This window comes from Macaca thibetana, chromosome 2, assembly GCF_024542745.1.
Source record: "Macaca thibetana thibetana isolate TM-01 chromosome 2, ASM2454274v1, whole genome shotgun sequence".
In the NCBI taxonomy this organism is placed as follows: domain Eukaryota; kingdom Metazoa; phylum Chordata; class Mammalia; order Primates; family Cercopithecidae; genus Macaca; species Macaca thibetana.
The window spans coordinates 93,716,534-94,869,966 of record NC_065579.1 but is presented as its reverse complement, the minus strand read 5'-3'; the positions used below and the strand labels follow the sequence as shown (position 1 = coordinate 94,869,966).

At 40.5% G+C, this 1,153,433-nt stretch overlaps 10 protein-coding genes, 2 long non-coding RNA genes, 3 other non-coding genes and 4 pseudogenes across 72 annotated transcripts; 8 read left to right on the top strand and 11 right to left on the bottom strand.

Annotated features, from left to right (window-relative positions):
* The first annotated feature begins 10,264 nt into the window (after nt 1-10,264).
* Nucleotides 10,265-10,537, top strand: LOC126948545 (non-histone chromosomal protein HMG-17-like). The gene has a single exon (XM_050780495.1). The coding sequence runs from the start codon at nt 10,265-10,267 to the stop codon at nt 10,535-10,537; it is 273 nt and encodes a 90-aa protein (XP_050636452.1).
* Nucleotides 10,538-115,571: 105,034 nt separating this feature from the next.
* Nucleotides 115,572-116,966, top strand: LOC126948522 (elongation factor 1-gamma-like; annotated as a pseudogene).
* An 8,652-nt stretch (nt 116,967-125,618) lies between these two features.
* Nucleotides 125,619-126,530, top strand: LOC126948963 (60S ribosomal protein L5-like; annotated as a pseudogene).
* Nucleotides 126,531-166,764: 40,234 nt separating this feature from the next.
* ZNF621 (zinc finger protein 621) lies at nt 166,765-185,496 on the bottom strand. Of its 3 annotated transcripts, none has more exons than XM_050780417.1 (5): nt 185,117-185,496; nt 183,901-183,986; nt 176,825-176,951; nt 175,957-176,064; nt 166,765-174,251 (listed from the first exon to the last, which is right to left on the bottom strand). In XM_050780417.1, the coding sequence occupies exons 2-5, from the start codon at nt 183,922-183,924 to the stop codon at nt 173,191-173,193; spliced, it is 1,320 nt and encodes a 439-aa protein (XP_050636374.1). In that variant the 5' UTR covers nt 183,925-183,986; nt 185,117-185,496; the 3' UTR covers nt 166,765-173,190. The 3 variants fall into 3 exon arrangements, with proteins under 3 accessions (XP_050636374.1, XP_050636373.1, XP_050636372.1); XM_050780416.1 differs by lacking the exon at nt 185,117-185,496 and adding an exon at nt 184,722-184,882; XM_050780415.1 differs by lacking the exon at nt 185,117-185,496 and adding an exon at nt 184,486-184,867.
* A 2,428-nt stretch (nt 185,497-187,924) lies between these two features.
* On the bottom strand, nt 187,925-204,243 carry ZNF620 (zinc finger protein 620). Of its 4 annotated transcripts, XM_050780420.1 has the most exons (5): nt 203,421-204,243; nt 203,166-203,238; nt 197,911-198,037; nt 196,972-197,085; nt 187,925-193,566 (listed from the first exon to the last, which is right to left on the bottom strand). In XM_050780420.1, the coding sequence occupies exons 2-5, from the start codon at nt 203,187-203,189 to the stop codon at nt 192,563-192,565; spliced, it is 1,269 nt and encodes a 422-aa protein (XP_050636377.1). In that variant the 5' UTR covers nt 203,190-203,238; nt 203,421-204,243; the 3' UTR covers nt 187,925-192,562. The 4 variants fall into 4 exon arrangements, with proteins under 4 accessions (XP_050636377.1, XP_050636376.1, XP_050636379.1 ...); XM_050780419.1 differs by lacking the exon at nt 203,421-204,243 and having other exon boundaries at nt 203,166-203,414; XM_050780422.1 differs by lacking the exons at nt 196,972-197,085; nt 197,911-198,037 and having other exon boundaries at nt 203,421-203,463.
* A 3,197-nt stretch (nt 204,244-207,440) lies between these two features.
* LOC126949387 (U5 spliceosomal RNA) lies at nt 207,441-207,552 on the top strand. Its single transcript, XR_007723694.1, has one exon. It is a non-coding gene; the product is annotated as a U5 spliceosomal RNA (small nuclear RNA).
* A 15,402-nt stretch (nt 207,553-222,954) lies between these two features.
* Nucleotides 222,955-236,938, bottom strand: ZNF619 (zinc finger protein 619). Of its 5 annotated transcripts, none has more exons than XM_050780390.1 (5): nt 236,694-236,938; nt 236,040-236,125; nt 231,666-231,819; nt 230,678-230,794; nt 222,955-226,556 (listed from the first exon to the last, which is right to left on the bottom strand). In XM_050780390.1, the coding sequence occupies exons 2-5, from the start codon at nt 236,061-236,063 to the stop codon at nt 225,124-225,126; spliced, it is 1,728 nt and encodes a 575-aa protein (XP_050636347.1). In that variant the 5' UTR covers nt 236,064-236,125; nt 236,694-236,938; the 3' UTR covers nt 222,955-225,123. The 5 variants fall into 5 exon arrangements, with proteins under 5 accessions (XP_050636347.1, XP_050636349.1, XP_050636348.1 ...); XM_050780392.1 differs by lacking the exon at nt 236,694-236,938 and adding an exon at nt 231,030-231,149 and having other exon boundaries at nt 236,040-236,685; XM_050780391.1 differs by lacking the exon at nt 236,040-236,125 and having other exon boundaries at nt 236,694-236,869.
* A 13,184-nt stretch (nt 236,939-250,122) lies between these two features.
* RPL14 (ribosomal protein L14) lies at nt 250,123-825,337 on the bottom strand. Of its 41 annotated transcripts, none has more exons than XM_050780473.1 (7): nt 825,334-825,337; nt 254,752-254,781; nt 254,130-254,231; nt 253,386-253,480; nt 250,870-250,969; nt 250,724-250,777; nt 250,123-250,453 (listed from the first exon to the last, which is right to left on the bottom strand). In XM_050780473.1, the coding sequence occupies exons 2-7, from the start codon at nt 254,752-254,754 to the stop codon at nt 250,166-250,168; spliced, it is 642 nt and encodes a 213-aa protein (XP_050636430.1). In that variant the 5' UTR covers nt 254,755-254,781; nt 825,334-825,337; the 3' UTR covers nt 250,123-250,165. The 41 variants fall into 41 exon arrangements, with proteins under 41 accessions (XP_050636430.1, XP_050636395.1, XP_050636410.1 ...); XM_050780438.1 differs by lacking the exon at nt 825,334-825,337 and adding an exon at nt 804,677-804,680; XM_050780453.1 differs by lacking the exon at nt 825,334-825,337 and adding an exon at nt 746,499-746,502.
* LOC126948540 (uncharacterized) lies at nt 259,084-266,955 on the top strand. Its single transcript, XM_050780489.1, has 3 exons — nt 259,084-259,340; nt 260,648-260,725; nt 265,638-266,955. Exons 1-3 carry the CDS (start codon nt 259,123-259,125, stop codon nt 265,690-265,692), a joined length of 351 nt encoding a protein of 116 aa, XP_050636446.1. The 5' UTR covers nt 259,084-259,122; the 3' UTR covers nt 265,693-266,955.
* Nucleotides 283,039-325,018, bottom strand: ENTPD3 (ectonucleoside triphosphate diphosphohydrolase 3). Of its 4 annotated transcripts, none has more exons than XM_050780404.1 (11): nt 324,921-325,018; nt 324,083-324,134; nt 319,865-319,992; nt 311,138-311,255; nt 299,179-299,329; nt 296,333-296,492; nt 295,102-295,335; nt 288,895-289,167; nt 288,616-288,726; nt 287,719-287,856; nt 283,039-284,387 (listed from the first exon to the last, which is right to left on the bottom strand). In XM_050780404.1, the coding sequence occupies exons 2-11, from the start codon at nt 324,120-324,122 to the stop codon at nt 284,151-284,153; spliced, it is 1,590 nt and encodes a 529-aa protein (XP_050636361.1). In that variant the 5' UTR covers nt 324,123-324,134; nt 324,921-325,018; the 3' UTR covers nt 283,039-284,150. The 4 variants fall into 4 exon arrangements, with proteins under 4 accessions (XP_050636361.1, XP_050636360.1, XP_050636363.1 ...); XM_050780403.1 differs by lacking the exon at nt 324,921-325,018 and adding an exon at nt 324,462-324,608; XM_050780406.1 differs by lacking the exon at nt 283,039-284,387 and adding an exon at nt 286,661-286,893.
* LOC126948554 (uncharacterized) lies at nt 292,816-302,570 on the top strand. Its single transcript, XR_007723486.1, has 3 exons — nt 292,816-293,134; nt 295,480-295,524; nt 302,260-302,570. It is a non-coding gene; the product is annotated as an uncharacterized LOC126948554 (long non-coding RNA).
* On the top strand, nt 385,434-386,016 carry LOC126948549 (phosphoglycerate mutase 1-like; annotated as a pseudogene).
* Nucleotides 396,321-399,234, bottom strand: EIF1B (eukaryotic translation initiation factor 1B). Its single transcript, XM_050780490.1, has 4 exons — nt 398,763-399,234; nt 397,686-397,849; nt 397,171-397,272; nt 396,321-396,775 (listed from the first exon to the last, which is right to left on the bottom strand). The coding sequence occupies exons 1-4, from the start codon at nt 398,791-398,793 to the stop codon at nt 396,731-396,733; spliced, it is 342 nt and encodes a 113-aa protein (XP_050636447.1). The 5' UTR covers nt 398,794-399,234; the 3' UTR covers nt 396,321-396,730.
* On the top strand, nt 399,283-462,633 carry LOC126948551 (uncharacterized). Of its 2 annotated transcripts, XR_007723484.1 has the most exons (6): nt 399,283-399,427; nt 407,031-407,190; nt 452,138-452,410; nt 456,801-456,987; nt 461,082-461,233; nt 461,338-462,632. It is a non-coding gene; the product is annotated as an uncharacterized LOC126948551 (long non-coding RNA). The 2 variants fall into 2 exon arrangements; XR_007723483.1 differs by lacking the exon at nt 452,138-452,410 and having other exon boundaries at nt 461,082-462,633.
* MYRIP (myosin VIIA and Rab interacting protein) lies at nt 440,272-858,709 on the bottom strand. Of its 2 annotated transcripts, none has more exons than XM_050780367.1 (17): nt 858,386-858,709; nt 766,857-766,993; nt 629,444-629,665; nt 539,612-539,748; nt 533,994-534,074; nt 529,860-529,957; nt 529,591-529,671; nt 526,740-526,883; nt 514,421-514,574; nt 506,341-506,978; nt 488,655-488,894; nt 465,767-465,961; nt 456,832-456,993; nt 450,234-450,338; nt 450,061-450,121; nt 448,587-448,705; nt 440,272-442,449 (listed from the first exon to the last, which is right to left on the bottom strand). In XM_050780367.1, the coding sequence occupies exons 2-17, from the start codon at nt 766,964-766,966 to the stop codon at nt 442,417-442,419; spliced, it is 2,580 nt and encodes an 859-aa protein (XP_050636324.1). In that variant the 5' UTR covers nt 766,967-766,993; nt 858,386-858,709; the 3' UTR covers nt 440,272-442,416. The 2 variants fall into 2 exon arrangements, with proteins under 2 accessions (XP_050636324.1, XP_050636325.1); XM_050780368.1 differs by lacking the exon at nt 858,386-858,709 and adding an exon at nt 857,752-857,821 and having other exon boundaries at nt 442,053-442,449.
* On the bottom strand, nt 461,083-461,215 carry LOC126949507 (small nucleolar RNA SNORA64/SNORA10 family). Its single transcript, XR_007723786.1, has one exon. It is a non-coding gene; the product is annotated as a small nucleolar RNA SNORA64/SNORA10 family (small nucleolar RNA).
* Nucleotides 689,150-689,291, bottom strand: LOC126949596 (U4 spliceosomal RNA). The gene has a single exon (XR_007723857.1). It is a non-coding gene; the product is annotated as a U4 spliceosomal RNA (small nuclear RNA).
* A 162,108-nt stretch (nt 858,710-1,020,817) lies between the features above and the next one.
* Nucleotides 1,020,818-1,021,860, bottom strand: LOC126948531 (NFU1 iron-sulfur cluster scaffold homolog, mitochondrial-like; annotated as a pseudogene).
* Nucleotides 1,021,861-1,126,413: 104,553 nt separating this feature from the next.
* On the bottom strand, nt 1,126,414-1,150,300 carry MOBP (myelin associated oligodendrocyte basic protein). Of its 4 annotated transcripts, XR_007723480.1 has the most exons (5): nt 1,150,095-1,150,300; nt 1,149,525-1,149,836; nt 1,138,491-1,138,714; nt 1,128,068-1,128,151; nt 1,126,414-1,127,950 (listed from the first exon to the last, which is right to left on the bottom strand). XR_007723480.1 is itself a non-coding variant. In XM_050780481.1 (3 exons), exons 1-3 carry the CDS (start codon nt 1,150,298-1,150,300, stop codon nt 1,149,521-1,149,523), a joined length of 492 nt encoding a protein of 163 aa, XP_050636438.1. In that variant the 3' UTR covers nt 1,149,374-1,149,520. The 4 variants fall into 4 exon arrangements, 2 of the variants coding, with proteins under 2 accessions (XP_050636438.1, XP_050636437.1); XR_007723481.1 differs by lacking the exons at nt 1,126,414-1,127,950; nt 1,128,068-1,128,151 and adding an exon at nt 1,136,617-1,136,694; XM_050780481.1 differs by lacking the exons at nt 1,126,414-1,127,950; nt 1,128,068-1,128,151; nt 1,138,491-1,138,714 and having other exon boundaries at nt 1,149,374-1,149,707; nt 1,149,738-1,149,836.
* Between the last annotated feature and the right edge of the window lie 3,133 nt (nt 1,150,301-1,153,433).

Below are 1,153,433 nucleotides of genomic sequence, written 5' to 3'. Positions count from 1 at the left end.
GCCTTTGTGCCAGTCCCCATGCTGTCTCAAAGATTTTCTGTCAGCAATGAGATTCAAAAGTAACTACATCACTGCTGTCCAAAAGAGCTCTTCCAACTGCAGTGAGTCTTCGCCCATCAGATACAGAGTTTCTGGCATGAATGCAGTCTCAGAGAAAATAATCAGGGAAACATCAGACAAAGGGCAAACAAAGCCTCTCACCACTCTGAGTTTAAAGGCCAAACAATGAAGAGAGCTAAGGAGGAATGGACTGAGCACCCAGGAAGCTTCCCTGTGGCTGGAGGAGGATTTCAGAAATAGCTTGGAGATAATCTATCAAGGAACTCAGAAAGCTACTCAGGGAGACTTCTGGTTTCCAGTCCAGCCCGTAAGGTGCTTAAAACTTGCCACTCCATTCTAACATGTAAAAAGCTGAACAAACTGAAAAATGAACAACTCTTCTTATATCTGTCAGAGAAGTGAGGTTACAGAGCAAATTGCTGCCCCCAAAACTGAAGAAACAGGCAGATAGAGAGAATCACAACTTCCTGGAGCAGAAATGCATGAGTAGAAACATTTGCAGAAACCGGTACAGTAGGAAAACCTAAGCTGTAATCGACAAATTTCTGGAGGCTGCGTGTGGACAATTCTGAGAAGACCCACTCATATGGGTGAACCTCACACTTTTGTGAGTTTTACCTCCAGATACTCTGTCAGATCCTCTCAGGGAATATTGAAGAAAAATGCCCTTTTGCATCTAACACGAAGAGTGGGGAAGAAATCATGTAAAAATACACCACTGCATTCTGTTCTTCTTAACAAAGTGTTCTCTCTGGAGGAAATTGAGTCTAACAGATTAGACTCTCTTTTACCAGAGCCAAATCTGTTTGGGCTTTATCAGAGCCTAGCACATCTGGGGGAAGGGAAACATCCTACCCTAGCCTTCTCTAGCCATCCTGTCCCTCCTAAGGGGGTAAAAAAATCAAATAAGCAAAAAATTAGCTGGGTGTGGTGGCGGGCGCCTGTAGTCCCAGCTACTCGGGAGGCTGAGGCAGGAGAATGGCATGAACCCGGGAGGTGGAACTTGTAGTGAGCCGAGGGTGCGCTACTGCACTCCAGCCTGGGCGACAGAGCAAGACTCCACCTCAAAAAAAAAAAAAAAAAAAAAAAAAGAGGCATAATGAAGCTCACAGTCCAGGGGAACAAGCCTACAAAGGACTGAGACCTAATCACAGGACTATAGAACACACCCCCACCCCAACCTCATACCTCACCACTAGGTTACTACGGGGTCTGTTTACCAAAGTGCCTCTTACACAGTACATTGTGCCCACCTTTCAACAGAAAATTACAAGATACACTAACAGGTAAAAAACATAGTTTGCAGAGACTCTGAACAAGCATCAGAGTCAGATATAGCAGGAATATTGGAATGATCAGATCAAGGATTTATTTTCAACTTTTATTTTAGAATTGGGTGTACCATGCCAGTTTTTGTGACCTAGGTATATGGTATGATGCCAAGGTTTGGGGTATGGAGGATACCAAAGCATAATACCCAGTAGTTAGTCTTTCAACCTTTGCCACCCTGCCTCCCTCCCTTCCCCCTCTAGTAGTACCCAGTATCAATTGTTGCCATCTTTATCAGACCAGGAATTTCTTAAAACTATGATTAATATGCTAAGGGCTACAATACAAATGTAGACAACATGCCATAACAGATTGTTAGTATAGACAAAGAGATGGAAATTCTAAGAATCAAAAGAAATTCTAGGGATCAAAAACACTAACAAATAAGAAAAATGCATTTGATGGGCTTCTTAGAGTACTGGACATGGCTGAGGAAAACAATCTTTCAGTTTGAGGATATGATAATAGAAACTTACAAAACTGAAGAGCAAAGAGAAAAAAAAAAAGTAGGGGAAAAAATTGCACAGAATATTCAGGAATTGTGGGACAACTACAAAAGATGTAACATACATGTAATGAAAAATAACAGAAGAAAGGAACAGAAGCAATATTTTAAGCAATAATGACTGTGAATTTCCCCCATATTAATGTCAGACACCAAACTGCAGATCCAGGAAGCTCAGAGAACACCTCCTAGCAGAATAAATGCCAAAAAGCTACACCTAGGTATATCATATTTAAACTTCAGAAAATCAAAGATAAAGAAAAGAATACTGAAGAAATCATAAAGCAAAAAACTGACCTATAAAAGAGCAAATAAAATAATTACATCTGATTTCTCTTTAGTAAACACGCAGGCTAGAAGACAGTTAAGTGAAATACTTAAAATGTTGAGAGATGGGGACAAAAGAAAAAAAACTAAAATTCTATACCTTGTGAAATTATTCTTCAAAGTGACAGAGAAATAAATATCTTCTCAGGCAAACAAAAGTTGAATGTGTTGCCAATAAACCTTTCAAGAAATGTTAAATGAAATCCTTTAGAAAGAAGGAAAATTACATAGGTCAGAAACTCATGTTTATTCTCTGATGTTAAAATAAATAACATCAGACAATAAATAAGTAAAATAAAAATTTTTATTTTTTGTATTTGCAATTTATCTAACAGATGTTTGTTCAAAATAATAGCAACAATGTATTAATTATTTATTCTTACAGATTTATGCTTATGTATAAGTAAAAATAATAATAATAGCAATATACAAGGGGTAGCAGAGAGGGAGTAGAGGTATTTTGTTATTATAAGTTACTTGCACAATCTGTGAAGTGGTATAGTGTTATTTGAGAATGGACTTGGGTTTCTTGTGAATGTATATTGCAAACTCTAAGGCAGTAACTAAAAAAAAATAAAAGAAATAATTGATATGCTAGGAAAGTGAGGAAAATGCAATAATATAAAATACTCAATTAAAACTACAAAAGGCAGAAAAAATATGGAGGATAAAAATAGAAATAAAACAAAGACAACAAATAGAAAACAGTAACAAATATTGTAGGTATTAACCCAACTATATCAATACTCACTCTAAACGTCAATGGTCTAAAAACACCAATTTAAAAAGAGAAATTGCCAGAGTGGATCAAAAACAAGACCCAACTCTGTGTTGTCTACAAGAAATCCACTTTATAAGGACATACACAAAAGATGAAGAAAGATATACCATGCTAACACTAGTCAAAAGAAAGCAGGAGTAGCTATATTAATTTCAAACAGAGTAGACTTTTAGAGCAAGAAAACTTATGAGGAATAAAGAGGGACATAATGATAAAAGGAGTCAATATGCCAAGAAGGCATAATTTTTAATGTGTATGAGCCTAACAACATAGTGTTAAAATACATAAGGCAAGAACTGATAGAACTGCAAGGAGAATTCCACTATTAAAGTTGGAGACTTCAGCACCCCTTTATTAGAAATGAACAGATCTGGCCATGTGAGGTGGCTGACTCCTGTAATCCCAGCACTTTGGGAGGCTGAGGCAGGTGGATCACAAGGTCAGGAGATCAAGACCATCCTGGCCAACATGGTGAAATCCTATCTCTACTAAAAATACAAAAATTAGCTGGGTGTGGTGGAGTGTGCCTGTAATCCCAGCTACTTGGGAGGCTGAGGCAGGAGAATTTCTTGAAGCAGGGAGTTGGAGGTTGCAGTGAGCCGAGATTGCGCCACTGCCTCCAGCCTGGCAATAGAGTGAGACTCCATCTTAAAACAAACAAACAAACAAACAAAAACAGATTCAGCAGGTAGAAAATTAGTGAAAATCAGTAAAGACAGTTGAGTATACTCAACAGCACTATCAATCAACTGGATATAATTGACATTTATAGACTACTTCCTCCAACAACAGCATCATACACATTCTTCTCAAGTTTACATGGAAAGTTCACGAAGATAGACCACACTCTGGGCCATAAAACACACCTTAACAAGGTTAAAAGAATAGCATTTATACAATGTCTGTTCTCAGACCACAATGGAATTAAACTAGAAATCAATAACAGAAAGATAACTAGAAAATCCCAAAATACTTGGAGATTAAACAACATACTTTTAAATAAAACGGAGGCCAAAAAAGAGATATCAAAAATTTTTAAATATTTTAAACTAAATGAAAATATAAACATCAAAATTTGTGGATTGCAGCAGAAGCCGTGCTCGAAGGACTTCTTTGTTAATGTTTTACAATAGTTTTTATAGTCAGTGTTCATTTAGACTTTTTTCCAGTTTGCTGTTCATCTTTTAACATGTTTTTATTATTTATTTTTTCCATAGGTTTTTAAGAAACAGGTGGTATTTGGTTATATTAATAAGTTCTTTGGTGATGATTTCTGAGATTTTGGTGCATCCATCACCCAAACTGTGTACACTGTACCCAATGTGTAGTCTTTTTTCCCTCACCCCCTCTCATTCTTTCCCCTAAGTCCCCAAAGTCCATTGCATTACTCTTATGCATTTGCATCCTCATAGCTTAGCTCACACCTGTGAGAGAACATATGATGTCTGGTTTTCCATTCCTGAGTTACTTCAATTAGAATAATGGTCTCTAATTCTGTTATTCCAAGTTCCTGAGAATGCTGAGTAGTATTCCAAAGGGGGGTTTATTAACTGATTACTTACATGATCACAAGGTCCCACAATAGGCTGCAAGCTTGAGCAGCAAGGGAAACCAGTCCGAGTCTCAGAACTGAAGAACTTGGGGTCCAATGTTTGAGGACTGGAATCATCCAGCATGGGAGAAAGATGTAGGCTGGGAGGCTAGGCCATTCTTGCCTTTCATGTTTTTCTGCCTGCTTTATATTCACTGGCAGCTGATTAGATTGTACCCACCAGATTAAGGGTGGGTCTGCCTTCCCCAGTCCACTGACTCAAATGTTAATCTCCTTTGGCAACACCCTCACAGACACACCCAGGATCAATACTTTCATCTTTCAATCCAATCAAGTTGACACTCGGTATTAACTATCACAACAATCTCTTCCAAAAGATAGAAGCAGAGGGAATACTTTCTAACTCATTTTGTGAGGCCAGCATTACCCTAATACCAAAACCAGACAAAGCTATTACAAGAAAAGTATAGACCAGTATCTCTCTGAAACATAGATGCAAACATTCTCAAAAAAATTAGCAAATCAAATCTAACAATGTATAAAAAGAAGAATAAGACAACACAACCAAGTGGGATTTATTCCAGGTATGTAAGGCTGATTCAACATTTGAAAATCAATTAATGTAATCCATTACATCGACAGGCTAAAAGAAAAAAATTAGGTGATTATATCAATAGATGCAGAAAAAGCATTTGACAAAATAAAATACCCTTTTATTATAAAAACTCTCAGGAAACTGGGAATAAAAGGGGAACTTCCTCAACTTAATAGGGAATATCTGTTTAAAAACCTTACAGCTAGATAGCATGCTTAATGGTGACAAACTCAAAGCTTTCCTGCTAAGATGAGAAGCAAGGCAAGGATACCCCCTCTCTCCACTGCTTTCCAACATTGTACTGGAAGCCCTAACTAAAGCAATCAGACAAGAAAAAGAAATAAAATATATACAGATTGGGAGAAAAAAAATAAAACTGTCTTTGTTTATAGATGACATAATAATCTATGTAGAAAATCCAAAAGAATCAACAAGAAAACTCCTGTACCTAATAAGCCACTGAAACAAGGTTGCAGGATACATGGTTAATAAACAGAAGTCAATTACTTTTCTATATACCATCAATGAACAAATGGAATTTGAAATAAAAACACATTACCATTTATATTAACACTCCCCAAAATGAAATTCTTAGGTACAAATCTAACAAAACATGTGCAAAATCTATATAAGAAAAACTTTAAAATTCTGTTGAAATAAATCAAAGAACAAAATAAGTAGAGAGATAGTCTATGTTCATGAATAGGAGGACTCTCTATTGTTATTGTCAGCCCTTCCCAACTTGATCTATACATTCAATGCAATTCCAATTAAAATCCCAGCAAGTTATGTGAATATTGACAAAGTAATTATAAAGTTTATGTGGAAAAGCAAAAGACCCAGAATATCTAATGTAATCCTGAAGAACAACAAAATTGGAGTATTGATACTACTCGAAGACTTACTATAAAGGTTCAGTAATAAAGACAGGTGTGGTACCGATGAAAGAATAGATCAATGGAACAAAATAGATAACCCATAAATATACCTAGATAAATAGTCAACTAATATTTGACAAAGGGGCAAAGGCAATACAATGAAGAAAAGATAGTTTTTTCAACAAATGGTGTTGGAATAACGGGACATTTCCATGCAAAAAAAAAAGAAAAGAAAAGAATCTAAAAACAGACCTTATACTATTCACACATATTAACTCAAAATGAATCATGGACCTAAATGTAAAAATAAAAACCACAAAACCCTGAGAAGATAACATAGGAGAAAATTTAGGTGATCATTGGTTTGGCAATGACTTTTTAGACACAGCAACAAAGGAATGATGTGTGAAAGAAAGAATTAAAAAGCTGGACTTCATTAAAATTAAAAACTTCTACGTTGTATAATACAATATCAAGAGGATCAAAAAATGAGTCATAGACTGGGAGAAAACATCTGCAAAAGGCACATCTGATAAAGGACTGTTACATAAAACAAATAACTCTTAAAACATAAGTAAAGAAAGTGAACAACCCAATTAAAATATGGGCCAAAGTCCTGAACAGACATCTAACCAAAGAAGACATACAGATGGCAAGTAAGCATATGAAAATATGTTCAGTATCATGTCACTAGGGAATTGCAAATTAAAACAACAGTGAAATGTCACTATACATCTATTAGAACAGCCAAAATCTAAAATACCTACAGAACCAGATGCTGGTGAAGACGTGGAGCAACAGGAACTCTCATTCATTGCTGATGGGAATGCAAAATGGGACAGCAACTTTGGAAGACAGTTTGGTAGATTCTTACAAAACTAAACATGCTCTTATCATAGAATCCATTAATCATGCTCCTTGGTATATACCCAAAAGAGTTGAAAACTTATGTCCACAAAAAAACTTACAAATAGATGTTTACAGCAGCTTTATTAATAATTACCAGAACTTAGAAGCAACCAAGATGTCCTTCAGTAGGTGACTGGATCAATAAACTGTGGTACATCTGAACAATGGAATATTATTAAGTGTTAAAAAGAAATGAGCTATCAAGCCATGAAAAGACATGGAGGAAATTTAAATGCATTATCACTAGTGAAAGAAGCCAACCTGAAAAGTCTACATATTGTATGACTCCAACTATATGACATTCTGGAAAAGGCAACCATGGAGACAGTAAAGAGATGAGTGGTTGCCAGGTGTTAGAGGGGAGGAAGGGATGAACAGGCAAAATGTAGAGGATTTTTAGGACAGTGAAACTATTCCATATGATACTGCAATTGTGGATCCATGTGATTGTATGTTTGTTCAAACCTATAGAATGTACAACACCAACAGTGAATCCTAATGAAAACTATGGACTTCGGGAGATAATGAGGTGTAAGGGTATATTCAGCAATTTTAACAAATGTACCACTGTGGTGCAGGATGTTGATAGTTGGGGAGGCTGTCCATGTGTAGGGACAGAAGTATATGGGAACCCTCTGTACATCCTGTTTAATTTTGCTATGAACTTAAAACTGCTCTTCAAAAGTTTATTATTATTTTTAAAACCTACCTAGTGAAGAGTCTGGGCACTGACTGAGAAGGAGACTGAAAGTGGCATGTGAATCACTCAGGAAATGGCTTACTAATCAACCCAAGGAAGATCAGAGGCAACTGGAAAATGTCCTAGAAAGGTTTGGGACAAGAAATCGGGGCAGACCAATCAGGATTGTTTCCAAGTCAGTTGTGACTTATTCAGGGCTTGCTGACTACTTTACACTGGCCCCTCCTGGGAAGTCCCATATGGCTTAGAAACCAGAAATTGGGCACTCTCTGTGGGTTGTAAACATTACCTGAATATCTCTTGGATCTCCTTCCTTGTTCAGGAGCTCTTTGGGTCCTAGATGCCCACATTCCATGGTTACATATGCAGCAGAGGCCTGGTCTGCCTCTCAAGGTCCTTGAATCCATAAGCATTTAGGTGGAGAAATGCCCAGTTTTGGCCTCTCCCCCATCCATCTTTCCCTCCTCAGGCACACATGTATAAAGAGAGAACTCCAAAGCCAAGCTCACCAAGGAGTCCAGTTAAATGAGATCATCACCCTGAATAGTCTTCTCCCTGATCTAGTCTCTTATCTATGAGTGTGGAAGTCTAGAGGGCCCTGATATGGTCCCCCATAGGTCTTAGCAGCCACAACCCCACGGCTTTGCTGGGTGTAGCCTATGTGGCTGCTCATATGGGTTGGAATTTTGTGCCTGAAACTTTCCCAGGCAGGTGTTGTATGCTACCGATGACTCCACAGTTCTGAGGTATCAGTGATGGTCTGGCCCCCACAGCTCCACTAAGCAGTGCCCTAGTGGTGATGCTCTTTGACAGCTCCCACCCCACATCTCCACTAGGCATTGTTCTAGTCGGGGATCTCTGCAGTAGCTATGTCCCTGTGACAAGTCTCTGCCTGGCCTCCCAGGCTTTCAGCAACAGTCTTTGAAATCTAGGTGAAAGCTGCCATATCTCCATAGTTTTTGCATTCTATGGACCTGCAGAATCAACACCATGTAGATGCCACCAAGGTTTATAACTTGTACCTTCCAGAACAGTGGAGACACTTTGAGCCACCACTGGGGTAGCTGAGGAGCACTGTGCTGGAGTGTAGGGAACAGAGACCCAAGGGGATCCTGAGAGGCCAGTCTGTGGAGGGCATCCTTGGGTCTGACCCCCCAGACCACTCTGGCCTCCTAGGCTGCTGGGCCTGTGATGATAGCGGCAGCCTTAAAAATCTCTGAAATGCCTTTGAAGTCCTTCTTCCATTCTTTTGATGATCTCTTCTCTCTGTACTAATCACCTTAGCAAAAAGTTGCCGGGCCACACCCTTGGTTTTCTCTCCCAAACACTTTTTTACTCTTCACATGGCCAGGCTGAGAGTTTTCCACATCTTTCCATTTTGCTTGCTTTTGATTATAAATTCCATCTTTAAGTCATTTTTTTCCTTCTCACAGTTTAATTTGAGGGGTTAAAAGCAACCAGCCAGCAACCTGAATGCTTTGCTGCTTAGATATTTCTTCCACAGACATTCTAATGAATTGCTCTTAAGTTCTGCATTCCATAAAGCCCTAGGTCATGAACACAAAGCCCACAAGTTCTTTGCTAGTTTTTAATAAAGATGGCCTTTACACCAGTTTCTAATACCTTGTTTCTCAGTTCTTCTGAAACCTCATAAGAATGACCTTTACTGTCTATATTTCTATCAGCATTCTGGTCAGGACCACTTAACCAATCCCTAAGGAGGTCCAGACTTTCCCTAGTCTTCTTGTCTTCTAAGCCCTCACAAGAATCTAGGCTTTTTCTAGCCTGCTCCTGCAAATGTTTCCAGCCTCTGCTCATTACTTAGTTCCAAAGCCACTTCCACATTTTCAGATATTTGTTATCAGCAACAACCCCACTTCTTGGTATGAATTTTCTGTCTTACTACATTGTCTGTTGCTTATAACGTAATACCAGAAACTAGGTAATTTATAAGAAAAAATATTTCTTCCAGCCCTGGAGCCTGGACAGTTCAAGGTCAAGGGAAAACAAGTGGTGAAAACCTTGCTGGTGGGGACTGTCTGAAGAGCCCTGGGGCTGTGCAGGGCATCTCACGGTGAGGGGGATGAATGTGCTAGATTAGTTCTCTCTTCCTCATCTTATAGAGCCACCAGCCCCACTCCGATGATAACTTACTAATTCAGTAATCCATGAATGGGTTAATCCATTCAAGAGGGAAGAGACCTTTAGATCCAATCACCTCTTAAAGGCCTTACCTCTCGATTATTTCCACATTAAATTTCAATGTAAACTTTGGACAGAAGATATATATTCAAATCATAGTACCATCTTGGCTTGTCTAGGACAGAGGGATTCCCTGGGAGACAAGCTTTTTTATTGTTAAAACCAGGAAAGTCCTGGATAAACTGGGATGAGTTGGTCATCTTACCAAGTGATGAGGGTGGATGTTATACCCTATGAGACTTTAGCCACAGAATAGCAATGCCATCTGAGGCACAGAACAGAAGAGCTAAAGGGAAGAATCTCACCAAAGAAAGAGAGCATCTTCAGAAGAAGAGGAGGCGAGAATGATTCCCAGACAATGAAAGCAAGTGTGCTGCTGCATCCCGCACCCAGTGCCTACATCCCACCACCGTCGCCACCACCACCATGCCCGATAGAAAGGCTGAAGGGGATGCTAAAGGAGATAAAGCCAAGGTGAAGGAGGAACCACAGAGAAGATCTGTGAGGTTGTCTGCTACACCTGCTCCTCCAAAGCCAGAGCCCAAGCCTAAAAAGGCCCCTGCAAAGAAGGGAGAGAAGGTACCCAAAGGGAAAAAGGGAAAAGCTGATGCTGGCAAGGAGGGGAATAACCCTGCAGAAAATGGAGATGCCAAAACAGACGGGGCACAGAAAGCTGAAGGTGCTGGAGAGGCCAAGTGAAGTGTGTGCATTTTTGATAACTGTGTACTTTTGGTGACTGCACAGCTTGAAATGATATTTTTATCACGTTTTATAAAAATGCAGAATTTTGTTTTACTTTTTTTTTAAAGCTATGCTATTAGCACACGGAACACTTCATTGTTGTTTTAGGGGGAAGGGGCATATGTCACTAATAGAATGTCCCCGAAGCTGGACTGATGTGGGGAAAACACCTTTCCCTTCTAGTTTTGAAAGACTTCCTCTTGGCTCCCAGGAGGAGGGATTCCCTGACTTTGACACAGATGGTCACCTTGGCGCAAAAGCCTTGTGGTATTTAGAAACAAAATTTTTTTATGTCCCCATTCTCCCTTTCCATCCTTCAGCATAGACTTAACTCCCTTAAGCCCAGACATCTGTTGGGACCTGATCCCCAGTCATTGGTTACCAGTGTGTCAGGCAATCTGGACTTTCCAGTGATGCCACTGAGATGGCATCTGTCAAGAGAACAGTGGTTCCATTTCTAGATTGTGGATTTTCAGACAAATTCTGCCATTTTCATTTCACTTCCTGAAACTCAGGGTCGGCTTGTGAAAAGTTGTTAAACAACATGCTAAATGTGAAATGTCAACCATCACTCTAAACTTTCCCTTTTCAGAGCATCAGATGAAGACTTCATTGGGTTTTATAGTGGCTTCTGGATTTTTGGTAGTCAATTGAAGGAGGGAGTTTAAAATTTGTTGTATACTGTTAATGATTGTCTGCCCACATCCTGCCTGAAATACCATGATTGTTTATGGAAAGTATCTTTAATAAAGCTGGAAACAGCTTGGCTTGGGAAAAAAAAAGAAATAGAACATCTTCTTTAAGGTGAATTTCTATGTTAAGAAAAGGATGTTGGAAATTAGGAATTCCTTGAATGTTGAAGATTGTAGGGAGATAGTCAGAGTTGATGACTTCCAGTTTCTAAGCCAAAATTGGGAGATGACCTCAGAGGTAGTAAACTAGGAAACTCTCAAAAGTTCAACTGGGATCAGGATAATCTAAGGTCCCAGTGACTGAAAGATGTCCCTAAAGAGAATATTTATAGTTGGTTAAAGCTCAGCTTGTCAGGAGAGCCACAAAACCAGCCTCAGAGCCATCCCATTGAAAGATTCCTTGCCTCAGATAACTTGGCTTCTAAGGTCTCACAGTTCCATGTCCGTTGCATTACATATCTACCTCATCCCAGTTTTCTTCATTTTTACCTGAAAAAAGGACCTGTTTTAAAACACATTATTTTTTTCAAAAAACTCCCTTGAAAATTAAACACAATATAAAATGCACTCTATTGTAGTTGTCAAGGGTAGAAAATCTAGTAACAGCCTGGCCCCAGGACCTGGCTCAAGCTCTCATTCCCCTGATCCTTCACTATTTTTACCTTTATACAGTTGTAGTAGGAAGGTGGTAGTCTACAAGCCTACTAGACTGGAGCAGGGCTTCCCATTTCACAGAAGTAGGATGGGACCTGCCTTCTCTGATGCAATTCTATAGAAATAATAGTAATGTTGATTATTATTTATTGAAAGTACACACCATCTAGCCTGGCTTCAGGCAAGCAACTCAACCCATGTCCCAGACCCCACATATTTCATAAAGATAATACAGCCATGTGCTATATAACTGTTTCAATCAATGATAGACTGCATATAAAAGGTGTTTCCATAAATTATAATACCATATTTTTACTGTACATTTCTATGTTTAGATATGTTTTAATATACAAATACTTCCTATTGTGTTACAATGATCTATAGTATTGGGTACAGCACCACGCTGTAAAGATTTGTAGCCTAGGAATAAGAGGCTATATCATATAGCCTAAGTGTGTAGTAGGCTGTACCATTTAGGTCTGTGTAAGTAAACCCTTATGAGGTTCACACAACAATGAAACTGCTTAAAAATGCATTTCTCAGAAAATACTTTTGTTGTTACATGATGCATGACTGTACCTACCGAATAGGATTATCCCAAAGAATAAAATGAACAAGTGCTTCACACCTTGCCAAAGTTCTATACCATATTAGGAGACCTGCGACAATTGCCACATGGATGTGATGTTCCCTGAGAACCCTAAGTCCTGGAAATGTCAGTATTAGTCAGGACAGTGAGACTTCAAGTCACCACCTGAACACTAAATGACAGGGTTAAACAGCTCCAACTGTAGGACCACCTATCTAAAAGAGGGACAATCATAGTCCCACTGAAAATTGCTTTCATAGGAGCTGACAAGGTTTGTGAAATCTCTGTTGCTTTCCAGTGAGGGGAGTGCAAATAGTTTGGCACAACTGCAGGGAAAGGCCCATCTAGGCATAGGGTCAGTGACCAGAGATGAGGACTCTCGGGGCAGAGGCGGAGGCAGAACCATGTGTTCTGCAATGTGCAGAATCCTGCAGACTCCAAGGCTACATCTCTGAAATTAAAAGAGATCCCCAGCCTACAGGATGAGGCCATAAGCCTTCCAAAACTCAGGTATTGACAACCATGCATGTGTTGAGAACATGGATATATAGATATCAATGTTGTTTTAGGGTTTGGGTTTTTTTTTGTTGTTGCTGTTTTGTTTTCTTACAGTAGTTGTTATATTAACCATTGTTTAGTCGGGGAAACAGAAGCCATACTAGTTATCTTATCAGAAAGAATTTGATGTAGGTAATTGGGTAAGTAGATGCTGGAGGCCTAGGAAAGTCAGAGGTAAGGTAAAGGTAGCAATTGCAGGAAGCATGTTCACCCTAAAGGCTGGGGAAACAAAAGGGAAAGTTTGTGGTTCTGGGAAGCTAGAAGCTTTGAGAGCCAGGGTTTAGACTACAGAACAGGGTTCATTGACTGGATGGTTGGACAGCTCAGGAGCTTGGAGAAGAGGCCTTCAATGCTAGGACTTCCAATGCAGAAAAGGAGCCCTTGCCTAACATGTCAGATACTGCTAAGGGATGCGACAAGGTTAGCTGACAGAATGTGGAAAGCATCTAGGGAAAGGAGCCAATGTTGTTGTTTCTTGGTGACATGGGAGAAACAGGAAGTGCAGAAGAAAGGGCAGATCTCTTCTCCCTTCCTCTACCTTCCAATCCTTCTGGCTGAACCTAATTGAGAGCCAGCTAGCACAGGAGAAATGCAGTTTTCAGAGTCACAGCCCCAGCATCACAAGAGAAAAGAACAGAGCGGATTTGGAACTGAGGCAGCGCCTTAATCCACAGTGCATTGGTGGAGCTGAATTTTTTTACCCTTTTATTTGCTGTTCATGTTTCTTCTGTGATTTTCCTGTTCCTATCCAAATGCTATTTTTCTTAAGTGTAACACCACACTGACTTGTAGAATACATTGTGATAATCCTTTTTTATATATATACACACTGTATGTACATACACACTATAAATACACACTGTATATATACACATATATACATACAGATTAGTAAGATATACTGTGCACACACACCATATATAATTGCATATATTATAATATGTGCAATTATAATATATTATAATATATGCAATTACATATGGTGTGTGTGCACAGTATATGTATTGTATGCACAGTATATATATTACATATGGTGAGTATGCACAGTATATCTTGCTATATATTTGTATTATAGATCATGCATGTCCTCTAGATCAACATTTGCTAAATGAATAGATAAATGTTCACTTATTCTTTTGCTTGATCCACCTCCAGTTTCTGTTGTGGGTGGGCTACAGGCTGCTATGGAAATCACAAAAAGCAGCAATAGCCTTTATTTATAAATAAAAAGATGACTATTTTAAAATACGAATAATTAACCTTAGAAAACCTTTTACAAAGCAGACGGGAGATTGATGCATGGTTGGTGGAAATCCTGATGCTCTATTCCCTTGCCCTGGCTCCACTGCCACCCTCCTGCCCTGCCCCTGCTCTGCCTCTTGGCAATAGGACTACCAGAGGTGGGCCGAGTAGGGAAGATGATGGGAATCCTAGAGTCATCTGCTCAGCCAGAGAGGAGTCTTTATGCATAAAGATTTGTGCAAATCCTGGCCCTGGACCAGTGTTTATAAAAGAGAATTTCTTAAAAAGCCGAGTGGGGCTCAACCATTCCCAGCTGGGAGTTTCTTGCCTGGGAAGATAAAGCTGGAACTGAAACTACAGAAATAATTATATTTTAAATTGAGGAACTAAAAAGAGTAAATAAGCAGAAGCAATAAGAAGTTACCACTTGGCTTATAAAACAATGTTAGAGGTTTGTGGAATAAAGCTGATTATGGAATCTGGAAATAAGACCTAGGCCATTTAATTTGCAAGACAGGCCTCAGCCTCTGAGCAGGGCCCGATGCAGCCAAGCTAAAGTCACCCATATGCTGGAAGCCCAGGTGAGCTTGGATAGGAATGCTCTAGATTTCCTCCAGCAAAATGTATTCCTCATAAGGCATTTGTGGAAAATAACATCGCAGGGCTCTGGAATGTTCTGTTTACACAATTAGAGACAAAAAGGAAGAAGAAAGTTCTGACAGTTTGCCAAGAATCCTTTCCCTCAAAGAATTTTATCTGGGTCCTCAAGAGGGAAGCGGGAGAGAAGAAAAGAGCCGAAAATGCAGCTCCTCCTGCCTTAGGTCATAAGTGTTAAAATACCACAAAAAGCCACGGACTCCAAAAGTTCCACCTCAGATGACTTAAGCAGCAAAATAGCTAAAGAAAGAAAAATAAAAGTGGTGGGAGTGAGGAGGGACCCTTAGAGAATCTGGAGAAGAAATGGACCACCCAGAACCAAGCCAGGATGATGCTGCTAAGCAAAGACACAGGGAGGCCAGCCCTGCCAAAGCACTGAACTCTGAACAGACACAATAACAAATAGTCCATGCGTAAAGAGGAGGGAACTTCTACTCCTGAAAATATGGGGGTTGTAGGAACTCACAAAGAACACTACAAATACTGGAAACATAAGTACAAGTTCCCATGATGGTGTCCTATTTGAGTGCCAAAGTATTTAGGCAAATCTGAGTGACAGGGAAAAACTACTGTACAATTTATCCTCGAAGAACAAAATTAGGTCAGATTCTAAAGTGAAAACTGAGCCATCTTTTGGGGACTTCTGTTGGAAATATTTTGTTGTTTTTCTTTGCTTTTGTTGTAGATGACAGTTAATAAAAAGTCAGGCCAGTCATGATGGCTCACACCTGTCGTCCCAACACTTTGGGAAGCCAAGCTGGGAAGACAGTTTGAGGCCAAGAATTCAAGGCCAGCCTGCGCAGCATAACTAGACCCCATCTCTACAAAAAAATTAAAATTAGCCAGGCTTGGTGGTGTTCGCCTGTAGTCCCAGCTACTTTGGAGGCTGAGGCAGGAGGATCCCTTGAGCCCAGGAGTTCAAGGCTGCAGTGAGCTATGATCACACCACTGCACTCCAGCCTGGGATACAGAACAAGACTCTGTGTCTTTAAAAAAAAAAAAAAAATCTGAAGACAAAACCCGATAAATGAATGTATTACATAGTGCTTAAAAAAACAACCAAGCAACTCTGGGAGGAAGAGAGGAGGTCAGAAGGAAAAACACCCAGAATAGATACTACTTATTCCCTGAAAGTCTAGGACTAAAGCTCCAGCTCAGAGAAAGGTTGAAGCAACCACAGCGGTAGGGTTCCAAGCATGATCTTTCAAGCATGGTGTACAAAGGTGATCCATAGGTGTATGGGGAAAGAATGTTAGATCATCCACTTCTGTGTATCAAAAAAGGACATAAATTAATACTTTATTTAATATATGAATTGACACTGGAGGTCTCCCTCAGTCACTATGTCAGCCACATGTCACTTGGGCTCTGTGGCTTGACTCGTTCACAGTGCGCAGAGGCTGACAGTAGAACTCCGTTATTCACACTGCCTTGCAGTTTTACCAGTTAAGTAGATAGACTGAGTATACTGGCTAGTTTTAGATGAATACTAAAAACATTCCTGCAAAGAAACAGTTATTGAAGATAATTCTAAGTATTGAAATACAAGTGAACAAAAAAACAGCCTAACTGATACTTCTCCTGTACTGTCCTTATTAAGCACTTGAAATGTCACTAGAGTGACTGAGGAACTGAAGTTCAAATCCTATTAACTTTAATTAATGTAAATATATATTTAAAATCTGATATGTGATTCCATTACTGTAAAACTTTTAAGTATATGTGGAACCACTTGAGTATATGAATCTATTCTGGCAACTATAAAGTTTGTGAAGCTGAAATACAATTAAGAATTTCCAATGATTATTTTTTAGCATTGGAATTGAGGTGTTCTGTAAGTGTGAAATACACACAGGAGTTCAAAGACTTGGTATGAAAAAATAATATAAAGTATCTAATAATTTTTATATTGGTTACATATTGAAATGGTAATACTTTTAATATAATGGAATTAAAAATATATATTATAAAAATTAATTTTGCCCTTTGAGAAATGTGTTTGACATTTCTACAAAAAAATTTAAAATTAAAATTCTGCGAGAAAATTTAAAACTAAAATTATATTATTTTAATTATGTTGTCTTTATAGTGTCTTCATATTATCTTTTATAGTGTCTTATATTATCTGTCTACTAGACAGCTCTGGTAGAGTGGACTTCTTTGCCCTACACCAGATCACTCATCCTTGTTGGCCCTGGAGGGTCTTGGAAGATGTACAACCTTATCTGCCTATTCTGGAGTTTTCTGTTTCATCATAAGATTACCAGAAACATAGAAAACATACCCAACATGGGCACAAAAACTGCTGGGGTCATTTTCTCTGTGCCAGATGTGAGCTGCCAATATCATCATTTCCATTGGCAAAGCCCTTCAAACTTTAAAACAAAACGTAATTACTTTTACACCACCCTTCCCCTTCCTACCTCATGAGACTATTATGAAGCTAAAGAGAGAATGTGAAAATTCTGTGACATTGGAACAAGGGATGACTAAAATATCAGCCAAGTCAACACTTTCCAACAGTTACCACGTCTGACCCTCACACTTATGTGGTAGGCAATATCCCCATTTCATAGGTGAGGAAACTGTGGCACAGAGAGGCTAGGTCCTTTCTTTCCCCAAGTCACACAGCCAGCAGGTGGTGGGGCTGGCATCTAGACCTCTACTCTGACCTATCAGAGAGTCATTGACACTGGTGGAGTGGACAAGGGACCTCACCCCCTGGAAACAATTTTCAAATGAGAAACAGTCTGGAGGTCTCTCTGCCTCTCTGGTCTGCAGGCTGGCCTCTCCAGTCCTTGGTGAGCAGCTTCTCTCCATGGGTGCAACAGATCCCAAGACAGCTGCAGGGAACCATGGGAAAAGGGAAAAGAAGCTTCCTGAATGCACTCATTGTCTTTCCAGACATTTCCGGTAAGAGGGTTGGTTCTTGGGAAACAAGACCTCATTCTTAAGCTGGCTCTGCACACTCAGGTATGTGCCCAAGTGGCATCAGCATGGCCAACAACCACTTATTTGTCTAAAGCAACGGATGACTCCCTGGGGCTACTTGAACTTCTGGCCGGGAAGCTGACCCCATTCTTACTGCCCACAGAACCTCCAGGCTCCTCTGATAGGTCAGCTGCAGGGTGACCTTCAGCCCCAAATGCCTGTTTCTTCCTTTCCTGGTCATGACCAGTGGCAGGCCTGGGACGGGTGGTGGGGAAGGACAATATTCACTTCCAACGGTCAGTGGTTGTACTCAGGGCCCTTCCCAAGCCATGGATCCCAGGCCCAGCCCTCCTTTCTGAAAGGTGGTAGTTTGACTTGGAATGAGATGTGCCTGCATCTGCCAAGTTAAACACACAGTGAAAAGAAACACAGCTCAATCCCCAAAGGCCCCGCCTAAGACAAGGCACAGACAGGGCAGTTCATCTGGAGAACGAGGCGGGTGAGCCAGGTTCCAGCGCAGTGGATGCAGATGGGAATGGGAAGTTGTGGGGAGGGAGTAAAGAGCTGTAAACTGAGGCTCTGGGAGCAGGGATGGGAGGAGGTGGGTCGAGTTCCCACTCCTGCCCACCCCCTTTTCCATCTACTTTCCCTTTGCCCTTAAAATAACCCCATAAGGTTTGATTGATGTTTTTTGTTGTTTTCACTGGTTGTCCTCAGGGAGGGTTTTCAGAAAGAGCAGCAGCGTTTCCAGGAGCTGGCAGGGCCTCAGAGTGAAGCAAGCTCACCCACACCCACTCCCTTCCTCACCAAGCACCAGGCAGCTCAGCCAAGGACTTCCTTCCCCTCCCCCTGGCTTCCTCCCCTTCTCTCTCACCATTTCACCCCGGGGAGAACGCTCCAAATTTTAAAAGAGTCAGCTCAAACCAGCAGCATCCCTGAAATATAGAAGAAAGCCCTGCTAGGATGTCCAACAGCTCTACATGTGTGACCTGGGTTAGGGAGAGGGGGAGGACAGAGCTGACCAGATACCCGACCTCTAGATGAGTCCCACCCCCTAATGTAATCAATGGCTTTGACCTCCTTGAAGAGCTGTTTAGAAGATTTCACATCAGCTGACTTGAGTTTCAGCCCCTGCTCTCTAATGGAAATGAATAAAAGACCCCAGGTAATCACCCACCTTGATAGCTGCCACCTTGATAACAGAAGGGGGTCTGTAGGGCTACTTCTGGATCTGGCAGAAACTGATCTGGGTCACTAAATGGCTTTATAGTTACAGCTGATCTTCATTAATTATTAGATAGTTGCTAGTTAGACCAATTTGAACACGTCTAAGAGCAACTTAATGGTTGTTTATTAAACTCTCTCCAATTATGACTGCTTAGCATATCAAAAGGCTGGGAAAATACCCCCAGGTAACCTTGGGAAGAGAAGGCAGGCACAGGTACAATGGGTGACTTTGCTGGGCTTAACAAAGATCTCAGAAAAAGAGCAAATTCAAATGAAGGTGAAAGTCACCCTTTAAATAAACCATGAATTGAAACAAATGCTAAAGAGTAGACCATTGCACGGTTCAACAACTCCCTCCCTCTTCTAGGTAATTGAAAATACTGTAACAGTGTTTTGCACTTGGACTCAGTATTATAAAGTTTCTATTGTGGTGAGGAGTAAACCCTCATATGTACATATTTACAAGGTTGTGAACACTAACCTCTGTATACTGTACCTTCTGAGCAAGTTAAGTGATTTTAATCCCTAATATTCACCAATCTTGATTTTTACCTTATACTATCTTTAGAATGTAACATTTAAATAGAGACGGGATCCCACTGTGCTACCAGTAATATCTGCATTGAGATTTTACTGTATGCCAGGCACTTTACAAGCATACTCATTTAATCCTTGGAATACCTTTTGAGTGTTGTTATTATCTCAGTTTTACAAATGAAGCACTAAGGTTCAGAGAGGCTGTGCTACCAGTAATATCTGCATTGAGATTTTACTGTATGCCAGGCACTTTACAAGCATATTCATTTAATCTTCAGAATACCTTTTGAGTTTTGTTATTATCTCAGTTTTACAAATGAAGCACTAAGGTTCAGAGAGGCTTTAGTAACATGCCAAGTTCACAGAGCTTAAAAATGCTGAAAGTCAAGACTTACTCAATGGGCATCAAACTCCAGATCCCATGGCTTAATCTCTGTACTATAGTTCCCTAGTTTGATGGTCAACTTCTGATCTTCCAAATCAGAAAACTCCATCAGAGAGCCAAAACTTTAAATCAGTAGTCAATATTGAAAGCTTTGTCTCTCTGATGGAGTTTTCTGATTTGGAGGGAACAAGTATTGTTGGGGTACTGCCCAGATCCCCCACAGATCCCTTTTACTGATTCTCTGTTCATCTCCCCCAGCTTCAATGAGCCTTTGCCTTTGTATTTGTCCTATTGCTTCTGTAACAAATTGCCACCTTCTTTTTCTTTTCCTTTTTTTTTTTTTTTTTTTTTTGAGACAGAGTCTCACTCTGTCTCCCAGGCTGGAGTGCAGTGGCATGATCTCGGCTCACTGCAACTTCTGCCTCTCAGGTTCAAGGGCTCCTCATGCCTCCGTCTCCTGAGTAGCTGGGACTACAGGCACCCACAACCATACCTGGCTAATTTTTGTATTTTCAATAGAGACAGGGTTTCACCATGTTGGCCAGGCTGGTCTTGAACTCCTGACCTCAGGTGATCCACCCGCCTTGGTCTCTCAAAGTTCTAGGATTACAGACGTGAGCCACCGCACTCGGCCACCACCTTCTTAGTGCTTTAAAATAGCATAAACTTATTATCTAACAGTTCTGGAAATCAGAAGTCCCAAATGGGTCCCATGGGGCTAAAATCAAGGTGTTGGCAGGGCTACATTCCTTCTAGAGAATCTAGGAGAGAAGCCATTTCCTTGTCTTCTCCAGTTTCTAGAGGCTGCCTACAGTCCCTTTCCATCTTCAAAGCCAGCAATCAAATCTCTCTGACCTCTGCTTCTGTCATCATATCATCTTCTCACACCACCTCCCTTTTTCACATATAATGACTTTTTTTGTGATTGCATTGAACCCTCTGGATAACCCAAGATAATCTCTCTGTCTCAAGATTCTTAGTTTAATCGCATCTGCAAGGTTTTTTTGTTTTTGTTTCTGTTTTTTTTTTTTTTTTTTTTGAGACAGAGTTCCACTCTGTCACCCAAACTGTAATGCAGTGGCACGATCACAGCTCACTGCAGCCTCAACCTCCCCAGCTCAGGTGATCCTCCCACCTCAGCCTCCGAGGTAGCTGGGACTACAAGTGTGCACAACCACACCCAGCTACTTTTTTGTACTTTTTGTAGATATGGTATTTCACTATGTTGCCCAGGCTGGTCTTGAACTCCTGGACTCAAGCTATCCATTAAGATAATGCACAGGTTCCCGGGATTAGATGTGGACTGGTTTCAGAGCCATTATTCTTCTCACCACAGCATCTAATGACTGCAGCTGTTTCTGTCTTCCAAGGACTTTCCTTGGGCTCCTGATACCATTTTTCCCACAAGCAAAGACAGCTGGAAGTATTTAAGTTACGACATGTCCAGGCTTGCCCCCAGACTGAGGGGTTTCCTGGGCCATGGGACTTTCAGTCCTAAAGCCAGGATAGTCCTGGACCAACTAAGGTGGTTGGTTACTCTATCCCAGATCAGACCTTAGCCAGTGACTGACAGTGCTGGACTATGTAAACTTAGCTCCTTTGCCTTAAGTTTGGACAGACTCTGAGGGATAATTTACACTTCAGAGTTCCCCTATAGGATTAGGCTGTAGCTACTGTCTTTGCCTAACATTACACCCCTTGCTAACTTCCCTCCCTTCCCTGTCTTTCTTTCCCATTCCCACACTAGTTCTACTGGAAGCAGTTTCTTAACAAATAATCTGCTTACCAATCTTCATCTCAAGGCCTACGTCTGGGGTGACCAGCCGAAGAAGGAAGGTTATAGTAGCTTTGTTATCATTTATTCAACAAACATTATTGAGCTCCTTTAATACATCAGGTACTAACCCAGGGATCAAAAGTCAAACAGAAGCTAATTTCAGTCCTTATGAAGTTCACAAAAAAGTAAGGAGACAATAGAGGAGAACCAATAATACATTTTGTTAAGCAAGAGAGACATCCAATGAACACCATGTAAGCAAAAGAAGGGCACAGACTACTACAAGGGAAGAGGTGTACGCAGGGGCTGATGATTAAAGAAGCTTGGACTTTATTTTAAAAGCTGCACAGAGCCACTAAAGGAGACACACATTTCAACAAATTTTTGCAAATCAGAAAGCAGTTAGCAGAGAGGTGACTGAGGGTTGCCTGTCTACCTAAGGGTCTACCAAAGCTAACATTCTAAAATGAAAATCTGATTATGCCATTTATCTGTTTGGTGTCATCCAGAAAGATCACTCTTCTTTTGGGACCTCCAATTTAATCCAAAGTCTTTATCACATGTGTGCATCTCCTCTTCCTTCTGTTACTTCTTTGTATAAGATTTTTAAATATACAGACTCATAAAAGAAAGAGAGATATCAGCAGAATATCAACAAATTATTTAAGAAAATGAAGTCATTACAGGACTGGTCATTGAGTGGGCAGTCCAAATGAAGCTACCAGATAAGGTATCTGCAGAGGAAAAAAGTCTGTAAATAATATAGTTCTGCTTCTGGCCCTCTATCCCATTCAAGGAGAAGGGAGTTTGGTCTTTGAATGAATTAAAGTCAAGGGTTTCAGAATTCAAGATCTCAAGAAGGGAGGAGGCTCAGAAATGTGACACATGGCTACAAACAGGTGGATAAGTTGAAAAAAGAAAAAACCAAAAACCTGTATTCTGAGAACTATTTTCCATTTCCAGTTCCCCTCACCCCAGCACACATACACACCCTTCCCTAATTACTCACTTTTAAACCCCAGGCAAGAGGTGGATACTATTTTTGAGAAACTGAATGCCTCAAAGGAAAAGATCACTAGATACTTACTGACATTTCAGGGTTCCTCACTATCTTACAATAAAGCCACTATCTTATATTATCTCACAACAAGGAACCAACAGTTTACCTGAACATTCAATCAGTTCCTTCATCCCTTGGGTGTCTTACTCTTAATTATATACTCATCCCCCAAGGATCAAGAAATGTTGACAAAATCCCACAACATGAGAAAGAACAAAACCAACAGAAAGTAAGTGCTTAGAGGAAACAGACATATTTTGGAGGGATTAAGCAATACGCATTTAAAAATCTCTCTGAAGGCAGAACATGAAAACAAAGATAGAAAAGAGAAAAGAAAATTGAAGAATCATACTAGAAGGTCCAACATTTGAATAATAGGAGTTACAGAAAGAGAAAACAGAAAATAGAAATTGTCAAAGAAATAATTGAAGAAATAACCACAACTGAAAAATAAGCAAACAAATGAAAGGTCCACCAACAGCCTACAATGATGAATGAAAAAGGATTCATTATACAGGGTGTTACCGTAAAATGTCAGAGTCTCAAGGATAAAGTGAAGATTCCAAAGCATTCAGAGAGAATATAAACAGGTATTTGCAAAGGCCACAGTGAAACATAGAAGACGTAGGAGGACTACGCTGCAAACATTTGAGGAGAAATTATTCTCAATCCGGAATTCTATGCCTGGGCAATCATTAATGCAAGGAACCTAATAACTTATATTCCTTGCCTTTTCTAAGAAAGCTACCACAAATGTACTTTTTAAAAATGAGGTCAAAAATGAAGCAAAAGGAAAACATGGAACCCAAGAAAGAGTGGATCCAAAAAAAGAATGACAGTTATGCAGCAGTTTTAGAGAATGACCATTTCAGGAGGAGCATACAAATAGAACCAATACTTGTTCTTTGGTTGTTCTTCTTATACCTCCAACTATTGGGGAAATCATCTCAATACACTGACAGATCTGATGAAGCATTTGAGAAAAAATAATTAAAGATATGCACAGAGAAAGGCTAGTAAGTGGGAAAAGGGACAATTATTAACTCTAGGAAAAACATAAGGAAATATAATGCCCTACTGTATTCTGCAATGAACAATATTTGTACCCCTAAGAATATAAGCTTTGACTACTGAATAAACCAAAATTTTGATAAGCACATAGACAACCAAATAGGGAGAGGCATAGTTGGTGTCATGGGCTGAATCATGTCCAAAATTCATACATTGAAGTCCTAACCCTAAGAACCTCAGAATGTGACTATTTGGAGATAGGGTTTTGAAAGAGGAATTAATAATTAAGGTTAAATGAAGCCATGATGGTAGGTCCTCATCCAGTGACTGTTGTCCTTACAAAAACAGGAGATTATAACAAAGACACATATAGGAGAAAGCCATATGACGACATCAAAAGAAGATGGCCATCTACAAGCCAAGGAGAAAGGCCTCAGAATGAAACCAACCCTGCTAAGACATTGATATTGGACTTCTAGCCTCTAGAACTGTAAGGAAATAAATTTCTGTTGTTTAAGCCACCTAGTCTATGGTACTTTGTTATGGCATCCCCAGCAAACTAAAACAGTTGGAAAAGATGTAAGATGACCAAATCTTCATAAATTATAATAGGAAATCAACACACTAAAATGTGTTATTAGAAATTAGAAATCAAGATATGAAGCTAAACATGCTATTTGAAATAAAGAAAGAAATATACTTTTTAAAAGCTAAAAGGGTTTAAAGAGTTGCCCCTGGGGAGTGGAATGAGGGCTGAGGATTCATACTACACACGCACAATCCACAATCTTGAATCCATAGAGCCAAATGTAGTTCAGAATTCTAACATTTTCTGATTTCTAAGAGGGAATATCATGCACATACTTATCATACTTGTGCCATCAAGGTGTGGGGAAGCATGCTGCATTCAATGCAATATTTTTGCAATGAAACTAAATTTAGGTCAAGTTTTGCCACCAGAATGAGCTTTGGTGCCAGAAGTACCAAAAAATCAGTTTTCAAAGCTTTTTTTTATTTTTAAAAAATACAGACCAGTGACTGTAGACTTGTATTTGATATTTTTAACTCTATATAGTACTTTGATAAATATCAAAATCCTTTTTTAAAAGCTCATTCTGGTAGACAGGTAGAGGAAGATTTGAGGAGTGGGAGTACACAGGAGAGTAAGACTAGAGTCAGACACTGATGACATGGCTGTTGCAATAATAAGGCAACCAGATTGAAGGATCTGAACTAAAGCATCCGTAGAGAAAGAAAGAAATAGATCCGAGAGATGTTGAGAAGATGGAATCACAGCCTTTGTCAACAAATCAAATGGGATAGGTGAGAAAGAAGGAATAGTCCTGGACAAAGCTTAAGTTCTTGATGTGGGAAATTGAGTACGTGGAACTGTCATTAATTGATCACAGAATACAGGTTTGGAGTGCAAGGGGAGAGGTGAGGCTTCAGCCTGTCAGGTTTCCATTAGGAGATGTTTAGGAGGCATTTGGAAACATTTGGGCAAATTATGCAGATTTTACCTAACCAGCGACAGGGTTCCTAAAGGCAGGAAGCAGGGAGAGCAAAGGAGGGGTGAGATTTGAGGCTCCAGCCCTAGCCTCTGCTTTGCTTTCTCTTCTCAGTGAAGTCTTGTCCTAGGGAATAAAGTAACCAAGCCCCTCCATTTGGTACTCCAAGTTGCCATCCCGCAGCTCTGAGAGGCACCTGACATGGCTGTAGGTGCCCCTTGGATGTTTTCTTATAAGAAAAGGAAATAGCTTCCCAGAAAAGCCAATTCTAGGGTTCAGTTAATGGCTGGAGTGATAATTGACAACTTCCTTTGATAAGAGAAGCTGAAAATAATTCATTTTCTCCTATCGCCACAGATCAAAATTGGGGAAATTGTCAGAAAGAAACCACTACTCAAAAAAGTGCCAGAGTTAAATTGTTTCAGGGGTGAGTTATTTCTAAATCAAACCTCATATGCTCTTTAGGCCACATCAGAGAATAAGGAAGGAAAGAAGGAAAGCATCTCTATTCTTTTAAAGACACTGATGTAGTGCCAATATCAGAATTTGTGCATGATAATTTTTTTAAAAACACTCCAGGATTGGTAAATATCCATGAAAAGTCAAATATAATATTAGCAATATAATCTGAGAGTATTTTAATTCAAAATTAGGAAATCTAGCAATATATTTCTTCATATTAATAAATGAAAGAGGGAAACCATGTAACCTTGAGATATTTCAAAAAAGCATAACATCCAGATTTTTTAAAAATTCAAAACAATTGGAGGCCGAAGCGGGTGGATGATGAAGTCAGGAGGTCGAGACTATCCTGGCTAATATGTGAAACCCCGTCTCTACTAAAAATACAAAAAATTAGCTGGGCGTGATGGCGGGCGCCTGTAGTCCCAGCTACTCGGGAGGCTGAGGCTGGAGAATGGCATGAACTCGGGAGGCGAAGCTTGCAGTGAGCCGAGGTCGCGCCACTGCAGTCCAACATGGGGGAAGAGCGAGATTCCATCTCACAAAAAAAAAAAAAAAAAAAAAAAAAAAAAAAAAAATTCAAAACAATTAATACTATATACACAAACAAATCCAATGCCTTGTATCCTGCTTAATGGTGAAACATAAGCATTGATTAGAGTCCCAAACAGTACAAATAGGTTGAACAATAAAATAACTAAAAAGTAAAATAAGAAGCATTAATACTCTAAATGAGAAAGCAAGTTTCCCATTATTTGCAGTACTGTCAGTGCATTCCTTAAAAACCAAACACAATTAACTGAAAAACTATTGAAAATAATAAGCAAATTCAATAAAGTGATCAATTACAAAGTAAATGCAGAAAGTTGGTAGGTTTCTTACATACCAAGAATAAAAATCAAATGCACTCAGAAAATGCAATACAAAATGAGATGTCTCACATTTATATATGATACATATGAATAAATTCAACAAATATGTATAAGACCTATAAGATGAAAACTATGAAAAAACATTCAAATATGTGGACTGGCATGCCATGTTCCGAAACAACAAGAGTAAAAGCTGTCCCTTCCCCCTAAATCTGTAAAGTGAACCACTGTCAACCAAAATTCCTAGATAAACTTTTCACAAACTGACAAAATGATCCTAAGATCATCTGGGAAACCAAATATATAAGGGGAGTGAGAATATTCACAAAATAAGATTATTGAGGGGGCTTTGCTCTATCAAATATTAAATGTGCTATAAATCTACATTTATTAAATCAAGAATGAATGAATGGATAGACCAAACAATGGAACAAAATAGAGGGTTGTGTATTTGAAGTGTGGACTTTCAAATCAGAGACTCACTTAGGAAAATAAATATATATATATATTTTATTTATATATTTAATTTTATATATATATATATAAAATTGTCTTTCTTCTTACATAAAACCAAAAACCTTTTCTTAAGTTCTCTTAAGTTCTCTTCCTACTTGCACTTAAATTTTCAACTGCGACTGAAAAACCCATTGTAACCTGAATTATTTTATTTAATTCTTAAATACAAACCTATGAGATAGGTGTTATTCTGTTCTCAATTTTACAAATATAAAAACTAAAGACTAGAAAGTATAAGAAACTTGCCCAAGTTAGGTGGTAGATCTGAGAATGAAAGCCAGGTCAAGGAGCCTCCAACACTCATTTAGACGCCCATTCTTACCCCAATCTCTCATTGCCTCACAAGGTAGAGGCCAGGTGTACCCCTTTTGAGAGTTTATCTCAGTGAGCCACATCTATAATGCTGGTATGTCATGACAAAAACAAATCTTTCCTTAACAATTGCCCCAAGATTTGCAAGGTAATTACAGATGAAAATACCTGAAACATACATGGGTTCTGCTAACTATAAAACACCTTATCACCATATCATACCATTTTTGGAAAACATCTATTTTGAAATTCTATCTCTGATCATACATGCTGCACCAGAAAATGTTATGTATATTATTCAACTGAAAATTATTCAAATGGCCTTCCCTGCCTATGTCACTCACCCAGTGAGTCTCCATTATGCAAATGGGACAAGTCCAGACTTCGCAACCCCACCTAATAGCCTCAGCAGATCAATCGCTTTCCATGCAGCCTTTAAAGATTTAATCACCAGGCCCTCTCGTATGCACACATCCCTAACAGTGCACTTGTCACTTTCGATTCTAAAGGTTTTGCTGCTTATCTACTTACAGAATCTCTGAGAATAGGAACTCATATTTATATTCCTGAAACCCCTGTGAAGGTGCCTGGCACTTGGTAGGTATTTAATGTTTGTTAAATGAATGGATGGGTGATGAATAAATTATAGACAAATGGATAAGGAATTACACTTTAGACTAGAACAGAACAGGAGCCCACTGTCAGAGAAGAGAGTAGAGGGCTGACTGTAAAAATGGCCGCTTCCCCATTGTTATCTTTTCATTCATAAAGCAAGACTGGGAGCGCCCCTGTTACGTATCTCTCTTACTACAACACACTATGCCACAGATACGTTTTTACATGTCTGTTTGTCACAATTTGCCCTTTTGCTCATTCTCAGAAGGGGCTATGTCTTTGCATACATTTGTATCTCCAGCAACTGGATCAAAGTCTAGAACAAAGTAGGAATGCAGTGCTCACTGCTTCAAAGCATGAATTAATGATTCAATGAGTTTTGTTCTCCTACTCTATCAAAAGCCCAAACATGAGACCTGGAATGACAGTCCTCTGACAAAGCGATGATCTGGAACCTATGCATTTTCTGCAGTTAACTTGGCCTGTGGCTCTCTCCTCTCTTCCCTTCAGGACATCTGGGAACACCACGGAGTGGCTGAGAGTGTTGAGAGGATCTTGGTTACACTGATTGCAAAGTGAAGTAACCATGTTGGATCTAGCCTAGGTAGCATTTACAAAACATCTTTCACGTCCCGTTGGTCATTCAGGACTATGGCCAACAAAGGAAATAATGTTGTACTCAGAGGAAAAACAAAATTAAAAAGAAACAAAGCTGAAGTATGCAGTTTAGCTGCAAGCCAATAACACTTCCTTTTCAGCAAAATTTGGGGCAATGGGCATGACCCCAGTTTTCAGAGGCTGCAGATGCTATGTCAGAGTGACCATCTGGAGGGAAAGTTCTCCATTTCAAGCTCTGCTGTCAGTCAGAAGAGGCCAAAGAGCTCAATCAGAAGTTGGGAGATAATTATTATTGAGCTTTTGGATAAATTCAATCTTAATATAATTACAGTAAGTTTTGCTATTACTTAATCTTAAAAGGTCTAAAATTGTTCCAAGCCATTGTTATTCTTTGTTTTGCTAATAATAGTCTTCCTTTGCTAATAATAACCTGGGAAATTTGTGGTAGTCATTTGTAGTTTTTTCTATTCATAAAATTGCATAAAATTCCCAAAGAAATTCATTAACCAGGATTATTTTTTAGAGCAAAAAGTCATATTTTAAAAAATAGATTCAGGTAGAGGCTACCACTAGGCCTTTCTCTCTAACCTAGGAATAAGGTTACATAGTTCAAGATGGTCTCAAAAGATCCTTTTTAATTTAAATTTAAATTCCTTATATCAATTCTAAAGCCCTTTTAGCAAATCTAGAGCCCCAAACTACCAGAGTACTCTCACTTTGTCTATGGTAAAGAATTGAGGTAACTGTATACCCAAATCAATGCAAACATAATTTAGGATGTATAAAACTATTCTCTGTGTAATACTATAAACACCTCTACGCAAATAAACTAGAAAATCTAGAAGAAATGGATAATTTCCTGGACACTTACACTCTTCCAAGACTAAACCAGGAAGAAGTTGAATCCCTGAATAGACCAATAGCAGGCTCTGAAATTGAGGCAATAAATAATAGCCTACCAACCAAAAAAAGTCCAGGACCAGATAGATTCACAGCTGAATTCTACCAGAGGTACAAGGAGGAGCTGGTACCATTCCTTCTGAAACTATTCCAATCAATAGAAAAAGAGGGAATCCTCCCTAACTCATTTTATGAGGCCAACATCATCCTGATACCAAAGCCTGGCAGAGACACAACAAAAAAAGAGAATTTTAGACCAATATCCCTGATGAACATCGATGCAAAAATCCTCAATAAAATACTGGCAAACCGGATTCAGCAGCACATCAAAAAGCTTATCCATCATGATCAAGTGGGCTTCATCCCTGGGATGCAAGGCTGGTTCAACATTCGCAAATCAATAAACATAATCCAGCATATAAACAGAACCAAAGACAAGAACCACATGATTATCTCAATAGATGCAGAAAAGGCTTTTGACAAAATTCAACAGCCCTTCATGCTAAAAATGCTCAATAAATTCGGTATTGATGGAACGTACCTCAAAATAATAAGAGCTATTTATGACAAACCCACAGCCAATATCATACTGAATGGGCAAAAATTGGAAAAATTCCCTTTAAAAACTGGCACAAGACAGGGATGCCCTCTCTCACCACTCTATTCAACATAGTGTTAGAAGTTCTGGCTAGGGCAATCAGGCAAGAGAAAGAAATCAAGGGTATTCAGTTAGGAAAAGAAGAAGTCAAATTGTCCCTCTTTGCAGATGACATGATTGTATATTTAGAAAATCCCATTGTCTCAGCCCAAAATCTCCTTAAGCTGATAAGCAACTTTAGCAAAGTCTCAGGATACAAAATTAATGTGCAAAAATCACAAGCATTCGTATACACCAGTAACAGACAAACAGAGAGCCAAATCATGAATGAACTTCCATTCACAATTGCTTCACAGAGAATCAAATACCTAGGAATCCAACTTACAAGGGATGTAAAGGACCTCTTCAAGGAGAACTACAAACCACTGCTCAGTGAAATACAAGAGAACACAAACAAATGGAAGAACATACCATGCTCATGGATAGGAAGAATGAATATCGTGAAAATGGCCATACTGCCCAAGGTTATTTATAGATTCAATGCCATCCCCATCAAACTACCAATGAGTTTCTTCACAGAATTGGAAAAAAACTGCTTTAAAGTTCATATGGAACCAAAAAAGAGCCCACATCTCCAAGACAATCCTAAGTCAAAAGAACAAAGCTGAAGGCATCACGCTACCTGACTTCAAACTATACTACAAGGCTACAGTAACCAAAACAGCCTGGTACTGGTACCAAAACAGAGATATAGACCAATGGAACAGAACAGAGTCCTCAGAAATAATACCACACATCTACAGCCATCTGATCTTTGACAAACCTGAGAGAAACAAGAAATGGGGAAAGGATTCCCTATTTTATAAATGGTGCTGGGGGAAATTGGCTAGCCATAAGTAGAAAGCTGAAACTGGATCCTTTCCTTACTCCTTGTACGAAAATTAATTCAAGATGGATTAGAGACTTAAATGTTAGACCTAATACCATAAAAATCCTAGAGGAAAACCTAGGTAGTACCATTCAGGACATAGGCATGGGCAAAGACTTCATGTCTAAAACACCAAAAGCAACGGCAGCAAAAGCCAAAATTGACAAATGGGATCTCATTAAACTAAAGAGCTTCTGCACAGCAAAAGAAACTACCATCAGAGTGAACAGGCAACCTACAGAATGGGAGACAATTTTTGCAATCTACTCATCTGACAAAGGGCTAATATCCAGAACCTACAAAGAACTCAAACAAATTTACAAGAGAAAAACAAACAACCCCATCAAAAAGTGGGCAAAGGATATGAACAGACATTTCTCAAAAGAAGACATTCATACAGCCAACAGACACATGAAAAAATGCTCATCATCACAGGCCATCAGAGAAATGCAAATCAAAACCACAATGAGATACCATCTCACACCAGTTAGAATGGCAATCATTAAAAAGTCAGGAAACAACAGGTGCTGAAGAGGATGTGGAGAAATAGGAACACTTTTACACTGTTGGTGGGATTGTAAACTAGTTCAACCATTATGGAAAGCAGTATGGCGATTCCTCAAGATCTAGAACTAGATGTACCATATGACCCAGCCATCCCATTACTGGGTATATACCCAAAGGATTATAAATCATGCTGCTATAAAGACACATGCACACGTATGTTTATTGCGGCACTATTCACAATAGCAAAGACTTGGAATCAACCCAAATGTCCATCAGTGACAGACTGGATTAAGAAAATGTGGCACATATACACCATGGAATACTATGCAGCCATAAAAAAAGGATGAGTTTGTGTCCTTTGTAGGGACATGGATGCAGCTGGAAACCATCATTCTTAGCAAACTATCACAAGAACAGAAAACCAAACACCGCATGTTCTCACTCATAGGTGGGAACTGAACAATGAGATCACTTGGACTAGGGAAGGGGAACATCACACACCCGGGGCCTATCATGGGGAGGGGGGAGGGGGGGGGGGGGGGAGGGATTGCATTGGGAGTTATACCTGATGTAAATGACGAGTTGATGGGTGCAGGACAGCAACATGGCACAAGTATACATATGTAACAAACCTGCACGTTATGCACATGTACCCTAGAACTTAAAGTATAATAATAATAATAAATAAATTTTTTAAAAAAACTATTCTCTGTGTGTGTACACACACGCACACACACACACACACAGTTTTTCTATCATCTTAATAATATCAATTTGCTCTGAAGTTTTTTTCTTCTACTATCCGTTGGTACTGAATCCTTTTAACTTTCTTTCCTAGGTATTTTCCAATTCACTGATCAGCTTAAATCACTCATAAACTAATGACAAATCCTTCTTAAACCTATAATTACAAAGACTGACATTGACTAATATACCAAACCACTCACTATGGCCACAAATATGAAGGGAGAGGCAAGATCAATGGACATTTACTTAATCAGGATTTTTAAGTCAAACTTTTAGAAACATGTAAAATATTTACTCATACCCTCTATTAACAGTGTTCTCTTCTACGTCTACGCCCTAGAGCATGAGATGTCATCATAAATAAAATGTTTATCTTAATTTCTTTCCTTTTAACATATAACTTCTTGCCTAGTAACATTGTTTGCCTGATTCTTTTTTTTTTTTTTCCAACTATTGCTTTTATTCATGGAATACCAATTCTGGGTCTATACTAGTTCCTAGAGACATAAAATTGAGTAAGACGTGGTTCTTGTTTCTGGAACAGTCAAAGACGGAAGATAGACATGCAAATAAGATAAAAAGCTGCACTTATGAGATGGACACAAGCAAGATACCATTACTGAGTGTTTTCTGCGTGTTGGTCATGGAACTGAGCATATCTTCTGTAGCCCTTCACCACGGTCCTACCATGTACACCCTGTGATTATCACCATCTTACAGATGAGGGGACTGAGGCGTGGAAAGACCAAGTCACATAATCAGAGTCCTAGCACTAGGAAGTGGTAAAAGCATGTTACGACAGAAAGAGAAAGGTCTGCTCAGCCTGGATAGTGCACGAAAGACTTCAAGGAGCAGGAATTTGGGGGCAGAGTCTTGAAGGATGAGTAGGAGGCTTCTAGGCAAACATTTTTATGGCTGGGAATTAAAATAGGCAATGTTGCAAGTGGCTAAATTTCCAAAAGAGCTTCTTTTTGGGGGTTCCCCATTTAGCCAAAAGAAAGCAACAAGATCACGAAAATTAAATGATGTGAAATAGGGTATACATGGAAGATCCTCTTCTACCATCTTTTCACCTCAATGACCATCCTCTCTTCCTAAAATATCAGAATCAGAGGTTCATTCTTTTGGATTAAATTGTCTGGTCTCTGGCAGTTGCCTATTAAATGCCAAGATGAGATACATATTAGTTATTATTCATCAACACTCTAGCATGAATCAGTGTATCAGCTCAATGCTGGCTCTGGCCCTGGAGATTGACTGCCAGTTACAATCTGGGTGACCGTGGATAGTTTCCTAAACTGTAAAATGTGAATGTTAATAACAGTACCTGATAGAATTGTTGCAAGGATTGGAGATCATACATGCAAAGCACTTAGAACAGCACCTGGCACTTTGTAAGTACACAGTAAATGTTAGCTAATCTTGTAATTAACAAAACCTAAAGAAAGAAGAATTAGAAGGAAAGTGAATGAGAGGAAGGTCAATAAGGGCCAATTAGGGGAAATCATTACTGCCTCTCTGGAACTATGGGTCAAATACAAGGATATAGGGGTCAGGAAAGCAGAGATTGGGAAGAGGAAACAGGATGGGGCCTGTCCAGGGTACAGTAATTGTTATGTCTCATCTGGTTACATACTGTTTTCCCCATTAACTTTACCAATCTTGTTCATTGTGATATCCCCAGCACCCAGTGCCTACCAAGTGCTCCGTGAGGGTTTGTTGCATGAATGAATGAACGAGGGATTACCTTTTGTATTTAAAAATAATACATAAGCATACGTAGAACAAAGACTGGAAGGAGACACCCTAAAATGTTCATCATAGTTACATTGGGTTCACAAGATTAGAGGTGATTGTGTTTCCCTTTGTGCTTCTCCACTATTTTTTTCAAGTTTTCTGCACAAGTCTTTGGTTGGTCATACAATGTAGATGGGAAAATTATCAGACGGTTCTTGGTTTTCTGCATTATCAGAAGTTAGATTGTTTCAATTTCTCTTCCAGGAGAAAACTTTAGGAAACAAGGCTTCTCAAACTCTAACGTGCTTACAAATCACCTGGGAATCAGGCTAAAATGTAGACTGTAATTCAGCAGGTCTGGGGCAGGGCCTGAGAGTCTGCATTTCTAACAAGCTCCCACATGATGCTGGTAGTGTTGGTCTGTGAACCACACTATGAGAAGCGAGGATATAGACTAATGTAAATAAATCCAAACCGAAACATATGCGAAAAAGCAAAAGTAGAAAGAGAAGGTGAACTGGTGGGCAGACGGCTTCTCATTCCAAAACCAGCATGACTTCAGGACATTTCTCCCTGAGGTTGTGCATTCTTCAGGATTCTATTTTGCTCACTTGGTCTATTCAGAGGCCAAATTGTTCAAGAGAAAGGATTAGAGTCTATTAAAGCCCTGGGGATACTTATATTTTCTCAACAAAGGGAAAGACTGTGGCAGGCCTGGCTCTTTTTTTTTTTTTTTTTTCACTTTGTCTTCCATTAAACACCATTACTGTTGCTGTCAGTCGAGTTTCTTTAGATTAATGTCTCCTAAATTAATTTTGTGTTCAATAAGCCTCCACAAATATGTTTGTTCAGCAGACCAAATTGGACCCTTCGATTTAACTAAGGGTGGACGCACAGACACACAATACTCATCTGTGATCACATGCTGTCTGCTCGGGTCTTTCATTAGTCACTGTCACCAGTGGTGGCCACTGGTCCCTGCTAAGCTCTTCCAGATAATCAAATGTTGCTCCTATTGAAATATAATCCTCCTCAGAGCATAGAGGGGAATTTTGTAAATTGGCTGGAGAGGATTACAAAGCACTGGAGAAGAAAATAAGCAAAAGTAGAAGCAATCCTTAATTGAAGATTCTCTGACAGCAGCAAATCTTTACTTTCTTTAGCCCCAATTTTTTTTACAGAATGTTTAATGCATATCCCTTCCACCCACTTTGTCCCACTCCATTTCTACAGTCTATATTCCAACATTGCTAAATCCTAATATTACAGAATTTGGAGTTGGCCCCAAGACCTCACTTTACAGATAAGAAATCTGAAGCCCAGATAGGTTGGACAATTTTCCCAAAGCCCTCCAGGTTTTGTCCCAGACACCAGGGTTTCCACCACAACCTCAAGCTGTCTCAGTTTAATTGCTTCAGAGAACAGACTTGGGAGTGGACAAACCAGGTTTGCTTTTATGTTGCCATTAAGGTATTCCTTGTAAATAGCCTCAAATGTTAAATTGTGCTTTGATACTAATAATTTAAAACAGTAGCCTTTGCTTTTTACTTTAGCTGTCATAAGCATTCATTTCCTAGGGTGGGTAGATTGAATGAGTATGATGCCTGGGACTCAGAGGAGTCCTGTTACATCAAAAGATGGTTAAGAGCAGCACAAAGATGGTGCTGGGATTTCCCATGGAGGCCAGAGATCAGAGGAGGTCCCAGGGATGACTTGGGATCTTGCTTGGCACCACCATGGATAATCACCTGATTCAGCTCACTGTCCAGAAACCATCCAGAAGCTGGGAGTGGGGCAGGCAGAAGCCTCACCTTCCAAGTCTCACAGTGATGACCCTGTGGTCCACACTATAGGAGCATTCCATTACCCTGAGGAAGAACCAAGGATGCCAAAACTCATGATCATTCCCACAGAATTAAATTCCACAGAAAGTAGAATTCCACATTCCACCTTAGTGTTTCATTGGGCTTTGTTTTTGACAAATCAAAAGTAGTCCATATATCTATAAAAATTACTGTTTGGTCCAGTAATCCCGCTTCTAGGTACCTATATGAAGGCTACACTGGCAAAAGTAAGAAAAGATACATGCAAATGACTATTTGCTGCCATGTAATTTACAACAGCAGATAACCGGAAATAGTGTAAACAACTATCAATACACAACTTATTGAGTAAATTTGGTACATCCAAACAGTGGAGTGTTATGCAGCTGTCAACAAGGAATAGTTTTGCATGGTATAAAGAAGCCATTGCCAGGATAAATATTTGATTAACAATTTCCATGCAGTGAAGTTTGTATTGTTCCTAAAAAGTTGTAGACATAAAGATATGCACATATATGCATATCCATAGAAATAAGATGCATTTTTATTTTATTTTAGATTCAAGGAGTAAATGTGCAGATTTGCTACATGGTTATATTGCGTGATGCTGAGGTTTGGGCTTCTAATAATCCCATTGCCCAAGTAGTAAACACAGTATCCAATAGGTAGTTTTGTAACCCTTGCTCCATCCCTTCCCTGTTTTGGAATATCCAGTGTTTATTATTCTCATCTTTATGTACGTGTGTTTACCCTCCACCTGTAGATGAGAACATATGGTATTTGGTTTTTTGCTCCTGTGTTAATTTGCTTAGGATAATGGCCTTCAGTTGCATCCATGTTGCTGCAAAGGACATGATTTCATTCTTTCTTATGGCTGTGTAGTATTCCATGCTGTCTACATATCACATTTTCTTTATCCAATCCACCATTAATGGGCCCGTAGGTTGACTCTTTGCTATTGGGAACAGTACTACAGTGAACATACGAGTGCTGGTGTCTTTTTTGTAGTTTTATTTTCCTTTCAATATATACCCAGTAATGAGGTCGATGGGTCAAATGATAATTCTACTGTTAGTTTTTTGGGAAATCTCCAAACTGCTTTCCATAGTATCTAGACTTATTTGCATTCCCACCTACAGTGTATATGCGTTCCCTTTTCTCTTCAACTTCGCCAACATCTGTTATTTTCTGACTTTTTAATAATAGCCATCTAACTGGTGTGAGATGGTTGGTATCTCATTATGGTTTTGATTTGCATCTCCCTGATGATTAGTGATATTGAGCATCTTTTCATATGTTTGTTGTCTGCTTGTATGTCTTCTTTTGATAAGTGTCTGTTTATGTCTTTTGACCACTTTTTAATGGGTTGTTTTTTTGTTCCTGATTTGTTTAAGTTCATTATAGATTCTGGATATGAGTCCTTTGTTGAATGCATAATTTGCAAATGTTTTTCTCTCATTCTGTAAGTTGTCTGTTTACTCTGTTCACAGTTTATTTTGCTGGGCAGAAGCTCTTCAGTTTAATCAGGTCTCACTTGTCAATTTTTGTTTTTGTTGCAATTGCTTTTGAGGACTTAGTCATAAATTATTTGTCTAGATCAATGTCTAAAAGGATATTTCCTAGGTTTTCTTCTAGGATTTTTATTGTTTCAGGGTCTTACATTTAAGGCTTTAATCTGTCTTGAGTTAATTTTTGTATATGGTGAATAGTAGGGGCTCAGTTTCATTCTTCAGCATATCATTAGCCAGTTTCCCCCATATCATTTATTGAATACAATATACTTACCCCATTGTTTATTTTTGTCGACTTGTCAAAGATCAGTTGGTTGTAGTGTGCAACTTGTTTTCAATGGTCTGTATTCTGTTCTATTGGTCTATGTGTCTATTTTTGTACCAGTACCATGCTATTTTGGCTACTGTAGCCTTGTAGTATAGTTTGAAGTTGGGTAATGTAATGAAGTTGTGATGCCTCTGGCTTTATTCTCTTTATTTAGGATTGCCTTGTCTATTTGGGCTCCTTTTTGGTCCCGTGTAAATTTTAGAATAATTTTTTCTAGTTCTGTAAAAAATAACATTGGTAATTTGATAGGAGTAGCACTGAATCTGTAGATTGCATTGGGCAGTATGAACATTTTAACAATATTGATTCTTCCTATCCATGAGCATGAAATGCTTTTCCATTTGTTTGTTTTGTCTATGATTTCTTTCAGCAGTGATTTGTAATTCTCCTTATAGAGATTTTTCACCTCCTTGGTTAGATCTATTCCAAGGTATTTTTGTGCGTGGCTATTGTAAATGGGATTGCATTCTTGATTTGGTTCTCAGCTTGAACATTATTGGTGTATAGAAACTCAGCTGATTTTTGTACATTGATTTTGTATCTTCAGACTTTGCCGAAGTCATTTATGGGGCCTACGAATCTTTTGGTGGAATCTTTAGAGTTTTCTAAATATACAATCATATATCAGTGAAAATGCATAATTTTACTTCCTCTTTTCCTGTTTGGATGCCTTTATTTATTTCTCTTGCCTGATTGCTTTGGCTAGGACTTCCAGTACCATGTGGAATAGAAGTGGTAAGAGTGGACGTCCTTGTCTTGTTCCAGTTCTTACAGGGAATGCTTTCAACTTTTGCCCATTCAGTATGATGTTGATTGTGGATTTGTCATAAGTGGCTCTTATTATTTTGAGGTATGCTACTTCAATGCCTAGTTTGTTGAGGGTTTTTATCATGAAGGGATGTTGGATTTTGTCAGATTCTTTCTCCACGTCTGTTGAGATGATCACATCATTTTTGTTTTTAATTCTGCTTATGTGGCGAATCACATTTATTGATTTGCATATGTTAAGCCATCCTTGAAGATGAATATTTTAAAATAGAAGAAAAACCCATACGATTTTTACATGATTGCCTATAGATAGATGTGGATAAAAGGGATAAAATGTCGGCCTCTTTGAATATATCTAGTCTTGATGATTTCACTTGAAACCATGTGAAAATTTACACAGATGCAGAACAAAATTGAATCTTTAAAACGCAATTCTTAAAATCAAAAGCAAAATGAAACAGATGAACAAAGATGTATAGCCATTGGTAGCATAGCCTCCAAAGAGAAAATATTCTAAGTGATTCTAAATTACCTGTACATCTCTAGTAGGATATTCCCTAAAGACAGAAATAACTGCAAGGTAATTCTTCAGTTGTTTTCAATAATCACGTGTTGGTGGAGGTATTAGCATTATTATTCTGAGTCTGTTGAATACATACATATTGCAGGATAAAAGGAAAGAAAATGGGTAATTATGACAGTGTCATTGAGAATTAGGATATTCAGTATGGAGGAAAGGAGACACAGATGTCAGATCAGTGAAATGTACTCTGTAATCCTAAATTTGAATTGACAGTATCGATATAAGCTCATACAATACAGTGTTTTACTTTTTTCATTTTTAAAACTATTTTGATATAATTATAGATTCACAGGAAGTTGCAAAAGTAATACAGAGAGGTTCTATGAAGACTTCACTCAATTTCCCTTAATGGTTAGTTGCTGTATAACTATAGTACATTATCACAACCAGGAAACTGATATTGGTACAGTGTGTATATATAATTCCATATCATTTTATTATATGTGTAAATTTGTGTAACCACCATCACAATCAAGGTACAGAATGATTCCATTACCTCATGCTAACCCTTCATAATCATACCCACCTCCTCCCACTCATCATTTCTAACCCCTGACAACCACTGATTTATTCTCCATCTCTATAATTTTGTCATTTCAAGAATGTTATACAAATGGAATCATACAGTATGTGACCTTTTGGGATTGGCTTTTTTCACTCAACATAATACCCTTGAGATCTATCCAAGTTGTGTGTATCAGTAGTTTGTTTCTTTTTATAGATGGTTAGTATTTCATGGTATGGATATACTGCAGTTTGTTTAGCCATTCACACATTGAGTGATATTTTGGTTGTTTCCTGGTTTCAGCTATTACAAATAAAACTGCAATGAACATTCATGTTCTGGTTTTTATATGGACTAAGTCTCATTTTTCTGGGGTAAATGCCCAGGAGTGTGATTGCTGGGTTGTTTTGCAAGTGTATGTTTAGTTCTTAAGAAACTGCCAAATATTTTCCAGATTGGCTGTACCATTTTACATTTCCACCAGCAATTTATGAGTTTCTCTGCATCCTTGCCAATCTTTGGGATAGTCACTATTTTTTTATTTTAGCTGCTCTAAAAGTTGTATAATGATATCTCATCATGATTTTAATTTGTATTTCCCTAATGGATAGTGATATTGAACATCTTTTCATGTACTTATTTGCCATCTCTATATTCTTCTCAGTGAAATGTCTCTTCATACCTTTTGCCCATTTTTTAATGGGATTGTTTGTGATTTAACTGTTGAGTTTTGAGAGATTTTAAATATATTTTATAGGAGTCCTTTGTCATGTATGTGGCTTACAAGTATTTTCTTCATGTTGCTGCCTTTTCATCTGTTGACAGGATCTTTCACAGAGCAGAAGTTAAAATTTTGATGACATCTAATTTATTTATTTCTTTTATAGATCATATTTTAGGTATTGTGTCTAAGAATTAATTACCAAATTATAGGTGCCAAATATTTTCTCCTGTGTTCCCTTCTAAAAGTTTTATAGTTTTATTTCTTGCATTTAAATCTATGACCCATTTTGAGTTAATTTTAATTAATTTTATTTTAGAGCAGTTTTAGGTTTACAGTGGAAGATAGAGATTTTCCATATACTCTCTGCTCCTACACATGCATATACAAGTTCAGATGTAAGTTCTGGTATTGGTTCTATGTCAGCGTCTTTAAAAGCATGAGATGCTTTCATTCTTTCCTTATACTCTGATTCGTCCCTGAATAGCATGGAAGGTTCAATTTGTAAATATTAATAACACACTGTTGAAAACAATTAAAACTGGCACTTTTTAATGAACATTTTTAAAGAGTAGTTTTAGGTTCACAACAAAATTAAATGAAAAGTACAGAGATTTCCCATATATCCCCTGACCCTATAAATGCAAAGCCTTCTCTATTATCAACATCCCTCAGCAGAGTAGTACATTAGTTACCATTGTTGATCCTGCACTGACACATTAGTATCACCCTAAGTCCATAGGTTACATTAGGGTTCATTCTTGGTGGCGTACATGGGTTTGAACAAACATATGATATGAATCCACCATTGTAGTATCACATAGAATAATTTCACTGCTTTAAAAATCCTCTGTGCCCCACCTATTCATCCTTTTTTCCCTGCTAACTCCTGGCAACCACAGACCTTTTTACCATCTCCATAGTTTTTCTTTTTCCAAAATGTCATATAGTTGGAATCATACAGTTTAGAACATTTTCAAACCAGTTTCTTTCACTTAGTGACATGCATTTGTTTCCTCCATGTCCTTTCATGACTTGATAGCTCATTTCTTTTTAGTGTTGAATAATATTCCACTGTCTGGATGTATCACACTTTAACCACTTACCTACTGAAGAATATCTTATTTTTGGCAAGTACGAATAAAGCTTCAATAAATGGTCATGTGCAGGTTTTTGTGCGGGCATAAGTTTTCAACTCTTTTGGATAAATACCAAGGAGCACAGTTGCTGGATCCTATGGTAAAAGTATGTTTAGTTTTATAAGAGACTGCCAAACTGTCTTCCAAAGAAGCTGTCTCATTTTGCATTCCCACCAGCAAGTAGTGGGAGTTCCTGTCTGTTGCTCCACATCCTCACCAGTATTAGATGTTGTCAATGTTTTGGATTTTGGCCATTCTAATACATGTGTAGTGGTATCTCATTTTTGTTCTAATTTTCATTTTCCTGATGACATATGATGTGGGTGATCGTTTCACATGTTTATTTGCCATATGTAAATCTTCTTTGGTGAGGTGCCTGTTCAGATCTTTGGTCTATTTTTTAATTAAGTCGTTTTCTTATTGTTGAGCTTTAAGAGTTATTTGTATATTTTGGAAAACAGACCTTTATCATATATGTCTTTTGCAAATATATTCTCCCAGCCTGTGGCTTGTTTTTTTATTATGATGACAGTGTCTTGGGCAGAAAAGAATTTTTTTTAATGATGTGCAGCTTATCAATTCCTTCTTTCATGGATCATGACTTTGGTATTGTATCTAAAATGTCATCACCAAACCCAAGGTCATCTAGATTTTTTCCAATGTTAACTTCTAGGAGTTTCATAGTTTTGTGTTTTACAATTAAGTCTGGGTGCACTCACAGACCTGGCCATGGGTCCTGTCTTAGTGCTCACCACTTAGTGCTATGTGACCATGGCCACAGCACTTGCCCTCTGATCACTTGCAATGAGCCCAGTGGGGAGCACGTGGTGAATCTGCCCCAGGAGGAGTGGGTTTACAACCTGGGGGTGACAAGTGTGAGTGTAGGGAGTAGAGCCACCCAAGGTGGGATTTGCTGGTGTTCCTTGCTAGCAGCAGAAAACATTCCCCCAGAGTGGCCCCATATGGCCCCACAGCCCTTTACTAAGATGGTCTCTCCATGCAGCCACCCCCATCCCCCCTGAGATTGCCATGCCCTTCTGGAACTCTCTTCCCTGAGGCCCAAGGAGCAGGAGTGACAGGTGAACTCCCTGCCTGCTGGTCCACACTCTCAGACAAGTGTGGGGTGTTATGTAACCATGTCAGCAGACATGACGAAGACCCTAACACCACCTGTGTGACCTAAAGAACTTCCTAAAGTTCTCTGGGGGCTCTTGGTATGCCCTGTTGTTCTGTGCTGTCCAACAGGATACCCAGTAGCCACGTGTGACTATTCAAAGTTAAATCAAACTAAGTAAAATTAAATATTCAGTTCCTCAATCGCAGGCATATTTCAAGTATTCAATAGCCACCTGTGGCTAGTAGCTCTTACATGGGACAGAACAGGTCTAGAGAGCTGTTGGACATGGCAGATTCACTTCTCATGCACCCTGACTTTGAAGGTGTAGACTTTTGACGTCCCAGTGTTATGGTGAGGCTTTGTACAAGACCACCCACGTGGCTTGGACCCAGGCCTTGTCAGCCGGTTCCCGTGCTCCTATAACCACCAAGGTCTGTGTGTTTCGGCTGAGAAAGCCTGAGTGAAGGCCAGGTTTAGGGTTTGCCCAACCCCTTTCAGTTCCTTTTCTCATGCTGCTTTGGCCTTTGAGGAGCCCCACTTTCCATGCCAGCTCAACAACGTGCATCAACAGGTATTCTCCGACATTTATCACACACGGTAGGTGTTTACTCAGAACTGTCCTTCAGAGCACTGGTGTGTCCTAATGCCTGAGACAAGAGTCCATAGTCCTCTTTGATATGTTTTGAATCAAATTCTGTATTTCTGCTAAACTCCCCTCCTGTGAAAACTAGGGGTTCTAACTCACACTGTGAAACTGTGTGATCATCTCCCTGCCAAAGGCAGTCACTTGGTGGCCCTCAGCTCAGTTGTTTTTTTCTCACTATCTCTGTATCCTATGCCCCCTCCCAGCTTCTCTCACTCTTTCTCTCTCTCCTTTCTGGTGACTTTTTAATTAGTTTACCAAAATAATTGTACTTCATAAGAATCATTGCATTCAGTGGTTTTGATGTTTGGGATAATAGGGGGTTGCCACAAATGAACTGACATTACCAGGCAGAACCCTCAGTCCAGCGATCTCTAATCAATGGCCAGACTGCTAAACATGCAGCCTTTGTGGTGGCTGGTGTGGGTCTGGATGAGTATGAATGTCAGCGTTACTATATCACAAGTGCAGTCAGGCTGAGCCTCCCAGAAACTACTAGAGTGCACAGAGGGGATTATTTTTATTTACATTAATCAAAAAATAGCCTGACTTCCATCACAGTGTCTACCTCTGAAAATATCACACTGCATGCATTCTTCTTTTTTTTTTTTTTTTTTAACTTTAAGTTCTGGAATACATATGCAGAGCATGCAGTTTTGTTACATAGGTATACATGTGCCATGGTGGTTTGCTGCACCTATCAACCTGTTATCCAGGTTTTAAGTCCCACATGCATTAGGTATTTTTCCTAATGTTCTCCCTCCCCCTTGCTCCCCACCCCGCAGAAGCCCCGTTGTGTGATGTTCCCCTCCCTGTGTCCATACGTTCTCGTTGTTCAACTCCCACTTATGAGTGAGAACACAAACTGCATGCATTCTAAAGATGGGTTACTGAAGGCAAAAGCAGCCCGGACTCTGGTCTCTAAGCAAGTGAGCTCCTCAGGTTTTCATCACTGCCATCTTGCTCCCAGCCACCACCCCTGGCCCAGGAGCCACGAGTGTGGTTTTACCACTAGGCAGGCACCCATCATAAGAATGGAGGGGAATAATTAATGAGTGTCCATGAGTGGAAAGTGAATGCAGTTCCTGGTCTATCTTGGAGGGAAGCTTACTTCTGCTGTCTGATAAACCCTTGGAAGAAAATACTGGGTGATCTCCAAGGGTCACATGAATCTAGCACAAGTTTTTTGTACTCCACAAATTCATTTTTTGACTGATACATTATAAAATGTTCCCGAATCGAACAGATGACTAATAAGGGCTGTGTCGTCCAATGCAAGATTTTATTCTAATACCACTTCAACAAATCCAAAATTTGAATTCAATCCCAGCTCTGCCTCAGCTTTCTTTTCGTAAAATGGAACTGTGACAATCTTGTAAGAGTTTAAGGATGCAGGATTCTATAAGATAATGTCTTTGAAAGTGCTTCATATGTAAGGTAATCCATAAATGATCATTGTACTATACTATTAATCATTGCCATGACATCCAGGTAAGATTTGTAGCCTGGAAACCAAACCTAGCACTTAGAAGACCATGTGAAACAGCAACTCTCGAGCTTTAATAAGAATCAGAATCATCTGGAAGGCTTGTTAAAACCCAGAGTTCAGCAGGTCTGGGAAGGGGCCCAGAATTTGCATTTCTAACAACTTCCCAGGTATATGAGTTTGCTATTGCTGAGTAACAGATTACCACAAATTTAGCACCTTTGTTATCTCACAGTTGTATGAGTCAGAAGTCCAATCTAGGTTCTTTGTTCAAGTTCTCACTGGGCTAAAGTCAAGATGGCTCTGAGCTACATTCCATTCTGGAAGTTAGGGTCCTCTTCCAAGCTCTTGTGGTGGCTGTTGACAGAATTCGATTCCTTGGGGGTATGGGATTTAGGGCCCTGTTTTCTTGTTGTCTGTTAGCCAGGGACTAGAAGTCACCTTCATGTCTTTGCTATATAGCCCTCCAAAGGCCTCTCACAATAAGGCAATTTTCTTTATCTTGAGACCTGCAGAAGAAATTTCTTTTATGCTTTAAATCTATTCTTTCAAGAAGGGCCCAGCCTAAAATATCTCCCTTCTGATCAACCCAAAGTGAACTGACTAGGAACCTTAAGTACATTTGCAAAATACCTTCTTCTTATAATACAATCAAGGGAGTAATATGCCATCATATTCACAAGTCACAGTCACATTCAAAGAGAATAGATTAGAGAAGGGATTAAACAGAGGATGTACCCCAGGGAGTCAGCAGTCTTGGGGCCATCTTAGAATTCTGCCAACTACATCAGGTGACACTGATGATTTTAGTCCAGAAACCACATTTTAAAACCACGATTTTAAAGGAAGATATAAATAAATACACATTCATGTGATGATGATAACAGTGAGTTCAGAAAATAAATGATTATATATTTCTGGATGAAGATTTATAATCAAAATGACAGAAAGAGTTCAAGAGGAAACCTACCCACTGTACTGAAGACCTATTGATGCTGCATAAAATTCTTTAAACTATGAAGATATATTTAAGCTAAAAAAAAAGATAAGCAGGATGTAAATATGCAACGGCAAATCTGGGCTAAAACTGTTGGCTACTGTGGACACTGGGGTCATAGATAGACATAGGGAATTGAGTTCAGCTCCTCTGGGAACCATCTTGTTTGAGTCCTCGGTAGCATTTGAGACCGTTGACTATGCCTGCTGAGTTCCATTACACATTTTCCTGAACTTAGGTGGCACCAGTGCTTCCTGCTTTCCCTCCAGGGCCACTCTGGCCACTCCTTCTCAGTCTCCTTTGCATACTCCTTTTCCTCCACTCTTAGGATGTTTCTATCTTAGGACTTCTATCTTTTCTATCTTAGGACTTCTCTATCTTAGTTCTATCTTAGGACTTCTCTTTTCATGTGACATGTTCTGGGATACTCTAGTGAAATTCATGACTTCAGAGACATTCCTTGTGTTGAGACTTCTCATTCTTTATTCCCAGCCAGGTCTCTTCTTCTGAAGGGCAAACCCATATATGCAACCACCTCCAAGACAGCGTCATCTGCCTGTGTTCCAGACCTTCAAACTCAGCATGTCCAATTTTGAACTTACCACCTTTCCTCCTGCCACAATGCTTCTCTCTTTCACTATTTCTCATCTCAGTAAAAGGCACCATCACCCACCAAAATGTTTCAAAAAAACATGGAATTCTCCCTTCTATCTCTCCACCTCACAGCTAACCAATTGTCATCACCTATTAGTTCCACCTCCTAAACATCTCTCTATCCATCCACTTCTCTCCATTTCTGTGGCCACTCTCATAGTCCAGGCCATCATCTACTCCTGCTTGCATCATGAAAATGATTTCCTAACTACCATCTCTACTTCTATTGTTCATTTCTTTCAACTCATGATCCACATCTTAGTCAGGAAGATCCTACTAAAATGCAAATTTCATATCTCACTCCTCTACTAAAAACTTCACTGATTTTCTTTCCTCATGGTAGAGTTCAAATTCCTTACCATGCCTTCAGCTTCTCCATTACAGACACTACCCCAGATCTCCAGTCCTGACTTTCCCATCCCCACCCCACCCTCTATAGTGCAGCCATACTGAACTTTTATTCATTCCTCCCATACACCACACTCTCTTCCCTTGTTTAACTCCTACTCAGTCATCAGATCTTGGCTCACGTATCCTGTCTTTCAGGAGGCCTTTTCTGACATCTAGACAAGGCTAGAGACCCCACCAAATGTATCTTAACATTCTGCACCTCCCCATCATAATATTTATCATATATTATTGTGGGTGCTGAAAGCTTTTTGAACAAAGATACAGTGAGGGTCATTATCTACTACTCTTCTATGCCCTAAGTACAGCTACTGCATCAGTGGTTAAACTACATCCTTCCAGAAGTGATAAGTGGCACAGTGTCTGAAGAGTAGTTTCCTGCAAGATCTACCATGAGAGGTATTGCAAGCCCTTAATTCCTTTAAGAACAGGGAAGCAGTCACTAGGACTCAAACAAACAGAAAGGTTTTGCCCTGAATGAAATATGATTTTAATTTGCACAATATGCACATTTATAATAGTAATAGCTACACAAGACATGCAATAATAAGTCCCTAATGCTATCCTGGGGCAAAATATCTAATACAAATTAAATTGGCTCTGTTCCTAGGAATTTTCATATATTGCATTGTGGATTTTTAGCCAAAGTTGTGCTGAGTACAGCTGATTAATATTCTAATTAAAATCAGAATGGGACCATAGGAAATTGTTGGGTTTTCCTAGTAATGAATAAATAAAAGCCTTCCCAATGAAAATAAGCTTCCAACAGACATCTGGATGGACAAGGCTATGTCTTCTGTAGGAACCACATAGCAGGCCAACCCAGAAGTCATGAGGCCTTGAAATGATGCTGTCTCCAAAATCTAACCTATGAATAGTCGCTTAACCGCAGAGGTATTTTTGGCCTTTGGAGGACTCCAGATATACACAATTGTTTTCTTCTCTTCCACACACCAACATGGAGAAATCATCCCACTCACATTCTTGAAGGGGCAGCTCAATATACAATATGATATTGCCTTTAGCCACAGATAGTTGGAATAGATGTGGACACTTGTATCAAACTGGGCCAATCCCAAGAGTTATGTGAATGTGGAGGGCTGAGCTAGAAGGCCAGGTGGTCCTGAAGTGTGAGAGAACTCCATGAGGGCACCCACAATGGCTCATTGTGAGCCTCAGTGAATGAGCAGATTTACAAGTCTGCAGAGGGAGGAAAATGCAGCCATTGCCAAAGCAAAGAAACAACAAGGACCCAGATGGTGGAGAGAAATCAAAGTGCAAGAAGCTTCCCAGAATGCTTAAAATCAGCCCTCCTGTGCTTAAGATAATTTGAGCAGTTTTCTGTTCCTTGGCTACCTAACACCCCTAAGATAAAAGGAAGTAGTGGCATAGTTCACATGATTTTCTGTCCTGGTTCTTAACATTGCTCCTGCCTTAGGTGAGAACTGAGATGGTGTCCTGAGGGAAAATATGGGGAATGTGAAGTGAGCAGAATGCAAGAATGAGATGACAGTAACAGTAGCCAAAAGAACCTCAGTAACTAGAAATTTGGGTAAATTTAACAAGAAAAGGGTCAATATGAGTGAAAACAAAGACCCACATTTGGAGAGGGAAAAAAAATCAGCCAGACAGTTCAAAATGAAGAGTGGAAGTGGAGAATGGATGTAATAATAATTCATGTGTTTAAATGACTGAGGGGGTGTAATAGAAAAAACAAATCTGACTTGAGGCTACATACTCTTGAATTCAGCAAGTACTCTGTGTACCTACTATGTGCTGGGAACTCTGTTAGATGTCATATATCCACATGTCAAAAATATTATTGTAACCTTCTTTCTAAATATCTAATAAACATAGAAGGCCTCTTTTTCAACAAAGTGGCTTTGGGGTGGGGGGTGGAGAAGGAGTTACAAAGAGTCCCAGACTCACTGGATTCAGCCTTTGCCCCTTTTAACTTTATCTAATCAGTCATTTTCATAGCTATCAGAATCATCAATTCCTGCTTCTGGTGGAGCTTCCTTTTTATCCTTTCGATAGATGTCTTAGTTTGGACTTTCCTAAAGGCAGATCCTAAGACAAAGACTGAGTGCAAGTAGTTGATTTTGGAGGTGATCTGGGATATACCAGTAGAGTGGGGAAGTGAGATAGGGAAGGACAGGCAGCCTATCAAGTGTTGTCAAGGTGCTCCTGGGGCAGCCGGGGCATGATTAGTGGGGAATTCTGGGAGCCAGTGTAGGACAACATACTGCAGACTTATTAAGGAGTGAGAAATTCAAGGCCCTCCTTTCAATGATTGGTTGAGAGTTGCTTCCAGAACATCTGTTTTCTGGCTTACCTTGTATGCAGGCTGTGTGTGCGGAGACAGATAAAAAGCTCTCAAGGCAATTCACAAATGTCACAGTAGCAGCCTCTGTCTTTAAAAATATTAATAAATTCTGAGGGAATGGGATGGGGAACTGATGACAACAAAACTCATGTTTTCTTCAGGATTCATTCTATTTCTCCACATTTGTACCCTTATGTATGCAGATCAAAAGATGAGCTGATTCTTTTATAACATGCAGAAGATGACAGAATTAGGAGTCCATGAGAAAGGAAGAAGTTAGAGAGTGTGTTGTATAAAGTTATTGCTGCTGTGTTGCAGGAAAAACATGTCTGGCAGAATTCTAAGGTCCATCAGTTTACTAGAAGTGCAAGTGGCCTTGGGTCTAAGTCCCTAGAAATTTCACAGCAAATCCTAAGTAGACTGCCCATTTTCTAATGTGATCCAATGAGTCACAAGGCTCTGAGACACTGAATGGATTAGCTGAGAGCAAATTCTTACATCCAGTTTCTTCATACAGTCCTTGACTTGGCTCTCTTTTGCACTTGAAATTGGAAATACACTTGGATTTAAAAAAAAAAAAAAAAAAAAAAAAAAAAAAAAAAAAAAAAAAACTTGATTTTTACCTGAGCTAGTGAAAAAGGAATGTGTGGTTAGCAGAAAATACATATAAATTATACATGAAATTTTTCCTAGTATGTAGATTTTTTAAATCATTTGAGGGCAATAAAAATGAAGCGGCAATCCTTTTTTGTTGTTGTTGAATAATTGTCTTCATACCCAAAGAAATACTTCATCTGAATTTTTTTTTAAATGGAAGGAAAAATTCTTAGGCAAATTTGTTTTCCATAAAAATATTGCTATTCCTCTTTCCTTTCATTCCTATTCCTGATCCCAGCCCAATTGGCCAGCTTCCCCACCATGAGTTAGCTCATAAACATATGCCTTTTTGGTGACACCTTTTGAGAGTGAGGAGCAGCATAACAGCTTTCAGTCTCATCCTGCCCAAATTTGAAACACCGTTCCCTGCTTTCAATACTTTTTTGTGTATTCTAGTATAGCACTCTATGGACAGGGCTGACACATTTCTTTAGTTGTCCATGGGTCCTTTACAAGTGTACATCATTGTCTTAGACATGAAGCCCCCGAGGAAAGATTATCTTACTGCAGTATCCATCTAGAACCATGGGACATACCACCACATGGCTGCCATGTTGCAAAACCCCGGGAGGCACCTTTCATGTAGAATACCATGGAAATGGAACCCTGCAGTTGTAAACTTAGCAGTGCTGACCAACACAAAATTGCTGTTCAATAGTAACCTGGATAATGAAGTCACTTTCCAACAGCAATTATGACAAACCCACTCGCAGTAAGAAATGCGTATAGTTTTCTAGGGGAGACAAGATCTAAAGAGAAACTCAGGACTAGATAGAAAATTAGAAATCAACTAATGCAGCCCATTCATTTGACCCCAAGCAATCCAAACTCTGAATGGCTAACTCAGCGTGAAATGGCTAAGCTGGCTCTAGAATATTCTAGAAAATGTCTCCTGCTTCATCACTCTTCATCCTTTACAGCTCTACCTACTTCTTCATCCTTTACAGTACCACCCCTACTCCATACCACATATCTTACCATTATTCATAGAGAAATCTAGAAGAGAGCTATCAAGTTCCAATGGCCAAAGGACCAGTCAAGGGATAAAAATGAACAAATCCAGCCAAATGGGTGTCTCGGTGATCTAGGAAGGGCTCCTTCCACCTGAGAGAGCAGCGACTTTTCAGCCAATTTTTACCCTACACGTGTGCAGGTCTGCTGTGGCTGGATATTCTTCAAGAGAAGTCCAAAACCTAGATTTTCATGAAAAATTTCCTGGCTCTTAAATGTAGTAAATTAACTTTGGTGGTTTTTAAACACTATGTGTGCCAAGTAAAGCCAGATATGGCCCACAGTTTGCAGTTTCTGCCTTGGATGATATAGACCCCTTGAAGGAATCAACACTTCCTCTTAGCTTACCAGTTGCATGGTCTATTATGAGTCAGTGTTTCTGAGCTTTGATTTTGTTTATAAAATGAGAAAATGGCCCCTTTTTGAAAGATTTTGTTAGAACTAAGCTTAGTTAGATTTAAGCTAATACATATCGAGCATGTCGCACAATGGCTAGCACAGCCCATTCTCAATGAAACATAACTACGCACTTCCCTTTGCATCTAGGACATACACACGTAGATGTTGGTGGAAGACATTCTCTGTAGCCCTACAATTGTTCTACATTAGGGAAACATGGTCACTGCTGAAGGCAGTGGGGTGGGGTTGTCTTTAAGCAGTCATCCATAACCTGAATCAGAGTTTGTACAAATCAGAAAATTTGGTTTGGCATGGTCTTTGGCATAGGACAGTAAGAATAAACAGATAAACAATAAAAATAAAAAGGAACATATCCTTACAGGCATCATTTAAACAGAAAACATAATAGTTATGAAAAACTGTTATGAAAAACAAAGGCAGGATGCTCACATCAGGCCACATTTATAACAAGGTTGTGTTATAAGATGTGTGCTCAGATACAGTTTATCAAGCCCTCCTAAATGGCCAAGGTCAGAAGTCAGTTGGCAGCTGAGAATACACTCATGTCTTCCCTCAAAAGGTGAGTGGGTCTCTGCCTTTAAAAGATGGACCTAGGCTGCATTTAACTATTGGCAAGATAATTGGCAGGAAGTGGGGCTAGGGCTAAGGGACAGGCAGAGGCCACTGGAACTTGTGAAATCCTTGAAGCACCAGAAATGGCTTGTTCATTGGCCTTCTTCTCTCCCTTCTCACTAGCAATGCAGGATGTCTGGCAGTAGGAGAATGTTTGACTTTAGATTTAGGCCTGGATTATGGGTCAGACTCCTTGTGTTTCGCCCTAATTCCTATTTGGTCATGATTTTCATACCTGGACCTTCATAGTCAGAGAACATTTCAAGCTGCATTTTTTAAAGTCAGTGATTCTGGAGCACAATTGTTACAGGGCCAAACAGCTTATTACGATATCTCAATCCCTGCCAGGAGAACATATTTACTAATTTAAAATGAAATAGACCACATAAATTATTGGTGACCCTTATATGCCCACCAGGCTTCTAGCACAAGGCTTTCACACAGGAAGCACCACCCAATAAATCATGGTTATTGAATAAAACCAACATTGGGTCAGAGGAAGTGATGGCCCACAAAGAGAAGTAAAGCCCACAGTAGAACAAAAACTAGTCCTCTGCAAAACTAATTTACTCCTTTTTTCTATGTCTTATTCACTAATGAAGTCTGTCTTCCTTGGCTCATTCATTCATGCCATAAATATTTTCTGAATGCCTAATATACATCAAGAACACCAGTAAATTCTAAGGATAAAAAGAGGAGCCTCAATCAACGTTGTATCTACCCTGTGAAAATGGCATGGCCCTCAGAACCGTAACTACAGCCAGGTCATCCATTGTGGACACCAATCTATGAGGCTTATCTGTCTAAATCACCCAGCTCTGCTAGAAATTGTTTTGCTCTCAATTTCTTTCTGTGCTGCACTGACACAGTATAAATGTCACTTGGTTTGGCCAAATTGAAAAACAGCTTAAAAGAGGTAGGGGATGTTTTTTCAATGAGTTTATCATCCTTTTAGGCTATGACTTCATTTAATGTTTGAGTTGATGACTCTCGGGCCAAAAGCCTCCACTCGAGATATGCCATTACTATGCTAGGTCCGTTCGTCATCGAGGAGAGTTGATCAGTAGACTAAATGTGACAGAAGCTAGGAACTTGCTGGTGTCCTATAAATATCATTCAACCACAGTCTGAAGCATGAAGAGCATGAAAAGAGTTATACGGGCAGATACAATGCCAATCAGAGAAGCATATCATGCTTGCTGACTCATCAAAGAACATTTAATACTGACATATATTTTGAGCTCTTACTTTGTGTCATTGATTGTGCTAAGTGTTTTACTTACATTATTTTCTACAATTCTCGAAAGAACTCTGTTATTGTCATTCCCATTTTACAGCTAAAGAAATCAAGATCTTCTCAAGAGGTTAAACACCTGCCCAGGCTCAGAGTTAAGAAAAGATGGAGTGGGGGATGAAACCCAAGTGTTCTAAGTACAAAGCCCTGCCTTTGACACACACAGCTTCTGCAGCTCTGCCATATGCATTGCTTCACTTCAGTGTTGCCACCAACCCGTGGGGGCCAGAGAGCTTCTATTCCCCATATGACAGATGGAAACTACAGCTCAGATCCTACAGCTCTGGTGGGCACCAAGTTACAAGAGAACAGAGCACAGGCACACAACCTCTGGTGGGCAGAGACACAAAGAATCTGAAAGGACCGCAGCATCTACCCTGGAGTGTTGCAAGATACTGCACCACGACCAGGATTTGCCCACACACTCTGAGCTCTGCTGAGTACTTCCACTGGTAGTAGGAGCCTCTAAAGGAATGAAATACCAAGTGCTGAGCCTTGGACCCTCCCAGAAACTGGATTCAAAAGGGAGAAGCAAATATTCATGAAAATTGTGAATGCATTTGCCCTTTGACCCAATAATCCCACTTCTAGAATTGTGTCCTATTGATATTTCTACACTCATGAAAAGATTATTCTTTACTGCACTGTCTGTGACAACAAAAGAGTAGAGACAATTCAGACATTCATCAAGGAGGGACTGCTTAAATTAATTATGGTAGCTATTTAATGAAACACTACATAGCTGTGAAAAAGAAGAAGCTCTCTATGTACTGATATGGACTGGTGTTGATATGGTTTGACTGCATCCCCACCCAAATCTCATCTTGAATTGTAGCGTCCATAATTCCCATGTGTCATGGAGGGACCCTATGGAAGGTAATTGAATCATGGGGGCAGGTATTTCCCATGCTGTTCTCATGATAATGAATAAGTCTCATGAGATCTGATGGTTTTTATAAAGGGCAGCTCCCCTGCACACACTCTCTCTGCCTGCCACCATGTAAGATATGCCTTTGCTTCTCCTTTGCCTGAGCTTCTCATTTGCCTTCCACCATGATTGTGAGGCTTCCTCAGCCACGTAGAACTGTGAGTTCATTAACCCTTTCCTTTATAAATTACCCAGTCTCAGGTATGTCTTTATTAGCAGAGTGGGAACGAACTAATACAGGTGTCTAAGATTTATTGTTAAAGAATGTAAAATGCAGAACATTTTAGTATGCTCTCTCTCTCTTTCTCTCTCCCCCTCTCTCTCTCCTCACACACACACACAGAGATCATGTAAGCACATAGCAAAATAGTATCCACCTGCAAGCTAAAAGAAGAGGCTTCAAAATGAAATCTGCCTTACCCATACCTTGATTTTGAACTTCCCAGCCTCCAGAACTATGAGAAGCAAATTTGTTATTTAAGTCATCTGCTCTATGATATTTTGTTACAGCTGCCAGACCAGACTAATACACCGTCTGTATTATTCAGTGTGGACCAAGCTGCTGTGACAAACAGACCCAAACATGTAATGGTCTGACATGATGAAAGTTTGTTTCTCACATACCTAGAAAGGTGTTTAAGTCTGTAGGTGGTTTCCCTCCACATGGTCATTCAGGGACCCAGGGTCCTTTCATCTGATGTCATTCCCCCCTACCCCCAATTCCCTGAGGCCTAGATGTCATCTGTATCCAATTGGCAGAAAGGGAATAGGTGCAGAGGATACACATGCTCACAGGCTTCCTAAAAGTCTTGCTGCAGAACTGGCACACATCACCTCCTGTCATATTCTATTGGTAAGAATAAGTCACATGACCAGTGCAAGAGTAGCAGAGTGGGGAGTGGGAAATTCAATCCCTGGCTGGGCAACCTCTTCCCATCTCAACATTTACCATGGAAGGGGAGAAGAGACAGTTACCCTTCTCTGCCACCATCTCTTTCTCTGTTACTAAAGGAATTATGGAAGAGTTACCAGACATCATTCATCCTGCAAGACTGTCCAAGAAACCCTAATGTAGTCCCTGACGATATAAAGGAGACTTTGATTATGAGGAAGTGCATCTCCAATTGGAATGATGAACACAGAGTCTAGGGAGCTACGGGAGTTAGCTGGAGATCTTACTTACCCTGAGCTTCCATGTGGCCCAGTTCAAAAATCAGCATCACTGCTTTTTCCCATCACCCATCTCTGATTCTCTCATCACAGAGAGATCCCCTCAGACTTTTTGTTTAGTTTCTCTTCTATTTAATGGCAAGAGGGCCAGCTCTTCAATGACCAAGTGTGTGTTCTTTTCTTGACTCTCTCAACTCTAATTCCAGCACTCATTCCCACAGGAATAGCTCCTTCATGCCCCAGAAGACAAATGCAAATCATCCTCCTGGCCCTGTCTGTCCAGTGCCTTCACATGTGCTTACACACATGTGCACATACATGCATAGGCATGCATGCCTTGTGCCTGTGATATAGCTATCACCGTGTCCAAGCCCAAGGGAACACAAGTAGGAAGGTGCAAGGCACAAATCTACTCATGACCAAGCTTCCATGTAGGAAGGAAGAAACACATCAATAGCTATCTGAGAGGCAACAACTAGGCATAGATGCTGACTTGAATACCTCTTCTAAGAACCTAAAGCAATACAGATGTAATCTAGTCCATGGAATTCAGCAGGTGGAAGAAAAAGATGCAAATTTTGAAGATTGCTGCATTAAACTAGAGCAAACAAAAACAAAATTCAGCCAGAAAATGTAACTCTAGGAGTTACTCACTTTTTCGCCATCAAGGGCCCATTTAATTGTTTATAAACATCACATGGGCTCATGTTGGCAACAATTTTTTCCTCCCAAAGAAATTACATTTATTAGATAGCAATGTCCTCATTTCCCCTGTGTCTTATTAAGCAAAGACATATGCAACTACCAAGCAGGGTTTCTGATCACTCATTTGTTCATTCAACAAACATTTACTGAACCCTTACTGTGTGCCAGGTACTTGGGATACAGCAGAGAGCATGGCAGACACGGTGCCTGCATGCTCGTTCTTACCGCAGAAGCAGATGTTAATCAAATGATCATAAACATGTAAGTATAGATTTGAAAGGAGAATGAAGGAGGCCAGGAGAGAGTATGAGGAAAGGCATCTTGGCCTAAGGGTCACCTGAGCTGAGCTGGGACCAGCTCCTAAAAAGGTGTGACTGCCCTAAGTTCAGTAATTTCCTCCAAAAGAGAGAAAAAGGATACAGTTAATGACTATATGTCTGCTCTGTGCCAGAGACAGGGATGGGCCATTTCTTTGACTATCTTGGCTTCTCCTCTCCAATGCTTCCAGGTAGGTGATATGCCCCCAGTTATTGCAGATTAGGAACCAAGGCTCCAAACGTTGCAGTAGCCTGATTGCATCTCATGTTCAGTAAGTGGTAAATAAGGGAGTCAAATCTGGATCCAAAGGAGCTAGTAACAGAAGACAGGGATGCTTAAGGTGATCTCACTCTGGCACTGAAAGGAAAGCCACAAAGAGGCACCAGCACTTGCTGTGAAGGAAGGGTGGGTGCACCCGGGTAATGCTTAAACGCATGGAGAGGGGCATGTCAAGAAACCATAACCACACTGGCGTCTCCATCACTTGGACCACCACATGTGCTTCCCAGCCTGCGCAGACAGGTAGCACATGGGAGCATCCCAGCAGAGGAGAGGGAGCTATCTTTTTGTACAGATTTCTATAAATGAAATCTGTGATTTGACAGAATTTGACCTTTCAGTACTGAGTCCTTTGCCGGCCCCATCATCGTTCCTGGCAGGACTCTCAACCTCCCATAAAAAAGAAAGTGTGACCTATTTTAAAATTCCTTCAGGGAAAGAGTCCGCATGTTGTCATGGCAACTGATGTGGGCTTTTTCAGGAGTCCTGCTTGGTTCTTCCTTCGGTCTAACCTATTTCCGCCCCAATATAAATCAAAGCTCGTGTGCTGGATTCCCAGGGGTGGGAGAGCAGACAGAAGAGACTCCCTGCAACCACAGCCTCTCGCTAGTCCCCAGCTCCATGGAAACTTTCAGGGGTGGAGAGAAGGTAGGAGAAGAGAAGAGGATGTAGAGTGAATGAAGGGAACAGAGGACAAGAGGAGGACCTCTCACTCAGAAATGGATATATGGGTTTAAAGGCCTGGGCAGTCTCTAGTCTTGCAAATTTGTAGTGGTTCCAATGGTACGATCCCTCCACCTTTCCCTCTACCTACCACTCTAACTCCCTGACCCAGCAGCTTTAGGAAGCCTTCCTCTCCACCTTCCAAGAAGTCCTACAACTCTGGCTGTCTAGGTCTTCTGTCAGGGCCTATATTGTGGCTTGTCTTTAGCTTTACTACACATGTGTCCTGTCACCGTTTCTCAACATCTAAGTTCCTGGAGTTAAGAGCCCATGACTGACGTTTCTTTTCAGCCACCACATCCGTGCACTGTATCCGTGCACACATCTCTGCTGACTTCAAAGAGAATTTCAATGTGGTACATATACACCATGCAACACTACACAGCCATAAAAAAAAAAGAGAGATCATGTCCTTTGCAGGGACATGGATAGAGCTGGAAGCCATTATCTTCAGCAAACTAACGCAGGAACAGAAAACCAAACACCGCGTGTTCTCATAACTAGGAGCTGAACTATGAGAACACATGGACACATTGGAGGGGGGACAACACACACTGGGGCCTGTCCAAGGGGTTGGGGGGTTGGGGGAAGAAGAATAGCTAATAGACACTGGGCTTAATACCTCGGTGATGGGATGATCTGTGCAGCAAACCACCATGGCACACATTCACCTATGTAACAAACCTGCACATCCTGCAAATGTACCCTGGAACTTAAAATAAAAATTGAAGGAAAAAAAGAGAGAATTTCAAGACATCATTCCCCTTCCCCATGTTGTTGAGCACATACCCACTCCCCTTTCCCCCACTCTCCCTATAGGGGAGAAGTAGTTTACCAATGAGTATCAAGACCTTCATAAGAACCCACAAAGCAGAGTCCTTCTGTGCTGGCCCTATCTAAAAGGTAGGAAGCAGATTTTTGGTGAAAGTGAGAGATTGGCACAATTGCTTTCCAAGACTATTTAGCTGCAAATGACAAAAAGCACAAGTCAAACAGACTTAAGCAAAACAGAAGGGAAATTTATGTACTCATTTAACTGGAAAGTCTGGCTTCAGTGGCTACAGCAATATGATCTCTCTCTCTTAATTTTACTCTGTTTTGGCTTCATCCTCAGCAGGCCCTCCTACTTGGTAGCAAAGATGATGACCAGCAGAATCAGGTATCTACTCTACCAGGGCTGCAAACACAACAGGGAGAAAATACCATCTTTCCCAGAGTTCCAACCAAGTGTCAGGGCTGACTCTCCTGGAACAAGTGCGGGTCACATGTCCAAGCCCTCAGCAATTCCACTGGCCAGGCCCGTGTCATGTGTCTACTCCCTGGAGCCTTATGAGTTGAGTAACCCCCACAAATCCCATGACTTGGAACAGGAAGGAGGTGGCACCCCAAAGCAGAATCCAAGTGCCATTTGCAGAAGGGGGTGGCATGGCGGCTGAGCTAACAAACACAACGCATGTCCACTGCCAGGCAGTATCTTCTCTTCTCTTTTTTGTTCTCATTCAGAATACTAACACATGGAATTAGAAGTGTCTCCCCCTTGAGAAACATCTTTAGTTCTGAAGGATTGGGCAAACCCAGAGTAGAACCGATTTTGGAAAAAAACAGTGAGTCACCTAAAACTGGTGTTGACCCTAGGTTTGCAAAGTGAGGAGTGAATGGGGGTCTTATTTATTCATTTTCACATTGAAATCCTCAGCTCTGTTCCACCTTGAGCCCTTTCTCACTGGCTGTTTGTTGCCAGCTGGACTTTGCACACATCAGAATGTTTTCCTTAATTATATGTCTGTATTTTAAAAAAAAAATAAGTAGTGGTGCTTATCATTCTGCCTGCACATGGGGACCTGGATGAGCTGGCTGACGCAAAGCAGTTTCTAAGCAACTTGCAGAGGCTGGTGCCTAATGCAACAGCAGTGAGATTTGGAGGGAAAATAAAATAAAACCCATGGAAACTCAATGTGGAACCAATTTTGATTGGTTCATAAAGGCTGCATGGGGTCCTTTGGGAGGTTAATTCCATCTCAGACTGATGGAAAGGGGCTTGTTTCCAGAAAGCCAGGGCCTCTCTGGTGTGGGACGTGTGATAAGTGGACTTCTGGAGGATTCCAATAAGCACTTTGTCCCAGGGAGACCTGGCACTGATAACGTGTGATAACAGAAATGCTGACGCTCAGAACCAAGAGAGGCTCTGAGGAGCCAAGCATTGCAAGCAACTCCATGAGTGATGGCTAGGAGAGGAAGAGGGGTGGGGCATGGTCTCCTTGCCCCTACTGCTTTCAGGCCTCACTGCCTGAAAGAAGGGATAGGCATTCTGAGCTGAGAGGTTTCAAGACTCACATCCGTAAAGCAGACTTTGCAGTGTACGCAGAGGGTATAATTGCAAGCAGTGGTGTGATTAAAAAGTGTGTGGGCTTTCTGGTCATTTCTTTGTGCGAGCAGCGTTTACATACTGGCTATGACACTCACCATCCACCATCCATGTGACTTGGGGAGAGTCATTTAACCACTCTTTGCCTAAGTTTTCTTGTTTTTTTAGATGGGAATAGTAACAGGATCGTTATGAGTATTAAATAAGATAATGTGTATAAAGCTCCTTGTTCCTAGTGGATGCTTAGCAAAATACCTATTTGTTCTCTTTCCCTCAAAATATGCCTATAATCCCAGGCCTCCTTTGGGAGCCTGAGGCAGGTGGATCACGACCTCAGGAGATAGAGACCATCCTGGCTAACATGGTGAAACCCCATCTCTATTAAAAATACAAAAAATTAGCCGGGCATGGTGGCAGGTGCCTGTAGTCCCAGCTACTCGGGAGGCTGAGGCAGGAGAATCGCTTGAACCCAGGAGGCGGAGGTTGCAGTGAGCGGAGATTGTGCCACTGAACTGCAGCCTGAGCGACAGTGAGATTCCGTTTCAGAAAACAAACAAACAAACAAAAAACCGTTCTCTTACCTGCTCCTGATGCCCTTTCTGATGCTTTCTTTCTATCATTTAAATTCACGTATCCATTCAACAGGCAGCAAGGGCCTGCTGCATGCCAGGTGCCTGGGGCTGTGGATACAGAAGCCCAGGGACCTAGTCTTGGCCTTGGAGGTGCTCCCATCAGCTGGAGCATCACGGAAGAACAGACAAGGCAGTCAGTCAATCACAGGGCAATGAAGTGATTGCATCAGGGGGTGGTGGGGTTGGGGGGAGTGGTGTTTGGGAACCACAGGTGTCTCTGGTTTGAAACCTGAAGGGCAAGGGGCAATTGTAAGCTATGAGGCTTTGCTAAGGAGTTTGTGCTTTAAGTGCAGAAAAGTGAAGGGATTGATTTTCATTTTAGATCACTCCGGGTGCTAGGAAAAAATGGGTGGAAGAAAAGGGTGGGGCCAGACTGGAGACAAGGCTAGAGTATAAGTGGCTGAAGCAGAAGATATCAGTGCCCCACTCATAGTCCCTCACCCAGACCACTGAAGTGCCCACTGGTCTCTCTTCCAGTCACCAGTGCTGGTATCTCTTTGCCTGATGGTCATCACTTGTCCACTGGAATTGTCTTCACTTCCCAAAAAAACTACTTGCACACAAATTATTTTCCCAGGGTGGATTGTTATAGGAACCCAAACCAGGAAGATGACTAACAGAGAAATATTTTCTAAAAGTGGTTTTGATGTTGAGGAGGAGAGGGAAGGCACTGGGCTGCACAGGAGAAGGAAGGCTCTGGAGTTCCCAGGAGATAAAGCTCACCAATATCTCCTGTTTCATTCTGTTCTGCTATAGTAACATGAAGGACCAAGTGGCAACTGGGAGAACCCATCCCAGCCGCCACACATGTCATCATTTGGCTCCTCGACACTGCCTGGAGCCTTGAGATTGTGCAGCGAGTCTCTGGAGCACAAGGTCCTGCCGTAAGCAGCCTCTGGCACGCTCTTCTAGCTGATGTAGCAGAAGAATCCTTAGTTTCTATATTACCAACACTTGAGACCTTCCTGTGGATCCATTCGTAAGGGCAGAAATCAAGTTCTGATAGGAATTCATGTCAAAAAAAAGAATTGCCAAGCTCCATCATTTGACATTCATTCATCTACTAATTAAAACTTTAGTAATATTTATTGAGTGTTTCTTGTGTGCCAGGCATCCTGGGAGGCCTTATGGATATGATCTTGAACAAAGCTAGAGTTTCCCTTCTCCTCCTGTCCGGATGGATTGGCAGTGGTTACTTCACTGTCTGGATTCCCTGAGCTGTACTCAGTTTTGGGTAGTGAAGGTAGACCCTGTCTTCCTCTCAACATGAACATTATCTATTCCTATGGCTCCAGGTAATGAAAAAAGACGAGTCATTCAGTATCATAGAAAAATTAGCAAATGACAGTTCACGAGAAAACCAATGACTTTTAACCATATGAAAAGATTAACAAACTACATATAATAGAAAAGTTATCAGCTCATCAAACATTGAAATTGTGATTATCACACTGTGTTGAGGAGGGTGTTGAAAAACAGGCACTTTCATATATTGCTGTAAGAAGTTTAAATTGTAAAATCTCTACAAATAAAATTTGGAAACCTCCTTTAACAATGTAAATGTATATTGCCATTTGATTCCAATTCTAGTAATTTTTCTTTAAGGTCAACTCACACTTGTGCAAAATGACATATGTATAAGGATGGAGTCACTGCACCATTGTTTGTCTTAGCAAAAGGGTAGAAACAAGCCAAATGGTAATCAACTTAGGAATGGTTCAGTTAATTATAATATATCCAGCCAATGCACTAGTATGCAGCTGAAAAAAATAAGGAAGCTATTTATGTACTATAAGGAAAGATCTCCAAAATTTAGTGTTAAAATTTTAAGGTACACAACAATGTGTAAAACATCATGCTATCCTACACACAAACACACATACATTCACTTGCTTGCATATGCAAAAATATTTCTGAAGGATACACAAGAAATCTCCGACATTGCCTTCAAAGAAAGATCTGGATGGCTAGTGGATAGGTATAAGAAAGAGTTTTATTGTCTGTGTTCTAAACCCTTCTTTATCTTTTGATTTTTGAAGTAGGTGAATGTATTGTCTTATTTTTGTATTAGAAATAAATAATAAAATTAAAAAGAAATATATTTAGTATCTTAAAAATAAATTCCCTTTGAGCTCTAGGATGTTAACTATGCCTTGTCTCTAACTAGGTATTAGAGTAATAAATGCTAGTTGTTATAATAAACAATTCTGAATGTCAGTAGCTTAATATAATATAAATAGCTCACATCAGAGGTGGATACAGGTTAGGCACTCACTTCTAAGCAGTTCAATTCTATCTGGTTGCTCTGCCATCATGGTCTTTGAAGTCATGATTTCACCCAGCTGGCAGATGAAGTAAAGAGAAAATTTGAGAAAGCATACTGAAGGCTTATCATCCTAGCACAGAAACGACTCTCACCATCTCTGTTCACATTACACCTGGCCAGAATTAGTGATATGGCCTTATCTAGATACAAGAAGGCTGGGAAATGTGGTATTCTTGTACGCCCAACAAGAAAAGGAAATGATTCGTGAAACACATAACATGATCTCTGTCACTAAGGATCACCCTAGGCCTTCATGATGACTGCACTAAGATTCTAGAGAGTCTGTTGGTCACTTCCTTAATTGACTCCTTACATCTATTAACTTTTGCCGCATAAAAAATTATCCAAAACCCAATGGCTTGAAATAACGATAATTTATTTAGCTCACAATTCTGTGGGTTGACAATTTGAGCTGTGCTCAGGTGAGTGGTTCTTCTGGTCTTGACTCACCCGTGCCTCTACAATCAAATGCAAGGCCAGCTGGAAACTGACTGATACAGCGTAGCCTCCGCCAAAACAGCTCATCTCTAGGCAACATGATCTCCATCATCCAGCTTGCTACCCTGAGCTGGTCAGTCGTGTAATGACTGATCAGGGTTCCAAAAGGGTGTGGTGCAGAGTATCTAGCCAGTCAATCCAATGGGGTTTTCTGTGAACATTAATAACATCTACTCCCTTATCACTGAGTGTTAAGATATTTAATGTGAGAATGGTTTGGAAATAGTTAAAATGCTCTACAAATATAAAGAATTATCACTTTGATTATTGAGAGCAGATTAGAGCAGAGGCTGCAAGGTGTCCCAAGGTCTGTGCTCAGAACAGGCACAGTGTCACTTCTATCACATTCTTCTCTGACTAAAAGGGGGAGGAAATAGACTCCATAGCTTGATGAGAGGACCTGCAAAGTCACATTGTACAGGGATGTAAATACAGGGAAGGAAATGATCGTGGCCATGTTTGCCATCCACCATAGTTCTGTTCAAAGGTTTTTTGGGGCAAAATTGATTCACATCCATGTCTAGGACTTCTTTGGAAAACTTCTTAGTGAAATTGATGAAAAAGACAGCCTTCTGCTACAAAAGGCCATATGTGGCCACCTCCACAATCCCTGATATCCAAACCCAGTATCTACACAGCTAAGTCATGGGTGCCAAAGTAAACCAAGGACACCGCATGAATGACAAAAGAAAAGATGACTTAGGGAGAAATTTGCTAATGATAAAAGTTATTGATGCTTAGAGTTAGAATTGTCCTTAGAGATCCTTTAATCTACTGGTTTTTAGATTAGTGCTCCGTGGAACTATGAGGACTCCCAGAAGGTGATTCACAGATTCTCTGAGGGGAAAGGCAAACACCAAACAGCAGTGCAGAAGAACTCTGGGCCTCCCCACACTACCTCAACCACAGCATCCACAATTTTTACAACAAAGAAGCCATTGACTTCTTATTGCAAAGATCCTGCTACGCCTTATACAAATGTTTTCCTAGAACTGCACTGTGGTTATTTCGATTTATTCAAATTTGAACACCCAATATCTTTAGGGGAGCCAATATCTGTTGAGTGCCCACTAAACACCAAGTATTGTGTTAGGTCTCTCAGTATAGAGTCTGATTCTCTCTGCCACATGGCTTAAGGGCCTTTCAGATTTCTTCTCCATGTCTGCCTTTATCCTGGACACCTACTTGTCAATGCCCAGGTTCCATGTCTCCAGCATAACCACATTCAAGGTCCTTTCCTGCTACAGTGAACATCAGCATGCCTTACAAAGCCAAGCACCATCCAGTTTTACACTGTCTCAGTCAGCTCTAGCCCACCTAGCTCTCCAAGACCCCTCCAAGTCTGAGTACCAGGAGTCCTCCAGTAAGTTCCCAATGTTCCCACTTTCCAAGTACAGCCATAGCCTTTCTTGGCTAACAACTTCTCCAGGCCAACTTGATATTAACAATATATACTCCAGTCAGAAATCAGGGCAATTTCTCTTCAAGGCTGGTCCTCTTTGACTTACATGACATCATCTTGTTTCTGAAAAGTCCATTGCTAGATGAGAAATTATAAAAAGGTTAATAGGAAATGACTTAAATCTTTATTTTGAAACAAAAATCTCACAATGCAACATGAAGTCAGTTGCTACGAGACAAATTTGTACCATCTGATCATCTAAAATTCTATTCTTGGTTCTGCTATCAACCCAACCAGAAGTATTTATTGAGACACTTTGTCTCCCTGAGCCTTTTATTCCTTCTCTCCTCGTTCTGTTCCCAATGGGAGTGGACTACCAGCTGCCAATCACCTCTCTAGACTTCTAACTCCCAGGCCGGCTAGGTAGAAGTGCTGTTGAACAAGAATGCTAAGCATTAATAGTAATCTCTTCATCTCGAGAGAATGTTGGGACTGCTTGGATAATTCTAAGGTAACTGACTGACACTTCTTATCTGTTGGGGCTCCTTAAAGGCCAGAAGTCAGGACCCAGTTCTAATTAGCAGGCAGTGGGGCAGAGTATCTAGCCAGTCAACCCAATGGGGTTTCTGTGTACATTAATAACATCTACCCCCTTATCACTGGATGTTAAGATATTTAATGTGAGAATGGTTTGGAAATAGTTAAAATGCTATACAAACATAAGGAATTATCACGTTGATTATTATGACACCCCATCTCATTTTTTCCCCTATTTCAGAATGCAAGAATACTCTCTAGTTGAGTCTAAATTAGAAGAAGCAGTAACATTTTACACCAGTCCCTCCAAGTAGTCTTCTGGTGGCCCAAAACCAGAGCAGGCAGCACCACAGGTGAGCCCAACCAGGCAGGACTTTTTCTTAACCACAGACAAAGAGGAGCTGATGGTGTGAAGCTGAGAAAACACCGTCTCATGAAGATTTCTCCAACTTGTATGTGACATCCAAGGGCAAAGCTGTACTCTTCAGCCAGGAAATCAAAAATATGTTGCATACCCTGGCCAGAGATGTTTCAAAGTACTGGGGAGTTAGAGACATGAGCATAAAAAGAAAAATGCCATTGCATCCCTGGCAGCTAACACAGCACTCAGTAAATAGCATGCACCATCCTAGGTACACAGAAAACATTGGGTGGATGGATGGATGGATGGATGGATGGATGGATGGATGGATGGATGGATTGATGGAAGAAGAATGAATGAACAAGCATAAAGATACCCCAAAGGCTGGGCACTGTGACTCACGCCTACAATCCTAACACTTTGGGAAGCCAAGGCAGGCAGATCGCCTAAGACCTGGAGTTCAAGACCAGTCTGGCCAACATGAAAAACCCTGTCTCTGAAAAAAAAAAAAAAATTAGCCAGGCATGGTGGTGCATACCTATAATTCCAGCTATTTGGGCAACTGAGGCACAAGAATTGCTTGAGCCCTGGTAGTGGAGGCTGCAGTGAGCTGAGGTTATACCACTGCACTCCAGCCTGGGCAACACAACGAGCTTCTATTTAGGGGGGAAAAAGAAACTTCCCAAATGTGCCTCTATTTTACAAAGAGATGTCTCCCCACCAAAGTGATTAGAATGCCATTTCAACAAGTACCAAGGCAAACTTTGCTTATGAACAGCTGTTTATGACCCAACATTAGCCACAATGCCATGCTAGCTTAAAGCATGACCTTCTACAAAATTTTTAAAAGGCTTCCCTCTCAGAGGATGATTAGGAAAGGGCACCTGCTCTGATCTGAAACTGCCAGGGCCTACAGCTTGGATTCCAGTACTATTCACTTCTTCTGCCAGGTAACTTTGTACAATGTACAAAGTGAACAACTGGGTGAAGTGGTTTTGCTTAGTTATATGATGAAGCAAACACTAATACTATGGGAGAAGGCAGAATGTGGCTCTCTGGCTTGCCAGGCCCCCTTCTCTGGCCTCCTCCTGGGCTGGTGGAGTAGGGCGTGTCAGCCACTGGCCTTCGGTGACCACACACAGAGGTGTTCTGGCACAGGCCCAGGTTGAGCTCATAAAGCCAGAAGAAACAAATCGTGTGTAATCTTTACCCAGGTGAAGATCAACAGCACTCCCATTACCCCCAGAGACTTCTCTAATGACCCATCCATCAACACACCCTCTACACCTCCAGCTTCCTTGGCAGTCACTATTCTGACCTCTGTCACTATATATCAGCTTTGTCTTTTCTTTCATTGCATACAAATTGAATCATACAGTAGATTCTCTTTTGTGTCTAGATTATTTAACTCAACACAGTGTGCTTGAAATTAATCCACGTTATTGTGAATAGCAAGAGTTCATTCCTTTTGGTGCTGAGGAAGATATTCAAATGGCCAGGTCACATGTATTAAAATGCTCAAAGTTGTTAGCCATCGGAGAAATACAAATTAAAACCACAATGAGTTACACCTGCATACCCACAAGAATAGCTAAAACCAAAGGTGCAATACCAAGCATTGATGAGGATGTAGTGAACCGTAACCCTTGGGTGCCACTTGTGGGCATATAAACTGGTAAAAACCATTATGGAAAACTGGTGAGCAATTTCTAATAAGCATTCACCTATTATATGACCTGGCAAAAAATGAAAACACAAATGCACAAAGAGACCTGTACAAGAGTGTTCATAGTAACTTTATTTATAAAAGTCCCCAAGTTCAAATAGCTGAAATGTCTATCAGCAAAAGAATTGATAGATAAATTGTATATCCAAATAGTGGACAAGTCATTCTTATCCTCTATGATGCCTCAGTTTATGGAAAAAAATAATGCGTATGCCACACAGAGGGTTATTAGATGAACAATGGGGAAAGTGACTTACAAATACAAGATTTATCTTCGGTTTGTAGCTATATAAATCAGAAAAAGACAAAGAAAAGGTAGGCTTGAAAAAAAAAAGAAAGACACAAACCAATGTGTTGTAGGCTGCCAACTTCTAAGCCTGCTCAAATTTCTCATCTTCCTGGATGCAGCTGCCATTTCTCTGACCTATTGGAGGTAAGAAATAGTTAGGGACAGCAAGTAAAACCATTTTTCCTCCTCCCAATAAAACATGGTAACCAAGAAGGTTTCCTTTAGAATTTTAACTTAAAATAAAAACAAAAAAACAGCCAAATGGCAGGTGTGGTGGCTCATACCTGTAATCCTAGCACTTTGGGAGGCCAAGGCGGGCAGATTACTTGAGGTCGGGAGTTTGAAACCAGCTTGGCCATCATGATGAAACCTGTCTTTACTAAAAATACAAAAATTAGTGGGGCACCTCTAATCCCAGCTACTCAAGAGGCTGAGACAGGAGAATCGCTTGAACCTGGGAGGCGGAGCTTGCAGTGAGCTGAGATTGGGCCGCTGCACTCCAACCTGGGCAACAGAGTGAGACTCCATCTCAAAAAAAAAAAAAAAAGAAAAGAAAAAGCCAAATTTCCCATACATGTTTAATCTGCTCAACTCAGAAATCTTAAAGTATCTATTTCTGCATCCTTCCCATAATCTTTATTCTGTTTCAATCAGCTAGCCACCCCAAAACTCTGGAAACAAGCAGGAAAATAATCACATATACCCATACAAATACACACACACAGAACACACACACACACACACAAACATACACAGAAACATAGACACGCACATATGTTGTCTTCTCTACCTAGGAATATATGGAAGGCTACATATTTTCTATAGCTCTGCACAACAAGCACAAAGTGATGTGTCACTTGATAGCAAACATGTTAGAACATATACATCCAAGGGAGCTTTCCCAAAGCTTCTAGTCTTATTCTGATGATGCTGTTCCTGCTAAAAAAAAAAAGGAAAAAAAACACCTTTTTGGTGTTTTTGGAAGCCATGTTACATGAAAAACTGTGAGAAGAACAGAGGCTATAGAATCTGGAAGAGATAAGCCACAAAGGCTTACAGATAGGGAAACTAAGGTTGAGTCACTTGTCCAAGATGACACAGCCAGTAAAGGATGGTGGCTCAATTTGAGCTCAGGCAGTCTGCCCTTGATCTGTTTTACCCTCAGCCCTCCTAGAATAGAATGGGACAGACAAATAATGAAGACTGAAAATGCAGCCCCGGTGCTCTGGTAGAAGAGACTAGAGTATAGTGGATGCTCTGAGGAAAGAGTGCTCCTTGGGGGTTAGGGAGTGATAGGTGTCAGGAAGGACTGCATGGAAGAGCTGCTGTTCACAAAGAAGGGACTTTAGAAGCTGATTTAGCTCTTTTCAGATTCACCAGCTTTTATTTTCATATCTTCCTCCAAGATAGGTTCAGAGAATGCCAGGTGGGATTTGTAACATCCCGTTCCTCGGCCACTATCAATACCCTTGCCTGGTACCTCTCTCGTAGTGGATGGGATCTTGGGCACAGCGTTGGCAAATGGGACCACTACAGGGAAATAAGCAAGCTGTCAATGCCTTCTTCCCTCTGCCTCCTAGACTCCTGAAATCCATAGTCAGATCTTTCCTTAACAGTCAAATGGTGGTCCAAGAAGAAGAAGAAGAGAGAGACAGAGAGAATGTGTGTGTATGTTTTTGTGTGTGTGTGATGCAAAGGAGATAGGGAGGGAGACCGAGGCCCGGGAGCCCATCTCTCCCCCAGCCTCAGAGCATCCAGCTCGTGCACAGAGGACCAAAGTTGCCTGGTCCTTTGATCGGTACCCCATGCTGTGCCTTGTTCAGGGAATTTTTAAATTCTCTTTCATTTTTATTGAGCAGCTTCCCTCCCCACCCCCCATCTCTGAGTCAGGTCTTAGGATTATTCGGTCCTTCTCTTCATTGATTTGTTTTTCTGACCTTTGTAGTAGATACAGAAATATATGGATGCAACAAGAAATAAAGGAAGAAAGGGAAGGGGGAGGGAGCCTGAGCAGCCTCCCTCTGGAAGGGAGGGTGTATGGTGAGGGACTTGGGTCTGGCTACATTTTACAGGGAAAAAAAAAAAAAGCAAGTGGGATGGCAGAGGCTTGGTGCCAAATAACGGAAGCCTGGCTGGGAAGGAAAGGCCCCTGACCTGAAGGGGCTGGCGACTGATGAACAGGGTAAGGCCACCATCCTGTGTCTTCCCAGAGGATGGTGCAATGGACCTCTGTGCCTCTATGCATTTGCTTTCTGTTGAAAAGACTCCTACATCAGCTTTGTTTTTCTTTCTTTCAGTGAATACCTACAGCACCCACTCCATGCTAGGCTCTGCACTAGAGCCAGTAATGCATGAGCTCTTTTCTTTCCCTCTCTCTCTGAGCCTATTGTATTAAACCTCATGTCTTCAAGCCAGCCACACCTGTGCATCCTCCATTGTCATCACTGAGAAGAGGGGGGAAATGAACATTCGTGGAGTACCCACTGCCCAGCACTGTGAAAGCATTTTATTTGTATTACAGGGTGCTTGGCAAGACTTTTTCTGTTGCTCCAAAAACAGAAGCTGGGATGCACAGCTGAGTCACCAACTGGAAAGTAGTGTTGGATGAGAAATGATTCCTCCCAACAGGTGTGACTGCTGTTCGCATTTAGAAGACAACCGAAAGGGCTCTGAATCAGTGGTAATGATCTGAGATTACTGCAAGATGGGGATGCCCTGTGTCCTGTGTCTACCCTAGCAGGGCATACTCCTAAAGAGGAGATACGTGGCAGAGGAAATCCCAGAACAACCTGCACCTTGGCAGTTTGGTGAGGCTGATGATGTGAATCCCCCAACTGTCAAGCAACATCACCTAAAGTGGCTACACTTGACTTAACTTGCCTCTACTTCACCCAACTGGGCTGCCCACCAGTCAAAGGGAGGCAGTAGTGAAAGCTGACTTGAAGTCAAAGAGGTGAATATCCATCAGGGAATTGACACAGGGCCATTCAGAAAAATCTAGACACGCACACTGGAAGGAGGTCTAGCCTTTGAACTCCTGCCACAGAGGGCATCAGCAACCAGCCAGTGCTGGCCCAAGAACCACCACCACCCAACAAAGGGAATATCAGAGATAGGAACAGTTATGTAAAGAGATGCTCATCCTTTTCCTCTTCCTTCTACCAGAAAACCCCCTGGAGGGATCAAACCCTAAAGAAGGAGTAGGTACTCCAAGCTTGCCTGGGAGGAGGGAAGTAATGTAGATGAAATTGCAATTGAGTTTGCAAGTTAGCAAGTCCCGTGAGCACCCCATCCCATATCCCCTCACCTTTACTTTTCAGTACACCCAGGCCTGACTTCCAACTGCCGACATCTGCATCTCTTTGCCTGTAGGCTTCTTCCGACCACTGAAGCCCTCTGTGCCCACAGGGAACTGCTGGAGAATTAAGAGACCCTAGAAACAGCCCTCATCCATTGATAGATGGATATTGGTGTATAAATACCCCAGCTCCTTTACTTAGGTAGGATAACTCTGAGTCTCTTGTTCTACACTACATTCACTATTTACTGGTGCAAAACAATTTACCCCCAAAACATGGTGGCTTAATATAACAATAACTTCACTATTTTACAGTTTCCATGGGTCAGAAATTAAGGAGCAACTTAACTTGGTGGTTCTGGCTCCAGATTGCTCATGAGATTGTAGTCAAGATGTCTTCTGGGGCTGCAGCCAACCAAAGTCTTGACCACACTGAATGATCTGCTTCCAAGATGGCTCATTCACAGATCTGGCAAGTTGGTGCTGGCTATTGGCAGGAAACCTCAGCTTATGACCACATGGACCTCTCCATAGGACTTTTTGAGTCTCCTCATGAACTGTGACTGGCTTCCCCCAGGGCTGGTAATCCAAGAGAAAGAGAGATCAAAGTGGGAAGAGCAACATGTTTTATGATCTAGCCTCAAAAGTCAGATACTGCATTGATTATCTATTGCTACAAAACAAATTACCCCAAGACTTAGCAGCTTTAAAAAATGATTAACACAATTTCTAGGGATCAGGAAATCTGGGCACAGCTTACCTGGGTGCCTCTGACTCAAGGTTTCTTTTGAGGCTGCAGGCTCTCTCTCAAGGTGTTGGCTGAGGCTGCAGGCGTCTCAAGGCTCAACTAAGGGAGGATCTACTTCCAGGCTCACTCCCCGGGCTGTCAGCAGCCTCACTTCCTCCACCACATGGGCCTCTCCATACGGCAATTCACAGAATGGTGGCTAGTTTTTCCTCGGAGCCAATGAGGAAAAGACCAAGAGAGCATAAACAAGAAGAAAGCCAGGGTCTTTCTGTATCCTAATCTCACAACTGACATTTATGACCTTGACCACATTCTATCGGCTACAAGTGACTCCCTTATTATTGGTTATAAATGGCCCACACTCTTGGGGAAGGGATTATACACGGGTATGACTACCAGGGGACAGGGATAACTGGGGCCATCTCAGGGGCTGCTAACCACAGAGGGCATGTTCTATTGGCCACACAGGCCACACATATGGTTCGTTGTGGGAGGGGATTAAACAAGAGCATGAATACAGCAGGCGAGGATTGCTGGGGCCAACTTGAAGGTTGGTTCCCACAAAAGTGTTTCCCAGTGTTCCCCAGGGAAATTAAGCAACTGTTGATAATGCGCTTTTTAATGTCTGCCTTTCCTTTCCAGGTTCACTTCTCTTCTTCCCTAGTCTTTCCTGGCATTGTCTTCCAAATAAACCACTTGCATATAAACCCTTATCTCAAAGTCTACCTCTAGGAGAACACAGAGTAAAACTTTAAACTAGACTTTTATAAAAATATGTGGAACTAATACACAAAATTCATTTCTTATCTTGGAACACAGCAAAAATTTGAAAGCCATTGTAGTAAACACTGCAGAATTTCAGAGCAAGAGTGGTTTTACTTAACCTGATGACATCTAGGAAGACTAGGCCTTAAAGATTTGGATACAGGAAAAATCAGAAAGTACATTGTATATCCACAAATAACAACGTTCAAAACTGGGGCTATTAGTTCTTGAGAGAATTCTCCACTTGTCTTTTGGAATTACATTTTTATTTCTACCTGCTCATCACTTTATTCAGTCTAGTAAGGGCCTTGTGTCAAGATGCCTGTACTCTGCCTGAGCTCCAGCCAAGCCTTATGGCCAGCAAGTATTCTGTACTTTCATGAGGTCAGATTTCTGTGTGGCAAAATGGTAGAGATGAAATGCAAAAACGTTCATAGCACTGGGGAGGGGTTTGGGATCCCAGGAGTAGTTGCTTGAAACAATGGCATATTTTTCAAAACTCACTTTGAGACTCACTTTGGATAGGCAGGTACCAAATGACTCTTGACCGCTAAGCACCAAAAACGTGCTCAGGAGAAATCAAGGCCTTCCAATGCATTCAATCATGGGTCTGTCAAGGGCTGGCTAGAGAAGCTTAAATCCAAATTAATTACTCAGAAATCTCTAGTTCAGAAGTTGGGCCACAGACATGCTCATCAGCATGCAACGGCAGTGCCGTTCCCACAGCAAGAAGAAAAGAAACCAGCATAATAAGGACAGTAGATAAAAGGGAGACCATGGAGGAGGATCTTAATTGTATCTTAATTGAGTCACACGCTTTCTCCTTCATGCAGATCCTGGCCCTGAAGTCAAAAAGAGAGTGGCTTCTCTGCTGGGGTGCTTCCTGTGCCCCAGCCATGGCTGGTGTACAAGGTCAACATACTGTGGCAATCTACTAAAAAACAAGTGTATCAGTTAATTGTTGCTGCAATAATACTATATAACAAACCACCCCAAACCTTAGCAATAATCACACATTTTCATTTGTGCATCCACAGATCTGTGGGCCTGTGTGTTTACAGGTCAGCAGGGGGTTGGCTGATGAGGCTGGGTTTGGCTGAGTGGCTCTGCCTCAAACTGTGAGTGTAGCTGGTCTTGGCTCTCATTGAGGTTTGGCTCATATCTACTCCACATGTATCCACTCCCGGGACCAGACTAAGGGGGATGCTGTTACCCAGGGGTGCCTCTCCGAGGCACGGAGAGAAAGCAGGAACATCCAAGGCCTCTTAAGGCCTAGGCTTAGAAGTGACACATCCTCGCTTCTGCCCATGTATCATTTGTCAAAGTCAAGGGGTGGGGAACTACCCACAAAGAGGCCGTGTCAAGGGTGAGGAGGTAGAACAGGGTAAAAGATTTGGGGCAATAATCCCGTGGACCAAAGCCTGAGTCTCACCTCCCAACCCAAACGGAAGCCATGCTGATAGAGACTCCGGAGTTCCAATCTATTTGTTAGATTTCTGATAAGTGGCAGGACGAAGGTGAGAATGACACCTTGTGACCTCATCTGGCCACCACAAAAACTGTAGGACAGTGATGGAGCACACTGCCCACTTCCTCTACACTGCAGAACCAGTCAACACAGACCATGGCACTCAGGAGCCTCCTGCATGGTCAGACTCAGTTATTATTGTTATGTGAAGAGGTGTGGCATTTCCTCTGACGTTGGAAGGCGAGGGTAATTGCAGGTTATGTGGTCATTCCCAGGGAAAGAAGAACAGGGCCTATTCTTCAAAGACATGTGTGCTACTCTACAATTAGGGATGTTCCATAGCCATCAGTTTCTTCTACATTAGCTTTGGCCTATGTGGTTGACTGGCAAGGTGACTTTTGAAAAGGGAAAAATTTCCATTGCTTTTCTAAAAATGAAGTAAAAAAAATAAATTAAAAAAATATATAAAAATAAGCTTTTTGACTTGGGTTGACAAAAAAAAAAAAAAAAAGCTATCCAAGACAGCTCCAACCTGCATAGCTTAGAGTCAGTCATGACAAAGGTACTTTCCTAGACCCTATAAACCACTGACTGGGTGTGCGCAGGGTTACAGCACACAGACTATAGTGTCCCCTGCGCTACGTGACCCACCCGGGGAGCAAGTGGAGGCTGAGTTCCAAGCTGTACTCTTACCATTCCCTGTACTCTGCTTGCCAAGCCAAAGACCCAGACTAGGGACTGTGTTATTCTAAAGGAAGGGGCACCTTTGATAATTAACCTGCCACAAGGGGCATCTTTTGGTAATTCACAGAAAGATGATTCACCACCAAGGGTAATTTATCTCCTTAACAGTCAGATGTATGGCTGTCCCAGGCTGCCGAGAGGCTGCCCAGACCATGGGGCCTGGCATGGTGTGATAAGTTGGATTCCCTTTCCAACCCTTCCCTGACCCCATCACGTCCTTTGCCACATGACACTGCAATGCCACATGTGACTCTGCAGTGTCTGAAAGAAGTAAAGTATACATCTTCACACCACTGATAATGCATTAGCTGTGTGACTTGCTTTGCCCAGTGGAATGTCAGTGGATATGAAGCGAGCAGGGGCTTTATTTTTTTATTTCAGTAGGTTTTTGGGGAACAGGTGATGTTTGGTTACATTAATAAGTTCTTTAGTGATGATTTCTGAGATTTTGGTGCACCCATCACCCAAGCAGTGTGTACACTATACCCAGTGTGTAGTCTTTTATCCCTCACATCCCTCACACCCTTTTCTCCAAGTCCCCAAAATCCACTGTATCATACTTACGCCTTTGCATCCTCACAGTTTAGCTCCCACTTATGAGTGAGAATATATGATGTGTGGTTTTCCATTCCTGAGTTACTTCACTTAGAATAATGGTCTCCAATTCCATCCAGGTTGCTGCAAACGCCATTATTTCGTTCCTTTTTATGGCCAAGTAGTATTACATGGTATATATATACCACAATTTCTTTATCCACTGACTGACTGATGGACATTTGGGCTCGTTCCATATTTTTGCAATTGAGAATTGTGCTGCTATAAACATGCATGCGCAAGTATCTTTTTTGTATAATGATTTCTTTTCCTCTGGGTAGATACCCAGGAGTGGGATTGCCAGATCAAATGGTAGTTCTATTTTTAGTTCTTTAAGGAATCTCCACGCTGTTTTTCACAGTGGTTGTACTATTTTACATTCCCACCAACAGTGTAAAAGTGTTCCCTTTTCACCACATCCAAGCCAACATCTATTTTTTTATTATGGCCATTCTTGCAGAACTGAGGTGATATCACATTGTGGTTTTGATTCACATTTCCCTGATCATTAGTGATGTTGAGCATTTTTTCATATGTTTATTGGCCATTTGTATATCTTCTTTTAAGAACTGTCTATTCATGTCAAGGTTTGCTCTTGCTGATTTGTTTGAGTTCCTTGTAGATTCTGCATATTAGTCCTTTCTGATACATATACTGCAAAGATTTTCTCCCACTCTGTAGGTTGTCTGTTGACTCAGCTAATTGTCTCTTTTGCTCTGGGTAGATAGCTTTCTAGTTTAATTAAGTTCCATTTATTTATCTTCATTTCTGTTGCATTTGCTTTTGGGTTCTTGGTCATGAAGTCTTTGCCTAAGCCAATGTCTAGAAGCATTTTTCCAATGTTATCTTCTAGAATTTGTATGGTTTCCAGTCTTAGATTTAAGGTTTTGATCCATCTTGAGTTGATTTTTGTATATGGTGAGAGAGGAGGGTCCAGTTTCACTCTTCTACATGTGGCTTGCCAATTATCCCAGCACCATTTGTTGAATAGGGTGTCCTTTCCCCACTTTATGTTTTTGTTTGCTTTGTCAAAGATCAGTTGGCTGTAAGTATTTGACTTTATTTCTGGGTTCTCTATTCTGTTCCATTGGTCTATGTGCCTATTTCTGTACCAGTACCATGCTGTTTTGGTGACTATGGCCTTGTAGTATAGTTTGAAATCTGGTAATGTGATGTTTCCAGATTTGTACTTTTTGATTAGTCTTGCTTTGGCTATGTGGGCTCTTTTTTGGTTCCATATGAATTTTATAATTGTTTTTTCTAATCCTGCAAAGAATTATGGTGGTATTTAGATGGGAATTGCATTGAATTTGTAGATTGTTTTTGGCAGTCTGGTCATTTTCACAATATTGATTCTACCCATTCATGCACATGGGATGTGTTTCCATTTGTTTGTGTCATCTGTGATTTCCTTCAGCAATGTTTTGCAGTTTTCCTAGAGTTCTTTTACCTACTTGGTTAGGTATATTCCTAAGTCTTTCTTTTATTTATTTATTTTTTTACAGGTATTGTAAAGGGGGTTGAGTTCTTGATTTGATTCTCAGTTTGATCACTGTTGGTGTATAGCAGAGCTACTGATTTGTGTACATTAATTTTGTATCCTGAAACTTTGCTGAATTGATTAATTAGTTCTAAGAGCTTTTAGGAAGAGTCTTCAGGGTTTTTTAGGTATATGATCGTATCATCAGCCAACAGCAATAACTTGACTTCCTCTTTACAGGTTTGGATGCCCTTTATTTCTTTCTCTTGTCTGATTGCTCTGGCTAGGACTTCCAGTACTATGTTGAATAGAAGTGGTGAAAGTGGGCATCCTTGTCTTGTTCCAGTTCTCGGGGGGAATGCTTTTAACTTTTCCCTGTTCAGTATAGTGTTGGCTGTGGGTTTGTCATAGATGGCTTTTATCATCTTGAGGTATGTCCCTTCTATGCCAATTTTGCTGAGGGTTTTAATCATAAAAGGATGCCGGATTTTGTCAAATGCATTTTCTGTGTCTATTGAGATGATCATTTGATTTTTGTTTTTAATTCTGTTTATGTGGTGTATCACATTGATTGACTTGCATATGTGGTTTGTTTGTTTGTTTGTTTGTTTGTTTTTGACAGAATCTCACTCTGTTGCCCAGACTGGAATACAATGGTGCAATCTCAACTCACTGCAACCTCCACCTCCTGGGTTCAAGCAATTCTCCTGCCTCAGCCTCCTGAGTAGCTGGGATTACAGGTGCCCACCACCATGCCCAGCTAATTTTGTGTATTGTTAGTAGAGATGGGGTTTCGATATGTTGGCCAGGCTGGTCTCGAACTCCTGACCTCAGGTAATCCACCCACCTCAGCCTCCCAAAGGGCTGGGATTACAGGTGTGAGCCACCGTGCCCAGCCTGACTTGCATATGTTAAACCATCCCTGCATCCCTGGTATGAAACCCATTTGATCATGGTGGATTATCTTTTTGATATGCTGTTTGATTCATTTAGCTAGTATTTTGTTAAGGATTTTTACATCTATGTTTATCAGGAACATTTGTCTGTAGTTTTCTTTATTTGTTATGTCCTTTCCTGGTTTTGGTATTAAGGTGATACTGGCTTCATAGAATGATTTAGGGAGGATTCCCTCTTTCTCTATCTAGTGGAATAGTGTCAATAGGATTGGTACCAATTCTTTGAATGTCAGATAAAATTCAGCTGTGAATCCGTGTGGTCCTGGACTCTTTTTTGTTGGCAATTTTTTTTATTACCATTTCAAGTTTTTACTTCTTCCTGGTTTAAACTAGGAAGGTTGTATATTTCCAGGAATTTATCCATCTCCTCCATGTTTTCTAGTTTATGCATATAAAGATATTCATAATAGCCTTAAATAATCTTTTGTATTTCTGTGGTATTAGTTGTAATATCTCCTGTTTCTTTTCTAATCGAGCTTATTTGGATGTTCTCTCTTCCTTTCTTGCTTAATCTTGCTAATTATCTACCAATTTTGTTTATCTTTTCAAAGAACCAGCTTTGTGATTTATTTATCTTTTGTATTTTTTGTTTTAATTTCATTTAGTTCTGCTCTGATCTTCATTATTTCTTTTCTTCTGCTGGGCTTGGGTTTGGTTTGTTCTCATTTCTCTAGTTCCTTGAGGTGTGACCTTAGATTGTCCACTTGGGCTCTTTCTGACTTTTTGATATAGGCATTTAAGGCTATGAACTTTCCTCTTAGCACTGCCTTTGTTGTATCCCAGAGGTTTTGATAGGTTGTGTCACTATCATCGTTCAGTGCAAAGAAAATTTTAAATTTCCATCTTGATTTCATTGTTGACCCAATGATCATTCAGAAGCAGGTTATTTAATTTCCATGTATTTGCATGGTTTTCAGGGTTCCCATAAGTGGGGCTGATTTCCAATTTTATCCCACTGTGGTCTGGGAGAGTACTTGATATAATTTCAATTTTCTTAAATTTATTGAAACCTGATTTGTAGCCTGTTATATGGTCTATCTTGGAGAAAGTTCCATGTGCTGATGAATAGAATGTATATTCTGCAGTTGTTGGGTAGAATGTTCCATAAATATCTGTTAAGTCCATTTGTTAAAGGGTAGAGTTTAAATTCATTGTTTCTTTGTTGACTTTCTTTCTTGATGACATGTCAAGTGCTGTCAGTAGAGTATTGAAGTCTCCTACTATTATTGTGTTGCCGTCTATCTCATTTCTTAGGCCTAGTAGTAATTGTTTTATAAATTTAGGAGCTCCAGTGTTAAATACATATATATTAGGATTGTGATATTTTCCTGTTGGGCAAGCCCTTTTATCATTATATAATGTCCCTCTTTGTCTTCTATTACTGCTCTTGCTTTAAAGTTTGTTTTGTCCGATATAAAAATAGCTACACCTGCTCACTTTTGGTGTCTATTTGCATGGAATATCTTTTTCCAACCCTTTACCTTAAGTTTATGTGAGTCATTGTGTGTTAAGCAAGTCTCTTGAAGACAGCAGATACTTGGTTGGTGAATTCTTATCCATTCTGACATTCTGTACCTTTTAATTGGAGCATTTAGGCCACTTACATTCAATGTTAGTATTGAGATATGTGTACTATCCTATTTATCAAGATATTTGTTGCCTGAATACCTTTTTTTTTTAATTATGTTTTTGTTTCACAAGTCCTGTGAGATTTATGCTTTAAGGAGGTTCTATTTTCGTGTATTTAGAGAATTAGTTTCAAGATTTAGAGCCCCTTTTAGTAGTTCTTGTAGTGCTGGCTTGGTAGTGGCAAACTCTCTCAGCATTTGTTTGTCTGAAAAAGACTGTATCTTCCCTTTATTTATGAAGCTTAGTTTCACTGGAAACTAAATTCTTGGCTGATAATTATTTTGTTTATGGAGGCTAAAGATATGGCCCCAATCCCTTCTAGCTTGTAGGATTTCTGCTGATAAATCTTCTGTTAATCTGATTGGTTTTCCTTTATAGGTTACCTGGTGCTTGTGCCTCACAGCTCTTAAGATTCTTTCCTCTTTCTTGACTTTAGAAGCCTGATGACTATGTGCCTAGGTGATCACCTTTTTGCAATAAGTTTCCCAGGTGTTCTTTGAGCTTCTTGTATTTGGATGTCTAGATCTCTAGCAAAGCCAGGGAAGTCTTCCTCAATTATTCTCTCAAATATGTTTTCCAAACTTTTAGATTTTTCTTCTTCCTCAAGAACACCATTATTCTTAGGTTTGGTCATTTGATATAATCCCAAACTTCTTGGAGGCTTTGTCCTTTTATTTTTATTCCTTTTTTCTTTGTCTTTGTTGGATTGAATTAATTTGAAAACTTTGTCGTTAAGCTCTGAACTTCCTTCTTCTACTTGTTTTATTCTATTGCTGAGACTTTCAGTGTATTTTGCATTTCTCTAAGTGTGTCTTTCATTTCCAGAAGCTGTGATTGCTTTTAATTTATGCTATCTATTTCATTGAAGATTTTTCCCTTCATATCTTGTATCATTTTTTTATTTCATTAAGTTGGACTTCACGTTTCTCTGGTGCCTCCTTGATCAGCTATATAATTAACCTTCCTGAATTCTTTTTCTGACAAGTCAGAGAATTCTTCTTGGTTTGGATCCATTGCTGGTGAGCTAGTATAATCTTTTGGGGTGTTAAAGAACTTTGTTTTTGTCATATTACCAGAATTTTTCTGGTACTCTCTCCTTTAGGTAGACTAGGTCAGAGGGAAGATCTGGCACACAAGGGCTGCTGTTAAGATTCTTTTGTCCCACAGGGTGTTCTCTTGATATGGTGCTCTCCCTCTTTCCCTAGGGATGTGGCTTCCTGAGAGCTGAACTGCAGTGATTGTTATTTCTCTTCTGGATCTAGACATTCAGTGGAGCTACAGGGTTCTGGGCTGGTACTGGGGAGCGTCTGTGCAGAGTCCTGTGATGTGAACCATCTTTAGGTCTCTCAGCTGTGGATACCAGCACCTGGTCCATTGGAGGTAGCAGGGGAGTGAAGTGAACTCTGTGAGGGTCCTTCATTGTAGTTTTGTTTATTGCACTAGTTTTGCGTTGGTTGGCCTCCATTTAGGAAGTGGTGCTTTCAAGAGGGCATGAGCTGCAGTAGTATAGGAAGGATCAGGCAGTGGGCAGGGCCATAGAGCTCCCAAGAGATTATGTCCCTTGTCTTTGGCTACCAGGGCAGGTAGAAAAAGACCATCAGGTGGGAGCAGGGTTAGGTATGTCTGAGCTCAGACTCTCCTTGGGTGGGGTTTGCTGCAGCTGCTGTGGGAGATGGGGGTGTGGTTCACAGGCCAATGGAGTTATATTCCCAGAGGATTATGGCCGTCTCTGCTATGTCATGCAGGTTGCCAGGCAAGTGGGGGGAAACAGCAGTTAAAGGCCTCACCCAGCTCCCACACAGCCCAAAAGGCTGGTCTTACTCCCACCATGTCCCCCCAGCAGCACTGAGTTTATTTCCCAGCAGCAGATGAGCAGGGCTGAGAACTTGCCTTAGGCTACCAGCCACCCAGCTGAGAAAGCAAACAGGGCTTTCACGTTTTACACTTCCACTCCTGCTGCAGCTTCCGTGCTGTGTCTACACTCCTGGTTCACCATGTCCCTGAGATTCTGTCCAGGAAACTTGGTGTTGTGTTGAAATTGTTACAAAGTTTGGCTGGAAGTTTCCTTCTCCTTTTGGTCTTTTCCCAGTTCCTCTGGCAGCTCTCCCCGAGAATCCCTGTGAGACAAAGTCAGAAATGGCTTTCCTGGGGACCAAGAGTGCCCACAGGACTCTTCTTGTTGCTTCTTCTACCCCTACATTTCACTCAGCTTTCTAAATTTGTCTCAGCTCCAGGTAAGGTCAAATCTTTGTCCAATGATCTGGACTTTCAGGTACCCCATTGAGGGTGTGTGTTCAGGGACGGATGATCCCCCTTTCACACCTTCACACTTTGAGTACTCATAGTTTTTCAGCTGTCTCCTGGGGCCTGCAGCAGCAATCTGCTTTCTTCAAAGGGTCTATGGATTCTCTGGCTTTCCTGTATGTTGCTGCAGTAGTTCTTGGAGCAAAAGTTCATGATGTGAGTCTCCACACGCTGCTCTCTCAATCCAAGTGGAAGCTGCAAGTTAGTCCTGCCTCCTATCTGTCATTTTCTTTGTATGAATATGAAGCAAGCGGGGACTTTAAATGTGCTTGCTTTGCCTGGCTTGGCTTCTTGAGCCTCTGCCATCTGACATGAGAAGGACATGTTTCCAGGAGCCTCTGGTATCAGAAGGAGGAGCCCCCAGCAACCCACAGTCAGAAGCAGGGACACATTCACTGCCCGACAGAGCAATAACCAAAAACAATCAATGTGTGCTGTTTCTTATGCTGTATCATTGTAATTAAAATTTGCTGGTATACATTGTGATTGACAGAGTGAGATAAACTCTTCCCTCAAAGCAAAAAGCCTAGGTAGTCCAGCTAAGAAAAAGCATCTAGAGGTGAAAAGAAAATATAAAAGCCAAATAGATATTTCACCAGAGAACTGAGCAGAGAGTCAAGCTCAAGGTGGAATGAAAACTGAGGACAACAGACCAGGGTAATTGGGTTAAGAAAATGAGTAAGAAATTAGGTGTTTTTACACTGCTATAAAGATACTACATGAGACTGGGTAACTTATAAAGAAAAGAGATTTAATTGATCCACAGTTCTGCATGGCTGAGGAGACCTCAGGAAACTTACAATCACAGTGGAATGCAAAGGAGAAGCAAGGACCTTCTTCACAAGGTGGTAGGATGTGGGGCACGGGGAAGAGCCACATACTTATCAAACAACGAAATCTCCTGAGAACTCTATCACAAGAGCAGTGTAGTGGAAATCGCCCCACAATCCAATCACCTATCCCCAGGTTCCTCCCTTGACATGTGGAAATTACAATTGGAGATGAGATTTGGGTTGGGACCCAGAGCCAAACCATATCATTCCTCCATTTGCTGCTCCAAAATTTCATGTCCTTTTCACATTTCAAAACTAGTCATGCCTTCCCAATAGTCCTCCAAAGTTTTAACTCATTCCAGCATTAACTCAAAAGTCCAAGTCCAAAGTCTCATCTGAGACAAGGCAAGTGCCTTTCACCTATGAGCCTGTAAAATCAAAAACAAGTTAGTTACTTCCAAGATACAATGGGGGTACAGGCATTGGATAAATGTTTCCATTCCAAATAGGAGAAATTGGCCAAAACAAAGAAGTCACAGGTTCCATGCAAGTCCAAAACCTAGCCAGGCAATCATTAAATCTTAAAGCTCCAAAATAATCTCTTTTGACTTCATGTCTCACATTCAGGGCACACTGATACAAGAGGTGGGCTCCCAAGGCCTTGGGCAGCTCGACCCCTGTGGCTCTGCAGGGTACAGCACCCACAGTTGCTTTCATGGGCTGGTGTTGAGTTCCTGCCACTTTTCCAGGCACACAGTACAAGCTGTCAGTGAATCTGCCATTCTGGGGTTTAGAGGACAGTGGCACTCTTCTCACAGCTCCACTAGGCAGCACCCCAGTGGGGACTCTGTGTGGAGGGTCTGACCCCACATTTCCTCTTTGCATTGTCCTAGTAGAAGATCTCCATGAAGACTTTTCCCCTGCAGCAGACTTCTTCCTGGATATCCAGGCATTTCCATACATCCTCTGAAATCTAGGCAGAGGCCCCCAAAGCTCAACTCTTGTCTTCTGTGCACCTGCAGGACCAACACCACGTGGAAGCCACCAAGACTTGAGGCTTGCAACCTCTGAAGCCACAGCCCAAGCTGTACCTTGGCCCCTTTTAGCCACGACTAGAGCTGGAGCAGCTAGGATGCAGGGCACCATGTCCCAAGGCTGCACAGAACAGCAATGCCCTGGGCCCAGGTCAAGAAACCATTTTTCCCTCCTAGGCCTCTGGGCCTGTGATAGGAGAGGCTGCTGTGAAGATCTCTGAAATGCCCTGAAGACATTTTCCCCCATTGTCTCAGCTATTACATTTGTCTTCTTGTTACTTATGCAAATTTCTGCAGCAGACTTGAATTTCTCCCAAGAAAATGGTTTTTCTTTTCTACCACAAGGTCAGGCTACAAATTTTCCAAACTTTTTTGCTCTGCTTCCCTTTTAAACATAAGTTACCATTTCAAACCATCTCTTTGTGAGCACATATAACTGTATACTTTCAAGAAAAGCCAGGTCATATCTTGAATGCTTTGTTCCTTAGGAATTTCATATGCCAGATCCCCTAAGTCATCTCTCTCAAGTTCAAAGTTCTACAGATCTCTATGGCAGGGGCAAAATGCCACCAGTCTCTTTGCTAAAGCATAGCATGAGTCACTTTTGCTTCAGTTCCCAATAAGTTCCTCATCTCCATCTGAGACCACCTTGGCCTGGACTTCATTATCCATACCACTATCAGTATTTCGGTCAAAACCATTCAACAAGTCTCTAGGAAGTTCTAAACTTTCCCACATCTTCCTATCTTCTTCTGAGCCCTTCAAACCATTCTGACCTCTGCCTGTTACCCAGTTCCAAAGTTGCTTCCACATTTGTAGGTATCTTTATAGCAGTGCCCCAGGTACCAATTCTCTGTATTAGTCTATTTTCACAGTGCTATAAAGATACTTGGTAATTTATAAATAAAAGAGGTTCAATTGATTCACAGTTTGTATGGCTGAGGAGGCCTCAGGAAACTTATAATCATGGTAGAAGGTGAAGGAGAAGCAAGCACCTACTTCATAAGGCAGAAAGAGGGGGAAGTTAGGGAAGAGCCATACACTTATCAAACAACCAGATCTCATGAGAACTCTGTCAGGAGAATAGCACGGGGAAAACTGTGCCCATGATCCAATCAATTCCCTTGGCACATAGGGATTACAATTCCAGATGAGATTTAGGTGGGGATACAGAGGCAAACCATATCAAATGCCTAGCCAGGTTTAGGAGATGAGCCTTCAGGACTTTCTATAGCATGCCTGAGGCTTGCAACGTGAGTGAAGAGGGGCCACTGAGGATTCCAAGTGTGCTCAGATACTGAAATGTCAATCTGGGGTTCCCAAAGTGGCTGCTGTCCACTGCAGCAAAGACCATTCCGCTGGGAACCTCGGGGAACAAGGAAGTCTAGAGCAGTGTCACGTGCTCCACAGTCCATACCTTCCTTCAAGCTCAGAGTACTGCAATGTGCTCCAGTGCAGTCCTGTGAGGAGGGCAGACATTTTGTCTGCAGGAGTCTCCACTGAGTCCGTTGGTTTTCAAGAATGACTGTGCACCAGGCAGCACTGCTACCTCACTGCTTTGCATATCCTCCATTGAAGCTGTATCAAGCTGTAGTCAATTTGGCTTTTGCAAATACAGGTGCATTTCTCACCACTTGTGGCAATGAACTGAAAAACATTCAGACTTTAGTGACTTGTAGTAGGAGATATTGGAAAGGAGAAAGAGAATTTTTCTACTATACTGCTTCCAACCCAAAAACAAGTAGCAAAGTAAGATGCTTAATTTGCAAAGGTCATTTAGGAAAATGAGTCCATGTGCAATATGTGTCATGCTTGGAGAGAAAAAGAACAAAATGCTAGTCTCTGAGTGGCCTACTTTCCAGGTACGGCTGTCCTAGGCTCCAAGGCCCTGAGGACAATGACACCTGGGTTCAACCCACTTAAATCTGTTCACAACAGAAGGAATAGCTTTACTAAGAACTTTTTGAATGACAGTATTCTCTTAATAATAAGTGGACCAACACCATATAAAGGAAACTAACTGAGGTTTAGTAAAATGATGCATATGAAGAACTCATTAATGGGGCTTTCACATGAGTCACTGTTTTTAACCCCTCAGCAACCTTTTGAGGTAGGTGTCACCATTCTTGGTTTGACACATGCAGGATCAGAAATCAGAGAGGTGACATGATAAACCCCCAGTCACCCAGCTAGTAAGTGACAGAATCCGAATTCAAATCCAATGCTAGTCTGACTCTAAAATTCATATTCATCCCATTATATGGAACTGACATTAGTCTTAATATTTTATATAAAACAAACATAAAATCTCAACTTAGAAACACAGATGTGTCACAAATACAACTTTCTTTAGTTTTCTATTACCCCACTTAATTTCTCTTTCAAGCTCATTCTGCCAGGGTGATGATAACAAACTCAGGCAATTGCTTGACTCTGCCCTTCCCAGGGTTGTGCAATAGGCACTTGGGATGCTCCACACCAAGGCCCCTCAAGCATCTGGTTTCAGCCCAGTTATGGAAGATAGGCATGCTGCTTGCACCTAAGTCAAGCACATGCTGCCATGCATCCGTGCTTTGCTGCCTCAGTGACAATGTATCCTAGCCTCCTTATTCTCTGGGAGGACAATTTTGAGGCTCATTCCTCAGAGGGTTCCCAGAGAAACTGAGCCCCAGTTGCCCACAGTGATAATTTCCTCATGAATGCCTCCTTTATTGACTTTTCCTCCTTCTCTCAATCCCTCGTCCCACTCCCTGACTCCTGCTTGGAAATCCTCCTGGGAACTCCTCCCAAATAAACTACTTGCACATGAATGCTTCTCTCAGGCTCTGCTTTCAGGGAAACTGTAACTAGCACAGTTTAAATTCCTAAGACCATCCAGAGGGCCACGGCATAGCAAGGGCAGGATGGGACTGAACAACTGATCGGCAAGTCACCTGACCCCTTAGGTATCAGATAAGGAGTCCTTATCCCATTGTCCCCATTCACCAGTCTGTGTAAGTTGTTTTTTGAGTTGTTCCTTGTTCCTGTCTTATAACTTCCTCAGGCCCCCAAACCTGTTGCTATTCCCTATTTCTATGCCGTGCTACATGGAGTGGGGAGGACAACAGAATCTCTCTATCAGGCTCTCTCCACATGCCACAGGGCCATCCCCACCTCCCCAGGACTCCACAGAGGAAACAGCATGGAACTCCACTCTCAGATCTCACCAGCCTGTGTAGGCTTCAGCTGCCTCCCTGATGCTCCATTAATTGAGCAGCTACAACTGGGATCTCTCTAGGGCCACAGGAACCTGTGCTTTCATACTTTCTGTCTGGCTCTCCTCCTCCCCAGCCCTGGGAGAAGCCTCTTCTCCTCAAACACTCTACTCTCCTTCGTGGTATGTCTCCTAAGCATTCTGTCTATGCCCACAGTCCTTCTCCTCTTCTGAGAGCTCCAGTTTCTTCCCAAAGTCAGGAAGAAACTTGCAGGCTACATTTTGCTTTCTGACTGTCACCTTTTCTTCTGAAACAATTATCTCAGGATGGCCTCTTAGTTTCTTGAAAAGTAGGGGGGCAGGAGAGACACTACGGTAAAAATGAGGGAACTAAAAATATAAACATCGGTTTACATTTTTAAAAAATTATCCTTCCATATTTATGCAACATATAAAAATAATCCATAGTGCATTGTGGTCCTAGTGTGAGATCCCAGGTTTTCTTAACCAATTGGACATCCTCCAGATGTCTCCTATTCTGGGCTGGTGTTATCATTTCTTGATGTCAGAAGAGAAGCGCAAAAACAGGGGGAGGCGTGGTAATCTAAGGTAGCAGTTCGGGGCTCATTGATGCCCCCAAGTTGCATTTTTTGGATATCTTTCTACTTTATTTTCCCTATGCCCTACTTAAACTGGTGATTTATTGTCTCTTGATCAAGATATGGTTGCAGCAGCTGCAAGCATCACCTCTCCATTCAAGATAGGAAGAACATAGAAGTGAGGCACTCCTTTGGGTCCACCCAGCCTAGCCTGGGGGAGCACACAGATCCTTGCCTACTGATTCCCCACAAGTGCCCCAGCCCAGAAAGACTGAATTAGACTATAGTTGTCCCTGGCTTATCTTGAAAAAAAAAAAAAAAAAAAAAAAACCCTATTCTATCTCACAGGTCCACCTCATTTCCTTCTCTTTGCATTGCTCCCTTAGCCTGCCTAGACCCTATGTCCTACCTCCCACCTTCCCCACACAGGCCTTATCCATGACTTCACTCTGGAATGTCTCCTTCAACAACAGAACTTCTCTTTTTGCTATTTCTTGATGCTTTCACACACACACGCACACACACACACAGGCATATATACCTGCAGAGACACATACACATACAGACAAGCACAAAACACACACATAGACAAACACACACACACACACCCCTTGAGCTCTTAGGGAGAATCAGAGATTCCTATCCCCAGCCCCCATATTCCAGTGGGTCCCTTCCCTGTGTGCCTTCTTGTCCTTTCTCCCTTTTCCATAATGCTGTTTATGCCTTTTTACTGCTCTCCCTGGGAATAGTCACTTGTACCAACCCACAAGCACCAGGCAATGTCAGATAAATATGGTATAAAATAATCACTTCATTGACATCCGTGTACCACACAGAACCCACGTTGGAGTTGGTGGAGAAGCAACAAGGCACATTTGATTTTAGTTTACCAGTTTTCCTAGTAATGCCTGGGTCAAACCATTTTTAACTCTGCTGGTCACTGCTGAGGGTAGAGCCCCCACCTACCTCACTTTGCCAAACCCCAGCGATTGTTTTCAATGACAGCTCCTGCCAGATTGGGACACTGTTAGAAGTGTTGTGATGCCACAACTGACGACATCACCTTAGTTGGCAAGTTGGGTCTGCCCAGAAGATTCAGGAAGAGAAAATGTAGTCATTTTCCCCCTTTTCTATACATATTCATCACCCTCCTATTTAAAGAAATGAGGCTTTCTCTCTCCCCATCTCTTTTTCTTTATTGTGAGATTTCAGAATTACTATGGACCAGTGACTATTATGTCCCTGTTGTTCCTCCCCTTTTTAAACAGGAATGTCTGTTGTGATCATCCTGTCCTTGTCTCCCCAATCTAAGCCCAGGGCCTAGCACTGTAACTCTAGCCTTTGTTATCACTTGCTGAGGTGGGCACCCTGGGCAAGATACACCTGCACCTGAAACACCTTTGCCACCTGATCTTTCCCTACGTCCCAGCTAGCTGATGATCCTCCCCATCAGTGGTAACCACACATTGTGTTTGTGCAAGGTTTGTCATGCAGAGCCTTGGGCAGCATCCAATCAGTCCTCTCACTTGCTCAGGATTCAAGTTCCAAAAGCATGTCTGCAGCATGCACCAAAATAATCCATGCAGGGACAGGGAATGGAGATACAAAAGAACCAACACAAAGAAGCCCAATGTGTGCCTTTTTTCATCCTTTAAGGAGCAAAATCATGTTTCTAGTTCCAAAAAGCAGCCAGTAGCCAACCTGTCCTGCAGCAGAAATAAAATGAGGAATTGTGCATAGTTGCCAACCAGAAGGTGTGATCAGACCACCACTGGCTGTGATTCAATTGCTAGGGAGACCAGTTTTGGTTTGTGTGTGTCAGCACCAAGGGATGACGTGGTACTCAAAGACAAGGGCTTGGAGTAAGGAGATAATGAAGGGAAACTGTTTACAGACAACATCTACATGCCACATGGTTTATTGCTTCATCAGGTGGACACTGGTCTCCTGCCAGCCAATTCATTTCTCTTGTGAGTCAGAAGAGGAGCAGGCCCATGTGTGTGTTCAGGTTTTGAACCACATGTGGGAGCCAGAGAGGAATGGGGTGATCAAGAAGAGACAAAGGAACAAACAGACAACTGAGCACCTACTATACACCATCATTTAAACTACAAGCCAGACCTTCCCATGAGGTGCTGGGCCGCCAGAAAACAGAAAATGTGTGTTAATGATCCTGGTATCTCCCACACTGTGAATATTTTTAAAGTATTAGTGAAATTTAATACCTGTTAAGGAGGATAAAATCTTTGATCTACGCCTAGGAATTATTTTACTTAATCATCACAGACATGATTTTTTTATAGATGAGAAAAAAAGACTCAGAGGGATTAAAAATATTCGTTAACTACAGAATGGGAGAAAATATTTGCAAACTATGCATCTGACAAAGGTCTAATATCCAGCGTTTATGAGAAACTTAAACAGATTTACAAGCAAAAAACAAACAACCCCATTAAAAAGTGGGCAAAGAACATGAACAAACACTTTTCAAGAGAAGACATACATGCAGCCAACAAGCATATTTTTCTCAATATCACTGTTCTTTAAAGAAATGCAAATCAAAACTACAGTGAGATACCATCACTGTAGTATCAGAATGGCTATTATTAAAAAGTAAAAAAATAACAGATGCTGGTGAGGTGGCGGAGAAAAGGACACATTTATATACTGTTGGTGGGAGTGTAAATTAGTTCAACCATTGGTGGAAAGCAGTGTGGCAATTCCTCAAAGAGCTAAAAATAGAACTACCATTCAACCCAGCAATCCCATTACTGGGTATATGTGCAGAGAAATAGAAATCATTCTACAGTAAAGACACATGCACGTGAATATTCATTACAGCATTATTCACAATAGCAAAGAGATGAATCAACCTAAATGTCCATCAACGACAGATTGGATTAAAAAAATGTGGTATGTGTACATCATGGAATACTATGCAGCCATTAAAAAGAATGAGATCATGTCTTTTGCAGGAACATGAACGGAGCTGGGGGCCATTATCCTTAGCAAACTAACACCAGAACAGAAAATCAAATACTACATATTCACACATTTAGTGGGAGCTAAATGATGAGAACTCATGGACACAAAGAGGGGGACAACAGACACTGGGACCTACTTGAGAGTGGATGGTGGAAGGAGAGAGAGGATCAGAAAAAATAACTACTGGGTGCTGGGCTTAGTACCTGGGTGACAAAATAATCTGTACAACAAACTCCCATGACACGGTTTATCAATTTAACAAATCTGCACATGTACCTCTGAACCTAAAATAAAAGTGTTTATATATATACATATATATATACTGTGTGTATATATATATGGATGTATATATTGAAGTTACACGGCCAGAAATTGGTAGCCTTGGAATTAGAATTCAGGTCTTCCTGACTCCCAAAAACTCCATGGGAAAAGAAATGGGCCTAGGTTCTCTATTTGACAAGGTAGGATATGACCAAAAGAGACTAGCATAAGTAGCCTTGGGAAGATCTGGTCATAAAGGAGGTTAGGAAGCCAGAGTGAAAGTCCAGAGGTTCTCAGGACAGCCAGGAATCAGTGGTTTACAGGGTAGCTGACACAAGAAGAAACCTCAAAAAATGAGTGTGACACCCTAAACTTGTCCTTCTCTGATTAAAACTTTCATCAACTACCCTCAGGATAAAGTCTGAACTCCTCAGCCCCACACTTGACCCTTTACAACCTGCCCCCAATTTTCTTGACCAGCCTCATCTTCCTGATGCTGTCTTACCCAACCATCCCTCCCTGTGGCCAGCCACACTTGAGTCAGGGAATGCCTGCTGTCCCTAAATGTGCCATGTGTGTCCATGCCTATGCCACTGCCTGAATTCCCCAATGCCTGAGAGGCACAGCCTCAAAGGCTCCACGTGGCACAGTGCTCAGCAGGCATGCACTGAATTGAGATGTTGAACCTCTGCTATGGCACTAAACACCTGTGTGCTCTGTCCCCACCACACCTGAACATAGGTGAGCCTAGCAGTGCACTTAGGCAGAGAACACTCTGAAGACAAGCTGCCAGGGCTGGAAGCCTTAGGTCCAGATGGGGTCGAGTCAGCAGGGGTTAGGTAGTTCTAGGGGTCCTATAGCCTTCCTGGGCCTTTTAACCAGGATCCCTAGTCTCTGCTGCCCTGCTTCCCTCTCATTTATGGGGGTCTTAACCTTCTATGATCTTTCTACATCCTCTCTCAGTCCTCTTCCCACTGCTGCCCAAGTGGCTGTGCATCTTAGTTTGGGTTCCACTGAAACCAGTCTGTGAAACAAGGACTTGGATGCAGGTAGTTTATTTGGGAGGAGACCCCCAGGAAATAGGGATGAGGGAAAGGGGGAAAGTGAGGCAGGGAAGGGAGAAAAGCCAGTAAAGCACACATTAATAAGCAGGTTACTGGGACCTGATCCTGCCAGGGAACCTCTAAGATACCTAGTAGGACATACTCAGAATCTTTCCACTGCAGCATGGGAAGCCTGTTTTTCAGTGGGTCATTGGACTCCCATTCCCCATCCACCAACTCCCAGCCGCATTGCTGGTGGGCATGCGAAGGAACAGCTATTTCCAGGCAGAGTGAGGTTCCCTGAAGAAGCAGGTGCATTCAGCCCGCCATACCAGGCTCCCTATGAGGCTGGTGTTCAGCCTTCGCGAAGTCATACCTCCACAGCCATCAACAAAGTACAATAATAAAACAATCTCTTCCAGTTCTGCAGCCTTTCCTATTTCCAAAGCCTTTCACATATGTCATTCTATGTAATATTCAAAGCAACCCAAGAGGGAAGGTGTCACAGTGCCAATTTCACAGACGAGAAAACTGAGGCTCCAGACGTCCACCTGCCAGGAAATGACAGTTACAACAGAAAGATCAGTGTTGTTCTTGTCAACCCACATGACAACATCCAACTCTATTTCCAACTGTTCCTTCCTGGAGAAAGGATATGCTCATTAGTAATCAGGAATCTGACCTTCTCCAGTGCCATTTGGCTGACTGCTAGAGTGGAGATGGGGCCTCCTTAGAAGAGGCTAATCTGGGTAAGAAGAAAGGCAAAACAGAAGATGCTTGAAAACAGTGTCTTAAAATCTTCTGAGAATCACATGTGATCCAAAGAGCTCTGCACCAGCTTGGCTACACTAGGCGAGTCACCTCATCTCTCTGGGCATCTTGCCCCCTCTCCTAAGCAGAAGGCTTGGCAGGAGGGAGATGAGCCCAGCAGGACAATGCCTCCGGGCCAGGTAGGAAGCAGGAATCTCTGTTGGTCTATGTGCCAGAGAGCAAAGGGTAATGGGGGAAGGAGCATGCTCAGCTAGACAGCAAATGAGTTGACAAGCTTCTGGGGCCAGACTGGAAGCTTAGGAGAGGGGTTAAAGGGGATCAGAGGCAAAAGGACACAAAAATCTATCCTTAAAGCACAAAATCAGAGCAGTGGGGTGGAGGTCACCACCATTTTCATCCTCTCCAAGATGGGGTCTTAGAGCTCTGACAAGGGTTTTTTACCCTACCAAAGTGCCTTGGCCTGGGTTCCCTGCACCCATTTGAAGAGGCCACAGCATGGAGTCACCATGGGCCCTATCTCTCCTTCTGTTCATTGAAAAGGGATGCACCAGACAAGTTGTTTTTTAAACAGTACCTGCAGAGCCTGGGGGAGCCTAAGGCCTGCTGGTATGGACAAAGGAGGAGGTGGGTGTGGCAGGATCTGAGAGAGGGCCTGGATCCCCACTAAATCATACCTGAGGAGCCTTCCACTTTTGTTAGACAAAGATTCTGAGTACCATTCTCTTTAAAGAATGAATTTGGGCCTCGCACAGTGAGTCACGTCTGTAATCCCAGCATTTTGGGAGGCTGAGGTGGACAGATCACATGGTCAGGAGATTGAGACCATCCTGGCCAACATGGTGAAACCCTGTCTCTACTAAAAGAACAAAAATTAGCCGGGCATGGTGGCACGCACCTGTAGTCCCAGCTACTCGGGAGGCTGAGGCAGGAGAATCCCTTGAACCCAGGAGGCAGAGGTTGCAGTGAGCCAAGAACGCACCATCGCACTCCAGCCTGGAGACAGAGCAAGACTCCGTCTTAAAAAAAAAAAAAAAAAAAAACACACACACACACACAGAAAAAACAATGAATTTGAAGGCTAAAAATGCTTGAAACAAATGAACCAACCAAGCTTTAAGAATCTTTCTGGCCGAGTGTGGTGGCTCACGCCTGTAATCCCAGCACTTTGGGAGGCAGAGGCAAGTGGATTGCTTGAGGTCAGGAGTTTGAGACCAGCCTGGCCAACATGGTGAAACCTCATCTCTACTAAAAATACAAATATTAACTGAGAGTGGTGGCGCACACCTGTAGTCTTAGCTACAAAGGAGGCTGAGGCAGGAGAATCGCTTGAACCTGGGAGGCGGAGGTTGCAGTGAGCTGTGATCGTGCCACTGCACTCCAGCCTGGATGAGCGATACAGCGAGACTCTGGAGAATCTTTCTAACTCTAAAATCTAGGCTGTTTCTGAAAAGCAACACGGTGTTCCTGCTACTGCAGAATTAAAGGGTCTGTCTGCTGTGCTCCCGATGGAAGGAACGTCCCTGGGAAGCATTGTCCTACTCTTCTTCTTGGCATACTCGTGCCATTTAGATTGGTTTGAATTTGACTTCTGGCATTTTTGGAAAATAATTTGCATGAGTGCAGGGAAAGGGGGCTCTGATCTCACCAAATGTGGTGATCTTGGGCAGGTTCTGAAGGATGTTAATGGCCTTCTTTCCTGGGGGTTGGCTGCTACATGGCAGCAGTAATCACTAGCACTCAGGACTCTGAAATCTTTTCTGCAAAACTGGAAATCCTCATTTAGTCCACAACGCTATCCTGAGAGGTGAGTGCCACTAGCCCCATATTCCAGATGAGGAAAGTTAAGCTCCAAAAGCTTGAATGACTCAACTCACCCAAGGTCACCAATAAGAGAAGAGCTAGGAAAACAGTCTGTGTTTCTGGCACCACATCCACGTCCCTTGCTCTTCTTAAGTATATAGATGAATCTAGAAGCTCTAGCCTCCAGCTGTGTGGTGACTGCTGTTGGTATGACAGGCATACCCCTTGCCCTTACCATTTCAGTGCACTGCCCAACTTCCAGCTACTGGCACCTGCATCTCTTGGGCTAAGGGTTTTCTTCCCCATGCCCTGGGAGGCAGGCCAGAAATGGTAGGGGAATTTAGCACCCCCACTCCCACGAGCAACCTGTCAGTCACCAGTGGCCAGCTCCCCCACACTTCAGGTGCAATAACCCCAAGGCATGCTCTGCACTGCCTTAGAGTGGCCCTTGAAAAATTAAGCCCCAGTTGCCCACAGTGGTAACCTGCTTGATTACACCCCCTTTAATGACCTCCTTCCCACCTGTCTCACTTGCAGGTGTTTCCTATGATCACCTTCCAGTTTACCCCACTTGGAATCCTGGTCTCAGCTTCTACCTCTGGTGAACCCAAACCAAGATAGGCTATCCTATGGTTAAAATAGGGCAAAAAAAAAAAAGTATCTCTTTTCCCAAGGGTTGTTGCAGATTTATGAGACCATATTCTTAAAGCCTGAGGAGAGAAAGGTACCTGATTAGGAGCAGACACCAGCTTTATTCAAAACCCATAAAACACGCTACCTCCCATACAAAGTGTACTGTGCAGTCATTTTTAAAAATGAGGAAGATCTTAATATGCTGATATGAAACCATAGCCAAGATACATTGATAGTGAAAAAAAAAAAAAAAGCAAGTGACAGAACAGTATATTTAGGAAGCTGCCATTGTGGATTTTAAAAGAATTTATATACATATGTATGTGAAGAATATCTCTGAAAGATACACACAAAATAAAAACAGAAAAGTATAGGAGTCCCTGAGGAGACAGACTGGGGACTAGAAACCATTTTCTCTTTTCATTGTTTAAACCAGCTTTACAGTAGCCTAATATTACTTTTTAAAAAGGAAAAGGGACAAGGAAAAACACTACTAAGTGAAACAAACCAAAAAGGCTCATTAAAAAAAAAAACTAAGCCCATCATGCTTAGCAGAGGAACAGTTGGTCAGGAGACCCCAAAATCTGCATTTCTAATTAGCCCTCAAGTGACTGCGATGTTAGTGGACTGTGCTTTAAGAAAACCTACCACAAAATGCCATCCCTTCATTGGGCTGCAGAATACTGCCGAAGGCTCTGGAGGAACTGGTAAACTGAAGATGGGCAGTGCTGGGGGCATCTGCAAGGGCAGTGCTGGGAGCATCACCAAGGGCTGTCCCTGAGAGGGCACATCTTTGCTCACCGCAACAGGACACTTAGTGATAAAAGTACAAACCATTTCCCTTTCCTGACTCACCTCTCAGGCAATGGCCACCATCTCCCTGGTGAAGCTTTGAACCAGATTATTTTGTTTGCTTTCTCCTTTCCTTCTGTAGAGGATGCTCCACTGGCCCAAACAGTGAGAAAATTAGAAGCAACTTGATTTTTTAAAACATGAGGCAAGAATGAATATTACAGGCAGCATGAAATCTAATTTTGAGCCAAGTAGACCATTGTAGCATCCTATTAAAAAAAAAAAATAGAGACAGACAAAGAAAGCAATGGCAAACAATCTCCAAATTGATTTAAAATTAACTGGACATCTGGTCATACGGTGAAACGGCCACCAGGCACCTAAACTTGAGGTGACAGGTAGACTTTTCACGAATCTTGGAAATCACAAAATTGCAGTGAACACTGGGAATTAAGAAGCCCCATTAAATGGTGATCATGATGCAAAAGGTACTATTTGGTCCTAACGGCTGGTTTCCTGGAACTGAGCAGGCAAAAGAAACAGGTGCAGAAGGAAAGCAGAGGAGCTGATTGTCTGCAGGCCAATCTGCGGTTTAATCTCACATGTCCTAGTTGCCTGGGACAACATAGTTCTCAAGTGCTGTTAAGTGTTTCACAAACTATAGCAGGCACCCTGCTACAGGACAAACGATAGGTGAAGGCACCAGGAGCCCCGCCCAGTCCTGTCCTCCTTTATCTGCCCCACTAGAAGAGCATAGAAGGAAGCTGGGGTAACCAAATAAAAGATGCTGGGAATCCGTGATCCAGCTTGGAGCTGGAATCGAGACCTCGCTGGACCCCAGGCTCCAGCAAAAAAAGGAGAGCAAAAGCCAACTTTGGCTCAACCTGATAATGAGCCAACCTCATTATGAGATTAGCTGCCAGGATGAACAACACTCTCTTAATAATGCACACATCGCTATGACAACCACCCACTTGGCTACCTAAAGATAACTTCATTGTGTGGCCTTGCTTGCTTGTTTGAAAAGAAATGCCGTCTACCGTGAGTTCCAGCGTTCTGCTCCTCTCTCACGCCTATGGTTCTGTGCAGTGTGTGTGCCTGTCCATGTGCGCGAGCAGGCCAGGTGCATGTATGTGTGTGCATGCTGCGAGTGTGCCTGATGGGGCAGGCAAGGAGCCCAGACCCCCATGGCAGTCCTGGCTTCAGGGATATAGTCTAGTTCTCAAGGTTGGTAAAATTTCTGTCGGGCACAGGCACCCAAGCGTGTTGACATAATTATTCAGGAAGACAGGCTTGGCCAGGATTAATACTGTGATTAATTACGGTGGGAGTTTCAACAAGCAAGTGCATGCTCGGGAGGGTCGGCAGGGACGTGACAGCCCCTGCCCTGCCTGCTCGCCGGCAGTGCGGCCGGCCGGCAGAGGAGGGTGTTGAGCCGGGAGCCGCATGGGCCTGACGGTAATGAGAAATGAGAAAAGTGCTGAAAAATTGATGGCGCCTGCAGATTGCGCAGGCTGGCACACAGCGGGGGGCCCCCTGCAGCCGGCGCGCGGGGCGCAGTATGCTAATGCCGGCGCCTGGGCCCGGGAAAAGGGAGGAAGAAAAGCCTGCACAAAGGAGAGAAATGCAAATGACAGGCACAGAGATCAGTGCCGAGAATCCCGGATTAACTGCGTGGAGCTGGTGCTTGCCTGGGTTTAACCCTTTCTAGACTGTGTCAGGACTGCAGGCGGGGGTGCTGCTGAGAGCTTTGGTCTGCGTCTGGGTCCAGAACTAAGTGAGGATGCAGGGCAAATGAAGTTGGGAAGAACCAAGAAGCTGAAGGAAAGGGGCTGGTTTTTGTCAGGGTAGTGACTTCTTCGAAAAAGGTGCTGGGGGAAGTGAGGAAGTGATGTCTGGGGGTAGGAAATGGAGTGGCCCAGCCGATAGTGGTGGCCTAACAAGCACCCTGGGAGCTTCTACAACGCGGGCCAGGGGGAAGGGAGGCCAGGAAGAGGAAGCACCCTGCTGGAATGTCCAGGTCTTCATCTGCGTGGTGAAGGTTACACAGGGTTACACAGATGGCTGAAGGTTTGGGCCATAATCCCAAACGTAGAAATCTTGAAAGATCAAAATCCCTTAAGTCTAAAATTGACACCAGACAGCTACAATATTATTTACACGATGTTGTAAATAGAAGATGTGTGCACGTTACTGTATCTCAGTTATGCTTTAATCAAAAATGAAAAGCGGAAGAGGAAAAAAAGGCCAGAGCAGAGGGCCGGTTACGCTTCTCAGACTTACCTTCTTGGGGAGAGAACCATGAAGCACATTTCATGAATAGTGAGCGTCCCCAAACAATCAGGGTCTTGGTGCTGTGCATGTTCTCTCTCTCTCTCTCTCAGAATGTCACCATGGTTTGTGCCCCGGAGGGGAAAATATTTGCCAAAACATAGGTATATCCATCCACAACTCTCCTTCCTGGGAAGTGTGTTGGGGTGAGAAGTCAGCAATAACTCCACAGGGAGTCCCAGACGGAGCAGAATGTCAAGTCTTTGGAGCAGCCAGGAAGAGGAAAGGGGCTCTGAAACTCCAGAGGATCAAATTCTGTTTAAATGTGGGCAGACCTGGAGGGATGTTAAGGACACCAGGTTACACCAACAATGGGGAGAAATGTATATGTATGTTGTGGGGGGTGCAGAATCAAAGGCATTCCATTTATGTAATAAAATGTAAGTTATTCAGATATCTACATATTTATATTTTAAGTCTGAATGACAGTATATCTGCCTGTTAGCAGTAGTTTCCTCCATGAGATAGAAGGACCTGAACTTTCTCTGTAGGGTTGGAATTTTTAAAATAATATTCAAGTCTTAGGAAAAAATAGTTCCACTTTGAAAGGAAAAAAAAAAAAATAGCAAAATGGGGCCAGGCATGGTGGCTCATGCCTCTAATCCCAGCACTTTGGGAGGCTGAAGAAGGTGGATTGCCTGAGCTCAGGAGTTCAAGACTAGCCTGGCCAACATAACGAAACCCGTTTCTCCCCAAAATACAAAAAATTAGCTGGGTGTGGTGGTGCATCCCTGTAGTCCTAGATACTTGGGAGGCTGAGGCAGGAGAATAGCTTGAACCTGGGAGGCAGAGGTTGCCGTGAGCTGAGATTTTGCCACTGCACTCCAGCCTGGGCAACAGAGTGAGACTCTGTCTCCAAAAACAAAACAAAACATATATATATAGCAAAGTAAGTGGGAACCATGGGAAGCCTGGCATGGGAGCCATATATGTGTGTGTGTGTGTATAGCAAAGTAAGTGGGAACCATAGGAAGCCTGGCATGGGAGCCATATGTGTGTGTGTGTATAGCAAAGTACGTGGGAGTCATGGAAAGACTCAATTCCAGAAGCAGAAGCCATGGAGGGCAAGGAGATAAGGCCTTCTAGATTCTGCTTTCTCTTCCAGGAGCGTATGTGGAAGGCCTGCAGTCCCTGTGGTCACTCCAAACCACCACCCCCAGCTGTGCCTTTCCAGTTCCCTCCTTCCCCAAGAAAAGAAAGAAATGCTTCCCTTTACATGTGCAGGGATGGGAGGTTCTGGGCCAAGAGTCTTCTCCAGAGCTTTTCTCATTTATAAGTGGCACTCCTAAGCGCGCTGCCTGTGAGCACAGAACTTTCCCAGCTACTTCCACTCAAAGCATTCCACCTGTTGCTCCCTATCAGTCCATTTCGCAGATGGAGGCACAGAACTGCAGAGCTAGAGGAGATTGTAGAGACTGCCTTTCTCAGGGGCAGAGTGGGCGTGGGGGTGATATTTATAGACTAACTATTTTGCGCCCACACTGTACAGGACATTTTGTGAACAGGACTTCTGCCCAGTTCCACCTCATCACTTTCCTGATAGGGAAATTCTTTGCCTGCAGAAACGCTCTCTTGAGGGACCGCGGGGAAATGACTCTCTACCCCCCTCAATATGGTTACACATCCACATCTGCGCTCCATCTCCACGGCTGCCTTGCCTAGCACAGGGTCCAGAACAGAACCAGAGGTTGTATTGTTGTATTGGTTATATGTTTTCCCCTGGGACAAACAAAACAAAGCAGATTGTTTGTGCTATGGTTCCTTTGAACCAGAAATGACAATCTTTGCTTCAAGAGACAAGAGGATTATGAAGCCTTTTAAATGTCCTCCCTTTCTCGTTTTACTGCAAAGCTTCAATGAACTCCAAACCCAGGGGTATTCATCGTAGCACAACAGATTAACCAAATAGGACTGGGAAGTCATTTGAGATATTTTTCCTTTACTTAAGCCCCATGAGAGGATGGGGCTTGTGGGAAGCTCAGGGAAGGGATCGCCTTTGTGGAGGCAGGCACAGCTTCACTAGGCACAGCAATTATTCTAAAAACATCTGGGGCATGAAAATTTAAAACGCCAGAATTACAATGGGTAGCGTTTGTGCCCAGGATATTTGCTGTGCATTGCCTCTCCTGCCAAGAGAGGCTGGCCAGGAAGCCTTCCCAGTAGGTAAGGTCTATCCTCTTCCTCCACCTGTGTTGAGCATGGGTTTAGGATTTGAATTTGGTGCAGCACCCTCCAACCTTCCCTGTCCTTTTGATTTCAAACTAGGAAGAAATCCATCCATCACAGAGGATTGCTTATGTGTCAGCCCGACAGGAGGGCAACCCAACTTTTGCTTTCTGTTTCACACATACCTTCAGTAGACATTAAAAAAAAAAAAAAATGGCCTGTGACACTTTCATGAGCTCCTTACCCAGAAAATTGGAAGAAAAAAAAAAAAAAGGATTAAGCAATTCCCCACTTTTTAAGAGTAATAGTTCATACCTCACTGATGATGAAAAAATCATCTTTACAGAAGAATGCCAGTTAATAAATATGCAAGGAACCAAGGAATTAGAAAATCACCCGTTTGCAGCCCTAAATGAAGTAAAGGATTCAGGCAAGGATCATCAACGAAAGTTAAAGCCATTTGGTATTAGAGTGGAATAAAGTCAATTTTAGTTATGTGAAAGTGAGAAAAATTATTTCCCATCTGTCTTTTCTTAGAAAGTCATGAGGATATAAGGCCCAACAAAATAAGGGCGTAGAGGCAGCCTGTGGGGATCAGGAGAGGCAGGCATCAGCAAGTGTGGAGGGAAGTCTTGGGAAGATGAGCAATCAGCCCAAACAGGAGACGGAAGGCAAACTGGGGGCTGGAGTCGGAGAGATTTGTGTCATTTTCATGACAATTTAGACTTAAAAAGACAATAAAGGCAAACAATGAAAAAAAAAAAAAAACAGAAGAAAAAGTCTTTTTTTTAACTCCAGGAAGAAAACAAAAAACAAACAAACAACAAAAAACAACCGTTCAGCAAAAGCACTGTCCTCACAGTGAAGTAAGATTCCGTAGTCACAGCCGTGTAATCCCTATTTACTAATTGTCAACTTTTAAAGTTGAACGAGAACAAACAAAAAGACTTTAGGGTCAAATAACACAATAAAAACATCCTCCACCTTAACGTAGACATCTCAGTGCAGATAATGAGAGCGGAAAGGGGTAGGAGATTGTAGGGCTGATAGCACCTTCATCTTACAAGATGAGGAGCCAGAAGATGTTCTTATTGACCTCATAAGAAAAAAAACCATAAACAAATCACTAAAACTAACAAATGTAACCAATAGAAAAAGGGAAGAATGATATTATTATATTGAGCTATTAAGGAGAAATGCAGAAGTGGTGGAAGAGAATTAAATCTTCATCTGTCATAGGAAGAAGTCAGTAATTAATGTCTAAAATTGATCAATCTATAAATTGTGGCAAAATGTATTTTAAAGATATGGAGGTTATGCTCAAAAGACATAGCTAAAAGTGTTAATAAAGACTGTCTCTGGGCCAGGCATGGTGGCTCATGCCTGTGATCTCAGTGCTTAGGGAGGCCTAGGCAAGCAGATCGCTTGAGCCCAGGAGTTCGAGACCAACCTGACCAACACAGCAAAACCCTGTCTCTACAAAAAATACAAAATTTAGCTGGGCATGGGGTCATGTACCTGTAGTCCCAGCTACTCAGTGGAGGGGGTGCTGAGGCAGTGTACAACACAGCCTCCAGAAAGTCAAGGCTGCAGTGGCTGTGATTGCGCCACAGCACTCCAGTCTGGGAGACAGAAACTCTATCTCAAAAGAAAAAAACAGTCTGTCTCAGAAGAATGGGGCTCACCATGGGAAGGATGAAGCAAGAAAGAATTGTTTCTCTTTATAAGTCTTTTTGTATAATTTGATTTTTTTAATCAAACACATGTATTACCTCAATTTTTAAAACCCATATTAAAAATATACAATTGTTAAAAGAAATGCACCAAATAATTAATTTGAGGATTATTGTCATCCTATGAATATGTATTCTCTTGATTTTAAAAATATGTTGACATACATTTAACAGAATTGTAACTCAACAATTAATATGAAACTACTGATACACATAAGAACTGGGTCTTCCCACTCTCAAATTGGTATGGCCCTTAAATTATTTATGTTTTCTTTTATGTCTCTCAGTAGAATTTTTGTTATCTAAAGCTTATATATTGTTTCTATATATTTCTTGATGAGTTTATCCTGAAGGCCTTTATATTTATATTCCTATTTTCAGTGGGATTTTTAAAGTAAGATTTACAAGTGACTATTGCTGACATGGAAAAATCATTGATTTTGCTATATTTAAATATCACCCTCATACTGCAATCTTATATTGCTATAAACAGTTTTTTAGTTTAATCTCTTATTTTGTTTTTATTAAGTTGATGATAATATCATCCATGAGTAATGATTAGCCCAGCCCTAATTCTGCTCATTCCTTTGCTCTATTTACTCAATTTTTTAAGTTATTAAATAGCAGCAATGGAGAGCATCCTTATTTCTTCCCTTGACATTAATGGAAACACAACTAATGCTTCACTCAGTAGGGTTTGAGCTAGCTGCTATCAGAAGCTGAAAATGCGTAGCAGTCCAGAGGAAGGGCCTCCATATGAGACTGCCTCATCCTGAGCCAGATCTGGATCCACCATTTACTTAGCATCATGACCTTGACCAATTACTTAGCCTCTCTACATGGTAGCTCCCTTTCTGTAAAATGGGATGACACTGCCTACCTCTGAGCGTAATCGTGCTCATTAAATGAGATTCTCTGTATAAAGCACCTGTAACAATGCTCGGGCAGGTCTAATTAGTGCTACTTTCAAGAATCTAACATATGGCACTCATTCCATATCATCTTGTTAGAATTGGCCTTTTATCAACCACTTGAGGCCATTTTGGACCTTGACTCTGTCCTCAGTTTTCACGGTTTCCATTAGTTCAGCAAAACCTTGCTGATTCATTAGGCATTTGGGTTGTCATGTTCATTTTACACAAGGAACCATGATTGTCACCCAGATTCCCTGTGGATCTTCTCTTCTGTCTTCTTTGTATCCTATTGAGAAAGGTGCATCTTGAGAAAGGTGCATGGCTCTAGGACCAGAGCCGTGACTTCACCCCAGCCGTCCCCCTTTTTTTTTTTTCCACTTAGAATGAGTTCATTTTTAGATGAAATAATATATTCACAATGATATTAAAAAGTGCCACTGTGTGGTCTTGGGTAAAGTGAGCTTCTCTTGGCTTTGTTTCTCATCTCTAAGTTGAATGAGATGGTCTCCTTCACAGGGCTATCTTGGAAATTAAAGGGCAAACAGAAATACGTGGTTAGCCTGGCACCTGTACCACACCTTCATTTCTTTCCACTTCTCCACCCAGGGCTCCTTTGTCCAAAATGTGAAGTAGGGAGTGGCCTGGAATGTGGGAGAAAACCATGCTTCCTGTGATTAAGCTCAGCTCCACTCGGGCGGATTGAATTTGGTCTTCTTTCCAGGCTTAGCTCGGGAGAGAGTCAGACATATTGGCTCCCAGTACTGAAACAGCAACTGAGCCATCTCAGAAGATGCTAACACCTCTGAAAAAATAGTGAGAGTCCTATTCCCTTTACCACCAGCAGCTCTGAATCCTCAGCTGAGGAACTCGGGTGTGCAACACAGAGACACGGCTTCCTTCCCTGCAGGGATCAATTCTTTCGCAGCCAGAGCCGTTCAAAGCCCTTAGACTTTCCAGAAAGGCACCCACAGCTCTATGCAAAATATTTTTATTAATATTTGGACAAGAAAAAGGAATGTATTCTCATGCAGCTACATCTGCAAGCAACAAAGAGACATTTAAATCTGTCTGAGACAAACCAAGCAAATGCCACAAAAACACAGACAAAAGTCCTCCTACTGCCTGTCTTGTTTGACAGAATACCAATTATCAGCATGTATAGACTCATCCACACGGCACACATGTGAGCCACTGCTGTGGTCTGCTTGCCAAGGCATCTTCACTGAGGACATGAAGAAGAGCACAGAGACTCTGCCCAGCAGTGATGCTTCAACCCCAGATCCAGATGTTCATTACAGCCATCCTTGGGAGGTTTTCCAGAGTGGCACAGAGCCATTAGACACCTGTAAAGTGTACAGCTTCCTTTAGTTGGCTATTCCTCCTACTTTCTCCATCTTTCTGAATGGCCTCAACAATTCATCCAAGTCAGAGACCCTAAAATCTTTGTCTGTCACCCTTCCATCTAATCAATCCCTAAATCTTGTTGATTTGACTTCTTAACTATCATCCAGATATGTCCATTTCTTTTTTTTTTTTTTTTTTTTTTTTTTTGAGACGGGGTCTTGCTCTGTCGCCCAGGCTGGAGTGCAGTGGCCGGATCTCAGCTTACTGCAAGTTCCGCCTCCCGGGTTTACGCCATTCTCCTGCCTCAGCCTCCCGAGTAGCTGGGACTACAGGTGTCTGCCACCTCTCCCGGCTAATTTTTTGTATTTTTTTAGTAGAGACGGGGTTTCACCGTGTTAGCCAGGATGGTCTCGATCTCCTGACCTCGTGATCTACCCATCTCGGCCTCCCAAAGTGCTGGGATTACAGGCTTGAGCCACCGCACCTGGCCCAGATATGTCCATTTCTTTTTCCCTTCTTCAGTACTTCCTGAATTCCTGCAATAGCTTCTTGCTTGGTCTCTTTGCTCTAGTGCTTTCCTCTCCAACCTATTTTCCACAAAACAGCTACAGTGATTGTGGGTGTTAATGACCCACAAAGGGCTTCCCCTCTGGGTGAATTCCAAATTCTTAGCGTGGCATACAAGGCCCTGTGTGATCTGCCACTGCCAGCCTCTCCCTGCCCTCTCCATGCCCCCACTGCTGTGCTCCAGGCAGGCTGGAGTGATCCAACTGTGTCACACTTATCTTCTCGCTGACTGTTTCCACTGCCTCCAACCACCTCCTCCTCATTAACTCCAGTTCACCCTCAGACTCAAGTGTCATGTCTCAGAAAGACCTTTCTTGATCCTGCTCATACTAAGTTTGTGGTCCTCCTTAGGCTCCCAGAGAGCCCTGGGATGACTTCTTGGTCACTTCTCAGTGTCCTTAGCTAGACTATGAGCTCCTTGCTGGCCAAGAATGGATCTTATTCAACATTGCATCTCCAACACAGAGTAATAATAACATTTGAGTTAATAGTAAATAATAACATTCATTGAAAATATTAATTCATTCCTCCAAATAAAGCATTGACAAAGCAACCTGCTGCTACTCTCTTTTGAGGATTACATTACTGTTTACAAACACATCCACCACCTTTATTCATCTGAACCACAAAATAACCCACCCAAGGTGCCGCAAGACGGCACTGTTTCCATTTTATGGGTAAGAGCAACCAAACCCTTTAATATGAAAATTGAAACTCCAAGAATTTCAGTGACCTGCCCAAGACCGTGAGCTGGTAAACAGATCGATATGGATGTAATGATGTTGCACATGGCCAACCTACTCAGCACCTCCTATATGCCAGCACCTACTATATGTCAGGCTCTGGCAAGGTCCTTTACAGGAATTATTTTGTTTATTCTTCTGAACCCTAGTTTAATGTTCTTCCTACAAGACTGCTAAGTTTGTTTTAACCACCCGGAAACATTTGTGGAATGAGGGACGTCAGAAGCACTTTTTTCTGAAGATAACTCGTCCACTGCTACAGTGTCAAGAGTCTATCAATGGTTCCAGTTCAAGTTAAGACCACAGAATTTCCATGTTATGAGAGAACAGCAAGTCACAGGTCTACCCCACCCACTATAATGTAGCACACCAAGGCCATCTACATAGCTCTAGTTAGTTGCTTAGTAGCCCCCAAGAAAATAGGACCCAGGAGGAGGAGGAAGGAGTAATGAGAGATTTTGATTGTATTCCCAACATCTTTTTCATCCTGAATCTACTATGCAGTTTCCAAGAAGTTTGGGGGAAAATTTACTCCAATCTAGGGGTTGAGGGTGGGGACTTTGCTCTTACTATTTTTAACCCAACCAGCTTAATCCTATGTCTACCTATAACAAAAGTATATGTTTAATTTTTCATGCCTTTTCCAGCTCATGCCATTTCCTCGATCCAAGGAATTAGTTCAGGGATGTGCAGATGACCAAATTCAGGCCTTTAAGACATGAGTGTGGGTTTCAGAAGGTTTCAGGCAGGGAAATTTTCTCACTGTAAAAAAAAACACTCCTAGTAATCACACCTTTCTTTTCCTCTGGCATATGGAAGCAAAGCCCAGGGTGGCTACAGCCACACTGGCACCATGAGAGAAGCCCATCTCAGAATGAAGCCTCCACACAGGCAGAAATCCAGCCAGAGTGATCACAGAGGCACAGCTCCAGAGCCACTGTGATGATACACCCTCTGATGCCTACCTTACTCTGGACCGTTATTCAACAATGTAGGGTGATACATGTCTTGATAGTTTAAGCCAGATAGAGACACGTACTCAGATATTTGTTGCAAAAAAAATTTCAACACATACAATCCCTTTACCAATGAAAGGGTTGAGAAAGATCTTCATGGGAATGTCATGAGGTCCCAAAAGTGAGAGAAGCATAATAAAACCTTGGCATCTTGGGAGGCAGTGGTTAAGGACATGGACTCAAACGGTATTCAAATCCCAGCTGTGACATTCACTAGCTCTGCTACCAGGGGGCATGTTACTTAATCTTTCGAAATTTCAGTTGCTTCATTTGTGAAACAGGGATAATAATTCTTACTTCATAGGATGACTGTAAAGATGAAATAAAATAATGAATTTTAAAAACTTTGTATAGTACCTGGTGTATAGTAGCAGTAGCTGCTGTTATTTAGTAATGGTGGTAGTAGTGGTAGTGGTGGTAATGGTGGTTGGTAGTAATAATTATTCTACGTACGTAAAACCTTCAAAGTCTTCCGTGCATTGCTCGGCCCTGGAGGTATTGATGGAATCTAGAGTTCACTATGACTCAGAGTTTAGCTCATTGCACCTAATGGCTGAAAATTGAGCTTTTTGCAAACAGATATAAATCCCCAATGAAATTGTTGAGGAGTTTTAATTAAGGTGATCAGGCTGATTAATGATTCCCTCTGGGCAATCATTCCCTCTGGGCTGAGGAACCCAGAAGTGGAGCAAGAGCTTTCTAAAACACCCAGAGCAATCCATTTGCCAATCTACAAATGGCACCAGCTCTTCCCTGGCTGTTGACTCTCAAGGCTGTTCCCCCATTCAGGGTCCTCTTGGCTCTTCTGCAGCCACATACACACCCATTTATCAAAAGGAAAGGTTGGGCCATCAAACCAGTGATTTCCTTATTCTCCCTCAATTCTTTCTCTGTAAGAAATGAGTAAATTAATGGACTAGCAATTGCTGCAGAGCTTTGGGGTAAGGAATCCAGATTCTCACTCTGTTCCACCATAAACTTGAATTAGATAAAGCCCCAGGACTCAGGGGTCCAAGTCCCTCTAAACCCTATGGAATGTAAATCCTTCCCAGATATGATCTTGCCCTTGGCAGCCCTCTCCCAACCCTTCCAGATGGGAAAAAGAATAAAATATACATTTATTCAGGATCATTACCTTGAGCCAGGCCTTGCGCTGGGTACTGGAACTCTAAGACTGGATGAGGGTTCTGGAATCAGAATGTGAACCAAAGAATTGTCTTGAGGATTAAATGAGTTTCTTCACATGCTGAGAGCAGTGCTCCTCAGACAGTAACATGCACACGAACTATGTGAGGATCCTGTTAAAGCACAGATTCTGATTCAGCAGGTCTGGGGTGGGGTGTGAAAAACTATGTTTCTTACAAGCTTCTGGGTTATCCCAGGTGTGCTGATCCAAGGACCATACTTTGTGTAGCAAGGACTTAGAAGGCTACCTCACTTAGTGAATGTTACATATGGTAGTTTTATTACATGTGTTTAGTAATTGATGAGCAAAATTGAACTGAAATTTTTACAGTCTTATAACAGTATATTCAGGGGTTTCATATCTCTCATTTTCTTTAATCCTCATAATTCAACACTGTAGGGATTCATGTCCCCATTTACAGGTAAGGGATTTGAGGCTTAGGGGGTAACTCAGAGTGACCAACTGTCCCAGTTTGCTTGGGATTTTCCTGGGTCTAGCACTGGAAGTCTTCCATCCCAAGAATGCCCTCAGCCCCGGAAAAACTAAAAGGGTTGGTCACCCTAGAACTAATAAGTAGTCTACTGGAATTCAAAGCCTGGTCTCTGAATTCCAAAGATGTATTCTTTCCCAGAGACTAGCACTGCCTCAATGCTAAACAGAGGAGGTGAGCATGCGTATGTGGGGGGATGGAGGGAGGTTGAGGGGCTTCCAGATTGCAAGTATGCTTCTGTTGGTTTCTAAAAGCTTTCTTTCTTCTAATATAAAACAAGAATATACAAAGACTCATGAAACGAAAATATAATTTAATGAATTACTATAAGTCAAACCCTTTTGTGATTACACCTATGTCCAGAACTAGAACTTGAGTCTACATGAGAAGCCCCTCTCTGTGCCCCATCTCAATCACTACACAAACACACTCTCCAAACAAGACCACTACTCTGACATTGTTTTAACTTTTAAGTTAATGGGTACAAGTGCAGGTTTGTTACATAGATGAACTTGTATCATGCAGGTTTGTTGTACAGATTATTTTTATCACCCAGGTATTAAGATTTGCACCCATCAGTTATTTTTCCTGATTCTCTCTTTTCTCCCACCTTACACTCTCCAGTAGGTCCCAGTGTGTGTTGTTCCCCTCTGTGTGCCCATGTGTTCTCATCATTTAGCTCCCACTTACAAGTGAGAACATGCAGTATTTGGTTTTCTGTTCCTGTGCTAGTTTGCTAAGGATAATAGCCTTCAGCTCCATCCATGTCTCTTCAAAGAAAATGACCTCATTCTTTTTTAAGTCTGCATAGTATTCCATGGTGTATTTGTACCACATTTTCTTTTTCCAGTCTATCATTGATGGGCATTTAGGTTGAGTCCAGGTCTTTGCTGCTGTGAACAGTGCTGCAATGAACATATGCATGCATGTGTCTTTATAATAAATGCTTCCTTGCAATTCTTTAGTTTTATCGCCCAGGATAAATCCCTAAACAACATAATTTAACTTTGCCTGTTCTTTAATTTATTTCATATGTCTTTTAGTTTCATTTGTCTCTTTGTTTATAGGTTTTCCCTCTGTCACCCCCTGCCCTTACCCCTTTCTGTTGATTAAAGGAAACTGTTTGATTCATCAAGTTTCCCACATGCTATTAACAGTTTGTTCTTGTTTTTGTCTTTGCATCCTCTTGGCATAGTGCAAAATGTCCCTCTGTCCTCTGTATTTCCTATAATCAGGTAGCTGTGCGTAAAGGCAAGATCAGATTCAGGTTTGGTTTTGCGAGGCAGAACTTTAGAAGTGTGTTCTTCCATCAAGAGGCACATAATGTCTAATTGTCTCCCTCTGTTGAAAACCTGGAAATAAAGGAAAGAATCAATCAGTAACCCCGTCTTTCTATAGGAACTGCTCCACTATGTAGTGAAATCGTAGACCAAAGGAAATGCCTCTTCAGAGAAGTATTTCAGCTCATAAATGAAAAAATAAATGATAGAACTAGATATTATTATTTTTCAACCCTCAATCAATCATTAATGACTGGATCATATATTTCAATGAAATTCAGAGAATAGGAGGGGTTCAGGTCTCCTCAGCTCCCATTCAGTAACAAAGTAATATCAAAGGAGGGAAGTGACAGTCCAAAGTCACTTGGGTTAGAGAGAAAAGTCAACAAATCCCAGAGCTCTGGGTCCTGTATACAGACGTTGTGTGCAGACCAATTTCATGGTATTTACAGCTGTTGTCTCTAGTCTCCTCTCTCCATATCCAGGGATATATGTTCATACACTTTAAAAGACTGCCTCCAAAGATACCCCGTCAGTTCCCAGTGAATAATGCCTCTCAGTACTTATGTCTTTATATAGTCACACACACACACACACACACACAGACTCGTGTGCATGCACATGCACTCACTCACACACTGAATCCAGGCTGACTCTGTAACCAATAAAATGTGGTGGAAGAGACACTGTACCACTTCCGAGTCTAGGCATAAGAAGCCTTGCAACTTCAACCCTGTTCTCTGGGAACACTCATTCTGTGAGAAGCCTGGACTATGTCAGAAATCCGACTATGCTGAGACTGCCATGCTGTGAGGAAGCCCAAGCTTAACCATGTGGAGAGGCTGCATGGAAAGATGCCTAACCAACTCCTGACTGTTTCAGTTCTACAACCCAGGAGTTAAGTATGTAAGTGAAAACATTTTAGGTGTTTTTGCCCCAACTGATGCCATGTGGAGAAAAAAACAGGGAACCCAGCTGATAGAACGAAGGGTTCTAGATATATGGCCCCAGTCAAGTTTTCCCAGCCATCTCCATCCATTTGAGCTACTCCAGCTAAGACCTTATATAACTTAGAGCAGGGACAAGCCATCTCTGCCATAACCTGCCCAAATTCCTGACACACAGAATTGTGAGCATAATAAAAAGATTGTTGCCTTATGTCATTAAGTTTTGACATGACCTGTTACAGCAATAACCAAAACACACACAGAGTTTATATTCATATGCATAAATTAGATGCCTTCTGCTGTCACAGGACATAAGAACTTCTTGAAGAAAGAAATCCCTTGATTCACCTTTGGACAAGCTTCCAAATGTTAGAGACCAGGTCTCTTTTTAGCTCACCTTTGTATTCCCCAGTCCCTGTGCAGACATCTGGTCCCATTCTATCTCTAAAATCACCCTGGGTTGAATGACCTTTGGGTGTCCTAGTCTCTTATCATTTATATTTTTTTCATTTATCTCTTCTCTACCTGCCTTGGATAATTTTAAGTCCCTTAGGGATAGGGACACTACCACATTTTTATTATGGAATATTTTACATGTACTAAAATATATAATGTATATGTAAAGTATATGCATTATAATGAAATAAACACCATAAATCTCCTTGGTGCCAACTTGAAAAATAAAACATGAACAACAGGGAGCTTCCTTTGCAATTCTCTAGTGCCCCTGATGGCAGACATCATCTTTCCACAGAGGGATCCACTTTCTTAAACTTTATGTTTAGCATTTCTTTCCTTTTCTTCATAGTTCTGCAACAGATGTACAAATTTCTAAGTCATTTGACTTAGTTTTGCATTCCTTTGAATTTTGTAAAAATAATATTATGGTGTATTAATTCTCCAGCAATTGGCTTTTCTATTCAATGTTATATTTCTGATCGTACTCTCCATTAAAATGCATAGCATTGTTTTCTCTGCTGTATAGTATTCCAGCATGTGAATATACTATTCTGTAATGGTTGTTTGTATTGTTTCCAGACTTTTTGCTATTAAACAATACCACTATGGACATTGTTGAGTACATCTCCTGGTGTAAGTACTTCTCCAAGGGAACCCATTTTTCACTGTTGTTTCTTAGTGTCTCGCACACTGCCTCACATTATAGGCATTCAATGAAATATTGAATGAGTGAATGAGTAACCATGTTGTTCAAGTTTTCCTTATTCTTGCATATTTTCTTTTCTGATCTATTTATTGCCCAGAGAAATATGTTAAAATATCCTACTATGCTGGGGATTTTACAGTTCTGTTCATTTTTGTTTTGTATACCTCAGAGCTATATTATTAACTATAAATGGATTAGAAATATGCCCTCCTAGTGAACTAAAACCTTTATTATTATATAAGAACTCTAAATCTCTAGAAATACTTTCTTGATCACAGCGTATTTTGTTTGACATTAGTGTTATTAAATCAGTTTTCTTTTGTAACTATTTGCCTGTTATAGCTTTTACTATTATTTATTTTCAAACTTCTGCTGTCCTCTTCTTTTTCTTTGTAATAGTATATATTGGGGTTTTTTCTCTAGTCTGGTAATCTATGTCTTTTAAACAGTTTAGTCTATTAACATTTACTGTGATTACAAATGTATTTGGATTTATATCTATCATCTTATTTTTTCCTTGCTATTAATCCCTTTTCTTCTGTGCGCATAATTATGTGTGTGTGTGTCTTCTCTTTTGGGGCCTCGTTTCCAATTCATCAAAATTATAGCTTGTTTACTCTCAAAGTTTGCAAAAGGCATTTAGGCACCAACCCCACCTGAGGACCAACCCATGTCCACAGATTCACAGAGGATATATTTTCCCCTTCTCCCAGAATCAACGCTAGGCTGAAACAGACAAGTGTTCTTGCATTTTGCCTCTGCAGGAGAGATTTTTTTGGCTTACTTTTTACTAAGAGTATAGCCCTTTGTGTGTCATATCTTCATATGGAGGGGAGAAAACATACCACGCCAACTCTCCCCAGGCTTGATGCCTTGTCTGCCTCCATGTCTGTGGCTACAGATGCCTCTGGACAGCCAGTAACATCAGCACTTATTCATTCCCACTCTCACTTCATCCCTGGTCTCTGAAAACTTTCTTCATCTTTTTACAGGGCCATCCATGCATTTAAAATTATGTCTCTTACATTTTATCTATCATTTTAGTTCTGTGGTAATAGAAGGGTTTCTGATTTTTTAATCTCCCATTTTACCAGAACAGAAATCTCTTTTTCTAACTCCTTTAAAGATGATAAATTGTCACATACAACATATGGCAAGCAAACTACCTTTTTAAAAAAGGAATAAGAGGTCAGATATTATTCAAACTAATGTATCTTCGGGATAATATTGCTCCAGGGATTCACCAGTAAACACTTAGAAGAAAATAGCATCATCCAGAAATGATTCCACAAAGGTACATTCCTAGGAGAATTTTCTTCTTGGAACAGCAACAAAGACTTGCAGCAAAATATTAGGGAGAGATTTCTCTATACCTCATTTGTAATTAATAAAAGCACTCCATTGAAGATCAACGTATTGTTAACAATGGTTACACAAGATTAAAGTTTCATGAAGATCATTGTTTACAAAGCATTTTTATTATGCTTATCTTGCACTCCTTTTGACAGATGTTCCGAAAGACCCCTGGATTAGGAGCTATGGGTAGGAGTGCTATGGCACCTTGCACGGAGTCAGAAGACTCAGCACTAACCACAAGCTTCAAAAAAGCTTCAAACCAAAGCTTTTTTGAAGAAGGCTTTTGGCAAGCCACCTAAAATCCAAAAACCTCTGCTTTCTCCCTTTCTTCGTTTAGCTTCATTATACCGAAATCTATTAAGACACTGGGGTTCCTTCCAGTCGCTGCCTTTTGCTAAACTCAGAGTTCCTACAGTCCTCACCTTCCAGTAAGCACATTTTACCATATATTCAACCCAAGTCCATCAAAGTTTATATATAGTACCCTCCCTTCTCTATTAATAGCCCATCTCCCAGGCTCTTAAAGCAGAAGCGGATTATGAGAAGACAGTCAAACAGTGAACGATGTGAAACTCTCTCATTCCCCTCATGTCCCCACCCAATGTAGAACCTCTCAAACAACAAACTCTCCAGTCTCAGGACATCGCTAGCAGGAACAGTGGCTTTGTTGGATGAAACTCTAGCTCTAAGCAGACTGATCCTAGGCACTAAGAAGACTGATCCTAGGCACCTGGCCATCAATGGCCCCCAATGTTGTTCTTTTTAAGCAGGACAAATATAGGAAAGCAGAGTTTGGGTCCCATTGTTATTTCTAGGATTGCCAAGAATAACCCATTGTCATGCTCCATAGTCCATATTGTGTGAGATTTTTATTATTTCAGTGCTCTGATTCTTGACATTAAAAATAAGAGACATTGATTTGTCTTTCCTTATATAAAATCGGCAGTTCTTCTGGATCTTCCCCACACAGTACCTCAGAACATTTTTGGCCTTTTCTCTGACACCCTGACATTGTAACCACAGAACCACTTCAATGTGCTTTAACTTTGTCGGTAACAAAATGAAGAGCTGTTTCTCAGTGCAGTGGACTCCCAGGTTGCAGGTCACATAACCTGAGCTTACCCAGATGAACCAGCATGCCCAATTTGTGATCCCAGAGCCAGCCAGAATAACAAAGTCAACCACAGGTGGAATCTAAGTGCTTGGATTGAGAAACAGGAACCAAATTAAGAATCACGGGGTGCTCTGTTTTGTCACAGTACAGACCTAAAAGCCAAGGACTCAGCATCACGTCTTTGCATAAACCAATTTAGATCATGCTTCATTGCATTTGCCTATCTCTCTCATTGCTACTCTTTGCTTTTAAAATCTGTCCCTAGACTGCAGCTCAGGGAGACAGAGTTGAACGTTGCCTCCTGTCTCCTTGCTGGTTGACTTGCAATAAAGCTTTTTCCTCTCTCAAAAGCTGATCCCATAGTATTGGCTTCTATGCACATGGATAGCAAGCCCATTGCTCAGTAACAACATGACCCAGAACATTCCAAGGCATGAATTTTTTTTTTTTTTTTTTTTTTTTTTTTTGAGAGGGAGTCTCGCTCTGTCGCCCAGGCTGGAGTGCAGTGGCCGGATCTCAGCTCACTGCAAGCTCTGCCTCCCGGGTTTACGCCATTCTCCTGCCTCAGCCTCCCGAGTAGCTGGGACTACAGGTGCCTGCCACCTCACCCGGCTATTTTTTTGTATTTTTTAGTAGAGACGGGGTTTCACCAGGTTAGCCAGGATGGTCTCGATCTCCTGACCTCGTGATCCGCCCGTCTCGGCCTCCCAAAGTGCTAGGATTACAGGCTTGAGCCACCGCGCCCGGCCTCCAAGGCATGATTATAATCACCAAATATTTCAACATTGATGTTCAGTATTTATTCACTCTCAAAACATGTCACAGTTCCAGTTTCAATCAGAGCACAAGTATTGCAAAAAAAAGTAAGGCACATAGAAAACGTGAGCAAACCAAGATCATTTACATATATAAGAAAGCTTAGGCTCAAAGCAGGTGCTTACTCCAGGTCACACATCCCCAGCGTTTCAGGACCAGGACACAAACTCAGGCCATCTGTACCCAAATCCACTGACTTTGCCACTAGTCCATACTAGCTCACATTGGGTAGCTCAGTTCTTCAGAATAACTCCACTTTATGGGGAAGACTGATAATATGAAAAAGTCAAAGCTTTACCATGATGCCACAGCTGGGGTGAGCATCAAGTTTATCAAAACAGTGGAGAGAATGAGGGAAAGAGAAAGGGGAAAGGGAGTCTCCTTGTGAAGTGATTCTTGCTTCTGATTCATATTCCTTATGGAGTTTTTCACCTTTTAGATCTCCTATTAATCTGAATTAGAGTTCTGTACCACCCTGTCCTGGTCCCAAACACAAACACACACTTGAATAGTCTAAGGGCAATGTGTTCTAAGAAGGCCAGAGAAGTCACTCTAGATAGGGATGTTCCATCCCAATGGATGCAGCTCTCTGTCCTGAAGTGCCTGGGGGAGAAACATAAGTCACCAGTTTGGGACTCCCTCCAGATAAACCCACAACCCAGATGAGAAGAGGCCAGATAAACAAGGCTGCCCGGTGCTCGGCCTCCTCTCTGGGCAAGGTGGCCTAGGGTCAGAGGGCAAAACATGCACCTGTCCCCAGAGCTAGTCTGTTTTGTTTTTGTTTTTGTTTTTTAATCATTTAGGCAATGGCTTATCAACAATCTGGCTCCTTTTAATTAGACAGAGCTATGGACCAGGGGCCAGGAATTCGACTCTCAGCCCCACCCTACCACTATGGTGTGACTCACCTGGCCACAGTGCCTTTTCCTCTTGCCTTCCCCCCGGCCTCTCTCATAGGAGACAACAAGTCTGCCTATTGGCCTTCCTCAGAGAGCTGCAATCAGGCATATGATAAAAATAACAGCAACACCCCCTTTCTCTGCAGAATCACCATGGCAGCTGGGACCTTGTACTCATGTCCTGAAAATGTGAGGGCTTTCAAGGTGTCCATTGCTGTTCAGTACAGCGGGGCTCAGGTCCACGTGCTCTCCGCACCACCCTACCCCACTTTGGCCAAACCAACAATACTCCTGAATTTCTCTGCAAATTTCTTGCCAGGAAGTTTCCAGCATTTGAGGGTGATGATGGATTCTGTGTGTTTGAAAGCAATGCCATTGCCTACATGAGGAGCTGCAGGGAAGTACTCCAGAGGCAGTAGCCCAAGTGGTGCAGTGGGTGAGCTTTGCTGACAGCGATACAGTGCCAGTACCTGGGTGTTCCTCACCGTGGGCATCATGCAGCATAACAAAAAGGCCACCAAGAGTGCAAAGAAGGAGGTGAGGTGAATTCTGGGGCTGCTGCATGCTCACTTGAAGATGAGGACTTCTCTGGTGGGTGAACAAGTGCCACTGGCTGATATCACAGTTGTTTGCATATTGTTGTAGTTCTATAAGCAGGTCCTGGAAGCTTCTTTCCACCAGGCCTTCCCCAATGCCAACCGCTGGTTCCTCACCTGCATTAACCAGCCCCAATTCCAGGTTGTTTGGGGTAAGTGAATCTGTGTGAGAACATGGCCCAGTTTGATGTTTAAAAGTTTGCCGAGAGCCACCCTAAACAGGACACCACATGGAAAGGGAAGGGCTCACAGGAAGGGAAGCAGAAGCCCCAGGCTGAGCAGAAAGAGGAGGAAAAGGCAGCTGCCCCTGCTCCTGAGGAGGAGATGGATGAACGTGAGCAGGTGCTGGCTGCTGAGCCCAAGGCCAAGGACCCCTTTGCTCACCATCCAAGAGTACCTTTGTGTTGGATAAATTTCAGTGCAGGTACTCTAAGAAGGACACACTCTCTGGGGTGCTGCCATATTTTTGGGAGCAGTTCGATAAGGATGGGTGGTTCCTGTAGTTCTCAGAGTATCACTTCCTTGAAGAACTCACCCAGATCTTCATGAGTTGCAATCTCATCACTGGAATATTCCAGGGACTGGTCAAGCTGAGGAAGAATGTTTTTGTCAGTGTCTTCTTTGGAACCAACAATAGCAGCTCCAAGTCTGGGTCTTCCAGGGCCAGAAGCTTCCCTTTTCACTGGGTCCAGATTGGCGGTGGGACTACAAGTCATATACATGATGTAAAACTGGATCCTGGCAGCAAGGAGACCCAGGCACTGGTTCAAGAGTATTTTTGCTGGGAGGGGGCCTTCAAGAGTGTGGGCCAAGCCTTTGGTCAGGGCAAGATCATCAAGTAAGCATCTCTTGCCATTGCCTAGCTGCCTGCACCTGCCCTTCAAGGAGATGGGGGTCATTAAATGAAACTGAACACTGAAAAAAGAACAACAGCAAACATTAATTAGCATTTACAAATACCTACTATGTACCATATTCTTCACATATATGATTTTTATCTGCCAACAACTCTGTGAGGTAGTGATTATTTTCATTGTCCAGATAAGAAAACTAAGGCTCAAGGAATTAGACAACTTGCCTTAGGTCAGCAGCTGGTAAGAAGTAAGACTTCAACTGGAAGCCAGGTAATATCTGGCTGTAAAACTGTGCTAGTTGCGCTATGCCATGGTGCACTCACTGTTGCTCTCACCTTCATCACAGGGAAGAGCAGTGGCCCTGTTGGAAGAATGATTACACTTTGTCCTTTCTTTTCTTTTTTTTACCCATTCACTGCACCACCTCTCTCCAGAGGACTTTTAATGTTGGAATCTGGGGATTCAGACCCAATATATTAGTCTGTCTTCACACAGCTATAAAGAAATACCCATGACTGGGTAATTTATAAAGGAAAGAGATTTAATTGACTCACAGTTCCACATGGCTAGGGAGACCTCAGAAAACTTACAGTCACAGCAGAAGATGAAGGAGAAGCAACTACCTTCTTTACAAGGCAGCAGGAGAGAAAAGAATGAGGGAGGAACTTCCAAACTCTTATAAAAGCACCAGATCCCCTAAGAACTCACTCACTCACTATCAAGAGAACAGCATGGGGGATACCACCCACACGATCCAATCACCTCCCTCCCTTGACATGTGGGAATTACAATTTGAGATGAGATGTGGGTGGACACACAGAGCCAAATCATATCATCCAAATTTGGGGAGTCATGCCCATCAGTCCCTCATTAATTTCACTGTGAGTTTGGGAGACCATGTGACTATTTTTCAGGTGATCCTCCCATTCTTTTAAGAAGCACAGATTGTACAGAATAATCCGTACATCAAATCCTTGTGACATAAAATTTACCCATATAGCAAACCTGTGCATGTATCCTCAAATCTAAAATAAAAGTTAAAAAATAATAAGAAATAAAATTCATAGTCATCATCATATCATTAATTAAAATTTACCAAGTATGCTTAAATCCATGAAGTCATAATGATTTTTAGTGAGACATTGAGAAAATGTGCACTTTGGATAGTCAATAATATTAAGGAATCTCCAGTTTATACACAAAGATGAAAAAAGAAGACTAAGGAATCTAAGAGTAATAACGGTAATTGAGATGTTTCTAAAAGAGTCCTTATATTTCAGAGACATATACAGTCAATGCTCATTATTTATGACTCCGTATTTGCAAATGTACCTACTTGCTAAAATTTATTTGTCACCTCACAATCAATATTCCCAGTTTTTTCATGTCATTTATGGACATGCACAGAACAGCAAAATATTTGAGTTGCCCAATGTGCGTGTTCCCAGCCCAGAATGAACAAGGGGAGAGCTCTGCCTTCTTTCTTCAGCTCACATCAATGTAAACAAGTGTCCTTTTTGTGGTGTATTTAATGCCATATGTTTCCATCTTTGTGCTTTTTGTTGGTAATTTTGCTGTTTAAAACAGCCACTGGCCAGGACCTGTGATCCCAGCACTTTGGGAGGCCGAGGTGGGTGGATCACCTGAAGTCAGGAGTTCGAGACCAGTCTGGCCAACTTGACGAAACCCTGTCTCTACTAAAAATACAAAAAAAAAAAAATTAGCCAGGTATGGTGGTAGGCATCTGTAATCCCAGCTACTCAGAAGGCCGAGGCAGGAGAATCACTTGAACCCAGGAGGCAGAGTTTGCAGTGAGCCGAGATCGCACCATTGCACTTCAGCCTGGGCAACAGAGCGAGACTTCATCTAAAGGGAAAAAAAAAAAAATGAAAAACAAACAGCCCCCAAGCATAGTGTTGAAGTGCTGTCTCATGTTCCTAAGAGCAAGGAGGCTGTGATGTGCCTTCTGTGTATTAGAGAGGCTTTTTTCAGGTATGAGTTATAGTCCTGTTGGCTGTGAGTTCATTGTTGACAAATAAACAATATATACTAAATAAGTTGTCTTTAAACAAAAACACACATAAAGCAAGGTCATGTATTGATTGATTAGTGAAAATGTGACCAGAGGCTCACAAGAATCTAATCCTGTATTTCCCCTAATTCAGTGTATGCAGTGACTTTATAAAGCATAACTACCCCCAAATAACAAGAATAGACTTGGCTAAAATAGTTATAAAATACATGGCGAGGAGTGGCGGAGGGGAATACTATGTAAAGTGAATAAAATATTTTTGCTGGCCTGGATCTGGCCCTCAGAACCTGAATTTTTTGTCTCTGGTCTACTTCATTCTCCTTAACTACTACTTTACAGCACTGAATCTCTTCCAATTTTTTTTCAATCATTTCCCTATTGATAGACATTTAGATTCTTTCCAGGTTTTCACTATTATGATCAGTGCTGAGTGCACATCTGCACATGAGCAAAAGTTTCTCTTGAGAAGACATGGAGAAGTGTAATTGCTGAATCACAGGGTACGCACATTTTACATTTTAATAGACACTGCCAACTTGCCTTCAAAGTGGCTGTGCCAATTAAATACTCCCACCAGCAGTGTGTGCGCGTCTGGATTTCCCACTCTCTTGCCAACACTTAATTCCACAAATATTTTTGGAATCTGAATCCTCTGTGTGAGAGACACTAATGAGGTTCTGGGGGTGGAGAGGAGGCTAACCAGAATATAAGCTACATGAGACATGGCATTGCAGACCCAAAGACAAGATACTCAGACGCTCCAGAGATTTCCCAAAGACTCACAGAACAGTATGGTGGAAATAAAAAGCAAGCAATAAACTTTCAAGTTTTATCCAGTGGCCCACTTACCTCAAACGATAAGCCATAAAAATTAACTAATTCACTTTAGACTGCTAAATGTGCTAAGATATGACTGTTAGGTTTAGCTGAAGACTGTGATAAAGGCAAATCCCTTTAATTTTCAAAATAAGTCACATTTTTCCTTATTATACATGGATATGTATTTGCCTGTGTATTTCCAAAACAAGGCTTAAAACTGCATGCCATTTAACTAAGCAATTCTTTTCTGTATATACCCTAGATAAATTATTTGAAAAATTTGTAAAAGCTTAAGTGCAACGATGTTCATTCATAGCATCGTTTACTATCCTCAAAAATATGAACTGCCCACCAATCCAAAAAGAGGGAATTAAATAGTTAAATGTATCAAATAAATATAAATAGTTAATTCAATAAAGTGTTAAATAAGTTGAACTATTACAACCATCATGGAATGATTTATTCATTGTCATGGAAAGACATTTAGAAAGTAGTATTGTTTTAAAAAAGAACTATTAATGTGTATGCAATGTTTTTATTCACTCACCAAATACATACTGAGCACTCATAATGTGTCAGGCACTGGACTGGGCTCAGGGGACAAAATCATAACACCTGCAGGCAAAGTCCTGCCTTCAGGGAGGTAATCTGTATTTTTTTCTTTTTGCTTGCTTTGTGGACTACACAGACAGGCTTCTCCAGCTGGGATATGAGCAAATTACTTTTTTTAAAATTAAGCTCTTTGTGATTTCACAAGTGCTGATGGAGTGCTTCTAATTCTTACACCATGTACGACTGTAAGCTCTATTTGGTTAAAGTGTCTCCTTTCTAACATCGTAGTACTTAGACTAGTGGGAAGAGGGTTTATTTCATTCACAGAACCAGCAGAGCAGACTTCCCTCTCCCAGTACCAGTCTCTGAGGGAAGACATCTAGAAGAGTGACAATACCATGGCTGAGGGGTCAAACAGTCCAGGCTCAGAGCCTTCTTCGGCACCTGACTTAACATCATCCAGCTGCGGTGTGGCCACCTATAAAATGAGCACTATAGATTTCATGTCAAATGAAGTCACATCCATACAGTGCTAAGACAATGACTGGCATACAACTAGGAACTCTCTACATACTAGTTTTTCTCTCACCTTCTGCTTTTCTTTTCAAAGGTTGGTCTCTTCTACAGAAATCATTCATATGAATAGAAGTAAAACGCAGGACTTCAGCTGGGATATTTGTTTTCTATTTGTTTCATAACATTGAAAAAAGGAGTGGTCTGGCTTACACACAGATTCTTTGAATATGTTTACCAATATTGTCTGATAGTTAGCAAGTGATCAGATTCTTCACAATTAGACATCAGCACACACATACAGACATGTGTCTGTCTTTATCTACTTCCAAAACACAGGCCCTTCTTCCCTGCTTCTGATTTCTCTCCATTGTATGCCACTAGAGTGTGTGGGAAAAGTGGAATGGGAGGGTACAGAGGAGGACCTGAAAGGGATCCATAGTCACATGAATCAGGATTGACCAATTAGAGTGTAATGGTAAATACTGAGAGTCAACTTGATTGGATTGAAGTATGCAAAGTATCTATCCTGGGTGTGCCTGTGAGGGTGTTGCCAAAGGAGATTAACATTTGAGTAAGCGGGCTGGGAAAGGCAGACCCAATCTTAATCTAGGTGGGCACCATCTAATCAGCTCCCAGCTTGGCTAGAATATAAAGCAGGCAGAAAAACGTGAAAAGACAAGACTGGGCTAGTCCTCCAGCCTACATCTTTTTCCCTGGCTGGATGCTTCCTGCCCTTGAACATCAGACTGCAAGTTCTTCAGTTTTGGGACTCGACCTGGCTCTCCTTGCTCTTCAGCTTGCAGACAGCCTATTGTGGGACCTTGTGATCATAAGAGTTAACACTTAATTAACTCAAAGATATATAGATATAGATATAGATATAGATATAGATATCCTATTAGTTCTGTCCCTCTAGAAAACCCTGCCTAGTACTCAGAGTATTCCATCCACCTGGCCTCGGTGATAGGCTCAGAGGTGTGCAAGTCAGTCCAGTGGTTTGCAATTTTAAGATATCCTAGGACAAAAACAAGTTCTCCTCTTTCTGCTAGGGTAGTTTAGTTTGAAGACTATAAGCCTGGAACTGCTGAGATCCACTGTGTTGACAGAGTCCGTCTGAGAAGAAAGCACAACCAAGTGATGGGAAGACCTGATCATCCTAATGATATTGCTTGAGTCCTCTGTGTCCAGTCCTACCTGAAGCCAAAGCTATGCCTGGACTCCAATTATATGTACTTTGTGCTCACTCGCTCTCTCTCTCTCTCTCTCTCTCTCTCTCTCACTCTTTCTCCCTCTCTCTCTCTCAGTTGAGCCCCTGCTCCACCACAGAGGAAGATCCTGAAATAAGGATTGATAGGCAAAGAGTTTATTTGAGAAATAATACTGGAAAACACCAGTGAGGTAATGAGAAAGTGAGGGCAAGAGAAGGCAGCCAGTAAAGGGTGCGTCATTGAGCAAGTAACTGCTAAAAAGCAACTTGGGGCCAGGCGCAGTGGCTCACGCCTGTAATCCCAGCACGTTGGGAGGCCGAGGCAGATGATTATTTGAGGCCAGGAGTTCGAGACCAGCCTGGCCAACATGGTGAAACACTGTCTCTTCTAAAATTACAAAGATTAGCTGGTCATGGTGGCAGGGACCTGTAATCCCAGCTACTTGGGAGGCTGAGGCAGGGGAATTGCTTGAACCCAGCAGACGGAGGTTGCAGTGAGCTGAGATAGCACCACTGTGCTCCAGCCTGGGTGACAGACCGAGACTCTGTCTCTAAATAAATAAATATTAATTAATTAATTAATTAATTAGTAAAAGGCAACTTGGGTTCAGTCCCTCTCGGGAACTTTGGGAGACCTTGTGGAGAACACATTTCAGAGCCATGCCATCCAAGAGGCAAAGGAGCTGGGGTATTCATCCCCCTCTCCTACCTATCCGTATGTCAGACTCTTCCCAGGGCTCACTGGTACCCTTCATTTTTGGGCCCACTGTAAGAATGGACAAAGCAGACTCCTCAGGCAGAGCTGCAGGGGCTGGCAGTCAGCAGCCAAACTGGTGTGCACAGCATCAAGGAGAAATGGATGGGATATGCTTGCTTTGTATTGTTTGGGGTTTTTTTGTAGGACATGGAAGGCTAAACTAGGCTTTCTGCCATTTTCAAAGGAAAAGCATCCTGATTAATATTAATATATGTAAAACTTCCACTCAATTAGAGGTCATCTGATTTAACCCTAGAATGTTTCTGGGATAAAATATCCCTGGATTGCTTCCTAAATCTACTCCCATCCCAGACACGACACCATCGTGGTACAGGAAAAACCTCCACCAATATCTTTTGCGCCCTGCACCCACACTGGTCACAGACAGCTTGATCATCAGTGAGACCTCCTAGACTGGTAGAAGCAGCCAACCCTGAAGCTTTCCAGAGTCAGTGGGTACTCCAGGAAACCAGCATCACCTTTATAGCTCCCTGCTCCATTTAATGTCCTGTGACCCAGTCACTGCTCTAAGCTAGGGTAACCACCTACCGTAACCACAGTGGGCTACCAGCACGCTCAGAGGGCTCTTGGTAGCTGCCCAGAGCTCATATCTTCAACATGCCTCAGAAGAGGCAGAAACCTCCTGCCAAGGGACCCAGGGAAACACTGGCCCCCAATCCTCCTATGGCAAAAGTCTGAGGGGCAGGGACCAGGAATCCAAGCTGTAGCCATAACAATTCTCTCTCTCCCACCAGAGAAGGATGCCTGGGACAGAGAGAGGAAGTGCAGTACATGTGTCATCTCCTATAAGTTTGCTGCAAGGTGATAAATATCTTTTGTTTCTATTGTGAATGAGATCTTTCTTTTCCATTATTTTTTCTAAGTGGTTACTGTTGGAAATAGGAAAGCTATTGATTTTTGTACATTTATTGTGTAACTTGCTGCCTTACTGAACTCTCATTATTTCTAATAGTTTTTCAGGTCGATTCTCCCAAAGGGAAAAAAAAAGGTTTAGGTGATGTGACAAAACTCATAAAAACGCATGAAATCAGCCACCAGCATTCAATTTGTTCTAAGATGTGTATAAAATCAAGGTAGATATAAAATTCCACCTATGCTACATGCAAGCCATCTGTTCCCACCCACCCCACTGTCCTCCACCAAAAGGCTACTCCCCTGTGTTGGGAGGAAAGTCTTTAAGATCCAAACACAGCAAAGTCCTTAGATGGAGTCAAATGGCCAAACTTCCCCCCTTCCTGGACTGTCAGGACCAGAACGGGTTCCCAAGCTGTGAAAAGCCCAGGACAGAGGCTGGCTCTCTAAAACCTGATCCTAGCATGCTATCCATCACTCCAGCCCCCTGCAGGCGTTCAGTCACCCACTCTACCAGCAGTCTTCAAGCCTAACTGAGCACCTACTGTGTGCCAGATTTGGGAATGCAAGAATACAAAAGGTCTAGTCCCTTCTTCAGACAACTTTCGAACAGAGAACCTTCCCACAGATGAACCAAATTTTGTTTTACCAGAATAGGGCTAGACAGTCTTTGATATACCCTTTGTCATTGACTTCTCTTTGTGGGATGTGGCAACACAGTCAACACTCTGCCCAGTCACCCTCTAATTCCTTTAATAGTTGCTGTGCGTGGCTCTCCTGGCCTCTGTGTGATCTTGTTTCTGCCGCTGCACCTGCAACTCCCGTTAGAGGACTGCCCTCAGATGGCTAGAGTTAGTCTGCCCACACCTGCAGAGATTGGAAATGCCTGGGAGCCAACATCCCCTCAAGGCAGCCCTGGGGCAGTGATTGACAGATGCAGGCCGGTCAGACTCAGAGATGTAACTCACACTTCAGAGCTCCCCTGAAGAATCAGGAGGAAGCTACCCCTGCAGGACTTCACTCTGTCTCTCCCCCTGCCCTGCCTCGACTCCCTTACCAATCTCCCAGGGAGCACTTCCTCAACGCATCACTTTCTCATAAGTCTTCCTCTCAGGAAGACACAGAGCAAACATCTGACCGCCATTGCCATAGTTTCCCATCTGTCAGGTCAGCATAATTAGAAAGTCTCATGAGAAAAAGATTAGAGTTCTATTATGAATTGAATTGTGTTCCCCAAAAATGTATATGTTAAAGCCCTAATCCCTCAATGTGATTATATTTTGAGACAGAGCCCATAAGGAAGTAATTAAGGCCAGGTGAGGTCACAAGGAAGGGACCCCGATCCAATAAGATTAGTGTCCTTACAAGAAAAGACACCAGCAGCTCACATGCTGGCCTGTGTTTTCTCTCTCTCTCTTTCTCTCTCTCTCCATGCACAAAGAAGAGGCCATGTGAGGAAGGACACAGCGAGATGGTGTCCACCTACAAGCCAAGAGAAAAGTCCACAGGATGAAACCTACCTTGCCAGTACCTTGATCATGGGCTTTCGGCCTCCATAGTTGTGAGAAATAAATGTCTGTTGTTTAAGCCATCCAGTTAATGAATTTTATATGGCAGCCCCAGCTAATACAGATTCCTTCACCTGCTCTATGGCTTGGATCCTGTCACAGCCTCCTCAGTTTTATTCAAGTCACCAAGATCTTGTTCCATGAAACAAAATTCCTGTGACTCTGAGGACAAGTCTGCCTCACCCTATGGAAGATAAAATAAATTTGAAGGCATAGACCAGATGTTGGTAAACTTTTCCTGTAAAGGGCCAGGTGGTAAATATCTTAGGCTTTGCAGGGCACATGGTCTCTGTGGTAACTACTCAAGTCTGCATTTTAGTGCAAAAGCAGTCACAGACCTGATGAATGAGTGTGGCTGGGTTCCAATAAAACTTTATTTAGAAAAGCAGACCTCTGAGGCCTGCAGGTGTGTGTTGAGCTGTGAACATGGGTCTCTGTTCTACAGGATGGGGTTTGCTAAAGTTGTCAAAGAACAAGGCCTGCTTTAAGAGAAACCAAGTGAAATTCAGAAAACGATAGGAGGGTAAAACCGATTATTATACTTGGAAACGCTTGGTGATACTGTATCAAAATAAGTACAACACACCCAAATACAGGATGATAGTTTGGTGACAAATAGAGATATCATTTGTCAGATTGCTTATGCCTGTATAGAAGGGGATATGATAGTCTGCACAGCTTAAGCATGTGAACTGCCAAAATATGGTGTGAAGGTTGGCCTGACACATTATGCTACAGCATATTGTACTGGCTTGCTGCTGGCCCGCAGGCTTCTCAGTAAGTCTGGCATGGACAAGACTTATGAAGGCCAAGTTGAGGTGACCAGAGATGAATACAATATGGAAAACATTGATGGTCAGCTGGGTGTTTTTACCTGCTATTTGAAGGCAGGTCTCGCCAGAACCACCACTGGTAATAAAGTGTTGGGGGCCCTGTAGGGGGCTGTGAATGGAGGCCTCTCCATCTCTCATAGTACACAATAACAGATTCTCCGGTTATGATTCCGAAAGCAAGGCATTTAATGCAGAAGTACACAGGAAGCACATCATGGATCAGAATGTTGCAGATTACATGCATTACCTAATGGAAGAAGCTGAAGATCTTACAAGAAACAATTTTCTCAATACATAAAGAACAGCATAACTCCATACATGATGGAGGAGATGTATAAGAAAGCCCATGTTGCTATATGAGAGAATCCAGGCTATGAGAAGAATCCCAAGAAAGAAGCTAAAGAGAAAAGGTAGAATCATTCCAAAACATCGCTTGCCCAGATAAGAAACACTGGGTAGCTCAAAAGAAGGCAAGCTTCGTCAGAGCTCAAGAACAGGCTGCTGAGAGCTAAACCGAACAATTTTCTATGAGAATTTTTCAGATAAAGACAATAAATTTATTGACTAAGCTGCTAAAAAAGAAAAAGAAGGAAAGAAAAGCAGACCTCTCTAGGCAAGTGTTTCCTGACCCCTACTACAAACTCTTTGACCTGGAAGGGAGTTAAGCAAACCTCAAATCCACCCCAGATTGTGAAGACAAGGACAAGTGCAGATGGTGGATGGGACTCCCCAAGGTCTCCCAGGGAGTTCATGGCAGTCAGACTAGAAATGGATACCCCTACTCCTCGTTTCTCTTCTGTTGTTCAGAACTAAAGCTTAAGCGGGTGGGGCTGAATCCTAAAGGCTTCTATGAATGTTGGTAATAGAGGGTGAAATGGTGCTGCAGGAGGGGAAGGGAAGGACAAAAGTCAGCAAAAAGCCAGGTATTGAGACAGCCATCAGCATTCCCACCTGAGGATCTGCCTCCCAATGGGCAAGTCCGCCCCTCAACGGCTATGAGGTAGTGATGATACTGACCCCTGAACTCCAGGACTCCATGGTGAGGGGCCCAAGGGAAGAGGAGGCCAGTGCCCGAGCATTGTAGAGCAGTGGGTAGGGAGGGACCTATGGTCTACACCAACATTGTGAGTGTAAAGTTCACTTGCACAAGTGTGACTCAACTCATGCTCTCATAAAACTGTGCTTTAGGTATGAAGTTGGGTACCTATTTTAAGATATCAGCTGCACAAACTGTAACCTGTGGCTTTATACTGAAAGAGGTAGTCTAGGACTTGCAGCCTCTGGTCCCAGGAGAAGATAAAGGAGACTCGGCAGTTGTCAGGACCTGTGGTGCTGTCCCGCTCTCTCTCTCTCTCTCTTTACCTCTCGCTCTCTCTTGCTCTCTGTCTATCTCCATTTGTTGCCACAGACCACTGGGCTCAGATGAGAGCCTCTCAGCAGATGCAGGGAAGGGAGCAGCTGTTCACGGCAGTGGCCCTCCTAGTGCTTTGAGACTCCTCACAGCCCCACAACGATCCTTTGGGCCCCCTCAGAAGTCTGGGCCCACCCAGCATGAAAATCTCCCAAGTCAGAGGCTCAAGTTTTAAAGAAAGAAATTTACAGATGTGCAAAGAGAAAAGAAAAGAGCCTGTTTGGTCCCTAGAAGAGGACCGATTCTATTTGGAATTGTTTGACCACCTCACTGCCAAGGAAACATGAACCAAACATACCACCAGCACCCTAGAAACAGATTTTTTTAAATATTTGTATCAACAAGATTTCAGTCTTCAATCATCTCAAATTAAATGGAACCTAAGCAGCAGGAGTTATTGTAGATACGTACGGGAAAGAAAGGAGACAGGAAAAAAAGCTTTGCATCACGTGACTTTTATGCTGCAGAAACTTAATGAGAAACACACCACATTTCCAGAACCCTCTTTCTAGTCAGGGCTCCCGCTGAGATAAAAGGTCACAAGAAGAGAAGGAGGGAGAGGGAGGGAGCGCCTGCGTGGAGCAGGGAGGCACTTTTACTGCAAAGTCGGGCCCAAATTTCATACAAGCTGCTATCGGGTCTGATAGTCTAGACTGATTATTTTCTTTGAATGCCAGATGTGAAGGGCTTGCATAAAAGAACCGCAAACATTACCCATTTAAAAACAAATCGACCCAAGCTGCATTCACTGCGCAAAGGAGAACTTTCCATCCCAGACTCTGCAGAGAGAGCCGAGCAGCCAGGCCAGGAGCGCCCAGGCCTAGGCGGTGCGTCCCGCTGCTGCCCCCTGCAGGCCATAAGCCTCAGGCTGGCCAGAAAGCAAGCTGGCTCAGCCGGGCCTCTGCTCATCAGTGAGACTTTTTCTGTCCATCCAGCTCAGGGGGGCAGGAGAATGCTCCTCCACAAGGTGCCAGGCCATGGCTGGAAGACTGAGCTGGGCCTGGGCCTCAGCGTTACCCATATTGTCTCGTTCAACCATTAACCCTGCAAGGTAGAGACATCAATCCTTTTCACAGTTGAAAAATTGAAAAGTTGAGAGATTTACCCATTGGATGCAACTGGCTTTTCCAGTTTTGGTATTTGACACCGGTGCCCCTTCCATGGCCCTATGTGCGGTTGGCCATCAACACCAAGATCCTCACCTCAGGGAAGATGGAATGATAGAACTGCAGCTCCAGTACCCAAACTGGACCATACCAGCCCAGAAGACACCCGGCCCACCAGGCCCACAGGGCCAGGCTGGGAGTAGGGTGGCTGGAGGGATCTTTCCATCCCTCAAACTGGGTGTGGTCCTGGATTAGGGGTCTTTACCCCTGCTGGGCAGTTAGGGGAGGCTTCTCGATCCCAGGCCCCTGCAGAGTACCAGGCCCTGAGCCGGGGCTCAGGAGAATTTGTAGAACGAGAAACATCCTGACCACACTCTGGCCTCTGGAATCTCTTGATGGCCCTGCCTTTCTCCACCAACCCTGGCCATTTTGGGTTGTGTCTCCTCACACAGGGACTGACTCTGTAAACACCATGCCAACATAACCTCTGACCAGGCACTTCCCATTTGGCTGCAGCTACAAATCAATGTCAGACACTCAGGATCGGTGACCTTCAGAGGGGGCTGGGCATGCAAGGGCCTTCCACGTGATCTGCGTTTAATCTAGTGTGAAGGACCTCCAGCCTTGCTGCTCCAGGCAAGGCCAGCGCTGCTCTGGGCCCTCTGCCCTGCCTAGTCCTGGCTGTCACGGGAACAAGACCAGACACTCCTGAGGGCGTTTGGTTTTCTGCCAGTGTTGTTAGTTTAAGACTCTGTAGTGTACCTTTGGGTTTTCCTTCCTTTTCTGAACCCTCCTAAGTGGCCCACTTAACTCTCTGACCTCATCTCCCAAACAGCTCCTTCCCCAGCAAGGCAAAGCTGCTTTGCTGTCTTCCACCTGTGGGGTTTTTTTTGTTCGTTTTTTGTTTTTAAGACAGTCTCATTCTGTCACCCAGGCTGGAGCGCAGTGGTGCAACCTCAGCTCACTGCAACCTCCACCTCCCAGGTTCAAGAGATTCTCCTGCCTCAGTCTCCCAAGTAGCTGGGATTGCAGGCATGTGCCACCACGCCCGGCTAATTTTTGTATTTTTAGTAGAGACGGGTTTCACCATATTGGTCAGGCGGGTCTTGAACTCCTGACCTCAGGAGATCCATCCACCTCAGTCTGCCAAAGTTCTGAGATAATAGGCAGGAGCCACCGCCCGGCCCCACCTCTGCGCTTTTGCACAAGTTGCTCCCCTGCCTGGAAAATCTTCTACCCCTTCCTCACGTGGCTGACTCGGACTTGTCAGACAACTCTTGCAACTTCCTCCCTCTCCTGCAGGCCCCTGCCCTGAGCTCCCACCTCACCCCCACCTGTGCATTCCTATGACGTTTACTTCCCCACGCAGTTGTTCACCACTGTCCTGTCTTCCCACATAGAGTCAGGTGTAACACACTCAGCAAAGATTTGGCTGATTCCCTAATTGCTTTTCATCTGCACATGACCACCCCGTCTTCAGGGACCCACACTTGCTGCATTGGAAACTGGGACTTGAGACCTGTCTACAGGACTAAATATTTGCCTTTGGGTTTATTCTGGAAGGAGAAGTTCCCTCTGGCCCCACTCCCTCCCGAGGGTAGCCAAGGAAAGGAGCCAACTGTATCAGTCCAGTGTGATTTGGCCAGAGGTGCCTATGGGGCCCAGGGATGGGGTGACAGACCCAAGGAGGTGTCACTGAGCTATGGCTCCAGGAACACCCTGGCCTTTCTGACCCACTAGAGCCTCCTCCTCCTGGAAGCGTTGGTGGAGGTTATTCCTGTAGCTACAGGAGGGCTCCTCACAGAGGTGCATCTCCTTTTGTTTCCCCCTGAAATGGCTGCCTGGAGAATCTGGCTCAGACAAGTTTGTCTATCATTCTTGAGTAAACCACAAAGACAGCAGAACAGTGCATCAGTCATTTACACCTCAGTGAAAACAAATGAATAAGATCCAGTCTTTGAATCCCAGATCTTAGGACCAAAGGGGACCTTAACAACCAATGCCCTTTCTGTCTAGCTGGCTTCCTTCTTTCCATTCAGTGCTGGTGCTATAGCCTGATACATTTATAAAACACACCTCCTGCCCCTCCCCCTTTGCACAGCCCCCCTCACTATTCTCATCAATTTAGAATTTGAGCACTAACCATGAACCTTGTAAAAACAGGCATTCCTTCCTGAAATCATAAAAAACGAAAAAGCCCCAGGTCCAATGCCGTCTGTTCCCTGCCTGGCTCCTGGATGAAGCTCTGTGACCTGGGAGCCTCCTGAACACCCTTTGGCCCTTTGACAGGAGAAGGGAGGGAGGGTGCATCATGAGTTGCCTTACTGGCCCAAGGTCGGAGGTGATGGTCCTCAGGCAATGAGAAGGCTGCTACCATGAAGAAAAGTGTCTTGCATTTTCTAATTCACCATGTCCAGTGTGACTTCAACCAACAGCACCCAAATGGATCAATGACAACTATACCCTGGAGGTGTCCCTATGCCTAACAGAAGGCTAATGGTGCTTGGGAGTGGAGGGACCCCCTACTTTTACCTCCTCCCTGCAAAGGCAACTCCCACCCTCCCTGCAGCAGGACACACAGAAAGCAGGGCTCTCCCATTCTGCTCTCCCAGCTCCCCTCAATCTTCCTCCTGTCCTCTGCTCCATCCCAGAAGAGAGAAGTAGATGGGGCGTGGAGAACAGCTGGGCCCAAGCAAGGGCCTTGAGGCTGGAGGCGAATACAAAGGGAGGTGAGAACCACAGGGAGAACTACTTTTAAGCCTCCATCTGGTAACAAATGAAAATGTGGAAAGGAAGGCACATGGATTTCCATTGCAGCAATGTGTCTTTGAGCAGGAGAGGCCATCTGGGGATAGTAGTGAGGCCCCTGATTTCAAAGTTTGAAGCCACGAACCTGCATTTTAAGCCCCCTTTGCCACAAACTAGCCTGCAAGGGATATAGAAGCACCTGCCTTACAGGATATGGGAAGATTTCTGAATGACAAAATACTTAGAACCACGCCTCGCACACGAAAAATGCTGTCTAGGAGGAGGAGGAGTCATACATAGCATAACAGAGGACTTGGCACCATCAGTGGAGCCGCAATAAGCATATAGAGCACTTCACAGTTTGCAGAGCCCTCTTGGTTCTGTTCCTACATGTGTTGCTCACAGCAGCCCTACAAGGCACAAGCTGTCCCCACATCACAACATGAAAACACTGACGTTATGAAATGACAAGAGATTTGCTAGTCATTCACATGGATTTCTCAATGGATATCAAAACAGGGCACCAGGAAAGGAGAAAAAGAGAATAGGTCTGATGAGCCCAAGCAGAATTTTGCCACAAGGAAATTTAGAAAGACGCTTCCTTGCCAGTTGGCATCATGCACGTTTTGGGGTCTTGTAGGGCCAGTGTTGTGTTTTACACGTGTGGGGAAAAGGTGGGGTGCCATAATCATTTCGAAGTCCAAATACAGCTGTTTGTGTACCCCCACAGATACATGCAGGCAGAGCAAAGGTGAGATCCCAGACACCTAATTCCAGCTTCCCTGATGGTTTCAGGGCACAGAGACCTCATGCAGCCAACGATGACATTCAGCCCAGGATTTGCAAGTGGACCTAGGCAGATCTCAGCAGACCTGCAAGTGGGATTGTCATCCTGCTTGTGTCCAGGGCCTCCTGCCTCCACCCTGGTATCTGTTAGATATATGAGCACAGTCACCTACCCTCTTGTGCTAATGCAGCCTCTGCCAAACCCTGTAACTGTTGGCTTATGCCTGCATCTGAGCTCCACCTAGTGGCAGATATTAGGCATGGCGTCCAAGTGCGCATTTTCTTTCAGGACCACCCCCTCCATTTAGAGTCATTTAGTGTAAAACAGACACTTTGGACTCAGCACATCTGTGACCCGGACCCTTTGTGACCATGTTCATATAACCTTCCCTTTGCTAGTCCCTTAGCTTTATGTAATGCCTGAAGGCATTAACCTGGCCAATTGTAAACCTAGCGAGAGATTGTGTGAGCATCCTTCCTACTTCCCTTAAAGCCCTCGGCTCTGTGATGTTCCAAAGGTGTGATTTGGGCTGAACTAGCAGCCACATGGCATAATGGAAAGAATACAAAAGTAGGGATCCAAAGACCTGAGTTATAATTCCACCATCTCCACTAGAGAACTAGATGGACTTGGATAAGTCATCCAAGTGCCCCAAATCCATCTGTCCCATCATTAAAACTGGGATAGCAATGCCCATCATTGACATCACATGTTGTGGCATACATGCTAAACTGACACACGATACTTCTCAGCAAGAAGCCAGCACATAATCCAAGAGAGTTTCCACACATTTTTAAGAAATGGGTAGCAATCCGTGTGCCCTGTTCTTCCTTGCCTTTGCACGTGCTGGTTTCTCTACCAGACATGCCTTTATCCCCACTCCTCCCGGGTAACTCCTCCCTCATGCACTAAGGTAAGGTAGGGTGAAAGCCTTACCCTGCCTCACCTTACCTCTGGACTCCCTTAATATACTGTTAGGGGGTTCATCACACTTTGTTGTACACATTTGCTGCTTGTGTCTTTCCCCAACTAAACTGCGTCCTCTTTGAGGGCAAGGAGTGTGTCTTGTTCACTCTTGTATCACTGCTGCCCAGCACGAAGCCCAGTATATGGTAGGCTCTCAATCCTACTTTGTGTGGAATGACTTAAAAAGTGAACTAAATAAACAAGCGATACTACAGGATCTTGAAGATTCATCCTATGTATTCTTTCATAGTCCTACTTGTTTTAGATCTGCAATTCACCTGGAATTGATTTTGGTGTATGTGTGAGGCAGAGATAAAGATAGACTTTTTTATATGTAGATATACAACACAACCAATACTGTTACTTTAAAAAAAAAAACCTGGTCAGGCGCAGTGGCTCACACCTGTAATCCCAGCATTTGGGAGGCCGAGGTGGGTGGATCACGAGGTCAGGAGATCGAGACCATCCTGGCTAACACAGTGAAACCCCGTCTCTACTAAAAAAAGTACAAAAAGTTAGCCAGGTGTGGTAGCGGGCACCTGTAGTCCCAGCTATTCGGGAGGCTGAGGTAGGAGAATGGTGTGAAGCCAGGAGGCAGAGCTTGCAGCTCACTGAGATCACACCACTGCACTTCAGCCTGGGCAACAGAGCAAGATTCTGCCTCAGAAAAAAAAAAAAAAAAAAAAAAAAAAAAACCCTGCTACATATTTACCCTGTGCAAATAAATAACAAAATGTAAGGCAATAACAACTTGATGCAATGCCATGCCCACTTGAGAGCCCTGAGCTGTGGCAGTCGAAAGAGGTAGCCTGTAAGCGGAGGCTACAGGTGAGCTGTAAGCAGAGGCTACAGGTGAGCAGGAAGCATAGGGTCCAAACCAGGAGAGGGCTATCACGGAATAGAAGGTTGCAGCCAGCTCTGAGAATCTGTACACTTCATAGGAATGAACAAGGGGTGGACTGTCAGTGTAACAGGGGCCCAAGCAGAAAGGCAAGTTGGGGAACCAAGTCAGGGGAAGCTCAGGAATTGCCTTAAATTCCTGACAGGAACCAAGGGAATTGTGCACCGCCCCAGGCTGAATTCACTGGCCATTACTGCTCTGGCATCTGGTTCTTATCCCTACAGGCAGCTCTTCGGGAAGACCTCCTGCTGAGCAGCTCAAGGCATCGGGGGCTTCTGACAGCTGGGGCTTGGAAAACTGCAGAGAATCAGAAAGAGAGAGATGCTGAGAAATGCCTCAGTTTCTGTGTACCTTCGTTGGAAAACTCAGCTAAGCGAAGAGGTCCCAGGTGGGGACTATGAGGATCTGTGTGGCACCTGGCCCTCCTAAAGCCCAGCTGTTACTCAGCATCAGGCAAGTATCACCACATAGAAATGAGGCCCAGGGTTGTCAGCTCTTTCAGTTTTCTGAGAGAAGCTGCAAATCCAACTTATATGCACAATTTTTAAGTATTAGCAGCTGATCTTTTAAAGTTGTAAACACTGTGAGCTATATAAAACCCATCTACAGATCATATCTAACCATATCTGATTTAGTATCCAAATTGGTATCTTTGAAACCAACGGAGCGAGAAACAAATTCTGGTATTCTTAAGTCCTGGGTGAGCCTACAGCGTTGTTCAGGTATCAGGAGGAGAGTGTAGAAGAGGTATCCACTAGACCCCGAGAAAATTTACTGTGAAAATGACTGAGAAAAAAAAATGTGGTCCCCCGCTGGGTTACTTTTCTGAGTATAATTGCATTTTAATACTCTGGGGCTGATTCCGGAGGTAATAATTGACTGGTTCTCACATTGGGTTTGTGTTGATTATTTTGGAAAATGTGTCGAAGCTTATTTTATTTTCCAATCTTGTACTACTTTAATGAAAATTCATTACCAACAGAGCTTTCTGAACTGGAAATGAAGAAATTGAAAATACGCATCTGTGTATAAGCAGGCATGCTAAATAAATAAATTCTTTTTACATGAGTTATCTGGTTCATTTTGATGAAAAATGAATAAGGGAATATTTCAACCTTAGAAATAGCACTAAAAAACTATGGAAACAGTAAGTAAATGAAACAATATTATTTTAAGGATCATTTGGGACAACTACGGTGTAGAAGGAAACACATTAGGTTTAGCATCTTAAGATCTGGCTTGAGTCAAGATTCTGCCCTTTAGGGTAAATTACTTTACCTCTAGAGGATGGAATTATATTTCCTTGCCCCACTGGAGTCCTTTGTCCTTTGTCCACAAAAGTGAGCAAAGTGAATATGTCACTACTAGGTGAAGCTTTCAGAGTTTGTGCAATCTTTGCTATGCTTTTTTTTCCTTTTGCCACTGTATCAGCAATGTGGTGCATACTCTGTTAGCCATAGTTCTACAATGAAAACAACAAAGATGCGGAACAGAGTTCCAGACCAACCCATAATGGACATGTATATGGGCAAGAAGTAAGCCTTTGTTGTTTTAAACCACTGAAATATGGAGAGATGTTTGTTACTGCAGCATAGCCTAACCCATTTCAACTGGTAATTGTCTGTAAGCTTCAGATTCCTTATCTTAAAATGAAATTTACAAACACCTACCTTAAGGCATAGTAGTACATGTTATTTCACTTAGCAATGAGTATACTAATTTACTCATTTTTCCATTTCATTTTTCATTTTATATATTAGGTATATAGTAAATATCTCATGTTTTCTATTCCCCATTTTATATTTTACATACAACAATATGTTGATGTGTTCCTTACATTATGTTTCTTTAAGTCAGGAGTCTTGTCTTTTCATCTGTGTATCTCAAATAACAAGGACCAAAAAAAACTTAAGCTAACAAACAAGCTGTATTTCTCTTGGAAGAAAAACAAATTTTGAACAGGTTGCATAACAGGTTAAAACAGGTTTATTCCTCATTAGTCATCAAGTAAATGCAAATTAAAAACCACAATGTGATAATTCCATGCCAATTGGAATGGAAAATCAAAAAGACTGGCAACACAAAATGTTGCTGACGACGTGGAACAAGTGGAACTCTCATACACTGCTGGTAGGAGTATAAAAATATACACCCACGTGAACAAGAGTTTGGCAGTTCCTTCAAAAGTTAAACGTATACTTACTATATGATCCAGTCATTCCACTCTTAGATAGTTATCCAAGATAGTTAAAAACGCATGCCCACTGTTTTAACCTATTGCTGTGTAACATTACCACAAACTTAACAGCTCTAAAAAGCTGCATTTATTAGCTTACAATTTCCGTGAGCCAGGAGTCTGGGCCTGGCTTAGCTGGGTCCTCCTCATTAGCACCTCTCATGAAACTGCTATCAAGGTGCCAGCCAGGGCTCAGGTCTCATCAGAGGCTCAACTAGGGAAGGAACCACTTCCAAGCTCATACAGTTGTTGGCAGGATTCTGTTTCCTGCAGACTCTCAACTGAGGGCCTCAATTTCTCACCGGCTGTTGATCAGAGGTCACCCCTAGCTCCTTGTCATGTAGGTGTCTCTATAGGGAAGCTTATTTCATAGAAGCCAGCAAAAGAGTCAACAGCATCTGCTAACAGGATGAAAGATACAGTCATATGTAACAGAATCATGGAAATGACATTCCATCACCTTTACAATATTCTGTTAGTTACAAGGAGTCACAAGTCCCACCCACGCTCAAGGAGAGGTGATTGCACAGGGGCAAGAACAACAGGAGGCAGGGATCACTGGAAGACATTTTAGAGACTTCTGCCACACCCACATAAAGACCTGCACACAGATGTTCATAGCAACTTTATTCAAAATAGTCAAAAACTGAAAACAATTCAAATGCCCATCAACAGATGAACAAATTACATGACACATAATGGAAAACTACTCAGCAGTAACATAATGGGCTATAGATACACACAACAGCATGAATGAATCTCACAGACATAGTAATAAGTAAAAAAAAAAAAAAAAAAAAAAAAAAAAAGAGTCAGATATAAGAGCACTCATACTGCATTTATACAATATTCAAGAACAGGCAAAACCTGTGTATGGTGATACATATCAGAACAGTGGCTACCTCTGAGGGGTGAGTATTGACTGGAAGGAACATGAGGGAGCATTCTGAGGTGATGGAAATGATCTATGATCTTGTTTTGGTGATGGTATATGAGTGTATACAATTCTCAAGACTCATCAAATTCTTAAGATGTGCAGTTCATTGCTAACCATATTTCAATAAAAATAAGGCTTACTCTCTTGCCCTTATAGTAGAGTTTTTTTTCTTAAGAATATTTATTCTGGTCTTCAGCTAGAATAATTCTCATTTTTAAATTTTCACTTCTATTGAGAGGACTATGACACAATCCATAACAGCACAGGGAAAAATGTTGGCACAACAAAACATTCATGAAGATATTTTGTAATATAACCTATAGATCTTTTTGACTATTATTGAAAAATAACAGCCAAGGGGGAGGGCTGTCCTCAACAATGGCTCTAAAAGTGTAAGGCTGTTTCTACTATTATTATTACTATTGCTATTATATTTATTATTAAATACAGAGCATAGACAGCATTTCAAGTTGGTATGGGCTTTTGCACCCAAAGCAAAACACATCATTCAAGACACCATAAGAAAGATATCCTAAGCTCATCTTCCTGCTACAGAAAGAGACAGCATTTGGCAGGGGCTGGACAGAGTCCAACCACTGAATGGCCCAACTGCAGCGCGGAACCGCAGCCCAGCTTGAAGGGCCAGATGCGAAGGGAAGACCAAAATGAAAGCTATCAACAGAATAAAAGAACACACAGGCAGGAAAACAGCAGGAGGGCAGCAGAAATAGAGGCAAGCACAGGGAAATATACCAAGAACATGAAATGTGCTGTTACTGATTTGCATGCGGGTTGGGTGAATACACACTTTTTTTTGGAATAGAAAACTAAAATGGAAAAAAAATGTTTTTAATGAACAAAAAAGATGATATGCAGGCCTATTCATGGTAACCTGGGAACGAGACCAATCTCTTCTAGTCAAAATCTAATACCAACAAAAAGAAAAATTGGGTATAAGAATAAAGATGCATTTTAAACAAAGAGAAGAAAAGGCATTTGCGGTTGAGAGATGTTACGTACCTTAAGGCAGGCTAGTTGAATCTTTAAGCATAATAAATACACATAACTCCTTATAAATGTTTCTTAACATACGTAGTTCAGGGGACTGGAAACCCAGGACTAAAAGACAAAAGCAGTGGAAAACAGGGTATTTTTCCATTTAAGGTGTTTGATGTTGTCATTTACTCCACATACATTTATCAACCTCCAGGTGCTGCGACAGCATCCTCCCTCCTCCCTCATTCTCTGTGCCTTGCCCTTCCCCAGAACCCCACTAAGCGTTCATAAATTCCCTCCTCCCACTCCTCACTCCTCTGCCACAAGCAGGCTCCAACCCCTCTGCCTATTCCTGACTCAGCTTGGGCCACAACTTTAACTGAAAACTGAAAACCAGAATGTGCCATAGCAGTTGTGCTGATTTCTTTCAGGTATAACAATTTAGGGTCTTTGTAGACCCCTCATCTTTTAGAGTTACCTACTGAAATATTTATAAACTGAATGATATGATGCCTGAAATTTGCTTCAAAATCGTATTGGGGAATATTACATAGCAATAAAACATTACAACTATGTGGATGAATCTCACATGTTGAATAAAGAAACTAGACTCCAGGCAGGGCACCGTGGCTCACACCTGTAATCCCAGCACTTTGGGAGGCCAAGGTGGGTTGCTCACCTGACGTCAAGAGTTCGAGACCAGCCTGACCAACATGGAGAAACCCTGTCTCTACTAAAAATACAAAATTAGCTGAGCTTGGTGGCACATGCCTGTAATCCCAGCTACTTGGGAGGCTGACGCAGGAAAATCGCTTGAACCCGGGAGGCGGAGGTTGCAATAAGCCAAGATCGCACCATTGCACTCCAGCATGGGCAACAAGACCAAAACTCCGTCTCAAAAATAAATAAATAAATAAACTAAACTCCAAAAAGAGTACATACTGTATGATTCCCTTAATATGAAGGTCAAAAACAGGCAAAACCAACCTTTCGAGATACAAGTTAGAATAGTGGTTACCTTACAGGGGAAGGTAGTGATAGAAATCAGAACAATGGCTGCCTGTGGGTGATGTGTAGTGACTGGAAGGAAACAGGAGAGAACATTCTGAAGTGATGAAAATTTTCTATATATCTTGTTTTGGTGGTGGTGCATGGTATATACAATTGTCAAAATTCATCAAATGCTCAAGATATGTGCATTTCATTGTATGTTAATCATAGTTGAATAAAAACTAAGTTTGGTCTCTTGCCATTCTAGTAGATTGTTCTTTGCTTTTTTGTTTTGCTTGAAGAACACTTATTCTGACCATCAGTTTTCTTTATGATAATGCTGTGGAAACTCTCCTTATACATAAATCTCTGTATAAGTCCATAGACATTAATTCTCTTTCCAAGTAAACAAATGAATGAAAATAACTGTACTGTTACTTGGCTGTGAGAATAATTCCATCCTGGAGCCACAGGTGCTTAGAAAAGCCCAGCAGAACTTTGTCACTGATTGACCATCCGATTTGAGGTCTTCTTTCGGAATCACCACTTTTTCATATGATGTATGTCAGGGGACATGCAGAACCAATGAATATAAAACAAATGATTCATTTAGAAAGAAGTAAATGTCGGGGGAGGGATTGCATTGGGAGTTATACCTGATGTAAATGACGAGTTGATGGGTGCTGATGAGTTGATGGGTGCAGCATACCAACATGGCACAAGTATACATATGTAACAAACCTGCATGTTATGCACATGTACCCTAGAACTTAAAGTATAATAATAATTAAAAAATTAAAAAATTAAAATAAATAAATAAAATTTAAAAAAAAAAAAGAAAGAAGTAAATGTACCACATGTAAGCAGCCAGAGAAAGCCCAACCCCAGCCATCCCCACAAAGCCAGGGACCTCTCTGCCCTTAATCGCCAGGCATTGGAGGAGCACAAGGTGGGTGTGGCCTGCACGCTTCCTTTACTAGTCAAGATTGGTTGCAAACAAGGAAAGCTCCTCCCCAGGAAAGAACTTTGGCCTTGGAAATCGAGCACATTTTGAAAATAACCATTCAGTAACTCCGTAGAGAAATAAAGGGTTTTCCCAGTCCTGAGATTAATGGTGGATTGCCTGAGGGTCACACAGTCAAGGTTTATCTGGCTCTGAGTAGCAGGATAACGTAACCCAAGGACTTACCAGTCCTCAGGTTTCCTTGGGGTTGCTCATAATTCTGTTTAAAAATATCTGCAACTTTCACCTGACTGGTTTGTTTGTCAATCTACTGAAGAACTGGTCGGAAGTTTGCTGGCAATCTGAAACTATTTTACTTGCCAAGGATAATTTAGTAGAATTATAAAACTTGATTCAGTTTCTGTCTCATGCTCCACTGATTATACAGATATATATATACCTATATAGATATATGTATATATCTATGTATTATCTGTATTTAAAAATTAGGGTGATAATTCAGCCAAGAATAGGTGAAAGTTTGTGAGGAACAGGATATTCACATATACCCAAACTATCGCCCACAAAAGTGCCCATTAATTACAAAAGAAAAAAATAGCAATTTAGCAGTGCAGAAACCTGATGGACACCACCTTATCCATTCCTGTCATGGATAATGGTACAGTCTCACGGTGTATGTCTCATGGTATAATACACTGAGAAGGACACGATATTACTTCTAGGATATTCTGTCCAAAACATGTAACTTGAATTCAAAGATAAGACATCAGACAAACCTAGGTTAAAGAATGCAGAGTCATGAAGAACAAAGAAAGGCTGAGAAAGTGCTCCAAATTAGAGACTAAAGAGATATGAAAGCTAAATGCAATGTGTGTCCTGGCTTAGAAATAAAAATAGCTATACAGAATATTCATGGGACAACTGGCAAAACTGGAATATAGACAGTCAATTAGAAAATAGTATTGGATCAATGTTAAATTTCCTATATTTGTTAACTATGTTGAGGTTACATCAATAAGAAAATGTTCTTGCTCTTTGGATATAGCCATGGATATATTTAGGGGTGAAGAGGTGAAGGGACATGATGTCTGCAACTTATTCTCAAACCGTTCAGAAAGAAAGAGAAGAAAAAAGATGCGTGTGTGTGTGTGTGTGTGTGTGTGTGTAGAGAAAGAGAGAGAGAGACACCAAACTATGGAAATTGTTAATAATTGGTGAACTAGGTGTGGTGGCTAATGCCTATAATCCCAGCACTTTGGGAGGCTGAGGGGGGAGGATTGCTTGAGCTCAGGAGTTCAAGACCAACCTGGACAACATAGCAAGAACCATCTCTACCAAAAAAAAAAAAAAAATTGTTAAAAAAATTCAAGCCAGCAACTGTGTGTTAAAAAAAAAAAAATTAACAATAATAATGATTGGTGGCTGAGCGTGGTGGCTCCTGCCTGTAATCCCAACAGTTTGGGAGGTGGAGGTCAGCAGATCACATGAGGACAGAAGTTCAAAGCCAGCCTGGAAAACATGTCGAAGCCCTGTATCTACTAAAAATACAAAAAATTAGCCAGGTGTGATAGCACACACCTGCAGTCCAAGCTACTCAGGAGGCTGAGGCACAAGAATCGCTTGAACCCAGAGGCAGGGGTTACTGTGAGCCAGGATTGTACCACTGCACTCTAGCCTGGGTGACAAAGCAAGACTCTGCCTCAAAAATGATGATGATGATAATAATAATAATAATAATAATTGGTGAATCTGTGTGAATCTTTTTTCAAACAAGGTGAAAATGAGGGTGGAGAGTTAAACAGGGCTTAATCACCTCTCTGGATTACTAGTGTAAACCAAAATAAGCCCCTTAACCGACTGTAGGGACTCCCCTCTTGGCCAATGGGACCCCCAAAGAAACCTGAAAAACTGGTTCAGGCCATGATGAGAAGGGTAATGGGAGGTCAGACATGTCTTATTGTACCCTCCTTCCTTTGGAGTTTAGACACAACTGACCAGCGTTAACATTAAAACAGAGATCTTAAAACTGGCAAAACAGATTCCTTGTAGCAATAAGATACCTAACTCCAATCTGACTCTGGTATAGTATCAGATGACAGATAACAGGCTTCAAGGAAATCACAGTATTTTACACCAAAATATATTTCTTTGAGATATTCTGAAATGGCGCTGCAAAGCTGTCTCTTATGAGAGAAATTTGTTTTCAGTAGAGAATCTCTTTCCCATACTATGTATTTTCCAGAGAGTTTGACATCTTTTGAGGTCTGATAAGAGACATTCACCATCTATTCTCTCTGAAGCCTGCTACCTGGAGGCTTCATCTCTATAGCAAGAACCGTGGCTTCCACAACCCTCTTATCTAAACTCAAGCATTTCTTTATGCTGAATTCAACTCTTCAGGCAGGGCTTAACTCTTTCAACCATATGGCCAATCAGGAAGTCTTTAAATCCACCTATGGCCTGGAAACCTCCTACACCCCCTACCCTTGCTTGGAGATGTCCTGCCTTTCTGGCCCAAACTAATGCATAACTTACTTATATTGACTTACGTCTTTACCTATAACTTCTGTCTCCCTAAAATGTATAAAACAAAGCTATAACCCAACCACCCTGGGCACACATTCTCAGGCCCTCCTGAGGTGTGTCATAAGCCGTGGTCATTAACCTTGGCAAAATAAACCTCTAAATTGATTGAGACCTGTCTCAGATACTTATTGGTTTACACTAGCACACCAGCAAAGTCAGACGACCTCTCAGTTGGTTCCTGAGGAATAAATTGAACTCTATTTTGGAATAGAAATAAATTGAACTATGTTTTGGGTCTACGCATGTCCAGCTAAATGAGTTGAAATGACTCAAAATGTCTGTTTCCATGATTGACCTGTGTTCTTTCACATGACAATTGTCAATATAGGAATGAAAGGTAAAAAGACAATTTTCTCAAAATCTGGGTGGTGTCAAATAAAGTTGTAAACAATGCCTAATTTTGCCCCTTTCCCCACTAATAAGGAAAGACCAAACTAGCTGATTCTCACATTATGTTCTTCCCTTGTGCTAATAACAGACATTTACCTACCGATATAAAAGTCTATATAATATACAAGTTTAATTTTTAAGATTTTTTTTTGCTGTATGTCCTTAAAGTAATTCTATAATTATGGGAGCAATTTCTTCAATTTATAAATAAGTATCTGTAGAAATCATTTATCTGTGTTTTAATTTACAGTGAGAGCTGTTTTACAATTTGTAGTTCATGAGCCTCTGTATATTTACTGTTTAATTTTCTGGTGACATTAAGCTGCAGCTTGAATTATGAAAAAGGCAATAACTATTTACACAAAGATGTTTTAGTCATTTACTTATTTAAAAAGCACGTGTTGAAACCCTTAAATGTGAAACTGCTCTTGTAAAATTATGACAGTAAGAGAAATCTGACAGTAGACTTCATCTTGCTTCTAACCTCCAAGCTGTCCTTGGTCATTCCTGGGTGTAGACCAAGCTGACTTTGGGAGAAATTTAGTTTGTAACTTAATCTTACAGCAAGGATAATAACAGCCCTTCCCAAAACTAAACCACCTCTGTAAAACTAATGAAAGTCCACAAGGTTAGAATTATGAGAAAGGCCTGAATTCTGCTAACATATAGGCTTAAACCATAACCAACTGCTGTTCCAGAAGTTACAAGATTTGTGATTTTCCTAATTGCTTCTATAGATAACCCTGCTGTAGAACCCATAATTGGTTTTTTGAGATGTTTTCAGACTGACCCCACCTGGGCTTGTGACTCATTACTCAGCTGGTCCTGTGGCCCCACTCAGAGACAAACTCAGCACACGAAGACCATTTTCCACACCCTGTGATTTCATCCCCAATCAATCAGCATTCCCCATTCCCTAGTCCCCTGCCCACCAAACTATCCTTGAAAACCCCTAACCTCTGAGCCTTTGGAGAGATTGATTTTCATTAATAAATTCATCTCCATGTGGCATGGCCCATCTTGCGTCAATTAAGCTCTTACTTTACTGCAATGCCCTGGTCTCAGTGAAATGATTTTGTCTGTGCAGTGGGCAGGAAGAACCTGTCCAGCAATTACAAATTTGGGGGCTCATCTAGGATCCACCTTTGTGGGTGGATGCCTGCTCATGGTTTGTTAACCTCCTACTGGTATGATGGACCTGGACGTGAGCTCTGGTGGCCACTTATTTCTCTTGCAGTGAAGGCAATCTCTGGTGCTCTTCCTATCAATAAGGTGATGTCAACCATGGTGCTTGAGCCTAATTGCAATGCAATGAAGAACTAGTTCCTGGAAAGATGTCTTTTTTTGTTTTATTTTTTATTTTTTATTTTTTTGAGACAGAGTCTCAGTCTGTCGCCCAGGCCGGAGTGCAGAGGCTCAATCTCGGCTCACTGCAACTTCCAACTCCCGAGTTCAAGCAATTCTCATGCCTCAGCCTCCCAAGTAGCTGGGGTTATAGGTGTGTGCCACCACACCTGGCTAATTTTTGTATTTTTAGTAGAGACAGGGTTTTGCCATGTTGGCCAGGCTAGTCTCAAACTCCTGGTCTCAAGTGATCTGCCTGCCTCAGCCTCCCATAGTGTTAGGATTACAGGCATGAGCCACCACACTACACCCTAGAAAGATGTTTTTAAACTTGTCTGGTGAGTGTTCTAAGCCCAGCTAGCATCTCTTTCCTTCTCCCAATTGCTCCAGCTCCTATGGGAGTCTCAGTTTTTAGGATGGGTCTCAGTTCAACGCCTTCAGGGATCTTGGTTAAGCACCTGTGGAGGGCCTCAGTTTGGCTCCTGTGAGGTCTCAGTTTGGCTTCTTCCAAGGTTTTAGCTGGCTCTCCCTAAATAGTAGGATGAGCCTTGGTTTGGGAAGATTTCTCCCCATTTAGACAGAGAATAGGAGGTTAGATTGGAAGAATCCTCTTCTGGTCTGGAATCTTGGTTTGAAAGGCCTTTTTGCTGTCTTTACCTTGCTGTGCATGTTTGTATGTGTGGAGAGGATTTCCCAAAGAAATTGCTGACAGAAGTCCAGCAGGCTCTCCTACTTTGTCTGATCAGGCACATTCAGTGAGCCCTGAAGGAAGCTCAACAGGCATAACTCATGGTGACCATCCACTCTTCTATCTTACCTAGAGTCCACCCATTGATAACTCCTGGTGAGAGGTCGTCCCACCCCACTTAGTGGATCAAAGAGAGCAGGAGCCAACAGGGGCAAGTTTGAGCCTTGCTAGGTTGATACTTGGGTGCTGGGTGGGATGACTGGTGTCTGTGTTTCGTCACGTATATTTTGTTTTGACCAGAATGGAAAATGTTAATTCACTTCCCCATGCAGCCAGTTGGGCTGCATCATGCAAAACTAAGAGGCTTTTCCCTATGTTTCCATGAAAAGAAAAAGATGATTTTCTTTTGTAATGCAGCTTGGCCCCTACTGCTACAGTACAGCAAACAAAGTCATCAAAACCACTCAGAGAATAGGAACCCAGAAACCTGGCAAGTTGGCAAAAGCGTAAAGACTTCTTACCAGTCAGGCTTCTGACTTCTCTCTCTCTGTGCAGACTGGCTGAGTGAATGATAAAAATCACCGCTTGTCTCCTCTGCAAAGTTTTTTTTTTTTTTTTTTTTTTTTTTTTTTGATGTGGCCCAGGCTGGAGTGTAGTGGCCGGATCTCAGCTCACTGCAAGCTCCGCCTCCCGGGTTCACGCCATTCTCCTGCCTCAGCCTCCCGAGTAGCTGGGACTACAGGCGCCGCCACCTCGCCCGGCTAGTTTTTTGCATTTTTTTTAGTAGAGACGGGGTTAACGAGAAATAGGATTTGTGTGACAAATCTTAGCTTGTAGCAAACCTGGTGTACTTTATGCTGTAAATTTGTCCTTCTGTGTTATTCTGTCAAAGAGGGGTTACTACGGGATAAAACACTGCTGTAGGTCCCCTATAAGACCTGTGTTCAAGCTAGCCCTGAAGACTGGTCAGTTACAAACTTTGCTTCAGGTCCCTGAAACAAAAACCAGATGGGTTTCCCTTTCGTCTTGTTTTATGTCCTTGAAAGTTTCACTTTGCAACTGTGTGGGAGTATTCTCTCTTTCTCTCTACCATCTGGAACTTAGAAATTTTCAGGTTCGTGTCAGGCAGCCAGTCTGAAGTTACCGAGAGTCTGAAATGTGTCAGTACACTCTTCATCCCAAATATGTCAAGCACTTGGCTGAGTTTTGTCTTAAAAGACCCCATCCCTATGGGGCTTTTTTCATCTTTCACTATCTTAAGCCCATTTCTGAGAGTGAATTCTTGGGGACCATAGACATGTCTCCTCTCCCCCATCTGTAGAAATACTTCTTGCTTATATGGTAAAATCTGGGAAAACTACCATCTGGTTTAACTGGCTTTTGGACTGAGACGCTATTGGAATGAAGTATGCCATTTTTTAGAAAGGATTTTAGAGAACTTTTACTTGCAACATTTTTTTAAAGGTTTGAATTAAAAGAAGGACACATGATAATGTCCTGGCTAGTCTTAGAAAATTCTCTTGAGCAGTTAAAATTCTTTGAAGCTTGAAAACGACTGCTCTAGACTCCTTCTGGGAAAGAAGATGGTAGTCGCCTCATGCTGTAGTTCAGTAGCTAAGCCATTTCGCTTTCAAAATGGTGGCCTGGGTTCAATTCCTGGCTTAGGGAATGAGTTCTTTCTGATTTAATACTTGTGGGAATGGCCCAGCGCAGTAGCTCATGCCTGTAATCCCAGTACTTTGGGAGGCCAAGGTGGGCAGATTGCCTGAGGTCAGGAATTGGAGACCAGTCTGGCCAACATGGTGAAACACCGTCTCTACTAAAAATACAAAAAAATTAGCCGGGCGTGGTGACATGCACCTGTAATCCCAGCTACTCAGGAGGCTGAGGCAGGGGAATTGCTTGAACCAGGGAGGTGGAGGTTGCAGTGAGCCAAGATCGTGCCACTGCACTCCAGCCTGGGCGACAGAGCGAGACTCTGTCTCAAAAAAAAAAAAAAAAAAAAAAAAAAAAAAAAGTGGGTTTTTTGCTATTTACTGATCTTTGTCCCCTCCATGGACAGCTTCTGATTTTCTATCTTGAGTTTTCCTTTCTCCAAGGTACCTTAGTGGTGATTCTAGATCTTCTAAAAACCGCTTGTCATCTCTTTGGAAACACTTCATGTGTCCACAGGTAAATCATAACCTTAGTTAAGGATTTTTGGGTTCACTTGGGAAAATACCTTTGGGGAAGAAATATAAAGCTTAAAAGCCAGAGGTGTTGGCTGTTTGTCCTGGCTACAGTCTGGTAATAAGAATTTAAAATGATTTTTTTAAAAAAGAGCTCTATGGTTAAAAGTCAACTTAATTAAAAGTGGATATCCAAACTATATATATATCCTTTATGCTTTTTTCTCTTCTTGGGTCTTGTTTTCAGAGAGAAAAAAAAAGTTTTTTCCTCTCAGTCAACTGAATTATTTCTCCATTTACTTTTTTGCCTGTCTTTCTGCCACCCTCAATGCCCACATGAGAAGACCTAAGGTAATTCCAGAGAGCCTGGGACTTTTGGGGAGAAATAGAGGAGGTGCTACAGACCCCATTTTGGGAAAAACCTGTTTTCCTCATGGAATCCCCAAAAGTGTAAGCAGACAGATCCCTCTCAAAATCTAAGGCCCTGCTCTGTTTTTCATTGCGTTACCTGACCTTCTTGACTTTGGGGCATCAGAAGTTACTTTGCGTTATGAAAGGGTTGTTAGCCTTGGTGTGTAATAGCTAAGTAGAAAGCATACTTTTAGGGATGGCTAATGTAATGGCAGTTGCTCACAGTGAGTGGATATTACTATAGGGCGACACCCAGTTCTTTGGATAAGAAAAACACGCTCTTGGGTGCCTGGTAGGTAAGGATTGGGGATGGGCTGATTACAGAATGTGCTGGTTGACTTTGGGTTGCTGACAGGCCTCAAGAGAATGTCCTTGCAGTGAAATGCATGGTAAAAGCATTGCACTGTCTCATCCCATAGCGGTTTCCTCTTTTGGGGGACCCGGGATCCAGTGTAAAAACGAGATCCTTGAGTTTGGAGGATCTGTTTTGCCTTCCAGCTACTCCTGTTTATTAAGCCCTAGAAACTGCATGCTTTGGCCGGGCGCGGTGGCTCATGCCTGTAATCCCAGCACTTTGGGAGGCCAAGGCGGGTGGATCACGAGGTCAGGAAATCGAGACCATCCTGGCTAACACGGTGAAACCCCGTCTCTACTAAAAATACAAAAAATTAGCCGGGCGCGGTGGCGGGCGCCTGTAGTCCCAGCTGCTCAGGAGGCTGAGGCAGGAGAATGGCGTGAACCCGGGAGGCTGAGCTTGCAGTGAGCCGAGATCGCGCCACCGCACTCCAGCCTGGGCGACAGAGCGAGACTCCGTCTCAAAAAAAAAAAAGAAAAAAGAAACTGCAATCTTTCTTGGGCCCATTCCTTAAAAGGTTCCACCCTAAAGCCACTAATCCAATTTGTAAACTTAAATCTTTAGGAAATACTCCATGTATAAAGAAAGGTCTTTGCTTCTCCTGGCATTCTTAGCTGGATTTTTACTCACACCATTTTCCTTGACTTGAGTAAAACATAAATTATCTATCTTGTTTCACCTAAGAATTGTCCCTTTAAGAATGCAAATTTACAGGCCAGGCACAGTAGCTCACACCTGTAATCCCAGCACTTTGGGAGGCCGAGGCAGACAGATCGCCTGAGGTCGGAGTTCAAGACCAGCCTGAATAACATGGAGAAACCCTGTCTCTACTAAAATACAAAATTAGCCAGGCGTAGTGGTGCATGCCTGTAATCCCAGCTACTTGGGAGGCTGAGGCAGGAGAATCGCTTGAACCCGGGAGGCGGAGGTTGCAGTGAGCCGAGATCATGCCACTGCACTCCAGCCTGGCAACAGGAGCAAAAGTCCATCTCAAAAAAAAAAAAAAAAAAAGCAAATTTACAATTGCCTCTCTGAGAATTATTTAGGGCAAGAAACAGGTAATCAAGAGACTGATGGTATCAAAAAGGGAAGAGAAACTTAAAAACTGGCAAATGAAGAATCTTATAACTCTACTGGATCTACTTCTGTCTTTGTATTCATATGTGTCAGGTGTGTGATGTTTCACTACCAAAACATATAAAAGAGCTCTAATTAATTGGCTTAAATAAAAATAAGCACTTAGGCTGGGAGCGGTGGCTCACGCCTATAATCCTGGCACTTTGGGAGGTCAAGGCAGGAAGACTGCTTGAGCCCAAAAGTTCGAGACCAGCCTTGTTGATGGCTGTTGTGAAACCTCAATTCTTGTCTTCTTAGTTTAAAAGAATTTAAACAACAGGTACATGACAAAGGAGATGCAGCATAGAGCAATGTATTGCAAAGGAGAAAGAATATTCTGAAAGTTAGGTGCAGAATAAACAGTACAACCTAAGGGAGGGTTCAGAGCAGACTGCTCGTGAGGATAAGACAGCATTACTGTTACAGAGGAAACTCCCTTTATGGGACTCTTACATGATTATTCACAAGGGGTGGGAAGAGGTGTTACTAACAAGCATGTTCTGGATGGTCCTCTCGACACACACGTGCAGTAGCTGTATATGCTTGTTCATACATCACATGTCTCATTAGCATCTTAAGTCTCCACCCAGGGGTGTTTTTTTTACTACCATAGTGAACAAAGGATCAGCTTGAGGTCGCTAAAATCAACATGCTCTCTACAGGGGCAATTCTCTACTGGAGATAGCTATACTTTGGTCACCACGGTTACTGCATCCCGAGGACATGGTTACTTCCTTGACTACCTATCCTGCCTCGCCTGGGCAACATAGTGTAACCTTGTCTCTACAAAAAATAAATGTAACATGAACAGATACTTTTCAAAAGAAGACATACATGCACCCAGCAATCATATGGAAAAAAAAAAACCTAAACATCACTGATAATTAGAGAAATGCAAATCAAAACCACAGTGAGATACCATCTCATGTAAGTCAGAATGGCTATTATTAAAAAGTCAAAAAATAACAGACACTGGCAAAGTTGTGGAGAAAAAGTAATGGTTATACACTGTTGGTGGGAGTGTAAATTAGTTCAACCATTGTGGAAGACAGTGGGGCAATTCATCAAAGTGCTAAAGACAGAAATACCATTCAACCAGCAATCCCATTTCTGAGTTTATACCCAAAGGAATATAAAGCATTCCATTATAAAGACACATGCATGTGTATGTTCATTGCAACACTATTCACAATAACAAAGACATGGAATCAACCTAAATGCCCAGCAATGATAGATCAATAAAGAAAATGTGGTACAAATACACCATAGAATACTATGTGGCCATAAAAAAGAATGAGATCATGTTATTTGCAGGCACATGGATGGAGCTGGAGGCCATTATCCTTAGCAAACTAACACAGGAACAGAAAACCAAATACCACATGTTCTTACTTATAAGTGGGCGCTAAATGATGAGAACACATGGACACATGGAGGGGAACAACATGCACTGGGGCCTATCAGGGGTTGGAGAGTGGGAAAAGGGAGAGGATCAGGAAAAATAAGTAATGGGTACTAGGCTTAATACCTGGATGATAAAATAATCTGTCCAACAAACCCCCATGACACAAGTTCACCTATGTAACAAACCTGCACATGTACCCCTGAACTTAAAATAAAAGGTAAAAAATAAAAATAAAACTACATTTTGGCCAGGCATGGAGGCTCATGTCTGTAATCCATCACTTTGGGAGACTGAGGCAGGCGGATCACTTGAGGCCAGGAATTCGAGACCAGCCTGGGAAACATGGCAAACCTCCATCTCTACTAAAAATACAAAAAAAAAAAAAAAAAAAAGTTAAAAATAAAAAATAAATATTTTAAAAATTAGCCAGGCACAGTGGTGCATGCCTGTAGTCCCAGCTACTCAGGAGGCTGAGGTGAGAGGATCACTTGGGCTCAGGAGGTCAAAGCTGCAGTGAGCCACAATCATGCCACTGCACTCCAGTTTGGGTGACAGAGTGAGACCCTGTCTCAAAATACAAAAAAAAAAAAAAAAAAAAAAAAGAAAGAAAGAAAGAAAGAAAGAAAAAGAAAGAAAGAAAGAAAGAAAGAAAGAAAGAAAGAAAAGAAAAAGAAGCACTTAAATCAAATATTTTGCCAGAAAAATAGAAACTTTAATCACTTTATAATCTTTGGTAAATATGGTTTTAAAAATTATTGGTAAAATAAAATGACAATGTTTTCAGAATTTAGACAATTGGTTTGAATTAGGCAAATCAGATATGGTGTTTGCAATAAGTTTTAAGGTCATAAACTACTTTTATGACTTTTTAAAAATAATCGTTTGACTTACCTGTTTTACAGTCATTACATTTTAGGTAAGGCCTGGAGACATGGAGTTAGCCATGTCCCCCAGCTATGCTGGGAAGAGTCAGATGTGTCTGCAGCTCTGTCCTTATCCTAGGCTCTGCAATCTGATACATGGTCAAACTTGCTTATATTTCAGATTCCTCACCAAAAGTAAAAGTTGCTAAGAGTTAACATTGTAACATATGTAATTGAGACCAGTGAGAAATAGTAAATAGTTTTACATGCAAGGCATATAAGGAAAGTAGAATGTGTTTTCATACAAGATTATAAGAAGACTTGGAAGTATGGTTTTTATTAAAGAGAACTTTTAAGTATTATCTTAAGTTAAAAAAAAAAATTATAGGACAAACCTGAAAGGCTAAGCAAGTTGTAAAAGATTTGTAAAACATCGATCTTGTAAAGGAAGTTCTATGCATTTAAGTAAGTTTGCTAAAATTTGAAAAGGTTTAGTTTTTCTATAAATTAAACATTAAAATAAAAAGCACACTGATGCAGGGCTAGAATCTGGGCCCATGTGTCAGAATAACAGGGTTACCTTGGAACATTGATCTGTTCTTTGATAGAAAATTTTAATGAATTATAGAGGGTTTATGGAAATCTTGCCATATGGTCAAACTGATTCAGAATGATTTGTTTATAAGGTTTTATTAAAAATTAGATTTAACATTAATAATACAATGAAAAGGTAGAATTTGGTTTTCTCTTTTGAACAAGATTTTCACATAATATTGAGAGATGATGAAAGATTTTTCTTTACCTTTTAAATAAACTGCAGGAAAAAAAGGGAAAAAGAGGGGGAAGAAAAGAGACAGGCTCAATTCACCTCATATTGTCTTTATTGGGTCTTATTTGGAAAGCTAAGTCTCCCTTCTACCCACAAGTAAAGGTTTCTGCACTTTAAAATTTTTTTAGTTACCACTTCAACTAAATAAATGACCTATAATCCTATTTTGGGATATCAAGTGGTTTAATCCTTTGATATTTGACACACTTTCCAAAATCAAATGCTAAATTAAGTCTTTTTTGAGGGTCCCCTAAAGCCCAAAAGAGACATAGTCACCTTTGGCATACTGAAACCATACAGAAAACATTGACAAACATAAAATGGTGTTTAACTTTATTTAGGTTATATTTATATAAATATATTATCAGTATGTGTTCCAAAATTATTTAAGCTTCCTATAATTCTAACATGTCTCAGTATATGTTATCAGTTATATTTATAATTGTTACATTCAATTGTTGTGTGCCATAGAGGTAACCAGATTTCCTTGTTCATTGTGTCTTTAAGCATTGCTGTCCTGAGACTTTTGGCACACATAATTATTATCTTGATTGATCCTTTTTTAAAGGTGGTTTGTGACTGGGCCTGGGGGCTCACACTGGTAATCCCAGTACTTTGGGAGGCCGAGGCAGAAGGATCACTTGAAGCCAGGAGTTTGAGACCAGCCTGGCCAACAAAGTAAGGCCCCATCTCTACAAAAATTAGCCAGATATGGTGGCATGCATTCATATTCTCACCTATTTGGGAGGCTGAGGTGGGAGGATCACTTGAGCTCAGGAATTTGAGGTTGCAGTGAGCTAAGATCACACCATCACACTCCAACTGGGGAGACAGAGCAAGAACCTGTCTCTAAAAAATAAAATAAGCAAAAGGTGGTTTGCTTTTAAAAGGTACTCTTGGCTGCAGATTTCTGATAACTTTGGAAATTGTGCCATTAAAGTAGAGGGAAAACTTCCAGGACTCTCACAGGAGAGCTGGTATGTTCATGAATATCAAGCAGAACAGGAGTTAATTGCATGAACTGAACTAATAGAAGACTGAAATAACCTTTTTATGACTTTTTGCTTGAAATATGGCTGATTCTTTGTGTTTTGTTTTTCAGAGTCTAAAAAATTCTTTTGAGCTATTTACAGCTTTTAACAATTGAGTAATGTACATTCCTATGAACAAACTTTAAAGCATATTTCTCTCTACCTGATTTCTCTAGAATTTGGACACTATTTCTGAGTATTCTTAGCTTATGGCAATATTGTTATTTGTATAATTTCAATAAGGATCTGTTTTCTTTTGTAACAGGACGCAATTGGAGACACTGGCTGTTTTACCATGGCTTTGGCTGGAATGACATGTTTTCAGACTGTTTTGAGGAACTGAGGTTGATCTAATACAGCCAGTAAAAGCTCTTTGGAAAAACTGGCCTCATACCTTATCCTTTACAGGGTTTCTAAACTGTGGTAGGTAAAGAATGTCACTCTTTTTTTTTTTAATCTTTTATTTTGAAATAATTTTAGACACACGAAAAAGTTGAAAAATAGTACAAAAATCCTGCATGTATCCAGATTCCACAAATGTTAACTTTTTTTTTTTTTTTTTTTTTTTTTTTTTTTGAGACGGAGTCTCGCTCTGCCACCCAGGCTGGAGTGCAGTGGCATGATCTCGGCTCACTGCAAGCTCTGCCTCCTGGGTTCACACCATTCTCCTGCCTCAGCTTCCCAAGTAGTTGGGACTACAGGTGCCCGCCACCACGCCCGGCTAATTTTTGAATTTTTCGTAGAGATAGGGTTTCACCATGTTAGTCAGGATGGTCTCCATCTCCTGACCTCGTGATCTGCCCACCTCAGCCTCCCAAAGTGCTAGGATTACAGGCATTAGCCACTGGCCAAATGTTAACATCTTACATAACCGTATTACAATTATAGAAACAAGGAAATTACCATTAATATATACTATCTAACCTACAAACTTTATTCAAATTTTTACCAATTGTTATTTTTGTCATCTAGAATCTAAGTTTAGTATGTTCTTATGTCCTTTTGGTCATCTAGAATCCAAATTTAGGAATTTTGTTGTCATGTCTCCTCAATTTCCTTTAATCTGGAACAATTCCTTTGCTTTTCAAGATGATGAAAGAATGTTGCTTTCTGACAGGCCCAGGAGCCCCGAGTTATTTTGGGATCTCAAGAAGAGAAGAACTCACTCAATTTGTACAGGTATCTACAGGCACAGATAAATAGTTGGCTGGGCTCAAGAGGCTTTTTAAAAGATTTAATCTGAGCTTCCTTATGAAATGAATTCCAGGAAAGCCTTTTATTAAAAACAAAATAGCCTATATAGCAAATACTTACTCTTGCTGCTCAATATACAAATAATTGAACCAAGTATTATAACACTAAAACTTACTTTGCAAATAAATTAGTCCTAACATGATTTGTCTCAGGTAGAAATGGAAAATTGGAGAGAGAAAAATTATGTTTCAGAAAAGCTATAGTTTGCCTGTCATTAGATTCCAACTTTGTCCATTGTTTTTTGAGTCACTGCTAATGACCCAATATCTGATTGGTTCTCAGAGTCATTCACCTGGATCTCTCAAGGCTTCAGGTCTGTTCTATAGGGATTCCCGAAGCTATGATCATTCCTTAAGTTGGGCTCATTATTTATCTTACAGTCTGCTATTCACTTAAGTGCTGTGCTAAAGGTGTGGATAAGAGTACTAATGTTTTTGTTATGAAGACCTTGGTATCCCAACCAGGGACCTGTGACTACATGCAAACTGCCAGATGGTTTCAATCCTCCTACCCTATGGGCAACCCTACCTCAACTATGCCCTTGTCAACAGAAAGAAGTTAGAGCAGTCATTGCCGTTTTCCCATTCCCATCTCCATAGCTCACACCTCAGGACTGATATGTGCTAAAACCCAAGGGGGAGATTGAAACAACCTTTGCAAAATTATGACAGTAAGATAAATCTGACATAGTCAATTCCATCTTGTTTCTAACCTCCAAGCTATACTTGGTCACTCCTGCATGTAGACCAGCTTGCTTTGGGAGAAATTTAGTTCATAGTTTAACCTTAAAGCAAGGATGAATAGCCCTTCCCAAAACTAAACTGCCTTTGTATAATTAGTGAAAATCCACAAGTTTAGGATTATGAGAGGTGCCTGAATTCTGTTAAGATGTAGGCTTAGTTAAATGATAACCAGTCATTGTTCAAGAGGTCACAAGATTTGTGACTTCTCCAACTGCTTATAGATAACATCACTATTATAGAACCTAAGATTGGTTTTAGATATAACATCACTATTGTAGAATCTAACATTGGTTTTTTGAAATGTTGTTCAGACTGACCCCACCTGGACTCATGACCCATGATTCAACTGGTCCTGTGGCCCCACCCAGAGACAGACTCAGCCCCTCAGCAAGTCCATTTTCTACACCCCTATGATTTCATCTCCAACCAATCAGCATTCCCCACTCCCTAGTCCCCAGTCCACCAAACTATCCTTGAAAATCCCTAATCTATGAACCTTCAGGGAGATTTATTTGAATAATAACTTTCTCTCCCACACGGCCCACCTCATGTCAATTAAACTCTTACTTTATTGCAGTGCCATGGTCTCAGTGAATTGGTTTTGTCTGTGCAGCAGGCAGGAAGAACCTCCCTGGTGATTACAAATATGCCAAGTACTCTGCTAGTTATTTGGAAATCAGATAGCTGTATAAATTAGACATGTCAGCCAATCATAAATTATTTACTTGTCTCTTTCTTTTTTTTTTTTTTTTTTTTTTTTTTTTTGAGATGGAATCTCACTCCCATTGCCCAGGCTGGAGTGCAGTGGTGCAAACTTGGCTCAGTGCAACCTCCACCTCCTGGGTTCAAGCGATTCTTCTGCCTCAGCCTCCCCAGTAGCTGGGATTACAGGCTCCCACCACCATGCCTGGCTAATTTATTGTAGTTTTAGTAGAGACGGGGTTTCACTATGTTGGCCAGGCTGGTCAGGAACTCCTGACCTCAGGTGATTCAGCTGCCTCAGCCTCCCAAAGTGCTGGGATTACAGGTGTGAGCCACCGCGCCCAGCCTACTTGTTTCTTATAACAAAAATCTCACAATGACTAAGGTTCAAATGAGAACCAGCAGTTGATATCCCTTGGTCATCATCCTTCAGCACCAAGATCATAGCAATCTTGTTATTCACTTTGGGTTTCCACATGAAACCCAACGGCAAAGTTGCAGATATAAATCCTACCATATCAGTAATTACGTTAAGTTTAAATGAAGTAGGCCTTATAAGGCATAGACTAGCAGAATGGATTTTTTAAATAAACTATATGCTGCCTTAAAAGACACAATTTAGAATCAAAGGCACAATTAAACTAAAAATAAAATCATGACAAAAAGATATGTTATGCACTCAGTAACCATCAGAGAGCTAAAGTAGCTGTACTATATCGACAAAAGAGACTTCAAGACAAAAAAAAGTTACTTGAGACAGAAAGATGTAACAGTTTAAAAAAAAAGAAAAAGCTCAATTTGACATGGAGAAATAACAATTATAAGCATAGATGTACCTAATAATAGAGCCCCAAAATACATGAAACTAAAATTAAGAGAATTGAATTGAAAAAGAGACAACTCAATAATAATAGTTGGAGACATCAATACTCCATTCTCAATAATTGATAGAGGCCAGGTGCAGTGGCTCAAACCTGTAATTCCGGTGCTTTGGAGGCCAAGGTAGGAGGATCAGTTGAGGCTAGAAGTTCAAGACCAGTTTGGGCAACAGAGTGAGACCCCATCTCTACAAAAAGAATTTTTTAAAAAACAATCTCTATTTAACAAGTAAGCAAGTTGCACTAGTAAAATGATGCTATCTTGTACTTTTTATTTTCTCCATCCTTCACTCATTACTCCAGCCACAGCAGATTTCCTTCAGCATTTCAAATGAGCCCTGTACCTGACTACAGGACATACGCGTTTTTCCCTCAGCACCTCCTCTTTACTCACAATACCCCATACGTTTTCTTCAAGTGCTTACCAAATTTATCATAACTTGCTCAATTATCTGTTGTACTGTCTCCCTCAAAAGATTATAAGGTACAAGAGGGGATGACTTGTTTATCACGATATCTTAGTTCTAGTGCAATGCCTAGCACATAGTGGGCACCCAATAAGTATTTTTAAGAGAATGAATTAATTTGTTCCCTGGGTTCACCAATGTGTCATCAACTATCACATATCTCACTATTGTTAGAAAAGCACACTTATTTTAGAATAAATTTGTCTCTAAAGAACAGTTATCATTTTTTCTGTTGTTTGTTTGTTTGTTTGTGACAGAGTCTCGCTTTGTCACTCAGGCTGGAGTGCAGAGGCATGATCTCGGCTCAGTGCAACCTCTGCCTCCCAGGTTCAAGTAGTTCTCCTGCCTCAGCCTCCCAAGTAGCTGAGATTACAGGCGTGCACCACCATGCATCTAATTTTTGTATTTTTTAGTAGAGACGGGGTTTCACCATATTGGCCAAGCTGGTCAGAACTCCTGACCTCAAGTGATCCATCCGCCTCGGCCTCCCCAAGTGCTGGGATTACAGGCATGAGCCACCATGCCGGCCAATCATTATCATTTTTTTGTTGTTTTGGTTTTTTGTTTGTTTGTTTTTTGAGACGGAGTCTCGCCGCGACACCCAGGCTAGAGTGCAATGGCGAGATCTTGGCTCACTGCAACCTCCGCTTCCCTTGTTCAAGTGATTCTCCTGCCTCAGCCTCCCGGGTAGATGGAATTACAGGTGTCCACCACTACGTCCGGCTAATTTTTGTAGTTTTAGTAGAGACGGGGTTTCACCACGTTGGTAAGGCTATTCTCAAACTCTTGACCTCAAGTGATCCGCCCACCTCAGCCTCCCAAAGTGCTGGGATTACAGGCGTGAGCCATTGCGCCCCGCCCACAATCATTTTAGATTCAAGTCTGCTGATGTTCCCTGAAGGTTTCTGCCAGCCTGTTTCTCAGTATCTTCGTAATTAAGGTTTGCGGAGAGGTAGAAAATCAGACAGAATGAGCATGCACTCATTTGTGGGGGAAATACATTGTAAGGAGCAGAAAGAGTAAATCAGGCAGAAAGCATCTTGAAAAGCCTCATCTGATGGGTCTTACTGCAGCATCTGGCATACCGTGGATGTGGCAGGGCAATTAAGAAAGTGACTTATGGTTCGTTTGCTTGATTTTGCTGCTGCCAACCATCAAGGACTGAGTTATTTTTTTTTCCTCTCCCAGGAGATACAGTAGCCAGTATCTCGGGTACTAAAAATCTGGATTTTTCCCTTTTCATGGGAGCAGTTAAAAAGTGTTTATGTTGGGCCGGGCGCCGTGGCTCACGCCTGTAATCCCAGCACTTTGGGAGGCCGAGGAGGGCAGATCGCAAGGTCAGAAGATCGAGACCATCCTGGCTAACATGGTAAAACCCCGTCTCTACTAAAAATACAAAAAAAAAAAAAAAAAATCAGCCAGACGTGGTGGCGGGCACCTGTAGTCCCAGCTACTCGGGAGGCTGAGGCAGGAGAATGGTGTGAACCCAGGAGGCGGAGCTTGCAGTAAGCAGAGATCAGCCACTGCACTCCAACCTGGGTGACAGAACAAGACTCTGTCTCAAAAAAAAAAAAAGGTGTTTATGTTTCAAAAAAGGATGAGTTCATGTCCTTTGGGAAGCTGGAAACCATCATTCTGAGCAAACTATGGCAAGGACAGAAAATCAAACACGGCATTTTCTCACCTGTAAGTGGGAATTGAACAATGAGAACACTTGGACATGGGATGGGGAACACCACACACTGGGGCCTGTCGGGGGGTGGCGGGAGGGGGGAGGGATAGCATTAGGAGATACACCTAATGTAAATGACGAGTTAATGGGTGCAGCACACCAACATGGCACGTGTATACATATGTAACAACAAACCTGCACGTTGTGCACATGTACCCTAGAACTTGAAGTATAATAATAAAAAAAAGTGTTTATGTTTCTTTAAAGAAAGAATGAAAGAAAGAAAGAAAGAAAGAAAGAAAGAAAGAAAGAAAGAAAGAAAGAAAGAAAGAAAAAAAGAAAGAAAAGAAAGAAAGAAAGAGAGAGAGAGAGAGGGGGAGGGAGGGAGGGAGGGAGGGAGGGAGGGAGGGAAGGAAGGAAGGAAGGAAGGAAGGAAGGAAGGAAGGAAGGAAGGAAGGAAGGAAGGAAGGAAGGAAGGAAAGGAGGGGGGAGGGAGGGAAAGAAACTGCACATTGGACCCTACTGACATGAAAATAATCCCTAAAAACAGGCATTTTCTGTTAAAAGCCTAAGTTTATTGAGGGAATTAACTCGCCTGGGGAGAGCATGCAGTGCAGGCCTTGTGTTTTTCTGTTTGAGAAGGGGAATCTAGAATGGGATTATTCCCTCAAGACTCCAGAGAGCAGTGGGAGGAGTGGAGACATGAGTCATGAATGTTCAGGTCTGAGACGGCCAGGCCTCCAGATGAGTCTGCTCACTAATCCTTGGAAGGACTGAGCATGCCCTGCAGTGTGGCATTTCTGTGAACAGGATCTAGTAATCTGTGTTTAAGAAACCCTCCAGAGAATTCTTAAGCATTTTCAAGTTTGAGAATCACTGGCCTATAGTATGATCCCCATTGGGCTTTTTAAAACTTGTATGTATTCATGCATGTAAGAACATATATACATATATTAAAAAATCACATATGCATATGGAAAATGACCTAAATAATGTACACCCTGTTCACAATAACATCTGGATGAAGGATTTCGATGGCAAAAAGTACTAGTTTTTTTTTTTTTTTAACTTTATATTATGTTGATTTTATCTTTTCAAAGATGTTTCCAAAAGAAAACAGAAGGAGTAGTGTGATCAGGGCTCCACTTCTCCGAGATTATCTGGGCTCCGTCTGCCCTCCGTCATTTTGACTGGCTCACCTCAGGCTCACAAGATGAGTGCCACAGCTCTGAATACCACATCCAGACATGACAATACCAAAAGGCCACTTCCTCAGTGTCTCTTTTGTAAGAGTAAAAAATTTACTCCTTGAAGCTCCTAAGAAGCCCTCCCTTGTGTGTTATTGGCTAGAATTGCAGCACACTGCTATGCCCTAGCTGGTCAGGAAGGGGTACAGAAACAGCATAATTGACTTGGAGCAAGCAATGTTTACCCTCTGGAGATGCACCTTGCTGTGCACGGCTAATGGAGGGAGGGAATGATGAACAAAACCCAGACAGAAGGAAGAAAGAGACTGGATGTTTTGTAGACAACCAACTGTAGCTGCCACATGTGTTTACACTGCTCTTCATGGAGGTAGTTATCCTTTTTAGCTAGAATCACTTAAGTTCCTGTTGCAATTATTGAGGATTTAGCTCTTTTACATCTCACTATACTCTATCATTCTCCCAACATTATTATATCATAAATTTTGGTTATAACAAAAGGCAGCATTTACATTATCATGACTGCATAAATATCATTATTTTCCAAACTAAGTAGTGCTTTCTAATTACATTTTTTCACTCAACTTTTTGTTTTTCCTGTAGTTCACAGTTGCCTGAATTCTTTTTGTAACGTGCTTTGTTTTTTATGACCCTTTTCTCCTACAGACCTGTCAAACAGTATTTTCCCCAACACTCAAGGACCTCAAGCAATCTATCAATTTCCCCCACCTTTTTTTTCCTCCAGAAGATCTCCCTCTCACAACCTCTTATTGTTCTATTACAATCATGATTGGTTGCTGCCTAACCCTAGTATATAATTGTACAAGAGAAGGAGAATCATTCTCTCCTTCTTCTGTGCTGGATTCCCAATTTCCTGGATCCCCTACTTTTTTTTATTATTTCCTCATTTTTCTGAAACACACATATTCTTATAACATGATGGCTAAATTATTTAGTCCCTGAATGCTTAAAATCTCTTTATAATTTTTTTTTTGTTTTGGAAAAATTTAAAATTTATAGAAGAGCTGTAAGAATAAGAATATACATGAAATACTTGTTACCCTTTACCCAGACTCACTTATTAATATTTTACTCAATTTTCTTTAGCATTTTCTTTTTCTTCCTTTCTTTCTCTCTTGTGGATGGGTGAATGGATAGATGATAGAATAGATAGACAAATAATCATTTTTTTCTAAAATAATTAAGGAGAAGGTACATAGGCCGGGCATGGTGGCTTATGCCTGTAGTCCCAGCACTTAGGTAGGCTGAGGCGGGCAGACAACCTGAGGTCAGGAGTTCAAGAGCAGCCTGACCAACATGGTGAAACCCCATCTCTACTAAAAATACAAAATTAGCCAGGCGTGGTGGCACATGCCTGTAATCCCAGTTACTTGGGAGGCTGAGGCAGGAGAATCACTTGAACCCAGGAGGCGGAGGTTGCAGTGAGCCGAGATCACACCATTGCACTCCAGCCTGGGCAAAAAGAGGGAATCTACATCTCAAAAAAAAAAAAAAAAAGTTACATACATCATGGCCCTTTATCTATAAATACTTCAGTGTGTATGTAGTATTTCCAAGGAATAAATATTCTCCAAATAACCATAACACAGTTATCAACTTTAATAAATTTAACATTGATCCAATGTTTTTATATATTGTCTAGATTCTAATGTTGTAAATTGGCCCAACAATGTCTGTTATAGCAGTTTATTTCTTCTCTACTAGAACATTCAGTCAGATCAAGCATTGCATTTAGTTGACATGTCTCTTTAGTCACTCATAATCTGGAATCTTTTCTCAATCTTTGTCTTTTACACCAATTAACACTTTTTTAAGAATACAGAAACTCCTTTTGTAATATTACATACTCTATTTTGGGCTTATCTGGTGCATCCTTGTGGTTAGATCCAGATATTCGTCTCTGGTTAGAAAATTCATTCAAGTGTTGTGCCTTTCTCAGATCATCACATATGGAGGTCACAATTTCTACACACTCCTCATTGGTGGTGTTAAGTTTTTGTGTCCAGTCAAGATGTTGTACAATCTCTAGATGCTTACTGTGCTTTCTCTTGCAACTAATAAGCTTTCCATTGGTAGATATTTAAGACTATACAGATATTCTCCTCCTCATTAAATTTCCCCCCTAGATTCAGCAACCATTAATGATTCTTACCTGAACCAATCTTTACTATAATGCTTGCAATATGATTATTTTTCTAACTCCAGCATTCTCAGTACATTTATCAGTCAGTCTGCTCACATTCATTTACTTCTGATGGATATTTGACTATGGGTATAATTCTAGGTTGAAAATAATTTTCTTCAGGATTTTGAAGGCAATCCTTCACTATCTTTCAGCATCCCATGTTGCTATTGAGAAGCCTGGTGCCATTCTGAATCCAGTTTCCTGATGTGTACTCTTTTCTTTATCCTTGGTGTTCTGACATCATACTATAATGTATTGCGATTTTTAAAATTTTTGCCCTTTTTTCCTAGAGTCCTTCTTCCCAGTTTTTCATCCTCCTCCTCTTCCTCCAATTTGAACTGGTTGTTGCCTAAGACAGGCGCACAATTGTCTTCCTGTTCCTTCACTTTTCTATGAATATTTGATCCTCCGTTTCCTGAACACAGTTTTTCTCTTTTTTGGTTTATTCCCTAATTTTGCTAAACCACACCTTCTATAGTACTATATCTCAAGCAATTTGTTAATGGAAAAAAATTGCTAAATGATACACTGAAACTAATATAGAATCACTGTACATAGTTGTACATGGCATAACTATCTCCAGTGCCCCTGGAATAACAGCATCTATGTTACTTTTTAAAATGTACAAATTAGCAGAATATTGTGCACATGTCCCGATTAACAAGTAAGCTATAATATGTTTAATGGATGCAGGAGATGTGAGTCTCCTGACTCACATCTGCAATCCCAGCGCTTTGGTAAGCCGAGGCTGGAGGATCACTTGAGGCCAGGAGTTCGAGACCAGGCTGGGCAACACAGTAAGAACTCATCTCACTGGCCGCGGTGGCTCACACCTGTAATCCTAGCATTTTGGGAGGCTGAGGCAGGCGCATCATTTGAGGTCAGGAGTTTGAAACCAGTCTGGCCAACAGGTTGAAACTCTGTCTCTACTAAAAATACAAAAAAATTAGCTGGGCGTGATGGCAGGCGCTTTATTCCCAGCTATTTGGGAGTCTGAAGCAGGAGAATCGCTTGAACCCAGGAGGCGGAGGTTGCAGTGAGCCAAGATCGCACCACTGCACTCCAGCCTGGGTGACAGAAGGAGACTCCGTCTCAAAAAAAAAAGAAAAAGAAAAAAGAATCCATCTCTACAAAAATTAAAGATTAAAAAATTAGCCAGGTGTGGTGACAGACACCTGTAGTCCCAGCTACTAGGGAGGCTGAGGTAGGAGGATTGCTTGAGACCAAGAGGCCTAGGAAGCAGTAAGCCATGACTGAGCCACTGCACTCCAGCCTGGGTGACGAAGCAAGACCCTGTACCAAAAATAAAGTAATATTATGTATTACTTACGAACTCCAGAAAAATAACAGAGGGAAACAGGGAGAACAACAAAAGGGATCTCCACTTTAATTCAAGTATTTTCTTTCCTTCCTTCCCTTTAATTTAAATATTTCTCTTCCTTCCTTCCTCCCTCCCTCCGTCCTTCTTTCTTCTTTTTTTTTGAGACAGGGTCTCACTCTGTCACCCAGGCTGGAGTGCAGTGGTGCAATCACAGGTCACTGCAATCACTGCCTTCTGGGCTCAGGTGATAGTCCTGCCTCAGCCTCCCAAGTAGCTGGGATTACGGGCATGTGCCACCACAACTGGCTAATTTTTTCATTTTTTGTAGATACAGGTTGTCACCATGTTTCCCAGGCTGGTCTCCAACTCCTGGGCTCAAGTGATCTACCTGCCTCAGCCTCTCAAAGTGCTGTGTTTACAGGCATGAGCTGCCAGACCTGGCCCTATTTCTTTCATTAAAAAAAAAAATCCTTGGAAATAAACTTTTAAAAATCATGACTGTATCATCATGTGTGTACAAGTTGTTTCTCAAAGTATTTAAAAGAGATTCAAAGGCTGGGCACGGTGTCTCATGCTTGGAATCCCAGCACTTTGGGAGGCCAAGGAAGGAGGAGCACTTGAGCCCAAGAGTTTGAGACCAGCCCCGGCAACATAGCAAGATCTCTACTAAAAATAGTAAATTTAGCCAAGCATGGTGGCAGGCACCTGTAGTTCCAGCTACTCAGGAAGCTGAGGCAGAAGTGCTTGAGTCTGGGAGGTCAAGGCTACAGTGTGCTATGATCACACCATGGCGCTCCAGCCTGGGCGACAGAGGGAGATCCTGTCTCTAAATAAATAAATGAGATTCAAAATGGAAATATCCGAAATGTTCAATAATGAGACTGCTTACGTAAAGAGTTTAAGTCCAGGGAATGTAATATTATACATCCATGAAACCTATTATAGCTTACTTGTTAATTGGGACATGTGCATGATATTCGGCTAACTGAAAAACAGAAATTTACAATAGGATATGCATAATATAATTTGTGTATGTGTACATATGTGTGTTCACTAAGTATTAAAAGTGGTGGAATTCAGGCCTAGGTACTTTTCTAGGTAAGTTTTTTGCTCTAAGCACATATTTCTTTTATAGTTAGAAAATATTTATTTATTCATTTCGGTTAATTTAGAAAGTTTATTTTGCGAAGATTGAGGATGTGCCCATGACATAGCCTCAGGAAATCCAGATATGTGCCCAAGGTAGTCAGGGCACAGCTTGGTTTTATACATTTAGGAAGAGACATGAGACATCAATGAATATATGTAAGTACATTGGTTTGGTCTGGAGAGGCGGGACAACTTGAAGAAAAGGCAGGAAGACTCCAAGCAGGGAGGGAGCTTCCAGGTCAGCTAGGTGATACCCAAAGGCTTACATTCTTTAGAGTTTCCAATTAGACTTTCCAAAGGAGGAAGATCAGATATTCATCTATCTCAGTGAGCAGAGGAGTGACTTTGAATAGAAGGCAGGTTTGCCCTAAGCAGTTCCCTGCTTGAGTAGAACACAATTCTTTAAATTTAAAAGGTGCTTACATAGCTGGGTGCTGTGGCTCACGCCTATAATCCCAGCACATCCCAGCACTTTGGGAGACCCAGGCTGGTGGCTCACCCGAGGTTGGGAATTCCAGACCAGCCTGGCCAATATGGAGAAACCCCGTCTCTACTAAAAATACAAAATTAGCCGGGCATGGTGGCACATGCCTGTAATCCCAGCTACTCAGGAGGCTAAGGCAGGAGACTCGCTTGAACCCAGGAGGCACAGGTTGAGGCAAGCCAAGATTGTGCCATTGCACTCCAGCCTGGGCAACAAGGGCAAAAACTCCGTCTCAAAAAAAAAAAAAAAAGCTGCTTATATAACCAAAAGATTAAAAATGGACAATCTGTACAAGTGATATAGACATCCCTTCTAGGTTGTTTATAAAACAATTAAGCACTTTGTTTATGGAAAATGAGCGATCTGAAAAGTACAAGAAAATCGCTCTGTCCCTGGCTCATAGCGGCTGTAAAGAGAACCTCCCTTCTCAGTAACAAGCATAATTTGTCTTCAGATTTCTGCTGCCTATACATTTGACACTCATTATTTACACCTCTACCATCTAATGGACATCACTCCTTCCATAATTAACCAATTTGATAGTCACTGAAGAACAAATTACAATTAAACTGCTAAGAGTACCTGCAAAAACAGAAATAAAAACAAACAAACAAAAAAAGCCTTATTTCATGTAAGTACTTGATACACTGAAAACTGCTGCTATAACTTGAGACTGTTATTGTTAGAAAATTAGCATCAGGGCTGAGTGTGCGCATCAATATACTTCAGCTTTGTCCCCAACCACTGCAACCGTTAGCAAGATCATTTACTCTCTCTGGAGCCTCATTTCTTTTTATACAAACCTGAAATGTAAAAATCTAACCTTTCAATGCCCTGTGCTTAAATGTCAAATGGGGAGTAGTACCAGGAAAGAATATCTTTTTATCATTATTAAAATCCAAGGTGTCCTTGTGGAAGCAGCAAAATGGAGTAGATTGAAACTTTTGGGCCAACTGCAATTTCCTATAACACCACAAATCCATTGAAACAAGAAAGTAGATCAGTGGAAATGAAATCGTAACAATGGTTGCTGACTCATTTAAGAGAAAGATATGAGCTAGCCTTACAATTGGGTTTCATGTAATACAATTGTCAAATGCCCTGTAGTCCCAGCTACTTGGGAGGCTGAGGGAGAAGGATCGCTTGACCCTAGGAGTTCAAATCGTTTGGGCAACATAGAAAACTTTGTCTCTTAAAAACAAATTGTCAAAAGTTTTCTTTATGAAATATATCAAATCATCAGGCTTTTAAAATGATTTTTAGATTAAGACAAGTTATGTAACTTACTTCTGGACAGTCACGAAATAAGATATTATTACTGATATACTTCATAGCAATGTTGAAAGGCCACATTTTGAAAAATACAGGCATACCTTGGAGATATTGCAGGTTTGCTTCCAGACAACTGTAATAAAATGTTTAACACAATAAAGGGAGTCACACAATTACTTTTATTTCCCAGTACCTATAAAAGTTATGTTTGATCTATAGTATAGTCTATTAAGTTTGCAATAGCATTATATCTGACAATGTACATACTTAAAAATATTTTATTGCTAAAAGATGCTAACGATAATCTAAGTCTTCAGTGAGTCTTTGTTGTTGGAAGAGAGTCTTGCCTCACTGTTGATGGCTGCTGAATGATCGGTGTGGTGGTTGCTGAAGGTTAGTGTGGCTCTAGCGATTTCTTTAAATGAGACAACAATGAAGGTTGCAGCATCAACTGACTCTTCCTTTCCCAAAGATTTATCTGTAGCATGTGATACTGTTGGATAGCCTTTTACCTACAGTAGAACTTTCTTCAAAATTGGAGTCAATCCTCTCAAACTCTGCTGCTGTTTTATCAACTAAGTTTATGTAATATTCTAAGTCCTTTGTTGTCATTTCAACAATGGTCACGGGATCTTCATAAGGAGTAGGTCCTATCTCAAGAAACCACTTTCGTGGCTCTTCCATTAGAAGCAACTCATCTGTTCACATTTTATCATGAGATTGCAGCAATTCAGTCACATATTCAGGTTCCATTTCTAATTCTAGTTATCTTGCTATTTCCACCTGCAGTTACTTTGTCTACTGAAGTCTTGAACCCCTCAAAGTCATCCATCAGGGTTGAGGTCAGTCTTCCAAACTCCTGTTGATATTCTGACCTTCTCCCATGAATTGCAAATGTCCTTCATGGCATCTAGAATGATGAATCCTTTCCAGGTTTTCAAGTTACTTTGTACAGAAGAATCACTATGGCAGCCACAGCCTTACAAAATGTATTCCTTAAATAATACCTGAAAGTCAAAATTACTCCTTGAACCATGGAGTAATGGATCCTGCAGAATGGATGTTGTTTAGCAGACATGAAAACATTAATCTCTTTGTACATCTCCATCAGAACTCTTGGGTGACCAGATGCATTATCAATGTGCAGTAAAATTTTGAACGAAATTTTTTTTTTTTTTTAGACAGTCTCACTCTGTCACCCAGGCTGAAGCACAGTGGTGCAACCTCAGGTCACCACAACCTCTGCCTCGCGGGTTCAAGCAATTCTCCTGTCTCAGCCTCCCAAGTAGCTGGGATTACAGGCACGCACCACCACATCCAGCTAATTTTTGTATTTTTAGTAGAGACAGGGTTTCACCATGTTGGTCAGGCTGCTCTCGAACTCCTGACCTCAAGTGACCTGCCTGCCTTGTTCTCCCACAGTGCTGGGATTATAGGCGTTTGAGCCACTGCACCTGACAGAAATTGTTTTTCCTAATATTTAATAGGTCTCAACAGTTGGCTTAAAATGTTCAGTAAACCATGCTGTAAACAGATGTGCTGTCATCCAGGCTTTGTTCTTCCATTTCTAGTGCACACGCAGAGTGGATTTAGTGTAATTCTCATGGGCCCTAGGATTTTCTGAATGGTAAATGAGCGTTGGCTTCAACTGAAAGTTACCAGCTGCACGAACCCCTAACAAGAGAGTTGAGCAGTTCTTTGACACTTTTAAGCCAGGGATTAACTTCTCCTCTCCATGAAAGTCCTAGACGGTTTCTTCTTCCAAAACAAGGCTGTCTGATCTATATTGAAAATCTCGTTTGGTGAAGCAACTTCATCAATTAACTTAGCTAGATCTGGATAAATTGCTACAGCTTCTACACCAGCACTTGCTGCTTCGCCTTGCACTTTTATGATGACTTCTTAAACCTCATGAACCAACCTCTGCTAGCTTCAAACTTTTCTTCTGCAGCTTCCTCACTTCTCTCAGCCTTCATACAATGGAAGTTACAGCCTTGCTCTGGATTAGGCTTTGGCTTAAGGGAATTTGTGGTTGGTTTGATCTACTATGCAGACCACTAAAACTTTCTCCACATCAGTAATAATGCTGTTTCACTTTTTTTGGTTTCATTGTCACACATGCTAGAGTGCGGTGGCACAATCATAGCTCACTGTAGCCTCGAACTCCTTGGCTAAAGGGATCCTCTCACTTCAGCCTCCCAAGTACATCAGACTACAGGCACGCACGATGACACCCAGCTAAATTTTTAATTTTTTGTAGAGACAGGGGTCTCACTATGTGGCCCAAGCTGGTCTCAGACTCCTGGCTTCAGGGGATCCTCCCACTTTGGCTCCCCAAAGTGCTGGGATTCTAGGCGTAGCCACTGCCTGCACCCGGCCATTTTATTATCGTTCATGTGTTCCCTGGAGTAGTACTTTTCATTTCCTTCAAGAACTTTTCCTTTGCATTCACAACTTGACTGTTTGGCAGAAGCAGTCTAGCTTTTGGCCTATCTCAGCTTTTGACATTAGCCTTCCTCACTAAGCTGACTTTTTCACTTAAACACTTGGAGGCATTTGTAGGGTTATCAATTGGTCTAATTTCAATACTGTTGTGTCTGAGAGAATAGTGAGGTCTGAGGAGAAGGAGAGACATGGGGAACCATCAGTTAGTGGAGTAATCAGAACACACACACACATCAACTAAGCTGACTGTCTTACATGGATGCAGTTTGTGGTACCCCAAAACAATTATAATAGAAACATAAAAGATCACTGATCATCAAGACGCATATAATGAAAAGTTTGAAATATTGTAAGTTACCAAAACATGACACAGAAAAATGAAGTGAGCACACGCTGTCAAAAAAAAAATTGCCCTGATAGTCTTGTTCAACACAGGCTTGCCACAAAACTTCAGTTTGTAAAAAATGCAATATCCGCAAAACACAATAAAACAAAGTGCAATAAAATGAGGTATGCCTGTACTTCGATAATCACTAATTCATTATATTTTAGAAACAAACATCTGTTTTACACAAGAAATAGGTGGCAAAGGTGGAGGGTGTTGGACAATTGGCAGGTAGCACTTGGGACTGGATTCCTGAGACAGAATGAGAGCAGTAGCAGAATAAAGGAGACAGGATAGAGACGGAACTACCTTTTATACTTTCTCAGCTGTGCCACTAATGCTTACCTCTCTGTGCTTTCTTTATAATTTTGTATAAAATATGTATATTTCTAAATAGTACCTTATTTTAGATTTTTAAAAATTTCAGCAAATCATGTTACAGGCCAGGCGCAGTGGCTCATGCCTGTAATCCCAACACTTTGGGAGGCCAAGGCGGGTGGATCACTTGAGGCCAGGAGCTCAAGACCAGCCTGGCCAACATGGTGAAACCCCGTCTCTACTAAAAATTTAAAAATAAGCTGGGCATGGTGGCACACACCTGTAATCTGAGCTACTTGGGAGGCTGAGGCAAGAGAATCACTTGAACCCGAGAGGTGGAGGTTGCAGTGAGCCAAGATTACACCACTGCACTCCAGGCTGGGCAACAGAGCAAGATTCCATCTTAAAAAATAGTAATAATACTATTATAGTGTAGGGTGTTTTTGTTTTTGTTTTTTCAACTTGGGTTTGGGGAGTTTGTTTTTTGCTTTGTTCTGTTTGATGATCATTGTATATAATATCTGGTAGTATAAAACCCCCTTGTTCTTCAAAATTGGGTTAGCTACTCTGTGTCCTTTGCCTCTCTATATGCAGGCCCCTCTGGAATTTTGATATTGTTTTTACGAATTCATTTGATAAAAATTGAAATCTTGACGAAACTAATATTTCCTACCCATGAATATAGTGCATCCTTCTGTCATTTAGGTCACTTTCAATGCCTATAATGGGTATCTGATATTTTACAGCTGCCCAACGTATTTTGAAAACCCCTTCCCCATTTTCAGACTTCTCCATATTATGACTGTCTTCCCAGGCAGAATCCAAAAACTGTATTTCCCAGAAGCCCCTGCAACTTGGACATACATATATAACCAACTCCCACTGAGCAGGTACACCCTAGCTGAAGACAGAGGACCCTACCGAAATGATTGTGGGGATATTTTTACTACAGAATGTGAAACGACCTTCCTGGTAGTCCAGTCTCTGTCTTCAATGGGGGTGGCAGTCCAGTAGCAGGCACCAGCAGCTGCTGAGTTTCCACTGGAACCAGTTGGTTCTGTGGTTGGTCATTTTTCCTGGCTTCTGCCTATGTGGCATCCCAGCTTAGTTCCTCTTAGACATTTTGTAAGCTAATTAATAGTATGCAGCAAATCTAAGGTGGATTCTTCAGTCTACTACTGATCACTGACACAGAGTGAGGAACCAGAAGTGGGTTACTGAGTGTGACAGAACCTTAAAACAGTAGCACTATTTAGTGGAAGTGACTGAGAATACGGTGGTGAAGAATCAGATACTGCAAGCTGAAAAGTAGATGGGCGAAACGAAGTGGCCACAGCTCTTCTGGACTCAAGTTGGCTCCATATGTTCTCATTCTGGCACGGGGCTGAAGGCACAGCCACTTTCTGGAGCTTGCTGTTCTCTCGCAGAAGGCAGAAACAACCATCAGCTGAGCATGAGAACTGAGAGGGATGTTTTGGAAGTTAAAGAAGAGAGGAAGTATAAAGTAGTGGCCTAGGAAAGCAGGGGAGTTAAGTGGACTCCAAAAAGTGTAGTATGACCGTCAGGAAACATTAAGGGCCTCCATGAAGTTACTGGTCATGAATTTAAAGTGACAATTCAGCACGGTAGTAGGCTTTCTCTTGATCACTTCTGGTGCAGGAACAGAGAAGGCAAAGAACTGTATTTAGTCAAGAGATGAGGTTTTGCCAAGCGAGCATGACAAAGCAAGAGAAGGGCAAGGGAGTTAAGGGAGACTGTAAAGGAATTATTTTAAGAATTGACCATAGAGTTTAAGCTGGGTAAAGGAGGAGGGGTGGGCATTTTCTGTCTGAAGCATATCTCTTAAAGTATGGTCCATGCTAAAGATCTGGCCATCACCACAGATATCCAAAATCAGAATTTCTGCAAGACAGAAAACTCTTCTTTTTACAAGCACATCACATAATTCAGGCACATGGTAAAGTTTAAAAACCAATAATGTAAAGGTTTTGCTATTAACTGTTACAGAGAAACATCTAGATAGCAACAGCAGCACAAAAGAAAAAAATGTATGGACCCTTCCATCAATGCTTAGGACTTAATGTTTACATTAATGCCAATAAATGCATAATTCAAGTTCTTTTCCCAGTAACTACTTCACACAGTCCTCTGAATGGTTGTAAAGGATCCTCATCAAAGCCACTTCCAAGAGCAATCCCAAATTCCACTTCACTAACCTACCACATAAGCCTAGCCACTGACCCACTAAACAGCTCCCTTTATTTCTAAAGAACAATTTTGGAGGCTTATTCAGATTCCCCTCGAGTTGGCTTTACACCATTACTTTTATTTCTTTAGTAATTCATCAAATTCATATTTACAGTTCATAAATATGAAATAAAATATAGAAGCCAGTGCTCACAAAGAAAAAAAAACAATGCTCATCAAGAAAAATCTACAAAACACATGCAACGAAGATGAATGAATGCCTTTGTGTATATTTACTTAGGAAATAAAAGTTAAAAGAAACATCTAGCTATCAAGAGCAAAACTAAAGAAAAAAACTTCATGTTTACAGACATGATTGCTCTCACTGCCATCAACATATACTTCTTTTTTTTACTGTTTATTTCACACTATCTTTTGCATAGATGTACGAGATTCTCAAAGATGTATGTCAAGGGCAACATAACTTCAACTGTATTAATACCTCACCTAGCCATGGGCCCACTAAACAATCTCCATTAATCTCTACGGTCCATTGTTGGAAGCTTATTCCAATTCTCTACCAGTAGCCACAGGTCTTGTACATTTCTCCCAGGCTGCTTACCTCTAATCATAATGGCCTAACACAGGGATATCCTCTTTTCCAAACTTTCCTAACACCAAAGTGTTCTACCACCAGCAACCCCACGATGCAGATACAGCCACTGTTGTTCAAGCCTGAAAGGGACTAAAGCAAAGGTTCAGTATTTCCATTTTCTACCCAGAAGAGATTATATAAACATGGTCTTTAAATGTATATAGATGATAATGGAATTTATGTTGAAACAGCTGTAACACATGTAAGGTGAGGAAAAAAATACGAATGAAACTCAAATTAGGTTGGAGGCCGGGCACAGTGGCTCACTTCTGTAATCCCAGCACTTTGGGGGACCAAGACAGGCAGATCACTTGAGGTCAGGTGTTTGAGACCAGCCTGGCCAACATGGCAAAACCCTGTCTCTTCTAAAAATACAAAAATTAGCTGGGGGTGGTGATGTGTGCCTGTAAACCCAGCTATTCGGGAATCTGAAGGAAGAGAATCGCTTGAACCCAGGAGGTGGAGGTTGCAGTGAGCCAAGATCACACCGCTGCACTCCAGCCTGGGTGACAGAGCAAGACCCTGTCTCAAAAAAAAAAAAATTAGGTTGGAAATTTACTGGGCATAAGAACCATAAGACTGCCAAGATAAAGCTCATGAGGAGTGAGAAGAAGGGGTGAGAATAACTGGGGAAGGTTTCACAGTGGGAGTAAGATCCTGGAAAACACGCACTATTTGGGCAGATGAAGAAGGTATTCCAGATGTAGGCAGCAGCATGAACAAATTCCCAGAGGTAGGAATGAGCACAGCATGTGGAAAGGTCAGTGAAGGCACAGCCACAGCTGGAGCAGAACAGGATCCCTGGAGAAGAACAGGAGGTAAGGCTGGAGAGGGGCACTGGGGACTGACTAGGGATGGCCCAAGAACCTTGACCGGCTTCTTTTCCACAGGGTGCAATTTCTGATGCTGAACAAAACTTCCATACCATTTGAAGGCTTTCCCACACACCTTACATTCATAAGGCTTCTCCCCAGTGTGAACTCTCTGATGCTGAATGGAGGCTATTTTCTGAGTGAAGGCTTTGCCGCACTCCTTACACTGGTAAGGTTTCTCCCCAGTATGAATTCTCTGATGGACAATAAAAAGTGACCTACAACCGAAAGCTTTCCAACATTCCTTACATTTATAGAGTTTCTCTCCCGTGTGTAATCTCTGATGCTGCAGGTAGGCCGCACTCCTACGGAAAGCCTTCCCACACTCTTTACATTCATAGGGTTTCTCTCCAGTGTGGATCCTCTGATGCTGAGTCAAGGCTGTGTTGGAACTCAAACCTTTGCCACACTCCTTACATTCATAGGGCCCTTCTCCAATGTGGTTTTTCTCATGTACAATACAGTCATAGCTGGACTTGAAAGCTTTGCCACACTCCTTACACTTAAAGGGCTTTTCCCCAGTGTGACTCATCTGATGCCGAATGAGCTTTGAGTTATATCGGAAGATTTTCCCACATTCTTTACATTCATAGAACTTCATTCCACCTCGAAGTATCAGGTTTGGATTTAGATTGAAAGTCTGCTGCATTGCCTTGCTTTTAAAATCAAAGTGCTGAGAAACGTTCCTGAGAAGTCCTCCTACCGGCATTCTGTGCAACTCTGTTTCTTCAGAGGCTTCCTGCTTTATAATTGGCCCTTCATTTTTGATCCAGGACTCACCACCTGACCAAAGAAACCACAAGGGTTCCTAGTTACAAAACTGGGAGAAAAGTAGGATCCAGTGTTCCTAATTTTCTCTTGCAGAATGTAATTTTTAAAAACATACCTGTGAAATGGTTATATACAAGCATCTATAAAGGAGGATGAGAGAGACAAAGAAAAATAATGACAGGCCAGGTGTGGTGGCTCATGCCTGTAATATCGGCACTTTGGGAGGCTGAGGCAAGCGGATGGCTTGAGCTCAGGAATTCGAGACCAGCCTGGGCAACTTGGCGAAACCCAGTCTCCACAAAAAAATACAAAAATTAGCCGGGTGTGGTGCTGCACATCTGTGGTCCTAGCTACTAGGGAGGCTGAGGTGGGAGGATCACTTGAGCCCAGGAGGCAGAGGTTGCAGTGAGTGGAGATTGTGCTACTGTACTTCAGCCTGGGTAGCAGAGCTAGACCCTGTCTCAAAAAAAAAATAGAAAAATAATGACATAGAATTGGAGAAGTAAAGACACAGAAACGGAACAGGAAAGATAGCCAAGAAGTGCTCCCCATGAGGAAGGCTGGAAAACTGAACTAAGGTAGGTGAAATGGGAAGAAGGAGAATCAAGAATGAGAAGGAAAGAAGGCAGGAGGGACAAGAAAGAAAAAAGAAGGAGAGAATAAGAAAGAACAGCAAGAAATGGGAAAATTTTTTAAAGAGAGACAGAAACCCAGAAGAGGAGAAAGGAATGAGAGACTGGGAAGAATAGAGAAGCAGCTCCAACACTAGAAGAGGTCTTGCAGACTGAGAAACACAAACCAGGAAAAAAATGGATCCCAATGTCCTACCTGTAACCCAGGCAATCACCCCAAATTCTAAACAATGTCCTAGTTATCCTATATTTAAATATTCCACACAATATTCTGGGATAGAAGATGATTAGTTTCAGAAAGTCAGCTGGAACAGAAGTTGGATCAGAGAGCTGTAAGCCACTGTGGTACCACTGCTAAAGGAACCACTATATACAAAAGCATGTATGCGTGAGAAGGCTTGAAATTTTCTTCCAAAAAAACGGAAACGCAAGTAACCAAAACCTTCCAGGACTGGTAAGTCATCTCAGGGAAATTTTAGGTGGCGGGTGTGTGCATATGTGCATGTGTGCATATGTGTGTGTGGGTAGGGGGCTATGATGGGAGAATATTCCTAGCCCTTTCGTCTATAGTCCCATCTATGGTAAATATAATGTAGATCTAAAGATTATGGCAAATGAAACTCTTAAGTGATTTAGATACTAAAAAGGCCAATTAAAGCCATTCTTTTCAGGGCTGAAGGCCTAAAGTAAAATGTATAGCTATAGCACAAATAAGTCAGTTTGGCCCAAAAAAATCATATTTTCCTTAAATTTGGCTGAAACCCCACTTCTTTGCAATGAAAAATGGCATACAATTAAAACTTCTCCACCGGTAAGTAAGAAAAAAGTGGTTTAGGAGCTACTGGGTTACAGCTTTTCTGCCTCGGAGGACAGCCACATGAATGTGCAGACAGCACGAGGCCATGTACTCCTAGAGGCGGTCTTTCGAAGCTCAGGGTCAGAACTCAGTGTGAGTTCTGAGAGTGCAATGAGTATCGACTTATAAATAACTGGGAGCTTTGTTCCCTGAAGCATAAGAAACACTTCTTACCTAGTAAACCAGGAAGGCAAAACAAGAAACTTAACCACTGGATTCTCATACTCACCTTGACTGATGCCTCTCGGAATCTCGGTGTCCCAGGGATCTGGGCCCCATGGTGCTTCCCCTCTCTCCAGGTGGGAGATTAGAGCAGGTTTGGGGAATGGAAACGCTACTTTATGAAGAAAAGAGAAAGACAAATCGAGGGGAGATGTCCAGAGCTATTCCTGGGATCTTTCTCAGCCCACCCTCCATCAGGCTACCTGGGAGAGAAACGGAACATCAGCAGACCAAGTGAGAGTTCCGACAAGGAGGTCCAAACTGTGCTCCACGATAAAGCCAAGGAGGTATGATTCTCCTCAGAAAGAAGCTGCAATCTGGCCCTGACTCAGAAGAAGGGAAACTCCCTCAGGAAAAATGTACCTACTGCTCCCCTGGGAGACCCTTCCACAAAGGGAGGGCCAACATCCCCAGAAAACTGGATAGACAAAGGAACAAAGGGCTCACCTAGGGTGCCAGAAAGAATGCTTTCCCTCAGGGCCCGGGACCACACTGTTCCTGGAGTATAAGGAAGTCTAATTTCAAAACCAAAGGGAAGCCAGGCACAGTGGCACACGTCTATAGTCCCAGCTACTTGGGAGGCTGAAGCAGGAGAATTGCTTGAGCCCAGGAGTTTGAGGCTGCAGTGAGCCATGGCCATGCCACTGCCCTCCAGCCTAGATGACAGAGCAAGACCCTGTCTCAAAACAAACAAAAAAGCAAAAAACAAACAAAAACAAAGAAACCCAGGGATTTCCCTACCCAGTATTTCTGGAGGCTGGTGATTGCAAAACTCTCCTCTGAATTCATCAAACCCAAGGGCTACTAGAATCCCCAAAACATGTGAGGAAGATAGCAAACTGTTACAAAGGGCCACAGAGGGAGGGAGGCCTTACCCAGGGAAGCCACATTTGCATAATTCTCCAGCATCACCTCCCCGTATAGGGCCCTCTGCGCAGGGTCGAGGCTGGCCCATTGATTCTGGGTGAAGTAAACAGCCACATCCTCAAAGGTCACTGACTCCTGAAACAACAGGTTCCTGCTCAATCTCTGAGTGAGGAGTAGAAGGAAGAAGGGAGCAGCTTGAGCTTCAGGGAAGGGATAAACCTGCCTGCACCCACAACTCTGAGCCCCACGGAAGATCTGCTCAAACAAGAGCATCCACCACCACAGCCGGGGCGAGCCCTCAGCCAGTATTTCCACTTTCAAATGGGGAACACTCTCCCATCTACTCTCCCAACACTCTCCCATCTACTAAGCTCTGGAGCCCCTAGCTGCTACTGATTCTTATAGCCTGGCATCCAGTTGCTTTCTCCCTGGTAACAGCATCAACTCCTAGGTTCCTAGCTTCACAGATCTGTCCCCCTGGCACCTCCTACCCTCAGGTACTCCATAATCCTCTCTCCTTATTTGCTATACACCAACCACTACAGACAGCGGCTACTCACCCTGTGATATGGTATGGCTGTGTCCCCACCCAAATCTCACCTTGAATTACCACATGTTGTGGGAGGGACCTGGTGAGAGATAATTGAATCATGGGGGCAAGTCTTTCCCATGCTGTTCTCGTGACAGTGAGTAAGTCTCACGAGATCTGATGGTTTTAAAAAGAGGAGTTCCCCTGCCCAAACTCTCTCATTTTTCTCTTGCCGCCACAATGTAAGAAGGGTCTATCACCTCCCACCATGACTCTGAGGCCTCCCCTGCCATGTGGAACTGTAAGTCCAATTAAACCTGTTTTTCTTCCCAGTCTTAGGTATGTCTTTATCAGCAGTGTGAAAATGAACTAATACATCCTGTATCCACCCATCCAAGGGGCACATGCACAGCCCCCATCTGCTCCTTGTACCTAGCTTCTCTTTGGTTCTCCCCAACACTGTCTACAATGTAGAGAGAAGCATGTTAGAAATATCACCAGTATTTTGCAAATTTCTCTTTTCCACCTTTTTGCCTTATCAGAAAGCTGGCTCTCTTGAAAGAAACCTGTAGCCTGCCCATTCTGACCCTCTTCTCTGAACCACTGGTCTTGAAAGACAAGCTGGCAGTGCCAGGTCCTTGGGCACAGATCTGTCCCCCAGTTTTCTGAGCTCCATCACATCCACCAAGGCTGTCGCTTCACTAGGTGTTCCCCTCTCTGACTCCCTCCCCTGGGGCTATCTCCATCTTCCCAAGAATGAAGACAACTATACTTGTTGATTAGCCCTATGCACCAGGCCCCTAGGTTGGTTATTTTATTTATTTATTTATTTATTTTAATTATTTTTTTGAGACGGAGTCTTGCTCTGTCACCTAGGCAGGCTGGAGTGCAGTGGTGCAATCTCGGCTCACTGCAATCTCTGCCTCCCAAATTCAAGTGATTCTCTAGCCTTAGTCTCCCAAGTAGCTGGGATTATAGGCACACACCACCATGCCAGGCTAATTTTTGTATTTTTAGTAGAGACGGGATTTCAACATGTTGGCCAGGCTAGTCTCAAACTCCTGACCTCTGGTGATTCGTCCGCCTCAGCTCCCCAAAGTGCTGGGATTACAGGCATGAGCTACCAAGCCCAGCCTTTTTTTGTTTGTTTGTTTTGTTTTGTTTTTTAGAGACAGGGTTTCACCATATTGCGCAGGCTGATCTCAAACTCCTAGGTTCAAGCAATCCACTTGTCTCGGTCTCTCAAAGTGCTAGGATTACAGGTGTGAGCCACCACGCCCAGCCAAGGTTGGTAATGTTACATCTTGTTTTTCATTTAATCATTACAAAACATATGTGAAATAAGAATTACTATTCCCATTTTTCAAATGATGAAACTTAGATTCAAAAGTTCAATTACTTTGCTGAAGATCACATAGCCAGGAAGCAGTAGAAAGGGAACTTCAATACAGATCTGCCAGACAACAAACGTGGGCTCTACTAACACACCAAGCTGTCTCCCACACTGGGCTCACAAACTTCCCCAAAAACATGGCTAACCCCTGAACCTGGTGCTGCCCTATCTTTGGAGAATAGCTTCTCAAACTCCTCAACTCCAAAAATCACCATTCAAACCATCTTTAGTGTACTCCCTCCAGGCCATATGGGCCCCCTCCTCCAATTTAAATTGGGGGTCATCTATTTCAAAACTACACACACCACCCTGGAAGCCCGAGCCTCTGAACCTTCCATGAGGCCCCAGAGCAGTTCCAGATGGTGCCCACTGGCTACTTTCTCTGGTTGTTTTTTTTTTTTTTTTTTTTTTTTTTTTTTTAGCAGAATCTCGCTCTGTTGCCCAGGCTGGAGTGAGGTGTTGTGATCTCGGCTCACTGCAACCTCTGCCCCCTGGGTTCAAGCGATTCTCCTGCCTCAGCTTCCTAGGTAGCTGGGATAATAGGCACCAACCACCACACCTAGCTAATTTTTGTATTTTTAGTAGAGACAGGGTTTCACCATTTTGGCCAGGCTGGTCTTGAACTCCTGACCTTAGGTGATCCACCTGAAAGTGGACCCCAAAGTGCTAGGATTACAGGCGTGAGCCACTGCACCCGGCCTTTCTCTTCTTCTAGAGTTCAGCATACTGCAAACCACAGAGACTAGACTCTCAGCTTGGAGGAGGTTTCATGACCTGTACGCTTTCTCACCTTGATGCTCCCACAGATGATTCCACCTCCCAGAAGAGTCTCATTACGCTATGCAGTCAGCCTTGTTCTTTTCAGATGCTGAAAATAAAATACCTACCAACAGAGGCACAGTCAAGCTCCTAACTCTTGCATGCACATTCTACATTCTGTCTCCTGGGAGCCCTTAAAGCAGCATATGGACTGGAGTGGGCACAGGGGAATAGAGAAAAAGGAATATGACTGTAACTGGTCTCGAAGGAAGGAGGGAAGAACTGTACATCAAGGATAAATTCTGGCAACTCAAACTGCTTAGAGCAGCTCTGCTGGCTCTGCACGCAGGTCCTTATGAGACGGTGTCTTTTCAAACAAGAGCAAGTAGAGAACTCAGCTCTAAAAGATGCTGAAAGGAAAAAATAAAATAAACGCAGACACTCCTCAAAGGGAGAGCCAGTCTTTAAACTGAGCAATGACGAGGTCCAAAGGGCCCCCAAAATAATGTGAGCCAAAAGCCCAAACAGCAGACTGGATCATGTTGTCCTGTATACAATTACTGTACTGCTTCAACAAGCCATTAAGGGCTTCTGAGGACAGTAACCACAGGCTCACAGATAAAACCAAATTTCACCTCCACTTACAGCAAGTCAAACCTCACACCCTGACATCTCCAGAGCTTCTCTCACAACTTTCTCCTCCCAGCCTACATCCATCATCTCTTCTTCCACAAACTGTCTGCCTCTCCTGCCATCTACTATCCTCAAGTTTCATGAGCCCTAGAAAATGCGTAATATTAAGGAAAAAACATTGTTTTAAGGCAGTTGGGTTTGGGATATCTTTTTGTTCTTCCTGTGGATGGTCCCTATGTACCTCACCTTATTTCATTTTTCTCCACAGTATTATTCATCTTGTCATATGATATGGTTTATCATCTATCTCCGCCCACCAGAATGTAACTCCATGAGGCAAGAATTGTTTGTTCATGATTGGTTTACTAGCACACAGTAGAGTGCCTAACATGTACCAGATGCTTAATATATATTTCCTAAGAATTTATTTCAAAAACGGTTACCCATTAAAAAAATTGTTTTAACTTATGAAGAGAGTAAGAAACCAACAGCAAACACCATCTAAACAGTAAAATGCTACAATAAATCCATTAAAGTTGATAGTTGACAATTTACCATAAGCTGAGGTTTTACTTTCTGCAAAAGATGGGAAAGGAGCATATATATAGGACAGGAATGAACATAAATATCTCTGCTTGCAGATGGAATAACTATCTGCCTAAAGACATCTAAGTACCAAGAAAACAAACTAAAAACATTTAGAGCTGATAAAACAATTCACTAAATTATCTAGATATAGAATAAGTAAACCAAAATTATTAGCTTTCCTAAGTACCATCATAAACAACTGGAAGATACACTGAAAGAAACTAAGATGCCATTCACACAAAAAATTGCTAAGAATGGACCTAAGAGAAATCAGTGAGAACAGGATGGAAGAACACTAAATGTTTACTAAGATACATTTAAAAAGAACTGAATAAATTGGAACTTATGGTGTTTCTGAACAGGAAGAATCAAACTTGTAAAGATGTCAATTATCTCCAAATTTACTCATGAATTCAATAAAATCCACTCTCCTACCAAAAAAAATCCATGAAATTTGTGCAGGGGTGGGAGATCATTTAAAGTCATCTAGAAAAGCATGCGTGAAAAACTAGCAAACAATGTTTTGGAGAAGACAATTGAAAGAAAAAAATGAGGGGGAATTAAACTTTATTTTAAAAGGATAACACATTAAGAATATGAGAAGACATACTAAAGTGTGGGAGAAAATATTTGCAGAAGACATATCTGATAAAGCACTATTATCCAAAATATACAAAGAACTCTTTATGAACAAGCCAATTAAGAAACAGGCAAAAAACCTCAACAGACACCTCAACAAAGCAAATATACAGATAGCAAATAGGCATATGAAACTATGTTCAAGATTATATGTCATTAGGGAACCGCAATGAAAACAATGAGATACCACTATATACCTATTAGAAAGGCCAAAATCCAAAACACTGACACCACCAAATGCTGGCCGGGATGTGAAACGACAGAATGCTCATTCATTGCTGGTGGGAATGAATGCAAAATGGGACAGCCACTTTGGAAGAGAGTTTGTCAATTTCTTACAAACTAAACACACTCTTACCACACAACCCAGCAGTCATGCTCCTTGTTACTTAACTAAAGGAGTCGAAAACTTCTGTCCACACAAAAACCTGTAGGTGGACATTTATAGGGGCTTTTTTTCATTATCGCCAAAACTTGGAACCAACCAAGGTGTTGTTCAGTAGGTGAATGGATAAGCTGTAGTATATATAGACAATGGAATATTATTCAGCACTAAAACAAAATGATCTATCAAGTCATGAAAACACATAGAGGAAATGAAATGCATTATCACTAAGTGAAAGAAGCCAATCTGAAAATGCTACATACTGTATGATTCTGGCTATATGACATTTTGGAACTGGCAAAACCATGAAGAGAATACAAAAATCAATTGATGGTTGTCAACTGGGACGGGACTAAGGGGAAAGTAAGGATGGATAAGAGAAGCATAAGGTATTTTTAGGGCAGTGAAACTATTCTGCATAATACTATAATAGTGGATACATGTCATCATCAAGAGTGAACCCTAATGTAAACTATCGACTTTGAATGACACTGATGTGTCAGTATAGGTTCACTCCCTATAACAAAAGTGTTACTCTGATGTGGAATATTAATATTGAAGAAGGTTGTGCATTTTGTGGTGGCAGGAGATAAATGGGAACTCTTGCTTTCTGCCCAATTTTGTTATCAACTAAAACTGCTCTAAAAACTATTTTAAGTACCAGTGTTAAATGGTTTCACGGTAAGTTATTTCTCAATCAAACCTCATATGCTGTTTAGGACATATCGGAGAATAAGGAAAGAAAAAAAGGATTTCCATTCTTCTAAAGACACTGACATTGTACTGTGCTGATACCAGACTTGTATTTGAACTTCTATCAGAACTTGTATATACATGTGTAGGGGCAGGGAATACATGGGAAATCTCTGTACCTTCCATTTAATTTTGCTGTGAACCGAAAACTGCTCCAGAAAATAAAAACTATAAATAAATTAATTAAATTAAAAAGTAAAATGCAGCCTGGCCAACATGGTGAAACCCCTTCTCTACTAAAAATACAAAATTAGCAAGCGTGGTGGCACATGCCTGTAATCCCAGCTACTTGGGAGGCTGAGGCAGGAGAGTCGCCTGAACCCGGGAGGCGGAGGTTGTGGTGAGCCAAGATGACACCATTGCACTAGAGCCTAGGTGACAAGAGCGAAACTTTGTCTCAAAAAAAAAAAAAGGAAAACACTTAATATCTTACCTGACCGCAGTATCTTCTTAATTGACCAACACCTTTCTACAGAATTTGCCACTAAGGGCTGGGAAGATCCTTTTAATATATAAATCCAACTCTGTCACTCTGTCATCTCCCTGCCTAAAATTCTTCAGTGCCTTCCCAATGAACCAGTACAGAAACCACTGTCCTCACCATGACCTATAATACAGGTATCTATTTCTTCCATCTCATATTGAACCACTTTCTCTGACCCCTTCCGGTTTTTAGAGTACATCCAGCCTTCCCTTCAACTTCACAGTCCTTGCATCTAGCATTTAGAAAATGTACATTTAAGTAACAATACTAGTCTCTCTGGGATACATGCAATACAATTCGTGGGCAATCTCTCCAATAAAGAATTTCTGATTTCAGGCTGGAGTGGTGGTTTATACCTATAATCCCAGCACTTTGGGAAGCCGAAGTGGGCGGATCACCTGAACTCAGGAGTTCGAGACCAGCCTGGCCAACGTGGTGTAAACCCCGTCTCTACTAAAAAGACAAAAATTAGCTGCACATGGCAGCGCACACCTGTAATCCCAGCTACTCAGGAGGCTGAGGTATGAGAATCACTTGAACCCGGGAGGCAGAGGCTGCAGTGAGCCGAGATCATAGCAGCACTCCAGCCTGGCGGCAGGGCGAGACTCCGTCTCAAAAAAAAAAAAAAAAAAAAAAAAAGTCTGATTTCAGCAGGTAACTTTCATTTCTAGAACATGATCTGAATTTCCAAATTCAGAAAGAATTCATTGGCATAGGTCCCCTGTCTTTCATTTAAATCTATACATCCACTCTCTATACACAAAACTTTTATTTTCCCAGTACATATTTACATCTGCCATAGCCCTAGAGATAGATACAAAGGGGAAAACACAGCTTGGCCAAGTTAGGCCTTCCTGATCCTTTCCTGATTATGTGATAGCTAAAGTGAATTTAAAAAAAAAAGACTTAAGCTCAGCTCACCTGAGGCCAAGTTGCTTGGAGCATGGCGGATGTCCCCCGGCTTCATGCACTGTCTTCTGGGTTTGGACAAGCAAGATCCTCAGGAGCTAAGAGAAAAACAGCCATGAGTGCTAAGGACCCTGTCCTCCACCACCTACAGCAACCTATGGCCATCCTAGTTTCCACATTTCCAGCACTGGATGCAGGGAGATTCTACTAGGACTCCCTCTAATTGTTCTCACGCTGATAGCCCCAACCTTATGAGCTGTTCTGCCTGGTCTTCAGGACAATCTTCCACCTGCCTGCTCAGTCCGAAGAGCTTTTTTTGAGCCCATTCCCACGGGCAGACCGAGGGACCCAAGAGCCCTGTCCCTATTGTATTGGGTCTCTACAAACGTAGAGTCTTTACAGAATGATTATAGGCAAGATGACGCTGACCCGAAAGAAAGAACCTCAGGAGAAGAGGGACTGGAGTGGCTAAATGTGAATTAAGGGTAAAATACTCAGCGTCCCAGTGGGTGATGCTGACCGGAGACCCCACCCAACCGGGATCTTAACACTCCACCCAAGAAAGCAGGCGACCCCAAACATCAGAAACGTCAGTACCGGGAGCGAGAGGCTGTCAGGGCAAGTTCTTTAGGGTAGAAAAGAGTATCAGGCCTCGGTGGCAAAGGGCTGGACCCGGGCTGTAGAAGCCAGAGTAACCACCTTGGCGGCTTCGGCGAGGCCCAGATGCCCACGGTCCGGGTGAAGTAGGGGCGGGCCGCCATTGGGACCAAGTTCAGGGGAAGTGGGAGGTGACGAGCCGCCAGGGGCAGCGAGGAAGCCGGCACCGGGCGGACCTGGCACGTAGAACTCGCTGAAACCCACGCTCTGCCGAACACCGAGGGGCTGTTCACTAACTAAACGCCGAGCCGGAAGGGCGAGTGCGCGCCCAGGGCCCCTCTAGGCCCCCGGAGGCCGCCATCTCGGTCGCCCCGCGGCCAGACCCGCCCCGCCTCTCATGGCTGGCCCCGCCCTGCGGAAGAGGAGAGGTCGCGGCGACCGGCTGGGCTGAGAGGCCCGTGGCGGACCGGCAGTATGGGGCTCTCAGCCCGGGCTTCTCCGGCAGCCGTCGGCATTGCCTTGGGAGTGTCACCGACTGATGCAGCCTAGCTCTCCCCATAACTCACCCTGTAGGCACAAGTGGGGCCCCAGTTCACTGGCAGCTGTTGGCCGCCTTCACCCCATGGCTCACCTGAAGCCTGGGCCGTGCAGGTGAGGTGAGAATGGCGCCTGCTTTGTCATCTCTAAGAGGCCCAAGCCTAGGATCTTGCTTGGGTCCTCAGCTGGGCAGTCCTCAGGGAAACCATGGTTTCCACTTGCCCTTTTAGCCCTCTGCCTTCCAAGGACCTAGATGTGCATGGAACCTTTTAGGACAGATTCATTTAACAACCAAAACACCCTGGCGACGGTTGCCAGGCATCCTGTATATACAGGACATGTCCTATATTAAATGATCTTGTCCAGTGTTGACTTTGGCAGGACACCCTAAATGTCTTACATTTAGCTTTTTCCAATAAATTACAAAAACTCGTAGTGAGAGCTATTTTTCTGCTAACTGGCACTTAAATAACTTAAATGTTAACACCGGCTGAAATATATATATCTCATACTTCCACAAATAATGATCTGGACAGTCCTTTATGGTCTGTTCTGTAAGTTGGACTGCAGGAAGAAAAAACAGTGAAGAGGGGAGTCTGCTAATTAAAAGAACTTATTTTTCATATTCAGGGAAGGAAAAGACTGTTTTTTGACCAAAGTCCCAAGTCACTAACAAGTACTTGCCATTAATTTACATAATTTTAGATCAGTACACGTAACTCTGAAAATCAACCAATACACAACAGCGTCACTCCAAGCTTCTGAACATGAGCCAGTCAGTGATAAACACTTCCTGAAGCCAGCCAGTCAGTGGCAGCCCTCCCCAACTCATTGGCAAGTACCTCTCTACTGTGCCCTTCCTTCTGGACAGGAGCCTTTCTCCAGTATCAAAGTGGTGCCAAGATGGACAGACTTTGTTTTACCTCGATCACACTGATACTTCTCCTGAACACAGTTCCAGATACCAGGCTCCTCCTCACCAGGCATTTCCATGCTATAAAGGGGAATTGGTCTCCCACCACTAAAAGATAAAAAATGATCCTGGGTATCTAGATATATTGCTTTATTACAGGGGTCCCACTTCTTGGATTTGTTATTCCTTTCTTAAGAATTAGACTGACTTATGAAGTCCTATTATGGAGAGTATACTAGGTATCTACTGCTGCATAACAAATCACCCTAAAGCCTTATGGCTGAAAACAAAACACACTATCTCTTAAAGTTTCTATGAATCAATGAACATAGGTCAGTCAGTCCTAAAAAGAGAGAAAAAAAAAAATGGGTTCTGTGGATGAGGAATTCGGGAGTGGCTTGGCTGGATGGTACTGGCTTGGGATCTCTCATGAGGGTCTAGTCAGGTGTTACCTGGGACTGCAGTCACTTGAAAGTTGGACTGAGGCTGGGGATTTGCCTCAAAGGTAACTCACTCACATGGTTGGCACATAGGTGCCGGCTATTAGTGTGAAACTTCCCTTCTTGTGCTGGGTACAGTGGCTCAGACCTGTAATCCCAGCACTTTGGGAGGCCAAGGCAGGCAGATCACCTGAGGTCAGGAGTTTGAGGCCACCCTGGCCAACATGGCGAAACCCCGTCTCTTCTAAAAATACAAAAATTAGCTGGGCGTGGTGGCACACACCTGTAATCCCTCCTACTTGGGAGCCTGAGGCAGGAGAATCACTTGAACCTCGGAGGCAGAGGTTGTAATGAGCCAAGATCCCGCCACTGCACTCCAGCTCAGGGGATAGAGCGAGACTTTATCTCAAAAAAAAAAAAAAACCTCCCTTCCCACACCAGGTATCTGTATATGGCTGAGTATCCTCACAACACAGCATCAGACTTCCACTTCCACCTCAGGTGAGCAGCCCAAGAGGTCAAGGCAGAAGTGGCAATATCATTTATGTCCTAGCTTTGGAAGTCACCTGCTGTCATTTCCTCAGTATACTATCATCACAGGCCAATCATGATTCAGTGTTGGATGAGATACACAAGGGTGTGAATGCCAGAATGAGAATCACTGGGGACCATTTCGGGAGCTGGCTAAACACATTTTTTACCTACCACAGAAACGGTCCTTTTCATAATACTTTTATTGTAACATTTATGAAGAGCAATTGTTTTAAATAGATGAATTAGATTTCCAAGAATAATAGCATTAGAACATATATTTGCATACTGCCCCTTCTCTAAATCAAAAAGAGTATCTACCGTGAATCTAGAGAAATGGACACACATATATGGGTGTACATACATGTACACATTTATACACCACAAACTCTAAAGAGTATCAGACAGTTATTCCAATTAGTTCTAACTTGAACTAACTAGAAGGAACAAGATTGGACATGTAACTCCTCCATTTGGTATTATGGTGCAGGGAGAAGAGATGAGAGTTTTGGTAGGCAAGACAAAGTGCCTAAAATCCCCAGGTTGGAACCATGACAGGAATCATGAGCAGTCTGAGGAGAAAATTGGGACCATGCTACAAGAGGCCCATTCTTTTCCAGAACAGCTTCGACAGAAACAATCTATAGGCAGTGCTGCTTAGAGGAAGCTAAAGAGCAAAGTGAACCAAAAGATACGGGAAACTTTAGACTTTGCAACTGTGAGTCAGTTCACATAACAGCAAAATTAAAGTCTCTGAAGCTGAATGTCTCTCTCCTGATCAATGCCAGAGAGATGAGCTCTCCCTAAAAACACACCATCCCCACCCACTGCCACTACAATAAGGCAAAAAACAAAAAAGCATCCAGAATTAGAAAGGAAGAAGTAAAACTGTTATTTGCAAACATGATTCTCAATGTTAGAAAATCCTATGGAATCTATAAAATGTTACTAGAACTAATAAGGGAGTTGTGCCAGGTTGCAGGATATGCGGTTAATATATAAAAACCAATTATATTCCTATATGTCAGCAAAAACTAGAAATTCACTGTTTATTATTACAAGTATCATAAGTTATTCAGTACTTATGCATGAAAAAGATAAAATTTTTAGATGCATCCGGGGAAAAGTGTGAAAGATCTGCACAGTAAAAATTACAAAACATTGCTGAAGGAAATTAATATCTAAATAAATGGGGAGATCTACCATGTCCATGGGTCAAAAGACTCTATATAGTTGTCAGTTCTCCATAAATTGATCATTATATTCAATGCAATCCCAATCAAACTCCCAGGAGGTGTTTTATAGAAACTGAAAAACTGATTCTAAAATTCATATGCAAATGCAAAAGACCTCTAATGGCCAAAACACCCTGACAAAGAACAAAGGTAGAGAACTAACACTATATGACTTCAACGCTTACTAGATTTCAACACTTATTAGATAACTACAATAATAAAGGCAGTGCCTTAATGGCATCAAGACAGACAGACAGATCAATGGAACAGCATCTAGAAATAGACCCACACCTTCTGATTCACAATGGTACAGAGGCAATTCAGTGGGGGAACCTTTTTTCAAAAAATGGTGTTACAGACCAGGCAACAGTGGCACAGACTTGTAGTCCCAGCTTCTCAGGAGACTGAGGCAGGAGGATCACTTGAGACCAGGAATTCAAGGGTACAGTACACTATAATCATGCCTGTGAATAGCACTGTACTTCAGCTTGTGCAACATAGTGAGACCCATCTCTTAAAAAAAAAAAAAAAATGGTGCTACAATAGGATACTTATATGAAGTAAAAAAAAAAAAAACTTAGTTCCATGCCTCAGACAAAAATTAACTCAATAGATGATATAATTAAATGTAAAACCTAAAACTATAAAACTTCTGGCCAGGCACGATGGCTCACACCTGTAATCCCAGCACTTTGGGAGACCGAGGCAGGCAGATCACTTAAGGTCAGGATTTCGAGACCAGCCTGGCCAACATGGCAAAACTCCACCTCTACTAAAAATACAAAAATTAGTCGGGCATGGTGGCACAGGCCTGTAATCCCAGCTACTCAGGAGGCTGAGGCAGGATAATTGCTTGAACCTAGGAGGTGGAAGTTGCAGATTGAGATCCTGTCACTCTGCCACTACACTCAAGCCTGGGCAACAGAGTGAGACTCTGTAAAAAAACAAACAAACAAAAAACAAAAAAAAACAACTATAGAACCTCTAAAAGGAAAACAGGAAAAAAATCTTTGCAAATGTGGGTAAAGCAAAGATGTCTTAGATTTGACACTGAAACCATGATCCATTCAAAAAATAACAGGCTAGGCACAGTGGCTCACACCTGTAATTCCAGCACTTTGGGAGGTCAAGGCAAGAGGCTTACTTGGGCCCAGAAGTTCAAGACCAGCCTGTGCAACATACTGAGACCCCATCTCTGTTTAAAAACAAATAAAATAAATAAACTGATAAATCGGATTTCATGCATACTAATGTCTTCTGCTCTTTAAAAGACACTGTCATCATGTGCACCTGTAATCCCAGCTACTTGGGAGGCTGAGGTGGGAGGATCACTTGAACCTGGGAGGCAGAGATTGCAGTAAGCCAAGATGGTGCCACTGCACTCCAGCCTGGGCAACAGAGTGAAACCCCATCTCAAAAAAGAAAAAAACAAAAAAACAAAAAAACACTGTTATGAGAATGAAAAGACAAACCACAGGCTAGAAGAAAATATTTAAAAATCACATATCTGAAAAAGACTTGTATCCACAATAAATAATGACCTCTCAAAGACTGATAAAACAAAACCCAATAAAAACATGGGCAAAAGATATGAGCAGACACCATCAAATAAGATATATAGAACACAAATAAGCACAACAGTCATTAGAGAAATGCAAATTAAAACCACAGTGGGATAGCATTAAACAATTAGAATAGCTAAAATTTTAAAAACTGACATCAAGTGTAGGCATAGATGTATTGGAAGTACAACTGTCATACAATGCAAGTGGAAATGTACAATGGCACAACCTCTTTCATAAAACAGTTTTGAAGCTTCTCAAAAAGTGAAATAGGGTATGCTGGTGCACACCTGTAGTCCCAGCTACTAAGAGTAGGACAGGAGGACTGAGGCAGGAGGATACGCTGAGCCCAGGGGTTTGAGTCCAGCCTGAACAACAAAGCAAGAACCGCCCCCTCCCAACCTCTAAAAAATAAAAATGTAATAAAAATTTAAAACGTTTAATATACACAACCTACCGAATGACCTAGCTATTCCACTCCTGGTATCAAGATAAATGAAAGCATATATTCTTACAAAGAAGTGGACACAAATGTTCATAGCAGCTTTATCTGTAATAGCCAAAAACTGGAAACAACCCAAATGGCCATCAACAGGTCAATGAATAAACAAATTATGACATATCCATACAGTGGACTATTCAGCAATAAAAAGGAATGAACTATTGATATATATGCAACAACATGGGTGAATCTCAAAGTAATTATGCTGAGTGAAAGACACCAGACCAAAAAATAAAGGAAAATTAATGCAAGTGACAGAAAGCAAGCCAGTGGTTGCCTGCGAAGGGCCAAGAGGAAGGGATTATGGAGGGGTACAAGCAAAGTTTTGGGGTGGTGGCTGATTATTATCTTGAACTGTGATAACTGTTTCACTGGTATATTGATAAGTCAAAACTTATCAATAGGATTATAATAATAGGTAATTTTTTTTTTTTTTTTTTTTTTTTTTTTGAGGCAGAGTCTCACTCTGTCGCCTAGGCTGGAGTGCAGTGGCATGATCTCGGCTCATTGCAACCTCTGCCTCCCCGGTCTCCTGCCTCAGTCTCCCAAGTAGCTGGGACTACATGTGCGTGCCACCATGCCCAGCTAATTTTTTTATTTTTAGTAGAGACACAGTTTCAGCGTGTTAGCCAGGATGGTCTTGATCTCCTGACCTCGTGATCTGCCCACCTCAGCCTCCCAAAGTGCTGGGATTACAGGCCTGAGCCAATGTGCCCAGCCAATAATAGGTAATACTTTTATTATATGCAGTCAGTTTGAAACACTTCTACATGTATTAATGCATTTAATTCCCAACACAAACCTATGAAGTCATCCCCATTTTACAGATAAGGAAACTAGTGCAGTTTTTGTAACTTAACCAAGGACAAACACCTGGGCTCAAATCAAAGTCTGCCTGGCTCTGTATTATTAATCACTACTCTCTGCTTCCTGCAACAGGCAAAATCAAGCTGGCTGCCAGAGGGGATGCTAAAACCTAACACATTTACATCTTCCCTCATTTCCACAGATAACAGCAATAATGGTAGGTTCTTCCATGATCATAAAAAATAACTAGATGGGGTTGCAAGAAAATGCTTCCAGCTTTGAGATCACTTGAAACAGCAATGAGAAGAATAAATTTAAAACAAATGGTGCCTTGCACCTGACTCAAAGAGTATATACACCCTGACTTTTGCAAAGGCACAGACTACAACTGTCTAGTGAAGACAAACTGAAGAGTAAGTAGGGTGGGTGGACACTGAACCTGAGATAGGTCTCTGAAGTTTGCACCCTACTAGGAATGTCTTCTAAGATGCATTTGGCTCCACATGGACAGGGCCCGTTTTTGAATTTAGGAGACTTCTGACATACGGACTGTAATAGGGTATCCATGTATCTGTCTTTTTATTTACTGGTTTACTTCTTGTGTAGTGTTGCACATATAAGAAAGGATGCATGGGAAATAAAGGTTTCAGATTTAAAGGGCCTGAATTGCCTTATACTTTGTAAGTATAAGGGCCTTATACTTATACTTTGGAGTATAGAATTGCACGGGAAAACATTTTCCATGAGAAGTCTGAAGGCATACACATTCTCATCTGACTTTGAAGGTTGCTGCTGAAAAATCTAATGTCATTTTCATTTTTTTATTTTTTTGAGAGAAAGTGTTACTCTGTCGCCCAGGCTGGAGTGTAGTGGTGTGATCTTGGCTCACTGCAACCTCTGCCTCAGGGGTTCAAGTGATTCTACTGCCTCAGCCTTTCGAGTAGCTGGGATTACAGGCATGCACCACCATGCCTGGCTAATTTTTGTATTTTTTTTTTCAGGAGAGACAGGGTTTCACCATATTGGTCAGGCTGGTCTTGAACTCCTGACCTCGTGATCCGCCCGCCTCAGCCTCCCACAGTGCTGGGATTACAGGCATGAGCCACCGCGCCTGGCCCCACTTTAATTTCTGATCTTTTGTCTTCTCTCTCTAGAAACTTTTTAGGGTTTCATTTTTTTCCTCCATGATCCTCTTATTCAAACTTGGTGTTTTCATAATTCACAGCAATTTTCCTTAATGTAGGTTTCCCTTGAATCCATCCTGCTGGGCACCCAGCATATCCTTTAAATCTGGAAACTTACATTTCCTTTTATGTTTCTAAGTTTGGTTGTTTTTTTTTTTTTTTTTTTTTTTTTTTTTTTTTTTTTTTTTGGGTCTTCTCTAACCATAAAGAGACTTCATGTTGGGGAAACAGGAGTTCAAAAAACTTAAGGAAGATTTCATGATGAAAGCCAAGTGTCTACCCAGGAAGGACAGTGAGGACACTGAAAAAGAGCATGAAAATAAAGAGAAAAAATGAGAGGCACCGTAGGCCTAACTATGGATAGCCCTATGCTTGGACAGGTGTCTTCTGAGTGTGTAGTTTCTGATGCAGAATGAATCTTCCACACCAGCTGAAGGTTTTACCACACACTTTACACTCATAAGGTTTCTCGCCAGTGTGAACTCGCTGGTGCTGAATCAGGGTTATTTTCTGATTGAATGCCTTCCCACAGTCCTTACATTCAAAGGGCTTCTCCCCAGTGTGAATTCGCTGATGCTGAGTCAAGGCTGTGTTGGAGCTTAGTCGTTTTCCACACTCTTTACATTCATAAGGTTTCTCCCCAGTGTGCATTCGCTGATGGACAGTGAAACTTGAGCTACAGCTGAAAGTTTTCCAACATTCGTTACATTCATAGAGCTTCTCCCCAGTGTGGAACCTCTGGTGCTGGAGGAAGACAGAGCTGCTACTGAAGGCCTTGCCACACTCCTCACATTCATAGGGCTTTTCTCCAGTGTGGATTCTCTGATGCTGAATCAAGGCTGTGTCTGAACTTAAACCTTTTCCACATTCTTTACATTTAAATGGTTTCTTTCCAGTGTGAATTATCTGATGCCGAATAAGTAATGAGTTATATCTGAAGTCTTTTCCACATTCTTTGCATTCAAAAGACTTTTCACTAGTGTGACATTTCTGATGTCGGTGGAAGTCTGCTATTCGAATGAAATATCTGCCACACTGTCCACATTCATAAGATATCTGACCACTAGGAATTGTCTGATTTGTAGTGAGCTGTGTGCTGACACTAATATTTTTTCCTAATTTCTCAAACTTCTCTCCATTCTTGACCGCATAGGCCTCATGGTGCCTGGCTGAGGTATCTGTGAAATGTCTCCTCTTTGACTTTTTCTTAATTATCCAATGACCTTGGGGCTGCTCTAGGCTGCTCCCAAAGTCAAGGTGCTGGGAAACATTCCCTGGCAGCACCCCCACCATCAGTCGGAAGGACACTGTTTCTTTGGACACATGCTCCTTTGGAGTTAATCTTTCCTTCTCAGTTCTGGCCTCATCTCCTATCACAAAAAGAAAATACAAGTGTCAATCCCTGATCTCACACACACACACACTATCTGTGCTGAAGAAGAAACAGAATTAAGTGGTTCTAATTTGCCCTGAGTATATGAATATTTTCTAATATGCTCACAAGATGGCTGCCTAAGATCACCACACAACAGAGCCCCGCAGGGACATGAAAACTCTATGAGAGGGGAGGCAAGCAAGGCCAGGAGACATTCCTACAAACAGTGTGCAAACCAGAAAACTGCAAAGACTGTTAATTAGGGCAGAAAGACTAAGAGAAAAGTGAATGAGGTGGATAAAGACACAAACGTAGAAAAGTAACATATGGAAATCCATAAGTGAGACGAAGACTCCCGAGATTAGAGAAGAGGCAGGTTGAGCAGCTCAAGCACTACAACAGGTCCCACAGGCTGAGACTCCTTAAGAGATGCTTGTTAGAAGACATCATCCATGTCATAATCTTGAAAAGAGAGCTGATCTCTACCATCAAGCTAGCTCTAGTAAAGCAGCAGGCTCCCATGCAGTGGTTGAGGATGCCATACATGGCAACCACCACAGCATCCTGAAGGAGAAAGGAAGGTTTGGAGGCTTGCCTTTAAAACCAAAGAGCAGTGGAAATGTGAAGAACTCATCTAAGAGTGAACGTAAGTCCCAAAGAGGGCCTGGTAACGATGCTTGCTATTTTTCCTAAAAGGTCTCATAGTTTGTGCATTTGTTTAATACAACAGTTTGAAAAGTGAACTACCAAACTCACATGATAATAAGGGAAAACCAAAGAGAAATATTCCCTCCACTATCAAAACCTTTTGCAGATTAAATAAAATCTTCAGCCTGCATGCATTCACAAAAAAATTGTTCAGAAAATATTTTTACTCAGATGACGTAGGGTCCTGAGGTCACATCCAGAAAGGTACAACTTAAACTCAAGACTTGGGAGTGGATCAGTAATGGGCATTATCTGCAGAAGAGCACAGAAAATTTTCACAGGCAGAGAAGGGGTGAAGCAGAAGAAGAAAGAATAAAAAATATACTATGTTCTATTTATTTATTTACTTTTGAGATAGAGTCTCGCTGTGTCACCCAGGTTGGAGTGCGGCGGCGCAATCTTGGCTCACTGCAACCCTCCTGGGTTCAAGCGATTCTCATGCCTCAGCCTCCCCAGTAGCTGGTACTACAGGTGCACACCACCACACCCAGCTAATTTTTGATGTTTTTTGTTTTGTTTTTTTTGAGACAGAGTCTCGCTCTGTCACTCAGACTGGTGTAGGGTCCAGCCCTACTGGGCCTGTGGGTTTTTCTCCTCATGTGTGGAGACAAGAGATTGTAGAAATAAAGGCACAAGACAAAGAAAAAGAAGAAAAGACAGCTGGGCCCGGGAGACCACTACCACCAAGATGCGGAGACCAGCCCTAAATGCCTGGCCGTGCTATTTATTGTGTACAAGGCAAAGGGCCAGGGTATGGAGTGAGAGTCATCTCCAATGATAGGTAAGGTCACGCAAGTCATGCGTCCACCAGACAGGGGGCCCTTCCCTATTTGGTAGTCGAGGCGGAGAGAGAGAGGGAACGCTTACATCATTATTTCTTCTGTGCATTTCAAAGGCTTTAGTACTGTCACTAATTCTGCTACTGCTATCTAGAAGGCGGAGCCAGGTGTACAGGGCAGAACATGACAGTGGACCAGGAGCGTGACCACTGAAGCACAGCATCACAGGGAGACGATTAGGCCTCTAGATGGCTGCAGGCGGGCCTGATTGATGTCAGGCCTTCCACAAGAGGTGGTGGAGCAGAGTCTTCTCTAACTCCTCCAGGGAAAGGGACACTCCCTTTCCCAGTCTGCTAAGTAACGGGTGCCTTCCCAGGCACTGGTGCTACTGCTAGACCAAGAAGCCCTCTAGTTGCCCTGTCTGGGCATGACAGAGGGCTCACACTCTTGTCTTCTGGTCACTTCTCACTGTGTCCCTTCAGCTCCTATCTCTGTATGGCCTGGTTTTTCCTAGGTTATAATCACAGAACAAAGATTATTATAATACCGGAATAAAGAGTAATGCTACAAACTAACGATTATTAATATTAATATACAATCATATATATAATCTATTTCTAGTATAACTATTCTTACTCTTTTATTATATATTTTCTTTATTATACTAGAACAGCTTGTGCCCTCGGTCTCTTGCCTTGGCACCTGGGTGGCTTGCCGCCCACAGGCTGGAGTGCAGTGGTGTGATCTCAGCTCACTGCAACCTCCACCCCCCAGATTCAACCAATTCTCCTGCCTCAGCCTCCTAAGTAGCTAGGATTACAGGCACGTGCTACCACATCCATGCTAACATTTTGTATTTTTAGTAGAGATGGAGTTTCACCATGTTGGCCAGGCTGGTCTTGAACTCCTGACCTCAGGTGATCCACCCACCTCAGCCTCCCAAAGTGCTGGGATTACAGGCATAAGCCACCAGGCCTGGCTATATATATATACACACATATATACACACACACACACACACACACACACACACATATATATACACACAGACACACACACATATATATATATATATATATATATATATATATATATATATATATATTTTTTTTTTTTTTTTTTTTTAATTAGAGACGGGGTTTCACCATGTTGGTCAAGCAGGTCTTGAACTCCTGGCCTCAAGTGATCCACCTGCCTCGACCTCCCAAAGTGCTGAGATTACATGTATGAGCCATTATGCCCAGCCTATTGTTAATTCTTATATCAATAGCCATCAAAGTGAGGAATTTATTCACCTTTAATTTACAATAAATTTTGCTTCAGAAATTTTTTTAAGTATCTGTGGGGGAAAGATGAAATAAGAATCAAAGGATATTGGTGACTGTTGAGGCTGGATGAAGGATACATGGAGTACATTATGCTGGTGTTTGCATATATTTGAAAATTTCCATTATAAAAATAAACTTTTTATTATTTAAGTCAGTACTTAAACAACATAGCCTGTGATATGCAGATGGCCAGCAATGTTGCCAGAAGCCTATTTTCCTCCAAAGGTGGCTGACATTCTCATCTTTGCAAAAACAAACTGGCAGAAAAATAAAATGGTTTCATATGACAGAGAAGAAATGAGCTGGTTTAAGTGCTGCCCAATCAGACAGTCTCCCTTGGCAGGTTGTGAGGAGAAGAAGCAAAGATGAATATGCAAAGAAATCTTACAGTCATTCCTGTCTTAAAAGAGATTGGCCCTTCCCCAGTTGAGGTAGGTTACCACCACGAACTAAGAGAATCACATGTAATCATTCCACAGGAACAAAAACAGTCTCCCAAGAGAAGGAACACTTCTTGTGCAATGAAATGTGAAAACAAGAAAGCAAGCCAAGCCAAAAAGACATCTAGTGGGTTCTCATGCTCACCTGGACAGATACCTCTGAGAGCCTCCCTGCCCATAGGTTCCCAGGGATCGAGGCCCCATGGCAGTTCCCCTTGCTCCAGCTGGGAGACCAGAACAGGCGTGGTGAATGGAAATGCTGCCCAGGGAGAAAGAAACAGGAAAAGGTAAGGGGAATCAGGAACCAGGGTCCTCTTGCAGCCCCCCCTTTATCTTTATCTGCTGAGCCAGGTAGTGAGAGACGAGGTGAGTCAGGGAGAAACTTAATCTATGCTGCTGGAGGACAGCAATTTCCCACAAAGCGGCACAGAGTCCCAGAATAATCCCACGCTGACATAAGGGAATCTCAAGTTTTCTTCAGAGAACTTGGAAGACACAAGGGGTTTTGCTGTGCTCCCAAGAGCTCCTTTCCCCCATGTTTTGGGTACAGTCCCTCCTAGGGTTGGAGAGACAGCTGATTTCAAAACCTGGGAACACAGGCTCTCTCCACCCAGAAACCTCCAGGTAGCTCAGCCTTCAGGGCAACAGGGAGTTATCAGAAACCCCACGAAGTTCTCGGGCCAGAAGTGGTGGCTCACGCACGTAATCCCAGCACTTTGGGAGGCTAAGGCAGGAGGATCACTTGAGGCTGGGAGTTCGAGACCAGCCTGGCCAACATGGAGAAACCCCATCTCTACTAAAAATACAATAATTAGCCTGGTGTGGTGGCGCCCACCTGTAATCCCAGCTACTTGGGAGGCTGAGGCAGGAGAACCACTTGAACCTGGGAGGTGGAGGTTGCAGTGAGCCGAGATCACGCCACTGTACTCCAGCCTGGGCGACAGAGACTATTGTCTCAAAAAAAAAAAAAAAAAGAAAGAAAGAAAAAAGAAAAAAAGAAAAAAAAGAAACCCTACAAAATTCTAAGGAATAAAGAAGCCAGGATGCTCAAAGGGCAGAGGCCAAAAACAAGGAGATGTCTTACCCAGGGAAGCCACATTTGCATAATTCTCCAGCATCACCTCCCTGTACAGGGCCCTCTGCACAGAGTCCAGGCTGGCCCATTCATTCTGGGTGAAGTACACAGCCACATCCTCAAAGGTCACTGGTTCCTAAAACAACAGGTTCCTGCTCAAACCCTGCATGAGGGCAGAGGACCAGGCTAAGTAGTGGGGCAGAGACCTACTGGGTCTAGTGGTATTGCCAAGGACAGTTACCCAGCACTCCACCAGAGGCCAGCCCTCAGCCATCTTTGCCCGCACCAACAGGAGAGTCCAAGGGTCTCTGCACCCCTTTGTGGTCATCCCCAGCAAACAGTTCTATTTTCATCTGCTGATCTCTGCTTGCCTCCACTGTGCCCTGCTCTGTGTGCCCATCTGTTCCTCTGGGCTCCTTTCCCCAGTGTGGGTTTTGTGTGCACATGCACAGGGGACATCTGTATAAACACAGTGAATAACACTTTTGTACTGATCTCCACTCTCTCCCTAACCCTACTAAAGTGATAGTAACATAATAGCCCAAGAGAAGAGTCAAAGCTGGCCGGGCACAGTGGCTCATGCCTGTAATCCTAGCACTTTGGGAGGCTGAGGCGGGTGGATGGCTTGAGACCAGCCTGGCCATGTGGCCAATAGGGTGAAACCCTGTCTCTACAAAAGATAAAAAATTTGCCAGGTGTGGTGGTGCATGCCTGTAGTCCCAGCTACCTGGGAGGCTGAGATGGGAGGATCACCTGAGCTTGGGGAGGTCGATGCTGCAGTGAGCTGTGTTTGCACCACTGTATGCCAGTCTGGGTGACAAAGTGAGACCCTGTCTCAAAAAAAAAAAAAAAAAAAAAAAAAAAAAAGAGAGAAGAGTCAAAGCCAGCTAGAGGCATAAACAGAATTTTAGAAGGCAGAGAAAGAATGAATGATAACTAGACTAGAAAAGCAGACAAAGACGAAACTCAACTTCCGGCAGAAGGGGAAGCAAACAAAAAGGGGCCCAATTCAAACCACAGAACTAAGGATGAGCTAAGGATTTTGTAAATGTGCACTGTTGTTTATAACTTGGTAAAATATTCTATCTCCTTAAAAGCAACATAGAGAAGGAAGGACCAACAAAGTATTTAGGACAATGAATGAAAAATATCTACACATAGGCATGTAACTGAGAAGTCTCAGAAAAATGAGAATACACAACAGATTCTACAGGCTTTCAGAGAAGGAAAAACAATACACACATGAAGACTGGGAAGTCGTGATGGCAACAGACTAAACAGCAAAAGTAAAAGGGTAATGTTTTTGAAAATGCAGGCCAGGTGCAGTGGCTCACACCTGTAATCCCAGCCCCTTGGGAGGCCAAGGCGGGAAGACTGCTTCAGCTCAGAAGTTTGAGACCAGTCTGGGCAACATGGTGAAACCCTGTCTCTACAAAATATACAAAAATTAGCCATGCAAGGTGATGCTCCCAGCTACTCAGGAGACTGAGGTGGGAGGATCACCTGAGCCTAGGGGAGGTCGAGGCTGCAGTGAGCCATGATTGTGCTACTGTACTCTGGCCTGGGTGACAGTGGGACTGTCTCAAAAAAAAAATGCTAAGGGAAAACTTCCAGTTCTTATCTAGGTGGAATCATGGGGGCTGGATATTCCCTCCTGCCTGAAACAAAATAACTGGACAAATTATATAAAAATAATTTTCAAGATATCATGCAAAAAACGACAACAGTCCCTGAGAAACAGGAAAAAAAAAAAAGAGGTGAGCCCTGTAATTCCCTAAGCTACTACCCTGAGGAGTTTCCAGGCTGCAACACAGGAAGAGGGAACTGAGGCAGAACCTGGCATATTTCCTTGTAGAGTATGAAGAGACCAAGGCAGCTTGAGTTTATAGGACAGAATGCTAGCGAGGAGAGGGCTGCATAGAGATGGAATCTCAATTATCAGAGTATTCAACAAAATACAGATCAGTACATGGATGTGGGAAAACTAACCAAGGCCAGAGAAAGGATCATTTGGAAAGACTGAAAAGAACAATGCCTGATATTTACACACCATTAATCCTATGGAAAATGGAAAAAAAAAAAAAAAAAAGAGCCAGGCACGGTGGCTCATGCATGTAATCCCAGCACTTTGAGAAGCTGAGGTGGGCAGATCACTTGAGGTCAGGAGTTCGAAACCAGCCTGGCCCATGCGATGAAACCCCATCTCTACTAAAAATACAAAAAATTTGCCGGGCATGGTGGTGTGTGCCTATAATCCCAGCTACGTGGGAGGCTGGGGCACAAGAATTGCTTGAACCCAGGAAGCAGAAATTGCAATAAGCCAAGATCGCACCATTGCACTCCAGCCTGGGTGACAGAGTGACTCTGTCTCAAACAAAAGAAAAAAAAAGAAAATAGAAAAAGAGGATAAAGGGAAACGAAGAACAGTTGGGACCATTAGAAAACAAGTAGAAAGATGCTGGCCCAACTCTAGCCATATCAATAATGGTATCAAATGTAAATAATCTAAACATCCCAAAAGGCAAACATTGTCATACTGGATTTTTAAAAAAATAAGAACCTACTATCTGCCACCTTTAATAAATGTACATTAAATATAAAGACAGGCATAAATTAAAATCAAAATAATAGACATACCAATAACAGATATACCAAAATAATAGATATATCAAAATAATAGATATACCAAAATAAAAGCTATACCATGACAACATTAGTCAAAGAAAACTGTAAGGCCAGGCATGGTGGTTCATGCCTGTAATCCCAGCATTTTGGGAGGTGGAGGCGGGAGGATGGCTTGCATCTAGGAGTTTGAGACGAGCCTGGGCAACCTTGTCTCTAGGAAAAAGAAGTTAGCTAAGCACAGTGGTCCATACCTATAGTCTCAACTCCTTGGGAAGATCACTTAAGCCTGGGAGGCCGAGGCTGCAGTGAGCTGTGATTGCGCCACTGCACTCAGCCTGGGAGACAGAGTAAGACTGTCTCAAAAGGGGGAAAAAAAAAAAAGCTGTAGTGGCCAAATTCATATAAGACAATGTAGATAGGTAGACAGTCCATAGTCTGCGCCATAAAAGAGAGCTCAATAAAAATCAAAATGATTGAAGTCATACAAAGTATGTTTTCTGACTGTAATGCAATTAAATCTGATATAACAGAAAGACTCCTGGAAAATCCCCAAATATTTGGAAAGTCAGTAACACACTTCTATAAGAGAATGTACAAAGTACTCTGAACTGAATAAAAATGAAAACACCATGTACTAGAATTTGCGGGATAATGCCAAAGCAGTACTTGGGAGGAAATTTATAGCACTAAATGCCTATTTTACAAAACAAAAAAGAAGAAAGATCTCAAATCTGTGACTTCAGCTTCCCCCTTAAAACTAAAAAAAGAATAGCAAATTTAACACAAAATAAGTGTAAAAAATACATTAAAGATCAAAGTGAAAACTAATGACATAAAACAGAAAAATAATGAAACCAGAAGCTAGTTCTTAAAGAAAAATTAATAAAATTTATAAACCGCTAGCCAGAGTGCCCAGAAAAAAAGAGAGAATACACAAATCACTAATATTAGTAATAAAAGAAGTGACACCACTGCAGATAATAAAAGATATGGACATATTATGAACAACTTTATGTGAGTAATTTCTACAACTTAGATAAAATGGATAAGTTCCTTGAAAGGCACAAGTTACCAAAACTCATTTAAGCTGCACATAGTGATGCATGCCTGTAGTCCCAGGTACCTGGGAGGCTGAGTGGGGAGGATCACTTCAGCCTAATTTGAGGTCAGCCTGGGCAACATAGAGAAAAACGTGTCAAAAAATAAAAATAAATAAATAAACAAATAAAAAGAGACAGATAACCAGAGTAGTCCCTATATCTACCAAAGGACTCAAAAATCTTACCAGAAAGAAAATTCCATGCCTATATACCTTCACTGGTGAATTCTACCAAACATTTAAGGAAGAAATGCAATCAACTCTACATAAATTATTCCAAAATATTAAAGAGGAGGGAGTATTTCTCATTCTATGGAACAAAGATATCACAAGAAAACTGCAAATCAATACCTCATAAACATAGACACAGAAATTTTAACAAATTAAATTCAATATATAGTACTAATAAAAGAATAATACATCATGACGAAGTCGGTTTTATCCCAACGCAGAGTTGGTTTAATATTTGAAAGAAAAATAATGTAATGTAATTCACCACATTAACGAACTAAGAGAGGCTGGGCACCGTGGCTCACACCTGTAATCCCAGCACTTTGGGAAGCGGAGGCGGGGGAATCACGAGGTCAAGCGATTGAGACCATCCTGGCCAACATGGTGAAACCTGGTCTCTACCAAAAATACAAAAATCAGCTGGGTGTGGTGGCACGTGCTTGTAGTCCCTGCTACTCAGGAGGCTGAGGCAGGAGAATCGCTTGAACCCCAGAGGTGGAGGTTGCAGTGAGCCAAGATCGCGCCACTGCACTCCAGCCTATCGATAGAGCGAGACTCCATCTCTAAATTAATTAATTAATTAATTAATTAAGAGAAAAACCATATGATCATCTAAATAGACACAGAAAAAGCATTTGTCAAAATCCAACATCCATTCCTATAAAAACTCTCACCAAAGTAGGAATAGAAGAGAATGCCTGATAAAGGGCATTTACAAAACAAAACAAAAAAGCAAGAAACCTACAGTGAACATCAGTCTTCAGTGTGAAAGACTGAATGCTTTCACCTTAAAAGCATAAATAAGACAAAGATATCTGCTCTCACCACTTCTGTTCAATATTGAAATAATGTTTCTAGCCAGTACAGTGAGGCAAGACAAAATGAAATAAAAGGCATCCAGACTGGAAAGAAAGGAGTAAAACTATCTTTACTTAAAGATGACCTATGTAGAAAATACAATGGAATCTACAAAACAGTTACTAGAATTGCTATACTGGAGAAGCAAATACTTCTCCAAGCCTGCGGATTGGGGTGAAAGGGGTCTTTATTGGATGTAATAAATGCAGATTTCCACATTTCAGAATTTTCAGTTTTAAGCTGGCTTCAACTGCCAAATCCCAACCAATCCCCCCACACTCAATAGTTTTCTAGTCTTAAATTGGGCATTCTTACCTCTCCATCCCTCTCATAGTGACAGATGTACAATGGAAGCCACTAGCCTACACAACTCAAGATCTGAATGCAGAAGTGACACCTGTTCTCTCTTGACATCAAAAGGGTGAGAGGGAGGGAGAGGATGCTCACTCACCTGGCGCCAAGCGGTCTGGAGCATGGCTGGCGTCCCGGCTTCACACACTGCCTCGGGGTTAGGAGAAGTGAAACTGAAGAGAAAATAAAGAAGCACGGGTGAGACTGATGCTGCCTCGCACCCCGCAAATGCCCTCTATGCGACTTGGGCTCCTCTCCGTTCCGCTACCCCCTCCCTCACCCCAAACAGCAAAGGGGTTGGAAAACCAGGCAGAACAAGCCCCAGGGAAACCAATCAGTCACCCGGACCGCGAACCTCTTCTGCTCGGACCGCGAACCCCGCGCGGCGCAGGCGCAGATAAAGCGTGGAAATACCACCTGCAGCCGACACCGAGAGAAGCGTGGGACCCTCCGCCGGAAGTGCGTTTTCCATGCCCCTCCTCTCTAGGAACCTGGGAAGTTGCCAGTCTCTGTGGTTCCCTGCCCCAGCCGCCATCGCCAGTGTCCCTACTGCCTGAGACAACACGGGCCCGAGCGGGCAGCCCCAGGCGGGGATCCCGCAGCGCCCACACCTGGTAGCTCCTTCGGGGCATGACGTCCGGCCAGCTCAGGCCACAGAATGGTTACTATCCTGGGTATTATTCATGGTTGTCTGGCATTTGCCACTGTGGGTGTCCTTCCAGATAATGAAGGGACCATCGCTCCCTCCACATGCGCCAAAGCTGCCTGGATTGTGTGGGTGCGCTGCAGTGGGAAAAGTGGGCGTGGGGAAAGTCGAGCCCATCACTCAGAAGGCCGAATGTGTATGGACTACGTCGGTCCAGAAACCCAGCTGCACCGCTTACTAATTGTATGACCTGCAGCAAGTTTCCTTGCCCCGGTTTCCTTGTCTGTTAAATGGGTATTATGATGGTGGTACCAACCTCTTGAGGCTGTTCAGGGTTGATTCATTAAATTAGTTAATTGATAGGCAAATTATTTACAGCTGTGCCTGGCACACAGTAAGTGCCGGTGAGTTTGTATTGTTCTGTTTTCCAGTCGTGTCTTTTGAAGACACAAAATAGGTGCTGCTGGGACTCCAATATGTGGCGTGCTTTAGGGAAATAGATTTTTTTTTTTTTAAGACAATTTGAGAAGTTTAGCGAAAGAGCTATTAACATTTGGCCTTAGAGCCCTTCCCTGCCCTGTACTGGGATGTGTGTCCTGGCCCACCTGGAGACAGATTTTAGTTATTCCTTCCACGGGAATTAGATGTATCCACCACCTCCAAAACAAGTCCTGCCATGGAGAGTACATTATGTATCTACTAGCTGCATAATAAACCACTGTAATACTTTGTGGCTGAAAACAATAAACATTGTTATCTTTCACAGTTTCTGTGGACCCAGAATTCAAGAGCAGCTTGGCTGGGTGGTACTGGGTGAGGGTCTCTGCTGAGGTTGCAGTCAGGTGTCATGTGGGGCTGAAGTTATCTGAAGCTTGACTGAGTTAGGAGGATCCACCTCCAAGGTAGTTTATTCACATGGCTGGCAAGTGGGTGCTGGCTGTTGGCAGGAAGCCTCAGTTCCTTCCCATGTGAGGGTTTTCACAACATGGCAGGTAGCTTTCTCCCAAAGTGAGGAATCCAAGAGGCCAAGGCCAAAGCTTTTATGACCTAGTTTTGGAAATCATGCACTATGATTTCCTCAATACATTCTCCTCAGAGATTAGTCATGATTCAGTGTGGGATGAGATACAGAAGGGTTTGAATGCCAGGATATGAGAATCATTGGGAGCCACTGTGGGGCCACCTAGCACAGAGATTTTAACTGTCACAGAAACAGTTCATTTTATAAAATCTATAGTATTTTCACTGTAAAGTTTATGTACAGCAATTGTTTTAAATAGATTTCCAGAAACAATGGCATGACAAGGACATACATTTGAATACTGCCCCTTTGCTAAACCTATTAAAATGAACATTTACCATGAATGAACATGCATATGTGGGTGCACATAAACATACATACATATACACCACAAATTCTAAACAGTATTAGCCAGTGGAAAAAAAGCTGATAAACTGGACTTAATCAAAGTTAAATCTTCTGCTTTTCAGAAGATACTTTTAAGAGAATGAAAAGACAAGCCACAGACTGGGAGAAAATAATGAAAATATTTGATAAAAGACTTGTTTCCAAAATATATAAAGGACTCTCAAAAGTCACTCATAAGAAAATAAACCAATTTTTAAAAATAGGCAAAAGATTTGAACAGATCCTTCACCAAAGAAGATATATGGAAAGCAATTAAATATTTGAAAAGATGCTCAACATTGTTAGTCATTCGAGAAATGCAAATTAAAACCACAATGAAACAGTATTACACACTTATTAGAACAGCTAAAAGTAGGGAAGACATCAAGTGTAGGCAAAGATGTATCAGAAGTGGAACCCATACAGTACTGATGGAAATGTACAATGGCATGGTCTCTTTGGAAAAACTTTGTAGGTTCTTTAAAAATTAAATATACACCTACCTTATTATCTAGCCATTTCACTCTTGTTATTTACCCAAGAGAAATTAAAATGTATGTCCTTACATTACAAAGACTTGCATACAAATTTTCATAACAGCTTTATTTATAATAGCCAAAAACTGGAAACAATTCAAATCGCCATCATTTGAGTTAAATTGTGGCATATCCATACAGTGGAATACTACTCAGTAATAACAAGGAATGAACTACTGATATATATGCAACAACATGGGTGAATCTCAAAATAATTCTGTTGTGTGAAAGATATCACGCCAAAAAAACAAAACAAAACAAAACAAAAAAAAACTTTAAAAACAGTAGATGCTGTGTGATAGCATTTATATAAAATTCTAGAAAAGGAAAACTGTAGTAAAAGAAAACAGATTGGTGGTTTCTTGGGGCTGGGGGCAGGAGAGGAGCAGGCTGGAATAGAGAGATTATAAAAGGGCATAAGGAAACTTTTTGGGGTATGATTATGTTATCTTGATTGTGTTATTTTTTTGAGAGGCATATACATATGGCAAAACTTACCAAATTATACACTTGATGCATGGCTTATTGTATGTCAGTGATACCTCAATTTAAAAAAAATACATACTAGAAAGACAACATAATCTTAAAATGGGTTGTGTCCTTAAATCTAACCCTAGTTCTAATCCTGGTAGGACAAACCTGAAGGAAAAAGCCATTCATCAGGGAGGAGAATCAGCAGGCTGAAAGTGCAGGCCAATCACTTGAGGCCAGGAGTTGGAGACCGGCCTGGCCAACATGGCAAAACCCCGTTTCTACTAAAAATACAAAAATTAGCCGGGTGTGGTGACATGTGCCTGTAATCCCAGCTACTCGGGAAGCTGAGGCAGGAGAATTGCTTGAACCTGGGAAGCAGAGGTTGCAGTGAGCCGAGATTGCACCACTGCACTTCAGCCTGGCGACAGCCCAAGTCTGCATCTCAAAAAAAAAGAAGGTGGGTGTTCTGATTAAAAGTTTGTCCACTTCCTACATGAGTTCGGTTTCTCCCCATTTGGATTTTCTGGTGCTGTGAAAGTTCTGACCTATATTTAAAGACTTTTCCACATTCTTTACAATTGTATGATATCTTCCCAGGGTAAATTATCTGATATTGGTGAAAGACTGACCTTAGTTTGAAACGTCGGCTTCACTCACCACATTGATTAAATCTGTTCTATATGAACTCTCAGATTTGTAACAAGATGCATGCTGTCACTAATGATGTTACCTAATCTCTTACACTTCTCTTCTTAACAGGCTGAAAATAAGAAAAGCCAAAATACTAATACCAGCACTTTGGGAGGCCGAGACGGGCGGATCACGAGGTCAGGAGATCGAGACCATCCTGGCTAACACGGTGAAACCCCGTCTCTACTAAAAATACATTTAAAAAAATGAGCCGGGCATGGTGGCGGGCACCTGTAGTACCAGCTACACGGGAGACTGAGGCAGGAGAATGGTGTGAACCCGGGAAGCGGAGCTTGCAGTGAGTGGAGGTCGTGCCACTGCACTCCAGCCTGGGTGACAAAACAAGACTCCGTCTCAAAAAAAAAAAAAAAAAATACATGTTTCTGCATTTTTTTTATCTTGTTCAGTTAATTTATTTCAAATGAAGAAAGCCAGTTTCCATCCAATTACAATCATGAATTCCTCAGAGTTTAGTTTTAGGTTAATATTTAGAAACATTACATTTTCTCACGGAAACAATGAACAATAATGATTATGTTTGCTTCCAGGCTAGCTCACAGAAGCCTATATTCCTCTAATTGTAATGAAAACACATCTTTGTATTGAAAACAGTAGAAAATTATACTCTGGTTTCTCTTCAGATCGTATAAATCTTTTGCCTTTTACTAAAGATCTCCATGGAGAGGAACAGCTCTGAATCTTAATATACCATCTCATGCCAGTTAGAATGGCGATCATTAAAAAGTCAGGAAACAACAGATGCTGGAGAGGTCGTGGAAAAATAGGAATGCTTTACACTGTTGGTGGGAGTGTAATTTACTTCAACCATTGTGGAAGACAGTGTGGCGATTCTTCAAGTATCTAGAAGTAGAAATATCATTTGACTCAGCAATCCCATTACTGGGCATATACCCAAAGGATTATAAATCATTCTATGATAAAAACACCTGCACACGTATGTTTATTGCAGCACGATTCACAACAGCAAAGACTTGGAACCAACCCAAATGCCCATCAATGATAGGATTAAGAAAATGTGGCACATATACACAATGGAATACTGTGCAGCCATAAAAAAGGATGATTTCATGTCCTTTACAGGGACATGGATGAAGCTGGAAACCATCATTCTCAGCAAACTAACACAAGATCAGAAAACCAAACACTGCATGTTCTCATTCATAAGTGGGAGCTGAACAATGAGAACACATGGACACAGGGAGAGGAACATCACACACTGGGGCCTGCGGGGGGTGGGGGGCTAGGGGAGGGATAACATTAGGAGAAATACCTAATGTAGGCGACGGGTTGATGGGTGCAGCAAACCACCATGGCATGCATATACCCATGTAGCAAAACTGTACGTTCTGCACATGTAGCCCAGAACTTAAAATATAATAAAAAAAAAATAGTAGAAAGTTTAATTATCCCATTAAGTAATAAAAGGTGTGTAGGGGGTGCTCTGTAATATTTGTCTGTGTAAGAGTAACCACTTTCATCCTTCACAGCAGTCATATAAAAGAAGAAAAACGTTTTGCATGACAAATTATTAAAATAAAGGACTGGGCATGGTGGTTCATGCCTACAATCCCAGTGCTTTGCAAGGCAGAGGCTGGAGGATCACTTGAGACAAGGAGTTCGAGACCAGCCTGGCCAACATCGTAAGTCTATTTTATTTTATTTCACTTATTTTATTTCATTTATTTTATTTTATTTTATTTTATTATTTTATTTTATTTTATTTTGAGACAGAGTCTCACTCTGTCGTCCAGACTGGAGTGCAGTGGCACGATCTCAGCTAACTGCAACCTCTGCCTCCTGGGTTCAAGCAATTCTTCTGCCTCAGCCTCCCTAGTAGCTGGGATTACAGGCACCTGCCACCACGCCCGGCTAATTTTTGTACTTTTAGTAGAGACAGGGTTTTACCATGTTGGCCAGGCTGGTCTCAAACTCCTGACCTCAAGTGGTGTGCCCGCCTCAGCCTCCCCGAGTGCTGGGATTACAGGTGTGAGCCACCGCATCCGTGACCCTATCTCTTAAAACAAGCAAACAGACAAAAACAACAACAAACGAAGAGGAAAAGCAGGAAGTGAAGCTCACAGGTTCTCTCACTCACCAGAACAGACACCTCTCAGGGCCTCTCTGCCGAGCAGCACCCAGGGATCTGGGCCGCACGGTATTCCCCCTTGCTCCAGCAGAGATATCAGAACTTGTTTAGGGAATAAAATGTTTCTCAAGGAGGAAAAAAAAGGAATAGGAAAATGTGGGGAGTCAACCATTGTTGATTCTGGAACTCTTTTCAGCCCATCTTTTGCCTTTAGCAAGTGGAGGAAGAATTGGAACACCCAGGAGAACAAGCGAGGCGGGATCTCAGGGAAAGGGGAGCACACGACAGAAGGAGCCCAACTCTCTTACTCAGGAAGGAGCATAACACATCTGGCCCTGTGAGGGGGTGGGCTGAAATAGTGGTAGTATCCCACCCACATGGTAGGAGGCTAAGATCTCAAGAAAACAGGGATGGTGTAGGGACAGAGGGCTCAATTAGGGCATCAAAAAAATTTTCATTTCACATTTTGTCCAAAGCAGAACCTCTACTAGGGAACTGGGGACATCTGTTTCAATACTACAGAGAACCTAGGGTTCTCCCTGGCCAGCAGTCCCTGAGGCAGGTGAGTTGGGAAACTCAGTTGATGGGATTCTGAAAATGAGCTTATGAGAGATACCTCAGCCTATAAGAGGAAAGAAGCCAGGAAGCTCCAAAGTACAAAGGCTGAGTCCTAGAGAGAGCCTCACCCAGAGGCTATATCTCCAATACCATCTCTGTACAGGGTCTTTTGAGCAGGCATCAGGCTGGCCCATTGCTTGTAGGTGAAATAGAAGGTCTTATCCTTGATGGTCACTGGTTCCTGAAACAAAAGATTCCTACTCAAGCCCTGGGGAACAGGGGAAGGGGGCAGATGTGCTGTAGATAATTAGATGGCCAGATGAAGACCAACATAGAAAATCAATAGTATACCCCAGAATTCAGTTGGAAAATGGACAAGACCTATAGCACACACATGCATGTGTGCATACATGCGCCTGTGCCCCTTCATAAAAGAACTGAATAAATGATAAGAGAACATGTTCATAAGTGGAAAGCATTATTTTTCTAAAACTGTCATTTCTCATTTAATCTATAAGTCATTGCAATCCCAAAGGAAATCATTTTTTTATTCTAAAGTTCTAAAGAATCTGGATTGTGAAGCTTATATGGAGGGACAGATGGAAAGACTAGTAAGAATATTTTTGGGGGAAAAAGGAAATTTGCTCTACCCAGATATCAATCCATACTATAACATTACAGTAATCATTTCCTGGCTGTACTCCTGCAATAACCTCCTAACTCAAATCTCATTCATTTTTCTCTTACATACCCAATAATGTGTGGGTGTGTAATAAAGTAGATTTTGCAAACAGTCTGAATGATCTGATAAAAAGTTCATGAAACAGTCAAAAACTCTTTAATGGCTATCATTCTTCTTAGGGTGAAATCAAACTCTTTCCCATGACCTCTAAGATCCTACTGATCTGGCCCCTACGTCCCTCTACAACTTCAGCCCGTGTAACTCTCTCCCTGGGCTCTGTCTAGTCCAGCACCCTGGCTTCCTTTTTTTTTCTTCAAACAAGTCAAACTCTTTCCTACCTCAAGGCCTTTGTATTTGTTCTTCTATCAGCCTAAAATTCTCTCCCCTTGTTCTTCCCTTTCTTTAGATCTCATTGAGGACATCGCCTGTTCAGTAAGTTGTAAAAACTCTGCGTGAAGAAGGCCTTGCCCAGTTATACAATATCAAAGCCACACAAAAAGTGGCCCACCTCTTTCTCTCTCTGACCTCATCTCTAACTACCAGGTCTGGCTCCTTTTCCTTCTGAAATACTTGCCTTCTTTCTGTTGCTTAAAAACTCAAACACTTTAAGATTGTTCACACTTTAGGACCTTGCTGTTCCCTCTGCCTGGTTTGGTCCCTCAATTCATTCTGTTCAAATATCACCTCCTTCAAGAGGTCCTCTCTGACCTTCTTCCACTCCAGGCACTATAGTCACTTTCCATCCCCTCACTTACCCTTCCATTTTGGCATGTATCATTCCCTGACAATGCAGTATACATTCACGGGTGTGTTGTGTGTGTCTCCCATTAGAGTTTACAGCTCCATGAAGGTACTGTCTTGGTCACCATTGGCACAAAGCAGAAACCCCATAAATATCTGTTAAATGAATGAATCTACAAAGTAAGAGCTCAGTAAGTTATGTAACTATTATTATTTCCCATTGTATCTGCAAAGCTTATTCCATGGCCTGGCATACAAAGGCTGCTCAGTATATACTTGCAGAATAACCAGGCCCCCAGGCGTAAGCTGTTCTACACACACTATTTGCAGAGCAAATGTATTTCTCCAAAGGACTTTTCCTACTTACCCTGGTGGACTTCATCTGTAGAACGTGTGAATTTCCAGTTTCCAGAAAATTTTACTGGCAGTTGCCTCCCTCCACTTTACCAATTAAATGGATCTTCTCAAAATCATATGCTGTCTCTAACCAAGACACGTCTTAGTCTGGACAATCTCATTTAGCCTCAAATCACTTCCCCCCTCCCAAAACACACAGTTTCTTGTGTATAGACACACATATACACTTGCTACAGCCACCCTGCAATGGGTAAACCAGGTCAGGCCCCTGAGACCTGTACTGATTTCTCCGACAGCTGACTTAAGGCAGACTGTTAGGAAGCCCAACTCAGCTGGGACCATATTCTCTGCAGAAAGGGCTGCATTCCCCTGGTTTCCTGCACTGCTCTCTGATTTTGGAAAAGGAAGAGTCTCGGGAACTAAGTGAGGAGAAGAGAGCCACAAATAAGCCTGACCTTCTCTTGCAGCTCAATATGTGCACTACTCCCCCGTATCATCCTGCTTAAAAACCTTTAGAACTATGTCTTGTCCTCCCACTCCAGGGTTACCTGGCCCCACCTTCAGCTGCAGAGTTATAACTGCTCCTTCAGTTTATTGCTTCATCCAATTGCGGGCAAGACACAAGGTTTCTCAAAACATGCCACTACACTCCATAGTCCAGAACTGAATCTCAGCTACAGGAGAATCCTGGTCTCAGAGGAACTGCTTGGATTTGTAAAAGAAAATAAAATTTCAGGACCTTCTAAATTTATTATGTCAAGCGGAAAGTTAAGCCCTGGAGAGTCGCATATTATGTATGCTATTCTTCTTATTATTGTTTAACTCTCTTCCTCATTGTTCTTATTCTGTAAATGACTAGGAGAAACCAGAGACCAGATCTTCCCCCTTCCAATCACTGATCTTCGTTATAGATTAACTGTCTCCTTTATTATCCTGTACCTAACTCAGACCAGATGGTGCCCAAGGCCCCATGACAGTTATATCTTCAGGGTGGAATGTTAAATATACTTTTCCTGGAAAAAAAGACCACCCAACTAATCAAATAATCGTAACTATGCATTAAACCTTACATAGAAATATGTTGAAATTCTATTACACTTCCCTGAACTTTGTCTATATAAACGATCTTAAACGTCTACCCTTTGGAAGACTGACTTCCATTCTTTGGAATCCGTGCTTCCTGGGCAACCCGTCCTTAACTTTGCACTTGAATAAAAACTATCTTTAAACCAGATTCTGACTTTTTGATTATTTTAGGTTGACAGGTTGGAGTAGAAAATAGTTTTTACTAAATGTGTTCAAAGACCCTGACCATGACCAAGAGAGGCCGCCTCTGGAAAGAAATCGGGCAGAGAACTGCTGAACCAATAAGGGTTTACAGGACAAAATGAAAGTGCAGGCTTGCCTACGGGTCAAAGCTGGAAAGAGTGCCCAGAAACAAGAAGAAAAAGGCTCAAGTGCCCCGTGGGTAACGCTGGGCGCAGACCCGCTAGGATCACTGAGAAGACGGCCAGCCAATGTCATCAGCCACAACTAGGAAGGAGGCCACAAAGGCCGGCGCAGAAAGCCCTCCAGGCGGAGAAGAACGAAATGGGCTCACGGGGTCTCCTCGCCCCGCCTGGGATCACCGAGGGCCACGTTTCGCTTCCAGGCTGCGGCTCTCTGGTCAGAGCGCCACCTTGCAGGTACACTCTCCCACGGGACCGCAGGGGCTCCACCTGGCGGCAGCGAGCCGGAAGTACGGCGGGAGCCTGGTTCTCTCTAGGAAGCCAAAGGGTTCGCGTCTCGGTGGTGCGTTGGTCCAGAACCCTCACGTGACAAGTCAGCACAGGCTGCTCTTCTTGCTGGTCAGTGTTGGAGATGCGCCCTGGTCCAGGCCCCTCCTTGCTCATTAGTGTTGATGATGCCCTGCTGCCTAGCGAATCTTGATGCAACCCTGCCTCCACAAGCCTCGTAGCTGGCTACAGATGGGGCCACAGTGGGGCCCAGGAGGGTGCACATATTTTGGGATTCGTCCTGCAATCCTGGGTTGTCCACATGCAACTGGGATAGAAAAGCCAGACTTGCGGCCGGACGTGGTGGCTTCTGCTTGTAATCCTAGCATTTTGGGAGGCCGAGGCGGGCGAATCCCTTGAGCTCAGGAGTTCGAGGCCAGCCTGGGCAACATGGTGAAACCCGTCTCTACAAAAATTACAAAAACTTAGGGGCCGGGCGCGGTGGCTCACGCCTGTAATCCCAGCACTTTGGGAGGCCGACGTGGGTGGATCACGAGATCAGGAGATCTAGACCATCCTGGCTAACACAGTGAAACCCTGTCTCTACTAAAAAATACAAAAAATTAGCCGGAAGTGGTGGCGGGTGCCTGTAGTCCCAGCTACTCGGGAGGCTGAGGCAGGAGAATGGTGTGAACCCGGGAGGCAGAGTTTGCACTCCAGCCTGGGCGACAGAGACTCCGTCTCAAAAAAAAAAAAAAAAAAAAAAAAAAAAAAAAAAAAAAAAAAAAAAATTAGCCAAGCATGGTGGCGTGCCTATAGTCCCAGCTACTTGGGGGACTGAGACAGGAGGATCGCTTGAGCCCAGGACGTTAAGGTGGCTGCAGTGAGCCAAGATTTCCCCACGCCACTCCAGCCTTGGGGACAAAGTGAGACCCTGTAAAGAAAAAAGAAAAGAAAAGAAAAAGGAGGAGAGGAGGATTTGACTTCCAGGGCATGGCATCATATAGGGAAATATTAATAGCTGTTTGTATCTCTTCATAAGCCTTCACCATTCCTAGGACCTTGTCCAGGGGGGGCTGGACTGGTAAAGATGAATCTAACCATCTCCAGTCTGTTCTCTATCGCTATTCCCTCTAAAGGCCTTGTTAACACAGCAAGCTTTGACATACTGAGTGTTAACCTCCCCCGAGGGGAAGCCTACAAACTAGATAAATAGCCCAATTTCATACTCTCAAGTGCAGAGGTGTATTGGCCAAGCTTATTATAATTTGGACTGAACTGTAAGAGGCAGAGTTCTTCCCTACAGCTTGTTAATTGCTGTTAAGACATAGAGAACAGGCTGGGCGCGGTGGCTCACACCTGTAATTCTAACACTTTGGGAGGCTGAGGTGGGGGTATCACGAGGTCAGGAGTTCGAGACCAGCCTGGCCAAATTGGCAAAACCCTGTCTCTACTAAAAATACAAAAATTAGTTGGGCATGGTGGCACATGCCTGTAATCCCAGCTACTCGGGAGGCTGAGGAAGGAGAATCGCTTGAACCTGGGAGGTGGAGGTTGCAGTGAGTTGAGATCATGTCACTGCACTCCAGCCAGTGATGGGAGCAAGGCTCCCTCTCGGAAAAAAAAAAAAAAAAAAAAAAAAAAAAGATATAGAGAATAGGAAGTTTATGGAATGAGATGTGTCTGAAGGTGGTTCTAAGAAATCTTAGCTTGGGAAGATGACAGCTAGGGGCAGAGGCATTCAAGGAAAACCAGGGAACCCTACCGGAGACCTATTCTGGTAGAATAGGATATTCCAGAGACCTATTAGGAGGAATGGCAGTAGTGACCGAATTAAAGGAGAAATCATGCAGTCACACAGTTTTTGTTAACACCAAGACAGCTTCCATATTGGAGTGAATATGAAAATACAAAAAAAAAAAAAAAAAAAAAAAAGAAAAGAAAAGAAAGAAAGAAGGAATGCCAGCCAGCCAGGCACGGTGGCTCGCGCTTGTAATCCCAGTACTTTGGGAGGCCAAGGTGGGCGGATCATGAGGTCAGGAGATCGAGACTATCCTGGCTAACAAGGTGAAACCCCGTCTCTACTAAAACTACAAAAAATTAGCCGGGCGTGGTGGCGGGTGCCTGTAGTCCCAGCTACTCGGGAGGCTGAGGCAGGAGAGTGGCGTGAACCCAGGAGGCGGAGCTTGCAGTGAGCTGAGATTGCGCCACTGCACTCCAGCCTGGGCAATAAAGCAAGACTCCGTCTAAAAGAAGAAAGGGAAGGGGAGGGGAGGGGAGGGGAGGGGAGGGGAGGGGAGGGGAGGGGAGCCAGGGAGAACTATAACCATAACTGAATCAAATGGATCAAATGGAGAGCTATAGCCTGAGAGCCAGCCTTGCTACTGTTGAGTTGGTTGCACACACATATCCCAAACAGAAAGACCCAACTCACTCAACTATGGCCAGTTGGGTCAACTAAGACCCAACTCACTCAACTATGTGGCTGTTTACCCCAAAGACAGAGCCCCAAGGAAATCAGAGGAGACTATATCCCCATTTCCCTAACCCCACCAGCTATTCCACCCACTGACCAGTCACAAACCATCATCAGAGGAAGATGTGAATGCAGTCTGAGAGATCACTGAGAGCCAAAAAACGTTAATGGAGTATAACCAACACCAAGGCAGAATGAACTGTCAAAGATAAATTTATGAAAGCTTCCAAGCAGAAGAGAAAAAAAAAAAAAAAAAAAAACCCTGAAGCTTCTCAGTTATCTTAGTTGTCAGGAGACATAGAGCAATAGAAATGAGGGAAAAGGTTGTGATCTAATTAGCAGCAGGCACCTTTTGGGTGTCTGATCAGCCCAGTTAACCACCGCCTCCCACAGGATAGGGCCCTGGAAGCCTCATTTACATTACATGACCTAGCCCCCCTGGGCCATAGGAGTAAACCAGAAGTGAACATCTAACCCAAACTGAGCAAATCCTATTGTCTCTCCCAAGAATTAGTAATTAAGTCTGAGAGAGTCTAACTCAATTTGGGCTGGTTTCTGGAATGGAGTTATACACTTGGGCCCTCTGGCAATTTCTGCCCTATGCCTAGGATTAGAGAAAGCAGGAAAGCAAAGAGCAAAAAAGGGATCAGAAGTGAGGAAAGAGCTGAGACTGAACCTGCGTGCGCTGCCCGTTGTTCCTGATTGCTTGGATTTTCCACGCTTCAGAACTTCTAGTTGCATTCTTGCCTTTAGGTGCCAGGGTACATGCAGAAATCCTCATAATAAATTAAGTGTATTTAAGTTAATTCAAGTAGGTTTCTGCTATTTTTAAACAGAATCCTAAATAACACACTTAGCTAAGTCACTGTTAAAGGCCAAAGTCTGAAAACGACACAACTTAGTTAACAGACATCCGTCTTTCCTGAAGAAAGTGGACATTCCTTATGCAAATCTTGAACTAGCAAGTAGACAGGAGTATGAGCTGTTTTTGTTCAAATTCTCACATAAATAGTTGGATTTCTTCCCACACCAACAACCAATTCTTCAGCTCTCTGGACACCAGCTAGGTGTCTAACAATTCAACTCTGGCACTAACTACCCAGAGTTAGCATCAAACCATACAGGTTAAAGGCTCAGTCCCACAAGACTGTCCTCACTTTAGATGCCAATCACGGGGCCACTGTACTTCTGTTCCCATAACCCTCTTCTCATGTTTAATAATGTGCTAGAATGGCTCACAGAAATCAGGAAGGCACTTTACTTCCTCTTACTGATTTATTGTAAAGGAAACAACTCATGAACAGCCAAATGGAAGAGATGCAAAGGGCAATGTATGGAGGGAGGGGCATGGACCTTCCATGCACCACCCTCCAAGCACCTGCATGTGTTCACAAACCTGGAAGCTCTCTGAACTCCCTTGTTTAGGGTTCATATGGAGGTTTCATTACATAGGGATAATTGATTACATTATTAGCCATTGATAATTAGCTCAGCCTTCAGCCCCTCTCCCCTTCCCAGAGGTTGGAGGTTGGGGTTGAATGTTCCAGCCCTCTAATTATTCCTTGATCTTTCTGCCATCAGACCCCATCCCTAAGCTATCTCAGGGACCTCAGCTACCAGTCATCTCATTAGCATACAAAAGACACATTACTCTGGAAGTTGTAAGGGTCTCAGAAGCTCACGTGCCAAGAACTAAGACTGCATATTATAAAAAAAAAAAAAAAAAAAAAAAAAAAAAAAAAAAAAAAAGATGCTCTTATCACTAGGAAATTACAAGGATTTTAGCAGCTTTATGCCAGAAACTGGGGAAAAGGACAAATATGTCTTTCTTATTGTATTACAGTATCACAGGGGGAAAAGTCAGTATGTTTAGATATAACCATTTCAGTTTCCGAAGAAATAGAAGGCCAGGTGCAGTGGCTCATGCCTGTAATCCCAGCACTTTGGGAGGCCGAGGCAGACGGATCACCTGAGGTCAGGAGTTCAAGACCAGCCTGGCAAACGTGGTGAAACCCCGTCTCTAGTAAAAATACAAAAATTACCCAGACATGGTGGCTCATGCCTGTAATCCCAGCCACTCAGGAGACTGAGGCAGGAGAATTGCTTGAACCCATGAGGCAGAGGTTGCAGTGAGCCAAGATCGCGCCATTGCACTCCAGCCTGGGTAACAGAGTGAAATTCCATCTCAAAAAGAAAAAAAAAAAAAGAAGAAGAAGAAATAGAAACTCCTTGGAAGAACACTATGTTGGAATCTAAGTGATAATGAGTTTATTTTTACACATCTATTCCCACTGTGAAACTCTATCAGAAGTTTCACAGTGATGGCCCCTATCAGAAAACACCTGAGTATCTATTAAGTACCAGAAAACTGGGCATCATTAATACCTGAATTAAAAAGAATGACACATTATTCATCTATTTTCAGCACCTACTATAAGTACTGTAGAAGCTTTGTAATAACGTTTGTGTAACAATGCAGTGGCGGGGGGGAACCCCTCTAAATATCTGTTCAATGAATAAAGAAAAAAATAAATGAGAAAATAAACTTCACCAGTCAAATCCATAAATCTCTTGGCTATGAAAACTAGGGCAGATCCATTTATTTTTCCCTACACTCCTTGCTTTCTTCTCCTCTTACAATTTCCTATCCTCCAAACCATACTTAGAAGCTCCTCTTTTCTGAAGCCTGGCTAGTTGAGAAGTCTCTCATTCCCTCTTCCTTGCTATAATCCTCCCAGAACCCCTAAGGCCCTTTCTGTTTAATGGTGCTTTGGAGAAGTAAATAGAACTAAAATTTTGTATATGTGTCTGTGTCCATTTTGACTACTTTACTTAGCAGTAATTCTGGGTTCTTTGCATATTCTGCAAGATCTGACTCTAGCTGGGAAATCAAATTTGGTTTTTGATTTTTCTTCTCCTAAACTCTATTGCACAAACCTTATCAAGGAATGAAAATAAAGTCCCCAACATCTCACCAACCATTTAATTTCTCCCTATGCCAAGGTAACTTTTTGGGGTGGTGGAAATTTTCTAATTCTTGCTTATACATTTGCATTCATTTATCAAAAGTCATCAAACTGTATACCTTAAAAAGGGTGAATTTTACTTTATGTAAAGCATATCTCAATAAACCTGACCAAAACCAAAAACAAAATCTCTCTATGCCCTCTCTTGCATACATAATTTTATGGTGTTAACATTTTTCTCTTTACTCAAACTCCTTAAGAGGCCTGGAGAGTCATGTCAGCAGGCCAGTCAAATATATATGTGTATATATATACACACACACACACACACATAAATATATATCTATATATCTCTCTATATATACATATACACACAGAGTATATCTATATATCTATATCTATATATAGATTTTTTTTTTTTCAGATATGTCGCCCAGGCTGGAGTGCAGTGACGTGATCTTGGCTCACTGCAACCTCCACTTCCCGGGTTCAAGTGATTCTCCTGCCTCAGCCTCCCAGGTACCTGGGATTACAGGCACCCACCACCATGCCCGCCTAATTTTTGCATTTTTAGTAGAGATGGGGTTTTACCATATTGGACAGGCTGGTCTCAAACTGCTGAACCCAGGTGATCCACCCACCTTGGCCTCCCAAAGTGCTGGGATTACAGGCGTGAGTCACTGCGCCCAGCCTATATATCTATATCTATATCTACTTATCTATCTATATGTAGAGAGAGTGGCTTGGTCTCACAACTCAACTCTAGCATAGCACCACATGATGCTTAGCAGACTTATCTTTTTTTAAATTAAATTTTTAAAAATTATTTTTAGTAGAAACACAGTTTTGCTATGTTGCCCAGGCTGGTCTTGAACTCCTGATTTCAAGTAACACTCCTACCTTGGCCTCCCAAAGTATTGGGATTACAGGTGTGAGCCACCACACCTGGCTACAAACTTCCCTAAACATTCCTTTCTGGTAACTCCAAGTTCTTAGACCACACTTTGTTCTTCTAAACAATTACAAATTAAAGAATCTCTGGCCCTGCACAGTGGCTGATGTGTGTAATCTTAGCACATGCCTGTATTCCCAGCACTTTGGGAGGCTGGAGTGGGTGGATCACTTGAGGTCGGGAGTTCAAGACCAGCCCAGCCAATGTGGTGAAACCCCATCTCAATTCAATTGCGCCACTGCATTCCAGCCTGGGCAACAAAGTGAGACTCTGTCTCAAAAAAAAAGAATCTCTGAACCCACCTATGACCTGTATTCCCCTGCTTCAAGATATCTTGCCTTTTGGGACCAAACCAATGTATAACCTGCATGTATTGATTGATGGTTTTTTGTGTAACTTCTGCTTCCCTGAAATGTATAAAACAGAATTACATTCTGACTGCCTCAGGACTACTTATTCAAGGTTTCCTGGGTTTGTGTTTTCTGCAGGCCACGGTCACTCACATTGGCTCAGGTTAAACATCTCTGAAATATTTTTCATGATTTGTTTTTTTTTACATTAACACAAAATAAAAGCCGTTTTCTTGGTACTGTATTCCCACTTCATTTTTTTAAAAAAAAAACCTTTGTGGCAGGGTGCAGTGGCTTATGCCTGTAATCCCACCACTTTGGGAGGCTGAGGTGGGCAGATCACCTGAAGTCAGGAGTTTGAGTCCAGCCTGACCAACATGGGAGAAACCCTATCTCTACTAAAAATACAAAATTAGCTGGGCATGGTGGCGTATGCCTGTAGTCCCAGCTACTCAGGAGGCTGAGGCAGGAGAATTGCTTGAACCTGGGAGGCGAAAGCTGTGGTGAGCTGAGATCACATCACTGCACTCCAGCCTGGGCACTTTGTTTCAAAAAATAATAAATCAATAAATAAACCTTTGCATGTCGTTATACTGCCCTGAAGCAGTGATTCTGAGAAGGGTTAGTCTCTAGGCAGTAGGCCAAACCAGTGAGATCATAATGTCTGGTAAGATCAGTGTCAGTCTGTTTTCTGTTGCTGTAACAGAGTATCACAGATTGGGTAATTTATAAAGAAAAGAAGTTTATTTAGCTCATGGTTCCGAGGGCTGGGAACTGTGGAGGAGCCATATCTGGCCTCCTTACTGTGTCATAACATGACAGAAAGCAAGAGGGCAAGAGCATACATGTCAGCTCAGGTCTCCCTTCCTCTTCTTATAAAGCCATCAGTACCATCATGGGGGCCCCAAGCTGATGACTAAGTCTAGTTCTAATCATCTCTTAATACTGTTACAATGGGGATTAAGTTTCTTTCTTTCTTTGTTTTTTTTTTTTTGAGATACAGTCTTACTCTGTCACCCAGGTTGGAGTGCAGTGGCATGATATCAGCTCACTGCAACCCCTGCCTCCTGGGTTTAAGTGATTCTCCTGCATCAGCCTCCTGAGTAGCTGGGATTACAGGTGCCTGCTAGCACACCCGGCTAATTTTTGTATTTTTAGTAGAGATGGAGTTTCACCACGTTGGCCAGGCTGGTCTCAAACTCCTAACCTCCCAAAGTGTTGGGAATACAGGCGTGAGCCACCATGTTAGGTGAGGATTAAGTTTCAACATGCGTTTTGGTGGGGACATTTAAACCCTAGCATTCTGCCCCTGCCAACTACCCCAAACTCATGACCTTCTCACAAATAAAATATATTCATTCCATCCTACTGGCCCCAAAAGTCTTAATTCACTTAGCTATCAACTCAAACAGTCCAGAGTGTCATCTGAATCAGATATGGGCATAACTCAAGGGATAATTCCTCCTCAAGTGACTTCTCTCCAGCTGTAAACCTGTGAAGTCAAAACAAGTTACCTACTTCCAAAATACAATGGTGAAATGGGCATAAGATAGATATTCCCATTCCAGTGGGGGAAACAGGCAAGAAAAAAGGGGTAACTGGTCCCAAGTAAGTCTAAAACCCAAACAAAAAACAAAACAAAACAAAACAAAAAACATTAAATCTTAAAACTTCAGAATGCTCTTTCAGTCCATGTGCAATCTTCTGGACACACTCAGAAGTTTGGGCCTCCAAAGCCTCAGGCAGCCCCACCCCTATGTCTTTGCTGGGCTGGGTCCACATTTCAACTCTCTGAGGTTTGGGTCTCATGACCACAGCTCTCCCAGGCTGGTATTGCACATGGGTAGCTCTATAGTTTGGGGGTGTGGGTGGCAGTCTTCTAGGCTGTGAGTTTTCCAAATCTTTCCACTCTACTTCCCTTTCAAGTATAAGTTGTCTTTAAATCATCTCTTCCCTCTTATTTTCCTGTAAGTAGTTCAAACTAGCCATGCAATAGCCTATATGCTTTTGTTGCTTAGACATTTCTTCCATCAGATATTCTATTTCATCACTCTTAAATTCTGCCTTCCATAAAGCCTGACACAGACACAGCTCAGCCAAGTTCTTTGCTACTTTATAACAAGGATGGCCTTTGCTCCAGTTTCCAATACCATTTTATTCAGTTCCATCTGAGACCTCATCAGAATGGCCTTTACTGCCCATATTTATATCAACATTCTTTTTTTTTTTTTTTTTTTTTTTTTTTTTTTTTTGAGACGGAGTCTCACTCTGTCACCCAGGCTGGAGTGCAGTGGCCGGATCTCAGCTCACTGCAAGCTCCGCCTCCCGGGTTCACGCCATTCTCCTGCCTCAGCCTCCCGAGTAGCTGGGACTACAGGCGCCCGCCGCCTCGCCCAGCTAGTTTTTTGTATTTTTTAGTAGAGACGGGGTTTCACCGGGATAGCCAGGATGGTCTCGATCTCCTGACCTCGTGATCCGCCCGTCTCGGCCTCCCAAAGTGCTGGGATTACAGGCTTGAGCCACCGCGCCCGGCCTATATCAACATTCTTGTCATGATCACCTGAGTACAGCTGACCCTGGAACAACTCAGGGGTTACGGGCATCAACTTCCACGCTACGTATAACTTTTAACTCCCCAAAAATGTAACTACTAATAGTCTACTGTTGACCAGAAGCCTTACTGAAATATAGTCGTTAACACTTATTTTTTATGTTATACATGTTAGATACTATATTCTTATAATAAAGCTAGAGAAAATATTAAGAAAATCATGAGAAATTATATTTAGCAAATATAATCCACTATATTATATGGATCATCATAAAGGTCTTTATCCTTGTCATTTCATGTTAAGCAGGCTGAGAAGGGGAGGGGACGGGGACTGGTCTTGCCATCTCAGGGGTGGCAGAGGCAGAAGAAAGTCCGTAAGTGGACCCACATAGTTGAAACCCAAGTTGTTCAAGGACCAACTGTAATCTCTAAGAAGTTTCAGACTTTCCCTAGTCTTCTCTTCTAAGCCTTGGCCAAAATCACCCTTAATGCTCCATTAGATAATACAGGCTTTGTCTGACCTGATCTTCCAAATTTTTCAAGCCTCCACCCATTACTCAGTTCCAAAGCCACTTCTACATTTTTATGTAAATGTCAGAGCAGCAAACCTACTTATGACTACCAGTATTCTGTCTTGTTACATTTTGTGTGACTCTAACTGAATACCATATACTGGGTAATTTATACAGAATAGAGGTTTATTTAGTTCACAGTTCTGAAGGCTGAGAAGTCCAATATAAAGGTGCAGGCATCTGGTGAGGGCTTACTTGCTGCATCATGACATGGTAGGAGGCATCAAAAGGCAAGACAGAGCAAGCATGTGTCCCAGTTCACATTGCTCTTCCTCTCCTCATAAAGCCACCAGTCCCATTGTGGAGGCTCCACCCTGATGAACTTATCTAATTCTAATCAGTCTTAAAGGCCCCCACCCAGTACTGTTACAATGGGGATTAAGTTTCAACATGAATTTTGCTGGGGATATTCAAACCATAGCAATCTCTCTCCAGCTGTAAACTTGTGAAGTCAAAACAAGTCATCTACTTCCAAAATACAATGGTGAAATGGGCATAAGATAGACATTCCCATTCCAATGGGGGAAACAGGCAAGAAAAAAGGGGTAACTGGTCCCAAGTAAATCTAAAACCCAACCAAAAAACAAAACAAAACAAAAAAACATTGAAACTTAAAACTTAAACCATAGAAAAAATTTCTTGGTGTCACCAAAACAGTTCTTTATAAAATTAACTTAAAACTGCCACCAATAAAATTCAGATTTAATCATAGGGAAATCTGGAGTAGGTGTGAGAACATATCCAAGGGCCTGCATAGTAACTCATCAGGAATGGACTCACTTCTGAGGAACTACAGCAAGTCATGGTCAGGTTTCTCTTCTCTTTGCCTCTGGTGCTCACCAGTGTGATGCCAACAAGTTCAGTCCATGTATCGCTTTAGAGATTACTATACTCAGGCATCTACTCTAAAGGGTACAAGTCCAAGTCACTTTTCGTACCTACATATATGAGCGGGTACTGAAATTCAACAGATATGAAAAAGAATAGAGGCTGGAACTGGTGGCTCAGGCCTGTAATCCCAGCACTTTGGGAGGCTGAAGTGGGAGGATCACTTGAGTCCAGGAGTTTGAGACCAGCCTGGGCAACATGGCAAAACCCTGTCTCAACAAAAAATACAAAAATAAGCTGGGTGTGGTGGTGTATGCCCCCGGGGCTCAAGCAATCCTCCTACATCAGCCCTCTGAGAAGCTGGGAGGCTGCACTACCTCCTAGATTGCTTGAGCCCCAAAGGTCAACACTGCAGTGATCCATGATCACACCACTGCACTCCAGCCTGGGTGACAGAGCAAGACCCTGTCTAAAAAAAAAAAGGAAAATGTAAAAAGAAAATAGAGAAGGAACCCAAACTGAAAAGCCATGTCCTCTTCCAATAAAGCTCAAAGACATAATTTTACATTATTGCTATCAATGCCAACTCATCACTTCATTTTCTTCCTGCGTAAACAGGACCCTCATAATTTTTTATGCTATCAAGGTAATAAAAAATTCCAAGTTTTAAATTCTTTCAGTGAGCCTTGCCACTGGTCCACCAAATAGCCCTCCTTAAATCCTGAAAGCAGGCTGGATGCAGTGGCTCATGCCTGTAATCCTAGCACTTTGGGAGACCGAGGTGGGTGAATCACCTGAAGTCAGGATTTTGAGACCAGCCTGGCCAACATGGTGAAACCCTGTCTCTACTAAAAATACAAAATTAGCTGGGCATGGTGGTGCATGCCTGTGGTCCCAGCTACTCAGGAGGCTGAGGCATGAGAATCACTTGAACCCTGGAGGCAGAGGTTGCAGTGAGCCAAGATCGCATCATTGCACTCCAGCCTGGGCGACAAGAGTGAAACTCTGGCTCAAAAAACAAACAAACAAACAAACAAAAAAACTCCTGAAAGCAATCATTGGAAACTTTATCTGATTATCTTCTCCCATAGGCTTTGCATTTCTCCTAGCCTCTAACTATAATGCCCCATGTCATCATAATCATAATGCCATATGCCCTAAACCCCAAAATGTTCTGCAAATTCTTCCAACTCCAGTAGCTCCAGAAGATGCAGACTGATAATACAGCCCAAATGTGAACATGATAAGGAATTAAGTGCTGCCATTTCCTACCTGGGGGATAAAATAAACTAATCAAACATGGTCCTTAAGTGTGAGAACTTAAAATGAAGTTAGGAAAACAGTAACAATTTATACAACACAAGACCAGAGGAATATCAATAGACACAATCAGGAGACCAGTGGAATCCCTAACTTGATGTGCAATTGATGTTGAGAACATAAGGGGGCTTACAGGGAGTGAGACAAAGGATTTGGGCTATGAGGGGATGACTTCCCAGAAGAAGCGAGATCCTGAAAGAAATGTACTATTTGGACAGGTGAAGGACTGGCCTTTTCAGATGAGGGAAGCAGCAGGAAGAAAGGCAAAGAGGGAGGAAGTACCACTGCATGTGAAGAAGATAAGGGAGGCCCTGGTGGGGCTGGGGTAGAGCAGGCATGTTGGGGAGGCAGAGGAGAGAGGACAGCGGAGGAGCAGTAGGGCTTAACTGCAGATAGCCCTGTTCCATTGATGAGTTTCTTTCTAGTATGCCACTTCTGATGCTGAATGAAACTTGCATTCCATCTGAAGGTTTTCCCGCACTCCTTACACTCATAAGGTTTCTCCCCAGTGTGAACTCGCTGATGCTGAACCAGAGTGATCTTCTGACTGAATGTCTTCCCACATTCCTGGCATTCATAGGGTTTCTCCCCAGTGTGGATTCTCTGATGCACTATGAAGTGGGAGCTACAACTGAAAGTTTTCCAACATTCATTACATTTGTAGAGTTGTTCCCCAGTGTGGAACCTCTTGTGCTGAAGAAATACTGAACTGTGGTGGAAGGCCTTGCCACACTCTTCACATTCATAAGGTTTCTCCCCAGTGTGGATTCTCTGATGCTGAATCAGAATTGAATTAGAACTCAAACTCTTCTCACACTCCTTACATTCATAGGGCTTCTCCCCAGTGTGAATTCGTTCATGGATGATGCAGTCATAGCTACACCTGAAGACTTTCCCACATTCCTTACATTTAAAGGGCTTCTCCCCAGTATGGATTCTCTGATGCTCAATCAGTTTTGAATTATAGCTAAAGGTTTTCCCACAGTCAGTACATTCATAGGGCCTCTGTCCACCATGGAGCTTCTGATGCTGAAAAAGGTGGGAATTTTGACCAAAGGCTTGTCCACATTCCTCACATGAGTATGGTTTCTCTCCAGTGTGGATTTTCTGATGCCATGACAGTTTTGAGTTGTATCTGAAGGTTTTCCCACATTCTTTGCATGTGTAGGGCCTCTCATTAGTGTGAATTCTCTGATGCTGGTGAAAGTCTGAATGTGGGTTGTAGTAACTGCCACACTCACCACATTTATAAAACACCTGTTCTTTGGCAAAGTCTTGCTTTGTAATGAGATGTGTGCTGACACTACTTTCTTCCAATTTCCTGGCTATCTCCTCCCTTTCAATGGTGGAAGATTTATAATCCTGGACTGTCAAATCTGTGCAATCCCCTATATTTGTTTTCTTCCCTGTATCATGTTGTGACTTCTCTAACCTGTCCTTGAAGTCAGGGTGCTGGGGAATGTTCATCAGCAGTCCCTCCACTATCAGTCTGTGGGACTCTGATTCTTTAGAAATGTTTAGCTGTGCAGTTTGTTCCTCATTCTTAGTCTTGGTTTTACCACCTAGCATGATAAAAAGAAAACACAGGAGTCCCTTATTTATGCCAGAAGGGAAAGGGATTAATCAGTATCAGCCTGCTCTAGACACATGAATTTTTTTTTTTTTTTTTTTTTTTTTTGAGATAGAGTTTCACTCTTGTTGCCCAGGCTGGAGTGCAATGGCATGATCTTGGCTCACCACAACCTCTGCCTCCCAGTTTCAAGCGATTATCCTACCTCAGCCTCCCAAGTAGCTGGGATTACAGGCATGTGCTACCATGCCCATCTAATTTTTTGTATTTTTCGTAGAGATAGAATTTCTCCATGTTGGTCAGGCTGGTCTTGAATTCCTGACCTCAGGTGATCCACCCACCTCAGCCTCCCAAAGTGCTGGGATTACAGGTGTGAGCCACCACGCCCACTAGACACATGAATTTTTTGAGAGAGACATAGCCACCTGATGGTACCTCAAAGGGAAAGTAAACAAACTAAAGGTTAAGAAGGTAAGCAATCCCATATGGATGACAAAAAACAAAAACTGTGGATAGCAGAAGCTATTGATTGAGGCAAATGGTTAAAGAAAAATGGGAATGGGGTGAAGTTGCAGGAAGGGGAAGCAATAAAGAAAAGTAGAGGAAGCCAAAAGTGAGAAAAGCAATCTCTAAACCAGAGAAGAGAAAGATGGGTAGGCAGCTGTAGTACCACATAGTATGCAGAGGGCTGGGAGGTACTGTCTACAACAGTGGATCTCAAAGTCCAATAAAACCTGTCAAAATACTTTAAAATATTCTGTAATTTTTAAAGAAATGTTCTCTAGTTCTCTATCACAAGCATGGCTGGACAGAAAGCAGTTTGTAACACTGCTGTTTACAAAGGGGTCATGAGAAGACCACAATTTTAAAACCCAAGTGCTGTCCTTTGGGAGACTGACCTTTGAAAGGAAAAAAGACAGGTTCAGCCAAGAGCCTGCCCATAATGGAGATGGCAATTGGATTGGAGGCATGGGGATCATGCTTTCACTGGTAGCACCACAACATAGAAATCTTTTTTGCCTTGTCAAGCACCAAAGATCTGACAAATGAAACTTTCATCTTAGTGTTTTTCAAGCCTTGTTGACCATGACTCACATTTTGGATCCTAAAACAATACAGACATGCTTGCACACACACACACACACACACACACACACACACAGAGCTGAAACCGAAACAAAACAACGTCCTTATTAAGAGTGATGTATTCACGCCGGGCACAGTGGCTCACGCCTGTAATCCCAGCACTTTGGGAGGCTGAGGCAGGTGGATCACCTGAGGTCAGGAGTTCGAGATCAGCCCGGCCAACATGGTAAAACCCTGTCTCTACTAAAAATACAAAAAAGTAGCTGGGTGTGGTGGCGGGCACCTGTAATTCCAGCTACTCATGAGACTGAAGCATGAGAATCGCTTGAACCCAGGAGGCAGAGATTGCAGTGAGCCAACATCGTGCCACTGCACTCCAGCCTGGGGGAGAGAATGAGACTGTCTCTCCAAAAAAAAAAAAAGATGCATTCACAATAGACTTTATACTACTTTAGTCTTTATTTACACCTAATACAGGGTAGTCTAAGTTTTAAAAGCTGGTAACAACTCATTGATGAGTTGCAACCCAGAGTTAAAGAATACGGTTCTAGATTTTCAAGAACAGTGGTCTCAAATGGTGGTCCCTGGACCACTATCATCTGGGAACTTGTTAGATATGCACATTAATGGGGCTGGGTTTAGTGGTGTGTGCCAGTAGTCCCACCTAATTAGGAGGCAGAGGTGAAAGAATTACTTGAGCCCAGGAATTTGAGACCAGCCTAGGCAAAATAACAAGACCCTATCTTGAAAAAAAAGAAAAAGAAATGCAAATTCTCAGCCCTACACCAGTCTACTGAATTCGAATCTCTGGAGGTGGCATCTGGCAATCTGTGTTTTAACAAGCCCTGCAAGTAATTCTGATACATACCAGAATTTGAAATTTACTAATCTATAAACTACAAAAGACAGATTGAGGCTGCTCTTTTCATTGTTTAAGGCTGCACTTTCCCAAAAGGTGGCCACTAGCCACATGTGGCTATTTAAGTGTAAATTAATTAAAATGGAATAAAATTAAAAACTCAGTTCCTCAGTTGCACTAGGCACACTTCGGGTGCTCATGTGGTTCATCTGGCAGGCTAAATAGACAATGCGCACCTGTGGCAAGGGGCAACGCTAACAACTGCAGGCAGGATACTGGGAAAGCCGCTAGAGGATCTGAAACGCTGAAGTCAATTTAAGGCATTGATTAAGGCAAAGTGGGGGGATTAGAAAGGAGCATTTGCCTTACAGAGGCTCTGAAGAGCATAAAAGATTGAAAGAATATGATAACAGAGCCCATAGAATGAGGAAGGCTATATACCAAATCTCTGATTGGTCTTTACATTTATCTCAATTCAGTATCTTTCAAAAAAGAAAACCATTCATTCCCGATACATAAACAAGCTTTCTTTCAAAAGCTAATATAAAATTCAGTGTTTAGGAATTTAGAAAAATTCCATTTACATATATAGTTTTATACACACACACAAAATGTTCTTATAAAAACAAGTTCTAGCCAGGTGTGGTGGTTCACACCTGTAATCCCAGCACTTGGGGAGGCTGAGGTGGGAGAAGCACTGAGGTCAGGAGTTCAAGACCAACCTGGGCAACATGGTGAAACCCTGTCTCTATTAAAATTAGAAAAATTACCCGGGCGTGGTGGCAGGTGCCTGTAATCCCAGCTACTTGGGAGGCTGAGGCAGGAGAATTGCTTGAACCTTCGAGGCAGAGGTTGCAGTGAGCCAAAATTGTGCACTGCACTTCAGCTTTCAGAGCAACTCTGTCTCAAAAAATAAATAAATAGGCCAAGTGCGGTGGCTCACGCCTGTAATCCCAGCACTTTGGGAGGCCAAGGCGGGCGGATCACCTGAGGTCAGTAGTTCGAGACCAGCCTGACCAACATGGAGAAACCACGTCTTTACTAAAAACACAAAATTAGCTGGGTGTGGTGACGCATGCCTATAATCCCAGCTACTTGGAAGGCTGAGGCAGGAGAATTGCTTGAACCTGGGAGGCGGAGGTTGTGGTGAGTGAAGATCACGCCATTGCACTCCAGCCTGGGCAACAAGAGTGAAACTCTATCTCAAAAAATAAACAAACAAACAAATAAATAAATTTTTTAAAAACCAAGTTCTTGGCCAGGCGTGGTGCCTCACACTGTAATCCCAGCACTTTGGGAGGCCGGGGCAGGGGTGGCGGGCGTGGATCCTGAGGTCAGGAGTTCAACACCAACCTGGCCTACACAGTGAAACCCCATCTCTTCTAAAAAATTAGCCAGGCATGGTGGCGCACGCATGTAGTCCCATCTACTCAGGAGGCTGAGGCAGGAGAAACACTTGAACCCAGGAGGCGAAAGTTGTGGTGAGCCATGATCGTGCCACTGCACTCCAGCCTGGGCAACAGAGCAAGACTCTATCTCAAAAAAAAACAAAAAAACAAAAAAACAAAAAACAAAAACCAAGTTCTTACTATATTGTGTTTATATTCCTGAGCTGACCAACCAACAGAAGCCTGTTTGAAATCTTTTTTTTTTTTTTTTTTAAGAGATAGGGTCTCACTCTGTCACCCAGGCTGGAGTGGAATGGTGTGACCCTAGCTCACTGCAACCTCAAACTCCTGGCTCAAGGGATCCTCCAGCCCCAGCCTCCTGAGTAGCTGGCACTACAGGCACATGCCACCATGCCCAGCTAATTTATTTATTTATTGTAGTGACGGGGTATTGCTATGTTGCTCAGGCTGGTCTTGAACTCTTGGCCTCAAGCATCCTCCCACCTTGGCCTCCCAAAGTGCTGGGATATAGGTGTAAGCCACCACACCCAGCCTGAAATCCTTTAGCTTTACAAAGAAAAATGGCAGAAATAAAATGGTGGGAGTGGTCTTTTCCAGTTTGGAGATGAAGTTCTGGTAAGCAACACTTCTTTGAATAAGAGTGACTATTTTAATGCCCACAACCATCATATGACAAGGAAAAACTCTTTTTCATGCTAAATTGTTAAAAGAAAGGAGGAGGCAAAGCTGGAAAGGAGGATGGTAGGCTTTCCTGCTCACCTGTGCACATGCCTCTCAGGGCCTCTCCCCCAGCAAGTGTCCAGGGATCTGGGCCCCATGCTGCTTCTCCTTGCTCCAGCTGGAATATCAGATCTGGTTTGGAGAATGGAAATGCTGCTAGAGGAGAAAGAAAAACAGGAAGCTGAGGAGAATCACCACTGACCTCCCTCTGACTACTCTCTGCTTTGCCAGGTGAAAATAGAAGAGAATGGCCCAGGAGACTAAGTGAAGTCAGGGAGGAGTGAATCTGCAGAATCTAATGAAGGGCTTGAAGCTTACTCTGGCCTCTAAGAGGACAGAAAGCTCCTACAGTCACTGGGGGGTGTATACACAAGGACCCTAGGGGACTCACACATAGGCAATAGGGCCAAGATCACCTCCAGGGAACTGGAAGATGGAAGGAATGAAGGCAGTGCACCAGGAACCTTCTCAGTTCTCTCTGTGCTCAGAGGAAAGCCCCCTGCAGTTGGGTCTCCATTAGGAATCAGGGAAGAGAAAAGTCCTGTTAAACATCAAAGTGGGCCGGGCACGGTGGCTCACGCCTGTAATCCCAGCACTTTGGGAGGCCGAGATGGGCGGATCACGAGGTCAGGAGATCGAGACCATCCTGGCTAACACGGTGAAACCCCGTCTCTACTAAAAATACAAAAATTAGCCGGGCGTGGTTGCGGGCGCCTGTAGTCCCAGCTACTCGGGAGGCTGAGGCAGGAGAATGGCGTAAACCTGGGAGGCAGAGCTTGCAGTGAGTGGAGATGGCGCCACTGCACTCCAGCCTGGGTGACAGAGCGAGACTCCGTCTCAAAAAAAAAAAAAAAAACATCAAAGTGAACCCAGCTCTTTCTCCATCCAGCTACTCCTGGCACTGGGGATTAGGGAGCTCAGCCCATAGGGCATCAATTCTGATGTTATTAAGACATCCTAGATCTGCTAAGGAGGAATTTAAGAGCCCCCAAGGGCAGAAGCTGAGTTTCAGAGAGGAAGGACTTACACAAGGAAGTCACATTTGCATAATTCTCCAGCATCACCTCCCTGTACAGGGCCCGCTGCATAGGGTGCAGGCTGGCCCATTCATTCTGGGTGAAGTACACAGCCACATCCTCAAAGGTCACTGGCTCCTGAAACAACAGGTTCCTGCTCAAACCCTGCACAAGAACAGAGGGAGAGGCCTGAATTCTAGGAAAGGGATACATTTACTGGAATTCATGGCACTGAGCCCCATGGAAGGTTTGTACTGGCAAGGAGAGCCACACAGGACCCCAGCAGGGGCAGCCCCAGACCAGCATTCCAACTTTCCATGTGCATACCTCTGGGGCCCTAATATTACCATCCTAAGCACAGAGCCCAGCACCTGCTGTTTTCTGCCTGGTGATCATGTCAACCTATGTCTGGTTCCACAGGCCAGGTATATTTTTCTGGCATGCTTTCTAAATCGACCACAGCAGGTAATCGTCTTTCACAGTGCCTCCATCCATCCTGAAGCACCTATCAGGGTCCTCCACTCAGCTTTTTGGTCTTCCTCCTCTAGATTTTCTGCTACAGACAGAGGAGTGATTTCATGGGGATAAAGTTCCTTTCATCCTGGATATTTCTCCCCTTTCTATCATCTTGCCTTATCAGAAGCTATTAATAGTTCTCCCTTGAAAGTGATGTGCAATGTTACTTCTTTGTCTCCTAACATTCTTCACTCCAGGACAGGATGGCAATCTCCCATCCTTCTGCAGAGATCTGCCCACTGATCACCTAAGCTCTGTCTGACCTGCCAATGCTATCCGCTTCACTATGTGTCTCTCTATTTCTGCTTCCCACTAAAACCACTTCCAGCTTCTCAGGGAAGAAGGAAACCATCACAGGTTGTTTAGAGCTTTGTGTCAGCTACTTTTAAATCAATTTGCTCAATCATTATAGCACATCTGTGAAATAAGAATTATTATGTCCATTTTCAGATGATGGGAATCAGCAATATTAAACACTTTGAAATAGACTAAAAGGAGTCCTCTTTGAGTATTTATAACAAGGTTGTATAAGGAAGCAAAAAGTTCAAAATGAACTGACCACTTTTATATGAATTAGTCCCACTATAACATCTCTCTCTGACTCACACTGTAGTCTTTCTCAGTTCATCATGTCAACAACTTTCTCTTTGTACTTAAGTCTCTTCTGAGTGAAGAAATATAACATATAAGTACTAGAAGATTTGAACTGGTCGCGTGGCTCACGCTTGTAATTCCAGCACTTTGGGAGGCCGAGGCGGGCATATATTGTAAGGTCAGGAGATCGAGACCCTCCTGGCTAACACAGTGAAACCCCGTCTCTACTAAAAATACACAAAAAATTAGCCGGGCGTGGTGGCAGGTGCCTGTAGTCCCAACTACTCGGGAGGCTGAGGCAGGAGAAAGCCCTGAACTCAGGGGACGGAGCTTGCAGTGAGCCAAGATCGCACCACTCACTCCAGCCTGGGCGACAGACAGAGCAAGACTCCATCTCAACAAAAAAAAAAAAAAAAAAAGAAGAAGTACTAGAAGATTTGTATTCATCATTGTAAAGATTGGTTTGGTCAAGAATCATCATGGATGCTATATCTAGGAGGAAATTTTGATGAGAAGCAGAATATTCGCACGACCTTAAATGTCTCCTCATAGATTGCTTATTAGTTACAAGATGAAAACAGTAACTATACAGTAATCAGATTACCCTTTAGCGAGAAAGTTCAAATGTGGCTGGCATGACTGAGGAAATTTAATTGATTTTAATTTAAATAGGCACATGTAGCTAGGGGGTACCTTCCTGGACAGTGCAGAATAAATACATCTGTTAATACTCTTGTCTTACTTCCTTCAGAGTCAACAGCTGGGAATATGGATCTCCCTTTTTCTTCACATTATGTTCTACCTCTCCATACCTCTGAAACATCACTCTAATTATCAGCACATTCTTTGGTTCCTTGTTTTCGGAAACACTTAGCTTCTCCAGATCTTCTCTATCTGTGATCATCCTTCTTCTGTCCTTTACTTGCACTTACTCTTTCTCCATTAAGTGGGGCTATTGACTCCCTTCTATAGGAAGTGGGTTACAGGGGCAGCACAACATAGTGGCAAATGGCACAGATGTTAAAGCTGTGGCTCTTAACATGGGGGCAATTTTGTCCCCCAGGGAGTATGTGGCAATGCCTGGAGACATTTTTAGTTGTCAAAACTGCAGTGTGGTGGTAATGGTAGGGCTACTGGCATCTAGTAGATAGTGGGCCAGGGCTATTTCTGAACATCCTATAATGAACAGGACATCCTCCAAACAAAGAATTATCTGGCCCAAGGCCGGGCGCGGTGGCTCAAGCCTGTAATCCCAGCACTTTGGGAGGCCGAGACGGGTGGATCACGAGGTCAGGAGATCAAGACCATCCTGGCGAACACCGTGAAACCCCGTCTCTACTAAAAAATACAAAAAACTAGCCGGGCGAGGTGGCGGCGCCTGTAGTCCCAGCTACTCGGGAGGCTGAGGCAGGAGAATGGCGTAAACCTGGGAGGCGGAGCTTGCAGTGAGCTGAGATCCAGCCACTGCACTCCACCCGGGCTACAGAGCGAGAATCTGTCTCAAAAAAAAAAAAAAAAAAAAAAAAAAAAAAGAATTATCTGGCCCAAATGTAAATGATGCCAAGGTTGAAAAACCTTGCTCTAAGCTGGACTCCCTAGGTTCAAATAGTATCTCTAATACTCACTAGCTGTTAACCTTGGATGAGACAGTTAAACTTTCTGTGCCTCAGTTGCCCCCATTTGTAAAACCGGGATAATAATAGTAATTATCTGATATGACTCTTACAAGGATGGCATAAGTTATTATCTGTAAGGCACTAAGATATCACCTGGCACATGATATCATATAAATCTCAGCACTTACTACAACCACAGATGTGATTGGGGGAACTTCCTAGAAGATTCTAAATGACAAATGTTCCTCTTAGAGATTGTAGCAAAGACTGACAGGTGTGTGTGTGTAGCCCCTTTCTTTCTTAGTATTGGAATCCTAATTTTACTTGAGGTTGCACTCAGCCCTGGCAACCCAGTGGGGCCAATGAAATGCAAGTATAAATATTGTTGGGGACTTATGGGAAGGTTCCTAAAAGAGAGAGGTTCACCTTTTTTTTTTTTTTTTTTTTTTTTTTTTTGGCAGCTCCTCTTCTAGCTGGAATGCACACATGATGGCCAGCGATCAAGCAGCCACCTTGGACAAGAAAGTGGCCTACAGCAGGTGAGACACTACTAGGATGGTAGAACAGAAAGACAGAGTCTGAGAGCAGGATAATAGAGGAGCTGCCACACTAGCCCTGGATTGACTCTCGACACTTTTGTATGAGAGGGAAGCCTTTACCTTGTTTAATCCACTGTCATTTGGGGTCCTCTTTGTGGAATCTAATCCTAAGTGATTACTGCACTTCAGGCAAAGCACCAGGAGAGCACAGCATACCCCCACAGAACACTTCCTGACTTGTAGGAATGGATTTTCTCTGAAGTGCTCCAACAGAAGTGGATGGTCCAATATCCACCAAAAGAAGGACACACACATTGTTTTTAAGTCCTTGGGATGGAGCTTTCTTGTTACAAGATACATCCATTACATGATAAACTCAGTTTTCTCATTACATGATCTAGGACACTGGGGAAAAATCCAGTAAAACTATCATCTACCACCAAGAAAACTGGAGGGAAAAGTGCTCCCAATGCTACATGAATTTGTAGCCAGGAAAGGATATAGACTCTCACAGAGGTTAGCCTGATGTCTTTGCATTGAGCTAAAGGCACTGGCTTCAGCTCCAAACTCATCATTCCTCCAAAAATACACTTCCCTCATCAATCTATATTTTCCAAATGCTTCCAGTTCTGGCTTCACTGTACCCTAACTAAGTAGTCTGAAGGGTAAACTACTCCCTTGGAAGTGTCTATTTAACCTCAGAAATGGCTTTTGTGTACTGTTATGCAGACTAGCACTCCTCAAATTTCAATCTGCCCTTTAATTTTCCAGATCTTGTAAAAATGTAGACTCTGATTCAGGAGATCTGGGGAAGAGGCCTGACATTTTACCTAACAAGCGACCTCTGTGATGCAAAAGCTGCTCATCTCCAGGCCACACTTTCAGTTCTCATGAATGCAGATTCCCATTTTCTAGGATAATTCTTTCCTTTTTTTCCAACCCACCTAACCCTCCAAAGTTCACCTACTCTAGTTCTTCAACTCCCCTGGCATACTGTTTTTACATAGTCTATTGAAGGATGTAAAACTAAGCATGGGACTGGTCAAGTCAGGCTACTGGGCCTGTACTGACCTTCCATATCTGTTCTGAGTACGGAAAGCTGAAAGAAAGCTCTGCTCACCTGGAACCACACTGTCTGGAGCATGGCTGATGACTCCTGGCTTCATGCACTGCCCTCTAGGTTTGGAAAAGTAAGAACCTGCTGAGCTAAGAGAGAACCACAATGAGACTGATCCTGTCTGTCTCCTACACTTGCCGCCTCTTCCCCTGTCTCCTGCCACTAGCACTGCAGATATTCTTGGCACACTAGCTGTTCTCATTCACCCTCTCCACTGATTCATGGGATGCTGCAAATGCTCCCTCTGCATATTCTCCTATAGATCTGCTCGGTGACACTGGAGACTCTAGAAAGAATATCGGTAAAGCAAGAATCAAGAACTGCAGTGGATGCGTGGCTGTTTAAAAAAAAAGAAAGAAAACTTCTTGGCCCCACTATGAATACATTACTAAGTAGTTTGTATTGACTGAATGCTTCTAGTGATCGTGGCAAAAACCCAAAACAAGTCTCTGGAGAGAAAGTAGGATATAACGGAGACCCCTAAACAAACCACAGGCTGCAGGACAAAATGCAAGTGGTGACCTAGCCCCGGGTGACAAGGGTAAGACGCTCAATGTCCAGCGGGTGATGCTGACCGAAGACCTAACCGGGATCTGAACACTCCACCCCGGGAACAGGAGACCCTATAGTCACGGCTCCCATCCTTCCCATGAATACCGCGACCCGAGGACATCAGGCCAGCTCTTCGGAGCAGGAAGGTCGAGTGCGTCTCTGAGGACTGGGGACTGGGCCCAGGCTCGGGCGGCCGCGCGGGCCCCTCGGCGATCTCTGCAAGGGCCCAACGCCCGACCTCCAGAACAGGCAGCCGAGTCGGAGAAGCCCAGGAAACTCAACCCAAGCGCTCGCAAGGCGGCCAAAACGGAAGCACTAGCTAGCCGGCCGTCGGTCCCTACAGCCTCTCTAGGAAGCCGGGAGGCTGGCCCTTCTCTATGGTTCCCCCGAAACCAAACTCCCACCCTTTGCTTCCCTTCTCCACAACCGCTCTGCGCCTGGTTGGTTTGTTTTTTAATTTTAATTTTTTTTTTTTTTTGCTTTTGTTTTTGAAACAGGGTTCTTGCTGTGTTGTGCAGGCTGTTCTCGAACTCCTGAGCTCAAGCTGTCCGCCCGCCTCGGCCTCCCAAAGTTCTGGGAATGCAGGCGTGAGCCACCGCGCCCGGCCGCGCCTGGTTTATTATTATTTTCTCTTATGTCTTAGTACCCCAACTACATGATAAATTCCTCCATATTTAACAATTAATTCGTAACTTAATTCCTAACTCCTTACCTAATTTACTTAATTCCTAACTTAACATTCTAATGAACGTATAGCCCCTGTCTCCCACTTAATGACTGTGACCTAAGACCATGGGGTATGGGGTCTCATTGTCTGCGTTCCTGGCTCCACTCTGTATGGACTTGCTCAAGTTATACTTAAATTGTTGCCTCAATTTATCAATTGAGAATGGTAAAAGTTTGTAATTTATAAATTCAGTGGATTAACTGAGTCAATTCATGCGACAGTTCTGTAAACCAAAGATAAAATTCTAAGTCCCCCAACCAACTGAATGGACCACTCCTCTCCGCCAAAACTTTCCAAAGAAAACCTGGCCATCTAGTTCAGGCCATGATGGGAAGCAGGGGATCGGACTTGCCTCATTCTGCTCTTGGAATTCAGGCACTACGAACCAGCATGAACATAAAAACAGAGATCTGGAGACTGATTCCAACTCCCCCCCCCCACCCCCCCCGAGACGCAGTCTTGCTCTGTCGCCCAGGCTGGAGTACAGTGGTGCGATCTTGGCTCACTGGAACCTCCGCCTCCCGGGTTCAAGCAGTTCTCCTGCCACAACCCCTGAGTAGCTGGGATTACAGACGCCTGCCAACACGCCCAGCTAATGTTTATATTCTTAGTAGAGAGGGGGTTACACCATGTTGGCCAGGCTGGTCTTGAACTCGACCTCGTGATCCGCCCGCCTCAGCCTCCCAAAGTGCTGGGATTACAGGCGTGAGCCACCGCGCCCAGCCCAAAACAAATTCTTTATAGCAATAAGACACCAAATTCTAACCTGACTAGTATAGTCTCACGTGACAGATAACAGGTCCTGAAATAAACTGAAGTATTTTACCCTAAAATGTATTTATTTGACATATTTTGAAATGGCCCTGTAAAGCAGTCTCTTGTGGCGAAAATCCACATCCTTTTGTAAAGAATCCCCTTCACTTTCGAGGTCTTTTCCTTGATCCAGGAGATAATTAACTAAGAGAGTTTGGCACCTTTTGAAGTCTGATAAGAAACATTTACAATCGTTTCTCTCTGAAGCCTGCTACCCCGAGGTTTCATCTGCATAATAAGAACATTGGTCTCCAAAACCTCTTATCTTAACCCAGAACGTTGGTCTCCAAAACCTCTTATCTTAAACCAGACATTCCCTTCAATTGATTCCAGGTCTTTAGGTAATAACTCTTTCAACTAATTGCCAGTTAGAAATCTTCAAAAAAAACAAAAAACAAAAAACAAAAAAAAAGAAAAGAAGAGGAAAAGGAAAGGAAAGAAAAGGAAAGAAAAAAGAAATCTTTGAATCCACCCTACGGAAGGTACCCCCACACTCCCCACTTCGAGTTGTCCCTCCTTTCCGGATGGAGCTAATGTACATCTTACATTTATTGATTGATATCTTTTATCTTCCTAAAACATATAAAACCAAGCTGTAGCCCGACCACCTTGAGCACAAGATCTCAGGACCCGCTGGGGCTGTGTCGTGGGTCACTGGTCCTCACATTAACTCAGAATAAATCTCTTTAACTATTTTACAGAGTTTGACTCTTTTTATGGACAGAGTGCAGTTCTGTACCAAACTAAGTCAAAATAAGTGCTGTATTATTGCTGACATTATTCTTCTTCTTGTGTATCTCACCACTCTCCTGTAAGACACTCCCATATCTCTTCCTGCAGTCCAGATGTAATAATACTCATGGCAATAGTGCTTCCTATTGGCCAGGCAGTGTGCATTTGAAACTGCCTGTTGATTTCTAATTATTCCACAAGAGCCTAAAATCCAAAATGTTCCAAACTAATCTCATCATCCCTCATCCCCCAGTTCCTCCTCCAGGGTTCCCCCACCTCAGTGAATGCACCAGTTTGCAGCCAACCAAGAAACTCATCACACTACTGAACTCCAGCCTGGGCAACAGAGTGACACCATGTCTATAGTAGGTATATATACAGTTTCATATTATTTAGGAAAGCATAACTTAGGGCCAAAATGTTCTATAAAGGTGTGAAAATTTCACCTATTAAAGTCATTCTGGACCCAACACTATTTTATGAGTATATTTGACAACTTTTCTGTCTTTTGTGTGGTTATTAGTCCATTCAGGTTTTTAATGCCTTTAACCAATTATGGTACTTTATTCTTCCATAGAAAATAATTTGTCATAGGCTGTCAAATTTACTGATACAAAATCATCTTACTTTTTTTATGTCCACGTCTGAAGGGATTTGTCTTTTTTCTTGTATCAATTACTGTTTACCTATACTTTTTTTAATTGAATTTTTCACAGAACCAACTTTTAGTTTTATTGTCTTCTTTTTCTCATATTTCACTGCTCTTTTTCTGTATCATTGTTTGATTTTTTTTTTTTTTTTTTTTTTTTTTTTGAGACGAGTCTCGCTCTGTCGCCCAGGCTGGAGTGCAGTGGCCGGATCTCAGCTCACTGCAAACTCCGCCTCCCGGGTTTACACCATTCTCCTGCCTCAGCCTCCTGAGTAGCTGGGACTACAGGTGCCCGCCACCGCGCCCGGCTAGTTTTTTGTATTCTTTAGTAGAGACGGGGTTTCACCGTGTTAGCCAGGATGGTCTCGATCTCCTGACCTCGTGATCCGCCTGTCTCGGCCTCCAAAGTGCTGGGATTACAGGCTCGAGCCACCGCGCCCGGCCCATTGTTTGATTTTTAATATCATTTTTCTTTATTTTTCATGAACACTTCTAATACCCATATCATTGTGTTTCATTTTATCATTATTGATTTATTTCTTAAAATGTGGGAGACGTATATTCTTTTTCTAGCTTTTTTTGAATAGCATGCCTAATTTTTTATAGCTTTTTTGTTCTCTCATACTTGTATTTATGCCTATAAGCTTTCTTCTGAGTCTGTTTTAATCATATCTCACGTTTGATTATTCTTATTTTTCTCTAATTTTTTTTTTTTTTTTTTTTTTGGAGACATAATATCCCTCTGTCACCCAGGCTGGAGTAGAGTGGTGCGATCTTGGCTCACTGCAACCTCCCCCTCCCAGGGGAGGCATGAGCCATCATGCCCAACCAGAATGGATATTATCAAAAAGACAACAGATGGCTGGGTGCGGTGGTTCAAGCCTGTAATCCCAGCACTTTGGGAGGCCGAGACAGGTGGATTGCTTGAGCTCAGGAGTTGAGACCAGCCTGGCCAACATGGCAAAAACCCATCTCTACTAAAATACAAAAATCAGACAACGGGTGTGGTGGTGGGCACCCATAATCCCAGCTACTCGGGAGGCTGAGGCAGGAGAATCACTTGAACCAGGGAGGTGGAGGTTGGAGTGAGCTGAGATCATGCCACCGCATTCCAGTCTGGGCGACAGAGCGAGACTTCGTCTCAAAAAAAAAAGACAACAGATAACATGTAGGTTGTGGAGAAAATGGAACCCTTGTACACTGTTGATGGGAATGTAAGTTTGTCCAACCATCATGGAAAACAGTATGGAAGTTTCTTTAAAAAAATTAAAAATAAAAATACCATATGATTCAGCTGATTCAGCAATCCTGTTACATGGATATATTTCCAAAGAAAATAAAATCAGTATGTCAAAGAGATATCTGTACTTCTGTGTTCATTGCAGCATTATTCAGAACCGCTGAGACATGGAACAACCTATGTGTCCATCAATGGATGAATGGTAAAGAAAATGTGTATACACACACACACACACACACACACACACACACAATGAATTCCTCCTTTAAAAGAAAAAAATCCTGTCATTGTGACAACATGGATAAACCTGGAGGATATTAAGCTTAGTCAATAAGGCATAGAAAGACAAATACTGTATGATCTCACTTATATGTAGAACCTAAAATAGTTGGCCGGGCGCAGTGGCTCACACCTGTAATCTCAGCACTTTGGGAGGCCAAGGCAGGCAGATCACTAGGTCAAGAGATCGAGACCATCCTGGCCAACGTGGTGAAAACCCGTCTCTACTAAAAATAGCAAATAAAAAAAATAATTAGCTAGGCGCAGCGGTGCATGCCTGTAATCCCAGCTAGTCGGGAGGCTGAGGCAGGAGAATCACTTGAACCCAGGAGGCAGAGGTTGTAGTGAGCCAAGGTTGCGCCACTGCACTCCAGCTTGGGCAACAAAGCGAGACTCTCTCTCTCAAAAAAGTTAACTTTATAGAAACAGAGTGAAATGGTGGTTGCCAGCAGCTGAGATGGGTAAATGGGGACATTCTGGTCAAAGGGTACAGAGTTTCAGTTGGACAGGATGAAGAAATCAGAAAAAAATGCAAAAATAAAAATAAATAAAAAATATGTAGCAGATACAGGAAACAATTATCATTATTTGTAGATCACAGAATTATTGTTATAGAAAAGACCACAGACTCAGAATTTAACGATAAGACTTCATCATTATAAAATGTCCACTGGAGGAAAGGATGAATTTTCACTAACCAGGGGCTGGGTAAATTACACTTCTATTCCTTGGCACATCACAGTTACAGGATTTGTTTTATAAAAATATAAAAACAGGGAGTCATTTTCTAAGAATTGCCTTGGGGCCTTGTGACATGAAGGAATGGGAGATAAGACAGTGTGGTACTCATCCGGGAGGGCAGTGTTCCAAACAGTTATTTGAAAGGAGTGGCAATAATACAGATTTGAAAAGAGTTGCATGCTTATCCATTAAAATGTCTAAGAATATATCATTTTATTGAGATTTTCTATACCTACTGACATGTAATACGATTTTTTAATGGATAAGTTGTTTTCATCATCATCCTCATAGAAAATCCAAGACATCCAGCCGGGCATGGTAGCTCACACCTGTAATCCTAGCACCTTGGGAGGCCAAGGCAGGTCTGTATGCATTCAGAAGTTCGAAATCAGCCTAGGCAACATAGTGAGACTCTGTCTCTACAAAACATAAAACTCATGCCTGTAATCCTAGCACTCTGGGAGGCCAAGGCAGGTGGATTACCTGAGGTCAGGAGTTCAAGAACAACCTGGCCAACATGGTGAAACCCTATCTCTACTAAAGATGCAAAAAAATTAGCAGGCATGGTGGTGGCGGCGGGGGTGGCGCCTCTACTCCCAGCTACTCGGGAGGCTGAGGCAGAAGAATCGCTTGAACCTGGGAGGTGGAGGTTGCAATGAGCCAAGATCGCACCATTGCACTCCAGCCTGGGCAACAAAAGCAAAACTCCATCTCAAAAATAAATTAATAAATACATAAAATAAAAATAAAAATAAATTAGCCGGGCATAGTGGCACATATCTGTAGTCCCAGCTACTTGGGAGGCTGAGGCAGGAGGATCACTTGAGCCTGGGAGGTCAAGGATGCAGTGAGCCATGATCATACCACTGCACTCAGCCTGGGTGACAGAGCAAGACACTGTCTCAAGGGGGGGAAGAAAAGGAAAAAAAGAAAATAAAAAAAAATCAACTAAAAATTATATTAGAACAAAAAGAGAGTTCAGCAATGTGGACACACACAAGATGTTAAATACAAAAATCCTCAGCCCCTTTACATCCGTCAACGTCCAGTTAGAAAAGATACTAGGAGCCAGGCACGGTGGCTTATGACTTTAATCCCAGACTTTGGGAGGCTCAGGTGGGTGGATCACTTGAGGTCGGGAGTTCAAGGCCAACCTGGTCAACACAGTGAAACCCAATCTCTACTAAAAATACAAAAATTAGCTGGGCATGGTGGTGGGCACCTGTAATCCCAGCTACTCGGGAGACTGAGGGACGAGAATTGCTTGAACCTGGGAGGTGGAGGTTGCAGTGAGCCAAGATCTCGCCACTGCACTCCAGCCTGGGCAATGGAGTGAGACTTGGTCTCAAAAAAATAAAAATAAAAAATAAAAATAAAATACTAGGAACTGATACTAGTTCAAAATCACTAGGAATATGGCCTGCGTGGAGGCTCATACCTGTAATTTCAGCATTTTGGGAGGTTCAGGCAGGTGCATCATGTGAGGTCAGGAGTTCAAGACCAGCCTGGCCAACATAGTGAAACCCCATCTCTACTAAAAATGCAAAAATTAGCCAGTGTGGTGGTGCACGCCTGTAATCCCAGCTACTTGGGAGGATGGGGTGGGAGAATCACTTGAACCCAGGAGGCAGATGTTGCAATGGGCCGAGATCATACCACTACACTCCAGCCTGGGGAACAGGGTGAGACTCATCTCAAAAACAAAGGCCAGACGTGGTGGCTCACACCTGTAATCCCAGCACTTTGGGAGGCCGAGGTGGGCGGATTACTAGGTCAGGAGATCGAGACCATCCTGGCTAATATGGTGAAACCCCATCTCTACTAAAAATACACACACACACAAATTAGCCAGGCGTGGTGGAGGGTGCCTGTAGTCCCAGCTACTCAGGAGGCTGAGGCAGGAGAATGGTGTGAACCCAGGAGGCGGAGCCTACAGTGAGCCGAGATCATGCCACTGCACTCCAGCCTGGGCAACTAAACGAGACTCCATCTCAAACAAACAATCGCCAGGAATAAGCCAATATATAGTTTGTTTGTTTGTTTGTTTATTTTGAAAAGAATGACGGCCCAAGTAACTGGAAATATACCATGCTCCTGAATGGAAAAGTTGGTATGAAGATGGTGAGTTTGTTCTATCTAACACATCTATAAATTCAATGCAATCTCAAAAATCACAATATGATTTAACTTACTTGACAAGCTAATTCTAAATTTTATTTGAAAATGTGGGAGAAAACTAAAGGAAAACATTTAAAGTAACTCTATGAGTGGACTTAATGGCTATCTAATGGCTATCCAAATAGAATAAATACAGAACTCAGCCATTTAGTGCACTATTGGACCAGGAAAATGCAAGTTAAAGTAAGATACTACTTTTCACACATTGGCAAAAATTTAAGAGATAACAGTAGGAGTTCAAGACTGCCAGGCAGGAATGTCTTTGTTTACTGCTGATGGAAATCTAAATTGGTAGAGCAAGTCTAAATTGGTACAGCCTACTGAAAGAGTGGTAAAAACACTCATATTCTTCAATCCAGCAAGTGCACTGATTGGCGATGTGCGCCAGATAAACACCATTGAGTACAGAAGGAGGTACATACAAGGACATTCATGGAAGCACTGTTTAAATAGAAAAAGAGGGCCTGTTGGGGTGGCTCATGCCTATAATCCCAGCACTTTGGGAGACAGAGAGGGATGGATCATGAGGTCAGGAGATGGAGACCATCCTGGTTAACATGGTGAAAACTTGTCTCTACTAAAAATACAAACATTAGCCAGGTGTGGTGATGTGCTCCTGTAATCCCAGCTACTCAGGAGGTTGAGGCAGGAGAATTGCTTGAACCGGGGAGGCAGAGGTTGCAGTGAGCCGAGATCGCACCACTGCACTCCAGCCTGGGCAACAGAGCAAGACCTCGTGTCAAAAAAAAACAAAAAACAAAAAATAAAAAACAAAAAACCAGAAAAAGAAATTGGCATCATCCTAAATGTCTATCAATAGAGTCAAACGTGAACATTCATGTTGTGGATTATTATGCAGAAGATACAAAAGAATGAGGTAGATTAATAAGCAAAACATTTCTAGATCTGTGAGATTACTTCTGGAAGAGATTGGCATTTGAATGGGTAGACTGAGTAAAGATGACCTTCACCAATGCAGGTGGGCATCATCCTATCCACGGAAGGTTCAAATAGAACAAAATGGGGGAGGAAGTGTGAATTTGCTTTTTTTTTTTTTTTTTTTTTGAGATGGAGTTTCACTCTTGTTGCCCAGGCTGGAGTGCAACTGTGCAATCTCGGCTCACCGCAACCTCCGCTTCCCGAGTTCAAGCAATTCTCCTGTCTCAGCCTCCTGAGTAGCTGGGATTACAGGCATGTACCACCACACCCGGCTAATGTTGTATTTTTAGTAGAGACAGGGTTTCTCCATGTTGGTCAGGCTGGTCTTGAACTCCTGACCTCAGGTGATCTGCCTGCCTCGGCCTCCCAAAGTGCTGGGATTACAGGCAAGAGCCACCGAGCCCAGCCGAATCTGCTTTTTTAATCTGGGAAACCCATCCTCTCCTGCCCTCAGTTGTTGATGCTCTTGAATCTTGATCAAGCCTTTGGTCTCAGACCAGGACTTACACCACTGGCACTTCCAGTTCTCAGGCCTCTGGATCCAGCTTGAATTATCCCAATCAGCTTTCCTGGTTCTCCAGCTTGCAGATGGTATTTTGTGGGACTTCTTGGTTTCCATAATCTCTTGAGCCCATTCATCCATCCCACTGGTTGTTTTTCTGAAGAACTCTAATTTAGAGGCTGACTAGATAAGATCTCCAGAACATATTAAGAAAAAAAAAACAAGTTGCAGAGTATGAAATTTGCTTAAAACAAGCACATATATTTTTATGTCCTATACTACAAATACATTAAAAAATGTCTGCAAGATGTGTTTATTTTCCTTTATACAGGGTACTGGAATTGGAAGTGGAGATAATGAAAGGACCGTTTACTTTCTTTCTTTTTTTTTTTTTTTTTTGTTGAGATGGAGTCTTGCTCTGTCGCCCAGGCTGGAGTGCTGTGGCTGGATCTCAGCTCACTGCAAGCTCCGCCTCCTGGGTTTATGCCATTCTCCTGCCTCAGCCTCCCAAGTAGCTGGGACTACAGGCGCCCGCCACCTTGCCCGGCTAGTTTTTTGTATTTTTTTTAGTAGAGACAGGGTTTCACTGTGTTTGCCAGGATGGTCTCGATCTCCTGACCTCGTGATCCGCCCGTCTCGGCCTCCCAAAGTGCTGGGATTACAGGCTTGAGCCACCGCACCCGGCCGACCGTTTACTTTCAACTGTAATATTTTATTTAAATGTAAATGACTTATGGTTTAGTCTAGATTTTTAAAAATCAGCTAACTAGAAGAATGAGGTAGCCTTTAATTTTAGTACTAAGGGATAAACAGTATTTCACCCAACAGATGAGAGGGGAAAAATATGAATTAGAGGACATGCCAATTACTTAGAGATTAGAGGAAGTCAAGACTTTCTGAAAAACAAACTTCCAAATTTTGCCTATACCGCCAGGTTAGTTCAACACAATTCAACCCAAATTAGTAAGTACCTAATGTGTAAAAAGAATTGTGCCAGGTGTTGAGGATAGATCCTGTCCTCACTTTCACAAGCATCTTATTTGACTCATTTGATCCTTGCCATAATATGAGGCAGGTATCAGGATCTTTGCTTTTTAGATGAGACTCACATAAGTAACGTAATGAGTTTGGGCTGAATGACGGAATTTAAACCTGAATATGACTCAAATCAGCATTTTTTTTTTTTTATTTTTAATAGAGACTGGGTTTCATTGGCCAGGCTGGTCTCGAACCCGTGATCCACCTCCCTCGGCCTCCCAAAGTGCTAGGATTAAAGGCGTGAGCCACCGTGCCCAGCCCAAAATCAGCATTCTTTTCGTATGCCATCCCCTATCTCCAATGAGGGTGACTGAACAAGTGTGTAGTTCTCCATAATCAAAGTAGACTTTTATGTACCGGGATATTTCGACAATTTTCTGCTCTCCTTCCCCATCCCCCAATCCAATCCAACTATACTACTAAACTTCCTGAAGAGTACTCCCTTGCTCAAGTCTTTTTTTCTTTTGAGACAGTTTCCCTCTGTCGCACAAGCTGGAGTGCAATGGTGTGATGTCAGCTCACTGCAACCTCCACCTCCTGGTTTCAAGTGATACTCCTGCCTGTCTCCCAGGTAGCTGGGATTACAGGCATGCTCCATGCCTGTCTAATTTTTGTATTTTCAGTAGAGACGGGGTTTCACCATGTTGACCAAGCTGGTCTTGGACTCCTGACCTCAGGTGATCTGCCTGCCTCAGCCTCCCAAAGTGCTGGGATTACAGGTGTGAGCCACAGTGCCAGGCCTGGAATCTTTTATCATATGGCCCCACCTTATTAATTTTATTTTCTACTCCTTTTCAGGCATCATATGCCTCAGTTACTTTCCTAGAGATTCCAAGATTGGAATTTCCAATTTCCACTGTTTTATATCGCACTATTTTCTAGGTGCAGCTTGAATACTGCTTCTACCCTGAAGCTTTTATCCTCTGAGCACCTCATGGACTGTAGCCAAAGGGCCCTCAAGGCCGCTGGCAGTCTGACAGAAGTGCTCTCCCCTTTCCTCCATAAGCAATTACAACCTGTATGTCTGCAAATCTACATTCCCTCATCCCTCCTTCTCAGTATATGACCTTGCCTTGCTAACTCCAGAAAAACTTCAGAGACCAAGGTGAAAAGTCTTCATTTCCTAACAGCAAACCTACAGATTTACCATCTAAACCCACCTTTTCTTCCTTTTCCTCATGTAAAGAGGGCATCTTTCTTCTAAAGCTAATCCTTCCTCCTCTCCCCTAGGATCCCTCCCTTCCTGTTTTTCGAAGGGCCAAGCTTCTCTACTATTAGCTCCTTTCCCAGAAGTATTTGAACATGCCCATCACTCCAGATTTACAAAAACAAAACCTCCGAACCCCATACATTTCTCCTTCACTTACTGCCCTTTTCCCCTCACTTTGACAATCTCAAGCAAAATTCTTTCCCTGGCTTCTATGTGCCCTGCTAGTTTCCCACCCCTCATGACTCCTTTCCAACCTCTCTACTCATCTCTTGATTGTTGTCATTCTACCCCTGGGCAGTGACTACGTATATATTCATGAATCCCAAGTTTGTCCTGAAACCTCTCCTCCTTGTGTCCTTATCACAGCTCTTACCAGGGGAACCAGTCACTGGACTACATATCACGATTTATTAACTGCTCTGAAGCTTACCACATAGATGAGGAAACTGGGTTTTGGCTATGTGCCTAAACTACATAGCTTTCAAGAGGCAGAGCCAGGATTTTAGTTATGATTGTCTGCAGTCTGCATATACACCCATATAGTCTACATATCTAACTCATTTTACCTGGATAAACTTTACCCTGCCTCATGTTCCCTCACAACCAATGAGCCAGAGGTACAAACCAGAAACCCCATCACATTGTTTCCTCACTTATTTCTGCAGTCCAATGCATGATCAAGACCACGTAAATGGCATTACCACTGCCACTTCCTTGGATTATACTGCCAACTCCGGCATTCCCAGTCTTGATCCCGAAAGTTTCAGTCTTACCAGTTCAATGATCTAAATCTGAGATATCACTCCATTTAAAAAAACCCTCAGTAGCTTCCTGTGTTCCCCTACAGGATCTAACCACTAACCTACTTCCTTGTGGTCCCAAGCCAGTCTACATTATCAATTCGTTTATTTCCTATCTGATGTCATTCTTCCCTTTACGCCACCTTCTCATTTTAGCTGTAGATTCCACTTTCTCTAAACAATTCTCTACCTCCCAGAGTAGAACAGCTAATCCAAAATTGTCCCTATTTTCCTCATCACACCATACCACTTACCTATTATCAAGCAAATCAATGTGCTTTTTCCTTTACCTCAGTGAAGCTTGAAGCTAGCTTTTGGTTAAAAAATGAGCTTCATTTAAAATGTATTCCTGGCCAGAAGCAGTGGCTCACACCTATAATCCCAGCACTTTGGAAGACCAAGGCAGACAGACCACCTGAGGTCAGGATTGCCCCCAAATTACCTAAATATTGTGGCAGAGAGAACCAGAAGTCCAACTTACTATATACAAGGTAAGTATCTTATCTGAAACACTTGGGACCTAGGTCTATACAGGAAATTCATTTATGCTTCATATCCACATACCCTGAAGGTTAACTACTTGTTCCTCAGGGACAATGAAGTGTTGTGTACCTGCATTTTGACTATAAACCACCATGAGGGTAGGCTAGCGATTTTATAATTGTTATGTCACAGCTCAGTTTCAGAGGTTGGAGCTTCTTGGATTAGAAATATGCTCAACCTGTAATTTTTATACCTGCCCTATTTTCCTACTTTTTGTAAGAAAATTTGCAGGCCGGGTACAGCAGCTCACACCTGTAATCCCAGCACTTTGGGAGGCCAAGGTAGGTGTTACCACCTGAGGTCAGGAGTTCGAGTCCAGCATGGCCAACACAGGCAAACCCCATCTCTACTAAAAACACAAAAACTAGTCAGGCATGATGGCACATGCCTGTAGTCCCAACTACTCAGGCTGAGGCAGGAGAATCGCTTGAACGCAGGAGGCAGAGGTTGCACTGAGCCAAGATCGTTCCACTGCACTCCTGCCTGGGTGACAAGAGCAAGACTGTCTCAACAACAAAAAAGGCCAAATGCAGTGGCTCATGCCTGTAATCCCAGCACTTTGGGAGGCTGAGACAGGCGGATCACAAGGTCAGGAGTTCAAAACCAGCCTGGCCAACATAGTGAATCCCCATCTCTACAAAAAATACTAAAAAATTTAGCTGGGCGTGGTGGCAGGCGCCTGTAGGCCCAGCTACCTGGGAAGCCAAGGCAGGAGACTCACTTGAACCCAGAAGGTAGAGGTGGCAGAGAGCTGAGATCACGCCACTGCACTCCAGCCTGGGTGACACAGCAAGACTGTCTCAAAAACAAAAAACAAAAAAACTGCTAGACTCTTGAGCATCAAGAAGCTGTCACTTTACCTATTTATGGCAAACATATTTGTACAAGGAAAAAAAAATGATGTGAAGCCAAGGTGACCATAAGAAAAAATGTCACTTGTGTCACTTGGTGTTCTAAGTTATCATGATTTCTCATGACATGATCAGTTATGACTTTGCAATGATTTTGCACTATCTATCCAAGTATGGGCAGAGAATGAGATTAAGGAACTGATTATTTAATGTTTATTGTAATCCTACTATCAATCTGCCTCCTAACTCCAGTCTCAACAGGCTTTATATCCAAAGGCGTAAATACATTTGCCAACATGTCAAAAAGAACCTTTATTACTTTTTTTGATTGCCACTTATGCTTTCTTGCCAGATGCCTTTGGAGCAGGTGCTTTCTGGGCTGGAGCTTTTTGACCCTTCTGAGCTTTTGGAGCAGGCGCAGCCTTCTGGCCTGTGGCTTTCTGGGCAGGAACCTTCTGGGCTGGAGCCTTTTTACTCGCGGTGGTCATCTTTTTTGCTGGAACTTTAGCAGCAGCAGCAGCAGCAGCAGCAGTACCCTTAGTACCAGGTGCTTTTTTGGGAGAAGCTTTCAGGAGAGCTGCCTTTTGAAGCTTCTTAACTTCATTCTTGATTATTCTGTTCCTCTGAAAATTATCAATGTAAGAAAGCATTTATTGTGTATACATACAATAAACTCCAATTTATGCTGGTTTCAGAAAGGGTATTAAGTGATCTGTTCCCCTGCATCTGAAGAAAAGTAACAATTCCATAAGGACATCATGAAATATAAATGAGGATAAATTCTCCCTTTTTACAGAAAACTCCCAAGAAGCTGGCAGCTTGAAATGGGGTTTGGCTACTGCTCCCTCATTATTCTAAAGCTGTTACACAAAAACACAGATCTTAAATCTTACCATTTTCTTTGCCTTCATAACTTTAAAACGATCAAAATCTGTCATCTTGGCTTTCTGTTAAAAAAAATATATAAAAATTATCCCTCTCACACTACCCTGAACTCTCCAACAAAAGGACCAGAATTCAAATGACCCCAAGTTATTACCCTTTCTCTGGCTTCAATCTTCTTGGCCCATCGTGTGGCTGCCCATTTTGTATTGATGTCTGCCTTCTGCCACGCTTGTCGGACATACTTCTGGCGGGCACTAGAACGAGCCAAGACCACAGATCAGCTTTGAAGTCACTCATTATCAAGGACACTTTCTTTGTTCCTTGAAAAGCACTCTTCCTGTTACACTTTTTTCTCTACATAAGACACAACGGCTGGCACACTATGTATTTTACTCATTTTTGTGTTCAGTAAGCCAGAAAAGGTTGTAACTTCAAGCATATTTTAATCAAAACTGTAATCCAGTTCCATTTTTTTTTAGAGAGGATCTTGCTTGCCACCCAGGCTGGAATGCAGTGGTACGATCACAGCTCACTGCAGCCTCGACCTTCTTGGCTCAAGGCATTCTCCTGCCTCAGCCTTCCAAGTAGCTGGGACTACAGGTGCATACCAGCACACCCAGTTAATTTTTGTACTTTTTGTAGAGACAGGGTCTTGCTATGTTGCCCAGGCTGCTCTCCAACTCCTGGGCTCAAGCAATCCTCCACCTTGGCCTCCCAAACTGCTGGGATTACAGGTGTGAGCCACTGTACCCAGCCAAGTTCATTTTATGAATTTAAAAACTACCTCTCGGTCAGGCGCAGTGGCTCACATCTGTAATCCCAGCATTTTGGGAGGTCGAGGTGGGTGGATCACCTGAGGTCAGGAGTTCAAGACCAGCCTGGCCAACATAGTGAAACCCCGTCTCTACTAAAAACACAAACATTAGCCGAGCGTGGTTGCAGGTGCCTATAATCCCAGCTACTTGGGAGGCTGAGGTTGCAGTGAGCCGAGACTGCATCACTGCACTCTAGCCTGGGTGACAGAGACTCTGTGTCAAAAAAAAGAGAAAGAAAAAGAAAGAAAGACCCACCCGAAAACAAACAATACAAAAACCCCACCTCTGACTATATATAATTCCACTCGGGCACTGGGCGTGTTGAAAACTTTTTTTTTTCTTCTTCTTTTGAGACACGGTCTTGCTCTGTAACCCAGACTGGAGAATGCACTGGCGTAATGTTGGCTCACCGCGACTTCCACTTCCTAGGTTCTAGCAATTCTACTGTTTCATTCACTCAAATAGCTGGGACTACAGGAGTACACCACCACACCCGACTAATTTTTGGACTTTTAGTGGAGATGGGGTTGGCTAGGCTGGTCTCAAATTCCTGGCCTCAAGTTATCTTCCCACCTTGGCCTCACAGAATGCTGAGATTACAGGAAGGAGCCACTGCACCCATCCAAGCCATTCATTCTCATAACAAACAAAGTAATTAATGTTAACTCTTAGGCTCTTTAAAAAAAAATTTTATGGTAAAAATTTGTGGCCAAACATCCTAAAAATAAAATCCAAGGTGCTCCGGAATCCAAGGCAGAATTACAAGAGTACCTAGTGAAAAATCCAAGTTACCAAGTATTTTCTACTGCTTTGAACTTTGACAAGTATCCTCAAGCTTCACTCCTAATTGTGCTGCAAACAATGCGGTATGTCACAGTAGCAGCAGCACGGCTATGTTCACTCGAGGCTATTCAAGTGGCATGAGGGGACCACCAGTACTTCCATTATGTGTTAATACACGTACTGCAATGTCTGCAGCACTCAGCATACAGCAAGTTTTTGACTATTTTTTAAAGTATGCAAAATTACATTATTTAGATCTACTTTATCTGTAGTGGCCACGTGATAGTACATGTTCCACTGCAACCATCACTGTGAGTTGAATTAACTGTACAGCAACACACTAAAGTGTTTTAATTTTCATGTCAAAAAAGAACCGCTATTCACCGTCTCATTTAAATGTAAGCTAGGGATAAAACCTTTCATGTTAAATACTGTGTAACTGACACACACTAAGAGCTCGCCTAATGATAGCTAGTATCAAAAAACCTAAGACTTAGTATTTTTGTTACTTTAAGCTAAAAGTTGGGCAGAGACCAGAAGAAAAGAGGATGGCAAGTCTAAACAAAGGCAAAGCCCTAAACTACCAGGGTAGAAAAGTGACTTTAAGGCATTTATTTTATTTATTTTCAAGACAGGGTCTCACTCTGTCATCCAGGCTGGAGTGCAGTAGCATGATCATGGCTCTCTGCAGCCTCGACCTCGCTAAAGTGATCGTGCGAACTCAGCGCCCCCGCGGCCCCCCGACCTGGGATTACAGGCACGTGCCACCATGCCCAACAAATTTTTTTGTATTTTTTGTAGACAGGGGTTTCCGCCATGTTGCCCATGCTGGTCTCGAAACTCTTGGGCTCAAGAGACCCTCCCATTGTGGCCTCCAAAGTATTAGGATAACAGGCGTGAGCTATCACCCCCAGGACATTTTAAAAGTAAATAATCTCTGTCTACTTCTATAACCTAAATCCCTCTTCAGGATGGCTCGGAATCTTCCATATTGTTTACTCTAAAACAAACTTTTACTAGTATAAACAAATCTGGGGATGGGAGGGAGGAGTGATGATTAGTGGATAGTTACCTGTGTGGAAACTTGAGGATGAAATCAGTGAGCTGCATGCACTTGAAAGGCATGGCCTGTCTCCTCACTTGAGTGCAAGGTCCATCGACCAAAGCCTAGAACACAAACATCAAGAACTTCAGTGCAAAATCTAACAGCAATTAAAATGGTCAGATGGTTCTGTAAAATTACTTATCCGTTCAGGGCCATCAAACCCACACCACTATTTAAATAAAGTGCTCAGAAAAGACAAGGATTGTCCTATCTGGGTCACGTATGTTTACTTCTTTTGCTCAACACAAACATTTCTCCACACCGTTAAATGCTCCTTTTTAAACTATTAGTACCCAATAGAAACCAACCACATGTAATTTACAGGCAACTTTAGGACTCTGATCCCTTTTCATTTATAGCCAGTGGTCAACTTCTTAGTTTGCCTGTCTCAAATACACAGCACTAAATACAAAAGTGCTTTCTATGTGTTGGATCTGTTCTAAACTCACTTTATGTATAGTAACTCATTTAAAACTAACCAACTTTTCAGTCCATAACTGGCTCTACCTTAAGTGGCTAACACTTAAATTCAATACTAAGAGCTAATTTTAGACTGTGCTTACAACCCTTACCATTACCTGTTTCCTCAATGGTAAAATAAAGCTACCACCCACAGCAACCTCACCTTACACAGCCATCGAGACAATTCATTATTGTTAACTGCAAAGCACATGTCCACTGCCATGTTTAGTAAGAAGTTGTGACACTTACCCTGTTCTGATCAATAACATCTACAATCGCGACCAATTTTCCGGCATGAGGTCCAAAGGAGACATAGGCCACCCGGCCAACCTCCACGAAGCGCCTGAACACCTAAAAGTGGGGGAGAAAGGGCAGTGAAACTTACTTATAAATACTTACTAGATCTGTTACCTTCTACAGCTAAAGACGACATGGTTAAATTCAGCGAAAAGGAATGCTGCAGGGGAACACCCGCCCGAGCGCCAGGCGCCAACCTGGATGGACGAAATCGGCAGACGCCTCAGTAGCTAAAGCCCGCTCCCACCGCCACCGCCTGCCAGCTCTCAGCTCCGCAAGGCCCAGGCGGCGGGCGGGACAACGCTCTCGGACCCCGAGCCGCCTCAGCCGTCCAGCTCCAGCGGCGGAGGCGCGCAAGCGTGGCCCAAGGCGCGCCAGGCCTTGCCGGGCCCTCCACGCGCTCGCCAGCCGCGAGTCCGGGAAGGGTCAGTTTCCGGTGCACAGCCGGCCCGGGGACCCTCACCATGCGGTTCCCGGGACCCTCTGGGAGCCGTTCGGCGCCTCAGCTTCCCAGCAGAGGTGGAGGTCGAGCTGCATGGTCGCCAGCCCCTGAGCCCGCATCAGTAAGACTCACCATGTTGGCGGCGTTAGGCGAGAAGGAAGGAGGCCCGCCCAACCGTGCGCATGTGTAGAAGAACGCACCGCCCCTTCGGTAACGAGACGCCGACGTGGGCACCGATTGGTTGGTGCGTGAACCCGTGCGTGCGTAGGCGCAGCTCGCTGGAAAAACATGGCGGAGCCGGCTGGAGCCGAATTGCTTTCTGGCAAAGTTGGGCGGCGAGATTGTCTTTGGTGATTTGGATTGGAGAGCTGCAGGAAGATCATCGCTTAGTAATTTAGGGTTAAGAGTACGGAAGCTATGTCTTCCGTTGATCGCATGCCATTTGACTTCCTTTTTATTTCCCCCAGTTTTACTTGTTGGTTATTCATGGCTTAGTACTAAGTCTGTTCGCTCCTCACGTTCTCTCCCTAATCTCAGTAACTTTGTTAACCTTTCATTTTAAAGTAACTCACACTTACAGAAATATTGCTAAACTAGTACAAATAATTCCCATAAGCCCTTCTAGATTCCACAAATGTTACCGTTTTGCACGTGCTATATCATTCTGCCATTTGAGAGGACATTGCCGACATGATGTCCTTTTATCTCTACTTTTTCTTTTCTTTTTTTTTTTTTTTTAAGACGGAGTGTCGGTCTGTTGCCCAGGCTGGAGTGCGGTGGCGGGAACTCGGCTCACCGCAACCTCCGCCTTCCAGGTTCAAGCGATTCTCCAGCCTCAGACTCCCAAGTAGCTGGGACTACAGGCGCGCGCCACCATGGTGGGCTAAGTTTTTTGTATTTTCAGTAGAGACGGGGTTTCACTATGTTGGTCAGGCTGGTCTCTTAACTCCTGACCTCGTGATCTGCCCCTCTTGGCCTCCCAAAGTGTTGGGATTACAGGCGTGAGCCCCCGCGCCCAGTGTTACATTCTTTTATAGAGACAGGGTCTCCCTCAGTCGCCCAGGCTGGAGTGCAGTGGTGTGATCACGGTTCCCTGCGGCCTCTAACTTCTGGGTGAAGATGATCCTCTTGTCTTGGCCTTCCAAAGTGCTGGGATTACCAGCGGGAGCCACCATGCCCAGCCTATCTATACATTCTTAAAATGTGTATTTCCTAACAACAAAGAGATTCTCTTATGTCGTCGGTACACTTATCAAAATCAGGAAATTAATATTGCAATAGTACTGTTATCTAACCTGCAGTCCTTATTCAAATTTATAAGTTGTTGCTCCTATGTTCTTTGGAGCAAATGGGGAAAAAAAATTTTTTTCCAGGCTCTTGGTCTAATGGAGGATTACAAATTACATTTATTTATCAGGTCTCTAGTCTTTAACTGATAGTTTTAGATTTAACTCAAATTTGTAAAATGGGTTTGTTGGAGTTTTATTCAGATAGTGAATTTTTGGTAGAAATGCTATGTCCTTGGTGCATCACATCAGAATACATTCTCTCTCTCGCTCTCTCTCTCTCTCTCTATATATATCTATACACACACACATATATATATTTTTTCCTTTCTTTTTTTTGGAGACGGACTCTCCCTCTGTTGCCGGGGCTGGAGGAGTGCAGTGAGGAGATCTCGGCTCACTACCACCTCCGCCTCCCGAGTTCAAGCAGTTCTCTGCCTCATCCTCCCAAGTAGCTGGGATTACAGGTGCCTGCCACCATGCCTGGCTAATTTTTGTGTTTTTAGTAGAGACGGGGTTTCACCATCTTTGCCAGGCTGGTCTTGAACTCCTGACCTTGTGATTCACCCGCTTCAGCCTCCCAAAGTGCTGGGATTACAGACATGAGCCACCGCGCTCGGCCACACACATATGCTTTTTTAAAAGAGATGGGGTCTGGCTGTGTTGCCCAGGCTGGAATGCAATGGCTATTCACAGGTCTGATTGTAGCCTACTACAGCCTTGAACTTATGGGCTCAAGCAGTTCTGCCTCAGCCTCTAGAATAGTTGGAACTACAGGAACACACCACCACACATGGGTTCCCAATATTGTGGTGTTATTTTATTTTTTAGATTTTTACCCATGCCAGTGGAGAGAGGTGTTACCTTTTATTACTTGATTAAGGTGATCTTTGCCATGACAGTTCCCAGATGTGTTTCAAGTCTTTCCTCTAAGCTCTATACCAGCATATCTTCCTGAGATTGCTCTAGCAGCCTCCTAAATTCTGTCTTTAATCTGTTTTCTGCTTAGCAGTTAGAGGGATCATTTAAAGAAATCAGATCCCATTATTTCCTGTTTTTAACACTTTTAAAATTGCTTTTCACTACATTTGGAATAAAATCTAAACTTCTTACTTTGGCCTTGTATCATATGCTTTAATACCCAGATACACCTTATGCCATCCCTCCTTGTGTTGCAGCCACACTGGTCTTGAATGGGCCAAGCTCTCTCTTCCTCCAGGACCATTATACATGGTGTCTCTCCTGCCAGGAATGCTCTTCCTTCTGTTAATACTCCTTGTGTAGCAGTGCCAACTTATGTCTTGTATTTTTTCCTAGATATTTTTCTGAGAGTTAACCAGGCTACCACATAAAAAATAGGTTAAGTCCCCACCCTTCTTTTTCTAGCTCACCTTCTTTCCCTCAGAGTTATCACAGTTGCAATTGTTTGACTTGTTTTTCTGCCCACTTAGGTGTCATTTTGTTTCAGTTAGAGTAAGTTCCATGAGGGCAGGACCTTTGCTGTCTTTTCTGTTTTATTTTCTGACCTTAGTCTGGTAAGGGGCTCAAAAAATAGGTAGTGAATGAATCAGTCTTTAGGTCTTGGTGTCTTGCTTTATAATTTACAAAGCAAACAATATGAATGAAGAAGAATGTTCATTTTAGCATTTTTTTTTTTTTTTTTTGTAATATCCCCAAACTCGAAATTACCCAAAGGCCCATAAACAAGAGACTGGATAAATTGTTATAATATATAGCAATGGAGTCTACAGCAACTACATGGAACAATGCATATGAATTTCATAAATAACACCAACAAATAAGCTGACATATGCTGTATGCTTTTATTTATATCAAATATATGCTGTATGCTTTTATTTATATCAAATTCAAAACAGTCAAGACTACGGTTCTTATTTTTTTTATTTTTTTTTTTTTTGAGATGGAGTCTTGCTCTGTCACCCAGGCTGGAGTGCAGTGGCCGGATCTCAGCTCACTGCAAGCTCCGCCTCCCGGGTTTACGCCATTCTCCTGCCTCAGCCTCCCGAGTAGCTGGGACTACAGGCGCCCGCCACCGCGCCCGGCTATTTTTTTGTATTTTTAGTAGAGACGGGGTTTCACCGTGTTAGCCAGGATGGTCTCGATCTCCTGACCTCGTGATCCGCCCGCCTCGGCCTCCCAAAGTGCTGGGATTACAGGCTTGAGCCACCGCGCCCGGCCTACGGTTCTTATAAGTAATGATCATGTTTACCTTTGGTGCAAGCAGCAGTGGCTAAAGGGGAAAAGGGAGCTTCTGAGCTGCTGGCCATGTTGTTTCTTCATCTGGTATTAACTACAGGAGTGTGTAGTTTTTGTTTTTAATTTTTTTAGAGACAGGGGTCTTGCTATCTTGCCCAGGCTGATCTGATACACCTGGCCTCAAGCCATTCTCCTGCCTAAGCCTCCTGAGTAGCTAGAATTACAGGCACGAGCCACCCTGCCCGGCTGAAGTGTTTAGCTTGTGAAAATTCAAAGCCCTATCCATATGGTTTATGCATTTTCTCACCAAATGTATGTTAACCTAAAAAAAAAATTTTTAATGCAGTTTCCTGGCTGCACAACCAGAGAACTTTATTTGCAGGTCTGGGGAGGGGTAAGAATCTGCATATAAAAACAAGCTCTCAAACACACTTTGAACTTCCTTGAACACATTTTGAGAAACACTTTGGGACTCCCCCTACAGTTGCAGAATTATTTTCTAAAGTATATTATCTTGTTATGTCACTCCTGTTTAAAGTTGATTTTTGTCCCCTATCTTACAGGGTAAAGTCCAAACTCCCTAGTCTGGCATTCAAGGCGCTCCAAAATCTTACTCCCAAACACCTTCCTAGCTTTTTTCTCCCACCGTTCTGCGTCTCCCATTTCTATTTCTCGCAGCATTTTATGCAGCTTGAACCCCCTGCTTTCCTAATATGTGCTCCCCACAAGCATCTCAAGATCCCCATCCCAGGCAGCCCTAGGCAGTTTTTAAGTTTCTACCAAGCTCCACTATACTGGCAAGGCAACTTTCCCCAAGCAAGTCTTGTTTGCTTCGGAAAGTCGCAGGCGCCCAGGAATGAACAGGATAACCGCTAGTGGCTCCAGATGTCAGAAAACAGATGACCAGATCGAGCACGCGCAGATCTCTGGTTGGTCGGCTGTGTGCCTCCGGAAGGGCCGTGCTCGTCCAATCACCGAGAGGGAGGGCACGTTGAGGGTGATGCCAGGAATCAAGATGGCGCCCTCGGTCCGCTCTCAGCCACTTTGGTCTCTACGTGAAGAGCCACGCCCCGTCTGCTACACCCAACCGGTTGGTTCTTCAATCACAGAGAGGAAAGGCAACAGGAGGAAGACGTCAGGCGCAAATATGGCGTTCCGGACATGCTCTGCAGTTTGCTTGGCCTCTACTCATGGTGCACCGGACGTCCAATCACCAAGGTGCACAGTCCGCTCTTAGATGTGGAGGCAGGGGCTTAGGAACTCAGACTTAGGAGATGTCAGCTGGTACTGTGTACGAGCTGTCCTGTAAGCCGTCGCCCGTCCCCTGAAGCCGCACTCCTCCCGCTTATTGCAAGGGACGGATGTGAAGGGCTGGGCGGGCGTCGAGCTTCGGGTTCTTGCAGTGGGGCATAGACCTGAGGGCACTGGTCCCGCGGCCCAGATGGGGGATGCGGGGGACAGTTGTAGCACGTCCACTTGTCCCACAGTCTCTGCGGTGTTGACGTGGCCAGAACTGCCTGCCTGTAACCAGATTGATACCTGTATTTCTGTCAGCTTCAGCTAATTAGCTGTGTCTCGTTTTGTTTGTTCAGGCACTGGGAACGGGGGCGTCAGTTTAGCAGACAAAATATTTACCTGAAACCCCAAAGAAAAAGAAATATAAGCCAGTACAAGAATCGAGCCAAAAGCTGTGCAGAACCCTGACTTTCTTTCTTGTTCCTGTAACTAACCTTCCCGAGAAGTGAACTAACCCTAGTTATGACCAAATTGACGTGATAGCCATGTGCATAACTACCTGGCAACGTGGACAGGAGCATTTATATTTAGGAGTGAAAAAATGTTTGTTGTATCTGTTTTTGAAATTTGTAATCTTAGGAACCCTGAAGCTAAGCAAGACTGTTCAAGCCCAGTCAGCCTAAGACCACCAGGGACGAACCAGTAGTCAGCAAAACCAGGTCTATCGACCTTTTTTAATGAGGGAGATTGCACACCAGAGACACCATGGGACATTTTACCAAAGGAAGGAAAAGATAAAGTTGCGGAATTTTGAGAAAGTTTAAAGTTTGAATGGAACTTAAATGAAACAGGGTTTTAATAGCCTCAAAGCAAATCAGGTCTGTGAAAAAGGGTCGACATCAGGCCTAGACTGCGGAGTGGACCCATGGTCCTATTTCTTTGAAAACCTCTTTTCTGAAGCTTTGCAACTGGCTTGTAAATTGAAGCTGTGTCTCTGTGTTAAAGTGACTTAGATCCTCCAAGCAAGATGTTTTATTCTTACTGACACAATTTCAAACAGCAAATTTGAGGGTCTTTGATTTTAGAGAACAAAGTTTCTTAGTGAGAAAGTGAGACAGCAGTAGTCACTCAAAGAGGGTTATTATGACACTAAAGATTAAGCATGTCCTTGGCAACAATAGTTTCTTGTTAACTTTGCAGCTGTCTTTATTTGTGTTTGTTTTTCCTGCCTGATGAATAACCACGCAGATTTTTCTTCTCAACTGAGCTTGTATTTACTTATTCCTTAGGAATGCTGATGGTATAGCAAGAAGGTATTCTGAGCATTATATCAATGGGGAGGTTCTAGATCTTTCGCAAAGCAGGAGGTAAGCTCACAAACCACAGGTAATGACACACTCTGGAATAAAAAATGTCCGTGATGAGGAGGAACATTGGCCTATTACAGAAATCTGAGTGAGAAGCAAATGAAGGTCATCTTAGCAACTCAGTGATTACCCACTTCCAACTTCCTGTTCCCAAAGTGGCTGATAGACTCTGGAATGGGTCAGGACACTTGGGATGCAGTGCCCAACTCCTCAGTAGTACAAGTTTGTTCAGCACTTCAAATGCCTAGATAGGTTTGTGTGTGTGTGTGTGTGGTCTGTCCCTTGTATGTAACAAACAAGGAGGTAGTGTTGGTTTCTGTACTTTTTTTTTTTTTTTTGAGGTAGAGTCTTGCTTTGTCACCCAGGCTGGAGTGCAGTGCTGCCATCAGAGCTCACTGCAGCCTTGACTTACTGGCTTGAGCCATCCTCCCACCTCAGTCTCACAAGTATCTGAGACTACAGGCACGTGCCACCATGCCCAGCTAATTTTTAAATTTTCTGTAGTGATGAGGGTTTCATTATGTTGTCCAAGGTGCTCTCAGACTCCTGGACTCAAGTGATCCTCTCGGCCTCTCATAGTGTTAGGATTACAGACGTGAACCTCTGTACCGCGCCCTGTTTCTTTGTTGTTGTTGTTTGTTTGTTTTTACTGTACATATTTCGCATCAGTGGGCTGCAAAGTCAGGAGCTAGAGATCAGTAAGCAAGATGAAGATCTTTGACACTCTTTACCACAACATAAACAATAGGTGGAGTAATTTATGATAATTCAACCCTGGGAACCCAGGGTGAATCACTGGTGAATGCTAAGTGACTAAAACAGTGCCTGGAGTATAACAGGCCCTTCATAAATATTTTGAGTGAATGAATGAAAAGGCAAAGCCTTAGAACATACTAAATGTCTATCAAAAGAGGTCTGCTTAAATAAGCCTGCCTACAGAACTGCCGAAAAGCACCAGGCAAATCACATAGCTAGCTATACTGATTGAGAATGCTTTCCAGGATAAGAATGGAAAGTTCTGTGTGTGTTGGAGTCTTAACAACACTAGAAATAGAACCATGGTGCAAAGAGCTTTCTGAGAGGCCTGCTAAGCAGGAGAAAAGCTCCTGTATCACCATGGAAACAACTCTCCCCCAAAGGAATGACTACAAGGACAGGTGCTAGATAATGCAGCATAATGAACATAGTGGTAAACAAGGATGCAGAACAAGTGACAGGGCATTCAGGGAGAAGAGATGCTGACATGGTGCCATCTAGAAGGAATGAACATGTATTAATTCATTTAGCAAATACTGAATGCCTTGTGTGTGCCAGAAACTATTCAAGGAATTGAAGACATAGTAGTGAACAAAACAGGCAAAAGTTCTACTCTCATGGAACTGTCATTTGAGTGGGTAGATACAGAAAATAAGCAAATAGTGTGTCATATGGTGGTAAGTGTCACAGAAAAATAAAAAGGAGGATGGAGAGTACTAGGGTGGAATTGCTTTAAGAGGAAAGAGTAGTTATTTTAAATAGGAAAGTGAGGGAAGGCCTTGAGGAAAAAAGTGACACTTGAATTGAGAACTTCAGGAGATGAGTGAGCACTTCGTGTGGCTGTCTGGGTGATGACAATTCCAGGCAGAGGGAACAGCAAGTTCTCTCTCAGCATGTGTGTGGAAGGGCAGGGAGACCAATGAGGCTGAAGTGGGGTGACTGAGGGAGAGAGAGTATGAGATGAAGGAGCCAGGGCATGTGGAACCTTGGAAGCCACTGGAAGGACTTGCTTTTACTCTCAAGATGGGAGCCAATGGATGCTTTAAATGGAGCAGTGACATGATCTGACATGTTTTTAAAGATTATACAGGCTTTATACAGGTTTTATAAAGATTATACAGGTTTTAAAGATTATAACATTGGGTTAAGAATGCCCTCCTCATCATAGACTGTAGGAGGCAAGGTTGCGGCTGGAGACAAGTTGGATGGGTGTTACATCTTGGCTTTTTTTTTTAAAGGATTAAATGCATTAACATTCATTAAAGGCAGTAGTAATATGTAAAAAGGACAATGCTGGGCCTGAAAACCTGAGTTTTGTGTATCTCTGTACCAGCAGGGACACTGTTTCGGAGGTCACTGTGGTCCTAATAAACAAATATTCGGAACCCAAGTTGTACCAAATATTTACCAAGGGAAGCAGTACTAGGGCTTAAGTTTCTCTTGGCATAGATCCTGGATCAAAAATGTTTCTATTATGAAGAATTTCCACATGTACAAAAATAGAATAGTATGTATAATAAACTCCCATGTACACATTATGCTTTCTCAAAAATTATCCACACAGGGCCAATCTTATTTCATTTCTACTCATTTACCACCCTCTCTTCTGTTTTATTTTAAAAGCCAATTCAAGAAATTTTAGCCATAAATACCTCAATATGTATCTAAAAGATGATTTCTTTAAAAGAAATATAACCCCAATAGTATTATCACACCTGAAAATTAACAAAAATTCCCTAATATGTTCAAGTATTTATTCCAATTTTGGAGGGATTCTTGCACCTTTGTCCATATTTTCTGAGAACCTGTAGTTAATCAAAAGCCTTCCGAGAGACAACATCAGTTTTGGGAAGACCAGTATTTAAATTTTTGTCAAATAACTCCAGAATTGTGGCTAAGAACCAGTCACACACACACATTCACATAGAACATTTGCATAGCTAATCCTTGTAGCACTTATAACAAACACTAGGCACCATTCTGAGTGCCTTACACATATTAAATCATTTAATCCTTGCAAAAGCCCAAGATGTAACCTCCAGAATAGAGGTGATATTATTATCCCTACGTTGCAGGTGAGGAAACGGATAGGGAGGCTAAATAACTTGTGCCCCCTCAGATGGCTAGTCAGTGCATCGTTCAGACCCAGAGTCCATCCTCTTAACCGTGCAGAATCCATTGAGGGTGTAAAGTTGTTAGCTGGATCCAATTAGATTGAGGAAAGTAGCGGCGATCCTAGTCAAGGAATAAAATTGCATCTACTCAAACCTAAGAGTTGAAAGAAGTTATGATAAAAATTAAAGGGAGCTTGAAGGACAGCTCAAGGACTTGTGATATACTTAGTTGTCAAATCGTGATCTCAGACTTTTTTTATTTTTAATTTTATTTTTAATTTTCGTGGTTACATAGTAGGTGTATATATTTGTGGGGTACATGAGATATTTTGGTACAGGTATGCAATGCATAATAATCACGTCATGGAAAATTGGGTATCCATCTCCTCAAGCATTTATCCTTTGTGTTACAAACAACCAAATTATACTCTTTTAGGTTTTTTTAAATTTAAATTTAAATTTATTTTTATTTTTATATTTTTTTGAGACCGAGTCTCTCTCTGTTGCCCAGGCTGGAGTGCAGTGGTGCAATCTCAGCTCACTGCAAGCTCCGTCTCCCGGGTTCAAGCCATTCTCCTGCCTCAGCCTCCTGAGTAGCTGGGAGAGGGGACAGTCAGTGTGGCGTAGTAGAGGCACTTGCAACCACACCTGGCTAATTTTTTGTATTTTTAGTAGAGATGGGGCTTCACCATGTTAGCCAGGATGGTCTCAATCTCCTCACCTTGTGATCCGCCTGCCTTGGCCTCCCAAAGTGCTGGGATTACAGGTGTGAGCCACCGTGCCCAGCCTCTTTTAGGTATTTTTAAATGTACAATTAAATTATTACTGATTATAGTCCCCCTGTTGTGCTATCAAATACTAGTCTTATTCATTCTTCCTAAATTTTTTGTGTATGCATTAACCATCCCCACCTCCCCTCACCACACCACTCACTATCTTTTCCAGCCTCTGGTAACCATCCTTCTATTCTCTATCCCTATGATTTCAATTGTTTTGACTTTTAGATCCCACAAGTAAGTGAGAACATGTGATGTTTGTCTTTCTGTACCTGGCTTATTTCACTTAACATGATGATCTCCAGCTCCATCCATGCTATTGCAAATGACAGAATCTCATTCTTTTGATGGCTGAATAGCAGTCCATTGTGTATAAGTACCACATTTTCTTTATCCATTCATCTGTTGGAGATCTCAAACTTAACACACCACACAGAGCTCCTGATCTTCAGCAACCCCTCCCTATTAATCCACTAAACCTTACTGTTTAGTTTTCCCCATCTGTGTCAATGGCAACTCCATCCTTCCAGTTGTTCAGAGCAGACACCCTGAAGTCACCCTCAATCCTTCGCTTTTTTTTTTTTTTGAGACGGAGTCTTACTCTGTTGCCCAGGCTGGAGTGCAGTGGTGCGATCTTGGCTCACTGCAACCTCCGCCTCCCTGGTTCAAGTGATTCTCCTGCCTCAGCCTCCTGAGTAGCTGGGATTACAGATGCCTGCCACCTCGCCTGGCTAATTTTTTTATATTTTTAGTAGAGATGGGGTTTCACCATGTTGGCCAGACTGGTTTTGAACTCCTGACCTCAAGTGATCCTCCCACCTTGGCCTCTCAAAGTGGTAGGATTACCGGTATGAGACACCTCACCCAGCTGATCTTCCACTTTCACACCCCATATCCATTCAGACAAAAACTCTTGTTGGCTGTACCTTTAAAATTTTATTGAGAACCTGACTACTCTCCTCTGTTACAACAAACCTTGTGCAAGTCACCACTATCTCTTGTTTGGATAACTGCAATAGCCTCTGTGGTGGACACTTCTAAAATGGCCCCTAATGATTTCTGCCCTCTGGTATTCAAACCTTTGCATAATCCCTTCCCCTTCAGAAAGAGCTGGACTTAGTGACTTTCTTCTAAGGCATAGACTATGACAGAAGTTTTGGGATATACTTCTGAGATTAGAGTATAAAAGACTGTGACCTCTATCTCTCTGTCTTTCTGTCTGTTTCTCTGCCTCCCTCTCTTTTCTGTTTGCTTGCTGTGATGAAGCAAGCTGCCCTGTTGTGAGCTCTCTGGTGGAGAGCCCCACATGGCAAGAAAATGAAAAGCCCCCTGGAGAGACAAGAGCTGAGGCCCAGGATACAATATCCTGAAAAAAACTGAATCCTGCTGACAACTGCCCAAGTGAAGCTGGAAGTGCATCTTTCCGCAGTGGAACCTTGAGATGACTGCAGCCCTGGCTGACAACTTGATTGCAGCCTGTGAAGGACCCTGAACTAGAGGACTCGGCGAAATTGTGCCTGGATTCCTGACCTACAGAGGCAGTGAGATAATAAATGCTGTTGTTTGAGGCCACAAAGTTTTGAGGTATTTGTTAATACAGCAATGGATACTTAATACAGCTTCCTACATGGTCTCCCTCCTTCACCCTTCACACTACAGTCTGTTGTCCACACAGCAGTCAGAGATCCTTTTGAAACGTAAGTCAGATCATCATGACACTTACTTCCTTGCTAAGTGGGCTGCAAGGCCTTTCACAGTCTGATCCCCTATCCTCTCTCTTTCCCCATCTCCTATCATTCTTCCCCTTGCAAATTTTCTTCCAGCACGTGGGCCTGCCTGCTGTTCTTCAGTATGGCAAGCAACCTGCTGCCCGGAGCCCACACACTGACTGTCCCCTCTCCTAGGACACTCTTCCCTCAAGGGCTCCCACATCTTGCCTGCTGGCTCCCGCATCTTCTTCAAGTCTGCTCAAATGTCACCTTCTCAGTGAGGCCCATCCTGGCTATCCTCTTTCAGTTCTGACACAAAATAATTTATCCCTTTATTACATCATTATTTTGTTGTCTTCCCTCCTTCTGTTCCTACTAAAATTTAATCTCTAGGAAAGCAGAAAACGTCTTGTTCTTTGCTGTAACCCAAGTGCCTCGAACATTGCCTCATTAATTGCTTGCACTCAATAGTATGTGTTGAATAAATGGGTTAAGTAGTTTATTAATTGTGAAGCTAAATCCCGTCTGAAAGGTTTGGAGCAGCTTGTTGAAATAGCAAATAGAGATTCTGTGTTTTAAGTTGTGGTTTAGGTAGAATCATCCATGATGTACGTGGAGCCAGATCCTGCGTCCTGGAATCAAATATCTGTATCTGACCTGTGGGTAATTATATTGCTATCCTATACCTTTGACCCATTCATCTCGGCTCACCTGTGATCCAGGCTATACTCCTAAACTTGGGTGAGAGAGTCTGCAACACAAGGAAAACACAGAGCCATCATTTAGTAAATCACACCCATAATAATACATTTTGTTGTTAAATGTAGCCAATCTCTGAGTATTTTTTATTAAAGTATCTCTAATGTTTAAGAGCATCTAACACATTCATCATGTTTCACCTGTCCTCAGCCCCCGCTTGGCTTCCCTCCCGTATGCGTCAGTGCCCAAAGTCCAGAAGGGGCCAAGGTGGCAGGGAGCTGGCGTGTCAGTGCTACCCTGAGTGTGTGCCCACCTGGCTGGGCTGTGACAGTGCCCGGGTTCAGCCCCAACCTTGCTCCATAATTGGAACGGGCACTGGGAGCAGGGAGAGGCCAGGCAGTGGGAGCAGACACTTCGCAGGGGGGCCTTCCTGGGCCCCCAAGAACACAGAGATGCCTGGGTTTGCAGCCGGGCTTGGGCAGCTGCAGCGGCACCTGGGGAGGGCGGGGCTTCTGCCTGTTCCGTGGAGTGTATAACCCCAGCAGTGCCTCCCTGCTGCAGCCGATGTCCTGGCAGTGGCCACTCTAGATCGGCCACTGATGCCACCAGTATGACATTAATGTAGTAGATTTAAAATTTTCAGGGGATTTAATTAATCATGATTTTAAGTGGTACTAATGTTTCTGGAAATTTAATCTCTTAGACTTGACTTATTTGAACATTCATCATAGAGCAATCTAAAGTTATTGTTTCTAATTTACATAAAAATTACTACCTATAAAACAGAATAATAACTTTATAAGTTGAAATAAAAGCCTTAAGAAAATCTAGGTTTTTAAACATAAGACTTTAAAAATTAAATATTATTTTAATGGCTAGTAACTGTTGATAGTCCATTCTGTGCACAACAACCCCCCTTGGGCATTTGAAAATAAAAATCTCTACTGACCATTTTGAAAGAATGAGTTCGAGGATACATCCACAGATTGGAGCTTCAGCAGGAGCAGGACATGCAGAGCCCAGGAAACTTGAACAAAATCATAGAGGTCACGTCTGAACAAGAATTGATTACGTTCAATTCTGGTCATTAGAGGTAGCATCAGACCCAGAAAAGGCATCTGGAAAGCAACTATAGAGGGGAGTTAGTGTGCATCAATTTTAGCAATGAGTTATAGAGTCAATAACTATGACTTAAACATTTATTTTCCTCTTTTGTGGAGGTCCTGGGCTGGCCTGGTCCCTCAGCTCAGGGATCCAGCTCACTCTTCCTACATCACTAACATCCATGAGGTGGCTCTTATTCTCATTACTTCAGGCCTACAGATCTTGCCCTTACACTTTGCAGCAGGATAAAGGAAAAGGGCAAAAGATGTGTGTCCACTGTTCTCTCAGGAAGAGTCTTGGTTGCCACGTCAGGACACTTCTGCTTCCTTCCCATTGGCCAGAACTCAGCCTCATTACCACACCTGCAAGCAATGCTGGGAAATGGAGTCTCTGCTTCTGGTGGCTATGAGCCTTGCTAAAAATCAGATGTTGTAGAACTATTACTATGGAAAAAAGCAAAAGCAAATATCAGGAAATGGGTACTTACTACTTTACACATATTCTGTGGGCAGCAGCAAGCTGTAGGAGGTGAAATTGTAAATCTTAAGACTTTATGTGGAATGGCACAGTTAAAATAGGGTGGAAGTGATAGTCATAAGTAGTCACTGAAATGTATACAGGAAAACATGGGCTTGTTCCTGCAACGTCACAAAACACCAGCTGGGGATTATGTTGAAAACCCAAAAAATGTCATTTTAGGGCAGGTAAGTATTCTTTTAGAATCAGCATTTTAGAAACAATAAAAAAAACCCCAAACTGAGGACAAATTAGCCTATGAGGAGGTATACATGGAAAGTATAAATTGGGTCTAAAACTTTTTCTCTCCTTTTCTTTCTTTCTTTCTTTCTTTCTTTCTTTCTTTCTTTCTTTCTTTCTTTCTTTCTTTCTTTCTTTCTTTCTTTTTTTCTTTCTTCCTTCCTTTCTTTCCTTCCTTCCTTTCTTCCTTCCTTCCTTTCTTCCTTCCCTCCTTTCTTCTTTCTCTCTTTCTCTCTCTCTCTCTCTCTTTCTTTCTTTCTTTCTTTTCTTTCTTTCTTTCTTTCTTTCTTTCTTTCTTTTTCTTTCTTTCTTTCTTTCTTTCTTTCTTTTCTTGATAGAGTCTCTCTCTGTCACCCAGGCTGCAGTGCAGTGGCATGATCTTGGCTCACTGCAACCTCTGCCTCCTGGGTTCAAGTGATTCTCCTGCCTCAGCCTCTGGAGTAGCTGGGATTACAGGTGTGCACCACCATGCTTGGGTAATTTTTTTATTTTTAGTAGAGACGGGGTTTCACCATGTTGGCCAGGCTGTTCTCAAACTCCTGACCTCAAGTGATCTGCCCACCTCAGCCTCCCAAAGTGCTAGGATTACAAGCATGAGCCACTGCACCCAGCCAAGTATCTTTTTTTTTCTTTTTCTTTTCTTTTCTCTTTTCTTTTCTTTTTTTTTCTGATGGAGTCTCATTCTGTTGCCCAGGCTGGAGTACAGTGGCTTGATCTCAGCTCACTGCAACCTCCCCCTCCCAGGTTCAAGCGATTCACCTGCCTCAGCCTCCCAAGTAACTGGGATTACAGGAACCCACCACCATGCCCAGATAAGTTTTGGATTTTTAGTAGAGTCTGGGTTTTGCCATGTTGGCCAGGCTGGTCTTGAACTGCTGACCTCAGGCGATCTGCCCATCTCGACCTCCCAAAGTGCTGGGATTACAGGCATGAGCCACTGTGCCCAGCCTAAAACTTTTTCATAATTTCATCAATGGCATATTCCTAGGAGAAACCATAAAACGTTAAAAGAAACTGCTTTGCTTACACAGAAAACAGCCTTCTTATATAAAATCCTGGGCTGGAAGTTCTTGTCAACAAATTACCCTTCTATTTTTTATTTTTTATTTTTTATTTTTTTGAGACAGAGTCTCACTCTGTCACCCAGGCTGGAGTGCAGTGGCATGATCTCAGCTCACTGCAACCTCCACCTCCCAGGCTCAAGCTATCCTCCCATCTCAGCCTCACAAGTAGCTGGGACTACAGGTGCAGCCACCATGGCTGGCTAATTTTTTGGGGGGTATTTTTTTGTAGAGCCTTGGTCTTGCCATGTTACCTAGGCTGGTTTCGAATGTGGCCGAATTAAGTTCCCTCTTTCTTCTTTACCTCATTTCCTGGAGTCAACCACTATTGTGCCTCTATCTCACTATAAGTTCCTCTTGTTTATTCTTGGCCTTCGTATAAATTGTATCATACAGTATGTATTTTTTTGGGTCTGGTTTTTTCAGCTCAACGTTATGTCTGTAAGAGTCATCCATGTTATTCTAGGTATTAGGAGTTCTATCCTTTTTATTGCTGAGTAATATTCCATTGCATGAGTATAACACAATTTTTTTTTTTTTTGAGATGGGGTCTCACTCTGTCCTCCAGGCTGGAGTGCAGTGGTGCAATCATGGCTCAGTACAGCCTCGACCTCCTGGGCTCCAAGTAACCCTCCCGCCTCAGCCTCCCAAGGAGCTGGGACTACAGGCACTCATCACCACGCCTGGCTAATTTTTTTTTTTAAATAGAGACGGGGGTCTTACTAGGTTGCCTCCCCAGGTGCTGGGATTACAGATATGAGCCACCATGCCTGGCCCAGATGTAAAGTTCTATCAACTTCATCTTCTTTAAGATATTTCGTTTAGAGGTGACTAAGTCACTTCATTCTGGCTGGTTCCCCGTACACCTTCATCACCATTCTGGAGATTTCCTTCCCATTTTCTCCCATATTGGATCTCCTTTTTTTCTGGAGTCCGTGCCTTTTCGTTTTCTTGGGTTAGTCTCTTCTTTTGGTGGAACACACCCTCCAGTTAGCTCCCTGTAAAAGGAAGCTGTCAGAAAATGTCTCTTTTCTATTCTCACACCTAATTGATCATTTGGCTGGATACAGAACTCTAGCTCGGACATAATTTTCCCTCAGAATTTTGAAGGCATTACTCCATTGGCTTCTTGCTTCCAGAGTTATTGTTGAGAAAACTAAATCCATTCTCATCTTCATCATTTGTATGTGGCCTTTTTTTTTTTTTCCTCCCTCTCTGGAAATTTATAAGGGGTATTCTTTTTCTTTTAACGTTCTGAATTTTTATAGCATTGTACATTGGTGTAAAGTAATTTTTATTTATTGGACTGGGCCCTTTCAATCACATCCATATCCTTCTGTTCAGGGTAAAATTTTCCATGTATTTCATGGGTGATTCTTCTTTTTGAAACTTGTGTTATTCAGATGGGAGTTTTGGTGGACTAGTCTTAGAATTTTGTTTTCTTGCTCTTTTTCCCATTTCTTTGTGTTTTTTCTTTCCTCTCTGAGAGTTTGCCTCAGTGCTATCTTTGAACCCTTCTAGCGAGTTCTTAATGTCTGCTATCATGTTTTAAATTTCCAAGAACTGTTTCTTTGTTCTGAATATCTAATCTTTCCTTTAAAAAATAGTTTCTGAGCTAGACATGGTGGGGTGTGCCTGTAGTTCCAGCTACTTGGAAGGCTGAAGTGGGAGGCTTGGGCCCAGGTTTTCAAGGCCAGCATGAGGAACATAGCAAGACCCTGTCTTAAAAAAAAAAAAAAAAAAAGAGAGAGAAAAAAATTGTTTCATTTCATTAATATAATGTCCCTTATTTTTCTCATAATATTAATGAGTTTCCTTTTATGTTTAAAATATTTTTTTCTTGCATAGTTTCTGTTTCTTCCAATTCATTTTTTTCTTTCAGTTTGTTGGGCTCTTTATCCATATACTCTAGCTGATGGGTTTTGGCAGGCTATTGAATATATTAATTTGGAGTCAAGGGGAGAGGTTGGAGAATAAAAATTTTATCCAACTCAGAAAGCTGTTATAAAAATTAAGTGATGTAATGCATATAATTTGTTTAGCACAGAGTCTGGAATATAGTAAGCATTCAAATGTTTGATGGTATATTTTATTTTATTATTTAATGGCTGCGTCATATTCTTTTAGCATACAGATGAACATAATTCACCTAGCCATTCCTCTACGGCTATTGAAGATCAGGCTTACTTTTTACTTTCTACTATTAGGTAAATAGGGATGAGTATTTTTCTGAAAATGGCTTTAGTCACATATTTTAAAGCTTTCATTATGTAATATATATATTTTTTGAGACAGGATTTTGATCTGTCACCCAGGCTGGAGCACAGTGGCACAATCATAGCTTACTGCAGCCTTGAATTCCCAGGCTCAATGCATCCTCCCTCCTCAGCCTTCTGATTAAGCTGGGACTACAGGCACGTGACCCACACCCAACTAATTAAATTTTTTATTTTTATTTTTATTTTTAGAGGTAGGGTTTCTTTATGTTGCCTAGGCTGGTCTCAAACTCCTAAGCTCAAGCAATTCTCCTGTCTTGGCCTCCCAAAGTACTGGTATTACAGGTGTGAGCTACTGTGCCCAGACTCATTATGGAATTTTCAATCATGTACAAAAGTAAAGAAAATGGTATAATAAACTCCCACGTACCCATTATTTAGTTTCAACAATAGCCATTTTTGGTCAAGTATCCAAACATGTTCATGTTTAGTGGACAATCTTGTTTTAACTCTAGTATATGGATTCTATACCAGTGCTGTCCAATAAAAATATAATGTAACCTACAAATGAAAACCATGTTTGTAATTTAAAACATAACTTAATTGTAACCTAAAATTTTCTAGTAGCTACATTTGAAAAATATTAAAGAAGTGAAATTTATTTATTTATTTAAGACAGGATCTCACTCTGTTGCCCAGGCTGGAGTGTAGGGGTGCAATCATAGTTCGTTGCAGCGTCAAATTCCTGGTCTCAACCGATCTTCCAGCCTCAGCCTCATGAGTAGCTAGGACTACAGGCATGTGCCAAGAGGCCTGCTAAGTTTTAAATTTTTTGTACAGACAGAGTCTCCCTGTGTTGCTCAAGTTGGTCTGGAACTCCTGGGCTTAAGTGATCCTCCCACCTCACCTCAGCTTCACGAAGTGATGAGATTACAAGTGTGAGCCATTGTGTCCCGCCTGTGAAATTAATTTTAATAATATATTTTATTTTACTCAATATATCCAAAATATTATTTTAATATATAACCAGTTTCCAAGTTATTAATGACATATTTTCATTTTTTTGGTACTAAGTCTTCAAAATCTAGTGTGTACTTTACATTCATAGCATATCTCAACTGGACTAGCTCAATAGCCACATGTGCCTAGTGGCTCTCCTATGAGAAAGTGTGAATATGCTCACCAAACAGGATTAATGTGAAGCAGATCCCAGACATTTTATCAGTGTGTCCATAAATACTTCAATATGTGTCTGTAATAACAATGTCCATATTTTTAAAAAAGGTTTCCTTAGAATTACTTTTTAGAAATACGGTTATTGGGTTGAAGAATATGCACTTTTAAAATCTTGCAGCATATTATAGCTACTTTTTCAGAACACTAGATTAATTTACACTCCCTTCAGGAGTGTGTGATGGAGCCCGTGTCACCCTCATAGTGTGTATTTGGATCACTGACCATGGTTCTGAAATCTAGAGAAAGGCAGTAAGACTTCCCCTCTGTTGTGAGAGGTCAAATTTTGTTTTGTTTTAATGGCTTAAAACAAGTTTTATTCTCTTACAGTTCTGAAGGTCAGAAGTCTGAATTCAGTTTTACTGGGCTAAAGTCAACGTTTTGGCTTTTAGAGGTTCCTTTTGGAGGCTCTGAGGGGATAATTTGTTTCCTTGCTTTTTCAGCTTCTCATGGCCACCTGTGTTCCTTTACTTGCCCCTTCCTCCATCTTTCAAGTGCATCATCCCAATCTTTACTTGTATTCATCATACCGCCTTTTCATCTGTGAGAAGTCAAGTTCTAGTGATGATTCAGAGGTGACTTTTAAGCAGACAAGAGCAAAGAGACACAAGCAGGAACCTGCCAGGCATAGTGGTGTGCACCTGTTGTCCACGTGGGAGGCTTAGAAGGAAGGATTGCCTGAGCCCAGGGCTTCAAGTCCAGCCTCAGCAACATAGACCCCATCTCTAAAATAAATGAATGAATAAATAAATAAAGTAAAATAAAAACATGGGCTTCTTGGAACTCTACTTTTATATAGAAAAGAAGAAAGCAGATGACAGAAGATAGAGGGAGGTAATAATAACAAGAGAGACAGACTTCTGGGTAAAAATGGCTGATAGAGCACAAACATCTAAGTGCATATCTTCCTGATGCCCGACTAGAACAACAATGGGGGCTGTCCTTAAATACTTGTTTGTTTTCTTCTTTCTTTCTTTTCTTTCTTTCTTTTTCTTTTTTTTTTTTTTTTTTTTTTTTGAGATGGAGTCTCCCTCTGTTGCCTAGGCTGGAGTGCAGTGGTGCAATCTCAGCTCACTGCAACCTCCGCCTCCTGGATTCAAGCAATTCTCCTGCCTCAGCCTCCCCAGAAGCTAGGATTATAGGCACCCGCCATCATGCCCAGCTAATGATTGTATTTTTAGTAGAGATGGAGTTTCACTATGTTGGTCAGGCTGGTCTCGAACTGCTGACCTCAGGTGATCCACCCGCCTCGGCCTCCCAAAGTGCTGGGATTTCAGGTGTGAGCGAGCCACCATTCCTGGCACCTCGTTTGTTTTCTATTTAAGGTGAGGGGATAAAAAGCTGATTGGAAGTTTGGAGTTATTGATTCAAGCTTCACTGTAGGATAATCTGACTAGTGAACTCCAAATGCCAGCACATTTGTGTCCTTTCTCCTGGACTACTTGGATTCCTCACAAAGGAAGAATCTTCTAAAGCCCTAACTAAAGGGTGGAGTTAACCTAGAACCTGGGAGTTGATGGAGTTAGAGGGCTTGGAGTCTAAACACTGAATATGCCTTGGTTTCCTTAATCTTGTTGTTTTGGTATGACACCTCCACCCCTAACTGTGCCTTGTGCTTTCCAGTTCCTCTGCTTGAGTTGGGAAGAGGCAGTCATTCATCAGCAAGGAGTAGAACAGATCTTGGAATCACTATTTTTCTTCTTCTTCTTCTTCTTCTTTTTTTTTTCTTTTCAAGAAGGAGTCTTGCTCCATCACCCAGGCTGGAGTGCAGTGGTGCAATCTCGGCTCACTGCAACCTCTGCCTCCCGGGTTCAAGCGATTCTCCTGCCTCAGCCTCCTTAGTATCTGGGATAACAGGTGCTCCACCTTGCCTGGCTAATTTTTGTATTTTTTGTAGAGACGGGGTTTCATCATGTTGGCCAGGCTGGTCTCAAACTCCTGACCTCGTGAACCATCCACCACAGCCTCCCAAAGTGCTAGGATTACAGGCTGAGCCACTGCACCCAGCCAGAATAACTATTCTTAAACAGTTTAATTATCTTTATTTTGTGCTCACTAACCAACTTGCAGCTGTACCTGATGCCACAGATTCCTGAGCTTTTTGAGAACACTACTGTTTAAATTGGTTGATTTTTTATTTTCTCATTGATTTAGGACTGTGCTTTCTTGCCTCTGCTAAGTCAGTTACCCCTGGTCCACCAGGCTTTCGAGTGCCAAAATGTTACTATTCTTTTCTTTTCTTCTTTTCTCTCCATGCTATGGATATGTGCTGGTATAGTTTGTTTTTTTTTTTGAGGCTGAGGCAGGAGAATGGCATGAACCCGGGAGGCGGAGCTTGCAGTGAGCTGAGATTGGCCACTGCACTCCAGCCCGGGCGACAGAGCCAGACTCCGTCTCAAAAAAAAAAAAAAAAAAAAAAGAAAATAGTCTGGATCTTAACCTTCCTCTTACTAAGCCCTCTCTCCCTGCTTTATTCACATATCATTTAATAGCAACTCTATCCTTTCAGTCACTCAAGCAAAACTATTGGAATAACTTTTAACCCCTCTTTTTCTCTCTCACTCCACATACATTCATCAGCAAATACTGTGGGCTCTACTTTCACATATATCCGGGGTCTGACCATTGCTCACAGCCTCTACTGCTACCAACCTGGTCCAAGCTATCAGCAGTTCTCATCTGGATTATTAAAATCACCCACCAACTGGTTTTCGTGTTTCTGCCCTTGTCTCCTTTATTTTTTTATCACTGTAACAAGAAACAGAAGCCAGATACCCCTCCTTTGTTCAGAACTCTCAATGGGGTCCCCTTGCACAGTCTACTCCCTGTTAACTCCCTTACCCTATCTCCCCCATCTTCCAGTCATTTATTCTGCTCCAATCACAATGGCCTTTGTATTTGTGGTCGCTTTTGCTTAGAATGCTCTTCCTCCAGATATTCAAATGGCCGACTCCTTCACGTTCTCTTAAGTGTTCGTTCAAATATCACCTTATCTGAAAAGACTTTTCTGACCTAATAGCAATCCCCATCTCATGCTTCTGGCACTTTCCTTTCCCCATACTCTTCTTTATTTCTCCAGATCACTTATAATCCCCTTGTACAGTGTGTATTTAGTTGGTTAGTGTATTTAGTTCTCCCTCACTAGAATGTTGGTTCCCTGAAGGCAAGGACTTTGTCTACATTGTTAATTGGTGGAGTTACACCACCTACACAGGATCTTACTCAGAGGATGAATTCAATCAACATTAGTTGAATGAACAAATGAACAAGCAGTTGAATTGAATGGCTATATTAAAGGAAACTGAGGCATAGAAAACCTAAGAATTTTAGATGAAGATCACACAACAATGAACAGCAGAACCAGGATGTGTGAACCAGGTTTTTGTGATGTCAAAGCCTGAGTTCTTAATCATTTTGTTTGACATTTGCGAATAATTTTTAATGAGATCTGAAAGTGCTAATAGTATAATGCTATGAAAGAATGAAATATAGCTTTGTAATTTCAGCATGATCTTAACTATGTACAAATGTGTAAAGAAAAAGATTTGGAAAGAAAAATATCAAATATACAGCGTGAGATTCTGAGTGTGTGTGTGTGTGTGTGTATATTTTTTTTTTTTTGGAGACAGAGTTTCGCTCTTGTTGCCCAGGCTGGAGTGCACTGGCATGATCTCAGCTTACCGCAACCTCCACCTTCTGGGTTCAAGCAGTTCTCCTGCCTCAGCCTCCTGAGTAGCTGGGATTACAGGCATGCACCACGATGCCCAGCTAATTTTGTATTTTTAGTAGAGACAGGGTTTCTCCAGGTTAGTCAGGCTGGTCTCAAACTCCTGATCTCAGGTGATCTGCCCGCCTCAGCCTCCCAAAATGCTGAGATTGTAGGCGTAAGCTACTACGCCCGGCCTCAAAATATACTTTTTAACTTTCATTTAGAAAATTGTAAACATACACAAAGCAGACAGAATACTATAATAAACCCCTATGTCTCATCACCCCAACCTCAAGGATCATCAAAGTATGGGCCAGTTCTACCCCTACATTCTCCCTCCCCTGTGATTTTGAATCAATTCACAGATGTAATGGTCAATTTTATGTGTCAACTTGGCTAGACTATAGCACCCAGTTATTCGTTAATCTAGGTGTAGCTGTGAAAGTATTTTGTGGATGTGATTACTGCCCATAATTAGTAGATTTTTAAGGGGACTTAACCTATGTAATCTGGGTGAGCCTGATTAAATCAGTTGAAAGTTCATAAGAGCAGAACTGAGATTTCTCTGAGAAGGAAGAAATTCCATCTATGGACTGCAGCTTTAGTTCATGCCTGAGGGTTCCAGCCTGCTCTTCCTGACGGCCTGCCCTACGGATTTAGGACTTGCCTAGCCAGCCCCATAGTCTCACAAGCCAATTCCTTGCAATAGATCTCTTCATACTGGCTCTATTTCTCTGGTTGAACTTTGGCTGATATGCCAGACATATCATTTCATCTGGAAACAGTTCAGCAAGTATCTAAACCGGGGGTCCCCAACCCCCAGCCAGGCGGTAGACCAGTACTGGTCCGTGGCCTGTTTAGGAACCAGGCCGCACAGCAGGTGTTGAGCAGCGGGCAAACCAGCATTACCACCTGAACTCCACCTCCTGTCAGATCAGCAGCAACGCGAACCCTATTGTGAACTGCGTGTGTGAGGGATCTAGGTTGTTTGCTCCTTATGAGAATCTAATGCCTGATGATCTGAGGTGGAACAGTTTCATCCTGAAACCGTCTGTGCCTCCCCACCCAGCTCCCCACCATCCATAGAAAAATTGTCTCCCACAAAACTGGTTTCTGGTGCCAAAAATGTTGGAGACCATTGATCTAAACAGCAAGGGTTCTTGAAAAAAAAATTCATGATACTATTATTATTATTTTTTTATTTATTTACTTATTTTGAGACAGAGTGTCGCTCTTCCGCTCAGGCTGGAGTGCAGTGGCATGATCTCTGCTCACTACAACCTCCACTGCCCAAGTTCAAGTGATTCTCTTGCCTCAGCCTCCTGAGCAGCTGGGATTACAGGCGCACACCACCACACCTGGCTAATTTTTGTATTTTTTGGTAGAGACGGGGTTTCACTAAGTTGGCCAGGCTGGTCTTGAACTCCTGACCTCAAGTAATCCATCCGCCTTGGCCTTTCAAAGTACTGAGATTACAGGCAAGAGCCACGGCGGTCGGCCGATTCCATTATTTTACCTAAACAAAAATTAACAGGAATTCCTTGATAATATTCAATGTTCAGATTTCCAATTATCTCCTTATTTTATACTATTAAAAATATTTTTGAACTAATGATTTTTTTTTCTAATACCTTTAGAGAGGTTAAAAAAAAAGGGCAGGAGGCTCAAGCTGGGAAGAATTTTTTCCATAGTTCCAACAGAGGGCATTCAAGTCTCATGTTTCAAGAGAAAAGACAGTTGTCTCATTTCTATTACACCCTTAGTCATTTAACTCATGGCTTGTCACACAGTAGACTTTTGGTGAAAGTGTGATGAGTGAATAATGAACAAGTAAATGGGTGAAAGAAATATGTTTTAAAACTTGTATTTATTGGCTATATCCATGCCAGGCACTGGCTAAGTGCTGTATTTTCTCTTAACTATCCCATGAGGTAGGTATTATGCCCGTTTTATATATGAGGAAGTCAAGATTCAAGGAGACTGAAAGACATGATGAAAACCGTAGAGGTAATAAGGAGAAAATTCTTGAGTTAACCCAGATCTGTGACTTTATATCGTAGTATAGGACATACAGATAATGTATAAATGGTTGAAAAAGAGAACATCTGTAGCCACTACCTAGTTGTAGAATAACACTGTCATCCTAGAAGCCCTGTTGTTATGAACTGAATATTTGTGATCCCCCAAATTTATATGTTGAAGCCCTAACGCCCCAATATAGGATTTGGAGATAGAGCCTTTGGGAGGGGAGATAACTAGGGTTAGACAAGATTATGAAGGAGTGGCCCTCAAGATATCCCAGAGTGCGCTCGCTCTCTCGCTCTCGCTCTCGCTCTCCCTGTGAGCTCAGAGGAAAGGCCATGTGGACACAGCATAACGGCCGCCATCTGCAAGCCAGGAATTGAGCCCTCACCAGGAATTAGTCAGCTGATGCCTTGATGTTGGAATTCCGAGGCTCCAAAACTCTGAGAAGATTAATTTCTGTTGTTTAAGCCACTCAATTTATAGTATTTTATTATGGCAGTTCAAGCAGCCTAAGACACCCATTTATCCTTTTCCAGACACAGCCTCCATTTTCTCCCAAATTTCAGAGTAATAATTTCCTTGCTTTTCTTTAGCGTTTACCTAAACGTTTACTAAACAGTTTTGCCTGTTTTTAAACCTTGTATTAGGCCAGATGCAATGACTCATGCCTGTAATCCCAGCACTTTGGGAGGACGAGGTGGGCGGATCACAAGATCAGAAGTTCGAGACCAGCCTGGCCAACATGGTGAAACCCTGTCTCTACTAAAAATACAAAAATTAGCTGGGCATGGTGGCAGGTGCCTGTAATCCCAGGAGGCCGAGGCAGGAGACTCACTTCAACCCAGGAGGTGAAGTTTACAGTGAGCCAAGATCGAGCCACTGCACTCCAGCCTGGGTGACAGAGGGAGACTCCATCTCAAAACAAAAACAAAAACAAAACAAAAGACAAACAAAAAAAAACCTTTTTACTATGTAGTTCTTTTGTTTTCATTGATGTACAGTATTTTCTAGTATGGCTATATTGCTATTTATTTATTCATTTATTCCGTGGGATAGGCATCTTGGTTGCTGCTTAAAACATTCTTAGGCATGTATCCTGGTATATCTAAGACTATATATCACTAAGGTATATACTTTGGACTGGAATTTCCAGGTCATTTTATGTGCATATCTTCACCTTTATTAGATAATACCTCAGTTTTCCAGAGTGGTTGCATTAATTTACAGTCCCACAGCAGTATAGGAGAGTTCCAGTTCCACATCCTCACTAACACTTGGTATTGTCAGATTTTTAAGTTTTGCCAAACGAACAAGCATGTTGTACTATTTCTCTGTAGTTTGAATTTGCATTGTCCCAATAATGAGATTGCGCATCTTTTCATATGTTTATTGGACATTTAGATGTCTCCTTTTGAAAAGTGTATTTTCAAGATTATTGCCTGTTTAGAAAAATTAAATCATCTTCCTTTTTCTTACTGATTTGTAGGTGTTTTTCATATAATTTGGAAAGTAGTCTTTTATCAGTTATATGTGTTGTGAATACCTTCTTCCACTCTGTGGCTTGTCTTTTCACTCTTTTAATGATGTTTTTTGAGGAACATAAGTTTTACATTTTAATGTATTAAGTATTTTCTTATGGTTAATGCTTTTTGTGTAGTGTTTAAGAAACCCTTCCCTTACCCAGGATCCTAAAACTGTTCTCCTACATTTTCTTCTAAACCTTTATAGGTTTTTCACACTTAGGTCTTTAAGCTACCTGGAAACAATTCCTGCAAGTGGAGTGAGGAAAGGGTCAAATTCATTTTTTCTCCATTAAGATATCCAACTGTCTTGCATTTTCCCACTGCTCTGATGTGACACTTCTGTTATAAATCAGGTGTCTGTATGTGAATGGGTATGTTAGACCACAGAAATCTAAAGCCAGATTCCTAACTACTATATGATACTGCCTTTCTGTGTGAAAGGAAAAGTTATGCAGTGGGTTTTAGACTCGTCCAGGCCCAAAGCTCAAGCCCCAATCCCTATCCCCCAAAGCACTCAGTGGCTGGGTAATGCTGGCATGTACTTTTACCTCTGAACCCATGCTTTTTTTTACATAGTTGTAGTTAGGAATAGACACTATTTGTGATACTCATCACTTTTATCTTCACCACATATTTCACATCAAAAGACTCGCTTTGGTTGGAGCTTTGGGGTTTGGGGTTCCATAGTTGTATTAGTTCACTGTGACTGTGTAACAAATTACCACAAATTTAGTGGCTTTAAACATCATATTTTTGTTACTTTATAGTTTTGTAGGTCAGAAGTCACGGTGGGCTCAACTGGGTTCTCCACTTAGGGTCTCAGTAGGCTGAAATCAAGATATGATCTGACCTGGACTCTTATCTGAAGGCTCTGGGTGAAAATATGCTTCCAAGTTCATTCAGGTTGTTGGCAGAATCCAGCTCCTTGCAGCTGCAGGACTGAGGTCTCTGATTTTTTGCTGATGCCAGCCAGGGATTGCTCTTAGTTTCTAGAGGCTGCACTTCGGGCCTTTGCACACGACGCCCTCCATCCTCAAGCTGGCAACTGCACGTAGAATTCTTCTCATGCTTTGAATCTCTGACTTCTTCTTCTGGAGAAAATGCTCTGCCTTTAAAGAGCTCATGTGGTGAGGTTAGGCCTACCTGGATAAGCTCTCCATTTTAAGGTCAACTGATTTGTAATTACATCTGCAAAACCCTTTTGCCATGTGACAATGTAACCACATAATTGGAGTAACACCAGAGGGCGAAGGAGAATTCTGTTCACCACAGTAACAGTGCTAGATATGCTACTTGAACTACGGATTTCACAATGGTCTATCTATAAAAATTCTTGTGTGTGTGTGTGTGTGTGTGTGTGTGTGTGTGAGAGAGAGAGAGAGAGAGAGAGAAAGAGAGAGAGAGAATCAGAGAGAGAGAGAGAGAGAGAGTCTTGCAGTCTTGCTTTGTTACCCAGGCTAGAGTGCAGTGGCATGATCTCGGCTCACTGCAACCTCCACCTCCCAGGCTCAAGCACTCTTCCTACCTCAACCTACCAAGTAGCTGGAACTCCAAGTGTGCCCACAACTTCTGGCTAATTTTTGTAATTTTTGGAGAGAAGAGGTTTTGCCACGTTTCCCAGGCTGCTCTCGAACTCCTGGGCTCAAACAATCCTGCCTGCCTCAGCTACTCCCAAAAGGCTGAGATTACAGGTGTGAGCTACTACACCCAGTCAAAAATTCTTCGGTGTGTGTCAGAAAACCTAAAGTACCTCAGCTTATTCTAACTTCCTAAATGAGTTAGAAATGTTGACTAGGACTTGCCTTCTTGGAGCTTTTACTCTCTTTCTTGCACAGACAAGTTTTTTTTTCTTGCAAACTCTTGGTGATTTGGATGCTGTTTTTTCCCCGCTATCTCTATGGTTTATTGCCCATTCTTAGTCACTCATGGAAACAACCTCAATCAACAAATATGAATAAATACTATGTTCATATCATATGTCCAAATCCAAGATCACACCTAAAAGGCATCAGCCATAATAGGTGTTTTTAGATGTCTGTTGAATGAATGAGGAGTGATGCACAATAGGCTTTTCCCTTAAGAAGCCTACTGTCTCTTTTAGAAATAAGCTGTACACATACACCAAGATAAATGACAATATGAGGACTTATGTGGCTGGTTTTGAAAAAGTGGTCCAGGAGATACAGCATAGTATGTGTATGCAAGGAAAGCTTTGTGGAAGACTTACAGGAAGGAACTGGATCTTGAGAAATATACATGATTGCTTCTCAATCATGTATTGGTGGGAGGATGGGAGGATGATCTAGCAATCTAGTAGAGAGGATGGTGTGAGCAAAGGTACAGTTTGGGATAGGAGTAGCCATTCTGGATGAGAAATAAGATTTGAGTGTCAGGTTGTGGCCTCACAGAGGCTTAGAATTTCAAATAAGGTACAGAAGTGCTTGACTCAATAATCTCAAGCGGTCAAAGGTTTATCGAAGTAAAAGCACTTTGAACTCTCTGGAATAAAGGTGATATTAATGAATGGGTTTCTTAATTCACTAGGGAAAACATTTTCTCTCATAAATATCACCTAGAGTCCTTAGGAGGAAGACTACCATATGTAAGTTAACACACACACACCCACTGCAAGTCAAAATAAAATAATAGTTCTTTATTCCATATTCAGCTAAGAAACAGCAATATGAAATAATGCTGATTTTTACTTTGTAGCCATTGGATTTGCTGGAGTTCTTTCTCATTCAACTTTGGAGATAAATATTCCTGCAGCTTCCTTTTCTTTCCCCAAAGTCAAGACCTATGACTACTATGCAGAGAGGTCTATGATCTAGGAAAGTAATTGGCTAGTAAATCATAAAGTAGGATGTTCTATGACAACATCAAGTATACTGTGGGAATGGTGACAAAAATATATACACCATGAAAACAATGGAAAGGCAGCCCTTTGCTAAACAAAAGCCTAGCAAAGGCAGTAAAATCTGGAATGCAACAATCTTGCTAGGGATAAATGTGTTTTTATGGGAGGGCATAGCAATACAGTGGTGAGATGAGGATGATGACAAACACAAAGGTTGCAATCTAGTGACCAGAGCCCTAAGTGGGAATTCCACTTGGAGAATGGTCTATAGTTTTCTGGGAGACCGTTTTTATGTTTCTGTGCTTCGGGATCCACCTGTATGACAGAAGCCTGGCTGTGGCCACTGCCCTGAGGGAAATAAGTCTTCTCCCCCAGATACTATATTCTACTGATCTGAGGGGTTCACTGCTTATGAGATTGCTACAAGAAAGTCTTAGTTAAAGACCAATGGGAAAAAAAAAACTATAAAATGAGATATCTGATTGGGCCAAATGCTTAATGGGTATCCTGCCAGGAAGAATACTGAGGGAGGGAAATAGAAACTGAGCCCTGAGGTCAATTCTTCAACATTAAGCTGATACCCTCTCTACTTACTCTTCCTCTGGGGGACTTAAAATAAAGAGCCTGATCTTGGTGGCCTGTCTCTTCTCTGTTCCCCAATAGATCAGCACATGGGTAGTGAGGTCTCTGAAGAGCAATATGCACAGAATAGCCAAGGGACGCCCCAAGAGGTACTGTGGCAGAAATCAGTATTTGAGAGGCACGTGACCTAGGTGTTTGATTTTAGTTAGTTGTATTTCCTGAAGGCAGCCACTTTACCTGTGTTGCCTGGTGCCATCCAGGCTGACTCTAAGCAGCCACTGGACTCCAGGAGCTGCTTTGAAGGCTCAGTCAGAATCCACTGCCTGGTCAAAGGCATGCTCGGAGTGCCTCTTTTTTCTGGATGCTGAACACAGGTACGCAAGAAACGCCAGACACAGCAAGGCTGCCGCTGTGAAGAAAGCAAGGGTGCCCACAAAGACAGGTGGTTCTATGGGCAGACGGATCAGAGGGCTTTCAGCTGGTATCTGGTTGGTCAGGCTGAGCATGTAGCCAAGAGACCAGGCTATGCTGCTATTCCCCACCTGTGGAGTAGAGGACAAGGCTCAAGGCTACAATTACATACCAGAGGCATACCACTATCAACCTCACAAAGCTCCCAAGGGAAATTGTGGCCCAAAGAGGTCAAAGGACTTGCCCAAGTTAAGACACCACACTGTAGCCACAAAGACTTGGGGAATCTCACCTCCAGCACTGCAGAAGAAATAGTCAAAAGAACAAATCCTCACAATCTTGTCATAGCCAAGAGTGAAGAAGGCACAGTTAATAATAGTGAAAGTGTTCCTGTTGTCCAGGAGCACAAGAGTGTTTGTGGCTAGAGAAAGAGGCTAATGAGTGGTTTGCTGATCCCAGGACCAGTTTCTAAGAATAGGAAATCAGCCCAAATGGGAAGCTGACTGTCAATTTCTTCTGGTTGTTCTATCCATTTTGCTTTACATGTTTTTAGGGTGTTTTATTAGGTGTATAAATGTTTCACCTTTACAATCTTCATAGTGAATTGAACATTTTATCATTATGTTGTAACCCTTGCTGTCTAGAATGAGGCTCTTTGTCTTAAAGACAGCTTTGCCAGATATTAAATAGTTACACCAGCTTTCTTTTGGGTAGTGTTTGATAATTTAAAAAAGTTATCTTTCAATCTTTCCATGTCTTTATGCTTGAATCACGTTTCTCTTATAAATGGCACCTGCTTGATTTCTAAAAATTCAATCTGACATCTGTCTTTTAACTGGTAGGTTTAGTCCATTTATAATTATTGTGATTATTAATATATTTACACTTCTTTCTAATATCTTACTTTTAAATTTTCAATTAGTGCTTTTATATATATATATATATTTTTTCTTCTTTCCTGCCTTAAAAATGATATCTGTGGCCAGGCATGGTGGCTCACGCCTATAATCCCAGCACTCTGGGAGGCTGAGGCAGGCGGATCACCTGAGGTCAGGAGTTCAAGACCAGCCTGGCCAATGTGGTGAAACCCTGTCTCTATAAAAATACAAAAATTAGCCAGGCATGATGGTGGGTGCCTGTAATCCCAGTTACTCAGGAGGCTGAGGCAGGAGAATTGCTTGAGCCCAGGAGGCAGAGGCTGCAGTGAGCTGAGATCACGCCATTGCACTCCAGCCTAGGTGACAGAGCGAGACTCCGTCTCAAAAAAAAAAAAAAAAAAAAAAAAAAAAAGAAAGAAAAAGAAAAAGATATCTCTGTGTTCCCTTTGACAAGAAGAGAATTTGAATTTTAGGTTTACTCTTATGTCCCTGTATCTTATAACTCCTTACCACACCCTTATCATGTTGGGTATTTTCTATACTTGAGTCATATGAATGGCGTTTATTTTTATAGTTTTCTTTAGTGTTTGTTTTCTGTTTTTTTAACATCTTTTTTTTTTTTTTTTTTTTTTTTTTTGAGACGGAGTCTTGTTCTGTTGCCCAGGCTGGAGTGAAATGGTGAGATCTCGGCTTACTGCAACCTCCACCTCCCAGTTTCAAGTGATTCTCCTGCCTCAGCCTCCTGAGTGGCTGGGAGTAAAGGCGCATGCCACCACACCCAGTTAATATTTTGTATTTTTAGTAGAGACATGGTTTTACCATGTTTGCCAGGCTGGTCTTGAACTCCTGACCTCAGGTGATCCATCTGCCTCGGCCTCCCAGAGTGCTGGAATTACAGGTGTGAGCCACAGCACCTGGCCTTTTTAATGTAAATTTTAAGCCACAACATCATTTATTCTTTCTTCCAGTATTTTTGTAACATGTCCTGGATTTATTTCTCTTCTTATTTTATTACTTCTATCAAAAATATTTTCAATGTAAGTCTTTGTGCAGCAAATCTTCTTAAGTCTTTTTACACCTTAACATTTTTATTTTTATTTATTTATTTAGAGATGGAGTTTTGCTCTTGTTGCCCAGGCTGGAGTGCAATGGCATGATCTCGGCTCATGGCAACCTCCACCTCCCAGGTTATGGTGATTCTCCTGCCTCAGCCTCCTGAGTAGCTGGGATTACACGCATGCACCATCATGCCCGGCGAATTTCATATTTTTAGTAGAGACAGTGTTTCTCCTTGTTGGTCAGGCTGGTCTCGAACTACCGACCTCAGGTGATCCACCTGCCTCGGCCTCCCAAAGTGCTGGGATTACAGGTGTGAGCCACTGCACCCAGCCTACATCTTCACATTTAATTACTAATTTGGCTGGACATAACATTCTTTATAATTAGAAAAAAGGAACTTTTAACTTAGATACTATATCAACTCAAACTGGCATTCAAATGGAAAGTCATTCTCAATTCTTATAATATACTTTACTGGTAATTAGATTCATTAGAAGCAAAGCTTAGAGAGTACATGCTACCAACAGTCCTTGTGTCTCCAGACATCCTTATTTTTTTGTAGATGACTCAATTTTATTTATGTAAAAGTAGAGAGTCAGAGGCCTAATGCAGGATATTGATTGATTTAATCTAATTATTGCTGAAGCTGGTATTGAACAGGCTGACTCCAGACATCCTTCAGGCTTCATATCAGCTATTCCTGAAATGAGAAAATTCTCTGGAACCTGGGGAACATAGTGCTGGCTGAACATATTCGCAAGGCTGAGCCCTGCCTGAAACAAGGTATGGAGGTCCTTTCACCTGTCACCAGGTGACAGCTGTGATTCCAGCTTTGGACCATTCTGGTCACTTGACCATCATATATATATATGTATGTATTTATAGATATCTATAAATATACATATTTTTAGATATATTAAACCCTGAGCTAAGAATATCTTCTCCGTCCCCCAAATCTTTGTCAGTGAATGTAATGACTTCAGGTTCATTCAAAGAGAAAATGTTTATTTAATGCTAATGCAAATCCGTCAGGCTCTAAGGCCTGTATCTTACTCCGACATCTGCATAAAATGGAGAAGAATTAGTTGCTATCCTCTTTTAAAAATGGTTACATTTAAAGCTTCTTTTCAGGATGAAAAGTCTCATATCCTTAATTCATATTTATTTATGAATTCATATTTATTTACGAATTCAACAAACATTTACTAAGCACCTTCTAGGCTCTATCCCTTGTGCTGAGTGCTGGGAATATGAAGATACCAAGACAAGTCTCTGCCCTCCAGGACCTCCTAGTCCATTGGCCCTTGGCCTCCAGTCTTTTCCAGGAGAATGGACACCCATGAGCAACTCCACTAAATTCTCCACGACCTCTTCTGGGAAACTCACAAGGGATCAGTCTGATCAGCTTCCACCCAGTGAGTTTAACTCGTTAATACCCTTTTACCTTCTACATTTGCTCCACACACATACATACAAATCTCTCTGTTGGGAAAAAGAAGAGAAAATGATTTGTGCTTTGACTTACTTCTTTTTCAAAATGTATCTGGGGCCAAGTCTCCTCTGTGAATTTGTAACCATTCACAAACAAGTGGTAGATATAGTTGGCTGAGAAGCAGTAAGAGCGGGCGTATACCTCATCAAATTTGGGGAGCAGGAGTGGGAGCTGAAAGGAGGTTTAAAACATCTTAGAGGCAGGGCAGGCAGGTATTTTTTTTTTTTTTTTTTTTTTTTTTTTTTTTTTTTGAGACTGAGTCTGGCTCTGTTGCCCAGGCTGGAGTGCAGTGGCCGGATCTCAGCTCACTGCAAGCTCCGCCTCCCGGGTTTACGCCATTCTCCTGCCTCAGCCTCCGGAGTAGCTGGGACCACAGGCGCCCGCCACCTCGCCCGGCTAGTTTTTTGTATTTTTTAGTAGAGACGGGGTTTCACCGTGTTAGCCAGGATGGTCTCGATCTCCTGACCTTGTGATCCGCCCGTCTCAGCCTCCCAAAGTGCTGGGATTACAGGCTTGAGCCACCGTGCCCGGCTAGGTATGTTTTAAAATGAACACCTTGGGTTAAAAGTCATGTTTTAAAGAATCTTATCATCCGTAATTTCATAATAGAAAAGACTTTATAATACAATCATATAATTATTCAATATAATTATGAAGATATCACTATATAATTTCACAATATACTAATCTTTAAACTCATTGAGTGCTTATTATTATATGCCAAATATTATTCTAACCATTGTGCATGTAGTTATAACATTAATTCACACCACAGGTGTGGGAGTAGCTTCCCTTATTCTTTTTATTTTACAGATGTGATGGAAATAGAAGAGCATAAAGGCTAAATTCAGAATATACACACATAGAATAGATTCTACCATATATATATTTTTTTGTACTGACATTGATACTTTCTCTTTAAATACTGACCTGACTCCAATTCTGTGAGCAGAAATTCCAGGTGCTGGAGTTGAAGGTGTCCAGGGAAAAGCTACCTGAAAGATTTAAAGCACTGGCTGTGTAGTAGAATCCTGCAAAAGCCTGGAAATAAGTAATACAGAAGGAAATTAGTTCTCAGAATGGGTATAATAGAAAGGTTTATGGGTGAGGAATTAGAAGGTGGCTAACAGGTCAGCAGAGGAGAAACAGAAAAGTGAGAAATAAATATTCAACGGGGAAAGAAAGGAATCTTTCAGGTTTTGCTCTTACCACAAATGGCCCTTTAATCTTTGGCTGATAAACCCCATCAAAAGAACACGTTTCTTGATCATGGCAAGCTTTGAAGTCAAATAAGGAAGCCACCTTCTCCTTACACAGAGATGGGTCCCCAGTTCCCTCAAAAGTGATGATATCACTGGGGTTATAACTTTCTGGCCTCTGGTCCACAGTGCACAGGCTATCAAATACATGGCCCATGGTGAAGTTGATGCTATAATCCCGAGGGTAACAGGGATTGGTGAGATGGTTTTTGGTAGGAGAATTCTGTAGGTATAAGAGTAAGGTGTTAGAAACCACGTTTTTTGTGGATAGCCAAGTATCTCCCTTTTGCAAATTCTCTCTATCACTATCCTCCAATGCCAAGAGAAAAACAAAAAATACCATTCTATGTCAGCATGTCTTTGATGATAGGTTGTCTAGATAATTCAAGTGGGGGTGGGGGGAAAGGGTGTGTGTGTGTGTGTGTGTGTGTGTGTGTGTGTGTGTGTGTGACAATTACCTTGTACCAGGCATAGCGCTAGGCTCTCTCACACATTATCTGATCCAGCTCTTATGATAGCCCTGTGAACCAGGTTTTATGAACTTCACATGTTGAGAAAATGGATATATTTAATGTATCATTTTAAGTAGAATGTCATCTATCCACCTAGCAAAATAATCCAAAAGGTACAAATAAACATATGAAAGTGAAGTCTCCTTCTCATCCACTTGCAGCCATCAGGCCTCTCTCTGGAAACAATCACTATTGCCAATTTTTGTGTATCCTTCCAATGATCTGGCATGCACATGCAAATATATTTTTTTCTCCCACGCTTTTCTTTTTTTAAAGCCATAAATGGTAGCACTTTATATACCCCATTGTACCCGTTGCTTTTCTCACTTAAAAATGTATCTTTGAGATATTTCCATTCATTGTACTTACAGAGTGGCCTATTTTTTTAGTAGCTGCATAGTATTCCACTGTACAAATAAATCATACTTTATTTAAGGAATATCATCTAGATGAACTCTGAGGTGGTTCCCAATCATTTTGCCATTACAAACAAATAACCTTGTCACATATAAATCTTTTATCCATTGCAATTTATTTGACTTAAAGATTCAGATAGACTTGGCTTTACTTTTTCCATATGACTATTCAATCTTTAATCTACTGGTGCAAAATACTCTATTTTATGCTAAAATCCTAAATGTTGTTGATTCAGTTTATGAACTCTCCTTTTGAAGGAATTGGATTTGAACTATGTTCAACTTAAGCCACTAAGGCATACTGCTTCCCCTATAGTAAAATCTTTTCTTTTAGCTGGGTGTGATGGCTCACACCTGTAATCCCAGCACTTTAGGAGGCTGAGGCAGGCGGATCATTTGAGATCAGGAGTTTGAGACCAGCCTGGGCAGCATGGTGAAACTCCATCTTTCCTAAAAATACAAAAATTAGCCAGACGTGGTGGCATGCACCTGTAGTCCCAGCTACTCGGGAGGCTGAGGCAGGAGAATCACTTGAACCCGGGAAGTGGAGGTTGCAGCGAACTGAGATTGCACCGTTACACTCCAGCCTGGGTGACAGAGCAAGACTCCGTCTCAAAAAAATTAAAAAAAAATTTTTTTTTAATTAGTTTTTTTTTTGGTAGAGGTATGTTCTCCCTATGTTACCCAGGTTGGTCTCAAACTCCTGTGCACAAGAGCCTTAGCCTTCCAAAGTGCTAGGATTACAGGTGTGAGCCACTGCACCTGGCCACCCTACAGTAAAATCTTGACTCAGACATTTAGCCCAACCCTTTCATTTTACTAATGAGGAAACTGAGGTACATATTCAAGTAATGCAATTGTTTAACAAAGGTCAGTGACAAGATTCTGCAAAAATCCTATAAAAGCTTAACATTCATCAAACAGAACCCAAATGAGTGTTTTCCAGAAAGATCTTCATTTGACTGAGAAAGAGGCAAACAGGCCCCTTTCTGCCTCTATGGTATGAAAACAATTTATGATTTTCAAAAGCCGTTACATATAATTTATAGCATATCATACTTGGGTCACCCTATAGCTGAAATATTGGTTGAAAGAAAAAAATATCGAATCAATCAATTGGCTATTTAGTATCTACTTCCAAATCTGATTTATACTTTTTTTTCTTTTCTAGTATAGTCTGAAGGGAGATTTATACTTTTAAAATGATTAAAACTATAAATTATTTCTGGCTTGGTCCAGAGAAGAAACAAGATAACATAAATTATTTCTGACTTAGTACATAGGAAAAACTTAGTAAATATTAGTTCTTTTCTTTTTTTTGTGTCTGAATTTTTGTTGTGGCATTCTTTACATATAATGGGCCAATGTGCCAAGTTCAGGCATTCAGCATTCAACAGTCTTCACCGAGCTTAGTGGTTGAAGGGCACTGTCATGAAAAAGTCAATCAGCGGGTTCGAGGGAGAAAAGTCCACTAGAAAACTATAGCATAATCTGATTTTAGAGTTAAACTGGTTAAAACTGGAAAAAACAGTGATAGAAACTATTCTCATTAGTGACAGAAAGTTTAAAAAATACACACAAAGAAAATACATTTAACAACAGAGGTACAGAACCAATGGTGAAAACTATACATTTTATTGAAGGATACAAGCCAAGAATTAAATAAATGGAAATACACTGTATAATTCTGGATAGAAATTGTTGATGTCACTAATAAGCACATTTTAACCAAATTAATGTATGAATCAATGTAATTACAATCACAATCTCAACAAAAAACTTTCTTTTTTATTACTGCTTCAAATGACTTTGAAGTTCAAGATAAACATCTGAGAGTAGAAAAATAGACTATTGCAGGTAGAACAACATGATATTGGTCCCAAAATAGAACAATGAATGTATCGAACAGAAAATCCAGAAACAGATCCTCATTATCTAAGTACTTATTATTAGAATGTTTTGGAATTCCTGCAGCTTATTTCAAAAAGTCATCACAACATGGGTGGTAATCTGCATGGTTTTAATTTTGTTGGAAGATTACCTATTTGTTCATTTAAATAAAAAAAATACACCTGTCCTTTGAACCTATCCTACAGAAATAAAATCACTGGTTCATAAGGTTATATGGGTAAGAAGGCTTATTATATTATTGTCGTAGCAACAAAACAGGACACAGCCTGATGTCCATGAGGAAGGGAATGATTGATACATTATGGGATATTAAATAGTAAAGAAAATAAGTTAATATACTGACCTGGAAAGTGTAGAAGAACAACATATTAAGCTTTGACCAGTGATGGCATTCAGTAAATGGGATTGGAAGGAGGATCTTTCATTTTGACTTTAACACTCTTTGTATGGCTTTAAATTTTTACAATAAGAATGTACTTTCTTTCATAATCAAATGGTCAATTTCTTTTTCTTTTTAAGTTATGGTACTTGGAATACTATGCTCTCATAAAAATAATATTTTAAAAGGACATTAACAACACAGGAAATTGACCATAATATATGGTTAGGTAAAATAAAAGGTAAATATAAAATTATATATACCATATGAAGCCAAGTTTTTACACTTTCATACATTAAAAAAGTGGAAGAAAATGCAATAGTATGATTAATAGTGGTTAATTCCGTTTTTAAAGAAATCCTTTATAGTTTTTGGTGTGCATCTTCTCAATGTTTTTCACTGAACATATATTACATTAAAAACAGAAGACAAATTTCTTACTTAAAAATGGAAAGAAAGTGAATACATATTCCTAATATCCAACATGTTGTCAGAATGAGACTTCAGCTCCAAGGTGACTGGAGACTTATTAATATGAAAGTAATTTGCAAAGTACATATCCAGCTATCATTCTCACCACACTACGTAGTTCCTTATATTACAGATGAGGAAACAAGATCCAGACTGATGGAATTTACTCAGTCAGTGTTTATGATGCAATAATTTGTGTGAACCTTCCAAGTCAAGGCTTGGCAATACATATTTGACCTATGAAACTGTTGGTCAGGCAGGTCTTGACATGAATTTGTCAGTAATCCTCATCTCATCTGAATCTCTCCTCTTGGATGAGTCAGAAGCCTCCGAGGGCAGAGTCACCCTATCAGGCATCTAGAGGTTACCAGGCAAATTGAAGACATGTGTCCCTGTTCCTGTGAGCTGACTGTGAGAGGATGGGTGCTCACTCCTCCACCCCCAGTGCTGGGCTCACATTTGGAGACTGGCATTCTCAAGCCTAAATCAGACCTCAGAAAGGTAAAGTATTTACTTCTCTTCTGTGGACTGCTGGATATATAGATAATCATTCTTTAGTAAACATTGTATAAGTACAAAAACACACAGACACATGCAGACAGACAGAAACACACATTCCACAGGGCCAGCCAAATTTAGAAGATTAGCCTCTCTGATCCCCACTCACCCTGGAAAAAGGAGGATTTCACCTGAGCTTCCACATTCTACTCCTGCTAGAGTCAGAGCTGGAGCAAAGGACATTAAGCATTGCTAGAAGTAAAAGGAGCTGGAGAAAAGAGGATTTTCTAGAGCTTCTCTCCCAGCAAGAAAGAAGCATGTTGGTTGAACTACTTTGATGAGCAAGTGGGGATGAGTGATGAGTATTGAGACCCCTGATAGGGAGCATTGATTGAGTTACCTGTAGGGCTTGGTTTGGCTGACTGGGGAGGGAAGTGGAAGTTGGGGTGGGAGCCATGGAAGGTGACATAGTTTGGCTTTGCCTCATGTAAAATCGTAATCCCACTGTTGGAGGAGGGGCCTGGTGGGAGGTGATTAGGTTATGGGGGCAGATTTCCTCCTTGCTGTTCTCATGATAGTGAGTGAGTTGTCACGAGATCTGGTTGTTTAAAAGTGTGTGGCGTCTTCCCTCCTGTTCCCGCATGTGAGAAGTGCTTGCTTCCCCTTTGCCTTCTACTATGACTGTAAGTTTCCTGAGGCCTCCCTAGAAGCAGAAACCTGTACAGCCCACAGAACCATGAACCAATTAAACAAGCCTCTTTTCTTTATAAATTATCCAGTTTCAGGTATTTCTTTATAGCAGTGTGAGCACGGATTAGTACAGAAGGGTAGTTGAGGGCTGTCTGCAGGCTTCTCACATCTGTTCTTTCCAGGCAGTGCTCAGACTCTCCTGACAATAAATGTCCCATGCGTGTGTCCCAGGGCCTCAGCCGTTTCAGGGAGGATTGGGGAGAGGTTTGGAGGAGGGGCCAGAAGTGGAAGCTGAGTTCCCACAACCCACCCTGCATGAACACTGGGTAAATGCAGGGGTCTGAAGTTGTGAGTCCTGCTGAAGATGCACTTTTGTGATCCCCCTCAACTCTTCTGCAGGATAGAGTCTGCTCCTGTCTTCAGTTATCAGAGTAGGTTGGAGGAATGTGGGTTAACCTACTGATGTTGTGTCCATTTTGTTCCTAGGCTAATTCCCCTGCCTTCGAGTCCCGTAAGAAGCCAGAATCTGTGGCTTCTGATTTCCTCATACCCCTCTAGGTAGTCAAGGCCCATCCTCTCAGCCACCTAGCCATGGCTAAGATTGATGTCCCCAGAGCAGTAGCGTTTGGGTCTGGGGTCTCACCTATGGAGTTAGTGCCCTCATGAACACACACTACATAATGTTGAATTTAATATCAGCAACAACTTTCTAGCTGATGCCTGAATTAGCCTTCTGGGCTCTGAAACACTTACCAAATGAATTACTGATCAACAGGATGGAATGTGGTTGCTCTAAAGTTCCACCGTATAAAGGGTATCAAGCCTGCCTAATATAGACCCATCTAAAAGGAGGCTAAGCCTGGGAAGGCTCTGCCCTCTCCCCCTTCAGCACACATTTCTCTTGTGACCACTAATATTATTTTGTCTACACCCAGGGGAGTCTCAAAAATCTCAGGCTTATTTAGCTCCCGGTTTAAAACAGTTCGTGTCCATAAAGGGATTCCAGGTCTTGAGTCATTTACAAAACATGTGAAGCTCTGGAAATTCCCTAGACTTCTTACTCAAATTCACTGGGAGTGGGCAACATGAGAGGGAGAGGGAGGGGAAGAAAGAGAGAGGGGAAAGGGACTTGGACCCCCAGGAGTAAATTGGAAAATGGGGTTATTTCCATCTACCTTTCAATTGAAGTGGAGAGGACAGACTCCAGAAGGCAGGGCATTCTCCCCTCAGCTCAAACCCTCAAGACAACACCTGCCACCCCCTACCCCCGACTCAAGTACCTGCAGGAGCATTGCCAGAAACTTCTTCTCAGCCTCATTCCGGCCATAGCACTGGAAGCTGTGTGTGTAGAGCGTGTACACGTAGCCATACAGGGACACCTGCATGATGTCGCTGGTGTTCAGATCCACCTTCTCTCCTGCCACGAAGGATATTTGGGTGGAGGCACCACCTAAGTCCAGGGCACCCGTGGTTTCCACTCCATGCGGGTGCACCCACATATGCCAAAGGTTCTTCTGCACAGTGGGAAAAGGAAGTGAGAAAGAAAGCCAAAGGCACCATCTCTGTTTGCCCAAAGTTCTCCACCCAAGCCTCGTCTCCTATTACTAAGAAGTAGGACAGAGAGAGCATGTGAGGCCAATTCTCTCCTTTTCTTTCAGAGGTGGTGAATTCACGTGCTTACAAGAGCTGGGCAAGTAACATAGGTAAGTAATAAATGAGTGAAGTAGATTAGGTGTATAACAGGGAGTGGTGGGGTCTGTGGCAAACTGGAGAGTCCACGAATTACACTCTGTTCCCATTACCGGGCAGGAATGTGCATCTACTGTGACCAGTTCCTCCGATTTTGGGGAGAAGTGAGGAGGTCAGAAGAAGCTAGAAGTATGGATTTTTATGTGAAATTTCCCAAACGTTAATTATTGGTAACTATTTAAAAATTTAAAATACATTTGAAGGGGAACAAAATAGGTCTTGGGCTGGATATGCTCTGAGTAACTCCCGTTTTGTGCCCCCTGTAACATGGCAGTTGTCTCTTGGAATCAACTTTCCTCTGCACCAAGGGAGCAGGGAGTGCAGGGACTGGACTGTGAGGAGACCTGGGAACACAGAGTGAAGACTTCCTCCTGTCTCTGGGGACTTAGGGATGCAGACTTCCTGAGGGCTTTGTAAATTTCAAATGGTCATGGAGCCTCTCTGAAGGATTATTCAACTGCCCTCCCAAAGACCCATAGCCTAGTGTTAAATTTAGATCCCACCCCCTTCCATTTCTTACAAGCTAGTAAAGTGATGAGATTCCCTCCCTCCCAAGCATTTAGTCCTATTTATGACCATGTTTTCTCCCCAGCTATACAGGTGTTTCTTAGCTATTGTCTCATAGGTATTTCCCTAATGCATTACATGATAGGAGTGATACAGGACAGATATCCCTAATGGTGTGTACCTCTACTTAGGCTATCACTCACAAGAGATAGGATAAACAGTAAGATTAAAAACCATGCATTTGTTTCCACACACCTCCAGGAAATTTCCCATTAAATAGTTGGCCGTAATCCATCCATATACCCCTTCCTCTTGACCAGAAATGATTTGAGCACCCCTAAAGTCAAAGGGCTGGGACTTGAAGTAGCTTTGGATGCTTTCAAGGACTTCATTAGCTGCTGTTTCATTTTGCAACCTATGCAAGGCACAAAACAAACAAGTCTGAGACAATAGAGTCTTAAAATATATAGTCTCACTCAGGTGAAAATGCAAACTTCCCCATCTCCCTGCTGGTGGGGATGAATGATTTTCCAGATGTGTGCTGTACACCACAATCCCTTTTGCAAGTTGAAGTCTTCTGGGGCAACTGTGAAGGCAGGATCCACTTGTTACCTGTCAAGCTGCCAAGTAGGAAAATTGCTTTCAGTAAAAGTACAATTTGTTCTCCCCACCTATATCATCTGTTCATGTATCAAAAGAGCCTCCTATTTAACTGCCATTGCTCTCTCAGATCAGCAGAGGAAAGGAGATTGATGAAGGCATAAGAGTGGCATAAATAATCTCTTGAAGGCACCATACGAAGGAACCCTCATCTGACAAGAAGGAAGGGGAGCTTAGTAGGAAAGGGGAAAGGAAGAACATTGAGTTTTCAGCTGTTTCTGCTTCAGTCTTTGGGAGGGCTTTAGCATGAAGGGATATGACAGTCATCATGGCTGTCACTGGATTGAAAAACCACTGGTGTGCTGACTCTTAGACAAGTGGCAACACAGCATTCTATCCCTAGTGACAGAATGTTATGGCATCCATCGCTGCCATTTTACGCTATGAAAGAGCTCGCTTGGGAGATTATTTCCTCTTTCATCCGTGGGTTAAGATAGCCAGGGGCACTGGCTGACAATCAGGAAGAAGAAAGAGCAAGGCTATAAGCAGGATCCATTCCAATTCAGTGGCCAGTTATCACTGCTTGGAAAATAATTCAGAGTTTTCCCAGTTTCATCAATTCTCATCCCAGCTAATTCTCATTAATTGTTTTATTTTCTGTTTTACTTGTCTAGTAATTAAAATATCAGCTAGTTCCTCAGAAGAAATAGATCATCATCAGAAAACAGTTTTACAAGAAAAAGTTAGTACTTAATTTATTCAAAGGAGACATTCACTTTTTCCTAAGGGGTGAGTTTTCTGTTCCGTGGTTTTTGTCATGAGCTGTAAATTGCAGAGCCTTTTAATTATTTCTCACTGAAAGACTGGGGGAGGGAGGGGAAGCAACCAAAAAAAAGTCGGGTTCTTAAGAGCTGTTTGTTTGTTTGTTTTGTTTTTGTTTTTAGAGTAGTAGAAGTCTACTTAAGTCATAAGGTCAGAGCCAGTTCAACCAAGACGTTTACATAGGTACAAACACTACTGGTAAAGCAAAGATATTTTAGAGTAACTTCTACAGACATTTAATGGAATTGGACCAGTATTTCTCTCTGATTGTAGTCACTTATCCCATTCATATTGTTGGTATTGCTCAGGTCCTGTGCTGAAACTTGTTACCTGAAGTCAAATCCCAGGGAGGGTAAACAGCATCCTAATGTATTCTGAAATGGGAAATTCAGCCTGAAAATGTGAATTGAATAGAGTGAAAGCAGAAGGATTTCACAAACTAAGCCCTAAGCATTCAGTCTCCAAGTTGAAAACTTTATGAGCACATCCTGCAGCTGACTTTTCTATAAGTAGCTCCACACATGTCGTGTTAAGGAAGCATCCACTACAGCAGATGAGGATTTTAGGTCCATGGAATTAAGAGCCTGTAAAGGGGCTGCCTTGCTGTGTTCTCTGAGATTACAAGGTTTCAGTTCCACCCTTGTTGAAAGAACTGTTTTTATAAGAAAGAAAAGGCAAAAGGAAGTCATTTCTATTACACGTAAATGAAATAATTTAGAAATACACTGCAGATTCCAAGAGTGAGCAAAGAAATCTGACTTCTTTTCACATTCAATGTGGTCAACCAGGAAATCAGATTAGAAATGAGAATTATGAGACCATAAGGAAAAGGCCCAGTCTAACGGAGAGCACGTCATGATTTCTTTTCATTATCATGTTAAAGGAGCTCTGTTTGTTCTTTTTTTATTTTCTTAATACTCCGACATAGATAATTTTGCATGCTTGGAATCATAAAGTGCCTTTGAAGCAGAATAAGTGATGTCTTCTTGTGCTAAAACCTTATTCCAACACTTGGAGTAGCCTCTACTCTGAGTAGATTTAAGTTTGATGTTTATTTTTGGAAACTGTTTTTTTTAAATTTCAAGGTCAAGGAAATGCTATAATGGAGAAAAAAGAGAAAAGACATTCAAAAACATGCAACTGGGCCAAAAGCCATGACTACAAATTTAGAAGTAACTAATTGAGTGAGTGAAATGAGATGCTTGTTTCATAACAACTCCAAAAGCTTTGACTGATTTGAGGTGCAGACATGCCATTGTTTTAAAGCAGATTTCAGTGGTATTTTGTACACAAGCAGAAGCTACATAGCTATGGGTTGTACTTACTACCAAACTTAGCTGGTTGTCCACAGGTGTCAAAATACCAAGTGTCAAAACAGCTACTTTTCCAAAGCAGTAGAGTTATATCCCATGAGCGGATTTCATATTACCTCTCTCTTTTTCAAAGTTCCCAGTAAAATCACCAAGTGAGAGGGAAACAATTTTAGAACTGTTTCTTTCTGGGTATTAAAATAAAGACTAAAAGTTTCCCAATCTTTAAAGCCCAAATTTATGGCAGAATATGGCTTCTTTTTGGGGGGCAAGGGTTGTTCCCAGAAATAGACTTACATTCTTGGCAAGGTTCAACACATTCTTGGTTATTTTGGTCAAATGGGCCCCTTTGTGCCACTTAGCCTTTACCTCAGCAAGCGCATCCCAGCTGTGGCTCCCAGGTGAATGGGGGTGGAGCCGTGGAGGTGAAACGGAACCTGCCCCTTGACTTTTTGCATACAATCCTCAAAGGCTTTGGGGACATCTTGGGGGTTATTTCCATAGCTGGAGATTCCAGAGCCTGAAAAGCAAGCAGTCAGCATCTGTCAGCATTTCCAGGAACCAACAGCAGTAATACAACCTTTAAATAAAAAACAGACTGGCTTTGAAAATTATTGGGGTTTGGTAGGGGGTTGAAAACAGCTGGATGTGGTAAGTCCTATATGGTCACACTGATCAGTCTACTTGCAACCTCTAAAGGAATGAATTACAATTGTGAAAAAAGTAAGCCAGGGCCTACTTTTAAAAAATGTTTTCGGCTGGGCGCGGTGGCTCAAGCCTGTAATCCCAGCACTTTGGGAGGCCGAGACGGGCGGATCACGAGGTCAGGAGATCGAGACCACCCTGGCTAACACCGTGAAACACCGTCTCTACTAAAGAATACAAAAAAACTAGCCGAGCGAGGTGGCGGGCGCCTGTAGTCCCAGCTACTCGGGAGGCTGAGGCAGGAGAATGGCGTAAACCCGGGAGGCGGAGCTTGCAGTGGGCTGAGATCCGGCCACTGCACTCCAGCCTGGGCGACAGAGCCACACTCTGTTTCAGAAAAAAAAAAAATGTTTTCATTATAAAAATTTCAAATATAAGTAAAAGTAGAGAGAATAGTATATTGAAACTCATGCATCTATCTCCCAGCTTCAACAATAATCGGCTCTTATTTCATCTGTACAGTCTTCCACTTGTTCCCCACCAAGCAAACTGCAGATGTGTCATTTAATTCCCATATTTCAGTGTGTATCACAAAAAGTAAAAATTCTTTGAAAAAGCCCTAACTACAGTTGAATTATTATACCTGTACAAATTAAAAATAATTTATTTTTCTTTTCTTTTTTTTTTCTTTTTTCTCTCTCTTTTTTTTTTTTTGAGGCAGTCTTGCTCTGTCGCCCAGGCTGGATTGCAGTGGCATGATCTCGGCTCACTACAACCTCCACCTCTCAGGTTCAAGTGATTCTCCTGCCTCAGTTTCCTGAGTACCTGGGATTACAGGTGTGCACCACCACACCTGGCTAATTTTTTTTTTTTTTTTTTTTTTGTAGAGACACGGTTTTACCATGTTGCCCAGGCTGGTCTTGAACTCCTGACCTCAGGTGATCCACCTGCCTCGACCTCCCACAGTGCTGGGATTACCGGCGTGAGCCACTATGCCTGGCCAAAAAAATAATTTCTTAATATCAAGAACTATCTAGTCATGGTTCACATTGCCTCCATATCCATTCTCATTCTCATCCTCTCTCTTTCTCTTCCTCCTCCTCCTCTTCCTCCCTCCTTCTTCCTCCATCCACCACCCTTTCCTCATTTGTATGAGTCAGGATCCCAATAAATTCCGTACAGTGCAATCTTAAGTCTCTTTCTGTCTATTGGTTCTGCCTTCCCTTTCTATTTTTCCTCCTAATTATTAAAAGTTTTTATTGCAATTTCTCTATCCTGAAGAATTTCCACAGTCTTGAGTTCGTTGATTGTACCCTCATAATTCAATGAACATCTTTCTTGGTCCTTTGTATTTCTATAAATTGTTAATTGAATGTAGAGGCTTGATCAGATCAGGTTTGAATTTTTTAAAAAATATATAGGGATTAGTGTGGACTTATAATAGGAGGCACAGTGTCTGGTTGTCTCTTTTTTTGTGCTGTTAGCATTATCAATGAAAATGGCTTAGATCCATTATTTCATTAGGGGTTGCAAATGGTGATATCTTCTTTTTTTTTTCTGAGATGGAGTCTCGCTCCGTCACCTAGGCTGGAGTGCAATGGTGTGATCTTGGCTCACTACAACCTCCGTCTTCCAGATTCAAGCGATTCTTGTGCCTCAGCCTCCCAAGTAGTTGGGATTACAAGCGCATGCCACCTTGCCTGGCTAATTTTTGTATTTTTTGTAAAGACAGAGTTTCGCCATGTTGGCCAGGCTGGTCTCGAACTCCTGGCCTCAAGTGATCCACCCTCCTCGGCCTTCCAAATTGCTGGGATTACGGGTGTGAGACACCATGCCTGGCCTGTTGCATTTTACTTTTGAGTTTTAGGAATTACTTTTTAAAAAGCGATATTGTTTTATAGTTATTAAAATAATTACATAGTTCTAACATCAGATCTACAAAACTAGGTATATTCAGAGACATCTAGATTCTCTCCTTGTCTCCTCTTCCTGTAAGTAGTTTCTTTTTTAAAAAAAGTTTAACCAATGTTTGTTTAAAATAAGCAAGTACATATATTTTTAATCACCCCAACTTCTAGATAAATGGTAATTTACTATATATACCTTTCTCCACTTTTTTTTTTTTTTGCATTCAACAATACTTCCTAGTAGCCACTCCATAGCAGTATATAAATATTCTTCATTTCTTTTTACAGTTGCATTGCATGCCATTGCATGAACGTAACTTAATTTGTTTTCCCAGTCCAGGCTCTGAGTTTAAATAAGTCCTACTTGAAGGAAGACTAAGTATAGGACAGACAAGGAAGATGGAGGGAATATGGTCCCTCTGGAAACTTCCTTCTTTGGAATTGGTAGAGCCACTGCCTCCTTCAACGACCCTTTCTTAACCTTTCCTACCCATCTTCTAACTACCACAAACCAATAAAAAAACCCTGAGCTCTCTAATTACAAGTTTTACTTGGATGTGTCCATTAAGATGCACAGACATGTGGATTTCATCGACAGTGCCAGAGAAGCAAGGACAGGCTTTCCCAACCTTGGCCAAGGAGAGAGCCTCTAATGTAATCTTCTCTCCTGGGGGAATGACCTCCTACAACAGACAAATGACAGCACCATAAGCCCTGGGCTTAATGAGCTTGGTGGCTTGATCTCAGGAGTTCAGAACTGAAGTAGCTGTAAGAAACACTAATAACAACAATTAAATAAATATATATATTTGTGTGTGTGTGTGTGTGTGTGTGTGTGTGTATATATATATATATATTTTTTTTTTTTGAGACGGAATTTTTTGCTCTTGTCACCCAGGCTAGAGTGCAATGGCATCATCTTGGCTCACTGCAACCTCCACCTCCCAGGTTCAAGTGATTCTCCTGCCTCAGCCTCCCAAGTAGCTGGGACTACAGGTATGCAGCAACAGACCCGGCTAATTTTGTATTTTTAGGAGAGATGGAGTTTCACCATGTTGGCCAGGCTGGTCTCAAACTCCTGACTTCAGTTGATCTGCTTGGCCTCCTGAAGTGCTGGGATTATAGGAGTGAGCCATTGCACCCAGCCTGTATGAATAATTTTTAATACAAAAATATATTAATCCTAAAAAAAGAATTATTTTCCCCTCTGGTGTGAAGGATTATGGATGATCTTACTTCCTTTTCTACTTTTAGATGAAGATGAGGTCTTGCTATGTTGCCCAGGCTGGTCTCAAACTCCTAGGCTCAAGTGATCCTTCTGCCTCAGCCTCCTGAGTAGCTGGGAATATAGGTGCACACCATTGTGCCTAGTTCCATTTTATTTACCTATGTTTTCTGATTTTCACACAATGAAAATATATTATTTTGTAATTAGAAAGTTATTTTAAAAAAGACACAACTCTCTCAGTAAATAAAATGTCAGATTAAGCTCTCAGGCATATTCTTATGTGACAGGTTATTTAACAGGGTTTTCTTTCCACAATGCCAATAAAAACAACAAAACTGTGCTGAACATCACAGGTAAGTGTTCACGTTCCTCATAATTCTTTTCTGTGAAACTAGTAAAATGAATCCCCATACACTGATCATTCAGCTTCAACAGTTAATCAATACACAGCCCACCTTATTTTCATCTATATGCTTTCTTTTTTCCATCTCTATGAATTATTGTAAAGAAAATCCCAGGCATTATATTAATTCATCTGCAAACACGTTAGTATATGTTTTGAAGAGGGAAGGACTCTGAAAAGTATAACCATGATACCTAAGAAAAAAATCACTCCTAAAAAAGTTCTTAATATTATTAAAGACACGTCAGTGTTCAAATTTCCCAGAATAACTAACTTTTTCTTTATAGTGTGATGAAGAAACCAAAGTCCATACCTTGTACGTGCATTTGGATGTTTTTAAAGATTCTTTATTCTGTAACAGTCTTCATGACCCCCTTTTTTCTTGCCATTTATTTATTAAAGAAATAATTTTAATGGAGTAGCTCTCTCATTTTGGATTTTGCTGATTGGATCCGTGAGGTGTCATTGATCATGTTCCTTTATCTCCTGTGTTTTTTATAAACTGGGAGTTAATTTCTAGAAATGTGATCAGATTCAGGTTTGATTTTTTGGCAAGAGCACTTCCTAGGTGTGCTAGGTTTTTCCTACTGTACATCACCACACTGAGGGCATATCATGTCTGTCTAACTTCTTAGGTTATAAGCTCCCCATCACTTTTTACCTAATTGTGCACTTCCTCTTTCTTCAAATACCTTGGATTTGGGTTCTGAACTTCTTCTCCCCTTACTGGCTGCCATTCCTCCTAAGTTCATTTGCTGGATCCTCCTCCTCTCCCCAGCCTCTCAGTACTGGAGTGTGTAAGGCTAAGTCCTCAGATCTCTTTTCTTTAGTATCTACTCACTCCCTAGATGAGCTGGGGCTGGATATCATCTGTATTCTGATGACCCTCAGCTTTATTTCTTCAACCTCCCCATCCCCTGAACTCCTGACTTGCCTATCTGACAACCACACTCACTATATAGATCAGGAGTGAGGAAGGTATTTGACTCAATACCTGTTTTTGTATGGATTGCGAGTGAAGAATAATTTTTACATTTTCAAGTAGTTGGAAAAAAATCAAATGAAGAACAGCATTTCATGACATGAAAATTATAAGAAAATGTCAGTGTCCATAAGTAAAGTTTTTTTTTTTTTTTTGAAATACAAACATGCTAATTCATCTACACATTGTCTATGGCTGTTTTCATGCTAAAGGGGCAGAGTTGAGCAGTTATGACAGAGACCATATGGCCCACAAGTCTAAAATATTTATCGTCTAACTCTTTACAGAAAAAAGTTTGCTCTCCCCTGACTCACATGATTTATAGCCATCTCCAACTTAATATGCCCAAAACCAAACTCTTTAAGTCTTGCCCTGCCCCCAGTATGCTCCATTCCCAGTGTTCCCCAATCTCAGTAAATGGTGTTGTGATGCACACAGTTGCTCATATCCAAACTCTTGCTCATGCAGTATCAACTCAGATGCCTCACATCAAGTCCATCATAAAAGCATGTTGGTCCTACCTTCAAAATACCTTGCAAATCTAAGCACTTCTCACCCCCTTCCCCAGAACCTCGTAAACCAAGGTTTCTCAACCTTGGTGCTACTGACATTTTGGGGTAGATAATTCTTTGTTGTGGAGGCTGTTCTGTGCATTGCACAATGCTTAGAACATTGTAGAATGGCAAGGGAAAAGGCCAAGCGTGGAAGCTGCTCAGCATTTTCTAGGAAAAGCCAAGGGGCCAGTGTGGCTGGAAGAAAGATGAGAAATGTCCTCTATGCACTAGATGCTAGCAGCACCACAGACCTAGTCATGACAATCAAAAAGATCTCCAGACATTGCAAAATGTTTCCTGGGAGACAAATTCACCTTGTGTTGAGAAGCACCAGTCAAGGACAAATTGACCATCACTTAATCTCTCACCTATACTGATTTAACAGCACTTAACTGGTGTCCTCGCTTCCCATCTTAGCCCCTGACTACATGTTCTATATCAACTGAGCGATCCGTTAAAAACAGAAGTCATATCATATTAGTTCCCTGGTTAGAATCTTCTAATGGCTTCCCAATATACTTTGAAGAAACTTCATCTGAGTCACAGTCAAACCCTTATGACACCTCAAGGCCCTCCAAGGAGCTGGCCTTGGCTATAGCTTCAGTCTCATTTCTCATCTTTCTTCCAGCCACACTGGCCCCTTGGCTTTTCCTAGAAAATGCTGAGCAGCTTCCACGCTTGGCCTTTTCCCTTACCATGCCTCTGCTCAGCATGTTCTTCTCCCAGACATTTACATGGCTCACTGTCTCATCTCACTTTTGTCTCTGCTTAGCTGTCATATTCTTCATACTTCCCTGACAGTCCTGTTCAAAACAGCATGATCACTTTCTATTTCCCACCCTGCCTGATTTCTCTTCACATCATGTCTCCCTGACACTCGTTATATGCCCTTTATTTTTTTGTCTATTTTCTTCATTGGAATGCAAGTCTCATAACACATAACCACAGATTTTGTATATATTGTTTATTTCTGAATTCCTGGTGCCAAGAACAGTTCGTATCAAACAGCAGGCACCTAATACATATTTATTAAATCAATCAATCAATGAGACTTTCAAACCACCATACATCTCTACAGTAAGGAGATTGGCTAGTCCAATCTGGGCTAAACAAAATATAATCTGCAACAGCTGGTCTCTGGATAGCGGCTGGTGAGAGGCAAGATAGAATGGTGAAACCTTGGGAGTATGTCACCAGAGAGCCTGTTTGCATAAGGTCTATTAAGCCTCCCGGAGGGAAAAGGAGATAGGATTCACAGGCTCCTAGGATACTTGGACTTGGATACTTGGTCCCATGAGAGGAGCATGGAAATTGCTATTTCAATATGGGGAGAGAGGGTTAAACAGATGGCACAAAACTTACTTGAGGGGAAACAGAAGCCAAGACACACGCCTCAGCTTGAGCTCCGGCCAACTATTGGCAAAGGATTTTTTTTTTTTTTGAAATGGAGTCTCACTCTGTCACCCAGACTGCAGTACAGTGGTGTGATTTCCACTCACTGCAACCTCTGCCTTCTGGGTTCAAGCAATTCTCCTGCTTCAGCCTCCCGAGTAGCTGGGATTACAGGCGCCCACCACCACGCCTGGCTAAGTTTTGTATTTTTAGTAGAGATAGAGTTTCATCATGTTGGCCAGGCTGGTCTCAAACTCCTGACCTCAGGTGATCCACCCACCTCAGCCTCCCAAAGTGCTGGGATTACAGGCATGAGCCACTGCGCCCAGTGGCAAAGGATGTTTTTTAATGCTATGGTGACCTGGTTTCTGATGCAACTCTTTGAGGGATTTTAATGTAGGAGATAGTTTAGGCTCTAGTGGAGCTTAAGTAATTTTTAGTTACTGGTTTAAAGGAAAGACATTGTGAATGTCCCTTGTGGGGAAAGGCAGCAGCAGGCATGAGTACTGCAGATGAGATGAGACATATGCAGAGAATCCAGCACCTCCAGGGGGTGGCTTCGCCACAAGCAGCCAGAGGCACAGACACCAGCACAGAAACCGCCAGCAAAGGCAATGAACTCATGGAAAACAGTAGCAACTGGGGGTTGATACCTACTAGAAAGAAATTTCTGAGGGCCTAGGCATCTGGGAATCCCTGCTGGGTGAGCAAGCATTCATCACCCTCTTCTGTTTGGCCAAGACAGGGGAGTCCTGGGAAGTTTGCAACAGAGGAACCAGAAACCCAAATTATCCTTGGAGAAGCCACAAGTCTTTGAGGGGATGACACTTGCTGAACTTCAACTCTGTAATTTAAGCTTTAGTTTGTGGTCTTCTGTTCACTCAGAGTATATATGGATCCCTGAGACTACTGTGATCAAAGAAGGGAAGATCATTTATGGATGTGCTGTGGCCTCCATGACTCTGTGCCTCCTCAAATCACATATGCCATCCAGGGTGGGCCAAGGAACCCTTCCCCTGAGGGACTGCTGTAACACCTCCCCACGTAAGTCTTATTTTTCCCCACAGTCGTAAGGCTGTCAAGACTAACTTGATTGAATTGCCCTCCTGGGTCTAAAAACAGAGATCTTGTAACTGTGGGACAGAGTAACAAGTGGCAAGAGGATCCACCAGGAGCTCTGGATTGTGGTGCCCCACGAATAACAGCTAATGCTTATTGAGCACTTACTGTATGCCAGGCATTTCTTTTACATATATTATGTCATTTAATCTTCAAATCACTCCTATGGGGTAGGTATAACTACTATTACGTTTTTTACTTTAGAGATGAGGAAGTCAAGACTCAGAGAGGTTAGATAACTTTCCAAGGTTCACACAGTAGGGATGAGGTGAAGTCTTAATCTCGATCTTACACTCTCTTCTCTTTACTCAGAGCACGTAGTCTCTTTGAAAGGAGCAGCCTGCTGTCCTATTTCATGGTTGAAGGTGAGGAAATTGCTCAGGAGTTACCCGAGCAGATAGAGAATTGCTGGTTGAGGTCACAGCAGGGCTACAGCTGCCTGTGTCTTGTGGATAACAGTGCAAGCAACACTCAGAAAATATCTGCTGGGTGCAGTGGCTCACACCTGTAATCTCAGCACTTTGGGAGGCTGAGGCAGGAGGATGGCTTGAGCCCAGAAATTCAAGACCAGCCTGGGCAACATAGTAAGACCCCATCTCTACAAAAAATAAAATTAGCCAGATGTGGTGGCACTGTCTATAGTCCCAGCTACTCAGGAGGCTGAGATAGGAGGACTGCTTGAACCCAGGAAGTCTAGGCTGCAGCGAGCCATGATTGTGCCACTGCACTCCAGCCTGGAAGACAGAGTGAGACCCTATCTCAAAAAGAAAAAAAAAGAAGGGAAAATATCCAAGTCCCCTGTGTAGTGAACCCAAAAACATGCCGTGCAAATACCCCTTCAAATAGACTTATTGTTCCAGCTGTCAGCTTCTTCAGGGTCTGCCTGAGCTGCAGAGAGCTGCCTTGCTCAAGATGTTGCTCTTTCCAGGGTGGCAAACATCCGATGAGTGGCAGCAACAGGGGTATTACAGCCAAGCCACTTCACATCATTTCAACCCAGTGCAGCATAACAGATCAGTTGAAGCTTCATCAGGCCTGAGTTGAAGTTTGACTTCTTTTTTTGTCCAATCCTTCTCTCTGCCTGCTTTCTGCTATAATGGTGCATCTCTAATAACCACCTTGCATTCCATAATCTGTCTCTACATCTGCTTCTGGAGAGCCTAACCTGGAACACCTGTGCATCAGGGTAGGCAAGCTCCTGGCTGCCCTCCTCGGAGGGCGGATGATCAGAATTCACTGATTATCCAAAGAAGACTCTTGGTCTTGGCCGGGCGCGGTGGCTCAAGCCTGTAATCCCAGCACTTTGGGAGGCCGAGACGGGCGGATCACAAGGTCAGGAGATCGAGACCATCCTGGCTAACCCGGTGAAACCCCGTCTGTACTAAAAACACAAAAAATTAGCCGGGCGAGGTGGCGGCGCCTGTGGTCCCAGCTACTCGGGAGGCTGAGGCAGGAGAATGGCGGGAACCCGGGAGGCGGAGCTTGCAGTGAGCTGAGATCTGGCCACTGCACTCCAGCCTGGGCGACAGAGCGAGACTCCGTCTCAAAAAAAAAAAAAAAAAAAAAGAAGACTCTTGGTCTCCCAGTGAGAAAGACTAACTCTGCTCCCCAAGTTTTTCAATGCCATGATCCCCATGAACTTACAATGTTTTGGCAGCTCACTGAGGGAAACAAAGGAGGTTGCTGGGCTGGGAGGACAGGTCTGGAGTCTCTAACTTGTGGTCCTGTGGGCTCAAGGATACACCGGGCACATTCAGAACACCCTGGTTGGGAGGCTACAGGCCAACTCAAAAATCCTAATGCTCGAATGAGGAAGATAAGTGGCTTTGAAAAAGGCTTACACATATACACACTCCCTAACTAGGCTCGATTACTTGGACTAATTATACACACTCCTAATTATACACACTCCCTAACTAGGCTCGATTACTTCGACTAATTACTTAATTGTAAAAGGCAAAATTATAACACTTTTCATAGAAAAATGTCTGTATGACCTCAAGATAGGAAAGGATTTCTTAAATAAAACATACAAAAAAGCAAGCCACAAAAGGGAATATTGATGGTTGTATTTACATAAGAATCAAGAACCTCTATTCATCAAGAGACATCACAAACTAAAAAGACAAACTACAAACTGTGAGAAGATATTAGCAATAATATGATAATATTAATGGCAAAGAATTCATATTTAGAATATTTATAAAGATTTCAATGAATTAGTAAGAAAAATTCAATAATTCAATAGAAAAATGAACAAAAGACATGAACATGCATTTCACAGAAAACAGAAATAGCTATAAATATATGTAAAGATATTAAGTAACCAAGAAAATACAAATGCCTATCAACAAGGAAAAATGAGGCTGGGTGCAGTGGCTCATGCATGTAATCCCAGGGCTTTGGGAGGCCAAGGCAGGTGGATCACTTGAGGTCAGGAGTTCGAGGCCAGCCTGGCCAACATGGTGAAGCCCCATCTCTACTAAAAATACAAAAATTAGCCAGGTGTGGTGGCAGGCACCTGTAATCCCGGCTATTTGGGAGGCTGAGGCAGGAGAATCGCTTGAACTCAGGAGGCAGAGATTGCAGTGAGCCAAGACTGTGCCACTGCACTCCAGCCTGGGCAACAGAGGGAGACTGTCTCAAAAAAAAAAAAAAAAAAAAAAAAAAGAGCAAGATAGTTACTCATATCAACACAGATGAATCTTTTTTTTTGTTTTTTTTTTTTGTTTTTTTTTTTTTTTTTGAGGCGGAGTCTCGCTCTGTCGCCCAGGCTGGAGTGCAGTGGCCGGATCTCAGCTCACTGCAAGCTCCGCCTCCTGGGTTTACGCCATTCTCCTGCCTCAGCCTCCCCAGTAGCTGGGACTACAGGTGCCTGCCACCTCGCCCGGCTAGTTTTTTGTATTTTTTTTAGTAGAGATGGGGTTTCACCGTGTTAGCCAGGATGGTCTCGATCTCCTGACCTCGTGATTCGCCCGTCTTGGCCTCCCAAAGTGCCGGGATTACAGGCTTGAGCCACCGCGCCCGGCCAACACAGATGAATCTTAAAAATCCAATGTTGTTAGTGAACAAAGCAAATACAACATAAAATATGTTGATTCCATTTATATGAATACATGTTTGATTTTGTTTTAAAAAACAGAAACACTACATACATAAGATGAAACTATAAAGAACAAGGAAACAGTTAATATAAAACTCAGAATATGCTGTGGAAAAGGCAGGGAGCTGCATGGAGGATCATTTATTATCATTGCTGCTAATACTCCATTTCAAGGGCTGGCACCCCATGAGCCAAATCCAGTATACCACCTTTTTTTTGTATAGCCTGTGAGCTAAGAGAGTTTTTACATTTTTTAATGTTAGGAAAAAATTTACAAGAAGAATTACATTTCATGATGTGAGAATTATATGAAATTCAAAATTTCAGTGTCCATAAATAAAGCTTTACTGGAACAGAGCCATGTCCATTTGTTTATATATTGTCATTCTCTCTCTGCCTGCCCGTCAGTACACACGACTACTCCTTATCACTGTTGGAAGACAGCTTTCCATGTGTTCCTTGTGTTTCCCTCCACAGCAAAAGGCAGACATGCTCACTGCCCATTATAAATGCTTCTCTAAAATCCCAGACTTCCTTTCCTATGACAGAACCTATTGCATGAGTGCATACTCTCTGTCCCTCTTTCCATCATCCTGGGCAAATTGGGAATCAGTACCAGTGTAAGAAAATGCTGATACTCTGGGCTACTCCTGTGAGTAACAAATTATCCTTTGTTTCTGAACCAGGAGTCTTATGTCTTCCAGCACCCATGAAAATATGGCAGGGTAAAATCTCAGACCATCCACAGTTCTTGACGCCACCCCTTCCCATGTATACAGATTAAAAACCTGAGGCCCAGAGAAGGGAAGTGACTAGAGCAAGTTTATTCCACTGATGAGTAGCAGCACTAGCACAAGATCTCCTATTTCCTGACTCCCAGTCCAATGCTCATTCCCTGCCTCCCAGCAACATCTAAGGACCTCTCCAGGCCTCCAAGACACTTAGAACTTCACCTTGCTTCCCATTGCAACTCCCAGACACACTTCAGTCCTTACCTTTCACACTACATTTGAAGGTTTGACTGACCACTCCGGTATTATTCTCTTTCTCTGCTGGCCATTGATACACGTAGACTGTGGTTCTAGAAGACCCGGCATCCAGCACAATACCATACTGAATAAAAAGGGAAAGGGAGAGTCAGAAATGGGCGGGACTCCTCTGATCACTGCTTTCTCGGTGGGCCACTGAAAACCCTGAGTACCTTAATCCGCACTGCTTCACTTAGGGAAGGACTGATCAATAAGAAAAACTATTTCCTCCAAACCAATTTTGTCTCCTTGGATTGTGGAGGAAGAGGATGAAGAAAGGTAGGGCAGGTTCCAGGAAATAATTATCACTTTGCCATGCATTAGAATCACCTGGAGAGCTTAAAAAATCCCCCAGTGCCAAGGCTACACCCCATACCAATTAAATCAGAATCTCTGAGAGTGGACTCAGGCATCACCAGGTTTTAAAAGTCCCAGGTGAGTCCAACACTCAGCCAAGGTTGAGAATTGTACTTCATAGATCTTGTATACAATCGGGTTGCCTGGTTCTTCCTCATTTAGACCTCTGGGGGGAGGTACAAAAGCCATCTTCATCTCAGAAGGAAAATGAATAGTCACCTGGATGCCCTATATTTCCAAACTTCTAGGTTTATCAGTCTAAAAACAAACAACCAAAATGAAAGCGTAGGAAGAAGCTATAGGAAGTTTTTCACATGGCAGAGGCATTTCTTTTTTTCTTTTTTTGAGATGGAATTTCACTCTCGTCACCCAGGCTGGAGTGCAATGGCACGATCTCAGCTCACTGCAACCTCTGCCTCCCAGGTTCAAGAGATTCTCCTGCCTCAGCCTCCTAAGTAGCTGAGATTACAGGTGTCTGCCACCATCCCTGGCTAATTTTTGTATTTTTAGTAGAGATGGGGTTTCACCATGTTGGGCAGGCTGGTCTCAAACTCCCGACCTCAGGTGATCCACCCGCCTTGGCCTCCCAAAGTGCTGGGATTACAGATGTGAGCCACTGTGCCCGGCTGAGGCATGTTAATACCTGCATCAGTGCTCAGAATTAAAGTATTCATAATTAAGGAGAAAAAAAGCAAAATAAAATAATATTGACATATTGATCCCACTTTGGCAATGTGTATGTCAACAAACGAACAGGCAGGTGTTGCTGGGCAGTGCTGGGGCTGCCTGTGTGCAGGAGAGTAGGCTGAGAGTCCTGGACCGATTTGCCCAACTTGAGCAGGCACTAGAAAGCTTCACCTGCAGGTTTGGCCCAGCCCAGGCTCTGGACCAAACCTGACCAGGAAAGAGCATGTGTTAGTAGCCTATAGAGTTTGGAATTAGCAATGCATACCGAAGCCGAGTATCTGCTTGTGCTCACAGTCATCCCAGGGCATCCAGAGGCCTTCAGGGTGGCCTGAAGTCCCCCACTCCACCACCTTTGGGTTAACCTAGCCTGTCCCACAGAAGATGATGAAGCTGGGTCTGGAGGCAGGCTGACTCAGATAGATTCTTGATTTTATGATGCTGGCCTGGGTAAGTTGCCTGACCTTTCCGGGTTCCCTCATTTTTAGAGGACTTATTTGCAGAAGTAAATAGAAGGCTATATGTCTGATGCTTAGTGGCTACTCATAAATACAGGCTATTAGCATATATAGAAAAGCCAGTCAAACAAAATAAACAAATAAAATCACAAAACAAGAAAAACAGAAAAGAAAACAAAGTATCCCTCAAATCCAGATATTGCGTTAGCCCTTGTTATATCTTTTCTAATGATATATGTATATATGTATCTTGATATATACATATATCATTGTATATGTGCAGTGGTGCCATCATGACTCACTGCAGCCTCAACTTCTCAGGCTCAATCGATTCTCAGCCCCAGCTTCTTGAGTGGCTGGGATTACAGGCGTGCACCATCACACCTGGCTAATTTTTGTATTTTTTGTAAAGACGGTTAAGTCATGTTTCCCAGCCTGGTCTCGAACTCCTGGGCTCAAGTGATTCACCCACCTCGGCCTCCCAAAATGCTGCTGGTATTACAGGCATGAGCCGCCGCATCTGACCATGCAATGCTCTTTTCTTAAAAGTATATCATGAACATGTCTTCCTGACAGTAGAAACAGATTCATATCACCATTTTCATACATTCATTGTATTCACTGTTAGATACAGAGTAATTTAACCAATTTCCTGATCCTATACATTTAGGAGGTTTCCAACTTTTTATTATCTGTATTACAAATGCTTGTTTTGTTTGAAATGGGACCAAATTTTTAAAAAGTTGCTCCAGCTCCTGAATCATAGCCTCTCCATTATTTTGAAATAGAACATCTGTGTCCACTGGTATGCGAATTTGGACAGTCTCTTAATCTCAGCCCGTCAGTATGATGAACATTGATCGGGATCCTCACCTGACATCCCTCATGGGGAACAAGGGTGGCATTGTTCATAATCTGTCACAGTCAGCGACTCACAATGAGATTAAAGCACAGGTTGAAACTGAAGGCAAGAAGGAAACCAGGCACTAAATTAAAGAGGTCCGGGCCTCTATATTCTTGGTCTGCTTTCTTTCCTCCCTCCTGATCACCACCACTCCAACTGGCCCTGCCACGCCTGGTGCTGACCCATAAAACAAGAGGAGAGAGAGAATAAGTGAAAAACTATCACCTTCCTTTCCTCAAATCTTTATTCCAACCCTTCTAAAAGGGTGCATGTCTTCCCTGTGTGTGAAGCTCAGGGCTGCTGGGCCAAGATCAGAGAAGAATCGAATCCATTATCATTTGTAACTCCAGCTGGGATCCAGCTTTCACCAGGATCTGCGGCACCCAGACATTGCTCTGTGAGACTGGAGAAACAACTGTCCCTCCGGCACCTGCTGATGTAGGCCCACCTCTACTGACTCACACTCTTCTAGCCCTACCATCATTTACTCACATTTTTGAAAGTGGGAAAAATGGTCTTTAACCAGTTTTCAGAGCTCTTTTGCCTAAACAGTGAAATTCAGTGTGATTCTTTTGGGGGAGAGGGGATGGGAATCAATTTCAGTTCAGCTAGCCAGTTGATGTTTGGATAAAAAGTAATAAGTAATCTTCTGTCTAATGCAGTGTCAGAAAAAATCATGGCTTGAATGTGGATCTGAAGCAGTGGGTTAACTAAAAGGAAACAGTCTTTCAGTTTAGAAATGTATAGAATCAGGAAATTGGCTAAATTACTCTCTATCTAACAGTGAATGCAATTAATGTTAACTGAAAGGGCCAGTCTCCGTGGTCCAACACTTAAGGATTGGGTGATCTGTCTAAAGCAATAGCAAAAGCAGAGTCATAAGGTCAACTTTCTTAGATTTGTTTATTATTATTATCATTATTACTATGATAATAAGAATAGTAGTAGTAATAAATCTTGTCCAGCACTTATTCTAGGCACTGCAGAAAGTGCTTTGTGTTATTGCCTGTATAAGACATATGTCATGTCATGTCATATCATATCATATCATTCGACACATGGGCAAACTGAGGCTTACAGTAGTACGTAAATGCCCAAGATCACAGACCTTGGATCAAGCCTGAGTCTAACGGACTCTAAAACTTGTACTCAGAGCCATGATGTTTTCACTGAGCTCCAAGGAAACCAAGTCTAATGGTGTGACTGTTCAGTAATCAGGCGCTTTGCAGACTTTCTTATTTAAACAAAAAGTCCCTTGAAAGTAAACTCTTAGTTAAGGGGTGTGCAGATCTGGCTGGAAAAGAGGACCCATTTTTATAAGGAGCCCGAGTTTTTCTGAAAAAAAAAAAGAAAAGAAAAAAGAAACTAAGTATTCAACTCTTGCTCTCCAAGAAATAGACCAGGGTGAGCTACAAGGCACCAGAAATCCACGCTGATGAGCAAGGCTCAATGAGGGAATGATTTCAACACAGACTGGGCCAGTGGTTGTGCTTTGGAGAGTAATGGCTGAGCATGGGAGTGTAGACTAAAATGGCTTATGATCTTGAACCTAGTGTGGGGAACTAATGTGGACTGAGCAGGTCACAGTGGAAAAGCCCATCCTTAAAACTTTAAGACTGTGCAGAACCCATCTTCAGCAGTGACATCACATGGCTGCAAGAGACAGTTCAATAGTATTGATTACTGGGCTGAGAAGCTCTAAAGTTCTAAAGGGTAGGGAGGGCGAAGCCTCAAGAGGAAGGTGTTGGACTTCATGATAATAAAGCGCGGGAGTGGGGGCTGAGTGAAAATTACAAGTGATGGCATCATGTTTACTCTTCAAGCTTGTGGAGCAAGTCAGACCAGTAACACAAGAGACTTGGACATTTTTGCCCCTTGACTGCGTTTTAATAGTTCTGCCCATAACCTCACATAAGCCAAGGTTAGGCAAGCCAAGGTTAGATTTAATAGCCAGGTATGACCTTGCATGAGAATCCCCCGTAACATTTCAGAGCCCTCCAGATAGGCTGTTGTAGAGCTGGCCCTTTAGAACCAACTGTCAGCTGCACACAAAAGCAAAACAGGGCTCATGGTATAAAAAAATAAACATAACAAATAATGTAAAATCCCTCGTATTTGCTCAACTTCATCACCTGCAATGCTCTTCAAAACAAAAAAAGACAGATCTCTCCATATCCTGAGAAAAACTGCATGTGGAACACTCTCTTCCAAAGCTGTCATTCTGTTTCTGGTTCAACTGGCCCAGAACATCTGTCTTTTCTCACATTTAATCCACCCAATTAAGCAGAATGGACCTTCCGAGCTCATCTTCCCATGTTTTACAATTTCCTGCCCCTGGCAATGGTGGCTAGGGTCTGTTAGCAAGATTCAGAAGAGATTTTAAATCCCCTCTTTGAACTGCCTGCTAATTGGTGGAGGGTGTGTCTCCTGGTTCCTCCAAACCCTTGTTTAAGACCACTGTTGTCTGTTCTCTTTTCTTTCCTTTACACCAGTTCTGCTGTTTTCAATCTGTGTAACTACGGGAAGCTATTTGCCCTTTCTTTTCCTGTTTTCTCATCTGCAATACAGGGATAGTAACAATATTATTTACATGGAGTAGTCACTGGCAATTCTCTGCCCACATCCCCTCAGACCTTACTACTGTGATGTACAACCATCCATCTTCCACCTGCCTGAAGGCTTTATCTAGTGGCCCGAGTCTACCTGATCACAAAATATGCCAGAAAGACTAGAGAGTTAACATCCAGGGAGCAGCCTCTCAGCTAATGACTGATGGAAGTTGGTAGATAAATATGCCCTTGAGTGGGATATCTGGGAGGTACATGCCTGTATGCCCCTTGATATGGGACAACTTTGAGGTCTCTGTACCATCTCACAGGGTCCCAAGCAGGACTGAGTCCCAGTTGCCCACAGTGCTGACCTGCTGCATAACAGGCCCTCTCTTGGCTGCCTGCCCATCTCAGCTCCCTAGTCCCACACCAGTGTTTCCCAGGATCATCCCCAGATGATCTACTTGCATGTATGTCTTTGACTTGGAGAGCCCAACCTAAGACACTAGCATTCAACATGTGTGGTCTTCTCCTTCAACAGTGCCCTCTAGACTGCCCAGGGATCTATTTTTCTCTACTCATTTTACTAGTCTTCCATCTGATTTTCTCTACTCATTTTCTAGTCTTCCAGCAAGAACAGAGGGCTTGCCTGTTACTGTCCAGAACAAGTAGAAGCCATCAGCTGGCAACTGCCTTAACCAGCCCATTTCTAACATTTGTAGGATTAGAGACAAAATTTTATGAATAGAGGCTTCTGCCCTGTCACTTTCCCAAACCTGTTCTCTTCCCACCCCTGGCAAATCTACAGAATAAAGAGCCCATGCATCTGTGTGGGGACAGTTCAGACCACACGGCTATGCTCTGTTTACACTCCCTGTAAGCAGCTGCCTCTTGGCCACCCCTCAGACCACTGGTGATGTCCACCTTCTGGAGGTCCATGAAGACCCCAGATTCTGAAGTCTTGGGCACCACAGTATGTTCTAGAAGGGGAAGTATGGGCTCTGGGTAAGCATATTCCTTTGGGTCATAGAGAGAGATAACCCTGAAGTGCAGCTAGAGCTGGTCTTTCTGAAATGTGGGGCCCAGGGCAGGCAGCCCAGCTATCAGGGTCTAAGGGTGGTATTAGGCTTAACTCCTCGCCCTCAATTCAACAAACCTTCCTGCATCTGCATCCAGCCTCCCTACCTTCACTCCTGTGCAAAGCAAGAAGTGTTCTCCTATCTGAGGTCAATCCCTTCCCTCCACTTGGATCTCCATTCAGAACTCAGGGTCAGGGAGAAGTGGGAGACAGTGAAGAGAGCCCTGGCCTTGGGAACACAAAGGACCAGGTTTCAGTTCAGGACCTGTCATTCACTGACCAAACCCGGCCCACCTTCTATGGTTGGCATAAGACCTAAGTGACATAATCAGGGACAAGTGCTCACTTAACTGAATAGCACTATACGAAGTGTAAAGAGATATTACTCTTAGTTGCAGCTGGGCGCGGTGACGCATGCCTGTAATCCCAGCACTCTGGGAGGCCGAGGTGGGTGGATCACCTGAGGTCAGGCGTTCAACACTAGTTTGGCCAACACAGTGATGTACTAACATGGTCTGTACTAAAAATACAACAACAAAAAAAAATAGCTGGGTGTGGTGGCGGGCACCTGTGATCCTAGCTACTTGGGAGGCTGAGGCAGTAGAATCACTTGAACTGAGGAGGTGGAGGTTGTGGTGAGCCAAGATCGCGCCACTGCTCTCCAGCCTAGGGGACGGAGCAAGACTCTGTCTCAAAATAAAAAACATACTACTCTTACTTGCAGTCCTTTTTTTTTTTTTTTTTTTTGAGATGGAGTCTCGCTCTGTCGCCCAGGCTGGAGTGCAGTGGCACCATCTTGGCTCACTGCAAGCTTCGCCTCCCAGGTTCATGCCATTCTCTTGCCTCAGCCTCCTGAGTAGCTAACTGGGACTACAGGTGCCCACCACCAGGCCTGGCTAACTTTTTGTATTTTTAGTAGAGACGGGGTTTCACCATGTTAGCCAGGATGGTCTCAATCTCCTGACCTCATGATCCGTCTGCCTCGGCCTCCCAAAGTCCCAATTTTATATACGGTAGTTTATAAAAGGCAGTGCCTGGAGCTTGGGAAAAGAGCTTCTTTTAGGCCTTAGCTAGTATCTTTGGACAATCGGGTAATTTGCTTTCTTCTCATTATTGGGTGATTGCATAAGGTTGTTTTTTTTTTTTCTTTTTTATTCGTGTTATTAATGAGGGCTGAGATTCTTAAATAAAATATCTTATCAAGGAACTAAATGCTATTATATTATCTACTGGAGATTTTACTCTAATCTTTTAGAAAAGCCACCTTAGAATGTTAGCTCAAACCCATCCTTAGAGTCCAAAACAATATTAGTTTCTTTTCTTTTAAAAAGTCTATGTATTTCAAATATTACCTTTGAATAGTCACTAACAGTAGGAAGATATGGAAAAGACTTGCGAGGTCAAGTGTAAAGGTTAAATGAGATTCAAAGAACATGGCTGAATTACCTGGTCCCTACGGCACAACTAAGAAGGGTTTGTACAATTTTAATGAGTCGAAAAACAAAGAAGAGTTATAAAACAGAGACTATAAATGGACCTCAAAGCCTAAAATATGTACTATTTGACCCTTTGTGAGAAATGTTTGCTGACCCCTACCTAAAATGATTGAAGGACTCATCAACTCGCTTCACCTTTCCTTTATCAGCCTCTCATGGAATCACCTCCCGTCTCCAACGGCATCCTCAGAGCCAAGCTTGGGGGATGTATTATGATTCTGAGTCTAAAGATCATTTGGTGATGGACTTGTTGAGAGCTAAGAGGGGCCTCTGGGACTAAGCACAAGGTCCTGAGTAATTTTTTTTGGTGGGGGCGGGGTTGTTGAGCGAAGTATTGGAAGGATCACAGCACATGTTCTAGACTCAAGAGTAGCAGCACAAATAGAGCTCAAGGAGACCTTCTCAAGTTCTTGATTTTTTTGTTCACTAAGCCTAGGCCAGAAGAGGTGCCTTGGTCTCCTGGTCTTGACTTGTTTTTTCCTTTCTTTGGAAATTTTTTTTTTTGGTAGAGATGGAGTCTCTCTAATTGCCCAGGTTGGTCTTAAACTCCTGGGCTTAAGCAATCCTTCTGCTTTGGCCTCCCAAAGTGCTGAAATTGCAGACATGAGCCACTGTGCTCAGCCTTGGTCTTTACTCATTATCAGGGTTGTGTGCTTGGGAGAACAAATAAACTGGTCAAAATGGAAACTGTACTAACCAGTAAATTTTTTTTATTTTTATTTTTATTTTTTATTTTTTTGGTAGAGACGGGTTTCACCATGTTGCCCAGGCAAGTCTCGAACTCCTGGGCTCAAGCGATCCACCTGCCTCAGCCTCCCAAAGTGCCAGGACTACAGGCATGAGCCACTGCACCTGGCTGAACTGGTAAATCTTTGATAGCCATCTGCAACTTTTGGTTACAAATTTTAGCTTTGGAGTCAGAAGTCAAAGCAAGACAACACAGTCTTTGGAGAAGGTGTCACTACCCTCAATTTGTAGCCTCAAATATCACAAACCCAGCATGTCCAGACCTTCTCCCTTGAGTCTTACACTGCCTTCTCCTGGCTGAAGCCAGAAATGAGGGCGGGGGAAAGGATTTTCTGCTCTTCTAACTCATGGTTTTGGAATAATTGATTTCTTCCCCTTTATGCCCATTTCTTCCCTTTGTTGCCAGTCCCTTCACACTTACCTTCAGTCCTGGAGGGAGGACCTCTTGTTTGTGGATCTGGATGACAGTGATACTCACAAGCACCACAATACTCACAAGCAAGACAACCAAGGCAATAATGGTTGGAGTTCGGTAGAGGGCCTTGAGGCCTAAAACGAGAAGACCCAGAAGGCACTTGAGGGGAAGGTAAAAACCAGGCACTGGTATTCTTTGTAGAATCGATGGACTGGCCCCATAATCACATGCATAAACCACTTTCTTTGGTGTTAGCGAGACCCACACTTCTAAGACGGAGTTGCAAATAAGCTCCCCTTCTCCCCAGTTTTGGGGGAAGGACAAACAGTACGCATTTGCCCTTCCTCACAAATTGTGTACTAAAACAGTGTTGCAGGGAAGGTATGCATGGTCTAGTTTTCTGATATTGTGGTTATCCCTGAGATGAATTACAATAACATTCGTTTTACTTTTTTCTTTTTTCTTTCTTTCTTTCTTTCTTTCTTTCTTTCTTTCTTTCTTTCTTTCTTTCTTTCTTTCTTTCTTTTCTTTCTTTCTTTTCTCTCTCTCCTTCCTTCCTTCCTTCCTTCCTTCCTTCTTTCTTTCTCTCTCTCTCTCTCTCTCTCTCTCTCTCTCTTATGGAGTCTCACTCTATCGCCCAGCTTAGACTGCTGTGCTGTGATCTCGGCTCACTCCAGCTTCTGCCTCCCAGGTTCAAGCGATTCTCCTGCCTCTGCCTCCTGAATAGCTGAGATTACAGGTGTGGGCTACCACGCCAGTCAATTTTTGTATTTTTAGTAGAGACGGGGTTTCACCATGTTGGCCAGGCTGGTCTCGAACTCCTGGGCTCAAGTGATCTGCCTGTCTTGGTCTCCTAAAGTGCTGGGATTACAGGCATGAGCTACCATGCCCAGCTAACATTTGTTTTAATGGAGATTCAAAAAATCTATTTTTAAAAAATTAAACCAGGTGATAGAATATTTCATTTAAAAATAATCTCAGTTAAAGAAAAAGAAATTAGGCTGGGCTGATGGCTCACCCCTGTAATCCCAGCACTTTGGGAGGCCAAAGTCAGCACTTTGGGAGCACTTGAGGTCAGGAGTTCAAGACCAGCCTGGCCAATATGGTGAAACCCTGTCTCTACCAAGAAATACAAAAATTAGCCAGGTGTGGTGGCATGCGCCTGTAGTCCCAGCTACTCGGGAGACGGAGGTGGGAGAATTGCTTGAAGCCGATAGGTAGAGGTTGCAATGACTTGAGATCACACTACTACACACCAACCTGGGTGACAGAATGAGACCTTGCCTCAAAAATAAATAAATAAATAGATAAATAAACAAACAAAATAAAAAATTAGCACTATACTATACCGAGATGATTTCATTTATTTGAAGTTCTAAAGTAGGCAGGTAACAGGAATCAGAATAGTGATTGCCAGGGGGTGGAAGTTGGGGCAGGGATTCACTGGGAAGGAATATGTGGGTACTTTCTTGGGGTAATGGCAATGCGCTATACATTATAGCATTGTGGGGTATATGGATGTGTGTATTTGTCAAAACTCATCAAACCTTTCAAAGTCCTTTGGAGAAAACTTGAAAATGAAAGCAAATCAGTGTCTTAGGTATAATTTCCCTTAAAAAAAAGATTCTTATAAATTGCCCTTACTATTCTAAAAACATACTTTTAGAAGGCAAGAAACCCAACTTAGGGGCACAACTTAAGATCTATCCATTTCACTGAATAGAAGTTATATCTAATTTTTAAAAAAGATAAAAAGACATTCAATGAAAATATTGACTAAATAATAATCTTGGGCCGGGTATAGTGGCTCATGCCTGTAATCCAGGCTGAGGTGGGAACATACTTGAGGCCAGGCATTAGACACCAGCCTGAGCAACATAGTGAGACCCCATCTCTACAAAAAATGAAAAAATATCAACTGCGCATGTGGTGCACACCTGTAGTCCAAGCTACTCAGGAGGTTGAGGCTGGAGGATCCTTTGAGCCCAGGAGCTCAAGGCTGCAGTGAGCTGTACCACTACATTCCAGCCTGGCGACAGAGTGAGACCTTGTCTCTAAAAAAATAATAATAATAGTCTTGGTAGAACTACTGGGACATAAGCATAAATGACACCCAAATGGTTGAAATATGATGAACACTAATAGAAGGATCACTAGATTCATCGAATTCCAATATATATCTAATCAATTGGCTATCTAAATGTAAATTAATTAAAATAAAATAAAATAAAAACACAGTCTCTCAATCTTACTAGCCACATTTCCAGTGTTCAATAACCACGTGTGGGCTAGTGGCTACTATATTGGACAGTGCAGCCATATAACATTTTCATCATTATAGGAAGATCAACTGAACAGCAATTTGATAGATCCTGTCTTATTCCAGAACATTATTCCTAGATCATCATAACCTATGCTTTACCCTTTCATTATTTCTGTAAGACATTTGCCCAGAAGAAAAAAAGGGCGTGTCTATGCACCCAGGATATAATCAGATTCAGCCCACAAATTCAGTCACATCACAACATTTGCTACAGGAGGGCAGTCACGCAGTAGGTCTTCGTGGCTCAGAACAACTAACTCTTTCCATCTCAACTGATTCCCCTGCAGTGTAGCTGCAGTCACAGACACTTCTTGGTGTCAAAGTTGGTCACTTAACACCTTAATCCTCCTACCTTGTCATTGAAAGTGTAAACTAGTACAGCATCAATGGAGGGCAGTTTGTCAATATTTATCAGAGCTGCAAATAAGCATGCCATCTGACTCACAATCAAACTTTTGGAAAAATATCCCACAGAACCAGCTCCACATGTGTAAAATGACTTAGACACAAGGTTACTCATTACAGAATTGTGGGTAATAGCAATGGAAAGGAGAGCCAACTGCCATGGAGTTGACCTGCAGAGCATATGAAGAGGTCCTATATCACTTTTCTGTGATTCCAAATAAAAGTACAAGAACCAGCCAGGAACCAGTTAATCCACAGAGGCGAACTTTTGCATCAGCTTTCAAAGAATGCATTTGTCAGTGTCAGCTATAGAAGTTTAAGGGATTTTTTTCCCCCTAATAAAATGTGGTAGAAATTTAATCTGCCAAGTTAAACTTTTCCTTTGGAAGGAATGTAACAGGTTAGTCTATATGAGTGATGTTACAATCTCTGTGTTAACATTTCAAAGTGTTTCGGGGGAAAACCTAAAAATCAAAGGAAAACAGCTCCTCACGTGCAATCTCCCTTTACAAAAATAAAAGTTCACATAGATTGCCCTTACTATCCTAAAATCATATCCTTTTAGAAGACAAGAATACCCAGTTCAGGGGCATGACTAAAGAATGTCTATCCATGGGGAAGGAGTGTGTGATATGTATGCAGTTTCCTGACCACAGCTACGTGGCTGGCCTCCTAAGTCTTCTGTGTTTCAGCAGTTTTCAAGTAAAAAGCTATGATTACCTTAAGCAAACCCTTGTCCCAGCAGAAAAGCTTATTACAAAGCAAAATGGACGAGACCAGGTCTTATTCATTTAGGAAATGCAGCCTAGAGCTGCGCTGTCATTAGGGCTGGACAAACATGGTAATTGCAAGGTACCTACCTGAGCGTGGAGAAGCCAGAGCCTTCTGGGCTTCCACATGAGCAACTCCAAAAAGTACTCTAGAGACAGGCGGGGCAAGCTTAGAAGTGTGTGTATGTGTGTGTGTGTGTGTGTGTGTGTGTGTGTGTGTGTGTGTCTGTGTGTGTGCGCGCGCGCTGGTGCCTGCGAGTTTGAGAAAATCCCGCACTCCTGCCTGCAGTGTCAATCATAACAACACTGACCCACGGTGAGGGGTGGGGGTGTTGTAGGCACTGTGCCAGCAACATTTGGATGGGAATACAGGAAAGATCCAAGTACTTTACAATTGATCACAAAATCAACAATACAGTATTCTAAAGCAAACCTTACATACAGCTAGGTAAGGGAAACCACAAGGGCCAAATTAATGGATTATACAAACCGGAAAAACCTTTTAAGTGAAACATGCATGTTAGTCCTTGTTTTGTGTGGCTTTGATGAAGAGCATTACTTTTATTTGAGGAATGCCAGTGACGAAACCCAGTTGAATACTGAGTCTCAAACCAACAAAGTTAAACAATAATTTGCAGGGGATATGGATGAAAAACTGTGGGCCGAACCTGGGATTCTCTTGCGATTTGGCAAAACCACGCTTGCTGCCTGCTGAGAGATACTAACCTGCTTGCTCACATGGTTGGCGGGTCAGCACAGTGAACATCTTTTCTCCCAGCTGCAGGTGAGAGAAGACAGGATGTCAGTAAGTCCACGGCCCCCGACCTCAGAAGTTTAAAGAACGAGCACAGGTTCAGACAAAACCCATTCTACTTCCTCCAAATCAAAACCTCATCCCGGGAAAGGTCAGCCCAACCCAGGACTTCAGAGACAGCCCCAAAGCTGGAGCTTAAATTCCATGTCATCTCCCCAAATGCAAGGAAATCAAACATAGATTTGCTGAAACTTCAAACTGAAAAGATTTTCCGAAAAAAAGGTCTTTTTCTGCAGATTGTTCCACCTGTACACACACCCAAGAAAGAATAAATCTTCCCCCTATTATTACCATTCATAGGGCTGAGGCGGGGCTTTTCTTCAGAACATCAGCAAGGAAGGTTTTTGTGTGTTCGTGGATCGCGAGCCTGGAGCCTCTCTTTAAAGCCCCGGGAGGGGAGTCTTTAGCTGCTGGCTGGAAATTGCAAAGGGATGTCGGGGCCCTGGGATCCAGCCCCCACCAGGATCTGGGGTCACCGCTCTGGACTGCGTCTCTGCATAGCCGCAGGCATCTAAGAGCCCAGCACATCTGCGGATCCGTGCAGGCAGTCGGTAAAGACGCGCCCACCCGTCGTGGGCATGGCAGGGACCACCTCCCCCCGCCCAAGGATTTAGGGCTCGCGTGCTTCAGTCTCTTCCTCTGGCCCTCTGAGGAAATCCGATTTTGTTTCCTTGCCCCTCAACTCTTAGTCTCACGCAGCACCCCCGACTCCTTCCTTGGCAGCTCAGGCGCCGGGTGCCCTGACCTTACCTGTGCGGAGCCGATTCGGAGGAGGCGACTAGCGCTGCCGCAGAGGCTGCCGGCGGCCAGCGCTGAGGAGGTGTCAACCTAGAACACGGGAGGCGGCGCCGGGCGAGGCGGGGCGGCGGCGGGGGCGGGGCGGCCTCGGCCTGGGACCTCCTCCTGCGTCCATGTCAAGGCCAAGGGCCTCTTCACCTTCTTTTCTGGTTGCTCTCACCTTCACACCCAGCCCTCGATGGAAGGGGGAGAGAGCGCGCCTCTTGCCGAAAGACCGACCCTGCCTGCCCCGAGAGCCTTCTGTCCCCCTCCAGGTCCAAGCCAAACAGCACTTCACCTTTCCTCTTTCAGTTTCCTCCACGCTCACCTCTACCTGAAGTCAGAGAGGACAGAGCCGCCAGGCCTTGCCCTGAGAACCCACTGGAGCCTATGTGGGTGAGGGGGAAGGGAGGTGTCTATTATCTGCCTCCCTCTTGCATCTGTGTCAAGACCAAGAACCTTTTGATCTGTCTTCTAGTTACCTCCATTGTCACCCCCACCCTAGGGGAAGGGAAAATGGGCACAAGGCCAGGCAGGGACTGGGCACTCTGTGGGTGTGCATGACCTCATGCGGTCCCCCGGTGGGTGGCTCCTGTGGTCTGTCTCTCCACGGGGTGGAGTGGAGTCAAACACCTGTAATGTTGGGAGTGAGACCAATAGGCAGGCTGGCCCCTAGGTCACTTGGGCCTAAAGCACAAAGTATGGCAGGCACATTCCCTTTCATACTTAGCAGAGCCGCCTTGGCCATGCCCAGGGACATTCTTGTTGTTTACTGGGCAAGGCTCTGCCCTACCCCATTTAACACGGGTGTCATAAGGCCAAAATTCAAGACAAGTACAGCCCGGAAGAGGCAAAACAGAAAAGATAACAAAAAGGCAGCATGCGGGCTACGTTGATCCAAACACCCCAGGAGTCTGTCTCAGCAGCAGGCAGCCGCCCTGCTCCTCTGAGTGACCCCAAAGACCCTTGGAGTGATCCCAGCAACAGGCCTAAGCAGGCCCTGTTTGACCATCCCTTCCTGTGGTTCCTGCATGCCTGGAAGGAAGAGCTGAGTCCCTGGTTATACCCTGCGATGGCCTGCTTTCTCCTAGAAATCCACTAATTTCCTGTCCTGTGCAGGTGGGGCCAAAGTCCCTGAGACAAGAAGTCCTTAAGATAGGAATGCCCCTGCTTTGAGACCTGTGAGCCCAGAGAGGTGGGCCCCAAGCCTGAGCTATGTCACCAAGCCTGAGCTATGGTCACTCACCCAGAGTTGGATGGAGGTGGACCCCGTTGGGGGATTGGGACAGGGTCTGCACTGGCGGTATCAGACATTCAGTGAATACTTGCTGAATTAAAAGACTTGTTTTCTTTGAAAGCTGTGGGCCAGTGAAACGTAAGGCATATGGCTGGCAGCTGAAGTCTGTCTGCACCCAGGAGGCTGTAAGTACACAAACAGCTGCTGGCAGTGCACCCAGACCTGAGCTCAGTAAGATAGCCCCAGTGGGTGAATGACTAACCTTAGCATCCCCAGTGACTTCCCAGGGGCTGGGAAAAGGTTTCCAGGCCTAATGGGCCTTGAAATGCAGTTAGTGCTAGTATATAAAAATAACAGAGTTCAGTTCGTGCCAGCTTTCCTCTCTGCTTGCATCAACCTACAGACCTTGTAAGTGTGAGCATCAGCCTCCTTTGAGAGCCCTGTTGTCTCTAATTCTCCTTTTATTTTTCCAAGCTTTTCTGGAAACTCTCTGCTCCAGGCACTGTGTCAAACTCCTTTGCAGCTTCCAAAGTAGACCTAGTCATTCAAAGGCATTTCCTCATTGACCTTCCACATGCAAGAACACACACACACACAGACACACACACACTCACCTTTGTGAGTTTTCCTGATTATCAAATAATACAGATTTGCCTTACCAGTTATCAAAACATATTGTAAAGTTACAGTAATAAAAACAGCCTGTCTTGGGCACAGGAATATACTGAGAGATCTAAAGAACAAAAAAGATAGGCCACAACAGACTATTGGATATAGGATTATAAGATAAAGAAGAGGTTGAAATAACATATTATTCAATAACTGGTATTGAAACTACTGGCTCATTTGGAAAAGGATTCTAATTACTCATCCTCCACAAAAATAGATTTTAGGTGGTTTAAAAATTTAAATATATAAAATAATTCAATGTGCTAAAAATGTAGAAGAACATTTTTATCATCCTTGGAAAAGAACAGTCTCTTCTACTATGCGGTCAAAGCAGGAAGAGAAATAATGTCAACAAATTTGAATCCATGACAATGAAAAACAACTGAATAGAAAGACACCACCCACCGCAATACCCCCCTAAAAAAAGATAAATTCTCAGGAAATGCCTAAGAACGTGACAGTAAAGAGTTTAAAACCATAAATATATACTAAAGTCTATAGAAAAATATGAATATCTGAAATAGAAAATGGGCAAGTCACATGCACTGGCCAATTTACAAAAGAAATATGAATGGCTGACTAACATGGCAAAGATGCTTAATCTCATTATTTACCAAAACTAAAACTTTGGTATATTTAAACAAGATTAAAAACAAACTGATTAGCTTAGCAAAGTTTGAAAAGATCTAGGCCAGACTCGGAGGCTCACGCCTGTAATCCTAGCACTCTGGGAGGCCAAGGTGGGCAGATCACCTGAGGTCATGAGTTCAAGGCCAGCCTGGCCAACATGGTGAAACTCCGTCTCTACCAAAAAATACAAAAATTAGCCAGGCGTGGTGGTGCATGCCTGTCCCAGCTACTCGGGAGGCTAAGGCACAAGGATGGCTTGAATCTCGGAGGTGGAGGCTACAATGAGCTGAGGAGCTGAGATTATGCCACTGCACTCCAACCTGGACTGGACTACACAGCAAGACCTTGTCTCCAAAGGAAAAAAAAAATCAGTGGTGCTTGTGTTGGAGAAGGTGCCAGAAAACAGGCCCTCTTGAAGCATCTGATGTGTGCCATGTCCTCCCACTTCTCTAGACACTTTCGCTGGTTCATGCTCCTTTCCTGGGAGTTTCTCAAGACTCAGTCTTCAGGATTATTTTCTTCTCAGTCTGTATTCTCTTCCTAGGTAATCTCATCCATGCCTATGTCTTCTGTTTTATTCACAGAAGCTCTCAAATCCAGGGCTCAGGCTTCCGCTCTTGATCTGTAGACCTAGAGAATTGTGTTTTTCATCTTTCAAGTGTCATACAGGCACCTCACATTTACAGGGTTTCAAGCAGAGCTCCTTATCTTCCCCTACCAAACCATCAACTCCTCAAGCATTTCTCATCTCGGCACTCCCCACTCACCCAGGTGAGCAAGCCAGGAACCTGAGCGTTGCCTTTGATAGTCTTTTCCCCACTCCGCACGATCAATCAGTCACTAATTACTGCTGATTTTAACCTCTTAATCGTCTCTCCAATATGTACTTCCTTCTCTCTCTCGGCCACCATCATGGTCTGAGCCAGGATTTCTCAGTTGGAGCACTATTGATATTTCAGGTCAGATAATTGTTGAGGGAGCTGTCCTGTGTATTGTAGGATATTTAGTAGCATCCTTGACCTTTCTCTACTAGTTGCCAGTAACATCCTCCCACACATGGTGTGACAACCAAAAATGTCTCAAGACATTGCCAAGTGTCCTCAGAGGAGTAAAATTTCCCTGGTGAGAACCACTGGTCTAAGCTACCATGCTCTTTCTTCTGGATCTCGGCAACAGTCTCACAAATCTCTCTGTGTCCGTTTTCTTCCTTTCTGATCCATTTTCCCAAGCCACCAGGCCCCGTCTCTTTAAAACCCAGATCTCTCTGTCAAAACTCTCTGTAAAACACTCTTCTGTGCTGTCCATTTCTTAGTGGATTCACAATCAAATTCTCAACGTGATCTAGAAGGCCCTGCAAGGTATATTCTCTATCTCTCTTTCCAGTGTCTGTCAGCCCATACAACTTCTTACTTCATGCTCTGAAGACAAACCAGCCTTCTTTCAGTTTTTCGAGTATATCATGTTTACTCCTGCCATAGGACCTTTGTACATTATTTTCCTAATTAGCACCTGTTTATACTTTTTTTCTCACCTCAGTCACATCACTGATACTTCCCTGACATCCCCTAATCTGGATCATACATCCAACCTGGGTCAAGTCCCTCAACTATGTGCTTTTAAATCAGGCATTCCTTTCTTTCAGCTAGAGTTTCATTATCGCCATTCTTGAGCAAATGACCCCTGTTGCCTATCACCAAAGCAGCAGCCCCAGGATGTTAACTCACTGTATGGTTTGCAGATGTCCATGTCACCAAGAAAGATGATTCACACAGGCACTGGATGGAAAACACTTTACTCATATAGAGAAGAGACGGAACAAGATTAGCTTCAGTGATGATTGTGTGTCCCCATGGCTGCGGGTCTTACCCTCTAACTGATGCAGGGAGATGGACTGCATACACCACTCTGTTGCTGCAGGTGAAGATCCTCAACCCATCCCCCCTGGGGCCAGAACTATAGGAAGCTGGAAGTGCACTTGACGGCTGTTGACCCATGCGCTTGAGAACAAAGAAGTACACATGAAACCCGGAACAGGGAAAGTTATTACAAAGCAGAGATATGCCTAGCACAGGCTATGAGGACTCTTTATCTCTGTGCAAGAAAATGTTCCAGGTCCGAGGCTACTCTTATGTAACCGTGCAGGGGGTGAGAAGCTGTGCACAACTGCATTTCATAACAGGAATTCTCTTGTTATTCTTTCTCAACTAGCTTTCGTAACAGGAATTCTCTCAGTATTTCTCTGTCCGCTAGACAGTAAACCATGTGCAAGCAGAAGTCATGCTTTCCTTACATCACTTTTGCATTCTCAGTGCCTAGCACTGTTAACTGTCTAGTGAGCACTCAGTAAATATGTGTTGAATGAATAGGATGCTCTTTTATAGATTAAGAATATTAACCCTTTTACTACCTTATATGATAAATACTTTTCTCCAGTTTTCTATTTAAGACTCAACATTTTACAAGTGACTGCTATCTCTCTGATTGTATGTTGAGGCTTGTAGTATTGGAGACAATTCATAGCTAACTACGGACCAGAGGGACAACCAAGTTATCAGAGAGTGTTATACCGGTAGTTAGGAAACCTGGCTCCTAGTCTCAACTCTGCTAATTACCAGCAGATGTGCTATCTGAGACATATCTGTAGACCTCTAGGATCCTCAGTTTTTTCATCTGTGAAATGAAGGCGTTAAATGAATCAGACAGCCCGTGATTCCATTATTTGTGAAAGCACAAGGCTAGAGATATATATCATTACCACAAAGGGAATAGTTGGAGTTTGCAGAGAAAGTAGAGATGAACAGGAGTAAAAGGCTAAGAGTGGAGCCTTGGAATTGAAGTTAGACTGCCAGAAGTCATGAAGGGTAAATGAGGAGGAAGTGGAGCAGATGTGTGTGTGTGTGTGTGTGTGTGTGTGCATGCGTGCATGTTTGTGTGCCCATGTGTGCATGTGTCCCACACAACCCTCATTTTTGCCTCCCTCCAAGCAGACCTCCCCCTCCCCGTTTTAGCCAGACTTCAGTTCTTCTGAAATTTATTACTTTCTTCATTTTTCTTGATGCACCTTGTTGGTCCAGCAAATCTGACAAGCACAAGGAACAAACAATTTTGCTCTAAATTTATGGTCTTGTAATGTTTTTGTGGATGGAGAGTTGTAGACAAAGAAGATTGTGTCCAACTAAAATTTCCAAAATGAATTGTATAAATCTGAGTTCTCCAGAGAAAGTGAACCATATATATGTATATATGTAAATAGATTTATTATAAGAAATTGGCTTATGTGGTTGCGGAAACTGAAAAGCCCCAGGATCTGAAGTAAGCAAACTGGAAATCCAGGAGAGCCCATGATATAGTTGTAATTTGAGGTCAAAGGCCTGAAAACCAGGAGAGCTGATGGCGTAAATTTCGGTTTTAGCCCAAGCCAAAAGGCAGGAGATGACCAACGTATTAGCTAAAAGACAGCAGGCAAAGACAGTGAATTCTCCCTTATTCCACCTTTTAAAAATTATTTATTTACTTTTAAAGACAGGGTCTCATACTATTGCCCAGGCTGGAGTGCAGTGGCACAATCATAGCTCACTGCAACCTTGAACTCCTGAGTTCAAATTCTTGGCCTCCTCCCTCAGCCTCCTGAGTAGCTGGGAACACAAGTGTCTACCACCATGCGCAGCTAATTAAAAAATTTTTCTGTGGTAGGGATGCTGTCTTGCTATGTTGCCCAGGCTGGCCTTGAACCTGTGGCCTCAAGCAACCCTCCTGCCTCAGCCTCCCAAAGCACCAGGATTATAGACATGAGCCACTGTTTAACCAAATATCTTACCCCCTGCCTCAGTCTAGTCAACTTGATATGTAAAATTAACCATCATAAAATCCAATTGCTTTTGAAAAAACTTGTGATTGTGGCCCTACATTCAGGTCTTGCCTGGGTGGTATTATATAGGGCAAACTCTTCCTTGCAATAGAAGTTCTGGGTTAAGAAAAGCCTCATCCAAACTTGACTTTGTGGAAAACATCCAGGAGGACTGACAAGTATGTTCAAGAGTCCCATCTATAAAGGATTAAAAGCAAATCTGGAACAAGATCCAGTGAAATTAAAAACTAAGAGCATTGTGTGATAATGGGCTATCCAAAGGCTCAGAAGACAAATGAGCCCTTTAGTTTTGGTAGGCACATTGCAAGTCTGCCATCCACTTGCACCTGCTCTAGCTTCAGACCTCACTGGAACATGTCAGAGTTTGATGCAACAGCATCTATGCCTTTCGTCCTTCCTTCTTCCTAACCTCGTAAGCCCACTCACTGGACCAACCCAGTGTATTACACTTCACACTTGCCTCTCATGCCAGTTTCATTTTCTAATCATTTAACAGATTTGACTTGGTGGCCTCTATGTGCCAGGCACTGTGCTAGATACTGGGCCTGGGCAGGAAATGAGTCAGACACTCGTGTATCAGAACTTCAGTCCTTTCCTTTTACTATACCCTTATCTGGGCCCTCTTGTCATGGAATCAGACTGCAGACTCCTGCAACAGCCTTCCAGGAATCTACCCCAACCTTCTCCCCTATTCTTTTTTCCTGTTTATTTTTAATTGACACATAATAATTGTACATATTTATGGGATGTAGTGTGATGTTTTGATACATGTACACATTGTGTAATAATTAAACCAGCATATTTAGCAAATCCATCACCTCAAACATTTATCATTTATTTGTGATAAGAACACTGAAAGTCCTCCTTCTAGCTATTTTGAAATATACCATAATAATATTGTTAACCGTAGTCACCCTACTGTGCAATAGAATATTATAACTTATTCCTTCTATCTGACTGTAACTTTGTACCTGTTGACCAAACTTTTCCTATGCCCCGCTCCTCCCTATCTTCCTCAGCCTCTGGTAACCACTATTCTATCTACTTCTATGAGATCAACTTTTTTTAGGTTTCACATAGGAGTGAGATTATGCAGTATTTGTCTTCCTGTGCCTGGCTTATTTCATTTTACAAAATAGTCTCCAGGTTGATCCATGTTGTCACAAATGACAGGATTTCATTTCTTTTTATGGCTAAGTAGTATTCCCTAGTGTACACATACCACATTTTCTTTATCCATTCATCCATTGATAATGATAGACACTTATGTTGACAGACACTTAGGTTGATTCCATATCTTAGCTATTATGAATAGTGCTGCAATAAACATGAGAGTGTGGATATTTTTTGACATATTTATTTCATTTCCTTTGGATATATAACTAGCAGTGGAATGCTGAATCATATACTAGTTTCATTTTTAACTTTTTTGGGAGCCTCCAAACTGCTTTCCATAATGGCTATATTAATTTATGTTCCTATCAACAGTATATAAAGAGTTCCTCTTTCTTCACATCCATGCCAGCATTTGTTATTTTTTTGTCTTTTTTATAGTAGCCATTCTAATTCGGGTGAAGTGATATCTCATTGTCATTTTGATTTGCATTTCTCTGATGATTAATGATATTGAGCATTTCTTCATATATGTGTTGGCCATTTGTATGTCTTCTTTGGAGAAATATCGCTTCAGGTTTTTTGCTCACTTAAAAATTGTATTATTTGTGGGGTTTTTTTTCTGAGTTGTTTTGAGTTCCTTGCATGTTCTAAGTAGTATCTCCTTGTCAAATGCATAGTTTGCAAATATTTTCTCCCTTCTGTGGATTATTCTTTCACTTTGTTGACTATTTCCTTTGCTGTGCAAAAGCTTTTTAATTTGATGTGATCCCGTTTGTCTATTTTTGCTTTTGTTGCCTGTGCTTTTGAAGTCTGATCCAAAATTTCTTGCTCAGCTGATATCATGAAACATTTCCCATATGTTTTCTCTAGTAGTCTTTTTGTTTCAGATCTTACATTTAAGTCTTTAATCCACTTGATTTGATATTTGTATGTGGTGAGAGAAAGGGTTTAGCTTCATTCTTCTGCATGTGGATATCCAGTTTCCCAGGACCATTTATTTAAAAAGACTGTTTTTTTTTCCCCCTCCAGTATCTCTGTGTGTCTTCTTGGCATCTCTGTCAAAAATCAGTTGGCTATAAATTTGTAAGTGTGTGAATTTATTTCTGTGTTCTCTATTTCGTTTCATTGGCCTATGTGTCTATTTTTAATGCCAGTACCAGGCTGTTTTGATTATTATAGCTTTGTAGTATATTTTGAAGTCAGGTAGTGTGATGCCACCAGCTTTGTTCTTTTTGCTTAAAATTGCTTTGGCTGTTCAAAGTCTTTTGTGGTGCCATACAAATATTTTTATTATTGTTTTTTCTATTTCTGTGAAGAGTATAATTGATATTTTGATAAGGATTGCATCGAATCTGTAGATTGCTTTGTATACTATGGACATTTTAACAATGTTACCTTTTCAAATCCATGAACATGTGATATCTTTCCATTTATTTGTGTCCTCTTCAATTTCTTTTACTAATGTTTTTCAGTTTTCAGTGTATAAAACTTTCACTTCCTTAATTAAGATTATTCCTAGACTTAGTTTCTTTCCTTCCTTCCTTCCTTCCTTTTTCTTTCTTTCTTTCTTCTCTTTCTTTCTTTCTTTCTTTCTTTCTTTCTTTCTTTCTTTCTTTCTTTCTTTCTTTCTTTCCTTTCTTTCTTTCTTTCTTTCCTTTCTTTCCTTCCTTTCTTTCCTTCCTCTTTCTCTTCTTTCTCCCTCTTTCTCCCTTCCTCCCTTCCTTCCTTCCTTCCCTCCTTCCTTCCTTCCTTCCTTCCTTCCTTCCTTCCTTCCTTCCTTCTTTCTTTCTCTCTTTCTCTCTTTCTCTCTTTCCTTTCTTCCTTCCTTCTCAGCCTCCCAAGTAGTTGGGATTACAGGTGCTCACCATGACACTTGGCTAATTTTTGTATTTTTGTAGAGTTGGATTTTTGCCATGTTGGCCAGGCTGGTCTCTAACTCCTGACCTCAGGTGATCTGCCCACCTTGGCCTCCTAAAGTGCTGGGATTACAGGTATGAGCCACTTCCTCCCTCCCTCCCTCCCTCCCTCCCTGCCTCCCTCCCTCCCTTCCTTCCTTCCTTTCTTCCTTTCTTCCCTTCCGCATGTCTTTCTCTTTTTCTTCTCTTTAGTAGCTTTTGTAAATTTGATTGCTTCTTGATTTCTGAAAGTTCACTATTGGTGTATTGAAATGCTACCAATTTTTGTATGTTTATTTTATGTCATGCAACTTTACTGAATTTGTTTATTAGTTTCAATAGTTTTTTGTGAAGCTTTTAGGGTTTTCTATGTATAAAATTATGTTGTCCACAAACAGGAATAATTTGACTTCCTCCTTTCCAATTTGGTTGCCCTTTATTTCTTTCTCTTGCCGAACTGATCTGTAGAACTTTCAGTACTATGTTGAATAAAATTGTTGAAAGTGAGCATTCTTGTCTTTTTCCAGATCTTAGAAGAAAAGCTTTCAACTTTTCCCTGTTCAGTATGATGTTAGTTGTGAGTTTGTCATATATGGCCTTTGTTGTGTTGAGGCACATTCCTTCTATATCTAGTTTGTAGAGAGTTTTTATCATGAAGGGATATCAAATTTTACAAAATGCTTTTTTGTGTGTTTATTGAAATGATCATATGGCTTATGTATTTGATTCTGTTAGTGTGATGTATCATGCTTATTGATTTACATATGTTGAACCATCTTTGCATCCCTGGGATGAATCCTCCTCGATCATGGTGAAAAATGTTTTAAATATGATGCTGAATTGGTTTGCCAGCATTTATTTGAAAATTTTAACATCTATGTTCATCAGAGACATTGGCCTATAGTTTTCTTTTTTTTGTTGTTTCACTCTGGTTTTCATATCAGAGTAATGATGGCCTCATAGAATGAGTTTGGAAGAATTCCCTCTTTAATTTTTTGGAACAGTTTGAAAATAATTGATATTAGTTCTTTAAATGTTTGGTAGAATTCAGCAGTAAAACCATCAGGTCCTGGACTTTTTTTGATGAAAAACTTTTTATTATTCAATCTTGTTACTTGTTATTGGTCTGTTCAGGCTTCTTCCTATTCTTAGCCATTTTACTTAGTTTTTACCACTTTTGTGCAATGAACCCCTTTGGCAGTCTGGTTAAGCTGATGGATGTTCTCAGAAACATGTTATTAAATATATAAAATGAAACAGAATTACCAATAAATTATTTATGTTAAATGCATTTCAAAATGTTTTAAAAATTGTATTAGTCTCTTCTCATTCTGCTAATAAAGACATACCCAAGACTGGGTAACTTATTTAAAAAAAAGGGATTTAATGGACTCATAATTCCACATGGCTGGGAAGGCCTCACAATCATGACTGAAGGTGAATGAGGAGCAAAATCACGTCTTATATGGCAGCAGGCAAAAAAACATGTGCAGGGGAACTCCCCTTTATAAAACCATTAGATCTCATGAGATTTGTTCACTATCATAAGAGCAGCATGGGAAAAACCCGCCCCTGTGATTCAATTACTTCCCACTGTGTCCCTCCCATGACACATGGGCATTATGGGAACTATAATTCAAGATGAGATTTGGGTGGAGACACAGCCAAACCATATCAAAAATCAAATTTGTGGTTTAACATATATATATGTGCTTCTTTATTAACTCATTACATGATGAAATCCAGAAGCAGGTCTAACTTCCACTCTCATTTTAAAGTGTGATGAACATAAAGAATATTTAAAGACATCCATCACAACTATAATGTGACATGAAAATATGTGTGATTTCTATTGGGGACAATGTTAAGGTCTTGCTAATATTGTGCTTCATTACCTGTGTTCATAATTGAAGGAAACATTACATTTTCTATAAATAAAGATGTATATTTTCCCCATGTAAGGACACAACCCCCTGAATTCTCTATGTGGCTCCCAGGCTAAGAACCCTGCAGGACTGATCTCCTTATAGCAAAGGTCAAGTTATGTGGGTTTCCTGCTCAAACTCTTTTTATGACTCATTCACTCAACAGTGATCTCTTACTGCCTGCTGGAATAAATTCAAAGGCAACCTGGCATTTGGAGATCTGCTTCTACCAATTAATTTTTTCTGACTTAAAAAATTTACATACATGATATTGTATATTCCACTTTTTTGGCCACGTGTCTTTTTCACTCAAAATGTTTTTTCCCTGAGATTTATCCATGTTGATATTTATAGATTTAGTTTAAAATAGGCTGTATAGTATTCTACTATATAAATAAACTACAGTTCACTAATGGGTTTCCCTACTTGTGGATATTTTGATTGTTCTCATTTTTGCATTGTTTGCAAATGATGTTGTATTGGTTTTATTATTTTTATTTTTAAATGAATAAAGTTTTTAACTCTAATGCATTAAATATTGAGAACTAAACCTCATGGAAATAAACGCTTTTGGGGTTCCTGAGAACTTCTTTATTAAGCCAATTTCTACCCAAGCAGAGATGGGCACACACTAAACCCTTTTTAAGAATTGGACTCTGCCTATGCCTGGGACCAAGCAGGCATGGACAGGTTCAGCCAAAGCCCTTCAGTGGGATCTAGTTTATAAACAAGTGCCTCACATGTTCCCTGGGCAGCAATTTTAATAGTAATCGCTTTCCAGTTTTTATCATCTGATTTGGGGAAATGAAATTCTATACTCCTAGCTGGAATACGCCTAATTTCCTTCTCCACTTGACTGGCTTCAATTTATCTCTTTTCTACCTGGTTGGATTCTGTATTTTTTCATAGTTTTTCTATTTGGCTCTCAGCCACAATTCTACTGTCATTTTATTAATAGTCCTCTTTATATGCCTTCGTTTGCAATTATGGCTAATTTTATTCTTATTTGTATTATCTTCTTCTTTCTACTTTTAAAAACATTTTTGTGTCTTTTTTCTAGCTTCTTAAGCAAAACACTTGGCTTGTTATTTTAAAAATTTCTGTATTTCATATACTCATCTAAGACTATACTGTTTACTCCAAGTGCTGCTTTAGCTATGCTCAACACATTTTTATATTTGATACTTTTGTTATTATTCAGTTCTAAATATTTGATGATTTCTATTGTGATTTCTTCTTGAATTATTTTTTTCATTTTTAGTATTTTTTTTAGATAGAGTTTCGCTCTGTTGCCCAGGCTGGAGTGCAATGCTGCAATTTCTGCTCACTGTAACCTCCGCCTCCCAGGTTCAAGCGATTCTCCTACTTCAGCCTCTTGAGTAGCTGGGATTACAGGCGCCCACCACCACACCCAGCTAATTTTTTGTATTTTTAGTAGAGATGGGATTTCACCATGTTGACCAGGCTGGTCTCAAGCTCCTGACCTCAGGTGATCTGCCCAATTTGGCCTCTCAAAGTGCTGAGATTACAGGCATGAGCCATAGTGCCTGGCCTTGAATTATTTCAAAGTATTTTTTTGGTTTCCAAAAGTAGAAGATTTGGGAACTAAATTTTTATAACTGATTGGGAGTTTTATTGTGCCATAGTTAGAAAATTTGGGGTTTGAGGTGTTGACATTTGATAGTTCTTAAGACATTCTTTGTGATCATGTTCTGGGTCAATTTTGTAGTTATTTTATTGAGCTTGAAAAGACTTTTTAACATTTAATTTAAAAACATGTTTGTATGCAGAAAAATTCACTGTTTTTTGGTGTACAGTCTTGTGAGATTTGCAGATGCATAGAGTCATGTAACCACCACCCCACCACCACAATCAAGACATAGAACATTATTTTTCTTTCTTCCTTTTTTTTTTTCTTTTTTTTTTTTGAGACAGGGTCTCACACCTGTCACCCAGGCTGGAGTGCACTGGCATGATCTTAGCTCACTGTGGCCCTGACTTCCAAGACTCAGGTGATTCTCTCACCTCAGCCTCCAGAGTGGATGGGACTATGGGTGCATGCTACCACCAGTGGCTAATTTTTTTGTTTTGTTTTGTATTTTTGGTAGAAGCAGGGTTTTGCCATGTTGCCTGGGCTGGCAGAACATTTTCAATGCCCCCCCACAGATTCCTTTGGACTACTCTTTTGTAGTCAACCCCTTCCCTACCCTTCTGGAAACCAATGATCTGTTTTCTATTTCTTTAATTTTTACCTCCTTCAGATATTATATAAATGGAGTCATATAACATGTGACCCTTTGAGTCTGGCTTCTTTCACTCGGCATAATGCATTTGAGATTCATTCATGTTGTTGCATGTATCAACAATTCATTTACTTTTTATTGCTGAATGGTACTCAGTTTGTTTATCCATTCACCAGCTGAAGGACATTTGAATGGTTTTCAGTTATACTGTATGTTCTTAATTATTGGGAGGAGAATTCTAAATATGTTCACTATATGAAGCTTACTGGGTTGTTTATATTTTCTATAGACAGAAAATTCTTGTCATTTGGATCCATCACTTTCTGGGAGATTTTTGTTATAACCTCCTACTATGATAGTGTATTTGTGGATGTTTTCTTATAACTCCTGTGATGTTTTCTTTAAATATCAAAGCTTATTTTGTTAGATTTGTATAGGTCCAGTATTGTTATAGCTTCTTGGTGAACTATTCCTTTTATCATTAGTAATGCTCCTTTTCACTACTAATAATGCTTTGATCTTAAAGTCCTTTCTATCAGACATAAATGCTGTTATGTCCTTTGTGCACTAAATACATTCTCCACCCTTCTCTCCCTGCTCTGGCCCACAAGCTGTGTCACCCACGCTCTCTTGCCAACCGCCTTGTGGTTGGATTGCCAATGGGAGGCAACTTGGCTAGACTGAACTACAATCTCCAGAATCTCCTTTACAGAATGTTTCCAGTTATGGTGGGCCACAAGGAATATTCTCCTCCAAGAGCTGGAGGATGGAAGAGAGATAGTAGCAATTTTCTAGTATACACACCTTCTCTCAACTATTCAAGTAAACTAATTTAGGTACTGCTGTGAAGACATCATTTGGAAGGCCTAGCCGTTCCCTGTGTTGGAGACTCCAAACAGTTATGGGTCTGCAATGGCTCTCCCTTCTCCCTGGATCTTGATTTCCTGATTGCCATCTGTGGACAATAAGCTTCAGCACCTGTCCATGAAGTTCCAGCCTATTTGTGATCTTCCCAGCCCTCACAGTTGCATAAATCAATTATTTCTGACAAATCTCTCTCTCTCTCTCTCCCATCTCCTAATGGTTCTCCTTATCTGGTTCAACCCCAACTGGTACATTTTATTTTATTCTCACTCTTGACTAAGAATTTGGTTAGTATAGGATTTTGAACCAAGAATAACTTTGAATCAAGAGTGCTGAAGTTATTTCCCTTCAGCACTTTGAAGATATTAAATTGTCTTTTGGCATTTATTTATTGCTGATAATAAGTGCTGTCAGCCAAATTGCAGTTCCACTTGAGATAATCTGTTTTCTTTTTGGATGTCTTTAAGATTTTCTCATTTTTTTTGATCGCTCATTTCACTATAATGAATTAATAATTTGTTTTATTCTCGCTTTGGGTGTTCCATGATCCTTTTGTCTGAAAATTTATACCTTAATTTTGAAAACTTCTCAGATTTTATCTCCAAAAATATTGCCTATGTCACATAGGTGTGTCTTTTTGGTGAAATGATTTTTTGTTTTTGGATATATCCTCAGTAATGGGATTGCTGGGTCAAATGGTAATTCTATTTTTAGTGCTTCAAGAAATCTGCAAACAACTTTCCACAGTGGCTGAACTAATTTACATTCCCACCAACAGTGTAAAAGCATTCCTTTTTCTCCATAGTCTTTCCAGCATCTGTTGTTATTTGACTTTTGAATAATAGCTATCCTGACTGGTGTGAGATGGTATCTCATTGTAATTTAGATTTGCATTTCTCTAATGATTAGTGATGACCAGCATTTTCTCATATGTTTTTGGTCATTGGTATGTCTTTTTTTGAGAAGTGTCTGCTCAGATCTTTGGTCCAGTTTAAGGTGGGGTTACTTGCTTTCTGCTTGTTCAGTTGTTTAAGTTCCTTACAGATTCTGGATATTAGACCTTTGTCTGATGCATAGTTTGTGAATATTTTCTCCCATTCTATAAGTTGTCCGTTTACTCTGTTGATAGTTTCTTTTGTTGTGCAGAAGCTCTTTAGTTAATTAGGTCCCACTTGTCAATTTTTGTTTTTGTTGCAATTGCTTTTGAGGGCTTAGTCATAAATTATCTCCCAAGGCCCATTTCCAGAATGGTGTTTCCTAGGTTTTCTTTTAGAATTCTTACAGTTTGAGGTCTTACATTTAAATCTTCAATCTGTTTTGAGTTAAGTTTTTATATAGTGAAAGGTAGGGGTCCAGTTTATTCTTTTGCATATGGCTAGAGAGCTATCCTAGCACCATTCGTTGAATAGGGAGCCCTTTCTCCATTGCTTATTTTTGCAACTTTGTCAAAAGATCAGATGGCTGTAGGTGTGTGGCTTTATTTCTGGATTCTCTATTCTGTTCCATTGGTCTATGTGTCTGTTTTTGTACCAGCACCATGCTGCTTTGGTTACTGTAGTTTTATAGTATAGTTTGAAGTAGGGTAATGTGATGCCCCCAGCTTCGTTCTTTTTGCTTGGAATTGCTTTGGCTATTTGAGCTCTTTTTTGGTTCCATATGAATTTTAGCACAGTTTTTTTTTTTTTTTTTTTTTTTTTTTTTTTTTTTTCCAATTCTCCAAAATTATCTTTGGTGAGATTTTTCATTTTTACCAAAAACGATGTTGGTAACTTGATAGGGATAGCACTAGATTTGTAGATTGCTTTGAGCAGTATGGCCATTTTAATGATATCGATTCTTCTAATCCACTAGCATGGAATGATTTTTCTATTTGTTGGTGTCATCCATAATTTCTTTAGCAGTGTTTTGTAGTTCTCCTTGTAGAGATCTTTCACCTCCTCGGTTAGGTGTATTCCTAGGTATTTTATGTTTTTGAGGCTATTGTAAATGGGATTGCATTCTTGATCTGACTCTCAGCTTGAATATTATTGGTGTATAGAAATGCTATTGATTTTTGTACAGTGACTTTGTATCCTGGAAGTTTGCTAAAATTATCAGTTCTAGTAGCTTTCTGGTGGAGTCGTTAGAGTTTCTTAAGTATGGAATCATGCCATCAGTGAAGAGAAATAATTTGACTTCCTCTTTTCCTATGTGGATACCTTTTATTTCTTTCTCTTGCCTGATTGCCTGGGCTAGACTTCCAGAATTATGTTCAATAAGAGTAGTGAGAGTGGGCATCCTTGTCTTATTCCATTTCTCAAGATGAATGCTTCCAGTTAGTTGTGTGTTTGCTGTAGATGGTTCTTATTATTTTGAGGTATGTTCGTTCAATGCCTAGTTTTTATCATGAAGGGATACTTGATTTTATCAAAAACTTTTTCCGTGTCTATTGAGATGATCATATGGTGATGTGGTTTGGCTCTGTGTCCCCACTCATATTATCTCGAACTGTAATCCCCACATGTACAAGGAGGGGCGTGCTGGGAAGTGATTGGATTATGGGGGTGGGTTTCCCTCATGCTGTTCTCATGATAGTGAGTGAGTTCTCACAAGATATGATGGTGTAAAGTGTGGCACTTCTTCCCTTGCTCACTCTCTGTCTCCTGCTTCACCTTGGAAAGATGTGCCTTGCTTCCCCTTAGCCTTTTGCCATGATTGTAAGTTTCCTGAGGCCTCCCCAGCCATGCAGAACTGAGTCAATTAAACCTTTTTTCTTTATAAATTATCCAGTCTCAGATAGTTCTTTACAGCAGTATGAAAATGAACTAACACATATGCCTTTTGTTTTTAATTCTGTTTATGTCACATCTATTAATTTGCATATGTTGAACCAAACTTGTATCCTAGGAATGAAGCCTATTTGTTCATAGTGAATTAACTAACTTTTTGATATGCTGTTGAATTTGGTTTGCTAGAGTTTTGTTGAGGATTTTTGTGTCTACGTTCATCAGGGATATAGACCTGCAGTTTTTTGTTGTTGTTTTTGTGTCTTTGCCCAGTTTTGATATCAGGATGATGGCTGGCTTCATAGAATGAGTTAGAGAGGAGCTCCTCCTTCTCAATTTTTGAAATAATTTCAGTTGTATTGGTACCAGCTCTTCTTTGTATGTCTGGTAGAATTTGGCTGTGAATCCATTTGGTCTGGGTTATTTTGTTTGATAGGTTTTTTTAAATTACTGATTTGGTTTCAGAACTAAATATTGGTCTTTTCTGTGTTTCAGCTTCTTCCTGATTCAGTCTTGGGAGATTGTATGTTTCCAGGAATTCATCCATTTCCTCTAGATTTTCTAGTTTGTGTGTGTAGAGATGTTCATAATAGTTTCTGGGGATCTTTTATGTTTCTGGGGAACAAATTGTAATGTTACCTTTGCTGTTTCTGATTGTGCTTATCTGAATCTTTCCTTTTTTTATGTAGCTAGTGTCTATCAATCTTGTTTATCCTTACAAAAAACAAACTCTTGGTTTTGTTGATTCTTAGTATAATTTTTTGGGTCTCAACTTTGTTCATTTCAGCTCTGATTTTTGTTATTTCTTTTCTTCTTCTAACTTTCAGGTTAATTTGTTCTTATTTTTCTAGTTCCTCTAGGTGTGATATTAGATTGTTAATTTGGGATCTTTCTAACTTTTTGAGGTGGGCATTTAGTGCTACAAACTTTCCTCTTACCACTGCTTTTGCTGCATGCCAGAGATTTTGGTATGTTGTGTCCCTGTTTTCATTTATTTCAAAGATTTTAAAAAATTTCTGCCTTGATTTTGTTTGCCCAAAAGTCATTTGGGAGCAAGTTGTTTAATTTCCATGTAATTATGTGGTTTTGAGACATTTTCTTGGTATGATTTCTGTTTTTATTTCACTGTGGTCCAGCACGATTGATATGATTTTGATTTTTTAAAATTTATTAAAACTTGCTTTATATCCAAGCATGTGGTCAATCTCGTGGTATGCTCCATGTGCAGATGAAAATAATGTATATTCTGTGATTGATGGGTGGAGTATTCCGTAGATATCCATTAGGTCCAATAGGTCAAGTGTTGAATTTAAGTCCAGAATTTCTTTGTTAATTTTCTGCCTTGATGATCTGTCTAATGCTGTCAGTGAAGTGCTGAAGTCCCCCGCTATTATTGTGTGGCTGTCTAAGTCTTTTCATAGACCTAGAAACACTTGTTTCATGAATCTGGCTAATCTAATGTGGGTGCATACATATTTAGTTAAGTCTTCTTGTTGAATTGAACATTTTACCATTACATAATATCCTTTTGTCCTTTTTTTTTTTTTTTTTTTTTAAACTGTTGTTGGTTTAAAGGCTGCTTTATCTGATATAAGAAAAGCAATCCCTACTCTTTTCTTGTTTTCTGTTTACATGGTAGATTTTTCTCCAACCTTTTACTTTGAGCCTATGGGTGTCATTATGTGCGAGATGAGTCTCTTGAAGATAGCAGATGGATAGGTCTTGTATGTTTTTATCCAACTTGCCATTCTGTGCCTTTCAAGTGGGAGCAATTATGCCATTTACATATTTCAAGGTTAATATTGATATGTGGGGTTTGATATTATTGTGAAGTTGTTAGCTGGTTGCTTTGTAGTTTCTATTGTGGTTTCTATTGTGGTTTCTATTGTGGTTTCTATTGTGGTTGCTTTCTAGGGTCTGCAGGCTGCATACTTATGTGTTTTTGTGGTAGCAGGTGTTATTCTTTTGTTTTCATGTTTACAACTCCCTTAAGGATCTCTTGAGCTGGTATAGTGGTAACGATCACTTGCCTTACCTTACCTTAGCACTTGTTTGTCTGGAAAATATTTTATTTCCCATCTGCTTATAAAGTTTAGTTTGGCAAGATATGAAATTCTTGGTTGGTGCCTGTTATTGAACTCTATGAATGGGATTGCACAGTATGTGCTCTTGGTCTAGTGTAGATTCTTAGTGTAAGTTTACTGAGCATGTGCATGTTAGTGCAGGCTTGCATGCTGCTGAGTCTTGCTTGCAGTTTTTGGTGACACATTGAATACAAAACCAGAAATAAACAGCATGCACTGTGAATAGATGTGCTGAGTCATGAATGTTCTGCAAGCTCTAATTGCAAGGTTTCGGGTAAGGCAACATCTTGAGCGAATTGGCTACATTTACATTTGTTTCACACACAAAAATGGAAATAAATGCCTTGGTAAACCTTGTTTGTTTAATAACTTCCATTCTTTAATCACATTAGATGCTCATTTGAAGGCAAAATAAATTCCATTAGGATAGTACTGGTTAGGTAGCTGCTTTATCCCATTTTTTCCAGCATGCAGGCTGTAGTGGGTATTGTAATCTCAAACTTTACAAGGAAGAAAGCCATCTCCTATTTCTCCTGTCTCTTTATGTACTATTCTGCCTAGAAACACACCCAAAGGAAAATGAGAACTGCTCACTGCTGGTCTCACACTGGACAGCAGTTTTGCTTTTCCTTTTTGTTTTCTTTCCTCTTTCATTATTGTGACCATAAGTGTTGGTACAGGCAGAAAAGATAAATGGCTGCATGTCCCACAGGCTGTTTATCCTTCACATCCGAAAGGCAGTGTGACTAGATGGCACAAGTTCAGGCATAGTCATTCACTAGTTGTGTGACTTGGGCAGGTGACTTACCCTTTTTGTGCCTCTATTTCCTCAGCTGTGGAATGAGGGTAGGAACAGTACCTACATCATAGCATTGTTGTGAAGAGTAAATGAGCAACACATTTACATACTCATATAAAACACCTAAAACAATGCCTTCATGTAATAACCTTTCAGTAAATATAATGCAAACTATTGTAATTGTAGGAACAATGCTTAGGGCCTATGAATTCTTCATGCAAATATTTGAGACTTGAAAACATTTATTGACCTTAAAATGTCAAAGGAAAACTTCAGAATGAAACAAATAAGTATTAAAATAAGCTTTATTTTGGAGATATTTACTACCCATGAATATTCCTGGGCTTTCCCACATTTTCCAATCTCTTTGCCATTAGGCGGGGCCTGTGGCTGGTTCTGGCCATTGGGTGTGACTGGAAATGGCCTTTGTCACTTCTAGTATGAAACATTTAAAAGTCAATGAATGACTCTCTATCTTACTCCTTCCCAGTTGTGGAGACTGAAGAGGTCGTATGTACTCATTGGTGCAGCTAGAAGACAGTGATGCCTTCTGAAGTCTGGGTTCCCAGTGACTACATCTATGGAGCAGAGCCCCTCTAAACTACAATGAACATGTCGTGAGCCAGAAATAAACTTTTATTATGTTAAGCTACTGAGATCTGGGGGACTGTTTGTTCCCTCAGTTCAGTCTAGACTAACCCCTGACATATTAACGTGTCTACCTAACATAACATGCTAACCATTTAATTATACTCAACTCAGTTCACCCTGACTCTTCCTTAGTTGGATATAAATTATATAGGATAAAGATTTTACAAGGTAAGGGTCTTAGTATTGTTCACTAATGTATGCCAAGTTCTTAGAACAGTGCCTGGGACAACATTATTCGTGATATGAGTGCATTTTAAAAGTTTTAATAAGACCCTGAGTGGGGCTTTCCAAAACAAGAATGCTGAAGATCTACAAAGGTCTTAACTAGCTCAGATGGGTTTAGATACAGTCAGGACTGCTAGCTATGTTACATGCTGATAAACGAGAACTCCAATTTTTTAGGTCCATCCTATAGCCCAGCTGATGAAAAGAAGATAAAATTCAGAGATAGATGAAACACATTTCATCCTCAAGGCCTTTGTTGTGTTCTTTCATTTTTAAATTCCTCTGCTATTACTCTTTACAGAGAAGAGAACAGAGCAAAATGTATTCCTTTGAATAGTGTAATTTAAAAATTACTCCAGAGCAAAGTCAAAAGATTGATATGTAGGCTGCTAGCCTACACTTCCAACTTAAGTTTTTAGTTTTAATTATGAAGTATAATGTTTTTAAATATAGAAATTTCAAGCTCTAGAACCATCACACTAAGATGACAATGGTAATTACACTGACAGCTGCAGATATTAGCATGAACTCAATACCAAAAATAAATCAGACCATGAATAATGGAAATAAAAGAAAATTGGCAGTTTTAAGAAGTTCCAGAAACAGAGCAGAGAAAATGGAGGGAAGAAATTATCAAAGAAGTAGAACGAAAATTTCCAAAAGTGGAGAGAAGAAATGTCCAGATTAAAAGTGCTAAATAAAAACATGCCATTATGAATTTTTAAAATATTGATGATGGAGAGAAGAGAGAGGGAGAGAAAATGAGAGACAGGGAGAGGGCAGTGAGAGAGAGAGAGAAAGAGAAAGAGAAAAGGTAACTTACAAGTAATGGAAATGAAATTAGCATCAGACTTCTTAATAATAACACTGACTACTAGAAGATAGTGAAGTGTTGCTTTAAGATTCTCTCCTGTGTCCAAGTAAAATGACGATAATAACAAATAATTCCAATATACAAACAGTAGTTACTATCTATTGACTATTTTATCAAGTGTCAGGAACCGGATTAAATTCATCACATTGATCTTATTTAGTGCTCACAACAAATTTATAAGGTAACATTATTATTCCCATTTTACATATGAAGAAATGAGATGCAAAAAGATTAAGTAACTTGTGAAAGGTCAGCTTTGGAGGCAAAATGTGACAGTTTCCAAAAATTATAAAAATACAATGATTAAGGCCGGGCGCGGTGGCTCAAGCCTGTAATCCCAGCATTTTGGGAGGCCGAGACGGGTGGATCACGAGGTCAGGAGATCAAGACCATCCTGGCTAACACGGTGAAACCCCGTCTCTACTAAAAAATACAAAAAACTAGCTGGGCGAGGTGGCGGGCACCTGTAGTCCCAGCTACTCGGGAGGCTGAGGCAGGAGAATGGCGTAAACCCGGGAGGCGGAGCTTGCAGTGAGCTGAGATCCGGTCACTGCACTCCAGCCTGGGCGACAGAGCGAGACTCCGTTTCAAGAAAAAAAAAAAAAAAAAACAATGATTAGGCAGTGAGCCCTTAGTGCCATAGCTAGCATACACGGTAAAAAGACAGAAGAAAAGAACAAAAAAAAAGAATTTTACAAAGATTAATACATTTAAGATATAGAAGAACTATTAATCAGAGATAGAAGGGAACTATTGATTTTTAGTTCTGTTTCACTCCTTTGTTACATGAGACAGATTGTAAAGTCTTTGACATTAGGGAACATGTCTGATACTTGGCATCCACTGTGATGCTGGCATATAAACAAACACTTGTCTACTGATATACAAGTTCGCTACATTAAAATGTGTTCTGTGCACATGTACCCTAAAACTTAAAGTATAATTTTAAAAAATAAAATAAATAAAATGTGTTCTGGCAGTGAATGAAGCTTATTATCTTGAGCCCTTACTGACTTTGTGAAGAAAGAGAGGGTGTTCAAGGGAAGAAGAGTCATGGTGTTTTGGCAGCTCCTGGAGAGGAGGAAATGTCCCTTGGGGAAACAGAATTTAATTTACCTTTTTCCAAGTAGAACTGTATTGGTAACAGAGTTGCAGTGAAAAGTTAGTGTGAACAAAGAAGGCTCTTAAGAAGGGAGTGAGTAACGTTGAGTGCCGTAGTTGATAACCAGAGTTGATAATCTCAGCATAGCCAGAATTCTTTAAAAAATTTCTGGGGGAAATGTGAGGTATGCATTTGAGCATTTGAAAAAATTGGACATGTAATAACAATTCTATCAAATCACTTGAAAAAATATCACAGAAAATTAAGCAAATAAAAACAGAGGGAAAGTAGAAAACCATAAGAGGAAGAAAGAAAATTGTAAACCAACTTGATTTACCAGTATATGATACTTACGTTAGCTATTTGTTAAACTAAAAAACTATGATACACCAGATTGCAAAAATGACAAAGGGGAACTAGTTGTCATGATGTATAAAAGGATTAAACTTTCCAATCCCATAACTGGAAATTAACAGACACTCTCTACAGTTGATAAATTTAGAAGTAGCAATAAGAGCATCCTATTTAGAAATGTGAGGCTAAGTATGAGAAGCAGGTGAAAGAGTTGAAAGCAGATGCCTCTAAAGAAGTAGAGGGAATAATGATAGGTGGGGCAGAGAAATGTCTTTTAATACTATTGATCTTTTTAGTTACGTGCCTGTATTATTTCATTATTAATTTTTTCAAATAAAAAGTCTTTTCACATGTTTCAAAATTTAAGTGGTACAATAAAAATTTGGCCTTATTCCCTGTTTCCTGCCACCTACTTTCCCTCTGCAAAAGCAACCAACAGTTTTTTTTTTCTTGTGTATTGTTCCAAAGATAAAACATGGCAATAATAAAAAGTTATCTTGGGCATAGGGGTGAATAAGATAATAAGAAACAAAGATGATTTTTTAATTGTTTTTATTAAAATAAATAGTTTCAAAAGGGTTGAAGCAAAAAGGAAATCTGCTGAGACATAGTTCTCACTGTCTAATAAAATAAATTTAATCTCAATGTAATGAAGTAATTCCTGTGGAAAGTTAATAGAATGTCATAATTCCTTGGAACCATCAATCCATACCACTGTTGAATAAAAGTTTTTCTGGAAAAAATAATTATATCATTAAATTATAAATCAAGGAATTTGCAATCCTTATAACTCCCCTCTCTTTCTCAGAAGTGCGAGTCCTAGATTTTAATTTTCTCATATTTGCTGCCATTTTTAGAATGGAAGTATGCTGACTACTAGCCAAATCATGTGCCCTTAAACTTGATAAAAGACGCTGCTTCTGGAGCTAATGATGACGTTGGCTGCTGGTTTAGCTAAAAGTCAATTACAGATATTGATAAAGACAAGATGAAATTTTGGGCAGCTTAACTTCTTATTAATCACCATGTGTTTTATCCAGTACTTGGTAAACACTTTTCCTTAAGACTCTCAGGATTCATTCTCAAGCATGATACTTGGTGGATAGAGGTAAGGAGTGAGGAGAAGAAGAACAGCATCTCAAAGGGCGTGAGAAGCCCAGTCCTTATAACTCCATGATGTGCATGTCACATGCCACGTTCATGACAAAGCAGGCTTCTGTAAAAGTCTGCCATGGGTGTCTACCATGTGGCAGTGCTGGGCTATGCTTGGGAACTATAAAGAGGAGGAGTAAGGCAGACAGGGAAGATGCCCTTTATTTTTTGTGATGCCAATTAACTGGAGAAGTTGATGGGATCATACATTCTGGAGCTGGAAGCTTTCCTAGAAGTGATCTTTCCTACCAGGGCCCAGTGAAATTAAGCAACTGGCCCACAGAGTTTCACCAGTATTTATGGAACTGAGATAAAAATAACCTTTCAATCTGCTTGTGGTCCATGCAATAGATTATTAAAGGTGGAAAATAACTGTAGACAATGATGTTCTACAACTCTTTTTATAGTTAAAACAACAACAACAACAACAAAGACTCTTCATAGTAAGGCTCTGGAAATGTGATCAAATGGGCTCCTTGACTTTTTCCAACTGAACAACTAACTGGAAGAGAGAAAGAAACCAAGAGGGTCAGGGGTGGGGCAGGGGTTTCTATGGGGGCATTTTCCTTCTCTTGGGCAATTTCCTTCTCTTCTCTGCCAAAGAGAAGGACATTGCCCCCATAGGAACCTCCCCACCGCCGACCCTCCTGGTCAACAGCACGGCCTACGTGAGCGGACATGCTGGGAGGCGACCACAGCAGTAAACCCTCAGGAAGTGATAGATAGATAATGGAAATTGTAAGTGGAGAAATCAGGACATGCAATAACCAGAAATAAAGTCAAGTCTCCAGTGATATCCATAGACAAGGTGGGATAAAGATGGGAATGTGTGTGGAATGAAGGGACAGGAGACCTGCAGCTTGCCATGCACTGAGGAGCAACTCACCAGGAACTGCTGTGCTCACAGGTTTCTGAGAGAACAAAAAGCAGAGTCCTCAAGTGAAAAGTATGTAGTTTGATAAGCTCAGGACAAAGACTGGCAGCCTTTTTCTATCCTGACAAGAGCTTCTGGTCCAGAGGGAATAAAGCAATCAGGCATCTTTAGAAAGTAAATGGTAACTAAATTACTTTTTGAAACAGAAAATAAAATACATCTCACACAATTTTTAGAAGAATTAGGAACCTGAAATACTAAAACATGCAATTAATAGAATATATTCATTAGCTCAGTACTCATGCTAATTCAGTTGCAGGGATCAAGGTAGGGGTGAGGAAATGATAGAGGAAGAAATCTGAAGGGGAGAGAATGGGGCTCAGGCAGAAATAAACACAGAAGGAAAAAGGTGGTAGGCAGAGACAAAAAGAGAAAGAAAAGCAAAGACAGAAAAAAAAGACACGCTGATGTGCTTGAGAGAGACAAGTGAAACTTCAAAGGAATAACGTGATTTTTTATTTTTATTTTTGTTTTTATTTTTATTTATTTATTTATTTGGAGACAGAGTCTCTTCTGTCACCCACGCTGGAGTGCAGTGGTGCGGTCTTGGCTCACAGCAACCTCAGCCTCCCGGATTCAAGTGATTTTCCTGCCTCAGCCTCCCGAGTAGCTGGGATTACAGCATGCGGCACCACGCCTGGCCAATTTTTGTATTTTTAGTAGAGACAGGGTTTTGTCATGTTGGCCACGCTGGTCTTGAATTCTTGACCTCAGATGGTCTGCCTGCCTTGGCCCTTCAAAGTGCTGGGATTACAGGCGTGAGCCGCCATGCCCAACCTGGAATAACATGATGATCTTTATGTCTGCCATTAACCCTCCCTCTTCCATCCCCAACATCTGCAGAGTCAAAGGTTCCTGGTTCTCTCATTCAGATGAATTAAGCCCTCCAGCTCAGCATCCACCCCCACCCCACAAGAGATCATTACAATCTCTATTTCCTTTAGTTGGTTCCCACCTCCCCAGACTTCTGCAGTTCTTTTGAACCTCTTGTACCTACAGAATATTGTAAAACTATGCATCTTTCACACATTTTTAAGTTGTTTACTTTTTCATCTTGAGATTAAATAATTGCAAAAGATATAATTTCAGTGTACATATACTATATATGAGCCTTAAATATGTTTTTGTCAAAACATTATGGCTGCAGGTTTCGCTTACCTAATTTATGAAAATACTTGCCATACAACCTAATTGGCAATGCCAGTCCTCTTGGTCCAAACTGTCCACCAAATCAGGCTTACTTATTCTCAGAAGAAGTCTGGCTGCATTTTAAAAATAAAGCAAATATGCTATATCTGCTCCTTGACAACCACATCACTGTACAGAAGAGGTAGAGCCGCAGTCTCCCTCAGGTACGATACATTTTCTACTTGTCAATTTTTTGGCTGTCCCAGAGGTGTTGATGTCCCAAGACAATTCCCTCTGGAAATTTTCGGGTATATGAAACATGAGTCTTTTCTTGGTTTCTTGGTACAAGGGCAGAAGGAGAAATGGAAGATCACAAGCATCTTCTCAGACAGATTCATTTAGGAAAGGGTACATAAGGACGTTGAGGATCTGGAAATCCTGTCTGCTCTCACAAAGCCCTTGGTATCACCCAGGAGCATGAGTGCCCCATGTTGAAGATGGTCATTCTACTTCCCCATTGAGCTGCACATTCTGTTCTTCCTTGTCCTCGATGCAGTTTCCATTCTTCTCGACTTCCCCAAACCCTGTGTATGTCTCCTGCCTCAATCACATCTGGGAATATTCTCCCTGCCTCCTTGCCTTTAAACTCTGCTTTCCCCATAATGTCTATAGCCCTCCCAAGAAGTGACTTTACTTTCTCACAATCCAGGGTGGGGAAGTGATTATTATGGTTTCACCCCACCCTTTTGTTAAAACCTCTGCTCTGTTGCTAGTGGAAATACAATGTGGCACAATTTCTATAAAGGACATTTTGTTCATATTTACAAAATTTGCAAATGCATATACCTCTACCAAAAAATTCTACTCCCCTGGATTTTTCCTTGTGAGGAGCTTAGGGCCAACTACAAGATTAGAGGGCGCAGTCTCCACACAAGGTGATCCTCATTTCTGATATAAATTTGGAGGATTCCTACCCTCAGGTCTGATAATTCACTAAAGGGCTCACAGAAGTCACTGAAAGTTGTTATACTAAATGGTGATGGCTTATTACAGGGAAAGGATAGAGCTTTTTCATGGAAAGGATAGAGTTTAAGATAAGACAAAGGGAGAGAAGCATAGGACAGAATCCAGGAGGGCTCCAAATTCAAGCTTTCATTGTCCTCTCCCCATGGAGTCAGCATGTGTTGTCCCAGCATCAACACACATGTGTGTTGCTAACCAGGGAGGCTTACTCAAGCCTCAGTGTTCAGAGTTTTAACTCAGGCTCCATTATATAGGCGTGGCTTATTAATTGATTGCCCATGTAATTGAACTCAGTCCTCATATTGAATCATATGCATGACCCCAAGTCTCCACCCTAAGTCACATAGTCTTTCTGACATGGCCAACCTTGACACTAAGGCTGTTGGGTATGAATAACTCTACCCTAAGATCTGGTGTGGCTACTCTCCACCTTAAACAAAGATCCTCCTACCAAGTATGACAAAAATTACCTTTTAGAAGCCAAAGGCAAAGGTCAGAACTTCTTTTTGGGCAAGATTGAATTCTTTATGACACAATCATGCATATACATTCAGACGCGCACAAAATGATAAATATATAAAGCATAATTAACTGCAGCATTATCACAGTGAAAGTTTTGAAACAGCCTATCTCACAGCAGAGTAGTAGTTGGACAAATTTACATTTATCCAAAGTGATGTTTTTTGGCCAGAAAAAAAGAATAAGGTATCTCATTATGTACTGATACAGAACAATATTTTGTCAATGAGAAGAACTAGTGTTTACTACCGTTGTGTGAAAAATATACAGATTTACAAATTTGCGTGCAAATGCATAAACTAGCTCCAGAAGGATAACTGAGAAACTAATACTATTGTTTGTCCCTTGAGAGGGCAGCTGAATCACTGGATGATGGGCTAAAAAAGACTTTTCATCTACACCCTTTTATGTCTGTTGGATTTTGAAGCATGCAACATATTATCTGTTAATAAAAAAAAAGTCCTGGTTCTTTGAGGTCCATGCTATGACTAATTCCTCCTTCCCTTCTTGTTGGCTGCAGATTTTGGTAAGATACTCATCATCAAGATAATGCAGTTTCTTTTAATTGCTGTTTTGCTAGGAGATACTTTAAAAAATTAATACAGGAATGGGTGTTGAATTTTATTAAATGATTTTTCAGCATTTCGCGAGATACCGTATGACTTCTACCCTTCAATCTCTTAATGCACTGAATTACAGTAATAGATATCTTATTGTTGAATCATCTTTCCCTTTTTGGAATAAATCCATTATATGTTTTTCTTTTAATCCACTGCTGAGCTCAATTTGCTAGAGTTTTATTAGGGTATTTTTTTCATCTATATTCCTAAGCGGAATTGACCAATCACTTTCTTCTAATTGACTAATTTTGGTATCAGGTTTATGACAGGTTCATAAAGGAGTTGGAGAAATGTTAATCTTTTTATATGCTGTAGAACAACTTATGTAACATGAAAATTCTTTGGCCTTATTTAATCATTTAACCCCAGGTGCCTCATTTAGGGGCACCTGGGGTTAAATGCCTGACTGCCTTTTCTTTTCTGGTTGTTTTCTTAAACCAATTTTGATCATTTATCTTGCCCTAAACAATTATCCATTCCCTGATTTTCAAATTTATTGATACAAAGTTTCATACAATTGATTTATCCTTAAAGAAACCTCTTCCATATTTGCAACTGTTTCTCCTTTCCTGTTCCTAATGTTGTTGTAGGGGTGTGTGTGTGTGTGTGTGTGTGTGTGTGTGTGTTGCCTCTTGGTGAGACCTTCTAAAATGCTTTTAAAATTTAATTTCTATGTTTTTTAGTTTTGGGGAGTTGCTGCAGTCAGGAAACATTAGGCACACCCACACTGAATAATTTGAGGAGAGTTTAATAAAGTTTAATAGAGTCTTTACAAAGATGTGGTCAGGGTATAGGGAAAGGCAAAGGGCTAGTAATGAGGGGCATTATCACTCCTAGACATGAGTTAGTGGAGGGAGGCAGCACGGACCAGAAGCTGAAACGAGAGGGTCATGGAAGAGGCCTCCTTTAGAAGAGCTCAGATCTGCCAATGAGAGACACAGGCAGATGCCTGCAGAGATCAAGCTAAAGAAATAAATGTTCTAACCTGACTCTCATCTCCCTCACAACTCCAGCTGGCGCTCCTCTCTGGCCAAACAACTGGGCAGTTGTGGATCTAGTACATAGAGATCAGTTTCCCAGGACCAGAGTCATGTGGAGAAGGGCAAAGATGCTGGGAGAACTTCAGTGTCCTGAAGACTTCCAGCATCTTCGACCTTCTCCAGCTGATTCTGTGTTTTTTGGAGGAACAAATGCAAGATGCACAGTGCAGGTTGTCCTTGTAAAGAACACGGGATTGACCAGGTGCAGTGGCTCAAACCTGTAATCCCAGCATTTTGGGAGGCTGAAGCAGGAGGATCACTTGAGCCCAGGAATTCAAGACCAGCCTGGGCAATATAGTGAGACCTCATTTCTACAAAAAAAAAAAAATTTAACTGGGCATGATGGTGCATGCCTGTAATCCCAGCTACTCAGGAGGCTGAGGTGGGAGGATCGCTTGAGCCCGGGAGGTCAAGACTGCAGTGAGCCAAGATTGCACCACTGCACTCTATCTAGCCTAGGTAACAGAGCAAGACTGTCTCACAATTACAAAAAAAGGACACAGGTTTTATTTTACTGATCTATGCTAAGTTTTCTATTACAGTTTTGGCCTTTATTAATTATTTTTACTAATTTCTTCAGTTCTATTTAATTGTTCTTTTCATAGATTATTTCTTTATTTCAAATTTTTTATTCTAATAAATTAATGTAAGGCTAAAATTTTTCTGCTTAGTGCCACTAGATTGTAGATTGTATCACAGATTTTTTTATATGTTACAATTTTATTTCTAAGACAATAATTTGTAGTTTCATTTTTTTGGTTCTTAGACTAGGAATTATTGAATTATTGAGAAAGATTTTTATTTTTTCCTCGGTATGATTTTATTTATTAAAAATCCAAAAATAGTCAAAACTTGCTTTTGGTGTCCAAAGTTGGCTAACCTTGGGAGGAGGGGGCTTGGGGGTGAGAAATAACAAGGACTCTGGGATGCAGATAATATTCTATATGTTGACCCAGATAGTAATTACATGGTGTGCCCTCTGTGTGAGAATTCATTGAGCTTATATTAGTCTTCTCAGGTTGCCAGAACAAAATATCATACACTGGGTGGCTCAAACAACAGAAGTTTATTTGCTCACTGTTTCATAGACTGAGAAGTTAAAGATCAATTTGTCCACCAATTTGGTTCCTGGGGAGGATTCTCTTTCTGGCTTGCAGATGGCTGCCTTCTTGTAACCTCACATGGCAGAGAGGAGAGTTCTAGTGTCTCTTCCTCTTCTTATAAGGGCACCAGTTCTATCAGATTAGGACCCAACCCTTATGACTTTGTTTAATCTTTATCATCTCCTCACAGGCCCTATCTCGAAACACAGTCACATTGGGTATTAGGGCTTCAACATATAAATTTAGGGGGGAGCACAATTCAGTCCATAGAAAGCTATTCACTTATGATTTGATCATTTTTCTGAATGTATGCTACACTTCAATTTAAAAAGTTTATTCAGTAAAGTAAAATGAAAGTGAAGATGGTTAGCATCCGATATCTGAGTCCCATGGTCACAATTGCTCTTGAAAGCTACACATGGACCACATAACCAACTTGCACAGAGATGGACCAGTGCTCACAGCCAGTGGAAAACTCAGGTCCCTAGGCTTGGACTCTTGGCATGATTACCTGCTTTGGGGAAGGCTGCATCTTAGATCAGTGACAAAGTACTCACTGTCCCTACACAAGATGCTGTACCTCGTTTCCTCCCCAGTCTTCTCCTTCATTGGACTATCATCTCATGGACAGGCTGTGGTCCAGACTTTGTGTGTAAGTGGTTGCTTATTGACTAGTGGCAGCCCCACACTACATCCTCCAGGTGCTCCTCTTCCACTGCAGCCTTACAGCTCAGAAATGAGAACATGCTGGAGGAGTGAACTGTGGAGCATCACCTGGGAATCACAGGTAGATGCTTCATGGGAGGCCCCCAGGCTGGTTGAGCAAGGGAGAGAGAAGGGAGGAAGAAAAAAGAAGACACAGAAAACTGTTTTAAACTATAGAAGTGGAAAGCTTTTTGAAAAGTGTTACTTGGTTGTTAATTTCTAATTACATTGAACTCTGGTCATTAAATGTGTTCTAATACTTTGTGCTTTTTACAGTTTGTTGATGTTCCCTTCATGACCAAATACATGACCAAAATTTCCTATGTTCCATCTTAGTACAAAAAAAAAATCACTCAACAATTATTTATTGAGTGCCTACTGTGTGCCAGGCACTGATCCAGATTCTTAGGATCCATCAATGAACAAAACAAAGATCCCTGCCCTTGTGAAGCTTTCATTACAGTGAGAGGAAATGATAAGCAATACTCATAATAAATAAGCAAACTATACAGTAATATTACCTGTGCTATGGAAAACGGCAAATGCTTTCCAAAATAATAGAGGAAGTTGCCCTTATAAGAAGAGGAAGAGTTGGTATAAATAGTTGGTATACTGTATTGGTTTTTATTTGTATTAAAACAAATAATAGATGCGGAGTGCAGGGTGGGTATACAGATTGCAATTTAATATACAATGGTCAGAGTAGTCTTCACTGAAAAGATGACATGGAATGTGAGGGAAGAGGAGGGATGTGTATCTGTTTGTGTGTGTCTGCATGTCTGTACAGTTCCTGCAGGACCTTGTATGGTTTTGAGAGACTTTAAGGACTTTGACTTTTAGTAAAATGAGTTTTTGGCATAGGAGTGTGATCTCACTTAGTTTTTGAAGGACTCACACAGATGAATTTGTGAAGAATTGACTGTAGGGGAACAAATGTGGGAATAGGGAGATGGCTAGGATGTTATCTCCATTGTCCTGGTGGGAGATGAAGGTGGCTTGAGTCAGGGTGGGAGGAGTAGAGGTGGGGAAAAGGGGTTGGCTTTGGAATATATTTTGGAGGTAGAGCCAATAGGGTTTCCTGACAGATTAGGTATGGGGAATAAAAGAGAGGAGTCCTGAATCATACCAAGGTTTTGGCTTGAGTGACTTTCTAGAGCTGTCATCCACTGAGATGGGGAAGACTGTGGATGGAGCAGGTTGGGGATAAAATTTAGGAATTCCATTTCAAAAACGTTGAATTTGAGATATGTTAAGTAGACAACTGGATCCATGAATGTGGGGTTCAGAAGAGAGGTCTGGGATGGAGATATACGTTTAGAAGCTGTCAGTCAGCAGTTGATATTTAGAGCCAAGAGACTAGATGAGGCCGTCAAGGGAGTACTTCCATCCCTTGGAAGGATTGGTTCCAGGACCCCCAAGTGATACAAAAAATCCACGGATACTCAAGTCTCTTATGTAAATGGTGTAGTGTCTGCATGAAACCTACACATATCCTTCCACATACTTTAAATCATCTCTAGATTATTTATAATACCTATACAAGTAAATGCTATATAAATAGTTGGTATACTGTATTGGTTTTTATTTGTATTATTTTTATTGTTTTTTAAATTTTATTTTTGAGACAGAGTCTTGCTCTGCCACCCAGGCTGGAGTGCAGTGGCATGATCTTGGCTCACTGCAACCTCCACCATCCAGGTTCAAGCGATTCTCCTGCCTCAGCCTCCCGAGTAGCTAGGATTACAGGCGCCCACCACCATACCTGGCTAATTTTCATATTTTTAGTAGAGAAGGGGTTTCACCATGTTGGCCAGGCTGGTCTCAAACTCTTGACCCCAGGTGATCCATCTGCCTTGGCCTCCCAAAATGCTGGGATTACAGGTGTGAGCCACCATGCCTGGCCTATTGTTGTATTGCTATTTTTAATTGTTTTTCCACAAATATTTTCAATCTGCATTTGGTTGAATCACAGATGCCAAACCCATGGATACTAAGGGCTGACTGTAGAGACAGGGGATAGAATTGCCCAGGACTAAGCTTTTAGAAACACACATGATAAGTCTGGAAGAATGAGAGGAACTGGCAGACGACAGAGAAAGGGGCACCAAGGAAGTGGAAGGAAAGCTGAGAGGATGGGGTCATGGAAGCTAAGTGTATAAAAGAAATCAAGGAGAAGGAACGTATTATTTGTTTTGAGGGTACAGCATTTGATTTTGTTGTGTTGTTGTTTGTTTTGAGACAGAGTTTCACTCTATCACTCAGGCTGGAGTGTAATGGCATGATGTTGGCTCACTGCAACCTCTGTCTCCCAGGCTCAAGCAATTCTCCCACCTTAGCCTCCTGAGTGTCTGGGACTACAGGCATGCATCACTATGCCTGGCTAATTTTTTGTAGTTTTTGTAGAGATAGGGTTTCACCATGTTGCCCAGGCTGGTCTCAAACTCCTGAGCTCAAGCAATATACCTGCCTTGTCCTCCTTAAGTGCTGGGATTACAGGCGTGAGCTACCGCCCCCAGCCATATTTGATGTATGCATTGTTATTTGAATCTTGGATATTCTTATTTGTTTCTACTCTGTCAATTTCTTCTTTTTTTAGCATAAAGTGAAAGCAAGTTTATTAAGAAAGTACAAAAATAAAAGAATGGCTATTATGTAGGTAGAGCAGCAGCATGGGCTGCTCAACTGATTATACTTATAGTTACTTCTTGATTGTGTGCTAAACAAGGGGTGGATCATTCATGAGAGTTTGAGGCCAGTTTTCCCAAGGGGCTTTTATTGGCTCTGAGTCAAGTTTGATCCCTTAAAGGAAAGAAAGCCATTTCAGTCAAAGCCTTGGTAAAATAACCAGTTTCTCCAATTGTGTCCTGCTGCAAAAGAAAACATTCTTATTGCACTTATATGAATAACTATATTGCCATAAATTAAGAATACTCACTAATAGTTTCCAAATTGAGGAGAAATCAGGTGGAGAGAAACAATTATGGACCAAATTTTGTTCACAGGAGTATAATTTACTCAATTGTTAAAAGCTGTAAATAGCTCAGAATAGAAGTTTTTCTTGTTCTGAAAAACAAAACAAAGGATTAGCAACATCTTAAGCAAAAAGTCAAAAAGATTAATTTAGTCTTCTATTAGTTCAGTTGATACAGTTAACTACTGTTCCGTTTGACTTCATGAACTTTTTAAATAAATTTATTTACTTATGTACATACTTATTTTTTGAGAGAGAGTCTCACTCAGTTGCTCAGGTTGGAGTGCAGCGGTGTGATCTTGGCTCACTGTAACTTCCACCTTCCAGGTTCAAGTGATTCTTGTGCCTCAGCCTCTGAGTAGCTGGGATTATAGGTGTGTATCACCACGCCCAGCTAACTTTTGTAGTTTTAGGAGAGACAAGGTTTTGCTGTGTTGGTCAGGCTGGTCTTGAACTCCTGACCTCAGGTGATCCTCCTGGCTCGGCCTCCCAAAGTGCTGGGATTACAGGTGTGAGGCACCATGCCCTGCCTGACATTCATGAACATTTTAGTTCTCCATGAGAGTCCTGAAAACTTTTTCCTCTATTCTATTTTCACAATCTCCAAAGTTATTAGAAACCTGCACTCAAGGGCACCTATCAAAGTTCTATAAGTGATTATAAACTACCGTTGAAGAGGATCAAAATAAGACAACAATTGTCTGTGGATGACAAAAAAGTCTTTGAACAGCCATTATTAGCACCACAATTGATTAGGAATTTTTGTTACTTCTGTGGCATACAACCATTTTATATAACAATTATAGTTATTAATAACATATACTAAGTCATATCAAAATTATAGAAGTTTCATGTAATTTTGGAACACATATTAATAACATATTTATACAGATAGAGATACAGCCCAAGGAACTCAAGCACCATTTCATACTTGACAGTGCTGCCTGTATGATTTTTATACCAAATAAGCCAAATATATCTTTTTTGGACTTTAGCAGACCTAATATCTAAAGAATTAATTAGGTCAGAAAAGACATAATTTATAATTTCATTTGAAATTTTGTCAAATATCAAATGTTTAAAACACTTGTTATTATAAAATCAAATCCCAGGTCACCATAAGTCATTTATTTGGCCAAATTAATAACTCAAACATTTTAAAAAGGCAAAAACCTTTACTCATTAATAGAAGACTTAGTTTTCCAAACAATCTTTTGTTTTTCCCTTCTTTTTCCCACAGTTTATTCAAGAGGCAAACAAAAATTCTTCATTGTTTTCATATTACTTGAAAATCTTGAGAGAAAGCCTAAATTTCACCTTTGTGTTAGTGCACTAATGATGTCAAGCTCAGTTCTTAATAAAACCACATAGACAAATCTATCCAATCTTAATCAGTTTGACTATAAGGTAAGATTCTCATAAACCTGTTATGACCCTTTACAATTTTCTATAAAAGAGCAGATCAGTGCTCTAAGAATACCCATTTGTGCTTTTATTCCAATGTTCAATTATGGAAAAGCAGAAGAATACCACTTTAAATTTAGCCAGTATGTTCACACACAGAATTTCTTTTACAAGATTAATCTTTCACAAACCTTTCACAACTGGCTGAAACCTTCAGTTTTATCCTATCTAACTTAAAACAATCCTTCAACCTTTTAATCTAGGCCAAAAAATCCACCTTCCCATGCCTTCTTATCTTTTACCAAAAACACATTTTTATTTTCCTTACACACACCTTGTGTGTAAAATTGTTTCTTCGATAGTCTCAATTACATATTACAATGTTAACTCTTAGCAATTTTTATTTTTTGTGAAAAACCTGGTGATAAGTGATTCTAATTATGTACCAGGTGTGGAGCTTAAGACAAGAGACAGAAGTGCAGATAAAGTCTGACTCTTTCCACCATACCCAGGGGGCATGGCTAACTCCACATGTTCCCAGGCCTTACCTGGAATCTAATAGCTCCAAAGCAGGTAGGTTGGACAATTTTCAAAAGTCAAAGAAGCAGTTTATGACCTTAAATCATTTAGCAAACTTAATATCTGACTAATTCTCGATAATATCTGCATAATTTAGACCAAATGTCTTTATTTTACTAATAATATCTACAAAACTGTTTTTGGGAAAAGATAATCAAAGTCACATGAACTAAAAGGCATTACAGTTTTTATTTTTCTGACAAAATATTTGATGTAAGCACTTATTACTTTTAAGCCAATTAATCAGAACTCTTTCATATATAAACATCACATGCACACATATAAATACACAGAAATTACATCAACATAGTGTAGGAAGTAATTAAAATAAAAAAGAATAAATAAATATACAGAAAGACAGAAGATCCAGTAGTTGTAAGGCTTTTCATTTGCCAGTTTTAGTTTTTAAGTTTCTCTTTAAAGCACGCAGTTTCTAGGGCCTAATTAGCAGGTACAGCTGGAAGGCAACACAGATTCTCCCAAAATTAAGGGTCCCATTTTTATGCGAGATCCTGAATCCCCAAAAGAGGGAATCAGCCATCTCCATGGGAGTCTTATCTCTCAGTGGGGGTGGGGACATTTCCATACCTTCTAGGTGGCCAAGAAGCATGCTTCTCTGATCCAAATGGGCAAAGCCATGTATTCCCCTATAAATGCCAGTAGCCATTCCCAAAAGTATATTTCCTACATAGTTATTACACACCAAAGCTCTCTCATAATGTGAAGTAATTTCTGATACGCCCAAAAGTCAAAGATGCCAGATAATGCAATGCAAAACAGAACAGAGACTTGGATTTTTAGAGGAATCTATCCACTTTCAATTCCTGGGGTCCCATGAGGAAAACAGAGGTTTTTCCCAAAATGGGGTCTGTGGTGCCTCCTCTATAATTTTTCTTAGGTCCTCCCATGTGTGCACAGAGTGTGGCAAGAAGACAAAATGGAGAAAAATAATTCAGTCAGCTGAGAGGAAAAAACCTTTTTCTTCAGAAAAATAAAATCTAAGAAGGGGGAAAAAAAAAGACCTTTTAAATGTTAAGTACAGCTTGGATATCTGCTTTTAATTAAGCTGATTTTTAATCAAATCTCTTATTACCTGACTTCAGGCAGGCCAAACTGCCAATATTTCTGGCTTTTGAACTTTACCCAAAGTAACCTTACAGGTGCTCAGAGAAAGGAAGACTCAAGAAAGGAAGTCAGAAGTTGTTCATGGAGGGGAAGAGAATAAACGAATGGCAAGTCACACAAATATCAAATCAGAAAGGACTCATTCCCTAAGCTGAAAATTGAACCCAGGTTGCCATTGTGAAAAAACAAAGCCTTAGCTACTAAGCTACAGCTTTGGGCAGTTTCCATTGCTCTTCCCAGAAGGAGTCCTAGAGCAGTTACTTTTGAGCTTGCAAAGGCTTTTAACTGCTTGAGATAATTTTTAAGGTTATGACATGAACTCCAAGCTTACTGTCCTCTGGATGGTGGAGACCAAGAGAAAGTACCACCATGTGGGTTACAAGGTCAAAATCCCAAGGACATAAAACAAAATGAGAGAGAAATTTTAATCAGTTTTGTTTGTTTGTTTGTTTCAGAGACCTGCAGCAAAGTTTGTTACTGACCAGTTTGTTGGGCTGGCTTGAACAGTTGGCTTATGGGATCCTAAGGGGTATTCTATCCTAAGATATTTTAGAACAATATGACAGAACAATACAGAAAGACACACAAAGCACACCAGATTAGCTACAGTTTAAGACTAGCCTCACAAATCCTTTTTTCCCATTAATTAAAACTTTGCAGGGGAGATAAACAGTTTTACTATTCCTATAACATGTTTGCACAGAGAAAAAGAGGAAAGAGAAAGGAGAACAGCATTGCCTGCAGTGGGGTGGGGACAGCCAGGAGCTCAGGGAGGCCAGAGAAAGACCTGCCCATCCCCGTGACACTGAATCAAAAGTCCAGGTAGCTGCTTGTCTGTCACAAAGGGATCTTTTCCAGCAGTCCCATCAGCTCTCAAATTTCCCCTTTTTGGGAGGAAAAACTTCCCTGTGTCCTGTGATCCTCTACATGTCTAACCCTGTCACCCATAGCCATCAGCAAAGAGTCCAAGGTAGATTAATCGAAAGAGAATAGCAGTTAACACTCCATAGTGCCAAATCCATTTTTTACCAAGAGGGACTTTATTGAAAGGGGCCTCTAACCCCCTAAATCTTAGATAGGACTCTAACCTTCCTAAGTTGGGCCTTCAACCCAAGTTCGGTCAAGCATCCTTGCTTTTTATTAAGAGGGCCTTTGGCTGGGCCTGGTGGCTCATGCCTGTAAATCCAGCAGTTTGAGAGGTTAAGACAGGTGGATTGCTTGAGGTCAGGAGTTCGAGACCAACCTGGCCAACATAGCAAAATCCTATCTCTTTTAAAAATATAAAATGTTAGCTGGGCGTGGTGGCGCACACCTGTCATCCCAGCTACTCAGGAGGCTGAAGTGGGGAATCACTTAAGCCCGGGAGGCAGAGGTTGCAGTGAACAGAGATTGCACCACTGCACTCCAGCCTGGGCAACAGAGCAAGACTCTTGTCTCAAAAAAAAAAAAAAAAAAAAAAATAGAGGGGCCTTTAACCCACTCTGTTTTAGGAGAGACTCTAATTCCTCTAAATTGGGCCTTTAACACAATCCCATCCTTTAGCCAGGTAAAATGTATTCCACCAGTTATCCAAAGTCAGTCAAATGGTGCTACAGTCTTTTTCCTTTCGGTTGGGGGTCTCCTCAGTATAGTCCCTTTGTGGTTTGCCAGGAAGATGTTACTGGAAAGGGTCCCAATCCAGACCCCAAGAGAGGGTTTTTGGACTTTGTGCAGGAAAGAATTTGGAGTCAGTAAAGTGAAAGCAAGTTTATTAAGAAAGGAAAGGAATAAAAGAATGGCTACTCCATAGGCAGAGCAGCGTACTCTGTCAATTTCTGATATTTTAAATTTTCTCACAGAGATTGTAGATTTGTCTATTTGTTCTTTGTGTATCTATCATTTTTGTTTTTTATATTTTAAAACTTTAATGTTAGGTACATAAAGTTTTACATATAATTTTTCTACCTACTATTAATATTTATTTATGTCCCTTTTGGGTATTCTTTGAGTGAATTTAGAGTAATGAAAAACAAAACAAGCAGGGATTCAAGAAATGGCCCTGGAGTAAGATACAGAGGATGCTGGAGAAGAAAGCACTAAGAATTATGCCTGAGAAGAGCTACAGCCATTAAACACTGTTGAATGCAAGCCCCCCCAATGTCACCAGTGCAACCCATTGATAAGACAATTTTGAGTAGATTGTTTTCTGTGGTAAGGAAGAACACCACTGCAACCGAGTTTTGTCTGTCTTCTAGGAGCAAAGACAAAGCTGGATTTTATTGAGAACTGGATTTCATTTAAATCATGGCCAAGTGCAGTGGCTCACGCCTATAATCCCAACACTTTGAGAGGCCGAGGTGAGTAGATGAACTGAGGTCAGAAGTACGAGACCAGTCTGGCCAACATGGTGAAACTCCGTCTCTACTAAAATACAAAAATTAGCCGGGCGTGGTGGAGGGTGCCTGTAATCCCTGCAACTCCGGAGGCTGGGACACAAGAATCACTTGAGCCCGGGAGGTGGAGGTTACAGTGAGCCAAGGTTGTGCCCCTGCACTCCAGCCTGAGCGACAGAGTGAGACCTTGTCTCAGAACAAACAAAATTAGGTCTTTCAATGAGATACTTGATTAGGATTGAATAAGGATCATGACATAATGGTTTACAATTGGTGGAAACAGGATGATAAGGATTTTGAGGTAATAGGATTAGAGAATCTTAGGAAGTAAGCTATCTGTTAATGCTTCTTATGATGTATTTTTCAGGATGATGAACTTTCAAGTTATTTTCCTGCACTGGAATCTCCTAGCATGGCAAAGTTATGCAAATAAATATGATAGAAAAGCAAGGTCATGTTAGCGTAGGCAGTAAGCTGTATGTTTATGTGTGTTCAAGCACATGTGTGTGGGTATTCATTTCAGTTCCTCAACATAAAACCTAGCTGGGCCATTTCTCACAGTGGATGCAGACCTCCAACTTCTGGCCCTGACTTCAGGGCAACTGCTGACTCTGGGTCCCAAGGCTTCCCGTTCTTCCCTCCCTACATGAGGAGGTTGATGTTCCTTCCACATCTTCTTAATTCCCGTAAAGTTATTGAGGTCAATGAAACTGCAATTCCTAATAAAGTCATCTTAAAATAGAAGAAAGCATAAGACTTTGAGCAATACTGCTCATTGTTTATCTGAAATGGATGTCCTAATAGACATAATCTTTTGTCCATTACTGACAAATTAGATTTGGAGTTTTCAACTCCTATTTTATTCACTTATAGGCTTTCAGTTACAAATGATTAGTGGCTGTAATTGTCCTGATTTCACCAGATAATGCTTCCATTTTTAGGAAGCAAAGGTTTCCTGGTAGACGTGGCACTCTCCAGTTGCTAAGCACAATTTACAGCATTCATCTCATTCTCTTAATGTTTCTGACAAACCCCAGGCATTGTTGAGAAAGATTCAGTTTACAATGTGGCTTTAATTTTTTATAATAATAATATTATTATTATTTGTTTTTTGGCCTAAAATGATCACCAAGGTACTAGGGAAGTCTTTTTTTTTTCTTTTTCCTTTTTTGAGATGGAGTTTCACTCTGTCTCCCAGGCTAGAGTGCAGTATGCGGTGGTGCGGCCTTGGCTCACTGCAACCTCCACCTCCCAGGTACGAGCCATTCTCCTGCCTCAACCTCCCTAGTAGATGGAATTACAGACGTGTGCCACCATGCCCAGCTAATTTTTGTATTTTTAATAGAGATGGGGACTCATCATGTTGGCCAAGCTGGTCTTGAACTCCTGACCTCAAAAGACCCACCCACCTTGGCCTCACAGAGTGCTGGGATTACAGGCATGAGCCACCATGGCCTAGGGAAGTCTTAAAGAGAGTTTATATTCATCTCCCTATATTACTATAATTGCTATTATTTTGCTTTCTGGTCATATCACTTAAATAATTGAATAACTGAAAAGCAAATTGAGTAAAAGCGCTATCCAATACATAGATAGAAATTATACATTACCTAATGAAAAATGTGACCAACATCATCTTCTCTGTAGTGAGATTGTGGTGTCCCACCAAAATGCCTTCGCCAAGGCCAGTGGACCCACTCAGTTGCTGAGAGTGTTGGTGACTAATGGCTCACAGCTGCCCCCGTCACAGAATTGCTCTGGCAGAAGAGGAGCCATCTGGCCTGGAGTATTTCACCCCCAGCCCACCCAGGGCAGCCCACAGCCATTGAGTGACTGACATGGGGGCATACAAGGTTCACCCTGTTGCCTCAAGCTGGGACTAACCCTGTAGTACAATTCATGCTCAGAGTTTCCAATGAGATAAGCAGAGGCTGATGCCAGCTGAGACCAGTTTCTTGCTTAGCTCTTCCACCCTCCATCCTATTTCTTTTTCTCACCTTTCTTCTAAGAACACTCCCTCCATAAATCATATGTATCTAATCCTTGTCGTCTCAGTCTCCGCCTGGAGGCAATCTGGCCTATGACATTCCCCCTACCAACTGTTGTGTGGGAATTCATGAAGAAGACAAGGACTAGTCTGGCTAGAATCACAAAAAAGTATATTGCCCTTAAAATGCAAACTCTATGAGGGCTGAGAGAGTGTCTATTTTGCTCATCAGTGTTCCTAGCACTCAGCACTTAGCACAATGCATGGCACATAATAGGTGCTCAAGAGGTGTCTTAGTTCAGGCTGCTATAACGAATTGCCGTAGACTGACTTACAAAGAGCAGAAATTCATTTCTCACAGTTCTGGAAGCTAGAAGTTCAAGGTTAAGGTGCTACAGGTTCAGGATTATCTGGTGAGGGCTGGTGTCTTGATTTATAGATGATATATTCTCACTGTGTTCCCACATGGCAGAAGGGATATGGGAACCCTTCGGAATATCTTTTATAAGGGTGCCAATCCCATTCTTGAGGGTTCCACCCTTATGACCTAGCCACCCCTCAAATGCCCCCACCTCCTAATACTATCAAATTGGGAATTAGGATTTCAACATATGAATTTGGGGGTGGGGAGACACAAGCATTCAGTGTATAGCAAGAGACATTATGAGATCAGGCAATGTGGTATCTCAGGTCAAGCTTTATGGAGTCACTTTTATAAAGATGCACAGGACAGGACTCTCTGTGATAGAATCTCTTGTTTTTGTCTATCCTGAAATTTTAGCTTTTATTCTGGGCAACCACCCCTCTCTGTCTTTTGGTTCAGCTGGGGCTGACCTTACCCCAGTCACTGCCTAACAATGAAGATAAGACTGAGGAGGGCAGAGCTGATGGCATCATTTGAGCTCCTAGATTCGAGTGTGACTGAAGACAGCTGTAACTGTGAATCTTTAGTTTAATGAACATATATACTGTCTTGTTATGCTTAAGTTAATTTGTATTGTGTTTCTGGCACTTGTGACCATCTGGACTAATAATACATGCTTCTATCTACATTGCAAAATATTTTCTTGTTCAACCTACCCCCATCCCTGTTACTAACAACCTACATCCCAAACAGCTGGGGAGGAGAAAAGATAGCTTGCCTGTGAAACCTGATTTTTCCTGCCGAATGAGAGATGCTTACCCAGGGGAGGGTGCATGTCTTCAGGCACTTTATCTGATGATATCTGTGTCTTTAATCAGTATCTGAAAACCCCTTGTCCAGATGAAAATATTCTACTTGACCTCTGGGACCAGAAAATACTGCATCCTGAAGCAACCTTTCTTATGTTTACCTCAGAGAAAAAGAAGTAGGAGTTATATTGAATGTACTTAGGTAGATTTGGTTTAAATTGTTAAATAGATCAAGAAAAGGAAAATCAGCCCCAAAACATAAAAACCTAGAACTGGTCTGTGAGATTTGGTCGTAAAAAAGCTTTAATGAACTTTTCTCCCTAAGTAAGATAAACTAGTGGAGCCAACTCCATTTAGCCTCCCACTGGAGTAAGGCTTAGGAGACAATGCAGTGAATGAGCCACAACCCCTCAATTCTAATGTGTCAGCCATAGCCCACTGAGTTCCCACAAGGATCCAACCATTGAACATGAAGAACAGGGCGGCAGCAGTTTCGTTACAGGTAAAGAGGGATATCAAAATCCTGTCCTCTTCACACTACGTACATTGTTCGTCATAACAAGAGTCCTGCGGTGGAAAAACAGACTGGGTAGAGAAAGTTGGTGCCGCTGATTCTTTCTTTGTCTTCTTTGCCCTAACACTCAAACGCCTGGCTTCTTCTCCCTTTTTAGTTGAGTGCTTAATGTATTAAACTATGTGGAAGTACAAAGGAGAGTGTTAGTGACCATTTCTTTGGCCCAGATTTCACTAGAGAAATCAGAAGTGCCTTCCAGGACAATCTGGTTTGTCTCAACTCCATTCGAATATCTTCTTCTAAGGCCTATGCTATCAAAAACTGTTTTGAGTTCCTGTAAAGTTGCCTGATAGACTCAGTGGAAAGGTTTTTGTTTTGCTTTTAAAGTAAACGAGAGAAATTGATTCCAAGTCGAGTTAAAGAAGGGCTTCATTAAGGAATCAAGTGATTTTCAGGGATGAGTTATAGAGTGATGAATATTCCTTAATAATTGAGTCTAAGAGGCCGGGAGCAGTGGCTCATGCCTGTAATCCCAGCACTTTGGGAGGCTGAGGTGGATGGATCACCTGAGGTTAGGAGTTTGAGACCAGCCTGGCCAACATGGTGAAACTCTGTCTCTACTAAAAATATAAAAATTAGATGGCCATGGTGGCGCACGCCTATAGTCCCAGCTACTCAGGAGGCTGAGGCAGAATTGCCTGAACCCAGGAGGCAGAGGTTGCAGTTAGCCGAGATCGTGCCACTGCACTCCAGCCTGGGTGACAACACCATCTCAAATAATAATAATAATAATAATTGAGTCTAAGAACTTATTGTGAAGATTTGACCAGAAAAGTGACAAAAATGGCTATCTGTGGCCGGGCGCGGTGGCTCACGCCTGTAATCCCAGCACTTTGGAGGCCGAGGAGGGCGGACCACAAGGTCAGGAGATTGAGACCATCCTGGCTAACAGGGTGAAACCCCGTCTCTACTAAAAATACAAAAAATTAATCGGGCGTGGTGGCAGGTGCCTGTAGTTCCAGCTACTCCGGAGGCTGAGGCAGGAGAATGGCATGAACCTGGGAGGCAGAGCTGCAGTGAGCCGAGATTACGCCACTGCACTCCAGCCTGGGCAACAGAGCAAGACTCCATCTCAAAAAAAAAAAAAAAAAAAGGCTATCTGTGGGAAAGTTCTAATGCACATGTTTTGGTTAAAAATATTAGAAAGAAACAACCTAAATGTTCATAAATGATCATGAATGGATAAACAAATTGTGGTATATCCATACAATGGAATATCATTCAGAAATAATAGGAGAAAGGAAGGATGTATACATGCACAATGTGGATGAACCTCAAAAGCCAGGCACAAAAGGTCACATATTGCATGATTCTGTGTGTATGAAATACCCAGAATAGATCAATTCATAGAGACAGAAAACAGATTGGTGGTTGCTAGGGGCTGGAAGGAAGGGCATGGGGAGTAACTGCCTAATGGGTATGGGGGTTCCCTTTGGGGCAATGAAAGTGTTTTGAAACTAGATTGATGCAGTGGTTGTACAATATTGTGATATTAATGCCACTGAACTGTTTCCTTTAAACGGCTCATGTTATGATATGTGAATTTTATCTCAACAAAAACAACAAATGACAAGAATGGGTATCCCTACCTCTATTATCAACCCTCTTAAGGAGCACAGCAGGGACAGGTGTATTTCCTGGGCTTAGCACTGCAGTTGGAGCTTCTATCCCAGGGGCCATCCAAGCCGGGTAGGAGGAGCCTATGGTTTGTGGTGTGATCAACTTTGATAGCCCTCCTTGGACCCCTGCTCTGAGCAAAGCTGTCTAACCCCACGACCACCCACCAGCAGTTTCCATCTATTCCTTGCCCTGAACAACTCCCAACATGGTATCCACTAATTCGTTGCCAATCTCCAGAATCACAAGCCTCAAAAATTAACCAACATGGGGTGGGGATGACAGTTTGAGGAAAAGAAATGTAAAGTTGTCAGAGGTCAGTGACTAAGAATAACTCACTGAATGCTTTCACACACTCTCATACGCTAATTGTGAGAATGTAAATTGATTCAGCAATTGTAGAAAGCCATTGAGCAATGCGTTTCCGAAGCCTTTAACATGATCATATCCTTTGACCTAATTATTGCTCATCTATACGTTTATTCTTAGGAAAGAGATGTTAATTAAACGAAGAATCAGCTACATGGAGGTTCATTCAGTATTATTTATAATAGCAGAAAATTAGAGACAATCTAGAGCCCCCCAAAAGGGTAACATTGTGATATATCCATGAAATGCAATACTGCTTTGTTTCTCTAGCAATGATCACTTACTATCTCTCATGGAATTTGTGAGCAGGAACTCAGGCAGCAGGGAGTGGGGATGGTCTATCTCTACTCTGTAATGCCTGAGGCTTTAACTGGAAGACCTGAAGTCTGCTATCTTGGAAGACTTGTTTGCTCACATATTGGCAGACGCTGGTATGAGCTAGAAACCCAAGTGGGTCAGTCAGCTGGAACATTCACATATGGCCTTTCCATATAGACCCGACTTCCTCACAAATGTAGTTTGGTTCCAAGGGCAAAAAACAAAAAATAAAAAAAAGAACCATGTTGTCTTTATGAACTAGCCTTGGAAGGCACACAGCATCACTTATGCCACATTCTATTGACTGTGTCAGTTCCAAATTCTGGCCAGGTTCAAAGGGAGGAAACAAAGACCTCACTTCTTGATGGAGGCATGTGAATGTCACACTGTAAGGAGAGCAGATATGTGAATGTGGGTATCTTTGGAAAATACGATGTGACTGTAACTAGTCATATCTTAAAAGAATATCTAATGGTATGGGGAAATGTCCATGATATGTCACAAAATTAAAAAATCAGTTTACGAAGCAGTATGTGTAGTATAATCCCACTTTGAATGAAAAAGATATAGTCACAAATACCAGCAGTGGTTCTTTTAGGGAAACAGGAGCCCAGGAGAGCCAGAGTAACATCACTTTAATATCAACTCCCTCTTGGGACTAACAAGGCACATTCCTTATGGATCATGATATATAGTCATAAAATATTTACCACTGAGGAAACAGTTTAAAGATACCTGCAAGGACACACTCGAAAGTCCAGATGTCCCAATACCCATAACAATATATGCTTTCAAGATAATTACAGTTATGCTTTGATGTACTTGTACACTAAAATGTCAAGGATCATTTTATTTTCCTTCCTTCCTTCCTTCCTTCCTTCCTTCCTTCCTTCCTTCCTTTTCCTTCCTTCCTTCCTTGCTTTCTTTCGACAGGGTCTCACTATGTTGCCCAGGCTGGTCTCAAACTCCTGGGTTCAAGCAATTCTCCTGCCTTGGCCTACCAAACTGCTGGTATTATAGAAGGATAGTTTTCTTTAAATCAACAGAATAATAAATTTTGTCATGCTCTCAGCCCACCTGCACATAGACATACCTTAGCTTTGCTTTTATGTAGACTAGACCCTATATAAGAAAAACTTTAAAACAAAGACAAGGCAGTCTTCCTCTTGCTTTCTGAGGATGCCCTACTCTGTAACTGAGTAGCTTTCGATAATTTCAATATCTCTTCTTACTGTACTCTGTGATGTGCCTTGAATTCCTTCCTGTGTGAGATCTAAGAACCCTCTCTTGGGGTCTGGAATCAATATCCCTTTTCCAGCAACAGTTCTCTCTAGGATGTAGAATAACAGGAAATGTTTAATTCCATCTTTATTATTTTCTATATTTTCCAACATTTCCAAAATAAACATGTATTAATTCCATAATTAGATAATAAAATAAAAATAAAAATACCTAGTCAATTTTTTTTTTTGAGACAGAGTTTCACTCTGTTGTCCAGGCTGGAGTGCAGTGGCACAATCTTGGCTCACTGCAACCTCCGCCTCTAGGATTCAAGCCATTCTCCTGCCTCAGCCTTGCAAGTAGCTGGGATTACAGGTGTGCACCACCATGCCTGGCGAATTTTTGTATTTTTAGTAGAGGTGGGGTCTCACCATGTTGGCCAAGCTGGTCTTGAACTCCTGACCTCAAATGATTCACCTGCCTTGGTCTCCCAAAGTGCTGGGATTACAGGAGTGAGCTACTGTGCCCGACCATTTTATTTTTAAATGAGCTGCTCTGCCTTAGGATACTTTAGAGATTCTTTACCTTAGTGTGTCATGTATCTTCTGCCCCACATTTCAGAGAATGGTAGGCTTTCCTCATGTTGAAGGCCAGTCCCACAGCTAGCATGTCTGTTCTTGCCTTCACTTTGGGACTTTACTCAATTTATTAGTCCCTGTCTCTCCACTGTCTTCATCTTTTTCTTTAATCCTTGATCTTTCCTCTTTGTTTAAAAGTATTTTTGAATGCCCAAACTTTAAGAATTAAAATATTTATTTGACTTCAATATCTACTACTCTATCTCTGTTCTGAAAAGAATCATCTACACTGGTTTTCTCTATTTTCTCACTTCCAGTTCTTTTCTCAGCTCTCCACAATATGCCTTCTGGCCTCACTACTCAATGTAAATTGCCCTGGGAAGGGTCAACAGTGGTTGCCGGATAATTAAATCCAGTGAAACCAGAGGTCACAAACTGGGGACTGTGGACGTGCTCTTGTCCATGAATGGATTTCTCTTGGGCTTCCTAGTTCTTTCAAATTTTTGAGTTGATTGCAACATTTGAAAATTGGGACAGTCCATATAAAAATGCAGAATTCCAGCCTCTCTTTTAAAATTGGAAGCTCTAACAATACTAGCCCCACCTTCTTGCATGGAAACATCCTCTTGAGTAGACTAGTAGCTGCCTCCCAAAGAGGATACCTGCTCTCCAGGGCCACTTAGGCCCCGCTTGGGTTTGACTTGTAGATATTTGTAGATTTGGACCTGTAGATACTTGATCACATTGGCTTTTGGCTTATGGATATTTGAGTTTTAGGCCTTCACTTTTATTAAAGTTAACTTGTAAGTGTCATCATCAAGGTTAAGACTAAAATTGTGTCTTTGTTAGTGTTCCTCCAAAAGTAGACACTGAGACTAGGATTGGGTGCAAGTAGTTTATTTGAAAAGTGATTCGTAAAAGCTTGGTGAGAGAGAAGGGAAGTGAGTCAGAGAAGAATGAAAGACAATACAAGGTGAATTAATGAGCCGGAGGCTAGGGCAGGCACCTAGGCCTCCCTCCTGAGGGACCTTCTGAGAGAAGAAGTAGAACCAGTAGTTGAGGACGCTGGGGTGTTTGTCTACCAGCTCCTGTCCCTCACTGGAACCACTCCTGGAGCATTAAGTCTCTGGCACTTCCAGGCAGTCCTGCTGACTTGCTGCACGGGCCCACAGCCAGAGACGGGCCTGTCAGAGACATGCAGATGTGTAGGGTAGGAAGCTGCAGGCCTGTGGAAACTGTAGGTGACTGCCAGGTGCACAGTGGGCGGGGCCCTGACAATGTCTACAGAAAGCTGATTTCATCTCATTTCCCCACCATGCCTGGCACCGAGTTGGGACTTCATATATGTGAGTGGTTGGAAGTTCTTGGTTTTCTCATGCTTACCCTGATGACTTCTTATTGGAAATAAGATGAATTTAAATGAGTAATTGTATAATTCCAGTTTGTTTGAGTCTCCCTGTGTAAGTGGTAGTTGGGGCAGGGAGAGGAGGGGGGAGATTACTGAAATCATCCATTCTCTGCCTGTAGGCAGATCACAGCTCTCCTTGGGAGCACTCTTGTTGGTTCTCTGAGTACAGCGTTGGATTTAATAGTCAGGAAAGTCTATTTTTACTTGGTGATGCCTCTGGGTGTTCTTCTGCAAGGCCCTGGCCTGGGTCCAAGTTGCTGTGGCACTGATTCCCAGCAGCATGTAGCCATAAGGACAAGGCATGAGTGAATTAAAGTTTAATTAAGGGTGAAACTCCAATATGGATGGAGCTGGCTGTGTCCTGCAGGGTAGTTAGTGAGGCAAGGGTTTGAAAGGGCACCACAAAGATCCCTGCTGATGTCAGACTCTCCTCCTAGGTATGTCCTCTTGGGCAGTTTTGTGGAACACCTTTTTTCCTCCCTGGCAGTAGAATAGAAAGATGTTGTAAACTAGCAGTGGAAACAAAGAATGCAGTGTGGGTGGCCTGGGGTAGCAAATGCAAGTGGCTTCTCATAGGTTCATCATCAAATCGGGTACCATGACTTGCAGGCTCCTCCTCCTGAGCCCTTCAAGCAGCCATCTGGGAAAGACCGGGTGGAAAAGCGTTCTTGGGCACAGACCTAACTTTCATGGGCGTCAATAAGCGTTTTGTCCCATGGTCTCCCTATTGCGGTGTAGGTGTGAAGTGGAGGAGGGTCAATTTCTGCAGTTTCTGTACCACTCAGGGAGTGTACTCAGAGCTGCAGTATTGGACTTCCCTGGCCATTTCATCCAGAGCAGAACCAGGCTCCAAGGACCCCAGCAAATAGAGTGCATGGACCTTTACAGTAATATCAGCAATGCTAACAATAACTATACCGACAAAGTTCAGCAAGCAGTCACCGTGCAGAGTGCATGCTCAGGCAGTTATGCATCATCACACTCACTCATTCACTCCTCCCTGCAACACCGCAGCTCTGCCAGCACTTGCATCCTCCTTTTCACTCTCCCGGCCTAGTGATTTCTCACAAGGTCAGCTGAAACAAATCTCTGGCTTGCTCATTGCTCTGCTCTCCTCAGGGTCCCTCATGATCCCTCCTTTCAGACAGCTGCAGCTCCTACTACCAACGGCTTGATTATTTTCTTATTTCCCATCTCAAATTTCTGAAAGCAAGAACATCCTAGTCGGCTGGGACTGGAGACTTACGCAGTTTTAGAGACCCCCTTTAAGAAAGGAATAAAAGCATATGAATGAATGCAATACTAGGCTCAGGGGCAAGGAGGAGGCCTGGACAGGCGAGGCACCAGAAAGTCCCATTGTGTTTGTTTCAGGGTGAGTCGGCCTCCGCTAGAGTCTAATAATACATTTTTATTATGGTGGTTGGGGTGGAATGGGGTGACATGCCATGGTACCAAACCCAGTTATTTAAAGTTGGTGCATTTGAGTATGGTCCCTGTCTCTGATGTTCTCCTCTCCACCACGCAAGGAGACCCAGTCTTCCAGGATGGACTCGGCCACCTCACCATCTCATGTGTATTCATCCAGAAACTGGACTTGGGAGAAACTTCCCTGGGGCCTTGGGCTAAGAAGCACCCACTCCATGGAGTTCTGCGGGCAAAGGTGTAGCCATGAGGTAGGGAATCGTCAGTGGTCATTTGGTGTCCCATACATTCCTTGTTCCTTGTGTGTACAGCTCCCTTAAAGATGTTATGGGGATAAGGGATGGCTGGACCCAGCCAAGTTGGGGGCATTTGTAGGTTCATGGACTCAGGGCAAGCTGTTATTTTAAAACTATTGAAATCTTTCCATGGTTCCTAACACCCATCTCTGATTATTTCCCTAGGATAGGTGCCTGAATGTGAAAAGATATGAACATTTTAAGGAGCTTGACATAAAATTTCATTTGCATGAAATTCATTCAAATTCATTCAAATGTCATTTCAGAAAGTTGTACCAATTCACATTTTCTCCAAAGAGATGCATGTTTCCACTGCACAGCGGCTTTGCCAACAGTGGATGCCACCATTTAAAATAAGCTCATTTATTGCTTTTTCTCTATATAGAAAAGTAAGGCCAGGCGCGGTGGCTCAAGCCTGTAATCCCAGCACTTTGGGAGGCCGAGACGGGCGGATCACGAGGTCAGGAGATCGAGACCATCCTGGCCCCATCTCTACTAAAAAAAAAAAAAAAAAAAAGTAATAATGATGTTCTTTATAAAAGCTTAAACGTTGACAGAAATATACAACTGAGAAAATGAAAGCCCTCCCATTCCTCCTACTCCCTTGGGTAGCGAATGAAGAGTGGCTTCTCATAGGTTCATCATCAAATAGGGCACCATGACTTCCAGGCTCCTCCTCCTGGACCCCTTAAGCAGCCATCTGGGAAAGACCAGGTGCAAAAAGGTTCTTGGTCACTGACCTGACTTTCACGGGTGTCGATGAACGTTTTGCTCCCACCTATCCAGAGATAACCACCATAAACAGATGAATATTTATTTATGCAGGTATCTTCTGCATTTGTTATGATGAAATTTTGGGGCTTTATTTTTTAAACAAAATGATGTCATGCCAGACATACTTCTTCAAAACTGGCGTTTTTAGTGTTCCACATGGATTTCTTCTTGGCCCTCTTCTCTATACATTCCTAAAGAAACTCATTCATTCATAGCTTTAAAAATGTTCTGTGGACAATGAGATCACTTGGACTCAGGAAGGGGAACATCACACACCAGGGCCTATCATGGGGAGGGATTGCACTGGGAGTTATACCTGATGTAAATGACGAGTTGATGGGTGCTGACGAATTGATGGGTGCAGCACAGCAACATGGCACGAGTATACATATGTAACAAACCTGCACGTTATGCACATGTACCCTAGAACTTAAAGTATAATAATAATAATAATAAATAAAAATAAAATTAAAAAAAAAATGTTCTGTGGGCTGATACCTCCTGAATTTATGTCTTCTCTGAGCTCCAGACTTACAAATCCAACTACTTGCTTGACATCTCTGATTGGATGTCTCTTAGGCAGTTAAAACTTAACATGTTCAGGGCAGGCGTGATGTCTCACGCCTGTAATCCCAGCACTTTGGGAGGCTGAGGTGGGAGGAATACTTGAGCCCAGGATTTTAATACCAGTTGGGCAGCATAGTGAGACCCTGTCTGTATTAAAAAAAAAAAAAAAATTCAACATGTTAAAAATGGAATTCTTGTTTCCACTCCTCAATCCTGTCTTTCTACCCCAGCCTCCCTCATTTTAATAATGTCACTCCCAGCCACCCAATTTCTAAAGATCAAATCCTGGAAGTCATCTTTTCCTTGCCACTTATGGCCAACACAACAGCAAGTCCTGTTAGTTCTATCTCCAAGCCAGTCTCTTGTCCACTTGCTTCTCTGCCTCTTTACCACCATCATTCCACTTGTACCACTGCAGTAGCCTCTCATTGGCCTTTTCGCCTCTGCTCTTGCTTCCTGTACATTCCTCTCTCTGATGAACAGCCATAATCAGCTTCTTAGAATAAATCCAATTGTTCTGCTCCCATGCTTGGAACTCGTCAATGCCCTCCAATAGCATTCATGCATCTTGCCATGGTCTGTGAGGGCCTGTCTAATTGGCCTCCCTCTCACCTTCACTCCTCTCATGCCAACCTACCTCCCCATCCTGTGCTCCAATCACACAGGTCCACTGCTTTCTCATGGGAAGACTTTGTGTTTGCCAAGCCCTCCTGAAGCTTGCCACCTCTCACTCTTTGCCTGCCTAAATCCTTTTCAGTTCTCATTGATTTAACCATTCTCCTGTTGTTTCAAAATTTTCAGTGTTATAAACAGTAGTGCATTGAACATCTGAATGCATTCAATTTTGTCCCATGGCTTGACTGTTTCCTTGGCATAAATTCCCAGAAGTGGAATTGCTAGAGGGAAGGGAATTCTTATGTTCAATTTTGGTGTGCACATCATTGTAATGTCTTCGTGATCCTGCTGATTTTCCTCCCTATATTCATCCTCTCAGGAGAAGGAGACCCCAGATGAGGGTTTCAGTGCATGTGGTTTCCTGTTGCCAAGCAGGAAGCCCCACTCCCTGCCTTCCAGGAGTGCAGATATCCCTAGGATGGGAGCCTGGAGGCCCCTCCAGGCCTGCCCGCAGTCTGAGTTAAGGGCTTTGTGGCGGTCTGTTTGGTGACTGGCCTTCCCCACTTTCTCCTTCTTCCATCTTTCACCAAAGTGTTGGAGCTATCTTTCTAGGCTGCCTTTGGCCCCATCTTTGTGATTATCTATCAGAAAAATGCTGCTGTTTCAGACAGACAGAGGGTACCTTTCCCTAGTTTCCAGAATGAAGGCAGGTTTTTCCATATTTTTATATTCTGTAGGCCAGTGTTTCAAACATGCCTGATCTCAAGAATCCTTCTGAGCACTTGTTAAAAATGTAAGCCCCTCTCCTCCACAGAGATTCGAGTTCAGGATCTGGGAGATGACAGGTCTCAAGAGTTCGCGTTTTTCACAGTGTCCTGGTAATTTTAATGAAGTTGTAGAAGTTTAGAAGGAAGTTTAGAAAATGATTCCACAGGTCATTTCCATGAGGAACTAGAAGTAGCTCCAGGTGTCCACCTCTAGTATTCACATTGCCATTTTATGCGTCTCACATTTCCTAAAAAGCATAACCAAGCACTTTCTATGGCAAGGCATTGAATTTGATGCCATACACATCATCTAATTTTGTGCCGAGAATAGTCATTGTGTCCTAGGCACAATTATCCTTAAGTTGCTGCTGAGAAAACTGAGGCTGTGAGAGACTGGCTGGCGTTAGCTTGATCAGGCCATAAAGCTTGAAAGTGGTGGAGCCGGAATCTGAATCTAGGGCTTCTGATTCTGAGTCCTGGTGTGGCAGGCCAGGTCTCAGTAACAGCTGAACAGGCCAGCCTCCATGACAACTGTTTCAGCACTGACTGAGTGGTTAGGTTAAATATTAAAAGTGGATAGAGCCAGTCTCCTTATACAAAGGCTGGAATGTAACAAAGCCCACCAAGAGTTTGGCCTAGGCCTTTCCTGGGCCTTGAAGCATGACACGATATTGAAGGAATTCTTAACAGGACCCATGTATGATTAAACAGGTTTTACTGGGGGTCTGAAGAAACTCCTTAGACCTCCATAAACAAGTTTTACTGGGTGGGGGGGCAGGTTGGGGGTGGTCTAAAGGAACTCCTCAAACCTCCATGATTTAGCAGGAGACAAGATAAGGGTAATCACCCCGCATCTGGACCCATCTAGGTTAAGTAAATTTACTGAGGTTCCAGAGAAAGGTCTTCAAAACTCAGACCTTATTTATAGTAGAAGAAGTTAACCACTTAGATGGTGAACTTTAGATGAATGCACATGTACACATAGACATATAGCTTAGAAGGTATATAAGAAATGGAAATCTTTGTAATTTTAAGTTGGTCTGGCTACAGAAATAAACTCTCTTCTTTCCCAGTTCATCTGCAGCTCGTTACTAGGCCTCGAGAATAAGCAGCCCGACCCTCGGTTCCCTCCGGGAACACTGGGGCATCTCTGAAGCAATCACATTGATGCCTGTCATTATGCCACTCTGCACTGCCACGAACCTCTGCTCCTCAGAATGTGGCTGGCAAACCCACATGGCCAATATCCCCTGGAAGCTCGTTAAAAATGCAGAGCCTCGGGCTACTCCAGGCCTCCTGAGTCAGAATCTGCATTTTCTTTTTTCTTTCTTTCTTTTTTTTTTTTTAGACAGAGTCTCGCTCTGTCACCCAGGCTGGAGTGCAGTAGCGCGATCTCGACTCACTGCAACCTCTGCCTCCTGGGTTCAAGCAATTCTCCTGCCTCAGCCTTCAGAGTAGCTGGGACGACAGGTGAGCGCCACCACGCCCAGCTAATTTTTTTGGTACTTTTAGTAGAGACGGGGTTTCACCACGTTGGCCAAAATGGTCTTGATCTCTTGACCTTGTGATCTGCCCGCCTCAGCCTCCCAAAGTGTTGGGATTACAGGCGTGAGCCACTACACCCGGCCAGAATCTGCATTTTAATAAACTTGCCTGGTAACTCTCATTCATATTAAAGGAAAAGAAGCCCTCAGGAGGCTGCAGAGGGATTGGAGTTCAGGTCACTTAAGAGCGAGAGAGAAGGGGAATGAGTGTGTGTGTATGTGTGTGTGTGTGTGTGCTTGTGCACACAGGGATATGTGTAGCTTGGAAAGGTCTAAGAGTTCAGAGGCACCATGTCCTCCCTCAGATAACATCACTGCCACTTCCTATTTGTTGGAAAAGCATTCCCAACTAAAGGCTAAGATTTTTAGCTCTTGAAATTGAGTTATGTGCAGACTGCTCGTTTGTGATCCAAAACGTCAGCCAAGAGACTGCACCGAGAGAAACCTCTCCAGGGAATGGCTGAGTAGCTTTTGCAAACATAGGGATACAGGAAAGCAAGTGCTTCTTCCTCCTGGGAGGTCTCTAGACTTCTGGAATGAGAGATCCCCTGAGGGTGCATTGCCAGACATTTCTCTGCATCTTTAAAACCAAAGTTTTTATTTGTTATGTTTTTTCTTGAGTGCCTAGAGAATCTGAGAGTTTAGCCAGTATCATATAACCTCTCAACTCTTCTGACGTTTTGCCTTTTCTCTGAAACAAACTCAAAGACTAGCAAGCAAATTAGATGACTACAGTATGCAAAACATAAAGGCTAGACCGAAATGGGTCAATAGCACCCTCTCTTGGCCATGTGTGAGTACTGCATCTACTGGTTTTCAACTAGTACAAAATAAACCTGTGGATTTGTAGTTAACTAAAGCAGAGTAAAAATATCCCTGCCACACTGTGAGGCATAGAAACACCCAAGATAATGAGAAAGTGGAAAGGAAATGTTGTCTTCAAGGAAATCAGTTAACACCTGATTATATCCACATGCAATATTTGAATTAGTTTTGCCACAAGCAGTGAAAACAAATAAGGTTGAGGAGGATGCCCAGGGCAGTGCATATTTCTGAAGGCTTTGAGCAGGGCAATAGACCACAGAGGTCCCCATGGAGTGGAGGACACCTTATTGAACAGGCATTAGAAAATGGTTGTATGTGGGCTGGGCGCGGTGGCTCACACCTGTAATCCCAGCACTTTGGGAGGCCGAGATAGGTGGATCACGAGGTCAAGAGATCGAGACCATCCTGGCTAACACGGTGAAACCCCGTCTCTACTAAAAATACAAAAAAAATTAGCCGGGCGTGGTGGCAGGTGCCTGTAGTCCCAGCTACTCGGGAGGCTGAGGCAGGAGCATGGCGTGAACCCAAGAGGCGGAGCTTGCAGTGAGCCAAGATTGCGCCACTGCACTCCAGCCTGGGCAACAGAAAAAAAAAAAAGAAAAAAAGAAAATATTTGTATGTGAATGTTAACAAAAATACTAAATATCAAAATCTGTGGGCTGCGCAAGGGAAATTTACATCCTTAAGTGCTTTCAATAGAAAAGAAGTTAAAAGTTAATGGGCTAAGAAACTATCTTGAGAAGTTACAAAAAGAATATGCTAAGAAAGGAGGAGGAAGAAAACTCATAAGGGAAGAAATTAATAAAACAGAAAATAAACATTTCATAGGAAGAATCACTAAAGCTAGAAGTTGGTTTTTTGAAAAGATGAAAGAATAAAACTGATAAGCCTCTGGCAACACTGATCAAGGAAAAAAAAGAGAGAAAAGTTGCCCCCCTAAAAAAAAAAAAAGGAGCTACAAAGGGTTAGTCCCAGAGTTCCACAGCTCTGCTTGTAAAAAGACAATTGTAATTCCACATTAGATGGCAAACCTTTCACATTTTCACATCCTTTTCCTCTTGGATTTCCATAAAGATAGCATGACCAATGTTTTCTTCCTTAACATGTAATAATGGAAAGCTAACATTTGTTAAATGCATATTATGTGCAAAGCACTATGCAATGAAATCCCCAGAATGGGTCCCTGAGGCTATCATCATCGTGTCCACTTTATAGATATGGAAACAGAGGCTTGGAAGATATGTCTCCCCTTTATATATATGGAAATTGAGATATCCCTCAGTTTGTTAAAAATCAACAAACTGAGGCTTGTTGATTTCTAATATGGCACAGCTAGAAATCAACGGCACCAGGATTTTGACTGGGCAATCAGGGCTTAGAACGTCTCCTGGTCACAGGAGCTGACAGCAGAGCCAGGACAGAATCTAGGCCTTTTAATAAAAACTCTTCATGACACCAACACTGCCTGTGCCAAAAAGGCAATTCTGAATGATGTTTTTATTTTTTTCTCTCCCTCTCTAAATTGAGCAGGGACGTGCTTTGCAACTCTGGAGGCAATTTTGGTTCTTAGACTCAGGCACTAGCATGGTCCTGACCATCTGGGGAAAATATCCAAGGACCTTAAGGCCAAGAGGCCTCTAACTCAGGTCTCTCTCTGGACTGCTTTGGAAATATCTCTCTAAATAGGCTTTTGTCCACTGCTATTGGGGTAACCTACTTTCAGGGGCTTCACATGAAAACCTGAGGCCAACTATGGTGCTGCAAATACTATTTTAATTGGAATGAGCTGCTTAATCAAAAGTTCTTGGTTCAGTGTATGGTTCCTTCAAGTGCCACAATTCCTGTGTCACATTAAATCCAGGGTCAGCAAACTATGGACCTCAGACTAAATCTGTCCTACCTATTGTTTTAGTATGGTCCAAAAAGTATAGTTAACTATAGTTAAGAAAGAAATTTTCCCCCATTTAAAAATCATTGGTGAAAAAAATCAAAAGGTGAATAGTATTTTGTGACATCTGAAAATTATATAAAATTGCAATTTTAGTGTCTATAAATAAAGTTTTATTGGAACACAGCCACATTCGTTCATTTATATACTCTACAGCAGCTTCTTGCTTCAATGGCAGCGTTGAGCAGTTGCAGCAGAGATCATACAACCTGTGAGCCTAAAATATTTACTATTAATATTTATAGAAAAAGTTTATGTTAAAGTATCATTACAGAACTTTATTTTATTTTTTCCTTTTCAATTTTTATTTTGGATTCAGGGGTACAAGTGCAGGTTTGTGACCTGGGTATATTGTGTGATGCTGAAATTTGGGGTCCAAATAATTCTGTCACTCAGATGCGGAGCATAGTACCCAACAGTTAGTTTTTTGACCCTTGCCCTCCTCCTTTCTTCCCTTCTCTGATAGTCCCCAGTGTCTATTGCTGCCATCGTTATGCCATGAGTACCTGACGTTTAGCTCCCAATTATAAGTGAGAACATGTGGTATTTGGTTTTCTGTTCCTGCTTTAATTTTTCTTAGGATAATGGCCTCCAGCTGCATCCATGTTGTTGCAAAGGACATGATTTCATTCTTTTATATATAGTATTCCATGGTGTATATATGCCACATTTTCTTTATCCAATCCACTGTTGATGGGCACCTAGGTTGATTCTATGACTTTGCTATTGTGAATAGTGCTGCAGTGAACATGTGAGTGCACGTGTCTTTTTGGTAGAATGATTTGCTTGTTTTTGGATGAATATACAGTGATGGGATTGCTGAGTCGAATGGTGGTTCTGTTTTAAATCTCCAAACTGCTTTCCACAGTGGCTGAACCAATTTACATTCCCACCAACGGTATTATAAGTGTTCCCTTTTCTCCTCCGCCTCACCAACATCTGTTGTTTTTTGACTTTTTAATAATGACCATTGTGATTGCTGCGGGCTGGTATCTCATTGTGGTTTTGATTTGCATTTCTCTTCTGATTAGTGACGATGAGCATTTTGTCATGTTTGTTGGCTGCTTGTATGTCTTCTTTGAAAAGTGTCTTCTCATATCTTTTGCCCATTTTTTAATGCAGTTCTTTGTTTTTTTGTGTGTGTGTTTAATTGTTTAAGTTTCTTATAGATTCTGGATATTAGACTTTTGTTGGATGCATAGTTTGCAAATATTTTCTCCCATTCTGTAGGTTGTCTTGTCTGTTTACTCTGCTGACAGTTTCCTCTGCTGTGCAGAAGCTCTTTAATTACCTCTCGTTTGTCAATTTTTTTTTGGTCACAATTGCTTTTGAGGACTTTGTCATAAATTCTTTCCTAAGGCCCATGTCCAGAGTGGTATTTCCTAGGCTTTCTTCTAGGATTCTTACACTAATTTAGATTTAATAGAAACCCATAGCAAGAAAAACAAGAAAAAGAAAACATTTTCAAAATAAATGTTGTTTATGTTTACATATTTTTAAATTCTCTCTCTCTCTTTTCCTAGCAGAGGAAAACCCAATCATTGTGAGACTGCAAACACCTGGGCAGCTTACTTGGGTTTTATCATGGAGTTGCTCTGCCTTCAGGCATTTGGGGAGAAGGACTCTGGCTCAGGCTGGGATTTTAGGAGCCAAGTTGAGTGACAAAGTGGGTTAGGTAGTTTATAGTGTTGGTATAAAGATGAGATTGGGATACCATGAGCTGGGAAGATGGCTAGGACATTCAGTCACCCCTGATTCAAGACCTCCTGACAAGGCTCCTGAGAAAAATCTATGTACAGAACATAGCCTCAGATGAAAGGCAAAATGATACTTTGTAACTAGCTGAACTGGAAGAGACATAGACAAGCCAAAACAATCTTGGAAAAGAACAAAGTTAGAGGACTCACATTCCCAATTTCAAACTCACTACAAAGCTGCAGTAATTAAGACAGTGTGGTTTTGGCATGAAGATACATAAACAGATCAATAGAACAGAATTGTGAGTCCAGAAATAAACTCTCATCTATGGCCAACTGATTTTCAGTAAGGGTGCCAGGATGATTCAACAGGCGAAAGACTAGTCTTTTTAACAAATGATGCTGGAATAACTGGTTATCTACATGCACAAGCATGAATTTGGATTCCTACCTTATACCAATACACAGAAGTTAACTGAGACTGGACCAAAGACTTAAATGCGAGACCTAAAACTACACATTCCTAGAAGAAAACATGTGAATGAGGAATGACTGCTAATGGGTACAATGTTTCTTTGAGGGGGTGATGAAAATATTCCACAACTGATTGTAGTGATGTTGTACAACTTTGGGAATATACTAAAACCACACTGAACTGTGCACTTTAAATAGCTGAATTTTTTGCTATGTGAATTATATCTCAACAAAGCTGTTTAAAAAGACCTTGTGGCAGTGGCCTGGAGGGATCTGGGTCTGAGGGACCATGATCAGCCTGATACTTTTCTGTGAGGTGTGGTGGCTTGGGCAGTGGGAGAAAAAGCCATCTGGCTCCTCTGCACAGTGCTGGATGCCATTGATCAGATGTGGCTGCCTGTAATGAGGACTTGGAATGAGTGCCACTATGGGGTTCTAACTGGCCTTAATAAAGCCGAAGCTGCTGCCAAGCATGAGGAGGCCTCGGTAAAGATCTGGAGGTGCTCCTATGATGTCTCATCACCTCTGATGGAGCCCAACCACCCCTTCTAAGGCAACACCAGTGAGAAGAGCAAATATGCAGATCTCACTAAAGATCAGCTACCCTCCTGTGAAAGTCTGAAGGATACTACTGCCATAGCTCTGCTCTTTGGAAAGAAGGAATAGTTTCCTGGATCAAGGAGGGGAAATGGGTACTGATTGCAGCTGATGGCAACAGCCTTCAGGGCATTGTCGAGCATCTGGAGGGTCTCTCTGAAGAGGCTGTCATGGAGCTGGACCTGCCAACTGGTATTCCCATTGTCTATATATTAGACAAGAACTTGAAGCCCACCAAGCCCGTGTAGTTCCTGTGGGGGATGAAGAGACTGTGTGTAAAGCCGTGGAAGCTATGGCTGTTGGGAGCAAGGTCAAGAAATAAAGGCCAGCAGGCAGATTACTGTCCCAAGGAATGCCTTCTCTGCCTATCCTTTCCTCCGCACTTCTGCATATGTCACATTGACCACTTCATAGTCATTTTTTTTTTTTGAGATGGGGTCTCACTGTGTCAGCCAGTCTGGAGTACAGTGTCACACTCTCAGCTGACTGCAACCTCTGCCTCCCATGTTCAAGTGATCCTCTTGCTTCAGTTTCCCGAGTGGCTGGGACAATAGGAATATGGCACCATGCCTAGCTAATTTTTGCATTTTTAGTAGAGATGAGGTTTCACCATGTTGGCCAGGCTGGTCTTAAATTCCTGACCTCAGGTGATCCACCTGTCTCAGCCTCCCAAAGTGCTGGGATTACAGGCATGAGCCACCGTGCCCAGCCATAGTCATCTTAAGTTGTAGCTGCAGATGGGGACCAGTGGCTTCCATTTTCTTTTCAGCCATTTTATCTCCTACACCCACTGCCTTCATACAACTGGATTGGAATAGCGCCTCTGGGGCATGAGTTCTCAGTCCACACTGAGGGAAGGCTCCTCTTAGCCAAGAGAGTTCAGAGGTAGTAACTCTGGTTTTTGCCAGGGCTATGTTTACTAGGGACCAGCTTGAGAAGGGGAGAGGGAGGAACCATGCTAAGGCATGACCAATGAAGAAGCAAGAAGCAATGAAGCAAGAGTGTTTATTTGACCCCAGGAGCCAGTCCTGTGCCCTTCTGTGGTTAGGTCACTGACTTGGGTGGTGGGGTTAGTCATTTCATTAGAAGATAAATGTAACTTACATAGAAATGTTAAAAAAAAAATCAACTGTTTCCTCCCTGATGCCAGAGAAGTTGGCTTTAGAAGGTTGGGATCAATCCTCAATTAAATTTATATGTTGCATTTACAAAATTTTGTTTGCTTGTTTGTTTGTTTGTTTGTTTTTGAGACGGAGTCTCACTCGTCACCCAGGCTGGAGTGCAGTGGCAAGATCTCGGCTCGCTGCAAGCTCCACCTCCCGGGTTCACGCCATTCTCCTGCCTCAGCCTCCCGAGTAGCTGGGACTACAGGCGCCCGCCACCACGCCTGGCTAATTAGGTATATTTTTATAGAGATGGGGTTTCACCATGTTAGCCAGGATGGTCTCGATCTCCTGACCTTGTGATCTGCCCGCCTTGGCCTCCCAAAGTGCTGGGATTACAGGTGTGAGCCACCGCACCTGGCTACAAAATTTTTTATATATAATATCTATATATAAGATATAGATATAATATATATAATTTTTATCTATATAAAATATAGGTATGTATAAGTAAATGCAACACATGTGTGTATATATATGTTTGTAAAAGTAAATGCAACACATAAACTTAACACATAAACTTAAATTTTGTCTATATATATATGTGTGTACATATATTTGTGTGTATGTGTATATATATATATACACACACACACTATATATACACATTATATATCTATACACACACACACATACACATACACACAAATACTTTGGAGTTTCTAGTGGCAGTTGAAATAGTTAGTCCCACGTATGGTCATCAGAAAGTAAGCCATTCCTCATACCAACATGGGATATGCCTTTTGGCTTCTAAGGGTAGAAGTGCATTCTGCTGTATATTTTAGAATCCCTCCCCTGCCTTGTTTTGTGGCAGTGAAATGCCTCTTGAGCATGTCCAAGTGTGTCTTTCACTGTGCCTGATTTCTTAATCATGTTCTAGTTGCTTTGCCCTGTCACATGGTCCCAGTATTCTTTTTCAGAATAACTGTACTACATTTTTTTTCTAGTTTAGTATAGTAAAGGAGTGATATGCAATAAAAAAGTCAAGATGATAAATTTTATGTTATGTATATTTTACCATATTATTTTTTCAGAGACAGGGTGTCACTCTGTCACCCAGGCTGGAGTGCAGAGGTGTGCTAATAGCTTACTGCAGTTTCAAACCCCTGGGCTCAAGTAATCCTCCTGCCCCAGCTTCCCAATAGCTGGGACTACAGGTATGTGACACTACGCTTGGCTAATTTTTAAAATATTTTGTAGAGATGGGTCTTGCTTTGTTTCTCAGGCTGGCCTAGAACTCCTGGCTATAAGCCATCTTCTTGCCTGTGCCTTCCAAAGCACTGGGATTACAGGTGTGAGCCACTGCACCCAGCTTATTTTACCAATTAAAGAACACTTATTTTTTGTCCCAGTCACAACATATCTTTCTGGGTTTCTTTGATTACCTTTATAGTTTTGCCTTTCACAATTAGGTGTTCAATCCATCTGTAATCCACTAGCGTTTGTGGTGTGGAGTAGGGACCCAACTTTTTCTTCATTGAGCCAAATTTCCTAACACCTTCAACTAAATAATCCATCCTTTTCCCCATGGATACTTCTTGTGTGTGTAGAATGATTGTGATAAGAAGATAACTAAGTCTCACCCAGCATCTGGGCAAGCAGGGCACTGAGAAAATGTCAGCAAAGGGCAAAGGGGCCTAGAACCCAAGTCTTTCCAAGGCCCTGGTAGAATATGTCCTTGCTAGGCATTCATTTTTCCAGCTTCCTTTCTCCTGGAACTGAACTCCCTTCCCCTACTCCAGGGGAGAAGCATGAAAGAAAGAGTAAGGAGGTGGCTTACCAGAAATAATTATGTTCAAGCAATCCTGTTACAAAAATCCAGTCTCTTCCTATTTCAGAGATGTACAAGCTCCAAATGTCTTCAAAATGGAAAATGACACACAGATACTTTACGTATAATAGATAAGACTGGAGTTTCTCCCAGAGGGAGAGTGGTGGTCACAGGGAGGGAGATTTACTCATTTGTACAATAGGTTTGAGCACCTATTGTATTTCAGACCCTGATCTAAACTGGGGTGGGAGGTCCAAAGATATCTTAAGTTGGGTTTCCCTAGAAGGCTATGATAAGGATGTAAGTGCTAGTAGTTTATTTGGGAGGTGATCTCAGAAAGCATAGGTAGAGGTATGGGAAAATGAGACAGAGAAGGGAAGGTAAGGGAGCCAATAAATGGTACTTTATTGACAGTTTACTGTTATTGGCAACTGAGGTCCAATCTTGCTGGGAAATCCTGGGAGTCAGTGTAGACCATGCTTCCATGCTTTTCTTACCTGAGGGTAAGTGAGCTGGGATACTTACATAGCAATTTCCACCTGCTATTGATTGAAGGTTGCTAGTGTGAGGGGTGCAGGGGGCAGGTGTTAACTCCCTAGTATTTCCAGCTGGGATACTTACATAGCAATTTCCATCTGCCGCTGATTGAAGGTTGCTAGTGTGAGGGGTGCAGGGGGCAGATGTTAACTCCCTAGTATTTCCATCCTGCCCCAATCTCAAGTATTTCCCTCTCTTGCATGCTCCTGTGGGCAGGGAATGCCCTCAAGCAATGCTCGCAGTTGGACACAGATGCTTGCAGTTGGAGCATCCAGGGCACATCTGTGGGAAAGGTGAGTGCTAAGGGATATGGGTGAGGCACTGACTGCATCTCCTACAAGTATCTCTAGTATACCTTACATGTTAGTGGTAAGGAGATGCAAGGTAAACTAGCAAAACAATGAGCAAGATGTTGTTAAATAAAGATAAATATTATAAAGAAAACAAAATACAGGGTGCTGTGTTAGGGATGGGTGGTGAGGGACTTATTTAGATTAGGTGGTCAGAGATGGGCTCCTTCAGATGAGGTTTGAACTGAAATTGAGGGACAAGAAGGGAGATGGGGAGCAGGGCAGAGTTTTCCGGACCAACTGAATGAACATGGAGTGCAAATGCTTTAAGGTTGAAGACCAGTGGGTCTGGTCATGTGTGTAGTGGAGAGTCAGAGAGTAGATGGCGAGAACAAGGGATAGGCAGGGAACAGGTGACGTGGCATCCTGTAAGCCACTGTAATATGTTTGGAGTTAATGTTGAGTACAATGAGAAGCCTTCAGAAGATTTTGTGCAGAGAACTGATATAATCTCACTTGAATTTTAGAGAAAACTCAGGCTTCTGTGTTGTGAATGATTCAAGAAGACCAGCTGGAGAGCTACTGTAGTAATCCAGGTGCAAAACAATGGTGCTTGTCAGGTGCACTAGTCAGAAGTTGGGGTAGGGGAAAGGATGGATATGGTACATTTTGCATGTAGAAACAGTAAGACCCCATTAGATCGGACGGGATAGAGGCAGTAAAGGAAGGGAAGATTCAAAGATAAAGTTTTAAGTTTGAGCAATTCTATGGATGGCAGTGCCATTTACTTAGATGAGGCCGACTGGGGAAAGAGTTTGGGGGTAAAGAAGCAGGCTCTTTCTTTGTTTGCTGAAGGGAATGTGAGATCAATGGTTTTCTTTTCTTCTATTTGAAAGACTGGCAGTATTAGATAACGTTTCCATCTGATGAAAATGATCCAGTAGACAGGAAGAACTGATGATTCGGAAGAAAGGAGGTAATTACAGTGGTAATTTATGGAGAAGAGGAGATGGTACCCAGGACACAAATGGAGGGATTTGTTTTGATGGGTGGAGCAAGTGTACTTCATGCCTTGTATGGGAAAGAGGACAGAGTATGCAACACTGCCTCCAAAGGGTAGATTTGGAGGTGGGAAAATGAAGACGGTCAAATATCTCAATGACGGATAAGACAAAGCCTTCACCTTGCTCAGTGGAGAATGGAGGAGGGACTGGTAAAGGGAAAGGAAGAAAGAAAAGCCATCTTTCCCCCTGCCCCACCGCCAGCTATCTCTAGGTGTTATGTGCTGTTGTGGAGCAGTCAGATAAGGTTAGGTTGAACAAGGATTGGACTGGGGTTTTGTCAAATGAATTAAAAAAAAAAAAAAAAAAAAGAGAAAGGATCAAGGGGAGATGATATTTGCAAGGGGTGTGATTGTGATGGTAAGCCAGGGAATCTATGCTGGGTCATGATGTCTCTGAAGAGAATTATATGAGCTGATGCATGTAGAATTCTCAGAGCTGGGCCTACAATGTAAGTGTTGGAAAGGAATTAGCTATTTTTATTAATGCAAGAGAAGTGAGAAAATGAGGGGCAATGCTTGATAACAATGTAAAAAGGCCCAAAGGATCTGCTGTTAAAGAGATAGTAAGTTTTCTAAAGTAATACCTCTTAACACCTCTTGTGGGGATCTCTAACCAGGGGCCCATCTGGTGATGCTGCTGTTGATTCCTGTGGGACCAAATCCCTAGAGCACCATTTCCAGGTTACTACTGAGCCCTCATTTGCCCTCCCCTACCTGTGCAGGTGAGATCTGCCAGAGGCTCTGCAAGTGAGTACGTTCCTAATGATTAGTTTTCCAAATGAGTCCTGTTCTGGGTTCTTCAGATCTACTGGAATGGCATCATGTATTGTGGCATTGAGGGCTTTTAAGGAATCCTGACACTACTTTTCCCAGACAAAAGTCTTTAGGCAACCTTGTAAGTGAAAGGCATATTAACTTGTGTTTTGGCCTAAGACAGAGGTTTAGACTGACAGCACTATTTAGGGTGTGTGTATCCAAATTCCAGATTGTGTTTCTCAGCAAGCGACAATTTAGGAGTCTTGACTGTTTTCTAGCTTAATCATTCATTCCCTGAAGGCTATAAACAGAAGTCTCTGTTTACATTTAAATTCCTGCTACCACCACCATGGTAGATAGCAGCTGAGGTACTTTATATATCCCCAGGGCAAGACCATGAAAACATTGTTGTCTCTCCCAGGTAAAGAAAAATTGCAATTGATTTATATGAATTATAATAATAAATGATTGGCTAGATTAATTTCTGGATCACATTTGAGTGATGACAAAATCAAACCTGTCAGCTGGTGCTTTCATGATGACTGCAACTTAAACCTTCGTAATGTATGTAAACTGCCAGGAGTCTCCCAGTTGTTTAAGTGGCCACAAGGGGGTGATAAAGGACTGCATACTTGCAGGAATCGGCCCCCTTCAATTTCTTCTGTAATAGCATCATTCACCGAGTACCCTGTATTTCATTACAACATACTTCATCTACCAAGTGGGCTATTACTGGTTCCCATTCAGTGTGTCTGGCCACTCATTTACTATTCTTCATGATGCTAGTATTGGGCTAAGCTTTTCCGTGTTTTTTAACAAGTCAATGGCAGTGATGCACTAAGAGTGGATGTTTATGATCAGGAAGTGGGTGGGGGTGGGACTTTTTTTTCTTTTTCTTTTTTTTTTTAATTTTAATTTTGAGACAGAGTCTTGCTCTGTCACCCAGGCTGGGTGCAGTGATGTGATCTCGGCTCACTACAACCTCCGCCTCCCTGGTTTAACTGATTCTCTTGCCTCAGCTTCCTGAGTGTGCCACCATGCCTGGCTAATTTTTGTATTTTTAATAGAAAAATTACAGGTGGCTCACACTTGTAATCTCAGCATTTTGGGAGGCTGAAGCAGGCGGATCACCTGAGGTCGGGAGTTCGAGATCAGCCTGAACAACATGGAGAAACCCTGTCTCTACTAAAAACACAAAATTAGCTGGGCATGGTGGCGCATGCCTGTAATCCCAGCGACTCAGGAGGCTGAGGCAGGAGAATAGCTTGAACCCGGGAGGTGGAGGTTGTGGTGAGCTGAGATCGCGCCATTGCACTCCAGCCTAGGCAACAAGAGTGAAACTCTGTCTCAAAAATAAATAAATAAATAAATAGATAGATAGATATATAGATAGATAGATAGATAAATAAATAAAATAAAAACGTTTTTAAAAAGTTTTCTCTCTACTCTCCAAACAATATGTTGTTCCTTGCTCAGTGGACTCGGGAGGTGGGGTCTGGGGTCCTGGTAAGAATGGGTAAAGGACACATGGAGACAAACTCTGGGATTAAAGCTAGCCTCCTTCTGGACCATTCTATAGACCCGAGGCCCTTCAAAACCTTCTAGGCGAGAACAGGGAGCTGCAGTTGAAGTCCAGCGTGAGGCCTGAGATCAATTAGATTCCCTGTGGGGGCTTTAAACTTCTTTTGTGCCTTGAATGAATGGCGCTCTTCTATATATGTCATTGCTTTTTGCATGAAATATGTCTGTAGGCTGTTCACTAGTTTGAGATGAAGGCACCTAGATCCAGCATCATGCAGCATCAGGGCCCTCAGTTCACAGGGTGCAGAGTTATCTACATACCACAGCAGATCTACTGCTACCCGTGGTAGGTTCAAAATCAGACTGACGACTTACCAGGTGAGCCAACCTGACCCACAATGGCATCCTTACAAGCCAATGCTGAGTTTAAATTGCCATTTCAGTTTTTTTTTTTTTTGAAATGGAGTTTCACTCTTGTTGCCCAGGCTGGAGTGCAAGGGCGCGATCTCGGCTCACCACAACCTCCGCCTCCAGAGTTCAAGTGATTCTCCTGCCTCAGCCTCCCGAGTAGCTGGGATTACAGGCATGCACCATCACGCCCAGCTAATTTTGTATTTTTAGTACAGGTGGGGCTTCTTCATGTTGGTCAGGCTGATCTTGAACTCCCGACCTCAGGTGATTCACCTGCCTTGGCCTCCCAAAGTGCTGCGATTACAGGTGTGAGCCACCGCACCCAGTCTTAAAATGCCATTTTATGTTCTCTTGTGTAGCTCAGAGAATCCCTAAAGTCATCTAACACAATGATGCTGGGTAAGGAACATTGGAGGAGTCTGGCATTCCCTCCTCTCATCAGTATTAATTCCCCTCTGAATGGTTTTCCAGGAGGGAGGAAATATAGCCTATTCCTCTGATTTATGATTTTTTTCCATGCTTCCATTATCTAGATAAGAAGGAGTTAAGTGCCTACATGACTATGTGAAGAGTGTTCAATGCTGAGGCCTCCTGATATAATTTTGCTCCTGCTTAATTCTAGCTGATTCACTTGGCCCTTTGATCCCAGACAAGCACAATGTCACCTGGCTACCTCTTGCTTGTCAAGTCATCACAGTCCACAATTAAGGACTCCCTGGGATTTAGTTACAGCAGGATCATGCCTTTGTTTCTCTCCCAAATGGACCTCTGGCTTGGTAAGCAGAGTCCTCAGAAACCCAGTGCAACTGGTGTGTGGAGGCGGTCGAATGAGGTTGCCTTTTCCCAAGCTGTCATTACCCATTCCATTAGGTGGAGCCAGGCTGGTGGCATACAAATGGCACACAGAAGCCTGCATTACCACTCCATATTTCTGAAGTTCTTTTGGTTAACTGCCATCATGACTGGAACTAGAACTGTCCCTTCCATATGATCAGAGCCACCCCGTTTCTAGAATGGTTAAGAGAACAGTTCCTGTTACTCAAGTTCCTAAGCAGGTTGATCAGACTGCTTCTGTGGGGTTTCCTCCGCCTCAGGAGAGCCAGGACTGAAAGGCAGAGGACATTGCTGCCAGCAGCACTTTACTCCAGGCTATGATTCTACCAAAGGTCTTAACTTCCTAATGGTGTCTCCAAGTGTAAATGTCTAGGGATAAACCTATTTGTCTTCTACTTGGTATTATGCATTGTGCACCATGAAGTATAAACCACTAAAGAAACTGCAGATCAAGACCTTCCAACATGGAGGACACAGAGAGATATCCAGTTTGGCTACTGCCAATTTGCTGCATCTCTAAGACATGTTATCTTTCCTCCACAGTTACACAATGCCTCCTAGTCTCTTTCTTGCTCTAAAGATTGGAACTGCCACACAAGTTCAAAGTCCAATCAGGTGTCTGGAACTCATAGGCTGAAGGAAGAGAATCAGGAAAGGTGCTCTTCATGAAATTCAGTTTTCCTCAAGCCTTTTAATCCCACCCACTTTGGACTGACACAGGAAGTGATTACTACAGAGCTTGTCTATGGGTCCCAGGATGAGGGGTGCTTTCTTTCCCATCTAATATACATTCTTTTCTTGGCACTAGCTCAGCTCTCGGCAGATGTATTTATTTAGGCAGCACTTGAATGTGGTTGTTAATATAAACTTCTGCTTTACTATTTCCATAGCACTCCTCAACAGGGTGCTATTATACAATATTACAGATGAAAACGTAGCAGGTTCTTAATAACTTAGAAAATTCTCCCAAACCTCTTGATCTTCATCAAACTATACTGATGTTTTCCAGAAATGAGCTTATCAAATTTGGGTCTATATTCTGGTGTATACCTCTTAATAGTCTTACTGTATTGGAGGAAGGATGAGGTGAGAAAATAACAAACCTATTTATCACTTACTGTCTTTAAGGGGCAACTTTGTGGGGGCTGATTTTGTTTTCCCAAAAACCAGTATCACCAAAATACAGGCAAGGGCTCATTAGGGCTCACTGGTCCCAAAATAAGACTTTTTTTTCCCGTACCATCCTTATCCAACTGTAGTAAGCTAAAAAGCTTGCCCCTGTAGATGCATTTCTTTGCATTGGCTAAATGGTTTTAGTGGCATGGCTCGTACAACCAAGTAAATAACTACTACTTAATAGAAAGGAGCCTAGAACTCAAGATGAGCTGCAGAAATCTCTTAATTAAGAACTGCAAATTATATGTATTTTTAAGAGTCTTGCTCTATTGCCCAGGCTGGAGTGCAGTGGTTCCACCTTGGCTCACTGCAACCTCCACCGTCTAGTTTCAAGAGATTCTGATGCCTCAGCCTCAGGCAGCTGGGACTACAGGTGTGCACCGGCTAATTTTTTGCAGTTTTAGTAGACATGGGGTTTCACCATATTGGCCTGGCTGGTCTCAAACTCCCAGCCTCCAGTGATCTGCCCACCTTGGCCTCCCAAAGTGCTGGGATTATAGGCATGAGACACCGTGGCTGGTCATTATTTCTTACACCACTACCACCCCTGGTCATTGTCATCTGTGGCTCTGGTTCCCTTTGGTGAAACACATACCAAAACCATGATGTAGTGAAAGAAATTTCCTGGCTGGAATCTCTGGGCTGACACCCTGTCACTTTCTAACACCCTTGGGAAATTAACCTGAGGCCAAATGTTTTCCATCTGTAAGACAGTGATACCATCAACCTCCACTTGCAGGGAAGTGCCTGTGACTACTAAATATACTTTATGTCACAAGGCTATTACAGTATCTGGTACTTAGGGATAGACTTATGTTGGCAACTCAGTAACAACTGATAAGAACACAGAAGAGAACTCTATGTGCTAATATTGTTAAACTTGATACTCTTTAACAACATTTAATACTACAATCTGATCAATTCTTTGACAGCTTTCACTTGCTTTGCCATGAATAGTGGCTCTGGCTGAATTTCTACTCCTGCTTCTATTCTTAAATCAGTAAATGAAAAACAGAAGCTACATATAACAAAGGTTCTCCTCTAAGCGCTGGGTATAACAGCTGAAGCTAATCAGAAGGAATATCTGCAGAATGAGAACTCCAATTAAGAAAGACAAAACGTGTATTTTACTTGCTTCGATTTGGGAGCATAATTGCTCACAAGGATTCATAGATTTTTTTTTTATTGTTAAGCTGCAACGTACATGGTTTAACACAACAAAAAACATTTAATCAAGTGAAACGTAATAAACTGAACAATAAACACTCGAAACATTTTCCATTGGAAACATGTAAAGACGAATATGAGGTTTTGTTACCATCTTACTGCAATTTTCTTATGTGTTACTAGCCTACATACCCCATGTTTTCTGTAATCATGCAGATGTGAATGCAAGTTTGAATGATTAAATAAATGAAAAGTCCGTTTACTGCAGGCAATCATTTCACAAGGCAGCCAAACCAGGTTTAGAGAACAAAACTATTCAAGAAATTCTCCACGTATTTAGGTTCATTTTAGAATCCATGAACCTTAAGCTGTTCCTCCTTGACAATGCCAACCTGTAAAATAAAATTTAATTTAGCAAAATAACTCTGAGAAATACATAAATTCATTAAGAAAACATGGGAGAGTAATTAAAAAGAATCACTATCAACAGCTTATTGCAACACTGTTGTCTGTGGCATGCACTGCTGATAGCCAACAATTCAACACATATTTGAATACTTTACATACCAAGAAATATCGTGTTTGTATATACAGAAATGATCAGAATACTCTAATGACAAAATAAACCTGACAGAGGTCTTTACTTTCCAAATAAGTACCATGTCTTTATTTCACCTAATTTCCTTCATTCGTATGATTTTTACTTAGTAGAAAACAAATCATGTTGCCTTTAAATACGATGTTAAAAGCAATCTCAAAGTTACACATAAAGCACCCACTCACTCACCTCCAAGAGAAACTGGCAAATGTTTTTTCTTTGGTCACCTTGAAGCTGAATAACCTCTCCGTATTCAGGATGTTCAATCACAGTACCATTACAGGCAAATTTCTGGAAAAGTGCATAAATATACAACAAAATTTAGTCAACTAATATGAGGTTTTATTTCACCATAAGAACAGAATTAACCATTTCAGTGAGCTAGATCATATTTAGAGAAACAGATTTTGTCTTCTATAATCCACAATCCTTCCAATTTAATTTGTAAACCAGGAAATGATTTTATGTGTAACATCAAGAACTAAATATTTCACATTTAAGTTTATTTGAAAGCCACGTGAATCTTCTTTTAAAATGAGAGACCACACCGGGAGAATAACTAAATATTTACATGTTAATTACAAACATGAGAACAGCTTTCTTGGTCTAGTCATTTTCATCCACGCTGATATAAAGGTGTGAATTATAATCCAGTTCAGAGGTGTGCACCAGTAACTCTAATCCTTTCTTCCTAATCCCTTTACCTTTTTGAAAGCTTTCACAAGTTTCTTTTTGTCATAATCATCTGCAATGCCCTGAACAGTAGTCAGTGTCTTTCTGCCGTTCCGTTGCTGGATTCTTATATGAATGTAATCCTCAGTCCCTGCCGGGAGTAAGTCGTCACCCTTAGTTGCATCAGCAAAGGGGTCTGCAAACGGATACAAAAAAAAAATCCAAAGTAGAAAAATATTTTTTAGGAAGTACTTTCCACAAATACATTATACTACCAATCCTGACAGTCATCAGTGAAGGTTCTAGTATCTTTGCTGTTTCTGCCGGTAGGAATGGAGATGGGGGTGGAGTATTAATAAAACCCCCAAGGTACTCTCACAAAAAGAGAAACATTTGGACAGCTATGTCCATTGTAGAAAAACGTTGTTATAGATGTTATCGTTGAATATGGTCCTCTAACGAGAAAAAGGAGACTTAGAAAACCTTAATATTGTAGCCACTATAAAAATGTGCGTCATCTCGATTACATTCTGAGGAAAACATAAACATTCGAATATGCCCACCCTAATCATTTAACCGTAACTGTGCCTTGCCAAAAAAAAAGTAAATTAGATATATATCAAGAGGCGTAATTTTACAAATTGCTACGCAAGCAGAGAAGACTGAACCACTGGCCAGTGACAGATCAGAGGCCTGCATCCGCATCTTTCCCTAGGTGCCCCCAGGGGCTGCCAGAGAACGGGCGCCGATTCGTAATTCCCCTGGCCCGGCATCCCCTTTGCAAGTAGCAGGGCCGATCTAGGAGTCCACGAAATAGGGTCGCCAAGGTTTCCAGGGGCAGAAGTGGAGGAGAGAGCCGGGTCAAGGACGGGGCAGGGGGTGGCGCATGGCCCGCGGCCGGGGCTCCGAGAGGAGGGCTCGCAGTCCGGCGCTGTCCTCGGGGAGGGGGTCGCCAGGGGCCCCGTCGCCATTTTCTGGGCGCCGAGACAAAGCCCCACTAGGGGTGCGGGGAGGGCAGAAAGGGGGCCCCTAGGGGCGGTGATCCAGGCGGGCAGCGGGCCCAGAGGCGCGCGGGGCAAGGGAGGGAGGCGGCAGCGACGGGATCTTACCGAAAGATTGGAGGTTCTGGATAGTGGACATGCGATACTAGTGTGAGGCCGGTGAGGGGATAAAATTCCTGCGGGGCCCGCCCGGATCACCGTGTCAGGAGGCTGTAGTGGCGAGAAAACGGAAATAAATAAGGAAACGCTTCGCCCTGGGGTTGGGATTAGGCTGGAGTGGCGGCGGCGGAAGCCGGGAGGAGGCAGGAAGAGGCGAAGGAGGAGGCGGAGGAAGAGGCGGCGGCGACGGATGCGAGGACGCGAGAGAAGAGGCGGCGCTGCGGCTTCTCCCACAAAATGGCCGATGGAGACTATTTAGCCGCGCCGGCCGCCCCTCCCACGTGACCCTCCCGCGCAGGGCATCCTGGGACTTGTAGTTTTCCGGAGGCAGCGGAGCCGGGAAAGCCAGAGGCTGGGGGCTGCCGAGACCGCAATTCCAGTCACGGAGTGCGCCCTCTAGCGCCGGGCGGAAGACGCGGGAAGTGTTCAAGCGGCCGCAGAGCTGCCCAGAGTTCGCAGGTCTGGGGCTGTCTTCACAGCGAGCTCGTAGGGGAGGACAGTCAAGGGACTCAAGCGTCCCTCTTGACTCCCCTTCTCTCGCCGTGCAGTGGCGGCGCCGAGGGGCCGACGCTCAGGGCTAATCTCTATCAGTCACTCTCGAGGCCCCGGGTAATGTAAGTAAAATCGGGGTGCAGGAACAAAACAAGTCCTCTTGCTCCGGCTTTCAACTCATTGGCCACCCCTCAGCCCTACCTGCATTGAAATTCCAACCCCAGTTGCAGGAGCGTTGTTAGTCTCAACCATGGTTGGAGATGGGAGCCTCTCCTTCCAGGATTGGACGGACCTCTTATTCCCTAGCACGGTGGATTTCAGACTCCAGCGTGTGTGTCTGGAGGGCTTGAGAAAACACTGATAGACCCCAGAATTTCTGTTCAGGAAGTCTAGGGTGTGAGCTGAAAATCTGCAATTCTCATAAGCTCCTTGGTGACGCTGATCCTGCCTGCTGGTCTGGGATCAGGCTTGAGAATCACTGCCCAGCTTCATCATGGGCCTGGCATCTAGTGGGGGCCAGGTGTGTGTGAACAGAACATACCACAAAATCAGCTTGTCAGCTCATTGTGTGTGCCTCAGAAGGCTCAACACAGAATTCAGGAAAGATGCCAGGTATAAGCTGAAGGTGAGCTCAGCAAATAGGTTAACTGATGGAGTCATGTACCAGACTGTAATATCTTCCTATCAAGTCACGCACAGAAAAATAAACCCGAGACTGGGAATTGGCTCAGGCAGGTGTTCAGTTGTCAAACTTGGTTGGCTTTCTGGAAGCAAAGAGATAGACTAAAATTTAGGGATTCTTAACTTTTCTGTGTGTGCCATGGCAATCCTGTGAAGCTGCTGAACCCCTTCTCAGAATAATGAGAAATTAAGTTTTAAGTTCATAAATTACATAGGATTACAAAGGAAACCAAGTTATATTGAAATTTTAAAAATACATTAATAACATGTATTAATACACTAATAACATTTAGCAAGATTACATCTAATACTATAATTTTAAAAAGCTGATAAACGTAAGAGATATTTTGTGATGTCTGTAACATCAGAAATTTAATGTGAAAGTATGTGTGACTTCTGTTGGTGCAAAGCGACAGGTCCTTCTAATACTATTATGTTGCCTTTATTCATAATGGAAGGAAATGGTAAATTTTGCTTAGAGGTTAATGAAAGTGCAGATTTAATTTTTTTTCCCCATCCAATTTTAGGGATCTCCATCCCCGCAGTTTTACCCATGGGCCAAGGATCTGCAGACCCCAGATTAAGAATACCTGAATTTGACAGTCTTTTGTGATTAACAATGATGATAAGTGCCATTTATTTAGTATTTACTATTTGCCTGTTACAAAGCTTATACATAACATTATTAATCTTCATAGCTATTTTATAAGGTAAGCATTACTCTATGCACCAGGTACGGAGATGGAGGCTTTTGCAGGTTAATGCCTGAAAAAAAATCAAATTCTTAACTCTCAGAAATCTAACCACATTTGTGGTCTTCCAGCCCTGGTTCAAATGGAAAACACTCTTCTTATCCCAAATTGAGGTGTAAAGTTCTAGAGCTGGCTCCAAAACAAGGAGCGTCAAAATATCTAAATAAGTGTGCTTTAAAGTACTTTTATTAGTTCAATTTTGTGGCCTACTTTAATACTCTTAACACTCTAATTTCTAAATAATTTTTAATCTAGATAATGCATCTCTATTTGTTTCTTAGTGAATGTACATGAGTATTTTACATTATTTCTCAGAAGAAGCCAAAGGTGATCCAGTGAAGAAAAAATTACAAACATAGAGAAATTAAAAGAAAAATTCCAGAAATCTTAGGGTTTCATGGTCATTACCCCTGTCAGGAGAACTCATCTTTTCTTAGATTTAGTGTTTGCATCAGAAATCTCCAGGAGTAAGAAAAAGAAAAAAAAGAAGAAAGAAACCCCCAGGACCTCAGAAATCTTTAATCAGAGCCAATATGAATACACATCAGATACAGTTGTGGTTCTTAAGGCTCTTCTAACTCTCATGATTCATAGTCTTTGTGTTTAGACCTCCAGTGTCCAGTACAGAAACCACTAGCCACATGTGGCCATTGAGTACTTGCAGTATAGCCAATTTAAATTGGGATGTGCTATAAGTAGAAAATATACAGTAGGCTTCCAAAGACTTAAATTGTCTTAATTTCACCTATTTCTTTTTACCTTTTTAATGTAGCTACTAAAGACTTAAAATTACGTGTGGCTCATGCTGTATTTCTACTAGATAGCACTGGTTTAGAGTGAAAGAATTTGACCTGTATGTGAAGTTATCATAAAAAGAATAAACTGAAGCATTTAAAATCTAGTGTTTTTAAGTTCTAAATGGTACCAGCCTAGGTTAAGGTACTTATTTCTTGTCTTAATTCAGAAAAGCATTTTAGATCACTCACAGAGAACAGTTGTGCTGAGTAAAGGAATTATAGAAGATAATAAATGAAAAAGAAAAGCACCTGAAGCTGAAGGTAGAACCCCCAGTCTGGTTCTAACTTTCTGATAGTTAAGACAAAGAGGAAATCAGCTAGAAAATCTTTATGTATACAGGATGAAAACATACCAGTTGCGCAGGAGGAATAGCTTTGCCAGGCCCTGAGCCACAGGAGGTATTATTCTTGGGCCCTCATAAAGGGAACACTGTGATGTAGTGGAAGCATCCCTAGCAGTTTGCCCACAATGAAGGCAATGATGGGTTTTATGCAGCTGTTTCTTATATCTGCTGGTCATGAGGATGTGTTGTCTGGTTAGAAACTTGGGTCCTCATCTATCCTTAGGCTGCTTACCGTGGTGGATGTGATAATGTACCACTCAGATTTCCTGCTTCAGTGGGCATAACTGATGAACAGCCCCAGCTGCTATGCTCTGAATTCAGCATTGCATCCCGCTGAGGCCACACTTCCCATCAGCTATTCCTAGCCAATGACTGAGCACAACAAAGATGCTACGGCAGTCCTGTTCTTGGGAGATGTGGAACTCCTTTGACAGGCGACTCTGGCTCAAGGACTCTCCATTGGCCTGGCTGAACTTTCTTAGATTTGTGCTGACGTCTAAGATTCTTCTAATTCAACCTTTCTTCTTCTGTCCTTCGCAGACATTTCGCCCAATAAATTTCTTGCACATCTAATGCCATCTTGATGTCTGCTCCTCAAAGAACCCAAACTGATAAACCTGACTGCAGACTGGTTGGTAAAGAGACAATAAGTAGAAGGAAAATTCCAGTTTAAATAACTCTGGTTATTACTACAGAGCTTTTCCTCCAAACTGTAAACTCTCCTGAACTGTGCTGAATTTCATGAGGCTAAGAGAACTTCCGCATAGCCTGCATGAAGGCTTAAGGCCCTCTATGTAAAAGCAGGCCAGGCAGGCTTTTCTTCTCCTGAGTGGGTACCCTAAAACAAGCCCTTTGTATCTTGCATATTTAATGGTAAGAAAATGTGGACATATTGAAGGGGAAAACCAATGTGTGCCTAGTACTTTGAGCAGATATCCAAATCTCGCTATGGACAGCTTCTGCCCTCCCACAACTGGGAAGACTCCAGGGTCTCTTTACTGAATTAGTGAAATGGGAAATCACTATTCCCAAGTGATGAGTCAATGTGACTGGTATTTCCAGGAGACCAGCTACAAAGAGAAACCCCAAAGAATGAATGTCCTTTGAGGATCATAACCAGTATTTCTCACATCTCAACTTTAAATGAGAGTTAAGTAGCTGAGAGTTTAAAATTACATTTCCTGGCTAGAACTATGTTGCCAAGTGGTTAATAATGTGCATGGTATGAATAAAACAGAATTTAGTTGCTATCTCTGTGTCTAAAATACATGATTATTGAGTCAGTGTTTCTGTAGAATGAATCAGAAGAGCCACAGAAGAGAAAGTCATAACCTAGGCCTGTTTCCTAATATCATATGCTTTGTACTCTTCCATTTTCCTGGGAGAAGAGTAAGGAAGGTGGGTGAATGGGCTCTGTATTTGTAGGCTCTTAGTTAAAAACATTAATAGTGACGATGATCAACATGCTGACAATTAGCACATTGTATGTGCTAATATATCCACAGAGTATAATATTGAACAGAAACCAAAATTATGTACTTGTTAAAGAGTCAATAGTTTTTCTTATTTTCAGAGAGCTTTTGAATCTAAAAGGAGAGTTAAACCAAACCAACATGTAATTTATAAAGCATATCAGAATAAGAAAATTTCAAGGCCTGTGAGGTTGAAGACTAAATGGAGTTAACTCAGTAAATATGAGGAAATTTCCCTAACATAGCAACTCCCCACTGGTGATCTTAATTAGGAGGGAATGCAGATACTTGGCCATGTCACATAACTTCTAGTCTAAGGAAGGGGCAGTATTGCATTCAAGTTTCTTCCACTTCATTCTACCCTCCTGCTGTCAAGAACTGTGAAGAGTCTGAGATTTTATCCTACTTGCAAGCTAACAGGTTAGCGTGCCACAGTTTCATGGGTACTGAAACTGAGACTCTTGCGTTAGAGACAGGCCTTTATTACTCATGGCAAAGCAGTAGCCAGAGCTTAGTGTTAATGCTGGTTTCCTATGTCCACAAATCTAAGACCCATGGATTGGACCCAACTCCAACACAGGTGGGTCTTGATTGATGCCTACACATGCAGTGGGTTGTATTACAGGAGAGGAACACTGTGCTTATGGAGTCTGTTGCTTTTATTATAAGCAGTAACAAGCTTGTCTTGGGGGGCGATATTACCTCATCCCTCGGGACTGCTCCCTGCAAACACGACTCTGAGAAGAGGCCAAGGTAAGACGTGGTCAGGGCCTTGCATTCTTGGCAAAACCAATAAGAACATGCAGGCACCCTCAGGGCCTATGGTGAATTACCTCTCCCAAAAGCTGCTTACTCTCCTTTCATGATGGGGTGTTGATAATTGGAGGGGTAAGCTCTAGGGACATTCGAATGGACATATTTACTAGAGGACAAGACTATTGTTTGTTGACAGGTCATGTACATAAATGCATCTCACTTTTTATCCTCTTTTCTCAAATCCCTGGAAGTTCTGTGGGGCCGACCTGACCACCTTCTTTTCTCCCTTTTATCTCCTGTGGCTTGGAGCTTTCTCATCTTTTCCGTTTCCCACCTCCCATAGAGCCAGCTGGTCCTACGAGTTAAGTTGGGGTTGGGGAAGGGATTTGGCTTCAGAGGCCTCCAGTCCTTGGCTTTATGTTCCAGCCCAGCTTTCCTAACAGCTCTGTGTTGGGGTTTCAGTCATAAGCTTGACCTGCAATCATGGTATTTTTCTTTCCTTCACCACTGACACTTGAGAATTTATCTTCCTTGTGGACTTCTGGGGTAGTAGTGGCTTATGGTCCAATGTGTGATTTGAATATAGCTGGATCCAATGGCTTATTTATGCTTTGAATAGAATGTAAGGGTCTAGGCTTGAGAGTTAGATCTGGCATCATATTCTTGTGTAGCCATGAATAGCTGTGAAAACTTTACCTCTCTAAGTCTCAGTCTTCTGTGAAAAGGACATCATCATTTATACCTCAAAGGATTTTGTAATGAATGCATCAGAAAATGTATCACAAGCACTTACTAGAGTGTATGGCACAGAAGATGAAGCTTTATAGTTCAAAGCCTTTTCCAGGAGTTGTACAATGAGAATGCTTGGAAGTGACTGATTCTAATGTGAGGTTGGGGCAGTTGCTAGAACATTATACATTTTTTCTGGTGTTTCCCTTTTCTTTTCCTGTGATCCTGTGCTCTTATGAAATCTCATTACAGCCCTAGTCACTTTGGTTCATTACAATAAAATTTTTCTTGGAATGGTGTCAGTCAGTTTATGCAACTTGATTACACTGGAATAGTGCAGGAAAGGTGGATACAGAATAAATAACAGAAATAAAACCCCTCTGCTGCCACAAGATTTATATATATTACCCCCTTAGGAAAGGACAAGTATGTACATGGTGGGGTGCTTGAAGCAAAAAGGCCCACCCGTTGCCACTCTCTCCCTACATTCATGCTCATGTATCCATCTGCTCCAGGGTAGATGTGGGATAGCATATTTCCCCCCATAAAGGTTAAATTATGTCTGTTTTTCAGTAAGACATAACCTTGACATTGCCAGATCCATTTCTGGCAACTTAGCAACTCCCATCTAAAAATAGACATTCTTAGAATCACATCTGTTTAAATGGGAGTAATTTCAATCTTATTGAAATAAGTTTAGAAAATGTGTTTGAGTATTATTAATTGTAGAACTTCGTTGTGAATGAACTTGGGGACTTTTGCTTAGATGTTGATTGTAATCTCAGTTGACCTGGAGGTGGAACCTTCAGTCCTTTCTTGTCACCATAGAATGAACTTTAATGGTAGTATATAACAATATATCTTACCTACAGGCACATATTTCTTTAACATTAAAATAGTGGCTGCATCTTAGGTCATTTGCTCCATGAAGCATTGCCGGTGTAGAATTGAAACATTTAAAAGAAGGTCACTTTAAAAAGAGGTCTTACCCCACAGTTTTTCTGCTCAATATAAAAGCTGATTAAGCTTCCTGAGAGAGTACAGGAGGAGGCAAATTCCTCAAGGAGAGGGGATAAATTGTTTTCATCATTGTAACTAGGGCCCAAAAATGCCTGTTCATAGGATGTGTTTAGTACATGTATTTTGTACCACTTTACATACAGTATTAGAACTTAACAAACATGTACATCTACTTCTTTCCTCCCAGCTTTTTGTGTTGTTATACATTTTAGTTTTGTACTACATCATTCTTATTTTGTTTAAAATGGTTAATTATCTTTTAAAGAGGTTTAATAAAAATGTACCCAAAAAGTTACCATTTCTAGTGCTTTTCATTTTTTGTGTAGATCCATATTTTTATCTGGTATTTTCTTTCTGCTGGCAGAACTTCCTCTGTTATTTTTTTGTAGTTATTTTGAAGTCTGCTGGCAAACTTCCTTTGTGGGTCTGAATGTGATGAATTCTTTCAGGTTTTGCATGTCTGAAATATTTTTATTTAACCTTCATTTTCGAAAGACCGGTTTTGTTGGGTATAGGATTCTATGTTGACAATTGTTGTTGTTGTTTTGTAATAGAGATGGGGCTTGCTAGGTTGGTTGCCCAGGCTGGTCTCAAACTCCAGGCTTAAGTGATCCTTCCCTGTTGAACTCCCAAAGTGTTAGGATTACAGGCTTGCACCATTCATGCCTGGCCTATTTTTTTTTTTCTTTCAGAACTTTAAAGTTGTGGCTCCACTGTCGTCTTGTTACATTGTAAACAATGAGAAATCTGCTGTCATTGTATCTTTGGTCCCTCATATGTAAAATTTTTTTTTTCTCGGACTGTTCTTAAGATTTTTGCCTTTATCACTAGTTTTGAACAATTTGAGCAATTTGATTATTTGTGCCTTGGAGTAGAGATTTTATGTTTCCTGTGTTTAAGGGTCATTAAGATTCTTGGACCTCAGTTATAATTTTCATCAAATTTTGAAAAATTTTCTCCATTATTCCTTAGAATTTTTCTGTCCCACTCTTCTCTCCTCTACTTTGGAAACTCCAGTTACACATATTTAAGGCTAAAGTTGTTCATAGTTCACTGATGCTCTGTTGTTGTTTTTTTTCTTTCTTTTTTCTCTCTCTATATGAGGCTTTATAAAACGAAAACTTGGCTAGGCTGAACTACATTTCACAGACTTTCCTTTCTTGTGTGTTTACAGATTGGGTGGGTCACAAGAACTCATCTTTCATGATTTGGAAGCTGGAAGGAAGGAAGCACTTTTGTAGCTGACTCACCACAATGGCATGAACAGTGTCTGAGCCTACAACTGCGCTACCTTCTCTGGATTTTTCTTCACTTTTTCCTCACTCATGAGCCAGGTATGTGTTTTTAGTTCCATAAAAAAGAGCCCTGGCCAGGCGTGGTGGCTCACACCTGTAATCTCAGCACTTTGGGAGGCTGAGGCAGGCAGATCACTTGAGCTCAGGAGTTTGATACCAGGATGGGCAACATGGTGAAACCCCAATCTATAAAAAATACAAAAAATTAGCCAGGCATGGTGGCATGAGCCAGTATTCCTAGCTAGTCAGTGGGCTGAGGTGGGAGGATGTCTTGAGTCTGAGCCGAGATAAGTGCCACTGCGCTCTAGCCTTGTTGACAGAACCAGAGCCTGTCTCAAAGAAAAAAAAAAATTACCATTGCACCAAGGTCAAAGGCAACAAGAAAAGACATGGATTTCAGTCTATCCTCATGGAGTTCTAGCTCATGATTACAGGGTTTCAGCTTGCTTGCGATAGTCTTTTCCTGACATTCCCTTACTGACTTCCTTCCCTATGGACTCTATATCAGATGCAGAGACACAGCCTTACAGAAGCTGCTTAACCAGCCCTCATAACTGCATAAGCCAATTCCCCGTAACAAGTTTCTTTATATATGTATGTATGTGTTCGATTAGAGAAGCAGGACCAGTGTGAGATATACAGAGGTACTATTCCCAGACTGTGTGCATATTGCATACTGATTCCCCTTCATCTTTTAGGTGGTTATTTCCTGGGCTTCACAGTTTCCTTACATTCATTCCTTACATTAGTATTCTGCTGAATACATGGGGAGGACTAAAGAACTTTCCAGTGTTCCCTCTCTGTGAAGCCCTCTCCTCTTATATTCTGTTTGCAAACTCTAGCTGCTCTAATATTTTTGCACTCCACCTTTTCTACTTACGGCGTCTGCTGCGGGTCTGCCTGTGTTCCCTCTCTGATGTGACTAGAATGTGTTCCCCAAAGTTTGTGTGTTAGAAGCTTAATCTCCAATGTAACAATATTGAGAGTTGGGACTTTCAAGGGATGATTAGGTCATGAGGATGATTATTAGGTCATGATTAGGGCATTAGCTCTGCCCTCATGAAAGAATTAATGTTGTTGTTATGGGATTGGGTTAGTTATTGCAGGAGCAAGTTCCTGTTAAAAGGATGAGTTTTGCTCCTTTCCCCTGTGATCTTTCTTGCCCTTCTGCCTTCTGCCATGGAATGACTCAGCAAGAAGGCCCTCACCAGATGCACTCCTCTTGACCTTGGACTTCCCAGTTTCCAGAACTGTGAGAAATGAGTTTCTTTTCTTTATAAACTGCTGAATCTGTGGTATTCAGTTATAGCAACATAAAATGGACTAAGACAGAAAATTGGTACTGAGAAGTAGGGCTGTTGCTATAACAAATACCCACAAATGTGGAAGTGGCTTAGGAACTGGATAATGGATAGAGGCTGGAAGAATTTGGTGTAGCAAGGTAGAAAAAGCTTGGATTGCTGTGAATGGTACATTAAGGGCAGTTCTGATGAAGGCTCAAAAATAGGGAAGATGAGTGAAAGTCTGGAACTTCTTAGAGATTACTTAGGTGGTTGTGACCACAATAATGAAAGAAATGTGGACAGTAAAGGCTGTTCTGATGAGGTTTCAGATGGAACTGAAGAACAAGGTATTGGAAACTAGAGCAAAGGCCACCCTTGTTATAAAGTAGCAAGTAACTGGGCTGAACAGTGTCCGTGCCGGAAGGCTTTATGAAAGGTGGAAGTTAAGAGTATACTAGGATACACTAGTATAGTATCCTAGTACACTAGGATACCTGGTGAAAGAAATATCTAAACAGCAAGTCCTCCATGCTGCGCATGGCTATTTTAACTTCTTACAGTAAAATAAGTTAGGAAAGATACGATTTAAAGACAGAATTTATCATTAAAAAGTCTGTATACATTCTGTCTTGCCCTTCTGCCTTCTGTTGTGGGATGATGCAGCAAAAAAGTCTTCACCATATGCAAGCCCTTCACCTTGGACTTCCCAGCATCCAGAACTGTGAGAAATGAATTCCTTTATAAAATAAATGACGCAGTTTGTGGTATTCTGTTATAGTAACACAAAACAGACTAAGATACCTTTTCTGTGCTCCAGCCTGGAACACTCTTTCAAGGCAGAAAGATGGGCCAGTTGCAGGGCTCACCTTATTTGTTTCCCATCCCTCAGGAAACACTGTCCTTTGTTTGATGTGGAGTGTCTTGAAAAACTATTGTTTCTTATATTTTGTCCTGTGATTTTGTTGTTTTAGATGGAAGAGTAAATTAAGTCCCTGTAACTTCATCTAAGTTGAAAGCAAAGTTTCAATACGTGTATTTTGAATGTAAGAATAAATTTCTCTTTGGCATCTATCATGAAATTAAACCTTGAATTGTGAATATATCTGATACTTAGGGAAAAAACTAACTTTTTTAGAGTGATGACCCTTTATCCACCAGTGGTGTGTGTGTGTGTGTGTGTGTGTGTGTCCATGTACACATACGCATATGCACAAATTTTTTATCTACCGGTGGTGTACGTTTGTTATTGTACTAAAAACCTTCACTTTAGAGCACTTTTAGAAATGTGTATTAGTGTTGTTTTATAGCAAGGAATCTTTGGATTGTTTTATGTCTAGGAAATGAACCAACCTGTAAATTGTGTAATTGTGTTTTTGTTATATTAGTTTGCCCATCTACTCACTTTTATAATTGAAACCTGGCAAATTTTCTTAGTGTTTCCAAGTGCTATATAGGAAGTTAAAATACTGTGAATACTAGGTAAATATGAGTTGACCCACTTTATAGCTAAAAAGAGAAAACATTCTGAACTGAGATACACACTAAGTAAGCAAAGGGAGTTTCTACTGATATTTTGTATTCTCCACTGTGGGCCAGGAAAACTGCCAAGCATTTTGTATTATTTATTTACTCTTTATAACAGCTTTGTAAGTGGAGTTTATTGTCTCATTTTACAGATGAGAAAAATGAGACCCCCAATAAATTTATTACTTGCTTAAGAATATACAGCAAGTGTCATAGCTAGGATTTGAACTCAAGTTTGTCTGCTTCCAAATTTCATGGTTTTTTTTTTCTCATGTTATAATTCCCTTATGGAGGTTAAGCATACCATTAAAGTCATTACATTTAGTGGTGTTTTCACAGGGAAAGAATGAATAAGTCTGGCTGATTGGTGACATGCAAGACATGGACCAGTACAATACAGTTTCAATGGTTACTGATTAAAGGCCTGTAGTCATTCATGAATAAAGAAGTCACTAAAGCTGGTGTGCAGTATACTAAAACTAGTTTATCATAATCATAGGGTTTAGTTGATAACAAATGAAGTATAAAACCGTAGTGTTTTAATTGGTTAGAAAGAAAAAAGTGATTGTATCTCCCTTATTTTCATCATACTCAACGTCATATTTCTTAACCTTACCCAAGCACTGAAACAGTCCAGAAATTCCTCCCTAAGTGAAGGGTATGAATAAGTTCTTTGACTCAGTTACAGCATCAATCAACTTTTACTGAGGGCCTGCAATATGCTTAGCACTCCTCCAGGTTTTGTGATGAGGTATGTATGTTTGAATCGATTAGAGAATAATTCAATATGTGCTATAGATCAAAGTTTGAAAATACAGGTCTACCATTGTTTTTAGAAAAGTGAATTAATTGTATATTTCATATGAAAATTCAGATTTATTTCTTCTTTTAAGAAAAAATCTGACTTTCCAGCTTATATTTAAAAAAATTAGGAAGAGCTGGTAGCAATTGCCATACCTTAGATAAGGGATGGGTTCTTGAATTTGTCACAATAACTACTATGTCCCATTGGTTCTTCTACAAGGAAGCTAAGTATCAATTGTCATTGCAGTTGTCACTGTTGATTGTCAAGAATATTGCCTGACTAACTGCTGATGGCATTTGGTTTATAGCCTCTTGCTGTAGATTTAGAGAAGGTATTATAGATACTTTTATGCATTTTGTTTAGCTCAGAGTTTCTTGAGAGTTAAGGGGGGAAGAAAATAAACAAATGGACTTTAGAATGTAAGACTGGCTTTGGAAGAGAATCTATAGTTGGAGAATAAAACTAGATGTTGAAAGGGAAGTATTGATCAGAGGAGGATTTCAGGAAAGAAGTATGTAGAAGGAATGGGTAACAAGGTTGTTGGAAGGAAAATTATCTTGGTAAAGATAGATGAAAGAAAGAAGATAAATGGAAAGAAAGGGGAGGAAAAAGGGGAGAAAGAACAGGGAAAAAAAAGCAGGCAAGATTTTCTGTGGAAAGAATTGCATCCCTATGACAACAAACGTGAGGAACGTCAAGAGTATAGTGGATGCTTAACCAAGTAGAGTTTAGGTCTTGGTTAAATAGAGGCTCACACATTGTTTTTTTAAAAAGTAAATTAGCTATCATTTTTTGTATAAAAATCCACATTTCTGTTTTAAGAAAAATCTGAATTTCTAGCCTGTATATATATGTGTGTATATACAGATATATATTTAGAGATAGGGTCTCACTCTGCCATCCAGGCTGGAGTGCAGTGATGCAATAATAACTCACTGTAATCTTGAACTCCTGGGCTCAAGTGATCCTTCCACCTCAATGTCCCGAGCAGCTAGAACTACAGGTGTGTGCCACTGTGCCTGGTTACTTTTTTCTTTAGAGATGGGATCTCACAATGTTATCCAAGCTGGTCTCGAACTCTGGCCTCAAGCGATCCTCCTGCTTTAACCTCCCAAAGTGCTGGGATTACAGGTGTGAGCGACTGAGCCCAGCCTCCTAGCTTATTTTCTCTCTCATCAAGGCTGATTTATAGAGACTTCACTTCTGATTACTGAGGTTGTGGGATTCCTTCCTTATGTAATGGAATTATGATGAGAAAAACTATCAATAAATTAAGAAAATAGTAAAAGTGGAGCCAAGTGTGATCTAGATTGTTCCGCCTTAGGGGACATTTTGGGAAGAGTTTGTGCCAAGGCAAAGGGTGAAGTCACCAAGGACATAATTTGCACTTTATTTTAAAAAGTTAAATTTATACCTTTTTTCTCAAGAAAGATTTGGTGCTGCAGAACTTTTGGTTGATCTTCTGACTTGGGTTAGTTCAGCATAAATAATAAATCATGTAGTTGCCATTCTTTGTTGTTTTGCTATTTGATTCACTGGAATTGGTTTGTGGTGGAGATTGTGGGTTGCCAGCTAATATCCATTCTCTCCTTTTTTCTTAGTAAAACAGAATCCTGATTTTATTCCAGGCTGCAGTGTACCCAGCTAAAAGACTGTACTATGTTTCACAGCTTTCCTTGCAAAGCGTAGCCAATGGGATGTAGGCAGAAGTGTTGAATGGGTTATCTGAAAAGATTGCTGTGTTACTTCATTTTCTGCATACTGGAAACTGGGTGATTTACAAAGAGAAGGAATTTATTTCTTACAGTTATAGAGGCTGAGAAGTCCAAGGTCAAGGGGCCACATCTGGTGAGGGTCTTCTTGCTGGTAGGGATTCTCTGAAGGGTCCTGAGGTGGCACATGGCATCACATGGTGACAGAACTGAGCATGCTAGCTTAGGTTTTTCTTCCTCTTCTTATAAAGTCACCAGTCCCATTTCCATGATAATCCATTAATCCATTATCCCATTAATTCTTAAATCCACAAATAGATTAATCCATTCATGAGGGCAGACCTCCCATGACCCCGTCACCTCTTAAAGGCTCCACCTCTCAGTACTGCCACACTGGGGATTAAGTTTCAACATGAGTTTTGGAGGGGACAAAAAAATATTCAAACCATAGCAATTGCTTAAGGGAAGCTGACTCAGTTGGGACAAGTGCCTGTTTTGGTCTTCTTCTTTTTTATTTTTGAGATGGAGTCTCGCCCTGTCGCCCAGGCTGGAGTGCAGTGGTGCGATCTTGGCTCACTACAAGCTCCGCCTGCTGGGTTCACGCCATTCTCCTGACCCAGCCTTCCGATTAGCTGGGACTACAGGCACCCGCCACCATGCCCGGCTAATTTTTTTCTATTTTTAGTAGAGACGGGGTTTCACTGTGTTAGCCAGGATGGTCTCAACCTTCTGACCTCGTGATCCACCTGCCTTGGCCTCCCAGAGTGCTGGGATTATAGGCATGAGCCACTGCACCTGGCCTGGTCTTCTTTCTTATTCCTTCCTGCTTCCTGGAATGCCAACACGATGCTGGAAGTCTGACAGCTGCCTTGGACCATGAAGTAACCTTGCTATATGGATGTGCTGCAGCTGGTGGGGCAGAATAGTAGTTGGAGTCTGGGGCTCTGGACTGCCTGTTTATGGGCTTGTTATATATGAGAGAAGAAACCCCATGTGTTTAAACCTCTTCTCTTTTGAATTTTCAGTTAAGTGAAGTTGAACCTAACCCTAGCCTAAAGAGCACTGTTGTCTGAATGCAATCCCAGGACACTGAGAAGCTGGATAAGCACTCTCTTAGTGCTCTCTGTTGAATTTGTGTATGGCTTGGATCACACTCTCTACCCTAACCTTGATTCCAGAGAGTTGGGCCAGCTCAGGGTGGGGTGTAGGAGGATGCACTGTATACACACTGACAGTATATGTGTCTCCTCAACATTCAGAGGCCACATGGCAGGGCAGATGTTCATTAACTAATTTGGGCTTATCACATCTGTTTAATAAACAACAGCGGGGACAGATAGTGCCCTACAGGCATATTAAAGGGAAGACTTGATCAAATTTAGCATTTATTGTCTGCCTTGCAAACAATGCACCTGGATTTTTACCACGAAACTAGCAATAGAGTCCCTGAAGCTCAAGTTTAAAAAGCTTCAAATCAAACGATTTGTAATTTGGTTATGTGTTGCAGAGTTGACAGCTGGCATATATGACTGTGTCCATACTAGCTGTTATATTATTAAAATAATTTTGGCTGGGCGCGGTGACTCACACCTGTAATCCCAGCACTTTGGGAGGCTGAGGCGGGTGGATCACAAGCTCTGGAAATCGAGACCATCCTGGCTAACACGGTGAAACCCCGTCTTTACTAAAAATACAGAAAATTAGCCGGGCATGGTGGTGGGTGCCTGTAGTCCCAGCTACTCTGGAGGCTGAGGCAGGAGAATGGCGTGAACCCGGGAGGCGGAGCTTGCAGTGAGCTGAGATTGTGCCACTGCACTCCAGCCTGGGCAACAGAGCAAGGCTCCATCTCAAAAAAAAAAAAAAAAAAAAATAATAATAATTTCATCCTGATTGGGAAATAGCTATTGCTCAACCTCCCCAACACCAGACTCCTCTCTTTGGGCCTTCTAGACCCCTGCATGAACCAGCAAGTAAGAGATGAATGCTTGACAGCAGGGACCTTCCTGGATTTAGTCACTACCCATTTGCAAAGTTAGGCATTTGAACCTATGGTGTTGTTGACAAAAAGAGTCAAACTCTATAAAATATTTCAAGAGATTTAAACTGAGCCAAATATGAGTGGCCATGGCCCATGATTCAGCTTTCAGGAGATCATGAGAACATGTGCCCAAAGTGGTCGGGGTGCAGCTTGGTCTTATACATCTTAGGGAGATATGAGACATCAGTCAAATACATTTAAGATGTATGATGGTTTGGTCCAGAAAGGCAGGGCAACTTGGAGTGGAGGTGGGATGTGGAATGGGGGTGGGGCTTTTAAGTTATAGGTAAAAATTTTTTGGGTTGGCAATTGGTTGAAAAAGTTATTGTCAATAGAAAGGAATATCTGGGTTAAGATAAGAGGTTGTGGAGACTAAAGTTTTATCATGCAGGTGAAGCTTCCAGGTAGCAGGCTTCAGAGAGAATAAATTATAAATGTTTATCAGACTTAAGGTCCTGTTAATGTTAAATGCTGGTTGGCTTTTCCTGAATTCAAAAGGGAGGAGGACATAATGAGGCATGTCTGATCCCCTTCCCACCCCCCGAATCATGGCCTGAACCAGTCTTTCAGATTATAGGAAGTCTATTCAAATGATTGTGGGGCATTCACATTTTATTTTTGGTTTATAGTGTCGTTATCCCAGCAGTACTACTGCCGCCCTATATTTGTCCATAGTTTGATTGAAACAGTATACAGGGGATATCGCTCCAGGCAGTTTATAGTTCGCCCCTGGATCAAATCAGATCCACAGAGAAACTGAGAATGTGTACTGCATTTCAATTAGCCTCTGCTACCCCTTGTCCGCCTGAGAACTGGTCTTGCTGAATTGTCATGCAATCAGCATGACAATGTGATATCATCAGTCTGAGCTGTCAACAGCCCAGGCTGAGAGACAGGGAGGGAAACAGCACAAATGACACTCATTGTCGTCTGTCTCTTGGGAATGTTGTCAAGGATGTGTGTTTTTATATCGTGTCTATTTATAAGGATACTCAGAGAAATGCCTAACTGCTTTTCGATGTAAGAACAATTGTATTACTCCTGAGAAACCGTTCTCTTTTTAACTTTACACATCTCTTTGTAAGTGTCTAGTTTTCTCTTCTCCTTGTTTTTGTAAGTAGACTTATATCTATTCTGGAATGAGGCAGAGAATAAAGAAATAAATTAAGTTAAATTAAATGAATCATATCACATTTAAATGAAATTATGAAAAAACTCAAAGCCCATGATCAAAGAAACCTAAATACATAAGCATTTTGCATTTTTTTTCCTCAGTGGAATTTTAATATTAACTTATCACAATTATAGAGTAATAATGATGATACTCAATTTTAAAAGCTCTGGAATGAAAATGACTAACTGAAGAGAATATTCTCGTTAAATTCATATGTTCACAGACATATAAGCTCTTTTTTATTACCGTATTTTTACAGATAAACACTTCAGCATAGTCAAGGCCTTGCACAATTAAATTTGGAAACTTTGCTTTAATTCTAAGGGAGGCACAATATGAATGTTTGTGCAGGCTTTGTCCTAATTTGCCTTTGAATAAACACAGGGAGAGTCTGTTCATTTTCATAAACATGTAATCTGGACATACCCAAGTACTGTGTCTTCTGGGATTGTCTCTCCATTTTCTCCTTCTGTTAATAAATGGATTCCACCAGGAACGGTGGCTCATGCCTGTAATCCCAGCACTTTGGGAGGCCAAGGCATGAGGATTGCTTCAGCCCAGGAGTTGGAGATCAGCCTGGGCAACAAAGTGAGACTTCTGATTCCATAAGAAGTAAAAACGTCAGCCAGCTGTGGTGGGTCACATGCCTCTAATCCCAGCTACTCAGGAGGCTGAGGCAGGAGGATTGTTTGAGCCCGAGAGGAGCTGTGATTATACTACTGCACTCCAGTCTGGCAACACAGCACCACCCTGTCTCAAACAAAAAAGAAAAGAAAACAAACGGATTCAAGTCTCATCCCATGTAACTCTGGAATATCCTGTTCCCTATCTAAGATTATCAAAGATTCCCAAGAGGGTTGCATTCTCCTGGTTATCTCCTACTGATAGCAGCAAGAGACAGCCAAATTCCTAGGCAGACAGGGGCAGGTCCTCGGTGAAGCCTGACGTTCAAGGTGTAGCAGGACAAATCGCAGACAAAACCCCTCCAACACCGAGTTAAAGAAGGAAGGGCTTTATTCGGCTGGGAGCTTCGGCAAGACTCACGTCTCCAACAACCAAGCTCCCTGAGTGAGCAATTCCTGTCCCTTTTAAGGGTTCACAACTCTAAGGGGGTCCACATGAGAAGGTCTTGATCCATTGAGCAAGCAGGGGGTATGTGACTGGGGACTGCATGCACTGGTAATTAGAACGGAACAGAACGGGATAGGGATTTTCACAGTGCTTTTCTATACAATGTCTGTAATCTATAGATAATATAACTGATTAGGTCAGGGGTCGATCTTTAACTACCAGGCCCAGGGTGTGGCTCGGGCTGTCTGCTTGTGGATTTCATTTCTGCCTTTTAGTTTTTACTTCTTCTTTCTTTGGAGGCAGAAATTGAGCATAAGACAAGATGAGGGGTGGTCTCCTCCCTTAAAGGCAAAGACTGCTTAGAACCTGAAAACTGGGCTGCCAGTTCCAGGTAGGGTCCACAACCCGAAGTGAGAACTTTCTTGATACTAATTGAATTTAGCTAATTGAATGGTGTTTTTTCCAGGCCAGCCCATGGGCCAATCAGCACACACTCCCCTATTCTGAGCCCATAAAAACACCAGACTCAGCGACATGTTGGAACTACCTGCCTTTGGGTAGGGGCTACCCACTTCAGGTCCCCTCTGGTGTCAGCAGCTGTTTTGTCACTCAGTAAAACTCTGCTCCACCTTGCTCACTCTCTGGTTGTCTGCATAACCTCATTCCTCTTGGACACAGGACATGAACCCAGAGCCTGCCCGGATGTGAAAGGAGTTGTAACACTGTATCCCTCCCACCCTATGCCAGTGCTGGGTGGCTGTCCCATGTGATGGGAAGTGGTGGTGGGGCCAGGCCAGCCCAGGAGCCATCATGGGCCAGAGTGGGGCAGCAGGACTGAATAAGCTATAACACAAATGAGCTGAAACATGTTCTATTAACGATTAATTGAAAAGTCAGTTAATGCAAAGATTCATAAAATGATTGATATCTTATGTTTTATATTTTATTAAAATGTGTAACCTGTTCACCTTTTGATGTTGGGCTAAGTTTTCTTTTGATTACTTAGTAATTAGAGTTCTAGTGTCTCTTTTTTATAAATTCTAGCTATAATATATTTGATACAGTGTCTTGTTTTTATTTAAAATAAAATGAGAACCTAATGATATTTTTAAGCAATCATGGCAAAATCCACTTAGATTTTTATGATTATTTTTCACCAATATTTATATTTATCTAATTTGCATCTTATTTGACCACAGTCCTCTTTAGCAATTTGCTTTTATTTATTTTTCCAAAGTAGTCAATTTATGTGTCCTAGAAGTGACAACTATCTTTTTTTTTCATTCATTTAATCAGTTTCATTATCTTTTAATATGCAGTTACAATCGGCTGTAAAACTAGCATTAACATCTTTGGGGCCAGGTGCGGTGGCTCATGCCTGTAATCCCAGCACTTTGGGAGACCAAGGTGGGTGGATCACTTGAGGTCAGGAGTTCGAGACCAGCCTGACCAACATGGTGAAACCCCGTTTCTACTAAAAATACAAAAATTAGCTAGGTGTGGTGGCAGGCACCTGTAATCCCAGCTACTCAGGAGGCTGAGGCAGGAGAATCGCTTGAACCCAGGAGGCGGAGACTGCAGTGAGCCGAGATTGTGCCATTGCACTCCAGCCTGGGTGACAAGACCGAAATTCTGTCTCAAAACAAACAAACAAACAAACAATCTTTGGGAGCAAACACAACGGACTCCTGGTAAGTGTATATTTCACAGTGATATAAGGGCCAAATGAGGCAGCAGCACATGGGGCAGGTGATGTTCTACACAAGGAATGGAGGATGTTGATTAGTTCAGGCAGTTGGTTAGCAGAGGTCCTTTATGACAGCTTCTCTGAGAGCAGATTAATACTAGTAATCAAAGGCCTATGGCCAGCTCTGCCTACCAGGTATGTGACTTCAGAAATGTAACATCACTTCTCTGAAACTCAGTTTCACCTGTAATTTGTGAAAAAAATAACATTTGCTAAACCTACCTGCCAGGAAGATCAAATGAAATAATGCACATGAAAGCTTTTTTTTTGAAATAGCAAAATACTGTTAAAAAATAGGTGTTTTTGCTACTTTAGGTTTTATTTTATTTACAACATTTGATAAGCTGTGGGGATGTATTTCCTTGGAGTCTCTCCTGTCTTTTCCTTTGTTTATGATGACTGGTGTCCAGATTTTCAGCTGAACTGGACTGGTATGTGACGTGGAAAGGCTAATTGAGCTTTATTGTCTTGAACATGAGTTGCCTTTTCTCAAATGATAAGTAACAGCCTTTCCAGATTCTAGTTTCAGAAATAAATTGGGTTCCCATTATATGTATGTGGAAACGTGATGGTTGACCTGGCAACATAATGGCCCCCAAACAGAAGCAATCATTTTCCCCAAAACTGTTCATAAATTTCAGCTTCTGACACTTAAGACCGCTGATGGTGTTATCCAAACATACAATAATTTTGGATACAGTAATTTTGGCTAAAAGTCTTCATAGTGCTTATATATATATTATATATATTTATTATATATAACATATTTATATATTACTTATTATATAATATATAATGTATAACATTATACTAAATATAATATAATAAATATATAATAAATAATATATAATATATAAAATATATATAATATATATTATTTTATATAGTGCATGTAAACAAGGCACATGTTATGATTTAAATTTTACAGAAAAGGAAGCTGAGACTGAGAGGGATTAAGAATCTTATTGAGGCTCACAAGGGTGGTAGCAAGTAGTTGGGCTGAGACGCGAATCTAGTGCTTCTGATGCTAAATGTCATAATGACTACAACTGAAACTCTCTAGATAGCAGAGATTTGATAAGTATACCTGAATGATTCACAGAGCTCAGGCACATAGTAGATACATTGGATATCTGACAAGTCAAGACATAAAGGAATAATTTCATTTTAAAAAGTATATTGATTGTATTTAAAAATAATATGGTCCTTAAGATTTTCTACAATCTCCAGAAAACTTTTCAGGTGAAGTACCTCAGAGTTTAAAGCAAAGGTCTAATTTTTTATTCTGAGAAAGTACAATAAATATACTGCTTATGTATCCAGACCTTTTGGACACTGTGGTATCCAGGTTAGTTAGAAAATGCCAGTAAAAATCTCAACATATTCTCATGAGACTTGATTGTTGTATTTATGTTTTATATTAGGATTGTGTGATATAAATGAAATACTTAGAACATTGTAATGTAAGAAGGATTTAATCCTTGTATTTATAACATTAAACAGAGTAGAATTCTGTTACAACAAAACTGTTATGAATGTTTGCATAGGTCAAAAGTATAATCATGGTAGGTCATTAAAAGTTTGGTGATAATGAAGGCTGATAGTATCTTTAAAGAGAAGAGATGGTGGTTGACCTAAGAGGGCAAGCTAAACATCTTCACCATAAAACTATCTCTAATAATGTCAGTAAAGATATATTTTTGGAAGGAATAAATTCAGTGCTGGACAACTGCTTTTATTCATGTGCCATCAGTAAATCAGACATTTCTGTCCTCTTGAAGAAGAACACAGGTGGAGATCAATCAGTGGAGGAAACTGCATTCCTAAACACTGACACCACTGGATTATTGAAGATTATGGTATAATAGCTTCAAAATTCTGAAGGAAGATGATTGTGAATCCAAAATTCTATATCCAGGCAAACGAATGTATAAGAAAAAAGGCAAATAAAGGCATTTTCAAAATATGCAACAAGTCAGAAAGTTTACTTCCACAGACAACTCCAGGAAAATAAAATATAAATCCAAGGAAGATGAAGACAAGGGATAAAGGAAATATAGGTATATAAAGAAATCAGTAAAAATTGTGGTTGTATCTAAATCATATTGTTATGTAATGAGTGTCAACCGAAATAACAGCCAGAGAGAGGCTCTCTAAAATACAATGATATTTATCTGGAAGGAGCATTGCAAGGGAATTCACATACTGTGGTAAAGTATGTGCATATTCAGGGAGGTAAAGGAAGACAAAGGTTTTTAATGGAAAAATGAGAAAGATTATATAATTGTTTTGAGTTAAATTGTTTTGAGATCTTTGGCTACAAAAATTAGTTACAAGGGTGGCACCAGTCAGAAGTTGGAGAGGCAGTTGCTGGGCAGATGCCCTTTCAAAAGCATTTGTGTGTGTGTGTGTAAGGTTGTGATGGCTGTTGTGTAAGAGTGTGGTTTTTGGAGTCTTTTGTGATAGTTCTTATTATCAGGCATTTGTATATGAGACCCCTGCTACCCCTGCTTCATGGCTTTCCCTGGCTCTGTTTCTCAAGGTTTTTAATATGAGTGACTCCATTTTGATTCTGACAGCTTTCATATAAGGGTGAAATACGTTACTGGTAATTTCTAGAAGAATAGAAATATGTATTTTCTAACCCAACAAAAGGCATGAAGAAGAAAAAAGAGCAACCATAAACCATAGTAAATTAAAAATATTAAATTATAATAAAGAAGTTAAAAGTTTACAATTGGCAGTAACCACAAAAAATGTACATGCGTTATATATTTTGTATTAAAAGGCAACCTTTGTTTTATGTTAAAACTGTCTCAGAACTTCACCTCACTGCTGTTTATAAGACATGCTAAAGCCAAATAACAGCATGATCGAAAGAGGGATTGAAAAATTTATGCCAAGCAACTGCTATTGTAAAGGAGGGTGTAACAATATTATTATCAGAAAAAATGAATTCAAGGAAAATGACATTAAATAGAACAAAGAAGAATAATTCATATAGATTAAAGTCATGCTACCCCAAGAATATGCCTTATAACCTTTTTTATTCCTAACAACTCAGCAGAGTTGTTACACATAAAACAAAATGGGGAGAAATAAAGGAATTTGTATTTACCATGGGGTATAATAACACCTGTTTCAGAAACGGACAGATATAGTAAACAAAAATTAACATACAGATATAAAAAATAATACAGTGAACATGTTTGTTCCAATAGGCATATGTAAAACTTTGTACCCAATGCAAAACATACCAGCTGTTTTCAAACAACCATGACAAAATTATTTTATAAAGAGAATCTTCCACAAAATTTAAAATATAGAAATTGTATAGAACATAGTCTCTCACCAGAATTTAATAAATTAGTTATTAATTTTAAAAGGTAGCTACAGAGAGGCTGGAGGTGGTGGCTCACACCTATAATCCCAGCACTTTGGGAGGCCAAGGTGGTTGGATCACTTGAGGTCAGGAGTTCAAGACCAGCTTGGCAACATGGTGAGACCCCATTTCTACTAAAAATATAAAAAGTAACCAGGCGCGGTGGTGCACGCCTGTGTTCCTAGCTACTTGGGAGGCTGAGGCAGAAGAATTGCTTGAATCCGGGAGGTGGAGTTTGCAGTGAGCTGAGATCACACTGCTACACTCCAGCCTGGGCGACAGAGCAAGACTGTCAAAAAAAAAAAAGGGAAAATAAATAAATAAAAAAGATAACTACAAGAAAATATTTACTTGGAAAATTTAAAAATTTAAAATTTAAAAAATATTCCATCTGAAGAAAGGAACCTCACCAAATTGTTTTATAGTCAAGTTTTTCAAACATCAAGGATTCTTCATTATGTAAAATGTTTCAAAGCATAGTAAAAGATGGAAAATAATGCTAAAAGCAAATATGATAAAGAAATGTGAGTATAACAACTTCTAAGTAATTATTAGATTAAATGGGAAATGTGAGTATAACAACTTCTAAGTAATTATTAGATTAAATGGCAAATCAAAATTGAAATAATAAACCATATTAAGAATTTAGTTTAAAAATGAAAGGGCTGCATATCAAAACGTAGGGATGCAGCCAAAGCAGCATTAGGGGAAAATTTGTAGGATTACATGTACTTATGAGAAAACATGAAAAATAAATGGACTATATTTTCAATTTAAAAACTAGAAAAAGAACAAGGTAAATCCAAAGAATGTGGAAAAAATAAAATAATAAAGAGAAAAGCAAACATTAAAGTTATGAAAAAAAGTAATCAATATAATTTGTTGATAAGTTAAAAAAGCAAATTTTGTTCTTTTAAAATGCTGTTGAAATAGACAAACTTTTGACAATTGTGATCAGGAAAAAAGAGAAGGTTTGTAAATGTAACCTTGATAATAAGAAAGAGACATACTTATAGATACAAACAACTTTTTAAAAATTATAATTCTTTATAGGAATAAATTTAAGAATCGAAATGCAAAGGATGATTTTCTATAAACGCCTATAATTAATTTACAAGGTAGAAGGTAGAAAAATATTCTTCCTAAGAAAGGCACCTGGCCCAAATAGTTTTACAGTCACATTTACCAAACACTAAGGATTGTACATTAAATAAAATGTTCTAAAGCAGAGAAAAAGATGGAAAGCTTTCTAATGTATTTAATAGTGCTAAAAGCAAATATGACAAAAAAGACATAGTTTACAATAGCATCAGAATAACAAATACTTAGGAGTAAATTTAGCAGAATAATTGTAAAACTTATAAAACTATAAAACATTCTTGAAAGTAATCAAATAAATGTATCACATAAATAAATGGAAATGCATCTCATGATCAGGGATTAGAAGACTTACTATTGTTAAGATGGCAATGCTGCCAAAATTGAACTACAGGTTCATCACAATCCTTATCAAAATCCCAGTTAGCTTCTTTGCAGAACTGACAAGCTGATTCTAAAATTTATATGGAAATGTAAGAGATCTAAAATAACCAAAAGAAGAGCAAAGTTGTTGTATTCACACATCCTGATTTCAAAACTTACTACAAAGCTACATTAGTCAAGAATGTGGTACTGAAATAAGGATAGACATCTAGGTCAATGGAATAGAACTAAGGGTCCAGAAGTAAACCCTTATTTGACTTTGGACAGGAATGACAAGAGGATTCAAAAGGGGAAAGAACAGTCTTTTCAACCAGTGGTGCTCAGTTGGAAATTAACATGCAAAAGAATGAAGTTGAAACACTATCTCACACCATATGCAAAAAAATAATTCAAATGAATCATAGACCTAAATGTAAGAGCTAAAACTATAAAACTCTTAGAAAAAACATAGGCATAGATGGCTCATGCCTGTAATCCCAGAACTTTAGGAGGCCAAGGCAGGTGGATCACTTGAGGTCAGGAGTTCGAGACAAGCCTGGCCAACATGATGAAACCCTGTCTCTACTAAAAATACCAACATTAGCCAGGCATGGTGGCACATGCCTGTAGTCCCAGCTACTTGGGAGGCTGAGGCCGGAGAATGGCTTGAAACAGGGAGGCGGAGGTTGTAGTGAGCCGAGATAGCGCCATTGCACTCCAGCCTAGGCAACTGAGTGAAACTCTGTCTCAAAAAAAAAGGAGGGAAAAAACGTAGGCATAAATCTTCATGACCTTAGAATAGGCAGTGGTTCCTTACATATTTCACCAAAGTACAATCAATAAACTAAAAAAGTAGATAATTATATATTAAAATTAAAAATTTTATGCTTCAAAGCGTATCATCAAGAAAAAAAGAACCCATGGAACATGAAGAAATATCTGCAAATCACATATCTGATAACAGAGTTGTATCTAGTATACATAAAGAACTCTTACAAGTCAGTAGTAAAAAATAGGCCAATTAAAAAATAGGCAAAATATTTGAATAGTCATTTCTCCAAAGAAGATATACAATAACCAACAAGCACATGAAAAGATGCTCATCATTAGCTCTCAGGGAAATACAAATTAAAATCACAACGATGTGCCACTTCACACCCAGTAGGGTGGCTACAGTCGGACAGAAAAAATAACAAGTGTTGATGAGGATGTGGAAAAAGTGAAACATTCATATGCTGCAGGTGGGAATGTAAAATGCTGTAGCCACTTTAGAAGACCATCTTTCAGACCCTCAAAAGGTTAAACAGATTTATTATATGACCCATCACCCATTAGAAATGAAAACCTTGGTGCTCACAAAAACTTGTATATGAGTGTTTATAATAGCATTATTTATAATAGCCAAAATATGGAAATGACCCAAACGTCCATCATTTTGGATAAAGTAAATGTACTATGTACATGCAATGAAATTATTCATCCATAAAAAGGGATGAAGAACTGATGCATACTACAACATGAATGACCTTTGAAAAACACTATACTAAGTGTGAAAGAATCCACTCTCAAAAGATTACATATTGTATGATTCCATTTATATGAATTGTCCAGAATAGTCCAATATATAGAGACAGAGGATACATTAGTGGTTGCGTAGGGCTGGGGATGCATTTCAGGGAAATGGGGAATGACTGCTAATGGTATGTAGTATTTTGGGGGTGATAAGAATGTTCTCAAATTGGTTGTGATGGTTATATAGCTCTCTGAATATGCTAAAAATTATGGAATTCTACACTTAAAAAGGGTAAATTATATAGTATGTGAATTATCTCAATCAAACTGTTAGAAGAAGTAAACAAAAGGGCTAAAACCCAGTTTCAGTTATTCACTACAACATATTAAATTTTGTTTTTACTTTTATTTTGATACCTTATCTTGATAAATCAGCCATGTGTTAAAATAATCTTGTTAGCCTAGAAATGCTAGGATAACTGATCATAAGTAGCCATGTTAGTATAATTGTAAGTAAAAGAATCAGAATTTAATATGTAAGAATTTAAATATGAGGATTCTTCTGTTTTGGAGGAACAAAGGAGAGAAATTTTCCCGTTCCTTGCACATCAAAATGACAGGTTTCTTTTTTAATTTCATTTTTTGTTTTTAGAGACAGGGTTTTGCTCTGTCACCCAGGCTGGAGTGCAGTAGTGTAATCATAGCTCACTGTAGCCTTAGGATCCGGGGCTCAAGCAATCATCTTGCCTCAGCCTTCCAAGTAGCTTGGGACTACAGGAGCGTGCTGCCATGCTTGGCTAATTTTTAATTTTTTTGTAGAGATAGGGTCTCTACATGTTGCCCAGGCTGGTCTTGGACTCCTGGCTTCAAGTGATCCTCCCACCTTGGCCTCCCAAAGTGTTGGGGTTACATGCGTGAGCTACAGTGCCCAGCTTAAAATGACAGCTTTTAAAACACTAATACAACCACGGTCATTTTCAAGAGTTGCCATTGAGTTAATAAGGTTGGAGGGGCCTTGAGATTCTCAGAAGGGGAATGGAGACCTTGCATCTTTCATGTGGAGGTGAGACCCCGTGACAGTCAGTGTGGGAAAGAAAAGCAGACATTGTAGTCAATAGCCAGTTAACTATTTTGTTGAGACTTTTCTCATTTTGTCGAGACTTTTCTGTAATAATTACAGACATGAAGCACCATTATATATATATTGCGAAGAGACTGATCCATCCCTCCCCCAATACACTGACAAATTAAATGACACAAGCTCTGTGGTCATCTCAATGAATGCACAAAAGCATTTGATTTTAATTGATTACCTGGTTCTGTTCTCCAAGGACACCCCACCCCCTGTTTTGTTTTTTCCCCAGTGAGGGAAGGGCCAAGGACCACAGTGTGGGAATTAAGGCTGCATTTTATATTATCTCATACAATTTCTGGAAATGAGATGACACAGAAGTTTTTGCTTCTCATTTTGGGGGTAGAGCAGTGACCTTTCCAAGTCTTAAGTTTATGCTGATATTCGGAATGTAATAATAGTTTATTTGAATTCTTTTCTTAGCTCACTTTAATATAAGAGCTACTTTATTGATTCTATTGCTCTTTTAACTGAGCCATGTTTTTTTGTATACAATATACCCACAGTCTTCCCATCATGGTATGTAATTCCACACCAACCATGCCCTTATATTACAAGGCTGTGGAAAGCTCTGATAACAGCTATGTTGAGATGTAAACCCATGGTGCTACGTCCTCATAGAATTTTATTTAATTGATATGTACTTCATGTTTTGTTAGTTTCTTAGGCCATTGGGTCTACATTTTCAAGACTTTTAAATTTAATCTTCTTATTTTATTGGAAACAATTTCCGTACATAATGAATTTACGATGGTGGTGAAAGAACCTCATCCAAGATTTAGGCTCTTTTTTTTTGAAAGGATTGAATCTCATCTAAGCAAACAAACAATAAATATTCATGTGGCAGAACCGTAATAGCTTGCATTTAGTGAGTATGCACTATGTACCAGATCAGGGTTAAGTGCTTTACACGCAATATTTCCATTATTATCTAGCCTCATTTTAAATTCGAGACCACAAATCTCAAATGGGAAGTCAGTGCCGTACTTCTTACTGCACTTCCTAGGATGTCCTTTTTCTTACTCTCCACAATGATGATTTCATACATCTCTCACTTCAAAACCCAGCTTTCTCCCCTATGTTTACTCTCAGCTGATGACCTTGCCCATACTTTGTTGAGAAAATAGAAACAATCAGATAGGAACAAACATCATCCAGCCACCAAATCTCCCCGCATTTGTACCCCCACTCTCTGCTTTGTTACTTGTTGCAGTGGACAAAGTGTCCCTATTTTCCTCTTTTGCCCTCTCACAGATGTTACTCCCGTTAAGTGTCCCCTCTCCTTCCTGCATTTATCATGTCCCTCTCTATATAGTATTACTTCCATCAGGATGCGGATATTTTCTGGAATCTTGCATCTTAACAAAAGCAACAACTTCCCTTAACCTTATATCCTTTCCTTTCCAGGACCCATTTCTCTGTTCTTCTTCCGAAGAATTGTCTATAGTCACTGTCTCTAGACAGTGCTTGTGACCCACGTTTCCTCCACCCCACCAAACAGGCTTTTATCTCCACTGCTACCCAGAGCTCATTCTTGACCAAGTTGGCTTGATCTCCATATTGTCAATCCAGTGTCATTTCACTGTCATTATTTTACTGGACCCTTTCCACAGTGTTTGACAAAGTGAACTCTTTTCTCTTGGCTTCTATGACAGGACCCTCTCTTGGTGTCCTTTCATATCATTGGTCACACAATTTCCAAGTCCTTTGCTGGCTCCTTCTCTGCCCAGCCACTGCCAGTGTGATCACTGAGACAGGAAGAAAGCCCAGAGATGGTGGTTTCTTGGAAGCCAAGGGAAGAAAGTGTGCATCCTAGAGATTGGGTTTAGGAGGGGCAGTCACCAGCAGAGGACAGTTGAACACAGTGGCCTGACAACCTCATAGTTGTGCTCAGTGACATCATGATGTCAGGATGAGGGGGTTAGAGCCAAAGTAGAGGAGGAAGCTAGTTCCAGATACTCATGAGACCAAGGAGAATCTCAAATCATTTTTGTTTTTGTTACACTGGAGGCAATAAGCCATCAGCAAGAAGGAAATGCATTGGAACTTCCCTTTGAGTTAAAAAACATGGAAAGGAAGCTATTCTTCATCAAAAACATCTTTGAGTAAGAGAAGGAAAGGAGGACAATTATGTAAATAAAGCCAATCAGCCTTTAGAAATGAGTACTTTATGGAGACAGGGTAAGAAAACAGACTATTTTGGGTTCTTTTTGGTTCTGTATGAATTTTAGCATAGTTTTTTTCTAATTATTTGAAAAAAATGACGTTGGCAATTTGATAGGAATAGCATTAAATCTATAGATTGCTTTGGGCAGCATGGACATTTTAGCAATGTGCATTCTTCTAATCCATGAGCATGGAATATTTTTCCATTTGTTTGTGTTGTCTCTGATTTCTTTCAGCAGTGTTTTGTAATTCTCCTTGTAGAGATCTTTACCGCCTTAGTTAGGTTTTTTGTTTTTTGGTGTGGCTATTATAAATGGCATTGTGTTCTTGATTTGGCTCTCAGCTTGAACATTAATGATATATAGCAATGCTACTGATTTTTGTACATTGATTTTGTATCCTGAAATGTTGCTGAAGTAGTTTGTCAGGTCTAGGAACCTTTTGGTAGAGTCTTTAGGGTTTTCTAGATATAAAATCATATTGTCAGTGAAGAGAGATAATTTGACTTGATAATTCCTTTTTTCCTATTTGGATGCCTCTTATTTCTTTTTCTTACCTAATTGTGAATTTTAGGCTTTTAAAATAATAACACTCCTTAATAGAAACAAGAGAATTTGTGGAGCTATCAGTATAATGAGTTTGTAGGGCAATGACATTGCTTTTTGGAGTATAATTCCAAAATAAATAAAGGACCCCAAGCAATATAACAGACAATATCTTCAACAGAATTTTTTATGGTTAACTGCAGAAAGGGATTTCATGTGGCTTTTTCTTATAGGTGATAAAGAGTGAAGACCTTCACCCTGTTACAAACAGTTGTGGATTTATCAAAGCTACCCAATTACAAAAACCAAATCTGACTTTTCAAAGTAAACAAATTATTTTCTGTATAATTCTGTAATTAACTATGGGGATATCACTGACCCATTAGCAGAAAAAACATATGGAATGAGATTTGTCTTTATGCTTGAGCTGGGATGTTATAAAATTATACATCGTTAACCATAAACTCAGTCACCATGTTGTATAGCTGGGATGCTAAGATACAAATAGTGGCAGAAATGGCACAACCAGTCCATGACCTCTTTTAATTACTCAGGATGATAATTTTAGGTATCTTTAAGGTAGCTAATTAAAAAGTATGGAGATTCCAAAATCAGTTCAAGCAACATTATTCAGCAAACTTCAGAGCAAAGAAAGTAATTACTCTTCCCCGAATCTATTCTACTCTTTTAGTTAAGGAGCTCACTGATCCTGCAGTCCTGGGAGGAAACCTGGGGCCTTTTCACACTCTTCTTTTCTCCCTCCTCTTCTTTCTGCTTGGTCCTGAGTCTGCCTCCAATTCCCATACCTGCTTTCAGCCTCACTCTTGCCCTGGGCCTGGGTTGGGAGGTGGTTAGAGAACAAGATTATATGAAATGTTAGAAATGTTGAAGAGGAGTGGGACTTTGGGGTTTGCTGCTCAGTGCTGCCTCAGGCCTCCTCTCCCCACATTCAGTTGCAACACTCCTTGGTCCCCCGAGGTATGGCTACAGTGGGCCTGGGTGTGGCTCAGGCCACCTCTCTGGAAAGCACAGATGTCTATGTGGTGCTAACTATGTAGGTACATGGAGGGTATGAGTTGTGGGCACATGGCTGCCTACACCTGGATTTTAAAGGATGCCCTGAAGAGCCAAGGGTCTCAGGCAGAGAACTGCCACAGGGATGTGACTATGACAGATAGCTCCACTAGGGAGATGCTTTTTGCTGTCAGGGAAGCAGGGCCACCTCTGAAACCCCAGAATTATAGAGTCACCAGTGTGCTGTTCCAGTCTGGGAGAGCTGTGGGCATGAGACTCTAATGTGTGAGAGCTGTGGTGTGGGCTGCAGCAAAGGTGTGGGTGTGGCGTTGCCTGGAGCCTTGGGGCCCCAACTCCAGTGTGCCCAGGAGTTGGGACATGGAGTTCAAGATTATTCTGGAGACTTAAGATTTAATGTTATTTTCCCTGTTGGGATTTGGATTTACTTGAGACCAGTTACTCTTTTCTTCCTTCCTGTTTTCCTCTTTTGGAATGGGAATGTCTATCCTATGCCTGTCCACCGTCGTATTTTAGAAGTCCATAGCTTGTTTGATTTTACAGGTTCCCAGCTAGAGAGCAATATGCTTGAGAATGGATTGTATCTCACCCATATCTGATTTAGATGAGACTTTTGAGTTGGTGCTGGAAAAAATTAAGACTTCTGGGACTGCTGAAATGGAATGAATGTATTTTGTATGTGAGAATGACATAAATTTGGGAGGCTAGGAGTGGAATGCTATGGTCTAAATGTTTGTCTCCCTCCAAAATTCATATGGAAACTTAATTGCCAATGCAATAATATTAATCGGGCCTTTAGAAGGTGGTTGGGTTGTGAGGGCTCTGCCCTCCTGAATGGGATTAGTGCCCTTATAAAATGGCTTGAGGGAGTCTGTTTGTCCCTTCATGCCCTTCTGCCATGTGAGGACACAGGGAGAAAGTACCATCTTGGAAGCAGAGAGTGGGCCCTTACCAGCTACTGACTCTGCTAATGCCTTGATCTTGGACTTCCCAGCCTCCAGAACTATGAGAAATACATTTCTATTAATTATAAATTACCCAGTCTAAGGTATTCTGTCATAGTATCAGGAAGAGACTGAGACATGCTATGTGTACCTCCTCTCCTCTGCTGCTTCTAGCTCCACCAATCTGCCCTTCATTGAGGTCTACTACTAGGGAAAGTTTATCGTTTTATTTGTTATTGTTGTTAAGGTTTGAGTTTTCTGTCTGGATTGATGTGTACAAGACAGAGGCTGCAATAAGGAAGCAAAGACCAGAAACCATTGATCTCTAAGTATGAATTCCTAGGCTTTTTGGAAGGACTTTGGGCTTCGCAGATAGAAATAGGGGTTTGAACCAGTGTAGGTTTGAACCAAGATTCTGAGTGCCATGAAGCCTACCCATCTCAATCACCTGGGTTATGCCAAGATTATCCTGGGACCATCATAGAGGTAACATTTGAGCTGGGCATTCTTGAAGAATTGTGTAGGATTTTCAGTATTACAGGGAGGTATTCCAAGAGACTGAAAGTAATGTGGGAGGACACAGACTTGAAAAAGGTCCTAGCTTGAAAGGTTTGTGACCCTTAGAGGGCAAATTTGGCCAGAAACTCTGCCAGGAACTCTGATCCAAAATTTCTGTAGGATTACAGTGCAGCTCTGACAATGCCTGGAACAGACTTTCCAACTGCATTTAGAGTTGCCTTTTTAGTGTTAGCTAAGAAGTCTATTTCCCCTGCAATCAAGGAAGAATGGAGGCCGAGGGAAGCAGAATCCTGACTGTTTCAAGTCGAAAGGGGTGACTTACTCCTTTGTCATCAGACAGTTCAACAATTGATGGGCACCAAACTGATGTCTGGCTGAGTGACATTAGCAGAAGCTGTTGTATCCAGATAGTCAGCATTTCAACAGCTCAGAGTGATGAGCTTGGACACAGGAAAGGGAATAACAAAGTCATTTAAAGACAAAGAGGAATCTCAGCCCAGCAGACCTAAAAGAACATCCCATTCATCACCAGGGTGGCTCTACAAAGACCCAAATTACAAATAGGGTAAAAATGCTCATTCATAGAGTCTGTCCACAGTGGAGCATTCTTTACACATAGCCTATGTTTATCAGGCAAAGCATGCTTGCCCTGCCTTCTCATTTTAAAGACTGTATTTAAAAGTCTTCCTGACTTCCCAGTGGATTTGTCCTGAAATGAATGAAATAGTAGAAAATAATAAATCAGAAAGGACAGGCTCTGAAATTGCAAATTATTGTCATTACTAGCAAACAGGAAAGGGCATGTTGAAGATAGAAGTACAGTAGATAACATTTACTACTACCACTGCCTACAAGTAGCCCTCTTATCTTTGATTAAGTAATTACCACAGCGCTCACTGAATGAGGACAGCAGTTACATGCTTTATCATCCTGTCACCTCACCACCTAATGCTTCATGGTTATGGCACATCGTGGCTCTAGGCCAGCAGTGCTCCTTGTCGTGTGAGATAGCATATAGAGAAGATGGCTTTCACAGCCTTGAGGCTCTTAGCCTCTCAGCCCTGTCTCCCCAAACCTCCCTGAACAGTACAAGGCTGAGAACTTGGTTCACTTGAAGGAGCCATCTAGGAAGTGCCAAGGGCAGGCCAAATTGCCCTAATTGTGGCAGGGTACAGACTCTCTGGATTCATGGAAAGTCTTAATCATTAACTGATGTACAGACATTCATAGCACTTTTCCTGCACAAGTAGACTTTACAGAGATTCTTGGGTTGCTGGGCTTGTAAATTGCTGCCCCTGCCTGCCTGCCTGGTTTTGAACACTATGAACATGGAGAGAAGCAGAGCTGGATAGAGGAGGAGTCTGTTACCTCATTCACTTGCCTCACAGTGGCACGTGGCTCTTACCTGTGTTAGCAGAAAGATTTGACTTTGGCCCATTTCAAAGAGCCATAAAGACACTTGATTGAAAAGCTCAAACCTCAAGGCAGTCCATTGGTTTATTGCTAGGCAGTAACAAGCTGTTGTCCTTTAGAACTTGAGTTAAAATAGCTGGATAGTAAGTAGACGTTCTTTCTCTGGCTTGGGGAGGAGAGTAAGGAAGACACAAGATGGACAGTTTTCACGAAAGGAATGGCACAACATATCCCAGGACTTAATCCTCTTATGAGGGTCACCAATGGCTAGGAACTGTCTGGATTACCTCCCCACCTCTGTCCTTCTATCTGCCCTTTACACATTGAATTAGGTCTAAAGAATTAGCACTGCCCCTTACAGGGGTAGGGATGGGGACAAGCTGGAGGGGGAATGTGAGTCATCAGAAGCTTGCTAAGTTTTCTAACTGGTAGATGGTCTTCAAATCTTTTAAGCCACACAACCCATCAGTAAAAACTGTTTGACAATTTACCCCTGAAATATGTGTATTTATTTATAAATTATTAGCATGTATCTACTATCAGCTATCCACATTTTTAAAATATTGGTACATCTTACTTTCAGATTAAAACAAAGAAATAAAAGATCTAATATTTTCTTTTACTTGCTCCTAATTGAACATCTTCTTCATTTTTTTTTTTTTTTTTGAGATGGAGTCTTGCTTTGTCGCCCAGGCTGGAATGCAGTGGCGCGATCTTGGCTTACTGAAACAACCTTTGCCTCCTGGGTTCAAGCAATTCTCCTGCCTCAGCCTCCCAAATAGCTGGGACTACAGGAGTGTACCACCACCCCCAGCTAATTTTTGTGTTTTTAGGAGAGATGAGGTTTTACCACGTTGACCAGGCTGGTCTTGAACTCCTGACCTCGATCCACCTGCCTCAACCTCCCAAAGTATTGGGGTTACAGGCGTGAGCCACAGCGCCCGGCCTGATTGACCATCTTCTGTAACCCATGTGTAGTCTAGACTCTGCTTTAAAAACTACTGCTCTAAGCTTTGGGTTCCTCAAGTTCCGGCTTTTTGTTGGCAAAGGATGAAGGGGAGGGATCCACTCAGAGAAAAAAGGGATCATGACTGCATGTATGAGCTGTGTTCAGAGAAATCAATAGAAAAAATGAGTACTTCAAGCTCTCCCCTGGTTTGCCAATGATGGCGGGAGAAGGCAGTGGTATTCATGGACTCTGTGTTACCTCTCACTGAGCCCAGAGATGGTATTTAAGATGGCACAGCTCGACTAAGCCAAAGTTGATGCTGTGTTTCATTGGGCGTTATGGGTCCTGAAAGTCTGGAAATACGTGGGCCTATACCAGACTCTGGGGAGCAGATTCCTGGACCACTCATTACTACCTGGGGTTATGTCACCCTCTCTAAACAAGGAGTAAAGGTAAAGTAGAGGTTGGCGGAGCCTCCGAATCCTTCATCTTGGTGTTGTGATTTCCCCCCACATTTCAGTGTTGTGGGATCCTCACCCCCAATCCCAGGATGGGCATGAGAGAGACTGCTCCCCTGCTGTGCATGATCTTCATGCAGTTCAGTCACATGGACAGAGGTAACCACAGCCTAGAGCCAGGACCACCACAGCCACGAGAGGTGAACCAAACTCATTTCAAGCACCTGCTCTGTGCCAGTCTCTGTGTGCCAAAAATGGAACCCAGTTCCTTAAGAAGCTCTTGGGCCAGTGCAGGAGAAAGATGTGCAAACACACACATGGAGTGCAGGGGAGGTCTTAGTTTGGGTTTTTCTCCCAAAGCAGACTGAGTCGAATTGTTCATTTGGAAAGTAATCCTAGGAAAAATACTGAGGGCAGGTGAAGTGAAAGAAGGAAGGGAGGAAAAGTCACAAAAGAGGCATCAATGAACAGGCTATCACTGTGGGCAACTGGGCCTCCATCCCTCAGGGGATTCCTTGAGGAACTCTGTTGAACCTTCCTGCTCAAAGTGTGGCCAGCAGCATTGGCATCACCTGGGAGCTTGTTAGAAGTGCAGCATCTTAGGCTGTACCCCAGACCTACTGAATCAGAAGTTGTTTGCACATTAAAGTTTGAGAAACACTGCCTTAAATCTTTCATCTTTGCCAAACATAACAACTTTGATATAAAACATTTTTAAAAAACTATTTTAGGACTTGGTTCTACTAAACTGGATACTTCTGATAACTTTTTTGAGGTTTCCAATATTTGAAGTGCATATTAAAGTTTTTTTCAGCCCGTAGAAAGCTATTTAAAATGCAACTGCATTTACCTGCACTTTATCATAATTACAACTCCACTGCAGAGACAGAAGGCTCGCGCAGCCAACTGTTCTGTAAAATGCTAATTGTGTATGGGAAGTACTTTCCCTCAGAGAAAAATAGAGCGGCTGTCATGTAAGAAGTTATTTTTAAAGAAATACACCAAATGTCTCCTGGACTTTAATGTTTTATCAAAATTTCAGTGAATAGAATACCCTTTGTGAAAGATCAATACACATAACTCGGATGTAGCTGGACTGTCTTTACTGTCTTACATTTCTTGCCATCTGATGGGAATGGCTGTGGGTGGGAAGATGAGGAAGTCAGGAATTCTGGCCAGGAAATGCCTGCCTGGAGAGGATTTCACATGGTCTACTGATGTTGTTCTCTTTAATCTCCCACTCCTGATCTGTGTCTGACCGTTTAAATGTTAGCTTGTTTGCTGTTAATGTTTAGCAAACATTATTATGCCAGGCACACTAATGGTAGTTGTCAGCATAAAATAAGCAATAGAGACTGACTTACTAAAGCAGAGAGTTTATTTGGGAATAGCAGGAGATTGCAATCCAAGATATACATGCTATGATGGATCATAGGTACATCCAAGGGGTTTGGGGAAAGGGGAAAGCTTTTAAAGACACAAAGGAGAAGCCCACATAGGCTGTTTTGAAACAAGAACCATTGGTTATGGGGCTTGTTGCAGGAGTTGGCGTTAGCTTTTTGGTGGAGACAGCTGGTGTCAGGCAAGTGTCCTTGAGCAAGCGGCTTAACTGGTGTCAGGCAAGTGTCCTTGAGCAAGCGGCTTAATGAGATGCTGAAGTATATATACTTTAAAACTTGTGTTCAGCAATAATGTTTCAGTGTTTTACCTTACTTGGAAATGATCTAGATTTAAAATTTAACTTAGAAAAATTCGAAGGGTATGGCTACTGAAGAAATTTGGGACACTTTTAAAAGTAGACATATTTTAAAATATAATGATTGTTAAAAAGTACATATATAAACTTTTATTTCAGTTATATCTCTTTAATTCACTCATTCTTAACAATTATGCTTGGAACACTCATGAAAATTACATAAGACATGAGACAAAGCTGCCGTCACCTCAAGTTATTTTCCTATTATCCGTTTTGACAGCACATGCATGTCAGGCAGTCATGACAAAGCAAGAACCCTAAAGTTAGGTACATGAGTATTGTTGACAGCTCAGAAGACACAAAAGTTCTCATGAAACTGACAATATTAAGCAAGTCTTGTTACAGATTTACTTAAGTCATGTGAACCTGAAAAGCATTTAGCTTAGTTCCTATATTTCTAGGAATTTTAGGTATACTCATTCATCTCTAAGCCAATTTGAATAAAGCCTTTACTATTTGTAAAGACCTTTACAATTTTTCATTTGCTCAATATTCAAATAGTCAAAAATCACGCCAACAAGGAAGAAAGTGGACAGGGGGCAGAGCATATAAAGTTAGCAAGGCTTTTAGAAAAGGAATTTCAGTTGACTAAGATGTTCCCATGGGAGAAGCAAGATTTAATAGAACAGAGGGGCCTTAAAAAATGCATACATAGCCTGAATTTTAGCTTCCAATTGACTTCCGGCCATAGAGTTCCTTAAAAAAATCCTCCTTGGCTGGGCCCAGTGGCTCATGCCTGTAATCCCAGCACTTTGGGAGGCCGAGGCGGGTGGATCTCGAGGTCAGGAGATCAAGACCATCCTGGCTAACATGGTGAAACCCCGTCTCTACTAAAAATACAACCAAAAAAAACAGCCGGACGTGGTGGTGGGTGCTTGCAGTCCTAGCTACTCGGGAGGCTGAGGCAGGAGAATGGTGTGAACCCAGGAGGTGGAGCTTGCAATGAGCCGAGATTGCGCCACTGCACTCCAGCCTGGGCGACAGAACGAGACTCCGTCTCAAAAAAAAAAAAAAAAAAAAAAAAAATATATATATATATATATATATATACACACATACACACACACACACACACACACACACACACACACACACTCCTCAAATATCTTACTATCAGGTTTCATCTGTGACAAACAGCAAATATTCCTGGCAGTATTGAACTTTTTTGTTTCCTTTCTGAGTATACAGCTTAGGAGAGAAAGCCAAACAAGCAAACGGTTCAATTCCAAACCAAAGATGTAATTCAAACTCATTCTTACAAACGTTTTTCTCTTGAGAAGCTCTGCATTTCAGTTTTATGCTGCAAAGGATAGGCTGTGAGTGGATATGTGTATGACAATCTTGGTCTATAATCCTACACAAATTTTATTTGGATTAATGGTGGAGGAGTCAGTCTAGTCAGACACATTGTCTTTCTGAGAGCCTCGCAAGAGTTACTTTTATAGATAGGAATGATGTGTGGTTAGCATACTATTTTATGCAAATGGTGGCTTCCTCATCAAGTGTAATGCATCTTTTATTCCTTAAGAACAGATACTTTAATGGTTGAAGCTGCTATATATTTACTCAGTCCTTCACAGCTTGGTTGTTGAATCAAGAATAATTTCCCCCCTTTTCCTATTTATTTTAAATAGGCAATATGTTCCTATGACTCAAAACTTAAATGGTACAAAAAGGTCTATGGTGAAAAATTTCCCTTTCACCTCAAGCCACTATCAAAGATAAATTACACTGGATACTTGTTAAAAATGGCAAGACAGATTTTATTTGAGCTACTGCAATAGGGAAGAGAGACTTCAGCATATAACCAAAGTCAACTCTGAATATAGCAAGGGTAGCTGGGTATTTTTAGCCAATGGACTTGGTGAGGAAATCAGTGGATAGAAAATTATTAAGAGGAACTTGATTAGATATTAAGGGTAGGGGTTCTCACTAAACTGACTTGCTAAACTTGTGTTGGCAGGCCAAGGACAAGGCCTAGTTGAGAAGAGGACTCAAAGAAGCCTGAATAATTTGGTCAAGGAGGGAGTCCTTGTCACCAGCCAGCAGTGTTCCTTTCTGTGGACAACCACTAATACTGTATTTATTTTGTTTTAATAACATCAGGTATTTTCTTTATATTAAATTATGTTAGGAAAAGTCTCATTTCAACCAGATGTGATCCAGTCTTACTATTTGTTTAGGTTCTAGAAAATGCTGCCCTATTCACCAATTCCATTTAGGGCCTCATTTTCTTGGGTATAAAGTGGGATTGCTGTGAGCTTCCTCAGAAATTGTAAAGATATAATTGATGTATAAGGACTCAGCAGCGCCTGGCACATGGCAGGCATCTAATGATTGAGATTGCCCTTCCTCCCTTTCCCTGTTGCCAAATGGGCTATTTTCCCAACTTTTTTTGGGCCTCTTGTTTGAACCACAAATTTTGGTGCCCTAGCAGTCCTTGGTGCTTGTGATGGATATCTGTTTCCCTGCCATCTGTCTTTGTCTGACAAGCTGCATGTGAGTTCATGCTGCCCACATGCTCTGCACCTCCATTCCATGCTGCAGCCCAGCAGCAGTGTCTACAACCTGAGATTTCCTAAGTGAATATTCTCAACTTACTCCATACTTTGAAAAAATAGCTTTACCTGTGCCACATGACATTGCTAGTTGTGGTTCACTATGTGCTTTAAACACTAATTATCCTGGAAGTTGAATGTATGGAATATTACTTGAATATATACAGTGAGAGCACTGTAGCTAGTGTTTGGCTGGGTTGTTGCTCCATGAAGGATACATTCTTAGATTCCTCTTTGCCTAGCAGTGCAGTTAGAGACAATCCCTTCTTTTGAGTGGAGGGGAAAAGGTTGGGCTTTACAGTTTTGATGAAGCTTCCTTTAAATCCTGGCTCCCTGGCTTTCAGCTTTTCCAAGCATTAGTTTCCCTAGGGTAACCCAGGTGCAGGGGAAGTCTCTTAAAGCAAGTTGTTTCCCCTCCACCTTGCTCCTAGGTCAGAGGTTCTCAAAGTGTGCTCCCTAGATCAGCAGCATCAATATCACCTGAAGTTTGTTAGAAATGCAAATGAGAAACATTGAGGTGGAGGCCAGGTGCAGTGGCTCATGCCTGTAATCCCAGCACTTTGGGAGGCCGAGGCAGGCAGATCGCTTGAGGTCAGGAGTTCAAGACCACCCTGGCCAACATGGTGAAACCTCGTGCCTACTAAAAATACAAAAATTAGTTGGATGTGGTGGTAGGCACCTGTAATCCCAGCTACTCGGGAGGCTGAGGTGGGACAATTGTTTGAACCTGGGAAGCAGAGGTTGCAATGAGCTGAGATTGTGCCACTGCACTCCAGCCTGGGTGACAGAGAGAGACACCATCTCAAACAAAACAAAACAGAAACCAGAAACATTGAGGTGGAGCCCAGCAATTTGTCTTTCAACAAGCTGGAATGTTTGTTGTTTCAGAGACTCCTTCAACAAGAATCTTTGGAAAGATGATTCTGATGCACACTCATGTTGGGATACTGGCTTTACTGCATAAAGCCACCAGGCAGAGGCTCTTGGCTTCTGTTAATATTTTTATATACTCATTTATTTTAGGTTAGTAGAAGGTTCGTATTCCTATTTGGGGATGACAGGGGTCAGTGTCAGCTACACAGTCCCCCTGGAGGTTGACAGGGGCTTCTCCATTTCTGTCCCAGTTTACCTCTAGCTAACTCAGTGTTCTCAACCTTACCACTATTGACATTTTGGGTTAATCTTTGTTGTAGGGGGCTGCTATAGTTTGAATGTCTCCCAAAGTTCATGTGTTAGAAACTTAATCCCCAATGCAATAGTATTGAAAGGTGAGAACTTTAAGAGAGTTTAGGTCATGAGGGCTCTGCCTTATGAATGGATTAACATTGTTATCATAGGAGTAGGTTCATTATTGCAAGAGTGTGTTTGTTATAAAAGTGAGTTTGGCGTTCTCTTGCTCTCTCTCATGCATGCTTTCTTACCCTTCTGCCTTCTGCCATGGTATGACACAGCAAGAAGGCCCTTGCCAGATGCAGGCCCTTTGACCTTAGAATTCCCAGTTTCCAGAACTATAGGAAATAAAATTTTTTCTTTATACATCACCCAGTCTGTGTTATTCTGTTATAGCAACACAAAATGGATTAAGACAGGGGCTGTCCTATGCATTATAGGATGTTTAGCAGTATCCCTGTTTTCTGCCCACTAGATGCCAGTGGCAGCACATCCTTAGTTGTTACAATCAAAAATGTCTCCAGACATTGTCAAATATTCTCTGAGGGTCAAAAATCACTCTGTACCTCCCTTTGAGAACGACTGGTCTTATGTGGGTGACCACTTGAGTGGAGGTGGTCACTGGGAAATTTTGTCTGGAGGGGAGAGCAGTGTAACTGGAAGGAAAGTTTTGAATCTTGGCCCCTCCAATTACTAGCCACATGACTTCTTTCCCTGTTCCCTACTCACTCCTAGTCTCCCTTAACCAAAAAATTGCACACGCACAATCTTTATTTTCATAAATGACTTTTACTTATCATTTCTCTTGACAGTAATTCTTGGCAATGTGCATATAACATGAAGGGAAGCATAACTTTCAGAAGTCATCAAAGATATTATCCTGTTGTCCTCATTTTCTTAAACCATTAAAATATTTTCATTTATAAAAATTAATCTAAATATAAATATTGACACTAAAGATCAAAATCACTTGATGACAAAATAATTCTTCTGGAACTATAACATATGCTTATGGTTTTTAATAGTAAATTAAATCTTTGCACTTATTTGGCACAAGGAAACCTTTATAAAAGTTCAAATGCCACACAGCAGGCTGCTTATTCTTCTTTTTTGTTGTTTTTTGTTTGCAAGGCTTACACAGTACACATTTTTGTCAAAGAAAACTGAATATTTTTAACACTGTAACACAACAATAGTTGCTTTTCATGCCTGTTAAAGAAAACATTCTATTTGGAAGTCAAATCTTTTTTTGTTGTGTTTTTAAAATTTGTTTTTGTTTTGCTTTGAATCACACCAACAGAACAAAAAGCCGAAGATTTACTTATTTCAAAGGAGTCATTTCTGTTAGATGACACATAACACAGCATCAGCAAGGAGTATTATTGGCAGATAACGTAGACCCCCATCAGGAGTGGATCATAGCACACAAATCAGCAGAAAATCAGATCTGGAAATGCACATAGCAGCAAAAAAACGTAGAGGTTGAAAACAACAGAATTAGGCTTTTCTGATGCATTCCAGTCATAATTAGCATAAAGGTGTGGCTTTGGCAAATTAATCTCTCTGGCTTTCAGTTATTAAATTTGAAACATGGGAAAACTTATTGAATAAGGTTGCCATAAGGATTAAAAGGAGAAGAACATTGCCTCCTTCAGAGCAGGCACTTAACACACATTCATCATAACTCCTCTCTTGCCTCCTTTCTTTTACCTTCCTAAGATTCAGACTGTATCAGGAACAAACATAAAAGAAGGTTGTTAGTGCCCAATTAATTGAGTGAAAGTTCAGTTCCATTTGCTTTTATAAACACTCTAAATAGTCATGCATTTGATATGGGTTCAAAGAAACCACAGACATGGAGTTAGAGTCAACTCTTGTGTCCATTAAATGCACAGTTTGTCCTTGAATTTTTTTATACCTATAAATTATCTAAGGCTATTCCCTAATCATTTTTATCTTTAAGGTCATTTTACTACTTTGCTGAATATTTATTGGGAAGTAAATTTGGAGGACAAAATTTTTCTCATGTGGTCTTTCTCTGTGGTAATTCATTTACCTAAACTTTGTTTAGATGTGATCATTGCTAAACCACATCATGTTGATTCTGGACAGTGCCCTAAAGTTGAGCCAATGATGGTCTTTCTCAAGCCCCTTTCCCCTTCAGTTTTGGGAAACTGTCAGTAAGCCCATGGAAGAACCCTAAATTCTTAATGAGACACTGTTTCAGATAGACCTGGGCATGGCATGAGTGAGTCAGAACTTCTCATCCTGTGGCTTGTGATTGCAAAGCAATGGGAATGACTGGTAGTGTGGTAGGCTGAGATTTTAGTAGGAAGGAGGTGGCTGAAGGGAGACCTGCAGTCTTGACGGTTGAGCAATCCCCAAATTAGACTGTCCCTAGTGTTCACTGCATGGACTTGCTTTTCCCTCAGGATTTGCAAGACAAAGATGCTTCTGAGAGATTAATAAGCATTAATGATGGATTAAATAATAATTCCCACCTTCCTCCCTCCACCCCCCTCCAACAGTTTTCTTTTGGAAAAATTGTTGACATGGAATACTAGCTGAATCAAAGGGATAAAAAAAAAGATCTTAAAGTCAACACACAGTAGCAAAGCAAACAGGGAAAATATGTATCTTAAACATGGAGCTCTGCTGTTGGAAGCCAGTGTCTTGGTTTTCTGTCTTGGATTCCCCTGGGAGCCTAAGGCAGAGAGTGGGCAAGACCGCAATGCTGAAGTCTGAGACGGCTTTCTGGATGAGGTATCAGGACAGCCCTGTGCAATGGTGCACTGTGGCCTCCCCAGGCCTTCTCCTCAGGTGGAAATCCATACAGTACTCGATGGCTGTTGGGTCAAGGCACTGTCGTGTACGGCCGGAGGCAGTGAGTCACTGGCAGTGGAATTCCATGGTGTCAGTACATCACAGCTGACTCCAGAGCAGGCTCCTGAGGTGAGACATTGAACACACTCTCATCAGCCACTTGGGAAGACTGAGAATAAGCAATGAAAAATAATGTTTACTGCTTTTTAAAAGCTATTCATGCTTATTGACCAGTTAGATGTTTCACAACATTTAGAAAGTGATGTCATTTTTAAATGCATACTTCTTAATCCACCTGAAATTAATTTTGGTATTTGGAATAAGGTAATTATCGAATGTGCCTTCTTTCCCACTACCATCCCAGTGTCCAGTATTGCAAGTACAGTGTTCTTGTTTGTTTAATAATCCATACCTTCTTTACTAGTTTCTAAATCTTTTACAAAGATAATATAACACATTCTCATATGTGGCTGTATCTATTTCTGGGCTATTTTATTTCATTAATGATCAGTTTCATTTCAGCTTTTAATTTATTTTAAAATCTGGGAGGAAAATCTCTGTAATTTTGCAAAATGCTTTTGTCTATTCTTTCTATTATTACATGAACTTTAATTCAAGGAAAATTTCACCGAGTTTTTTAATGAAAATTGGATTAAGCTACAGATTAATTTGGGAAGAAATGACTTTTCTTACTGAACTGTTGATGTGATTTATTAAAATCCACTTATGCCTAGTGTTCCACTATTGGAACGCTAAGCGTGTGGGAGTTATTTGTATCCTACTGCTAAAGGTCATCACCAAGGTCTGATTTTTCACTCATGCGAAAATTTAAAAAACTGCAACTTCCAGCATAAATGGGATTGATATCACAGTATTTAAGCTATCCTTGCATTCCCACAAAACCTACCTTTATTTATTTATTCATTTGTTCTTAGAGATAGGGTCTTACTCTGTTGCTCAGGCTGGCGTGCAGTGGTGCGATCGTAGCTCACCGCAACCTCAAACTCCTGGGCTCAGAGGATCCCCTCCTTAGCCTCTCTAGTAGCTGGGACTACAGGCACATGCCACCATGACTGGCTAACTTTTTATTTTTTGTAAAGACAGGTCTCACTATGTTGCCCAGGCTGGTCTTGAACTTCTGGCCTCAAGTGATCCTCCCACCTTGGTCTCCCAAAGTGCTGGAATTATAGGTGTGAGCCATCTCGCTTGGCCTACTGTAATTTATTACTGAATGCACTGCTCTTTAATTGGCTAATATTTTATTTCATATTCTTCATCTCTGAAGAAGTACAACTGGTGTAATAATTTTCGTGTGTCTGTGTGTGCCTGTGTGTGATGGGCACAGAACATGTATACATGCTTAGCAGACATGGATCAGGCTTTCATGATTGGGGTTCTGATAGCTTCACAACATGAATCTTTTAGTTTTCAATATTTTGATGACCTGGAATATTTTATATGGTATGGGAATTAATTGTTGCTTAAAAAAAATCAGCAAAATCATTTGGCCACAGAATCCTTTTGAAAGGTTTAATAGATTTTAAGTTTCTTTTTATTTCTTGTTAGTTTTTGGTATTTTTCTGATTTGATTCTGATTTGACTAGTATTGATTCTAAATTTATGAGAATAGTTTTACACCACATTATATATATAAAAAATTGACATCCTTTTATATAATCTTTTGTTTTCAGTTTTTTTCTTTATGTGACTTACAAAACTTTCTATTTTTTTCAAATAATCAACTCCTAGATGTAGATATAGAGAGATCATTTCCATAATTTCTGGTCTTAATTAAATGTTTTTTATGTTTATTTTTGATGTCTGGAATTCAATGTCTAGTTGTTTTTCTTCTTCTTTAACAAGGAACAAAATATTTAATACTATAAATTTGACACAGTGTAGTTTTATATGTATGCTATTTGCTTTGGTATATATAATGTTTTCATTTTGTAAGCGCCCTGTGGATTTTTCTAATTCAGTAGTTATTTTGAAGTGTATGTGTATGTGTGTGTGAGTGTGCATGTGTATGTGTATGGACAGTTGTGTATGTGAGTACAAGTGCTTTTTAACTTCTAAGTAGGGTTTCTGTTTTTTAACTTAGGTTCTAATTTTCTACATTGGCCCTGTCCAACATGGTAGCCACTAGCCACATGTGGCTATTTACATTCAGATTAACTAAAATTAACTAAAATTTAAAAATCAGTTCCTTCAATGCAGTAGCCACATTTCAAGTATTCAATAGCCACATGTGGCTCGTGGCCACTGTACTGGTCACTGCAGATATAGACCATTACCCTCATTACACGAAGTTCTATTAGACAGCACTGCCCTAGATTATGTTTGGCATTGTGATCATAGAGGGTTTACTTTTTGGAATTTATTGAGGTATTCTTTGTGATTTTGTATAAAGTCAATTTTTATAAATGGTCCATTGATGCCTGGAAAGAGAGTGAATGATCTATAAAATATAAAGTTAGATAAACATCTTAATTAAAGCTTAACAGTTACACTATTCAGTTCTCTAATTTGTATTTATTTATGGGGTACTTGGGCTGCCAAAGGCTGATAAGGGAGTTTTAAAGTCACCAACCATTGCACCATAAATTGTGTTGCTTTATTATCTGCCAAATCAAGAAAGGCTCATGACTTAACTACTTTATTTTATCAACATTTAAACATCTTTCCTCCTTGTTTTCTCTCAATGCTTTTTATCTGGAATTCTCCTTTCGTTGAAAGTAATTATTTCTGCCCTATTTTGCTTTTATTTGTTCAGTAAATATTGTCTATTCTTTCATTTTTAAACTCTCTGTGTTACTTTAAGGTAATTTATTTTTATTTTATTAAAAAAACATATTGAGGTGAAAGCCACATAACATAAAATAAACCATTCTAAAGTTAACAATTTGGTGGCATTTAGTATGCTCACGAGGTTGTACATCTACCACCTTTATCTAGTTTCAATAAATTTCTGTCACTCTAAAGTAAAACCCCTTACTCATTAAGTAGTTTCTTCCTATTGCCCCTTCCCATAACCTCCGGCAGCCACCAATCTCATGTCCTGCCTCTATGAAAGACAATTTATTTTTAACTTTCTTATTTATAACCAATTCCTTCCATGACCGTAGTGGTCTGCCCTTTTAGTGTGATAATACATCTTTTTCCGCTCTGTGAAATAATGGTCAGAAGCAAGGGAATTAGACTTTAAAAGGTCAGGGTTAATGGCTGACCAATGAAGAGAAGGCAGTGAGTAGAGCTACTGCCATATAATGCCTGAGAGTAACTTGTATTTCAAAAGGATGTGTCCACCATTATGCCATTATGTGTTGCTTCTGTGCTCATGAGACAGGGACAATGACAGGGAGGAAGAGGAAGGGAGGAATGGGTGAAGGATAAAAGATAACAGAATAAATTTGTCCTTGCCTTAGTCTTGTCATCTCAGACATGATCTGCCCTCTGCGTAATTGGTATCACTGAGACAGCTTAGTTAGATGATCATTTTCTACGTAAGTAGCATCAAACATTTGCCAAAACTTTGACATGTATGTTGGTTTTGTGAAAGGAAATTAAATCTGGGGGGTCCCCAAATCACTAAGCTAAAGGGAAAAGTCAAGCTGAGAACTGGGTCATGCAAACCTGCCTCTCGTTTCGTTTCCTAAATAAGATGGCTACACGCCTCCCCAATATTTGCCTACATGGAAATTCCTGGTTAGCTCCAAGATCTTTACCCTAAGGTGTTTCGGTTAAAATTTCACCATGGCAATGCAAATTGATAGCTTATCTTTACAGGTGCAGTCACCCCCCCCCCCCCCCCCCCCCCGGCCCACCAGACACAAATGCATATCTGATTGTTCCCCTGCCCCATTTTTCTATATTATCTGCTGTAAAAATGCAGATTCCCTGCATTTTTCCTCTGCCGCATTTGTCTATGTCATCTGATGTAAAAAAAATGCAGATTCATTGAGCCGGACAAAGGCATGAATGACTATTTTTCCCTACCCCCCTCTTACATGAAAATTGTGTACTTCTCAATAGCCTGCACTTTCCTTTTTAAATTTAGAGCCCTCAAAATCATCTTCTGAGAAAGGCACAGAACTGTCTCCTGCGTGCACATCCTTAACTTTGGCAAATAAACCTATAAAATGATAGGGACTTGTCTCGTTATTTTTATCGATTGACAGTTTTTAAGCAAAAGATCCAACACACCTTTCTCTATAATTTCTAGAGTTCATGCAGATTATTTACTGTCTCTTCCTTTGCTACATTTAGGAGTAGCTGCTGACTTTTTTCAGGAACACAGCATTAACGGCTAATGAGAAATTTAAGGAAGAGTGATTATGAACTGAAAACAGAATAAAAACTGTTACATCTCAACCAGACCTTAATATTCTATTTACATATTTTTATTTCTCTTATATCAAAGCTGCTTCCTACAAGGAGCTAGAGATGCAGTTGAGAGGATATACCCACATATTAAAGAGGTATATAGCAGGCAGGATGTTACTTAGTTTTAGAACCTCGTCCCTACTGCTAAACAAACCCTTAATAGCGGCTACACCATTAGGATGTCCTGATCCAACACTGAGGTTATAAACTCTATTGTCAATTTGGATTCTAGAACTGGGGAACTTATTCCGTTGATCAAATTATTGGGTCAATGTGTATTAACTCACTTAGACTAGTGCGGTCTTAGTTTAGGTTGTTTGGAGGTTGAATTATGCTCCAAGGTCACTCCAACCAAAATTTTTAATCCACAGATAGTAGGCTAGGGCCTGCAGGCTTGTTTGAGTTTTTATTTGCATTAATGAATTAAAGCTCCATAGGGTTTTCTCATCTCATTTGTTTATATCCGCCTCTTCACGAATAGATCAAATTCACTGATTAAAAGTAAGAGACAGCTGAACCTTCGTATGGCTATTCATACAAGTCCCTATTTAGGGAACAAGTGGTTATGCTACCTTTGCATGGTCAGGATACCGTGGCTGTTGAACATATGTGAGTGGGCAGGCAGTGCCTCTAATACCGGTAATGCTAGAGGTGATGTTTTTGGTAAACAAGTGGGGTAAGATTTGCCGAGTTCCTTTCACTTTTTGTAATCTCTCCTTAGAGCATACCTGTGTTGGGTTAACAGTGTCAATAATAGGGTGCTTATTATATCAGTTACTAATATTAGGCTGTTAACTGTCAGTGGGTTATTCCTGTCTGATGTAAGCTTATGCAATGGAGAATGTCTTCATGTTACTTATATTAACATTATTGCTTCTATTAAGTAATAGATTAGTCCAGTGTGATGTTAGGAGTTCAGTAGAGTGATTAGAATTAAGATTTAGATGTTGAGCTTAAACGCTTTCTTAATTGGTGGCTGCTTTTGGGCCAACTATGGTGGTAACAGTTTTTACTCTCTGTAGGAAGGTTGTTTCCTAGGGTCTAAAGAGCTGTCCATCTTTAGACTAACAGTTAAACTTACAGGGAGATTAAGTAATTCTGTGGGTAAGTTTAAAGCCGAACTAAGATTCTATCTTGGACAACCAGCTATCAACAGGCTCGGTAGGCTTGTCACCGCTACCCATGAATCTTCCCACTATTTTGCCACATAGGTGAGTGTGCTTTTTCAGCTGTTCTTGGGTAGCTCGTCTGGTTTCGGGGGACTTGGCTAAAGTTCTCTGTGTATAGTTATTTCTAGTTAATACATTATGCAAAAGGTATAAGGGCTTGTCTTTGCTTTTTAGTGCTTGATACAGTTCTTTTATCTTTCCCTTACGGTACTTTGTCTATTGTGCCAGGATAAGCATTTCTATCGCCTATACTTTTGTCTAAGGTAGTTTGAAAATATTTTTAGCAAGGTTTGGGGCTAGAGTTGGCTCAAAGTGATCAGGTCATGATGAAATCTTCTGGGTATAAGCCGAATGTTTTGGGTTAAGCTACATTTTGGTTTGTCCAAGTGCAATTTCCAGTACACTTACCATGTTACAACTTATTTCCTCTATACGTGCATAGAAAGTTATTAGTAATAGTGATTTCTAGAGTAACATTTGAGGAGGGTGACCGGCGGTGTGTGTGTGCTTCGTAGCCTTATTCAACCAAGCACTCTGCTCTTGGTTTACTGCTAAATCCACCCCCCAGTCAAATCCAACAGACCATAAGACCATGGAGGAAGGATACTTTTTGGGGGTTCTGATGCAGGAGCTACAGGAGGAAAGGCTGCAGAATGGAGGTACCATCAACAGTGAAAGCGATGAACATTAAGACAGAGATGACATTTACCATCAAATCCTTGGTGGTGCCTTTCCTTTCCTTAGTCCTGTTTGTTGAGGAGCCTTGGAGAATGAAGTTGCGGTTAAATGTTTTAATGGTCGTCACTGAAGATGTCTCAATTTTTTCAGCTAAAAGGAAATAAATGGGAAAAAAATGTTACCCAGAAGATGGACTGATTGTTAAGGAAAAAACAAGGTGGCCAGATTACTCAGACTTTTGTTCTAGACTTGGAATCTCATTCCTGTAATGTGTTTGACTATGGAATCTTTTTGTTTTGTGTTTATTTTTATGATGGACAAATAAGTTAGGGCATCATTGATAGCTTTCTGGGAAATGATAGCTCAGAGATAACCCAGTACAATTCATAAATACTTATGTGCAGTCCTGAAATAGAAAAGGTTCTAAAACTTGCAAATTTTTACAACTTTGGAGCCAAAAGAATCTGATTATAAAACCTGAGGCCATTTAATGTCCTTGTCCATCTCATGGAGTGCAAATGTTCTTGTGCTCTGCTGTAAGGATATTAATGTGTTTGATTTTCAGATGCTGCCTAGATGCCACAGGGGGTGTTAAGAAATATACAGCACATGTACTATATTACCTTTCTAATGCTCAAGAAATTATGAAGCACATGTGGACCCAAGGGTTTCAAATAAAGGACTGTGAATCTGTGATAAATTTTAACTGCATACAGTTTTTTAGATTATAAACATTCAATAAATGTTTGTGAAATGATCAATAGCAGAATCAAGGCTCAAATGTACATCTTTGGCTTTCTACTCCTCTAATTTGTAAATCTGAATTTCTAGTTTTGCATCACCCTTTTGTGGCTTCTGAACCCAGGGCATTTTTTGAAAATGTCCATTAGATAAAGGCAACATGACTGGCATTGCCAGAATCCTTTCTAGGTTGGACACTGTGGCAGATACCTTTGGTGTTCTGTTCACTTCTCTCTGACAGTCACCATTCTAGTACATTCCAATAGATACTACAGCAAGTACCACCACTCTGTCTTGGCTCACGCATGGGGCAGGTCAGAAGTACCAGGGAGTTAATGCCCCCAGAAGTAACTCTCAGCCAGAGATGGATGGGAGTTTTAGGACAAATATCCCATCTCCCTGCCTTTTGGGCAGAAAACTCTGAGATGCAGCCAGCATTGTCTCCCAGAGGTCACCAGGAGGACTTAGCCTTATTTGCCCAAAGAAATAACTCCTAATTCAAGTACCCTGTATTGATTGACTTAATTTCTTTCTCTGAATCATTTCTCTTCTTCTCTAGCAGTGCACCTTCCAAACAAGCTACTTCCACTCCTATCCTTGTCCCAGGGTTTGCTTCTGGGGGGACCCAAATCAAGATAGACAAGAGCAATTCTGTGTGAGAACGCTCCATTAGATCTAATTCTCAAACTCAGGTCTCTGTGTTATCCAAAGTAAATGATTCAGGCTTAATTTTTTGGTAGCTTTGTGGTTTTAATTTAGCATACCTTTCACTGGTGGAGCAGGCAGTTTCCTCCTTTGCTGCCTTGATGTATCTATGGTTTGTACCTACAAACAGAATACAATGAGCAATATACCTTTGCATAGCCAAATATATTTTATCTTCTAAATTTTCCAAGCCATGTAACATTCCAACAGAGGGAGAAAGGGACAAACACACCTGGGTCCTTTGCTTCTGATCCCGTCTTCTTATGAGGCGCACACATGGTGCTATGTTTAATCCTGCAATGGTCAAGGCTGAAATCCGGCTCTCGATATCAGAAATCTTAAAGCAACAGAAAAACAGGATTGGCAGGGAGAAAATACAGAAGGGGAAAATATTTCTTAAAAGTGTTAAGAATTTATAAAGACAAATCTGCTTTGATGTATGCTCATTCATTCATTCAACTTCTACCAAACACTTCTCTATCTAGTGTGTAGCAAGAAAATAAAACACAGGCCTTTCTGTATAAATTTAAATTTCTAGTTTGTTAGCTCTAGAGCATGTCAACAACCCCGTCAGAGTATGCCTAGGGATAAATGAAAGCCTGGGGGCGTGATGGGGACCCTGGCCCAGGGCCACCTGGCTCAGCATGGGGGGTAAGGAGTGGTCAGAAAGTCATAGGATTTATATGTCCTGTCATAGTCATTTATATGTCCTGCTTTCTTCTTCCATAACTTCGTGAATCCAAAACCACAGCACCAGGTTTTAGAAGGGAGGCCTGGCAGCCCCCGGTTCAAGTCCATCTCCTCCATTAAGAAGCCAACCAGCCTTGAGAAACTCATCCCCTCTCTGGGCATCATTTTCCTAATTTGCAACATGGGAAGGTCAAGAGAGAGCTCAGATTTTCTTCCAGCAGAGTCTGAATGCAGAAATGGAAAGTAAGAACCCACTTAGTGCCCAGGGAGAACCCTGGTCCTCCCCTGTCTCCAGAAATGAAGATATTGTCCCTGCTCTTAGAAAAGGGCATTATTATGTGCCAGGAACCATGCTTAGTGTTTTAAATACATGAACTCATTCATGTCTCAAAATAATTCTGTGAAATAAGTACCATTATCTTGGTTTCACAGATAAGGAAATGGTGGCTCAAAGGGATAAGTGATATACCCATCATCTCACAGCCAATCTGGGCAGTGCATGGAATTCATGTCAGTGGCCATGCTATTATCACATTGCCACAGTCTCAGAGGATGTGCCAACACCTGGTATGGGGGACACTGGAAAAGGCAGGGAAGGGCTAGCAGAGTCAAGGGAAGAGGTCAAGATTCTGCTGAGATGGTACATTCTGAGTGTTGTTAGGAAATCAAACAATAAGCTGATGGTAGACCCCAGCCAATGTGTGTGTGTGCTCCACACATGAGGGCTCCATTGCCTTCCAGCCCTCCGCATTTCAGTGCTACTCAAGACATATTTTAATTCTGCTGTCATTTACCGAGGGCTTCTTTGAACAGTCTACTGTGATAGGAGCTATAGGAGGTACACAGAAAGACTGAAGGGTCAGCAAATTTGGGAGATGTGTCCCCTACCCCTGAGGGGTGGCAGTCATGGTCAGAAAAGGAGGAGGAGGTAGGTGAAGGCCAAGTCTGTGGCATCTGGTAAGAGAATACAAGCTACCCAGTAGCCAGCCCCAGAAGGTGCCACTTGAGTCCTGCCCTTCCTGGTCCCCAGATGCCTTTCTGTTCTTAATCTTCAAATTTCACATTAAGAATTGCATTCTTTTGGTTTGTGAACCAATAAATTGCAGAAGCCTCTGAGAAAAGTTGCAGGCTAAGCTTTTACCAGTCATAAGCAACTGGTGTGGATTAGATGCTCACATTCTTCCCCGGAAGCAGTTTTGATGGAGAGCCTTGCTCAGAGGGCCCTAAGAAAGACAAGGTCAATGGGAAAGCAAGCTGCTGACCTCTTCATTTGTGGACTGTCAGATTCTGGAATAAGAAAGGGTTATTTTTTCAAGTTTTAGTCCATAGGACAAAGAACAAAGAAAGAAGAGGCTACTGAGGGCTGATTTTGCCTGTATCTTATCTCTATATATAATTAATATCCCACTTCAATTATGTCTCTATATAATTATGTCCCACTTCTAGAACTGCATGTCCAAGGAGCTATACATTTGCTAGAAGGGGATGACCAGTTCAGCTCTGAGTTTCCTGGAAGCCAAAGCCAAGAGCTCCATGTCCACAAGATCAAAGACCAAGTACTCAGAAGAACAGCTTTTCCTGATACTAAGAGTTAAGTGTTCTCCAGGAATCCTCATAGAGACAACTTTGCATGATGCAGTGGACAGCACCCTTAGCATGCTCTGCAAGGGTCATTCTGCAGTCTCTTTCAGTACTGGACAACAGCACTCTGTCTCAAAGGTAGACCCTAAGTTGATAGCATCCTTAGAAACTGTCCTAATATTACGAAGAACACAATTTAGCATATGTACCCTCCTCAGTGAGGACCCTCCTACCATCCTGCAAGAAATTCTCTGTGAGACTAGACTTTGGATGAGAACAGACAACAGGAGGTTGGAGACTTCATTCTCTGGCACCAGTTAGCCTGGTGGGGAGAATTTCTGCATACCTGGAGGTGCAGTTGAGATAATCCACAAAGCTGAAGGCAGGGTCAACAACCTCCCATGCAAGTTAAGGACACCTAGGCAAGTGCATGTATGCCTGAGGGCAGGACCAACACATTTCCCAGGAAACCACACAGCACAGACTGGATAAGAATGTGGGTTGTTTGCATAAAAACCCTAGAAGAAAATCTAGGCAATACCATTCAGGACATAGGCCTGGGCAAGGACTTCATGTCTAAAACACCAAAAGCAATGGCAACAAAAGCCAAAATTGACAAATGGGATCTAATTAAACTAAAGAGCTTCTGCACAGCAAAAGAAACTACCATCAGAGTGAAAAGGCAACCTACAGAATGGGAGAAAATTTTTGCAATCTACTCATCTGACAAAGGGCTAATATCCAGAATCTACAAAGAACTCAAACAAACTTACAAGAAAAAAACAACCCCATCAAAAAGTGGGCGAAGGATATGAACAGACACTTCTCAAAAGAAGACATTTATGCAGCCAACAGACACATAAGAATGCTCATCATCACTGGCCATCAGAGAAATGCAAATCAAAACCACAGGAGATATATCTCACACCAGTTAGAATAGCGATCATTAAAAAGTCAGGAAACAACAGGTGCGGGAGAGGATGTGGAGAAATAGAAACACTTTTATACTGTTGGTGGGACTGTAAACTAGTTCAATCATTGTGGAAGACAGTGTGGCGATTCCTCAAGGACCTAGAACTAGAAATACCATTTGACCCAGCCATCCCATTACTGGGGATATACCCAAAGGATTATAAATCATGCTGCTATAAAGACACATGCACACGTATGTTTATTGCAGCACTATTCACAATAGCAAAGCCTTGGAACCAACCCAACTGTCCATCAATGATAGACTGGATTAAAAAAATGTGGCACATATATACCATGGAATACTGTGCAGCCATAAAAAAGGATGAGTTCATGTCCTTTGTAGGCACATGGATGAAGCTGGAAACCATCATTCTCAGCAAACTATCGCAAGGACAAAAAACCAAACACCACATGTTCTCACTCATAGGTGGGAATTGAACAATGAGAACACTTGGATGTAGTAAGGGGAACATCACACACTGGGGCCTGTTGCGGGTAGGGAGCTGGGGGAGGGATAGCATTAGGAGATACACCTAATGTAAATGACAAGTTAATGGGGGCAATGCACCAACATGGCACATGTATACGTATGTAACAAATCTGCATGTTGTGCACATGTACCCTAGAACTTAAAGTAAAATAATAATTAAAAAAAAAAAAAAAAGAATGTGGGCTGTTTGGCGCAGTGGGTCACACCTGTAATCCCAGCACTTTGGGAGGCCAAGGCTGGTGGATCACTTGAGGTCAGGAGTTTGAGACCAGCCTGACCCATATGGTGAAACCCTGTCTCTACTAAAAATACAAAAATCAGCCGGACGTGGTGGTGCATGCCTGTAGTCCCAGCTACTCGGGAGGCTGAGGCAGGAGAATCACTTGAACCCAGGAGGCGGAAGTTGCAGTGAGCCGAGATCATGCCATTGCACTCCAGCCTGGGTGACAGAGTGAGATTCCGTCTCAAAAGAAGAAAAATAGAGTGTGGGCTATGAGGTCACAAAATTTGGGTTAAAATCCAGGTTTTATCACTTTCTAGGTATTTGACCTTGGATAAGTTTCCTCAGATATAAAAGGAGAATAGTAACAGTAGCTACCTTGTGGGGTTGCTGAAAAAATAAATACAATAATGTGGTAAAGCATTAAGGACAAATACCTGGTACAAAATAACGCTCACAGAATATTGGGGATTATTGATAATATTATTGTAATATTTAAAAATAAATGAAAAATTAATAGGCATACATTTAAACACATGGAAAATGGACATTTGGAACTCCAGAGTTTTCTGCCATAACAGTCTAGAAAAATGTGGAACGGGGAATAACTATCCAATAAAGGGGGAATAATTATCCAATAAAATCCTCCCAAACACCCGTAAATATTACTTCCTGTAAAATCATTCAAGAAGTATTTGCTACACAATGTAACAGAAAACAAGTGATTTGATTCTAGTTTATATAACTTTGACAATAAATTGATTAAGTCTTGGGTGAAATTTATGGAAAATAACTTTTTTTTGGAGAATTGCTGTTCAGCCATTCTTAGTGGTAATGGTCAACAGGGCCATCTATCTGATGAGCTCATTTCTAGTTCACAGCATTGAACCATCCACAGAATGGAGAATTGTGCCCTTTCATTCTCTAGAGTGGCTGATGATGTCAGGAGTTGTAATTTTGACTCAATAAAGTATTTACTTTTAAAATAATTATCGCCTGAGATTGTCATCTTCTCTGTGAAATGAAAATAAAATCTCAGGGCCCCCAATTCACTATGCCAAAGGGAGAAGTTTGGAGGCTGAGTCACAACCCCTTCTCCCTGCCCCCCAAAACTGGCTTTCCTTTTGTTCCTAAACTGATAGCTACAGATAGAAGGCCACATGTCTTCACAGCTTCCATCACCCTGACAATGGAAATTAACAGCTTATCTTCGTGGGTACAGGACAAGAGGAGACTAGAAATTGTCCCCTCACTCACCTGAAAATGAATGCGTATTTGACTGCTTCCTCTACTCTCTGTTTACTTTTACTCTATCTTATGTAAAGCACAGATTTACTGAGTGCAAGATGAATACATAATTGACCATTCCCTTTACCCCTCCTTCTCATGTGCAATGGGCAGATTCACAAGAATGTCACCAAACCCTCCCTCTTTCCCTCCATCCCTTTCCGCTCCTGCCCACTTTTCCCCTTTAAATATTGAAACCCTCAAAATCCTGTTTGGAAAAAGTACGAGCCACAGATACTACTGTGGTTTCTGTCTCTTTTTTAATTTTCTGGGTGCATCCTCAATCTTGGCCAAAAACAAAACAACAACAACAAAAAACACCCTCTAAAATGACAGAGACTCACTTCAGTCAGTTTCTTTGATTTATGTCTCTATCCAAATATGGTTTCTGTTGACCACAGTTCTCCCAATGATTCAGTTTTAAGATGCAGGATCTATCTCAGTGGCTCACGTCTGTAATCCCAGCACTTTGGGAGGCCAAAGTAGGCGGATTGTCTGAGGTCAGGAGTTCAAGACCAGTCTGGCCAACATGGTTAAACCCCATTGCTACTAAAAATACAAAAAAAAATTTAGCTGGGCATGGTGGCATGCACCTATAACCCCAGTTACTTGGGAGGCTGAGGTGGGGAATTGCTTGAACCCGGGAGGTGCATGTTGCAGTGAGCCGAGATTGTGCCGTTGCACTGCAGTCCAGCCTGGGTGACAGAGCAAGACTCTGTCTCAAAAAAAAAAAAAAAAAAAAAAAAAAAAAAAAAAAAAATATCAGCAAACCAGGGGTCTATACTGAGCTTAAGCTGCAGAGACCAGTGTCTCTCAAACTTGAGTAACACATGGAGCCCTTTTAAAGAAAAAAATTGTCATGGGTCCCGAGAATATATCTGCAGACCCCAGTTTGAAAATCAGTGGCTTAATCCATGGGCAATTTTAATTTACAGAGTCAAAGGCTACAGGAATGTCTATGAAAACTTCAAACAGCCATATTCACAAAGTTATAAGACTATGTCAGTCAGTTCTTAAATAGCTGTATGTAAATCCTGCCTCCTCCTCATGAAAAATATTGTCCTGAGAAATGTATGCTTCCAATTTCCTTCATTTATTCATCCCATTTTTATTGTGTGCTATGTCTGTGCCAGGTATTGTGCTAGGCACTGGAGTTTCATTTTAAGCCACACAGTTATAGTTCTATTCTCATGGAGCTTTCAGTCTATAATGGGGAATATTATTTAATATTATTGCTTAATAAGTAATCAACAGTATGATAAGGGTCAGAAAAGGATGGTCTTGGAGTGGAATGGAAACCTGTGTAGTAGAGAGACCTATGTATGGGTCAGGAAATTTCTCAGAGAGGAAACTGGTATAAGGTTTAAAGGGCAGTCCAATATATTATTAAGGCTTTAACTTGGGGGAGAAGAGGACTACACTTTTAAAGGGAGAATTTGGTGGAATTCATCTGGAAGGACCATATCCATGCAAACATGCTGGAGATGATGGGAGCTGATAGATACAATGGCTTTAAAGTGATTCTTGTAGAACATGGGGCTTCCTCTTTCACCCTGCAGGACCCATGTGGGCAGAGAGGAGAGTTCTCACCTGGAGTTCAGCATGGTGGACTTGGGCTGCAGCCGTGGCCACCTGGTCCTCCAGATCCGCCAGATGGGTCTCATCAGTGCCGCTGTGGATGCAGCGGGCGGCATCTTCCAGCTCAGTCAGCTGGCTCTCCAGTCCATACACAGTGCCTGCTGCCAGGTATACCTGTAGAGAGAGTGCTGCATTTGAGTTCAGGTCTGCAGACCTGGGACTCGTTGGGGTCCCTTGAGGGGACCCCAGCAATTCAGAGGAGTGAGAGAGAGAACTGGGCTTAACATGGCAGGGGGAATGTTATTTTTATAACATTTATGAACATTCTTCACACTTAAATGTGTGAGGTCTTGACACCCCTCACTGTCAACCACACCTTCCCTCTCCCACAAACTTTCCTGTACGAAAAAGCATTTTAAAGTTGCTTTTGTTCAAATAGTGCAAAATACATGACATCAGCTATGCAAATTGTGTATTGGTCCAGTGACTATAAAAATGACTATAAAGAAGAAACAAAGAGAAACACTCATGATGGAGTTTTGCCAACACAACTTTTGTTTAGCATTTAGTATTTGAGAAAGAATTCAGAAAACATGAAAGAAGGGAAATAATTTAAAATAATTACAAATTTTGAGTGAATTCTCTGATTAATTAGCTTCTGCATGCTTCAGTGAGGTTAAGGGAATTAAATAAACCTGAAGTTTGTAGTTGAAAAATATTTCTTAGAAAATAGTGTGATGTTAAGAGAAGCATGTTGAATCTATTTATCTGTCAATTAGGACAATTTTTGAGAGCTATTAAAAATAAGAGAGCAAGTCTGATAAAGAAATTTAAGAAAAAGAAACATTTTTTACTTACAAGTTTATAAGGTTATTCCCATAAAAGTGATCAAGGTAAAATCCTTGAAATAACTCAGACTAAGTGGTGTGGGCCAGAGTGAATGAAACACATACCCCCTCTCCCTAATCAATAATGTGATGAAGCAACCAACAACACAAGAAATGAGATGTATCTAAAGAAAGTCATTACTTAAAGAGAGGTTCTTGAGGTTTAATCAACATATATAAAATCCTAAACCTGTAATCACAGCAATTTAGAGTTGATTTGAATGAAACACATGGCCAAGACTTTAACAGTTTCCTGAACTTGGGTTAAGAATACAGAAGAGTTGAAGACAAGTCAAGAGTTCAGGTACACAAGTTATGCTCCTTCCTTCCTTCCTTCCTTCCCTCCTTCCCTCCTTCCCTCCTTCCTTCCTTCCTTCCTTCCTTCCTTCCCTCCCTCCCTCCCTCCCTCCCTCCCTCCCTCCCTTCCTTCCTTCCTTCCTTCCTTCCTTCCTTCCTTTCTTCCTTCCCTTCACTTAATGACGCTGTGTTGGTGAGGGAAAGAAGCCTGAGATGTTCTCACTCTGTCAATTCCTTGGCGTGATTCACTCATCTGTTTTAAAACTGGCAATTTTACAAAACATTTCAAGGTGGAACAAAGGCAGGTACAGGTTTGATGAAAGCAAATTTGTGCACCATCACCAGACATAATTACCTGGGCTGTGGGAGCTTTCAGCACTGATTGGCACAGACGATGTCACATCAGATGATTCACCAGTCATACAGGGGCCATGAATCAAATGTCTGATGGGAATTGCCATACTTCAGTTTATCTTTTGTTTTATATTTCTTTATCATATGTTGAATATGTAATTCTGTTTCATACAGAGAAATTCTGTTTCTAAGAGATCCTCACAATTTAATCATAGCCATTTATTTTTGTTTTTAAACAGGAAATGGTTCTTTGTCAAGTGAAAGAAATGATAAATATTTCAAAGGTATTTGAGTGAATAAATTATTCAAATAATGTATCACAAAATTTCTGAAGTTGAAAAACTTCCCTTTAGAGGGTAAAAATATAATTGGGGGTGGGGAAAAGGGGGATAACCAGAGAGAGAGAGAGAGAGAGAGAGATGTTTGAAGTTTATTATACTTTTTTATACTTTCTCCTATCTACACCAAAAAAAGTAAATTTATTTTAATAAGAATTTAAAATATAAATCTACAGTTTTACACAGTGAAACAACATTTGGAGTTATTTAAGTGAAATAATTTAAGCATGGCAATGGTTAAACAGAACCTAACATAACTAAGGTCTTGGAACCTTGATTTTAGCAGAAACATGCAAAACTCAATGTCATCACACCCTGGGATGTGCATCAACCTGACTGCTGTTTACATCTTCAACATGTTCATTCCCTAATGTTCCTTTTTTTTTTCCTGCCAAGACAAAGCAAGATGAAAAAGCTCCAAGCCCTCAGCAAGGCCAGAATGTTCATCTTTTACTCTGTGTTCGCTAAAAGCCTACTTTCCTGGCACCAGGAGGAAGAATAGATTTAGTGGTTTGGCACTGATACCGGCTGAACAGGAATTTACAGCCAAAATGATGGTGCCTAAAGGACTGGAGGAGAATGATGATGATGATGGTGGGGATGATGATGATGTGATGACAGCATTAATTTATAGAGTCAGTGGCTGAGCCAAGGGTTTTATGTGACTTATATATGCTCATAGCAACCCTTGAGGTAGATACTATTGTAATAATTGTGTTCAAGACGAGAATTTTTATGCTCTAGGAAGGTTTAGTGATTTTCTGAGGTCTCAGCTGGGGACTGGTGGACCCTAGAAGTGATCTCAGAAGGGCTGAAGCTAGTTCCCTTGCCTTTATCCTCCTTGCCCTATGATGCTGTGATAATCTCAGTTGGAACGTTATAACATTTTGCATTTCAGATTTTAACATAAAGGTACTAGAGTTACTATGGTTACAGATGGATATGATATTGGCTCTGTTGCTGGCTTGAAATAACAAAAGGTAACATGCTATATGATGAAAATGTTATTCTAGCTTTATAAAACATAACCCATTTGAAAAATGTTCACTTGGACTTGCTTGGTAAGTTAAGGTCCACTTTTGGTGAGAACTATGGTTACCATGTCTGAGTAATCTATGACCCCTTCAAACTCTAGTCATTGATGCCTATGATTGCATTCACTGACTCTCAGTTCAACAAGGCTTTCTCAAAGTGGTTCAAGGCATAAGAATAGGTGTTTCCTTAATGAAACACTTATTTGTGATTAAATTCTCTAGAATAAAGAGTGTTAAACAGATTTCTTTACTGCAGGTCTTCCGAGAGGCTTTAATGTGCTAATATGTATCTCAATTTTCCTAGAAAGAGTATGCAAGCTTCCAAGACTTATTTGACCTTAGAGCATCTTGTTGGACTTGACTTCCATGAAATATACTTTAGGGGACTAATGTATTTCTTTCCTTGCACTCTGAGGGCAGAGAACCACCTGAGTAACCATGATCATCTCCACAAGTTCTAGTGCCACATCCTCTTTGGTGCTGTGAGGGTTGTAGGAGAGCTTTGGGAAAGAGGACCAACATCCTCTGCATGGACCTGGATTCAGTGGCAGAGCTGGGCTCCCTGTAGTGCAGGTCTGCTGTGTCTGCTGCCACTGGTTGTATACTCCATGGGCAATGTGGGATGGAGCTAAAAGGGAAGTTGGGTTTGCCCTCCACTCCCTCTGAGGCTTGGGATTATGGGTTACTTACAACCCTGCATACATCCTCAAGGTGGCAGTCCTACTATTCACACCACAGGTCTGAGAATGCTCATGCTAGTCATTCTCTGTTGACCTTCTAGGTCCATTTTCTATCCTTCTTTGTCCTGCCCTGTTTCCTGGGAGGCTGACCTATTTGGACTTCATCACCAGGGCTTCCTGGCTGTCTGGGATTGGTTTGGTCAGTGGAGATACCACTGTCTGGGACTGGTAATTGCTTCCTTTTATTGCTACTATTCCACCCTCAGCATCCCATAACCTTGCCCACACCTGAGTCCAGCTACATTCCAACAGGTACAGCAGAGCTCTTCACAGCAAGAGTTTAAAATACCTAGAGACCAAGACATTCAGCCCAAGGACTTGAGCCCCCATTGCGTGCTGCTGTGGAGGCTGGGATTAGTCCTAGGTTGTTTCTGCCTTTAGGGGAGACAAGAGCTGATTTCACAGCACTAACACCAGATAGCAGGTGAGAAGTGTCAAAGCTGAGAGACAAGATAATTCTCAAATACCCATGCCCTCTGCTAATTAAGGGGGTTAAGGCAGTTCATGAAAACAGGAGATTGGATATGTAAATGCCGATGTTTCTTTACCTTATGTAGCTCTGAAACCTTCAGAAGTATTTTTATTTTTTTTCTTTTTTCCCATTTTGCTCAGGACCCGTTGTGTCCCTCAAGGAAAGAGATGTCACAGTAAAGATGATCTGAGGTCCTGGGGAGATCCTTTCTCTTCCCCCCCATTACAAAAGCCACACAGGCGAAGCTAGTGTAACTGGGCAGAGCTGTGAGTCTTCAGAGGTATTTTTAAAGGTGAACATTCTCAACCAAATGTTCTTTTTCTCCCCCTGAGTCCTGTCCTGTGGTAACCAATGTTCAGAAAGCAAGAATAGTGTCACCGTTTCTATTTCTGACAGTCCCTAGGTTCCCTAGCACAAAGGAGAACAGCGGAGGAGTGCAGGACTGTTCTTTATTCTGAAGACCAACAAAAGCCATGGTTTAATGAGATCAGCTGCGCCCAGAGGACAGTTTAAGAACCACCCTGGCTTCTCCCACTGCTCAGCTGAATTCCATCCGGGAGCAGCAGAGCGAGGCAACCCGCCCGTGGCTCTGTGATCTGTTGAATTAAAGAGACGAAGAAGAGTCCTCCTTTCCCTGACTCAAAAGCTCATGAATTCAAAAGAATATAGATGGGGTTTCTTCTGAGGTTAAATTTAAAAAGCTGAAGGATGGGGGAAGGGAAGGAGGAGGAAGAACGCAGTTAACTCTTTGGGAACAGGAGAGGCATGAGGGATGCAGAACAGGGGAGCAGTCACCTACAGACTGGGCCTTCCAGCCTTGGTCCCTGCTGGGGCTTCTGACATCTTCAGTCTGTGAGTAAGTGGACATATTTTAAATCGAAACTGTTAATGAACCCAAAGGAAAAAAAAACATAACTTACAATTAAAGGATCTTACAAGATGAAAACTCCAATAAGGCCATTGCATTCTTTTCAACATGCTCCTTGGAGGTAAAAATAAAAGGGCAGGATATCTTTGTTTTAAGTGTGCTATGAAAACTGACCATTTTCATTTAAACCAGATATTTCACACACTTTTTCTGATACCATACTTTGTAAAAAATACATTCATTTGCTAGTGAACCATGTCTTTAACCTTTTCAATTCTGTGTGTCCAGGATCAGGGCCATCTCAGGACTCAGCTATGTTAGAGACACATTTAAAGAACAGAGACCCTGTGCATGAGAAGTCAAGCAGTTCTTTTTAAAAGGGGTTTCATTCCTCTGGTGTAGTCATACATCAGCTAAACATTCACCAAGTGCTTCCTCTGTGTCAGGCTCTGGGTGGTGGACTGGGGCTAGGCTACAGAAATAAAAGGTGGTAAACCCTGTTCTGCAGGAATTTATATATCTCATTCCCAATCTGGGGGTGATTTTGCCCTGCCCCAAACCCTTAACATTTGACAATGCCTAGAGACAATTTTGACTGTCACACTGGGAGGGTGCTGCTGCTAGCAGTTAGTGGGTAGAGACCAGGGGTGTGGACAAGTATCCTGTGCACAGGACAGCCCCCACACGAAGAATTGCCTAATCCAAATGTCAATAGTGCCAGCCTAATGGGAGATGGATGAGTGAACAGAAAAGATGGAAAGTGTGAAAAGTGATCAGACAGATACATGCATAGGTTTTATGGGAGCCCACAGGGAGAGAGTCTTCAACTTTTAAAGTGAAACAAGCATATATATATATATATATATATATATATATGTAATTTTATTCATAGAGATGGGATCTCACCATATTGACCAGGCTGGCCTCAAACTCCTGGCCTCAAGCAGTCCTCCCATCTTGGCCTCTCAAAGTGCTGGGATTACAGGCGTGAGCCACCACACCCAGCCTGCAGTTAAACATTTTTCATTTCTTATTGTTTCAACTTTTATCAAAAAATACTTCAGGCTGGGCATAATGGCTCATGTCTGTAATCCCAGCATGTGGGAGGCCAAGGCAAGAGGATCACCTGAGGTCAGGAGTTTGAGACCAGTCTGGGCAACATAGCAAGACCCCATTTCTGCTTTAAAAAAAACACTCTAATAACAATTCCTGATTTCTGGGAACAGCATTCATTAGAGCACCTCAAAAGCACAGTTGACTTTGCAGGAGCTGGCATTACCTAACTTGATTTGATATCAACTTCATGGCAAGAGCCATGCCAACTACTCATGGTGACTACAGCTTGAGTGTCCAAATTTCTCAGTGTCACCCTTGGTCTGGAGTACTGGAAAATTCTTATCCTCAGCTATTTCCTGAAATACTCAGTGATCATGAATATTTACCTGTAAAAATTTATTACACTGTTTATTTCATCACAAATCAGAAGGACTGAAAAATCCATTACTAGCAAATATCCCTATTAGGCCAAACCAAACATACAACTCCTCAAGTGGCAGTGAGAGCTTTCCTGAACTCTGAAGTTATCACTCACACCCACCCCGCCTCCAGGCCAGGTGCCTCTTACTTGACAGCCAAGAATTTTTCTTCTCTTTGAATGGAAGGGGGAAATTACAAAGTCCTTTAACCTAAACATAGTCATGCTTTGCTAAACAATGAGGATATATTATTAGAAATGCAAAATTGTGTGAACATCATAGAGTGTACCTATGCAAACCTAGATGGTATAACCTCCTACACACCTAGCCTATTGCTCCTAGGCTACCGCATGTTATTGTACTGAATACTGTAGGCAATTGTAACACCATGGTAATTATTTGTGTATCTAAACATAGAAAAGGTACAGTAGAAATACAGCATTATAATCTTATGGGACCACCACTGTTGTATATGTGATCCGCCATTGACCAAAACCTTATTATACAGCACATGACTACAATTATATTTGCGAATACCTTTTAGGCGTACAAACTAAATGGAATTGAATCTGAAGAAAGGTAAATGTAAGCACTGTCTTCTCCTCCCTTCCCCAAGTACATTGATTTTGCCTTCAGAGATGTACAAGTTTCCACAGGGAACCAGCTGACTTGGCTGATGGTCTTTAACCCTTCTAAATGTTGAAACAGATTGTGAGCACCTTCCCCTTCATCCCCTTCCCCCTTTCCAGACATCTGGTAGATCTCACCTTCTTTCCCTGTGACCCTGACTCTGAGGCATGGCTTCCTTCAGGCAGAAAAGGACCTGGCACCAGGGAAAGCCCAGCTACGTAAGTCAGGGTCCTCAGAAGAAGCAACAAGTAAAAACAGGATGAATGAGGCAGATGAGTCTTCTGGGCCACTCTGCCTACACTTCTGTAAAAATGGATGATTTTCAATAAATCAATACTAATTTTTCAATTTTTCAATACCAATAGGACTTGTTTTATTTCCTTTCTTTCTCAAGTGTCTTTCTCTTGAAAGCAGCAAATGCATACTTGTTCCAGGATGAGAGACAGAGCTAAGAGTGTGTGTTATTAAAGTTGGAACCACTTTTAACAACCCATTCTTTAGTGAATTTTAATGGGATCATTTTAGGAGTTGGCTGATGACATGCCTTTCAAATACTAATAAGAATAGCCAACATTTATGTGTACTTTTTTGCAAGCATTATGCTAAATGTTTTATTTCCAAAGAGGAAATGTAATTTTGAATATAGTTGATGTTAGGCATTTTCCTCTTGATTGGCAGATCCACTAGCAGTGGTTGGTTAGCATCCTTATTGGGGAGCATAGGAATTGGGGAGGGGGAAATGATGGCAGTCTGAGGTCTAAATATGGTCAGAAGGTAATACAGTGGAGTCTTACTCAGTTCCCAGAGTGCTTGGACAATTTTGGAGTGGAGTGTGTTAGGCTCAGAAGAAAGACAGTGGGCTTCTTGTTGCTAATGGCACAAGGAGACTTGGGTGATTCATTGGAAACATAAATTACATATGATTGTGTTGTTATCTTTTTTTTTGAGACAGAGTATCACTGTGTTGCCCAGGCTGGAGTGCAGTGGCACCATCTTGGCTCACTGCAACCTTCGCCTCCTGGGTTCAAGCGATTCTCTTGGGTCAGCTTCCCAAGTAGCTGGGATTACAGGCGCCTGCCACGATACCCAGCTAATTTTTGTATTTTTGTAGAGATGGGGTTTCACCATGTTGGCCAGGCTGGTCTCAAACTCCCAAACTCAAGTGATCCGCCTGCCTCAGCCTCCCAAAGTGCTGGGATTACAGGCATGAACCACAGCACCTGACCAGATTGTGTTGGTATCTTAGAGAAGCAGAGAAGACCAGTTGTAGTAACTTCAGTTCTTTTGGCAACCACTTCATCCCCTGTAGCGGCATTGGCAATACCTGGATCCCCTTGGATCTCTTTTATAGTTTCTCTATACTCTTCTCCCTGCCCACCAAGCTTTTATTCCTAGCAGCCCATATCTATACAGGGGACTGCCTTTGGGCTACTAGAGACATTGCCTGCGTGCAAAGAGACTGAAGTGCCTGCTGGTTGTAAGAAGGGTCAGTTCTTTTGCCCTAGGTCAGGACAACTCTGAGGTGCAACTTCTACTCCAGAGCTCTCTGCAGGATCAAGCTAAAGCTCCTCTTTGTGTAAGATCATGTCCTTGCTTGGATTCTTCCCTTTCTCTTACTTCCCCATTCCCTTACTAGCTTCCCTTGGGAGCATTCCCTAATAAGTAACATGCACACAAATCCTCATCTCAGGGTCTGCTTCTGGGGAATCCAACCTAAGGTCCTTCCTGAGAATGTATTTGCTATGGTGGTAGTGGTGTGTGTATCCTTGCACTCTTCATGATAAGCTACAACTTCATCAGCTTCTTCTTCACACACATTCACCTTAGACAGGGCACCTCCACACCCTCTTACATTTTCTTCCAGGGAAGTCAGCTGCTCATCCAGTCTCACTTGGTCTGTCCCACGAGGAAACGTCCCCTTCTCTCTGTCAGGAGGGACTTGTGGGGACTCCCAGGGCCCTGTAGATCCTGCTATCAACTCCTCTGTGGCATTGATGACTTTCAGGACTTCTGTGGAGATGTTGCAGAGAGAAACAGCAGAAAACTTCTGTTTGGTCCGATAACAGAAGGGGACAGAAGACAAGAACAGCACATTAACAATGACACAGAAATTCTATGTTATCATGACACTCATCATCATGAGGTTGATTCTGTAATTCCACACACAAACACCAATGTGCCGAGGAATGAGATTAAACTAGACACAGCAGAAGAGAACTGAGGGGAGGCCTGATTTGACTTTGCCTAGTTTCTGTGACTCATAATAAATTATTTCAGATTCTTGGGGAGGGAAGGAGGAAGGAGTGCTAGAGTGGAAGCTGTATGTCCTCTGCCCACTGCTGGTAGTTTAATATCTCTTACCTTATTTGCTGAATAATATTATACTTCATCAGCAAAACTTAAATCTCAGACTGAAGTGTGGTCCAGTGGGTAGCTTTCTGGACTGGCATTTAAGAGACCTGGGCTCCAGTTCTGGCTCTAAATTCACCCAGTTATGGGAGCTTGGCCAAGTTATTTCTCATTTCTGGAACTCATTTTTGTCATTTGTACAATGAGGGTACTAGAAAGAATTTCTCTGTAGTTTCTTGATAGACAGTGTATTAGCTCACACACCTATTTTCAAGCCCATTCTCTCTTGCTGTCTTCTACCATGGGGGTGAACAGGAAAATACTCAATTTTCCTGCTTCCCTTGCAGCTAGGTATAGTCTTGTGACACAATTTTAACTAGTGAGTCCACAGGGAAAGACTGAGGAGTTTCTAGATAAGCTTTTGTTTTCCTAATCAGGGGAATTGGTGCATCTAATGTTCCTCTCTTCCTCCCCACTTATTTCTGCCTTAAACATAGACATGCAGCTTATGAGCCAGCAGAATTGAAGAAGAATGCCAAACCTCCAAGTGAGATGGGGCAGAAAGACTGAAGGAGCTTGGACTCAGAGAGCACTGGTTTGGGTGAACCACTGGGAGTCATCACCTGCCTCTGAATACCATGTTATGTGAAAAAAGATCCCCTATCTGTTGAAGCCACTGTTGGCCAGGTTTTCTGTTATCTGTGGCTGAACGTATTCCTGACTGACACAGGTCACTTCCAGCTTTTACATTCAAGGTTCAAAATTACAATCAATCCGGATTTGGGCCAACGTCATTAATGGAGCAGAGGCACATCAATCCCAAAGAATTATCTGCATTTTGAGTTCATCTGAACATATAGCATCATGCAATAAGCTGGAGATCACTGTTGCTTGGCAGTCATGGTTTCCATCTACAAACAATTTTGCTTATCTCATCATACCATTTGTAAATTAGAAGTTGAATACTGCTCACAGGCATATTTCGTGTGACCAGTAAAATGTTTGGCAAGATATGCCTTTCTAAGGTATCTGTCTGACCCATACAATCTTGACCAAAATGTTAATGATAGCTATGACTTGATTTTGCAAAATTTGTTCCTCCGAGTGGATTCTATTTTAGGTTTTGTCTCACTAGAGAAGGTTTCCGTTGGCCCTCCCACTTCACTAGAGAAGCAAAGGGGCTAAGTGACAAATTAGTGGCTGAGTCTATAGTCCAGAAGCTGACTCTGGGCTTCTACACTGAGGCACATGGTCTCACACCTGTCAAGCCATTCTGGGGTGAGGACACATGTGCCAGAGGGCTCCTCTTTAGCCTTAGCCTGTCTATTCCACAATAGCTGCTTGACTGACCCAATGGCCATGTTTCTGTTGGTTCAGGGGGCTTTGCTACATACCAAAAAGGTAGGGTCTGGGGTCCCAGGGGAATGAGATAGAGGGGAGGTGATACAGACCCACCAGAATAAGGGTAATGTCCAAGAGAACAGCCAGAGCCAAGTCTTCACCTTAGGAAAAATGTGCAGAGGATGTCCCCCACTTTTCAGGATCCTGTAGCTTGGTGTGGGAGATTTTGGAGACAAATTGGGCTCAAAATAATTTTGGCAAGAACCAGCTACCACTGCATAAGCCTGTTTCAGAAAGGGCAACATTGTATGCATGAAAGCGGATTTGTTACCCTTTTATTAGGAATAAAACGTGTTTAGAAAGATTGCCCCTTATTTGGTAGACACAGTGCCTTTGTAGATCTTTTGAAAAGAAAGATATATGACCAAGGGATTCAGAAAAAGAAGTTAGACCATAGCATGAGGGAGGGGAAAGCAAAAATTTACACAAATTTCCAAACAGCACAGGGCATTAAAGGTCCAAGGTATTAATGGAAAGGACTTAAGAGATGCTTAAACAGAAACAGTGAGATCTGTATCCTGACTTCAACTGAACATACAATCAAAAGGGTAAGTTGGCCAACAATACTGTTTGACCATCATTGTTTTATTCCATCTATAAACAGCCTTGTTTATTCAGTCATGAGAGTTGTAAGCTTGAAGGCAAATATTACCCATGCTTTTTGGCCTAGAATACCTCCTGTGAGATATGCACTTCCCAGTTCTCTGTACTCCCCACAGTTCATTCTACATCTTTATTGGGACCCTATGGTGTGCCAGCTCTGTTGCAGGTGCTGGGATAAAGCAGTGAACAAGAGGGATGCAGTTCCTGCCCTCATGGCATACCTTTGGCCCTACCCATCCACTTGTCACATTGACTTACTGTCTTGGCCTCTCAAGGCATTTGCATTTTCCCTTAAGTCAGAGTGAGGAGTCCCAGGTAGCTGGGCACCACAACTTCACCTGGAACACCTGAGGTCTGCTTAAAGACCTGGACCATTTCAGCTTCCAGCTGGCAGAAGTGACGGATCAGGCCAGGCGTGGGGGCTCATGCCTGTAATCCCAGCACTTTGGGAGACTGAGGCAGGTGGATCACCTGAGGTCAGGAGTTTGAGACCAGCCTGGCCAACATGGTGAAACCCTGTCTCTATTAAAAATGCAAAGATTAGCCAGGTGTGGCGGCGGGCACCTGTAATCCCAGCTACCTGGGAGGCTGTGGCAGAAGAATTGCTTGAACCTGGGAGGTGGAGGTTGGAGTGAGTTGAGACCCGCCATTACACTCCAGCCTGGGCAACAAGAGTGAAATTCCGTCTCAAAAAAAAAAAAAAAAAAAAAAGGAAAAAAAGAAGTGACTGAACAAAAATTATATGAAAACTGGAAAAGATCTCTTCATTGGTTAGTGTCCTTATTTTCTCTCCACTGGGAAATGCAAACTGGAATCCACAGTAATTTCCCACCTGTAGGGAATCAAGTGTTTCTTGTCTGTTCCCTAGGAATGGGCTGTTTGCTTGGACCTGGGGGTGGGTATGGACCATGCACCTACTGGAAGTTGAGATAACTTGGATTTCAATAGCTATATGACAGGGTCAGGGCACCTAACCTCCCTGTTCCTTATTGTGCTCACTGGCCAGTGAAAGATCAGCTTTCCTACTGGGCTAACAGTGACTTGTAATGTAAATGTCCTGTTCCCTGCCCAGTCTAGGGAAAAGTGAAAAGCACCTCCTACAACTATGTTAAAAAAGTACATTTAGGTTTGATCAGATGAAAAGCTGGTGGAGATTCAGAGGTGGCTGACAGAGAGCCCTGTATGTGGGAGAAATGAAAAGCTAAAGGATCCTACCTATTTCTACTGCTTGCAGCCCCAGAGGGATGAGCTGAATGGCACAAATTGCGAGTTGAGAGCCCAGACAGAGCATGCCATTGTGGTAGCTGACTTTCTCCAGATATTAATCATAAGGGAGATCAAATATGGGTTTTACGGTAGCAAATGAGGGAGGAGTGAAAGCATGGAGAGAGTCAGCTGACACAATAGGAGGCTTTGCAGAACAGGGAAGTGGGTCTCAAGACACTTGCAGCTAAGGGACCCACAGACGATGGAATGAAAATGGCTGGTAAACCCATGTAACAAAATTCAACCTTCTAGTGAGCAAAGAAATGCAAATTAAATAACACATTTATTAGATACCAGATACACGCACAATTCTCTTTTTTTTAAAATGCCAACTGTATGCCAATATGCCTTAGTGCAGGTAGCATGTGTTGAACTTTGAGCTGTTGACCCACCGTAAGATGTGGATCTGTGCTCTGAGGCAGCCATGCTCTTGGTGTCCTGCTGACTGATGCTCACCTCTGAGAGCCCAAGTGTCCACTTCTAGGGTTCACTCTGTGTCACAGCCCCATGCAGAACACCAAATCTATAATGTCAGCTTCACAACCAGCGGGGCTGAAACAGTCCGCCACTTGGGGCACAGAGAGTGAGGAGAAGCACACTGGTGTTGCAAGCCCACCACAGAGCCACGAGGGCAGAGGAATAGGAAGGTAAGATCTGACTCCTCCCAACCTGAGATGGAGTTTCCTCAATTGCTCATTAACGAGGTAGTGAAACTGCTGTCAACCTCCGTGAAAACTCAGGCTCCCAGCTCAACTCACAAATGACACAGTGCTGAAGCAGGCCTTTATGACAGTCATTTGCCATGCCAAGGTCGCAACCCCACCTCAGTGGCTGTTTCAGTGGTCCCAATAAAGATGACCAATTGTGCAATTCATCCCAACTGTATCGTTTCTTTCCTCTAGGGAATGTAGGCAGAGTAAGACTGTTTTTTTTTTTTTTTTTTTTTTTTTTTTTTTTGTCTGAGGACCCAAATACACTTTACCTTAGCAGTCTCTCTGTCTTGTGCTTATATGCTTTCTCTCCATATAAAAATGTGTTGCTATAAACAAATTTCTACTCTATGTACTCTTCCCTATCAGCTGTTTTTCAAAGACATAGAGAATGCAAGGTGTTGCCACGGGAGATCTGAGCCTGTAGAATTCTAAAGGAGAAAATATTTTCATCTAAACATTAGATACATCTGCTCGTTAGCAATCTTTGTAAATTCTCCTGAGATTTTCCCAGTGTCATCATTCATTTCTAAGCTTTGTGTTGCACAGAAAAATGCAAATTCATTTCAAGCTGGAATAATCAGGAATGCTCTTTACCAGAATATCTTACTCTTGTGAATGAGTGAGCAGCAAGAGTGTGTTCTAATAATCGGATGTCTGGCTTCGTGGAGAGACACAACTTTGGAATTAAAGAGGGGGGATTCCAGCCCCAGCTTGACCCTGGAGCATGTGTGTCTGTGTGTCTGTCTCAGCTGGGTTCAGAGAGTCAGCTTCTGGCTGTGTGTGATGAGCTGTCCTGTGCCAGAGGTCCTGGGTATCTATTTATGTGACTTGATATAAGTCTTGATATATTATAAGGTGGGCAGAAAGGCTTTCAGGATAAAAGGATGTGTACATGTGCCTGGAGCGGAAGAGAGATTTTCCTAGCTCCACCTCAGGGGCTGTTCTGACACCTATAACAAGAACAAGAGCAAAAAGGCAAAACAGGCAGACGCTGAAGGGACACTGGCACTCACACTTTTGAGAGATAGGGAAGCATACAGTATGATCTGGGTTCATGGTCAGCCAAGAAACAGAGGCAGTGGCGATGGGACTGCCACTTTAGGGTCTTGTGAAGGGCCTCCTTACCCTTTAGGGATAGCAGGCACCTGACTTAGGGCCCATCATTCCTTTAGGGGTCCATGAAAATATTTTAATTTCTTTTAAAATTAAAAGAAAAAGAATGAATCTTTGCACCAGGAACATGTTTTGATATATATTAGTATATTTATACCAATACAGTTGTAAAATATGATTTTTAAATGTGTTTTATGGAGGAACAGGCCCATAAAGGCACAAGTGCTTGGTCCCAGCAAAGCCACACACTGGCGCTTGTCTCGCTGATCTGGAGCCCCTCTGTGAGAAGGCACCTGGGCAGGACCTGGCTCCCATGGTGGTGGCGCAGCTGCGGCCTGGTGAGGCCTGTCCCTCAGGGCTCTGCCAGCTCCAGACATCCATGGGGGCCCTGAGTGGGTTCCTCCAAGAGGGCTGTACATGAATACATGGCAGACTCCTCCTCCAAGACTCCCCAAAATAACAGAGGGAGACAATTGGGGGTGCTGTGGTCTCCTACTGCGGACTTATCCTAATGAAACTTCCTTGTTTGCACATACAGGCCCATGAGGCCGGGGAAATTCAGCTTACACTGTCCGTGTGACTTTGGGCAAATACTTAACCCCTCTGCGCCTCCATTGTAAAATGGATATAACATCATCTAGCTCAAGAGGCTTTCAAGAAGATTAAATTAGATGGCATGTGTCAGGTGTCCGCCCAGTGTCTGGGTCGAGAGTTGTGCGCCCCTCCTCAAGCACCTCCCACCTGCTCTGCAGGCCCGCTTCCTGGCTGGAGGTGGGCACATCGCTGGTGAATGCCTGGTGGTTTAGCTGCCTCTCATTATGTACTGCAGTCTTGAAACATTTTTCTTTGACTATTTCATATTTCAAAGAGTGCCTTTTACCATTATTCCAAAAGGTTAAAGTTTGCTGCTCTTTCTTGTTTTTTCTTTTGCCAAGTAATAATATTTTTTAAGAAAAGCTGCTATAATCTATTATTGCCTACCACTACAATTTCATAAAGATGGGATCATACCACCAAAAAGGGAATAATAATATCAGAATACAGAATAGTCTAAGAAATCAGAGTAAGCAACCTAACACTGGCGCGCGCGTGTGCATGCACACACACACACACAGCGAGCAAGAGACAGACAGCAAGAGCAAGAGAGAGCGAGAGCGAGAGAGAGAGCGAGAGAGAGAGAGAGAGAGAGAGAGAGATGTTCATTTCCATCATTCTGTCGTTTCCCAGTTTTTCATTCTGTTGTTTTCCCTTTACTGGGAGCAGACCGAACCATACACACTGATATGCAATGAAAACAAGGTATGTTATGGCCTTGAGGGGACCCTGTAAAAACCAGGCCCTCAAACATCATCAATGATTCCCTCCCATCACTAACTTAATTCCTTCTGGAAACATCCACTCTATGCCAAGGCACTGCATTGGGCCCTGCAGGGGATGCAGAAACAAGTAAGCCATGGTCCCTATCCTCAGAGAGCAGAGGGGGAAGCAGTCAGGAGACAACAGCAGTTAGCAGAAGGTAAGACCTGTCCTGCACTGTGAGCAACAGGCTGCGGACCTGCAGAGGGAACAACCAGGTCCTGCTAGCACGTTACTTTGGGGTAAGGTCTGGAAGCACAAGAAAGCTGCTGAGTCAATGGCACTGCAGCCCAGGGCAGGCTGTGGGAGACAGGTGGGAAAAGAGAGGCAGGGGGGAGGTCTTACAGTGCCCTGAATGCCAGCCTCAGGAGTCTGGGGTTTGTACTGCTGGCAATGAGGTGCCACTGCAGGTTCTTGCTGCTGCTGTTAACAGTAACTCACTGAGCACGTGTGCCAGGCTCTGGGATATGTGCATCATTTACCTTGCCTCATTTAACCCTCCTCACCACCCTATGATGCGGGTACTATGATCACTCCATCTGATAGATGAAGAACTGAGGCTTAAGAGAGGTGACGAGGTTTTCAAGGAGCCAGGATTTGTATTTGGATCTGCCTGGTTTTAAAGCCCAGGCTAACACGCTGGCAGGAGAGACCTGCACTTCAGTAAGGTAATTCTGACTGCCACACGAAGAACAGATTTAGGGCTGGGGAGAACTGGAGGCAGAAAGTAAGTGTAGGAAAGAATAACTGCAGCTCCAATCAAAGGTTGCAAGGACCTGAGGTGGGGCAGCCACAGGAGGGATAAAAGCATAAAAGGTGCAATATTCTGGAAAGAGCTGAGAGAACGTGCTGGCTGCAGTGAAGAAGAGGGAGCTGGCAAGGTGCTGCTGTGCTTTCCAGCTGGGTAATCCGGAAGAAACTGACGCATTTAAGATTTAAATACCAGGAGGGAAGGAAGAGTTCGCTAGGTTATTGAAATAAAGTAAAATACAACATTTCAGAGCTCCTTTTCTCACACAATCTTGAAAGTGGGTGATTACCAAATGCCCAAGTGGAATAGCACGTGAGTCATTTGTTCAATTTTTCTTTTAAATTCATTATTTTTGGTGTCAAGTTTCCTGAGGGGAGGGGTGAAGAGCTAATACAGTCTTCATAATTGGCTGTAGTACAATCAAGAAGTTGGTGACAGTATGGGGCCCTCCAGTCCTCCTTTCAGCCCTGTGACTTACGAATGTTCCTTAGGGGGAGCTATTAGGGGACAGTGGACATCCAGGTAACAGGAAACATTAACGGGGACATCTAAAGACATGTTTGAGCACAAAGGGGTACAGAGAGGAATTACAGGGAGAGGTGAAAGGCCTTTTAGCAGTTCAAGTTGGATAAAATAAATATGTGTCCATGCCTTCTCCCCTTGCCGAATGTTGTTCCCTCGAGACTCTTTGAGGGGGAAGAGAAGCAGCAAGGAGGGAAGCACCTCATAGTTAATGTGCGTCCATCCTGTGCCAGGTTGACTCTAGGCTTCTTATTATTTTATTTAACCCTGACAGCATGGTTGATATTTTAATCCCATCTTTAGAGACAAGGAAACTGTGGCTCAGTGAAGAAGATGCAGAGCTGGGACTTGAGCCCAGATGGTGGTTTCCCAAACCCATGCTCTTCCCCATTTGTCACACCAGCACTTCTTCCATGTGCATAATTCCCTGGACACAGTGGACTGTGGGAAGTGATGGTGAAACAGAATCTGAGTGCACAATCAGATCAGTGAACAACAGGTCAGGAAGAGAAGGGTCTAATGACAGGGAGTCCTCGGGTCATTCTACAGCCTCTACCAACTGACACCAACCAGAATAAGTGCATTGATTTGGAAAGCCAAAGACCAAGCCACGCCACAGAAAGCCAAAGACCAAGCCACGCCACACAGTGCCCATTCTGAGGCTTCCAGAGCCCACCTAGAACTGAGCTGTCAATGACCACAAGTGAGAAAGGATGTGCTCTATAAGAAAACCTGTTCCAAGTGTAATCCAGACGCCCAGTCCACTCATCACTCCTCTGTCTCGTATTACATATGCTGTCTTGGCTTTATGAAATGCTTCCATCAAACTACCAGAATAAGCAAGAAAGTATCCAAATGCCTTGATTTCATGTATTTTTCTCCTTTTCAATAGTAGGAAAGAAACTCCATATGTCCTTCTAAATATTTGACAGAAATCTGCTAGAAAAATTCAATGCTAATATATTTCAGTTCTCATGAAACATAAGGCACTCCGGCAATGCCGCTAAAACCCGTCAAAATACATTCTCCATGAACAGACTCATGTCCCTGAAGAGTGACTTGATGCAAGAGGGTGGTACAGAATTGTGGAAATAAATTGGAACATGAACTTAATAAATTAGCATATGTAATACACCGAAACATTTACACATAACAGAGATTAGAGGAGAACTGACCTCTAGGAAGGTTTGGGTTCTTAAGTCATCCAGGTCTTGATGGCCAAGGCCATCTATAAAAGAAATATTTTCCTTTTTTCATGGTGACTAAGAAATAAATTTTAAAAGTATAGTATTTGTAGTTTAGTTCCAATGATTATGTTTCCCTGAGGTCATTTTCTTGTTCTTCTTTGGTGGCATCTATTTTGTCTGATGCTTGCCATATCAGGGCCTGGCAAGGGAAACAAAGCGGGGAAATGGGGCCATCACCTTTGACCAAACCTACTCTAGCAGGTGTAAAGCAGGCAGGAGGAGTTCCTTTCTTGGCCTAAGAGGTAATCATAGCCATTGATCTTTTTTTTTTTTTTTTCTTTTTTAAATTGACTGTTCCTCAGACAATAGTTCTTAATATTGATTACAAACATTTCTAATGACTGGTGGTAATCAGGGCATGTGCTTGGCTCTGAAGAAGTCCAGTGAGACCTGAAATCACTTTCTACATTTGCTTGGAAAGAAGGTGACACATGGCAGCTGAGCTGATCTTCATAATGTAAGGTCCTGCCTGTCACTTGTCCACTTCAACCTTTCCAGGTGCTTTCTACCTCACCAGAATATAAACTGAAGCTTTCTGCAGGGCCCACCTGGCCCTGCTTGCTCTAGCCCCTGCTCTCACCTCTCTCGCTGCTTTTCCCTTGGCCACATTGCTCCAGCTGTCCCTTGGACTGGTCAAGGTCATTTCTGTCCCTTGGACTTGTCAAGGTCATCTCCACCTTAGGGACTTGCATGTGTTCCTCTGCCTGGAAAGCCCTTCCTTTAGATCTTTTTCCTGATTGCCATTTGGGTCTCAGTTCAAGACCCTTGGTCAGAGAGTTCATGACTATCCAGGACTCTGACCTCTGCCCTATGTCATTTTCTTAGCACTTATCACTATCGTGCATCTTCCCTTTCGTGTGTCTACATGTTCACCACTGTCTCCTCCAACAGAAGGTAAGTTCCACGAGTGCAGGGAGCTTTTTTCTCTTATCCATACTGCATTGCAGCTCCTCGAACAGCTCAGTACTTGTTGAAGAAGTGGGGAATGAGCAGGGATTCAAACTCCAGAGCTTGGGCTACCACCTCTCACAAGAGAAGTTCAACATCTCTCTGTCTCCTTTTAAATGTTGTCTCTTATCTATTGCTGGGCCTGCAAACGAGGAGGGTCCATTCATACCTTCCTTGGGGTGAAAATTAAGAACCTGTCTTTTCTTACATCTCTATTCCCCTTCCAAAAGAACAAGCTAACAATTGTCCAAACACCATTTATTAAAAAGCTGTCCTTTTTTGACCTGGTGTGGAAAGTGAGTGGGAATCGCGAGAAAAATGGTGAGTTAAATTTAATATATTTTAGGCTGTTCTTCTGGACTATTCTGTTACATCTGGTACTGTAGCTCACAAATTTAATCACTGTACCTTTAAAACATATAACATCTTAATAAATGGATCCTCTTCACACCTCTTTTATTTTTTTCTAAACATTTCTAAACTATTTTTGACTGTTTATTCTATCAGATGGTTTTGATTTTTAGACTCTCTTTTTGAAAAGTTAAAAGATATCTGGTTCAGATTTTGATTTGCATTGCATTAAACCTCTAACCTAATTTTGGAAGAATTCATCATTACACCATCTTTCTTCCAGTGAACTGCTAGATTTCTTGGAGATCTGCAGTTTTAACTTTTTAAGTTTTAACTTCACATTTTTTGCTCTTATTATGGATGGAGTTAGTTTCCATTCTATGCCCCATCCCATCAATGGTTTGAAATTCATATGTAGATTTTAGTTCAGGGAAGGTTAATGGCTAAGCTACAAACCTCTGAAATGGGAGGTTCTGCTGTAAATCTCAGAAACGCTTGAACCATACTGTGTAATTATGTCAAATGATGTGGATTTATGAATAGATCTGGTAGGAACAGATACTTTCTTTGAATAAAATGGATTTTTATTTTGCATTTAATTGTGTCCAAGATTGCTATATTCTTTTACAGGTTCTTTATACATCAGGTAAATGTTCATGATCTGACCTCATCTATGCTTTCAGTGCTGCCTGGGACTTCCAACATTTCTCCACATTGTTTTCTTTACATTTGATGCAGTAGCTATTTTAAACCCTCTCTACAATGTTGAATCTCCAATTCCACTATCCCTTCACTTTCAGAAAACAAATTTGCCTCAGAAAGACAGATGGCGAGAGGGGTGGGAGGTAGGGGAGAGAGAGGTAATAAACATATGGAATATAAAACCTCCTCAACTTCCTGACATGAAATTTACCCACTTAATTGTGAGGTAGGAGGCTGGGCTCAGACACTGGACCAAATTGAGGACTAGTTAAAACAGAGCCAGGATAGAAGCAGCTTTCCGTAAGACACCCCACCAGTGTGCTATGTCAGTTTACCACTGCCACGGCAACACCCGGAGCTTACCACCCCTTTTCATAGCAACAACCTGACACATTACCACCTTCATCTTATAAATTTCTTCATAAACTGCCCCTTAACTTATATGTAATTAAAAGTATAATTACTATATTTATGTAAATATGACTGCAGAAGTGCCTCTGAGCTGCTATTCTGGGCACACTGCCTATGGGGTAGCCCTGCTCTGGAAGGAGCAGTACCTCCACTGCTGGTATACACTGCTGCTTCAATTATAGTTTCTGTTTAGCATCCTCCACTCACCCTTGAATTCTTTCCTGGGCAAAGCCAAGAACCCTCTTGGGTTAAGCCCCAATTTCGGGGCTCACCTGCCCTGTATCACTTGTATCTGGACCAATCTATCTTTGCTGTTCCAATGCCTATGTGCCATCTGTTATCTGAACCCCATCTCCCCATATCTCCAAGAATCCCTTATTGTTGGGCATTCCGATTTCAGTTTGTTGTTTCCCTACAATGAAAACACAATGCTTGATGAATTACATTGTAATATATGCTCCCCCGCCGACTCCCCGCCCCCTCCCCCACCCCCCACGACTGCTTCTCCAGGTTTTTCTTTGGATAAATAATTGAAAGTACGATTGCCACATCAAAGGGTATGCACCCTTTGATTCCTTTGGATTACCAATTACCAAACTCTAATATGTGCTCCCACTATTTTATGGTGGCAGACTGCCTGTTTTCCTGAACTCTTACCAACACTAAACGTCATTCTTTTTGTTTCTTGATACAGAGTCTCACTTTGTCACCCAGGGTGGAGTGCAGTGGCAGAATATTGGCTCACTGCAACCTCCATATCCTGGGCTGAAGTGATCCTCCCACCTTAGCCTCTGGAGTAGCTGGGACCACAGGTGCTCACCACTATGGCTGGCTAATTTTTGTATTTTTTTGTAGAGAGGGGTCTTGCTACATCGCCCAAGCTGGTCTCAAACACCTGAGCCCAAGCGATCTGCTTGCCTTGGCCTCCTAAAGTGTTGGGATTAGAAGAGTGAGCCAATTATCCTTCTTTTTAACCATCCAATTTAGTAGGCAAAAGTGGCATCTCATTAATTTAATTTGTATCCTTACTGATTGAGCAAATGATAAACTCTGTCTTGTTCATGGCCATTTTCTCTGTACTTCAATAGTGCCAGGCACATTGAGACACTCAATAAACATTTGGTGAATTAAAAAAATGAACATGCTAACCATATGGCAAGTTCTGGGCAAGGTGTTATATTAAATACAAATTGTAATACAATTAAAGTTGAATATTTTTTCATATGCTTATTGGCCATTTACATTTTTTTTTTTTTTTTTTGGTGACTCGCCTGCTTATGTACATTACCCTTTATCTATTGGAGTTTGATATGGTTTGGGTCTGTGTCTCTGCCCAAATCGCGTGTCAAATTGTAATCCCCAATATTGCAGGTGGAGCCTGGTGGAAAGTGATTGGATCGTGGGGGCAGATTTCCACTTTGGTGCTGTTCCCATGATAGTGAGTGAGTTGTCTTGAGATCTGATTGTTTAAAAGTGTGTGGCACCTCCTCCCTCACTCTCTTCCTCCTACTCCAGCCATGTAAGACATGCCTGCTTCCCCTTTGCCTTCTGCCATGATTGTAAGTTTCCTGAGGCCTCTTCAGCCATGCTTCCTGTACAGCCTGTAGAACTGTGAGCCAATTAAACCTCTTTTCTTTATAAATTACCCAGTCTAAGGTATTTCTTTATAGCAGAGTTATACAGAGTTATAATACAGAGTTATAAAGTTCTTAATTCTTCACCCATTATATATTTAAGCACTATGTCTTCTTAACTATTCTTTTCCTTTTAGTTTTATGGTTTTGATGAACGTAAGTTCTTAATACTTATGCAATCATATATTTCAGGCTTTTAAGGTTTCTGGCCTTTCTTGTCCTAATGTTACAAAATATTCATCTATATTCTAGTAATTGTGTAACTTCTTTTACTTAACCTTTTAAACTCCTGCCCATTGAGAATTTATTCTTGTATGTAGTATGATGTATGAATCTAATTTAGTTCTGCTTGTACTACATAATTTGTTAATCTAATATTCCTTAAAGAATCTTTCTTTGATATTAAATGTACCATTGTCATGTCATAATAAATTTCTGTATTTTCCATTGTGTTTCATTAATCTGTTTGCTTATTCCAGTGTTAGCACCACTGCTATAATTACAGTTGGAGTTTTCTTGGCTATATTTTATGCACTTATTCTTCCAGATGAACTTCAGAGTAACTTCATCAAGTTTGCAAAAAATCTCATTAAGATGATTGGAAATCTGTTAAATGTATGTATTAATTTGGAGAAAACTAACTTCTATAAAAGTGTGAAGTTTTCCCATCGGTACACAGAATATGTTTCCGTACTTATTCAGTCTTTATGTCTCCTAGCAAAGCTGGTTAATTTTATTCACATGAGTTTCATACATTCGTAGTTAAGTTATTCAAGGGCACTATGTATGTATATATATATGTAAATGTGTATGTGCATATGTATATTACATACAGTAAAATTCAGCCTTTAAAGGCAAATAGTTCTATGAATTTTGACAAAAGCATGCAGTTGAGTAGCTACCACCCAATCAAGATTTAGAATATTTCCATCAGACCAAAAAATTCCCTTATGTCTCTTTATATCAACCTTCCCCTCACCCCATTCTCTTGTAACCACTGGTATGTGTTTTGTCCCTATAGTTTTGCCTTCTCCAGGATGTCATGTAAGTGGGAAATACATAACCTTTTGAGTCTTTTTTCCCTCAGCATAATGCTCTTAAGATTCATTGACATTGGTGCATTTATACTTGTTTACCAGCTGGTGAGCTGGTGGACAACTAGGTTGTTTCCAGTTTTTGGTGATCATGAATGTTTTTTGTGTGTGTCTGTGTATGTGGACATAGGTCTTTATTTCTCTTTGGTAATACTTAGGAGAATTTTTGGGTTATATGCCAAGTGTATGTTCAGCGCTGTGTGTACTTTTGCTGCTATTGCAAATAGAATTTTTCTTTATATTTTCTGAGAGGTTATTGCTGTGTATATGAAATTTTTGCTTATGTATTACTCTTTTGTGATAGGCCACCCTACCAAACTTATTTCTAATAATCTTTTCAGTTGATTTTATTATCTTAACTCAGAAATCTAAAGTCATCATAGTTTTGTTTTCTGCTATCTAATATTGGCAATTTTTATTTCTTATTATACTGGAGGGAATGCCAGACCAATGTTGAATCAAAGAAATAGTAGAAGACATCTTTGTTTTCTTTCTGTCATTTAATAGTAATTTTTAAACTTGGGGTTTATGGATGGGCTTCATGCAATCGGTGACTTTCCAATTTGATGAAAATCAATTTCTTTTTTTAAGCTTTATGGAGAAGGGGTTTACAATGTTCATCAAATTTGTAAAAAGGTCTGCAATCCCCAAAAGGCTACCAGTCACTGCTGTTGAGTTTTTGTCTTCCTACTTTATCAGAAATGGTTGTTTAACTTTATCAGCTGTTAGTTTGGAATTCATTCTTCATTCAGTATTTAGGAGTATTTTATGAATTTCCTACTATGTCAAACATCAAGCTAAGAATTTAATAAAATAATCATGTTTCTCTCCCTTTAGCCTGTAAATATAACAAAAATGTTAATAGATATCCTAAAATTAATATTATTACATTCTTAGACTACATCCTGTCTGGTAGTCATAAATTATTACTTTAATTCATAGTTAGAAACAATTTGCAATATGTTGAGAATTTTTGAATGTTTATTCACTCGTGAGTTAATTTGTAAATTTTTGGTGGTGTGTGATTTTTTGTGTGTGAGATTCAGAACTGGGGTGCTTTCCATTTTTTTAATTGCTCAAGAACAGTTTTATTAATGTGAAGGTAATTAGCACCATGAACGTTTAATGGATTTTATTGTCAAAGATACCTGAGACTAGCTTCTTTCTGAGAAATAATTCCTTGACCACTTTGCCAATTTCTTCTGTGGTCTGTTCAGGTTTTGTAAACCTTCTAGAGTCAATTTTGCTCATTTATTTCTTTAGCAACAATACGTATTTGCTAAATAACTACAAATATTTGTCTGTAATTTAAAACAAATCTTAAAGCCACACATATTATTTTTTACACGTATGTACGTGCTATTTGATTAACAAAATACACATTTATGTAAAAGCATTTACAAATTCATCTCTTTGTCATGTGTTTCTTTGGTCGGTAGTAAAATGTGATGTTCATGATGTTTTTGATATTTAAAGTGAGCTCTCATCAAGAAAAAAATCCAGGGCTTCTGGTGCTTTGAAGTGGATTTTCTTCATCATGTTACAGAATTATCTTTGTATTACACTGAGAGAGTTTTTTCCCCCAGTGGAATATGTGTTGAATGTTTCCAAAAGACATTTTGGCATCAGTTGAGATTATGATGTGCTTTTAAAAAATAGTACTTACTAAATGAGTGTAACAGTGGGGTTTCCTGCTATTCACTTTATTTTGCATTCTTGGAATAAAATATATGAGTTATGGTATGTTAATCTCTTAATGTTGTAGAATTCAGTTTGCTAGTATCTTCTTTAGGATTTTGGCATTTCTGTTTATAGGAGAAACTGATATACATGTTTTTCCTTCTTTAGTTTTTACATTTTCTACCCAGAGATGTTTTCCAAGAGCACAATCTTGCTTATCCTGCAGAACTTCAGATTCACAGTATCTTTGCTTCCTCTTCCCCCTCTCCAGAGTTTCTTACTTTTGGGCTTCCGTGAGGTGAAAGTTCTGAACCAGTTCCTTGCTTGCCAGGCCTTTCTACTTAAAACCTTTTGGAGTAACTCTGCCTTTCTTTCTTCAAACCATTTCTGTCCAGCACCTCATTCTACTGCTGTGACTGGGGTGATATCCTTATCCTGGCCTTCCAGGTAACACCTGCATTTTAGAGGCTTGAAGGTATGTCTGCATTGGAGTTCTGGGCAATCTTTCCCAGTCCATCTTTGCCTAGAGAGGAAGATATTCTGCTTCTCTCTTTTGAAGATCCAAAAGAGAACCTAGAACTCTACCTTCCTGGCCTGGCAGGCCCTTCCCCAGGACACAGTTGTGGGAATGAAGGGTGCAGATGAGCATGAGTGAAATAAAACCTCCTCACCTGTTCAAGCACTGTGGATAAGAGCAGTAGCTCTAAGTGGACAGTTAAAGCTTCTCTTTTTTCCTAGGGCAGCAGTTAAATAGAAAGTTGGGAAAGAGGTGTTAATTCCTCAATAGGCATAAGGCCTATTGAAATCAGCGTAGTTTGGAAGTTATAAGTCAGTATCTAATACTATATTCACTCTAGCAGCAAGTGACGATGAGGCACTCTTCTGAAATAAAATTCTCCCTGGGTTGTAGGGTGTTATAGCCTCATGTGAATGGTTATTTTATGAAAGTTAGACACATATGGACAATACTTGATTTTATGTTAACATCATGACATCAACAAAATTTTTTTCACAAGCACATTAAACTTGAGAAACCCAAGTCTCTGGGTTTTCTCAGACAACAGTCAATAAATCTGCTTCCTTCACCATTGACCAGGATTGTGTTTCCATGTGGCTTGGCTTTAGTAATTGGGGGGCAGCCATCAGAAGATGCACAAATTATTCTCTTGTTTGGGGATATAATTAAAGACATTTAATTTATGTTTGGGGATATAAAGAAAGACATTTATTAGTTTAGAGAAGTCTCAGTACTTTGATGAAAATTATTCTATGAAACTATAAATACAATTCAATTTTTTCAAAATTGAAAAAATGAATATTATTCTATGAAATTATAAATGTAGTTTCACTCTTTAAAGTGAAACTAAGAGTCAGTTTGAATCCCAGCAGAGATGTCTGCTGGTTGTTGACTCCCTTGTGAAAATAAAGCACAATGGCTCAGCTACTTATGATAATTAATAAACAAAGACTCTTAATAAAAATGCTTTAAGGACACTAGATGTCAAATTTGGCTATAGTGCAAGATTTGCCTAATCTAGTCCTTTAACAAATGCTCATGTTCCAAAAGATTGACACATAGGACATCTTTTTTCATATACAGTATTGTAAATGATACTTATGTTAAGAAGCAAAAACCTATTTATTCTATTGCATATCTAGAACTTTGGAATTTTGGAACCAGAAGGGAACTTGGGGACTGCTGCTCCAGGCCTGGAAAAATTAGGGGGTTTAGGGGAGACTTGGTCCCTGATGTAGTCTCCAAACTCAGGCCAGGAGTCCTTAGTCCTCCTTTGCATCCCTCTTTAGGAGGGCAGCAGCTGCGTCCCTAGAGGCAAAAAGAACCACTTTAGCCAGGACTTTCTTCCAGAAACATTGGCATGGCTAGTGCTGTTGGCATGGCTGCTCAGTGGTTGGGGAGAAACAAGTGCTCATTCCCAGGCTTTGAGGACCACGTGGTTTGGAAGGCTGACCACTGAGGTCTGGTGGAACCAAGTTATTACTTAAAGAAGAAACATGACCTTTCAGGAATCCAGTTCCCAAGAAGTTTTGATCTGGCCCCAAGCTCGTTCTTCAGCTGGTTAAATTCAGGTTCCAGTGCCCATCCTTAAGTAATCACTGGGCCCCAGCCTCCAGTCAAAGGAAGACATTAATCCAACTGTAGGGATATGTTTGCATGCAGCAAAGGTTTGAATCCCATCAGGTAAAAGCATGTTTCTAAAATGCTGCTTCTGCTGCTGGACAGGATTCTGTAGCTCCAATTAGATGGGATGTTATACTGAGGATATTGAGCTGCCATTGATGTCACTGTGTCTACGGGCATATGCGCATTCCTCTGCTTTGGCTCCCAAAGAGCAGGGACAGTGATGGAGGCCCTGGCTGAGCTCTGCCTCTGTATGAGGCAAGCCTCCTTTTGGTGAGATAAAGCCTATCAGTAACCACTTTGGTGGTTAGACTTCCTCACTGCTTATTCACAATACCAAAGTAAGTATTTGCAGTTTGGGGATGATACATTTTCTTCTGTTTGTCTTAGTCTGGGCTCCCCCAGAAAATGACCCCGAGACAAAAATTGGGGTGCACATGGCTTATGTGGGAGGCAGTCCCAGGAAACAGTGGCAGAGGAGTAGGGAAGTGAGACAGGAAAGGGAAGAGTCAGTAGAGAAGACTGCCTTATCATGTAGTTTATCAAGTAGTTCATCACTGTGGGTGCCACCAGCTACATACGCTGAGGGAGTCAGTGCGTGGCTCAAGCCTCAGAGTCATCATCCCAACCGAAGCAAAAGAGCTGGGATATTTACACCCTTCCATCAGTCACTGGTTAGCGCCTCACTCCCGCTCCTGGGAGTGGCATTTCTCTGGCCCTTCCAGCTAGTCTTCTGATTAGGAAGAGGGGCTCCTGCTACTCAAGAGAAGGCCCTCAGGTAGTTGGACTTTGGGCCAGTGTACACTACCATGGTTAAGAAACAAGGGTGGAGCAGTGGCAGCTTCCGGAATAGTCACATTACCCTAGATCTACTCCCGAAACAGTGTGTGTGTGTGTGTGTGTGTGTGTGTGTGTGTGTGTCTGTGTGTGTTGCTCAGACTAGTGGTGTTGGGGTCATGGGGACATCACAGTTAACTCTGATCCTGAAGATGGTAACCTAGGGATCTGATGTAGTGATTTCCACACTTACACTCTGCATGGCATCAAGGAGCACCAAATGTAGTTACAGACCCACAGCAATGACACGGCAAGTGTTGATTGGGAATCAGCACTAAGCTGTTCCTTCAGTACCAGCAGATGGATGATATTTCATGACAGTGAAGCTTATTTTCCTAAAGCTACAATAATTAAGATTTGCTGGGCTCCTGCTATGTGCCAAACCATACACTACATAATTCATTCCTCACAACCCTATAAGGAGGTATGATTATCCCCATTTTACAAATGAGGCCAAGATGTATTTATTCAATCAACAATGAAAACCTGGACTGGGTCCTAGGGATCAATTAAAAAGCAAGACAGACATGGGCCTGTTGACAGGCTGTGAGCAAGTGCAGGAACTGTAGGGCAACCTGGCCACTGAGTGGAGATAGAATTGGAAGGGCCAAGAAGGGCCTGGAGGGTCAGGAGGCCAGTTAGGAGGTGAGGTAGAGTAAGCGGGCAAGAAATGAATCGTCATATTCTAAGTAGTAGCAGTGAGTTAAGCCATTAACCAACACCACAGAGTTTGCAAACTGCATGGTTTTGTTTTTCTTTTTCTTTTTTTTTTTTTTTTTGAGACAGGGTCTCTCTCTGTCATTGCCCAGGCTGGAGTGCTGTGGTGTAATCATGGCTCACTGCAGCCTCAACCTCCTGGGTTCAAGTAATCTCAGCCTCTCAAGTAGCTGGGACCACAGACATGAGCCACCATGCCCTGCTAATTTTGTTTGTTTTTATTTGTTTATATATTTTTTGAGACAGGGTCTCACTCTGTCACCCAGGCTGGCATCCAGTGATGAGCCTCAACCTCCTGAGCTCAAGTGATCCTCCCACCTCAGCCTCTTAAGTAGCTGAGACTACAGATGCACGCCACCAACCCTGGCTAATTTTTTGTATTTTTAGTAGAAATTAGGTTTTTGCCATGTTGCCCAGTCGGGTCTGAAACTCCTGGGCTCAAGCGATCTGCCTGCCTTGGCCTCCCAAAGTGCTGGGATTATAGGCATGAGCCACTGCACCTGGCCGGTTATGCTTCAGACTCAGTCTAATCCTAAAATGTATCTCAACACTTTTCTGTTTTTAAATAATATTCAATACTTAACCATATATTTCTGTTTTTCTTTTTCTTTTCCTTTTTTTGAGATGGAGTCTCACTCTGTTGCCCAGGCTGGAGTGCAGTGGCACAATCTCGGCTCACTGCAAGCTCTGCCTCCCGGGTTCACGCCATTCTCCTGCCTCAGCCTCCTGAGTAGCTGGGACTACAGGTGCCCGCCACCACACCTGGCTAATTTTTGCATTTTTAGTAGAGACGAGGTTTCACTTTGTTAGTCAGGATGATCTTGATCTCCTGACCTTCTCCTGACCTTGTGATCTGCCCACCTTGGCCTCCCAAAGTGCTGGGATTACAGGCATGAGCCACCATGCCCAGCCATATATATATATACACACACATATATATATATGGCTATATGAATTTTTACATGCACAAGAATATGTTTGAATATTTAATTCACTAATTCATGGTAGACTAGGAAGGCAAGACTTGAACTTTGAGAAGCTGACACATTTGGGAATCTGAATAAAGCCAACTCTCTTAATTTCCTGCCTCATTAGGGCCAGGGCAGGATGGAGGCGCTTGTCTAAGTCCCCAGGAAGTCCCCCCAGTAGCTCCTTCTTTCTCTGCTTACATTCTGCCCAGGGGAGAATAGCGTACATTGATGGCTGTGCCTCAAGGAGGTTGCTCCTTGCAGAATGATGAAGGGTGAGGTTGCATGACTCAGCCTGGCATGCTACTGGTACAGTGAGAGTTTTTAGAGCCTTGGGACCATCAGGCAGCAAAGCCAGTAGGAGACAGAGTCATTGTAAGAAAGAATGTGATATTCTCCAGATACTATCTGGCTCTAAGCTCCAGCATACAAATCTGACTGTAATGTGGCATCAGTTATCAGTTCAAGTAACAGAGAGGATCAGAGCCCTTTACCATTTGCAACAGGTTGGAGTCCATATCCCAGTGAGGGGCTCCTCGTGGAGACCAAGCTCCACTCTCCACCTCATGGACAAGCTGGGAAAAGATTTATGGGTGAGGACTTGACGGTTATGGAGGGTGGGATGGGAAAAGTGAAAAACAGAGTTCAATTTGTTGGAGGGTTCAGGGGCTCAGCAGTAATGGTCTTCAATTCCTCCTCCACAGGACCCCAGCTTGGCTGCTGAGCAGATGAAGGCAGCTCCTTCACCCATGCATGTGCATTAACAGCAACTTCTTAGTTTACACAGTATACACTCGGGACACAGAAAACACCTGGCAGGTTTCTCTCTAACAAATCATCACTCTGAAGATAAAACCGCATCTTTGGCTCATTGTAAAGGAAGGGCCTGTGATTTGAGGCCAAGCAGGTTTGTGATGCAGCCTTAGCTCTGAAACTTACTAGTTGTGAGCCTTTGGTAAGGACCTCAATGACCCAGCTTCAGTTTCTTCTTCTGCAAAAATGGCCTGCTTCTTTTTCAACGGGTTATTTAAGGACCTAATGAACATGTGTACAGGCACACGCACAGAGGAGACACAGAGGAGACACTCAACAAATGTTAGTGTGTTCCCTTCCGTCGGAGGCTGGCAGGGATATTCTGACTCTAAAGTAGCAAGTCTAGCATAAACGTGCTTTGAGAAGCTGTAGAGGAAACCCCAATACTGGGGGACAGTGGGCAGAGCACTGACTACGGGGAGGGAGCGTGGGATTCTTTTATGCCAGAGGTTGGGTTTATCTTCTGTGGTTTTCAAACTGTGTCCTTTGCAACTCAGGGGCTACTGGGGGTAGGAAAAGGGGAGGAGGAGTGTGGTTCTGAAACTCAAGTGGTTAGAGCTTTGGGGACCCTAAGACGGGAATACTTTTTTACTGTGTGAAATACTGGGATTCCATATAAAGACTGTTTGAAAAAGGATTCTGAGGCTAAAACAAACAAACCAAAATCTGAAAACTGCAGAGAGAAACAATCCAGAGGGCCACTTTGAACACGAAGTCTCCTTAGCATGGAGCAGAGCTTCATCATTGATTAAAAGAGGGGTTGGCTAGATGACCTCAGTCCGTGGACAAAATTCCTCAGGGAGAGGGTGGAGCAGGAAATAACACTGATTTTTACCAGTGAGAGGGATAAGGGGCACTAAATCATAGACTCAAAGCCAAGGGGCTGTCTTGATGAAAGATAGTGGAAGGCAAGAGTTCTTGGGAAACTTCCATGGTGCTGTTTTCCTGATTGTACCACCCAGTGCAAGTTAAGAAGGGTTCTCTTAGGCTCTCCTAAGTGCACAGGGTTGGGCATTTTAGAGAGAGCTCTTTGGGGACCCAGCACCTCTCTGCACCAATATAGAATCTCCAGCACCCCAGTGCAGAAGCTTGAGCTGTCTGCAGGTGGCTTCACAGCCCCTTACCTTCTTCAGCTCGTCCTGGACGCTCTGGCTGTTGTCTTCAGAGGACAGACTTTCCTTCTGGTTCTCAGATTCTGTCTTGGGCTCAGACTCCTGATCCTCCCCTGAAGAAGTCTCCTTTTCACTCATTTTCATTGCTAACTCGTACAGCCTGTTTCTCCGTTTCTCCTCTGTGCTGTTTATGGGAGTCCGGGGGTCCCGAGCCTCATTGCTGATGTCTGTCTCTGATAAATCATCCGACACCTAAATGAAAGCCAGAATCATGAGATGAGGAGCCCTCTGCTACAGCCATGTTGCCTCTTGTTCCCAATAACCCCTGAGTAAAGGAACATAGGAACATATAGTCTAGGAAAGTAACAGCTTTCTTACCTGGTCTGTTTTCTTTTCAGATGGACTTTTAGTTTTTACCTTTACTTTCTCAAAGGCATGAATTTGAGAAGGTAAGCCTCTTTACTCAGAAAAGTGTTTGAATTCAATTTTTTTTTTTTTTTTAAAAATTCACAGACTACTCTCTGAGCTCCCACCATGGGCAGCACTGTGCTGGTGAAAGGATGCTTGGAGAACCTGACCAGCCCTTGCCTGGGTCAGCTCTGTAATGAAGGAGACACACTAAAACTTTCCATATTCACTTTCAAAAATTGATACTGAATAATTGTACATATTTATGGGATACATGTGATATCTGATACATGTCTACATTGTATAAAGATCAAATCAGGATAATTAAGATATCCATCACCTCAAACATTTATCATTTCTTGGTGTTGAGAACATTCCAAATATACAATAAATTATTATTTTTGGAGACAGGGTCTCACTGTGTTGCCCAGGCTGGAGTGCAGTAGCTATTCATAGACCTAATCCCATGACTGATTAGCATGGGAGCTTGGAGCTGCTTTGTTTCCAATCTGGGCTAGTTCACCCCTCCTCAGGCAATCTGGTGGTCCCCCGCTCCTGGGAGATCACCATATTGATGCCAGACTTAGTGTGGACACCCAACCAGCACAGCACACTATAGCCCAGAGCTCCTAGGCTCAAGCGATTCTCCTTGCCTTAGCCTTCCAAGTAGCTGGGACTACAGATACATGCCACCATGCCCGGCCCAAAAATACAATAAATTATGTTAACTACAGTTCTCCTACTGTGCTATCTAACATTAGAACTCATTTATTCTATCTAACTGTATTTTTGTAACCAGTAACCAATAGGGTGGGAATGGAGAGGAAGAGGTGTTGGCTAATGAGTACTAACTTTTCGTGGTGGTTGAGTGCAGAGAAAATGATGTGTGTGGCTGGGATGTGGTGAAGGGAAGGGATTCTCACAGCCCATAAATAAGCACTTGATGGGAGGGGTTGAGGATTAGGGAAAGCTTCCCTGCAGAAGGGACTCTGAATTGAGATTCAAAGTTAACGGTCACCCAGCTAAAAGGGAGAGAGGGAAGAACAATATTCTAGGCAAAGGGCCTAGATTTCGAGATGGTACAAGGACCTTGCACGTATGTAAGGAATATTGTTTGACATTCCCTTAATGATGATATCTCCTGCTCCAACTCTCCACTTGCTGAATATCTCCTAAACTCCTTCTGTGAGTAAAGCCTTTACTAGGCCTGGGGAACTCTTTTACTTATTTTTTAAATAAAATATAACTCATTACAATTACCATATGGGTTCACTGGACCTTTTTATAAATCTAAGATATATAATGGGATCTTTGTGATCTTATTTTTCCTGTCTTTTGAAACATTTTGCTATTTCATCATCCAGGGAATTATTTTTCATCATTACTCACCAATTATTCCAAATTATGCTTAAAAAAGATGAAAAAATAAGTAGAATATTGAAATTGCCTAGAAGGATGATTCAGTAGGGACATAAATCATCACTATTTTGAATCTGCTTTTAGTTTTCACTGCATACAATTGAAAATTCCAAAAACTGACAGAGAACAACATTTCACCATCATTAGATGACTCAGAAGATGAATTCAAAGAGGACAGCAGGTCTCTAGATTCTAACAATAATGGTGAAATTGGTTATATTATTGAAATCTCAGACGAAGAGTCTTCAGATGACAGTGTCCCAGGTGAATTCTCTCAAGCTCAAGAACTGATGAGTAAATATTATCAACAATATTAATAAGGATGAAAAAGAAGTCTGGTCTTTTCATCCAGTTACTCATTCAACAGGAAGGACTTCATCACAAAACATTTTGCAACAATAATCTGGATATCTTGTTTTTTAAAAAGACGTGTGATACATTCTTTCATACTTTGTTTGTGTATCAATTTTACTTGAGAGAGTTTGTAATTGGATAAATTCTAAAGGCAGATGTCTATCCAAAGGTGATTAGAAGAAAACAGATGACATAGAAATGAAAAATATCACTGAATAATTAAGAGAAAAACATCTATTGGAAGTGATTATTTTTTTTTCTGGTCCCGAGTGAGAATTGATTAGGGAGGGACTCATGTGAAGTAACCTGTACTCCTAGCAGCTTGAGAAGGGGGAATTCCTTTGCCTGGGATGTGGAGGTGGTCCACAGGAAGAATGACCTCTGAGCAGGTTCTCAAAATATGAGGAACATTTTAATACACTGTAATGGGACAGGCATTCTTGACGTAGAAGCAGCAGGACCAATAGGACCCAGGGCGCATGAAGCTGCTTGCATAGTTATAGGGATAAGGTTCAGAAGTGGAGAGAGTGAGGAGCCGGGTGGTATGGAAAAATCAGGTCTGGGTCAGTCTGTGGAGGGTTAAACACCAGTCTAAGAAATAGGGCTTTAACTATCAAATAGATTTTCTGCTATTGTTGTAGTATGCACTAAATTAGCCAGGAAATCAGCAACTGGTTACAAACTCAGCCCTGGTGACCTTCTCTTATCATCTCTACACATGGAGCTGTCAATTCATGTTAACTCTAGTTTACTTTTATTAACATTAAGCTTTGGCCTAATTATTGCTTGAATATACAGACCATGAAAGACTAATTTACAAGGCTAAAATAGTTAACCCAAAAGATGAAACCTGCTTAACATGATTTGTCTAGGTTTCATGTCTATTTATCACGAGAAATTATGAGGAATTATTGTGATTCAGTCCACATCCAGCAAACACGTGTTGAGCACCCACTATGTGCTGAGCACTGTGCTTTACTGGGGCTCAAGGGTGGGAGTGACACTGTTCCTGCCCTATTGGAGTTGACAGTGTGATGGAGAGAGGAACATTGAACCAGACAATTGTAACATACTGGGGAACAGAATAACCACACGTAAGGGTTTGATGATACTCAGAGGAAGGGCCCTCATCTGGTTGGTTAAGGTAGATATTGTCAGGAAGGGAAATTAGAATAGATGATAACTGAGCAAATCTTAAAGAATGGAATCCTAAAGATTATCAGGACATACCTCAAGTTTTATTGGAGCAGCAAGAATCATAACGCTAAGTGATGGTTCTTGAGTTCACAGAAAGACGAATCGTATGCATACAGATCTGATGCCCAGATGAGATACCATAAGCATAACTGGAAGCATCATTATCAAAAGCCACAAGAACTTCAAAAATAACAGTATTATTTGGCCATCTAATATTCATCAAGTAGATTAGCAAATATTTATATCTCCAGAGAAAAATAGGTATTTTTAGCCTGCAAAGGGTTAAGCAATCCCTGCCCTATGTTATAAACTCACACATATTTTCCCCCATGAGCTGATTTTAATTTTCATGATAGCTGAGACAGTAAATGCTAAGCTGGGATCTTGGCTGACATGGAGTCCATGGATAGGCCTCTGTGGACCCCTGATATTGTTCACAAACTTTGGTATGCATGCACACTTTTCTAGGATGAGCATTATTAGTTTTCATCAGATTTCCACAGGGGTCCGTGCTCCCAAAAGGCTAAGAAATATCGATAAGAATACTTAGCAATAAGAATACTTCCTAAGTAAGACAACAGTAGATGGGTACATGTTAGTTGAACATGTACGCCATTGGAAGCTTACAGTTGAATTCAGAGAAGGGAGCAGTAAGGAGGTTTGTGTTTAAAGCCAGCTGGGAAACAGAATTTAGAGAAAATAAGAGTGCTGCTGAGTCTTCAGCCAACAAAAATGCTCTTCTACTTAAAAGGGACCCTGATTATCACAACAACTTCACCCAAACACCAAACATACTCACTATGTTGGACAGTGAGGGACTTAAGCAGATCACTGAGAAGATTATGAACTCAGTGGAGAATCCTGAGAAGCTTTTGCAGGGAGGGCGGTGGGGGTCAGGGGCAGAGGGTGGGGTGGGAAAGAATGAAATTCCTTATGGGCAAGCTGAATAACTATGAGCAATGTCTGTATCTGGGCACAAAACATTTTAAGTAATCTGAAAATCAGAGTTGCTTGCCCACTCGTGTGGTGTCTCAAAGTCTCCACCTTATAAAGCGGTATTTGTACGTATAATGGGACATTATTTTGAAAACAAGAAAGCAGTGCTTTTCATTTCCCATTAAAACTGCATTCCCTTGTGTCTTCATTTTCTTAGGCTAAACCATAAGCATTTTATCCCAGGGAAGGTGAATGTAGATCCAGAACCAAAAGACCATTGATCAGTTCACTCCATTAGCTCTTTAGGGTAACAAAAGGCTCAAAAGACAGATTTTGTGAACACGGACAGAGGGTGTCTAGAGATGAATCTGTTGAAAAGCTAAATTTCACTTCTACTTCTATTGAAATCTAGAGAGAGGCAACCTCACAGGATGCCTATGACCTCTGACCCGCCCCCCCCCCCACCTTATGATGATATGGGCAGCAGAATCAGAGTACAATCACCCCTGATAAGGAGCTTCTCAGGGAGGCTGAAGGGGGCTCCAGGGTCCCTCCTGGCACCTGTGTGGCACAGAGGGCACCCAGAAGCAGAGTCATAGAAGATTGCTGGTGACACTGTAATAAAGTAGCTGTCCTGGGGTTGGACAGCCAGGGCCAGGTAGCTGACACATGTGAGAGCCATGCTGGCGCCCGTGGAAGGGGTGCTGGCTTCTAATGGAGCAGACAGGGAACAGACCAAAGTTCCCAGGTCTTAGACGTTGGCAGCAGATGCCAGTGATGCAGAGAAATGACCTGATGAGCAGGGTCCCCATCACTGCAGAGTCCTGCAAGGACCCGGAGGACACTGTCTAGCTCTAAGATGCCCCGCAGCCACGAGGACCCTACAAGCTCCTCAATATGCTCTCCAAGACAGCGAAGGCAGAGAAAGTGGAGGGTTTGGAGGACTGATTATTTGCCTAGGAAAGGCAGGTTTAAATGGAAAGAAAAGGGAAAATAATTCAAATCACAAGAGGCCAAGTTTTCTTTGAATTGGTTGATTTACATTCCTAGCTAGTCAGAATGGGGAGGCGAATGGGGAAGTTTAAGGCAGTTACTAAAGAACAAAAAGTTGCCTCTTCCTTGCACACTTAAATGTAGCGTGTGGCCAGGCATGGTGGCTCATGTCTGTAATCCCAGCAGTTTGGGAGGCTGAGGTGGGTGGATCATTTGAGGTCCGGAGCTTGAGGCCAGCCTGGCCAAAATGGTGAAACCCCGTCTGTACTAAAAATACAAAAATTAGCTGGATGTGCTCGCTTGAACCCAGGAGATGGAGGTTGCAGTGAGCTGAGATCGTACCACTGCACTCCAGCCTGGGTGACAGAGTGAGACTCTGTCTCAAAAAATAAAAAAAATTAAAAAAAATATATATATGGAACTTGGAGACCCTGGCTAAACAGAAATGCATATCTTTAAACACTTAACGATGGAATACTCCTAAGATAAGTCAGTATAGTTTCTTAAACAAGAGACTTCTAATATGTTTCCAGTGGTGTGCAAGTTCTTTACAATAACCTTAAATGTTGCTTTTCATCTCACTGATCACTGAAAAAAGAGGCATGTTCTGGATTACCCAGGCCTTGACCCCACGGCTAGGTGCTGCCATGTGTGTAAGATCTCCGTTCTTAGATCTGCATTTATATTTAGGGTGGTGCCAACATTTTTCTTAAATTGACAGTATTTAAAATTTAATGCAAACTTTCTCAAACTGGAGGTCTTCTAAAAATTCTTGAGGAAATTACTGAATTCTTCAGCTAAAGAAACATGAGAACAGAAATAAATGGAGGAAGGCCAGGCATGGAAGCTCACACCTGTAATCCCAGCACTTTGGGAGGCTGAGGTGGGCAGATTACGAGGTCAGGAGATTGAGACCATCCTGGCCAGCATGGTGAAACCCTGTCTCTACTAAAAATACAAAAACAATTAGCTGGGTGTGGTGTTATGCGTCTGTAATCCCAGCTACTCAGGAGGCTGAGGCAGGCGAATCGCTTGAACCTGGGAGGTGGAGATTGCAGTGAGCTGAGATTGCACCACTGCACTCCAGCCTGGTGACAGAGCAAGACTCAGTCTCTAAATAAATAAATAAATAAATAAATAAATAAATAAATAAATGGAGGTGAGGTGATGGGGATTTGAGTGGTGGGGGAAGGAACGAGACATTTCTCACTGCCGAGCACACTGTGTGGGTGCACGCTCTACAGGGCACTGTGCACGGAATGTCACACTCAGGCATCCCAGCAGTTCCCTCTGTATTGATGAGGACAAAGGCTGTGTGTACTGTCCAAGGTCACACTAGTGGATAGCTGAGCTGAAGGTGACCTGACCCTGAAGGCCAAGCTCTTCTCTTACACCAAAACAAGACTGGATGCTCCAAATTAAACCGTGCCCACTAAAAGGAAAACAGCAGAGCCGTGAAGCAGGGAGAGAATCCAAGAGGCAAGGAGTTTAACCTCTTGTTTCACAAAAGGGAATACTTAAAGGAGTGAGAAGATAATTTTTCTAGAATTCTTTCTGGAGATGAATACCCTGAGATTTCCTTAGAATACTGTCTTTACCTCAGTAACCCCAGTGATCTGTGCACACTGAAATCTAGCCTATTGTAATTAAAATTTTTTTTTTCTCCTATTTAGCCTCATCATCTTTCTCATAAAAAGCAGCCCCAGTCTCAGAAAGTTTTTCATAGGGCTGTCTTTCACCTGCCAGGTTGTTTCAGGAGGCAAAGGGCAGGCAAGGCTCTGGGCTTTCTCCACCTTTTAAAAAAGAGTCCAGATAAGGGATAACTTTCAACAGTCCCATGTTAACCTTTGTTGAATATATCCTTGTGTCCTCGTGGCTCTCCTCATTCCTGTTGATGAACGATACTGAACCTGACCTAAAAAACCAAGTTTCTGCAGCTTGCTTTTAGATTTTATTTTAGTAGACTTCAGAGAAAAGCTCCAACTTACAGGTTAAACAACTTTAGGGCACTCAGTGTGGCAAATGTACATAGTTTTCCTTGCCAATCCTTTGGCACAGCTATTCAGAGGCTGGAGACAGTGGATGAGCCATGGGGCTGCTGGACTCTGCAGCTGATCCGTCTCTCCCAGAGGACTTGGAACGTTTCTGTCCCTGGTGTCTAAGGTAGAAGTTTTCCCACTTCCAATGCACTGCTGTTCACCTAAAACTAGTCTAATTCACATGCTATGAATAAGGTATTTGTTTTCCTTATAATTGGTGTGATAGCAGCCAGACACATACACAAATATACACCAAACCCTTAGTCAACTTCACACAGTGGAAATGGAAAGACACCATCTGGAATCTTATAGAAATTAATATTATAATACATTTCCTGTTGCCTCAAAGAGAGTCTCTCAAGGTTCTCTCATGGAGAACCCATCACGTGGAAGGACCTGCCTGGCTGGTGGAATTGCACAGAAGGTATGGGGACTAACTACCTGGTGATGAATTTGGTGAAGGATGTAATGAAATCTTAGCACCAGGATGTCATCTGGAAGGCTTATTTTTTAGCTTTTATTATTACAGATCAGTTGCTTTGGTATATAGATTCCATGATTTCTGAGTCCCTTATATTATTACATTAAAAAACAAACAAGTCTGAATCTAATCTGGGGCACATCTCCCACTCTCGGAACCAAAACCTCCTGACTGCTGGTATCTGCACCTCCTCTGTGTTTTTTCATTGCTAATCTCCTATCTGATGGAATTAGACTATGCTATTTTTTGAAAGGGCAACCACTTATTCCCCAGAATTATGGCAATTCCATATAAAATATCTAGAAAATTGCTAGTCTGGGCTTTTCAGGTGAATGTTTACATGAGGAATGGGCAAATTTAACCCATTTATGCCTGAGGTTGCAGGTTTTTGAATTTTTGCAATCAGACCTTTGCGATGACCTTGAGCAGTCAGATAAATAACTCCCACATGCTTAGCGTTCCAATAATGAAACATTAGGCATAATTAAGACACAATTATCTTCATACTGGCCACAATTGTTCTGTCGCTTTGTGGAGCAATCTGTTAGGAATAAAGCAGCACTTGCAGTGGGTTTCACTTTCGATTTTTCTTTGACTCAGGATTGTGATAGGCATAGACTAAGTTATGCGATCCATGAATTTTGGTGGTGATTCAGAACCTGGGCCTTAATGCCAGTGTGAGAGTCAGGGTCAGCAGTAGGATTTCCTGGCAATCACATGATGACACGCAGGGCAGGGGTTGGGATGAAGGGACTGAGTGTGCTCTAGACCCCTTTCTCTGTATTGGCCCTGAATGAGTTGCTATCCATTTGAATGAGCGGGGCTTGGGTCCCTGCCATATGGAATAGAGAACTCAACATTTTCTTTCATGGAATTGACATGGTTTTATTGCTACATACAAGTAAAAGCCATAGTTGATAGCCCTGCTATTTAATGTCTCCTAAAAGAAGGCCCCTAATAATTTAACCATTGCTACAATCAAGTGATCATTTTCAGTGGAGAATCCTTAATATCCAACAGACTCCTATTTAAAAATCCTATATAGAGAGGCTCCAGACAGGCTCCCAATACTCCCCAAGATTGAATATAAAACTCTGTTGCATTTATGCACATTTTTTTCCTTCCTAGAGAGAAGACCTAGAGCAAACTTGCTCAACCCATGCCCCATGTGGCCCAGGATGACTTTGCATTGAGCCCAATACAAATTCATAAACTTTCTCGAAACATTACCAATTTTTTTTTGCTCTTCTTCTTTTAGCTCATCAGCTATCATTAGCATTAGTATATTATGTGTGACCCAAGACAATTCTTCTTCTTCCACTGTGGCCCAGGGAAGCCAAAAGATTGGATACCCTGACCTAGCGTACTCATTAGGTTCTCGAAAGGGCCCATAACAAAAAGAAAATGTAAGAAGCACCATTTTCCAGCAAGTGTCTCATTTTCTAGACATGTTCTCTGCAACCAGTTTATCTTGGAAGGCACTCCTAGCAATTCTTGTGCTCCAGGGGAAATCAGTTGACAGACATGCGACTAAGATTTTTCTTCTGAGGGGTTATTTGGTCACACCTGCTCTAAAGTCCTTCCAGGTTATTGTTTGTGCTTGCTGGGCTGCTGTGGACGTGGAGGTAAGTGGTGAGGAATGAGGGAACAACTGCGCCTCAGAGCAGCTCTGCTTTCAGCCGTATTATGATTTGTCTCCTCTTTATTTTTATTTTTGTGGGAGATACAACCTTTGGCACTCGCCTGCCTTCTCTTTAGATTTCATTTAAGGGAAACCTCTATGCCTAAAAATATTTGAAAATCAGGGTGGAGAATTGAAGGGCAGAGGGGAATGATTACCCTTTGGTCTGTGTACTGGAAATAATTCCAATACAGTTCTGAGTAGATTTTAAGGCCTTGCCTGGGGATATTCTCTTGGTACACTTCAGAGGCAGGCGAACCTTCTGGGAGCCCCAGTGTTCTCAGGGGAGTGTCACTACTACCTCCAACTCAGCTTACTGCCAACATGCGTGGCCTCACAAGCACTTGTCAGAGAGCATCCCCTCGAATACAGAGCTCCACAACACTCATCAAACAGGGAGGGCAGCAGTGGGGAGGCAGCCTTCCACTGCTCTCCACATCCCCACACTTAATCCTGGAGCAGCCCGGACAGCAGAGGTCAGTGCATTTTGGCCCCTCATCAGCCTGACTTAATTGAACTTAATTGAACTTAATTGAACAGTGCCCGCTGTGATGTATTGGTCAACACTGAGTGACATTATGAGAAGCAGCCCCGAGTGTGAATCCATGGAAGCAGTTTAGAGCAGGGGCTGCTGTGGTCTCCATCCTCTCCACAAGGATCCACAGGATGAGTTTCTCTTGGATTTTAGCTCTGAGAGCAGCATCCTTTAAGGAATGGACTTATTATTCTACTAGAGCTTCCATGACTTGGGGAACTGGTCATGCCACCCTCCTTCTATTGTCTTCTAGAAACTCAGGGACAAATTTTTGGTATCTCTCACCTAAGAGTCATTCCATCAATTTTGTAAATTATCATTACTCCTTGCTTCATCTTATCTTTTCTACTCTGGTTTTCCCTTTGTCCTCCTTTTCATTGTTATATTTTTATTTTATTTTCCCCTGTTCATATTTACGTAAGCCACTTTAAATTATTTCTGGAGCAAGGCATAAACCTATGAAGTAAAGGAATATTTACAGATGATTAGTTATAAAGAACTGGTAGTTTCTCACTATGGCAAGACTCTTAACATATTTTTAAAGAATAATTAGAATCTAGAATGCTAGGCGGGAGAAAGTTTACTCCAAGAAAACAAGTTTTGCTAATGAGTATAACCAAAAATGAAACATTGGAGGAAATTAAAATAGCAGCCTCCTGTGATCCTGAAGTCTCAATCAACAAAAAATTAATCAGCAGGTTTCCATTTTAAAATGGTATCTGGCAGACATCTTTCACACAAAATTTCCACCAAAACTGTGTGGGAAGATATAGAAAAAGATGAAAACCCACAACACTAAAAATCAATCAAAGTCCGTTTGTTGCCAGTAAATGAATGGGGAAATTTTTTATTAAATAGAAGGCTCACGAGTGCACTTGGAGACTCAGTTACTCTCTACCTTTTCTAAGTAGTCACAGTAATTGTTGACCCTCCTCCCAGTATTCTCTCAACCTCGAATCTTGGTCCAGAAATATTAAGATAAATGCTCACCATAAAACAAAGCAAAACAAATACCAAGAAACAAAAACACAACAGTTGAGCCTTCTATTGTGGCAGTGGGACTTTTTAAGCATCTGAAGAGAAGCTCACTTCCAACTCCCCTCGGTGCTTCCCTGTTTTATAGCTGCTTAGAAAATGTATTTACCTTAAAATATTTAGGTGGGTAGGAGGAAGAACTAGCCATGGCACCGTGTTGCATCCTGGGAGGTGTAGTGATAAAACATAAGCTCTGGGGTAGAGACTACAAAAACCATGCCAAGTGTGTGATGGTGTCTGTTATTTCTAATTCATTCGTTCATTCATTATCTATATATTCAATACTGTGGCTAGGTTCTTAGCCATCTGATCAGAGAAGCATAATGCGAGGCAGTAAGAATAACAAAAATCCCCTGTCTTAAGCTAGCAGAGTGGAAATGATTTGAGGGCATTAGATATTGGCAAACAATGAGGGTGGGGATAGCATTATCCTCATTTAAGAACTGCTAACAGGAAAAGTTAATGTGGAACCCATGGAAAAATACTGCAGAGAGAAGGAAACAAGTTAGCCTGAAGGCATCATGTGAATTTTACTAACAATCAGGACACAGTGTCTGGTAGCAGTTTTGCATTCTCATTAGAGAGTAATAATACAGATTTTCAATTAAGAGGTGTAAAAAGCTATAAGAGTTCAGCACTTAGACTAACAGACTACAGGATAAGGTGAAATGGGAAGACAAAAGACTGCAGAAAAACTGAAAACACAAACACTTGCATTTGAAGTCTAGACTTACAGAATTACACTTGCATTAATTCTACAACAGCAGAATTAATATTCAAAAGAGATGGGGTTTTAGTCCATCTATGTCCATCAGGGGGGTGGGTTTAGGAGGATAGAAGAGTGTGTTCAGCAGTTTATGTTATGGATTGCATAGAGCAGGGGTCCCCAGCCCAGGGGCCACGGACTGGTACTGGCCATTGGCCTGTTAGGAACCAGGCTGCATAGCAAGAGGTGGGCAGCAGGTGAGCCAGCATTACCACCTGAGTTCTGCCTCCTGTCAGATCAGGGGTGGCATTAGATTCTCAGAGTAGCGCAAACTCTATTGCGAACTGCACATGTGAGAGATGAGAGTTGTGCGCTCGTTATGAGAATCCAACTAATGCCTGATAATCTGAGGTGGAACAGTTTCATCCCGAAACCATCCCTCACCTCCCACGACCTGCCGCAATCCATAGAAAAACTGTCATCCACAAAACTGTTGGTGCCAAAAAGGTTGGGGACCCCTGGCATAGAGGCTCAGTGTGCAAAGGTATGTGTCAAGTGAGTGAGGCCAGGGATAAGGTAGAGAATGCGAGAAAGGACTCCTGCTTTCAGCTGGCTTCATCTGCTAATCCTGGCCCATGAGGTGAAGCATCTAGCAGGGAGTGAGATGACAGATGTACTTTTGCGTCTCCTAATATGAGTCCTTCACAAGCCTCTAAAAAGACAGGAATTAAGAAAACTGCAGAACAATGAAGACAACAGTAATGGGAAATTAGAGAAATGAAGGGAAATGAATGTGAGCTTCAAGAGACAGGACCTTGTTTTGTTAATGCCCAGAACAATGCATACATACACATGCAGTTTTGTCTCCAAAAAACAGAGAACATGTGTTCCTTCCAAACACACATAAAACATTCACAAAAACTGACCATTTATTAAATCATAAATGCAGTCTCAACAAATTCCCAACACTAGCAATTATGTAAGCCATATTCATTATTCATAATGCATACTAAAAATTAGTGACAAAACCAAAACAAAATGCAAAAACAAATCAAAGTGTTATCCATCTCACTAACTTAATTTGATCAAAATGAGAATTACACTGGAAATGATCAATTACTTGGAAAAGTTTGACAATGGGCACATTGCATATCAAAGCTAGCGGGGTGGAAACAAAACTGAATTTCAGGGAAAATTCATTAGCTATATTGGAAATATATATATTTCTATATATATCAGAATATATAGAAAAATGTGTGAAAACAAGAAAGTAAAAAGAAGACATTAATAAATATAAAAGTATATTTTTATATTTTATTATATATGTTATTAATATGTTATATATTAATAAATATAAAAGTAGAAATTAATGGACTAGGAAGAAAAATAAAAAATCCCTGGGATTTTTTGAATGAAAGTAACAGCTGGTTCTTCAAAAACACCAGTAAAAAAATAAGACTGATAAGTTCAAGTAAGAAAAGAGGGAATGATAGAGAATGATAGAGAAAAGAGGGAATGATAGAGAATGAGAATGAGAGCAAGAGAGAGAAAAAAATCTATAAACCAGAGGATGCCTAACTATAGTGCAGAGAAATTTTTTTAAAAACATGATGAGAATATTAGATATAATATTATATCAATACATTTGAAAATCTAGATTAAATAGATGATTGCCTATGAAAATGTAAATTACTAAAGTGGATTTAAGAAGAGTTACAAAATCTAAATGGTTTAACAACCAAAGAAGAAATCTATAAAGAAAGTAAAAGATCTGCCCCTATAAAGATGCAGCAGGCCTAGATAGCTTAAAAGGTGAATTCTCCCAAACTTTCAGAAAATTATTATGTCATATAAAGTGTTCTAAAAATAAGATAAAATAGAGAATCCTTGCCATGTTATTAGTATAACCTGATACCAAACTGAACGAGATAGCATCAAAATGGAAACCAGCAAATGGAATCTGGTTTTTATTAAAAAAACTAAGTAAAATTTATGCAACAAATGAAAAGATGATTCAAAATTGATAAATCTATTAATGTGATTTACAACATTAACAGATTATAGAAGAAAAAGCTGTCCAGGCACAGTGGCTCATGCCTGTAATCCCAGCACTTTGGGAGGCTGAGGTGGGAGGATTGCTTAAGCTCAGGAGTTCAAGACCAGCCTGGGCAACATGGCAAGACCCTGTTTCTACAGAAAAATAAAAAGAAATTTTAGCTGAGCATGGTGATGAACTCCTATAGTCCCAGCTACTTGGGAGGCTGAGGCTGGAAGATCTCTTGAGCACAGAAGGTCAAGGTTGCAGTGAGCCGTTGTGCCACTGCACTCCAGCATGGGTGACAGGGCAAAACACTGTCTCAAAAATAAAATAAAATGTAATAAAAATAAAAAAGAAAAAGTCTATGATCATCTACTGCCAAAAAGCAGTCACATTCCTGATTTAAATTGTTTAGTAAGTTAGGAATAGATAATTTCTCATTTTGATAGTACCTAATAAACTTAGAGCAAGCATGACACTTAATAGTGAAACACCGGAAGCAGGTCACTAAGGGTAGCAGCAAGACAAAGGCAAGGTGCCAGATGTCATTACTATGTCTCAGTGTAGCATAAGTTGTCACCAATGCAATAAAACAAGAAAGAGAAATAAGTATACATGACAGAAAGGAAAAGATAAGTGTCATTACTTGTTGACAATATGATTATCTATCTGGACTAGCTAAGATGATCACCCAAAAGACTACCAGAACTGAGAAGAGAATCCGTTAGGGAACTAAGTTATAAAATGTAAACATGAAATGAACAGTTTCTATACACCAGCAAGAAGCAATAAGAACATGTAATAAATCTCATTTACAATATCAACACAATGTATAAGATAATTAAAAATTACTTGACAAGAAACGTATGAAAGCTTTGAAAAAAATCTATAAAACTTCACTGTAAAGTAAATAAATGGAAATAAGTACTATATTCTTGATAGGAAAGGCTTAATATTACAGAGATATCAATTATTCTGAAGTAGATATATACATTTAATGTAATTCCAATCAAAACTTAAAAAGACTTTTTTGCAACTTGAGCAGATTTTAACAAATCATTTAAGTGAAGGACTGAGAAAAGCCCAAATGCTTTTAGAAAATGATATCATTTTCTAAAAATCCACACGGTGAAGAGAACACCAACCAACAGATAGCATTATATATTATAAAGTTATTATAATTAAAATAAAATAGTATTTGTGAAGGAATAGGCTTCAAGATCAATGGAACAAAATAGAAAGTAAAAAATAAACCAGGTTGATAGAAATAAAAGGTTAAAATATACTAAAGAGGCATCTGAAACCAGTGGATGATAGATTATTTAATAATAATTTTGTGACAAATTCTTAATTTGAAGTTTAGATCTTATCACATATCACCCAGAAGGATAAAGTACAGATGGTCTAAAGGACTAAACTGAAAATAGAAAACTACAAAAGATTAGGAAAAAATTGGAAAAAAATCCTTATAACCTTGCAAATTTAAGGCCTTAAGGCACCAAATACAAAAATAATAAAGGAAATAACTGATAATAACCAAAAATAACTGAGAAATTATTATGAACAAAAATTTTTTTATGTAAAATATACTTAAGGCAAAAGTGACAGACAAGGAGAGAATAGTTTCACGTGTAACCATCAAAGAACTAAAATCTATTATACAATTAGAAAATAAAACTAATTCCTAAAAATCAGTAAGAAAAAGACAAATAGTCCAATAAAATAACAGATAAAAAAAATAAATGTAAATTGCTTATCAAGGCTAGCGGGATGGATGAAAGAAGAAAAGTGCAAATAGCTTTAAACACAGGAAAAATTGCTCAATTTCAGTAGTAATTATGAAAATGTTAGCCAAAGGGAATTTTTTTTCTTCACATAAAATTGGCAAAAATTTAGCAGACTGACAACACTATTGTTGACAACATGAGAGAACATACTCACACACTGTTATGGCTATGCAAATTGCTATGAAGTTTTGGAAGCTTAATTTGGCAAGTCTATTTTAAAATTAAAGACCCACATGTTACTGTTGCACCTTTAGTTCTTATTGTTTCAAAAAGTTCCGGGAAAAAGCTCAGTCCAGGAAAAACAAAAACTGGTTGGATCCGGAGATGCCTGAGTTGGAGATGAGCTTGATGAACTTTCCCATTACCATACTACAGGCCCCTCCCAGGGAGGAGCTTATTCCCCATTTTCTATACAGGCTACTATGTAGAAGCATGAGGCAACACAGTGAGACCCTGCATTAAAAAAAAATAATAATAATAATTAACCAAAAATAACCTGATGTCTCTGGAAGTGCAGCACCATCCCCACCTAGTGGAGAGGAGTGGGTACTGCCACTAGCTCAAGGTCACTCCCTGGGAGGCAGAGGCAGTGCCTCTTCTCTATCAATGCCTTGCAAAGATTAGCAGTAGAAGACAAATTTCAAGCCACTTCAGAATAAATAGAAAGCTAATTGAGGTGGAGATGTGACATTTTACACCTGCAAGTGAATCATGCAGACAAACTCTCAAGAGTATCCCTTGAGGCAAGTCATTCCATGTTTCTGGACAACAGTGTCTACTTGAGCTAGATAATGATTTACACTTGAACCAAACTTTTTACTTTTATTCTATGATCATAACAATCCCATGAGACAGATTTTTAATGACCTTCTGTTTTGCGGAGGAGAAAATGGGTGCTTGGACTAAATAAAAGACCTTTTCTAGGCAATATGTTAGCAGGTCAATCAGGGCTGATACCACATTCTATGGCTTGAGGACCTGAGTCCTCAATTGTCTTTATGGGGGCCTCAGGACCAGGGATGTGGCTGAGGCATTCATAGAAGATCTTGTAGAAGACACTGGTGAAATCTTGGACCATATCTTTGGACCTGCATGAGTTGTCTGCAGCCACAGGGGACAGTTTCTGGCCGAACTAAGAGTATAGGGCATGGCAGCTAGGCTCCACAAGGTTTGGTATTGGGTTGACAGTGATGTGCAGGTCTTCACCAGAAGAGGTGGGGGCAAGGGCAAGGGCATAGCACAATCAAAGGCACAAGGCTGGGAATGAGCAGGGTGTAGAGAGTATAAAGTTAGTCTGGTTGGGAGCCCATGAATTATCTGAAATTGTAAGCAAGACCATTTGTGCATGTGTGAGTGTACGTCAATACAAGTGCATTTTTAAAGGGAGAAAATTCATGGCTTTAATCACATTTGTCTTGAACTAAACCATGTGGGAAGAACCACCGAGGATCCAGAGAAGGGGTCTGATGTGGACTAAAGAATCACAGAAAATTGAAATAATGTTTACTGAGCCCTAGTGTCAATCTCAGACAGGGCTTAGCTCTTTATAAACATCTCTTTCACTTGTCACGAACACCCTTTGAGGTGGGTTCTAATATCATCTTCATTTTACAGATGAGGAAACCGAGAACTAGAGAGATGCCTTGTCCAGGCCACACAGTTGGATCTGAACCCAGGCAGTCTGACTCTAGATCCCTCAACCCTAAACCCAAGGCCCGTGGCCCTTAAACTTGAGTGCACAGTGGAATCGCCAGGAGGGCTTGTTATAACAGACACGGCTGGGTCCCATGCCCAGAATCTCCAATTTGGCAGATTTCTAATGAGTTCCCTGGTGGTGCTGATGCTGCTGGTCTGGGGGCCACACTTCACAAACCACACTTTGAATTCTAGGTCATCATCTCCAAAGAGGACATGGAGTCCCAAAGAGTTGATGTGACCGTCTAGAGTCACTCAGCTACTTAGCAGCAAAACCAAGACGAGAATCTGGGTCTGTGGATTCCAAACCCAGGACTCTATGCCACTTGTGCTTGCAGGAGGGCACATCTTACCTAAGAGTGTGTGTGCATTTGCACGTGTGCACTTCCATTACCTGATGTGTGTCCAGATCCCGGAGCTGGGCGCTGGGGGAAGATGGTTCTTTGCTTGGCTCTTCTGAGCCCAGTCGGGCTCTTCTCCACCTCCTGGCCCGCCGGTCTGTGGTGTGGGGGGCCTCCTCCGGCTCGCTGCTGTCTGAGGTCTCCCTGCTGGTCACCTGGGGGTTGAAGTTCACGTCCAGTTCTCCCTGCAGGCGCATCTTCTCGGCTGCAGGGTTCCTGGGGGCCTTCCTCTGCAACCAGGACAGCCTGGCCTGGTGCCCAACTTCTCGGGAAGAGCCCGCGGAGGAGGTCTCCGAGTCAGAGCACGTGGCCTCAGGGTTGGGGGAGATTGCAGAGGATGGGGAGGCAGCTATGGGGCCTTGGTCAGTGCTCTGGGCCTGTGTGGGCTGAGGCTGGGGGTTCCTGGGCAGGCCCTGGGACCTGGGACACAGCTTGCTCAAGGCCTCACTCCAGTCAAAGTCTTCCTCGCTATCGGAGCCCATCTCATCGTAGGCAGATGCCACACTGGAGGCCACCTCCAGGGACTGAAATGTCCCACTCTTAGGTTTGGCCAGTAGTCGGGTAGGGGGCGGAGCGCCGTCCTTCAGGGCCACCCAGTTCCCGTCGGGGCTCTGCAAAACTGGGGCCAGGTCTGTGGATGGAGAAGATAGAGAAAGCAGAGAGGGGCTGTTGTCACTTTAATGCAAGATGAGGTTGCCACTTGTTACCTCCCCAAGAGCGTCTTGTGGGGGTGTTGGAGAGCAGTTGCCTTTAGGAAGCCCAGGAGGGCAAACCCAATTGGTGGGCAGAGTTCAAAGTTCCCCGAGGAATCCCCTGAAAGCTCAAAGGGTCCCAGTGCTTCACAGATGGAGAGAAACTCGGAGATGTGGCTCCTATTTCAGTCTACCTGGGTTGACGCCACCTCAGTCTCCTCAGCACTGCCACACTCCTGCCCCAGGCTTGTTTGGAAGGGGAGGGGAGAGGGCTGCAGTTGGCAGTACCAGCTTCTGGCTCTTTGACCTTGGGCTACAATTTTGTCTCTTGGATCCTTAGTTTCCCCTCACTGATGGGAAACAATTCCACTACCTGCCCTGGCATACCTCAGAGGTTAACGCATCTGCTCTTGGCTCTTTTATAGATCCTACTTCATAACAGGTTCCTGAGATAGGCACGTAGGTCTATTTTTAACTCAAGGAACATGCTCCACTCTGGAAAGGACTTGAGGCCAAAAAAACTTTGGTATTTCCAATCTAATTTTACAGATGAGGAAACGAAGACGAGCGAAGTTAAGTAACTTGTTAAAGGTCACAGAGCTGCTAACTTGTAGAGTGAGGACGAGGTGCATCCTCTACCTGACTCTAAGGCAGCTCTGGGCTACAGACTGTGCCTCAGAAGCCCCTGGCCAGCTGCAAAGCACCATCCAAGGGCAGCTGGAGCAGCTCTCAGGCTGTGACTATGGACTGGAGTGGTCTAAACTGGGCTCAGATCTGCCCAGAACATGGTCCCAAGGATTGATCTGCATGCTGGGGGTGGATTGGTAAAAGTTGTTTTGTCTTGATTAAGGCGAACAGGAAAATGCTTTCTTCCCATGTGTCTGTGGGGTGGGAATAAGGTGACATGCTGCTCCTTTGGCTGTGGGTACTTGGCCCAGGACTGAGGCCTCAGGCACAGCAGTTGCCAGCAGGAGCTGCCTTTTTTTTTTTTATTTTTGAGACAGAGTTTCACTCTTGTTGCCTAGGCTGCAGTGCAACGGCACAGTCTCGGCTCACTGCAACCTCTACCTCCCAAGTTCAAGCGATTCTCCTGCCTCAGCCTCCCGAGTAGCTGGGATTACAGGTGCACGCCACCATGCCTGGCTACTTTTGTATTTTTAGTAGAGACGGGGTTTCACCATGTTGGTCAGGCTGGTCTTGAACTCCTGACCTCAGGTGATCCACCTGCCTCAGCCTCCCAAAGTGCTGGGATTACAGGCGTGAGCCACCGTGCCCAGCCTTTTTTTTTTTTTTTTTTAAACCAGGACTATTGCAGGGATGTCTGTGGGAAGTGATGAGGACCCCAGGGCTTTGAAGAAACCATTCCCCAACTTGTGTGTGGAAGTCTGCTTCGGGGCTTAAGGCCTGCAGCAGCCACAGCCCTGATGTAGTAGGACTCTGAGGCAGGGTCTTACTTTATGCTACTTAAAACACATAGGTTTTCTACCAGTTAAACTGCTACTGCTCCACATAATAAAATGAAAGTTATCAGTATTTCACAGTGCTGCCCACAGAGCATTGTACCTGCTAAGCCTGTTACAGAACCACAGCCTTAGGGGAATTCAGATGTTGGTGGAACATATGTTTTCGACAGCGACCCAGTTCCACTTCCACTGCCTGACTGCAGCTCAGACTGGCAGGACATTGAGTTCTTTTTATTTTGAGAGTCAGGAAGTGGGGCTTTCTCTGACGAGGAGGATGCTGGACCCCGGCAGTGGGCTGATACAAGCAGGGGCCTCCAAGAAACCTGAGACCACACACCGGCCTTTCTCCTGCTACTCCTGCCTTCAGTGTCCTTCTCCACCATTTCCATGTAGTAAAGCCCCAGTGACCCTACAACACCTCATCCCACTGGTGGGAACGGCCTTTTCCTGGAGGGCATTCTCATCTCCCTGCTGGACTTGGCCTCTCTTCTCTGAGCTCTCCTGGTGTGGGACCTGGCTGGCTCATCGCACGTTCTTCCATGAGTTCTAGCTGTCACACACCTGCTGAGCGTGAGGACAAAGTCCCTGAGGCAGGGCCTGGATCTCAGGCATCGCTTTATCCTTAGAAGCAGCCTAGCCTTCTCTGTCCCAGAGTCAGTGTGTGCAGTAGAAAGACCAGTGACCTCGAAGCCAGAGGTCCAGGAGGAAGCCCCACTCAGCCACCTGGCAGCTGTGTGATCCTCTGTACCTCGGTTCTCTGACTGGTGAAAAGGGCTTAGCTAACACCTCTCTGGGTTGTCAGAGGACTACACAAGGGGATGCTCTTGAGTGTGTTACACATGCCTGCTCAGTGAGATTAATTCCTGATGGCTCCTTTACCCTTGTCTATAAATGAAGGAGGCTGCTTTAGTGTAGGGCAAAGAACAAGAGCTTTGGATTCAAGCAGACGCAGGGCTGATCCCCAGCGACTGAATTTACTAGCAGGTGACCTTGGTTAGAGATCACTTCTGGGCCTACTTCCTTGCCCAACAGTGGGGTCAGTGTGACCCACCTTTGGCTATCACTAGAATTATTATGAGATAACGCATGTAAAGCATCAGTCCTAGTGCCTGCTATACTTAAGGCCCTGAGCTATTTTTAGCTTATATCTGTTGAATCCGTTTTAGCAGTAGTACTTAACACCTGGTTATGAATTAACACCCATGCACTCCATATGTATGTATACAGAAAAGAGATATGCATCTGATAGTCATTATTCAGTATTACACATTAATATCTATACAGCAACACTATTTTCATTGACGGTGGAATTATTCAGAAGAGTGGCTCACTAGGGTTGTTATTACCATTTATTATTGGGCTCTACTTGTGGTGGTGGTAATAGCAGGTCTTTTGAGAAAAGTATTTCTATTTTGCTGACATTCTCCTAATGCTGTGTCAGGGGATTGTCAGTCAGGTGGTAAGAGTTTCTCAGGAATGCTCAGGCTCTCAGTGAAGCTATGCATGGCTAGTAAGTAGTTATATTGATTTTTCCTGTAGCAGGCTCTGTGGATGCCCTACCCCAAACCTTGGCCCTCACCACTTCAGTGTATGCCAGCTGGACTTCCAATTGCCAGCACTTGCAAGTCTTCACTTGAGGCTTGCTCTGGCTACTAGAGCCTGTGTTGCTTGCCCCAGGGGCAGGGTGGAAGTTCCCAGGATTCATCACCTCCTGGGAGCAGCCCTCAACCAATGAGTAGGGGAGCTGGTGGCTAAGTATCCCAGCTCTCTTGCTTGCCAAGCAGGTGAGTCTTCTACACTGGCTCCCAGAGTCCCCAGTGGGGTCAAGCTCCAGCCATCCACAGTGGCCATCTGCTCAGTAACAAGTCATTTTATTGCCTGATTTTCTTTCCTTGTTTCACATTCCTACTCCCCTCCCTGTGTGTTTTCTGGGCTCACCTCGCAAATAAACTATAGGTCTTCAGATTCTCATATTAGGGTCTGCTTCTGGTGGGAGTCAAACCAAGACACCCACATGATGCAAAGTGGACTCTGAGCATGGCTGTGGAGCACTCACTCTAAGAAGAAAGGAAAAGTTCTCTGGGCCTTCTAATCTGTCACTGAGGCTGCTCTCTGGACCATCTTTCAAGACTTGACTTACACATCACTCCTCAATTGCATATGCTTGGCCTTCCTTCCTTGAGGAGCTGGCTATTCCGTTCTCTGAGCTTTGCCAAAAAGCTTTCATTTCTTAACACTCAAACTAGATTATAGTTTATATTCTTGGTTGTCTACCCCACCCCTCAATCCTGATCGTGAGCTCCTTAAGGACAGAGCCACGTCTTCTTCACTGCTATGCTCCCAGCCCCTGGCAACATTGGGTCCCATCCTGGGCACATGAAGACTACTTGTTAATGAACACAGGCACCAAAGGCTGCAGGGGCGATGGGGCTCATTGAGCAGCTCTCAATGAACCCGGCTGTCTACAGCTTCTCCTGGGGCCCTGGGAGGAATCCAAAGAAGGAGACCCTGGATAGTGCCACTCAGGGTTGGCTCTAGGGTTGACCACATTGTAAATGTGGTCCCTGGGCTCCAATACCCACGACATGGTGAGATGGCATTCGGCCCATTGCCAACTCCCCTTCTCCTGCTTTTTTATAACCCCAGGTTGCCTCATGCCTCCGTGGAAGCTAGAAGTTTACCAACTTTTACCTCAGCAAATTTTACTTCTTAGCAAAAACACAGATGGCTCCCTGAATACCCAACCATGTGAAAACTTTGGTGGCTTTTGAGCAGCATCATCAAAGCTGCACCTGCACTCTGATATCCCAGTCTCTCGGTCCATCAGGAACACCCCTTGGGGATCCTGCTCCCGCTTCCTCTTTCTCCAAATTCCTGCTCTTCCATTATTGTGCAGACAACTAACTCTCAGTGAGTGATCCCAGAGCAGTGACAATTCCCCGATCTTCATTTCCCTAACACTGAGCACACACAGCATATACAGTAGATGCCCAGTCAAGGTTTATAAAGTGAAAATGCATTTGGGGGAAATCCATTAACTACTATAAGCACTGTCAAGACTGAAAGCAGAGTTACTGTGGTTTACCCAAACCACGGTGTCCCTAAGACTGACCCCAACTGGGCACTAACAGGAATCTGAATCAACCCTCCTCCTGAGGCATAAACACAACTGCTAAATATAGCTGAGTGGGCATTCACCGTTTAAGATGACCTCCACCTCCAGAACTCCTCTATTTGATGTTTCCGCCCAACTGAGACTGAGCAATGCCTGTAGGAATAATGTGCTTCGTGCTAAACATTTCAGACATCCCTCAAGACCTCTGAGGCTGGCATGGACAGTTTAGCATGTCAAGGGCTAAAAATTCCTCAGAAAACCAGAAGCTTTCCACCCAAGTCCTTTTTAAAAAATTTTAAATCTTTATCCTGAGAGATGCCTAGATTTTTGAGCAGAATGTGAAATATTTTTTTGGGTGTGTGATGTTGTGGAACTAAGTTTTATGTTTATACACAATTGAAAAATTACCTATGGGTGCCTAATTTTACAGAAAATTATGTCCAAAATCATGTTTTGAAAACAAAATTCCTTTGCAAATTTATTATGAATGCTTATAATCCTGTTGGAAACTATTTTGTGAAACAGAGCATCTTGTAGTTGTTTTTATAATATTCTACACATTTATCACTTTGCAAGTCTGAATTTTGAAATGATGTTTTTTGTTTGTTTGTTTTTATGGTAGAGAGACACTTATAATGCAGTAGTTGAAAGCCTGCAAATTGGAGTCATGATGTTTGGATTTGAGGACCAGCTCTGCCTACGTTGGCTGTGGGGTCTTGAACAAGTCACTTAACTTCCCTGTCCATCAATGTTCTTATCCGCAAAACAAAATGATGACAGTGTCTAGTAATGCTGTTGGAGGAAAAATAAAATAGTGCCTACATATGGACTCTGTATGTTTTAAAGTGATTTTAGAAAGCTAGATATTGTGCATTGAAGTTCTATTATGTGGTATTCTCAGGTACTCTATGGAATCTAACAGTCCCTTTTCTGTGTACATTTGCAATCCATAGTGAAGGAGAGAGAACTGAGAAAATGAGGAAGAAGAGAGAGAGTGAGAATATGAATGAACGAATATGAATAGACTGGGAGGGCAGAGGGAGGAAAGAAAGGCATATCTAGAAAAGAAAAATGCACTTAAAAACCAAAAATGAACACCATATACCTAAGTAAAGAAATGATCATCTGCTGCAGAATTTCTGCAATGTCATGGCACTGCAGTTTCTACTGATAGGTACTAAAAGGTCAATATAAAAATAATCTCTTTTGGTAAATCTTTAGAATGACAGTTAAAAATATTTAATGTTTTCTGATTCTTTGCACTGTGATAACAATGGATTTTGTTTCTACAGTTGTTGGTTAAATATTTTCCCTTTTAGAGTAGAAATAACAGCACAATCTTTAAAAGCTTATTACTAGGATGGCTATGCTGCTGTTAATCTTTTTTGTTGTTTTCATTGTTCAGGAAAGGGGTCTAAGTCTGACAGGACATGGGATGAGAATACTGTTAATGGCTTCTTCATGTGAAGACAGATATGCCTGGCCTCGCGACACAGTGTGTGTATGCAGGAAATAGGAAGAGAGGAGTAGACCTGTGCGGGGGTGGGGGGAAGATTTAGTCTGACATTCATGTAGACCAGGAGGGCCCCTGAGCACAGGGACTTCATGGCCCTCCGCCATCACCCACGGTGATGGGTCCAAGCACCTTAAAGTCTTCTGATACAAGACTTTAGGAAAATGACTCAGTTCATTTGAGCCCCTTCATTTTGAGGGATTACATGACTCAACAGCTTTACAAAGGACCACGTGCCATACATGTTGAAGAGTCTCTAAAGAAGCAAGCTGACTTGTCCCATGTAGAGGCAGGACATTCTAGGGGGAGGAAGCAGGAAGAGCAGAGGCACAAGCAAATAGCAATGCCGTCCTCAGGACGTCCCTCAGGCAGGGATAGACAACTGCCCACCAAAGAATCTTTCATGACCCAGCCATGTTACTGGTATTCATCTGCCTGGCCAGGATGCCATTTTTCAGGGCCTCCTGCATTGAGGTGGGGCCACGTGACCAGTTCCTGTCCACAGGTTGGGAGTGAAAGTGGTGTGAGCTCTCCCTGCTGAGATGGTTAAGAAGCAGGTCCCTGCCTTCTCCATTCTCCCTTCCTCCATCTGCTGTCTGAATGTGGATGAGCCCATAAAAGACTCAGAGGCCCTGGAGGATGAGAGAGTCACAAAGTCGGAACCTTGTACTTTGGCCTCTGAAGGCTTCCCACAGGCCAGGGGTACTTGTACTGCACTGTTGTGTAATGAAAAAGAAAATTATTGCATTAAGCCGCTTAGATATTCAGTTTACTTGTTATAGTGGCATATGCTACCCTAACTAATGTATCCAGTTTCAGAAAGGATATCCTTAAAACCAGACCTACAGACCCAAATTTGGTGGGACCCAAATCCCTTTGAAAGTTGAAATGCCATGAGAGGGTAGTTTAATGTTCCTGGCCTACATAAGACACATTCTCCTAGTCCACATAGAACAGGTAGCTGAAGTGGGTGTGCAGTGGAGTGATGTGAACACACTTGTCCAGGAGCCTCCCCACCGCCGCCCCCCCATCCCACAGGTCTCAGCACAGAGCATAGAATATGATGACACCCTGAGAGGCTTCATCCTGCCAGAGCAGCTAGGAAAACTGCCTGAGTGGAGAACATGACCACATTATATATTGTGTGTTGTGCTGGAGACCTCATGACGTGGTGGCCCAGAGGGACACACACCAGTTCAGACTTATGGGAAGAGGAGCTGAGTGGCCATGCAACAGCTGAGAAGCCTTTTGAAACCCACAGACCAACTAGATGCTGCTTAAAACAGTTACTTGTTTCATCCAGCCTGTCCACGCTCTTCCAGCTGGGCAGAGCAGACTCTGCTCTTGAGTGTTGGCCTTGGTCCCTTGGCTGCCTCGATGCAGCCTCCGCTGGAGGGGTCTTCAGGGCTTCTTCTGCAGTGATTGAGAAGGCAGACTGGGACCGCTGTGGAAAGAAAAGAGGGGAAGGGGTGAGCTCATAAGTACAACACCTGGGAGGTATGCCTTCACCTTTTGGGGGCAGACGTTGTACAGCATGGAGAAAACATGTTTAATGGTAATGGCTCTTTTCATGTGAGCCTTAAAAGCTGCAAATCAGTGTATAATGCCAGGTAATGGTACAAATGTTTATTCCCTTGCAAGTCAGCCAGGCCTAGTAGAATGAATGAGATGTAGTGGAATTTTATGGGGCCAGCTCTCATACGGCTCTTTCTTATCCACCCCTCTTGCGGCCAATATTTCTCAGGGCCAACTGTGCGTGATGAGTTGCTCTCGAGTGTGCAAAATGGAAAGCATCTTCTCCTCAAAGATCTCCAAACCTGAAGAGATCCCAGAGCAAGGTATGATCCATCCACAGCACGAGACTATTACAATATATTCCCATGTATCTCCTAAATTAAAGGAAGGAAAAAAACTCTAACCTAAGGATAAGTGGCAGAAATGGAAATTCAAGTGACTGACAGGAACAAATTCAAATTGAATTATATATATATAATATGTTGTATTGTGATGCTCAAATGTTGTATAGAGAATTTTATCAAAGAGAACGAGACTAAAGTTTTCCTTTGCCATTTAATGAAGGAATGATATTTTACTGGTTATTTTACTCTTTTTACATTGGTAATATTAGGAAGGAAAGGGTATATTCACAAAGCCACTGAAAGCATCTATGATTACAGTATTAAACAAAGTACTGATCAGAAGCTCAAGCCCCTTTGCAGTGGGCTTCCCCCTGCTGGTTGACATCAGCACCAGCAGCCCCTACTCCCTTCTGCCCCAGTGCAAAGCGTGCTCATTTCCTCGCCTTTCTCTCTCCCACAGGTACCTAGACTAGGAGACAAAGGCAAGCTCTCTCAGAGAAGAGCTGTGGGCAGGGCCATGGGGTGCTTTGGAGCTGCACCCAGGAGTCAGCCGTGCCTGGGCTCCATGACCACCTTGGCTACACTACCTTGGCCAAGTGACTTAATTCCTTGAGAGATGTGGAAACTTAATCTTGCCCTGCACTCACAGTAAACTGTATGATAATGGTAGCTTTAAAAAAAGGTATGAGAGAATAACAAAGAAAGAAATATGGCAAAAATGAGCACAGGATACTTGGGTGACAACACTGAGCTTTAAGATTAGAGGTTGGAAGAGGAAGATGCACTCAATGGCCTTGCCTCCTAAGGACTCTGGACCAGTCTGAGGAAAGACACAGAGCTAGATGAGGATCAAAATTCAGCATCCCCATTATCGCAGGCCAGGCTAGGACCCAGGACCCCTCACATACAGGGCGTCTGGTACACTCTGTTGGAGAGTGGTAATGCAGGCCAGTTCTGATTCAGAAAGAGTTGTAGGAAACCTTTACTTCCCCCATGAGACCTGGGGGTGATCTAGGAGGAAGGTGGGCTCAAGCTAAGCTATGAACCAAGTGTTACAACCTGCTCCCATCCCTTCAAATACAGAGAAGAGAGCATGATGGGCCTCCAGACCTGCCTTTCGTTGCAATGGTCATAGGTTAACACAACCCAGAGGTGATGAGCTCTCCCTGTCTTATCAGTTCCTCAAGATACTGTGTGTTGATAAGGTCAAGAAGCTCAAGCCCTCAGTTCAAGCAGGCCATGGCCTGTGGGAAATCTACCAATTGCCCCCTTCCCCAAGCTGGGCTGGGGGTCATGGGCTTCTTCGATACTTATGTTTTACCGCACTCTTGCAAACATCTCTCTTCTGGCCTGGGGCCCCCATTAGACTGTGGAGCAACTGAGGGTAATGTTCTTTTAGCGGTGACATCTGTAGCCTCTGGCACAGTAACTGGTACAGAATTGGAAATCAATGAATGTTTGCTATCGAGTGAATGGTTACAAAATGAGTTTTTCAAAGTGCCTAATTTTTTTCCAATTTCTTCCACAAAATTAGGGAGTAAGAGAAAGAAAGAAAAAGGAGCCCATTGTCATCTACACTTACATCCTGGAGAGCAAGGTTTGACTTGGAGGAGAGCCAAGCTAACACACAAGTGCAGTGGCTTTTGGCTGAGTGTCATCTCTTTCATTCTGAGGGCATAGCAAGCACTGACCCTGCCCCGAGTGTCCAGAGCAGTTTGGATGATGCAGCTTGACAACACCCAAGGTGTTCATGGGGCTGGGAATTCACAGTCATTCTGTGATTTTGCTAAATATCTGCCAGAAAATGAGCAGCTTTCAGAGAAGACAGAGATTGAGGATGATGGTCAACTGGCAAGTGAAGTTATTAAAAACGAAGGAAAACATCATTCTCTGGCAAACTTCCACGTATCAAGAGGGACACACCCTTGGCCCTGGTGTACATTGGGATTGGCTAGGTTTCTCCTCCTGTGTGATAACACAGCTCTGTCCACACCGTTATAGTTGTGCACTGACTTGCTGTGTCTTCCACACACAATGAACTCCATGAGGGCAGGGATGGCCTTTTGTTTGAGATCCTTGGTTGCATGTTTGTGACTGAATTTATAGGCTCTAAGACACAGTGCTGGCCCTTATGAAGCTGACAGTCTAGTTGCCAGATGCAGTATTATTACAGCCTCACAGAAGCCATTTACTGTATCTAGCCTTTAAAAAATATCTATAAGCTTCTCACTGTAAATCACTGAATACAAGTTTGGGGGGAAACAATACTTAATATTTCATTTTGCAGTGACTCAGACTTGTGTGTATATATGGTGGCTGGGGTCCTTTCTTATGGGACAAAAATTCTCCCCCATTCCCTACAAAAGCCAAGACTAACAAATGAAAAGTCCCTCTCTGGTCCCAATAGCAGAGAGTAGGGAATGCCAGGCTATAAAGATAGTCTATTTCAGGCAAGTCATTGTTCCACACTAGAAAAAAACTATACCCTGACAACCACAAAAGGCTCAACAGAGCTGTCTCCAACAGGTTCTAGGCCACTGGTGGCCTACAGTCTCCAGCCAAGGTGGAAAAGACAGTTCTGAGACCCAGGTGTGGTTCTGCCACAAATTCATTACAAGCAACACACGCCCAGCAGAGGGCACCACAACAATGCTTTTACTCACCAGCTAGTTCAGCCAGAGAGGAGTAATTTATTTGTTTATTACGCTGGCTTATAACCCTGGCTGAGCCCTCTGTGCCCACTTTTCTTTCCTACCCATAGCCTCCGCTTGTCTTACTTATTCTAGGGTACACAGAAGACGCAGGGCTGGTGACTGGAAGGACTGGTCTGAGTTATAGTGTCTGAACATCTGTGCAAGGGAGCTGTAGGGGGAGTCCATGGATCCAGGAATGTTGGCACATCAGCAATCCTTTGCATTGATGAACTTGAGAATTTGGGCTTTCAGAGAGGCCCTTCCTCTTAACTCCTTGGGCATTAACTTATGGGTGATACATTTGGTAGTGGGTAAATGCCAGCTCCTCCTCTTGCTATGTGGGATCCTGGAAAAACTTTAACTGTTCTAAGCCTCAGTTTCCTCATGTTAAGGGATCAGTATCATGCATAGCACAGAGAAAGCATTCAATAAATATTAGCCAAATAAGAGCATTTATTAAGTGTTACCACTGAGCCGGTGTAACTGTTCTCTCACTCAACTTGATTGAGTAAACAAGAGTCAGGATTGAATAACTTGCCCAAAGCATATGGATGGCCAAGGGTAAGGCAAGGGTTGAGCTCGGGTCTGACTGATTCCAATTTGATGCTCCTCCATGCTTTCTTGGTGTGTGCCTGACAGCCTTTGCTGCAAGCCTGGGAAAATGCACTCCTGGTTAATGTGCCCCAGCCCAGCAGGACTTGCCATCTGAACCAACCGGTCCCGAAGCTCTGGGCAAAACACCCAGTGTGATCATCAGTTACTTTTGGTACACCATTCTTTGCAGTAGCTGCATCTCCTGTGTGGGCAGCAGCAATGTGTTCTACTTATATCTGTTGGAACCATAGATTGTTGCTATGATTGCTATGATTATCACCAACGGGACAGGCTCCCTGTGGCACCAACCGCAGCTTTAAAATAGTCTTTGCTCTCAAAGAGCCCACAATAAAAAACAGGGAGAGAATGTTTTTAGTATCAAAGATTTGAGGACAAATCAAGAAGAGTGGTCGTATGTATACATAACTGAGACACGGCTTTGCTTTGTGTTTTTAGGGTCAGATGTAAGTATTAAATTCATTCCGATAATTATAGCAATGATAAAAAGTACTTTAGTCCTATACTATGGCCATTCAAAAGAGAGAAGGAATATGAGGAAGGAAATGACAGAGACAAAGGGAAAAGGCTGAGAAAATAGGAAGGGACAAAAGACAGGAGAACAGAGAAAGCCAGACAGAGATTCATCTTAGTCACTGGGCACACAGTAAGTATCTGGTCCCTGGTGTCACCATCATCATTACAATAAGATCACAATATTATTACAGAGAGGCCTTTTTATTTGCATGCACCCAAAGAGGCATGAAATGAATTATAACACCCACACTGGTGCCTTCTAGGATATTGCATCTTAAGGTTTTGAAAGCCAGGTCGCACTGACCCCCATACTGGCAGAGAGCACACAATGAGGGAGGAAATTAAAAATGGAGCATTCACACCGAACCTTCTTCCAAGAGAATAGATGAGAAATCCCATCTGGATGGGGAAGAATTAAGTTTGGGTTTTGCAGTCAAGCCTAAGCACTGGTGCTGATGGGTTTTGGGGATTCTGCATGGTTATTTCTTAAGCCAAAGGTGTCTGGGTCTTTGGAAAATTGAAAAAGGGGAGGCCCTATCAGGAGGCCACAGGTTTAGGGCCCTCCACAGCCTGTAGGTCAGGATTCTGTCTCAAGATACTATAAAGATACCATCCTTAAGCCTGGCATCCTGTCAGCATCACTCAGGGGCTTCTGGTAATATGGAAGCCCTGGCTCCACCCCAGACCCCTTGCATCAAGACCCTTAAAGCAGGGCTTGGGCAGGTGATGCAGATGAGTGTCCAGGGTGAGAACAGCTTGAGGAAAGGTGGGAGAGCTATGTTCTCTGAAGTACCCAAGAACCGAAACTCAGCCCATTGGTTTGTGTCCAGGCATATATATATATATATATATATTTTTTTTTTAGACAGGGTCTTGCTCTGTTGCCCAGGCTGGAGTGCAGTGGTGCAATCATAGCTCACTGCAGCCTTGACTTCCTGGGCTCAAAGGATCCTCCCACCTCATTTTCCCCAGGCATGCACCGCGATGCCCAGCTAATTTTTTTTTTTTTTTTTGAAATGGAATTTTGCTCTTGTTGCCCAGACTGCAGTGCAATGGTGTGATCTTGGCTCACTGCAACCTCCGCCTCCTGGGTTCAAGCAATTCTCCTACCTCAGCCTCCCTAGTAGCTGGGATTACAGGTGCCCACCACCACACCCAGCTAATTTTTTGTATTTTTAGTAGAGACAGGGTTTCACTATGTTGGTCAGGCTGATCTTGAACTACTGACCTCAGGTGATCCACCCGCCTCAGCCTCCCAAAGTGCTGGGATTACAGGCGTGAGCCACTGTGCCCAGCCCACCCAGCTAATTTTTATTTTTATTTTTTGTAGAGATGGGGTCTCACTGTATTGCCCAGGCTGGTCTCGAATTCCTAGCCTCAAACAATCCTCCCACCTCAGCCTCCCAAAGTGCCAGGATTACAGGCATGAGCCATGTACCTGGCCTTGTATTTCTGCTTTTGTGCCGTTTGTTCATCTCTTCTTCTTTATCTAAATCCCTAGACCAGTGCTGTGCAAATACAACTTGATTGATGATGGAAATGTTCTACATCTGCACCGTCTAACATAGTCACCACCAGGCAGGCACTGGTGCACCTGAGCACCTGAAATGTGGCCAGTGTGACCAAAGAACTAGATTTTTAGTTTTATTTAATTTACATTAAAATAGTCACTTGTAAAAAAAAAAAAAAAAAAAAAAAAATAGTCACTTGTGGCTTTTAGCCACCATACTGAACAGTGCAGCCTCAGAACCTCTCAGCTGAAAGCGACCGTGGAGATCACTGAACTACTGATCTCATTTTAGAGAGGAAGAAACTTGACCAACAGTTTTGGAGCAGGAAAGAGATACTCAAATTCTGGCCCCACTTATTACTACCTGTATGACTTTAGGCAAGTTATGTTAATGCTCTAGGCTCAGTTTCTTCATCCATAAAATTGGTCTAATAATATATGTCCTTATGTTGTGGCCAGGATTAAAAGAAATCACATGTGATGTGCAAACATAGTGCATGGTCCTCAACCAATGGTTGTTTCTCACATTCCTTGCCTCGGCAGCAGCTACACATCCCCAGGGGGCACTAATAGCATTGTATTCCATATGAATGGGGGTTCCCAGAGGTGTGCCATATAGTGGCTTTGGCCAGGGTCAGTCCCTTTTGGGTCCTAACTCTTGGACCTGAAATTAACTCTTGGACTTAAGTCCTAAACCAGTGGTCTGAAATTTGGGTTCACTCTCCTGGCACAGGCTTTTTCATCATAGGATATTAGGGCCAGGTAAAGGAGTGGCTTAGCCTACATGAGTCTGCCCAGCCATGCTGTATACAGCATTTGAGAAAGCTGACCCTGTCTACCATATGTGTCACCCCTGGTGGGCACCAGGCTGGCCCCGCTATGGTACTGGTGAGAGGGTTCCTGCCCAAGGGAAGTCAGGCCAGTGCCATCGGGGGGCAAGACATGGGGAACCACACCCAATGGGAGTCTAAGAATGGGAAGGGAGGGCAGCAGGCCAGAGACAAGCACAAAAGGAGGGAGGGATGAAGAGAAGTGGGAATAAGGTCAGGGGAGGATCCAGGTCATTTCCTGTCATTGCTGTTGGGGTATCTGTGGCTCATCTTCCTGAGCTGGCCAGTGTGGGTTCTGTGGGTCACCTCAGCTTGTCCTCTTAAATGTAGATGACTGAAGCCCAATGGGGACAGATGAGTATCTGTTTCACCACTTCAAGTATTGGTGGTGTTCAGGCTAGGACTTAGTATAGGCCTTTCTAAATGAGCCAATGAATTAAGACTTAATGCATTCTTATCACCACAGTTGGGACAGTGCAAGCTCTCCATCCCAATAACTTTTTTTTTTTTTTTTTGAGACAGAGTCTTGCTCTGTCGCCCAAGCTGGAGTGCAGTGGCGTGATCTCCACCTCCCGGGTTCACACCATTCTCCTCCCTCAGTCCCCCGAGTAGCAGGGACTACAGGTGCCCGCCACTATGCTCGGCTAATTTTTTGTATTTTTAATAGAGATGGGGTTATACCGTGTTAGCCAGAATGGTCTCAATCTCCTGACCTTGTGATCCACCCGCCTTGACCTCCCAAAGCGCTGGGATTATAGGCATGAGCCACTGCACCTGGCCTCCAATAACATGTTTTAAAAGCTCTAATCACAGTGCTTGTCTTTAAACCAAGTCAGGTACTAAAAATGATGATTTATGAGGGTATGGATCCCAGTGTTTTTGCTGGAACCTTAATTCGTACACTCTTCCTCCTCCACGGGTATCCTGGAAACCTGAAGGGAAAGGTTCAAGTCCAGGTCTCCATTATAGCCCCGCTAATAGACTTGTTCGGCCATCAACCGCCATGGACCTGTACTGCAAGATGCCTACTACACACCCGGTGCTGAGCTGTGGAAAATCCAGAGCACATGTGACCACAGACAATCATGAAGGGGCTGATAATAGTGGCTTCTCAAGGGAAAATTGTGTCCGGGACCTAGCTGAGTGCATAACAGATTTCTCTTTACTCTCAGAATCAGGTTTCTTCGCTTGGGGCAGCTCCCCATGAGTGTAAGTATGAACAGGGGGAAGACAGAGCATATACTTCTTCCTTCCTGATACTATTGACAAAAGTATGCTGTTTACATATTGAAAATCACGGGATAGTGTGAACTCACAGGGAGAGGACAGGAGGGAGTCTCCTTGATCAAATGTCTAAGATAAAGATGAAGGTTGCAGTAACAAAGAGCCAGCTGATAACCTTGTTCCTCCTGTAAGGTGCCTGCACCCCTGCCAGGCATATGATCTGGGTGGTTACACTGTTATGCCAAGAGAGGTGCTCACCCAAGGGTATGTGTCAGTATCCTTGATGGTGCTTTCCCAAGCTACAGCCGCACAGTTCTCTCCCACCTCCCTCCCTAAAAGGTGGATTCAAGCTGGGGGGAGGTGGACATATCTTGCGAAGTATTGCATATGGAAATTCAAAAGATATGTTACATTCAGGGAGGGGCTTCCATTAGGCCCCATTTTTATATAAAAATCTCAAAATAAATAATATTCCTCTATTTGCTTCAAAAAAACAAATGCTTAAGTTCTCTTTACATTGATGTCAAAGCATAGCCATGAGTTATGCTGTGTAGGAGGCCGGCGTTTGGCAAGACAGATTTTTTTCTGACAAAACAAATAAAATCCTGAGAGGTATTTGTTTTAGTAAACCAAAGGGAAATCCCATGAGACTCTGGCTTGTGCCTCTAAATGTCTTCCTCAGTGAAAACAGCCGGTGGCCACGCCTGTGTCCTGGGTGGACTGAGTTCATTCCAGTGAGCTGATGAGCCAAGCGGGAGATTTCCCTTGGGAAGGGTCATGGTTGTTTATTTGAAGCTGCTTTCAGCCAGTGCTTGGCTGAGGAGTGTGGATGAAATCCCTCTGCTGTCCTGCTGCTGAAACGGGAACACTATTGGCTGTCATCACTGTTGTGCCCACTGTTTTGGCTTATGATACAAGAGCCCACTGTCCTACATCTCTAATGATACACAGAGCATCTCTGGTCTCTAGGAGGTGGGAGGGGCACTATGTCCAGTTTTAACCATATGCATGACAAGGAGATCCAGCGACCATCTGGTGGGGAAGCAGGCATTCCATGTCCGGAGCTTCCCAAGGGAACAGGAGACAACGGAGTGTAGGAAATGCTCAGAACCAGGAGACCTGCAATCACTTAGTTCCAGTGGCTTGGGGTAGCTATGATTCAGTTTACTCCTTTGTCAAATGGGGACAATGCAGGGTGCTCATATGTGGAGCTAAGGAAACAATGTGTGAAAGCCCGCTGCATATAAAATTTATATAAAGAAAAGGTATTGTTCCTGTGTTATTACTATAGATACCTGACTATCACTCCATTATTAACATTACTATTCAAGCTTTCTGTGATGACCCCCTTCCCATGCCTCTCTGTTCACCGGATTTACGTGAGAATTTTAGTTACTGTGCAGAACTGCAGTCACCTGATGCCAATAGGAAGAATCAGGAAAGGTCTGTTTCTGGGGAGTGAGGTCTTTTTAGTGCAAGGGGAAATGAGACAGGGTCAGAGAAAGAGCTTTCAGCTTCTGATAAAGGAAGAATGAGACAGCCCCAAGATGCAGTGAGTGGATGGAAATGTTCTAATGGGTGAGTTGATATCTTAGAAGAGAAGCAAGCTGATGCCATCTGGCTGTGTGTGGGAAGGAAGGGGAGAGGGCACTGGTGAGGACCCACAGTGGGGTTGGGCTGGTGGCAGCAGGTGGTCTGGGAATTGGAGCAGGTGAGTAAGTGATACGCCAACAGCTCTGCTCTCTGGGCCTGGAGCCTTGCTGTCCAAAACACAGTGAAGTACAGCTCATAACTCATAGGGGATACCTTGAAGATATAGTCACCCTTATTTCAAAATGTAGAAATAAGTTAATAATAGAGCAATAACTATGTCCACGTCTCATTTAGTCACCCGCCACTGCCACTGTGCCCCTTACCCCATTTTCTAGCCACATAACCACTATTCTATTTCTTGAACATACCAAGTTCCTTCCTGCTCAGAGCCTCCACACACATCATTCCCCCTGTAGTAGTGCCCTTCCTCTTACTGCTCCCAGACCTCTCATCTTTCAAGTCTTGGTTTCATGTCATCTCCTAAAAATGGTTTTCCCTGACAGCTCCCTAACCAAGCATCTACCTGTCCCCAGCACTCCCTCCCCTCCATCCCCTTGATGACAATTCCTGAAATACATACCCCTGTGTTTTTTGTTGTTGTTGTTGTTATTTACTTGTTTATGGCACTCCTCATGTTTCACCATTAGATGGTGGAGTCTGCTGTATCTGCAGAGACCACTGTCTCTGTAGCACTGATACGGTCTGGCGGGGCCCCACCCAAAACTTGTCTTGAATTGTAGCTTCCATAATTCCCACATGTCGTGGGAGGGACCTGATGGAAGGTAATAGAATCATGTGGGCAGGTCTTTCCCATGCTGTTCTTGTGATAGTGAATAAGTCTCATGAGATCTGATGGTTTTATAAAAGGGAGTTCTCCTGCACATGCTCTCTTGCTTGCCACCACATAAGATGTGACTTTGTTCCTCCTTCACTTGTGTGGCCTCCCTAGTCATGTGGAACCATGAGTCAAACCTCTTTCCTTTATAAATTACCCAGTATTGGGTACATCTTTATTAGCAGCACAAGAACAAACTAATACAAGCACCTAGCACAGTACCTTGCACATAGTGGAATCTCAATAAAGACTGTGTTGGCCACACAAGGAATCCTCAGAGCCATCCTTTAGGGCAGGTCTTATTATTTCCATTTTACAGACAGGAAACTAAACAGTTGTTCAAGGTCTCATACCTAGTCAAGGGCAAGTCCAGAATCCTACCCCAGGAGTGGCAGAGACAGAGCCCAAGCTCTCTGTTCTTGCCTCTGACTCATTGACTCATGGTTGAGTCTGGGGTGCTGTGGGAATTTCCACTTTCTGGAACTCCCCAAGACTTGATACTTTGAGTTTGCAGAAAATATTTCAGAAAGACCCCAAATGCAAGGTGATGTCATGCCTGCAGCCTGAGCCCAGGAACTGCAGCTCTGATTTTGTGACCAGTCTGAGTGACAGGCTATTTGAAGGACTTTTGCTCCCCTGCTCCATCCAGGAGGATCCCTTTCCACTCCTTGCTGGAAAGGCCCCTTGTCTGAATTCCAAATCCATTTCCATTCTTAATCTTTCAACTCAGCACCCAATGATGAACTGTCTCCCATTATCTCTTTTTTTTTTTTTTTTTTTTTTTTTTTTACCAGCCTTACCCGTGTCCCCTCCTGCCTTGCTAACCAGATTATAAAGCTCTGGAGGGTGGGCATGGAGTCTTCTATTTGTTTTGTTCTCCTTGGTGCTGAGCATACGCATGACAGCAGCAGTAAAACAAGCTGACAGCATGTTGACAAAGAAAGGTTCTGCTGATAAATCAATGAAGTTTAATCTCTGATAAAGCCATAAAGATACTCCTTGTAACCCCTGTGCATCTGGCAGTTGGCGAGGACAAGGGAGTTTATGTAGGTGACCTATGCTGATCCCTTGTGGACTGCAAGTCTACCATGTGCTGCTTTGCACACCCTTGTTTTAATCTGCTCATGCAGGGATGAATGCCACTGGACTCCCAGTGGGGATGGGGTATGCCCCTGGCCTTGCCTTTCCCATGCCTAACTTTCCAGTTTTGAAGTGCACCTGGGTGCTGCCCTGTCCCAGACTGTGAGCACCTATATCTAGCAGAACCAGAGCCCTACTGGCCAGTCCCTTGGTTTCTTGCAGATCCTACCCCACCCAGCTCCTTCCCCAGCACTTTGCACATTCTCAACTGGGCTTACTCAAACCAGTAACAATGGATGTGACAGGCTCAGCAACTCTACTGCAGACAGGAGCAGCACCAAACCCCTGGGTCGTGGGAAGACCACTGAGCTCTGTGACTCAAGGTGACAGACAGAAAGGTTGGCTCCACACTGTGACTTCCTGTGTCCAGATGTGACCATTTTGGTGGTTGAAATAGCAGTGGCAATGTTCTCGTGGTCACTTTTCAGTTTCAATAAAGCAAGCAATCTAGGTTATAAGAATACACACGGTCCTTATAAAGTTATTTCTCCCCACTGGACTCAGTACTAATTCTTTTCAGAATGAAAAAAAAATGCAGCCTATCAGCATTTGTATGTTTCCTAAATTGGTCTCTGTGTAAAATCTATTTCTATAATTGTCAATAGACCATTTGTGTTTTTCTCTCCTCTCTTACCCTCCTGGCCCCTGACACACACTCACTTTCTCTTTCAATTTCGCTCCCCATCCTTTTGAAATTTTACCCTGGCCAGTGGCCACCTGATTCAACTACAGAGGGTTAAATGTGTGCCCCAGACTTGCACATGTGGAGGATAGGCCAGCACTTCTTGGGGACTTACCCAGAGGGCAGCAGGAGTGCGGTGGCCTCCAGGGGATGCTGAGGTCCCTTCATTTGCCACTTTTGTGCTGCCACTCTGGGGATGTGGCCATCCTGGCTCTTCTTCCACTTGCTGCTCACTTTTGCTCTTCTGTTTTCGTATAATCTGGGGAGGGGAGGACAAAAAAGGGGCAAGTTATTAGAGAGGCCTCCTGATGCTATCTGGGGTAACTGGGACCATCTTTGGAATATTTTTTCAGCCACTTACAAGCTTAATGTCAACAGAACACTAGGCTGTTTCAAATCTGCTCTATGAGAAACCAGTACAACTATAGCCTTGAACATACTAAGCATTCTACAGTTTGCAAATAATCCTTTTATGATGTTAACAGCTTCTTCTATTTATTAAGTGCCTAGCATGTTTCAGACCTCACGTTAGGTATTGTGTAAGCTTTACCTCACTTAATTCTAGAAGGTACATACTGTAATTCTTTCCATTTTATAGATGAGGAAACAGGCTCAGAGACACTAAGTTATTGGATAAGGCTACACAGCTCATAAATGGTGGAGCTGGATTTCAAACCCAGAGCCTCTGGTTGTAAGTCCTGACTTTAGGAAGCATCTGGAAGCCCTATCAAGGGGCTAGACATCAAGAGTCACCAGAATGGCTCCAGATCCAGCTCATTTGCACAGTCATTTGGACCTAGTGAGTCCATCTGTACCAAGGTCTCTGGGCTTTCAACTTCCTATAGGCAGGAAGCAGTCAAGAAATGTGCTAAGCCACCAAGATGAGCATATTCTTCAATGTTCCTTTAGGCCAGACAGGAGGATAAAAAGGGAAGTTGAGAGCCCAGAGAACAATGAACTGAGGTGCCATCTCCCCTGGCAGGGTGGGGACCCAGCCATGTTGCCCAGCAGGATTTCAGAATTGCTGAGGACCAGTGACCCCCAGTGCCTCCCATTCTTCCCCTCTGCAGGTAGGTGGGGCCAGTGCTGTCTCTTTGTCCCTCTTCAAACATTGCATGTTGGGTACATGGGGCGGAGATCATTCGTTTGCTTAGTTTACAGATCTCCAGCTAAAAAGGAGCTAAAATTGGATCAAATGTACTTTGAATTGTGATGGGATGAGACATTTGGGGGTCTTTGGGTGTGGTGAGTCTACTTGGCATATGGAAGGGATATGAATTATTGTGACCAAAAGGGAAGACTGAAGTTTTTCAACACTTCCTGCATACAGCACTTTGTTGTGTGACTCTGCAGACCCTCCTAGTATAGGGAGATTCTACATCCCAGCCCTTGGCTTTGGACTCGATGTGTGACTTGCTCTGGCCAATGAGATGAGAGGAGGGAGTCAGTAACTGTAAGCCAGAGCTAAGCCTCGGCCTTAATAAGCACTGTGTGCTTCCTCTTGCTGGCTTGTGCTCCTGTCATGGCCACAGGCAGCTGATGTGCCCTCAGTTGGGACCCAGAGTGAACATGCTGCAGCCGACTTTGTCCCAACCCACAGCTGGAAGTGCAGCCACTGCAGATGTGTGAGCAAGAAGTAAATTGTGGCATAACAAAACATATATACAGATAGTCCTTGACTTAGGATTTTTGGACTTTATGATGGTGGGAAAGCGCTGTGTATTCAGGACGGCATTCCATAAATTATATGAGCTATTAAACACTATTATAAAATAGGCTTTGAGTTAGATGATTCTGACCTGTTATAGGCTAATGCAAGTTCTGAGTACATCTACGATAGGCTAGGCTAAGCTAGGATATATTAAGAGTATGTTAGGTGTATTGAATGCATTTTGACTTCTGATACCTTCAACTTAGGATGGGGTTACTATCTGGACTTAACCCCATCCACTGTAAGTTCAGGGGCGTCTGTATTTGGTCTTTGTCCCCATTTCCTGGCACAGTTTAAAAAAACATTTGCAATGATTCGAGTGTTAGGAGTGTCTTTGTTATACTAACAAGGTGATTCAAGGTGAGGTCCCTAGATAACTTCAGGATGGCGGCAGGTTGCCAGAAAAGCCAACTACAGTGCATGATTAGAGGGCTCGGAGCAGAAAGACTAGAGAGTGCGTTCAATCAGGTAATCAATCATTTAATCAATCATGCCTACATACTGAAACCTGGCTAAAAACTCTGATGCAACAAGGCACAGAAACCTTCCTAGTTGGTACATACATCGATGTGTTGGTGGAGTGATGTTCACAGAGAGGGCATGGGAGCTCTGTACATCCTGTCCCCAGACCCTGCTGCTCTCTGTATCTCTTCATCTGGCCGTTCACCTGTACCCTTTATTTTAAACTGGTAATGGTAAGTAAAGCAGTTTTCTGAGTTCTGTGAGTTCTAGCAAATCATTGAATTGAGGGTCCAGGGTCGTGGAAACTCCCAAATTTGTAGCAGGGTAAGGAGAAGTGTGGTGGCTTGGGGATACCTGAAACTTGTGGCTGATGTCTGAAGTAGTGGCAGTCTTGTGGGACTGGGCCCTTAAATGTGGGGTCTGCACTAACTGCAGGAAGAAGTTAGTATCTGAATGGAATTTCAGTTCTCAGTTGGTGCTGGAGAATTGGTTGTGGAAGACAGAAAGATCCTTGTCAGAAGCCACAGAGTTTTGGGGTGGTTGGTTTCTCAGAAGTAATTGACAGGTACACTGTGCAAGGGACAGCATAGGGCACGGAGCTAGCAGGAGTGACTGCAGAGCAGTGCAATACATTCCCTCTACATGGGTCCGCAGGGCACAAAAGGCTAAAGTAAGAAGGCACAGAAGATACAGTACCAGAGACACTCCTCATGTTTCATCTGCTACTTGCCAGAGTCCCTACTCCGGGCCCAGCCAGGAAATTGCAGCCATCCCACTGCCAGGGCCCACCTACCTTCTGCAAGATTGTCGTGGCCAGTTCCTCGGTTAGCTCCTCCTTGTGGTCCCGCAGGTAACTGGCTTCGTTTTGCTTGTCCTGCGGAGGGAAGAGAATGGCTGTGTGCTGTGGGTGGACTTGGGTTGACTCGGCAATCACTTTGCAAGGAGAATCCTGACCACAAAAGCAGAGGGATTTCCTGATTTCCTGACAATCTGCACTTTCTCCTGGCAGCCAGGACCCCCACCCACACCTCCCCCCACAGAGAGGAGCAGGAGGGGTCCTACCAGGCTGTCCCCATATGCTTCTGCTTTGGAAATTGCTTCCTCAATGGCCTCTTCAGCCACCCGTAGGGCCACAGCCAAGGTGTCCATCACACTATGTCCTAGACAGGAAACAGAACAAAGAGCATTTCTAAAAGGGAATGATGAGTAAAATGACTGTTCAAGCTCTTCTGCTTAAATTCTTCAAGGGCTCTGGGATAAGTTCTCAGCTGCTTACCATAGCGCACAAAGCCCTCGCCCTTTCCACCTGCCTCACAACTGCCTCCCATGCATCATTCACATCCCGAGCCCCATATGCAACAAATTATTTCATGCCTGCTGTCTCATTCCTCCTCCCTCCTAGTCTCGTGCTCCATAACTGAGCTGGTTCCCATGGACCCCAAGGCTTGGCCCAAAAATTCCTCCTCTAACAAATCTTCCCAAATCCCTTCAGCCTCACCCTTTGCTTGAGGTCTGTCCCAGGTTCTGGGCTTGCTTTCATCATCCAGAAAGGCTCCATGCCCCGGCCCCTTCCCACAGGTCACTTTCAGAGAACGAGAATTGATCACATTCATTGTTGTATGAATATGATCATACAAAAATGAAGGACTGGTCCAAGCACACAGAATGGCTTAAAGATGACTGAACAAAAGGGCTTAATATAAGGAAATAATGGTTCTTCATCCACTTTCTCAGATAAAGATTATGCTTTATTTTGTCCATATAATGTATTACTGTGATGATGGGGAAAATGTTATTAAATGTACTAAGGACATTGGGCTGTGCATATGACTTAGTGCAGATATAAACTCTATGGTTTAATTTTTTAGACTATCAACCAGTATTAACAACATTGGCCATAGCCACATGGCAGGCCCCAGGCCCAGAGTTTCACATACATGATCACAGTTAATTCTGTCAAAAATCCAGTGGTAAGTAGGTGCCATATAGGTACAATTTTACAGATGGTAAATTTCAAGCACAGAGTGGTTAAATAACTCACCCAAGGTACACAGCAAGACAAGAAGGCTAAGATTTGAATCCAGTTGGATTCCAATTCCTTTGAATTTGAATTTGGATTCCATTCCAAATTCCTTCCAATTCAAAGCCCTTGATTTTAATCACAAAACTGACACGAATACAAGCTAACATGATTTAAAAATATCGTGCTACCATATTTTTAGTGGACATTTTTTTTTAAAGACATGGCAACAAATGAGAGAAAATAAAGGACTTCCCCAAGTGAAGAGTTCTTTTTGGAGCTAAGTGCTGGGAAAAGTTCTGTTTCCCTTGAGATCCTAGATTTTAGCTTCTTACTTGTGAGAATTTCTATCATCCTTCTCTTAGTTTTCCCTAGAAGTCCAAGTCACATCACATGCAGGAATGTAGGTCAGCAAGGGCTGGGTACCTGGGCCTCCTTTTCCCCAATTTCAAACTCCTGTTTCCATTTATCGTCTCCTACTCATATATTATTTAACACATGCAAATCTCCTGTAAGCTGTTGAAAATTCTTTGTAGAATGAAACAGGGTGTGAATACCTCAATTCATTAACTACTCAATTAAAAAATAATTCAAGCTTCTTAGACTCTTAAGGACACAGATGTAGACAGAAAGTATCATTTGGCAAACATAATAAAGTCTCTAAACAATCCACTTAAGGTCAAAGTGATCTAGCTAGCTGATGAGTATGTCACAAGCCAGCTATGACAGTCATGATAGAGCCACATAGGGGCAGCTCGGCCCAGGGCTCTGCACACCACCAGGTAGCACAGTCTTTCCAATGTTTTGATAACTAGAGCCTACATGATATAAATTGTCATCACACACACTAAGAGCTCCCTGGTGGTAGACACTGTATCTCCCCTCTCTCTTCTTCAAGATAGTCACCAACGTATTTTTCACAGAAAATAGTACAAATTTTTGTTGAATCAAACAAATGTTTACTGAGTACCGTTTGTGTGCTAGACTCTGTGATGGCCCCAGTGACAACCTGATGGACAAGCTGAGTCCATGCTTTCATGTACCTTCCAAGATATTGGGTGATTAGACATATAAGTAACCACTAAGAGACATGCATAACTATCCGTGTAGACTCCTGGAAGGTAGGCACCTGGAGCTGTAACTAGGAAGGCTTTGGATGCTATGATTATAATTCTTAGATGAAAGTGATGTGGAACTCTGGGTAAAAAGTGAAGGTTCAGGTCAGTGTTTCAGAGAGAAAGGTTGGCAAGGGTTGGGGGTAAGATTAAGAAGGTAAAGTGGCCAAAGTTCAGAAGACCAGCTAGATGGTGGGATGGTCAATGTGTCAATGTGGCTAGGCTATAGTACCCAGTTATTTAATCAAACACTAGTCCAGGTGTTACCGTGAAGGTATTCTTTAGATGTCGTTAACATCTACAATCAGTTGACTTCATGTAAGAGTTGTCCTCCACAATGTGGGTGTGTCTTATTCAATCCTTTGAAAGGCCTTAAGAGCAAAAACTGAAGTTTCCTAGAGGAGAAATTCAGCTTGAAGCCTGAAGCAGCAACTCCTGTCTGAGTTTTCAACCTGCTGGCCTACCCTGTATGTTTGGGGCTTGCCAGTCCCCTGCAACTGCATGAGCCAATTCCTTAAAAGGAATCTGTGTGTGTGTGTGTGTGTGTGCATGTACATACATATATATTTAGTGTATTGGAGAACCCTGCTGATACAGATGGCCACTGAAATTAACACTAATACCAGAGAGTTTCGGGCAGAGAGGTATGAAGGATAGGGGTTTAGAATGGAGAGAAAAGGGTAAGATTGAAAACAGGGCTGACAAGTACTTTTGTAGCTTGGGGGAAATGAGGAGAGGGACTGAAGGAAACATATCTCTCACTGGTGGACCTAAGTGGCTAAAGAGCTTGACTAGGACAAGTTGGGGTTAAGAACCCTATAGGATCTTCAGGTGCTAATGGCCAAGCATTAGAAATCTGAGCCTAGAACTCTGGGATGAAATCAAGGTTGGGCATTTCTGGCTCAGCAGCAAATGGAGGTGCACTTGAGGTCGTACAATGGTGTGTGGTAACCTATGGAGGAGCTGCAGGTAATAAGGATAACAGTGGACAGAATTTTCATGAGAAGGCACCTGTATTAGGGTTCTTCAGAGAAACAGAACCAATGGGATATATATAGATATAAAATAGGAGATCTATGATGGGAATTGGCTCATGTGATGAAGGAGGCTGAGAAGTTCCATGATATGCTGTGTGCAAGCTGGAGACCCATAAGAGCAGTGGTATAATTCAGTCCAAATGTGAAGGGCTGTGGAATGGGGGAGCTGCTGGTTTAAGTCCTGAGTTAGAAGGCCCAAGAATCAGAAGCTCTGATGTCTGAGGGCAGGTGAAGATGGATGTCCCAGCTTCAGAAGAGGGACAGTAAATTCACCTTTCCTCTGCATTTCAGTTCTATCTGGGCTTTCAATGGATTGGATGACACCTACTCATACTGATGAGGGTAGATCTTCTTTTCTCAGTCTATGATTCAAATGCTATTCTCTTCCAGAAATACCTTCACAGACAAACCTAGAAATAAAGTTTTACCAGCTATCTGGGCATCCCTTAGCCCAGTTAATTTTGACACACAAAATTAACCATCACAGCCCCCAAAGAGAGAATAGAGGGTACAGATGAGCTGTGGGGGTCACAGGAGGAAGGCAATTCAGGGGGCACTGATTATCAATGTCCATTACTTCAGACAAAGAATTGAAGTGATAAAGTTTTATTTGAAATTAGAAGTTTGTTTTGCTTTTAACCACTGCTCTAAGGGGGCAATTATATTGGTATAAAAAAGTAGAATTTAATCAGTAAATGATACCTTCTTTAAGGGAATATTTTAATAAGAGATGCACAAGTGAGTGGGTTGATTGATATGTTCCAACTCCAGAAGAATATTTACTAGTTGACTGTAAAGTATCCATGGTTGGGAATGAATGCTGTTCCCTTGGCCACACTTTGGATGGCCATATGATGGATTCATGCAATTGGCAATAATAAGTGACCCAGGGAGACTCACACGTAGTAGTAGATAGTTGCATCTGGGGTAACAATGCACCTGGCGGGCCCTGGCAGTACCTGTACCTATAGGTGTTTCTATTCCTCCAACTTCCCAGTAGCTGTAAACTCTTAAGCAAATTTACCTTCTGACTGCCTATAAAATGTTGAATCACTGCCAGAAATGCTTCCTTCATTCTCCAGGTTTGACTCAAAAAGGCTTCCTCCTGGCAGGGTAGGAGTGGGAGAAGAGAATGAATATGATTATCAAAGGTCTTCAGTGAACACTGATGCCCTGTGTCACTGAACTGGCAGACTGCTATTACACACTTGGGTTGTTAGCCTTGCAAATAGGTTTAGGGACTCATGAGTTCCCACAATAATGCTAACATTTTTGACCCATTGCTTTTTTCTTCTCACACTGATTTCTGGTGCAGCATTGCTACCAACCCCAACTTTCTTCCCATACCTTCTTTGCAGGCAATATGGAGTCAAAGACAGAACAATAGACTAAAGTCTGAGAAATGTGAGGTCAATTCCTGGACCTGCAAATTACTGGTTGTGTGGCTTGGCATGGCTGCATCTAGAATTTATTTATTCATCCAGCAAATAGTCTATGAGCATCAGTAGGTGCCTGGCTTCAGCCTAGGTATTAGGGGCACACTGATGAGCAAAGTTAAACCTGCCCCCACCCCACCCTGACAAGCATGAGATTCTCATGTGGGAAATTCATTAATCAAATGCTTATAAAAATACATATGAAATTATAGATAGGTTAAGTGCTTTGATGGGACGGTTCACCGCCCACTGAAAGTGTTCAGCAGGGAAGACGGACCTAAGCAGTGAAGAATCAGCCAAAGGGCGTAGGGAGTGGGAGAACATACAAGGCACAGCAAACAGCTTGCACAGAGACTGGTCCTGGGAGGGAAGGGTGTATCTGAAGGCCTAAATGAGAGTCAGCGTGTCAGGGCTGCAGAGAGAAAAAGCAGCTCTGGTGAGGTGACCTGGGGACACAGGCCATGCAGGTCATGGTGGCCACATCAGTGTTTGGATCTTTATCTCAACCACTATGTGAAGCCCTTAAAGGTTTCACAGAGACGACCTGGTAAGATCTGTGCCTCTAAAAGTGCACTGTGGCTGCTGTGTGGAGAATAGCTTGGAAGGGGGAGAAGGTGAGTGTAGACTGAGGAAGGGCAGACGATGGAAGCTCTGAATGCAGCTCACTTTTTTAAGTTGACCTGTGATGGGAAAGAGGATGGCAGGACAATGAGTGGAGGAAAATGCAGTCAAGGAGGGGTTTAGAAAACAGGAGAGACTTGGGTGTGTTTATAAATCCCAGTAAAGACAGAGATTGAATAAGCAAGAAGTGAACTTTAGACTTTCCTGGAAGGTGAGAGGGATATCAAGATGCAAGACCAAGGGGGAGCAGGAGGCAACAGAGAAGGCAGACAGCACTCCCACTGCAGCTGCATGCAGGGGCAAGTCCCTGCCTGGCATGCCCTGTAGGCCATAGGAGGGAAGATTTGAGGTTGCCTGCTGAGAGGATGGGGAAGGCCATGGGAAACATAAGGGGAAGGGAGATGTGAAAAAGTCTTTGGAAGACTGACCTCACCAGAGGACAAGCCCTAGTTTTGTATGACTTTAAATCTTCTAGTAAAACACCTCTCTTTCTGTTTCCCTTTTAAATTTGGAGGTGGGAGCGTTGGTGTCATTTAGGATGATGTGATTTTCTTTCAAGGGCAGAAAGGGGCTGAATTGTTCTGGAAAGCATGGGCTAAACAGCCAGAAGACATGAAGCCACTATTTTTCATGAGTTGGCGGAAACTCTAATTTCACGTGGCTCAGCATTTTTAGAAAACCACATTTGTCCATCAAATCCCAGACGAAGCAATAGAACTCTTTAAGAATCATGTCAAAATTAGATATAGAATGATAATAAAAGCAAGGTTTATTTTTCCCATTTATTTATCTAACACTAAATAAAACCACATATTATTTATCCAATTGTCTGAAGATTAAGTATATTAATAATGGCAACTTTTACCTTTTTCATGTAGTGCTTCTTTTAGGATAACTGTTAAAAATGTCATATTGTGTTCTCTGTTCTCACTTATAAATGGGAGCTGAACAGTGACAACACATGGACACAGCAGGGGGAACAATGCATACTGGGGCCTGTCAAGGTGGCAGGGGGAGGGAGAGCATCAGGATAAATAGCTAATACATGTGGGGCTTATACCTAGGTGGTCGGTTGATAGGTGCAGAAAACCACCATGGCACATGTTTACTTATGTAACAAACCCGCACGTCCCGCAGATGTATCCCGGAACTTAAAATAAAATTAAATTAAAAAAAAATTCATGCTGGGTCTATCAGAGAAGCCATGTGAGCACTCGTTACCTTTGGACATTATTTCATTTATAAATGTATTTACTTATCTGACTTCTCCACTAGAGTTTGGCTCTGAAATGGCAGGGTCTTGCTCATTTCTTCACTTCTAACATCTTAAGCCAGATGGGCACATAGTAGGTGTTCAGTAAATATTTGCTGAATAAATGAATACATCTTAGATTTGTCTCATAAAACAAATAAGAATTCTTTTAGGGCTAATCTGGTCACCTGCTGTGAGCTGCAGGAGAAGGAGTAAGGTTAGCTTGGGAGCACTGCTGAGGAACTGATGGCACTACAAGGTGTGTATGTGATGGGTGATATGTGAGATTTTGTGGATTGAAGCAATCTTCAATGAATTTATTTATTTATTTATTTATTTATTTATTTATTTATTTATTTGATGGAGTCTCGCTCTGTTCCCAGGCTGGAGTACAGTGGCGCAATCTCGGCTCACTACAACCTCTGCCTCCTAGGTTCAAGCGATTCCCCTGCCTCAGCCTCCCAAGTGGCTGGGAGTACAGGCGAGTGCCACCATGCTGGGCTAATTTTTTTGTACTTTAGTAGAGACGGGGTTTCACCATGTTGGCCAGGATAGTCTTGATCTCCTGACCTCGTGATCTGCCCGCCTCAGCCTCCCAAAGTGCTGGATTACAGGTGTGAGCCACTGTGCCCGACCTGAATTGAGTGGTTTTATGGCAAACTACAGTGGTCCGCATAATGAAGACGTTCTGTAGGTGAAAGGAGTTTTATACTAAGAGTCCTGGAGCATAGCACATGCCTTGTGCAATACAGATTTTGCGTATCATGTTCTGACAATTAAAATTCTGAAAATAAGTACCATTAGATAGAGTTGGAAGAACACTGCTGAACTAATTACTCTGAGTTCTAGCTGAGGCTCTTGTTCTCAGTCTTGGCTGTACCTTAGAATAATACAGGCAACTTTAAACAATATGTATACTGGATTCCACCTCCAGAAATTCAGCAGTAATTAATGGGGGGTGGACAATGATTTGGGGTATTGGAAGGTTTTTTTCAAAGTACCCTTGGCGATTCTAATGTGTAGTCATGAATCGAGGATGGCAGATGACAAACCTACAAAGGGTATTGGGTAACAAGCAAAAGCTAATGAATGGCTCTTGAGTCATCTCACACAACCAGGAGGCTACTTAAGCCCTGGAAGATTTCTCCCTACTTGAAGTGTAACTAAATTTCCTATGTAGCTTGTAGAATAGATTTCGTTGTTTTATGACCATGGCTTTCTATATTTGAGTACCATCTCATAAATTGTCTCCTGTCTGCCTGTCTTCATGTTTCTCCAGAAGAAATCTTCACTTAAATAGAGATATGAATAGTATTAAAGCAACTGATTATCATATTTCTATGAAGCGGCTTGGTATCCATAAAATGCTTTGTTTTTGGACAGGGTCTTTCTCTGTCACCCAGGCTGGAGTGCAGTGGCACAATCATGGCTCACTGCAGCCTCAACCTCCTGGGCTCAAGTGATCTTCCCACTTCAGTCTCCCAAGTAGCTCAAAGGACAGGTGCATGCCACCACATCTGGCTAATTTAATTTAATTTAATTTTTTTTTTTTTTTTTTTTTTTTTTGTAGAGACAGGATCATGCTCTGTTGCCCACGCTGGTCTTGAACTCCTGGTCTCAAGTGATCCTCCTGACTCAGCCTCCCAAAATATTGGGATTACAAGCATAAGCCACCATGCCTGGCCCCATAAAATGCTTTTAAGGTTGAACTAGTACAATAATGAGGATATAAGATGTGCCAGGCCTTGAGCCACGCTTTGAGAACACAGATAAACAAGCTACCACCTGCATATCACAGTCTGGCAGGAGAGGCAGCTGTGTAATCCTGAATGCAATGTGATAATGTGATAAGTGCTGTGATTGAGGCTCAGATGAAGAAAGTGGTGAATCACAGAGGGCCCAGCACCTAAAGCTGCTTCAATCAGGGCAGATATTTATTCTTAGCAAAGAATTCTCCTTTGAAACTGATCCTTGTAAATTTCAAAGCCCTGCAATACTAGCCCACTTGCGATTCATGCCTGCCTTCTCCACTTGTGGAGACTTAGAGAGAAAGGGAAGGAAATAAAAATTCTGCTCTATTCTACAGGGTTTTCCACATGTTTGCTTTATTCCTCAATGTGCATTAAGTGGTAAAGAACACCTACGAGATCTGAATTTGTTGACATTTAAAGGGGCATATTCAGCATACCCGAGGATGTACAAGAGAGGAAAGGAGGATGGGATGCAAATGAGTGAGCCGATTCTATTCATGGACCTTCTTCAGATCTCTCTCTGGGTTGAAAAACTGCTAACAGTATGACTTTTAAGCTTTATTTCTTCTTTGCCTCCATTCCTACAGAGCTTTTAGAGAAATTGGTGAAATGGTGATAAACATAATATGTGGAAACCTTTAGCACTGCTCTCTTAGCTATAGCTTTCCTGAGCAGTTTGAAAGACAGAGATTCTAATAATGACAACAGAAGACCCTAATGATTCTCCATGTTTAGTGCCTCCATTCTATTTTCCCCATTGTCTAAGTGGCTGGCATATTTTTAGGTAAGACACAACCAAAGACTCTATTGAGAAAACGACGTAAAATAATGATGGTGAAAAAGCTCCAAATTAGATTTCTTCCTTGTTTCTCATGGATAAAAAGCATTTACCTGTGTTAGCCAAGTGATAAAAAAAAAAAAAATCTGCCACTAGATAGAAAGAAACAGACTTTTTGGAAGGCATGCTGTCCATATTCTGACTACCATTCTTTTCTACTGGCTGATCTAATAGGACTAAAGAATATAATTTCTCATTCCAATGAACTTGGTTGTCTCAACTGTATAAAAACAGCACAGGTAAAAAAAAAAAATTCATCCTTCAAGTTTCCTGGGAGGAAGCGGACACTTTTCTCACTCTCCCACCACATCAGCTTCTGGGCCATACGAACAGAATTTTGGAGTAAGAAGAAAGGAAGGTGGAGGGCATGCCCTCCAGGGACAGTTGTAGTCTCTCTGTAGCCAAGGGCAAATGACTTTCCAACGTTTTAATTATTAAGGGATGATGATCAAGAATACCTAATTTTTGATCTGAGATTAAAATAATCACAATTTGCAGAAGTACTTGGTGTTCACAGCTTCTAACTTATAAGCTCTAGCCCAGTGGGGATGCTGGAACCAAAAGAGTCAAAACTTAGCAGAGTCTCTGGCATCCGTCCTTCTATTTCTGCTTCTCACTAGTGCCGGATAGTTAAGCAAATTTATCTGTCCCAGGTGAGTGTGCTCCAGTGTTCAGGGCCCCTGAGCCAGGCCTTCTACCCACCAGCCCACCAAAGACTCCTAGAGTGGCAGGAAGTGAGAGTACCTAGAATGTCGAAGCACGCACCACTCTCCAGCCGGTGCTTCCTGTACAGGTTCTTCAGAACCTTGGCACTGCCAAAGCGCTTGAAGCGGCTCTTCACATTATTGTAGAACCATTCCAGAGACTGGGCCCTCAGAAGCCTGAGGAAAACAGAATTAGACAACAGAAAATTAGAATTACTAAATGGTGAATTGGAAAACTGCTACAATGCTTCACAGCTCCATCCATCAAGATGTGAAGTTTATTCCCCTTGAATCTGTGCTGGCCTTGTGACTTTCTCTGACCGTAGAAAATGGTGAAAGTGATGTTGTGTGAATGCTGAGCCCTGCAGTTTCCTCTCTTGCTGCTCTTGGGAATCCCACAATCTTTATCACGTGAGTAAGCCCAAGCTTGCCTGTTGTGTGATGAGAAACACTTGGCCCAATCATCCCTCTTGCCCCAGCCAGTAGCCAGCTAACTCCCAGACAGGTGAAAGAAGCCATCGGCCAATAGTTTGGAGACAAATGAGTGACTTTAGGTGCGACCAGGAGAACCATCCACTAAGTCACTCCAAAGAGCAAACCAATAAATGCTTGACATTTTAAACCACGAAGTTTCAGGGCATTTAATAGTAGGCTTTATATTTAATATTCTTACTGTATTAACAACATTTCTAATTCATCTTGCAAAAATAAAAAGCACAAGGAAGATAGCAAAATTCTCTAGCCTCTTCCTCATTCAGATTGAAGCACTGTGAGAAAGTAGTTTCCTGGTTAATGCTACAATGGTTGGTATAAAACATTGGCAAGATCCAGGCTGGGTGCTGTGGCTCACGCCTGTAATCCCAGCACTTAGGAAGGCCGAGGCAGGTGGATCATTTGAGGTCAGGAGTTTGAGACCAGCCTGGCCAACATGGCAAAACTCCATCTCTACTAAAAATACAAAAACCAGCTGGGCGTGGTTGCACATGCCTGTAATCCCAGCTACTTGGGAGGCTGAGGCAGGAAAATCAGTTGAACCTAGTAGGTGGAGGTTGCAGTGAGCCGAGACAGCACCACAGCACCGCTGCACTCCAGCCTAGGTGACAGAGTGAGATTCCATCTGGAAAAAAAAAAAAAAAAAAAAAAAAAAAAGGAATTCTTCTCTTTTATGCCTGATGAGAACAAATTTCTAAAGCCTTTCCATTTTGAAAACAGCTGTTTTTCTTATTATAAATGTAATAATACACACTCATTTTAGAAAATTCAGAAAAGCAACAGGAATATAAAGGCTTCCAATTCGATGGAAGGACAATTCCACATTTAGTGGCTCTTCTTTTCCAGACCCCAGTGAAACGTGAGAAGATATCCAAAGATAAAAAACAATCTATACAAGGAAAGAATCGGGGTGAGAGCAAAATCAGAGATTTTGACAATGATAGCCTAAAGGTAACAAAGAACAGTGTCTTTCAGAACAGATGGAAGAGCTTGGACTCTAACTGGAAGGCCCAATTTTGAGTTGGTTGATTCAGAGAGCAGCCTTGGATTATGACAGTACTCACAAAGGTAATTTAATGGTTGTGTAGACAATAATGAGGTCTTTTGGTCCCCCATCCCTACTCCATAACAAATGGGCAATTGGTCTGAGGATGATTGGTCTTAGGCCCAAAAGATAAAGTGGTTCTCTTTTGAAGTTGAACAATCTACTTTAGATTTAAGACTTCAATATGGAGATTAACACCTTACAGTGAAGCTATAGAGTTTGGATATTTGTCCCAGTTGCAAATCTCATGTTAACCTGTGATCCCCAATGCTAGAAGTGGGCCTGGTGGAAGGTGTTTGGGCTTTGGAGGCATATCCCTCATGAATGGATTGCTGCCTTCCCTGTGGTAATGAGTTCTCACTCTATTAGTTCACTCGAGAGCTGGTTGTTGAAAAGAGTGTGACAACCCTCCTTCTGTCTTGCTCCCTCTCTCACCATGTGACACACAGGCCCCCTTGCCTTCTGCTATAAGTAAAAGTTCCTGAGGTTTTTACCAGAAGCAGATGCTGGCACCTTCTTGTAATGCCTACAGAACCATGAGCCAAACAAACCTCTTTTCTTTATAAATTACCCTGCCCCAAGTATTCCTTCCTAGCAACATAAATGGACTCATACAGAGGAAGCCTGTCTTGTTTGGCATTGGGGGAGCCCCTACATGCCTGCCCATCAGATGTCATCCATGTATACCAAAGCAAAGCCTGTCAATTGCCTGCTTAACTCAGAAACTTGGAGCTCTTGGTAAGCACCTCCACCTTTCAGCCCTAAACTCTTTCCAAAAGAGAGGTCTATTGGGAATACTTATCTACCCAATGGCAGAGGAGGCCCATGTTGGTTACCTTTATTCACCAAGTCCTTTTTTCAAAAATATGAATAGATGACAAAAAATCACCAGCCATTTGCAACAATCCAATGGCATAAGAAGAAAGAACCAAGATAAACTAACAACAAGTAACAAAGGACAAAAAAAGATAACTCAGGGTACTGAAAGTAATTTAAACTCTAATTAATGTCCATAATGGTTTGAAAAGATACTGCATCCGTGCAACAGGCTAGGGTGATGTGAAATATATGTAGAAGATAAGCAACAACTTATTGGAAATAGAAAACAGGATCAATAGAAAATTTAGCAGAAGTCCTAAAAGTTAAAACCAACATAAATTTTCTAGAATGTACAATAAGAAGGCAAAAATATGGAATATACAAGAGAAAACAGACATGGGGGTTCAATTCAGGAGGTCCAGTATCTAACAGAATTCCAAAAAGGAAGAAAAGAGAAAATGAAAGAGAGGGGGAAAAAAAATCAAAGACATAATAGAAGAAAATTTCCCCAAGCTAAGAAAGGGAAAAGTCTTTAGGTTAAGAGGGCCTACCAATTGCCCAAACAATAAATGGAACATAAAACAAAATAAAGCAGACAAACCTACCTTGCTACATCTTCATGAAAATTCAGATCCTCAAAGATAAGGAGAACTTAGGGGCTTCACACAGAAAAAAATAATATTTTGCAAAAGGATAAAAATAATGATGCTAAAATTTGTAGTCAATAACAATGAATGTTAGAAGACAGTAGAGCATAAATTTTCTAAGAATAAATGGCATGAACTTAGACTTCTATGTTCAGCCAATCCATCATCACAAGAGGGCAAAATAAAGACATTTGCAGATACATAAGATTGCTTTCTGGAAAAGAAAATTCTCAAGGTGTATTCCAGGAGAACCAAAAGCCATCCACGAAAGAGGATCTTGGGACTCTAAAAAGAAGGAAACTGTCCCAGGAGTACAATGGAGAGAAGTCCCAGGATTGTGCAGCAGATCTGGAAGGCAGGCAGCCAAAATGGGGCATTCAATAAGTATATAATTAAGAATCTACTTGGATGAAGAGAAATGGTGAAGAAGGAGCCACATCTTTCTTTTGCCAACAAGAATAAGGAAAGGCCATTAGAAGCTTTGGGAAAATCAAAATCAAAACCAAAAAGAGCTCAAGAAAATATGGTCTAACTATGAAGCAAATGAAAAGTTGTATGATTTTGTAAACTAATTGAGTGGAAGAAGAAATATGATGACCCATTTTTCTTCAAGGAGCCCACGTGTTACAGCCAAGATTAAGTATTTTTTTTTCTCTCTCCATGAATTTCAAGTCATGACTTTGGTCTCTAGAAGATAATATTTATATAATTTAGAAACTACTTAGTTTTCACCCTATTTATAGACAAAGCATAAAAGGATCACACTGTCAAGACATTTGCATTTGTTATTGAAAGAAAAATTAAAAATCATTGACAGCCTGATAGAAGCCTGGCTGTAAAGAGAAAGAGGAATGACGAGGGTAGTTCAGAGATGCTAATTTCCCCATCTTGCAGAATGGAGTCAAAATCTTACAGAATGCAGTCAAGACAGACTGTGTAAGGTATACATACCAAAGATAATGGTTTCGATATGCTAAAGTCATAAAGGTCACCAGCATATAATAAAAGTTTTAATAAAACTTCCAAGGGGAAGGTAAGGAGATAGGAAAAAGTGAACTATTCATAAAAGTCTAAAGCTGACTGATCAATAAACAGCAAGATAAACATATTATTTAGGATTATTGTGGTAGCCCCCAGAAATGTTTAAATGTGATTCCCTGGGGGCCTGGGACTTGGCAAGGAGTTGGGGATATGAAATCCTTTTAATATATTTTACTGGCTGAATTTATTTTAACCAAGTACATGTGTTATTACAAAAACTGAAATAAAAACAAGCAAAAGAAGATTCAGAAAACTACCCCAAGTTCTACTACTGGAACCTGACATTAGATGAGTGTTCTTTCAGACTTCCATGCAAGGTGGTTTATAATCAGCCTACACAGAGATTGGGAGGGATCCTGGAACTCATGGTGGGGGGTGTGTGTGTGCATACATGCATGCAAATGTGCATGTGCTCATGTGTATGTGTGTGCATGCATGTGTATGTGCATTTGTGTGTGTGTATTCATGCAGGCACACAGAGAAGGCAGGGACCAAGAGGTCAGTCTAAAGCTGGTTGGTGCTGAAGGGGCTCCAGGGCCAGAGCAGCTCTGAGAGACCAAATTTTTTCACAGAAAGGACGTGCTCCCTCTTCCCACAAAGTTTAGCAGACAGGGGCTGTGGGGCAGCAGCAGGGCAGCCACCTGGAATGGCCAGGAAACAGTGATGGTGGCAGTGGGGAGGTGCCCCTTTTAAATGGTGAGTGACTTCAATGAAGAGAAAAAGCCACAAATGGGTTTTCCTGAGCAATGTTCACACTATCTTTTAACAAACATACTCACACTGGCTTTGATCTTGCTGTTCCCTCTGCCTATAATACAGTTCCCCATAGATAGTCTCAGGCTCAATCCAACACTTCATTCAGGCCTCTGTGCAAATATCACTTCTCTTGGGAGGCCTTCCCTGACGATCCTTGCAAAAATGCCACTACCATGCCAACATGTCTGTCCTCTTACTCTGATTTTTATTCCTTATATTTTTATAGAATACTTCTTTGTACCTATTTAGTGATATGTAATTGTCTATGATTAAGTAATTATAACAATAATCACTATATCAACATATTGACAATTAATTATTAATTTGTTTGTTATCTATAGGCTCAAGGACATAGGCTCAAGGAAGACAGATTTTTTTCCCACTCCTGTATCCCATGTGCCTAGACCACTAAAGTGCACCTAGTAGTCACTTGATAAAATCCAGTACGTGATGGACAGACATTGTTTTATAACTTGTTTTTTCCACTTAGTATTCCTGATTGACTGTAATGTTGTTGAAGTCTCCCATGACATCTTCAGTCACCTCAGAGTTCTCCAAGGTATGGACACAGCAAGCTTTATATAACTGATCTCCAATCTTTGAACCTTGAATCCTTCCCATTTCTTCTGCATTAAAAACGGTTCTGTGATGGATATGCTGCCAGCTAAACAATTTCACATATCCATAGTTGTGGATCCTAAAAGTAAAGCAGCCAGGTTCAAAGATGCGACTTTTTCAGAAAGCTTGCACCAATTTACACTTCCCACCCATGGTGTGAGATTCTAAAGTCCCTCTCAAAGTGGCCTCACATTAAAGGGAAACCCCTGAAAGAGTCGCCAACTTGTCCATGGCAAAGCCCACTTCTGGTCCCCAAATGCAGCTCAGGAAGGAGAATGAAAGAGCAGAAGGCAAGCATTATCTTCTCCCCTCTGGTTTGGTTGAAAAACTGAAATTGAAATTGAGAGGTTTGTCTTCCTCATTGAGGGAGAAAAAGCACTTATCTAACACAATATACCAAATGTGTAATTTCTTTCACATAAAACTTCATCATATAATCAGTATCACTGTTATGAAAAAATGAGCACAATTTTTTGAGTGCTTGCTCTGTCTGCCAAAAGTTTTCCTTGCATCACCTTATTTAATTCTTGCAGAGTACAGTGCAGTGGTAGGCACACGGGTGCGGGTGCTGGTGAAGTGGCCCAGGTCCTGGCATTTACTAAAAGTGTGGTCTTGAACACATGACTTAATCCCTCTAAGCCTCAGTTTCTTCATCTATAAGATGGGGATGATGACAGTAACCACCTTATCAGGCTGTTTTGAAGATTAAATTATATAACATAAACAATAAGGTGCCTGGCATCAGAACAGGGCTTGATAATTTCTTCTAATAGCTCTAAAATGATGAGTCCTCTCTTTCACAGATGCATAAATCAACATGCAGAAAGAGTGAGTTCCTTGCCCAAAGCAGCAAACTCTTGAGCAGGGATTAAAAACTGGGAGCTTGCAATCATGCACAAGTACTATTCACAGGCACCCAGCATGAATAGAGACTCTCTCTCTCCAATTTATTTTACTATAGAATTTTAATTTATTATAAGAAGCATCTGTCATTTTTATTTAAAAAAACACTGATAAAGCTATTTTCAGAATTTAGGATAATGTAACAGAAAAGAAAGGAAATACAGAAAGCCTTGCTTCTGGAAATCACACCCTCTGGGCCTATGATTTATTTGATATCTTTAAAAGCACAAAAGAAATGCAACTGCAGAAGAGAAATCTTCTCCAGCCTCCTTCTTCCACACACTGCCCTGCTCTCTGAGCAGATGGTCACCAGAAAGGCTCAGCTCTGCAGCTGGAAGGGTCCACATGGTATCAGTGGAGGACAGTTGTTACTGTGCCCCTCATTCTTCTAAAAGGGACATTTCTTTTCCTTTTGGGACACTCCTCCCTCCCTCTCCAACTTAGTCTATGTGGTTCTGGAAGGCTGGGTACCACTCCTGGCACTAGTGTTGATGGTCTCATGACTCACACTTGCCATTGGGGTTGAGCTGGGAGCTTCTACTGGAGGTCTTGGTAACAAATGCCCCCTTTCTGCAGGGCTGGCTCCATGGCAGAATGAAAGCCTAGAGGTTCAAAAGCAGATCTGACAATCGGGAGGGACAGGATTTTGTTGATATACTTAGAACACCTGTATCTACTCAAGCTTAAAGTCAATCCCTGGACTTTACCATTATATAAGCCAATATTTTCTCTTGTTTGTTCAAGGCTTTTTGAGTTGAGTTTTTATTATTTGCAACCAAGAGTCCTAATATCATGTTCTAAGTTCTAGACAGCCCGAGAAGACTTCAAGTGCATCATCAGATGAGTTCTCCATTCACTGCTTATACCAAAACTCTACAGCATTCCGAAGTATTTTAATGAACTTAAAATAGAATGCCTCAGCTTACTTAAGTCTCAGAGTGGAATTAGGGCACCAGCCTGGAGCTGCAGGGAGGTGGAAGACAATAGTAAATCGTGGGGAATGATCTGTAAAACCACAGGCCGATTTGGAGAGCAGAAAACTTTTCCTTAAAAAGTAATGTTCTTTATGTCACATACAAAAATGATAACATGTGCGAGATAGATATGTTAACTAGCTTGATTTAATTATTCCATAATGTATATATATCAAAATATCACATTGTACCCCATAAATATATACAATTATTGTTTGTCAATTTAAAATAAAATTTAAAAAATAAATTTACTTTCTGCCAGGAAAAAGTAGTAATGTGTTTTCAATTATGATTTGACTTAGAGTTAATGTAGAGAGCTTTTCTGGAAGCTCTTCCTTGGGGCTTCCAGGAAAGGCTTAGTCATGATTATCTTCATTTGATATTACTGATTTTATTGCATTTATTTAAAAACTTATGGCTCAGAGGAAACTCACAGGATGCATGTGGCTCATGGGCAGAGGTGCGGGGAACAGGCTGTGAGGACCCCAGCACGCCGGGTGGACTGGCTAAGTGTACAACTCCCTGGCCCACGCTCAGGTGTCTGGTTTCCGACTAAACATGCACAACTGCAGGCAAGGCTAGATCAGAAGAATCTTTATGTCAGCATGCTGCTGAAATAGAAGACAGGGTGGAATCCTGCGTCTGTGCATGGACTCATTCATTTGTTCACTCACTCGTTCTTTCATTCTTTCACTATGTATTGAGGGCCCACTATGTGCCAGGCACTGTGTTAGATGTATAGAAGTGACAAAACAGACCAGGGCCCTAACCAACAGTGCTGCCAGACTAATCTGTTCAAAGAGTGCTATGTAAGTCAGGAGATGGAATGGAAAGCCAGGTCAAAGGCATCTTGGGCATGGCTGGACTGCCAGTGTCCCACAGGTCTTGGGTTCTGCATCATTCCCACAAATGTGTGAGAAACCAGAATCTACCTGCTTTCTGTCCCAGGCATTTTCTCTCATAATCAAACTGCTTCTTCTAAGCTTCAGTAGGTGTGTGCGAGTGGTGGCTTAGGAAGAAAGGGAGATGCTCTCCTGGTGATGAGATTTATAGGGAAAAGCTTTCCAACTTGCAACTGTCCAAAGTTGTCCATGCTTGATTTCCCTCACTTATTTTTTAAAAGATTCCAAGATGGCCAGACTCAGTAGCTTACGCCTATAATCCCAGCAGTTTGGAGGCTGAGTCAGTCAAAGTGCTTGAGCCCAGGAGTTCGAGACCAGATTGGGCACCATGGCAAAACCCCATCTCTACAAAAAATACAAAAATTAGGCACAGTGGCACATGCCTGTAGTCCCAGCTACTCCAGAGGCTGAGGTAGGGGGATAGATTGAGCCCAGAATGCGGAGGTTGCAAGGTGCCAAGATTGCACCACTGCTCTCCAGCCTGAGCAATGAAGCCAGACCCTATCTCAAAACAAACAAACAAACAAAAAAAACAAAACAACAACAACAACAAAAAAAATCCAAGTTATCCCTGAGATCCCTGAGGATGATTACACAAAGATTCTTAGCTCTGTATAGTTTCACAAACTTAAGCATGATAATTTCTTAAAATACCAAAGCTTTTAAAAAATCAACAGCAGGCCAGGTGCAGTGGCTCATGCCTGTAATCCCAGTACTCTGGGAGGCCGAGGCAGGTAGATCACTTGAGGTCAGGAGTTTGAGACCAGCCTGACCAACATGGTAAAACCCCGTCTCTACTAAAAAATACAAAAATTAGCTGGGCATGGTGGCAGGCGCCTTAATCCCAGCTACTTGGGAGGCAGAAGCAGGAGAATCGTTTGAACCTGGCAGGTGGAGGTTGCAATGAGCAGAGATCGAGTCATTACACTCAAGCCTGGGGGACAAGAGTGGGACTTCTCCCAACAACAACAACAACAACAACAACAAAAAGAAAAGAAAAAAAAAAAAAAAGAAAATCAACAGATACTACCCAAAGCAATCTACAGGTTCAATGCAATCCCTATCAAAATACCAATGAAATTCTTCACTGAAATAGAAAGAAATTCCTAAGATTCGTATGGAACCACAAATGATCCCGAATAGCCAAAGGAATCCTGATCAAAAAGAACAAAACTAGAGGCATTATATTATCAGACTTCAAAATATACTACAAAGCTGTTGTAACCAAAACAGCATGGTACTGGCATAAAAACAGACACATAAACCAGTGGAGCAGAGTAGAAAACCCCCAATTTAATCCACATATCTACAGCTAACTGATTTTTGATTAAGGTGCCAAGAACACTCACTGGAGAAAAGACAGTCTTTTCCACAAATGGGGCCGAGAAAACTGGATATCTATATACAGAAGTATGAAATTAGACTTTCACCTCTCACCCTACACAAAAATCATCTCAAAATGGATCAAAGAACTAAACGTGAGACCTAAAGTAATAAAACTGTTAGAAGAAAACATAAGGGAAATGCTTCTGGACATTGGTCTGAAAAAGGATTTTATAAATAAGGCCTCAAAAGCACAGGCAACAAAAGCAAAAATAAACAAATGCAATTAAATTAACAGCTTCTTCACAACAAAGGAAACAATTGACAGAGTGAAAAGACAACCTACAGAATAGGAGAAAATATTGGCAGACTATTAATCAGACAATGAGCTAATATTCAGAATATACAAGGAACTGAAGCAACAGCAAAAAACCAAACAATCCAATTAAAAAATGGGAAAATGATCTGAAAAGACATTTAAAAGAAGACATACAAATGACTGGATCTCATCCTTTCTTATGGCCGAACAGTAGTACTCCATTGTGAATAAGTCAGGCACAGAAAGACAAACATTGCATGTTCTCACTTATTTGTGGGATGTAAAAATCAAAACAGTTGAACTCATGGAGATAGAGTGTAGAAGGATGGTTACTAGAGGCTAGGAAGGAAGGGTAGTGGGAGGTGGAGAGGGAGATGAAGATGGTTAATGGGTACAAAAAAATCGTTAGAATGGATAAGACCCAGTATTTGATAGCACAACAGGGTGACTATAGTCAACAATAATTTAATTGTATATTTTAAGATAATTAAAATCATAAAATTAGATTGTAAGACAGTCTAATTTTGAGGATAAATGCTTAAGGGGATGGATCTCCATTTTTCATGATGTGATTATTATGCATTACATGCCTGTGTCAAAATATCTCATGTACTCCATAAATATATACACCTATTATATACCCATAAAAAATTAAAAAAAGACATACACACATGGCCAACGAATATGTGAAAAAATGCTGAAATTACTAATCATTAGAGAAATGCAAATCAAAGCCACAATGAGGTATCATCTCACCCCAAGTAGCATGGCTATTTTCAAAAGAACAAAAAATAACAAATGCTGATGAGGATGCAGAGAAAAGGGAACTCTCACACACTATGGTGGGGATGTAATTAGTAGAGCCACTATGGAGAACAGTGTGGAGGTCCCTCACCAAACTACAAATAGAACTACCATGTGATTCAGCAGTCCCACTACTGGGAATTTATCCAAATGAAAGGAAATCATTATACCGAAAAGACATCTGCACCCCCATGTTTATTGCAGCAATATTCACAGCAGCCAAGATATGGAATTAACCTAAGTGTTCAACAACAGATGAAGGGATAAAAGATGTGGTATCTACAAGAATGGCTAATATTAAAAAGACTGACAATACACAGTGCTGGTAATGATGTGCAGCAACTGGGTCTCTCATATGTTGCTAGTAAAAACAGTTTGGTGAATCCTTACAAAGTTAAATATATAGTGGTTACTATACAATACAGTAATTCCATTGTCAGGTATGGAACTAAACAGAAACGACATGTCTACACAAAGACTTGTACATGAGGCATAGAGATCCACTATCTTGTCTCACCACTGCCCAAGACACAGACATGGCTTCTGTTTGCAAGTCCCTATGAAATATTTCTTTTTAAGAAAAATAAAAAGATGGCACAAGAAAACTTATAGCAATTTTGTTCATAACAGCCAAAACACTGGAAACTGATCAAATGTCCATCAGCAGGTGAATCGGTAAACAAATTAAATTGTATGCACAAATGGACTATTATTCAACAATAAAAAGGAACTGCTGGCAGGGTTTGGTGGCTCACGTCTGTAAACGCAGCACTTTGGGAGACTGAGGTGGGTGGATCACTTGAATCCAGGAGTTCAAGACCAGCCTGGGCAACATGACAAAACCTCATATCTACTAAAAATACAAAAATTAACTGGGTGTGGTGGCGTGTATCTGTAGTCCCAGCTACTTGGGAGGCTGAAGCAGGAGGATTGCTTGAGACCAGGAGTTCGAAGTGGCAGTGAGCTATGATTGTGCCACTGCACAACAGCCTGGGCAATAGAAGGAGACCCTGTCTCAAAAAGGAAAAAAAGAAACTGCTGATATAAATGACATGAATGAACCTCAAAAATGTTATGCTAAATAAAATATTTAAATTAAAATTGCAATTGTATTATTCTACTTACATGAAATATTAACAGAAACAAAATTAATCTACATTGACAAAAAGCAGATCATTGTTTACATGGAGCCAGCAGTGGGACTGACAGCAAAGGGGCACAACGAAACTTCTCAAGAAGTTGGAAATGTTCTATATCTTGATTGTGGTAGTGGTTATATGATTGTATATATTTGTCAAAACCTGTTGAACTGTACACATAAAATGGATGCAACATACTCTTTGTAAATTATACCTTAATAAGGTTTAACCCCCAAAAAGAATAATTTTAAAATGCAGATGCAATACAAAAAATATGGCATATATACACCATGAAATACCAGTCAGCCATGAAAAAGAATGAAGTTCTGTCATTCATGGCAACATGGATAGAACTGGAGGACATTACGTTAAGTGAAATAAGCTAGGAAGAGAAAGTTAAACACAGCATGTTCTCACTCATATGTGGAAACTAAATAAATTGATCTCATAGGAGTAAAAAGTAGAGCAGAGGATACAAGAGGCTGGGAAGGGTAGGGGGAAGAAGGTGATAGGAAGAGACTTATTAAAAGATACAAAATTACAGCTGGATAGAAGGAATAAGTTCTAGTGTTCTATACCACAGTAGGATGACTGTAGTTAACAATAATATATAATATAGTGTCAAATAGCTAGACGGAGAGTATTGAATGTTCCTGACACAAAGAAGTGATAGATGTTTGAGATGATAGCTATGCTAATTACCCAGATCTGATCACTACACGTGATATGTATCAAAACATCACTATGTACTCCATAAATATGTAAAAGTATTATCTGCTAATAAAAAACCTTAATGTCAGAAAAAAGGCATGGAAATTTATAACTTCTATTAACTACGGGGAAAGGTTAAGTATCTTAAGATTCCTCAGAGAAAGAGAAAGCTGGTATAAAATGGTTTTTAAGAACTAGGTTATTAAAAAGTTTAAACATTTCTTGATTTTTATCTTTCAGTATGGTATAATTCCTCTAAAAATGGAAAATTTTAATACGATCTTTTGGAAATAATCAACAGCAAACCTTCAAAATTTACCAATGACAACACAGTTAGAATTCATTACTTTAAGTCCTTCGAGCTACCGTTTTCTCATCTGCAAAATGGGATAGGTTGTGCCTTACAGGGCTAGAGGAAGAATTAGATAGCTCAACCGAGAGCTCCCAGAGAAAGACCAGACCCTTGGTACTCACTGGGGGTGCCAGCAGAGTCTGAATGTGAGTGAACACACCTTTCCTGCATGACCTCTGTGCATTTGTCCTGTACCAAATGCTGCAAATGAGTGATTCTCAGGAGGGGACATGTGCCCTAATGCGGGCAACAGCATCATTTGTTGGCAGAAGTGTTGTTTTCTGAACACATATGTTCTTGGAGATTCTATGGTGACCTGTCCTTCTACTTTGCTCCATTTCCCTAGGGAGAATAATTGTAATGAAGCGTTTTACTGATGGGACACAAAGCAAGGCTGAGGATAACAGACTGCTGCTCAGATGATGTAAATAAATTTATGACATAGATGTATGACCAGATCTGTCCTGCAAGAGCTCATATAGTTGTCAAGATAAGAGAGTGCCCTAAAGACCAGAGGCAAGAGGCTGGGGTGTGGCCATCTTTCTATTGAAGCTTTCCCTGAAGGAAGGAATGAGTGAGTGATGTGTTCCAGGACAGGTTGAACAAGTCCCTTGGAATTACACTGGAAAAGTACAGCACTATGGATAAAGACAATGCTGTGGGGCCAGGGAGAAAAGAATTCAAATTCTGGAGCTTTCTCTGGAAGTGAGGTGCCAGGCAAGTTATTCTACCTCTTGGTGCCTTGAACTTCATCAGAAGGGAAACAACAATAGCTCCTACTCCTACAACTTGGCTGTGGAGATTAAATGACAGATAGAACATAAAGTATGTTGCAAAGTCTAGCACAGAACACTGTGCAGTCTGAAGTCCACGTTATCATTAGTACCATTATTAGCACAGGTTCTGAGCCTGGGTTCCGGTCCCTGCTCTGCCACCTCTTAACTGTGTGACTTTGGGCAAATTACTTAACCTTTCTCTGCCACCATTTTCTCACCTGTAATACAGGGATAATAATGGCACCATGGGGTTTTGTGAGTAGTTGAGAGAAGAATCCAGTAAAATACTCATCTCTGACACAATAAAACCAATCACTATCCTCATCACGGTCAAGAGTGCTTTAGAGGAAGTTTATGTAGATGGGGAGTGTCAGGTGTCCCACTCTGAGAGTGTCTAAGGGAACAGATGAGGAGAGCTGGGGTTTAACAGAGGTGCGGTCTGGGTAGGCGGAGAGGTGAGAAGCTCTGTTGCACATTGAACAAACAGCAGGAGGAATGGCTGCATGCTGCCTCCCATCAGAAATAAGCATCTTCACAGATTAAAGAGACTAACTTCCTCCTTTCCCCAAATAGTCTTTTTCTTCTGTATGGAGATTTACACTTGACAAAGTGCTTGCAGGAGGGCCATCCCCGGCAATTCCATTCTGGGAATCTCCCCAGAGAGGCACTCACATGTGTCCCAAGGGTGTTCACTGAAGATTTGCTTATAACTGAAGAAAATGTAAGCAACCTTGGTTCATTCATTCAGTCATTGTTCACTCATTCACTTATTCATCTGATATATACTGAGCACCCAGCATGTGCCAGATGCTGATGTAAACACTGAGTGTACAGGAGTGGACAAGACGGGCAAGGCTCCCAGTCTCATGATGTTCACATGCTAGAACAACAGGCAGGTTGGCTGACAGATAACTAGATCTATTCTATGTTGGTGTGGCAAGTGCCATGAGAAGAAATGCAGCAGATTAAGAGGAGGAGAAAGTGACTGAGTGGGGAAGGGGAGCTATGTTTGCAGGCTGGTTAGGGAAGGTGTCTTTTGTACAGAGGCAAGGAGAGAGAGTGAGCCATGTAGAATCTGGGGCAAGAGCTTTCCAGGTGGAGGGAACAGGAAGTGCGAAGGCCTTGAGACATGAACACCATTTGCATGTTTGAGTAAACAAAGTCAGTGTGGCTGGTGTGGTGTGAACAAGGTAAGGAGTCCTTCAGTAAGACAATGATGAAATAAACTGTGATTAATTCATTTAACAAGAGATTATATGTACAATGATATTAAATAAAAAACCAAGTCTATGCTTCTCAACACGTTTAATGTAGAAATATAAACTTCAGAACTTTATGTATGCATGATGCCATTAATGTAAACTGAAAACACCACACAGAGCACTAGTGTACATCTTTTTAGTCATACATAAGTTGTAAAATGAAATAACATGCATGGGCACAATATATCCAATTTAAGAGGGAAAAGAAACTGGAGTTAGAGAGTCACAATAGAGCTTTAACTATATTGGAAAATGTTTTGTCTTCTTAAAATCTATGCTGGTGGGCCCATGAGAGTCGTCAAATCTATACGATTTGTAGATGGGTGTCTTTATAGCATGCCAAAAACTGCTGAGAATGTCGGAAACATTCCACAGTACGACCAAAAAAAATTCAATACATACATTTTTTTTTTTTTCCTTTTTTGGGAGACAGAGTCTGTTGCCCAGGCTGGAGTACAGTGGTGCGATCTCGGCTCACTGCAATCTCTGCCTCTTGGGTTCAAGCGATTCTCCTGCCTCAGCCTCCTGAGTACTAGGGATTACAGGCATGAGCCACTGTGCCCAGCCTCTAAACATACATACTTTCTACTTATTTCCCCCATTATTCTTAATAAAGCCTCATCCAACTTTCTCACCTCTTCTCTAAGCATAAATCTTTATCACGATACCTCACAGCACTATTTTAATTAATTATTTAGGGATCTGCCTGTGCTGCTAAGTTAAGCATCCATCAAGAGAAGGGCCCATGACTGGTCCCATGCATTCTGCAGACACAACTTGTTGTTTGTCCTATTACACCAGGCCTCCTAAGATGATCTCTGCAAACGGAACATGATTACAGCATATTGGTTTTTTTGTATACCTAAGATGTGAGCACCTCTTAAGCTTTTTTCTTTCTTGGCGTCACAGGAGGGTTCCTAATCAGTGAGTGGATGAATTCTTATTTTCACAACTGACTCAATAGACATGAATTTCTTGAGCAGTCCTTCCAGCCCTGCACTGTTGTTGTTTATGCAGACTTTGTCTTCTTCCTTCAGTTCCATCACTCTAGGCACCACACAGTGTGGCCGTCTGTGTTCTCCTCAGCACTGAATACCACACAGGTGTCCACAGAGACCTCTGACCACATGTCAGTCTATTACAGTTTCGTTAGTTTCCACCATGAGCCAGCGCTCCATCAGCTGACATGAGCACCTCCATGGCAGTGCACTAGCTTCAACAAAGGCAATATGCTGGAAGACTCTGAGGAAGGAGGGCTGAACTAGGATGGGTGATGAGTCCAAGTCCCAGCTGGACTGCCAGCACATGCTGTGTGCCTTTGGTGGGATCAGCCACTGGATGCTATGCCCACCTTTTTGTATCAGTCTTATGCCCTGAGGGGTTAGGCAGAGATTCTGTACCAACCCCAGAGGAAGGCTGGTAGAGAGGCAACCCTCTGGGTGGCCAACGTCCAAGCTGAAAAGGAAAGGCTAGGCAGTACCCTCATGCCCCCAGGGTGGGGCTTCCCAAAGGGTCCCATCTTGTATCAGATTCACTGAGAGGTCAAAATCCTAGGGGAACCCAGGGCCCCTGCCTGTTTTAGCTCAGGGCCCTGGCCCAGAAAAATATACAAATTTGGCCTTACACTTCTTACTCCCAGAGCTCTTGGGCTTCTGGAGAATTGCTTAGCCACAGAACAGTCCAGCTCTTGAGGAATGAAAATGTGACAACATCATTTTTAGGAGCTACAGGTGGGCAGGTGGTAAAAGCAGAGGGTCCTTTGTTTCACAGCTACAGGCTTATCTGCTGGGTTTGCAGTTAAAGGGAGGAAAGAACATTTATTTGAGAACTTCTTAGGTGCTTAGGTGGCAACTGGTGGGTGATATGCTTCGGAGTAAACCTCTGTTCTGTAAGTTCTAATTTTAAAAAAAGTGAGGCTCATTTTTCTGCAGCTGTAGAGACAATAGCATATTTTCTAAACCCTCTAAGTCTTTTTTTTAACCCCTCTCAGCCTTACCTTATTACTTGGTATCTCAATGTCCTCCCTAATTCCCAGCTCAGGGAAGGCATTCAGAAGAAAATTGATTCTATAAGCATTAAAAATTTGATTTCTTAAAAAATGATATAAGCACATTTTAGATTCATTTTGCTATTATTTATTGACAGCCTCCCCAACCCAAGCTACTTCAAAATAAGTCTTTTCTACATGGAGAGAACCCTTGTTTATATGTCTAGATATTCAGAAGGGGCCTTCCTACAAGGTAGAAGAAAATGAAGAGAAGCTCTCACTGAAAAAAAATTAGGGTTATTTTTCTAGTTAAGAAAAGTTTTGGAAAAGAGATATGAGGGAGGGGAAACTTGTCCTGTTAGATGTTAAGATACGTTACAAATATATAATAATTAAAACAATGTGGCATGTTTAAAAACACAGCTATAAATAGAAAAAGAAAACCCTGAAAGATAATGTACCAAAATGTAACTGCTGATATCTTCAAATAGTGGTAATATGGGTAACTTTATTTTTTCAAATCACATAAACTTATACTATTTTATAAAGAGAAGAAAGATACTACAACTTTGATGAAATTTTCCAAGTAAGAGGAAAGTGTATTATGAAGGTCTGCAGCCACAGAGAGAATAAGATGGGAGCTCTACCCTCCTCACTTACTTGTGTTTGATATTGGGAGAGTCATGTACTCTCTTTGAACTACTTCCCACTTAAAAATAATGTTTATAAAATCTACCTCACAGGCTGTGAAATTAAAAACAATGTCACAAAGCACCTATTAAAATATTGGCACATAGCAGGAATGCATCTGAGAGTGAGGGTGACAAGCTACAAGAAATACAGTAAAAAATAACAAACATAGAGACACATCTAGGTAAGAGTTGGTACAGAATGTAAAAATAAGAATCAAAACACTACCAAGCTTTGCTTATATGGAGTTTAGATTCATGGGAGTTCACTATACCCTGGCATAGAAATCACTAATAGAAAAGCTGTATTCCCATTTGTTTTGGACCATGGGGGCAGGTAGATGGGTTGCAATTTTTCACAATGGCAATTCTTCAAAATTCTCATAAACAACTTCTAGGTTTGTCTGGACCATCCATCTTTATGGAGTTTAGTTCAATACAGGCATATTTTTTGAGCATTTTGCTGTGCCAAGTCTAGTTCAAAATACTGGGGTTATGAAGGTGACTAAGACCAAGTGCTAGCCCAGTGAGCTCACACTGTAAGAGGAAATGATGCTTCTGGGTTCGGGTGCATGGGTTGTGATGGTCATATAAATAGCCAGGATAGGAATATAGGAAGAGGATCAGGTTTAGAGGGAAGGCAGAAAGTTGAGGTAGGACAATTAAATTTGCAGTGCCCATCACATCCCCAGGTGGTAAGACCTGGTGGGCATTTGGATACACCAGTCTGGAGATTTTTTATATATATATATATATATATATATATATATATATATATATACACACACACACACACACACACACACACAAACACACATATGTATATTTTTAGGAGGGTAGAAATTTGGACTAGAAATACAGATTTAGGACCTCCTTGATCCATAGGTAGTATTAAGCCAATAATGGGTATATTGCAAGTATAAATGATCATTATCATTATTTTACTGAGGAAAATGAAAACAAGTAATTTGCTGATATGTCACTGACTAAACTAGAAGCAAATCTGGGAACAGACTGTAGACATCATTCTTGGGTCAGTGCCTTGACATCTGATCAGGTTGCTTTTCTTCCAGAAATCTTAGTAGTGTTCTTATGGCAAATTGGGGCTTTTGCTTCAGAGTTCAAGCAAATAGAAAGCTGTGTGAATCAAAGAATCAGAATAAAATTTAAAATCACTGTGTTGTTTCCCTAAAAAAACCTACTTAACATCATACTGCGAATACTAATCACTTCAAGGCACTTGTTCTGTAAGCAGTTTTCTAATTTCTTTTTCTATGACACAAGTAAATTTGTAAACATGTGTATTCTCATTCGAAGACAGACTGGAATCACATAGAACAGCACTGAAATTACAATCACATTAAAGTTTCACCTAGGAATGCCAGGTTGATTTTGGCTCATTAGACTAAAACAACACAGTTGTGAGAAGGAGGGAACTGAAACACTGCTCACGCCCTGGCTGCCAGTGAGGAAGCAAGGCATAACTAGGCCTTCTTCCTCAACACAGTAGGGCACTGTGCAAACTAAGAGTTTACATGGGAAAGGCTCTGTGAGATCCTGAAGATCTTGCTATTCCCAGTGTGGTTCTCGGACTAGCAGCGTGGGCATGGCCTAGAAGCTAGATAGAAAAGTGTAATCTCAGACCACCACACTCACACTGTGACCTGCTGAATCAGAATCTGCCTTTTAGCAAGATTCCCATGTGTAGCAAAATTAGCTGGGTGTTTTTAGAGGTGGAATGGATTTTTTTTTTTTTTTTGGAGACAGAGTCTCACTCTGTCACCCAGGCTGGAGTCTAGTGGTTCTATCTCAGCTCACTGCAACCTCCGCTTCCCAGGCTCAAGCGATTCTCCTGCCTCAGCCTCCTGAGTAGCTGGAATTACAGGTGCCCGCCACCATGCCTGGCTAATTTTTTTTTGTATTTTTTGTAGAGACGGGGGTTTCACCATGTTGGCCAGGCTGGTCTCCAACTCCTGAGCTCAAGTGATCTGCTTGCCTCAGCCTCCCAAAGTGCTGGGATTACAGGAGTGAGCCACTGTGCCCAGCCATGATTTTTTTTTTCTTTTAAATTTTGACCACAATCCACTTAGTAGAAAAAGAAATAGAGTAGTTAACTTGTTTCCCCCCTTGTCATTTTTTTTTTTTAAGGAAAAAGAACTGAACTGGGTGATAAAAAGTTTTGAAGAGGAATTGAATAATTAAAATGCGACTTCCAAATTCAGACACAATAGTTATAAGAAAATACAATGCTAATAATACTATTGATACAAATTCAATCATTATACATAGAAGGTACACCAAGCAATCAGCAACAAGCTAAATTGAGAATGATGAAGCTAAGCTAACATTGCTTCGTTGGTAAAAAATTAAGCACAGCAGCAATTAAAATCCATGACCAATTTAAAATGACCTTGATGATTTATGAAAAATGAAGTATACCTCCTGAAAATTGTAAGAATGTGATTTGTGAGCTTTGCTTTGGTTTGTGTACGCAGCGTAAATGCACCCGATGGCAAAAATTGAAGCATTCTCTTAGAATGTCCCTGTATGGCAGATATACCTGAATGTGTGTTCCAAGCTGGGGAATCCAGGTGTCACCAACCTGGAGATTCATTCCTTGTCTTTGATAAACATCTCAACCCCTGGCCTGTCCCATGGGACACATGCCATACAGGGGATTGAGGCCTTGAGTTTTGGGTTAAATGAAGGCTGGAAGGTGGAGGTCGTTAAGGGGAGGGTGTTAAGTGAAAATGCTGTATAAACTACATGCTCTTTGGAAGTGGTTGTGGTTTTCCTGCCCAGCCTGTAGCTACTGAGCTGTGCAACTATGTTGTAGAGCTCACCACCACTGGACTGTAGGAAGGCAGATAGGCTGCCTAGTCCGCCACCACTGGACTGTAGGAAGGTGGATATGTTGTCTAGCCTGCTGCCACTGGACTATTTCTGTATATAAGTCAGTTCTCCTATCCAGCTTGCTGCCACCGGACTCTCCCCGCTGTATGTAAGCCCCTATTAAAACTCCATGTCTTGTTTGCTGGCTCTGGGTCTTGTCTTTGGCCTCTTGAACCTGGTGCCTTCCCTACCGAGGTTAATAGGGGTTTGACACAAGAGTGTAGAATACAGAATGAGAAGATTCAGCAACCACTGATAACATACTCAGCAGTAAAAGAGAAAGCATTCTGGGTTTTTCAGAGGGACTCTAATATAGACAATTAGTTATATAGATGATGAAACAGTTAAGGTTCCTGGGAAGAAAATGGTGAGGCATCTCAGAGACTAGGAACAGAGTGGTTCTCTCCCACCTCAAGGCCAGAGGGATGAGGGAGCAGGCAGTGTTACCAGGAGTAGCATCCTGGAGCCGGGAGCTGGGGCCACAGAAAAGGTGCAGCTGCTTCTGGAGATACTGCCTCAGGCAGAGAGACAGGAAATACACTGTACCGTGTCTGCTGTCTTCCTTCTGCTCTCCTACCTCCCAGCATAGCCTGACATTGGCCAAGCTGAGAAGGGAGTCTGGGTAGCACAGCCTGTGGGGCTCAGTGCCCCTCACCCTCAACCAGGAACACAGAGCAGAGCAGAGCAGGGGAAAGGCAAGGGTGGGAAAATCCTGGCACCTATATCGATGTTAACTTCTGAGCACCAGATCCCAGTAACCCTAATAACTAATTTCATAGATTACAGCAAGTGGCCTTCATTTCAAGCAGAAATCTAATTCTGTAGAACTGTGACCCACTTGACTACAAGAAGGGAAGAAAGGAACTACATCTGGGACCAGTTTGCAGCCTATGAAAAGCATCCCAGTGCCTCCAGAAATTGGGCTAGTTGTCAGACTGCCCTCTACTATTTACCACCAGAGTGACCAAAAGCAAGTCGCTAACCTCTCTGGGTGCCATGTTCCTTACCCGCAAAAATGGAGATGGTAATATTTATCTGGTAGAGTTTTATGAGGCATCATTGATCTAACATGCTTAAGTGTCTACTATAGGGCCTGAATATAGTTAAGCACTAAGAAAATGGTAGCTATCTAATCTTAGAAAAAAGAAAATCTTCATCAGATTTAAGTCATATTATAAGAAAGCTGTTTTCTTCTAAAGAAGTAAAACAAAAGAGTTGCTCTTCTATATGGACCACCCACATAGGGGCAGTAGGAGGACCTTGGTTTTCCCATTAGGGCTAATAACTGACATCTATTTGGGACTCAGATGTTTGTTACATGTTTTTGTAAAGCAAAGCTGTGCAGGTACAGTTTCCCTCAATGACAGTGTGCACTGTTTCCTCCCTGCTGAGGTCTGCAGAGAACTTTCCAACTGGGTCTGTCACCTGCCGACGGCAGCTCATCCAACTGACTGCTCAGCATTGAGGATAGGCCCAAGGAATGTCCTTGCTGCTAGCATTACTCACTCCTACTCTGCTTAGCGAGACTCAACTCTTAGGAATTATTATTTCTAAATAGTTCCTTGGATAGAGGGACCTTCAAATAAACTCAAGGTCCAATGACACAGTTTGCAAAAAACAAAACCAAAACCCCAAGAACAAAAAAAATATTTTTCTCTCCTTCAAATTTGGTTGTAGGCAATGTATTTAACCTTTCAGAAATTTTATTTCCTCAGATACAAATGATGAGAAAAAATATTTCATCAGATTTTCATAAAGATTAAATGACATAAACACATAGGAATTAGTCAGCACAGTGCCTCACCAAGGTAACTTTTCAATACATGCTATTTTTTTTTGTCATCAACATCATTATTTAATCCTAAGCCCTCATTCACTCCTTTTTGAAAGGTTGTAGGTATAATCAGTAAATTAATGGTAAAAACAGACTTGGCAGGAAATGTGTTTGATTCTTACATTTCATCTTATCCAAAATGCTAAGGTGTTTCTTAAACTTTGGCAGTTCTTAAACGTGAATATGTGTCAGCATCTCCTGGAAGGCTTGCTAAAACCAGCTTGCTGGGCCCCACCCCAGAGTTTCTGATTCAGGAGGTCTGGATGGGGTCTGGGTACGGGCATTTCAGATAGCTTCTCAGGTGATGTGATGCTGCGAGTTCAAGGATTGCACTTTAAGAACCACAGATTTTTAGATAGATTGGGCAGGTCGTTAAGAGCCCATGAGAAGGTAGTACTGATTCAATGCTGTGAGGAAAACAACAGAATCCCATCCAGGTGTTTGGAATATAAGAATCCTTCAGCCCTGACAGCATGAAGGCCCTTGAGCACAGAGTCAGAGCAATCAGTTTTGAAAAGTCAAGAGCGGCTGAGAGGCTGGATGGAAGAGAACAGCCCTCACGCTGAGACCCCTGAGTATGTCACTGGGAATTTGCAGACAGACATGGCTCAGAGGCTGGAAGTGTCATGTTCAGTTGATACATGACAACTGCCATTAATGTGAAGCATCTTGCTAAGGGTAAGACGCCGGAGCTGACAAATAGCGAGAAGGAAGAAAAGCCTGGAGGAGAAGTGAGGAGACATGTGTGTGTGACTTACCCGCAGCTGCTCCTAGGCCCTCTAGGCACAATTTCTCTGATCCCTACAGCAATTAGAGGGAGACAGAGAAGGAAAATGAGGCTGAAGGAGGTGTAAGATGCCCAAGGTCACATAGCTAGTGTGATGGTTAATACTGAGTGTCAACTTGATTGGATTGAAGGATACAAAGTATTGATCCTGGGTATGTCTGTGAGGGTGTTGTCAAAGGAGATTAAGATTTGAGTCAGTGGGCTGGGAAAGGGAGACCCACCCTTAGTCTGGTGGGCACAATCTAATCAGAGGTCAGTGAATATAAAGCAGGCAGAAAAATGTGAAAAGGAAAGACTGGCCTAGCCTCCCAGCCTACATCTTTCTCCTGTGCTGGCTGCTTCCCACCCTTGAACTTCGGACTCCAAGTTCTTCAGTTTTGTGACTTGGACTGGCTCTTCTTGCTCCTCAAGCTTGCAGACAGCCTATTGTGGGACCTTGTGATCATGTAAGTTAATACTTAATAAACTCCTTTATATATCTATCCTATTAGTTCTGTCCCTCTAGAGAACCCTAATGCAGAGCTAGTAAGTGGCAGGGCTGGGATTTGAGCTCCATCTGGCTGCAAAGCCCCACGCCTTCACTGCATCACATGTACCACGGGTATGAGTGTCAGGCCTGGTTCTAAGCCTTATACGATCAACCTATTCAACCTTTGCAACAACCCTATGGGGCAAGCACTTTATTTATCCTCACTTCACAGAGGAGAAACCTGAAGTTCCATAACCTGCCTAGGGATATGTGACCAATAAGAGGCAGAGTCCATCACCACTGCACTGCCTCTTCTATATGAGGGAGGCAATTGAAAAAAGAAAGAAACTGAGCCAGGCAGAGGTGGGACTTGTCCAAAGTCATGGAGGAGATGACAAGGCCAGCCACTTAAGAATGCCTGCCGGCACAGCAGCCATGCCTCGGGGGCCAAGTCAGATGGGGGTTTGTGTGTAGATCCTAGTTGCCCTTCTCCCCAGCTGCATTCTGCTGGTCTCAGTGCACTCACCCTCTCTGGATCCAATCCATTTCCTTCATACCCACAACTCTGCCAGAATATCCCTGCCAGTCATACACCAAATCCTAAATACCCACCTTGAAAAGCCAGCCTTTCTCTCTAGGAGAAACCTCCCGGAGAAGCCTCGAATAGAGAACCAAAAACAAATGTTGGGAGAAAGGTGTGGGTTGGCACAGGTGCATGGGGAGGCAGGGTTCCAGTCACCACTGAACTGGCTCTCCCCTCCCTCCATGTAACCACCAGCACCAGCCCTGACCACAATGGTGACCAGTCCTGATCTTTCTGCTAAGGAGCTGACCAAGTGTGAAATTTTCTTGCTTAGACAGAGTCATTCACGGCTGTAGAGATCAAAAGATCCTGACATCACAGAAAGCGTTCAAAAGGGGCCTTTGGAGTAGTGGAGGATCCTGGCCCAAGTGAGTCTGTGGTTTGGTTGTCTGTGTTTGGGACTCAGAGCTCTGAACTTCTGGATGCTTTGAAGGAGAGCTTTGATGGAAGTGTCTTTCCATTGGGATGGAGCAGATAAAAGATGGCCACAAATTCTTTGCTACACTTCCCTCTGAGAAGTGAAGTCTAAGTTCCCTGTCCTCTTGAAACTGTGCTGGTCTTCGTGAGTTGTTCATTCACTAGAATATGGCAGAAGTGAGGTTCTGCGATTTCTGAGGCTAAGTCATAAATGCCTGGAGCACTCTGTCTGGAAGCCCTGGGTACAAGGCAGTTCTCCAGGTAGGTGGCCTTGCACCAACCCAGTTCTTCCCCTTTCTTGATTGTAGTTCTCAGGAATAGCTGTCAAATGTGCTGGGAATGTGGCATTCTGAAATAGGGAGGAACTGGCCAGAGCAGCCAGGGTTTTGTTCCAGCCACCCACTAGAAACAGGATGCCATTCAACACTTTAGCCTAGCAAATGAGGATTCCCCTTGGATGAGCTGCTTCTCAGGATCCCTTAGCTGCAGGTGGGGCACACACAGACAAGCAGACAAGACTATCTGCCCTGGGCAGCTTTGCTGAGTCTTGAGGGATCAGCTCACAATGAATCTTAGGCTTTGGCTGTCCCTTGCTGCCTCTCTGTAAACAATAAACCAGCCTCTTGTGACTTACGTGTGTGGGTGCTCTGTCTCATCAGACTTAGACAAGCTGGTAACCATGCACAGTGAACCTGCTTCAGCCTGGGCTGCCGTGTAACAGGGGGAGCTATCCTGAGACTTATGCTGGGGAGGCCACATGGTGAGGCCACAGGGAATGAGAAGGATGGCTGGTGGGCTCCAGTTGCTCCAGCCACAGTCTCTGAGTCCTCCCAGCTGAGGCCCCATTTTCAGTCAGAGAACTGCCCATGTTTGGAAATGTCTCTTGACCAAAGGACAATCTTAAACGACTTTTAACGAATTTCAGCTTACTGAAATTTCTCTCACAAAATGCCAGGGTGACTGATATTGTTTAAAAAATCCTTAAGGCTACTTCCAAATTCGGATAAGCCTGCACTAAGCAAAATGTGTGAATCCGTTTTAGAAGATCCAAACATGATGCTGATTTTTATTACAAATTATTGATATTGAATGCTGCTTAAAACTCTATCAGATAACATTTCTATAGGATTTAAATCATCACAATAGTTAAAAGACAAATCATTGGCTGTGTTTTGTAAATTAGGTGTATTCATAGAAAATAAATTTTCTCAAGTTAAAAATTCAAAATCTCAAAAATTACCTATTGGGTACTATGCTTATTACCTGGGTGGTGAAATAATCTGTATACCAAACCCTGGGATATGCAAGTTACCTATAGAACAAATCTGCATATGTATCTCTGAACCTAAAATAAAAGTTAAAAAAAAAAATCTACTTTATTGAGGTTGTAAGGACTAGATAAAATAGTATATTTAGGGCACAAAGCATAGGGCCTGCCACATTTTTACCGATGTGGCATTAATTTATTATATATTATATGCTTATATCAAAATATATATTCTCCAAAAATACATACTATTATGTATCTATAAAATTTTTTTAAAAGATGAAGAAAAAAATTAAAATGTCTTATAGACCAATTTTAGCCCCCCAAATGAATGAGAAAAGGTTGTACTAAATATATTTAAATGTGAATTTAATATGAACACATACATATACAGATTAATAAATGTGTTTATGTATCTATAGACAAAAATGTGTAGGAAAAAGTACAACAAAATAAGATGATTATCTTTATGATAATCTGGATTTTTTTTCTTTTGATTTACATGTATTTGTATATTTTCTACAAGAAGCATGAATGACTAATTGGGTAAAAATAAATTTATAATATTTATTAAAAATAAAAAATCAAAATATATAAAGGCCTTTTATTGCTCATATGTTCATTTCACATGTAAAATTAGGACCTCTATAATCTCCTTAATTTCTATTTCATATGTACTTTCCCTATAATAATTGATACTCTCATGCAATAATTCATACATATCCAATTTCTTTTTCATTTACTTTCAAATTCAGGAGGTATATTCATATCTCTTATTAAAAAGTTTTACGTGCATCACACTTTCTGAGTTAATACTGCTTATTTATTAGAATTCAAAACTCTCAACTGAAAATGAGATAAGCAAAGAGTAAATTTTTGAAAATATTATTGATGAATTTGGTTCCATTTTAGGCCAGGAAAGCAACATTACAATAAATTCTGGTTTCACTATAAATAAAATATTTAAACATAAAATAATGTTGTGAGTTTAATATAGCTATTTTCCTGTTTTTAAATATTTTTCAGACATTTTAATATTCTAGAAAAATTAACCCTTAAAAATACATACAAACATTTACTACTGGGGACATATATTTCCTTTTGTCTCAGTCTCTAATATGGCATTATCAGAAACCCCTTTTTTACTTGAAAGTTGTAAGTTTAGTTCATTATGAATTTTTTGCATCAACTTTTATTTTTAAAAATACTGCGTTAAAGTATTATTTGTCTCTACTACCGAGTTTTTTGGTACACCAGGGGAGTGAGTGCCTTGCTTGCTTGCCTGTCCCTGATAGAGGAGTGCTGGGTTTGCACCAGTGGGGCACCTGGTGGAAGGCACCTTTGCCAATGCAAAGGGCTGTAGTGTCCAGTGGAGCAGAGGACCTCAGGAGGAGAGGGTGGCACCCAAAGAATGCAGTGGTGATACCCAGGGGAATGGATGTGGCGAATGGATGCACAGTGCCCAGGTTGTTCTTGGGATGGGGGAGCAGAAGAAGAAGAGTGAAAAAAAAATCCACAGATGCCACAGTTAGTTGTCAAAATACTTGCCTTAAATGTTTGTCAAGATGCTTGCCAGAAAGGGGTGGGAAAAAAGCTTTGTAGGAAGCTGGGGTCTTGTATTAACAGGGTCCTGTATTAATAGGGATAAAAACCAACGAAACTTCATTACCCAAGATAGATATATTGAGAATATGTTTCTGAACTGGTCTGGAGGTGGGTGTGTGAGGGTACCCCCTTGGTCCCTTCTAGGACTCTTCTAGGTGCTATTCATGTGGTGTGGGCACAGCAGCACATCCTCTTCTCCAGCCACTCTGGCCTCAGCAGGACCTGCCCAGCTGTCTCTATCTGGCTCTCAAGGGGCCTGCTCTAGACTTGAGGCCGCAGGCACTGACCTTGCCCTGAACTTTTCCATCTCTCAGCTGGTCTCCATGGCTCTTAGCTCCACCCTCACGCTTGATTCATTCCTCTCTGTATAGTTCAGTGAGCTCGAATCATATTCAACCAAGCAGTTGTCAGGCCTGGGGGATGGGGGAATGAACTGGTTTCATTTAGTCTCAATTATTTGGAGGCAGGAATAAAGAACATTTGAATATAACCTTTCTTTAGCATTCTTATTTATATAGCTGATTGAGCTTGCTTCTTTATTTGTCAGAATCAGCTTGAAGTGAGTAAGATAATTTACTGTGTTTATTTGGATAGCTGCTATTCTTGCTGTAGCTGCAAAAATTTGTACTCTGAGCTAAGCTGGCCCACAAGGACAATCTTGTGTCTTCCTCCTGCTAATCTGTGTGATCTGGGAACTGACTTAGCAAAGAACAGCCAGGACGCATGGATTCTTTCCTCAACCAAATCAGTCAATGTGTGGCCTTGAAGACATCCATTTATCTTTCTGCATCTCACCTCCATCATCCTCAGAATATAAATGATCCCAGCTTCCTCCAACCAAATTTCCAGGGACACACAGGGTTGCATCAAATGCTGCCTCGCCGATGTCCTGACACACTGATGTGAGCCTGTTTTGCTCTGATAACATCTTCACATTCATATCAAAAATGTGTACAATTCCCTTTTTGGTTTATTCATTTGTTTGACTAATGGTAACGTTAAGTTATATAGTGAGGTGTTTTCCTTTTAAATTAAGCTCCTAGCTGGTTGTTGGAATAAGAAGATGATCTGATTACTGTGAATCTTAGGCAATTCTGGACTTTAGCTATAATAGACACACAGTGTTTTAGTTTACTGTGAAAATTAAAAGGCAGGGATTTTGCTATATTAGGCTAAAATATAATAAAACTTCACCATTTGTTCACAAGAAAATACCTTAGTTGACGTTGTTGGGTTGCAGTGTAATTAATTACTAAGATCTTCCACTTGCTGAATGCCTATGACAAGCCTGCCATTGAGCTAGGTCCTTTTAGTCCTCAAAACTAAACTATGAGATAGGTATTATTTTGTGAAAACAAAGGCTACATCGCTGGCTAATGGTGAAGCCAATATCCTCTCTTTTTGTCTATTAGTTTTAAAGATAAAAATAATTGAATAGATAGGCCACAGGATTTAAAATTTGTCTCCTGCTCACCTATGTTCACTACCCCTCCAGTTCCTGTCTCCAGAGGCAAACAATATTGTCAGTTACTTGTGCACTTATACACACGTAAGAAAATACTAAAAAATATTCCCTTTGCCCTTTTTCTGCACAAATGTCAACATGCCATTACACACTGCTCTATTTGCTCTTTACATAAGAACACATCCTGGAGGTATTTCTTATCAGTAAATAAAAAGTTTCCTCATTCCTGTTTAGGGGCATGCCTGTTTAGTGTCTTCACTTTGACCATTCCATAATTAATTTAACCTGTGCCCTACTGATTAGCATCTAGATTGTTTCCTAATTTGCTATTACATCAGTGCTGCAGGGAATGGTCTTTACACCTGTCTCTTTGCAGATGGGCACATATATCTGCAAAATAAATTCCTACAGATGAAATAGCAAGGTTGAAAGATATATGCAGCAGGAATTTCACAGATACTGCAAAATTTCCTTCCATTTGAGTTATCCCAATGTATAGTCTCGTGGCAGCATATTAGCCTCTTCGCCAACATACAATGTTATCAAGTTTTTTGATCTTTGCTAATCCAGTTGGTCAACACTGGTATGCCATTATAGTTTTAATTTACATTTATCATATTTTGAGAGAGGTTAAGCATTGTTTCATTTGTTTAAGAGCCATTTGTGTTGCATTTTCTGAAAATCCTGTTTACTTTCTTGTCCCTTTATTTTTAGGTTTTGGGCTTTTTGTTTTGGATTTGTAGGAGTATTTCTATGTTAGAAAAATTAGTTTTTGCAATTTAAATTAAAAATACTTACCTTAGTCTGCCGTTTCCTTGTGACTTTGTTAATGGTGATTCTTGTGCTGTAGAGGTGTTTTTATTTTTATGGAGCCTCTGGTTTGGGGCCATACTTAGTAAAGCCTCCCATGATTTCATCTTTGTATTTGGGTTTGTTTTTTATGCTGAAGTCTTTGTTCTAAAGGAAATTAATTTCAATGTCAGGTAGAGGGTAAGAGTCCACAGTTATTTATTTTTTTCCAGATGGAGCTAAGATGGGAACTGAGGTCTGGCTGTAAAGCTGCCTTTATGTCCATCACATCCTAAGGGCTGCTGTCGCTTTTCTGCCTCTACACTGATGGACTATGTCAGAACATCGACATGCTGTATTGATGATAATGGATGATATTTTCTTAGTTGTGCCAATATTACTCTTGAGGGAAGAAATGATGCCAGGATAAGTGAGGACACTGGACATGCATAGTGAATAAAATATTTCAATTTCAAAATGTAACAGCTAAGCATGTAGAAGTGGGAATCACCTGGAAAGAAGGGAACAGTGATGGGCAGAAGGTTGCCTCAAGCTACAGAGGGCCAGAGCTTTTTAAAAGGGGGGAGGTTGTGACACAATGTAGTAAAGTTAATTTACATAAACACAGTAGCTTTCATATGGCTTTGATGAAATCACACTTTGTAAGGGTCTCAGTTCTGTTCCTGATTTTTAGCCCCCGGGGTCTTTGTTGCTACTCCTATTCTGCTTTGACATAACTGGTGTATGATATCTTCATTAATTATCAAATTTTTCTAAACTAGCCACCAAAGGGTGGTGCGGTGAGCTACAAAAATGTCAAAATAACAAACTTCTATTTTACAACGTCGGCACTGGGGGATTGAAAGGCAGATGTGGCCTCACCGGATGCTCTTGTCATATTGGCAGCAAACTGCAAACAAGCTATAGCCGGGGGTGCAGCCACTCATGTGAGACTGTGAGACTGAGACAGGAGAGAAAGGAGAACACACAAGAGATTGATTCACAGAGGTTGGGCAAACTTGTGAAACTATGGAAGGGGAATTGCTTGAAAAATATTTTGGAATGACTCATGAGAAAAGAGGTTCGTGGCAAAATCAATAGTGTTATGAGATTGTAGAGAAATGCTTTAACTTCTTCACATCAACAAGTCACTTTAATGGTTTTTGGGATATACCCCAAACCATTTTTGTGTATTAATTTCTGGCTAAGAACCTGCAGCGTCCACAAGGGATGTTCTATTCAGTTTTCTAGCCCTGTGCATATCCTTAACAGTCTGTCAAAAACAAAGACGCCATGTTCTAAACTTCCTGGTTCAAAATGGTGCCTCCCAGCCTGAGACAAAGATGCAGAGAGACAGGCCCATGCCTGTCAAAATTGGGCCAGACTAAATTGTGCTGAGGTGAAGACTGCTGAATTCAGAGAAAATAAAGTGTTGAAAGCAATGAGCTCTTTCCTTACTCAACTCTCAGGGACAAGGGAAAATGAAAGAGAGATAAATAAATAAATAAATAGGATGGCAGGGGGAGTTACTTACAGCAGGGGGATGTTTTCCATCTAGAAGTTTCTGAAGATGGCAGTATCAGAGATGTGTCTTATGCTGCCAGGTGTGTGTGTTGGGCAATGCAAGTTGTTCCTTGGGAAACTTGAGACCACGTCTTACTTTCCTAAGGTCTACACATCGCATGGAGGAGGTATGAATGCATCTGCTAGGCTAAAGCTGGCTAAAGGTAAAGTGCCAGGGGATACCAGCAGCAGGGGCAAAACACATCATGGGGATGTGACTGTGCCCCCATCCAGGGATCAAGCAAAAGATGAAAACTGGAGACCCAGAAGGACAGTCAGCCCCAGGGAGCCTGTGAGCCAGGGAGCACTGCAGCTGGCTTCCATAATGACATTTGGGAATTCAGACTCTTCACCACTCCATGCCAATTTCTACACCTGTTCTACTCAACCTTGCTCAGGCTGTGCAGTTGTCATTACCTGCATTGGCATGAGCTGTCTCCATGGCAGAGTGAGGGGGCAGGAGGGTGTGGACCTCAGAGCCTAGTTTTGGTGTTTTATATGTGATCTCTTATGGAAGCCCACTTGGAGAGACTGATACTCTGTAATAAAATCGTGACATAAATTTTATAGCAAAGAGCATCACATAAAAAAACGGACTGGGAATCTCCAAGTTTGCTCCTGAGTCTAGCTTTTTGAGTGACCTTGGACTTTGTAAATCTCAGGTTTCTCTTCTGTAAACTAAGAGAATAGAAATACAAGATTTTAAAGGTTGATTTCAGCTCAGTTCTTAGATTCTAACTCTGGATCCTTGGTGATACGGTTTGGCTCTGTGTCCTCACCCAAATCTCACCTTGAATTGTAATAATCCCCTCATGTCAAAGGTGGGAGCAGGTGGAGATAACTGAATCATGGGAGTGGTTTCCCCCATGCTGTTCTTGTGATAGTGAGTCAGTTCTCATGAGATTTGATGGTTTTGTAAGCGTCTGGCATTTCCTCGGCTTGCACTCATTCTCTCTCCTGCCACCCTGTGAAGAGGACTCCCCAGCCATGCGGAACAGTGAGCCAATTAAACCTATTTTCTTTATAAATTACCCAGTCTTAGGTATTTCTTCATAGCAGCATGGGAACAAATAATACACTTAATTAAAATACTAATTTTATTTTTAAACTAATAATGTAATATATACACACAGAGAGTAGGAATGAGACATTTATCTCCTTTGAATGATCAACTTCACACCAGGAGCAACTTTTTCCTGAATATTTCCCAAATTTTGGGGCATAGATAGAGATATTGTCATATTGACATTTCATATCAGACATACAGAAATACTTCATTCTTTTTTCCCCTCGCTGTAGAATATTCTACTATGGAAATGTATCACAGTTTATTCATGCTACTAAATGAGAGACACTTGGAGAGTTTCCTAATATTTTGTTCTTACAAACAATATTGCAATTAATATTTTTAGGCACATGTGTGCATTTCTGTATCACATATTTCTAGAAATTAAATGATTAGCTCAAAGGTCATGTGCATTTGTAATTTTGACAGCTATTGCTAAATAGTCTTCCCAAGCAAGGAGCTGTATTGATTTACATCCCACTGAAAGCACATTCAAGCACTGGCTTCCTCCTTCCTGTTAACACTGAACTACCAAAGCTCTTGATATTGGCTAATCTGAAAAAATTTAATACTTTGTTCTTTTCATTTGCATTTACTTATTAGAGAAGTTAAACATCTTTTCAAACATTTCCTTCTCTCTGAACTTTGCTCCTTTTTTCTTTCTTGACTTGTTGCCATTGATTTATGAAAATTCTTAATAAGGAAACTAGTGCTTTGTTGTGACAAACATGCTAGCCCATATTTGTAAGACTGTAAATGCCACCCGCTTTTATTTTACTAATTTGTCTTTTGGTGTTAGCTATGGTATACAGTCATTATCACTTAATGATGAAGATATATTACAAGAAATATATTGTTAGGCAATTTTGTCATTGTGAGAACATCGTAGAATGTACCCACACAAACCTAGATGGCATAGCCTACCTCACACTTAGGCTACATGGTATGGCCTATTGCTCCTAGGCCACAAACCTGTAGAGCATGTTATTGTACTGAATACTGTAGGCAACTGTACACAATGGTAAGTATTTGTGTACCTAAACATATCCAGGCATAGAAAAGGTACAGTAGACTTTTTAATGATCGCCATTCTAACTGGTGTGAGATGGTATCTCATTGTGGTTTTGATTTGCATTTCTCTGATGGCCAGTGATGATGAGCATTTTTTCATGTGTCTGTTGGCTGTATGAATGTCTTCTTTTGAGAAATGTCTGTTCATATCCTTTGCCCACTTTTTGATGGGGTTGTTTGTTTTTTTCTTGTAAATTTGTTTGAGTTCTTTGTAGGTTCTGGATATTAGCCCTTTGTCAGATGAGTAGATTGCAAAAATTTTCTCCCATTCTGTAGGTTGCCTGTTCACTCTGATCAACAGGTGCTGGAGAGGATGTGGAGAAATAGGAACACTTTTACACTGTTGGTGGGATTGTAAACTAGTTCAACCATTATGGAAAACAGTATGGCGATTCCTCAAGGATCTAGAACTAGATGTACCATATGACCCAGCCATCCCATTACTGGGTATATACCCAAAGGATTATAAATTATGCTGCTATAAAGACACATGCACACGTATGTTTATTGCGGCACTATTCACAATAGCAAAGACTTGGAATCAACCCAAATGTCCATCAGTGACAGATTGGATTAAGAAAATGTGGCACATATACACCATGGAATACTATGCAGCCATCAAAAAGGATGAGTTTGTGTCCTTTGTAGGGACATGGATGCAGCTGGAAACCATCATTCTTAGCAAACTATCACAAGAACAGAAAAACAAACACCGCATGTTCTCACTCATAGGTGGGAACTGAACAATGAGATCACTCGGACTCAGGAAGGGGAACATCACACACCGGGGCCTATCATGGGGAGGGGGGAGGGGGGAAGGGGGAGGGGGGGGGGGGGGGAGGGATTGCATTGGGAGTTATACCTGATGTAAATGACGAGTTGATGGGTGCAGCACAGCAACAAGGCACAAGTATACATATGTAACAAACCTGCACGTTATGCACATGTACCCTATAACTTAAAGTATAATAATAATAAATAAATTAAAAAAAAAAAAAAAAAAGAAAAGGTACAGTAGAAATATGATATTACAATGCTTTAGTACCACTGTTGTATATGCAGTACGTTGTTCACTGAAATGTTATGTGGTACATGACTATATTCTGTGTTGCAGAAAATTATGTTTTATGGTGTCAAAATGATTATTATTTTTTCCTTTAAGTTTTGTGGGCTTTATGTATTTCCTAGAAAGGCTGTCTCCACACTAAGATTATAAAAGTAAATTCTCCCATATATTCTTCTAAGACTTTCACATTTTTACTTTTTACATTTCAATATTTGGGCCATCTAGAATTTATTTTAATGTAAACTGGGACTTAACTTTATTGTTTCCAAATGGGTAACCAGTTGTCCCAGCATTATTTATTAAATAACTATCCCATAGTTATTTAAATGAAGTGAGACACCACTTCATTTACTAAATCTCCCCATGGACTGAGGTCTTTTTGAAAAACTTTCTTCTCGGCCAGGAATAGTGGCTCATGCCTGTAATCCCAGCACTCTGGGAGGCTGAGGTGGGAAGATCACTTGAGGTCAGGAGTTCGAGACCAGCCTGACCAACAGGGTAAAACCTTGTCTCTACTAAAAACACAAAAAATTAGCCAGGTGTGGTGGTGGGTGCCTGTAATCCTGGATACTCGGGAGGCTCAGGCAGGAGAACTGCTTGAACCCAGGAGGCAGAGGTTGTAGTGAGCCAAGATGGCACCACTGCACTCCAGCTTGGACAACTGAATGAAAACAAAAACAAACAAACAAACAAACATCTTTATTTTCTTTTCCATTGTTCTGAAGGCCCATTCTTGTATTAGAACCAAACTGTTTCAATGACTGTTCCCTACATTGCTTCTATGCACCCCTGGGTTCTTAATATAGTCTGGACTAGAGATGAAAAAGCTGGAATCCATCTGAATTGATCCCACCACATTCATACCAGCCTGGATTTCATATATTTGAGATCAGGCTCGACAGAAAGGAGGGATATAATAGATTTTAATAGTTTCTGGTAGGGTGGCTACTAATGCTTGATTTCAGAGAAAAAGATCTGCTCTCAGGCTTGTACAATAGTCACAAAAGTAGCCTGTGGATCCTGAGGCCACCTGCTTAGAAACAGAAAGGGCAGCCTGTTTACCACAGAGAACTTTCTGGCAGTCTGTCTGGCCTGTATTTCTAGCATTCACTCTACTGGATGAAAAACCCTTACGGAGGCACAAAAGTTCGGACCTGGGAGGGCTGCATGTGCTAATATGTCTACTCCCTCCTCTGATATCTGTGACTTCTTTGAGTTTCCACACGGCCACAGTGACCTTGGATCACGGGAGCTCAGGCTCACTGATGGCCAGAATTTGATAAAATATTAGGACTGCTCAAAAATGCAGCTAGCTGGTAATGACTTCTACCAGCTTTAGGAAGTGATGGGCTAAACCCATTCCTAGCTTACTGCTACTAGAGTAGAAATTAGAATTTGCTGATTGAGGATTGGCCCAGTTCAATAATTCATTCCTTCCATAGTTCTCACAAACATTTACTGAGAACCAGTGTGAGTCAAATACTGTTAGGACAAATGTGTGTGCTTATTTGTCCCTTCCTCCTTTCTTTCCTTCTTCTTTCCTCTTTCCCTCCCTTTGCTCTTCTTCCCTCCTCCACTCCCCACCCCTCCCATAAGATAATTCATTTCTCTATTCCTATAGAATTCCATGAGTCTATGTGTGTGTGTTCCAGCCTTAATCCACTAAAGTCCCTCCTGTATTAAGAACCCAGGGGTGCATAGAAGCAATTCAGGGAACAATTCATCTATCCAACTCCCCAGCTCATCTGAGGACCTTAAATCTCTTAAACCCTCACCTCTCTGGTCTGTGGATGAGGCCATCAATACTTAATAATAAGTAACAAGCATATAAAATCACAGATGTTCAGATCAGGAAAGAACCTTCGGGATCACCAAGCCTAATTGGAGAAAGTGGTTAATTCATGTACACACAACTAGTTAGCAAGGCCAGGACATCCACCAGTTCCCAGCCCAGGGCTCACTTTCATCATAGTATACTTTCTCTTCAACTCCTGGAAACAAACACCATCTGCTTGCCTTCTTAGCATAGTAATTACTCAATTACTTAGTGTACCACATAATTGGGTAACTTTATTTTTTTTCCCCAAATGTCCTTTATATGAAATCTACAGGGAACTCCAGTATGTCAGATAAAAGCTGAACCATCTTATTGAGGTGTGGACTGGGGACTCAGAGCCCATAAGCCAGGCCTGGGAAGACCCAACACAACCCCTGGGACTCCTGCACTGTCCACAGTCCCTGGCCACCTTCAGCATCCTTAATTACTCAGCAGTCTCATCAACATACTGCCCCCACCCATCAACTCTATAATTTCTTTTATATCAAAGAACCTTTGGGTGGACACACTAGCAAATGGGTCTTTAATCTTGTTTTCCTTTGAGATTGTAAAGGTTTAGTCTGTACAGTTTCTAGGTGAACATAAAGAAGATCTCATCTCTGAGTCAAGAAGAATTAGTTTTTGGAGCTTAATGCATTTTAAACATTTTTCAAGTACCATTTGTTGAAGAAGCTGATCAAGAGATGGGGTTTTGTTTTCAGCTCTAGGGAAATTAACTTATCTACAAATGATCTGGTCTCAAAGCTACCAAAATCATGTAGACAGCCATTCTGCTAAACAACTTCCCCCTTCCCTTCTTATGAACCATCTAGAGCAGTAATGATGAGGAGGGGGCTGTTCTGTGGCCCTGACCACTAGCAATGTCCTAGGAACTCTGAAACCTAAGTGCAAAGAACTGCCTTCTGGGGGACCCTGGTGTCTAACTTTGCCATTCTCAGGTATCAGATTGAAGGCTTCCCATGCTTTGAGTCAACACACTGGGTATTCTCTTTGTTAGAAGTATCAAAAATGTCTATCTGAAAATTAAGATGCGCAATTGATGCCTGTAATCCCAGCACTTTGGGAGGCCGAGGTGGGCGGCTCACAAGGTCAGGAAATCGAGACCATCCTGGCTAACACGGTGAAATCCTGTCTCTACTAAAAATACAAAAAATTAGCTGGGCATGGTGGCAGGTGCCTGTAGTCCCAGCTACTCGGGAGGCTGAGGCAGGAGAATGGCGTGAACCTGGGAGGCGGAGCTTGCAGCGAGCCAAGGTCGCGCCACTGCACTCCAGCCTGGGTGACAGCGAGACTCCGTCTCAAAAAAAAAAAAAAAAAAAAAGATGCGCATTTTATTTGTTTGCATTCTAAATTAGATGAGTATGCCACACACACACACACACACACACACACACACACACACACACACACACACACCCCTTCATGAACTGCAGAGTATCATAAAGACATTTGTGGTTTTTGAGAATAGTTACAGAGAGAAAAGTGAAGTTGAGATTAGAATAGGGAGGTAGGTCAAGAAGAGAGGAGTGGCCTGTGTTTCTGCAGTGAAACTGTGGAGTGATAAAGGAAGCTGGCACCATGTCCCAGCCTTGGACGGGTATGTGGGTCTGTGAAAAGAGGGGCTGTTGAGAGGGGTCAGAGGACAAAGGGTGCTCAGGCCTCCCGTGGTTGGCAGGAGAAGCCTCAGGTGTCTGGAAAGGGAGGTGTTGTATCCCCGGGTATGCAAGGGCTTCTGACCTCAGCTGCAGCAGGCTGAGCACGTTAAACAGAGTCACCCATTCCTCTCCAACCTCAAGTGTCTTGAGCATCTTTGAGGTTAGAAATCAACATTACTTTTACTCGTGATTTCTCTTATTCACATAACTGATCCTCTGAGGTTACTTCTTTTGGCCTTGGCCTCCTGCCTGTAAACTAGACTTGCTTCAGACTGAACATTTCTCCACAGACTGGAAAGGCCTTTTTTTTCTACAAGGGCAATGCTTTTTATTATGTTCATAAAAACAGGCTTGCTTCTGGGCAAAGTAACCTGCAAAGGAATGCAAATGTGCCCTTTCCAAGGACACAGCCACAGATAAAAGGGCTTTTCAAAGTAAAAATTCCCTGGCTTCTCAGGGCCTTCTCCTCACTCCATTCCTGGCTGAGGCTGTATTCCGAATGAGTCTGGCAGGGCCTTGTCCCAAAAGGCCCACTGGTGGGCGGAAGTGGGTAAGAAATGTGGTAACAGGCTCTAGGGCCCATGGTGGGCATCAGGCAGTAAGTTCCAGTTGCACTTATCACAGTTACCCTTCTTCCCTACACATATCTGCCCTATACTCCTGCAGGAGCTCCCTAGGCAGGGACTGTATCCTGTTCAATTCAATGCTGGGCATTGAGGACATAGCTAAGACAGCAAGGACATGACTAAGACTACCTCCTTGTAACAAGGTGGGAAGGACATTTCATCATCCATAAAGATAACCCACAGCAAGATTTATCAGTGTCAAATGCATGGCTCAGGCCAAGTCCTAGGGGAGTGTGCAGTGGTCATTATGGGCTGGTCCGGAGGAGTCTATGAGACTATGGAGAGGCTAGGGATGGTGATCTGGCTTAGCAGTAGTGCCAGGAAGGACACAGGGTTTATTCTGAAATGGGGCCTCCTCTGCATATTTGGGAGCATATCCTTCCCAACAGCAACCTTCCCTGGCCTGAGCCTGCTTTCTTCTCAAACTCCTGGCCTCAAGCAATCCTCCTGCCTCAGCCTCCCGAGTAGCTGGGATTACAGGAGCGAACGAACCACTGTGTCCAGCTCTGCCTCCTCCTTGAAAGGCAATGGCTCTGGGCTCATCTGTTCCCATCTCTTCAGACTTTTGCCCCAAATCCCTCTTCCCTCTATCTTACATTGTTGACTCCACCCTCTCAACTGGCACCTTCTCATCAGCATAAACTCGACTAAGTCTCTCTCATCAGTTAAAAATGAACATACTAAAGCCTCTATCCTCTTTCAGTTACTACATTTCCCTCTTGTTTTAAGGTGTAGGTTTGATTATTATTCAGGTGTGGTGAGGCAAATAGCTCAGATGATGACTGCTATTGAAAAGATAGTTCATTACTCACAGATCCCAAGAGAAGGGGCCACACTATGCCATGCAGGGCCACATGGGGAAGCACCAGGGTTGGTCAAGAGGCAGAGTCGGGGAAAAAGTGGGTAGTAACCTTTATTATGATTTCAAAGGAAAGGAACAGATGAGAAAGGGGAAAGAGACATAGGATTGGCTTGTTTGAATAATTACAGTAGGCTCTGAGGTAAAGGGATTGTCTCTAACTATCTGATATCTGGCCCTGGGGTGATTAGGGCGGGGAAACAGTGGCCCTGAATGTGAGAGCCCCATAGAGAAAGTGGTGGGGTGTGGGCTCTGGACTGGTTGGTTTGCATTTGAAAGGCACTCCCATATGTGAGCCATTTACTATCTCTAAGAATTGGCAGTCTCTCCAGGGAAGCAAGTCAAAGCATGGAATGCAGAAACCAGAAGTCTTATTGCTTACAATCCCAACTTTAACTTCTGCACTTCCCACTCCCTCCTTAAATAATCCAGTGTTCATCCCTTTGAAATTGCTCTCCCCAATCAAAGGGTCGCTTTGCTGGTCTTACTTCCTCTGCTGTTTCAGCCCATGGTTTTAGGTGTTTAACCTCCTCATTGTTTCTGAAATGCGCTTCTTCCTTTGGCTGCCATGATACTGTGACTTCCATAATGCTGGTTTCCCTTCTGTCCCTCATGGTTCCTTCTCCATTTCAACCTTTTGTAAAGACTCCTCTTCCTCTGCCCATTTGTTGAATGTCAGCACTCCCAGACACCCATCTCTGCATTTGCACAATACAAGCATTGGAGTGACCCCAGGGTCATGCCTGTGGTGTCAGCTGGCATCTCTTCTCTGCAAGACCCCTACAGACCCCATCAGCCCTGCTCATTGGATATTTCCACTTCTGTCTCCCACCTCCCACACAACACGCCTTAAATTATAAACTCTGTCTTTTTCACACAAGCTGGTTGTAGTCCTACATCCTGCACTTCAGTGACTGCCATCTTCGACTCACCCTCTCTCTCTCTCTCTCACAAACACTGCTAACTCATAACTAAGTGCTGCAGCTTTTCCCTCCTGCATGTTGGCTGAAACTGTGTTGTGACTTCATGTCCTCTGCTAACACTTTCCTTCTGTCTCCCACTTGGATCACCACACAGAGGTTTCTAATTAGCCTGCTTACCCAGCGTCTCCCCTCTCTATGCTAACGTCAGAACGGCCATTCTCAAATGTGGGACATTGATGCAGTTGGTTTTGCATTTTAGAAAGATGACTCCCAATTAATTTGGGATAATGGCAGAATGCTTTGTGATAGCATTTCCTTCTGAGTCTGTAATCTGTGCCTCTCCCTCAGACTCACCTCCCATTACCTTGGCATTAGACCTTGTATAAAGTATCTGTCAATTCTGGAAGGAGCTTATCAGCATGACTTAAAATGCAGTCAGTTAGTTTAGCATCTTGTACAGATATCTGGAATGTTTCTTTGATCCTTGCCCCTAACAGTACATTATTTAGATTGTAATTCTACTGGCCTTGATGCTTTCAGTTAGCTTTGTTCAGGGATACCTATAATTTTTGCTCTGGCCAGAGACATCATTAAGTCTAAAGACCGTGGGCCTTACAACTGCTATTTCCTCTGCTTCCCTCTTTCAGCCAGGCCAACTCCTACTCCTTACCTGATTCAGTCCAGTGATGAGCTGTGTCAAGAAGACCTCCAAGATCAGCCCCCTCTATGCTCTCATAGTCCCCCCTGCTGATTCCTATTAAGGTATTTATTAGGCCATATTGAAATTTCCTGTTTTCTGTCTTTAATACAACTTTATGGCAAGACCAGTAGCATAATTTATGGAGCCCAGTGAAAAAATAAATTCAGGGTCCCTTGTTGAAAATTAGTTTCAAGACAACAACAGCAGAGCATTAAACCAAGCTGGAGGCCATAAAGTGACTGCAATCCCATGAAGCTGGCCCTACTTAGACGGCAAGGACTGTCATGTTCTCTGTTATATCCCCAGTGCCTGGCCTGGTGCCTTGTCCCTAGCAGGTATTCAATAACTACTTGCAGAATTTATGAATAGGTCAATATGTAGGCATCACAATTGGCTGCCCTCATCATTCAAGTTTTTAAAAAGTTGAGCGCATGGGTTGCAATAGTAGCATAATCTATTGATAAGGCACACAAAGAATGATAAACATATCAATTATCATCTTATATGTCAATAGGTTTAGCTTCTATTTTTAATAGACAGATGCTTGAAAAATAATAAAATCAATATCCAATTATGTGCTGTTGATAAAGAGCATATCAACAAAGTCACAGAGAAGATTAAAAACAAAAGAAAGGCCAGAAAGCATCAAGTGGACACAAAGAAAAAAGAAGGAGCACAAATCAGATGAAACAAAATTCAGGGAAAAACCCATTAAATAACATGGATGATTATGTTTCCAGTGATAAAAAGGAATAATACATAATTTAAAATATAATAGACTGAATAACAAAATTTACATATATAAAACAAAATCTGTTAGAAAAACAAAGAGAAATTTAAAAGAAATCATAATGGGGGACTTCAAAAGTTCTCTCACTCTGATTGACCAGACAAGTTAAAATAAGAACAGAAAGAAAGTGGATACTGTCAGCTTGATTGAAAATATATACCTATGAAAGAATGTATAAAATTCAATACCTCTGAAACAGAAAGGGCACTTTTCCCCCCAAATAAGCAAGGAAGATTTATAAAAATGAATCACATCCCAGCAGCCATAAACAAAGCCCCAAATAAATACTGTTCAGGCAAAATTCTCTGACTATTCAAGAGTCAGCACTAACAAACACACAAACATAAAAATTCAAACGACTTGCTCATTAGATCTCCATACCTGCCAAAAACAAAAATTCTTAACTCTTCTGCCAAAGAAGAAATAACAAATCTAATTATGCTGTTGAGTTTCCTGCAATTTTGTGTTCTTTTCACATGTAGGTGAGACTGCTCTTGGGAGCCTGAGGAAGGGAAGGGGGATGTGATTGTGCCAAGATTGTTTTGTTAACCTGGATATTCACTTTATTATTGTCATTTAAGCTATACAAATATATACTCTCTGGTATGTGATATGCTTTGGATCTGTGTCCCCACCCAAATCTCATATTCAGTTGTAATCCCCAGTGCTGGAGGTGGGGTCTGGTGGGAGGTGACTGGATCAAGGGGTAAAGTTCTCATAAATGGTTTAGTACCATTCCCCTTGGTAATTGATATGATTTGGTTGTGTCCCCACCCAAATCTCATCTTGAATTGTAATCCTTATAATCCCCACGTGTCTAGGGAGAGACCTAGTGGGAAGTGATTGGATCATGGGGGCAGTTTCCCCATGCTGTTCATGTGACAGTGAGTGAGTTCTCATGAAATCTGATGGTTTTATAAGGGGTTGTTGCCCCTTCCTGCCTCACTCTTCTCTCTCTGTTGCCATGTGAAGAAGGTCTTTGCTTCCCCTTCGCCTTCCACCATGATTGTAAGTTTCCTGAGGTCTCCCCAGCCATGTGGAGCTGTGAATCAATTAAACCTCTTTCCTTTATAAATTACCCAATCTTGGGTATTTCTTTAAAGCAGTGTGAGAATGGACTAATACAGTACTGTAAAGTGAGTGAGTTCTCATAAGATCTGGTTGTTTACAAGTGTGTGGCACCTCCCCACTCTCTCTCTCTCAGTTCTGCTCTTGCCAGTAAGACACCTGCTGCAGCTTTGCCTTCCGCCATGAGTAAAAGCTCCCTGAGGCCTCCCCAGAAACAGATGCCACCATGCTTCCTGTACAGCCTGCAGAACCATGAGCCAATTAAACTTCTTTTCTTTATAAATTACCCAGTCTCAAGTATTTCTTTATAGCAATGCAAGTATGGACTAATACAGTATGTAGAACATATTTCACAACTTAAAAATTTTACTTTAGAGTAGAAAAATATTAACCACAATTTAGTAGATGGCTCAGCTGGGAAGCATTTATACAGACATAATAGCATTTATACAGATATAATAATAGAAATATGGCTTTACTGAAAGGTATGGGAATGGGAAGGGAGGGAGGATGAGGTGGAAGAAGCTAAATTGTCCTGTTCCATGATGAGAAGTAATAGATGATGCCTAAAATTGAATAATTAACAAGGAACAATATAGGCAACCTACACAGATATACATCCTGCACCTACATAGAGGAAAATGTTGTCATGAAAATCAGTGAAACAGTTACAAATGGTTTTGAGGGGTAGGGTAGGGCTTAGGGAAGAGGGATGAAAAAAAGAGAAAATGAAAAAAAGTTGAAAGACTTTTTTTTTAAAAAACAAGTCTTGACTCCTTAAACACTGCAAATATATCTTTAGTAAAAGTAACAATGTAAAAATAAAGCACAGTATAAGTTGTCTTATTGTCAAGAACAATATGCGCATTCAGGACAAGTTTAGAAACTAATATTATAAGACCGTCTCTTTGTGTCTTGGATTAAAAATCTCAGTGACAGAATTATTTATGTTTAGATTAAAAATAACTCAGATGGAAGTACACCTGCTGTGCCAGGAAAACTGTGTTACATGACTCAGAATAGGTCTGATGATGATAAGAATGTTGACACTGAAGATACAAACCAAGAGTCTGAGTAAAACTGGTTCATGAAATGAGAAAAGAAAAATGACAATAGTTCCCCGTTAGTATATCACTATACATAATGAGTGACTTTAGAAGTGTGCCTGTTACGATATTAGTAGGTTGATATAGTAAGTAGACACTGATGACTTCATCTATACCTCTAAAAGTTTAGGTATCAAAGATAGACATAAGAATTCTACTTTTGTTCATCTTCTCACTGAAAAAATGGAGAATATTATTTGGGGTGACTTTAAGTTCTAGCAAAAATGATCTATGTTTTGGGTTTTTGGAAGTTTTTTCTACTGGAAGTTTTTTCTAAGTATGACACTAAAGTAGGAACCATAAAATAAATATTGAGATATATTATCACACTAAAATGTAAAACTACCAGATACATGGTATTTAAAAAATGACAATACCTAGAAGTGGCCACTATGTAGCCCAACAGGTACTCTCCTGCACATGGGGTTTGAACTGATTTGCTCTTTCAGGAGACAGACTTGGTGGTATGCATCAAGAATCCAGTCAAAGTACTTACAGGTATTTAGACTTATGTACAAAGATGTGCACAAGGCAGTTCTTCACAGTGAGTCATAAAAGTAGTTACAAAATTATATATTTAACAATAGGATATTGCTTAATAAAGCTTAAAGCATAACTTTGCCATATTGATGGCATACTGTAAACATTCTAGAAATTTTTTTACATAAAAAGATTGCCCTGTAGGAAAGGTTACAAGATAATTCCTGGCAATTAATAACCCAATTTTATATCAACATATTCTTCTTGGTGTTTTCCTAATTTATTACCTGCTCTTCTGTGGCCAGAGTTTTTTTTTTTTTTTTTTTTTTTTAAAGGAGTTTTGCTCTTGTTGCCCAGGCTGGAGTGCAATGGCACGATCTCAGCTCACTGCAACCTTCACCTCCTGGGTTCAAGTGATTCTCCTGTCTCAGCCTCCCAAGAAGTTGGGATTACAGGTGCATGCCACCACGCCCGGCTGTTTTTTGTATTTTTAGTAGGGACAGGGTTTCTCCATGTTGGTCAGACTGGTCTCGAGCTCCTGACCTCAGGTGATCTGCCCGCCTCGGCCTCCCAAAGTGCTGGGATTACAGGCGTGAGCCACCGTGCCCAGTTCTGTGGCCAGAGTTTATCTTCACAATACAAACAAAAAATATTCATGCCCTTTCTGACCCCAAGGTTCCCAAGATTCTGAGTGTGTACATTAGATGAAGTTCACAGGCATTCTGCCATTTCATCTGGGTCTTTAAGAGTATGTATGAGAGTTCTTGAGGCAGGCAGTGGGGCAAGGGTGCCCAGGCAGAGAAAAGGCTATCTTAAAAAGCTTGGTGTGCTTGAAGTACATGCAGGGAGGAGGGTAGAAAGCATGCAGGAACCATTGCTGTGAAAAGCATGCATACTAGGTGGGCACATTGTGGGAGGAGGTTTGATAGGCAAGCTGGAGCCAGGTGCTGAAGGCCTTGAATGTGATGTTCAGGGGTTGATGGAGAATCCTGAAAAGTTTTAGGGCAGGAAGATGACAATAGTGGTGATATACTGCAGGTGTCTGTATGTCACCTCAAGTGACACTGCTTTTCAGTCTTCTGCTTGTGACACATTATTCGGTCAAGACCATCATTGAAAACAAACAACCTAAATAGAATAGAAATACCTGAGTGCTTGGCCTGTAGAAGGGGTTAGTACTGTTTTGTAAAAATTTTGCTTTTCTGTACAATTTTGTTTGTAGGAGTGTGTAGGTATCTGTCTCTTAGATTGTGAGAGTAAATAGAACTTCTTAATGTGGGTCAAAATAAGTTTGCAATCCATTGCTGAATCCCCTGTCAGGCCTCCCCCAGCACCATTCTTCTCCAGGGTGTACATGCCTAACTCTGAGATACCAGAGGTGACCCTCCTGGCTACTAGAGAGAAATAACATCTTGTACCACTTCTATAACCCGACATTGTTGCCGCAGTTTCCTAGGGACATCCTCATCTGTCCCAAATGCCACTACTGGAACTAGAAGTCAAGGATTGGGCTTCCACTTGAATAAGGCAAATTAAACCCACACATTTACCTCTGCTCTCTCCTAAATCTCATTAAAATACAAAAAAAATACAAAAGTCAAAAATCCTATGGGGCCACAGCAATAACACTTGGGAAGCTGGAAAGCAGGTGGAGCATAAGTAAATGACTCAACGCCTTGGAGAAGCTAAATCCTGATGCTGCAGTGGGAAGCCTGATTCATACATCAGAGCCCCATCAAGGCTCAGGAATTACAACCATCAGTTACCTTTGGAAGTGAGAATGCAGGCAGATGAAATAGTTAGACATCCAGGTCCCCTTTTATACTGTGCTTAGCCAGGATACTTCCCTCATTCATCTCAGCAGAAGACTTGAGGTTTACTCCTTAGAAAGGTTAGCATAGAGGGACTCTGAGACCAGGGCTCCAGGCACATCAAGGGCAGGGGCACCCACAGGAAACATATTAGTGAGTGCTGGGCTTGGCCTTGGCCCCCATCTGTCACTGGGCTCCCCTGAACTATCAGACCTATATCTCCAGTAGGAGACTGGAGCATTCCTTTCTGGGGAAACTGACCAACTTAAAGAAAAAGACCTACGGACAGTTCTCCCAATAAAACAGTCCAGTCAGATCATCCTAGGCTGAAGACAACCAGTCAATAAGACCTACTGAGAGCCACTAACCTCAGATCGGCTTTCAGTGCATCACTCTTAAAGGTAAACTGCCAGTTCTGGGTCATGGGATTGTTGAGCAAAGTTGCTATCGTTAAAGATAAATACCAACACAAACAGAATAAAGAAAGTTGAAGGAGAAAAAAACTTCAAAAATGATTAATAAGAGAATATATTGCAGGTGTGAAGCAACAGCATTACATAGTAAAGGTAATAAACAAAAATAACTCTCAGAAATAAATTATTATGTAAATTAAACACTTGATAGGACTGATGATGAAATTGAGGATATTTTCCAGGAAACAGGACAAAGAGAGGAAAAAAGAAGAAAAAAGAAAACTAGAGAATTAATCTGAGAGGTCTAATATCTTTACTTCAGAAGAAACAAAGAAAATGGAGGAAAGAAAATAACCAAAGACGTAATTCAAGAAAGTTTCTCAAGCCTGAAAAAGGTATCCAAAATGAAATGATTCTCTAAGAGCTCAAGTACAGTGGCAGAAATAAAGACCCAAAGGAAAACACATTGGTGAAGTTTTATAATACTGAGACCAAAGGAAAGAGCCTAGAAACTTTCAAAGAGGGGAAAAAGCCACATAGAAAGGATCAAATATCAGAATGACTCAACAGCAACACCAGAAAGCTGCTTTTTATGATTATAATAAAAAACACTGAAAATTGATCTAACAAAGATTATATTGTAGATCTACTGGGAGAACAGAGGAAAGGCGGATATGTATGTGTTGAGGGGGTTGGAGGTGTTGAAAACAAAACCTTTTCATAGAAGAAAATAAAGATATAAACTCTAAAAACAAAAAGGGTAAGCGTATTATTTAGAAATTTGGAGGTAAATACTGAAAGAAAGCTAAAAGTTGAAAGTGGTGTGTAAGGAGCACAGATGGGGTGGAGTGGGGCAAGGGGCTGTTTTTTCTTTTCAGTAAGTCAAGAGAATTATTTGATGTTTTAAAGTCTATATATTCATGACTTGGATTAAAATAAAATTAAATAAATAAGAAAAAGATCCAAAGACTTCATTTTTAGCTTCAGGACCCTAAGAAATCTCTTAATGTCCCTCCTGGGTGATGGATATAGTATCATGCTGTGGCATCTTTGTCAAATCCATGCTTACACTGTGAAATTTCCTAGAACATACATGTCTCATCAGTTGCTGCTCAAAAAACACGTATGTTGGGTTAGCCTGGAGTAAGTCAAAGTTCTTAAACTCACATGTGACTTTCCCACTCCCTGCTGGAATAAACTAAGAATTTCAGTCCCAGTCTCAGAGATACCACATCTGCAGCAAAGGCAGCCACAGCTACAACCCTCACCACATCAGGTTTCTATTTTATCAATAAAAGAATAAAATTCTACCTGTTTTTGTAAAGCAGTCAATAAAGAAAGGAGAAATACTTTTTCTATCCATATTGTTGAAATAGAGCCAATGGTTTAAAATGCTCTTCCTTTATGATTTATTTCTTAATGTTTGCACAGATATTCATATGCAAAATGCTAAAAAATGTACAAAATATGACAAAATTGACTTAGTTCTGTTGCAAAACATCAATGAAAACAATCAGGCAATGTATAATAAAGGATTATAGTACATAATCAATAACAGCAAATTGTGAAATAAAGGACAAGTCAACGTTGCTTAATTATTAAAATTACCGTAACTGGTGGTTTTCTTTCTGCCAAGCTCTTCTACTCAGATTTAGCTCACGTGTCTCGAAAAATAATTAAATGCCAGGACACAGGGGACAGAGCTCCAAAATCTTCACTCCATGTCCTCATGGCCAGAAAAGCCCAGACAGAGGATAAGCCAGGTAGCCTTCTTAAAAAAAGACACAAGGCTCTGGGTAGACAGCAATACCAGAATGAAGGAACAGCACAGTGCTACTGCTCGTTTCTATTACCAGCTTCAGAAGGGAGGTGACGGAGAGCTGTGAAATCTCAGACAACCAACGCTGAGAAAAACCCATCAACACATGTGCAACAGGGAGGGAGAGGCACCAAAGCTCATTTAAAGCTGCCCAGTTTAATACAACTTTGTAGGGGAAATGTTACATGAATTTTTACTTTTTTTTCCCCTACTTTCTTGCTTTGTAAATTTAAGATATGGAAAAACCAAAGACATGGTTTTATCATGTGCTTTCTTGCCAGTCACAGACTATGAGGTTTGCTTTAGCTAAATGTTCTTAACACAAACATGCTTCAAATAGCAGCAAGAGACTGGACAGAGGGAAGGGAATAATTGGAAGAGAAATCTCAGGGGATCTTTCTCTGGGCAGGGCAAATGAGTACACTCCCTGTGGTACAAGAAAAGCACAAGAGTGTGTGTATATATATGTTTGGCCCCATTCATGTTGACTCCAGTGCACATGTAAACATATACTATGATGGAGAGTATGTGACCACTCCCTAGCCCTGTGGCCACAGGCAAATTATTTTGCTACTATGAACCTCAGTATCTTTATTTATACAAATGGCTATCATCCTCACCTTCACCCTGGTTTCATAAATTTGTTGAAAGGAACTAAAGACATCATGCTCATACTCCACCAAATTACAATGCTTTGCATATTATAGTGCTCAAATATTAGTGCCCTCTCATCTGCAAAGTACTATTATTAATAAGCATAGCATTTTTCTCAGACCACATAAATTATGAAGAAACTATCTTGGACTGGGAAGAAACACATTATTATTTTTTTTTGTAAACCCAGTCACTTTCTTGAAATGTGCCTCCTGCAACACCCATCCTCTTCTGATGTGGGTCCCCCTCCCTTCTACATAGGCAGGGCAAAATCAGATGGTCACCAGAAGGAAAGTTCTAAAGGAAAAGCTGGTTAATTGTCCAGCGCACTTCCAAATGCCAGTTCTCAGCTGGGCCAATCTGTTTTCTATCCAAACCAGATACTTTTCAGATAAAATTTCATTCTGGTGCTGAATGAAACAAACATGAGATCTTGACTTGAAATTCCTAATTAAATGTACACACACACACACACACACACACACACCCTCTTAATATATGCCTGCAGATAGCTGTTTGTTTTGCATTTTTGGAAATGACTGTAAAATGTCAATAATAATCCCATATATTTCTATAGGTCATTTTACCTCTGATCTGTAAGAAGATACACACACACACACACACACACACACACACACACACACACACACACTCTGAGAGAAACAGAGAGAGATACACACATCCAGAAGAGAAGGGGACAGAATATTTGATCACAAAAATTGAGAAAGAGAAGGGAACAGAATATTTGATCAGGAAGAATGCATATACCTTTATTGTGAAGAGGTTGGCAGCACTAGCTTCCCTCTGTGAATATGCATGCATGATTCAGAATATTCATGAAGACCCAGGGCACTTTGCTTACAGTGCAACACTGTTTATGTAGAACTTAGATAGAAAAGGATCTGCAGATAAACAGAGAGTGTTAGGAGGGGAGAAAAAAAATCAGTCCTTTTTTTGCCCACTGCCAACTACCCACAGCCGCTACCAAAGGGTCCCTCTTTTCCAGACAAATGCACACATGCAAAATTCTGCTCACACTTTTATGGAATGTATTGCATTACAAATGGGTTCGTACCACATATGCAGGCTATACATAAACACTTTGAAAAGGTGCATGCCTCATTCATTTTCAGGCAAAAATCAATGACCTTACTTTTTAAAAAATGGAAAGCAATTTATATTTAGCAAATAAAACACAAACAATGCACTTCTACTTAAGTATACATATCAAAAAGGCTGCTGTTGTTTGACTTAAAAAATAAGTTGAAATCACGGAGTGGTCTCTGATGGGGCCCAGCACAGGTCATCCAACCTGCTAATCCATTTTGAATTTCATTTTGATAGTGAAAGTGCTAATAACTCTGATTTAAAAGGGAGTGCAGTACTAAACTCAGATCAGAGTGTCCAGGGTTGCTTTGACATAGAGGAGCAGAAGAGGAACACCAGCTCTTTCTAACACTCTTCCAGCTGAATTCCTGTGGCAACACTTCATTCTCTTTAAGTCACTGAGCTCATCTTCCACCCCTGTTGTTCATACTGTCAATGGAGGGTCACGAGTACCCCTTCCAGTGTCCAAATAGTTCCAACAGGCAAGACCACCAAATGGGTTCTGCAGCATTTCCATGCCTCTGCAGACTTCTGTCTACAGGGACACAGGAGGCTCTGAGCTCCGGTACCACCCTGTGGGACACTTCCTCAGGAATGGAAATCGTGCACATTTGTTCTCAATCCCCACCTTCAGAGTGGGAGCCTGGCCAAAGATCTCGTGTGTGTAGGTGGTGGCGGGTGGGGGGGGGGAGGTTGTTTTTTATTTTAACATTACCCACCATGGTGGACTTTAGAGCTCTGAATAGAAAGATCTACTCCATCTGTATATAGCCAAAAATATCTCCCAAGAGAAGCCTTGAATAAATTGCTTTGAGAGGGGACTTTTTTTTTTTCCTACTAAAATTGAAAACACTGACCAAGATTCAACCGAGTACCTTAGAACCCACTCTTTGGAAAGCCCACAGATTTTTGAACTCTTTTGAGGGCACTGTAGGTCAGAGGATAACATACCTGGAGCCAACATACCTGGATATGAATCCCGACTCTTTGACTTCCTTTCTGTGAGACCATGGGCAAGTTACTTGATCTCTCTTTCCTTAGTTTCTGCCTTTGTAAAATGGGTAAAGTATATCTGCCTTCTGGAGTTGTTGTGAGGGTAGGTGAGTGCTTAGAACAGTACAGGAATCAGCTCTCAATAATTTTAGCTGTTATGCAGAAAAGTAATTAATTTCCTATTCCCATAAGCTTTTCTTCTTTTGGTCGTGGTTGGTTTTCTTTGCAAAGGCAGTGAGTCAAGGTCTAGGCCTCACTGAGGAAGTCAAAAGCCTCCATGGCAACGGAGGAGCCTTTTACTGAGTTGTTGGCAGGGCTGCTGATAGCCAGGCAGGCTGATGCAGAAGGCGAGGAGTGAGGACGATGGGTGGAGCGTTTTGCTTCACCCAAACAGTAAACCAGGGACTTTGCCAAGCAGCACAAGCTTTGCCAAGCTACATCTCAGAGTGCCCAGATTTTTCTTACAGTTGTTATTTTGCCTGGTAAAGAAAGTTTTCATTATTTCAAAGATGCCGATGCCTTTTCTCAATGCCACATTGTGATCTACACTCTCAGCCCTGCTGCTCTGAGATGGGGGCTCTGGGGAATCCGCCAGGCTAGACCCTACTGCTTAGGCTGCTCTCATAGCAGCTCCCCTGGGGGCTGCTCCAGATGTCCCACCACAGAGTCCTCCTGGTGAGATCATGCAGGAATTCTGGCCTGGGACAACCATTCCTGTATCCAGAGCAGAAACAGACCCACTAAAAATGATCTTTTACTTCTTTGGTCATTTTGCTGTGGTTGCGGGGAGTCAAACTCATGAACTCAACATTACCTGCACACACAGGTTCCCGCATTGATTTGTAAGGCTCCCTTTGCCATATGCTAAATTTGACTTTATCCTCACAGCATCTCCCTTATTACACAGTGAGGATTCAGGATGTGTGAGATGCTTCAAATGAGAAGAGAGACACGAGAAAATACTGTCCTACAGGTTCAGAGAGTCGGGTTTCATCCCCACTGCTGTCACAGTGGCTGTGTGACCATGCCCAGGTCACCCCTTTTTTGACTACAGCCCTCTCACCTGAGGCACTCTGTGAGAGCGTGAGACTGCTCCTTGAGGATGAAACACTGGTTTAGGATTTGGCTGCCATCTGGGGTGTATCTAGAGGTAGAATGGCTTGAGAAAACCTATGAAAGCCAACCTTTGAAGGGACAGCAGTCACAGACATGGTTGGAAGGCCAGGGTTGGAGGTGTGGGTGCTGGAGTCTGGGGGAGGGGGATGGTGGAGTGTTATGGTATGGAGTGTGAGCAGGGAGTGTGCGTGAGAGTGAGAGAGATTGGGTATATCATGTATGTGTATGTGAGAGAAATGGGAATGTGTGTGTGAGAAAAAAGGATGGGGAGAGGGAAGGCGCTGAGGTGGTAGGAGAAGGAGGAGGAGGGAAGGACAAGTGGGAGAGGGCAGAGGGAGAAAGGAGGAGGACAGAAGAGGGTCTGTGGAGTATGTAGGAAAGATGTCAGAGCATACTGTGAGAGAAAGAGGGAGACGAGAGAGAGGGAGGAAGGGCAGAATCGAGGGAGGCAGAGAGATGGCAGTGTTGGTGAGTGTGCGGATGTGTGTGAGTGCATGTCCACATGTGGTGTTTCTGCGTGTGGGGTGGCTGTGTAGAGGCTGGAGTAGTATACACAGCCCCTGCCCACACATTTCTCAGAAACCTCTCTGAGCTCCCTGGAGAGCATCATTAGGGACTTCAGGAAATTCTCCCCACCAACTACCTCTAGAACAAGGCTGGCTTCTCAGAGTGTGAAGGCAGAGGATCAGGATCTTCCCCTAGGGCCTCTTTTCAGGGCCAGGCTCGTGGGCTCTGGGTGTCTGGAAGTATGACACTAAGCTGGATGTGCCAGTCACACATTAGCTGGGGGTTCTCAGAGCAGCAAAACCTGTGAATGCAGAAGCTAGAAGAGGACTCACCCTCTCTGCTCAAGGAATAAGGATGCCATGATCTGTTTACAGCCCCAGGCCTGACAGACTTCCCTGAAGGGACTTGAGGAACGGGAAGTCAGAGTCAGAGGAGGTATAAGGTCAGCTTGAAAAATCTTGAAAGGAGATCGTAGTGGAAAGCTGGCTTTCAAGGCCTGGCATCCATTAATCCTTTCCCTGGTAAAAGTGTCCCTCTGCCTCCCTCACCCCCAACTCTTGTTCTCTGGTGGGGCTGACCTCACTCCCAGCTTTAAGAGTGGGTCTTGCTTGCATCAGGGTGTCTCCCTAGCCACAGCAATTAGGTGAGGAGGAGACAAGTGACCTCACATCAGACCTGTGTTAGCCATGCTGAGGACCTTCGTTCAGCGCTGGGGAGGGAGGTGGTTTCTGAGGCTGAGTGGCTGAGACACGGAGGGGCCAGAGCTCTGGCAAGCCATCATCTTGCTATTGTAAGAAGTTTGAAACTGCAGCTCATCAGCAGAAAGCAACAGCAAAAGAACTGAGCCCGGAAGGTATAGTTTGAACTCTGAATCCAGTCATACCTGAATCCAGTCTGCTCTTGAATATCTTCGATTACACAAACTAGTATATATTCCTTTTTCTTTAAGCCAGGTTGAATTTTCTCTCACTAGTAATCCATAGAGGCCTGGTTGAAACAGAGGGGAATGAGATTCCCAAACACCTACTGAGAATCTACAATGTCCTGGGCAGGAATAGCCACAGGTACCAGAGAAGGAGGTGACTAAACATGAGATTCCTACCCCTTAGGGATCCCTGGGCACTAGGGCAGGCAGATGTCTGACCAAAAAACCAAACTAGCAGCAGATGTCCTTGTGCTGCAAAGCAGGGGAGGTGGACAGCAGTATTCCAGAAGCCAAGATGGAAGGCCAAAGGCAAGACTGAGAAGTTGGGGTGTGGAGGTGCCATGGTGTAATAAACACCAGCTTTAGAGAGAGAGAGACCAAGCTCTGAGTTCCAACTCAGCCTCTCTTAGTCTCCATTTATTCACTTGCCAAAGGGAAATGGTAACAGTCTTGTTTCACAGGGTTGTGATAATAATTAAATAATCAGCTATTAAGACTTTTTTGTTGAGCACCTATCATATGCCACAAACTGTGGACAACAGGTGAGCAGAAACAGAGGGAGCTAAATCCAGTGGGGTAAACATCATCAGATGGACAAAAACTTGCTGAATGGCAGTCTGTGATGATGGAGTTGTGGCATGGAGGGGAGGTCTGAACAGCAGAATAAAATTGGAACATGTGAAGGGGGAGGGGAGGGGAAACTTTCCAGGCAGAGGAAATAGCATGTGCAAAGGCCTTGTGGTGGGAGGTAACAGGAAAGTAGGAAAGACAGAGAGTCTCCCATTATGAAGAGAGAGGGGCGAGGGGAAATATACAGGTGGAAAAGCTGGTGGGCCAACCCTGCAGGCCTTCGTTGAATGTTATGGAGTTATGTCTTTATCTCAAGAGTAGAGAAAAGCATAGATGATTGCCTCTGGCTAGTTAGGAGTTTGAAGCAAATTGCTGTTGCTGGTTTTGCATCCAATTGCAATGGTGTTGTAGCTAGTCTGAGAGCAGAGACTGGGAGAGAAGTAAACTATGACCAGCTTGGTGCCTCTCACTTCTGTTTGAAAAATGTTGAGACAAGGATGAGCCCAGGTAAAGGTGCACTGCTATCCCAGTGTGGGAGCAGGAGCTGCTAGCTGGGAATGGTAGACTTGCTCCCAGGATCCCCTCACAGGGTAAACATACCTGATAGCAATAACTTAAGCATACCCTTAGAATGACCCTGCATAGCAGACACAACTGAATGTGTGTTCCAACTACGGAATCTGGGCATGATCATCCTGGAGATTCGTTCCTTGTCTATGAGGAACATCCGAGCCCCTGTTCTGTCCTGTGGAACACAGGCCATAGAGAGGGTTGAGGCCTTGAGTTTTGGGTTGAAGGAAGATTGCCAGGTGGTGGTTATTAAGGGGAGGGTGTTAAGTAAAAATGCTATATAAATTTCGTGCTGTTTGCACGCAGTTGTGGTTTTTCTGCAAAAAGCCTGCAGCCACTGGGTCAGTGGACTGTACATAAGGTGGATATCTTGTCTAGCCCAATGACACTGAACTGTTTCTGTATATAAGTTGGTTCTCCTGTCTAGCCCATCACTACTGGACTCTCTCTCCAGTATGTAAGCCCGCTAATAAAACCCTATACTTGTTTGCTGGCTCTGGGTCTCTTCTTTGGCTTCTTGAACCTGGTGCTTCCCTGAGGTTAACAGGGAGGGGTTCAGCACAACAGGGCCAGAGGTACCAGGCCTAGGCTTCAGCTCCCTGGGAGATTCTGGGAGGGAGTCACTACTAAGTGCAAATCTGTGATGTACCAAAGGACTTGGACATCCTGGAACATGAAGCCCACTAGCAGACTAAACTCCTGCGATGGGAGCACACAAGACAGACTAGCTTCTGGAAGCTGGTGGTGGTAACCTCAAGTTCCCAGGTAATCTGAATGAGATGGTGGAAATATTTTGAATTTCAGAGCCAAATAAACTTCCAAATCCAAGCTCAGTGCCATATTAGCTGGGTGACTTGGAGCAGGTAACAAACTTCTCTTAACTCATCTCCTACCATGTAAATAAGGGCCAATACCTACCTTGTTGACTTTCTGGGGATTTGTTGAACTAATGTATATGACATACTTAGCACCCATGAAATGTACCATGACTTTAAGAACCTTCACCTTCCCTTCACAGGGTTCTGGGTGACCAACACGAGCCACATGTTAAAAGAGGGACCCTAGACAGTCCCAAGTACTGCCAAAACCTTCCCGGAGTAAAGCCCTGAATTTTTCCTGAATGGCCCTCCATCAGCTTAAGGACTTGCCTGGTGAAGACAAAGTTCACCTGGGAGAGGGATTTGGGGAGGCGTAGCTATCCCTTACAGTGTGGGTGTCTTTCCCAGCCCTTCCTGGCAGTTGCTGTCATCAGGGGAAAGGGAGGGAGCCCAGGAAGCATGCAAAACAGCCAGGAAGACACCTTGGGGGCTTTAGTGTGCTGACCATGAACAAGCAGCAAAAACTCTAGGCCGGGTCTCTGAATCAAGATTTAGTGGCAGCTTCAAAAGCTCAAGGGCTGACTTGGAGCTCCAGATGTACCACCCTTCACAGTCATCCAGTGTGAGGGGCTCTGTCTTCAGAATGAGCACAGACTGGCAGGTTGGGGAAAAAGAAGGTAAACACACGCTACACAAGAGACACTTCAGGACAGAGTCCATCTCAAGGCTTACGGAGCCTCTGACAAGCAATTTATAGCTTGTGAAATGTATTCTAATGTGTCTCTTTGCAATATCATCTCTTTCCATGCAAATTCAATACTTGGCACCATTACCAGGGAGTAGAAAATGAAGACTTCTTTGGGCAATTTTAGTACAGAAATGCTCCTTCTGGGAGGTTCTGGGAAGAGGAAGAGATAATTGAGAGAGAGCATTTATCTTGTTTGAATTCTCCCTCAACCCACCCAGCCCCTGATGTTGCTTGGACAGGAATCTTGCAGTCTAATTTGTAGATCAAATGCATTATTAGATGTGAGAATTAGAAGTGACAAGCAAAACGCCCTGTTGCCATGATGTGAATACTCATTAAACCATTCCTGTCTAGTATTTCAGATACAACACAAGCCAGCTAAGAATATACTCAGCAAGTGTCTGCAAAAGTATGTGCTTAATGATTTCAGTTAGACAATAGGAGGAGGTCTAGGGTGTTTGTGATTTGCCACATGACCATTAAATTTACTATTGTATAGAAATAGCATATTCTTTAATTTTTAAAAAGTGGCTGGTACTAAAAGGAAAGGTTTTACTAAGATGAAGCATCTGGCCAGGAAGCCCAAAATGTGGGTCTCACCCTCATAGCCAGACCCTCTTCTACTCTAATCTCTCAGTTAATAGTTGACCCCTTTAGTGGCTCAGCTGGGGATAATCCCAGGAGAACAGGTCAGTGGCTTGCTTCAAGCCCGATCAAGGCTGGAATTAAGGCTCCAGAGTTACAAAGGGGTGGTGAACACAGAAGGGGCCTTTGGCTGGCTCAGCTCTGTGATGCGCAGAGGCCTGCTTCCTGCTGCGGGCTGCTGTCTTCCTATGGTAGGTGCCACATGTGCTCACTTGCCTGGAAGCACACATGTGGACCTCCTGAAGTCCACACCCAAGAAACCGTGAGTGAAAGAAAGAAAAGGGATCCTCTGCTTCTTGAAGATCCACCTCTGTTCCACCTGCATGTTGGAGGAGACAGTCTACTTAAGGTTTCACAGCCCACCACACTACAGTACAACTCAACACTGTAAGTCCTCAATACCCACCCAGGAAACATACACCAAGTAGAAGTAGGACACTACTGTTGAGGAAAGTAAGGCATAGAAACATGTGTCGCATAAAATGTAAGCATTTATTGGCCTTTTATTTCTGAAAGATATTCTGAAATAGCCCTTGGCAGAGAAATGCATAAGCCAGGAAGTTTGTCAGACGATCAGTTAAAAGTGAATGAAGCTGGTCATCTGAGTTAAGGTTTCCTTTCTTAAAACTGAACCCTATGCTGTAATGCTTCCAGCTGACTTGCTCTTAGAGGCTAGTAGCCATCCTTCAGCAGAAATGGTGATAGGTAAAAATCTAGCTGGCCAACAAGGAATGAGGGTTTTTTCAAGGTCTTCAGCCTCACACCCCACACCAGATGGGTCACTTGTCATATGCCCCTTCCTTTCCTCTTTTCCCCAACTGTTTTAGGGAGTCCTGATGCTCTCCAATTCCAAGGGCGTCGAAATGCCTGAACACAATCATACCCTTCACAACTTTGGTGAATCTCAGCACAGAGCACCTGTCCAGCTCCTCACCAGCCAGCACCTGGACCTCTTGAGGAATGTGTCACAGGGCTCCATGATCATCGTCATCTTCACAGGTGAGGCCCAGAAAGATAAGGGATTTTGTACAAGGTCTCAAAGCTCACTATGCAAGAAAAAATGTCTGAACAGAAATAAAACTGAAGATGTTGATTATTCTTGATGAAATTTTGAATGCAACAAGTATTCATGAAGTGTTTTTTAGCATCCAGTAACACCACACTAGATACAATAACTCATAAGAGAGACTTTCCCAAGGTCATAAATAAAAGGATTGAGAGAAGCACTTTTATATTATTAGTAGAGGTATATGCAGTGTAGGGTGTGACTTTGCTTGACCTTTTCCCACTGAAACAGACTCACAGGCTTTTGTATTATCCACATTTACCTTGGCCTAAAGACCCTGTATGTAATTTTGGAGAAGAAAATAGAAATCTATAGAAAATGGTTTTTGGGGAAGCAAATGCAATTCTGTATGAACGATCCATTGCCAAGGCCATTAAAATATAATAAGCCAGCAACATCCAACAGAGAGAGGCCCTTGCCTTGGAACAAACATATAAAAGCTTTATGATAATATTTCTGAAAACCTCAGAAAACCGTTCTATAAAGTCTCATGTCTCCTTTTTGCCTTTGTTTGTTTTTGACTCTTCTTTAATTTTTTTTTAGTCTCAGACAAATCCAATAAACACTTCTAGCATTTAGGCACAGCCTATCTAGGACTCCAGTTCCACTGCTATGTGACTACTCTCCTGTCTCATGCCTGGAAGAACCTGCATGGAAAGCTACCAAGCTTAAAGATGGCTTAAATGAAAAAGGATGATGTTCTAACAGCCTCTGTAAGCATCAATTTCTTTATGTATAAAATTGAAATAATGGCTCCACACACCTCATGAATAGTTGAAAGTTTAAAATAACACAATGCAAGCAAAAATGCTTCTTAAACTTAAGTGCTTAGTAGGGAAAGACTGAATACTTCTTAATAACTTAGAGTCCAGTTTTGGATTAAGTTGGCAGTCAGATGCCTACTTTCTCCATCCAACCCTTTCTGCTGTCACCAAAGGAGAGTAGTCACATAGCAGTAAAACTGGAGTCCTAGATGTGCTGTACACCAGACGGATCCCAGGCCCTCACATTCGTGCATCACCTGCCCTGTAAGTTGCTACTTTCTGGGGCTGCCTCCCTGGGAATGACACCAGCATCTACGCAGGTGCCCAAGCTTCAATCACTCCTGACTCCTCCCTCCCTGACCCCCTCCACATGCCTAGATGTCTCTCAGATCTATTTGTGTCTTACCATTCCTCTGGTTACCACCAAGTCCAAGTCCTCATCCCCTGCCATGGATCACTACAGTGGCCTCCTTCCTGACTTCCTGCCTCCATCCAGCAGCCAGAGCCATTGTCTTAAAAACATGAATCTGAGCATGCCAGCCTCTGCCAAAAATACCTAATGGCTGTCCTTTGTTCTCAAAATAATCCTACTCCCTACCAGGGCTGAGAAAGCCCTCTGGGGCTGGGCCCTGCACTTCTTCCCAGCCACAGGCTCCAGCTACAGAGACGGGCTCTGGTTTCCTGGCTCACATACCTAAGGGCCTCTGCACTGCCTGCTGGGTGCCCTCCCAGCACCAGCACTAGCTCTGTAGGGTTGGGGCTGATGTTTTTCTGTCTCCCATACTAGACTCTGAGGTCCTGAAGGGTAGGAGCCTCATCTGTTCAGGTCTGTGTCTTTAACTCAATCGCGGTACCTGGCACAGAGCAGGCACTGGGCCACTGTCAGCTGGATGAATGAATAAAAACTGGTGAACATTCAGGATATATTAAGGTAATAATTCCTGGTTTTCCAGTAACGGAGTGATCCACAACTCTGTTCCTCATAGTTGTATTGACTGATCCTTCAGCTTATGTTCTGAGCTCCAGTCCTGCTCTAGGTTCTCAGCGAGTTCTAACTAAAACAAGGAGTGCAGTTTCCCAAGAACCACAACCATCTGAACAACTGAGAAAAAAATTCTGAGGTTTGGAGACTAGTAAAGACTGATGAGTTCCAACATCTGTCCCCCCTCTCCTCCTACCCCTACTTGCTGCCAATCAAAGCAGGTGCCAAAAGCCTTGGGGACCCCTGCTGTCTTCCCACAGCATCACTGCTTATCAGCTCCCAGGCCAACCAGCCCTTGGCCTGGGTCTTGTTCTTCGTGGCTGCTCAACTTTTTCTGCACAGAGACTGGCATTTCTGCCAGCCTCCTTTCCGGTGGCTGGGTCTTGCTCCCTCTCCTTTTTCTAGCATAGGGTATCCTGTCTGTCCCCACTTACAGACAAACACAAAACAATGATGTAGTGGGGCACAGGCATCTTTGTGCCCCAGCAGTGGCACCCCTACCTGCCAGCTGATCACAGAAAAAGTGATAATCCCTAGCGCAGTTTCCAATCCGAATCTTCCTGTTGTTTTTTGGAAACACCCTGCACCACCCCAGTCAGTGGGATGCTGAAGCAGACTCGCTCTGGATCCAGAGGGCTCTCTGTGTGCGTTTTTCCCAACTCTGCATTCAGGGATGACATGTTGGCAGCTTAACCATGTTCAAGGTAGTAGCATTTACAAAGTGGAAATTGGCAAACACTACAAATCAAAGCTTTCTTTTCCCTTGGAGAGCTAGTTAAACATTGACTACCAGGCCACTGATCACGGACTAGCCCCCTTGCTTTGGCTTCTTAACCTATTACATTCACACTGGATAAATGCCCTCTGTAATAGAACTAAAGCCTGGTCTCTCATAACACGCTCCCTTCTTGAAGCAGACATTTCAGTTTTTATTCTTTGTTCTGATGATCTACTTACCCATCTCACTTCCCAGTGATAACAATAACAGCAGCAACAATAATAGGTAACATGTATCGGTGCTTACTCCTGTCCAGGCGCAGGGCTGAGCCCCTGGCCTGTGCCTCTCACTGAATTTCATCCACAGCACTATGAGGCTGGGACTGTTACACTCATCTGATCGAGAAGAAAGTGTGGCTTTGGAGCTTTGTCCAAGGGCAGCTTGGGCTGGTGTCAGAATCCACACTAACTCAGCCACACCACTTCCTCATGATAGCCACAATGGGTTGCCTGCCCCACTTATTCTTGGGACCTCTCTCTAAGGGGACAATCATATCTTCGTGCATGTCCAGCAACAGTTGCTGTGGTAATATGTTCATCCATGTAGCAGTGTCATGAGAGGAGTTAACTGATAATGGCTTCTGGCATATTATGAATTCCCCAATCACCCACAGTATTGTCCTGGTCATAGGGCATGGCACTGGCTTCCCTTGTTCCTACCCCAGAGCTCTGAATGCCAACCAGCCTCAGTGCTCACCCCGAGATCCGCTTGCTGCTGTGTACTACCTGCTAGAATGTAGGGGACCGTGATTGTCAAAACCTCTTCTCTGAACCCAGTTCTGGAAATCAGGAGCACCCACCATTCATTAGAGGTCCCGGGAAGTAGGTACTGGGTTACCTTGTTTATTCCTCCTATCACCTCCCTGAACCAGCATTATCTCTGATGGATAGTGGAACTGGAGGACAGAAAGTTAGTAAGGGGCTGAGCTAGGATTTAAGCCTGGAATGCCTGATGACAGAGCTGGTATTCTTTCTGCAACACCAGAGGTCCTGAGTGTGAGGCAGGAGGCAGGTGTCTAAACAGCCAGGAAAGTCAACTCACACTGCATGTCCTGGCACCTGGCGAAGAGCAGCAAGGTCCGCCCTGGTGGCTCTCACCTGGACTCCCAGGCTGAGTTACGGCCCTTCCTCTCTTGGGGCAGCCTGCCCAAAGTGAGAAAACCCCGCTATCACAGTCTTCCCATCCCTCCAAAGGCAGCCTCTACAGAGGGAAAAGCAAGTTCTTTAAGTATGTTTTCAGGTGGCTGCCAAGAGTAACTCAGGTCACTTACAGAATCACATCCATTCCTTCTGGGTAGTTTTGGAACACCCTGGTTTGAGAGGACCTTTCAGACAGTGAGAAGTTATTGTCAAGGAGTCCGGACTGGGGCTCTGCTGGGAAGATGTAGAACCTTCCAAAAGTTTGTAAGAGTTTTCCTAGATTTTGAAAATTCTTTAGCACTTTCTTCTGCTACTGTTTCTTCCAGTTCTCATTCCTTTGTTTCTCTTTTTCTTGCCTTCCTGTGGCTTAAACTTTTTTGGGGATCCCATCCTAATTTACTCATAGGGTTTTTTTACTATATTTCTTTACATAGTTTTTGCAGTGGTTGCTCTTGGTATTATAACATATATCTGTCCCTTATCACAGTCTACTGTGTGTACATTTTTTCACTTTGAGTGAAGTATGAAAACCTTATTTTCATTTAGGTTCCTTTGCCTTTCCCACTTTTCCATATAATTGTCTTGAATGTCAGATGGTGTTATAATTTTTGTTTCAGTTACCAAATATGATTTATAAAACTCATGAGGATAAAGATAGTCTATTTTATGTACACATAGTTTTACTCTTTCCATTGCTGCTTCTTCCCTCCTTCCTTCCTTCCTTTCTTCTTCCTTCTTGAGGACACTATAAGCCTTTTCGATTCTTTCCTTACCCACTAATTCCTAAGTACCCCCTTGCTGGGGCTGCTCTGCTCCAAGATTCCTTCTTTTACCATTTCCTCCCTAAGGAAGTTCTTTAGCCACTCTTTAAAAATATATCTGCTGGTTGGGTATGGTGGCTCATGCCTGTAATCCCAGCACTTTGGGAGGTTGAGGCAGGCAGATCACCTGAGGTCAGGAGTTCGAGACCAGCCTGGCCAACATGGTGAAACCCCATCTCTACTAAAAATATAAAAATTAGCTGGACACAGTGGTGGGTGCCTGTAATCCCAGCTACTCAGGAGGCTGAAGCAAGAGAATCACTTGAGCCCGGGAGATGGAGGTTGCAGTGGGACAAGATTGCACCATTGCACTCCAGCCTGGGTGACAGAGTGAAGCTCCGTCCCAGAAAAAGAAAAAAAAAAATTATATATATAATACATAGATATATTATACATAGATATATAATATATAGATATAATATAGTCTATTTTATAGATATATATTTTTATATTTTGCATATATAAAATATATATAATATTTATGCCAATGACAAACTTTTAGTTTTCTTTCTTCTGAGAATGTCTTGATTTTCCTTTCCTTCCTGAAGGAATGTTTCCCCAGATAAGAAATTCACAGTTGACCACGCTTTTCTTTCAGCACTTAAAAAATATTGTGCCACTTCCTTCTGGCCTCCATGGTTTGAGATGGAGAACTCTGCTGTCACCCTCATTGATCTTTCCCTGTAAGTAATGCATTGTTTCTATGTGCTTTCAATTTTTTTCTTTAGTTTTTAGAAGTTTAATTATTGTTTGTCTTGGCATAGATCTGAATGTATTTGGTTTTCTATGTTGTGTACCAGGTCTGGTATCTAGGGAGTCCAAAAGGAAGAGACTCTTCTCTGATAATTCAGTATTCTTCTTCCCTTTGCCCCTTACTACCTATACTATGCTTTACTATTACTGAAGATGGAAATTAAGATGAAGAGAAGGGGGAAATGGAAGAAGGAGGAATAAGGAAGAAAGCAGTCTTAGCCACATTGGGCCCTCCAGGACTGTGCTTCTTCCCTTCTGGCCTCCAACACTGACAAATCTGCGTTTGTCTAACCAACTCCCCAATCCTTCAAGAGGAACTATAATATCACATCTGTCATCCCTACGGTCTGAATGGAGACCCATTCACAGCATTAGACCTTTCAGCATTCCCTGACTGGAGTCACACGATAATCTGTTTGTTCCTTCTCTAGGCCATGAGCCCTGCAGAGACAGAATTATGCCTGTTCATACCTGATTCCCTAAAGCTGGCACACAGTGCACAGCAGCCACTCATTAAATAGGTGTTGAATGAGTGACTAAATTCCTGTGAGCTCCCTCATGAGCTAGCAAGAAATTTTGTTTTCTAATCTTTGCTAAACTCAAATGTCTGTTAAACGTAAGATAATGCTCAGCTTCTTTAAATTGGGCTCGCCACTCAAATGATCCAATATTATTCTGGACTATTTTATGGGTAGAAGGCTTGATTTTAATCTGACTTTATCTTATTAAGTGTCTTATTACAGAAAGAGTAATGGGACCATTTCCCAAAAATTTATCTGCAAAAGAAATGCAGTTGACTTCTTGAGCATCAAGATGAAAAATGTATCCATTACACATGCCATTTCCTTCATGATTAGGCGGCCCATTTAAAGGAGCCATGTCAGGATGGTGAAAAAGTTAGTTTCTGTTTTTGTTTTTTCTCAGCCATTGTAATTAGCAATAAGATTTATGCTTTAATCTGGTAACTAGGCCCTAATGAAAATTATAAAGTTCCTGAGTTCTATGCCTAATGATCACAGGAAAAGCACATAGAACATTAAATGCCAGAGAGATGATTTGTTGATTTCTGGCCCAGAAAATAAGTAATCTTGGAGTTCATCGTTTTGGATAATTAAATATAAAGCCATTAATGAAAAACTTTACATGAAAAAGACAGGTGTGTGAAATTTTGAATGTGATCAACTGAATATAGACTTCTCAGACTGGCAGGGAGCACTGATTTCAGCCACCAGCTCCTGCAATGGTGAGGTTCATAAATGCCAGGCTGATTCCATATCTTGGCTCTTGTGAGTAATGCTGCGATGAACATGAGAATGCAGGTATCTCTTTGATACACTGATTTCAAATTCCTTGGATATAGATCCAGAAGTGGAATTGGTGATCACATGGTAGTTCTATTTTTAGTTTTTGAGAAACCTCCATGTAATTTTACATAATGGTGATACTAAATTACATTCCCACCTAGTGTACAAGGGTTCTCTTTTCTCCACATCCTTGATAACACTTGTTATCTTTTGTCTTTTTGATAATGGCCATTTAGTAGATAAAGAAAATGTGGTATATACACATAATGAATGCTATTCAGCCTTAAAAAAGAAGGAAATTCTATCATTCGCAACAACATGGATGATCCTGGAGGACATTATGCTAAGTGAAGGAAGTCAGCAAAGACAGACAAATACTACATGATCTTGCTCATACGTGGTATATAAAACAGTAGAACTCATAACAGCAGAGAGTAGAATGGTGGTTAGCAGAGGCTGGGATGGGGGCATGGGGAGATGTTGGTCAAAGGGTACGTAGTTTCCATTAGACAGAGGGAATACATTTTTGAGATCTACTACACAACATGTTGACTATAGCTAATAATATACGTTGGATTTCAAAATTGCTAAGAGAATAAATTCCAAATGTTCTCACCACAAAAAATGGTATGTGAGGTAATGAATATATTAATTAGCTTCATTTAATTATTTTACATTGTATACATATGTCATAACATCACATTGTTAGGTTGTCGTTAAAAGTAATGGCAAAAACCACATAGGATAGGCTATATAGCAGATTAAACACAACTCGACAGATAATTAGTAAAATGAAGGACAGATGTAAACAAATTATCCAAAATGCAGTGCAGAGAGCCAAAGTGAAAAAGAAATATATAGCAATTCCAAACTTCTATCTACCTAATAACTTGGCCTCAAAATGCACAAAGCATAAACAGACAAAATTGCAAAAGGAAACAGACAAATCTATTGTTGTGGTAGATTTTGAAATGGCTTTTTTAGTAATTGATATAACAAGCAGGCAAAAATTGAGCAAGAATATAGAAGATTTGAGCAGCACAATATCAAGCTTGATCTAAAGATCATACATAATAAGCACTGTACTCGGGGGGAGGGGGAATAGTTATACAAAATGATGAGTTGATGGGTGCTTGCAACATGGCTATACAAAACCTGCACGTTATGATCCCTATTAAAGTATAATAATATAAATTAAAAAAAAAAAGACACTGTACTCAAAAATTCATGAATATATATTCTCCTCAAGCACCTGTAAAATACTTAGGAAAGTTGACTATAACATGGGCAGGTAAGTCTAAATAAATTTCAGAGAAGTGGTATCATACAGGCCACAGTCTCTGAGGACAACGCAATTAAGTTTGAAATCAATAGCAAAAAGACAATTTGAAAAACCTCATATTTTGTTAATTTAAAAATCTGTTTTTAGATAACACATGGGTCAAAGAAAAAATCAAACTAGAAATTTAGAATACTGAGAATTGAATGATCATAAAAGACTACATCTAGTTACTATGATATATAGAGAAGAATTTAGTGAGAAAAGAAGAAAGGCTGAAAATAAATAAGCTAGGTATCCGTCATCAGAAATTAGACAAAGAAGAGTAGAAAAAGTCCAAAGAAAGTAGATGGAAGCAAAAAAAGAAGAAGTTAGAATAGGAAACAAATATTCAGTAGAGAGAATCTAGCAAGTCAGAAATTGGTTTTTTGAAAAGAGAAAAAGATAACTCCCATCTTAAAAAAGAAAAAAAGAAGGGACAAATACTAACAGGCATGATACTAGAAATGCAGACAGATGCATACACACTTAGAGAAGATTATAAATAAGTTTGCAAATTAATTGGAAAGTTAGATAAACAAATTCCTAGAATCTATTCTTTACTAGAAACTCACTCAAAATAAAATACAAAACATGAATAATTCTATACTCATTAAAGAAACAGTCTCAAGGAAGTAAGTCCTACTGTAAATTAAGGAACAACTAATCTAATTTTATATACACTTTTTTTTTTTTTAAAGAAAATAGGAAAAGAAGGCATAGTGCCTTACTCAGTTCATGAGGATAGTGTAACATTGTTACCAAAAACTAAAACCTGACCAAGAAGAGCAACAGATTTGAAAATTATAGGTCAATCCAGCTGTGAACATAGGTACAAAAATACTAATAAATATAAGCAGAGTATAAAAACACAATACACAACCAAGCTGGGTTTGTGCCAGGAATGCAAGTTAGTTTATTTTTAGAAAACTAATTAATATAATTCACCAAGTTAAGGGAGAAGGAAAACTACCCACTCATGTTACAATCTCTTGGCAATGTAGGAATAAAAAGGAACTTCCTGATTCTGGAAAGGAGCTTTTAAAACTCCCTACAGCCAATCTCACATACACTAGTGAAATGGTAACAGTATTTCCTGTAATATCAGGACCTTTCCAAGGTTGTTAGTGATGACTGACATGTTATTCAGCTTTCACTGGAGATTTTAGCCAGGGCAATAAAACAAGAGAAAGAAAAGAAATGTATGAGGAAGGAAGAAATAAAATTGTTTTAATATAGTAAAATTTGTTTCTTAGTAAACCTTGAAAAATATATATAATTAGAACTAATTTTTTAAAAGGAATCACATATGCTTCACATATAGTCAAAGTTATTTTGTATTGCAATGGAAATATCTTCTCTCATGCAATGCTGTGAACAATGCTATACTTCCAGCTCCCTTGGCCCCAGCCTTCTGAACTTGGCTAACTGGTATGAGTTTATACCACAGTTTAGCCAGCACACATGCCTTCTCAGATCCTGTGTTGGTTTTTGCAAAGGCTCTTGGAATGAAATGTTCTAGAATCCCACAAAAAGAGTGCACCTAGCAAATGCATGGAAGTTGGGCATCCATTGCTCTTTCTCATGTACAACCAGGAAAAGTCCTGATTGTTTTAGCACTCATATGTGCTCTGAAAGCTAAATGTACCTACTTTAAGGTTAAGGTCTGGGCTGTCTCTGACAGAGGTGTGAGCTGCCAATAGGACTCTTTGGCCCAGTGGATTTAATGGCAACTGTCCCTGATGAAGCTGCATTTCCCTGATTCAGCATAACAAATGTGTAGGTCACAGGCCCACTGGACACTAAAAAGTTAGAAATACAGACCGAAGATGGCTTGTCTGTTAGTGAAAGGGGCCACCTAACTAGTAAGACACCGTGTAGCCCAGTTGCCCAGGATAGCCTTGGTATGGCTGTTAGTCCGTTGTAATGAAGGGTGCTCCCTTTTACTCTCAAGTGTCCAAGAAGGCTTAAATGGTAAACCATGTGATCTTCGAATAGTCTACTTCTAGGTACCACATTTAAAATCCCTTCATCGCTACTGACAACAAGGGAGCATATTTTTCTAGCTTCTGTTTCCTCTTTCTGGGGTTTTCACTGCTAAATTAGGAAATCTAACCTTTTCCCCTTCTAACATCCATCACGTTACTTGGCCTCACCTCCAGGATTAAGGAGCGCCAAATGATGTGGAAATGAAGTGAAACTGGAGAACGAAGAGGGTCTGGAGGGAGTGGGTTTTGTGGTCTCTGAGCATATTCCACTTTCCAAAAGAACTCCAAATCATGTTTTGACAGGTGGAAGTCCCAGCACTCCCATGTCTCCTTCAGCAAACGGGCAGTCTGTGGTGTCTCTTAAAATAGGGCTCTTTTCTCCAGAGCACAAGCCAATTCTTGGCAGAACAACCTGCCTGCTGCAGCATAAGAAATGATTTTACAAGTGCTAATCTGGGAGGCTTGAGGGTGAGGAAGGGAGAGGAGACCACTAGAATCTCTCTTACCAGCAGTTGAGGAGGAGCCTGCAGGAGGCTTGTCCATATATAAACTTCGGAAGGAAGAGAGTCTTGAATTCAGCAGTGTTTGGGAGAGGTACACTCAAATTTCTAAACTGCATGTGGTACCAAAATCATGATTCCAAAGGGCTCATAGTTTTACCCTCTAATTGAAATGAGAAAATCATATAACAGTACGTTGTAAGCTATCATATGCAGTGAAAAAGGGTTAACTATGTTTCCTTTTTCTAACTTAAAAATTAACATTAAAGTTCTGAAATACAGAAAATTATAAAGAAAAAGTTAGGCCATAATCTCTGGTGTTGTAATTTTTTGTGTGGGAGGGTAAGGTAATACTCTCACATGGCTTATGTCACAGAGCCTGCTAGCTGACCACCAAAATCCCTTTTACCCTTCTTTTCTAGAAACAGAATTTTAGCCATGTGGCTGCCAGTCCCCTTTTGAGCTAAGCATAAGAGTGTGATTATGCTCTTGACAACGGAATGGGAGCACAAATGATGTGTGCCTGTTTTGGCCAGGACCTTTATACAGTAGGTAGTCCTCCTCTGTGCTCTCCTCCCCTTCTCAGAGGCTTAAACCATAGATGGCCTGGGCATCAACAATTAGATGATAAAGCCCTAAGGTACTTGGCTGCACAAGAATCCTCTGGAGTAAATATTAATGCCTGGGCCCTGGTCCAGTGATTCTGATTTAATTGATATGGTTTGTGGCTGGGCAATGTGATTTTTTTCCAAAGCTCTGCCAAGGATTCTAATATGCAGTCAAATGTAAAAACTATTGCCCCTAGGGGAGGGCAGAGCTGTGGGGCCTTGAGTGACTGTATGGAACATAAACATACATACTGGCCAACCTGGAACACTCTCCTTGGACTTCTCTGAGAAAGATAATTACCTTTTTGTTTTTTAAATCACTACATTTTGGGAGTTTCTTATTTTTATTTTTTCAGACAGGGTCTTGCTCTGGTGTCCAGAGTGACACTGGGAAGCAGTAGTGTAATCACAGCTCGTTGCAGCCTCAATCTCCCAGGCTCAAGTGATCCTTCCACCTCAGCCTCCCAAGTAGCTGGGACTACAGGCATGCACCACTATGCCCAGCTAATTTTATTTTATTTTTTAGAGATGAGGTTTCACCATGTTGGCCAGGCTGGTCTCGAACTCCTGGGCTCAAGTGACCCACTTGCCTTGGCTTCCCAGATTGCTAGGATTATAGGCGTGAGCATGCCCAGCCTTTGGGGTTTCTTTGTTATCACAGATTAGCTTTCCCAACAATACAGTTAGGCAATTCAAGGAATACAGACAAAAGTGTCAAATGAAGACGATAAGTCTCTTCCCTTCCACATTTAAGTATTTCTATGCCTGTCTCCTCATTCCCTCATTTACTCCACTCCCTTTCTTCCACAGAAGAGACCATACTACACACTGGCCTATGTCCTGCATTTGTGCCACTTAATAATAATGTATAATAATTAATATTTACTGAAAGATTATTCTGTGGTGGCACTGTTCTAAGCATTTTATTAAGTTATTTAAATCTAACAATAGCCCTCTGAGATGGGCACTACTACACACATTTTACACAAGAGGATTGAGGCACAGAGAGGCTGCATAACTTGCCTCATATTACACAGCTAGTAAATGGCAGAGTTGGGATTTGCACCCAGGAGGTTTGGCTCCAAAGCCATGCTCTTGCCCTTCTCCCATCAGGACACATGGATCTACTTCAGTACTTCATGGAATGGATGTTTTAATTTTTAAAACTAGTCCTTGATTAATGAACATTTATATAGTTTCCAGTTTTTCTTAGGCATTAGAAACAATGCTTTAATAAGTACCACTGTACTTATTTGTATCTTTGCCACCCTTTTGTAAGTTCATCAAGTTTAGTGAATATTTAGAATTGGAAAGTATGTGTAAATTGTCCTCTAAAAGTTGGCACCACTTACATTTCCAGTAATTGTGCGATAGATTGCCTGTTTTCCCATATACATGTATCAATACTCGATGTCATTAAACTTAAATGTTTTGTTAATTTTATAGATGAAAAATGATTTTTCATTTCTGTTGTATTGTTTTAGTTATAAAGTAAATATCTTTTCTTGCATTTCACAACTATTTCCTTGACTATAAGCTACTTATTTCACATGTCTTTTTTCTATTTTAGTATCTTTGTTTTGTATTAACTTTTAAAATTTGGGGAAACTAACTCTTTGAATTTGTATCATATGCAATGGAAAAGAGTCTTAATTTGCAGTTTTCCTGATAACATATGGTGTGAAATATCTTTTCATATGTTTATTTGACATCTACATATCTTCTTTGGTAAGGTGTTTATTAAGGTCTTTGCTCTTTCAAATTAGGTTGTTTTCTTATGGTTGAGTTTTAAGAATTCTTTGTATATTTTGGATAGCTCTTTTATCAGATGTATGTTTTGTAAATATTTTCTCCCAGTTTGTAGTCTTGTCTTCTCATTCTCTTGAGCCTTTCTGCTTAAATTTAGTTTCTGCTTTCATCTTTCATGATTTCATTTTTTCTGCTTTCCTTGGGTTTATTTTACTGTTACTCTTTGAAGTTACTAAGTTAGAAGCTCAGTTCATTTTTCGTTCTTCTTTTATATTAGTGACATAAATTTAATACTATAAAATTTCCTCAGAGGACAGATTTAGGTGTGCTCTGTATTTTAATTTTAATATGTACCATTTAAATTTTCTCTATTTCTTAAAAATTCTGCAAATTCCATTGTGAGTTTTTATTTGACATAAGAACGCATAGGCAAGAGTTTCTGTCACGCCTGTAATCCCAGCACTTTGGGAGGCCGAGGTGGAGATACAAACCAGCCTGGCTAACATGGTGAAATCCTGTCTCTACTAAAAATACAAAAAATTAGCCAGGTGTGGTAGTGGGCGCCTGTAGTCCCAGTTACTTGGGAGGCTGAGGCAGGAGAATGGCATGAACCTGGGAGGGGGAGCTTGCAGTGAGTCGAGATTGCACCACTGCACTCCAGCCTGGGTGATAGAGTAAGGCTCCATCTCAAAAAAAAAAAAAAAAAAGTTTCTAAATATTCAAGTGGAAATATTTCAATCTTAAAATATGCTACAGACTAAACTACTAGTTGCTAAAGGAGTACAAGAATGGAAAGAGTATTGGGTTCTAATTCCAGATTTCTATCAACTACAGTGATTGTCATGCTCTTCTTTGGACCTCTGATCTATACAGTTAAAGAGTAGAATTGAAAGGTCCTTAGTGTTAGAGTAGGCAGATAGCTAGACATAAACAGGAGGGGGAGCCCCTGGTGGGGAAGCCTCTGGAAAGTCTCACGCCCCAGAGACCAACTGAAACATGCTGCCAGATATGAGCAGAGAGGTGGGAAACTACCTATGTAGAAAGGAATGCCCTGAAATGTCCCTTAAGACGCCCAGTAATCACTTACTCTGTAATTAACATGTCAGAATGTAGCTACATGCTGCTAAGAAGGGCAAGAGGGAAATTTCTAAGAGATACGCAGAGGCAGTAAATACAGATTTGACTGCTAGAGAACCTTCCAGGGATGGTGGTAATGAGCAACACCGTCATTAGGTAGGATTCGTACTGATCACTGAGCCCCGCGGCATGTGAGTAATGCAACTGAGAGTAAGGCAGAATCCCACAAACCTGGGCAGGAACTAGGTGGGGACAAAGGTGGAGACTTAAGACAGAACTGGGAAACGAGATAAGACAAAGGCAGAGACTTGAGACAGAGGCAGGAAGAGTCCGGCATAATAAATGGGGCCGCTCCCAGGCAGGCCAGCCCGCTCTTCTCTTGCGGTGTACTCTTATTTCCTTAATAAACCTTTTGCTTAGTTTACTAATTGGTCACTTGGTGGAATCCTTTCCTCCAAGAAGACAGGAACACAGAACCCTCATACTTCTGGTAACATTAGGTTCAATCTCAGTTTTTAACATCTACCAACTCATGTATTTGTGAGAGTCAGGATAATTTTAGCTGCTTCTTCAATTTGTAACCAGTCAGAATTTTCTCAGTAAAAAGTTCTAATTTCTCTTGTACCTTCTATCAAAATACCAAATGAGAAAGCAGGTCCCAGCCCTGGAACTCAAAGTATGAATATTTTTAATATACCTTTTTTTCAAAATGATGCAACAGGTAGATTAAAAGGTCATAAAGAATATAGGAGAATTTAATATCATTAATAAACCTTGCCTATGGATGGATATCTGTATCTCCCTCTCTCTATATATGTCACTATATCCAACAACTGCACAATATACATTTTTTTAAAAAAAGAACACACCATGTTTATAAGAACTAGCCATATACTGGACCACAAAGCAAGTCTCAAAACATTTCACAGGACTGAAATAATACAGAAGAGTTCTCTGATATCTATTTAATTAAGTTAGAAATCAATAATATAAATATAACCAAGATATCTCTACATACTTAGAAATTTTAAAAACACACTTCTAAATAACCCACAAGTTAAAGAAGAAATCACAAAAGAAATTTGAATATGTTCTGAATTGAGTGACAATAAAAATATTACACATAAAATATATAGATGTAGTAAAACAGTATTTAGCAAAAACTTATTTTTTATAATGCCAGCTGGGTGCGGTGGCTCATGCCTGTAATCACAGCACTTTAGGAGGCCAAGGTGGATGGATTGCCTGAGGTCAGGAGTTCGAGATCGGCCTGGGCAACATGGTAAAACGCTGTCTCTACTAAAATACAAAAAATTAGCTGGGCATGGTGGTGTGCACCTGTATTCCCAGCTACTCAGGAGGCTGAAACATGAGAATTGCTTGAACCTGGGAGGTAGAGGTTGCAGTAATCCAAGATCATGCCACTGCACTCCAGCCTGGGTGAGAGAGCAATACTCTGTCTCCAATAAATAAATAAATAAATAAATAAAATAAAATGAAATGCATGTAATAGAGTAATAAAGTTTAAAACTTAGTGCACTAAGCACCTATCTTGATGCTTGGCCCAGGCAAGCCCTACAGCCTACTTTCTGCTTGTGGCCCCTGAGCCACTGAATAAGCTATAGAAAATCACACAACCAAACTGGGTGGCCTCCCATTAAACAAGCACCACAGACTTTGAATGGACATTGCATTCTGAGCAGAGATTCCTTTGTGTTTGTCCAGCAGAGAGTCTGGCCCTAGTTTCTACTCCCAGGTTCAGATATAGGTGTCCCAACCAGAGAACCGGCCAGCTCCCTCGTGACCCTGAAGGTGCTGTGCCCTGTGAAAGGCAAGTAATGATGTCACCATGCCACACCCCAAAACAAATAACCAATACATGACCAATAAAATCCCTGTGTCCTGAGACAACTCTTTTGTATGTCCTGTCTTCTCAAACTTCCAAACTACCCTCTGTGAGAAAATGAGGGACCAAGTGGGAGTGCCTCTCTACCCCAACCTCCCCAGCATCTGCATCCTGTCCCCAAACCTCTGAAAATACTGGGAACATTCCCTTCCATCAGAAGCCAGGCCCTCACTCCTGCTCTGAGTGAGTCCCTGCTCCTCAGATTCCTAAGAGCCTCACACCTGGAGTTTACCCTTGTGCCCCAATCATCAATTTCTCCCTTTCTGCTGAACCATCACACATGTTCTGAAATCACACATGGTAAATAAACTGTCAGCCTCTCCTTGATCCCACAACTTTCCCAGCTTTTACCCCATTCCCTATGGTCAAACTCCTGAGAAGAGCCGTCAGGATGGACTGCATTCCCACATCTCCCATTTTCAGCTCGCCTGTCTTCATTCCTGACCTGCCATCCCTCCCATCCACCAACCAGTGTACCCCACATAATTGTCTGAGTCCCCTGATCCAGCCATCTCTCTGATGGCTCATAATCTGACCCCAACCCCAACAAGATTCTTAGTTTGCCTGATGGGTCTGAGGGACTTCTGCATTCAGGAGATTACGGTAGGGAGCAACTCACTCTCAGGCCTTTTTTAGAGCTCTTGTGGAGTTATGCTTTTTAAGGAGCAGTCCTGTGAAATACTATGAGGCCATTATCAAGGATACAGTCCCCCACATTAATGTTTCCCTGCAAAGAATGAAAGGGAGAAAAATCTTTCAGAATTAAAGTGCCCTGAAATACTTGGTTTGCTTGGAAGTCATTATTTTCTCTATAAGAATTATGTAATTGATCAAGTTTTATGTTCTGCTTTGGGCATTAAGTGACCCAGACATAAATGTGTGGTCCAACGTCTGGAATCATGTCATTCACAGCAGGGTGCATTTTTGAATTATAGTTTTCTATTACTATTTTAAAATTTATGTCTATGTATCTTTTCATGCTAGTAAAGGTCTTTGGGTAAGATACTGCAGACCACTTTGAGCATAAGCTAGGGTAAAATTTAAATGTTTAAAATGTATTTGGTAAGACAGGGGTCCCCAACCCCCAGGCCACAGACTGGCTCCCCAAAAGCTCAGTGGCAGCATTAGGTTCTCCCAGAAGCACGAACCTGATTGTGAACTGCACATGGGAGGGATCTAGGTTGTGCTCTCCTTATGAGGCCCTAAGCCTGATGATCTTAGGTGGAACAGTTTCATTCTGAAAGCATCCCTGCCCCCACACTGTAAGTGGAAAAACTGTCTTCCACAAAACCCGCCCCTGGTGCCAAAAAGGTTGAGGACCGCAGTTGTAAGACAGAAAAGGCAAACTACTGTATGATTCCACTTATATGAGGTACCTAAAGTAGTCAAATTCAGAGACAGAAAGTAAAGTGGTAGTTGCCAGGAACTGGGGGAGGAAAGGAATAGGGAGTTACTATTTAATGGGCATAGAGCTTCAGTTTGGAATGATGAAAAATTTCTGGAGATGGATGGTGATGGTTGCACAACAACGTGAGTGTACTTAATGCCACTGAGCTGTACATTTAATAATGGTTAAGTTTTATATTATGTATATTATATCACAATTTAAAAAGCAAAAAAACAAAAATGTATCTTGTGAAATTTGGCCTTGAGGCAGGTTGGATTAGAATCTGTTATGAATTTTTGTTTTAGATGAAATAAGCACACAAAAGGTACCTGAAGAGTCATAGTAAATATGACAGTAAAGATAAAAAGTGGTTGGTGGTGCGTAGCTTCTGTACAACCACTGCCAGGGTATGGAGGCGGGAAGAGATGTGCAGGTGCAATTAAAAAAGAGGACAGAGGGGCTTCCTTAGGATAGACAGTTTTAGTTCATAAGCTGAGTGAAGGAGTGGTAAGTATTTGTAATCTCATTCTTAATTCTCTTGGTATAACTTTATTATTACATAGCAAACTTTTAAAAATTGCACATCAAAGAAGACATTCATGTAGTCAAGTTAAAAAATGTTAGCTATATCATGTTAACTTAGCTTGATGATTAAAACTTTTGAGCAGAAAAAATGAAACGCCTATTGAGAGACAGTACAAATAGTTTTCATTTGATGTTTGTCTTGAAGCTGTAGTCTTCTACACACATTTTTTAGTTTCTAGGGACTTCAAAACTTAAAGTAATACACACTTAAGTTTATTAAATGATGATTTGAGTCTTAATATCCTCATTCACTGTATGATCCTATGAAGTCTTTCAGAAGGTACCTAAGTCTTCTCATTCACCAATTCCCAAGTGGTGGTGTCTTTAACTGCCTTAGGTCGATGCTGGGAAAAAGAATTATGGGAATTATAGAAATTAAATTGTTTGCTGTGCTAAAAAAGACATACTACACATTGAGAAAATGGCTTCATAATCATAAGCAATGATATTGTGCTAAATATTTTATAAAGTAAAGGAAATACCCATGCAGCAACTTCAAAATGAAAACATCATAGTAATAGCTGTGAGTCATTGCAGCTAAGGCCTTGCTAAGTGACTTATATGCTGTATCCCTCTTTTCCTCTACAACAATGTTTTGAGGAAAGTATTGTTATTTCCAAACTCAGAAGGGTTGAATAACTTGTCCAGGATCACCCAGCAAATAAGTGTCTAATCCAGCATTCAAACCCATTAATCTGTCTGATGCATGAACTTAATGAATGGATATAGGATGGAAAAGAACCCCAAAAGAAAGCAAAGCCCCATCCCTTCCTCTGGAAGATGTTGCTAGCAGAGGAAAATTCTGGCCTTCCCAAAACACAAGTTTCTAGTGCAGAAGATCATTACCTTTGATAACATATTCTAGACTCCATCACTCCATATGCACACCACTGTGCCAGAGAAAGTATGAGTTCTGGGATAGGGATGGTCTGTGAGGAGCCACTGGGCCTCTGAGCAGGACTTGGTGGGAGTTACCAAAGCATATGGTGCCTGTTCTTATAGCTCAGCATCATTCTCCTATCTCATGACATACGGAGGTTGTCTAGATTAACACATTAGCTTCTAATTGCTGTTTTAATCCATTCAAGGGCTCTGATGTGTTAGAAAAGAGATATTTTTCAATTCTCCTTCTTTTAACTTCAGCCCCTTTGAAACACCAGCTGCCTTAGTCCCAAAATGCAATCCCAGTAACAAGCCTGCTTTGATGAGTCAGGCTGAGGGAAAATGTGAAGAACGCCCTGGCTCCTGGCAGCCTCTGAGATAGGACTGTTTAGGCTTCTCCAAAATCTTAATTGAGGCTCTTTTTGTGAATCTGGAGCTTACCAGAATCCAGTAGATAGGGAACCAAGCATGAGGGTGGAGAGAGGAAAGAAGAGAAGGTGTGGAAGGTGGTGGGGCTGTTGAGGTTCATTCCAGAGTAGTCCATAGTTGTTAAGCGGCTGTTCTTTAGGGCTCCTAGAGAAGCCCACAACACTGTTGTTATCATATCAATAACAGCAGTAATTAATAATAGTAACTGATATTCACTAAACAGATAAATGTCAGGTACTGAAGCAAATTTCCTCGTTTTAATCCTCACAACAACTCCAAGGGATGGGCATTGCTACCCCTACCCTTTGCATAGTGAATAGTGGATTTCCATTCAAGTATTTAATTCCGGAGTCTGTAATTCCAACACACACCACAGACTGACAACTTTGGGAAGGTACCCAACCTGCTTCATTTTATAATGTGCTACGGTTTTTCAGTTAATCCAATTCCATCTATTAAACTAAAGCCGTTTAGTGAAATCTAATCTATTAATTAACCTAAGTTATTTAGCTTCTTCGTGCTTAAGTTTCTCTATAAATACAACGGAGAAAATAATAGTACCTGTCTCCTGGTATAATTATGAATATTTAAAGAGTTAATATTTATAATGCTCTTAGAGCAGTACCTAGCACGTAGTGGTTGTTAAATAAAATTCTCTCTAATTAAAGCTTGCCCCTACAGCAGCTGGGAAACAGATATACTTATCCAGAAAAGAAAACCATAAGCCCAGAGAGGCTGTGGTATGGGAAAGACTCTGAGGAGAGATTAAAAGAGTATACTTGCTGTGCTTAGGGTCGTCAAGAAGTGGGATGCAGGCTTCCAGCTTGAGGTCAAAGGTCTAAAGTCAGCAAGTACTTAGCTGAAAACCAACCCCATAAGTTCTCCCATGTTCTCAATCAGGAAAACTGATAGGGAAGTTGGACGCTGTAGAATAAACACTGCTAGGAGGCAACTGAATCATAAGATATGCGTGGTGGTGGCAAGGGAAGTACCCCCTGGCCCTAACTAGCTTCATGTTTAATTACATCCCAAGGAACAGAAAGAATGCCCAGGCATGGTTCCCAAAGCAAGCTGGTGATCTTCAAAGAACCACACAAGCTTGCTAAAGAGCCAGGGATGCCTCTCACACCTCCTGGCTAAGCTTTTATCACTTCCTTAGTGGGGAGGAATTAGGTGTGAACATCAAAACCCCTCTGTATCCTATTTAATATTTTTTGAATTGCAATAATGTTTATGTGAATGCTAATAATCACATATGGTTTAGTTCATGGCATGGATTTAGTCGTTCTCAATTAATTCCCTTATTTCTGTATTACCAGCTAAAGAAAACCTCCAGCTCATGTTAAAATTGGAATCTATTGTGGGGCTCTCAACTTACACTTGCTGTCTAGATCCTGGTCCAAGACTGGCCAGAGTAGAGGAGCTATGTTTCTTAGTAAAAGGCATTGTAACAAGGTTTGTTTGGCCTGGATGTAACTCTTCAACCAAAACATTTGAAAACAGTAAAGTGCTATGGACAGATGAAACATGATTATAATGGGGATTATCTGTTATAAGGCGTCCTCACGTCCTTGGTATGGTATGGCTGAGTAATGAGAAGCAAACCAGAGAGATGGGCATATTCTTCCTCCAGAAGTCATCAGACATCTGAGTCACAGGTGCTTTTTATGTTTTTGGCTTTTTTCCCCCCTCAACTGGTGACACACTGTTCAACTGTTGCCTCAATTTTAAAGAGCATTTTCCATTGATTTTCTCACTGAATTTAAAGGTATCATCAATTAAGGGCTAAATGAGGAACATTACCTATGATGGCAGCTTGTTTTCTATTTGATAGTCTTTATACTGGCACTTGAACAAAAGATAAACTTTCCCATTTTATTTTTTCCTGAAAACTTTAAAGCATATTTGTAGCATATCTAATACTGCAGCTTATTATATTTACAGGAGTAGTTTTCGTCGTAATGCCACTAAGATATATCAAGCACTGGTGTGATTAGTGGGGATGTACTTCATCGATTATACACTAAAAAGGTGGTGATGAGGAAATGCCTAAAGGCTTCAAGACTGGGTACGAAACTTAAATATCAGAGTTTAAAGCAGTTAAAAATTTGCCATTTTTTTCCCTGCCATGTAAATGAGCAAAGTCAGTGATGACATCTGCTAGGCTGGTGACTGTTAAAAGAAAATGGAGCTTAAGAACCCATGATTTCTTAAGTACCCTAATTGCTCCAAGGCCAAAAATGTGGCCCTCTCAGTCGTGTCCCTTGGTCCATGAATCTGTAGTCAGTTAATAAGAACTATGCTATTAGCCAGTGTGATGTTTTGTCAGTTGCTAAAATCCCCAGTAATTTGAAAATATGCCTTGTGGCAGACGCTGACGGTTGCCAAGGCGTCCACTCCCCCTTCATCCTAGCTAACATCTAGCTAAAGTGTCAGAGAGAGAGACATTTATTTTAAGGAACTGGCTTATGAGATCGTGGAGGCCGGCAAGTCCACACTTTGTAGGGTGGATGGCAGGCTGGAGACCCAGGGAAGAGTGGATGTTGCAGCTTGAGTTTGAAGGCAGACTGCTGGAAGAAATCCCTCTTCTTTGGGAAAGTCTTTTTTCTCTCAAGGCCTTTAGTGGATTGAATGAGGCTCACCCACATTATGAAGGGCAATTTGCTTTATTCAAAGTCTATTGATTTAAATTAATTTATCTAAAAAATATTTTCACAGCAATATCCAGACTAGTGTTTGACTCAATACCTAGGTGATGTGACCTAGCCAAGTTGACACATAAAATTAACCATCATAGTCCCTTATGCAAACAAACTCATGTTAATAAAAACCTATGGTGATCAGGCTATAAATGTATCCTAAATGCTCAGATATTGTGGACATTACAGATTTAACAAAAAGCCTGTCAAACTTTGTATACCAAGGTAAAGCTTCATTTTTCTTCCTCTTTTAAATCCTATTAAAAGATGAATTGGGAGACCAGTGGGTTTCCAAAACAACTTAAAGATTTAATTCATGCCCCTAATGTGCAATGTCATGGTATATACTTTCACTAAGAACACAGACTTCCAAGGATTCAGTCATTCAGTGGATACCACCAACTCATACTCTGTGGTCCAGATAGGATAAATGTTCAAGCTGAAAGGCCTCAGGTAAGATGGACTGTAAGACAGCCAGAGTGACAAAGCAGTTAGGGGGAGTGCCAATGCTATACCCATGGGCTGTGAGGCCACTATGCTGTGTCGGGGCTGTGTTCCCTGATGGTTACTCCCCTGTTCAGGTCTGTTCTCACTACTACAGCTGCACAGGAAATCCAAGTGTGCAGTTAAGTGCCTTGTAGACACAGGTGCCTTCAAGAGGAAGCAGAAATCACCACCATTCTTTTGAGTTGAGGCAGCCCAGGCTGGCCATTGCTCTAAAGACTTAAACTAGGGTGCAGGGCCTGGTTGAGCAAGGAGGCCTGCTGAGCAGTTGAAGGCAGGGGACCCAGAGGCTCAGGCTGTTTTCCTGAGGATATTGTAAGGAGACTCCTGAACTTGGGACTAACAAGGTGACCTTGGGATAATCACATAATCATTCCAGGTTTCAGATTTCCCTGGCCCTACATGTGGTTTATCACTTGCCCTTTGCAGAGTTCTTATAAGGATTAAATGAAACAACTCAGCTGAAAAGTCAAATTCAATCCCATATCCATAGCAAGTCCTCTTGATACATTTATTTGTTCTTTAATCTGTTGATATTAAAGAACTAGTGAATGGAAAATATGTTTAGCTTTCACTGGTGGCAATTTAAATTTTAAAGAATTCCTATTCACCTCACGGTCACTTAGGGTCACTTTGACAATGATTCAGATTGAGCACTGTCGTTACAGTTGCTACAGAGATCTGATTTAGACAGGGTGGTATCTTAACCTAAATTGTCCATTAATTGGGACTTCAAAATACATGTCCCCTTCAGTGGCTCCTTTATCTCTGGGAAGCTAGGTGGTATCAGCCCTGTGACTTAAAGTGGGGCAGGGAGGCAGGGAAGGGCAACACTGGGCCGATAAAGGAGAGGATTTTGGAATGGGGAAGAGAGAAGGGAGCAAGTCCTACATTTCTTTATGTTTCTTTTATTTATTCCTGGTTATAAAAGCATGCATGCAAAATGTGGAAAACTTGGAAACTAAATTGCAAGTAGAGGTAAGAAAAAAATAATCCACAAGCTTAGCTCCTAAAGAATGATTACTCTTAACGTCATTGATTGTATATTTCCTTTTCTAAGTTTTTTCTATGTTTTCCTTATTACATAGTGATTATACGTACCTTTTGCATTGCAGTTTTCAATCTAACATTTTAATATAAGAGTTTACCCATGCTAACAAAATGTGCACATTATTTTAAAGGCTTTATCATATTGTGTCAAATTGAATGTGTCCTAACTTACTTCCACCATTTTATTGTTGAGCATTTAGATTATGAATATTCTTTATATTACAAATTCAGTATAACTCATTTTTGTACAACATTTAAAATACTCTCTTACATCATCAGTTATAGGTTTTCAAACATGGAATTACTGGGAAAAAGAGTGCTTGGATATGCTAAAGGCTTTTAATACATGATAGTAAAAGGTTGTGCCCATTTATACTTTCCCAGTCATGGAAAAGAGTGCCACTAATTTAATTTAAAAACTACTTGAAGCACAAACCTCTATTCCCTTGATTTCTAATGAGGTTTAATATTTCCCCATATATTTGTTAACTTGTGCATATTCTTAGCCCACAGTGATAATTGTTTAATATATTTTCCAAAGGATATTACAAATACATTGGAGTATCTCTAAAGCATACTGTGGAATAAAACCCTGTCACCAGCAGCAACATGGATGAAACTGGAGGTCATTACATTAAGTGAAATAAGTCAGGCACAGAAAGACAAATATTATATGTTCTCATTCACATGTGGGCACTAAAAAAAGTGGACCTCATGGAGGTAGAGAGTAGGATGGTGGTCACGACACATTGTATACAGGTATCAAAATGTCACACATACCGTCAAAATACATACAACTAAGATATATCAATAAAAATAAATAAATAAACAAATAAAATATACTGTGGAGTTTATTCCAAAAGGACAAGATGTAATTTATGAAGTATGTGGGCTGTGTGAATACCAAGTAATAAGTGACTAGTTAGAAGTAAATAATACTCAATTCCAAGGAAAAAGAAATGAAGCCTTAAGTTTTCTTAGAAAAACCAAAGCAAATGCCACAAGCTTAATGAGCTGTGTTTTGATTTCAGTTCCAAGAATAATTTTTCTCCCATTCCCTGAAAACAATTTTCCAAATTGTTCAGTGCTGAAGGTAGTATAGGCATATTGTGGGTTCAATCTCAGACCACCACAATAAAGTGAATATCACAAAAAAGTGAGACACGCAAATTTCTTGTTTCCCAGTGCATATAAAAGTTAGATAGACTATACTGTAGTCTATTAAATGTTGTGCACATAAAATTTATGTTTACAACATTCTGTAGTCTTTTAACTGTGCAACAGCATTGTGCCCAAAAAATGTACATAACTAATTAAAAATACATTATTGTTAAAGAAACACTAAAAATAATGTGAGCCTTCAGTAAGTTGTAATCTTTTGTTGGTTGAGGGTCTTGATGTCTGTCAATGGTTGCTAACTGATCAGGGTGGTGGATGCTGAGGGTTGGGGTGGCTTTGGCAGTTTCTTAAAATAAGACAATTATGAAGTCTGCCATGTTGATTGATCTTCCTTTCATGAAAGATTTCTCTGTAGCATGTGATGCTGTTTGATAGCATTTTACTTACAGTAAAACTTTTCCAAAGTTAAAGTCAGTCCTCTCTAACCTGGGCTACTGCTTTATAAACTAAGTTTATGAACTATTCTAAATCATTTTTTGTCATTTCAACAATGTTCACAGTTTCTTGACCAGGAGTAGATTCCATTTCAAAAAACCATTTTCTTTGCTCATTCGTAAGAGGCAACTCTTCACCTGTTCAAGTTTTCTCATGAGATTGCAGCAATTCAGTACATTGTCAGGATCCACTTCTAATTCTAGTTCCCTTGCTATTTCTAACACATCTGCAGTTACTTCCTCCACTGAAGTCCTGAATCCCTCAAAGTCATCAATGTGGGCTGAAATCAACTTTTTCCAAACACCTGCTAATATTTTTACCTCTTCTTACAAATCACAAATGCTCTTAATGACATCTAGAATGGTGAATCCTTTCCAAAAGGTTGTTTTCAATTTACTTTGCCAAGATCTGTGACTGTTATAGCCTTATGAAATGTATTTCTGAAATAATAAAACTTAAAAGTCAAAATTACTGCTTGATCCTGGGCTGCAGCGTGGATGTTATGTTAGCAGACATGAAAACAACATTCATCTCCTTGTATATTTTCATCAGAACTCCTGGGTGATCAGAAGCATTGCCAATGAGCAATAATATTTTGAAAGGAATCTTTTTTTTTTCTGAGTGGTAGATCTTAAAAGTGGGCTTAAAATATTCAGTAAACCATGCTGTAAACATACACACTATCATTCGGGCTTTGTTGTTTTGTTTATAGAACACAGGCAGAATAAATTTAGCATACTTTTTAAGGGACCTAGGATATTTGGAGTGCTAAAATGAGCATTGGCTTCAACTGGAAGTCACCAGCTGCATCAGCCCCTAACAAGACAGCCTGTTCTCTGAAGCCAGGTATTGACTTCTTTTTAGTTATGAAAGTTGTAGATGGCATTTTCTTCCAATAAAAGGCTGCTTTGTCAACATTGATGAAATCTATTGTTTAGTGTAGCCACCTTAATGATCTTAGCTAGATCTTCTGGATAACCTGCAGCTCCTCCATCAGCACTGGTTGCTTCACCTTGCACTTTTATGTTATAGAGATGGAGATGGATTCTTTCCTTAAACCTCATAAACCAACCTCTACTAGCTTCAAACTTTTCCACTGCAGCTTGCTCACCTCTCTCAGTGTTCACGGAATGGAAGAGTTAGGGCCATGCTCTGAATATGGCTTTGACTTAAGGGAATGCTGTGGCAGGTTTGACCTTCTATTCAGACCACACAAACTTTCTCCCCATCAGCAATAAGGCTGTTTCATTTTATCATTCACGTGTTCACTGGAGTAGCACTTTTAACTTCCTTCAAGAGCTTTTCCTTTGCATTCACAACCTGGCTAACTGGCTCAAGAAACCTAGCTTTTGGCCTATCTTGGTTCTCAACATGCCTTCCTCACTAATCATTTCTAACTTTGATTTAAGGTGAGAGATGTGCAACTTTTCCTTTTTTTTTTCTGAACACTTGGAGGCCATTATAGGGCCATTAATTGACTGAATTTAGTATTGTTGTATCTCAGGGAATAAGGAGGCCTGGGGAGAAGGAGAGAGATGTGAGCACCACCAGTCAGTGGAGCAGTCAGAATACACACAATACTGATAGATTAAGTTTGTCCTATCTTATATGGGTGTGGTTTGTGGTGCCCCCAATTATAATAGCAACATCAAAGATCACTGATTACAGATGACCATAATGATAATAATGAGAAAGTTTGATATATAACAGAAAAGTCTGAAGTATTGTGAGAATTACCAAAATGTGACACAGAGACATGAAGTGAGCCTATGCTATTGGAAAAAGAACCCTCGACAGACTTGCTCAGTGCAGGGTTGCCACAAACCTTCAATTTGTAAAAAATGTAATATCTGTGAAGCATAGCGAAGTAAAGTACAATAAAATGAGATATGTCTCTGGCAGTACAAAATGACAAAAATTAGAGTGAACAATTTTTATAATGAAGCAAAGAGCTAGAAAGCCAATTTGTTTCCAGGGAAAGTAGGAATGTTTTTCCCAAACCAATTAGACCCAAAATGATTATGACTGATACGTATGGTCTGGGCTCAATCTGAAAAGTTTTGTTTCCTGAAGAAGACCTTAAAATACAAGTACTATATGTCTTTATTCATAATGTTTGAATGAATGCATACAACAAATTGTCAAGAAGATAAACCTATATATAATGAAAAAATGACAAAGGGGATGATTCAGTAGTATCCCATTTTCTGTATAACTTCCAAAATAAGTAATTCATCATTCATTCTATAATACATTTAATTTTTTAATCTCCCAAAGCTAAAAATTTTAGACTAACACAGATAACAGAAATACATTTTAATGCAAAATATATGAAGCAAAATGACTAACAAAGAACCAAATGATTATAATTACAACTTTAAAACTCTCAAAATGCTTTTATTGAACTAAATAATCAAACGGAACAGTAGGAAATATAGACTGTTTTTCATTGAGACGAGAATAAAAGTTATAGGTTACCACCTTTTTCTTAGACACTTGACACTGTCTGGGTCCTCTCCTGATGGATGCCGTGTTTCTAATACGACTCTCTCATTTAGAGCTGCACAAGAGACAGCCCCAGGTATTTGATACAGTTATTACTTCTGAAGCTATTCATATTGTAGCATGAATGTCTACCTTTAATTCCTGCTCCTAATTTTTTGTGGACAATAATTTTTATTATTATAATTATTCACAGCCCATAGTATCTCAAAAAACATATGCATATGGCAGCCACTGGATAAATAGCTAGAAATTAAACCAATGTAACAAAAATGGTTTTATTTAAATAAGGAAAGAAATGTACCTCACGGGTAGCGGAGAGTGAATATGGGTCTGAAAGTGGCCTCACAAAAGTGGTCATCTGTGTAACCTCACAGATCTGCTATCAACTATTGAGATTTCATACACAAACACAAAATGTGCTCTTCTTAGAATCTGACACACAATGTTTTAAAAACCCACTTGCTTGACGACGAAAATTCTAGAAGAATGTGCCAAAGACTAGCGTCTAAAGTAAATCAGTTCTAACCAAGAAGGGAGTTTCAGATTGAATGAAGGGCAGAGGAGCTACTGGACAAAGTAGACAAGCAGCACTGAGTGTCCACACTGCCACAATATCCAAGTCACATAATCCTTAAATGTGTTACATGATGAATTTGGCTGTAGAACTTGTGTAATGTTGAAGGGTTACACAGTTTGTTGCTATATAAATAAAATTAACTCCTCTAAGGCATCCTTCAAAAAACAAGAATGTGATCCAGGTACAACATAAAAGACTGTCTGCTCATAGGCCATACAACTATGGTACTTTGAAGGACATACTTCTCTGTCAAACTGTGTCTAAGAGACATTTCAGGAAGCAAAAACATGCCACATATTTCATGGATTTCTTTCCTAGACAGGTTCCTGTGATTGAATTGAGCAATACAGAAAAATAGGGAATGAACTAAGTTTCTCCATCCCTTTGGGTTTCAGCCAATAATAATCTCAAGACATAATACAAGATTAAAGCAGCAACATTTCCAATTTCTCCTCAGCATCCCCTTTCTGCCAGCTTTGATTAAACAAGTGTGGGTATGTTCTGTTTGAGCTAGACACATTGAATGTGGAAGACTCCTCAGTAACCCTCCTCTTTCTTAAAAAAAAAAAAAAAAAAAAAGGAACAAGGGTACACTGGCTGTTGCATGTCTTTCCAAGTATCCTTCTATGAATGGTTCTTTATTTTATAATGCTCAGCTTCTGAGACTCAGGAGCTGTCATGCAATGTTGACACGAACATGATGCAAGATTAAGTGAAATGGGACAACCTAAGCCTCCTGCCTCCTTAGTAAGTTGCTAGAAATATGAAATGAAAACTTAAAATATAGTCTTGGCAGCCATTGCTGATTTTTTTTACAACTTATTTTTCCAATATCTGACAAATTCTTGAGACAACATTGTATGAGAGAAATAGCAAATGGTTGGAATCAGAAGATCTTGCTTTTGCGAGGCAAGGTTCTTCCATTTATAAGTGATGTGATTCTGAGGTGGTGCAGGAACTACTCAGCATTGCTGGTATTTGATAAATGCAATGTGTCATTTAATTGTAACTAATAATAGACCCCTGCATACAACTCATGGTGAATGTGGGGTCGAGAGGCTGTGACTGCACTCTATTGCTACTAACCGTTTAGTAAATTTGGTGACTTTTCTTACCCTGGGAGAAGAGGAATAGGTACGTATTGAAAGAAATGAAATCGTGTAGGTACTGATACTTCCTTTTATTTGTGGGGGAATATGTTGAAGCACAGTATAGTATACTTTAATAACTGCTAGGGTTTGACATTCCAATGATTTCACCATCCCTTAAAGATCAAACCCCAATTCTTCACGCAAACTGACCCAACCACTTGCCATCATCCTACTACAATAGTGTTCTGCTTCAGGCCCTCCACACACCTTGGGGGACTCTGTTTTGTTTGCTCATGCCACGCCTTGTCTGAGAGTGTCTCCTGATTCCTCCTCTCCAACTGAGTTCTATCTAGGATGCCCTCCTTTTCCATGAAACCCCTTTAGGACATCTAATACTCTCTGAGTCCTTTTCTCTAAAATTCCTAAAGCCTCATTTTGTACTATGCATCTGGCTGCTATTGAACATTGTCCTGTTCTATTTGGGTCACAAAGACTCATGTGCTTTCTATGTGCCAGGCTCTGGTGCTACAAATGGAGTTGACGAAGACAGTGTCCCTGTCCTGGCGGTGTTTACCACCAGTTGGTAACAAACGTCAGTGTAGTGCATGCAGCCATGGCAGATGTTTGAGTCAAATGCTACACAGGACTTGCCCAACTTGGTAGGTGCAGAATCATAACATGCAGTCATATCACTTTCTCCAACTCCTTATGTCTCTCGAATCCTGATCTTCTAGTTCCTTCTTCTCATTTAAGAAAAACTTAACACCTGGCTCATTCTTCACTTCCATACTGTGGCACTATCCTGGTTTTTTCCAAACATATAGGCACTGGTATTTTGGTCCCTTAACTTCTTCTAGACGTTGTCGCCTCTTCCCATGGTCACCACTCAACTGATCTACTTTAGAAATTCATCTTTTTCTCTATATAGAATTTTCATTTTTTCCAATTTTCTTTGTCAAGCACTCCCACTGTGACAGTTCTTCGACTTTACCAGATACTTCTGGTTGATTGACCCCTTCATTTTCTCCCCATCCATCTAAGCCCCTTTCTGTTTTTCCTTACTATCCAGATTCTGTCTTTACATTCTTTACTGTCCAATATCCTTAACTCCATTACCCTCTGACCTGTCCCAAGCCTCACAAAAACTCCCAATCTGTGGGAAGATTGAAAGAAAACAGATTCATGATTAGTTACAGGAACTTGAGTCGAATGTCTGCATCTCCAACTCCTGTAATGCCTATTTAGATCTACTCTTATTTCTTCCAACATCCAACTCTCTTGTTCTCAGTGCTTCACCTTACCCCACCTTGACTGAGAAATAGAAGGCATAGATGAACCTCTCTCTGTAGATTACTCCCAGACGTATGCTCATCTACAATCCCAGTCTCCTCCTTCCCTTTGTTGTTGCAGGACTTTTCCTCCTCCTTTCAAGCTGCCATGTGGAGACCCAGATGGGCTCCTTGCTCTGACAAAGTCAGACACAGGACCTGCGCAGCACCCAGCCTTGGGTACTGGGTGCTCAAAGAACCATTTTTTTGTTTCAGTTTGTGTCTCTGGAATGAATGAATATATATATATATATCTATATGTATGTATGTATTTTTTTTTTTGTAGCCCAGAGCCTGATTCCTTGGAGACCCCAAGAAAACTTGGCAGCTGTCCCCATTAACTAGCTCTTTGGGAAAATTCTAGGTCTTGATGAATTAAAGGATACAAGAGAGCAAACAGGGCAGGGAGAGGAGAAAGGAGGAAAGAAGGAAAAGGTATGGGAGTCAGGGGCTTCTGAATGTGTGCTCCCATGACCTGCTCATCTCAGCTTCACTCACTAACAGTCATTTTGGAAGCATGCAGCAAATACGAATCACAATACACACTACAGATGCTAAGATCAGCACAGACAAATACCAAACACTGGTTTATCAAACTCATCAGTTTCCAAATACTCAACAGATCAAAGAAGTGCTCTGCTAGTCGCTGAGGGAGAATGTGAAATGCCATGCTTGTTACTTCCTTCACAAGGTTGTCTTCATTTCCCCTTTCACAGTATTGACTCTTTTTTATCTTTTACAATCTTGCTTTTATTTCTTGTCCTCTGTGAAGCTTTCCCCAAGCTGCAGGGCGAGTCTCTCCTTGCTCAGTGCCCCCATAGCCAACATACAAATTAGTCAGGGCATGTATCTCCACATACGAAGGCCCAGCACTTATGTATCACACCATCCACTATGCCTCTGAGTCACTCACAATTGGTCTAATTCACCATCATGTTTCCTGCACCCAGCATAATTCCTAAGAATCCAACACATGCTTGTGGAATGAATGAACGAAAGGATGAGACGAGATGAGAAATTCCAAAAAGATGAATAACATATGTAGGAGCTACATCTTCAATCCCAAGAAAGCCCTTTCTATTCACACCCAGGTGCTCCTGGGGGTCCCCTCTCATCCTCCCTATAAAGATCAACCGGTTTCCTTATCCATGCATCTCTCTTCAGCAAGCTCTTTACTTTGGTCAATACTCTGTGTTGATCTACCAGTGATAGCTGGTCCTACCTGACTGAAGGAAGTGGCAGGTGAATCTCTCTAAATCACCAGCATAGACCCTGGGAATGCACCAGCTACTCACCTCGCTTGCTGGCAGACGCAGCAGATCCAGGCTTTTTCGTGCTTCTGGTAGGAGCAGCAGCTCTTGCAGACATTGAACTTGCAATCTCCGCACTGGCGCTTGGTGTTGACGAGGAAGGTGAAGGGCGAGCAGCAGCGCATGCAGCAGTGCTCCACGAACTGCTGGTGCTTCGAGAGGATGCTGCACTTGCTGCCTTCCTCATCCAGCTTCTGCTTCAGCTCACTGGGAAACCAAGGTAGGGGAAACGGGAGGAGGAGAGAAACACAGTACCAGGTCAGAGGCTGTCTCCCCAAAGCACCCACCTTGGCCCTCCCTTAGGCCAAGCTACCATGTAGGACCTTCCTGGAAAACAAGAGAACTCAGAAAAATCAACTGCTCAACATTATGACCAGAGAAGAACATTAATCGTGGATTAGTTTTGTGTACTCCTGTACGTCAGATTTTCTATGAGAAAGCATGAAAACCTTATTACTTACATTTCAGAGACTACATTGAGATACAAGTTATTAAAAAACTAATAAGCACATCCTTGAAAAATAAAACCTTTAACTTAATTAATGCCTTTTTAAAGGAACAGGAGATCACTTATGATAAAACATTAATCCTCACACAGCCCAGCTGGGCATATGATAAATGCAGTCCTGGCTTTATTTAACATCCCTGGAAACTGAAGTACCCAAGGATTTTAAAAGCTTTCAAATCTATATGAGCCAATAAGGATTCTATGGGTGATGGGCAGATCGAGGCACTTGTGATTCAGAGTTGGAAAAAGAACAATTCTGTTCTTCTAAAAAACTCCTGATCACTGGGCACACAGCCAACCATATTAATGCAAAACATGACAGTGCATACACTCCTCTCTGTGCTCAGTGAGAAGAAAAATACACTGCAAACAGGTTGAGTAACCTGGGGAAAAAAATGAAAAAATAATTACTCTGAATCACCAGGTTTGAGTTGTTTTTCCTGCTACGAAAATGGGGGCCCCCAAAGAACAGTAGAAAAATTATTACTTTTACTACTATTTTACTATTACTATACTATATCACTAGACTATAATTTTTACTATTTTAGTACTACTATATTACTACACTACTACTTTTACTATTTTCCTACTGTTGCACACTATCATAATAGTAAAACACACCCCCGCACATATAATGGTTTAACTTACGATTTTTCAGCTTTCTGATGATGCAGAAACTATATGGATTCATTAAAAAGCACCAGAAAGTGATACAATGCTCTATCATGATGCTGAGCATAGCAGCAGTGAGCCATAGCTCCCAGTCAGCCATGAGGTCGTGAGGGATATAGTCTACGGTGTACTATGTTTTACTATGTTGTCAGATGACTTTGCCCAGCTGCAGGCTAATGTAAGTGTTCTGGGCATGTTTAAGTTGGCTGGGTTAAGCTGTGATGTTCAGTAGGTTAGCATTTTCAACTTATGATAGTTTCAACTTATGATAGGTTTACTAGGATGCAATCCCACTGTAAATCAAGGAGCATCTATATTTTACTGCAGCATTTTACTATGATAATACTTGAAAGTATTTTACTACTATTTACTGCTACTATTGTTTTATACTATTTTACTTTATTACTTTTTTTAACTTTTTATCTTTACTACTATTTTTATTTTTACTATGACTATTTACTACTCTTTACACTATTACTATTTTTCTGTACCCAGTTGTGATTATGCAGTTAATACTGGATATATTTATGATGTATGTGGCAAATATTTTCTCCTGTTCTGCCCTTGTCTTTTTATGTTTATGGTGTTTATTCTTGTTTAGAAATGCTTAATTTTTCTGTAGTTAAATCTGTCAGGCTTTTCTTTCATGGACATTGGGCTTTATGTCTTGCTTGAGAAGGCCTAGACCACCCCATCAGTTTATGTACATAGTCAATTAGCCCCTGTATAGGTTGAAGGTTGGCCCTCTCAAATGATATGTCCATGCCCTAAATCCCTGGAAACTGTAGCTTTTACTTTATTTGGAGAAGAGGTCTTCTTATAAATTAAGAATATTGAGATGTAGTTATCTTGCATTTTCTGAGTGAGCTCTAAATCCAATGACAACTGTCCTTTAAGAGACACACAGGGAAGGCAATATGAAGACAAAGGCAGAGATTGGAGTGCTGTGGCTACAATCCCAGTAACACCAAGGTTTGCCAGAAGCCACCAAAAGCTAGGAAAGAGGCATGGGCAGATTCTCCCCCAGAGACTTGGGAGGGAGTGTGGCCCTGCCAACGCCTTGATTGTAGACTTTTGACCTCCGGAAGAGGGAGACGATACATTCTTGTTTTAAGCCACCTGTTTGTGGTAATTTGTTACAGCAGCCTCAGGAAACTAATATAGTTTCTACTTTTTTTTTTTTTTTTTAAAAAAGGAAAACAGTAAGTACAAACTTTCCTCAACACTATATCCTCATCTAGTTACCACTCTCTAATAGTCCTAACCTCTTCTAGTTAAAATTCCTGAAAGAACCATCCCTGGTAGTCAGCATATGTTCTTTATTCCCATCACTCCTGGGTCCACTCCAGTGGACCTTTTGTTCTTTTTCTTAAATAAAACAAAAGCTCTGCTGGAGATCCCCCACTGACCTTCATGTTGAAAGATCCAAGGGGACTTTCTAGGCCTTGTCTTACCTGATTATTCTTCCATTCTTGAAATACTCTCTTCCCTTCCTCGTGTTACTCTTGTTTTCCTCAGCCCTTTTCCAATTCCTTTGCAAGCTATCTCTTCCTCCTGTTCTGACTTTTTAAATGTTAGACAAGACTTTTTAAGGCATAAAATATTTATTCACTAATGAAGATTATTTTCAACATTAATGTTAACCTTTTACTGAATAGATTGTTTGAGTCATGGTCTATGTGACTAGGTAGCCTTTCTCCACCCCAACTTTCCTCAAGCGTGGACAAATCCCTTCTTTTCAGTTCACCGAAGCAGCAGACTGTCAGGTGTGGTGGGTGACGGACATTTATTACCAATGGCTTAAGGTAGTGGAAGGTGATGGAAGAGAAACTCAGCTCCAGGCAGAACAGAAAACCATTTCATGTGGGCATGCTGCAGTTAAAGTCCTCAGCCACTACCTCTGGGATTCCTTCCGAGGCCCTGTCACTGGACATGTTGCTGTGCCATCTCTGCCTATCCAGGTTCCTCATATGTCCCCTCTCTTCTCTTGTTCCAGGGCCCTTCATGGCTGATTAGAGGAAAATTATCCAAAGCTGTGACCTAACTGGTAAAAAATGGCTGCATATGTAGGAGTCACCCTTGTCTGACTCACAAGGCATGGGAGTAAATGAATCAGGACACAGGTAAGCAAGAAGGAAGATCACGAGAATTACCTTTCTTTCTCTCCCCCGCCCCCTTGTTCCCTCTCTCTCCTTGCCCTGTCCCCATATTTTTAAATTAAAAGGATGGTATTATTTATACTGTTTTAATTATGAAACCTAAAAAATGGTCCATTTTTGTTAAGGTTTTCAAGTGTGTTGGTATAAAGTGGTTCACAGATTTCTCTCATGATTATAAGATCTCTGCTACCTCGGTCATTATGTCCCTCTTTTCTTTCAGAATATTGTTTATTTGGCCCTTGTTCAGTAAGTTCAGAGGTTTACTTATTTCATTAATTTTAAGGATAACTAGCTTTTAGTTAGGTTAATGGTTGTCTACATTGTTATTTGTTCTCCATTGCAATAAGGTCCAGTCTTATTCCTTCTACTGGTTTGAGTTTATTATTTTCTCTAACCTTTAACAAGTAAAATTTTTTAAAGTAAATGGATTTTTAACATTTACTCTTTCCTAATCTATGCATTTAAGGCTATAAAATTTTCTCAACACATCTCTTTTGTTGTACCTTGCAGGTATTAAATAAGAGAATTTTTATTGTCATTTAGTCTTACATATTTTATAATTCTCAGGTTTAAAATTTTCCAAATTTGTGGCTTTTGTTATTAACTTTTTTTAACATTTTGATCAGAGAGTCTCAAATAAATTCTTTGGTATTCATTGAGACTTTCATTATAGCTTCATGGTTAGCCAATTTTTGTAAAGCCCATGCGTGTTTGAAAAGAATGCTTATTTTCTACCGACTGATAACAAGATGTTAACCAAAAAGTCACTGAGGCAGGTCTCAATGGATAGAGGTTAATATAGCCAAGGTTGAGGACACTTCCGGGAAAAACACAAGTCATGGGAGCATCTGTGATCTGAGATTTTTCCAAGGAGGGTTTTGGGAACTTCAGTATTTAAAGGAGAAAGTCTGAGCCAGAGAGAAAACAGGAAGTGGGGGTAGGCAATGATGTAAATGTTGTGAGGTTCTGATGAGCATTCACAAATCTACATTTCACATGTGAAAAGAGGGCATAGAAGGAAAAGTCAATTCTGCATCAATCTCAGGGTAGGCAGAAGGATGATTTCTGGTCTTGTCATTGTCCCGTACCTGTGACATTAAGCTGGTAATTGACATTGTCAGATAAGAGTCAACAGAACTCAGTTTTAAGACTAGTTTATAGGGGGATATGTATCCTGAAAGATTTAGTGGCTCACAAGGAATTTCCTTGTGAAAAATTTGTGAGGAAGACCATCTGGGGCAATATGTGTTGTAAAAGGAACATAAAGTCCCTGGAACCCAAACCCACTAAGCCAAAGGGAAAAGTCAAGCTGGGAACTAGGTGAAGCAAACCTGCCTCCCTTTGTTCCTAAATAGACAACTACAAGATAAAAGGCTACGTACCTCCCTTGCAATTTGCTCACAAGGAAGGCCCTTTAGTTCCTTTCAATTTTACCCTGACAGTGTAAATTAACATCTTGTCTTCACAGGCACGGGACAAAGGACTGATTAAAAGTGGCTTGGCTCACCTGAGACAAATGTGTATCTGACTGCTTTCTGTACTCAATGATTATTATATCTTATGCAAAAAATGCAGATTCATTGAGAGTGAGACAAATATATTTATATTGAAATTACTAATAGATTTGGACTTTTTTCTACTATGTTATGTTTTCTTTTTTTTTTTATTATACTTTAAGTTCTAGGGTACATGTGCACAATGTGCAGGTTTGTTACATGTGTATACATGAGCCATGTTGGTGTGCGGCACCCATTAACTTGTCATTTACATTAGGTATGTCTCATAATGCTATCCCTCCCCCCTCCCCCCTCCCCACAATAGGACCCGGTGTATGATGTTCCCCTTCCTGTGTCCAAATGATCTCATTGTTCAATTCCCACCTATGAGTGAGAACATGCGGTATTTCGTTTTCTGTTCTTGCGATAGTTTGCTGAGAATGATGGTTTCCAGCTGCATCCATGTCCCTACAAAGGACACAAATTCATCCTTTTTTATGGCTGCATTGTATTCCATGGTGTATATGTGCCACATTTTCTTAATCCAGTCTGTCACTGATGGACATTTGGGTTGATTCCAAGTCTTTGCTATTATGAATAGTGCCACAATAAACATATGTGTGCATGTGTCTTTATAGCAGCATGACTTATAATCCTTTGGGTATTATCCCCAGTAATGGGATGGCTGGGTCAAATGGTATTTCTAGTTCTAGATCCTTGAGGAATCACCACACTGTTTTCCACAATGGTTGAACTAGTTTATAGTCCCACCAACAGTGTAAAAGTGTTCCTATTTCTCCACATCCTCTCCAGCACCTGTTGTGTCCTGATTTTTTAAATGATTGCCATTCTAACTGGTGTGAGATGGTATCTCATTGTGGTTTTGATTTGCATTTCTCTGACGGCAAGTGATGATGAGCATTTTTTCATGTGTCTGTTGGCTGTATGCATGTCTTCTTTTGAGAAGTGTCTGTTCATATCCTTTGCCCACTTTTTGATGGGGTTGTTCGTTTTTTTCTTGTAAATTTGATTGAGTTCCTTATAGGTTCTGGATATTAGCCCTTTGTCAGATGAGTAGATTGCAAAAATTTTCTCCCATTCTGTAGGTTGCCTGTTCACTCTGATGGTAGTTTCTTTTGCTGTGCAGAAGCTCTTTAGTTTAATTAGATCCCATTTGTCAATTTTGGCTTTTGTTGCCGTGGCTTTTTGCGTTTTAGACATGAAGACCTTGCCCATGCCTTTGTCCTGAATGGTATTCCCTAGGTTTTCTTCTAGGATTTTGATGGTTTTAGGTCTAACATTTAAGTCTCTAATCCATCTTGAATTAATTTTCGTATAAGGAGTAAGGAAAGGATCCAGTATCAGGTTTCTACTTATGGCTAGTCAATTTTCCCAGCACCATTTATTAAATAGGGAATCCTTTCCCCATTTCTTGTTTTTGTCAGGTTTGTCAAAGATCAGATGGCTGTAGATGTGTGGTATTATTTCTGAGGACTCTGTTCTGTTCCATTGGTCTATATCTCCGTTTTGGTACCAGTACCATGCTGTTTTGGTTGCTGTAGCCTTGTAGTATAGTTTGAAGTCAGGTAGCGTGATGCCTCCAGCTTTGTTCTTTTGGCTTAGGATTGTCTTGGCAATGCGGGGTCTTTTTTGGTTCCATATGAACTTTAAAGCAGTTTTTTCCAATTCTGTGAAGAAACTCATTGGTAGCTTAAGGGGATGGCATTGAATCTATAAATTACGTTGGGCAGTGTGGCCATTTTCACGATATTGATTCTTCCTATCCATGAGCATGGTATGTTCTTCCAGTTGTTTGTGTCCTCTTTGATTTCACTGAGCAGTGGTTTGTAGTTGTCCTTGAAGAGGTCCTTTACATTCCTTGTAAGTTGGATTCCTAGGTGTTTCATTCTCTTTGAAGCTATTGTGAATGGGAGTTCATTCATGATTTGGTTCTCTGTTTGTTACTGGTGTATAAGGATGTGTGTGATTTTTGCACATTGATTTTGTATCCTGAGACTTTACTGAATTTGCTTATCAGCTTAAGGAGATTTTGGGCTGAGACAATGGGGTTTTCTAAATATACAATCATGTCATCTGCAAACAGGGACAATTTGACTTCTTCTTTTCCTAACTGAATACCCTTTATTTCTTTCTTTTGCCTGATTGCCCTAGCCAGAACTTCCAACACTATGTTGAATAGGAGTGGTGAGAGAGGGCATCCCTGTCTTGTGCCAGTTTTCAAACGGAATACTTCCAGTTTTTGCCCATTCAGTATGATATTGGCTGTGGGTTTGTCATAAATAGCTCTTATTATTTTGAGGTACATTCCATCAATACCGAATTTATTGAGCGTTTTTAGCATGAAGGGCTGTTGAATTTTGTCAAAGGCCTTTTCTGCGTCTATTGAGATAATCATGTGGTTTTTGTCTTTGGTTCTGTTTATATGCTGGATTATGTTTATTGATTTGTGTATGTTGAACCAGCCTTGCATCCCAGGGATGAAGCCCACTTGATCATGGTGGATAAGCTTTTTGATGTGCTGCTGGATCCGGTTTGCCAGTATTTTATTGAGGATTTTTGCATCAATGTTCTTCAGGGATATTGGTCTAAAATTCTCTTTTTTTTATTGTATCTCTGTCAGGCTTTGGTATCAGGATGATGTTGGCCTCGTAAAATGAGTTAGGGAGGATTCCCTCTTTTTCTAGTGATTGGAATAGTGTCAGAAGGAATGGTACCAACTCCTCCTTGTACCTCTGGTAGAATTCAGCTGTGAATCCGTCTGGTCTTGGACTTTTTTTGGTTGGTAGGCTATTAATTATTGCCTCAATTTCAGAGCCTGCTATTAGTTTATTCAGGGATTCAACTTCTTCCTGGTTTAGTCTTGGAAGAGTGTAAGTGTCCAGGAAATTATCCATTTCTTCTAGGTTTTCCAGTTTATTTGTGTAGAGGTGTTTATAGTATTCTCTGATGGTAGTTTGTATTTCTGTGGGGTCGGTGGTGATATCCCCTTTATCATTTTTTATTGCGTCTATTTGATTCTTCTCTCTTTTCTTCTTTATTAGTCTTGCTAGCGGTCTATCTATTTTGTTGATCTTCTCAAAAAACCAGCTCCTGGATTCATTGATTTTTTGGAGGGTTTTTTGTGTCTCTATCTCCTTCAGTTCTGCTCTGATCTTAGTTATTTCTTGCCTTCTGCTAGCTTTTGAATGTGTTTGCCCTTGCTTCTCTAGTTCTTTTAATTGTGATGTTAGGGTGTCAATTTTAGATCTTTCCTGCTTTCTCTTGTGGGCATTTAGTGCTATAAATTTCCCTCTACACACTGCTTTAAATGTGTCCCAGAGATTCTGGTATGTTGTATCTTTGTTCTCACTGGTTTCAAAGAACATCTTTATTTCTGCCTTCATTTCGTTATGTATCCAGTAGTCATTCAGGAGCAGGTTGTTCAGTTTCCATGTAGTTGAGCGGTTTTGATTGAGTTCCTTGGTCCTGAGTTCTAGTTTGATTGCACTGTGGTCTGAGAGACAGTTTGTTATAATTTCTGTTCTTTTACATTTGCTGAGGAGTGCTTTACTTCCAACTATGTTGTCAGTTTTGGAATAAGTGCCATGTGGTGCTGAGAAGAATATATATTCTGTTGATTTGGGGTGGAGAGTTCTGTAGATGTCTATTAGGTCTGTTTGCTGTAGAGATGAGTTCAATTCCTGGATATCCTTGTTGACTTTCTGTCTCGTTGATCTGTCTAATGTTGACAGTGGGGTGTTAAAGTCTCCCATTATTATTGTATGGGAGTCTAAGTCTCTTTGTAAGTCTCTAAGGACTTCCTTTATGAATCTGGGTGCTCCTGTATTGGGTGCATATATATTTAGGATAGTTAGCTTTTCCTGATGAATTGATCCCTTTACCATTATGTAATGGCCTTCTTTGTCTCTTTTGATCTTTGATGGTTTAAAGTCTGCTTTATCAGAGGCTAGGATTGCAACCCCTGCTTTTTTTGTTTGTTTGTTTTCCATTTGCTTGGTAGATCTTCCTCCATCCTTTTATTTTGAGCCTATGTGTGTCTCTGCATGTGAGATGGATCTCCTGAATACAGCAAACTGATGGGTCTTGACTCTTTATCCAATTTGCCAGTCTGTGTCTTTTAATTGGAGCATTTAGTCCATTTACATTTAAGGTTAATATTGTTATGTGTGAACTTGATCCTGTCATTGTGATATTAGCTGGTTATTTTGCTTGCTAGTTGATGCAGTTTCTTCCTAGCATCGATGGACTTTACATTTTGATATGTTTTTGCAATGGCTGGTACCTGTTGTTCCTTTCCATGTTTAGTGCTTTCTTCAGGATCTGTTGTAGTGCAGGCCTGGTGGTGACAAAATCTCTAAGCATTTGCTTGTCTATAAAGGATTTTATTTCTCCTTCACTTATGAAACTTAGCTTGGCTGGATATGAAATTCTGGGTTGAAAATTCTTTTCTTTAAGAATGTTGAATATTGGCCCCCACTCTCTTCTGGCTTGTAGAGTTTCTGCCGAGAGATCTGATGTTAGTCTGATAGGCTTCCCTGTGTGGGTAACCCGACCTTTCTCTCTGGCTGCCCTTAAGATTCTTTTTCCTTCATTTCAACTTTGGTGAATCTGACAATTATGTGTCTTGGAGTTGCTCTTCTTGAGGAGTATCTTTGTGGCATTCTCTGTATTTCCTGGATTTGAATGTTGGCCTGCCTTACTAGGTTGGGGAAGTTCTCCTGGATGATATCCTGCAGAGTGTTTTCCAACTTGGTTTCATTTTCCCCGTCACTTTCAGGCACCCCAATCAGACGTAGATTTGGTCTTTTCACATAATCCCATATTTCTTGGAGGCTTTGTTCATTTCTTTTTACTCTTTTTTCTCTACACTTCTCCTCTCGCTTCATTTCATTCATTTGATCTTCAATTGCTGATACTCTTTCTTCCAGATGATCCAGTCGGTTGCTGAAGCTTGTGCATTTGTCATGTAGTTCTCGTGTCATGGTTTTCATCTCTATCAGTTCTTTTATTGACTTCTCAACATTGGTTATTCTAGTTAGCCATTCGTCAAATCGTTTTTCAAGGTTTTTAGTTTCTTTGCTCTGGTTACATAGTTCCTCCTTTAGCTCTGAGAAGTTTGATGTACTGTAGCCTTCTTCTCTCAACTTGTCAAAGTCATTCTCCTTCCAACTTTGTTCCATTGCTGGCGATGAGCGGCGTTCCTTTGGAAGGGGAGATGTGCTCTGATTTTTTGAATTTCCAGCTTTTCTGCACTGCTTTTTCCCCAATGTTGTGCTTTTATCTGCCTTTGGTCTTTGATGATGGTGACGTACTGATGGGGTTTTGGTGTGGGTGTCCTTTCTGTTTGTTAGTTTTCCTTCTAACAATGAGGACCCTCAGCTGTAGGTCTGTTGGAGTTTGCTTGAGGTCCACTCCAGACCCTGTTTGCCTGGGTATCAGCAGTGGAGGCTGCAGAAGATAGAATATTGCTGAACAGTGAGTGTTGCTGTCTGATTCTTGCTCTGGAAGCTTCGTCTCGGGGTGTACCCCGCCGTGTGAGTTGTAAGGTGTTGGTCTGCACCTCAGTTGAAAATGCAGAAATCACCCGTCTTCTGTGTTACTCACGCTGGGAGCTGGAGGCTGGAGCTGTTCCTATTCGGCCATCTTGGGCACGCTATGTTTTATTTTCTATTTACCCCCCTGCTATGTTTTATTTTCTATTTACCATGCCTTTTCTGTTTTTTCCTACTTTCTATCAGATTGATTGGTTTTCTTCACTCTCTGTGTTTTTTCATTATGATTGGGCATTTCCTGTTTCATTTCTTTTAGTGGTTAGCTTTAACATAAAAACATGCATATTTGGACTAATGTATAAAGTTAACAGATGTCCCATGATCAACAATACAAACTTTAATTTCCTCTGGTGTTCTACATGGCTACTGATTTAATGTTGGTTTGTAATTGCAAAAATTATGCTTAATATTGTTTGGTTGAGGTTTTAGCCACCCCACGTGAAGAAGACTAGGGCCTACCCTGAGACTGAAAGCCCTAAAGATAGGAAACTCAGCTAGTGTCATTTCCTTCATCTAAGTGTCAACGTCTCTCCAGCATCTCGTGCATCTGGTTGCAAATGGGGTGTTCTAAGGCAATATATACTTCCTCCAGAAAGTGTATTTTTTATTTGCAGGAGTGTTGGTCCAATAGAAGTTTACTCAGCAATTATCAAAAGCAGAACTCTTGCTATTTAAAATTGATTACTGTATAGATTTATACACATTTATCAATTTCGTTGCACATTATTGCTTCTTGCATCTGATTTTCCTTCTTCTGTTAATTTTCTTTGTTGCTTCAGTTCTTCTGGTAATTCTTTCAACAAGGTAAACTTTAGCAGCCTCCATTTACCCCTTACATTTCAAAGACAGTTTAGAAGGCTGCAGAATTCCAAGTTGACAGCTCATTTCTGAAAGTACTGAATAAAGGTATTATTCTTTTTTGGAGGTGGAGGGGGTATCAAATGTTGCAATGGGAAGTCTGTCAATGTAATTCTTCCTTTGTAGAAGACTCTAACTTCTCTCACTGGTTAGTTTTAAGAATTTTCAATTTGTCTTTAGTGTTCTTCAGTTTCACTATGAAGTGACTAAGTGTGGATTTGTTTGCATTCATTTTGCTTGGGTGTCTTGGTCATTTTTTTAAACTTCATTAATTCTAAAGAATTCTCTAGCCAGGTTTACCCTGAATGTTGTCTTCTGCTCTATTTTCTGCTCCTGGAATTCCAATTATATCTCAAACCTTTCCTATTCTTCCATGTCTCCTAATCTTTTTTTTTTCATCTCTTTGTATTTCTGAGATACATTCTGGATAAGCACTTCAGTTCTAGTTTCCATTTTAATAATTCTTTGTTCATCTGCATTTTCTCCACTATTTAATCCTTTTGAAATTTTACTGAGTTTCATATTTCCAGAAGTTCTAATGATTTGTTTCCATTTAAATATGCCTGTTCCACTCATGTGCCATTCATTTCTTGGTTCCTATACATTCTTTTAAAAATTATTTAGAATATACTTCTTTTATAACCTCTTCCTGGATTTTAATTGAAATTTTACTGATTTTTGTATTTCCAGACATTCTAATGATTTGTTTCCATTTAAGCCTGCTTGTCCTTTTCTCCTTGGTGCCATTCATTCCTATACTTTCTTCTAAAAATAATTTTAAATATACTTCTTTTATACCCCCTTCCTGATTCTTATATTCAGTTCTTAGAGGTGGCACTAATCTGCCTATTGGTTGCATCTATTAACTCTTGTTCCAGGTAGGTCCTTTGCTTTCATGGTTTGTCATTTTGATTAAGATAATCTCCAGTCGAGACTGCTTTTTATGTAAGTGCACCTTTTCTGTGCAAATATCATTCACAAGTCATTACCAAGAAGTCCTCAATTCTGGAACAACTTCACATCTGTTTCTCATGTTGGGGGATTCATTACTATATGACTTATATAATTTTAGTTTTCAATACCCTGTTGTGGTGGAGGCTTGGGGTTTTGAGGTTTTGATTACTTATGGGAGACTTCATTTCTCTCACCCAGAGGTCCAAGTAAAGATAAACTTCTTTTGTAGATCCCCTAAGCCAGTAGGCAAAAATTTTCTGAGGTCCCTTTCACTAAGAGTACAGCCCTTCAAGACCAAACTCTAAGCAGGCATTTTATTTTCAGCTGCTTGTCTTGCAAAGCCTCAAGGCCACATCTCCTGCCCAATGCAGAAATTAGCATTGCAGCCTCTGGCCATCAGAACCTAGAGCCCCATTTCCCACTGGATTAGGCAGATCACTCTGGTTTTAAATTCCTTCTTTCACTTTTACCTTGCTGTGGTCTGAATGATTGTGAAAATTCTTATGTTGAAAACTAACCCCCAGTGTGATGGTTTTAGGAGGTGGGGCCATTAGGAGGTGATTACGTCATGAGAGTAAAAATCCTCATTAATGGGACTAGTACCATTATAAATGGGACTCCAGGGAGCCACCTTGCCCTTCCATGATGTGAGGACACAGAGAGAAGACATTATCTACGAACTAGGAAGCAGACAGACACCAAATCAGCTGACATCTTGATCTTGGACCTCCCTGCCTCCAAAACTGTGAGAAATACATTGCTTTTGTTTATTAGTCACCTGGTTTATGATATTTTGTTATAGCAGCCAAATAGACTGAATTCCTCTAGGAATTTTCCTTTCTTACTCCCCTCCCCAGACTTTGAAAAAATTAAGATACAATTCACATAGTAAATTCACTCCTCTTAAGTATACAATTCAGTGGTTTTTAGTATATTCAAAAAGCTATGCAACCACCACTACTGTCTGACTCCATAACATTTTCATTGCATCAAAAATTCAGTATTCATGAAGCATTCTACCCCGCCCTCAGCCTCTGCCAACCACTAATCTACTTTCTGTTTCTATGAATTTGCCCATTCTGAACATTTTATATAAATGAAATAATATCATATGTGGCCCTCTGTGTCTGGCTTCTTTCACTTTGCATAATGTGTTCAAGGTTTATCCATGTTGTAGCATGCATCAGCATTTCATTCCTTTTTACTGCTAAATAATATTCCATTTACGGATATACTATATTTTATTTATCCATTCATCTGCCATGAACATTTACGCTGTTTCTAATTTTTGGTTATTATGATGAGTGCTGATATAAACATTCATGTACAAGTTTTTGTGTGGACATGTATTTTCAATTATAGGAGTAGAATTGGTAGGTCACATAGTAACACTTTTTTTTTTAACTTTTTGAGAAACTGCCAGACTGTTTTCTAAATGGCTGTACCATTTTACATTCCCACCAGCAAGATGTGAGAGTTCCAGTTTCTCCACATCCTCCTCAATACTTGTAATTGTCTGCATTTTTTAAAAATTACAGCCATCTTAGGGGGTGTGAGGTGGTATCTCATGCATTTGACTTGCATTTCCCTAATGACTGATGAGGTTGAACATCTTTTCATGTGCTGAAAAGTTTATTCAAATTTTTGGTCCATTTCCTTCTTTCTTTCCCTTCTTTCTCTTCCTTCCCTTCCTCCCCTCCCCTCTCCCTCTCTTTCTCTCTCCCTCTCTTTCTCTCTCCCTCTCTTTCTCTCTCCTTCCTTCCTTCCTTCCTTCCTTCCTTCCTTCCTTCCTTCCTTCCTTCCTTCCTTCCTTCCTTCCTTCCTTCCTTCCTTCCTTCGTTCCTTCCTTCCTTCCCTCCCTCCCTCCCTCCCTCCCTCCCTCCCTCCCTTCCTTCCTTCCTTCCTTCCTCCTTTTCTTCCTTTCTTTCTTGTAGAGACAGGGTTTTGCTCTGCCATCCGTGCTGGGATGCAGTGGTGGCATCATAGCTCACTGCAGCCTTGGACTCCTAGGCTCAAGTGATACTCCCACCTCAGCCTCCCAAGTAGCTGGGACTACAGACATGTCATGCCTAATTTTTAAAATAATTTTTTGTAGAGACAGGGTCTTGCTTTGTTGCCCAGGCTGGTCTCAAATTCCTAGCTTCAAGTGATCATCCTACCTCAGCTTCCCAAACCACTGGGATTACAGGCATGAGACACCAGGCCCAGGTGGCCCATTTCTAAATTAGATTATTTGTCCTTTACTGTTGTGTTGTAAGGGTTTTTAATATATTCTAGATACAAGTCCCTTATCAGATACATGATTTGCAAATATTTTCCCTTTCTTATATTAAACCCCACATTTTGTTAGTATTTTTGTTTGGTTTTAGTAAAAGAAAGCATCTCACCGGCTCATCTTACCCTGCTACTGGATTTGGAAATCTATGTATGTTTTTACAACTTCTTTTTTTACTTAACAACATATAAACATATGTTCATGACAATCCAGAATCTTTGCAGCTTTAGCTCTTGGGCACCCTTAGCTGGCTTACATATCTTCTAACACATGAACAGGGCTCACTGCTCTGTATAGAAGTGCCCAATACTTATTTGTTGCTTGATTATTGTATAATAAAGGGAGGCTGAATCCAGAATTGTCAGACCAGCTAATAATTCTATAGGGTAAAATATCATATACATACACTTGGCTGAATAAAATGTTTACAGGGAGACAGAACAGAGGTGATATTTCCAGGGAAGGAAGATGTTACTCAGTCCCTTAGATTGAAGGCAGAAGATGTGCTAAGTCATTGACAGCTGTGACATCTTTCAACAGTATAAGAACAGCCTCAAATTGACTGACTTATATTGATATTTCAGAGATACTAAATTAAATGGGATAAAACATCCAGAAAGAAAATTATTTGGGGATCATAAAGCTCTGTGAACTCTATCCATAAGATAACTTGAGCTTTATGAGTTTTGTTTATTGATACACAGGACTGCAAATTCCAATGGCATTTTAAAGCTCACTGGTATCTAGTAATAACTGTACCAAGCCTTCTAGAGTTTATTCCAAGCAAATCAGGTGTTTTTCAGGCTCGGTGGAGGAAAGGGGTGCCATTCTTCAGACCATCTCTCACTTATTAGATTCTATTGTCATGTAGTATCTCATGGAAGAAGTCATTGGGCAGAATTGTATAGGATGACTTACAATGGTTAATTACACATCAACCAAGAATGATGCCAGACAGGCTACCTGCTTTGAAATATTTTAGGAAGGACCAGGACTTCAAATGGTCAGCTATATGGGAAAGAGTGATGGGTTTAATGTCAGAAGCTAGTGTGCATAACTGGGCTCATCACTTACCAAAAAGTTCCCCAACCTTTTGTGGTCTGTGTTTTTCTGAGTGGCACTTACAATTCCTACTTCCTAGGGTTGCTAGAGGTTTTAAATGTGCAAAGCTACAAAAGCAAATACTAGTCTTTCCATTGGATTAGCAAGAAATTCAGTGATCCAAGTATCCATAACATTTGAACATATTTGGCTATATGTCAAGAAGGTTTCTGCAATAGCATCTGGGCAAGAATGCTCAAGACTTATTTGTTGCTTGAGCATTAGGTAACAGGGGGTGTGAAGTGGTAGCTCACTGTGGCTTTTATTTGTATTTCCCTAAAGATGTTGAATATGCTTAGTCTGATCTTTAGCAATATCTTCTTACATCTGGTCTAGTCTCCTGGTCTTACAACAGGCATCTTAAAAGCCTATTAACATTTCATGATCTCTTGGTCTATCACCATGCCGGTTCTGACAGGTTGTTAGAGGGTGAAGCATTCTGTATTGAGAGGACACACACAGGCTCAATGGAGTTGGGTGTCACGATGAGGTAGCAGTGTCTGCCATGAGCATAGCCGGAAGTGATGGCATGTACATCACTTGTTTGCTATCCTTCAACTCAGTTACCGAAGAGAGGGTAATTTTGATTTATAGCTGTGAGCTTGGCCCTCTTTTTCCCCCTTGCTGCCCTGTCCCCCTAGGGTGGCTCACCCATTCCCGTATGTGAAGATGTTTGTGGAATTGACTTCCAAACTCACTTAGCTGGTCCTGCCCCTCCTCTGAGCTGCTGAAACCCGCATCCAGGTGTCCTCTTGGCCCTGCCCATCTTGCCACCCATTGATAGCTATGGGCATTGCTTAGAATGTCAATCATTCACTCAATTCACACTTATTAGGCACCTATTATTACAGGTACTAAGGATTTTTAAAAAAATAGACATAGCCCCTCTCTTCATCAAATGTACATTAAGGTAGGAATTCAGATGATAAAAAATTAAGCAAAAAAAGAACTCTAAATTATGAGGCATTCTCATAAGAATAAGTAGGATACTCAGACTGAGAATAACATCAGGACCTACTTTAGATTGGTGGCAAGAGAGGGCTTCTCTGGGGAAGTGGCATTTCAGTTAAAACATGAAGATGGGAAGGAGCTAGTCCAATGGAAGACACAGCATCCCAGAAAGAAAGAGTAGCGAGGAAACAGAGCTTAGTATTGGGGGGAGAAGGGGAGGAGCACAAGATCTTTTTTCTAAGTACAAGGGGGAAGTTATGGAGGATGTGAGCAGGGAACTATCAGCCACTGTCAGGTAAAGCCCACTCTTAGAGGACTTTGCAAGTGTGAAGCATGGGGGGCACTGCAGTCATCTTGGTGAGGGTGACTGAGGTTTGGGCTGGGCAGGAGTCATCGGAGAGTGCAGGGAAGTGGGCTAATGCCTGTTGCACCTGTTGAGGGCCAGGAGAGAGAGTGAACCAGATTCTGGTTTGTGTAACCACATGGAGAGTGAAGCTGTTCATGGAAAGAGAGAAGACAAGGGTGGGCAGGAGCAAGGTTTAGAGAAATCTGTGAGGCACCTGGAGGGCAATGCCAAGAGGACACCTGGATGCGGGTTTCAGCAGTTCAGAGGAAGGGCTGGGCCAGCTAAGTGAGCTTGGAAGTCATCATCATAAACGTCTTCACACATAGGGGAATGAATGAGCCACCCTAGAGGGATGGGGCAGCAAGGGGGAAAAGAGGGCCTAAGAACAAGCCAAGAAAACCCCAAACATTTAAACTCAGGCAAAAAGGCTGAAGAGGAGAAGCCAGACAGAAGGACTGAGGAGGAGCTAGAGCAAGAGGATGTTTCAAGAAAGGGAGAGTGGATGACTGTTTGCTGTGAGGACAGAGATATCTCCACTGGATTTGGCTGCATAGGTGTCAGCGGTAACCCTGAGAAAGGCAATTTCAGTAGCGGAAGCTGGGCAGGAGCCAGCCTGTTGTGGACTGAACAGTGAATGTGGAGTGAGGAAGCAGATCCCTCATGGAATACTTCTTATAGCAATGTTATAAATGCTTTTAAGAACTGGGCTCCAAAGGGCAAACCCACCTTAGAGTATAACAATAGTAACAGTGTTCATGATAATTTAAAAGTATACTTTGCATTTAGTTTGTCATGGGTAATATCACTCTCTCACTAGGTACTTTCAGACAGAATCATTTTGCTGCCCCCTGACGGTGTTATAAAAAAATCTGGCAAGGCTAACAGAGCCCTTGATACCACAGATTTATGAATAAAGAAAATCAAATTTAAACATTCCCTCCAAATGTTAATGACACGCAACAATACGCTGTTTGGTTACCAGCTATAAATGGAGGGGACCACTTTAATTCAGAACCCAGACAGTCAGACCACTCGCCATGCCCCACTCATCTCACATGAGCACTGTCTGATAAGGCTACAGGAACCTCACCAACCTCAGGTTCAGCAAGTAGCTCAGTCAACATGGATGCTGGGAGAGACTGAGGGCTCCAGCTCTGTTCTTCATAGCTATGAACCGCTCAGTCTTCTAAACCTTGGTTTCTTTTTTTGGCAAAGAAGGGATATCAGCAGCATCCTGAAATGCTTGTTGCAGAAATAAATGAGAAAATGTACCAGAGTTGTGCAGCAGGCACCAAAAAGTAAAAGCAGCCCCATAAATGTCTGGAATTATTCCAGTTCAAACCAGTTAAGATTCTGCTCCACAGCAGATGCTCAGAAAAGGCTCCCATCTCTCCATTGGATCATCTGGAATATTTGGCCAATAACCAGAGAGTGAAATCAGGCACATCCACTCCTGACCTTGAGCAGGTGGAAAGCTCTCTAATAACCAATGAGGGTACCTTAAGAGCATTACAAGTATTTCCTTGAAAAGAGCAATGAGAGAACAACCATGAGAAAGCTGGGATCATCACGCTGTACACTCGTATTATACCATAGCATACCAGCGCTTCATCATAAACCCAGACTTTGGCCAGAAACATGTGAAAAAAACCCCACAAAAAGCATCTAGCCTACAAGAGGGGACACACTTCCAAGTCTGTAGGCTCATCAGATTCAGTGGAAACATGTGAAACAGATATCCCTACCTGAAGTTGCTGACTGTCCCAGCTCTCTCTGCACCTGCCCTCCAGCACCATCCCCCTCCTGCACCTCCCACCACCCAATCATCTCCAGCTATCTCTGCTTCCCTGATCTCATGGTAGCTCAGGGCAGGCTCCTCCACAAAACATCATTTGACAATCGCTATCTTCACAACTCTGTTAAGTAGAAAGGTCAATCTTATTTCCCACCTTCTCAAATCAGCCACAGTACATACGACAGACCAGGATCCTTCATTAAAGAGCTATGAATGACTTCATTTGAGCAGTAGCCCAAGAAGAATGGAGCTGTGAGGGATGAGAATAAAGGAGGCTGATAGAGAATGTTTCATATACAAGTAGAGGAAGCTTCCTTTTCCATAAAGTCAAGTTCCACACGTCCTTGGCAACAGCGTGTACCCTATTTCCTCCACCACCCACTTTTTTATGTGTAGCCCAATTCTTCTCTGTGTTTAGTGTCACATAGGCCACATTAATCTTAGAGAAAACTGTGCCCTAAATCTTTATTAATCATCAAAAAAGTCACAAAATCCATGAATCACTGATAAACCCATGACACCCTGTTATGTCCTGTCAAAATGGGCACACACTACATATCATCATTCTGAAAAAGGAGAAAGAACAGTATCTAGGATATAAAAACAGTTGCCTCAGTTCCTTCTCTGAGCTATTGACTGTTGGGACCAAGCCTCTTTCTTCCATTTTCATTTCCATAGTCTCCTCTGTGTAGCACAGGGGGCTGGATGCTTGGAAACCACATTTCCTCGATTCTTCTGCTTGCTGTTGTTGGTTAGGCTCTGCCAATGGAAGGCATTTGTGTGAGACTGGAGGTGGAAGGGAGACATCATTTTTCTGCTTTATGTTCCAGCAGAGGCAGGAGGCTGTGGGTGAATGTGGCTTGGTTCCTTCTTGCAGTGAGGGCCCCGTCAGTAGCAAGAGAGGCAGCAGTAGTGATGCCATCAAGTAAATGCAGGCTTGTGGGATCCTACTGAAACACTCTTTCCTCCTTCTCTTCCAACCTGAAGGCTGGGGCAGCCTGCATGGTTACTGATCTCTGGGTAACATTATGTTTCTCCTGTTGCTTTTCCAACTCTTCTAATACTCTTGTGAGCAATTTCTCAAATCAAAAACTCTCTCTGTAAGAAATATTTAGAGGGTTTCTGTTTTCTTGATGGAACCCTGACTGACACATCAGAGAGCTGAAGTCACGTATTGTCAAATCCAGATTTTTTTTAAAGTCCACGTTCCACATGGCCTCCTTGACATCTGCACTTGTGACCACTCTGTTCTCCTGACACCAGTGATTCCCTCAGAGCCACCTGGCTTTCTCTTCAGATTAATTCAGATTTCATTCGTTCTTTCCCAGAGCTTGTTCCTTAGACCTCTTCCTGCCTTGTTCTATATTCCCCCATTGACACAGTGTGATCCATATGTGTGTCATAACCTACGCTAATGTGCCAGTGGTTCTCATGTCTTCAGTCTCACATTTTCTCATAGGAATTGTCACTGCCTGGAGCTTTTGCCTAGGATCTGTAACTGCCAATCTCTTTTCCAGGTCACGATCTCATGCGGAACTGAACTCAAAACGTCTAAAATACTCAAAATATTTAATAATACATTTATTATTTCAACTCCTGTATTTTTTCCTAAAGAGCATAACTTCCATCCAAAGATGCCTCTGGAATCTTAAGAGTCATTCTCTACCTTTCCCTCTCTTTTACTTCGGGCTTTGATCTTGCACCAAATCCTACCCATTCTGCACTAAAATACCCTTAACGGCACCTTCCCTGCTCCTGCTCTGCCATTGCCTTAGCTTGGACCCTCCACATCCCCGACCTGCATTGCACATTAGACTATTCCAAGCTGCCTTCAACGACCAGAGCAGAGAGATATGCCTCAAAACAAGTGTCAACAATGCCTCCATGAATACTCGGAGCCATTTGATGATGGCCCCCGTGTGCTGATCCCTTGAGCTGTAAAGAGTGCTCCATCCCTGTGCATGCCTGTGACCTTTCCTCCACATGCTGTGCCATTCCCTCCCTGCCTTACTGACAAATTTCTCCTCTTTTTCCTCCAAGACTGACATTTCAAATGTCATCTTCTCTACCAAGTCTCTAGTTCTGCCATGCATAGCTACTGCTTTGTACCTAACTTGATTATAGCCCATATCACACTGAATTTTAATACTTTCTTTATGTGCCTTTGACAGGACAATGAACTCCTTAAAGAGGAGGATAGGGATGGCCACCTTTGTCCCTAGTACAGGAGGATTGGCCTGAATCACGTGGCTGGGTGCACATGTCCTTTCTCCCGAAATACATGTTCAACCAATGGGCAAGAGATTATGATAAAGCATGAGCAGTGGACAAATGAAAATTAAAACTTCCTAACAATTAATTGCTTAGGCTTCTAACACTGCAAAAAACATCCAGGCAAAACAACTGAACGTTTGATCAATTCTTCCTTTGCATCTGTAAATTTGGATCATGCATAAGGCAAAACTTTCTGTGTCTGCTTTTAATCTACCTGAAACTAAGCACCATAGGAAAGCTAAAATAATATTCAGACATATATGATGACAAGTGGTTCTCACATCTTCAGTGCCACTAAGGGATAGGATTCTTATTTCTGAATAAAAGATAAGTACAATATGTCAGAATTTAAAGCTGTTTCATTTCTCATTCACATACCAATAATATACACAAATAAATTTCCAAAGTTCAAGCCTTTGGCTGAGTACAAGCACTCCTCCAGAGTTGGTCAAAACCTATATCACCATGTGAATTTTCTTCTTGTTGTTGGGCATACTGATGTAGATCTGATCTTGAGCAAAAAAACTGTCTCCCAAGACAAATGAAACTGTCTTCATTCTCTTGGCTGTTGTAAACAAGATAGAAATGTTCCAGACTTCATTCTGTCACTCACCTAGGATGAACACAGGCTCAGAAGATCTCTACAGCTCAGATCATCACACATTTTCTGACATTTAATGCCTCATGAATTGTATGTGAACTCCTACTTTAATTCTATTAATATTTGATTTATCCATCTAGAAGAGAATATTTGTAAAAGTAAATGTCAGTTTGTGGAGAGATGCCAAGCCTCACTGGTAATGCCCTCTAGCTGCTAAGCCAGCTACCCCTCTGATGTCTAGCTAAAGCTGATCCTCCTAACTGGAAATTTCCTTATTACTGTATAGTGAACCACCTTTCCTAAATTTGTATACAAAAAGAAAACTATCAAAAAATCCTACAGAATGTTTTTAAAAAGCATCTTAAAATATTAAGCATCTCCCTTACCAGAGCAAAGGGAGGTAAAGGCTTCCTTGCCTTAGTCATGCTTTTATAAAAAGGAATGGGAATTATCTTTATGGAATGCTAGTATGTGTGAGGCATTTGGCAGAAATAATCCCCACAAGATCTTTGGAGGCAGAGAACAGGGGCTTCCACACTTTACTCTGCTTGCTTTCTAGAGTATGTGCATACATGGCTATACCCTATATTGGAATGATGAGCAGCCGGGGACCTGGTGGAATCTCTTCACTTGCACAGCCTCCAGAGCTGAAGCTTGTCCATGTTAGCACTTGATATCAACGTGGTGGCTACAATGATGTTGGAGAAGTACACCGTGCAAAGTTTTAAGAATACATGATACAAATATCAAAATTATAAATTAGAAAAATCAGAGGGGCCAAGAAGAGTGATTATGTGCCTCATATATAGAGTCTGCCATTTGCTACACTTACAGTTCTTCCTGGGTGCATATACCATCCTTGCAACGGATATTCTGTACCCATATGTTTGAGCTCAAGGAAAACCTTATGATTTCCTAGTACAGCCCTCCTCAGCCCATAGACACTTTAGCAGGCCCAGAATAACATGTGCTACTTCACACAGGTTGGTCATTTGTCTGTTCCTATCTTTAATGTTCATCTTCACTCGAAATTTAAGCACTGTCTGGTAAGACTTGTCAAACATCCAGGGCATTGGACCAAAGAAAACACCAAGGCACAAAACTCAAAAGGTGTAAGTAATGATGTACAAATTCTATTTCTAGAAATAAATACAATCGAGTAATTTAAACAGCTGCAACTATTTGTTGACTCTGTCACATGTCTAGAAGTAATAATAGGCAAGAATAAATGGGTATTAAACACATATTAATTCTTAATGCAAGAACAGAAAACCAAATACCACACGTTGTCACTTGTAAGTGGGAGGTAAACACTGAGCACACATGAGCATAAAGACAGGAACAGCAGACACTGGGGAGTACTAGATGTGGAAGAGAGAGGAGTTGTGGGCTGAAAAACTATCTATGGGTACTATGATCACTATCTGAGTGATGGGGATTATCTGTAGCACAAATCAGCATCATGCAACATACCCATGTAACAATCCAGTGCTTGTATCCCATGAATCTAAAATAAAAGTTGAAATTATTTTTAAAAACGTAGATTCAAATACAGAAGGAACTTAAAAATAATCCTAAAAGATGTTAGTTCAAAACATATATCCTTATCATCTTGCAGAGATATTAATTTTGTTCACTAAGTCCATTTGAATGCCCAAAAAGTTTTCTTTCCAAAGTAAAGTATCTGTCATTAATTTGAATCACTTACAATGCTAATGGTAATGGTATTGTGCTAATGGTAATTCACACTTTTAAAAAAAGCCACATTTTATGTGTTCTCTAACAAAGATTGAATTGGTTCCCTTATTCTTGGAACATTCATTCATTCTTTCATTTATTCATTCACCCAAGACTTTAAGCTCCTATTTTATGTCTAGCTCTCTGCCAGGTGTTGGGGACATAAAATAAATCACAGTTCACAGCCTATGGGAGTAGACAATGGTAAAAACACAGCCACAGAACAAAGTCCAAGGTACAAGAGACAGGCATGTCAATAGGCGTGTAAGGAGGCAGCAGAGGTGGGCAATAATGGAGGTGGGGTGCAGTTTACACAAGCATCGCTGCTTGTGCTAGGCCAGGAAGGATGTGCAGGCGCTCACTAGCAGGAGAACGGAGGAGGATACTGTAGGGAGAGAAGACACCTTGTACAAAGGTACAGATACATAACTGAACGTGCTGTGTTTGAGAAGGGATGAGTGGTTGGTTCAGTAGTTGGAGTCAGAAATAGTGAGGAAAGGCTGGGGAGCAGGTTAAGTTTATGGTTGGTCCTAAGGGGCCTTGCATGCCACCCCAAAGAAGGAACATTTTTTAAAGTAAATGGGACAAGAAAACAAATTCATTGGCAATGATGGGCAATGAAACTATCGATCTACTCTAAAAAGAGGAACCTCTGACACAAGAGAATGGATTAGAAGGTTGCTAGTGGGATCAGAGGAGAGACATTAGTTAAAACTTTTGGTAACAATGATGGTTACAAAGGCTGAGAGCATCAGGGAAGACCAGGTGAGGGAAATGAAGAGGAAGTAATGAATAAGAGATTTTTAAGTAGTCGGCTCCATAGAATGCTGGGGCTCATCGTCGTGAGAAGCTGGGGATGGAAGTGGGGTTTCTAGTATGGGCTGTTAGATAGGTGATATGTATTATCATTTGGGATCATTTCTTTCTGGTATTTTTCTCATGCTTCTTTTTTGTGACTAGTTTATTGATTTGGTTGTCCATAATGTTAGAAGCTTTGCCTATGGAAGTGACCTGTTTTTGGAGTCCCTGGATTGCTATAATTACTGGGCCTATGGGAAAGGTAAAAGCTGTGAGAGGAAGGGGACAAGGGCCAATGCTGGCAAAGTCTGGCCCAGGGAGGTAGCAGTGGAAGCAGGAAGGGTGATGTGGACATGAGTGACATGGTTACAAAACACTTGAGAGGATGTGAGGCCTGGGATGGCAGAATACAGGAAATGAGGGACCAAAGACCACCCATGTGTTTGGTCTGCATAAACCATATATATGATAAGGGGATCACATTGTAGAGAGGAAGAAGAAAGTCAGAATGAAGACTGGGGTAGCAAAGCATGCATTTAGGTCTCACTCACTGAAAGCAAAGTGAACGTGTTTAGCGGGAGACGGGAAAGCAGACTGGAGCTCTGGAGAAAGAGACAAGCACTCGATTAATAGCATGGCATCGTCCTTGTAAAAGTGGGAGCTGAAACTGTGAGTCAATTTCTGATGGTAAAAGAGCAAAGAGAAGGTATGGAAGATAAGCAGTGAAAATTACCAATAGTTAGGGAGCAAAAGGATACAAAAGCACTGATGAAACCAGGAAATCTGTCAGAGTGTTGAGACAGAGACCAAGATAATGCAGTAATATGGCATCCAAAGGAGGTACCTCCAAAAGAGGGACAGGCAACAGTAATTCATGTACATCTTGCTGGACTATGATTGATACATTTCATAAGGAAAAGAGAAAATTTCTAGTTTAAAGTTCATAGAGGTCTCAATTATCTCATTTTGCATGAAAAATTCGTTCATTTCTGCCTGTTCACAATGAACATGCATAGTAACACCCAGTTACAAATTAACAAAAGACAAATGAATAAAACTTTCAACACCCTGATTACTCATTAGGCTAAATAGTGAAAAGAGGGAAAGGCTTCACGTTAAAAATATATATTTAACCTGCTAGACTGAAAACCAAATTGATTCTTTCTCCAAAAACTCACAGTCTGGCCTTATCAGGCATCTTAGGTACAACTGGAATTTCCAGAGTAAGTCAGTTCCTTGTCTAATACTGCTCACCTTCAGACAAAAAAAAAGGCAAATTATTTTCTTTCTTTTAGACTCTCAGCTCTTTGCCAGGAAATTTACCTGATAAAATGAATTTAGGAAATTGTTCAAAGTTCCCTTATGTATCTTTTTCAGGAAAACTTCTGTTGGTGCTAGGTATTCAAGCAAAACAAACAGAGATAAAAATATGAGTAATTAGATGTTCAAAAGAATATAGAAGCAGTGATCAGCTGGGCTGGGTTTGAGAACTGACTTGTCTACTAACAGGCTGCCTTATCCTGAGCAAGCCCTTACCTAATGAGCTCAGTCTGCTCATGGGTTCAGTAAAGGAATTACCCCTGGTCAACGGTTATGGAGAGTTCCAGTTTCTATCTCTATCCAGCGATGTATCTATACATACACTCATCATTTCGTAGTGGTCATCTGGAGAACTGTATTAAGAATTCTGAGGGCACGTCTAGACGCACTGGGAAAGGTGCCTTGTTTGATTAGTAATGTTTGCTTCATTCCTGGATGTGCAAGGAAGTGGGAATGCAGGAGGCTTGCATTTGGCTTTGCTTAATGTAAAGTTCTCTTCAAATTTTAAAATGTTATATTCTATGCATAGGCATCCAATATTTTGTTAAGTGGCTTTAAATAGTGAATTCAAAAAGATGGAGATCAGAAATTCCAGAAATCCAAAAGGCAGAAATTAGATCTCTGTAATTGGGTCAATGAGGGGAATTGCATGTGGAATTCAAGAACCCATTAGAGTGTGATCTTTGTATGTATCCTCTCAGAATTTCAGTTTTCTCACCTGGAGAAGAAGGTAATACCTGGCCCTGCCCAGCAACTCTGGCCAGCTCTTTACAAGAAACCTGACTGAGCCATGAAATATGGCAATCTGTAACTTGTAATCTGCACAAACTTTAACTGACTGCATGTATGCTTTGTGTACATTAATAAGACGCTGTGAGGGGTTGGGAGACATTAAGTTTAAGATACAGTAATTTCAAGCTGTCACAATGACCTCTGACTTAGATCAGATTCAATAAACAGAGCCTGAGATGGAGACTATGTTGAACGGAATTTCCTCAGGTGGGGAGCAGTGAGAAAAGCAGGACTGGGCAGGAGAACCCGCTGAGCAAGGCTGCAGTCTTGGCTGTGGTCTGCTCTATAGTCAGCTTCCGTCTGACCCCATGGGGAGCTCTGGAGCATGGATTGCAGCACAGAGTTATCCCATCTGAAGTAAGAGGGCTGGGATTTTTGTATCCCACATCAGCTGGTCATTGGCAGAGATCTTGCCTCCAAATTGGGTGGAGGCTTGAAGGAGGCAGATCCTATTTGGTGGAGGACAACTGGTTGAAAGGGCTGCTAAGGGCTCGCAGCTGCCCCACACTCACAGAACTGGGGGATAGGCATACCTGGCAGTGAAGGGGTTCTGGATGAGGCACCAACAGCCATTACTAAAATATCAAAGCAGAAATGTGGAATACCCAAGAGGAAACACAGGTCGGAGGCTCAGAGGAGAAAGCTGGGCAGAAGATAAAAATGCAGCAGTCACCAGCATAGAGACGGGAGTGGATACACTTAGCCAAGGAGAAGAGGACAGAAGGAAGAAGGGAGTCTAGGACCAAGCCACCTGCTCACCTGTGAGGCCGGCAGACAGAGTAGGAGGAAATCAGGAGGGTGTGGGGGATGTGGCAAGAATTCTTCAAGGAGGGCATGGCCACCTTTGCCCAATGCCAAAAGAGGTCAAGCAATATGAGGACCAAAATGTGTCCACTAGAGTTACTAAAACCACTAGGAAGAGTGGTTTCAGTGAAGTGGTGAGTGTCTAGAAACTTGACTGCAGTTAAGAGTGGTTTGTGAAATAAACTTTCTTATTTACTGAATTTCAAAATAGATACGATGTTAGGTTATAGGCGTTGTTCAGTTTTATCAACAGTATTATCATAGCAATGTCTTTAAAAGACACAGAGTACAAAATAAAATCAATTGCCAAGTGCAAGCATGCACAGAAGTCCCTGCTGCGGATACACACTGAGGGCTGAGGGAGGAACAGCAGATGATGACAACCTGCCTGCCTATCCTGGCTAAGGGGTTTACCAGGCCATGCCACTGGGCTAGCCTGTGGTACCCAACCCTTGTGCAGGATCTGGCTCCCTTGCAGAGGGGGATGCAGGGCCCCCTAGAGCTCCCCTCCTCTGGCATGGCCCTGCCATGACCCTGGTGGTCCCAGAATCCATGCCTGTGAGGGAGATGTTCTTGGAATGCTACTGTCGCCTTTGTGAAAGGTGAGCCTGAAGTGCAACTCAGGGTCAAGCCACAACCCTGATCAAAGCCTCTCTCACTTGTCTTTGCAGTACTCTGACTGGCTCTCCACTTGGCCCTTGCTCCCTGGAGCTCTCAGGTGGAGGACAGGGGCCTGCAACAAACCGGAACAAATTCATAACTGAACTCTCACTCGCCTTGCAGCCATATTTTTTAGACCCAAACTAATTACTTCCAGATGTAATCGCATAAGCCAATGAGAACTCTGAGATTCCTCACAGCATTGTTCTATCAGGAACCAGCAAGAACAAAATGCAACTTTGGAAGGTAGGCATCTTGTTAACTTGTGCTTAATAAAACAGATCCATTAAAAGTTGAGGTCATCTCTCATTCTTAGAGACACCTCCACTAACTGCCTTGCCCCACTAGGAAAAGCAAATAGAATGGACTCTGCTAAAAGATCACCAAACTCCCCTGGGCACAGGGCCTGGCCAGGTGAGGTGAGTGTGAAAGACCAGGGTATGTTGGGGAGCAGGAGAGCCAGACCTTCTGACCCAATGAAGTGCCGGAGGTAACTCAAGTCCAGACAAGAACTGTAATGTAAGGCTGGCACTGCAAATCCTCTAGCTTCTCAATAAAAGCTCCCAATTAAATTTTTATGGAAACTTTCTAGATTCAAAACATGTACACCGATCAAAAATGTATGTAACTGGGGCAAGTTTCCCAGGTCACCAGCCTTTGAGCCTCATTATAAAATGACGTGGCATTTAAGACCTTTCCAGAGAGATAGAAACTACCATAGACCACAATGGTGGCAGGAACAGGAAGTGCAGGAAGAGTGTAAGGCTTGGTGTCCTCATTGTACATGTGAGGAAACTGAGGCACAGGGGAGGGATGACTCCCCAAGGAGCAGTGGACTCTGGTGTGGGTCCACGTGTCCCATGTACAGGGCCCAGGTTCTTCCCACTGCTCCATGACATCCTCAGAATGCTAATGGGGGTAATTGTTCTCATCCCAAGATCCCAGGGGATGTTCTGCTGAATGTCTGGATGTTTGCAGGAAAATAATATGCAAGATGGGAGTCAAAGAAACTTAAAACCATTATTTCGTAAATTGTGTAAACTGTGTCACATTAAAAATTTTGCTTATTATTTCTTAAGATTTATTTAGCACAGGGATAAAATTCAAATAAATTACACCAAAGGAGCCTTTTAAGATTTTGATCTTGGGAATTCTGGAAATGTTTACAAATTACTCATAATTTTGCTCATATGGGTAGAAATGGCAAAATACACATTTAATTAAATAAGAATCTTGAATCATCACACAGTTTCACAAGAAAACAAACCCCACAAAACGCCTCCTTATAAATATCCTCCTAAACATCAAGTATACGAAATGCCCTAAGAGAGATCTATGTTTTCTCCTCATGAAAATGGAGTTATGCTTATGAATAAATTTAATGCTTACTGTACATCAATAGATTTTAGTGCCGCTGGCACTGGGACCAAATACAACAGGAGCTGTGTTTAGAATATGAACCAGACAAGATGAGAACAGAAGTGAGAAATTAAGCATTCTTTATGTTTTAAATTAATAAGCTGCTCACTGGCTCTCAGATATGCCCGAGCTGCCTAAAATGACAATGTGCAACCTCCACAGGCACAAAGAACTTTTGCAGATGCTGATTCCATTTAGTTGCACAGTGATGATGTGTGTTAGAGGCAGGCAGCCATGGTCCCTCCATTTTACATATCAGGCAACCAAGGCACAGAGAGGTTATGAAACTAACTCAGGCTCACAAAGCTAATGAGCGCTGAAGCCTGTGCTGGAATCCAAGCTCCATCCTGAAGTCCCAGGTTCTCTGTTTCACAGCAGACCACTTCCCATAGTTGGTGAGATGCCACAGAAAACAACAGAGGCTCCCTCTTTCCATTATGTTGCTGCTGGATGAAGACACAGGTTCTGATCCCAGGGGAAAGTTTCAGACAGGAATAAGACTCCTTCTATTCTGAACCAGCACAGCATATGCACTGCTTGCTCTCCTAAAATCTGGGTGGTGCATTTTTGTAAGACACTTCCATGACCTCTTTCCTTCCACAGGAATAAAAGGTTTCCGTCTTCCAGGAGAGACCACTCTGCACACTTGCTTCTCCCACACATCACAGAAGCAAGGTACTGTTAAGGTTCTTACTTCTCCCGGATTGACAGAGAGCGTAATAATGGAAGTGCAAAAACGTGATTCATTCTGTTAACCCCATGTTTTGCTTGTCTCACCCAGGCCTCCCTCACTAAAAACATACAATGGAGAAAGGTGTGAGGAGGGGGACATGGGGTAACCAGAGAGAAGCTGTATAGGCTGAAAAATAGAAAGGCGGCTTGCAGCAAATATCAACAGTGTTGGCAGGAAATGCAAGAAGGGAGTGTGATTCCTCCTTCAGTAAGTGCAGACCAGACATTCCTTGAGGGGAGCTGGCATGGCAGGGAAGGAAGGGGAGTGGGATGCAGGTGTGATGTGGTTTTCCAGAGAAACTGAACCAATAGGGGAGAGAGAGAATGTGTGTGTGTATATGTAGAGGCATGCAATTACAGGGGCCGAGAACTCCCATGATCTGTTGTCTGCAAGCTGGAACCCCAGGGAAGCCAGTGGGGTAATTCAGTTCCAGTCCTAAGGTCTGAGAACCAGGGAAGCCAATGGCACAAATCCCAATCCAAGGGCATGAAAAGATGAGATGAGATGTTCTAGCTTACTCCATGAGGCAGGGTAAAAGGGGGCAAATTCTTCCTTCCTCTGCCTCTTGCTCTATCCAGGCCCTCAATGGATTGGATGATGCCCATCCACAAGTGGGGAGGATGATCCGCTTCACTGACTCCACCTATGCAAATGCTAATCTGACTCAGAAACTCAGACACATTCTGAAATCATGTTTAACTTGGGCACCCTGGGGCCCCCGTCAAGTTCACATAAAATTAACCACCACAGGCAACTTTGGTGAGACAAAAACCTAAGATATTACACCTGGAGATGTCTCCATGGACTTCAGTATTCCAAGGGTTCCGTAACTATTGGGTTTAATTCCATTTTAATATACTTAACTATTTACAATGTTGAAATAAAAAACAACATGCACATTTAAATACATCATGTATTGAATTTTAATATTTTGAAGCCACCAGTCGGTTATCTGGAGCTGCCAGGGTCATTTACCACTCTGTACTAGGTAGATTCAGAAGAAAGCTGCCCTTGTCATCTACACTAGATTGAAGAATATGACTGAAGCTGTGAGATAAACTGTAAAAAGTGTTACCATCTAGAACTGCTTATCTGTCTATATCCAGATCTCCATGATATTATGAAATCAAACAAAAGAATGCACACAGAAATAAACTGGATATTAACACTGTTTTAAGACTACATCTGTAAATCCGGGTTTCAAATAGTTAAACTTATTAATATAGCTTCATTTTATTTAATTGGTAGGGTTTATAAGTAAGTATATATTATAATGTACAAGTAAATTTATGGAACTAAAACACCATTTTATATCTTTTACATATTAGAAATCAGCCTGATTTTTTTTAATGGATTCCTCTACTTAGATTGAAAATCACTGAACTAGCGTACCTCGAGGCTGTAGCTTTTGAGCTTTTTCATTTTGTGTATTTACTTATTATTTTATTGCCTAAAGGAATTTCTAAAGTTGAAGTAGAGATTGTTTACTTTTTATATGCCCCAGGAACTCTACTTTCCTGTTCTAATTCTATCTTTCAAATTGGTTCATTAAACCAAAAAAAAAAAAAGAGAAAGGATTCCCGACAGAAACTGTTTGCCTTCAGCTGCTGTAGTACTTTGCATGAGCTTAATCACAACAAGGCAGGTGTCTAGATCAATGCAACGGGCTTGGGCAAACAGTAGTGAGTAACAGTGTACAGAAGAAGACAGAGAAGCTCAAAGATTGGCTATGATGTTGGTACTAAGTTAAGTTTAGATGTGTGTTAGTTTTCATCCACACTTGGCAGTCTGAGATACTGAACCCAGAGGAAACACCCAAACCACGAGTAAGGGTGAGCCTAGGTCACTGAAGGAAAGAAGGAACAGAAAGAGGGAAGGGAAGTACCCTTCTTCCCTTCTTCTTTAATGACAGAATCTTGATTTCTAGGTATTGATTCCCAGAATGAAGACTGTGCTCCCCAGCACCACTTGCAGCTGAGTGTGGCCATGTGACTAGGTCCTAGCCTATGAGATCAAAGTGACTGCGGTGTGTGGGCGATAGGATGCTTAGAGGGAGCTCATTCAGCAAGGAGGGCCACCATTTTGTCATTCTGCCTTATCTCTCCCATCTTGCTCTCTGTCCATGTTGGTTCGAGCTCTAGCTGCCATCTTGATCTACGATTTGTTTTTGAGAGGCTGTGTAGATCTGAAATGTAGGAACTTGGGTTCTCAGTGACATGGGGGAGCCACCCCGCTAGTCCTAAACCCACCCCTGATTTTTTTATGTAAAAGAGAAACAGGTTATTCATGTATATGCAAATAAAACTAACTCTGAGACAGAAGAGCAGGGCCAAGGTCAAGTACAGCAAGAATGAGATAAAGTTGGCATCAGGAGGCAGAGAGAGGCAAGATTCAGAGCAAGATGACAGTAAAAGGAAAGTAGAATGGCACAAGAAGTCCAGAACCAGAACCAGGACCAGGCATCCCAACAGATTTCTGACATCCCTTAGGTCTCTTAAATGTGTAGTAGGGGTAGGGGAGGTATGGCAGCTTAGAGCAACCATACTGGCTGGAGAACCAATGTAAAGCATAGCAGAGCATGTAGAAACGTTCTAAATGCACCTGGAATGAGGTGGGCCATGAGGTGCGACTACAAACAACCCTGTTTTAAGGCATCTTTCTTTACATGGACTTCTGAAGCCACCAAGCCTCACTGGTTCATGATGGGCTGTCCTGTTCTGCTCTTGGAACCAAGTGGAAGCAAGTAGGTCTATAAAGAACTCTCATTTCATAGGCCTGTAGGGTTTAGAAATGATTACTGCTACCCAACACCTCTATGGCTGTCTCCTACTAGAATAGCTGGGGTGGCCAGGGCTCCTCTGCTCTTTCTCCTCCCTTCCAGTCACTGGGAGGCACAGGAAGCTCTGCTGTCCCCTCAGCTGCCACTCTCAGAGGCCAGCTTTCCATGAGTTCCTGGTGACCCTAACTCCTCAAGTCTTGGCAATGCTTTCTCCTTGGCCTTGCTGTCTAGCAAATTCCCAGAAATCTGCTGGCTTTGTTTCCCAGAAATCTACAAGCAGTGTTGTTCCATTCCCTCTGGCTGCATTCTTTCTGGCTCGATTCCCTCAGGCACCCCGGATATTCTGCCTGCATATACAGCTCCCACGTTGGCTTGCCCTTGAATGGCTGGCCATCTGCCTAGGACCCTCTTATTCACTGTCCTTTCTTCTGAGTTCCCAGGACAGCATTTTCTCCCTAGGCTCATCATTCCTTAAAGGAGAAAGGAAAATCATCTTTACTAAGAAAATGCTGCATGGAGAGCACAGACTTTGGCAACAGAAAGACCTGGCAAGTTCTTTCAACTCGCTGACCTCAGTTGCCATGTCTGTAATATGAGGCCAATAACGCTTCCTTTGTAAAAATGTTGGAGGCAGTGGAAATAAAGTATGCATTCACAGTACCTATACATCACAGGCATGGGATAAAATCACTGTTTTATCATTGCATTAGTAACAGCATCAGAGTGACCATTTAATGGAACCACGGGGAAATAAAGCCTGTCTCTAGCACATAGCATCCCCAGTAAGGTGAGGGGTTTCTGATTCCAGGAGGCAGCCCTGTTTATCCAGAAGACATGTATGCCCTTGAAGTCCATCTCAGATTGCTTTTCAGCAGGGCTGCTCAGGAAGTCCTGAGCCTCCACATTAAAAAGTAGCAGTTGGGGCCGGGCGCGGTGGTTCACGCCTGTAATCCCAGCACTTTGGGAGGCCAAGGTGGGCGGATCACGAGGTCAGGAGATCGAGACCATCCTGGCTAACATGGGGAAACCCCATCTCCACTAAAAATACAAAAAATTAGCCAGGCGTGGTGGTAGGCACCTGAAGTCCCAGCTACTCAGGAGGCTGAGGCAGAAGAATCGCTTGAACCCGGGAGGCGGAGTTTGCAGTGAGCCGAGATCGCGCCACTGCACTCCAGCCTGGGCAACAGAGCGAGACTCTGTCTCAAAAAAAAAAAAAAAAAAAAGTAGCCGTTGGTCATCCCTCCACTGCACTGACCATGCCTAGGAAAGGGCGCCAGCAATGGCAGGGTCTGGCAGTCTCCACATTTGGCCCATACAGTTCTGTTCTCTCTGCTGCTATCACAACCCCAACCTTGCTGGAAGTCTCACTCCAGCAGGGAACATCCTGTGTTGCTATTTCTCTTCCTCCCCTGCGCATCCATTTGTCTTGGCTTCTATGACAGTAAGTCCTGTTACCCCAACCTCAGGCCTGGAGCAAGGGCAGGCAGGAGAAGCTTTGAACAAGGAAACAGGAAGCACACAGGGAGCAGATGGACTCGGTGGTGCACCTGCTGGAAACATCACGCAGTGTCTGCATCCCTAAGACTACCTAGGTCCTTTCTGGGCACAAGGAAATGAGAAGATAAGCAGCAAATCTGCAGAGAACCTGAAATTCTTTTGACTTCTTGTTCTTTTAGCAATATCACTCTTGGGGGCTGATTGGAATAAGTGTATTTTCTGGTTCGGGAACCATCAGGCTTCCTGAGGTTGAGTGGCCATGTGGAGGCTGTGATGTAAGGAGTCCCGCAGGGTCTTGCTGTAATTACCAATATCGCTGAAGTGCTGTTCTCCCTCAGCTATGTCTTCCAGTTCATGTACCCCTGTGTCTGAGCTGGCTCTTGATTCTGGAATCACAGAGTGACTGCAATATACTCTCTTCCTTCTACCACACTCTCCTGTTTCCCTGGAGAGAAAACTAGGACAAGGCAGGGACTTAGAGCCTGGCTGAGCCAGAGAAATACCCTAAAGTTTAATACAGAAAAGACCATTTTGGAAAAAAAAAGGATAGCATTAGTTTAATGGCCTTCATTTTAAAATATGTTAAAAGTCTTTCTGGAAGCTTGTATCTAAATTTATCCATTGCTTTAAATTCATACTGAATAAATAAATACATAACTTATTGAAATTTCTGTATTTTGCTTGTTTAAATGGATCCTATATAATTTATGTGGTCCTTTATTAAATAAACATATATGGAAATGCTACCTTGTACCATATAATATTGTAAGTGCAGAGAAGTTCAGAGCCAAGAAAAGACAAAACCATGGGAGTCAAGTGCTATGGAGCATGAAGTGTCTACCCCAGGGTCTTCCCCAGAGGACCTGGGAGGGCCACTGAACTCAGCAAAAGACAGCTGGGCATGTCTGCAAAGGCATTTTTAGATAATCTGTGTGATGGTTAATTTTGTACGTCAATTTGGCTAGGCCACAGTACCCAGATATGTGGGTAGAAAGGTCTGGGTGTTCTCGTCAAGGTGTTTTTTAGACAAGATTAACATTTAAACCTATAGACTTTGAGTAAAGCAGATCACCCTGCATAATGTGGATGAGCCTCATCCAATCAAAGGATTTAAGAAAAAGACTGACCTCCCTGAAGAAGAGGGAATTCTGCCAGCAGACCACCTTTGGACTGAAGTGCAACTCTTCCCTAGCTCTTAAGCCTTGTGACCACTCGGCAGATTTTGATATGCCAGTTTTCATAATCATCTAAGCCAGCTCCTCAAAATCAGTCAGTTTTGCACACACATACACACATCCTAGTGTTTTTGTTTCTCTGGAGAAACCACTGTAGTCTGCTCTGGACCACGAGCCACATTAGACACTCTGCACACAATGCCAGCATATGCAAAAGAAGAAGCTGAGGTTCATGGAGGTCAAGTCAATCTTGTCTCATCACAATGTCTGTGAGAAATGGAGGGAGTCTGAATCAAGACTGCACACTGATGAGGAGAGGACACCTGAGCTAAGGCCAGGAGCATTCACGTATGTTAGCGTTTCTATTCCCTTTCCTCCCATAACTTCCTCATTGGATGGCCTGTTTTAGAAAGGATCCTCCATGTACTTTTTTTTTAAACATATATTTAAACAAATGCAAAGTCAGAGTACAGCCTGCTCTGTAGCTCACAGGAGAATGATGATGGCCAAGTCCTAGGACATCAGTGGTCCTCTGACAACTGATCAGAATTTTGAAACTTCTTTCTCCATGGCTGGATGCATTAGCTGTACAGAATTCTGACAAAAAAGAGGCTGCCTCTGCCTTCAAGTGACACTGACGACTAAACCAGTATCAGTTACTTCTCCAAAGACTAAACCAATATCAGTTATTTCTCCAAGTAAAGACATTTCCCCCAGCATTTGCTGAGGCCATCACACACATGCAATGATCACTTAGCTGGACATGGTAGTGCACACCTGCAGTCATAGCTGCTCTGGAGGCTGAGGTGGGAGGATTGCCTGAGCCCAGCAGCTCGAGACTATGGTCCCATGATTGTGCCACTGCACCCCAGCCAGGGCAACAGAGCAAGACCCAGACTCTTAAAAAAATAAGCCCTCACAACATGTCCTATTTAATTTAGCTGCTTAAGGGAACACATCCACAGCAGTTTTCCATTCAACTCAACAACTTTGTGTCTTAACAGTGGTCAAAGTAAGTGCAAATGTTAGAATATGAATACTGCAAATACAGAATTTTCTGGAGTAAGTATTAGTCTTTATAATTACAGGGCAGCATGATCAACAGTTAACATGAAAACTCCCAGGAAGAGAAGGTGCTCAATCACAGATTCCTGAAGTGAGAACACAGGCATTTGAGGCTTGGTAAATGGTCCCTTCACCACTCATCTGCTCAAGCCAGAAACAGGACGTTTTCTTGATTATACCCCTTCTTACCTGCCATAGTCCATTCAGGTCTACATATTCTAGCCCCTAAATATAACATATCTGGAATCCATCATTGCTGTCACTCCTCTAGTTCAACACTACCTCACTGCTCTGGGGACCACCACAATAGCTTCCTTCTAAGCTGGGGACTACACTTCCCTCTTTTCTCCAATTTTCCTTCTCTGAACTACAGCAAGAAGGACCTTTCATGAATGAAATTTGATGGGGTCACCCACCTGCTTAACATGCTTTCACAGACCCCAGTTTTTCTCCGTGGGTCTGTATAGCAGACCTTCTGTGTTCTGTATAGCAACTCACATGGCCTGGAGGCCTCCAAGTTCATCTGATCCTTTAACCATGTGCACCTTCTTTCTTTTCTTTGAAAATGTCAAATTCTTCTCCTCTTTGAGACTTTCCCTCATGATCCCTCCTCATGGAAGCTCCTCGTACCAATATTAACTCAGCTAAATTCCATTCATCCACCTCCATTTCTCCATGAACGCCTTCCCCTGTCTTCCAGGTTAAATTAAATCCCCCTGTGACTCTCAAAGCACCTGAATTTTCTCCTTAATAGACTTTTTGCAATTTCTAATCATATATATGTATGCATGCATTATATATCTTGCATATTTTATTTAATGTATTTTCCACATTATAGACCCAGTTACAAAGGAGATTTGCAAAGTATTACATGGTATTATATATATGGTGTTGCAAAATACATTATAGACAAGATACTCAAAAGATGGGCATGACAAGGTTCCAATACAACTGGCATGCTAAAAGGAAGGCTGTTATCCATGAGGAGCAACACAGCTAATACTTCCATTATTAAATATTTCAATTTGGTGCCAATGAAATCAAATTGCATTGTTTCTAATCATCTGCCTATGAAATTTATTTTCCATGTTTCAATACTTTCATCTGTATTATTGTGAAAACTATAATTGTTTTGGCTTATTAATTTTGTGCATACACTTTTACCTTGGAACAAGTGACACAAGTCAATAAAGCCAGAGAATGGACCTAGTTAACTGTAGAAATAATGCCTGATGGCATATCTAGGCCTGAGACATATACATGAGTTATTTCATACATTTAACAAATATTGACTTAGAATTGACTTTCTCACAGCACTCTGCCAGGTACTATGAGTTACAGGAGTGAGTTAGAAAGACAGGAGTCTACAACATGCAGGAGCTGTGAACACAAGACACACCAAACGTGCAAATTAGGTAATAGCAAAGAATAGCAATCAATCTAGTGCCCATCAGTGGTGGACTGGATAAAGTAAATGTGGTATATATACACCACAGAATCCTATTCAGCCATAAAAAAGGAATTAAATCACTTCCTTTGCAGCAACCTGGATGCAGCTGGAGGCCATTATTCTAAGCAAATTAAGGCAGAAACAGAAAACCAAATATGGCATGTTGTCGCTAGTAAGTGGGAGCTAAACATTAAGTATGGACATGAAGATGGGACACTGGGGACTCCAAAAGGGGGATAGGAGGGAGGGGGCAAGGGTCGAAAAACTTCCCATCAGGTACTATGTTTACTAATTGGGTGATGGGATCAATAGAAGCCCAAACTTCAGCATCACACAATATACCCTTGTAACACACCTGCACATGTATTTTTTGAAAATGGCAATCACAGCAACCTGGATGGAATTGGAGACCATTATTCTAAGTGAAGTAATTCAGGAATAAAAAACCCAAACATCACATCTTCTGACTTACAACTGGGAGCTAAGCTATGAGGATGCAAAGGCATAAGAATAATACAGTGGGCTTTGGGGACTCGGAGGGAAAGGTGGGAGGTGGGGTGAGGGATAAAAGACATGGGGTACAGTGTATACTGCTCGGGTGACAGGTGCACCAAAATCTCAGAAATCACCACTAAAAAACTAATTCATGTAACCAAACACCACCTGTTCCCTAAAAACCTATGGAAATAAAAACTAAAAATAAAGTTAAAAATCCAAAGTGGAAATTAGGAAGGAGCAGGATAGGGACTACCTGAGTGGGCCTGACATGGTATGGACCGGGCTCAATGGCCCACACCTGATCGCTGTCCCCATAGCACAGCCCCACTTTTGTACTGTCTCAGTATCACAGCAGAGGGTGGAAACCCTTCCTGGGCATCACAGATTTCTTTCTGGCAAGGTTTCTGCCTTATGACTCTAAGTTCTGTCAAATGCACACTCTTTAATATTTCCCTGGTTCCTTGGACTAGTGTAAGCCCCTCAGGTAAAGGTAAAAAATGTAGAGTTTCTTCTCTACAACACTTCATCTAGAGCTGTCATTCTAGGTATGCCCTTTCCAGCCTATTGAATTTCTAATACCTGGAGCTGGCCAATTTCCTAACTCTGGTCTCCAGCTCTAATGCTGTTCTGAACCAATGAAATCCTATTTCACAAGACTCAACCCACATACAAGTAGATCTTCTGTGTCCCTTCATTTCTGGGAATCCCCAAAGGGGGGGTCTTCTTCACAAATCTGTTTTCTTTCTAGAGCTCCACTCTCACCTGAGCACGTCCGCTCCCTAAAAATCTCTTGAAGACACCTCATAGGGGGCCACTCAGAAAAAGGCCACCGATTTCCACACAGAGCCAGCCAAAAGTACGGGCTCTCTGTATCTACATATCCACATTTATAGATATCTATACATGTATTTATATCTCTCTGTATTTATATCTATAGATGTCTGTGTATACATATAGATATGTATTTATGTCTATCTGTATTTATATCTATAGATGTCTAGATATATATAGATATAAATACAGATATACAGACATAAATGCATATATAGATATCTATAAATGTAAATATGTATAGATATCTATATATGTATTTATATCTGTCTGTATTTATATCTATATATGTATTTCTATCTGTATTTATACCTATAGATATCTAGATATATAGAGATATAGCTTTAGATACACAAATATAGCTATAGATATCTATATATGCATACTTGTATGTGTCTATCTAAAGCTTTAGATATATATATAAACATTTATATATTTGTATAAAGATTGTGTGTGTATATATATATACTAAAACTATAGATATAGCAATACCTACATATCTGTCAATATTTATATCTATACCTATACGTACTTAGATGTGTATCATATTTCTTTTAATAGCGTGTGTGTGTGTGTGTGTGTGTGTGTGTGTGTGTGTGTGATTCCTGGCTTTAGTGTCCCTCTGCTATCCTTAAATGTACCTCAAGCTGCTACTCTGATCCCAGCTCTGCCTTTCCTTATGTCCCTGAGGCAGAAAGGTGGGACTATGTCGTGTTTATGAGCACGTCTTGGGAGTGGCAGAGTTATAAGAGTCTGGTCTCAATTTTTTTTTTCTTTTTTTTTTTTTTTTTTTAAAGACAGAGTCTCTCTTTTGCTGCCCAGGCTGGAGTGCAATGGCACGATCTCAGCTCACTGTAACCTCCGCCTCCTGGGCTCAAGCAATTCTCCTGCCTTAGCCTCCCAAGTAGCTGGGATTACAGGCACATGCCACTATGCCCAGCTAATTTTTGTATTTTTAGTAGAGATGAGGTTTTAGCATGTTGGCCAGGCTAGTCTCAAACTGCTGACCTCAGGTGATCCACCCATCTTGAATTCCCAAAGTGCTAGGATTATAGGTGTGAGCCACCACGCTCACCCTCAATATGACAGTTTTAAAATAAAATTTAAAATAAGGCAGAAGGACTGCTCTACATCATGAGTTAATTTCCCATGTGTTCATACACCTTAAGTTCTCGACTAGTCTTTTAGTCAACACTGATCAAAGGCCTTCCGCCTGCTTGACCTCATACCAAAAGGATAAGGCACAACTTGCACCCTTGAGGAGGGACTGACATGCCAGCCACAAACTGCAATACTTCTAGAGTGCAAGGCTGTGATCCCCAGCAATATGATGTGTGAAGTCTGAGGACCTGGTATCACCTTCCATGGGGCTTCTGAAAGCAGAAACCTAGCATTCTGGTGATTCCTCTGTTTCTCTCACCCACGATGTCCAACCAGTCACCAGAGCCCATTGGATCTATCCTGAAATATCTTTTGAATCTGCCTGTTCCTCCCCATTGCCACTATCACTATCCCGGTTCAAGCTGCCATCATCTCTTATTGCAATCAGCTCTTCTCTGGTCCATTCCAGTTCTGCTGCCTGTCCAGTCACAGGGACATCCAGAATGATCTTTCAGGAATGCTAATATAAGTCACTTCCAGGCTTACACCCCTGCAATGTATGGCCTTCTCACCCCTCTAATCCCAGCACCTGGCCCAGTGCTTAACACTCAGAGGTGCTTTGAAGTGATTGCTGACTGACTGACTGATGGAATTCAGTTATTATTATGTGGTTCTCTAACTCGAAAGGTGAAAGACTTGAATGATTCCTACCAATTTTTTATGAGACAGAACTGCATGAGAACAGTAAAATATTACCTACCCTGTCTCAGTATCACCAGCAGCTGTATTTATCAGTGAGGGAACTCGAGGGCCGGAGAAGAAAATCTTTCCATATGGAGCATGCTGAGTTGTCTCTTGTTTTATAGAACTGTCTCCAAAAGTTTCCACATCCTTTGCCATTTAAGAAACTCTGTGTCTGATGGCTCTGTTCATTGAGCACACACTTTCCCATTTGCAAGTCTGCAGGCAACCATTTCACCATTTTTGCCAAATGTATATATCAACTTTATTACTAATTTTCTTAATATTTCTTTTCATTTCACCTAGATATCTTGAATATCATCATTTTGACTAATTCTAAGCATTTATATCCATGAAGTATTAGGATAGATATGTTTGTTAAATTTTTTCCAATATACATTAAAACAAAAATATAGCTATTAATATCAAAAAATGTTCAGCTGTGCATCACCCACATTCATCTGGTCTACCAGCAGCAGTCTCCTGTCACACTTTCGGAAACACCAATACAAAGAATTTATGAGAGTTATCATTGAAATGCAGAAGAAAACATGTTTTCCCAGGTACTCAAATCCAGGGTAGGAAAAAGGAGAAGGTAACCTAGCATGTTTCTAATCTAAGAACGTTGTTAGGAAAAATGAACAAGTGGATATAACTTCTATCTATTAAACCTCACAGAATACTAGAGTCTTGGTGGCTGTGGGCTTCCCAGGGCCATCTGTCAGAACGACTAGCAAATGGGGAGGGGTTACAGGGGAAGCTTTATGTCAGTCTCATCAGTTTTCTTGGCTTGTAGTCTGCTTTCATCTCATAAAATTAAGACTCAAAAAATTAAGGAAGTAAAAGAAAGCAAGTCACAAATCATCAAGTCCCTCAAGTACCTCCCAGGCACAGCTGTGTAAAGATATAGGGTATGTCTTCCCATAACATGACCAGGGCTAGCTCTGGACATTTTAAGAGATGTATAGTTATTTATGACTAATCAAAGGATTTTCAAAGTCATTCTCTATAGGTTTTTGGCTTGACACTCTGCTTTAGGACTTAAGACACAAATCAGCCATGACATGGGAAGGAACCTTTCCTGGGGAGAACAGATGCTGTTTGTGGCATGATCACTACACTCTTCCTAATGGTGCTGCTGGAGGGAAATGCTGACAGGAATGTGCTTGTAATCACTCAGAATTGTCTTCATGTTCATGATATTGTGACAATAGCTCAAACTGCCATAATCAAGGTATATACATTTATTTATAACATTTATTCATCTACATTTAAAAGTTCTTTTTACATTTATAAATTCTGTGCCTCTGGGACCCCATTTTGTTTGAAAAGACATGTCATACTTTACATTATCATCCATTTAGCAGGCAAATTAAAAGCAGTGGAAACATGATTGAAAATGATATCATTGTTTAACTAAAATCATGGTAAAGAGAGTAATGAGAAAGTTGACAGTCTGTGAAGGTTAAGAAGGAATAGCTCACAGTGAAAGTCTTATCCCTCCCTCTCAGACCCTGAAACACAGGAAATTACTGCATCTACTCACAGATTGGTCATCACTACCCATTGTAACATCTAGTTATCTGCCTTGAAGGGGGAAGACAGAGAAGCAGGTTCAGTAGTGCAAAGATAAAGCAGTTTGTTTCTGAATGCTTTTCTCAGTGAATTAAGAAAAGGTATAATTATCTGAGAGTGAGGAGGTGACAAGGATGATTATTGAGGAGAGAGAAGGCATGAATAATAGATATTGATGAGTCTATTGACTAGGAAAATAATTTAGGATTGCCAGGCAGGGTTCAGGGCCCACTGACTCTTGTAGTCAAAAATTTAAAGTAGAATCACCCAACATGGTGGTACTTTTTCCTCCATACATACTCAGATGCTTAGGTACAGAGGAGTCACTGAGGGTGACCAGAGGTTAACCAGGGGTGGGGTTTGTCAGGTGAGTATGGTTGGAGGAGCAGAAAGGACAAAAGGACTAAAGGTGAATGCACATTGCTATGGTTTGATATATTCCCCAAAAAGTATGTGCTGGAAACTCAATCATCATTGTAACAGTATTAAGAGTGGGACCTCTAAGAGGTGATTAGGCCACGAGGATGGATTAATGCTGTTATCTCAGGACTGGGCTCATTATTGTGGGAGTGGGTTCTTTATAAAAGGGCAGGTTCAGCTCCCTTTTGCCTCTCTTTCTTGCCTTCCTTTTGCCTTTCTGTCATGGGATGACCTAGCAAGAATGCCCTTACCAGATGCTGACCCCTCAATCTTGGACTGGCCATTCTCCAGAATCATGAGCCAATAAATACCTGTTCATTATAAATTATCCAGTCTTGGTATTCTGTTATATCAGCACAAAATGGTCTAAGACACAAAGAAACAAATATCCTGATGGACCAAGAGTGCAAGATAAGTAAGAAGGAAGTCAGAACAAGAAGGGTTCCCTGACAATGAAAAAGTGAAAGCTTCTAGAATACAGGGATGAAGGATTATTGGAATGGAGCCACAAGAAGATGAGAAGTGGAGGTCAGAGACTGGAGTGCCTAAGGTCAAGAATTTGGAGGCTGGGCATTATTGAGGATTACAAAGACTAGAAAAGGACCATGGAGAAGATTTGTAGAAGGCAGAAAGTTGAGAGACTAGGATGTTGGATAGGTCACTGAAGGGATGCTGAGTCACCAAAGTGGAAATTCACAGGACTAGTGGGCAAAACCACATCAGTGATCTAGGTAATAAAGTGTTCTGTGAATGAGAGGGACTGGTTACAAGGCTGAGAGATGGCTAGAACAAGGATCATGGTGGATAGTACATTCAGATGGCAAGCACTTTAAAGGACCTGGAGTTCTGGTCTGGAGTAAGTCCAGAGTTAAATTGGAAAGAGAATAAAGAGCCACTATTTGAAAAAACTGCAAGGTAGCTGTGCCCTTGGGGGAGAGGCAGACTTCAGAGCAAAACAATGATGGCCATTTTCAGAGAAGAGCTGAAGACAGGAAGCACCTGCTGGTGATGACAGTGAACTCCAGAGGGCAGAGTTTGGGGACTCAAGGTGGTGGAAGCAGAGTCAGCAGAATAGAAGCTAAACTACATTGCATGGGGAAAGAGTCCAGGGATGAAAGAGACTTGGCTTTATGGAGATGAGAAACTTGATAAATGGGTCCTGGAGGCACTGTAGAGGATAGCAGATTAGGAGTTCTAATGACAAACTCCTACTTGCAACCAATTTCTTGGATTAATTGTGATGCCAATACTTGGTGGTATGCAGTGTTAAGGCAGCAGTGGTCTGGTCTTTCATGGAGCAGAGAAAATTTGTTCAATTTCTCCTCAGCCTTCAGAGAGTTGCACTTCTACGCTGGAGGAAGTAGTTTTTCCACTGAGGGACAAGTTTATTTTGGAAGGTTATTTAATCTACTATATACTTGTAGAGCCCTTAGTGTGCACTATGCACTGTTCTAGGAACACAGACTGTATCAGTAAAGAAATGAGACAAAGATCCTTGCTCCCAGGGCACTTACATTCATTACACTATATAATGAATAAAGTTATACAGCACAATAGAAAGTGATAGGGGCTACAGAAAAAAGAAGCTATAGAGCAGGATAAGAGAACACCTGGAGTGCTGGTATGTTGGGGAACTGAAATATTGAATAGGGTAGTCAGAGTGAGAATGTGACATTTGAGCAAATACTTGAAGGTGGTACAGGAAAGAGTATGGCAGGAAGAGGGAACACCCATGCAAAGGTTATGGAGCAAGCTTGCCTGTTGTGTTAGATAAACAATAAGAGGACAGGGTGGCTACAGCAAAATGAGCAAAGGGAAAAGTAGTAGGAAGGTAGTAAAATAATTAGAAAGAATTGTAATTAAACAGATGGCAACTATTCCTAGAGAAAGAATCTATGTCCCAATGGACATCAGCACATCACACAAAATCACTTCTGAGTTGGAAGTCACAGCCAAGGCAGGATTAGAATTCAGTTCTCATTTTACCTCTATGAATTCTGAATTTTTCTCTGGAAATGAGAAGTTGGAGTAGAGATCTTGCTACATTTCCATCTGGTTTTAAGCCTCAAGCCTCAAGAGAATAGGAACATATGCTCTGAGGACAACAGGTTGCAGTGTTTTGTCTCTGGAGGACACTGGAAGCTTATCGAGGCAGACATTTAAGACCGATTTTCTTTTTTTGACTAAATGAGTATTTTTAAAATTAATTTATTTATTATACTTTAAGTTCTGGGTTACATGTGCAGAATGTGCAGTTATGTTACATAGGTATCCATGTGCCCTGGTGGCTTGCTGCACCCATCAACCCGTCACCTACATTAGGTATTTCTCCTAATGTTATCCCTTGCCTAGGCCCCCATTCCCTGACAGGCCCCAGTGTGTGATGTTCCCCTCCCTGTGTCCATGTGTTTTCATTGTTCAACTCCCACTTATGAGTGAGAACATGCGGTGTTTGGTTTTCTGATCTTGTGATAGTTTGCTGAGAATGATGGTTTCCAGCTTCATCCATGTCCCTGCAAAGGACATGTTTTCACAGTTTGCCATGTGGCTGCAAAAACTACCTATTATCCTCAATGAATGTGCATTCAGAGTCCACTAGAGGGCAGCCCTGCACTTAGAAACTGAAAAAATGTTTACTTGGCAAAGGGAATGTATCATCTATTGGGCTGTGATGACCAGAACAATCAGAATGAATAACAAGACACTGTGAAAAGCTTTCAATAGGATTTCGGTTTTTCAACACTTCTTTAGTCATGGGCTGTGGCCTAATATAACAACAATTAGTATCAGAACTTGAATGTCTGATTTTTAAACCTTTCTGGATACCTAATAGACATTATTTCACTCAAGCCTCAAAATAATTCTGAGTGGTGAGCTATCTTTATTGTTCTGATAAGAAAACAGAGACTCAAAGAGCAGAACAGGGATGGGGATGGGGTCAAGATGGCCGATTAGAAGCACTGGCAATCAGAGGCTCCCCTTGAAAAGAACCATAACAGTATGCAAATCCTGCACCAGCAACTGAGGTATCCAGATTCCATCAGTGGAAATGACTAGGTGGCTGGTGTGATCCACAGAGAAGAAGGAAGAGTAGTGTGGTGTGGTGTGGTTGCTACACGGGGCAGAGATGTCCACACCCCCCAGCCAAGGGAGGCAGTGAGTGAGTGTACCACCCAGCCTGGAAAATGTCCTTTTTCCATGGAACTGTGCAACCCATGGATTGGAAGATCCCACTCATGAGTCCATGCCACTGGGGTCTAGGGTCCCAACCATGAAGCCATGCAGATTCTCAACAGGCACTAAGCTAGAATCTGCTTAAGGCTGCTAAGCTCCTGGGGGAAGGTGACCAGCGCCACAGCTGTAGTTGCCTGCTGTCTAAGCCATTTGGGCTCCTTGGTAGAAGGGTGACAGCTGACACTGAGACTGATAACTGCGTAACACACTAAGCTCCCAGGGCAAGGGAAGGGCAGCAGCCATCTCTATAGCTCCAGGCCACGCTTTCCCCCTGCTGGAGCTGGGGAGGCTGGATGGTTTGGTCCCAAGAGGTATCCCCCACAGTCCAACACAATGGCTGTGGCAGACTGTGGACAGAGGGCCTCTTCAGGCCTGACCTTGACCCATCAAGGCAGGGCCTCCGTACAGGAATTCCAATAACTTCAGTCAGGGACTCAAGGACAGAACTCTGATCTCCCTGGGCCTGAGCCCCTAGGGGGAGGGGTGGCTGTAGTCTTCACAGACCAGTAGACTTAGTCTTTCCTCGTGCTAGTTCTGAAGAATTCAGGCAGCCCAGATGCGTGGGTTTCCCCCAGCGAAGCACACCTGCTCCACCAAGGGACAAAGTGCTTTGTTAATGGGTTCTGCTCCCCTTGCCACCTAACTAGGTGAGACCCTCCAACAGGGGTTGTCAGACATGCTATACAAGAGTGTTCCTACTGGCATCAGTTAGGTCAGAGATCTCAGAGGAAGGAGCAAGCACCCATCTTTGCTGTTCTCCAGCCTCCTTGTGTGACATCTCCAGGCATGGGAATGAACCAGATGAATAGGGCCTGAAGTGAATCCCCAGCAAACCACAGCAGTCCTACAGAAGAGGGACCTGATAAGTGCAAGAAAAGCAAACAGAAAGCAACAATAAGAGCATCAACAATAAAAAGTCCCCACAAAATCCCCATCCAAGGGTCAGCAGCCTCAAAGATCAATATTAGACAAACTCATGAAGATGAGAAAGAATCAACGAAAAAATCCTGAAAATCTAAAAGGCCAGAGTGTCTCTTCTCCTCCAAATAATTGCAATGCCTCTCCAGCAAGGGCACAGAACTGGATGGAAGATGAAATGGACAAATGGACAGAAATAGGCTTCAGAAGAGGGGTAATAACAAACTCCGCTGAGCTAACCGAGCATGTTCTAACCCAATGCAAAGAAGCTAAAACCCTTGATAAAAGGTTACAAGAGCTGCTAAATAACCAGTTTAGACAGGAACATAAATGACCTGATAGAGCTGAAAAACACAGCACAAGAACTTCATGAAGCATACACAAGTATCAATAGCCAAATCAACCAAGCAGAAGAAAGGATATGAGTGTTTGAAGACCATCTTGCTGAAATAAGGCATGCAGACAAGATTAGAGAAAAAAGAAATGAAAAGGAATGAACAAAACCTCCGAGAAATATGGGACTATGCAAAAAGACCAAACCTATGATTGACTGGAGTACCTGAAAGAGCCAGGGAGAATGGAACCAAGCTGGAAAACACACTTCAGGGTATTATCCTGGAGAATGTCCCCAACCTAGCAAGACAGGGCAACATTCAAATTCAGGAAATACAGAGAACACCACTAAGATATTCCATGAGAAGACCAACCCCAAATAATCATCAGATTCTCCAAGGTCAAAATGAAGGAAAAAAATGGTAAGGGTAGCCAGAGAGAAAGACCAGGTCACCTACAAAGGGAAGCCCATCAGACTATCAGCAGACCTCTCAACAGAAACACTATAAGCCAGAAGGGAGTGGGGGCCAATATTCAACATTCTTAAAGAAAAAAATATTTTCAACCCATAATTTCATATCCAGCAAAACCAAGCTTCATAAGCAACGGAGAAATAAAGTCCAACATCACCGATCATTAGAGAAATGCAAATCAAAACCATGCTGGTCAGAATGGCAATTATTAAAAAGTCAAGAAACAATAGATGCTGGTGAGGCTGTGGAGAAATAGGAATGCTTTTACACTGTTGGTGGGAATGTAAATTAGTTCAACCATTGTTGAAGACAGTGTGGCAATTCCTCAAGGATCTAGAACCAGACATACCATTTAATTCAGCAATCTCATTACTGGGTATGTACCCAAGGGAATACAGATCATTCTACTATAAAGACACAGGCAAACATGCTTTTTGTAGCACTATTTACTATAGCGAAGACATGGAGTCAACCCAAATGCCCATCAATGATAGACTGGATAAAGAAAATGTGTTATATATAAACCATGGAATACTATACAGCCATAAAAAGGAATGAGATCACATCCTTTGCAGGGACATGGATGAAGCTGAAAACTATCATCCTCAACAAACTAACACAGGAAACGAAAACCAAACACCACATGTTGTCCCTCATAAGTGGGAGCTGAATAATGAGAACACGTGGACACAAGGGGAGAAACAACATACACTGGGGCCAGTCATGGGGTAGAGGGCAAAGGGAGGGAGAGCATTAGAACAAATAACTAATGCATGTAGGGCTTAAAACCTAGATGACGGGTTGATAGGTGCAGCAAACCACCATGGCACACATATACCTATGTAACAAATCTACACATTCTGCACCGGTATCCCAGAACTTAAAGTAAAATAAAAGTAGTAATACTAATAACAAAAAAGAGCAGAACATGAAACAGGGAATTTTGTTCACATGATTTATTGTAAGGGTAGCCTCAAAAGAAGGGGAACAAAGGGAGCAGGATACAAGAAGAGAAGGGGACAAGCAGAGATATGGCCTCAGCTGGAGTCTGCTTTGGTCTGACCCCATGGGAGCTCTGGAATATGCTTTGTACTGCAGAGTTGGTCCCACCTTAAGAAAAGAAGATATGCCTTTGTGCCCCTACATTAGCAAGTCATGTCTGCAAGAATCCACTCCACCCCCCACCCATGGGGGTTATATTCTCTATCAAGGAAAGTTCTCCAGAGACAGGAGCAGCTCAGCCATCAGGGATCAACACTCAGAGCCATGGGATATGGGTGCACTGGACTGGCAAAGGGAAATGGGCATGGTACCGCAGCAGCATCCACTGTGGAATATCCTTCCAATGATACTGCTAGTAGGTTTCAGAGCAAGACTTTAAACCTAGGTCTGTTTGCCTTTCACACTTTATGCTCTTAGGGAAGTTGAGAGAAAGAGACAGAGAGAGGAAGAGAGAGAGAGAGGGAGAGAAAGAGACAGGGAGAGAAAGAGACAGAGAGGGAGTGGGGAGGTAGAGGGAGAAGAAGGGGGGAGGGGGAGAGAGACAGAAATGTTTGATAATGTTCTCATATATAAATGTAAAAATACAACAAAATCAATAAACTAGGAAAAGAAGAAATGAGGAAAAGAGATCAAAGTAGCAGGAACCAAGTGTAACCAGAATGAGGCTGGCCCTTTGGGGACATGTGCTCTGACTCTATGACGAGTTTCAGGTTGCTCTTAATGCTTGGATATCCACCAAAATTCAAGCCCAATTCTCACCTAACACTAGCAAGTAACAGTAATATCAATTTGTGCATACATAAAGGCGTGAGTAATATTGCACATCACACTGAGAAACTTCTGTTTAAAAACCTTCCTTACAACCTCCGTCCTGGACGGAAAAGTCTTTTCCCTAGTCTGTCTAAGTTGGCCTGGCCTGCCCCACGACCACTCACTATTTTATAAACCCAGCCCTGAGATTGGGAAGCAGAGGCCAGGCTGATGTGTCAGTCATCTGCTGCACCAATATACTAAGAGAAGAGATAATTTAATGCTTTCACTGGGCACCAAAGTTTTTTCCAAGATTTCCGGCAGTCAGAGCAAAAAAGGAAAATATGGTAAATTATTTAATTTGCAGTTTCCAAAAGAAGAAGGAAACTCACTAGTTAATAATAACAGGGGGTATTATTTCCTGACATCTAATTTTAGATTAAATTTATCATGTGGGTGTTTATATTGAGGAATCAAGTAACATGAAGGTGAATGTTCTCAAGTATTTTATAAAGAATGTGTTCCTACTATTATTTTTCTTAGAGCTCTGTTTATTCCGTCCTGGTCCTTATAATCTATAATGAGTGACTTTGTATATCTCTTCATTTGTTCATTTGTCAATTGTCTCCTCCACTGGAATGTCAAAGGGCAGAGGCTTCGTCTATGTGGCTTACTGCTGCACCCCCAGCCCTCCCCGGGATCCAGTGGCAGGCTATTCGTCGAATAAATAAGTAAATAGAATAGATGAAGCATCATGGTGATGTAGTGTGCCATGAGAGGATTTAGTAACCAATACTATCAGGGTCAAAATTGTCAAGCATAAAAATCAAAACCTAATTTGTTATGGAGAGTACTTCTAACCAGTAACTCATATCATTCAAATTTTAGGGTTAAAAATTATGTTATATAGCAAATATTATGAATATATACATGATATGCAAAGAAGACAGCTTGACCAAGTAAACAACTGTTACCTTTTGTGTTGTTTTAGATTTGCTTTCCTCTATGCAGTGGTATTTCCCATTTTCCTGACTTGATGGTTTTACTCAGTGTTCCATAAACTGCACAGGCACTGGCAGGGATAAAGGAACTGGGCCACAGAAAGGCTGAAATGTAATCCAGGCCCACCTTTTCAAATATCAGAAACCTGTATTTCAAGTTTATATTTGGCCATAGTATTTGGTTATGGATTAAGCCTCATCAAAAGTAAATTTCAAAAAGATTTCTGAAGAAGTTTCTATGATTGCTTTAGATTTTAAATATTTGTAATCTTTGGTTAAACACTTAATACCCACCTCTATCACGATAAATTCTTTTCGTTCTATGATAGGTCAAAAGTAATATTCTACACAACTGAAATTTATGGAAAATGCAGTTGACATATCCTCTTATCTACGAGTTTGACATTGCTGGGTAAATAATCCTGGAGAAATTTTTTGACAATGTACCACGATATAGTCTTGCCTTAGAAATCAGAAAGTGTTTTCAAAATTCTGTTTTCAGGGGCAATGAGGAATGGTAATTAGGACCATGATTTAAGCAGTAACAACAACAAATTGACCAGAGATAGATTTTTAAAAGGCATCTCTTCCCCTAGAAAACGTTTTTAAGGAATAACAATATTTACTGGTTAGCTTTTCCTACTAGATATTTTATGATGTTGAAATTACTAGATTTGTTATGAAAATATTTTGTGTAGTTCCCAAGAGGCTTGGCAGGCCTCAGGCTTCTGAAACATAATGATTAGCAATTATTGGTTATTTAACACAATCAAGGTCATCGAGCATTTACAAATAATGTTTAACAGTAGCTTGTAAGTGGTCCGTTTGGTAATTTCCTTTGGCAAGAAAACTGGAAAACTGACATTTTCCATTAACGGAAATGTCAAGCAACATCAGAAGATCAAGCCTATAAATAGGGGTCCAATTTCTCATCGTACATACATGTATATGGTGCTGCCAATACATACAGAGGCTTCTGCTGACACAGCTGTGAAAGGATGGCTACATCCACAAAACCCTGTTCAACTTTGTCACCAATTATATTCAGTTGACTTGGATAAACTTACCTAACTACTACTCTCTACAGAGCCGATTACTTTCTTCCTGTTTGGTGTATCTTGATACTAAGTAGCACTCTAACTTTGCTCTGTCTGCCATTCTGTTAAGCACTTTAGATGTATTGTTTCATTGAATGATCTTGGAAATCTAATAAGATAGGTTTGTCCTTAATTTATCGTTGAGGAAATTGAGGCATATTATAGTTTACTATAGTCATGTGTTTGTAGGTTCACTTCCTCTTTTAGGACTTTGAGTTCTTTAAAACTGTGTGTGTGTGTGTGTTCTCTAATCTAATCGGTTCACTTTTATTTAGCCTATTGATATCTCCTGAGTTCCTCCTATGTGCCTGAGTCCTCCCCGAAGACTGACATATAGTAGTAGGTCCTCCATAAACATCTGCTGATATGTGCTAACCTCCAATGTTAAATTGGCTCTTAGCTGTATGTCTTATATGTAACATACGTTCCTGCAATTGAAAGAAATTTGTCAGATAAAATTGTCTCTTCAGGAACTTGGCAGTGTTTCCAATCCAGCAGCCAGGCTAACAATGAAAATGACTCAAAACATCTCAAAGGAAGAATCACAGCTGAGAGTCTCTGCAGCAAGACCCCAACAACATGAAAAGGAAGTAATGGTCTTCCACAGTACCAGGCAATGCAGAAGGCAGCTATTATTTTGACAGAGCCAGATTTTGATGACCTCCCCATATTTGCTAAGTAATGGAAACCAAATGCTAAAATAGAACTCACAAAAGTGAAGAATGCAAGGAGGAATACGATTAATAGATATCAAATAACAAAAGAAGTACTAGTATTTTAAAAAATTGTAAAAAGAGCCCAGACAGCAGAGATCTAACAGACAGACCTAAATGCAGAAAGAAAGGCAGACGTAACAGTGAAGAATACAACCCAGATAAGGAAGTCCACTGTATCTGGCAATTTTTTTGTGTAAAATTAAAAAACCAAATTGGCCTCAAAGAATCTCTGTCTTTTATCTTCAACTCTGGGCCAATTTCAAATGCAGACACTGATTCTGATTATGTTTGGTAAAGGCAAGAGGTTTCTCTGGAGCCAGAAAAGTCATATGCCATATATCAAACTTTAACCTAATGCAAAATTCCACGACACTTATGTTATTTTAATTGTGGTAATATATATACAACATAAAATTTACCACCTTAACTCTTTTTAAATGTATAGTTCTGTGGCATGAAGGACATTCATATTGTTATGCAACCATCACCACCATCTCCATCTCCATAATTCTTTCGTCTTGTAAAACTAAACTCTATACCCATTAAATAATAACTCTCCAATTCCTGCTTCCTCCCAGCCTCTGGCAACTACCATCCTACTTTCTGTCTTTATGATTTTTGACTACTCTAGACACTTACAGATATTTTGAATAAAAATGTAAGAAAATGAAAGTAGGCACCTCAACATACACTGATCAAATGTGAAATATGTCCAAAATATGCATTGCTGTTTAAATAGAAAAGGTGACTGAAAATCCAGCCAGGACAAGGTAACTAAAGCAACAGTGAGTATCATACAGAGCAATGAGCATTTTGATTCAAAGGCATCTATGATATGAGGTCAGAGCAGGCACCAGATCCCCCTGATCTTTGCAGACATTTTCAGGCATTTGGGTCTGACTCAGTGATACAGGAGACCACTGGAGGATTCTGAAGAAAGCAGAACATTGTATTATATGTTCTCTTAGCATCTGTAGTGGATGCTGATGGTGCCACACTCAGAGCTCCTTAAACTTGCACTCATTTTCTCTGTTGCTGTCCCCCTTGTCTGGAAAACTGCCTTTGGCCTTATGGGAGTTCCTCTATCCAAGGGCCATGCCCATCCTGGGTTAACTCTGGTTAACGCCTGATTTGCATGGGGGAACAGCTATGAAAGGCCAGCCACTTGCCTTAAGGTGGGACAACTCTGTGGTGCAATTCATTTTCCAGAGCTCCCATGGGGTCAAGCTGAAGCTCCGTTCATCTGAGACCACACCCTTCCCCTGCCTCAGATTCGGACACTCCCCTTCCCCTGAGAGCATTCTTACAATAAGTCATATGTACCCGAACCCCTGTCTCAGGTTTTGCTTTTGGAGAACCCAGCCTAGGCAGCATTATGATCTTTTGCCTTCATAACCTGTGTTACAGCTGTTAATTTTCTGTGATTTCTGTGATTCTTTGACTAATTTCTGCCTCCCCATTGGCATGTGAGCTCCTGTGCTCACCTTTTCTTCCTCAGTATCAACCATAGGGACTAGCATTCACTGAATGATTTAAACAGATCTTGTACAAGTCTTTTCCGTACTGGCTTTAGTTTTCATTACAAAAACATCATGTTGGTGCTGTGTAAAGGTGACAAAGTATTTATGTGATGACTGCGTTTATTTGAAAATATAATCAATTGCCATTTTAAAATCACCTATTAAATGCCATGAAATCAAATGTTACCTGCATCTCCCAGTGAATGCATGACAAAAGATGGTTCCTTTGACCACATCTGCCAAGTCAGCTGCTTAGTTTTTTTTTTTTTTTTTTTTTTTTAGATGTAGTTTCACTCTTGTTGCCCAGGCTGGAGTACAATGGCGCCATCTTGGCTCACTGCAACCTCTGCTTCCAGGTTCAAGTGATTCTCCTGTCTCACTCTCCCAAGTAGCTGGGATTAAAGGTATGCACCACCATGCCCAGCTAATTTTGTATTTTTAGTACAGATGGGGTTTCTCCATGTTGGTCAGGCTGGTCTCAAACTCCCGACCTCAGGTGATCTGCCTGCCTCGGCCTCCCAAAGTGCTGGGATTATAGGCGTGAGCCACCGTGCCTGGCCAGCTGCTTAGTTTTAATTACCAAACAATGAATGTCCTAAGAGGGACAAACTCATTAAAAATATAGTTTGAAAGCTAAGCATAGTGGCACGTATGTTATAGTGGCCAGCTATTCAGGAGGCTGAGGCAGGATGATTGCTGGAGTCCGTGAGTTGAAAGCCAGCCTTAGCAACAGCAAGACTCCATCTCAAAAAACAAACAAAACAAAAAACAAACAAACAAAACTGGGTTGGTGCTTCACAGAGCTCTACTGTGTGAAAAACTTTAGGACTTAGGCATTCCAGAGCTACTGAGTTTTTCCTTTTCATTCAAGAGTCAACACTAATGTACAATGAAGCTATCAGCGTTTCTACAGATGGGCTTCTCCACCTCCTATGCAATTTCCTCTTACTTTATACCATTTTTCAAAAGTGGAGGTAATAAGAAAATCTTGCCTCAAATATCATGTTGAAAGTGAAAAAATGCTACAACTTAAAACATAAAGGAGACTGGAGATCTAAGTGATATATTCTGGTGACATTTTTAAAAAAAATACAAAGTCCAGTAAAACACATAGATAAACTGTGTAGCATTTTCCTTGCAAACAAATGTCTTTAACAAGATCACGGAGGTACCCATCTAAAGACTAGGGCACTAAACTCAATTTTAGTTATGTGACCAAGACTGAAGAATGAATTGATTTCTTGGTGATCTCTAAGAAGTCTTGTTCCCAATCAGCACATGGTCAAGCTTGTGCCAAATTTCTGGGAAGACTGTTTATGTCAACTCAAACATATGGCATTGAGGAATTATAATCCTAGGTGGAACATAAAGTCCACAATTATTTTTACAATGTGAGAGAGACAGGATGCATTTAATCAGGGAGAGGCTGTATAACTCACTTTGCACAGCCTCAAGGTCACCTAATAACAGGCAGACAAAAAAGACTGCTGTGGAAGACACCAGTCACACTCCACAGTGCAGATGGTTCATGTCCACAGTGCTCATCACCCACTGGCATCTTAGTGTCTCAAACTGAGATGCTACTTGTTCAGTAACTTTATCCAGGCAAAATAAAACTTCCAGTGTCACAGGAGTCTGATATATATCCATGCACAAAATACAGCTTATCTAAATTTCTCTTGAGGACTAGGATAGCCCTTGCTAATTTCTATGAATGCATTGTATGTCACCCCAGTCTCAATTCAAGGGCATCAGTTAAGACTAACCCTCATCAGTAGCAACATGATACCACGTCTGGGTCTAGAACCACATTAGAAGGGCTAAAGTTTGCAGTTCTAACTACACAGTGAATTTGTATATCAGGGGTCCTGTTGAGATGAGGGTTGGAAAGTCTTTTTTTGTTAATAAACGGGCATTATTTGTGTGGATATGTGATGACATTTACCCTAACCAGGACCTCAGACATATATAACAGGGGCTCCACAGACATTGATAAATGAACAATTTCTTGTACAAACCCAAAGGAGGGGAAAGCTGACCCTTATATAGAAAGGTGGTGACCAGCACTGATCATCTCAGGAAAAGGAGAGAAATATTTTTATATGAGGGGTCTGGAAGGTTGGGTCTGAAGAAATTACAAAGGAGGAGGTCAGAAGGTACATAGGGTAGAAGAATAAATGTTGATCTAGAAATTAAATAGCCTCAAGTTTTATGGATTTGACTCTCTATATTTGCTCCTTGTTTGTTCTACCCTCTCAAGTTTTATGCAGATCTCTATTTCACAAGACTAGCTTCCACCCAATTGTGTTTAACCCAAAGTTACCATGCCAAGCACTTTTAATAGGGACAATACATCCCTCCTGTGGAGGTGGATGCCAAAGGCAGTCGGAGTGAGTTTTGCCTGGCTCTTCAGGCACTAAACAAACATCAGGTTGGGAATGCATCAGAGAATACACTGGTCATATCAACAAGAGCATCCTTGTCCAAAGGCAATAACAATCCCATAGTCAACTGGGGGCCATGTGAATTCCCTGTCAGTTTCTGGAAGCTGATTCAGGGTCCCATTTTCTCCCAAGAGATCTGCTCTCAGTGTGCTGACTAAGCCTGATCCTGGCCTGAAGACTTGCCCCTTCCCTCCTAGTCCTTGGCATGGACTCCCCCTTAATGCACACTTCCTCTCTCACTTCTATAGTGTTTTCTTTGGAGGCATTACTTAGTGGATAACGTGAGGAAGGAAGTGGGCAGTTTTGCTTACTTATTATCACCCTTTTTTAAAAAAAATAAACCTTTTATGATTAAAGGAAATTTAGAATATAAAGTGCAAAAGAGAAAACAAAAACACACAGAATAATTATTTTTAATATTTATGAATATTCCCTCCAGATCTTTTAAAAATCAATATGAACACACATATGTACATTCTCTATTTATTTACAAAATTAGTCTTACTACACATGCATTTTATTATTTCTACTTCAAAAACACAAAGACAGTATGATAAAGAGTCACATTACTCATCAGTTGCACCAAGAGATAAAATCAAGATTTGCAGGGCATGGACTATTTTTTGGTCCAAAGAAGAAGCCTGTCAATGTACTCTAACTTCACTGCCACTATGGAAAGAAGGACCTATTCTCTTATTTTAAAAGAAGAAAACTGAAAGGGGGAAAAAGAAAACAATGGCAGGTGAGTGCAACACCTGTTTCTATTTCCCAGTCCATCTGTGTGAGCTTCTCATGTGTTACCATTTTAATCTGTCGAAGCATAGTCAGAACACGTCCCTATGTCAAAAAATACTGAGAGTGAATATTCAAATAAAAAATGTCAAAATAACAGAAATAGGATTGGGGCTTGATACTTTTTAGACTAAATGTATTTCCTTATTTTGTGCAGCATAATCTGTAGTCATAAAAAGCAATATTTGTTATTTTTAAAAGTAAATTTAGAATCATAACAAAGTTTAGTTCCACGTTAAAATTATTTCATGTCACTGATACTTTAAAATCATATCCCTCTGCTGATATGGTGCTATTTTCACCCAATAACAAAGTTAAATTAATATGCAAATAATTGCATGCTGGGAATGACAGAGGTACTAATAATAATCACATTGTCAGTGCACTCTGAATAAGAACTAGACTACCAAAAATTACTACCTCAGAGAAGAAACCAGTGTTGTTAATAATTATTCCCATTGAAAGAGAAAATTCCAGGGTGAATATCTGTATTTATTCCAAATTGTCTTTGTGAGTCATTAAATCTTGCTCATGTGAATATAAGATATTATAAAAAGTAATTGAAGTTTAACATGTTGCCAACATTTTGTAGCTAATAGTCATGGAAATACAGATACCTGATACTGCGTTTTAAGGTGATTAATGCTTAGGAATAGCAAAGAACCATAAGTGTCAATTATATTTTTACTGGCATTTTATTGCTAAGGAAGGTTGTAAATGCCAATTCTGCTTTACTCTAGGAAGTAGAAAACGTACATTTATTAGAATTCCTTAACTGGATTTATGGTCAACAGATGGCACATGAATCATTCATAGGTATAATATGATAAACTGTAGCAAAACCTCCAACCTGGCTTTATTCACAGCTGGGAGTCTCATCCACGAAGACAGAACAGAGTGCTTGTCATAAGGTATAAATAAGAATTTAATTCAAAATAATCTAAAGATTAGAGCATTAGACTCAAATTTAATTATATGACCAAGGCTAAAGAATGAGGTGATTTCTTGGTGATCTCTAAGAAGTCCTGTTCCCAGTTAGCACATGGTCAGCTGATGCCAAATCAGTCTGCTATCGCTGGTGTTCCCGGGACCTTGAAGGTACAGGTTTCTTTTGTGCAATGACAACAGATACCTTTTGAACCTTCTCCAAGATGAATTTTTAAAATGCTTCCATCTGGTTTTCTATTTGATTTATGATCTAAACTGTATTTTTAAGTAAAGCATAATAATCTAGACTATCAATATATATGCTATTATCTATACTATTGTAACTGTGAGAGGCCATAATATGCCACCCCCAATACACCTTTTGACAGGAGGATTGTTGAGCTGAAGGCAAGAAAGAAGTAGATACCTGAGAGCTCTCTGCCCTCCTTCTATTTGCCTAAAATCAGGACATAAATTTACAAAAACATAATATATCCCATCTCCCCTTTCTACCAGGAAGAACAAAAGCTAACCAATGAAAACTTTAGACCCTTATGGACCTGGAGATGGCACCAGAGGAATCTACATTAACAAACTTTAACTAACTAGCCTTTATTTGCCTTCCCACAAGTTGCGGCCCCTGGAGACTCAAAGTCCATTTCCTTTGTTCTGTCACTTCTCTAAAAATTTACTGTTCTTTTTGAAGATGTTATATAAAGTGTAATTCAGAGTCACCTCTTTGATAATTACTCCTTCTCTAGGTATCTCCCATGTATGTATGAAATATGCATGTTAACAAATTTCTGTTTTTCCCTTGTTAATCTGCTTTTTTGTTGTTGTTGCTGTTGTTGTTATTACAAGTGTCTGTTTCAACTAAGAACATATGAGTGCTAAGCAAAAAATTACTTTTTTCCCTACATATCTAAAAATCCTCCCTATAATCCTAAATACTATAGAGAAAAGAAATTACATATGTAGACACAATTACAACTCACAATGTTATTATCTGCCTAATACAGTTTTTATGAAATCACATTGTAGTAATTACAAAGTTAAACAATGTGCATTAGTCACAATTTCTCCCCACTAATCCCAAATCTTTCAGCCACTTTCTGTCATTAAATTCTCCATCATGAGGTAGGCTGGAGGGAAATGGAATTCGAACTGGGGTAGTTTACTAATTTTCTTTTTATCTCTGGCAAATAAGTAGGGAAAAGTAGAAATGTATGATCAGTAGGAGCACTGAAAGGAGATGGGGCACTTTGTCTTATGATCAGAGTTTAGGTTAACACATACACACACACACACACACACACACACACACACACACATACACGTAAGATGCTACAGTTATTCTAACACAGTACAAAATGCTTCCTCAATCTCTTACCTCTTTCCCTGTTGTGAAATGAAATTCTTATCTATTTTATGAATTAGTTGAGGTAACAACAGTGGCGACAACTATAATAACAGTAGCAGTTATTATATTGAATGCTATCTATTGTTTTTTTTTTTTTTTTATTTAGCCTCTGCAGGGACTGTCAAAAACTGCCAATGCCAACTCTATTTCAAGTCATCACAGCAGGGTACTGGGAAAAGTTTTCAATTAGCAATAATTGTGCTTCAGATAAACCTCACTGGCTACAACAATTGCCACTGTGTGAAGCTCCATCTATTGTTAAGAGTAATGAACACACAGAAACCAGAAAACCTAGAAGAGACAGATGAATTACTGGACACATACACTCTACCAAGACTAAACCAGTAAGAAACTGATTCCCTGAACAGACTAACAACAAGCTCCAAAATTGGGTCAGTAATAAACAGCCTAACAACCAAAAAAAGCCTGGGACCTGAAAGATTCACAGCCAAATTCTACCAGATGTACAAAGAAGAGTTGGTACCATTCCTACAGAAACCATTCCAAAAAATTGAGGAGGGACTCTTCCCAAACTCATTCTATTAGGCCAGCGTCATCTTGATACCAAGACCTGAGAGAGACACAACAAAAAAGGAAACCTTCATGCCAATATCTTTGTTGAATGTTGATGCAAAAATCCTCAACAAAATACTTGCAAATAGAATCCAGCAGCACAACAAAAAAGCTAAGCCACCATGATCAAGTAGGCTTCATCCCCAAGATACAAGGTTGATTCAACATATGCAAATCAATAAATGTGATTCATCACATAAACAGAACTAAAGACAAAAACCACATGATTATCTCAATAGATATAGAAAAGGCTTTCACTAAAATTCAATATCCTTTCATGTTAAAAACTCTCAATAAACTACTTATTGAAGGAACATACCCGAAAATAATAAGAACCATCTATGACAAACCTACAGCCAACATTATACTGAATGGACAAAAGCTGGAAACATTTTCCTTGAAAACCAGCACATGACAAGGATGCCTTCTCTCACCACTCATACTCAACACAGTATTAGAAGTCCTAGTCAGGGCAATCAAGCAATAGAAATAAATAAAGGGGATCAAAATAGGAAAAGAGGAGGTCAAACTACCTGTTTGCAAACAACATGATTCTATATCTAGAAAACCTCAGTCTCGGCCCCAGAACTCCTCCAGCCAATAAACAACTTCAGCAAAGTTTCAGGATACAAAATCAATGTACAAAAATCACTAGCATTCCCATACACCAACAATAGCCAAACTGAGAGCCAAATCAAAAAGGCAAGTCCATTCACAATTGCCACACAAAGAATAAAATACCTAGGAACACAGCTAACCAGGGAGGTGAAAGATCTCTACAATGAGAATTACAAAACACTGCTCAAAGAAATCGGAGAAGATGCAAACAAATGAAAAAACATTCCATGCTCATGGATAGGAAAAATCAATATAATTAATATGGTCATACTGCCCAAAGCAATTTACAGATTCAATGCTATTTCTATCAAACTACCAATGACATTCTTCACAGAACTGGAAAACAACTATTTTAAAATTCATATGGAACCAAAAAAAGAGCCTGAATAGCCAGGGTAATCCTAAGCAAAATGAACAAAGCTGGAGGTATCATGTTACTTGACTTCAAACTATACTACAAGGCTTCAGTAACCAAAACAGCATGATACTGGTATAAAAACAGGTACATAGAACAATGAAACAGAATAGAGAGCCCAGAAAGAAGACTGTACACCTACGACCATCTGATCTTCAAGAAAGCTGACAAAAATAAGCAATGGGGAAAAGACTCTCTATTCAATAAATGGTGCTGGGATAACTGGCTAGCCACATGCAGAAGATTGAAGCTGGACCCCCTCCTTATGCCATACACAAAAATCAACTCAAGATGGATGAAAGACTTAAATGTGGCCAGGTGTGGTAGCTCATACCTGTATTCCCAGCACTTCAGGAGGCCAAGGCAGGTGGATCACTTGAGGTCAGGAGTTTGAGACCAGCCTGGCCAACACAGCAAACCCCCATCTTTACCAAAAAAAAAAAAAAAAAAAAAAAAAAAGAAAAGTCTGGTGTGGTGGCATGTGCCTGTAATCCCAACCACTTGGTAGGCTGAGGCATGCCCAGGAGGTGGAAGTTGCAGTGAGCCGATATCATGCCACTGTATGTAAAAAAAAAAGTTAAATGTGAAAACCAAAACTATAAAAACCCTGGAAGAAGACAACCTAGGCAATACCATCCTGGACATAGGAATAGGCAAAGATTTCACAGCAAAGACACCAAAAGAAATTGCAACAGAAGCAAAAATCAAGTGTGATCTAGTTAAACTTAAGAAATTCTGCACAGCAAAAGCAGAAAAACTATCAGCAGAGTAAACAGACAATCTACAGAATGGGAAAAAATTTACAAACTATGCATCTGACAAAGATCTAATATCCAGCATCTATAAAAAACTTAAACAAATTTATAAGAGAAAAACAAATAGCCCCATTAAAAAGTGGGTAGAGGACATGAAAAGGCACTTTTCAAAAGAAGACATACATGTAGCCAGCAAGCATATGATAAAAAGTTCACTATCACTGATCATTAGAGAAATGCAAATAAAAACCACAATGAGATACGCTCTCATGCCAATCAGACTGGCTATTATAAAAAGTTAAAAAATAACAGATGCTGGCAAGGTTGCAGGGAAATTGGAACACTTATACACTGTTAGTGGGAGTGTAAATTAGTTCAATCATTGTGGAAAGCAGTATGTTAATACCTCAAAGAGCTAAAAGCAGAACTACCGTTCAACCCAGCAATCTCATTACTGGGTATACACTCAGAGGAATATAAATCATTCTACCATACAGACATGCATGCAAATGTTTATTGCAGCATTATTCACAATAGTAAAGACTTCAATCAACCTAAATGCCTATCAAAGATAGACTGGATAAAGAAAATATGGTACATATGTACCACGAAATACTATGCAGCCCTAAAGATGAATAAAATCCTGTCTTTTGCATGGATGGAGCTGGAGGCCATTATCTTTAGCAAACTAATCCAAGAACAGAAAACCAAATACTGCATGTTCTGACTTACAAATGGGCGCTAAGTGATAAAAACTTATGAACACAAAGAAGGGAACAACAGACACTGGGGTCTACTTGAGCAGAGAGGATGAGAGGAGGGACAGGAGCAGAAAGATAACTATTGGCTACTGGGCTTAATACCTGCATGACGAAATAATCTCTACAACAAACTCCCATGACAAACCTTCACATATATGCCAAACCTAAAATAAAAGTTTAAAAAAAGAGTAATTTACATTTACATATACTATCTGCCCCTAAATAACCCTGCCAGATAACTATGATTACATTATTTTAAGGTGAGAAAACTGAGGCTCAGAGAAATGACATAGCTTGTTCAGGCTCACATGCTTGGAGCTGCTGTATAACGTGAGTGAAGTGCCTTCTATGTCCTGTGTGCCCCTCTGGGTCCACTCTCCATTGTGCCCTCAGGTGGCTAATTTGGAGGGATCACATTGGTGGGCCCTTGGCCCTCTGATATTTGGTGGGTTCAGCCATTTGGAAACTCTGGCAGGTGATTAGAGGGAGAAAGTGACGTGGATTTTCAGAATCAGGGTACCGTATTTCTTCTCCCTTGGTTCCCTCCCCAGAGGACTAATTACACCGCTTCAGCAAAGGTCACAGCACCTATGAGGGCAACTCTCAGTTCTACGTGTTCTCTTTATGCTTTCAGTAATCTCTCCCTTTCCTAACCCCACCGACTGAGGAAAATAATGGCTATAGGGTACTACACTATTATTTCGAGTTTCTCTAGAGAAGGCCCACACCTTTTTAAACAAAACTTTTGGTTTACCCCTCCTTATCCTAATTTGGGTGTACTATTTCCTGCTGGAACACTAACTGATATCTATGCTATTCACTATGACATGCTCTGAGGATATATAATCTGTGCCTTTAAGAAGCTACTATTCTTGAAGTTGGAGCAGAAGCAAGAAAATATAGTGGTCATTCAGTTTTAAAGTGCATATTATCTATAACCTGTTTTCTGGTAACCGTTGGAGAACCTCTCCTTTAATATCTTCAGTATTCTTGGTAAAACTCAGGGTGCCCTCCCTTGGCTTCCTAAGCTTCAGGGTTTAAGCCTGGCTGTTTTTGATAATTATTTGGCAATAGATACACTCTAAACAGCCAAGGAAATCCCTCTCCACTTATTGGACAGAGTCCTTCAGAAAGCCTAGTTCTGAGAAGCAAGAAAGAAGACAGAATAGGCTGGGGTGTACTTACCTTGAGATCTTGGAGTAGCCACCTGTTTGCCCTAGCTACAGGGACAGAAGCTCAGGGGTAACCACCCACATCATCTTGCTAATGGCCTTTTCCTGGTCCAAGATTATAGGGACTTGAACATTCACTTTCGTAATGTATATTTCATTGCAACCACAAAAGGAACAACTAGTTTCAACTGATATGAAACATATACAATTATGTAGAAATCTATATTATTTTGCTAAATTTGAAATATTTTTCATTTAAATTTTGTGATTGTCAATTTTATGTGTGAACTTGGCTAGGCTACAGTCCCCAGTTATTCGTTAATCTAGGTGTAGCTGCGAAGGTATTTTGTGGGTGTGATTAAAACCCATAATCAGTTGATTTTAAGTAAGAGCACTTATCCTAGATAATCCGAAAAAGCCTGATTAAGTCAGTGGAAGTTCATGCCTGAGGGTTCCAGCCTGCCCTTCCTGATGACCTGCCTCATGGATTATGATCAAGCCTAGTCAGTCCCCAAAATTACATAAGCCAATTCCTTGTAATAAATCTCCTAATATGTATCTCCTACAGGTGTTCTATCTGACCCCAACCAATAAAAATATCTACTAGGAAGATCAAAGAGTTGAGACTTTAAATATATTCTTAATTGCTATAATTAAGTAAAAAAAAAAAAGCTGTACTGACTCAGGAGTGGAAATGACACAGCAAATCATTAAGTAGCTCCAAATAGGCAGAATGCAGAGTTTAAATTGAGAAAAATCACAGTTAGTTCTATAAAATGCTTTATTTTTTCTTTTAATGCAATTCAGAGTTATACGACTACCAGAAAATGGTCTTAAGGATGTATATAAAATCATCCAAATCAGTACACTTGGAGGCTTTGGGGATCTACAGAAACGTACATAAAAAAATCCAATTGGGTCACAATATTAATCAGTTTAATATGTAACATGTTCACAAATGCACTTTATGCATTTGTGAAAATTTATGGAAAGACATGGAGAAAAAATTATAAAGAATTATTACTGCTTTATACTTATACATTAAATACTTTATCAGACTATTACTCAATGCCTGTCCCTTTTCCTTTCAAAACTAGAAAATGTCTGTATCAAAATGACCCAAGATATTTATACTTCTAATGATTCTCCAAGCAGTTATAATGATCAGATGAATACACACATTAAATGAAGATTATAAGAAAAGTTTTAAGCATCTTCCAAAAATTGTCATGGCCCATAAAAACAACTATGAAATTCTACTGCAGTATGCTACAAAGCAGTATATAATTCCAAGTTCTTCTTCAAAGGTTCATGACAATTTTGTGAAAGGCCAAAAGCTCTTCTAAATGATGTTTTACTTGCAGCCTGACCCTGAAGCAAGGATTTTATAAACAGCATTGCAGCCAGGCCTCAGAGTGATTCTGCAGTGAGTTTAACATCGAAACAAGACTTTGCCATGAACAAAAATCAACCTTCACACAGTTTTGAAAGGGAAGAATTAAGACCTCGGATAGGTGTTAAGAATTTATCTATAGTAACCTAATAACTTAATAGAGAAGGCTCTTAGAGAGCAGAGAAGTGATTTCTTCTCATGTTCTGGCTCTAATAACAAACACAATTGTGAGAAGCCCCATGCTGCCACCTCTTTATCAATGGTCCATTGCACAACATCTTATTGTCTCTTGGTTTGAAACTCATGCCAGCAATTTCTTACCTGCTATATTATCATGTGTACCATTTAAAACTCTTCATACTGCTTAAAATACTTTGGAAGTAGTAGAAAGCAAAGTGTTTTTCTGAATTGAAACAAAATAGAATCCCAGTTGCTCATAATGATAATTAAGGGCTAAAAATTAATTAAAGAAAAGAAAGCTAAAGAAGATGAAAATAAATATTTTTCCCATTTTAAATGCATCACGTGACATTCTTGGGAGAAAGACACTAAAATAAGAAAGGAATTTAAATGTACAGCTGAAAAAGAAATCTAAAATATTAAGTCACTCAGCACCACATACTGCCCCAGATAGTATACAGAAAATAGAAGACAGTCAACTATTTTAATACTGAGTTTTAAAATTGAGAATAAAAATGTAATTGGCTAGACACAATCCTTCCAGACTATTCTCAATCTTAAACATAAACTTAGCTGATCTTTGCAAATGTAGATTTCTAACACATAATATGAATATGTCACTATATTAGTAAAATAAGCTACAAACCATGAGCAAATGGGAGAAATCACATGAAAAATATTGCTTTTACTTTTAAGACAGATATATGATTATTAGAAATATAAATATACACATGTTCACATATACATAAATATTCAACTTTGGACATGTAGAATATCAACCTTCTGGCATCTTTAATTCAATGACTAAGCTTTATGTTTTTACTGTGATCATGTTTTTATGTTTAAATAGCAACACAAGACAGTGCTTAAGAATCGGGGTCACTCCTGTATTTGCATACTAATTCACAAGTTCCAAACAAAGTCACCTATTTCATTCATATCTGCATCAATAGCATCTTGCTCACTGTAGGACACACAATATAACAGGGATGAAATAATAAGTGAATGAATGCATGCATGTATGCATCAATAAATAAGATGATGAATGGATGGATGGATGGATGGATGGATGGATGGATGGATGGATGGATGAGAAAAAAGAGATCATATAGGCTTAACTGACAACAAAGTGAGTTATCCTCACTTTACATATCAGTCTTGATGAACTGTTCATAGCTCATTTCTCACACCATCAAATACTCCCCCAACAGGAAGAAGAAACAGAAACTGACTCTGCCAGGCTGTTCACTCACATCATCTCATTTAATCTGCACAGCTGCCAAATCAGGTAAGCACTGCCCATTTTACAGAAAACAAGACCACATGCCCTGGTACTGGGTCACCCGGAAAGTGCTGATACCGGATCCAAATCCAGACCCTTTGTAATCCAAAGTGTGTGCCTTTTCTGTTTACATTTCTATAACATCCAGGTGATATGAGCCCCTTCTAATACATGAGCTTATTGAATTATTTGCACATAACTTTATTAATTTACTGTTACTTTGTTTGTCCTATGTGTACGTTCTTTCATAATACTGATGTATGAAAACTTGAAAATATAAAACTAAATTGAAAAAAATCAATCATCCATAATTCTACCACTCTGTAACACAGAAACTGTTTGCAAGTCAAGTGAATCTTGGCTTCCAAATCTAGCATCTTGGCCAAGAATGGGCTGGCAGATTTTCTTTCACCTTCCTACACAGTGATTCTAAGTCACAGCCCACACTCAGCAACTTAGGGCTCTAAAACATGAGACCCTGATTCTCTAAGACCTAGGGATGCCTTTACACCCTTGTCCAAGGATTGAAAAGCCCTGGGTGGGAGGACAATCTGGGCTAATGTTTTGTGAAGAAGTAACTGCACTACAGCCCTTGAAACTCTTCATTTTGCAATGCAATTTCAGCCCTTCTCAGAGGAAACGTGTATCTCTGGACAAGCAAAGAAGCACCCTTTCACCCAGAGATAATTTTCACATGAGAATGAACTTTATAGGTCCTCAATTCCCATACCTTCATTGAACAAGTAAAACAAACAAACAAACAAACAAACAAACAAAAAAACTAGCCCAGAGAACATGTAGCCATTAGTGCTTTGGGGTCCTTATCCATCTCCAAATTATTTCCCAGCAGACTGACAGGGAATTTAATTCCTCCTAATAGTCACTCAGTTCCTTAAGCAATGAAGATGCAGACTTACAATAACAACATGTCAGGGGTTTAGACACAATAACCACTGACACTTACTGAGGGATTACCACGTGTCACGTGATGCCTAAATTTTTATGTACATAATTTTACTTGACCTTCATAACAATCTGGAGATGGGTGGTATTATAACCATCCTGCAGATGGGCAAACAGGCTCTGAGAAGTTGAGCCACTTGTTCAAGGTCATACAGCTAAAAAATGGCTCATCTCCAGTTTGAACCCAGATGAATTAGACATCAAGAGTGTCGATTACCATGCTATACTATCCTGCTCTTAACTGGTCTTGTAAAGTCTTTTAAGAGAGTCCATTCATCTTCTGTTCGTGAAACAGGATCATATAGGGATAATTTTAACCCTGTTGCACCATCCAGGTAACCTGCCACCTAATACCCTTATTCCCTGGGCCTACCTGAAATGCTTGCATTTAATTCCCTTTAATCTCCTACTTGTTGACTTAAAGGTCCTAATGCAAGATGTGTGGCTGGCTGATGCTCTAATGAAAAGCAGATATCTCAAAACAAAATAGGAAAATGTATCTTGTTGGAGCTAATTTCAAGAGTAGACATAATGGAATAGGACTAAAAGATGCAGTTATGTGGTCTTCTGACATTAGATATCTTGACTAGTAACAGGTTATTCCAAAATCCAAATCTGGGGTCTTCCAGAAGTAAGGCCAGTGTGGCTGATTTTGTCCTTCAAACCCAGTGCCTTACTCTCGGGCCTCAACAATCCAGACTCAACACTTTCCTTTCCTGGTTGAACTCCCAGAACATGAGAGGAAAATGGGACTCGCAAATCGTGGGAGCTGCAAGTGATTCAGTTTAGAGTAACATGGGTTGATCTCTTCTTGTTTCTCCCCTCTTATTTCCTTTGGCCTTATCTCTTCCAGCAGAACTGTGATTACAACAGCAAGCCACTTCAAATCCTTTCTGAAGTAAGATAGAAGTATAAATGAATAAAATAATTATCAGGGAAATGCATGTGGATCTCTTTGCTCTCTGGGTCTACTGCTACCATTTCCCTTCCACCTGTAAGCACCATTCTGGCTTCTTCCACAAAAAACTCAAGGTAAATTGCCTGAAAAACAACATGTGTAGGAAATATGGTCCTTGACTTTAACCCTGAACATAATGTTCTAAGACATTTTTTAAAACTAGATTTCCTTCCAGAATTCAACTTGCACCAGTCTGCCAAATAAACATTTTGGATTCAAACAGTAGTTAGGGAAATGCTTGTATCTTAGATTTGAATGAGAAGAGGAAACTGCTGTGGTTGAGAGATTGTGAAGTGCCATTCCATTTAGCATGACATTAAAAGAGCAGCAACAATCAAAGTTACACTTTTCCTCACCATGAGGTTCCTGTCTGCACAGCACAACACTCATGAGGGGGAGGCATCAATTTTCAGAAGGAAGATCCAGTGTACAACTTGCTCCCCAAGAAATGCAATTGTTTAAAACCAGAACCGACTAAAGTGGCTTATGTAAGCTCACATTTAAGGAAACATCTGCCTCTGTCTTGATTCCCTCATTAGCAACCGGTTATGGCTAAACTACCACATGGTGATCCAAAATGTCAATTCTTTAAAGTTGTAACTTTGCCAAAAGAAATACACAACACATATATGTGGCGCCAATAGCACTGCTTTGATTTATAAGCTAGTCATGCTAGTTTAACTGTAGAAATAGTGCTGTCTTAATATAATATTGTTCCTCTGCAAAGCTGAATCAATTCTTTAGAGTTCTGCTTGGTGAATGAAAACAAGAGAGCAGGTCAACTTGCTAATGAACTACATTTTCCCCCATGATTAGGGAAAAGAAGGAAAAAGAACAATCATAATCATTAACAAAAAGTTTACTGCATGCTATTATTAAACTTTGCCTCCCTAAGTAAAATTAAACAATTGTTTATTAATAGGACTCATGTGTTTTTTACAAGAAAGTCTCAGGAATAAATGTTCAGTGAGAATTGATTCCTACTTTGGATATGATGCGCTTTGGGGAGATGCAGGAAAGAATGGGGGAAAGGGAGTGACAGTATGAACAGACTGAACTAGGTGCAAGAGATGGGACTAGTGAGTTTCACTGGTCACGTATTTCTAAGAGCCAAACCCACTGGCTCTTATGATGTTCCCTAAGCCAGTGACGGGGACTGGAGGAACAAGTCACGGTCACATCCACTGCTGATCCCACTCATTCCCAGGGATAATGCCAGAACCAAGAGAAAGGCCTTCCTAAAGATTGGGAATGGGAGATGCATGAAGGCTCAGGAAGCTGATGCCAGTTTCTTCTTTGCTATACACAACAAAGTCTTTTTCCTACCTGTTTTGTACCTGGCATCACAAGTGCTCAATTCAGCCTGCTCACATGGGGGGCACTAAGTTGATAAGGAATCACGAACACCATGGTGCTAGACAGGAGCGCTGCCATTCAGAAGAAAAACGTTTCAGATATAAATCTGTTGAACTCTGCTCTCAGTTATTCAACCTATGTTATACAATATTTAATTATATTGAATTAATACTTAAAACTTTCATACTTCTATACAATCCACTTGCTGTTTTAGTGTTGCTTTTAATTATAAACTAAGATTCAGTAAGTTTTCTTTTGTTTTTTTAATTATACTTCAAGTTCTACAGTGCATGTGCACAACATGCAGGTTTGTTACATACGTATACACGTGCCATGTTGGTGTGCTGCACCCATTAACTCACCATTTACATTAGGTATATCTCCTAATGCTATCTCTCCCCCCCTCCCCACACCCCATGACAGGCCCTGGTGTATGATGTTCCCCATCCTGTGTCCAAGTGTTCTCATTGTTCAATTCCCACCTATGAGTGAGAACATGCAGTGTTTGGTTTTCTGTCCTTGTGATAGTTTGTTCAGAATGATGGTTTCCAGCTTAATCCATGTCCCTACAAAGGACATGAACTCATCCGTTTTTACGGCTGCATAGTATTCTATGATGTGTATGTGCCACATTTTCTTAATCCAGTCTATCATTGATGGACATATGGGTTGGTTCCAAGTCTTTGCTATTGTGAATAGTGCTGCAATAAACATACATGTGCATGTGTCTTTACAGCAGCATGATTTATAATCCTTTATATACCCAGTAATGGGATGGCTGGGTCAAATGGTATTTCTAGTTCTAGATTCTTGAGGAATTGCCACACTGTCTTCCACAATGGTTGAACTAGTTTACAGTCCCACCAACAGTGTAGATGTGTTCCTATTTCTCCACATCCTCTCCAGCACCTGTTGTTTCCTAACTTTTTAATGATCGCCATTCTAACTGGTGTGAGATGGTATCTCATTGTGGTTTTGATTTGCATTTCTCTGATGGCCAGTGATGATGAGCATTTTTTCATGTGTCTGTTGGCTGCATAAATGTCTTCTTTTGAAAAGTATCTATTCGTATGCTTCACCCAGTTTTTGATGGGGTTGTTTTATTTTTTCTTGTAAATTTCAGTTCTTTGTAGATTCTGGATATTAGCCCTTTGTCAGATGGGTAGATTGTAAAAATTTTCTCTCATTCTGTAGGTTGCCTGTTCAATCTGATGGTAGTTTCTTTTGCTGTGCAGAAGCTCTTTAGTTTAATTCGATCTGGTTTGTCCACTTTGGCTTTTGTTGCCATTGCTTTTGGTGTTTTAGTCAAGAAGTCCTTGCCCGTGCCTATGTCCTGAATGGTATTGCCTAGGTTTACTTCTAGGGTTTTTATGGTTTTAGGTCTAACCTTTAAGTCTTTAATCCACCTTGAATTAATTTTTGTATAAGGTGTAAGGAAGAGATCCAGTTTCAGCTTTCTACATATGGCTAGCCAGTTTTCCCAGCACCATTTATTAAATAGGGAATCCTTTCCCCATTTCTTTTTTTTTTTCAGGTTTGTCAAAGATCAGATGGTTGTAGATGTGTGGTATTTTATTATTTCTGAGGGCTCTGTTCTGTTCCATTGGTCTATATCTCTGTTTTGGTACCAGTACCATGCTGTTTTGGTTACTGTACACTTGCAGTATAGTTTGAAGTCAGGTAGTGTGATGCCTCCAGATTTGTTCTTTTGACTTAGGATTGTTTTGGCAATGCAGCCTCTTTTTAGGTTCCATATGAACTTTAAAGCAGTTTTTTCCAATTCTGTGAAGAAAGTCATTGGTAACTTGATGGGGATGGCATTGAATCTATAAATTACTTTGGGCAGTATGGCCATTTTCTCGATATTGATTCTTCTTATCCATGAGCATAGAATGTTCTTCCACTTGTTTGTGTCCTTTTTTATTTCGTTGAGCAGTCGTTTGTAGTTCTCCTTGAAGAGGTCCTTCACAACCCTTTTAAGTTAGATTCCTAGATATTTTATTCTCTTTGAAGCAATTGTGAATGGGAGTTCACTCATAATTTGGCTCTCTGTTTGTCTGTTATTGGTGTATAGGAATGCTTGTGATTTTTGCACATTGATTTTGTATCCTGAGACTTTACTGAAGTTGCTTATCAGCTTAAGGAGATTTTGGGCTGAGACGATGGGGTTTTCTAAATATACAATCATGTCATCTGCAAACAGGGACAATTTGACTTCTTCTTTTCCTAATTGAATACCCTTTATTTCTTTCTCTTGCCTGATTGCCCTGGCCAGAACTTCCATCATTATGTTGAATAGGAGTGGTGAGAGAAAGCATCCCTGTCTTGTGCCAGTTTTCAAAGGGAATGCTTCCAGTTTTTGCCCATTCAGTATGATATTCACTGTGGGTTTGTCATAAATAGCTCTTATTATTTTGAGATATGTCCCATCAATACCTAGTTTATCGACAGTTTTTAGCATGAAGGGCTGCTGAATTTTGTCAAAGGCCCTTTCTGCATCTATTGAGATAATCATGTGGTTTTTGTCTTTGGTTCTGTTTATATGATGGATTATGTTTATTGATTTGTATATGTTGAACCAGCCTTGCATCCCAGGGATGAAGCCAACTTGATCGTGGTGGATAAGCTTTTTGATGTGCTGCTGGATTCAGTTTGCCAGTATTTTATTGAGGATTTTTGCATCGATGTTCTTCAGGGATATTGGCCTGAAATTTTCTTTTTTGTTGTGTCTCTGCCTGGCTTTGGTATCAGGATGATGCTGGCCTCATAAAATGAGTTAGGGAGGACTCCCTCTTTTTCTATTGATTGGAATAATCTCAGACGGAATGGTACCAGCTCCTCTTTGTACCTCTAGTAGAATTCGGCTGTGAATCTAGCCTGGTCCTGGACTTTTTTTGGTTGGTAGATGTTCAATTACTGCCTCAATTTCAGAGCCTCTTATTGGTCTATTCAGGGATTCGACTTCTTCCTGGTTTAGTCTTGGGAGGGTGTATGTGTCCAGGAATTTATCCATTTCTTCTGGATTTTCTAGTTTATTTGTGTAGAGGTGTTTATAGTATTCTTTGATGGTAGTCTGTATTTCTGTGGGGTTGGTGGTGATGTCCCCTTTATCATTTTTTATTGCATCTATTTGATTCTTCTCTCTTTTCTTCTTTATTAGTCTTGCCAGAGGTCTACCTATTTTGTTGATCTTTTCAAAAAACCAGCTCCTGGATTCATTGATTTTTTGAAGGGTTTTTTGTGTGTCTATCTCCTTCAGTTCTGCTCTGATCTTAGATATTTCTTGCCTTCTGCTAGCTTTTGAATGTGTTTGCTCTTGCTTCTCTAGCTCTTTTAATCGTGATATTAGGGTGTCAATTTTAGATCTTTTCTGCTTTCTCTTGTGGGCATTTAGTGCTATAAATTTCCCTCTACACACTGCTTTAAATGTGTCCCAGAGATTCTGGTATGTTGTGTCTTTGTTCTCACTGGTATCAAACAACATCTTTATTTCTGCCTTCTCATTTTGTTATGGACCCAGTAGTCATTCAGGAGCAGGTTGTTCAGTTTCCATGTAATTGAGCAGTTTTCAGTGAGTTTCTTAATCCTGAGTTCTAATTTGATTGCCCTGTGGTCTGAGAGACAGTTTGTTATAATTTCTGTTCTTTCACATTTGTTGAGGAGTGCTTTACTTCCAACTATGTGGTCAATTTTGGAATATGTGTGATGTGGTGCTCAGAAGAATGTATATTCTGTTGATTTGGGGTGGAGAGTTCCACAGATGTCTATTAGGTCTGCTTGGTGCAGAGCTCAGTTCAATTCCTGGATATCCTTGTTAACTTTCTGTCTTGTTGATCTGTCTAATGTTGACAGTGGGATGTTAAAGTCTCCCATTATTATTGTGTGGGAGTCTAAGTCTCTTCGTAGGTCTCTAAGGACTTGCTTTATGAATCTGGGTGCTCCTGTATTGGGTGCATATATATTTAGGATAATTAGCTCTTCCTGATGAATTGATCACTTTATCATTATGTAATGGCCTTTTTGTCTCTTTTGATCTTTGTTGGTTTAAAGTGTGTTTTATCAGAGACTAGGATTGCAACCCCTGCTTTTTTTTGTTTTCCATTTTCTTGGTATATCTTCCTCCATCCCTTTATTTTGAGCCTATGTGTGTCTCTGCATATGAGATGGGTCTCCTGAATACAGCACACTGATGGGCCTTCACTCTTTATCCAATTTGTCAGTCTGTGTCTTTTAATTGGAGCATTTAGCCCATTTACATTTAAGGTTAATATTGTTATGTGTGAATGTGATCCTGTCATTATGATGTTAGCTGGTTATTTCGCTTGTTAGTTGATGCAGTTTCTTCCTAGCATTGATGGTCTTTACAATTTGGCATGTTTTTGCAATGGCTGGTACCGATTCTTCCTTTCCATGTTTAGTGCTTCCTTCAGGAGCTCTTGTAAGGCTGGCCTGGTGGTGACAAAATCTCTCACCATTTGCTTGTCTGTAAAGGATTTTATTTCTCCTTCACTTATGAATCTTAGTTTGGCTGGATATGAAATTCTGGGTTTAAAATTCTTTTCTTTAAGAATGTTGAATATTGGCCCCCACTCTCTTCTGGCTTGGAGAGTTTCTGCTGAGAGATCTGCTATTAGTCTGATGGGCTTCCCTTTGTGGGTAACCCGACCTTTCTTTCTGGCTGCCCTTAACATTTTTTCCTTCATTTCAACTTTGGTGAATCTGACAATTATGTGTCTTGGAGTTGCTGTTCTCGAGGAGTATCTTTGTGGCATTCTCTGTATTTCCTGAATTGGAATGTTGGCCTGCCTTGCTAGGTTGGAGAAGTTCTCCTGGATCATATCCTGAAGAGTGTTTTCCATTTTCCATCTTGGTTCCATTCTCCCCATCACTTTCAGGTAGATTTGGTCTTTTCACATAGTCCCATATTTGTTGGAGGCTTTGTTCATTACTTTTTACTCTTTTTTCTCTGAACTTCTCTTCTTGCTTCATTTCATGAATTTGATGTTCAATCACTGATACCCTTTCTTCCATTTGATCGAATCAGCTACTGAAGCTTGTGCATGTGTCACGTAGTTCTTGTGCCATGGCTTTCAGCTCCATCAGGTCATTTAAGGTCTTCTCTATGCTGTTTATTCTAGTTAGTCATTCAACTAATCTTTTTTCAAGGTTTTTAGCTTCTTTGCGATGGGTTCGAACATCCTCCTTCAGCTTGGAGAAGTTTTTTATTACCAATCGTCTGAGGTCTACTTCTGTCAACTCGTCAAAGTCATTCTCCATCCAGCTTTGCTCTGTTGCTGGCAAGGAGCTGTGTTCCTTTGGAGGAGAAGAGGCACTCTGATTTTTAGAATTTTCAGCTTTTCTGCTCTGTTTCTTCCCCATGTTTATGGTTTTATCTACCTTTGGTCTTTGCTGATGGTGACATACAGATGGGGTTTTGGTGTGGATGTCCTTTCTGTTTGTTAGTTTTCCTTCTAAAAGTCAGGACCCTCAGCTGCAGGTCTGTTGGAGTTTGCTAGAGGTCCACTCCAGACCCTGTTTGCCTGGGTATCACCAGCGGAGGCTGCAGAACAGCAAATATTGCAGAACGGCAAATGTTGCTCCTGCTCCTTCCTCTGGAAGCTTCATTTCAGAGGAGCACCCGCCTGTATGAGGTGTCAGTCAGCGCCTAGTGGGAGGTGCCTCCCAGTTAGGCTACTCAGGGGTCAGGGACCCACTTGCGGAGGCAGTCTATCTGTTCTCAGATCTCAAACTCCATGCTGGGAGAACCACTACTCTCTTTGAAGCTGTCAGACAGGGATGTTTAAGTCTGCAGAAGTTTCTGCCACCTTTTGTTCAGCTATGCCCTGCCCCCAGAGTTGGAGTCTACACAGGCAGATAGGCCTCCTTGAGCTGCAGTGTGCTCCACCCAGTTCCAGCTTCCTGGCAGCTTTGTTTTCCTACTCAAGCCTCAGTAATGGCAGACCCCCTCCCCCAACCTCCCTGCCACCTTGCCGTTCGATCTCAGACTGCTGTGCTAGCAGTGAGCAAGGCTCTGTGGGTGTGGGACCCTCCGAGTCAGGCATGGGATATAATCTCCTGGTATGCCATTTGGAAAAGCGCAGTATTAGTGTGGGATAGTCCCAGTTTTCCAGGTACCATCTGTCACGGCTTCCTTTGGCTAGGAAAGGGAATTCCCCGACCACTTGCACTTGCCAGGTGAGGTGCTACACTGCCCTGCTTTGGCTCATACTCTGTGGGCTGCACCCACTGTCCAACAAGCCCCAGTGAGATGAACTCGGTACCTCAGTTCAAAATGCAGAAATCACCCGTCTTCTGTGTCACTCACGCTGGGAGCTACAGACTAGAGCTGTTCCTATTTGGCCATCTTAGAACCACCCTCCAAGATTCAGTAAATTTTCTTAAGCAGATAAACCTGCTACAGATTTTGCTAATAGCAACAGAAGAAAAATTGGTTTTCCATAATTTGCCCAACATTAAAAGCATTAATCAATGAATTAAAAACACTGTAAGGCAGGATATCTGAAATGAGAGAGGAAAAAACTCAGCAAAATTCTCTCCAAAAATTCTCTCCAAAAAAGAACGATTTTTAAAACTAGAAAAAATTGTGAACAATAACTATTTCAGGACCCTGGAAACAGACTGAAGGCACATAACAACTTGAGAAGCACTTAATCAAGTAAAACTATTGAACCTCAGTGGGAGTCTGTGGAATTTTAGCTTGGGACTGCTCCCATTACCTTATTATCTCCAACACATCCCCAACACCTGCCAACTGGTAGTTCTACCAGGGTGAGACAAGCCATGAAAACCTGCAGTTTTTGCTGCAGAAAGAAGCCAGATTGATTTGGAACAGAGAACAGTAAAACCTCATGCCCCAGGGCATTGTCAGAAACAGCAGCAATTCCAGAAGCAGAAGAATGGGAGAAGACAATGAAGCTGTGATCCTATTTGGGACAACCAACATGAAGACAAGACAGAAATTTAACAAGAGGATTTGGGTAATGAGACAGCTGTAGTGAACCCTGATAAGCTCCTATATATATATCCCTGGTGGTCTGGGAGGCTGTACATATGTGGGAGGCTGCACACATACTCAGCAGCAACTGCAAAGTCCCTATCTATTCCTACTTTCCTATCAACCAATTATTTACTCTCCAGCAAAATTATCTTTCAAAAATGAGGGCAAAACAAAGGCATTCCCAGATAAAGAGGGGGAAAATTCATTACTACCAATCCTTCATAATCTCACTGAGGAAACAGAGTTTAGGAAAAAAACACTTCCTACTTCATTCTATTAGGCAATATTAGCGTGATAAAAAGCTAAACAAAGATGTCACAATTAAAGAAAATTAGAGACTGTCAGGAATATTTGTAATATTTGTAATATTTTCAAAACAAATCCAGAAATACATACAAATTATACACCATGATTAAGTGGGATTTATAACATTTGCAAATCAATTAATGTAATATATCATATTAGTGAAAAAAGGGCAGAAACCACATCATCATTTTAATAGATACAGAAAAAGCATGTCACAAAATCCTACATGCCTTCATGATAAAAACTCTCAACAAATGGAATGGAAAGGACTTTCGTCATAGCAGCATCATTAAATAATGGCTAGGGAATGAAAAGAATCCATTAAGTGAATGGATAAGCAAAATGAGGTATATCCATGTGATAGAATACTATGTGACAATGAAAGGGAATAAATGACTCATGCATGCTACAACATGGAGAAACTAAAAAACAGTATGCTAATTGAAAGAAGCCATGTGCAAAATATGATGTATATCCTATACATATGAAATGTCCAGATAAGGCAAATCTACAGAGAAAATAAGTAGAGTAGTGGATACCTGGGGCCAGGGTGGTAAGAGGCTGAATGCAAATGGTCAAAAGGGAACTTTTGAGGATAGTGAAAATATTCTAAATTTCATTGTGGTGATGATTACATAACTCTATAAATTTACTAGAAATCATTAAATCGTACACTTAAAATAGGTTAAATCTATGGCGTGTACATTATACCATAATAAAGCTGTTTAAAAAGAAAAACATCATAGTGACTGAAAAGTGACAGTTTTATAAAGATGATGAAAACCTTCCCTGTCTTTGAGAGAAGCATTTTAGTGAAAGTAGAGAACTTTTGCCAGAATCCTCTAGAACAGGGGTCAGCAAACTATGACCTGTGGGCCAAATCAGGCCCCACACCTGTTTTTGTACGGTCCATTAGCTGGGAATGGTTTTTACATACTTTAATGGTTGGAAAACAACCCAAAAGAATAATATTTTATAATGTGAAAATTACATGTATAAACTCAAATTTAACGTTCATAAACAAAGTTTATTGAAAGATAGCCATGCTCATTAGTTTCACCTAAGACCAATGGCTGCTTTTGTACTAAAAAGTTGAGTACTTCCAACAGAGAGCTTATGATCTGCAATGTCTGTGATATTTACAATCTGGCCCTTTACAGAAAAAACTTTGAGACCCCTGTTTAAAGTAGTGCTTCTCTATTCTGAATGTACTTTAGATTTACTTGGAACCTTGAAAAAAATACTCCCAACTGAATTCCACCAACCTCCTTCCCCTTCACCCATCCAACTACATGACAATCTTGGGACAGTGTAGTTTTTAAAAAGCTCTCTAGGTGGTTTCAGTGTCCAGCCAGGATTAGGGATCCCTGCTCTAGATCATACATGGAGCTAAAGCCAGGGAGGGTTTGAGTTTTAGTTTAATACACTGATATCGCATCAAAGTTTGAAAATTAGTAAGTAAAACAAATTTGGAGCAGTTATCTAGACCACTGGCAGATGTAATTAGCTTATCTGTGACAAAACTACTTTGTTGTTCTGTCTCCTGAAGAGAAGGGACCCATATGGCCACTGTTTCTCAATCAGTGTTTCCAAAATATATTAGCTGAGTTTATCACTAATAACCAGTTTCTCTGTGCCAAACCACTGCCAGAAGGAGGATTTCTGCTAAGAGCACTAAACCTGAACACAAAAAGGTATAACAGAAAATAAAAGAGTGCCAAGATTTTGATGATTCCACTGCTCTCACTTATTTTAGGTTTCTAGATCACATAGCCCAGTACAATCAACAACTATTTAAAAAGTAAGTGAAAATAAATGACAAATAGCATATATTATAGATTAAATGTGGCCACCAGCTCTTTGTAGCATCCCTTATCAAGCTGGAGTCTATCAGCCTAACCCTGAGCCTTGACCTCAACAGTCCTTGCAACTTCTACTCATGTTCTTCTTGGAATCCGGAGGCCGTCATGCTGTGAAGAAGCTCAGGATAAAATAACAAATGGAAAGAGAGAACCAGTCATCCTAGCTGGCCCAGCTGAGATCAGACATCAAAAATAAAAAAGTCACTTTGACACTGAAGTGACAGAAACCTTTAGAGAAAGCAATCATCGCAGAATTCATAAAACTGAAGGAATGAAAAGTTGGGCATAATCAGATGCAGAAAAGGATTTCAGGAAAGCATATGATTCTAAAACATATGAAAAAATGTATACATCATCAGAAGGTCAAATTCATGATGGAATACAACTTCAAAAGGAATAGACTGTATAAATGGAAAGCAATTGATAATATAATTGTGAATGACCTCGACAGAAGGGAAAAGGAAAGACATCTTAACCCACCAATATAGATATAGGGAAAATTCTGTTTCATTCATCTGTGCATTCATTCATATAAACATACAAACAACAAACTCAAGATGGAAGAATTCATATTCTTGAAAAGCATACCCTAAAGATAAAAGAACATAAAAATTAAATGGCAGAGATCTATTAAGAACATATACAGAAAAGCTCATAATTATATAAGACATTCAAACTAAATGTTGTCTGAAATTATGTTCCAGGGCAACATAAATAAGGAACAACAACATTGCTTGGGGCAGATAGTATAATGCTAGATAACAGATGCTAGTGGAAAAATCAGACCTCTTTGACATCTTTTTTCTTCCACCTTTTCTAAGGAAGAGACTATTTTCCAGTTAAAATAAGACACAGGAACTCAAGACAGGAGATAGATAAAATTAAAACAAAAGAGCACACAGGCGCTTTGTACTGACTTCAAGTTGCCAGTTGAGCCAAATCATATCCAGGGCCCAGAAATAACTTGTAAATATGATAGCAAACTGAAGATAGGCCTTAAGAGCTCAAAGTCAGATCCATGTCATTACACATTTCAAAAATGAAAAGGAAGTAGATTCTGCTTAAAATCAATGCCAGTAACATTCTGGAAAGACAGTTTATAAAACAGGTGATGAATGAGCACTTGGAGAGAAAAAGATTCTGAGAAGTTAGAAATCACTGACAGATAATGATTTGTGTGGCATTTTATGTAGCAAATCTTTCTCATACCATTTTTTTAGTCCTCATGATACCTCAGTAAGTCATTAATATATAATTTTATTACCATGATACAGATGAAAAAATTGAGGTGCTTCAACATTGAGTATATTATGTTCAAAGTTACACAGTAAGAGCCATATTACAACTCAAAATTGATTTACACCGAACTTCATTTCTAACAGGACAAGGGATTGTTGCAGAGTACTGAGTCCATTTCAGCAAGACATTTGACCAAGTTGCCTGTAATATGCTTTTAGACAAGCTAGAAACTGAGATAGATGATGGCATGGAAAAGGAACCTCATCTTCTTTTGGATATCTGAAAAGCACCACATATTCAACTTGTCCAAAAGCAAATTCATAAACTTCTCCCTCAAGCCTGGATCTCTTTCAGTATTTTTGCACTTCAATGAAGGCATCTTTTGTATTCCAGAACTTGACAGATATTCTTGACATGCTTCCTTCATTATTTCATACCCAATCCATCACTAAAGCCTACAAATTTTACACTAAAATACCTGTCAGCACATGTAAGGTATTATTCCTCTGTTGCTGACAATCAAGTATTTGTCTGGTTGTTACTCCTTAGAAGCAAATCTTTTTTCTCTAGCTGCTTTTGAGACCTTCTGTTTGTCTTCAGTGTTCCACAGCTTCACTAAGAGTAGTCTAGATGTAGATTTATTTTTATTATCCTGCTTAGGAATTTCTGGGCTTCATGAAAATCTTGATCAGAACCTTTCAACTGTTGGAAATTCTCAACCAATATCTCTTCAAATATTGCTCTAATCCATTCTTTCTCTTTTTTTCCTTCTAGAACTCTGGCTAGCCTTCCTCACTCAATCCTCTCTTTGACTCTTCACCTGCCTTTCATATTATCATCTGTTTCTTACTTCTTAATTCTAGATTTTTAAAAATTCACCTTACATTTTTTCATGTGTCTGTTGGCTGTATGAATGTCTTCTTTTGAGAAATGTCTGTTCATGTCCTTTGCCCACTTTTTGATGGGGTTGTTTGTTTTTTTCTTGTAAATGTGTTTGAGTTCTTTGTAGGTTCTGGATATTAGCCCTTTGTCAGATGAGTAGATTGCAAAAATTTTCTCCCATTCTGTAGGTTGCCTGTTCACTCTGATGGTAGTTTCTTTTGCTGTGCAGAAGCTCTTTAGTTTAATGAGATCCCATTTGTCAATTTTGGCTTTTGCTGCCGTTGCTTTTGGTGTTTTAGACATGAAGTCTTTGCCCATGCCTATGTCCTGAATGGTACTACCTAGGTTTTCCTCCAGGATTTTTATGGTATTAGGTCTAACATTTAAGTCTCTAATCCATCTTGAATTAATTTTCATATAAGGAGTAAGGAAAGGATCCAGTTTCAGCTTTCCACTTATGGCTAGCCAGTTTTCCCAGCACCATTTATTAAATAGGGAATCTTTTCCCCATTTCTTGTTTCTCTCAGGTTTGTCAAAGATCAGATGGCTGTAGATGTGTGGTATTATTTCTGAGGACTCTGTTCTGTTCCATTGGTCTATATCTCTGTTTTGGTACCAGTACCATGCTGTTTTGGTTACTGTAGCCTTGTAGTATAGTTTGAAGTCAGGTAGTGTGATGCCTCCAGCTTTGTTCTTTTGACTTAGGATTGTCTTGGAGATGCGGGCTCTTTTTTGGTTCCATATGAACTTTAAAGTAGTTTTTTCCAATTCTGTGAAGAAACTCATTGGTAGCTTGATGGGGATGGCATTGAATCTATAAATTACCTTGGGCAGTATGGCCATTTTCACGATATTGATTCTTCCTATCCATGAGCATGGTATGTTCTTCCATTTGTTTGTGTCCTCTTTGATTTCACTGAGCAGTGGTTTGTAGTTCTCCTTGAAGAGGTCCTTTACATCCCTTGTAAGTTGGATTCCTAGGTATTTTATTCTCTTTGAAGCAAAATGCTCATCATCACTGGCCATCAGAGAAATGCAAATCAAAACCACAATGAGATACCATCTCACACCAGTTAGAATGGCAATCATTAAAAAGTCAGGAAACAACAGGTGCTGGAGAGGATGTGGAGAAATAGGAACACTTTTACACTGTTGGTGGGATTGTAAACTAGTTCAACCATTATGGAAAACAGTATGGCGATTCCTCAAGGATCTAGAACTAGATGTACCATATGACCCAGCCATCCCATTACTGGGTATATACCCAAAGGATTATAAATTATGCTGCTATAAAGACACATGCACACGTATGTTTATTGCAGCACTATTCACAATAGCAAAGACTTGGAATCAACCCAAATGTCCACAGTGACAGATTGGATTAAGAAAATGTGGCACATATACACCATGGAATACTATGCAGCCATCAAAAAGGATGAGTTTGTGTCCTTTGTAGGGACATGGATGCAGCTGGAAACCATCATTCTTAGCAAACTATCGCAAGAACAGAAAACCAAACACCGCATGTTCTCACTCATAGGTGGGAACTGAACAATGAGATCACTTGGACTCAGGAAGGGGAACATCACACACCGGGGCCTATCATGGGGAGGGGGGAGGGGGGAGGGATTGCATTGGGAGTTATACCTGATGTAAATGACGAGTTGATGGGTGCAGCACACCAACATGGCACAAGTATACATATGTAACAAACCTGCACGTTATGCACATGTACCCTACAACTTAAAGTATAATAATAATAAATAAATTTAAAAAAAAAAAAAGAAAAAAAAAAAGTGTAGAAAAAAACAAAAAAACAAAAAAAAAAATTCACCTTACAGTGTTTAATCTTCACCAATGTTTAATCTGCTATGTAATGTTTAAGTTTTATTTAAATTATTACTTATTTTAATGAGTTCTTTATGTTTTTAAATTTGCTTGTTCTTTATTCATATTTTCATATTTGTCTGACTTCTTTAACACAGTAAACATTTTCTTATTACTCTGTAGCTGTTGATTCTAATGGCTATATATTTTACAGTCCTGGTTCTGCTGTCTCTGGCGTTTACCTACATTGCTTTGTTTCCTTAAGTGATTAGTAATTTTAAATTATAAACTGCTCATAATAAAAACTTTCTCTTTAAAAATTTTTTGAGTCCCAGGATGAGGGTATGTTCCTTCCAGAAAGAATGTGCAGTGGAGCCAGAGGACTCCATTGTCTTTTGAGAGGCTATTTGACACATTTTTAGGTTGTTCTGTGACTGGTGGTTTATTCAGATGATGTATCACATTTTAATGTAATTACCCCTCTCCCCAGAAACTATATTTTTTTGAAAAGTCAGTCACTAGATTGAGATTTTAAAATTTATTTGCAAAGAATAATTTAGAGCAGTGATTCTCAGCTCTGGCTTTACATTAGTGTCATCTTGGTAGTCTTCAAAAGTCTTGCTGTCCAGGCCAGTGAAATAAGAATCTTTGAGAGCATTTTCTTGTAGCTCTGAAAGTGATTACTGTATGGAGCCAAAGTTGACAATCACTGATTTAGAGAAATTGAAGTACAGATGAATCACCTGGGGATCTTGCTAAAATGCAGATTCTGATTCAGTATGCCTAGGGTAGTGCCTGAAAGTCTGTGTTTATTTTTATTTTCATTTTTATTTCTGAGACAGGGTCTCTCTCTCTTTTGCCAAGGCCAGGCTGGAGTGCGGTGGTGCAATCATAGCTCACTGTAGCCTCAAATTACCAGGTTCAAGTGATGCTCCCACCTCAGCCTCCTGAGTAGCTGGGACTATAGGCATGCACCACCACACTCAGTGAGTTTGTATTTCTAACAAGCTCCCAGGTGAAACCATGGCTGCTGGTCTGTAGACCACAATTTGAGTACCAAGAATTTAGACTAGCTTTCTCTTGTAAATGTTAATCTTGTTTGTACCAGTGCTCATATCTCCCTTCTCATTCCTGATGTTCTAAAGTTGTTCATTTCTCTTTCTTTCCTTGAATAATACTATTGGGAGGGCTTTTTTTTTTAATTCATTTTTATTCCTTTTTGTATTTTATTCATTTTTTTCAGGAAACAAGCCAGCTGAATTTTAATTTGCTAATTCTACTTTTTCTTTAAATTGTTAATTTCTGCTTTTACTTTTCTTAATTTCTTTATTACCCCAAATTTTCTTTTATTACTCGTTTCATCTTCCAACATTTAAATCCCTAGTTTAATGATTGCTATGATTAATCTCATCCTAAAATATACCACAACTCCACTTGCTTTTTGTCTGTTTGACCTGTTGTACTGTTGCAAATGTTCTATTATCTCCAGCTGAGCCTCTATTTCTCTTAGTATTAAAACTGTTATATTAAAAGCTGAATCTAAGGCTATCTTAACTATATAATATTGTTTACTTTTATATACTTATGAGTTATTCCTTTTAAATTAAAATCCTACTTTGTCCCACTTAATGCTTTTTGCCTTTAGCGAATTCCAACTTTTTTGGCATTAATAGCACCACTCCAGCCTTCTTGTTTAGAATTTACTAGTGGGTGATATATCTGTATTAGTTTTCTCTTGTGATGTAACAAATCACTACAAACTCAGTGATAATACCAATTTGCCACTGAATTGACTATCCCTCAGTTTCCATGGGTCAGAAGCCCGGCACAATGTAGCTGGATCGTCTGCTCAGGCTCTCATAAGGCTGAAAGGAAGGTGTTGCTTAGCTGTGTCCTCATGTGGGAGGCCCAACTAGGCAAAGATCTGCTTCCAAGCTCCATCAGGTTGTTGGCAGAGCATGTTTCCTTATAGCAGTAGGACTGAGGTCCCTGCTGTCTTCCAGCTGTCAGCTGGGGACTGTTCTGAGGTCCTGGACATGTGGCTCCTCCGTCTTAGCACTGGAGAACCCCCAGTTAATAACCTCTCACACTTCTCTCTCTCTGACCTCCCCTTCCTAGCGGTCAGAGAACACTCTGTTCTTAAAGGGCTTGTGTGATTAGGTCAGGCCCACCTGGATAATTTTCCCTTCTTAAAGTCCACTGCATCATATCACACCACATAATCCCAGGAGAATTATGTAAGATGCATACACCAGGTTAGAGGATTGGATAGGGTAGGACCTCAGGCCCATTGTAACATTCTGCCCACCACAATGTTCATTTCTTTATTTTTATCTTTCCTATGTCACTTTGTTTAGGTGGGTCTCTGGTAATCACATTGACTTTGCTTTTCTATTAAATTTGAGGGTCTTTATTTTTTAAGAAGTTGAACAAATTCACGTTTACTGGGACAATATATAGTATTTGATCTTTCTGTGTCATTTTATTTTGTGCTTTATTGTTGCTCCCTTGACCTTCTAGGGATCAAAGTTTTCTTAGATCTTTGTTCTATTTTTTTTGGTTATTCAGAAGTAATATGTAGTCTCGACTTTTTTTTTTTTTTTTTTTTTTTGGCAATTACCTGCATATTTTTAAACCACTTAATCCTATTTTCTCAATCACCATAGAGAATAAAACAGTATCTAAAGATATGCCTATGGAATTTTTCCTTTTCCTCTTCTCCCCTACCAAATAAAGAATCATAGCCTTTATACTCAGAATATTAGTACTTTTTATAATTTAAGAACTATTTTTGACATCATATTAAGTTATACAATCATAAGAACAATTAACATTTTTAAAAATTAACTCAAATTTTAAAGCTTTCATTACTTACCACTTATTTTAATTTCATTTTCCTTTAACCTGCTATCTCTCTTTTGATTAACTTTTTAATTGACTAAATATTTTAAGTAACTCTAAGTTCTTGAAGATCTGAGAATTCCTTTGGGTTACAGACTGGAAGGCACTTTCCCGACTGCTTCTGGCTTGATAACATTCCTATTAAGAGGCATTTGGGGTGAAGTTAAATTCAATTGTGATATCTTGTGTCAAAGATATATTCTTTTTTTTTTTTTTTTTTTTTTTTTTTTTGAGATGGAGTCTTGCTCTATCATCCAGGCTGGAGTGCAGTGGTATGATCTCAGCTCACTGCAACCTCTGCCTCCCAGGTTCAAGTGATTCTCCTGTCTTAGACTCCTCATGAGATTACAGGCATACACCATCATGCACAGCTTTTTGCTTTTCTTTTTTTTTTTTTTTTTTTTTGTATTTTTAGTAGAGACGGTGTTTCACCATGTTGGCCAGGCTAGTCTTGAACTCCTGGGCTCAAGTGATCTGCCCACCTCGGCCTCCCAAAGTGTTGGGATTACAGGCATGACCCACTGTGCCCAGCCAAAGATATATTCTTAAGGTAACCAAATAAAACATAAAACCAGCTGAGCACACCTGACTATCTGTGAACCTTAAGCATGTGGCTTAATTTCCCTGGGCTGTCCTTCCTCTTGGGTGAAACAGGGCTCAACAAAATCATCTCTGACACTCTTTCCACATTTCCCAGTCAAGATCTTAGGAAACTAATACAAAAATCAATATTTTATCAACATTCTATCCCACAAAAGCAGAAGGATTAAATTCTAGTAATGTTTTAATGAAGTCTATATATATATATGTGTGTGTGTGTGTGTGTGTGTGTGTGTGTGTGTGTGTGTGTGTGTGTGTGTATAGAGAGAGAGAGTTTCAGGGTCATATAGTGATAGACAGAAAGTGTAAAATGAATATTTCTCTTGGTACCCTGCTTAGAATTAAAAGTAGAAACTCATCAACAATACTTCTTGCAATTGTATATACAGTTGTGTTATTTTAAAGTCTAAGAAAAAAATAAACTTTTGATGAACCCATAGTTTCATCTAACAATATCACACAAGCATGGGTTTCGTAGCTTCCATTTGCAAATGTTTTGGCTAGAGTTTACAATGACATAGTTCAAAATTCAGAAAAGTATTAAAAGTTTTACAACAAAAAGTTTTCCTCTTAAATTCTGTCCTCCAGCTACCCAATTTCCTTCCCCATAGTCAAAGTTGTGTGTTTCACATATATGCTTCTAGAGGTATTTTGTGCATATACAGAATATCTCTCCTTCCCTCCCTCCCCTTCTCCTGCTCCTCCTCTTTTTTCCTCTCAAAACAGACAAAACTGTCCTGAACCTTGATTTTCACTTGCCATATCTTGGAGATATTTGTATATCAGTATAGAGTACTTCCTTATTCTTTTTTTTATAACAACATGGTATTCCATTATCTAGATATACTGTAGTATGTTTTCCTAATATTGTATTGGTGTATATTTTAAACCATGTTACAATTATAACCTCAAATATATACCATTTCAAATCTGTTAAGTACATCTGTAGGGTAATTCCTGCGGATGAAATTGCTAGGTTATATGCTACACACACTTGTAATTTTGAGTTATAGCCACATTGCTCTCCATAGAAGGAATAACGGCTTAAACACCCAACCAGTAATATATGAGCCTACAATAGTATTATTTTTTAATAGCTCCAAAGTATACCACATGGTACTTTCAAATTCCTATCCTGATTTTCTTTTTTGATTGGTTTTGTGGACCTGTGTGGAATGAGAGTGTGAAGAGTCAAATGGGCCCTGTTTTATGCCTCACACTATCTTGGTTTCTCTCTCTTTCCCAGACCACATGACCACTGCAAAGCACACCCTACTGCTATAAAGTTTCACAAATTTAGGACGTATTGAATTGATCAGGGTCCATAATCCATTAAGATTGAGTGTCTCTACAAAGCCCGCTTAAATACAAACTGCAACATAACAGCAGCAGAAAGCTAATGAACTCTTGGCGCTATGAATCAATGTCTAATGAGAGTTGATTTAATAGGGCTCCAAGGGTCTGTATCTTATTGCTAATAAAAGAGATCCCTTCCAGCTCTTTTTCACACAAGCCTAAATATTAAATAGGGCTTTTGATGACTAAGCACCAGAAAATTTAATTAAGAGGGGGATTTACTGATCTCATAGGACAGTGTTCCTCTACTGGATAACTTATGGAAAAGAGACAGGAAAGCAATCAAAACTCAAGCACAGGGCAGAGGCATCACAACATACAGAGTCATGATATCCCAAGCCCACCCTGGGTCAGCTATCATCAGCTCAGAGTCCTCTCTCAAAGCACAGGGAAGTTCACTTCCACTTTAATCCTAAGAACCTGCTCTAAAATCAGGACCACTGCATGAGAATAACGACATGGAACAACAGCAAGTTGTTTTCCATTTGTTTTTCCTCATTGGATGGGGTCATCACAAAATTTTAATATTAAATAGAACTAAATAGTATTAAATAGGATTTTAAAAATACAGAACAAAAGAGAGTGTTGTCATAAATTATGGTTAGACATCAAAGCACTTAGGTTTAAAAGTTTAATGCACTGCATGCAGCTCTTCCAAATCAGAAAGATAAAATTTGTAGATCATTAAGATCACTTCATATTCTTGAAACCGGTCTCAGTCATGGGTGCCTCAGATGAGTCTAGAGAACGCAAGAGTCAAGGTCATCAGAATTAAAAGTGTGCTCATGTGATTACTTTATCATCACCACGTCCACAGTGGAAGCTACTCTAGAGAAAACAACTATCTCATTTAATTTTTTAAAAGTGGATGTCATTATGTTAAATGAAATAAATCACACACAGGAAAATAAATGTCGCATGCACTCACTCATATCATACGTGGGAGTTTAAAAAGTGAATTTCATAAAGATAGAGAATAGACTGGTAATTACTAGAACTGGGAAGGAGACGGTGGAGGGAGAGATGAACAGAGGTTGATTAATGGGTACAAATATATAGTTAGACAGAAAAAGACAGATCTAGTCTTCTATAGATCAATAAGGTGACTATAGTTAACAATAATCTATTGCGTATTTCAAAATAGTGAGAAGAAAATAAATTGAATGTTCCCAGCATAAATAAAAGATAAATATTTAAGGAGACAGATATCCCAATTACCCTGATTTGATCATTACACATTATATGAATGTATCAAAATATCACATGTAACCCCAAAATATACACATCTATTGTGTATCAATAAAAGATGAAGTTTAAGAAAAGGAAAGAACCTAGGTGTCTTTGTTGATTAACATACCTAAAACAGAAGGAGAATTTGCTAATTCCTGTTTCTATAAAATCCAAAGATCAGACCTGTCAGACCTGAAGGATCAATGCTTTCCTAGGAGATATATAAAATACTGGTTGCAGCAAGGTTCATATAACGTTTTTATTTTGGCACAAAGTCTCAAGAGCTTATTGTTTCTTAGATGGTTATTGGTAGCCTTGTCTGCCTTCCATGCCTTACATACAATGGGATCAAAGGAAACTGTAGTGACGTGGCCCTACCTGCATTGAACACACATTTCCAACTCTGAATGCACAGAGAGGTACTAAGTCCACAGAGTTGCTAACATTGTTATGGTGTACATAAAACTCAGCTCTATTTGCTTAATTTACAATAACTAATAAAGAGCCCTTGCCAGACAGCACTTGCCATAAAGAACTCAACACAGGGTGTGTTCTTGGATGCTATCCACAAATTTTGTCAAAGTAAGTTTCAAAAGGATCAAACATGAAATGTTTCTCCAGTGAGCAAATATTGAATGGGTAACCAACATGACTCTGTAAAAACCAACTTGGTGCTGTGTCTCAGTAGCCTGGAAAAGTTTTATTTTCCATATGTAAGCTAGTAATTCTACTTTTAGAAATAAATTTTCAGAAAATCAATTGGAGAAGATAAAATTTTATAATATATGAGGATGTTCACTGTAGCATTATGTATGATACAAAAATCATAACCCAAATATCCAGCAATCAAGGAATAACTGATATGTATCTATATGATATGGTATAATGTGATGTGATGTAATGTATGCTATGACACGATTTTATAATATAATCTAATGCTGCCATATCTAATGATAGAGGATACTGTTTAATGTTAAGTGAGGGAAAACTGTATAGAATATATAGAATGCCAATTTGCTTTAAAAAGTCAGTCTACTGTAAAAAAATGTGTGTGTGTGTATATATGTGTGTGTGTGTATATGTAATATATATACATTTTTAAAATATTATATTTCCTCCTGATATAGTTTGGATATTTGTTCTCTCCAAACCTCATGCTGAAATGTGATTCCCAGTGTTGGAGGTAGGGCCCAGTACCAGTGTTGGAGGTAGGGCCCAGTAGGCGGTGTTTGGGTCATGGAGGTGGTTCTTTCATGAATGGCTTAGTGCCCTCCCCACAGTAATGAGTGAATTTTCACTCTATTAGTTCATACAAGAGCTGGTTCCTAAAAGAGCCTGACATCTCTCTCCCTGACTCACTCACTAGTAAAAGCTTCCTGAGGTGTTACCAGAAGCTGAGCAGATGCTTGTACAGTCTGAAGAACCATGAGCCAAATAAGCCTCTTTTCTTTTTAAATTACCCAGGTACTTCTATTTTACCTTCCATTCTCTCCCCTTCCTGTTGTACACTCCCTCACATACACATATAGTGACCCCAGCCAGACAGTAAATGATGTGGGGCAGGATTTATTTACCTTTTTCATTCGCTTTTTTTCCAAAGTACAGCAATGCATACCATGGGGCTCAATAAAGATCCATTAAAAGTAGTAACTGGTAATAAAATGCTGAATATGTAAGAAGGCAACTTACCAATGTTTTACAGTGGTTATTTCTAAGGTGTGAAATTAGATATAATTTTTATTTTCTTTAAACTTCTATGTCCTTTTCCTAGTTTTCTATATCATCATAAATTTATAACCAGAAAGCATTTTTAAAGAAATTAATCTCAATAAACCAAATTATGCTTATTTGCTTTCATATGCACTTTTATTCTATTGTTTGCTTTAATAAATATTAAGTGCAAACAATGAATAATGTCTCACCTAGTACAGTGAAATATTTGAGCAATAAGAAATCATGTACCATTAAAAAATAAAATATTTTCTCTGTTAAGAAATAGAAGCTATTAAATCCATAATTTTTACGAAATCCATAGATTTTACGAAAATAAAACATAACATTGAAAAGAGAACAAAGCTAAGAACATACTCTCATTATTAGCCAAAGATCTAGTATAACATTCAAAATTCTTTCACTACACTAGCTACTTAAGAGCAAAAAGAATTGAGGTGTGAATAATATAATCCAATGTCCCTTTGGAAAATAGAAAATAGCACTATCTTTCTACAACACTTCCTTTTCCTTTCCAGTATCTTTACCCACCTTACGGGGGCCTTAAAGTTTCAGAAATTACCTGGCACCATTTGATATTTTTCATTTAAACACAAACGTATGTTCATCATTAAAAATTCTCCAAATACAATAAGGAAAAATGATTCAAAATGCATGCACCAAAAATAGCTAATGATATCATTTTGTGTATTTGCATGCAGATTTGTGTATGTATGTATGATTCAAGTTTGTTAAAACATACACACATATATAAAAATATGTACTTTAACATATCTACTATTATACAAACATTAGGCATATATTACTTTGCAGTTTTTTAGCACCTCTACTCATCTTACAAACACGTATCTAATAAGAATTAGGATAGACAGATAAATAACATATGTGTACATCTACACATACACATGCACACATACATACTCATTGATGTATACATATTATACACACCCAGAAATTATACTCTCCTAAATTCTACTTCTGGAACAGATTCTATTTTATTGATTCAGAATCACTTCCTCATTGGAACATTGGCTGCTGCTACTCACTTCATCAGATTATCCTGCCATTAATCTTTACATTTTGGTTCTGTAATTTTTGAACATAATTCCAGAGCTTCAAAATAATTACAATTCTAAGTTATTTTTCTAGATATAGGCAGCAAAAACATGAAGAAAAAATTATCTCTTTAGAAGTTATACATTTAGGTTTTTTTCTTTACAAAACTAATGGACACTTTGCAAAAATTCTGCAAACACAAAAATTCTGCAAATACAAACATTCTGCAAATACAAAAATTCTGCAAATTCCACCCACTATCCTACCAACCTAAGACAATCACTATTAGGCCTTTGTTTTTGCTTTCTAACTTACACACACATGCAGGTAGGCACATGCGTGTGTTTTACTAGATATAATTTCAGTGATCATGATATTTTATGTCCTGCTTTATTTTTTTAACTACATGGCTTTTTTTTTTCCATGTAGCTACATAGTCTTCATGTGCAGCCTTTTCAAGAGCTACAGAAAGGGCCGGATCACTCGAGAGTGTTGCCCACTCTGGCTGTTTTCCTGCTGAAAGGCTCTGCTTTGAACTGGCTGCTCTTTCTAGAGCTGCTTCATGTCAAAATTCCTTAGAGGCTGGCTGGAGAAGACAAGGACATAAACCAAAAGTGAGCTGAGTTTGTGGCTCATTAGGAAATTCATTAACAGGATTGCAAAGTTTAAATTTGAAGCCAAAGTGAGATTTAGGGGCAGCCTGTGGTTTCCCAAGGTCCAGAAATGACATTCTAAAGTTGGCTCAACACAAGGACCCACAAAGGCTGACTGCACCATCACTCTGGTGGACAGAGGACTCACCAGGGCTGGACGGTGTGGGTCATCACTCAGGAAATGAAGCATCTTCTATGAGGAAGGGAGGATAACAAGGTGGGAAGAGCACTGCCCTGGTGCCAGGCCAAGAGGGCTCAAACTCCTGCTTTGCCACTTGTGAGATGGAGAATGTTAGGCAACTCTCCATGCCTTAGCTTTCTCATCCATGCCTTAGCATCTCATATTAGCATCTATTAACCACCAGAATGGCTAAAATGAAAACAGAAGGGCCGGGCATGGTGGAGCATGCCTATAATTCCAGCACTCTGGGAGTCTGAGGCAGGAGGATCTCTTGAGGCTAGGAGTTTGAGACTAGCCTGGGCAACACAGTGAGACCTCGTCTCTACAAAAAGTTTTAAAATATTTAAAAAAATAGAAAGATAAAATCAAAACAGATAATACCAAGTTTTCATGAGCATATGGAATACTCAGAACCCTCATATGCTACTGGTGGGAGTGTAAACTGGTACAACTGCTTAGGAAAACTATTTGGCAATATCCGCCCTAATACATGCATTCTCTGTGACTCAGCAATCCAATCTTTGGGTAAATACATAGCAGAAATGCAGCCATAGGGTCACAAGAAGATAGAATGCCTACAGCAGAAGTATCTATAAGAGACCCAAACTAGAAACTACCCAAATGCCCACAGACAGTAGAACAGATAAATAAATTGAATACTATAGAGCAAAGAAAATAATCTGTACAACATGCAACATGTGGGTGAATCTTTTGAACATGATTGAACAAAGGAAACTAGACTCAAAAGAGGATATATCATATGATTCTATTTATATAAAGTTCAAAAATAGGCAAAATTAATTTACATCACTAGAATTCAAGATTGGCATTATCCTTGGTGAATAGTGATTAAAAGCCAGCACAGGGTGGCTTATGAAACTCAGACAGCTCCCGCTTCTTGATCTGTGTGCTGGTTACACAGGCATGTTCAGTTTTAGTTTCATGGGAGATGCCAAGCTTCCTGCTTTCTCCTGGGAGATCACAGTTTAGCCAAAGCTGGTTGAAAGCTGCTTCTCTGGACTCTCATCCCTACTTCTCTCTCCTCCTCCTTTTCATTTGAATTTTACTTTCTCTCTCTTTTTAATTCTACCTATAATTTAATTCACTATAGTTCTAAATTGTCCTTCCTCCACAAAAGCATATACCTATCATATATGGTATGTATCAATGGAGTGTTAATTCTTCCCTGGTTAGAAGTCAAGGAAACTAAAAGCTCTTAGTGCCACTAAACAAGTTCACTATTGTTATGAAAGTTAAAGTCAGCAGGAGTCATAATTTAGCAGTTAATCTGTCATTAGTGTTTCTATTTTTCTTATTAAATTATATCTTTTGGGCCTCTGGTCATTTTGTAGCTCTTCTTTGAGTCCCTTTCATAAGCTCCCTTCTTATTTGGGCCAACAAATGAAGGCCAAGCCCAAACAAAGGCCACATTGTATGTTATTGGGCAAATTCCAGTTTCTCTGATGGATGACAGGCTCAAATACACAAGGACCAGGTGGCCACATCATAGAGACTGGTCAGAGTAAAGAGCAGGACTGTGTCTGCACCCATATCCAGAGGCTTTCCCCAGCCTGAGATGTTGTTCAGAATGTCCTGGTCCAAAATTTATTGATCCCTTAAGCTAAACTATCCATTCTTAATGATGAAAGTTAAAAGCCAAAAAACAGAACAACATGGTTTGACGGAAAAAAACCTTATGACTCTGCTTTCTCTTTCACATTTTACTATTTGACCTTGTGTGAGGCACATGCATAATGTTAATGTCTCAGACAGCTCATCTCTAGTAGGGAGATTACAACACCCTGACTATAGGAAGGCAGGGGATGGGCCATCCATAGTCACTTGAAGGCCCTTCCAGCAAAAGACCTGGACTGGAAGCACTAAATGATTTACCCTGGGTTGGAGCATGATGGCCAAGTGTATGGGGGGTAGGCAGATCTGGGCATGGACGCCTGCTGTCACTGCCAAGCTGGGTGACTTTGGATCAGTGACCTACCTCATGGAACCTTTGTTTCAATGGAAATAATTAACTGTTATTGGGGATAACAATTAATGTGAAGACTAAGTTAAACCAAGTTCCATAAAACACTAAACCAAGCCAGACCACAAAGACAGATGAGTTTCACATTTAAGGACCTGGAGAATGACAACTTGGCTTCAGTGCAACAGAGATACACACACATACATTTTAAAATTAAATATAAGTCACAAGTTCTCAGGAGAGTAATTAGAGCCCTGGAAGGAATCTGCCAGGTTGAAGGAACCCAGAATTGCAAGCTCCGTGTTGGGGAGTCTTCGCGTATTACAGTGTAAGCATATTTCTGTATGCTGCAGTTGCATGCTCTGCCTTCTGATTCTTTCTGTGACAGTGTCTCCCTGAGTCTCACCACAGCTCATGTGGCTGTACAACTCAGCACATGCCAAGGCAAATGTTCTCAGAGAGACATCATTATTCCAGAACTGGAAGTCCACCCTACCACATCTTGTTTGCTGCTTAGAGATACTGGGGCTGTCAAGTTGTGAGTGCACATCTAAGCCATGGAGTTGGCCTTCATGGTCTCTTCTCTCATTCCTGTTTCTTCCAGCCACATAAATCCATCACTCCTCTGTGGAGGCTGCACAACCCACAATGGTTCTGACTCCTCTGTTGAAGGGACTAGAGCCAAGGCTAGTGTTTCCGGATTCTCCACAAATATTAATCTTGAGGATTCAGAAAGAAATCAGAATTCCTGAGAATTCTTGGGAAATCCCAAAAATCATAAATTTCTTAAACACTTCCAACAATCTGTATACTCTTCACTCATTATTACAGATACCTAAAAATGTCTTTAACAAATACTGGTTTAGTAGTATTTACAAAGAACTTCAGCCTATAGTGAATATTCAAACACAGGAAAATGGGGATGAACATTATTCAATAGAATTTGAATAACATAATATTTGAATCTCTTAGGAAGGTTAACAGTATTACACAGATGTAGGTGTTGAAACTGCCACATTAAGAACTTATTTTGTTTCTGAAATTTTTAATGTTTCAAAACATCACTCATAAGATTTGTATAAAGTATATCATACCTATATTTGTAGATTTTTGCACAAATGACTCATGTTAGCAGCAAAGGAGGCTAGAAACACATACTTATAACATGGCAATAGTGGCCATTTCTCTCCCAAGTGCTCCTGTCCTGAGTGCTAGAAATGTTGACCTTCACCTTCAACTCCATGCATCAGCATTTCCTGTTTCTGCTTGTCCTTCACATTGGTGATTTCCTTTAAACCAGTAACATTTCTACATTGACTGTAAAGCATATTGCTCACAGAAAAGTTTTAATACTTTTCCTTATTTTCATGATGTTTCTACTGATTTTTCTTGGGATTTAGGATTTGGGGGAGTGTGCAAATTTCCAAAGTAATGATGGGAAGAAATTCCCATATGGAAACATGAGCCAAGGTCCTCAGTTGGAATGCCAGACCTCTAGCTTCCCTGTTGCTTCCTGTAGAACGATGGCCCTTACTTCCTGATCCACTTCTCCTTGAAGCTATAGGGTTCCTGACTTTGTAATTGCTGATCTGTCTTTCGATAACCCACCCAGTTCATGAATATACTTGACTCTTCAATTCTATTGTTCCTTGAGCACCAACTATCGTGATTTACAGAACCCCTGCCTTGTGCCCCAGTGTTTCCATGACCTTCAAAACTGACAGTCACCCTCCCCACCTGAACACACCCACACCTGAGACTTTCCAGTCCCACAACTTTCACTTTATCTTTATCTACCCCATCCCTGAACCCTGTAGATGTACATGTAAAGAATTTTAAACCAATAGTGCAGTCCATGTTTACACCGAGGCAAAAAAGTCATCACCTGAACTCAAGGTATGTGGTTTCCAGGGAAGAAGCTGAATGCCAGGGGCAGATCAGCCCCAGGACTCTTATATGAGCTAATTCCTGAGAAAGCAACTCCAGTGAAGACAGAGAAGCTGTCACTGACATGTAAGGCAACAGAATGAAACAATTTGTCACCAGGTCATGGGAGGAAGACATAGGATCAGCGAGAGGGAAACAAAGTGTGGGGCTAGAGGGGAAGCAGTTTCCATCTGCTCTGTCCACTTCCCATCTGCCTTCAAATTATATCTGTCCACAGTCTAAGAGATGAAGCCTTCAAACACACTTGAAAAACAGATTATTCTAACCTTTCCTGTCACCCTCAATTCCTGTCAGGATGCCTCGCTCTATACTGATAGCATTTCTCATCTATGAGAACATTAATTTTTAGAAAGAATAACTCAGTCACTGCTGCTGTCTGTTTCTTCCCCAGCTGGACTCCAAAGCCAGATTGTGCACATCCTAAAGTTTCTCATCAGATCCTGAAGCCCAGCATACTAAGGCATGCAAAACTAAAAAAGGAAGGTAACCCTTATTTGTTCCCTTTGGACCTTGTTCTTCTCCTTTCCTGAGCTGGTTGCTCTTTCCTGTTTTGCCAAGATTCTGCTTGCATAGCATGCTGGTTTGGGTTCTCCTCCAGCTCCCAGCCTGGGTCCCAGACTCGTCTCTGTCACCTGGGGATGGCATTTGTTCATCTTGCTTTCTGAAGCCCATATCTCAAGTGTGATCTTGGGTCCTCCTTAAAGAAAAAGGTCCTGAGAGTAGACATGAAAAACAAAGCCTATCACATCTGCTTCTTCTGCCCTCCTTAGCTCCAGGCTTGCAGACAGTACTGATGTCCTGAAACACCACAGCCTGTACTTTTAGGCGCAGCAAGGAATCAGTACATGGGCACAGCATCAAGTTATGTTGGTTGAACTGCATCCAAAATTCCCCAGAGAAGACAAAGGAACTAAATACTGTCATACCACAACATTAGCTGGTGCATGATAGGATGGTATAATCCAGGTTTTCTCAGACTTTTATGGAGGCCTCACTCAAGCACACATTGCAGAATGCCACCTCCAGAGTTTCTGATTCAACAGGTCTAAAGCATGAGAATTCACATTTCTAACAAGTTCCAGGCAGTGCTAATGTTGTTTTCTAGGAGCCTTCCTTTAAGAACAACTGAGGTAATAAAAGAAGCCTACTTTTGAGAACCAGACAGACCCAGTGGTGTAACTTTGGGCAAGTCATTTAATCTTGAACCTCAGTTTCTTTATCTATAAAATATATAAATGATATAAAAGGAGAACAACAATAAATGACTGTAAAGTCTCTAGCACAATGCCTGGTACACAGCAGTTCTCAAAATAGTATATCTTATCCGTTTCCCTAATCTTAAAACAAGTTAAATAATATTTTGCAAAGTTTGGTATTTTCTTGCCTGAAACCTTGAATATATTTCTTGAAGGTCAAGTTTATGAGATGTCATTTTAAAATTCATAAAGGTAAAGACATATGGGAGTTTTATATAACAGCTTTTGCTATAGAATGAGATTCGGAATTGGGTGGCTTCTTCTCAGAGTTTCTCCTCAAAGTTTTAGACAGTGAAATGCAGAACATAACCATGTGATGAGGAATTTTCCAGTGACAAGGACATATGAAAGCATAAACCTACAGGGCAACTTTTGAAATGTGATTTAGCAAAGAAATATTTTGAGTGATTTTGTGATTCTAAAACAGATGTTGGCAAACATTTTCTGTAAAATTCCAGATAGTAAATATTTTGGCTTTTTGGGCCAGTCTCTATCATAACTACTCAACTCTGCTTTTGTAGCACTGAAGCAGCCATAGATAAAACATAAAGAAGTGGAGCGGCTGTGTTCCAATAAATGTTTATTTACAAAAACAGGTGGTGGTCCAGATTTGGCCCATGAGTATATATCTTGCCAATCCCTGCACGAAAAGGTTCTTAATGCTTAGCTACAAACTTTGCAATGATGGGTTAATAAATAAGAAATCAGGAGGCCGGGTGCGGTGGCTCACGCCTGTAATCCCAGCACTTTGGGAGGCCGAGGTGGGCGGATCACGAGGTCAGGAGATCGAGACCACGGTGAAACCCCGTCTCTACTAAAAATACAAAAAATTAGCAGGGCGCGGTGGCGGGCGCCTGTAGTCCCAGCTACTCAGGAGGCTGAGGCAGGAGAATAGGAGAATGGTGTGAACCTGGGAGGCGGAGCTTACAGTGAGCCGAGATCACGCCACTGTACTCCAGCCTGGGCGACAGCGCGAGACTCCGTCTCAAAAAAAAAAAAAAAAAAAAAGAAATCAGAAAGATCAGAATGCATGAGACTTTTGCCCATTTTGCTGCATCTAAATTCGTCTAGATTGTCAGAGGACCTTATTCTAGAGCAGTCCTAGAAATGCTATGTATTCTGTTCTCATTTAAATTCTGGCTTACTCATTATTAGAATTAACAATACTTAATGCAAATATAACTTTAAACATTATATGAAAATTATGATTACTTTAAAATATCTAATTCAGAGGGTGTGCCAGTGCTCCAAGAAAAGTTTAAGCACATCTCTGAGAAGTGAGGCTCCTGGCCTCTGACACTAGGCACTACCAAGGTCTAAGACATATACCCTAAAGGTGGAGAGCAGCCTCAATGCTATTAGGCTACAAGAGTGCAGGTAAGACTGAATGAACTCTCAAAATTCTTGACGATGGATCTCTCTGACCACTTCTGGCTCAGCACAGACCAGGTCAATGAACACTGAAAGGGAGAGATAAGACTCATTTTGTGTTGGGAGGCCTAGGCGGGCAGATCATGAGGTCAGGAGATCGAGACCATCCTGGCTAACACAGTGAAACCCTGTCTGTACTAAAACAAAAACAAAAACAAAAATTTAGCCAGGCATGGCGGCAGGCACCTGTAGTCCCAGCTACTCGGGAGGTTGAGGCAGAAGAATGGCGTGAACCTGGGAGGCGGAGCTTGTAGTGAGCCGAGATCGCACCACTGCACTCCAGCCTGGGTGACAGAGTGAGACTCCATTTCAAAAAAAAAAAAAGACTCATTTTGTGGGTACAGGACTGACTGATAGAGTGACCAGTTTCCATTTTGGAGGCATCTTCCAAACTCTTGTCCTTTTCTATGATGGCTCTTTAAACATTGGTGCAAGCCTCCTTATACAGTATCCTACTGCTCTCTCCATCAGCAGGTAAGACAAGAGTTTTGGAATGGTTATTCCAGGGCTAGAAACCACAATCCTATCTTGTGACACATTCTTCTGGAATGCCTGGCTTTCAATGGAGGGCTAATGAGGACCAGCATGGGGCCATAAACAGAATAAAGGCTATGAAACACAACCTAGTAAATATTACAGGACTATGCAACTCAGGGACATAAGTTATAACTAATTCTATGGGGCAGCAGTAACCTGATACCAAAACCAGATAAAGATATCACAAGAAAAGTACAGACCAATATTCCTTATGAGTATAGATGCAAAAATCCTCAACAGAATATTAGAAAATCAAATACAGCAACATATAAAAATGATCAAATACCATAACCAGTTAGGATTTATTCCACGAATGCAAAATTGGTATAACATCTAAAAGTCTATCTGAATTGTACACTATATTAATGGACTAAAGAAAAACCATGTAGTCATGTTAATAAATGCAGAAAAATTATTTGACAAAATCCAACACCCTTTCATAATAAAAGCACAAACTAAGACTACAAAGGAACTTTCTCAACCTGATAGAAGTTATATATGAAAAACTCACTGTTAAAATCACAGTTCATGAATAAAGACTGAATGCTTTCCCCCTAAGATCAAAAACAATACAAGGATCTCTCATCATTTCTATTCAGTATTGTACTGGAGATTCTAGACAGGCAAGAAGAAGGAAAAAAAGGAATTAAGAGAAGAAGTAAAACTCTCTATGCAAAGATGACATGATCTAGTATACTGAAAATCCTAAGGAGTCCATAAAAAATTATTAGAATAAATGAATTCAGGAAGTTTGCAGTAAAAGATCAATATAAAAAACAATTGTCTTTATATATACTAACAGTGAACAATCCAAAATGGAAACTTTAAAAATTCTATTTACAATATCATTGAAAGAAAAAAATACTTGAGTATAAATTTAACAAAAAATTACAAGATTTGTACATGGAAAACTACAAACATTATTGAAATAAACTAAAGATGCAGATAAATGGAAAGATATCCCATGTTTGTGGATTAAATGACTTATTAGTCAATAATAAAATGGCAGTACTCTCCAAACTGATCTACAGATTCAATACGATCCCCATCAAAATTCCAGCTGTTTTTGTTCTTTTGTTAATGATTTTTGCATAAATGTATAAGCTTATCCTAAAATTCATAAGGAAATACAAAGGCAAGAATGGCCAAAATAATCTTAAAAGATGAAAACTAAGCTAGAGGACCCCACATCACAATTTCAAAACTTACTACAAAGTTAGAATAACCAAAACATTCTTGTACTGCCTTAGGATAAACATAGCTCAATGTAATGGAATGAAATCCAGAAATAAGCCATTAAGTTTATGGCAAATTGGTTACAGACAAGGATACCAAGACAATTAAATGAGGAAACAGTAGTCTTTTCAATAAATGGTGCTGAGACAACTGGACATCCACATGCAAAAGAATGAAGTTGGAGTCCTATTTTACTTCATATACAACAATTAAATCAAAATTCACCAAAGACTTCAATTTAAGAGATAAATGTATCAAATTCCTAGAGGAAAATATAGGTGTAAATCTTTACAACCTTGGATTAGGCAATGGTTTCTTAGAAATGATAACTCAAGTATAAGCAACCAGACAAAAATAGATAAATTAAAATTAAATATTTTTCTGCTTCAAAGGATATTATTAATAAAGTAAAAACACGATCCAGAGAATGGGAGAAAATATTCACAAATCACATATATAGTAAGTGAACTATATTCATAATATATAAGGAATGCTTACAACTTAGTAGTAAAAAGATAAGTAACCCAAATAAAAATGGGTAGAGGATTTGAATAGACATTTCTCTAAAGAAGATACACAAATGGCCAATAAGCCTGTGGAAAGATGTTCAACATCATTAACCATCAAGAAAATAAAAATCAAAACCACAATGATATTTGTGGATGGCTAGGATGGCTATGCTAAAAAAGACAGGTAATAATGAGTATTGATGAGGATGTGAAGAAACTGGAACCCTCATACATTGCTGGTGGGAATGTAAAATGATACAGCCTTTTTAGAAAACAGTTCGGCAATTTCTCAAAAGGTTAAACAGAAGTACTACATAAACTAGCAATTCCACTCTTAGGTATATACCCAAGAGAGGTGAAACATATTTCTGCACAAAAACTTGTTAATGAATGTTCACAACAGCATTATTTATAATAGCCAAAGTGGAAACAACTCAAGTAATCAACTGATGAATGGGTAAACAAACAAAAACATGAAAATATTATTCTTCCATAAAAGTGGATGAAATACTGATACACGCTTAACATGGATGAACCTTGAAAACATGCCAAGTTGAAAAAGCTCAACACAAAAGGCAACACATTGCATGATTCCATCTGGACACATAAAGTGTCCAGAATAGTCAAATCCATAGGGGAAAAAAGTTTATTAGTGATTGCTAGAGGTTGAGAGAATGGGGCTTCTTTTTGAAGCGATGAAACTTCTCTAAAATTAGACAGAGGTGATAGTTGCACAACCTTGTGAATATACTAAAAACCACTGAATTTTACACTTTAAAAGGGTGACTTTTGTGCTATGTAAATTATAGTTCAATTGAAAATATATTTTGGAATATTTGTATGGGCCTATTTCTGGATTCTATTATGTTCCATTGATTTATGTATCCATCACTCGGCCAATACCACAGTTGTGATTACTGTAGATATACAATGTCTTGAAATGTACTAGACCCAGTACACTTTATTCTTTGCACTTTATTCTTTTTCAAAATTTGTTGCACTTTATTCTTTTTCAAAATTGTTTTAGCTATCTAATTCCTTTACATCTTGCTAAAAATTTTAGAACAATCTTGTTGATATCTAAGATTTCTTGCTAGGATTTTGATAGGAATTGCATTATATTTTACATATCAATTTGGGTAGAATTGAGATCTTTCATATATTGAGTCTTCCAATCCATGAACACTGTATGTTTCTCCATTTATTTAGATCTTATAAGTCTGGTATCTGTTTTGCCAGATTTACATCTAAATATTTCATTTGTTTTTGAGTGACTCTAAGCAATATCATATTTTAATTTGACACAATTTATCACAGTATCCGTGTGTCCATATATTTTAACTTGATACAATTTATCACAGGATCCATACGTGTCCATGTTTGTTTCTAGTGTACACACACACACACACACACACACACACACAAATTAATTTTTGTAGGTTTATCTTGGATCTAAAACTAAATTTGCTTTTAATTCTGGAGGTTTTCTAGTGATTCCTTGGGATTTTCCATGTAGACTATCATGACTTCTGCAAATAAGAGTAGTTCTGCAAATAAGAGTAGTTTGCATTGCACTTTCCAAACTATATGCATTTTATTTCCTTTTCTCATCTATTGCATAATCTAGAACTTCTAGTATCAAGCAGATTAAGAGTGGAGAAAGTGACATCCTTGGCATGTTCCTGATCTTGAGGGGGAAGCATTCAGTCCTCCACCAATAAGTATAGTGGTAGCTATAGGTTTTTTGTACATGCTCTTTGTCAAGTTGAGGAAGTTACCTCTATTCTTATTTTTTTGATAATTTTTATTAGGAACGTATGTTGAATTTTGTCAAATGCTTTTTCTTCATTGGTTGATATGATTATGTAATTTTTCTTTTTTACTCTTTCAATAAGGTGAATTACATTGATTGTTTTTTTAAAACTGAACCAGCTTTGCATCCCTGAAATAAACCTCACTTGCACATAGTGTATAACTCTTTTTATATATTGCTAGATTTTGTTAATATTTTGTACAAGATTTTTGCATCTATACTCAGGAGACATGTTGGTTTGTAATTTTCTCCCTTCATCTTTTTTTGTACTGTCTTTGTTTCTTTGGCATCAGGGTAATACTAGCTTTATCAAATAAATTGAGAAATAGTCCCTCCTCCTAAATTTTCTGCAGGATTATGTAAATTGGTTTTAATTCTTCTTTATCCATTTGTTAGAATTTTCCAGTGAAGCCACTGGATCTGGAGATTTATTTTTGGGGACAGTGGCTAATTTTTCAATTTCTTTAATAGTTATAAGGCTATTTAAATGATCTATTTTATATTGAGTGAGCTATGGTACCTTATACTTTCAAGAAACTGAAATTATCTAAATTTATCTAAGTTGTCAAATTTATATGTATATACAGGTCTTATTATTTTTAGGTATGTGCCTTCAATGCCTAATTTGTTGAGGGTTTTTCTCATAAAGAGATGTTGGATTTTATCGAATGCTTTCTCTACGTCTATTGAGATGATCATATGGTTTTTGTTTTTAATTCTGTTTATGTGGTGAATCACATTTATTGATTTATGTATGTTGAATCAACCGTGCATTCCATAAGTAAAGCCTACATGATTGTGGTAAATTAAATTTTTGATGCGCTGCTGGGTTTAATAGTATTCTGTTGAGGATGTTCACATCTATGTACATCAGGGAGACTGGCCTGTAGTTTTCTTTTTTTGCTGTGTCTTTGCCAGGTTTTGATATCAGGGTGATTCTGACTTTGTAGAATGAGTTAGGGAGAAGTTCCTCCTCCTTGGTTTTTTGGAATAGTTTCAGTATGGTACCAGCTCTTCTCTGTATGTCTGGTAGAATTTGACTGTGAATTCATCTGTTTCAGGGATTTTTTTGGTTGGTAGGATTTTATGATTGATTCAATTTTGGAACTTGATATTGCTCTGTTCAGAGTTTCAATTTCTTCCCTGATTCCATTTTGGGAGGTTGTGCATTTCCAGGAATTTATCCAACACAGTCAACATCATACTGAAGAGAAAAAAGCTGGATGCATTCCCCTTAAGAATAGGAACAAGCAACGATGCCCATTCTCTCATCAGTCCTATTCAACATAGTACTAGAAGCCCTAGCCAGAGCAATCAGGCAAGAGAAAGAAATACAAGGTATCCACATAGGAAAAGACAAAGCCAAATTATCTTTCTTCACTCACAATGATTCTATATGTAAAAAATCCTAAAATATCTGCCAAAAGGATCCTAGACCTGATAAATAATTTCAGTAAAGTTTCAGGATACAAAATCAATGCACAAAAATCAGTAGCATTTCTGCACACCAATATTGTTAAAGCTGGGAGCCAAATCAAGAAAGCAATCACATTTACAATAGAGACACACAAACACACACCTAGGATTATTTCCAACCAAGGAGGTGAAAGATATCTCAAGGAGAACTACACAACCCTGCTGAAAGAAACTACAGATAACATAAACAAATGAAACAACATTCCATGTTCATAGACTGGAAGAATTAACATTGTTAAAATGGCCATACTGCTGAAAGCAATCTACAGACTCAACACTACTCCTATCAAACTACCAACATCAGTTTTAACAGAATTAGAAAAAAGTATTATAAAATTATTATGGAACCAAAAAGAGCCCAAATAGCCAAAGTGTTCCTAAGCAAAAAGAACAAAGGCATCACATTACCCAATTTTGAACTATACAGCTAGGCAACAATAACCAAAACAGCATGGTGCTGGTACAAAAACAGACACATAAGACCAACAGAACAGAATAGAAAACTCAGACATACAGCCTCACACCTAAAACCATCTGATCTCTGATAAAGTTGGCAAAAATAAGCAATGAGGACAGGACTCCCTATTTAATACATGTTGCTGGAATAGCTGCCTGGCCATATGCAGAAGAACGAAACTGGATCCCTACCTTTAACCATATATAAAAATTAACTCAAGATGGATTAAATATTTAAATGTAAGACCTCAAACTATGAAAGTCCTAGAAGAAAACCTGGGAAACACCATTCTGGACATCGACCTTGGCAAGAAATTTATGACTAAGTCCTCAAAAGCAATTGCAACAAAAACAAAAATTGACAAGTAGAACCTAATTAAACTAAAGAGTTTTTGTACAGCAAAAGAAACCATCAACAGAGTAAACAACCAACCCACAGAATGGGAGAAAATATTTGTAAACTATGCATCTGACAAAGGTGTAATATCCAGAATCTTAAACAATTCAACAAGCATAAAACAAATAACCCCATCAAAAGGTGGGCAAAGGACATGAATAGACACTTTTCAAAAGAAGACATACAAGCAACCAACAAGCATATAAAAAAAATCCTCAATGTTACTCACCATCAGAGAAGTACAAATCAAACCACTATGAGATACCATCTCACATCAATCAGAATGGCTATTATTAAAAAGACAGAAAATAACAGGTGTTGGTGAGGTTGTGGAGTAAAGAGATCACTTATACACTATTGGTGAGAATGTAAATTAGTTCAGTCACTGTGGAAAATAGTTTGGAGATTTATCAAAGAACTGAAAACGGAACTGCCATTCAACCCAGCCATCCCATTACTGGGTACATACCCTAAGGAAAATGAATTGTTCTGCAAAAAAGACACATGCACTCATATGTTCATTACAGCACTATTCACAATAGCAAGGACATGGAATCAACCTAGGCACCCATCAATGGTGAAGTGAATCAAGAAAACGTGGTACATATACATCATTGAATACTACACAGCCATTGAAAAGAATGATATTATGTCTGTTGCAGCAACATGGACACAGCTAGAGGGCATTATCCTAAGTGAATTAACACAGGAACAGAAAATCAAATACCACATGTTCTCACTTATAAGTAGGAGCTAAGCACTGGGTATACATGGACATAAAGATGGGAGCAATAGACACTGGGGAGTATTGGAGAAAAGGAGGAGGGAGCAATGGCAGGAAAATTCCCTATTGAGTACTATGCTCACTACCTGGGTGATGGGATCATTTCTACCCCAAACTCAGTATCACACAATATACCCACATAACAAATCTGCACATGTACCCTCTGAATCTAAAATAAAAAAGTTGAAATAATGAAAAAAGAAATATTCATCGTATTCACTTTATTATTCTTTTGATGCAGACAAGGTCTATATTGATATTGTCTGTGTCTTTGGTGATACTGACAATTTGTGTTTTCTTTTTTCTTTCCCTTGTCAGTCTTGCTGAAGATTCATTTTCTTTTTTTTTTCTTTTTATTATACTTTAAGTTCTGAAGATTCATTTTCTAAATCATTTTGAGGAACCAGACTTTGTTTCATTTATTTTTATTGTTTTTCTGTTTACAACCTAATTGATTTCAGTTCTGATCCTTATTATTTCCTTCCTTCTGCTTGCTTTGGGTTTATTTTGCTTTTTTTCTGAGTTCTTATGGTGGGAACTTAGATTATTGGTCTGAGACTATTCCTCTTTTCCAATGTATGCATTTAGTACTATAAATTTTCTTCTATTTACTACTTTAGCAGTTTCCCATAAATTTTGAAATACTGTATTTTCATTTTAATTCAGTTCAATGAATTTTTATTTCCTTTCAGACTTCCTCCTTGACGTCTGGATTATTTAGAAGTGTGCTATTTAGTTTCAGCGTGTTTGTAGATTTTTTTGTTTATTTTTCTTTTAATTGATTTCTAGTTTGATTACATTGTAGAGAACACACTCTTTAATTTCACAACTTTTAAATTTGTTAAGGTTTGTTATATAGCCCAGAATATGGTCTCAATATATATTCTGTTGCCATTTGAGTTCTGCTGTTGTTGGGCGAAGTGTTCTATAAATGTCCATTAAATCTTGTTGTTTGACTGTGGTGATGATTTTTTCAACATCATCGTTGATTATCTTCCTAGTTGTTCTATTGGTTGTTGGGAGAGGTTGTTGAAGTCTCCATCTCTAATTGTTGGCTTCTCTGTTTTCAGTGTTAGTTTTACCAATTTAAAATTTACATATTTTCAAGCTCTGTTGTTTGCTGCATACACATTTAGAATCACTATGCCTTCTTTGTTGATCGACCTGTTTATCATTATGTAATGCCTCTCTCCGATTATGGTGATTTTCTTTGCTCTGAAATCTAGCTTATCTGATATTCATATAGCTAATCCTTATTTTTAAAATTAATTTTCACATGATATATATAGTTCTATACTTTTACTTTCAACCTATCTGTATCATTATATTTGAGGTGAGTTTCTTGTAAATAGCATATGACTAGCATATGTTTTTTAATCCACTTTGCTAATTTGTATCTTCAATTGGTGTATTTAGGCCATTTACATTTAATGTCATTGATGTGTTAGGGCTTAAATATGAAATTTTTTACTATTTTTTATTTCTGTGTTTACTTCCTATAGATTACTGGTCCTACTTTCCTGTAGATTACTTGAACATTTTTTAGAATTTCATTTTGATTTATGTAGAGTGTTTTAGAATATATCTCTTTGTATAGCTTTTTCTAGTGGCTGTTAGGTATGACATTTTACAGTCATAACATTTATCACACTCTACTGGTATAATCATTTTACCAGTTCAAGTGAAGTATAGTAAACTTACCTTCCTTTATCCCATTCACAATACAGTTGTCTTAAATATTTCTTCTACATGCATTTAAAACATCAAACGTATTATAATTTTTGCTTCAACTGTGAAACATAATTTTAAAAATATATTTAGAAAAGGATAAAGAAAGCCTGTTGTATTTATCAATATTTTTGCTTGCCATGTTCTTTCTTCCTTTTTGATGTTCTAAGATTTCTTCTATTATCACTTCCTTTAGCAAAGGTCTCCTGGCAACAGATTCTTAATTTTCCTTCATATGAGAATGTCTTGATTTCTCCTTCATTCCTAGAGAATATTTTCACAAAACATAGGATTCTGAGTTGACAGTTTTTCCCTTTCAGCACCTAAAAAAAAATGCTATTTTTTGTTCTCACCTGTATAATTTCTGTTGAGAAATCTGTCATTCTTATTGTTTTCCCTCTGCAGGTATAGTATCATTTTCCTTTGTTTTCAAGACTTTAGTTAGGATGCGTCTTGGTGTGGATTTCTTTGGGTTTATCCTATTCGGTATTCACTGAGGTTTTTGTTTGTTTGTGTCTATTGTCAAATTTGGGGAGTTTTCAGCCATTATTTCTTCAAGTACTTTTTCAACTCTCTTTCTCCTTTCCTTCTGTAACTTTAACAATATAAATTTAGATCCTGTATTATAGTCCCATAGCTTCCTGAGGCTCTATTCACTTTCAGTCCACTCTACTTTCTCTCTGTTGTTCACACTAGGTAATTTCTATTGTTTCATCTGCCAGCTCACTGATTTTTTTCCTTCTGTCCTGCTATTGAGCTTCAGTTATTGCATTTGTCACATCTAAAATGTCTACTTGGTTCTTCTTTATACCCTTTATTTCTTTGCAGAGACTTTTTACTTCCTTGTTAAGGGTTTATTATTATTATTATGTTTCTAGTATGTTTGAAATTGCTCATTGAAATATATTTTTTAATCATGGCTGCTTTAAAATATTTGCCTGATAATTCCATCACCTCTGCCCTCTCAGTCTTGGCATATATTGATTGTCTTTTTCATTCAGTTTGAGGTGTTCCAGGTTCTTGGTATGATGAGCAAATTTGTATTGATACTTGTGTATTATTGTATTATGTTCTGAGACTCTGAATCTTATTTAAACTTCTGTGTTAGCTGGCTCTCTCTGACAACACTCTGGATTTATTGCTGCCAAAGAGAGGCATTTGACCTCTGTTGATACCTGAGAAGGGAGTTCCTTGTCGCTGCCTGGTGGAAATTCCAGCTCCCCACAAGATCTCTGCTGACTCTACAGTGGAGGTGGCCTCATTGCTACTGGGCAGTGGTGAATATTTTTACTCTCCACTAGGACTCCTCTGACACTACACTGGCTGGGAGGGAGCTTCCTTGTTTCTTGCAGGTGCTTGTTGGTCTGGCTCTCCAAGTGGCCCCACTTACACCACAAGAGAGGTGAAGGGCTCATTACTGGCCATTAAGGATAAAAGTCTCAGCTTCTTGCTTAACTTTTTCTAGGTAGGGGTGGAGGCCACAGATTTTTTCTGTATTGCTTGGATGGAGTAGAGCAGTTATCATGTAAAAATTGTCTGTCTTGTTTGGGTGCCCTTTTCCTAGTCCTTTGGCTTTTGTTGGTTTTGGAGATGGGAACATTTTCATCTGTGACAATTGGTATTTCCAGGTTGCCAACTTTTTCACCTTCGAGACTCAAATATATGAGGAAAACAAAACAAAACAAAACAAAACAAAAAAACCTAAGAGAACTCAACACTATGCCACTCCTCAGTACCCAGGGAACACAGTCTGCCTTCTTCTGTCCACTGTTCATAGTCTTCTTATGTTTGTCTTAGATATGGTGAGCCCCCAGGGTTTTTAGTTATGCTTAATGAGAAGAATGGAAAAAAGTACATCTATTCCATCTTCCCAGAAGGGGAAGTCAGACAGCTATCAATATATATATTATTTTCTTTGAGACAGAGTCTTGCTCTGTAGCCCAGGCTGGAGTGCAGTGACACGATCTCGGCTCACTGCAACCTCCACCTCCCAGGTTCAAGCAATTCTCCTGTCTCAGCCTCCTGAGTAGCTGGGACTACAGGCATGTGCCACCACACCCGGCTAATTTTTGTATTTTTAGTAGAGACAGGGTTTCACGATGTTGGCCAGGCTGGTCTTGAGCTCTTGACCTTAAGTGATCCACCCACCTCGGCCTCCCAAAGTGCTGGGATTACAGGGGTGAGCCACCCCACCCAACCAGCTGCCAACATCTTTACAAAGTACCTGGAGTTAGGGTATAATTTCCCACTGGAATATGTGCAAATTTTGTAACACAGGTTGCAAATTCATCTCTCAGTTTTCAAGTTTCAACCCCCTCCTCCAAAAAACAAATGGTTTAAATGATGATTGTTTGTACTTAGGCAACACAGTGAGTTTAAATATTCCCTTGAAAACAGTTAGGGGAGTGGAGTAGAGCTCTTGTCACTTAACTGTCTACTATGTACAACTGGAAGACAACAACTTAGCAAAAGGCCTACTGTCACAATTGCGGAAACAGGAAGAGTTCGCCAGTGCTCACTTGCTGGTTGATTTTTGCAACATGCTTAATTCCTGGGGACTAAGAATCTACATTTAGAAAATGAGCAGGTTATTTTTACCTAAATTCAAGATTGATTTCTAAATTCCACTTTAGCCCCAAAATTCCATCATTTATTCTTTTATTTATTTTTTTTTATTTTTTATTTTTTTAAATTATACTTTAAGTTCTAGGGTACATGTGCATAACGTGGTTTGTTACATATGTATACTTGTGTCACGTTGGTGTGCTGCACCCATCAACTCATCAGCACCCATCAACTCGTCATTTACATCAGGTATAACTCCCAATGCAATCCCTCCCCGCTCCCCCCTCCCCGTGATAGGCCCTGGTGTGTGATGTTCCCCTTCCCGAGTCCAAGTGATCTCATTGTTCAGTTCCCACCTATGAGTGAGAACATGCAGCGTTTGGTTTTCTGTTCTTGCGATAGTTTGATGAGAATGATGGTTTCCAGCTGCATCCGTGTCCCTACAAAGGACACAAACTCATCCTTTTTGATGGCTGCATTGTATTCCATGTTGTATATGTGCCACATTTTCTTAATCCAGTCTGTCACTGATGGACATTTGGGTTGATTCCAAGTCTTTGCTATTGTGAATAGTGCTGCAATAAACATACGTGTGCATGTATCTTTATACCAGCATGATTTATAATCCTTTGGGTATATCCCCAGTAATGGGATGGCTGGGTCATACGGTACTTCTAGTTCTAGATCCTTGAGGAATCGTCGTACTGTTTTCCATAATGGTTGAACTAGTTTACAATCCCACCAACAGTGTAAAAGTGTTCCTATTTCTCCACATCCTCTCCAGCACCTGTTGTTTCCTGACTTTTTAATGATTGCCATTCTAACTGGTGTGAGATGGTATCTCATTGTGGTTTTGATTTGCATTTCTCTGATGGCGAGTGATGATGAGCATTTTTTCATGTGTCTGTTGGCTGTATGAATGTCCTCTTTTGAGAAATGTCTATTCATATCCTTTGCCCACTTTTTGATGGGGTTGTTTTCTTCTTGTAAATTTGTTTGAGTTCTTTGTAGGTTCTGGATATTAGCCCTTTGTCAGATGAGTAGATTGCAAAATTTTTCTCCCATTCTGTAGGTTGCCTGTTCACTCTAATGGTAGTTTCTTTTGCTGTGCAGAAGCTCTTTAGTTTAATTAGATCCCATTTGTCAATTTTGGCTTTTGTTGCTGTTGCTTTTGGTGTTTTAGACATGAAGTCTTTGCCCATGCCTATGTCCTGAATGGTATTACCTAGGTTTTCTTCTAGGATTTTTATAGTATTAGGTCTAACATTTAAGTCTCTAATCCATCTTGAATTAATTTTCGTATAAGGAGTAAGGAAAGGATCCAGTTTCAGCTTTCTACTTATGGCTAGCCAATTTTCCCAGCACCATTTATTAAATAGGGAATCTTTTCCCCATTTCTTGTTTTTCTCAGGTTTATCAAATATAAGATGGCTGTAGATGTGTGGTATTATTTCTGAGGACTCTGTTCTGTTCCATTGGTCTATATCTCCGTTTTGGTACCAGTACCATGCTGTTTTGGTTACTGTAGCCTTGTAGTATAGTTTGAAGTCAGGTAGCGTGATCCCTCCAGCTTTATTCTTTTGACTTAGGATTGTCTTGGAGATGCGGGCTCTTTTTTGGTTCCATATGAACTTTAAAGCAGTTTTTTCCAATTCTGTGAAGAAACTCATTGGTAGCTTGATGGGGATGGCATTGAATCTATAAATTACCTTGGGCAGTATGGCCATTTTCACGATATTGATTCTTCCTATCCATGAGCATGGTATGTTCTTCCATTTGTTTGTGTCCTCTTCGATTTCACTGAGCAGTGGTTTGTAGTTCTCCTTGAAGAGGTCCTTTACATCCCTTGTAAGTTGGATTCCTAGGTATTTTATTCTCTTTGAAGCAATTGTGAATGGAAGTTCATTCATGATTTGGCTCTCTGTTTGTCTGTTACTGGTGTATACGAATGCTTGTGATTTTTGCACATTAATTTTGTATCCTGAGACTTTGCTGAAGTTGCTTATCAGTTTAAGGCGATTTTGGGCTGAGATGATGGGGTTTCCTAAATATACAATCATGTCATCTGCAAACAGGGACAATTTGACTTCTTCTTTTCCTAACTGAATACCCTTGATTTCTTTCTCTTGCCTGATTGCCCTAGCCAGAACTTCCAACACTAGGTTGAATAGGAGTGGTGAGAGAGGGCATCCCTGTCTTGTGCCAGTTTTCAAAGGGAATACTTCCAGTTTTTGCCCATTCAGTATGATATTGGCTGTGGGTTTGTCATAAATAGCTCTTATTATTTTGAGGTACGTTCCATCAATACCGAATTTATTGAGTGTTTTTAGCATGAAGGGCTGTTGAATTTTGTCAAAAGCCTTTTCTGCATCTATTGAGATAATCATGTGGTTTTTGTCTTTGGTTCTGTTTATATGCTGGATTATGTTTATTGATTTGTGAATGTTGAACCAGCCTTGCATCCCAGGGATGAAGCCCACTTGATCATGGTGGATAAGCTTTTTGATGTGCTGCTGAATCCGGTTTGCCAGTATTTTATTGAGGTTTTTTGCATCGATGTTCATCAGGGATATTGGTCTAAAATTCTCTTTTTTTGTTGTGTCTCTGCCAGGCTTTGGTATCAGGATGATGTTGGCCTCATAAAATGAGTTAGGGAGGATTCCCTCTTTTTCTATTGATTGGAATAGTTTCAGAAGGAATGGTACCAACTCCTCCTTGTACCTCTGGTAGAATTCAGCTGTGAATCCATCTGGTCCTGGACTTTTTTTGGTTGGTAGGCTATTAATTATTGCCTCAATTTCAGAGGCTGCTATTGGTCTATTCAGGGATTCAACTTCTTCCTGGTTTAGTCTTGGGAGAGTGTAGGTGTCCAGGAAATTATCCATTTCTTCTACATTTTCTAGTTCATTTGCGTAGAGGTGTTTATAGTATTCTCTGATGGTAGTTTGTATTTCTGTGGGGTCGGTGGTGATATCCCCTTGATCATTTTTTATTGCGTCTATTTGATTCTTCTCTCTTTTCTTCTTTATTAGTCTTGTTAGCGGTCTATCTATTTTCTTGATCTTTTCAAAAAACCAACTCCTGGATTCATTGATTTTTTCACCTTCAGTTCTGCTCTGATCTTAGTTATTTCTTGCCTTCTGCTAGCTTTTGAATGTGTTTGCTCTTGCTTCTCTAGTTCTTTTAATTGCAATGTTAGAGTGTCAATTTTAGGTCTTTCCTGCTTTCTCTTGTGGGCATTTAGTGCTATAAATTTCCCTCTACACACTGCTTTAAATGTGTCCCAGAGATTCTGGTATGTTGTATCTTTGTTCTCATTGGTTTCAAAGAATATCTTTATTTCTGCCTTCATTTCGTTATGTACCCAGTAGTCATTCAGGAGCAGGTTGTTCAGTTTCCATGTAGTTGAGCAGTTTCGATTGAGTTTCTTAGTCCTGAGTTCTAGTTTGATTGCACTGGGGTCTGAGAGACAGTTTGTTATAATTTCTGTTCTTGTACATTTGCTGAGGAGTGCTTTACTTCCAATTACGTGGTCGATTTTGGAGTAAGTACGATGTGGTGCTGAGAAGAATGTATATTCTGTTGATTTGGGGTGGAGAGTTCTATAGATGTCTATTAGGTCTGCTTGCTGCAGAGATGAGTTCAATTCCTGGATATCCTTGTTAACTTTCTGTCTTGTTGATCTGTCTAATGTTGACAGTGGAGTGTTGAAGTCTCCCATTATTATTGTATGGGAGTCTAAGTCTCTTTGTAAGTCTCTAAGGACTTGCTTTCTGAATCTGGGTGCTCCTGTATTGGGTGCATATATATTTAGGATAGTTAGCTCTTCCTGTTGAATTGATCCCTTTACCATTATGTAATGGCCTTCTTTGTCTCTTTTGATCTTTGATGGTTTAAAGTCTGTTTTATCAGAGACTAGGATTGCAACCCCTGCTTTTTTTGTTCTCCATTTGCTTGGTAGATCTTCCTCCATCCCTTTATTTTGAACCTATGTATGTCTCTGCATGTGAGATGGGTCTCCTGAATACAGCAGACTGATGGGTCTTGACTCTTTATCCAGTTTGCCAGTCTGTGTCTTTTAATTGGACCATTTAGTCCATTTACATTTAAGGTTAAGATTGTTATGTGTGAACTTGATCATGCCATTATGATATTAACTGGTTATTTTGCTCGTTAGTTGATGCAGTTTCTTCCTAGCCTCAATGGTCTTTACATTTTGGCATGTTTTTGCAATGGCTGGTACCGGTTGTTCCTTTCCATGTTTAGTGCTTCCTTCAGGGTCTCTTGTAAGGCAGGCCTGGTGGTGACAAAATCTCTAAGCATTTGCTTGTCTGTAAAGGATTTTATTTCTCCTTCACTTATGAAACTTAGTTTGGCTGGATATGAAATTCTGGGTTTAAAATTCTTTTCTTTAAGAATGTTGAATATTGGCCCCCACTCTCTTCTTGCTTGGAGAGTTTCTGCCGAGAGATCTGCTGTTAGTCTGATGGGCTTCCCTTTGTGGGTAACCCGACCTTTCTCTCTGGCTGCCCTTAAGATTTTTTCCTTCATTTCAACTTTGGTGAATCTGGCAATTATGTGTCTTGGAGTTGCTCTTCTCGAGGAGTATCTTTGTGGCGTTCTCTGTATTTCCTGAATTTGAATGTTGGCCTGCCCTACTAGGTTGGGGAAGTTCTCCTGGATGATATCCTGAAGAGTGTTTTCCAACTTGGTTCCATTTTCCCCCTCACTTTCAGGCACCCCAATCAGACATAGATGTGGTCTTTTTACATAATCCCATACTTCTTGCAGGCTTTGTTCATTTCTTTTTCTTCTTTTTTCTTTAGATTTATCTTCTCACTTCATGTCATTCATTTGATCCTCAATCACTGATACTCTTTCTTCCAACTGAGTTGGTTACTGAAGCTTGTGCATTTTTCACGTATTTCTCGTGTCATGGTTTTCATCTCTGTCCGTTCGTTTATGGCCTTCTCTGCATTAATTATTCTGTTTATCAATTCTTCCACTCTTTTTTTCAAGATTTTTAGTTTCTTTGCGCTGGGTAGATAATTCCTCCTTTAGCTCTGAGAAGTTTGATGGACTGAAGCCTTCTTCTCTCATCTCGTCAAAGTCATTCTCCGTCCAGCTTTGATCCATTGCTGGCGATGAGCTGCGTTCCTTTGGAGGGGGAGATGCACTCTTATTTTTTGAATTTCCAGCTTTTCTGCCCTGCTTTTTCCCCATCTTTGTGGTGTTATCTGCCTCTGGTCTTTGATGATGGTGGCGTACTAATGGGGTTTTGGTGTGGGTGTCCTTCCTGTTTGTTAGTTTTCCTTCTAACAGTCAGGACCCTCAGCTGTAGGTCTGTTGGAGATTGCCTGAGGTCCACTCCAGATCCTGTTTGCCTGGGTGTCAGCAGCAGAGGATGCAGAAGATAGAATACTGCTGAAACGCGAGTGTACCTGTCTGATTCTTGCTTTGGAAGCTTCCTCTCAGGGGTGTACTCCACCGTGTGAGGTGTGGGGTGTCGGTCTGCCCCTAGTGGAGGATGTCTCCCAGTTAGGCTACTCAGGGGTCAGAGACCCGCTTGAGCAGGCAGTCTGTCTGTTCTCACATCTCAACCTCCGTGTTGGGAGATCCACTGCTGTCTTCAAAGCTGTCAGACAGAGTTGCTTGCGTCTGCAGCGGTTTCTGCTGCTTTTTGTTTGTTTTGTTTTGTTTTGTTTTTTTGTTGTTGTTCTTTTTGTTTACCTGTGCCCTGTCCCCAGAGGTGGAGTCTACAGAGACGGCAGGCCTCCCTGAGGTGCTGTGAGCTCCACCCAGTTCGAGCTTCCCAGGGCTTTGTTTACCTACTTAAGCCTCAGCAATGGCGGGCGCCCCTCCCCCCGCCTGGCTGCCGCCTTGCAGTTAGATGGCAGACTGCTGTGCTAGCAATGAGGAAGGCTCCGTGGGCGTGGGACCCTCCCGGCCAGGTGTGGGATATAATTTCCTGGTTTGCCCGTTTGCTTAAAGCGCAGTATTGGGGTGGGAGTTACCCGATTTTCCAGGTGTTGTGTGTCTCTGTTCCCCTGGTTAGGAAAAGGGATTCCCTTCCCCCTTTCGCTTCCCAGGTGAGGCGATGCCTCGCCCTGCTTCAGCTTTTGCTGGTCGGGCTGCAACCGCTGACCAGCACCGATTGTCCAGCACTCCCCAGTGAGATGAACCCAGTACCTCAGTTGATAATACAGAAATCACCTGTCTTCTGTGTCGCTTGCGCTGGGAACTGGAGACTGGACCATCATTTATTCTTGAATATTCTCTCCACTTCACAGAGGAAACTAAGGTCTGATAATGTTAATTTTAGTGACAGGCTTCCCACAGCTAAAGGGGAGGCATAAAATTCAAGTAGAGTTTTACTGCCAGAGGGATCCTTTGTCATTCCCCAAAACGGCAACAGTTGACCAGAATCATCTCTATGTCCAGTGATCTTTTGAGCACATGAACAATACCGAACCCTCTAATGACACAGTAGAGCAGAAATGCCTTCAAAGTGAAGGGGCTGGTGTAGGAGAACTAGCCCTTGTGACTCATGAAGAACCAGCCCAGGAGGGAGACTCTCCCTCACTATGGGGCTAGGATGCACACTGCTTTGGAACCACCTTTAAGACAGAAATGTTTCTCCAGGAGAGAAAAAACATCCTCAGTAGCTGCAAAGCTTCCACTTCATATTGAAAAAGCTTCCCCTGTGTATTTAAGCTATCAAAGCAGAAACTATTGTTTTCTCAGAAATTCACTCTTCATTTGCCCACTGATCCATTCTCTATATAGAAATGCTTTGTTTCCTTAGTCAGAAAAAAAAGCAAAAGTCACTGTATAGTTCCTGCAGAAGGTATGCAGGGAAACAGAAAATGTATGAAAAAAACCCTCCCTAAATAAAAGACATCTGAGACTCTAATTCAAATGAAAAACAAAATGTCTTGGCAGCTAAGAATCTTCTCTAGCCACAAGTCAGTATGTTAGTGAATATACAAAATAAAGAGGAACATCTAAGGTCTAAACAACTAAACATCGGTTGTAAAACAAACACTAGCATTTCTTTCTGCTTGTAGAGAACCATCTAATAAGACATCTGATAAGACAATATACTTTCCCTTAGGAAAAGCCAAACCATAAAAAAACATTTGAATTTGCTAAACAGATATAAAAATGTAAAGGTATCTGTAATTATGGAATTCATGGACTAGATCAACCAGTCAGGATCAAGCCAGTAAGAGTTCTTTCCTCAGGTTCTTATGAGCATTTACTGTGTTCCAGGGTTTGCCCAAAGAGCTTTCATTTTAAATGAGGATGAAGACATTTAATCCTTATAACTCTCCAGTCAGGTGCCGCATCATCTTCCTTGTATGGTGAGAAAGGTGAAGGTACAAAAAGATGAAGGTACATGCCCAAGGTCACAAGTCAGGTAAGGATCCTCTAGCTACAAAACAAACTAGCATCAATGAACCCCTTAGCTCTTAAATTTTCAGTAAGATAGATAGTGCGATCAAGGATCTGGCATTCAATACCAGCTGTGCCTCTGCTTTGAGGTTCATGTAAAATGAATAAATAGTGTACAAAGGAAGGAGGATTAAAAATATAGTCATCAATGAATTTCTCTCTCTCTCTCACACACACACACCACATATACCCCCACACATGGCAGAGAGTGTGGGCCATTACAGGCCTACTTCAGGATCACATGAATCTGTTTATATTGTCACAGCAATATAAGCTCTTAGATGTGATTACAGACCCACACAATTGGATAAAACTGGTACCAGAGGGGCCAACCCAGGAGGTGACAAAAAAGAAGGCAGGAAGGGAAGTGGGAGTGGCAGATGGACAGGGCAAGGCAAGGCCACATGGCAAAAGGCCAAGCCTGGAGAAATGCAGATTGCTGGCACCTACCACCTCCTCTCAGAGCTTAGAGATACTGCACAAGAAGGGAGACAGGCCAAAGCCATTGGCCTGTGGCTAGGACCTTGCAGTCTGACCTAGCACCTTGCCTGAGCATTGGGCTTTAGAGCAGGAGAGGGAAATCTGGCAGGGGCACTCAAGTAGTCTCCAGCCTGATACATAAGGCAGCAGGTAGGGAGTAGATGGAATTCTGAAGCAATCAAAACCATGTCCCTCAAACCAGGACTGAGACCAGCCTGGGAAATGGTGAAGCCCCTACTCCAGGTACATTTCTGGCACGTGAAGAAAACCAAAATATTTCACCTAAAAATACATGTCTTTGATCCATTTAGAGATTGTTTTTCAGAAGGGCTGGAAATACAGGCATAGCTAAAAAGCTGTCTTTTGTCGGGGGGGATTTGCATCTGTAGAGAAAATCTGCATTGATGTAGCCATGCTTTCTCTGAGGCCCTCCCCTGTCCAAGTCTAAGAAAGATTAACTGAGAGTCTGACACTTTAAAAGTCTGAAAGAAACATTTACCATCTAGTCTCCCCGAGGGCTGCTACAGCTGCAGTTTAGTCTGCATAACAAGACCACCTTTGCTAGCCAGCCCTCCTCTTCTCTCCCTCCTATAACCTATCTTGACACCATAACCTCATTTACCACCGTAACCTGTTTTTTGGTCATGCTCTGAGTCCCCATTCTTTCTGTAATCCCAAGATGATATAAAAGCATCAACCATCTTATCTTTCCTTGAGATCTTCGTAAGACTTTCGCGCACATTAATAAATTTGTATGCCATTTCCCCTGTTAATCTGTCCTTTGTTAGCTGATTTTCAGCAAATCTTCAGAGGGTGAAGGGAAAGTTTTCCCTGAGCCCCTACACATAGAAAGAAGCAATGGCACAGCTCAGGCCTCATTAGGCAGGATGGGAAATGAGGCCCAGGTGGTTACAGGATGCTCAGCCTTGAAGATATAAAAGACAAGTTAGGCACTGCAAAATGGATGACTAGGGGTAACTCTCACAGCTTCAGGGGCTGACCACATATGAACATTCAGGGGAGAGGGTCCTCTGGCAGAGGCTAAGGCATGGATTTATAACACTATGCCATTGCTAACTTTAAATAATGAGATTTAGAAAATATGATTAAATTTAGAGTTTATTTGAGCACAAAATTTGATGCTGGCCTCCTTGGGAATATAGATTTTTAAAGAATGGAAGTCAGTAATCCAAAGTGGAGAATTTTTGGAGGTTATTTATATAGATAAAGTTTGGAAAGTTTAATAGAATCTTAACACTTTTTAATATAAGGCTTAACATTAAGTTATAATGATCCGATTGGTCATGAAGATCTTTTTGTGAGAAAGGTATATTTAGCATTTTATGCTACAGATGTAACAGACTTGGGGTCTTGGGCATCATCTGGTCTGAGTTAGGTATACGACAATAAAGAAGGCAGCGAATCTACAACAAAGGGCAGTGATTTGAAGGGAAGGAGGTCTAGTCTCTAATCTGTTTTAGTCATTTACAGAATGAAAACAATAAGAGAGTTAATTCATAATCTAAGAAGCAGAAGTTGCAACTACATGTTATGTGACTCAGACCACAGTCACATCTCTCTCAAGGCTTAAAGTGTTTTGGGAGTTTCAATGGCTTTTTTTTTTTTTTATTTTCCTATTCCCGCTTTTCATCAAGATCTTTCAAAGAAAGCAACCTAGATGAACCCAATAGTTTTGATTCTTTTTATGTTTGAGTTTAGTTTCACTTTGCTATGAAGGCTCATTTCTAGAATGTCACGTTCCTGGTAATGAATAATTGGATAAGTTATAAAGTTGATGGAGTACAGGCTGAATTTAAAGTAATGTGAAGGAAGTGACTTTGTTATGTGAGTCAGACTAAGTGGCTGTATCTTTAATTAATGTAATCTTTTTGACTAACCATTATTTTATTCTTTTTAGTCATATGTATGTTGACTGTATTGTAAATGTGTGTTGTAGTAGAAGTGAAGACAAAAACAGGATAAAATATAGTATATGATTATAATTTTAGAATAAGCAATAACTTTTGTCACCAGGTTTCCCAAGACTTAAACCAGTTGCTTAGTCAATAGCTCAGGGAGAGTTTTGGCTTTAAATGGTTAGTTATTTTGGTTTTTATATCAGCAGTTAATTTAGTGATGTTATTTGATTTGAGGTATTGACATTCATGATAGTACATGTTTTCCCTTGGGCTGTAGTATGTCTAAAGTCATATGGTTCTGTAATATAGCCTTTTTTTTTTTTATATAGGAGTTACTTTATTGTTTAATAATAAGATATCTATGTGGCTATCATTTAGGTCCTTTTTATATTTGGTTAGGGCCTCTATATGTTAAATGGCATTTTTTATATCTAGTTGTGGCATAAAGATGAAAACTAAATGATTCAATCAACTGAGTTTAGAATAAACCCAATAAGATTACAAATGAGGAAGGTTTGTGGGGTTTGAAATGGTATGCTTTGGTATGCTTATGTCCAAATATAACCCAAAGAACATGGTAACTATGGCCATAGATTGGTATCACACAGCCAAGGTGTTCTTTTCGGAGCTAGCCAATAAATGCTTGGTCATTGTGTCTATTTAGTGGCATGTCAATCAGTACTTTATAATATAATGGCATGAATATACTGTTTTGGGGGTATCTATTTTATTTTCTTAGTGTTATTTGGCCAGGTATCTTTGGTGTGATTTTTTGTTGTTGTTCTCAATGCAAAGGGGCAAGATGACTAAGCTGACCAGAGAAGCAGGTAAATCAGATAAAATTGTCCATAATTTGTGTTATATCATCTTGAATTGAGCTGTCTTATCTTTTAGTTGAGACAGTGTTACTGTCTTACCTCTTAGTTGGAGCAGTGCCACTGTTAAAGCTAATGAATTGGGGTTTTTATTGAAAAATTTTTAATGACTCTTATTTTGTAAGGTTTCATTAATAGATTACTGATATATATTATCTTTAGACATATTAGTGCTAAGTACTGGTGACTATTCTTGAAAAACAAAGATATATTTTTGATATTTTATTTAGTCTTTGGAGAGGAGATATCTATCATGATAGGACAGAATCCCCAGAAAGGGCGTGAGGCCACATACCCAGCAAGTGTCTTTTTTCTGGCTATTAACATAGTCTTGTGCCTATTGTAAGAAGAGATTGTGTTATGGGTAGCAGTTGATAATAGTAGCATTAAAATATAAAAATTAGGGGAGGGGTGAAAAGAAATAAATTAAATGGGAACTTATAAAAGAAAATATTTTTCATCTATTAACGATTATTAATATCAAGGATTTGTTTAGATTTGGGCCTGGTCTAGTGTCTTGGGAAGGTTGACTGTCTCAGATGTCATTTTTTTTTTTTTTCGGCCTGACATTGACCTATCTAATAGTGAAGATTACCTTCTGGTGAAATCATCTATTTAGGAGATAAGATATATGAATTTAAGGGTCTATGTCTTCTAATTTTGCAGTGCAAGGGTTACTAGTAAGAATTACCTGATAAGATCCCTTTTACTTTGGTTGGAGAGTGTCTTTTAAAATATACTGCTTTTAGTAAATGAAATATCTTGGTTGAAATTCGTAGTCTTTAACTTTTTGTCTCCCAAAAGTTCACCACGAAAATAATTTTTTATTAATATATATAATTAATTAGCTGCCATTGTAATAGCTGAATATGTCTTCATTGAATATCAGAGATGTATAATTTTTTGAGTGAATTTTATAGGTTTATATATATTTGTTATAATTTTAAATGGAGACAACGGATGTCTATTAAAAGGGGTTGATCTTAGGTTATACAAAATCAATGGAAGAGCTTTTGGCCAAGGAAATTTTAAAGCCTCAGTTAATTTTGTCAATTAAGTTTTATTATTTAGTTTGTGTTTTTTCCTAACCAGATGACTGGGGATAATAAGTATAATGGATATGTTGGAAGATGAGCCAGATTTTATATACTGATTGTACTGATTGAATTGTCTGTCTAGCAAAGCAAGTGCCTCTGTTGTTAAGAAGTTCCAGGGGAATTCCTTAAGTTAGAACATTTTTTTAAAGATAATGTTACTTACTGCTAAGGGCTTTGTTCTTCCGTGTAGAAATATTACGATTCAATGACAAAATATGTAAATTACCATTAGAGCACATTCACATTCTTGTGATGGTAGTAGCTGAATAAAATCTAAGTGTTATGCTCCAAAGGGGCCTTTAGGAAGTGGGAAATGTCTTTGGGAACTGTATAAATTTTTTAATTACATTTTGGGCAAATGTGATAGTCATTATATATCTTATGATCTGTGGCTGGAGAGTGTTTTAGAAATACCTTTTTTCTCAACTATTTTATCAGGACACCAGGGAATTAAGTCATATATGTAGGTTTACAAACGATGACTGAAATGTAGCAGGAAATATAGGCACATTGGCCCATGTCATATCTCATCTTTGGGAGAATATGTTCCTCCTTTTGTTTAGTTTTTTGCTTGTTTGTTTGCTTGGATTTTGGAGTTCTAGACTTAAAAAGTTTCATGTCAAATTTGGTGTTCTTTAGGTCATTGATGTTAGAAGTTAATATAGATTGAAGTTAATGTAGATGGTTTATTTTATTGTTTAGATGTAGATGTATTTAGAGCAGCTTTTTTTTTTTTTTTTTTTTTTTGCTATATTATTGGCTAGCGATGTTTTGTTTGTTTTTTGGAGTATCTGATTTGGAACGAACTGGGATTTTAATAATGACCAGACATTTTGGTAACAATATGGCTTTTAACAATCGTATAATAGGGTATCTTTTTAAATGTATTGATCAGAAGAGGTTAAAACTCCTCTTTGTTTGAGCTATTCTGAAAGCATCTCTGCTGTCTATATGCATATTAGCAGAGTTTTTTGGTCAGTTAACAGGCCCTAATTAACGTTATCCATCTTATTTGTTGAGCCAAGGTGACTTCTGGCTTTATTTTTTCAGTTAAAGATAAGTACTGTAACCTGTGCAATAAGTTCCAGATTTAATTTTAAGAAGGATCTATCTATAATATAACATAACATCAGTGTTAGTAAGAGGAATCTCTTGTAGGTCTGTTCTAGAAGAGCAAAGCTGGTTGCTTAAGATTATGCAACCATGAAGCATCTCATCTGAAGGTAGAGGCAGAAGAGTGGCAGGGTGCAGATGACTGCACCTAGACATTGTAATGTGAGGTATAGAAAGAAGAGGAAGTTCATAAGAAGTTAATCTGCTGACAGAACAATGTTGAGTGTGGTGTGAATTCACAAGTGCTTCCACAGAATGTGGAACAAAGACAGTGATGGGAAAACCCATCACTATTTCTTCAGTTGTTCTTACTAATAGAGCAGTGGCAGTTTTTGTCCTTGTGCAAGGTGGCCATTTTTTAGCCACAGAGTCTTGTATCCTTCTGGTCTATTTAAGTCTCCACGTTTTTGTGTTAGACTTCCCTAAGGCATTTTTATGATTTCATGAACAATGAAAATGGAATATCATAACATGGGTGTCTCAAAGCTTGGGCAATTATAAAGCTTTTTTTTAAAAAAACTTCTTTCAATGTTAAATGATTTTTCTTAGTCCATTTCAGGGGGTCTAGTTTGTCTTGTTTAGAAGAGTATATAAAGGCTGAGTTTTTAGGGAGAATTTGAAATTTAATTCTGATAGTATCCTGTCACCCCCAGAAATCTTTTTAGTTGTTTTATAGTTTTGGGGGTAGGGAAGGCCAGTATACTGTTTAGGTGGATTAAAAGACCTTTGATATTAAATTACCCAAATATCTTTGTGTGACAAAACTAATGTTTTTGTTTTTGTTTTTATTGAGGTCTTGTGTCCCTTTAGGGCTAATGGTTATAACAAGTGAATCTCATCCTCTGTAGAGGTTTGCCTATCCTCTAAGCAGAGAAGCAAATCACCTATGTATTATATTAAAATAGATTTCTTACAGAAGTCAACATCTGAGAGACCTTTTAATATTTGTGAAAAGTAAGTGTGGCTCTCAGTGTATCCCTGAGGCATGACTCTCCATATGTATTTTCTGTCTTCCCAAGTGAAAGAAAAGAGAAATCATCTTTATCTACAGGAAAATTGAAGAATGTATTATATAAATTTATCACAGTAAATAATTTTTTTTTTTTTAAGATGGAGTCTTGCTCTGTCACCCAGGCTGGAGTGCAGTGGTACGACCTCAGCCCACTGCAACCTCCGCCTCCTGGGTTCAAGTGACTCTCCTGTCTCAGCCTCCCAAGTAGCTGGAATTACAGGTACATGCCACCACACCTAGTTAATTTTTGTATTTTTAGTAGAGACGGGGTTTCACCATGTTGGCCAGGCTGGTCTCGAACTCCTGACCTCAGATGATCTGCCTGCCTCGGCCTCCCAAGGTGCTGGGATCACAGGCATGAGCTACTATGCCCGGCCAAGAATTTACCTTTAGTTGATACTACAGTCAACAACGTATGGGGGTTTGGCACTACCAGATGGTGAGGAATATCATTAATTTCTCTAAGTTCTCACACAAACCTCTATCCTCTACCATTTGGTTTTCTTATAGGAAGGATTTGAAGTGTTATATGGCGTTGTACAGGGAATAATCAAGCCTCTTTTATATAGTCTAAAACTATAGGTCTTATTCCTTCTGAAGTTTCTGGTTTTAAAGGGTATTAAGATTTGGAAGAGGTTTTGATGGATATATTTGAATTTTGATTGGAGCAGCTAAGATAATTTTTCCAACATCAGTGGAAGACTTTGACCATAATTGATTAGGTACTGCATTTAGCAGTTTTTGTAACTTTTTATCACTGAATTATTTGGTGTCTTCTGTTTTCATATCATTCTAGTACTAATTCCAGAGGCGGTCAGAACCGAAGAACCTGCCAACCTACCGGGCACATCACCATATCTGGAGAGCCAGATGCAGCTGGGTATGCAGGAGCTAGTCTCTTCCAGCCTGAGGTATAAGAATTAGTCAGGGAAGGGGTCCTAAGTCTTAGGCCCACACCCACTGATAGAGGAGAAGCTGACACAAAATGGGAGCCTGTAAGTCAGACCAGCAGGGGGAAGGTGAGCACAGAGGGCTGGGACCATCCAGGGAGGCTGGCTCCCCTGGCGATTTAAGGTCTCAGCCTGGTTGCCAGCCAAAAAGTGTCTGGGCTAGGACAGGAATCTCCCCATCCAGGAGAAGAAGCTCATTATAAATCACCCTGACAGTCAGGGAGAGGTTGTTGATGAATTTCCTTCTGGAGGTATCAGGTTCAGAAATGGACCAGGAGGTGGACCTGTTGGCTTCAGAGGCTGAGTAAGGAGGAGAAGGCAGCCCTTTAACCCCAAGGCAGGAAACTGTCCCCAGGCACTGAAGGAGCCCATGAGAATAAGTAAGTTGTCACTCCACCAGCACAGCACAGAGAGAGGAAGAAACTGTGATTTCCAGGCTGTTCATCTGTGCTTACCTCCTCTGCGTTTTCAGGCCATTTCTGGCTAAAGGATTTTGTACAGATCTGAATTACTATAAGTGAGAAAAGCTACTTTTTCAAATTGCTGTGGAAACTTTCCTCCTTGCTCCCTTTCAAGTCCTGAATTCTACGCACATGTAATGCCAAATAAATGCTTTCCGCAGCCAGAGGTCTAAGAAACGAAGGTCAGGCCAAGATTAATGCCACAAAAGCTTTATCAGGGCCCAGAAGTTGAGCCTCTGACATTTGCAGTGGAAAAGTAAATAAGATCAGGAACTTGGAGCCATAAAAGCAACCTAGTACAAAATTGTTATTAAATAAAGTGGGATTATGGGGAAAACATATTCGAATCTCCAAATGAGTAACTGTACATCTCTGAAGGGCCACAAGTTAAAAAGCAAATAACAGCATCAGCATGATTCCTTTTTTTCTACATTACAAGCACACTCGTAACATCAAACTGTCCTGACCATTTCTAAAGGCAGACCCCACAGGTGAATGTCTGATAACTTTATGGTGCCAAAGATGTGACATAAATTTTGAATAGTGGGCCATTCTAAAGCCAGGTGTTATTTCAAAGGTCATGATGTATTTAGTCAACCATTAACTTCAGGGAAACATGAAAGAGTTCATTCTGTCCTGAGATGCATAAACTCTTTGTCATGAATATGGCATGGACACAGTATGCTTTTTTTTTTTTTAACTGTGTAATAAAACCAACACTGAGGCATGACTCAGAGACCACCTTCACGTGACAGAGACAACAATATTTGATAGCAAAGACCAATATCTGACTAATTAGCTAAAACTTTAGCTGGCTCTTACACATATAAAAAAGGAATTATCCTAAACAAAATTGGGAAAGAAAGCTTACTTTTTGGTTTTATAAATTCCAAACTGCTTAATCTTGCATTTCAGACCAGCACTGTCCAATAAAAATATAATGTGAGCCATATACATAACTTACAACTTTCTAGTAGTCACATTTTAAAAAGTAAAAAAAAAAAGTGAAATTAACTTAAAAACCTATTTAAGATGTAATTTTAGAAACATTTCAATGTGTAATCAATATAAAAATTATTGAGCTATTTTACATTTTTTATACTTGATCTTTGAAATCTAGCATTTATTTTACACTTAGACTACACCCCAATTTGGACAAGACATATTCAAAGTGCTTAATTCCACGTGTGGCTAGTTGGCTACTGTATTGTCCCAACTGCACACTTCTCATATACTGATTTAAACCCTACTACTTTCCCACCCCTGAACACACCCCAAGTTTTAGCAAGCACAGGTGCCAGATTTTCCAAGATGGTCCTAATTTCATCTATTCTATCCCATGGCACCTGGATGTCCTTGTTTTCAGCACCAAGGGCAGTGTACTGCCCTGGTACTGGTCTCACTCTAGGGCTGTTCTGCCTGAGTTTGAATTCACTTCTTACTCTGTACAACCTGAGCAAATTATTTAACACCATTTTAGAGCCTCAGTTCTCCCATTTTGTAAACAGATAAGAATGTGTGGCCAGGCATGGTGGCTCATGCCTGTAATCCTAGCACTTTGGGAGGCTGAGGCAGGTGGATCACGAGGTCAGGAATTCGAGACCAGCCTGACCAACATGACGAAACCCCATCTCTACTAAAAATACAAAAATTAGCCAGGTGTGGTGGTGTGTGCCTGTAATCCCAGTTACTCAGGAGGCTGAGGCAGGAGAATCGCTTGAACCCAGGAGGCAGAGGTTGCAGTGAGCCGAAATCCACCACTGCACTCCACCCTGGGTGACAGAGTGAGACTCTGTCTCAAAAAAAAAAAAAAAAAAAAAAAAAAAAAAAAAAGAATGTGCTTTTCCCAGGATTGTTGGGGTAAAGGGAGATGATATTCCTGGAACCCCACACTCTGTTCAATGCTATTAGCAACAGTGAAGTAGAGTTATCTGCAAAACAGTCTCTTCCTCCCCTATCCCACCACAGGTCCTGATTTGGGGTTGTGAAAATATGTTTCCTTTTCTGTCCATATTACTTTACCCAGGGTGCTCCCTGTTGCCCAGACCGATGTGTCAATCCACTAAAAAATCCAGTCCATCTTCAAGGGTCAAATCAAAAACACCCTCCTTCAGGAAGTCTTTTCCTTTTCCTAGCCCCCTCCTCCAAGACAGATGTGTTCCCATGGGTCTGCCTTAATATCTTTATTTGTCATTGTCTACAGCATCCTAATTATTCATATAGGACTTAGCTCATCTTTTGGGCTCTTCTTCAAGGGCTAATAACCTTACTAAATTTGTGAGTCCCCTACTGCCCTTTCACCCCCTTCACATTTGCCCAGAAGGCTCCTGACATTCAAAATATAATTTTGAAGCAAATTAATAAATACTTAACAGCTCTGGATTAATACTGGCCTTCTATTATTGACAAAAATGCCATACTAAGTAAGATAGAGTTTTTAAAAAAAAATCTTGTGAGATATCTTCTAGCTTTAAGATCGATCCTCTCCACTCTACTTTCTGCAGCCTGCACACCTGCCCTCCATGAGTATGCAGGCCCTCTTCCCAGGTCTCCCAGTTCAGTCTCCTCCTGGGCCTTCTCCCATCACAAAGTGATCTCAACCTGAGCTATGTGCTACTTCCCACTGCACCATTAAATGCATCTGCTCTCAACTCTGATTTTTCAGAGCCCTGCCAGGTGATCTGATCTACCAATCCCACTGAAGGAACTACCTTGGAGCGTCCCCACTGAGACAGCAGAGTCATCAACTGGGCAGGTTAATGCCACAGTGTTAGTGCAGAATATCAAAGAGCTACAAAAGGCCCTGAGGAGACCTCAGGCAAATGCACTCTGTGCATACACAGTTATTTCACAAACCATAAGGCATATTTATTCTAAAGACAAGGTGATCTGTCTTCCAGCTTCAAAGAAGGATATAACCAGAAGTATTTGCTAATTCATTAGCTCAATTTAAGTGTCCAGAACAAAAGACAGTAAAAACAAAGGAATGTTACTGTTTGAAATAGAAACTTTTTGAGTTTCTATTAAGTTCTTATGATAAAATTTTTGTTTAAAATGAAAATAAATCTTGAATGAAGATCACTAACTCATTTTATTAAAGCACCATGTTCTTTCTACTTTAAAAAATGGTGATTAATCCTCAAAGGAGTCTCTGTGTAACTGACTAGAAACACAAATTATTTCTAGATTTTGAGAAAGGCTATGCTTCCTCAGAGTGGGTCTCCAATACACCCTGGCAGCTCTTATTTATTTTCTCACAACACTTAGACCTGATCAATGGGGGATGGAAGATTACCCCTGGAGGTGGCAAGGAAGATGTGGGCCACATCTGCAAGTGAGTAATGCTACCATTATGGGCAACAGAAACGGGTCTTAAAAGCATTTATTTCCCCTTCCTTTAGACAGGCCAGAGGAGGAGCTGACATATCATAGCTGCTGGGCTGTGGCAGCTACGCCTGAGACAGACACAGCAGGAAGTGCCATCTCACACTCACTGCCCTTTCCCCTCCCTTCCTTCCTCTGGCCCAGCCTAGGCGCCAGTTGCAGCTACAGAAAACAATTTCATCCAATCTAACCCCTGCTACTCCACAGACCAAGTCCATTGGAGCACCAGCAACCTTTGGAAGTTATCCAAATGCTAACTAGCTTTTGGCAAGCACATAGTAAATGAGAAATTTTAAAGCCTGTGGCTATCTCATCAATGACTCCAAGACTCAATTTGAACACCAGAGGATTGTGCAATTAACAGTCATTTTTAAAACTGCTTTGTAAATGTTCCTGATGATATAAAATCATAGAGCATAAACTGTGATTCCACTTTAGTTCTGGATATCTTGCTACAGGTGTCTTCTACTACCTGAGAGGCCCAATGGCAGAAGACATGGAGCCCTGGCATCAGGAAACTCAGGTCGCATCCAGACTCTTCCACTAACTGCCTATGCACCCTCTGAGCATGCTTCTTCATCTACAAGTCAAATGGTTGGGGCATAATAAATATTTGGCTCTCTTTTAGCTCTCAAAAGCCATATTACTTAGAGTAATACTAGGCTATGTCACTGTAAGAAATAAACCCCAAGGCCTCAATGACTTAACCCAATAAACCCACACAAAGTCTCCTGCTAATCATCAGAAACTCTCTTCCATCCAGTGTCAAAGGGATCAGGCTCTCTCTGTCATGTGGTGCCATGTTTCCACACAAGGCCTCCAAGGACACTACAGAAGGCGAAGGGAGAGGTTGTAGAGTCACATCAACTCTTAAGTGCCCTGACCTGGAAGTAATACAGGACCTTCCTCTCACTGTCAATTATCCAGACCTAGTCACATGACTGCAATCTAACTGCAGGAGTATGCATGAGCACATAAGATATTTGATGAGCATTATTTATCTCTGCCACACAGGTGACATTCTATTTACTTATTTTAATAATTTAATCTATCTATATATTTATATTAACAAAACATCATGATATGCTACACTGTAGATGTGAAGAAAAAGTTCTTAAAATTATGTCTGCCAGGCCGGGCGCGGTGGCTCAAGCCTGTAATCCCAGCACTTTGGGAGGCCGAGACGGGCGGATCACGAGGTCAGGAGATCGAAACCATCCTGGCTAACACGGTGAAACCCCATCTCTATTAAGAAATACAAAAAACTAGCCGGGCGAGGTGGCGGGCGCCTGTAGTCCCAGCTACTTGGGAGGCTGAGGCCGGAGAATGGCGTGAACCCGGGAGGCGGAGCTTGCAGTGAGCTGAGATCTGGCCACTGCACTCCAGCCTGGGCGACAGAGCGAGACTCCGTCTCAAAAAAAAAAAAAAAAAAAAAAAAAAAAATTATGTCTGCCAGATACACAGAAAGGCAGATGGAGAGGAGGGAACATGTCCTTTGATGATGAACACTAAACCAAATGCCCAACACCCAAGCAGACACAGTCCATGGGGTACTCAGGAGTTGGGTACTCAGGAGTTACCATGGGGAGACCAATGCACTCGATTTGATGCCAGGCCTCCTCTATCTGAGTTACACAGGAAGCACTGGGGTCCAACAGAGGGAAACAAGTCTTAACCTCTCCCACCACTAATCACACTGAACCTCGATGGTCTGCCTGCTAGTCTGTTGATAGCCTAGGAAGCTGTATTTGCATTTCTTCCTCCAGTGGGGCCTCTTCTCTTCTCCAAGACTTTATTTCTGCCATGAACAATGTCATCAAAAACATGCTTGTCCAAAAGCTGTCCAACAGTACCTGGTGCAGGTATAAAGACCACACTGATCCCAGCTGAGGGTCCCATACTTACCACTCAAATTCTAGTAGAAATCTAGTAGTTGGGTAAGACTTTTGAACATCATGGACTTAAATGTGGCATAGGTGCCCGGTTCTTTTTTTCTACTATTTGAAAATTTATCAAGAGTTACATAATTGAGAGAATAAAGACATGGAAAAAGTCATATGATATAGATGATATATTTCAATACTGGGAAAGCATAACTGCTACAGACAAAGTTGAAGATACTGTGTTGTTATACTAGTTTATTATTTCCATTGAATTCTGTTTTGGCACTCAATATGTTTAGCCATATTCTCCTAGAGGGAGGAACACTAGAAGCAGAGAGGGCAATCCAAGCAAAGTGTAGAAACCTGAAAGTTCATGAAAAGATATGTTCTCAGTGCACAAGACCAATGCCTGGAATCATAGAACCTGGGGATAGAGCTGTTAGAGAGAGAACAGATCCCATTGCATGGGGTGCCTCACCCCTAAAGGCTCTATCAACAGAGATGAAGGAAAAGTCAGGGTGAAGTTTCCAGAAATGTCAACTTTCCTACAAATGGGACATGGCTAATGTGCAGCAATGACCCAGCCTTTCCTGGATTCATTTTGACCTCTGAGGCTCAGAGGTCAAACAGCCCAACATAATCATGATAATCATGATAGAAGGACTCATACCCATATCTGTTTGACCCCAAAGCATGCTCTGCACATATACTACACACTGGGAGTGCTTTCCCCATCTTCACGCTCCCCAGGATCCTCACATGACCTTGACTAGTAAGCAAGTTACTGTGGAATTTAGATTCCAGATGACAGACAAAGCAAACACTTAATGGCCTCTGCTCCCTCTCAAGACCCCTTTCCAATGACAGCAAAGAAATAAAAGCATGATTAATTCATAATAGTAAAGAGAAAAGGAAGAGAACAATCAGACACCTGCTGACTTCAATAAAGCTCTGAAAAAGAGGGAGAGGCAGCAGTAAACAATGTTAATATTTTCAATCATAACTATACAGGGGCTACAACAGTTAAAATCATCCTATGAACAAAACAGGAGACTCAAATGTGTTTTTGGAACAGCAGGTGAATGCCCCAACTTTGTAAATGTGAGAGTAAAGCTATCATAGGGAAAGCTGGGGCACAGGGCAGAAGGAGGTAAAGGCAGGGACACTATTTGAATGTTGCACTGTCAGAACTGAAAAAGAATGGCAAACATTGACAGAACAAGACTCAGAGGTTTCCATCTATTATTTAAGTTTGAAAGATGACCAGTAGAAAACGAAGCCAAAAATAATAATATCATCATCAAGAAACGAAAGACAAGGGTAATATAAGTAAGTGAGCTAAGTCCCCAATTTCAGAGCAGAAAATTGAAAGAATGTCTAATACTAATACATTGAAATATAGCAACAGAAGCGCATGTTTAGATTAATGAAGGTCATGCCAGGAGCCCTAAAGGACAAAGAACTAAATATGGAGCAGAGGACTTAGGCTTTTCATTATAAGGTCTTCTTTACCATTTGCATAATTTTACTATTCGCCTGAAATCATCTGATAAAAAAGAAAAACAAAAACTAAAATTAACCAAGTACGACATGAACTTTTTGACACATTTACCTGAGTAATCTAGATAAAACCCAAAGCACCTGGAGGTGGGAGCAGGTGTCACCATTCCTTTTATTCCCAGCATCCTCCATTCATAGTGTTAATCCTGTTGTGTGTCTTGGAGAAATGGAATCAACACTTATTCTACTGAATTTGTAAATAAGTCCTCGCCTCCAGTATCCAGTACTGCATATCTGCTATTCTCAGGTCTATCAATTCTCCATCTTCCCCCAACAGTCCTGCTATAAACATATAGCTTTAATGGCACTAAAAATTCAATGCATCACATCGCCAGTGCTGAGAAAGTGCCTCATCTTACTGACATGGGGTTGACAGAATCACTTTACATAGTGAGGCCTATGATTGCCTACACACAGCAGCTGATATCTACACACCAACCATGATGTGCCTCTACTCACTGTGAGCTGTAGCAGGGAGTGGGGGACAGTAGGAGTCCTACAAAGAATGAAGGCTGTAACTTTCCCCACAGTGTCCTTCTCCATTCACCTGCCAGAGCCAGGACAGTCACACTGCCCCTTCCGTATGGGTAACAATATCACATCCATTCTAAATACATGCTTTCGGGAAATTAAAAAAAACACGACCAGGCACAGTGGCTCACGCCTATAATCCCAGCACTTGGAGAGGCTAAGGTGGGCAGATTGCCTGAGCTCAGGAGTTCGAGACCCACCTAGGCAACATGGTGAAACCTCATCTCTACTAAAATACAAAAAATCAGCCAGGTGTGGCAGCTTGCACCTGTAATCCCAGCTACTCAGGAGGCTGAGGCAGGAGAATGGCTTGAACCCAGGAGACAAAGGTTGCATCGTGCCACTGCATTCCAGCCTGGGCAACACAGTGAGACTCCATCTCCAAAAAACAAAACAAAACAAAACAAACAAACAAAAAACAAAAACACTTAGCTATGGATTTTTAAAAAATTTTAAGTAGCAGAATTTGGAAAAGACCTAACTTATTATAAAAGGACCTTATTAAAGGGGAAGAAAATTACAACAAAACTAAGCTCCAACTCTAATCAGCCTAACCATAAAATGACAAATTAAAAAAGTAAAATATTCTCAGAGATACCCAATGCCATGCTTGCCTTCTGAATTATCTCAGAAATAATGACAAAATTAAGAAGTTTAAGATTCAAAATAATCCGACTAGTGAGTGGACCTTGTTTGGATTCTGATTTGGACACACTGTAAAAATAAGACAGTTGGATAAATTTACTGGACATTAGATGATACTAGGGAATTATTTTAAGGAACTGGGCCTACTCTGATTAACTGTGTGATTCTGAGCAAGTTTTGTAATCTCCCTGTTTTTGGGTGCCTCCATGTAAGCTGTTGCTAACATTATAGTGACTTCAGTGAGGAATCAATAAGATAAACTGTGCAGTACCCAGAGCAGTGCCAGTTCACACTGACTGCTTTATACCTGTTAGTTCTCTTTCCATGAATTCTTCATCCATTATCCCTCTTTATATTACCATGATATGTTTTGAGGACACTTAATTCACACTTCCACCTCCTATTTACTATTACACTTAATGTCTGCATTGAAGAACAGACGATTATAAACACTGGATAAGCTCTACTACACTCAAGACCTACCCTCACAAGACCTAGCCAGAGAAACTAGGTAAATAAAGAACAGCTTTATTTACTGTTAGGAAACTAATTCAAGACTGTAAAATTTTTAAAAATCATCTATTACGAGTTATACATTCATTAAAGGAAAATATTTTTATAATTCTAAAATATTTTCAAAGTTCAGTTCAATAATATTACCTCCTGGATTCTTTCACATACCCAAAATTCAAGCAATATAAAAAAGTGAGGCAAATGTTTGGCAATTTCAGTGATTTTGCAGTGTCATAATCTCTCTTTATTCAATAGTAAGATTCTTTGCTGAAATCATTCAGAGTGTCACCCCGGTTTGCTAGGTACCTATCGAGGCACGTCACTGGTCATGGGCAGAAGACAATAGTAACAACTGTCTTCAGAGAAAAAATGTCCAGTTCCAGTGCCACAAGAGCTGCCATGGCAAGCAGTCATTCCTCTTTGGCCACCGGTGATTTCAAGCATCATTTTCTCCAATACAAGCAGGTTCCCATGACCATGCATTTTCACAGAATTGCAGTAGGCTACTGACTGCTGTCCACTAAGACTACCTGTCCTCATGAGAAAGATAGTGCCCATTTTGTTGGGTCTGCTACAGTGACAGCTGCTCTTTCTTTAAAATTCTCCTCAAATCAAGCCCTAAAGCTGCTCTTCCACATGGACTGGCACCTGAGTCTGCAGTGGAGCTAAGGCAAGTCTCCACAGTCAGAAAAAGATGTTAAACAAGGTCCTGGCTTACCTATATGTGAGTTTCCAGGAGATAAAGCTTGACACACACATGGTCTTTATGATTTAAAGTAAATATTAAGATGGATTCTTCAAGCCAAATATGATGTTAGTCATATGGATTGACAATCAATATGACTATGTCAATCAATACATGATTGACATGTATCCATCCATTCCACAGAGCTTCTGGGCACACTCACTGTGTGCCAGGCCCTGTGCCCAGAGATTGGGGCACAAAACTGATTAAGACATGGTTCTTTCCAATGGTCCAGTGGAGGAAAGAGGCTGAAAGATACAGGGAAAACACTACCCTGTAGAAACTGGTCTCAATGTAAAACGGTGACCACAAACTTCAAGTAGGTCTTAGTGCTGCCAAGCAAGTGTACTAGTTTCCCTGCTCCATCTACTCTCCTATTGTTCTGGTGACCTTTTCCATGACATTTTAATTTCCAACTTGGACCTCCCACTTGATTCCTAGTTGCAAATACATAAATGCCAAGTTGGCATCTCCTTTGGATGTCCAATATTCATCTCAAATTGAAGATGCCTGAGACAGAGCTCTCAACTTTACCTGGCTACCAAATATCCTGCTCCTCTGTCTTCATATTCAGTGAATGACAACTTCATTATTCCAGTTCCTATGCCAAAAAACCTTGGGGACGTCCTTGACTCTGTTCTCTTTTATATTGCATATGTAAATACGGAAACTCAGGATTATGCCAAAGCTCTACTCATGCCCTTTCTCACTCAGCTTAAAACTGGTAAATCTTTCCTACCACCAAAAAGGGATTGTTTTCCTTCTACCTTGGAGTACCTCAGACTTTACACTTCTTGGCAATGTTATCTCCCTTGCTAGGCTATAAGCACCTTAGTGTAATCATCTTTATTTCCACCATATTTTGGTCTCACATAGTATATATTAAATATATACTTGTTTGATGAAAGACAAGAAATCTGTTAATAATTAATTGATTTTTTAAAAACTGTGCTAGGCACTGTTCTAGCTGTTGGATAATCAAAGTGAGCAAAACAGGTTTTTGCTTAGTGTCTAAGGAAGAAGTTGGTGGTGTGAATAAACCCATGGAATTCCAAGGAATAATAGGTTTATAAATGAGGGAGATTAATACTGACCTACCATCAGGTTTCAATACATCAGGCCTAATACATGACCTCATTTCTATAGCTCTGACTTCTTCCAACTTAGGCATAGTTGGAACTTACCTGCCATAGTATTTCCCAACTGACCTGCCATAGTATTTCCAAGAGCATTTCATGGGGAAATACCAACTGCAGAGGAGTCAGGAGACTACCTCTTTAGGCTTCAGTTTCCTCGTCTATAAAATGAGGGAAGTGGTGCTAAGCCAGGTGATCCCATCCCAGCCTGGTGGTCAGTTTCCTTGTATCTGATCTTCAAAGCTCTTTTCCTGTGCCACAGTAGCTGAGAGTTTAAACAGAACATTGTACATATATGAGACTAATTCTCACAAGAACTGTTCACTTAACACTTTGGTTATCCTTCAATATGACCTTCCGACAAAAAAACTAAGGCCAAGAGGAAGCTCAAGACAGCGTGTTCACCAAAAGCTCCACTCATTCTATAGCTGATAACGACGTACAGGGTCAGAAGTCCCAACAAAAACCCTGATTGGGACTGTGAGCAGCACATTTCTGAACTGACATTTCTGAAACTGGCAAACCTTTCTATAAAGGACGGCACATTCTTCTGACAACCCTAAGTGTGTATCCAAACTCAGGGCTAGCAGGAGGCAATACCCTCAGGAAACCTGTTTTGCTTGTCCACATGTGGTTTGCTGTACCCTGTTGGGCAATACAGGCATCTCACCTTAGTCGTTCTTCTTCTTTTTTGCGAAGATTGAAGTCTCTCTGAACCACCTGAAGAACATGCTCTGTTTCATCATCAGTCAAACCAGACAGGTCCAGCTTCCTCCCCATGGTTACTCAACACAGGTGAAACAAGACCTGGGAAACCAAAATGATACAAGCAAGATAAAAGCTCTACATGGACAAAATCAACCTATTTTGTTATTAAAATAAAGTTAAATATAGCTTTTATATATAAGTGTTTATGTAAGGTACTATCTTTCTCTGGACTCAGACTCAGCAAATATTTACAAATGACCTCAGCAAGGCCACAGAGAAAAAGAGAAAATAATGGATCCTGCCAGTTTCATCATCCCAAGTCTTAAATTAAGAAAAAAAAAATATTCTTTATAACAAAATGAACCATACATAAGACTCAGTATGGATTTCCACAAAATACCAAAAGGCAATATCTGAAAGTTCTAAACTTCTGTGCTTTGAAGTTCTAAATGTTAAGTATTATATGTAACTGCAAAATAAAATAATACAAATAAAATAATTATTTTATAAAATAAAAATATGTTAATCTATAAAAAGAAAATAATTCTAATACTTAAAAAAAATCCTATGTATACTATATCCCTTAAAGTTTTAACCACATGACTATGAAATACAAACTAAAAATCAATAAATTATCTTCTTCAAAAGGATAAAAACATAGCTAAATAATCTTATTTTGCCATTTTCTCAGCAGCAGCAAAGATGATATTGTAGGGAAACACGTCTAAGCAGTACAGACCTAAAAATTATGGGAAACTCTATTTTTAAAAATAATTGTTGGTTGGACGCAGTGGCTCAAGCCTGTAATCCCAGCATTTTCGGAGGCCAAAGTGGGCAGATCACCTGACGTCAGGAGTTCAAGACCAGCCTGGCCAACATGGTGAAACCGTATCTCTACTACAAATCCAAAAATTAGCTGGGCATGGTGAGGGGCACCTGTAGTCCCAGCTACTTGGGAGGCTGAGGCAGGAGAATCGTTGGAACCTGGGAGGCAGAGGTTGCAGTAAGCCGAGATCGCGTCAGTGCACTCCAGCCTGGGTTATAAACCAAGCCTCCGTCTCAAAAAATAGAACTGGCAAATAAGTATACAGAATAATGCTTAATTTCAATGGCAATTACACAACTACAAATTAAAACTATATTTCAAATCCACCAAAATAAAAATTATATCAAATGTTTGTGGGAAGTAGGACAATGACAATTTTTATTTGGGGGTATAAATTGTACAATCTCTTTGTAATACAATCAGGTTTCATTTTAAAAGTTGAAAATTTATATACCCTATAAACCAGCATTTCTGCCACGCTTAGGTATATGCTTCAGATATAATCTTAAAAATATGCACCAGACATCAACTGGGTTGAATCATATGAAATTTTTAGCTGGGATCATTGACCTATAAAAATGACAATTTCACATAGTTAACCTAACAGAAGAATAGTAACAAAAGTCACATTCAAAATAGCAAAATAAATAAATAAATAAATAAAACTGGAAAAACACTAAACATCCATAAATAGGAGGAAGGATTTAAAAAATAGGGCATATTTGTTTTCTACAATAGAATATTCTACTACAGTGGCAAAGAACAAACAATAGGTACATTCATCAACAGGGATAAATCTTAACATAATGTTGAGACAGAGAAGCACACCACATATACAGAATACATGTACAGCATGCATACAAGTATGATTTTTTTTATCATAAGGGTCAAAAACATAGAAAGTCAAAAAACCATTTTCTAGGAATAAGTGTGGTAAAACCAAAGTGGAATGTGGTACTTCTAAGGAGAGGAGAGAGGAGTTCATTGGGAATAATCACATAGGGGCTTCAGAGCTATCAGTAATATTCCATCTCATTAGAAAGACAGAGTATTGCTGCTACTGCTTCATCTTGTTATTAAAGGGTTGAAGTCATGTATACTATTGTCTTTAAGGTATCTTCCATTAGCATAAAATCAACCTAAAACTAAATAGAAATAATATAATCTATAAAAATCATAACTAAAGCAAATACTTGCAGCATTGTTCAAGGAATATGCTTATTATTTACAATAAAAATAATAATGATTATAATAGATCACTATTTGATTGGTTATCTACTATGTTCCAGATGCTCTAGTTTATACGTACATATAAATATATTTATAAATGTATATGCAAATTTATACATTCCCATAAAATCCTATTGACAGTCACTACCACCACCATTTACAAATGAGAAAACAGGTCAATTATACATGATGTCTAAGACAATGGCAACCTGGGATTTGACTGTGTCTTGGTCTGACTCAGTCCCTGCCTTAATGTCATGTAAATGCTTTCTGTAAGAGGCAGAGGAAACTGTGGACCTCAGGTTTTAAAATCTGATGTCCAGAGTTCCCTTCCCCCTTTTTCTAGCATGTAATGATTAAGAATAGGAGACCCCAAGCATGGTTGCTATTTAAAAGAAGGTTATCTGTCCTTTTCATTTTCAAATAATGGTAGTAAACATAGAGAAGGGAACGGCTCAATCCCCAGAAATCTTTTGCTAGATGATTCAAAACCTTATGACTGCATAATGCGAACTAATCTCAAGATTTAACCAACAAATCACAACAGGAATTCCAACTATTTTTTTAAATTTTATTTTTCACTCCATTAATGCTATCTGTCAAAAATAAATTGCCAGTTCACTTTGCCATGTGGTGTTAGGGCTGAGGGCAGGAAGAAACCTAGTGTACTTGCACTAGGTTTCAATTAAGTCAATTAGAAGTAACATCCCACCCACAGGCTGCAAAGGCAAGGGAAGAAGCTCCTGGGCTGCCATCTTCTAGCTTCCTGATGAGCAAAAAGAAACAGACTAGAGGGCACACTGAAAATGCAGACTGATTCTTCCTTTAAAAAGCCTCATTAAATGTGTTAATGGCATTTTGGAGTTTCCTGGAAGGTGACATTTCTGTTCCTTTAACTTTGTTTCACTGGCTTTGGTTTCTGAGAATTCTAAATGAGATTCTAAGATGCCCAGTTAGTGAAAGACTGAAGTGGCAGCTTTGATCATATCAAATCTAAAAAGAAAAAGAAAAAAAAAATGATCAGGACTTGTTTTTGTAAAGAAATAAATAAAATAGCTCTAAATGGACAAGTCAGAGACTGAGAACACTTTCTGTAAATTGGTAAAAGCTTCTTCCTTTTTCTACAACAAACATAATCAGAGTCCCTGTGCAACAAACGAAATAGCATCGTAGAGCTGGAGAAGGCTCGTGTCCATGAATAAGAGGACACGTAGGTATGACAATCTCATTTAAGGATGAGAAAATGCAATCAGTCCCAGGAGAGAGAAGCCATCTCCCAAAGACACATAGCCAGTTCAGATGCTCCTGACTTCCAGACCCGTGCCCCCACCCCTTGATTTCTCTGGTTTATAGCCAATCAACATGACAACAGAGAGGATATGTTTTTAAATTTACTAATGAGAAAATTAATATGTCAACATTTAATTATATCACCACTTCCCTAAAGTGTGTTTCTCAGGTTATTGTTCCCACAAGCAGTTTGAGAAAGGGACTCTGAGGTGAAATAAATACGAGAAATGCTTCTAATTGTATTGCCTTCGTGAGGTTTACACAAGCCATATTAGCTTATCAGAGCTTCTAAGAAGTCTGTCAGAATCAGTTTGCTTTTGCTTAACTCTGTTTCTCAAACATATATGCCTGCAGAAACCTCTTTCTTTGGTAACATCTACCTTTTCACATCCAAAGAAATGACTATCTGGTAAGCTCTACACTAAGTCAAAGCAATGATGACAAACTCCAGTAGCTATTCCAACATAATTACTGAATTGATTTAGCTGTTTTTCAAATTTAATTATCATAAGAAGCAACGGAGTTAGATGAACTTTAGAAGAAGCTGATGATGGATGCAACTTTAAAGCTAGGAGACCAAAACAAAGGCAGAATTGTCTACGCTATTCCTGGCTAAAATAACTAACATGAGGAAGGACACAGATGTGTCTACAGGCACTGGTTAATACAACTTTTGCAAATGAAAAAAAAAAAAAACCCAAAGAGAAATTACAAGAATACTTAGTACATAATGGAAGACTCATTATAAAAGGTCAATGTCTACATAAGTGACATTCTATTAAAGTACCTAGAATAGAAGGGTCAAGGACAAATGCTTAAATGGGATTTTCACAAACCCACAGTACATTTGTGTGTGTGTGATAATGCACCTAATATAAAGAGAAAAGTAAAACTATAAAGTCCTAAGAGTGATAAAGGGTAATTATTGCTGGGGCTTTGCCCTTTGACCATGGTGGGTTTGGGTTACAACTGAAAAGAAATTTCTTACAACTATAGAGAAACCTAAATGTTAAGACTCTCACATTTAAGGCACAGGGGATAAAATGAACTTGGCCTACAAAGGACAAAAACAACAACACTAATAATGAGAGATGTGCTTTCACTGTGTCTGTTCTTTGCAGCAAGTGGTGCTTGAGCTGTATCACTCACTGATCTTCATTCTTTCACCTTCAAGGGTGTTACCCTACCATGAACTGTCCCCTTCTCTGAAATTCACACCTGACCTATGCACAGCAGTGGGCCCAGAGCAGACAGGGTCACACCACTGGGGCACAGCTGATTGGACCAGGCATGCCACCTGACTTATGCAAAATGTCAGAGTCTCTGTCCTGGCAATTTGATATTTGATATTCAGTGAGTAGATGTTAGTCTTGGTGTTCTATTTCTCTCCAGCCTGAGAATAGCACCAAATATCCTTTTATTACTGAAATACATTTTCCATTTTGTTTTTTGTTTCCATTTATCACTTTAGTTTCTTTAAGTCACTAACAAATGCTCCTTAGAATTCTCACAGAGCTGGCCGTGGTTGGTCAACTGTCCTAACACCATTTATTAACCACTCTATCTGATTTAGATGATCCATGGACGGGATAGATTGGCATGCACACACACACACACACACACACACACACACACACACACACACACACGAGTTTTTCTCAGGACTTTCTGGCCTGACCTGTTCTAAGCTGGTGACTTAGTAGTTGATCTCAGGTAAGCAACACACTTTAAAACCTAGTATTGCAAATCGTCTCTCATCATTTTTATTTTTCAAAACTGTCTGACTTTTTGACATTACCCATTTATGTCCCCAGATGAACTTTAAAATCATTTTATTAAGGTAGAATTAAAAATCCAAATGAATTTTTTATTGATTAATTTGTCAGTTGATGGGAAAGAACAGCCATCTTTACAATATTAGTTCTTCTCATAAAGGAATTGAGATTCAGTGGAAGTTTAGAAATAAACTAAAAATAACACCCAAATTTTTACTGTGAAAAAAAGGTTGCATAGCAAAAAAACACAAAAAAACAAAAAACACAATATAGATAAAATTAAAAGGCAAGCAACAATCGGCCAGGTGCAGTGGCTCATGCTTGTAATCCCAGCACTTTGGGAGGCCGAGGTCGGTGGATCACTTGAGGTCAGGAGTTCGAGACCAGCCTGGCCCATATGGTGAAACCCCGTCTCTAATAAAAATACAAAAATTAGCCTAGAGTGGTGGCAGGCACCTGTAGTCTCAGCTACTCAGGATGCTGAGGCAGGAGAATCGCTTGAACCCGGGAGGCGAAGGTTGCAGTGAGCCGAGATCGTGCCACTGCACTCCAGCCTGGGCAACAGAGCGAGACTCCGTCTCAAAAAAAAAAAAAAAAAAAAAAAAAAAAGCAAGCAACAATCTAGAGAAAACCATGGAAGATAATTAACCTAATATATTAAGCACCCTCATAAAATACAAGAAAAATATAGAACTCTCTAAAAGATAAAATGACAAAGTTCAAGAGAAAAAGCAATTCACGAACTATCTATATCCAACACATAGTTTAATAAAATATCACATATCATTAATAACCAAATGCTGCTAATTATAGTAAGTTGCAAATTTTCATTTAATAAGATTCTGGGAACGCAGGTACTCATATACATTAGTAGAGGGACTATAAGTAAGTATAAATGTTTAGATGGCAAACTGGCAGTAATTATCAAACGTCCTTAAATACTGACCCAGCCATTTCAATCTGCATAAGAATTTTCTTCAAGAGTTGAAAAAATGTGCCAAGACACATGTACCAGGATGTTCATCTCAGTGTTGTCTATTACAGAAAAATACTGTAAATAAACTGAAAGTCCAAAAGTAGGACAGGTTAAGTTGAGGTACAATCACACAATACAATATTTTATGTCAATAAAATGTATTTAAAGGAAAGGCATTTATGACATATTAAGGTAAAAAGTCAGATGAAAACTACAGCATATAGTTTACCAAAATAATATGTCAATACAAGAAAGTATACAGCAACACTATTAAAATAGACCCAAATGAACTTGTCTATGCAAGTGTCCATCAACAGAAAAACAAACTGTGGTATATTCACCCACTGGAACACTATACAGCAATAAACACAGACAAACTTCAACAACATATTAACGGTATAGGTATATTGTATTGAGCAAAGTAAGTTAGACTGATGATCCCAATTACATAAAGTTCAAAATCAGGCAAAACTCTTTTGGAATGTTAGAAGCAGGATAGTGGTTACTCTTTGGAAGGAAGATAGTGGTTAGATGGGGCCAGGCTGGGGAAGTGGTGACGTTTCTCAATCTGGGTGCTGGTTACGTTGATGGGTTCAATTTGTGAAAATTAATTTAGCTATATGCTTATGATCTGTGCATTTACATGTATGTCATGGCTCAATAAGAAGTAAAATAATATAGTATGAATAGTATAATCTTGTATAAATAAGATAGAAATATACTGAAAGAAAAATCACAAAAAAATTACCAACAGTTACCAAGTGATAAAATTTTGTACAATGACATTTTTAAAAATTTGCTTTTGCAGATATTTTCTCTTCCTTTTACAATAAACGTTATTTGAATAAACAAATTATCAAGGATATGTATGAGGATATTCATTTTAGTGTTATTTACAATAGCAAAATTGTTCAAATTACTAAAATGTCTAATGATAAAACATTGATTAAATTTGCTTTTATATAGCTCTAAGAGAGAATACCATACTGCTATGAAATGGATACAGCATTGACATAAAAATGTTCAAAACATATTTATAAATAAAAATTATAGATTAAAAAACTATATTAAATTGTCTCAATTTTTTATTTTTCTAAAAAATGTATGTGCATGTGTGCATGTGTGCATGTGTGTGTGCATGTGCGTGTGTGTGTGAATTCCATTGAAAATAATTAACAAATCATGCGAAATGTTCACAGTGCTAATCTCTGGGCAATAGGATTTCTTATGATTTTTAGTGACTAATTGTTCTTGTTTACTTATATTTTCCAATTTTCTCACAATGAACATGCATTGCTTTCTTAATGAAAATAAATGTTACTATCATGTTATAGGAAACAGCCTGAAAACTGGTCCCTATTGAATTATAATTGATTTCATATTAATTTATAGCTGCAGAGACCATAAAACAAGAGGTGGTACAACACCAGCTACTAAAAACTTCCATTTTATATAAAGCGCTTGAAATAATGCTTAATGGCTACTCCATTAGCATCAACTGGTGAACAAACTAACAATTACTCAGGTTCCTATTATACTTCAAGAATCAAAAAGAAAATTATATTTAAAAACTGGGAAAACTTTCAAAAAAACCTGGGGATGAGCACCGGATAATTGCAGATCTTAGTGTAATTAATGCAAGGTGAGTAAATCCTTCCAATCCGAAAAGGCCAAAAAATAAAAACATATAGTACAGCCTCAGGCCTTATTTAAACTGCACAATTTACAAAAATCTGGAAGACATAAAACCATCTATAAAAGAGTTTAGGATTTTATTTAGAAGGCCATACAACCCACTTGGTCAAGTTTGATAACATCAGCTGACATAGGAACCAAAACAAACTCTTACCATACTTGGCTTGCACGAACCTCTTAAAACACAAAGGGGATGTGTCCCTTTAAAGTTTTGCCAGGTGACAAAAAGGTTGGAAGAATATTTTAGATATGGAAGAAAAATAGAAGAGAACCCCCTCAAGAAGGAAATGGAGATATGAAACAAATAAATGATGAAATAAACAAACAAAATTGAAAAATTCGAGATTATCTGGGAGGAGTAGAGAAGAATGAATCTCAAGGAAAACTGATTTTTAAAAAAATATTTAGATTTTTTACAACTATAGAAACAATCTTTAAGTCATTGATTCAGTTTTGGAATTATCTTGGTGTGGTTTATAAGGCATGGTTATAGTGCCAAAGACTAAAAAGTGAAACCATAAAGGTAATAAAAGAAAACATTAGATGATTCTTTTATAATTTCAGAGTAGGAAATGCCTTTCTCAATATGACACAAAATTCAGAAGTCATAAAAACACTGAAGAGATTCAACATAAATTTTAAATGTCTGCATAATAAACAACATTATAAGCAAAGTCAAATGCAGAAAAAATTGTTTTTTCACATCAAAGACAAAAGAATGACTTCCCCCAATATAAAAATGTCAACAACTGGAGTTTTTTTTAAAAAGAGCAAAAACCCAATATAAAAATAGACAAAGAGAAAAATAGCAAAGGAAATAAGAGTTTACAAAAAGAACTATAAACGGCTCATAAATCTATCAAATATATAAAAAGATAAGTGCATACTGAAGGACTTTTTGTTATTTAACCTATTGGCTTTGAAAAGATTGAAAAGCTTGTATCATATTGTGCTGTTAAGTCTATGAGGAAATAGGCACTTTCATACATTGCTGTTAGAAATGTAAATTTATACCACTTCTACAGAGGGCAATTCGTCAATATTTATCAATATGACAGGGAGGGAGGGCGGGAGAAGGGGAGAAGGAGAGGGAGGTGGGGTGGAGAGAGAGAGAGAGATTGATTGATTTTTTTTGATTTTTAGTGGTTCCACCTCTAGAATTTATCCTACAAAGACAATGCACTTACATTCATGCAGAAAAAATGATGATTGTATAGCCATACAATGGAAAAATATGTAGCTGTTAAGGAAAAAAGGAAGAAAAATTATTTATGAGCGAATATGGAAAGTTCTTCAATAACTTACCTATTTAAAGGGTTAAGTACAAAAAGCAAGATGCAGAAAAGTAGGTATAGTATGTTATCATTTGGATAAAACAGGAGAAACAAAATACATGTTTCTATTATATACACACACCTTGCAGTTTGAGTTCAAAAGCAGTAATCTGGCAGAATTTCTTGCTTGTGTGAGGTCAGTGTTATATTAAAGCCCTCAACTAACTGGATGGGAGCCCACCCACATTGTGGAGGGTAATCTACTTTACTCAAAGTCCAACCATTAAATGTTAATCTTATCCAAAAATCACCCTCATAGAATATCCAAAATAATGTCCAGCCACATATCCGAGCACTGTGGCCCAGTCAACTTAACATGAAACATTAACCATCACAATTGTGTTTTCTTTCTTGGGTTTATAACTTTATGCAGCAGGGAGGACCAGAGAGGGACAAGTCCATGCCATCTTGTCTGAATTGTGGTCTCTCCCTCTCATTTCTTAAGGGTGGTCTTGCTTGTTCTGAAATTCTAAATAGATGCTGTTTCGTTTTAGCATTTTAGGATAGTATTCCATGGTCTTCCAGATATTCTACTGGTTTCTAGTCAGATATCAACTACAATCTATTGCATGCCTTTTGTTCTCTGGTTGCTTTTAAGGATTCTGCTTTGATTTTCAGTTTTAATATAATGTGACTAGAATTCATTTTGTCTTATATTTTTGTCCTGATTTGTAGAGAGTTCATAGAGAAAGCATTTTGTATCCGTAGATTTCATAAACTTTCATCAGTTTTGGAATTTGGAAAATTCTCAGGTACCTTCTCTCCGAATAATATCTCTTTTTGAACCTGTTTTTCTTTCTGTGGCTCCAATCACACACATTAGTTGGACTTTCTTACTGTATTGTTCAAGTCAGATATTCTCTCTTCTGGTTTTATATCCTTTTGTTTTCTCATACTTCATTCTGGATATTTTTCTGACCTAGATCAGAAATTCTTTATTTATTTATTTTCTCTTCATGTGTATTAAATCTGCCATTAAACATATATTTCAGTTTTTTTTTTGCATTTTTCAATTCTAAATTTTCTTTTTTTATATAATTTCAACTTTCAGATTCAGGGTGTAGATGTGCAGGTTTATTATATGATAAAATTTCTGCTTTATTATTTTTTACTGGTACTGGTTTTTCTGCCTATATTCCTAGTCTTTTCCTTTATCTCCTTAAATGTAGTAACATATAGTTATTTTTAAACCTGTGAATGATAATTCAGTATCTGGGGACTCTGTAGGTCTGTTTATATTTTCCATTTCTTCTGTTCCTTTATGTTTATTTCTTCTCATCTACACTTGTATGCAGTTATTTTCCTCTAGAGAGGATGTATGTTTGTTTCTGTCAGGTGCCTACAGTACCAGCAAGCTTGCATGCATTAGCAATTTCAGGATTGGGACAATTTGAAGCTAAGCTGCAGTTCCTACACAGGTCTTCTACATCCAATTCACTCTTGTTTTGTTTTGGTTTTGTTTTGTTTTGTTTGTTTGTTTTTTCTCTGTAATCATTCTTTTATTATTATTATTATTATTATACTTTAAGTTCTAGGGTACATGTGCATAACGTGCAGGTTTGTTACATATGTATATTTGTGCCATGTTGGTGTGCTGCACCCAACAACTCATCAGCACCCATCAACTTGTCATTTACATCAGGTATCTTAATAGGTAAGACTTTTGAGATTTCAACCCAAAGTGAGAATTTGTCAATAGGATCCCTCCCCTTGCCAAGCCTCTAATTCCTATCTCCCTATCTCCCTATATTTGACAGGAACTGTCAAAAGTGCTGTTCAGCTTCACAAATTGGCAAGTGCCTCAGGAAAAAACTGGCCTCAAATGCTGTTCTCACCTTCTTGGACCATTGTGCCCCATAATGGGCTCTGGTCCAATGACTCTTCAGTATCTTTTTATCTCTATAATGGCTTTAAAGAGACATATTTTATTATTTTTCTCTCATATTTTATTCAGTTTTTATAGATGTCCTCAGTGGCAGGACATTCAATTGTCTGATCTGCCACTAACAGACATACTCTTCTGCTATATTAATGGGGGGGCAGGTGGAGTGGGGAGGGTTATATGATTATGGTCCTTGGATTGTCCAACCCTGTATTCCTAATTCAAAGTATATAATAGCAAACATACCATATTTATTAGAAGTTACACACTGTTTTAAGCACATTGCATATTTAACTAATGTATTCCTCATAACATTAGGAAGCAGGTAGTATTATTAACCTTCTTTTACAAAGAACAAAATTGAAGCCATGAGAAAGTAAAAAACATGCCCAAGATCATTCAGCTTAACTGCCTCCAAAGACCATGCTCTTAACCATTAAGGAAAACTGGGCCTAGTTAAAATTACTCAAAATTATATTAATCAGCCAGCCAGAAATGATGCATAATTGTGTTCTAACTAAAATAGAAAAATTAAAATAATATTTAAAATAATTTTAAATGTCATTTATGGGTTCTAAATCTCTATTTTTATACCCACCTTTGCAAACTCTCTTAAGACTGGTGATAAGATTTGTATCCAGCTGGACATGCAAAGTTGCCCAACATACAAACCTAATATATCCTTTGATGAGATGCAAAACGGAAGGATATTTTGGATAGGATCAAATCTGCTCTGAGCATCTAAACTGAAACTAGGCCACAGGGAAAAGAATTAACATGCAAAACACTTCCACCTTTCATGAGCATAAACCTATGGGTCTTCAAATCGCAAAGGATGACTTCAGTGCATCACTCATGATACTACAGCTCACTAAAAAAAAGCTAACAAGAAAAAACGGAGCATATTCAGATATCAGGTTTAATGCTCATAAATCAGATTAAATATTATAAAATACTAAGGATTAATTTTAACAAAAATACTTCCAGTAAAATGTATTGGACTAAAACACTCATTTCCTATGCTGTCTCTCAAAACTCTACGAAAAAGACGAAAAAAAAAACCCTCTCAGGGACAAAGAAACGAGAGAGAAAAAGACAAGAAGAAGAAGAATGTCAACAATTTTTTAAAAGATGGAAGTATATAGGAAGGTAAACTGACTTGGTAGGGTGAAAAAACTGAAATCTAAGCCTGCAGAGTAGAAAGGCAACAAAATAATGGCTATTTGTTCCATAAGAGCTAACGAGGTTAAAAAAAAAAAAAAAACCAGGAGTCATCAGGGTCCTCCAAAAATGAAGATAAAGGGTGAAGTAGAAAGGTAACTTCCTCTCAGGAGAGACTAGGCTAGAGAGGCTCTGGATTTTAAGACACTAGGCATAGCTGAGCAGTGTAATGTCACACTAAAAATAGGAAGATTCATTAAAAATCAACATCAAGAACACTGAGGCCTCTGACTCACTGCCCATACTTGTTTCCCAAGATAGCGGCACTTAGGTTATACCTGAGCAGCAGACAAAAACATTTCTTTGAGGAAAAAACTGATACGTTTAAATGAAAGCCCTGGAGATACTACTAACTGGAAATTTTCCCAACTGGGGAGCAGCAAGGAAATAGCTTGCTTTATTCTATGGTGAACCCCAACCTCCCCACTCGTTAAGGTGCCTCCAATCAGCATTTTATTGCATATTTTTAAATATGAGTGAACAGCCCAAGAATGTCAGATATTTGAGGAAACCTCCAACTTGAAAGACAAAGAACAAAACTAATAAACAGGATAACAGAAGAAAAGGGTATAATGCTCAGAGTTGAAGAAAACCTTAAAAAACCCTATGATATCTAGATGTGTCAGAAGATACTGATTTTATCCATGAAAAAGAAACAGGATGCTAAATTTAAAAAAAAAATTAGTTAGTGAACAAGAATAAACTTATGGAAGTTGAAAACATAATGACAATAAATAATTCAATAGAAAGCTTGGAAGATAAAATTGAGGCAACTTCCCCAAAACAAAGAGAAAATAGACAGTTAAAAGAAGAAAGTTAAAAGAGATAGAAAGAGACAACAGAGAAGATTGAAAAGAGTGAATTATTTTTAAAATTATGCAAAAATTCCTCAAACTGGGAAATGCTAATTTCCAGGTTAAAAGGACCCATTGAGTCTCCAACACAATGAATGAAATATGACATCAAAATATATCAAAGAAAATTTCAGAACACCTGGGATAAATCATAACAAAATGTGCTACCATTTATTGCATTGTATGGGTAAAGAACTGCTTAAATATTTATGTGTATTGATTCATTTAATTGTCACAGACCTGAAGAGCTAGAAACAATTATTATTTGCAGATGAGTAAATGGAAGCAAAAAGGCCAAGTAACTTGTTAAAGCTAACACATTTATGAAGTAGGAGACAGTAATATGAAATGAACCAAGCTGTCTGGTTCCAGGGAGGCTTCTTAGCATCAGCACTGTTTTTACTGGAAACAAATATAAAAACAAAGTCAAATTTTTCCTCAATGAAGAAATGGCTGAATAAATTTGAGAATGCCTACTCCTTAGATAATTACGCAGCTTTTATCATTTTTATACATCAACAAAGTTTCAAATGCAGCTTTAAAACTGAGTTGTTCCAAGTGAGTTCCAGTAATAGAAAAGTAGATTGCATATATTAGCCCTTCTGCAGATAACAATTATAAACTATGGAAAAATATAAAACAAGTAATTGAAGGCACTAGAGAGAAGCCAAAAGAAGACAGATGTTTGAGGAATTTGACACTTAAAAAAGGGGAACCATATGCACTGGGTAAAATCCATATTTATAAGGCTTCTCCAACGAAAACAGTCACCAGTCTGTGTGGCTAGAAGTCATGAAGTCTCAGAGAATGGAGTTCAGGGTTGCCAGGGTGGCTGGAAATTGAGGTGGTATTGGGGACCCAGAAAGAAAGGAGTCACAAAGAAGAGCTAAGGAATCTACCTACAAATTCCCTTCAAATCCTTGTCTGACCCCAGACCTGTGTGTGGGGGAGAGATGCCAAGGAGGCCAGTGAACAGTGAAAAATCTGAGCAGAGATTTCAGCTGCTGCCCTTCACAGGAAAGAATAGTGTGGAGTTGAGACCCAACAAGTTGGAGTGTCTTAATAAGTATCTCAAGCTTTCCTATGAAACCAGAGAAGAACCACATTTTATGAGTACAGACTATGTCCCAGGATTAAGATATTCACTGTAAGTCTAAAGACAAAACCTGAAAGAGCTCTGTTCTAACAAAACGTAAAATGAAGCTCCATAAAATGAAGATGATTTAACTGCCTTAAAAAAGAAAACTCAATACTCTTTAGAAGAAAGAAAACTACAGAAACCAGAGTCTGTGTACTATATACAACCAACAATTGCTAGACATGTGAAGAAATAGAAAAAAAAAAAGTCACCCCAGGTCAAGAAAAAAAGGAAACAGACCCTGAGATAACCCAGATGTTGGATTTGCAGAAAAAAATAAGACGCAAAAATAAGACCAAAAGTTAACTTATAAGAGCTATTATATAAATGAAATAAAAACATTTCCCCAAAATGACTCTTAACTTGGATTAAGAAAGGATAACAACTGACTTTATGTTCTTCATATTTAAAACTAAAGAACTCAAAGAATAAAAGATAATACACAAAAACATATCAAAATCTCTCTCTGTCTCTCTCTCTCTCTATATATATATAAATTAGTATTTTTTTTGAGACAGAGTCTCACTCTGTTGCCAGGCTGGAGAGGAGTGGCACAATCTTGGCTCACTGCAACCTCCGCCTCCCGGGTTCAAGCAATTCTCCTGCCTCAGCCTCCCAAGTAGCTGGGACTACAGGTGCGCGCCACCACACCCATCTAACTTTTTTGTATTTTTAGTAGAGACGGGGTTTCACCACGTTGGCCAGAATGGTCTCTATCTCTTGACCTCATGATCTGCCTACCTCAGCTTCCCAAAGTGCTAGGATTACAGGTGTGAGCCACTGCCCCCAGCCCAAACAATATTTTAAAAGAAGCTGTAGTTTTATCAATTTGCTACAAAAAATACAAATTTATGTGTATTGATCCGATTCATTGTATAGACATAAGGAGCTAGAAACTATTATTTTCAGATGAGTAAATAAAAGCAAAAAAGATATATATGTATATGTCTATACATACATATGTATAGATATAGATATACATTTATATTTTCAAAAATGTTCATTCGACACCTTCTGAAAGTACCAGGTGTATACTGTTGAAAAATCAGACCTTAAATGCATAGAGACTCTTGGAATTATTAAGACAGTAATATTCTTTACATTTCTCTATGTAAGTATTCATTAACTTTATAATCAGAAGCACGATTTATACTATTCATATTAGAAAAAAAAAGCAAATGAAAAATAATATGATTTCTGAAAAATAAAGCTGAAACATGAGAAAAAATTCATCAGTTGTCTCTATTTCATAAATGAACCTCCAGGCCTAACTATGCAGACATACAAAAATATTTTAAATAATAACTTCAAGCATCTATGGTGTGTGACAGCTGCAGTCACCTTTTCAAGATATACAACAAACTGTCCCGGGTTCAGTTTTTTCTATATATTTTATATATATATTATAGCATGCATATATAATGCTTGGCATTCAGTAAGCACTGTTTATTATTATTCTCTGCATGCTAATAACACTTGAAATTGTTTTTAAAAACTAAAAAATAATTCTACATAACTCAGACATCATCTACACATCATCATAACCTCTGAAAACACTGTCTCCATTAGCCAATCGTCCTGGTCTCAGTGATGTTAATGATGATGATAATCATTAATAATAATGATAGTACCTGTCATTTTTGTGGAACGTGTTATTTTGGCAGGCTCTGCTCTAAAGTCTCTCAAGAACCCTTTTATAGTTACTATATTTTCTCTTCTTTAATTGAGAGAAATTGAGTCAAAAGACAGTTAAATTAGTTCACCACTGTCACTGGGCAAGTAAATGGCTACAAGTTGAGGACATTTGGCTCCTGAATTTATGTTCCTAACCTGTTTGCCATCCCACTCTGCTGTTCAAAGATTGATTATAAAAAGAACTCATGCTGACCAAAGATTTTCCTCCATGCATACAAAAACTATTTTTAAAGGATAGCCCTAAAGTCCATGCTGTTTTCAAAGCTGAACTCAAATCACGAGCCCACATTTATTTAAGTTTTAAGTGACTGACACTCCAAATTGCAAACAGTTCTATACACTTGAAGCCCTTGGCTAAGCCAAAAGATCTAACTTAACTGGCCCATATTCAAGCACTGTATTCTATAATGTTCCTATTTGGGGCTTTTCTAAATACAATCTGCCTCTCCCAAAGGTATCTGCTTCTCAAATTAGAATAACCCTCACTGCCTTCTAGCATAGGATGCAGCTACAGAGAAATGAAATGTCCCAGAGGCATATGTCATTAAATCACAGTAAATCTCCTGCTGGTCTGACAGCCCACCTACATGGGAAAATGGACTGAAGAGAATAATATCCTCAGCTATTATATACACTTCATCTTTTCTTTGGCAGGAATTAAGATCAGAAAACCTGAAGACATGACATTGTTCATTCCATATTGAATGATTTATCAGTCAATATGTCATGAACTATAGTATAAGTTAGTGTAAGTTACTGCTGAGATCCAAAGAAATCCCTGTGATCACATTTCCCTTTGCACAAGGAAACATCTGCTGAAATTAAGCTCATAAATAATGTCTGGTTGTATTTAAGGTTTTCACTGGAAAAACACAAGTTAGCTACAGAGAAGGGGGGTGAAAAGAGTTATTTTTTAATCTAGAAATTTAAATCTGATTTTGCATCCAAGTTTATATTTTGATTTCCTTTGGCTTCCTTCATTTACAGGATACGGGAAAAGAACATGAATGCTAAGTGAAAATGCCCTTTTAGAGAAAAGTATTTCCTAAGACAGACAGAAGAGTGAAACCCAAAATAAAAGAAAAAAGATGTTATTAACCTTAAGGCAGTTCTATAGCCAGAAGAAAATATCAATAATTAAACCCAGGCTTAGCTCTAAACGAAAATATTAATCTATTTGTATCATTTGAGAATTCTCTCCCATGACACCTGTCAGTTCGGAAGAATGGAACAAATTGGAACAATGGTGCCTGCTGCAACCTAATCCAATCCTTCCTGGCACTCACATCCCTGCACATTATTCAGTCTGTGTCAGGTCTCTCCTTCTTCCCTCTTTCAGGGCAGGGTAAGGATATCCAGAAGTATGGTCATTAGCTAAAGAGGTTTCCCAGGAATAAGAAAAGGCCAAACTTCCCCGTCTCTACTAAAAATACAAAAAATTAGCCGAGCATGGTGGCGGGCACCTGTAGTACCAGCTACTCAGAGAGGCTGAGGCAGGAGAATGGCGTGAACCCAGGAGGCGGAGTTTGCAGTGAGTCAAGATCTCGCCACTGCACTCCAGCCTGGGCATAGAGCGAGACTCCATCTCAAAAAAACAAAACAAACAAACAGAAAAAAAAAAAAAAAAAAAGAAAAAAGAAAAGGCCAAACTTCCTGGCTTGTGATATTAGGCCCTTCCTGTCTGAATGACCCCTGCTATGCCCCTGCTCCTGCCCTTGCCCTGGATGTGACTGCATTCCAGTCATAGCAACCCCCCTACAGTCCCCTCCAAATACTGTGTGCTTCAGGCCTCTCTCCTTGGCATTTCACCTAGGCACCTCCCCAGAGTCAGGATATGCATTATACACTAAAAAAGCTTCCCTGACTAAGTTAGATGTCCCCTTTCCTACTTCCCACCCCTCCACCTTGGCATATCTCATGCTGTTGGCATGCAACTGTTTGCTAATGGCAGAACTCTGTGAGGTGAGGGGCCATACATTGTTAGTCTTTGCTTCCCTCCATGCCAAGAAGATACTGAATATATATTTTTTTTGAGGGAGATGAGGAGTTTGGGGGAGGGGATAGTACCTTGGTTTACCAAAGACTGCAGTAAGTGCTATAAATAACGTCATATAAAACAAGGAAAAGTGGAATCATCAGTCCCACGCTACAGATGGTAAAACGGATTCTCAGCTTGATTAAACTACTTGCCAGATGTCATGGCAATGGAAGTCAAAGAAGGGGACTTCAATCCAGGTTGAGTTTGAATTCTAGGCTCTCTACTACCTTTGAGAGAAGGAATCCTTAAACATCTCTCTTCATAGAGTCATAGACAACTATCAGAATTCCACCAGATCCTGAAGCCATCTCCCAGAAGATGAGACTTTTTATTATTCTATCCATTACCTTACAAATCTTTACCAGCTGAATTTCCAAAATTAGCCCAGATTAGAAAAAAATTAGAGGGTGGGGAGAGATTTCTCACAGTCCCTGAATTTAAAACATGGTGTTTATTATGTTCACATCAAAGTGGCTTCTGCCTACTAGGCTTTGATCAACACAGATAGATCGTACAAAGTGGTACTTGTAAAGTAGACACATGTTATTTTTTTCCTGTCCAATATCCACCACAACCCCCCAACAATTTGGTAACACCACACAACTTTATTCTTAGAAATGTCTACTGTCACATTTTATGCAGCCTTGGTAGAACTATCTATCATGAGGCTTTTGACCTACTAGGCAAAATATAAACACAGGACTCATGCTAGGTTGATTAGACTTTCTCCCCTAAAATTTAAATCCTTTACCAAGTAACCCAAGGAGAGTTTGTAATTGTGATCCCTCAATGAAAAGGAATTCCATCTGTTCCTGCTACCTAGTACCAAGATCCTTGAAGCACCTACTTACTCTGTCTCTCTGAGGCCAAGTCTCTTTCTGAAGAGATATTTCTAAAAATGTCCTTGTTTTGCTTGAGTTAGCTAAGTATTGTTCCTGTCCTTTGCAAATAAAAACTTTAACTTGCATAACCACATACATAAATGATAGGACTCACCTCCTCACTTGAAGGGGAGCTGAAATCACCTTCTAGGCATGTTAAACTAAAGCTTGAAAACATCAACTATTATTAGCAAGTATACATAATGCTTTTTAGAAATAACCATGTTTAATAATTGATTAGGTAGTATTTGAATTATAAAACACAAGAACAGATACAAATGTTTATGGTACAGATTTCTGTGCATTTAGTGGGGAAAAAATAAATATTCCAAGTAAAGGGGAAATGAGAGAGATAAAGTTGACTTCCAGTTTTCACAAATGGTAGTCAATAATAACAACTATATTAAATCCTCACTTAGGTAGGCAATAGATATAAACAGTCTCGTTCTTCCTGTGAGGAAACAGGATTGGAGAGTTTCGGCAACTTACCCAAGGTTACAAATCTAGTCATTCAAATGTAATTGGCCTCAATTCAAAGTCAATGTTATACCCACAAGGAGATACTGCCTTCAAGTAACATAATTCATTACAATCCACCCAAAGGGTTCAAATATCATTTAACCCATATCTTAGGTTCATTGTCTATAGTGTAATAATGTAAGTGGCCAAGATCAATAGAAATGTATCCTAACCTTGTCTACACCTGGGACCTTCTGTGGTTGTTAAGTCGATGTTAATGAGGATTGCTTCATCAGGGATGAGGACACAGATTCAAAGGACTGGGACAACCCACAAACCATTTAACCACCCTTGAATAATCAAGAGAATTTCAGCTTATATGATTCATGTTAAAAATATACTACTTTAGAGGTTGGACAACAATATAAATGTGCTTAACACCAATGAACTATACATTTAAACATGGTTAAGATGCTAAATTTTATGTTCTACTTATTGATGCTAAATTTTGTTATGCTTATTACAATTAAAAAAATATATGTAGCCATATGTAGAAAGGTGAAACTGGATCCCTTCCTTACACCTTATACAAAAATTAATTCAAGATTATGAAGACTCAAAAGGTTACACCTAAAACCATAAAAACCGTAGAAGAAAACTTAGGCAATACCCTTCAGGGCATAGGCATGGGCAAGGACTTCATGACTAAAACACCAAAAGCAATGGCAACAAAAGCCAAAATAGATAAATGGAATCTAATTAAACTAAAGAGCTTCTGCACAGCAAAAGAAACTACCATCAGAGTGAACAGGCAACCCACAGAATGGGAGAAAATTTTTGCAATCTACCCATCTGACAAAGGGCTAATATACAGGATCTACAAAAAACTTAAATTTACAAGAAAAAAACAAACAACCCCATCAAAAAGTGGGCAAAGGATATGAACAGACACTTCTCAAAAGAAGACATTTATGCAGCCAACAGACACACGAAAAAATGCTCATCATCACTGGCCATCAGAGAAATGCAAATCAAAACCACAATGAGATACTATCTCACACCAGTTAGAACAGTGATCATTAAAAAGTCAGGAAACAACAGGTGCTGGAGAGGATGTGGAGAAATAGGAACACTTCTACACTGTCGGTGGGACTGTAAACTAGCTCAACCATTGTGGAAGACAGTGTGGCGATTCCTCGAGGATCCAGAACTAGAAATACCATTTGACCCAGCCATCCCATTACTAGGTATATATACAAAGGATTATAATTCATGCTGCTATAAAGACACATGCACACATATGTTTATTATAGCACTATTCACAATAGCAAAAACTTGGAACCAACCCAAATGTCCATCAACGATAGACTGGATTAAGAAAATGTGGCACATATACACTGTGGAATATTATGCAGTCATAAAAAAGGGTAAGCTCATGTCCTTTGAGGGACATGGATTAAACTGGAAACCATCATCTGAGCAAACTATCACAAGGACAGAAAACCAAACACCGCATGTTCTCACTCATAGGTGGGAATTGAACAATGAGAACACATGGACAGAGGGCAGGGAACGTCACACACCAGGGTCTGTTGTGGGGTGGAGGGCAGGGGGAGGGATAGCATTAGGAGAAATACCTAACGTAAATGATGAGTTAACGGGTACAGCAAACCAACATGGCACATGTATACCTATGTAACATGCACGTTGTGCAAATGTACCCTAGAACTTAAAGTATAATTTAAAAAAATAAAATAAAATTTAAAAAAAAAAAAAATTGTGTGTGTGTGTGTGCTGCTTTATTTCCAAAAGCAAAAGTCAATTTCATATTACATCCACTTGGTGGGCCCCACTGAGAAATGAGAAGCTGGTTGTCTTCTGCCACAACTCTTTACCTCCCATCACATGACATCAAGCGTTCAGGAACATGTATAGCTTGGTCTGGAAAGGTTAGTTCTACCGAACTCAGAGGATCAGGATTATCAAACCAGCATCAGGAACCAGAGGATATTCAGCACATTTAAGAATATAAATAACTCCCACACTTCAAGTGCATGCCTGATGAATGAGAAGCTGCAAAGAAAAGTTCATCCCAAATAAATTCCTATTCTGGTGCCAAATAAGAAATGAAAAATTTTTCTTATACTACAGAATTCCTAAGTACTTTTTTGTTTCACAAGCATTTGGGAGTATATTACACATCTTCAGATGCAAGAAATACTGACCATTGTTTTCCATGAGGATCATGATACCAGGGGAGGCATGCAAGTCAACAGACTATTCCACAGAGAAAGTGAACCATGCTCAGTCTGGGAAGTGCAGAATGTATACAGTTTGGGAGTACAAAGAACAGGAGGTGGTCCAGCAAAGGTATGAAGCAGAATTACCAGTTGGAGATAAGAGGTTAACCAAAACACTTAAAAGGAAAAACTGGGGGAAAAGATATCCCTGTGAGACTTTGAAAGCTCTAATAAAATTTCTGGGTATTTATAAGGCCACATGCATGTACGAGGCTGTGTACATATGCAAGGCCATGTATACACTTAGAAAAAAGCTGAAAAGGTCCTAATTTCTCACCTCATGATGAACCTTCAGACACAAAGCAAGCAGGAATTAAAAGTTAAGACAGAGGTGTAAACTACCCGCAAGAGCATTGAAAACGTATTTCAACATAAACAGAGCTCTTTGGCAAAGGCTGGGAGACTTACTGATTCAATATGTTAAGAAAATCTCTGTGCAATCAGCTGACCAGTAAGTCAACCAAGCTGAACTCCAGACGGGGGCACACGACAAAGAATGCAGGCTTTACAGTTAGTTGAGAAAAATTCCCACACACACACACACACACACACACACACACAGAAACAACAAACCCAAAAGAAGAGGGAATCTGATTTTCAGAGTTGCCACATTATTTAATATACAGTTTTCAATGAAAAATTATGACACATGTAAAGAAACAGGAAAGTATGACTCATACATAGGGAGGAAAAGTACTTAACAGACTGACTCTGAGGAGGACCATAAATGGGACTTACTAGTCGAAAGCTTTAAATCAGTTTTTATAAACACTATCACAGAACTAAAACTATGTCTAAAGACTTAAGTGAAAGTATGAGAATGATGTCTCACCAGAGAGTATCAATAGATATAAATTACAAAAAAGAACCAAATTAAAATTCTGGAGTTGAAAAGTGCAATCACTAGAAGAACTCAACAGCATATCTGCACTGGCAGAAATAATCAGGTAACTTGAAAATAAATCAATTCAGATTAGTCTGAACAGTTTAACTTAAAAAAAAAAATGTGAAAATGTGCCCGCAATTGGTGGGTTCTTGGTCTGGCTGACATCAAGAATGAAGCCGCCGACCCCCGCGGTGCGTGTTAAACATTTTTTTTTTTTTTTGAGACGGAGTCTCACTCTGTCGCCCACGCTGGAGTGCAGTGGCATGACCTCCGCTCACTGCAAGCTCTGCCTCCTCATGTCATTCTCCTGCCTTAGCCTCCCGAGTAGCTGGGACCACAGGCGCCCGCCATGTGTTACAGTTCTTAAAGATGGCGTCTCCAGAGTTTGTTCCTTCAGATGTGTCCCGAGTTTCTTCCTTCTGGTAGGTTCCTGTCTTGTTGGCCTCATGAGTGAAGCTGCAGACCTTCAGGGGTGAGTTCATAAACGTGGCACATCCCAAGTTGTTCATCCCTCCCACTGGGTTCATGGTCTCCCTGGCTTTATGCGTCAAGCTGCAGACCTTCATGGTGAGTGTCACAGCTCATAAAAGCAGCGCCCACCCAGAGAAAGAACAGCATCAAGATTTACTGCACAGAATAAAAGACCAAACCTTCCACACTGTGAAAAGAAACTTCTCCAGGTTACCGCTGGTGGCACAGTGGCCTACTTTTATTCCCTTATCTGGCCCCTCCCACATCCTGCTGATTAGTCTATTTTACAGAGAGCTGATTGGTCCACTTCACAGAGTGCTGATTGGTCCATTTTATACAGTGCTGATTGGTCTGTTTTGACAGATCACTGATTGGTGTGTTTACAAACCTTTAGCTAGACACCGAGTGCTGACTGGTGCATTTACAATCCTTTAGCTAGACACAGAGCACTAGACAAGTTCTCCAAGTCCCCACTAGATTAGCTAGACACAGAGCACTGATTGGTGCCTCTACAAGCTTTGAGCTAGACACAGGGTGGTGAAGAGTGCCTTTACAAACCTTGAGCTAGACACAGAGTGCTGATTGGTGCATTTACAATCCTTTAGCCAGACATAAAAGTTCTCCAAGTCCTCACCCCACTCAGGAGCCCAGACAGCTTCCCCTAGTGGATCCCGTGCAGGGGCAGTGGGAGGAGCTGCCCGCCAGTTCCACCCAGCACGCCCGCACTCCTCAGCCCTTGGGGGGTGGGGGGATGGGGGGCACATGTGGGGGCGGGGGGTGGGGGGGTAGCACCTGTGGGGTCGGGAGAGGCATGTGGGGGCAGGGGGCACGTGTGGGGCAGGTGGCGGGGGGGTAGGGGGCACCCGTGGGGTGGGGGGATGGGGGGCACGTGGGGGGTGGGGGATGGGATGGGGGTCTCGTGGGGGGCGGGGGATGGGATGGGGGTCTCGTGGGGGGCGGGGGTGCACCCTCCCAGCTGCTGGCCTGGGTCCTAAAGCCCTCACTACCCGGGGCTGCGCCGGCCAGCTACTCTGAGTGCGGGCCCACGGAGTCCATGCCCCCCCGGATCTTGCGCTGGCCCGCCAGCACTCCTGCAGCCCCGGTTCCTGCCTGTGCCTCTCCCTCCACACCTCGCAAGCAGAGGGAGCTGGCTCAGGCCTCGGCTAGCCCAGAGAGGGTCTCCCCACAGTGCAAAGGCGGGCTGAAGAGCTCCTCAAGCACAGCCAGAGTGGACGCGGAGAGTGAGGAGGCGCTGAGAGCCAGCAAGGGCTGCTAGCACATTGTCACCTCTCAAAAAGCATGAAGAGAGGTTCAGACACTTGTGGAAGGTCATCAAGCACATCGAAATAGTTCTAATGGAAGACTCAGAAAAACAGAAGTATTAATCCGTATGTCTAGAAAGCTCGAAGAACTCCAGGTAGGATAAACTCAAAAAGATCCATGCGTAGGCACATCACAAACTGTCAAAAAACAAAGAAAAGACAGAATATTTTCAATTCTGTCTTTTCAACAAGAAAAAACGTAGCACACCACATACAGGGGATCCTCAATAAAGTTAACAGCTGACCTCTTATGAGAAATCGTGGAGGACAGAAGGTAGTGAGTTGACATATTCAAAGAAAATGAAAGAAAAATACTTTATCAACCAAGAATTTTATATCCAAAAGACTTACACTTCAGTGTGAGAGCTCAGTAAAGGAGGTGTTTGGGGTGTGACCTTTGGATTGGTTGGTTTGCACGTGAAAGGCACACTCCCTGGACCACTTGTTTACTATCTCTAGGAACTGGCAAATTCTTGAAGGAGCAGACCCTTTAGAGTCAGCAAGTCCCAAGATGTCAAAGGATCAGAATACAGAAAATAAAAGTTAATACACTCTATTTTGGCATTTTTAACTTCCAGATAAAGTATATTACCTAGCATATAATCGGTGCTCAATAAATGTCAAGGGTTTGGAGAGGTAGCCAGAGCAGAACTCCCAAGCAGAACGCAAAGAACTCTGAATCTTAGGAACTTAGTCCCTTATCCAACAGAGCCAAGAAAAGCACTTAATTGGTGTTGCAGGAGAAAACGAAAACCCAGTGAAATCCACACGAACTACCTCTGAGGATGGCCTCACAATTTATCTTTTAAGGACCTCAATATCCACAAAATGTCAAATGGACACAACCTTGTAAAGAACATACAATATCCAAGAAGGCTCCTAGCACAAGAACTACCACAATTGTAAATTTCTTGCCTGTTGCTTTGGCCCAGTTCTCAGAGAAGCAGGACAGAGCCATTGCTTTCTACCTCCCATGCTTAGGTACCATCCTCTGTGACTAACCTCAGCCCACCGAGGAGCAGGACGCAAGAGTATATGACACTTCGTGCTTCTAGGGTCCCTCCTTATCTTGGAGTGTTCCCCTGAACTACACATTACTATATGGGTGTGCACACACATGCAAATACACAAAAAGACAGAGAGAGAGAAGGATTCCTCTCATTTTTATGACTGAATAATATTTTATATTATTGTATTTGGTATCAGTCTCACCTTTTCTTCATCCATTCATCTGTTGATGGACACTTAGGTTGCTTCCATGTCTTGGCTATTGTGAATAATGCCGCAATGAACATGGAGGTGCAGATATCTCTTTGAAATAATGATGCTGTTTCCTTTGGATATATACCCAGTAGTAGGATTACTGGATCATATGGCAGTCCTATGTTTAGTTTTTTAAGGAGCTTCCAAACTGTTTTCTATAATGGCTGTACCAATTTACATTTCCACTAATAGTTCACAAGAATTCCCTTTTCTCCACATCCTGACAAACACTTGTTATCTCGTTTCTTGATAATGGCCATCCTAATAGGGGTGACAAGATATCTCAGTGTGGTTTTGTTTGCATTTCTGTGATGTATGATGTTGAGCACCTTTTCATATACCTGTAGCCCATTTGTATGTCTGTTCATCATTTGCCTGTTTTTTATGTGGGATTATTTTGTGAGCTTTTTGCTATTGCATTATATAAGTTCCTTATATTTTTGGATAGTAACATCTTATTAGATACATACATAGTTTGCAAATATTTTCTCCTATTCTGTAGAATGCCTTTTCATTTTGTTCACTGTTTCTTTTGCTATGCAGAAGCTTTTCAGTTTAATGTAGTCCAACATGTTTATTTTTGTTTTTGTTGCCTGTGCTTTTGTGAAAAATATCATTGCTGAAACCAACATCAAGGAGCTTTTTCCTTATGTTTTCTCCCAGGAGTTTTATGGTTTCAGGTCTTACATTGAAACCTTTAATCCACCTTGAGTTCTACCTTGAGTTAATTTTTCTAAGTAGTGTAAGAGAGGGGCCCAATTTTATTTTTTGGCATGCAGATATCCAGTTTTCTCAACACCACATACTAAAGAAACTATCCTTTGCCCACTGTGAATGCTTGGTTTCACTGTTAAGTATTAGTTATCTACATATGCATGGGTTTATCTCTGGGCTCTCAGTTCTGTTCCATTCGTCTATGTACTGGTTTTTATGTCAGTACTATACTGTTGGATTACTACAGCTTTGTAATATTGTTTGAAATCAGGAAGTATGATACCTCCAACTTTGTTCTTTTTGTTCAAAATTGCCTTGGTTATTTGGAGGCTTTTGTGGTTCTATATAAATGCTTAAAAGTTTTTCTCTGTTTTTATAAAAATGCCATTAGAATTTTGATAGGGGTTGTACTGGATCTAAAGAATGCTTTGAGTAGTATATATATTTTTACAACATTAATTCTTCCAATCCAAGAACACAGGAAATCTTTCCATGTGTTTGTTTCAGTTTCTTTCATCCATGTCTTTTGATTTTCAATGTACAGATCTTTTACCACCATGGGCAAATTTATTTCTAGGATCTTATACTTAGGAGGCTGAAGCAGGAGAATCACTTGAACCTAGGAGGCAGACGTTGCAGTGAGCCGAGATCACACCATTACATTCCAGCCTGGGCAACAAGAGCGAAAACCCGTTTCAAAAAAAAAAGTATTTTATTATTTTAGATGTGATTGTAAATGGGCTTGTATTTATTTCTTTTTCAGATAGTTTTGTTATAATATAGAAATGTAACTGATTTTTGTATGTCAACTTTGTATCATGCAGGTTTGCTGAATTCACTTAATTTTTTTTTTTTTTAATATTTTATTTTGGGTTCAGGGATATATGTGTAGGTTTGTTATACAGGTAAATTATGTGTCATGGGAGTTTGGTGTACAGATTATTTCATCACCCAGGTAATCAGCATAGTACTTGATAGGGAGTTTTTAAAAAATCCTTAACCTCCATTCCACCCTCCCTACCTCAAGTAGGCCCCGGTGTCTGTTGTTGCCATCTTTGTGTCCATATGTACTCAATGTGTAGCTCCCACTGATAAGTGGGAACATGTGGTGTTTGCTTTTTTATTAATGTGTCAGTTTGCTTAGGATAATGGCCTCTAGCTACACTGATGTTGTTACAAAGGACATAATCTCATTCTTTTTATGCCTGCATAGTATTCCATGGTGTGTATTTACCACATTTTCTTTAGTCTACCATTGATGGGCATTTAGGTTGATTTCATGACTTTGCTCTTGTGAGCAGTACTGCAATGAACATATGCCTGTATGTGTCTTCATTTAGAGTGATTTATATTCCACTGGGTATATACACAATAATGGGATTGCTGAGTCAAATGGTATTTCTAAGTTCTTTGAGAAATCACCATACTGCTTTCCGCAATAGGTGAATTTATTTACATTCCCACCAGCAGTGTATAAGTGTTCCCCTTGCTCTGCAACCTCACCATCATTTATTATTTTTTGACATTTTTAATAGCCATTCTGACTGGTGTGAGATGGTATCTCATTGCAGTTTTGATTTGCCATTTCTCTAATGATCAGTGATGCAGAGCATTTTTTCATATGCTTGTTGACCGTGTGTATGCCTTCTTTTGAAAAGTGGCTGTTAATATCCTTTGCCTACCTTTTATGGGATTATTTTTTGCTTGTTAATTTGTTTAAGTTCCTTATAGATGCTGGATTTTAGACCATTGTCAGATGCATAGTTTGCAAATTTGTTTTCCATTCTGTGGGTTGTCTGTTTACTCTGTTGATAGTTTCTGTTGTTGGGCAGAAGATCTTTAGTATAATTAGGTCTCATTTGTCAATTTTTGTTTCTGTTGCAAGTGCTTTTAGTATCTTTGTCATAAAATCTTTGCCAGGTTCTATATGTGGAATAGTATTTCCTAGGCTATCGTCTAAGGTTTTCACAGTTTTAGGTTTTACATTTAAGTCTGTAATCCACCTTGAGCTGATTTTTGTATATAGTGCAAGGAAAAGGTCCACCTTCAATATTCTGCATATTGCTCGCCAGTTATCTCAGCATTATTTATTGAATAGGGAGTTCTTTCTCCATGGCTTGCTTTTGTTAATTTTGTCAAAGATGAGATGGTTGTAAATGTGTGACATTATTTCTGGGCTCTTTATTCTATTCCACTGGTCTATGTATCTGTTTTTGTACCAGTACTATACTGTTTTCATTAACTATATCTTTGGAGTATAGTTTGAAGTTGGGTAATATGATGTCTCTGGCTTTATTCTTTTTGCTTAGGATTGCCTTGGCTATTTAGGCTTTTTTGTTGTTGTTCCATATGAATTTTAAAATAGCTTTTTCTAATTCTGTGAAGAATGTCATTGGTAGTTTGATAGGAATAGCATTCAATCTGTAAATTGCTTTGGGCAGTATGGTCATTTTAACTATTTTGATACTTCCTATCCATAAGCATGGAATGTTTTCCATTTGTCTATGTCATGACAGATTTCTTTCAGCAGCGTTTTTAAATTCTCATTGTAGAGATCTTTCACTTCCTTGTTAGCTGTAGTCCTAGATATTTTATTTTTTCTGTGGCTATTATTAATGGAACTGGATTACTGATTTGTCTTTCAGCTTGGATGTTGTTGGTGTATAGGAATGCTAGTGACTTTTGTACATTTATTTTGTATCCTGAAACTTTATTGTAAAGTTTTTAACCAGATTAAGGAGCTTCTGGGCAGAGACTATTGGGTTTTCTAAGTACAGAATCATATTGTCTGCAAACAGGAGTAGTTTGACTTCCTCTTTTCCTATTTGATGTATTTTTTTTCCTCTTGTCCCGATTTCTCTGAGTAGGACTTCCAATACTGTGTTGAATAGGAGTGGTGAGAGAGGGCATCCTTGTTTTGTGCTGGTTTTCAAAGGGGAATGCTTCCAGCCTTTGCCCATTAAGTATGATATTGGCTGTGTGTTTGTCATAGATGGCTTTTACTATTTTGAAGAATGTTCATTCAATGCCTAGTTTGAGATTTTTTAGCATGAAGGGATGTTGAATTTTATTGGAAGCATTTTCTGTGCATATTGAGATAATCATATGATTGTTTTTAGTTCTGTTTATGTGATAAATCACATTTATTAATTTGTATATGTTGAACCAACCTTGCATCCCAGAGATACAGCCTATGTGATAATCATGGATTAGCTTTTTGATGTGCGGCTAGATTTGGTTTGCTAGTATTTTTTTTGAGGGTTTTTGCATCTGTGATCATCAAGAACATTGGCCTACAGTTTGTTGTTGTGTCCCTGCCAGGTTTTGGTGTCAAGATGATACTAGTCTTATAGAATGAGTTAGGGAGGGGTCTCACCTCAAGTTTTTGGAATAGTACCAGTTGTTCATAATACATCTGGTCGAATTCATCTGTGAATCCATCTGGTCCTGAGCTTTTTGTGGATGGTAAGTTTTTATTACTGATTCAATTTAAGAACTCGTATCTATTCAAGGATTCAATTTCTTCCTGGTTCAATCTTGGGAGGTTGTATATTTGCAGAAATTTATCCATTTCTTCTAGATTTTGTAAATAATATACATAGAAGTAAGTGTTCATAGTAGCATCTGAGAGGTTTTGTTTTGTTTTTTGTTTTTTGTATTTCTCTGGGGTTGGTGGTAATGTCCCCTTTATCATTTCTGATTGTGTTTATTTGGATCTTCTCTTTTTTTCTTTATCAGTCTAGGTGGTGACCTATTTTATTAATTATTTCAAAGACCTACTCCTGGATCTGTTGATCTTTTGAATAGTTTTTCATATCTCAAATTTCTTTAGTTCAGCTCTCATTTTGTTAACGTCTTGTCTTCTGCTAGCTTTGGAGTTAGTTTTCTTGTTTCTCTAGTTTCTCTAGGTATGGTAAGGTTGTTAATTTGAAATATTTCTAGCTTTTTGATGTGAGTGTTTAGTACTATAAAATTCCCTCTTAACCCAGCTTTAGCTGTGTCCCAGTGATTCTAGTATGTTGTAACTTTTTTCTCATTAGTTTCAAAGAATTTCTTGATTTCTGCATTAATTTCATTATTTAACCAAGAGTCATTCATTCAAGGGAAGGGTTAATTTTCAGGTAATTAGCATGGTTTTGAGCAATATTCTTGGCATTGACATCTATTTTTTATTGCACTGTGGTCCAAGAGTATGATTGGTATAATTTTGGTTGTTTTCTTTTAATGCACTGAGGATTGCTTTATGCCCAATTGTGTGGTTGATTTAGAGTACGTTTCATGTGCAGATGAGAAGAATGGATGGATGTTCTGTTATTTTGGAGTGCAGAGTTCTGTAGATGTCTATCAGGTCCATTTGGTCAAGTGTCAAGTTCAAGTCCCAAATATCTTTATTAGTTTTCTGCCTTGATGACCTAATACAGTCAGTGGGGTGTTGAAGTCTCCCAGTACTATTGTATGATTATCAAAGTTTCTTTGTAGATCTCTAGGAACTTGCTTTATGAATCTGGATGCTCCTGGGTTAGATGTGTATATATTTAGGATAGTTAGGTCTTCTTGTTGAATTGAGCCCTTTACCATTACAAAATGCCTTCTTTGACTTTTTTATCTTTAGTGGCTTATAGTATTTTTTATCTGAAATTAGAATAGTAATCCCTGATTTTTCCATATTTGATTATGTCGTCTTGTTAGCTGGTTAATATGCAGACTTGACTTGTTTGTATGGTTGCTTTACAGTGTGACTGGTCTATGCATTTAAGTATGTTTTTGTAGTGGGTGGTAACAGTCTTTCCTTTCCATAGTTAGCACTCCCTTCAGGACCTCTTATAATCCAGGGCTGATGGTAATAAATTCTCTTAACATTTTCTTGTCTGAAAAGGATCTTATTTCTCCTTTGCTTATGAAGCCAAATTTAGCTGGAAATGAAATTCTTGGTTGGAATTTATTTTGTTTAAGAATGCTAAATATATGCTCCCAATCTCTTCTGGCTTATAGAGTTTCTGCTGAAATGTCCACTGTTAGCCTGATGGGGTTCCCTTTTTAGGTGACCCACCCCTTCTCTCTCGCTGGCTTTAACATTTTTTCTTTCATTTCAACCTTGGAGAATCTGATGACTATATGTCTTGGGGATAGCCTTCTTGTGTGGCATTTCACAAGGATTCTCTGCATTTCACTAATTTGAATGTTGGCCTCTCTGGCAAGGTTAAGGAACTTTTCATTGATGATGTCCTGAAATATGTTTTTCAAGTTGCTTGCTTTCTCTCCCTTTTTCAGGGACATCAATGAGTTGTAGATTTTATCTCTTTACATAATTCCATATTTCTTGAAGGTTTTGTTCATTTTTCTTTATTGATTTTGCTTTACCCTCTGAGTTATATTTCAGAGAGCTAGTCCTTGAGCTCTGGGATTCTTTCCTCAGCTTGGTTGATTCTGCAGTTAATGCTTTTGATTGTAACCTGAAATTCTTAAAGTGAGTTTTTCAGCTCTATCAGATCAGTTTGGTTCTATCTCAAAATGGCCATTTCATCTTTCATCTCCTGTATCATTTTATTGAATTCATTAGCATCCTTGGATTGGGTTTCAACTTTCTCCTGAATTTCGATGTCTTCATTTCTATCTATGTTTTGAATTCTATTTCTGTCATTTCAGCCATTTCAGTCTGGTTAGGAACCACTGCTGCAAAGCTAGTGTGGTTGTTTGGAGGTAAGGAGACACTCTGGTTTTTTGATTTGCCAGAGTTCTTGTGCTGGTTCTTTCACATCTTTGGGGCTGATGGTCCTTTAATCTTTGAAGTTGCTGTCCTGTAGATGGGTGTGTTATTTCTTTTATCCTCTTTGATGTCCTTGGGGATTTGATTATGGTATAAGGTAAGCTTGGTTGACTAGCTTCATTTCTAGAAGATTTAGGGGACCAAGGGTCAGCTGAGGACTTGTGAGCTGTGTGCTCTAACTCTGGGGGGCTAGTATCAAGCCATGGCTTTGCTCTCTAGCCTGTTGAGGTTAGGAACCTGCTGCACTGAAGAGACCAACATGTTCCTGGACCACTGGTTACAACACCCTGATGGGTGGTGCCAGCCAAAGCGCCTCATTAGGGGGTTGCAGTGGGACCTCATTAGGGGGTTGCATGCTCATTCACATGTGCCAGCAGCAGCAGCAGTGCAGCAGAATGCATGCTTGTTGGCTGAGATAGGGCATTGGCAGGAGCAGGGGTGCTGGCATCCGTGTGCATGTTCACTCCAGTGGCAGAATCAGTGTCCGAATGGGGTGCTGGCAGGTATGGGGCTGGTGCCCTCTGTGCACATGTTCATACTAGTGGGGTATACATGCCTACACATGCCAATGGGAAAGGAAGGCAAGGTCAACCCATGTGCACATACACCAGTGAAGTGATGTGGGGAGTGGCCGTGGGCAAGAGTATGCTAGCAATGCAGCACAGAGGTGGCTGTAGTTGGGGGAGGGAATAGGTGGGCTAGTGCAGATCAGAAAAGGGCCACTTTGCTGGAGCTCTTCGATGGTCAGGCATGGTCTTCTAGCACAGGAGCTATAATGTGGGCTTCTGGGAGACACCCCAGCTGGGCATCCAAGGATGCACTGCAAGAAGGTGCAGCCAGGTTGGGCCCCCATGAGAGGACAGCAGACAGGGAGGCCCTCAGGTTGGACTAGTCCCATCTCATGAACAAGATCACCCTGATCTGTTCAGGTCTGACAGTTCCCCTAAGGCTAAAGTCTCCTAAGGGAGCAAGACAAGCCTTGGGCAATGGACATTCATGACCATGCTTCACTACAGATGCTCCCATACCAAACCCTCTGGGCTCTGCACAAGCTGGAGTTCTTCCCCTACCGCCTCTCTAAGCAGCCTTCCCTGCCAGCTGAAGTGTTCATGGGGGTTTTGGGGTCTCCTGCTGCCAGGATTCCAGAGGCCTGTGGCGAGAGCGGGTTGCTCCTCACCTGCTCAACTCACACCTTCCCCAGGAGTCATTCAGGGCCAGGAATGAGTTCCAGTGTATAGCTGAATTTATTTATTAGTTCTAACAGTTTTTTCTTTGTGTGTGTGTATAGAGTCTTTAGAGTTTTCTATATGTAAGATCATGTCATCTGCAAACAGAAATAATTGTACTACTTTTTGTATTTGTATGCCTTTTATTTCCTTTTTTGCCTACATAGATAGAACTTTCAGTACTATGTTGAATAGAAGTAGTGAGAGTGGGCACCCTTGTCTTGTTTCTGAGCTTAGAGAAAAAGCTTTTGGCTTTTCACTGTTGAGTATGATGTTAGCTGTCGGCTTGTTATATATGGCTTCCATTACTTTGGGGTACATTTTCTTCTATAAACAATTTGTTGAGTTTTCTAATATCAGAAGGATATTGAATTTTTTCAAATGCTTTTTCTGCATTTTATTGAGATAATCATATGATTTTATTCTTCATTCTGTTAATGTGTTGTATCACCTTTACTGATTTGTATATGTTGAACCATCCTTGCACAGCAGGAATAAGATCCCTTGATATGCTTAACCATGGTGTATGATACTTCTAATTGCTGTTAAGTTGGCCATTATTTTGTTAAGAATTTTTACATCTATGTTCATCAGAGTTATTGGCCTGTAATTTTCTTTTCTTGTCATGTCCCCATCTTGCTGTGGTATACATGTAATATTAGCCTCATAAAATGAGTTTGAAAGTGTTCCCTCATCTTAGTTTTTCAAAGAGTTTGAGAAGGACTTGCAATAGGTCTTTAAATGCTTGGCAGAATTCACCTTTAAAGTCGTCTAGTCCAGAGCTTTTCTTTGTTGGCAGGTTTTTGATTACTGAATCAATCTCTTTATTCATTATTGGTCTGTTCAGATTTTGTCATTTTTCATAATTCAGTCATGGCAGGTTGTATGTTCCTAAGAATTTACTCATTCTTCTAGGCTTTCCAATTTGTTGGTTTACAATTGTTTATAGTGCTTTCTTATGATCCTTTATAATTCCATTGTATCAGCTGTATCCTGTGTCATTTATAGTTTTATTTACTCAAGTCCTCTCCATCTTTGATTAGTCTAGCCAAGGGTTTGTCCATTTTTTTTTTTCAAAACACCAACTCAGTTTCATTGGTCTTTTCTATTGTTTTTCTAGTCTTTATTTTCTATATTTCTGCTTTAATATTTATTGTTTCCTTTTTTCTGTTGATGTGGAACATAGTTTGTTATTCTTTCTGTAGTTCCTTGCAGTGTAAAGTAAGGCTGTTTATTTGAAACCTTTCTTTTTCTTAATGTAGACATTTATTGCTATCAACTTCCCTCTCAGAACTGCTTTTACTGCCTCCTCTAAGTTTTGGTTTATGGTGTTTCCATTTTTGTTTCTCTCAAGGTATTTTAAAATTTCCCTTTTAATTTATACTTTGACCCATTGGTTGTTCAGGAGTGTTTTGTTTAATTCTCTTGTGTTTGTGCATTTTCCAATTTTCCTCCTGTTATTAATTTTTAGTTTCATAGCATTGTGGTCAGAAAATATATTTGAAATGATTCTAAACTTCTTGAATTTGTTACAATTTTTTGTGGCCTAATGTATAATCTATCCTGGAGAATGTTTTGTGTGCCCTTGGAAAGAATGTCTATTTTACTTCTATTGGATGGAAAGCTCTGTATATGTCTGTTAACTCCATTTGGTCTACAGTGTTATTAATATCTGCTGATTTTTTATTGATTTTCTGTCTGGATGATCTGTTGTTGAAAGTGGGATATTAAAATCTTTTACTGTTACTGTATTGCTATTTATTTTTCCTTTCAATTGTTACTATTTTCTTCATACAGTTAGTTTCTCCAATGTAAGGGTGCCTACTTACAATTATAATATCTTTTTGATGAATTGGCCCCTTTATCATTATATACTGACCTTCATTGTCTCTTGGGGCCATTTTTTCTTTATTGAAAGTGTATTTTTTCTAATATAAGTATAGACATTCTTGATTTCTTTTGGTTATGATTTTCACAGAATATATTTTTCCATCCTTTCACTTTCAGTCTATGTGTGTCCCTAAAGCTAAAGTGAGTCTTTGTAGGCAGCAAATCACTAGACTTTGTCTTTTAAAAACCCATTCATTCACTCTATGTCTTTTGATTGGAGAATGAAATCCATTTATGTTTAAAATAATTATTCATAGGTAAGAACTTACTATTGCTATTTTGTTCATTGTTTTCTGACTGCTTTGTACTTTCATTGTTTCTCCCTTTCTCTTTTGCTGTATGCCTTTGAAATTTGATGACTTTTTTTTTTTTTTTTTTTTTGGTCATGGTATATTTTCATGCCTTTCTCTTAATTTTCTGTGTGTCTTCTACAGGTTTTTCCTTCTTGGTTACCATGAGGCTTACATATCTTATAGCTATAATATCCTATTTTAAGCTTATAACAATTTAATTTTGATCATATATAATAACTATACTTTTGCTCTTGTTCCTTCACATTTTAGGTTATTGATGTTACATTTTATACCTTTTGTCATATTCTTTATCCAGTAACAAATTATTGTAATTATAGTCATGCTTAATATGTTTGTTTTTTAACTTTTATATCAGAGTTGAAAGTGATTTATACACCACCAGTATAGTATTATAACTTCCTGTGGGCTTCCTTCACTCTTTCATTCTTTTTTCTTTTTGCTCCTCTGACTGGATAAATCAATTGCACTGTCTTAGAGTTTATGGATTCTTTCTTCTGCTTGATTGAGAATGATGTTGAAACTCTCTGTTGAATTTTTTGTTCAGTCACTGAATTCTTCAGCTCTAGAATTTTAAAAAATGATTTTCTTGGTTGAACTTTTCATTTTGTTCATGTATTGTTTTGTTAATCTACTTTAGCTATCTTTTTCTTGTCATTCACTAAACTTTCTTGAGATTAATTCTTTGTCAATCAGTTCATAGAAACTCACTTTTCCTTCCTTCTGTCCTCCCTCCCTCCCGTGTTGTCTTTTCATTTTGAGACAGGGCCTCATCCTGCCACTCAGGCTGGAGTGCAGTAGCATGCTCTTGGCTCACTGCCTCCTTGACCTCCTAAGCCCAAGCAATCCTCCCACCTCAGCCTCCCAAGTAGCTAGGACTGCAGGCATACACCACCATGCCTGGCTAATTTTTTTTTTTTTTTTTTTTTTATCAATAAGATCTTCTGTTGTCCAGGCTGGTCTCAAATTCCTGGGCTCAATGAATCCTCCCACCTTGGCCTCCCAAAGTGCTGAGATTAAGCATGAGCCATCGCATCTCATTGATATTTATTTCTTTAGTGTTTTTTCATGCTTTGTAAGTTTCTTTTGCTGCTTGTCGTGTTTCCTTGATTCTTTATGAACCTCATATCCTTGCATCAATGTCTGTATATTGGGGAGTTATTACCTCTTTGAGGCTTTACATGTTCACTTGGGCAGGGAAGGACCTTCACTAGTTAGTCCAGGGGCCGGCAGCTGGATGGACCAGCTAGTTGTTTCTGTGGGCATGTGGGGCTTGCTGACAAGGCATCTAATAGGGCAGGGCTGCTGCCCATGATCTGAAGCTGGGCAAGGCTGCTCATTGTGATCTGTGGCTGGGTAGTTTTGCTGGTTGGGCTCTGGAAGGGGTTGCTTGTTGGGATCATGGTCAGGCAGGGCTTTTGGCTGGGCTGTATAATTGCCCCTGGTCAGGTGAGACCGCAGGTTGTGCTTTTCCAGTGGGTGGTGTATCTGGTTCTACTATGCATTCAAATGGGACTGCAGGCTGGGCTATGCAACTGGACTAGGACTCTGGTTGTGTTCCACAGTTGGGCAAGGCTACAGGCTGGGCTCTAAAATCAGGCAGGGAGCAGGGAAGAAGGTGGATAGAAGGCAGGACTAATGTGCGGCTCCCACATGTATGAACAGAGCAGCATGTAGAGACTCACACTGTGATCGTTTGCTCCAAGAACCCCCACAGGAATGTACCAGAAAAACTGAAAGAAGTGGCACAGCACTGCAAATTCTGTGAAACAGGCCAAAAACTGTGAGTTCCCGAAGTATGAGAGGGGGAAATCTGCCTCCAAACACACATCCCCAGTGGGGAATCTGAAAATCCAGATCATGAAAGAAGGATTTAACCTTACTTAGAGATAAAAGGAATTTAGGGACAATAAAATAGTAGAAGTAGCAGCAGGAAGTGCTTTGAAGACACTCCCAGTCTCCAGCTCAAGCCCCAGGAAGCCATCTCTGACTATATCTCACAGGGGACCTCAAGAAGGTCACCAGCAGAATTGAGGAGGGGTTGCAGGGTGAAAAATCTCCCAACTGAAATTGGTAGTGGTCTTGACTGGGCACAAATTTCCTTGAGTGGAGTTGGGGAGAAGCGGGAGCTGCTGCAGACACAAGTGCAGGAGTGCGGGAGATGCCAACAGAGTGAGAAGACAGGGATGGACGAGGACCAAAAGCCATGCTTGCTTTCTCAGTGGGGTAGCTCACAACCTGGGACAAGGTGTGAGTGGGGCACTGTGGGAGTGAGACCAGTCTTGCCAACTGTGTAGGAGCTGGGTGAACCCTCTTGCTACCAGCTACCAGCCTCTTGCCCCCACTTCCTTGGCAAACTATATGACATAGCAGAAGCAGCCACAATCCCCTTCTGGAACATAACCCCATTGGCCTGATAACCACCCCCTCACACCCCACAGTGGCCACAAGAAGCCCCGTCCAAGGAGAGTCTGAGCCCAGACTCGCCTACCCCTGCCCCCACCTGAGGGTATTTCCCTACCTGCTTTGGTAGCCAAACACAAAACATAGAAACTTCAGAGGTTTACAGTCTTGCCCATCACTTGAGATACCAAAATAATTACCTGGCCATCTTAGGGCAAACTTAGATTCCCCTACTACTACTAGAGCTGGTGCTCTCTTGAAAACACCATCTCCTGGCTGGAGGATAACCAACTTAGGCCATTATAGCAAATCATGACAGAATAAACCTGACCGCAGGAAGAAGACAACACCTAATTTCCCTAACTGCAATATCTTGGCTAACCAGAAATTCTGAATGTGTCCATGTGACAACTTCACTGCTAGCATAACCAGCATTCAGGAAAGCCAGCATAGTACATAAATCTATAACTAAGGACTCTCAAGTGAAGAAAAAAACTACTTTACTTCCCTGACACCTCTATGAGAACAGATGCTGGTATCCATGGCTGGGAGAACCAAAGATGAATCACATCACACACCTCCTTGCAAACATTCACCCAGCACCAGCCCAGAGCCTGGTTGCCCCTCTGGGTGGCTAGACCCAGAAGAGCAATAACAATCACTACAGTCAAGGTCTCAGGAAGGCACACCCCTAGGAGAAGGAAGAAAGCACAACATCAAGAGATCACCCTATGGAACAAAAGAATCTGAACAGCAGGCCTTGAGATTAAGACCTCTCCACTGAAATAGTCTACCCAAATGAGAAGGAACCAGAAAAGTCATTCTGGTAATATGACAAAAGAGGATTCTGTAACACCCCAAAAGATCATACCAGCTCCCAAGCAATGGATCCAAACCAAGAAGGAATCTCTGAATTGCCAGATAAAGAATTCAGAAGGTTGATTATTAAGCTATTCAAGGACATACTAGAGAAAGATGAAAACCAACTTTAAAAATTTTTAAAAACAACACAGGATATGCATGAAAAATGCTCCAGAGAAATAGATGTCATAAAAAAAAATCGCAACTTCTGGAAATGAAAGACACACTTGGAAAAATAGAAAATGCACTGAAAAGTGTCAACAATAGACTAGAACAAGAAAAGAGAACTTTAGAGCCTGAAGACAAGACTTTTGAATTAACCCAATCAGACAAACACAAAGAAAAAAGAATAGAAAAAATTCACAAAGCCTCCAAAAAATTTGAGATTATGCTAAAAGACCAGACCTAAGAATAACTGGTGTTCCTGAGGAAGAAAATAAATCTAAAAGTTTGGAAAACTTTTTTGAGACGGAGTCTCACTCTGTTGCCCAGGCTGGAGTGCAGTGGTGAGATCTCAGCTCACTGCAAGCTCTGCCTCCCGGGTTCACGCCATTCTCCTGCCTCAGCCTCCCGAGTAGCTGGGACTACAGGCACCCGCTACCACATCCAGCTAATTTTTTGTATTTTTAGTAGAGATGGGGTTTCACCTTGTTAGTCAGGATGGTATCAATCTGCTGACCTCATGATCCACCCTCCTCGGCCTCCCAAAGTGACGGGATTACAGGCATGAGCCACTGCGCCCAGCCAAGTTTGGAAAACTTTTTGAGGGAACAACTGAAGAAAACTTTTCTGGCCTTACTAGATCACATTACCTGACTTTAAACACTTTTGGTACTGTTTTATACCAGTACCAAAACAGCATGGTACCAGTATAAAAAATAGGCACACAGACCAATGGAACATAATATAGAGCCCCAAAATAAAGCCAAATACTTATAGTCAACTGTTCTTCAACAAAGCAAACAAAAACATAAAGTGAGGAAAGGACACACTATTCAACAAATGGTGCTGGGATAATTGACAAGCCACATGGAGAAGAGTAAAACTGGATCCTCATCTGTCTCTTTATATAAAAATCAACTCAAGATGGAGCAAAGACTTAAATCTAAGACATAAAACCATAAAAACTAGAGCAGATAACATTGGAGAAACTCTTCTAGACATTGGATTAAGCAAAGAGATCATGGTCAAGAATGCAAAATCTAGTACAACAAAAACAAAAATAAATAGATGGGTCCTAACTAAACTAGAAAGCTTCTGCACAGCAAAAGAAATAATCAGCAGAATAAATAGAAAACCCACAGAATGGGAGAAAATATTTGCAAGTCATGCTTCTGACAAAAAACCAATATCCAGAATCTACAAGGAACTCAAACAAATCATCAAGAATAAAACAAATAATCCCATCAAAAAGTGGGCTAAGGACATGAATAGCCATTTCTTAAAAGAAGATACACAAATGGCCAACAAACATATGAAAAAATGTTCAGCATCACTAATGATCAGGGAAATGCAAATTAAAACCACAATGAGATACCACCTTACTCCTGCAAGAATGGTCATAATCAAAAAATTAAAAAAAAAAAATAGATGTTGGCATGGACATGGTGAAAAGGAAACACTTTTACCCTGCTGGTGGGAATTTAAACTAGTACAGCAACTATGGAAAACCATATGGAGATTCCTTAAAGAAATAAAGGCAGAACTACCATTTGATCTGGCAATCCCACTACTGGGTATTTACCCAGAGGAAAATAAGTCATTATATTAAAAAGACACTAGATGTGCATGTTTATAGCAGCACGATTTGGAATTGCAAAAATACGGAACCAGCCTAAATGCTCATCAACCAATGAGTAAAGAAAATGTAGTATATATCGACCATGAAATATTTCTCAGCCATAAAAAAAGAATGAAATAGGCCAGGTATGGTGATTCACGCCTGTAATCCCAGCACTTTGGGAGGCCAAGGTAGCAGATGACTTGAGGTCAGGAGTTCAAGGTCACCCTAACAAACATGATGAAACCCTGTCTCTATCAAAAATATAAAAAATTAGCCGGGTGTGGTGGCATGCACCTGTAATTCCAGCTACTATGGCAGCTGAGGCAGGAGCATGGCTTGAACCCAGAAGGCAGAGGTTTCAGTGAGCCAAGATCTTGCCACTGCACTCCAGCCTGGCAACAGAACGAGACTCCATCTGGAGAAGAGGGGAAGGGAAGGGAAGGGGAAGGGAGGGGAGGGTAGGGGAGGGAAACGGAAAGGGAGGGGAGGGAAAGGGAAAGGGAGGGGAGGGGAGGGGGGAAAATAATGGCATTCACAGCAACTTGGATGGAGCTGGAGATCATTATTCTAAGTGAAATAACTTAGAAATAGAAAACCAAATATTATATGTTCTCACTTGTAAGTGAGAGCTAGGTTATGAGGACACAAAGCCATAAGACTAATATAAAGGACTTTGGGGACTCAGGGAGAAGGGGGACATGGGGTGATGGAAGAAAAGACTACACATTCAGTACAGTGTACACTGCTCAGGTGACAGTTGCACCAAAATCTCAAAAATTATCACTAAAGAGCCTACCCATGTAACCAAACACCACCTGTTCCACAAATTTGTTTATTTTCTATTGAAAATAAAACAAAATTAGGCAGGGCCACAGGCTGAGCCCTGTCATTGAGCAGGGTCTGCTTGTACCCCCTGCCTGGGTGGGACCAGAGGTGTGCTCTGCACACCACCAGGTTGTTACTAGTCTCTCAAGTTGGGTGAAGCTGTGTGCTGTGCCCCGTAGTTGGGCAGAACTGCAGACCGGGCTCCACAGTTGGGAAGGGCTGCTGGCTATGCTCCAAGTTTGGGTGGGATCACTGACCAGGCTCCCTACTTTTGATTTTTTCCTGTTTCACAAATCTCTCTCCATAAATGTCCAATTCTCATGACTTTGTCTAATGCTTGGTTCATAGTACATGTGGGCTAAACTGTTGATTGCTAAGTAAATGAAAGAATGAACAAAGAGGTCCCCTCTGGCTCCAGGGGCACTCTAGCTCACAAATGGCTCTCCTCAGTCACTCTCCATAGACCTATATTCCACCAAGGATCACTGCAATGCAGGAGAAGCCTGACCAGTTCCAGTCTAGCTGTGCAGAGAACCTTTCTTTCTACAGTCTAAATGCCATCACCCCAAAAACTACCAGGCACCAGCTCCTATAGGCCTTTTGACCTCTGTGTGAACCATTGCCTCTCCTGATGCCCCATGGAGGCTCCAAGCTCATGCTGTCTTAGGCAAAACTTCCTCTCCCATCAAACAGAAGTGACACTATGATTTTATTTCTGACAAATGAGAACAGGTCTGGAAGTAGAAAACCGGTGAGGGAGATCTCATTATCCCTGTACTGTAAACTCTGATTGTATTTTCTACTGGATCCTGATAGGACCTCTTCAGAAGTGAACATGGTAAAGGTGGAAGAACAGCTTCCACGACTTCTGCTGGCCATATTTGGTGACAGAAGGTCCTACTAAATCATTTCTAATCTCATTAGATGGGGACCCACACACACACCCTGAGGAAAAAAGTGGCTAGAATTAGCAGGGGTGTGGGAGTGGGGCAAGGGAGCAGCAGTTGTGACTTCCCTAATTGAGAACTATGGTCTAAACCAGTGATTCTCAGCAGGAATTATACTGTCTCCCAGGAGACATTTAACAATGTCTGGAGATATATCTAGTGGTCACAACTGTGGGTGTGCTACTGGCTCCCAGGAGGTAAACAGACTTCATTACTGTCACTCTGCAGGGACTAGCATCACTGCAGAAAGTCTGGGCTCTGAAATCATACACATACATACATACATCATAGATTATTGGCAACTAAATAACCTGGCTTATAAATCTTGATTCATTTTTCTGGCTTTATCTGCAATGACTGGTCTTAGAGAAAACAAACAAACAAAAAAGGCCAGTGTTTGTATCAGAGCCCAGAATATCTCCCTGTCATCTTGATATTAGATTGATGTCTGCAATCCCCTGCTTTTGTTTCCTGATTGTCCGGACACAGTGGAAGTCACTCCTGCCTTTTGGGTTTTTTTCTCTGTCTGCTTCACATTCTTCCGGTATTTTAATATGGATCCCCTGCACAGACCACTAATGAACACTTGATAAAAACATACAGCCCTTCAGCCCACTGAGAATTTCCCTTTCAGTTTCAACTGGATAATGATCCTCTTTGCTCCCTCTACTATATAAAAGTCTGGTACATTTCTTCTGTCTGTAATAAAAGTGTGTCAATATAAGAGCTGGCAGCTGGCTACATTTGAAATTAGACCACATAATTATACTAGAGAACACAAGATCACGAAAAAAATATGCATTAAAACGTCATTAATTTAGACCTCACCAATTCTGAATTTGTGATCAAACACAGTAGGCTCAAATTTACTGTTCCATTTATTCTCAAAATAAAGGATTAAGACAACTAATAGATTTTTTTAAAGGAGAATATTTACATTCCAAAGAGAGCAAATTACTATCAGGTACTTACTTAGAATTTATATATAAACACTACAATTACAGCGTAAGCAAATAACAGCTGCAGAGCCTTGGTTTTTATATGTAAACCTTAGAGAATTCTCCTAGTCACAAATGGTAGAAATTAATCCCAGGACCCAGCATAAATTTTGTTCCTTCACATTTTCACTTTTAGAATACAGCTCAGGACAGCTGGAAAGAACCAGTGGACACTGTGGTAATGGCTACCAGGAGAATGGGCTGGTGCCCTGAGGGTATGTGGGCTGACCCACAGGGGAGGCAGAAGGGCAGGAGCCAGAGAATGCTTGGTAGAAACCTGATAGACAGCTTCCCAGGCAATGAACTACAGTTGTTCTTGGGCCACAGAGCATGTGGTTACAAATAGGGCTTCCTGGAGAGGTTTGCAGCTTCCCCCTAGACTAGCCCTCTGCTCGACTCCCTGTGAGACACACACTAATACCCTCTGATACCCTACTCCAAGAAGAGGAGCATCAGAACACACACTCTTGATCTCTGTGCCTTCCCTCTCAGGAGGTACAGGCATGTCATGGTGACCATCCTGATCATCTCTAAGTTATAAATCTGAACTTTTCAAGTTGTCTCTTAGTCACTTAAGTTTGTTAGAGGGAGGACATTTTAGGAACAGGTAGCTGAAAATATTTTGTTCTTGGCAGTCACTAAGCCTCTCCTATCTACACTTATAAGTCAAAAAGGTCAGGCTTTCTTTTTCCCCCTAGAGCCTCACAGCTCAGTTTTATTTGTGGGAGAGCCATCCTCTCTCTACACTGTAGAAGAAACTCTCATCTGTCTTAGATGACTTTGAGCTGTACAAAACCCGAGGACCAGTGACGGCCAAGAACACAAAATCTTCAATTTACCGTTCTCCAAAATCCTTCTTTTAACAAACTTACACAACTAAGAGACAACTTACAAGTTCACATTTATAATGTACAAGTTACCAGTGTGATCACCATGACATGCCTGTAGCTACTGATGAACCCCTCACCATCTCCACTCCGGGAATGCTGGACCTCTGTCTCCCCAGGCCATCCATCACATCCCGTGGACTGGAGAAAATAACTTGCCAGTATTACCCTGGCATAATTTTTCCATTGGATGGTTAAAATTACTTCATAAAAATGTAGTTGTTTTGATGGCTTCAGTATTAGACTCAGATATAAATGAGAAGTACAGAGGTGGCTTTATCTATTTGTATCCAACTTCTGACTACGTAAAGCATCCTGGGAAATTTTTTTTCTCTTTCCTTATTTCATCATCCATCGGTACCGGAATAGGGGACCCCACTTTAGGATTACAGTGGACAGTGTGGTTGTGGAAAGAGGATGAGGCAAGTTGTAACAAACCATTTTGGGTCCTTTGTCCTTTCTGTCTGCTCCTACTTCAATGCTGTGGTTTACCTATAGGGATAGACAGATGTTCTACCTACATCCTAGTAATGTGTTCCACAGAATAAAAAATTCTCCCGGAGACTCTCAGAACTGGAAGAATACATTAAAATGAATTAATTCTCTTCTTTCAAAATATGTTACTCCTGTGCACATTTGATACAGAGGTCTGAACATGCTATGGCATATTTTTCCCAGGTCGGTCCTTTTTTTTTTTTCCAACTCCTTCCTACCACAGAGCTATAAATTATTAAAACTCACAATGTTTCCCTCTCTTGTGGCATAAAAATTTAGCAACACTTTTAGGGAAGAGGTCGTCTTAATTGAGAATTCCAAGTTATGTGCATTTAGCTTCAAAAATAAGGAAAAATATTTATTAATCAAAATACTAATGAATCTCAAGTGTATAATATGTTTACATGTCTGACATGGATTTCTGATTTACCTTACTTTTATTTCATCCTTAAATATTTGTCATCTGAAAGTACACGCTAATGAGAGCTCTTAAGTAGATTAGCCTCCTTTCTTACATATGTCATGCAGATAGTCTTAGCAGTGTCACATGACTATGTATGAACAATAATCAGTAGAACTTCCCTTACAGGGGAAAGGCAAAGCCTCTCCACTGAAATAGCAGGAAAAGTAAAGAAGAGTCAAAATAAGGAAAAGGGAACTATTTAATATCCTACTTTCTTTCTTAAAATGGGTGTAAAAATGGGTGTAACCTATTAAAGGGGAACATAGAACTCTATATTTTGATAAATGATTGAAATATTGGGCTCGTATTGTTTTATTTTAAAAAATAAAAAGTACCTTTCCAATTTTATGCAAATACAGTACAATAATTCAATGACATATGAAGCAGGCATTAAGAACATCTATGATGAGCATTTGCAATAGCATGAGGAAACATTTAAATGATGCTGAGTGGGAAGGCAGAATACAACACTACACCGTGTGGCTCCAACACCGCAGAGAAGCTTATCTGTGAGGCTTAGCTGGGACTTACAGTCTGGCATCTACAACACTAGAAGGCTGCTCATTTGTTCTTCTCCACTCCACCCCACCAGCAGGTTGGAGGAAGCTCTTGCAGTACCCTCTGGCCTTCCAAGGCATTACAACTTTGGAGGGCAGGAAGGTGCTTACCATGAGTATCAGTCAGAGCAGTTCTTCAGAGAGCTGTGTGATTGCTGCATCCTTAATCATGCCCGGGTTTACTAATAAACATAGAGAAAGACTCAGAGAAAGACTGTGGGATTCAGGGAAGTCCTTGGGGGTCGGGGGATAACAGATAACATGGTCCTGCATAGAAACTACTAAGGCAGCAAACACTACTATGAACTCCAGCCAGAGAGGCCGAAGGAAGGCATATATGGAAGCATTCATACAAAAGAAGGAACAAGTTTCCCGAAATACAGTAGATGAAGACAATGCCATGGGAGAGAGGAGGCCAGAGAGCCAAGAGGCCTGGGTCTTAGAAGGATCATTTCTGTGGGTATCAAAATCACTGAGAACTAACCCAGAAGCAGTGTTCTCAAGAAAAGAAGGTAAAGAACTATGACCTGTTGAGGTACTTGCTGAGGGCAAAGAGCATATGGGCTTGCTAGTGGAAGAGGGTAGTTATGAGTACCAGCTATGACTATACAACCAGTTATAGAAACAAGAAGTGTAACTATCATGAGTACTTCTTCTTTTGTTATGAATATGTGTGTGTAGCAAATATTTTTGTTTTCTTCTCTTTCTTATCTCTTTATCATGTACTGACTTTATAGCATAGCATTTAAGTAGAGTTAACTTTACATCACAGGATTTAAAGTTATAGGATACACAAGACTGAACATCATCCAAGACTTTGCATCCTTTTCTGGGGAAAGGGCTAGTGAGTTTTCAGTTGCATGCAGGATATCGTTATCATAAAAGGTGGAAGTATGACCTTGTTATTGTCTTTATTTGGAGATTAAGTATGGGTTAAGGAGATGCATATGGTTGCCAAGCTGATAAAGGATGGACTTGTGATTATTAATTTTATGTGTCAACTTGCAGGGTGTTTTTGAATGAGACTGGCATTAAACTTTGTGTAAAACAGACTGCCCTGCTTAATGTGAATGGACCTCACTCAATTGGTGGAGGGCCTGGATAGAACAAAAAAACTGAGCTCCCTGAGCAAGAGAGAATTCTCCAGCAGACTGCCTTCAGACTTCATATGCACCATTAGCTCTCCTGGGAGTCCACCTGCTAGCCTTCCAATGGGAACTTTACCATCAGCTCTCCTGGGTCTCAAGCTGCTGGCCCACACTGCAAATGTTGGACTCACCAACCTCAATTATCATGGGATCCAAGTCTTTAAAATAAACCTATTTCTATAAATATGCATATCGTATTGGTTCTGTTCTCTTGAGAACCCTAACATTAATCTTAACAGAATTAGAGGAAAGGATTTAGGGATCAGCAGGGAAGTTCAATAAGGGAGGATAGTAGATACTAGAGTCTGATGATACAGTTTTTGTTTTGCTCTAAAGAGGTTGCAGCCTGAACAACTTCAAAGCAACAATGAGGAACAAGGAGGGCACCTCTAACACCTGCAGGCCCAGTGGCAGCTGGACAGAAACAGCACCTACTTGGGAGAGAGAAAATGAAGGAAATGAAATGCACATCTGGGAAGATGATCCAGGGGATAGTGCTGATGACCAACCTTTACAGCCCTTATAGGGGAATGGAAAGGTGGGAGACAGGGTCAGATGAAGGAGTGTACATAGGTGAGTGGGGATCAGAGTCCAAGGGAATGCAGGGTGATCTAGGAGACCTGGGATTCTTGTGGAAATTAATGAACTAAGATTAAAGGAATGATAACATTGGCCCTGATGGTATCAAGGCAGATGGTGGTTGTGAGCTTTGATGACTGGGATAGGAGAGAAGGAATGAAGCTTTTCCAAGAATGTAGAGAGTTCAGGGGACCACCTTTGTTAACACCTGCTGAACAGTGTGGGAACTCTTCCAACTTCTGTGCTAATCGTCATCCATGTTGTCATTTTAAATGCTTCAAAACAAAGTTTTCCAAAATATGCACATATTTTAATTTCTAGTACATCATTTAGAAGGCACAAAATTCATATTTGATCTGCAGGTTCTAGAATCATTCTGTGACTGCAGGAAGGTCATCTCATTTTGCAGTGAATGTAAATAATTTAAATTTGATCTAAGTGTTTGTACCTGTTCATTCAGTTTCAGGTGATTACTGGAAGTATGAATTCTTTTTTTTTTTTTTTTTGGTGGGGGAAAGATCTTTGTAATGGACCTAGTGTGGCAGGACATCTGTTCTTGGGCTGACTAGAAAATGCCTGCCTGGATCATTGTCTGTGCTTAGGAAAAAAATGGGTGACAATTCCCTTATCATCCAGGAGTCCCTTGAGCCTCCACCTCCAGTCAATTATTAGTGGATAGATGGCATTTATTTGTTGACTGATTTATTGGAAAGCAGACTATTAAAAATAACTCTTGAAAAATTTCAAGTCCTGCCACAAGTGATGTTACTAAAACAATGTCAACTATTCTGTACTAAGTAAGATATGCAAAGTGCCCAAAAAGTGCCTAATGCTCAATATATGACTTTGAAACTGAGGGATACATTCTATACCTAAATAGAAAAGAAAAATACCTCAACTATGGCTTTCAATAAGTGAAAAGCAGACAGAAATATAGATAATTTTAAAAATGAGAAAATAAAATGTATATAAATAGTAAATTCCCAAATGAGGGGTATTTTTTAAATATATGATAAAAAGCCAAATTCCAAACCGGCTGCCACTGAACTTCACACCAACCATCCCAAGGGCATACATCTGTGCCCAAAGTAAGTGTCCACATCGGCCCAGCAGCACCCCATTCAGGCCCTACAATTAGGGCATCAGACAGAGGTAGCACTCTACCTCTCCAGCTGCGTCTTCAGTCAAAACCACCAGAGTAGAGTCTACTGTTTCTCTAATGGATTGTCCTAGACAGTCTAGGGCTGTTGCTTTTATTGCTGTTGTTGTTATAATCGTCATTTAGCCTTTCATTCAAAAAAGAGGCTTGATGCTTAATGGTCTCTTTTGGATTTTGGAGATGACACACAGCACATATAAGTATCCTGCTCTCATTCATTTACTAAGTAAACTGTAAGGCAACCAGTTTTGAATGAGGCCTGAAGCAAAAAAAAAGCTGGATAGCAAGTCCAGGTGGCAGAAGAAGCTGCTCTGCCCCTGAAGGTATGCATAACCCAAGGGATCCAATGATTTGCAAAGTGTCTGTAATAAATAGAGCTGCTATGCTGGACCTTTGGGAAATTGTAGAAGTACCACAAATGCTCATAGGGTTTTAGAACAGAGCCATACCCTCTTCTACAGGTAACTGTTCTCCTTTTGAGAAACAGTTCATGCTTGCTACAAGGCCCTGGTGTTGAACCCCTGACTATGAACATCAAGTGACCATGTGGCCTAGATTTCTGCTTCTTCTGATGCTAGGTGTTTATAGTAGGTATCCACTGTCAAGTGGTAATGGCATATAAGGAATCAGGTCCAAGCAGTTCCAGAAGATATCAGTTGCATGGCCAGGCATTCAGATGCCCATGCCACCTATGCCTGTTGCTCTGTCTCCTCTTCCTCAATTCACACCTGTGTCTTCATAGGAAATTCCTTATAATCAACCAATATAAGTAGGGGAAACCTCACGTCTGATTTATGAATGATTCTGTGAGATATAATTGACACCAACCAGAATTGGGCAGATGCAGCATGATAGTCCCACTCAGGGTAGCTCTGCAGGATAGTATTTAAAGGGAATTCCTTCTGGGAGGTAAAATTTCCAGAAGTATATTGATTTTCCACATCACCTGGGCTGAGAGATGCCTAGAAAAATGGACCTACATCAATTTGTGGGCAGTCGCTAACACCATGGTGAATGGGAAATAACGGGATTGGAAGATCAGGGATAACGAGGTCTGGGGAAGAGGCATGTGGATGAACCTTTCAGAATGGGCATAATGTGGTGATATTTGAATGCCTATGTGGAAGCTCGAACACTCTCTGCAGACAAGGCTCTCAATAATCAAGTAGACAAGATGACATCCGTGGAGGTCTCTCAGCCTCTTCCCCAGTGCTCTTTCAATGAGTCTTCGTACAAAATGGACGTGGTAGCCTGTCCCCATGAGGTCAACAACATGGCTATGCATGAGTCCAACTTCATGGACTTCCCCTCTCCTGACCTAATCTATCTCCACTGCTAAGGACCTATCTTTCCAATAGCAGAGGCTAGCACTATTGGGTGTAGAGGGCAGGAATCCAGTCAATCACACGGTGGCAGAGTGATTACACTATACCCCTTCCCGATACGGAGCGGGCAGTGATTTCTCCCTGGAATAGACACGTAGGATTTGCCATCTCTGCCTGTAATGCTCCTGTTTGCACTGTTATCCATCACTTGAGAATACTTAACTGTCAGTTTCCTCCCATTAACCAAGGAACTCATTTTACAGCAATTCGGCCATGAACTCATATCTCTGGAATGCACTAGTCTCACCAAGGTAACATATCACTTGATGAAATGGTAGACTGGCCTACTGATAATTTTGGTTCCACAAGTTTTCTCCTTCTGGACAAGATATTTTCAAAGCACCTCTCTAATCTGATCCTTTTTTGTACTGTGGTTTCTTCAGCAATCCAAGACCCAAATGCAATAAATAAGTTTCTTTTTTTCTTTTTCTTTCTTGTCTTTTTTCGAAGTCTCAATATAGTGAAAGTTGAAATAAATGCTTGAACTAGACTGGAGTGTACATTTTCAAAAGGAAAATAGTTTCAAATATAAAAGCTTAAAATAAATTATCGTGCTTAGCTCAGTCTTTCAAACTGTGACTATATTCAAGCATATATAAGCAATAACATTATAAAGAAATTTGACCCCAGATAATATCCTATTAGATAGATAACAAAAAGGAATGTGAAACTGCTTTAGGTAATAAGAAAAAGAAGCCTCCAATTCAGTACCATGGAAGGAGGGAAATTGTTTAATGATCTTTAACATTGCCTGATCCACTGTGGGTTTCACAAACCCAGCTATACTCTGGTAATTCATCCTCCATCAGCAGGAGGTTCAGACACAAACTTCAATTAAAGTTAGCAACTTCAAAAATAATTAAAGGTGTGTTGTAGAATTCAACAAACAAGAATTATTGGAGGAGGCTGGCAAGATGGTGAAATAGGAACAGCTCCAGTCTGCAGCTCCCAGCAAGACCAATGCAGAAGGCGGGTGATGTCTGCATTTCCAACTGAAGTACCCGGTTCATCTCACTGGGACTGGTTAGACAGTGGGTGCAGCCCATTGAGGGCAGGCAGAAGCAGGGTAGGGCATCACCTCACCCGGGAAGTGCAAGGGGTCGGGGAACTCCCTCTCCTAGCCGAGGGAAGCCCTGAGGGACTGTGCCATGAGGGACCATCCATTCCAGCCCAGATAGTGGGCTTTTCCCACATCTCTGCAACTCACAGACAAGGAGATTCCCTCAGGTGCCTACAGCACCAGGGCGCTGGGTTTCAACCACAAGGTTGGGCAGCCCTTTGTACAGGCACTGTGCTAGCTGCAGGAGTTTTCTTTCATACCCCAGTGGTGCCTGAAATGCCAGCGAGACAGAACTGTTCCCTCCCCTGGAAAGGGGGCTGAATCCAGGGAGCCAAGTGGTCTAGCTCAGCAGATCCCAATCCCACAGAGCCCAACAAGCTAAGCTCCACGGACTTGAAATTCTCGCTGCCAGCACGGCAGTCTGAAGTCGACCAGGGACACTGGAGCCTGGTCAGGGGAGGGGCATCAGCCATTACTGAGGGTTGAGTAGGTGGTTTTCCCCTCACAACGTAAAGGAAGCCACCTGCAAGTTCAAACTGGGTACAGAACCCACCACAGCGTGGCAAAGCCCATGTAGCCAGACTGCCTCTCTAGATTCCACCTCTCTGGGCAGGGCATCTGTAAAAGAAAGGCAGCAGCCCCAGTCAGGGGCTTATAGATAAAACTCCCATCTTCCTGGGACAGAGCACCTGGGGGAAGGGGCGGCTGTGGGCACAGCTTCAGCAGACTTAAACTTTCCTGCCTGCCGGCTCTGAAAAGAGCAGCGAATCTCCCAGCATAGTGCTCGAGCCCTGTTAAGGGACAGAATGCCTCCTCAAGAAGGTCCCTGATCCCCATGCCTCCTGACTGGGAGACACCTCCCAGCAGGGGTAGACAGACACGTCATACAGGAGAGCTCCAGCTGGCATCTGGCGGGTGCCCCTCTAGGACAAAACTTCCATAGGAAGGAGAAGGCAGCAATCTTTGCTGTTCTGCAGCCTCTGCTGGTGATACCCAGACTAACACGGTCTGGAGTGCACCTCCAGCAAACTCCAGCAGACCTGCAGAAAGGGGCCTGCCTGTTAGAAGGAAAATTAACAAACAGAAAGCAATAGCATCAATATCAACAAAAAGGACCCCAGCGGCACAAACCCCATCCGAAGGTCACCAACAAAGAAGACCAAAGGTAGATAAATCCACAAAGATGAGGGAAAACGAGCGCAAAAAGGCTGAAAATTCCAGAAACCAGAATGCTGCTTCTCCTCCAAAAGATCACAACTCCTCACCAGAAAGGGAAGAAAACTGGATGGAGAATGACTTGATGAATTCACAGAAGTAGGCTTCAGAAGGTGGGTAATAACAAACTCCTCCGAGCTAAAGGAGCATGTTCTAACCCAATGCAAGGAAGCTAAGAATCTTGATTGATAAAAGGTTACAGGAACTGCTAACTACAATAACCAGTTTAGAGAAGAACATAAATGACCTGATGGAGCTGAAAAACAGCACGAGAACTTCATGAAGCATACACAAGTATCAGTAGCCAAACTGATCAAGCAGAAGAAAAGATATCAGAGACTGAAGATCAACTTAATAAAATAAACCGTGAAGACAAGATTAGAGAAAAAAGAATGAAGAGGAACAAACAAAGCCTCCAAGAAATATGGGACTATGTGAAAAAACCAAACCTATGTTTGATTGGTGTACCTGAAAGTGCCAGGAAGAATGGAACCAAGTTGGAAAACACATTTCAGGATATTACCCAGGAGAATTTCCCCAACCTAGCAAGACAGGCCAACATTCAAATTCAGGAAATACAGAGAATGCCACAAAGATACTCCTCGAGAAGAGCAACCCCAAGACACAAAATTGCCAGATTCACCAAGGTTGAAATGAAGGAAAAAATGTTAAGGGCAGCCAGAGAGAAAGGTCAGGTTACCCACAAAAGGAAGTTCATCAGACTAACAGCAGATCTCTGTGCAGAAACCCTACAAACCACAAGAGAGTGGACCAATATTTAACATTCTTAAAGAAAAGAATTTTCAACCCAGAATTTCATATCCAGCCAAACTAAGCTTCATAAATGAAGGAGAAATAAAATCCTTTACAGACAAGCAAATGCTGAGGGATTTTGTTACCACCAGGCCTGCCTTGCTAGAGCTCCTGAAGAAAGCACTAAATATGGAAAGGAAAAACTGGTACCAGTCACTGCAAAAGGATATCAAAATGTAAAGACCATCAACACTATGAAAAACGGCATCAACTAAAGAGCAAAACAACCAGCTAGTATCATAATGACAGGTCAAATTCACACATAACAATGTTAACCTTAAATGTAAATGGGCTATATGCCCCAGGTAAAAGACACAGAATGGCAAACTGGATAGAGTCAAGACCCATGTGCTGTATTCAGGAGACCCATCTCATGTGCAAAGACACACATAGGCTCAAAATAAAGGGAAGGAGAAAGATTTAGCAAGCAAATGGAAAGCAAAAAAAAGCAGGGGTTGCAATCCTAGTCTCTGATAAAACAGACTTTAAACCAGTAAAGATAAAAAATGACAAAGAAAGGTATTACATGTGGTAAAAGGGATCCATGCGACAAGAAGAGCTAACTATCTGAAATATATATGCACCCAATACAGGAACAGCCAGATTCATAAAGCAAGTTCTTAGAGACCCACAAAAAGACTTAGACTCTCACACAATAATAATGGGAGACTTTAACACCCCACTGTCAATATTAGATAGATCAGTGAGACAGAAAATTAACAAGGATATTTGGGACTTGAACTCAGCTCTGGACCAAGCGGATCTAATAGACATCTACAGAACTCTCCACCCCAAATCAACAGAACATATGTTTATCTTAGTACCACATAACACTTATTCTAAAATTGACCATATAATTGGAAGTAAAACACTCCTCAGCAAATGTAAAGGAACAGAAACCATAGAAGTCTCTCAGACCACAATGCAATCAAATTAGAACTCTGGATTAAGAAACTCACTCAGAACACACATGGAAAACACACAACTACATGGAAACTGAACAACCTGTTCCTGAATGACTACTGAGTAAATAAATAAGCTCTTTGCAACCAATGAGAACCAAGACACAATGTACCAGAAACTCTGGGACACAGCTAAATCACTGTTTAGAAGAAAATTTATAGTACTAAGTGCCCACAGGAGAAAACAGGAAAGAGCTAAAATTGATACCCTAACATCACAATTAAAAGAACTAGAGGCCAGGCGGGGTGGTTCATGCTTGCAATCCCAACATTTTGGGAGGCCAAGGAGGGCAGATCATCTGAGGTCAGGAGTTTGAGACCAGTCTGGCCAACATGGTGAAACCCTGTCTCTATTAAAAGTACAAAAATTAGCTGGGCATGGGGGCGGGCCTCTGTAATCCCAGCTACTCAGGAGGCTGAGGCAGGAGAATCACTTGAACCCAGGAGGTGGAGGTTGCAGTGAGCCGAGATCACATCACTGCACTCCATCCTGGACCACAAGAGCAAGACTCCATCTTAAGGGAAAAAAATAAAAATAAAAAGAGCTAGAGAAGCAAGAGCAAACAAACTCAAAAGCTAGCAGAAGACAAGAAATAACTAAGATCAGAGTAGAACTGAAGGAGATACACAAAATAACCCTTCAAAAAATGAATGAATCCAGGATCTGGTTTTTTGAAAAGATTAACAAAATAGACCACTCACCAGACTAATCAAGAAGAAAAGAGAAAAGAATCAAATAGACACAACAAAAAATAATAAAGGGAATATCACCACTGATCCCACAGAAATACAAACTACCATCAGAATAGTATACACACCTCTATGCACATAAACTAGAAAATCTAGAAAAAAATGGATAAATTCCTGGACACATACAGGCTTCCAAGACTAAACCAGGAAGAAGTCGAATCCCTGAATAGATCAATAACAAGTTCTGAAATTAAGGCAGTAATTAATAGCCTACCAACCCAAAAAAGTCCAGGACCAGACAGATTCACAGCCAAATTCTACCAGAGGTACAAAGAGGAGCTGGTACCATTCCTTCTGAAACTATTCCAATCAATAGAAAAAGAGGGACTCCTCCCTAACTCATTTTATGAGGCCAGCATCATCCTGATACCAAAGCCTGGCAGAGACACAACAAAAAAAATAAAATTTCAGGCCAATATCCCTGAAGAACATCGATGTGAAAATCCTCAATAAAATACTGGCAAACAGAATCCAGCAGCACATTAAAAAGCTTATCCACCACGATCAAGTCTGCTTCATCCCTGGGATGTGAGGCTAGTTCAACATATGCAAATCAATAAACGTAATCCATCACATAAATAAAACCAATGACAAAAACCACATGATTATCTCATAGATATAGAAAAGGCCTTTGATAAAATTCAACACCCCTTCATGTTAAAAACATCCAATAAACTAGGCATTAATGGAACATATCTCAAAATATTAAGAGCTATTTATGACAAACCCACAGCTAATATCATACTAAAAGGGCAAAAGCTGGAAGCGTTCCCTTTGAAAACTGGCACAAGACAAGGATGCCCTCTCTCACCACTCCTATTCAACATAGTATTAGAAGTTCTGGCCAGGGCAATCAGGCAAGAGAAAGAAATAAAAGGTATTCAAACAGGAAGAGAGGAAGTCAAATTGTCCCTGTTTGCAGATGACATGATTGTATATTTAGAAAACCCCATTGTCTCAGCCCAAAATCTCCTTAAGCTGATAAGCAACTTCAGCAAAGTCTCGGGATACAAAATCAATGCGCAAAAATCACAAGCATTCTTAAACACCAATAACAGACAAACAGCCAAATCATGAGTAAACTCCCATTCACAATTGCTTCAAAGAGAATAAAATACCTAGGAATCCAACTTACAAGGGATGTGAAGGACCTCTTCAAGAACTACAAAGTACCGATCAAGGAAATAAGAGAGGACACAAATGGAAAAACATTCCATGCTCATGGATAAGAATCCATATCATGAAAATGGCCATTCTGTCCAAAGTAATTTATAGATTCAATGCTATTCCCATAAAGCTACCACTGGCTTTCTTCACAGAATTAGCAAAAACTACTCTAAATTTCATATGGAACCAAAAAAGAGCCCATATAGCCAAGACAATCCTAAGCAAAAACAACAAAGCTGGAGGTATCACACTACCTGACTTCAAACTATACTACAAGGCTACAGTAACCAAAATGGTATGATACTGGTACCAAAACAGAGATATAGGCCAATAGAACAGAACAGAGGCCTCAGAAATAACACTGCACATTTACAGCCATCTGATCTGTGACAAACCTGACAAAAACAAGCAATGGGGAAAGGATTCCCTATTTAATAAATGCTGTTAGGAAAACTGACGAGCCATATGCAGAAAACTGAAACTGGACCCTTTCCCTTACACCTTATACAAAAATTAACTCAAGGTGGATTAAAGACTTAAACATAAGACCTAAAACCATAAAAACCGTAGAAGAAAACCTAAGCAATACCATTCGGGACATAGGCATGGGCAAAGACTTCATGACTAAAACACCAAAGGCAATGGCAACAAAAGCCAAAATTGACAAATGGGATCTAATTAAACTAAAGAGCTTCTGCACACCAAAAGAAACTATCATCAGAGTGAACAGGCAACCTATGGTGTTGGGATTCACTCAGGATGGTGGCAGAAATATTAAAGGGAAATATTAGGGAAAGTTACAGGGAATAGTCACAAACCTTTTGGAAGGCCGAAAGGTTACATAGCTGTAATAATTGAACAGGCTGAAGGCAGCTGGGTCTTACCTTACAGCATTAGGTCATAGGGTAAATGCTAGGGACAATAGAGTCTTCCCCAGTTAAGTCTGTTTACCCTACCTCTATTAACTAACCTTTGACACAGATGGTCCTCTAGTGGGGAGGTCAACCAGGAAAACTGCCCCCAATGGTATTTACTCTAGACCACAGTGCCTGAGCTTCAATCATTCCTAGAACTATTCTCTTAACCATGTTAATTATCCATAAGTGTATTACTCAAAGCGTCTGCTGTTAATTCTATACTAAATAAATGCCTGGAGTGCGAGCTGCTCAGGGCGGCAGCTGCCATTCTTTACAGGACTCTCCTCGGAGTCTGTGAGTGACCTCAGACCCTCAGCTGGACTGGCACAGCAGAATATCTGTGTACCAGTGTACTTTATTCATCTGTCGCCGGGTCAAGGGTCTGCAAGGGACAGACTCCCCGCAGCTAGTGGTGCTAAAGGATCACTGCTTCACTACAGAATGGGAGAAAATTTTTGCCATCTATCCATCTGACCAAGGGCTCATATCCAGAATCTACAAGGAACTTAAACAAATTTACAAGAAATAAAAAACAACCCCATCCAAAAGTGGGCAAAGGATATAAACAGACACTTCTCAAAAGAAGACATTTATGTGGCCAACAAACATATCAAAAAAAGCTCATCATCACTGGTCATTACAGAAATGCAAATAAAAACCACTATGAGATACCATTTCATGCCAGTTAGATTGTCGATCATTAAAAAGTCAGGAAACAACAGATGCTGGAGATGATGTGGAGAAAGAGGAACACTTTTACACTGTTGGTGGGAGTGTAAATTATTAATTCAACCATCATGGAAGACAGTGTGGCAATTCGTCAAGGATCTAGAACCAGAAATACCATTTGACCCAGCAATCTCATAACTGGGTATATACCCAAAGGATTATAAATCATTCCATTATAAAGACACATCCATACATATGTTTATTGCAGCACTATTCACAAGAGCAACGACTTTGAACCAACCCAAATGCCCATCAGTGATAGACTGGATAAAGAAAATGTGGCACATATACATCATGGAATACTATGCAGCCATAAAGAATGAGTTCATGTCCTTTGCAGGGACATGGATGAAGCTGGAAACCATCATTCTCAGAAAACTAACACAGGAACAGAAAACCAATCACTACATGTTCTCACTCATAAGTGGGAGTTGAACAATGAGAACATATGGGCAAAGGGAGGGGAACATCACACACTGGGGCCTGTTCGGGGATGGAGGGAAAGGGGAGGGACAGCATTAGGAGAAATCCCTAACGTAGATGATAGGTTAATGGGTACAGTAAACCACCATGGCACATGTATACCTATGTAACAAACCTGCACGTTCTGCACATGTATCCCAGAACTTGAAGTATAATAAAAAAAAACTTAATTATTTATAGTGTGCCTTCACAAACAGCATGTTATTTTCTCATCTTCAAATAACATTTTCTGTTGCATCAAAAATTATATATATTTATTCAAAACAGATTTTAATTTTAAATACTTAATAAAATATTTGTGGTACGTTTCACTTGGCAAAATATTTGTATTTTGCCAAGATTGAGGGATAAAATCTGCCAATCTTTTGTCTATTCTTTTATTCAGTTGGTTCCCCACCCTCACCACAGCCCCCGTCCCCAGCAACTCTCAAAGAGTTTGCAGGATATAGTTTTTAAAACAAATATTTTAGTCCTTAAGAAAAATAATAAACAGGAGTTAGAAATTATTTTCACTATTTGGCAAAATTCTCGTGTAAGAAGTTTCCAAAATTTTCTATCTGTGCTTCCTTCTGTCTTAAGATGGATAAGCTTCACAACAGGGTTCTTCTATTTCACATTCAAATTACATGGACACATGAATAGATCAATAAAAAGCATATTTCACTTAACTCATTCTCAATGTCTTCTTCTGTCTCAGTGGTTTTTAAGGAATTCATCCATTCTTATTGACATGGAAGTAGAGAATAAATTCACCCACTGTCTCCTCTATGAATTGTCTGTACATATTAAATTCTGTGGAGACTAGTTGTCTCCTGTTCTTTTTACTCCTAGCGTTCAATGATCAAAATGATATTTTCTCAAGTTTAGTGACTTTTTAGCATTCAATGACTAAAATGATATTTTCTCAAGTTTAGTGACTTTTCATTTTCAGTTTTCCTGATTGTGATGTCTTGTTTCCTTATCTTTCAAATATTTGGGCAGAAATAATGTGATTATATAGTACATTTATCTTGGAACGTGTATATATTTAAATTATATTTATATAATGAACCATTAAACTTTAATAGCAATTAACATTTTGTGATAAAATTTTCACAGCTACCATTAAATAATTGCTATAATTAAATTATTTTGTGGTAAAGAAATATTACTTATTACAGCATAATTTATGTCATATGAAAATGTTCTTAGACTTAAATTGGAAATGCCACAGCATCATTTTAGTAAAATAAACAAATGGTATGCTTCTTTTTTCATTAAATGCTTTATCTCAAGCATGTTTTCCATGTTAGTCTGATTACCTTTAAGCATCACTCCTAATAGCTGCATTATCTTTTATCAAGTGGATCTATTTACTAACCTGTTTCCTAGTGTTGTACATCGGGGTTGATTCCAAGTTGGTGCTATTTCATAGAGGACTATGATAAACATTTTTGTGCATAAAGGGTATTCCACATTAACGAATTTCTTCTCTTAGGGTAGGTTCCCAGAAATAAGATCATGGGGTCTAAGGCTAAGAATGTTAAGACTCCTTTTTGATGGGGTTGTTTTTATCTTGTAAGTTTGTTTAAGTTCTTTGTAGATTCTGGATATTAGCCCTTTGTCAGATGAGTAGATTGCAAAATTTTTCTCCCATTCTGTAGGTTGACTGTTCACTCTGATGGTAGTTTCTTTTGCTGTGCAGAAGCTCTTTAATTAGATCCCATTTGTCTATTTTGGCTTGTGTTGCTGTTGCTTTTGGTATTTTAGACATGAAGTCTTTGCCCATGCCTATGTCCTGAACGGTACTGCCTAGGTTTTCTTCTAGGGTTTTTATGGTTTTAGGTCTAACATTTAAGTCTTTAATCCATCTTGAATTAATGTTTGTATAAGGTGTAAGGAAGGGATCCAGTTTCAGGGATCCACTTTCTATGTATAGCTAGCCAGTTTTCCCAGCCCCATTTATTAAAAAGGGAATCCTTTCTCCATTTCTTGTTTTTGTCAGGTTTGTCAAAGATCAGATGGTTGTAGATGTGTGGTGTTATTTCTGAGGGCTCTGTTCTGTTCCATTGGTCTAGATCTCTGTTTTGGTACCAGTACCATGCTGTTTTGGTTACTGTAGCCTTGTAGTATAGTTTGAAGTCAGGTAGTGTGATACCTCCAGCTTTGTTCTTTTGACTTAGGATTTTCTTGGCAATGCAGGCTCTTTTTTGGTTCCATATGCATTTTAAAGGAGTTTCTTCCAATTCTGTGAAGAAAGTCATTGGTAGCTTGATGGGGATGGCATTGAATCTATAAATTACCTTGGGCAGTATGGCCATTTTCACGATATTGATTATTCCTGTCCATGAGCATGGAATGTTCTTCCATTTGTTTGTGTCCTCTTTTATTTCGTTGAGCAATGGTTTGTAGTTCTCCTTGAAGAGGTCCTTCACATCCCTTGTAAGTTGGATTCCTAGGTATTTTATTCTCTTCGAAGCAATTGTGAATGGGAGTTTACTCATGATTTGGCTGTTTGTCTGTTATTGGTGTATAAGAATGCTTGTGACTTTTGCACATTGATTTTGTATCCTGAGACTTCGCTGAAGTTGCTTATCAGCTTAAGAAGATTTGGGGCTGAGACAATGGGGTTTTCTAAATATACAATCATGTCATCTGCAAGCAGGGAAAATTTGACTTCCTCTTTTCCTAATTGAATACCCTTTATTTCTTTCTCCTGAAGACAGTGTGGCGATTCCTCAAGGATCTAGAACTAGAAATATCATTTGACCCAGCCATCCCAGTACTGGGGATATACCCAAAGGATTACAAATCATGCTGCTATAAACACACACACACACGTATGTTTATTGCAGCACTATTCACAATAGCAAAGACTTGGAACCAGCCCAAATATCCATCAATGATAGACTGGATTAAGAAAATGTGGCACATATACACCATGGAATACCATGCAGCCACAAAAAGGATGAGTTCATGTCCTTTGTAGGGACATGGATGAAGCTGGAAACCATAATTCTCAGCAAACTATCGCAAGGACAAAAAACCAAACACCACATGTTCTCACTCATAGGTGGGAATTGAACAATGAGAACACTTGGACACAGGAAGGGGAACATCACACACCAGGGCCTGTCATGGGGTGGGGGGAGGAGAGAGGGATAGCATTAGGAGATATACCTAATGTAAATTACAAATTAATGGGTGCAGCCATTAATGGCATATTTATACCTATGTAACAAACCTGTACATTGTGCACATGTACCCTAGAACTTAAGTATATTAATAATTAAAAAAAGAATATTAAGGCTCCTAAAGATATATATTCAAGCATCTGCCTGAAATGCAATATATAAACTGTGAAGCCACATGAATGGGGAAAAATTGACATAGAGGACAACATTCCTACTGCTCAATCATCTTACTTGTGTGTGTTCACTGGGGGCACTGCTTTACACTAAAATTATTTCTTTGCTTCCACATTGAACCCTAAACAATTGTATAAAGTTTTTAAAAAACAAAACTTGCTTTTGATGCTAATTAGGTTTTCATTTTTTCTTACTTAAGAAATGAGTGTTATGTGCTCTGAACTCCCCAAGCTAGAGATTGCTAGAGTTTTCTTAAAATTTGTCCTCTTTATCAAGTTTATCCAATGTAAATATTAAGTATTGAATGCATGTCATCTTAAGTCCCAAAAGCTTTTTTGAGACCTACTTCAGTTTAATGAATCTAAAAAGGTAAAAAATACAAGGTCTCAGCCTCTGTGCCTCTCTCTAGCAATTAAGTGAATTTCTCACATTTCTAATAGAAAGAAAGGAAGCAATGCAAGACATCCATTTCCACTGGAAAGATAATTATTTGAGAAGTTCTTCAACAAATTTGGAGAAGAATAACTTGAAGAAAATTTGTGCCAGGTGGTTACAAACATATTCTGTGTTGTAACCCAAGATTCCTCCCTATTCAGAAAGGAAACACTAAAACCATTTCCAGAACATAAATAAAGCCATGTTCTCATAATGCAGAGAATGCACACAGGGCAAGAGGAAGAAGAGTGCAGAAGGAGTAGCAAGAGATACCTCACAGATCTGCTTATTTTCTACATTCCAACATTTCCCACATTCCCAATTTTACAGAAATAATAGTCTCAACTTCCTTCTGACCAACAGAGTGCCAGGTGCAATGCAAGCAACTCTAACTCCTTCCTTTAACTTGGTTGTGAATATTTAGTTTTAGTTTATCTTTTCTTTACATACATGAGAAATGCAAAAATTTATAAACCATCCCACAAGATGGTTCTACCAGCACTGCCCAATACGAGGCTGCCACTGCCCATAGGGGGCTGTTGAGTTTGTAAAACATAGCTAATGCAACTAAACTGAATTTTAATTGAATTGAATTTTAATTAATTAAAATTTCAAGTGATATTCAATTCAGCTATTAGAAATGTGTAAATATATGTAGAATGACAGAGATACTGATTTATTATTTCAACTGTATGTTTCATGAAATACAGATATAAATCACGTAATTCTTATAAAAATTTGTATCTAAATTGACATGTGCCATGATTGAAAAATATGCACCAGATTTCAAAAATAAGTATTAAAAAGAAGGTAAAATATAGGATTAATAATTTTATATTAAGAAAAAGTTTTAAGCCACAAAAAAATGTATTCACAGGAAAATGATTATATTGATTGTGACCTAGGCAACTAAGATGTGAAAGATGCTAATGGAACAGTTTTGGAGGGAAGAGCAGGAGTTCAGCTTTTAAAAGGCTGATTTGGAGATATTTATTGCACATTCATGGGGAGATGTCAAGTAGGCCATTCAGGGAGTTCAGGAGAGAGGTTCAGCCTAAAGAGATACGTTTGAAGATCATTGGCATAAATGGTATTTAAAACCATGAAACAAGATGAGCCTATAGGAGGTAAGATAAATAAACAGGTAAAGAAGAGTAAAGCCTGAGTCCTGGGACAGTCCAACACTAAGAGGTCAAGTAGAATACAAGAAAGAACTTCCAGAGATTTATAAGGTAAAGCAAGAGTATATCTGAGACCTGGTGAAGAAAGTGCCTCAAGCAGGAGTAACAGATTGGCTAGTTTAAAGGCTGCTAACGTTTCAAGAATCATGAATACTAAGAATTGACATTGTATTCTATAAGGTGGTGGTCATTCGTAATCTTGAAAGTTTCTTGTGAAGTTGATGAAACTGGGCTGGCAATCTGCAGGGATGGGTTTAAGAGAGATTGGGAGAAGATTATTTGCATACAGTGAGTCTAGACAACTCTTTTTTTTAGCAGTTTTTTTCTTTTTTATACAGGAAAGAAAAGAAATGGGAGCCATAGCTAGGAGTGGAAGTAAGTTGAAGAGGGAGTTTTTTCCAAGAAGGAAAAATAACATATTTGCAAGCCCATGAGAAATATGTGGTAGAGAGAAGGAAAGTGAAATTCAGAGGAGGAGAAAATTATTAGGGTAATATGCTTGAATATTTGAAGAAGGTGGACTCCAGTGCTAGTGAGTGGAACGACATTTCATGTTGGTCACAGAACAAAGGGTAGCAGATATGGCAGGTAAACAGACAGTGGTGCAGGCCTGTGACAGTTCCCCACAATGGCTTTGGTTTTCTCAGTGAGAGAGGAAACTGGAACAATGTGTAAGAGTGAGGATGGTGAGGAGGTATAGATATTTGAGGAGACAGGAGAAAAATGTGAGACATCAATGAAGAGAATAAGAAAGTACAAGGACTATGGAACTATCAGGCAGCAACAAGGATCCACCTGAGGTTCATAGTCACATGAAGCCAGTTAACTGTGAGTTTTCTCCAGCCACATTCAGCATCCCAAATACAGATATGGAGTAGGTAAAGATCAGGATTTGACCAGTGCTATGGTTCGTCCAAGTGAGTAGAACATTGCCCTAAAGAGATAAGTGAAGTGAGGGTGTGTGAAGGTTTTTCTATAGGGTAGACCACAAAATAGAAGCTGGAAAAGGCAAAAGGAGAGAATCTCAAGCACCTTGGGGTCAGAGACTGAAAGAGACACTGAGGACCTTTTAGAGTTGAAGTCAGAGAGAGAGGGTTAGAAATTGAAGATTGGTTGTCAGAGAATATTGGGTGAAAACCCCACCCCCGATATTTATCATGGGTTCTTTTCTATTTCCCTAAGCGTCTCAGCTGGTTTGAGAAATAAAGAGAAAGAGTACAAGACAGAGAAATTTTAAAGCTGAGTGTCCAGGCGAGACATCACACATCAGCAGGTTCCGTAATGCTCCCTGAGGCCATAAAACCAGCAAGTTTTTATTAGCGATTTTCAAAAAGGGAGGGAGTGCATGAATAGGGTGTGGGTCAAAGAAATCACATACTTCACAAGGTAATAGAATATCACAAAGCAAGTGGAGGCAGGGTGAGATCACAGGACCACAGGATAGGGTGAAATTAAAATTGCTTATGAAGTTTCAGGCACGCATTGTCATTGATAACATCTTATCAGGAAACAGGGTTTGACAGCAGACAACCTGTCTGACCAAAATTTATTAGGTGGGAATTTCCTCATCCTAATAAGCCTGGGAGTGCTACAGGAGACTGGGGCTTATTTCATACCTTCGACTTCAACCGTAAAAAGGCAGTTACCTTAAGGTGGCCATCTATAGACCTACCCTCAGGGCACATTCTCTTTCTCAGGGATGTTCCTTGCTGAGAAAAATAATTCAGCAATATTTCTCCTATTTGCCTTTGAAAGAAGAGAAATATGGCTCTGTTCCATCCGGCTCACCAGCGGCCAGAAGTCTTATCTCTCTTGTTCCCTGAACATTGCTGTTATCCTGTTCTTTTTTCAAGATGCCCAGATTTCATATTGTTCAAACACACATGCTCTACAAACAATTTGTGCAGATAACGCAATCATCACAGAGTCCTGAGGTGACATATATCCTCCTCAACTTACAAAGAAGATGACGGGATTAAGAGATTAAAGACAGGCATAGGAAATCACAAGCGTATTGATTGGTGAAGTGATAAGTGTCCATGAAATCTTCACAATTTATGTTCAGATACTGCAGTAAAGACAGGCGTAAGAAATTATAAAAGTATGAATTTGGGGAACTAATAAATGTCCATGAAATCTTCACAATTTATGTTCTTCTGCCACGGCTTCAGCTGGTCCCTCTGTTCGGGGTCCCTGACTTCCCTCAACAAGAGAACATAAGCAGGAAACAGATTGTGAAGCTGGCAGTTACTAGGAATGACAAAGTCTAAGTTACAACCATGGAAGTGAGTGGCAGGGCCAGGTGGAGGAGAGAAAATTTGAGCAGAAAAGGTAAAGAACTGAGAGGCCAGGATGTTCGAAAGATCCTCTCTATGTACTGTTTCAGTTTCATTTACAACTTGGCATACCTCAGAGAAATTGTGGGTTTGGTCCCACGCCCCTAAAATAAAGCAAATATTACAACACAGCAATTCACACAATTATTTTTTGGTTTCTCAGTGTACATAAGTTATGCTTACACTATGCTATAGTCTATTAGGTATGCAACAGTATTATGTATAAAAAAATGTACAGTGTCCCTGGCCAGAATAACAGCCCCATGGCCCCAACCCCAGTGAGCCAGGACTCAAGTTAGCCAACACATGATGTGCATGCAAGCTCTCCTGAGAAACACCCCAGCAAGCCCACTTCCAGCAGCCTCACCAGAGTCACCACAACCTCTCACAGCCTAGGACACTGAGAAACTCATCTTTAGTGTGGACTACAAGTGAAAAAACAGAACAGGAACTACATTACTATGTCCAGCTAAAACCAAAGTGAATGCATCCCACCCAACCAAAACCCAAACACCTATCAATACAAATAAGTCTTTCCCTGTGAAATACACTCTATAGAACTGGAAGAGGCAACTTTTCCACTAGATGTGTAGACATCAACCTAGGGACACATCAAACATAAAAAAGCAAGAAAACATGACATATCTAAAGAAACACAATACTTCTACAGTAAAAGATCTCAATCACACTAATGATCAGGGAAATGCAAATCAAAACCACAATGCATTGCCACCTTACTCCCGTAATAATTGCCATAATCAAAGAATCAAAAAACAGTAGATGCTGGCATGGATGTGGCAATCAGGGAACACTTCTACACTGCTGGGGGAATGTAAACTAGTACATTGCTATGGAAAACAGTGTGGAGATTCCTTAAAGAACTAAAAGTAGAAGTATCATTTGATCCAGCAATCCCACTACTGGGTGTCAACCCAGAGAAAAAGAAGTCGTTATTTGAAAAAGATACTTGCATACACATGTTTATAGCAGCACAATTAACAATAGCAAAATCGTGGAACCAACCCAAGTGCCCATCAATCAACGAGTGGATAAAGAAACTCTGAGATATATATATGTGTGTGTGTATATATATGTGTATGTATACACACACACACACACACACACACACATACACACATGATGGAATACTACTCAGCCATAAAAAGGAATGAATTAACAGCATTTGCAATGGCCTGGATGAGATTAGAAACTATTATTCTAAGTGAAGTAAGTCAGGAGTTGGTAACCAAACATTGTACATTCTCACTGATATGTGGGAGCTAAGCTATGAGGATGCAAAGACATAAGAATGATACAATGGACTTTGGGGACTTGGGAGGAAGAGTTGGAGGGGAGAAAGGGATAAAAGACAACAAATATGGTGCAGTGTATACTGCTCAGGTGATGGGTCCACCAACTTCTCATAAATCTCCACTAAAAAACTTACTCATGTAACCAAATACCACCTGTATCTCAATAACTTATGGAATAATAAAATTTAAAATATATATTTATATATATATATAAATTGCCAGAAATAATTCAAAATCATAATCTTAGGAAAACTCAGTAAGATACAAGACAATACAATAGACTAATAAAATACAATAGGGAGCCTCAACAACAGATAACACAAGGCAAAATAAATAATCTCTGAACTTAAAGATAAGTTTTTAAAAATAAGTCAGGCAGATAAAAAAAAATGAGAGAGAAAAGAATTTAAAAGGATGGAGAAGCCCTACAGGATTTATGGGACACCACTAAGCAAATAAATAGTCACATTATGGGCATTCCAGAAGGAGAAGAGAAGAAGAAACATGTAGAAAATACATTTAATAAAATAATAGCTGAAAACGCCATAACTTCTTGGAAGACAGATAAACATTGAGACCTAGGAAGCTCAAAGAACCCCAAATAGATTCCACTCAAACAGGTCCTCTCCAAGGTGAGTTAGAGTCAAACTGTCAAAAGTATAAAACAACGAATTCTAAAAACAGCAGGAGAAAAGCATCAAGTCACATACATATGAGGGAATCCCATTAGACTAAGAGTAGATTTCTCAACAGAAATTTTACAGGACAGGAGAGAATGGAATGATACATTCAAAGTACTGAAAGAAAAAAAAACCTGCCAATCAAGAATATTATACTCAGCAAAGCTATCCTTCAGAATTGAAGGAGAAGTAAAATCTTTCATAGACAAGCAAAAATAGGGAATCGATCACTACTAGACAAGCCTTAAGAAAAGTGCTCAAGGGCATCTTCCATGGAGAAATGAAAAGACAGTAACCACCATCATGTGAAATTCACCAAATGTGAAATTACAATCATCACATTCACCAAATGTGAAATTATAAAACTCACTGATAAAGGCAGTGCACAAAGAAGAAAAAAAAAGGAATCAATCTCCATTGCTATAGAAAACCAACCAATGACAAAAATAATAACAGAGGAAGTAAAGAATAAAAGATATAGAAAACAATCAAGAAAACAACCAATACAATGACAGAAGTGAGTTCTCACCTATTAATAATAATTTGTAAACAGATTAAATTCCTCAATTAAAAGATACAGATTGGCTGAATGGATTAAAAAAATAAGACCTGGCTTGATGCGGTGGCTCATGCCTATAATCTGAGCATTTGGGGAGGCCAAGATGGGAGGATTGCTTGAGCCTAAGAGTTTGAGACCTGCCTAGGAAACACAGTAAGGCCCCATTTATACAAAGAAATTTTTAAAAATCTGGGCATGGTGGCACATGTGAACACTCTTAGCTGGTGAGGAGGTTGAGGTGGGAGGATCGTTTGAGTCCAGGAGTTTGAGGCTGGAGTGAGCTATGGTCATGCCACTGCACTCCAGCCTGGGCAGCAGAGCAAGACCTTGTCTCTAAAAACATAAAAAAAAATTAAAAATTAAAATGCAAAACCCTACTATATGCTGTCTACAAGAAACTCGCCTTACCTGTAAAGACACCCATAGACTGAAAGTAAAGGGGTGAAAAAAGATATTCCCTTTTGGGAATAGAAACCAAAAGTGAACAGGAGTAGCTATACTTCTATATATTGCCTGATATAATATCGATAAAACAGACTTTAAACAAAAACAATAGAAAGAGATAAATAACATTATATTATAATAAAGGGACAAATCAATTCAGCAAGATAATATAATTGTAAATATATACGCAACCAATACTGGAGCATCTAAATATATAAAGCAAATATTATTAGATCAAAAGGGAGAAATAAACCTCAATGCAGTAATCATTGAGGATGTCAGCTCCCCACTCCCAGCATCAGACAGATTATTTAGACAGAATATCAACAAAGAAACATCGGATTTAAACTGCACCCCAGACCAAATGGGCCGAATAAATATTTATTCACCCAACAGCTGCAGAATACATGTTCTTTTCATCAGTGCATATAACATTCTCAAGGGCTGACCATATGTTAGTACACAAAACAAGTCTCAAAAAATTTTAAAAAACCAAAATCATATTAAATACATTATCTGACCACAATGGAATAAAACTGGAATAACAATAAGAATATTCAAAACTATACAAATATACAGAAATTAAACAACATGTTCCTGAACAATCAATGGGTAAAAGAAGAAATTAAGAAGGAAATTTAAAAATTATTTGAAACAAATGAAAACAGAAATACAACATATCAAAACCTATGTGACACAGCAAATGCAGTATAAAGACTCAAGTTTATAGCAGTAAATGCCCACATCAAAAAAGTAGAAAGATTTCAAATCAATAACCTAATGATGTATCTCAAGAATATAGAAGACAAGAACATACCAAACTCAAAATTAGTAGAAAGAAAAAAATAATAAAGATCAGAGCAGCAATAAGCAAAATTGAGATTAAAAAAATAATAGATCAACCAAAAAAATTTGTTTAAAAAACCCAAACAAAACTGACAAACCATTAACTAGACTAAGAAAAAGATACAAGGTCTAAATAAATAAAATCAGAAACAAAAAAGATGTCACAATGGATATCACCAAAATGCAAAGGCTCATCAGAGACTATTATAAACAACTATATACCAATAAATTTAAAACCTTAGAAGAGATGGACAAATTCCTAGACACATATAACCTACCGAGATTGCATCAAGAAGAAATAGACAACCTAACAGACCAATTAAAAAAGCAACAAGATTGAATCAGTAGTAAAAAGCCTCCTAGCAAAGAAAGTCTCAGTATCAGATGGTTTCACCACTAAATTCTTCCAAACTGTTAAAGAATAGTTAACACCAACTATTCTCAAACTATTCATAGGAATTGAAGCATAAGGAATTATTTCTAACTCATTTTGCCAGACCAGCATAGACCTGATAGCAAAACCAGATCAGAAAAATAACAATGAAAAATACAGGCCAATATCCCTGATAAATATAGACGTAAAAATCCTTAACAAACAAAAAACCCTCAACATGTCAAAAAGATAATATACCATGATCAAGTGGGATTTATCTCAAGGATACAGCAATGGTTCAACATATGCAAATCAATAAATGCAATACATCACATTGACAGAATGAAGGGCAAAAATGATAATATATGATTATCTGAATAGATGCAAAGAAAAAATTTAATAAAATCCAACATCCCTTCATGATAAAAACTCTCAATAAATTAGGTATAGAAGGAAAGTGCATCAACAAAATAAAGCCATATACGACTAGCCCACAGCTAACATCATATTGAATGGGAAAAAGCCAAAAGCTTTTTCTCCAAGAACTAGTGCAAGATGAGGATGTCCACTATCACCACTTTAATTCAACATAGTATTGGAAGTACTAGTAAGAGCAAGTAGGTAAGAGAAAGAAAGGGCATCCAAATAGAAAAGAAAAAGTTAAATTGTCTCTGCAGATGACATAATCTTATATTGAGAAAAATCAAAATACTCTACCAAAAAGCTCTTAGAACTGATAAATTCAATAAAGTTGCAGTACACAAAATCGACAAGCAATAATCAATAGCATTGGCTGGGCACAGTGGCTCAATGCCTGTGATCCCAGCACTTTGGAAGTACAAGGTGGAAGGATCACTTGAGGCCAGAAGTTTGAGATGATCCTGGGCCAAATAGTTGGACCTTGTCTCCATAAAAAATTTTTAAAAATTAGCCAGATGTGGTGGCATATGCCTATAGTCACAATTACTTGGGAGGCTGAGGCAAGAAGACCACTTAAGCCCAGGAGTTTGAGGCTGCAGTGAGCCATGATCATGCCACTGCACTCTATTCTGGGAAACAGAGTGAGATACTGTCTGTTAAAAAGAAAAAAATAACGATCAGTAGGATTAGTAGGATTAATATGCACAAACAACAAACTAGCTGAAAAAGAAATCAAAAGGCAATCCCATTTACAATGGCTACAAAAAATAAAACAAAATACCTAGTTCCTAGAAATAAATGTATCCAAGGAGGTGAAAAACCTCTACAAAGTAAACTACAAAACACTGATAAAAAGAAATTGAAGAGAATACAAATGGAAAAATATCCCATGTTCAAGGTTCAAAATAATGAATATAATTAAAATGGCCATACTACCCAAAGCAATCTACAGATTCAATGAAATAATCCCTATCAAAATACTAATGGCATTCTTCACAAAAATAGAAAACAAAATCCAAAACTATGTATGGAACCGCAAAAGACCCCAAACAACCAAAGCAATCCAGAGCAAAGAGAACAAAGCTGGAGATATCACACTACCAGACTTAAAAATATACTGCAAAGCTGTAATAATCAAAACAGCATGATAATACTGCCATAAAAACAAACACATAGACAAATGGAATAGAATAAGGAACCCAGACATTAATCCACATATCTACAACCGATTTTTGACAAAGGCACCAAGAGCATTCACCGAAGAAAGGATAATCTCTTAAATTATGGAGCTGAGAAAACAATGTCCATATGCAGAGGAATGAAGCTATACCTCCAGTTCTCGCCTTAAACAAAAATCAATTCAAAATGGATTAAAGATCTAAATGTAAGACACAAAACTATAAAACTACTAGAGAAAAACATAGGGGAAATATTTTAGGACATTGATCTGGAAAAAGATTTTATGGATAAGATTTCAAAAGCATAGGAAACAAAAGCAAAAATAAGCAAAGAGATTATATCGGGGGGGCGGAGCAAGATGGCCGAATAGGAGCAGCTCCAGTCTCCAACTCCCAGCGCCAGCGACACAGAAGACCGGTGATTTCTGCATTTTCAACTGAGGTACTGGGTTCATCTCACTGGGGAGTGCCGGACGATCGGAGCTGGTCAGCTGCTGCAGCCCGACCAGCGAGAGCTGAAGCAGGGCGAGGCATTGCCTCACCTGGGAAGCGCAAGGGGGAAGGGAGTCCCTTTTCCTAGCCAGGGGAACTGAGACACACAACACCTGGAAAATCGGGTAACTCCCACCCCAATACTGCGCTTTAGGAAACAGGCACACCAGGAGATCATATCCCACACCTGGCCGGGAGGGTCCCACACCCACGGAGCCTCCCTCGTTGCTAGCGCAGCAGTCTGTGATCTACCGGCAAGGCAGCAGCGAGGCTGGGGGAGGGGCGCCCGCCATTGCTGAGGCTTAAGTAGGTAAACAAAGCTGCTGGGAAGCTCGAACTGGGTGGAGCTCACAGCAGCTCAAGGAAACCTGCCTGTCTCTGTAGACTCCACCTCTGGGGACAGGGCACAGTAAACTAAGACACACAGACACCTCTGCACAGACGCAAACGACTCTGTCTGACAGCTTTGAAGAGAGCAGTGGATCTCCCAACACGGAGGTTGAGATCTGAGAAGGGACAGACTCCCTGCTCAAGCGGGTCCCTGACCCCTGAGTAGCCTAACTGGGAGACATCCCCCACTAGGGGCAGTCTGACACCCCACACCTCACAGGGAGGAGTACACCCCTGAGAGGAAGCTTCCAAAGCAAGAATCAGACAGGTACACTCGCTGTTCAGAAATATTCTATCTTCTGCAGCCTCTGCTGCTGATACCCAGGCAAACAGGGTCTGGAGTGGACCTCAAGCAATCTCCAACAGACCTACAGCTGAGGGTCCTGACTGTTAGAAGGAAAACTATCAAACAGGAAGGACACCTACACCAAAACCCCATCAGTACATCACCATCATCAAAGACCAGAGGCAGATAAAACCACAAAGATGGGGAAAAAGCAGGGCAGAAAAGCTGGAAATTCAAAAAATAAGAGCGCATCTCCCCCGGCAAAGGAGCGCAGCTCATCGCCAGCAACGGATCAAAGCTGGACGGAGAATGACTTTGACGAGATGAGAGAAGAAGGCTTCAGTCCATCAAATTTCTCAGAGCTAAAGGAGGAATTACGTACCCAGCGCAAAGAAACTAAAAATCTTGAAAAAAAAGTGGAAGAATTGATGGCTAGAGTAATTAATGCAGAGAAGGTCCTAAACGAAATGAAAGAGATGAAAACCATGACACGAGAAATACGTGACAAATGCACAAGCTTCAGTAACCGACTCGATCAACTGGAAGAAAGAGTATCAGCGATTGAGGATCAAATGAATGAAATGAAGCGAGAAGAGAAACCAAAAGAAAAAAGAAGAAAAAGAAATGAACAAAGCCTGCAAGAAGTATGGGATTATGTAAAAAGACCAAATCTATGTCTGATTGGGGTGCCTGAAAGTGAGGGGGAAAATGGAACCAAGTTGGAAAACACTCTTCAGGATATCATCCAGGAGAACTTCCCCAACCTAGTAGGGCAGGCCAACATTCAAATCCAGGAAATACAGAGAACGCCACAAAGATACTCCGCGAGAAGAGCAACTCCAAGACACATAATTGCCAGATTCACCAAAGTTGAAATGAAGGAAAAAATCTTAAGGGCAGCCAGAGAGAAAGGTCGGGTTACCCACAAAGGGAAGCCCATCAGACTAACAGCAGATCTCTCAGCAGAAACTCTACAAGCCAGAAGAGAGTGGGGGCCAATATTCAACATTCTTAAAGAAAAGAATTTTAAACCCAGAATTTCATATCCAGCCAAACTAAGTTTCATAAGTGAAGGAGAAATAAAATCCTTTACAGATAAGCAAATGCTTAGAGATTTTGTCACCACTAGGCCTGCCTTACAAGAGATCCTGAAGGAAGCACTAAACATGGAAAGGAACAACCGGTACCAGCCATTGCAAAAACATGCCAAAATGTAAAGACCATTGAGGCTAGGAAGAAACTGCATCAACTAATGAGCAAAATAACCAGTTAATATCATAATGGCAGGATCAAGTTCACACATAACAATATTAACCTTAAATGTAAATGGACTAAATGCTCCAATTAAAAGACACAGACTGGCAAACTGGATAAAGAGTCAAGACCCATCAGTCTGCTGTATTCAGGAGACCCATCTCACACGCAGAGACATACATAGGCTCAAAATAAAGGGATGGAGGAAGATTTACCAAGCAAATGGAGAACACAAAAAAGCAGGGGTTGCAATACTAGTCTCTGATAAAACAGACTTTAAACCATCAAAGATCAAAAGAGACAAAGAAGGCCATTACATAATGGTAAAGGGATCAATTCAACAGGAAGAGCTAACTATCCTAAATATATATGCACCCAATACAGGAGCACCCAGATTCATAAATCAAGTCCTTAGAGACTTACAAAGAGACTTAGACTCCCATACAATAATAATGGGAGACTTCAACACTCCACTGTCAACATTAGACAGATCAACGAGACAGAAAGTTAACAAGGATATCCAGGAATTGAACTCATCTCTGCAGCAAGCAGACCTAATAGACATCTATAGAACTCTCCACCCCAAATCAACAGAATATACATTCTTCTCAGCACCACATCATACTTACTCCAAAATTGACCACGTAATTGGAAGTAAAGCACTCCTCAGCAAATGTACAAGAACAGAAATTATAACAAACTGTCTCTCAGACCACAGTGCAATCAAACTAGAACTCAGGACTAAGAAACTCAATCAAAACCGCTCAACTACATGGAAACTGAACAACCTGCTCCTGAATGACTACTGGGTACATAACGAAATGAAGGCAGAAATAAAGATGTTCTTTGAAACCAATGAGAACAAAGATACAACATACCAGAATCTCTGGGACACATTTAAAGCAGTGTGTAGAGGGAAATTTATAGCACTAAATGCCCACAAGAGAAAGCAGGAAAGATGTAAAATTGACACTCTAACATCGCAATTAAAAGAACTAGAGAAGCAAGAGCAAACACATTCGAAAGCTAGCAGAAGGCAAAAAATAACTAAGATCAGAGCAGAACTGAAGGAGATAGAGACACAAAAAACCCTCCAAAAAATCAATGAATCCAGGAGTTGGTTTTTTGAAAAGATCAACAAAATTGACAGACCACTAGCCAGACTAATAAAGAAGAAAAGAGAGAAGAATCAAATCGACGCAATTAAAAATGATCAAGGGGATATCACCACCGACCCCACAGAAATACAAACTACCATCAGAGAATACTATAAACACCTCTATGCAAATAAACTGGAAAATCTAGAAGAAATGGATAATTTCCTGGACACTTACACTCTTCCAAGACTAAACCAGGAAGAAGTTGAATCCCTGAATAGACCAATAGCAGGCTCTGAAATTGAGGCAACAATTAATAGCCTACCAACCAAAAAAAGTCCAGGACCAGATGGATTCACAGCTGAATTCTACCAGAGGTACAAAGAGGAGTTGGTACCATTCCTTCTGAAACTATTCCAATCAATAGAAAAAGAGGGAATCCTCCCTAACTCATTTTATGAGGCCAACATCATCCTGATACCAAAGCCTGGCAGAGACACAACAAAAAAAAAGAGAATTTTAGACCAATATCCCTGATGAACATCGATGCAAAAATCCTCAATAAAATACTGGCAAACCGGATTCAGCAACACATCAAAAAGCTTATCCACCATGATCAAGTGGGCTTCATCCCTGGGATGCAAGGCTGGTTCAACATTCGCAAATCAATAAACATAATCCAGCATATAAACAGAACCAAAGACAAGAACCACATGATTATCTCAATTGATGCAGAAAAGGCTTTTGACAAAATTCAACAGCCCTTCATGCTAAAAACGCTCAATAAATTCGGTATTGATGGAACGTACCTCAAAATAATAAGAGCTATTTATGACAAACCCACAGCCAATATCATACTGAATGGGCAAAAACTGGAAAAATTCCCTTTGAAAACTGGCACAAGACAGGGATGCCCTCTCTCACCACTCCTATTCAACATAGTGTTGGAAGTTCTGGCTAGGGCAATCAGGCAAGAGAAAGAAATCAAGGGTATTCAGTTAGGAAAAGAAGAAGTCAAATTGTCCCTGTTTGCAGATGACATGATTGTATATTTAGAAAACCCCATTGTCTCAGCCCAAAATCTCCTTAAGCTGATAAGCAACTTCAGCAAAGTCTCAGGATACAAAATTAATGTGCAAAAATCACAAGCATTCTTATACACCAGTAACAGACAAACAGAGAGCCAAATCAGGAATGAACTTCCATTCACAATTGCTTCAAAGAGAATAAAATACCTAGGAATCCAACTTACAAGGGATGTAAAGGACCTCTTCAAGGAGAACTACAAACCACTGCTCAGTGAAATCAAAGAGGACACAAACAAATGGAAGAACATACCATGCTCATGGATAGGAAGAATGAATATCGTGAAAATGGCCATACTGCCCAAGGTAATTTATAGATTCAATGCCATCCCCATCAAGCTACCAATGAGTTTCTTCACAGAATTGGAAAAAACTGCTTTAAAGTTCATATGGAACCAAAAAAGAGCCCGCATCTCCAAGACAATCCTAAGTCAAAAGAACAAAGCTGGAGGCATCACGCTACCTGACTTCAAACTATACTACAAGGCTACAGTAACCAAAACAGCATGGTACTGGTACCAAAACAGAGATATAGACCAATGGAACAGAACAGAGTCCTCAGAAATAATACCACACATCTACAGCCATTTGATCTTTGACAAACCTGAGAGAAACAAGAAATGGGAAAAGGATTCCCTATTTAATAAATGGTGCTGGGAAAATTGGCTAGCCATAAGTAGAAAGCTGAAACTGGATCCTTTCCTTACTCCTTATATGAAAATTAATTCAAGATGGATTAGAGACTTAAATGTTAGACCTAATACCATAAAAATCCTAGAGGAAAACCTAGGTAGTACCATTCAGGACATAGGCATGGGCAAAGATTTCATGTCTAAAACACCAAAAGCAATGGCAGCAAAAGCCAAAATTGACAAATGGGATCTCATTAAACTAAAGAGCTTCTGCACAGCAAAAGACACTACCATCAGAGTGAACAGGCAACCTACAGAATGGGAGAAAATTTTTGCAATCTACTCATCTGACAAAGGGCTAATATCCAGAACCTATAAAGAACTCAAACAAATTTACAAGAAAAAAACAAACAACCCCATCAAAAAGTGGGCAAAAGACATGAACAGACATTTCTCAAAAGAAGACATTCATACAGCCAACAGACACATGAAAAAATGCTCATCATCACTGGCCATCAGAGAAATGCAAATCAAAACCACAATGAGATACCATCTCACACCAGTTAGAATGGCAATCATTAAAAAGTCAGGAAACAACAGGTGCTGGAGAGGATGTGGAGAAATAGGAACACTTTTACACTGTTGGTGGGATTGTAAACTAGTTCAACCATTATGGAAAACAGTATGGCGATTCCTCAAGGATCTAGAACTAGATGTACCATATGACCCAGCCATCCCATTACTGGGTATATACCCAAAGGATTATAAATTATGCTGCTATAAAGACACATGCACACGTATGTTTATTGCAGCACTATTCACAATAGCAAAGACTTGGAATCAACCCAAATGTCCATCAGTGACAGATGGGATTAAGAAAATGTGGCACATATACACCATGGAATACTATGCAGCCATAAAAAAGGATGAGTTTGAGTCCTTTGTAGGGACTTGGATGCAGCTGGAATCCATCATTCTTAGCAAACTATCACAAGAACAGAAAACCAAACACCGCATGTTCTCACTCATAGGTGGGAACTGAACAATGAGATCACTCGGACTCAGGAAGGGGAACATCACACACCGGGGCCTATCATGGGGAGGGGGGAGGGGGGAGGGATTGCATTGGGAGTTATACCTGATGTAAATGACGAGTTGATGGGTGCAGCACAGCAACATGGCACAAGTATACATATGTAACAAACCTGCACGTTATGCACATGTACCCTACAACTTAAAGTATAATAATAATAAATAAATTAAAAAAAAAAAAGAGATTATATCAAACTAAAAAGCTTCTCCAAAGCAAAAGAAACAATAAATAAATAGAGTGAAAAGACAATATACAGAATGGAAAAAAATATATTTGCAAACTATTCATCTTATAGGAAATTAATATCCAGAATATAAAATGAAGTCAAACATCTCAACAGAAAAAAAAAAAAAGTTAAAAAGAAGGCAAATGCTCTAAGTAGACATTTATCAAAAGAAGATATGTAAATGTCCCACAAATATATTTATAATACTCAACATCACTAATCATCAGGAAAATGCAAATCAAAACCACAATGAGGCTTCATCTTACCCTAGTTAGGATGGCTATTATCAAAAAGATGAAAAAAAAATGCTGGCAAGGATGTGGAAGAAAGAAAACACACACTGTTGATGGGAGTATAAAATAGGACAGTCACTATGGAGAACAGTATGGAGGTTCCTCAAAAAGCTACAAGTAGAACTACCATATCAATCCCACTACTGGGCTACTGGGCATTTACTCAAAGGAAAATAAAGCAGTGTATTGAAAAGACATCTGGCCAGGTACGGTGGCTCATGCCTGTAATCCCAGCACTTTGGGAGGCCGAGGTGGGCAGATCACTTTAAGTCAGAAGACCAGCCTGGACAACATGACAAAACCCCATCTCTACTAAAAATACAAAAATTTGCCAGGCATGGTGGCAGGCACCTGTAATCCCAGCTACTGGGGAGGCTGAGACAGGAGAATCACCTGAACCCAGGAGGTGGAGGTTGTAGTGAGCCAAGATCATGCCACTGCACTCCAGCCTGGGTGACAGAGTCAGACTCTGCCTCACAAAAAAAAAAAAAAAAAGAAAGAAAGAAAAGAAAAGCTATCTGCACTCCCATGTTTATTGCAGCACTACTCACAACAGCCAAGTGTCCAACATCAGGTTAATGGATAAAGAAAATGTGGCGTATATATACACCATGAAATACTATTCAGCCATAAAAAAGAATCAAATCCTGTCATTTGTGCAAACATGAATGGAACTGGAGGACATTTTGTTAGGTGAAATAAGTCAGGAACAGAAAGTTAAACACTGCATGTTCTCACTCCTTTGTGGAAGCTAAAACAAGAATGACCTCATACAAATGAAAGTAGAAAGAGTCTGGGAAGGGTAGAGAAAGGGAGATATTTGTTAAAGGATACAAAATTACAGCTAGATAGGAGTAACAAATTCTAGTGTTCTACAGCATTACAGGATGACTATAGCTAATAATAATACGCTATAGAGCAGAGGTGTCCAATCTGTTGGCTTCCTTGGGCCATGATGGAAGAAGAATTGTCTTGGGCCACACATAAAATACAATAACACTAATGAGAGCTGATAAGCACAAAAAAAAAAAAAAATCACAAAAAAAATCTCATAATGTTTTAAGAAAGTTTACAAATTTGTGTTGCGCTACATTCAAAGCCATTCTGGGCTGCATGCTGCCCGCGGGCCACAGACAAGCTTGTTATAGAGTTTCAAATAGCTAGAAGTATGACATTGAATGTACCTAACAAAAAGAAATGATAAATGTTTGAAATGATGGACATGCTAATTACCCTGATCTGATCACTGTACACCGTATATATTGAAACATCACTACATACCATAAATATGTATAATTATGATATGTCAACTTAAAAATATAATACAGTATAGCTCTATTAAACGCAGACTTAAAAACAAGAGGTATTACTAGAGACTAAGAGGGTTTCTCATAATGGTATATACTTAAACAAAAATGCACCTTCAAAATATACAAAACAAAATGAAAGCACAAGATGAAATTAATAAATTGGCCTTCATATACTTCCCCTTCAATAACTGATTAACCAAACTGCAAAAACATCAGTAAAAAATGGAATATTTGAATAACATAATTAACTAACTTAAGCTAATAAACAGATATGAATCTCTGCAACCAATAACTTTCTTTTCAAGAAGTTACAGAACATTTATGAACAATGACTATGTACCAGGCCACAAAACAAGCATCAACAAATTTCAAATAACTGGAATCATGTAGACCACATTCTCTGGTCACCATGAATTAAAATAGAAAAAAAAATATTTAAAAGTTCTAGGAAAAAAACATATAAATAAGTCAAAACTCAAAGAAGAAATTATAATGAAAATGTTAAAAACTTACATGTGAACAATAACAAAAACATTATATATCAAAACTTGTGAAATAAAAACATTGCTGAAGCAATACTTAGAGAAAAATTTATAGTCCTAAATGCATATATAGGAAAGAAGTGAAGCTGTAAGTTAATGAATTAATCATATAAATTTAGGAGATGAGGGGGAAAAAAACCCAAGATGTAGTAGGAAAGAAAAAATAAAGATGAGAACAGAGATTAATAAATAGAAACAATGATAGGAGAGAGAAGACAAAGCCAAAAGTTGGTCCTTTGGAAAGTCTGAAAAGAACAAGTAAAAACTCTGGAGACACTTGCCAAGAGGCAAAGAAGACACTGAGTCAGGGCAGGTGGTGCAGGGGTTGGGGGTGGGCAGTGGTGGACAGCAGGAAGTGTTCGCTGCCTCTGCAGGCTTCCTTATCCCACTACATACAAGAGACTTGGGTGTTGCACTCCAGCAGAAAATCTCACCTTCAAGTGCTCTTGACTAAACATGCAGAGCACATCCCTCTGCCTCCTTCCATGCACCTCCCATGATCCCACTTTTTCTGGCCATGTTTCCACCTTTTGGGGAAGCAATTTTAACCATCTTTCAGATTTGCGAAAAATGTTTGGTCTTCTGTTTTTCATTCTCTTTGTTGCTTTCGGGTCATTTATAACAGAGAAAGGGAAAATGTCAGCATTGCATCCCCATCCACCATCAGCAGCAGCCTAAAGGAAAAGGAGCCCAAGCAGAAAATGGCTGGTCGCAGGGGCAGTGGGAAGAACATGCATCAGGTACTTGGAACCTGCAAAAGGAAGGATTCAGACCTGGGAGCATGAAGGAGCCTTTAGGGGATCTCAGCAACATTCCAGAACCAGACTGCAAGATCTGCAGTTCTAGGAGAGGCACCTGACCTTCATTGGACCACAGAGCTGAAAAATTGATTGGTGGGTTTCTAAAAGACTTGGAACGAGGATTAAAACAATTAAAACAGCATTTCTGATTTTTCTTATCATTAGCTGTAAAAGAAAGATACTCATCTCAAACATAATACTATTTACATATCATTCTAGTAAATCAAAATCCCTAATGATTAATAAATTGTTTCTCAGAAGAAACAAAACAACAAAACTATATTCATATAACACAAACACAAAAGCAGCACCTGCCATATTTTCTGAGGCTGGAGCTACATGGATAAAATGAAATGATGTTGGAGACAGAGGTTTTCAAGAGGAAGTCAGAAAGAGGTTTTAGGAACTGGAAGTACTGCTTACACAGATTGGGATCTCTTCAGGAAACAAAACAAAACAAAAAAGCCATCATGTAAAGAGGCTTGGGTATTTTTCTTTTCCCCAGAGATTTCACCAGAATCCTGTCATCTAGGCTTGCCAGCCTAGAAAATGACTCAATACACTTTGAGATAGTTACATTTCATACCAAAAAGAGAGAACCATATTGCAGAACAGTTACCTGAGCCACCAAGATTCAGTGTCAGAAGATTATTTGAGGCTTTTGGCAAATAGTCACATTAGATCCCGAGGTCATGGGCACCTGTTTTCCAGGCACTCACCCTTCCTGGGGCACACACGTCTTGCATTCTCTCCCCCAGTGTCAGCTCAGTAAGATTAAACTGTCAGCCCACAGCATGGATTTGTGTATCCCAGCTGCAGATCACACATCTGTCTCATCAGTGGTATCACATTGTAAATCATAGGCACAAAATGGAATTCCATACAGTGTTTTTTCTTGCCCCAGATGATGATATATAAATATACACAGAAAATTTAACTTAATTATCTAGGGAAGGCTGGGCGCGGTGGCTCAAGCCTGTAATCCCAGCACTTTGGGAGGCCGAGACGGGTGGATCACGGGTCAGGAGATCGAGACCATCCTGGTTAACACGGTGAAACCCTGTCTCTACTAAAAAATACAAAAAACTAGCCAGGCGAGGTGGCGGGCGCCTGTAGTCCCAGCTACTCGGGAGGCTGAGGCAGGAGAATGGCCTGAACCCGGGAGGCAGAGCTTGCAGTGAGCTGAGATCCGGCCACAGCACTCCAGCCTGGGCGACAGAGCGAGACTCCGTCTCAAAAAAAAAAAAAAAAAAAAAAAAAAAATTATCTAGGGAAGGTAATGATCGAATAAAAAACCAAAAACAATTTTCTGGATGCCTTTAGGCACACAGTTTCATAAAGTTCCTTTTACTTTCCCTGCAGAAATGCAGAATTCATCCTTAGGGTAAGTTGGAAGTGGGTGAGGTTTCTTTTAGTAAATCATCCAGCCCATTCCCCAACCAAGTCCACCTATCAGCCATTTCCTCACTAACCTCTGGTAGTGTCACGCTGTTCTGGTCTTCCTGTCACTAGCAATTGATCTCATAAATTCATTCACATTAGGGTGTTACTGTAACAGTGTTACTTTGGAGTTACCCCAACAAAAGTCTTCTAAATTTTAACACAAGACAAGACAAAAAGGAATAATCGTCCAATGGTAGAATCTACCCCCCAGGATGGGGGAGACAGAGGCAGAGCTGGACAGAGGTGCTTTCCTGGTTCTCCCCAACAGGTGCTTGCTTCCTTTTGTAGTTTGTCCTCCATTAAAGGCACTACTAAATAATTGACCATTTAGACTCTTACCAGTTCTCCCCAGCTAGGTAATTTTCTTTTTTTTTCTTTGAGATGGAGTTTCCTCTTGTTGCCCAGGTTGGAGTGCAATGGCTCAGTCTTGGCTCACTGTAACCTCAGCTTCCTGGGTTCAAGCAATTCTCTTGCCTCAGGCTCCTAGGTAGCTGGGATTATAGGCATGCACCACCATGCTCAGCTAATTTTTTTTATTTAGTAGAAACGAGGTTTCACCATGTTGGTCAGGCTGGTCTCGAACTCCTGACCTCAGGTGATCCACCCGCCTCGGCCTCCCAAAGTGCTGGGATTACAGGCATGAGCCACTGTGCCCAGCCAGTAAATATTTATATGAGGTTTATGATATATTTATGTATAATCATTTATATGATGCAATATTCAAAATAAAAAGGTCCCAAACCTCTGAGCTTTCTATTTGAACTTTAGGGTATTTATATATGCACAAAAATATATACCTATGTATTTTCTCCTTTAACATCTTTATTCTTCCTTCTGTAGTATTATCTCCTTAATGTGACAGATACTATCCATCTACATTGCTATAGCAATTTAAATTAGTATTGTCACTTTGGGGAGTAATTTGGCATCAAATGGTCAAATTCAAAGTTTACATAAAATAAGACCCTGCAATTTCACTTCTAGGCATATATCTTCAAGAGTTTCTTGTACATGTGCATAAATAAATTTCAAGGATGTTTACTGAATGCATCTATGTAATAACCCCCCAAAATTAAAGAAACAATCAAAAGTTTATCATAGAAAAACACTAAAAATATGAACATGATCTGGGTAAAACAACTTAACTATTCTTTCAAAAACACCAAGTAATAAATGCAAGTTACAGAATGCACAGGAAATTAAAAGCAACCTCCATGGATAACTCTATAGTGAAGTTGGCCATGAAGAGCCAATAAATATGCAGATACATTCTGCCTCACCACTAGAGAAAGGTGAAATAAAAAGCAAGGTTCTGGGGTTCTTCTTTTTGCCCAAGAAACTAGCATTGTTATTTAATAATCATACTTATCAAGGGCAAGGCATGGGAATTTGGCATACTCATATACTACTAATGGCAAGATAAATTTATAAACTTTTCTGGAGGGTTATTTGAAAATATATATCAAAAGCTTAAAGTAAACTAACTTTGACAAAGTACTTCATCTCAAGAAAACAAAGAATGTCTACAAAGTTGAAGTTGATAAAAGTCTAAAGTGCCTAGTATCTTAAAAGAATGGTTTCATTGAACAAATTATGGTATATAGATCAAACAGATTATTTGAAGGATGAAAGTAATGACAGAAGAATAAATACTGGCATTAAAGTTGCTGACATGTTGTTAAGTTTTTTAAAGTATCACTTTATTTTTAAAAAAATATTCATATGGTCCATATTATTCAAGGATACTTGTTACCAGAGAAAAGTCAGTTAAAGTGAATCCACTTAAAATATCACAGTAAATAATGGGAAATAAAGTTTTGATTAGTATTACCTTTTAAGGGAGAAAAAACAAGAAGATACATTTTATTTAATGTTTTAGCAAATTTTGATATACAACTTTACACGAGTTCTTAGAACCACACTATCCAGCACATGTGGCTACTGAACACTTGAAATGTGACTAGTCCAGTTGAAATGTGTTGTGGGTATAAAATACATTCTAGATTTCAAAGACTTAGTATAGAAAAAAGAATGTCACACATTCCATTGATAATTTTATATTGATTATATCTTGAAATGTATACAAAAGTATATTTGATATACTGAATTAAATTAAATATATTATTAAAATTAGTTCCACCATTTTTAAAAACTTTTTAATGTGCCCATGAGAAGAGTTTAAACTACATGTATTCCTAGTATTATATTTCTGGTGGAAAATGCTACCTTAAAATAAATCATGTTTTCATATTTGGGGCATAAATTTCCCAGCAAACTTAAAGAGTACAAAACACCCTTCAATGAGCATTTGACATTTTTGACAAATTCAGAAAGAGTATCACTTTTGAGCAAAATTATTTGAGGATTGGCATCAAAAGGACCTCTCCCTATTTTGTCATTCAACTCATTCTCTTCTGGAGCATGCAGATACTGTCTCTTTTTTCGATCCTTACCAGGTTTAAGACTGTCAGCAATCAATGTGTTCAACAACGAGCAAATGTTTTCTGCAGATTGTCAACCTAGTTTCATCAATTTCACGAAGTTCTCCATCTTTTGCAAGATTTGCAATTCTACTCTACAATGAATTTGCACTACCATGTCCAATAAAATCCTATATAACTGAGGAGCAACTGGCCCATAAAGAAAACGATGCTTAGTAGACAGACACTCATTAGTGCTATGTTAAGACATCAGAATGGGGACCTACATATAAGTGGACAGTTCATTAATGAATGTTTTCATGTGATGATGTGAAGGCTGTTATCATTATGAAGGCTTAATAACTAGTGAGATTCAGAAAACGAATATTTTATAAGGTTTGCATCTATGTATACAATATCAAATGACCTCTGGAAAAAAATATATAAAAATTTCAAAAGTGACTAAGTGGTGGGAATATAGGTGATTTTTACTTTTTTCTTTCTGTTTGCCTATATTTCTATAAGTACGTTTTATATTAACACGTTTAGTTTAATTTAATTTCAAATGCCAGGTCAAATCCCACATTCCCCATTAGCCACTCCATTTGGGCAGGCATCCCCCTAGTGAATCCTCCTCCTCAGGACTCCAAATCAATGCTCTTTGATAATTTATTACTAACTACATTGTATAATTATGATAATAACTAATACTTATGTGCCAGGCACTGTCCAGAGTGCTTCATATTTATTTGCCTCTTCAGTTGGTCTGATCTTTCTTCAAGACACTGATCCTCAAGTAAGAGAAGAAAGAAAAATACCTACAAGGGGAGTTTACCCTCAGGATAGGGTGTCAGTATGATTTGAAAAGGCAAATTCAACATTAAAATATAATTTTACACTTGAAAATATAATGTTTTCATAATACAAACTTTGGAAGGAAAACAAAATGAATTGACATTATAGCTAATAATTCAACTTTGTTAAAGAGGATATAAAAAAGGAATATGATAAACATTTAACATAAGCATAATTGAAAAAAACAAACACTATTAGAATACCAAAAGTATACAATTCCTTAACACATTAAAGCATATCTACCACAAGCCTAAAGTAACCATCATACTCTTGGTGAATATTTAAAAGCATTATCAAAGTCATACCAGACTAGGAGGTCCACTATCACTACTATTCCTCTACATTATGCCAGAGGCCCTAGGCAGTGTAATATGCAAAGGAAAAAATATATAAAGTTTTAAAACAGAAAAAACAAAACCACCATTACTTGTAGTACCTATGGCTTTCTACAGAACATCCAGAGAATCTACAAGCCAACAAAAATGCTAAATAGAAAATTAGAATACATAAAACCAGCCCCCTTACTATATACTGGCAATAACCAATTTTAAAAATGTAGCTAGAGGAGAGATGATCCCATTCACAAGAGCAATAAAACTTCTAAAGACTAATGAAGGGATACTAAGATGTAATGTATATGTATGATGAAATACACCAATAAAAAGGAATGAAGCAATGATACATTCAGCAACATAGATAACCTTGAAAACGTTACACTAAGTGACAGAAGCCAGACACAAAATGCCACATACTATATTACCGTATGATTCCATTTATATGAAATATCCAGAATTGGCAAATGTATAGACTTGGACAGTAGATTGGTAAGGTTACCTAGGGCTGGGTGTGTGGCAGGGTGTTTGGAGGGATGAGAACTGAGAAATGACTGCTAATGGGTACAGGGTTTATTTTGCAGGGTTCAAAAATATTCTAAAATTAGATTGTGTTGATGGCTGCACACCCTGCAAATTTACTAAAAACACTGACTGTAAACTTTCAGTGAGTGAATTGTATAGTATGTGACTTATACGTCAACAGAGCTGTTAATTGAAAAATGATAATGAAAACCTATAAGGTGCCTAATACAAGTTTCAGACCTTTATGGAGAATATTATAAAGTCTTGCAGAATGACCTAAAAGATAATGTATAGAGATAGGCCATGTCCATGAAAGGAACATATCAATAGTGAAAAGATAAAAAGTCTCCTCTAATTAACCTTTAGATTCAATGTAAATTATAACAGGAATTTTCATAGGAAGGGATAGATCCTAAAATTCATGTTGAAGCCTAAAGCATCAAGAACAGCCAAGACAGTTTTAGGGGAAAAGGGTAAGAAGAGAAGATTTATTATAAAGCTTTAATAATTAAATGAAATGGTATTAGCTCAGGAATCACAAAAAGATGAGTAGAACAGAGAGTCAAGAGACAGATCCAAGGATATAACAGAAATTAGCCTATGTCAGAGATGGCAACAAAATAAGTGAGAAAATAGTAAACTATTCATGAAATGATAATGGGGTAAATGGTTTTCAATATGGAAAACAATTACACCCCTGCCTCAACAACACAGATATATAAATTTCAGAGGAGTTCAAAGACCCAACTATGAAAAACAAAATTTTGCCAGTAAAAAAAATGAATGGCAAGACACAAAAAAGAAAACTGTAAAACTATATTAAAACTATATATTAAAAAGATAATCTCTAAGGGAAATGCAAAGTAAAAGAGCAGTGAAATACATTCCATGCTTCTCAGATTAGCCCAAATCAAAACATCTCATCAATACCAGTCACAGCCAAAGATATGGGAATACAAGGAACTCCAACACAATGCAGTAGGAGGGCAACCTGCCAAACCTAGGAGAGCTAAAATAACAGATGAATGTTGATTTAAGCATACATATCCTACTACCCAGTTATTCACCTTCTGAGGATATATGCCCAAGACACACTCTTGTGCATTTCTACAAGATCTTGTCAAGGATATTCCTTGAAATATATTTAATAATAGCAAGAGATAGAAAAATCTTTTATTCATCAATATATAAACTGTGGCATAGCAAAGGAATGCTAAGCTAAAATGAATCAACTAGATTTACAATGATCAATATATGTTATCAACACATGTAAAAAAGTGTTAGGTGAAAAAAAATCACAAAAAATAGGTAAGACGGGTGTCCATAACGTGGTGTTTTAAACACATAATAAAACTAGTAGGCACACTGAGTCCCAACATTGCAGGTTGAATGCAATTGACCCCAAGTTCTCATCTTTCACCGTCCTTCTTGCTTATGACAGAATTTTCTATTTACAGCAATTCCATACTTACACTTAAGTGGCTACATGTAAAGTGCTAGAGAAGGTGCCAGGGAGGACAAAAGAATTATATATAAGACTCCCCTCCACCTCCTGGCCGCTACAGAAGAGTACAACTCAGCTAGGGATGTTGTCTCAGGGACTCGGCTCTTAACCTTCACTCTGGCTTTCACAGTGTGTAAACGTAGAGTGTGTAACTTTCAAGGAGCAGTTCCTTTATCTATAAAATGGGAAAGCCATCCTCCTCCTATTGTGAAGAGTAAATAAATATAATTATAGTGTCCAGCATATGACAAACACTCAACACTCTTGGTGATTATGGGCATGGAAGCCACCAAATGAATACAATCTTCTAAACAGCATCTCAGTCGTGCTGACAATAAAAACAAAAGGTGATGGATGGGAGAAGGGCACCAGCTGGGTCCATTTAGCCTTCTCCATATCTGGATACAACATCCCCACATCTCCTGGGTAACTTGGGCGTGCTCTGTGGGATGTTGGGACATGTCTTCCAGCAACAGTAGTGTGGCTACAGCCAGGCCTATATATTCTTCCAGGTTCAGCATGGACAGGGCTCTGTGAAAAGAGATACCAGCCTTTGGAATGAGAACTCCTTCCCTCAAACCTCTGAAGAGATTCTGGGGTAGGATGAGGTGACCTAAGCTTGCTTCTCAGTTAACCCTCTTTCAAATCACAAGGACATACCACCTTAACTCCATCTTACTGAGGAAAAGGTAACAGTGTTTCACCTCCAGCTCCCTCCAACAAGTGCGTGCCCCCATCCCACGGGCCATCTTCATAAAGAGCTGGGATAGAGTTCTACCCATGGATTTAGTAGTAGGGACCACACAAGGGATCTACTTGCTAGATATGGAAAATAGTAGTTGGAAATCACGTTCGGAGATACTGAGTTGTTGGATTTTATTCCTGGGATTCCTTTCTGAGAGCTTGGGAAAAGATGGTAGGTATTTCAGTTCTCCAGCCAACCTGGTGCCACCATGTGGCAACGACATCAACAGTTCATAAATCAGTCAGCTTTCAAATTCTGATTCTCTGTCAACTTTTTATCTTCGAGGAATTCAAAATATTTCATTTTTATGTACCAAATGAGAATCTATTCATTTTTTCCTCATTCATATTTTAATATCACATAATTTCATATTTGCATTACTTTAATTCACTCTATGAAAAAGCTCTTATGGGAACAAGCCAGCCTCCATTGACCAATGTCAGCACTGTTACATCTGGGATCAGGTTTGTTACACCACCAAATAACTAATGATCAGGGTGTGGTGGGACAACCAAGTCACTCTTCACTCAGATTGTAAGGCTAAATTCTTCCATTTTTCTGTACTGGTTTAGGTATAACTACTCTTGGTTTGCATTTATTAAAAAGGAGGTAGAAAATCATCAAGAAGTGTCATTTTAGCTTGGGAACTAAAATGATAAAATAAATAACAATAGTAATAAAAATAAAACCAACCTGATAAAACTAAGCAGGATGATGGCTACCCTTGGAGGATAGTGCCTGTAGGTAGGGGTAATGGGAAGACTGGAAATATTCTGGGTCTTAATTAGGGCACTGGTTACATACGTGTGCTCAGTTGTGAAAATCCATTGAGTGTATCCTTCAGAACTGCACTATTTTCTGGAATTATACTTCAATAGATTGCTAAATTCACCAAGGTCTGATCAGTCATCTCCCTTTAACTTGGCTTTCAGACAAGAGTCTGTGCATACACAAAAATAACTCGAAGGCAAAATCAGGGGGAAGCCTTGTTTTCTACTGGATATTTTTCAGCCATCAGGAATCCCTCTGGGCAGGGAGAAAGGAGACAGGACATAATCGATGCTACTGCTAGTTTAAATGACTGAGCTGAGTATGGCTAACACTTCACTTTCTCAAAAGTGAACAAATTCTGCAGCCAGATAACTCTCCCTTCTTCCACCATACACGCCGATGAAACCCAGACCACATAGAACACTGAGCCACCAAGAGATACACACCATCTCTAGAGACACACTTTGACTCCTCAGAGACACCACACACACAGAGCCTCCCCCCACTTTCCAGAAACAGTCCCACAGACACAGCTTCTGGCCCACAGAGACAGGTCGCAGATGGAGGTAGGGGTGGGTAATTAGGAGAGATGCAGCTGCCCATGGCCAGGCAAAGGAACATGAGCAGGAAGATGGAAAGCAGTATGTTCAAAGTCTTGCTAAACTAAATTTCTCTAAAAAGAAGATTTTTAAATCTGCAAACAGGGTCCCAGATATTGCTGTAAAATTTTTTAAATTACCTCCATTTCCACCTATAGCCCCGGATGCCTTGAACCATCTTCCTTCGACTTTTTAATAAAACCCCAGTGCACTGTCACATTTATCATATCCTCTGAACTCCAAGTTCCTTGGTAAGACTGAAAGGCGGTGGGGATTATTCCATTTTATAAATGAAAAAGTTCAAGTTCAAAGATGCTGGTCAGTCATCACAAAACTAAGTAGTGATCTCATGGCTGAGTTTCAGAGTTGTGGTGGGGGAGGCTGAGTTGAAGGGACAAGGTGATAATGGCAAGAGAGGGTAGGTAACCCTCTCCCCAGCCCAGAGCTCTGAGAAGCGCCCACAACACCACAGGCGGCCCCACTGGAGCCACCTCAAAGGACCTGGAGTAAAGGAATCACATTCGACGTCATTTACATACACCAAGACTGGCCAGCCCCCAGTCTCAGTCTTCCTCCCCTAAGAAAGTGTCAGGAAAATCAACAAATCGAGATCATGGTCGGAGAGATGGAGAGCATGGAAATGAAGCCAGACTGAAGGCAATTTCTAGGAGCAGATAGGAGCCAACGTTAGCGAACCAAGCTCACAGCGTACTCGCTTCTCTTAGGAAGTCCCTAGGCCCAAACCGGTGTGTGCATTTAAGAGTTTTGAGATTCGTACTTATCCTTGGGGACGGTGCTTATTTGGAAAAAGAAAAGAGGAGCAGGACGGATCTAAGAACAAATTCCCCTACCCTGCCAAGACGTCAGTAAATTAAGGAACAAGAAGGGGAGCAAGTGCTCCAAAAAAGCCTCAGGTCTTGGGGTTCCCACCACTGAATCTTTCCGCTCCACGCCTCCATCAGGAAGATTCCCCGCCGTTACCTCCAAATCTATGTAGAGCCCCCTAGGATTGGCTCCCTACCTTTTCAAGTCTGGCGGCTGTGGCGGAAAGGGAGTATGAGGAGGAATCCGGGATGAAGCTGAAGTGATTGCCCCGCCAACAGCGCTCCCCTCTCCAGGCAGCCCGCAGGCGAGGGCCAGACGCAATCCACCTGTGTTCTAACTCTGAGCACCAGCTGTGACCTTGAACGAGTCCCTGATTAGCCCCGTTTTACAGAAATTAAGAGTTTGAAAGAGTCAAGTCCACCGCGCTGGGCTGCTGCGGGGCGCTTACCGGATGGTTTGAGGCGTCCCGCCGGTGCGCCCGCAGCGCAGTAGGTACGCGGTGAACCGCAGCCCAAGCGCTACGTGGCCAGCCGGGATCGGAAAACGCGAGGGAAACGCAGAGGCGAGCTCCCGCCCCAGCAGCGAGAGAAAGAGGCGATTCTGACTCCGCGATGATCCCTGAGCAAGTTCAAGTACCCCCGCCCTTCGACCCTCCGCAGAGGCTGACTGGCCGCGCCTAGGGTTCCTGGCTCCGGACGCGCACAGGGTGCGGGGGAGCGTGAGAGACACCTCCACACCTTCACACACCCACCCCCGAAGTTGCGGCAATGTTGAAGGGAGAGTGGCGCAAAGCTGCCAGAGGGGAGAAGAGGGAGGCGGACGGTACTCACACGGGTTGGCCAGCCTGAAGCAGGTCTGCGACCGGGGTCATCGATGGCGGCCGGGCTCAGGCCACCGAGCCTTGGTGCGCCCAGGGCACCTGCCGCAGCGCGGCGCGTGGATTAGGGGCTGCCGGCGGCGAGGAAGGGGCGCGGGTCGGTCTGCGCGCTAAAGCTGGGCTGCAGCACCGCGGGGGCTCGGCTGCCAGAACTGCAGCCGCAGCGGGAGCCCGGGAACCGACAGGAGGCGGGAGCGCGGCGGCAGCGTCGGCAGCAGAGGCTGCGAGGGAGGCGCCCGCGCCGCAGGCAGCTAGGGCCAGCCTGGCCGCAGCCGCGGCCGACACCTGCTGGCCAGGCCGACAGCCAATCAGAGGCGCCCGGAGCGGGGGAGCGTGCGGAGGCGGGGCGGGGGCGCGTGCAGGGCACCCGGCGGGAGGGGCAGCCCGCGATCGCGATCGCGCCTGCGCCGGGGCCGGGGGTGCCCGCCGGGCCGGTTCCTCCAGAGCACCTCGGGCGCGCGGGCGGCACGCGCCGGGATGGGCGGGGCGCACCGGGAGGAGGCTGGGCAGGGCTGCGCGCGCCCGGGGCGGGGACCCGCGCCCCTCCCGGGGCTCTTCCCTGCGGCGCAGTGCAGTATTGGGGCCGCGGTTCGGGAGCCCCCAGGTGCAACTCCAGGTCCTTCCCCGATTCTAAGTCAGGCTTTTCCTCTCCCCTGCCTCTGAGTCCTGGACCCTCAGTGACCGTAGAGTTATGGGTCACCAGAATCCGGGGCCTGCCTGATTCTAAGACGTGGTGTGGCGCTCCTCCAAAGACAGCTCTTCCCCACTTCACAGTCCCTGGGTAATTAAAGTCGCCGTAGTGACCCCTATGTGGATTGCTTTAATTCTGCCATAAATTTACTACGCTAGCGACGCTCATTCATTCAACACATATCAAAGGGGTTCGCGCTCAGGGAGCTGTCCAGGCGAAGGCGCGCCCAAGTCTCCCAGACCCCCCACAGCTGCTGAACCGCCGGGTTAGTGAGCCCGCTCTGTCAGAAAGACGCCCAAAGACTGCTGCAAGTGAGGAACGCTTTCGGGCTCGTGCCAGGAGTTCCCGGTCCTGGAAGAATGGCTGAGAGTTGAAAGGTTCCACTCCAGGCCAGGACTTCATTGCGCGTTTGCATCCATCAAGCCAGGAATCTTCCTGAGACCGACTGCCTCAGCCCCAACAACTCGGCTGTGAAAACACATTGTCAATTTTAGCTGCAGGGTGGAAGTTGCTCCATGAAAATAAAGCATTTGAAGCTTTTGTGGAGTTACACTGGCGATTTCTAAATCCCTGGAAATCCTCTCAAGCCGGTGGGTTGAGGCTGTTCTCTCCGTGTAAATTTGCGCAGTAGAAATAAATGGCTTGTTTGCTGATCAGTCCACAGCGGGGGGAGGGGGGGAACCTTTCGGAAGGTAAAGGGGTTAATTTCTTTAAAGATTCTATTCCCTCCCTTAAAGGGATTTTAATGTCTGCAAACTGGTAAAGTGGAAAGGAAGTTCTTTTGTTTCTCTTTTGTTTACGTTACATTTAAATTTTATTTAGCTATGCTTGATTAGCATTCACGTGACACAAAATTCTAAAACTACAAATGGAACACAGTTAACAAGACTCCCTCCCACCCTTGTCTCTCAATTCCGCTTCCTGGGGGCAACCAGTGTGTACTCGCCTCAAGGAAATCGACATACATACAAACATATTTGTCTAATGCTCTTATTTTTATTTTTGTTGTACGAACTTGCACATTGTTTTACATTTTGATCTTTTCCCTTAACAAGATATTATCATGGAGTCATTCCATATCATTACCAAAAACTTTTTCTTGTTATTTTACAGCTGTATGATATTCCATTGAATAGGATATGCCAAAATTTATGTAAGGGCCCCCAATTATGGGCATTTAAATGGTTTCCAATCTATCACTGTTAATAACAATTATGCAGTGAATAACTTTGTTCTTATGTAACTGTGTATGTGTGGGAGTACATATGAAGAATAAATATGTACAACTGGATCGTGGGGTCAAAGATGATGTGCATTTATAATTTGGATAATGTCAAATGCCCTTCATAGAGATATAAACTCATGATCTCACACAAGATATGTGATTGCATATTTCACACACCCAGTCCTCTGATGGTTCTGAGCCTGTTAGCTCTCATATCCATTCCCAGACCTTCTGACTCTGCTTCATGGGGGGCTTCATTTCCCAGACTCCCCTATCAACTAACCGATGGGACTCAGCAGTAGGAGAATAGGAGGGAGAAAAGGAGAAGCCAGGGTATTTCCCATTCTTCCCTTTCAGCATGGGTGGTGGGAATAGAAGGGTGTCTAGGGCAGCAGCTACTCCTCCCGGGTGGTCCCAAGTCCAGTAGGACAGGCTCAGTATGGGCTCAGCTCCCTGGGTTCTGGCAACACCTCCCCCTCTTGTCTCTTTGGCCTGGAGGTAACAGGATGTCCTACCGTTGCTAATCTCCAGTAGTTTCACTGTTTCCTGGGAGTCTTTCAGCCTCTCACATCCTCTGTGTAACCAACTCTATGTTTTAAATTCCCCTCATTTTAAATATTCCAAGTGGTTTCTGTTTTTCTAGTTGTACCTGACTGATACTTTTCTAATACACTGACATATCCCTTCACACTGTATGTTATCCAACTTGCAGATCTTTGCCAATTATATAAAATGGTCTCGGTAGCTTGACTTAGCATTTATCTTATTAAAAGTGAGGTAGAACATTTTTACATATGTTTATGAGACACTTGTATTTCCTTTTAAACTCTATATTCATATCCTTTGCCCATTTTTTGGTTTATTTTTGTCAGACCAATAGATTCTTTGATTGTGAAACCAAGTCCTGCCAGTGAAACATTTCATAAAAACATTTGCTTGAAACTAGATTTTCAACATGATTTTATCTCAGGGAGCAGTGTCCAATAAAAAACAGTACTGTGAGCCTGTTGATTGCTATGGAGGGGAGAAAAAAATAATAGGATAAGAATGTTCAGGAGTTGATAATCCATCTGGACAGTCAAAATAAACTTATGTTAAATGATGTTCATTGTTCTGAATTGTTGCAATCAATAAGTGCAAATTATAATAACAAGTCGATTGGCCTTTCCCCTCGACAACGTATCATGTAATCATTCTCTATCATTACAAGGAGTTTCCCCTTCTTCCTTCCTCCCTCCCTTCCCTCTCTTCCTCCCTCCCCCCTCCCTCCCTCTCTTCTTCCTCCTTCCTCCCTTCCTTCCTCTCTCCTTCCCTCCTCTCTCCTTCCCTCCTTCCCTCCCTCCTTCCTTCCTTCTTTTCTTCCAGCTATATGATATTCTACTGAATAGGATTTATTATAACTTATTTAAGAGATCTCAAGAACTCTTAGTTATAAGTGACAGAAACCCAACTCTAAAAGGCTTAGACATGAAAAGAAATACGTAGGCCCACTTAAATGCAAAGTCCAGATGTAGGTGTAATGTCAGGCACCTTTAGATTCAGGGATTCAGGTGATGTCAGTAGAAGTAGAACTATAGTCTCAGCCTCTCTCTAGTTTGTCTGCTGTCTCTCTTCCCTCTTTCTCCACTACTCCTCTCTGCTTTCCCCCTTGGGTTTTATTATTAAGCTGACTTACTTAATGTAGTGGCATCTGACAGCTCCAGAATTATCTTCTACTCAGTGGCCAGCACCTAAGAATGAGGCAATTCTTCCCTTCCACAGTACACATTAAGTTGCCCAGGAAAACTTATTTGTCTTGCTCCAAACATTAAGTCCAGCCCTTGAGAAGTGTAAAGACTGGAGTGCTATGTTTGTGAGTAGCAAAGACAGTAAGATGGACACAGTGGTTGGAGTAAATCAGCTGAAAAGTTTACCACAGCTCACATACTTTCCTACACATGCCTCCCAACTGGTACATAGTAAGCCACATATAAACACTGGAATTCATTTATGTCCAGATCCAGTGAAGATTTCAGCTTTTTCAGCTGGATGCCAGGCCAACAGGATAAATGTTTGAATGCAGAATGTCAAAGGGTTACTTTCCACATGGGCCCCACAGGGGCTGCATCATGACATGATTGGGTGCTGGGTTCAAAATTGATTTGGCATTATGCAGATGTTTGCAAAGCTGACTTAATTAGTCAATCCACTTCTTTACAGACTCTCAGAATCAAAGTCCTAACATCTTACCTGAGTTATAAACACTTTAAAAGAAAGACAGATAAATACAGAATAGTTAAGTGATTTGAGCAAGGTCACAAATAAGGCAGGAAGAAAGTACAGATGGAAGCCCAGAGACAGAGGAATGAAAACGAGCCCGTTTCCTACTGGTAGGTAGTCCTTTGGGTTAGAAACAGGCCCACCTTTCCTTCTTCACTAGCACTAATACTGACTGCTTTTTAATGTTCCCCGTGAAAGGTTTGGCATCTGAAGATGATTTTGGATAACAGTGTGCCTGGCACAAAATGACCTAAAACGCTATGTTTTCAATTCCCCCATCCTGAGCAGTCATCCAGCAAAATGTCGTTGAATCCAGCCATAGCATCACCTCATGACTCACAGGAAGCGCTTGTTTTTCCATTTTCTGCAAGATCTTGACCACCGTAAGAGTTTTAATGGATTCTTCCTTTATCAATAAGAGCTCTTTGACATTTGTGTGCACAAGGAACTGTACCACGTCTTCTTTTAAAATGCGAATCAGACAGTTCATTTCTTAGCCGGAAGATTGATGAGTTTATACTAGCAAGAAAAGAACATGTCTCAGGAGGATTCTGGGTAGAATTAAAAGAGCATTAATCACAAGACTGAGGTGCCAGTCTGAACTCACCACTTCCTGGCTGCATGACCTTGGGCAAGTTGCTTAACTTGGCTGAATCCAAGATTTTTTCACATATAAAATATGTTGTAATCCTCTCCACCACCCTGTAAGATTGTTATTAATTGATACAATGTATGTGCAATCATTTTGTACATGAGATTTATTATATGTTACTTATTTTAAAACTATCATTTTCAACCTGGAAAATGAGTTTATAAATGAACATTCTATGCTATTTTGTGACATTTCTGGTATATAAGTGGTGAAATAAAGCTTTCACTCACTACTTCCTTATCAGTATCTCGACCTCTTCCATGTCACTTAGCACTTGCTATGTAGTATTAGTTATTTGCATAGATCTCCAGTCTCCCCTACTAGATTCTAAGTACCTTGAAGTTAAAGCTATGTCACATCTGTGATCTCTACAGGGTGCCTGGAACAATATCTTAATATACTGTTGATATTCAATAATTATTTGTTGACTAAAAAGTAAGTGAAAAGAAAAATTTATAAGTTGGACCTCATCATAATTTAAAATGTTTGTTTTGTGAAAGACCCAATTAAGAGGACAAAAAGATAAATTACATTCTGGAAAAAAATATTTTCATATCATGTAACTGACAAAGGACTTGTATTTCGAATACACAAATAACTCCTTTTTTAACTTTTAAGCTCAGGGGTACATGTTTGTTATATAGATAAACTTGTGTCATGGGGGTTTGTTATACAGATTACTTCATCACCCATTAAACCTAGTACCTATTAGTTATTTTTCCTGATCCTTTTCTTCCTCCCCTCTCTACCCTCCAATAGGCCCCAGTGTGTGTGGTCCCCCTCTATGTGTCCATGTCTTCCCATCATTTAGCTCCTACTTATAAGTGAGAACATGTAGTACTTGGTTTTCTGTTCCTACATTGGTTTGCTAAGGATAATGGCCTCCAGCTCCATCCATGTTTCTGCAAAAGACATAATCTCTTTTTTTATGTCTGCGTAGTATTCCACAGTATATATGTACCACATATTCTTTATCCAGTCTATCATTGATGGACATTTAGGTTGATTCCATGTTTTGGCTATTGTGAATAGTGTTGCAATGAACATGCGTGCATGTGTCTTTATGATAGAACAATTTATATCCCCTGGGGTATGCACCCAGTAATGGAAATTGCTGGATTGAATAGTATTTCTGTTTTTAGTTCTTTCAGGAATCACTGCACTGTCTTTCACAATAGTTGAACTAATTTACACTCCCAACGTGTACAAGCATTCCACACAGGAAGTCTTAACGTTCAACAGGAAACAAACCAACCAATTAGAAAATGGGAGAAAAATGAAGAGATACTCCACTCAATCAATCCAATTAGAAAATAGAGGAAAAAAATGAACAGATATTTCACCAGATAGTATATACTTATTGCTGGGAAATAAGCACATGAAAAGATGTTCACTATCATTAGCCATTAGGTAAATGCAAACTAGAGCTGTAATGAGATATCGATACCACCCACCTATCGAAATGTGTAAAAGAAATAGTGACAACACCAAATGTTGGCAAGGAGGCAGAGAAATTGTGTCATTTATACATTGCTAGTGGGAATGTAAAATGATTCAACCACTGCAGCAAATAGTTTGACCATTTCTTTTAAAACTAAGATCAGACTAACCATACAATCCAGCAGTTGAACCCTTGGACATTTATCCTAGAGAAATGAAAACTTTCATTCATGCAGAAGTTTGTACAAGAATGTTCCTAGCAGCTTTATTCATAACAGAAAAACTAGAAACTATACAAAAGTAATAGTTAAACAAACTAAGGAATCTCCATACTGTGGAATACTACTCACATATAAGACAAACTATTGATAATGCAACAACTTGGATGGATCTTAAGGGCATTTTGTTGTGTTTTCAAAAAGCAATCTAAGAAGCCTATATGCTCTCTGGTTCCATTTGTATAACATTCTTGAAATAATGACTTTATGGAGATGGAGAGCAGACTAGTGGTTACCAGGTGTTGGGGATAGGGGTGGGTGGAACAGGAAGCAGGTAAGGCTATAAAAGAGTAGACCGAGGGGTCCTGTGGTAACAGTACAGTTCCGTCTCTTGATTGTGGTCATAGTTACTTGAAGCCACATATGTGATAAAATTGTGTAGAACTATATACGTGCACATACTAGTGGAAGCATATGTAACTGTTGAAATCTGAATAAGCTCTGTGGCTTTTACAAATGTTAATTTCCTTGTTTTGATATTATATTATGGTTATGCAAGATGTTAACATTAGAGGAGGTTGGGTAAAAGTTTGCATGGGAGCTTCCTGTACATTTTTGTGTAACTTCCTGTGAATCTTTAAGTATTTCATAATTTTAAAAAGTTTTTAAAGGTGAATTAAAAATCAATACGTTTCTCCACTTGCACTTGGAAGAGGTACATCCAGGACCATAATAATATGGTATATTGTACATCTTATAATACTGTATTCAAGTCTATGGTTTGAAACTTCTTTATAGTGAGCAAGGTTTTCAATTGATATTTGTGAAAGAGGGTAATTCCCACCCTGGCCTCATATCAACTACACATGCAGAAAGCATGTCATGCACAAAAATATCCAGGAATATTGTGACAACTATAATAAAGACGATATGCAATCTGTAAAATTCTTTGTCCTCAAGATACAGAAAAGTTCCAGAGTGCAGAGTACACAGCAGGTCTGTGGTTTCTGATGTCCTCCTGGGCAGGCTGCCCTCCTGACTACCATATAAAGCCTAGATAAGATCTCTGAATATAGAATGGTCCTTTCTCTACCATCCTGCAAATATTAGGCAGATTTGGGCCTTATATAATCTCAACATGACATCCTGTCATGGCTTTTATACACACAAATCTATTTCTGTTTTTTAATGAGGCTAGATAATTAAGTCAGCACTGACTAAAACATTCCATTTTGTCATACAAGTACACCACTTTGTATTGTCCACACAAAAAGAAATGGTTACTGATGTTTATATCAGATGTTTCTCTGAGCTCATGCATTTATATCACTGCCTGTTTTAGGTTAGGTTCTTCAGGAACAGAGTCTGAGACAGGAATCTGAGGACATGTGAATTATTGAGTAGGTGCTCAAGGGAAAAAGGAAGGGAGGCAAGCATAAAGGGGAAGTGGTCTGAAAAGGGGTCCGTTTCAGCCTGAGCCCATGGGGAGCTTCAAAGGATGAATTATACTACACAGTTACCCCCTTCGAGGCAAGGGGATGGCCTTTGTAATCCTGGTAAATCAGTCATGATCTACCTGCTGCCCCTGGTTGGAGCGCATTCTCCCATGCAAGGTGGCTTCTGTTTAGCTGAAAGCAATTATCTGAAAGAGGTAGTCGTGAGCTATTAGGTGCCAACACTTACACCAACTGGGAAAGGGGCACAAGCCCAGGAAAGGGCATCTGGAATGGCACCAACAGTGCCAACTATACTTTCCTCCCTAAATCCTTGTCATATAATAAAAGGATAAAAGTAAGAGTAAATGAGGAGCAGCACTAGAAGTCAGGGAGGGATGTCATATATACTCTGAGAACTGGAACAGCTTAAGATATATCAGCTTGACAAAACAGCCAGTAAAAAATGAGCAAAGGATGTGACTAGTCCACACACAGAGGTAAAGCACAGGTAATCCACAAACTTAGAAAAGATGCTCAACCTTGCCAGTAATGCATACAGTGAAAATTAAAACACATTTTGTTAATTATAATTTTAAAAGGAAAAAAAGATTGAAAATATTTACATTGGTAAAAATATGGGGAAATAAGTATTCTCAAATTCTATTGGTGGGAGATTTTTGGAGGTCAGCTTAGTCTAAGACATACAAACTGTTTGAGCCATATATTGTATTTCTAGAACTCTGTGCTACCAAAATACTAGCACAAGGTACAAAAAGGTTTGTACATGACCTTTTCTACATAAATTATAATACTGAAAAATGCAAACACTTTCAAGTCTGAATTGGCAACAGCTTAAAATAAGGAATTCCATACAGTTATTAGAAAGGTGAATCTATACATACTGATATGCGGAAAGTTGACCACAGTCTAAAGTAAGTTGGCCAGGTTCAAGGTGGGAGTTGAGGGATTAATTATAAAATAGCATATACTATAGGCTATAGTATATAGCATATACTATAGTACTTATATGTATAAAAACTACTTGTTCCCTTACAAAACAAAGTATTTTGCTTTGTTACATATATATGCCTATATCTACATATATATCTATGTGGAACAAAACAAAACACTTAGCAGGGCATGGCATTCTTTCTTTTCTTAAGAAAATAGTGTTTCTATAAACAGAGTAAACAGACAACCTACAGAATGTAGAAAATATTTGCAAACTGCACAACTGACAAAGGTTTAATATCCAGAATCTATAGGGAACTTAAGAAAATTGACAAACAGAAAGGATATAACCCAATTAAAAAGTGGGTGAAGTACATGAACAGACACTTTTCAAAAGAAGACACACACATGACCAACAAACATGTAAAGAATGCTCAGGCTGGGCGTGGTGACTCACGCCTGTAATCCCAGCACTTTGGGAGGCCGAGGCAGGCGGATCACTTGAGGTCAAAAGTTCAAGACCAGCCTGGCCAACATGGTGAAGCCCCATCTCTCAAAAAATACAAAAAGTAGCCGGGCATTGTGGTGAGTGCCCATAATCCCACACTTGGGTGGCTGAGAAAAGGGAATTGCTTGAACTTGGGAGGTGGAGGTTGCAGTGAGCCGAGATTGCGCCACTGCACTCCAGCCTGGGCGACAGAGTAAGACTCCATCTCAAAAAAAAAAAAAAAAAAAAAAAAAAAAAGCTCAATATCACTAATCATTAGAGAAATGTAAATCAAAACTGCAATGAGATACCATCTCATACCAGTGAGAATGCCTATTATTAAAAAGTCAACAAACAACAGATGCTGATGAGGTTGCAGAGAAAGGGGAATGTTTATACACTGATGGCAGGAATGTAAATTAGTTCAGCCAGTGAAAAGCAGTGTGGTGATTTCTCAAAGAACTTAAAACAGAAACATCATTTGACTCAGGAATCCTACTATTGGGTATATACCCAAACAAATATAGATCATTCTACCATAAAGACACATGCACACATATGTTCATTGCAGCACTAGTCACTATAGCAAAGTCATGGAATCAACCTAAATGCCCATTAACAGTAGAAAGATAAAGAAAATGTGGTATATATGCACCATGGAATACTACACAGCCATGAAACAGAATGAGATCATGTTATCTGCAGCAACATAGATGGAGCTGGAGGCCATCATCTTGAATGAACTAATGCAGGAACAGAAAACCAAATACCACATGTTCTCACTTATAAGTGGGAGTTAAACATTGAGAACACATGGGCATAAATAAGGGAACAACAGACACCTGGCATACTTGAGGGTGGGGAGGGTGGCAGGACACCGAGGATCAAAAGACTACCTATCGGGTAGTATGCTGATTATCTGGGTGACGAAACAATCTATACACCAAACCCACACGATATGCAATTTAGCTATGTAACAAACCTGCATATGCACCCCTGAACCTAAAATAAAAGTTAAAAAAAAGAAAGAAAGAAATGGTGTTTCTCAGGAGGAACAGAGAAAGAAAGCTATCCCTAAGCAGATTAGATTTTTCTCTGAGAGCTGTGAGGAGACTTCTTTACTTGTTATTCTAGGTCAGGTGCTGAGAAGCAGAGCCTAAGAGAGAGATTCATTTGCACAGGATTTATTGAGTAGATGCTCTCGGGAGAATGGGAATGATGGGAACAGGATGAGGCAGGGGAAGGATCTGAGTGAGCAAGAATGTGGTCTCACGGGAAACTAGCCCTGGATGATACCATGGAGTTATTTCTCTGGAGTATGAATTTCACCACAGAACTAATTGCATCTTGAAGCAAGTGGGACCAGCCCTTAGCATTCTTATGCCAGGGCGGGCTAATAGCATTGTCTTCATTTGGGGTGGTCAGGATAAGATTCTCCTGAATAAAGTAGCTTCTGTTCCCCCAGAAGATAACTCTCCAAAGAAAGGGGCCACTGAGCATCATTAGCAACCAACACTCACAGCACCTGGGGTTGGGGGTGCCTACCTGATGAAGGGGATCTGGGCAGATACCTTAAGGGAACATTAGTTATATAAAAAGCAAGGTGAGTAGGCACTCATTGTATTTGGCTCTTGAGTCTTGGGGTAAAAATGGCAAGAGGAATTCTTGTGAAACAAAACCTTTTTAATCAGATGAGGCCATCTCTACCAGATTTGAAAGCTGGTCTCTAAAGAGGAGATGGTTCAACTTATATGAAGAGTGGGTGGATGCCCTAATTTTGTTCCCTGAAATTTAAAGTTATGAAGACCAGTTGGCGAGGAGCAGAATGACCCCACTTAGAGTTCCTACTAGCACTTCTCTATGAATGAGGGCCACCTTACCCTCTGGCTGGATGTATTAGAAGGTGGTGGGCTTATCTCAGGGGCATGCAGTTGGCAAGTGGAGGACGAGCTGAATTTCAGCCTCCATTTGTCCTCCTAGCCAGACACCTGTATGCAGCAAATGACTACACAAGTGGACAGAGTGACCTTGACCCAACAAAGGTCCAGTGCAGAGAAGGGCAAGGAGATCACTAAAATAAAGTTACTTTGAGAAATGAGGAAGCTAAGCTTATGAATAGGCTCCACATAAGGACTGAGGTGTTTTCAATTGGAGTGGGAAGAAAGAGAGGGAGCCCAGAACCCGAGAGTGTGGCTGGAAGTCTCCAAGGAACAGTGCTTAAGCATGGAATGTGATCAAACCGAGCTGCAACCTTGGCCCTCAACACAGGGATCCACTGTGATCTGGACCAGCAAGGGCTATCCAAACCACACAAGACCAGTCTTCAACAGTCCCACCATGAAGTAGCAGATGAATAGGAAACACAGTTCAACGCATTCTGCTTGTGGTGTGAAAAAAACAAGATGCACACCATTGGGCTAAGCTTCAAAAGGTAAACTCTGAATTTTCCGCTCTTCAGCAGTAATTCATTTTAAAAATAAAAGATATGATCATATGTCTATCTTGAGATGATAAAGCAGATCATTCTGGACTAAATAGAAATAAAAATAGAAATGTGGAGGGAAAATATTGCTTCTGGTAAGTATGGTAGTTTTCTCTGAGTCTTTTTTAAAACAATTAATATTTTATTATACAACTATTCCTTCCCTGCTAAATAATGGCTTTTTAAAATCTTTGCTGCTTTCTTTAGTAAAGTTGATTCTATCTTGGAACGACAATGCAGAAATATAGTAGAATCTTGTCATTCACTGACTAGGGTATCCAATAAGGGTCCCTGATGCTGCAGAGAGATTCTGATAATAAAAATATTATTTTACAGAGGAAACATGATTACTGACTTATAGAATCTTGATTTGTGACTCTCTCCTCTTACAATTTTTCTTATTGTAAATCAGGTACTTACAACAAAGCCCAGGCTTGGTTAATAACCTCTATAACCAAATAAGATTACAATGCTTCTCTGAATCCTGAACTGGTTGAGATCCGTGGCAGCTGACTCACCTACAGCTGTACTGAGGATTAATAAAATTAACAGGAATGCCCAGAAATTCAACCAGAGCCTTGCGTGTGAGTGTGCCTCTTTGTCATAACAATCCTCAAATCCCGCGGGAGAGTTTAATTGTCATGATCTTATTCACTGAGTATTAGTAGTAAGTTTGCTATTGAAGAGGCAAAGTCAGGCATTACCAAAGAAAAAAAGTCAGATGAACCTGCCCCCTTCCCCTCCACTCCTGATCCTCCACTCCTTGCTCTGCATTTTCCTTATCCCATTGCACTTACCACACACTAAACTTTCTTACTCTGTTTACTATTTGTTGTGTGTCTTCCTCACTAGAATGTAAGTTGCTTGAGGGCAGGGGTCTTTATGTTACTCACTGATATCTCCAAGTGCCCTGGACAGAAGCTAGCACACAGGAAGTGCCCAACAAATACTTATTGAATAAATGAAGACACCAGAGAAAATGCTCATTCACAAACATTTACAATTCAAACACATTCAGAGACTTTCATGCACACCGAATATTCACTTTTTTTGTTTAATCAGATGACCTGAATTTGTATGTATTTTAAAATTTTTTTGAGCGGTAAAGAATTTCTATGCTGGTTGCAATGATACTCCAGCTCATTAGTGATATTTCTCCTCTTGGTAACCCCTCCTTTACCACTACGACCGCCACCATTAAGAGAGAGCCAACAGGATTATGACAGTAGGAGAAAAAAAAAGTGGATCTTATCTGGAACATAGTAATCCAAGAGTAAGGAAGAAATGGATATAATGTGGAGGAAGCTTCTATTACACAGGAAGAAAAGAGAGAAGTAGTCTTTCATTCAGGAGAGCAATAGAATACTTTGGAAGGAATGTGAGGAGAAAAAGACATTATTTGCTTCTTCCAAGGATCCACTGTCGCGCTCTTGTATCTCAGGGGATTTAAACAGGAAATGTGGAAGGCTAGTGAGAAAATGGAAACAACATAGCATTTGAGGCAACCGCTGAAAACAGAGTGGGTTAGTAGCATTGAGACCCTGAGAGACTGAATATACAAATGATAATGGTCAGACCACCTATGACAAAATAAGTCTGACCCACAACTCCTGGAGCACTAAGCCCAGAATGGTCAATGACTGCCAGCTTCCCTATTTTTTGTCCCCCTCTTCCAATTCAGGACCAAACAGAGAATGCCAAATATGCTACACTAATCAATCACTTAGGATGCCCACCACCAGCTTCCCATGCCAGCAACCTCCAGAGAAATCTGAAGATTTTTCTGTCATCTATGTCCTAGGGTATGATTAATTCTCCTAATTTTATTTTCCTTATCATCTACTTTGCATATAAGTTTTACTTTCTCATGTCAGAAGCAGGGCTCAGTCACCCAAGACAGTTTCCAGTTCTGTGCCACACCCAAATGGCTCAAGCCAATGGCCAGAGATAAGACCACAGAGGCATCTCTACCACCTAGCAGACTGGACTTCCACTTTCCTGCAGCTTCCTTTAAAGAGAACTTTCAGGCATTTAACTGCAAACTCAAAGTAACCCACACACCCTATTCCCTTATACATGCTAATAGTTGCTACACGCTCTCTCTCTCTCTCTCTCTCTCTCTCTCTGTCTCTCTCTTTGTGTGACTCCTGCCTTGTGTGACCCCAGGTACAGAGAGAGGACTACCCTCCCAACTCATTGTACCCACCCTGCGCAGGATCTGTAAGTAAAAAAAAAAATCTTTGAACTTGTTTCCTGTTGTGGCGGTGTATTGAATTTGTTACCTTCCATCTGAAGAACTAGGGGCTGTCCTACTTAGAGTTTTCCCGGAATGCCAAAGATCACAAGGTTGGGTTCCCAATGCCAGAGCAATGGTCAGGTGGTCATAAACTGGGTCAGACAGGAGCCACAAGGGCGTTTGCCAGTACAAACAAGTTCCCCATGTGAGGGACCTCTGGTCACAAGTTGGATAACTAGGCATTAGGGCATCCTGTGAAAAGCCCACTGTAAACATCCAGCTCCCCTTCATTTCCCATTAGGACAGGGCTGCTAGACACTCTGATACTGGACCAACAATTGAGCTGGGAACTTTCAAAACACAGTGATGAAAAAGAATGGCCTGATTCCACCAAGGATGCCAGATAAATGGGAACTAATAATAAAATCCAGTCACCAAACTGAGAATAAATAGCTGAGGAATTCAGCAACACAGAGGATAGAGGGTTTTTTTTTATCCCTTTTTACTCTCTTTGGTGCTTCTGCTTTATGTAGGGTTGCCTAAAAGTGTTGTCTGTCATATAAAGGAGAATCGTAAGGTAGAACATCGGCATAGACCCTACAAGCCTATTGTTAGAGCCAGTTTCACAGACCAATGAGTTTGTAGTTCTCACCAAACTAGCCCCCATGCGGACATATTTTGCCAAGTCACCAATACAACTGGATGAGGTTCTCCTTCCATCATTTTTCTTGTTGTTCTGAGAGCCTAGCTTTGATCCAGAGAGAATGTTCTCCTTGGTGCATGTTCTCTTTGATTTTCTGCCTGCGTATAAGTGCTGACCATCAGGTCTGTGTTCAGAGGCAGCCAAGCAACAGGTGGGAGTCTCAGAGACAAAGCACATAAGCATCGCTTTCAACGGACTGTTGCCTGCTCTTGTGAGTCATCTAAGTCTAAATCATCTCTTCCTTCAGAAGAAACTCTTGCTGTGTATAATGCTTTTATTTCTTTCTCTAAGTGGTATAACTTCACCAATGATAATTTGGACCTTGAATGGCCACTCTCAGGGACATTTGACTTGAACAAAATTGTTTATTTGAGAAATGCCTTAGAAAAGAAAGAGAATAGTATTTATCAAGCTCAGTGGATAACACTTTTTGATTGGTATGTAGAGGCTTCTAAATGAAATTCTGATTTAAAAATTGTTTTACTAAAGCACTCTTTGGCCAAAAGTAATAAACAACATTACAAATGTAAGCAATAAAAAAACTATCAATAGACTCATTTCCCTGGTAAATCCTCTCCCTCCTTGTCCTCCAGTTGCCTCCCTATATCTAGCTCTCCCTCTTCCTTCTTATCTTTCTGATCTCTCTCCTTTTACCCTTATTTCAACTTTCCCTTCTTCCCCCTTTCAAGAACCCAAAATGCAATTTGCCTCTAAAGATCCATCCCCTCCCTGAGCCAGGTGTGTAAGCGATGGCATAATTTAAACCTCAGATACAAGCTGAACTAACAGCTATATTTCAGGATTTCCTTAAGCACAGACAAGGACAAGGATTATTCATAGAAGGATTTAGACTTCCTTTGGGTGCATACGTGTCAGAGTTGAACAGCTGAACTATATCAATATGTGTATTTGTTGGTCAAACCCTCAGCTAGATACTAAATCCTGAATGACAATAGCTAATTGAATTGACCAAGAAAGGGATCTACAGAATCCCTCTTTCCACAATAAATGTGTGGGTCAAAAAAGGCCCTAAAACCAGACCAGTCTCCCAAATGCCATACCTAAAACATTTCTCAATAAAAACAGATTGAACCATAATTCCATCATATAAACACAAAAAAAGATAAAACTATAGAAGTTTATGGCCATACGGCCTACTTCCCAAGGTTTATCCCCTCTGATATGGTAACTGGAAGACCCTGAATTTAGACTTGGGATTTGCTTACTTGGTCTAGGTTGGGCAATTTGGATTTCTGGTTTCAAAGTGTCTTATAGGGACTCCTAATTGTTCTTGTTTTTGTCACAGTGAACATGATACTAATCTGTTGTAGTCTATCCAGATTCTAAAATGCCACTCTGTAGCTGCTCTGTCATCAAGATGATTGCCATGATGATACAACAACAAGATGCCCACAAAGATCTTGCAATACAGTTGACCATGGAGACAACTGAATAATCTCTGAGCAGTGAACATCTGAATCTCTAGCCTTTTCTGAATTTTTCAGGTTCTTACAAGTGAAAGAATAATCAGGAGGGAAATCAAGACACTGAGTTTACAAACGGACAATGGCCAGATCATATATGATGATAGAACTCTGACCCACAACCTCTACAGGAACTATCCAAGTAGCCAAACCACAACTTCTGCAGCAATCTGCCTGGAACAACTTGCACTTGATTAATGACTGCCAACTTCTCTACTTTTTGCCCCTGTTTTCAACTAAGAACTAATTATGGAAAGCCAAATATGATTCCCAAACCAATCTCATGGGATGTCCCACTTCTAGTTAGCCTACCTACAGTTTCCCCATGCCAATCAGGGTAATCTGAAGTCTTCCCTTTTTTCCACCATAAAGCCTTCCTACCCCCCTACCTGTCTTGTCGTGTTTGCCAAATGCGAGTGCTAGTGGCTGACTCCCTAGCTATCACAAGCTCTGAGTAGCCTCTTCTCAATCTCATTTAGGTGGCCTTCATTTAATTCCACATCCTACTTGGAACTTTGGAAGGAGGGAGCCTTACTTAGTTTCCATGTGGCAACATGGAGAAACTGCCACCAAGTAAGAATAAAATTGTGGCAGATATATAGTGAGAAAGAATAGGTGATGGTACCCTGATACTCCCTTTTCTTTTACACACCAGAGAAGGAACCCATAAATCCCCTATAGTCTCTGTGAAAGAATGTGGAAGGGACTGAGAATTGAGAGCCAGCAAACCTACAGGGACCACTGTTGGGAGGGACTAGGCAATATTTCCATAGGGGATGTGAAGTGGTTTCTCTCGGCCAGGATGTGGAATTTGGCTAAGACTCAGAGGCTTTGCCAAAATATTAATAGCTAAAGTGGCCTTAGGTCATCAGAAGAGTCTCCAAGTCCTCACCATACCAAGAACACTGTATGAATTAGGTTTTGCTTTGTAACAAACCAAATTTAGCAATGCTTCCTCTAATAAATATGTCCAAACAAAGTTACAAATAATTTTCTTATGTTTTCAGAGGACACCTGAGGCAAGGCTTGGATGTTAAAAATAATCACTGAAGGCTGGGGGAAATGGAAATAGTATAGAGAGTGTTATTATTTGAGACTAATGTTTCCAGACTTTGTTCCATGGAACAATAACTTGGGGAGCTATTAGAAGATACTCCATGAGAAAGGTGTTTTGTGGTTGAAAGAAGCTGAGAAACAGTATGTGCCATAGTCACTCCATAGAGACTAAAATGTGTGTAAGCATAATGAAGGCTCTGAGAAGTCCTGCGACAGACTTGTCTAACTTTATCTAACTCAGTCATTCTTAATCTTATGAAAGCAAAGTCCTCTTCATTTTAGTGCACAACCCATATTTTATAGACAATCATACCCTGAAATATCAGTTAGTTCGTTTAAATTGTATTCCACCCCTTATGAAAGGGAACTTATAAGGCAAAGAGCTTGCTGGAGTCTCTCCATTCTATATGTTAGATACTGTCCCAAAAGCCCAAGGTGAATTTCTCCATGAATAGACAAAGAGAAGAAGGTCGAAGCCCTCTCCTGCCTACCTGAGCTCTGCATTCCCAGTTCTGCTTACCTCTCTGAAGAGCCGTTTCTTTCTAGATGAAGCAATACCTAAAATGTCCTTCCTCACAAGATAGGAGAGAGGGAATAGTTTTTGTGAGTGGGAACTCTGGAGTCTGACTCCACTGCATTTCCATTTACATTCTCTGTGTCCCAATTTCTTTATCTGTAAAATAGATAACCAGTCGTTACTACCCCATAGGGTATTGTGAGTATTACATGAGTTAAAGCATGAGAAATACTTAGAACAGGGTCCAGCATATAGGGTGTACTCTATAGATGTCAGTAATTATTTTCTTTAGCTTAGATCTGACAGCCCTCAAAAGAATATCCCCATCAGACTGAAAAGTGGATACCAAAATTTATACAAGAAAAATACATCGTGGGGATTTAGGGAAATTTTTTCTGGTAGCAAAATATTTTGTTAGCATGACTTTCTCTGTGGTGGTACAAAACCCTCTTAATACATTTTGCATGTCTATATTTTATTAATATAATTTCAGAAGCAACACATTCTAATGCTGGGAGGCTGGAAAATATAAGGAAGCACGAGAGAGAAAAATGCACTCAAAATTGTCTGTCTTTGGAGACTCAATTGGTAATATTTTGTGATATATGTGTGTATACACACACACATACATATTAGGAAATTAATGACATGATACATCTCTGGAAATACGTTCTACCTAGCAAAATAGTATGTACACTTTCTCATGTCAGTTAACATTCCTTAGAAATATAATTTTATCAGCTGCAGATTATTCCAGTATCTGTATATGGATGTATCATAATTCATTTTTTTGATTCCTGAGTGTTTACTCACTGCGATTATTCAATTAATCACCAATCACAAAACCAGCATTTTTACAGAAGGTCTGCTGGAAAGTTACTCACTAGCTCTTTTCACTGGATTGCCTACTCATACACAATGCCTACATCTTAGTCTTCATTATTTTTGAGGATAAGTTAATTCAAGTCACGCACATCCACAAGTCAGACAAGTCAGCCTGAGGAAATCAAAAGGCTAGGAGACAGAGTTTATTAAATAATATTAAAGGAAATAGTATACTTTGTCCATTGTCTGCTAATTTTCTCTGTATTTATTATTCAAGCATTTAATAAGATCTCTTTCTTCATTTTTGTGCTTGATGCCCTTCTACTTTCCACAAAACAGAAGTATTTACTATAATGTGTATCGTTCCATATTATGTAACAGCATAAAATTGACCAGCACATCTGTATTAGTTCCTTCTCACACTGCTATGAAGAAATACCTGAGACTGGGTAACTTACGAAGAAAAGAGATTTAATTGACTCACAGTTCCACATGGCTGGAGAGGCCTCAGGGAACTTACAATTATGACAGAAGGTACCTCATCACAGGGCGGCAGGAGAGAGAATGAGTGCCAAGCGAAGGGGGATGCCCCTTGTAAAACCATCAGATTTCACCAGACCTCACTCACTATCATGAGAACGGCATGGGGGGACTGCCCCCATGATCTAATCACCTCCCATGAGGTCCCTCCCACAACACGTGGGGATTGCAATTCAAATTACAATTCAAGGTGAGATGTGGGTGGGGACACAGATCCAGACCATATTAACATCCTTCCTTCATTTCAGGATGAAAGAAGATCTGGTATGCATCAAGGATAAAATATTGTAGGAAAAAAGTTATCTAGAAATCCCCACACCGAAGTATTGAAAATGCCAAATTTATCTTAAATAGACTTTTTTTCTAATAATCTTTCATATTTCAAATCATGCAAATAGAATAATCAATGGATGACTGGCCCTGGTATCTATGGTGATGACAGCATCTACAGTGCGATGAATGACCAACCAATTAAAAACATCGCCCGAGCTGAATTCTCACATCAGAGGCAATGAGATGCAGCGCATACTATGTTGGACAGCCATTATTTTTTCACCTGTTGGAATCATTACTTTCTCATAATATACCCCATCACCCCAGCTCCTGGAAAGGAGCCAGGTACAGCCATCACAGCATCCCACCCCCAGGTTAGAGTGACTGCTTCAGTCACAGTAAAGTGACTACTTTCAAGAGGTAACTTGGGAAATTAGGTTTATGATTTAGTTCAGGAATATTCACTGAACAATTGAGAAAGAGTAGCTACTGGTAAAACTTTTATTCTATTTGATACAAATAGAATAAAATCTGAATCTGCTTACAGTAATCTTGCCTGAGAACAAAGGTAAATGATGTGTAAGAAATCTCTGCAAATTATTCAGTTCATGATTTTGCAGGATGCCAGTATGAGCAGGGCACATCTGAATGGTTTTCCTCATCTGGGCTGGAGTCACTTCATACATCTGTGGATAGCCCCCTAGATTAGCTGGACCTGGCTGACCTAGGATGGCTTGTCTGACTTCCATGGAGTCTCTTCTTATCCAGCAGACAAGTCCAGGCTTATTCACACAGCAGAAGCATGGTTCCAAAAAGTGAGTGGAAGTGTGCAAGGCCTCTTGAGGCCCAGGCTCAGAACTGTCATGGTGTCAGTTTCTCCACATTCTGTTAGTTGAAACAATTCACAAAGCCAGCCCCAATTTAAAGGGGTAGGGAAAGAGACCCCATCTCCATATGGGAGGAGCTGCAAAGTCACATTGCATGGAGGTCTAGATATAGGAAAGGAAATAATTTTGGTCATTTTTAAATAAATAATCCACGATACTCCATTTTCTGGCTACAATTATTCATGTCCCTCCTACACACAAAATACACTTACCTCTTCCTGAGACACCCTTTTATCTGGATCAGAGTCCAGGACTTTTGGACCTACATTCTGCCATATGAGGTTCCCCACAATTAGAGACCTATGAACTAAAGAAACAAGTTATATACCCTCAATGTACCCAATAAACAAGTGTGAGACTAGGAAAGGATAGCCACAAGAGACTTTCCCATTCAAAATACTCCGTCAATGGAAATTCATGCTGTGAAAAAACCTTGCACATTTTACAGAGCACAGGAATTCATCGCAGAGCAGGAGATGCTGCAGAAGTGCAGGCTGAACGAAAAGTTGCAGCAGGAGGCTGTGGATAGCACTAAGGCATTTTAAAAGTAGTTCTTATGTTTCTGTTTCTGCAGATGCTGACATAACAAATTCTGATTCTAAGCTACGTGGCCAGATTCCTTTCTACATATCAACAAGGATTTTCCAGTAAATAAAACATTCATGCATTTTTTTATTAGCACTTGATGCTTCTTTTTTTAAAGTTGTTGCCATTTTAAAGTGATAAGTATATACCCCAAATCCTGATATTCTGTATAAGATTTGATGAGTGAAATGTTTACTTTGTGTTTTATCATTAAACCTTTAGAGTTTTCCATAATACATTTTTCTTTTTTTTTTTTTTAATTATACTTTAAGTTCTACTGTTTTCTGCTAAGTCTGGATGGCTTTGGTCAATGTAAGCTGATAGCTACTTAATATATCCCTTGATTGAGTCCTAGGGCATATTTTTATTAAATAAAGGTTTTCTAAGCATAGGTAGCTTTTAAAAACTTGTAAAACTTATTGTTGAAGGATAATATACAGATAAAAAGTATACATATCATTTGTGTACAGCTTGATAAATTTTACAATTGAACACACATGTAATAAGCACATAGATCAAGAAACATAATATTACCAGATCCTAGAAGCTTCCTTGTGCCCACTTTCCACCATTAGTCGTCTAGGGTAGGGTTTCTCAACCCCGGCACCACTGACCTTTTGTACTGGACAATTATTTGCTATGGAGGGCTGTCCTGTGCATTGTTGGATATTTAGCAGCATTCCTGGCCTCTACCCACTGGCTGCCAGTAGCAGCCCTATCAATGGTACACCAAAAATCTCTCTCCAGATAAAGAAATAAGCCCAATATTTCCTGGAAACAAAGTCATCCCCAGCTGAGGACCACTGCCTCTAGGGTAACCACTCTTATGATTTCTAATAGCACAGATCAATTTAGCCTGTTTATATATTTTATGCACATGAACTCATACAATATACTCTTTTGCATATGGCTTTATTCTCTTAAGATTTCATTTGTGAGATTCATTCATTATTTTGTGTGTAGTCATAGACTGATCATTCTTGTTGCTGTATGGTACTCCATTGCATGACCATACTACAATTTATTCACTCATCTATTGAAGGCCATTTTGGTAATTGCCAGTTTTTGACTAATACATAGTCTTAAAACTCATTTATTTCTGATCATACTTTATATCCCAAACTACATACCATACCTTACTTCTAAACAAATATTTTTTTTAGTCAAGGAATCTAAACTTTGGGAGTTTTGTTAATCTGAAACAAATCACATGTTAGACATTATATGTAAACTATTTTTATGGTAATTTCATAAGAAACCCACAATGAGTCCACTGATCCTGAGCACGAACTTGAGAGGGGGAAGAAAAGAGGAATCCATGTTCAATGAAACCAATATTTATTGAACATCCATGATTTCTAGGCACTTTGTGGCTCTGGAAATGTAAAAATAAACAAGACAAGTTCTGTACCTTGAAGAAGTTTCTAGTTCCCTTCTTGTAATGGCTTGCCAAACTTTCTCTTCTTGGCTGATAAAATCTTTAGAAGGCTGCCTCTGATAAGAAGATCCAAGCAGATATTCTACACCAGAGGGAGTGTGAGATGAGCAGCTACAGCTGCACCTGCTCTAAGTATTTGTCAAGAAAGATAAAAGTGGTAGTCCTAGACTTATAGCCCATCTCACCAAGGTAAGGAAAAAGGGAAGAATTTAGAGCAGAAACCTTGGCTAGGATAGGCAGGTACAAACTTCAGGAAGAAATATCCCCTGTCCTCAAGAGCGTAATCACAGTAGAGACTGGACGCGGCATGAGAGGAAAGATAACAGACACAGCCCACAGGAAACCAGCTAACAGAGAGGACTAAAATGCTTAGTGATGTGCCAGAGATCTTTATAGCTAGTCTAAAAACTTCATTTACATCCATAACACACATCCTACTAGACAAAGGAGAATGTGAGCCTAGAGAAATGATGACTCCACTGGGCTTCTGTTTTTTTAAAAATACAGGTCCTCAATAGGTATCAAGCATATTGGGTAGCTGTCTTTTTAGAAGAAGAGTTTTATTACCAGTATTTTGTAAAGCATCTTTGTGTCTTATCTTTGCTACTCAAATATTTCATTAACTGAAACTTTAGTACAACAGAAAATAAAGGCCAATGTAACCGGTATCAGCCTTCCTATTCATCATTCTAAAGCTTTTGAGGCTTTCACTTCTTTTTCTCAATTCATATTTGTTCGTTATTACTACATACTCTTTAAATTCAATACTATTTAACTGAATAAACCAAATGATCATGTTGTGAGTTCTTTTTAATTAACCATTTGATTAAAGTTGCCTTTTCATTATCAACTTATAAATATAAAACATAATAAGGAATTGCAATTCTATATGAGAAGGTTTCTGAATTTTCTCTTAAGTGAATCAGTAGGAATTAGAGGAATATTTTAATTTTCTATTACCTTGTACATATTCATTATTTAACAGATCATTACATAAAACCTTAGTTCTAAGGAAATTTTAGATAATATTTGAAAAAATGACATTTCAACTACTTTACTAGGCAATCCTTTAAACACCGGGACTAATTCATTAGAAAAGCATAACAGTCAAAGCAAAACAAAATAAAACTTACTCAGCTTTTTAATTGTCTTGTTCTTGTGCAGGCAGGAATATGCCCACCCTCCCCTCTACTCTTCTCCTACTGCCAATTAACCAATTACAGAACAATGAAACATTGAGTCATTGAATTTTAGGTCCTTAATATTTAAAAACAAGCCTTTTACTTTTGTTTTTTGTCCAGCAGGAAAATCCCACAAGAACACATTTTTCAGTGTATTTATTCATCACATGCTAAAATAACCCAGAACAAATGTACAAGACTTTCCATGGAACTACTTGTGCCTTCCCATTAATCTGTCTCAAAAAAATTTTCACTGCGAAGGATTTGTAATAGGTTATCACATGATAAATATTTTTCTCTTCAAAATTCTTGTTTACTTATTTGTGAACCCCAATACTATGAGTTACCATTTTAATAAGTATGCTTATTGTTTAAAGAAATCTTGTGCATCTTTTTGTAATGCAAAATATATATACATGTTTTTTAAAACATTATCTGCACATGTATATGTGTATCTGTATATCTGTACATTTAGCAGTACATCTACTTCTATATAGTATGTATATGTGTGTGTAACCAGAAGATACACACACATATACTTACGTACAGTGTATGTGAAATATATATATGCACATATATTCTTACATATATATACAATTTTTATACTATGTACATATATACATACAATCATTATACTATGATTAATTTTATATGTCAACTTGACTGGGCCACACGATGCCCAGACATTTGGCCAAACATTATTCTGGTTATTTCCTTGAGGGTATTCTTGGGTAAAATTAACATTTGAATCAGTAGATTGAGTAAACCAGAGTGCTCTCCCTAATGTGAGTGGGTCTCATCCAATCAGTTGAAGGCCCAAATAAAATAAAAGGGCTGATCCTCCCCCGAGTAAGAGAATTTTTCCTGCCTGATCGCCTTCACACTAGGACATCAGCTTTTTTCCTGCCCTAGGACTTTGACTGAAATATTAGCTCTTCCTGGGCCTTAAGCCTGCTGGTCTTTGGACTGGAAGTGTACCATCTGGTCTCTTGGTTCTCAGGCCTTTGGACTTGGACTGGAACGAAACCATTGACTTTTCTGGGTCTCCAGCTTGCTGATTCAACCTACAGATTTTGGGACTTGTCAGCCTTCACAATCTCATGGGCCAATTTCTTACAATAAATCTCTTAGTATATATTAGCCCATTTCTCTAGAGAACTCTGACAAATACACATGCATATATACATACATACAGTATCAAATGATACTTAAGAGCATGGGAACTCTGCAGCCCGTCTGCTTAAGTTTAAATCCCAGACCCATACAGTAACAAAAGCAAGTTACTTAACCGTTGAGAGCCTCAGATTCCTTACTCTAAAATGAGAATAATACTTGTATCTATTTCGTAGCACTGTTATAAGGGTTAAATGAGCTTTATCTAGAGCTCAGAGCAGCATCCAGCCTATGGCAAACACAACACAAATCCTTGCCTGTAATTACTCTATATGTGTATGTGTTTGTATTTGTGTAGTGCAGGTGTAAATATTCTCTTTTGTGTCTCTATTACACACATTTGGATTTTTGTGTGCCAGGTTTTTTCTTAATGTGGGAGATGTGCATACACTTAGAAATGGTCAGAAAATTACTTAACTCTACATCTTCAGGTTAAATAAATCTAACTTGTGACTTTTGCCTCATATATTTTATAATCTAAACTCTTCAAATCCTTTCATACATTATTTTCTTAAATCTTCCTAAATTTTTCCCATCTCTAGAGTTGTAAACCCCAAAGTATTCTAATTTGGACATGAGCACACAGCTGTGAAGCCCTCCATAGGGCTGTGAGTTCTTCAAAGGCTGAGACCAGCCCTAGTGCCCAGGTCTCGTTCCCAAGTGCCTAGTATTAGACTGCCCAGAATGTGTGCTCTACCCTGCTTATAGACCAGTGGTTTGCTCCCTGACTGCATATTAAAATAACCAGGAGAACTTTTTAAGAAACAGAAAGGCCTAGGCTCATTCAGAGCAATTAAATTAGAGTCCCTGGGGATGTGGCTGGACACTGCTATTTCTTAAAAGCTTCCATGTGAGTCCGAAGTGCAGTCATGATTAACAACTAGTGCCAAATAGAGAGGACATTACCATCAAGCATTGAGGGATGTTATCTGAGTCAAAGCCCTACTCCAGATTTCTGTATAATAACCCAGCTGCAGGAGAAGAGCCAGCAGTGTGCATTCCTTGGTGAATGTGGGAAGCAACAGCTTCCCAACTCTTTCTTGGAGGTCCTGGGACAGCTTCTTGAGGACATGCTCCCTGCCTTGTCACCAGTACCTCCTGAAAAACATATCTGCATAGTGAAACTAGAAATTGTGTTTTAGAGAAACTGCTGTCAAACTTGACTTCTGTTGTCACACAAATGATGGAAGATATTCACATGCGTGACACCATTCCACTCTGTTACCCTTGTGATACTAAATTCCCAGCCGTAGTTCTATTTGAGGAAGCATATTAAAATGTGAGTTAATGACAGTGACATTATTACAAGAGTAGTCAATTTGGTCTATAATTAAAGTAATAATTTGCAAACTTAGGTAATTTAGTTAATGTTCATTTACTCAGCAAATATTTATTGAATGTCTGCTCTTTTCAATGACTGTTCTGGGTGCTGGGCCGGCAGTAGTTAAAATAAAAAGATAAATTTATTGACATTGTGGAAATTACATTTTGGAGTAATTACATTTTAGTGAGGAGACAGACAGTAAACCAACAGATGAATAAACAAATTCATGTGTATGGGGGGCAAATTATAGCTAAATGTCATAAAGAAAAGGAGAAGAAGGTGAGAGAGAAAATCAGGATAGACCTCTTGAGGGAGTGATATTTGAATAGAGAGAGAATTTAAGAAAAGGAGAAAGCAAATCTTCTGGGTATCTGAGGAAAGAGTGGTTTAAGCAATTGCAAAGACTCGGGGAGACAGCCTAATGTGTGTGTTCAAAGAACATCAAGTAGGCCAAAGTGACTGGGATTGGAAAGGAAGGTAAGAGTGGCAGGCAGGAGGTGAGTCAGAGGGACAGCATGGGGTCCAAGAATCTGTAGGGCCTTGCGGGCCTCTGTGAAGTCTCTGGATTTAATTCTCAGTGCAACAGGAAGTAGCGAGAGAGTTCTGAGCTAGGGAATGCTCAAACTAACTCTGTGAAAGATGGCTCAGACTACTGGTAGAGTACATACTGTAGTAGAGGGATGAGAGAAGCAGGAGAGCTGTCAGGTGGCTGGTATAGCAGTCCAGAGGAGACATTGGTGACCTCCACAGAGCTGTTGCAGAGGAAGTGGAGAGAAGTAGCAATAAATTGGGTATGTTTTGAAAGTAGAATTACAGGGATTTTCTGATGGATTAAAAGTGGGGTATGAAAGAAAGAGAGGATTTTTGTGGAGATGGTGATGTATATTGAGATGGAGAGCACTAGGAAAAGAGGGCGTTGAAGTGAAAATCAAGAGTTCAGTTTTGGATACGTTAAGTTTGAGGTACATACTAGATTTCTAAGTAAAGATATTGAGCAGACACTGGTTATGTGGATTACAATTAAACGGAGAGGTTGAGCCTGACATTATCAATTTGAAAGCCATCACTGTGGTATGAAATTATATATTTATCTATTTTTTGTATCTTTCTCCCCCAAAAAATGTAACTTTCAAGAGGACAGAAGACTAATTTGTTTTGTCCTTTAATAGCTGCTTAAACATTGGTTGGAATACAGAAGGTGCCCAAGAAATGTTGAATGAATGAAAAATTAAATATTAGTTCAAGCCAGTATAAACATAAATTTAAAAAGAGGCTGTCATAAGTTCCAAAGGCTGGCATGATATATGAGTTGAGTGATCACCCTGTGGTTCAGTGGTCAAGGAAATAGTCTTGGAGAAGATTGTACAATATTAGATATCAAAGAATGGGTAAAAGGAGTTAGAAGAGGTGTCAGATTTGGGGTAACATGCTGGATTTGATGTAGGATATATTGAATTTGAGGTGGCAATAGAACATTTGAATTCAATAAAAAGACATTTAAGTTATTAATAGTTTTATAAATGGTTTGAGATCTGCAAATGGCAAAGGACAGGCACTGGCATTCTTCTTTTCTGAAAATAGACCCCCCAAAGCTACATTAGGACATTGGACTCTAAATGTGTAACAGGAGAGTAAATAGGAAGATTGAGACACCAAGAAACAGCTGAAAGGACTTCTAAAGCAGCGCTTCTCAAACATGTAATGTGAATGCGAATCACCTGCAGATATCCCTAAAATGCAGATTTTGATTTTGTAGGTCTGGGCTGGGGCCTGAGGTTTTCTAACAAGCTTCCAGGTGATGCCAATGCTGCCCATCACAGTACCACATTTTGATTAGCCAGGTACTCAAGTAAGGTGTTAAACAAAAATGCAAAATTTTCCAAGAAAATAACTAAAAACCAGTTATGTGGCAGGTTTCACTATACCCCTCATTGACTTTGAGAATAAAAAAGGATTGGGTTGTGGGGCATCAGAGGAAACTTATTTAGACAACACTTATTTGTAGAAAGCTGCTAGTGGGCTGGAAGTAGAGGTGCAATGTATAAGGTGTATTCCCTTCATCTCGAGTCAGGAGAGAGGACGTCGGGGGACTCCAATAGCATAAGTACCATCTGCAATGGGAGAGAAACAATGGATCGAGGTCTGACAGGGAATACAAAGGGTGAGACCCAGGCTGGTCAGCCGTCCTCTAACAAGTTGAAGCAGCTGCTTAGTAATCACCCTGTTCACCCAATTTATCAGGGCAAATAAAATGTAACAGGTCAGAAAACAGGTTAGTAGGCAGGAGGAGAGATAGAAGGGAAAGACTGTAGGAACCTCTAACTTAGGAAAGTAGAGAAAATTTACCTTTAAATCAAGTTTGGAGTCTAGATTATTATATGGAACTAGGATAATAATTTCTGAATTAAAATTCTATGCTTTATTTTTAAATGACCTTTTATTACCTATCAGTGATCATAAAGTAATTTACTGAGTAAGTCTTCATTCAAGGGCAGGGAAGATTTCTCCCACTGAGAAAACTTTAAAGAGACAGTAGGAAACAAAGAAACATTGGTTTATGGTTGCGCCCATAAGTTCTGCTCATGCCATATTTTGGTGACAAGTGGATTCAAGGGAGAGGAAGAAAGTCAGCCTTGGATCTGCATATCAGCTACAATATGCCCTTCAATAATTTTCTCATTCAGTTCCTTTGTCTGACACCACAAAGCGTAATGAGATTATTTTCTAGGTGCTAATCCTCTCAGAAATCTTGGACAACCCATTACTGCTAACACTGCCCCTGCAGATTAGCCCCCTGTGTCTGTGCTCACCCTGTGGGCAGTTCAAAGCTTGCCCTTTTGTAAAAGACCTGCTAGTTCACTTCCCTTTGGACAGACAACTGCAGTGAAAGGAACCGTCACTCCCAGGTCTCACTGCGGCCATAACACCATCAGACATTTTCATATCCTGTGCATGTCAGAACAAGGGCTGTCAAAAGACAAAAAAAAAAAAAAATTATAACAAATTTAAACATCTTAATTAGCGTTTGTGATTTATAATCAGACAGCACCTCGTTCTCTAAAATAAAATGAGTGTTCCATAGAGCTAAGCAGAGGAGGTTGGCTTTATAGAAAGAATAAGGCTGAAGAAAGTAGAAACAGAGAACAGAATGTGGATTGTTCCTTTCAGTTGCTTTCCTTGCAAAGATTAAAGCAGAGAGGACTTTCTTAATCCTAGCTAAAACTAGCTTGTTTGGAGATTTGGCTATTTAATTTTTTTTTTTTCCTTAAAAAAAGGAAAAAAAGGGTCTCATTATGTTGTTGTCCAGGCTAGTCTCAAACTCCTGAACTCAAACAATCCTCTCAGCATAATGTCTCAAGTAGCTAAGATTACAGACATGCACCACCATGCTCAGCAAATTTGACTGTTACCTTTCTCTCCTCTGATTTCTCAGAAGGTCAGATAAAAAACTTGATTTCTTTTTTGTTTGTTTTTTTGTTTTTTGAGAAGGAGTCTCGCTCTGTCGCCCAGGTTGGAGTGCAGTGGCATGATCTCGGCTCACTGCAACCTCCGCGTCCTGGGGTTCAAGCAATTCTCCTGCCTCAGCCTCCCGAGTAGCTGGGACTACAGGTGCCCGCCACCATGCCTGGCTAATTTCTTTTTGTATTTTTAGTAGAGACGGGGTTTCACCATGTTAGCCATGATGGTCTCAATCTCCTGACCTCGTGATCCATCTGCCTCAGCCTCCCAAAGTGCTGGGATTACAGGCGTGAGCCACCACGCCTGGCCAAACAACTTGATTTCACTTGGTGGTGTGGAACTTCAGCATGAGAAATTCCATGTTGGTCTGGTGTTTTGGCCTCATTGCAGGAGCTCAGTCCAAACCAATGACCTCCTATACATTTTCTTAACAGGACAATGCTGGCTTGGAACATTGGTGCACCTTGCATTGTCATCCATGCCCATGGAGGCTGTGAAGATGGAGATCTAATAAAACACAGGTAGTTATCGGTTCAACAGAACACTTACACTCCTGACAAACAGAGATGATTTTGTTAGGCACCAGGCATGAAACCTGAGGGTGACTGTGGGTGATGGAGAAGTGGAAGGACTCATACACCCTTCTCATTATCCCTTCCTGGACTCTTCTTTCTTGGCTCTCAACTTATATCTCATGCACCAGCTACACGAAGATTTCTTACAGCCTCAGCACATGAAGATTCCCTTCAAGACTCTCATCGTCCTTTCCTCTCTCAGAGCCTTGCTTATCCTAATCTTGACCAAGTGAGACAACCTTCTGAGCCTCCAACATTTGGGACAAAACTCTATAATGGTTTCTCTCCCTGTGTAGTTGTTTCTGGTGCACTAACAGGTGTGTGGGGGGAAGGAATGACCTCCTTTTATTGGGTGGCTTTTCTTTTATTCATTATGTGACTGTAATATCACTAGATTTTGCTGATGACCTAAAAGTTACAAAACTCTAGATGAAGAGATCCTAGGTGTGTAACAGAGAATCATGATGGGGTCATGCTGTCTAACAGCAGATTGTTGGCAGGTGAGTTTTGAGAGGGGCAAGCAACCAGATGGTAGATACTTTAGGCAAGTTGCCTTCCAAGTTGCTCTAGTGCTTTGATGCTTTAATGGGAGTATCTCAGCCAGGGTAGCTTTATTCCTTTGCCATCAGGCTTTCTTATTGTCAACATTGGACCCTTGATCCTGCGTTTTCTGCAGCCACAGTGAGGCAGTGAGTATCACACAGGCCCCAGCAGTACAAATGTTGCAGAGATTTACAGTTCTGTCTTGACCAGATTGTCCCAATATTTTTAACAGTTTTATTGAGAAATAATTGATAGACCATAATATACACCAATTTCAAGTGTTTATTGATTTTTACAGAGTTGCTGAGAATAGTTTCATCCCAAAATATCTATCCTGCCATTTTGCAATAATTTCAGTTCCCCAGCCCCAGCCTCAAGCAACCGTTAATCTATTTTCCTTCTGTATAGGTTTTTCATTTCTGGATATTTCATGTAAATGGAATCACAGAATATGTGATCTTTTACATTTGGCTTCTTTTATTGAATATAAAGTTTCTGGGGTTGATTCATGTGGAAGCAAATATCAGAAGCTGGGTCCATTTTATTGCCAAACAGTATTTTCTGGTATCGTTTTAATGGCCATATTCTTTGAATCTCTGGGATACATGATATGACAAAGGTTGTTTTTCTGATTTGTAGGGAGTACAGAATATTTTAAACTGAGACTGACCTGGGTAGTGGCTGTAGATACGGTGTGAAAACATTCTTCCTCCTTTACACCAATAGAGTTTGACACATATCTGCTAAAAATAAATTAATGTTGCCATTCGTCCAGAATCATTTGGCCAGAACAAATATATTCATACGCCAATACAGCTATCATGAATGGAGACAGGGAACCAATAAGAGAAGGAAGCAGGGGATTTGTACAGTTCTTGGACTGATGCGTACCAGACCATTTTTAAAACATGTACACAGTCACACATTATCGCACACATACACACACACACACACACATACAACACTAGGTGCACACACAGAGGCACACACAAGCAAAACAATGAATATGCACTGACACAACTTCAAGTACACAGAAACATTAGCTTTCTTTCAGCACTATTTACAGAATGCAGAGTATCTTGATTTTATCCAAGGTGAAAATAATAATGATATACATTTTTTTTCTATTTGAAGATTGTTAAAGATGGCGGGGTGCAATGGCTCACACCTGTAATCCCAGTGCTTTGGGAGGTCAAGGCAGGAGAATTACTTGAGGCCAGGAGTTCAAGATCAGCCTAGGCAACATAGACTGCATCTCTACAAAAAATTTTAAAATTAGCTGGGCATGATGGCATGCAGCTGTAGTCCTAGCTATTCAGGAGGCTGAGGCAGGAGGATTGCTGAGCCCAGAAATCCAGAAGGTCAAGGCTGCATACGATTGTGCCACTACACTCCAGCCTGGCCTGGGTGATGGAGTGAGACCCTATCTTAAAGAAAAAAAAAAAAAAAGATTCTCAAAGATAAGAAGACACTCCTCTTCTTGGAGTTAACATGGACCAGATCAGACACTTATAAAGAATAGGTTTTCGAGGTGGGCGGATGGAGAGCTTGAGCTGAGAAGTTTGACAACTGGGCAACACATTGAAACTCCATTTCTACAAAAAGTACAAAAATTAGGTGGCGTGGTGGCACATGCCTGTAGTCACAGCTGCTCAGGAGGCTGAGGTGGGAGGATCACTTGAGCCTGGGAGGTCGAGGCTGTAGTAAGTTACTTTTATGCCACTGCACTCTAGACTGGGCAACAGGGCAAGACCTTGTTTCAAAAAACATGTATAAAATAAGTAGGTTTTCTCTTGTAAGGATCTCAAAGTATATAAATCTTGGTCATATAAATTGTCAGAAAATACGTACTTTATTTGTCTGACTTACCGTCCTTGCTTATTTCTGAAATTACAGGGACAGTAATTATGTTAAAGAGAAGATAACAGAAACTCTTTTATCTATGTATGTATGTATGTATGTATGTATGTATGTATGTATCTATCTATCTATCTATCTATCTATCTATCTATCTATCTATCTATCTTTCTAATCTACCATCTCTTCTCTACTTTTAAGAGTTGCGTAGGATTCCATATTCTCATGTTCCTATTTTAAATTTTCTTTTTTATAGACATTCAGATTGTTTTCAATTTCCTGAATAGTATTTTCCGTTTTATGCACATTTGGATTGTTTGCAATTGTCTGAACCAAACTTTTAATTAGCATCCTGTACATCTATTCTTTTCAAGAGTGAGAGCATTCCTCTAGACTGTATTCCTAATTGTTCAATTGTTGAATATGGAATATTCCAAGTTAATATCCTGATAGATATTTCAATTACCTTTTAAAAATGTTGCACTAATTTACATCCCCACCGGCTATTTCAGTTCCCATGTCCCCAAATCTCCATTATTAGCATTCCTTTTAATTATTTGCTAGTCTGATATTATCTTTTTGTTTTGATTTGCATTTTTCTGATTTTTCAAAACCTTCTCATAGAAATATTGGTCATAGGTACTTCTCTCTGTGTTTGTTTCCAAGTTCATAAACTTTGTCCAGTGTACTAGATTGTTTGCTTTTCTCTAGTTGATTTGTGGAAGTTCTTTATATATTTTGATTACATACATATATATTATTGTTAATATTATATTATGTAATGTTATAACTTTACATTAGATATTACATTATGTGAACTACATTGTTACAGTACATATTGTAAATATTTTCTTTCAATTCTGTCACTGTATTATCTTTGTGGTAGGGTTTTCTAGCACAACATTTTATCCCAGTACTTTTTATCATTATCAAGCTTGTTAAAAAAGCTTTTATCTTCAAATAATTTTAGATTTAGAGAAAAATTGCAAAGATGGCACAGAGTCTTCCTGTGTACTCTTAACCTAGCTTCTCCTAATGTTAATATATTATATAATCATTACACATTTGTCAAAAGTAAGAAATTAACATTTCTCACAATACTATTAACTAATTTACAGATTTTATTCGAATTTCTTCAGTTTTCACACTAATGTACTTTCTTTTTTTTTTTCTTTTTTTTATTTATTATTATTATACTTTAAGTTCTAGGGTACATGTGCATAACGTGCAGGTTTGTTACATAAGTATACTTGTGCCATGTTGCTGTGCTGCACCCATCAACTCGTCAGCACCCATCAACTCGTCATTTACATCAGGTATAACTCCCAATGCCATCCCTCCCCCCTCCCCCCTCCCCATGATAGGCCCCAGTGTGTGATGTTCCCCTTCCCGAGTCCAAGTGATCTCATTGTTCAGTTCCCACCTATGAGTGAGAACATGCGGTGTTTGGTTTTCTGTTCTTGCGATAGTTTGCTGAGAATGATGGTTTCCAGCTGCATCCATGTCCCTACAAAGGACACAAACTCATCCTTTTTTATGGCTGCATAGTATTCCATGGTGTATATGTGCCACATTTTCTTAATCCAGTCTGTCACTGATGGACATTTGGCACACTAATATACTTTCTCTGTTCCAAAATTTCATCTAGCATACCATGTTACATATGGTCATCATGTTTCATTTTTCTCCTATAATCTGACAATTTTTAGTGTTTCCTTGTTTTCATGACCTTGACACTTTTGAACTGTACTTGTCAGGTATTTTGTGGAATGTTCCTCAACTTGGGTTTGTCTGATATTTTCTCATGATTAGACTGATGTTATGAATTTGGGGGAAGATCATGACAGAGGTGAAGATGTCTCCTCATCACATCACGACTTACTAGTCATGTTGATATTACGTACCCTCAGATACGATGTGATAACTGGTGATGTTAACCTTGATCACTTGGTTAAGGTAACGTCTGCCAGATTTCTCTGCTTAAAGTCACTGTTTTCCCCTTTTCATCCTCTATATGTGAGAAGCAAGTCACTAAATGTAGCCCACACTTAAGAAGAAGGAAATTGAGCTTCATTTCCTGGATCAGGGAGAAAAGTCTACATTTATTTGATTTTTTTTTTGTAAAGACATTTTATCCCTTCTCCTCTATTTATTTATTTATTCATTCAGTTGTCATTTGTGTTGGCATAGCTTCATAAATATTTGTTTTATTCTTTGAGTTATAATCCAACTTATTCAAGAAATTTGAATTTTGGTGTTTTCAAATTTATCAATCTTTTATCTTCTGTCTTCTTATTCTCTTGAATATCTAGGCACAATGACATCCACAGATAGCTTAACCTATTCAGAAAAATATTTATATTTTATAACTCTATTTCTTGTGTTATTGCAATGACAATGGTCTGTATAATAATCTTGAACAATAGAGAGTTGACCTGTATATCTTATTCTTTCTCTTTAAGTATGCTATTTGCTCTTAGTTGCTATAGGTAACTTTCTTTTATTTTTCTTTTATTTGTTTTTATTTTATTTTATTTATTTTGTTTTCATTTATTATTTTTTTTGAGATGGAGTCTCGCTCTGTCGCCCAGGCTGGAGTGCAGTGGCGCAATCTCGGCTCACTGCGAGCTACACCTCCCAGGTTCACGCCATTCTCCTGCCTCAGCCTCCTGAGTAGCTGGGACTACAGGCACCCACCACCACGCCCGGCTAATTTTTTTTTAGCAGAGACGGGGTCTCACCGTGTTAGCCAGGATGGTCTCAATCTCCTGACTTCGTGATCCACCCGCCTCAGCCTCCCAAAGTGCTGGGATTACAGGTGTGAGCCACTGCGCCTGGCCGCTGTAGGTAACTTTCTTAAGCGAAAGTAATTTTTTGACATCCCTCATTGTAGAGGTAACTTTCTCTTTTGCAACTGAGAAGTCACTTATAGGAAAAAAAGGGAGCTAATTGGAGACAATGTGAATATGTTGTTTCCCCAAAAGTTTTTACTGAGCGGTGTTAGCATCCATTGATAATTCTTGCCTAAATCAATTATTACATTGGAGTTGTAAAATGATTTTCCCTACTATTATTATTCTTTCTACATCTGTTAGCTAGTGTTTTTCTACAAAACGCAAGGTTTTTTTTCTTCTCCTATGTTTCCATTTTGGGGTATCACTGTATCTTTTAATTCAGCATGTTCTAATTGATTAGTGTCATTATTTTATTTGCTACTCAAATTGTACCATAATTAGCCCATCATGCTCCTTTAAGTTAGCTCTCATGGCTATTTATCATGCCTCTATCAGTTTTTGAGCACCCTTTCACTTTCTGACACAACATGTTCAGGGGTCATTTTGTATTCTCCCAGCTCCTATTGTGCAATAAACCATTTTCCAAGGACCATGGATATCTTTTATTAGAGAATGGTATTTAGAAACCAAGATCTGGGCAGTTAGTGTGCTCACTGCTACTATTAATACTTTGTCATGGCTTCTAGACTCTCAGTGGACAGAGCTAGAAAATATATGTATGTACATGTAAATGTACCCGCATTTCTATTTGTCTATCTATCTATCTCTATGTTACATATCATGAGTTTGTGCCAATACTTTCAATTTCAATCCAGCACCACAGATTTCATTTTAACTTCCTCATTCTCAACATATTTACTTACTATCTCAAAATTACAATGCATAAAAAGTAGTTTTAGAATTGCTAATACATACCATCATGGGGAAAAAAACAAACTTTACTAACTATAGTTCAGTATTTCTTTACAGTTCTTTTTTAGTTTACTCTGAAGGCATATAGTCAAAATTCTGTGTTTAAAAAGTTACTTGGGTAAGTTCTTTTTATTTTCACCTTCAGCTTATTGATGCTATTCATTTGGAATACAGTTAGATGCATTTCTTTTTGTTTGCATTCATTATAGGATTTCCTGTCTCATCCTTGTAGATATTTTAATTTTATTTTTTATTTCTATAAAACACAAACACGACTCCAAAGATGAAATTACAGCAAACCAACTAATCAGAGAAGTACCTCCTCATGCTCCCCAACCCTTCTACCCCATTCCCATTCATATCCTTGAGGTAACCAATTTTGTTAGCTTTTGGTTTGTCCTTCCTGTATGTACTTTTTAAAAAATGAGCAGGTACATATACAGTGTCTTCTTTCATTATTTCTCTTGCAAAAAGGTGGTGTACTATATCTACTCATTTGTTTGTTTTATTCACCTTAACAATAGTCTATCACTACATTATATTATTAGTGCTTCCATTTCAAATCCTAGGCCCAGAAAGTTAAGTAACTTTTCTTGGCTTACAAAGTCAAATGGTAGAACTAGGAAAATGACTTGCACTCTGATACTTTTCTTCTAATCTTTTCTAATTTTTGTAATTAGTTTGTAATTCTCAAATTAGAGTTAATAGGTAAAAATGATATTTACATTTTTATTTTTTGGAAATATCACTGCTTCCCAGAAAGTAAATCCCAGCTTTGTTCAGAGCAGTTGATGACATGTTTAATGAGCATTTGGTGTAGCTCTAATATTTCCTGTTGTGGCACAGCTTACTGCTTCAAGTTTATTTTTTGAGAGTTGAAAATACTTTGCAAGATTATTTGCTTCCTTACCATCCCACACTCCTTCTGTTTATTCCTACTTTAGGATTCTCAGCTGAGATGCATATTGCCTTTAAAATCTTTACAATTTAATGTATTGGAGAGTTGACTTTACCACCAAAATCATAGCAAGTAATCATTGTATGATTTCTTCCTTTTTAAACAAATATTCTAGCAGTTCAAAAAAATTATTTTTTGGTTCTATCTACAGAGAGGTACACATGTGGCAACAATATATTTTACTAATATACGAATTCACTTAAAATACCCATCATCACAGAAATAGTTTGAAAAGGGAAGAATAACCCAGTCAACTTGAGTTTGAGTAGCCACCTTTCAGAATACTGATCAATTTTTCTTTCATGCAGCTCTTGAACTGATGGCTTCCTTTCATCACTGTTTAGCCCCCAAAGACCCCAATACAACAATATTAAGCCACAGTAAATGTAAAGTTTATCTCTGGAACTAAATATGACAACATGGTCCCACCTGAGTCATGGCAGAATTTTCTCAACTGTCAATATTGGACACACCTAGATGGGTCCCTTTGGTGAATAAACAAACTAAGAAAAACCACATGTAAAAAAGGGTTAGCAATTAAAAAAAAGTGGACCAATCTGAGGTATCAGAACAAAGGTTTCGTATGAATTTGACTTTTTCTAAGATGCATCTTAACTTTATACACTCAACGATATTCTACATCAGAGAAAAATGCCTTGGAGGAAAAAATATGGAAAAAATATGGTCACTGCGTTTTAAAATACAATGAACCTCTTAGATTCTTGGGTATAATATTGTATCATGCACACATACTAATATTTTTGTCTACATATTTCTAGTAGTCCAATATTTATACCTGTTGTTCTTTATCTTGTTTCATTATGTGGGATATTAGCTATATTAAATATATTTTTATGTAATTATAGTGATAATAAGTGTTCTTACATTGTTCTTGCCTGTCGCTATTTATAAACAAGATTGGTTTAAAGCTTGCCTGTCTTCCTTCCTTCCTTGTCAGGCTTTGTTATCTGAGTAATATGGGCTTCAAAAAAAGAATTTGAAAGTCTTGTTTCTTTTTTCTATGCTCCAGAGCAGTTTACATTGTACTAATAACACCTCCCCCATTTGTATAAGAGCTAAATAGGGTAACACATATAGAGATCTTAGATCAGTGGCTGGCACATAGAAAGCACTCACCTGACATTAGCTATGATGGGATGTGGTAAGACCTAAGTTCCAGGCTGTTTTTGTTTGTCTTTGATATGAATGAAAAATGCATGATTATGGAAGTTGGTGTAGGGGAAAGATGGCTGAGGCTTCTTCCTAGAGAGAGAAGTAAAATAATCACTGCTTTAAATCCAGTCATCAACAGGCGTGTAAAAGGTGTGTGTAGTGGGGGTGGGGGGGTGTGGGTGTATAATTCCAAATAAGCACATTGGAAGTGCCAAGACCGAAGTCACCTCCAATGCCTCTATCTTACAAAATGACTCAATAACCCTCTGTTGTGGCTCCTTGTGGAACTTGCTCAGATCCCATTACTCAGCTCATGCTCCATTTCCCAGGTCCTGCGAGTATGGGCTGCTAATGGCACACAACTGTCCTTTCCCCAAATGATGTCCTTAGCTAGAGGGCCTTGCCAGGAGCTTACAACCCTCTGCCCCAAGGCAGTCAAACGCAATGACGGACTGACACAGCAGTTCAAATTGGCTGGCTTCTTGTCTCAAAGTGGGGCCAACACTATGGTTCAACTGATATCCCAAGCCCCATGGGAGCACACTGAAGCTCAACTCCAGCTGTGATCATAGTCCTGCTCAGCTCCTTCCCCCACTTTATCTTGATTTTCTCTTTTCCTCTCAAATTTCCCATGAGCACATCCTTAGTAAATACTGTGTACATGCATCCCTGTCTCAGACTCTGCTCTTGACAAACCTAACTTAAGAGAGCCACTTAAAGGGAGGAAGTCCTGTGGGTATGGATGTTGGCAGGTGTTAAGAAACAGAGTGAAAAATGCCCTAAATGAAGCAAGGAGGGGGGCGTTTGTTATTTAGCATCCTGAAAGGAAAGAAGAACCTAGAGAGCCAAGCTGGAAGCCAGCCAGCCAGTGGTCTGAGATGGGCTTCTGCTCTTGGCACCTCTGCAAGTTTCATCCATCCATGCCTGTGACTTCATACCTCAGCTTGCTCCATGTTTGCTTTCACAGTACCAAATTTGTCTTTCAACAGTATGACTTTCAAAACCACCTCACCAGCGTCCTAAAAACATCTCACTGACTAACTCATAGCAACTGAAGATATTATATGGTTTCCTCATTTACGAAAATCTTTGTTCTAGCAGTTAGGGAAAAATATATTTTAGCTCTATCTACAGAAATGTACACATGTGGCAACACTGTATTTTACTAATATAAATAGGGATCTATGTAAGAGAGCTGATTGTGGTTGCAGATGTCATGTCCTTGGGGATGCCCTTGACCTTTGACAAGGACATGGGTCATGTCCTTCCATTTTCACATGCATGGATGTGAACAGCATCTGCCAGAGGTGGGATTGTTTTATGCTTTTAAAAGCTATGTCACATACACAGTAATGCAATGCTTCCAACAAACCTCTGTGATAGGAATAACATGTAGAAATAACTTTGTTTTTCAAATGAAGAAAATGTCACTATGGTGTTTAGAGCACATGTTCCAGAATCAACCAGCCTCAGCTTCCAGTTTTGACTGGAGGATATTCTTGCATATCAGATAAGCTTGTACACACTCGTGTGTGTGTGTGTGTGTGTGTGTGTGTGTTTATGTTCCTTGAAACACAACTCGGTAAATAGGCTGTACATCTGTTAGTTTTGAATCAATTTCCTTAGAATTCACTCATTTATTCACCTAATTGACAATCATTTATTGAGTTCCTGCTTTGTACAAAGGTTTGCCAGTTGTTCTGTGGACATCGCCTAGAGGAATACAGATGCAGGCTAAACTCATGGAGTTTAACCTTGTTTGGGAGATAGACAATAAATAAGTAACACATACAATAATCTTATATTGAGATAAGTGCTCTAAAGGAAATAAACAGAATAATTTGAAGGACAATAACCTGCTTTGGATTTGTATATGGGACAATTTTAGTTTGACTTTTTGCAGAAGCACACCCTGACACAGAACTTGAAGAGCAAGTGGTTTAATTGGGAGGTGAAGAAAAAACCAGTAGGGTAGTGGGGAAGTGAGACAGGGAAGGGAAAGCAGACAGGCAAGGATGTACCATCAAGCAAGTTCAGGTACACTATGGGTACCTGAAGCTTAATCCCACCTGGAACACTGGGAGCCAGTGTAGAACTCAGGCCTAAGATTTATTCTACTTGAAAACAAAGGAGTTATAGGATGTTTCTATACCAGTTCCTGTCAGTCATGGGTTGACGGCTGCTCCTGGGGGTATTAAAGCCCAAGTGCTTCTGGTTGACCTCCTGTAGGATGACAAAGTGGATTCTGGAGACCAGAAAAAGCTCTCAGCAAAGACAGGCAGGCGCTGCCAGTTAGAAATCTTATGGGCATACAATAAGGTGGTGAGTGTTTGGGCAATATACGCCAGCCAACACAAGCACCTGCCATAGATGATGACTTAAGACCTTCTGATATGGTTTGACTCGGTCCCCACCCAAATTTCATGTTGAATTGCAATTCCCAGTGTTGGAAGAGGGGCCTGGTGGGAGGTAATTGAATCATGGGGGCCAACTTTCCCCTTGCTGTTCTCGTGATACAGTTCTCACGAGATCTAGTTGTTTGAAAATGTGTAGCAGCTCCCCCTTTTCTCTCTCTTCCTCTTGCTCTGGCCATGTGAAGATGTGCCTTGCTTCCCCTTCACCTTCCACCATGATTGAAAGTTTCCTGAGACCTCCCCAGTCATGCAGAACTGTGAGTCAATTAAACCTCTTTTCTTTATAAATTATCCAGTCTCAGGTATGTCTTTTTTTTTTTTTTTGAGACAGAGTCTTGCTCTGTCGCCCAGGCTGGAGTGCAGTGGCGTGATCCCAGCTCACTGCAAGCTCCACCTCCCGAGTTCACACCATTCTCCTGCCTCAGCCTCCTGTGTAGCTGGAACTACAGGCGCCTGCCACCATGACTGGCTAATTTTTTGTATTTTTAGTAGAAACAGGATTTCACCATGTTAGCCAGGATGGTCTCAATCTCCTGACCTCATGATCCACTTGCCTCGGCCTCACAAAGCACTGGGATTACAGACGTGAGCCACCGCACCCAGCCCAGTCTCAGGTATGTCTTTATAGCAGTGTGAGGATGAACTAATATAGAAAACTGGTACCAGAGAAGTGGGGCATTGCTATAAAGATATCTGAAAATGTGGAAGTGACTTTAGACTTTAGTAATGGGCAGAGGTTGGAACAGTTTGGAGAGCTCAAAAGAAGACAGGAAGATGTGGGAAAATTTGGAACTTCCTAGAGATTTGTTAAATTGTTGTAACCAAAATGCTGATAGTGATATGGACAAGGAAGTCTAGCCAGAGGTGGTGTCAAGTGAAGACGAGGAATTTATTGAGAACTGGGGTAAAGGTCACTCTTGCCATGCTTTAGCAAAGAGACTGGCGGTATCGTGCCCCTGCTCTAGAAATCTGTGGAACTTTGAACTTGAGAGAGATGATTTAGGCTATCTAGTGGAAGACATTTCTTTTTTCTTTTTCTTTTTTTTTTTTTTTTTTTTTGAGACGGAATCTCTCTCTGTCACCCAGGCTGGAGGTAGAAGACATTTCTAAATAGCAAACCATTCAAGATGTGGCCTGGCTGCTTATAACAGTGTATGCTCATATGCATGAACAAAAAGATTACCTGAAATTGGAACTTATATTTTAAAAAGGGAAGCAGAGCATAAAAGTTTGACAAATTTGCAGCCTGGCCAAGTGGTAGAAAAGAAAAACCCATTTTCTGGGGAGGAATTCAAGCCAGCTGCATAAATTTGCATACATAAAAAGGAGCTGAATATTAATAGCCAAGACAGTGGGGAAAATGTCTTCCAAGGCATTTCAGAGACCTTCGTGGCAGTCCCTCCCATCATTGACCTGGAGGCCTAGGAGCAAAAAATGGTTTCATGGGCCAGGCCCAGGGCCCCGCTGCTCTGTGCAGTCCCAGGACATGGAACACTGCATCCCAGCCACTCCAGCTCCAGCCATGGCTAAAAGGGCCCCAGATACATCTCAGGCCACTGCTCCAGAGGGTGCAAGCTGGAAGCCACCAAGGCTTCCATGTGGTGTTAAGCCTGTGCATGTGCAGAGGGCAAGAGTTGAGACTTGGGAGCCTCTGTCTAGATTTCAGAGGATGTATGAAAACGCCTGTATGTCCAGACAGAATTCAGCTGCAGGAGCAGAATCCTCATGGAAAACTTCTACTAGGACAGTGCAAAGGGGAAATGTGGGGTTGGAGCCCCTACACGGAGTCCCCACTGGGGCACTGCCTAGTGGAGCTGTGAGAAGACCACCATCCTCTAGACCCCAGAATAGTAGATCGACTGACAGCTTGTGGGTACCTGGAAAATCCATAGGCACTCAATACCAGCCCTTGAGAGCAGCCATGGGAGCTGAGCCTTGAAGAGCCACAGGGGTGGAGCTGCCCAAGGCCTTGGAAGCCTACCCCTTGCATCAGTGTCTTGGATATGAGACATGAAGTCAAAGGAGATTATTTTGGAGCTTTCAAATTTAATGACCGCCTTGCTGGGTTTCAGACTTGCATGGGGCCTATAGCCCCTTTGTTTTGGCCAATTTCTCCCTTTTGGAATGGGAACATTTAGTTAATGCCTGTACCCCCATTAGATCTTGGAAGTAACTAACTCGTTTTTTTCTTTTTTTTTAATTTTGCAGGCTCAGAGACAGAAGAGATTTGCCTCGTCTCAGATGAGACTTTGGAATTGGACTTTTGAGTTAATGCTGGAATGAATTAAGACTTTAGTGGATTGTTGGGAAGGCATGATTGTGTTTTGAAATGTGAGAAAGACATGAGATTTGGGAGAGGTAGAATTTGGTTCAAAGACTCTGATTTGCAATTGGTTGAGGAGGTGAAGCTTTGTCTAAAAACTTAGGGTTGGCAGAAAGGAATGTTAAGGTCTAGCCCATGGGCATGTTTTTTTTCCAGGACCCTCAGGAAGAAATTTAGAACAAAGAACAAAATGGTCAGCATTCAGTCTTCAGTTCCCCCTTATCTGAGGTCTTCAGAACAGTGAATCCATTTGGAGGGGGTCTGGATTTCTGAAAAACAATTCAGAAACATATGGTAAAATGTTATCTTTGGTTTCTATAGGGAACCAAACATCTTATGGCTCTAACTTCTTTAGCTACTGTTTTAAGCTACTATTACCTTCTTGTTTATCAGACTGCTCATTTACTTCTCAGGGCTACCTGGGTGCCTGGAATTTCTATTGAAGAAACTGCAGATTTTCATTTATTTCCATACCTGAGGGAGTCTGGGAGGCCCCTAAAAGGGTTCCTCCTCCATCTCAGGGAGAATATGCTATATTGTCATTTATCTAGTTTCATTTCTTTTTCCTCTCTGAATCTCCAATACCCACCATCATGACTTGATAATAGAATTTTTTTTTTTTTTTTTTTTTTTTTTGAGACGGAGTCTCACTCTGTTGCCCAGGCTGGAGTGCAGTGGAGCGGTCTCGGCTCACTGCAACCTCCGCCTCCCAGGTTCACGCCATTCTTCTGCCTCAGCCTCCTGGTAGTTGGGACTACAGGTGCCTGCCACCACGACCGGATAATTTTTTGTATTTTTAGTAGAGATGGGGTTTCACCGTATTAGCCAGGATGGTCTCGATCTCCTGACCTCGTGGTCCACCTGCCTTGGCCTCCCAAAGTGCTGGGATTACAGGCGTGAACCACTGCGCTGGGCTGCAATTTTCCAGAAAATGTTTGCTTTAGGAAAAAAAAAAAAAAAAGGATAGAATTTCAGAAAGGGAAAAAGGAAATGTGTTTATCCCTTTGTTGGGCTCTTTAAGGTCCTTAGTGTCAAAGGACCTTACCTGGATCATCAATCTTCCCATGTCTCCTGGAACTTCCCATTTGACATAAAAATCCTTTAAGTCGCTCACTTTTTCAAAAAAGCCAGATTTATTTAAATATAATTTATTCAACAAAAATCACCACCCTTTTAAGTGTACACCTTGAGGAGTTCTAACAATGCATGCCTTCATGAAACCACCACCAAACTCATTGTATAGAACAGTTACTTCACCCCAAAAAGTTCCCTCATGCCCCTTTGCAGTCAACCCCCGACCCCAGCCCTGGTAACCACTGATCTGATCTCCATTCCCACAGTACACCTTTTCTAGAATGTCACTGAAATGGAGTCATATAGTACGCAGCCTTTTGAGTCTGGCTTCTTTCACTAGCAGCATGCATTTAAAGTTCATCCATGTTGTTTTATGTATCAACAATTTGTTCCTTTTTATTTTATGAGTAGTATTCCTCTATATGAGTGTGGAAATGAATATTGATGAATACTTGACCAATTTTTACTTTGGAGTATTTATGAATAAAACTATGTATCAGTTTCTACAACCTAGTTAAAGAACAAACTTAGTGGCTTAAAACAATACAAACATATTATTTTATAGTTCTGTGATTCAGAGGTCTGGTACTCTTGCTGCACTAAAATCAGGGTATCAGAAAGCAGGGTCCCTTTCTGCAGGCTCCAGGGGAGAATCCCTTTCTGCTCAGTAGGTTGGCAGAATTCCCTGTGGCTGTGGCTTTCAGATCCCTACATCTTTGCTAGCTGATTGGCGAAGGCTGTTCCCAGCTCATGGTCTTCTTTCTCCATCTTCAAAACCAGCAATAGCTGGTCAATTCCCTCTCATGTTTCCTCCATCTTCTTTAGTCTCATCACTCTATCCTAGCCAGATAAAGTTCTCCACTTTTAAGTACTCATGTGATTAGATTAGGACCAGAAGAATAATTCAAGATAATCACTTATTCAAGGTCTGTAACTTTCATCACATCTGCAAAGTCCCTTTTGTAATATAATGTAATGTATTCACAGATTCTGGGGATTAGGGCATGAACATCTTTGGAGAGCCATGTGTTGTGTACCTATCACAACAAGCCACCGTAAACATTAGCATACAGTTTTTATGTGGGAACATATGCTTTCATTTATCTTGGATTAATATCTAGGAGTGAGATTACTGGGTTGTATGCTAAGTCTATGTTTACTTTTCTAAGAAACTGCTGAACTGTTTTCTGAAGTAGTTGTGACATTTAGTACTTGCACCAGCAATGTATGAGAATTCTTGTTGCTCTGTATCCATGCCAACACTTGATACTACTGGTTTTTTAAAGTAACAGTTTTATTAAGATGTAATTCACATACCATAAAATGTACTCTTTTAAAGTATACAATTCAGTAGTTTTTAGCATGTCAGCATTTTTTATTTTAGTCTCCTCTAAAGGAGATGTAGTGGTGTCTCTTTGTAGTTTTAATATTTTTATTTCATAATGATTAATAATTTCAAACCCATTTTCATGGGCTAATTTGTCATTATCTTCTCTGGGTGAAGTGTCTGCAAATCTTTTAAAATTTTCATCAACTCCAACTTATTAATTTTTTTCTTAATACCATAAGGTTTGTGATTTTTATATCCTAGGAAATCTTTGCCTCACACAAAATGACAAAACATTCTGGATTTTGTTAAGTTTGTTTTAGGTTTTATATTCCAGCCTTTCAAGTTAAGTTTTCTGTATGGTGCAAGATATGGATCAGGTTTACTTTTTTGCATATGGATGTTCAATTGCTCCAGCATTATTTGTTGAAATGATTGCCCTTTCTCCATTGAGTTATTTTTGAATCTTTGCAAAAATCAGTAGAATATGTTCACATGTCTATTTCTGGACTCTTGTCTATTCTAATGTTCTCTCACCAATACTACACTGTCTTGAGTACCATGGCTTTATAGTGAGTCTTGAAATCAATTAGTCTGAATCCCTAGGGCCCTCACTTTTACATCTTTTTTTTTTTTTCTGAATGCCTTCAAGCTACTACCAGTCTCTGCTCTCTCCTTCAGAGTCAAGTTTCTTGAAAACATAGTGAATAGTCACTGTTTTTATCTTATCTCTTTCCACAGCCTCTTATTCTATGACAAACTGAACCCTCTATGTCGCTACTTTTTGTCTCTTTAGCTCTGCAAGACTTCCCCAAAATGTGTTGGCCTCTCTGCTGATAACAGTAACTGTCTGCCAAGGCAGCTACTCAGAGTCCCAGGATCATGTTCCTGACCTAGAAATGGCAAATGACCCAAGGCAAGAGCAACTGCAGAATGCTGGCCCACCTCTCCAGGGTTTCTCTTCTCTAGAATCCTGCCCTGAAGTCCTGCTAGCCTCAGCATCTGCTTTGTGCCTTTCAGTAAGTTTAAAAAAACAATCTGACCAGTCTTGGTCTTATTCAATCTATTCCATGATAACTGGAAAGCAGTCAGTCTTGATGGTTACATTGAAGAGTCCGATGGATACTTTTCTAGACCTTATATTACTACTGATTCACAGGTAGCCAGCACCTTCTTTTAATGCTCACTCTTCCTTGGATGTATATGATAAATTGGGATTTCCTTTTCCTTTATGCTTTCTCTTCTCCCGCTATCTTGCTGGTCTGGAGAAAAGGTGTATCTTAAAGAGATAGAAACATGATTACCATAATAATGACTTGGGAGGCTGAGATGAGAGGATGGCTGAGGCCAGGAGTTTGAGACGAGCCTGGGCAACATAGCATCTCTAATAAAATTTAGAAAAAATAAAACTTCACGTTAAAAAAAAAGGAAATATTATTACCATAATAACGCTTAAAGTGTGACATCAGAAGAGGCCAACATAAACAGAGAAAGATTCGTTCACCTTGAAGATATCACTCTCAAGAATCTAATGAACCTAAAGCTGTCACCTCTCAGCCCTCCCCACCCTTGCATCCCCTCTGGATTGGACCATCAGGACCTGCCTATTCAAAATGGAGTTTAGAGGAATAACCCCAAATGTCAGAACTTTGACTACTTCACAATTGAGCTCTCTAGAGGAAAGACAGGAGAGTAGAAAGGGCATATGGCTCCTGGGAAAGGGGAGGAGAGGGAGGAAAATCAGAGAAAAGGGCCTTATATGTTTTGATAGAAGTCTCCACATTGTTAAACACAATTTCTAGGCGCCTATTAGTTTGGACTGAGCTCCTGTCCCAGGCCCAACAGACTAAATCAAAATAGAATTACTGCTGCTGAAGTTCAATGCCACCAAGCCAAAACTAAGTTGTTTACCTGATATTCTGAGGAAGAGAAAGAGAGAAAGCCAAATCCCCAAACAGGCCAGTTTTATCTGGCATGATAGGGAAGTCTGCTTTGCTTTAACCTTTACAAGGAAAGTCACTTTGAAGTGACCAGCCTGCTTTTTGTTTTCTGATCCACCTTCCTCAACCCTTTTTTGTCTACAAAACCAACCTTCTCTGTTCAGCTCCTCTAACATTCATTCTATTTTATAGGATGAGATGTTGCCTGATTCTAGAATCACAAACAAAAGCCAATTAAGATATTCAGATTCGCTGTAATTTTGTCTTTTGACAACATAGACGGGTCCAGAGAATTCCGAAAGAGTAATGTGCCCGTTGGTAACTTTCTCTGGTGTCCGCAGCTTGTTCTCCCTTCTGCATGTGCCTGTACCTGCCTCGATGCTATGTCCATGGCTTCTTTCTCCACTGATATCTCTGGATATTCCTACCTGTCTCCTTTATGTGGTCCTTTTACTCATCCTTTAAATGGTGGTTTCTTTCCTCAGAGAATGCCCCTAGATTCTTCTCTTCTCACTCCATACCCTCTTTGTAAGTAAACTCACTAACTCTATTGACTCCTGAAACCACATATATACTGGTTACTCATAGATTTACATCCCCGGCACTGGTCAGTTTACTGGGCAGGACCAGATGCAGAATACGTTGGTATTCAGTGCAAAATAAAAATGTGTGGTTCCTTTTTCAAAAGTTATTACAAATTTCAAAGTGGTGACAGTGGAATGTCAAGCCAAGCATGGGGGGCCTTCCGAGCAAAGGCCCGGTGTAACTGCACAGGTCACACGTCCATCAAACCTGCTCTGCTACTGAAATGGAGACCAATATGTCATCAGTTTTTTGGACACTTCTACTTGGCTGTCCCACAGTTGTTGTTTGGCCTCCTCACATAGCTAATATTCCTGTGGAACAGATCACAGTTAAATTTGATTCTGAGAAGGGGTTAAGGTTTCTGTAACATGTGACTTTCAATATCTGTACCTATTAAATTACTATAATTGATACTCATCCTTCCTGCAGAACAAGAAGTGATTTTACTACATGTACTCCGTGATCCAACAATTCCAAACCTAGATATTTACTCAAGAAAATTCAAAACAATTATCCTCAAAAGGACAAGAATTTTCATGCAATGGAATACCACTCAGCGATAAAAAGGAATGTGCTGGTACATGCAGAAACAAGGGCAAATCTCAGAGAAATTATGATGAATTTGTAAAAGCCAGACACAAAAGAGTATCCATTTATATAATGTTCAAGAAGAGATCAAACTTGTCTATGGTAACAGAAATCAGAACAGTAGTTGCCTCTAGTGGGGGGTGGGAAGGCATAAGGGAACTTGCTGGGTCAATGGGGATGTAAACACATGTCAAAACTAATCAAACTGTATACTTATATTTGTGCATTTTGTTGTATATAAATTATCATTTAATTCTTTAAAAATCAAAAGTTGAGAAATTAATAAAAATTAACTAGGGGCCAAGGGTGGCTCATGCCTGTAATCCCAACACTTTGGGAGACCGAGGCAGGCAGATTACCTGAGGTCAGGAGTTCGCGACCAGCCTGGCCAACCTGGTGAAATTCCGTCTCTACTACAAATACAAAAGTTAGCTGGGCGTGGTGGTGGGCACCTGTAATCCCAGCAACTAGAGAGGCTGAGGCAGGAGAATCACTTGAACCTAGGAGGCAGAGGTTGCAGTGAGCCAAAATCATGCCACTGCTCTCCAGCCTGGGTGACAAAGCAAAACTCCATCTAAAAATAAAATTAATTAATTAATTAATTAACTAAAAAAACCTAGATGTGTTTACCAGATGGTTTAGATTTTTCCAAAATCACGTAGATGAGCACAGTTCATGTACCCTTAAGTGTATGGAAGGAAGACCTCTCTTGGAAGACATCAGGCAGGAAAACATTCAAATGACTCAGTCATAGAAAGCTGGAGGCAGAAGCAGTCAGGTGGACCACATTTCATTAAAAAGTTAGGCAGCATTATGTTCCAAGTGCCCAATGACATCTAGTATGTAGTCTCTGATTCAACCTTTCACATATTCCCAGTAACGTACCACCTTCCCATCCATGTCCCAAACTAGACAGATTACCGGGATCAAGGAGCTTTTTCACTAAATTTAAAGCTGTAGGTCAGAATTTAGAATAATGACTTAGTTATGCTGCCCACATCAGGGACTGAATGGAGAAGAGTGGTCATGTTGAAGAAAGAAAAGGAAACACATGCTTTCTTCCAAGGGCCAATCCTTGGGTCAGAGCCTCAGGAGCTCTAATAATAATAACTTTTTTAAAAAAAGGAATTATCCTTCCATGGCTTGTTAAGTGCTTCCTACCCCAATTATATCCCTTAGAAATTCCCTTTATAAATTTCCCTCAACTGCAGCTCTCTTCCTCTACTCACCACCCTAGGGAGAGTTTTCTTTCTAGTCCAGTGCACTAGCTATTGAGGATGCCATGGTACCTGTTCAGGGCAGGAGCAACGCTTTGTTCCATGGAACAAAGAGGAATTTTTGTCTATGGAGGAAGGCCTGCTAGACAATGAAAATGGTGCTAGAATCAGACAAATCACCCAATTTCCACCAATCACGTATGTTAGAAGAGATGGTCACAGTGGCTAAGCAGCTGGGAGAATTCCCCTCCAGTACTCACATAATCCTTTTTTAAACACTGTATAGATTGAGCTATTTTCACTCAAAATAAACCAATTTATTTTGCTGTTTTGTGTAATTTTTTACAGTTTTAGGCAAAACCATGTATTTAATCTACTATCTTGATCTAATTTATGCTTCCTTTGAAATAATATTTGCTTCATTTTTGTGCAAGTTATTTTCTTGTTTGTACTGTGTTGAGATGATAACTTTATATGGTTATAAATGGGAAGGAAAAAGCTTTAGTTTAACTGGATGATGCTGTTTTGGAATATACTTCAGAAAATACTTTGGAATAAAGTTTGATTTCTGCATATCATAATAATGCCATAGTGATATCTACTTACAGATTACCAGCTTTGTGAAATGAACTTCTATTCCAAAGATATTCTGTTTTTTGTTCCTTGTTAGCTTATTTATCTAGTTTATTTATTTAATTTATTTATTTAGTTTATTCCTTGTGGAGCTTGTTAACTCCACTATGCAAACTGCTCTTTCTGAATATGCCAGTTAGTACCTTGAATAATGGTCCGAGTCCCTCTCTTATTTCTGTGCAGGTTTTTGCCTCTTGCTTTAAAGAGCCCCTAAGTGGGTCTTTCTTTGGACCAAAAAGAGTTCAAGAATGACTAAGCCTCCTGTGTGTTTTCACCTATTTGGAGAGAACGATATGTCTTTATTTCATTTCTGCACAGTTGCAATAATATTAAGACACTTACCAAGCACCAGAAATCATAATGTAAAGGTCTTGATTGTTGTCTTTTTTATTGAATGTGGTCTAGAAGGGACTAGACTGCGAAATGTTAAGGAAAAGGAGGGGATAGGAAAGCTTTGGGTCTTACCAATAACAAACTATGGGGCTCCTACATGTGCCCGGTGCTGCCCTAGGTCTTGGGATACACAGATGAGTGGGTCAGGGTCCCATCTCTGTTTTGTTTTTTTTTTTTTTTTGAGATGGAGTTTCACTCTTGTTGCCCAGGCTAGAGTGCAATGGCGTGATCTCGGCTTACTACAATGTCTGCCTCCTGGGCAAGCGATTCTCCTGCCTCAGCCTCCCAAGCAGCTGGAATTACAGGCATGTGCCACCACCCCTGGCTAATTTTGTATTTTTGGTAGAGACGGGGCTTCTCCATGTTGGTCAGGCTGGTCTCGAACTCCCGACCTCAGGTGATCTGCCCACCTCGTCCTCCCAAAGTGCTGGGATTACAGGCATGAGCCACCATGCCTGGCCCAGGGTCCCAACTCTTAAGGAGCTTTTGGTCTCAATGTGGAGGCAGACACTTAAAATAAAAAATGTTGTTCACATACCTAAAGGCTTTAGAAGAGATATGAATACAGAGAAGAGGAAAAGCCAACCAAGGGCCCTGACTAGCCCTGAAGAAAGGTCACAGAATGAAAACATCGCTACCTCTCAGTTGCACTTGTTATACTTACATGGGGAAGAGTCTCCTTGCTTTTGCAAAGTTCCTGTAGTAGATGCTGTTGGTCCCCTTTATCTGGGAGTGTTGGACAGTTACCCCTCTATCCACAGACTTGCCACCTTGGCCTACTGGACACCACTTCTGAAAATGCCTGGGATATTACACCCTTCCTGTCGATGGCTTACAGGACACCACTTCCAGAAATGCTTGGGATATTACACCCTTCCTGTCAATGGCCTACAGCCAATCAGTAACTGATACAGGGTACAAAAGGCTGGCCCCCTTGCCCTAGGAAGGAACAACTCTGCAACGTACTTCATGCTTCAGATTCCCCACCATGGGATTAAGGTGAGGTTAGACTTCAGCTGAACTCACACGTCTGTCCACCTTCTTTCCTTGTCCTGCCTGCTTTCCTCACTCTCACAGGAATTAATCTGTACCTTAATCACTTGCATGACAACCCACCTGGGCTCTGCTTTTTGAGAATCTACATAATACAGTCTCCCATGTTTACTCTTAGCTTGTTTGTGTGTTTGGACTGAAAAAAAGATCATAGAGCCAGAGAAGATGAAAGGAAGAAAACAGAATACGGAAATAATCTTAACCTAGGATATCCCAGCTCCATAACCCTCTTCTAAATGAAATAACCACTGATACAGTTTGGCTGTGTCCTCACCCAAATCTCAACTTGAATTGTATCTCCCAGAATTCCCCATGTTGTGGGAGGGATCCAGGGGGAGGCAACTGAATCATGGGGGCTGGTCTTTTTTGTGCTATTGTAGTGATAGTGAATAAGTCTCACGAGATCTGATGGGTTTATCAGGGGGGTTCCGCTTTTGCTTCTTTCTCATTTTTCTCTTGCCGCCACCATATAAGAAGTGCCTTTCATCTCTCTCCATGATTCTGAGACCTCCCCAGCCATGTGGAACTGTAAGTCCAGTTAAACCTCTTTTTCTTCCCAGTCTCAGGTATATCTTTATCAGCAACATGAAAACGAACTAATACAACCACTATTATAAGGACAGAGCCACATGGAGAGAGGATATGAGAGGGGGCGTGCATAAACAGAAGGTCAGCCTCCTCCAAGAATCTTGGAGGAAGTTAAATGAAAATTTGATTGAAGTTGAAAGACAATCACTTGGGTGCTTGAGCTCTCAAAATTCATCTCCATGGCAATAAAAAAAAATGCTATAGAAAACAATTTGTAATTGATTTGCTTATGGTACCCTTTGGCTTTCACTTCTTTTTCAAAAAATTAAATTCTCAAGCCTGTAATCCCAGCACTTTGGGAGGCCGAGACGGGTGGATCACGAGGTCAGGAGATCGAGACCATCCTGGCTAACACGATGAAACCCCGTCTCTACTAAAAAAATACAAAAAACTAGCCGGGCGAGGTGGTGGGCACCTGTAGTCCCAGCAACTCGGGAGGCTGAGGCAGGAGAATGGCATAAACCCAGGAGGCGGAGCTTGCAGTGAGCTGAGATCCGGCCACTGCACTCCAGCCCGGGCGACAGAGCAAGACTCCATCTCAAAAAAAAAAAAAAAAAAAAAAATTAAATTTATTTTTAATTGACAAAAATTGTATATATTTACAATGCCCTTCGGCTTTAACTTCTGACTTTTACACAGGACTTAAATCAACATGAAAAGCCATCCCTGAATTCCACATAGGCCAAAACCCACTTCAATGAAGCACCTGAGGTCTCCGCCAGGGATCTTCTGGAACAAGAATTGTGCTTTCTAAGGACCATCCTCGTTACATAGGCAGGCAATACAAACAGCTGAGTCCATTCCAGAAGAGCTTTTCCTCTCAGAGTACAGGCCCTGGAGGAAGGTTCTTTGAGTTGTCTTGAATGAAATATTTTTGTATGGATCAGCAATCCTTCCTTAAGAAGATTGGAGCAATTAATGTTATCTTGATTAATGAGGCTAAATTAGCTTCATAATCTCTAGTGCAGCTTTCTTCTTGCCAGTAGGCAAGAATTTGGAACTGACTTAATGTAGCCCACCAGGCAGACTTTCACACAGTGCTGGAAACCTGCTGTAGTTGCTTTTCAATGAAGCATTTGGTAGACAAAGTCAGGCCTAATCAACTTGTGTACAAGATGAAGCAAATAGAGCAAGACTTAAAAGGATGGATCATAGACCTGACTGCAAGTTCTGGCTTGGTCATCACAAAGCCTTCTATATAAAATAGTAATCACTATATAATACCATCTCTAAAGTTGTTTTAAATCAATGGTTTGCAAACTGAGGTCCCTGAGACAAGCAGCATCAGTGTTACTTGGTGATATGGTTTGGCTCTGTGTCCCCACCTAAATCTCATCTCGAATCGTAATCCCCATGGATCAAGGGAGAGACCTGGTGGGAGGTGATTGGACCATGCAGGCTGTTTCCCTCATGTTGTTCTCATGATAGTGAGGATGTTCTCACTAGATCTGATGGCTTAAAACTGGCAGTTCCTCTCTCTCTCTCTCTCTCCTGCCACCTTGTGAAGAAGGTGCTTGCTTCTCCTTTGCCTTCTGTCATGATTGCAAGTTTCCTGGGGCTTCCCTAGCCATACATAACTGTGAGTCAATTAAACGTTTTTTGTTGTTTTTTGTTTATAAATTACCCAGTCTCAGGTAGTTCTTTATAACAGTGTGAAAATGGACTAATACCCTTAAGGACTTATTAGAAATGCAAAATTGTGTTTTAGACATGAAGTCCTTGCCCATGCCTATATCCTGAATGGTATTACCTAGGTTTTCTTCTAGGATTTTTATGGTTTTTGGTCTACCATTTAAGTCTCTAATCCATCTTGAATTAATTTTCGTACAAGGAGTAAGGAAAGGATCCAGTTTCAGCTTTCTACTTATGGCTAACCAATTTTCCCAGCACCATTTATTAAGTAGGGAATCCTTTCCCTATTTCTTGTTTTTGTCAGGTTTGTCAAAGATCAGATGGCTGTAGATGTGTGGTATTATTTCTGAGGCCTCTGTTCTGTTCCATTGGTCTATACCTCTGTTTTGGTACCAGTACCGTGCTGTTTTGTATGTCTGCATGTTGTGCACATGTACCCTAGAACTTAAAGTATTAAAAAAAAAAAAAGTGCAAAATTGTGGTCCCCACTCCGGATCTACAGAATCGTTAAATTCTGAAAGTGAAGCACAGACAGAAATCCAAATCCCAGAAACACTCCAGGGCATTCTATGCACGCTAAATTGTTCTAAGCAATTGTTCTTAACCCTGGCTGTTCATTACAATCACCTGGGGAGATTTTAAAATATCTTGATATCGTTGTATTCCAACTCCGCTCTAACATAATTGATCCAGGGTGGGGAAGGTGGAGAACTTTTAAACATAACAGGCCAAGCTTATGTTTAAAAGCTCCTCGAGTAATTCTAATGTGCTACCAGGATTGAGAACGATTATTCCAAAGATTAAGTGGCATGCTTAGTGTGTATATAGTAATTTCCCAAATGCTATTTATTATTTAGTTATCATTAATTATGTTGACGAATAGGTGATCAGTGTCCCTTGTTAAGCTGCATTTATTGGGTTCTCCTCACCTCTGCAGGAAGCTGCACCCCACCCAGATGCCTGCTAAGTATTAAACTTGTGTTGAGTTGCAAAGTAGAACAAAAGTATTGGTTTCGGAATAAGTAAGACCTGAATTTGAATTTGAGCTTTGCCACTGACAAGATAAGTCACCTTAGGAAATATTAACCTCTTAGGGAAGTCACCTCACCTCTCTAGGCTTCAGGGAAGTCTTCTCTAAATTCAGATAACCCCGACTCACAGGCCTGGGCAGCCAAAAACACTCTAACCCATCTCTCCATCTTTTTTTCCCTTTTTCTCCTCTTTTTCTTTTCCCATACCTCCCCACCCTTGTCTTCCTTGGTATCTATGAAAAATGACCTTCTAATTCCCTTCCCTATAATGTGACTTGGCTATTTGGTAGAAGGAATGGAGAGATGATAAGAATATCATTGCACATTCCTCTCCGACAGTCATACCTTTTGCTGTGTAGGGCCTTTCATGTTAAGGAGATGAGATGGGCCAGGGCAGGGTCCAGGGGACTTGGTACTCCAACTCTGGGTCCTGAAGGCTGGTTCTGGGGAAGCCTTTCATGAAGGAGGACCTAGGGTCTTGAACTTTCCTGGGTGCCCAGCCTTGCTCTCTGGCATAGGGACATTTTTAAGGATCCAGGAAAAAGACAAAGAACAGAATGCGCCTGCAACTGGAGGGCCATTTTTCTAAGATGTTCACTTATGTCCAAATACAAATTTGTATTTGTGGGATCATTTTGCCTAATAGGCTAAAATTCATACCCAAAGGGCACTGCTGATCAAATTTCACCTTGTGAAGTCTCTGGTAACAACTTCCAACCTCTTCCCTCTGGTCCAATGGTACATGTGTGATCAAGAGAAGAGGAATCAGGAATGACCATCAAGTATGAAGGTGATGCAAAGCCAGGAAGAATAGGAAATAAACGAACTGAGCAAATAAATACAATATACCTCACATTGTTCTAAATTACCCAGAGGAAAATGAGTGAGAAATATTCTAGTCTGCAGGATTTAAGATTCAAAGACTCATCAACCACTTTCTGAGAGACTAGGGACAAAACACAAGGCACAGACTTTTAAAAATTTTCCCAGGCTTTTCTTTTTCTAAGATCTGGTTTCTGTTTGAGCATTAAGCCATATGCACAAAACCTGGAGTCGCAGAGAGTACCAGATGCTGTTAGTGCCTCTCTAAATATTCCCTAGGGCCCCACCATTTTAATGCAGGCTGGTCAACCTTCAGCTGCCAGCATCTGCATCTCTGGAAGCTGAGGTCTTCTGCCCGTGTGTGGAGCAGGTTAGAAGCGTATGGCAAGAATTCATATAGCACCCTTCCTTCCCAGGAGTCACGGAGCCCAGGTGGGATCAAGCAGTGCCTTCCACACTAGTCTGAGAGTGCCCTGGTGGAATTGAGGTCCAGTTACCCACAGCAGTCACTTACTTAATGACAAACCCTTCATTGCCTGCCGGCCCTGTCCTGCCTCACTTCTCCACTTCTATCTCAGTGTTGCCTTCCAACATCTCTCAGGTGGACAGCTTGCTTCTATTCAACTTCTCTGGGTTTGTTTCTAGAGTATCTGATCTAAGACACAGGGAAACCCAAGGTTGCCATGTGATTACTCACCTTTACTTGGGGCTTGGTGGGTCCTGCTCTGCTGAACTTACCCACGGTAGCTTAAGTCCTAAGCCTGGGGCTACTCATGGGAAAGCTTTACTCTTTCAGCCTTAGAAAGTGTTCATTTTCTTCTTGTTCACAATCCTCTAGTACAGGCAAAACAAATTGAGCTCTTGAAACAGGCATGTCCTTATAGTAGAGATAAATGGATTAGCACCTATTGAATTAGGAAGGAAGTTGACTGCTTGCCCTGCCTCTCAGCCTCAGTTCTGAGTGATGATTCATGTCCCAAGTGTCTTCCCTTGGGATGGCTATGAAAAAAAAAATTGGCTTAGATAGCAGTGGTTTCTGAAATTCTGGTTCTGGGGAAGCTAAGAAAACATAGAGTGATGTTAGCAAAGTCCAGTCACTCTGTGACAATGAATGCGTTAGAATAAAGGATGGAATTTATTATAAAAATTGCATATTAACCAATTAAAGGGGTTGCTGGGAAAATAAAATTCTGGAAGAAGTAAAGAACTAAAGCCATGGGATCAGAGAATAAGTCCCAACCAGACCTCCTGAAGTACTATTCAGTAGACAAGTCAAAGCTTGCAGGGAAACTTGATAAGCATGTCCAGTTACCAAAGTAGAAGTGTCATGGAGAGAAAGTTGTTGCCTCTGTGAGTCTACCACCTCTGTGCTTCCACAGTCAAGTTGGTGAGCTGGGCTTGCAGTTGGTCAGCAGGACCAGCTGTTGGGAAGAGCTGGACAAGGAGAGAAGGAGAATGAGGACAAGCTGGAGCTGGCTGCATACCTCTGCATCTGCCCATCTCTCTATCAGATCCCAAAGTCCCTTGAGGAATAATGACTGTTGCTTTATTTCTGTCTCCAAAATTTTGTTCAGATTTCTCTTTTGATCAGCCCACTCTGGAGCCACTCAGGGGCAGGGATTCTGGGCAACCTAGTTCCAGCTCAATGAAGTTGACAATAGAATGACTCAGCACAGTCAGATATCAGGTAGAATTTATCATGCCAAATGACCTACCCCAGACTTTGACCAAAATGCAGCTGACTTTGTTTTAGTTTTTGCCTGTTTGTTTTTAAACATTCTCTCCTGCCTTCAAACATAGATAGGGTACTTATTACTGATTTCTGTACCCCAGGAGCTATGTGAGTCAATGGTGAATTTACTAGAACAGTGATTCTCAACTGGGGGGATTTTGCCCATAAGGGGATATTTAGCAATGTCTGGAGATATTTTTTGTTGTCATGACTGGGAGTGGGTAGAGGCCAGGGATGCTGCTAAACATTCTACATTGTATAGGAAAGTCCCTCACAACAAAGAATTATCTGGCCCAAAATGTCAATAGCACCATTGTTAAGAATCCTGCACTAGAAGTAGAAGCCTTCCACTAATTTACTCAATTTTTTAATTTTGTTTAGTCAAGTGCATTTAGAAACACTAACAGAGAATAAGAAGCATCTATTAATAACCATAGGTTTTTATCCACTTCCTTTACCAAAAGGAAAAGGAAGATTCTAAACTTTTGCAATGATTTCAAGGCCCTTGTTTTTTTCTGAACAGGATATAACATCCTTCCTTTTTTTTCTTTTTTTAAAAAATTGTTTTCATTTTTTATAGAAACAGTCTTACAACGTTGCCCAAGCTAGTCACGGGATCATGCTTTAACGCATCTCTTCTAAGATGTAGAGCTTCCTCTGGTACCCCAGAACAAATCAGGTCCCCATTAGTCACTCTCATAGTGCCCTGAGTTTTTTCTTTACATCATTTGTCACAATGACAACAAAACACGTACTAGTATGATCATTTGTGTGCTGCTTGCCCAATGCACTAGAATGTAAACATTATCTCACATAGTCTGCACAACCAGCTTAAGAGGAACATATTTAATTTTATAGACGAGAAAACTGAGACTTAGAGAGGTTGAATGCTTCATCTAAAATCACCCAGAAAACATGTAGAGAAATCCAATATCTGCTACGGTAAAGAGTCATGAGGACAGAAAATACATTACTATCACAAAAAACAGATGAAATAGCTGCTTTTTGAGTGTTTTCCCTTAAATATTAAAATGATAGCTCTGCTGAAATCTCTTCTGCCTGCAGGTCTGTAGATAGAAGCAGTTCCCGTTCCCAGGATCATCAACCCGCATATCTAAAGTCCCTCACTACACAGCTGTCAGTAAGAAAAATGCAAATGAGAATGTCTAATTGCAAATTGCTCCAGCCCCACTTTTGAGACGTCCTGTGGTGACTGAACCAAACCTTCCTCCTAAGCAGACAGAAGTGGTGGCTCCTCTATTCCAGAGCTTGGCTACCACCTTGGCAGGGAACCAGGCCTACTACAGAATGACGTTGCTGGGCCCACTTCAGCACACAGAAGACTGTGGTCCTTGCTGGAATCTAATCATGGAGAGCACAGCTGTGAATGAGAGCCCTCTGTGTCTGCTGAGAGTACAGGACCTAGCACCTTGGCTTCATCTTTAGAGCTGTTTCCATTTTAAAGGGTAGTCAGTGAAAATAAAATAAGACAAGTATAAAGACAAACATGTTTACACACACACACTCATATATACATGAGGATATATGACTATATATGGTATGTATGTGGCTAGAAAATCAAGACCTCTAAAAAGGAATGTATACTATCTGGAAGATATAAAACTTCCTTTCAAATTTCATCATTACAATTCTACAATGCCTGATGTCTTGGTATTCATGTAGGACTTCGCTGTATTAGGTAAAACCAAATGAAATTGATGTTATTATAGGTAAAAAGAAATGTGAATAATGTGCTTCAACCTAATACAGACCAGAAAGTGGCAGGGTCAGGTCAGAGGCAGCAATCCCTTCTCTAGGAGGCCCAGCAAGTGAGGGCCCCAAGCTTAGAGGAAAAGGGGGCTGGCATATCATAGAGATAGGATCTCAAAAGAGACCTAAGGGGGCCGAGCATGGTGGCTTACACCTGTAATCCCAGCATTTTGGGAGGCCAAGGCAGGCGGATCACCTGAGGTCAGGAGATCGAGACCAGCCTGACCAACATGGCGAAGCCCTGTCTCTACTAAAAGTACAAAAATTAGCTGGGCATGCTGGCTGGCTTCTGTATTCCCAGCTACTTGGGAGGCTGAGGCGGGAGAATCCCTTGAACCCAGGAGGCAGAGGTTGTAGTGAGCCGAGATCATGCCATTGCACTCCAGCCTGGGCAACAGAGCCAGACTCCATCTCAAAAAAAAAAAAAAAAAAAAAAGCCTAAGAGAGCAGGATCCCACAACTATAATGATGGCAAAAAATGTAAACTAAAATGTTATCTTGTCAAAAGGGGATGGCTGGGAACATGGCAAGCAGCAAGTGTTAGATGTGTTGTTTCTAAGCTCCTGACTGAAGCAACTCGTCCAGAGCCTGGTTTGAGATTCATTAAACTACGGCTGTCAAAAGCATCCACGCTGAAAGGAGGAGGCTTAAACAAAGACACTACCTGCAGGACGGAGGATCAGAGAAAAGTGGTCTTCAAAGGGCTGGGCTGTTCCTGGAGCTCTGTGGGGTACAGGAGGGAGTACCTCCAACCCCTACGAGCAGGCAGGAGAGACATCAGCTGAGGACTGAGGAGGGAGGGCAGCTACCAGGAAAGGTGGGCCATAGGTTGAATGCTTCAAGGAGGCAGGTGTTGGTGTGTGGATGAAGAGGATCCAATGAGAGAAGAGTGTGGAGTGACTTCTGGACTCAGAAGTTTCCAGAAGAGCCAGGAACAACTCCTCTTCCATGGCTACCACAGAAATAGGAGAAGACAATCATGAAACCTGGTCACTTATTTCAGACTTGCTTTCAATGAGCTATGCTCCCTGGCAGAAGTTCTCTAAGCCTCAGTTTCTTCATCTACGAACAGTGGAAGCATGGTTCAGCTTCTGGGTCAAGGTCACCTGGCAGAGGACCAATTGCTTGTCAGAGAGTGGTTTGCTGGGGAATAAAAAGTGACATTCCAGAGCATTTTCATTTATCCAACGTAAGGGTAGAATTTTAGGGAGTGATTCCAGAAAACTGAGCCATGACACTCAGGCATATTATAAACCAAGTAGATGTCTTAGCTTACTAATTTTTCAATCTGACTGCCATCACATTTGCTGGGAATTGTTTACTTCATTACTGGCTATTACAGGCTGAGTCATGAGGACAGAAAATATATTACTACCCCAAAAAGCAGGGCTGACACCCAGGCATATTTTAATCTAAGTAGATGTCTTAGCTTTCTAATTTTGGGATGTGACTACCCTCACATTTGCTGGGAATTCCTTTGTTCGTTGCTGGCTATTAAGCAACACGGTCAGTGATTTAAAAGAGATGTTTAGGACTCTTTCTCTTTTAAAGACATCTGCGTGTCCATAAACTAAAATAGAAGCCCCTTTTCAAGAGACCAGGAGACGAGGTGCCCTAAACAGCAGTCCTCTTCCCCTGGAAAAAGCTGCAGCAGCCCTCAATTTGGGATTCAGAGTGGTTTTCACAATGGCACCCTGCTGTAGTTGGTGCCAAAAGCAGATGTTTTAAGAGGCATTTATGCAACCCAGAATCTGTGTGTACAAAAAAGTTAAGGCCTAAGTGATATACAGCAAGGCCTTATGTATACAAGAAACGAACAAACAAACAAAACCTCTTCATTTAGGAATTAAATTGATCATAATTTTCAAAATATTTAAATGTTGGCATATAGTTATATATGCTCAGAGTTTTACAATTTACAAAAGTATAAATGTAATGCAGAAAGCTTGGGGAAAACACAAAGGAAAATGTAGCTCCTGGCCCCACCATCCAAAATTAGCCATTATTAAAGTTTGTTATCTAAACTTCTAGTTGCTCATTTCCTTTTCAAATATTTATTGAGTGACTAATTATTGGCTGCACATGCCAGGCATGTGCACTAAGGAGGAGGAAATGATACTCTAGGTTCCATTTCTTTTTGTTCTGCCCATTCCACTCTATTCTTTCCTGCGTGTGTTTGTCAGAGAATAGGAGGCAAGCTGGCCTTGTGAAAAGAGACGGGCATTGGCTCAGTCCAGCCTTCCATATTTGTTGCAGGGATAATGATGAATAAATGTAAATAATCTGGCACTGAACCTCACATTTGGCAGGTGCTCAATCAACAGTAGCTATTGTTAATTTTTATTATTGTTATTTTTATGTAAGTGTTCTTACTATCAATTGCAGCTAATTTTAGTTCTGTTTCTGCAATGGTTCCAGATGCATTTTTAAGTATTGAATCTCTAACCTTGGACTTCCCGAGGAGGATTGTGTGCTCCAATACAGTCTCCATAATTCTTTTTGCCAGTTGTTCCCCCGACCCCAGAAATTACTTTTCTTACCCTTTCCAGGGTTTTTCCAGGGTTTCTCAGCTTTTAGATTCTATGTCTCCTGCTCAGCCCATTGCCTTGCCCATTGTGGAGGTGGACGTTGATGTAGATGTTACTCTTCATTCCGTTGGGCAGAAGAATGATCAAAGGTGGGCCACTTGGCTAAGCTATAAGGGATGGCTCCTGGGGAAGAAACAGCCATTTTGCTATTTTCTGTATCCTCCTTCTCAGCCTTCGCTTCTTTTAACAACTCAGGAGTTCGATCATATATTAGTCATTGGCCATGAGCTACTTCTGAGGAGAAGACATAACTTCCAGCCATTTCCAGAGTGAAGTCGGCTTGGCCTAAAGTAATTCTCAGTGGAAGGGAACATCTGGGAGCCATTAGCAGTCAATACTCACATCCCATTGGGATGAACCCAGTGACTTCATAAAGGGTGTCTAGAATAGGCAACCCAAACATTTATATTACTAGCCTAATATATGGTGTTCTTTATCCCAAGAATGAACATAAAAAATAACTCTAAATGTCACTTGTTGGAAGAAATATAACTCAATGGTTAGGGAACAGATTTTCTCCATGGAAAGAGGGATGGCCCAGGGACTTGGGTATGGACAGAATTGTGCTACATTAATGTGCTACATTAAAAAGTGGATAAACTGAATGTTACCCTAGGAAATAAGAGGATGAAGAAAACACAGCTAATTTTTATTAAACATTGCCAGGTACCACAATCTACTTTTCCAATATTTCAAAAATTATTTAAAACATTGGACAAGCACAATTTAAATAACAGAAAACGAGATGGAGCAGGGACCCCCCTTTAGGGTCCTCCGGGCCCTCCAATCATGGAAAAAAGGAAAATCTTTAGTTCCTTCAAGGAAAATTCCAGGCACCCAGCGATGCCTGAGAAATAAATGAGCAACTTAATAAGCAAAAGATAATAATAGTTTAAAACAATAGCTGGGGAGGTTAGATTGGTTGATTCCCTATAGAAGCAAAAGATAACATTTTAACATGTACTGCTGAGTTGCTTTTCAGAAACCCAGATCCCCACCAAATGGATCCACTGGCACACAGACCTCAGATCAGGGCAACTGAAGACTGAACTCTGACCATTTTTTATTCTAAATTTCTTCATGGAGGAAGTCATACCCATGGGCCAGAGCTAACATTCCTTTCTACTGACCCCTAATTTTTAGACAAAGCTTCACCTCCATAACCAATTATGAATAAGAAAATCTTTGAATGCTCCTATGCCCTATGTGCCCTGCTTCAAGATGTCCTTCCTTTTTGGTCAAACCAATGTACAATCTCCATGTATTGATTTCTGACTGCCTGTAATCCCTGCCTCCCTGCCTTTAAAAACTCTTACCTGTAAGCCATTGGAGAAGTTGGGTCTTAAGGCTGAGCTGCCTAATTCTCCTTACTTGATACCTTGCAAATAAACATCCATCTTTCTCCTGCTGCAAACCTCAGTGTGGATGTTTGCCTTACTGTGCCAGGCAAGTGGACCCCAGTTCATTTACTAACAGAAATATCACATTATATATATATTGAACATTAGGCATGGAGTTTGAAAATAGCCACTGGAAACTTCTGGGGGGCATAAGCTTGTAAAACACTCACTTCACCCACATGAGACCTCATTCAGTGCCTGATCTGCTCATAAGCATGGAATTCCACTATATCATTCATTTTGACCCTCCCTGTGAAAGATGTCTTTTTGCTAGTAACTTTTCTCTTTATGTCTATTTCACTCTTAGCCATGGTTGCTGATTTTCCCAAATATGGGTCCTGATGTCATGCAAGCTTCATATTGGTTTTCTTCCACTTGTGGTCCAATGCCAACAACCTCTTCTGATTTCTCAAGAAGGCTGGAGAGTGACTTAATCTATTTCTCTGCCTTTTGGCCTTTATTGGTCAGGGGGAGGCCTTGGAATCCAGAAATATTCATCATGTCACTAGTTTCTTAGAAGAAAATAAAAAAACTCTTCCATACATTTTAGCTGGAGTAATCTGATTCTGAGATTTCCTGGGGTCATTCTAATTTCAAGTTCTGAACCATTCCCCAACATATAATAACTTATTAAATCATGTGTCTTCACATTAAAGTTATGATGCTGTCATTGTAGTTTGGGCTGATCTTAAATAGATCCCATTTAATTATTGGATTCTGAGTTTGTTAGATATTGCTGTCTAATAGACATACGTAGATATCTTAGGACATCAAAGTAGTATTTACTGTGACTGGCAACCAATTAATTAAACAAAGCATTAGGCTAGGAGCAAAATGGTCAATATTATTAATTTTCTTGTTGCTGTCTCAGTGTAGCTAGACATAGTGGCTGTCTAGCAACCAAAAAATGGAAGCTGCAGATGGAAGGCTGAGTCACCAGTGCAATGGCAGACCGGAAATTTCAACCCTGCTACCCCAACTTTGAGATGCTATTTCAAATGACAAACAATTAGAAGATAACTAATAGACACAAATATATAATCCTATATTTCATAGATGAGTAGAAAGTATCACAAATTTCTTGGATTTCTTAAGCTAATTATTACAACTGAGCTAAGCATGCAGTAAGAGAACACTAAAAAAAATCAAATTATTAACTGCTTCTCACTACACAAGCATTTTATGAGAAAATGCGTGGAGAAAGTACAAAAAGGTAAAAGAATGTATTGGAAGTTGTTGGAAAGCTACTTTTACCCTTCGCTATCTGATCATATGTGGTCACAACCCAGGGTGGTAATGCTGGATGGGACAGGTGGTATAGCTGCTGGAGTCTGTAACACTCCAATCCATCTTTGCATTCAAAACCTAGGCCTTATCCTTTTAGGCTGCAAAAACTTTATTAGCATTCCAGTAAGCATTTTAATAGGTATGCTATGCTGTTAACAGATAAATACACTAACATTTTTAGGAGGCTTAAAACTGAGGCATTCATTTTGGATCACATCTTAGAATAATAAAAGATAGTGGTAGTCAATTCAGTATTTACTTAGTAAATATTTATTAAGTACTTTCAATGTAGTAGTTATTGTTTATGCACTGGAGACTCAGTGGTATATAAAGTGGACATTGCTTTATACTTGCCCGTGAAGAAAGAAAAATGCTTTTATTTGAATGGAAAGCCTTTCAAATTATCAGGCTTAGACAGGCATTCAAATGAGGCAGCAATCACGTCCTACTCCTCCCTTTGAGCTATGCATTCATCTATTGAATCTACTTGCTATTGCCACAAATGCTTAGAAATTAACCTAATAATGCTGCACCTGACACATAGCCCACACCCTGTAAAATGATGTACAGCCAATCACTAATCAGTGTTATTTATTTAAACCACTGAGAATTCCTGACAAATCACTTTATTTCAGCCCACTCCTTGACCCCCATTTTTGCCATTAAAAGCCTGCTTGTAACAAAAGCCAAGGGGAGCTCATATCCAAGGTTACTTGGGTCTGAGTCTTCTGGGAAGCTGTTCTCACTTTGACTCAAGTAAACTCTTTTTTTCTTTTTCTTTTTTTTTTTGAGATGGAGTTTTGCTGTTGTTGCCCAGGCTGGAGTGCAGTGGTGCAGTCTCGGCTCACTGCAACCTCCGCCTCCCAGGTTCAGGTAATTCACCTGCCTCAGCCTCCCAAGTAGCTAGGATTACAGGCATGGGCCACTGCACCTGGCTAATTTTGTATTTTTAGCAGAGAAAGGGTTTCACCATGTTGGCCAGGCTGATCTCGAACCCCTGACCTCAGGGGATCCACCTGCCTCAGCCTTTCAAACTACTGGGATTACAGTCATGAGCCACCATGCCTGGCCAAGTAAACTCTTTAAATTATAATTTGTGCCTCAGCCTCTTCCTTTTTGGCCGACATCTGAATGGACTTTATAATCTAGTGGGGGAGAAGATGCCAAGTAAAAGAAAATAAATGGCTGGGTGCAGTGGCTCACGCCTGTAATGGCAGTACTTTGGGAGGCCAACAACAAGGTCAGGAGACTGAAGAGGGAAAATACAAAGAAAAGAATTTTATGAAGAAAAATGTTTGGGACTAATCAATACCCTCTGTTGTCTCATAACAGAAAAGGAAGTCTGAAGAGTATTGTTCAAATTTTCAGCAGAAAAATTTTTATTTAAGTTACAAACTGAGATTCACTCATCTCATTACAATACCAAAAGATGTTTGAAGGCCCTTGGGCTACTCCCCAGCCCTCTCTCATTGATTTCTTCTAAGATAAGGTCTCTGTAATGCACTGATGACAACAACATAAATGTTTTTGCTGAAATAGATATCTCCTTCCTACTTCTCCCATCCCCCATTCATGACAGGGAGCTTGATGTGAAAAGATAATTGTTCTAGTCTTTCCAGCCTTATTCCTTAGTACACTTAAGTAGCCACTAGCTCATTTTTGGCCATCTAAATATTGGCCTTTTGTTAGGGTCTTTCTGTTCTGAGAAATACATTGACCTGGACTGCTAATTATTATTGGGATAAGAAAAGGAAAGGCAATCTTTGTTATATAATGGCAGAAAAGTTAGCAAAATTGGAAAGCAATAAATTGGGTATTTAGCTGAAAATATTTCCAAGCCAAGTGTCGAAGGTGTGGCCTGTTTTAATTTTGCTGCTTATAATAAATAAAACCCCATCCGAAGGTCACTAACAGCAAAGACAAAAGGTAGATAAATCCATGAAGATGAAGAAAAACAGGTGCAAAAGGCTCAAAATTCCAAAAACCAGAATGCCTCTTCTCCTCCAAAGGATCACAATTCCATGCCAGCAAGGGAACAAAATTGGACAGAGAATGAGTTGACGAATTGACAGAAGCAGGCTTCAGAAGGTTGGCAATAACAAACTCCTTTGAGTTAAAGGAGCATATTCTAACCCAATACAAGGAAGCTGAGAACCTTGAAAAAGGTTAGATGAATTGCTAACTAGAATAACCAGTTTAGAGAAGAACATAAATGACCTGATGGAGCTGAAAAACACAGCACAAGAACTTTGTGAAGCATACACAAGTATAAATAGTCGAATTGATGAAGCAGAAGAAAGGATATCAGAGATCGAAGACCAACTTAATGAAATAAAGCATGAAAACAACATAAGAGAAAAAAAGAATGAAAAAGAATGAACAAAGTCTCCAAGAAATACGGGACTATGTGAAAAAACCAAACCTATGTTTGATTGGTGTACCTGAAAGTGCCAGTGAGAATGGAACCAAGTTGGAAAACACATTTCAGGATATTACCCAGGAGAATTTCCCCAACCTAGCAAGACAGGCCAACATTCAAATTCAGGAAATACAGAGAACAACACAAAGATACTCCTCAAGAAGAGCAACCCCAAGACACAAAATTGTCAGATTCACCAAAGTTGGAATGAAGGAAAAAATGTTAAGGGCAGCCAGAGAGAAAGGTTGGTTACCCACAAAGGGAAGCCCATCAGACTAACAGCAGATCTCTCGGCAGAAACTCTACAAGCCAGAAGAGAGTGGACCAATATTTAACATTCTTAAAGAAAAGCAACTTCAGTAAAGTCTCAGGATACAAAATCAATGTGCAAAAATCACAAGCATTCCTATACACCAATAACAGACAAACAGAGAGCCAAATTATGAGTGAACTCCCATTCACAATTGCTTCAAAGAGAATAAAATACCTAGGAATCCACCTTACAAGGGATGTAAAGGACTTCTTCAAGGAGAACTACAAACCACTGCTCAGTGAAATAAAAGAGGACACAAACAAATGGAAGAACATACCACGCTCATGGATAGGAAGAATCAATATTGTGAAAATGGTCATACTGCCCAAAGTAATTTATAGATTCGATGCTATTCCCATAAAGCTACCACTGACTTTCTTCACAGAATTAGAAAAAAAAAAATGACTTTAAATTTCCTATGAAACCAAAAAGAGCCTGTATAGCCAAGACAATACTAAACAAAAAGAACAAAGCTGGAGGCATCACACTACCTGACTTCAAACTATATTACAAGGCTACAGTAACCAAAACAACATAGTCCTGGTACCAAAAAAAGACACTTCAAAAAAAGATATTTCTGTGGCCAATAAACATATGAAGAAAAGCTCATCATCAGTGGTCATTAGAGAAAGGCAAATCAAAACTGCAATGAGATACTTTCTCACGCCAGTTAGAATGGCAATCGTTAAAGTCAGGAAATGACAGATGCTGGAGAGGATGTGGAGAAATAGAAATGCTTTTACACTATTGGTGGGAGTGTAAATTAGTTCAACCACTGTGGTGATTCCTCAAGGATCTAGAACTAGAAACACCATTTGACCCAACAATCCCATTTCTGGGTATATACCCAAAGGATTAGAAATCATCCTACTATATAGACACGTGAACACGTTATTTATTGTGGCACTATTCACAATAGCAAAGACTTGAAACCAACCCAAATGCCCATCAATGATAGACTGGATAAAGAAAATGTGGCACACATACACCATGGAATACTATGTAACCTTAAAAAATGAGTTCATGTCCTTTGCAGGGACATTGATGAAGCTGGAAACCACCATTCTCAGCAAACTAACACAAGAGCAGAAAGCCAATCACTACATGTTCTCACTCATAAGTGGGAGTTGAAAAATGAGAACCTATGGGTACAGGGAGGGGAACATCACACACTGGGGCCTGTCGGGAGGTGGGGGACGAGGAGAGGGATAGCATTAGGAGAAATACCTAATGTAGATGACCAGTTGGTGGGTGCAGCAAACCACCAATGGCACATGTATACCTGTGTAACAAACTTGCACATTCTGCACATGTATCCCAGAATTTAAAGTAAAAAAAAAATAATAAATTAAACTTCAAAATTTAAAATATCTGTTCTTCTTAAGATTCTATTATGAGAATGGGAAAAAAAAACAGACTTGGAGAAAATATCTGCATACCATATATCTAATGAAGGACTTATATCCAGAATGTATCAAGAACTCACAAAATTCAATAATAAATAGACAATCCAAGGAAAAAAACACTTGAATAAACACTTCACCAAATAAAGTACAGAGATGGCAAATAAATTCATATAAAAATGCTCAACACCCTTAGGTATTATGGAACTAACTATTAAAACTTCATTAAAACCACCATCATCCTATTAGAATGGCTGAAAGTTATGACCAACCATACTGAGTATTGGTGAGGATGTGGCAGAATTACAACTCTCACACAGTTGTGTTAAGAAAGTAAATGGAGCATCAACTTAGGAAAATAGTTTGGCAGTTTTTAAAATGTGAAACATGGACCTACTATATGATCTACCATTCCACTCTTAGATGTTTATGCAAGAGAAAAGAAAACATATGTTTATACAAAGACTTGTATGCACATGTTCCTAGAAGCTTTACTTGCAATAGCCAAAATCAACACGAATGCATACTGACAGAAAAATAGATCAACAAACTATGGTATAGCCATATCATTGAATATTATTCATTAATAATAAGCAATGAACTTTTGAAAGATACAATAACATGGTTGAATTTTAATGGCATTATGGTGAGTGCAAGAAATCCAACGAAAGAAGACTATTATATAAAATTTTAGGAAATGCAAATTAATGTGTAAGTATATAGGAAAGGGAAGTATTTCCTATAGTACTACCACTCAATTATTTAGAATTTTATACTTTAAGCCAAAAATCACACATTTACCAGCATCAAACAATTTTTTTAATACTCCATGGCTTATCATTCTTTTTATTTAAAGCAACAAATGCTACCTCCCTGATCTGCACAAATATTTTCTATTAAGGCTTTTAGGTCATTCACTTTCTTAATCCTGATACTATCATTCTGAATTATTCTACAGATTTTTATATCAAGTTGTACTAGTCCATTCTCACATTGCTATACATAAATACCTGAGACTGGGTAATTAATAAAGAAAAGACGTTTAATTGGCTCACAGCTCCACAGGTTGTACAGGAAGCATGATGCTGGCACCTGTTCGCCTTCTGGAGAGGCCTCAGGGAACCTACAATTACAGTGGAAGGTGAAGGAGAAGCCAGCATGTCACATGGCTGGAGGAGGAGTGAGAGAGAGTGAGAGAGAGAGAGACAGAGAGGAGGGGGGAGGAGGTGCCACACACTTTTAAACAACCAGATCTCATGAGAACTCACTAACTATCATGAGAATAGCACCAAGAGGATGGTGCTAAACTCTTCATGAGAAACTGCCCCCATGATCCAATCACCTCCCACTAGTCCCCACATAATTTAACATAAGATTTGGGCAGGGACACAGATCCAACCATATCACAAAGGTAATAATGTACTGTATTGATTTTCCAGATGGGGATGAGGTGAGCCTTTTTTTGTCAAGTAGGAAAAGGATATTATTACATAGAATTTTAGAAAGAAGAGCCAACCAGACAATCTACCCATCTATCAGTCTATCTATCTAATATCTCTCTACTATCTATCTATCTATCTATCTATCTATCTATCTATCTATCTATCTATCTATCTATCATCTATCTGTCTCCCTATATACCCATATTTCTGTCTATTTATCTTTCATTGTTAAATATAAAATTCATCCAGGATGTGTTTAGGTGTTGATATGCACAACCAGGTGTTACTTTTAGTTCAGCAATTTCTTCTTCAGCTATCAAATTGGTATATATTTATTTAGTGAATGCTAGGTGAAAAATGACATGGTCATTTCCCTTTCATTACATTAGCTTTCCCTTCTTGTTTTATAAACATGCCAGTGTTTTAAGTTGTATTTTCTTGTCTATCACAAGTCATTTTTTGAAGACTGCTCTTACTTCTAATTGTCAAGATGATGGTTTCCCTGTTAACTGTAAATTTTTATTATTATTATTATACTTTAAGTTCTAGGGTACATGTGCACAATGTGCAGGTTTGTTACATATGTATACCTGTGCCATGTTGGTGTGCTGCACCCATCAACTCGTCAGCACCCATCAACTCATCATTTACATCAGGTATAACTCCCAATGCCATGCCTTCCCCCTCCCCCCTCCCCATAATAGGCCCCGGTGTGTGATGTTCCCCTTCCTGAGTCCAAGTGATCTCATTGTTCAGTTCCCACCTATGAGTGAGAACATGCGGTGTTTGGTTTTCTGTTCTTGCGATAGTTTGCTGAGAATGATGGTTTCCAGCTGCATCCATGTCCCTACAAAGGACATGAACTCATCCTTTTTTATGGCTGCATAGTATTCCATGGTGTATATGTACCGCATTTTCTTAATCCAGTCTGTCACTGATGGACATTTGGGTTGATTCCAAGTCTTTGCTATTGTGAATAGTGCTGCAATAAACATACGTGTTCATGTGTCTTTATAGCAGCATGATTTATATTCCTTTGGGTATATACCCAGTAATGGGATGGCTGGGTCATATGGTATTTCTAGTTCTAGATCCTTGAGGAATCACCATACTGTTTTCCACAATGGTTGAACTAGTTTACAATCCCACCAACAGTGTAAAAGTGTTCCTATTTCTCCACACCCTCTCCAGCACCTGTTGTTTCCTGACTTTTTAATGATTGCCATTCTAACTGGTGTGAGATGGTATCTCATTGTGGTTTTGATTTGCATTTCTCTGATGGCCAGTGATGACGAGCATTTTTTCATGTGTCTGTTGGCTGTATGAATGTCTTCTTTTGAGAAATGTCTGTTCATATCCTTTGCCCACTTTTTGATGGGGTTGTTTGTTTTTTTCTTGTAAATTTGTTTGAGTTCTTTGTAGGTTCTGGATATTAGCCCTTTGTCAGATGAGTAGATTGCAAAAATTTTCTCCCATTCTGTAGGTTGCCTGTTCACTCTGATGGTAGTTTCTTTTGCTGTGCAGAAGCCCTTTAGTTTAATTAGATCCCATTTGTCAATTTTGGCTTTTGTTGCCATTGCTTTTGGTGTTTTAGACATGAAGTCCTTGCCCATGCCTATGTCCTGAATGGTATTACCTAGGTTTTCTTCTAGGGTTTTTATGGTATTAGGTCTAACATTTAAGTCTCTAATCCATCTTGAATTAATTTTCGTACAAGGAGTAAGGAAAGGATCCAGTTTCAGCTTTCTACTTATGGCTAGCCAATTTACCCAATTATTAAATAGGGAATCCTTCCCCATTTCTTGTTTTTGTGAGGTTTGTCAAAGATCTGATGGCTGTAGACTCTGTTCTGTTCCATTGGTCTATATCTCTGTTTTAGTACCAGTACCATGCTGTTTTGGTTACTGTAGCCTTGTAGTATAGTTTGAAGTCAGGTAGCGTGATGCCTCCAGCTTTATTCTTTTGACTTAGGATTGTCTTGGCAATGTGGGGTCTTTTTTGGTTCCATATGAACTTTAAGGCAGTTTTTTCCAATTCTGTGAAGAAACTCATTGGTAGCTTGATGGGGATGGCATTGAATCTATAAATTACCTTGGGCAATATGGCCATTTTCAAAATATTGATTCTTCCTATCCATGAGCATGGTATGTTCTTCCATTTGTTTACATAATTCCTCCTTTAGCTCTGAGAAGTTTGATGGACTGAAGCCTGCTTCTCTCAACTCGTCAAAGTCATTCTCCGTCCAGCTTTGATCTGTTGCTGGTGATGAGCTGCATTCCTTTGGAGGGGGAGATGTGCTCTGATTTTTTGAATTGCCAGCTTTTCTGCCCTGCTTTTTCCCCATCTTTGTGGTTTTATCTGCCTTTGGTCTTTGATGATGGTGACGTACTGATGGGGTTTTGGTGTGGGTGTCCTTTCTGTTTGTTAGTTTTCCTTCTAACAGTCAGGACCCTCATCTGTAGGTCTGTTGGAGATTGCTTGAGGTTCACTCTGGACCCTGTTTGCTGGGGTATCAGCAGTGGAGGCTGCAGAAGATAGAATATTGCTGAACATCGAGTGCTCCTGTCTGATTCTTGCTCTGGAAGCTTCGTCTCAGGGGTATACCCCGCCATGTGAGGTGTGGGGTGTCGGTCTGCACCTAGTGGGGGATGTCTCCCAGTTAGGCTACTCAGGGGTCAGGGACCCACTTGAGCAGGCAGTCTGTCTGTTCTCAGATCTCAACCTCCATGTTGAGAGATCCACTGCTCTCTTCAAAGCCCTCAGACAGGGTCATTTGCATCTGCAGAGGTTTCTGCTGCTTTTTGTTTAGCTGTGTGCTGTCTTCAGAGGTGGCGTCTACAGAGACAGGCAGGCCTCCTTGAGCTGCTGTGGGCTCCACCCAGTTTGAGCTTCCCGGCGGCTTTGTTTACCCACTTAAGCCTCAGCAATGGTGGGCGCCCCTCCCCCAGTCTCACTGCTGCCTTGCAGTTAGATCACAGACTGCTGTGCTACCAATGAGGGAGGCTCCGTGGGCATGGGACCCTCCTGGCCAGGTGTGGGATATAATCTTCTGGTGTGCCATTTGCTAAGACCCTTGGTAAAGCACAGTATTAGCGTGGGAGTTACCTGATTTTCCAGGTGTTGTGTGTCTCAGTTTCCCTTGGCTAGGAAAAGGGATTCCCTTCCCCCTTGCACTTCCCAGGTGAGGGGATGCCTCGCCCTGCTTCAGCTCTCACTGGTTAGGCTGCACCAGCTGACCAGCACTGATTGTCTGGCACTCCCCAGTGAGATGAACCCGGTACCTCAGTTGAAAATGCAGAAATCACCCATATTCTGTGTTGCTCACACTGGGAGCTGGAGACTGGAGCTGTTCCTATTCGGCCATCTTGCTCCAGGTCCAAAGACTCAACTGTAAATTTTTATAGCAATATAATAATTTTTTTTTTAAATCTTACTTGTCTTTGAAAAGGAGAGAGCTGGCAAGTTGGCACAAGAAGAGATGTTTAGAATGGTTCTATTTATTATTTACAATGCATGAGATATTTAATATATAATTGAAGGTGTTGAGAGGACAATTCCTAAATGAAAACTTTAACATTTTTCATAACTTTAACATTTTTATACCAAGTGGGGTAAAACAACTTTAACATTTTTTTCATAACAACTGGGGTAAAACAACATCATGTAGGTGGGGAAGAAGGTTGTAGATATGGATGGTGTGTGCTAGAATATTGCAGAACAAATGCTGAAAATTTTAGGGCCATATGGTTAAAATATAATTTGCTCATTGCTGCCATATTTTCATTCAATAAAATTAGAGAATTCTTTCTGCTTCCATAAAGAATGCTAAAATTAGAAAAATATACATTAAGTAAAATGGCACAGAAGTAATTATATGTCATGGTCTACAAAGGGATAATATATGTTCATTAGAAGATCAGATGCAAATTTTACAGATACAAAATTTCTTTTTAGCTGATTGTATTATTTTAATATTGAGTGAGTGAATAATAAAAACTTTATTGGAAAATGATGCCTCCTATGAAGAAGAAATATTATTTCAGCTAACTTTTTTTTGAAGATAATAACATTTTCTAAAAGATTAGGTAGAACATTTTTTAAAAATCCACTATGTCTCCCTCTTTCAGTTCCATTTCATTGGCTACATAAAGGGATTAGGATTTTACTTTATTGCCTTGAGTATCCTAATTAAAGTTTTGTATTTAATTTTGAAGAACATGAAATTTTATATCAGTGAAGAGACACTTGTACTTATAAGAGCTCTTTTTAATAATAAAAACAGAATTTATTAGTAAATGATTTTCTTCTGAGAAATTACTTTTGCCAAGATAATGAAAAGCTCAAACTGAGTGGGCATACAAATTATTACTGGTTTATTGGCCTCAAACCTGGGTACATTTTGGCTGAACCTAAAACATTAATATCTAGTGATGTAAAATATTCAATGAAAAGGTCAGCAAAACATTGAAGAGCCTATAACCAAGAAAGCCTTGCTAAGTGAATCAGTTATCTTTCTCTAAGTGAATGAATGCATTAGGAAATTTATAAGGCTGAAAATTAAAGGGCCAAGGACATTGTCATAGGTTGGTACAGTGTCTCATACAGTGATGTTTAAATCTAAGTTGAAGAGGGCATGGGTTAGAGAGTACAGTGATAAATGTGCTGATGATTTTCAACCAGTATACACTGGTATGGGTGTACTGGTCATTAATGGCAGTCATTCTTTGTGGATGGCTTATGTCTAGGACATATCTATTGCCAAATATTTTGCATATCACCATTGGGTATAAGCATATATTCTGTGTACTGTGCATTTAGCTTCATTTACTTATTCAACTAAAATTTATTAAATTCTTAGTATATGTTGGTAAAATATCATGCTCAAAAAGGAGTTGTAATTTGAAGATTGAAGATGGCCCACTTTTAAATAAATAGGTCACAGGGGAAAAGGGATGAACAACAAAAAAATGGAAAAGGCTCATGGACTATTAGGTGAGACTGAATAACATTTTATATTTTTTCTTACCTTTTCAATTTGTCTACAACTATGCAAACGGTTCCTGGTAGGTTTTTCACTTTTTCCCACTAGACTATTTCACTCCACGGTAGGTGCCTTTTCCTAACATTGACGCAAGATCAAGCTGCTATTTGGAAATCAGGTTAGAAAAATAGCCTGACCACATACTTTTTCTCCTGACCCCTTCAAGGTTGATCTTTGGCTAGCAAAGGCCTTGCTGACTTCTATAGCTCACCCATATTTTCAGCCTTTAACTTTAAACTTTAAGAAAATATTGGTACGGTTTCCCGACTCCTCTCCACTCATTCCCTAAAGTACTATACCTCCTTAAAAAAAAAAAAGTTTCATCACATCTTCTGTCATTCCCTTCAATATGAAATAAATTCAATTCTATCTGGTTGAAGTTTATCAGCATTGGAGCTATGTAAGTCATTCACTCATCCATTTACTCAAGTGTTTCTCAAGGGCCTGCAATGGGTCAGTCTCAGTTTTAGACAGTGTGAGTAAAACGTAAAAGAAATTCCCAATAGAGCTTAGCTTCTGGGAAATTAAATAGAAAATAATCAAAACAAATAAGCATATAGTAAAGACTATGGTGATTAATGCTGTAGAGAAAAAAAATGAAGCAGAGAAGGGGGATAAGGAATTCTAGGAGTGGTATTATAATTTTAAACAGTGTGTCAGAGAAAGAATCATTGAAAAGACAGCATCAAGTAAAGAAGGACAGGGAAGCAGCCATTCTACTATTAATAGCTAGAAGAAGGGCATTCCAGGTGGAGAGCACAGCAAGTGCAAGGGCCCCAAGTCAGACATGTGCTTGTCATGTTTGAGAAGCAGCCAAAAATTCAGAGTGGCTGAAGCAGAATGAGCAAAGGAGAATCATAATAGGAAATGACCAGAGATTTAACAAGGGGGCCCAATTATAGGACCTGTAGGGCATCGAAAAGACATTGGCTTTGCAATAGGTTAGAGATGAATTTATGAGAAGGTGCTGCCAAAGGAATAATGTATCCAATTTATGTTTTAATGGAACCTCTTGTTTGATACTTTGTTCAATGAGCAAAGGAAAAAGCGCTGCAGAATATATCTCTCTGTGATTACTCCTTTGCTTCCAATTTTGATTGCACTCAGTAGCCTTTAAAAATATTTTTTTAATTCTTTTGTTCTGGAGGTTTTAGTAGCTTCTAGTAGGAACATTGATAACTGCCACTTTACATTTCAGCTAAAGGCAGACATCTTCCCATCACTCTCTACCTGCTTACCTTCCTACAATTTGTGACCACCTGACACATTGTATATCAGTTTGATGGTTTGTTTTATTATCCATCTCCCCAAACTAAAATGTAAGCAACATGAAGTTCTGACCTTGGTTTTACTCATTATTGTATCCCATTGCCTACAACACCTAGATTGCTGTCAGTTTTTACAGTGGCTTCTCTGCTTCCATATTTACTCCTTTACACAGTAGCCTGAGTGAGCCTTTTAATGTCATGTCACACCTCTGCTGAAAACCCTGTGAAGGCTTTCATCTCACTTGCAAAAGCCACAGGACCCCCACAAGGCCTATGGAGCCAAATAGTCAGGTCCCCTTATAACTTCCTGATCTCATCTCCATTTACTCTCCTACTCACTCATGTCTCTTTCATATTTCTGGCCTTCTGGCTAATCTTCAACCACATCACGTATATTCCTGCTTGAGCTCTTTGTTCACGCTGTTTCCTCTGCCTGGAGTACTTTTATCCCAAATGTCTGCAAGGCTTACTACTTCCCTACCTTCAGATATTTACCAAAATGTCACTTTTTCAACAAGGACTACCAAGTACAGTTGTGTATATTGTGTGCCTTGTGGTCTAAAAGCAATAAGTGACTGAGATAGTCCCAGCAGTTATGCACACTTATGGAAGATATATCTCCTTCTTACTATAAATTTCACTTTTTCTTTTCTTATTTACATACTTTCTATTTCTTTCTCTTGCCTAACTGCTCTGGCTGGGACTTCCAGTACTGTGTTGAACAGATGTGGTGAGAGTGGGCATCTTGTCTTGCTCCTGATCTTAGAGTAAAAGTTTTCAACTTTTCACTACTGAGTATGGTGTTAACTGCGTGCTTGTCATATATGGCCTTCATCGTGTTGAGGAACATTCTTTCTATACTTTATTAGTTGATAGTTATTATTTTAAAGGATGTTGAATTTTGTCAAATGATTTTTCTGCATCTATTGAAATGAAGGAAAAAAACCCTTATCTCATTCTTATACAAGAATCAATTCAAAATTAAGACTTATATGTAAGACCTAAAACTGTAAAACTACTAGAAGAAAACATAAGGGAAAACTCCATTACGTTGGTCTGGACAGTGATTTATTAAATATAACCCCCAAAGCACAAGCAATGAAAAGAAACAACAGACAAGTAGGAGTTCATCAAACTAAAAAGCTTCTGCACAGTGAAAGAAACAATATAGTTAAGAGACAATCCACAAATTCTGAGAAAATATTTGCAAATCATACATTAGATAAGGGCTAATATCCAACATATACAAGGAACTCATATTACTAAATAACAAAAAAAAAAAAAAACCCTAAAATGAACAAAATACCTGAATAGATATCTCTCAAAAGAACACATAAAACTGGCTAACAGATATATTTTTAAATTTTCAACATCTCTAATTATCAGAAGAATGCAAATTAGAGCCACAATGAGATATTACCTTGCAGCTGTTAGATTTGTTATCAAAAAAAGTAAAGGGTTCGTGAGGATGTTGGCGAGGGAACTTTGTACACTGTTGGTGGTATTGTAAATTAGTACAGCCATTTTGGAAAACAGTTTGGAGGTTCCTTAAAAAACTAAAAATAGAATTACCATATAATTCAGCAATCCCACCACTAGGTTTATATCCAAAGGAAAGAAAATAGGTATGTTGAAGAGATATCTGCACTCCTATGCTCATTGCAGAATTATTAACAATAGCCAAGATATGGAAACAACCTAAGTGTTCATCAATAGATGAATGGATTAAGAAAATGTGGAATATATACACAATGGAATGCTACTCAACCTTAAGAAATTCTGTCATTTGTGACAATATAGATGAACCTAAAGAATATTATGCTAAGTTAAATAAGCCAGGCACAGACACGAATACTGTCTTCCAGTATTTGGCAGACCTCCCAGCCTGCCAAACCATCTTGGCCCACACAAACCAACACCCCATCCCGTCATCCTTCTCAATAGATTCTCCTACATTAGTTCAGGTGATCTATTACACAGTAGGGTGACTATAGTTAATACATTACATGTTTCAAAACTGCTAAAAGAGAGAATTTCCAATATTCTCACCACAAAGAAATAACTATATGAGATGATGGATATGCTAATTAACCTGATTTGATCATTCTAAAATGTATACATATATCAAAGCGCCATATTTTACTCCATAAATATAATTATTTGTCAATTAAAATCAAATAATGAAAATTTTCTCACAGATTATTGCTTAATTCTCACATTACATTGTGTAAGAATTAAAGCAATAATCTGTGAGAAGAAAACGGGGCAGTTATTATTATTATTATAACTAAGCACAATCCATTGTAAAAACATTCACCTGCATCGGAGTTACTGTTGCCATTGTCCTACTATATTCCCATGGTGATTCATTGACTGGGTACATAGATTAAGATTCTTCACAGAATGTCTTTCATGAATTCTGAGGGTATAGTTGAAATAAGGCACCATTAGAAAAGTGTTTCATTGCAGTTTACACAACTATAGCCAACTAAATAAGAGTTAAAGATATTCTCAAAATATAGAAAAAGGGCTTCCTTATATGCCCTTCAAAAGTAGAACATTAAAGACAATGTCGACAAATACCCATTAATGCCAACAATAATGTTTCTCTCATCCCTTTCATTCTGTCTACATAACCAATTCTTGTTTTGTTAGACCTTGGATCAACTGTCTACTTTTATTAAGTCATCTACTGGGTTACAAGAGTCCTGGAAGTCCTGACTGATGCCCCCAAGTACAGTCTGACAGGTCTCTGCTTAAAGTGGCAAGGTTAGCTTCTGTGTGAAACCTGCAGCTGTAAGCATATTCCTTGCAGTTTGTAAGCATATTCACTGCATATCAATAATTACCATATGCAGTGCAGTCCTTTTTGCCAAAGCTCTGAAGCTGTCCTTCTTTGTTAAGACCCAATTTCTGGCTCATACCTTATAGTAGGCAATTGGACAAAGTAAGGTGAGAAGAGAAAACCACCTGTTGATGACAAATTTATTATAGTAACAAAAAAGATACACAAAATGAAGTATGGCATTTTCCTTTAATGAATAATAAAATATGTAACTATTTTATACAGATCAGGTCAATTATCCTGAAAGTAAGAACACATTACAGCAGCTGAGAAGCCTTAGAAACTCTCTAGAGCCTTTCCATCCATCCTGCTAATAGACACTACATTTAAAAAGAGTTGTCAGAGTAGATTGGCCGCTTGATTATGATGGAAGCATAGAGGCCTGAAAACGAAAAATGCTTGCAGCTTGGCTCCCTTATTAACCAGATTGGCAATAAAATAGTTTAAATGAAACTAGCAGGTGACCTAGGAGCTTTAAATCTTTTAGAAGCAAGAAACTTTTGTTGTTTCCTTATAAAATAATTGAAGAGCATGACAAAAATCAACACAAAGTTACCTGGTTTTCAAGTGAAAGGTATTTTGGAAGATAAGGAACCTCTCTGTGCTCTGGGCAGATTACACAAAATGTAGAGAACAGCTTCTTCTGACTCCTTGTTAAGAGCTAACGGAATACTCCAAACATGGATTTTAGGCTACCAGTAATCTTTTTCATCATATGCTTTCTTTGTTCATTAGTTATAATATACGTTTATATGTATGCTTAAATATACACACTAAACAGATGAATTAAAGGTTTCAACTTTAATTTTAAAATAAAATAAACTCTATTCTCATATTATCCATCGTGGCATATCCACATTGATTTTATCATCTTAACTGAGGTGAAGTTAACCTTTAGTTAGAATGCCAAATACGTTAATTGTTTTTAGAAACATCAAATGGAACCAAACTGTCCTGCAATATAAGTGCAAATATAAGTGGATTTTTGAAAGGAAAACAAAGTTGGCATGTCTGTTTATGGAAAATAACAACCCACCATTGTCATCCAAAAGAAAAATCGGGGGGAATGTCATTTCAGAACCTTTAGAAAACTAGGTTTGAAATGTATTTGTAAACTGCTGTGCTGTAGAGTGGAGACTCACTGACAAGAACTCACTCACTTCCCAGTGCAAGGTATAGAAGCAACCCAGTGATAGCGCCATGTGCCCTAGCATAGATGCTTGCCTGCATGCATAGATGACCACTGAGAGCTCTTGAAGACAGGGACACTGTCCACATTCAGCACTCAGTACAGCCGGCGAGCTGAAGGCAGGTAGGGGTTGAAGCATGGGTGGAGGAATCATTAGAGAGTGAAGTCAAGCCTGGGGAATACAAGGATATTCCTTTCCAAGGATCAGGCTGAGCACCTAGACTTCCTCAGCTCTTTTTCCTTCCTTGTTGACATGGTTTGAATGTGTGTCCCTTCCAAATCTCTTGTGGAAATGTGATTCTCAGTATTGGAGGTGGGGCCTGGTGGGAGGTGGATCATGGGGGTAGATCCCTCATGAATGGTTTAGCACCTTTCCATTGGTGATGAGTGAGTTCTCACTCAGTTAGTTCATGCGAGATCTGGTTGTTTAAAAGTCTGGGACCTCCCATCCTCACTGTCTTGCTACTGTTCTCACTATGTGATGCACCTGCTCTCCCTTCACCTTCTGCCATGATTGGAAACTTCCTGAGGCCTCACCAGAAGCAGATGCTGGCACTATACCTCCTGTATACCCACAGAACTGTGAGCCAATTAAACCTCTTTTTTCTATAAATTACCCTGTCTCAGGTATTCTTTTATAGTAATGCAAACAGACTAATATACCTCTCCTGTTTCCTACCTCATTTATAGGTTTCTTCCTGAAGAGCACTCCCTCAATCAATCCCGTGGCCTTGAGTCTTTCTCAAGCTCTGTTCTAGAAGCCCAACTCAAGTCAGATGAGCGCCACATTGATGAGTGGAGTTGATAATACAGCCCCACTCTGCTGATAATTGAGAATTTCCTAACAGTTTTTATTTCACTGCTTACCCAGAGATTAAGTCCCTGGGTTACTATCCCCCTTCCCTTCTCTCTACATCTATCAGTCTTTCATGAATCCTATTATTAGGATTCAGAGACACATCTCTTTGGGTCTAAGGTCTTGGAAATGATTATACTCAAAGAGCATGTCCCCCTGATCTCTAAAGGGTTATCACATACTTATTACTTCTATGAGAAGAAACGCACCCAGTAGGATGCCAGCCAGGGCAGGATGTGCTCCAAGGGACTGTCTCAGGATGAAAACCGTTCCCCACTTTAGCTTAAAGGATGTGATACAAAGTGGAGACAAGAAAGAGCCTTGAAATAAATGTTAATGTCTCCTTTGCCACAACTACCAAGTCTGGTCTGAGCTCTCATTGTCTCTGGCCCAAGGAGCCATACCCCAGGGCTTTCATTTATCACTCAGGCCTTAGTTATAAGGAGTTTACCAGCTATCTTTGCTGTCCCCTCTCTTCTTCCCAAGGAAAAGGTCTCAAGATTCCCAAGTGGGTGGCCTCCATGAGCCTCAGCAAAATCAGGCAGAAGCACATTCCCCAAAGCTCATTCCCCATTTCTGGCTATGATGATGGAGCAGGTAAAGGCAGCTGGAGGCCTGACCCCTATGCTCTGGCTGCAGCTGAGTCACATGTCAACAAATGGATGGAGAGGCTGACAGATGGGCTGGGAACCTGTGAGGGCCTGGTGGGGGCCCGGGAGACTCCAGAGCAGCTGCAAAGACTACACACAGGTGCAGAAGATAATTAGGAGGCCACAAGTGTGCAGCATCTACTTAAATGAGGCCATCCAGACTGTATCTGGAGACAAATGGACAGATGTTAATGCAAATGTACCATCAATGCTCCTCTCAAAGGGCTAAGAACCAGCTCACTTCAGCATCTCTGTATCTGGGGGAAAGAGGGTAACAGCAGGACAGCAATAGACATGCACTGCAATCAGCCAGTAAATGGCAATCCAGAACTAAGGCTGGGGAAAGGAAAAGGAGCAGAAATGTGCTGGGGCAGGAATGTACTGGAGGAGCCACCAAGAGTTATCTCATTAATTTTCTCAATTCTTAAATGGCCTCCCAGCCTGCCAAACCATCTTGGCCCACACAAACCAATAGCATTCCCTCATCCTTCTCAATAGATTTTCCTACATTAGCTTCCATCCATAACAGCCTCTGTACCAGAGTGGTTATCAAACTTTAATTTGCATAAAAGCTAGCTACAGGAGTTTATGAGAAATGCAGGTTTTCAGGTTCTTGTCCTGAGTCAGAGGGAGGAGAGGTAATTCTTGCTCATATTTCACAACTCAAGAATCCTTAGTAGCTAGCAGAAGGAAATGGTCAATGTTCTGAAACAGAATGACTGGAAGCCTCCATTGTAATTGCTTCTCCATTGCAAATACCAAATCTTAGATCATCGCTGTCAGAGAACTGAGCCTCTTCTGTAAATCATTCAGGCTAAAGAGAATAAAAGATGAGGTACCGAAGGATAGGAGAGATAATGGGAAGAGACAGCAGGGTGTGAGGTGTTGTCTCCTCCACAGTTTTGTGCGGAGTCTCACAAAAGGTACCCCACCCGTCTCCAAATATGCATCACAGTAAGTAGTGTTGATAGAGCAAGATGCCAGAATATGTGCCTGCATGGTGGGCTTCTTTGATTCTAGTCACATTGTCATTGTTCTACCATATAGATCATGAGTCCTTGCTGAACTTAAAGTATTAGCTGCTCAAAAGCATTTTGGAAGCAAATACAATACTGGCTTTTGCACTCATGTTTGGCCTCTCCTGAGCAGGTCTTGACCCTCCCACCAGATCTCTGGGATTGGACATGTGAATTTTAGCCTCATTAGTTACTATGGTGGCCTCATGCTGATGATTGATCTATCAGAGATCTTCTCTTGCCTCTCATTTTGCAGCAATAAATGTTTCCATGAAAACAAAAACTGTGTGGTTCAACTCTTCTTTGGCTGCAGCTATCTCTAGCTGGGATAAGTCACTTTATTTACCCTCATTTTATTCATGGAGGTTCTGTTATTCTGTTGTTTTTCAGACAGTCCAATCAACTTTCAGGGCTCTTTTCTGTAGTACAGCAGATAGTTTTACTAGACGGCTAGTTCAGCATGAGCTGAAAGTAAATGAAGCAAAAACTAATGCATTCTAAACCATTTTGATGCCACCTCCTGTCCAACCCAAGAATTTGGAACTTTTCCCCACTGCAACTGGAGAGCCCTCCTTAAGTCCCTATTTTTTAAAACTAACAGAGGCATTGGAGCAACTAGCTTAAAAATAAAGATGGTTAAAGGGAGATGAGGAGAATGAAAGGAAGGAGGAGTAAAAGAAAGAGCGATGGAGAATCAATGAGGCTGGTGGGAGAAGGGGGGCCTCTTGTGGAAATTCTAGGCTTAGCGGCAAAGACAAGAACACTCCAGAAAGTATATGGTGGAAATGGTTCTCAAAGTTGCCCCAACTGGGTGGCATACTTTAGTCTCTCAGTGCCTCAACTTAGTATAGGATGACATGAAGACATAATGGTAAGAGAGTGCCTATATCACTCTATGAGACCCTCTTCCTATCTTTTCTGCACCCTGAGTGCCCATCATGATGGTTCTTACTTGTTACTAAGGGTAATTTATTTGGGTATCATTTTAATCTGTGTGTGTGTGTGTGTGTGTGTGTGTGTGTGTTCTCTCTCTCATGTTCATTTGCCTTGAACACATAGCCCACAGTTTGGACCATCCTTAAAATCCATGTTTTTAAAAAAGAAAAAAGAAAATCAATATACAAATTATTTTCTGGAAACTTACAGAAAGTGATCACAAGACTTTAGAAGTGGAATCATGTGGAATGGAAATCTCTAATGAATGAAAATTTGTTCCAGATTTTCCATTGACATGATGTGAGATTTAAATAAAATAATGCATGTAAAGCACTTAGGCTATGCCTGGCACATGATAAGCACTACATAAAGTAGTTGTTACTATAACTACTACTATTACTACTACTAGAGGGTTACATTAAATATGGCAAATGCAAGTCTCCCGAGTGGTACCCAGGGGGCTCTGATTTTCCTTGGACCACAGTTCTGACACACTGAGTGGGAGCTGGAGATGTCAAGGGCATGTGCTTAGATCTGATCCCAGAGGGAATACAGTGCATGCGTTCATATTAGAGAGAACACCCCTGTTCTCAGTTCCACCTGTGGAAGTATTCTCCAACTCTTCCTCAGCCACAAGTTTATAAATTGATGGAGACATGTGTGATAAAGTGAAAAGGATCTCTGAGTGGTTTTAAATATGTCCCTTTTGCTTTTAGATCTCAGGACTGGAATCACAAAGAATTCAGAAAAAATAATCTAAAAGTAGTTTAATCATTTAAATGTAATTACACTTCCCTACATCTTCCACTTCTTCTTTTAAATCATTCTTAGTTTAGCAACCGACAAAAATTACCTCCACGTTGTCCGGGCGCGGTGGCTTGCACCTGTAATCCCAGCACTTTGGGAGGCCAAGGCGGGCAGATCACAAGGTCAGGAGATCAAGACCATCCTGGCTAGCATGGTGAAACCCCGTCTCTACTAAAACACAAAAAATTAGCCGGGCGTAGTGGTGGGCACCTGTAGTCCCAGCTACTCAGGAGGCTGAGGCAGGAGAGTGGTGTGAACCCAGAAGGCAGAGCTTGCAGTGAGTCAAGATCAAGACACTGTACTCCAGCCATGGTTACAGAGTGAGACTCCATCTCAAAAAAAAAAAAAAAAAAAAAAAAATTTACCTCCACAAATCAAAATTGTATTGCATCCATCAATTGACATTCTTAGCTTAAAGGCATGGTTAATCTTTTTCTTGAATCTGTTGATTTAAAGATGTAATACTTTTCCTAATTGTAATATCAAGATGCCAGGCAAGGGGAAGAAACTCTTTTTAACTTAATAATGTGGCAGAAATTTCACCTTGTGTTTTCTTTACTTTTTATGATATTTGTAAAAAGAGTTTTCCTCCAGTTGGGAGCATGGCACCACACCCATCATTCCATTCCATGCGGAATATTACTGCGATATCAGCACTGCTTACTATGATTCATCATCTATTTCATCACATCTTCCTCCTCTATGGATTCTAAACCAATTTAGAGGTTGCAGTTGAATCGTAGCACCTACTTTATTGTTAGCTGGGTTGTAGAATGTTACTCGGACCTGAGGCCAAACTCAGCTTTCAGTGACCTCTTTCCACCACACCTCGAATCTAGACTTGCCCTCATACAACAAGGAGATTTCTGTCTACAGATGAGACTCCCCCAGTCACATGGATGAGAGATCTGAGAGTGCCTGAAGCTCTATCAAGCCAGATGAACAAGGGGCCCCACTCAGGTGTACTTATCACCTAGAAGGAGGAATGAAGGGAAGAAAATGGCCTGTTCCATGCAGGTGAGCTAGAGACAGAACCACTTCTTTTAATATCATCCATCACATAAGTTACCTGTGCCATGGAAGAGGGAAGGACAGAAGCTTTTCCCCAACTCTTCCTGAGTGGTAGCCGTGTTGACAGATCCTATCCCATGGACTAAATCAGGAATACCTGTAGTAGGAATAGAAAGGTACATCCTACTGTATAACACATTATCAGTGGGAAATCATTGCAAATAAAGCCATAAAACTTAATCTCAAGTTCAATAACATCCAATGAGGTAATTATGTGTTTCAAGAGACTGAACAATAGAAATTATTTTTTCCTATCTCCTGGCCTTTATAACCAGTGTGAAACATTCAAATGAAAAGAGCATTATGTCATTTTTATTACAAACGTTTAAATTATCTCACAGGTCTTGGACACACAGGCATATTCTCTTTTTTCATACTACACAGAAGAAAAGAATCATTACTGTGTATTTTTATAGCTTTTTTGAGGTGTAATTGAGAGCAAAATGTATACATTTAAGACGCACAATTTGATGACATTCATAAAACAATCATCACAATCAAGACAACCATCCGCAAAGTTTCCTCATGCCCCTTGGTAGTCCATACCTCAAACTGCAGCAGCATTTGACCTGCTTTCTTTCAGGATAGATTAGTTTGTATTTTATATACATGATATACGGTTTATACTTTTTGTCTGGCTCCTCTTCTTCAGCATTAATTATTTTTTAATTTGTCCAAATGGTTGTTTGTATCAATAGTTCATCTTTTTTTATCGCTGAGCAGCATTCAAGTATATGTTTGTACTGCAAATTGCTCATCAATTCATCTATTGGTGGACATTTAGACTGTTTCCAGTTTGCAGCCCTAAGCAACAAAACTGCTGAAAACATTCATATACGAGTGTATGGACATATGCTTTTGATTCTCTGGGGTAAATATCCAGGACTCTCGGGATTTAAATGTTTAACATTTAAAGAAACTGCCAAGCTTTTTCCAAACTGGCTGTAATAAAGACATACTATTTTTTTTCTTTTTATTTTGGACAAATGGAAAGAAGTCTTTGCAATTTTGCATTTTGAACATTCTTTGCATGTTTTTCTTTCTTCTTTTCTAGCAAATATTTGTCTTCCTTTATCATAGGTCTTCTGATTTCATGGAATTGTGTTTACTAATTATATCCTGGTCTTTCTACTAGCTTGCTTCTCCTCTGAAAAAATCACCAACCTGTGGCATCTGAGGTTTGGAGAAGTTACGTTTACCTCATACATTCACTGTGAAGATTAGCGAATATTTCAGGAAGCTTTTGAATAAAACAACTCAGTTGTGGTAGACCTAAATTTACTACCTGCATTCATGAACAGGAGCAGGACTACAATGATTAAAATTTAGTGAGAGGACCCTGGAGTGGGAAAAATACCCATACAAAACAAAATAAAATAAAACCTCTCCTTTTCAACTGCACCCTGATCTCCTCATCCCACTCACATTTGTCCAAGGATTTTAGATGTCAAATGGGAAATTTTATTTTGCTCTTCTGAGCCCTCACTGACATGTCAGAAGAGAAAAGAGATATTTTAAAGATTTTTTTTTCTTTTTTTTTTAGACAGAGTCTCACTCTGTCACCCAGGCTGGAGTGCAGTGGCATGACCTCGGCTCACTGCAACCTCCACCTCCCAGGTTCAAGCAATTCTCCTGCCTTAGCCTCCTGAGTAGCTGAGATTATAGAGGTGTGCCGCCACACCCAGCTAATTTTTGTATTTTTAGTAGAGACAGGGTTTCACCATATTGGCCAAGGTGGTCTCAAACTCCTGACCTTGTGATCCACCTGCCTCGGCCTCCCAAAGTGCTGGGATTACAAGCGTGAGCCACTGCGCCCAGCCAAGAGAGATTTTTTTTTTAAAGCTTGAAAGCATTCTTATGAAATGGAAAAAAAAGAACATTAAAGGATGATTCAGGAAATGGTGGGGGCAGGAACTGAGAGGTTGCTATAGGGACTATACACCATGAATCCTTGGTTTCTGACCTAGCTTGTGCCATTAGAAAGCAATTTTTGGGCTTCCTAAAAAATTTAGTCTATTCTGTGATTTCTGACAAAATTAAGAAGATGGATGTGTGAATTAATAAGCTTAAATAAACGCGGTCCCTTTGTGTCAGTGCTTTTACTGTTGGGAAGAAAAACTCATTTACTCAATCCTCTGAAGTGTGAAGACAAACGACAGGCCTCAATCCCCACTCATCCTCCCCATACCAGGCCTGCCAGGAGACGTCTGGTTGGTAAAGTGAGCAAAATGAAGTGTGCCACCTCAAGTGTGAAGGCAGGCTGTCCAGGGCCTGGAGAGAGAGTCAGCAAGAAGGACTTGGGCCTGGCAGCCTGAGGGGAAAGGGGTTTGGACAGCAGGCTCCAGAGAGGAAGGAAGAACTTTATAGTTCCTCCAGCTGTCTCCTAATTAGTGACTCAGACTCAGATGAGGGGTACTTGCAGGAGGAACCTTTTAGAAGTGAGTCACTCAACTCCTTAAGAGGCAGCTTGAGCTCCTTCCTCCACCCTTGTTATTTAATTCATCTCCCCCAGCCACCCTGCCCCTGCAAGCCAACTTTGCACAGCCTTAAAATGATCAGGGAGTCTAGATTCAACTGGCACCATATGTTTGCCAAATTCATTCTACTTCTGTCCAAATATTTTGAAAATTTTGTCTAGTGTGGGCAGAAACCCCAAAAGGGTAAAGGCAATAGAAACCATTTGTTTATCTTAACACATTGGCTCATTCTTTGTCCTCCCCGCACCTTACAATGTCTATGACAATAACAACAAACAAAAAAAAAAACCTCTCTGCCTTCCCCATTCCCATTCTGTTCCTTATAGACTTCTAATACTTTTTTGATTTTGTAATTCCTATTATCACCACATACGCACCATTCCATATTGCGTTTTCCCACTTACGTTGCCATCAGAAGTGGTAAGTGGCTGAGGACATCACAAAAACATAGAGAAACATGTTTTAACGTAATGACGATATCCCATTATCTAACATGCTAAAGGCTATCTGGCCTAGATTGGAATTTGGTTTTTTGATCAGTAGATACATATTCAAGTACATACAGTGCAGGAATAAACACTCTGTGTGCCTAGCCATCTATACATCTATCTAGATTAGATTAGACAGACTGATAGATAGATAGATAGATAGATAGATAGATAGATAGATAGAAGTATTATGGTTGGGTAGAATTTTAAGATGGCCCTCAAGACTTTCCCAGTCTCTGGTGTTTATACCCTTTATAACTCCCAGTACTGTGAACAGAATGGATTTCACATCCATGATTAGGTTATGTTACATGGCACTATTGTCTTAAAGAAGACAATATGGATGAGTCTGATTTAATCACATGAGCCCTTTGAATCTGGGTCCCAGAAATCAGAAAGATTCAAAGCATGACAGAGATTCAGGGTGAGGGAGATTATCTGTTGAAAATGGAAAGGATCACACGGTAAGGAATGTGGGTAGCTCCCAGCTGACAGCCAGCAAGAAAACAAGTCTTCAGTCCTACAACCACAAGGAACTGAATTCTGCCACCATCATATGAACCCGGAGGCAGATTCCCCCCCAGTATCCATCAGACAGTAATTTAACCTGGTGACATCTTAATTTCAGCCTTGGAATTTCCTGGGCAGAGAACCCAGTCACACCATACCAGACTTCTGATATACTAAATGGGTGTTATAAATGTGTGTTATATTTGACGCTGCTAAGTTTGTAGTAATTTGTTGCATAGTGGCAGAAAATTAATGCAGATATATATTTTCCTCCATTTCAGTTATTTCCCTGGGATATATTTCCCAGAGCTGCAATGGTTCCAGTTTCTCTTTAAACCCACCAACATTGTAACGCCATTTTATCTTTTTAGTTTAATGGGCAGAAGTTAGCATTCCTTAAGCAACTGCTTAGATAAACCCTTGGATAATATGACCTCTCATATCCAATTGCGCTTAAAAATTTCTTCTTGTTAACGCAGACTGTAGGGCCCAGCATAATTTGGTTCTGTGCACTTTTCTGACAACTTCTAAATGCTATCCTTTGTATGTCAGTCAGGATTCAACTTGAGAAGCAGAAAGTGAATGACTGAATTGAATGGAGGGAGACAGAGATGGAGGTTTCTAATAATTATTTTACATCATTGTGAGAGCTGGCTAAACAAGTCTGACTTGCACTTAAGGAGTGACAGTCAGCAAGGGAAGATCATGAGGAGGCAGGAGCCGTTGCCCACAGGCAGAATATCTTCTCTCTCTGACCCTTTCTCTCAGAAGCCTTAAACCTGCTTTTAAGGACATCCAACTGATTAAATCAAGGTGGCAGATTAGAGATTTAAAGACAACTAATTAGGAATCTTAATACCTCTTTAAAATTCCTTTGCTGCAGCACCTGGATTAGTGTTTGTTTGACTAACTGGGGAATGACTGCCTCAAAATGTTGACACATCAAAAAGCCATCACACTCCCTTAGCTCAGTCAGGTCCACACTGTTGAATTTCACTTTTCTTTTCCTCAAACATCTTTGACATTGTTTTCAGGATAAAGCTGGCCTCAGAAAAATGAGTTGGGAAGTGTTGTCTTATTCTTCTGAAGTAGTTTACGTAATATTGATATTATTTCTTCCTTAAATGTTTGGAAGAAGTCACTGGTGAAGACATCTGGGCCTGGAGTTTTCTTTGTGAGAAATTTCTCCTCAATTTTGTTTTTTTCTTCTTCTTTCTCCTTCTCCTTCTTCTTCTTCTTCTTCTTCTTCTTTTGTTTTGTGAGACAGGGTCTCACTCTGTTGCCCAGGCTGGAGTACAGTGGCATAATCATGACTCACTACAGGCTTGACCTCCCAGACCCAAGTGATCCTTTCACCTCAGCCTCCCAAGTAGCTGGGACTACAGGCATTTACCACCACACCCAGCTAATTCTTTAAAAAAAAAAAAAATTTTAGAGATAAGGTCTCCCTATGGTGCCCAGGTTGGTCTCAAACTCCTGAACTCAAGCAATCCTCCCTCCTTGGCTTCCCAAAGTGCTGGGATTATAGGCATGAGCCATTATGCCCAGCCTCTTCTTGATTTTGAATTCAGTTTCTTTAGCCTAGGGTCACTACTGGTAAGTGTGTCTTTGAAGAAATTTGTCCCTTTCATCTAAGCTGCCAAAAGTAATTCATAGTATTTCCTTATTAACTGTTTCATGTCTGTATGTTCTGTAGGAATATGCCCTCGTGTATTCTTGATAGTGGTAACATGTGTTCTCTTTCTCTTCCTCTCTCTCCCTCCTCTTCCAAACCCAATGTAGCTACTGTTCCATATAGGTAGGGATTTATTGATTTTATTGATCTTTCCAAATGGCCTACTTTTTGTTTCTTTGATTTTTCTCTATTGTTGAAGTGTTTTCTATTTCAATGGTTTCTGCTTTCATTATTGCTTTCTTTCTGCTGTTTTTTTAGTTTAATTACTCTTATCTTCTACCTTAAAGGTGAAACTCTTTAACAGAGATTTTATGACACTCTTTTTCTCTAATATAAGCATTTCAGGCTATAAATTTTTATTTAAGGACTACTGTAGCTCATAATTAGGTTTTAATTGTCATTAGTTCCAGCTCTTTTGCAGTTTTCCTTTGGATTTTTTCTTTGACCAGTGGGTCATGCAGAAATGTGTTTAATTTCCAAATACTTAGAGATTTTCCAAATATAATTTTATTATTGATTTTTAATTTAACTCCATTGCAGTCAGAGAACATATTTTATATGAGTTCAATCCCTTTACATTTATTGAGACTTTTCTCTTGGCCAAGCTTATGGCTCATCTAGGTGAATGGTTCTTGTGCACTTGAAAAGACTGTGAGATCAGTTATTAGGTGAAGTTTTCTATAAGTTTCTCTAAATTTCTTAAATTATTTTCTTGTGTTGTAAATCTTCCATATATTTCTTTTTAATTTAATTATTCTAACAATAACTAGATAGAAGTAATATAATCTTCGATTATAATTACGAATTCATCTAGTTTTTTAGTTCTCTCAGGTTTTGTATAATGTATGATTTAGAATTGTTATGCATTTTTATGAATTGAAAGTCCCTCTTTTCCTGAAGTGTACTTCAATATTACTGCAGAGACTTTGCATTTCTTATGGCTAGTGATTGCATATCTTAACTACTCATAGTACACCTTGCTTTAATATTATAATTCTTTACATCTGATAGAAGAATCTTACAACAAAATGTTTTCGTTTACCGTCTTCCAGGTATTTGTGTTATTTTTGTTACCCACTTTATTTTTATATAAGCTATATATCCCACACCACGTTGTTATTATTATTCTTGGTCTGTTACGAATGAGAAAAGCTTTTCTGTTTAACCATGTATTTATCATTTCTGGCAGCCTTTGCTCTTTTATGCAAATCTAAGTTTCTGCCTGGTATTATTTCATTGTTGCCCTTCAGGCTGAGAAAGGGCACACATACTGCCCTAAAGACCTTTGGGCAATGAATTCCCTCAACTTTTGTTTATCTGAAAAGTCTATATTTCACCTTCATTTAAAAAATATGCTAGATGTATAGTTCTAGGTTGACTGTTTTATTCTTTTGGCATTTTAATTATGTTGTTACATTGGCTTCTGGCTACCATTGTGCTTGATAAGAAATGTTATTCTTATCATTATTGCCTATGTATAATATGCATTCTTTTCCTTTGCTTCTGAAAATGGCCAAATTGTCCCACAGAGCTGATGTTTATGGCTTCTTTTGCGTAAACATATAAATTGACCCTCCCATGTAAAACTTGAGAAAGTTACGTCTTATCTGAGGTCCTTTCTCAGAAAACCAACCATCAGTTCTTCCAGATAGTATCAAAGTACTGAAACTTACCAGATCACTGCATCTGGACAATGGGATACCAGACCTCTCACCCACTATGATGACCTAACCAACCACCTGCTTTCTGTTGACCAACTCCTCTTCCTTACCCCTCCCTAATTTCTGTTTTCCCATACATGGTTATATTTCTTCCTTGCTACATAAGCACCTAGTTTTAGTCACTTGAGACAGATTTGAGACTGACCTGCCATTCTCCTTGGCTACGACACTTGAAAAAAGCCTTCTTTTCTGGCAATACTCACTGTTGCAGTGATCAGCTTTCTGTGTGGCAAGCAAGAGTACCTGGATCAAACTCCTGGCATTTCAGTAACACGTCTTTCAAAACTTACTGCTTACCTTGGTTTTCATCAAGCTTAATATGATGCTTCTAGGTGTAATTTTCCTTGTGTGTATTCTGCTTGGGTTTGTTGAGTTTCTTGGACTTCTGGATTAATTTTTAAAATCAAATTTAGAAAACTTTTAGTCATTTATTCAAATATTTTGTAGGCCTAATCTCTCTCCTCTCCTTCTAGGACTCCAAGTACTCCTATATCAAACCATTTGATGTTTTCCCTCAAGTTACTGAAGATATGTTTGCTTTTCCAGTGTTTTTTCTCCTTTCTCTTCTTCCATTTGCATAGTATCTATTTTTCTGCTTTCAGGTTCACTGATTTTTACCCAGTTCCCACTCTATTGTTAAGCTCATCCAGTGAATTTTATATTTCAAATATTGTAGTTTTCAGTTCTCGTATTTCCATGTTGTTCTCTTAAAAAATATTTTTATCTCTTTGTTGAGATGTTCCGTATGTTCACTCATTGTCTGCCTTTTTCTTTATGTCCCTAAATTTGTTTATATAAACTTTTAAAAGTCTTTGTCAGCTAATTGAAGCACGTATATTTTCCTAGGGTGTGCTTCTATTGACTCATTCTCCCTCCTGATTAGAGTTCACATTTTCCTACCTTTTTGCATGTCTTAAACATTTCTGTTGTGGCTGTTAATATCGCTGAGGGTTTACATTATGTTGACTCCCCTTAAAGCATGTTGAGTATTATTTCAGCTGACAATTACTTTAGTAATTTTTGCTTTATTATATATAGCACATTTTGCTTTATTATATCAAGTCTTGATTTTAGTCTTTATCTGGATGGTGGTAGAGAATCTGCACTTTTAAGTTGTGGCCTTTATGGAAACTCAACTGAATTTTCAGGTGCTCAATGAGATCATGTCACTCTGGCTCATCAGAACTCTAAGCATCACCCATTCCTGTGTCACCTCCACAATCCATTTGTCTCGAAGATGAATAGAATCTCTATTCATCTTATAGCTCAGTGGCTCTTCTCTGTGAGGCCTTGTGGAGTCTCATGCTGCCATGAACAGTTTGTTATTTGGCCAAAGACTTAAGAGGGCCCTAATGCAGATTTCTGAGGCTCCTTCTCTATACAGTTCCCTCTCTCTGCTTCTGTGCTCCAAAAATTCCGTTTGCCTCAGTAGCTCTGAATTTCATTATATGCGTGTGTTTTCTTTCTTTTTTTTTTTCAAGGAGATAACTGCTCTCTCCTTGGGCTCCCTTCCCTACATTAACATGAAGTGCCCTCAGATGTCTTGGGTACCAGAATGAATGCACAGTTTACTTCATGTGTTTCATCTTTCCTCTTAGGGATCACAGATCCACACTATCTGTGGTTCAGAACATTAAATGTCTCTTTATATATTTTGTCCCCTTTTAGAGTTGTTTATATATACTAGGATTGTAATTTTAATACCTATTATTCCATCATGACCAGAAGCAGAAAGTTTTCAAAAATTAGTTTAAACATCTCTAATGTATATTCTCTATCATATTAGTATATCATATATGTAGTTCTTCCATCACTGTGGATTACAGTTGTCCCTTGGTATTCAAAGGATTGGCTCCATGACTTCCTGTGAATATGAAAATCTTCAGATGCTCGAATTCGTCATATAAAATGATGTAGCATTTGCATTTAACCTATGCACATCCTTCTGTATACTTTAAATTATCTTTAGGTTATTTATAGTACCCGATACAATATAAATGCTATGTAAATGGTTGTTACAGTGTACTTTTACATTTTTTATTATTTTTAGTGTTCTATTGTTAATTTTATATTTATTTTTTCAAATATTTTTGATCTGCAGTTGGCTGAACCTAAGGATACAAAGACCCCGCTGAAATTCCTCATGTCTTAAAATTTTGGGTTGTGAAGTAATCATTAACAGAATTTTACCTGTGGGAATTCTATGCAGTATAGGTTGAGGACATATTCTTCCAGGTTATTTTGTCTTCTCTTCTTCCAAGAGCCCCATGAGTATTACTGGAAATTTATACATTGATTTCTTATGTTATTTACTTTTTTAAAGTTAACAAAAAGCCCAGGTAAAGGAGAGAGTCATGTTTTCAGTCTTAGTCGAGAGATTTTCTTTTTCTACCTCTACCCAACAACATCGAACATATGAAAAGAAGCACAATATCAGTAGTATTTAAGGAAATGAAAAGTAAAACCACTATAAATGGCACTAAAATCACTATGGTGACTAAAATTGGAGAGCTTGATTATGACCAATAGCTGTTAGGAATGTGAAACAATGATAACTCTTATTTCTTCCTTCAGTGTGATTGGTACAATCATGTTGGATAACTGGCTGGCATCACGTAGTAAACCAAAACATTTGCCTACCCAATGGTTCATCAATTCTATGACTGGGGCATATCTAAGAGAAATAAATGCATACATCTATCAAAAGACAGTAGGTAGATAATTAAAATTTTTTATATTCATACAGTGTGGTACCATTCAAACCCTGAAATGGCCTGAATAAAATAATATAGAGCAATTGGAACAAATAAATCACTACTACATGAAACAACAGAGATGAATATAAGAGAAATAATACTGAGCCCCCCCAAAAGCCAAACATTTTAAAAATATGTTAAATGATTCTTTTTTAATAAAATCCAAATGGTCATAAAAGTTGGAAAAGTAGTTATTTCTGGGGCCCTGAGTGGGAGTAGGAATTGACCATATAGGGGTATGTTAAGGCCTTCTGTGATGCTGGAGATGTTCTATATCTTGATCTAGGTGGTGGTCACACAGATATATACATGTGTGAAAATTCATTGAGCCCTATGCTTGAGATGTATGCCAAGCCTCAGTAAAAAAATTTTTCTAAGTAGGTATTATGCAACAATCTTTAACAAGTAAAATCCATCTCTAATCTTTAAAAATATTAATTAAACCATTTTAATTTAACTTTGAATGTGAAATCAAAATATTTTAAAATTCCCCTTCACATTGTTAATTAAAGGATGGATCTTCTTATATAATCAAAGCAAAAACCAATTCCTTTAAGCAAATTAGGCACAATTACTTTTATGCCTCTCTCAAAGTTTTATATTTAGGGCTTTTGCAGTCTGCAGGAACTAAATTCAATTTCATACTTGAAAATCTTTCCCCTGCCAGATGCAGATTCTGCTGTTTGCTACTGATAATTTAAAGGTGCTAAATTCAGACACTTTCAAACTATGTTTCTCTAGAGATCACCCTTCTTTCTATACATGAAGCAATTAAAATAAGCTCCTATTCTGTTGCTGCTAGCCCTTAGATATCAAAGTGGAAAAGTTAAGAGAGTCGGAAATGAGATATCTTATAGGGTCAGGGAAAGAGTGGCTTTCATCAGGAATTGCGCTAAGTTTCATTTATGTTAGACGAAAGATTCATTTTTGAAGCTTCTTGGGATCTGTGACATTTGATGATATTTTACTTTTTATTGCACTCTATCTGGGATTCTTCCAAAAATTTCTCAGTGTAATTTTAAACAGTATCCATTCTTGAAAGTTTTTACCTGTTTTTGTCGAATCAGAACAAGTCAAAGTTCTTTTCCTTATCAATCATTTCTAAATTAACTCCATATTTAAAAACTGGAATTAATTTGAAATTAAAAAAGGACAGTGTCCAAAGTGTACACCTATTGCTTTGTCGTCACAGCATGACCATTCTTTTGGAAACATACCCCTGTTTCTAAGAACTGTTCCTCCCCCTCTGCCATGCAGTTCCCATCCAATATCCTCCCATGACTCCACCCTCTAGTCATATTTGCTTGTCCCAGGAGTAGCATCTAATTCAAGCGAGTCCTCTAACCTATTTATGTATCCATCTATTTATTTAATTACTGTTATTTTTTCATTGGGGCCAAGAAATAAATCCACTTCTTTCCAGTAGTAGGATTAATAAGAAACACTGCCCAAGAATTGTTGGTGACCATATTTCACACCAAAGCCAATACAAAGATGAGCATATGTCTTATATCCTGTATAGTCTTTTCTTATCAGGCCCGAAGGACTTCCTGACAAGTTGCCACATGCTAACACATTCTTGATCTGGTAAAATATGGGATGGTAAACTGTCAAAAGGAAAGCAAGGTAAAGAAATACCTAGGTTGCTCAATTTCCTTGAGATTATTTTATGTTACCACAAAGGAAGACAGTGAATGAATGAATGAATGATTGAATGTGATATTCTTACACCACCACATAACTTTTTGCTGCTAATTTGAAATATTTCTTTAGAGAGTAGAAAAAGCCATAAGTGGAGAAAGAGAAGCTGCAATTTGATCTTATCATTATCAATCATCTTGGACATAAGAGGGATGCAGGTTACTTTGGGGAAGAAGCAGTGACAAGTTTGTACCAATGGCACTATAAGGTGAATAAACTTTTTATTTTCCCCTCCTAATATTGGAGTAGAGGGTGACCCCCGTATATGATTGCCCTTTGAAACAACTAAAGGATGGATACATCACCAACCCAGAACCAATAAATAATGAAGGGTAACATTAAAGTTTTATCCAGTGGTATCTTGAGTAGAAAATGTGTTAAATTTGGGTCTAAAACCTCTTTTGATGGATATCTCTAATGTTCTAAACCTTGACCTTCTTAAAGAAATTTGTTAGTTAATCTTGTTAACCCAGTTAAGATAAATGAGTCTTTACTAATCTTTAGCCAACAATTCCCCTAAAGTATAAATATCCCGGTGTCATTTGCAGGAAATCTGAGTATTTCAGAATTCTCATAGGTAGGAAATATGAGAATGTGATTGGGTGCTTGGAAGGCATGCATGATGGTGCGCTTGTTGCTGAATCTCTGACATCTGGCTCAGTGCCTGTTGTGTAGGTGCTTAATAAATATTTGTTGAATGTATGAATTAATGGGTTTCATTTTGAAACATGGACCAGTAGTCTAGCCATTGAGTAGTTTTTCCATTTTTTTATCCTTTGTGTTTGGCGATATATACAACATTTTTAAAGGTAGGGTGGTTTGAACATTTTTCCGAAATTTTTCTGAAAAGAAAAAGGTCCACTTTGCCCATTAAGCAGAGAAGATCTGAGTGGCATTCTTTAGGAGGGCCTTATTTGTATTACAATTCTTGCACCCCCTAATGGCCATATATGGGATCACACTTCAGAATAAGAAAGAAACCAAGTTGGAAATAGGACCATATTTTCAAGAAAAATTGTAATCTGGACCTTGAACCCAGGCTAGTACAGTGAAAAAGATGCTCTTTTTCAGAACTTGTGTGTTTTTTGAAGACCACTGAGAAGGGACAGGTTATCTCTATTACTGAATAAGCTCCCTGTAAACTTAAGGATGAGGTCAACAATGCTCACAACACAAATTAACAGAAGCACTCTTTCATAGCCTATCTTTGCAAATAAGAAAGTCTAGAAGATCCCATTCTAATAGATTTTGGAAGAGTCAATTTAAAGTTTGGTTCCTAGCATTTGGAGAAGTGGCACTGTCAGCCTCAGCAATCTTTCTAGTGCGCCAGGAAAAAAATGCAGTTGGATAGGGCAAGAATATGGTAGAAATTAGTTGACCTTTTCCCATTTCAGATTTTGCCTCCCCCACACCCCATTCTCCCTGGGTTTTTGTTTAAAAGTAAAACTTTTAAAAAATCATATCTTTTCTGCAATCCACCTCAGGCTCTCTTGATAGTTATTATGGAAGTGAGTAAGGGGTCTACAGAGAAAGGTCAATTAATAGACAAACTTCTGAAAAGGCTGAACCAAATATACAACAGGCTGAATCCAAATGTATATATCTACCCCTCACAAACCTCATAAAGGTGAGAGTTAAAAAATAGAAAGACCATCAACTTATAAAAAGGGGAAAAGGAGATTAGTCAAAACTGGAGATTAGGCCGGTGCAGTGGCTCACACCTGTATTCCTAGCACTTTCGGAGGCCGAGGCAGGTGGATCACTTGAGCTCAGGACTTTGAGATTAGCCTGGCCAATATGGTTAAACGCTGTCTGTACTAAAAATACAAAAATTAGCTGGGTATGGTGGCCTGAGCCTGTAATCCCAGCTGCTTGGGAGACTGAGGCAAGAGAATCGCTTGAACCTGGGAGGCGGAGTTTGCAGTGAGCTGAGATCCCACCACTCTACTCCAACCTGGGTGACATAACGAGACTCCAATTCAAAAACAAAAAAACAGGCTGGGCATGGTGGCTCATGCCTGTAATTCCAGTACTCTGGGAGGCCAAGGTGGGTGGATCACTTGAGGCCAGGAGTTCAAGACCAGCCTGGCCAACATGGTGAAACACCTTCTCCACTAAAAATACAAAAATTAGCCAGGCGTGGTGGTAGGCACCTGTAATCCCAGCTACTCGAAGGCTGAGGTGGGAGGATCTCTTGAACCTGGGAGACGGAGGTTGCAGTGAGCCAAGATTGCGCCACTGCACTCCAGCCTGAGTGACAGAGCAAGACTCCATCTCAAAAAGCAAAACAACAACAACAACAACAAAAACTGGATATTTTACAAATTTCTATGAATTTCAAAAGGCCAAAAGTGAAACGGTTACCTGATAGCTGACTTAGCTAACCAGGTAAAGCTTAAACCTGATGCTGGAGATGGTAAAGGCAACAAGAAACATGTGTGAACTGCGACCACAGAACCCAAAGAAGACACATAAATTAGAAACACTAATTACTTCTAAAGAAGGGAAGTGTCTCTGTTGGGTGAATCTGAAAAAAAAGATACAGTGATAGTTTGATAGCTGGTAGAATCTATCTACCAGATCAGCTCCCCTACTGCAGGAAAATCAGTGGTGTCCTGGCAAGAGAAAAGGAGAATTACTTTCTGGAAAGCCTTGCACAGCTGAGGTGAGATGTTGTGCAGAGAAAATTGGCCTCCATTCTGGATGATGAAACTTTGTGGGCCTCATTCACTATCTGATATTGAAATGCTGATGGTCAGACATACATACCTTGGAAAGGAGAGTGGAAGACTACTCTCTGAGGATACTGACCTTTAAATCTGTGTAAGCACATTACTTGTATTCAAATAACATTAAACTAAAAGAAATAGGGAGAGAGAGCTGATATATGACTCATCAGGAAGTTCAGCTCTAGTTACAATTTATAGCAAGCTACCTAGATAGTCTATGTTACTGTGGCTAAAAAGGTTGTGAGATGGGTGTGGGAGGATAGTCAGCTCTTTCTGGGGGCTCCAGAGGTCCTCAGTGAGAACAGTCCTCCGACTATGCTTATATAAGAAGTTTAACTTCCTCTAGGTTAACTCTATGGGAGGTAAGAATAAAGAATTTATGATAGCCCCAATTTTTAGAAAAGGGGAACAACTCTTTTCGTGGGAAATCCAAGAAGGAGGGATTGGGTATATTCAAGGAAAATTCTCCAAACACATATCTATCTTTACAGCACTCAAGAGTAGGGGTCCTGAATGGCCTGTTTTATTCACTTTTTAGTAACATGAAATACATGGCTTCTTATGTCTCTCCCAGAAATTTATGTGTCACTTTCTTAACAGCTTTCAATAGAGGAAAAGTATAGCAGACCTTGTTAATGCCCCCCTCCCAAATTCTCTTTACCATCTGGCACTGCCATCCCCTGTTTCTGAGAGATTACACACATGTGAGGTTCACACATGTGAGCTCTCCAGATTGCCCTTGGTTGACAAAAGCTGCCTTGCCAAGCCAACAGCCTATCCAATTAAATCCCCACCCACTGAGGGATGGGGTCTGAATGGGCTTGTTGTCATTCTCCTTGAGAATACTTAGCCTTTACCCTGGAACTTTTCTTGAATGTCAAATTACTCAAAGAGATGCTTTAAGAAACTACTCCTGGCTGGGCACAGTGGCTTACACCTGTAATCCCAGCATTTTGGGAGGCTGAGGCGGGTGGATCACCTGAGGTCAGGAATTTGAGACCAGCCTGACCAACGTGGTGAAATCCCGTCTCTACTAAAAATAAAAAATTAGCCAGGTGTGGCGGTGCATGCCTGTAATCCCAGCTACTCAGGAAGCTGAGGCAGGAGAATCGCTTGAACCTGGGAGGCAGAGGTTGCAGTGAGCCCAGATCGTATCATTGCACTTCAGCCTGGGCCACAAGAACGAAACTCCAACTCAAACAAATAAAAAGAAAAGAAAAGAAAAGAAACCACTCCTGAGGCAGGTGACATCAGCAAGATGGCAGAGTAGGAGACTCTGGGCTCTCAGACAAAATAGACTTTAAGTCAAAACCTGTCTCTAAAGACAAAAGTTCATTATATATTGATAAAAGGGCCGTTTCAACAGAAAGATTGTAAGCATATATGCACTCAACATCAGGGCACCTAAATATATAAAGCAAATATTGGCAGAGCTAAATGGAGAAACTGACAGTCACAAAACAGTAGAGACTTTGTTACTCCATTTGAAATAATGGATAGAACATCCAGACAGGAAATCACTAAAGAAACAGTATAATCACTAAAGAAACAGAAATCACTAAAGAACAACACAATAGACCAAGTCGATTTTACAGACCCGTATAGAACTTTCCTCTCAACAGCAGGAGAATGCACATTCTCAAGTGCACACAGAACATTCTCCAGGATAGATCACATGTGAGGTCACAAAACCAGTATTAATACATTTAATAAGATCACAATCAAACCAAGTATTTTTTTTTCTGACCACAGTGAAATAAAACTAAAAGTCAATAACACTAAGAAAATGTGAAAATTCACAAATATGTGGAAACTAAACTAAACAACACACTCATAAACAACCATTTAGTAAACAGGAAGTCAAGAAGGGAGTTTAAAATATCTCCAGGCAAACAAAAATAAAGACACAGTATACCAAAACTTATGGTAAAGCCAAGACAGCACTTAGAGGGAAGTTTATCACAATAAACACCTACATTTAGAAAGAGAAAGACCTCAAATAAACAAACTAAATTTATACTTCAAGGAATTAGAAAAAGAAGAATAAGCTCACAGCTAGCAGAAGGAAGGAAATAATGATTAGAGCAGAAATAAATTGAAATTCAGACTAGAAAAACAATAGAAAAAATCAACACAACTAAGAGTTTTAAAAAAAGATAAACAAAATCAACAAACTCTTAGCTAGCCTAAGAAAAGAAAGAAGACTAAAGCAAATAAATCAGAAATGCAAGAGGACACATTACGATGGATGTTTCAGAAATAAAAAGAACCATAAAGAAAAATTATTAGCAATCATATGCCAACAAATTGTATAACCTAAACAAATACATTTCTAGAAACATGCAACATATCAAGACTGAATCAAGAAGAAGTAGAAAACCGGAACTGACCAATTACAAATAAGAAGATTGACTCAGTAATCAAAATGCTCCAAATGAAAACTAAAAAACAGCAGCAGCTCATGACCAGATAGTTTCACAGGTGAATTCTACCAAACACTTTAAAAAAAATTAATTCTAATCCCTCTTAAACGCTTCCAAAAAATAAAAAGATGGAATATTTCAAACTCATTTTATGAGGCCACCATTGCCCTAATAACAAACCTAGACAAAGATACCATAAGAAAACAAAACTACAGGCTAATATCCCTAATGAAGACAGATACAAAAGCCCCCGACAAAATAATAGCAAACCAAATTTAACAGCACATTAAAAGGGTTATTCACCATGCCCTAGTGAGTTTTAGCTTTCAGATTCAAGGCTGATTCAATATACACAAATCAATAAATGTGACCAACCACATTAACAGAATAAAAGAGAAAACCACACGATTATCTTAATAGATGCAGAAAAAGCATTTGACAAAATTTAACATCTAATTATGATAAAAACACTTAGTACAGGCAATGAAGAAACTTACCTTATCACAATAAAGACCATATATGAGAAGTTCACAGCTAACAGCAGAATCAGGAAACTTGAGGCTATTCCACTAAAATATGGTACAGGGCAAGGATGCCCACTCTCATTACTTCTATCAAACACATTTTAGCCAGAGCAATTAGACAAGAAAAAGAAATAAAGGGTAATCAAATCAGAGAGGAAAAAGTAAAGTTATCTCTGCAGATGACATGATCATATATATAGAAAACCCTAAAGATTCAACAACAACAACAAAAATAGTAGAACTAATGAACAAATTTAGTAAGCTGCAGGATACAAAATTAATATACAAAAATCAGTGGCATTTCTATAAGTTAACAATGAACTATTCAAAAAGGAAATTAAGAAAAAAATCCCATTTACAATAGCAACAAAATTAGTAAAATACTTAACAGTAAAAATAACCAACAAAGTGAAAGGCATGTACACGGAAAATTGCAAATCATTGATGAAGGACATTAAAGAAATAAATGGAAAGACATCTTCTGTTTATGGATGGGAAGGATTAACATTACTACAATATTTATGCTAATCAAAGTACTCTACAGATTTAATGTTATTTCCACCGATGGCATTCTTTACAGAAAATGAAAAAAAATCCTAAAATTTATATTAATCCACGAACTAAAGCCCTTGAATAACCAAAGCAAACTTGAACAAGACAAAGATGGAGACATCATTTCTCCTGATTTCAAAATATATTAAAAAGCTACAGAAATCAAAACAGTATGGTACTGACATAAAAACAGACATATAGATGAATGGAACAAAATGGAGAGCCTGGAAATAATACCATGTATCTAAAGTCAACTCATCTTTATAAGCATGCCAAAAACTCATAATGGGGAAAGGATAATCTTCTCCATAAATAGTGTTGGGAAAAACTGGATAATTACACAAAGAAGAATAAAATTGGACCTTATCTCACACCAGATACAAAAGTCAACTCAATGGATTAGAATCTTAAATGTAAGACTCAAAACTGTAAAACTACTAGAAGGAAAAGCAGGGAAAAAACTTGACGGCCAGGCACAGTGGCTCACACCTGCAATCCCAGCACTTTGGGAAGCCGAGGAGGGCAGATCACCTGAGGTCAAGAGATCGAGACCATCCTGGCCAACATGGTGAAACCCTTTCTCTACTAAAAATACAAAAATTAGCTGAGCGTGGTGGCATGGGCCTGTAGCCCCAGCTACTGGGGAGGCTGAGGCAGGAGAATGGCTTGAATCCGGGAGGCAGAGGTTGCAGTGAGCCAAGATTGCACCACTGCACTCCAGCCTAGTGACAGAGTGAGACTCTGTCTCAACAAAAGAAAAGAAAAAACAAAGCTTCTTGACATTGATATTCCATTGTGTGGATATACCACAACCTATCTATTCATTCAGTGATTCATGGACATTTGAGTAGTTTCTAGTTTGGTGATATGAACTAACGTGTCTATAAATATTTGTATACATGTTTCAGTGAAGATTTGGGATATTTCTGCTTACTATATATTTAGGAGTAGCATTTATGGGTCATAGGATAATTTCAGTAATTTTTAATTCTAGTATTTATATTTGAATCTTGTTTATGCATTCCAGTTTTTTGTGAAATTCTCTTTTCTTCAACATATTATTTATACATTTTAAAGTGCTACTAACTGGCTCATTTGTGAAGCTGCCTTTTAAAATTTTTTAATTTTTATTTTTTGTTGATACATAGGTGTAAATATGTATCAGGTACACGAGATATTTTGATATAGGCATACAATGCATAATAATTACATCAGAGTATTGAGGTATCCATCAACTCAAGTATGTATTCTGTCTTCTTGTTTTAAACAATCAAATTATACTTTTAGTTATTTTTAAATGTATGATAAATTATTACTGACTGTAGTCACCCTGTTGCGCTATCAAATGCTAGATTTTGTTCATTTTATCTCATTATAATTTTATACCCATTAACCATTCCCACTATCCTCCACCCCCAACTATGGATCTCAGCCTCTGGTAACCATAATTCTACTTTCTACCTCCATGAGTTCAATTGTTTTAGTTTTTAGCTCCCACAACTAAGTGAGAACATGTGAAGTTTTTCTATGCCTGGCTTCTTTCACTTAACATAATGACCTCCAGTTTGATCCAAGTTGTTGCAAATGACAGAATCTCATTGTTTTTATGTCTGTGTAATGCTCCACTGTGTGTATGTACCATATTTTCTTTTCTTTTCTTTTCTTTTTTTTTTTGAGACGGAGTCTTGCACTGTCGCCCAGGCTGGAGTGCAGTGGAGCGATCTCGGCTCACTACAAACTCCGCTTCCTGGGTTCACGCCATTCTCCTGCCTCAGCCTCCTAAATAGCTGGGACTACAGGCGCCCACCACCATACCCGGCTAATTTTTTGTATTTTTAGTAGAGGTGGGGTTTCACCGTGTTAGCCAGGATGGTCTCGATCTCCTGACCTCATGATCCACCCGCTTTGGCCTCCCAAAGTGCTGGAAGTACAGACATGAGCCACCATACCCGGCCCATATTTTCTTTATCTGCTTATCTGTTGATGGACACTTGAGCTGCTTCCAAATATTGGCCATTGTGAACAGTGCTGCAATAAAGATGAGAATGCAGATATCTCTTCAATATACTGATTTCCTTTCTTTGGGGTATGTACCTAGCAGCAGGGTTGCTAAATCATATGGAAGTTCTATTTTTAATTTTTTGAGGAACCTCCAAACTGTTTTCCATGTTGTTGTACTAATTTACATTCTCACCAACATTGTACGAGGGCCCCATTTTTTCCATATCCTCCCCATTGCCTGTCTTTTGGATAAGAGCCATTTTTAAAACAGGAGTGAGATAATATCTCATTGTAGTTTTGATTTGCGTTTTTCTGATGATAATGATGTTGAACACCCTTTCATATACCTGTTTGCCATTTGTATGTCTTCTTTTGAGAAATGTCTATTCAGATATTTTGCCCTTTTTAAAATCAGATTACTAAATTTTTTTTTCCTATTGAGTTGTTTAAGCACCTTATATATTCCGGTTATTAATTCCTTGTCAGATGGATAGTTTGCAAATATTTTCTCCCATTCTATGAATTGTCTCTTCACTTTGTTGATTGTTTCCGTTGCTGTGCAGAAGCTTTTTAACTTTATGTGATCTCATTTGTCTATTTTTGCTTTGGTTCACTTTGCTTGTGGGATATTATTCAATAAATCTTTGCCTAGTCCATTGTCCTGGAGAGTTTCCCCAATATTTCCCCAACATTTTCTGGTAGTAGTTTCATAGTTTGAGGCCTTAGATTTAAGTCTTTAATCCACTTGGATTTTATTTTTGTATATGGTGAGATGGGGGGTCTAGTTTCATTCTTTTGAATACGAACGTCCAGTTTTCTCAGCACCATTTATTAAAGAGACTGCCTTCCTTCAATGTATGTTCTTGGCACCTTTGGCAAAAATGAGTTCACTGTATGTGTGTGGATTTGTTTCTGGGTTCTGTATTCTGTTCCATTGGTCTATGTGTCTGTTTTTATGCCAGTGCCATGCCTTTTTTGATTACTATAGTTTTGTAGTATAATCTGAAGTTAGGTGTAATGTGATTCCTCTAGTTTTGGTCTTTTTGCTTAGCTTTGGCTATTCTGGATCCTTTATGGTTCTGTAAAAATTTTAGGATTGTTTTTTCTATTACTATGAAGAACGTCACTGGTGTTTTGGTAGGGATTGAATTGAACCTGTGGATTGCTTTGAGTAGTATGGATATTTTAACAATATTGATGCTTTCAATTCATGAACATAAAAGATCTTTCCTTTTTTGTGTGTCCTCTTTGATTTTCTTCATCAAGATTTTAGAATTTTTATTGTAGAGATCTTTCACTTCTTTGGGTTAGTTTATTCCTAATTATTAAATTATATTTGTAGCTAATGTAAATTGAATTGTTTTCTGGATTTTTTTCAGAGTGTTCACTCTTGGCATATAGAAATGCTACTGATTTTTATGTGTTGATTTTGTATCCTTTACTGACTTTGTTTATAAGTTCTGATAGATTTTTGGTAGAGTCTTCAGATTTTTTCAAATATAAAGTCATATCATCTGCAAACAAGGATAATTTGATTTCTTTCTTTTCTAACTTGAATGCCCTTTACTTCTGTCTCTTCTCTGATTCCTTTAACTAGGACTTCCAGTATCCTATTGAATAACAGTGGTAAAAGTGGGCATCCTTGTTCTCCAGATTTTATAGGGTTGAGGTATGTTTCTTCTATGCCCATGTTTTTGAGGATTTTTATCATAAAGTTATGTTGAATTTTATTAAATGCTTTTTCAGCATCAATTGAAATGATCATATGTTTTTGTCCTTCATTCCATTGATATGATGTATCACATTGATTGATTTGCATATGTTAAACCATCCTTGCATCCCAGGGATAAACCCTATTTTGGTCATAATGAATGATCTTTTGAATTCAGTTTGCTAGTATTTTGTTGAGGTTTTTTGCATCAATGTTCATCAGGGATATTGACCTGTTTTTTCTCTTTTTGATGTGTCTTTTTCTCATTTTGGTATCAAGGTAATACTGACCTTGTAGAATGAGTTTGGAAGTATTCTTTCCTCCTCCATTTTTCTGAATAGTTTGAGTAGGATTGGTATTAGTTCTTCTTTAAATGTTTGGTAGAATTCAGCAGTGAAGTCATCAGATCCTAGACTTTTCTTTACCAGGAGACATTTTATTACAGTTTTTATCTCATTATTTGTTATTGGTCTGTTCAGGTTTGGGGTTTCTTCATGGCTCAATCTTGGTAGGTTGTATGTGTCTAGGAATTTGCTTGTTTCTTCTAAACTTTCCAATTTATTGGCATATAGTTGTTCAAAGCCTCTAGTGATCCTTTGAATTTCTGCAGCATCAGTTGTAAAGTCTCCCTTTTCATTTCTGATTTTATTTGGATTTTCTCCCTTTTGTTCTCAGTCTTGCTGAAGGTTTGTCAATTTTTGTCTATCTTTTCAAAACACTAATTTTTTATTTTATTTATTTATGTTATTGTCTGCTTCATTTCAATTTTATTTCTACTGTGTTCTTTATTATTTATTTTCTTCTACTAATTTTGGGTTTGTATCGTTGTTGCTTTTTTAGTTTTTTAAGATGCATTATTAAGTTGTTTATTTGAAGTCTTTCTACTTTTTTAATATGAGTACTTATAGCTATAAACTTTCCTATGAGTACTGCTTTTATTATATCCCATAGGTTTGGTATGTTGTGTTTCCATTATCATTTGCTTTAAGAAATTTTTCAATTTCCTTCTTAATTTCTTCATTAACCTACTGGTCACTCAGGAGCGTATTGTTTAATTTCCATGTGTTTGCGAAATGGGAAAGATTCTCTTGTCCCCCTTGAAGGATGTGCAACGGGGTGTGGCTTGCTCAAACCTCTAGGGAAGGCTACAGATGGGCAGGCTATGTGGCTCGGACACCATGGCAGTGTCTAGGGGTGAATGTTTACCCCTGAAGCCCCAGGGGGTGTGTGTTACAGGGTGCTCTTTTAGTTTGCCATGTGTAGGTGGTTTGTGTTAACCAGCTCAATTAGACCTCTACCTTGTCGCAAGGGTCTGTATCCCAGGTTCTTGCCTTGATGTACCAGAAGAATCAGATCATACATGCGCTTGGAGAATTAGTGCAAAGTTTTATTGAGTGGAAGTATCTCTCAGCTGATGGGGGAGCCAGAAGGGAGATGGTTTTCCCCTGGAGTTGGGCTGACTGTCCTGGCCAAACTCCATCTTGTGTGCTGGTTGATGGCCTGCCGGCATGCTGGTGTCTGTCATTGTGCTCTTCTGCCAGCGTGCTCCCCTTGATGTCCTCTCGATGTCTATCTGCTTGTCTTCTTCTGCCTGTGTGTTCCTCTCGCTGTCCAGTAATTTTTTTTTTCCCTTCATATGTCATGCTACTCTCTCTTGACCTGTAAGGTTTCCACTGAGAAGTCTGCTGCTGCATGTATCGGAACTCCATTGTATGTTATTTGTTCTTTTCTCTTGCTACTTTTAGAATCCTTTCTTTATCTTCGACCTTTGGAAGTTCAATCATTAAATATCTTGAGATAGTTCTATTTGGGTTAAGTCAGCCTGGTGTTCTGTAACCTTCTTGTACTTGAATATTGATTATCTTTCCCTAGGTTTGGGAAGTTCTCTGTTCTTATCTTTTTGAATAAACTTTCTACTCCTATCGCTCTCTTTTTTTCCATTTTAAGGCCAATAACTCATAGCTTTCCCCCTTTGAAGCTATTTTCTAGATCTTTTAGGCCTGTTTTATTCTTTTTTCTTTTATCTTCTCGGATTGTGTGTTTTCAAGTAGCCTGTCTTCAAGCTCACTAATTCTTCTGCTTCATGAATTTGCTAGTAAGAGACTGATGCATTCTTCAGTATGTCAATTGCATTTTTCAACTCCAGAATTTCTGCTTGATTCTTTTTAATTGTCTTGGTTTCTTTTCTTGATTCTTTTTAATTATTTCAAATTTTTATTAATTTATATAATAGAATTCTAAGTTCCTTCTTTGTGTGTTATCTTGAATTTCTTTGAGTTTCCTCAAAACAGCTCTTTTGAATTCTCTGTGCATAAGGATACATACTCCTGTCTCTCCAGGATTGGTCCCTGATGTCTTACTCAGTTCATTTGGAGAGGGCATATTTTTCTGAATGGTGTTGATGCTAGTAGATGTTCTTCAGTGTCTGGGCATTGAAGAGTTAGGCATTTATTGTCATCTTCACAATCTGAGCTTCTTTGTACCTGTCTTTCTTGGGAAGGCTTTGTAGGTATTCAAAGGAACTTGGGTGTTATGATCTAAGTTTTTGGTTACTGCAGCTGTATCTGCATTAGGGGGCTGCATAAGCCCAGTAATACTGTGGCTCTTGCAGGCTTGTAAAGGTCCTGCCTTGGACTAAATTCTGTTACAGTTTATAAAGAAAGAAAAAAAAAATTAGGTTGGTGCAAAAGTAATTGCGGTCTTTGCCTTTACCTTTAATGTTTTAATTGCATAAACCAACATAAACCAACATTCTTCTAAGTATGCCACAACGGTTTTACAATGTCAGTACTTTCATTATTCCCATTTTGCAGATGAAGAAACAAGCAGAGCAGGTCTGAATTACTCACCCCAGCTTACAAAACTTACACAAGGTCACATAGCAAGTGGTGGGGCTGGGTTTTAATCCAGTTCTTTTTGCCCCAGTGTCTGTCCTCTTGGCTGCTAAGATGCACCGCCAGATCATAACTGATCTGTTTTATCTGCTGTTATGAAGAAAGTCCAACTCAATATACAGCATTAGAAACAATACCAATCGTAATATAACAAACAGATTGTTAATGACAGGACATTACTCTAGTAATAAAGTTGAAAATCTAGAAGAAATTGATATGTGACAGTGACAGCAACTCTTGTCTGGGGACCCCTCATTTGTATGAATTTCTGGGAACTTGCTTATTTTTCATTGTGCTACACTCTCTGGTCATATTTGATTAGTACATGGATGAGTTTATAATCAAACTGGATTGATCAAAATACATTCATTCTGATGAGCATAGTTAATTCGTGCAGACACCTGGCTCAACCTAGATATCACTGAGTCCTTTTTCTAATATAAAACTTGAAGCCAAGAAGTTTCTTCAGTTTCTCTCTGGTGCCCGACATCTCAAGATATGAAAATTATAGTGTTGGCATCCATATTCAACACGAAGTGAAAGAAGTTGGCCTAAAGTGAAAAGGATAACAAGAACAGATACAAGCAGATTTAAGAGATGAAGGCAGCACCCCTGTAGTTTCAAATATTTTGCTTGTCATACTGAGTTTTAGTTGTTCAATCCCTCCATGAACTATACAATTCCATTTTTAAAGCCTGTTCTGGTTGAGTTTCTGTTACTTTTATTATAAACAGTCCTAACTATTAGCATTAGTCATTAAATTTTTCTCAAGAGTGTTGAATTTGCTCATATTATTATAATTCCTAAAATTCTACCAAGACAAATTTGTGGAGGAAAACTTTGTTGAAGAGCTACTTATAAGGGTTTCAGGGCTGAGAGTGGTGACTCTTGCCTGTAATCCCAGCACTTTGGGAGGCTGAGGTGGTGGATGACCTGAGATCAGGAATTTGAGACCAGCCTGGCCAACATGGCAAAACTCTGTCTCTACTAAAAGTACAAAAATTAGCCAGGCGTGGAGGCACTCGCCTATAATCCCAGCTACTTGGGAGGCTGAGGCAGGAGAATCACTCGAACCCAGGAGATGAAGGTTGCAGTGAGTCAAGATTGTGACACTGTACTACAGCCTGGGCAATAGAGTGAGACTGCATCTCAAAAAAAAAAAAAAAAAAAAAAAAAGGCTTCAGGCCTCACCTTTGACTATATAAAAATGTTTGAGAAACACTTAGTTCTCATATTATTTAAAGTGACACACAATATTAATTTTAAAAATCTAAAAATCTACAAATAATTTTATGTAGATACTATAGCATTTATACACTTATATTTTTTGTATTATGATTACCTGGTAAATTAACAGCAAAAGAGAACACTGACATATTGATTTCCTTTCTTTTATATACCCAGCAGTGGAATTGCTGGATCATATGGTAGTAATATTTTTAGTTTTTTAAGTAACTCCTCCACAATTTTCCATAGTGGCTGTACTAATTTACATTCTCACCAGCAGTGTAGGAGGGCTCCCCTTTCTCTATATCCTCACCAGCATAGTTGTTGCCTACATTTTTGGTAAAAGCCATTTTAACTGGGGTGAGATGATATCTCATGTGGTTTTGATTTGCATTTCTTTGATGATTAGTGACAGTGAGTGCTTTTTCATTTACCTATTGGTCATTTGTATGACTTCTTTTGAGAAATATCTATTCAGCTTTTTTGCTCATTTTAAAATCAGGTTATTTATGTTTGCTGTTGAGTTATTTGAGCTTTTTATACATTCTGGATATTAATCCCCTTTCAGATGGATAGTTTCCAAATATTTTTTCTCATTCTGTGGGTTGTCTGTTCACTTGGTGGAGTATTTTCTCTGCTGTATAGAAAGTTTTTAGTTTGATGTAATCCCATTTGTCAGTTTGTGCTTTGGTCGCCTGTACTCGTGGAGTATTGCTCAAGAAATGTGTGCCCAGACTGATGTCCTGGAGATTTTCTGCAATTTTTTCTCCTGGTAGCTTCATGGTTTGAGGTATTAGATTCAGGTCTTTAAGGCATTTTGAGATGATTTTATGTATATTGAGTAATGGGGTCTAGTTTCATTGTTCTTCGTATAGTTATCCAGTTTTCCCAGCACCACTTATTGAAGAAATCGTCCTTTCCTTATTGTTATGTTCTTGGCACCTTTGTGAAAAATGAGTTGGCTGTAGATGCTTGGATTTATATTTAGGTTCTTTATTCTGTCCCATTTGTCTGTATGTCCGTTTTTATGCAATTATTATGCTGATTTGGTTACTCTAGCTTTGTTATCTATTAATATTTTGAAGGCAGATAGTATGATGCCTTCAGATTTGGTCTTTTCGCTCAGGACTACGTTGGCTATTTGGGGTCTTAGGGTTCCATATAAATTTTAGTACTTTTTTTTCTAATTGTCCAGAGAGTGTTATTGGTATTTTGATAGAAATTGCTTTGAATTCATAAATTGTTTTGAATTATACTGTCATTTTAACAATTTTCTTTTAATCCATGACCATGGAATATCTTTCACTTTTTTGGGACCTCTTCAATTTTTTATATTGATGTTTTATGGTTTTCCATGTAGAGATATTTCATTTGTTTGGCTAAATTGATTCCAAGGTATTTTATATTATTTGTAGCTATTGTAAATGAGATTGCTTTCTTGATTTCTTTTCCAGATTATTTCCTCTTAGTGTATCTAAATGCTTCTGATTTTTGTATGTTAATTTTTTATTCTACAACTTTACTGAATTTGTTTATTGGTTATAACAGTTTTTAGTGGAATTCTTACGTTTTTATGAGTATAAGATCATGTCTTCTGCAGACAAGGCTAATTTGACTTCCTCCTTTTTAATTTGCATGCCCTTTGTTTCTTTCTTTTGCCTAATTGCTCTGGCGAAGACTTCCAGGATTATGTTTAATAAAAATGGTGAAAGTAGTCATCCTTATCTTGCTCCAGATCTTAGAGGAAAGTCTTTCACTCTTTTCAGGTGTATTGCTATGGGTTTGTAATACATGGGCTATATTATTTTGAGGCATGTTCCTTCTATACCCAGTTTGTTGAAATTTTTTTTGTCATAAAGAGATATTGGATTTTATCAAATTTTTTCCAGCATCTATTGACATAATCATATGGTTTTTGGTACTGCTTCTGGTAATGGGATGTATCACATTTGTTGATTTGCATATGTTGAACCATCCTTGCATCTTTAGAATGAATCCCACTTGATCATGATGAATGATATTTTAAATGTGTTGGGGAATCTGGTGTACTTGTTGGGAATTTTTGCACCTATGTTCATCAAGGACGTTGGCTTGCACTTTTCTTTTTGTTGTGTCTTTATCTGGTATCAGGGTAATGCTGGTCTGGCAGAATGAATTTGGAAGTATTCCCTTCTCTTTAAGTTTTTCTGAACAGTTTGAGTAGAATTGGTATTAGGTAGGTAGGATTTAGCAGTGAAGCCATCAGGTCTTTGGCTTTGCTTTGATGAGAGACTTTTTATTATTGTTTTGACCTTGTTGCTTGGTATTGGTTTTTTGAGGTTTTCTATTTCTTCATGGTTCAATCTTGGTAAGCTATATGTGTCCAGGACTTTATCTGTTTCTTCTAGGATTTCCAATTTGTAGAAGTATAGTTACTCATAATAGTCTCTGACGATTCACTGTGTTTCTGTGTTCTCAGTTGTTATGTCTCCTTTTTGTTTTCTGGTTTTAATTATTTGAGTCTTCCCTCTCATTTTAATTAGTCTAGATAAAAACATGTCAATTTTGTCTTCAAAAAAACCCCCAAATTTTTGTTTTATTGAACTTCTGTATTTTTTTGTAGTCTCCATTTCATTTACTTTTGCTGTGAACTTTATTATTTCTTTCTTTCTACTAATTTTGGGTTTGGTTTGTCTTAATTTTCTAGGTCCTTGAGGTGAATTATTACATTGTTTATTTCAAGTCTTTCTACTTTTTTGGTGTAGGCATTTATTGCTATAAACTTCCCCCTTAACTGTTGCTTTTGCTGAATCCCATAGATTTAGGTATGTTGTATTTCCATTTTCATTTGCTTCCAGAAATTATTAAATATCTTTCTTAATTTGTTTATTGACCCATTGGTTATTCAGGGTCATATTGTTTAATTTCCATGTGTTTGTGTAATTTCCTGGGCTCCTTTTGTTATTGATTTTTATTTTATTCCATTGTGGTCAGAAAAGTTACTAGATAGGATTTCCATTTTTTAAAATGTGTTCAAAATTGTTTTGTGGCCTATGATGTGATCTATTCTGGAAAATGTTTCATGTGCTGATGAACGGAATGTGTAATCTGCATCAATTTAGTGAAAAGTTCTGTAAATGTCGTTTGATCTAGTGTATAATTCAACTCTGATGTTTCATTGTTGACTATCTATCTGAATGATCTGTCTATTACTGAGAGTGGATTATTGAAGTCCTCTACTTTTATTGTATCATAGTCTACTTCTCAGTTTAGATCTGTTAATTTTTGCTTTATATGCTTGGGAGCTCTGGTATTGGATGCATAGATATAAAAAATAATTGTTATATCCTCTTGCTGAATTGATTCCCTTCTCATTATACAGCAACCTTCTTTGTCTCTTTTTACACTTTGATTTATAGTCTGTTTTATCTGATATAAGTATAGCTATTCCTGCTTTTTTATGGTTTTCTGTGGTGTGGAATATCTTTTTCCATTCCTTCACTTTCAGTCTTTTTGTGTTTTTATAGATGAAGTGGGTTTCTTGTAGATAGCATAGAATTGGGTCTTGTTTCTTTATCCATTCATCCCTCCATCTTTTAATTGAAGAATTGAGTCTATTTACATTTCACGTTATTGGTAAGTAAGGACTTATTAGGCTGGGTGTGGTGGCTCTCACCTGTAATCCCAGCACTTCAGGAGGCTGAGGCAGGTGGATCACCTGAGGTCTGGAGTTCAAGGAGTTACTACTGACATTTTGTTGCTTGTTTTCTGGTTGTTTTATAACTCCTTCTTTCTTTCTCTTTGTTGTTAAATGATTTTCTCTGATAGTATGTTTTAATTTGTTGGTTTTTAATTTTAGTGCGTCTATTATAGGTTTTTGCATTGTGGTCATCATGAGGCTTACAGAAAAAACATCTTATAGGTACAACAAGTTATTTTTAAAAGATGACAACTTATTTTAGATTACAAAAACAGAATATAAATAACAAAGAAACACATAGGGAAAGAAACCTTTACACTTTAACTCCATTCCCCCACATTTTGGCTTTATGGTGTCTCAATGTACATATTTTTATACTACCTATCTCTTAAGTTGCTGTAGCTATTATTGTTTTGGATAGATTTGTCTTTTTGGCATCATACTGCAGTTACGAGTGGTTACAAACCACAATATGGTATTAGAATATTCTGTGTTTGTTCATGTACTTAATTTTACCAGTGGGTTTTGTACCTTCAAATGGTTTTGTTTTGCATATTACTGGGCTTTTTTTTTCAGACTGAATAACTCTTTTTAGAAATTTTGTAAAATGGGTCTGGTAGAGGTGAATTCTCTCAGCTTTTGTTTGTCTTGGAAAGAATTTATCTCTGCTTCACATTTGAAGGACAATGTTGCCAGATACAATATTCTTGGATGGTGAGTTTTCTTTTTCTTTCAGCACTTTGAAAATGTCATCTCACTCCTTCCTGGCCTGTATTGTTTCCATTGAGAAGTTTGTTGCCAGATGAATTAGAGGCACTCTATGTATTATTTACTTCTTTTGTTTTCCTGCTTTTAGTATCCTCTTTTTGTCCTTGACCTTTGAGAACTTGAATATTATATGCACTGAGGTCATTTTATTTAGGTCAAGTCTATTAGGCATTCTCTGATGTTCCTGTACCTTGATATTTATATATTTCTCACATTTTAGAAAGTTTTTTTACTATTTTCCTTATTTTTGACAGAAAAAAACAAGTTACTTTTAATGCCATAATCATCATTATCATCATTATCAACAACAACAAAACAATAAGTACAATAAACAGGAACTGGACACCTCTGTGATCCTTGAGGGAAGCAACAATCTTAAAGAAGATAGAGAATATTTCTGCTTATTAAATGGAAACATTTCAACAGAAAACAATGTATCAATTCAAACCTTTATGACTAATACTTCTTGAGACAGTTTATAAGTATCCAAATTATATCTGTCCCAAATGGCTTCTAAATGCTAAGAAGTCAAGTAAAATTATTGAATTATCAATTAATATTTATTGCAGGTCTTACATTAGTTTTAGATCAGTTTTATAATATTGGTTTATGTATTTAATTAGCTGTATAGAGATATAGACATATTGAGGTATTTTATATAATCAATACATATATCTATATTTATATAGACATAAATCCTTATATAATACATTTATACCCATTTTATATTACTAGAAGTATAATTTTACCATGAAAATAAGCATATATTAATTTTGTTATTTTGTTATGTTTTTAAAATTTTTAATATTTGTGGGTACCTAGTAGGTATATATATTTATGGAGTACATGAGATGTTTTAATACAGGCACGCAATATGAAATAATCACATCATAAAGAATGGGGTATCCATCCCTCAACCATTTGTTCTTTGTGTTACATACAATCCAACAATAATGTTTTAGTTATTTTAAAATGTATAATCAAATTATTACTGACTACAGCCACCCTGTTGTGCTATTAAGTACTAGTTCTTACTTATTGTTTCTCTTTTTTGTACCCATTAACCATCCCACCTCCTGCAGATTCCCATTGCCCTTCCCAGCTTCTGGTAATCATCCTTCTACTCTCCATGTCTATAAATTCAATTGTTTCGATTTTAGATCCCACAAATAAGTGAGACCATGGGATGTTTGTCTTTCTGTGTCTCCCTTATTTCACTTAACATAATGATCTGCAGTTCCATCCGTGTTGTTGCAAATGACAGAATCTCATTCATTTTTATGGCTGAATAGTACTCCATTTTGTATATGTACCACATTTTCTTTATCCATTTATTGGTTGATAGATACTTAGGTTACTTCCAAATCTGAGCTATTGTGAACAGTGTTGCAATAAACATGGAAGTGCCACTATCTCTTTGATATATGAATTTCCTTTCTTTTGAGTATATACCAGCAGTGGGATTGTTGGATCATATGGTGGCTCTATTTTTAGTTTGTTGAAGAACCTCCAATCTGTTCTCCATAGTGGTTACGTGAATTTGCATCCTCACCAACAGTGTACAAGGGTCCCCTTTGCTACATATGCTCACCAACTTGTATTATTGTCTGTCTTTTGGATGTAAGCCACTTTAACTGGGGTAAAATGATATCTCATTGTAGTTTTGATTTGCATTTCTGATGATCAATGATGTTGAGCACCTTTTCATGTGCCTGTTTTCCATTTGTATGTCTTCTGAGAAATGTCTATTCAAATCTTTTGTGCATTTTTTATTAGGTTATTAGAATTTTTGCTATACAGTTATTTGAGCACCTTATATATTCTGCTTATTAATCCCTTGTCAGGTGGATAGTTTGCAAATATTTTCTCCCATCCTGTCGGTTGTCTCTTCACTTTGTTGATTTTATCCTTTGTGCAGAAGCTTTTTAATTTTATGAGATCCCATTTCTCCATTTCTGTTTTGGTTGCCTGTGCTTGTGAGGTGCTCAAAAAATTTGTGCCCAAACTGATGTCCTAGAGATTTTCCCTAATGTTTTTGGTAATAGTTTCATAGTTTGAGGTCTTAGATTTAAGTCTTTGATCTATTTCAATTTGATTTTTATACATGATGACAGATAGGATTCTAGTTTCATTCCTCTGCATATGGATATCTAGTTTTCCCAGCACCATTTATTAAAGAGACTGCCTTCCCAAGCGTATGTTCTTGGTACCTTTGTCAACAATGAGTTCACTGTAGGTTTGTAGATTTGTTTCTGGGTTCTCCATTCTTTTCAACTGGTCTATCTGTCCATTTTTTATGCCAGTATTATGCTGTTTTGCTTATTATAGTTCTTTAGTGTAACTTGAAGTCAGATAATGTGATTCTTCTAGTTTTGTTCTTTTTGCTAAGGATAGCTTTGGCTATTCTGGGTCTTTTGTGAATCAATATAAATTTTAGGATTATTTTTGTTTTTTTTATTTCTGTGAAGAATAACATTGGTATTTAACAGGGATTGCAATGAATCTTCAGATTGCTTTGGATAACATAGACATTTTAACAACGTTGATTCTTCTAATCCATGAACATGAATTTTTTTTTTCATTTTTTGGTGTGCTCTTCCATTGTTTTATAGTTTTCATTACTTCTCTGGCTGATTCCTAGATATTTAATTTTATTTGTGGCTATTGCAAATGAGATTACTTTTTTGTTTTGTTTTTCATATTGTCCACTGTTGGCATATAGAAATGCTACTGATTCTTGGATGCTGATTTTGTATACTGCAACTTTACTGAATTTGTTTAAAAGTTCTAATAGTTTTCTGGTGGAGTCTTTAGTTTTTCCAAATATGAGATCATATCATCAACAAACAAAGATAACTTACTTCTTCCATTTCAATTTGGATGCCATTCATATCTTTCTCTTGTCTAATTGCTCTAGCTAGGACTTCCAATACCATGTTGAATTACAGTGGTGAAAGAGGGCATCCTTGTCATGTTCCAAATCTTAGAGGAAAGGCTTTTCATTTTTCCCCATTCAGTTTGATACCAGCTGTAGGTCTGCTGTACATGGCTTTTATATGTTGAGGTATGTCCCTCCTATCCCCAGTTTTTTGATGGTTTTATCATGAAATGATGTTGAATTTTATTGAATGCTTTTTCAGTATTATTTGAAATGGTCATGTGGTTTTTGTCCTTCATTCCATTGATATGATGTATCACATTGATTTGCATATGTTGAACCACTTTTTCATCCCAGGGATAAACCCCACTTGGTCCTGATTAATAATCTTTCTAATGTATTGTTGAATTAGTTTGCTAGTGTTTTATTGAGGATTTTTGTATCAATGTTCATCAGGGATTTGGGCCTGTAGTTTTCTTTTTATGATGTGTCTTTTTCTGGTTTTGGTATCAGGGTAATACTGGCCTTATAGAATGAGTTTGGAAATATTCCTTCCTCCTCTATTTTTCAGAGTAGTTTGAGTAGGATTGGTTTTAGTTCTTCCTTACATGTTTGGTAGAATTCAGCAGTAAAGCCATTGGGTTCCAGGCTTTTCTTTAGTGGGAGACTTTTTATTATGGCTTTGAGCTTGTCACTTGTTATTCATCTGTTCAGGTTTTTTATTTCTTCCTGGTTCAATCTTGGTAAGCTGTATGTGTCTAGTCTATGAATTTGTCCATTTCTTCTAGATTTTTAAATTTATTGTCATGTAGTTGCTCATTGTAGCTACTAATGATCCTTTGAATTTCTACAGTATTAGTTGTAATGTCTTATTTTCCACTTCTGGTTTTATTTATTTGGATCTTCTGTCTCTTTTATTTGGTTAGTCTGGCTAAAGGTTTGTCAATTCTGATTAACTTTTCAAAAAAATCAACTTTTGTTTTATTGACTTTTTTGTATTTTCTTTATTTCAATTTCATTTATTTCTGCTCTAATCTTTATTATTTCTTTTCTTCTACTAATTTTGGGTTTGCTTTGCTGTTGCTTTACTAATTATTTAAGATGAATTGTTAGCTTGTTTATTTGAAATTTTCCCTCTTTATGACATAGACACTTACAGCTAAAAACTTCCCTCTTAGTAATACTTCTGCTGTATCCCATAGGTTTTGGTATGTTGTGTTTCCATTATCACACATTCCAAGAAATTTTTTAGTTTCCTTCTTAATTTCTTCATTGACCAACTGGTCATTCAGGAGCATATTGTTTAATTTCCATGTGATTGTATAGTTTCCAAAATTCCTCTTTTTACTAATTTCTAGTTCTATTCCATTGATCAAAGAAAAGGCTTGATAATATTTCATTTTTTTGAGTGTTTTAAGACTAATTTTTGACCTAACATGTGGTCCTTCTAGAAAATGATCCATGTGCTGAGGAAAAGAACGTGTACTCTGCAGCCATTGGATGAAATGTTCTTTAAATATCTATTAGTACCATTTGGTCTATAGTGCTGATTAAGTCCAATATTTCTTTGTTGATTTTCTGTCTGGAAGATCTGTCCAATGTTTAAAGTGAGGTGTTGAAGTCTCCTGATATTATTGTATTTGGGCATATCTTTCTCTTTAGCTCTAATAATATTTGCTTTATATATCTGGGTACTCCAGTGTTGTGTGCATGTATATTTTGAGTTGTTCTATCCTCTTGCTGAATTTACCCCTTTATCATTATATAGTGACCTTCTTAGTCTTTCTTATAGTTTTTGTCTTAAAATTTATTTTGTCTGATATAAGTATAGCTACTCCTCCTCTTTTGTGGTTTCCATTGGCATGAAATATCTCTTTCTATCCTTTTATTTTCAGTCATGTGTGTCTTTGTAGGTAAAGTGTATGTCTTGTAGGCAACAGATCAGTTGGTCTTGTTCCATCCATTCAGCCACTCAATGTCTTTTTATTGGTGAGCTTAGTCCAATTACATTCAATGATATTATCGATAAGTAAAGACTTACTCCTGCTATTTTTTTATTTGCTTTTTGGTTGTTTTGTGGTCTTCTCTTCTTTCTTTTCTTCCTGTCTTCCTCTAGTGATGGTGATTTTCTTTGGTGATATGATTGAGTTTCTTGCTTTTTATTTTTCTGTGTATCCTTTGTATGATTTTTGGTTTAAGGTTACCATAAGGCTTACCAATACTATTTTATAATCCATTATTTAAACTTAATAACTTAACATTATTTATATAAACACACAAACAAGAAAAAAGAAAACTAATAAAAACTGTATGCCTTAACTTTGTTCCCCAACTTTTTAACTGTTTGTTGTTTCTATTTATATCTTGTACTACGTCTTGAAAAGTTGTTGTAGTTATTATTTTTGATTGGTTCATCATTTAGTCTTTCTAGTTAGGATAAAAGTAGTTTACACATCACAGTTACAGTGTTACAATATTCTGTATTTTTCTGTGTACAAAATTCACTATTATGGATGATTTCTTATTGCTCATTAATGTTCTTTTCTTTCTGATTGAAGTGCTTTTCTTAGCATTTGTTGTAGGACAAGTCTGGTGTTCATGAAATCCTTCAATTTTTGTTTGTCTGGGAAAGTCTTTATTTCTCCTTCATGTTTGAAGGATATTTTCATTGGATATACTATTCTACAGTAAAAGTCTTTTTTTTTTTTTTCCTTCAGCACTTTAAATACATCATGCCACTCTCTTCTGGTCTATAAGGTTTCCACTGAAAGACCTGCTGTCAGATGTATTGGAGCTTCATTGCATGTTATTGTTTTCTTTTATCTTGCTGCTTTTAGGACCTTTTCTTTATCCTTGATCTTTGGAAGTTTGTGTTTTTTTGTTTTTTGTCTTTTTTTTTTCTTTTTGGCACATGCCTGCTAAAGAAGGGCGCTTTAAGAAGCATTATATACTGGTTGCTTAACTCACGACTAGATTCTGAGTTGGTGCTTAGAGCTGAAAGAGTGCCATTGGGCCAATTGTCTAATTAAGAAATAAGAGTATTGAATGTTGAATGTTGAACTTCCTCCTTCCTCCAAACAGAAATGCTATCTGAGGGGCAGATCACGACGTCAGGAGATCAACACCATCCTGGCCAACGTGGTGAAACCCTGTCTCTACTAAAAATACAAAAATCAGCTGGGGGTGGTGGCAGGTGCCCGTAATCCCTGTTACTTGGAGCTGAGGCAGGAGAATCGCTTGAACCTGGGAGGCAGATGTTGCAATGAGCCGAGATCATGCCACTGCACTCCAGCCTGGCAACAGAATGAGACTCGGTCTTACAAAAAGAATAAGAAATGCTCACTGAGGATTCCAACTGACTGACCAACTTAAAGGATCATAGTGTGCATCAGACATTTTGCCCAAGATTTTCATTCCAGAGATTCAGTGTAATCAATATTCCAAAGATGGTTATGGTTTATGGAATAGGCTCATATGTACACACTCAGGAGACTAGTGAAAGGAGGCTTCTTGGTGCTTTCTCTCTGCATACAATTGTGACAGCTCTGGGAGTAAATCTGAGTCTTGCAAGTCACTGGATTAAGCAGTAAAACCAAGTTCCATGTCTGACATTCTAGTCTTTGAGGAGGAGAGCCTGTCATTAACTAGCTGCACGACCTTCGGCAAAGCATGCTGTGATTGGACTAAATGACCCAAGGTTCATCTCTTGACAATTCTAAAGCTGCCAAACATGTGTCCAAATACAGGACCTGCAAACTTATGTGATGTCATCATCTGATGTCAAGAAGTTGGTGGTAGAGGGCAGCATAGAGAGGAACTTAAAACTAGGAACAAAGTTGGTTTCACTTATAGTCAAAATTAGGCTTCTGGAACATCATACAAATATGCATAAATATTTTTCACCTTAATAAAAATGAAACAAACACACTTTCACTCTTCAGGGGCTGCTAGATAGGACCACATTTTCTACTCCCTTAAAAGACCAACCACAAAATAATGGTCTATATAGCATTTACACTTCCTCACCACTTGGCTTCTCTCCTCACTTCAGTCTGGCTTCTCCTCTACCACTTTCCTGAAATTTCTCTTGTCAAAAATCACCCAAAAACCTCCACGTTGCCATATATAATAGATACATTTCAGTTGTCATCTTGACTTCTCAGTAGCATCTGGTGTAGTTGGCCTCCCTGTTTTTCATAAAATACTCTCTTCTGGTTCCCATGACACCATTTACTTCTAATCTTACTGGTCATACTTTCTTTGGCTGACTCCTTTCCTAGTACCCTTCTCCTAACCACCTGTAAGGGTTGGACTTTTTCCGATTTCAGTTTTCAATCTTATTATTGAACACTGTTCTCCTGGTTGGCACATTTTATTGCCCCCAGCTTGGGTCTTATGCCTACCCCATTGATATTAGTGATTTAAAATCTCCACTAGTCTTACATGGAGTGGATAAGAAGTTCCCCTAAAGGAACCAGAAGAGGAATGTGTGAGAAAGCTGCTGGGTGAGCAGTTTTTACTCATTGCCCTCAGATCAGTACAAAAAATAATTACAGCTTATCCACCCATGGTGCTAACCCCACAGAAAAGTGGCCCCAAATGCTGAGTTCACCTCTTTGCATTCTGTTCTCTTCCTAGATGCTTGACCTAAAGTTCTTCCCTTTCTTGTTAGTTCTCTGTTGCCTCAAATAGACTTTTCAATGATGCTTCTTTCTGTTTTTCTTGTTCTTAGTGAGACGCTGGTCTAAATTACTAAAGCACTATTACAAGAACCAATAATTCTGAGAGCAGAATCTTTGTCTCACAGAAAAAAAAAAATTGATTGGAGTTCCTGGTATCATGAGTCTCTAATCTGATGGCATATGTCTAGTTATAGACACAAATGCCCTTAGATTCTGACTTTGCTAACCACAGTGTTTTTTAACAAAAATCTTTCTTAGACCTGTTAGACATTTTGACAATGAAAGAAAATATTGTTCTGTTTTCAGCATTAAAATCCATACAACTTTAAGTAGAATCTTGGTTGACTGTCCTAATTTTCTGAAGGCAGGATAGCACTTAATCTGCTAACTAAAACCCATGCTTGATGAATCATAACTAAAGAGTCTGGATCACACAATTTGCAGAGGACAAGTAGTGACTCTATGACAAGTGGTCAAGTTTAATACCAGAAACCTGCTAGAGTTTTTGGATTTTCCAATAAGCCTGGAAAATTCATGGGGAGCATGAGTGTCTTAATTTTGAAATATTTATTTCATCATTTGTTTGGGTGTGAGTGTTATTTCTTTTGACTTGGAAAGTCATCATAATTTATTCAGATAGAGAACTTTTGTGTCCAAAAGTCATGCCTTCTTAAAGATGAGAGAGAAGCAGCAGCAGAGGAATGTAAGAGTGAATCCAAGCCTCTGTTCAGTAGTTCATGGTTGAGATGAGTGAGACACTGAATGTTGAGGCTGTGCCTGTGCTAGTCATGGCTTCTAAAAAAAAAAAAAAAAAAAAAAAAAAGATGGCCCACAATCAGAGCCACCCACTGACACATGTCCAGGATGCCTGCAAGCTAACATAGCTACTACATACCCCAAGCAGAGAAGGGGGCAATACCAGGCTGGCTGTAACTGATAAACAAAAGCTCTCAGGCAAATGTCCTCACATGATTTTATATTCCTTGGCACTTCTGAATGTCCACAGGTCTACCTAGGACCTCCTCTATAAGGCAAACTTTGAGTCCTGTAGTATACCTTTAATATTTGCTGACAAAAGTACCTGTGATCGCCTCTTCAGAGCAGTTACATAGAGTCTGAATTGAGACACCGTGGTACATCTGTGCTCAGCTCCCAAGGACGCTGGCTTTCACATGCCATATGGGATGAGTTTTCCAGAGAACTCTGCCAGTCTTTCACTTCTGAACCAAAATGGTTTGGAAGTGCAGTTGGCCCTCCATTTCTACAGGTTCTACATCTGTGGGTTAGACCAACCATGTATCAAAATATTTTTTACAAAACAATAAAAATACAATCAAAATGCACAAATTTTAAAAGTACAGTATAAGAACTATTTACATAGCATTTACATGATATTAGATACTTTAAGTAATTTAGAGATGGTTTAAAGTATACACGAGGATGTGCTTGGGTTATATGCAAATGTTTTATGTCAGAGACTCAAGCATCCACAAGTTTTGGTATCCAAAAGGGATCCTTGAAAAAATTCCCCAATAGATACTGGGGAATAACTGTAGTTTTACTTCAGGTATGATGGAGTAGCCTCCTAACACCCTAACCCTTCCACAATGGTGGTAAAGTTCCCAAATTTGGTGAAAGACATACATTTAAAGATTCAGGAATGTGGAGGCATCATATTACCTGACTTCAAACTACACTACAAGGCTATAGTCACCAAAACAGCATGGTACTAATATAAAAATAGGCACATAGACCAATGGAACAGAATAGAGAACCCAGAAATAAAGCCAAATGTTTACAGCCAACTGATCTTTGACAAAGCAAACAAAAACATAAAGTGGCAGAAAGGACACCATATTCAACAAATGGTGCTGGGATAATTGGCAAGCCACATGTAGAAGAACAAAACTAGATCCTCATCTCTCATCTTATACAAATATCAGTTCAAGATAGATCAAAGGCTTAAATCTAAAACCTGAAACCATAACCATTCTAGAAGATAACACTGGAAAAATTCTTCTAGAGTTTTGCTTAGGCAAAGAGTTCATGACCAAGAACCCAAAAGCAAATGCAACAAAAACAAAGATAAATGGATGGGATTTAATTAAACTAAAAAGCTTCTACACAACAAAAGGAACAATTAGCAAAGTAAACAGACAACCCACAGAATGGGAGAAAATATTTGCAAACTATGTATCTGACAAAGGATTAATATCCAGAATTTACAAGGAACTCAACGAAATCAGCAAGAAAAAAAAAGTGGTCTAAAAATATGAATAGACAATTTTCAAAAGAAGATATATAAATGGCCAAAAAAAAAAAAAATAGAAAAAAATGTTCAACACCACTAATTATCAGGGAAGTGCAAATCAAAACCACAATGAGATACCATCTCACACCAGTCAGAATGGCTATTACTAAAAAGTCAAAAAACAACAGATGCTGGCAAGGTTGTGGAGAAAAAGGAACACTTTTACACTGTTGGTGGGAGTGTAAATTAGTTCAACCATTATTGAACACAGTGCGGCAATTCCTCAAAGACCTAGAGGCAGAAATTCAACTTGACCCAGCAATCCCACTAGTGGATATACACCCAAAGGAATGTAAATCTTTCTATTATAAAATATATGCACACGTATGTTCATTGCAGCATTACTCGCAATGGCAAAGACATGGAATCAACCTAAATGCCCACCAATGATAGATTGGATAAAGAAAATGTGGGGCTGGGCTCGGTGGCTCACGCCTGTATTCCCAGCACTTTGGGAGGCCAAGGAGGGCAGATCACAATATCAAGAGATCCAGACCATCCTGGTCTACATGGTGAAACTCCCTCTCTACTAAAAATACAAAAAAATTACCTGGGCATGGTGGCGGATGTCTGTAGTCCCAGCTACTTGGGAGGCTGAGGCAGGATAATTGCTTGAACCCAGAAGACAGAGGTTGCAGTGAGCCAAGATCACGCCACTGCACTGCAGCCTGGTGAAAGAGCGAGACTCCATCCAAAAAGAAAAGAAAAAAAAAGAAGAAGAAAGAAGAAAAGAAAGGAAGGAAGGAAGGAAGGAAGGAAGGAAGGAAATGTAGTACATATATACATATGCAGCCATAAAAAGGAACGAGATCATGTCCCTTGCAGGGACACGGATGGAGCTGGAAGCCACTATCCTCAGCAAACTAACACGGGAACAGAAAATCAAATACAGCATGTTCTCACCTATAAGTGGGAGCCGAATAATGGGAAAACATGGACACATCATGGGGAACAACACACACTGGGCCCTGTCAGAGGGTACGGTGGGGAGGAGGAAGGAGAGCATCAAAAATAGCAAATGGATGCTGGGTTTAATGCCTAGGTGATGGGTGATCTGCGCAGCAAACCACCATGGTGCACGTTTACCTATGTAAAAACCTGCACATCCTGCACATATACTTCTAAACTTAAAATAAAAGTTAAAAATTAAAAAATAATACTGTGATCCCCAAATGCTCAAGGAGACTGATTTGAGCAATAATAAAACTCCAGTCTCCTGCCAAAAAATAAAATAAAATAATAAAATAAAATAAGATTCAGGAATTCAGCAAACTCCAAATAAGAAGAAAACCATGTATAGGCATGTCATAGTCAAACTGCTGAAAATTAGAGATAAAGGAAAAATCTTGAGAGAAATCAAAGAAAAATCACACATTGTATATAAGAGAATAATTTGAAGTATTGCATACATCCCATATGAAACCATAGAGGCCAGAAGACAGTGGAAAACATCTTTAAAGTGCCGAATGGGGATAAAAATTGTTATCCCAGAATTTTATATTTAGAAAAATATACTTCAAGAATTCTAGCAAAACAAAGATGTTTTCAAATAAAAATAAATTAAGAGAATTTTCCACCAACAGATGTTCTCTACAAGAAATGCTAAAGGGACTGAGCATGGTGGCTCATGCCTGTAATCCCAGGACTTTGGGAAGTCAAGGCAGGTGAATTACCTGTAGTCAGGAGTTCGAGACCAGCCTGGCCAACATGGTGAAACCCCATCTCTACTGAAAATACAAAAATTAGCCGGGCATGGTGGTGTGCATCTATAGTCCCAGCTACTCAGGAAGCTGAGGCAGGAGAATTGTTTGAACCCAGGAGGCAGTGAGCTGAGATCATGCCACTGCACTCCAGTCTGGGCAACAGAGTCAAAAAACAAAAACAAAAACAAAAAAAGGAAATGCTAATGCTAAAGGAAGTTCTTCAGAATGAAGAAAAATTATACCAGAAGAAAATTTAGATTTTCAGAACATAGGAAGAGCATTAAAAAATTGTAAATTCATTACTGCAACCCCAAAAGCAAATGCAACAAAAATAAAATAAATAAATGGGACCTAATTAAACTAAAAAGCTTTTGCGCAGCAAAAGAAATAATCAGCAGAGTAAACAGACAACCCACAGTGGGAGAAAATATTCACAAACTATGCATCAGACAAAGGACTAATATCTAGAGTCTACAAGAAACTCAAACAAATCAGCAAGAAACAAAGAAATAATCTCATCAAAAAGCTGGCAAAGGACATGAACAGACAATTCTCAAAAGATATACAAAAGGCCAACAAACATATGAAAAAATGCTCAACACCACTAATTATTGGGGAAATGCAAATTAAAACCACAGTGAGATATCACCTTACTCATGTAAGAACGGCCATAATTAAAAAGTAAAAAAACAATAGATGTTGGCATGAATGTGGTGAAAAGGGAATACTTGTACATTGCTGGTGAGAATGTAAATTAGTACAACCATTATGGAAAACAGTATGGAGATTCCTTAAAAAACTAAAATAGATCTACCATTCGATCCAGCAATCCCACTACTGAGTAGCCACCCAAAGGAAAAGAAGTTATTATATGAAAAAGACACAAGCACATGCATGTTTATAGCAGCACAATTTGTAATTGTAAAGATATGGAACCAATCTAAGTGCCTATCAACCAACAAGGGGATAAAGAAAATGTGGTATGTATACACCATGGAATACTACTCAGCCACGAAAAGGAATGAAATAATGTCTTTTGTAGCAACTTGGCTGGAGCTAGAGGCCATTATTCTAAGTGAAGTAACTCATGAATGGAAAACCAAATATTGTATGTTCTCACATATAAGTGGGAGCTAAACTATGATGATGCAAAGGCCTAAGAATGATAACTTGGACTTTGGGGACTTGTGTGGGATAGGTTGGGAGAGGGTGAGGGATAAAAGACTACATATTGAGTACAGTGTACACTGCTCCAGTGGTAGGTGCATTAAATCTCAGAATTCATCACTAAAGAACTGACCCATGTTATAATACCAAAAAACCACCTGTACCCCAAAAGCTATTAAAATAAACATAAATTTTTTTAAACAGTAAATATTTGGGTAAATAACATTTTCCCTCAAGTAGTTTAAAATACATATGTCTTTAAAATGAAAGTTATAACATCACTTTGCCAATTTATAATGTATGAAAATGTAATGCAGTTAACAAATACAGTGTAAAAATTATGGGAAATAACTAAAACTATATTGTAAGGTTTTTATGTTTCACATAAATTATTTTACTACCAATTCGAAGTAGACTATGAACATATGCTGTATGTTACATGAACAGAATTAAAAATTTTAGGCAGATTTTACAAATATTTTGATTCCAACCATCGTGAGTCAAGAAAAGTCTCCATTATTCCCTTTTTCAGAGTTTTTTTTGTTTGTTTTGTTTTGTTTTTCTCAGAGCCATTAAGCAATGAGCCTGAAGCTACATGGTTAGAAAGAATATAGATCTAAATGGGAATTTTGGGCCCAGCGAGTTCATCTTTCCTCTCACATAGCCTTTTCTTGCCTGAAGTTTATTGTGGATTTTTCCATAATGTGACTCCATCATCAGAGGTTATTGAAGTCTGTTATGGGTTGAATCGTGTCCCCCCAGTATTCATATGTTGAAGTCCTGATTCCCAGTGTCTCTGAATATGACCTTATTTATCATTGCAGATGACAAATGGCTAAGATGTGATGATATTAAAGCAGGGTGGGTCCCCAATTCAGTATGACCAGGAAAATGTGGACCCAGGCATGCACATAGGGAGAATGCCATGTGAAGTTTGACATTATGCTGCCACAAGATAAGGAACTACCAAAAGCTAAGAGACAGTGGGGCATGGATCCTTTCTTATTCTCTTATTCTCAAGGTGAGCATGGCCCACCTTGATATTAGACATGTAAGGTCCAGAACTGTAAGATGATAATTTCTGTTGTTTAGACCACTCAGTTTGTGGTACTTTGTTACAGCAGCCTTAGCAAATTGGAATAAATAAATAAATAAATAAATAAATAAATAAATATTCCTCCCCTCTTCCCTGTATTCTTGTCTACTACCATCATTCCATCACATCCTCCTTCTTTCTTCTTTCTTTCTTTCTTTTCTTTCTTTCTTTCTTTCTTTCTTTCTTTCTTTCTTTCTTTCTTTCTTTCTTTCTTTCTTTCTTTCTTTCTTTCTTTCTTTCTTTCTTTCTTTCTTCCTTCCTTCCTTCCTTCCTTCCTTCCTTCCTTCCTTCTTTCCTTCCTTCCTTCCTTCCTTCTTTCCTTCTCTTTTTTTTGGAGATAGGGTCTTGCTCTGTTGCTCAGGCTGGAGCGCAATGGCACAATCATAGCTCATTGAAACCTTGAACTTTTGTGCTCAAACCGGCCTCCTACCTCAGCCTCCCAAGTAGCTAGGACTACAGGTGCATACCACCATGCCCAGCTAGTTTTGTTGCTTGTTTTATTTTGTAGAGACCATGTCTTTCTATGTTGCCCAGACTGGTCTCAAATTGCTGGCCTCAATGATCCTCCTGCCTTGGTCTTCCAAAGTGCTGAGATTATAGGCATAAGCCACCATGCCTGGCCCGCATCCTCTATTTCTAATGTGCTTCTGAGTGGGCCAGGAAGTCACAGAGCCAGGCTTGTTAAATTTATCTGAAAATACAGAGGATAAATAGGCTCTGAGTGGGAAGATGACAGACTCAGGAATTTAAATTAAGTTTTTATAAGAGAAGCAAGAAGAGATAAGTATAATCAGGTACTGGTTGACAGATGCAGATGGTTTAGATTTGAAAGAGTTAGTGACCACCTTTCAGTTAATGATGCCCTATGCTCTCCCAACTACTAAGGCAGAATTGGGACCCATCAAGTGTCTGGAATCCAACTTCTACTTTCTTGTCCTCTCTTGATACTTACTTTTGATAATAAATGTCAGAAAATATTTAGAGCTTGCTCAGAAACTAAAATGCACACACATCAGAAGGAGTATGCATAGAGCCCAAACCTGGAAATTCAGAGACCAGGAGAAACAAGGAGAGAACGTCCCAAAAGGTAATTGTGTGCACACTTGGTTTTTTCCTTGAATTCCAAAAACTGTTTGGCCTTATTCACAGAACAGCTTTAATAAGGTCTTGATGGAGATATAACTAAGTCCATTCAGTCACTTCTTAATTAGATTATTTTAACAGATAGATCAATGATTTCTTCTGTAGCAGGTGCTTCCAGTGGTAACCATCAAAATAACTTTGCATGATCAGTAACCATGTCAGTTTTCACTAGCTGCCACTGCTTCAAAAATACCTTGAGCTGATGGAGTACCTGTCATCTATGACCTGCATGCTTAGAGAATAATACATGCTTAACATCTGTGAATTTTTGGAAGTCTTTTCTCTTGATTAATGAGTTGAGGAAATGGTGGCATTAAGACTTTTCATCTGTAAACATAAATGTTTGCCATATTTGAGAAAAAAGTCAACAGCAAACATTCTGGGTTTAGTATTTGCCCCATATCTCCCTTTTTCTTTTGATATACACCACACATCTTCTCCCAACATGTTCTATTGCCTATTCTAACTCACTGCTCTTTGTGATGTGTTTCCCAGATCTAAGGTGCTGTAGATCTGCTTAGTGATGCCATGCTTGTAGTCATGCCAAAGACCATACAGGAGGCAGAGGAGGTGCCTGACAGAGGTCTAGACTAAGTATTCAGAGATTCAGAATTCTAGTCTCTGCATGAACTTGGAGTGAAGTCTTAGGATTGAGGTCTGTGTCCTTGCAGTGAATTTGGGTCATATTAGATATTATATTACTATTTTCCATCTGTTATCTCAGGTGCTACTGAGATGCTTCCTTTTCCAGGGAAAAGGAAGAGGAACAGGGAAAGACACAGCTGGCTGCCTTCTGCATATAACACAATCATTTACACATCTTAGGCGGAAAAAGTCTACATTCCATTCTTTAAAAAAAAGGAGCATGCATGGATTCCTTGGAAACTGTTAATTTATAATGACATATTTAAAAACCATGGATCTTAATGATCAAGAGTTTGTTTGATTAAGGTTTTAGGATGTTATGACCGAACTTAATTTATAGACTAAAATATTTGCCTTGAATGAAAAGACTCATTGACTTAAGATTTTCCAAGGTATCTGTCCTGGAAGGAATGTTAACCTCCCCCTCCCTTTATTTAGGCATTATCTGATCTCCAATAGCATAGAGAATTAGAGGAACGAGTTTCTTCTGGGGAGAATGTCAGCATCCCTGAAAGCCTCTCCACATATGTACTCTCCTCACACTAGGTGATTATGATTCTTTGAGGCAAGGCAAAGCAGCTCCTCAAAGAAGGGCTGTATTGCCAATTTAAGTCATCACTAGCCCCATAAGTCTGTGTTTCTTTGCATAGTTATCATTCTGGATCTCTTTCATTCTCCTTCTGAACCACTCTCTACATTTTGCTCTCTTTCCCAATAGGTTGATGTCTGTGGATTACCTTAGTAGATTCTCTTGAGTTCTAGTTGGGTTTGACCAATGGGATTTCCTGGAGATTAGATTCCTGGAGGGAGAACAGACAAGGGACGGCAAGAGTCATGTAGGACCTTGTGGGCCATGAGAATAACTTTGGGTTTTAGTGTAACATAATGTTAAGCTGTGGTATAATTTCAAGTTAGGGAGCTAATGATCTCACTTGCATATGACAAAGATCAACCTAGTGCTGAATCTGGCTGAATGAGGGAGCCAGTAACAATGGTGGTTGGCAGATGGCAGGCCTCTACGCATTCCCCTCCTTCATAATTCAAAATGCCTCCCTCCCTAGTGCAGTGCTTATGTCTCTTACAAGGAGAAGGTGAAAGCTCTGGGCAGTGGTAATTCAAGGATAATGGTCACCTGAGAAACTTGGGAAAGATGCTAGCAAGGATGGGTCAAACTTACCACCTATTCTTCTCCTCTTCATCTTGAGATGCTCCTCCCTCCTGACCCATTTCTTAACTCAGCTAGAGTTGCTCAAATTAATATTTAGGCTTACTATTTTTCTCCTGGATCATATTGTTAATTTATAGTTAATTTATAAGCCAAGTTAATTTATAAGGGAAAATAACCCAATGTCAAAGAAATACAAGCACTCCTAAAGAAAAACACGCGAGTGAACTATACTAAAGGAGGCCAAATTGAAGGCCCATGTGGAATAAAATTTAAAGTATGTTTAATACATATGCTCAGAGTGATAAGAAAGAGTTTTTGAAACAAGAAGCTCAAATAAACTGTTACAGAAAAGAATCAATTAGAAAAAATGAGGATGAATTTTAAAAATTGTCTCAAATCTGGTCTAAGACAAAACTACTTTGTGTAATATAATTAAAAATTTCCTTCTGGGGAGAAATTAGCATTCTCCAAAAAATGCTCAAGCAATATGCGTGTAAACTTGAATGTGATTAAGACATCTTCTGGGAAAATAGTGATTCATCCTCACTCAATACGGGTTTGCCACCTTGTGTCCAAAGTCTTCATCGGCACCACTATCTATCTGAGACTTACGGAAGGCTTGATCTGGCTTAGTATCTCACACTACATTGCCTGTGATCAAGACATCCATTTGACAGAGAGACCGTGAGCATGTGATAAGAGAGTTCACTGCTCTTACCATCATCCAGAAGCAGATTACATTTAAAAAAAGGTTTAACTAAGGTGCCACTTTAAAGATACAACTTAGGAGGTTAGGGCCATGTCTTCTGGGATATGGCATATGCATTGAATCGATAAATAAATAATACTGTCTTCCTAATAGTCTGAAAATATGGATCTGGGAACCAATGGATGGAAGTAGAATTAGTCCTTCTAACTATTACTCTCAATTACCCAATCATGAAATGTATGCTTCGCATTCCCACAACCTTAGACTTTCCTGGTAAAATGTCCTGGTTCCCAGAGGGAGAATGCTTTCTCACAAAGACAGACATAGTAAGAGTTTCACCAAACTGGAAGCCAAAGACAAAGAACGAAGTTTCTGTGCAGACAGAGTTCATCAATTCTCATTACCACAAGGAGCTAATACACAATAGAAGCATACACAATAGAATGCCTAGAACCTAGGGAATTCACTGGGTATGGTAGCTCGTGTCCAAATATGCCCTCCCCTTGAAGAGCCTTTTCCTGCAATATTCACACCCATGTGTAGTCTCTTCCCATGTTAAACATGGACCAGCACTGTGTAACATATAGAGTGCAACGGAAGTAATACTGCATGACTTTGAAGAGTGGGTCATAAAAAGTCTTGTAGCTTCTGGAACACTGTTTCTTAGAACCTGAGCCCCCATCTAAGACGCCCTATTACCCTGCTAGAGATCATATAAAGAGGCCCTGAAACAACGTGGAGGAAAAAAATGGCCCAATGGAACTGAGCATTTCACATGTCCCCAACAAGTCACCATTCATGAGTGAGGCTGTCTTAGACCCTCAAAATAAGCTCAGCCACCAGCTGAAGACCACCAAGTGACCCTAGTTGATATCACGTGGAAAAGAAGAATTTCTGAGCCTAATTCTGACAAAATTTTTGATCCACAGATAAATGTGCCAAAATAAAGGTTATGTTGTTTTAAACCATTAAGTTTTGAGACAGTATGTTACACAACAGTAAGTAATTGGAATACTGGGACATCTCTTGATGTTTCCATTATTATCTGGTGATAGTAGCAAATGGGCAGTTGTGAAAAACCACAGCCTAAGTGTCACAACCATGATCTGACAATAGAAAAACAACTAAGGGTTGAGACTCTTCTGAGATAAAAGTTGAAATAACTCCATCAGAGAAGCAACTGAGATCATTCCAAATGCTGTCTGCTAGGAAAGTCTAAACTGAGTGGTGGAGGAGGGGAGTGATGAATAATATAAATCCTGACATCTGGACCACTTGCCACAACAGAAGCGATAACTTGTTTCACTAACCCTCTTGCCTTAAGTCTTTCCAGAGATTCTGACTTGCTTCAATCTCAGAGGGACTCTCTGAAGTTCAGACTTCTACTTCCCCTCAAAAGAAGGCAGTGTGGACATCTTTTTCCTATTGTATTTAAGAGTGGCCAGATATAATGGGAGATTATCAAATATCTGAGAAGGATAAACTATATCAGATGCTTCCTATGTACCACTTCAGATTCCTTTGGCCTCTTCTGTCTTCAGGGGAATTAGCCACTTGTTCCATTTCCTGTTGCCTCTGTAGACATCAAGTCTAGGTGGACTTTTAAAACTTCTTGCAGGCAAAAGTCAAGCCACAAAGTCCTAGCTTATGCCCACACTATCACTTGCTTCTTCCTACCCCAGAACTTCCCCGTTGACACTAAAGCATGAAACATCACAGGCAATGCTCAGTACCCACACATGCCAATTCAAAAGTGCAGAGAAATTTATGCACACTGAGACAAATCTTGGACCAGTGGGAGACAGTAGCAAATGCATAAATAATTTTTCCTTCATCCTCCAGATACACTAAAATAGCTTTTATATGGATTATCACAATAAAGGCACATGAGGATGAATAATTAGTTATGTTTAGTGCCAAGCAATGGCCAATTTGGTGTTGCTTTATTGTATCATCTCTCTTTTCCTACCTATGCTTTACGTTCACTACTGCCCCCTGGTGTACTAAAGAAAGAGAACACAAACCTCTGCCTCAGACTCGCTTTCCAGAAACCCAGGCTAAGATAAAGAGTAAAGAATATATGGATATACTATGTGAAATGGGTAGCCACAAAAGTTTGAGTTAAAACTACGGGTGACGTCAATATGGCAGATGAAAGAATAGACAAGAGGAAAGTGAGAGGGCTGAGGTTTCATCTGGTTCAGATGGAAGATTTGGTATTGATAATCCTCAAAAATTGACAGAAAAAAAACATGATTATGGGTCTTAATAAATTACAGTAAACCTCAAGAATAATTAAAAATTATATACCTACTTCTCAGCAGAAAGTAATATCTAGCCAATGTAAATGGAGGGGAAATTTTAAATTACACTGAAATAAAGTGTAGTAAATTGTTTCAAGTAGTGATTATGTTTATCTTTATGCATGGTCAGGGCTTTCTGGGAAATTTTTACTAAGATCTGGGTTAAAACCTTGGAATTTAAAAGATAATTGAGTGGAGATTTACAACCCAGGAGGTATGTGTCACATTTCAGAAAGGCAATGAAACCCAGGAGCATGAAGACATCACAGGGGTTGTAACTCAGAGATACTTGTCTTATCTTCCCCCTGGAAACATTTACTTACCTTCCAAATAGTAAAAACTCTTTGGATACATTTTCTTTTCCTCCCAACTTGGGAGGATGCTTTCCTTTATTTGCATTTGAGATCAATTCCTTCTCAAAGAAAAAGGGGAAAAGCTGTCTCTCTCCTATATAAACCCAAGATTTATATTTTGTGGATTCTTCACTTATATACAGATCCCAGTATGTAGAGAATGACATCTAACTCTTACCACATCACCCTGAGGGGAAGAATCTGGGAAAAAATGAAATTGAGGTGGTTACAGCTATGAATAAGTAATAATCTGTCCCTGCTAGAGAAAGCACATATCTCCCTGTCAGGATAATATAAATACATATAAAATATTGAAAACTTATCAATAACATGTATACATTAAGATAGCAACAATAAGTTCTAATATAACAGCATAGTAACAATCATTATAATACATATAAAAGATGAAACCTAACAGTCACCTAAGTATAATTTAATGTAAATAAAACGCAGTTTTGCTATATATTTTTATTTTTATTTATCTTTTTTTTTTTTTTTTTGAGATGGAGTCTCACTCTGTCATCCAGGTTGGAGTGCAGTGGCATGGTATCGGTTCACTGCAACCTCCGACTCCCTGGTTCAAGCGATTCTCCTGCCTTAGCCTCCGGAGTAGCTGGGATTACAGGCACCAGCCACCATGCCCAGCTAATTTTTGTATTTTTAGTAGAGATGTGGTTTCACTGTGTTGGCCAGGATGGTCTCGATCTCCTGACCTCAAGATCCACCTGGCTTGGCCTCCCAAAGTGCTGGGATTACAGGCGTGAGCCACCGTGGCCATGCTATATTTTTCTATGACACATACTATAATGGCATTTACTTTTAATGGACATTTGAGCTGTTAAAACAATTCTGCTATTATAAAGAGTGAAGCTATTATCATCTTTTAGTCAAATCCTTTCACATAGTCTTAATTTTAGTCCATGCTCTTTCCACTGTACCATATTGCCAAATGTGTATCTCACATATATATAGCACTATAGGTGCTAATAAGGAAATATGCTCAAGACACAGTGTTAAGTGATAAAAACATGTTTGAGAACAGTATGTATATTAAATCTTGCATCTGTTAAATATATTTATATATCTTCATATAAGCACAGAATATTTCTGAAGTAACACTTTAGATTAGTTACTTCTGGGGAGTGATTCTTGAATATCTAAGGTAAGAGGAAGGAAACTTCATTTTACACACTTTTGTACAGTTATGCTTTTACCTCTTGTTTATATTGCTTTTATGATAACTCATTGGAAATTATTTAAGAAGAACTAATGGCTACAAATACTAGTAGTATTAGAAGCAGTAGTAGTAGCAATATCATTACAACCATCAACACTTGAAAAAATTATAAGTGTAAAAAGCAATAATCACAAGGCAATTGGTGGCTCTCTTTCCCTTTCTTTAAGAGTTTTGTAAAACTCTGTTACTTCTCTAGTCTCTTGGCAAGAGTGCTGTGTGTCTTCAAGCTTGGGCTACAGAACTAAGTTAACCTGGCCAGGGGATATCTTCCTCCTCTCAACTCTGCATCCCCCAAGCCTATCTGAGCCCCAAAAAGATCAAACTATTATTTAAACCACCCATATAATTTGAGAAATGTATTTCTTCCAATGCTGTATCATTACTTTTGAAGGATTTCCTATTCTTTATACATATGGACACTATTCATTTTAAAGTTGGTAAGGTAAGGGGTTAGCTGAGAGTGGACAATGTGGGGTGACTCATGTGAGACCATCCCCTTCAAAAAAAATGATACCTTGCATTTAGTTCTTAAATATTTATTTCCAGTCCCCATTTATGAATTTTCTGTGCATTATCTAGATGACTTTTTACATACAGCTGATATCTGAAGTTTCTACCCAGATCACCTTTATTACCAGGTTGGCCTCAAAGGGAGAATCTAAAGAACCTCCTTCCCCTACAGCCATACTTTCCCCTTACATACACAAAAGGATGCATGTTGTACCAACTGTGACCTTTACCTGCAGGTTTCAGGCAGTTATTTGATTTTCTGTTCAAGGAGAGCATTGTAACCCTGGCAACAGATACCATGGTGCAGATGGCAGATCTAATATCCAAAGTCTGTTTGATGGGGACACATACTAACACTGCAAGCAGAGGCACCTTTTTTTCATACTTTAACAGGACTCGAAATTGAGCTGCTCTGCAAAGAAGAATCTTCCTCTTTCCTGGACACAATGGGACTACCGGTGGCATACCAGGTTTATCAGCTCTTCTCTTCATCACCCCCAAATCTAGCTGGAGTTCAACCTTTAATCTCCTCCTAAGTCACAGAATCCAGAGAGCTAGCATCCAAAATACTGAGGATAACATACCATGGTCTCACACCAGGACAGGGAGCTGTAGGTAAGTTAGTCAAACGTAGGAGCTTCTGTGGTTAGGTAACTTTGTCTCTCTTATCAGTACCTCACGGAACTTAGAAATTTGGTCTAGTACTGAGGAGACTTGGATTGGAGTATCAGTATCACACTAGCTGTGCGAATGTGAGTGTGTTGATACGTCTCTCTTAACATTCCTGTATTGCAGCATTTTATCTAAGTCAAGTCTAAAATGGAGTATTAAAATATGAAAATATGTACATCTCAAGATTGATGAAATAATGATAGATAGGGTAGGCTAAATCCCATAACAGGTAACTTCCAAATCTCAGAAGCATAACACAGTAGATTATTTCTTGTTCATATAACTCAGTAATTCAGTGATTCATGGTCTATGCTCTTTCCATGGTGCAGCTCCACCCTCATGCAGATCCTCAGACCCCACCCCATTCAGCTAAGACATGTATAATTTCTGCTCACCTTTGGTTGGCTAGAACTAGTCATGTGACCATGCGAATTGCCAGCGAGTCTGAGAAATGTCGTCTTACTGTGTGCTTTGGAGAGAAAGGAGAGATTGTGGCGAATACTTAGTTGTCACCACTACAGTCTGGCACTCTATCAAATCCCAATTGATTTTTCTTGCCACATAGAGGACACCTTTCAACCTCTTACTCAAGAGAGGCCACCGAAGTCCCATCATGACCATGAGGACAGCTCAAAGTCCATGATCTCAGGGTAATGTGAAGTTCTTCCTATCAGTCCCATTCTTTCAGGATTATGGCACCTAACATCTAGTACAGCAGAGACACTGGTTTCAAATTCTATGTGAGACACCCAGATATCTTTCTTCAGAAGACTCAGAAGTGTCTTAGGGGAGGGAAGAATCTAGAAAATGGATTGGAGTCTTGGATATACAACTGGCAGCTCTAAATCATTTATCCATTAAAATTCCCATGACCTCAACTATAGTCCCATGCTGGTGAGGATTTGGGATCAGGCAACATAATCAAAAATGAAAGTGAAGAAGGGGTTGTCAAGTGACTTTTTTTCTCTTGTAACTCCCCTATTCTGAGAATCAATCAAATGACTTTCTTGAGGTCACATGGGCAGATAAAAACCTTCCAGACCTTTTCAACTCCTCATATATCCCTTTTTTTTTCCATTCAGCATCACCACTCATACTCTTCAGTGATCTTCTAAACACATACATTCTCCTTGCTGAGCCGACCAAACACTTCTTTCCCATAGAGCCCTCCATGACAGATAACAGGCTGCAACCCTGTGTAATGTAAATGTCCATGTGTAAATGTGTGTGTGTTTGTGTGCATGCTTCATTCCATGATCCTAATGGGTAGGCACCATGATTGTGCCATCTCTATGGCACCCTCTTTCTATCTTCCTGCCCTCGTAATGCACTGAGGATTGGGTCAATGCCTTGCTTTGCCTGGTACCTAGTGCAGGATCTATTTACATAGGCATTCCATAAAGAAGAATCAGCAGTATCTCCAAGGGCAAAGAGGGCCCTACTTTCTCAGAAACGGGAGACTGGGAATGTCCTAGTCCCACTTCTTTCCCTGTGTTGTGTGACCTTGGGAAATTCCCTTCCCTTCTCTGAGCGTTAGTGTTTGCTTTGCTTTTTACTTTAAAAATGAGAAAATTTGACACAATTAATTTGAAAATATATTTCATGTGGAATATACTATGACCCTATAATTAGATTCAAGTGACCCATTAAAAAATGGGTTGGCTGTTTTTCATTTTTACAGCTTTTACTCTTGGAGTTTAGAAAGCTCTTTTCCAGATCTTGTAGACTTCAGTTTCACCTCTAATTAGATATCCACACCATCCCACCTAATTCTTTCTGATTACTACTCCTAATACAGTCATGCTTACAGGCACACACATACACACTCACAACTCTGTTGTTCTCTCTAGAACAGTTGGCTGGGCTGTCTTATAGTTTTTCGCAAAACAACTTCTGAAACTCTGTGGAAAAGAGTAACATTTCATTAAGTGCCTATTACATAAGAGGCACTTTGCATTTACCCCAGTTAATCCCCATAATTTTCAAAGCTAGGTCTTATTATTTCTCTTGCTACATATGAAGATATTGGTGCTCAAAGAAATTAAACTTTTTGTTAGCACCAATTCTGGATAGAAGTGGGATTTGACCTCAGGTTTACCTGATTTCATAGCCCTGCTGCCTTCTGACAGTTTGTTGGTGTTAGAAGTTTTAGGCTTTCTGTCTCTCATTAGATCACAGAACACATATTGACTCAAAGAAAATTATCCTTCAGAAAAGTTTAGGTTATCCTTGTTTCTTGCTCAGTTCAAACCATCCTTTAACCCCGTGGGCACTGAGACTGAATCTGGGCCCTAGTGATACTAGACAAGGAAAAGTTAAAATATATTATTCTTCGTAGATCTCTATGAGAACAAATAAGAGGTTACTTTCTAAGGCTGATTGCCACATAGTTTTCTGTTGGCTAGCGCTATGGAAACAGACTTGGGCTAGTGGAGCTTTTTTTATTGCGCATGTTGTCATAGATATGGTGAGTGAGAGAGTGTGGCTCACATAAAAATGTTGTCTAGTAATAGGGGAGCTATACTGTTCTCACTAAGAAGGGAAAAGTGAGACTGTAGGAAATATTTGATTGAGAATATGAATTAAAGTCCACACATGAAAATAAACACTCTTGTTTTCACAAACACACCTTTTCCACCTACTCTGAATTAGCTGCTATTTATTTATTTTGTTTTCAGTGTGAGTATTTATTTATTTTGCTTCAGGTTGAGTAGCAAAAATACTAAACAGATTTCTCTCATTTTGCAGAAAAGCAAACTAAAGCCACCAAATCTAATGACTTATTTACGAAATGAATGTCTTACTTAGACCAATATACTTTGAGAAAATTTTTATATTTGAAAAGAATTATTCTGACTGCCATATAGTCCTTTTATTAAATGAAATTTGTCATTTTTCTTGAGAAAAACAATGTATACTTATTAATATAATTTAAAAATAGAAAACGAAAAGCAAAAAAAAAAAAAAATCATCCTTGCCCTCACTCCCAATCACAAAGGATTACTCTTGATATTCTGGCTTTTTCTATCTTTTTAACCTAATATGTGAAGATTTTTAAACACAGTATTTGTATTTCTACTACAGTTATAAATATACAACATAATCACTTGCTTTTTTTCACATGTTATAAATATGCCTCCATGCTTTTACAGCTTTGGTAAGCACATTTTAAAAATAAGGGTACTTTATATTAATTTAGCATACTCAGCAGTTTTTCAAAACTTATTTTTAAAATTTTTTATTAAGGTAAGATTTATATACAAAAAGGTCGCTCTATTTAGCATGCAATTCTGAGTTTTGACAAGTACATATATGACAAATGCATGGCAAATGCAACCATCACCATAATCAATACATAATCTATCACCAAAAGTTACCTTGTGCACTTTTACAGTCAAATTTTCACCTATGCCAACTTCTGGAAACCATTAATCTGATTCTGTCTCTGTAGTTTTGCCTATTCCAGAACGGCATGTTGAGGGAATCAAACAGTATATAGCTTTTTTAGTCTAGCTGCCTTTACTTAACTAAAGGAATTTAAGATTCACCCCCGTTGCTGCATGTATTCCTGTTCTCTTTTTATTTTTGAATAGTATTCCATTGTATGGCTGTACCACAGTTTGTTTATCCATTCCCCAGCTGAAGGACATTTAGGTTGTTTCCAGTTTGGGGAGCTTATGAACAAAGCTACTATAAACATTCGTGCACAGGTTTCTGTGTGAAAATAAGTTTTCATATCTCCCAGATCATATGGAAAGCATATGTTTTTGTTTTTGTTTTATGAGACGGAGTCTTGCTCTGTTGTCCAGGCTGGAGTGCAGTGGTGCAATCTCGGCTTACTGCAACCTCCGCTTCCTGGGGTCAAGCAATTCTCCTGTCTCAGCCTCCTGAGTAGCTGGGATTACAGGCGTGTGCCACCGCGTCCAGCTAATTTTTGTATCTTTAGTAGAGATGGGGTTTCATCATGTTGGCCCGGATGGTCTCAAACTCCTGACCTCAGGTCATCTGCCACCTCAGCCTCCCAAAGGGCTGGGATTACAGGTGTGAGCCACTGCGCCCAGCCACAATCATATGTTTATAAGAAATTGCAAATCTGTTTCCAAAGTGATTGTGTATCATTTTGCATTCCCACCTGCAAAGTTTGAGAGTTCCAGTTGCTCTGCCTCTTCATCAGTACTTGGTAGTGTCATTTTTCCGCATTTTAATCATTCTAATAAATATGCACTGGTATTCATTATGGTCTTCATTTGCATTTCCCTAATAACTAATGATGTTGACTGCCTTTTTACATAATGCCTTATGAGTTTGGCAAGTACAGCTATAATCCTAATATTTTCAAATTTTTGAAAATGTATTTATGGTATTAACTATTAACAGTAACATAATATACATCTTTCTTCATAAATGGACCAAAAGACATACAACAGTTTGATGAAACTAAGTTAGTTGTATCAAATTTTATTTTCATTGAAAATATACAAGAAAAGTAGAGCACTGGCTTCAATATTACATCTTTAAAATTTTCTTAACAGCTCTTTGAGATAATTCACATACCATGTAATTTGCTCATTTAAGGTGTACAGTTCAGTAACTCTTAGTTGATAAAGTTGTGCATCCATTACCAAATTCAATTTTAGGACATTTTCATTATCATCCCTCCAAAAAAAACCTTCACATTTCTTAACTGTCAACACCCTGTTCCACACTTCATCCTCCTCAGACTTAGGCAACCACTAATCTGTTTTCTGTCTCTACTGATTTGCCTGTTCTGGAGATTTTGCATAAATGTGATCATGGTTCTTTGTGACTGGCTTTTTTCACTTAGCATAACGTTTTCAACATTCATCCATGTTTTAGCCTGCATCAGTATTTCATTTCTTTTCATTGTTGAATAATATACCATTGTATGGATATCACATTTTATTTATCCATTCATTATTTAATGGACATTTGGATTCTTCTACTTGTTACTATGAATAATACAGCCATGAATATTTGTGTATAAGTGTTTGTGTAGACATGTTCTTACTTCCCTTGGACATATAACTAAGAGTTAAATTTCTGGATCATTTTTCAACTCTATGTTTAACCATTTGAGGAACTACCAGACTGTTTTCCAAAGTGGTTGCACCATTTTACATTCCCACCAGCAATGTATGAATGTTTCAATTTCTCCATATTCTTGTCAATACTTGTTATTATCTGACTTTTTCATTATAATTATCTGAGTAGGTGTGAGGTAGTGTCTCTGTGGCTTTGATTTGTATTTCCCTTTGAGTTAATAATTTTAAGTGTATTTTCATGTGCTTATTAGGCATTTGTATATCTTCATTGGAGAACTGTGTATTCAAATGTATTGCCCATTTTTAATTGGGTAATTTGTCTTTTTATTATTGATTTGCAAGGATTTATTATACATTCTAGATATAAGTCCCACATCTGATATGTGATTTACAAAATTTCTCTTATTCTTTAGGTTGTCTTTTCACTTTCTTGATGGTGTCCTTTGAAGCACAAGTTTTAAATTTTGTTGATATCTAACTTATTTATTCTTTTTTCTGTTGCTTGTGCTATGTTTCTTCGAAGAGTTTCAAAGTTTTAGCACTTATGTTTAGGTTTTTGATCCATTTTGAGTGTTTTTTAAAAATATGGTGTGAGGTAGGGTGTCCACCTTTTTTCTTTGCATGTAGATAGTAGATTCAACACAGTTTTTGCCCACCTGAATCTTTGCTAATTTTATCAATAAAAAATATTATGTCAACTTAGTTTCACCTTTACTTTAGTTGCTAAGAAAATTGAACATCCATATTTTCAAAGTAAGAGCGAGTGTTGACCTCCCCAGATGTTGATATTCATAAATGGATTGCTAGGCTAGATTTATCAGGAAAGAATTATCTCATGTAGAGGGTAGTGGGAATTTGGACTAGATGATATGAAGGCACACCTCATCTTAGGTATAAAATGAGCAAATAAAGTACTTCCCTCATCTTATGTTTTCTGGGGGGAAAAAAAAAACAGGGAGTAAAACAAGCAGAATAAATCACTCAGCCCACATTCTATATTATTTGATCATTCAATCCAGTTCAGAGTATATTTACTAAATTTTGACTATGTGCCAGGCAGTATACTCAGGACTGGGATACAGTAGAAGACTCCAGGAACTCACACTTTAACAGGAAGACAAACAAATAAGCAATTACATTCTAGTATGCAACATTCTCTAATGGGGGTAACTAACAGGTTCTAGTGATCCTAATAGTAGAGACATCTAGGTCGGGCAAACAGGCCCTCATATATGAGATAAGTGCACTTATCAAAGAGACCCCAGAGAGATGTCTCAGCCATTCCATCATGTGAGGTTACAGCAAAAAGATGGCCATTTATGAGCAAGTGTTCCCTTACAAGACACTGAATCTGTCAGCACCTTTATTTTGGACTTCCCAGCCTCCAGAACTGTGAGAAATAAATTTTTGTTATTTATAAACTACCCAGGCTATAGTATTCTATCAGAGCAACTCAAACCGACAAAAAAAGTGGGCCTGTTCCTGGAATTGTTACTTTGTTCCACTGGTCTATTTGCCTATCTTTGTAGAAATACCATATTACTTTATTTGTGTCAGGTTTTAATAAAAATTGATAGGTGGGGATTCCTCTAGCTTTGTTCTTCTTTGAGATATTCATGTTCTTTTGAATTTTGATATACACTTTTTGGAATACGCTTATCAATTTCCAAAATGAAACAGTCTTTCATTTTATATGAGATTACTTATCCATTCTGACACCAACACATACCTAGACATACAAGAAAGTTAAATTCTCCTGGACCAACTCTTAACCAGTGGGGGATGGAAGCCAGCAGATAACTATTTTCCTCTTCCATTTCTTGTGGGGTCTATTCTGAGGTAATGTCTACTTGTCTCAGAATATTATCAGCAGAGCAGAGCCCCAGTTGTTCATCTAGTATCAGTCAACTTAATATGGTACATTTGAATTTGCTTTCCATTCTTGTTTCATTTTTCCAAGCAGCCTACTCCTGTTCCCTAGGGTCATTTCCCAAAATAAATTTAAAAGGCCTAGTCTGAGGCTATGCTATTCAACACAACTTACAACAGGTGGTCCCCAACTTGCAATGGTTTGACTTAATGATTTTTGAACTTTACAATGTTGTGTAAGTGACACTCATTCAGTAGAAAACATACTTCTGGTACCATACAACCACTCTGTTTTTCACTTTCAGTACAGTATTCAATAAATTACATTAGAAATTCAACACTTTGCTATAAAATAAACTTTGTATTTGGTGATTTTGCCCAATCGCAGGGTAATGTAAGTGTTCTGAGCATGTTTAAGGTAGGCTAGGCTAAGCTATGATGTTCAGTAGGTTTGGTGTATTAAATGCATTTTTGAGAGACTGGGGGATCATGGCGGACAGAAGCCAGGACTAGATTGCAGTTCCGGACAGAGCAACATGCGGAGGCTTGCATTGTGAATTTTAGCTCCAGATCAGCTGCAAGAACAAACCAGCAATCCCAAGAGGACTTACAGGACCTCTGAAAAAAGTGGACTGCTCCAGAAGGACCCGGGAGACACCCCAAATACTGTGAATGTCCAAATGCAGAAGTGAGAAAGGGACACCCTCCTCTCCCAAACACACACCCCCACTGGAGAAGCTGAAGATCTGTTTGTGGGAGAAGTTTCCGACTTTTACCTGGAGCTGAGTCAAGTTAGAGAGCTGAGTGAAATACAGGGGTAGAGGAAGCAGCAGAAAGGCCCTGGGAGCTTGCTGGTTCCCCAGGCAGCCCATTCCTGCCCAGCACCACAGGGATCCATTGGGAAGGTGGCCAGAGGGGCAGGGGGTAAAACTCCACAGGGAGAAGGAATTCTCTAGCTGAACTTTCTAATAATTTGAAAGGGGCAAGAATCCTCCTGGCTGGAACTCGGGGAGGGTGCAAATCAGGCATGCAGACTTCACAGGCAGGGGAAGAGCTGAAGCCCTTTTCTCTCACAGCTGGGAAGTGGATAGCCTCAGGCAAACTTTCAAGCCCATCTCACCCTCCACCTGGAAACAGACTCAGGGTGTTGGCTGTGGGGGGCACAGTGGGAGTGAGACCATTCCTTCAGTTTGCGTGGGAGCTGGGTGAGGCCTGTGACTGCTGGCTTTCCCCCACTTCCCTGACAACCTGCATGACTCAGCAGAGGCAGCCATAATCCTCCTAGGTACACAACTCCAGTGACCTGGGAATCCTACCCCCTACCCCCACCCCCCACAGCAGCCTCAGCAAGACCCGCCTAAGGAGAGTCTGAGCTCTGACATGCCTAGCCCTGCCCCCACCTGGTGGCTCTTCCCTACCCACCCTGGTAGCTGAAGAAAAAGGGCATATAATCTTGGGAGTTCTAGGGCCCTGCCCTCCACCAGTCCTTCTCCACACTACTACAGCTGATGCTTTCTGGAAAGCGCCATCTCCTGGCAGGAGGCTAACCAGCACAAAAATAGAGCATTAAAACACCAAAGCTAAGGACCCTCATGGAGTCCATTGCACCCTCCACCACCTCCACTGGAACAGCGCCAATATCCATGGCTGAGAGACCCACAAATGGTTCATCACAGGACCCTATGTAGACAACCCTCAGTAACAGCCTGGAGCTGGGTAGACTCACTGGGTGGCTAGACCCAGAAGAAAGATAACAATCACTGCAGTTTGGCTCACAGGAAGCCACATTCATAGGAAAAGGGGGGAAATACTACATCAAGGAAATATCCTGTGGGACAAAAGAATCTAGACCTTCCTTCTGACAGAGCCTACCCAAATGAGAAAGAACCAGAAAACCAACCCTGGTAATATGACAAGACAAGGCTCTTCAACCCCCCTATAAAAACCACACTAGTTCACCAGCAATGGATTCAAACCAAGAAGAAATCCTTAATTTACCTCAAAAAGAATTCAAGAGGTGAGTTATTAAGTTAACCAGGGAGGGACCAGAGAAAGGCAAAGCCCAGTGCAAGGAAATCCAAAAAATGATATAAGAAGTGAAGGGAGAAATATTCATGGAACTAGATAGCACAAAGAAAAAAACAATAAAAAATTCAGGAAACTTTGGACACATTTTTAGAAATGCAAAATGCTCTGGAAAATCTCAGCAATAGAATTGAACAAGCAGAAGAAAGAAATTCAGAGCTTGCAGACAGGGTCTTTGAATTAACCCAATCCAACAAAGACAAAGAAAAAAGAATAAGAAAATAAGAACAAAGCCTCCAAGAAGTCTGGGTTTATGTTAAACGACCAAACCTAAGAATAAGTGGTGTACCTGAGGAAGAAGAGAATTCTAAAAGCCTGGAAAACATATTTGGGGTAATAATGGAGGAAAACTTCCCTGGCCTTGTGAGAGACCTAGACAGCCAAATACACGAAGCACAAAGAACATCTGGGAAATTCATTGTTAAAAGATCTTCACCTAAGCACATTGTCATCAGATTATCCAAAGTTAAGACAAAGGAAAGAATCTTAACAGCTGTAAGACAGAAGCACCAGGTAACTTATGAAGGAAAACCTATCAGATTAACAGCAGATTTCTCAGCAGAAACCCTACAAGCTAGAAGAGATTGGGGCCTTATCTTCAACTTCCTCAAATAAAACAATTACCAGCCAAGAAATTTGTATCCAGCGAAACTAACCATCATATATGAAGCAAAGATGCAGTCATTTTCAGACAAACAAATACCAAAAGAATTCACCATTACCAAACCACCACTACAAGAACTGCTAAAAGGAGCTCTAAATCTTGAAACAAATCCTGGAAACACATCAAAGTAGAACCTCTTTAAAGCATAGATCACACAGGACCTATAAAACAAAAATACAAGTTAAAAAGCAAAAACAAAAAACAAAACCAGTATACAGGCAACAAAGAGCACAATAAAAGCAATGGTACCTCACATTTCAATACTAACATTAAATGTAAATGGCCTAAATGCTCCACCGAAAAGATACAGAACCACAGAATGGGTAAGAACTCACCAATCATCTGCTGCCTTCAGGAGGCTCACCTAACACATAAGGACTCACATAAACTTAAAGTAAAGGGGTGGAAAAAGGCATTTCATGCAAATGGACACCAAAAGCAAGCAGGGTAGCTATTCTTATATCAGACAAAACAAACTTTAAAGCAAAGTGGTTAAAAGAGACAAAGCGGGACATTATATAATGGTAAAAGGCCTTGGCCAACAGGAAAATATCACAATCCTAAACATGTATGTACCTAATGCTGGAGCTCCCAAATTTATAAAACAATTACTAATAGACCTAAGAAACGAGATAGACAGCAACACAATAATAACGGAGGACTTAAGCACTCCACGGACAGCACTAGACAGATCATCAAGACCAAAAGGCAACAAAGGAACAATGGATTTAAACTATACCTTGGAACAAATGGACTTAACAGATATATACAGAACATTTTATCTGACAACCACAGAATACACATTCTATTCAACAGCACATGGAACTTTCTCCAAGATATACCATATGATAGGCCATAAAATGAGCCTCAATAAATTTAAAATAATTGAAATTATATCAAGCACTCTGTCAGATCACAGTGGAATAAAAATTGTAATCAACTCCACAAAGAATCTTCAAAACCATGCAAATACATGGCAATTAAATAACCTGCTCCTGAATGAGCACTGGGTCAAAAACAAAATCAAGATGGAAATTTAAAAATTCTTCGAACTGAATGAAAATAATGACACAACCTATCAAAACCTCTGGGATACAGCAAAGGCAGTGCTAAGAGGAAAGTTCATAGCCCTGAACGCCTACATCAAAAAGTCTGAAAGAGCACAGACAATCAATCTAAGGTCACACCTCAAGGAATTAGAGAAACAAGAACAAACCAAACCGAAACCCAGCAGAAGAAAGGAAATAAACAAGATCAGAGCAGAACTAAATGAAATTGAAACAAAAAAAAAATACAAAAGATAAATGAAACAAAAAGCTGGTTCTTTGAAAAGATAAATAGAATTGATAGATCATTAGCAAGATTAACCAAGAAAAGAGGAGAGAAAATCCAAATAACCTCATTAAGAAATGAAACAGGAGATATTACAACTGACACCACTGAAATGCAGAAGAGCATTTAAGGCTACTATTAACACCTTTACACATATAAACTAGAAAACCTAGAAGCGATAGATAAATTCCTGAAAAAATACAACCCTCCTAACTTAAATCATGAAGAATTAGATACCCTGAACAGACCAATAACAAGCAGCGAGATTAAAATGGTAATTTAAAAATTACCAACAAAAAATAGTCCAGGACCAGATGGAGTCACAGCAGAATTCTACCAGACATTCAAAGAAGAATTGGCAGCAATCCTTTTGACCCTATTCCACAAGATAGAGAAAGAAGGAACTCTCCCTAATTACTTCTGTGAAGCCAGCATCACCCTAATACCAAAACCAGGAAAGGGCATAACCAAAAAAGAAAACTATAGACCAATATCCTTGATGAACATAGATGCTAAAATCCTTAACAAAATACTAGCTAACCGAATCCAACAACGTATCAAAAACGTAACCCACCATGATCAAGTGAGTTTCATACCAGGGATGCAGGGATGGTTTAACATAAGCAAGTCAATAAACGTGATATGCCACATAAACAGAATTTTTTAAAAAATCACATGATCATCTCAATAGATGCAGAAAAAGCATTAAACGAAATACACCATCCCTTTATGCCCTTTATGATTAAAACTCTCAGCAAAACCAGCACACAAGGGACATACTTTAATGTAATAAGAGCCATCTATGACAAACCCACAGCCAACATAATATTGAATGGGGAAAAGTTGAAAGCATTCCCTCTGAGAACTGGAACATGACAAGGATCCCCACTCTCACCACTCCTCATCAGCATAGTACTAGAATTCCTAGCCAGGGCAATTAGACAAGAGAAAGAAATAAAGGGCATCCAAATATATAAAGAGGAAGTCAAACTACACTGTTTGCTGACAATATGATCATTTACCTTGAAAACCCTAAGGACTCCTCCAGAAAGCTCCTAGAACTGATCAAAGAATTCAGCAAAGTTCCCAGATACAAGATTAACGTACACAAATCAGTAGCTCTTCTAAACACCAACAGTGACCAAGCACAGAATTAAATCAAGAACTCAACCCCTTTTACAATAGCTGCACAAAAATAAAACAATTAGGAATATACTTAATAAAGAAGTCAAAAGACCTCTACAAGAAAAACTACAAAACACTGCTGAAAGAAATCATGGATTACACAAATGGGAACACATCCCATGTTCATGGATGGGTAGAATCAATGTTGTGAAAATGACCTTACTGCCAAAAGCAATCTACAAATTCAATGCAAACTCCACCAGAATACCACCGTCATTCTTCACAGAATTAGAAAACTACAATTCTAAAATTCATATGGAACAAAAAAAGAGCTCACATAACCAAAGCAAGACTAAGCAAAAAGAACAAATCTGGAGGCATCCCACTACCTGATTTCAAACTATACTATAAGGCCATAGTCACCAAAACAATGTGGTACTGGTATAAAAACAGGCACATAACCAGTGAAACAGAATAGAGTACCCAGAAATAATTCCAGCTACTTACAGCCAACAGATCGTTGACAAAGCAAACAAAAACATAAAGCAGGGAAAGGACACCCTTTTCAACAAATGGTGCTGGGATAATTAGCTAGCCATATGTAGGAGAATGAAACTGGATCCTTATCTCTCACCTTATACAAAATCAACTTGAGATGGATTAAGGACTTAAACCTAAGATCTCAAACTATAAAAATTACAGAAGATAACACTGGAAAAACCCTTCTAGACATTGGCTTAGGCAAGAATTTCATAACCAAGAACCCAAAAGCAAATACAACAAAAACAAAGATAAATAGCCAGGACCTAATTATATTAAAGAACTTTTGCACAGCAAAAGGAACAGTCAGCAGAATAAACAGATAACACACGGAGAAAATCTTCACAATCTATACATCTGACAAAAGACTAATATTCAGAGTCTACAATGACCAACAAATTGGTAAGAAAAAAACAAACAATCCCATCCAAAAGTGGGCTAAGGACATGAACAGACAATTCTCAAAGGAAGATATACAAATGGCCAACAAACATGAAAAACATATTCAACATCACTAATGATCAGGGAAATGCAAATGAAAACATCAATGCAATACCACCTTACTCCTGCAAGAATGTCCACAATCAAAAAATCAAAAAACAGTAGATGTTGGCATGAATGTGGTGAACAGGGACAACTACACTGCTGGTGGGAATGTAAACTAGTACAGCCACTATAGAAAACAATGTGGAGATTCCTTAAAAAACTAAAAGTAGAACTACCATTTGATCCAGCAATCCCACTACTGGGTATCTACCCAGAAGAAAATAAGTCATGGTTTGAAAAAGATACTTGCACACACATGTTTATAGCAGTGCAATTCATGATTGCAAAATCGCAGAACCAACCCAAATGCCCATCAATCAACGAATGGATAAAGAAACTGTGATATGTGTGTGTGTGTGTGTATAGATATATATTATATATTATATATATGTGTGTATACATACTAAATATGTGTGTGTATATTATATATATATGCATATATATATGGTGGAATACTACACAGTCATAAAAAGGAATGAACAGCATTTGCAGTGACCTGGATGAGATTGGAGACTATTATTCTAAGTGGTGAATGATTTTTTTTTTCTTGTCACATTGGACTATTATCATTGGTCCATTGTTGAATGAAAACAATCTCATGTATGTAGTGTGATGCCTCTGGTTATATTCTTTTTGCTTAGAATTGTCTTGGCTATTTGGGCTCAATATAAGTTTTAGAAGGGTTTTCCTTAATTCTGGGGAAAAAAAATGACTTTGGTAATTTTGTAGAAATAGTATTGAACCTGTAGATTGCTTTAGGCAATATGGACACTTTAACGATATTGATTTTTCTAACCCAGGAGGATGGAATGCTTTTCCATTTGTTTGTGTTACCTCTGATTTCTTTCAGCAGTAATTGGTAGTTCTCCTTGTAGAGATCTTTCACCTCTTTGATTAGTTGTATTCCAAGGTATTTTATTATTTGTGGCTTTTGTAAATGGGATTGCACTCTTGATTTTGTTCTCAGATTGAACGTTATTGGTGTATAGAAATGCAACTAATTTTTGTACATTGATTTTGTATCGTGAGACTTTGCTGAAGTAATTTATCAGGACTAGAAGCCTTTTGGTGGAACCTTTAGGGTTTTTTAGGTATAGATTCATACCATCAGCGAAGAGAGATAATTTGAATTCTTCTTTTCCTATTTTGATGCGCTTTATTACTTTCTCTTGTCTGGTTGCTGTGGCTAGGACTTCCCTTCCTCTTTTTTTGAATGGATAATTTTTAAATTCAACTCTTTCTTTCTCCATTAATTAGCAGTAGTACATTATCTCAGTAGTCACTTTAGAAATTACCATATGCACCTACAATATAGAATTTAATATATATAATTATTCTTACCATTTCCCAGAAAATATAAGGGCCATAGAAGCCTTTTTGTGTGTGTGTATGCGTGTGTTTGTTTGTTTTTTAGATAGAAGCCTTTAATACCATTTATCCCTTTCTATGCTTACATGCTACTGTTGCCATGCATTTGTTTCTGTATTTAAATGCCTCAAGTCATTATTATTAATATTGTTTTTGGAGACAAAGTTCATTTAGATTTATCCACATTTTAGTAATTATTATTTCTCCTTTTGTAGTCCTAAAACTCCAACCTTTCCTTTTTTCTTCTAAAGAACATCTTTTATTTTATATATTAGTGTAGGTTTGCTGGTAACAAATTTTCTCTGTTTTTGTTTGTTTGGAAATGCACTTTATTTCACTTTCATTTTTGAAGAATATTTTTTGCTAAATATTGAACTCTAGATTGGCAGTTTATTTTCTTTCAGCACTTTGGAGATATTATTATATTGTCTTATGGATAATGGATGAATGATCGTAGTTCATACAAGATACAAGGTAAGGTACTGAGAATACACTTACAAGGGTTCCAAAGTTAAGGAAAAACTCTTGGGCTGAAAATAAAATTGTGGCCATAATCATTATTCTCTCTCTCTCTCTCTCTCCATGTTATAAGATGGGGGACTGGGTGCTATTAATCAAGAGAGGTCAGGGTTTGAGTGGGACAGAAGAGAAGATCTTAAGTCTCAGTTTAATACTTCAATTCCTCAATTGGGTATGAGCCAAACAGGGTCAGAGCATGGAGACGTGAATGGATTGATTTCTCTGGGCCAGTTTTACTAAAATGTGGTGAGGTGGCTCATGCCTGTAGTCCCAGCACTTTGGGAGGCGGAAGTGGGCAGATCACTTAAGACTAGGAGTTTGAGACCAGCCTAGCCAACATGATGAAACCCTTTTTCTACTAAAAACACAGAAATTAGCTGGGCATGGTGGCACACGCCTGTAATCCCAGGTACTCGGGAGGCTGAGGCACAAGAATCGCTTGAACCAGGAGGCAGAGGTTGCAGTGAGCTGAGATCATGCCACTGCACTCCAGCCTGAGCGACAGAGTGAGGCTCTATCTTAAAAATAATAATAATTTTAAAAAGGTGTTCTAATGCAGGTATTTCTAAGACACCTCCTCATCTACCCTCAGAGATATGATCTCCTCTCACCTTCCTAGAGGGGTTTCTTCTACAATGTTAGTCTCATAGGGTGAGGGGACTTTAAAGTTATAAGAAGGAAGCTTTTCCCAGGGGTTTGGTGGGGCAAGTAGGCAAAGCAGGGCAGAGAAACCCTCCCTGCGTGGGAAGCCAGGCTATTGAACAGACTGGCTTACATTTTCAAGGTTTCAACCTGCAAGGTATTGCTAGTCTATGTTCTGTTCCTGCCACCTGCAGCTCTAAGTCCTTTAGGAAGGACTAGGATTTTAGGTAATTGCTCCTCTAGTCTAGCCTCCTGACTTCACTCCCTTTAAACCCTCCCTCCACACCCGCCCCCCCCACACACATATACACAAAATCTGGGTGTCAAGATGTGCTATTCTGGCTTTTGTGGAGAACAAAGTCAGATGAGGCTTCCTAGAGCTCCAGTTCTTACAGGAAATGGAGGAGTCTTAGCTTTGGGATAAACACTACAGATGAAAACTCTTAGAGATGCTGGATTTCCTTATCTTTATGAAGCAAGATAAAATCCCTCATGACCCTAATATATTGGCCACAACTTAGGGTCTAGATAATTGCCTCCTTGTAACAATTCTGCCCATTGTGGCCCGAAGATCCTATATGGAAAACCCATGTCCCTGCTTATGTTCCCCACAATCCTCTCTTATGATAAGGAGAAATATTTATTTTGAGGTTAGTCTGTGGCATTAAACACATCTTCCCAAACCAGTGAAAATGAGCGCCCTCATGATGACCCCGCCTCGTACCTCCATGGTACGTACCTCCATGGGCCTCTGTCCATTGACGTCTTCGACTGCATGCGGGAATGCAAAGACAACTCTGCCACTGCTTTAGTTCCTCTCTTCTGGCTATCCTAGCATTATTTAACCCAACCACCCCGTTCCCAGAAATATTTTCCAGACATACGGGATTTCACACCTGTAATCCCAGCACTTTGGGAGGTGGAAGTGGGCAGATCACTTAAGACTAGGAGTTCGAGACCAGCCTGGCAAAAAAAAAAAAAAAAGTGAAATAACCTAGTAGTAGTAGTAATATTGGTAGAAAAATCTTTAAGTAGGGTTCATATTTCCACTGACTGTGTGTGCAAAGCTCCAAGCATATTTTAGGTACTCAAGAAAGAGCAGCTATTAACATTGTCAGGCAAGATTAGAGAGCAGAAATGTGTTGGAAGTAGGCTATTTGGAAGTGGAATAGGAACAGAAATATAAAGCTTTAAAGCTCCCCTAAATTTCTTCCTTGTCCTTTCCTAAAGCCTTGAAAGTCCTTCTTGGAATGCCCTTTCTGATACTGCTTAGCAGCCACCATTACATTTTTAAATAGCCATATTGATTTTTCCTTGTCTTTACCAGCAAAATCCTCCAGGCTCTGTTGACAGAGCAAAACACTCACTCTGCCTCTTTCAAGCTCTTTTCAAATGCAGTACACTGCGCCAGCTTTTCATGCATTGGTTTGGGGAAAAATCAACCCGAGAAAGCTATGGAATGTCTGCAGATTGCCTGTCTGTTCTTGGCCAATGTCTGCAAATCAGAATCGTGCAAGTCAGGGACAGGCTGGAATTGAGTCAGTCAGGCCCCGGAGAGAGTTGTAGGCCCTTTTTTTTTTTTTTAATGCTAGAGAAAGGGAAATGGATAAAATTCCAGGGCTCTGGTTCACTTGTCTTTGCCCTTCATACATGTGTTGCTTTTCCCATACTCATCCTGGCTGGGAGGGTGGGTGGTAGCTGCCCGTTCTTATCAAGATAATGCCTGGGAAGCCAGATGCTGAATCCTATCTGCAGTGCTTGTAGCCCCGCCAGAGCCCAGACTTGTAGACAGTGGCAACATGGCCCAGCAATGACATTTCATGAAGACTGACTCCAGTGGTCTGGACTGATGCTTTGTTCCTCATGTTTCCTAGAAACACCTGCCCATTGAATAATGCCCTGCTAGGAGTGATGGAAAGAAAGGGGTCACCCTTCAGTGCCCTCACAACCTGAAAGCACTTTTCCTGTGTGGTCAGCAGCCCCTGGGCAGACCAGCATGGCAGGTCTTCAACTCTTTGACACAGGTGGGGACGCAGGGAATGAGAGGACACAGCAAAGTAAGTATGTGGTAGGGAAAGTCCTGAAGAGAGAAGGATAGGACCTCTTACATGAACACCTTTCCTCCTTTCCACCCCAGAAGTGTGGGATTAGGGAAAGGTTAGAGAAATCTTCTAGGGACTAGAAAGAACTTTGGGTTTTTATTTATGAATTCACTTGAATTCTGGTGTGCTTAATGTTTAATATTATTATATGTAGCAAAGATATACAGAACAATGTTCTATCATGTAGTAAATACCTATGTAATCACCACGAAGGCCAACAAACAACATTACCAATAGGCCAGAAGCTTCCTTAGTACTCCCTTCCAATCTTTGTTCTACCTTCTTCCCAAAGGCAATTACTACACTGATTTTGAGGCAATTTATTCTTGTTTCTCTTAATTTTGTCTATCTCCTGGTGTGGGAAAAACTTTAGAATGTAAGTATCTTCTTGTCTCCAGCTTCTTTGGTACAATATAATGTTTACAAGAATCATCATGTTACCCATAACTGTTGTTCGTACAATGCCATTTTTCTACTGTATTTAAGTAAGTGAATATACTATGAATTACTTATCTATTTTACTATTGATGGACATTTGTTTTTTTTTCCAGCTTTTGTCTACTAAGAATAGTGCCATTATCAACATTGGTGTTATGTCTGTTGATTCACGTGGCATATTATAGAAGTTTATACTCAGGAGTGGAATCATTGAGCTTAAGTTCTGTGTATCTTTAAATTTTATAGATAATTTTAAACATTACAAAGTGAATGAGAGTTTCTGTTGCTCCATATTCTCATCAACATTGGCTGTTCTATGCAGCCATAAAAAAAGGATGAGTGTGTGTCCTTTGTAGGGACATGGATGCAGCTGGAAACCATCATTCTCAGCAAACTATCACAAGAACAGAAAACCAAACACCGCATGTTCTCACTCATAGGTGGGAACTGAACAGTGAGATCACTTGGACTCGGGAAGGGGAACATCACACACCGGGGCCTGTGATGGGGAGGGGGGGAAGGGATTGCATTGGGAGTTATACCTGATGTAAATGACAAGTTGATGGGTGCTGACGAGTTGATGGGTGCAGCACACCAACATGGCACAAGTATACATATGTAACAAACCGGTGCATTATGCACATGTACCCTAGAACGTAAAGTATAATAAAAAAATTTTTTTAAAATCAGTCTTTTTACTTTTGGCCATTCTGGCTCATGTTCATTATTTTTAACAAATATTTTCCTAACTACTGATGAGGGTAAACACTTTTTCATGTTTTTGTTGGGCACTTGTTTACATACAGATATAGATGTAGCTAGAGAGAGAGAGATAAAGATAGAGATAGAGAAAGAGATAGAGAGAGATGATAGAGAGATAGAATCTGTTCGTGTCTCTTGCCCATTGTTCTTTTGGTTGTCTGTTTTTTTCTTCATTTGTGAGAGGTTTTTTTTAATATGCTGACTATGAGCAAGTTGTTAGTGCTATATATTACAAAAATCTCCTTTCACTCTGTGACTTGACTTCTTTACCCTTGTCTTCTTTACCCTTGTCTTCTTTATATTCTTATTCAATTTATCTTCTGTAATTTCTTACTTGATTTTTTCAGAGTTAATTTCTTTTTAAATTATTTCTTCTGCAATTTATGTATTTTAATTTATCTTAAGCTCTTCTTTAACTTATATCAATAATAATGTATTGGATTCTACTTAGGCTTTTTTTCCCATCTTTTGTTAGATTTATTCCTATGTATTTTATATGTTTACATCATTATGAAGTATATTTTGTATTTTTATATCATTACAGAAAAACAGTTATTTTTGCTTATTTAGTAGCAAAACGGTGAACAGAAGTTTTCAGTTTGAATGTAATGTAATTTATCTTCTACCTATTATTAGTTCTTTCAAGATTTTATTTATGAAATTTTTAATCTCTTTTCTGAAATCATAAAGCTATCTTCCCTTACCTTCTAAAAGTTTACTGATTCATGTTTCACAATTAGATCTACAATTCTCCTGGAATTAATTTTTAGGTATAGTATGATGTAGAAGCCTAACTTTATATTGCCCAGCACAATGTTTTGAAAAGATTAACATTTCCTCCACTGTTCTGCAGTGCTCCATTTGTTATAAAGCAAGTGTCTTTATGTATGTGAGTTTGCCTTGTGTAAATAACCCATTTATTAGCTTATAATAAATGTTGATATTTTGTTGGACAAATTTTTCTAACTTGCTTACTTTTTCAAAACTCTTGTCTATTTTTGTTTTTGTATACTTCCACATAAATTTTAGAACTGCTTTGTCATTTCTTACAAAATTTGGAGGTTTTCATTAGAACTGCATTGCATTTATAGACAAGTTTTAAGAAAACTGATAATTTTATAATACCGAATCTCACCATCCATAAACATGGTTTATTCTTTCATTTATTTACCTAATCTTTGGTTTATCTCAATAATAATGTATTGTTTTCAACATCGACTTCTTGACCATTGTTTATTAGATTGCTACTAGCCATTTTATATTTTTGTGTCATTATGAATGGTTGCTGTAACACAGATAAACAGTTGATTTTTGCTTATTAATGTTTATTCAATAAAGTTGTCAAACTATGATGGCTTTTTCCTTTTCCACCCTCCTAGTTTGAACTGTAGTCCCCAGTTACTCAATCAAAGGCTAATCTTTGTGTTATTGTGAAAGGATTTTGCATATGTGTATCAAGTCTCTGATTAACTGACTTTAAGTTAATCTAAAGGAAGCTTATCCTTAGTGGGCCTGGATCAAAGGAGCCCTTCACTAGATGGATTGTGGCCTTCCCTTAGTTCAGAGAGATTCTCCTGTTTGCCTCAAAAAATAAGCAATCTGCTGTTTACTTATACAATTGCAAGGAAATGAATTATGCTGCATGAGCATGGAAGAAGCCCTCAGATGAGACCACAGCCCAGCTTACACCTTTTTTTTTTCTTTTTTTCTTTTTTTGAGACATAGTCTTACTCTGTCGCCCAGGCCCAAGTGCAAAGGCGCAATCTCGGCTCACTGCAACCTCCACCTCCCAGGTTCAAGTGATTCTCCTGCCTCAGGCTCCTGAGTAGCTGGGACTATAGGCACGTGCCATCACGCCCGGCTAGTTTTTGTATTTTTTAGTAGAGACAGAGTTTCACTGTATTGGCCAGGCTGATCTCAAACTCCTGAGCTTGTGATCTGCCCACCTCAGCCTCCCAAAGTGCTGGGATAGCAGATGTGAGCCATTGTGCCCAGCCCCAGCTGACACCTTTACTGCAGCCTTCCAAGATCTGGAGCAGGGGTCCCAGCTGAGCTGTGACTGGACTCCTGACCAAAGGAAATTGTGAGATAATACATGTAGGTCATTTAAGCACAAATCACAAATGTAGATTTGTGATTTTCTGTTACACAGCAATAGGAAACTAACAGGAGTTTTAGATTCTTAGCATGCTAGACTTTTTTTTTTTTTTTTTTTTAGATGGAGTTTCGCTCTGTCACCAGGCTGGAGTGCAGTGGCGTGATCTCGGCTCACTGCAACCTCCGCCTCCCGAGTTCAAGCTATTCTCCTGCCTCACCCTCCCGAGTAGCTGGGACTACAGGGATGCATGCATGCCCCCATGCCCAGATCATTTTTGTATTTTTAATAGAGACCGGGTTTCACCATCTTGGCCAGGATGGTCTCAATCTCTTGACTTCGTGATCCACCCACCTCAGCCTCCCAAAGTGCTGGGATTACAGGCATGCGCCACCATGCCCGGTGAAGTGTTAGACATTTTTACATAAATTATATTACTTGTGAATAGTACTAATTTTATTTAATCATATTCAATCTCCTTAACTTTTCTTTGTCCTGCAGCCCTTGTTAGGACCTCCAAAACAATGTTGAATGTATTTTTTTTTTTTTTTTTTTTTGCTTTACTCTGTTAGTGTGGAGGATTTCACTGTTTGATTTTCAAATGTTAAATTAACCATGTATTTCTAGAACAAAACCATTTGGTCAATGTTTATTACCACTTTAAAATATTGCTGAATTTGCTAATATGTAGGCTATTTCCATCTTTAATAAAGAAAGAGATTTACCTGTAAATTTTCTTTCTTATAGTACCCATACCAGATTTTGGTATTAAGGTTACGGTGACCTCCTAAAATGAGCTGAGTTCATATCTCTAGACTTCCACTGCCCCCTGGCTCTCGGTCTAGTCATTTTTCAATATCTTACTAGTTCTTCTGTGCCTTCAACATTTTTTTCTTTTATTCAATTTTTCTAGTTGTCATCAGTTGTGGGCAGGAATGCAATTCAAATTACCTCATATTTAAATTTCATTCCTTAAACATCTATTTATTTGGCCTTCTTGTGTGCTTGCCCCTAATGAGTCAACAGTCCTATGGTGAAGGCACAAAAGGAACCATCAATTGCTGTCTAGCATGGTGAGTTCTCTGATAGAAGAGCTATGTGAATACATTAAAACTGCGCCTCAATGATTTGGAAGAAGATAAATAAGAAGCAGTTGGACAGAGATAAGAGAAAAACATTCCAAGCAGAGGGAGAGCATATGCAAAGTTCTAGAGCTGAGAAGAGGTTGTTTCATTTGGAGAGCTGCCCTGATTCATGCTGGCAGGAGGAGAGAGTCCAGGTGCAGAAGAAGCTGGGTCCTAGCTGTGAAGTGTTTGGCTGCCATATATTTTCATCTGGACTTTATTCTTAAGGTGACAAGGAGCCTATGGTGGGTCCGAGATGCAGAGTGACACCATATGGCATTTGCATTTCAGATAGGTTATTCTGCTTGCTGTGTGGAGAATGGATTGTGTAAGGAAGAGGTGGAGGTTGGAGAGCTTTTGGAAGATTGTTTTAGTGATTAGATAACAGCAGATTGTGTCTTCTCTTGGATAATGGTGAAAGGTTGTATCAAAGACGACTGTTGTGAGATATTTAAGAAGTACAAATTGATGTGCATAAATACAGGGGCTGTGAGAGGAAAAAGGGGATCTTAATGATTCCGATATTTGTAGCTTGGACAAGTGCATGGAATAGGGAAAACAAAGCCAGCCCTTTTCTTTGTATTACAAGAGGTGGGTTTTGCCAGAGACTAGTCAAAGCTAAAAATAAACAACATGCATGAAAATAAACAACATGCATTATTGGCCTTTTTATAAATATGAGTTTGGGTGTATAAATATATAGTTGAAAGATACAGCTTTTGCAGAGATCATTCTGCTCCCACTACACAGAGCCCCAAGATCAGGAAGAATAAGTTCTGTTTTAAATTCTAAACATACTGAGCACTCGCATCATTCAGGGTACTTGATGTCAGTCACCTGCCACATGGTAAAGGATCAGTAGCAACAATAACAATGGCAGAAAGCTGGCCACCACCTCGGCCCTGGGTCAATTTACTGAAACTCAATTTGTAATAAATGAACAGCTTTTAATTAGCTCATCCAATTATCTACTGATCAACCAATCAATGATATTTTAACTAAATAACAATTCACTCTAAACTTTCAGGCAAATAAGCTAGAATAAGACAGCTTACTGCATGATCTTCCTGCAAGGGGCTGTGCAAGTGCCAGGGAAGTCATAAGCATAGACTATCAAGAAACACTGGATTTTGTGCATAAGAGAAATGTCATCTTTTCTTATATAAAATGCATAGACAGGAAAATGTATGCTGATGCAAAACTGAATGTAAAAAAAAATTCTTAACTATTTAGCAAATTGCTCTTTTAGTGAAATGATTTTGGAAAATGAATTTTCAGATACTTGACCCTCTTTTTCTTTTAATCTTTCTGAACCTGCTCCCTCAACTGTAAAATGAAGATAATAACAATGTTTACATTGTAGGGTTATTGTAAGGATTACATAAAATAATACATAGAAATTATCAAGCTGTGCCTAGAACATGGAAAGTGATCAACAAATAAGATACAGCTGATATTATTAACTCAATACATGCTTTTTGAATTAATGATATAAAAACCAGATGGTCAAATAAAATCAGTCAGTGGAAAATGATTGGCTATAGTGTGCCAGACATTTCCATAAGTTCTTCATTCGATCTTTTTTTAATCATTCTCTGAAGAAATTGCATATTTTATTAATCCTCAAGTTCCTCAGTATATTAATAATAACAGCTTGATATATATTATCGATAAGTCCGACTGTCGTACCCAAAGAATATCCAGATTATTTTAAGGTGAATTTGCTTCCTTTTCATCTGATTCATCATCCATAACCTGTTCTACACCTTCTACCTCTGGAATATAAAACTGCAGCATGTTCTGAATTCCATTTTTCAGAGTAATGATTGAACGAGGGCAGCTGGTACAAGAACCCTGGAGTTTCAGTCATATGATGCCATCTTCAAAGCCTTTGTAGATTACATCTCTACATATTCTAGTATCTAACACTTCCTTAATCATTGCCACAACTTCATCATCTTCATATCCTGCTTCTCCTGAAGATGTTTCCTCAGTAACTAGGGGTAAACCAGATGCAAAGAAGTCCATGGTGGTTGTGTATATATCTGGTTTTAGTAAATTCCAGTCTAATTTTTCATTTTCCTTTGTGACAGTGAAGAAATCTGGCCCAAAGAAAACACTTTTTACTCCTTCAATCCTAAATAACTGCCTAGCCAAAGGAGAGTGAAATGCTGCAGCTGGGGTAGGAAAATCCATGAGCCTTGTCTCAAAAACTGGTTTCCATGGTATAAACTTTAAACTATTAGGATTTGGGATATCTGTGTTTGAATAAACATGTGTCTCACTGGGTTACAAAAGGCTGCAGGTAGTGGGAAAAGTAGTCTTTCTACAAATTGATGCAGAGGCTGTTTCTCTGTTTTTTTGAGACTGAGTCTCACTCTGTCACCTAGGCTGGAGTGCAGTGGTGCCATCTCAGCTCACTGCAACCACCGCCTCCCAGGTTTAAGCAATTCTCTGCCTCAGCCTTCCAAGTAGCGGGGATTACAGGCGTCCGCCACCACGCCTGGCTAATTTTTGTATTTTTAGTAGAGACAGGGTTTCACCATCTTGGCCAGGCTGGTCTTGAACTCCTGACCTCGTGATCCACCCGCCTCGGCCTCCCAAAGTGCTGGAATTACAGGCATGAGCCACCGTGCCCAGCCCAGAGGCTGTTTCTTAATGATGTATAGCTTCTTCAACACATGATAGAACCGCCTGCGCAGCCCTGCAGCAACAGCCGCAGTTGCCCAGCCGCGCCGGGCCTCTGCTACCATCTTAGTCCGAGAGTCTCCATCTTCATGCCATTGCATAAAGTAGATACTATTATCTCTGCTTTCAGGTGAAGCATGTGAGATTGAAACAGGTAAAGCATCTGTTCAAATAGTGAAGGACCTGCCTTTTGAATCCAGTGGTGGATCCCAGGGCAGTTTAACATGTTGGTTAAGTCAAGGCTGTGGATTCTGACACAGCCTTGTGTTCTCTGGGCTCCAGCACCTACTTGGCTTCTTATGGTGCCTAATTTATTATCCTCTTTTAGTCTCAGTTTCCTTATCAACAAGGCTGGTATAACTACACCCATCTAAAAGGTGTGTGAGGCTCAAAGAAGATGATGGGTTGTCAGTTCCCACTTGGCTCCCCTTCTTCAGCACCCCACCACTTACTCAGTCCAGTGTGTTCCCGTGAGGGTAGATTGACCTTTATTGTCAATAGTGTGTTCTGCCACATCTTCTGTGGGTGAAAGACTGTGATTGGCCTTTCCGTGGTTTCTAGGGTATGTATAGAAGTAGGTTGCCCTTTCCTGATGCCATGTTCTGGCATATAAACAAAAATATAGTTCTTAGACTTAGAATCGGGTTTTGTCCCCAGCAGAGTCACAATAACATGATCACCCAGTCATCACTTGAGTACTGTCATTTTCCTTTGTCCTTTACAGGAGACCAGAGGGTCAGGTTCGTTTTCTAAATGACTTGGAGGAAACATGCAGTTCCCCAGACCTTTAAATTAGTTCCTCTCCCTTCTTGTTCCCTATATCCTATGGTTTTATGAATTACCTCAGGAGCCCACCAAATGTGTCAGGAATGACAGTTAGACTGTACAACTTGTGGTCAGTGACTCGAAAGTGTCAGTAACCACTAAGACAGACATGAGCTTGATGCAAAGACCCCCTCCCATAATTAAGCAACTATAATTCCTAATATGCATGAGCACGGTGCTATTATCACTGAGTTAAAATGAACTGAAGATTAACTTAATCTGCATTGATTACAGATTTTGAGACATATAATGGGCAATGTGCATTTGAGAATAAAGAAACAAATTATAAGTCTGGTTTTCTCAAATAGATCTTCAACAAGTCACTTCACTGCTGTTGGCCTTAGTTTTATACTGTGAAAACTAAAATACTTTTTAAAGAATGTCTACCCAGCTTAGCTCAATAAAAATGGGGCTGATGAGAAAATGGATTTGAAAGGGTTTGTAGAAAAAGGTGAAAGCATTCTATTTATGCTAAGAAGCATCATGATTAGAAAAGTTTTCTTATTTTTGTGTAAAGAGCACTAGACCAGATATTCAGAAGGGGATTTAAAATTTGCTAATGTAGACAGAAGCTTATGGAAGCCACTTACTGTAGTAAGAAGCAAGAGGGAGTGCTGTGAAGTCATTTTTAGCAGATCTAGACACAGAGCCTTCAGTAAGCAATGATTATGAACAGGAAGCATTATAAAGCTCTGTTTCAGGGAAAGAAGTTTATCTAGCAGAATGAAAATTGAAAATTGCTCATGCCAATTAGGGATTTTAGTTTAGCCCACCAATAGGGGTACACAATACACAGTAATGAATTCCTCTCTATACCCCTCTTCTTGTATCTCAAGATTGCTTACAAAAAAAAAAAAAATCTAGAGTACAAAGAAAATGAGGAAAATCCAAGAATTATCAATGGACAAGATTGCACATAATACTGTTCCAGTTGACTGAATCTTCTTGTTAATTAAGCATTAATGGAATGCCCATGATTTATTTAATCATAGAATATCAGCACTTGGAAGGATCACAGAGAACGTCAAGTCCAAGGAGCTGTATAATGCTCCCTGGAGAGGTTCTATTGATCCCCTTCAAGAGCTATCCCAAGAATAGGGAAAAAAACTGAGCAGCAAGGTTTTGAGACCCCTCACATACTATGCTCCCAACTTTACGCTACGGTAGTTCTATTTTATATCTAATTAACACTTGGGCTTCTCTGAAAGATATTGATGCCTTCAAAAATTATATGAATAGAGTTTACAGGTTTTTGGAGGATAATGGCAGCTGTCTAAATTAGAATCAATTCCTACATCCTCCAAAAAATGTACAGACCATTAAAGAAAGCAAAGGAAACCACCCTCAACCATGCTATAGCATAATTAGGAGACAGAGATGACTAACATCATCAGCTCATATGTAAGTAGGGGAATAAATATTCAAAACAGCAAAGCCAGAGCCAGCTTCAGAACTCACACCCAAATGGAGCATCGGGCAGAGACTGCGTGGGAAAGAAGAGGACAGCAGGAGCCTAGCTGTGATGAAAAACAAAATAAAGTACACCAGAGGGAAATGGCCTCACCCTCAGTGGAGAAAAATGAGAGCATCTAAAATCTGGTGAACAAGAACACAGGCTATGGATAAGGTTGGGGTAGTTATAAGGAAGTTGAAAGGAAATGATCTGAGAGTGCACTGCTTCTGGGGAATAAGGAGGCAACCAACAGGGAAGATGTCTTTTGGAATCTTCACGGTAAATGAAAAGATGGAAGCACAAGTTTGAATGTAAGGGTCTTAGAGAAACAAAAAGCTCATAAAATTAGGAAGCTAATTATTTTTCCCCTCCCCCAAGCAGCCACCATTAAAGAAACTGTACTTCAGCATGTCAACAAAGAATGTGATCTTGAACTAAGCAAGCTGGTAAATTATCCAAACTCCTTAACCAAAGTGCTCTGGGGTACAGGGCAGGGAGAGAGAAATCCCAACCAGCAAAAGGAGTCTACAAAATCTCCATGAAGAAGGTGACACTTGAGATGGGACAATAAATTGTAATGGAAAGTCTATTTGATGCCAGGTGCCGTGGCTCATGCCTGTAATCAATCCCAGCACTTGGAGGGGCTGAGGTGGGTGGATTACTTGAGGCTGGAAGTTTGAGATCAGCCTGGTCAACATGGGGAAACCCTGTCTCTACTAAAAATTCAAAAAGTAGCTGGGTGTGGTGGCGTGCACCAATAGTCTCAGCTACGTGGGAGGCTGAGGCATGAGAATCGCTTGAACTTGGGAGATGGAGGTTGCAGTGAGCTGAGATCATGCCACTGCAATTCAACTTAGGCGACAGAGTGAGACTGTGAAAAAATTCTATTTGATATATTTTTAAAAGCCATGGGCTTTAGAATTAGATAGATGATCAGGAGATTCTACCTAATATGCTGTGTTATGTTACACACATATTTTGTTACTTTTTTCCAACAGTATATTGCAAACATTATTTCCCCATGTCATTATTTTTCTACATACCCATTTTTAAATGATTTCATAGCATTTTATTACAGTTATTGCACTACTTTGACTTTATTTAATTTCTTCTTATTATAGAATCAAGTCATTTCTATTTTTTCTGTTATTAACAGTGTCATAAAGGATATCCTTGTTGTGATATTTTTGTGCTCATCCACATTTTGCAGAGACCAAAGACGAATTTGAATATTATTGAATTGTGCTCCAAGAAAGCTGTGTTCATTTGCACTCTGACTAACTGTGTATGTAAGATAATAACCCTTTTCTGCTCACCAATGGGTCCCATGTTTGTACAGTTATAGGACACTTTCCTGAGCACTATCATTAAAAAGGGCAATGTCATTTTATCACTTCCTGCCCAACACATAAGCTTCATCATAACTCTCATGAGTGTTGAAGATTAAATAGAATGATATATGCAGCACACCACATAGTAAGTGCTTACTAACATTTTCCATCTCTCTAGTTGTCTTGAACCGATTGTGTTTCTTGCCTTACTGTCTCATAAAACCAAGTATTATCATTTTTACTAACACTTTGTTGAAAAAGACAGTTCTATTGTACCAAGGCTTGTGCTGCTTTTATTTCCAGATTTCACAAACAAGCCCACATCGGACAGATTCACGCTTCTGCTGTTACTGCAAAACTTCCCTTACCTGCTTCTTCGCCTTTTGGCTATCCTGGTGAAAGCCCTCTTGATTTCACTGACTGTTCTGCGGAGGTCCAAGTATCTCTGTAACCAACAGAGCTTCCATTCCCTAGTCGTATTCATTGACCTGGTCCCCTATTCCATAGTGGCAACTCATGAAGCAGAAATCTTCCTGCCCGCTTTGTCATACTTACAATCTCTAGTCAGGGCCCAACCGACTCACTGGCCTGCTAAGTCAGTGAATCATACGCCGCTGTGACTCAGCCCTTTTCCTTTTATTAAGATAATGGGAAGTCTCTTCATACAGTCATGGCATTTGTTATCAGAAAGAAAATTCACCGAGATCAGTTGATGAATATATTTTTATTCATTACAGGGAAAGGTCACATTAAGCTGAAAAATAGAAAATCAGAAACGATTTTATAGGTGATATTGGAGGAGATAATATAGACCAACGTGCCCTTTATGAGTGAAACAGAATTATTCTCTTCTCCCAAATGAGATGTAATGACTGCAGTAGTGGGTGAATTATTGAACTGAAAATGCGGCTGGATGATGTGAAAATAACAAAAAGCTATTAAATGTAATTTTAATCTCTGACACACTAAGAGGAATGACATAAAATTGAGTATCTAATGGTTTTATATTTTTATAAAGTAGTCAATCTCCTAGACTTAGGCTGCTTATGAACAAACTCTTTTTTTGAATTTCAAACTTTGATAATATATTATAAAACATTTTTGGAAACTGTAGTATAACAGAAAATATAGTTCATCTTTATCCCAGAGATCCTAAAACCCCTGGAATTTCCTGAGTGATAAGAGTGTCTTGTTATTCATAAGGAGTCCCTTTTGATCACACTCGAATTTATGTTAATGGAGGTACTTAGGTTGGGGTCTCTAGATAGCCTCAAGATAGGGGCTGGATACCAGACAGACTAAGAATTAAAGGGTTGGAACTTTCAGCCCCACCCACATATCTCTGGAAAGGGGTAAGGAGGCCTGGAGATTAAACTCTTCAAAAAGCTCTTGAACAAAAAGATCTGATGAGCTTCTGGGTTTCTGAACAGGTGAAGGTTCTGGGAGGGTGGCACACTCAGATAAGGCATGCAAGCTCCACTCCATCCCCCTCAAGACCTTGTCCTGTGCACCTCTTCCATCTGGCTCTTTTATTTTCTTTATAATCAACCAGGAAACATAAGTGAAGTGTTTACCTGAGTTCCATGAGCTATTCTAGCAAATCATCAAAACTAAGGAGAGGGTCATGGGAACCCCTTGATTTATAGCTGCTCTGTCAGAAGCACTGGAGGCCCAGACTCGTGATCGGCATCTGAAGTGGGCAGTCTTGTAGGATTAAGCCCTTAACTTGTGGGATCTGAACCTAACTCCAGGTAGATAGTGTAAGAATTGAATTAAATTGTAGGCTATTCAGTTGGTGTTTGGAGAGTTAGAGAATTGCTTGATATGGGAAAAATCCCCACACATCTGATATCAGAAGTGTTGTGTGAGAGTATAGATTGTGTTTTCCCAGAGAAGCTTAATAGGTGAACATGGCATTATGTTAAGCATAGGAAGACAAAATATGTTATCTACTTCTTAAAAGTTCATAATTAGTTTGGCCCCAAATTCATGCATATGTTTAGTCATTCAATGTGTCTTCAATGTCTATCATGTAACACGTGCACTGGAGGAAATCAAAATGAAGAAAGTACATCTTGTGCCTTCTGGAGGCACACAATGAAATGATCTCTCATTTCAAAGTCACATCGTGGAGGCCTTGGCATGACTCACATCTTTCAAACACCCTCACATTTTTTTCATTTATATTTTACAGCAACAGTGAGGAAGATGTTGTCATCCTGTTTTACAGGTGAGAAAAGTAAGATTCAGGGACCTTAAATCATATGCTCAATGTGGTACAGCTAGCAAGTGTCAAGGCTCGGATTTGAACCCATGTCATATCACCACAAATCCAAACTCAATATTGGCCCAAGAAAATGCTCTAAAATTTCATTTGATACAAGTTCAAGTGTAAGCTGCTCCTTCCCTCTGACTTCAGAATTTACCATTTTGGAGAGGAAATGAAATCACAGGTGAAATTTTAGTAGCTAGACTGGTTGGATGTATACTTGTACTGCTTCCAAATGTCACAATTACTAGTGTTAATATGAACTAAGGTTGGGGTGATGGTGAATTTTATGTGTCAACTTGACTGGGTCATCCGGTGCCCAGAGATTTGATCAGACTTTATTCTAGGTGTTTGTGTGATTTGGGGCAGGGATGGGCAGTGGAGTAAAGCAGGTTGCTCTCCCTAATGTGGGTGGGCCTCATCCAATCTGTTGAAGCCCTGAAATGAACAAAAAGACTGACCATCCTCCAAGTAAGACAAAATCCTTCCTGCCTGACAGCCATCATACTGGGACATCAGCTTTTACCTGCCTTCAAACTGAAAAATTAGCTCTTCGTGGGCTTCAACTCTGCTGGCCTTCAGACTAGAACCACACCATCGAGTTTCATGGTTCTCAGGCTTTCAGAATCCAACTAGAACTACAACACTGGTTCTCCTGGGTTTCCGGACTGTTGACTCACCCTGGGATCTTGGGACTTTTCAGCCTGTATAATTACCTGAGCCAATACTTTTGTAATAAATCTTACACATACACACATACACACACACACTCACACACACACACCCTATTGGATCTGTTTCTCTGAAGATCCTTGACTAATATAATCAGCATGGCTTAATATTAAAGGGCAGTGAAATTAGCCATGCAGACAGTTAAGCTGGGGCAGTGCCGTTCAGAACTTTCTGTGATTATAGAATTGTTTTATAGCTGCACTATCTGGTATAGTATGCACTAACCACATATGGCTATTAAACAACTGAAATAGCTAATGAGACTAAGGAACTGAATTTTTAAATTTTTTATTTTAATAAATTTAAATGTGTATTTAAATGGCCCCACATGATCAGTGGCTACCATATTGGACAACCCAAATTTAGAATTTCTCTACTTTATACTAATGATTCCTACTAACTGTGTGAGATGATAGATAGATAGATAGATAGATAGATCGATAGATAGATAGATTTAGACAGAAACAGAGAGGGACAAACAGATAGAGATGGTCATTGTTTATTTTATATCTTTCCCACTAAAATGCAAAGCCATTTAGGGGAAAGAAACTGTTCATTTCATTCCCACTGTATCCTCAGCACCTAGAAAAGGACCTTGAAGGAAATTGGACCTCAATTAATATTTGTTAAATTAGCGATTTTGCCTACAAGTATTTAATAGTAATCTTGAGGCAATGTGGTTTGAATACCCACATACACATTGGTCTAATTAGGGTTTTATTATTTTATATTATTTTTGAGACAAAGTCTCGCTGTGTTGCCCAGACTGGAGTGCAGTGATGCATTCATAACTCACTGGAACCTCCGGGGATCAAGTGATCCTCCCACCTCAGCCTCCTGAGTAGCTGGGTTTACAGGTTCACACCACCATATCCAACTAATTTTTGTATTTTTTGTAGATAATGGGTTTCTCTATGTTGCCCAGGCTGGTCTCAAACTCCTGAGCTCAAGCAATCCACCCACTCTGCCTCCCAACATGCTAGGATACAGGCATAAGCCACCTTGCCCAGCCAAGGATATCAGTGCCTACCTATTACATATTTTTTTGTCTTTATTTGCCCTGCATGGTCTGAGCCATCACTCTAGTTTGTTAAATTTAGGCAAGACTTTGCGATTTTCAAATGTGAGATGCTGTCTTCAGCTCTGGAAGGTCTGAGCTGAGAAAACATTTGGGGAAGCAGCTGAGTGGCATGAACATACTGAAGAATATGTGAATCCAAGTACATGGGCCACAAAAGGGTGATGTATATAAGTCTGGTCCCAGTGTGCTCTTTGAGAAAAGATTGAGACATCACTTTGCCCTGTCAGCTGGAGCCTCTTGACTTCGTAAGAATAAAAGTGTTTCTAAGTGGTTATAACTGGCTGGCTGTGTGGCTTTCTTGCTTCCTCCTCCTCCGCATGGAACCTTATAGCTTTGTAGTGGAAGGGTCTCCAGAGAGTAATGACCACAGACTGTGATATTGTTATTTCAAATAGAAAACAAATGCCAGCTTGCACAGGTGCAGCAGATCTGGGAGCCAAACATGGGGCTTCTCTGACTGGGTGCCCCACGTGGAGGAAGCAGGGAGTAAGGAATGACTCCATCTGCTGAGAAAGATGCCCCTCAGCCTCTTTTTTTCTTCTTCTATTCATAGTACCAGCCCCATTCCCCCAGTCCTTTCCAAAAGACCAGAAATTACAGATCTGGGAAGTTGCCTGTATTAGTCCATTTCCATACTGCTATAAAGAAATACCCAAGACTGGGTAATTTATAAAGAAAAAGAGGTTTAGTTGACTTATAGTTCCACATGGCTGGGGAGGCTTCACAATCATGGCAGAAGGCAAAGGAGAAGCAAAAGCACATCTTACATGGTGCATGGCAGCAGGCAAGAGCATGTGCAGGGGAACTGCCCTATATAAAACCATCAGATCTCGTGAGACTTATTCACTATCATGAAAACAGCACAGGAAAACCTGCCCCCATGATTCAATTACCTCCCACTGGGTCCCTCTTATGACATGCAGGGATTACGGGAGCTACAATTCAAGATGAGATTTAGGTGGGGACACAGCCCACCATATCATGACCCTTCTGGTATTAACCCAGAGGACCTGAAATCACCAGCATCATGCACAGTTCCATTTCTCTGGGAAGCCTGGAATGAGACAAACATGGATAGGGAGCTTTGCCTGGGCAGTATAGTGACAGCTGATCTTCTGAGTGTTTGCATTTATTCTATAACTCATCATAATAAAGACAGCATTGCTTGGCTGTGCAAAACAAGATGGAAAACCAAGATCTGACATCCTGTGGAGTTATCAGGTCCTTTGTTGTCCCATACATGGTGGCCTCATGAAAATGGGAAAAAGGAAAGTCATTAGTAGTGTCTCTACATTCTCCTTTGGTTGTTTGCTTTTGGTCATTTATTTTCTTTTCTTTGCTATTTTTTTTTTGAGACAGAGTCTCACCCTGTTGCTCAGGCTGGAGTGCAGTGGCATGATCTTGGCTCACTGGAACCACTGCCTTCCAAGTTCAAGCAATTATCCTGCCTCAGCCTCCCAGGTAGCTGGGATTACAAGCATGTGCCACCACACCCAGCTAGATTTTGTATTTTTAGTGGAGACGGGGTTTTGCCATGTTGGCCAGGCTGGCCTCAAACTCCTGACCTCAAGTGATCCATCTGTCTTGGCCTCCCAAAGTGCTGGGATTTCAGACGTGAGCCACCACACCCGGCAGGTTATTTCTTCATTGTCAAAGGCCTTCAAACATCCATTCCCTTAAAAGTCACCTAATTAACTCATTCACATTAAGGAATTGAGGCACTGAGATGTTACTTCTTCCAGATAAGGAAACAGCAGATGTAAAAACTCTTCAACATTAGGGAGAAGTTGACTAATGGTGGATCATAGGCATCCACTCATGGACAGGTGGGGTGAGCCAGGCTTCCCCAGGGCCCTTACTCATAGGTATGCTGGGTTGCCTATTGCACATTCCCACTAGATATGACCTTTATCAATGCCTGCTCTGCACTTGCAAAGGTGTAATTTTCTCCCAGTCCTCCTGGAAGGCTCAATTTTTCAGGAACTGGGATGCTCCTTGGTATCAATCACAACACAGCTGGGGCCACAGGAGCTGTTCAGAAGGCTAAATGGCATTTGCTGGCCAAAAGGAAACTGGTCACATCACTTTGAACCTATCCCACTGAGAAGATTTAATCTTATTACCAAATATAAAAAGGAGAACAAATACATCTATATATACATACATACATACATACACACAATAATAAGGATAGTTGTAACTCCCTACTTAGGTTCTAAAGAATATTCATTTATACTTTTTCAAAGTGGCACAGATGCAAAATTTGACAGGCTGAATGGAGGCCCCATGCTGGCCATTAAAAACAATTCTGCTCCAGAAGCTGTTAACAGAGATAACTCAGTGGTAATCACCCAGATAGCTGGTATGTAGGGTCCCATATTGCTTCATTCTCACATCTTATGCCTCAGAGGAATGGATGGAAAGCTTGGCTCAGCTGAGACCATCAGCCAGAGCACCTGCACATGGCCTCTCCCTCATGGCACATTCAGGGTAGACAGACTTCTTCAGTGGTAGCTAATGACTCCCAGAAGCTGTAAGTCTTCTTATGATCTAATCCCAGAACATCACTTCCTCTGCCTTTCATTGGTTAAACAAGTCACCAAAGCAAGTCACTGGGATGCTTCCAGTGGAATTAGAAGGCAATTCTCAAAGAGTAGCAAACAATCTGTGACTTTAAAGAAAAATTCTGGTTTATTGTGGTAAGAAAACACATAACATAAAATTTACTATCTCAACCATTTTTAAATGTATGGTTCAATTAAATACATTCACATTGTTGTGAACAAGATTTCTAGAACTTGTCTTGCAAAAATGAAACTCTATATCCACTGAATACTTTTTCCCCTCCTCCCTCCCCAGTATTTGACTGTGACCTTTCTACTTTCTGTTGGTATGATTTTGACTACTTTAGATACTTAATATACGTAGAATCATAGAGTATGTGTCCTTTTGTTACTGGCCTATTCAGCAAATTTCCTCCATGTTGTAAAATGTGACAGGATTTCTTCGTTTTTAAGGCTGCATAATATTCTATTGTATGTATATACCACATTTTCTTTATCCATTCATTTGTCAATGGACATGTGGACTGCTTTCACTTCTTGGTTATTGTGAGTAGTGCTGTGATGAACATGGGTATACAAATATCTCTTTGAGGTCCTGCTTTGAACCCTTTTGGATATATACCCAGAAGTAGGATTGCTGGATCATGTGGTAATTCTATTTTCAATTTTTTTGAGGAATTCTGTCATGACTGCTTTAACTCTACAAAATCAGTTTTGTTATTTTGGGGTATGCTACTTAACTTTCTGAGCCTCTGTCCTCACTGTGCATTGTTTACAGGGTTTGGTTGACAATTAACCAAAAGCACATGTAAAATGTAATTATAAAGACACACTGGAAAGACCAGGTATGGTGACTCATGCCTGTAATCCCAGCACTTTGCGAGGCCAAGGCAGGTGGATCACCCGAGGCCAGGAGTTCGAGACCAGCCAGTCTGACCAACATGGTGAAACCCTGCCTCTACTAAAAATACAAAAAATTAACTGGGCATGGTGGCGGGTGCATGTAATCCCAACTACTCGGGAGGCTGAGACAGGAGAATCGCTTGAACCCGGGAGGTGGGAGTAGCAGTGAGCCGAGATCATGCCACTGCACTCCAGCCTGGGCAACAAGAGCAAGACTCCGTTGAAAGAAAGGAAAAGAAAGAGGGAGAAGGAAGGAAGGAAGGAAGGAAGGAAGGAAGGAAGGAAGGAAGGAAGGAAGGAAGGAAGGAAGGAAGGAAGGAAGGAAAGAAGGAAAGAAGGAAAGAAGGAAAGAAGGAAAGAAGGAAAGAAGGAAGGGAGGGAGGGAGGGAGGGAGGGAAAAGAGAGAGAGAAAGGAAGGAAGGAAGGAAGAAAGAAAGAGAGAGAAAGAGAAAGAGAAAGAGAGAGAAAGAAAGAAAGAAAGAAAGAAAGAAAGAAAGAAAGAAAGAAAGAAAGAAAAGAGAAAAGAAAAGGGAGGGAGGGACGGACAGAGGGAGATAGGGAAGAAAGAAGGAAGGAAGGAAGGAAGGATGGAAGGAAGGAAGGAAGGAAGGAAGGAAGGAAGGAATGAAGGAAGGAAAGAAGGAAGGAAGGAAGGAAAGGGGAAAGAAAGACAGACACACTGGAAGCTTTCAGTAACTAAACATTTCCTTCCCTCTTCATTCTCCATTCTTTCCCCCTTTTCTATATCTGTTCTCTTATTAACTAGGCATGTGTTCTTCCTCACCCGCCAAGTTGGGAAAATGACATTTTCTCCTAGAAGCAATGAGAACCTGCTTGGTGCAGGAAGGAAGACAGCAAGGCAGGAAGGAAGGCCCAGGGCTTTTCTCAGTTGCCACCATATAAAAAAGAGGCTGACAGCAAGGAAATGCCGGCAGAGAGTCTCTTCACAAGATGCCTTGCTTTTCCTTGTGTTGTACCATTCCTTACCTCCCCTCTTCTATCTCAGGGAGTTGGAGAACTTCCCTTCTGACCTGCCCAGGGGCTACAGACCAGAGGCTCTGAGGAATGACTCCCTCAGGGTATGAGGTCACTAGAGAGTGGCCTCTTTCTTTCCATCACTCCCACTGGAGCATTGTTTAATGGGCAGATGTTTCTAGAAAACATGCAGAGGGAACTATCAGGTCAGACTCCCAGGGTTGGTCCTTACAATGTGTCATTGCTGGGCCATGTTGCCACCTTCTGCGTGTCTGGACTCTGGTGAGGCTACAAGCACTAAAGGTAGAATTCCACACCTGGCCTCCGAAGCATTGTTTTAGCAAGAGCTAGAAACAGCCACCTTCCCTCCCAGCCAGGGTAAGTGTGGGAAATACAATGCTTGCCTGAAGGGCAAAGACAAATGAACCAGAGCCCTGGAATTGTATCAATCTTCCTTTCTTGAACATAAAAAGGACAGTCTATAAATCTCTTTAAGGCCTAATCCCAGGCCCATTCCAGCTGCCCCTAACTTGCACAATTCTGATTACACACGTGGGCTGAGCATGGACAGGTACTCTGCAGATACTGCGGCATTCTTGAGTTGATTTCTTCCCAAACGAAGGCATAAAGAGCTGACGCAGTGCACTTGCATTTGAAGAGAACTTGAAAGAGGCAGAGCAAGTGCTTTGCTCTGTCAACAGAGCCTGGAGGATTTTGCTGGTAAAGACAAGGAAAAATCAATATGGCTATTTAAAAATGTAATGGTGGCTGCTAAGCAGTATCAGAAAGGGCATTCCAAGGAGGAACTTCAAGGTTTTAGAGGATGCTGTGTCCTAGCTACTAGAGGAGGAGACAAGGAGGAGGAATGTTCAAGAAAGCAGATTTTCAGAAAAGGTGAGATGCTTTAACATTTGCCTTTTCTCTACTTCTAAATCACCTTTTGCAGAAGCATTCTTCCCACTCTCATTCTACTCGCCATCAGCAATAGCTCCCAGATCTTGAGTATCTACTGTGTCAGGTTTATTCAACACTTACCCTGTCTCGGGAAAAATGCTAAATACTCTACACAAAAATGCAGATGCAAGTAATATCACCATTTTACATGTCAGGAAACTCACACTCAGAGAGGTTAAGTAAGTTACCTATCTTTGCACAACTGGTGAGGAGCAAGATTCAGTTGAAACTCAGGTTTACCATGATTTCAAAGCACACACTTTTTACACCTGATCACATTGCTCCAGTGAGAATCCCCTGTGAGTAGGTTGAACCTGCTTCCGTGGGTTGGAGTTGATGGTAATTTGGGGGCTTCTCATGAGGGTATCACATGGATATTCAGCCTCTAAGCTACACATGGGTCACTCACGGGTCATTTTGGCAAGGACAATGTGTGTTTGGGCCCAGGCTGCAGAGTGGTGACATTTTTAAGGAGAAAGTCTACTGTTTTCATCCTTGGTGCCTCATCTGAGTTGCCTGAAGTCTTTGGTGCTGCAGACAGTAGTCAGTTTTCCATTTAGGGGAGGGACTGGTACACACTGGGAATTTCATGTTCAACTCAGAATTTGAAAGGAGATACACGAGCGCTTTCCAATGGACATTTTTTAATGGTTTTTTCCATATGTTTAAAGAAGTTCTGAGAATGAGGTTGTAAGTAGGGGTGAAGAAAAGATAGGAAACTGGCAGCAGCAAAACTAATGTGCTTCCAGAGAAAAGAGGGAGAGAAGGAGAAGTAACAGACAAGTCCGGGAGATGGTCAGGATCTGCTTTTATGGCTGTGGGATGGGGAAAGCAGGACAGTGCTGAAAGTATTAATTTGAAGGTTGAGAGAAATGATGTGTGTGTGACAAGGAAATTTTTGTTGTGAAGCCTCTTGCATGAGTTAAACTAAAGAATTCCAATGCTATGTTATTTTGATGACAATTTTAATCTGGATGAATCTCTGTAGTGATTAATTAACCATATGTGTGGAAGAGTAGAATCCACTAAACTCCACTTCAACGTAACGACTTCATTTAATTTATGTCATTATTATTATTATTATTATTTTATTTTTTTGAGATGGAGTCTCACTCTGTCACCAGGCTGGAGTGCAGTGGCGCCATCTTGGCTCACTGCAACCTCCAGCTCGCGGGTTCAAGCCATTCTCCTGCTGCAGTCTCCCGAGTAGCTGGGACTACAGGTGTGTGCCAACACCCTCAGCTAATTTTTGTATTTTCAGTAGAAACCATGTTGGCCAGGATGGTCTCGATCTCCTGACGTCATGATCCACCTGTCTCGGCCTCCCAAATTGCTGGGATTACAGGTGTGAGCCACCGCTCCTGGCCTAATTGGTAACCATAACCCAGAATGTGAAACAATGTTGTTGGGTGATCCTTCCTATAAGATAGCTTTCGTGAGATATGGTTTCCAGGGGAAAGCATTTCACATAATACAGCTGGACTCACAAATTTTTTAAAGGTATTTTTTATAACTTTCCTCTATTCTCCAGAATATAATTCCTGGCAGACTGACTAAATTGGTGTTCTTCCTCACTGCTCGTTTGCTAGGGTAAGGCTTCCTCTAAGAAAGGCAGGTCAGGCCAGGTGGGGTGGCTCGCACCTGTAATCCCAGCACTTTGGGAGGCCGAGGCGGGCGGATCACGAGGTCAGGTGTTCAAGACCAGCCTGGCCAACATGGTGAAGCCCTGTCTCTACTAAAAATACAAAAATTAGCTGGGTGTGGTGACTGGTGCCTGTAATCCCAGCTGCTTGGGAGATTGAGGCAGGAGAATCGTTTGAACCCAGGAGGCGGAGGTAGCTGTGAGCCGAGATCACACCGCTACACTCCAGCCTGCGCAACAGGGTGGGACTCCATCTGTCAAATAAACAAACAAGCAAATAAATAAATAAATAAATAAATAAATAAATAAGGCAGGACAGGGAGCACCCTGCAGGGCCTTCCCAGAGATAAGAAAGAGGGACAGGGCAGCATTTCCCTGGAAACCCAAGAAGGAATTTCCAGAGTGGTGCTGATCTTTGCCCAGAGGATCCCTCTTGGGTTCCTCTCTGCACCCTAAGTGATCCTCTGAGCCACAGACTTCCCATCAGGCATCAGGGAGGTGACTAAGCTTGTTGTCTCCCCAGCATTCAGTGAGAACCTGCACATGCTCTGTCTATCGTCATCTCTCAAACTGCCAAGCACAGTGTGATGCCCAATCTGTGATTGTAGATTGGATGATTCCTTTTATGTGAATGAGAAACAGTGGGACTCTGTAGAGGAAAATGTTTTCTATTTGCAAAAAATTAAGCTCCTTTTTCTTTAAAAAAATTCTATTGATACATATTTGTACAGATTTATGGGGGTACATGTGATATTTTAATGCATATAATGTATTATATAATGATCAAATCAGAGTATTTGAGAGATCTATTATCTCAAGTATTTATTATTTCTATGTGTTGGGAACATTTCGAATCTTTTCTTCTAGCTATTTTGAAATATATGATACACTGTTGTTATCGATAGTCACCCTACTCTGCTATCAAACGTTGGAACTTATTTCTTATCTAACTATATGTTTGTACTCATTAACCAATCTCTCTTCAACTGCCCCCACCCATACCCTTCCTTTCCTCTAGTGTCCATCATTCTACTCTCTATATCCATGAGATCAATTTTTTAGCTCCCATATATGAGTGAGAACATGTGACATTTGTCTTTCTGTGCCTGTTTTATTGCACATAATATAATATCCTCCAGTTCCATCCATGTTGCTGAAAAGGACAATATTTCCTTCTTTTATATAGCTGAATAGTATTCCACTGTGTAATATACCACTGTTTTTATTCATTCACTTCTTGATGGACACTTAGGTTGATTCTATATCTTTGCTATTGTGAATAGTGTGGCAATAAATATGGGGGTGCAGGTATCTCTTTTATATACTGATTTCTTTTGGATAAATGCCCAGTAGTGGGATTGCTGACTCATATAGAAGTTCTATTATTAGTTTTTGGAGAAATATTTATACTGTCTTCCATAGTGGCTATACTGATTTACATACTACATTGTGTTTTTGCTTTGCATTTTCCTGGTGATCAGTGATGTTGAGATTTTTGCATATACCTGTTGGCTATTTGTATGTCTTTTGAGAAATGTCTGTTCATGTCCTTTGCCCATTTTTTATGGGAATATTTGTCATTGTACTATTGAGTTGTATAAATTCCTTGTATATTCTGGACACTAATTCCTAATCAAAAGATTATCATTATCAATTATTATCAGCAATTGATCTATAATATGATATATACTTGATAGATCCATTATTATCAATTAGCAGTGATAATGATAGTTAATGAAACTGTCATTTTTTTTTTTTACTTAAACTCTGTTTTATCTGATATAAGTATAGTTACTCCTGCTCACTTCTTGTTTCTGTTTCCTTAGAATATCCTTTTCCACTCGTTTACAGTCTGTATGTCTTTATAGGTGAGGTGAGCTCTTATGGGCAGGATATAGTTTGACCACATTTTTTAATCCATTCAGCTAGTCTATATCTTTAAAGTGGAAAGTTTAGACCATTTACATTCAAAGTTATCATTGATATGTGAGGGTTTATTCCTGTCATTTTATTAACTAATTTCTGAATATTTAATATATTCTTTCTTCCTCTCTTATTGTTTGTCATTGGAGTTTGGTGGCTTTTCTGTGGAGGTATGAATGGGAATGCCAGATAGGAAGAAGGTTGGGGCTGGATTCTCTGAGGTGGAAGGAGCCATTTAAAGTGTAATTCATGAGCTGGCATGATCAGCACCGCCTGGTAAAAATACATATCCGGGGCTTCACCCTAAACCAATTTGAAGCAGAAAGTGTATTTGACAAAGATCTCCAAGTGGTTTGAGTGAACACTAAAGTTTGAGCAGAATCGCCCTAGAGCTTGTGAAGGCATACTGACTTGACAAGGCTGGTGGGGTAGAGACCCAGCTGCTTGCATTTTCTGTGTTTCCCAGGTGGAAGAATGCTCTCCCTAGCAGAAAGATGTTTTTTCTGGAGGCCTCTCCAGGTCTCAGGGTGTGGCTTGAGGTCCAAGTGGGAGATTGCTGAAGCAGACAAGAGATTGTAAGAGGAAGAGGAGAGGGAGGAAAAGGATTGCATTTGTTAGGAAAGATGTTACTGTGTCCAGTATATATTTTACAGAGTTATATTATTAATCTCACAGTAACCCTCTGAGTAGGTTACTATGTTTTCACCATTTTGTAGACAAAGAAAAGAGGTTCAGAGAGGTAAAGTGCCTTGTCTGGGTCACATAATTGACTAGTTCTCTCTGAAGATGCTCCCAAATGTAGCCTTTCATTTTCTTGCCATCAAGTGTTTGGTTTGATGTTCAAGTCTCAGGGTCAAGTCCCCTGCCCCATGGTCTTAGGACACTCAAGCAGGGGCTACACAGTTAGCTCTCACTCCAGAGCTGGAAGCAAAAGATGTTTGAATTGAAGGCAGTAAAATGATGACTAACAAGTGTAGGGGAGCCTGGGTCTGTGTCCCCTGATGAGCGAGCTCTAGGCATGTGTGGGACATTCAGTGGACATGTGCTAAATGAACGAACAAAGAATAGATGACCAGCCATTCTCTTCCACTTAGCCCCTTGGAGACACCTGTGGGTCTGTTCCAATTTTCCCTGTGTTCCTAGAGCTGATGCTCAGAGGCCAACGGTCTACTCCTTCCAGCACTGTGGCAACTCCCAGCTCTCTGAGAAATTGGCTGCCAGCTCAGAAACCATTGCTTGAGGATAAAAAAAAAAAGATTCTGAAAGTGGAAACATTTAAGAAAAGCTTTAGATAATATACAGAGTCCAAAGAGTCAATCCGATGCAATCATATCCCCCTCTCACTTTTTGTCTATTAGGAAGCAACAAATAAATTCAATGTCAATTATAGGTTTTCTTTTTGACTAAGTTTGTGGTATGATTATTCTATCTAACCAGTTTATATGCATTCCATTCAGTTTCCATACTTCCACATTGCTATAGGGGGAAGTTTGTGTATTGTTTTTGCTTTGTTTTATTTTTCCTTTATTTCCCAGTCCTCTGGTTAGAGAGATGGATGTTCTCTCAGGGAAGGACTTGGAGTGGAAAGATTCCTTTTACTTATTTTTTTTCTTTTAGCTTTTTTTCTCACTGATTTGCTCAAAAGGCAACTCAGGTTGCATGGACCATGCCTTTCTGACCAGAACTACTGGGAAAGGGGCCACCTAGGAGCTGGAGAATATGAAGGAGATGTGGGGAAGGAGAGAGCATTTGTATGGGACATATATCTAGCAATGGAATTACTGGGTCATAGAGTTTGAGTTCTGGTGGTTTTAATTTGCATTTTTCCTGTTGCTGAGCATATTTAATATGCTTTCTATCCCCTTAGGTGAACTGCCCATTTTTCTATTGAATTGTCTATCTTTTTATAATGATATGTCAAAGTTCATTATGTTGTTGATATATGCATGGCAAATATTTTCTTCCACTCTGGGGTATCTTTCACTTCCTTAATGGAATTTTCATAATGAAACCGTTCTTAGTTTTAATAAATCTCAATTTATCTGTCATTTCCTTAAGTATTTATGCTTTCTGTGTCCCATTCAAGAAACGTTTACCTATGCTAAAGTCATGAAGATATTCTTCTATGCTATATCCTAGAAACATTAAGGTTGGCCATTTAAGTTTAAATCAATAATCTAACTGGAATTGGGTCTTGTGAATAGTGTGAAGTAGGGGCTCAAGCATCATTTATTGAAAGGACCCTCCTCTCTCCATTCCACTGTGGTGTTACTTTTGTGACAATCAAGTGATGTTTATGTATAGGTCTGTTTCAGACCTCTCCATTCTGTTTCATGGATCTATTTCCCCTAACTTATATTGATTAATGTAATTGTATAATAAGTCTCAATATCTCCCAACTTCATCTCACAAACATTGGCTTGGCTATACTGGTCCTTTTGCATTTCCCTATAACACTTTAAATCAGCTTATCAAATGTCCCCAAGACACAGCCTTATGTAATTTGACTTGAGTTGCACTGAATCTGTAGATCAGTTTGGGGAGAAGTGACACCTTTGCAATATTGAGTGCTCTATTTAATAAACAGTGTATATTTTCCCTACTGTATAGGTACTCTTTGAAGTCTTCCTGTTGTGATTTTTAGTTTTCATCGGAAGTCTTGCATATCTTTCATTATATTTATTCCTAAATCTTTGATACATTTTATATAATTGTATATTGCATTCATAAAATAAAATTTAAATTTTATTTTCCATATTTTTTTCTAATGTAAAGAAATATCATTGACATTTATATATTGACCATATAGCTCAAGTACTTTTTAAATTTACTTATTAATTCTATAAGTTCACTTATTCTGTCTATAGATGCTTTGGGCCAGCCAATAATGACAAATAATAACAATTTTTTTCTCTAGTACTTCCACTTTTTTTCTTACCTTGTTACAATGCCTAAAACCTTTAGTGCAATGTTGATTACAGGCAATGAGACCAAGCATCTTCATCACATTGCAGATCTCAGGGACAGAACATTCACTATTTCACCAATTAGTATGAATTTGTACAAGTTTTGTGTAATATACTGTACTAGATTAAGTCTGTTGATATTCCTGCTCTTCTAGAGTTTCATCATATGTGAGTGTTTACTTTTATTAAATTATTTTTCTACAATTATTAAAATGATTTATTGTTATTCCTTTTTCTGTTGATATAGTTAAATTATGTTAATCAATTTTTGAATTTCAAACCAGTGCTGAATTTCTAGGAAACACTCAATTTCAAATTAGCTTTTTGTATATATTGCTGAACATGATTTATCAGTATTTTTGATAGGATTTTTGCACCTATATTATTAAGAGATATTGGCCTGCAATTTTCCTTTTTTGATGTTAGGTTTTTAATATCAACATTAAGTTGAACAAATCAAGATTTGGAAAGTGAAGTATTCCTCTTTTACTCTTCTCAGGAAGAAACTGTGAAAGATTTGTGTTATTTCTTGAAAGTTTAAAGAAATTCAGCAGTGAAGCCATCTGGGCTTTCATTTGGTTGGTATTCGCATGGTACAGCTTTCTTCCTGCCCCCATCCCCTCCCCCATATATTTACTTCCAACTTTTCTGTGTTTTTATACAAAGTAAAAACATCTAGTTGTTTTTTTTTCCTTTTGCCCAGTCTGAGAATCTAATTTGTATGTTGAAATTACCTAGTCCCTTTGCATTAAATATAAACTGAGTTTAGATATACTTTTTGGGTTATTTTTATTTGAACTGTTTGTTTCAGATTCTTTTTAGTCATCTTTCTTGACTTCTTTTGGAGTGATGAAATATTTTCATTCCAATTTTAAACTCTATTAGCTTGTGCGTTATAAATTTGGTCAGCCAATAATGGATATACTAGAGATTTTACCATGCGTTCTTGACTTGTTTAATTGTAAAGTAAGTACTTATATCATTTCCCTAATGATACTAAGAATTTTAGCAGTTTAACTCCATTTACCACCATCTCATCTTTTGTATTATTGTTGTCATGCATTTTGAACTCCATAGATATTTTTATTCTCAAAATAAATTGTTTTTGCACAGTCATTATTCACTCATGTTAATGTACTTGTTTCCCCTTTCTGATGATTTTTATCTCTTCTTGTATTTCCATGTTTCCTTCTGGGATAATCTTCTTTCTGTCATAAAACCTCCCTTTAGTATTTCTTTTACCATAGGCTTATGTGTGACAAATTTTCTACTTTTGTCAAAAAATGTTTTTATTTCACTTTTATTTTTGAGGAATATTATCACTAGGTATATAAATCTAGGCTGGCAGTTATTCTTTTCCAGAAGTTTAAAGATAACATTATGTCTTGTTGTGGCTTTTATCATTTCTATTGAAAAGTTAGATATCAGCCCGATTGTTGTTCTTTTGAATACAAGAGTCTTTCCTTTCTGGTTACTTTTATAGTTTTCTGTTCATTTGATTTTTCAGCAGGCCTACTATGTGCGATGGACTCTGTTTTACTTCCTGAAATTCATATATTGCAGTCCTAGGCCCCAATATGATCATATTTGGAGACAAGCCCTTGAGAAATAATTAGGTTTAAATTAGTTCATGAGAATGGGGTATTCATGATGGGATTAGTGCTCTTAGAGGAAAAGACTAGATAGCTTGCTATTCCCATCCCCACTCCCACCTCCATCCCCACCTCCCATCCCCCCAACACCCCCACTTTCCTCACTTCTCTCCCCATCATGTGAGGACACAGCAGGAAGACGGCATCTGCAAGCCAAAAAGCAGGCCCTAATCAGGAACCAAATAAATCAGCACCTTGATCTTTAATCAGTTTCGTCATATTTTTAGCCATATTTCTTCCATCATATTCTTTTTTAAAACAATTATTTCAGTAGGGGTACAAGTGGTTTTTTGTTACATGGATGAATTTTATAGTAGTGAATTCTGAGATTTTAGTGCACTCATCACCCAAGTAGTGTACGTTGACGTAATGTGTAGGTTTTTATCCCTACCCCTCCTCTCACCCTCCCACTTCTGTGTCTCTAAAGTCTATCATATCATTCTGTAAGCCTATGAGTACTCATAGCTTAGTTCCAACTTATAAATGAAAGCATAGGGCTTTTGGTTTTCCACGTGTGTGTTACTTTACTTAGAATAATGGCCTCCAGCAGTCCGTTCCAAAATGGCCAAGTAGGAACAGCTGTGGTCTGCAGCTCCTAGCATGATCAACTCAGAAGACAGTGATTTCTGCATTTCCAACTGAGCCTCCGCTGCTGATACCCAGGCAAACAGGGTCTGGAGTGGACCTCCAGCAATCTCCAACAGACCTGCAGCTAAGGGACCTGACTGTTAGAAGGAAAACTAACAAACAGAAAGGAATAGCATCAACATCAACAAAAAGGACATCTACACCAAAACCCCATCTGTAGGTCACCAACATCAAAGAACAAAGGTAGATAAAACCACAAAGATGGGGAGAAAACAGAAAAAGCTGAAACTTCTAAAAACCAGAGCACTTCTTCTCCTCCAGAGGATTGCAGCTCCTTGCCAGCAATGGAACAAAGCTAGGTGGAGAATGACTTTGACGAGTTGACAGAAGTAGGTTTTGGAAGGTCGGTAATAACAAACCTCTCTGAGCTAAAGGGGCATGTTCTAACCCATCGCAAGGAAGCTAAAAACCTTGAAAAAAGGTTAGATGAATGGCTAACTAGAATAAACAGTGTAGAGAAGACTGTAAATGATCAGATGGAGCTAAAAACCATGGCATGAGAACTTCATGACGCACACACAAGCTTCAATAGCCGGTTAAAACAAGTGGAAGAAAGGGTATCAGTGATTGAAGATCAAATTAATGAAATAAAGCAAGAAGACAAGTTTAGAGAAAAAAAGAGTAAAAAGAAATGAACAAAGCCTCCAAGAGATATGGGACTATGTGAAAAGACCAAATCTATGTTTGATTGGTGCACCTGAAAGTGACAGGAAGAATGGAACCAAGTTGGAAAACACTCCTCAGGAGATTATCCAGGAGAACTTCCCCAACCTAGCAAGGCAGGCCAACATTCTAAATTCAGGAAATACAGAGAACACCACAAAGATACTCCTCAAGAAGGGCAACCCCAAGACACAAAATTGTCAGATTCACCAAGGTTGAAATGAAGGAAAAAATGTTAAGGGCAGCCAGAGAGAAAAGCAGGGTTACCCACAAAGGGAAGCCCATCAGATTAGCTGCAGATTTCTCGGCAGAAACCCTACAAGCCAGCAGAGAGTGGAGAATTTCATATCCAGCCAAACTAAGCTTCATAAGTGAAGGAGAAATAAAATCCTTTACAGACAAGCAAATGCTGAGAGAGTTTGTCACCACCAGGCCTGCATGACCAGAGCTCCTGAAGGAAGCACTAAACATGGAAAGGAACAACCGGAACCAGCCACTGCAAAAACATGCCAAATTGTAAAGACCATTGAGGCTATGAAGAAACTGCATCAATTAACAGGCAAAATAACCAGCTAACATCATAATGATGGCATCAGATTCATACATAACAACATTAACCTTAAATGTAAATGGGCTAAATGCCCCAGTTAAAAGACACAGACTGGCAAATTGTGTAAAGAGTCAAGACCCATCAGGAGACCCATCTCACATGCAGAGACACACATAGACTCAAAATAAACGGATGGAGGAAGATCTACCAAGCAAATAGAAAGCAAAAAAAATAGCAAGGGTTGCAAACCTAGTCTCTGATAAAACAGACTTTAAACCAACAAAGATCAAAAGATACAAAGAGGGACATTACATAATGGTAAAAGGTTCAATTCAACAAGAAGAGCTAAGTATCCTAAATATATATGCACCCAATACAGGGGCACCCAGATTCATAAAACAAGACCTTAGAGACCTGCAAAGAGACTTAGACTCCCACACAATAATAATGGGAGACTTTAACACCCCACTGTCAATGTTAGATCAACGAGACAGAAAATTAACAAGGATCCAGGACTTGAACTCAGCTCTGCACCAAGCGGACCTAATAGACATCTACAGAACTCTCCACCCCAAATCAACAGAATATGCATTCTTCTCAGCACCACATCACACTTATTCTAAAATTGACCACATAATTGGAAGTAAAGCACTCCTCAGCAAATGTAAAAGAACAAAAATCACAACAAACTGTCTCTCAGACCACAGTGCAATCAAATTAGAACTGAGGATTAAGAAACTCACTCAAAACCGCACAACTACATGGAAACCGAACAACCAGCTCCTGAATGACTACTGGGTACATAATGAAATGAAGGCAGAAATAAAGATGTTCTTTGAAACCAATGAGAACAAAGACACAACATACCAGAATCTCTGGGACACATTTAAAGCAGTGTATAGAGGGAAATTTATAGCATTTAATGCCCACAAGAGAAAGCAGGAAAGATCTAAAATGGACACCCTAACATCACAATTAAAAGGACTAGAGAAGCAAGAGTAAACAAATTCAAAAGCTAGCAGGAGGCAAGAAATAACTAAGAGCAGAGCAGAACTGAAGGACATAGAGACACAAAAAAATCCTTCAAAAAATCAGTGAATCCAGGAGTTGGATTTTTTAAAAGAACAACCAAATTGATAGACTGCTACCAAGACTAATAAAGAAGAAAAGAGAGAAGAATCAAACAGATGCAATAAAAAAGATAAAGGGGATATCACCACTGATCCTACAGAAATACAAACTACCATCAGAGAATACTATAAACACCTCTACACAAATAAACTCAAAAAACATAGAATACATAGATAAATTCCTGGACACATACACTCTCCCAAGACTTAACCAGGAAGAAGTTGAATTGCTGAAGAGATCAATAACAGGCTCTGAAATTGAGGCAATAATTAATAGCCTACCAACCAAAAAAAGTCCAGGACCAGATGGATTCACAGCCAAATTCTACCAGAGGCACAAAGAGGAGCTGGTACCGTTCCTTCTGAAACTATTCCAGTCAACAGAAAAAGAGGGAATCCTCCCTAACTCATTTTATGAGGCCAGCATCATCCTGATACCAAAACCTGGGAGAGACACAACAAAAAAAGAGAATTTCAGACCAATATCCCTGATGAACATCAATGCAAAAATCCTCAATAAAATACTGGCAAACTGAATCCAGCAGCACATCAAAAAGCTTATCCACCACAATCAAGTTAGCTTCATCCCTGGGATGCAAGGCTGGTTCAGTATACACAAATCAATAAACGTAATCCATCACATAAACAGAACCAAAGACAAAAACTACATGATTATCTCAATAGATGCAGAAAAGGCCTTTGACAAATTTCAACAGCCCTTCATGCTAGAAACTCTCAAAAAACTAGGTATTGATGGAACGTATCTCAAAATAATAAGAGCTATTTATGACAAACCCACAACCAATATCATATTGAATGGGCAGAAACTGGAAGCATTCCCTTTGAAAACTGGCACAGAACAAGGATGCCCTCTCTCACCACTCCTATTCAACATAGTGTTGGAAGTTCTGGCCAGGGCAATCAGGCAAGAGAAAGAAATAAAGGGTATTCAATTAGGAAAAGAGGAAGTCAAATGATCTCTGTTTGCAGATGACATGACTGTATATTTAGAAAACCCCATCATCTCTGCTCAAAATCTCCTTAAGCTGATAAGAAACTTCAGCAAAGTCTCAGGATACAAAATCAATGTGCAAAAATCACAAGCATTCCTATACACCAACAACAGACAAACAGAGAGCCAAATCATAAGTGAACTCCATTCGTAATTGCTACAAAGAGGATAAAATACCTAGGAATCCAACTTACAAGGGATGTGAAGGACCTCTTCAAGGAGAACTACAAACCACTGCTCCACGAAATAAAAGAGGACACAAATGGAAGAACATTCCATGCTCATGGATAGGAAGAATTAATATCGTGAAAATGGCCATACTGTTCCGGGTAATTTATAGATTCAATGCCGACTTTCTTCACAGAATTGGAAAAAACTACTTTAAATTTCATATGGAACCAAAAAAGAGCCTGCATAGCCAAGACAATCCTAAGCAAAAAGAACAAAGCTGGAGGCATCATACTACCTGACTTCAAACTATGCTACAAGGCTATAGTAACCAAAACAGCATGGTACTGGTACCAAAACAGATATATAGACCAATGGAACAGAACAGAGTCCTCAGAAATAATACCACACATCTACAGCCATCTGATTTTTGACAAACCTGACAAAATCAAGAAATGAGGAAAGGATTCCCTATTTAATAAATGGTACTGGGAAAACTGACTAGCCATATGTAGAAAGCTGAAAGTGGATCCCTTCCTTACACCTTACACAAAAATTAATTCAAGATGGATTAAAGACTTAAATGTTAGACCTAATACCATAAAAACCCTAGAAGAAAACCTAGGCAATACCATTCATGACATAGGCCTGGGCAAAGACTTCATGACTAAAACACCAGAAGCAATATCAACAAAAGCCGGAATAGACAAATGGGATCTAATTAAACTAAAGACCTTCTGCACTGCAAAAGAAACTACCATCAGAATGAACAGGCAACCTACAGAATGGGAGAAAATTTTTGCAATCTACCCATCTGGCAAAGGTCTAATATCCAGAATCCACAAAGAACTTAAACAAATTTACAAGAAAAAAACAACCTCATCAAAAAGTGGGCAAGGTATATGAACAGACACTTCTCAAAACAAGATATTTATGCAGCCAACAGACACATGAGAAAATGCTCGTCATCACTGGTCATCAGAGAAATGCAAATCAAAACCACAATGAGATACCATCTCACACGAGTTAGAATGGCAATCACTAAAAAGTCAGGAAACAACAGATGCTGGAGAGGATGTGGTGAAATAAGGGTGCTTTTTCACTGTTGGTGGGAGTGTAAATTAGTTCAACCATTGTGGAAGACAGTGTGGCGATTCCTCAAGGATCTAGAACTAGAAATACCATTTGACCCAGCGATCCCATTACTGGTTATATATCCAAAGGATTATAAATCATGTTACTATAAAGATACATGCACACGTGTGTTTATTGTGGCACTATTCACAATAGCAAAGACTTGGAACAAACTGAAATGTTCGCTAATGATAGACTGGATTAAGAAAATGTGGCACATATATACAACGGAATACTATGCAGCCATAAAAAAGGATGAGTTCATGTCCTTTGCAGGGACATGGATGAAGGTGGAAACCATCATTCTCAGCAAACTATCACAAGGACAGAAAACCTAGCACTGCATGTTCTCAGTCATAGGTGGGAATTGAACAATGAGAACACTTGGACACAGGGTGGGGTACAGCACACACTGGGGCATGTTGCGGGGTGGGGGCCTGGGGGAGGGATAGCATTAGGAGAAATACCTAATGTAAATGATGAGTTGATGAGTGCAGCAAACCAACATGTCATATGTATACCTATGTAACAAACCTGCACGTTGTGCGTATGTACCCTAAAACTTAAAGTATAATTTAAAAAGAAAAGAAAAGAATAATGGCCTCCAGCTCCATCCAAGTTGCTGCAAAAGATATTATTTTGTTTCTTTTATGGCTGAGTAGTATTCCCTGTGGTATATATTCCAAATGTGTATATATACCACATTTTCTTTATCCACTCACTCAGTGGGCATTTAGGTTGGTTCTGTATCTTTGTAATTGTAAATTGTGCTGCTATAAACAAGCATGTGTAAGTGTCTTTTTCATATAATGATTTCTTTTCCTTTGGGTAGATACCCAGTAGTAAGACTGCTAGATCAAATGGTAGATCTACTTTTAGATCTTTAAGGAATCTCCATACGGTTTTTCATAGTGATTGTGCTACTTTACATTCCCACCAACAGTGTATAAGCATTACCTTTTCCCCACATCCACGCCAATATCTCTTGTTTTTCTGACTTTTTAATAATGGCCTTTATTTTATTTTATTTTATTTTATTTTTTGAGACGGAGTCTAGCTCTGTCGCCCAAGCTGGAGTGCAGTGGCCTGATCTCGGCTCACTGCAAGCTCCGCCTCCCAGGTTCACACCATTCTCCTGCCTCAGCCTGCCGAGTAGCTGGGACTACAGGTGCCCACCTCCACATTTGGCTACTTTTTTGTATTTTTATTAGAGATGGGGTTTCACCGTGTTAGCCAGGATGGTCTCGATCTCCCAACCTCATGATCCGCCCACCTCAGCCTCCCAAAGTGCTGGGATTAATGGCCATTCTTGCAGAAGTAAGGTGGTATCTGATTGTGGTTTTAATTTGCATTTCTCTAATGATTCGTGATGTTGAACTTTTGTTCTTGTTTGTTAGCCATGTGTATATCTTCTTTTGGGAAATGTCTATTCATGTCTTTTGCCCACTTTCTGAAGGAATTATTTGTTTTTTTCTTGCTGATTTGAGTTCCTTGTAGATACTGAATACTTGTCCTTTGTTGGATGATATGTAGTTTGCAAATATTTTCTCCCATTCTGTGGTTTGTCTTTTTATGTTGATTATTATTTCTTTTTCTGTGCAAAAGCTTTTTAGTTTAATTGGGTCCCATTTATTTATTTTTGTTTTTGTTGCATTTGCTTTTGGGGTCTTAGTCATGAATTCTTTGCCTAGGCTAATGTCTAGAAGCATTTTCCCAACATTGTCTTCTAGGATTTTTATGGTTTCAGGTTTTCTGTTTAATTCTTTGGTCCATCTTGAATTGATTTTTGTATAAAATGAGAGATAGGAGTCCAGTTTCATTCTTCTATGTGTGGCTTGCCAGTTTTCCCAGCACCATTTATTACACATTCTTCTATTATATTCTCCTCTTTCTTTCTGAAATTCCAAGTACTTATATATTGAAACTTTTCACTGTGTTCCATATGTACCTTATTCTCTTTTCAGTGTTTTGCATATTTTTTCTCTTTGCTTCAGTCTAAATCTTTCCTACTGTTTTGTTTTCCAGTCACTCTTTATTCTCCTGCATCTAGTCTGATTAAAGTAATAATGATTTATGTTTTTCTCATAATGCTGTGGTTTAGCTAGGTAGATTTTTTTTTCTACTGGGGCAGTTTTTCTGGGGCTAAGTGGTCTCCAATGGACTTACAAATCTAGGGTCTTAGTTAGGCCCAGGTGGGATGGCTGGCATGGCTGAGGTCTTGCTATCTCTGTGTTCTCTCATCACTAAGAAGGCTGACTTAGAGGTTTTCTGTAACAGGCTCAGAGTTCACAGAAGCAAGAGAGAGCAAAGTAATCTGCAAGTGCTTTCAAGTGCTGTTTATATCACATTTGCTGATGTCCTGTTGGCCAGAACATGTGATCCATCCAACACCAAATTCAAGGGGTAAAGAAATAGACTCCACTTTTGATGGAAAGTGGTGCAAAGAATGTATGTCTGCCTTTGGCAATCTATCAACAAAATGAAGCGTTAGTTGAAGAAAAACCTCTAGGGATAAGAGGCTGTTTTATCTAAAGGAAGACTCCTGGAAGCTGCCATAAGACACTTTGCATCTCATTAGCCAGAACTTCATCACATGAGCACACCTAGTTGCAACATAGGCTGAGAAAAATAGAAAACAAATGCTCAGCTAAAAGATCTAATACCTTTATAAGTAGAGAAGTGTGAATTTTGAAGTACAGCCAACAGTCTTTTCCACATCTATGTACTTGTCTTCTCTTCCTTATCCCTTATCTCTGGCCAATATGGAGGCAATTCAAAAAAAAAAAAAAAAGAGAGAGAGAGAGAGAAATGAAATAAAGTTCAACTTACCCTACATTCCCTGTTAAATCAAAAGATTAATGGATGTTGGGGCAAACATAGTCTAAAATGAGTTGGGTATTTATAAATAAATTTAGTTTGTCTATCATATCTTATTAGTATTCTAAATTATAAGTGAATTGAATTTATGGGCCTGCACTCTACAATGCTTCCTTACATTCTGAATGATGTGACATGGGAGATATTTTGTGTGACGGTTATTACTCTTGGTCAAATTTTTTTCTAAGATTTGATGAAGACTCTGAAATAGACACTTGGGAGCTTGATGCTGCCACAAATATCAAAGCAGGTAACCTTGTCCTGTATACTACAGACCAAGACAGAGACCATTTATTTAAATTGGCTACAGATTTCCAGCTTGTGCTTGCTTCATTAGTAGAAGCAGCCCAAATTCACGCAAGCCTAACTCTCATCTATTCTGGTTTCTTAACAGCCTGTGACTCAAGCAAGAGATTGCATTTCTATTTCCAATTAAGGCCTGATTAGCTCCTAGACAAGAAACCTGGGTGAAAATCTGAATAGATTTTCTGAATAGAGAAAATCTGAATAGAGAAGCAAGAGGATTAAACCTGGTAGAGCAGAACTGAAAGCATCTACCAAACCCAGCCCATTTTTTAAAATCTCAATTTGCCCTGTGTCTGCGGCTCTGTCTCATAATAGCAATAGAAAGAAACAGCAAATATAAATTATCCAGATTTCCAAGGAGACTCTGCATACCTTCTCCTGCCATGACCTAGAGGTGCTACATGCTCAGAGACAATATAGGGGAAAGGACTTAGATTTAGAATTAGACCGTTTAGATTTTGGAATTCGACTCTGCAGAATCTGGGCTCTTTCACCTGCTGGGTGAGGTACCTTTAACCCATTATCTACCCTCACTGAGCCCTGTTTCTTTACCGATAGAGAGATAACAATGATGACTGGTTGACAACACTGGCCTCAGTCTAGCATGGTATCAGTTGTGTGAACTGTGTTTCTGTGGGCTCTCTGGCCTCTTCCACTCATCTTCCCTGACTACCTGGACACTTCCAGGATTTGAGTTTGCCAGCCCTGACTTGGTTGAAGCACGAAGCCATGTACAATTATGTGGAGAAACTGAGATCCTGGTGAGTAAGGAAGATGGCTGCAGCCATCTTTCTCTCAAGTTCCATCTTAAGTATCTCCATCACCTGTGTGCTCTGTATGTCCACCAGTGCAGAAACTGTTGGTGAGAAGAGGATCAGTAATAAAAGTATTCCTGAAGGATTATTCTAAGGGTGGTTACCAGACTAGTGGCAGCAGCTCCACCTTGTTTGTTAAAAATGCAGATTCTCGGGCCTATTTGAAACACTGGTAGAGCCAGCAATCTGTGTTTCAGCCAGCCCTTTGTGTTATTCTAATGCATGCTGACATTTGAGAACCATTGGTATAGGTAAAGATGGAGAGAACACAGACCCAAACTGATGGTCTCTTGACTGGGAAAGAGGGATGATGACTCTGTTATGCATGCCAAGGACCATGGGCAGCTTCTTACAAAGCTCACAGGTTTCTCTGGAGGAGGCCCATTAAGAACTGTAAGGCAGGGCTTCCTCCTGTAAGCCCAGTTCCTTTGACCTGGCATTCAAGGCTTTCCGCAGCTAACATCTTCTCCCTTTATAAACTTATCTGCGAGACTGCTGTGCACCAACTCCTTTCCTTCTTTGTTGTGTGGACACTCCCCGACTTGCTCATGTCTCCACTGACCTCTTATTGTGTGCTGCCACCTCGCACAGAAATGTCACACCTGTGACAATCCTTCCAAAGTATCAAGATCTGGATCAGCTTTTCCAAAATGTGTTCCTCTTCAGGTCAATAGGTGTTACTGAAAATCAGTTCTTTGGTCAAGTCAGTGTAGGAAATTGTGGGAAATTACATGGGTTACCTGCTACAGGATTCATGAGTATTTTTAATTAATCACTAGCCATTGTAAATTCCCAAGGGAATGAATATAAAATACAGAACTTTCCAAATAGATTTAAACACAGAACTTATTTTCATGAAGTATTCTCAGTAATCTCTTCTGTAGGTCACACTTTCAAAAAGGCGGCCCTAAGCACACATTATATTTTCATGTACTTCCTTGCACAGTTATTTAGGTTTTATTCATGAATCCAGTCCCCCAATCTAAGTTGATTATACAGCTGTTCTCACTGAGCTAACACGCTTTCTGTATTTCAGGTGCTCAGTAAGAGTTTGCTGCTGTTCTTGCTGCTTTCCATTTGAATAACATTTCAGAAGTCATCATTTAATCTTCACACCTCTCTTTAATTACTGTATGATAATCTTTAAGGTGCTTTAAGATCTAAATAGGACAGTAGAACCTCTCGAATGTTAAAAAGTGACGTTTGCAAGATGAGCTGGACCCGAATCTAGGTGCCCCAATTCCCAGTCCAGGTCCATCTGAGTCTTACCTGGCTTTAGGAGGAGAAACAATGTGGCTGGGCACAGTGGCTCAGGCCTGTAATCTCAGCACTTTGGGAGTCCAACGCGGGTGAATCACGAGGTCAGGAGTTCGAGAGCAGCCTGGCTCACATGGTGAAACCTCATCTCTATTAAAAACACAAAAAATCAGCTGGGCATAGTGGTGGGCACCTGTAATCCCAGCTACTCAGGGGCGCTGAGACAGGGGAATCGCTTGAACCCGGGAGGTGGAGGTTGCAGTGAGCCGAGATCGCGCCACTGCACTCCAGCCCTGGTGACAGAGTGAGATTCCATTTCAAAAAAAAAAGGAAAAAAAAGGAGAAACAAGTCTTGGCATTTTCCCATATGCCCAAGTAACCACTGTTAATAGAGCAGAAGCACGAGGAGGTAGGTGACAGCAGGAGCAGCACCAGCACGAGTAGGAATGGCTTAATTAGAAACTGATTTGGTGGCTTTTTCTCTCGTTGTTTCTGCTGTTCACTATCCAACATTGAAAACAGTTGAATTTCAGTAAGCACAACACAGTAATTCTGGCTTGTCCAGAAGCCTAGAAGAAGAGTTTCTTTAAAAAATACAATCGGAAAAGCTGTTTGGCCCATCAGTGAAAAAGTAAAGAGACAGAACAGTGATAGGATGACTGTGTAAAGCCATTCCTGATACCCAACTGGTCCATAGACTTGGTTGACCTCCCAAACCACAAAACATTTGTCACCAAGTCACGAACCACTCGATAAATAACATGACATCTCAGCATCTGAAAAGAAGGGTACTATGGGCACTAGGGGCTTGAGGTCTAGTCAGGGTACTGACACTGCCATTAGGTTCATCTGCCTTGATTTCACTAAGGCAAAATGGTGATGATGTTTAAAGCATTATTTGGATTACTGAAATAAACCTATTATTAATACAATGATATATTAGATACTTTGAAAATCACCACCATTTACTTCACAACACCTAGATCATAAAGAAAACTTACTTTTTGAATTGTTGTGCTTGCAGGAAGTTGAAAAAGTCTTCAAAGAACTCTTTCTTAAAAAAAGTGGGGGCGATGGGGGATGGCAAGATGGTGAACTAGAAGCAGCTCATATGCACCATTTCAAGGAAAGGAAAGAAAAGGGCTAATGAACACTGATCTTGCAGGCTGATCATCTGAGAAACCACATTGAGATCCATCAAGGCAGCAGGGGACACACAGAGCAGAGAGAAGTGAAACTGGGCACCAGCCCATCTGGGCTCAGCATGGAGCCAGGAGAACCTCTCCAATGTGGTAAAGGGTGAGTAAGTGAAAGCCACCAGGGGGATTCACAGTTTCCACCTGTGCAAACTGGGAATGAGAGAATCCCCCTGACTAGAGCTTCTGGCCCAGCAGCCCCATCTCTGTGTGAACTCAGCCACAGGGTGCAGCTTCCTGTTATCTCAGGAAATACCTAGATGGCAGGGCATGTGATATTCCACCCACACCTGCCACTGGTATCCAGGCAGGCAACACCTGCTAGAACTTCTGGCCCAGTTGCCTGCTTCTGCATGAACCCAGCTGATGGGCACAGCCTCCTGTTGTCCCAGGAAGCACCCAGATGGCATGGCAGGCAACCCCACCAACTCCCACTGCTTATAGCCAGGCAGGCAATGACTATTAGAGCTTCTGGCCCAGTATTCCTGCTTCTGTGGGAATTCTGTTGGAGGGTGCAGCTTCCTGTTGTCTTGAGAAACACCCAGATGGCAAGGGACGTGACCCCGTCTACCCCCACCACTGATAGCCAGGCAGGCAACACCTGCTAGAGCTTCTGGCCCAGTGGCCCCACTTCTGTGTGAACTCAGCTAGAGGGTGCAGCTTCCTGTTGTCCCGGAAAATACCCAGATCATGCAACCCTGCACACCCTTGCCACTGGTAGTCTGGTGAGCAACACTTTCTAGAGCTTCCAGACTAGTGATCCTGCTTCTGAGGGAACTCAGCCAGTGAGCACAGTCTGCTGTTATCCCAGGAAGCATCTGGATGGCAGGGTGGGCATCCCCACCCACCCCTGCTGCTGGTAGCCAGGAAAGCCATGCCTACTAGAACTTCTGGCTCAGCAGTCCTATTTCTGCCTGAATTTGCCAACAGGCACAGCCTCCTATCACCCTGGAAGTACCCAGATGGTAGGGCACGCAACTCTACCCCACCCCAACCACCTCTAGCCAGATAGGCCACACCCACTTGAGCTTCCAACACAGCATTCTGCCGAGCTCTGTGAAGAGACACAACCTGTCTTTTCCTAGGAAGCAAACAGACAGCAGATTGGGGCTGACCTGGGAAAGATACAGCTTTTTTGCCAACTGTAGCCTGTGTCTGAGGAAGCCCTATGGGCCAGAACACCCAACTAAAGAGATATGAGCATGAAGACAGTAATTGAAGGAGAGTCCAAGACCCATGAGTGGACTAGAATCAAAGCCAGTTAACCAAACCCACATTATACCATAATCAAATCCCCAGAAGCATCAAAGAAAAAAAACAAACAACAACAAACCAAAGGACAGCAACTTCAAAAACTGGAGAAACATCAGCCTGCACAAATGAGAGAAAACCAGCACAAGAACTCTGGCAACTCGAAAAGCCAGAGTGCCTTCTTTCCTCCAAACGACCACACTAGTTCCCAAACAAGGCTGAAATAAAAGAAATAGAATTCAATTCAGAGTATGGATAAGAATGACAATGATTGAGATTCAGGAGAACATCAAAACACAATCCAAGGATGCTAAGAATCACAATAAAACAATGCAGGAGCTGATAGATTAAATAGCCATTATAAGAAAGGACCAACCTGATCTAACAGAGCAGAAAAATACCTTACAATAATTGCATGATGCAAGTGCAAGTATTAATAGCAGAATAGACCAAGCCGAGGAAAGAATATCAGAGCTCAATGACTGGCTCTCTGAAAAAAATTCAGTCAGACAAAAATAAAGAAAAAATAATAAAAACAAATGAACAAAATCTCTGAGAAATATGGGGTTATGTAAAGAGACTGAATCTGCAACTCATTGGTGTCCCTGAAAGAGATGAGGAGAAAGCAAGCAACTTGGAAATTATATTTCAGGATATCATCCATGAAAACTTTCCTAACCTCACTAGAGAGGCCAACGTTCAAATCCAGGAAACACAGAGAACCTCTGTGAGATATTACATAAGAAGACCATCCCCAAGAAACATAATCATCAGATTCTCCAAGGTCAAAATGAAAGAAAAAATGTTAAAGGCAGCTAAAGAGATGGGCCAAGTCACCTACAAAGGGAACCCCATCAGGCTAACGGTGGACCTTTCAGCAGAAACTCTACAAACCAGAAGCTACTGGGGCCTATATTCAGCATTCTTGCTGAAAAAAATTTCCATCCAACAATTTCATATTCAGCCAAACTAAGCTTCATAAGTGAAGGAGAAATAAGATCCTTTTCAGACAAGCAAATGCTAACGGAATTTGTTACCATCCGAACTGCCTTACAAGAGGTCCTGAAAGGAGCGCTAAATATGGAAAGGAAAGAACATTACCAGCCACTACAAAAACATACCTAAGTATACAGACCAGTGACACTATAAAGCAACCACACAAACAAGTCTGCATAATAACCAACTAACAACAGGATGATAAAATCAAATATGCATATATTAGTACTAACCTTGAATGTAAATGACCTAAATGCCCCAATTAAAGGTACAGAGTGGCAAACTGGATAAAAAAGCAAGACCCAATGGTATGCTGTCTTAAAAAGACCCATCTCACATGCAAAGACATCCATAGTCTCAAAATAAAGGGACAGAGAAAAATCCACCAAGTAAACAAACAAAACAAACAAACAAACAAACGAAAACAGACAAAAGCAGAGGTTGCAATTATAGTTTCTGATGAAACAGACTTTAAACCAACAAAGATCAAAAAAGACAAAGAAGGGAATTACGTAATGGTACAGGGTTCAATTCAACAAGATCTAACTATCCTAAATAAATATGCACCCAACATGGGAGCACCCAGATTCATAAAGCAAGTTCTTGGAGACTACCAAAACAGACCCCCACACAATGATAGTGGGAGACTTTAACATCCCACTGGGAATATTAGACAAATCATTGAGGCAGAAAATTAACAAAGATATTCAGGACTTGAACTCAGCACTAGATCTAATAGATATCTATAGAACTCTCCACCCCCAAACAACAGAATATACATTCTTCTCATTGCCACATGGCACATACTCCAAAATCGACCTCAAAATCGACAGAAAATGATACTCGGCAAATTCAAAAAAATCATAGCAATCACACTCTCAGACCAAAGCACAATATAAATAGAAATCAATACTGAGAAAATCACTCAAAACCATAAAGTTACATGGAAATAAAACAACTTGCTCCTGAATGACTCTGGGTGTACAATGAAATTAAGGCAGAAATTGAGAAATTCTTTGAAACTAATGAGAACAAAGATACAACATATCAGAATCCCTGGGACACAGTTAAGGCAGTGTTAAGAAGAAAGTTTATAGCACTAAATGTCCACATCAAAAAGTTAGAAATATCTCAAATTAATAACATAGCATCACAACTAAAAGAACTACAAAAGCAAGAGCAAACCAACTACCAGAAGACAATAAACAACATAAATTAGAGCTAAAGTGAAGGAAATTGAGACATGAAAAAACCACACATAATACCAACAAATCCAGCAGTTTGTTTTTTGAAAAAAATAATAAGATATATGGACCACTGGCTAGAAAATACAGAAAAAAAAGAGAGAAGAGCCAAAGAAACACAATTAGAAATGACAAAGGGGATGTTACCACTCACCTCACATAAATACAAAAAAAACCATCAGAGACTAAGATGAATACCTCTACATACATAAACTAAAAAGTTCAGAAGAAATAGAAAAATTTCTGGACACATACACACTGTCAAGACTGAACCAGGAAGAAATTGAATTCCTGAACAGATCAAAAAGAGTTCTGAAATCAAATCAGTAATATAAAGCCTACCAACTAAAAAAAATCCCAGGAACAGATGGATTCACAGTCACATTCTACCAGATGTATAAAGAAGAGCTGGTGCCATTCCTACTAACCCTATTCCAAAAAATTGAGGATGAAGTGTTCCTCCTCAACTCATTCTATGAGGCTAGCATTATCTTGACGCCAAAACCTAAAAAAGACACAACCAAAAAAGGAAAGCTTCAGGTCAATATCCTTGATTAATATACATATAAAGATACTCAACAAAATACTACCAAATGGAATCCAGTAGCACATCAAAAGTCTAATCCACCACGATCACATAGGCTTTATCCCCGGGATGCAAGGTTGGTTCAACATATACAAACCAATAAATGTGATTAATGACATAAACAGCACTAACCCACATAATTATCTCAACAGATGCAAAAAAAAGGCTTTCAATAAAATTAAACATCCTTCCATGCTAAAATACTCTCAATAAACTAGGCATCAAAGGAATATGGCTAGCCATGTGCAGAGGTGGAAACTGGACCCCTACCTTATACCACATAACAAAAGTCAACTCAAGATGGATTAAAGATTTAATGTAAAACCCCAAACTATAAAAATCCTGGAAGAAAATCTAGGGAATGCCATTCTGAACAAAGATTTCATGACAAAGACACCAAAAGTAATTGCAATAAAGACAAAAGTTGACAAAGGTGATCTAATTAAACTAAAGAGCTTCCACACAGCAAAAACAAAACTATCAGCAGAGTAAATAGACAACCTACAAAATAGGAGAAAATGTTTGCAAATTATGCATCCACCAAAGGTCTAATATCCAGACTCTTTAAGGAGCTTAAACAAATTTACAAGCAAAACCCAAACAACCTCATTAAAAAGTGGGCAAAGATGTGAGCAGACACTTTTCAAAAGAAGACATGCATGTGGCCGATAAGCATATGAAGAAATACTCAACATCACTGATCATTAGACAAATGCAAATCAAAACCACAGTGAGATACCGTCTCATTCAATTCAGAATGACTATTAAAAAATCAAAACATAACAGATGCTGGTAAGGCTGCAGAGAAAAGAGAACACTTATATAGTGCTTGTGGGAATGTAAATTAGTTCAGCCATTGTGGAAAGCTCTGTGGTGATTCCTCAAAGAACTTAAAACAGAATTACCATTCGACCCAGCAATCCAATTATTGGATATATACCCAAAGGAATCTAAATCATTCTACCAAAAAGACACATGCATGTGTATGTTTATTGCAGCATTATTCACAATAGCAAAGACATGGGACCAGCCTAAACGTCCATTAATGATAGATTGGATAAAGAAAATGTGGTATATATACACCATGGAATACTATGCAGTCATAAAAAAAAAATACTATGCAGATCTCAATATGTCAAAGGACATAATGAGATCATGTCCTTTGCAGCAACGTGGTTGGAGCTGGAGGCCATTATCCTAAGCAAACTAATGCAGAAACAGAAAACCAAATACCACATGTTCTCACTTATGAGTAGGAGGTATAACAAGAAAACATAGATACATAGAGGTGAACAATAGACATTGGGACCTTCTTGAGGGTGGAGGGTAGGAGGAGGGAGAGGATCAGAAAAAAATACCTATCGGGTGCTATGCTTATTACCTGAGTGACAACATTATCTGTACACCAAACCCCCATGACATACAGTTTACCTATGTAACAAACCTGCACATGTACTCCTGAACCCAAAATAAAAGTTTTAAAAAGAGAGAAAAAAAGAAAAACAACCCATAGACCAGAACCAGAGCTGGAAGCAATGAATGGCAAATAAGTAGAAGAAAAAAGGTTTCCCCAAGGATAAATGCTAATAGCAGCGCTATGATTTGTAATTGTGATGTTAAACCTCAGGCCACAGTAAGAAAGGGGTACTGAACAAAACCATCTGCATCATACTGGGTCAGCAGCGCCCCTCTGGCTTCTGGTAAAGGCAGCTGCATACCACTTTAACAGGTTTCAATTGCTTGGAAATAGTCTTCTTGTGCCCAACTCCTCTTTCTTTCCAGGAGTTTTGTGTCTGTTCTCACAGCCTTATTTTTTAGATAAATTTTATATTGTAGTATCAGATAGCTCCAACATAATTTTACAGATTCTTTTAGGAAAAATTGACGTCTTTAAAATGCTGAGTGCTCCCCATATATGGGCAGGATGGGTTGGGAAGCACTGTCTTCAGGTACAACAGTTTCTCATCCCTCATATGGATCACCACTGTGCACTGTCAAAGATGGCTAGGGTGAGCAGGGTGACCTGTAGGAAAGTAGTTTCAATATGTTATTGAAACTAAACAGAACTCCATTTAAAAGCCACTTATTGCGGTCATCCCATAGGCCAGGTACTACATCATACACTGTTGTGGAGAGTACAATTATGAGAACCCATTAGGATGGCCACTACCAAAAACAGAATATAACAAGTGATAGTTAGGATGTAGGGAAACTGGAAACCTTGTGTACTGTTGTTGAGGATGTAAAATGGTACAGCTGCTATGGAAAACAACATGATGTTTCCTCAAAAAAATAAAAAATGTAGTTACCATATGATCCAGCAATTCCACTTCTGGGTATACTCCCAAAAGAATTGAAAGTGGGGTCCCTAAGAGATATCTGTATATCCATATTCATAGTAACATTATTTATAACAGCCAAAAGGTGGAAGCAACCCAGGTGTCCATTGACATGTGAATAGATAAACAAAATGTGGTGTGTGTGTATCTGTATCTACATAAAAAATATTATTCAACCCTAAAAAGGAATCAAATGTTGACATGTGCTATAATATGAATGAACCTTACATGTGAACGTCATGCTAAGTGAAATAAGCCATTCACAAAAAGACAAATACTACATAAGTCCACTTAAATTTGGTACCTAGAATAGTCAAACTCATAAAGACAGAAAGTAGCAGGGTGGTCGCCAGAGACTGGGGGAGGGAAAGGAGTGGAAAGCTATTGATGAGTGATGCAGAGTTTCAGTTTTACAAGGTGAAAAACTTCTGAAGATTGGTCGCACAACAATGTAAATGTACTTAGCACTACTGAGGTGTACACTTAAAAATTAAGATGGTAAGTTTTATATGACATGTATTTTATCACAATGAAAAATAGAAATAATAAGATTTAATAATAAACGATGAGTGAGAAAACATTTGTATGCTCAGGAACATAGTAGGGGAAGGCAGGAAGCACAGGACACAGGCCAGCAGGTCAGAGAAGTCTATGAAGAACAGCTTTGTAACCCAGACCTCCGCTAATGGATGACTAATTTCCTGGGCTCACGGAGGCAGGGTGGTTTAGAGACAACAGGCTAACAGAATTATTTTCAGAAGAGGCTTCTTCAAAGCACACTCTAAAGACAATAACAACCATTATTTTGTTATTTGATATGTTTATTGGGTTTCTGAAACATAAAAATAACTCCTGATTAGTGAATTTTATCCCTTTCTCCATCCCTGTTTGCTCTCACAAGTCTCAAGCACCCTGATTTATTGCCTGGTGTCTGACCAAAGCTGCATCCCAGGCTTGGCTCTGGCAGCCATTCACAGCACTCAGGGGGCACAACGCACATTTTTCCTGCTGCAGAGCTCTCTCGTATTTCAGAAAGTCACACGATTAATTACAATGGGCCAAAGCACATTTTGAAAGGTAAATCTGTTAGCCTGCAGGAAATGCAGAGTTGGCACTTAGTTAATTGAAAGCATCGGTGATGGCATTAAGCATCCAAAAAAATCCATAAAAAGTGTATCTAGATTGCAAAAATTTTCTCCCATTCTGTAGGTTGCCTGTTCACTCTGATGGTAGTGTCTTTCGCTGTGCAGAAGCTCTTTAGTTTAATGAGATCCCATTTGTCAATATTGGCTTTTGCTGCCGTTGCTTTTGGTGTTTTAGACATGAAGTCTTTGCCCATGCCTATGTCCTGAATGGTACTACCTAGGTTTTCCTCTAGGATTTTTATGGTATTAGGTCTAACATTTAAGTCTCTAATCCATCTTGAATTAATTTTCGTATAAGGAGTAAGGAAAGGATCCAGTTTCAGCTTTCTACTTATGGCTAGCCAATTTTCCCAGCACCATTTATTAAATAGGGAATCCTTTCCCCATTTCTTGTTTCTCTCAGGTTTGTCAAAGATCAAATGGCTGTAGATGTGTGGTATTATTTCTGAGGACTCTGTTCTGTTCCATTGGTCTATATCTCTGTTTTGGTACCAGTACCATGCTGTTTTGGTTACTGTAGCCTTGTAGTATAGTTTGAAGTCAGGTAGCGTGATGCCTCCAGCTTTGTTCTTTTGACTTAGGATTGTCTTGGAGATGCGGGCTCTTTTTTGGTTCCATATGAACTTTAAAGCAGTTTTTTCCAATTCTGTGAAGAAACTCATTGGTAGCTTCATGGGGATGGCATTGAATCTATAAATTACCTTGGGCAGTATGGCCATTTTCACGATATTGATTCTTCCTATCCATGAGCATGGTATGTTCTTCCATTTGTTTGTGTCCTCTTTTATTTCACTGAGCAGTGGTTTGTAGTTCTCCTTGAAGAGGTCCTTTACATCCCTTGTAAGTTGGATTCCTAGGTATTTTATTCTCTTTGAAGCAATCTGACAAAGGGCTAATATCCAGAACCTACAAAGAACTCAAACAAATTTACAAGAAAAAAACAAACAACCCCATCAAAAAGTGGGCAAAGGATATGAACAGACATTTCTCAAAAGAAGACATTCATACAGCCAACAGACACATGAAAAAATGCTCATCATCACTGGCCATCAGAGAAATGCAAATCAAAACCACAATGAGATACCATCTCACACCAGTTAGAATGGCAATCATTAAAAAGTCAGGAAACAACAGGTGCTGGAGAGGATGTGGAGAAATAGGAACACTTTTACACTGTTGGTGGGATTGTAAACTAGTTCAACCATTATGGAAAACAGTATGGCGATTCCTCAAGGATCTAGAACTAGATGTACCATATGACCCAGCCATCCCATTACTGGGTATATACCCAAAGGATTATAAATTATGCTGCTATAAAGACACATGCACACGTATGTTTATTGCAGCACTATTCACAATAGCAAAGACTTGGAATCAACCCAAATGTCCATCAGTGACAGATTGGATTAAGAAAATGTGGCACATATACACCATGGAATACTATGCAGCCATAAAAAAGGATGAGTTTGAGTCCTTTGTAGGGACTTGGATGCAGCTGGAATCCATCATTCTTAGCAAACTATCACAAGAACAGAAAACCAAACACCGCATGTTCTCACTCATAGGTGGGAACTGAACAATGAGATCACTCGGACTCAGGAAGGGGAACATCACACACCGGGGCCTATCATGGGGAGGGGGGAGGGGGGAGGGATTGCATTGGGAGTTATACCTGATGTAAATGACGAGTTGATGGGTGCAGCACAGCAACATGGCACAAGTATACATATGTAACAAACCTGCACGTTATGCACATGTACCCTACAACTTAAAGTATAATAATAATAAATAAATTAAAAAAAAAAAAGTCAGTCCATATGGAAAAAAAAAAAAAGTGTATCTAAATGTTATCTAAATACTGGACAAAGAGGTTGAAATACTTTCAGTAGAATTCCTGCAAAATCATGACCTATGATGCCAGGCTCTGCATCCCAGAACCAATATTAGTTCATAAATGTGAAATGGTCAATCTTCTTAGTAAAGCTTTCCATTTGGGAAAATACAGTCATTTATGATGCAAATATATTACTTATGTTAACATCTAATGGGTTGATTATTGTTAAAGTTAATTAATACATAATATTTTTAATATCTTGCAGTTAATTTCTAATGTAGTAAAATATCAATAGATATAGCCCATATAAACAGGCTCTTTTGGGATCTTCAATAACTTATAAGAGTATTAACAGGGTCCTAAGGTCAAAAATAATTTTTTTTTCAACCTCCTGGGCTCAGCCCATCTTCCAGCCTCAGCCTCCCAAGTAGCTGGGAATACAGGTGCACACTACCACACCTGGCTAATTTTTCATTTTTTTTTTGTAGAAACAAAGTACTGCCTTGCTAAGGCCAAAAATTTGAGGAAACACTCATGTAGAAAGTTCCCCAAACAAGAAGAACGATGCAAACAATGACCGTAGCAGCTCAGTGTGCTGGTGGTGATTCCCCAGTTTGCACTGATTCCACAGAAGACAAACAACCCGAGCTAGGCATGAGAATTACCACCTGACAAATGAGGACCATTAGGAAGATGCTAGCCCCTGTATGCATTGCAATTTGTGTCATCAATATGGTCAATCAGCCTTTGTTACTTTACTCCCATCTGTCCTACCAGGTTGCCTCTGGGAATTAAAACTGCAGGCTGCTAGTTCTCTCTGCCCACATCTTCTGCCTCTGTAGAGTCCCCTGGAGTCCTGATCAAATTTTTCTCTTAGATGAGTACCTGTGTGACCTTGGCTGTTGTACTCACTCTCCAATGGAGACAGTCCTCCTAGCCAGGCCAGCATGCCTGCCAGGGTGTGTTAGTCACTCAATGGAAAGTCACTATTATTGTTGTCATTGTTAATACTTAGATAATAATGGCCCCTCAGGTTTAATTTTCCTATTTTCAAAATAAGTAAAATATTCCCTCAATTCTCTATTTCCAAGGTACAAATTAGCTAATGTGTCTGCCAAAAATGTGCAACTATCAGGCATCTCTACTCTATGTTCATAGCCCACCCATTGAAGGTGGTCAACACAGAGCACAGAAATGAAGGCACAGGTGTCTCTCAAGAGTCAGGCTGCTTGGTTTGACTCCTGATGCCATGATTTACCAGTGAGTTAATCTGAGTGCCATTATAAAACTTCTCTTTGCATCTCCGTCTGACAAATGGGAATGGTATAAGTTCCTAAAGTTCAGGTTTGGGTGGGAATCAAATAAGATAAGGCATAGAGTACTTTGTGCCCATGCCTTGAATATAGTAAGCATTCAGAAGCTCTTTTTTGTAATGTGAGTGTAGAAACCTTTTTAAAAAATTATTATGAAGCTTAACTAGATCTGTTTCTGAAACTCATAGCTCAATGAAGGGAGAATGACCTGGTTTGGGCTAAACACACCTCTTCTGCGACATCCTACGCACATCTTGTTCTTCTCCCATATCCTCTGTCTTACCTCCTCCATGTCTATGCATGTTGTACTTCCCACCTGAAATGCCATCCCTCATCCCAATCCAACCCACACAAATAAAACCCAGTTTCAGTCATGCCTTACCATGAATGAAAAATGAAGAACTCAATTCTAAAACTAACGTCCAGGCCATACCAGCTAAACATTGAGTCGTATTTGTAACTCCCAACAATTGTACTTGAACTCAATCCTCTCTCATGTTGTTAGTGTCTTGAATGGGGCTTATTAAGCCTCTCTCCCTAACGAAATGGCAAATTCTTTAAAGGGAAACATTGCCTAGGGTGTCTTCTATATCCCAGCTGCTGGCCTCCTTGTTTTCTCAGCTCTGTCTTTGCCAGCTCTCCCAGCTGAGCCTACAGAAGCACTCCAGCCCCAACCCCTGGAGGCCCCCAAGACCAGCCCATCTCATGAGCCCATCCTGCCTACACTAAAACTATTTCTGAAATTTGCAGTTCCTCCATTGGGAAGGCCTGCTGTAAAGTCCTGCTGGCCTTTAACAAGGACATGGCCAAGCCAATCCTGTGCACCTAAAAACATAGCTCAGTGGAGAGGCCTTGAATCAGATGGAAGTAGTCTGTGCCCCAGATCCACCAATAACTAACACTGTGACTGGCAAGCTACTTAACCTCTCCAGGCCTGTTTCTTCACATCTAAGAAGAGATAATAGTACCTACCTTATATATTATGTATTTCAGATTAATGACTATATAATACTTAAGCCTGGCATATTTTCAGTGTCCAATTAATGGGTGCTCTCTTTCTTTCCATCATTTCCTCTCTCTCTTCCTCAGAATTGGATACCATATACCAGAAAATATTTTATATGTTGTGTATACATTAATCAACAAGAAAGATATGAACTCTGTCCACATTGCTCACAGTATAATGAGACAGACAACAAATAATTGCACAACCAAATAATTAAAAACAAATAGTGGCAAATATTTTAAAGGCAAAGCACAAGGTGTTATGAAAGTAACAAGGAACTTAATACCCCCAAGGAAATTAACTTTCAATGAGACCTGATGTTGGCCAGGTTGTATGGGGTCAGGATAAAGAGGGCCTCCCAGGAGAGGGGACAGCATGTGCCAAAGCTCCCAGTGGTGAGGAGAAGCTTGGGGTACACAACGAACTGAAAAAATAAAATAAATAAAATAAACTGCTATTGGAGCTCTGGGATAGAGGGTGGAGAGCAGCTAATCCAAGGGCAGGGCTTGCTCATGCAGGTCAGAATTGAGGAGCAACTGGAGAATCATGGAAAAGCCTCGGTAGGGGAATGGTTTTTTTTAAAAGATAACTCACGTTCCTGTGCATGAGGACTGTATTATGTGGGAACCATGCATTGAGGAGACAGACAGGAAGCTGTTGCAATGGTATAAGTGACAGTGAAGAGGGAGAGAAGTGGATAGATTACAGCAGTCTTTAGGAAGTGGAAATGATGCACCTCAATTACTGAGTGAATGATGTGGAAGGTGAGGAGAGGAAGGGCCCAGGACAATTTCAGATTTTTTTTTTTTTTTTTTTTTTTTGAGACAGAGTCTCATTCTGTCTCCCAGGCTGGAGTGCAGTGGTGCGATCTCGGCTCACTGCAAGCTCGGCCTCCCGAGTTCACGCCATTCTCCTGCCTCAGCCTCCCAAGTAGCTGGGACTACAGGCATCCGCCACCTTATTTTGTTTTTGTATTTTTAGTAGAGATGGGATTTCAGCGTGTTAGCCAGGATGATCTTGATCTCCTGACTGGTGATCTGCCCGCCTTGGCCTCCCAAAGTGCTGGGATTACAGGCATGAGCCACCGCGAGATTCTGAATGAGAATAGATATGGCTGTCCTTTCCTGACTTCAGCTCTGGACTTGGTGATACAGGAGGACAGGTCCCAGATGACCTTGGCCAACTTGACTCCCTGTCTCCTGTTTGTAGTTCTCAGAATAACTGCAGAGTACAACATCCTGAGATGGGGAGGAAGTGTTAGAATAATTCAGGTTGTGACCTTATTTCTCCCAGAGAGGGGTAAAACACTGCACTGCAACACTTCTGCTCAATGAGCCCAGCTGTGCCCAGGGTACAAAATCCAGAATGGGGTGGTTTCAGGGTTCCTCAGCTGTGCTGCATCTGGGGCATGCACAGACAAGACTCCCTCTTCCCTGGGCAGCTTTCCTGAGCCTTGGAGGACCAACTTGCTATGAATTCTGGGCTTTATTTATCTTTGCTGCCAATCTGTGAGTAATAAAGTTGTTTTGTCTGATTTGTGAGTGTTTGTCTCACTGGACCCAAGTGGTAGAAAATCTTTGCAAGTGGAGAGATACATGCTTAGTTTTACCTTGTAGAACTTAAGACTTTTCCAGGTGGCCCCTACCAGCATTTCTCCTCCACTTTGCTCCACACAACTCCAGGTTTCCAGCTACCTAGGAAGAAGAGCCATTTATAAAATATTTGGAAGCGTGAACTCCTTTCTTACGGGCAACTGGGTCAACTCACAAACAAGTGGGGGCCACTTCTGTCTGACTCAGCTGACTCCTAGCCCTACACCTCTCTCCAAGCAAAGGGGATTGTGAGATTTGCCCATTGAAGACCCTTGCCTAGGAAACAGTAGCACCCAGAACGACCTCCTCTAGGAAGACCACATGTCACTAATCCACTTTTCAGAATGATGAGTTTGCAGAGGGCTTTGCTTTTGTATGATGTATACCACTCAGTTTTATGAAGCTGTCTCCACTTGGGTTTCCCTAAAAACAGCCTGAAACGAGGCGTTGAGTGCAGATAATTCAGATAGGTGGTTCCGGGAAGCAGAAATGATAAAATTTGGTGAGGGAGAGAGGGAAAGAGGAAAACCCAGTATCAGATTGTGTTACTGAGGCCACAGCTACATGGGGGTCAAATTCTATCAAGACCTGCTAAGAGGCTCCCCAGATGCATCATCTGAACATCATAGGTAAGAGCATTTGTGCACTTCTGGGTACCTGTGGGTTGTTATTCTAGTTGCCTGGGAGAAGAACCCAGGACAGAAAGACTAAACCTGGAAGTGGGAAGCTGTCAGTGGAAGATGAACTTGAGCTTGCACAGAACTGCCCTTCATAGCAACAGCTGAAATCAGAGGCTGCAAGGGACCAAGGGGATGTAGCACACAACACAAGAGGTAACCAGATCACCCAGCTGATAAATGAAAGAGCCAAAATTCCAAATCAAAGCAGTTGGATTTCAAAACCTTCTTCCCTCTCACCTCAGCCTTGAGTGCAGGATTCTCCCTGAATCCTTTGTTTCTGAACCACTGGTGACCTCAGCTGCCCCCTAAATCCAGTCCCATCTACTCAGTTCTTTATAGATTCTCTATCATAGGAAACACCTCACAGGGAAGAGCATATGTACTTTGATTTGCTCCCCGGGGACAGAGAAATTCCTGTCCCTGTTCAACATTCCATCATTCAGCACATGTCCACTAAGGGCCTACTGTGAGGTAGTGTGGCAGGCCCTATGTGTAATAGTGAACCACACACACTTTCACAGCACACACTCACACACTCACATACACACACAAACTTGCACACAAGCACACAAAGTCTGTTCATTTTCCTTCCTCTTGATTTGTGCAAGCCCAAATCAACCTGGGTTTACTCTTAGAGACAGAGAAAGAACTTGATTTTCCCATCATCTTTCGAAACAGAGAAACCAAGCCATACTAAATTTGAGCCTATTTATAATAATTTAAAAGTAGTCCAAGATGCAGTTTACTTTGAGGGCATGTCCGTGGTTCATTCCTGTCCAACATTCCCCCACGGCATCCAGCAAACACCTTTACAAAAGATAGTTTGCTGAGTGATATAATAGTGTAAATGAGATTAAAGGGAAACTGTCTAACCTACTCTACAGAATAACTCCCCTTTAGCATTCTTAAACTAAGCATTTTATAGAAAAAAATTATGCTAATTATGTCAGCCTTATCTATTTCTTAATGCATTTTCAAAACTTTTACCCAATTCTTTTAGGATATAGGATTATTCAGGCTTTTTCTAATTTGGCTTCTATTGCAGAACTGGTGCAATTTGTATGTTTGCACATGCCATTCATCTTCAGAAAAGGATATTCAGTCATTATCCTCCATTACCTCCACATCAGCTGTTACTCTGCTGTGTGAAACCTTCCTGGGATCCCATCATCGCCAAGAAAACAAAGCAATTCCACATAAAGAGCAGATGGCGAGAGAGTTGGCCAAGACATGGAAAAAACTCATCAGATAAACGTTTTTTCTTTACTACTCTTTTCCTCATCCACAACTGTCTCCTTAATGAGTAAAAGTGGAATACGGGTACTAGTAGATACGTTTCCAACAAAAACTGTTGTCAGGTCTCTGAGAGCATGGCTTTCCATGTATGGCTCTGCTCATGAGAACAGTATTCATTCTCTCATTGCAAGGGGGGAAGAACATTGTCCTAACAGTGTTGCACCATGGAGAGTTAGTGATTTCCTGGACGTGGAGACTACTCTTTTATTAATGTTTGTTAAAGTAGTAACAACAGCTTATGTTCACTGAGCACTTACCATGACAATTGGAATTCTAAACACCTTTCATATACCAGCCATTGAATCTCGCCAAAAATGTGTAAAGAATTTAACTATGATTATTCTCATTTTCAAGAGGAGGAAATTGAGACTAAAGGAAGTTTGGAAATTGGCCCAAAATAAATGAAAAAGCCCTGTCTGCCACTCTCCAACCATTAAGCATCATGCAACTCTGCTTCTCTGGCAGATCTCTTAGTCTATCTCTTCTTCTAGTACCGGGATGCTAACTTACCAATCAATCAAAAGTTTCTGTGTTCAGGTTCTGATTCAACTAACTCACTAGGTTCTTATAAATGAGTTATGGTCATGTTAACTAGGCCCTAGTATGCATTACTATTTGACTCTAAAGTTATCTACCTTCTCAGACAGGTCATTTTAGCTTCATCTAAAATAGTTTTGCGAAGACTGACCAGTTTGCTCAATGTCACTGTCTTAGTCCATTGTGTTGCCATAAAGGAATACCTGATTGCTCACACCTGTTATCCCAGCACTTTTGGAGGCAAAGGCATGAGGATCACTTGAGGCTAGGAGTTTGAAACCAGCCTGGTCAACATAGGGAGACCACGTCTCTACAAAAGAAAAATTAAAAAATCAGCCAGGCATGGTGGCACATGCTTATGGGGAGGCTGAGGCAGGAGGATCACTTGAGCCTGGGAGGTTGAGACTGCAATGACAGAATGAGACCCTGTGTCAAAAAAAAAAAAAAAAAAAAAAAAGGAATACTTGAGGCTGGCTGAGTATTTATCAAAAAAAGAGGTTCATTTGGCCCACAGTTCTGCAGGCTGTCTAAGAAGCATGGTTCCATGGTTCCAGCATTTGTTCCTGGGGAAGGCTTCAGGCTACTTCTACTTATGGCAAAAGGCAAAGAGGAGCCAGCATGTGCAGTGATCACATGGTGAGAAATGAGGCAAAAAAGAGAGAGACATGCCATGTCAGACTCTTTAAAAAACAGCTCTCACCAGGCATGGTGGTTCACGCCTATAATCCCAGCCCTTTGGGAGGCCGAGACAGGATTGCTTGAACCCAGGAGTTCGAAACCAGCCTGGGCAACGTGGCAAAACCCTGTGTCTACAAAAAAATAAAATTCAAAAATTAGGTGGGTGTAGTAGCACACATCTGTGGTCCCAGCTACTCGGGAGGCTGAGGAGGGAGGATCGCTTGAGCCCAGGAGGTCAAGGCTGCAGTGAGCTGAGATAGTGCCACCGCACTTCAGACAGAGTGAGACTTTGTCTTAAAACAAAACAAAACAAACAAACAAAGAGCTCTTGCAGGTGTTTTTAAGCCCTTCGTGAGGGATCTACCCCCATGATCCAAATGTCTTCCATTAGGCCCCACCTCCAAAACTTGGGATCCAATTTCAACATGAGGTTTGGAGAGGTCAAATATCCAAACCATAGCAGTCACATAGCTAGAAGTTGCAGTGAATACTTTACAGAGTTAGGCCTTCGCTGTCCATCCCTGGTGGACTTGGAAGCTGAATGAAAGGGCCACCTACATACTCTCCTCAGCCCTTTGACACCAGCAGCCACAGTCATGTCAGAAAAGGACACAGTAGGAGCAGATTGGCTGGTACAGAGCTCCTGGCTTTTCTCCTTACCAGGCCCCAAATAGGATGCTGGGGTTCTGAATCCGAGCCAGCCCTCTGTCTGGTACCCTTTTATTCTGGGGTTTTTTTTTAAACATCATCCTTCAGGTAGTGAGCAGCAGTCCACTTACTTCCTGGAGGAACGGGGGTGGTCAGGAAACCTGAAAGTGGGAGAGAGGGGAGAACTGACCCCAGATGCAACACAGAACTGCCCTTTGCTAGTCTCTCTGCCTCCCCACCCTCCCAGGGTCCAAGCAAGGTCGTATCTGTGTCCTCCTCACGAAAGAAAAGCCATCAAGCACCCGTGAACACAGGCGATGTTTTCAGAGTCATCAGGGAAAATGCATTGTGTGCTGGCATTGCCCCATCAGCCTTCACATTTTTTCCTACTCTCATTTTTCTTTGTTCTGAGTCTCTTTTGTTTTTCTTCTTTTTTTAATTTTTGATTTTCTTTTTGTTCTTCTTTGTTGGCCCATATTTCTCTAGCTGCTTTCAAATCTCTTTTGTGTACAAGATGAGATGTCGAATAAATGAGAATGAGGAAGGTTCTCCTTCACTTCCAGCACACTCTAAACCTGGGCTTCTTTGTCTCCTCAGAGACACATCTCGGAGAACCAGAAAGGGCTTGGCCCTAGAATTAACTGCCTTTGAAGGAAATAGCTAGTGGTGAATCCAGCTATTTGCATCCTTTCAAGAACTCAGCCATAGAGTATTTAGGAAATTTGTTTCCAGTAGCCCAGCTAGGAAGAATTGCCCAGAACAGGGGAGCCCAGGATCCCCATGAACCCAGAAACTTATGGCCATGGGTGCTGGAGGCATATTTCTGGTTGACTGTTTTTGGATTTCTAGTCATGTTGTCTCAGCTGGTGAAGACCTGAAAGTTGAATATGAATTTGGTGCTTCTCTCAGCACAAATATCTGCAGGAAACACGTGGCAGTCTGTTAGGTCTGTTAGGCCAAAGAGAGCCTGCTTGGTTTCTTCTGGCTCTGCCAGCAGCAAAATGTACTGTCGACACAAAGCAGTCTTTGGGGAGAGAATGCCTCGGGTACCCTAAATAAATTCCATAATGGGCAGGGCTGTCAGCCAAGACATATTTGCATAGTGTCGATAATAGTGTGTGCACTTTTGTTTCCCAATGCAGCAGCAGCATTCTTTGTAAGCAGGGATCCTGCCCACTGGGCAAGAAGCCACAATCCACCCCACATTTTATGGAGAGGGAGTTTGAAGTGTGGACTCATCCAGGGAACTAACAAAAGTCACATCACTGGTCTATGATAAAGGTCACTTTTTTCTGTAAGACTAGTGTCCTATTTACCCTATGAGGACACTGGTCTTCAGGCAATATAAGTGCTGCATTCTGTTTGTGACATGACTCATTCTGAAAATGTGCTCATTTAAAGAAACCCTATGATGAATCCCTTAAGAAAAATATTCTGGACCAGGCACAGTGGCTCACATCTGTAATCCCAGCACTTTGGGAGGCTGAGGTTGGTGGATCAGTTGAGGTCAGGAGTTCGAGGCCAGCCTGGACAACATGGCAAAACCCTGTCTCTACTAAAATTACAAAAAAGAAAAAAAGAAAAAAAGCCAGGCATGGTGGCACGTGCCTGTAGTTCTAGCTACTCGGGAGGCTGAGGCAGGAGAATTGCTTGAACCTGGGAGCAGAGGTTTCAGTGAGCTAAGATAGTGCCACTGCACTCCACCTTGGGTGACAGAGTGAAACTCCATCAAAAAAAAAAAAGAAAGAAAGAAAAAGAAAGAAGAAAGAAAGAAAGAAAGAAAGAAAGAAAGAAAGAAAGAAAGAAAGAAAGAAAGAAAGGAAGGAAGGAAGGAAGGAAGGAAGGAAGGAAGGAAGGAAGGAAGAAAGAAAGAAAGAAAGAAAGAAAGAAAGAAAGAAAAAGAAAAAGAAAGAAAGAAAGAAAGAAAAGATTCTGTAAAGTACATCTCTTCATCCACACGTCAATGCACATCTACCCATGGAAGTACCTTTCCCACCCCTGTGCCCATCCTATTCTTACTTTTTCACTATTTATCACTTATGGGATCATAGAATTCCAAACAGAGGCTCTAACAGGCTTGGTAGGTTGTCATTAGTTACCATAGATGCGTGTTTGGTTCATAGGGAATGCACTCTAAGCTTGATAGGTTTACACGGAACTTTAGCAAACAAAAAGCGGCAATATTAAAACTAGGGATAAAATTGAACCCATGTCTCGTCTTCTTTTCTTTTTTCATGACTCTACAGCCAGACATGACCTGGCTACTACAGTTAGGCTCCTAAGGAAGTTGAAATTTTCCTTAAGATTTACAGATTAACAAAATATTAAGCCAGGCCCATGCAGCACCTTCCAGGAGTTATAATAACGATTAAAAAGCTCCTGCCATGGGCTGGCCAGTTGTTACTTCTCTACTCACATCATTTGAGGTGGAAAGAGTGACCCCATTCGTGGTTCCTACTGAAGGGCTAGCGTGAGATTGGTCACAGTTGACTAAAGATGGACATCTGAGGAGGGGTGGGATGGGACAGAAAGCAAATCCATGGGCTGGGCTGAGCCAGTTTCTCTGTCAAGAATGTGAATTATGAAACCAAGTCCCTGTGCTTAGATCCTGTGTCATATAGAGTTGGGACCCTGCTATCACTATGGTGAGCCAGAGCCAAAGTCATCCAAGTAGCTATTGAGTGATTACTATGTAGAGGAATCAGAAGATGCAGAAATAAGAGAAGTCTTATGGCCCAAGAGTTGGAGACCTCATGTTCTGACTTAACAGACCCTGTCCATGAGCCTGACTGTACTTTATTTTCAGCCCTTGGATGCCTGTGCCATTGCTTGTTGGGGCCTTGCAAACAACCTGCCTTTTCTTAATCCTGCACAAGAGGGATCCTACTTCTTCATGCTGTATATATCCCAGACAAGACAGCTCTTTATCCCCATTGTGAAGGTGCAATGACAGTGGGATGGGTTGTCAGTCAGTGCTGGCGCTTCCGCTGATAGCATGAGCCTGCCTGAGCCACTGCTGTTCCCTGAACCAATGCTGTGTCTTCAGGATGCAGGCACACACTGGCCTGTTTGTGGGAGGCACAGCTGCTACAGAACGTGTTCAAAAAGGAGAAAAAGAACTGTTAGAAATGAAGCAACTTAATGTATCTCATTGATTCTAGGACATACCTTTTAAATTTTTTTCATAGTTTGTTTGTTTGTTTGTTTTTGAGACGGAGTCTCGCTCTATCACCCAGGCTGGAGTGCGGCGGCACAATCTCGGCTCACTGCAACCTCTGCTTCCTGGGTTCAAGTAATTCTCTTGCCTCAGCCTCCTGAGTAGCTGGGAATATAGGCAGGAGCCACCACGCCCAGCTACATAGTTTACCTTTTGTAAAATCAGAAGAACAATCACTGTCAGTGAGGTAGAGCCACTGTAGTAGTCATGAGCAAACTCGGTCATGGCCGTTCATAATACTTTCACTTCAACTGAGTTAATATGCATTGTTAGAGCGATGAGAATTTGTTATTGAAAACATCTTCAGAAAGATTTCATTATGATTTAGCAATCAAACAAAAAGTCATTGTGTGTGCAGAAAGCATGGAAATAGAGCAGCAGAGTATATACTTTATGTTAATAAAGCAAATATTCGTTGTTGAAGGAATGATTGCAATCTCACACATCTTTCAAAGCAATAACCAAGTACTTTAGAAACCCACAGGTAGAAGAAATTGTGGTACCTTTTGTTACTGAGAGAAATGCGTGAGAATGGCTTATCATCCGCCAACACAACGCAATTAAAGACAGGAGAAAATTGCCAAATCTTTCAGAACAGATGAAAGACATTTTGAAGAATCAAAAAGCTGGTATTCCCAATTCATGCCATCTCTGCCAAGGTCCATGCCTTGGCACTCCTCTTCTCTTCCTTTCTTTTTCATTCTCTTCCTTCCTCCACAACTCCCTTCCTTTTACCTCCCTGTAGCAGCAACATGTACATAATGGAAAGAAAAGAGCATTTACATAAGATGAGAAAATAACTCAGGATAAGTTCAGTACGTTTGCATGTGTGTGAGGGCACACATTCATGTGTACATATGTGTGCAGAGCCAGTTTTCTTCTTTCATTCCCAAATTTGAGATTTTACAAAGGCTTGCAGCATAGGGTCTTCAAAAGTAGCAATACAAAACCGTGAGTTCCTCTCATTGTACCAAAAAAAAAAAAATCAAAAAAATATATATACATGTGTCCTTGATAAAACTTCCCAACCTAAAATACCTCCATTTTCATCTATCATCAAGAATCCATTTTCATCCTCCATTTTCTTCTATCATCAAGAATGTATATTTATGTATGTTAAGATTTGGAATCCCAATATTGCATTTTTGCAGGTAAAGTACAATTTAGGCCAGCATCGTATATTAATATTAAATAAACCCCTTAAACCCCTGAATTGAAATGCCAACTTTGTCACAGATTCATTCAGGGATTTACATACAGACTCTTCACTCTGTCTCTCAGTTTCGTGTTTACTATTCTGACAATATGCACTTTAAATTTCAATAAGTTTTATATAATATATTTTAATGGCTGATAAAGCAAATATGCAATCATCGTTTTACTTTTTAAAATCATTTTAGCTATTCTTCCATATGAATTGTAAATAAATTTGAACCAGGTAACCAAAAATGTTGGGATTGTGATTGGAATTGTGTTAAGTGTGTATGTATATGTATGCATACGAAAGAGTAATATTTTTATGATACAATGTTTTCCCAACCAGGTATATAGCATATCTCAGTTTAGAGTTTATCTTAGTTCCAATAATACTTTGTGGCTTCCTCCATGTGCTTTTTATAGCTATTTAAGCTATTTTATATTTTTGTTTTTATTCAAATTGGATTTTTAAAATTTCTATTCTAACTATGGTTTATATAGAGAAAGCCACTAGCATGTGTATATTCACAGTTAATCCAGTCGCATCTTTTTATTTTTAATTAATTTATCATATTATCAAATAGAGTCTTTGGAGTTTTCTGGATATGCAGTTTATCACCAGCAAATATCTTTTTTCTCTTATTTTCCATAACTTGTGCACTTTCAATTTCCTGTATATTGAATTCGCTAAAATCTTCAAAGCAATTTTGAATCCCAGAACACCTTTTCTAGTTTCTGATTGTAATAGAATTGGCTTTAAATTTTTACAATTTATTATGATTGCTTTTGGGTTTTCATGACTATATAATACTCTGATGGTTTACTTTTACTTATAAATATTTTTACTGAGGTTAACACACAGGAAAATGCTCAGATCATAAATGTACAATCCTATGAATTTTGCCACATGTATATGCCCATGTAACAAATAGCCCCAAGGTTTTGGTTACTTACTGCTACATAAATATTGCTCCAAAGCTGATTAATTTAAAATATGAACAATTCATTATTCCTCAAGGTTCTGTGAGCTGACTGGTATACTATGAGTTGAGTTCTTTGATGTCAGTTGGTGGCTGGAATGGCTGGACAGCCCTAAAAGGCTGGCAACTGAGACTGGATACCAGCTGAGACTACTGATGTAGGGCCTCAGTTTTCTTGATGTGGGCCTCTCCAGGCAGCTGCATGGGAGCTGGATGCCAAAGAGGAGTGCTCTGAGGGACAAAGATGGGAATGGCAGTCTGAGAAGGCACAGGTCTGAAAGTTTATACATCATCACTTCTTCATTTGGTTGGTCAAAAAAGGTCACAGCACTACGCCACATACAATGGGAGGAGAAAGCTTGTGGTAGTGGGAGACTGGAAAAGTGACACTGGAAAAGCGCATACAGGATGGCAGGGATTATTACAACCATCTCTGGAAACATTTACCACCCTGATCTACATATAGAACTTATCTGTCGCCCTAGAAAGTTCCCACGTGCTTCCCTCCAGTCACTCACCACCTCCCATGGGCAGGTAATGTTCTAGCACCACAAGTTAGCTTTGTCTGTTTTTTTGTTCGTTTGGTTGTTTTTTTGTGTTTTGTTTTTTGGTTTTTTGTTTTGTTTTGTTTTGTTTTTGAGACAGAGTCTCGCTCTGTCACCCAGGCTGGTGTGCAGTGGCACGATCTTGGCTCACTGCAACCTCCGCCTCCTGTGTTCAAGCGATTCTCCTGTCTCAGCCTCCGAGTAGCTGGGATTACAGGCGCCTACCTCCATGCCCGGCTAATGTTTGTATTTTTAGTAGAGACAGTGTTTCACCATGTTGCCCAGGCTGGTCTTGAATTCCTGGCCTCAAGTGATCCACCTTGCCTCAACCTCCCAAAGTGCTGGGATTACAGGCCTGAGCCAACGCGCTTGGCCTAATTTTTGAATTTTTAGTAGAGGCAGGATTTCACTGTGTTGGCCAGGCTCATCTTGAACTCCTGATCTTGTAAGCCATTCTTTTATTCCTTTACTTTCTTAATAAACTTGCTTTCACTTTGAACCGTGGACTGACCCTGAATTCTGTCTTGCATGAGATCCAAGAACCCCCTCTTGGGGCCTGGATTGGGACCACTTTCATGTAACAAAAAGACAAGTTATCTATCAAGGAACAAGGATAAGAATTAAGCCATGTATCATCAGAAACCATGACACCCAGAAGACAATGAGGTGACCTCCCTGAAGTGCTGAGAGAAAAAAGTTTCCAATGCAGAATTCTTCTATACTCTCCAAAAATATCCTTCAAAAGTGAAAAAGAAATAGACTTTCTCAGACCATCAAAAATGAAAGAAAAGTACTATCAGGGGACTTACTCTGTAAGAAATGTTTAAGGAAGTTCTTCAGACAGAGGAAATTTGTGATGTAGTCAGAAACTAGAAGCCACACAAAAAAATGAAGAGCATTGGAGATAGAATAAATGAAAAGAAAATACAATATTTATTTTTAATTTATTTCTCTTATTTTTAAAAAATCTGTTTAAAGCAGAAATTATAACAATATAGTATATCTTTATAGCCTTTGTAAAAGTAAAATGTGTGACAAAATGGCACAAGGAATGAGTGGGAGGATTGGAAATATGCAAAGTGTTATATATTATATGAAGTTAGATTCATATTTTTAATGCTTATTCTAAACCCTAGATTAATCACTAAAAACACTTAAAAAGAGGTATAATAATAAGTCCATGAAGGAGATAAAATGGCATCATAATGTCAGGCTTCTGAGCCTAAGTTAAGCCATCATATCCCCTGTGACCTGAATGTATACATCCAGATGGCCTGAAGCAACTGAAGATCCACAAAAGAAGTGAAAATAGCCTTAACTGATGACATTCCACCATTGTAATTTGTTCCTGCCCCATCCTAACTGATACATATATTCTCCCCCACCCTTAAAAAGGCAATTTGTTATATTCTCCCCACCCTTGAGAATGTACTTTGTATGCCTATCCCAAACCTATAAGAACTAATGATAATCCCACCACCCTTTGCTGACTCCTTTTTCAGACTCAGCCCGCCTGCACCCAGATGAAATAAACAGCCTTGTTGCTCACACAAAGCCTGTTTGGTAGTCTCTTCCACTGATTCGTGTGACACATAAAATACTTAAACTCAGGAAAAATGCAAAAAATTTGAAAATAAAAAACAAATAAAACTGTAAAGAAAAATAATCTCAGGGCCCTGAAACTCATTATGCCAAAGCACAAAGTTACACCAGAGGAAACTGGAAACAGAGTCATGCAACATTTCCAGCTTTTCCCCAAATTAATAGCTATTGCTTCACAACCTTGTGTCAGAGCATTGTACACTACCCAGGCCCCACAGAAAGGCAAGAGGCCTCAGGAATCTCTGGATGACTGCCCTCATCAGTTGTTCTTTGGTGGCCTTTAAACCTGTCAAGATGTATATTCTCCCATAAAACAATGATATGTCTATTGGACTTCACACTAATAATCATTATTTTCTCAGGTACAGAACAAAGACAATATGACAGCAATCATTCTTCTGCCTACCCCCACTCTTCCTACATGCCTTTTCTCCCTGAAGGAAATGTATAAATCCTGAGCCCCCTGAAAACCCCTTCAGAGAGAATACAAGCCACAGAGGATGTCTGTGACTCGTATTTATCTTGGGCACGCCCGCCAGCTCTAGCTCAATAAACCTCAATTGATAGAGACTCTTGCCTTAGTCATTCATTTTGGTTAACATAACAAATAGAAAAGAGCCAGCAAGATGGTACATTTCAATTCAAATATATTAGTAATCAGTTTAAATGTAAGTGGTGTAAATATGCCAGTTAAACATCAGATTATCAGATTGGATTAAAAAGCTAGACTCTACTATAAATACATGCTGTCTACAAGAAAACCCACTTAAATATGAAGCTAGGTTACTGCCCCCACATGTGCCTGGCAACGGGGCCGCCCCCACATATCCCCACATGTGTAGGACATCATGGCGCCCTGTATTTGCACATTAAAAGGCTAGTGTGGGAGGGCCAGTTTTTCATGGCTATGTGAATGACATACCAGGTCAAACTAATCCCCTGAGCACTATGCAAACCAGACACCACCTCCTCCAGCCTCCTCCTATTAACTGGCTGATATCCATGGCACTCTGGGTTTCTTCTCTCAGCTTTGAAGCTCCCGTCCCTCTGTCTCTGTATAGGGGAGTTTCTTCCTTCTTTCTTGCCTATTAAACTCTCTGCTCCTTAAAACCAAAAAAAAAAAAAAGATATAGCTAGCTAGGTTGAAAGCAAAGGGTGGAGAAAGATACCATTATATACTCACCAAAATAAAGCTAGAATAGCTTAATTTCTGGCAAAATAGATTTTAGAATAAGAAAGACAATCGTTCATCATATAAAACAAAAAATAATTTGAAGCCTAATTTTAAAATAATTACAGTATCACAGAAGAAAAGAAAATGAGAAAAAGAAAAAAAGGAAATCTTATTGTTTAAACTGAACTTTAATTTCATATATGCTTTTACTTACATGTTCTGACTGTATATATACATTTATTAAATGAAGAATTCCTGATATTTTGCTTAAATAGAAATATTGCTTAAAGCCACATATCTTTCTGATTCCCACAGATAGCTTTTTATTTTGCAGAAGGGTTTTGTCTTTTTAGACCACTTGGTAGAGGGGGATACCAGCATTTCATTAAAAATGCTATATAGGCTATAGGCATTTAACGTGTTCTTTTCTCATTGTTGCATGATGAAGTCCAGGTGGAAATCCAAGTAGGAGTGAGTTAAATTACTTTTTTTGGCTACTGGGGATACTTTTCATACTTGGTCTGAATGTAGATGAGAGAAGGGAATCTGTGAGTTTGTTTTCTTTTCTTACAGTGTTTCCTTGCTTGGGAGACACTGGAATTGGTGCAAGAGCATTTATACACATCTGCTTAGTCAGTTTTAAGTCACTTTATCTTTAAGTTAGAAGGTGATATTGCTTTACGAACTTATGTAGGGTAAATTGGCTAAAAATCTTTGATTTCAAAGCTAGATTGATGATATATTTATTGCTGATGTATAGTCATAATCAAAGGGCTCATAAATGACAAAACACACATTTGCAACCAAGAACTATTATAATGCACTAGTGACCATTTTAAATAATCTGATTTAATTTACGTTATGCTGAGAGTTTTGAAGTTCTTAATAAAGAGCTGAGAATAAAGGCTTTCCAAGGGCAGTAACTATAGGTAGAAGTGATTGTAATATGCTCACTAATCCATTTGTACTGAAATTGTTATTGGCTATATATTATGAATTATTAAACATCCTAAAAGAAAATAATGCATGTGGCCAAACTGTTACCTTGGAGCACCTTAAAATAGTTGCATGGGTGTTTATAACATTAATGTTAATATGATTAATGCATGACTATGTGCAAATATTTACTGCAAATGGCATAGCATTTAAGGTGTCTCTAGCTCCTCTGGGGGTTAAAAAAAACCTATCTAGCACTCTAGCACTGGAGAGCTTTGGATTCTTTGGGCGAGACACTAAAGCTGGGTATGTGTCTTTTATGTCTTTTTGTGCCTCAGTTTCCTCGACTGTAAAAAAAAAAAAAGAAGAAGTATCAATTGATTTCCTAAAGTGGTCTGGGAGGGTCAAATTAAATGAGCTGATAGATAACATATTTTGGAGAAGATTAAAGAGTAATATTACATATGTGAATGAAGAACATGAGATCACCTCATAACTTAGAAGAACAAATGCTTTAATTTCATTTATTCTTCTGCCTGCCTAAGCAATATGGTAGATGTGATGTTGAGGTTTTAAATACTAATTGTCTCTTTCCCAAACCAGCAAATATTTAATAAATGTCAAAACATGATAGTAATGTTCATGACAAATTATCCTCAAATAAAGGAACTTCTCTTCTTATCTCTGGGCTTATGTATAGACTAGAAACTGATTCAAAGTATCCGATTTCAAAAAGATGAGATGTGATGATATTGATGGGTCAAAGAATAAAAGTGACCAAAAAAAAAAGAAGATAAAGGTGCTGTAAAAGGAGAAAATTAACACCCGCTGACAACTTTGTGTATGTTATATCTTGAATCCTGATATCATCACCCGCATTTTTACTGTTAAGCAAAGTAAAGTTCAAAGAGACATAAAATCAATTGACCTAAACTCTTTTGATTGGATTCCATGCTTGTTTTTACCAGCTTCAGGCTCATCCATTTTCCAACGTATCACAGCCTGTGAGAGAACATAAACAGAAGGCCAACAGCACAAACACTCTAGAAAAATATTCAGTTTTCCCTACTAAGAACACTGCCCCTAAAATATTTACTTCTAGTATTTTCAGTCTTCATTTCCCGTGGCATATGCTGAGTCTTGAAATTATTAAGGGTCCTGTTAAACTTGACCTATTTCTGAAATTCATGAAGTCAATTTTACAGTCAACAGACTCTTTAGAAAGATGCCAACATGAATGCTGACATTTCAGAGAGCCCTTGTCATGAAGTTACTTTATATCATGAAGTTATTGCCATTGAGTCTCAAATAATCAGAGCTGTATGTCCAAAACTTCATGTGCAAAGTAAGAGAGAAGCCAGGACAGTAACAATGCCTTTCATTTGCTCATGATATTCATAGTTTTAAGTTTAGACATTGTAGCTACAAACCTCAAAATATGTTGAAGAACTAGGAATTATATTTATGATTAAATCTAGTGAGAAACACTCAATAGAGATTTCCCCAGACTATAAATAATCCCCCAAATTAAGCACACCAACATGGCACATGTATACATATGTAACAAACCTGCACGTCGTGCACATGTACCCTAGAACTTAAAGTATAATAATTAAAAAAAAGAAACTCACAACCACCCTAAAACCAGAATTTGTAGTCAATAGCCAGAATCTAGTAAAAATTTTCACTAAACAATAAGGTAGATGGATATAGATAAATGACAATAGGTGGTCCATGCCTCATCCCATCACCCAGTCCTGCTTTTCTTGAAAGAAATAATAAAAAAAAAAAATCCCTCTCCCACTGTATATCTTCTGTAGCAATCAGACTTCTGAGTAGCTGTCTGCTGGTTGGGCACATATCCTGTAGTGGCCAAGGTGTTAGACCCTGTCCCTGTGCCTTTATCCCATATAAGACTTATATACCCATTTGGAGCCTAGAACTTTTAGAGAATATCAGGGCAGGAAGTCATAGAGAGAAAATGGTGAAGCTTATGACTTTCTGAGAAGTTTGGGATACACGGTGGGAGAACATGAGAATGAGAGAAATATTTTTTCTTGGCGGTCAAGTTGTAAATTCAATTTGTAATGAAATGGAGAAAACATACCTCAAGAAGTCAGAATGGGCAGAACCTCATCTAAACAGATTAAACATACTGGTATCTAAAGAAGAAACTCCCTTAGAAAAGGGCCTGTATCAGCCATGCAGAAACCAGAGAGATCACCTGAATACTGGAATGTTGAGAAGCTAAACACTATCTAGTGAAGATAAGGTCATGCCCAACAGAAGTAGTGCATTTAGGTTGTGGTGCAAAGACGTCTCTAATAAGAAGATGGAGACAGACATGGTGAATCCTTGATAATGGACTCTGAGTATTCCAATGCCATTCTAAGACCATCCCAACTGTAAGAGAAAAGCATCCAGCTATGATGTCATCGTGGTATTCATAGTGACAGGAGACAGACAAATTTCTAGGCAGACAGGGATGGGTCCCCAGTGAAACCCCACCTTCAAGCCAAGGACAGTTTAAAGCCTGAAAACCAAGCTGCCAGTTTCAAACAGAGTCCACAACTGAGTGAGAACTTCTATCCCGGTTTTACCCACTCTCGCAATTGGTTCCTTCTTAATTATGCCTTTTAGCAACTGAATGGTGCTTTTTCCGAGACTACCCATGGACCAATCAACACACACTCCCCCATTCTAAACCCATTAAAAACCCCAGACTCAGCCTCACAGATAGCAACCTACTTTTGGGTCCCCTCTTGATGCCGTGAGCTGTCTTTCTGTCACTCAATAAAATTCTACTCTGCTTTACTCACTCTCCAGTGTCCACATACGTTATTCCTCTTGGTCGTGGGACAAGAACCTGGAACTCACCGAACTGTGGGAGTGAAAGAGCTTAGTACTCCTGTCTGCTGAGCTGTGGGCAGCAGAGTAAAAGAGCTGTAACACTCTCTCCCACTCACCGAACAACAGGAGAGAAGAAGCTTCTGGGCGCCACTCTCATTCGCTGAACTACAGGAGTGAAAAAGCCACAAGAGTATCAAACATTTATTTAATCCCCCTGGTTCTGATTCCACCCTTATCAATCAGCCATTGGATTATTTGGCTTCCTGCACGACTGACTACAGGGAGTATTTGTGGACCCCTTGGGCTTCAGAATGTTCTCTCTGTGGCAGAGATTTCATTGCAAATGAGAGTTGGGATTCTGATTACGATTTGACTTTCAACTAACTCTGAAAACAGGGAAAGAGTGTCTTACTAATTTGAACTTTAAACGTTTTGCTTCTTGAGACAGTTCTTGTAAATGATGGATTTGACCTATTTACATTATACTTTAGTATCATTCATGAGCTTTATTAATGTAAAATTTGCCTGAGAAATGAATGCATTCTCAGGGTGCTCAAAAACTAAACACGCACGATAAAGCTAAGGACAGGGCAACAGGAAGAACACCACTGGGTAAGGCCTCTTTGGGCAGGACCTGTGCTCCATCCCTTAATAACAACCTGACACCACCAGAGGCCTGGGAGCATATTCACAAATAGAAGTGCCTCTCTACAGGTGGATGCAGAAAGAGAAAGAGCCTGGGGAGCAGCAGGTGCTCAGATTGTCATTTCCCTTACCTTTCATCAGTTCAGATTGTCAGAGTCAGGCACTGGGATAGAAGAAGCTCCTAACTCACAGAGTGGTGATGTAGGGAAACCTCCCAGTGGAGAAGTCTGCTTCTATTCACGCCTCAAAGCTATAGCACAGGTGTGCAGCTGCACATAGATAAAAAATATTACATTTTGAGACTACAGAGTGTCTGCTCAGAGTGAGTTATTGTTAGATAGAAGATCAGAAAAAAAATCTCATAATTGGTAAAAAGGGCACACGTGCTTCAACAGAGATGCAGAAGAGAAAGAATAAATATGTCATTGGAGAATCCAGGACCCCTGCTGAGAGCCTCCAACAATTCTTGCTACTGCAGGATGGAGGCCAAGCTCCTTTGCTCTAAGGACCTCGGGATCTCCAAATGCAGTTTCACTCTTTTCACTCATACATCTCAACCTGGAGAACCTAATGTAGGAGTTCAGTGCCCTGGTGGGGGCTTCCTCTGTGCTAATCCCCCCTGTCCCTCAGGTGACAAGCTAATTCACCACAACCAAGTGATTTCCCATTTCTGCCTATGCCCTCTGCACTGCCGGAAGTCCCATCTCCACAGTCCTCTGCATTCCTTCACTGATAAAATACAGGTAAGACGAAAATAAAGCAAACTAAGACCCCTACCCCAATGCAACCAGACTGAGGTCAGGGAAAGGAAAGAAGAAATGATGGCCCTCAGAAAGCTCACAGACTTCATAAATCTTTACATCAGTGTGGATCTGAAGTATAGGTGGTTATATGGACAAAATTCATGACATTCCTAGCACAAGTTGCCACCAGCATAGATAGTGAGTGTGCACATTATTTATGTGAAACTTGGGTACATTTGTTTCCATTGCTGCTGTAACAAATTACTACAAATTTAGCAGCTTAAAAAATACATATATTTATTATCTCACAGTTCTATAGGTCAAAAGAAAGAACTACGGCTGAGCACAGTGACTCATGCCTGTAATCTCAACACTTTCGGAGACCGAGGCGGGCAGATTGCTTGAGCCCAGGAGTTCGATACCAGCCTGGCCAAAGGGAAAGCCCATCTCTACAAAAAGTGCAAAAATTGGCTGGGCATGGTGGCATGTGCCTGTACTCCCAGCTACTTGGGAAGCTGAGGTGGGAGTATTGTTTGAGCCTGGGAAGTAGAGGCTGCAGTGAGCCGTGATCACACCACTGCACTCCAGCATGGATAACAGAGTGTGACCCTGTCTCATCAAGGAAGGAAGGAAGGAAGGAAGGAAGGAAGGAAGGAAGGAAGGAAGGAAGGAAGGGAAAGAAAGAAAGAAAGAAGGAAAGAAAGAAAGAAAGAAAGAAAGAAAGAAAGAAAGAAAGAAAGAAAGAAAGAAAGAAAGAAAGAAAGAAAGAAAGAAGGAAGGAAGGAAGGAAGGAAGGAAGGAAGGAAGGAAGGAAGGAAGGAGGGAAGGAAGGGAAGGGAAGGAAGGCAGGCAAGGAAGGAAAGGAAGGAAAGGAAGGAAGAGAGAGGAAGGAAGGAAAGAAGGAAGGAAGGAAGGAAGGAAGGGAAAGAAAGAAAAAAAAAAGAAAGAAAGAAAGAAAGAAAGAAAGAAAGAAAGAAAGAAAGAAAGAAAGAAAGAAAGAAAGGAAGGAAGGAAGGAAGGAAGGAAGGAAGGAAGGAAGGAAGGAAGGAAGGAGGGAAGGGAAGGGAAGGAAAGCAGGCAAGGAAGGAAAGGAAGGAAAGGAAGGAAGAGAGAGGAAGGAAGGAAAGAAGGAAGGAAGGAAGGAAGAGAAAGAAAGAAAGAAAGAAAGAAAGAAAGAAAGAAAGAAAGAAAGAAAGAAAGAAAGAAAGAAAGAAAGAAAGAAAGAAAGAAAGAAAGAAAGAAAGAAAGAAAAAGAAAGGAAGGAAGGAAGGAAGGAAGGAAGGAAGGAAGGAGGGAAGGAAGGGAAGGGAAGGAAGGCAAGGAAGGAAAGGAAGGAAAGGAAGGAAGAGAGAGGAAGGAAGGAAAGAAGGAAGGAAGGAAGGAAGGAAGGAAGGAAGGAAGGAAGGAAGGAAGGAAGGAAGGAAGGAAGGAAGGAGAAAGGTCCTTGCACTTGGCCCCTACATCTCAGAGGCAACAAAGGTGTGTCAAATCCTTCTTATGCTTCCAGTCTCTCTGATTGCTTCTTCTTCTGTATCTTCCTGCCTCCTTCCAGAGAGTTATCTGCTTTTAAGGGTTCACATGGGCCGGGCGTGGTGGCTCACGCCTGTAATCCCAGCACTTTGGGAGGCCTAGGTGGGTGAATCACGAGGTTGGGAGATCAAGACCATCCTGGCCAAGATGATGAAACCCCATCTCTGCTAAAAATAAAAATAAAAATAAAAAAATTAGCTGGGCATGGTGGCACGTGCCTGTAATCTCAGCTACTCAGGAGGCTGAGGCAGGAGAATGGCTTGAACCTGGGAGTCGGAGGTGCCAAGATCACCCCTGCACTCCAGCCTGGGCGACAGAACAAGACTCCATCTCAAAAAAAAAAAAAAAAAAAAAGAGTTCACATTATTAGATTAGGCCCACCCAGGTAACCCAGGATAATCTCTCTGTCTTGAGATCTACAACCTTAATTACACCAACAAAGCCCCTTTTGCTATATTCATAAGCTCTAAGGGTGAGGATGGGAACACTTTGAAGGGGGCATTATGTTGCCTACCCCACTTGGCTTATGTCTGAGTTGGATTCCACAGAAGCAGACCTTGAGATGAAAGTTTGAGTGATAGTAGTTTATTAGGAAGTAATTTCCTCCGGGGAAAACCTGGAGAAGTGAAGGGGAAGTACAATCAGGAAAGAAAAAAAGTCAAGCAATGTATGATGCCCAGGGTCTCTGGAGGCAGGTTAGGCACATGTTGGGGACAACAAAAGTAGAGTACTTCTACTGTACATCCATCTATCACCAGTCAAGGTCTGACCCTGGGAAGGACATAAATACCCAGGCCTATCTTGGTCTTCATGGGCACAGGCCAAGCAGGCCTCTCAGCCTCAGGGCAGTCACTGACAAAGGTACATTTGCTGACTCCTGGGAGGGAAAGCATGTGGGGGACCAGTATGCACAAAAATGGTAAAGGAATCAAAAGATACAGAGTGCACTAAGAAAGTCAGCAACACATTTTATGCAGAGGATTTCCACCAGGGAGCAGGACTCAATGCCCTGGAAATCAACTCTGCAGAATTGTTTCTGAGGAAGCTAACAAGCTAAGAACCAAGTAGCCATAAGGCTCCAGAATCATACAGAAATAGAAACCCTTAGCCACCAGCCACAGAAACGGGGTTAAAATCCATAGAAGCAACAGAGAAGACCAGATTGCCTAGGGCTGCTGGGGTCCCTATTCCTGAGTTTTGAAGAACCTTTAGCAAAAGATTCCTTGCCATGAATCCCAGCTCTTGATTTTATATATGCAATTCTTTTATTGTGGAATGTTCTTACTCTCTGTTTATCCAAATCTACATATAAGTCTAAGCCCAGTTGAAATGCCTTGTCATAACTCTCATTATATTAATGCTGCTGCAACATCTTTCTTGTTGTCCTGTTCCTGCTTGTCACACTTGATCTACATATTTCAAGACAGTCTTCACCCAGTTCCCATCTTCATTCTTTTAGACAGATAAGGCCCTGTACCCTGAACCACTTAACCACCTTACTTCTGCTTCAAGCCTGGTAAATTGATAATGTAACCCTAAGTTCCCACATTTAGCCTCATACTCCCTTCAAATTAAGCAATCCAACCCTCCTGTGGGAAACCCCTATAGGCAATGCCCTGAATCCCAGTCAAAGCTTCAGCCCTCAGGTCCCTCCCTTTCGTTTGTTTCCAGTCTGCTGGTTGAGCTCATGTGTTCTGGATGTCCCCTTCCGCTTCCTGTTGACCTGAAAGGTGTACTGTTCTCATCTCTCAGGGTCTGTGAGTAATAAATATAATTGTTTTGCCATTCCAGTTTGAATGTTTCTTACTATGCCACACCTGACTACAGCAAAACTAACTTAAATATCTAACCTAACAGGTCACAACATCCCTCTTCCCTCATAAAGAAGACCCTGGTTCCCTTCGCTCTAGATGGCCCAGGACCTTGTCAAAATCTCTTTTGTGAAATGTGTGACTTCGTATTTTGTACTATGCTATTTATGTGCACAGCTTATCTGCTTGGCTACACTATGCAGCTAGGAAGCAGGGATTGTGCTGCATCAGCTCCACGCCCAGTGCCTGGCACAGGGCCTCACACACTGTGGGGCTCAGTGTGCACCCACTGAGAGCCACGTGAGTGAAATCTTCCTGCTCCCCATCAGCAGTGCTACACATGGTGCCTAGGGAAGATGTGGGGCCCCTCCAGAGCTCAGGCCACCTGCAGTGTTATTTGGGATGTGCTCCCATTCTTTTCTTCCACTATCTGTGCCCATCCACGGCCTATTTCCTGGCATCAAAGCTGACTGCAGCAATTCTTCTTGCATCCTGTGATTACTCACAATTCTGAATTTTCTGCCCTTACCAAATAGATTTCATCAACAGCATTTCTGCATTTCCAGCAGTTTTGGTTTCCAGAAAGCAAACTAAGAACAGAGAGTGAGAGAGAGAGAGAGAGAGCACATCATTCCTGACATCTCCGGCAGTAATCTGGAAGAGACAGCCATAACAACTGATGGCAGTGAGGCGAGGAAGAACCTCAAGCCCGAGTTCCAGGCCTTCCTTCGCTTGCCCCTCTCCCAGGCTCCACAGGCTATGAGCATGAGGTGTCAGGCCTCTAGTCAGCAGAGGCTCAGAAGTTTCCATTCAGCTCCACTGACCTATAGTATCCCCTTGCCAGAGCTACTCTCTCAGAAGCAAGCTTTCCACTGAATGAGAGAATCAAGCCTGCTCCACTGAGTCTGAGGCCAAATTTAGCCAAACTGGTCTAGCCTTTGGAGACTGCATGCTTTGACCTGAGCCCTGCCTCTTCTCCTTACCACCTTGCTAACTCTGGGAAAATGACTTAGACTCTGTAACTGCAAAAAAGAGACTCAGTTACCAAAGGGAATTCTCAAGGTCATTTATCTCATAGGAGATTGTGAAACTTAACTGACATGACTCATCTACAAATATGTTGAAAGCTTCTGGGTGCTACATATGTTAAGAAAACTATTCAAGTCTTCAATTCAAAAATAAATAGCTCTAAAGTCTTTTCCTGGGTCCTTCCATCAGGAAGTGGGTGGGCATTTTCAAACAGATGAGGTTCCTTTGAGCACGGCTGAGCCAGATGTGAACTCATCTATGCACAGCCATTGATTGATTCATTCAATATACACTTATTGAGTGCTAGCAACATGCCAGATACTTTTCTGGGTGCTGGCAGCAAGTCTGAAGACTCCAAAGATTTAATTTCTGTAATCTAGGCAAGAGATGATGATGTCCTGAGATAATGGCAGCAGGGATAAAGTACACAGATTTAATTGATCTTTGAGAAACAGAAGTAATACATCAGATTTTTTGGATGAGGGGGAGGAATGTTGGCAAAAGAGGGGATGGAGTCAAGGATAACTCCCGTTCTCTGGATTAAGCAACTGGATAGATGATGATGTCAAACACAGAGATAGGGACTGTGGAAGAAGCAGGTTGGGTACGGGAGGAAGTGAGTTCAAGTTAAGTCACAATGAGCTTTAAGTCCCTGCGGGACATCAGATGAGAGGTATTTGTCAGATGATTGGATCTGGAACTGGGGGAGTAAGCTGGGTTTTGCAGATAGACCTGGGAAAACCAGTATATAGATGAGAATGGATGGGACAATCCACTGAACATCTGCTACACATAGAGATACAAAGATGGACGGTCTCTTTCCTCAAGAAGTTCATGCTCTAAAGCAGGAGACAGGCACAAGAGTTGACTCTAAATTATAATAGTAATAGGTACTGTATAGTGGACAAAGTCAGTACAAAGGATTACGGAAACCCAGAAAAGGAAGATATTAATTCTTCCTAGGAAGTGTGGAGAAAGCTTTCAATAGCGTTGACATTTGCTCTAAGCCCAAAGGCTTTACCAGGAGATAAAGGGGGTGAGTGATTTAGAGGTTATGGAAAGAGCCAGAAGAGAGGATCTGAGAAAACAAGACCCAAGAAGTGCTGAGTTGTGACATTTGAGCAGGCGCTGGGTGCAGTGGGGAAAAGGGAAAACCCAACCTGCTTCTTCCAGAGATTGCAGATGGAGAGGAAAGAAATGAGTCTGGGATGGCATATCAATGTCCACCTATGCAGACTAAAGGGATTGGTTGTAATTTGGTGGCCAGTGAAGATTTGCTTGTGTTTGTTTGTTTGTTTGTTTTGTAGTGAATAAATATAATCAAGTCTGCATTTTCAAAGGATAACTCAGGCAACATTGTGAAAACTGGATTGGAGGAGAAACTGGTTACAGCATTTGTGTAGAGTGTGAGCACATTTTCTGTTGTTTTCTACACTTGCTGTAGAGAACCAGGGCTGAAAGACAATTAGGGCTTATGACCTAATTCTATGATTAACCCTTGCTGAGTCTTTGTGCAAAACATTTTACATTTTGGGAACTATAGCTATAAAATCGGCTTTACAATAGATCTACTTTATTCAATGTATTCTATGAGGATGCAGTAAGAAAATACATGGAATACATTGAAAAGTATTCAGTGGGCTTTATGGAGAGTTATTTTGCATGCATGGTAGGACAGGATATCTGGTGGAATCAAGTCAGGAGTCTGAGATCATATTAGCATCAGAGCTCTTCAAAACTTGGCCATGGAAGGTCATCAAAATTAGTAGGAGGACAGCTTGTTTGTATTGTTAATGTACCTATCTGAAGACTTTGAAAGATCTAAATCAATTCTGCTACAAGGGAGACTATAGATCTCTCAATACCCTTCCAAGAAAGAGTAAAAAAACCATGATCCATCTGGTTTTTAGCATCTTAAAGAGCATCACCCATAATGACAGACAAATGGAAGGTGGTGGAGTGTTGAGGTTAGAGGAGACCCAGGGGAATTGACATGGAAAAGAGGAGAAGGGAGAGTGATGGATCCCTGAGTATCTATCCTGGGTAGACTTTACAGGGACTGAAAGGTGATGCAATGAAAAGGATGGTGTTTTCTTCCATCTTCTAGAGTAGTGCTGCCCAACCGAAATATAATGTAAGCCACATGTGCATTTCTAAACTTTCTAGTAGCCACATTTTTAACTTCAGAAATGGTGAAAATTAATGGTACTGACAGATTTTATATAATATATCCAAAATATATCATCTTGACATGCAGCCAATATTTTAAACTTGTTAATTAGATATTTTACAAGTTTTTTCATATGAATTCTTTGAAATCCAGTGTATGTTTTGCACTAACAGCACTTCTCAATTTGGACTAGGCACATTTTGAATGCCCAGTAGCCACATACGGCTCATGGTCACTGAGTCAGACAATACAGCTCTAAACTGAGTGTGGTGTTATCATCTCATGATTAGTGAACTCTACTTTCGATAATGGACGGGTCCGTACTTCTAGGCATTGCAGACACAACTGAAGGTTACACATATTTCCTTCCAAGCATAATTGTTTCTGAGAATTTTCATTAATGTAACCGGAAAGTGCTACATCTCATTTCTTAATTAAAATATACCACACGCAAGTTTTTGGTGGAAATTACGCTTCACCTTTCCACCACAAAGAGGCCACTGTGTGAATGTTGCAGGAAACAGAAATCCATCTGGGAGGATGATCAGGGAGGGTATATGTTAACATAAAGCAAATACTTCAGAACTTGTTTCCATTTCAGGGATATAAAGTCAGAGATAATTGGACAGTATAGAAAATGGGGCACTGAGAAAAGGAAAGGACCTAAAAAGGGCCACGCTTCAACCCTAGGCAATTAATCACCTCACGTTTGTTTTACAACTTCCCAAATTTACCAATTGTGGTATTAGAAAAAATATGGAACAATTTGTCAATCAAATTTGGCTTGAGTGGCTCACGCCTGTAATCCTAGTATTTTGGGAGGTCGAGGCTGGCAGACTGCCTGAGCTCAGAAGTTCGAGACCAGCCTGGGCAACATGGTGAAACTCCATCTCTACTAAAACACAAAAAATTAGCCGGGCATGGCAGTGTGCATCTGTAGTCCCCGGTCCTCGGGAGGCTAAGGCAGGAGAATTGCTTGAACCTGGGAGGTGGAGGTTGCAGTGAGCTGAGATCACGCCACTGCACTCCAGCCTGGGCAACAGAGTGAAACTCCATCGCAAAAAAAAAAAAAAAAAAAAAAAAAAAAGGTTAGTTTGATACCTTTTCTGTCTTTCAGACCATTAGAAGCTATTAAATAACTCTTTATGCTTGGGATCTTAGTTAATTTTGTGAACGTCTAATATCTAATTTCAGTGGTCCTTCCCCACGAGTTCCTATGGTGAAAATGTTGCCCAGTTTTCCACCTATTTATGGATTCACAGGCTCCCTTGCTCTGTGGAAGGAGAAACTCCATCTTCCATTCTTTCAGCTCAGAGCTGAATGTGTGGAAGACGTGAATTTCCGTTTTAACTTTGCACTAGCCAGTAACTCTTTGCTCACTGACCATGCTCCCTTCAACCAAATAGTTTGGCCACTATAGCCTTGATAGTGAGGAGGGCAGCCACATCAGGAATGGAGAAGAAAAAAATAAATGGAAAGGGGCCTAGCACTCAGGATGTTAGGAGAAGAACAGGTATTCAACAGCATTTTACAAACTAGAGAGGAAGAAAAGCTGCCTGGGCATACGGCCTTGGCCCATCCTTAGGGAGAACAAATAACCTCACACATCTCCTCCGAGGGCTGGGCCAGCGAGGCTTTCCCTCCTTGCCTGTAGCCAATTGATGCTCAGAATGCCATCGCCAGTCCAGCCTGGGTAGCAAAGAACTAACCTTGACTGGCCCACAGTACAACTACCCTCCCTGCTTCCCAGAGCACACAACCAAGGCTGTTTAAACTTCTCAGGTCTGGGTGTGAGAGTAACTATTTTTGAATGACAGCTTACCTGGAGACTGTGTAGCCCATCCATTTGTCAGACTCCCAGTAGCAAGTAAAATGCCTGCCAGGTAAAGTATGTGGGAATCGCAGGCTGGGGTGGCCCGTGATGGACTGGGCATATGCCATGAAAAGAGGCTGCCACTCCCCAGCCCTAATGATCTTCCCCTAGCAGCTTGTGGACTCATGCTACCACTTTCTTCCAATTGTTCAAGAGAACTAGAAAATTCTGTCTTTTATGTGAAGTCATCCCATTTTTACAGACTGGCATGCATTTACTTTTAAAATAGTGCTACGCAGATTAAACAAAATGAATCTGTAGGCCAAATATGAGTGTGTGAGTGGCCTCTGCTTAGGCCTGGAATTAGGCCCAGTCTGCAGAAGGTAGCAGGCCATGGCCACTTCGCTTGGGCCATGGTAGTGTTGTTGCTTCTGAACTGCCCTTTGGCATGGCAAATTGGCTTACACTGTACCAGACTTGTGTGTGTGTGTATGTGTGTGTGTGCACGCACCTTTTGTCAACTGTAAAGTGAGACATCTTGCCCATGAAAGCATTACTCATTGTCCTCACAAACCTCAAAGCATGAACAAAGTATTACTATTGTAGTTTCACAGAGAAAGTTATGTAACTTACTCAGTGACCAAGTCAAGATTTACACTCAGGTCTGGCTCACTCTCAAACCATTTTTCAGTTAGGTCTCCTAGCACTGTTCACGTTTCCACAGAGCAGAACACAGCAAGAAAGTAACTGAACCAAATCAGGAAATATTAGCAGTTGCCAGTTCTGTAGAAAACCAGAAAAATATGCTTGAGACAGTTAAAAGAATAACCAGAAATAATAAAGATAAAGTAGGATCTAGCCTAGGAGTGTCATCTTGGTATTATAGATGCAAAACATTTCACAGCTCATATTCAATTCTTTAATAATCTTACTTTATCTTTTTCCTTTCCATACTGTACATTTTGAGCTTCTAAAATGTGGGATTTTTTCCTTCTTCTTGGTACAAATTAATGGAATTCTAGTGTTTGGCCTTGATATTAACAGGCTTTTCTAACAAATGGTGAAATAAATCTCAATAAGGAGAAAACGTTCACTTTATCCAAAAGCTGCTGAAATGTGATAGTGCCCTGCTTCATAAAATTGTTCTTGCAGGTGTTATTTTTGACAAAGTAGTTATGTAAGAAATTTGAACTTCAATACTTATTGCTATCGTCTATAATGAGTTGTTGACTTAATATTTTGTTGCCTTGATAAAAATATTTAAGTTGACATTCTATGGGAAGGGGGTTGGCTACAAAGGTGCCATACAGGGTAAATTTTAGGATATATAGTGCTGTGGTGGTCTAGAGACCTTGAGTATAAATTGGCTCATGAAAAGGTAGTGGGTTTTATCACTGAATAGATAGAAAGAAATAACATTCCATATTGACTCAAGTGGAAGCAGAAACTATGTCACTAGACAATTCAGCCCCGTGCTGGAAGAGGGTGGCAATGGAGAGGTTTTTAATAAGCAAAGTAAGAAAGATTAAACAGTGCCAACAGTAAAATATATAAATTTTGCAAAACAAAGCAACAAAAACAGGAATGTCTGAAATTCCCTTTTTCTGAGAGAATTTATAATAACTGGGTTTAAACCTATTAAATATAAGAAACTTAATATCACAACTAATTCTGGGGCAAAATATTTCCACTGGTCAAATTTAAGTTCATAGAGTGAAATGCAGTATCTGGGAAAACACAAGTACAAAGAAATTGGAGAGAAAGGAAGAGAGTCTCGTTTTCAGTCTTTGGGATACCAGGCAATTTTGCATCCCTTAAAATACGCTATATACTAATACAATCATACTATATGTATTCTTTTGTCTCTTATTCCTTTCACTTATTTATTATGCTAGTGAGACTCAACCATGACATATCAATCCACAATTAGTTTATTATCAGGTCTACTGTGGATTAACATTCAGGTCATTTCCATTGAGGCTGTTAAGAGCAATAATATCATAAGCATTCCTATTCTTATCTGTTGGTGCACATGCACATACTTTTTTCTAGGATATGTACTAAGGAGTGACAATGCTGCGTTATAGAGGTTGCATCTCTTCAAATGTGCTAGATAATGCCAAACTGTTTTCCAAAGTGGTGGTACAAATTCATGCCCTTTCAGCAATAAGTGAAAGTTTGTCAGGCTGCCCACTGACATCAACACTCAAAATCTTTTGGATCTTTCAACTTGCACCAATCTGTTGGCTGTGTGATGTATATCTATATGTTTAATTGTATTTAATTATAGTTCCATTTGTAGTTTAATTCGTTTAAGGTTAAGAGAGTTTTTCTGTTTCTCAGCAATTTACCTTTCCTCTCTTATGAAGTGTTTATCTGAGACTTTTGCCCAGTTATCAGTTAGGCTTTTGGATTTGTGGAAGTTCTTTATACATCTTTGACTTCAGCCCTTTCTTAGTTACACAGATCTCTCGCTTCATGGCTCAAACATTCACTCTCTTTGCAGTGACTGATGAACAGAAGTTGTTTAATGTAGTCAGATTTATTAATCATTACATTGTTGATTAACATTTTTGTATCTCGTATTTTTAAATATTTTCTTGGGCAGGGTCACCAAAATAGTCTCCATTATATCTTCTAAAATCTTCATAGTTTTTGCATTAATCTATCTGGAATTGATTTTTGTGTTCAGTGTCAAAAGGTGTCAGATTTCTTTCCCTTTTTTTTTTTTTTTTTTTTTTTTTTTTGAGATGGAATCCAGTATTGAGTGCAATGGCTCGATCTCATCTCACTGCAAACTCCACCTCCCTGGTTCAAGTGATTCTCCTGCCTCAGCCTCCCAGGTAGCTGGGATTACAGGCACCCACTACCATGCCAGGCTAATTTTTGTAATTTTTTTTTTTTTTTTTTTTAAGTAGTGACAGGGTTTCATCATGTTGGCCAGGCTGGTCTCGAACTCCTGACCTCAAGGGATCCACCCACATTGGCCTCCCAAAGTACTGGATTTACAGGCAGGAGCCACGGCAGCCTCTTTTTATTTTCTTAGATGAATAGCTGTATACTATGTATTGACCCAAATGCTATTTTTTGAAAATTCTTTCTTCTTCTAGTGATCTTCAATGCCTGTTCTCTCATAAGTAAAATGTTAATATAAGAAAGGATCTGTCTAGACTTTCTAGTCCCTTCCATTAGGTATTTGGATTAATCTGTTTTCACACTGCTGATAAAGACATACCCGAGACTGGGTAATTTGTAAAAGAAAAGAGGTTTAATGGACTCAGTTCCACATGGCTAGGGAGGCCTCAGTATCATGGTGGAAGGCAAAAGGCACGTCTCACATAGTGGCAGACAGGAAAGAATGAGAGTCAAGCAAAAGGTGTTTCCCCTTATAAAACCATCAGGTCTCATGAGACATATTCACCACCATAACAGTATGGAGGAAACCACCCCCAGGACTCCATTACCTCCCACTGGGTTCCTCCCACAACAGGTGGGAATTATGGGAGCTACAATACAAGATGAGACTTGGGTGAGAACACAGCCAAACCACAAGAGTATTGTTTGTACTTGTTTTCATACCACACTGTCTTGACTACCAAAGCCTTATATCAATCTTGATATCTGGTAAAGCGAGTCCTATACCTCATTCTTCTTCTTCACAACTATCTCAGCTTAGCCCTTTGCAATTTTACATAAGTTTTAAAGTCAATATGTCGAGTTCTGCAAAATAAGTTTGTTCGAGTTTATAAATCTATTTGAAGCAAAAACATATATACTTATATTTATATTATATATTCTGTATCCAGCAAATTATAAAATTTGCTTATTCTAACATATCTGTAGCTTCTTCAGACTTGTCTATGTAAATAACTGCAAAAATGTCAACTTTGTTTCTTTATTTTCATACCTGGCTAAGACCTCCAGAACAAAATTGAAGGTCCGTGGTGATGGTGGGCATCTTTGCCTTGTTCTGGACTTCAAAGGAGAAGCTTTTAACCTTTCACTATTGATAATGCCATTTGCTGTAGGTTATTTGTAGACACTGTTTATCAGATTAAGGAAGTTGTTTGTCATCTAGGTTTGCTAATTTTTTAATCACAAATTAATGCTGAATTTTATCAGATGCTTCTGTATTAACTGGAACAATCATATGATTATTCTTCCTTAACCAGATAGTGTGGTGGTTACATATTACATGAATTCTTATGCTAAATCAACATTATTTTGCTGAATTAGCTCTACTTAATCATTATGTAGTATTCTTTTCATGCATTAGTGGATTTAGTTTGCTAGTAATATAAATCTACGTTCATGATTGATAACTGGTCTGAAATTTTCCTTGCCCATGCTGTCCTGTTTTTTGGTATTAAAGTTAAGCTATCACCTTTGAATGAGTTGAGAAGCAGCCCTTCTCTTTATATTATCTCAAATAGGTCATATAGTTTAGGATTATATGTGCCTTGACTGTTTGACAGAAGTTAACCAAAAAAGGTTTTGGGACACCTAGTCTTCTTTGTGGTTATAGGACTATTTAGTTATTTGCTATCATATTTCTGAATAATATATTTACACTGCCATTTCTTGAAATATCAGTTTTACAGCATTACGCCTTCACTTCCTTTTGAGGTAGTTGAGGATTTAGCTCTTACATTCTTCAGTCTTACCCCTTGTACCCTCTCTTCTGTCTTCCCAATATCACTATTTTTGTTGACATTTTAATAAATAAAATTTTCTCAAACATACTATTATTTCTGCAGTGAAGCATATAAATGTGCACATTCAGTGGAAAAATTAAAGGTTATAAATAGCCTCATGTCAGTTCAAGTCAGCTTGTCACCAAATGAGTGAAGTCAGACCACTTTATGCAATTAAATGATCTTTCCAAAAAAGAATTTTTCTGTTTTCCAACCTTCATGGATTTTGGAATTGCAAGTATCTTCAAGTGTTCCATTTCTTGGGGGTTCCAGATCTGGAACATGTTTTGTCAGTAACTACCCAACAGGCACTACATTATACCACCCTTTGTGTTGCTAATCTGTTCCCTCTTGTCTATCTACATTTCCAAAAATTTGGTGAACTCTCTTTTCAAAGAGTATTTCCATTGCAATTCTCTTTGTTCTTACTACTCAACACCATTTTAAAACTTTTGCTATTATTTTAGCAGTGTTTGTGGAGGGTTCAAACTTCCATTTTTAATATAAAATTCTGGAATTTAGTCTTATTAACATTGTAACATTTTATTTTATTTATTTTATTTTATTTTACTATTTTATTTTATTTTATTTTATTTTATTTTATTTTATTTTATTTTATTTTATTTTTGTAGAGACAGGATCTCACTATGTTACCCAGGCCGGACTCCAACTCCTAGCTTCAAGCAACCCTCCCACCTATGTCAGAGGTGTTTGAACCAGAGCGACTCCATCTTGAATAGGGACTGGGTAAAATAAGACTGAGGCCTACTGGGCTGCATTCCCAGGAAGTTAGTCATTCTTAGTCATGGCATGAAATACGAGGTGAGCACAAGATACAGGTCACAAAGACCCTGCTAATAAAATAGGATGCGGTGAAGAAGCCAGCCAAAACCTACCAAAACCTATGAGGATGAAAGTGACCTCTGGTCGTCCTCACTACTCATTATACTCCAATTATAATGCATTGACCAGTGCCATGACAGTTTACAAATGCCATGGCAATGCCTGGAAGTCACTCTATAAAGTCTAAAAAGGGAAGGAACCCTCAGTTCTGGGAAATCCCAGCCCCTTTCCCGGAAAACGTATGAATAGTCTGCCCCTTGTTTAGCATATATTCAAGAAACAACTCTAAGTACACTCCGTTGAGCAGCCCATGCTGCTGTTCTGCCTTTGGAGTAGCCATTCTTTCATTCCTTTACTTTCTTAATAAACTTGCTTTCACGTTACTCTGTGGACTCTCCCCAAATTCTTTCTTGTGTGAGGTCCGAGAACCCTCTGAGGGTCTGGATTGGGACCCGCTTCCAGTAACACTTAGGCCTCCCAAGAACTGAAATTGCAGATGTGAACCACCATGCCTGGCCTACACTGTAAACCTTGATGCTTTACTTTCTGAATGTGTAAGAACACTCAGAACCAATGCCATGCTAGTCTGAAAGAATCCTCAAAGAGGACTGGGCATGGTGGCTCACGCCTGTAATCCCAGCACTTTGGGATGCTGAGGTGGGTGGATCCCCTGAGGTCACCAATCAAATGTAGGTTTGGTTTTTTCACTAGTCGCATATTGCTTGGAGGCTTTGTTCATTCCTTTTCACTTTTTTTTCCTCTAATCTTGTCTTCATGCTTTATTTAATTAAGTTGATCTTCAATCCCTGATATCCTTTCTTTCGCTTGATTGATTCGGCTATTGATACTTGTGTATGCTTCATGAAGTTCTCATGCTGTGTTTTTCAGCTTCATCAGGTCATTTATTTTCTTCTCTAAACTGGTTATTCTAGTTAGCAATTCCTGTAATCTTTTATCAAGGATCTTAGCTTCCTTGCATTGGGTTAGAACATGCTCCTTTAGCTTGGAGGAGTTTGTTATTACCCAGCTTCTGAAGTCTACTTCTGTCCACTTGTCAAACTCATTCTTCGTCCAGTTTTGTTCCCTTGCTGGCAAGGAGTTGTGATCCTTTGGAGGAGAAGAGGCATTCTGGTGTTTGGGATTTTCAGCCTTTTTGTGCTGGTTTTTCCACATCTTTGTGGATTTATCTACCTTTGGTCTTTGATGTTGGCCACCTTCAGCTGGAGTTTTTGTGTGGTCTTTTTTTCTGTTGATGTTGATGCTATTGCTTTCTGTTTGTTCATTTTCCTTCTAATAGTCAGGCACCTCTTCTGCAGGTCTGCTGGAGTTTGCTGGGGGTCCACTTCAGACCCTGTTTGCCTGGATATCACCAGCAGAGGTTGCAGAACAGCAAAAATTGCTGCCTGCTCCTTCCTCTGGAAGCTTCATCCCAGAGGAGCACCTGCCAGATGCCAGACAGAGCTCTCCTATATGAGGTTTCTGTCAATCCCGGCTGGGAGGTCTCTCCCAGTCAGTAGGGACAGGCATCAGGGTCAGTCTCTCCCAGTCAGGAGGGACAGGCCTCCACTTAAGGAGGCAGTCTGTCCCTTAGCAAAGCTCAAGCACTGTGCTGGGAGATCTGCTGCTTTCTTCAGAGCCAGCAGGCAGGAATGTTTAAATCTGCTGAAGCTGCACCTACACCCACCCCTTCCCCCAAGTACTCAGTCCCAGGGAGATGGGAGTTTTATCTATAAGCCCCTGACTGCAGCTGCTGCCTTTCTTTCAGAGATGCCCTGCCCAGAGGAGAGGAATCTAAAGAAGCAGTCTGGCTACAGCAGCTTTGCAGAGCTGTGGTGGGCTCCACCCAGTCCAAACATCCCAGCAGTTTTGTTTACACTGTGAGGGGAAAACTGCCTACTCAAGCCTCAGTAATAGTGAATGCCCCTCCCCCCATCAAATTCGAGCATCCCAGGTTGACTTCAGACTGCTGTGCTGGCAGCAAGTATTTCAAACCAGTGAATCTTACCTTGCTGGGCTCCATAGGGGTGGTATCTGCTGAGCTAGACCACTTGGCTCCCTGGCTTCAGTCCCCTTTCCAGGGGAGTGAATGATTCTGTCTTGCTGGTGTTCCAAGTGCTGCTGGGGTATGATAAAAAAAAAAAAAAAAAACTCCTGCAGCTAGCTCAGTGTCTGCCCAAATGGCCACCCAGCTTTGTGCTTGAAACCCAGGGCCCTTGTGGTGTAGGCACCTGAGGGAATTTCCTGGTCTGTGGGTAGAAAGACCATGTGAAAAGCGTAGTATCTGGGCTGGAGTGCACTGTTCCTCACAGCACAGTTCCTCAGGGTTTCCCTTGGCTAGAAGAGGGAGTTCCCCAACCCCTTGCACTTCCCGGGTGAGACAATGCCCCACCCTGCTTCTGCTGGCCCTCCATGGGCTGCATCCAGTGTCTAACCAGTCCCAGTGAGGGTACCTCAGTCGGAAATGCAGAAATCACCCACCTTCTGCTTTGGTCTCACTGGGAGCTGCAGACCAGAGCTGCTCCTATTTGGCCATCTTGCCTGGGGACCAAAATGAATATTTTTTAAACATTTATTCAGTGTGTACACAGAGGAAACGCTGAGTGTGAGGGAAGGACAGAGAAAATGGCTAGAATTGGTGTCCTCAGGCTGTCTTCCTAGGGTCTGGAGACATGCAGCCCCTACCACAAATTTGCAGTCCTTATTTAGTTAAACAAAACTCTGTAGGTAACCCAATCCATCATTTTTATTGGTCTTCTGTGAGAGCATAGTGCAGATTTCACTCCCTTCTCAAACTGCAATTAGCATATTTCTTTCTTTGTAATTACTTGTCACACTCCAGTGATTCTGGTTGCAGGTGCACAGGGCAACTGTCCAGTTAGCCCATCTCCACCCTGACTCAGGATGGGACACAGCCCTGAGGGAACTGGCAAGCAAAATCTAATCAACTACACATGGATTGTTATCTGAAGAGTCAGGTCCACCCTCTTTAAGTGAGTCTAGAAGGAATTGGGCCTAAGATATTCAACTAAAGGAATAAGACAGGAGTGAGAAACTTCTTCTACAACACAGGCACAGAGCTTTTTTCCTTAGGCTCACATGTCACGAGACCAAAGAGGAGACACCAGTTTGAAGGCTGATTAGTTGTGAACCAGGATAGGAGATTGCAGGATTGGGGAAGGCATTTAAGTCTTAGGGGATGGCATGAGTAAAACCCCAGGGGCATGGACTGCCTAGCTTGTATAGTTTCATGTGGTCAGAGGGTTAACTGTCAGGTGCGGTGACAGGAGGGGCCCGTCAAGGCCAAATCATGACTTCATGCTTTCTTGAACGGTGGAAAGATTTTAAGCAGAGGAACAATAGCATTAGACCCACAGCCTGACTCCCAGAGTGCTGGTGATGGGAGACAATTTGGGGAGCTCCTGCTGACAAGTAATTAGATACTATGGTTTCTGTTATTTTTCAGCCTCTTCATCCTTGGGTAGAAACAACAGAAGATAATACCCAAACACTGACTGCTGCTGTGGAAAAAATTTACCCACATCCTGCCTGTAGTTCCCAGCAGAGGTACTGCATCCTGCAGTGTTGGAATGGCCTAAGGAGGCTGCTGAGTTGCATCTCACTGGCTTACGTGTTCATCTAAACCTTTTTCCTATGGATTCATACATATGCCTGGTTTTTGTCTAATATCAGATCTGAGGTAGAGTGAATGTGTGCCCTTCCCCATTACAAACACTTGGATTGATGTCTTCTCTTGGGTTAGAGAATAGAATTTCCTTCTGAGGATAAAGTGGACAGTGTGCATTAGATCTATCCCATGAAATTCCTGCTGGTTATGGTGGATGGGAACCAACCTCACTAGGGTGAAAGTTAAAATTCATCACTGATTGAATCAGAACAATTGTTCATGCTGTTCAAGAGCAGAGAATAGTCTGGTATCTGAAGAGTTTAGTTAAGCCCCAAGGAGCAACTTTTCACTCCTGTTCTCCTAAGTTTTCCTATTGAGTTTTTCCCCTGTGAAAAGTATTATCATGTTTGCAACATTGAAAGTTTTGACTGACATTTCCTACCTTTGCAGGTTTTCAACACAAACTGTTCAGTTTGATGACAATATAACCAAATCCCAGGGATACGAATAAAACACTGCTTTTAAATTTTTATGAGATTCTCTGAGTCCTTTATTTCATTCTAGTTAACCTGAGAATTTAGATAAATAACAGTCAAGTCATGTTTATTGGGAATGAACTCATCTATAAATAATCATTGCCCTTGAAAATAAAACACATTTGAATAGTGTGCTCTAATATTTTAGCAGAAAGATGGAAATTCCTAGTTCTTGGATGAAAGCTCTTCGGTGATTCTTTTGCACAAGTTAGAAGCCTAACAAACAAGCAAATGTAAAACTAGGAGGTGAAATCCTAACCAAGTCTCAAGGAGTAGCCAAAACCAGCTGTGCTTGTATCAGGAAATCACTTACACCAGTATGCTTCTGGAATAATCGTGTTGATTGATTTACTGTTTTTTGGAGGAGCCAGGGAGAAAATTGCACCTAATTTTCTGAGCAAAATCTTGTAGAGTAGCAAAGGGCAAGAACACAGTTACTGAGGGATTATACTCTATCTGGATAGCCTGAGCCAGAACAGTCTGCCATGCAGGTGTACTCAACTCACCCTGCCCAATCAGAAGATCTCTTTACCATGGAGAGAGTAAATGGTGCTGTAGTAAATCAGAGATCTAGAGAGGGCCCTGGGATAGGTTATTTTCTACAGAGAATTGGGTGTGTTAAGGTGTTCCTGCACACAAATTTTCAGAGTTTTTTTTTAAATTTTATGGAAAGAATTATTATGAAGCCTTCATGGACTAGAGGATTATTTCCCAATCATTTCCCAGTAAGCTCTGGGGACGTGGCAGGTGGATTCATGTGTAAGGAAGCAGAGTTCAACTGAATTCCATTTCAACAAGTGTTTGTTGTTCATACAGAATGTGCATAGCTGTGTGTTTGATTCTGTAGGAGATTAGGAAATGAGCATAGTCCTTACTTTCCCCCTTGGGGCTCAGTCTGAATGGGAAGAGAAGGACACAGAAGAATATTTGACTTTTTTGACCAAGGGGTCTGTACCTATCTGTTCAGAGGCTCTGGAAGCCCAGGGCAGAGCAATTATTTAAGATACAGAGGGAGGAGTCTGTCTTGGCTTTCTCCTTATACTGCATCACCCCAATCTCCCACAAGCCATGAGAGAAACCTAAAGACAGAAAATGTTTATAGGACCATGCTTAAATTTAAAACTCCTTACCCTATGCCCCATCTGCCAAGCAGCAAAAGATCATGGGAATCAAAAGTGAAGAGGAAATATTTGGGAGCCCATTAATACTTCCTTAAAAATGCACAATTTTATGATGGTGGAAAGGTCCCCTCAGGTGCACATGTTTTATGTAACATAATCAAAATACAAATTGTAGATAATTCTTGAGAAACACATAGTTGGATTCAAATTTTTCTTCAGTCACTTTCTAGCTACAATATACTGGACAACATACTGAAACTCACCAACTTCAGTTTTCTTACCTGTAAAATGGGGAAGATAAAAATGCTAATCTCACAAAGCTAGTTGATGAATTAAATAAGACCTTGTATCTGTAGCCTAAGTGTCCCCAATTCTTCCAGCCACAAATTTCCATAGCAAAGGAGGCCGATAACTACCAATCCCTCCAAATTCCTCCTTTGTTGTCTTGCCTCCTCTGTTCACCCTACTTGGGCCTAAACAAGAAACAGCTGAAAACGGAGGTGCCTCAGAGCATCATTAGCCCAAACAGATGTATGACAGGTCTTTATTACATTACAAAAGATTTTGGAATTATGGTGGGTAAGGAGTCAGGGAGAGAAAGTTTATTTACCTTTGGCTTCCTCTTATCCTAAGAGCCTGTTCTCTTGACTCCCCATCACCATATCTGCCCCCAACCTTTTTGTCCTCTCTCCTCCCTGCTTTGTTCTTAGTGTGGGGTAGCCTCTCCCCCTTCATTTCCCAGAGTACCAACCTCAAACTATTAGGTTGTGAACTGGGGAAAATGAAAGATTATTTCAGCAGAGCAGGGAATAAGAAACATCAATAATAGAATGTTTGACATTTTCCCCTTCCTCACTGTATTAGTCCATTCTCATGCTGCTATGAAGAAATACCCAAGACAGGGTAATTTATAAAGGAAAGTAAGAACTCATTATCACAAGAACAGCATGGGGGGAACACGCCTATGACCTAATAACCTCCCACAAGGTTCCCTCCCTCAACACATGGGGATTACAATTTGGGATACAATTCAAGATGACATTTGGGTGAGGGCATAGACCCAGACCATATCACTCACTCACCCCTACCACAAAGAACCATCTGGGCGATGCCCTTTTCTCTGGAATGCTGCTCACCAGTAATCTTCTCTCCAAGATTTCCTCCATCTCAATGCTTCTTCTTGTTCTAGGACCTCCCAAACTCCCCCCATCTTCAGCAGTCAGAGGGCAATTCTGAAATTTCTGTTATTTATATCCCAGTGCAATTAAATTTTCTTCTATTCTAATTAACTAAGAAGTCCTTACATTTCATAATCCTGAAATCCATCAAGGTGTTTTCCTAAACATAGGAATTCTAGCACTTATACTCATTTTATTTATTATTCCTTTATAGTCATTCTGGGGATTTGGGGGGAAATGGAAATAAGCCTGTTTGTTCAATATGTTTTATTTAACCAAAAGCCCAAAGCTTCATTTTCCTAGAACACTTCTATTACCAGAAATCTGAAATAACGTTTGATCACTTCTTGGAAATCCTAAAGGCTTTTAAGATCCTAGCATATTTGATGTTGTTTATTATGGGGACTGCTTCCTGATGACAGGAAGAATGTACTTTATTTCTATGTATAGACATCTCCAAATCACATTACAAAATAGAATGGATTTCACCTGCCCAGTGGACTCTGGCACTTGTCAGCTCAGCCATAGAGGCTACTGCTTACTGCCCTTGCCATGTGACTTGAGCGTGAGCTTCACTTTTGAGACTGTGGTTCCTACATCTTGTAATTCTCTGGAATTACAGAATTAATCTTCTGGACCCATCCTCCCTAGGGTAAACTTTGTGCCTGCTTACTAGTCAGAGAAGAACTGGCGTGGAGTCTATAATTGTGGTTCAAGTTCCTACCTTGGCACTCACTGATTTTAAGACGTGAAGTTATTCCGCCTCTGTAGGCCTCAATTTTCTTACTTGCAACATAGAGACTTACTGATGTCACAAGGATTTTGTGGGGAGTAAATGAGGTCAAACATGTACCTTTCACACAGAAAGTGTTCAACGAACGGTGATTTGGATAGTCTCCATGCAAGTCCATTAACATCACAACTGCCTTGTACCCTTTTATAGAAACCAATCCAATCCATTGTACTTGTTAATTGAGATGGTAAGCTTTTAAACTGATGGGCTTTTCTCTCTTTTCTTTTTTTTTCCCCCAAGATGGAGTCTTGCTCTGTCACCCAGGCTGGAGTGCAGTGGCATGATTCTCGGCTTACTGCAAACTCCGCCTCCCGGGTTCAAGCAATTCTCCTGCCTCAGCCTCCCGAGTAGCTGGAACTACAGGCACATGCCACCATGCCCGGTTAATTTTTTTGTATTTTTAGTAGAGACAGTGTTTCACCATGTTTCCCAGGCTGGTCTCAAACTCCTAACCTCATAATCCCCTCACCTCGGCCTCTCAAAGTGCTGGGATTACAGGCATGAGCCACCGCGCACGGCATTCTCTCCTTTCTTTTTTCCTTTTTTTTAGAGACTGGGGCTTGCTCTGTCACCAAGGCTGGAGTGCAGTGGCATGACCATAGCTCATTGCAGCCTCAAATTCCTGGGCTCAAGTGATTCTCCCACCTCTGCCTCTCAAAGTGCTGGGATTATAGGCAAAAGCCAGTATGCCCACACTTTTCTTTCTATTTTTAAAAGATAATGATGAAACTCTAAAATGTGTCTCTCCATGTAGTGATTTACCTGAGTAGGTTTGGGCAGTACTTCTCAGGCCTTGATGCTTATGATAGTCACCCAAGGATCTTGCTAAAATGGACATTCTAATTTAGTATGCATGGGATGGGGCAGAGCATGTTGCTATAGACCTGTGGGTCATGGATTTTGACCACTGCTAGCATCTCCCAGTCACAGAGTTTCAGGCTGTGCCCAAACTGTCTTTCATGTGTTCCATCAGTCACAATGGATCCAGGTGAGAGAGTGAGGAATGCAGATAGAGAGTTTGGGAGACAGACATAGAGAATAGGGGAGGAAGGATAGTGTGGAGAGAAAAGTGCCAACCAACCTGAGTATCAGATAGATTTGGAGTCTGTATTAGTCTGTATCTACAATGCTGATAACGACATATGCAAGACTGGATTACTTATAATGAAAAAGAGGTTTAATGGACTCACAGTTCCACGTGGCTGGGGAGGCCTCACAATCATGGCAGAAAGTAAAAAGCCACAGACAAGAGAGAATGAGAGCCAAACTAAAGAGGAAACCCCTTATAAAACCATCAGATCTCATGAGACTCATTTGCTGCCATGAGAACAGTATGGGGGAAATCACCCCCATGATTCAATTATCTCCCACCGGGTCCCTCCCAAGACATGTGGGAATTATGGGAGCTACAATTCAAGATGAGATTTGGGTGGGGACACAGTCAAAGCATATAAGGGTCGAAGTTTCACCCTGCCACTTGCTAGTTGTATGACCTTTAGTAAATCTCTTTGAGGCTCAGTTTCCTCAACTCTAAAATGGGAATGGGAAAATTTACTGAAACTTGTGTCTTTTCTCTTCATAATTTATACACCTTTGTTTTAAAAGAAACATATATAAAAAGCATTATTCACCTTTCCTCCTGAAACTTAAGAAATAACCAATAATAATCCCTACCTCACTGTATTGCTGTGAAACTTAAATAAAACCACACTCCCATAACTCTGTCATTATATTCCAAAGACTTTTAATATCAAATGAATATTCTCAGAGCCCTGAAGATGAAACAAAGCTTTCTTTACTATTCCCCTCTGGTCACCTTCAACCCATACAGAATTTATCTCAAATGGGCAGCCAATGCCATCTTCTCCCTTGGTTTCCTCCTCCTTCTTTTACTATTTAAGTGCTTCCTCCACAGGGACCCAGTTCCATCTTGCTAACATCCCTTGGTGAGGGCTGATAAGACCTAATCCCAACTTCTTCCTGAGAGGGGTAGAGTACAGATTCTATGAGACAAAAACATTGTCTTGATAGGATTGACTGCCTCCCTTAGCAAAAATTTAATATAAAAATTCTCAAGAGGTTAAGAATGGGAAATAATAAAGGCAATGGAAGGGAGAAAGGGCCCCTTTCTTAAAATGTAAATGTCACTGCACATAGGAACTCCCAGTAAACTGTGGCCCACTACACTTGTCCTCTGGTTTTCAGTCTCAAACCATTACCACACTTGAGAGTGGGGGAGGGGTGCAAAGTTTTTTCTCTAATTCAAAGGTTTTGCTTAACATCTTCCTGCATATCCTTTTCTTAATACATCTGTGTGTATCAAGACTTTGTTGAGTTAAGGCTAAGCTAGCAAAAGAAGCACAAAGCTATGTCTGCCCACAAAACACCTTCCACTGTTGTCTATGAAATCATGTACTTTGGCAAAAAATAGCAGACTGCCAAGTTAGCATAACACAACCCATTCCCAGTGATGTGTAAATGGATTAACCATTTTGCAGAACTTTCTTGCTGACCAGCATTTCTTCTTTTTCTTCCATTTAGCAGGTTCTAGAGTTTTATCATTAGGGGAGCTAGTCAAGTGTCTCACTTCAAGGCTTTTTGTAGCCCGCTGAGAGTCCAGTTGACTTCAGGAAGTGCCGGCTCTGTGGTCTCAGCACTCTTTCTGCTCAGTGGGCTACAAAAAGCCTTGAAGTGAAATGCCTGACTAGCCCCTTCCCTGGATATGATGTATTTTCAGAATGATTATCCGGAGGCAAAACTAGAGAAATATTTCAATTCAAATCAACAAGTATGATGTAATGGATAACGCTGTTTTGCTAAAATTTAAAGCTTGATGTTGATTTAATAATACAAAGATGTATTTGCTGGGGTTTTGCTTTGTTTTAGTTTTTTACTTGTTGACCTATCTTATTTCTATTTTTAAGCATGCTGAGTCATTGCTATTTTTCCATTTCACAATGATCCATTATTATGATGAACCAATCAATAAAATTGTACAGTCAGAAATAATGAGAATGTGCTGAAAAATCTTCACAGCTACTGTTATTAAACTGTTTGGAGTTGATAGCACACAAACAGGATCTGCACAAGCGTTTTACTTTCCATTGGTATATTTCTGCCTGCTATGATGCAGGTCTTTCGAGTTCAGCTTGTCTATCATTTAGGTGAGGGCTCAATCTACTACCTCTTTTCTCTTTCCAAACCACCACAGCGTGACTTATTTGGCACACTATATTATCATGCAGCTTTCATTTGCACATGCAAATCATTGGTTATGCATTATTGTTCTGTTCTTTTCTCAAGCCCAGGAAATGAAAGTACCAAGTACATTCCTCCACTGCAGTAATTTTCATTATGTCAAATCAGAACCTCAGTTTGCAAAATGACTTGTTTCTAAAACCTTATTCTGTAACAATGCTTTCAGTTGAATATTATCCCTGCAGAAGAGAAAATTTGTCTTTATGAATACAATGGTAATGATAAGTCAACTGTTGTCATTTTGACAACACCAACCTAATGCCAGCCAGAAAGACTTAGCAACATATTAAAAGTTCAATGCTGTCACTTGAAGACAGGGATCACTTGGTGCCAATATAATTGTCAACACAAATGCCACCACAGCCCTGAAACCTCATGGCAGGTGCTGGTTTTGAGTGTATCATCCACATGACTGAGAATATGGTTTAAATAATCCTTTTAGGACCAACAGCTTTTGAGAATGTAACATTCTCAAGATGGTTGCCTTTGAAAAAAGAAAATTAAAAAAAATTTAAATTCTCCTAGAATTCTCCAGTCCCTAGGAAATGTCTGCAGACTCCAATGTGATAAATTCTAATCTCTGTTACCTTCATTGTTTGGGAGAGGAAATAGACTAGGAGAGAGAGCAAGCAACTGACTCAAGGGCATGCAGCCACTTTCGTGGCGTGGCTGAAACGCACAGCCCTGCCTTTCCCCTTCCACCAGCTTTGTCTCTGTATTCAGCTCTTGTATTCCACGAAGCACATTTGGTTTCTTCTGAGTTCAGATATACAAAATGGTGTTGTTAAAGGATACTTCATATTTTTTAGTTTAAAGAAAATAATTTATGTGTCTCTATTAAAACATGGAAACTTGGTGTTCCAAGTAAACATTGTCAATTCACAGAGGTTAATTTTGTTTTTAAACTGCAACCAGAGCTCCCTCTAATGGCTGTTTATTTTGACAGCAAATTCTTAGGGAAATAAAATAACCATTGTTCATTTGAAACTAGCAAGGGCTATTTTTTAAAATTATTTTTACTGCTTAATGGGTCTTTATTCATCTTTACAAGTGGACCATTTGTATCTCACTCAGTCTATAAGATTCTAGAAAATCATAGCATTCCCACCTCTGAAAAATCACAGCAGTAAAAGTGAAAATAAAACTTAATTGATGTGATGGTTAATTTTACATATGAACTTGACTGAACCATGGGGTGCCCAGAAATTTGGTGAAACATTTTCTGGGTGTTTTCATGAGGGAGTTTCTGGATGAGATTAGCATTTGAGTCTATATACTGAGCAGAGCAGATTGTCCTAATGTGGATGGGCCTCATTTCATCAGTTGAAGGCCAAACTAGAACAAAAGAGTTGATGATCCTGAAAACAAGAGAGAATTACTCCAGCCTGACTGCCTTGAACTAAGACATCAGCTACCTTTTAACTGGAACTGAAACATCATCTTTTTTGGGGTCTCAAGACTATTGGCTTTTGGACCAGAACTGACACCATCAACTCTTCCGGTTCTCAGGCCTTCAGATTCCGACTAGAACTACACCATTGGCTTTCCTGGGTCTCCAGTTTGCCAAATGCAGATCTTGAAACTTCACATTCAAAATCATATGAACCATCTCCTTATAATCTCTCTCTCTCTCTCTCTCCACACACACACGCATATGCTCACATCCAGTTGGCTCTGTTTCTCTGGAGACCCCTAACTAATACACTTGCTTTCAAGTCGTTTAAAGAAAACATGGATTTTTTTAAATGTTTGGATCCTGCTATTACAGTCAGTAAGAGTGTAGGGTAGTTCGTGCAGCTTCAGTCTACCTACCATTATGCACGGTTTCAACTAATTAGTTGTCAAGTCACTCTGACAGTGAAGAACAAAAGAAGTTTAGATATTTGATCACTGACCTTAAAAAGTGTTATGTCCAATGATATAAAATAGTAAATGTATTCAATAAAAGTAATATCTACTCTACTGGTATTGCATTTTACATTTCACATTTACCATCACCTTTGATTTTATCCTCACAGCAATTCTGAAAGACAGAGCAAATATCCTAAACTCAACACACAGATTCATAATCTAATCCCCACAGATTGTAACTGGCTTCTAACATTTTGACTTTTTCATTACAACCACGATATCACTCTGAATCATTCTGTGCCACAATCCAGCAAGACGGTACCTCTAACCAGTTATTTCTCTAACCACAAAAGCTATTGATGATCGTCAATCCAAAAGGTGTTACCCAATGGCTATTTTCTAGCTGACTTGGCACAATAGACTAGAGTAGAATGTAAATAATTTGAGGCTGAAAGTTGGGATTTTTGTTTCAAACAAATGACTTTCTCCTTTTGGATGGACATTGAATGTACCCCACCACTGTACAAATAGGGGATTGGATCTCAACAGTCTGCATGAAACACTTGTTATATTTCCCCAACTAAAATGAAATTTTCCCATTCCAAAGCTGGTGGAATGGGAAAGGCGGGAGGTGTGCATTTCAGTCATGCCACAAAGTAGCTTCATGCCCTCAAGTCATATCACTAAATGTCATTTCATATCAGTAAGATATGTCAAGAGGCACATCTTAGTAATCTTTGCCCTCCAAAGCTCTTCCACAGAGCAGGTGCTCTGTAAACATTGTTACATAAGTTAATGAATGCATAAATAATTATCTGGTTATCATTTGTTGTGTACCTACTAGATGTCTGGACCTGTACTAAACATTCATTCTAATTCTTCAAACCATCCTTTTGAGCAGAGAATATTTTTCATTATACAGAAGAGGAAACTGAGGGTCACATCAGTTAAGTAATGTGTTCAACGTCTCACAGCTGAAAGTGATGGTGCTAAGACCAATCCTTCAACCTTTCAGTTCTAAAGCCCACACTGTCTCAGCACCACCCTGAAAGTTGCCCACTATTGATTTAAAAAAATGCAAAGTTCACAGCCCATAGGAAGTAGATTAGGAGCCTCATGCTACATAATCTGCAGAAATAACCAAATAAGCTGAAGGGTTAGGACTAGAGGTATCCTATCATCTCAGTACCCTGAATAGCTGTTCCCTTCACTTCATCTACCTAAGGATGGTGTAAGAGCTGCACATACAGCTGGAATACCAAGAAGAAGATTACATATCCTCCCAGGATACAGAGATATCACACACGTTCCAAGCAGCAGGAGCAGGATAGGGCTGTTTTCTTTCCCATTTGTGTGCCCTAGGTCTTCACTTGTTCTGAACGCTCCCAGCAATAATGCCTATGGCTTTGGGTAGTTGCTCTTAGAATCCTGCTTTATAATATAAAAAAGAAAGCCTTTGTAAGCTAATATTCAGTTTTTATGATTTTATTTGCAACCTGTAAATAAATCTAGCTTTATTTTGGGATATACATATGTGTGTGTGTGTGTGTGTGTGTGTGTGTGTGTGTGTGTATCCTCAATGTTCATTTACTAAGGAATCTTTCAGTTTCTAATCCTTCCCTTCCAAATCACATTTGGCTACTAAGGTTATGGTAATCAGCAAATGTCAGTATATTTCACTGTTTTTGAAATCACATTCATATCTTGAGAAAAAAAATTGGCCAAAAGAAGACCTATCTCCCCTGGAGAAGAGAATTTGCAATGTAGCTTTTTAAGGTTATCTTAGATGACTAAGAGAAACTGTTAACCAACACATATAGTAAGTTGGCCATTGACCAAACACTTATCACCAGTATTTTTAGAACAATATTTTGTATATTTTCTAATCAACTCTTACAAAATGAGTACACTCTAAGACAGCATATCCTAACATATGTTCCATGGAGTATTAAGATGTGTTACGTATAAAAAGGATTTTGTGGTCAAATCAGTGTGAGAGATTCTGTGCAAACGCGGTTGTTTAGAAAGGTAGACTCCTCAGAGCTTCTAACATGCTAATGGGCACTGTCACTCTCCATAAATGGAATACAGTACATAGGTTTTGCCCAAAATAGTTCAATCATAGAACAAATTTGTTTATAATTGAGGGAGTGAAGAGCTAGAGTTTGTAAGATACCTTTAGGAAAGGTGCTTCCAGGTTTCTTGATTTTTAATGAATTTTTTTTCAGCCCACAACATCACTGGTGTTCTGTTGGTGCTCTGGTAAAGCACCAGAATAAATTTGATAAATATTATTGACTGAACACATTCACCTCATAATCCCGCAAGTTGCAAAATTGACACTGAATTTCGGTTGGCAAGTGGCAATGTGAATTTTCTTGGTATTTTTTTAAGTTTGGTATAAGCTTGCAACATGCTTTTGGCTGGGGGTCCACTCATTATTCAAGCTTTCTGCGGGCCATTCAGGAACATGGCACTGGGGACCATCTTAGAGCCAGCCTGCCACACTGACCCTCTAGAACACAAGCAACAGATGATGTAAAATATCAATGTATTTGTAATTTTACATTTACAAATTTACAAATTCAAATGTAAAATTACAAATACATTGATATTTTACATTGAGAGGGGATTGCAGGACGAGAGCGAGGAAGTAAATGTTTACTAATCTACAAACTTTTGTAACTCAGGTGGTTTTCTGTTCTTTGCTTTTAATAAAATGAAAGGAGGATTTCATAGAACTGACTACTACTAGATCCTTAAAAATAATTTTGGTTGATAGATCATAATATAACTTTTAGTTTGTAATTCAAGTTTTCAAAGAATCAGGTAACAATGATCTTTTGAAAACTCTTTTTTAAAAATGTATTTATATGAATGAAGCTTATCAGTGCTTTTCTATATAAAAACAAAAGATAAAGCCAGGCTCAGTGACTCTCATCTGTAATCCCTGTGGTCTGGGAGGCCAAGGAGGGAGGATCACATAAGGCCAAGAATTTGAGGCCAGCCTGGGCAACACAGCAAGACTCTGTCTCTTAAAAAAAAATTTAAAAATTAAAAAATTAGCCAGACATAGTGACATGCGCCTGTAGTCTTAGCTACTCAGGAAGCTGAAGGGGAGGATTCCTTGAGTCCAGGAGTTAGGGGTTGCAGTGAGCCTATGTGACAAAATAAAATGCTATCTCAAAAAAAAAAAAGAAAAGAAATTAAACTCATTCTTAATCCTGTCTTGTTCTTAGTGTAACTAGCATTTATTGACAAAAATGTGTAGTAATAGGAAAAAGCCATTTTCATCTTTTTAAAAAATATATGAATGAGGCTTATCAGTCCTGATTTTTAAAATTTTAGAACTTATGTTTAATAATTAGGTTTTAAATATAGTATATTTATGTTGTTTTATCAAGTGAAAGTACTAATAATTATAATGATGACTCAGCCACAAGAAATTTTGAAATTTTATTTTGTATAATATGTGTTCTGCACAGAAGTGTTGTAGAATGCTGAATAAAAGACTGTAAAGCAGTAAGTTTATTGCATTAGAAAAAAAATGTGAAAGGAGTGAAATGAAAACATTAGTCCAAAGGAAAAGGGAACTGATATAAAATTTCTAACTGTTAAAGAATAGCTTATCTATGTATTTTTCATGAATTATAAAGTTGTTATGGTATTTAGATTTCATTTAACGCAATAGAAGAGTGATACAAATGTTTTACTTTAAAATGTCAGTATTTACAATATGTTGTATCATAGTCTTTGCAACTATTTAAGCTTATTTAAAATGTCAGAGTAAATATACTTTAGGTTTATGAGCAAAAAGGATGAAGAAATTGCTCCATGAGGAAGGAAATGGCATGAACTGAGTTGTAGAGATGACCAACAGCATGATGTATTTGGATAATCACAGGTAGTTTTAGTATCACTGGGATATAAGGGAACATTGGGTAGCACTGACAGTAGAGTTTGGAGAAATAAGGTGTACAGCCATGAAGGGCCTTGTGTGCTAAATCTAAAAGATTTGAACTTTATCAAAATGGGTTGGGGACTAAATGAAGGATTTCAATCTGAGGAGAGGTGTGATTGCATCTGCAATTTGGAAAAAGCACTTGGACAACCTTTTATAGCAAGAATTGAGGAGGAAGTACAGCAGCTAGGAATACCAATTAAAAGTCCACTGCAGAAATTCAGGTACAGTTATGAGGCTCTAGTGCAGAGACAGGTGAGGGAGAAGATGAAACTGATGAGGAAGTGGAACTCAAGAGACTTTAGCAATTGAATAGGTGTATGAATTGAGAGGAGACTGCAGATTTCTGGCTTGCAAATGCAAGAGGAACAAGGTTGAAGAAAAAGGGATGACATCTGTTTAGAAAGGAGGTTGACTGGCGATATCTGTGGAATGGCTGGATTTACGATTCTCTGAAGCCCAGGAAATGGGCTTCTCTGACCAGAAGATATAAATGTGAGAGCTGGAGTCTGATTGTTCATCTGTATTATTTTGTATGATTATACATAGGAGAAACTTGCATGTACTTTTTATTTTTTTGCAAGATTGCTCAGGTTTTAGCATTAATGTTATAATCTCCAGATATAATATTTGAGAGACTTCTTTATCTTTTAAACCCTAGAACAGTTTACACAGCATTGAAATTTACTGCTCCTTAAAAGTTTGGTAGAATTATACAGTCAAACTATCATGCCTAACTGAGTTCTTAAAGAAGTAGCTCTTTGGTGACTTCATTTATTCTAGTAAAACAATGTGTTTATGTTCTTAATTCTTCTGGAGTCAGCTTTGGTAAATTATATTTTTCTAAAAATATTTTCATTTTACTCAGATTTTCAAAGATTTTCTTCAGATTTGAGAAAAGTGGTCTGTTATGATTTTAATTTTTTTGCTTTTGTCATTATTTTTCTCATATCAGTTTTTATTTCATTAATCTGTGTTTCTTCTTTTTTATTATATCAACTAGTAGTTTTCTTTTACATAAGTACAAAAGAAAGAAAGAAACAGAGAAAGAAAGAACAAAAGAAAGAAAGGAGAGAGAGAGGGAGAAAGGAAGGAGGGAAGGAAGGAAAGAAGGAAGGAAGGAAGGAAGGAAGGAAGGAAGGAAGGAAGGAAGGAAGGAAGGAAGGAAGGAAGGAAGTTGCTGAGTGAGCACCAATCACTAAACAGACTTTTCTGACTAGTAGGTTGGATGCTGAGACAGTGGATCTTGACTAAGGGAGCCAACATGTGCCCTCCTCTCACAGCTGTAGCAAACTTTCTCCTTCCGCAGTAGAAACAGCCTCTCTCAGAGGCTGCTCCAGAGAACAGTGTGGTACTTTGCAAGATGGAATCAAAGATCTGGGTTTGAAAAAAATAAGATATAAACTTTCAGATTTATTAAGCTTTCTCTTTTCTACTTCATTATTTTCGTGTTCATTTTCATATTCCTTTTTCTTTTCTTCTACATTTCTTTGGATTATTTTGCTGTTTTTTTTTTTAACATTTTCAGTGGGGTGCTTATTTCATGTACTTTCACTGTTTATTTTTTCATTGATATGAGAACCAGTATGGTTTGAATGATTTCTCCTCTCCAGATCTCATATTAAAATGTGATCCGTGGAAGGATCTCGTATTAAAAAGTGATCCCTGAAGGCCACAGGGGTGAACCCCTCATAAATGGCTTGGTGTCTTCCTGCGGTAATGAGTGATTTCTCACTCTATGTGTTAGCACTAGATCTGGCTTGAAAGAGCCTGGCATCTCTCTCTTGCTCCCTCTCTCACCATATGACACCTGGCTCCCCTTTGCCTTCTGCCATGATTGGAAGATTCTTGAGGTCTTCCCAGAAGCAGATGCCAGCCCTATGCTTCCTGTACAGCCTGCACAACCATGAGCCAAATAAACCTCTTTTCTTTATAAATTATCCAGTCTCAGGTATTCCTTTACAGCAACACAAACAGACTAACACAAGAACTTAAGGCTTTTAACTTTCATCTCAGCACAGCTTAGCTATATTCCTTATGATTTGTAGTGTTTTCATTTTCTATGTTTCATCAGAATATTATAATTTTGGTTTGTATTTCCTCTGTAACAAAAAAGGAAATTTGCTTGAGAGAGAAGTGATGGTGGTAGTGATGCTTCTAATACCCAAGGGAAAAGATCCTTTTGAGTTTCATTGTTATTATTAATTTCTTCTTTGTATCCATCTTTTTTTTCATTGCAGAATTTATTAAGGTTTTATTTGAGGGCTAATATATAGTCATTTTCTCAAATCTACCTTTGTCACTTATATTCACGGGAATAATAGATTCATACACGTCCATCACATCTATCTTACTACTTTTGTTATTAAGACTTCTACATCTTTGCTTTTTTGCCTACGACTACTATATTTCGATCTTTCTTTTCTTTCATATCCTGTAATTTCTGTTTAATGAATGTTGGTTATTTGTGCCCAGATATTCATTACCTGTGTATCAATTGCATACTAGCATTATATAAAGAGCATTAGTCTCATTTCATAGTTTTTGGCATTAACTAATATTCTCGTTTGATATTAAGGTTGTGAACTTCCTTGCCTTTCGTCTGTGTGTGAAGGGAGTGATATTTCAGATACACTTTGCCCATTCTTTTATTTTTAGTCTTTCTGAATCACTCTGCTCTAGATGTTTCTCTTGTGTACAGTTTGCTTTGTGATCCAATTTGAAAATCTTTTTCATTTAATAGGTTAATTGAACCCATTTACACTTAGTAATATAACAAATGTAATTGGCCTTGTTCTGTTTTTATTAAATGTGTAAATTCTCTCCTTTTTAAGTTTTGTAGCTGTTTACTTTTTGCATATTTTCTTCTTTAGAAGCCTTGTGGGAAGGGTAAGGTTAAAGTGGGTCTATCATCCCTCCCTCTTTGGGGTTGCCTGAGGTAGTTTTGAACCTGGCCAGAACTCTTAGAAATATTGACTGGTCAAATTTACCAATTAAAAGATAAATGAGGGTGTTGCAGGGTTGCTTTGTACTGAGATATTGCTTTCTATTTTTTGTTTGTTTTTGACAGCTCACATTTTGTCTCCTGCCTTGGGTCCTTTCATTTCTACTTGGTAACCTTCCTTCATAGAGGCAACTGATTTCTTAAGGGTTTCTTTTATTTTAACTCATGGCAAAGTATTGGGATACAAAGATTTCCTGGTATTCTTCATCTGATAGGTTTTGTTGACTTTTTAAATTACACCTTTCCACTGATGCTTGGTCAGCTACCTTTCATTTTTCTCAGCATTGAATTAGTTGGGTTTTCCCAACTGTCTGTGTGCAGGTGATGGATGTCTTTGTTATTTATTTTTTTTTTTTTGTATGCTCATTTTGGTGTTTTCTGAGGTTTGTCATTGCTTGCTGCTCACCGTGCATTTTCATTGCCATCTCTCTCCCACCCCCTCATAGTTTCAACTCAATCTCCATTGTCTTACCAGATCCTTCAGCTCCTGAAGGCACCTTAAGACCTGCTGGCCCTGCAGGGGGACACCAGAGTGTTTCTTTTTCTACAGAAAGTATATTTCTGAAATCCACTGCCAACAGTTCATCTTTCTATTCACTTCCCCCAAGCAGCTCCTGAGCTTATTTTAATTGTTTCTAGCAGCCCTAATTTTTGGAAACTTAGATCTTATCTGTCTCCAGTTTTGCTAAAATGGTGTTTAATTTTAGCGTTTAACAACTCATTTGTTGCTTTTTTATGACATACAAAAGAAGGAGAAGGTTACTGATTCACACAAACATGTTTGCATTGGAATTCTAGGTACATTTCTTTTCTAGAAGTCCTTGAGTAGAAACCCAATTATGAGACTCTCATAAAAGAGCTGGACTTATCTTTGGGAATGGAGAAAAATTATACATATCTGACCATTTCCCTTCACCTGAAAATGAGTAGGCATTGTTCTAAATATAAACCAGGAGTTGTTCTTTAAACTAGGCTAAATGACTGTCTGGAGGAAAAGTGTCCAGCAAACCTACACTTCTACCCAGACTGTCACCTGAGCCAAGGCACACATTTTTATTATCTTTGAGCTATTACATAATTTGAGTGTATTTGTTACTTCAGTCTAGCATAGCCAAAATAATGCATGCCATTGACACAAAGAACAACAAACCTATATTTTATATAGTTGGATTTCTGCAAGTCTTTTAACAGGTAGGAAATAGTATAGATAGACATTGACCCAGCAAATAGCAATTTGGGCCCTGTCTGGCTTTAGAAATGAGTTAGCCCTGGCTTTCAACATTGGAGTAGGTCTCAGTGGGAACAAGGAGTCCATTTATTTTCCAAAGGATTAAGCCCTGAACATTTGGGTGGTATTGCCGACGGGATCAGGAAACTTCCAGGTCAGGAAGTGTCTGGCTGAATGATAACATCAGCTCAAAAAATACAAAACTGTAGCTGGAAATTGAGAAACCCACATTGCCTGTGAGTCATTGAGTTGAAACAAGGAAGAAGAGCTGTGGCCAACGTCTGGAGTCAGACAAGGTGGCAAAATCAAGAACCCCAGGGGATGGCAGGTCAATACACAAGTCAAGAAAGCTAGTGACTCAGGCTGCTGGTTCAAATCCCTGCCACATTTCGTACTAATTTTGAAATCTCAAGCCACTTATTAAAGGCTTGGGCTGATTTGTTTCTTCTATAAAATTTGAATAATAAAGCTATATATCTCAAACTGTTGTAAAAATTAAACATCTAAAGGGCTTCAGTGTCTGGCACATAGTCAACATTCAGTAAATGGTGACCGCATTTTATTAAGCTGAATGAGAAGGATGATGTAGTAAACCTGGGGGGAATCATGATCCAGCACAAGCCGAAACCTGACCAGAAAAGGTTGAGAACCAGAGTTTTGCTCAATACAGAGATTCCATCTGAAGCTGTGGCCTATGACATTTGGTCTTGTTCTGCCTGGATTTGAAGGGTCTAAGTGTGGAGTAGCTGCATTATGCCACTTTCCCTACAAGTCTTTGTAACTCACCAAGTGGCCAGCACTGGCCAGACAGCATGTGGAAGCATACTGGCCACTCATATGGGGGAGAGGGCGACAACAGCAGGAACAACTCATCCATTAGGGAGGGCACCTTAAGACCTGCCAGCTCTGCAGGGGGACACCAGGCAGTTTCAATTCATTGAGATTTGCTAGGAAATGAGGGATGAGAAGTAGAGTTTGCATAGGTGTCAGAATCTCAAGTGCTCTGAACATCAGCTGTGTCACTTTTAGGTTGGTCTCTAAACCTTATTTTTTTGTCATCTGTAAGCTACTATTGCATTATGGCTAAATAAGATAACACGGTATCTTATAAAATACCTAACAGGGCATAGCAAAGTAAATCTTTAACACATGTCAATGGAAGTGGGAAAATGGTATTTAAGGATCTGTGGTGATGGGTCAGTGACTGGATGAAAACAATTCAGTTTTTTCTAAAACAACAGTTGGAAGCATTGTTGGTTGTGCCTGAACACTTAACAATGTCCATTGCATGGTGAGTTTGTTCTGGTGCAGTCAAGTACTTTAGGAGCCTGTGAACAAGTATACACTCCATTCAGTTGGGCCACTCTTGGAGCCGTTGTGCTTTAGGGACTGCTCCCCTGACTTCTTGTCTCCCATTCCCTCAGCATTATCCCCTTGTCCCCAGAGACACCTTATGTCCCCGGGAATCTTACGCGTGCCATAAGGTTCAGAGAGTGATAGCAAGAGCCAGGAAGAAGCAGAGCAGCATCAAAAAGCTACGTGGTAGAAATCCTTGACATCTAAGTAAGGAAGCAAAGCCAGGGAGACAGAAGAGTGAGTAGCAGGAATGAGTGAATTGTATATGGAACATGATTTTGACTGTGAACTCACCTGCCTATGACTATAGAAATTGACTTCAAGTCCCCAGTCTGTGAAGAGAGGAATTTGTACTCCCGAAAATACCCCTAAGTTGTTTTCAGGCATTCACAATGAGGCCAACAAACCAGCCCACCCCAGTAATTATCACTGAAGTCCCCCTTTTCTTCTCCTCAAGCTGACATTCACTGTTGCAAAGGCAAGACAAGTCTCTTGTCTCATTCAGGCCCCTGTCACTCCTGCTTACTGAAGATCTAAAGATAGAAACTTCTGAATATTTTACATACATCCAAGATTTTTTACATATGTCCAGGCAATAGGTTTTCAATGGTGTCCACAGCAGAATGTCCCACAAGTTACCTGCAGTTATTTAAAGAGCCTGTAAAAGATGGATGCTCTTATGTTGATAGCCTCCCTCTTCACCCTTTCTCCAAGGGTCTCACCTTTTCTTCATACATGTTAGGAGCAAGGAGAGTAGTTTGTTTGGAGAAGGAGGCTGTCTTGATTGCTGCAAACCCATTTTAGCTCGTAAGCCCCAGAGTGTGTTGTCCCAGTGACATGGGAGAGAAGAGGAAGTGACTAAGCGAGGTGACACTGACCATGGCAGGGTTCTGATCTCTCACACGCCCATTCAGGATTTATGCATGTATACAACACCAAAGCCCTGCTTCCTGCATTCTTCACTTGATCCCACCCAGTTCCCACCTCCATCACGCTGTCCTCTGGACCATCCCACAGTGCTGCTCACTTCTTGCTAACACCAGGCTCTCCTGCCACCTCCTTTGGGGAAAGTGATTTGACCTCCTAGTTGCACATGTTCAGTGCTTTGCTATCCTGTGTTGATGATAGACCTGTTGTTAGTTGATTTCCTTCACATTTTGTGTAAACCATAGTATGTATGTAAAATACGGACTTTGCCAATAAACATGTTATTACAGGCACCAATTGGTGTTAAATTGGCCATTTTTTTCACTTATTTTATTATATATTTACTTCTTATAGACATCAACTGGTTGTTTTAGTGCAAGTATGTTTTTCCCTAGGTATTCATGGTCAAACTTACTCCTCGGTGTTTTACTTTGTTTCTTCACATATTTTCTATAGTTTATTTTTAAATCTCTTTAGGAGAAGAAGCTCAGTTACAATCTACATTTTTGTGGAGTATTGCCCCTTTGCTTTATATTTCTCCTGTTACTTTTTTAACTAGCTTTGATACTTATCCTTCACCAACATAATGTTTTTCTCTTTGATATTGACAACTTGATGTTTTGCGTTTATCACTGTCAACTTACCTAACATTTTCTGACATCTGTAAGAGTTTCTTCCCTTAGAGTGAGTCATAGTGAGCCATAGAGAGCCCTACTGTGGGTAGAGAAGCTTATTCTGCTTTGCCACCTGAGGCACACAGACACGTGATAATAAAAATAGCATAGAATGAGGCTGCAGAGCCCTGCACAGAGGAAAGCCCTGTTGGATAAGTGGCCATAACCAACATGACATAACTTGCAATAGTGCCCACACACTACTAGTTGATAAAACTCAGCATGGTTTTCATGGGAAGAGGCAGGCCTACTCTGTGCAGCTGCTGCTGAAAAACTAAGGAAAAAGTTCAGTTTACAAACAACCCTTAAGGTCATCCCTAGCATCACTAGAAACCCTGATTCTCTCCAAAAGGCTTGCATTATTTTCTAGCAAATGAACCACATTTCACGGAGATCTTTGACACTGTGATAATGTCCTGCGACACTCCCTTCTGACTGTTTTGTCTCCTTATAGAAAAAAACAACACCCTGCATTTTCAAACTGTTGGTTATAAACTCTTAAATGTTGACCTCACATAATTGGGGTTCATCAATACACAGCTTTTCAGTAAACAATGTCAGAAATTCAGGTGCGTTTTTCAGGCAATTTTATTTCATCTTCTTTTTTGCATCCTATGGACTTATGACTCTCTGATGCCCTGATGAAACCTTGCTTTCTCTCAACATCTAGAATTCACAGACTAATTCTGATTTTTTTTTTCCCTAGCTCAAAGTATGGAATCAACTATTCTTCCAACGGGCAGTGGTTTCTCTTTTCAGATAATTGTTTTAGAAGCCACAGGCACTAGGTCTACAAATAAGCTTGTTCCACATTCCAACTAGAATTTGTCAGGATGACAGCAAAAATATCCGAGAGCATAAATCACTGTAGGGACAGAACAGATAAAGTCTCCTTTTAAAAAATGTCCGTGGGTTCTTATTGACATTTCTAATTTACCTCTATTTTAATATGTTCTTTTGCCTTACTCTAATAAAAAGTTTATAAATCCATTTTTCAACTTTTGAGAAACTAATTTTTCTTGTTTTCATTAATGTTAACAATCACAGAAAGACGTATATTGTCATACCAAATCACAAGTCTAAATTTCAATGCCACCACCCCAAAATTCAGGCAGCTCATATCTTCTCTTCTTTCTTGACCATCCTGAAATCGGCTTTACAGTGTGCAGATCCCATCAATTCTTTGGTCAGCATCACGTTAGCACCAATGTCTGAAAGGAAGGAAGCCCCAGCCTCCATCTAGGTGAACACCAAAGAAACTAAGAGCTCAGAACTCTCAGTATGATACATAGATACCCTGTTTGCTTAATAAAAGATAATAACAGGCCGGGTGCGGTGGCTCATGCCTGTAATCCCAGCACTTTGGGAGGCCCAGGTGGGTGGATCACCTGAGGTCAGGAGTTCAAGACCAGCCTGACCAACATGGTGAAACCCCATCTCCACTAAAAATACAAAAAATTGTCTGGGCACAGTGGTGGGCGCCTGTAATCCCGGCTACTCGGGAGGCTGAGGCAGGAGAGTCACTTGATCCCGGAAGGTGAAGGTTACAGTGAGCCAAGGTTGCAGTGAGCTGAGATCGCACGCCATTGCACTCCAGCCTGGGCAACAAGAGTGAAACTTCGTCTCAAAAAAAAAAAAAAAAAAAGGAAAAGAAAAAAAAGAAAAAGATAATAAAAGGTGAATCTAGACAAATACTACTTTTCAATGTTTCAAAAATATTATCTGTCAGTTTTCTCCATTTGAGCTCCCCAATTTGAATTTAGTTTGTATTCCCTTTATATTTTTTCTGTTACTAGTGCCTTTGTATATTTATGGAGCGCAAATTTTAGTAGTAAACTGTAGCTTCACAGAGGGCCATGGATATATACAGTGGTGCACTGGCGCCAGCCTGTGCCAGTTGACGAGAGTCAATTGTGTGCTTCTCTTCCCAATTCTGCATCAAATTTATCCATTAAAAGATAAATGGTAAACTCCAGAGAATCATGTTCATAGCTTGAAATCTGCACTGTGGCCCGGGCGTGGTGGCTCATGCCTGTAATCTCCAGCACTTTGGGAGGCTGAGGTGGGTGGATCACCTGAGGTCCAGAGTTCGAGACCAGCCTGGCCAACATGGTGAAACCCTATCTCTACTAAAAATACACAATTAGCCAGGCATGGTGGTGGGCGCCTGCAATCCCAGCTACTTGGGAGGCTGAGGCAGGAGAATTGCTTGAACCCGGGAGGTGGAGATTACAGTAAGCTAAGGTCGCACCATTGCACTCCAGTCTGGGTAACAAGAGTGAAACTCCATCTCAAAAAAAAAAAAAAAAAAAAAAAAAAAAGAAAAAAAAGAAAAAAAAAAAAAGAAAAAGAAAAGAAAAGAAATCTGCATTGTGGAAATATTTACACCATGGAAATTAGCATTCTCTATAAATTAGGCCTTTTTACCCAGAGACCCAGTTGTTGGGTATTTACGAGGATAACTCTTTTTTCCCAAAATTTTTCCCAAAACCAGTCAAAACATCAGAACATAAAAATCAGTTAACATCCAGAATTATCAGTCATATGCCATATATTATGGTTGAGAATTCCCACTCAAGAAGTTTACACAGAGTAGCTTTTGGAGCTTTATGTAACTTTTGCAATATTTACTGGTAGAGCTCCTCAGAACCAATCCTTAAAAGACAAAAAATATAACTGGATTATAGCACCTTTTAGTTATAATATCCAAGGCACATTACATTTAGCTATCCACCCATTTCAAGTAATTGTCAGATAGTTTTGATTCATCCCCAGAAGGTTTTATTTCCACAACAGACAAACAGAGAATTCAGTATTTCCTTGTTATTAACATTTCTGAGCTAATATCTAACTTTTCGCATGAATTAATATGCACTATACTCTCACCTCCACAATCATTCCACAGCAAATGTGTGTCTTCTGGATGATGTGGAAGAGAGAGCCCAGCAAGCGCTATGGGCCTGGCTTTGCCAAAATCTAAAACAAGCCAAAGGGATATTAAATTTCTTATTTGGTGTGGGTTGGGCTGGGCCAGTAATTTGTTCTCACTTACAGTGGTCTGTCATATGTTTCACCACCACCACCACCCTGCACCTCACCATGTTATTCTCAGGAATGTAATGGCCTCAGATACCCCATCATTGGAAACGCTTCATAGTAGAGGTTACCATTTTGTTGTTTATTTAGCACCTGAATTTAGGCAAGAGAAACATTTCTACCTGAAGATTCCATGCAGTCAAATTTCCCTGCCTTTTTATTGGAATTTCCACAGAGACCCATGGTCTCCCCAAGTGAGAAAGCCAGGGCACTCAGCCCTCACTCTCCAGCTGCCTTGGGACAGTACTTGCCTGATTCCTCTTTCTGGGGGCATGGCACTCTGAGCTGTATCTCATCTGGATCTATCACTCTTCCTCCCTATTCTGTGGCATTCTCTCTCATCCTAGCCCCATACCCTGAACAAGACTTCGTCTGACATTGCCCCCATATTTTTACTTCCCTCTTAAACTTGGCTAGGAATGGTTGTGCCCACTCAAGGACACAGAACCATGGCCTTGTTGGATCTTTGGGCATCTGACTGTGCTTGGCCACACCAGCTCCTAGCACAAGACTGTTCCTGATGCTCTTTCTTTCCTCTAATCTGACTTTCCCTCTACCCTAGTACTGTCCATTTTACATCCCTCCACATTCTGCAACATTCTATTTTCTTCTTCATTTTGCTACCTATTACTAAAGGAAGGTTTGGGTAGAAGGATGTATTTCAACTCTTCCCATTTTTCCCCATGTCAGAAATCATCAGAAGCCACAAGAACAAGCCCAGATCCAAAATTGAACCCAAACAAGTATTTTTGTTTTCTAAGACATATAACCTTGAAAATACCCCCAGGCTTTTCAACTATCTTTCACCCATCTCTTCAAACAAATATGTCCACCTAATATTGTTAACCATTTGTATATGGCTTTTAATTTCTGTTACGTCTTCAAATCAGGAACTATTTTAAAATTTTTTTTCCAAAAGGATAGTTTTATTTTTGGAATACCCTTTTACTTTTTTGTCATTTTTATTTTATTGCATTATAAGGAAAGTGTGAGACCTTATGGCTTCTGCTTATTGGGCAATATGCAATATAATATTGTGTGTTGTTAAAATTTATGCATAGTACATTATATTACATTTGCCATCTGCTATTTGCTTTTTATGTTCCTCATTTTGTCTTCTAAATTTATCTATCTAAGGTGCATATATCTGATTTGTTTTAACTTCTACTTAAGATTTTTATTTATGAATATACCACAGGTGATTCACTCATTCTATTGGTGGACATTTTGGTAATTTCTTTTTATCTCTCTCCTCTTTTCAATGCCAAACAATGATTCATTGAACAGATTTACGTGTACCTATTTCTTCTATGAATTCAAGTTTTCTCTAGGATGGGTGCCTAAAATCATAATTGCTTGATCACAAGTTATACAATTTTCTGCTTTGCTAGTATCCCCAGATTGCAAGCCAAAGGTGTCATAATAGTTTATAAATTCTCATCAGTAGCTTACGAGAATTTTCCCCACATCTTCGCCAATACTTGATTTTTTTTTTTATTTTTGCCACTTTGATGGTTGTGCAACATCTTTTTTTTTTTTTTTTTTCCGCATGTCCCTGGAGAAAGACATGTATCTTCAGATTGAAGAAACTTGAGTCCTGAACAGAATAAATAAAAATAAATCCGTACTTAGTGACTTTATAGTGAAACTTCAGAACACCAAAGACAAAGAGGAAAACCTTAAAAGCAACAACGAGAAAACACAATTTACTTACCATGGAAGGATAAGCAGACTGACAGCAGATCTCTCCGTGGCAATTACAGAGGTCAGAAGACAATGGGATGACATCTTCAAAGTGCTAATGGACAGGAAAACCTGTCAAACTACAATTCTATATGCAGCTGTTCAACCCACAGTTATTCTCCCAGTGGTTGTATCTATGCATCCCCGATTGGCCTCCCTCCTTTCTTCACAAATAGATACTGCTCCTTGACCAAGAGGGTGAGACGTGTCTGAAGGGTGGCAATCCCAGCCCCTCCCCCACTTTATGATATTCCCTCAGAAAACATATTTTCATCTAGGTATGCTAAACCTTTAGATTATAATTTTTTCTTAGCCATCAGGACTCGGCAGGGATAAATTAAAACTTTTATTTCCCTTGGTTTGTACAATTGCACTGTGGGGAAGGCAAGTCAATCATTAATTAAGAAACTGAGGCACAGATGGGTTAAATGACTTTCCCAAGCTCATACAGCTAGTGAGAAATAAAACCATGTATCAGCCCAGTTTTTGGTACATAACTCCATGTCCTTTCCAAGATTGCAGTTCTTGCCCATTTTCCTGACACTTCCTTTGAGCCAGTGTTCTCAAAATGCCAACAACTGGAAGGTGTATTAATTTACTAAATTTGCTCTTATGGGAAGGTATTGAAATTTAGCAAAATCGTCAAGATTTAGGCCATAGGTTAAGAAGAAATATCAAGAAACTGAGTGTATGTTTACAAATCAGATGATTTCTTTTAAAAATCAAGATATATATCAGATTAAACTGAGAGGCGAATATACTCCAGTGAAATCTTACTTTATAAATATTAACTGTAGATAAGCCTATATAGAAATACCCATGGAAATACTGCTCAGGGCAGAGGAAAAATGATTTGTAACGTCCAAGGATTTTTGATTAGTTGATTATTGTTTTGTGAAAGCCAATTTTTGGTTAGCTTAAGTAGGACCAAGCACCTTGATCATGAGAGTTACTCTGTGGAATGGTGGCAAGGGTTCTTGTGGAAGATCTGACGTTGTGTCATCTACTTCTAGATATTCTGAATAATGAAGGCAAAGGACTGCAGTGCATCCAAAATTCACTGGTCACAGAGGAAGGACTCTGCCCATTTCTTTTGCTCTAAATGGATGGCATTAGTTTGCTCTTGGTCCTAGGCTAGCACAGGGTCTCTGGCTGCAGCCCTTCAAGTGCTTTATTCCCCACTAGGAAGAAAGTCATATTTTTGTCTAAATCACAGATATAATTATTGAATAACTGGTTGAGCTGGAGGGCAAAACCAACCTGAAAGTTTTAGGAAAGAGGTCAGCAACTTACTGCAAATCTTACAGTATAGGGACCCTTTTGTGTAAAAGTTGATACTATGTGCATCTTAAGAAAGAGAATGAGATATTTACTTTGATAATAATTACGTTTCTCGCTATTATAATTATCTTTTCAAAATGAATTACAAAAATGGGACATTTCTAGGCAAAGTCTGTGTATTGTAGCAGAGTAGAAAGTAAACTAAGTCCATACTCTGCCAAATCAATAGCATGGTGGCTTAAAAAAGTAGATCAGAGGGGGATTGAAGGCCATGCTTTCAAAACTGTTTCCATACATTCCAGAAAACAATGGTTGTCCATATCAAATAATTGGGGGGATAAATGAGGGACAACATCAAGGTATAAAGCCATGGTTCTTGCTCTTATGAGTTTTACATTCTAGTGGTGGAGACAAGTAATAATCAAGTACACATATGAGTATAAGAGCAAATGCAAATAGTGAATAGTGCTATGAACATGTGAATAAGCAACTTTTTTTGTTTTGCTGTATGAGCGCTACCTACATGCAAGCTTTATACTAACTGCTTAATGTGTTTTTTTTTTTAAAAAAAAGTTGTCTTCACTTGTAAAATGAAGCTTAGAGACCTTCAGTCCCTTGTCCAAGGTCACACAAGTAATAACCTTCAAACAGGAATTCCACTACAGGGATATTTGTTTCCAGGTTCCTCTCTCTGAACTACCTTACATACACATAGAGAAGCAATATCTGCTGTGGTCAACTCCAATTTCTGGTGAGAATGTGAGAGCTAACCTGGTTCCATACCTTTAGTCCAGACCCACTCTCCTCCCATACCCACTCACCACCACAAGACCATCAACCAATTAAAATGAGCACTTGTCAACACAGGTTATGTGCAATGTACCTGTGATTCTTGGCATCAAGCCCCATGTGGGTGGCAAAGATGGTAGCATAAGAGGAGAAGATGGTATTATACACTTAGGTGTGCTCACCTGTCCTCTGAGGTAGCTGCATAGTTTTGGCATCAAAAGTTATGGTTTGGACCCTCTGTTTTTTAGTTGGAATTTTCATTTTTGTGTCTTTATATACTCAGTAAAACCATAAATGACTTCGTCTTTAATACTGTTTCATTATTTACTCAGTCAGCAAATATTGACTCTGTTGGCCAGCAATACTTGTGATGAATGGACTTGCCCATGAACTTAGGAGCAGACACTTTCATTTTTATCTTTTAAATATATTACAAATATAAAAGTGTTTAATGCTGCAGGGTTCCATGAAAGGTGGACTCCGAAAGAAAAAGCATTAAGAGTGAAGAGCAAAAGTTGGTTAGTCCCTTAAAAAATTTTAAACAGGGGGCTCAGATTTTAAGACAAAATAAATCTTATACTCACATATACACACAAGCCTGATTTTTCCCCAGTATAAATAATGTCCTGGCACAACCAAGCTGGCTGTTGCATTCCCTGTATGAGACAGTCACTATATAACATTGTTCTAAATTAGTTATATCCTAATGGTGGCTTAAATGTTTAAAACATACAGCTGCCTGGCCAGGCATTGTGGCTCACACCTGTAATCCCAGCACTTTGGGAGGCTGAGGTGGGAGGATTAACTTGAGGCCAGGAGTTCAAGGTGAGGCTGGCTAACATGGTGAATCCCTGTCTCTACTAAAAATACAAAAAATTAGCTGGGTGTGATGGCGCATGCCCATAATCCCAGCTACTTGGGAGCTGAGGTACGAGAATTGCTTGAGCCTGGGAGGCAGAGGTTGCAGTGAGCCGAGATTGTGCCACTGCACTCCAGCTTGAGCAACAGAGCAAGACTCTGTCTAAATAATAATAATAATAATATAGAGCTGCCTTAAGAAGCAGCTTTATAAAGCCATGTTGGGTAAGATATGTACCCTAAAGTTTTTTCATTTTCACAGATACTTGAGTTTTACAAGTCAGAAGGGAGAAGAAATTAGAGTGAATTGCCAGTCAAACCTCTTGGATGGGCAAGGACCAGCCTGAGGTTTACTGTATCAGGAGCCATGACTTCCTGTCAGTGTGATTTTCAGCAAGGAGACATAGGGAATCGAAGGGAGGAAAACTACCTCTCCCGAAACACAACAAGCAGCAGAAAGAAGAAAGCTACAAAAAGTAAAAAGGGAAGACCAATCTCTTTTCCTTTCTTCCTCTCTCCTCTCTTTCTCTTCTCTCTCTCTCTCTCTCTCTCTCACACACACACACACATACACACACACTTTCATGAACACATTTGGTACTTTGGTACCAGATGCTCCCTCCTCCTTCTCTGGACTGCAGAAATTCTCTTAATAGGACCCCAAGAGCTCACCAAAAAGAAACTTAGACCAGAAGAGGAAAAGTGTCACATGAGAAGCTGTGTTCAAACATTGACTGAGGACTTTTGAAGACTTAAAACAAGTAATGAAGACTTAAAACAAGACTTAAAAGCAAGTAATAGTAAGTTAAAATTGTAGGTGAACACAAGTTAAGGAAAGCAGATTCAGCAGTGATAGGACTAATCCAGCGTAATCTAATGTAACTGTGTCAGCAGGCCATGTGGGAATTAGAGAGACTTGGAGACAGAATGCACCTGGCTGTGGGTCAGCACCATTATCAGGGCTCATTGCTGGTGGCTTGATGGTGGGAAACTGCATAAATCAGAGCAGGACTGGTTTGGGAAAAATCAGAGTCAGCAGCCAGGGGCAAGAACTGGAAAGAGAAAGCAGTGAAGTATAAAGTCCAGAGCAATAAAAATATAGAAAGGTTGTTAAGTAGCTCCGCTACAAATCTATCAACAAAGATCTTCTATAAATTTAAGCTGAAAAAAAAAAAACAGATATTGTGATCAGAGATGTAGGCATTGAGGTGAAGAAAGAAATGGAAGATAGGAGTTAGAAGAAAAGAGGTGACAGTACAGATTGTTTGGAGGGGCATGGGGAGGCTTCAGTAAATAGAAGGCTGTGGTCTCTTTCTGCCCCTAACTGCTCCTGCCCCACCCCCTACCTACTGAGGCAGTGAGCAAATCAGATAAGATCTCAAGTCTCCGAAAGAAGCTGTGGTTTAGGAAAATAATGCAGTTGCAGTTATGAATAAATATACTAGACAGCTGAAAGCAGTTGATCTTTGAGCCAGAGGAGAAAACGCACAAAAAAGGAAATGAACTAGATGATCTGAAAATTAAGAGTTAACTGGCAGATTACCATGGTAAGAAGATGAAAAGTTAGGGTCATCAGACAATGCAAAAATCCACATTAACAAGAATTGGAAAAAAAAAAAAAAAAGATACCATTTATATTCTAAGCCAAATAATGAAGTGTCAGCAAGGCATCAGCTGGAAGAAAAAAAATTTAAACTTGGAAAATGATTTTTTAACTGCTGCCAGCCAAAGCTCTAGTTGAAAATACATGCAAAATCTTGCAGCTGGCAGTAGAGATCCTTAATGATCTCCCTGAGCAGAAAACTAAGGCTTTGCTAAAGGATCTGACTCAGAAAGCTCATAAGCCCTAAGAGAAAGAACAGAAGCTGTCAGCTACAGGAGAAAGGATGTTCACAAAGAATTCAAGAAATGCAGAGTGAATTTTAATAAAAACAGATTATATAAAAATCTGTTGAATCTCCATGAGAACAAAAACAGGCAGGATACCAGGCTTTTTCTTCTTCCTGCATTGAGATTTCTTTCTGGAAAGAATAGAGTTGCTGCCTTCTTAAGACAAAAATTACAGGTAGCAAACCCAAAGGTTGATGTGCTTAGGAGATTAGAGAAATAAAATCAAATCCAGGAAGATCCATGAAATAACTTCCATCAATAAGAGGTCCTAGAAGCCAGCCTAGGGCTTCTAGCCTGGGGCATCCCATAGCATGCCCTTGTGAGGGCTGAGGTGCTCTAATCCCCACTATGCCATCCACCTGTTCTTGTTAGGAAAAAGGTCTGCCTAGCAGTGAATTGTTTGTGAATGGACTTCTACCTTGGAAGAGAAGGATATATAAGGTGTAAAGAAAAACTTTACCCTCTGATCTGCATGTAAACATGATTCAATTAATAAATACTCAGAATGTCTATTGAGTCCCACTTCCTCTGAATGACAGACTATCCAACTCTCCTTGATGGTGGATGCAATAGGATTATCTCCATTGCATCATTAATCAAGTAGAACTGCCTGGAGGTAGCATGGGCCACCACCTGGGCCAGGGAATTATTTTCATTGTATTTCAGAGACAGAGACACTCTAATATTGACCCTGGTATGGTTTCATTAATAGAGAATGACCCAAGAGCTCTTTCTTTCTGCATGAAGGGTAGATTTGGTTAATGTTAATGTAAATAACTTCCCACCTTTATCAGAAATACACACCATTAACTCACTGCAGAAAGGACTTCCACCACCATCAGTTACCGTCTCAAACAGGGACCCAGACGTTCTTCCTCACCCTGTCTTCCTAGTGATTTTAAACCTCCTAACTAAAAGACCAACATCCCTGCTGAAGGAACTTTAGAAACTTACACCCTCTTGCTCCAAAAGAAAACTTTCTTTCTAGACCCCAGTAACTTGGCATTATTTACCTTTCCCTCTACAAAATCCTTGCATCTTTTAGGTTCTAGAGAGGGGCCCACCAGTCTCTCCAGACACCACTACTGGGTCCCACAGATCCCCAGCCTCAGGTAATGAATTGACTCTTAAGAGAGTGCATATGCTTCACAACCCAATATGAATGCTGGAAATTAGACTTAATACTTTTTTAGAACTTCGTTTTATTAAGAGATCTTTTTGAGCCAAATGATCAAAATCTGATAGATAACTGATTTGCTATGACATCAGGCCACTACTTAAGCTGTAGCTTCCTGTTTTCTCTACTCTCCTCAAACCTATTTTACATTTACCAATGTCGTTTATATGTCAATGTAGCTTATGCAACAGAAATGGATTTTAGTGCCATGTAAAATATGATACTTTTACATAAATTTGTTTAAAACTGAAAATATAGGAATAATTATCAGGACTGTTTCCTAATATGTGTTCTTTTGCTTATCTGCACTTTGGTTAACCCAGTCAGTTGATCAAAGTCAAAGCACTGAACTTGATGATAGGTAAATTGTTGCCTAAGAGGAAATGAGTAGTCACTGAAATACCAGTCAATTAAACCCAAACCTGTCAAAGAGTACACTCTTTAATTCAGTAAACCATTTAGAAAAATCACTAACACGAGGATTCTATCAATATTTGTTGCATTCGTGAAAATGTAGTCAGACTCTTTTGTTCCAGTAAAATCCTTCATCTATATCAAGTTAGGAGTCAGCATAGACACTAAACACTACTTTTGTTGATGTGAAGGTGTGGCCTGGAGTCCTACTGGCTCCACCTTCCTCTTATCTCATATAGTGGGATCTCCAAGTACGCTAGGGTACTCTAAACCAATCTCTGTTTAGAAAATTCTAGGTTGCCGCATCATGGTAGTAAGGTAAAGGTCATGGTTTCAGTGGCCATGGGGGTCATGAAAATCTCTCTCATTTCCCATTTACAAACACAAAGCATCCTGTGATGTAAGGTGAATGCGTAGTTGATGTTCAATAAGAAGTTATTTTATCACTCGCCTTACCCAACTGTTCCTGCAAGTATATACCTCCACTACAATAGAAAGAGTGAGTACGCAAATTCTCTCCAAGTAACAACTGCACACCCTACTCTTGGGTCAACAGTATCATCTTTTTCCACTAAGGACACTTCATCTTACTCAGGTAGAGATACTAAATACCTGGTAATGGTGTTATTAACTGGACAGAGACGTATGTGATGGAGGCAGGCAGGAAGCCCTCCCAGGGCCCTTCCAGCCCTGAGTTTCCACATTCTCTGGTGTAAGAACAGCAGCCTAGATGGACAGGGAACAAATTACTGTCTCAGAGTACAAGTCCATCTCCCTGTAATCTGGTGGAATTTTTGCAGCTTCCCTTCGTCAAAGTTTCCCCGTGAATCTTTATTCGCTGGGAAGATTAGACTCTGCATTTTTTTTTCTCCAACTCTTATTTCTTCCACCTGAAACCATATGAGCCTCAAGTTTAGATCTGGAATTTAGATCTAAATATGAAGTTGTAGGCAAAAATGTAGTGGCAAGATGTTATCTTGAATTTTAAAAAAATAAATAAAAATATAAATTCATGTAGAGAAAGAATTATATAGATCATTTCAAAGATGTGAGTTGAAATGATTTCTTTATAACTCTCTCTCCCATCTTCATGCCTCTGACCCCAACACCATCACCCACATTGTGAACAGGCCATCTTTGCAGAGGAAATCAAAACCACAGGCAGAAACCGCCTCAAGGTCCTGCTACTAAGTCTGCAGATCCACCATAATCTACACTCTCCTTTTCTCCTTCCCTCTTTTCCAGTGCTCCATGCCTGATCCTCTCACCTGAGCCTGATTTGGCCCCCTCAACTCCTCAGCTGCTGGCTCCATCAGTGATCCACTCCTCCTCCTTCACACACCCACTCTGCCGCCACCCTCCCAGCAGCACTTTCACATGCTCAGGTGCCTCCTCAGTAAGTGCAACACTCCAGCCCCTGCCCTATTCCTCTGCCTTCCTTCATGGTCAAGCCTAGTGGAGAGGGTTGCATCTACAATTGCAAATTCCTGTTCCTCGCCTCCCATTTACTTCACACAGAGAGTGCCTTACACTGTCACCAACAGTTCCTTGTTGCTAAATACAATGGACACCTTTGAGTTCTTAAAAATATCTGAACTTTTGAAAAAATATTCCTATAAAAAACAACAAACAAACATTCATTCTGTCAACAAGTGTTTATTGAGTTCTTACTAGTGCCAGGAACAAGTGGGGAGGGGGGAACTGGAGCAAGTAAACAGATGTTGGCAATCATGGAGTTTACATTAGGAGGGGAAAAGAGCCAAGCATTAAACAAGTAAATAAATGAACAGAATAGTTCCAGAGGGTGATAAGTGCTATGAAGACAACAAAACTTAGAGTGATCAAATAGAGTAACTATGGAAACAGCACCGAGTTTTCAAGGGAAGCACCTCTGAGATGATATTTGAGCAGAAGGCACCTGGCCAAGATCTTGGACCAGAGTATCACATGTGGAGTGAACAGCAAGAACAGAGTTCCAAGGTAGGCACAAGCACTGAGAATATATCACAACACACCGTTTATATGTACAAAAAGAAAGAACGCAAGAAGGCAAGGAAGTGTAGTCTTGTTGGGTAGGGAAAGAGCTTCTGAATCAAAAGCAGAGTGAACCAAGCCTGGAAGAACAATGAGCCTTGTGGGCTACGGCATGGCCTCTTCTCCCTTCCACTGGCCTCCTAGGTAGAAAAGCACTGGAGAGATTGGGGAGGAGAGTGCAGAAGGATTCACCGCCTGCATCTTTTCACTCTCCAATCCCGACTTTGGGAGCCAATAAACAATGTAGCTAAGTTTGGGCCCAAAACAAGCCAGGAAGACTCCCAGAGTAATCCCAGCTGGAATTTAAATAGAGATGGATTCACTCCAACCCCTCTTCTCCCACCACCCCAACTCTGGGTTGAATAGGGAAAGCAGTTCAAAAGGGCTCCTGCAAGGCCACTGCTGAGAATACAGTGCAGCCCTAAGTCAAGGCCAGGCCACTGAAGGCGGCGTGTTGGCATATAATCATCTCATGATCAGCTTCAGTGGTCAGGTTCCTCAGGGACTTGGAGAAGTCCCCAGAATTTGTGTGTGAGAGAGAAAGTGAGAGCCCAAAGACATTCTCTGAAAGCTAAGTTTCCCAACACACACACACACACACACACACAGCCCAGTCCACAGGAGCACAAGGATCCTCCACTTGACCCAGGGGAAAACTCCCTCCCCGCAGCATGTGTTTGTGTGTAGGGGATGTGGTAGATCTGGGTGGAGTGAGGATCGGGGTTAGTTCCTAGGACCCTGACCAAGAGTGCATACTAAAGATCAAAGTCCTCTGCAAGAGTTTTGGGCTACAGATAGTGGGAGAAAAACAGAGAGAAGAGATGGGAAGTCAATACCCAACCCTGTCCCATTATAATTGGGTTCAAACCCCCTCACATCAGGAAATGGCCTCCTGCACAGGGAGAGAAATCTTGGACTGCTTAACCTCCTATAACTCACCCCTTTCCACACTTAACTCTCTTCTCCCCCAGGGCAAAGTTCCTCTCCTATTTTTCCTGATCTCACTCCACCATCAAATGAAAATGTGGAGAGGCCAGCCAGGGAAAGCACTAGGGGGACCAGGCCTCAGATTTTCCCAGGAATTAGCGGGTTAGATGTGGAAATAGGAACTCTGAGCATCCCTTCTGGTGGTGAAGTGCCATAAGGCCATGAGCCTGTGTCCCGAGGTAGGGTAGGGTCGGGGGAAACAGCCATGTATTTAGGATCACTTGGGAGAGGGGCTGGAGGTAGGGCATTGTGGTTGAAGCCAGATAACATTCCCAAGGTCACACAATTTGAAAACAGTCAATTCTAGAGTTGGGATCATTCAGATGGGCTGAGCAAGACTCAAAGGCAGTGCCTTAGAGGACTTGCTCTCACCCCAGCTGGGCCAGGAGGAGATGTTCAAAAAGCCTCATGTAAGGTTGGAGACAGGGCCCTGAGGAGTGGGAGAGGGCTGCTTTTCATGCTTTTTCTCTCTGCTTCAACACAATTCGCTGGCTACAACTGACACATGGATTTAGACAACTCCTACACTCTCTAGGGATTTCTTTGCATCTCTGGATCATATGGCAGTCTAATATCTTACTCAGAAAATAACTTGGATCTTCCCCAGAGCCAATTATGACTCTGACTGTGGGCTGGCACAGGGAACTAATTAAGGAAACCAAATGGCACAGAGAAAGAGAGAAACCCAGATAGAGATTAATTACAAAGGAGAAAGTCAAAAAGTAAAAGTTGAGCTCAGCAACAGGATGCCAGGGATAGAAGGGAATATTTGGAGGACAACATGTGGGTTGGCATTTGAGTGACCCTGACCCTGAGCCATGAAAGACCCTGGAGACCTGTGCATATCCTGGAGAAGAAAGGACTGCAGGTGAAACAAAAAGAACTGTGCATTGAGCTCTGGAGCCTGCGGGTGCTGCTGGAACCCCCTGACTGGAGTACAACACACAGAGATAGCCCTGCTCACCTCCAGGCAGGCTGCCCTGAGGCCCCCAGGCCATGGGGACCATGAGCATCAGCAGTTGCTGCATCAGCAGGTGTTTGTCCCTGCATAATATTTGAAGCCAGATAACTTCATCCAAGGGTAGATGAGTTGTGAAGCAATGAGTCCAGGAGCCAAGGCCGTTCATTCACTTTAAACTCTTCCTTGATCACTTCTTTTTTGGGGTTGGCCTGATCTTCCTTTTCAATCTGGTTTACAAAGAGAAAAAGAAAAACACATGACACAGGTAGGTGATGTATACTCTTTCTCTCTCTCTGTGTGCTCAGTTAATATAATTGTGGATTTTGAGACTACCTTTGAGGGATTCTGCAAAATCCCTCTCTTTAATTTCTTAATTCTGGTAGTCTCTGGTCAAAAATGATATGATAATATTTTTTTCTTGGCCTGAGTCTAGGAAAGATATTCTTTAAAAGTTCTATTTTAAGTATGACAATTGTTACTTTTCTGGTTAATCATTGTAGATAATTTTGAAACATAGAAAAACACAAAGGAAATTAAAGTACACCCACTCCTGGAAAAAAAATTTTACTACTTATAGACATGAAGATGTGAATGTACATACATATACACATAGAGTATATGCACTTACAAAATTGTGAACATACTGACATGTTTCCACTTTGATGGGGGAACAAATCTTGTTCAAGAAGGAGATAAACAACATCCAATAAAGACATTAGACATTATAAATGTGTGGCCCAGACAAGCATTGCCTGCAAGCTTACCCAACTGAAATGTTGTGTGATATCAGCTTTAATTTATTTAGACAGCAAAACTCTATGTGACTGCCTTTGAAATGAAGCTATGTCGAATAGTTTCAGCGCATCATCAAAGTTCTTAGTTTAAAAAACAAATACACAAAAACCAAAATGCATGATTAGGAAGTTCACATAATTTTATTCTAGGGACAAAACTTATGAGGATCACAGCTTTTGTGTAATTTGGAAAGCTTTTAATATTAGAAATAAAATTTATATTCGGATATTAGCAATAGCATTTTGAAAATCCCAAATGATATATCAAGCTAGCAAAGCTGATACCTTTCAAACTGGATTGAGGATACCAGAAAAAAATAAACGCAGAAATATGTTATTAAAACTTGTAGAGTGAATTGTAGCCTGGAAGGTTGGAACACATCCCTTGAAATTTGAGGAAGGAATCTCTACACTTTCTGGATTGCCTGTATGACCTCCAGACATGTGGTCGCATGAGTGTTTTCGAACTCCCCACAGATACTGCTGAATATAAAACCCAGGTGCTGAGACCAGCACGGAAGCCCACAGATCCCAGGCATCACCCTCAGCAAGTATCTCTGCAATCAGCCACTGTGGCATCCTAGGTAATATGAGCATCTAATTATCTAATTGGCACTGTATTGGCAATAGCAGCCACATTGATGGTAATGGGGATGACCAGTTTATACAGCAACAGCCCCTGAACTCCAAATCAACCAGGAAAGGCAACTGAGTTGGAGATAATATGCTAGTAGTTAGGGTTAAATGACACAATGTATCCATTAAATAATTGTTCCAATAATATCCACTTACCTAATACTAAATATGATGAACTAATGAAGTAGATAATATCCTCATTTTACAGATGGGGAAAATGTGACTTAGAATAAGTAATTCAGACACAGGAAATCCACAGGCATCAGAGCTCAGACTCAAACTTTTTCAATTTTTTTTTTCCATTTTAATTTCCAGTTGTTGGAATGATGCCAGAGCCCTTCTCACTGTGCCAGACTGACTACAAGTGTATTCATAGGGCTCATTCAGTCAATAACATCAGCCAGGCCCTGAGTGAGGCCCTGGGGGAATGAGTGTAAGATTCTCTGATCCTGACTTATGCACACTCCATCCAGCAAGGAAGATGGACAAGTAAGTGAACTGATCAGCAAAGATGTCCAAATTATAGCGGTGGAAGTATCAAGGGAGCTTCCAGAAAGGGAGACCATCTGCTCAGCAAGAGGTGTGAAGGCTCTTAAGTCACAGGGCTATGCCAGTACCCCTTACCACTGACAATAATGATGACTCTTTAGACTCTGCTTCCACAAAATACCCCCACATTATTCACCCTGACAAACCCAAAACAGGAAAGTAACAGGTTACTAGTACACAAAAGTCATGTCCTATATAAAATGCTCTAGTCATCATGTTGTAGCACAGCTTTGAAAGGTTGAAATTATAAAGACTGCCCACATAGCTGAATAGAGGAAACAGATAATTCACAGCCATGTAGGGTTTGAGAAGAAAGTGTCATCAGTCTTTGGCCCACACATGGACAACTACCACATGACTGTTCTTCAAGATGTTAACTCCCTCCAAGACTGAGATTGTCCCCAAATGTGAACTGAAATTGAATCCACCTTGTAAATCCAATCCCTAGAGCTTTGGTAACCATCTCTCATAACCATTAAGATGATATCAGGCAATTTTGAACAATTACCACCATAGTAATTCTAATAGTATTTAGGACCTCTGTGATTCTTTACATCCAAAGAATGCTCATGCCAATTCTCTGTTTTGATAATACAGTACATCAGTCAAGAGGCCATGAGGAAAGTTGAGCCATATTTTGAAATGAGGATATAAAGAAAGCACAGGAATAAACTAACAACCCAACTCAAGCACCTTGTGTTATTAGGCTTGGGCCTTCAGACTGTAATCCCTTGTAATAAGCCAGAGAGCCAATTTGGCAAGAATTTAATCTTGTTAAAAAAAAAGGCATACAAATTGAAAAGAAAAATATCAAACCGTCTCTATTCAAAGACAGCATAATTTGCAATATAGAAAACCCTAGAGTCTACCACAAAAAATCTAGAATAGGTAAGTTTAGCAAAATCACAGGATACATGATCAATATACAAAATTCAGTTACATTTTTATATACTAGCAATGAACAATTAGAAATCAAAATTGAAAAAGAATGCTATTTGTGATATCACCAAAAAGCATAAAATCTCAGGTATAAACCAAACAAAATATGGGCAAGATATGTACATATTGTACTAGAAACTACAAAACAAAAAAAGACCTAAATAAATAGAGAGCTATACCATGTTCATGAATTCTCAGACTCAGTATTGTTACAGTTCTCCCCAATTTGATCTATAAGCTCAACACAATTCCTTTCAAAATTCTACCATAATATATTGTAGAACCTGACACACTGAAAATTTATATGAAAAAGTAAAAAAACTAGAATAATTTTTTACCAGAACAATTGTTTTAAATGAAGAATAATGTTGGAGAATTCACACTAACTGATTTCAATACTTACTACTAAGCTACAGTAATCAAGTATGATTTTGGTGAAAGATGTATAAAGTAATAGAAAAAAGTAGAAAGTCTAGAAATAAACCTATAAATATATGATCAACCGATTTTTGGCCAAATTGCAAAGGTAATTCAGTGGAGAAACTTTTCAACAAATGATACTGAACTGAAATAATTACAAAAAAAAATTGAGCCATATGCAAACCATATACAAAAAAAATTGAACCTCAATTCATACTTCATACCATTACAAAAAAAATTAACTTAAAATGGATAATACTGTAAAAGTAAAACCTAGAATTTAAAATTTCTACAAAAAATATAGGAGAAGATCTTTGTGACCTTGGATTAGAAAAAGATTTCTTAAATATAACACAAAAAGTGTGACCCTGCTGGGGACCCCTGGGGAACAGTGTAGACATGTACATCAGTATCTCATCTGTATCTCATCAGAGAGGCGAAGAAACTGGGGTATCAAAAATTAAAAATTATTATTTTATAATTTATAAAAATTATAAACATTTATAAAATTTATAAAAATTACTATTAAGACCAGCATGATAGTAAAATTCGATAAATCTGACTTTGTCAAAACTTTGGCTCTTCACAAAACACTATTAAGAAAATAAAAAGGCAAGTCACAGACTTGGAGAAAATGCTTGCAAAAAATATTGTTTATAAATGTCTTGTATCTAAAATATTTTTAAAACCCTCATCTTGTATCTAGAATATTTTTAAACCCCTCAAAATACAATAATAAAACAATCCAATTTTTATATGTAGAAGATTTAAGCAGAGATTTCACCAAATAAGTGTCTTTGGTGGATTATCTTTGTACTCATTAAAAGATGCTCAACTTCACTAGCCATTAGGAAAATGCAAAATTAAAACTACAATGAATACCATTACATACCAATCAGAATGAATAAAATTTTTTAAGCTGATAGTACCAAGTGTTAACAATAAGCCCTGGTTACTGGCAGGAATGCAAAATGTTACAACTTCTTTGGAAAATAATTTAGCTGTTTCTTATAAGTTTAAACAAATATCTACCATATTACCCAGCATTACCAGTCCCAGTTATTTACCCAATAGAAAGGAAAACTTACGTTCACATAATGTTCACAGCTTTATTCATAATCACCAAAACTGGAAACAAACGTCTTTCAACTGGTGAGTAGCAAACCGTGGTATGTGAATCCATATATATGTGTGTGTATATATATACACACACACACACATACATACACACACACACATGCACGTATGTATATACATATATGCACATACATATAAACATACACATAGAGAGAGACTATATGGATGCATATGTATACTATATACATATATACTGTATGTGGATGCATATATATATATAGTTGTGTTCATCCAAGGTTGGGTTTTTCCCAGGGGTGTAAGACAGATATTCAGAAGGCAAGGGATTCTAGGATATTTGTGAAAGAGATTAAAATGCTGGGGCCGGGCACGGTGGCTCACGCCTGTAATCCCAGCACTTTGAAAGGCCGAAGTGGGCAGATCATGAGATCAGGAGCTCAAGACCAGCCTGACCAACATGGTGAAATCCCTCTCTACTAAAAATACAAAAATTAGCCAGGTGTGGTGGCGCACGCCTGTAATCCCAGCTACTCAGGAGGCTGAGGCAGGAGAATCACTTGAACCCAGAAGGCGGAGGTTGCAGTGAGCCGATATCACGTCATTGTACTCCAGCCTTGGAGACAGAGCGAGATTCTGTCTCAAAAAAAAAAAAAAAAATGTTGTGCCATAGTTGCATATGGATGCATATATGTATATATATATACACACACACACACACATATACTCTATATATACTACTCCACTATAAAAAGAAAGAACTATTGACTCACGCAACAACATGGTTCAAAAGCACTATGTTAAGTAAAAGAAGCCACACTCAAAAGGCTATAATAATATATAATTCCACTTACATAGAATCCTACAAAAGACAAAACTAAAGGAACAGAAGATAGGTCAGTGGTTACTACAGGTTGGGGAGTTGACTGCAAAGGTGAAATATAAGGAAATTTTGAAGGATAATGAAAATATTCTATATCTTACTTGTGGCAGTAGTCATAGGACTCTGTGCATAGAAATGTATGCCAAAAGAGTTTAATTTTACCACATGTAAATTATACATCAGTAAGCCTGATACATGTGGAGTATTGTGTGAGCATATAAACTACACGTGCATACATGACACTTTTGAAGTATATGCTTCCTTTTTTGTCTGAATGCATGCAATTGAACTGTAACTGCCCAAAAGGAAACCGCTTAGTGATAGGATAAACACAATTCTGCTTATGCCCAGCTACTATTGTCCTGCTGAGTGCTTTTCTCCAGTGATGCTTAGCTGCCCAAAATCAAGCATGGTGAAGCCAGTTAGTTGGGTTCATCAAAGGCTGGGGTTTTCCCAGGGGTGTAAGACAAATATTCAGAAGGCAGGGGATTCTAGGGTATTTGTGAAATATATTAAAATGTTGGGATATCATTTCTAATTTGGAAAGTGAAGAGTCTGATAGATGGAGATAAAAATGGAGGAGTCAGAGCACTGGAGGCACATGGTAAAGTTTAAGAACAGTTGTTGTGAGGGCATTTGGCAAACAAGTTGGAAGAGAAGCAGAGTGTGGATGTGGAGTTGTGTGATTCTACTGATGATTTCAGAGGTGGCAATCTGTTTCCTTCATTGGAGAAAGAGCTCCTTAAGAACAAATGATTTATATACAGCTCTGTTGAGCTGAGCTCAGCCAGCCCTAACTACTGCCTAGAAGCCTGGTCTCTAACATTCCAGGTGTACCCTAACCTTCTCAAACTTCTAGCTCACTCATTCTCCGGCATGACCCACCTCTGTCTTAATGCCTATTAATGGGTCTCTCTCTACTTCGCACAATCTAACAGCTTTTCTTGTTCCCATCAAAGGCCAATCCCTCCATACGTGCTGTGGAGGAGCCTTATTTTATCAACTATCTCCATTCCCACTACTTTGTTTCTAGCTTGATCTCAATCCTGCACTCCTTCCCATCAGAAAGTCAAATTGGCAGGCATTTATATGCAAGGGAAAATTGGAAGTTACAATGTGCTTAGGTTTCCAACTTAGGGGGTTAGTTGGACAGCTGTGTTATTTGCTGAGATAGCAAACAAAAAGAAGAACAAGCTTTGTAGGAAAGAAATCAAGCGTAGACAGATTAGATTTTCCAACATCAAATTGATCTGCTGAGTGAATAGGCTCATATATTAATGTCAAGGATGAATTAAGGTTTAGAAGTTATCAGCATGAGAGTCATAATTAAAACCACAAGAGAAGGCAAAATCATATAAGCAGAGAGCTCAGTTTGGAACCCTAGGGCACCTCAAGGTTAAGCAATTGGCAGAAGAGTAAGCACTCACGAGAAGATGGGGAAGGAAAGTTCCTGCAGAGAAAAGGAGGAAGAGAGTCACAGAAACCAAGAGAACAGAGAGTTTAAAGACTGAATGAGAGAACAGCCCAACAAATCCAACAGAAAGCACCATTGATATACAGACTGGGTTCAGCATTCATTAGGAAAAGCAGCATGAAGGCCACAGGTAACCATTAGAGCAAACACTACTGGTGCCTTGGCCATAACCCCTTGCCCTTACCACTCTTGTGCTCAGCCCCACTTCCAGGTGCCAGCACTTGCCTTTCTTTTCCTGAGGGTTTGTATCTTGCTGCTGCAGCCCACTTTGCCATCTCCTTAACAAGCTAGATGTGTCAAAGAATGAATGCCCCCACCCTTGAAGCAGCATTGGCTAACTAACGACTGACAAGAACTGGTGTATAAATATCCCAGTTCCTCCAGCCCTCTGGTGAGATAACTGACACACATGTCTACGCTGTTCCCCAGGGGTCCTCGGCAGGACTAAGTTCCAGGAACCCGTGGTGAGAATTGGTTAGATAATGTTTTTTCTTTAAATTGTCTCTTTCCCTCCCTTGTCTTGCTTCCCACATTTCTCCAGTGTCCCCTTCACCTCCCAAATAAACTTCTTGCCCTTGCATTGTTACTTCTGGAGGAATCTGCACAAGAGGAATTCCAGGGGCCGGGGGTGCTAAGGGAAGAAATTAGAACACAATGAATTGAAGAGCAAATGGGATTTGAGGAAGTAAAGATGATGAGTTTACACTATTCTTTTTAAAATTTGTCTAAGGTAGAGAGAAAAGAGGATAGGGCCAGACATGAACATGTAGTCAATATGAGAGAGCAAAACATGTCAAAATGCTAATGAGAAAGAGACAAGATACAAAGGCTGAAGTGGTTAGGAGGGTTGCTAAGTTGTACAGCAAGACCCCAAAGGAGATAAGAGGTTGGAAGATCACAGGGAGGGGTGGGGGACTGGCCTCATCAGCGAATAAATGCTTCATCCTCTGAGGTTGAGGGGAAGGATTTAAAGACAGATGTATATTCTGATGAATGTGCAGGGGCTGGTGGAGCCAAGACAGTCTGGGGAGTAGCTGGGGTTCATCCATTTTTGGTGGCACCAACCCACCAGGCTATAAAGCTTTTCCCAAACTGTGCTCAGCAGCTCTATGCACACATGACCATCTTCAGCAGCTGGAAAACCAATGCAGGCAGGTGGTGAGCTTAATCTAGAATCAGGGATTTATAAAATGAGTGTTGAAGGAGAATGAGAGACAATTGGGTTAAGGCTATCAGAGAAAGCATAGTTAACCATGTGGTCTGGACCAGGTAAGGACCAGTGACCAGACAGAGGCTGTCACACTCCAAAACAACACACAGCTCCCAGGACTGGAAGCCTCTCTGGCTAATCTAGGCCTCTGCAAAAGCATCTGCTCTGCATAAGCATTGTACTGTAGGGACCACCAGGATGTATAAAGGCCTGCTCCCAGATAGGAAAGACGGTGTGCCACAGGTAGGGTAAAATTCAAGAGTTAAGTCACCCAAACTAATAAAAGCAGTAATGCAACCTGAGACACAGGCAGAACAAGAGCCTGAACAGAAAGCAAAGAGCTCAGACCTTTTCTCTAGCTCTGCTGTTTCCTGGAAAATCACAGTCTGCCAGGCTGCTTGTGTGCAGGGCTCAATTTAATAATATAAAACATGTTGTGCAGAAAAAAATGAGTCAAAGGCACACACAGCACTTCTGAATATATGTGACTGATTGACTCCAAATTAACCACCCACAGCCACGGTGGTTTTCAAAGAACCACAGATCCCCAGCTCCCAAAAGCAGAATACTAAAACCAAAAGAGGCCCAGGACGTACCTGTTAAACCCAAAGGCAAGGACAACCTTGTGAATTCCTAAAATCTCAGAATTGAGAGGACAGAATAAACTAAGAGGGAGACGCCACTGTTACCTCCTATCAAATATTAAGAATGCCACCATGTTTAATCAGGATGCTGCAACCATACAATCGGTTTCTAATATTACATCATTCTCTGGTTTTTGAGAAGACCTATCCAAAGGAGTTATTAAGAACCCAATTAGGCCTTTGCCAAAATTATTTAACCTTTACAAGCAATACTTCAGAAATAGCACTGTTTCAGAAAGCAAGTTGGCTTCAGAAAATCTTTTTTATCCTTTCTTCATGTGTAAGTTAGTAGCTCTGCTTAAGAGCAAATATTTCCTATCAACCTGCCTCCCACTCCTTCGATTCAAAATAGTCAATCAGTATCAATAAAAGGAATAGACAATATGACGAAGAAGTGGCTCCAATATATTACCTGAAGACCTTTGGGAATCTAAGAAGGAAAAATGAATATCTCAAGTAGGACTCCGATAGTGCATAAGTGAAGTCATGGGACATTATGAATGAAGCCTTTCAGATCCTCTGTTCCCAGGTAAGGGACAATGGCTAAGAAGGTAATAACAGCCTGTGGAGGCACCTTCTCTGATACCCACTGAGATTAGTTAACTGAGGGAGTCAAAGCACGCCAGCACTAGGATACCTCCTGAATTTAGGTGAATACACTGAGCAAGGTTAGGTCCAGACAAATCTGTGAGTATGGTGAAGTTTGCTTTCATTGTCTTCTAACTCCTTTCCGTGTCCTGATTGAACTCCAGCCACCCAAAGCCACCACCATAGGTGACATGCCTTTTATACAACTAATTTCCTCTGTTTTATACATTTTCTAACTACTTCCATATATCAATACTTACCTCTCCTAGGACCCTTCTACTCATGCTCCTTAAGAGGGTCTCAGTTAATGACTAGGTAACCTGTCATACAACTTGCTGTTAAAGTTTTAGTGAGTAGTTACTTCCTTCACAAATTAAACTTGCCTAATCTTGTGCCTTTTTAATGCTTTCACTTTTGGTACCATAAATTTGTCACTTTCCACATTTCTTTACCTCACATCACAAATAATCTGGATTATTCATTTATGGGTTGTTTAGGTCAGCATTGATCATTGTGTAGTCTGTGTACTGTCTACATAACTGTACCTTGAGGGGAGGGGGTGGTGAATTCTTACTAAAAAGGCAGATGCCCAGGCCTTAGTGGTGACCCAAAAACCATATTCTCTAGGGGCATCTTTAACATTCTCCCCCATTGACTTTTCTTCCTCCTAAATCAGTAAACATTATGTGATACCTACACACAGTAGATGCTACAGAAGTGCTGGGTATCAGAATACAATTAACACCAACTTATAAACAGGTTCACTTCCAAATAATAAAAGCTCTAAAAAGTTGGCATGCTGATATACCTTCAGAACAGTAAATAAATAAATAAATAAAAATAAATTTAAAAATTGGTCAGGCATGTGTGTGTTGGGGCAAGAATTTAGGGGAAATCTCTGTACCTTCCCCTTAATTTTGCTGTGAACCTAAAACTGCTAAAAAAAAAAAAAGAAAAGAAAAGGAAAAAAAAGAAACAAAACAAAAAGAAAAGAAAGAAAGAAAGAAAAAACCTAGCCTACCAAGATAGGGTAGGTGAACATGTTCATCCCTGGCCCTCTTTTTGTCTCTATATGACTCACCTTGCTTTTGCCGTCTACTCATCCTATCCAAATGTCCCTTGTAAAGCCCCAAACTCCTGTGGCAGAGCTAGTAACTCCCTGCTTATGGTTTTCATGGTCCCATGTACATGCATATTACGAAAACATTATGGCACTGATCCCTACACGATGACACCTATTCTCTTATATCGTCCTGGTGAATCTCAAATAACACAGCTTCCTCGCTGCCATATTCCCTTCCCCCAGCACATCAAATAGAACTTTACAGGTATACAATAGGATTTGTTGAGTAAGTGAATGAGTGAATGAATGAATGGTATTGCCACTGAGATTGACATGAGATGAAGTGTGTTGGGAGGATGGATGGGTCCAATGGATTACCCTCTCCTTTTACATATAAGGATTAGAGTCACCATTCCTTATCTCCCTGAGGCACAGGCATTCAGGAACTCATTTATTCAATCTGTTACCATGGTCTATAATCTCAATTGATAGATTAACAACTTCCAGTCCTATTAAACAAAGGAAGCAATGGCCACAGCCACCCAAAGTATGCACCAATAGCATCTAGGAGGAAACCAGAAGCCACACTAGGTATTTCAACCAGAGGGGATTTAATGGAGGGAGCTGATTACACAGGTTGGGTAATAAGGCTGAAAAGGGCTGTGGAGACAGCCCGGTGTTAGTAAACACAGGAAGCAGCTACTAACCTTAGGGCTGGGGAACAAAAGGGAAGAGATGGTGTTACCAGAACCTAGAAGCTTTGACGGGGGACCCCCCACGACTGGCGCCTGGCCCTCTGAGGGGGCTGCTGCGCTGCTGTTGCTTGGACTTCTGAGGGGGACGCTGCTTGGCTGGCGGTGGTCGGACCTCTGGGCGGGGGCGTGGCTGACGCTCAGACCTCGGAGGGGACCGTGGCTGACGCTCAGACCTCGGAGGGGACCGTGGCTGACGCTCAGACCTCGGAGGGGACCGTGGCTTGGCTGGCGCTCTGACCACCGCGGGGGGCGCAGCTGGCTGTTTCTTGGGCTTCTGAGGGGACGTGGCACGGCGGCTGGTTCTGAGAGGGCCAAAAGAAGCTGGAGGCGGGAGCCAGGGCTCTCCTCGGCTGCTTAAGCGACGCTGGCAGGAGCTGGAAACAGGTAGGAAGGCCCTGCTCCCCCACCCACCTTCCAGTCTCCCTGGAGTGCCTTCCGGTGTCGGAGCCTAACCCGGAGCCGACTGGGGGGAAGAGTGGGGTGCGGAGCGGGAGGGGCGTGCCCGGAGCCGAGACCACGCGCTGTGCCCAGCCGTGCCGCGGGGCTGGGCGACCGCTCACCTGGTCTTTTGGCAGGCGCAGCAGATCCAGTCCTCCTCTTTCTTCTGGTAGAAGCAGCCGCTCTTACAGATGCTGTATTTCCGATCCACTATCTCCTTCTTGGAATTGAGGAAGGTGAACGGCGGGCAGCAGTGTATGCTGAAGTGCTCGGAGTACCTCTGGTTTTTGGAGAGTCTGGGACCCTCCTTGGTCGTTTTCTGACTCATCTCACTGGAAATCGCCGATGCAAGGAGACGGAAAGAGACATAAAAGCACATCAGGCAAGGGAGCCCTCTACTCAGGAAGCCCCCTGCTACTCCCATAGTCCAAGGTAACATTCAGGGTGTTCCTACAGAGCAAAACCCTGGAAGGGCAACTTTCCCCCAACTCCGTGGAAAGGAACTCTACTAAGAGTTCATTAATTTTCATTTGTGTATTTTTTAAAATCCTGTTTTCAAGGAGAGAAACATGGGCTCTTGTTTTTCTTATGTTTTAGAGACCCGTGTAACGTGTAACATAGGAAAACATTTAAAACCAAACATATTCTTGACTAAATAATATTCTAGAGTTGGGAAAAGACTTTTCTCTAAAAAGCAAAAAAAAAAAAAAAAAAAGGTTTATTGTTATTTATTAAAACAATCATCATTCATGCAATAAAATAGTACACAACAAGGAAAAAGAACAAACTGCTGACCTGCTGACATACATCAACACATTTTGATCTCACAGACTTAATGTTGAACAAAAGAAGTCAGACATAAGAAAACAAGCTGTATGACTGATTTTATATGAGGTTGAAGAACGGGCAAAACTAATCAATGGTGCTAGAAATCGAGCATAGTTATATTTGGAGAAGGTGGGTTCTGACTCAGAAGGGGCAACAGGGGAACTTGCTGGGGACTGAAAACATTCCTTTTAGGAATGTGACAAATGCAGAAATAGTCCTACCTAACACTACAAAGCACCGAAGTCCACAGGGGACTTACGTGACTATCAGACAACAAGAATCAACATAGTTAATGGGCATAAACTGGATACTGAGAATGTCTCTGCTCTCAACAAACTCAGAGTCAAGTTGGAGACGCAGATGTGCAGTATGTAATTACAAAACAGTGTTATGGTGACCAATACAATTGTGTACAAAGGTAAAGGAAATCATGGGGAAAGGATGGATTCCTTGAAGACAGAACCTATTATCTGGGTTTTTAAGGATAAGTACAGAAAAATAACTAAATAATATTGAGGGGATAGTTTAATTTTTTCGTCTGTTGGTGTGGTTGTCTTCTGCTATAAATAGAAATGACAGCTGAGAAGCAGGTAGAATGCAGTTACAAATACATTGTTTTTGCATCTCTGTGATCATCCAAATTGTGTGTCACATCTGTTATGGATGTTAAAAATATTCTTTCCCAATATCTCACTTGATTTTATCACGCAAAAATAATTAGTTTTATGTAATTAAGTATCTTAGATCTTATCAAAGGTTTTATATTTTTCCCAGAAAGTTTTCCCCACTCCATCAGCTTTTAACATACTCATATGCCCCATTTTAAATGAAAATCCTCTCTGGATCCTGCTCCCATGTCTTTTTGCTTCCCTATTACCCTCCTCTTTTGTATAGGCAAAGTTCTTGAACAGTTATTAATACTTTTCCCCTCCATCTTTGCATCTCCCCCTCACTCACTCATCAGTGTAACCACTGTGGCTCCTGGTCCTTTCCTCCCAAGGAAAAATGACTCTACATAGCTCCCCAGAGACCTCCATGGTGCTAAACCAGTTGTCTTCATATTTGGTCTCCATCTAAACTCTTTCCTTTCTTGTGATACCACATTATCTTAGATCTCCTCCTCTATCTCTAGTCTCTCCTTGTCTATTTCTCTTATAGGCTCATCTGCTTTTGCCAAACCTTTCATTTTTTTAACCCTAAACTTTTAACGTTGGAGTTATTTAAGGTGTAATAAATACTAAATGATAAATGAAGTTAACTTTGCCCATTTAATTTAATATTTATTATACACTTTGGTTTTGTCTGGCACAGTGCTCAGTTCACATACTGGACACAAAGCTAAATCATGCTTAGTCCAGTCCTCAAGAAACTTATCCACCAGTGGGAGATACAGGCAAGTTTAAGTGGTTAGAATGCACATAATGTGCTAATGGCCAGAAAAACCTAATTTACTGAGACCAAATAGGTACAAGTCACTGAGATGAGGAAGTGGGTAGATCAGATAAACATACTGTCCACAATGAGCTCACATCGTAGGTAGAGGAATGTCCACAGACATCAGTAAGTGTGATACAAGGTCAGCATGCTCTGGAACATGAGAATGTGCTGGCGCAATGGCATGAAAAGTCCACAGAAGAGAAGGCAATATGTTGGGCTGGAGAACAAGGTGAAACTTCATGGGCAGAGGCATTTCATTTGGCCAAAATGAGGGCTTGGGAATGACTGATACCTAAGCAGATACACAGTGAATTGCATTACCCCCGAGAGCCCTCATCCTATCTACACTGCAGAATTGGAAGACGTAATAGAGCCAGGACTTCCAATAATAGAGCCAGGCAGTGAGGCAGGTGAAATGTCTAACCTGTGTGACCGGGAACACAGTCATGCCATCAGCTAATCAGAGGTCTAAGTAGATGAGAAGGAGGGAGATTATCTTGTTGGTCTGAGATACCATGAGTTTAAAGAGCCAAGGGCATCCACAAAGAAACGGGCATTCCAAACTCAGGACCTAAAGCTCTCATCTTGAGAGCCCTTCACCTCATGGAAGGGGGCAAAACTTGGGCATGGATGAGATACCTGTGAACTCAGCGAGGAATCAGTCAAGGGAAGGCTTCCAGGAGGAGGAGTGGACTTGCCTTCAAGCTGTGGGAAGAAGGAGTAATGGATATTCAGAAAGGTAGGATGAGTAGCAGTCTCCTAGGAGAGAAATTGCTGAATTTTCAAAAGGAGATGATCAGATATATTCAAAGGAGCCCTTTATCCAGACAGGTATGTATAGACTAATGAGAAGCTCCAGCTGACTTATAGGGTCAGATTCATTGCAAAGACCCTAAACGTCTGCCAAGCCTTTCCCCAAGTCCTACATAGGTCGCTAAGTTCATCTAGAGTTTCTCCTTCCATGAGAAATAATGAAATGAAACACTTTAGGACTAACCTTCAGGAGTAATTTCTTCAGGTTCCCAGCACATACAGACTGTTACTCAACTCTTCACAGGCAACTCAGACATTCCCAATTCCTCCGGCCTTCTAGGGTCACCTTTTCCGAACGGCTCAGGCACCCATCACAAATAACAGAAAATCTAGCTCTTACCCCAACTGTTTAAGAAATATGGGATACGGAGATTTGAAGTCCA

Coding starts and splice junctions, on each gene's coding strand:
- ENTPD3 (XM_050780403.1), bottom strand. Junction 289,168..295,101: donor TTCTGGCAATGCTCCTGCAG/GTACTTGAGTCG, acceptor TTATACCTACAG/AATTCTCCTACCAAAAACCA. Junction 284,388..287,718: donor AGATACATTTTGAAAAAGAA/GTAAGTCAAAGC, acceptor TCTACTCCACAG/GTGGGGAATAGCAGCATAGC.
- LOC126948545 (XM_050780495.1), top strand. CDS start 10,265: ATGCCCGATAGAAAGGCTGAAGGGGATGCTAAAGGAGATAAAGCCAAG.
- MYRIP (XM_050780367.1), bottom strand. CDS start 766,966: ATGGGGAGGAAGCTGGACCTGTCTGGTTTGACTGATGATGAAACAGAG. Junction 534,075..539,611: donor TGCGTGCTTCGACATTCTAG/GTACTCTCACTT, acceptor CTACCCTGCCAG/GAGGAAGCCTTTTTGAGTCA. Junction 450,339..456,831: donor TCCACCATGCTGAACTCCAG/GTGAGAACTCTC, acceptor TGTTGCTTTAAG/ATTTCTGATATCGAGAGCCG.
- RPL14 (XM_050780432.1), bottom strand. CDS start 600,477: ATGTCTGCTTCAAGAAGGGAGCGTGTTATGAGAGACCAGGCTTTAGTT. Junction 250,970..253,385: donor ATCCTCAAGTTTCCACACAG/GTAACTATCCAC, acceptor GGCTCGTTCTAG/TGCCCGCCAGAAGTATGTCC. Junction 250,454..250,723: donor TTATGAAGGCAAAGAAAATG/GTAAGATTTAAG, acceptor GATAATTTTCAG/AGGAACAGAATAATCAAGAA.
- ZNF620 (XM_050780420.1), bottom strand. CDS start 203,189: ATGCTCCAGACCGCTTGGCGCCAG. Junction 198,038..203,165: donor TCCAGACCGCTTGGCGCCAG/GTGAGTGAGCAT, acceptor CTGTTGTTTTAG/GAACCAGTGACCTTTGAGGA. Junction 197,086..197,910: donor TGCAAATGTGGCTTCCCTGG/GTAAGACATCTC, acceptor CTCCCTGGGCAG/CATTTCCATTCACCACGCCT.
- EIF1B (XM_050780490.1), bottom strand. CDS start 398,793: ATGTCCACTATCCAGAACCTCCAATCTTTCG. Junction 397,273..397,685: donor TTGTGAAAGCTTTCAAAAAG/GTAAAGGGATTA, acceptor GCACTTTTCCAG/AAATTTGCCTGTAATGGTAC. Junction 396,776..397,170: donor TTTGCCAGTTTCTCTTGGAG/GTGAGTGAGTGG, acceptor TTTATTTTACAG/GTTGGCATTGTCAAGGAGGA.
- MOBP (XM_050780480.1), bottom strand. CDS start 1,150,300: ATGAGTCAGAAAACGACCAAGGAGGGTCCCAGACTCTCCAAAAACCAG. Junction 1,149,837..1,150,094: donor TGCGCCTGCCAAAAGACCAG/GTGAGCGGTCGC, acceptor TGGCCCTCTCAG/AACCAGCCGCCGTGCCACGT.
- ZNF619 (XM_050780392.1), bottom strand. CDS start 236,063: ATGCTCCAGACAGTGTGGTTCCAG. Junction 230,795..231,029: donor CTTGGCCCTATTGCCTATGT/GTGAGTCCCCTA, acceptor TTTCTCCTCTAG/CAGCATTTCCATTCTCCAAA. Junction 226,557..230,677: donor CCTGAGAGGCATGTGCACAG/GTGAGCAGGAAA, acceptor TTATCATGCTAG/GTGGTAAAACCAAGACTAAG.
- LOC126948540 (XM_050780489.1), top strand. CDS start 259,123: ATGCCAGGAATCAAGATGGCGCCCTCGGTCCGCTCTCAGCCACTTTGG. Junction 259,341..260,647: donor CCGGACGTCCAATCACCAAG/GTGCACAGTCCG, acceptor CTTATTCCTTAG/GAATGCTGATGGTATAGCAA. Junction 260,726..265,637: donor GATCTTTCGCAAAGCAGGAG/GTAAGCTCACAA, acceptor GCTGTGATGAAG/CAAGCTGCCCTGTTGTGAGC.
- ZNF621 (XM_050780417.1), bottom strand. CDS start 183,924: ATGCTCCAAGCAACTTGGCCTCAG. Junction 176,065..176,824: donor TGCAAATGTGGCTTCCCTGG/GTAAGGCCTCCC, acceptor TTCTTCATAAAG/TAGCGTTTCCATTCCCCAAA. Junction 174,252..175,956: donor TCCGAGAGGCATCAGTCAAG/GTGAGTATGAGA, acceptor TTCTTTGGTCAG/GTGGTGAGTCCTGGATCAAA.